The following is a 1,070,850-nucleotide window of genomic DNA, read 5'->3' as shown; positions in this document are numbered from 1 at the left end:
TCCTCAAGGACAAGTGGACACCCGCCTATAACATTCAAACTGTACTCCTCAGTTTGCAGAGTCTGCTGGGCGAGCCAAACAAGTGAGTTGCCCCGGCAAAAAGTGGTTCGTTTGCCAATGCTAATATGGAGTCAGCGCTTCTCCTCTCAACGGCGAGGCCGCAGAGTTGTGGGACAAGGACCCCGAAGAGTTCAAGCGTAAGGTCCTCGCTCGTCACCGCGATGTTGAGGACGAGTGAGCGCGTGCTTGCTTGTGGATGACACGAGGATGAGAAAACATTGTTTCGAGCACTGGAGAATTGGAGTCTATCATGTATGATTACGGGCCGGTTGTTTTGGAACTCTTTTTGTTAGGAATTGGACTGCATTGCATGGTCGGGACTTGGCCTTCAGGATTGGGTATATCCTGTTCATCTGCTTCTGGCAGACCGCGACCAAGACGATAAAAAAAGAAGACCCTGTTGGACGATGTGTGTTACAAGAACCACAAGAGATTGATGATGTCCCAAAAAGCCTTCGTCATCGTTCACCATTGCCTGACACATACGCAACGCTTCCTTCGCGCGCACTTTGGCGCAGACAAAAAATAACATTCCACCACATCGCGGGGTCCAATACTAGTAAAAAGTCGTCGAAGTCGTGTGGGGAATCAAGCGTTGTTCACATTTCCGTCGATTTTGTATGTGAGACTAGAATGCCGAATGCAACTCCGATGCCTTTATGCCGCCCTGAAACCATCCCAAAGAGAACTTTTTACTCCTCAACGACAACAGTCTGGAGACCCTTGGGGTTCTTGACGTTGACGGCCTGGACGTAGCTGTACAGCTTCTCCTTGGCACCCTCCTCGTCGTTTCGTCTGCGGGAGATGCGGATGCGGAGTCTGTAGGGAACGCCCTTAATGCCCTGCTCCCAGACCTTCTTGTTCAGCTGGGGGTCAACGCGGACGTCGGAGGTACCCTATACGAATCACAAGGTTAGTGAGCATTCTTGTGGTATCTATCCATGTAGTGTGGTTCGATATGGGGCCGATTGGTGTTGTAGGGTCTTGGATGCAAAATTTCGGGATGGGTTCGAGAGGGACAAGCAAGACGTACCATGGCCTGGAGAGCGAAAGCCTTGATCTCCTTGATGGCACGGGGAGCGCGCTTCTTGAAGGAAACGCCGTGGAGCTACAGAGCAAAAATTGTCAGCATTGCTATGCTATGCTACCGGATCGCCATCGTGGGCCATTGGATTCGCTGTCGACGGCGGCGTCCTTTTTTTTTCTCTCCTCGGGGAAATACTAACGCGCTTGTGCATGTGGACGGTGTACTCGCGAGCGACGACATCAGCGATGGCGGAACGCTGCTTTCCGGCGGGCTTCTTCTGCTTGGTCGACATTTTGGCGGTACCTCTCGTTGGGCGGTTCGGTCGTCGGGATCGCGGAGTCGAATTGTCTAAGAAGTTGTCGATGTGATGGTTTTGCGTAGTCCGGCAGGTCATCCCACAAAATGTGAAGCGAGAAATTGCAAGCCCTACCTGCTTTTCCGTGGCTGAGGCGGGGCCTGTGCTTGTGGCTGGGTAGCTGAGGTAATGCGGCGTTTTCTTTCCACCTGTCCCTCTTTTCTCGAGATGGGGCACGTGACGTTGCTCAAGAAAGCGTCTGAGTGCCTGAGAAGCTAAGGCGCTGCAGTGAAGTGGACTCGTGTGTGGGTGGGACCACATTGACAGTGGGAAAGCGCGCTTTTTCGGAGGAAAGTACGTAGAGGTGGGTCGTATCCCCCCTGACCAGACAACCTGAACGAAATTAGTGTCTGGGTCTGAGTGCTTGCTTGATCTGCTGTTATGCCGTATCCCAACGGCATCCAAGACTCAAGCCATCACGCCTTGCAGCGCCATCGTCAATCACACTGACGCTGTCAGTTTGCGCCGTGCGCGATCCTTCCCTTCTTACGCTCGTTCAGTACACAAACCGACCTGGGGGAAGCCTAGCAACCGACGAGTAGACAGCCGCGCTACGACCGAACCTTTGCGGAGTGCACCTGCCAAACCTCATCTACGATATCCGTACCGCGCCTCTCCGACGACCAAACTTCGACTTCGCACCACCCAACGACAGCGACTCTGTCGCCGCCGTTTCCTTCTCGTCCGACTTCTCTTCATCAATCACTACATAATTCCGATTTCGTTTCTCGATTCTTCTCGCGAATCCGACCCGCTTGATATCATGGAGGACCGATCAACTGGGGCCTCCGGCTCGCCATCTCCTCAGCCAGACCTGCACCGGAACCGATTGCCGACTCTGTTTGAGGTCTTGAGTCGTCGAACCCTGCCGCCCGTCGACCTCTTCTCGTTCTACATTTTCATGAGAGATCAGCAAAAATCCGTCGATTATCTCGATTTCTGGTATTTGCAAATGGCATCCCAGAATCACGCGTCTGTTCACTAACGAAGGATAGGCTCGATGTTGCTCAGCACATGTCCTTGTGCCGCCACTATGTGCGCGAACTCCGCAGATCCGTCCTAGTTGGAACACCTGACTTGGATAAGTCGGGCTCCAAGCGGTCTTCTCAGATCTTGGATGGACTTGGTGACATGAGCCATTCCGCCGCCGGCCCATCAATGTATGCCACTGAGAAGGAGAAGAACCAGGATGCACAGATGTCGGCCTACCTGAGAGAAGAGGCCCAAGACTCCCCTCAAAGCAGCACTGGAGAGCATCGCAGCCGTCCCAGTGGGGCTTTCAGCACTCCGCGCGACCTGACGACAGATTCCAACTCTCCCGCACACACCGTCGCGAGACAGGATATCCGGGCTTCGGCGGAGAAGATCCTCTACACCTTTCTCCTTCCGGGCGCAGAGCGTGAAATCATTCTTCCAGGCTCCATTACTCAGGACGTCACGACTTCCATTGAGGACTTTGGTAGAGACGATCCAGAGGTGTTTGACGTTGCCAAGGACTACGTCTTTCAGGCTATGGAACGCGATGCCTTCCCCAACTTCTTGAGAATGAAGGCCCTTGGCAACCTCATCCCGACCACTCTCCAGATCAGAATGATTTTTGGTCTTTTGGCCATGTTTGGTGGCTTCTGGGCTGCTTTTATTCTCATCTTCCTCAATGCCCCTCGAACTACCAGATGCTGGGTGAGTCTATGCATGATCTCATATGTGAATTTCGCCTGCTAACCTATCTTTCAGCTTATCCTTCCATTCACTGTTGGTGTCTACTTCCTCGCATCATACCAGTACTCTCTGGATCCTGTCCTCGCTCTCATCGGCCTCAGCGAGTACACGCCGTTCAACTTCTCTCGAATTCGTGAGCCCTACGTTCGTAAGCTTCTTGCTAAGCGGTCTATCATGGTCCTCGCCGTCACAATTTTAATCGACGCCGCGCTCTGTGTGCTTTTCATCCTTGTCCCCGGCAAACGGTTGTAAAATGCCTTGTTTTATCCTGGACAACAAACAAAGGATGTGTTGCAATACCCCAAACACAACAACAATGCGGCCTCAGTCTACATCACGGATGTAATAATATGGACGCTTTGTCTCCCAAGAGAGCTTTTACGAACGTTACGACCCCAAAGATTTTGAGCGACAGAGTTTCCCAAATTTTCGGTTTTGATTCGGTCTTCCATTCAGGATACCAGAGAGGCACGGCGTAGGGACAGTCGAGGCACCCAAGGGGACATAGCCTCGCACACGGCGTTCAACAAGGGACAGATTTAATTTCTTTTCAATGTACACTAGGCATTGGTGTATCATTATCGACATTGCGAGAATCGACACTGGAATCCTCGCCACCGAAGGCAGGTAAAACTGCAAGGCGGTAGAGGAAGAGGCAGAGGAGAGGCGACAGGAGACTTTTGGCTTCGACACATTCATTCACTTTCTACATTCCCTTAAATTTTATCAATGGCACGCTAGATAGGCATCACAGAACAGGAAACGGCAGAGATTAATCTCTGTCAGTATTATCGAATTCGATCTTGACTGTAGTTATTGAGTTCTCATAATGTATCGTGATAATGCCTGTGCTACTTTTCGGCTGTTTCCCCTTCGGCCATCATCTTATGCCACGTCCTGACCGTCTATCAAGCGCCACCGAGCCTCCAACGAGGTCCCTGGCCGATGGTCCTCCGAGTGTAACGCCGGGACAAGTGTCCCCGAGACGAGGCTGGAAGTACCCTCTACATCTCCAGCTTTCCCATCCACCAACTAATCCACTAAAGCTTCCGTCGGCTAGCACGCTTCTTCTCCTGCTCATCATCCTCCTCGTCCACGTCCATGGCCTCGTCGTCAATCTCCTCCGTGTTATCCATCATGCTGGTGCTGCCCCGCTTGTTGTACCGCTGCGCCCTGGACGTGTGGCCCAAGAAGCCGCCTACCCTCTCCCCACTGCTGCTGCCGCCGTGCTGTGCGTGACCGACAGCGAGCTTCCTGCCTCCCGCACCACCGGCGCCCCCCGTCTCGGGATCCTTCTTGACGTCCTCGACCAGCTTGGCCAGACGGGCGTCCTGCGCGGCCTTTTCGCGCTGGCGGCGGGCGGCGGCGTCGCGGATGCCTGCGATCTGGGACTCGAGGTCGCCGAGGGTGGATTCGCAGCGGCTGGACCAGGCGCGGAGGGCGGCGATCATGGGCGGGACGGCTCCCGGGGCGAGGTCGCGGAGGGCGGCGAGGGAGTTCACCTGGACGACTTGGCGGTGAGGGTCGAGGGTTGCGTCGAGGAGGCCGGCGTAGATTGCGGAGATGACGAGGTCTTCCAGGGCGCGGGTGGAGGGGAGGTCGAGAGCGGACTGGAGGGCTGCGTAGGTTAGGTTCGAGCGGTCGCGGGCCAGGGTCAAGAGGGAGAGCTGGCGGAGTTTGAGGGTTTGGGCATCGTTGAGCTGGGGGAGGCCCGATGCCGAGGCAGATTGGTAGGTGGCGTAGGTGCCGTGGGAGAAGAGCTCGAGGAGGCGGAGGTGCGGTTCGAAGTCGGGGGACTGGGCGAGGGCTTGGATTTGAGGGGTCTCGAGGAGCTCTGTGAAGAGGAAGGTGTTTGGATTTGATGTTGCGCGGGTGACGAGGTCGGCTGCGGCGCGGGGGGATGTTGCTGACTTGCTCAGGGCCAGGAAGGGCTGTTGTTGGGAGGTTGTTAGCATTTGCGTCCGAAGATGAGCAGAATATGTAGTTTTGTTTTGGGCGGCTTACCTCGAGAGCATTGAGAGCTTTGGTCTGCTCCATCGTGAGAGCTGCTCGTCTGTGATGTTCACGAAGCTCCGAGGTGGGGTACTACTGCTGTAGGAGTAGCTGTCGTCACTACCTGCAATAGCTCAATGTGGGGTTGGGTTGACGAGGCTGAAGGTAGGTTGGTCCAACTCGCTGGGGATCGGACGAGACGAGGCTGAGAAGGAAGGTCGCTTTCGGAGGATGCTGCCGTACCTCTCTGTCGTGTCGTCAGAGGTTGGCAAATCGTAAGGGTGTGAGGAAGCGAAGGGGGTTTGGTTCGTTTGTGGTGTGTTTCCTTTGGAGATCGTTCTGAGGACGAAGCTTGTGTCAGATTCGTTTGAGGTGCCCGTCCAGCCAGGGCCGCTGCAAGAGCGAATGGGGACGCTGCCACAGAGGTCGGGTGCCTTAGTGGCGCGGGGCAAAGTGTGTTCGGGGGCACCTGGCAGGGTGCTGGTGGGGTCGACACATCTTACGGAGTAAGCCCAGGTATCTTACCTAAACTAACGTGTTAACCTCAGTAACCTTACCTAAGGCAAGCATTTTCGAGGCGCACCTTAAGTCGAGGCCGGATGGGGCATCCCGCACCAGCCGGGCCGCTGACGGGAATTGGAATGGAAGCTCTTCTGCATTCCCTCCAGTGGTCTCACTTCAGGTTGGACAAGAAAGGAGTGTGGCAGATAACTGGTCTCTTTGTCTCCCTACCGTTGACCAGGAGCCATGGCGAGACTGGCAATGATCGCTTCCTCATGAATTGGTCTGAAGCCAAAACAGCTTCGAGAAGCAACCGTGGGAAGTTGGAGCCGGACCTTGGCGATATGATCTTACAAGGAACTGGGTTTCTTTACGAAAATCTCCCGAAGATCAATTGGCATCCGCAGCCACATGCCATCATTCTTTCACTCTTGCTGCAATACTGTTGCATGCCATTTTACCTTCCATATTCGGGTGGTTTTGAAGGATCTTGAATACATTGCAGATATGCATGATGGGCTACGCAGCTTACATTGCAGCTTGGCACAGGTAGTAAGTCGAATCAGCGTCACAACCCCTCTCTTCAGAAGCCTGCATCGTACGTTATCGATATCAGACTGGGCTTTTTTCCTCGTTGTTGACATCGGAATGTGTATCAAGGTTTGTTGTCGGTGAATTGGAAAAAAAGAAGTTGACAGAATTGTTTGGTCGGTCCGTCGGAAACTCAAAAATAAAGTCATGGTGGAAGTCGGGTCTTAGAAACGACAGACCAATACCGCATACAATGTGAAATCGAAAGACACAGACTTGCGTACAGATTGAGTCTGACGAAGATCAGTCCATAGGAATAAAGATCAGAGCCACGAATCAATCATATGCCGCCGTCATCGCTGTTCAGTCTTGTTGATTTGCAATTCTCATGTGTTCAGTTCAAGAGACACGGAACACGGCTCTCAGGAGCATGAAGCATAGCGCCCACAGTTCCCACTCCGAGACGCGCCGGATCTAAACCGTCCAATGGAGAGTTAGGATGGACTGGTTTCTGGCGAGCCAGTCACCCAGAATGCTAGGCTGGTCTGAGGCTGAAGCTCAATCCGAACCCAGGAGTCCCCTTGGACCCTAAAAAACTGCCTCAAGTGACCGTGCCCCCCGAATGTTTCGTTAGCCAAGCTCAGGACTCAGGTGCGTCGTCGTGTTCCGTTCCTCGCGCAGGCGCTCCCTCGACCCCGGACGAGGGAAAGCGAGGGGTGTGTCTGTGTGTACCGATAGATACGAAGGTTGTAGTGAGCGACGGAGCGTGGCAATGAGTTCTGGCACCCATCAGCTCAGCTTACCCAAGTCCAGTCAGTTGAAGCCAGTCAGCCCAGTCAGTCTTACGTGCTGCCCCCGGGAAGTGCCATGAATAGTCTTCCTGTGGAAAATGCACAGCCGGACCTAGCCCTGACTCGATGTCCCACCGGTCAAGGAATGGTATCCATAGTCGTACACCTATCCGCAAAGAAGAGGTCTTCAAGTCCTCGTGGATGATGGGCAGTAAATGAACCTGTGAGCGATGTGACATCTGACAGACTGGTACTGCGTAGATGGGCGGTGCGCCAGACAAGGAGCGGATAGATATTGGTTGATCTGGACGAGTCGAGGTTAGTGCGAGGTTCTCGCGATCCCCCCACTGATCTCTTTTTGGCCCAGAAATAGACCAAGGGCGCAAAGTGGTCAAAAGGAGATGGAAGGAGAGAAGTGAGAGGGGGGCCCCGGAGCAGGTGTGGCGCCCGAGCACCGAAAGGTGCAGTGCCGGCTGGGATCACCCGTGCGAATCTCGTTGGTCACTTCGGCCACGCCCGTCGGTTCGTCGTCGACACAATTCTATCCGTACATGTGCCGTCCTTCTTTCCAGTGTACAGAGAAACTCTTTCTCTTGTGCGTCTCGTTCTTCAAGATCGACTCGTGGCAATGATGCGAAGACTCGCGGCGCCGGGTGACGGTTTTGGTGTAGCCCATGAGGTAATCAGTGACCTTAGTCAGGGGCGAAGCTCGGGAGCAACATAAAAAAGAGACTCGGGGTTCAGGAGGCGTCACTGGAAAACAATTAACAGAAGCCAAGATCAGGATAAGAGCAGGGGCAAAGGTCATGTTGCTGGAGTCCTAACTGCAAAAAGCAATAGAAGAAACCCAACCGCACGAGCCCCCAAAACGAATGCAGCCGTTGTCGGTCTTGGAATATGGAATAAGGAATCTGGCAACACTAAATAGTTCTGTCATGGCTGGAATTGGCGCTGAGAGCGTTGCAGTTTTGCAGTTGGCGTCGCAATTGCGCCCAGGAGTTGTTCAATGTTCCGTTCCAAGTGTCCACACACACAGCACAGGCAGAGAGACACAGACACAGACAGTCAGACGCACCAGCAGCAGGAGCAGCAGTAGCAAGCGCACACCCCCTTCGGGCCATTGGGGCCACTTCCCTCCCACACACCCCGGTTGCCAGTCCCACGATTGCGCCAGATGATTACCTTAGATCCCGGCTACACCGCGCGCACCCACACGCCGCTGTTCCGTCTTCTTCTCCTGGCCCTGCAGCCCACCTACCTTACCTTACGGATACCTTGCCTTACCTTACTTTTGTTACAACTTACGAAGTACTCCCCCCCCCCCCCGTCAAGCAGTGCTGATGCTGGTTTGTAACTTTGCTTCACTGGCCGCTGCTACTACCGCTGCATTGCATCCTGGTGTGGGCATTCCCACACTCCTCCCACTCCCACTCCCATCAGTCCCATGGGCGGCGGACCTTCAGTCCCATTCCTGCCCGTCCACGAAACTTTGGCTGACAAAAGCCGACCTTCCGCTTCCGTCCCCCCCAAGCCTCTCTCTCGCCTTCCATTCTGCCCATCGTGCCATTGATTGCCGCCGTTCTTCTTCTAGCCTCCCGGGCCCTTGATTCTTAATCCTACCTTGACCCGGCTTCTTTTTTGCGCGCTACCTTACTCAACTCACGTACGTACGCTTACTCTTACGCACCAACATACTCTCTCCGTACGCATACACGAACACGTAGACTCGTACACTCAAACACCACGATACCCACCTTTTCAGTATCCGTACATAGTACTCGGAAGCCGGTCTTCTGGAGCATTTCCCGAAAGTCTCTCTCTTCCAGCTTTACCTCGAGTCCTTGCTTAGTCTCGACTTCGATCCCGTCTTCGAATAATCTCCCGAAAAAAGACTCCCCTACCTCTCTATGGACAGCTAGCACTATCATGAAAGATTGGTGCTAGATAAGCTGTGGAAAAAGTCCCGAAACCGAAGCATAACCAAAGACCGAGGCTGGCCCTATACTCACACCGCGATCGCTTCCTGAGCGCAAACCTCCCAGAGACAAAACGACAACATGGCTCCTCCGGCCATTAGAGTACCGAGGAAGAGCGAGAGTGGTCCTATGGCCACTCTTGCCACACCAACAGCAACCCAGTGGGCGACGACGACCCTCAAGGTCGGCGGCATGACGTGAGTTGCGCTCCGTTGCGACGTGTTCCCTTTTCGATATGCTTACCCAGTTTCAACAGATGTGGCGCATGCACTTCAGCAGTAGAGTCGGGCTTCAGAGGTGTAGAGGGTGTAGGAAGCGTCTCTGTCGCCCTGGTCATGGAGCGAGCGGTAGTAATGCACAACCCCGAAGTCATCTCTGCCGAGCAGATCGCCGAGATTATTGAAGACCGAGGATTCGACGCCGAAGTACTCTCCACCGATCTACCCTCACCAATGTTCCCAGCAAAGCAAGACCTGTTTGATGCCGAGGAGGATAGCGGATTAATGACGACAACCGTCGCCATAGAGGGAATGACGTGCGGCGCATGCACATCAGCTGTTGAAGGAGGGTTCAAAGACGTACCAGGCGTAAAGAACTTCAGCATATCCTTGCTGTCCGAAAGAGCCGTCATTGAGCATGACCCGACACTGCTCAGCGCCGAGAAAATTGCGGAAATCATCGAAGACCGAGGCTTTGGCGCCGAGATTGTAGACAGCGAAAGCGCACAAGAAAAGCCCAGAGCCAGCAGCAATCCCACAAGCTCTGTCGCCACTACAACAGTCGCAATTGAGGGCATGACTTGCGGCGCCTGTACATCTGCGGTTGAGGGCGGATTCAAGGAGGTGGAGGGTGTTTTGCGTTTCAACATCAGCTTGTTGGCTGAGCGCGCCGTCATTACCCACGATACAACAAAGCTTCCAGCGGAGAAGATCGCCGAGATCATCGAGGACCGTGGCTTCGGTGCTGAGATTTTGTCGACTGCTTTCGAGACGTCAGCAAACGGCGCAGGAGGAAACTCCACCGCCCAATTCAAGATTTACGGCAACCCAGATGCCACGGCCGCCATGGCCCTGGAAGCAAAGCTTCTCACCATCACCGGTATCAACTCTGCTAAGCTCAGCTTGGCTACCTCCAGATTGACGGTTACGCATCAAGCCAATCTGATCGGCCTGCGTGGAATTGTCGAGGCTGTCGAGGCCGAGGGCCTCAATGCCCTTGTGTCCGACAACGACGACAACAACGCACAGCTCGAGTCCCTTGCCAAGACCAGAGAGATTAACGAGTGGCGGAGAGCCTTCAAGTTGTCTCTGTCGTTTGCCATACCCGTATTCTTTATCAGTATGATTTTACCCATGTGCTTCCCAAGCCTTGACTTTGGCAGCTGGGAGCTTCTTCCCGGCATCTTCGTTGGCGATTTGGTCTGTTTGGCCCTTACGATACCCGTCCAATTCGGCATTGGAAAGCGTTTCTATATTTCAGGTTGGAAATCCATCAAGCATGGATCACCGACAATGGACGTTCTCGTCATCCTCGGCACCTCATGCGCCTTCTTTTTCAGTATCATGGCCATGCTGGTGTCATTCCTTTTCCCGCCGCACACGAGACCCGCTACCATTTTCGACACTAGCACGATGTTGATTACATTTGTCACACTCGGCAGATTTTTGGAGAACCGCGCCAAGGGTCAGACTTCTAAGGCCCTCTCGCGGCTAATGTCTCTGGCACCGTCCATGGCTACTATTTACGCTGACCCGATCGCCGCCGAAAAGGCTGCCGAGGGTTGGGAGAACTCGACCATCTCCGGCGAGCCCAAGACGCCCAACCGTGATGGTCACGCCGCAGAGGAGAAGGTCATTCCCACCGAGCTGCTTCAGGTTGGAGATGTTGTCATCCTTCGCCCTGGTGACAAGATTCCGGCCGACGGTATGATGGTCCGCGGAGAGACGTACGTCGACGAGAGCATGGTTACTGGCGAGGCTATGCCCGTCAACAAGAAGAAGGGCAGCTACCTCATCGGCGGTACCGTCAACGGTCACGGTCGTGTCGACTTCCGGGTGACGAGGGCTGGCCGCGACACGCAGCTGAGCCAGATTGTCAAGCTCGTCCAGGACGCCCAGACCACTCGTGCTCCCATCCAGCGACTCGCTGACACGATTGCCGGTTACTTCGTACCGATCATTCTTATGCTCGGTTTCCTTACATTCCTCGTTTGGATGATCCTCAGCCATGCGCTCAAGAACCCACCTAAGATCTTTACTCAGGAAGCTAGCGGCGGTAAGATCATGGTCTGCGTCAAGCTCTGCATCTCTGTCATTGTTTTCGCCTGCCCCTGTGCTCTCGGCTTGGCTACTCCCACCGCCGTAATGGTTGGCACCGGTATTGGTGCCGAGAACGGTATCCTCGTGAAGGGTGGAGCTGCTCTGGAGACAACGACTAGAATTACCCAGATCGTTCTGGACAAGACTGGTACAATTACCTACGGCAAGATGAGCGTAGCCAAGATGAGCCTCATCTCGTCCTGGCAAGACAACGAGTGGCGCCGCCGACTCTGGTGGCATATTGTCGGCCTCGCTGAGATGGGCAGTGAACACCCTGTCGGAAGAGCTGTTCTTAATGCTGCAAAGACTGAGCTCGGCCTAGACGAAGAGGCTACTGTTGACGGCAGCGTTGGCGAATTCAAGGCAGCGGTTGGAAAAGGTATCAACGCGCTTGTCGAACCCGCCGTCAGCAACGAACGTACCCGATACCGCGTTCTCCTCGGCAATGTTCGTTTCCTCCGCGAGAACAACGTCGATGTCCCGGCCGAAGCTGTCGAGGCGTCTGAGCAGCTCAACGCGAAGGCCAACTCCAGCTCGAAGAACACCTCTGCCGGCACCACCAACATCTTTGTTGCCATCGACGGCCAGTACACAGGTCACCTCTGCCTCGCTGATACAATCAAGGAGGGTGCGGCTGCTGCTATTGCTGTCCTCCACCGGATGAAGATCAAGACCGCCATCGTCACGGGCGACCAGCGTTCCACTGCTGTCGCCGTGGCTGCGGCCGTCGGCATTTCCCCCGACAACGTGTTCGCTGGCGTATCCCCCGACCAGAAACAGGCCATTGTCCAGCAGCTCCAGGATCAGGGCGAAGTCGTCGGCATGGTCGGCGACGGTATCAACGATTCCCCTGCCCTCGCAACCGCTGACGTCGGTATTGCCATGGCCAGCGGCACAGACGTCGCCATGGAGGCGGCCGACGTCGTCCTCATGCGTCCCACCGACTTAATGGACATTCCCGCCGCGCTCCACCTCGCCCGCTCCATCTTCAACCGCATCAAGCTCAACCTAGCCTGGGCCTGCTTGTACAACGCCATCGGTCTCCCCTTCGCCATGGGCGTCTTCCTACCCTTTGGCTTCCACCTCCACCCGATGGCCGCCGGCGCCGCCATGGCCTGCAGCAGTGTCAGCGTCGTCGTCAGCAGTCTCCTGCTCAAGTTCTGGACGCGCCCGAGCTACATGATCGACCCCTCTGCCCAGACCAAGAGACGCGGCTTCAGCATCTTGAGTAGAGTCAAGTACGTCGTGCGCAGACTCAGAGGCAAGCGGACGCAGGATCAGGGTTACGTTCCTCTGGCCAACATGGCGGATCGGGACGAGTAAAGAGATCAATTAGTCGTCAATTTTCTATTGTTTTTGTGGATACTTGTATAGAATCGGGTGCAAGCCTCCGTTCGAGGTGGAACTGGTCCAATGATGCCAACCCCCTCTTCTCACTAGAGAAAGAAAATATAGTTTTACCTGGCGTATAAGCCGGACGGTTCCTTATGTTCTTCAATCCGTCCTCCGTTTTAGTAGCATAGCAATGGAGTCAAACGGGTTATTAACCCCTATTTCAAAACGATCAAGCATAATAATCGTGATCGTGTTACATTGTTGTATTCTATGTTTCCAGGCTTCCCCTTTGAAGATACTCGATTGTACAGAATGAAAAGCTACAAGAAAGAACCATCACGTCCGATATTATTAGTCCGCTGTGGCATTGCAATATCAGGAAACTCATCTCAGAGAACCACGGTAAAGAGAAGAAGAGGTGTTTCCGCTAACGCCACGCTATGCAACAAATAATGTCAACAATGATACACAAAAATTGATATCGCACAAGTGAGAACCCCGTCACCGATTCCACCATTCTAGACACCAGCAAAAGTCTTGCCGATAATCTGGCTCCCCACAACCTCAGTTGAGCGCTGCGCCTCCTCCTCTTCACTCAGCATCCGACTCCACAGCCTCAGCTCGTCGACGCTCACGTTCCTCTTCTCGAGCTCCCACTTGACGCTCCCAGGTAAAGATGACGAGGAGGACCCGCCGCCACCAATCAACGGCACGGCATCGCCACCAACCTCTCCGGGACCCTTGCCGTTATTTTTGGACAAGATGCCGAAACGCAGGCCGACCTCGGTGACGGTGACGAGGATGGAGATTACAATGAGGACGATGATGATCCAGGTGATGTAGCTCATCTTTGCGTCGGCGACCGAGTCGGACAAGATCTCGGCGAGGTCGAGGAAGACGCGGCAGCGCTCGTTGAGGACCTTGATGCGCGGGTCGATTTCGAGGTACTCCCGGATGGCGACGTACAAGGGGTGGAGGGTGGGTTCCGAGTCCCAGAAGAAGTTGGGGACGTCGAGGATGTTGGATGCTGGTGAGGTTTGTTAGACGGGGGGTTTCGTGGTTACAGGACGACGATTGTTTCCGAGTATGTCACAAGCAGGAAACAGAGGTAGGGACGGGCGTAGGGTGGCTTACAAAGGTTGATGTCGACACGGCTCTTGAATAACCGGCCTAGGATCTTGACAATTTCCGTTCTCGTCATGTTCAGCTCGCCCGTGAGTGCTAGCCTCTTGGGAACGTGCTGCGCATCCAGCATCGTCTCGCTCATGCGCTCCTCAAACAAACATAACTTTGTGCTCTGCGCGATGGCGTGACTGATGGTCAACTTCACCATGTGGTCGCTGCGCGGCAGCAGGGTAATCATGTCGTTGAAGATGCGAGGCCGCTTCACGTCGTGGCTGTACTCAAAGTGGAATTCCTCCGTCTCAAAGTCCTCCTCGTCCAGCGGGCGGGTGAGCAGAGAAAGTCCCGCCTCGTTCTGGGCAAAGGTCAGGTCCGCGAGGATGTCCTTCTCCTGATGCTCTGTGAAATTCCAAAAGACGACGACGCCGTATGAGAAGAGGAACATCTCGGCAAAGGCCTTTGCATCTGGGATCCGCGCCATCGGGGATAGGTTGGGGTCGTCGGGGGATTGCTCGCGGTGATTGCGTTGGGAGGACTCGTCACCGAATCCGTTATTGCCGTTCATGGGACTCCCGTGGACGGGGCTGCCATTGTATCCGTCTTCAAAGTACCCCTCGTGATAGTCGCGCTGCTCGCTTCGCTCAATCTCCATATCTAGCACCGTCTTGCCGCTTCCGGGGGTCTTGACGATCGGCCGGCTGCGAAGGCGGTAGCCCTCTGTACCATTTAGGAGAGGCAACGAGTACACGACGTACAGGCAGTCGTCGTAGAGCTTCGTCTTTGCGTCATGCTTGGTTCGTAGAAAGTCGGCCGTCGATTTCATCTTGTACGATTGCGCCGTACAGTACGCGGTCAGCCTAGCCAGCTTTTCCTTGCGCTGGACCTTGGGGAGACGCTCCGCGTAGCTCTTGCCACGAATACCGCCTCTCTTGCGCAGCACGTCAAGCTCCTCGTCGCGTAGCGGCCTGTTCTCTTCCATCTCAATCTCCTTTGCCATCTTGGTTGCTTCCTCGTCCAGGTCCTCGTCCGAGCCTGGCTTCTCGTCCGTTTCGGGCAACAGCACGAGCTTCTCGCTGATCTTGGTTGTGCGCGACGGCATGTTCTGGCCGCCCGTCCTAGACTGTAGATTGGGCAGCCCTGTGCTGGGGCGTCGAGCGCTTGCAAGGCCATTTCCAGGCCGCTGTGGCGGAGGTTGTGGTTGAGACTGGGGTTGAGGCTGGGGTTGGTTCTGCGGTGGTTGTACTCGAGGCTGGCCGGAGGGGATGTCGTAGGCGTGCTGGAGGACGTTGTCGACGGAGATGAAGCGCATCGCAGGTCGAGCGGGAACGTTTCCGATGCCGGTATCCTGGCGTTGGAGGGAACCTCTTGGAGGTGGAGGTCGTTCTCGCGAGTCGGTCACCTACAGTAGGCTCGCATTAGCATTTCACGTAGACTTGATTATGGAGACGGGGTTACGACGGACCAGCACCGACGGGCCTCGTTTTACGGGCGCCATTCCTGCGATTGTCTCGGGTGTTGTTGGAATTGAATGATTAGAGAAAACGGTGTCTCTATCGCACAAAGGGTGCAGATATCATCGAACAGAGGTTGCGATCAGAGATGTCTAGAGGTCAAAGACACCAAGTCTCATTGGGTGGTTGGCTGCATGGTCTCGACATGACGGAAGCAGCTCAGGAAACTTCAGAGTGCTTGCACCGCCATAGTTCCACTTGTGGCTGAGTGCATGTAGATACGTCATACCTCCTCTGTGGCTCGTTCAATCAACACCAAGACCTCGTTCTCACGATGATCCAACTTCCGAGTATTCGGCAAGTAAAATGAAATGGAAACAAAATAAGTATAATGGAAATTTCTAAAAATTAAAAAGCTTAGCCGCCCTCACGGGCGGCCTACGAAAATCCTCAGAGACTCTTACCAGCCTCAGGTGTAACGATGTAAGGATTTTGCACGAGACTCGAACTCGCGACCTATGAGTGCGGGACAATTCAAACAGGGACATTTCCCGCTACGTCATAGGCCTGATGATAGAATCACATCTCGTTGTCCATTATAAAGGTGTCGAGGGCGGGTGATGTGCGTGAACCTGGATGAGCTGGTGGCTTATTCGCGAAGTTCAGTTGAATACACGTGGGGTATTTGTAGGTCTGCCTAGCGGGTCTTCTCCAAATGCGTATCTTCGTTGACGATCGAGGGCTCTATATATCTCGGTGGTATCTGATTCTATACGACCAACAGGCTCACAAACCAAGAAAGTTAGTAGATCTTGAACAAAGGCTTACTTTGTTGGATCGCTTTAGGGTAATGATTGTTGCCGCGATAAAATCCAAAAGTTAGATACTACCAAACAACACAACAACAATATGATCCAAGCCAATCTCACTGAGTTTGGCTCTTCATAGCAATAGGTATACCTCTGAACAACGATCGTAAGTCATAAGTCCCTCTGGATCCGTGTATCCATCCGTCCAAGTTACACATAGGAAATCTCATGATGAATTTACCCCTCTCTGGCAATGATCCCATTCAATAACCGGTCATCTTGTCTTCTCCGCTCGTGTGTAAGAACTAAACCCTCTGACGCGACTGCCACAGCCCACAACAGCGCCAGTCCCGCGCTGACAATGACCAGGATTTGCTCATTCTCGTCGAGGGAGGTCTCTGTCAATATACTCGACGCCTGTGACAATTGGACGATGAAGAGTGCAACCCACGAGCTTGAGACGATGTAGTGTAAGTTCTCGGTCTAGGGAATACTGGGTCAGCTTACTTCACCCGTGTATCAACCGAGGCAGCTCAAAGGTATACGGGTACGAGGAGAATGAGAGCGCAAGACGTACCTCAACCTCCTCCAACACCTTCTCCCAGAACTTACTAACCCTCTTCTCGCCTCTATTCCGCCGAATGATACCCTCGATACGTTGCATAGGTAGACAGACAACCAACTCCCCATAGCCCCTTGCTAGAGCGTCTGCAAGCGCCACCAGCCTCTCACCTCTCTCGCGTTCCCGCCCCTCCATCTCGTCGAGACTTGACCGAGTTTCATTAGCCAGGCCAAGGTAGAGGGCAGGCAGCTCGCTAAAGTGACCCAACACGGTCCTCGCTGTGGGCGGCTGACGCATAGGCAGGCGATCATACAGGTACCGATTCTCCGCTGGGGTAAAAGACCTGCCCAACAGAACGGCTGCGGCAAGACCACGTTGAGAGGGGCCAGAATGTGTAACTTGATTGGGTTCTGTATGGTAGTCTTGTCCTGGTTGGGGAAGGTAGTCATCCAATGTTAGCTAAGGAACTTTTGCAGTAACATGAGCCTCCTACGAGACATAGAACCGGAGTAGCCGTCTCACCGGCCCCCAAAGGATTTCTACATGAACAGACAGAGAAAGAGAGAAGGAGAGAAGGAGGCATACCTTGCTGCACCTGTTCGGCAACACCGTCAGGAAAGATGGGGGCCACCAGACGCTGAGGCTGTCCTCGGCCACCCCGCGTGTGCCGTTGGTCTCGCTGTCTATGCGACATGATGCAATATGGGCTGATGTAACGATTCGAGAAGCGATCCGATACGACGGCGCTGTACGAACTTTCGAAATGAGACATTGCGGCACGGTCGAACTTTGAGCGACTCTTTTGTTCGATATAAGAGAAGCTTGTGTACGGATGTCGTTTCTTGTTGTTCGGCAAGGGATGTCGTTCCAGCAACAGATTACAAACCTAAAGGATGCCAAATTTGGATATCTTGCGTATATTGGAGATGGATCGCAACCACGGGTTGGGAGAAACCCGCCCCGGAAGACTACGTGAAGGACGATATGAAGTGGAATCACGGCCAGGAGAGCCCCGACCTTGGGAGATTGATGACGGGAGTAGACTGAAATCGCGGATGCCCAGAAGAATCCCGCCCGGGAGTCCTGAAGAAGAGAAGAAGGTGAACCAAAATCACGGACGTTCACTGACAATACCGCCGCGCTCTTGGCGAAAGGACTTCCTACTTCCTCGCAGGAAGAAATGATGACAAGCCAGAACGTAGAGTTGGCAGAAAGGAATCCTCAGCAGCTCACAGCCCTCCAGGTACGTGGCGAAATGCAAAACCCCAAGCCTCATCGTGGAAACACCAGAAAATTCAATTGTCGTTTACGCGTGTCGATGGACCCCTCCCCAAACGCCTAGCCAGCATGGTATCTTGCCCAGAATCACACACGAAAAAAGAAAACAACCACTAGTCTGCACTCATCCACTCCTGCAGATGGCAAGACTTGAGAAGAACGGAAGGAGAGAGAGAGACCGGCGACAAGCCTTTCCCTCAGCAAAAAGCCCCAAGTCCGTTCGTCATCGCCAGTTCCTCCGGCCTTCGTCCTGCTTCTCTCCACGATACCCGAAATCCGCTTCTTCCCAAGTCCGTTCTCCTCGCGTCGTCGCGCCTTGTCCGCACTTGGACTTGGTGAAAGAACCTCCAATGGGTGAGAGTCAGGTGACCGCTCTCATCGGTACTGAGGCGGAGCTTGGCCCCAACCCTGGGGAGGCTGACCATGCACTTGCGGGGGCGGCATTTGACCTCCGCCCTTCATGGCCGTGACGTCGGGGCGATTCTCAAGCGGCTGGGCAAAGTTGCAAATGTGGCAGACAACATCGGTGTAGCCCTTGAAGGACAGGGGTATAACGGGCTAGAATTGGTAGGTTAGCTTTGAATATCCCATCTTTAGTCTCACAAAGGTAGGCCAGTGACATGAAATGAGAGTTCGACAAGGGCTTGAATGAGAGGTACACATAAGAAGGCTCATCAAGACACGGAAAGAGCACGAATGAATGTGCAAAAAGACTCACAATCCAGCAGAATGTGAACCAAGGGTGGCTCTTGATGACATGGCCAGACATGTTACCGCAGTTGTAACACTGGCAGACCATACCCTCGTAGCCCTCGACAGGCTTACGGAAGGTGTGCTCTCCGCACACGAAGAAGAAGAACATTGTGACGATTGATCAGACGTATGCACGCTCAGTTGCTGTAGCTGCAGGTCGGGAAGCAGCGGTGGCGGGCGGCGGCTGGGTTTGGGCGACTTTTCCGTCGGATGATGGCGGTAAGACTTCCTCCGCCCCGGCGTATCGCGCTCAGGTGGGCTAGTAGCGAAATTTGGAGGAGCGAGACAGAGACAGCTCTGTAGATCTGTCGGCCAGTGTTTCCTCGAGCTGCGTGGCCTGGGTAAGCGACGACTTTGTTGGATGTCGGAGGTTGCGCCGGGAGTTGAAGGAAGAAAGGACCGTTGGACGCGGAAGGAACAGTTGACGTTGGCGGAGGAGTGGATGTCCTTAAACGGAAGAAAAGGACAGGCCACTCATACCTTGAGGTACCTTAAGGCAATAAATGTAGGTAAGCAACCCAATCCAATGAACGCGAGAGAGCTACGTTAAGCTGTACGGTGTGATGTATCCTAGGCTAGCCTCTGGCTTTGCTTGCCGAGATGCAGGAATCCCAATTTCTGATAGGTTCCCGACAAACCAACAAGAACCAGAGGGCAAAAGGTTTAGAAGGTGGCCCAAGCTTAAGAGGGAATTTGATTGATGGCTGGCGGGTGAGGAGAGCAAATGAGGGACGAACGACGTTCTTGCTAGCTTTGGTGTCACGGGTGTGTGCCAGTCTTGCGTGTCCCCTCGAGGCGGTGCATCCTTGGCGATCCAGCCAGTAGCCTCAAAGTTGACGGCGTTGTACCGACATTCACCCACATCTCCCTGAACGAACCTTTGAGCCGTGGGAGAGTTACGGATGAGGTAGTTCAGAACTCCAGAGACCTTATTCCCGAGACACATACTCAGGGGAACTATGGGGTGCATGACAGGAGACCTGTCGTCCGTCTGATAACTCGACGACTGCAGTAACGCTTCTTAAATCCCTTTATGCCCTTTAATGCAGTTCCTTCGGGTAATTTTATCGCGTGGAATGGAACTTCATGCCCCCAAAGTTGCGAGGTTCCTCCCCGTTGGGCACCTCTCAGCTGCCCATTTCAGCCAATTCGCCTGGCGGGCTGAAAAGTCTAGGATCATCCGTGGATGCCGCTGCAGTCCAGGTTTTTTGCTGGCGACCAAAAGGGGGAAGGGGAAAGCTCACTGCGCCATTCCATTATTACGTGGAAACTGTGTTATCTGCCATGTGCAACCCTATTTACTGCATTTGAACGCAAACCTTGACAGTTGCCATCACCAGTACCGTCCATCAGGGCTCTCTTAGAAAGAAACCTAGAGGACAGGAGGCTACAGCTGCGAAGGAGGCAGCCTGCCAAACCAACGAGGGCGATCTTCTTACAGGGCATGTCATCGCCTCCACTCCAGTCCGATGTTTCCGCACCCCGTTCTTCCCGCCGTTACCTCCGGCCAAAAAGCGCCCGACCGCCAGTGACACCTCAGTTAGTGGCTTGAAGTGGGAAAAGGTCACCTAAAAGGCTAAGGTAAGCAAAGATGTGTCTAGCGCCATGCAAGCCACTTTAGGCCCCACGTTCCTTAAAGTCAACCTACACAGTAACCTTTCTGCCTGTGTGGGTGCGTCATCCCAGCACCAGAACCGAACCCCGCGGAACCAACCTAACACCGACCTCCGTCTTCAGTCCAGAAAATTTCGGCGACGCGCTGTACCACGAGAGTCAACCTCGAAGCCAAGAAGGTTGCGACATCAATTCGACCAGCAGCAACGTCGTGAGGTCGATCCCTCTGCTCTAACCCCCGATTGATCACTACGATATCATCTCAAGAAAGATACTGTGCACGAAATCGGCGCCGAGCCCAGGACAAACACCGGATCACACCAAGAAATCAGTCACCGCAAGCTCCTATGCGCCAAACCCCACGATAGCTTCATCGAAATTCTCCCAACCAACCCAAAATGCTCTACGACCTCAACATCCCGTGGTCCCCAACCACATCCCCCGCCGACCTCGCCCGCACAATCTCCTTCGCCTCCTCCCTAGGCTACACAGTCCTCGCCCTCAACCACACAATAACGCCCCCGATCCCTTCGCAAATCACAAACCCCCTACCAAAGTTCCCATCACCCTCAACAACAGCAACACCACCACCGCCAACAGGGACCCCATCACAACCCTCCCAACAACAACAAAAAAACAAACAACCAACAATCCTCCACCGCGCAACAGTAACCCTCTCAGACCCCTCCCAAAACTACCGCCTCCCAACCCTCGCCCTAGCCTACGACATCCTCGCCGTCCGGCCCACCACAGAAAAGGCCTTCCAGGCAGCCTGCCTCTCCATGGCCGAGCCCTCCCTCATCTCCCTCGACCTGACGCAGCACTACCCCTTCCACTTCCGCCCGAAACCCCTCATGGCCGCCGTCGCCCGCGGCGTCAAGTTCGAAGTCTGCTACGCCCAGGTCCTCGCTTCTTCTTCGTCCACCTCTTCTTCCGCCTCTGGCGGAGGCATCGGCCCCCCGCCCGACGCGAGAGCCCGCGCGACGTTCATCTCAAACTTTGCCTCCCTCGTCCGCGCGACAAAGGGCCGCGGCATCGTCGTCTCCAGCGAGGCGCGCGGCGCGCTGGGGTTGAGGGCGCCCAATGACGTTGTCAACTTGCTCGCTGTGTGGGGATTGGGCAGCGAAAGGGGCACCGAGGCGTTGGGAGTCAACCCGCGTGGCGTCGTGGTGAACGAAGGGATCAAGAGGAGTGGATTCCGGGGCGTCGTGAACGTGCTCGAGGTCGGAGGGCGGGAGAGCGATGTGAAGAAGAATCAGCAGCAGGGGCAGGGGCAGCAGCAGGGGAAGAAGGGCAAGAAGCAACAAGGCGGCGGTGCAGGTGGTGGTGGTGGTGGTGACAAGGGCAATGCGCAGAAGCGCAAGACGCCTGATGAGGGTGGTGATGGCGCGCAACCTACGGTCAGCAAGAGGCAGGCCAAGAAGTTGCGGCTAGCTCTCAAGGAACAGGAAAAGGAGGCTTCATAGATGCTTGGGTCAAGAACGGAAAGAAAAGAGGACCAGAAGAAAAGGGCGTAAGAATGGTATGGGTAGATATTGGGTTGGGCGGAAGTCATTTACGCTTTATGATACCCCTTAGAAGAGAGCATCATTGAACCTCTGTATACCTCTGTATCAGGATATCGATATTTTCCACAAGTTGATGACGGTGACGCTAGATTCACCAATGTAAAGAGCAGTCATTTATCCCTCACACAGCATAAGAGACGCGTTATGAAACTTGACCGTCTTCTTTCCAATGCAATCGTATATAGGTTTGGGGAAAGGGGTCTAGGTGGGTGCAAGTGTTTTGGTGTTGCCTTTTTGTTTTTCGATGTCTTCAAGAAATGAATTATGTACAACCGCGGGGGGGATATGTGTGTAAGTTGGCTCAACTTCTCCAACTCCCTCTCCATCTTCCCATTACACACGCCACACCATGTGGAAGCTTTCCAGAAAACGAACCTCATCGCACGCGCGCAACAGGTCAAGACGTGTGGTCGTAATGAGAGTGAAGGGTGGGGTTTGTCTGACGCTGCCTCCTTTTTCCACCTTCCTCGGTATATACCACCATGCCAAACCGAGACCTCTTCTTCCCCTATTTCACCATTAAAAACCCCTTCCTTTCCAACCAACTTCCCCCTCATTCCAAGAATCGAAAAATCTAGGGTATTTCGTATGCCGTTGCTGAACCACTTTCAAGTCATCAACGACGTTGCCTAGGTACGTCTTATGCATACGCAGTATATGCAACTCAACCTCCCTCCCTGGCTACCACCTCACAGTCCGATTAAAACCCTTCCACAGCACTTGCATGTCGATCAGAGAGTTCGACGAGTAGTCGGTCCTTAAGCTGGGGGCGTCGCACGAGCCTGGAGTTGGGCAGTCGCCTGCAAGAGATTGCCGAGCTGAAGAGACCTTGTCAATGCAAGGCCGCTGACGGCGACCTGGGGTTGAGCGGGGTTCGCGGCGATCGGAGCGACGGGCGTTGCTGCAGCGGGCTGGTTGGCAGCGCCGTTGCCGTTGAGGCCGCCAAGGTTGACGGAGGCGGACGGCTTGCTGACAGCGGGCGCGTTGCCCACGAGGGGGGCAGCCGGGGGTTGAGGGGCAGCGGGAGCCGGAGCAGGTTCTATCCATGCATTGTCAGCCTATTCTCGAACCTGTCTTGGATCGTTCACTAGTAGAATGCCACTTACGAGCTGCTGCGGGAGGCGGGGTGGCCGCAGGAGCCGCCGCAGGGGGCGGGTTCGATTTCAAGCCAGCGAATGGATCTGTCGGAGGAGGTCCCGGAATGACCAGAGGCGCCTTCGATGCCGCAGGAGCAGCTGGCGGTGCTGCGGGGGCCGGAGCAGCAGGCTGGGCCGCAGGAGGAGCAGCTGGGGGAGCAGCCGGAGGCGGAGGCGGAGCAGCAGCGGGCGGCGTTTGCGTGACCAACTGCGTGATGATCTGTGGAGGCCTATATGATATGTTGGTCAGTGGTCTCATCCCATCATATTGAATAGTCCAGCGTTCGCTAGGTCGAGAAAGCTTACGGAGGAGCCTGCGTAACGAAGACCGTCAACGGCGCAGGTACTGAGGCATTCTGGTAGATCGTCTTCGTGACAGTGACCGGCGGCGGCGCTGGAGGAGCTGGAGGACAAGCGTTGTTCGGCTTATTGCGGTTGCCCTGGTTGTTTCTGCTGCCACCGTTGAGAGCGTCCAAGATGCCGGCGATGAGGTTGCCCTGTCCCGATCCTCCTCCATTCGCTCCCTTGTTCAGAGATCCAGCATTTCCAAGGTTCACCGTCTTCACTTCAACCGCGCCCGCGTTGGCACCCTCTACGTTGACGTTTCCGCTTCCATCGATGTTGATGTTTTGTCTCTTGTCGACAGCCGCGCCCTGCTTTCTCGTCAACCCAAATTCATCACCACCCTCGACGAAGTTGTCCCGCGGTATGTTGAGTGAACGCACCTGAGCGATTGATGTTAGAGTTGCCACGGCGAAGAGTAGACTATGCCTCATCGTGGGCTCGGGGGCGAAAGCTGGAGACCTTCGAGTGTCGCCAGCGTTTCTCGGTTTCGATCTTTTCCACTATTCGTATCCTTCTTTTTCACTATTTGCTTTTTCAAAGAGCGAGTTCAACAGGCCAGCCGTCGGTGAGTTCGTTGGGATCAACCCTAGGATCGAAAAGAGTGTAGTGGTTTGTGGAGTGTTCCGTAAACCTTCGCGATTACGAAAGGAAAGAGTTACGGGCAGACAGACAGCGACCTGCAGAACATGTCCAGAGTTCAATGAGATAAGACGGCCAAGACCCCTCGAGTAGTGAGAGTGATCGAGAGGGTGTGCGGGTACTAAGAAAAGACGAGAGATGTGACCAGAAATGGGTCTGAGGGGGGGTGTGAGGACAAGAGAATGTGAGAGGTGTGAATCTTGGTCAGAGACTGAATGCCGTATTTTCCGTGTCTTTCCCGCCAGGAACAGGCACGCACACACGCAGAGAGTTTGGGTAAGGAGAGCGAGAAGTAAAGGAAAGATGGGACGAAGCACCATCAAACCACAAGAACAGTCGAGCCTTGAGTTGCGGGAGCTGCAAAGATTAATCGAAAAGGGGACCACCGTCGAGAATCACGAATTGGCCCATGTCAATGCCCAGCCATGCACCATCAGATTGGCTCTTCGGCGCACCGGATGCCAAAATGCTTGCCAATGCTTGGCCATGGCTAGCCGGGGTGGGCTTCGCCGCTTCATGGTGGACGAGCAGCCAGACAGGGCAAAAAGAAGCTGGATGGGGGCCTAGAACTGGTACGATGGACGTCTTGTCGAAGGCGACAAGTCTTCTGATTTGACTGAATCGACTCTCGATGGAGCAAGGGAGACCAGGGTTTCTGTCAGGAACACTGCAGACTCGATCAGTGCGGTTCAGGGCGGCCAAGAAACGCCAGGGGCCCGCTCCCCGCCATGCTGCATGCCCGCCAACGCAGTATGGCTCACCCCATCCATGTCCAACATTGTCGGGTCGGGCTAGGGATCGTGAAAAGGTCGATCGGAGATGGAGGCCGTGTGAAGCAAGGCGTCGTGGAGCCGCTGCAGAAGGGTCCGGGAGGGCGTCAAGAGAGGTTAGACACTGTTTAACTCCATCGTTTTACATTACTAGAGGATTACCGCAGTACATATAGACGCTACCCTACCCTCGAATTCTGCACTATTTAACCTCAATCCTTTTTATAAATTACCTATCCTTTCCTCTATTTTACCTTCTCCTTTATTAAAAGATTATTAAAATTATAATTTTAATAGCTTATTAATAAGTTAATATTATTATTTAAAAATAAGTAACTTACTTTTATATATAAGTATTAAGAATCTTATTATTATAAAAATAATAATAAATATACTAAAGTATTTAAAAAAGCTTTTTAATAAACTTTTAATATTATTTAAAATAATTATTTTTAAACTATAAAAAAAAGCTAAAGTACTATATTAATATAGCCTTATTTATTTTATTAATATTAATAATACCCTTTTTAATATAAAATATATTAATAATACTCTATAATTACGTTACTATATTTTATAAATTATACTTAATATTAATAAAGTTTTTAATATTATTTATTAAATATTTTATTAAAATTATTATTATAAAGTTAATTTAGTTATTAATATTTTAATAAGTATTTTAATTTAATTTAAAAGCTCTTATAGCTCTTAAAGAGAGGTTTTTAAAAAACTTATAATTAAACTTTTTACTTATTACGAATAAAGCTATTATAATTAAAACTATAGCGTTACGAACCTTAATAATAAGTAGTTAATAATATAATTATTTTTTTTATAATAAGTTTAAAAAAACATCTTAATTTAAGTACTAAGTAAGTACTATACTATTTTATTAAAACTATATTCTTATACTTATAACTTAAAAAGAATTAACTTTCTTCGATAACAAGGTACTTAGAGAGAGGTTAGAAGCATTCCAATCATTCCACGGCGCTGGCGAGGAAGAACCCTGGGCTGGGCTTGCTGGGGCTCAAGGGTGTGAGACATGCCCCAGACGAAGACCGTCTGAGACGGGGGGCACAGTGACAGAGCCACCAGAGTCACCCCAAACTCGCGCCAGGGCTCCGAAACTGTGAGAGCGCCAGACCTGCGAGCCACACCCTTCGGCCACTAGCCCAAGTAACAGCCAACGCAAGCCAACGCTAGCTTCTAGAGGGCAACTGCAACGATGAACCGTCGAGACTCGACCTCGACGATGGTCCATCCCATCCCATTGTGTCTGTGTCCGTGATGTGTGACGTGATGCTAGTTTGATGAGGAAGCCATGCGAGGGGCGGACATGATGCGAAAGACCGATGGCGGCTTCAAAATCTCGGTGGCCACGGGTGCCATAGGTATCCCACTCCATGATCCATCCCGAGCCCTCATCCCTCCACTGTCCAGTACACTACGTCTTGAATCTGTACGGATACACCAGCAACGAGGTATCCGTAGATGGGTGAAACAATGTTTCCCACGGGTATGCGGGAAATTCTTTTTGGCTTTCGTTCGATCCCAGCATATCGCCATCAACGACGTTGCCGCTACTGCTGGAACTGCTGCAAACGGCTTCTTTGACTCGTGTTCGTGGTGACGATCGTTGAAAATAGAACCCGCATCGCAATCACAAAAAACTCTCATTTCGTTTCCCCAGACTCTCCAAGGGCCCAGGCGGCTACCGCTGCACGAAATGCATTGCGACTGGTGGGCTTGGGAGAGGTCGTCGGGTCGGGGCCCACGACAAAACAAAAAGGTGTCAGCGCTTCATCGACACTTGGACAGGCGGGACGCACGCATCCACCTTGCCTCGCACCCACGTGATGATCAACAGCGTGGGATGGGCCTTTCAGATGGAGCATCCAGTACAGGTCGATGACAGGCGAGGTGGTCGGCGCCCATCTCTTGCTCTTGCTCTCGCTACGTGGCGAAATAGAGGGGCCAAAGACGAAAAGAAGCGCGGATACGGATGCAGATGCAGTTTTCGTAGGATGCGCGGCATTTGTGGATGACTGATGAGTGATGAGCCCATGGATGTCTTCGTCTCAACTTGCCTTTTTTCCGCATCGTCCCTTCGGACAGTAGGATGAGCCCATCGCCGAGACAGCTTCTGTCGCCAAACACGTTGCGCTTGCGTACGCAGTACAGTAAGGTAGTATCTGTAGACTAGAGCAGGCTCTTTCTCTTGCTGGAAGAAGGGAAAACGGCATTGAGACAACGAGGGTCGTCCCAAGGCGAGGAGAAAATGAACACCTTTGCTATAATCATGAGCTTTTCGTGCCTCAAGTGGCTGGGGCGACATGCGTGCTGAAGCAATGGGTCAAACGAGCGAGAGCCCGGGCGGCACGTTTGATGACATGCAGATAATGTGCGTTCTGGTGCATGCTGCAGGCGATGAACGTGCCACGGGCCAGAAGAAGACCAGGACCGTCATTAGCGGTTGGCGATGGTGATACCGGCCCAGATAATAAGACGTTTTGATGAGAAATAATAAAAGACCTCTCTCCGACGTCGTGGGTGAGGTGAGTCTGTGTTGCTTTCCTGCTCGGGAACGGAATAAGGAACTGAGAGATGGCCACCTAGGTATCTCAGGACAATGGTCCCGGAACGGCAGTTGGTGTCGAGACGAGCGCTTCCCGAAGCACCGAGTTCATGTGCAGCAGTCGCAGTGAAGGTTAATGCGACTGTGCACCGACCTGAATGAGGAAGGGGGCCCCAAGACACTGTGATACATGATACCTTAGACAAACGCCCCCTTCCGACCTGTTGCTTCAATAGGATGTTGCGGTTAAGTCCAGGGATCAGCATGTCATGATCGGGAGACGGGGACGCCAGTCTCGTTCGTTTCACTCAATTCAGTGGGTAAGAGAGCCTTACAACGGTCCGAGTGCATGCTGATGTAATTCAGCCCATCCCCTCCTGCACGCAATGTGGCGGCGGCAGCTCCGAACAAGCTTAAAGACGGCGGCTATAGCCCATGGCTAATACGTATGTCTGCATTGTGGCTAGAGAATCTCGGATCTCCCTTAGGTAATGTGGCTGGTAGAGGTCTCGTACCTCCCAACGTGGCTAGAACGTGGCTAGAGACCTACATAGCAACCGGTCCTCGGTGGCCCTGCAAGTCCGATCGATGCCATAGTTCAATGTACCATCATCATACTAATTGGCCTGCATCGGAACACGGGCTCTTTCAAAGCTGAGCCAAAGCAGTGGGCCTACAGAAGTCAATGACGACAGTGTAATCCTTCTTCAACCACCAGTTGAGGCTAAGCAATGTGCAGCTACGATCATCGGGAGATTTTTTTGACGTCGTCTTCCATAGCTTCCGAAGCCCGTGATGGTGATGATAAGTTGGTTTAAGCCAGCTTGCTAAACACTCGCGTTTCTTCACATTTCTCATCCAGGCTCATCTTACAGCACCGGCGACTGTGGCCCCCGTGTGTTTCAACAAATTTCCAAGCGTCTCAGACTCTAGATCGCAGCCACAGAACAACAACAATAACTCGCATTCAAACGACACACAGAGATAGAAGGCAGCCCAAGATGGCGGTTGTACACGTCCTTGACGACTACTATCTAGCCATCACGGCTCTCATTACAGTAGCATACCAATTATTCTTCTTTTCAATAGCCTTTAGCTTCAAGTTTGACAAGCTCACCGGTAAGACCAATCCACACCCGGCCCTTCAAGGCTCATTCGATAAATCCACCAACTCACTCTACAAATGAACAATGAACATCAAAACTAACATCTCTCACAGACTTTGCCGGCGGCACAAATTTCGTCGTCCTGGCCATAATCACCCTCGCCATCAGCGGCCACAACCATGCGCGCCAAATCGTCGCCTCTATCTTCATCATGCTCTGGGGCGCCCGCCTCTCGGCCTTCCTCCTCTTCCGCATCCTCAAGACGGGCAAGGACGACCGCTTCGACGACAAGCGCGACAAGTTCTTCCCCTTTCTTGGCTTCTGGATCTTCCAGATGATCTGGGTCTGGACCGTCTCCCTGCCCGTTACCGTGCTTAACTCGCCCAACGTCACGCGCTACCCGCAGCACGACTTTGGTACCGGTCGCGACATTGTCGGCGTCATCTTCTTCGTCGTCGGCTTCGTCATGGAGTCGGTCAGCGACGCGCAAAAGTACGTCTTCCGCAGGGACAACCCGAACCGCGAGGCCATTTGCGACAAGGGCTTCTTCAAGCTCTCGAGGCACCCCAATTATTTCGGCGAAATCATTATTCAGTTCGGTAAGTTCACACCGCCACTCAATGCCAAGTGATACCACCTCACACAATGCCAATCTTCTCCCCCCATGCTTTGTCAGCGCAACGAAGTAAACCAAAACCAAGTCATGAGAGAGTCCTTGGCTAACACAGCATCCAACGTCTAGGCATCTACATGATCGCCGTCTCGGCAGCCGCCGACGGCTACGTGGGCGGCCAAGCCTTCAAGGCACTCTACGCCACCATTCTCGGCCCCTTCTTCCTGACGCTGCTCCTCATGTTCGTCTCGGGCCTGACTCTCCAGGAGCGTCCCGGCGCCAAGAAGCGCTACGAGAAGAACCAGAACTGGGAGGGCTATAAGCGCTACCTCGAGCGCACCAGCATCCTCATCCCCTTCCCGCCGCAGCTGTACGTCCGCATGCCGACGTTCCTCAAGCGCACCGTCTTCCTCGAGTTCCCCATGTACGTCTTCGACCCGGCCAAGCACTCCGACGCCGGGGCGCGCGCTGAGGAGGGCCAGCAGCACCAGCATGAGTCCGTTGCCAAGCCCGCGCACGGGAATGGAAGGCCGAGTGGTGAGGAGTCTCTCGTCGGACAGCGTTCGTGAGTTCTGCGAATGCCGAGGAATTAATTTGGGAAGAGAGCAGGCATATTGATGGTTTTTAAGTTTCCATGTTTTGACGGCATTACGGCTTAGATGACTCTTTCTCATAGCATTCCAATTTTGGGGGATATCATAGAACCGACTAATACTACCTTCACCACCCCCAAGTTTATTAATTGTCCCAACCAAAGTACCTCTAGTGACCAGACACAAGCAAACATCATTCCCAGCACTCGTCCGACGTGACACACGCCAGTCGTATCGCTCACATCAGTGAACAATGGCCTTCAGCGTCGTCCCGCTCAGCTCACACCGCCCGTCAACCGATACCGCATCTGCCAGCGTGCCTCCGCTCCCTCGCAGGTCCGTCGGCTGATCGAGCGCCTCTTGTTGGTCGCCGTAGTCGGTATACTCTGCTTCCTCGCTGTGGTTCTCCGCGCCTTCGGGGATCGGCACCATGGCGTTCTTAGTCCAGATGTGGACGGCCGTCTTCCAGTCCAAGCCGTCGATGCAGCCGCCCTTTACGGAGACGACGTTCTTATCCTAGGTGGTGACCGAGCATTCAGTCTGCGTTCGTTTTGGGAGCCTGTTTCTGGTGTTGCGGAAGGACATACCGGTGTTGCGTGGATTAGTCTGGTTCCGCAGTTGCGGCAAAAGTAGCTGTCACATAACTGTCAGTTCATAGATCCCAGATTTCTGTAAGGGAGGGTGTCTGCTCACCAGTAGAGCGTGGCGCCGGACGCAGTTGGCCTCCTATTTGCCCATAAGTCAGTAAGGATTTCTATATTTCCTTCACAACTCGCAACTCTCTCACTCTCACTCTCACGCTTCACAACCCCCTCCCACACCTACGGCTCGAACGAGTGCGCCTTTCTTCTCTTCCTGCTCCGTGTGTATAATACTCACGCGTAGACACCCATCAGATCAGCCTTTGGTAGCTTAAATTTGGGGAAGATTGCAGACGTCCCGAACGCGGAACCCGTTTGCCTTTTACTAGAAACCAAAAACGGCTCAAGTCAGCATGACTGCGGCCACTAATCGGCGAAGGAGAGTATGAGAGTTGTTGAACGTGCCATTCTTCACAATGGCATATATAGAGGCGGAGAGGTTGCGGCAGCGGCGTCTTGAAGGACACGGCTCCGCATTGGCATCGGGCGTCCATCTTGGGTAGGTCGGAGTTGAAAGTTGCGTAGTACAGTTGAGGTACTCCGTAGTGCGTGAGCGGGTCAATGGTGATAGCGGCAGTGTGACGTCAGATTGTCCCTTCAAATGCCGAGTGAGATCTCAACTAGAAGGTTGGCAATCCTTTCAGGTACCGAGGACGTCTAGTAGGCCGGCTTCCAGTCAAGACTCAAATGGAATAAGACTAGGGAAAAGAGAGTAGATCCAAAGTCCCACGTGTAAGTGTTGTAAGGAGAAACCAATTCCTCAGGATGATGGGTGAGGAGTCAGCAATCAAGTTCGTCCGAAAGGGGAATCCTCCCGTCTTTTATGTACCTAGTGACTCCCCCCCAAAAACCACATGACACACACAGCTAATGCATGCAAAACGACTACGGCCTATCTACGCAGACACCGATTCCTCTCTACGAACAACCCGACGTCGGGGTGGGAAATACAACTCAACACGCGTCTCAGCGCGATATCGAAAGCATGCAAGGACACTAATTGCTGCGACTTGCAGCGGTGACCGGGGTTGGGAGGAGGGACGTGAGTCACGGCCGGGGTGGTGTGGGAGAGAGGAGGGGAGTGCGGGGCGGGCTGAGGCGGATGGTCGGGGGACGAGACAGGCTTTTGGAGCGAGACTGGCGCGAAGTCACATGGTTAGCGGCCCTGCTTGACCGGGTTTTGTTGCGGAGCTATCCGTATTTCGCGAGATAGATACTCCAAAAGTACTAACATGCCTTCGGCTTCGGGTTAGGTTGAAAGTTGACTCAGAATTTCGGGGTTATATTCGCGGAACAAAAAGCAGTTGAGCGTGTTGGGTTGCAACCGCACATAGGTAGGAGCCGCCTCGATGCTCAACTGTACAATTGACTCTCTTGGGCTCAACGACCAAGGAGTACGCCGGCTCCATTAGATGGATATGGGAGACTTCAGAAAGAAGGAGGAATGCTAAATGTATATTCTGCGTGTAGTACCTCAGAACAGCATTCGTTGTTCAAGACGTCAAAGAGTCAGAAAGTAGATGAACTACAGAGAGCCACTGACCGCCTTGCTCCGATTGGCCAATGTCTCGCGAACAGTTCCTTGCACACTGGCGGGACCTTTCCGCGCTGAGTGGATGTCCATTTCGACGTCACATCACTCATCCCAGTCGAACTAAACATTGAACCGCACTGAGCCGCGACAGAAGAAATCAGTTTGCAATGTATCAGGGTCTGATTACCTTTCTATCTGATCTGAGTCATTAGGAGCCCTTCCTTGATCAACGTCTAACGGTCTAGAGCCTCGTCAGCTCGCACGCCCGTGGGTATCTCTCTCTATAACTTTTCCGGGCTCCGAGACGATTTTGAAATCTCCAATCTATCCGTATCATCCAGGGCAGGTCCACCGACGTCGTTGCAAATATCCGTGGTCGAGTATCAGCTGCGACTAGTAGACAACCAAGATGATAGGTCTAGTGGCTCGCCCATGTATAGCGAGGTCAACCCAAATCCCGAATCTCCCCAATAGAAAACCCCCATGGCCGTAAATTCAATCCATCGTATCCCATAGCCCCGTGAATGCTTTGCTGCTGAACAGTCGAATAGTTGGCAGGTCGAATGAAGTCGATGACAAGGCCCAAGCGGTAGATCCGGTTCCCAAAGAAGATCCAGTTCCTCCACAGAGTCTTTGTTCATCAACTTGGCAATGCGCCCACAAGCAAACTTGATTTAGCAAGACAGGCCACGGTCGCGGGTCATGACCTTCTTCTGACGAGGGCCGGCCATTTTCATATTACGGGCTGGGAGGAACGGCTTGTACTTCTTGTCGAAGACACCGCCGGGAACCCACTCCTCCTCGGTGTGGAGACGGCTCCAGATGGCGTTGAGCTTGGTATTGTTCTCAACATCGATGCCAAGGAAGTCGACGCTGTCGCGTCTGTCGGGAGTGATGAGGATGGTGATCATCTTGGGTCCATCGATGAAGAGGAAGATCAGGATGCGGATGATGGCGACAGATAAGTAGCCAATGAGGAGGGCAATGGGCTTGACAACCATCCAAACAGTACCCTTAATGATATCGGCGACAGTCGGGTTCATCGACATCAAGAAGAGAGTGATGAGGATAAGAACCGGAATGCGGACCTCAGGAGACCAAGCAGTAGAATAGTCAATGCTGAACTCAGGGCAATGGGGATGGAAGCGACCGCGCATAATGTGACCGTTCATTTTCACTGCAAATGGTAAGTATTTGTTCAAAGTTCAGGATTTCTTCTGGTTTTAACTTACCAGATATTCTGTGAGTAGTTGACGTGAATGTAAGGTTCTCGCGATGTTCTTTGAGGGGAATGTATGTGATCTCTTTGACGAGAACACAGGAATCTGTGACCTTGTTAGCGACCCCTCATATCCAGGAATGCCACTTTTGTCGTACTAGGGAATATGGCCTTGACAAGAAATTCCTTCGTCGTCAATCGACCTAAGCAGCGCCTGAAAGTCGCAAGTAGGAGCGGTCGGTATCCTGTAAGGTGAGGATATTGTGTAATATTGCAAGTAGGCAATGCGTACAAGAAGATGATGCTTGAGGAGTAAAGCCGAGGGTCCAAGAGAAGGGGAAGGGCGGGAGGTGGAGTGGGAAGAGGAATCTCTTGGTAGCAGGCGACTGGCTGCTTTGGTGAGAGAAAAAGAAGAAAAAGAAGAGTAGTTGGATTTCCTTCGAAGTGGGCAAGGAAACAAGAAGGTGAGGCCGGCCGGGTCAACTTCAGATGGAAAGACGGCAGGAGCAAACAATAGCACCTACCTTTGGTCTTGGACAGTGAATATCGGGTCTTGCCTCATTCACCTTTTCAGGAGGAGCCTGAGGTATTCATAACAATGGAAATCCCATTCCTAATGACCATAACCCTGACTGTACATTGCCTGATGCCATACTCCCAGTTGCATCCCCAGAACGCCAGGCGCTTCATCCCGTGGTCACTTATTCATTCGACTCTATCTTCGTCTTTCCATCCCATGGACCAAAAGCTGCTCTCCTCTTTCGTCATTCGTGGCTTGGACTTTGAGTGTCAGTAGCCAACAGCCATCACCCTGAAAGCCATATATCCCAGTCTATGCTTGAGTAATACTCAGCAGGGAGCTCAACACTGCGCAGTGCCATCAAAGACTTGCCTTTTCGACCCATTATCCTCCTCGAGCTTCTCAACACACCTCACCACGACGAGGCTGTCCTCCCCCTCCTTACCGACGTTGAGCATCTTCCCAAGCTCAGCACACCACTCGAGCTTTTCCCCATCGCCCCAATCCAGCACCGAAAGCTCGACCTCCAGCCTTCTCAACGCCCTCAGCTTTCGCAGCCCTTCCTCGATCCATTCTGGCCTGGGGTCGGGCCGTGTCGTCTTGGAGCCCAGCCCCATGGCCTGGGCCTCTGCATTGTTCTTCAGCGCGGAAAAGGGGGCAGTGGGTTCGAATATCCCACCTCCTATCAGGACCTTGAGCCTCAGCCCCCGCAGCCCGAAGGACCAATGCTCACACAACTCAATCCACTCCTTCAGCGCTGGGCCCGTAAAGTCCCGCCCGAGCATCTCGAGCCTCGCCCACCGCATCTCATCCCGCTGCCATGGCCGCAGACCGCGCGTGAAGGCCCGCGCAGCCCAAAGTCCTGAGGAGAACCAGTTGACAAAGACGAACTCGTTCGTGTGGAAGGGGTAGGACCGGCACTCGTTGTAAATTTGCCTATTGGTCTCCAGGAGCGCCGAGGGGATACCAGAGATTGGACGGTTCGGTGATAGCAGCGATGGCTCTTCGGACTTTTGGTCTCTGTCGGAATTGTCCTCTTCTCCTGCAGGTTGGCCGATGGCTTTCACAATTTTCCCTGGTACGGCACAATCCTCAGTTTCCACTCCGGGGGGGTTGACGGGCCTCAAGAAGTACGCACTATGTATTGGATTCGGATACCACGGCGCGAGCTGCGCGTGCTCTACTGGATGTGCCACGTGGACCCAGCCGTATATCTGGAGGCGGACTTCAAGGGGCAGGCCGAGGAGATGCAACTCGTTCTTCGACACATCCATGGCGGCGGTAGTAGTCTCACCTGGGATTGCGAATGTGGTTTGTATTACCGAGGCGAATGAAGCGACGTCCAGTTGGCCATCCGCGGGTTCTTGGACAAGGTGAGAATCGACGAGATCCAGGGTCCAGCAAGTATAAGTGGCTTCAAGCGGGGACCGTGGTTGTCGGGGCCTAGATGGTTCAGTAATCACAGTCGCGAGATGTTGTGATAGTTATCACGGAATCTCAGTGGGCTTTCGGAAAACGATAGATAAGCTTAAACAATCGAAACAAGGCAATGAGCGCGCCTGTACAACATATACTACGACCACCACTGAGTCTCACTCATCGCCCAAACCAGCTACCCAGCAGAGAAACGTCAGGGCTGGGCCGGAGTCCAGCGTTTGGAGCTCCCCAATGGCTCCAGCGACCGTCGTAAGCCAGCCATGTAAAAGAGGGGGAAACCAGGCCCATTGGCCCGCTGGATCAGGATCGGATTCCTTAATGGGCAGAACGAGTGAAGGACAGGTAAGCTGACACTTGCAGCAGTAGCAGTACGCACGCAACGCGAAGAGGAAAGCAACCAACAGCACAAAGGAAAGCCGGGGTGCTACCCCCGATACAGACGAGCCAAGCCAGACCGAGAGCAGACCCAACCCCCCCTGGCCAGGTCTTACATCCAACCTTGGCGAGATGTCAGCCCTACTAACATCCATCCGCTATATACTAATCGAACGCCATGGTTGGTGATCTTACGATACGGAGTGGCGGCAAGAGGAGAAAGGCTTAAAGCACATGACTGCGGGGCACTCGACATAATCCATGCTCGCACTCGCTCGCAACTTTTCGTAAGTTCTCCGTTCCAGGGGAAGAAAAGAGAACGGTCGTTCAAGCATACCTAGGCAAGCTAGGTAGCTTCTCCCCGGCCCCTCTTTACTTCCTCTCCTCCTCGGATGACTCCCCCCACTTTCAAGGGATGAACCCGGCCGGCGGCTCCAACCAAAACCAACATACCACCCACAGAATTCAGGCCGATCTTCCGCGAACAACAACCCCTTCCGAGACAACAAGCTTCCACATCGGTCAAAACAGAAACCACTGGTGTCGAGATGTTCGGAGAACATAGGGGGGAGTTACCTCTTAAACCTCACCGCAAAATCAGTTTCCAGACTTCTGTACAGTACGAGAAACTCAAAGCATAGCGCCCTCCCCGCACCGGTTCGTCCGCGCCGCCGTCGCACTGGTGTCCGCCACGTGGAGAAGCCCGTTGCTCAGCTTGACGATAGTGGCATCGTAGTGAGTGTCATGTGCCAGACCTATTAACCTTTTTGCTCGTACTCAGAGCCAAAAAACCTCGGGGTCCGCCAAAGACGCCGCACCTTTCACCCATATACTCATACCTACATCCTTCACTAATAGACTACACGTGTATTATAAGATTGGGTTTCATGCCTCGCGAAGGGGCACTTTTAGCATTAGCTATACTTTGAAAGGGGCTATCCTATCTTTGTTCATCGAAAACGTCCTCAACAACCTCTCCCCTCTCGCCCACTATCCTGAATTACATAGCCAGGAGTGTATGTGTTGGGCGAGCAGCAGCCTAGCAGGTCTCCCAAGGACCCTCCTTTTCCGAATTCTTTCTTCGACTTCATTCGCGTGACGTTAAAACAACAGGAAAACCCACCTCCTCCGGTCAAAATCTCCTCGAATTTCCATTCTCTCATGCTTCGCGTGCAAAACTCCTCGAGCAAAATTAAACGCCCCAAGGCTGTAGAGACCGAGCGAGCCCCCATTCTATAAAACCCATGCTTGGGACCAGTAAAAAAGTCCCACAGGTGGGAAGGGTGTATAGTATATACGTCAAGTGACAAAACACGAAAAACAAGTAAGAAAAAAAAGTAGACCTCTTTTTTGTTGTCATCTTCGTCAACGTCCCAAAACTCGCAGAACACATAAATGCAAGCAAAGCCGCCCCGAGGACAGCAGGGGTATCAAAACTCTCTTTCAGTGATGAAGGAGAGGGTTGTGTGGTGTTGTCGTTTCAAGATTATACACATCTTTTGGGGGGGAAAGTTGGATTCGAAACTTTTCTGGGCCTCAAACCGAGTTTAAGAGAAGTCGTCGTCTCCATTGCTGACCATTCGGTCGACGCGCTGGACCAGCTCCTTGGTCTCCCGAGCAATTTCGAAAGCAATGGGAGGTAGGGTCTGCGTCCACATCCTCCACTCGCGATCGTTGCGCCCGGTGGCACCGACATCTTGGCCGCGGTCAATGTCCATACCACGATCGCTGGCTTCCAAAAGGCGGTCCCGGCAAGCGACAAGTCTGGTAATCATGCTGCCATTGCCAGATGCCTCGGTTTCGCCAATGACCTTGTCGACAACCTCTACGATGCCGTTGATCTCGGATGTAATCTGGTTGATGGCGGCATCGCTTCGGATGGAGCCGACCAGGTTCTGGATGTTTTGAACCAAGATCGCGGTCTGGTCCTCGAGATAGATCTTGAGATCTTCAGCCCGATTGTCCTGTTGTCGCATAGCGTTACCGTAGCCATTGGCTGGCCCGTTCTGGTTCATGCCTGCGAACCCACCCATCCCGTTCATACCGTTCATACCATTGGCGCCCCGGGCTTGGTTGTAGGCGTCCGCAGACTGGCGAGGGGAGTTGATGGGGCTGTAAGCGGAGGAGTCCATACTGGTTCGGCCACCGCCAAGCCCACGAAAAGGTGCAGGTGCCTGTCCCAATGGCGGCAAAGACTCCTGGATGATCGACTCCTGTCTCGAGGCCGTTCTAGGGGAGAAGAAACCGGTCGAGTCAACGGGAGTGATTGTGCCGTCATCCTCATCCTCGAGTTCGCCAGCGGGGGTGGATCGAATCTTTGCGACTCGGAGGAGATCGACAATAGCGGCAACCAGGTGAGTGGCGGCGGCGTCGAGGAGGGAAACTGGCGTGATGCCTGCTGATGAGGCAAAGTTCTTGGATGTCGTGATGAGGTGGTTGGCCGTCGAAGAGATCTTGCCCTTGAGCTTGGAACGCTGCTGCGCGAGCTCGTCGTTGGTAGCGACACCCTCGTCGATATCCTTAGTAATTCGGCGAACGCTGACAACGACTTGCTTCATAGCGTCAATGACGGTGTCCGGGTTCTCCGCGCGCGCGCGTTGGAGGAGTTCGTCGATGGCGATCTGGAATTTGGTGACGTGGACATCCTTAACTGCGCCTCCATCCTGTGCAAACCCCTTTTCTCTAATGTACTTTGAGGCATCTTGCTCGACGGTTAGTCCCAGTGAGGAGGCACGCATGCTGCGAAGTTGTGTCTTTGTTCGTGCGTAGCGATTGCGCCAGTCGCGAACCTCTGCTTCCAGCTGCTCGATTGTCTTCTCCAGCTCCTCCTGCTTCTGCCAAGTTGAACCGCTCTGTTGCGAAAGCATCTTCATTTCGCGGAGGAATTCCCGAGCCTCGCGTCGAGCCTCTTCCGTAACCTGTTGCTGCTCCTGTAGAGATTGGCGAAGTTGCTGGTTTTCCATTTGCAGCTCCCTATCTGCATTGCCAGAGTTGGCTGCACCTGCAGCCGCACTAGACAAGCGCAACTCATCCATCTGGTCTCTCAATTGCCGAGATTCGTTAGCGTGTTCGTCCCGCATGCGATCCAGCTCCTGCTTCAACGACGCGTTAAGATCTTGAGCCTCGGCGAGCTTGTTCTCCAGGCCAAGACGCAGGTCGCTAAATTCCTTCTTCTCCATATTCGCGGCTGTTGACCGTGATCTTTCTCCATCCAGAACGCTGTTCAATTCGTCGTCCTTCTTCTTCATGGCATCCTCCATAACGTCAAGCTTTTCCCGCAGATCGCGGACTTGAGTCTGGTATTCGTCCAAAAGCTTCTTGTCGGCCTGTCATAGTTGTTAATGTCTCCACTCGATACGAGAATATTTTGGGTAAAGATCACCTCTGATGCTACCGCGCTCCGCTCCGTGACTTCGCTTCTCTTGCTACGATTAGTCGCGGTTCGTTCGAGGCCGAAAGCTTCCTCGTCTTCGTTCGGGCTGCCATCGTCGTCTTCTTCCACCATTGTACTTTTATTCGGCACGATTGTATTGCTCTGAAATTGTTTTTGCATCGGCCGGTTGTAGTCGCCATTCGGAGGCATACCAGGTGATGGAGGCACTCCGTAAGGGTCGGGCGGTGGTGGTCCCCCTCTCATAGAGCTCGCGTCTGAGGGCCGCCTCATCCGACTTTGACTCCTGGGATAGCCATTCCCGTTGACTGTCGCCTGCGAGCGGACCGATACGGGGCTACCCACTCTAGGGATGTCTCCAGCGGCAAAGCGGGGAAACCTCCTCTCCAGTTCGCAAAAGACGTCAGTTGCAAGATCACGAAAGCGCGGGGGCCCAAGGGATGACAGTTTTTGCCTGGCCTGGTTGCGTTTGGGATGGAAGTTGGATTCGGGCATCAGGTAAGGGGGTGGCCCCTGACCGCCAGGACCCGAAGGTCGGCGACCGAGTGATTGTCTCCGCAAAAGTTCGTCAAAGACATCGGTACTGAGTTCGAGAAACTGGACAGACGATAGGCGCAACAGCTTGTCGCGGGCCTTATTCGGGGGTGTTGGTTTCCCGCCTGAACCGCCATTTAGGTAGTTTTTCAAAGCGACGTAATGCTCGCCCAGTATGCCCTCGGCTTGCTCCTCGCGGATACTTCGTCCGCTCTCGCTCCTCGCATACATATTGGTGCCATTGCTGGATCGGCCGACAGAGGGCGGCGGTGAGGGACCGCCGGCGCTCCGGGGACCGGGGGGGAAATTGCCATTCATGGCTCCGTTGGAGCCTCCTGAATTTGGGGGTGATACGATGTTGCCGCGGTTTTTTGCGTACGGGTCGTCGTTGATGTTCGGGTATTTGCCAACAGACCACTCGCTTCCACCTAGAGAGACAGGTGAGAGAGGCGCATTGCGACCATTCATGGTAGACCTGGGCAAGTTTTGAGGGGGAGTATGTTCGCGCGTAGATGAGCGGCAGGCTGTCGAAAGAACAGAGACGCGGCGCAGCAAACAAAGGGAGTATCGAAATCGAGAAGGAGGCCTAGGTCGAGGTCGAGTTCGAGGGTCGGGTCTTTCAATTCGGTCGGGGATAGTAGCAGCTGAACGGTTTTTCTTCTCCTCCTTCGTACTACACACTCGCCTGACGTGTGGGACAGAATGCTAATCCAATCAGGTATACGCTCGTACCCAAAACCAAGGCGGAAACCCAAAAGCCAACCTAAATACGTATTGTCGCAGAACCTTTCTCTCGCTTTCTTTATTTGGAGTATGCCGGTTAGAGGTTGGGCGGGTGTGCGAACAGGACTGCGTGCGGTTCAGGTTCAGGTTCAAGAGATGGGGTGGTGAATAAAGAAAGTATTGGAGACGGTCGAGGAATGTGTCGCAGGCTGGTAGTGAGATATTGCGGTAGAGGGGTGGGAAAGGAAGAAAGGGGTTCTTGTTTCTTCCAATCCGTTGTCTTTCAAGCGTCAATGTATGGACAGGCGGCGGATGCGACACGGCATGGCAGGGCGGGAGGATGAAATGTCGTGTCAAAGGGGGATATTCTGACGGTGGTGGATGCAGAGAAAAAGCAAATGCCGCAGAAAAGACGTGGGACAAGATGCAAAGGGCGGCTAGGTGCAGTTGCAGTTGCGGTTGCGGTTGCAGCAGAGACAAAGCGCAAGGCGAATTAGAATAAGGTATCGGTAAGGTAGTGTGGGAAGAAAGGTTGAAAGAGCAACTGGCGACCTTGAAAGTAGAGCAGAAACTCGAGAGCAACGCAAAACAGAGCGCATGCAGCAAGGCAAACGACGTACGGATAGAGAAGCAGAACAAGAGCAGAATCCGCGACGGAGGTGGTGAAGCATGAAACGTCGAGGTGACTGGCTGGGATGCCTCGACCAATGGAACCAATCGATGAAGCGGAAGGAGGAGCTGCTGGGGCCCTGCCGCCCTTGGGGTTGGGTGCAAAAAAAGGGGCGTGGATGGGCGAGTCCAGTGGATTTTGGGGGATGCACTGGGGGGAGGGGGGGGGACTTGGGAGGATCTGGGCCACGAACTACGTTGTGTGGTGTACTTTTGTGGTGTGGTTGCTATGGAAAGATACAAGTAGACAAGTAGAGGACCCGCGAGTCGCTTAGGTACCTACCTTACCATAGGTAGCGGGTAGGTAGGAACCTTTAATGGACTGAACGCACTGATAATGGTTGTGGGCAACATTTGCAGTGGTAATGGACTGCTCTGGGCGCTAGAGCTTGTCCTTACCTTAGCGCTGTCCGCTGTTGCTGGAGGGAACCTACCTCAAGTACCTTACTCCGTACTGTAAAAGGGAAGGACTTGCTAGAAGATACAAGTTACAACCACCCAAGTATCTCGAGGAGGAAGAGGGAGGAACGCACGCACGGCAACCTTAGTGGAAGGGGGAAGGGCGCCGCTGCCGGGAAGGGGTAAGGGGGGTGGAGGAGGGGAAATGACGCTGGAGAACACAGCCCGCCGTTGTCATGTCTTGTCCCTCTTGTAGATATGTACCCTTGGGTGCATCAGACACCCCATCATGGCTGGAGAATGCATCGCGTGGTACTTGCGAAATTGCCCATGATGATATTGCGACTCTCCACCGTGGTTGTGCGATGATCAATCTCTTTTGGGTCACCTCCGGGGATCATGTTGGGGGCCACTTGCCCCAATGTCCATGTTCATACTTCATCGCCCACCAGCAATGATGACTTTTTCTGGACGATCCACGCATAATGGTGGTGATAGTACCGAGTTAGGGGCTTTTTTACCGGTAGATGAGTCCGTACGTTATCACACCGTCCAACTATTCGTCCGTGGCCCAAAGCATACGTACAACCACAGCTACTGATGCGATACCTTCGAAATGGCAGCGTCCCAGCGGATGGAGGGAGCCAGCTCAGACCATCCCAAGCACCAAACACTTGTTTCTTCTTCCCCGTTGGAGGGAGAGACAGGAGCTCAAAGTTATCCCCGTTGTCGGGCCTCATCCTCAAAGACCAACCCAAAGACCAACCCAAAGTTGCACAAGTGACTCAAGTCGAGGTTAGATAAGGCAAGTGCCGTTACATGGACGGGCAGCTCCCACAAAGCCAGAGATCGGTCAAAACAAGCTAACCCTGGTGGATACCGGAAGAGAGAAGCCTATCGCCATGGGCTAAAAGTCTCGTCCTACATGTTCATTTCCAGCTTGGAATGCCCGCGCCGCAGGTCCCTCCGAGTCCCCATCCATCCCCGGTCCGGCTGAATCTCTACAAGACTGAACTGGCCTGGTTAACGTTGCTGGCAGATCGGTGTCCGGCCTGATTGGAAAAGGTCTGCAAAGGGGATAAGACACAATGGTCTTTTGCACGAGACAAATTCAAAGACACGGCACGATTCAAGACATACAGATGAATGTGCGGATATTCTACCCTGGACCCTGACTAACAAGGACTAAACGAGAAATATCCGAATGCCTCCTACTGATAATTATAGAGACGCAGAATCCTGATTCCCATCATCAAGATTGCCCCAACCTTGCTGCGCCATCAGCGTCTTGATGGGTAACTTGGTAAGTGGATTTCACTACCACATTACGCGGGTATTGGCAAGCACAGAATCAGGGTCAGGAACGGTTCATCACTGATGATACTTATACCCATTATTACACAGTATTTCGTAGGGAATTACCATACAGACTGGAGAGTAAACTGAGCTTTTGGAGGTAACCACTGCAACTTTGACGTTGTACGTACCGTCCCGGTAGACCGTGAATGATTCGCGGGTTCATCCACAAATCCTACCTAGAACCGCCCATTCGGCAGCGGCAAGGAAGTGCTCCTTTCTCTCTTGCCTGTCACTGGCAATTGCTGTTATTGCCGAAAAACAGTCTGCAGTCCATGGCTCCTCCCACGTCTCTCAGCTGAAAGATACATTGAATACTGCATTGAGAGACATGTACCTCAAATGACCCTATCCTCTTCTACCTACCTACATCATCATCATTATCACATTGATTCCGTCAATCCATCGGCACATCCATCCCGTCCGCCTCACGTCGACATCCTCCTTCTCTTTGTTGCGGATAATGGACTTTCAGGAACCGGCCCTCATTCATGCAACCCTGCAGGCCCAGATCTCCAGGGCCAATGCAGCCTCCATCACCCCTGAGCAAGTGTTCTACCCATGCCGTGATGGCGCGGCCTTTCCACTACCCATTGGTTCATCACACCTGGCGCGCGCTAGCAGCAAAATTCAAAGGTGGATTTGCTCCAGGGCCCGGCCTGTCACTCGACGGTGGCAGTGTCTGTGGGAAATGGGATAAGAATTGGAGACCACGACAAGGGCCTCACTGAGCTTTGGGCATGGGCATATCCGGACAAGAGACGTGCCTTGCGGCTTGACCTCCCTTCCTTCCCCTTCCCCTGCCCTTACTGACATGGATAGATTTTAAGCATGGTGGAGATGCGATTTGCTTGCATCCTTGCACAAGGGGGTGCCGGGTCCAGCTCGACAGTCGCCTACCTTTTCGAGACGAGTCCTTTCTAAGCCGCGGGATGCTGGCACGCTGGCTGGCGAGCGCGGCAGGACGAGGCATTAGCTTTGCCTCTGCAGCCCCTTGACGAGCTGTCACCGTTGCTTGTCGTCCGTCTCTGCCCTTCAGATTCCGCCCTACGCTGTTATCCGTACGCATGCGGACGTCTCTGACAACCCCAGACTCTTGGCTCAGCCTTTACCAGCTTCTGTGGCCAGACAATCGGGAGACTCTGAGGCAAGCAAGTTGCAAAGCCATGAATCACAACGGAAGAATGCATGTTCAGGAACAGTTCCATCGCGACAACATGCCGTTGCTTGGTGCTCGCTGATGAGCGCTCTCCCATACTTCCAGAACGGGATGTGCCTTGTACGCGTCCCGTTCAGCCGCCGCTACCTCTCTCCCCATACCTGGTTCTTCTGCCCGGACAACCGGTGCGTAAACCTCGCCGGCCCCCATGCAACGTTTTATTGCGCCTAAGATTACATCTCATCTTGCCCGCCCTGCACTTCCTACTTTGGTTCGACAAACACTCTGCTCACCAGAGTCTCGACCGGTCCAGTTCTCTTGGAATCGCAAAGAGGGATCCATTCCTCTACTCTATAGATCCAGATCCCCAATCTGGCACCCATCTCGAAGGCGTCTGCCTCCACTCTTAGGCCAGCTGCCCAGCACCGTTACCGCGCCGCGATCATCCTGCCATCAGTGCTTTCCAGCGCACGCGTGCTCACGGCGACATTTGAATACACACCCTAATTCGGTACCGGTAGCATCTTGTGCTCACTCTCCCGAGCCAGGCGCTCCGGGGTGGGAGAGACCCGGCCACGAGGTGAGGCTCAAAGAGGGACATGTGACATTGCAAGGTACCTTCAGACCGCATAAACCCCTCCCGTTGCCCGACCCGACCACCCTGAGGGCCTGAGACGGGAATGAAGCTTGGCCATGCCATCGCACATTCGACGGGCTGAGATGGCCTCGCCGGGTGTTCGCTGAGTTACACGAGGATTCGCGGATACGATCTTTACGGTACGCGGGCTCGCGTACGCGACCCCCACCGCTCCAAGACTTCCTAGCCCTGGGCTGTCCGGTTCATCCGCCTGCAATCTACGGGTACAGGCTTTGCCAGTTCCCCAGCACGACGAGGCCTGGACAGCCTTCTTGGAGATTGGAATCTGGTGACACCGGAGAACAAATTCTGTTTGGGGCACAGAGTTATCCTAGTTATGACAATGCCATTGTGCGCGCAACTCAGTGCGCCGCGGCGACAGTCAACTGCTGCCGTCTAGCCGGAGGATATTCCGATTACTGTTCTACGCGCAGTGACGCAAGCTGATGAGAAGGTCACTAAAGTCCGGTTCATCACTGAGCGTTAGCAATAGTGCAGCGTATTATTGCCAGGAGGCCACCCCGAAAAGCTTCTAGAAGGCCGTGGGTTCAACGCAACCTCACGGTCCGTGGCATGATGGTCTATTGAATCACACAGATCTCCCGGGCCACCACATATCCCGAACACACACTAACTACGGGATAGTCAAGCCCCCCAGAGTTGGAAGGGCTGCAGGGCCGCCGTTGGAACTTGAAGATATGGGAGGGATCGAGCCCCGGTCACGTTCCAGCGAAAGCACACACACACACACACACACACACACACCCACACCACCATGACGGGTCAACTCGAAGCTTCGTGAAACTTGCCTCGACTAAGGCTAGCTCCGAAACGCGGCATCGATAGCTTAAAGGGACACCAACGACGGTCCAACGGTAACGGCATGCGGGCGTTTGATTGAACTCTCGCGCTTTTGGGGCTCCCAGTCGTAGTCTGCAGGTCCTCTGCGCGACTGTTGGCACAATAAAAGGCAAAGGCAAGTTCGGCACAGCTTATTCGCTCCATAATCAGGATTCAGGGATCGTTTTGCTTGTCTTTGGGGAAGTGTTGTCATTCATTCGTAGTTTGTCTGTGTGTTGAGGGTATCTTATCCCGAACCTGAAGCTCCCTTCCCGGCTGGAGATTCTCCAGTCTCCCTTTCTCATGATTCGCACCTTTGACACGGCCAAGTGAGTTTGCCCGGCTTAAACTTCGCTAGCGGAGCCGCATCTTCCAAGATTCTCTCGCCGCCTCTGTTCTTCGAGCTCGGCTATGGCTTCCGTTCCACGTCGTAACGCGAGAACGATATGCTCAGTTCCCACGTCTAACTCGTCAATGACTGCCATATACCTTGTTCGTCTGATGGGGGTATTGGCATGTCAGGTCTAGTTTATATATAGAATCGCAAGCTCCATTTCCCTTTATCCCGAGCTGCTTCCCATTTTGGAGCTCAAGTGCCCAGGGCTCGCATGGTACATCCTTTTGCCGTGTGATGAAGAGGCCGCCTGGGAAACCGTGTCGATCGATACCGAAGAGCCGCAACCGCAAGCTTCTCGCGTGCATTAAACCATGACTTTCCGGAGATCTCGTCTGTGCGTCGGGATCGGGATCGTGATCTTGATGGGCGTAGCCGCACCCGCTCTCATATAGAATCCCGGTGGCGTGCGGTAAGTGTTCCCGAGCCTCCGTACGCCTTCCGTACCGGACAAACAATGTTTGTAGGTACTGTAGATACTCTAGCGTCTCCTTCAATCTGCACTTTGCCATCTTGAGTTGTTGAGTCGGGAGCTTCTCGTCACTGTAGGACGCATCTTGGTCCCGCGGCTCTCAAGCGGAGAGGGAAACGCGCGCCACCGAAAGGTTCCACCCTTTTCCAGCCAACTCTCAAAACCAAGCAAGAGTCCATACAGCGGGCAAGTGAGGCCACCGATCCTGCCACGCAGCCAAGATATCCGGGACCCTCTCATCAAAGCTCGCCCTGCCCGCCGCGCTCCCGCCATCAAACGCCGCCGCCCCGACAGCCTCGCGCTCCTCGGTCGCCGCGGCATTCAACGCGTTCGCCAGATCCAGAATCGCGCGCCCGCCGACGCTGGCCTCCTCGTGGTTATCCTTGATATCGACATTGATCACGTGGACGGGCCTGTTCAGCGGGCTCCCGCGGTTCATGAGGTCGTCGATCACGGCGTCCCAGCAGCGCTCCTCGCAGGTGATGACGACGTCGACGACGCCGCCCTCGACGCCGACGCTGCCGCGGTCTTCGGCGTGGGTGAGGCGCGGCATGCCGACCTGCCAGTCCTGCCAGCGTTCGGGCCCCCACTTGACGTGGCGGTTGCGGTCGACCATGTTGAGGACGCCGTTCGCGCGGTAGAGGCGCGTGTCTTTGGACTCGAGCTCTTTGAAGATGGAGTCGTACGAGGTCTTGTTGAATTGGTAGACGTTTGGCTGGGTTATCGAGGGGCCGGGGAGGCGGACGAGGGAGCCTGTGCCGAAGGAGATTACGGGGTAGTTTGCTTGGGCGAGGCGGAGGTGGGAGACCATTGATCTGTTTGATAGAGGGGTGGTCAGTATGTGTTTTCCTCGACTTTGGGCCATGGACACGATGCGAGGATGCGGGCAGTTCCGTAATGACGTTAAAGAGAAGCTCGAATATGCTCTCGCGTGATCAACAATCGGGCCAGGGGACTCGATTGTATCGTACCTATTTTGGTTACTCGCGCACACCGTACAGAACTTGAGCTTGAAGTCGCTTGAAGAAGAAGCAGCAGCAGCCGCAGCATCGCCGCCATTCGCAGGAGGTACCGTCGAGTTCGCTCCAGCATTTGCGGCTGCTGCGGCGCCGGTGGTGCCATTCGCGACCTCCATGACTTTCGTGGTGATCGATGGGTTTTTGTTTGTGTATGGGTTACTGCGTATGTATGCCGACAGAAAGTGACGATGTTGGGTGGGGCGGGACAAGCAAGCTCGCCAGGTACGGCACGGAGTATAGGTATGTATGGAAGCACGGCGCGGGAGCTCCACGAAGGTAGGAAGTGGATATCAATGGGCGCGCGCGACAGGAAGCAGTCAAAATGGATGGATGATTATGGGAAAAACGTGGGGCCGTCAAGAAGGTCACCAATGGCGGGAACAGGCAGAATAATGTTTAGGTCAGCAAGAGAAAGAAAAATAAAAATCAGCGGGTCGGTTACAGAGAGGGAGGGAAAAGTCGAATCGCCGGTGGTCGTCGCTTCCAGTCGTAGAGGTCGTAGCGAAGAAATCTGATCTGTGTCTCCGAATTAGCCAAATATTCAGGAGACCATGTTTTTAGATGCTCGTAGGCATTAAAGAGGTTTGAGCGCGATTTTTCAGACAAAGCGTATAAGGTAATAAAGTGTCTCAACATGGGGAATTTAGACAGCTCCAATAAAAAGAATCTCATCATGGAAAAGCTCGAAAGAGGACGACCAGTGTTTTCTCTGGCTCGTCGCGAGTCTGTTTTTGTTTCTTACCTTTTGGGGGTGACTTGATCTGCTTCGATCAATGTGCTTCTCTGTGTTCCAACTGTGCCTTCCTGAGAAAGTGTTCGGGAGTGTTGACAGAGTTCTATCTAATCCTCCAGCGATGTCCTGTTGGAAAGCTCCGAGTTCGACGCTGAAATTTGTTGACGGTTGCAAAGATGGAAGAGCCTCAATGACGTTCTTTTTGAGTGAAGAATTGGATAGCTCGCTTTCGGCTGAATGTCGGGCCTTGAAAGCACCCCAGGGCAGGGCGTGACGAGGGCGCCATCGGATTTATGGCCTCAGGCCTTAGGTTCGCGAACCTGACAATGGCACCTTTTGCCTGAGGCTCACTTGGTTCCGTACACTCACAGCCAAAATGACCCATCTCACGTGGCTGTTTGCGATAAACCAACATAATTGGCTCTTAGGCGCTCACATACTCTGAAACAGACGACACCTTGGAGGGCACCAATCAAGACAACTCTAACATTCCCAATTGCAGCTGCCGTGCACGGCGTACATTGTCCAGAAATAGAACAGCCAATGAGTACAGAGACATCTGATGGCGTGGGACGCTCAGCCAGAGAGGAACCAGCCTCCAAAGACTCTGAGAACGGCATTAATTCGAGCCAACTGCTGGTTCTCGAACGGACGAACAAATGTCATATGTGCACATAGTTGAAAGTCGTTGCCAGTATTTGGGTACAGCGATCGTGTGCGAGATGGGGGCCCTTGACCGTTTCGTCCAGTCCTTGAAGGATCCATGGGCTAGGCCTTCTCCCGGGGGATTGCAGTCGGCCCATCAACTATGTGTTGCGGCGCTACTCCGTACCCCTGGGAGGGCTGCCGTAGGGAAGCAGTAGAACTGGATCTGATCATCGGAGGAATATCTGTCTCTCGGGGTTGGCGGGTGGCCTGTGATTCCGTCCGTTCTGAATGTTTTGCTGCGCCCAGCCCAATGCAGCGCTCGCAACTTCCCGCTTCGCCCTAGGCCCAGTCGGGCTGTGCATTATTACTTACGGATACCTTATTCCACTGCAGGGTCGCTTGCGTAGCCTGAGGTGCTGGTTGGTCTCTAGATGTAGGTACCTATGCGTTGACGTACGGTGTCGATGAACCAAGCCCGCCGGCAGGCCGTCCAACAGCAGTTGTTGGCGGCACTCCGACAAAGGACGGGATTCGCTGGCGAATGCAGGCGACGACTGCTTACTGCCTTACACTTTTCCCGCCCTTCTCTGACCACGACAGTTCCATTGTGCTATTGGCAGTGTCGATGACCGCTGTTTCACACGTGGCCGCTGGCAGCGCAAGATGCAGCCGCTGCAAGTTGCAACAAAGTCGTGTCGGGATGTATCCTGCACGGGAGCCCGCCGATCAGCGCTCGAGTTTCGCAACCTCGCCCTATCCGTAGGCCCGTAGGGGCATTCTCATCCACCCTGGTGACTGAAGTCGATACCGCAATTTCGACTGAAGCCCATCCGTCGGCTTGTGGGTTGCCCCACGGTTGGCACTGATGATCGGGAGATGCAGCTAACGAGATAGCGCATGGCTAAGCACAAGATGGCTGTTTGTGCTTCAGGCTGTCCGTTCACTGGAGATTTCCCAGATCTAGCACCCGGCACCATCGTATAGAGGTTTTGAGCATTAAAGTCCAAGTTAGCGAACGCGAAGGAGAAGAGCGTGACGCGGTGCTGGTTATCAATCTTGTGTTGACGTTCTCTGCCCTAGCTAGGTCTGTTCGCGACTTCGCTCAACAATCATGGGATGAGAGAGCGATCAACCCACTCTCAGTCAGTCCAGGCCCCCAGCAGGTGTACTCAAAGATTCCCGCTGTTACGGTTCGGACTAAAAAGCGAGACTCATGTCAGTGGACGACCGCTTCTGGATACTTTGTGATTTGCGCCGGGGACGTCCTCGCTAATCAGCTGTGGGCCGGGCTGCTGTCTGACCTTGGTGCGACCTGAACAGGAATCTACGCCGGCCTATGCTGGAGCACCCAATATTGGTTTCCTTGATGACAGCCCGGCCAAAGACCAAGAATAGCATCTGGCACCGCTTTTGCCTTGTTTGAAGCCTTCTTCCTTCTGTATCTGGTGAAGATTCTAGGCCGTTGCCACGGAGAAAGAGTGGGCGAAAATCAGAGTGTCTAGAAAGAGGATTCCAATTTACATGCCCCCAGCATTCGCCCTTCAGACAAAACGGACGACCCCCTGTTTGCTGCCTGCTCGTCCGTTCCGTGTAGGCCGGAATACACGGTGGGTACCATGGGTAAGTCGGGCCGGAGGTGGTAGCAGTTCTTTGCCCAGATTCTTGCTGGACAAGACCGGAGATCACGGGCGGCTCTGGGAGAATAAAGTTTGAGCTGAAAACGAGACTTCCTAAGGGGAAGTAGGCATCCTATAGTCCATACCCAAGGTGCGGACGGACGGCCATCATAGTGTCAGGTTTGCCTAATGAAGGGTGTGAGACTGAACAACGGACGGTCGAGTCAATTGGGTATTTGCGGGCGGAACATGAAGCAGAGCGAAGCAGCGGCACACGGCCACGCGGGGAAGAGGTCTGCTTCAGCGTCCCGTCCTTGGTGTGCGCGTCCACCGGTACAGTCAGGCTCTTCAGGTTGTAACCGCACCGGCGGCGAACGCGTAGGCACAGTCATCGACAGGGAAGACGATGTGAGGCTTCCGAAGGGATCCCCTTGAGATGATGGCACCGTTGTGGGAAAAAGGGGTGGGGGAAAGAACTGTGAAGTGCGTAATGAGTATCTGCTTCGTCGCTCCCTGATATTAGGGCCGTTGGAAGCTAGAGCACGACGGGTATATCGAAGCCACCCCGACTGCAAGACAGATGCGGATAACTGCGGGAAGATGAGAACCCGTCTGTGGGCTGGAGCAACGACACTGCAAGCAGAGATGAGCAGCAGTCAAGTGAGGAACATGAGGCAGTACACACCAAGGTAGGTAACTACCTCGCCTGCAGTCCCACTGACAGCTCAATGTACCTTGAGTTCTGCGCGGCGGAGGAGGGCGTATTCGTACACAGGCGGGGGACATCAAGCCCCCGTGCCCTGCCCGCGCAGGCGAACAACTGAGAGCGCTTGTGTAGACGACAGAGGAGAGAGAGAGGAGCAGTGGCAGACGTACTTGAGATTTGAGGTTGCCCTGGGGCGTGTTGAAGTTGGTGGTCTTGGCGTTACCATGTTGAACCGGACGGACCCCTGCAAAGCAGCTGCACAGCATCTGGAGACATGGAGCTGTTACTGTTTTTCTGACAAGTCTCCAGAACATGATATCCACGAGGGCGTGTAGGACGACGGAGGATGTGCCTTTCTAGTTCAGATCTGACGTTGGCAACCGCAGTGTGCTGCATATATACGAAATGTGACTTGTAGGGTGGTAGGTATCCGCAATAGAGAAGAAAGGAGGCAAAGAGCATCCCTTCCACACCGGATACGGGTAGAGATCCAGCCAGTTGACGCCGGCCGATTGCAGAGGATGGGAAAGAGACACCGATTGTTGGCGCTGACTCGATTTGGAGCCGAGTTGGGGCTTCTCTCATTATGGCACTGGCATCTGCTGGCTGCTGTGTTCGAGTTTCTTTGAGAGTTCGCCGCCATAATTAATATCGATCCGGATTCAGCCCCCCGCTCTCTCCCACTCTCGCATCTGGGCTAGGTATGCCTTCCAATGCCTGACGCACTCCTGGATCCTGCGCTGTCGTTGCTCTTGTTCCCGCCTGCTGCTGTCAATCGTTTATTGCTGTAGCCTTTCCTTCCACTACCTATTTGATCTTACTAGAAGAAAGTCATCAGCCTCTTCCTCTCTCTTAGGGTTCTCCCAAGAGTCCTAATCCATACTCCCCTCTCCTTCTCCTTCTCTACCGCTCTCGGCCTCTTACTCACGCCCGTTTGTTGTGCTGGCCTTTGTCTCCTCCCCTCCCATCAATTCCCCCCTCCTTCTCTGCCCCCCCCTCTCTACCTTAGGTATTCACATCAACCACCCCTCACCCCCCTTCCCGCCAGGTCCAACTGCACACAGCCAGTAGGATCACTGCGCGACGCGCTTAGAAGCAGCAAGGTGCAGTCCCAGTGCGTTGGAGGTTGATGGTCAATGGTCGATGCCCACTGTCTGTTCTTCGTCCCTCGCTCTCCAAGACCGAAACTCAAAAAGTAGCTGGAGTTAGTGGAAGGGGTAAGTGGTCCGCTCACAGGTCCTGATGCCAACGTTGGAAAAAAAGACTCTGGTGTTGCTTGGGCTTGGCCGTACTCCGTACTCCCCATAAGGTGCTCGCTCACTGACCCAGTTGGTCCTACCAGAAGAAACCCTACGAAAACCAAGTATCCATCCACAGCTGTGGTACTTGGAGATCGTGTCATTGCTCGACGGCCACTAGAGGTAGTTGGGTACATATCTCCGTACCTCGAGGTACCACGGGAATTAGTCGCACCTTCAGTCCAGCGTGGGTCAGCCCAGAGTCCAGAATCCAGAAGTCCAAGAGTCCAGTCAAATCTGTGCTCACTGCTGCATCGTCTGGTGCGAGCAAAGGACGCAAAGGCACGGCCACTTCTACCTGAGCTCTCTGCTCTCTCTGCTCTCTCTCTCTGGATGCGTCGTGGGCTCTGTTGTCTGTTGTCTGCTGACTGAGGAGGTGTTTGCTTGTTGTCTGCATCATTGTAGGTACCTTCCCTGTTGCCTACTACCAGACGACGGGACTTTCTTTTCGAGTACCTTTACCTCGTGCACCATATCGCAATATACCTCTTATTTTTATTTTTCTCTCCCCTACTGCTGGCACCTCACCTCGCAAACCCACCACCACCACCACCTAACCTGCGCGGCACCAGCAAAGAAGCGACGGGGACACTCTCTTTCTTCGCAGCGCAGCGGCTGCCCAGCACCAAAGAAGCAGAGCAGCCAGAACGGCGCCAGCGACCTGAACCCAAACGAACTATTCCCAACCTCACCTTCCCTCCTCTTCCTCCTCTTCCCATCTTCTCCTCTTCCCACCGTTTCTTCTCTTCCTCCCCATCGCTCTCCGCATCCTGTGCTCTTCTTTCTTCCATCTTCATTATTGTCCTGCCTACCCCCGAGCGACCCCGCGAGCCGATCTCATCGCTCGTCCGCTCCCGGCTTTAAGTTCTCAACGCTCCTTACTCGATTTCCAACCCTCAGCGTCGCGTGCGACGACTTTCGTTTTGCGACACCTTGCGAGCAAGCCCGCTTGCTGTTGCTCCGCCTTCTTTTCAAACCCCAACTCTGTTCGTCTTCGCCTTGCTCGGAACTGTGATCCTCGCAGTCTGCCCGCCCGCCCGCACCTCCTCATAGGCTAATCGGCTCCGAGTCGCGGGCAGCATAACTCACGATAACACTCGCGCAAACCCTCAAATTCACAGCCTTGGTCGCTCCCGACACTAGCTGTTGCCAATCGAATTCCTACTACATTTTCCGCGCGACGAGTGCGGTCGACGGTCCTACTGAGCACTTGGCTTGCTTGGTGGCACACGACGCCGCAGGATCCGCGAATCGGGTGCCTGTCATCCTTACGCTGGCTCCTCCACGATTGCGATAATCTCAGAATGACCACACTCTTGTCCCAGAGCTCCTCGCCCGCGACATCCCCACCTGCAGCTGCTTCTCCCTCCACCAACCCGAATCACCCCTCACTACCGCCACTAATAACATCACCACCCAGCCGTCGCTCGACCGCACCGAGACCAATGTCGCACGCTTCCAAAAATCGCTTGTCGCAATACTCGACGGGCTCAGTCCCCTCGCGTTCGCGACCGCCTTCTCACATATTTCCAATGTTTCCCTCGAGTCTCTCCTACACCCTGGTGCGCGATTTCGCATATCCAATTATGCATCCCATGCATTATGGTCCCCCGCCAGAGCCGTCGCATCCTGCTTCTGGCCTCAGCACTCCCCTCAGCGAATCTCGTCGTCTATCCGATCCTCCCGCTGCCTGGGAAACGAAAATGACCTGGAATACTGGCTCCTGGGGCCCAGAGGGCTTCGGCAAGGCCCACGACCTGCCACCCATGGAATTCCGGGATGGCCCACCCTGGAGTGAGGATGAGGATTTGGCGAGCCCTGTTGTCAGCTCCAGGCACCGAAAGCACAAATCTTCCGCAGCAGCCCTTGGCGGCACCGCAGCCGCAGGGCTGAGAAATTCTCGCGACGCGGGCAACGATATGCTGCACCCAGCACACTACGAACAACGGGAACGCGGTTACTACGTCGGAACGAGTGGTGATGGCAGCGAACGGTATTACCTCAACCAAGGAGGTGAAGCGAATGGACCCGGCGGAGAATATGTCACCTACCCTCCCGGCGATGCACGGCATTCCAGCCACGCATACCAGCTAGGTGACCTGCCCCCGCGGCAGTACGCCGAGCAGGAGACATATTCGGATGCTTCAAGCTCCGCATCCTCTCCAGGTTTCCGCGGCGATGACCAGTCACGATATTCCCGGGATTACCAGTTCACCATCACGTCGCCCGACGAAGAAATGCACGGCAAAGCTGTTGCGCTTTTTGACTTTGAAAGAGAGAACGAAAACGAATTGCCATTACTGGAAGGTCAAATCATATGGGTTTCCTACCGCCACGGCCAAGGCTGGCTAGTAGCCGAAGACCCGAAGACTCAGGAAAGCGGACTCGTCCCTGAGGAATACGTTCGTCTGCTGCGAGATATCGAAGGCGGAATGAATAGTCTGACCGGTAATCTTGGCGAGGGCTCTACGTCCCCCAATGATGTTGGAACACCGACGCAAGCAGAGCACCACCCACAAGGTCATACACCGACCGGAAGCCAGTCCTCTTCCAACGGATACCACCAGCCCGTGGTCTCGACGTTCTCTACGTCCAGCAAGGACTTGGACCCGTACCCTACACAGCAGCTTGGCCTTCAATCCGGCCAACCTCCTCCGCAAGTGGTGCATTACCACGGCCAAAGAGGTGGTAGCCAGGCCAACACGCCAACTCTAGCTTCGCACCAGGATATCGGCATGATGCGCCGAGGCAGTCAGGACACTGGGGCGAAGAAGACGGATTCCCAAGTGAGCCCCTTGACGGAGGCGATCACAGAGAGCAAGCTAGTCGACCGATCTAGCACACCCAAAGCAACAAACCCCACCGAGAAACCCGCAGACCCCGACACCATGGACACTGAGCGGTGATGAGAGACGACCAAGAAGCATTCACTCGCGTCTGACTTGAGGGACTTCTTGCTTGGCAGGTTCTCTTCTCCTCTGGGGACCTGTCACGAATCATGTACTATGAGGAACGTTAGGGAGGAGCGTTTCTGGTTTCGGTTTGACGATCAAGAGGCGTACAGTTGTTATATTTCGGGAGACATAAAGAGAGAAGAGCCCCTGGTCGGTCGCTTTCAGCATGTAGCTTGGATGATGGAAAACTTTATGATCAAGGGCCCAGGTGGAGGGACGCATCAATATTGAAAAACAAGGATGAAAGACGGCTTGCTTCGCCATCGAATGCCCGGGACTACGTCAGATCCCCTTTAAAGACGGTGTGGAGTTTACCGTATTTTTAAGTCCACGGCGATTGAAGCTGTCGGCTTGTATATAATAATCGGGGTGATCCCCTGTTTTCTCCTCTTGGGGAATGTCAAGAAACGTTTCTTTAACATCTCTAGCCGATTGTCTTTGTGGATTAATTTGCCTACTGGTGCAAACCGTGGACCAGGTTCACAGCTGGTTCTTGGCCAATGCTTGCGCCCAAATGTGCCTGTTCACTGCTGGCAGAGGTATGGCGCAATTCGTAATGAGCCTTTTGGAGCACGTTGTCCATTCTGCTTAGAAATGCACATCAGTTATCCCCATGGGCTTCCCACCGGCACGCCGCTAACTGTGCCCATCCCCTCGGCCAGTTCGGCGGGGATCGGACGCAGGAAACATGAGCTCACGTGACATTTTACGTCATGCACAGGTCAATGGTCGCCCGGGGAAAGCTTTCCATTGCGGGCGGCTTTGAGCTTCTGTTGCGAGTCTCGGATACCTAAGCTTCTCTCTCCCAGCAGCAAAAAAAACACCCTTTGGTCCATTTCCCAATCACATACCTGTCAATTACCTCTCCCGGCTGCTTGAAAACTTTCAATTGAACCATCACAATGTTTGCCAGAACCGCCTTCAGGGTCGCGCAGCCCCTCAAGCTGGTAAGATAGCTGACGCTGTTCCCTCTCTCTCCATCCTTCGCTCATTGGAAATCCTCGTTTCCCCCCGCGGGTCGCGGAGCGGTTCCCGAGTTGCGATTCCACCCGTTCAAATACATCATACCACCTTTGCCAACATCACAACCCCATCCTGGCCCCTCCCAATGAAACAATGATTTCCTTTTACCCTCTTGAGGCGATAAGCAATGCAAAGGCTAACAAATCTTCTCCCATAACAGCAAGCCCGTCGCTACGCCACCGAGCCCGCCGCCAAGGGCAGCAGCTCCAACACGGCGCTCTACGCCGGCGGCGCGGCCGCCGTCGCGGGCGGCGCCTACTACTTCCTTGCGGGAGGCTCCTCGGGCGCGGCGCAAAAGGCCGAGGCCAAGGTCAAGGAGGCCGTCGGCGCGGCGCCCAAGAAGGCGCTCACGGGCGGCGACCAGGGCTTCGTGTCCCTGAAGCTCGAGGACTCCGAGATCATCAACCACAACACCAAGAAGCTGCGCTTCAAGCTGCCCGAGGACGACATGGTTTCTGGTCTCGACGTCGCGAGCGCCATCTTGACCAAGTACAAGGGTCCCGAGGACGAGAAGGCTACGTTGAGGCCTTATACTCCTACCAGCGATGAGGGTTCGTATTCCCCCCCCCCTGGTTTCTTCTTAGGAGTCCTGATCATGCTGCTCGATACCCGAAACTAACAACACGACAGACGCCAAGGGCTACCTCGAGCTCATCGTCAAGAAGTACCCCAACGGCCCCATGTCGACGCACATGCACGACATGACCCCCGGCCAGCGCCTCGACTTCAAGGGACCCCTCCCCAAGTACGCCTGGTCCCCCAACAAGCACGAGCACATCGCCCTCGTCGCCGGCGGCACGGGCATCACGCCCATGTACCAGCTCGCGCGCGCCATCTTCAACAACCCCGAGGACAAGACCAAGGTGACGCTCGTGTTCGGCAACGTGACGGAGGAGGACATCCTGCTCAAGAAGGAGCTCGCCGAGCTCGAGAACACGTACCCGCAGCGCTTCCGCGCCTTTTACGTGCTCGACAAGCCGCCCAAGGAGTGGAGCGGCAACAAGGGCTTCATCAGCAAGGAGCTGCTGAAGCAGGTCCTCCCCGAGCCCAAGAGCGAGAACATCAAGGTTTTCGTGTGCGGCCCCCCCGGGCTGATGAATGCTATTTCTGGTAACAAGAAGAGCCCCAAGGACCAGGGCGAGCTTGTCGGTACCCTCAAGGAGTTGGGGTACTCTCCTGAGCAGGTCTACAAGTTCTAGGGCGTTTTTTTCTTTTTGGCTTGTTAGATGGAGGGGCAGTCTAGATGTCGTAAGGAGCGTCGAGGAGAAGAACCTTGTTTGTTGTATGAGTAGCTGAGGCGAATAGACGCATTAGATTCCTCAATGAATGCTGGCGGTTTGCGTGCGGTTTGCGTATATCATATCATCCTAGTGGAGTGAGGACCTCGGCGAGGTTCTCGGAATGGAAGTCTATCTAATCCGGTGAATCATGCGAACTTTCCGCTCGTCGGTTCGAGGTATACGTGACTGAATACCCACATGCTCTTCCCTCAGTCCCTATCTACGTACGGCACCTGCCCTATATATACCCTCTCAGCGCCAATTCCGTCACCAGTCAGCAGGCGCCCGTCTAGGTCGACGGGTCAGGTCAAAACTGGCTGGGTGGTGGAGTGGTCTATGGTCAACAATCAAATCAATAACGCCAATCAGCCTTACTCGACGACAGGCTTAGCGAAAAGTACCCGAGTTCGAATCCCAGTATGAGCACCAGAAATTTCCCAGCATGTGCACCAAGAGATGTAGTCCCCAGTCCAGCACCGGGGGGGGGGGGGGTGAACTCTTTTTTCCTTTCATTAACTTCGAGACCTTTTGAATGCCGACTTTTGAGTATATTGACTAGATAGCTGTACACTAAAGGGGGGTTAAATAACTAGAATAAGACGGAGATTTCTTCTCAATACTCGGAGGATATGACTCTTTAATTTTTATTCACTACCCAAGAATACGATGATTGCTAAGTACAGTATGGAGTGTAGTACATTACGGCTATTTTGCAACCTATACCTCTGGGTTTCAGAGACTCTTGGTGGCGGAGGCGATGCACTCGTTGATGATGCCGGTCCACTTGAGAGCGTTGTTGAAGTCCTTGGCATCGATGCTCTCCTGGAGGCCAGGGAACACGGCTGGATCATACATGTTAGCGTTACAACTCATCAGGAACGGTCTAGGTGGCAAAACCAAAGGGAGGAACACGGAAAAAAGGGAGCTTACCTCCAGAATACCCAGTCCACAAACCAGGCGCAAACACAACGTGCTTGAACCAGGTCCGGCCGTCCAGGCCGCCGGGGTACAAAAAGTTGCGCTCGAAGCCCTTGTAAGACCTGTTGACCCAGACGAAGGCCAGGGCGAGCTTGATCTTGCGGTAGAGGTTCCACCAGGGGATGCTGCCGTACTTGAGCTCCCAGTCGACCTCGCCGGCCTTTGTGTCGAGCACCACCGTCTTCTCGCGCAAGGCAGCGATGGAGGTGCGGAGGATCTGGAGCGAGGTGCGGAACTGCGAGAGGGAGCCCTTTGCGTCCGCGTCGGCGACGGCGACGGTGGCGCGCATGCGGAAGAGCGCGTCCTCGTCGGAGTCTACGTCCTCGATGGTAGCGGTGAGCTTGGCCTCGACTTGGTCGACGTAGCCCGTCAGCGAGTCGGCGTAGTCGGTGGCGTTGAAGCGGATGACGGGCACGTTGGCGAGCTCTGCGACGACGAGGCCGAGGATCTGGGCCATTGTGCGGTGGTAGACGAAGCCCGGGTCGCCGAATTCCTTCATCCAGTGGAAGGAGTCGTAGTTGGAGTGGTACTGGTAGACGATGTCGCCGTTCTCGCCGCCGAAGCCGAAGTCGAGGGAGGGGATGCCCGCGAAATCCTGGAAGGCGGTGAAGTCGGAGCCGGAGCCCATGGTGCTGATGCGGCCGTCCCAGACGTCGGCGACGGTCTGGCCGGGGATGGTCTGGTTCGGGGAGGGAACGAGCTGGGTGACCTCGCGGAGGACGCGGTGGAGGAGGGGTGCGGCGGAGGGGTTGAAGTTGGGGCCGCGGACGCCGACGTCGACGTTGACGTAGGCGACGGACGCTTCGGTGAGCCAGGGGAGGTACTCCTCCACCCACTCGGTGCTGCCGATCAGAGAGTACTCTTCGCCGTCCCAGCTGGCGAAGACGATGGTGCGGGTGGGCTTCCAGCCGCTGGCGAGGGCGACGCCGACGCCGCGGATGACTTCGTTGAGAACGGCGGAGCCGCTGTTGGGATCGCCGGCGCCACCCGCGATCCAGGCGTCGCGGTGGTTTCCGACGACGACGACCTCGTTGGGGATGGTACCGTTGACGATACCGATCACGTTCCACAGTGGTGTGGTGGTGTAGTTTTGTTCGTTGTAGAGGTTCAGGACCACGTTATCGGGAGTGGGACCAATGTTGTACTCAACGCCCTTGTACTTGAGTCCGAGATTCCTGTTCCAGTACTTGTTGAAGTCCTTGACGGAGGGGCCGTGGCCGTTGAGAGCCTTGAGAATGGGGAGGGCATCAGCGTAAGAGATCGGGATGGAGGGGATGGAAGGCGTAGCATCGTCGACGGGAGCACGCGGCGCGCCTGGCTTGGAGGGGTACCCAGGAGTGGACGGGTCACCGGGGCGCTGGGAGAGGAACTGGGCGCTTCCGCGCTGAACGGCGCTCGGGTGACGGGCAGGGCCGTTGGGGTACGCCTCGTATCCGTTCTCCTCGGTCACCTTGCCATCATCGCCGGGGTCGCTGTAGAGAAGAGCACCGATGGCACCCAGCTCCTGGGCGCGCTTGATCTTGAGGCCGCGGAAGATACCGCCGTACTTTGCAATGACGATTTTGCCCTCGAGGCTGACATTGGCCTTGACGAGGTCTTCGTAGTCCTGGTACGTGCCGTAGTTGACAAAGACGAAAGATCCGGTGACGTTACCGCTGGCGGAGTAGCCGTGGAAAGTCGGGACTCTGTCCTCCAAGCCGGAAGAGGGGTCTTCTTCGAGGACGTCCTCCTCGAGAGCAGCCTTGAACTCTACCGTCCAAGTAGACTCTTCTTCCTTGGTCTTGGACAGAAGGGAGAGACTATGGTCGATGGGGTAGTTCAGGTAGACGTCGTACGACACGATTTCGGATTGCACACCCCACGACTCCCACTTTTCCTTTGTCCATGCGGCCTGTCACACATTGTAAGATGGTAGTCCCGTAATGACGGCTGCAATATGCTTACCTGAGAGTAGTTCTGGCCCGCCAGATGGGGACCGGCAGTGTAATACCTGCTCCATTCCTCGGCCTTTTCGGATGAGGGTACCTCAAAGAAGATCTTTTGCACTTCCTCGTGGGTAATGGGGACACTGTCGACGCTGTTCGTCCAGGACCAGCCGTGATGGTGGTGACCGTGGTGACGAGGAGGCTCATCAATGAAGAGCGCAACTACGAAGAAGATGGACCAGAAAATAAGGATGGAAGAGAGTGCAACGGTGCAGAACCGGCGCAGGACGTGGTTCGGGTACCTGCGGCGCGGCGCACCGATGTAGACATTGGTGATAAGCGGCGTCCGCTCATTAGACATTTTGTCGTCGAAACGCTTTCTGGATTAAGATCAGCGTGAATATCAAAAGCATGCTCAAACTGCACGTTGAGAGCTCATCGACGGGCGACTCGATGATGGAGTGAGTGATGTGATGTAGGTTACCAGACAGGAGGATGAGACGCGGGAGCACGTGTGGCTGACGAAGATGGTTGCATCATCCCGTCGCCGCCAGCCACACTAAGCTCTGGTAAGCTCTCTTCAAGCTCCTAGAGCTGCTCACAAGGACAGAGGCACCCAGGCTGCAACAAAATTGAATCGACTTACTCTAGCGCCATCTTGCAATACGAAAACCGAAGCCGTCGTCAACAATGATCTCTGCGCCTTTTTACCAGAGATGTAGTTGAAACAGAGTTGAAGTTGCCATGAGCATTGCGTGCTTCGTCGATGTTATCAGCATCAGTGGTGATTTTGCCGATCGGCTGCCGCCGCCTGGTGAATCCTCCACTGGCACTGGCACCCGCAAACGTGATTGAACAGCTTCTGCTTGACGCTGGGTCTCCTTCCTGATTCGGGGGTTCAGACGAGGGGGAGGGGGCGGGGAGGAACGAGAGCGGGTCATCGGCGTCCCGGTGCCGACGTTTGGAAAAAGCCCGGAATCAAGATAGCCAGCGATAACAATTTTTCTCATGGAGAACGGCATACGGAAGTCTTTCCGGTGCGATTCGACTTCCAAACTTGCATCGACGGCCCCAGCATCCCGTCCCGTGACGCCGCATCGATCGTCGCCGTTAGCTGCGCAGCCCGGAGCTCAGACTGTCAGACATTTGATCAGTCGTCAAGGTCAACATGTTACATCATCTAGGTAAGGTAAGCTATCTAAGCTTTGGCTACCGTGAAGGCTAAAGGGCGCCTTTGCCGCCTGTCTTGGATTCGAGTCAAGAGACGCCCTCTTCCCGGTGGCTGCGCGCGTCGGCTAACGTCGGTGATCACGCAATTGATTGGGTCAATGTCGTCCAATCAGTCCTTTTCAGTACGGATACACTCCCTGGACAACCAACCACCACTCACCGAATCTGCCTTCTCGCAGCGGCAGCGCAAGTACAAAGTATATCAGACGTGACTGCCTACCTTATATTTTTTGCAGCCTCTCTCTCTCGTATGGCGGTGTGTTGTCTCACAGCTTTCAGCACAAATGTCTTGGGATAGCCATGTTTGGACTCATGCTTCAGGTGCTTCGTTGGCGCTGGAAGCAGAGGATCACCCCTGTCCAGTCGGCTCGTGATGATTATTCAGCTATTGTCGCACTTGCCCCGACATTCGGCCCCGGCTTCGGCCAAGTCGGCCTAACGCCGCCGGGAAAAGAGGCCCCCCACCGTCAAAGACTGGACGTCATGGCAATTGCGGGGATGGCGACCTCTTGATCTTGCGCTCCAGCACTTTTATCGCTTTTTTTTCGTTCCATCTTTTGAGGCGTTGTAGGAGCCTTGGAGGAGCACCACCACCACCACCATCATCGGCTTTTTTTTCGGCTGCACCATCGCACACCACCGGCTACAGCGAGGACCCCTGCCCTTTTTCTCGTGCCCGTGCAAGCCGTTGCATCCTGCACACCCTCACCGACTTCAACTCCCAAGCCTCTGCCGACAACGGACGTCCTTCGCCTGCGGTCTTTCAAGCATTACGCCGGCCCTGCCCCCATACGGAGTACGACGTTCCCTGCTACTACCCAGTACCCGCCCGATCGCCCGCCCGCTGCCGCCGTATCGCCTGGACCGGGCCCAACGTCCTTTCGCTTCAGCAACAGGGGGATGCGATGTAGCCGGCTCGCAGCGAGCGAGCGCATTGCTCCTTGGACCAAGTCTGAAGCCGAGAAAGAGGGAGACACGGGGCACCGCTCAAGCCGAACCAGCGTCCCCTAGGTAATAGCACTTGATCGTTTCCGAGACACTCGATGTCCGCGGTCATCCCATCTTGCTCCATCGCCGCAATGTAACAGAAGATTTCGTTGGCCACTTGATTTTGGCTCGCGTCTCGCGCTCCTCTTCGCTTGCCGTCATCACCGTCACGCACTTATCTCTAATGGCAATGCTGATGCGCACGCAGTCTGCGCTAGGTTATCGCAAGTCGTTCTTCCCATTACCTCTAGCGCTGGTTTGCCTTGCCAAGCCAACCTCTACGGCAAGCGGGAATTCCCATCTCTCAAGTTCTCCATCTAATCCCCGGGAGGCATGGCCATCTAAGGCCCCGTTCCCCAATTCGCGGTGGTCAGCCCCGTGGCCCCCTTCAAAAACGAAGCCCCGTCGGCCAGTCATCGACTAGAAATCTTCCGTCAGCAGAAAGAGCGGGGATCGGCGCAGGATCATGGATGGGGAAGGGAAGAGAAAAAATGAGTCTGCTCCCCTTGGACGCCGGGCTCATTGCACCCTTCACGCTTTATGGGGTCCCTACTAAGGAACTGCAAGAACTGCAAGAACTGGGGGGGATGACTGCGGTTCCATGAATTCGCATACCCACGCTATTCCCTGTCCGGCGCAGTGCAGCCGCAAGCCTGCAGCTGGAAAGTGGATCAATGCCGTTGGTTTTTTGTTTGCGCTTGACGAACCGTCTTTTTTCTTCGCCTTCCACTGCCACTGCTCTTGTGACTCTTTTTGTCCTCTCCTTCCCCAAATTCTCCAATAACCTTTGCCTTTGGTTTAAAGAAGGCGGTGGCCGCCTCCGGTTCATATTTCCTGCCATTTGCCTTTGTCTCTCGACATCTTGTTGCCAAACCGCATAGCAGAGCGCATCCTATTACCCCGCTGCTTTTTTCCCACCTACCTTAGATTAGACTCTTGCTTCACGTCCTAGTCCCGATTCATCTGCCCTCGACCTCGTAAACTCGACGTCACAGAACTTTGACCACGCATAATCGAACCGTAGAGCTCGGGTTTGCTCAGCGCGATTTGGTTGCTCCTTCAACTGCCGAAATGACGAAACCGACAAAGCCAAAGTTGCCCGCGAAGCAGCTGGCCATTCTGGGTAAGGCAACCTCGCATTTCAGAACATGTCAAACGCTTGCTTTTTCTTTCAAACCCGCCTTCAACAGATCCGATAGTACCGGTGACAACCAAAGCGAGGCAAGTGCCGCGAGACCAGGCATGACGGTCTCCGAAAAACTTCAGGGTCATGCGATGGAAGGATTGCGATTTTCTTGGGATCGCCTTGGTAGACTACGAGGTTATGGACGGGTGGAAATCTGCGTGTTCTCGCCTTGTTACCGCCACTCTGTCTTTAGACACACGTACTCCAAACCTACCTCGAAATGCGACTATAGCATGGTCTTGATCTTCCAAGCTGCCTGATCAACGTGAATCGATGAGGCCGACAAACGTCACCAAGCCGAAAGTGCTCCAGCGTGTACAAAAAGCTGGAATAAAGGATGGAGATTTGACAACAACTCGTCCCAGGGTGCCTTCGATACTCCATGAGAGGCATTCATCATTTTTCTTCTGGGCCCCGAAGCTAATTCGATTACAGCCGTTGCGCGGTTTGCGGAGCCTCTCGCCCTCACATCCGTCTTCCCATACCTGCCCGAGATGATTCGCAGTTTCGGCGTGGAACAGAACGACGTCGCAAAATGGGCCGGTATCACGTCCGCCGTGTTCTCGCTTTCACAGAGTGTAACTGCGGTACCGTGGGGTAGAGCTTCTGATCGATTTGGAAGAAAACCAACCATCATCGTCGGCCTGCTATCAACAATGTTCTTCTTCTGTGTTTGGGGTGTTTCAACAAGTCTGCCCATGGCCATCACTGTGAGAGCTATTCTCGGAAGTGGTAACGGAAATGGTGCGTTTCCCTCTGATCTGTAGGGTTTTCATCTGACGCTGACACTGGATTAGTTGGTATCATCCGCACCATGGTTGCAGAGATGGTGCCAGAAAAGGAACTACAACCCCGTGCATTCTCGATTATGCCTCTCATCTGGTCCGTTGGCTCCATCTTCGGCCCGGCGTTTGGCGGGTTCTTTGCCAGACCAGCCGACCGCTTCCCCGCTGTCTTTGGCGGTAGCTGGTTTTTCAAGGCGTATCCCTTTGCCTTGCCAAACTTCATCGCTGCGGTCTTCTTCTTCATCTCAGTCACGACCGCCACTCTCTTCCTCAAGGAAACGCTCGAGAGCAAGCGACACAAGCCCGACTGGGGACTCCTGATGGGCGAACGCATCACTCGCTCGTTCCGCCGCTCTCGTTATCACCATCATCACCATGCTAGAGCTCGACGCACCTCGTTTGTTGACGGCGAGGCTACCGCACCCCTGGTGCCTCACAAGACTCCCCCAACACATCCGGTCGATGACAACAAGGCTCTGGAGGCACCCAGCATGAAGGAGGTTTTCACTGCTCAGACGAGTATCAACTTGCTTTGCTACACCTTCCTCGCCCTCCACTCCGTGGCCTTTGATCAGGTTCTGCCAGTGTTCCTAAACTACCCCAAGCAGGTGCACACCCCGGATAACACGAACCTACCCTTCCAATTTTCTGGTGGCTTTGGCCTCGACTCTGGCCGCATCGGTACCATTTTCACCATCTATGGCATCACTTGCGGCGTGATCCAGTTTTTCGTCTTCCCACCTCTGTGCAACTACTTTGGTGTCCTGCGTTGTTTCCGCGCATGTGGTGCGTATCCTATCTTCTGCTATGTATGTTGCATTTGAAATTGACCGTCTGTGCAGCCGTGACTTTTCCCATCGTCTACATTCTGGCCCCTTATGTGGTCCTCTTCGAGAGCACTGCAGGGCGCTATACCGCTCTCTTGATAGTCATGTTCGTCAAAGCCTGTGCCGTAATCATTGGCTTCCCGTGCATGACCATCCTCCTGACCAACTCGGCCTCTTCGCTCCGTATCCTGGGTACCCTCAACGGCTTCGCGACTATGTTCAGTGGATTCGGCCGTGCTTTCGGTCCCGCCGTTGCGGGTGCCGCTTTCAGCTGGGGTGTTGCCAGAGGCTATGTCATCACCGCTTACTGGTTCCTCGCGCTCACTGCCATCATTGGAGCCATCCCCATCTACATGCTGGTCGACTACGATGCTCTGACTCAGACCCCTGACACGAGCGATGACGAGGATGAGAGTGTTAGCGATGAGGGCTACGCCAGCGAAGGCAGTGCTGTTGCTTCTGGCAGTGGACAGGCCACCTCGAATGAAACGGCGCCTTTGTTGAGTGCTAAGAATGGGGCACCGGGATACGATTCCGTCAGTCCCACGCGGTCTTGATGTGCCTATTTACCCCTTGGTGGCTGGCATGCTGCTTTCATGTTTTTCGCAAGCGCGCAATTGACGTTTCGAACGAGAATGATACAAGAAGGAAACGCTATATACGAGATCTACGGCCAGCTCTTCTGGGGGGTTTGAAATTAGGCTGGCATTGGTTGGTGCTTTTCTTACCTTTGTGGCATATCTAGGTCCATCATTGCCTGGCGTCTAGCATTGCAGGTTCCGTAACGGCTTGTTTTGTTGTCATTGAGGGCATTCATTTTGGTTTGGTTCTGGGCGGTTATCAAAAGCATCATTATTGTTCGGTTTCGTTGCAGGCACTTGAACACATCTACATGGACATTGCTCTTTACGAGAAGAAGTTTCGAACCAATTATAGCAGCTTAATATCACAAACATGTCAACAATTGGTTTAGAATGGAATATGGTGTCGAAGATGGTGAGTGATGAGCGTTTGCTTACATGTTACAGACAGATCGGCCGACGCATGATGAAGATGGCCTAGTTTATCTTCTTGGAACGTAACGCAAGTACGTTTGCGTATGGTTATACATCAACAAGATTATCACGTGAGAACCAGCAAAGGGAACGAAGAGTCATGATCATTGAAACCAGTTTTGAATTTTTCTTTTCTCCTCGAGAGAAGGTTTTTTTGGTATTCAGTTCGCTGCATCATCCATCTCAAGAGGCGTCTCAGGCCCGACCACCCCTTTTTCTCCCATAGACTCCGAAAACTCCGCTATACTGAAGCACTACCGCCCTGCCCAAAGCCCGTCTTTTGCTTCGCCCTCCCCTTCGGAAAGGGTGAGGGTGTAGAGGCTGATTTTCTATTTTGTATCCTCCCAAGTCCCATTTTGCCCACTTTGATTTTCATCAACCCCTATTTGTTTGGTCCACCCATATTGGTTAAGAAAGAAGAAAATATTCTCAATTGACATCTTTGTTATCCGTTTTCTCATGTCGCGTGGTAGCCTACTGCTAGTACTACTACGAGCTAGCTAGATTCTTTACCGTTTTTCAGGCAAAGAGCTTCTTCTCGTAGGACTCCATGTTGACGTTACCCTCCATCTGAGCGCTGGCGGTACGGAGCTCGAAGCGGAGGGTGCCGTTGTCGACGGACTCGCGGAGCTCCTTGAGGGACTGGATACCACAGTCCTGCATGGAGTGCTTGAGGCCGGCGGAAAGGTAGGGGATGAAGCGGCTGATGGGGCCGCGGTGGGCGACAGAGCCGGTGACGCCCTGGGCGACGAGGACGCTGTCGCCTTCAGAGAAGTAGCGGGCGGTGCCGGCGTTGCTCTTCTGGCTGTCCTTGCCGCCGTTGCCGGCCTTCTTGTCCTGCATGGCGTCGATGGAGCCCATGCCGCGGTAGGCCTTGACGAGCTTGCCCTCGCGGGAGACGAAGGAGGTGCCGGGGGACTCGGTGGTTCCGGCGAGGAGACCGCCCATCATGACGGTGGAGGCGCCGAGGGAGAGACCCTTGACGACGTGGCCGACGTTCTGGACGCCGCCGTCGGCGATGCAGGGGACGCCGAAGCGGGCGGAGAAGCTGCTGACGGAGTGGACGGCGGCGGCCTGGGGGCGGCCGACGGCCATGACCTCCTGGGTGATGCAGGCGGAGCCGGAGCCCATACCGATGCGGAGGCCGTCGACGCCGGCCTCGATGAGGGTGGCGGCCTGCTCGCGGGTGACGACGTTTCCGCCGACGACGTCGAGGCCGGGGAACTCCTTCTTGATCCACTGGACCATCTCGACCTGGTACATGGAGTTACCCTGGGAGGAGTCGAGGATGACGACGTCGAGGCCGGCGTCGACGAGGAGCTTGAGGCGGTGCTTGTCCTCGGGGCGGGTGCCGATGGCGGCGCCGCAGAGGAGCTGCTTGCTGTCGGGCAGCTTGGAGGCCAGGGGGAAGTGCTGGTTCTTGTTGAGGTCGGAGCGGGAGATCATGGAGACGAGGTTGCCGTCCTTGTCGACGATGGGGAGCTTGCCCTTCTTGGACTTTGCGAGGATCTTGTTGGCCTCGGACAGGTCGGTGCCGTCGGAGGCGGTGATGAGGTCGGTGACCATGACCTTGGAGATGGAGAGGGAGGCGTCGTCCTCGAACTGAATGTCGCGGTTCGTGACGATTCCCAGCAGCTTGGAGCCGAGCTTGCCGGTTTCTGCAGACAATTATTAGCCATGTCTGTCCTGTGGCGAGGCCGTAGCCTGCTGCGGTTGATAACAATGTGTAAAAAGGGTTTGCTTTGATCATAGTATAAGGTCTCCTCAGAACGACATGGTCGTCGAATTGGTGGAACGAAAGTTATAATTGAAAAAGGTTTGTAATCATGTAAAGCGAAGGAAACTGAAGCTTGTGGGAGAACAGGCTTTGGTAGGTAAGGGGAAAAAAAGGGGAGGAGGGGTTGACAAACCTGTGACGGGGAATCCTCCGAAACCCCACTTCTCCTTCAAGGCCTTTGCCTCGCCGACGGTGGTGTCGCGGCTGATGACGACGGGGTCGATGATGAAGCCGTTCTCGTAACGCTTGACCTTGCGGACCATGTCGGCCTGCTCCTCGGGGGAGCAGTTGTGGTGGATGACACCGAGACCACCCTGCAGAGCAATGGCGATGGCCATCTCGTGCTCGGTGACGGTGTCCATGGGGGAGGACACGAAGGGGGTCTTGAGGGTGATTCTCTTGGTGACGGGGGAGTCCAGAACGACGGCAGAGGCGGGGAAGCCAATGTAGCCGGGGAGGAGCAGGAAGTCGTTGTAGGTCAGACCACCGTGCTTCTTGGTGTCCATGAGCTCGTGAATGTCGAGGCCATCGCGGCTCTCGTACTCCTTCAAGACCTGGAGGGCGGTCTTGGAGTCGAGCACCTTGGCGCCGGTGATACCGTTGGTGGAAGGCATCTTTTGTGTGAGAGAGAAGTTTTCTCGTTTTCTTACCGAGTGAACAGAAGAAAGATGAAAACGGAGTCGAAGAACTTGCTAGTAATTCGAAAAGAAGACCAAAGGCAACAGAAAAGCTTGGTCGATTCGAAAACTAAGGTTGGTTATGTCTCTTCTTCCCGTAAGAAAGAAGGGAAAAAAATTCTTGAGACGACACCCCGCAGGAAATTTTTTAAAGTGAACGGTGCGCGACCGGCGGAAGGAGGGGCAGGAGGGGCAGGCGGTGAGAGGCTACAGTGCGGCGCAACTCCTTCGAGTGTGCCTTTACTGTGTTCAGCACCACCGCAGTATTGTTTTCCCAGTCCATCCAATCTATTCCCATGAGATGGCTTGTTTCGTTAATGAAGGAGATGGCATTATGTCTGGTATTCTGTTCGCTTGCGCTATACTTGACCATCTGACATTTTCGTTCATGAAAAAGGGGTTTCAAAATGCCAGACGCCCAGAACAAGTATGGAATAGTGCCGCCAAGTCAGGTAGCAGCCGGTAGATCTGACATTGCCTTATGTAAGAAACATTCGGGGTCTCGACTCGCGAGATATGACGCAACCCCACTGGGCACCTTGGTGGCCGAGAAAAAAAACAGTCGGGATGGGGAACAAGAAAATCCAGCCAAGTGTGCTTGATATTTGCAACAATGAGAGAGAACGTTTTTGCTGTCAACTGTTGACACAGGACCTCATTAGTGCAGATGAGAATTTTCTGTCCAGACGGAACCCAAGGTGCCTTGTCGAGAAGAGTCCTGTAGAGTTTGCTTGTGTTCGTAGCCTTTGGTTGGCCAGAGCAACCGACGCAGGACAATCCTTGCTCGGGCTGCGTGAGTTGGACAGACCCCAGCGCCAGCAGAAGTGATTGCATGCTTCCGTTCGGGAGCGAAAGGCGGTGGGATGCTGAGGAATCAAGATGCCATAGCAGCGAAGAGTCGAGTACTGAGGATTGATCCTCATGTTTTTCTTTCTGGCATCTACCTAAGTATAGCTTTCTAGCATACAGAATGATCTAAAGCGACCTCCATGCTGAGCCTCTTGTACAGTCGAGCCTAGGGGACGCTTAGGATTCATCGAATGGAATGTGCATCCATCATAACTTGGATCATGTATCACCTGCTACTAAATAAAGCTAACGTGCGCTACCTAGACTCTAGAAACGTCGTTCATCCATTGTGAGCTGAGATCGAGGGTTCGGAACAGTGACCTCATGTCAACATGAGAACAATGGTGGGCTCTGATTGGCTGTTCCATGGTCCGTAACACCAGAAGCAACAAAGAAAAGAAACAAGACCAAACAGCGGACCAGATACTAATAGCCAAATGAACGAATGCACAAAATAAAAACATTTCTCGCCTACGTATCCGTACTAAGGATTACTCGGACTGTCCAAACGACTATATCGCTCGTATTGGCGGGTCCATTGACTGCTGCACGTAGGCGTTTTACAAACAGTGACATGCATCGAGCTAGAGAATGGGGAGGTGCCACAGATAAAAGACCGAGTTTTGGAGGGGAGGTATACATCACGGCGTGTCTGTCCTACGATCCCTCGATCGTGTTGACATCGTTCTTGCAAAGGTATTCCCCGCTGTTTTCTATCTCACAACCTTGACGTCGTCAATGATGTCTACAATCTTGGTTCATCCATAGGGTTGAGCAATGTTCCCCGGGCGACAGGAAATTCAATCAGGTTAGATTGGACGACGTGTCAAAGGTTATGGACGGGGAATCCGTAGTCAATGGCATCTGTCAAAAGAGGTCAGATGAGAGCGGCGACGGTTTGGCCCGCAGTCAGTGACAGGTTTTTCCAAGGGAAGTGCCTGAACATGTTGACCAGATCGACCTTGCAGCTTTGGGCCTCACCGGACCATTTGTATTGTTGACCAGAAACCTTTTGGGGCAAGTTGGGACAAGTTTGAGAAGCGCCTGGCCCAGAGAAAAGCAGATGACAACCCAATTGACAGAGAGCGGAGGCGGGGCGGAGGGCCGTGCAACGGAAGATTGCTGCATCGGTCCCCACTTTAAAAGGCCGGGCGGGTGCGACGCAGGGGCCAGCAAGAGCCACAAGCCACCCGAATTTCCATGGCCTCTCACGCTCTCCCACTCGTCTCACGGGGATCCCACGGGTCTTAGTGACCACTGGCAGCAGCGAGTACCAAAGTGGGTCACCCACACACCTCACCCTGTGGCACCCTGGTTGCAAGGGGGCTGGTTGCCGCCCTCCAGCTGCCGCAGTAAACAAACAAACTGCCTTATCAGGTCCCGACGCCCTCCCACTCTCACATCCTCCCCCTCCATTGCCCGACCTCCAAACGACCCAACATCCCGCCCACACCTTGTCGATTGACGAGATTGCGACCGTCCTCTTTGAATGCTAGAGGCTGGACTGGCGTCAAGTGGGCAGCACATCTAATATCTTCTGCCGAAATATACCTTCCCATCATCATTGCCCTTGTCGCCAACGCTGTGTCGCCTTCATTGCCGACATCTTCTTTGTCTGCGCAGTGCGCGCTCTCATTTCTCCAGAGCCCCTCCTCCATTCTTCATCCGCGCTTCGCCGCGCACCATCGCCGGTCGCTTCGAATTTTCACCTTTCCCATCATCCCCCTGCTTGATCCCGATCATTCCGCCAAACATTATAGAAACGGAATCTCGAGAGCGCCCAACCCAAGAGACGAGACCGCGAGGTCGAAACTTAATCCAACGCGCGCCGCATAACTTGCCTGCCGACGTCCGACAAAGGCGCCCTAATGTTGTCATCCGAATTCCAGAGCCCACAGATTTTCGATTGCAGCCTTCCTTCAGTATCCTAATCTTCGCCCACCATGTCGCACCGTCCGCACCCCCTCAGACAATCCCATACCCTGGATTACCCTGGCAACATCAACCGTCAGTCCTCTACTGCTTCGTCCATCGCATCTTCAGGGTACTCTCTGTACTCTGAGAATAGCCGAGCGAGTACTCAACTGTCTTCAGTGTCCAGCGGCTACTCATTACCAAGTTCTCATAAGAGGGGCAAGAGTGATGGTTCGCGATTGCATCAAGTCTCATTCGGAGGAGAGAACCTTGACCGCAAGAGGGAACAAGACAACAACATCTACTCCATGACACGGCAATCTCTACGCCCGCTCCCTCAAGCGCCCGCCTCTTCATCTCCTACCAATCCTACAAAGACAACCCCGACGGCATCGACCCCCTCGCCGCCTCGACCAAGTTATCGCCATGAACGCACCCAGAGCGTTGACAGCGGCAAGTTGTCACACGCCCAGTACGACGGCAGCACTTCCCCAACACCAATATCTCGAACTCTGACGATTCGCCCGAATTCCATGATGCTCGGCCGTTCCGACACAATCAGCCGAGGCAGCGCAGCTTTACCTCATGCATACGAGCCACCTTCCGCAGTGCACTCTGCTTCTCTAGCACGACCAGATCTTGAGAAGCTGGGCCGGTCATCCACGAGCCAGCTACGTACCTTATCAAAGCTTGCTCAATCCGAGTCTGCCGACGAGTTTGCCATCACAACCCCAGCACAAGAAGTTATCGGCCTGAGAGGTCGACGGAGATTGCAGAGGGCAGATAAGCCAAACACAAATCGAGCTGGCCAGCGCGCCGGTGGATATGGCTGGGAAGGGAGGAATTGGATGGACAAGCAGCGCCAGTTCCTTCAGGCCTACGAATACCTTTGCCATATCGGTGAAGCCAAAGAATGGATCGAGGACATCATGCACAAGTCGATCCCTCCCATTGTCGAACTGGAGGAGGCTCTCAGAGACGGCGTCACGTTAGCAGAAGTTGTCGAAGCTTTGAATCCTGACCGAAGATTCCGCATCTTCCGACATCAAAAACTTCAGTTCCGGCACTCCGACAACATTGCCATTTTCTTTAGATACTTGGACGAGGTTGAACTCCCGGACCTCTTCCGATTCGAACTCATCGATCTTTACGAGAAGAAAAACATCCCCAAGGTCATTCACTGCATCCACGCCCTCAGTTGGCTGCTTTTCAGAAAAGGAATAGTAGACTTCCGTATCGGCAACCTCGTTGGCCAGCTTGAATTTGAGCACCATGAGCTCGAGGCCATGCAAAAGGGTCTTGATAAACTGGGGGCCAACATGCCCAGCTTCGGCAATATGGGAGCTGATTTCGGTGTCGAGCCTGCGACCCCTGAGCCTGAAGAGACCGAGGAGGAGAGGATCGACCGCGAGCTTGGTGAGAGTGAAGAGGCTATTGTTGAGCTCCAAGCACAAGTCCGCGGAGCCGTTGTGAGAATGCGCCTGGGAGACACCATGCAGCAACTGTGGGACGTTGAAGGATCTCTCATCGACCTCCAAGCTCTCATCCGAGGTGATTTTACCCGCCAAGTCATTGGCTACCGGCTTCAGATGCGACGCTTCGCGGTGGACTTGCAAAGCCTGGTTCGCGGATTTCTCGTTCGAAACAGGATGGCCAACAAGGAGCGCTTTTGGAAAATGTTGGAGCCCGATATCTTGGAGCTCCAGAGTCTTGTTAGGGCCAAGAAGGTCCGGGATGAGGTACGGGATAAAAAATCTCAGTTGGCCCGCCACGCCGGACCTGTGCGAAAAATTCAGGCAGCATTCCGGGGTTTCTTGGTCCGAAAGGAGTTCGTTACTCAACAGCAAGAGACGGTGCAGACATCTGGAGAAGTCCAAAACCTCCAAGCCGCTGTTCGTGGAATGTTGTTAAGAGGACGGATTGCAGACGACCTCGAGCTTCTTGACAGACAGACCGACAGCATCGTCAGCCTCCAGGCTGCTGCCAGGGCACTGCTGACTAGAGATCAGATTTCGCGAGAGCAAGAGCATCTGCAAGGCTCTGCATCAAAATGGGCTGCTCTTCAGGCCGCGATCCGAGGCCAGACGCTTCGAAACGATGTTGCAGCAATCAAGGTCGAGCTCAGTCACCACATTCCCGAGGTCGAGAGTCTCCAGGCAGCAATTCGGGGACGGGAAGTCCGGACCGAAGTCGCAGCGACAGTAGAAGAACTCAGTCAGCATATTGCCGAAGTCGAACTCGTCCAAGCAACAGTGCGAGGCAACTCAGCCCGCAAAGAAGTTGAAACGACTAAAGCAGAACTCGCCAAATACATCTCCGAGGTAGAAAGCCTCCAAGCTCATTTCAGAGCCGGAGCCGTCCGCCGGGATGTCACCGAGCTGCTGGATGACCTGAACAGCCACGAGGCAACCTTCATCAATCTCCAATCACTCATCCGAGCCATGATGGAGCGCCGCCGCGTTGCTGCCGAGCAAGATGCGCTCTCCCGCGTCGAGCCCAAGATCACCAAGCTCCAGGCATGCATACGGGGCTACCAGCATCGCCAGCAGCACGCGGGACTGCTCGAGGAGCTTGAGTCTCACACTCCCGTCATTGAGAAGCTCCAAGGGCTCGCACGCGCCATGATGGTGCGAGGAGATGTCTTCAACCTCATTTCAGATCTCGAGGAAGAAGAAGGAACCATCGCCGAAATGCAAGCTGCGGCCAAGGCCTTTGTCGTCCGAGCCAAGTACGAGGAGAAGAAGCGATTCTTCAAGGAGAACATGGAGAAGGTTGTCAAAATTCAGAGCCTGGTCCGCGCCAAGATTCAGGGAGATGCATACAAGAGTCTTACTCATGGCAAGGATCCGCCAGTCAACGCCGTCAAGAACTTTGTCCATCTTCTCAACGACAGTGATTTCGATTTCAACGAGGAGATTGAGTTTGAGAGGTTGCGAAAGACTGTGGTCACGCAAGTTCGTCAGAATGAGATGCTGGAGCAGTACATTGACCAGCTGGATATCAAGATTGCGCTCCTCGTCAAGAACAAGATCACTCTGGATGAGGTTGTTAGGCACCAGAGCAACTACGGCGGTCACTCCATCGGTCTCCTGGCAAACTCGTCAATTTCTTCCGCCAACCACTTTGACTTGAAGGCATTGAACAAGAGTTCGAGGAAGAAGCTGGAGTCTTATCAACAACTATTCTTCAACCTCCAGACGCAACCTCAATACCTTGCACGTCTCTTTAAGCGCATCCGCGAACAGGGCACTCCCGAGAAGGAATGCAAGCGTATTGAGCACCTTATGATGGGACTGTTTGGGTACGCCCAGAAGCGTCGTGAGGAGTATTACCTTCTCAAGCTTCTCGCCAGGGCCATGCGGGAAGAGGTTGAAAGCAGCAGAAACCTCCAAGATTACCTTCGAGGCAACTACTTCTGGACAAAGCTCCTCGCAAACTACACCCGATCCCCCCGCGACCGGAAGTACCTCCGGGAACTTCTTGGCCCTATCGTGCGCGACAATATTGTGGAGGATCCCGCTCTTGACCTCGAGAGTGACCCTCTACAGATCTACAGATCAGCCATCAATAACGAAGAGTTACGGACCGGTCGCCCCAGTCGCCGTCCTCTGGATGTTCCGCGAGAGATGGCCATCAAGGATCCGGAAACAAGAGACCTCTTCATCGATCATCTCCGTGATCTCCGAGAAATCTGCGACCAATACCTGCTGGCCCTGGAGGACCTCTTGCCCAAGATGCCGTACGGTGTCCGGTTCCTCTGTCGCCAAATGTTCGAGGCCCTCTGCCAACAGTTCAAGAAAGAACCCCAACACCACATCTTGCAGATTGTCACGAACTGGCTTTGGCGCTTCTACATGCAGCCCGCTGTCATTGCTCCCGAGAACGTTGGTGTCATTGAGAAGCAGTTGAGCCCTCTCCAGAAGCGCAATCTCGGAGAGGTCGCCAAGGTGCTTGGCCAGGTAGCCTCGGGCAGGCCATTCGGCGGCGAGAACATCTATCTCCAACCCCTGAACGCTTTCGTGGGAGAGTCCATGGAGCGTTTGGCTCACATCACCCACGACCTCATCTCGGTACCAGACGCGGAGCGCAATTTCGATATTGATGAGTTCAACGACCTGTACTCCAAGAATAAGCCAACTCTGTACATCAAGATGACGGATATCTTTGCGATTCACAACCTCATCGTAGGCGATCTTCCGATGGTATGCCCCAACCGAGACGACGTTCTCCGCGAGATCTTGCAAGACTTGGGTAGTGCCAAGAACAACGAGAATGAGATGCTCTCGGCAGGCTCTTCTGATATTCAGCTCTACCTTACGCCGAAGCTGCACGACATCGACGATCCGGATGCGGAGGTTAAGGCTCTCTTCATGGAGACGAAGCGATGCATCCTGTACATTATTCGCGTGCAGACTGGCGCCAATCTCCTCGACATTCTAGTCAAGCCCATCAACCCCGAAGACGAACACAAGTGGCGGTCAGTACTGCGCGACGACAGAGTCAACGACGCCGGCACGAAGGGCGCGTACTCGGACGCCCACATGGTGGATGTGACCCGGATGTCGTACTACGACCTCAAGCGTACGGCGCTTGAGAACATTATGCGGTTGGAGCACATGGGCCGGATCTCCAAGCACAACTACTACCAAGATATCCTCAACGCCATCGCCCTCGACATCCGGACCAAGAGCCGAAGACGTGTACAGCGCCAGCGTGAATTGGAAGGTGTTCGGTCAACTCTCGCCAACTTGCACGAGAAGGCCAAGTACCTCGAGCAACAGCGCAAGAGCTATGACGACTACATTGAATCCGCAATGGCGACATTACAAAAGAACAAGGGGTAAGTCTAGACAAATCCTTTTCGTGTTCTGCATATCACACATATCCACATGTCCGATCCCCGGATGTGATCTCCAATTCTCCTCCCCTTCCCCCACTTTCAGTCTTGCTTCCCCACAATGCCCCATATTATAAGCACGGTCCAAGTGTGTCGCCATACGCTGACTGAATCTCGTCATATTTTACAGAAAGAAACGGTTCCTGCTTCCGTTCACCAAACAGTACAACCACCAGCGCGAACTGGAACGCAGCGGGCGGGTCCCCAAGTTTGGCAGTTACAAATATAGCGCTCGGGCTCTAGCGGAGAAAGGCGTGCTCGTCGGGTGGAGTGGCGTCACCGACTGGGAGAGGGTCAACCTCACCATTTCGTGCGACGAGGTTGGCGTCTTCTCGCTCGAGGGGTCCCGCGGCCACATCCAGATGCCGGGGGCAAGCGCCCTCGTACCCATTGAGGATCTGCTGCAGGCCCAGTTCGAGGCCCACCAGTTTATGAACCTTTTTGAGGGGAGCCTCAAGCTGAACGTCAACTTGTTGCTGCATCTCTTGTACAAGAAGTTTTACCGTACGCAGTAAAGCGGGGTGGAGTTGCAGCAATCCGGTACAAGATAGACAGACGGCAGAGGAGTTCACCACAAAAGAGATATGTGAAGAGGATGGGATCAAAAAGGTACATGAGACATGGATTGATGGGATGGAATTGAGCACGCAAGCGTGTCCGTCGCTTGTGGGATTGGGGGCGTGCAGGATAATCTTTTGTTGCTTTACTCATGCCTCTGTATCTCTCAATAGGGGTTGCATGAGACGGGAATGTTTGAACTTGGGAACCCGCATATTTGAAGGGGTTTTTTTTTTTTTTGACAAAGCAAGGCGAGGGTGGGCGGTTTCTTGTGTTTACATTCGTCTTCTTCTTCGTCGTCACATTATTCTATTCGAGATCGCATTGCGGGGTGACGAAAATTCAATCGATTGGAGGTTTGGGGGGGGGGGGGGCAGGGGGGGGGGAGGGAAGCACTGAAGGAAGCAGTATTGCTTGTAGGAGTATATATGAGCAAAAAGAAAAAGAGAAACCACACTGTTCAAGCGGATTAAGGTCAATGAGGTGGTGCTGGTGGGCGGAGAGGGCAGAGCGGGATGCTTTGGGAAGTTGAAGATGTAGCGGGATAGGAGTGCGATGCATGAGGAAGATTCCCCGCCAACATGTCTCGGTTGGGTGTTCATGTGTAGATAACTTTTTCCCTTTGAAATGATATACCCCGCATTGTTAAAACTCACGATGGAATGGTGGTCGCTATTGTGCCGCGTGTAGACGACCAAGGCGCAGCATAGCCCATGATGTTTCCGAATAAGTGGTGGTGGTGATGATGATGATACCGATGCACGCCCAACTGAAATAAACACATCAGAAAAAAAATCAAGGTATCCGTAGCCTCGCGGATGTCATGGAGTTGGGGAAGAGTTTTTGGTCCCGTGGTCTCTCGTGTGGATGCCAAGAGCCGACGGCGAAACGCGAGGAGTACGGTCATGTGAGTTGTTTTGATACTTCTTTTACACTGTAAGGAGGCGCAGACAGAGTCACGGGATCCAAAGGGGGAAAATCATAATGAGCTTTCCAAGCAAGGGAAGCGTGCCCTGTGTGATGGTGGTGTATGCATCTATCAGGTTGGTGGTGTAGTTTGTTGGCAAGGAAAGATTGATTGAGGCACCATTTTTGCGTGGTGTCTAGGACATGGGGAGGCGTTGGCGTTGAGATACGGGAGATATGAGGGGTCCACGGCGGCTGAGCGGGGAGACGACGATGTTCTGGCCGATCATCGATCGTGTGCCTCTACCTCCGATTCACGGGGCCGGTTGGGCGCCTTCTGGTGTGTCATTGCGGTTATCAGTTAAATGCGTGGGTTGCTGGCACTGCGCATGCGTGTGATTGACAGTGTATCAACGAGGGTGCAGATAGGCAAAGCGGGACAAGGTCTAGGTGTGCTCGACGCTCGCGGGCACACGAAAGCGCTTTTCGCCGTAAATTAATGTGCTGGATTGTTGCATGTCTTGTCAGCCTTCTCGACGAGGGAAGGTTGATTTGTTGTTCGCTGTTGGTTGGTGCGCCGGTGAACGTGACGTTGTGCTCCGGAGGGGGACCCCTGGCCAATGTCTCAGCGGAGCAGGACGAGATGTGATTCGAGGGTCTCCTTGGATTTTGCTGCACGGTGTGCAGATGCCCGACGTTGACTAGAGCCTGGAGAGGAGGGAGGGGGATTTGTTTTGGGGTCGGGAGCAGCTTGGCATTGTTTGTATGCCGCGAGTGACCGCGAGACCGTCGACGGGATGTTCGGGGTGGAGGGGTAATACGCTATCCATTGAGATGACAACCTTGGACGCAATGAGCCGGAGGGAGGGAATCGACGATATGCGCCAGTCATGCAATTAACGGGTGCGGAGAAGAAATGTGTGTGATGGGCTGGCTCATCAGATGATCACCAGTGAGCGAAGCGCACGACTCAGCCGAAAACGAGCTGGTTCGCCTGGTGCAACGTGGAGGCTGACCAACCTGAACAAACGCATGGTGGGCGGGGATGCAAGGCAAGACGGAAGCGCATGGGAGGAAAGGAACGGATCGTCGGAGGGTTTAGTCCTCGCCCTTGCTGGAAAACCGGAAGAAAGACCCTCATGTCTGATGCTGATGCTGAAATGCTGCGTTACCGATGTTGATTGTTATGGATGAAACGATAAATTGAGTCGGAATCCGCAGCCTAGTTGATGAAGCAATACTGGAGCGCAATGATGTGATTGCGGTATGGCTTGACCGGGAGCCGGGGCCACACCACCGGCGGTAAGCATGTATCGAGTATTACAGTTACTCACTGGTGCGTTGGTACGTGCACCGGTGACCAGTAGATGCGAAAGACACATCGTTCCGGGACGGAGACGTCTAGACTCTAGAAGCGGTGCGAGGCAAGAAGATGAGCCACGCCCGGAGTAGGAGACCTTATTCCGATGGCGTGACCGGCCAGCCATGAGGGTAACCCCGCAAATGCGGGGTGGGAGCCGGCGGGAGGTCGGAGGTGGACGCCATCACGACATCTTCTGAGCTCGTCGATAGTGGAATTGTAATCCGGTTGATCTGCCAGGAGAATACGGATACGTGGCCCCTTAAGAGTGCTGTCAAGATGGCGCCGCCTTGGCATGGGGTGCAGATGCCAGGCCCAGATGAAAAGGACAGCCGAGAGGTGGATTCAAGAGCCAGGCGAGTCGTCGGTTGGTGGTTCCGACAGTCCCTCCCCGTGCCTGTCCAAAATTCCCCATCTAGAATCTGGAGACTGGAGAAGTGCCCCGTTCGCTTCGGTTCGCAACCACGGTGCTGGTGTTTGTGCCCTGCATTCGTACACTGGGGTCTGGGCCAGAATAATTGGGTGTATTACACATCACTTGTGTTTTTGTAGATGTTGCCTTCCGGCTGCACGCACACTCTGGGTCTTGTATGAATGTGCGTGATAACTTGCGTCGGACCCATCTCGTCTCAATGTTTGTTTCTCATGCTTCGGTTCGGTGCCTTTATCAGTGGAGGTCGTTGAAGGGGGAACGGAGTCCTCCGTAAATTTGTCGCGTGCGTGCAGGAATGGCATGCCCCCATTGAAGCGACCGTTATCGAAAGAATGTTCCCTTGGGCACACCAGGACCGTCCAATCGTCTAGCTAATCGGAAGAAGGCCTGTCCTTGGGTTGAGCGACGCTTATGCAGGTTGCGAGCAGGTCTTTGGGTAAGTGCCCAGCTGCAAGAGGGCGATTGGGGTATAGTCGACGAGATCCAGGGGTCCAATTAGCAGGGGACCAGCGAATGGGAAAGAATTTGTTATTCCCGCTTGAAGCATAACGAAGCTTGTTAGTGCTCGAGGAGTCTAGGGTGCCCCTACCAGTCATCACGAGAGGCCGAGATAGCACAAGAGTAAGACTAGCCGACCCATGCCCATGCTCAATGTTGGAGAAGGTGTAGCCGGCCGTTTGGGTTTCCGGCGCTGCGTTTTCATTTGTCGTGGGACGTGTTATTCACACCGCTAGCTATCGATTGTCGCATGGAGTGGCTCGGGTCCCACGGTGAGAGGAAAAGCGACTAGCCTTATCGCGGAGGAGCGTTGAAGGGTGATGCAGAATGGAGCCGGATGGAGAGGAAATTGCTTCTTGTGATGCGGATACGGATCACACCAGCATGCAGAGCTCATTCATTGACAAGAGACAGACTGTAACGACGAGTTGATGTTGCCGCCATGCTGACAAAGTGTTTGAGTGGCTGGTCGGTGCTTTTGCATGGGCTATTTCGCAATCGGCTGATCGGAAAACGCCATATTTCTGACGCATTGCGGTCGACCTGTCTTCCTTGGATAGAGTCACAGACTACGCAGGCGTGCCAGGTGTAAGCGTAGCGACGAGCTTAAGGTAGTGTGGTTTAGAAATTATAATGAGTTATCCGAATCATTGAATGGCGAAAGGAGAAGAAGGTGGAGGAAGCAGAGTTAAGGCGGTGACTAAACAAGTTTAGTAAGGTGGGTTGGAATTGGATGGCTGCTGTTGCTGTCTGACAGTTTTTTGGCTGATGACCTACACGGAGTGCACGGTAATAAGGTACCTCCCTCCCTTCCATCCTTCATCATTGGATCGATGACCGGAGAGTGAATTTGTTGAAAATGACGGGAACGGGGTCCGGGCGATCCTGCTGTCCTCTGCCACCCACATCTGTCATTGTCCCTTCACCCCGTTCCTTCCCGCTCATCGGCCACCTCACCGTATTGCTCCTGGCACATGTGGCCTTGCTACCTTAGGTACGGATACTGAGTATTCCAAGTCGCTAAGGATGGGTGGGAGGAAAGGAGCAGCTGGAGCCCCGTGACATTGCATGAGTCGGGGAAAGCCCCACCGTACTGCACGAGCCACTTGGGCACCTCCAGGCAATGCGACGGGGTCTGGGGTATCCTTATCTCAAGTACTCCGCAGATCCCTCGTTTGGTGCATATGCAGTGTCTGTGCATTGGCGTGGCCCCCGTTTGGCGTTTGGCGTCTGGCGCTGCTTCTCCTTGCCTCGCCCTCCTGTCCATCTATCCACGCCCGTCTTCTCCACGTCCCGTCGTCCCTTCCTATCGGGCTCCAAGGGCCATGGCCCATGGCTGGTCCTAGGTAAGGCAGGTCGACTGTCGAGGCGGACGGGACTGCTCTCGCTCTCTTCTCTTGGCTCACTTTCTTAAAGGACGCTTCCTCCCGCATGAATTATGATTAACTTCCTTCTCTCTTTTCTAGATCATCCGGAAGACTCAATCCACTGCGCTTTCCTCCTAATCACTGACCATCCCTTGTCCTTGATCACTTATAAACTTTTCAATCACTGCTCACCATCGCACTTGACACACGAGCACACATATTCACATCGGCTCTTTATCAGCCCTCTCACAAGCCACAAACATTTTCCTCCCACGCAACCAAGGATAACACCACAACCACCCTCTCCATCGAACTTGCTCAAGTTTCAATAAACAAATCATACTCGAGACCATTGGCTACAAGCACAATGGCTCCCGATCTCAACTCACTTCCCTCTTCGCCTCTGGCGCAACCCGCCAATGGCAAGTCTGCCAACGGCAACGGCAATGGCGCACCGAACGCGAAGCAACCCAATATCCTCTTCATCATGGCCGATCAATTGGCCGCACCCCAGCTCAAGATGTACAACCCCGAGTCACAGATCAAGACACCAAACCTGGATGCTCTTGCCGCTGAGTCTGTTCAGTTCGACTCTGCCTACTGCCCCTCCCCGTTGTGCGCACCATCGCGCATGAGTTTGATCACCGGTCTTTTGCCCATGAAGATTGGTGCTTACGACAACGCCAGCCAGATCTCCAGTGAGATTCCCACCTACGCACACTACCTGCGTCTGAAGGGCTACCAGACTGCGCTGGCAGGCAAAATGCATTTCATCGGGGATCAGCTTCACGGCTATGAGACTCGCTTGACTAGCGACATTTACCCCGGTGACTTTGGCTGGGTCGTCAACTGGGACGAGCCAGACACCCGTCTTGAGTGGTACCACAACTCCAGCTCCATCCTCCAAGCCGGCACTTGCGTGCGGAGCAACCAGCTGGACTACGACGAGGAGGTCATGTTCCGCTCCACTCAGTTCCTCTACGACCACGTCCGTGAGGGTCCCGAGAAGCGCCCTTTCGCTCTCACCGTGTCTTTGACTCACCCTCATGACCCCTACACGATTGAGGACAAGTACTGGGATCTCTATGAGGACGTCGACATTGCTCTTCCCAAGGTTCGCATTCCCAAAGAAGAACAGGATCCCCACAGCAAGCGTCTCATGAAGGTCTGCGATCTTTGGGACTATGATTTCACCGACGACCAGATTAAGCGGGCTCGCCGCGCATACTACGGCGCTGTCAGCTACGTTGATGACTGTGTCGGAAGACTCTTGTCCGTTCTCAAGAAGTGCGGTCTGGATGACAATACCATCATCGTCTTCAGCGGCGACCATGGCGACATGCTCGGCGAGCGTGGACTGTGGTACAAGATGAGCTACTTTGAGTCTTCCGTCAGAGTGCCGCTGTTTGTCCGCCACCCCAAGGACTTTGAGCCCCATCGTGTGGACAAAAACGTTTCTACCCTCGACATTCTCCCGACGCTGTGCGATTTGGTCGGCACGAAGCCTGCTCCTGGTCTACCCATGGATGGTGTTTCATTGCTGCCCCATCTTCAGGGCAAGACTGGCCACGACAAGGTCTACGCCGAGTACACCGGCGAGGGCACTGTCAGTCCGCTCATGATGATCCGAGAGGGCCCTTGGAAGTACATCCACTGCCCTGCAGACGGCACCCAGTTGTTCAACCTCAAACACGATCCGCTCGAGCTGGTCAACCTGGCGTCATCCAAGGCCATTGCCGGCAAGCTGCTGGACGAGGAAGCCAAGGCAAAGCTTGACGAGTACAACGCCGAGACAAAGGCCAAGTGGGACTTTGATGCCATCACCGAGCAGGTCTTGCAGTCTCAGCGCAAGCGTCGCCTTGTGTGGGGCGCTCTTACCCAGGGCCAGTTCACTAGCTGGGACTACGACCCCGTTGATGACGGTAGAATGAAGTAAGTTGTGATCCCGGCATAATGAACCTCCAGACTCAATACTAACATCTCTCAGGTACATCCGCTCGCAGATTCCTCTGGACGACCTCGAGCGTCGCGCTCGATACCCGCCCGTGGACAAGTACGGTCGGGAGGTTGACCGCGCCACAACTGGTCACAGGGTTCTTCACGACCAAGCTGGATCTCACGGCCAGTAAATCTTTTGCATATTTATGATGATAACGACACCAAAATGCATGTCACAGGGGCGTTGGGGCATATCATTTAATTTACAGCACGCGATATCTTTTCTCTTCTTTCTCGCAGATATCCGCAAGGCGATCAGGCGCATGGTCATGATCTTCAGGACAGACCAGACGCCCTTTGTATTTTAGCTTTCAATGGGGCTTAGGACATGAATGCCCAAGAATTAGCACATAAGCAAGTTACCAGTTGCAATGAAGGTCCTGTCTCATTGGAACGTGACACTCAACCTCTTGAGGATTACTCAGAGACCTTTTTAAGCAGCTCGCTCGTCGTCACGAAATCCCGACTGCCTCACTTGACGTGCTACTCCCATTACGCCGTGCTCATTTAATGGGACCGCCTTGGCTTTTCTAACAAGCTGAGTGCTTTGCCACGTCGGTAGCTGTATTTGAATATCGAATATCTTATGTCAAGCATGCAAACCCGAAGCCAATTGAGTGTGGTCGTTTCCCCGTGACCGGGAAGAGCCTCGAACGAGTCTGAGGGTGAATGGTCGTCTGGTCTCCCTTGTATGCTTACATACCTACCTTCTACCTTGCTAACTTGGGAAAACCGAGAGGAATTCCATCCCGCGTGGCCCCTGCTCCCGGCCCTGCATCGCTTTTTCAGCTGGGGGTTGCGCCGGGCCAGCGGGGTACGCGAGGTACGTGCTGACGCCGCGATCGCTGCCCACACCCCCGTTCGACGCGGAGCTCCTGGACCCATTTAAATTACCCCCGGGCCGAGTGGATTGGAACGTCACTCGTACCTTTTCTCCCCTCCTCAACCTGGATAGAGGGAGCTCAATTTCCGGTAAACTCTCAACAAAACCACCCCCACGCTCTCTACTCCCGACGACGTCGAAGATTCAATTGCGCAGTCGCATCCCCTCGCGACATAACTCACCCAACACCTTTTCCCCTTCTGCGACTCGCTAGGCACTCACCAATCCCCGGCGCGTCGAGCCGCGTGAGCTGTGCGATTTCCATCATCCGCTACGATCCCCAAAGAACCTCTACTTTTCTCTGATCTGGGACGAGCCGCACGAAGACGAAACAACGCACGGGGAAAAAAAAAGACCACGGGCAATGGACAAGCCGAACGCGCTCGGCATCACAGCCGATGAATTCAAGGCAATTGAGCAGACGCGCCAGCGTCTGTTCCAACTCTCCAACAGCATCCAGGGTCTGCGGATGGACGTCTTGAAGAGTAACCCGCTTCCTCCCCCGTAAGCTCCCCCCCCCCCCCTCCTTCCTCGTAGCTCCACATCCATCAAGACACACGATTCAAGAAAGAAGGAAAAAAAGATTTCTAGACGTGCTAACATTGTGCGCCACGACAAAAACAGAGCGTCCCTCCAAGCACAATCCCAAATCCTCCTCCGCAACCTCCAATCCCTCCTCGAGACCCTGACAGAAAACACCCACGTCTTCCAGCACCTCCACGTCTTCCCGGACGTCGCCTACCCGGGCCGCGTGCACGAGAACATCCTGCTGCAGCTGCTCCGCAAGAAGCTCGAGCCGGGCGTCGAGGAGTGGGTCGAGCGCGGGCGGGAGACGACGCGGGAGCTGCGCGGCGGCGCGAACGCCGCTCCTCCTCCTTCCTTGTCGGACGGCAGCAGTGTTGGCATTGGCGGCGGGCCCGGCATTGCTGGCGGACCTGTCGGTGCTGGCAACGGCGGCGGCGAGGCCCAGCTCGAGGCGGTGTGGCGCGACGTGCGCGCGTGGACCGTCGAGCGGGTGCAAAAGTACGTCCTCGAGGAGGCGGGGGACGTGTACACCGAGGACGAGCGGCGGATGGGGGTGGAGAATGTGAGGACTGGGCTGAGGAGGGGGCTCGAGGAGGATGACGAGGATGACGATGATGAGGACGAGGAGAGCGATGAGGAGGGCGGCGGTGGTGGTGATGGGGACGTGATCATGTCCGGGCAGTCGCAGAAGACGAAGAAACCGACAAAGCCAACGGGCCCGGAGCCGGAGATGCTCTTCTGGTTCGAGGCGAGGGGCGATTTCGACTTGCCGCGGAACGTGGACTTGCTGAGTCAGGCTGGTATGAAGCGTGGGCGGTGAATGCAGGGGATCAGGGGAAGCGAGGGAGGAGGAGAGAGGGTTTGATTGAAGAGCGGGATCGATGATACCCGGCCGCGACGACGGCTTTTTTGTTTTTTTCTTGGTGGGGGGGGGGGGGGACTTGCGATAGGAAAAAAGACTTCAGGAGGGAGTTTATGGAGAAGAAGAAAAGAGACACCGAAGAAAAGAGACACCGGAGCGGCAGTGAAATCATTTGGTCAATTAAAAAAGAAAAGAAAAAAGGCCAATTTTTGGTACTAGAATATCTCCAAAGAGGGCTTTTTGCGCATTGCATGGCCCAAACTTCCATCGCCCACAAGCTGCATGTTGCCTAGTTGTCAATTCTCCATGATGTTCTTATCATTTTAACATGTTCCGATCCTGCCTTCTCCTTCCTCCCTCTCGACCCTTATCTTCCGGACTATGACCTCCAGAAGATTGGACAAAAATGCCCTCCTCTCTCCTTCGTCGTTCGCTACCACCTCAGTGGCGATCTGGCTGAAGTTCCGAAGGTGCGGGCTTTGGGAACGCGCAGGTCATGTCTCTGGAGGAGGTCGTGAAGCTTTTGACAGATGACTTTCTCAACTTTGTTTGGGTGTGATGATCAGTAATTACCGCCAGCGAACGAAACCTCCTCGGATACTAAGGCTAATCTAACCCCCCCCCCCCCCCTCAACCCCCTTTTTTTTTTCTTCTTCTTATTCTTTTACCTCTCTTTTTCTTATCTCGTTGTGTCGACTGAAGACATATGCTAGTCCTGTCTAGTGTGACATGTTTGAACTCCGTGGCTGCTTCGCGCGATAGTAGTCTCTATACTACTGCCACCGCAGGCCCTGAGGGGCGGAAGAGCTTGACATCATTTCAGTCAGAGAGGGCGTGAATGCAACATGGCGATCAGAGAGATAGCTAGATTTGATGTCGCTCCACGACGGCAACGGAGGAGAAGGCTGATAGGTCTTCTTCTGACGTTCGTACCAGTGGAATCTCCAGTGATCTACGCTCCATAACCCCTTCTTCGCGACCAACTTGAATGGCTCCGTGTCCACAAAGTCCCCAGTGCCAAAGTTGCAACGAACTATGGACGTCCCGTCGACGATTTCTTGCATTACCTGCGGGAACTTGTCAAACAGATAACAGTCGTTAAAGGCGGGGAAGTCGAGTAACGGAGTCCTCTGGGTATTTCTCCTCATCCCATACGGCTCTGACGGAAGGGCGCCGCTTTGGAAACATTCTTCCATCGCCTGCTGCCACGCAGCATCGCGCAGAACGACAGTCTGGAAAATTTCCGAACACTGCGGCTCACCCTCTCCATCCAAGACCAACGTAAATGATTTGGCGGGCATACCGGCGGGGACGAGTGGCAATACCTCAATAACCCAGCGGGCGACGGCGTAAGAGATCTTATTAGCGTCTAGACCGAGATTGTAGTCTTGGTGTGTCCGCACACCAAGTGCTTGCCCCGGCAGATGAAAAAAAGCGTTCCGCCACAGGCTGACACGTCGCTCTATCCGCAACTCGGGATTCTCTTGACAATAAGGTATCAACCCCATTGCGTGACACTCGGGATTTGAAACAGACTCCTGATCTTCAATCAGCACGATGTCCCTCATGTGCGCTCGGGTCGCAGGCGTATTGGATTCCAGGAACCGAATGGCAACAGCGGCTGCGGAATAGCGAAACATGGCACGTCTGGCGCATTCAGAGCCCATCCAGAATCTTTCGAGACCAAACTTTCTTATTGAATGTTTCCCGCCGAGCGCATCCATTATCTGTCGGAGATCATGTTGCCTTGGAATGGTCCAAGGGTTCGGCTCCATATCGAGAAGGTGTTGGGTGTCATTTATGTTGTATGAGAGTTCCGTGAAGTCGTCATTGAGCCGATGCCTGTCATTAGTGCTTAGAATGGCTCGCAAAGCGAAGCGTACGAAATCTCGATAAACGGAGTGAGGTTCACCCCATGGGCCTTGCCTGGTTGATATGCCCCACGAATCATGTCTGATCATGTCGAGAACGGGCGTGAACTCTGGGAACGCCCCCGATATGTCATCACATGTATCATCCCAGAGAAGATGCTGTGAACAGTGAAGTGCATTTTCCAGTTCTTCATTTAGCATCATGGTGACGAGATCAAAGTCTCTAGCTCTGTGGCGTTCGTCTGGCGAGTAAAAGGTTGAAACGGTAATGGTGTTCGCCTCCAGTGCAAGGCCCCTCATTTCGTCGGCAGCGCGCTTGCATGTGTACGCGAAAGCCAGGTCGATTGGTCTGCCCAGGGCATCTCTGAGTTTGTTGGTTTCGGGATTGAGGACATAGCCTCCGTCGGACACGACGTAGAGCTGGTAAATGATGTGCCGCAGCTCTCGAGGGAGGTGAAAAAATGTAAAAAATGTAGCCATTGCGAGCTCCTTCCTCCCGATTACGTAGGAGTCGGGTCTGTGTGACGATTGAAGAAGATGCCAGGCGGATGTTTTGTATCGTGGGGGTTTGCGCAGGGATGAGATGCTAGCGGTTGTTGAACATGGTGTTGGGCGGCGACAGGCACGACGGGGAGAGGTGAAAGGTATTTAAGCGTGCTGGGTGGCCCGGGGTGGTCAAGGTTCGCAGGTGGGGATGGCACAGCGGAGAAAGGCAGCCAGACAGGTAGGTACCTTGTGGTCCCCTATCTTACGTACCAAGTGCACCCGCAGAAGGCAGTCACGTAGCGCATCTGCCTAACTATGATGTTTTCCACCCTACGCCTGACAGAACGCACCATTTGCCCGCACGATATCTTTTCAGAGCTTAGTCACAAAAAGATACATTTCTGAGCACCTGAATGAGGACTTTCGAGGAGTTGGCATGCATGTGTAGGAAAGTGCCATAGAAAGTAAGGTACCTAAGGTGCAGAAAATAGGCAGGTATATTATGGAAAGTACCTATGTACCTTAATAACCTAAGGCAACCTTCGCCGGGTCATGCATGTACCTACGCGCCTTCTGCCACTACTTTGTGCGGGCAAATGTACGTTCAGTGGCGGCAGTGGGTCGCGCGGCGATGTATGTAGCCCACTATTTACTGACTTGAGCCTACCTACCTTGAGGTACAAGGTACGTTACCTACTGCACTCCGTACCTACCTTACCTCAAGGCAAGACAGCCCGAAAACACCAGTTACTTCCGGTAGGTATCTCAGGCTGCCTGCCCAGCTTCCACTGACAAGAGATTACTTCGCTGTGGGCCTACGGTAAGGCTTGGCTGAGCCATGGACGAGACCGCGGTGCCGCGGTACGTATTTCTACTCACTGCAGGTAACCACGACACTTGGGGAGTTCCTCGCCAAACAGCCAAATTTACCCGCCCCTCAGGCACCTTGTTGGCCTGGGCCATAGAACCCGAGCCTCTGAATAAGGAGTACACCTCTTAGAGGTGGGTAACACAAGGAACCTAGGTACCTTACCAGTCAGTCGCCTGACGCTGGACAGCCTGAAGGATTAATGTCAAAGCATACACCTGACTTGACAATTGAGACGACGAGCGATAGATCACGGCAACGGAGGAAAAATATTAAGGGACAATTGTTTTTTATGTGGTGGTTTTTTTCCGGCTTTATAGGCGCAAAAGATCGACCTTAACGGGATCACGCTTTCAAGGGAAATTACATAATACGGTATACTTTTTAATTATATAATACGCATAATGTGCCCTAAGTACGCGCTTAACGCAATATAGTGATTTCGATACGAAAACCGCCATGCAATTCGGGATGGGCAAGCTGCCCTCTTCGCTCAATCTCGTGTTAGCTCCATGTCTCTATTCTCTAGAAGATGAGGGAGGGGTACGCTGCTTGCTGACGACAGGCTGAGCGACATACTCACGCGGCGGCGCCGGCCGGAAAGGTCGACGGCAGAGGTCGGCCGTAATGGTTGGCCGCAATGGTCGGCCGCAATGGTCGGAGGCGGCCTTCTGGCACGATGGGTATTAGCAAAAGTTCATCTCAAAAATGGCTGTCATTGTGTAATGCATCCGTAGTAGGAAATTTACTCACCCTCAACCGCAGAGGTTCTGAACTTTGATGGCGACGTAGAGGTTTCCGGAGAAAGGGCCAAATGGGCCAATATCTGCTGCTCTTCTTCCTCTCATGTCAGTCGTTGTTTGGTGCATCATGAAACTTACATCGTACTTGCCGTACCAGAGCTCGCAAAGATTCTTTCCATCCTCATCGCTTCCAACATCGCCCAAAGCTGCTCTAAGGGTATTTAGCGTCTACCACAGGGATAGAGTAGAAGCACTTATGACCAACCTCCATTCAAACCAAACAAATCCACCAAACAAATCCACCAAACAAACCCATCAACACACAAACCACCACCTGGACAGCTAGTCAGACAACCAGTCAAGAGGTTGGCCAGTCAAAATACCACCTCGACGAGAACCTACTCTACTAAATCATGGTTAGCTTTGCTCATCCAAAAATAGAATGAAAGAGAGCAATACCTCCCAGCATACAGTCAGCAATCAGTGGGCTAGAACTCTCTCGGAAGAGTGTCAGTGGCATTTATGAGTACGGGGGACAAGAAAGCGGCATGCCTCACCCAAAGATGCCCGTCGACAAGTCTGCCCCTCTCGGGCTGGGCGCCCTCTTCTAACACAGTCTGGTCAGCAGGGTTCATTTGCAGAGGGGTTCTTCCCGACCAAGGAACAAAAAGTCGTCAGAAAGAACTTACCGGCCAGCTCGACGCTGTGGCCATCGTGGCCAACGTGGGCACGCCCGAGGATTGGCGAAGTACCTTCCGGCGGTGCGGAATTCGGCTGGGCGACAGTACGAACGCCGTGGACAGCCGGGCCGGCACGGACGTCAAGATCCCTGGGGAATACCGTTAGTTTCTGTAGTTTGGTCGAGCATCGAGCGACTTACGGCATATCGACGCCGGCTTGGAAATCATGCTCTACGGAGCCAGAAATCCCTCCGATACGGGCCATATTATGGACGTGAGGGAATATATAAGGGGCCCCCTGACCCTCGACGAGAAGGAGTATGTGATGCGGGATCTGGCCGCCCACGCGGGCTGGCACCAGGAGGTCTTATGTGCGTTGGAGTGGGTGCAGCTCGCCCTCTAGACGGCTGGAACTTGGAGGACTCTGTCAGACCTGTTACTGATGCCTCGTATGGGAGAGAAAGGACAGGGCGGGCATACTCACGCGGGGGAAGGTCGGGAGCTGCTTCAACACGACTGTTAGCATAGTAGAGCAACGCAAGGAACGAGCAGGCCGCGTACTTGATGAAAGGAAGACAACGGTCGAGTCGGTTGACTGCTGCTGCGGCTCGGTCCGCCAGTCAGTCAAACGGCTCGCGTCATGAAAGCACAAAGCAACGCTGGGGAGGTCCACTTACTTTTGATTAGTAGTTAGGTATGGAGCGCAATATACCCAGTTTTCCTAGATTCATAACAGGTCAGTGAGGCGATCATGGAATGCAAGGACTGCAAGGTCACCGAAGATCTCACCCCAATACGTAATACACGGTACGGCCCCGGCGGATTGCTCCGTCGGGGGGTGAGGGCAAAAGGGGATTGAATTGAAAGTCTGGGCTAAGGTGTGCTACTGTACAAAGGCGAGGTAGGCTGACAGGTTGGACAGGAATGCCGTGGCACCGACCCGGAACAGAAGACAAAGGAGAAAACCAGGGCGAAGAGTCCAGGGGGAGGACGGGGGAAACAATGATGCGACGAGGCATTAGTAGCAGTCTTGGGTACACTAGATCCGAGACCAAAGAAGGTACGGCGCAATGAGATGCATAGACGTGTGGTCGACGTCTGGAAAGAATGGAGGGCACAACAAGACGAGAGAAGGAAAGACAAAAAGGAAGCTTGCCTCCGAAAAATGGTGGGTGCGGTTGGTGGGAAGCTGCGGGCCGTAATCAGCAGGGAAGCGGCATGTGTTTGCCCGTCCACCTGAACTGAGCGATGTCGAAATGGCGAATCGCCCACGCCGTGGCTACGTTGGCCTCGGTTGTGACCAGCAAATCGAAGTTGATTACGCCGACATGCTTACGCAAGCGACTGCGTTCGAAGGTGAGCTGTTTGCAATGGGCAAAGAGATGTTCGGCCGTCTGCATCGGATGACCACAGCGACATCGGTGTGTCTCAACCAACTGCAGTAAAGACGAGAAGTTAGACTCATAGCGTAAAAGAAGATGGGCCCGGTGAAGAGGCAGAGAAAGATGCAGAGGAAGAGGAAGAAGAATAAAATGACTCACGTTCGCCTTAAGCGAAAAGAGATAGCCGTTCAACCCTATCACCCCACTGCGGCATTGGAACAACATGCTACTCTGAGCACGCGTGAGCCCTTGATAGTACTTGAGACTCTCTGGGCCCCAGTTTTCCTTGAGAGCCGGAGTGTTGCGGTTGATGTTGCGGACCTTGCCGCTTCGGTCGTTTCTGTATCGATCCCACGCTAGACTGCTCCTCTCCATAGAGATGTCCTTCAGGTAGGCCTTGATGATGGCCTTGCGGCGCTTGGGATCGGCCCAGCCCTCGGCTTCTGACTGCACGGCTTGCTCGGGGTTCCAGTTCGCTCGGCAAAGCTGCTTATCCAGAACCCTCTCGCGCATCTCGAGCCACAAGGATTCCGCCTGGCCGTAGAGGGCTTTGTAGGGATGAGCGCCCAACTCCTGCTCCGTTGCAATGTCTGTAAAGACATTGTCCCACATTGCCTCGAGGTCCCGATACTCTGGTGAATAGAGGTTGTTGATCCGGTGCCTGAGAGCAAGTTGTTCAAGATAGACCGAAAGCTGAATCATGTGCAGCTCCTTGTGGACAACTTCCGAGGCAGAGGCCTCGAATCCACCTGCAATGAATCGCAGAAACCGCGCCTGTTCCGCGTCGAGAGATTGGACCAACGTCTTTGCCAACTGGCCTCGGATCTTCTGGCCTCGACCGTCGACGAACCAAACGGGGCAAGCGTATGAGAAGATGGGAAGAACCGAGCTGACGTAAAGCTTCTTCATCTCGTGCAATGATGGCCCCCAAGTCGATCCAGATATTCTGCGAAGATGGATCATCCTCCTCCTGACTTTGGTAATAACCTGTCGACAGAAAGGTCAGCCACGAGGGAGGAAAAAAAGAAAACGAAGGCAAATGAAAATTGAAAGGCGTGACTTACTTGTTCAATGTGTGCTGCCCATGTGAGTTTCGAATCCACAACAACCCCGAGCAAAAGAAGCTCTGTCTGCAGACAGTTCTTGGAGAGGCCGGGAATATCGGGAAGCTCGGTGCTTGGCGGCCCATGACTACCGGGTTTCCTGAAATGCATGACGAATGTCTTGTGAGGCCCGAAGAAGATGCCGTTGGGCGATGCCCAGCGCACCAAGTTGTCGTAGAGGAACTTCAATGCTTGACAGTTTCGAGCTTCCGAAGGAGACGTGACGAGAATGTTGGTGTCGTCAACGTAAGACATGGCCAGCGCAAAACTTGCGAACGGACAAGAGACCTGAAGAGCCTCTAGAATGGGGCTGGAAAAGGAGAGAAAGAGAATGGGAGACAAAGGACTGCCCTGAGGAATGCCAACATCAACCCAGAACTCTTCAGAGGTGTATCCGGGAAGTTTGAGGACAGTCTTGCGGTCGCTGAGGAACGACCAGACAAATCGCACAATTCAATCGGGAATGCCCTTCCGACGAAGAATCTTGAGCACTTCGAATCGTCCGACGTGATTGTACGCACCCGCAATGTTGATCGTCATCAATGTGGCCTCCAACTTGGCACGGCCGGTAGGTGACCAACACTGCTGTACCAAATTGACGAGATGCTCCAGGGCCTTGGTTGTGGGCTTGCCGGGCAGACCGAACTGCGTCGAAGGTGTCAAGTGGCTGTGATTTATGGCCAGTTTTTTTGAGGCGGTTTGCAACAATCCTCTCAATCAACTTGCCGACGACGGACAGCAGAGCAGGCGGTAGGCTTTGGGGCTTGTGTAGTCTTCTTTGTTGGCTTTGGTCAAGATGACCGTGATCGAGGGTTTGAAAGCGTCAGGGTGATGCGCGTGTAACAGACAGGCCTGCGCTCCACGTTTGATGCATGGATGGATGATGCTCTTCACGCTGCCTCTGAGAGCTTCGTCGCCTCCACCGTAGACGGCTTCGTCGGGAACCTCGTTAAAAGAGTGCAGCATCTTCAGGGCGTCTGAGGAAACTCAATCTGGCCCGGAAGCCTTGCCGCGGGTGAGATGGGGTGAGATGTGACAGTACATCTTCCTGTTTGGCTTGCACGGCATGTATGGATGATGTTGCTCACGTAAAGTTCAGGCTGGTCGGTACACTGATTTGTAGTTCCCGGTGGACATCCATGCAAGGTGCTTGGGAGGATCTTGAATGGCAATGATATGGGGTTGTTCATCCGAGTACTTGCTTTGAGCAAGATTGACAAGATATTTGGCCCGGCTTTTGCTATTTTTCAGGTTGACCTGCCAAATGACGAGGGCTTCTTCAACCTTGCCGTTCAAGCAACTCGAGCTGGCACCCATGGCCTACACTTCAGAACCAACGTAATGGTTGGTGTCTGTGAAGCACAAGGCCACCTTGGAACGGGGCAGCTTGTCAGACAGAATGTTTCGAGGTAGGACCTTCTCCGAGTGTTTTTACTACCTTACGCAGGTCATGGGCGGTACATCAAGATGCAGTACCATCGACCATTGGTCAACACCCTCGAACCGTCGTCATCATCATCGTCGTCGTCGCCGCTGTCGGGTTCCAATGAGAAGCAACGCAAGGTTTCGACATATCAGCCGAGATTGTATGGCGCGATGGCAGTGTGCGGATATGGGGTTCCTCGTATCAGGCCTGTACTACTTCTGGTTCTGGAGCAGGATAGTTGAGTCCGACGTCACCCTTGGCGCGTCCGCGGTGCGCTCCCCACTTCCTAATTCTTGTCATATCATTAATAGTACGGATATTATATTCTTCAACACTCTGGCAACCGAGGCCTTTGAGATTCAGTTCCCCTGAACGCACCTCATGTCCTGTCCACCTCACAACAACCGCCCACGCATCAAAACGACGGCAACTGCTTCGCACTCCTCATCCGCTCCCACGCAGTAAAATACCCCTCCACCGTATCAACCCCCTCCCGGAACCCGACCTCGCGCGCCCGCGTGAGATCGTACTCGCGATCAAAGTCGCACTTCACCAGCATCACATGCAGGAAGTCCCAGTTGTATCCCCTGGCGGCGCCCTCGTCCAGCCCGTGTTCCCGCGCCAGCGCGACCCACGCGTCAACGTGTTCCGCGATAAAGTCCTTCATCGACGGCGGCGGGGCAGTAGATCCGGACGCGGTGCCCGTCCCTGCCTCGGCGTCGATCGCCGCTTCGGAGGACGGAGGCGGCGGCGGCGGCGCCACCCCGATGAGACCAAAGCGCTCGCACAACCGAGGCCACACCACCGACCACGAAATCACCGCCCCGCCGTCCGCGACGTTGAAGGCTCTTCCCCCGCCGCACCCTTCCGGATTCACCACCGCCGCGAAAATTTCCATCTTGGAAAGCACGTCCTGGTTGGTATCCGTATGCGTGGCGCGGTAACTCCGCAGCGACCCCGGGAACGGCACCTCCACCTCCACTCGGTTTCCGGACCCGAGGCCCCCGGCTCCCGTAGTAGTAGTACCAAAAACCCGCCGCCAAACAGACAGATAGATCCCAATGCCCCTCGCCATATTCATCGCGTTCGACGTCGGCGCGAACCCCACAATCACGTCCGGCCGGATCTCGGAAAACGTCCAGTTTTTCCCCCGCGACAGGTCGCGCAGCAGGTCGTGCTGCGCGTAGTAAAACACCTCGTCGGCCCACGGCCGCGGGATCCGCGGCGCGTCTTCGCGGAGCGGGGTGCGTAGCGTCACCTTGTCAGGGTACATGAGGCCGTACCCCTTTCCGCCCGTCTGCAGGACGACGAAGGCGAGGCGCGGCGACACCTTTTCGACTGCTTTGACCGCCACGGCGAGTAATTCCGTGTTGGCTGCTGTCGCCACCGCTTGTCCCTTGGAGACGTCTACGTCGATGTAGGCTACATTGGCCTCCCCGACGTTGTTAGCAAAATCCACATTTCCCAAACACACATACACACACACACACAGACACCCCTTTCTTGAACGCATGCATGGCATGCAACTTTCTCTGCTTGAGTACGTACCCGTGTAAAAGACGTGAGAAACAGTCTCCACGTCGGGAACCTGGTCCCTCAGCGCCGCCGCTACCTCGTCCACGCTCTTCGTGAAGTCGATACCGGACACGAGGGCCAGGCGCGGGTCATCTGCAGGCAGCCGCGCCTGTTCGAGGGTCAGAGGGCGGTTCGTGGTGCCGGTGATGCGGGCGAAGGTCGTGGGCGTGGGGTAGGTCCGGGCCTGGTTGAGGAGGGACCAGCCTGAGATGCCCGAGGCGCCAAGGATGAGTGCGTGTGCCATTTTCTTCGTTAGGCGAGGGGGGGGGGGGTTTCTTTGTCTTTTCGTGTTTGATTTTGGGACTTTTGTTCCTTTCTGGGGTTTTCGTGATGCCAGCCGAAAGTGAGAAAAAGGACCTGTTATATAGATTTTTCTTTTTTCTCCCACCAAGTCCTCGTGCTTGGGGATTGATGTTGCTCGTGGTGATGAAGCTGCGTGTGGTGCATGGGCTGACTAAGGTGACGAGCGAAGGAGGTCTACACGGAATCCAAATCCCGAGGGTGATTGGTAAAACAAACCCTGACGCTCCGACATGATTTTAGGGTTACGGAGTGCGGTGAAGTAAGAAATCCAGTCAATTTGAAGGGGTTCAGGAATGTCTCTAGCAAGAAAACTGAAAGACGTATGTTGCCCGGTGGTTGACTGGTATCCTGGTAATATGACGAGAGGTAGCATCATGGCTTGATTTCACCTCAGACTGAGGAGTTGATGCCCATCCTCCTCTTTCCGTAATACAAAAACGTACATTGCTTTGTGTTACAAAAAGCAGTAACTACTCACACTTTTGATTGCCTGCTGAGGTGAAGAGCCTATAATGATATTGGCTTGATAGCTTCAACTATACGTGACCTCACCACACGTTATATAACCTTGATTATATCATCATCGAGATCTGTCATCGCTTTTACTTTTAGTTTCAAAGCGAGCTCTACATCTGGTTTCATTTTAAATAAAGAACTATGTTCTATAATATACTTCGATAATTAATCCATGTGGTTCAAGTTGAAAACACTCGGCCTGGCTTGCTATGTTGGCTACAGTCGGCCAGCACTGGCTTTGACGAGCAGCATCCCGCACTTAATAACCAGAGCAGAGAAACATCCTTTGGAGAGCTCACCTCGAAATTAATTCCATTTTCTACAGCATCATTAATTCAGCGACTTCTACTTAGCGCAACTATACGAGACATCGATCTGGGCTTGCACGCCCTCAGGTATGCACTACTGACTCGGGAGAAGATAACTCAGTGCATTGTTTTTGGATTCTGGGCTGGTGAATTGGATTGCCGTTTGCCTCCTGACTGTCTCGTCTTTTGATGAAATCGCAACGGTAATCGTCACTGCAAGTGGCCTTGTTTTGGCTGCAAATCTTGCAAGCTCGAGCGCCTCCAAGATGGACGGCGCTGCACTGCGAGATCTGAACGCTTCTCCAACGCATCCATGATCTTCTTCTTACCCCCATACCCATCTTTGCGCCTGGAAATCGCTGCAGATTTCAAGCCCCGGCAGCGTGGGCTGAATACCGCGGCCCGTCGTCGTCGTTGTGGCCATCCACGGTGCTTAGACCCGGACGATCAGCGCAGGGGTCGGAAAGACACGCAGGTGCGCCATTCCCTTTTCCGGACAGGGGTCAATCCAGGGGGATTCTCCTTCGTTGACAGAGTCTCAACTCCAGGTCGCCATATGACCAATTGAGCCCGAGGATTGACATCGCATCACGAAAAATCACCCGGAAGAACAATTGTGGAACGCAACGGACGGTTGATAATTGCAACCTACGTGATTGATTGTTACTTGAGAAAGAGAGAAAAAAAAAAAAAAGAACCCATTTCCGTCTAGAGTACCCTCCCACCCACTTATAATAGCTGTTCCAAACTCAGGACAAATAGGCGGAGCTAGGCGGCTCGTCCATGGACAACCGCCGAAGAATTATGCGTAACATTAATCAAGAAGAGGAAAAGAAAGACAAGGAAGCCGGCGGAGTAAATTCTAACGAGCTCTTCCGAGTGACAAAAGGATACCCGACAATGTTCCAATTTAATGAGGTACTCCGCCGCCACAGCCTACTTCTGCAAAGTTGACCACTTCTCGGCCCAAGATTGGGCAGACATTAGACTACCAGGCTCAGAAAAAGAGTGACTGCGCCGGCGAATCCCATGACACAAAGCTCATTCCATTTGAAACCAAATGACCGAGATGCGGAAGATGCCGATACCGAGGAGGGTTTACCAGAGCCCGCTGGGGAAGAGACTGTTGCGCCTGGCGAATTGCCATTCGAACCACCAGAGGCAGCTGGTTGTCCGGCAGGGGGATTACCCCCGGGTGCTTGACTGGCAGCGGGCTGCCCAGCGGGAGGGTTACCGCCGGGAGCTTGACTGGCAGCGGGTTGTCCGGCGGGTGGACTGCCTCCGGGTGCTTGACTGGCAGCAGGCTGTCCGGCGGGAGGGTTACCGCCGGGAGCTTGGCTAGCACCAGGCTGCCCGGCAGGGGGATTGCCTCCGGGAGCTTGACTAGAACCAGGTTGCCCAGCAGGAGGATTGCCCCCAGGGACTTGGGTGGCGGTGGCCTGCGGAGCTGCGGGGGAGCCTCCTCCAGCACCAATGGTAGGGATGGCGCAATTGCTCGAATTCTCGCAGAGAGAAATTGTTTGCGGTGGTAGTAGAAGAGTGCTCGTTATGGCGGAGTATGTGATGGATATGCCGCACATCTCAAGATATGGATCGACGAGAGGGGGCGCAGCAAGTGCAAAAGGAAGAAGCGGCAAAAAATGGAAGGACCTCATTGTGGGGGAGGTAAAGTTGGAGGTGCAACGAGTAAGTGCCAAAAGAATGGTAGGAGAGGATTTCAATGCCGAATGTTGCTCAAGGGAACGGAAGTCTTAAAGACCAAATGCAACAACTTCCAGTCTCATCAACCATCACCATCTTAAATTCATCAACAATCTTACAGAGGCAACTCGCCAATATCAAGTTTGGAATGAAATCAGAAGAGAACGGCCCCTAGTTCCTGATCGGCGCAGCTTACGCTGTCCCAGATCTTACTAGCGTCATGCTAACCCACATGCAGGTAGCGTGCAGATGAAGAAACGGGTCCGTTTAGGAAGGTCTTCGGCTTCCGTACTAGTGTGCTCGCTGCCTTTGGGAATCGATAGCCCTGTCTTCGGGAAGCAGCAGCCCTGCCCCCCCCCCCCCTCCGTTAAAGTTTCGGTCTTTTGAGGACTTAAACAGAATAGCTATATTGAGAGAGCAACGACGTTTGCAGAACACTCTGCGGCGGAGCAATCGGATGTGTCGTTACCTGAGATATTGTTGGCGAGTTCTGCTATTGGGGCAGTAACCCATTTTTCCAGCCAATGAGAAGAGCCTTCCAGTGAAACTTGAAATCTAGCGACCGCGCTGCACCTGCCATACATAGCTACTTACGTACACTACGGTCGCAATTGCCCACGGTCGCAATTACTTATGATCGTAATTAAGTATGTATTCCGGAATCACAATAACTAGGCAATTAAGACCGTACGTAAGTTATAATTACGACCTTGGGCAATTGCGACCTTAGGTAATCACGACCGTATGTAGGTAATTACTCGGAGCTAGTTCTAGAAACAGCGCGGCCCGCCCGCGTCTGTGGGAAAGTACCTAGCCGAAGCAGGCGTATAAAGCCCTCTTATTGGCTGGGAAAACGGGTTATAGCCCCAAGAGGAAAACTCATGTTGGCTTACTGCCTTGGGACCAGACTATTGATAGAACGTGCATACCGGGTGGCCTCAAGCAGCTGCCAAGTCAGTTTAGTTTTACTGCTTCTGGAGGTTGGTGATGGCGACAACCTCAATGCCAGCTGGACAGGCACGCAAACAGAAGTCTTGCATTAGTGATGCTTCACGACATTCAAGTATAGAGAGCAGGATAGGGATGTACTTGCTTCGTGCTTAGCTCGCAGAAAGCTCTACAATTTGAGAAGGAATATACACAGGCTCCTCGACTATACTACGTTGTTGATGCCTGCTCGCTAAGTGAACTGCATCTGGCAGATGCCTCACAACTTGTCCTTTTCGGCCATCGTCCTTTACCTTCAACCAGCTCGGCATTGACTTGCCGTGATCTGGTCGCATACCGCTGAGATGAACCTCTCAAGAACGCAAGAGAATAAGTCCCACCGGTTTCATTGACGGTAAATAATCATGTATCGTAAGCTCTAGATGAAAACGATACGAAAATTTCTTGGCGGGAGGCGAGGCAACGGTAGTAAGCAGACCAAAAGAAAATCCGTGAATGTCAGAACAGTTTTTGTCGCGGCGTATTTGCGGAGACTTTGAGATTTTCGCATTGCGCGTTAAAAAAACACGCTGGTTCAGGATTGGCGGTGGAAATCAAGTTAGTGATGTGACGGGAGCCAACCGACTCCGGAACGCGCCACGTAGGTACAGAGTCGAAGAGTGGCCTTTGACTTAGATCATCGTGATCATACCCAAGCGTGTAACGTCAAGAAACTGACAGCTCCAAACTTTTGAAATATAAGCCATCGTCCAAATTCCCAAAGACTCACCTCACGACAACACTCAACACCAGCTCGCCAGCTTTCTATTATCAAGTTGCCTCTGACATCTCCATGTCCACAATCGTTCAAGCATCCAAAGTCTTTACTTAAAAGCATCATCGCCAAGATGAGGCGCACTTCGCTTCTCACCTCGTTGATGAGCTCTGCGGCCATCCTACCATGGCCTGGTTTAGCAAGAGAGGACTGTCCCACCACTGGGCCAGCAGCTGTTCCAACCGCTGTCCAGCCTTTCGAAATCGTTCATTGCATCCCGCTTCATCTCAGCACTTCTCTCTCTTCCAATACCGTTTTCACTGTAGCTGGCACAACCGTCAAGGTCACCAATGCTCCAACTGTGGTTAATACCGACTTCCTGACCACGATGACGATGACGTACAGCTCTGCTGTGTAAGCATTCTGATAATAGTCCACCATCAATGACTCTTTCAGCGCAGCATCTTGAATCTTCTTCTGAATGGTACTAACTTTGTTTCTTCTCCAGGGTCACAAACTCTCCCTACAATGGCCCTTGTGTCACGGTTACCGCAAATGTTCCTGCAGGATCCCAGCCGACCACCATTGTCATCCCTCCTCAAAGCGGCCAAGCCACTGGCACGAAGTACATCTGCTCTCCTCTCGAGTCCAACAAGCCCTGGTTGCCATCAACCTCTCCCAACGGTGGAAGCTTCACAACAGCCACGGCCCCCTATCCGGGCTCAACCTTGACGACCCTGACCATCCCCCCCAGCGGCGGCGACCCTACCGGAACTGTCCTCGTCCTGACCCCTGCGCCTACGCCGAATGCAGGAAGTCCTCCTTTCAATGGACCCTACACGACCATCACAGCTCCCGGTACGGTGTTGACTACTTTGACGTTGCCTCCCTCCGGGACCGATGGCACTGGTACCCAAATCGTCTACGTCCCACCGCAGACGGGGGGGCTGGTGACTGCCACGTCGACCGGCTCTCGGCCTGGTCAGACAGGACTCATCACCATACCCCCTGGCAAGCCCGGAGACCCAACGACGATTGTCACGATTGTTCCTCCTGCTAGCGGTGGCGTCGTGACTTCCACCTCGACCGGTACAACCCCGGGTCAGACGGGGCTGATTACTCTGCCTCCTGGAAAGCCTGGCGACCCTACCACTGTGGTCACGATTGTCCCTCCCCCAACAGGAGGCGTGGTCACTTCCACTTCGACTGGTACCAGCCCTGGTCAGACAGGTCTACTGACTCTGCCGCCCGGCAAGCCCGGGGACCCAACTACGGTTGTTACCATCGTCCCCCCTCCGACCGGCGGGGTTGTCACGTCAACGTCCACCGGCACGCAGCCTGGCCAGACTGGCCTCCTGACATTGCCTCCCGGAAAGCCTGGAGATCCTACTACCGTTGTTACTATTGTGCCGCCTCCTCCCACTGGGGGAGTGGTCACTTCCACTTCAACCGGCACCCGGCCCGGTCAGACTGGTCTGTTGACACTGCCGCCTGGAAAACCTGGCGATCCTACCACAGTCGTCACCATCGTCCCACCACCCACCGGAGGTATAGTCACTTCTACATCGACTGGTACTCAGCCCGGTCAGACTGGCCTACTCACCCTCACCCCTGGAAAGCCTGGTGATCCTACTACAGTCGTTACTATCGTCCCACCACCCACCGGAGGTATAGTCACTTCTACATCGACTGGTACTCAGCCCGGTCAAACTGGCCTCCTCACCCTCACTCCTGGAAAGCCTGGTGACCCTACCACAGTTGTTACTATCGTGCCTCCTCCTGGTGGCTTTGTTACTTCTACGTCGACTGGCACTCAGCCAGGCCAAACGGGCCTCCTCACCCTCACCCCTGGAAAGCCTGGTGACCCTACTACAGTTGTCACGATTGTGCCTCCTCCTGGTGGCTTCGTCACTACCACTTCCACTGGTACTCGGCCCGGTCAAACCGGCTTATTGACCCTGACACCAGGTCGACCCGGCGATCCTACCACAGTTGTCACGATTGTGCCTCCTCCTGGTGGCTTCGTCACTACTACTTCCACTGGCACTCAGCCCGGTCAAACCGGTTTGTTGACCCTGACACCAGGCCGACCCGGCGATCCGACTACCGTGGTCACCATTGTGCCCCCTCCGGGAGGGTTGACAACTGTCACCTCAACAGGCACTCGGACTGGCGTCACAACTCTCACGCCCGGCCGCTCAGGAGATCCAACGACTGTGGTTACGTTCGTTCCATCTCCCACAGGTGGCTTCGTCACAATCACCTCAACCGGAACAGGAACTGGCCTCATCACCCAGACTCCTAGCCGCCCAGGCGACCCAACTACCGTCATCACCATTGTCCCAAGTCCTACAGGTGGCTTCGTCACCATCACATCTACTGGAAGTAGCACTGGCCTGATTACTCAGACTCCCGGTAGGCCTGGAGATCCAACTACAGTCATCACTCTGGTGCCAAGTCCTTCTGGCGGGGTGACGACCATCACCTCAACCGGAACAGGAACTGGGTTGATCACTCAGACTCCTGGACGACCTGGCGACCCGACTACAGTCATTACTATTGTGCCCTCCCCAACTGGGGGCTTCACTACAATTACCTCCACGGGAACAGGAACTGGCTTGATCACTCAAACCCCTGGCCGCCCTGGAGATCCTACTACTGTCATTACTATTGTTCCGTCTCCTACTGGAGGTTTCGTCACCATAACATCTACCGGAACGGGTACGGGTGTCGTTACTCAGACTCCCGGCCGACCTGGTGACCCAACCACCATCGTGACTATTATCCCGAGCCCTACGGGAGGCATTCTTACACTTACGTCTACCAGTGGCTCAGTCACTGGCATCACCACCCAGACTCCGGGTAGACCTGGGGATCCCACTACTGTCATCACTTTCGTCCCAACCCCCATTCCTCGGGTTACTCTCACTCAAACGGGGTCAACTACCGGTCTTACAACCTTGACCCCCGGAAGAGTGGGAGACCCGACTACAGTCATCACCCTTGTGACTGGCCCTCCATATGTGACCGTCACATCGACGGGATCCTCAACTGGCCTATTCACTCAGACTCCTGGCAGACCCGGAGACCCGACTACAATTGTCACCATTGCGACTGGCCCGCCGCCCGTTACCGTGACATCCACAGGCAGCACCACCGGATTGACTACGATTCCGGGAGGACCTGGAGGACCACCAACTGTGATTACTTTTGTGCCGACACCACGTGTGACTACGATCATTTCAACAGCTAGCACGACCGGCTTGACGACTCTTCCCTACGGCGGTGACTCGGTTTACACAGTAGTGACATTTGTTACTCCCTCGTCACCGGTCACAGTCACTTCGACTGGAAGTATTACTGGTCTGACAACCCTTACTCCGGGGCCCAGTGGCGGCCCTCCCACGGTAGTCACCTTTGTTACTACACCTGTACCAGTCACAGTCACTTCTACTGCAAGCACTACTGGCCTGACCACCCTTACTCCGGGACCTAGTGGCGGCCCTCCCACGGTAGTCACTTTCGTTACTACACCAGTGCCAGTCACAGTCACTTCGACTGGAAGCGTCACTGGCCTAACGACTCTCACGCCCGGCCCCAGCGGCGGCCCTCCCACGGTTGTCACTTTCGTTACTACACCTGTGCCAGTCACAGTCACTTCGACTGGAAGCACTACTGGCCTGACAACCCTTACTCCGGGACCTAGTGGCGGCCCTCCCACGGTAGTCACTTTCGTTACTACGCCCGTACCAGTTACAGTCACTTCGACTGGAAGCGTCACTGGCCTGACTACCCTTACGCCCGGCCCCAGCGGTGGTCCTCCTACGGTTGTCACTTTCGTCACTACGCCCATACCAGTCACAGTCACTTCGACTGGAAGCATTACTGGACTGACTACCCTTACTCCCGGCCCCAGTGGCGGCCCTCCGACTGTCGTGACTTTTGTCACAACCACGGCTCCGATCCCACCGGTGACCATCGTTTCGACCGGTTCTACGACCGGTTTGACCACTGTCCCACCGGGTCCCAGCGGCGGCCCTACAACAGTCATCACGTTTGTCCAGCGTCTAGGCTTCATCACCACGCTCACTTCGACAGCCACCCAGACTGGAGTAACAACTGTGGTTCCTACAGACCCTGCTGGTACCACCAGTGTCATCACTTTCGTTCAGCCTCCTACAGGCTTCATCACAACAGTAACGTCCTCGGCTACACGCACTGGAGCGACCACCATCATTCCATCCGATCCTGCTGGCACCACCAGCGTCATCACCTTCGTCCCGATCACGGGCGGGCTCACAACCATCACTTCCACAGGCACACAGACGGGAGCTACCACCATCATTCCATCGGATCCAGCCGGAACTACCAGTGTCATCACTTTCGTTCCTCCGATCACGGGTGGCTTGATAACTCTTACGTCGACTGGTACCCGAACAGGAGTAACTACAATCGTTCCAACGGACCCTGCTGGAACCACCAGCGTCATCACTTTCGTTCCTATCACCGGTGGTTTGACCACACTCACATCGACAGGCACTCAAACAGGAGTCACTACTATAATTCCAACAGATCCTGCTGGAACTACCAGTGTTATTACCTTCGTTCCTCCGATCACAGGTGGCTTGACAACTCTCACGTCAACCGGCACCCAGACGGGTGCAACTACAATCATTCCAACGGACCCTGCTGGAACTACCAGTGTTATCACTTTCGTTCCCCCTATCACGGGTGGTTTGACCACTCTCACATCGACCGGCACTCAAACAGGAGTTACTACAATTATCCCTACGGATCCCGCCGGAACCACCAGTGTTATCACTTTCGTCCCCCCTATTACGGGTGGCTTAATAACTCTTACGTCAACCGGTACCCAGACGGGTGTAACTACTATTATCCCCACGGATCCCGCCGGAACCACTAGTGTTATCACTTTTGTTCCCCCTATTACGGGTGGCTTGATAACTCTTACGTCGACCGGTACCCAGACGGGTGTAACTACTATTATCCCCACGGATCCCGCCGGAACCACTAGTGTCATCACCTTCGTCCCTCCGATCACTGGAGGACTTACGACGGTTGTATCTACAGGCACACAGACTGGCCTCACTACCATCATCCCCACGGATCCTGCTGGCACAACAAGCGTCATTACTTTTGTGACCCCTAGCAGCACTAGCAGCAGCTCGACCTCAACCACAATCGCCCCTGGCCCGACCTACAGCTGCGACGCTGGTGGCTACCTGATTCAGAGCACCACACTCTACCGACTAAACCTCACTACTGGGGTTCAGACCACGGTTTCTACCAATGTTGGACCTGGTGGTCAAATCAATGCGATTGGCTATAACCCCTTGGATAACTACATTTATGGCATTACTACTGTGAACAATGTGAACCGTATAATCCGCATCGCAAGGAACGGCCAAGGGGTTCTCATTGGCCCAGATCTTCCAACTGGATACTACAACGTTGGAGAGATCGACACACTCGGACGGTACTACATCAGCGTTAGCGGTGGAGCCTGGGCACAAATCGATATGAACCCCAACTCGGCGACCTTCACGCAGATCATCGCCACAGGTACTAGTACTATCGCCAATGGCGTATCCGACTGGGTTTATGTACCCGGAGGTGGCGATTACCTCTACAGTATCACGGGAGTCGACGCCAACGGTCGATTCTCATTAGCGAGATGGAGTCGGACTACTCATGACTGGTCAATTGTACGGACATACACGCGGATCAATGGCAACGAAGTGTTTGGAGCGCTTTATGCCTCGAGCGGCAACACGTTCTACGGCTCCGAAAACAACAGCGGAAATATTTATAATTTCAACGTCAACTCTGGTCAGCCAACCTTGGTCTCCGATGGTCCTGTTTCGGGAGTCAACGATGGAGCTCGCTGCGTATATGCAGCAGATCCATCCATTCTCACCACTTCCACAAGTTCTACCATGACCAGCACGACTTCATCTTCGACGAGCAGTTCCACTTCAGCCACCCCGACTTGTACTTCCGGACTGAACTGGGCGTACTACGACTTCAACCAGTCGCCTAGCAACACCACCAGCTACCCAGGACAGATTCCCTTCCACGTCGTGGCTTCGGGCGACGCCTGGGCGGACACATACAACAACGTGCGTACCGTTCTTTCAGGACAGAGCCCTCAGACCACCGGGGTGACGAATCTCGTTGGTACCACATTCGGCGGCAACTGCGCCGAGACTACAGATCCAACACCCGTCGTTTATGGCACAACAGTCAACGGCGGCTCGAGATACTGGTACATCCAGCAGACGGGCTACTTCCATCCCAACGTATCCGGCACGTATACTTTTGCCTTTGGTACGGCAGATGAAGGTGGGTACGTCTGGATTGGTGACAAGGCGGTGACCGGTTTTACAAACGCCAATGCCGACCTCACTCGATACACCCAACAGCCCGCAACCGTCCCCACATTCACGTTCACAGCCGTGGCGGGTCAATATTACCCCATCAGGTTCCTCTATGTAAACGCCCAGGGCTGCTACCAGCACTCTTTGACCGTTACAAATCCAAGTGGCGCCGTTGTTGCGTCGCAAACCGTACCGGCGACGAATAACATCTTCGTGCCTGGCGGCTGCGGTAACGCGCCCGCACAGTTCGACATTACGCCTCCTGGTACTTCGACTACCACTCCGACTGTGACGACGTCTCCGACTTCGTCGACTTCTACCACCAGTCCTGCCACTACATCGACTGATACTTTGACTTCGTCCACCACTGCTGCCCCGACTACAACTGACACCTCCACCACGTCCAGCTCGACGACTTCGTCCTCGACTTCTTGCGTGGTCTCCTTGACGAGCACGGCCTCGGCCGCCGCCCCGGCGGGTGCCACAGCCCAAGTAGTTGTTCCTGCCTGCGCCACTGTCATGCGATTCACCGTCCTCGGTGGCGGCGGTGGTGGCGGCGGTGCTGGTGCATCGATCAACGGCTCCATCGCTGTTACCCCAGGCGAAACTGTTTTGCTGCTCGCTGGCGGCGCTGGTACGAGAGTCAATGCCGTTGGTGCTGCTGGCCAGAGTCAGTACGGCAACGGTGGATCTGCCTCCAACAATGGCGGTGGAGGTGGCGGCGCTTCCGCTCTCTACCTCGGCCAGAACCTTCTTGCGGTCGCTGGCGGAGGCGGCGGCGGGTCCATCGTGGTATCCAACAACGGCCAAGGAGCTTTTGAACTAAACTACAACTACATTGGCGGAACAAGTAACGCTGGTGATAAGGGTTCTTCCTACAATATCACGCTGCCGAGCGGTACCGTCACGTCCACATCCAACGGAGGAGCTCCAGGCACTCAGATTCTCGCCGGAGCCGGTGGTACGTGGACAGGCTTGGGAACGTCGGCAAACGGAAATGCCGGAAGCGGATCCGTTGGTGGGAACGGTATTGCCGGCGCGGGCGGCAGCTTCAACGATGGCTCTGGCGGCGGCGGCGGTGGTTACCGTGGTGGAGGTAGCGGAGCCACTGGCTACTATTCGGTGGGCTCAACAGTCCAGCGTATGCCGGCCGGCGGTGGCGGTGGTTCCAGCTTCGTGGACGCCTCGGTTTCGGACTCGTTCCAAGGCCTCGCCGCTTCAACTGCCCCCGGTAGAGTTGTCGTATCCTTTGCCTAGTTATCCAAACGGGCTCCGAATGCATTGTGGTCATTTCGGTTTCACCTCTTGCTTTCTTTTTTCATTTGTCATTCTGGTACTCTTGGAACGCTGATAGACACTGTAACACTTCATACTCTCCTTTACTAGGCTCAAGCTAGCCTCAAGCAACACAATTTGTCATTGCTCTCGAATTACACTTATGTTAGAGATTTACTATCCGAGTGGTAGGCTACTTATTTCAAGTAACTCCCGTCAAACTTCTTATTCATAATATCATACTACAATCATCCAAACACCCCAAAAGATAAAGTCCCTCCTTCATCCTTGAAGAAGCAACAAGACGAACAAAAAAGTTGTTGGTGATTACCTAATTTACAGGATGACTCATCTGTCGGCAAAATGTCGCTTTGCCGACGAGACCGGAGGGAGACGAAAGCTCGGGCCGCTGCCAGCTGCCGGTGCGTTGTGAAATCTGACAAAGCAACAAAACTGGCAAGCCTGGGTCACCTCGGCATCCCGACATTTCGCCGTCATCGGTGTGACGAGAGAGCCCTCTGACACATACTCGCAGTGTTCCTGACAGTAAGGGAAGGTAAGTAGGTAGGCACGCGTAATTCGTATGTTGGTGGGAAATTGACCATGGACAACGCTTTCGAAGGGATGCATCGGACTTGACCTCGTCACTTTCTTTCTTGTCTTTCTTTGTCTTCAGCCTTTACTTTACTCTCATTTCACCACCTCTTCTACCCACTGTCAGGTACTCAAACCCGCACCTCAAGACATGCCATTCCCACCATGGCGGCTCGCAACAGCCACCCATCCAGCAGCAGCACGACGGAGGCTCGCAGAAGCCCCTTTGATGACGGGCCTCTCCCGCCCATCAAATCAACCGCGTGCCGCCGATGCCATTCGCGAAAAGTAAAGTGCTCCGGCGACCAGCCCTGTCAGAATTGTCGGCATGCCGGGAAGGGTGCCGAGTGCACTTATCCGCGCCGCAATAGACAGGTCAAGGTCAGACAAAGGTACTTTACATTTGACTTCTGACCGAGAGCCATGCAACTACACACAACACACACGGTTTCTTGCTTTCCTTTTCTTTCCTTTCTTCTTCCTCTTCTCTACTATGAACTACGGGATAATGATGAGCTCATGCCAAGTATTTGTTGTACAATTACAGCTACATTGACGGTCTTCTGGATGAGATTCGCCGTCTCAAGAACCAGGTTGCCTCTCAGAGCGCTTCGACCTCCACATGTGCGCCGCTAGATGACGTGATATCAACGACGACGTCGACAGCAACACCATCTCAAAACACCAGTTACACTGGCCACAGGGAGGTCTTGTCAACGCCAACGTCTGCAAACCTAGGCGACAACGAAGATCTCTCGACAGTGGCAGCGGCGGCGGAAGATGCAGTAGCAGCAGCCGGAACCGCAGCTCCAACAACGGCAACCCTCGAAGTTCGACCGTGGTTCATCAACGCCAACGTCTTCCGCACCCCGATCCTCATCGGCGAGGTCGCTGACGCCGCCTTCTCCACCCGCTTCCGCCAGGTCATCTCGGACCCCTACGCGCCGCAACCTCGCCACATGCTGCGCGTGAACTACGCTCCCGACGCCGAGCTCATGGCTCTCGTCAAGTCCTCCGACGTCGCCTGGCCCACGCCCTCGCGCTCCCGCTTCCTCGTCGAGGTCGCCCTCAAGTACGTCGCCCGGCGGTACCACGTCGTCCGCCGCAGCGCCGTCATGCGCGACCTCGAGCAGAGCATTCATAACCCCTCCTGGGGCGACCTCATGCTCCGCTCCAAGCTGTGGGCACTCTTCGCCATCGGCGAGCTCTACTCCACAAGGTCCATCCCCTCGGAGAAGGACTTCCCCGGGATGCCCTACTTTGCCAAGGCCTCGCGCGTACTGGGTGTGCTCGACGAGCGGCCGGGCACGGATTCGATCGAGATCATGCTGCTTCTTTCCTTCTACTCGTTGGCCCTCAACCGCCGCTATAGCGCCTTCGTCATGTCCGGCACCGCGATGCGCATGGCCATCGTTATGGGCCTGCACCTCAACATCCCCGAGTCCCAGTTACGCGACCCTGATGTACGCGAGCACCGCAAGCGCCTCTTTTGGACGACGTACATCTTTGACCGTATCTGGGCCTCCAAGCTCGGCCACCCGACCGCCATCCAAGACAGCGACGTCGGCGTCGATCTGCCCTCTGAGGGGGAGAATGACGGGGTGGCAGTGGTGCGGACTCACGCGACCGACTTTGAGGATACCGCATACCACGTGGCGAGCCTGCGGCTGGCAGCCCTCATCACCAAGACGGTCCGCTCCATCTACGGCCAGCGCAGCCAGGGCGAGGCGACGACACTGTCGACGAAGGTCCAGCAGGCGCTCAAGGATCTGCGGGCCTGGGTGGAGGATTTGCCTACCCATTTGCAGCTCGATAATGCGGGAACTGGGCCGAAGCCTATTTCGCTGCACTTGTCTTTTAACCAGGTATTGGAATCTCGCACAGACGCTCACCTGAAGAGGCAATCCTTTACTAACGCATGCTCCTTCAAGTGCGCAATCCTAGCAACACGCCCAATTCTCCTCCACATCCTACGAACAAAAGTCGCCTCATGGCCATCCGCAACCACGACCACAGAGACTCAGCAAGTCCCGGCGAGCGCAATCACGCTATCGGAAGCCTGTATCCGCTGCGCGCGCCACTCGATTCGCTTGCTGACTGAATCGTGGATCGACGGGTCTTTTGCGACGTTTGACTATTTTTACACGCAGTACCTTTTCTCTGCGCTGACGATCCTCGCCGCGTCGAGTCTTCTCCAGGACAGTACGTCAGGGGCGGGGACAACGCCCAATGACGACAAGGAGGCCTTTGAGGAATCGGTCAGGTTCCTCTCGCAGCTGCGCGACGCGGGGAATTTCGCTGCAATGGAGTACTGTCACCACGTCGACGTGATGAGGGCTGAGCTTGATAGGTTTTATGCGAAGCGTATGGGGAGGGTGGACGCTGAGCAGCAGCAGACGCAGACGCAGGTTTCCTCTACATCTTCCTATGGCGAGGTACTGCCGCCGTCGCACGGACCCGGACCTGAACCTGAATCCGGCCCGCTCATGTCGTCGCAATTCGGTCCCAGTGGTGCAAGTGGACTTCCAGTGCGGCCGGGGACGGGGCCCACGACGGCGGGAATGGCGCTGACGGAGCCGTCGTTGGAGGAGCTCCTTGCGCAACCGGTGTTGGATCTGCAGTTTTTGGAGGCGTCGTTCTATGATGACTTGCAGGCGTTGTATTGGCCTGATTTTAGCGCGGAGAATTGGGATACGTGGGCTTCTACCTGAAGGTCTTGCTGTTGTTAATAAGAGAAGAGGTGTGGGGGTGAGAGTTGAAATCTCAGGACTGCCCTGTTCAAGGACGAACGGGTGCAAATAATTCCGTGCCCATTGATGTACACAGTCAATCGAAATCGAAAAGACTCTGATTCGAAACATAAACGACAGATGAGATCCCGTCGACTTTGTTTTATTTGCGGGATCGTTTTCTTCCGGGGAGGTGGTCCAGGTGGGGGGTACGGGCACGGGAGAAATGGTACTTCTTTCCCGATTCGGTGGAGACAGGGGCCCGTGATTGGGGGGAATTTCTGTCTTTCTTGTTGGATTTCTTGGAACGACATGGTTACATTTTGGAGACGAAGTACGGATATTGGTACCTGCACGTCACGCAACTTTATGAAAGAAATTGTCACTCAGAGATAAGGGCGGATCGGCTTTTCATGGACAAGCTGTATTGTCATCTATGTCTTCTTTTCTTGGCAGAACACAAGTTCATAAAAAGGTATTGGATGCACGGGAAACTTTCACTCAATGTGTAAAAAAAAAAAAGAGAAAAAAAAAGGTTCACTCGTTTGCTTTCCTCTCCAAAAGGTCGTGTCATCGGACCTCCTCCAGCTCGCAAAGTCATGATCCCCTCTAAATTCAACCCGCCGCCGCTGGCGCTCCTTGCGCTCCTCCTGAGTGGCGCGTACCACACGACCGCCCGCGACATTTTCGTCTCCCCCGCAGGCACAGGCACGGGCACCCTCGACGCGCCGTACGGCTCCATCCAATCGGCCGTCGGCGCCGCCGTCGCGGGCGACACGATTTTTCTCCGCGGGGGCACGTATGCGCCGACGGCGAATATTCAGATTGCAAAGAGCGGGACGCGGACGCAGCCGATTACTATGAGGGCGTATCCGGGGGAGAAGGTTATCGTCGATGGGGAGAATATGCCTGGGTAAGTCTTTTTTCTCCAGCTGATTGTGTAATATGCAGCAGTAGTGAGACTGTGCTTGTGGGGCAGAGAATGTGGGCTGACAGGGGGCATTCCAACTTTCACCAGAACTCCAAAGGCGTTGGGTGAGGCCTTGCCCAATTCTGAGCGCGGGATCTTTCACATCCAAAATGCGAATTACTGGGCATTCTACGATTTGGAGTAAGTCAAAATCCCTTCACGTCACTTCTCTCTCCCAATCACCAATCAACACAACTGACCTGAACCAAGACTCATCAACGGGCCCTACGGGATCTACGCCCGCGACGCCTCCCACAACACCTACACAAACATCTCCACCCACGACAACTACGAAACGGGCTTCCAGCTCGAGGGCGCCTCATCCAACAACACCGTCGCGAACCTCGACTCCTACCGCAACCGCGACCCGCGCAAGAACGGCGAGAGCGCAGACGGCTTCGCGTGCAAGTCAGGGTCCGGCGAGGGCAACGTCCTGCGCAATGCGAGGCTGTGGGATAACGTCGACGACGGGCTCGACCTCTTCATGTTCGGGTCCGCCGTGGTGCTGGAGGAGGTGTATGCTTGGGGCAACGGGTATAACCGGTGGGGGTTCAGCCCGTTTGAAGGGGATGGAAACGGATTCAAATTGGGGATCACGGGGAACCCTGTGGCGGATCATGTAGTGCGGAATTGTATCGCGTTTGGGAATTGGAAGAAGGGGTTTATTGATAATGGGAACCCGGGTAGTTTGACTTTCGAGAGGAACTCGGCGTGGAATAATGGGGATACGGGGTTCCTGATGCGGAGTTCGTCTTCGGTTATGCGGGGGAATGTCGCGGCTGTGAATGGGGCTTCGGGGAGTGCGCAGGTGAGTTTGGTGAGTACTGTCACGGCGACGGGGAATTCGTGGAATGATGGGACGACGTGGACGAATGCGTCTTTTGTGAGTGTTGATGCGTCGGTTTTGAAGGGGCCTCGGGGCGCGGGTGGGAAAGTCGTGGGGAGTAGCTTTTTGACTCCCAAGAGTGGTGCGCCTATTGGAGCGACTACGTTGCAGGAGGTTTGATTGTGCGTGTTCGTTGGGCGTCTGCATTGATTTTGTGTACAATTCATTCTGTTCGGCATTTTCGACCTTGAACCATCTTTTGTAGTGTGCTTTACGCAGTAGTACGAAATACCGAGATGCATTAAGCCAATCAGATTCGCGCGACCGTTAGACCTACAGTAAGGTAGCTATGCAGTACGTTGGAAGCATTTCAGTTTCAGTCACCTGAAATCTTGATAAAGTGCCATGTCTTGGATGTCCTGAGCTGAATAATGTATTACTAATCTAATTTAGGTCTGTGATTGGAAGGCGTGGTATACTAGTCTCCACTAGCCGCCATCGCTCTTCATATCTCGGGTTTTTTATGTTGAGTCTCTCAATGGCGAGCCCGGACGCTTGACCCCAAATCTCAGAACCCAAACCCCAACCCTAGCCAAAGGCGCGCATTTCGACGCCCTCCATCATTGATGAGAACGTCCCACCCTAGTCACCACGAATCCACTATTGCACCTCAAGCTTTGGTCTCGCGGTAGGTCTTGATCTCATCTCTCTTATCAACGGGGCGATCGGCGTCGATGAAGCTCTTGGTGTCGTCGCGGGTGCACCAGCAAGCACCAGAGTCGCTGAAGAACAAGAAAAAAAACTCATGATTAGCCACTTTGAACTCTTTTTCGATTTCTACACAAGCAGAGCGCAGACAAAGCCCGCGTGTCACTTTGTAGACTCTGTAGCAAACTTACTTTGCCGCACACCAGCCCTCCGGCATGGTGAGCTTCTTGCAGAGCGTAGGGCAGCCCTGCTCTTCGCCGGCGGCGCAGCTTCGGACGCAGTTACTGTTGAGACGTAAGAGCAGGTTAGCGGGACTGAGCGACAGCTATGTTGACCTGAGTGTGAGCTATGGCTTGGAGGCTTGTCATTTCATACCCGTTGAGGCAGCGTCCGGATGCGCAGCCCGAGATCTCGTTCCTGTAGCACTTTGTGGCCGGGGTGGTGGCGTGGCCGTTCCAGCCGGCGAGGGTGCCGGGGATGGCGGCGAGGGCCAGAAAGGCGACGGCGAATGATGATTGGAGCATTGTGAATTTTTAGGTTGGAAAAGAGTGGGTCAAATGAGTGGATGCAGTAGTTAGTACGTCGTGTTGGTAAAAGAGAAAGATGGGGTAAAGAGTGTGGTGATGAGCCGGTGGGATGAGTTGTCAAATATGGTGGTATATATACGATTGAGAATCAATACTATAGTGTTGTGGGGATCGTTGCTGCATTCACTTGCAAGGCTCATTACAATTTACCCAGTAGATTCGGGGTTGATTAGTCGTGCGCTTCTGAAAGTGTTGCAAATTAAGTGACTATCCTCAATGTCGAGAGCGAGTCAGTGCGGACTTTGGTGGGACGTTGTTTGAGCCGCTGACTGCGGAATTCATCGTCTCAAGAGCGCAAAACCTGGTTGCCGATGGCAGTTAAAGGCGACAACATGAGACAATGAGAGCCAAATTTGAGACAAAGCACACGTGGATCAATGTCAATTAGTAGTTAATACGAAGTGTCAATTGCTGAGTATTTGGTCTAGCAGCAATCGAGCACATTAACCAGGCCAAAAGACGGTTCTAAAGCCGTCAGTCAGATGCGACGCTGTACGAAAATTGGATAGGAAATTTAGACTTTGGAGTGCGAAATATATTCCCACTTTGTTGGAATTGCAAGCTTCCTGGTGTTGCTATAGACGAGACAGCATAGGACTATATTTGGCGCCACCTACCACCGGGCCGGTAACCTGATGAAGAGCTAGAGAAACCTTAATTGGCGGCGCGACCGATGAATGGTGACACGCGGGAACTTAGGTTGATTGGCAACTTGACTCAGTTGACAACTCTGTCCCCTGGGTCCCACTTCAAATAATAGCCTAGCGGTGGGGGTGATTCTGCTTCCCGCTACGAGCGACGCACACTTTAATGTTGCAATCCTCTCTGGTGCAATGCGCGTGCGCCCTAGGTGTAAAGGCTATGACGGAGCTTCCGCATGGACCGGAGCTTGGACGTATTCCGAGACGTTCGTCCGAAAGTGTGTGAGGCTGCTCAGTGTGGGGTTCTCCAAATGAGCTTCATGACCACTACACGGAGCAGTTCACTTTCGCGGACGGATGCTTAAATGTCCGTAACCCGTAAGGCGTTCCGTCTTTTGTGGAGACTGTGGCCGAACGGCTGTGATGGCCGCCTCGTATGCTCAATTGATCGAAAGCTTGAAGGAATGAGATTTCTTCCCCTTATTTGAGGGAGCTTTTTATGCTACTGATTAGACCTAAGTGATTAGACCTGAGGCAGTGATTTACTCCCGCTTACGGCGTATGGCAATTTTGTTCACCTTAGAAGCTATATTGCAAAGGAGCTGAAAGCATCTTTCAGCGCACTCGACGACATTAAGATACTAAATGTTCATTTCCGGGTGGAAAGTAGTCAAAGTTCTGCTACAAATCTTCCAATAAAAAAAACACCATCCCCATGCAAAAACCCCACCCGTTGAGGTTTTCCCCATTTTCCCCGACTCCACTAATGCTGCATCGATCATCTCGCACATGCCATCATACATCACATCCATAAAAAGAAGTTTACGAAATGCCAGAAACATCACGATAAATCCCTCTTCACAGGCGGGAGAACCAGCTCATCCCGCCCCGCGACTTCGAGGGTACTCTCCCTCCCGCGCCACAGATACCTCACGTGGAGCGCTTTCCGCCTTAGCGGCGCCGGATCCCAGAATCCCAGCAGCGAGGCCTTTCTCACCCCGGCCGGGATCCGCAGCCTCCCGTCCTCCACCAGCGCTGCTACTGCGATGGTGACGTCTGCGACTTCTTCTGCGGCCCAGCAGTCTGAGTCGCCATCGCCATCGCCCTCGCCCTCCCCGTCGCCAACCTGACCCTCACCCCTGACGCCGAATTTCGCGCTGAGAATCACCAGTCCTCCCCGCTGCCGCTCCACGCGCTGCCGCGCCTCCACGGCGCCCGAAAGCACGACGGCGATGTCGTCCGCCGCAGCCCGCTTGCGGGCGATGTAGGCTTGCAGATCCGCCTCGCCAAGGTGGCCCCCGCGAGTGCGCTTTGCCCGCCCCGATGAAGCAGAGTACGACGAGTAAAAGTGCCGCGCGGCGAACGCAAGTAAAGGCACGGCAGCCGCGTAGAAGAAGACGGTGGGCGTGTACTCGGCGCGCGGAGATAGGAGCAGCGGGATGCTGAGGCGCTGGCTGAGGCGGGACCAGTAGAGGGAGAGGTGCAGACTGTGCAGAGTGACGCCGAGCTCGAGGCCGAGTTTGGAGAAGCGGCCTACAGGCCAGAGGTTGCGAAGGGCGAGGTGGCGGTCGAGGAGGGTGTTTGTGCAGAGTTCGAGTTCGAGTCTGGTCGGGGCGGTGGGGTTCGAGCTAGATGCCGAGAGGAGTGCCGGCAGGTCTTTGCCGTAGCGGAGGTAGCCTCCGATGGTATCTGCCGTCAAAGAGGCGGATACGGTCCACGAGCCGTCGTTGGCGATTGCCGATTCGTGGTCTAGCCCTCGGATACCGCACTCCCCGCGCGGGGAATCCTCGTGGGCTGTGGACGGGACGCGCTCGGGCGAGGTGGTGTACCCCACTTCGAAGCTCGCGGATGTCTTCATGGGGAACTCGGCGAGGAGTTGATTCTTGCTCACTTGCGAGAAGTCGGTGAAGAGCTTGATGGTCTCACCGGGCCAGACGCTCCAGTCGCCGCTGTCTGCGATTGCGTACGCGGTGCCGGCGCCCGTCCAGCGGTGGATCCCCAGGCCGATGCGGGGGGCGGATTGCGTCCATGGTCGGCTTGATTTTATGCTTCCCTCGAGTACTATCGGATAGGGGGCGTTTGGTAGGTGAATTGGGTGTGAGATTTTAGCTGTTAGAGATGCTTCTGGGAGAGCCTCTGTTTCTACTTCAATCGATGTCTTTGCGATGCGGTCTTCAGCTGTCCTGTGGATGATATCCTGTCGGAATTTGAGGCTGATGAGGGGACACGGGCGCTGCTCTGCCAGCTGGATGATTCGTTTCCGGGGAATAGTCAGAGGTAGTAATGGTTGGTATCGATCGGCTAAAAGTGGCAACGGGACCCGGTAGATCTCCTCTACGATGCCGTACACAGATCCGGTCAACGTCACCTGCGGAGGCGGGAGATAGATCATAGACTCCCGGGGCTGGTCAACACCAGCTTCGTCGCTCTCGTTGAGCGCAATCGAAGGCACCCGCTTCGACGTAGACGAGACGCGCTGCGCCTTCGGTGCCGCCGTTCTCTCAATCCACCGCCCCAGCACCGGCAGGCCAACGGTCACAGAGTGACTCAGTGTAAAGTCGAGAGGTGTCACGGCAGACCCCCGCCGGAGCGCCTTGGTCGCATCGAACCGGATGCCCAGATCCGACGACGTCTGCATCACGTCGGCCGCGCGCTGCCGCAGCTGCTCCTTGAGCGACATATCGTACGCATATCGGTAGTCCTCGTCAAGAGGCACGTCGAGCGCACTCGTCACGTCCCGCAACCGGCTCGCGTCGTACAGCGCCCGTCGGTACGGGTCAATCAGCGTCTCGAACCCTCTCTGCACCTGGTTGAAGTACGGCTGCGCGACGCCGTGCAGATTCTCGGGCAAGCCATCCCTGTGCAGGTACAGCAGCAGCCGGTGGTACGCCCGCCGTATTTGATCCGGCGTCAGCGTCGGGTCCTTGGCCAGGCACAGCAAGTCGTAGTAGTCGCCCTCGGCGCCATCGATGTCTTGCGTCGCATCGCCGCCGCCCGTGCTCACGGCAATTGTGCTCTCGTCGCCGACGTCGGAGGCGAGCGTCATACGCTCGAGGATGGAGGAGGCGTCGTCGTCGCCGAACTCGTATTCTTGTCGCGTGGCGGCGAATTGTTCGTTTAGGGAGAATCGCGACGATGCCGATCGCAGGGCGTGGGGAAGCTGTTGTTGCGCATGCTGCGGTAGCTGCTGCTGGTAGCTGCCTGAGGGGTGAAGGTAGGAGTAGTCCTCCCATGCGGCCGAGGAGCGAGCGGAGGAGTTTCGCGAGGGTCCGCCGCGGGTTCGGCGGACTCGGAGGCTGCCGGAGCGGCTCGGGGAATCGGCCATGTTTCGCGGGGGAGAGGTGCGGGGGAGGCGGAAGAACGAGAGACACAGCGATTGTGATTGCGACTGCGACTGCGACTGCGACAGACAAGCGACGACGGGAGCTGGAACAAAGGAAAGTTGAAAAGGCGAAAGAGGAGATGGGACAGCAAAGTTCCCAGAGGTTTACCTTAATTGACTCACTGGGGCCATGTTTACTTGCGCCGTGGTGATGGCCCGCTTGCCCGCCTCGTTGTCCAGCTCAGCTAAACGGGGCCATTGGGGCTTAGCACAGGGGTCCATCCTGGACGGTTGGACCTGCGTTTCCTGGGGCTGCTGCGGCGAGCGGGTGTCGGTTTGGGATTCCCATTGACAGGGACAGGGATTCTCCAACCCCACCATCGTTCGACATGATCCATGCTGTCACGGACTCACGGCTGTTTGCTTCAAGTCGGATTACCTAATGTGGGATGGGCTCAGGCAATTCCTGACTTGCGCTATCTGACAGCTGAACTTGCGTGGACCTAGTAGGCATCGTTAATGGTGATCAGCCCCGCTTGTGAATTTTGTCTCCACTACATCGGAAACGTCGTGTTCAAATGCATTTTCCCCTCATAGAACTATTTACATTGCTGGCTGCCACGGTGACGGCGGGTGGGGTCTGGCGGTGAGGCGACGGGGGAAATCGGCCCCGTAATCTCGGCTAATCCAACGTCAAGCCCGGCCAAACCAACGTCCATCGGCCCTGAGGTTCCGAATTCCCGGTGCTCAAAACAACTACATGCGTTCCGGAATTTGGTGATTTTCAAGATTGAATGACGGCTTCACGAACCATTGCAGCACGAAAAAAATACAAGACCATTTACTTTTGAGAAAGAGAGCAGTTTTTCGCAATTAATTATTCCCAGAAAACCCCCGATTGCATGACCCAATTTAGTGGTGCCTGTCAGCAAACCGCCCCCTGAACAAAATTAGCTTCAGGGCACCTCAATCGCTAAAGCCCACTGAACCCTCCCCGAACCCGCCCCCCAACACGTCCCCCGCCCCCGCTATCCTCACAACTCCAAGTAACTGTCAAATCGCCATGAAAGCCTTCTCATGACAGCAACATGTCGCTCTTCCTCACGCCCAGAGACCGCTACGCAACAGATGCAAAGGCACCGCTGGCCTGCGGCAGCTGCAAGCGACAGAAGCGCAAATGCGACAAGGCACGCCCGGCGTGCGGGTTGTGCACCCGCATGGAACGCCGGTGCGACTACGCCGAGCCCGCACCGGCCGCCCCGACCGCCGACGACTTTGCAGCCCTGCAGCTGAAGCTCATTGAGCTCGAGGGCCGTCTAAACACCGCCGGGAGTGGCGGCACACCTGCGTCCTCATCGTCGGGGGGCGCAGGCGGGGGCGGGGTCAGCGGACGTACACTCGGCCCTGGTCCTGGTCCCGCATCCAACTCAAGTTCCGCATCGGGGTCCGCTGCTGGGGGAGGCATGGAGGAAACACCGTCTGCTGCATCAGTCTTCACGCCACTTGAACCTCTCTGGGAACAGCAAGCCTCAGCTCAGTACCCGCCAGATGCCTTTCTCGATCTTTCTTCCACGGAATGGTTGAACCAATCTCTCCCGAGACCCGTCATCGACATCCCAAACGTACGTGTCAAGCTGAATAATGCATTGATCTCATTGCCCTACATCGCATTCGTTGAAGCTTTTCACGAAAATTATCTTCATTACGAGCTATTGGCTTTACTCATCCAATGCCTCCTGAGCCTGACTCATATCTATAGGAAGTCCTCCAACATCTAGGCGACGGCCACGCAATCCAACACGCCGTAAACGCCTACTTCACCACAATCCACACCTGGCTCCCCATCGTCTCCAAGAAGCGCATGAACATGGGCGCCGCCCTCAGCCAAGGCGGTCCGGACCTGGCCATGCTCTTCCTCGCCATGAAGCTCGCGGCCACCAGCCCGACGGACGTCCTCGCGGGTGGTTCCCAGCACATGGCAATTTACCGCGCCGCCAAGCGCTTCATGTCCCTGCTGGAGCACAGCGGCGCCACGTCGCTCATGGTACTGCAGTCCATGACGCTCATCGCCTACTTTGAGTACGCCCACGCCCTCTACCCGGCCGCGTGGATCACCGTCGCTGCCTGCGTGCGGTATGCTGATTTCCTTGGTCTGCCTGGGTCTCACGAGGGGACTATTATCCTGGCTTCGCCTGTACGTATCAGGTTTCTGCAAAGCTTTCTCTTTTTGGAAGCACCGGAACAGCTTTGTTAACTTTGAGAGCAGACAACGTGGACAGAGTTGGAGGAGCGATCGCGGACGTGGTGGGCCATCATCAGCCTCGACCGCATCATCTGCCTCGGCAACAAGAAACGCTACCTCTCCCCTGAGCCGCAAGATAACGAGACATATCCCGTAGACGACTCAGCATGGGTACGAACCCTCTTTTCCTTTTTCCTTGACGAGAAACCGCAGTAGACTAATACAGTACCCCGTCCAGGACGAAGGCCGCGTCGGCCGCGTGGCCCATCACAACATCACCTCCCCGCCCCCGTCTCCACCCTCCCCCTTCTCCTCCCTCTGCCGCTCCGCCCTCATCGCCGGCAAAATCATAACCCACGTCCGTAAAGTCACCTCGGACCGCAAACAGAACCCGCACGCCTCGCCCGCCGACGCCATCGCCGAAGCGAACGCCTTGTCGGAGACGCTGTTCTCGACCCTGGAGTACTTGCAACAGCAGCCCCCCACGACAGGAGCTACGGCAGCGCAGAGGCTAAAGCCGCTATCCCTACCCCTCCTGCCGTCACGGTGCGTCTTGCTCTCGGCAGGCGTCCTTCTCCACGACTTCTACTGCTGTCCCGCCTGTCCGGACGGCCGCCTCAAGAGCCCCGAGGAGACGGCGCAGCAGGCGCGTTCCGTTGACGTCTTGTTGAAGATTAGCAAAGACGTTGCTGTGTTGTCGGAAGAGCTACTGCTTCTCGTCTCGCGGACGGAAAGGGTCGGTGACGTTGATGATGACATGGGCATGAACAGTCATGGCCACAACCGCAATGACGGACAAAGCGGTGGCGGCAGCGACATTGGCAGCGTGAGCCCGCTGATTCTGGACGCGCTCTACGGCGCCGCGAATACCCTCGCCTGGCTGCTCAGAGAGGAAGGGACGCTCGAGTGCGAGGACGAGATGAATGTCATCAAGCGGTGTCTCGAGCGATTGGGCTCACGGTGGAGGTTGGCGGGGGAGTATGGGCGGATGCTGGAGCAGCAGGATTTCGCGATGATGATGCAGGAGAAGGGGCACTCGACACTGAGAATCATATGATACTGGTTTACAGTGGATAATAACGGGGTTGATGAGACAGTCAGCTCCCGAGCAAGGATTTTTAGATTTTCAGAGGAGTAATCTCATCTTGTTGAGTTTTGTAGATCATCAGTGAGAAGAGGGGAAAGGGGTGCAGATGATTCTGAATATCGATGCCCACTTCAGATGACTCCATCATGAATACTACCTTTGCTTCCTGCCTCAAGATGTGCCATAATTCCAACATTCAAGAGACTCGCGCCCCAAATCCATAATCTTGGGAATCACGTCCAGGATGTGACAATCGCCTTACGTACATAGCCCAATTCCGTTGCTATGCTTTCCAGACATTAGGTGGCTATAATGCTATGCAATCCATCTGAAACGGCTTCCTGTTGGCAATCCCTGAATAGTTCCGTCCGAAATCTCAGAACCCATATCGAGATTCTCCATCTTAACTCCTTCGCTCTTTACGCACCGTTTGCCGTTGCATTCGCCAACATGGAAGGCTGTCAGTTCGCCTTATGCCCCCCTTCATGGGGCCCCCAAGCCATGTAAAGCCAAGCAAGTACTCTAAAGTTACGGGTCAAGGGAACCTGTATGCATGTGTCATTTCTGTGCTGGGCTTGCCCTCTTCAAAGGCTCTCACTGGAGAGTCTCCATGTCCTGGAGGGGTTCATAAGGTAGCATGAGCAAGTTGCGCCTGATTTCCTAAGTCTATGAGAACAAAGAAGATGGCGACTGGAAAGAGTTTGATGATGGCCCACGACGAGTTCTGACAAAAGAAAACTGAAACTTCTGGGAATGTACAGGACCTGGATGGGTGTGGCTCATCTAGGCTACTGTTGTGATGAAGAGAAAGAAGACTAGTATCTGTGTGGTTCATTGTTCTGCATAACGAGGGAGAGAAGGCGGGGATCTTTCCTGGTGGGCCAGATCCCATGGATTTATACACACATTGAGAAGACTATTGGCCCACGCTCTGTTACTATTGGTAAAGCACGTCATGAGGGCGACATTATGATTGGTGGGGAGGTCAAGATTGATTGTGTTATTGGTGCGTATAGAGATGGGAGGAGGAGGAGGAGGAGGAGAGGGAGGAATTGGGTAAAGCCCACGATTTCCTCCAGACGCGGTATAGAGGTGGAAGGGTCATTTTGTACAACGCATGCCGTCCCTCCGAGATCCATCATCTCTACCGAATGCTCAGAGATCCAACAATGACGGAATCTCACCACCTGATTTACCCAGTAATCTGAAGAAGAAAACGTATTTTGCTAGTGGAAAAATGAGAAAGGAAAGAAATCAATCCGATCCCAAGCTTTGTCTGTAGAACAGCCACGAGAAGAGAAATTTTCTCAGATTGAGAATTCCTATTGAACCTTGAAGCTTTCCAATGTGCGTCCCATTATGATCTCTGTCTTCATTGTCCCGTCCTCCTTCCAATCTCCCACCCCTCCGTCTTAAATAATCATTCCTGCTCGACAGCCCACCGCCTTCTCTCCACCTCACTTGAGTCTTTCCGAGACGTTTGCTTCTCTTTTTCCTACATCTGTATGCTTCTCGAAACGATTGCTGTCTTGTAAATGCAAGATTGCAGAGGCAAAAAAAAAAAGCAGATGGCAAAACTCGATCGCGCCCCCCCGTGAGAGAATTTCGACGTTCGACGGCCAGGTACACGCAAAGAGGTTTGTCATTTTATTTCTCAGGACATTACGCCATCAAACATACGAGTCATACATTAACCGCAAAAAAAAAAAAAACCCCTCACATCTGCAAAAGAAAAAAGTCCTAGCAAAATCAAGAGCTCATTTCTTCCATCCAAGATCGAATCAACATTCCCGTTGTTCCAAGGTAGTCTGTGAGGCTTAGGTAAAGCACCGCGCCCGCACAGACGCATGTGCCCAGGTACTTTCCGTCTTTTAGCGCGGTACTTACGGGTACGAAGCAGAAACACTGGGTCAAGTACCGTGTACAAAGCCCACCAGAGTTGCCAGAACGGGCTGCGAAGAAGTTGGAATAAGCTCATCCGTCTCCACTCTGCATTCTTTCCGTCCCGTCTGCACGGTCGTGGACCCGGCGCCCAGATTCCGGTACCATCATCTCCTCCCCAGACCCCAGCCAACAGCCAAACACACTTTTTTGTCCCCATATCGTTGTCATTTTTCATTTATTTTCATTTATTTTTCATCTTCGATAAACACTTCACACAGCACTTTCAAACGGAAGAAGAAATGTTCTCATCCGGGTTTGTATTTCATTCATATTGGGGGGGGGGGGGGGGGAGTTTTTTTGAAGACACTGCCCTTGTTTTTTTTTATTTTTTTCACATCGATAAACTCACCCCTCAAACTCAATACAGAGAAAAAAAATTCTTTTTCTTTGTTTTGTTTTTTTTGTTTTGGGGGGGGGGGGGGGGGGGAACTTGTTTCTAGACCCAGTCCCGTTGCTTTTTATACCGTCTTTTCAGACATTCTTTTTCATCCCTTTTTCTTTGCCCCCCCCTTTCCCTCCTTGTTTCACTCATCGGATAGGTGAGGTAATATGAAACATTACCAAAGGAAAAAAACAAATCTCAACTATAGACGCCAAACAAGTAGTACAACTCAAAACCGAAAACGAAGAAAACCAAGCATCTGAATCTCTACAACTCATTCTGGAGTATCTGTAGAGCGTTTCCAACCCTCAAATCCTGCCTCGCAACAGACGCGCGTCACGCAATCTAAGAAAAGATGATATGTTTCAACTTCTCCTTCTCACCACTCTCCTCGCACATACCCCTAAACACACCGCCCTCCTTACCCCACAGCTCCTGCGGGCTCCCGTACTCGGCGACGGCGCCGTCGCTCAGGACCAAGATGCGGTCGAAATCGGCAATCGTGCTGAGGCGGTGGGCAATGACAATCAGCGTCGAGTCGTTGAACTCCTCGCGAATGGACCGCTGGATCAGCGCGTCGGTCGTCATGTCGACGGCCGAGGTCGCCTCGTCGAGGACCATGACCTTGGGGCGCGAGACAATGGCGCGCGCGAGGCAGAGGAGCTGGCGCTGGCCCTGCGACAAGTTGCCGCCGCCCTCGGAGATGGGGGAGTTTAGGTTGCGGAAGACGTTGACGTTCTTTTGCTGGTCGTTCACAGAGGGCGCCGCGCTGGAGGAAGGCTCGCCGGGCGTAGAAGGGTTCGAGTCGACGAGGTGCACGCGCTGGAGCGAGTCCTTGAGGTCGGCGTCGGTCTGGTTGTCAAAGGGGTCGAGGTTGGAGCGGACGGAGCCGGAGAAGAGGACGGGATCTTGGGGGATGATGGCGAGGCGGGAGCGGAGCTCGTGGAGCTTGATCTTGGAAATGTCGACGCCGTCGACGAAGATGCTGCCGGAGCGGGCTTCGAGGAAGCGGAAGAGGGCGAGGGTGAGGGAGGACTTGCCGGCTCCGGTGCGACCGACGACACCGATGCGCTCGTTCTTCTTGACGCTGAAGGTGAGGCCCTTGAGGACAGGGGAGAGGTCCTCAGCGTAGCTCACAACGAGGTCCTTGACCTCGAGCTTGCCCTCGGTAGGCCATGTCGCGGGGGGTTCGATGCCGCCCTGGTCCTCGGTCTTGAGGTCCGAGTACTCGACGACGCGCTCCGCGGCGTTCATGTCGAGCTCAATGTTGGCGTAGTGGCGGATAGACCAGACGATGGCCTGAGAAAACTCGAGCGCAAAGGAGAGCGTGAAACCGGCGAGGGCGGCGCCCATCGAGGGGCTGCCAAGGACGACGAAGCCGACGGCGGTGGAGAACATGGCCCCGATGAGCGACATGCGCCAGCCCATCCAGCGGTTGAAGAGCCACAGGTGCCAGGAGGCCATGCCGTAGTCATCGAGGCGGGAGTACATGGAATCGATGTACGTTTGGGCCTTGTCGGAACCGCGAATGGTCATCATGCCGACGAGGGTGGAACCAAAGAGGTCAAAGATGGGAGACTTTGTCGTGCTCTCCAGTCTCTTGGCCGGTCTGGCGCCCGCGAGGTAGCGCATAGCGATCCAGACGGCAATGAGAAGCAGGACAAAGGCCAGGGGGATGATGAGCGGCGAGACGTAGAAGGCGGTGACGCAAATTCCAATGACGCTGAGGAAGGCGCCAAAGACGCCAGAGAGATCCATGCCGAGCCTGTTGTCAATGACGTTGAAATCGGCGGTGAAACGGTTGAGCACGCGGCCGGTGGGAACGGTGTCGAGCCATCGGAGCGGGGTGCGGAGCACGGTTCTGGTGATACCCTCAAACATGCGGCGACTGGCCTTGTAGCTCATCACGAAGAAGTAGAAGAAACGGCCTGTACCGAGAATAGCGGAGAAGGCAGAGATACCGACATAAATACCCAGGTAGAACATGGTGTCCTTGTCCATGTTGATGCTGACGGTTTCGTTGGATGGCACGTGGAGCTCGCTGTGCTGAAGGGTGAAGGCGTAGGCGTATTGGTGTTGCGGTTGCTGGCTGAAGGTCTTGATGGATTGCTCCGATGTTCCAGTCCAAATTCGAAGCCACCATGACCGTCCTGTCCAGTTATTAGCAACATGTATGTAAAGAATCAACGCAAAGGGGACTCACCAATGACAACGAATTGATAGATGACGAAAAGAAGGAAGCCGAAGCCCCACCAGGGCAAGCCACCACTCTGGCTCAAGTACGCAGCGTAGACGTGCTTCTTGATGGAGCCCTTTTCGCGAGCCTCGTCCTCGACAAACGCACGTGCAGCCTTGGAGGGCACCTTCTTCAAGATACCGCCATCTCCATTGAGCTCAGCAACCTCGGGGATCTCAACATCAGAGGCCTCTTCGGAATTGACGGCAGTGGCCTCCTCATCCGCAATCTCCTGGGAAGTCTGCTCGTGGCTCTTGATCATCTGCAGCGTTCCATCCTCAGTCAGCTCGGACAGGAAACCGGAGTGCTGGACAGTGCCGTCACCTAGCTCAACGATGAACTTGGTCCGGGGCTCGCAGAGAGCGACGTGGTGAGTGACGAGGATTCGGGTTCGGCCCTGGCAGAGATCGCCAGTGAGACACTTTTCGTAGATGTGGCGGCCGACATGAGCATCAACAGCGGAGAAAATGTCGTCAAGGACAAGAATGCCGGCACGAGAGTAGATGGCTCTCGCGAGGGTGAGGCGCCACTTCTGACCGCCACTCAGGTTGATACCGTTGGCTCCCAACTCGGTTTTGTCACCGTCCGCAAGCATTTCCAAATCCTTCTTCAGGGCGCATGCCTCGATCGTCTGGTTGTACCTCTCCTCGTCGAAGGGGAGTCCGAAAAGAATATTGCTCTTGAGTGTGGCATTCTCGATCCACGGAATCTGGCCGACGAATGAAATGCTGCTCGGGATAATCCAGTTGCCACGGTTGGCCTTGTCGTCGTTTCTCTCTTTGATCGAGGGTGGCTTCGGCGCGTAGATTGTGCCGGATAAGAGATCTGACTCGCCAAGGACGGCAGCCAGCATCAGACTCTTACCAGTACCGGTCTTGCCAGAGATGACGGACAGCTCGCCAGCGGGGAAAGTGACATCGACGTTGCGAAGGATGAACCTGTCCTCGTCCTTAGTCTCGTCATCGACAGGCCACGCGATAGTGGCGTTCTCAAAGGCAACATCAGATCCCTCGGTCACAGTCTTGGTCTTCTCAGGCCCGTTCAGGTAGTCCTGCATTCTCTTGACAGAGATGTTGGCATCGATGACATCGGTAATGAGCTCGGGAAGGACGGCGAGAGTAACCTCGAGGTTCTTGAAAACACCGATACTGACAAAGGCAACAGATGGGATCAAGGTACCGTTGAGCCATGCATACACAGCTAGGGAAACGGCGGCTAGGGCAATGGGGCTGGTGATCCACATGCCAAAGAGGACGGTGTCACCCTTGAAAACCTGCCATAGGGCACCGAGTTCCTTCTCTCGCATGGCCAGGATGCGTTTTTCCCACTGAGGCTCGAGCGCGGAAAACTTGATTTGGCGCATGCCTACGAGGGCCTCGTTGACGACGGCCAGCTTTTGATCACGAATCTTCATGAGCTTATCCTGAGCCTTGGAGTACACCTTGGCGTACGAGAAGTTGATGGGAAGAAGGATGGCCCACGCGAGCAACCCGGCACCGAGGGGTCCCCAGCCAAGCAAGTAAACGAGGAACCAGATGGCGACGAGGAGCTTGGCAGCGCTGGATGGGAAGAGGAATTGGAAGGCGGCGAAATCGGAAATGCGTTTGGCGTCGACGCCAATCAAATTGATGATGGCTTGCTTCGACTTGAGCACGTTGTCGTCTTCGGCCTCTTCTTCATCAGCTTTCTTCTTCTTGTCATCCTTTGGCTTAGCATCGTCCTCCTTGTCTTCGGCTTCCTGCTTGGAGGCCGCCTTGACGTTCTTCCTGCGCATCGACTTCTCAAAGATGAGGGCAGAGAGAGCGCCTCTGAGGGGAATGCAGAGCTCGGCCCAAGACAGCCAGAACATGGTCGCCTCAACCCAGGCATCAGCCAGAATAACCAGACCAAGCCAAAAGACCAAGATCCAGATATCGGCAGGGAGGTCTTCGCCAGGCTTTCTACGTTGAAGGGTCTCAAGGATTTGTAGCGTGATCCATGACGGGGCAAGACTCAAGAAGGCCTTGGAAATAGCAATGGACCATTGGACGAATAGAGGCACGCGGTAGGCCCAAATGATGGACCACCACAGGCTGGAATCGGGCTTGAAGTTGTACGACTTCCACGACGCAGCCGAGTCTTCAGAACGGGTCCAGTGGTCCGGCTTAGGCAGGTCAGACGCATCAAGATCCTTCTTCTTGGTAGCCAGGTCGATGATTCCGCTGCACCAGCCCCAGGTGAAGCGGCTGTAGGCAGGGACCGTCCTAAGGCGGTCGACCATTCTGTTCTCGAAGTAGACATCCGGTCTCCTGGGCAGAGTGACGCTCGTCACAATGAGACCCAGAGTGAGGACCAGGTTCGCAAGTTTGAGGCCGAAGGAAACGGGGTTGTTGGACAGAAGCTCATCAAACACCTTGGTGTCCTGCAAGATCTGGATGCCAGCAAAGATCAAACCGGAAAGCCAGAGCCACAAGCCGAGGCTGTAGGCCTGGACGGAGTCATTTGAAGCAGCGATGGCCACGGCTTGGAAGGCTAAAAGAATCTGATTCATGTCAGCATTCAACCAAAGGAGGTTTCGCGAGGAGGGAGTTTGCCTACCGAAATACCAGTTGAAAGCCATTCTGCAATGAATAAATTGTCATATTTACCGGTGTGAAGTGAGAGCGTCGCCAAAATGGAGTTTGCCAAGGAGCCGGCCAGACCCAGGAAGGCGAATAAGAAGATGAAGGTCTTGGGCCAGCGGTTGGAAAAGGCGGCAGATGACTCGGCCGTGGCTTTTCCGTCCTTGTCTTCGTAGAAGTGGTCCTTGGGTTTGCGGGATCGAAGTTGTTGGACGAGTCCTGTGAGGGCCGGAACCGAAGTAAGAGCGATCACGCCCAAAGCAGCTCCGACCTCTATGAACAAGAGTGATTCATCTTGCATGATGGCACCAAAGTATGGGCGAGAAGTCTGAATGACTTATCTTCGCTGGTCGAATTCCGAGGTTGAAAATTGACCGCAGTTGACGTTTGGAAAAATGAACCGGGCTGCAAGCGGGAGCGTACGATGCGATGCACCTTCGTTGGTGTGGCGGCTTTAAGAAAAAAAACGGCGCGAAGAGCCGGTCGGGAGATCCACAATGAGGCCCAAGTTGGTTGGTAAGCTGCTGCCTTCTGGAGACTGCAGTTCAAAATCGGCAAGGACTCTCCAGTTCCTTTGAAGCCCAAATCGGGTACCTCGAGTAAGGTACTCGACACCGCTAAAACAAAAAAAAAAGTGCTGACGTCGGGGCAATTCTGCTTTCGGCGTCTCCAATTCGGATGGCGGGCCGGGGCTCGAAGAAACGCAGGTTGTTTGCGCTAGTCACAGGTTTCAGCGACTTGTCTGGGTGGGAAAAGCCGGGGGAAGGGTGGGCTTTTCCTTCGTCGGAAGAATGGATTGCGATTGCGCAAAGGAAACACTGAGGAAACGAGCAGATTGCGTGGTTCGGCTTAGTGGGCGCCGATACGGAGCCGGTGGGGGTGATGCGGTCTCAAAGCTTCGTTTCGCTGACGTCGCTGACGGTGTCGCTGGTCTCTGCGCGCCTCTTCGACCATGCACGGGTTTTCGGTGCGGTGCGGTACGGCAGCTTGGGAATTGGAGACACGCGGGGGACGGAGAACGGCGGGGGAAAATGGGGGGCCAAAGGGAAGGGGGAAGAACGGCGGAACGGGGGAAGCCAAGATTGAACGGACGCCAGAAAAGCGGAAGCCTCAGGATTTAAGAAGAAAAATGATGAAAGGGGGGGAGAGAAGTCTACAATTGTTGAGTAATAAGGCATGTAACTACCGCCCTGGTAGGCAAGGTATTGTTCGATCAATTGGCAAGGTCGAGGAGAGGAAAGAGGAGCCGCTTCTGGTTCCGCGTCTTGCTTACCCATCCAATTCATTCTACCTACCTTACCGTACCTCTCACCTAACCTGACGGATAATTACCTGGTAGGCATTTTCTCATGAAGCTTACGGCTTCACCCCCAGACAACCTCGCACGCCCCCCGATGCTGCCTGCCCGGTTGCAAGCGGCTGATGCCATTGGCCACTGAACCAAGATAGCGTGCCGCATTTTGCAATTCGCAGTTTGCATTTTTTTCGATCTAGGAATCCGGAAAGACAAGACTCAGTTCAGGTGGACACACCGCACACCATGACACACCCCGGGGAGTTGGCGGCGACGGCGTGCGGCGTGCGCGCGCATCCCCCATCCCCCCTGCAATGCCGCCTTTTTGGCTGGCTGGGATCAAGCTGGTTGGTGCGCCGTGCACTGGGATTCCAATGGATCTTGCCAACACCCCCATCTTCACATCCCCAATTCACCACACAAATGGTGCTTCGCGGTCTTGACGGTTCGCCAACACCCCACTTTGCGATGCACTCGGGAACCCAACTCTGATCTCGCCATCCGCATCGTGACGTCCCCATCCTTGACCTGCCTCAACCCTACTGCGCAGTACCTCGACCTGCATCACTCTGCCGCGTCTTTGCAGATTATCCGACATGCGTCAGACGCGGGCATGGCGCTGTCGCCTAGCCGGGCCCTAGGCAGCCAACGTCGACGACGACGATGGCAACGATGACATATCTCAAAGCATCAGAGAGAGCGACAACTAAGTTATTGTTCGCTGGCAGACGTAGCCGACGGGACACTTTAGCTCCTCTCTCAAATGTCAAACCCGCCCTTTTGAGTATACGAAAATTGATGTATGGCACCCGCGGCCTGCCACCGTAACTGCTCTTGAATCCATGAACCATGTCACCTTGTCAAGAGTCGAGGGCCATTCCCCCCCCCCCCCCCCACCCTGTCGGCTACGGGCGCGGTGGTTGGCCGACGACGCCGTTTCGCCGTTTGACTCATCGGCGGGAAGGAGGGAGACAAGGGACAAGCCAGATGGTGCCAATGTGGTACAGTGGTAGTCTGGCAGATCAATTCAATTGAGAAAAAAAAAATCCAAGCGATGCCAGAGGGAGGGGTGGCGGCTCAGGTGTGGAGTTTCAACTTGGCAGAAGTTCCTCTCGTGGACCCTGGGTGCTGATACGGCGGCCTGGGGTGGGTGGCCTAGTGTAGCACATCATGAACTTGTGCTTGCTCTTCCTTGCCGGGGGCTGGCAGGTGAATGAGAGACTGACTGATTGACCAAAGTACCTATTTCACGCACGAAAGGCGCAACAATACAAGTACAGAAACAGAAGGGAAGAAGAGGCGGATACTCGTACCAATCTAAACAGAAGAGGGTGAGCCTCGCGATTGACGTTCCTTGTTAGTGCATTAGCCCCAATGCAGTCATCCTGCACTAACATGGCCTGATGCGCATGCCTGCGCAAAAAGTTGCAGCTGCTCTCTTCCTCGGCGAACGGCGAGCCAACCTTTTGCGTGCCTAGAAGACCCCCATCCGCTTCCGCCTCGCTGCGTTGCTATCCTGGCACGAACCCCGTATTCTGCCGTCAATCGAGAAAGAGAGAGGGTCGAATTCGTTGACCATTGTCTGCTTTTCTCTTCCAATTGCCTGGGCGCAGAGTACGTAGGATGGATGGCGCATACCGCCCCTATTCGTACGACGTTTCGTGCCTTGCCCCAGCCGGTCGGGAACGATACCAAACTCGTCTGATTCGTCATCCATCATTGATCTCGATTTTCGAATTTTAAGAAGCTGCGCCTGCATCCCCGCCTGCTACCTTGCCTGCCGGCCAGCCGGTTCCTCTCGTCGAGACTCAAAGCTGAATCCGAGACTTGGTATCCGTAATCTCAAAAGACTCACAAAGTCCAGTCATAATGCTGAATTAGGAAGGAGAGTTTGGAGAGAGATGGGCGCGCGGGTGCCAGGTGGTGGGAGTCTGGGAGGCTCTAATTTGCATGGGCGGGACTGCGCCGCAGGATTTCGGTCATGGATGATGGGGATTTTTGGGAAGGGCGGTCAGACTAGCAAATCATGGGATGTGGGTCCCCGCCGCCAGCCAGCCACGCCTGGCCCAAATGGTTTTTGCCAGTTGCCAATTGCCAATTGGGATTCTCCACCTCATAGTCTCGAGTCCCATCATCGGGGCAGTCGTGTGATGGGAACCGTTTTTCCCGCTTCCCGCTTCCATTCCTGCCGTCCGCTAAATGCTGACTGCTCCTGCCCTTTGCTTCTGCTTCTGTCACTCGTCCCGCTAGCGTGTTTGCGACTTGCAACTCGACGTTTAGAGATTTGTCGTCACTTCCGAGTCCTGAGATTGGTCTGGTCCATGGCGGCTGCAGGAAGTTTCCCCGTGAGTCTTTAAGCGGATAGAGATATGAGACCACCTCCTTTGTCTGTGTCTATTGCGAACGCAGAAACAATGACGCATAATTGAAAAGCATGGGTTGTTGTTCGTGGGTTTCGTTCTTCCTTCCTCTATCGACGAACGTACTCACCTAACCCTCGAACCTGCCTTAGAAGTCAAGGAGAAGGAGGTCTCAAAGTCCAGGCAGCCGCTGACACACCATCTCGCTTACCTGCGCTTCGGCTTCCGTTACCGCCCTGCTATCTACCTCATATATGCACCTCATTCTTATCACATTTCTTTCTTGTCCTTATTCTCTCGCCGCAAAATTTCCATACGACACCGCAAGGTGCTGACTGCATCAAGGGTCGCTGAAAAAGAGATGAGAAACAAAGTACTGTGCCGCAGAATACGACGCCACGTGCCAATCTCTCATCTTTTTTCGATCCCGTGAGCTCTTCTTTATCAGCAAGTATCAATCAGGACCTTCCCATCTCGATTAATTCCAATCCCGGGCTTCTGGCTGTTCGGTACCTCACTCTACCTTTGCCCAAGATGATGGAGTGACGTTGGAAGAAGACGCGGCTACTCGGGGACTTTGCTGCCTTGCCAAGGCTGCCATGCCATCCCCCCCTCCCCGCACCGGGGCTTTTGCCTGTGTTGGATCTGGCAGCCGACGACACGTCGACCGTCGCCGTCGCCAAAGTAGTTCTTCTTCTTGTCATTTCATCCTCTATTCCTCAGATATGAATACTGGGTGTCAATCTGATCCGACTCATGATGCTGCGCCTGCGACACCGTTCGGCATGTGGGCTAGGTGGGAACAGGCCGTAAAACTGCGAGACAGACGTGAGATGCGTAACATCAGACACCGGGTCGATTCCACGTTTCGAAACGGAAATGTTCTTTTAGTGTGACATCAGACCGGGCCAATTTCTTTGCGGCGTGTGTCACGCCTCACACATCGTCGGGCGAGTGAGTCCTGTTGGCCAGAGAAAACAAGGCAACGTGTGGCTGATCCCAAAGAAAATTATCCAACATCCACTGCATACCTTACATGCGAGCGAATGCCGGCGCAGTGTAACAGCCGCGCTTCGATATGGACGCTCCCATCCTGTTCATTAATTAGAAGTCTGCGATTGGATGACGCCCGGCGACTTTGAAGCCTGTGGTGCTTGCGTTACCTATTGCTCACCGCCGACGCCGTTGCAGATTTTCTTGGCGATGTCAGGCGGCGGCGGGTTGTTAATGATGCAAATTTTGTTGGCTCTTTCTGTTAGTTAATGGTAGCTGCCTGCGTTTGATGGTGGTGTACGGAGTAAGGTAGTAGCACTGTAGTGATTACATTGTGAGGCAGAGAGAAAACGAGTCGTTCCGTCATGGGTTGACTCAAACGGACGAACGCTCTCCTGACGGTTAGGTATGACTGTACTGAGATTGTGCTCAGATGGATGACTGGGCACTGAAAGTTCCCCTTCTCATGCTCAACAGTTGACACCGACCGAAATTTGCAAGCCATTGCTAATCTGACAAACTTCCCTTTTGGCTGCGACACTCGCTATGATAGTTTTCCTTACCGTTGCAACCGACGCCAATGAAACAGGGCTGAAAATCGGGTATGGTAGGTAGCCTATGTTGTGGACCAGGTCGTCGGGGCTGCACCATGCAGACTACAGAGTACCAGTAGCCTTTCTTGAATTTGGGGTTAAAGAGAGGAAGGAGTTCACGATGAGTTGGAGGCATCGAGCAAATGCGTCTCTGGAAAAAAGCGATGCCGAGTGCAGCCCCTCAGCGTACCAATAGTTGTGATTAAGACTGATATAACGCGTGCTTCTAGAAGGGAGGTCTTTTGGAACAGGGCCCAAGCGATGTGCTCAAGAGTTCCATGGGTTCAAAGATGGAGACAAAGTGGAAATTCCCAATGAGCAATTGGCATTAGCCGTGCATTCATTGGCGGAGGCACTTCAGCCCTATGTGTACGGAGGGAGTAATGGTGCGCAGATATCTCACTCGGCATGTTGGGAGACCGATATTCAAGTAGGGAGCTATGGAGGATGACAAGGTACCTAGGGGCAAGATCGGGATTGTAATGCATTTCCATTGTACGATGAGATTCACTCTCTCATCTGAAAAAAATTGTCAATTGTCGAGCAATGGGTACTTGCTCCAGCCAGAACTCGTTCAGAGATTAGATGGTTAGGCAGTTGAAAGAGTGAGAGCGAGTGGTGGCAACAACAAAGTTGAAACCCGAGGGAACTGGCACAATCACCAGGGGAAAGTGGCAACGAGCCCCCAAATAAACTTGAATCAGAGAATCCCCTTTGGAATCTGGGCGAAAAGTCCCTTCGTTTCGAGGTGTTGCGCCGACTGCCTCAAACCCGCCCACGAGTGCGTCGATCCTCCCATCCCAACACCTTGCAGTGCATACGGCTCCAGCCAATCAGAACGAGCAGAAACGCATGCGATAAGCTGAGGTTGCGCCCTGAGTGACGGGTCTGGTGATGAGATACGGCTATTCCACGGTGGTACCGAAAGTTGAAAGGCCGAGGTGGCAGCCTGATTGAATTGTGCCCAATTTGTGACTACTGTTTGCTCGGAACGCAATCCTTTGCGCTGACATACCAAGCAGAAATGGAAAGCAGAAGAAGAAGAAAGGATTCAAGTTCAGTTCAGACTCCAAGGACAGGACCCAGTCGAAAGCATCTTGGGAAACGGCTGTAGCCAATCAGACGAGGCTGGATGAGCCAGACAGTGGATTGCTCCCTCAAAGGCTTTCTCTGACGGAGCTGTCTGATTGGCTAAACACACGGCCTGGGCGCCTTATGGCGAGCAGCTTCCCTGCCGTTTCCCTGCTCACGGCTGCTCTCCCCGATTTTCTCGAAGTGCAGAGCCCGCCTTGGATGGGTACGCTAAAATGATGCCGATGCTGGGCGCTGCAGTTGCGACAGGCTCTGCGTGTCTGGTTGCTGTAGCGGCTGGAGAACCTGCCACACCACCCAAGGGACCGTCAAACTTTGGGGAGGTTTTGCGGTGGAAAACACCAGCCTGGTATCCGTACAGGCGGACAAGCCCGCGACTGGCACCATGGAACCTAAGGTACGGTAACAATCAATGGGTGCCCTGGGAAGCCCAGCTCCTTCTTGTCCCTGCAACAGCGCGTGCGTTGGAGCCGTCTGAGCTCCTGCACGCCGAACCAAACCACACCAAACTCCACCCTGCCCTGCTCGGGAACGACATTTCGTCCATTCTTGCGCCCTCGTGACAATTCCCTGCCAAGTTTAATTGATTTTCCATTTTCGCTATTTCCTTCTTTATCCTCCCTCTTTATCCATACCGCTTCAAAAACGGGACCTCGTATGTGTCGTTCCACGCGGTACTAAAGCTCCTGTCAACCCAACCCCTCCCACCCCCATATCCAATCCGCCTATTGAGGTTTGCCGCTAAGCAGCTGCGAATCGACGCTGCTGCAAAGGAGCTGTTGCCCATCGACCAATCTCCCGAGCTGTTGTTGCCGAGCTAAGGAGAAGCTCGACCTCCTCAGCCTACCCGCCCCTCATCCAACCTCATCCCACCGCGAACGCTGCACGAAGCTTCCCGACTCGAATCGACCATCGGATTTTTACTCCCCCGATAAGCTCTCCTCGACAACATTCAGCACGGCCCGTATTCCATCCGCCAAACTCCCCATCGTACGAGCGCCATCACCACCAAACTCAGCCCGCCCACGACCGCCCACGATCCCGCACATGTCTCGAGACGGCCGTATACACACTCAGTCACGATGAAGAGCACGCCGCTTATCATCAATTGGCATGACCAGAATGCCCCAGTCTACTCGGCCCATTTCGAGCCTCACGGCAAGGGTCGACTAGCTACGGCTGGAGGAGATAATAACGTGAGAGTACGTCAGACGCCTGAACTGGCGAGCATGCCATCTGGTCCCACGCGTGACCCTGCGCTGCGATGCTAACACAGACACCAGCTCTGGAAGGTAGACAGCGATGGAGAAGATCGAAAGGTCGACTACTTGTCAACCTTGAGCAAGCATACACAGGCAGTCAATGTCGTTCGATGGGCACCCAAAGGTAAGAAGCCAATTCCGGACGCTGTATCCTGCATTTCGCTGATCTTTCTTCCTCCTTGCGAAGGTGAGATACTCGCTTCCGCCGGCGACGACGGCAATGTCATCATATGGGTCATGTCCGAACACAGCGGCCCTGCCTTTGGCAACGAGGGCCTCGAGGATAAGGAGACGTGGAGAACCAAGCACATGTGTCGATCTAGCGGATCCGAGATTTACGACCTTGCCTGGTCTCCTGATAGCTCCTACTTCATCATTGGAAGCATGGACAATATTGCTCGAATCTACAATGCTAGCTCTGGTACGTTTCCCCGCTGATGATGGCGTATTCCACACTCATATCTAACAAGGACAGGTACCCTTGTGCGCCAGATTGCTGAGCATAGCCATTATGTTCAAGGTGTCGCATGGGATCCTTTGAACGAGTACATCGCAACCCAGTCCTCCGACCGATCCGTCCACATTTATTCCTTGAAAACAAAGGATGGACAGCATACACTGAGCGGCAACCACGACGACAAGCCCTCTAAGATTGCGAGCCATAACAAGAGTGACCTGCCCCCACGCCGCATATCCTCCAGCAGCCCTGCACCTCCTGACTTTGGTATGAGGACCCACCTTACTGTCGAACAGGCCATTGGATCCCCGGTGCCCTCCGCCCCCGGAACTCCCACCTCAATCGCATTGCCGATGAACCCGCCCAGTGTGATTAGCCATAGCAGGAGATCGTCATTTTCGTCCAGACGATCGCCTTCTCCGGCTCCGTCAATGCCGCTCCCGGCTGTAATGTCCATGGAGCCATCGCCAAAGCCTCACCCATCCGGTGGCCTTGGTATAAAGAACTCGACACTCTATGCTAACGAGACGCTCTCATCCTTTTTCCGACGCTTGACCTTCACTCCAGATGGCAGTCTTCTGCTTACTCCAGCTGGCCAGTACCAAACTCAACACAGCTCAGAAGGAAATGCGAAGCCCACATTTGAGGTCACCAATACCGTCTACATTTACACGAGAGGTGGCATCAATAAGGCGCCAATTGCGCACTTGCCTGGTCACAAGAAGCCTTCTGTTGTGGTCAAGTGCTCACCCATCTTTTACTCGTTGCGGACGTCGCCTCCTGTCACCAAGCATATCACCATCGATACGTCATCCTCTGAAGATCCCATCCCGGCACTGCCTGAACCGGTCTCGAAGCCGGTGACTTCTAGTTCGGTCATGGACCCGCCTCCACCGCCAACCTCGGTCCCAGAGTCCGGTTCTACACCGAGCAAGGCCGAACCTAGCGCTTCTACGCCTGGCCCCAAGCCGGCCTTTGCCCTGCCTTACAGAATGATATACGCTGTGGCGACTCAAGACGCCGTCCTTCTTTATGATTCTCAGCAGCAGACACCTATCTGCATAGTCAGCAATCTTCACTGTGCGACATTCACTGATCTAGCTTGGTAAGTATTCTTTGCTGCGCCCTAAGTTGACACAACAAGGCTAACAATACGCAAAAGGTCAAGCGATGGTCTCACTCTCTTGGTTTCATCCTCTGATGGATTCTGTTCGACCTTGTCTTTCTCACCTGGTGAGCTGGGCCAGATCTATCAAGGAGACCTGCCTACTGCCAAGAATCCAACTGCTGGAAGCACAGGAGCGACATCGTCGAATCAAACGACTCCGGTCCCTGCTCCAAGCTCAGCATTCGCCCCTCCGTCTCCATTTCCAAATGGCTCGGGTCACCATCACCGAAACTCGGCGAGCTCTTTTACTGCTCCGTCGCCGCCACCCGCCGGGTTTGTCAGCCAGCGACCTCAGTCGCCCGCTCGATCGAACTCTACTTCATCCGTGGCGACTCAGTCATCGAATGTGGTGACGAACCCATCATTGATTGTGGGCAGCGTGCCTGGCATTGCTGTCGCCAACTCCACCAAGGTTACAGGCGTCCCCATCACCACGCCGCCAGAGACGCCGAGGACCAACGCTGCCACAAACCCGACCCCGGCTGCATCGACTGCCAGTACAGCAGCAAGCGGAACCAAACGTGAGGCAAGTGAGGGAGAGAAGGAAGAGGGCAGCGAGCCCAAGAAGAGACGAATTGCGCCTACCCTGGTGGAACACAAGCCGTAGAGGATATCGGCTTATGTATGAGTGTTCGAATCTTGTCTTGTACAATGAAACATGGGGAAAAGCGTTGCTTAGTTGGAACACATGGGAATGAAGCGAATAGTGCGAGCTCTGATGGGGCGGTGTCAGCCTTGAAAGGTCGGGCTAGAGGTAACGAGAACTCGCGCGAAGGTCGCACTCGCGAACGAATTTGTTTGCATGGCAAGGCGTTGTAAGGGTATAACAAGGGCTATGTAGCGATATCTCTATAGTCATTTGAATGAAGTGCCCCATTCATGTGCTTGGTATTCGTTTGGCAGGTTTTGTGTGTTTGAATCACCAGATGGCGATAGCAGACCGGAGGCCGGGCCGTCATGATCGGCATACCGGGTGCTGACGGAAGCAAGTGGGGTCCGTGCAACGACATGCCAACTTTTGGTTGTAGTTGTCGCTTTTGGCAGCACCGTGTAAGCCATCTAAAAAGCCTTTCAAAGTCATTGATCATCAATATTGGGCAAATGGATTTGATGGTCTTTGGACCCCCATTCATTCACTTGACAAGACTGTGATTTCGTTCTTTTCCGGCGGTGGCGAATACCGACCTATTCAATAGCTTGCCATTTTGAATCAGGCAGGCAGGGGACTATGGCATCGAAACGACTGCCGAGTGCGAGTTTCATTGAGAACCCATTTATCAAGAAGCGAAATTTAGAATGGTCGCTTGATGTGCCGGGGCCAAAGACTGAGGATGGCGGAGAGGGAGAGGAGAGTGAACCAGATGATGGGTTGGAGGTACGGGACGCTGCAGCTGACGACTGGCCGGGTCGAGATGTGGTCGCGATACTGGACCCACCATCCCGCGAGCCCGAGCATGGTCCCGAAACTGGGTCCAGGATCAAGCGCGAGGCTACTACGAACCTCTCAGCGGCGTTGGAATCAGGCGTCGCAACGCAACCCGACCCGGCAGCGCACTTCTTCGCTCACCTAGCACGACATACCCTCTCCCCTTACCCTGCCGACACGCCGCACCTCTCCGCCGACGGCGACTTGCGCTCCCTCTTCCTCGCGCACGTGGGGTCGAGGCGGGGCGCGCACTTTGTGGTGCACCAGCACGACCACCCGATCGCGGGCGTGCACTACGACCTCCGGCTGCAGGTGAATGCGACGAGCAGCGTCAGCTGGGCAGTGATGTACGGGTTACCCGGGGACGCGAGCTCCAAGAGGCTGAACCGGAATGCGACGGAGACGAGGGTGCATTGTCTTTGGAATCATGTTGTTGAGGTCGGGAGTCGGGGCACGGGGAGTTTGGTGATTTGGGACTGTGGGTGGTACGAGGTTTTGGGGAGGGGTGGGAGAAGGAAAGGGAGGGGAGGGCCGGAGGTTGATCCTGATTCTGGGGGCGATGATGGTGAAGATGAGGAGGAGGATGATGATGGGGATGGGGGGATGACGGAGCAGGACAAGTTGGCGAGGGCGTTTGCGGAGAGGAAGATTCGGGTGAGTTTGCATGGGAGTCGGCTTCCTGAGGGGTATGTGTTGAATCTGAGGTTGACTAAGGGGGAGGACGCGGAGGGGAGGAGGAAGAGTGCGAGGGCGATGGGGAGGCCTGTGAGGAAGAGGAGGCGGGGTGGTGGTGGGAAGCAGATGAAGAAGAAGAATGAAGTTGTCGAGACTAGTTTTGACGGTGAGTCGAGTGAAGACAGGGATGAGGATGTTGTTCCTGATCCGCTTGATGGCGGTGACCGTCACGGTGGTGATGGTTATGGTGGCGAGGGGGAGGAAAACAAGTTGTCAGCTGTGGAGAGGGAGATCCGGGAGGTGGAGGACGAGTTCGTGAGGAGGACGAACGCGTATCGGGGCGCGGAGAATAGCGTCGGGAGCGTGTACCAGCGGCGATGGTACCTTTCGCTTGATCGGGAGGCGTGCGGGTTTGAGAGGAGGAGTGTTGGGGGGAAGAGGGTCTGGGTTCTGAGGGACCGTGATGGTGGTGGTGATGTTAATGGTCAAGAGAACGAACAAGGTGGCAGCAGAAAGAGAGACGAGGTTGATGAGAGCGGGAGGCTGAGGTTTCCGTTCTACGTTCGAGGTCCTGACGTTGAGAGGAGCGTTGTGACGGGACGAAGGGGAGATGAGGTTTTGAGTGACGAGGGTGTCGAGGGGTTTGTGAGGAGGAAGGGGTGGAGGCCTGTGTTAAATTGAGATGTTTGAGTACATCTAGTTCATGGGCTGAGACCTGTGTAAGAAGATGAGCGTTGGCAGGTATTGATTCGGAAGGTGAGTGAAAAGGGATAAGTTGGTTTACAGCTGAACCACAAGGAGGTACTTGTCAATTTCTTGGTTAACTCATCAAGTTGTTCTAACTATCCAACATTCAATGCTCATTATGTCAATCTTATCATAGTCTTCGTGAATGACCAGCCTACAAAGCAAAAAGCCGCACGAATTGAACAATTAAATTCTGCCAAGGCTCATCAAGAAACGCCCAAACACGGAAGCTCAGTCAGAATAAATATCTCCTTCCTCTCCCTCACTCTCACCGACCTCGCTCTCCCCGTCATAGACACTGCCACTACGGAGGTAGTCCCTGAAGCCGCGGCTCATCTTGACCACAGCCCGCAGGTGCTTGTCCGTAACGCAAATACGGTCGGTGCCCTCCTCCGCAGCATCGCTCTCGGCAAGCGCAAGCGCAGTCTGCAGCGCGTTGCGGATCTCGCGGCCGTTCCACCGCAGAGCGCGTACATCGCGCGAGTCGTAGGCGTACTCGCGCGTAGCGATCGCAACACGCACGCGGCCGTGCGAGTCCCTGTCGAGACGCTCGAAGTTGTTGGCCCAGATGCGCTCGCGGTCGACATCCGTTAGATTCTTGTAGTGCAGCGCGACGTGGATGCGCGAGGTAAAAGCCGCATCGAACGCCTGGACGCGGTTCGTCGTCAAGAAGAGCACGCCGCGATAGTACTCGAGCGCGCGTAGGAACACCGAGACGAGGCCGTTGCGGGCAATGTCTTTTGCGCGGCGGCGCTCGAGGTAGACGTCCGCCTCGTCGAGGAGGACAAGGGCACCGAAGCGCTGGCCCAGCTCGAGGAAGTAGGAGAGGTTGTGCTCCACGCTGTGCGAGTTGACGCTGAGGTCGCCTGAGGTGAGGGAGATGAGGGGTCGGTTGGTCAGCTCTGCGACACACTCGGCGGTGCAGGTCTTGCCGACGCCCGGGGCGCCGTGGAGAAGGAAGATGCGGCCTTCGCCCTTGTTTTTGATAAAGTCGTTGGCCCAGGGTGAGACTTTTCCGGACTCTGCTGCCGCGAACTTGCCGATGAGGGCCTTGACTGTCATCTTGATCTCGTCGTCTAGGACGAGATACTTGAATGCTTCACGGTCTGTGATGACGGGCTTCACATGGTCGAGGTTCAAGTGGCCCCAACGGCGATCGCCGAGAAGGAAGGCCGGAATGATGTTGGTGCAGGCAATGTAGAAGATATCGGAAGTAGGCGCTGGCGATGTCAGGGGATTAACGTCGTCAAAGCCCGCGAACGGTGATAAGTCGGTGCGATCGGTCTCCTTGGTACATTCCTTGCAGCCGCAACGTGGAAGGAAATGTGGGAGATGGTCTTGAGCAGGCGGCGGTCCATGATGCTGTCCAGGCATCATGCCTGGGGGCACTACTTGACGTGGCGGGCCCGGAGGGCCGTTCCGGTTCTCTGGTGCACGGAAGTTGAAACGACCGAAGCCTTCGGCATCGCAAATCACTCGACCAGTCATCTGTTGGAAGTTTAGTTGCTGTCATTAATCAAAGGGACCAGGTAGGAAGACTCACATAGCCTGATGGACCACGGCTGAAGATCGGGCCCGAGTGAGATCCAGGTTGAGCCTGCACAAGCATTCCGTCATACTCCATATAGGTTGGGCGTTGGAGAAGCTCCCAGTACAGCTTCCCGAGCCTCAGCTGCTTCTGCAGCATTGCTTGCGGGTCATCCTGGAAGAAGCGAGCTGGAATGATCTTCAGAGAAGGGATGATCTGCTCGCCGGTCCACGAAGGAATAGTGAACTGAGACATCTTTCGGTTCATCCGGTTGTGTCCCATCTCAAGGACCCAGGCAACCACCTGCAGGTGGCGGTTGCGTCCACTCAAAGTGACATCCTGGTATGTACTGCTAATGACGTGGGGCTCCCAGAGGTCATCATGATTGACATAGATGACCTCACCTGGCTTCAGAGCCATCCAATAGTTCTGGAACGTTGCAACTGGGACATTGCGACGATGTCGTTCTTGTTCAGTCCGGATAGACTCCCCGACAGCCTGATCGATGAAACTCAAAAGAACATCAATGTGGTTCGCCGTCAGACGAGCGTACTCGGTGGAGTGGCTGGCAGGCTGGTGGAATCTGTACTGTTTGAGGGCGTCGAGGTGGTGCACGATAACTCGGTAAGGAGCATCGATGGTCACCGTGTCTCCTAGAAGATTGACATTGGGGTAGTATGCTACAACCGCCCTCAATGCGTTGATGAGATGCGGCGAGTGGATAATCATCTGCGTGCGTTCAATCTTCCCGGCCTTCGCGCGCTCATCATTCTCGCTGTCCGAAGACGCCGACGTGTAATCATCGTCGGGATAACTGATATGCGGAGACCGACGACGACGCACACGTCTGATCTTGGCACTGGTGTTGACCTTTGTCACGATCTCGAGCACAGAATTGACAGTCCGCTGAGTGGTCTCGCCGTCCTTCTTCCCATAGTCGGGGATCTCCTTGAATGGATTGCTGCTCTCACGACCTGGTCATGTTAACAGAGCGTTGCGGAAAGGGGCGATCAGTGTTATTGACTCACTGTCGATGACTTTGCCACCGATGCCCAAGTATTGCAGAACGTATAGAATGTCTGACGGTGTCTCTCTTTCCAGGCTTCCCCTCGCTACGAGAGCCTGGCTTTGCTTGGTGGTGCGCCGGTAGTCAACTTCCTCGAAGCTGACTGTCGAGCCGGCATCATCGTCAATGGTCTAAAGTTTGTTAGCTAGTCTGCACAAAAACCCCAGAATGTGAGGTCCATCAGCAATCTTACGTTGTCTGCTTGGCCACCCATGACAGGCAATCTACGTCAGGTAAGAGTCCTGGTGTTACACGGCAAGAAGTAGGATAAGAGAAAAGAATGACAGGCTGGATGACGCCGGAGACAACAGGAGTGAAGTTGATGTGGATGAATCGATCCTTTTTAACGCTCATGGCTCTTTGCGGCTCTCGGGTTCATCGGTAGGCGGCAGCAGGCAGGCTGAGCAGCCAATAGAACACTGTCTTCTATGCCAGGTCATGGTGCAGCAGATAAGGCGATCTATCACCCCGCATCTAGGCAAGTAACATGGTCGCGAAATGACTGATTGGTTTTCTTGGAAAGAACAGTGCATTAGGCTTGCATGGGTGTGTTCCGTGGTGTAAGACAATTGAGGCAGCCGAGCGGCTTATGTTTCGTGAGAGCGCCTTGCTGCCTGAATGGCCGCAGACTGCCACCAACAGGCGTCAACCAAGGCTGACTTGGCCAGCTGCATGCAGTCAGATTGCGACGTGGGAATATTCGCAATTACGTCACGTGCTTTAAATCATCGTCCGAAAGCTGCATGTCAAGTCTCATCGCGAGATGATTGCAAGGCAGTTTATGAGTTGCCAGTGTTACATGCTAGGTTGGTCCCAACTCGAGTCTACACTTGGGAGATGTCAGCTACGGCGAAAGGGTCTCCTTGCACAAATGACGAGATCCTCTCCAAGGATCTGCAAGCGATGTTCCAGTAGGAGGCAATAACAAGAGAATGAATGCACTGCTTCTTGTGACCTGTTCATAGTAATACACCGTGAACTCCAAATGATACGCTTGATCTATACCTGCCAAGAAAGCTCCTCAACTCCATGATCCGAGTCCTGTTTGATATGCGTCGAATTTGTGCAGTCATTATTGATTATTCGCAGCCCTCGCGCTCGTATTCACGTTACTAGCGTGTGCAAGCAGAAATTTGCAGCACGTTAGCGTGAGCTTACACGCCTTCGTCCACCCATCATCTTGAGCAATGCCGAGCTTGATGCTCACATCCATGATCTTGTCGCCCTCAATCTTATAGGGAAGGCTAAGTGGATGGCCGTCGGCCGCCGTCTGTCGATGCACGAAAGCGCCAAGCTGTCGCACGAGTTCAAGAAATGCTACCATCGCATTGTCGAACTTGCGGTGCATGAATGTCAGTCCCAGAGGCAAATCTCCGTTAGAGAAAAGCTCCAGAACATGCTTCTTCGGAGCTGGCGGTGGCGCGTTCCGATGCGATCCTAAACGGCTGGCCGTTGGCGACGGGAGTTCAAACCGAATGATTTTTGAAGTGCTTCCCATGGGCTGCGGCTCGAACCCGTCAAATTTGTAGCCTAGCTTGTCAGCAACTGTGACTAGCAGAAGAAGGGCGTGGCCCCATGCTGCATTGATCTCAGGCCAATCAACAGGTTTGTTCGACAGTCGGCCAAGACGGAGCCCGTTGATAGTAGCAAACGTGCCGTCGTGGCTGATGCAGAACGTGTCGTTGTATACGTTTGAGCGTTGCAGCTTCTCCAACAGCTGAGCATCGTTATCGAACCTGGAATTCGTGCTGTCGCGCTCGTTTTGAAAGTCGGCAAGTTTGGTAGCAAAGGCGTTACGCTCGCGCCAGAACTGCTCTTCTTCGTGGTCAAGCTGTTGTGACTCCTCCTCTAAAGCAATAATCTCCGCGTCCACAGATGCCTTTTCCTGCTCCAAGCGTAGCAACTCAGCCATGGCGTCTGTCTCGGCCTGCCTTGCCTTCTTCAGAGCTTCCTCTTGGGCTTTGACATCCTCCTCGTTCGGCTGGTCGCTCTGCACTTGTTTCAAGAAGCCGACGTAGGCATCGCGCTCCCTCGCTGCAGCCTCAAGTTTTTTCTGAAGACCTTCTACGAGCATATCGGTACACTCGACGCAGATGGGATGGTCGATGTCGGATCGCGCGGAGAGGATTTCGAACAACTTGTTGATGCGTTCTATCTCGTGCGCCTTGCTACCGCCGCGCTCTTCTTCAAGAGACTTCTGTCCGCCCTTGTTCCCCCTGTTTGATTTCGTATTCGATGGCAGCGGATCGGGTCGGGAAAGCACTGGCTGAGCGACTTGTGACTCGGTAAGGTAGATGAAGGACATGGTCGAATCTCGTTGCGCCGAACTCGATGGCCCACTGCCATGGCGCTTGAACGTCGCAGAGGCCGCATTCTGCGAGACCTTGTCATAGAGCACCTTTCTTTGGCCATCCTGTGGATGGTATGGCCGTGATGAAGGCGTCTTCTTGGGTGACTGTTGTGAGGAAGAAGCTGTTTCGGTTAGCTACCTTGCGCGCGCCGTTTCGGATGAGGGAAAGCTTGTGCTGACCGACGAGAAGATCGTACGCCGCAGGATTCAACTCCTCGAGTGAACTGTCTAGTCTGAGCGGCGTGCGACACTTTTGGCAAATCATTTTGCTGTGTCGCGCATGTTGCAAGCTCTGAAATTAAAGGGTTGAAGGTAGGAGGGAGGTCTTGTGATGTCACCTAAAGGGCAGTGGAGGTAGGTACCTGCGGATGTCCTGCAGACGCTAAGTTCACCCCCTAGGGTGCCACCACTCTTGCTGACAACTCGATGAGATTTCCCTTCCGTTCCCAGTTTGCGCTCACTTTCAGCTTAAAAACGATTCAACCTGAGCTTTCCGTTATGTTTCTACTTGTTTCGATCATGTATTGTGATGAGTCGATGATATTCTGGACCACTGAAAGAACAACTGAGGCAGCTGTGGCACAGATTAGGTAGTCCGCTTGGGCATTCGTGAACCTCAACTTGATTGTTTTGCGCCCAAATCACATTGGTCAACGAAGACAAAGAGCATTGATTCATGAGCCCATACTCCAAAAGCTATAATAAGAATGAGGTCAAAGTTTCCTGCGACCTGCTCAAGCCGGATAGCTGGGTAAATTGCCTCGTGGTAGAACGGATCATTCGTCGCACACTCAGCGCAGTCGTCGGGTGCCTCTGGCAACGGCAGCACCCCACGTGGCCCGTGCTTTCCACTTTACGCGAGAATTCGATGCATCCGTGCACCGCGTCGAAGCGCGTCTTTCCATGCCGAGTTCATCAAGTGACGCTTATTCGGATCTCATCATCGCCGTTTCGTTCTCCATAATCATTAATGTCCAAGCCACCGCCTTCTCCAAGCGGCATGAGTTCGGGGTTCTAAGGCTTCTGACCGGCAGCATGGAACCGCCCACAAAGAGGCCAAGGCTCGATCAAAAGCCAAAAGAAGACGAAGATGACGAGCTCAACTATGAGCCCGAGGAGGTGTCTCAGATGCGGGATCCCGGCTTTCGCTTCGAACAATCCCGTGCATTTGCCGCCTTCAAACTGAAATCGACCTTTGAGCACATCTTTCAAAAGTATGAAAAGGACTTCACAGGTATCGGTGATGAAATCGACCTCAGGACCGGCAAGATCATTACAGATAATGGTCACTTGGCCGGCATGAGATATGAGAGAGACACTGGAATCCCAGAGGATGACGATGACGAAGACGAGGACGAGGGTGTACTCTTGGAGGAAGCATTTGCATCTGACGACGATGAGGAGGATGGTGGCTTAGGCGAAGATGATGGGGGCGAGGATGGGAGCCCAGATGCGTCAGACAACGAAGACGATGAAGCATCTCACCCAGGGGCCCTCATAAGCAAGCAAAAGGGCGAACTACGGCAGCACCCAACCCGGCCGAGTGTCTCGCCAGGCGTATCAACACCAGGATCTGATCAACGACTGTCCAGCTTTGCTCAACCGCGCCAGCCAGGACCCAGCACCTCGAATCCGTCCTCAGATGTTTGGGGACATGAACCAGAACCTGTCGATCCAACTTGGAGGGTCCCCGAGATCAGCAAGCCCAAACTTGGCGACGACTTGATGACAAAACTTTATGGTGCCAGATACCGCTTCCCCACCAGTCGAGGATTCAAGTCTGTGTGGTCTTCGCGGCGCGATACCGATGAGGAGAAAGCATTACCTGAGCCTGCTCAGATCGACATGAAGCAGCTCATCCGCGCGAGGAACGAAGTCCCTAGGATGGCGAGACCAATGTCAACAAAGTTATTACAGGCATTCACCGACCAAGACGACGATAACGAAGACGATCTTGTTGGAGTTGCCGTTGTAGATAAGGGGCTTAGGGCCGCGAAAAAGACATCGGATAATACGGATACCACCTTGGAGGAAGCAGTAGGCACCACTGTCAAAAAAGATGCACGAGAGCTTGGACCACCTACCGAAGCCAAACCATCAAGTTCGAAACCCGCCATATCAAAAACCCTCTCGAGAGAGATTGGCTGGCTCAATCAGAATAAAACTTCTGTGAAAGAAGGCCCAAGACCGAGAAGACAACTCATCCCAGCCAAAGTTATCAAACCAGCAGAAGTTTCTCAAGAGGCAGAAGCTACCAAGCCGAGTCAACCAACCGAAAAAGAAGCTCAAGACCAGTCGTTGGGATTACCAACTAAAGTTGGAGTTGAAGCTGGAGCTGAAGCCGGAGTTGAGGTTGAGGTTGAGGTTGACCAGAACTCGACTAGTTTTGTGACCGAAATGGAGTCGCAGGACAGGCCAAAGCAGCGATTCGTGATCGAGTTGTTCTCCAAGATTCCCTCCCCAGAGGAGATCACATTAGTCGAAGATCCCGAGGATATGGATATCTTTGGTTCGGATCACCAACATGAGGCCCTGGCGCCCCAGCTTGCTAACCTGACCGTCTCCGAAACCACTTCGACAGCTCTTGTGACAGTGGGCGACCCTGCGGCTGGCTCAATCGAGACGGCTGTGCCTGTCAAAGCACCAACTGCGAACCCCGCTGAGCCGCCGAAGGAAACATTCGTCAGGCATAGAATCGACTCCTCATACGACTTCTCTGATGACGAGGAAGGTATTCCCACGACTCGCCTTAGAAAGCTTCGCAGTGGAAAGAAGATGGATACTATTTCGGGTGCGGTCGAAGTGGCAGACCATGCAATAGAGGCCACGTCCGGGCCTTTGGAGAAGTTATCGACATTAGACGACCAACGGCCATCTCATGTGGAGTTCAATGACGGACCGTTCACGGCCAGCAAGATGGCTTCGATAGAACCTAGTGACATCGACACCGGAATCTCTGAGCAGCAGGTCGATGCGCTCGCAGAAGTTAGCGAGGAACAGGGAAGTCTTCAAATCGAAGAAGTTAGCGAGAGGCCCATTGGGTCAAACATGAACTTCACGATCTTATCAGCGGAAGTTCTCCCTGAGATCGGTCCGATAGAGGGACATTCCTCCACAGAACCAACGAATCCGGCTGGTGCAGAGGCTCCGTCGCAAAATGAGGTCTTGGCGGCGCAGGAGCCTAAGATTCGGGAGAGCTTAAAGCAGAATCTCCATACACCCGCCAACCATAATGTGCTTGGAGAAACGATCTTGGAGGAGGCTCAGGAGATACAGGTGCAGATTCATGACGATTTCCAGAAAGAATTTCATGAAGAGATCCAGGAGGAGATCCAGAAAGAGATTCAGGAAAACATCAACGAGGAGATCCAGGAGGGTACCGATGAGCAAGTCCAAGAACAGGTCCAGGAGCAGGTCCAAGAAGAAGCTCAGGATGGGACTCGGCAAGGCACTCAAAGTGAGCCCGAGAAACTCCAACAAATGGGAGAAACACAGCAAGACGATGACGAGGAAGTCGTCGAGCCCTTCACAATCCCCCTCGGCCTCGACGACATCGACGAAACAAGCGCGCCCGAAGCCGAAGCCGAACCCGAATCCGAAGCAATGGAAATCGAGCTTCCCATTCTCCCACCACAATCAAGAGGAAGCCTCCTCGGGCCGCCTCTTCGAAGAGGTCGTCAATCATCACCGACAAAGTCCTCGGGAGCCGTCGACAAAACAGCCACATCGCCTTTCAAACACATGCGTCTCCAATCCAGCAGTCCTCTAAAGAAGTACTCCGTTAGCAAATCGCCAGCCAAGACTAGAAAGGCTACCAGGCCCCGCGCGTCCGCCAGCTCAGAGCGTCGAACAAAGCCGAGAAGCCACAAGTCTGCATCATCAACACTCGCAAAGTCGGAATCCCTTACGCCCCCACCCTTCTCTGACCCCTCGCCAAATTTCACACAGAACCAAAAGGTCGTCCCCAGCGCACCATCCTCATCGTCGAGACACCACCAACCCCGAACCACGCGCGACTCGACCTCCAGAAAATCCTTCATCTCCCTCCTCTCCGACGACGAAGACGAACTCACCCTAGACCTCTTCAAAACCCACACAGCGGCCTCGGGCGGCGGCTCATCGGCCGAACGTAGACGCACATCCTACACCTCGGACCTCCTCGCCGGACCGCACACCAAGATCACGACGCCCATGAAGCAGAGAAGCCCGCTCGTTCCCGGGAGCGGGAACACGGGTGCAGCAGGCGCGACCACCACAGGCACAGAGACTGCCAGGGGCAAGAAGCGTAAGGCGGCGTGGGCGTTTGCCACGCCCACGCGAGTTCACTTTGGCAGCCCGTCAGGCTCACTCGTTCAAACGCCCGGCGGGAATATGAGGCGCTGTGGTGAGGATGGATTTCGATGCGACAGAGACTTCTGCTTCACTTGCCTGTAGGGTCAAGGAATCAAAGCATACTTGGAGAGCGAGGTCTTATCATGAGGGCACAGAGGAACCTCTCTCGGACGCGCAGATAGAAACAGCAGATAGCGGGGCACTTGTGGCCTTAAGGTGAGGTCATGGAAGCCAAGTAGCTTCCTCATTAGTCGCTACATCAGATGAATACCAGAGAGCTTCTGTAAAGAAAATCATGAAAACCACGTTATGCAAAGTCATGGATGTCGAGGGGCAGTTGGAACGGAAGGGGCATGGACCTCGCAAACGCCTTATCCCCGGTGTGGTGAAACCCAGATCCTTACGCAAGCCAAATTTCCTGTCTTCCACCACATTTCTCCATTCGTCCTCGCTGCTCCTTGCTTTGGTCGACGTTTGTACGCCTAAAATATGTGTGTAGACCACCTTTCGTGTCGTCGCCCGTGAACAGGTACCCATCTTGAAAAGTCATTTCGAATAATCATTCCATGTATTGAGACTGAGGGAGGTGGAAGGTCCGCTTCATGCTTCTTTGTCCCGTTGATCCGAGCCATGTTCACTCCTGGAAGAAGGGACTTTAGTCTAGAACCCGGGCCGGCTTGCGGTTGCAGGGTCTAGTCCCGGAGTGACCGCCTGCGCCGCCTGCAGTGTTATGCCTCTTGCGTACAGTCTATGTGCAGAGGGAAGATCCAAATTGTCGCGTGGGGTGTGAGTAGTTGCGAAACCAAGCTGGCCGACGACTTAGACTCAGTTGCTGCTCACACCTGAGGCGGTCTGGTTGGCCAAGTGCTGCTTGAAAACCTCGGGGTCCCGAACAGGGTTGAAGTAAGGGTGTGCCTGGGCTTCCTTAGCAGTAAGACGTTCCTGCTTGCATGTCAGTACATCATCCTCGCCTAGTCTCGCCTCACATGGTGTCAACATACTTGATGGTCGTATCGAAGAAGCTTGTCCAGGAAATCAATCGCTTCATTGCTGACGAAGCGCTGGTTTTCCGCGGTGACGAAAGAGTGCCAGGGCTTCTTCTGGAAACGGCCGAGGATGTCGTCATACTGCGCATCGAGCTCGATCTCGTACTTGTCGAGGTAGTCGAAGAGGTCGTCCGTACCGAGCACCTTCGCAATCTTGACAAGTTGGTCTGAGTTAGAGTTGCCATGGAAGAACGGCTCCTTGCGGAAGATCATGGAGGCAAACATGGCACCCAGACTCCACATGTCCAAGCTGTAGTCGTATTCCTGGAAATCGACCAACAACTCGGGACCCTTGAAATATCTGGAAGCCACGCGCACGTTGTACTCAGTTCCCTGGTGGTAAAACTCGGCCAAACCCCAGTCAATGAGTCGCAACTGGCATAGTATTAGTTTCAAGACCATGATGTATTCCACCAAGCGCGATACGTACCTTTCTGTTCTCATGATCGATCATAACGTTGTGAGGTTTGACGTCGCGGTGCATGATGCCCTTGCTGTGACAGAAGTCAAGAGCCTTCAGTAGCTCATTGATGTAGTAGCGAACATCAAGATCGTTGAATTTGGGGTAGAGGCTTCGGAAGTCGGTGTTATTGACATGCTCGAAGATGAGGGATGGCGTCTTGCTCTACTCGAAAATGCATCATTAGCCCACTGACTTGGCGAATGATCTTACGGCAGAATTCGCTTACTTGTGAGTCCCTGACCACGTCCAGAAGAGCCACGACATTGGGTCCTCCCGCCAAGTTTTGCAAGATCTTGATCTCACGCTTGATCTTCTTCTTCTTAACAGGCTTCAAGACCTTGATGACGCACTTCTGGTAGTTAACGACATTGATGCCCTCAAAGACCTCGGAGTATTTTCCGCGACCTGTTTTTGAAGACCTGTATCAGCCAAATATGCTTTCTTCGGTTCGACTCGTGCGCGCAGAGTATGCGGCGGTATGGCGCATGCGCGCGGCGCGGGGGCCACCCTCGGCGGAAGCACAAAACGTACCAATTTTCCTAACGACCTCGTAGTTCTCGAGAACCCCCCAGCCTGTTGATTGAAAGGTTAGTAACTGTGAATCCGTAAAGTTGGGCAACGTATGGTGAGTAGGTATGGCGAATGCAGGTCGCATACACCTAGTCGATCTCTGGGCGAGAGAGACAGGATAGGAAGCGCGAGGTTGAAAACCTACTAATGTTGACTGAATCGTAGTCCCAGTAGCTGCGGGGCATGTTCTGGTTGACATCTGCGTAGACCCGCGCCATGTTGGGCGACTTTTTTGCCTACGATCGTACGCAGGTTTGGACAGGGACGGGGTGGTGATGTTGCGTGAGGTTGGATTTTGCGGCGGAGGCAGGACGAGGAGGAGGGGTCTCGGCGTGGCTGAGGTAGCCTGGCTGGACGTGGAGCGGGTGGTGGTGGTGGGAGAACGGGGCAGGGAGTAAATCAAGGTGGGATGTCTAAAATCAGGCTTAGCGGTCTGGAGCCGTGATTGGTCGTCGACCGAAAAGGCGCCTTCCCACTTATCGTCCTGGCCGCCCGATAAGACCAAGTGATCCGTGCACGCCCCTGCCGTCCAACTGTCTCGACCTGTGTCACGAACCTTGACTAGAGTCCCTTCGGCGCGATGGCTACAGTGATTGTAAGAAGTCAGTCATGCGCTCAACGGGAGGTCGCATAGTAGGGTTCCAGACAGTCGCTGTTCATGAAGGAAGGCAGTGCTTTGGAGTAGATCACCTTCTCCTTCACTGGGGCTCGTAGATGGTTCAGGAACATCTCACTCGAACATCAAACAGACGGTTGGTTGCATATATCATTGGATCGTTGTCAATTTAGCAAATTCAGGGCAACAGTACTGTTCGAAAGACAAACGTGTTTGGCAATTCCAGACATTCTGTATTTCCTTTTCCCATGACCAAAGGTAATCATCAAACGTTTCAGACCGACAGTAGCAAACAAGGGTATCATATCAATCATTCCTCCGCAAGACCAAGACGTCCATTCCTTTCTGTCCCATTGAGACATCGTCTCATCCTCACGTCCTTCATGTGCAACTTCCTGTTCCCACACGACTCAAAAGGCCACTTCTGCCATCCCAATGTGGGCATTTTATGCCTCTTCTCATCTTCCTGTATGGCATCTTATGCCTCTTCCTATGTCGCCATCCGGCATCCAACACCTCTTCCATACCGCCACGAGGCAACACATGCCTGATTCGATTGACCTGGGAACCAATGTTAGCAGATGTCCCTCGACTTGAGTAATTGCAAAGACCAAGAAGTGCGAGAGAATGCTGTCAGAGAGAAGATTATTGCTCGACATGTCCAAGCTCAGTGCGACTCAGGCGCCGGAATTGGCCGGCAGTAGTCAGCTCTGGCAATGGATCCGACTAAGGATGACGATACAAGGTTTTCATCATAGCATACAGGGTATTGGGGTAAAGAGAAAAGAGAAATGAACATACCTTCAATGGCAGTGGATTTTGGTGGATTCCCGCACACCAAGCCCCGCGAACCGACGGAGGCATTTGCCTCGACGTCAGCGTTCAGGTCGTCAAGCAGATATGAGAGCGTGTGTGAGGCCCCCAATTTCTGCGACAGTTAGAACGGTGCTGAGTGCACAAGGCACTGCAGCACGTTGCGCGAGCGTAGGGAAAATCCCCAGCGTGGTGGCAAAAGCTGGGAGTGCATGATCGTGTCTGTATACAAAAAGTGGCGACCTCTAGTTCTTTCCGACGACCGGAAGGTCCACGGGTCACTGACCCAATGGTTCTTTCCAGCCGCCAGAAGGTCTAGAAGTGGCACACCCCCAGTTCTTTCTGGTACCAGAAGGTCCATGGGTCAATGACCGCATGGTTCTTTCCGGCACCAGAAGGTCTAGGAGTGAACACCAATGGCATACAGATCCCCGACCAGAGGCAGCCAGCCCGGGCGTTGATGGCGGTGGAATGTCAATCGTAGTCGAGGGTGTCAAGCCCCGACTCGACGACATCCCATGTGCGTTTGCGGAGGTCGGGCTTGGGCTCTTGGCCCTTGCCCTTCCCCCGTTTCTTCTTCTTGTTCTTAGCAGTTTTGCCCGGCGGGCGAGATGGCTCGGCAGCCCGAAGGGTGCCATCCTCGCCAGTCTCACCTGCCTGGCGTACTGCCGTTGAACGTCGCTCTTGCTCTCGCTTGATGGTTTCGAGCTCAGAATGGCGAAACATGGCGATTTGGTCGTCAGTGAGTGTTCGTTTGACGCCATCGTAATAGTAGCCGAGATCGTCTTCTTCCTCGAAGACGTCGCCATCTTCTTCGACTGAGGCATTGGTGGTTGCAGCGTCCGGCTGATGATTTGGATTCAAAAAATCAGCTTGGAAATTGCGGACTGCCGCACCAGAGAAATGAGCCTCGAAGAATGCTACCAAGTCGTTCTGTGATGGGAGTCAGTATGAAAATTGGAAGGTATCGATGAGGGACTCACATTGCTGACGCTTGGTGCAGCAAACGATGGCATCATTTGGGCCAGCCAGCCTGGGTGGAAGCTTGAGGTTGGTGGGTTGATGTGGTGCTTCTTGACTGTTTTTTTTCTGGTATGGGTGTTTTGTAGGAAAAGCGGTTGAATGAGGGAAGATATGATGGAGATGGGTGTTGAAGGAAGGAAGTTGGGTGGAGGAAGATTTGAGAGAAGGAAATTGTTGTAAGAAGGAAGTAGGTAAGTTGAATATTTGGATGGGAGGACCGCAGGATCAGCGCGTTGGGCGCCCGGAGCTTGGATCACGTGTGGGGCCCGCTTCACCACCATCACTCAGGGAAAGTGGGAAGGGGACGCGAACCAGCGCGCTCCTGCTTGGGAAGTCGAACATGTGTTTTGTGCAGTATTTTGCACAGATAATCAAACATTGTGATTGCTCCTCCTGTCTCCAGCCTTGAAGGCACTTATGACTTGCTTAAGAGGGCGAGGGCGCTTTGGAAGGCCCGGAGAACCTCAGTCACTGTAAATGAGCTGTTAGTCGGATGCACTTGGTAGCGAGACAATGATGAAGGAGAACTTACTGTGTTCCTGCTTCTGAGCCATGTTCTGTTCCTCCAGATTGACAAATCTCTGTCTGGTATGAAGGCGCTTGACTGCGCGCTCATTGTCATGGGCGCTGGAAGTGGATGCCCAGACGTTGAAGTACTGTAGAATGATGGTCACCATGACTGTAAGTTGGAAAAAAGCGGGCATCGTACATACCTTGACAAGACCGTCGAATTCGAGCAAGAGCTCGCGCTCCTTCTCGTCTGCATCGGCGAGAGCCTTCTCGTACCTGGCTTCGAAATCGTCCCAGTCAAAAGCCGGAAAGACACCCGGAGTGCTGGGGGTGTTGTTGCCGTTGTCCTGACCGTTGGCGAGTTGCTGGTCCAAACGAGGCTCAGGTGTCTTCGTAGTCTGGAGGGACTTAGCCTTTTGCTGGTTATTTCCCGCGTCGGCCATGTTTGCTGATGGGCCTGAAAAGTTGTGCAAGGAAGTTGAGGGACGAAGAAGATAAGCTGAGAAATTCGATGGTGAAGGTTGTTGTTCTTTTTTGGTTTTGGTTGTGTATGGGAGTCTTTTTTTTGGTGCGCCTTGAAAGTGCTGTTGATTTTCGGGTGTAGAGAGAGGCAGGAACTCAGGGTGTTACTACCGCTTCCAGGGAGGTAATACGACAAATGGCTCCTGTAGCGGTACCGTTGGTGTTTCCTGCCTGCCAAAGGGACGTTAGCAATCTGACTGCCAAAAGTTCAAAGTGTGGCGCTAAGAAGGAAGCAAGCGCCAAGGGAAGAAAGTGTGGCGCAGGGAAGGGACATGGGGGAGGGTGTCATGGCCCAAGGGGTCACCCCTGCTGCCTGTCGGAGTCCGCTGCGCCAACACCAACGGCAGTCGAGTGTTTCCCATTCTGGCCCATTCATTGTCTCTCACCCGACCTCGTTCCCGTGACTCGACCGACGACCCAAGCGACCTCCCACTCACAGGTCGTCTGAACGCCCCGATCGACGCACCTTGCTTTCCGAGACTTGGCGTATATATCAAGTCGGTGATTCCTTCCAGGGCCTTGGGGGGTTTCTCTCTCCAAGATCCACTTACCGGAAACTCAAATACCAAACGTCATTCCGAGGGAACAACGCTCTGTGCATGCGCCTCATCGTATCACATCTCGAGTCGCCGCCTGCCTGGAGTCGACCAGAAAATCGCCAAAATGAATTGCGACATATGCTGTAGGCCTCACAATGCTCAGCGTCTTCCTTTTCTCTGTGCCGTCGATGCTCGCAACCACTGCTATGAGGGTCGCATCAAGAATCTGCAGGCGCTGATGGAGAATGAGACTCTTCAAAAGGAGATCAACGACCTGCTTGCTCAGGACAAGGCAGATGATGGCCCTGGTCGAAGTGTTGTTCTCGAGTCGCTGAGTGCCTCTCAAAGATCGGCCGAAGATCGCACTGAACAGATCATCGCCCAAGCTGAGAAACTCAAGGGCGAAATTGCCGCTGCCAGAAAGGAGATTGCTGATCGCAGAGCCGCCCTCATTCGCCGCAAATCCGACCTTGCATCTGCATCGAGTGGCATAGCTGCTCGGAGAACTAGACAGCTGGAAGAGACTGAACGCTCCATCTCGGTTGCCAAGTACAAATGGACCCGAAGTGCGGACCAGATGTCGTCGACTCGATCTTTCTTGTGCATGGAGGCCGCCAAGCTGTATGGACTTCGTCGCATCAAGAAGGGATCATCTGCTCGGTACGAGTACAAGATCGGGGGTGTTGACATCGTCGATCTCTCATCTATGAATGGTTAGTATCGCACTCCAAACTTGGCGAGTGACACTTAAACTGACCTTGACAGTTATTTCGCCTGAACTCTTGTCCACCTCTCTCGCCAACATCGCCCACATTCTAGCTTTGACAAGTCATTACCTCTCGGTTAGGCTCCCTGCAGAGATAACACTGCCGCATCGAGACTATCCGCGCCCGACCATCTTCAATCTTTCCTCGTCGTATCAGCATGGGGAAGTGCCGTTTCCTGGAACCTCGCCCGTTACCAGCTTCTCTGCAGAAGAGCGCGAGAGCCAGCCGCAGTACATGCCTCGCCCGCGGCCACTCTTCGTCGATAAGACTTTACCCATACTGGCCAAGGAAGACCCTGTTGCTCATTCCTTGTTCCTGGAGGGCGTGACATTGCTGGCGTACGATATTGCTTGGGCCTGCAGTACTCAGGGCGTCTTTGTAGGAGATCGTAACTCGTTCGAGGATGTGTGTCATATGGGCCGCAACTTGTACACCTTGCTCATTGGCCAACAACTTCACAGCACCCAGACTGGGCGCCTCTATCCACCTGCAACTTCATCTCCCGGGGCGAAGCACGATGCGCTTGATCAAGAAGAGCTCGGCAAAGCTCCCTCGTGGATGGGACGATATTCCCATGGCACAGCTCACGCTTTCCTTGGCAGCGCAGAGGGATCCGAATTCATTCGCGGTTTCAAGCTTCCCACCCCCCTGAAGCTTGCTGATAGGCTCAAGAAGAAGCTTATCAGTGAGGTTGCCGTTCCGGAGTGGGAGGTTCTCGAGGACGATGCTTGGGCTATCGACGAAGGCGAAGGTCAGGCGAATCGCGCTGTCGGTGGTGGTGGTACAAATGGCTGGACAAAGGTGAAAAACAGGTAATCCGAACAAACATAGCAAACTCTTCGTACGTCGGTAATCAAACACCGCGTCAGTCGCTCTCCGTCTTCCAGTCTCTCTGGTGCTATGTGGTCGTGGTACAGGTAGATGGGTGGTTTTTTTTCGGGTTTTGTGATTTTGAGACTTTTTTTTGGTGTTTTCTTTTTCTCTCTCATCGACTTCCTCTTCCGTTATCTGCTCTCTTGATCTCGTCTCAAGAAACTTCGTAAGTAAGGTCGTACGCGTGCGTATGGGTGGGGTTTTTTTTTTTCGGGTTTTGTGATTTTCGGACTTTTTTTTGGTCTTTTCGTTCCTTTTCTTCAATCTTGCGGTCCTCGACATCTCGCTGACTTCTTGATATCGTCTCAAGATTGTTCATTTCTTCCGGGCTTCTCTGATCGTCTGAAGCCATGGGTCCATAATCTCAGCCTGTGATTCGTCATCATTAGGTACAATGAGGTGAGCGACGAAAGTTTCCGTCACAACCAACTCGGCCCATTTGTCAATGAGATCATCGAACATACTACGGAAGATGCTCTGTCCCCTGTTGTACCGCTTGTGTTCCATGAGCTCGCCCCATCTTCTGATAGCCAGCTGCGTGAGGCTTTTGGGTCCGTACATCTTCAACTGGTCAGAATCGATGAGGTCCCATAACGGTTCGAGAGATTTCTTCAGCTCGTCCTCCACCTCCGGGGATCCAATCACTACCACGAGTCCAGCAAGCGAAGGAGCGACGGCAAGCAACGCAGGACTGAGCTTCGACGCAGGACTAGGCTCGGACGAAGAATTGGGCGCAGGCAAGGGATTGAACTTCAAAGGCGTTGTTCGCACGACGAAAGGGGCTGGCACCATGGGAAGTGGCGGCAGAAGTCGGGACTTCGCTTCCTTCTCGTCCAACTCTTTTTGTTCCTCCTGGAGCTTCTTCTTGCGGAACTCGTGCTCTTGTGCCTGAGCGCGTTGCGTTTTCTCGTCTCCCAATCTACGCCGACGCAACGGGGCGATTTTCCGAGGAGCAGGTTCTTCGTCCTCAGACATTGCCTGGTCGTCGTCCGAGTCCGAAGGGAGTTCCGATAAGACCTCGGACTCTGGCGTTGGCGATCGGGAGGGAGGAGCCTCGGAGGTTGAGGCCTCGGGAGTAGGAGCCGGCCCCAGAGCCAATGCCAAACGACGGCGACGCAGTGGCATGACCTTGCGCGGCGGGATGTACTCGTCAATTCCTAGGAACTCTACCTCGCTGTCTGAGTCGTCGTCGGACTCGGGTTTCACCTTCTCGGGCTCTGGAGACAGGTCTCGAAGGACGAGGGTCTGTGGCGTCGCCGAGGGCATTGGCGGGGGCGGCGCTGGCCATGAGATACCAGGAATCGTCGAAGGCGTTGCGAGGAGGCCAGTTCCAGGCACAGGCGGTTCAGGCATCTGAGGGATTGTGGGAGAGGGCGAACTGCCCTTGGGCTCTCCGGGTACTTTAGATTCTGGCTCGGTGGTTGTCGTGGGTGTCGTTGTCTCCTTTTGAGATTGCGCAGGGGGCTCAGGCGCACGAGTGACGATGGGAGACGGCGATCTACCCTCAGGCTTTTCGGTAACGTCTGTGTCAGGCTCGATGATTGTCTTTGACAGCGGGCTCGGCTTGCGAGATCCGGCAATATCCAGCGGAAGGTCCGTTCTTGGCTGGGAGACTGACTTGAGCGAGCTCACTGGTAGCAGTACGAGCTTCGACCCAGTGTCCGCCTTTGCGGTAGACTTCCAGTTGTCAGGGGCCTGGACAATCAAGGCGTCAGGACTGTCTGCATCGGGTCTGGGAGAAGCATCAGGCCCTATCGCTGCCGTCTTTTTCTTCGGCCGAACCGGGGTCATCAGCGGATTCGCGGCCTTCTTGACGAACTTGATTCTGATGGGCTTTTTTGGCACCTGTGGCTCAGGAGCTGCGGCAACGGTGACCTTGTCGACCTCCACAACCTCTGGAGTAGAAGTGGCCTGGGCTGGAAGAGATACCGAAGAGGAAGATCTCTCTTCCTCGACGTTCTCCCGCGACTTTTCCAAACCCGGCTCAGCGCTGACGGGGACGGGGACCTTTTCGACCTCAACGAAGTCGGGAGGAGGACCAAGCCGGGTTACAGAAGGGGACACCGGGGGCGAGGACCACTCCCTTTCCTTGTTCTCTGGGACTTCTCTTAACTGGGACTCAGAGCTTGCGGGGCCGGGGACGTCTATCATTTCAGCCTCAGGAGCAGGTCGAAACTGGGCGTTGGGACGGTCTACCAAAGGCACGGCGGCTTCTTCCATCTCAAGCTCGCGGTTAGGGCGGATCTGGGGTGCATCGAACATAGGTTCGTCCAGTACCTGCTGCGGCTGAGGCCCATTCGGACGAGGAGCAGGTGAGGGCGTAGGAGGTGCAGAGTCAGAGCCCGAAACAGAGCCATCTTCAAAGTCGGATTGCGAGAAAAGCTTCAGAGGAGAATCCTCGTCCATTTTTTCGTTCTCCTCGTCAGACTCTGTTTCGGCGATTTGGGACTTCTGCTGAGCGTCTATCTCCCAGTCCATTTCGCTGTCGGGCAGACCAGGTGTAACGACAGGAGTTGCAATCACGGCCACGGTAGCTGCCTTCGGGGCTTGAGAAGTCACCAGGATTGACTGTGCTCCAGGAACTGGCTCATGGAGTTTCTCGGTCTTGGGAACTTCGTTGGTCTTGGCTGAGGCATTGACAGAGACAGCGGCAAGAGGTGACTGGGAAATCAGAGGAGTCAGGGTGCTCGGCGCAGGTTCTTCATCGGGGATCGGCGCCGGTAGAACAGGAACTTCTGAAAGCGGCAGAACGACCGTGGGCTTGACGATGGCGGTCTTGATGTGGGCCTCGAATATATTGCCAACTCTAGGAGAGGTACCAGGCGAGGATGTCTTATCTCCATTCTTGAGTCGCTTGGCCTGAACCACGAACATGTTGTCTGAAGAGAGCTCTCCAATGAGCGAGGGCAACTTCTCAGCGATCTTAGGCTGGGGCTGAATAGCGATGACAACAGCTGCATTGAGTTCTGTGGTAGATGTGCCGAGCGAGGGCATCTTCTCAGTCGTCTTGGATGGCAAGTTCAGATTCGGGGAGGCATGAACTGAGGAGTTCTTCTCGTCAAGGGTACTGTGCGAGAATACCGGAGAGTCGGGAAGGGTAACAATCTTCTCCAAGGCAGCAAGAGTACTTGGCGATGGCATTGGGCTTGCAGGCGGAGCATTCACCTTCGTAGCAGTCAAGTCAAGCTCGGCCTTGGCGCTGTCGGTCTTCTTCGGCTCGACTCGCAAGGTCGGTACCGGTGGGGTTGACGAGGAGGTGACTAGCGATGCTAAAGACAAAGGCTCAGGACTCAAGTTCTGCGTTGGCTCAATGAATTGGACCGTCTTGAAGTTAGCCGGCGAGGGCATGACCGGAGCCATCGACATAGGCGAGACAGTAATTGGCGAGAACGAGAGACGGGTGCGATCCGAAGTCTGTGTTGACTTTGTGACTTGAATCATCTTGCTCGGCGTCTGGGCGACATCTGCAACATGAACATAGGCGTTCGACGTCTGGCTTGGGACGCTTGCTTGGCTGGTGCTCTTGTCGACATCGAAAAACTCAGGAACTGGTCGCATCGTGCTCTTTCCGCGGCAGGTCTGGATCAGGTTGAAGTTTGCCATGAATTGCTGTGAGACGAGGTCCTGCTGAACCTTGCCGTACGCTTCAATCTTCGAAGCCAACACCTGGTTGCTTGAGGCGAGAGACTCGTTGCTGGCTGCCAAAGCGTGGTTGCTGGCTGCCAACGCTTGGTTGCTAGAAACAATCTCGCGGCGAACGTCGATAGACTCACGGAGGCTAAAGTTTTGCTTGCTGACCGGCTGGGGGTGGTGGACGAATCCTTCAACGCCACCAAGTCTCTTCTGGATCACTTCGGGCAGGTTCTTGGTCTTGTCGATGACGAATGTGGGATGGGGACGCTCTCTGGCGAGACGTGCCTTCAGGCGAGAGTTCTCTGCCTTTCTCTGCTCGATTGCCGCAATGTAAATCGCCCACATCTCGCATTTCTCTTCCTCTTGCTTGGCCTTTAGAGCTTCCATCTCGGTCTGAGGAGCAGGTTTGGGGTCGCTCACCGCCTGATTCGGTGGCGAGGGGGGTCTGTTCCTGTTGTCAGCATATCGTGAAATAATTTCAATGAAGAAAAGAAGAATATCGCTCACATAACAGAGGGATCACTCTCGCGCGACCAATACTATTTGGTCGACGTCGGAGAGGACACCTCTGGCCAGGTACCAGGAATCCTGGGCTTTCGCTCGATCTTGTAGACGCCCGAGACATCATCCACGTCGACGCGGAGAAACAAGGGATCATCTTTGCCGTCGTCCTTCCATCTCAGACTATACACCTCAAGGCGTTTAGTCGCGGCGATACAGAGTAGACGAACAGCAAGAACGAGTGCGCAATTAAGCGGGGTGAACGGTGCCAACTCCATGTTGAAGAAGGCGCGGAAAGCTTGGTCACCGGCGGTGAGGAGATAGGAGATCCAGTCCCAAAAGGAACCGGAAGCTCCTACGATCTCGCCCATCCACGCGGATTCCGTGAAGGGTTCGACGAAGTCGTACATGAGGCTGTACGTGGTGATTAGAATGGAGAAGATCCACCTCCAGATGGAAGCGGAAACTTCTCCAGCCTCAGTCAACCACGCGACATCCATCGTGAGGTCTTGTCGAGTAGCAGGGAGTAAGTGAGGAAGTCGTGAGTCAATTGAGAAAACAAATCCGCGGCGCGTGCAAGCAACAGCAGCCGGGAAGAAATAATGGGTGATGAATTTCGTAATCGAAGCGCGACAAAGAGGGAAAGGAGGAGGAAGTTTTATCAAAACTTCGCCGCGAGAAAAAGTGATATGGGCAACGGGTGGGTGGTGGGCCGGCTGGCGGTCAGCGGTGGGCGGTTGGTTCGTTCGGCACGTGATGTGAAGAGAGGCAGGGCTTTCGGATAATTCACCTTCGTCTTGTCTGCTAAGGTGAAGTTCATGATAATGTAAGGTGAATATACCAGAAGGGGATGCGTATTCAGGATCAAGGTGGGTCTAGACGGGATAATGGTGGCCCGGTCTGGGTGGAAGGGGTAGTGGTTTGGTCGGGATAGCGTTCTTGAGACATCACTTGTCACATTGTAAACAAATATTCGCCCATCAGTTGGACGATTCGGCTATGTAGATGTGGTGTTGATATTGCTCTTTTGTGATGCACCTCGGTGAGCAGTCGTTCACCGAGACCCAACCCTCATCCCGTTAAGCTTCAGTTGTAGGGATTATTTGCCCTGGGTGTTGATCGTTACCTTATGTGTGTCTCATTTTTCGCTCCGTACTTATCTCATGCTGACAGAGATCATACATACTCACCAACTGCTCAAATTCAGAACCTCTGCCCTAGAATTTGCGCATCTTCTTCCATCTGGAGGAGCGGTCATTCTCATCCCGTAACCGATACTTCGTCCGACTGTGACGGCCAGAGGAAATCACGTAGAACAAATTGCATAGGGTATGGAACGCGAGGTTTAAGTTGGAAACTCAATTGCGTTTAAATTATGCAGATAATTACGGAAGCAAAAGCAATGCTTTGCATCAAGCTCTGGGTATCCGCCATACGCGCCACGAAACCGGAAATACTGCCTCCCAAAACACAATGTTCCACCATCGTCAATCATAACAAGATACGGTCACCATTACTCCTCAACCTTGCTTCCTCCCTCTCGCCAAGAGCCTCTCATGCAGGTCAACAACAACATCAATCCACGAGGGCACGCTCTCCTCTTGCGATAATGCCCCTTCGCCCAAGTGGGTGGTCAAGAACTCAGCCATCTTGCCAGTGTTGAAGTGCTCTCCATAAACAACATTTGCTTCGGGCTTCAGAGTGAAGTCGATCCCGTCAGGCTTGCTCACTCCGTGAATCTCCAGGGCAATCACTACCTTGGTCTCAATCGGCGGCAGAAGAAGCGAAGACCTGACTGCGATGGATGAATCCGAAGTCCGGGAGACAACCGTGGGGAAGGTGACGTTAAGCCGGCGAATTTGGTTGGAAGTGGAATTAGACTTGTCCCACGCGACATGAACCATGTGGAGGAGGTCCGCAATTTTAGTGCGGCTCTGCGGCAAGCCACGGATGTGGTCCCGGATGCATTGCAGAAAAAATTCCTTTTCCGGCGTTGAGGGCAGGGGGTTATTCTCGCGGTTTGCGGCAATGTACCACAGGTCAATGCGCGAGTTCTTCTGGCTGCGCTGGAAGGACGCCATGTCGAACACCAGCTCAATCTCGCGGCGATAAGTCATTGAGACGGTGCTTCCGGAAACCCCAGTCACAGCCCAACCGTGCTGCTTTTCAAGAGAATCCACTCGGGCTGCAGACATGTCAGTCTTGGTGGGGTCAAACTTCTTCGTGTACGACAAAAAGAACTTACCCTTGAGCGCACTGATCTCGCTGATCGACCAACCTCGGCATTCCTCACGGATCTTTTCAGCCTCCTTGATGTCCTCGTGGCATTGTTGCTTCTCTTGCGCAAGTTGCTCGACGTCTTGTTCTGCCTCTTGCAGCTGCTTTCGGAGCTCCTCAACCCGCCGAGTCTTTTCTTGGACATCGTTGTCAAGCGCGGCCAAGTCGAATCTGGCGGTCTCCAGCTCTTCCGGGTCGCAATCGGCAAGCTCCTCTGCAACAGCCCGCAGGTTCTTGTGCTCTTGTTCAAGGACCTCGAAACGCGACACAATTGCAGGCAAGACGGAAGAGAGCAACTTCTGCTGTTGCTGAAGTACCTTGTCGTCGACGGCCATGCCCTCAGCGATCCTGACAAGACCCTCCCTCAGGCCCTCCTGGAGCTTCATTCGCCACTCGTACCACATCGCCTTGCTCTCGAGACGAGCATGGGTTTTTCCGTTCTTGAACTGATTATCCAGGATGTTCTTGAAATCAGGCGATGCTGACATGTATTCTCGGAACAAGGGCGGATTCTCCTCAAAGGTCTCGGACTCAATCTCGCGAACGATTCGACGGCCCTCAGAGATGTACTTCTTGAGTTCGCGGCACGAATGCTGGTAGAGCTCAAGCATAGGTACTGTGCATGCACCGGCGACGACGCAGTTCTCCAGTGATAAATCTTCCTTGCCACCAAAGTCCTTGAACATATCAGGAGCTTGCGTGTGACGTCGTTTGGTGGTTGTGAGCTCCATGAAGCGAATTGAGGTCATGTTGAGGAAGTCCTGCAGGTGAATCCGCTCCTCAGCATCGTCGTCAATGATTTCAGCTTCGTCTCGAGCAGGAGAGCCCTCAAGGTTCATTGGGTGCGGGACAGTGTCTTCCTCGACATCCCTGAATCGAGCGTGCCCCTTTGGTGACTTTGCCGAGCTTGCAGACTTCTGAGGCGACTCAGAATGAGTGGGCGTCGCTTCCCCTGCAGCATTTTCCTCCATGCTTTTCCGGGCAGATCGTGTCAATCTGCGACCGGTAGTCTCTGCCTTACTGGGAGGCTGCTGCAGCTTGACATTCTTCACCGGGCTGCCTTGATGGCCTTTGAGTCTCTTGATACCGTCGCGGTCTTCACTATCCTCCTCGTCATCGAGCTCGGCAGGCCGCTTGCCAAGTAGTCCCCGTGCACTTCCGACGTGAAGACTTTTTCGGCTTTGCAGTCGCTTCTTCTGAGGGCTCAAGCTTTCAATCATCTCCCTCAAGTTCAAGGTCGCGTCCTTTTCGTTTTCGCCACCATCCGCTTCACGCTCAAGAATTTTCCTGCCGTTCTCTTTGTCTTCCTCTTCTTGGCGGGCTCTATCGATTTCATCCTCAATGATCTGTGGTTTAGCAAAGGCTACACCACGGACCTTACCGGGAACGAACTCCTGCACTGTCTCACCGAGAGATCCCCTTCGGTCAAGGAGCGCAGCAACACGGGGTGACCCGAGGCCCGGCTTGTCCGCGCCGATACCAGAGTGCCTTCGGGTTTGCGGTGTCAAAACAAAGGTTGGCGTCCTCGCGCCGGTGGCTGGATCTTGCTGGAAGATATTCAACCGAGTAGCGGTCTTCTCAGGAGAAGGAGTTGCAGGCTTTCTAGTTGGAGATTTTGACTTCGAGCGAGCAGGCTTCTTTACCGATTGGGGCGTCTTGACTGGAGAACTGTCGAGCGGTGTTCCAGCAGCGGCGTATGAAGGAGCGACAGACTTTGGCGGGCTGGGTGTTCTGGTTCTAGCTCTGGTTCTAGCCGGTGATTCTGACATTGAGCCTGTACCCGGCATGCTCTGACGAAGGCCTTTGCCTTGGAATGGGTTAAACCCAGGACTGCTTGCATTTTCTGATCCTGCAACTGAGTGTCTCTTGGCCGAGGCAGCCAGCTTCTTGGCAGGTGACGCAGGCTTTGCGGACATGGACTTGGTAGGGGTGTCTGGCTTATCCACTTCCGCTTCCATGAGTTTCTTGGCGGCGAGGCGAGACTCTGGAGGTTGTGATGGCTGAATGATGCCTCCGATTGCCATGGTCATGTCCATGCCCATAGTTGCTTCATCTTGGTCAGACACTTGGGAAGAGGGCAAAATACGGCCAACAGGGAGCGTCATGTCCATTGGCGTCGTCAGTTCGTTCAATGTGTCGTCCTGTGAAGACAGGATACGGCCGACCGGGATAGTCATGTCCATGCCCATCGTCGCGTCTCCTCCGTGGATAGTCGCGTCCGCCAATTGCAGTATGCGACCAACACCGACAGTCATATCCATGTCCATCGTTGCCTCCTCTGGGTTCTCGCGGGATGTCATTGTCCTACGGCGCTTCTGGGTCGCATCGTTCTTGGGATGTGATGGCAGAAGACCACCAATGGCACTCGTGAATTCCATAGACATATCCTCGTTTTCCACCCCAGTGTCGTCGAAAAGATCGTCATCGGCGTTGGAACCGCGAATGGCACCGACAGCTGTGGTGAACTCCATGGTCTGGTCCTCCACGTCATTCCCAGCGGGTGTTTTGGTATTTCGAGAGAGAATGCCGCCAAGTACTCTGGTAACATCCATGGACATCTCTTCGTCTGGTTCGATGTCGCCGGTTGGTTTACCGAGGATGCCTCCGACGGCAGCAGTCATATCCATTTCCATGTCCATGTCCATGTCCAGATCATCTCCATCCTCATCCTGGGGCGGGCTATTGTGGACGGGCGGGGGAGGGGCAGTGTTCTCTTGACCTTGCGATGCCTCATCTTCAGGCTTGCTCTTCTTGATCCAACCAAAAGAGGGAATGACTTCTTCGTCATCACTATCATCGAAACCGAGCCTTTGTGTGCCAGCCTGCCGAGCAGCTGTGCGGAGTGCCTCATCCAAACTGTCATTATCGTCATCCGATGCTGTTGTCCGGCTGGACATGACTGAGGCGCTGGTAACTTCGTGGTCGTCGACGGTCATCATCGTGCCATCATCATCGTCGGAGTCGCTATTCGAATCAGACGCTTCCTCCTCATCGTCATCTGCAACTTCCTCGACGGCATCCGCTGGCTCAGAGTCGGAGCTGAAACCTGTGGCCATGGTATCTTGCTCCTCATCGGAAAACTCCATGAGCGGCGCGGTGGAGCTCCTCCTGCGCTTCTTCTGATGTAATTCTCTCTGGTTGTCGGGTGACTGCGGTACGATATCGTCATCCTGCTCAGGCGGGGTTGATGGCCGCTCCGTCGGCTCTTCATTCTGCGGGGCTGAGGTAGAGGATCTGCGGCGCGACTTGTTTGTTGATGTATTCGGGTCTTGCATGAAATCGATTTCATGGAAAGTGTGAAGGGTTGCCTCCGCGGCAAAAGATACTCTGCGATTTGCGAGAGATTTACGTCTTGCGTCTCTGCGCTCGCGCTCCTTAGCTGCTTGTTGCTGCTCTTCCTCGGTGCGCAAGGCAATCTTGGAGCCTGAGCCTGTAGGGTCGGTACTGCCTGTAGTCGTTGGGGTGCTTGACCGCGGCGGACCAAGATCGATGAGGTCAGATGCGCGCTTTCGATGTGGTGGAATTTCGGGTAGTAAGGGCATTGTGGGCTTCAAGATAGAACGTGGCGGAGGCCGTGAAGGCACAGCTAAAGACTAAGGAACGCATGTTAGTCGCGTGAGACGACGATGATCAAGACGACACTGCTTACAGCTCTGCGGTTCCCATTTGCACTTTTCAGGGCGTCCAGACCTCCAGGGCCAATACTCTTGCTACGCGACTTCTTCCTGCTCTCCGCAAGGGTACTTCCGACGTCGATTGTCGCATTCTCCTTGTCGCCATTCTTTCTCGACGATGTGGTCGCGCCGATGGACTTGCGTGTACGGCGCGTAGAGGGGAGTGTCGCATCGCCGAATGAAGCCATATTGAGAGTCAGTGCTGGTGGTGGCGATGTGCTGCTATCAAGCTTCAGGTCAAAGAAAGAAGCGTGCACATGTCACCTCTTAAAGTTGGGGAGAGCTACGCGACTGGAATCGGTAGTGGCGTGAATGTGCCCAAAGGATCTAGGTATGTTCCCTCGAAAGCAGGGTGGTGGGCTGTCATGGGTCTTGTTTACTGCCTACCAGGGTTCTGATTGGCTTGTAGAGAGTGATGTCAATAGACGCGATTTTGTTGCTGTGGTAGCGTCGAAAACCGCTGTCACCGCATGGACCACGTTTGCGACCAGGCGTGCCAGGGTGCAGAATCTGTGAGTCTTTGTCAGCTGTGGCTGGAATGATCCAAAAGTGGCTGAGAGTCCAAGCTGTGGCTGCAGTGTTGAATGTGGCTGAACACTGGTGGGTCTGGCGTCTCGCTAATTTTTTCATGTCCACAGCCCTAATGACAATTTCAGGGCAGGCCCGACCCTCACGTTCTCTCACCCCCGATTTTGCAGACTCTGGTGAAAAGTTGCGGCTCAGCATCAACGACTTCCTAACCCTCAACAGCACCCACCCCCGCCCAGTCGACCGCACCACGACGTCAAGATGGCTACCGAGTTGACCGTCCAGTCCGAGAGGGCTTTCCAGAAGCAGAAGGGTATCTTCCTTAACCAGAAGACCAAGGCGAAGTCTGCTCGCCCCGGCAAGAGCGGCCGCAGATGGTACAAGGACGTTGGTCTGGGTTTCCGTACCCCCGCCACTGCCATTGAGGGCTCCTACATCGGTACGTTTGCGAGCGAGATCGATTGAAGTGTTGGAAATCCCATGCGCGCGCGACGGACACGACATTTTTATTTCGACGAAACTTTGCGACACGAATGGAGGACTGTAAACGACGGCAGAAGAGGATTGGAACTTTGGAGAACAAGAGGAGGAAACTTACGACACACGACGGAGGACTGTTGCAACGCGCGCTGGGAAACAACACAAACCAATCCAAGGGACTGACATGCTAACGTTGGACCCCCTCCAGACAAGAAGTGCCCCTTCACCGGCCAGGTCTCTATCCGCGGTCGTATCCTTACCGGCACCGTCGTTTCCACCAAGATGCACCGCACCCTCATCATCCGCAGAGAATACCTTCACTTCATCCCCAAGTACGCCCGTTACGAGAAGCGCCACAAGAACCTCGCCGCCCACGTTTCCCCCGCTTTCCGTGTCGAGGAGGGTGACCAGGTCACCGTTGGCCAGTGCAGACCCCTCAGCAAGACTGTACGTTCGCGACGCGACATTCAGGATCGACGCCTGATCCCGAGGCTCGTTCTTATCAAGAATCTGTTTTGCTAACACAACCGGCTCCAGGTCCGCTTCAACGTCCTGCGCGTCCTTCCCCGCACCGGCAAGGCTGTCAAGTCCTTCAGCAAGTTCTAAATCGGCTCATTGGCATTTACGGCGTGACTGCGGTGTGGGTTCTTCATTACATACCGGATGGGAGGTCATCAGGGAAACTGCATCCACATGAGTGTTATAGATGCAGAATCAGAGACCAAAATGAATTCGATCAGCCAAGCCACGTGGTTGTGATCTAGAGATTCTTCTCTGGCTGTCTTGGGCACACGATGGGCTTGTGATTTTTGCGGGAACGGAAAACTGCGATACGCCTCGGGTCAAATGAACGAAAAAAATGATTAGGATGGGTTGACTGTGCCACTGTAGACTCCTCGGTGATCCAGTGACATGCTGTTCCTGCGCCCCATCCGACTCTGTCACAACATCCCGCATAACGACGGTCTTTCGGACCAAGACGTGGAGAGCTGTCATGGCAAATAGTTGCCTTGATGGCAAGATACTGTAGCTATGCAAATGGAAGCCTCAGCTCGAGAATGATAGCAAAAGAAGTCCACATCCAAAGTAGCACCAGCACATTTGATTTACGGAGTAATGTCAAGTACGTAGCTAGGGAGACGCACTTACGGACTTGAAGGTCATCAAACGTAGGTATTCGAGAGCAGCATAATTAGAGTGACCTGATGTAACAGTGCCAGATACAGTGCGTAGCTTCAAGTATGCACAGCTGTTCCTTGTCTTCTCAGCCATCTGATTGGTCCAAGGCCACCCACCTCGAAATTCTCCCAGAGCTTCCAGTTTGCGACGAGCCGAAAAGTCCCCAAGCTTCTCAATCCTTTCCAAACTCGTCCAGGTGAAAGCTCTTGTTTCTTCTAAAGTCCTCCCCCGTTCATCCTCGAGTCTCTCCGTCGCAATGGGTTGGTTCGACGGCTGGTTCGGCCCCAGCGCCTCGTCCGACGACCCTCTCAAGTCCCTCGACCCCAAGCTCCGCGAATACCTCGAGCGCGAATCCCCCGTCAAGATCCAGCAGCAGCAGCAGGTCCAAGAAGCCGAGAAAAAGGCCATACGGGTCGCCGCGCAAGCAGCGCTGGCGGCAGAAGCATCCGCACAAGCACGGGCCCAGTCGCAATCACAACCACAAGATGCCGCCGCAGAACGGCCAATCGTGCCGAAAGAGAGCCTCTTCCAAGACGGTCGGTACGCGCACCTGTGGAAGACGTACCGGCCCTACGCCGAGGTGGAAGCCGAGACGAAGACGGACCACGAGAAGCTCATGGACGTGCTGGACGGGTTCAAGCAGAGGAAGCACAACATTGGCCGGGCGGCGCTCGAGAACTGCGCCATCCAGCAGGAGGAGTGGGTGAACTGCATGAAGAGCGGCGACTGGGAGGACAGGATGCAGATGTGCAGGCGTCAAGTGCAAAAGTTTGAGAGGTGTTATACCATGCAGACGGTGCGGATACCCCCCCTTGACCCATCCTCAATTCACCTCAGCCGGGGAGGTCTCGAGAACATACTACTGACACTCCCTCCAAACAGAGATTCCTCAAGGCCCTCGGCTACCAATCCATCAACGGCCGCTCGGCCCAAGTGGAAGAAGACATCCAGATGCACGCAGACCAGCTCTACGGGCGCATGATTGAGCAGGAAGAGGCCGTGGAGGCCGCCAAGAAGGAAGGCCTCCCAGTGCCCAAGTTCGATTTCACGATACCCGTCGCCGCACCGGCCGCGGCGGCGGCGCACACGCCGAGACCGGACCTGGAGACCTCGTGGAAGGAGAAGCTGGAGCAGCTGCCCGAGTCGGAGAGGACGGCCGAGGAGGCGGCGCTGCGGGCGGACTTCCAGGCCAACGTCGAGGTGGCCAAGAACGTGCAGAAGCTGTGGGACGAGCAGGAGAAGGAGAAGGAGAGGCGCAAGGCGGAGGGCAAGGCTACGATTGTGGATCGTATTTCGGGGACGTTTGGCGGTGGGAAGTAAAAAAGGCCTCTGGTCTGAACTTGGAGTGACGGCTACCTCAGGGTCTACATGACGAGAGTAACCCGTGAGAGAAGCCACATGAGATGATGGAAGTTGGATCGTTAGAAGCCTCGTGGTTGGGGTTGCCGTGGGTCTTGTATGTCACGATATCGGCCTCTGTAAAAACGACTGTAGACTACCCTGTACTTCTACGCATGCATTCCCGAATGTAAAGAAAAAAGGGCCTGGCACTGGCTCAATTCTCTCTTCAACACTTTCGCTCATTGAACTTGCTTCAGATCATCTCTCGAGATTCATTCCATCACGAAGTGGAAGATCTACAAAGCCCGATCAAGAGAAGTCAAGGGTGACAGCTCTGCGATTGTGACGTGAACCTGGCCAACCTCACACCGACGCCAAAAACGACACGGCACTTCCTCAGCAACGACAAATAACTTGCAACCTACCGAGGCCTCCTCGCCCCAGTACACAGTAAACTCCCTCAACAAGGGTTTAGCGTCAGCCACGAAACTCTCATCCCATCTCGTGTTCAAAGAATGGAGGATAAAGGGCCAGGGGTTCCAGCTTCCGGTCCGCAGTCCGCGGCAGTTGGGGGAGGGAGGTCAAGTTGGCAGGGGATAGGGGATGGAGGAATAAGGTAGAGTTCGCGTTTCACCTGAAGTCAGACTGGCAAATGGCGGGAAAGAGTAAGGTAAGTGATAGGGAAAATCGCACAAAATCACTCAGCAACCTGCAAAGTCTGAAACCATGACAGGAATGGGCTCGTGAACACGTCAAGGGTGCATCGACCATTGGGGAAGGGGGTGGTGATCCTTCGCGGAACCGACGGGAAGAAGACGGGACTCGGGAGGTCCATCGTCATTTCTCCTGAGTACGTGCCCTCGCTGCACGGTCATCGGGCACGAATGACGACGCTGGGAGGCCCTGAAAGAGTGCGATGACTTCTACCTGCCTCGGACGATTCTTCCACGGAGATCCAATGAGCCCAGAAAAGGCGGTGGTGCAGGACAATTCAATGGCGGGGGAAGGATGAAGTGAAGTTGTTGACAGCATGGCGCAGTAACCAGCAAAAGCTGCAACAGCTGGCAGGAAAAAAATGTCTCGGCTTGCGGGCGGCTTCTGCAGCGAGGTCTGACGTACCCGCAATCCCCTTTCGCACACACTGCTGCCACTCAGCCCTTCCAAGCACCTCGCTAAGGCGTGCCAAGACTCCCCAAGAGATCTACCCGCGCACTTGAAAGCTTGGCAGCCCAGGGACCGCCGCCTCGCATCACCCCAAGACTTTTTTGAGCCTCTGTTCTTCAACGACATTGCTTGGCTCAGACATTTGAAGGGTGCAATATAATTTAATGTGAAAGTGAAATATATTCGATTGTTTATCGGTGATATATATAATAGCATCCGAAAATCTCCAAGTCGTTTCCGTCTCCTCCTAGAATCGGTAGGTGATGGTAGTAAATCGCCCCTAAACGCCGAAAAAGGGTGACCCTCAAGTTCCTCCCAAAAGTTTCATTTCCTCCACCATCATCTTCCCGTCAATCGTGGAAAGGAATTGCTTAGCAGCAAGACTCCTCGCAGCCGCAGAGGCCGCAGCAGAGCTCGCAGCCAGCCTCCTCGCCACCACGGAGACCCATCTCGGGCTGGGGCTCGGCGGACTATCACCTCATTGTCAGCACCGTTGGACTCGTGATGTAGGAAAGAGGAAGTTAAGCTTACGGGCTGCTGAGTGACGATGCCGTTCTCAACGGGGACCTCCATGGGGGCCTGCTGCTGGGGAGCCTCGGGAGCGGGCATATTGACGGTGTGGTTTGTTTTGGTGGTGGAAAGAGAGAGGTGGCGGGTTGTATGTACGGGTCTATACAGACGTCTATGTGAAGATGATGGTGGTGGTTTGAATTAACAACTGGGTCGAGAAGAAATGAGGAGAAGGAGAGCTTCCCCCTCCCGCCTTATGTACTCGCTCACCAACATACCTCCCTCACCTTACTTACGTAGCTACGCAGTAGTAAAAGCAGCACACACCTCAGCAACCAGGAGACTGGGCGCCCTCCTCCCCCCTCGCTCCCCCCAATGAGCCCAGCTGAAGCGGTCGGTGGCCGAGGATCCCTAAACCTCGTCGGGGTGACCTATCCTGACCTATCCTATCCTAGGTATCCTATCCTGTCCAAACTAGACCAACTCGCTCGGCTCAGTGTCACACACATACACCCCTCCCCCTCCTGTGGTGGCCTTTCCCGGTTTTCGCACTCCCTCCACTGGGACCCCCGAATAAGCGCAGCTCTCTCTCTCTCATCGGATGCAAAAGCGGCAAACCATGATCAAAACATCCAATCATTCACCCACTCGCCGTAGCCGAAGCCCAGTTTTTTCGTCTCTCTTCTGTGGCTTCGTCGTCGGGCGAAGCACAGGGTCCAGGGGCTTGGAGGGGGGGGGCAGAAGTGGCAGAGTAACAGCGAAGGGGAGAGAAGTGGAAGAGAGGGGAGAGGGGGGGCGTGTGATGCACGTAGGGCAGGCCGGGAATTAGATTGTAGGAACTTTGCAGGAAACGAATTGGGGACAGGCACTATTACAGGGAAGAAAAGTGCCGTACTTCCGTGATGGGATGTCATGACACGGGCACACTGGGCAGCACGGGGAAGCTCAACCTTACCACCACACTTGCGCAGTTTACCTCACGGTTCCGTTCTTAGCAGGGTGGAAGTTACCGGGTGGCCGACCGCCACATTGCGGAGAGTGGGAACAACACCAAAAAAAAACACACGGACCCGGGACGCCTACCAAAAGTGACAACACGGCCACCCCGATTTCCAGGGATCCCCAACCAGTCACGGTGGTATTCTACGGTACTATATGGGGTAGAATGACGGATGTCAACGATGGCTTAGGCCCAACTGGCTCTTGCATTGCAGGGTAATTTACAAGAGTAGTATACGCAAAGAGAGATCTGATAGTTAGGTTTGGGACGTGGATGGGGGGAGGGCGCATAGTCATACTCGAATAAGGCTTAGTGACGTCAAAATGGGGAACGGAGACCAACAAGACCAAAAATAGTGTCACTTCCAAAGAGAACAAAAAAAAAGTTCTTCTTGGATTTGGATTTGGAAAAGAGGGCAGGGAAACGGTCCAGACTCTCTTCGATTCCCTTTGGGCCAGTTTTGGATTTGCTTTGGCGCCTAGTTTCGTCTTCAATTCAAAAGTAAATGGCGCTCTACACAGCTCCCCAAGTAAGACAGCTTTTCCCCCCTTTGGGCTGTCGTGTTATTGGGGAATAGAGTTTGCACCAGAACGGCGTGGTAGTAAACGCCCGCCTATTGGTAAACCTCCCGTGAAGGGCTGGAAGCTGAAGCAGCTGCTTTCCTTCTTTTGGCTTTCTTGGCCTGAATTATCATAGTCATCAATTGGGGAGAGGGGGGGAGCCGAAAGCCGAATCTCCTGGGTATCCCCGGCAAAGGCCACCCGTCGAACCCCTCCCTACCTTGCCTCTTCCCCCCAAAGCCCAAGCTTTGCTTGCCCCAAGCATCGCACATGAACGCCAAACTCGTCGTGAAGATCAGATATGACGTGGGCAAACACACCACATCACCATCGCCCTGGCCATTTGTTGCCTCTCTTCCGGTCTCTCTGTTGCGTCTCGTCTATTGTCTATCGACCCTCGAGAGCTACTGCGGCTCGTTCGAGGAACGCGTTGAAATCCTTCACCTGCTTCAGCGTGCCCCCCGTGTCACTGCGCGTACAGGCCTGGTCCGTAATTCTAGATATCAAAATCTCGAGGTTCGCCAACTCTGCCGTCTTCTTCTCGGCCGGGCTCAACTCGGGGGCCGCGCGACCGCGCTCCACGGCCATGTCAATGTCATGCATCTGCGAAGATAAGCTCAATTGGTTCTGTGGGCACACACAACACAACGGGCGGTTAGAAAGAGCTCATAAGGCTGAGTTAAGGTGTGTGGTGTCGCCTTTTGGGCAGGGTGAGGGTGTGACATTACCAGTGCTTCTTCCGTCACCCTCTCGTGCTTAATCCTGACGGCATCTTTCCGGAGCGCCACCTGGTCTCGCTCGGCTCGGATGCGCATGATTTCGTCCCGAAGAGTGATCCTCTCTTTCTGGACACTGCGTACTCGCTTGCGCAAGCTGTGGAGCGTGTCGAGGAGAATGGTCTGAAATTTTTGAGTCAGCACGGTACGGTGGCAACCACCACCAGCCTGGGGGTGCGGATCTACCCACATGTTGGAGGAGCCGCGTCCTCAGTTCGTCCTGATACGCCTCCAGGGCCCGTTGCTGCACGCGATGCTCCCTCTTAGTGGATGCATCTTGAGCATTACGCACTCCCTCCTTGAGGGTCTCTATGCTAATCTCGATAATCTCGTCGCACGTATGGGTCAACACGTCGACCGTGTTCACACCGCCGCGCCCGGCGAAAGGGATATCCATAGCGAGCACGTCTGCTTCGTCGTCGCCGCCTTCAGCCACTTGCACACGTTTTGTGAAGCGCTGCACGGGAATGGATACAGCCTCATCGACCCCATCTGATCCAGACTTCTTCCTGCGCTTCGGTGCAGCTTTGGGTGAGGCGTTCTTCGCTGTAGAAGCCGCCCTGCCTTTGGATGCCGCCTTCGGTCTGCCTTGCTTCTGCTTCGCTGGGCTATTTTGAGCTTGTTTCCGTCGCCTCTTTGTCACGGGCTCTTCTTGTTGCTCCTCTTCAGCTATCGTAGAATCTGGTTCCGGGGATGATTTCCGGGGACTCGTGCGCGGTCGCTTCCGACCCAGTTGTTGAGCTGCTTCCTTCGCGCCCACTTCCTCGGCCAAGCTTTCATTGTGATCCTGTTCCTGCTGTAGCACTTCGTCAACGATAGCGTCCAGCTCCGGTCCCAGTATCGATTCGGTTTGGGAATTATTTGCTGTTGCTCGTTCTGATACGTCGACAGGTACTTCTGATGCTTCTTGTTCCGCTTCCTCTGGCTCTGCTTCACCACGATATGAAAGCTCGGGAGACCTTGTCCTAGAGACAGAGTTTGCTGTTCGATCCGGAGAGAGCTCGTCCAGGTCCTCGTTGGCAGATGCGGCCGAATTACGACTCCCACGAGAGCTGAGTGTGGACCTGCGAGTGCTAGTCGTGTTCCGCCGCACTTTGCGCTCCAAAGGAGACGATATTGGAACAGTCTCTGTCGCGTTTTCTCCCGGGGATAGGGCTTCTTGTAACCTCGCGCTCGACGCGACAGCACTGCTTGTTGTGATCCTCCGCCGTCTCCCACTGCCCGGCGCATCCGCAGGACTCTCCTCCACCTCGGTGTTATCTGCTGTCATCCGCCTCGATACTGGTGAAACAAATGAAGCTGACGGGGCGGGCCGCGGTGGCGGCAGAGACTCGACCGAGTCAGGGTCGCCGGCTTCGACAACGGCATCGGGCCTCGCTGCGGGCTGCGTGACTGTGGCTTGTGCGGATTCGGTAGAGGTTTCTTCTTGGAGTTCGTAGACATCTGGCTTTCCTGGCGATTTCTGCGTCTGGCTAACATTGTCCGCCTCGGTGATACCAGGTCGCGCTGTTTCGCTGTCTAGTCTGCGTCGCTTGGCAGATGTATTCGGGGTCGGTGTCGGTCGGGGCGGCGGCCTCTCGGGGCTAGTTTGCGCTTCGATTTCGGTTGTGAGGTCGTCGCCAAAGTCCAATTGAAACGAAACATCGTCAATCTGGCCATGTCTTCACATATTGCGGTTAGGCAAAAAGCATTAAAGGGGCCGGAATAGCTTACCCAGCTCCTCGCATGCGCTGTTGCATGCGCTCCCCTCGTGCTGTTGAAGGTCAGCATCTCTCGTTGGTGGGGCTCTGCGATTGGACTCACTGGTCATGACTGCGGACTATGACGAGCTCGCAAGTGCAAATGAAACCCCCGGATTGTTCGTGTGCAAGAGATATATCATTGAGGAAGAACGAGTATCAATTTGTGACTATTGTGGTTTGAAGCGCATACTTGAACGAGCTCAGGCCGATCTCTACACAGCAGACTGAGGGGCGGCGCGTCTACTAAAGTACTGGCCAGGCGTGTCGCGACGACCCTTTACACAAGACACCCCTGCAGTCCGTTTTGTGGCCCGTGCACAAGCAGCACCCAGACTTGGAACTCCACACACGATGCCTCTCCATGAGCCATTGCTTTGTCACTGTTCGAGGATGAAAAGGAATACTAGCCCTCAAAGGCATTCAAGAAAACATTCATCAAGTGGTACTTTTGACTTTACTGAGATATATCTTAATTTGGGCAAGAAACAGAGGTTCATTTCTTGTTTGGCCAGTAAGTTGAGGGATGATGAATGCATCACATTTGCTCCCTCGCTCGCATTGTCAACTCTGTGCTCCCATATACTCCCCTCTTTCCACTCAAAGGTTCGAGATACATTTTAGGTGTAAACTAAATGCAGCTTTGTTACTTGGATTCAGGATACTCAAATCCGATATCTGCTTTTTCCCGTAGCTCTTGCCAGCCAGGTCAAGTAAAAGCTCTTAACTCGAAAACCTCGACGTCATCTCAGTAAGATTCGATCATGTCACAAGTCGGCAGACTTTCCTGAATACTTTCCTTACTTGCACTTGCCTTCCCTTCTTTGCAAGTCAGCCTTTCAAGTCTTGAGATATCAATCTTGCCTTCTTACAGATATCATCGTACCTGCCCCTGATACCAACATTCCGCCAAACAGCTCCTTCTCGATCGTCATATCCAACTGCAGGAAACTCTTGGTATTTAATGAGAAAACAGACTATTTGCGTCCTTTCTAAAGCGTTCAATTTTCAACTTGGCCTTCAACCTATCAATACAAGACCAGTCTTCGCCATTCAGACTCGGGCAACAGCAACTTTACTCCTCAGCTTCCTTCGGTTGATCGTTGTCCTCTGGGAGAGGGGGAGCCTACCTTCCCATACATCTCATTCACTCTTCCTCAATCTTTCCATGAATTCATTCACTTATCTTCTCTATCATTTTCAAGACACAAAATCACTCATTCTCGACATTACATCTCCAACCTATATCAAGCGCAGTGTCGCATCCTCCATTCCATCATCGTCTAAATCATATCTACACGATTTAAATCTCTAAGAAACACCATCTCTTGGCGGGACTCTCCCAGAATGGCTGACGTTGAGATGGCAGATGAGTCCATCGTCGAGCTACACCCCTCGTGGGATGTTGCTCTTATTGTGGCTCATAACAACGCCCAGAAGAAATTCCTCGTCTCCTCTCACATTCTGAGAGTCGCATCCAAGTCCTTCAACTCCCTACTTGCTTCCAAGTTCGAGGAACATGCCAAGACCCATTCCGGTTCGAAGCCTGACATCACCTTGCACCATGACAACCCCGACGCCATGGAGATAATCCTTTCCATTCTACACTACAAGCACCGAGACGAGTGGTACAACCTCAGTGCCAAGATGATTGCAGTCATGGCCATACACTTGGACAAGTACGACTGTTCTGCATCCCTGAGACTTTGGGTGAATCACTGGCTCGTTAACTTTGGGCAGGTGGAGCATGGGGACGTTGGTTACCTCTTGGCAGCGACTGCGTACCTCGGCGAGTCGGCAAAGTTTCAGAAGATGACAAGATCTGCTATCTTGTATCTCCCAATGAACTTTGACTTCAATGCTTGGTATGAAGACGATATGGTGTCTACCTTGCCGGAAAATGTCATTCGTGAGTTTGCTAAGATAAGTAGGTTGAGAGGCACTTTGACTAATAGTTCTTAGGCAACATCGTTCGCAAGACGAAGTCAGTCAAGCAACGTCTGTACGCTCTCTTGCAGGGAACCATCATCGATCTTGGACGGAATCAATCAGAGATAGGCCTGATGGACACTTCCCGCTGCAGCAAGTGTCTCCGCACCTACAAGAGAACCCAGAACATCCGTTGCCCCAACTGCCCGCCTACCAGTGGTCAACAGTCTGAAGCCTGTGACTTTCCGGTCGTCTGTTCTCCCGAGACAAGAGTAGCTGAGTGCACGCTCATGTTCTTAAAGCACCAGCTGTACCCGAACGAAAAGGCATGGCGTGAGAGTACCATTGCCGACATCGCTCGCCGTTTCAATAAGATCAGGGGAATGAACACCCACCGGTGTGACCTTGACCAGAGGTGCCCCCTGAAGAAGCGGTTGGGCGAGCTAGACGACGCTGTGGTCGAGGTGATTGATGGCATCCGGGGCTGGAAGCTGAAGCTTTCTACCACTGATGATGATGCTGTCAAGTCTGACGGCGTGGACGAGCCCAGCAAGTCGTTGACGTGCGAATCAAAGTAGAGCGATCAGGTGGTTTTGGCGAATTTCAAAAGGCAAGTGGGTTAGTTGATGATTTTGGCTTCCAGGACACGGCGGTAATTGGGCAACAAGAGCATTTTGATTTCAGATCATTTTTCCAGATCAGTTTAAGGAGTACCGGTCATAGAATTTCACTCAGCAAGTCCTTTGGTATCGATATTATTCCACTGACCTTCTATGCTGCTCGAATTGTATATGGAACCGTTCGACATTTTTGCGCTGGAACAAGCAGGCAAACTAGCATAAGAATAATCAACGGACGCTCTTGAAGCTTCCTGCCATATTCGGGTTGTCAAATGATTTTGCGTTTCAACGAACTACCTATACTACCTTACCCAATCTCATTCAGGACTCAGGTGGTGGCTCCTTGGCCAAGGCGGGTCTGACCCCGGCTCAAATACTATGGTGGTGGCAGTTGCCTTCAGGATAGACATCTCAACGGAAAGCACGAGACAGAGCACCTACTGCTCTAGAAGCTTCGCAGATAACATCCAAGCTTTTCATCTTCATTTCCTTCTTGAATCTCTCTATCCTCTCTGCCTCATCTCGCCAATTCCATACCCATCTACTGAACCGCGCTACTTTATTAATCCAGCACCACGGCCTTTTCTGCCGCGTTGTTGCTTACACGTATCCCTATGGACGGCGAAAATCACCCATCTGAGAAGATGGTCAACAGCGCACAATCAACCGGGATGGTAACCCAGACAAACTCCGGGCAGCATCAGCAGCTCCACGGGGAAAAGCCTTTGGGGGGCGTTCGTCAGTTCTCGGACGTCCAAGTGCAGCACTTCACCGGGCAGTCCGAAACCATTTTCCCCAATGGAGACTTACACGTAATTCTCCTCGACTCTCGGAACACAATGCTCGCCGGCTTCCGCGTATTTTCCCAGATCTGCCGGGCTTCGGGACTATTTGCAAAGTTGATCGATACAGAGTTGAGCGGACAGGATGGCTGCAAGTTCATCTTCGTCCGTCTCTTACCTGTACCTGGATCATGGAGACTCGACGGGCAAGCCCTCCGCTGCATACTCTCGGTCTTGCACCACACCAAAAAAGATGAGTACATGAAACTCGACGTTGGAGAGCTTTTTCGAGTCTCGGAAATGAGCCTTTTCTTGAAGTGTAACGACGCGCTCGCGCCGTAGATCGGCATCTGGTACCCAAAAGCCCTCCAGAGCATTATCGATGGCGAGCAGCCATCTGTTGTAGAGCTTGGAATGCTTTTGAAGTCAGCGGATAACTTTGAGGCCAAAGACGAACTCGTCAAGCTGAGGCAGTTTGCTATGCACAATCTTCCGATGCATTTCCGAGAAATCTGGGCAAGAATCCCGCCGCTCTTAACTCTAGCAGATTGCAAATCTCTCGGTAAGAGTGACGGAGTTACACTTTCGCTGGTCCCTGTTATCTCTCCCCTGTTTCCGCGATTTTCTGCGCCATGGCAACTGGATAGAAGCTAGTATGTGTCAAATGCATGAAGCTAACACGGTTCAACTCTAGATGGACTCCAGTTTGATGTCAACGAACGACTGGTACGAGCTTGCTCGCGTATTTGGTCTTTCGAGGGCCTCCTGGACACCCAGAGCGAAGGATACATCACCACCAGACGGCTCTGTCTCAGCTATGGGCGGCGACACCCGTCCAACGCCAAATTATGCCACCTTTGTCTCAATGCAACACTGTACGATGATGTCTGTACCAAAAATTCTCGAGTCGGCGAGTACTTCAGGATCCTCGCGCTCCAGACATTGTGGCCCACCACGATTTGGACCTCGGACGATGCCACTCTCTCGACAATTTCTCAGCGCGTCAACAATTTGGCAAGCCGCATCCCGCATACATGTAGCGGCGGTTCCAAATGCCCCCTGATTGTCCACATCAGCGCTCTACAAGGTCATTTGAAGCGGACCATGGATGATTGTACTCAGAGCAACACTTCGGTACACCTGGGGAGCACGACAATGTGACCATGACCGAAATCAGGAAAACCAGCATGGTGGAAGGTGGCGGTGCTATCGCGGAGGCGGTGGTCGAGGATATTGACAAGGACTAGGTCTGAGACATGAGGAGCAGTTTGATATGGACAGCGAGCATGCAGCAACAGGTTTGGGTTGAAGCGAAGATTGGCATTTTTCTTATTGAAATCAGAGCTTTGGGTATTCCCTAACGCCACAAATGAAGACTGATCAGTTTTAAAAGCGGACACCTTGTCCGAAAGTTTGACACAAACGCCTGAGCCCATACATCTATCCGTGAAAGTCGTACAGCCGCCTATGCCTCTTGATTCAGAGTTCATCAGTAGGAATCCATTGCATCTTGCTGTCGACGAACTTATGGCTAGAGAATATCATTAGCAACCAGTGGGTGCATTGGAGGTTATGAAGACTTACTTCATGAATTCCTGATTTGTCAAAGCCTTCTCTCCATACTCAGAGATAAGCATCTCCTTGTACTTGTAGGGGATCTTGGCCTTGACACCCTCAAAAGTGGTATCGAGCAAGGGATACAGGAACGTATCGCGGAACTCGTGGCCATTCTTGGTCGCCAGTACACCCTCGCCCTCGGGGTGGTCCTCGACATAGCGAACAGCCGTAATGTCGATGAAGAGCCCATTGTCCATGTCGATCCAGCGGGCGTCAATGACGTTGTCCTCATCAAAGCTGTCCTGCCCCCGGTGGACGTAGTTGGGGTTGACCTCGAGCTGGAAGTAGCGGCCCTGCGGGATGGTCGGATACTTGTAGTACCAGGTGGTCATGTTGTAGTAGGCGGCGAGGAAGTTGATGCCGTTCTCGGTGACTTGGACGTCGGCGTCCGAGTCCCATGGAAGCGTCTGCTTGTTCCACCACCAGCCGAGGAGGGAGCCGTGCATGAGCCAGGTCTGGACGCCGAGGTCGCGGAGGGTGGCGAGGTAGGTCTGGATCAAGACCTGTACTGCTTCGCGCTGGGCCGTTGCGTTGAGGGGTTTTGTGGCGAAGCGGGCGTCGTAGTGGATTGAGAAGCTGGTGTGGGTGTTAGTTATACCGTCGAGAATAAGGTACTAGGTCGTGAGGAAGGTGTTGGTGTTGGTGATCTTCATGGGATGGTTTATTAGAGTTTCGGGAAGACGCTTGGTCGCTTCTTTCATCTCATCTCCCCCCCCCCCAAATCTCATCGTCCCAAAGATATCGGAAAGGCACAAAAATTGGCGTGAGAAGCATTTGATGACTTACTCTGATTCCTGAAAGTACTTTGGTGCTTTGCCCCGCGATTCCTTCCGCTCTTCCACACTAGGGGTTGAGGCTGAAGTTTTGTCTTGGATCGGTGTGGCTTGCGCGATGGTGAGACCAACGACGATCGTCGAAAGGAGGCGTCCGATTTGCATTTTGGCTTGATTTTCCGCCGTTTTACTTTGGCTGATATCGACTTTTTTGAAAGCTCCAAACTTTGTTGCGACTTTGGCTTGTATGGTATTTTTCTTTTGAGAAATATGAGTATTGGAGAGCTCCGGAAGTTGCGGTCGTTTGATTCCTTCTCAGTTCCTGTTCGTCTGAGGTGGGCAAAACGTCATCGAGAGGTGCGGTGCGGTGCGGCGATAAGCAGGCAAGCTTGAACAGGGAGCAAGAGCGCTTGGTTCCTTCTTTCCCCCGAGTCCCTGCAGTATGAGAGATTCCGATTTTGCGGCGAGGTTGTCGAAAGTCGAGGGACGTCCGTCCAGATGCAAGCCAAGAAAAACTTTGATAAAGCAAAGCTCGACAGGTACACCAATCACTTTTTCCACCAGAGGAACAGCTCAAGAGGAGACGGGAGGGGAGGGGGCCGCACTGGTTTTATCTACCTCTAACTCTTCCCAATAGACATACACATATGCATTCCTTCCATCCTCCCCCCATCATCCCGTAGTGTATGTACTGCGTGGTGTACGTACGACCCAATCCGCCGAAGAACCCGATGCGTGCTCCCGGTTACCCATCCATCGACGGGACGGGGTGAGAGAGAGAGGGGCGGCGAAGGCGCCAGACCGGGGTGTGTGTTCAGTTCCAAGGGCCGAAGCAACAGGTTAGCAAGAGGAAAAGCATGCGTAAGACCCCCCAAAAACCTGATGTGATCAACAAGCTTAGCCTCCTCCGAATTCGAACGCAAGTTGCAAGCCCCCAACGGCGCGCGGGCGGTACTGCGGCAGAGACTCTGTCAAAAACCCATGTTCCCTTCTAATCCCAGCTCACCCCCACATGTACCTACGTACGCGCCGGCACTGCGACAACCGTGCAAACGGCCGGACCAACACAGCAAGCCCTGGCTGTGTCCTACGGGCAACAACAGAGCAGAGTAGACGGAAGCATCAGCGATGGGCGTTTGGTGGGCCGACTTACCCGCCATTGATGGCCCGGGGTGAGCTTGCACCGCGTTAGAGAGAGCCGAAAATGCTCACCCAGGGCCCAGGCATGGGGTGTGGGATGTTGGGTTTCCTTTGACGTGACGGTGTAGGTCCGTAGCAGTGTCCCTGTTGGTGCTTTTTTTTTTTCTTTTCGGCTGGGCCGCGTCATATTGTGCCCCCCATTCCTCCCACGGTGCCGTTTGGCGCTGCCGTGTGTCCCGCACCTCTTCCCGCACTAAAGATATCGCGGGCGGACCGGCATTGGGTGGCCCTTGCATACGTTGGGTTGCTTTTTTGGAATGGGAATATCCTATGGTGCTATGGTGCTATGGTGCTATGGGCGATGCCTACCTGACTGCCGCCCACATCCCGAGGGGGGGGGGGGGCGACTCCACGCAGCGTTCACAATGTGCTTACGACGTCTTTCTTAATTGTCTTTTGCTGCGCGCGGCGCAATGCTGTGGAATTTTAATGAGGCTCAAGCGGGCCCAAGGGGGATGCTGCTCCGATTGCTTTTCGGCTTCGATCTTTATCCCCATTTGGCTCATTTGGGGGACGCTGGAAATTGCATATGGGACGGGATGGAGCTTTGTGGTTTTGCGCTCGGGTGGCCGCGTTCGTTGTCTCATCGTCGCCGGAAGCCGTTTGGCTTGATTGTGATTACAGAGTGTCATTCAACGCGGTGAGATGCGTGGCCTGGTTATTGGTCATTGCATTTCATTCCATCATGATAAGTGGCATGTGGGATCTCGGTAGTGCTATGGGCGATCCGACTCATGAATTTCGGTCAAGGCTCGAGAATGAGATCCTACTATTCTAGAGCATTATCCTCTGTCTGTGCTCAACATCCTGACTTGTCCGTGAAGTGAAGATACAAGTGCAGCTATCCTCGTGGGTAGAGTTGATGGTAGAAAAGACTAAATCCCGAGAATTAAGCTTGTCAGCAGAGGTAGCTGGCACACTAGTCCCCGAAATACGTTATAGCCTGGGACGACATCAGAAAAAAGGCCATCGGTTGCACCGAGTCCAAAAGATGGTAATATCGAAGTTCATGCTCAGAGTCACCTCGGGCCCTACCGAATTTGCGGTACTGACACACTGAGTACATAGCACGTAGTGTGGAGCGAATGCGATCGTCGACTTCTCGTCTCTTAGCACCTTATCCAGCTTCATTATCGCACAGTAGCTTCTGATTTGACAATTGGACAAATTCGTTGGAAATCTTGGCCTTCGTCGACGACTAGCGCCATGAACAGCTGCGCAACCTGGTCGGCCTAAGAAAGCACGGCCGGCCAGCTTTTGTACGAATATCCGTAAAACGGCGCGGAAGCAAGCGAGACAAGGGTCCCCGCCAAAAACAACAGCGCCGAGCCTGTGCACCGACGACTCTGCAATACAACACCATCCTGCTAGATGGCCATGAGATCGACTCTGCGGGAACTTGGGAAGAGGACTCCGCTCGCGCTACCAATATAGACCGACCCAAGCCAGCGGATAGGGCAGGCCCAAAATGGCAGCCTCCAACTATGTCACCAGGCAGTACGCCTCTGAAGCTTTTGTCGAGAGCTGTGGCGCAATCCCCTTCGACTTGTCCAAAGACCCGGCAAGGGTCTGCCTGATTCATTACCTATCCACAGACGAATGGCTCCTGGCCAAGGGCAGACGCAATTGCGGCGAGTCGAGGCATGAGGCAGCCTTACGAGAGGTGCTTGAGGAGACGGGCTTCCGCTGCCGACTTCTGCCTGTTGATATGGCCACGCGGGCGACGGGACCGGATGACGATGCGAATGTCCCAGATCAAGCAGCCGCGCGTCGAGGACTCACGGAGCCGTTTATGCTGACGATGCGAGACGTTGATGGAGGATCTGGGGTGAAACTCATCTGGTGGTATGTCGCGACTCTTGAGGAGGGAACTGCGAAAGAGGCGGTCGGTGGGGAGGCTCAGTTTAGTGCGAGCTTCTTTGGTCTTGATGAAGCTGTACAGAGACTGACCTTTGAGGACGACCGAAACGTTCTGAGGAAGGCCATCCAAATCGTCAAACAAACAACCCTTGTGTCATAGGCAGCCAAGTTCGGTCAATAAGCAGCTTCTTCTACCTTGCTCATGCCCCCCGCCTGAAGATGCATTTCTTAATTGGGCATGGCCTTTGCAATACGCGCAGCAGCGCAGGTAATGTTGGGGCAATATCCACCCTTTCTTCACTGGCGCTATCCCTCAAGGTGGGGGTTACATAAGCGACCCTGCCAAATACGAGCCAATAGAGTCTCTTCCTGGTAGGACAACGTGGCTGGGGGCCTGGGGCTGTCGTCACCTTCCCCCAGCACGGATAAGGCGCAGGCTCGAGCTGATAAGGCCAGCTGGTGCAGGTGCAGCTGGGGGGCGCAACTGCGTGACTGCCCGCGCGGCGTAAGAGCTGAATCTGGAAACTGGCAGGAGGGCACCTCGAGCTTCGTAACCTTCCCGCACTTTCAACTTGGAGATAGCTTCATTCCTCGGCTTGCTTATACCCATCTCACCCCTTCCCATCGCCGAGCTTCGTTTCAAACGGATCCGGCCTCTCCATCGGAGCTTCATCCGATTCTATTCTCCCCCTTCCACCGTGGGCGGCTCGCCGGCCTTCGTGTGATGTGAAACGGAGCTGCCGTTCCCCTTTCCCGTCCGTTCTTGTTTGCGTGTCGCAATCGCATTCCCCGAGTCCCTCACACCAACCACATCACAACTTCTCTACACATCGGAATACGCTGGAAGCTCGACTTCCCATCCGGCACCATGACTGCGTGGAACGTACGTGCTGCGTCGACCTAGATACGTGATTCCCGAGGCAGTCCGCTAACTAGCTGGCCAGGTATTTCGTTTCATGGGAGACATCTCCCATCTCCTCTCCAAATGCATCTTGATGATTGCGATACATCGCAACAGGAGTGCTGAAGGTACGCTGCCCGATTTTATACCACGAATGCCTGTTGACTGATGGTGTCTGCGCAGGTGTCTCCCTCATCACCCAGGGTCTGTACGCCTTGGTCTTCTGCACGCGCTACCTCGACATCTTCTCCGAACAATCAGCATGGAACTTCATCTTCAAGATATTCTACATTTCATCATCCTTCTACATCATCGGGGCCATGCAGTGGATCTTCCCCCGCACCAGAGAACGTGAGCTCTCGTGGAAGGTCGGCGCCGGCGTCTTCGGCCTCTCGCTCGTCTTGTCTCCCTTTGCCATGCTCATCTTTGAGAGCTGGTGGAGCTTCCGCGTCGTAAGTAAAGACCTCGCACGAAATGCTAGTCATTGCTGGCCATACAGCTGCTAACGTCATGCCAACAGTGGCTTTGGGACTTCAGCCAGATCCTCGAATCCATCTGCGTCCTGCCCCAGCTGCTCCTGCTTCGCCAGACCACCGTTCCGACCGTCATCGACTCCTTCTACCTCGTCACTCTTGGCTCGTACCGTGGATTATACCTGATCGGATGGATCACGCGTGAGCTCGACATCAACGACAAGGCGCCAAACACGGTCTCCGTCATCTTCGGCATTATCCAGACGGCGCTGTATGTCGACTTCGCCTGGGTATACTACACTCGCCAACGCGTCAAGCTCCGCAACGGTGGCATTGTTGATGCCGACGACCTGCGTAGAGGCTGGCTGCTCAACAGAATCTTTGGAAAGCGCATCGATGCCCACTCTGACGACGAGGAGAGCGCCCCTGCTCTCGGCGACGACGATGGCCAGGGCCGCCGCGGTGGTGGACGGCCCAAGTGGGGTGCCCGTGGCATCTCAGTCAGCGCAGATGAGGGTGTTCTGGATACCGAACGGGACAACCAGCGCCGGGATGAAGAGCTCGAGGAGGGTGTCATTGACCCCGATGCCAAGATGCAGGATCCCGACGAGCTCGCCCGTGTGCTGGACGATGATGATGACGACGATACGAACAAGGCGTCCGGAAGCAATGGCACACCCGCCGGGATCGACAACGGTTCTGAGTGGCGCAACTAGCCCTCGGGCCACATACCTGTCCCGTTGCTCGAACCTGGTGGCCTGAATATCTACATCCCTCGACTCACCGCGTCCCGTAAGGGCTCGGCTTCACACACTGACGCCTCGGAGAAGGCTGTCTAGCGCTAAGTGGACACGAGGCCACCGAAGCGGGAAGCGTCGTGCTAGCAGAAGTATTTGTAGTGAACAGCGTACGAGGACCACAAAGAGACAGTCTTCAAAGCGGAGTTTTTGGACATGGTTCTCTTTTGAGGGTATAAAATTGTTGTACGTTTTACGAGAGAATCAATACACAGTTGACTTTCCATGATGTATGCAGTTTCCATTCATGTTCCTTGTGTTGGCAGCGTCATCTATAGTCTGCGCCTGGTGCCTCTTGCGTATATTTGCGGCATTCCAGACACATTCGTCCAAAATGCTGGACACTACTAATGAGCTTATACAACCATGTCTGGATCGTGGACAGGCACGCCTTCTTCGCAAGCTGTCACTGGTCTCGAGTCAGGGGCTCGCCGTGCCTTCCGGGCGCCTCCCTTTTCGTAGATCAAAACATCGCAAACTTGGGAGCTCCCTCGTCATAAGCGCCTCCAAACTCGCTCCAAATTCGCTCGAATATATCCAACACAACGCTTCGCCAATGTCATCGCTGTATATTATCACAAGTGTTCCTTCCCCAAAGAGTGAATTCGCACCAGGACCAAAAGTCAGACCAAGAGAGAACAGCGTTGACTCTTGATGAACGGTTCCAGGTGTTGAGGAGGGTCGATAAATACTCCAAATCGCTTCAACCAAAAACACAGAATCCCTCGTTTCATTACACGGGAATGAAGTATTGACATGAAAATCGCTCCAACAATCTACCAGGACGTCGGTTCGTCGTTGGATCAACCGGTCGTGGCCGTTGCGGCCGCAGTGGTAGTCGTAGTCGCGTTGGCGCCAATGACATCGTCAATATTCCCGCCAAAGGTTCGAATCTGCTCCACGCTCGTCAGGCTGGCCCACTGGCCCGAAAGCACGGCGCTATCGACATCGAACCCGCCAGACGCGGTGGTCTGGTTGATCCCCGTGGCGTTCTGTAAGTGACAGAACTGCGCCGTACCCTTTACGAGCGCGACGCCGACGCAGATGCCGCCGCCGTCAAGGAACACGTCGTCGCCGACGGCGTCGCTGTAGCCCTGGTTGTACTGAGCGCAGAGCGTCATGCAGGTGAGCATATCCGGGACGGTCATGACGAGGATGTCGCGGAGGTACGGGTTGATCCCCTGGCGCATCGGGTAGTACGTGTTGCAGAGGACGTCGAAAGACATGACCTCGTCGTTGTTGAAGCGGATGGGGGAACCGGAGGCGTCGTAGGGGGTTACCGTCGTGTTCACGCCCGCAGTAGCTAGCGGGCAGTACGGGTTGATCGGGGCGGGCGAAGGGACGCCGAGCTGTTGGATTACGGCTTTTGGTTCGTTTTCGTCGGAGGGGCTGAATTTCGCAAAAAGGAGGACGCTTTCCGTCAGCCTTCGAGGCTGTCATGACGAAGACGGGGGAGGAGGAGAGACAAAGAGTTGACAGGAGGAATGGGTGGAAAGGTAAGGTAGGTAGATAGTAAGCTCGTTCGTCAGACGTACCGGTTAGCCAAACCCAACGCCAGACCCACGGCGATGGCGACGCCGACGATGATGACTCCCAGTGCGAGTGCGGCCCAGAAGCGTAGCACGGTCAGACCCAAGATTGTCTTCCTCGGGTGCTGCTGTGGCCCCCTCCCGCCGATACCATCAAACCTCTGCCTCCATGCAGCCAAGGTGCCGCCCTGTTGCCGTTCGGGGTCGGCAGGCGCCAGAGCCGGCGCCGAGACGCGGTGGTGGTGGCTTTGTCCTCGTGCGGGCACTGGCGCCGGTGTGACAACGGGCGCCTCGGAGCTGATTCTCGACTCTGGGTAGGGCGGCGAGGCGTCGGGTATGTCGTCCCCTCGGAGGTGGGCGCCCGGCGGGTAGGAAGTGAAGGACTCGATTTGCTGTATCCTGGGGGAGGAATCTATGGGCGATTGAGCCTCATTGTTTGGTAGTGGTGTTGTTGGTTGGTGTTGCGGTTGTGACGGTACGGAATTCGGGTCGATGGTCACGGTCCCGGGTTGACGCCGTTCGTGGATCGGGATGATGAACTTGTGCTTCTCCTCCTCCATCTTGACATTGCAGGCCCGCCGCGCGGCGGGCGGCGGGGATTTGTTTGAAAGATTGGGAAAATAACGCAAAAGTCGTCCCTCAGTGCCGCACGTTCCTGGCTTCTTCTAGATGTAGTTCGTATGTTCGTGGTGATTCTTCCCGGCCGACCAAAAGAAGCACCTCACAGCTGCTGGCGCATGCAGGGGCCCGCGCGTAGGATTCGAGGTACGTCCCGTCTCTGCAGGTCCTGAGGCCCTTCTTTCGTCTTCCCAGGCAACGTTGGGGAAGGGGATAAAAAGGTAGGGTATGGGAGCTACGGTAGGGCAGATAGACAGTCGTTTCTCGATCGGCGGTCCCTCACTTTGGTGTATCCGTCGCCTGTATCCGTTGGTAGGCAGAAACGAAATTGAAAAAGGATAAGCCTGGATTAAGGCAGATGAGGCGGCGGGAAAATGGGAGAACCCAGAAGTGGAAAACCGTCCGTCAAGCAAAGATACGTGGGGGGGCCAAGGAATGGAGGACTGGTCGTCTTCGAAGGCGTAAGAGTGGCAGCCGGGTTCCCTGGAAGCAATGAATCCGTAAGAAAAAGGGGATGTAACGTGGAGTCTGGAGATGGTGTGCTGTTGTTGGTCGTCTTCGTCCAGTCTCTCTTGCCAGGGTCGTTGAGTCTTGAAGAAAGGTCGTCCTTGCCAAGTTCCCAAAGCTTGCTCTTGGATATAAACGCGCCAATGAGGGTTCCTTCCTGCTTTTTTGACTGTGCTTTCTTTCGACTGAGGAAAGTCCCAAAGAGCGGGCACTGCGCAGCTCAGCTCCTGCGATGGGGACGTGGAGGGGATAATATGGAAGGAGTTGGTTAAAAAGCCGGGATGAAGGCCTCGGGCGTTCCCCGGACAGGGGCGGGTGGGCAGCGGGCGCTTGTCCTCGAGTCTCACGCCTCTTTCTACGGAGTGCAACTCTCCCACTTTCTCAGATACTCAGACTTCTTAGTGTATGGAGCACGCTACTACATAGCATACATCCAGAATGCTACACTCAAGCCGAGCCTGGGGGGATCGGAGCCCAACACACTATGACACTGATTGACAGACAGCGTGTTTCCGCAGTCCTGCAGCAAAAAGCTGATTTTAAGATGTGGCTGTAGCCGATACAGTAGTGGACCCAACGACATGGGTGACCATGGAACGGGGAAAAGGTCGGACTGAAAAGCTTCCCATGGGCCATGACGGCAAAAAGATCCAAATTTAACCCTTGGGGAAAACTCGACCTACGTCGTATTCCCGCAACAGGCTTCGCTGCTTCACGGCTGCTCCTCGGACCATTTGGAAAGACAGTCGACACAGCGATATGCAAAGCGTGCGAGAGATACAGAGAGAGAGAAGTGGAAGAAGAAAGAGCAGCAGCAGCAGCAGCAGCAACGACAACAATGATGCCTAGACTTGGAGACCATTGCTTGGCAGAGAGCCAAAGGCTGACGCCCAGCCCTCCTTCGAGCCCTTCCTTGGGAATCCTTCTTTCGGCATTTGGAACCGATGGAACGACGATTACATACGCTGCCACGAGTCTGCTTCGCTGCGAGCCTACATTGTCTCTCATCCTGCAGGGGGTTGCGATAGCGATGACCCCCGTTGGGTGAAATCGATCATCCTCCCGCCTTGCGTGAAAAGGGGAGTTCGTCCGGGCTCCCACTCGGGGGAAATGTGGAGGACCTGTCTCCAAAAAGTCTCCACGCACCTCTTTTCGGTCCGCTGACGCTCATACGCTTTCGCATCGACGCAAGACGCTTGTTGAGGGGTGGGGGGGTTGCACTTGCTTCTCTGAGTTTTGTTTGGTTTGGGCTGTTGAACATGAATCAAATGAAAGCTGAAGGGAACGACCAACCGGTCACCAGTCAAGTCTCCGTCTCAATGGTCGAGAGAGAACTTCTGCTTTTCTGCGCCCGCAAAGACCCCCCTTCGTCTTCATGCTATGATTGCTATCTAGGGCTGACGACGTGGTATCCGGCAGACGCTGATCGATTCCATTAGGGCATGAGATGCGAAATGAGACAGACAGACAGCCTGTTCGTCAGGAAAGCCAAAGACGAATCGTAAATGCCCAAACACAAAGCGCCAAGAAGGGCCCGGCAAAAAACTGTTGAAAAACAACAGAGGTAGGGAAAAGAGGAAGAAAACGCCCAAAAAAAAGTCAACAGGACTTAACGTCGGCCAAAGCCCGGAGCAGCCGACCCCTCGGGATGCAAACTGGAAAGTGGTCTGTCATCTCGGGGTCATTGTGGACTTGGTCCTTAACGTCGTGGGTAGGGCCGAGTCGACCGACCTGCCGACGGTCGACCTGTTTTTTTTCTTCTCCACGGGGCAGACGGGGCGGAGGAGGAGAAAGCGGATTGTCCCGCCACGAGGTCGCGAGAGCTTTTCTTTTTGTCTAGTTTCCCCCTTGCCCCGGTTGCGACTCGCGGGGGAAAAAGATGCTGTTGTGGATTCTGGTATGGATTCTGGTATGATTTTGGTTAGTACCCGCAACTCTCGCCATTTTCTCGCGAAATGATTTCCGAAGATATGACGGTCACGTGCGGGCGGAAAGCTGCCAAGATGGGACGGTGCGTCCACGACCATCCAGCGGAAACTGGATTGAGCTTGCATGAGGTTAAGTCGACGACATTTGTAGTCATTTCTGCCTTTACTGAATTCGCCGTGTTATTTGATATTGGTGAATAGACTAACAAACGCTTTTTGCAGGTGGATTTGCTGTGCAGGACCAGGGGGACACCGCAGCCATACTTAGGAATAAGAGAGTACTAAACTTGATGTTCACTTCATGTTTGTGATATGTTCGGACCTTGTTCAACTTCTATCGTAGTATTCGTGTTACAGGAGGCGTGCTCTCTGCGGTATCTGGTTTCGATTGAACGCTTCATTCAGCCTTCAAAACTCGGAGGCTTCTGCTGAGGACGCAAGTGTATGACAATTTAGCGTGCCGCTCATTGCTTAAGTTTTCTTTCCTTCCATGCCTCTTGAGGTGTGTGATGTGAGAAGTGAACTACATTACACAGGTGATTAAAGTTATGGTATCAAAAGTAATACGGCTAGAAATGTAGGCGAGAGAGAACTTGTTGGCGGCAGTTCATTTCGTCACCCACTGGGAGACTTGGAGGAACGTCACTTTCCAAAGCATCAAGCTAACTAATTTCGATCACCAACGCATGGCCAGGTGCTCCCATATGTAATGATAGAGACCTATTCAAAAAGAGGTGAGGATTAAAATGCCTTTTGGTAACCGAATTCCATTGGCCAAGCCGTTCCTGTGTCTTTTCCTTTCTCCCAACGCTGGCATTACTTGTGAGCCAGGCCAACTCGTTTTCTTCACCACAAGAAGGCTGAGAACATGTCCCTAAGCACCGCGGCGAGTTCAGATTCTTTCCAAAATATGATGAGGAGTTGGAAGTTTTACATTTGAGAAGAACCTCGAGACGTCTGCATCGTCCCAAGAACAAAAGGACTTTGCGTCCCTTACTCAACAAGAGATCACTCATACAGACTGGTCAGTGTGATTTCCAAACGTCTCACTCAAAAACTATCACCATATACGAAGACAATATTCTTACCAGTCGCCGCCTGCTTCCTCCGGCAACCCAACCATCTCCAAGCTCAAAGCCCACAATCTCTCCTCTTCCCCCCTATCCCAAGCCCACGAAGCATACCCCTCGCCCGCCCATCCCAGATTCTCCCCCGTCTCTCCCTTGACTTCGCAGTCCTCCAGATAAAACGGTCCTCTCCCTTCAAACTCCTTCCCCAACGCAGCCAGCACCGCCGTAGCAGCCCCTTGCGCAGGACTCTTGACCGTCCTCCACGCCGCCTCGTTCCCCCTTAACGCCTCCATTTGTTCTTTCACCCCAACCTGTAACCCCGTCATCGCCGTGCCCGGGTGAACGCTATACCCGTGGATCCCCCCGCCTCCTACTCTGACCCCATACCGCCGGTCCACGCCGTTAGCCATGAGTATGTTGGCCGTCTTGGACTGCCCGTAGGCTCTGTACCCCTCGTACGCGCCGGGCCGGGAAAAGTTGACGTCGGACCAGTTCATCCCCTGCAGCCTGTGGCCCGAGGACGTGACATTCACAACCCGCGCCGCGGACCCGGGCGTCGATGACGAGGCCATGAGGTCTCGTAGCTCCGTGAAGAGGAGAAAGTGCGCGAGGTGGTTCACCCCAAACTGCATCTCGAAGCCGTCTCTTGTTCGACTTCCTTCGGGTGTGTACATCACCCCGGCATTGTTAATCAAGATGTCCAACCGGTCACTGCGCCTCTTGAACTCCGCCGCCGCGGCCCGTACGCTATCAAGGCTGGCGAGGTCCATTTCGAGGAGATGCACATTTGGCGCCGAGGCGAAAGGCTCGCATTCTCCGTCCTCGTTGTTGTCTAAGGCGACCCGCGCCTTGGAGAGGTCTCGCGCCGTGCCGTAGACGGTTGCGCCGGTTGCTGCGAGGGCTTTGAGCGTCTCGATGCCCAGGCCCGAGGAAACGCCGGTGACAAGGATGACTTTATGCGGGAGTTTGCCGACGAGGTCTTGGTCTTGTACGATTTGGAGGGCCGTTGGGCGGGCGTCGCCTGGTCCGGCGAGGTTTTCGTATTTATGCAGCTCGGTGTAGCTACCAGGAGGAGGAGGAGGAGGAGGGATTTGAGACATGGTTAAGGTCGAAGGCTAGATATCGAAATGGAATTTGGGCGTGTGAGTTTTGACAGAACCGCGTCGTTTTCTGGGGGAGATTAATACACTAGAAGGCCGAGCTCGCGTTAAGACAGAGTTCATCAGCCCAGGAATCATCATCAAGCCATCTTCGTACATATATACATATATACTCATCTATCAATCTCTTCCACGCCAGACGACACTTTCAGGGAGGTTGCCGCAAGCCGTAGACCGTGAGAACTTCCGCCTTAAGTCCGGCCATCCAGTAAGCAGCAGCAGTCAACCTATTCAATAACCTACAAGACTTCGAGGCTGCCTTGGCACCACTAGCAAGCCTACCAGACTCGTCGTCTGACAGAACAAAGGGCTTGACCATGCAAGGTGGTCGGTGTGCCCCGGAAACCCGCAGCTTTCCTCCGAGACTGTGGACCCTGCATTAAATCCGGGCCGGACCTTTGGCTGCCACGGTACGTCACGGGAGTCACGGGACGGCAAGCTCAAGTCTACCCCCTTCTCCCCGCCGAAGAATATGGAATCACTAGGCGCCGGATGGCGGCGGGGAGGTATCCGGAGGTGTCTCAACAGCCTCACAGTACCTTACAATGTCCCGTAGATGTGTGTACGTGTGTAGTCCGTCGAACCAGAGAGATGAGAGGGGTCTCGGACCAAAGGGTGAACCGCGTAACCCAAGAGCCGACCTACCACGTTGACCGCGGCGTCGCAGTGGCCTGGGCAGAGAGAAGTGCTTGTTTGGATGACAGCAAGGCACCCTTGCCGCCCGATGGCTATCTTACCCCGCGGCACACGTTACAGCATCTACTAGAATACTACCCGAGGTCTTGTTCTGCCCATCATTCATGCGAAGAGGTTCCGCTTTCGAAATCGACCTTACTCGGAAATCCGACTTTCAGATGGTTGCAAGACTAAGCTGTTTTAGTTGCTTGAACTTGAGGGGAGTCTCAAACAAACTCGTTTAGACTTACCTTACGTACAAAGGTTTGGCGGGTTAGCATTACGCGCCTACTCACCTTATCCAATCGTGTGTACGTAGGAGGCAAGCGACCGTGCAGAGCACAGCCAGGAGATGCGTGTAAGATATGAAATATTTGTACATTGTTAAAAATACTCATGATAACTATCGACATTTCAAGCTGCAGATTGTTTGCGCTGCATCCGCCCTGGGGGATTATTCCCGTCCGTCCGACCTGCCCGTTTTTAGCCATGGGTCTTTCTGGCCAGCCCGAGGTATCTTGACCACGTAAACTCCTGTAGATATAACAAAAGATGAATTCAAATCAATGAACGAAGCGCTTCTCGAATTCGTCGAAGAGCAGGGGACTGATTTCGTCGCTGCTCATGCCCTCGACCTCCCAGAGAACGCCCTTCTTATCGTAGTGTTCCAGGAGAGGCTCGCTGGTCTCCTGGAACTTGCGGAAGCGCTCCTTGTACACCGCCTCAGTGTCATCCGGGCGCTGTGTGAGGGGCTCTCCGGTGACATCGTCTTTGCCGGGAATCATGGGGGCGTTGAAGGATGTGTTGTACACGCGTCCCGAGGGCTCGTGGACCCAGCGGCCGGAGATACGCTCCATGATGACGTTGAACGGGGTCTTGAGCGACACCACCAGGTTGATCGGAATCAACTTATCGCAAACCGCCGCCTGGGTGGCAGTTCGTGGGAAACCATCCAGGATGAAAGAGGCGTCGGGGTCTTCGGATGCCTCGGGGGGCCCATGGCTGTCGAGAGCTCCGGTAGCCGTGACAAAGTCATCTAGCTGCTCTTCGTAGAACGAGTCGACTGTGGCGGCGGAAGATGACAAGGTCATAACCTGAGGCCTTCTGCGGCTGTTGAGAAGCCAGCCGTTTTTGTACATCTCGTTGGAGATGAGGCGCATAATCAGATCATCAGCCACGAGTCCGCCGGACTTCATGGTGTTCTCGACCTTGATACCTGCAAGAAGGAGAGGTCAGCATGGGTGGGAGGATGTGTAGAGCAAGCGCTGGCTGGCAGCAATAGCATGTGACACTTACCGAGGGGGGTCCGGAGCTTGACATTGTTGCGAAGCAGGTCTCCGGTGCTAATAGACTGAATCTGGGGAAACCGTTGAAGGAGTCGTTCGGACTGCGTTCCTTTTCCAACACCGGGGGCTCCGACGAGAATAACGCGGGCAGCTTTGTGGAGTCTCATAGTATACACGAATCAATGAACGTTTGGCGCAGGTAATGTGGTTGAATTGGGAGTGACGGAGGAGGGGTTGGTTCGAGGTATATCCGCAGGTACTACGTATCGGTAGCTTCGAAATTGGCGGGAATGAGATGGCGCTGGCCCCAAATTGTGCGGGGGAAAAGAAACGAGTCGGAATCGCGAGACCCAGACGGGATCGTGTTCGGAGGGTATTCAGGAGAAAGCCATGATCTTTACAGGACGACGGACGTTGGTATATAGCGACAATCTAGGGAGGGGAGGAAGAAGAAGGAGGAAGAAAAGAGAGAGGAAGCGCAAAGGTTGAGGTGGTTGTGAAGGAATGCCGAAAAGGAGGGTGGAGAACAGCGAGCGGACGTAGAACCGCGGTGGTGGGATGCAGGCGAGTGCAGCGACGGGGGTGCTGGTGCGCACCTCGGACGGGGATGCTTGGAAATCGGTCGATTTGACGGATGGGTGTTGAGGGGACCCGAGGAACGTGTGTCGACTCTGGCTATGTGGCCGACGGCCGGATCTCGCTGTCTCTCTCTCTCCTGCAAAGACCCTCCACTGGTTCTATCCGTAGAGATTGGCAGCGTGGCAGCGTGCTTGCTGGTGTCAATCTTCCTCCACCGGTGCGCCGTCACTGGCTCGACTGAATTGCTGGCTTCTCGGGGTGGGTCGGGATTCGCAACTTCACCCCCGTCAAGTTGGCAGTTGGTGCTGGACCCTGAGCCTTGGGCTGGTTGGTTGCTTCCAAGTTTGCCTCGACTCGTCTGGTCGGCCGGTCTCAAGCTCTAAAGTCCGGGGTACGCTAAGGCAGCCAGGGCACAGTGTCTCCGAGTCTCGTCACTCTTCCGCAGGTGCTGGTGCTGGTGCTGGTGACGATGTTGAGATAAGATAGCATCTACGTACCTCGAGAAGGTCGTAGTCTGGTGCCAGCTGGCAAGGGAAAGTGCGTAGTCGAATGACGAGCTTGTGATTTCCCACCAAAAAAATGTCGAGTGGAGTCGGGAGAAAATTCAGGGAGTCTTACGGATATTGTTGAGGGCGCTTTACGGTTTGCTATTAGCAACACTACTGCCACAGCCAGCACATACGCAGTAGGCAACATTCCGATGCCGCACTTGGATTGCCCGTCAGTCATCAGTGATTTGCCTAATTGTTTGCTCAGTGTTTCGCGCCACAAACTCTCCTGGTCAGAGAAAGCTACCAGTTGCACAGCGATGGAGGAGGCTTGACGTTGGCGATATAACGGGACAATATCCCCAAGTTTTCTATGTCTACTGCAATGGCTTCTCGACTCCTATTCTAGCAGTTCAAATTGTCAGCTACACAAGTAACAACAGCCCAGGAACTGTGCCGCTGCTGCAAATTGACCACTGCGGACGGCACTGCCCGATACCGCCGATCTGTCTCCTCCACATTGCCAAACGGCATCATCTGAGAAGCCCACGTAACTTGTAAGAAGTTCAAGTTCCAACAAAAGGCGAATGGCCAGGTTCAGCCCACAGAGTTCCTCGACAACGCACTGCCCGGTAACTAGTTGCCGGTTGCTGTCTACTAACACCGACACGGGTTAAGGGAGCGATTTGCACAGCCCGAAAGCCCAGAAAGTCAAGCTTCTGGTAGCTAAGGCCAGGATGACCCACCGATCTACAGGAGACGGCCGTCGTCTTTGGCTTATCCTTGTGGCGATGGTGCCAGACGAACGAATGAGCGGGTGGAAAACGATACAAACAGTGATCGAAGCCAAAGCAGCAGCACACAAACCAGCTGTGCCAGCCCAGAACTGACAAGTGGCACGGGCTCGGCCCAGCACGCCCAGGTACGTATCTTCAGACAAAGTGAACCGGGATCTGAGGTGTCCCTACAGGTCTTTCTAAGGTTCAAAGGTACATACTTACAGTGCTGTGGTGCTTGCTCAGCATCTCCATCCTCCCGCAGTGCCAGCGGCCAGCCCGCCTTTCATTGTCTGCAAGCGAACCCCGAGAGAAGCGAAGGAGGCAAAACCCCGTGATCTCGCACGTGCTGTTTCTGGTAGTCTCTGGGCCCCCCGGCCATGGGTGGTTTCGGAAGCCAGGGACAAGTCGTGGTAGCATTCCATTTGATGCGATCGGTTGCCCTCCATTCCAGAATTCTTGAGTTCGTTTCGCATCATTGTACATCTTCCACTTCTCCATCATTGTCTTTAGTTGTAGTATACTGCCCACCTCCAGATAGTCGCCCATGATCGCTGCTCTTCGGTAGTCCGCTCTTTATCCACAACAACTCCATCAAACTCTCTTGATTGCCAGTCAACCGCTGCAGAATGAGCGCCTCCGCCAGTGTCGCTCGTCGGGCGGCGATTGCCAACCCTCTCCTGGGCAACGGTAAGTCCATCCCCTGCGTATGCTTCCTGCCCGCTCACCCATCTCCATGGGCTGTCTTTTTTTGTGCCGGACTGGACACGCCTGCAATTCTTCTCTAACATCTTTCAGCGCGTGCGCTCTCTAGCCTCGGTGTTTCGTCAGCTGTGCTCGGCCGGAACGCAAGACATCTTCCTCGACGAGTGAACGCCCTCGCCCTCCTTGTACCTGTCCGTCATCTGGGTACCGACCACCACAACCACGGCCAGTCCTCCGGCCCGCCGCCGGGCTTCAATGTCGAAGCGGCTAAGAAGCCCCTGCCCAAGGAAAGCACCCCGGCGGCGAAGACCGACTCAAAGGCTGCCGCCGAATCCAAAGATGCGGCTGCGAGTGAGAGCAAGTCATCCAAGGATGCCGCGGCAGCAGACAAGGCTGAGACCGACGCATCATTGTCGGAACTAGCGGCCGCGAAGGGAACCTCTGCAGATGCCGAAAAGACCGCCAAGGAGAAATTGACACTTTGGCAAAAGGTCAAGAAGGAGGCTCACCATTACTGGGACGGAACGAAGTTGCTCGCCACAGAAGTCAAGATCAGCACTCGGCTTGCCTTGAAGATGGCCGCTGGCTACGAACTAAGTCGGAGAGAGAACCGCCAGTTGCAACGTACTGTCCAGGATCTTGGACGTCTTGTACCCTTCTCTGTCTTCGTCATTGTCCCTTTCGCCGAGCTTCTGCTTCCAGTGGCTCTCCGCCTGTTCCCCAACATGCTGCCAAGCACATATGAGGGACAAAAGTCAAGAGACGCCAAGGCGACCATCCTCAGAACGACGCGCAAAGAAGTCAGCCAGTTCTTGCGGTCCAGTCTTAAAGAGACTGGTCTGCCGTTGACTCCGGCAACAACCCAGAGTGAGGCATTTACCACATTCTTCCGGAAACTTAGGTCCTCCGGCGAGTCGCCCACCCGCGAGGACATCATTAAGGTCTGCAAGATCTTCAAGGATGACTTGACCCTGGACAACCTCTCCAGACCCCAGTTGGTTTCCATGTGCAGATACATGAACCTCAACACCTTCGGTACCGACAACATGTTGCGGTACCAGGTCCGTCACCGCATGCGCCAGATCAAGCGTGACGACAGACAGATTAGCTACGAGGGTGTTGACAGTCTCAGCGTCGGTGAACTGCAGATGGCTTGCGCCAGCCGCGGTATCCGCACAGCGAGCGTCTCTCCCGCGAGAATGCGCGAGTACCTTCAGCAGTGGCTTGACCTCAGACTGAAGGACGGCGTCCCCTCCACTCTGTTGGTTCTGAGCAACGCCTACATGTACGGCCAGGTGGCTGCACACAGCCAGATCGAGGCCCTCGTCGGTGTTCTCTCGTCTATCCCCGACGAGCTGTTCCATGAGATCTCCCTCGAGGTGTCAAGCGCTGAGGGCGCCGCTACCAACAAGCAGCGCCTGGAGGTTCTCAAGGAGCAGCAAGAGCTCATCGATGAGGAGAACAGCCAGAACGAGGAGAACGCGAGCTCTGGTTTTGCCACCCCTCGCGATATTGACAACATTGACGAGAAGGATGAAAGCCAGTCAGCGGATGCTCAAGCTGCTACGTCTACCCAGGCCAAGGAAGCCAAGGAGGCCGAGCAGGAGATGTTGATTGCCAGAGATGGAAAGGCGCAGGTTGAGAAGGCGGAGAAGAGCGACAAATAAAGCGCTCGCAGCTGTAGACAAGCATTATCTTTTTCTTTGTTAGACGTGTATGGCATAAGGCTGGGTAGCGTGTACTAAAAGAAGAGGGTTCACAACACCCCCAGGGAACATCACAGGGCACTAGAAAGATCCATCTCAGGAAGCAAATAGATTTCACTACCGTATAATGGTGGCCGTTGTATGCGTTGCGAGCAAACTTTCCCCCATAACGACTCAAATTCTCAGACAAATCTGTCCAAAAGCCATTTAGCTCTGTGGTTCGTTTCGCTCATCTGAAAGAAAGAGTGCAGCTGGCCTGAGCTTCTAGTGTTACGCTCGATGATCCGAGGCAACCCCCTGGTCTTCTTCTGTCGTCTGTTTCTAGGTTGCGTCTGCTTTGGCTGGCGTCGTCATAGCCCTCCGGAACTAGAGGTCTGATAGTGTTGCACGGCTGCTAGCGAGTTACCTCATCGCTTACCGCTTTCAGGGACAAGTGTGGGTACCTGCCATCTCCCCGCTATCGCGCTGCCCAACCGCATCAGGTCAGCTACACTAAGCTCGCAGCGTCACCTCTCATGGTTCAGCGACAGGCAGCTCTTGCCCATTCCCCACCACTGCCGCCGACACTTCCAGCCCATTGTCCGGCAAACGAGACGTTCTTTCCGCCAACTCCATCCGTTGCGACGATCCAAGATCAAGCCTCCTAGATCTGATTGTTTACAAACTTCACGATTCCAATTCCTGTCGCTGCGTCCTCTGGCCCACCCCACGATCCTCATTCCTAGCTTCTCCAATACTAAAAGCGACTACTCCGGATCCCGACAGCAACCACATAACCCCACGTCCGCCTAGCAGGACGCCATGGCGGTCATGGATCAACACCAAGATGACTTCTCTAATGTCTCCTGGAATACGGACGAGCACACTGCTGCCGAAAGCTCGAGTTCAGTGACGGCCACTGAGTACGATGAGGATGCCGATAGAAACGGACACCATGCCTACGAAAGCGATGCACCTGGCAATGACGACGACCGGGAAGTTCTGGACTGCACAGTTTCTGAGCCGCTCAAGGAAAATGAAGGGTCCAAGGATACCTTTGTTTCCTACCTCATCACCACCAACGTAAGAAGACTCAAGCTGCTTTGTAGAGTTTGGCCACAAAGCTGCGATTATGGCTTCTTCGCGCGCTGACACGGATTCTACAGACCACATTCCCCTCCTTCCAGAGATCGCATACCACAGCCCGGCGACGGTTTACCGACTTTGTCTTCTTGTATAAGGCACTGAGCAGAGACTACCCTACCGCCGCGGTTCCTCCTCTCCCCGATAAACAGCGTATGGAATATGTTAGTGGCAACCGCTTCGGGCCGGACTTCACCAACCGCCGAGCGCATTCGCTGCAACGCTTCTTGAACCGCCTCTCCCTCCACCCCGTCCTCCGTCGAGCTGATATCCTTCACATTTTCCTCGAGAGTCCGGACTGGAACGCCACAATGCGCAGTCGCAGCCTCAGAGGATCCCAGAGCAGCGATGCCGGAAGCAGCGGCGTGTTTGACAACCTTACCGATAGCTTCCTCAATGCCTTTTCCAAGGCTCACAAGCACGACAAGCGGTTCTTGGAGGTCCGGGAAAGAAGCGACAAACTTGACGAGGATTTGGCCCACATCGAGAAGGTTGTAGCGCGCGTGGCGCGCCGGGAGAACGATCTCGAACTGGACTTCAAGGATCTGGCAGAGCAATTCCAGAAGCTCATCACTCTGGAGCCTGGTGTTGAGAGCGAAGTCCGACATTTCGCCAACTCGATCGAGGACACTGCTATGGGCCTGCGAAAGTTGAAGGATGTCACTGATGGAGACTACCTCGGCAGTCTCCGGGACATGCAAGCGTACAGCACGGCACTGAAGAGCCTGTTGAAAGCGCGAGAGCAGAAGCAGGTGGACTACGAGCAGCTCACGGAGTATCTTAACAAGAACACTGTCGACAGGGACCAGCTCCAGTCCGGCCATGGCTCCGGAGGCCTGTCCGGTGCCAGCGGCCGACTGATGCGCAAGCTCGAAGACGTGCGTGGAGTCGATCACGAGCAGGCCCGTCGCGATCGCCAAAGGAAGCTGGAGATGAACATTGACAAGCTTACTACCGAGGCGGAGCGAGCCAAGAAGACGAGCGAAATGTTCGACGACGAGGTGGTCAAGGAGGTCGCCGACTTTGAGCGAATCAAGCGAGTCGAGTTCAAGAAGCAGCTCGGAGGCCTAGCCGACTCCCACATTGAATTCTACGACGAAGTTACGGAAATTTGGGAGAGCTACGTCAAGGCGATGGAGGAGCAAGGCGTTTCGGGCACCCGCAGCACCGGTGTTGAGCCTCCTGGTCGCCGGTTGGCGGAGTAGTGCTGGAAGGACCGGGAGAACGTGGGCAGCGAGTTGAGAGCCATCATGCGTAAAAAGATTCGAGGACTGGATGAAGATTGGGCCGAACCCGCCTAATTGGGTTTATATGTTGGTATAGGATTAGCTTCCAATGGCTCCGGAGCATTACGTCGGACAGATTCAGCAGACGGGAGAGTGGGTTATGCCATCGGAGTATCGGATATACCAGTCAGGCAGAACTGGAGATAATCATGAAGATGGGGGCGTGTGGATTGTGATTAAGGAATCAATACATTTTCTTCTTCTCACGATTGTGAAGTCTGATAAATGGGTGCTGGCAGTTACGAAACCAACATGGCCGACTCTACGTAGGAAGATTATTTGTCGTTCCGATGTATAAGAAGTATACTCTGGATTATTGTTATCTAGCCGATTCGTGACCGTTTTCGAGAATGCCGTCCATTCATGCAGGAACAGGGTTGTCTGATGTGGCTCAAGACGAAATCGCCATCAAGGCGCCTCTTGCTATACTAGTATGCAGGACACGAGTCTCGGGAGGTATCTGTCAGAGTTGTGGCTTGCCTTGGGATCAGGCCGCAAAACCCAGCGACTTGGACATAAGACTACCTTAGAGGAGAAACATTGTTTGCGGATGTGGATTGCAGGCACGTCTCTTTTCACATGGAGCATGACTAGACACGCAAACGCTAGTGAAGTCAATGTCACTTATTATACATCACATTCATTCATTATAGTATTGTACGCTGTGACGAAGGGGAGGGTATAATACATGAGTCTGTCTCTTTCGTAACATCGTAGGATGGTGCCACAGGCGCACGAGAGAAAAGAACGAACGGGACCAGATTCCGAAACGGTTGATTGTGTCAAGCGCCAAGGCAAACTATGAGAATGCTGAAGCTCGGCCGCGAGCCAAGACTCTGTGAGGCGTGGTCTCTGATTCGACGTTTGGGCCCTTTTATGAAAACGTGCAAGTTGCAGGGTGCAATACCACAGGTACACTGGTACAGTCAGACCTGACTCTCCAGAGTCCAGTGTCCTCCCCTTGTCTCGAGACCGCGGGAAGCAGAATTTCTGTTGTGTCGTATTTTGCGGGAGAACACCGTTGCCAAAGTTTCGATATATTAAATTCAGGTGGAAAGATCCGAAGCGGTCGTGGGACCGGTGTCACGGTGGGACGGGAAATGGGAGGAACCGGACTTTCTGTGCTCCTTACCTTATATCCGAATGGGGGATTGCTGACTGTTCAACATTGGAGATTGGCTGGCACTCGCAATTTTGCATGTTTACGAACCCGAGTACGTACTTTCCCAAGCACGAGTCTCCAGCGACGGGAGGCGCAACCAGCTGCAGCAGCAGCACGTAAGAAGTGAAAGGTGAGAGGCAAAAATGGAGAGGATCTGGACACCTTGACGAAGACATCACACGGGATCTCGTCGCAACAACGGGCCAATGAGGTGGGGCCGTGACGGGCTGCGCCAGTGTTGAAACGGCAGAGTGGGCGGTGGTGCGGCAGTGAGCCACAGCATCTTATTGGGGGCCTAACTGGAGACAATGGAAGTGACTGCGCGCTGCCAGCCCACCTGAATCGCCGCCTTCCCTTTCGGTATAAGGTACCGTACTGCAAACTTACCTACCTTAAGTACCTGTGCAAGTACCTAGGTAGGTATCGGGTCGTTATCACCAGACACGCGCAGGCCGCAGGACCCCTAAGTCTACGGGTACGGCTACATTTGACTAGCGTCCCCAGGTTTACGTGTACCTGGGGCTGCAACCTGCTGGAGAGCGCGAGGATCTAATGCGGCCGTGGCTGGAGGGAAGGGGTCTTTCGGGGGCGTTTGTCTGACTGTAGCAGGTAGCATTGGACGCCCTGTCCGCATCCTTATGTTCCTGCCGTTTTCGAGAAGGTCACGAAACAGCAGTGAGAGGGAGCATTGAGTGCATCTGGCAAGAGAGTACGGATACGTCTGCCTTGTGTTCCAGGTCACCCTCACTGCTTCCGTCAGCATTTTCCATTTCCTTCCCATTTGCTTCTGAGTCTTGAGTTTCTCATCGCTCGTTCACTCGTCGCATTTCTATCCTCACTTTGTCACCTGTATCCCCAGTATCGTCGTTACTGAGTGCTCAGCAGCTCTACCTACGTATACCTATTGGTACTTCTCGTTCTCGTTTGGGCCATTGGCGTCGGTCATATCGATATTAAAGTCCACGACGACGGAGGGAGAGACGGAGCCTCCCCGCTGTTTATTACGCATGAACTCTGGCCTTTGCTGCCTTTCAAGTAATACTTAACCAACGACCAACGCCTATCTCCATCGAATTTGCGTCGCCAAGCAATACAAACGGGTTTTGCCAGGTGATTTGCGCTGTACCAGACCGGCGTACCAATAAAGTACATAAGAGGCGTCCCGTGTATTCGAGGCATTCGTAAGAAAAAAGCGGAAAGCAGAGTCGCGCTGCAAGGGAAATCGAGAAGCTTTGGCCATCTTCAAGGGCCGCCCTTGCCACTTGCGACTCGACCACGTCTCGTCTTCCGCTGTTCCCCCCCAGCCTAGACGAGCCAAGTCCCGTTTGTTCCCTTCGTTCCCCTGATTGACGAGAGAGGTACGTGTTGTGTCCAGCAACCTCTTCTAGATTCACATCTTTTTTCTTCCCCTTCCTTTCCCTTTCATGGTTTGACTCGATTTTGATACGGGCACGGAAGCTAATTGTCGACTCCCCTTCCTCTGCAGTCCCTCCTTTCTTTGCGCATTATCAACATCCCCTCGAGGGGTCTTCGGCAGCGCATCATGAAGCTTTCCGCGGTTCTCCTCGGCCTTGCTGCCCTCGCGAGCGGTACTTCCTCCCCTCGAAACTACGAAACGAACGATTACTATGTTCTCGAGCTGGATTCGTCTACATCTCCCGGCCAGGTTGCCGACCGCTTGGGTCTGAGGCACGAGGGTACACTCGGCAGTCTCGACGGCCATCACATCTTCTCCGCTAGGAAGGTCGAGCACGACATCGTCAAGCCAGCCTTGCAGGAGCGCAAGCTGCGGAAACGCACGCTTGGCGGCTCCGACGTCCTCGATGGCGTCCGTCTTTCGCAGAAACAGCAGCTTCGGAAGCCTTGGGAGAAGAGAGTCCCCCCGCGGTCGCATGGGCCGGCCAATTACGCTCGCCAGGACGCGGCCGACCCTAAGATGGTTGAGCAGATGAACGAAGTCATGAAGACCCTCGGCATCGCCGATCCCATCTTCAACGAGCAGTGGCATTTGCTCAACACCGTCCAGCCAGGCCACGACATCAACGTCGCCGGCGTGTGGAAGTCTGGCATCACGGGCAAGAATGCAACTGTCGCCATCGTAGACGACGGTCTCGACATGTACAGCGACGACCTGAAGCCTAACTACTACGCCGCCGGTTCCTACGACTTCAACGACCACCGCGAAGAGCCCAAGCCTACGCTCAGCGACGACAAGCACGGCACCCGGTGCGCTGGTGAAGTGTCTGCGGCCAAAAACAACGTCTGCGGTGTCGGAGTGGCCTATGATTCCAAGATTGCGGGTATCCGTATTCTGAGCAAGTTGATTTCGGATGCCGACGAGGCTGTCGCGATGACCTACGACTACCAGCACAACGACATTTACTCCTGCTCCTGGGGCCCTCCGGATGACGGTCGATCCATGGATGCGCCTGGTATTCTGATTAAGCGTGCTATGCTCAAGGGCATCCAGCAGGGCCGTGGCGGAAAGGGATCCATCTACGTCTTTGCCAGTGGTAACGGCGCCGCGAACGATGACAACTGCAATTTTGACGGCTACACAAACTCCATTTACAGCATCACAGTTGGCGCGATTGACAGAAAGGGCCAGCACCCTTACTACTCCGAGAAGTGCTCGGCTCAGCTTGTTGTCACCTACAGCAGTGGCAGTGGAGATGCTATCGTATGTTTTCCAGACTCTTCTAGCTTGATAGGACCAGAACTGACTTGTTTGCGCAGCACACCACTGATGTCGGCCAAAATGCCTGCTATAACGGTCACGGTGGTACTTCCGCCGCTGCTCCTTTGGGTGCTGGTGTCTACGCACTCGTTCTCGAGGCTCGCCCTGACCTTACTTGGAGAGATATGCAATGGCTTGCCATGGACACCGCTGTGCCCATCGACGAGGCCAACGGCGAGTGGATGCCGACCAAGATTGGAAAGAAGTTCAGCCACACGTACGGATACGGCAAGATTGATGCGTTCAAGATGGTTGAGGCAGCCAAGGCCTGGAAGAACGTCAAGCCCCAGGCTTGGTACTATTCTCCTTGGATCCACGTCAACAAGGATATTCCTCAAGGCAAAGACGGCATCGCGGTCAGCTTTGATGTCACTGCGGATGCTCTGAAGCAGGCCAACCTCGAGAGACTGGAGCATGTGACCGTCACCATGAACGTGAACCACACGCGTAGAGGTGACTTGAGTGCCGACTTGATCAGCCCCGAAGGAGTTACCAGTCACCTCTCTGTCACCCGCAAGATGGACTCGGCCAAGTCTGGCTACGTTGACTGGACTTTCATGAGTGTTGCCCATTGGTAAGTTGCTCGGAAAATTGGCGAGACACTAGGATCGGAATGCTGACAACTAATCAGGGGTGAATCCGGTATTGGCAAGTGGACCGTTGTGGTCAAGGATTCCAACGAGAACGAACACAAGGGCACTTTTGTCGACTGGCATTTGAAGCTCTGGGGCGAGTCGATTGACGCTAGCAAGGCAACTCTCCTCCCCATGCCGACTGAGGAGGACGATAACGATCACGCGCTTGTTGCAACCACCACTCTGCCAGCTGCTATCACGACCATGACGCACGCTGCCGAGAACACCGCAACTGTTGTCAAGCCCTCCGACCACCCCGAGCGGCCTACCAAGATCCAGTCTGGAGCCGACGCGACACCTACGGAGACTGGCAAGCCGACAGACACGCAGGAGACGCCTGCGGCAACGACCAGCCCGTCCAACTGGGTGTCTTGGCTCCCGTCGTTCGGAAAGGCTGGCGTCTGGGTCTACGGCGCTATTGGTCTCATTGCTGTGTTCTGCTCTGCTTTGGGTATCTGGTTCTACATCCGCAAGCGCCGCAACAGCGCGCCTCGTGACAACTACGAGTTCGAGCTGCTCAATGAGGACGAGACGGAGGGCCTCAATGGCGAGAAGCGTACGCGGGGCCGCGAGCTCTACGATGCATTTGCCGGCGATGACGAGGATGACGATGATGAGACTGGGGCATACCACGACAACCGGGACCGGTCGAGAGAGGGTAGCGGCAACAGAGAGACTGACAGGCTCACTGAAAAATAAGGCGTATGACGGAGCAGGTATGGGCGTCCATTGCATAGAAATACCTTGAGGTTTCTCTTTCTTGTCACTTTTATAGCATTTGGGCATTGTGGTTAGTGTATTTTTTCTCATGGACGTTAGACGGCGCTGTTGGTGTTGAGAGGCGCAACCAATCAATCAAATTGGAAACACTGGATAGCCCCGTTGCGATTTCCCATGTGCTCTTTGTTTTAAACTAAGGATACTCGTTGGAGTCGTTGGAGAAGACTACAGTCCAAGCTCTGTCAAAGAGAGGGAGTCCTGGTCTGAAGTACTGCTCTGGAGAGGGGCGGGCGCTCCCGCACCGAAGAATCCAGCTACTGCATGGCTCCTGGACGGCTTGAGAATTAAGCTCTCAAGGGTCTTCTGTTTGGTCTTGGTCTGCATTATGTCGACCTTCGAGTGCAACTTATTGTTGTCTTCACTCCTCAAACTTTGTTTCGGTTTGGACTTTTTCCCCTCAAACATATAAATCTCGGTCCCTCATGTCGAGCAGCCCATGTTAGAGACTCAGACAGTAAACGGTCTGCCTAGGCTTGGAACAACGGACCAGTCAATCAAAGGTGCCAAATCAGTTGCTTTTCTTCCTTTTTTCTTCCTGTAGGCCTTGGCGGGTAATCGAAGCTGTCGAGGTCACCGTCAGTCTAACGGTGAGGTTCAGGTAGGTAGCGTAGGTGTCTCTGTTTGCGCCAACCACCTCAATATTCGACCGCCAGTTTCGTTCGATTGTGTTCGGATCGACGAATTGACTTTTGTTTGAATTGCAGGGAACTTGATTACCGGGTGCCGTATCTGTCCCTTCCGTACCCTGTTTTTTTTGTACTTTTGCCTGGGGCTACCTTGCCTTGCCTTGACCTCGCTTTTTTACTCGATTCGACGATTCGAGGAGTGAACAATTACGAGACTTTCAGCCACCTTCTTTTTTTTTTCCCTTTCCCTCTACGGATGCAATTGTCTTCACGTTGTTCTAAAGATACCCTGTCCTGCGAAACCCTGCACCCGCGCCTTTCCCCGATCTCACATCTCACATCGCTTGCTGTGTCTTTCGACAGGGCCTTTGTACTTGTACGGACACATCAATGCGTATGGCAGCGAAGACTCACCGTAGCCCTCTTCCTCCCGTACCGCCTCATTGGCGGTTAGCGGGAACAAGAAGGAAAGCGGCATGTGGTAGCAAGCAAGCTGGAGCCTCCTTCCCACCTCACCCCGTGCTGCCGCGCCCCCCGTCGGCGTACTTCGTAGATGGCACGATGGAGACGAGGGGCTCTCTGGGCCTGGCTGCATGTAAGCTGCAGCCATCGGAGTCGTGGTCACTGGTCAATGGCAAGCGAGGCCATTCAGTGGCTCCATTCCGACCGCCTCTTTTCTTCTTCCATCTTCTACTTTCCCACCCCGGAGCTCCTCCTTCTCCTCCTTCTTTGACTCCCGACCTGACAGCAAGACCCGTTGACCCAGTTGTATTACTCCGTAGCCCGTACTTCGTACCTACCTTGTTGACAACTAAGCCCGTCCCCTGTCGCGGCTGTTCGTGCCCAGCGGCAGCGGCATTCGATGCGTCTTTCTTGCCTTGTCAGCCCAATCGATGACACGCCTGGGTCTAAGGTATCTCTACCTTAGCGGGTAGGAACAGAGTGACAGGACACCAAAAGACAAGACTGGAACAGCTGGAACTGGAACAGACTCAAGACCCCTGGTCGACGAGACAGGGTTTCTCGCGCTTTCTCTCCGCCCAAGCCGCCCCCAACCCCGGTCGAGCATCCATCTTGCTAAACCCAACTTGGTGGGCGAATGACGCCGTAGCACAAACCAGTCAACCTCGCCATTTTCCCAGCTCTTGGTTTTCTCTAGCTTCTGCGGCCTGCCGGTGTGTGCTTGAGTCGCCAGGAAAAGCTCAAGCTCTCTCTGTCCAGTGGGAATTCTCGGAAGGCTCTTTTCTTAACCTCTCGTCTCATATCTTTCTCTTTCACTCTCGTCCGTATCTTCTTTCGCTGCCACCAATTCCCTTTCCCTGCGGCCTATCATCCCATATCTCACCTCTCGGCATCTCATCTCGGTGACCTACCTACCGCCCTCGACTTCCTTGCTCTTGCATACGGCCGACCTCATTTGCGCCCGCGTGTCTGCATCGCATTGGCTGCTATGGCAAGCCGCATATGTCTCTGACGCCCGGCCATATTCACTATACCGCTACTTAGACTCTGCTTTAGTTTACCGAGTAGTTTGTAGGTATTTCTGCAAGTTTGCTTCCCACGGACGGCGGTACGCACGACTCACCGGTGCTTGCGCCCACGTCTGTTCCCGTCTTGCAGCTCGATTAGCGCTTCGCAAATCCCAGCGACGACGGTAGACTTTCCCAAGGGCCAAGGTAGCCAGCCTCGTCGCCATGCCTCCTGCGCCGTATTGGGGGGACTTGTCTGGCCCCAAAGCTGCCAGACGCCAGCGTCGCCAGTCTGAAGACTTTAGTCTCCCGGAGCGCATGTCACCTGAGCCAGTTCCCTCAACCGCAGCAGCAACAACAGCAGCGGCAGTAGACAAACCGCTTCCTCCTCATCCCCCAAAGTCGAATCGCACTTCCCTACAGACAACAAACACCGAGGCCTACACCGAGTCTACGCTCAGCCCCTTCGCATCGCCCACTGCATCCAGCGTCGCGGACCAAGGGCTTGCCCCGCGCCCGCCGACTTTTCCCTACGGCGAGTCTCAGTATCCTGAGGAGCCGGCCGAGAGGCGCCAGCGACGACGCAGAGAGCGCAACGGCGATGATAGGGACGAGGACCCTGATCAAGATTCTCTCTCCGCTCCCACGCCTCCAGCTGCCCCCGATGTGCCCAAGGCACCTCCCGTGAGCTTCAGACATCCATACGGCAATGGTGGTCTACCATACACCCACCCTGCTCCGAGTCCAGCTCGAACACCGCGACAGCCTAGTCCGCTGGTCGGTCCGGAAGACGAGATGAACCCTGAAGAGTACTACAAGGATCCTGCCCCCGAAAGGCAACAGCAGGACCTCCCTCCCCTAGACCGCTCCCAGCGCACACTGGATGTGGCAACCGAGACGCGGCCACCCCGCGAACCCCGCGAACCCCGCGAACCTCAGAGCTCGTCGAGGAGGAGATCGGCCGGAGGATCAGGCAGAGATGCACAGAGGAGGAAAGCTTCCATGGGAGACTCCAGCAGAAAGTTCGCCAACGACCGCTCTCCACTACAGAGGCTTGAGTCGAAGCTCGATACCATTACAAAAGAGGAGAAGCGAGCTCGTGTGGAGGCCGCAGAGCGCCGCGCCAGGGAGAAGGCTGCGGCAAAGGCTGCCCAGAACCCTGATCTACTTCAACCACCTGAAGCTTCGCAACGCGCGCCGCGACAACATCCCAAGCAAGAGCCTCAGCGACCACTGCCTGAGCCCCCAGTCCAGCAAGTACAGGTACATCAAGTGCCTGTACAGCAGGTGCGCTTCCGCGACGAAAGATATGACGATAATCCGCATGTGCAGCAGCACGCCAACGTCGCTGCTTCACGTGGACCCCCGGCGCAATACTACCCCGAAGACGAAGCAAGATATGCGCCGCGCCAATCGCTCGACGATCGGCGACAACACCAGCAGCACATGCCCGAAAGCCATAGGCGGCATGCATCTGGCCCTTACCCGTCGAGAGGCCCCGCAATGGAGGCTATGGAAGTGAGACGCCCTCCGCCCTCTTCTGGTGTTCCGCAGCGAAGTGTGAGCCTTCGCGAGCCGCCTAGTGAACCTGCCGTTGCAAACTCCGGTATTCCGAAGCGCAATCTGAGCTTCCGGGAGCGGGCCGCGAAGGACAACATGAAGTTGCCTCAAGCTGCCGATCCTCAAAATCCAGACGACAGCCCAGAGCCTACCCCGCCAGTAGCTGGTTCTAGGAGACCCAGTTTCTCTCTGACTAGGAGCGGGAGCAATAAGCTCAAGAAGCAGCCCAAAGGTGATCCTTGGTTCAGCATCCGGAAGGATGCAGAGAAGAAGTACGAAAACATTGAGTTCCGCAATGCCGCCATGGACCAATCTGCGGCCGAAAAGGGCGGTCCCCCGGTGCAGAGATCCGTGTCGCACGCAACGCGCGAACAGGCATTGCCCCCGGACGCAACAATTGAAGAAGCCAGACAGACCAGGATGCCCAGTAAGGCTGCGAAGCTAATTGGTATTGACTTTGGAGGAGTTCAGCGACGCTCGACTGCCCCGGCAGCACAACACTACGACTCCGACTCTGACGGTGAAGATCCTCGTTACGAAGACCCTCGGCGTGCGCCTGTAGCATCTGGTGGGCGTGGCGATGGATATCCTCATGCAACCCACGGACATGCTGCGGCGCGTGGTAGGCCCACCGACAGGGAGTACTACTCTGAGGATGATGGATTTAGTGACGATTCTCGGGATTTGTATCCCGCAAAGAAGACTTTCCGTCCTGGCGAGGGCATCTACAAACCGCCTGTATACCTCGATGAGTGGAAGAAGGCGACCGTCGGTAGCCTCTGCGGCAACATGCTGGACCTCAGCGAGGAGCGGCTCGCCTCCATTGATAAGGACACTCCTTGGTGGGAGGGTGGCAGAGAAGGCGGTAAGCGCAGAGAAAGCACTTCGCGGCCGCGCAAGGCTGAAGCATTCGACGGCGAGTACGACGACACACATGGTAAGTTTCTTATAGGCCGGGCTGAGTTATGCGACGAGACTTACAGACACCCTAGCACCTACACGATTTAAGCCGCCGCTGTTTCTCAAGTGTGGTCCTTTGTTGAGATACTGCGGACTCAAGCACGAGAAGGTTCCCGCCCGTAACAGGAACATCGCTGTCAATGAGAAGACAATATGGAGAGGCTCAGTCATGATCGTCACGCAAGACAGCGACTCCTCGTACGAAATCGCGCCAACATTGAGACTTTTCGTGCAGCCTATCGAGCTCCTACCGCCCCCACCTCAGGAGATCTCCGGGGAGCAAGGTTTACCGCCAGAATACGTGGATCCGATTGCGGGCATTCCGAAGCTGGGTAGACGGGGAGAGACCCTTTATGTCCGCCCTGTGGAGCATCTCGACGAGGCCAAGGACTTGTCCAGAGACGAGACAGACAATGGCCTCTTTGAGAAGACGAGAAGTCCTCCAGACTACACGCCGCCTAATGGCTCTCCGGATTTGCCTGGGTCTTTCGCCAGCCGTAGAAAGCGTGTAGAGATTGACGGAGAAAAGGTCTCTAAGTACAAGGACGTTCGCGGTTTCCGACTTCACGCAGAGCGCGGATGCACGTTCTGGCGCTTCAACATCGAGATCGAGCTTCGCGAGAAGCAGCAGCGGATTGCTTACAGAATCAATCGGGGCCCTGCAATGGGCTTCTGGGTTCCTGCAGTGGGACAGTCCATGAACATTATGTTCCACAGCTGCAACGGCTTCAGTGCTAGTGTCAACCCCGACGACTTCAGCGGACCGGACCCCATGTGGCGCGACGTCCTCAACACGCACCAGTCGCAGCCTTTTCACGTCATGATTGGCGGCGGCGACCAAATCTACAATGATTGCCTGATGGACCAGAGCAAGCAGTTCCGCGAATGGCTGGCGATCAAGAATCCTCTGCACAAGCACAACTCGCCCTTCACCCTGACAATGCAGGACGAGCTTGAACGGGCTTACCTGGAACGGTACTGCATGTGGTTCTCGCAAGGTCTCTTTGGCCTGGCCAATTCGCAGATTCCCATGGTCAACATGTGGGACGATCACGATATCTCTGATGGCTTCGGCTCCTACGCCCACCACGACATGAACTCCCCAGTGTTCTCTGGCCTCGGCAACGTTGCCTACAAGTACTATATGCTTTTCCAGCACCAGAGCATTCCGAGTGAGACGGACGCCACTGAGCCTAGCTGGGTGCTCGGCAGCAAACCTGGTCCGTACATCAGCGAGTTGAGCCGTAGCTTGTTTGTCGAGCTAGGATCCAACATTTCTCTACTCGCTGTTGATGGCAGAACAGAAAGGACCGAGCTCGATGTGGTCAGCGAGCCCTCGTGGCAGAAGATCATGGACCGCTGCTACGAAGAGCTGCGGACAGGCAGAACTAAGCACTTGCTTGTTTTGCTTGGTGTTCCAATTGCCTACCCCAGATTGGTCTGGCTGGAAAACATGTAAGTCTCTCTTGACTCTGTGATAACATCAAGACAAGCTAACAATTGCAGTCTTACTTCGAGAGCCATGGATCCCGTGAAGGCACTTGGCAAGTTGGGTATGCTCGGCAACACTCTCAACCACATTGATGGAGGCGTCGAAGTTCTCGACGACCTCAATGACCACTGGACCGCCAAGAACCACAAGAAGGAGCGCACAGTCGTAATTCAAGACATGCAAGACCTGGCGGCTGACAAGTCTGTCAGAGTCACCTTCCTGAGTGGTGATGTTCATCTCGCTGCTGTGGGCCAATTCTATGCCAACCCCAAGCTCGGCCTGCCCAAGCACAAGGATTTCCGATACATGCCCAATGTCGTCTCATCAGCCATCGTCAACACGCCGCCTCCCGATCTGATGGCGGATATCCTGAACAAGCGTAACAAGATTCATCACTTTGACGAATCGACTGATGAAGACATGATCCCGCTCTTCCACCATGGTGTCGATGGTAAAGCGAGGAACAACAAGCACCTGCTGCCGCATCGCAACTGGTGCTCCATCCGAGAATGGACTCCGGGCACAACACCGCCTCCTACCCCGCCTTTGTCGGCTTATGATAGAAGCCCAAGCCCACCGGCGAGCCGTGGAGGCCTCTTAAGACGATTTTCTTCAAATCGTGGCCCCGCGTACCGACCCGATGTTCAGCGCGATGAGTCTCGATCGCGTCCTCCGATTTCCAACAACAAGGGCAAAGCTGGTGGTCTGTTCCGAAGCCTCTCACGCCGCAACTCGACTGACGGAGGTCGGCCAACCAATGTTGATAAGCCCAAGCGATCACTGTCGTTGACGCGCGTCTTCAGTCTGGGTCGCCGAAGCAGCAAAAAGTCTCAGCCCGATGATGGTGGCATCAATGGGCAATGGGGAGACGAGGATAGTGTCGACGGTAGTGTCGATGATGGATACTATGGATATGATGATGAGTACGACCGCCGACGTGCGCCTAGGTCTAGGGGTATGGGTCTTCGAGGAGGAGGAGGAGGAGGACATGATGAGTACCAGTCCGGCGACGACTCGTACTTCACGGCTCGTCCCGCAGCACGGATGAGGGGCGCACCTATTAGGGGGGGACCTGACTCGGAAGACGAGTTCTCGCCCGGCGATGAGTCTCAGTTCACTGCTCATCCGCCACCTCGCGCTTACACTATGGGCGACGAGCGCCAGGTTCCTCGGTCGCAAGAGATTCTACCGCGGCCAAAGGCGTTCCATCGCACCCCGACCGGGATGTCAGTCAAGCAGAAGAAGAAGGCGGACGCATATGAAGTTGACCTTGAGGGCGGCTTGGATATTTGCCTCAATGTGGAGGTGAACCAGAAAGATCCTACTGGTATTACGGTGCCTTACCGACTGCTCGTGCCGCGTCTCATCTGGGACGACGCCAAGGAGGCAGCTACAGTTCAGCCACCTGCCCCGTCTGGTTTCAAGCGAATGTTCAGCATGAAGAAGAAGGATGCTGGCGCCGTGCAGCCTCAGGAGCCGGCATCAGAGGAGCAATTCGAGGGATCTGTCAAACAAGGGTCCATCAGGCAGGGCTCACTCAAGCAAGGGTCCGCCAGGCAGTCTTCAGTAGCACCTTCCGCCGGACGGGAGCCTGTCTACGATGCGCCGCCCAAGAACGCGAGGTATGAGTCGCCTGGAGGTTATGACTCGGCCCGTACTCATGGGTCGTCAGGAAGATTTGACTCGCCGGCCAGACATGAGATGCAGAGTGTGAGGCAGGGTCGGTGAAGGGAGTGAAACGCGCGACGATGGAATGAGAGTTGATGAGAATGAATGAGGGCGGGGCGTCTTTTTTCCCTTTTTCTTTAGGCACATTATTGGTTCGAAGCATGACATATGGGCATTGCGACGGAGTAGGATTGCAAACGAGGATCAAAAAGTTTTTGGATTGCTAGCCTTCCCTCTCATGTGCTGGGGGATCAGCTCTTTCTTCGATATCTCTAGGCCGGGCGGCCTTTTACGTTAGTAATGACGATTATGACTCCTATGCTTTGTCGAGATGCAATGTTTGTGAGACATGAAATGCGTTCGGAGAAAGATGGGACTTGGCTGACTACTCGAAGAATCTCAAGCACCTTGATTTGAAGTTGACTCGCCCAATAAGGCGCTGGCGATGGATCCGACAGCCGATTCTGATTTCTGTTACACTATTTCGCTCAGGTCTCAAACGAAGTCGGGCTCGACTACCGTCGTTAAGATGACAAGTCCTCTCACTTGAATCTCGGTATTGCAGGATTAATGTGATCATGTCAAACTTTTGATTTCTAGTTGCAGCCTTTACAAATCAGTCAGTATTGGACGACGAGAAGGGGGGAATATAGAAGAGGGAAGAAGAAGCAAACCAACCTTTTCAGACTGAATCACGCATGCCGATGTGCTTTTCCCGCGAACCAGCTGGCTTGTCTTGAGCTTGGTCGCGACACATCGGCAAAGGCCAACACGCTATCGAGGCCTTCATTTCTCCTTCTCCAATCCTCCCTCATCAACTTTTTTTTCTGCTCAGGAGACTCCGATATGTGGCGTAAGATATCGTCTCAGACGCCCCCCCCCCCCCCATTTGTCTGCTAGCACCGGAACCTCGAGACCTCGAGACCTCGTCACCCCTCGTGCTTTGCGCTGCCGTCGCCGTCCTACTTTTTGTTGCTTCTTCTAGCGTTTCGGGAAAACAAAAAAATCATTCAATGTCATCGCCGTCCTTAGCAGCGACGACCTCCCTCTCGACGCTGCGGCTGCGACTGCGTCCGCGACCGCGGTTCTGAGCTCTCGCGCCGCCGCGGATGTTGTTCTGGTTGTTGTTGTTGCCGCCCTTGCCGCCGGGCGGGGGCCGGACAAAGGCAAAGTCGACGTAGACGGTCTGTTCGAGGAGTTTCGCCTCGTGGGCGCCGTCGATGGCGGCGCGGGCTTCGGCGAGGGTTGCGTATTCGATGAGGGCGTAGCCCTATTTTCAATGTCAGCTTCCCAGCGTTTTCCTCCCAAGGGCTTCATCTCTACGGCTGTGGAGAAGGTGAAGAGAAGGAGGCAGGGGGACGTGAAGGGCAAGGGCAAATGGAAGAGGGGGGGGGGGGGGAGGCGCACCTTGACGTAACCGCTTCTGCGGTCGAGGTTGAGGTGCAGGTTCTTGATCTCGCCGTACTCGCCAAACATGTCCTGTATGGACTCCTCGTCGGCCTCTTCGTGGACGTTTGTGACCATGATGATCCAACCCTCGATGGAGCGGACGGCGGTCGCGCGGCCGTGGGTCTGCATCTCGGATTCGTTACGCGCCGGGGCGGCGCCGCTGCCACCGGCTCCTCCCTCGGCGGCGGAGGGGGAGGGGGGGTTGTCGATTTCCATTTCCACGTCGGCCATTTTCGAGGACTAGGGCGGTGGGGTTGGGGGAGAAGGAAGCTGGTAGAGTTAGCCCTGCTGGTTTCAATGCCTTGAGAAGGTTTGCCGCTGTGAGCTTACGATGAGGGTGTTTCCGTGGAGGTTGGGTGAGGGCGGGGCAGCCGGTGGTGAGCTTTTGGCGAGGCTGAAAGATCGTGAGAAGGGACAATGACAGACCGTAAACCTGACTGCTCCCCAAGATGCACGGCGGGACAGGCAAGGTGCAAAAAAAGTGGAGGGGACGTTGGAATGGAGATTTCTCAGTGGAGGTACGTAGCGAATTGCGGGAGCTCGCGCACGGGCTCCCTGACGATCCTCGCGTGGCCGCGAATCTCAGTTGTCCCCTGAGCACCGCGATGGGACAGTGGGTTGACGATGTCGATGAATCAACGGATTATCACACAAGGAGGAGATGCTTGGACATATAGCAAAAGTGCTGTAGATTTGCATTGAAAACAGTAAACGGCATGGTGTTTACATGAGGATATCGAAGAATTGAAGAGCGAAGAAAAGGGAGCGAGGCAGAAAGGAACGTCTCGCTGAAATGACACCTCTGGTTTCTGGAGACCAAAACTCCTGTAACGCCTAACCCAAATTTCCATCGTCCACCTGCCCCCTAAAAGCGCATCATGGCCTACAATGGGCAAGCGCTTGGTCAAAAGGCATCAAAGTGGATGCGCCATTCTGAGTATGAGACTGAAAAGTTGACCATCTGGTCATGGAAGAAGAAAAGAAAGAATTGGGAAAGATTTTGAAGATGTGCCACTTTGTCAGAAGCGCATGCACATCATGAGGCAGTCCATGCAGCTTGAACAGCACTGGGCCTGTGAGGTATTTGGGGCGCTCGTCAGCGGAATGTAATCGACAACGCTCAGATACGATGGAATGTCCAAAATGACTTACGCAAGACCAGCCCTCTTTCTGGGTGTCCTCCTCCTTGGGTTGCACCATGTTGGGATCCATGGTCTGTCTTTGTGGTTGATCGGTCGTCATCTTGAGTGATTTTTGTCTGGGTGATTTGAGTGGGTGACTTATGGGCAGCTTGCTTGACTGGCGTTGAGAAAGCTCGATTCCCTAGGATGAAAGGAGTGACTGGGAATCAAATCGGCAGAGAGAAGAACAAAAAAAGGACACGAAAATTGCAGTGAAGAAGATTACTCCGATTCGAAACGAGAGAGGGACGGTATTCGGTTGTCTCCTCCTCAATTATATCTCAAACAAGCACATCGATCTCGTTGCACCGGTCTCATCTCCTTGTGTGCCCAGGAAAACCAAAGAGTAGGAGGGCTGTGCAGCATCCCCGCCAAGGATCTTCCCATCCATACAATTTTAAACCTCGTCGACCCAGAATACGCGGACGGCTTACCACTCTCAGTACACAATACACAAGCACCAGTGACAACCACCACATGCTCCCGTTGCAGGACAACTACGCACGCGCCAGATTAAAAGAGGGGGGGGGCCCAAGTTTCGTCTTGGCGAAGTTGGCTCAAGGGGTGGAGGGTCGTGTCGTCGCGCGCGAAGAAAGCGGATACCCGCACTCGACTGCTACAAGAATCACCAAAAGCGTTACATGGAAGTGACACGGCGAGGCAGCAAACCAGAGCGCCAAGTTGGTCAGATAAAAAACTGGATTCATGAGCCAATGCTGATCGGTGTCCGATACGGATAGGCAATTGGCCCGTGATGCCCTGTTTTCCGTTCCTCATTGATCGAAAGTTTCTCTCGTTCAGAATCCTCCGTCCGGGTCGTGATGCCTGGGCGGTTGCAATTAAGAGGTTTGTGGGCGTATCTATGAGCTATCTTGGTGAAACTGTAGTACTTGAAACAGCCATTATCCCAGCTCGACTCGAGATGGCAGAAAACCGTTACCTTCCATGGCCATTCGGCGTTGTCCCCAACGTAGGTTTTGGTGTTCCCGGATTCCGAACCGCCAGCAAAATTGGACCTATGGTAGGCACATGTGGTTAATCTCCCAAGCACTTTAAAGACGCGGCGGCATTGCGTACCCCTGAGCAGAGTTGCGTAGGCAGCAGGTTCGCGACTCCTCCCCCCTTGTTTGCCATGCGGCACTTCTATTCCTTCTTGGTAAGGTTTGGTTGTAAGAACCTGGTATGGGATGCAGCTGGCTATGAAAATGTACGAGGCTTAGCTGTGAGACAGGATGATTCTGGGGTTGAGTCGAATAGATGACTGGTATGCTACAAAAGCCTCAATGGGCCCTGCTCACCATTTTTTCACCGTCCGGTAGGGCTGAACCTGAATCATAGGTTGAGGCTGTGACAAGCGGGAGCTTCAAACGAATTGGCCAGCAAACACCCGTCAGCTGTTCATAGATTGACCTCTTTCGCCGGGCTTTCAGTCTTGATATCTTATTCGACTTGACAGCTCATGCCACACTTGGTATTCCTCTACGTGTTGATGCGTGCTTCACCTCTATTCTCCAATTCGATTAGACCTTATTTCTGACGTTCGTATTTGCGAGGTTGAAAAGAGACAGTTCAAATATTTTAGTCAAGCCCTGTAAACTTTGTCTCCATCAAAATCACCCAGCCGATATGGCTTCGTTTTCGACCCTAGAATCTCCGGGCACAAACTGACATTTTCATCTCCTTCCACATTTTACTTTGTTCAACGTAGACCCCAAGTAGTTGTTACAGCCAAACATGTACCCAAACCGCCAAACAAACAAAAATTACAGTCTTGGGATGAGCAGGTGAATAAAGCTCAAGCATTAGTCTCCTTCCCCGTATACTCGGCAGTCCGACCGACCTTCTCCCACGGTGCAAACGCCTACGAAATTTGTTAGCAGCTGTGTAGAGAAACCAAGGACAGGGGCTAACAGGACTTACGTTATCAACGTTACGCAACGGCGCAGCGAGCTCAGGGAAATGTCTGCACAGCACGTCCTTCATCGTGTTCTTCTGCACCCAGTCCATACCCTCCCGCGTGTACACCTCAGGACACCACCCATCGCCGGCAAGGAATCGGTCAGACTTGATGCGGCGGCTCGCCATGAGGATGAAAACGCGGAAGGCCGTGTCGCTGAACCCGAAGCCCTCAGGAAGAGGCTCGCTGAGCGTGCCAGCCAAGAGATCAACGGCCTCGATGTCGCCGTTGTACACCTCCTCCAGATCCGCCGCCAACTTTGCGGCCTCAGGACCGGGGCCGGTCAGATCTTTGAAGCTACGGACGGCAGGCATATGGAAGAGGCGGCGGAAAGCGTTGTACCTCGGCACCCCGCGCTCACGATCACGGAGGATGTCGACAGTGCCCATGTCGAGATGTCTACCCTGAGGGAACTCTTTGTCTGCGGGTAGGTGCAAATCACGGAGAAAGTTTGGCATGTTCTTCGCGCGAATGGCGCCGGGATAGTTGACGCCAAAGGAGTAGAAGACGTCGGCAAAGTTCAAACCGAGGCCGTTGCTGTTCGAGGTCTTATCGTCTAATGGTGTGCGGGCCCTTTCGAAAGCGACCTCCTTCATCGGAAGGGTGTCGGCGTGTTGGCCGCTCTTGACTTTGAAGAAGGCAATATCGTCGGGGACAAGCGGGTGTAGACGATATACGGAAACAAATTCCTCGGTCAGGGAGTATGGGGCGCCGTCTTGATCGGTTCCCGAGCCCGGGATTCCTGAGATGACCTCGGATTTGTTGTCGAAAATACGGCCGAAGACGTGCCACAACTGTTCAACCCCATCAGCGACTGCAACGCATAGACTTATACGAGAGGCTTACCTTGTCTCCAACCAACCCCCACCAGTTCGCCTCCATACCGATCTTCAATGTCGGATGCTTCAAGATAGCAGGCGTCCACTCGATGGTGTGAATCTTGGCCATGAGTGCACAATTGATCAACCTGGCCGTGTCAAAAATCTCATCACTTGTCCACGATGGGTTCGACAGCTTGAGATGGCCAGCGATAGCATTATGCTCCAAGGCAAAGAGGGTATGTAGCATCTCAAGACCAACCCACCAATTATGATGGAAGCCGGTTTTGGGGATGCCGTTCTCGCGAGGAAGGAACTGTTCACCATTCACGCGGTCGACCGCAAGCTGTCCATCATGGCAATTGGATCGCAGTTCGACGGTTTCAGCTTCAGTCGAACCATAGATCTGTGAGCCATCCCACCAGTGCGTGTTTTCGTTCTTGTAGCCCGGCGATTCATCATCCAGCTTCGAGAGAGTACTGTCAACCTTGGTCTTGAAGATCTTCATCTTCTTGTCTGGCCAGGTGTCTCCCTTGGGCATCGGAACGTCCCAAGTCTCGTCGCTCGAGGCATGCTGCGCCCAGTCGTGGACCTGGAACTGAATCCAAGCCGCAGCGAGGAGGTTGACGATCGTGGCGGGCTTAAAGCCACCTTCCGGTCTCGCAAGGATCTTCTCAGAGATAAGCCTCGGGTTCGGCGTGAACAGCTCCTCGTGAGTGGGCATCTTGGCATGCTCTCTTGGGATGTTGCGGCCAAAACGCATCCCGGCGCAGCCCATCTTGGGCGCCTGGAGGTCGTTATACAGACCATCTGAGTTTCTGACAGCCATGAACTTGGTGTCGGACATGGGACATTGCGCCGTTGTACCTTGGTCTTCAGGAGAGGGGTATGTGTCGTAAAGGTTCTTCTGGCGGAGCTCGAATCGCAACGCCAGGAGGTTGAAGGCGCCAATGATGGCCGGCAGTTTGTGCCATGCGATGAAGACGTTGACAATTTTCCAAAATTGAATGAACAAGAACTTGAAAAGGTCTTCCGCCGATTGGCGGACCTGGCTCTTAGTCGTAGGCTTCATGTTTGCTGTTAGTCGAGAGATCATTGACTTCCGGACATGACAGGATCTTCATCGGATAGGTATCATGCTATTCTTATACAGCTGTATTACCTTACATTGACGCCCGCCTGCGAGCCTCGAGCAGCAGTCACATGCCAGCCAAGACATAGAGGCTGTTCAAGGCAGTTTCTGCATTAAGCCAGCATCTCGAGCCTCGTGTAGCAGCATGTCATCCCGCCACCAGGCAGACAACAAATGGAATTTGTCTCAATCGTCAGCATCTGCCACGAATAAGAAAGCATACAGACGCGCTGCCGTTCAGCTTGCCGTTGAAGTGTATCCTCGAAACCGCCCCCAAGAACGGCGGGGTCCCATACCTGTCATCCAATATCTCGATTCAGAAGGTAGGAAACGAAGTGGTAAGTGTGTACAACTCGATGCTGACTCCCAACTTACGTCCGCCGTCCAATGAGCACTGCCGGGGACGATCTCCCTTCCCGGCCGCCTTGCGCAAGTGTCCGGCTGAGGTCAGCCAGCTGAAGCGCCTGCTGACATGTTTGTCTACACGACTGGATCTGGTTCGCACTTGACCGGGAACTTGCAGCTGTAGAAGCCTTTCTTGCTTTGAAAGGGGTAATGTATGCTGCATCTTTATCGACACTTTGGGGATACCAAACGGGACTCAAAGTCAGGAATCAAGAGAGCAGGATGCCTGCTGAATGTGAGGGTGTCGTCATCTTACGGGGCTTCACATAGGCCAATTGATGACTCGACTGGAGGCTGATGTGCATGGCATGACTTGTGGAGTCGAGCCTTGGTGGAAGGGTGGCCTGAGACATCAAGATGAGCAATGATGAGTCCCTCGTTGGCATTACGGTCTCTACTCCGGCTCCAGGTGTCAGTGCATCCTAGGCTGCGTCTGTTGATGGGATTGCTTTGCGAGGTGAAGTGAAGTGTTGATTAACTCACATGCATTTCTCACCTCCCGTTCTCGAAGACTGTAGGTAGAGGGCTTGGTGAGGGACTGTATCAATTGCGTCTCGAGTTGAAGAAGTGTGATATCTGAGAGGACGAAACTGTGTCTTCGGGACGTTTCCGCTGTCCAGTTTTTTGCTCAGCATGGGAACAGATATGTGGCAGGTAGGTACAGCCAGGGCAACATCCACATGTTAAAGGCTACGGGAAAGAGGCACCCCGTTCACCTCCGCTTCTTGACAGGTAAGCAGGCACGGGCACAGATACGGCCTTCCCCTTCTAGCAAGCTACATATCCGCATGTCTCGCGTAGATACTACAAGGAAGGTCTCGATGAGCAGCTCCTTCCTAGAATAATTGCGTGGCATGAGATCGCTCAAAGAATGTGTGCGTTCAGCGAAGAACTTAGGGAGTCAGCCTGCTACTGCCGCTCACTCGCGAATATCCCCATGCATTCAGCGCGCGTGCGTGGATCGCTGCTCGGTCACCATCTCTAGGCGTGGTAGCAAGAGTCGCAGTAAACTCTCTTGGTTAAACTCTCAGGTACGCCTGGGTGCGTGGGACTGCGTGTGAGCTGCTCGGTGTAGACTCCAGCTGGTGAGCAAGCAAAAGTGAGGAAAGGCACACCACCTCGAGCCGAACTCTTCTTCATAACATCGCGCAAGGCGATGAATACAATGAAAAGTGTGGTTGAAAATCAAAAATTGCCACAGCGATGGCCCCGAAGGACAATCGAGAGAGGTCTACTCCGCGATGTGCAATGCAGGCATCCCTCTCTGCAGTCCGGATTTCTTGATCCCCAGACTGCCCATGAAGGTAAGTATGAAGAAGAAAAAGAGGAAACGGTGTAAAGGCGGGAGATTGGGTGGGATTATATAGGTGTCCAGAGGGCAGCAGAGTGGGGCCGCATTGGCCTCAATCACTCGGTGGATCCAACCATTTAACAGCCAATGAAAAATCAAGACCAGGTCCCTGTTTTTTGATTGGCCGGAAAGGTACGGAGTAAGGAGTACGTCCCTGAATCTTCTACTCACGTGACGATACAAACCGTTGGAACCTGAGAGGCAGCCGTTGGGGTGCTTGTTAATGTCTTACAGGAAAGAGCACTGCTACCAGGGCAACAGATGGAGGGCTGGGCTGTGAGATGGTCCATCTGGATTTGGCTCGAACGGCGCATCTTATTGAGTTGAACTTGGCGCCCATGCTATTTATGGTGAATGATATTTGTCACTCAAGTACTGCCTCACCCAAGTTACTGCCGACATGTGCTGGAACTTTAGCTTCCTTCTCAAAGTCGAAGGTGTATGGACCTTCCGTTAGGTATTATAAGCAAATGGCCACAAATCGGATGGAGAGGTACGTTGCAGGAACCTTGGGGATGATGGTACCTATTTGCCTCCAAATTGCCAAGGTTCTCCAGAGAAAGCAATTCCGTGATATGGCAGCCCGGCAGCATCGCGAAGCATGAGCTGAAAGGCAGTTCCTACCGGATGCAGATAGAGGAGTTTGTGAGCCTTACAGGCCTGCGAGAGGGAGATCGATCAGTCCGATGCTCGCAACCTTTACTTCGCAAACTTAGGAGGTTGCCATCCGTCCCTTAGCATATTTGTATCGATGAATCTCTTCCAGAAGAAGTGATCGACTGCTGTGACTCGTTGATGAGGGCATGCCACAGTGAGTAGAGGAAATTTCTCTGGGATGGAAAGGTCAATGAGTGCACTGTTGCTGCTCAGAGAGGTACATGAGACTAAGGCTGCGACGCGTAGCTGTGCGAAGCAGTCACATTTCAGTCTCAGGGTATTATTTGACTAGAAATGTCTAATCTCAGAACTTTCAGTGTTGTACGATAGTTGGCAGTGTCAGCGTTTCTTCGTTCGTCTTACACGCTGGCTGAAGTCGACTGACTAATCAACATGTTGAGGGAAACAAACTAGTTGGCATTCAACCTTTCGAGATGCTCAACGCAATGCCATGTTCCGCAATCTCATGTCATCTAGGACATTCAGTATCACTATAGAAATGTCCAACTTTGACAACGATAATAACAAATTGGAGATGCTACGGCCTGCAATCAATGGGGAGATGCTACTCGAGCTGACCCCGCGTCCAGCAATTGATGAATCACCAAATCGACCATTACAAAGGATCGCCAGAAGTAAGCGACAGAAAAGTTTCACAGGCTGCTGGACTTGCCGCGAACGCCATGTGAAATGCGACGAACAGCGACCAGCGTGCCGGCGCTGCGTTGCTGGCAAGTTCACATGTCAAGGATATGACACGCGACTGACCTGGCTCGCGCCCACGGGAACAGGAACATCAAGCAGTGGTGGCCGGCGTCGGCCGAGGACAAAGGCCAGCTCCTCATCGCAGAACCCTTCACAATCGCCGAACCAAGGGATATCTACAGCTGTTGATAATCAACAGACCGGCCCGCTTCTAAGATTCCGGGCGTGCGAACCACGCGTCAGGGTTGAAGATGCCTGGCAAGCTGGTAGAAGCACTGCGAGGAGGGAGCCACCGTCTCTAAACGTCCAATCGCATGATCAAGGACTGGAAATGCTACAGAACAGTAGATTGGACGTTGAGTGGAATTCTTTTGACGTCTCCAGCCACTGGGACCTATCCCCCATGGGTAATCCGGCATGGCCACTAGAAGCACCATTAGCTCCTGCTCGAGAAAGAGAACTCATCAACCACTGGGCGACGAACCTCGCACACAAATTGATACCCATTCGCAGCCCAGCGAACCCATTTCTGACGACTGTATCGCCCATGGCTCTCGAGGGAAGCCGCCTCGCCAAGACGAGATCAACATCCACCGTCGCTCTGTTCCACGCAGTCTGCGCCATCTCCGCGGCCCACCAGGCGAACCTCAGAAGTACTCACGCCCATGCCGGCTACGCAGACCTGATGCTCCGTCATAAACAACTGAGCTTCCACCACCTTATGCAAAGCATGAACTGCAGGGACCATGACGAGCGGATGGCGAGTCTCGCCACTCTCTGCCTATGGATTCTCACTCACTTCGTCACCGGCACCGCGGGCGCCTGGCGCGAGGTCGTAAAGGTGACCCGTGACCTCCTCGACGACACGAGCATGGCAACCTGGAGACAGTCAACTACCGCCGCCTTGACGTACGAGTCCTACTCCTCCACCTTTGCCACGGTGCTTGCCCAGTACCTCGGACGACTAGACGCTCCCGTTCCGATGAAGACGTATCTGCCAGACGTCGAGCTATCGAAGAGCCAAATCATGCCGGTACGATCTCTTGAGCTGGTCTGCTCCTTCAACGCAAAACTTGTGCACTCCTCAATCCTTGCAGAAGAGGACCTCGACCAACTAGAGATCGAATTCGCCTTGTCCACGCCCGAGCCTTCTGTAGATTACGACGCCAGCAACGCGGAGTCGGCCATGGTACATCACCACCGCTCGCTATTCTACCATGCGTGCCTACTATACTTCAAGGGTAACTCTGGGAGGCGAAGCCCCGAAGAGGACGTCCAAAATCTGGTTGCTAGGTGTCTTGACCACATGGAGCACCTCGAATCCCTGCAGAAGAACAGCAGCCCCAAAGCGTGGATCTACGCCACAGTGGCCTTCGAGGCCAGGATGCCGGAGCTACGGGATAGGGCAAGATTGCTATTCTCTAGAAGAAAGTCACTCGGGATCGCTACCTGGGATACGCTGCTTCTCGCGGTTGAAGAGGTGTGGAAACGCCGCGACCTGGCTGCCACTGGTGTATCACCGGAGCCTTGGACGCGTGTACTTTCACGGATGCCAGAGTTTGATGTGATTCTCTATTGAGATAGGTTCTGTGAAGACTATCTAGACCTTCCACTCCTTTTTCTAAGAAACACCTAGTCTCTTACCCCTAAACGATGACCTCAGGATCCTTCTCAACCTCGGCCAGCAACTCCCTCACAGTCCTAAACTTGAGGCCAGAAAAGTACTTCTCGCGATGAGCAGCAACCTTTTCGACAGGCAGATCCCCAGCGTGACTGGCAGAGAAGATCCCATACTCTGCGATAATCCGCTCCTCGCCATTCGGGTCCGGGTGGGCAACGATATCCTCAACGTACTCAGCCAGGCTGCGATACTTCACACTGACCTGCGGGTATTTCTCCCGAATCAGCGGGACAATTTCATTCCAGGTCGCCTTCCCTCCCGAGATGTACGTATACCGCTCCCAGCTCGGCGCAAAGAGGAGCTTGCCCACAGCACGAACCACGTCCCGAACGGCGGTCATATCCAGAGGCTCCTTGCCGGTCCCAGGAATCAGCATGCTTCCACCCGCAAGGTTGACGGGGATGGCGTCTCCGCCGTCGTTGAGGTAGCGGTTCTTGCGCGGCACAACATAGTCGATGAACCATCCGGTCGAAAGCAGCGTCCACTCCAGCCCCGTTTGCTGCTCCTCCAGCATCTTTCGAACCACTCCCTGCCGACGAGCGTAGAAGCCCGGCTGGTCTGGGAAGTCCTCCAGATTACCACCGTACTCGGCGGGGACGAAGCGCTTGCACGTCTTGCTGGCTTTCGCCGCCTCGATGAGGCGCGCGTGAACGTCGACAAAGGCCGGGGAGTAGTCCAGAATGTTGGACACCAGGGCGACGGAGCCCTCGATGCCCTCGAGGATCGAAGGAACCGAGTAATCCGTCACGACCTGGCGGACGCCCTGGATGTTTTCGAGCTCGGGTTTGAGAGAGCGAGTTAGGATGACGAGGTCGATGCCCATTGCGGGGAGCTCTTCGGCGAAGTAGCGGGTTACGGCACCCGAACCGGCGATGGCGACACGCATTCTGGATGGTGGGTATGGTTGAAGATGGGTACAGAAGACGGTTGATTTATAGAGCAAGGCGATTGTATAGCTGCTATGAGTTTGTTGATGCTCAAGATCTTTTGGCTTTTGGAAGATGGCTCAAGCCATCGTCTTATACTCGCCCTATCTGACCATTATGTAGTCGAGTCTCCAAACAAGGCATCTTCATCAATCAGCATCCGGCGTCATTAACGAGGGTCTGCTGTATTCAGGACTGACATAATCTTCCACGTTTATAAGCAGAGTGATTGTCAAGCCACAGCCAAAGCATCAATGCAGACATCGAAGCCGACGATGGTGTTGACAGCCCGTGTTAGTCTACAGATCACTTCCCGATTGGGCAGTTCACAGCGAGCTTGCTCTTGGCGTCAAAATCGCTGATTAAGCTGGTTCCGTCTGTCAACCCCAAGCATCTCAACTTCTCACGAGACGTAGTGGAAAACTCCAAGGAAAAGGGGCGAGCGGTTCAATATCACATGCAAAGTAAAGTCAGAGTATGATAATGGCATGGGGTATCCCTTCCGATTGTTCTCCGCCAACAAACTGCTGTCCTCGAAGGTCTGGTATATATACAATGCGGACCAGAATGATTAAGCAGAGCCAAAAAAACAAAACTTATGACAATTTCCTTCTCCTGAGTGACTCGAACCAGAGTCATACTCCCGTCCAACAACCTGATATCTGCAAAATACAACCCAAAACGCCATACAAGGGCAATGCCTCGCTCATAGTGCAAGCGTCAAGCCATGCCATGATCCTAACCCTGAATGCCCTCCCAAGTGAGTTGGTCAGTGATGTCCCTAACACTCAATCCGGTAATACTGAAGATAGTGAAGTCGAGCTCTTCATCCGACATATCCTGTCCAACCTGTTTCTGTCCCTCGAGCACATCATAAAGTGCGTAGATTTGGCCGTTCTTGACCTCCTGCGCGTTCATATTGGCGTCAATGTTTGTCTTGAGCTGCTTGCGCTTCGTCTCCGCAAGAGCAGGGTTGTGGTTATCGTATCGAGCCTGCATCTTGGCGTGTTCCATCTTCATGTGCTCCAGCTCATCCTCGAGACCCTTGATGACCTTCGCCAAAGCATGTCCAGGAGGCTGAGAAGGACGCATTGTGAGGTCGTCCGCGGCAGTGCCCAGCGTCTTATACTGATCCGAGGGAGCAACGGGCCTAGAGATCTTCACTCGCTTCTTTCCCTCAGCAATGTCGACAGAAGTGATCGTTCCCCGATGAGCCTTGATCCGAGTGCACACAATGCAGTTCTTACAGCTGTGTCCGGCCAAGCTATCCAGGACACGTCGAGCGTCGGAGGTCAAAGCAGGACAGTTGCCCTTGACATCAGTAGTCGAGGTGTGGTCTAGCCCGCCCTGCGTAATCAGATCGACGGTAATGGACTTGTCCTTGGAAGGCTTTGTCGTGGACTTTGATGACTTCTGGCTCTGGCTAGTCAAGTTTCGGGTGGTGTTCGTTGTTTCTTGGTGGACAGTACGAGACTCCTTTTTGCTCTTCGTCTTCATGTCGATCACCATGGAGTGAGTCTGCGTCTGAGTGTGCTCGGGCGATTGCATGTTGCCCTCGTCATCGGCTTGGAACGGGTCGAGATCGGGGAGAGAAGCCCCCTTGAAAGAGCTCTTGGGAGTGGATTGGGCAGAGATGCTCCTCTTGCTACCCTTGTTGGCAGTGTTGGAGGCCTTACTGCTCTTTTCCCTCGCGCTCTTGGATTTGGAACTCGCTGCCAACCGTTCGGGGAGAGAGAAGGACACCTTCTGCTGACTGGTCGAGTCCTGCGCACGGTGGGTGGAGTCTCGTCTCTTAGAACGACCCTCGGCTGCGACGGAGCTCTGTTGACTCTGAACAGTGTGGTCGAGCTCATTAACACTACGATCTGTCTGCTCAGTGGTGTCCTGAATCTCGGCAGCCTTCCTACCTGGCGTCGCTTGCCTCTGGATCTTCTTCGGCTCAGGAGTGAAATCGAGAACCCTTGAGTTTTGTGTGCTGTCAATCGTAATGTCCGGCATGAAGAACGCCGAAGTCATGTTCTCCTCCGTTTCCTCGTCGTCAACTCCCTTATCCAGACGCACGGAAAAGTCATCCGTCTTTCCGAGAGGACGGCAGTGGTCGAGCTGCTGCTTGAGGAACTCAATCTCCTCCTTCAATTGCATATTCTCGTCGTGAAGGTCGTGAATGCTGCGCTCGAAACCCGAGTTTTCGCGGCGAAGGATCTTGTTCTCGTTGAAGTATTTCTCGTTGTGGCGAACGAGGCTATCGTTGTCCTCCTTGAGAGTGGATTTCTCTTGCTCCATGGTGTGAAGCTCAACCTGCAAGGCTTCGACTTCATCGCGGGCTGCCTCGAGATCCTCCTTGGCATTGGTCGTGGTCTGGCGAAGCTCCTCGTTCTCGGACATGAGCGATCGCGCATTAGCCCTCAAAGACCTGTTCTCGTTGATGAGAGATTCTTGTTCGCGCCTCAGAGAGTTGTTGTCTGTCCGCAGAGACTCCATTTCCTGTTGTAGAGTTTCCTGTTCCTTGCGAATGGTCTGGTTCTCTTCCTGAAGAGCTTTGTTATCGGCGGACCGGACCTCGTGGCTTTGCTTGTCCTGACGGAACACCTCTTGCTGGTTGGTAAACTCCAGAGTGGCATTGAGCTTATCTTGGGTCTCATGGAGTTCTCTTCCCTTGATTTCGAGTTGATCCATGAGATCACCGATTTGCATACAGGCGTCTGAAAGCTTCTTTAAAGCCCGGTCTCGCTCCAAAGACAAGGTGTTATTTTCGACCTCGTTAATGCCGAGCCGGGTGCTTGCCTGGTCCAAGCGTGCTTGCAAAGATGTTACCTGCGATTCCAACTCTGTCACTGGTTAGATGGAATTTCAACGAGCAGTCTCATGATACTCACTCAGCTTCTGTGTCTGATAGCGCTCCTCGCCAGCCGTTTCCGGCTCTGAGCCTGTCCGGGATCCGAGGGCACTATCGATAGACTTGCGGCCTTTGATGCGCTTCAATTCGGTCTGAAGATGGTCCACCTGATTCTCGAGCTCTACTGCATGCTGCTGAACCAAATCATCGTGCTCCTGAAGATTGCAAATCTCGTTCCGGATCATATCCATGGACACGAATATCTTCTCTTCATCCTCGGGAATCGCAAGGCCGTCCACCTCGGCGTGGTCATTGGGCGGCAAGGTATCAATGCGGTCCCGCACTTGTCCGTTCTTCACGAAGACTGGGACGCCATTCTTCACTGCGCCATTGAAGCGCAAGTTGCCGGAGATGAAGTCATTGAGGTGAGAGATATCGGGCATGAAGAAAGAGCGTGACGTGGCGCCATTTTGTGCCGGGCTATCGGTAGTGGCCGGCGAAGGGAACGTGCTTCGGATCGTGTTGAATGTGACAGGCGTAGACTTATTTGTAGGGACATTGTCGGCTGTGGTCTGCTTCGGGGTGGCTTGTGTTGGGGGAGCCAGGAAGTCTGACTTCCGTCGGTCCATGTTGGCGGCGTAGGAACATCGCCGTGCTGACTTGTGGTTGCCAGATGCTGATCGAGCGTGTCCTCTTGACAAGGGACTACGGTTCATCTGCTGTTGAGGGTTGAACTTGAAGCTGTCGGCATTGATATCGAATCGGAAAGGTGACTTGGACATGTTCGCTGACATATCGGACTCGTTGTCTTCGACGCGGGGCTGCATTTCAGCACGCGTCCGCTTAGAACCCTGCCAAGTCATGTCCGTGGAGTCGTCATCCATGTTGGAGAGATATTTCTGGACAATAGCCTTATGGGAGACGGCGTCCTTGTGACGCAATGAGCCTGTGGACTTGGGAGCGGGGTGGTTGTGTCTTGCTTCGACATTGGCCTTCGGCTTGCCGTAGAATTCGGGCCACTTGCGGTGGGCAGCATCCAAGTCTACTTGTATCTTGCCACCAGTAGGACCAATAATCCGAGCAATATCTTCGTTGAGTCTGCGGGTGGATTCTCCGTCGGGTTCTGAGAAAACAGAGGACATGGTCGGGCTGACGGTGCCGTGGGAGCCTGTCGAAGAAGGCGGGGAGTTGAATGGGTTGTCGCGATTTGCGTTCATTTCCCGCAGAATGCGAGAACGGTAGCGGTTGTGTGCTGAGTCGGCCTCCATGACTGCCCTGGGACGCGTCGGGCGCGGTTTCCAGGATGGGAGTCGAGAAGAAAAAGTAGATTCACGATGGCGCCGCAATGTGTAGAAGCGACGCGTCGAATAGCTGATATCGCGCAGACAATTAGATGGTAAGACTGAATCGAAGCAATACCGAGCAAGAGAAAGGTGCTCAAGGCATAGAATCGCGCACAATGGCTGGACGAAAGACAGAAGAAGCTGTGGTGTATGATGAAGTTCACAACCCAAGCAAATGATGGAGAAGGAAGAAGCGTCCTAGTGCGGAAGGGCAGGGGTCGGTTTGTTTACTTTCGGAGCCGCAGGCGTAAACAATTGGCGATTGGCCGTGGGCGTCAGTGCATGTTAGTGGGGCAGCCCTGCCTCCCCCAGCCCAGCTCAGTGCCCTTGCTGGACGAATCATCACTAACAAGTCGCCAGCCTCCAGCCCTCTGCAGCTGGAAACGCGTGCTGGTTGGTCTGCACTGGACAAAGAAACGCGCTCTTTTGTTCGCACAAGACAGGGTCGGGAAACCGTCAAGTCAAATTGGCAAAGGCTTCTCATTTTGATCTAATGTCTGTATGTGTTTAGACATAAAATTACTATAGTTGGCATACAAATACAGGTCCCAAAAGTTGTGTTAAATATGACCGGGACTTTAAGTAAGGCGGGCAAGGTCAATTAACTTAATTAAGCAGGGCACTCGGTTATTTCATCCGTCATTACGTCAGCCATCCATTCTCTTCGCCGAGGTGAAGAGACACTTCCGCCTTCCTCACCGAGCCAGTCGTCGCTGTCTTCACTTGGGACCTATTGTAGACTCGGTGAGGCAAGACACGTGGTAAGCACTTAGAGTTTCCGCTAGTCGTGCAGATGAATAAGACACCAACATCAGGAACAGGAAGAACCTTCCTCAACTTTTACCGCTCACACCAAAAGTCATCTAGCAGGTAGGCACAAGGTGGTTGAGACAGATTATAGCACGGTCGAGCACATCTCAACGCATCTCTAACAGACCGACTCGGTCCGTTTCACCCTAGTGATGCATTCCCCGACTCGCTCAAGCACCCACGGCACTTTTCAACGGCCGTCGACTTCCATTCCTACTTCAAGGTCAAGTCCCATGACCCGAGACATCTCATCCGTATCTTACCTAGATAATTCTTTTAGTCAGGGAGACGTTGCTTCGAGGTTGGAGAGCCTCTACAACCGTCTATACTTGCTTGAGATATGACTGCTCTTGGTTCCGTCCGTGGGCACAAGGCGCGGGTCACCAGGTCCACCAACTTGGTCGCCAGATATCAGCAGGTGATCACGCCGACTGCGAGCGGTGCCATGCCATCGTGGGCGTTGGTTTTCCTTACACCGCCGAAGAGGCTGGAAAGCGTGGAACCGTTCATGCACAACGTAAGGTACTTGGTTAAGGTAGTCTCGTGCAAGGTACGTATTGCCTTGCCGTTGGTTGTAGAGAGATCCAAACCAAGCATCCTCCCGATCGCCTCGTGCGCAGAATATTCGTTCGACACATGGCGATGATAGTGGCAGAGGCAGGATCCATTAACATGTTTACTGCGATCTAATGTGTACAATCTTCTTCAGCGGGTAGCCGAACCTCGTACTCGATCGTGCCCAGGGCCCAGGGCAGTGAGGGCAGTGACAGACTGACAGGACAAAGCGCAGGGTCTTGGCGCCGCCAGAAATGCCCCGCATGAACTTGTTCTAGTGGCCGACGCCGCCACCTTTCCGAGGGATGGTGGATGGTGGGTGGGCGTCGTGGGAGGTGACCACCACGCACCGCTTGCACCATCCACTTCTGTCAGTTCTGTGACCTCTCGGTGCGCCATTCTGTGACCACTAGAGTCTTGAGGGGACTTTGAGGGGTCCATCTGCCTCGTGCAGGTGGATCTTTTTTTCCAAGGTTCTCCTGCGAAAACGGGCTTGGCCTGGTCTTCGACTCTGGGCAGTCCATCGCCAAAGAGCCCTGCGCCATCACTCGCTTCCTTCCCGCATTTCGCCCGGCCGCCGTTTGTTCTGCTCTTCCCCAGCTTTTCCACTGGCTTCCCGTATTGCTGCTTGCATCGCATAGTTCCTCCGCATCTTCCCTCGTCGCGTGCCCTCTTTCTTCAACTTTGCCAATTCCTCGTGCATATTATCATTGTACAATTCCCGCTTCGGCGACTGCGAAGTCCTTCTGAACATGGCAGAGCGCTTCCATACATGAGCGGCCTTTTCTGGAGCTGATTGCTCGCCATCATTAACTGAGTTGTCTTATCTTTTGATCTCGATACCGATTCTTCCATCATGCGTCGATCAAACCCCCGATTGCCCGAGGCTTGCCTCTCGGTGCTTGCGCTTTCTTCGTGCGCAACAGCCCTCGTTGCGACTCCTCCGAATGCGCTCGAGACGTATTGCCCCATTTTCTATGCCGAAAACCAGCCTCCGACCGACTGCGAACCGAGACAGCCCACGTCCTTCCTAGAAACCCCCCAGGTTGAAAGAGATGCCACTGCCTATACGGCCAAGGCCAAAGACGAGCCACTCGAGGCCACCTTTGAAGCTCTTACTGTCATGCAGCATGACTTCTTCGTATCGGATCAGGGAACATGGCCCGAAGCCATCGACTGGACTGCGGCCGTCATGGAAACGATGCTGTCAGGCTCATTGACTTCGCTCTCGCAAGCATTGGCTGTTCTCGATATTGGAGGAAGCGGTGATAAGGGGGCCAAAAGAAACCTCATTGATACTTTCTTTACTCAATTAGTGGCCTCATACTTCGGCCAGGACGACGTTGCGATCCGCCACCAGGTGCGTCTCTTACCCCCCATAGATATCACTTCCAAGCAGCGCATGCTGACCAGTACATAGGCTTTCGACGACATTCTTTGGGTTGTTCTTGGTTGGATCGACGCCATCAAGTTTATTGACATACACTCAAAGCTCTTCTATCCCCGGGAAGGCCTCAACGAAAGCGCAACGCCAGGCCTGGGAGACGCCTTGGCGAACGGGCCCTGGCATGGGCAATACTGGATACCCTCTTTTGCTCACCGGGCCAGAATCTTCTGGGACCTTGGGTCCAAGGGTTGGGACACACTACTCTGCGACGGCGGTATGAACTGGAACCCGAGATTGGAGCCCTACAAGAACGCCATCACGAACGAACTCTGGATTGCGGCTTCGATCTCAATGTACCTCTGGTTTCCAGGTGATAACAACACCACGCCGTGGATCAACCGTGCCAGTGGTGTGGAGGCCACACGAGAGCCCAAGTACCTCGCCGCTGCCATTGAAGGCTACAGATGGCTCACTGGCGTCAACATGACCAACCATGCCGGTCTCTATGTTGACGGCTATCACGTTGATAGGTCCAAACCGGGCAACACCAAATGTGATCAGCGTAGTGAAGCTGTCTTCACCTATAACCAGGGAGTGCTCTTGACTGGCCAAAGAGGCTTGTTTGCCGCCACAGGCAGTGCTTCTTACCTGGAAGATGGGCACAGGCTGATCCAAAACGTTATCAAAGCCTCGGGCTGGGATTTGACGCTCAACAAGCCAGTTGATGACTTGTCAAAGCTCCCTCCAGGTTACTTGCCCCCCTGGCGAGGCCTGGGCCGAGGAGGTGTCATGGAAGAAACCTGCGATGCTAGCGCGACTTGCTCCCAGGACGGGCAAACCTTCAAGGGCATTTTCTTCCATCACTTTGTAACCTTTTGCCAGCCACTGGACGCCGCCATCGTTGAACGCGGCATGACTGTCAACGCAAAAGCGTACAATCAAGTCAAGACGACCCACGCATCGGCCTGCCAGGCCTATCTGAAATGGGTTGAGCACAATGCTAAAGCGGCCTTGTTGACTAAGGACAGGGAAGGCCGTTTCGGTACGTGGTGGGGAGCAGGCATTTTCTTGAAAAGTGCGCCGACAATGCAGACGGATGGTATTCCTCACGACGCACCCAATGTGACTGATTACCGTAACTACGGGCTGCCGAACGACGGCGTTTGGGCCCATGGTAATCCTGACGAGGTATGGGCACCAAATGGCGAGGCGCGCAAGAATGAGAAGAAGGGCTACGTCCTGGTCGGTGATGATGAACACTCTGGACAGCAGGTTCTTGGTGGTTCTGATAGGCAAGGATCTCATAAAGTGGACGAGGTCGGATCTGAACGGCACGTGAAGTCAACGGCAGCGACTGGTGATCCGAACGACCGCGGCCGGGGTAGGACCCCGGAGACGCAGAACGGCGGAATGGCTTTGATGCGGGCTTGGTGGGAGCTCGTAGCGGCGTCCAATGGTACGTACGAACCATAGCGGCAGATGAGACGACGATGAAGATATGCATGATATGAAGTCATTTTGGCTATCTAGCTATTTGCCTTTTTGGGCCTACGAGTATAGACGAAGTTCTTCCCCGTATATACGTACGCATGGCATAGCCGCCGGCCGGTTACGCCGGTCTTCGTTTTGGACATTCCTGCTTTTTTTCTTTACCTCTCCCGCATTCGCACTTCAGTAATTATGGTGGTCGAGAATGCTTATTGACTGAACCGGAGACATCGTACTCAATGAGGCACCATTCACTGTGCCCCACTACCTTACTTTCAAGGGTGTCTTACCCGCGGGACGCTATCAAGACTACGACTGCTGCGCCGTACCTGACCACGCTAAAATCGTACCAAACCAGCCATCATTGGTCACCTAGCCGAGTGCGAACGATGCTGACATGCTGACATCCTTCCCCATTCCCGCTGTAGCCTCCAATCTCCATTGCGTGGCTGCTCAGCCATCCATTTAGGGGGCCTGGAAGTCCAAGAACTTCGAAGGAGTGCAGGAGGCTAACCAACACCTCGCACCTTTGATCGAAAGAGGGGCACCCCCGGGGTTCGCGAGGGCCGCTTCGAGTGGTTAAACTTGGGCGGATCCGGCAGCACGGTGCCGGGCTGGACCCACTTGGCTGCCGTGGCTTGGCAGGAGATTCGCTGCTGGGTCTTTGTCCTGCCCGCTACGCCAGAACGCCGTGCGCCTCTGGGGCTCTGGGGAAACGCTTTCGAATCGACTTCCCAATGGGGGAAGAAAGCTTGGAGGGCGCCGATATGGGCTTGTGGGAATCGAGATGGGGATGCTGGGTGGTGGTCTTCCCCCCTCTTTGTTGATATTGTGCTTTGGAGGCAGCTAGATATAAAGGGTTGGAAGATTCCTGATGATTTACAAGTTTGAATTTGGAAGAGCATCAGAAGCATTGAGCATCACCAAGCATCAAACATATCCAATAGCACACTTTGAAAATCTTTCCCCATACAGACCAACACATATCCATCATCTTAAGCATAGTATCGCATCTATCATCAAGTCTTCGTCCATTCAACCAGCCACATCCACCATCAAGACCCGTCACCAAGCTTTCCGGTCTCCAACCTCCAACCTCAGAAGCAAAAACACCACACAAACTCACACAATGGGTCTCATCACCGGCCTCGTCTCAACCGTAGTCCACGCCGCCGCCGGCCGGAACCCCTACAGCCACAACCACAACAACCAGTCCCCCGTCACAACCCCCGGCAGTACTGGCCCCAGTACCGTCGCCGGCCCCCACGAAGGCCACAACCACACGGGACCCGACGGTCAGCCCTGCGGCATCTGCAAAGTCGCCCTCCCCTTTGGCAAAGGCCGCGAGGCCAAGCGCGAGCGCAGGGCCGCGCGCGACGAGCGGAAAGCTGTGATTTATGCCATGAGGGCGCAGCAGCGCGGGGGCAGGAGGGGACGGTACGGGTATGATACTGCTGGGTTCATGGGCGTTGCTGGACCTTATCAGCAGCAGCAGGGATATTGCAGCAACAACGGAAACAACATGTCACGTGCCGGCCCGTCGTCTGGGCAGGAGGAGGGCGTTGGGGAGAGGAGACGGGCTTCTACAGGCGACGATGTACCGCCGCCTGCGTATTCTGCTGCCGGACCTTCGTCTATGAACGTTGGCGTTGAGGCGAGTCGGAGCGTCGAGGTTTTGGGGAATGGTGATGAGAAGGAGCGTCCGGAGAAGGCTTGAACGTGGTCATCGGATGTTAGTGATGACTGCTTGCTGGTTTCTTTTGTATGATAAATAGAGCGAGCGTGGCGTCAGGTTCTTTGGGGATAGATGGTCTGAATATTCTTTCTCATGGTTCGAAATCACCCTTTTTATTTGACTCTTGGTCTTGTGTCTAATTCACAGATGCTCGGATGCTGTCGTGACGTATGCTGATGTACAATTGGGGCTTCTCTTTCCTCCGCACCCCGTCTTAGCCCCCCTTAGCTTTTTGTATCAAGACCTGAACCGCCCGTGGCATGGTCTGGTAAGCAAACCTCGTAATTGTTTCCCCATTGCCGTGCCACCTTCGTCCACACTCCTGTGGAAGGTCATGCTTTTGTTGTCTGAGAAAGTGCAGTCCTCCTACGAGAACAGCATTTTACCGCTGACCGGAGAGACGACGGCTCTGGACCTCGCCGAGGGCCTTGGTGCCGCTCAGGAAGATGGAGGTCGCGACGATGGCGACGGCGGGCAGGGTCTGGAAGAGGGTCCAGGCGCTGTAGTACATGAAGAAGACGCCCTCCATGGCTACGATGGATCCAAAGAAGGCGACGTGGGAGAGAGGCGCGGCACCGAGGGCCTTTTGGATGTGGTTGACGTTGGCGCCGAGAGAGAGCCACTGCAGAATGGAAAGTCAGTCAATGTTACATTTTCATGTTACAGGACACATTGTTTCTCCCAATTGTAGGCGGAAACATGGAGGGATAAACACTTACGCCAATGAGGAGAACGGGAATCGTGGCCAGAACGGCAATGACAAAGGCCAGCGAGATAATCTTGGGAGGGCTGCGGGGGTCCTCGCGGAAGATGTGGCTGATCTCGGGCTGCTTGCCGTAGCGGAGGGGAGCGTCGTAGGTCGGGGCGGCGGCGCTGGCGTCGCGGCTCACGGAGACGTCGAAGAGGGTGGTTTCGAGGGCTTTGGCGGCACCGAAGGAGCCGATGACGATGCTGGCCTTGAGGGGTTCGTTGGCGAGGAGGAGCTGGACGGGGAGGTCCTTCTGGGCCTGTTGTAGTTCACGAGGATTAGTCTTCCCTACTTGCCATTGAGGGTTGGAGAAGAATGGAGAACGTACAATGTCGACAACGCCTCGGCCAGTGTCCTTAAGCTCAAGGGGGAAGGGGGCCTCGAGGCCAGACTCGGTCTCCTTGAGGATCAAGAAGGCCTGATGCGGGCGCTTGGCCTTGTCGCCCTCCTTGGCCGTCAAGATGACCTTGAGGGTATCCTTGGCTCCCAGAGAGAGGGCAGTCTTGAGAGGAGATGTCGCGCTCAACCTGTTGGGCAGTCAATTCGTCAGCAATTGGAGGTTCTCGTACATCGCGGCTTCCTTCCTCCTTCCCACCCCAGAGCTTCCAGAAAGCGGAATTGGCAACAACTCACTTCTCTTTGGTGGCATCCTTGCCCTTGCCAGTAATCGAGACAGTGGCACTGTCGAATCCCCATGATGAGGCGGCCTGCGCGGCACCGGCCGCAAACAGCGCGAGGGCTGGCGTCAGGGAGTTGAGGAATCGCATTGTGCTGCTGAGGGTGCTTGTCTGTGGCAGCTTTAGCTTGTGCTTGGGAGCTTCACATCACAGGCCGTTCACTTATGGACAGCTTTCGTGTCCATTACGAACTACCGACCGTGCACGGTCCATGTATAGCGGGACCCTGCAACCAGTGCTTTTGTTGTTAACACCGTGTTTTGTACAGTACAGATAATGACATCTCACTCTTCAACACCTGGCCACCTTGCTCTGTGTCTGCATACGTAAAACAAGGCCAAAATGATGATATTATCCATGGACCAGGCTTGAGGTCTTGAAATTCAAATTCGGAAATATCGAAGACTCGCTCATGTTGAAAATTTGCAAGGCGATATCTGTAAAGCATTCTTCAGTTTAGAGACACAATTGTACGGATAATGCCTTGAAGCCTGTTTTAGGACATGGATGAACTTGCTACTGTGAGATTGCGAAGCGGAGGGCTATCTATGTGGTCTAAACGCATCACTTCAAACGGCCTAAATCATAGCTCATCTTTGACGTCGCTCGAATCGCTAGCAGCCTCACCCTCTATCTGCTTGGGTAGGTGCTCATCCAACTCCATCCACTCTGCCGCGAAAACCGTGAGGATACGCGCCCAATCCCGTACTGTTGGTAGGTCCAGATGGACACCGTCGTCTTCAATCTTATGCCATACGTCGGGGAACGGCGTCGGGATGATGTGCAGGATCTCGACACCTCGCTGCAAGAACGGTACGTGATCATCTAGGACGTACCCACCACCGAAGCCGACCTTCTCTTTGTTCCTGTCCGTCAAAAAAGGATGTTTTGGTTTGGTTTCAAGGATATCCAGTTCACGCATACGATGTTCGATCTTTGCCATCTTCTTATACGCCCAGTGCGTAGAAGGGAAGTAAGATGGTATCCGGGGATTAGGGGCGCCCAGAAGATCGATAAGAAGGAAGAGGCTGATGGACGAAAGAGGTGTCTTGTATAGACCATCAGGGTGAACAGAGTCTTCCCAGCTCTTGGCGAGCGCCCTAGAAGACGTCAGACAGACAAACCAGTCACGCTGAAGTTCGCCAAACATACCTGGCTCCATAGAGCGAATCTGTGTCCGTCCACGACACCCATGCCTCCTCTCCATCAAGCAGAATGATCTGGACGCCCTTCTCCTCTTCGAGTCCGCTCCCAGCGTCACCTGAGGCCTCCATTGCCTTCCACTTCTTCACCAGAGCTTCCTCAATGTTCCTTGCCGCGTGGAGCAGCATCGCGCAAGGCGCCGCACTGTCAATCGCCCCAATGAACCCTTCCGGGTGGTACAGACTGTCATAGTGCGCGACGAGCGTGAGATACTCGACATCTCCGCCCTTGGCCCACGGCGGGTCGCGGCGGAAGATGAGGTTCGTGAAGGGTATCTCCTTATCTCCGGTCGCGGGCGTCTTGGATGTCGAGTTGTGCCACTCAATGATCCACTCGGGCAGGTTGGCGCGGAAGAAGTCGACAAAGTGCTGTTGCACCTTGAGCGAGCCCGGGGTGCCGGGGACGCGGGGGATCAGGATGGGGGCCAGCAGCGAGCCGGTGTCAATGTTGAAACCATCGCCACCCGAGGGGATCGCGCGGAGGGCCTCGTCGCCGAGTTCGGTGTAGGCGGTCGTGGGGGTGAAGAGCGAGCAGAGGACTATGAGGATCGACCCGACGAGGGGTAGCTTCGGGAGGGAGCTTAGAAGACCCATTATGGTGACGGCGGCCAGGTCGGGCGCAGCAGGCTCATGCTGCTCTGGAACTGTGATCTGGGTTGTTCGATAGGTACGCGCCCGACGGCTTCTCTTTGCGCAATGTGTTCAGGTTGCGACCGCCGTCATGTTGGGCGGGGAGAAATGTGTTCTGTCAAAGACCCTGAGATGCAATGCGACTCAGGTCCCACGAGGTCCCCGCCGAGTGGTCGGGGCATTTGGTGGTCGAGGTGGAAATATGCCGAGGGAGGCTCCACTCACGGAGCCAGATCCACCGCTCCGCACGCCGCCTGGGAAACGCTAGAGGAATTCTGGGGTTGGGATGTCAACACCGCACTCGACATTTGGCACCGGCATGTAAGGCCAAGCCGTCGTCGCAAACGTTCTTTCGAGGTATGTAATCAACGTCAGCTCGCAAAAGACTGGCTGATGGCGAGGTCCAATCATCGAGGAACTTGCCTTAGTCTTACCTTAGCCCCAGTCATGCACTCTAATCTCCAACGGATAGACCACATCGCCTATCCCCGATGGTCGGCATCTTCTCCACAAATCCTTCGGCGTTAACGCCACCTTCACTTACACTAGACGCCATCACGGAAGCATTTCTTCATCACTGGCCATAGTCCAACCCCTCAACTTGACGAACAAAAGACCTTGCGGCAAGGAACCTTTGACATCACTTGGCATGCACCTATTGATTCTAATCTCCGTGTCTTACAAGCCATTGATAGGCCACTACCAGAAATCTATCGCCGAGTGGCTTGAACGACGGACGAATTCTATGGATCTGACATGCAGCAGGATTCTTGCCCTCTTATATCATAGAACAGTTGAATTAGACTCGAAGCATACAGACCGTCGGGCTATAAGAGACAGGATGGTTCCGCTTCTATTGAGGTAAGGCCTTCATTATCATCAACACATTAGAACAATATCTTCACATTATCTTGACTATAAGATAAATCTTCTCGACTTTCGATACTCAATCAATCCTCCGCTTTACTACTTGAATCGAAATACTGCACCTTCAAAATGGATTCTCCGGTCTGGTTCATCACTGGCGCCTCCTCAGGGTTCGGCCTCGCCATTGCCAAAGAAGCTCTCTCGCGTGGCCACCGCGTCATCGCGACCGCCCGCAACCCAGCCAAGATCTCTGACCTGGCCTCTGCGGGCGCCGATACACTCCCATTGGACGTCACCGCCGATGAGGCTACCATCACAGAGACCGTCAACAAGGCCTTTGCCATCCACGGCAAAGTGACCCATGTCATCAACTCAGCCGGCTACATCCTCGAAGGCACCATCGAGGAGGCCAGCGCCAAGGAAGTCTTTGACCAATACAACACCAACGTCCTCGGCACTCTCAAGGTCTCCCGCGCAGTGGCCCCCCACCTCCGCGCCCAGGGCTTCGGTGCCGTCGTCAACATTGGAAGTCTCGGTAGCTGGAAGAGCGGTCCGGCCTTTGCCATGTACTGTTCCACCAAAGCTGCCGTCAGCCTGCTCACCGAAGGCTTCCACGACGAGCTGAAGCCGTTCGGTATTGATGTCTGCATCCTTGAGCCGGGTTACTTCCGTACCGGTTTCCTGAACCCAGGTGCACGCATCAAGGTTGAGCAGTCTGTTGAAGCGTACACCGATAGCGCAGCGGGCCAAGTCAGAAAGGTGCTGGAAACCGTCGATAACAACCAGCCTGGTGACCCGATCAAGGGAGCGCGTGTGGTCGTGGATGTTCTAACCAAGTCTGGGGTTGCTGAGGGTCGTGAAATCCCTCAGAGGCTGGCCTTGGGCACTGACTGCCTTGCGGTTGTTCGAGAGAAGTGTCAGAGCACCATGGCTCTTCTCGATGAGTGGGAGTCGATCTCCGCTTCGACCGACTTTTAGCGGCTAGGTCACTCGGCGGACTTTTTCAAGGCTCGTGAGTTGATTTTGATATTTTGATGGCCACAATGAGGGAAACAGAGAGATGTCACTGTAGCATACGAATTTGATATAACTATGTTTATTTTATAACTACCCTAATTGGATGATTTCAGTGCGCCTTACGACTCCTCAGCCAAACAATCTCATGATAATTGCTAACATTGATATCTTTGCACCGAAAGTCATAAAGCTGACACCTTCATCCCCTTCGTATGTGAAACGTGTGATTTTTTGTGAAAAAGTAATTGGAAGCCTCAAGAGAATTGAATCCCCATTTCTACCTGATTTGAAAGTATGTTGGAAGGCTGGCGGGTGACATTGAGGAGTTGCTTGGCAAATGCTTGATTCAAAGCTTATTCGCGTTTAAATCATCAACATCATGCATCTCATGACTCACGTAAAGCTATAAATGGTCCTATTTCGCCCGAGGGACTGATTAGACCACTTGAGATCTACGATCGGTCGCCAACGAATACTCAAAGTATGAAGTCATTATGCAAAGTGCCTCACGATTTCTACACAGCCTGGAAAGGAAAGTGAGGCCAACATCGTATTCGGGCCATATCCGCCAATCTAGCTAGCTATCTCTCCACCACAGAGTGAACCTCATTTTTGGAACATCATAGTTGCTCATGTCTGTCTAGCCCCAGATCTCGCACTTGGCGTGGCACGCGGTAGAAACGCGACCGACGCTGTAGCTGAACATTCCGCCCATGGCACGAACCGGGCCGGGCTCGCAGTAGACGCCCTCAATCGCGGCGTCGGGGGCGCCGTAGTAGACGACTTCTGTAGTTCTGCATTGGCTGCGGGTACCGAATTCCTTGGCCATCGATGCCTTCAGCTCTGCGGGGATGGGCTTGTCGCAGGTATCAAAAGGCACATAGCACTTGTACTTGTCCCTTGGCTGGTTCTGGGCCAGAGCGCCTGAAGCTGCGCAGAGGAGGACAGCGAAGGTGAGAGAGCTGAACTGCACTGAAAAGATGTTAGACTCGTGGTTTGAAGATGTAGCCAAGGCATACTTAGTACGTACTGTTGTAATTTGGGGTGGTGATATCTAAGTTGCAAAGGACAAAGATTGTAAAGAGTGACAGTAGTTTGACTGAGGTTGTCCTGTGATAGTTTGGGAGTGTTCTAATGAAGATCTGAGTGTACATGCACTTTTGAGGGCGTAATCTTGAGATTTATACTCAAGTTCTGTAAGCTCTCGACGAAGTCGGACCGAGGCTGTCCAGAGAATAGGCAGACTAATCATGGCGCAATACGCACAATTGAGCTCGCAGGTTAGTTCGTGGTTTAGCGGTCCTTCTGTAAGTTTCTTTCGCCTCATCTCGGCCTTCTAGATTGCCTCGTTCAATCCTCTTTTGGCACAGCATCGGCCCTGGAACAAGTTGACAAACGAGAACGACGAAGGAAACTTCATTGAGGACTTTATTAGCAAGAATTCAAGTACAAGAGTCAACCGATTATGAAAACATATTAAATGAACACGAACAGGCTAAGTGAATGTTGTTGAAGGGGACTTTTGACTCCAATGCACTATGCAATTTCGGCCGCCTTCCTCCTTTAGGCTGGTAAAAGGGAATCTGAACCCCGACGGGATATTTTTGTATGACTGTTGAGCAGTTGCCGCCTACTTTCAACTTCATTGAATCCTAAAATGAGCTATACTGTTTGTGTTGGTTATCTCGGCCCAGCCGAACCTTGAGGGATGCTGGTTTAAGCTTTATCTAGCGTAGTTGGTAATCCTTCGTCTCACCACGTAGGGTTTTTTCTAAGGCAAAGACTGAAAGTTGACCTGTGCATACGAGTTGTACAGTTAGAGACACACTGAATTGCCTAAATGCTTCGCACGTTTTAGGGAAGGCCAACTCTATGAATAACAAACCTAGATTTATGAATGCGAACTTACACCGGGATGCTTTCGAACTTCATTCCATTGGCGCCGACGGAGTGAGAATGCCGCGGCCTGTTTGGAACTTCTCACGGCTTCGCGTAGGAGAAGCTTCATGATTGTGAGTTGAGCGAGTTCTCTTGAAGTTGTCGCCGAGCGGCTTCTGGCCTTAAAAGGGAGCCTCTTTCGCCTGCCAAGAGTCATCTTCTCTAACCTCATCACCACAGTCTCTCACTCCTTGAACACACAATCATTTGAATCTGACCATTTTCCAATCTTTCAACATGCGCTTCTCTGCATCAATTTTCACCGCCGTGGCCTTGGCGTCCATGGCCATGGCTCTTCCCACCGAGCTCCAAACCGTCGACTTGGCTGAGCGTGACTTCGTTGTCGAAACGCGTGATCTCTCCGGCCCCTCGTCTTCTGACGAGCTTCTCAGCCGTGCCGCCTCCGATGAGACTGCCATTGAGATCCTTGAGCGAAGCGACTCGGACGAGGAAGCTGTTCCCAACACCGAGCTGGCCGTTCGCCAGCTTCCTCCCTCCAAGCGCAAGAATCTCTTCACGATCACCCTCAAGGGCGGCAACGTCATCTTCAACGGCGCCATCAAATTCATTCTCGAGGCCGTTGTCGATAGCACCAACCGAGTCACTACGTTCCACCTCAACCCCTTGGTTGGCGGTACCCCTGGCTCCACCGCTTCCATGCGCAGCTACGAGTTCAAGAAGAACTTTTTCGAATCAACCATCAACCGCGTCTCTGCTGAGGTTTCCTTCACTTACAAGACCGCTTCCGGTGTTATCTACAACTTCCTCGCCAATGTTGTCTACGGAATCGACTCTCGTCTCAGCCTCAAGCTTGAGGATGTCCAGCTCTTCGACATCGAGAAGGCTACCCAGCAAATTGCTGGCAAGGCGGCCACCAATCTGTTCCTTGGTTCTTACGATGATGATTACAAGGACTTGTAGATGAAAGTCTACAAGAACTTCCAAGAACTTATGGCCGAGGTCTCCCATCAATATACGTTGTCAGTTGTTAATGAAGCCCTTTTTACTCTACAACAGCTCAAGCCACCGACCAAAGTAGATGGGGGACGGCCTAATTGTTTGGATTACGGCTCCTGAGGATGAACGTGGATTGGTATTTGTCTCAATCAGTAGTCTCTTAATTTCATGTTACGGAAAGATGTTGGGAAACTCAAAGATACGTGGATAGATTTCCAATTGATTCTCTATGTGCCATTTATTGACCTTGAGTAAAATGCCTCTACCACAAATTCTGGTTGATGGAATGTTCAGTCTTGGATTCGAAGTGTGTGCTAGAATTGAAAACTCCACGTTACTAATCAACAAAGCAGGCGCCTGGACTTCTTGTCACATCCGGCCTTGCGTATAATTCCACGACTAGTTTGACAAAGCTTGGCGTCTGTTTTGCTTGGTGGATATCAGCGGAAATATTGTCACACACTGTGGAAGTTGGTAAATGCTACGAGTACCGACATTTTGTGGGCAAGTGGTGTGAACAGTGAGATTCAAGTGACCCGCATGTCAAACTCGAATAAATCCATTGAGCCTGCTTCTCACCCCCTCCTTTCATTTGGCCTTTGCGTATCCTCAGCTTCACTCACAGCTTGGATCCCCTCCTTTGCGACGTTGGGTTTCTTTCCCTGTTTCCAAAGCTTGACGTCTTGCGCGACTCGTTATCATCGTAGAATAGCAATCGCAATAGCCTGCGAACATGGCAGACAGGAGTATCAAAGGTTCTGATGAAGATGACTTCCGGTATCTTTCAGTCCCTCGCCTAGCCGGGGCCTACCATTCCGACAACGAACTACGGCAGAAAAAAAGGACCACACCCCAACCGTCGTCACCTGTCGTACAAGTGCGATCTCAAAGACAGAAGCACCATTCCACAGCTGTGGAGTCTGGCTACGGTAGCCCGTTTGCAGAAGCACGCTCTCTCCAGAACAAGGGGCCTATGCATCGGAACAACGTTGCATTTGGCCTTGTAGCGAACAAACCCTTGGTTACGCAGCCGCGCTCTACTAGCGCATGTCGCTTCGGTAACAAAGTCTATCATTATAGATAACTCGGCAGAGACGAGTTTCGTTTGATCAGAGTTCTCCCGGCAAGGACCTCCACAATAAACCTCGAAATATTGCACGGATCCATAACAAGCCCACCAACTTCGTTACTATATCTTACGCCTGGGGGCGATCCGGGAGACACCAAACGTTTAGAACTCGATGGCAAAGAAATTTGTGTTTCTTCAGCCTTCGTGGCGCTATGAGGGCATTTCGACAACAGAAGGACGCAGTCCTCGTATGGGTGAACGTACTCAGCATTGACCAACAAAACTCTGTAGAGAAGATGCAGAGAATTCAACTCATGACCAGAATCTACAGCTCGGCCAAGTCTGTCGCCATCTGGCTGGGACCTGAAGCAGATGAGAGTGGCACTGCCACAAGGGTTTTAAGAGAGGTTGCTCGGAAACCAGATGTCAGAGACTTCACGTCACTTCATTCATCGGGCGAAAGGAAGGCTGAAGTTCGCGTTGCCATCTCTCTCTTTGAGAGGGATTATTAAAATCAACTGTGTGTTGTTCAAGAGGTATTCAATGCGCGCGAGATTGTGGTTCACTGCGGCTGCGTTGTTCTTTCATGGAAAACTTATACGGACGCTGCCAGTGTTTTCCGAAGCAATAAGAAGGTTTTGAACCGCTACTGTCTGGTACTGAACAACGAGAGACCTAAACAGGTCTTTCATAGAATCACTTCACCTAATGTACGCGGCAATCCTAGCAAGCCATGGCCCTTCGAGTCTTCTTAAGAGTCGACCCCTTACTGGGTTCATTTTTGGCGAGTACTCTTTGTTGGAAGTGATGAGAGCATGCAGTAATAAAGGGGCGACTGATCCAAACGATTAAGATTTTGGAACTTTGGGACTGCTCTCTGAAGTGCTACGAAACGACATTAGAGCCGACTATAATATGACTGTAAAGTCAACTTATGTAGCGATAACAGAATATTTGGATGTTATATGCGACTCTATTTTTTTACTTACTGTACGTAAATAACGCTGGCCTTCCTTCCTGGGCCCCTGACTGTTTACATAATCCTGGTACAAAGGCTATAGGCCCTATGAAGCTTAGCCTGAAGTTTACGGTATCTTGAGGCTAGAGGGCTAGAATTGTGTCCGGTGGTAATTTGTTAGAAATAAGTGGCGCCGAAATCGATACCCGGACGTGGAGGGTATGTTTATTGAGATAATGGATATTTGACTAAGGAAAGGAAAGGGAAGAGTAATTTTGTGAGGGCTAGGGGAGAGTAATTGGCGCGTTTTGAGCAGGCGATGTAAGATTGGGAGAATTAGGATTAATAGACCTGGATTTCTGAATAAGTGTTATTGTATTATTAAATGCTATAGAATAGCCGTTGTCCGCTTTTTTGACTTATATATATATTTAATAAGAAATCTACTCTTAAATAAGAGAGACTAGATATCTATAATATTATAGGTAATTCTAGTTTATGTCTATGCGGTTATTAGTATTTTTAACCTACTACTTGCCTATATTGATGTTAGTAAACTTTAGCTAGAGAATAGATTTAAAGATCTTACTAGCTTTTTATAGCTTGTTAATACTAGTCGAGTCTGTTATTTTGCTAAAGGTAATGCTATTGAAGTTTTAGTTAGTATAAGGACGAATATAGCCTAGAGGATAATTTTTATAGTAGTTACTAACTATTAATTAATAATAGGGCTATCCTAGTTATATTAAGATTAGTACTATTCGTCCGGGTTATTATCTTTATCGACTCTTACGTACAGGTACTTAGCTTTAAACTTCTTAAACTACTTAGAGGTCTTTTTAATAACTAGCCTAACGTAAACATAGTCAGTTTAATCTATAATATACTTTAAGTAAGCATCCCGCGTGTGATAATAATTGCGATATGCCAGGTTATAGGATATAAAATAATATACTTTGCTATGCTAAAGTGGCCCCCCTACGACCTTCTCTACTTCCCTCTAAACTTTACTTTAGTCTCGAGAGAAAATGCTGGCTGAGCTAAAAGTGTTAGTGCGTATAGTGACTGTTTAAGCTAGATTATAGACGGAGACCTCTGCTTTAGGCGTAGTATTTAGTACGGCAAGGCTTAACGCAATAATATAATAAAAAAGAATATATAAAAACTTTATCTTAGCTTAGATTAATTATTAGTATACCTAAAAAAGGATATCTAATTAAAAAAAATAGTAAAAAAGCGACTAATAGCGGGGTATATAAAACCTAGGATACGAGTAAAACTATTTAATAAAGTCGAGAGGCTAGGAGGCTATAGTATACTTTTTATTATTTTTATCTAGCTCTATACTAATAGCTTAGAATATTATTAACTTCTTTATAAACGCTTATAAAACTCGCGCAATATAAAAAAGACTAAACGAAAGGATATATAATTACGGATTTATTCTCGTACTTATAATAAACTTAATTAAATAGGGTTAGTTACTTACTAGTCCTATATAGGTCTTTAATATATAAGTACGGATATTGCCGCTATATACTCCGTACTTAACTTACTAAAGCTAATTTATTTAGCTATTCTTACGCTTAGTATTTTTAAGTTAAAGTACTATTACCCAAACCCTTAGGTAAGTAAACTACTACCCGCAAATATACGGCCAGGAATTAAACTTATTTATTAAACTATAATATAGTTTAATTACTTAATATAGACTTTTATATTACTTATATCCGATGCTTCTAGAGCTTATTCGTTTATAGAACTTCTAACCTTAAGTTATATACTTCTTTTAACTTAAATAAATATTATAATATTTCTATTTAAAAACTATTTTTATTAAAGTAACCGTCTATCTAAAGAACTTATTATAGCCCGGGTCCGCTATAATATCGTTAACTTTATTCCTTATTCTATCCTTACTTAGCATTACTAATATAACGCCCTCTTAACTACCGCTAAGTTATTAAAGGCGCGGTAGTAATATAGTAATTAAAAATAAATAATTAAACTATAACAAAATAGTCGCCTTAGAGGAAATCCCTAGTTATAATCTTACTAAAGAGATCGAGACTACCTTTAAACCGCTACTTTATTTATACTTAGGATGTATCCTATACCCTATAGTCGACGCTAATAGTAACGCTAGGTACGTAAACTTTTTAAATAAGAATTCGATCCCAGTATTAAAATATCGTAAAGTTACTATAGGGGTATTAACGTATATAAAGAGAACGGTTATTTATTAAAAATAGGAAATAAGTACAAAGCTCGTTTTAATATAAAAAGTATAAATAAAGTAGGCCTCGGTAATTATATATAGTGGTTTTTTTCCGGCTTTATAAGTATAAAAGATCGACTTTAATAAGATTACGCTTTTAAGGGAAATTATATAATATAATATACTTTTTAATTATATAATACGTATAATCCCTTTAGGGTCCGGTCTGCCTTATTAGGGGCCATCTTCGCTTTTATAAATAAGCTAGTTTATTAAAATTAATATCAAATATCTTTATTACGTACTTTAATAAAACTTTATAACTAACTATAGCCGGCCGTAGCCGTTACTAATTATTAATACTAACTAAATTTAAGATATTATTAATAACCCCGCTACTATAGTATATTAATTACCCTCTAAATAGCTAAAAACTACTCCCTACTTTCTACTTTTTTTAATAGCTCTAGATTTTTTTCTTAATCTCTCTAAATTTCTTATTTTATTATAATAATATTAAAATATTAATAATACTTAGGAGTCGGTTAGGTATTTTAAAATTATTATTATATTATATAAGCTAAGTATTAATAATAGTAATACCTATAAGGGTATATACGTTTTTTTAGATTTTTAAGTTAATAGTAGCTAGTTTATACTTTTTTAAACGATCTTTTTATAAATTGGGATTATCGAGTATAATACTAATAAGATCGAACTACTAGCCCCTAAGGTATCCCTATAGGTCGACGAGTTAGTATTTTAGTATTTTAATAGTATATATTTAAAATAAATAGTTTAGTAGTAATAGTAATAGTAATAAAATAATAGTAATAGAGCGATAGTAATAAATAGCGAGGGAAGCGTTTTTTAATTTTAATAAAAGAAACGAAGTAACGAATATATATATATATGAGTAAAGTTAAAAGCGTTAGGGTAGATATTAATAATAAGACTTATAGAAATCGGCATTATTCTTAATAACGATAACGAGGGTATTTCTAATATTATACTATTATAAGCTACTATTACTTAGAGAGGTAGTAAACTTAGCTAAGTAAATATAAGCTTATAAAGTAATAGTATTGGGCGCTTAATATTACCGTTAATAATCCGTAATTATAAACTTTATAAGCCCCCCGACGGAGTAATCTACCGGGGCCGTACTATATATTATATATTAGAGAAAACTAGGTATATTACGCTCTATACCTAATTACTAATTAAAACTCCTAACCTTCCCCCGCCTATTTAGAGAGCGAGCTATACCTACTTTAATATATATAAAACCTCTTAATACTAGCTTATATAAATAACTAAATCTTATATTATATACTTTTTCTTATTAAGGGTTAGGGGGCCCTTTATATATTCCCTTACGTTTATAATATAGCCCATATTAAAAGGATTTTTAGCTCTATAAAATATAATTTCTAAATTAGCGTTAATATATTAAATCTTAATATCCGTATTAGCCCGGTTATTTATAGTATTTATATTATTACCTAACTAAATTCCGTATTATTAAAAAGTATTTTACTAATCTTTAAGTATACTTACGTTAGTTACGATAGCTATAGCGTCGAGCTAGCTAAAGAGGGTGCCTAGTTTAAGAGGGGTAGACTTATTAATAAGCATCTTTAGTAAAATAGGTTCTCGTCGAAATAGTATTTTAACTAGCTAACCTCTTAACTAATTATCTAACTAGCTATTTAAGTAGTAGTTTATATATTAATAAGTTTATTTAATAGATTTATTTAGTAAATTTATTTAGTTTAAATAGAGAGTAGCTTTAAGTAATATTAAAAGCGATAAGGATAAAAAGAATTTTTACGAGCTTTAAAAAATAGTAAATATTAGCCTATTTAGCCCTTTTTTTAAAAACCTTTACGTTATTATTAAAGTTTAGAACCTCTACGGTTAAAAAAGGCCGCCTTTAATTATTACGGCTAATTATTATAGCTAATTATTATGGCCGACCTTTATTATTAACCTTTTTAGCCGGCGCTGCTACTAAAAAGGGTAGCTTACCTATCCTAAATTATATAGTAGTTTTTATATTAAAATTACTATATTATGTTAAGCACATACTTAGGGCACATTACGTATATTATATAATTAAAAAATATATTATATTATATAATTTCCTTTAAAAGCGTAATCTTATTAAGGTCGATCTTTTGCGCCTATAAAGCCGGAAAAAAACCACTATATAAACTTTATAAAAAAGAAAATTAAAAAATTAAAAAATCTTAAAAAAAATAGTTTATTGAGATAGTAGGAGTATTTATTAATACTATATATTAATACTATATAATCGATATTAAGAACTGCCCGAGTAACTAGTAAAGATAGAACATAAAAATAAATAATACGTATAATATATTTTAAATACGCACTTAATATAATATAATAATTTTAATATAAAAACTACTATTTAATTTAGGATAGTTAAGTTACTTTATATAGTAGTAATAAGTAAAAAAGTTAATAATAAAGGTCGGCCATAATAATTAGCTATAATAGTTAGCCGTAATAATCAATTATAATAGTTAGAGGCGGCCTTTTTTAATTATAAAGGTTTTAAACTTTAATAACGACGTAGAGGTTTTTAGAAAAAGGGCTAAATAAGCTAATATTTACTACTCTTTAAAGCTCGTAAAGATTCTTTTTATTCTTATTAATTTTAATATTACCTAAAGCTACTCTCTATTTAAACTAAATAAATTTACTAAGCAAATTTACTAAATAAATTTACTAAATAAATCTACTAAATAAACCTATTAATATATAAACTACTACTTTATATAAAAGAACAGATTATACTAGACCTAGCTACTTATACGGGCTAGTACTAGGAGGTCTTATACGCGTTAAAGTAAGTAAAGCTCGCCCTATAAGCGGCTAGAACTTAGGAGGACTTTATGTAATAAAAAGTTAGGAGCTATTTTAGTTAGTAATTAGGTATAGAGCGTATTATACTTAGTTTTCTTTAATACGTAATATACGGTACGGCCCCGGCAGATTGCTCCGTTAGGAGGCTCGGTAATTATATAACCGAGGTTACGTAACGTATAATAAGGTTATAAATAGTTAAAACTATTATAATATACCCCTCTAAATAAATATACGTTTAGAAAAAGCGTACTTAATTACCCGTATTATTATAAAAAGGTTTATTAAAAACGGAGAACTAAATATTACTATATAGGAATTTATTTATAAAAGAAATTATAAAATAAATTAGTTTATGCGTAGAGTTATAAGCGAGGGGTAACTTAATTATAAATTAACCTTTATATTCGTTACTATAAGTAATTTTAAAATTATATTATTAATAAAAAATATAACTAAGGGACGGCCTTTTATTAATTAAATAATTAATTTATAAGTTAAGGGTAATAAATATATAAATTTTTTATTGCTACTTATAGTACTAACTTTATTTTTTTTAACTTATATTTATATTATTATTATATATATATACCCTTATTTTTTATTTTTATACCCGCGTCCCTATATATATATATATCGTTAAAAAAAGATTTTTATTAATAATATTATTTATATTTAAATATTACTAAAACTATTAATTAAAAACTATATTTATATTATTATAGTACGGGAGGTTAAAAAGTATAAGCTTAAAATTATAGTTTTAAAAAAGAGCGGCGGCTCCCTTAGCCCCTTTTATAAGCTTAAAATAGGTAAGTAATATTCTTTTATTTTATATTTTAGTTAGCAATACGGCTTTATTTATTTAATATTAATCTAATTATTTTATTTAATAATTAGCGGTTTTATAACTAAATAAATTATTTAAAAAGGTAATAAAAATAAAAAGGGTTTATAGCCCCCTTTTTTATTCCTTTTTAAAAATTAAAAAGAAGTCCTTATTTTTTAAAAAAATAGTATAAGCGAAGTAAGTTTATAGCCCCCTCCCTTACCTCTTTTTAAATAAAAAAGAGAAAAAAAAAAGATAATTTTTTTTTAAAAAGATTAAAAAAGTAAAATAAGTTTATAGCCCCCTCCCTCGCCTCCCCCTAGAGGGTATAGAGTAATTAATTATATATATAATACTTTTTTATTTATTATTATTTATAGAACTAATTTTTAATAATAAACCCTCTTAGTATTATTCTTAGTATTAAAGTTTAATATAAGCTAATACTTTTACTTCTTTTATTTAGTTACGAATACTTTAAGTATATTAAAAATACCCTTAGTAACCGTTCGGATAGTACATACTTCTTAAATTTATATATTAATAATAAATATTAACGCTACTAAATTTATAAAAAGTTAAGTTATATTCTTATTCTTAAGGGGTATATACGGTTTTTAAATATAAAGTTCTTATATTTTAAATAAAAAATAATAAAAAAGTTAGTAATAGCCGTAATTATTAATATAAAACTACTTATATAGTGGTTTTTTTTCTAGCTTTATAGGTATAAAAAATCGACCTTAACGGGATTATATTTTTAAAAAAAATTATATAATATAGTATACTTTTTAACTATATAATATACATAATATACCCTAAGTACGTACTTAATATAATATAATAATTTTAATATAAAAACCGCTATATAATTCGGAATAAATAAGCTACCCTATAATAGTACTAGCTAAAAAGGTTAACGGTAAAAGTTAGCTATAATAATTAGCTATAATAATTAGCTATAATAGTTAGAGGCGGCCCTTAATTATAAAGGTTCTAAACTTTAATAGTAACGTAAAAGTTTTTAAAAAAAGGGCTAAATAGGTTAATATTTATTACTTATACTAAAGCTCGTAAAAATTCTTTTTATCCTTATCGCTTTTAATATTACCTAAAGCTACTCTCTATTTAAACTAAATAAACTTACTAAATAAATTTATTAAATAAACTTATTAATATATAAATTACTATTTTAATTAGAACCTACTCTTTTAGTATATAGTTAATAATTAATAAGCTAAAGATACTTATTAATAAGTCTACCCCTCTTAAGCTAAGTACTTTCTTTAGCTAGTTTAATATTATAATTATCGTAGTTAATATAAGTATACTCGAGGATTAGTAAAGTACTTTTTAATAATACGGAATTTAGCTAGGTAATAATACGAATGCTATAAATAGCTAGGCTAATACGAACATTAAGATTTAATATATTAATATTAGCTTAGAAATTATATTTTACGGAGCTAAAAATCCTTTTAATATAAGTTATATTATAAACGTAAAGGAATATATAAAGGGCCCCCTAACTCTTAATAAAAAGGAGTATATAATACGAGATTTAGTTATTTATATAAGTTAGTATTAAGAAGTCTTATATATATTAAAATAAGTATAGCTCGCCCTCTAAATAGCTAAAAGCGGGGGAAGGTTAGGAGTTTTAATTAGTAATTAAGTATAGAGCGTAATATACTTAGTTTTTTTTAATACGTAATATATAGTACGGCCCTAGCGAATTACTCCGTCGGGGGGGTAAGGGGGTTTATATAAGCGAGGTTTTAATAAAAAAAATATTTATAAATACTCTTTTTATATTAGAGGTATTATTAAAAAAACTTATTAAAAATATAATAATATTAACTATTTTATTTATAAAAGTAAATAGTATTTAAATTAGAATTAATATTCTTATTAATTTATATATCCCTTTAAATATATAGCCCGTATTAAAGTCCTTTTTAAATAAATATATACTTATTTTCTTAAATAAATAGCCTCTTTTTAAATAACTTAATAAGGTTACTAAAGCGACTTTATACTCTTTAGTTATAAACTACGTTTTTTAATTAAAAACTAGGCCCCCCGGGCCGTTTTATTACTTTTTAAACGTCCCCTCGTTTAGTATAATTATTTTTTATATATTTTTTATATTTAAAAACGATATAAAGTACTCGAACTTCGCTTTAAAAAAGTTTTTTATAAAACCGTTAGTTAATATTTTATTTATTAATATATAAACTACTTGGAATAAGCTTCTCGAGTACTCTTATCGTAACTATATATTCTAAATATTAATATAGTATAAATAAGTTAAAATATATTCTTATTTTCTATTATAAGTTTAATTATTTAATAATTATTATAATATACTTTTTATATATTATTAAGCTCGAGTAAGATATTTTTAAAAAGGCGTTTAAGAGCGAGTATTTTTTTAGTTATATATTCTAAGTTTAGTAATTCGGCTTTTATAACTAACGTAATTATTATATTTTAACAGGCTATTTTTTACTAAATAAAGTTATTAAAAAAGGAGATTATAAAACTTTATAAAGATCTTTAAGTCTCTTTATTATTTATAAATAAAGCGTTATTTATAATTAATAATACGTAGTTACCTCCCGAGATTTTAAAGTATATTATTAAGTATTATATATAAAAAAAGTATTATATAACCTAATTTATAATAAAATAATATTAATAAAATAGGTTCGTTAAGAATTAAGAAAATAAAACGTATATAAAAATAATATTAAACTAAATTATAGTTACTATATATAATATCGATTTAACTTTTTTTTAAAAAAACTTAGTTTTACTTAAGGATATAATCCCTAGGTTTTTTTTAATTATAATTATTAATAATAAGGTTATAAGAGTAATAAAATTAATAAGATCGAACTTTTTAATTACTTTTTTAAAATATTAATTATAAACTAAATAGATTTTCTTATTTAGTTAATTATAAATAACCTTTATTTTAAAATATTACGAAAATAGCCCCTAGTTTTTTATTTTATACTTCTTTTTAAGTTTTTTAGTTACTTAACTAGCTTTATAAACGTAGTTTTTATAATAGAGAACGAGGATATTATTTATATAAAAAAAAATTAGGACCCTTTTAATAGAATTTTAAAATAAGTACGGGTCCTTATTTATAAATAAGAGACTTAGGCTTTTAAAAGTTAATACTAGCTCCTCGTATTATAATAAGGGAATTAATATATAGGTATTATAAATTAATATACGGGCGTCGCTTTTATATAAGCATCGCCGTTTTACTTTTTAATTAGTTTAAAAAAAAATTATTAATATAGTTAAATTCTACTAAATACTTATAAAATATCCTAAGCTTTTATTCTTTTATTCCCTTTATATTTAAGTTATATTATTAAGCCTCGAAATTTAATTTATAATATTTACTTATAATAGCTTTTATAATTAGAGTTAAAGACGTTCTTTAAGGCTAATTTTAAAATAATACCCCTATTAAGAGACTTCCCCCTTTATAAAAACGATTATTAATTAATTATAGCTTCTTATTATTATCTAGCTAATTACTATTATCTCCCTTTTTAAAAAGTAATTACTTTAGTATTAGCTAATTTTATAAAATTAGTAATCTTAAAAAGTAATATAACTTTATTACTAAGCTCTTAGTTAGTATATTATAAAATACGTAACTTCTTATAAATAATTATTTTAATATAGAGCTTATATTATATTTTATTTATTATTTCCCTAAGAGAATAATAAAAACCTAGTAAACTATTTTTTTATAACTTTTTTTAAAGTATAACCCCTCTCTCCTTAATAAATAGTCTTAATAACTTTCTTATTTTATAATAAAATAATTTAGTAATACTTTTTAGCTTATTAAATAAGTTATTAAAACTAATTAATAGTTAATAATAATACTACTTTAATAATAAGAATATATTTATTAATAATAATAAATATAGGGTCCTTAAGTTAACTTATTACCCTATTTATTTTTATAACTATTTTTTACTTAAAGCGAAGCGTTTTTTTAAACTATAACCTCTTATTATACTTTAAATAACTAATCCTCCTCTCTTTTTATAATTAAAATCCCGAACTTACTAATTCTTAGTAATTTAAAATAAACTTATAATACCCTTTTTAACTAAGTTAATAATTTTATAAAAACTAATAAATTTAGTTTTATAAAATAAAATAAGTATAAAGCTCGAGGCTGAATTATTTAATATACTTTTTAATATAATTAGTTTAGCGAGCTTAGGCTTATAAAAAGCGCTAATATTTAATAATATAAGTCTCGTAAATATAATTATAAATAGTAAGTTATTATTAAGGTTTAAAAAGAGAATAAGTAGCTATTACGTTATTATTTAAACCCTTAATATAAATAATATAATTATAGCCCTAATTTTAAAGCTTTTACGTACCCTTTATATTATAAGCTTATTAAAGTAATTAAGGATATTATTAAAACTATAAGCTAACGAGTTAAGATTTAGGCTCGTAATATACGTATTATTATTTAAAAATAGTTCTTAAAATCTTTATTTACGTAGCGAAATATTTATAATATTAAGGCTTATATAAACTAAGGAAAACTAGTTAAATACTTATTAATTATAATATTAATTAAACTATTTAATAAGCGAGATATTTTGTACGTAATAAAATAAGTAAACGACGACCTAAACTATTTTATTAGCCTTATTTAGACCTTTCTTTATTATTTTTAAATATAAAAGCGATTCCTTAAAGTAATTAGTTTTAATAATATTTATAATACTAATCGTTTTAAGCTCCCTTTTTTTTAAATTATTAAATAGACTTATTTTAGATCTATTTATAATGCCGCGTTCGGCCTTATTAATAATAAAAAATTAGAGGGTTTTTAGTTTTTTTTAATAAGTATTTACTAACTTATAAAGTAATACTTAGTTTATTACCCTATTATTATTATTATAAATTACGATAAGTAAATAAAGGCTATACTAAACGAGTAGTTCCCGGACGTTTAGTAATAATTTTATATTTACTATATTAACTCTAACGTTATACTTAAAGCTAAATAAAAGTAAGTTAAGGACTATAGCTATAATAATAATAATAATAAGTTTAATAACGAGGGATATTAATTATTAATATAAGTAATAGCTATACTAAGTAATAAAAATAAGGCTTATATTAATATACTTATTAATAAGCCCCCCCCTTATATATATCGTAGGGTCCTTATAATATAAAAGCTTATTATTTTTACTAAAACTAAGTATACTTTTAAAAAAGTCTAGACTAAGTTTTATAAAGAGTTTAATAACTAATACTTAATTTTTTAGTATTTCTATATAATATATTTATTTTTAAAAATATAATAAGCCCGTTACTTTATTTAAAAATACTAGAACTTTAATACTCGTATTATTTCTAATACTAAGTTAAGTAATAATAATATTAAAACTTATTTTTTAAATAGTCTTAGTTACTTATATCGGCTTATTAACGTTATATAAGATATAATTAATAATTAAGAACTACGCTTTTACTAAGCTTATATAAAGGACGAGGTATTTATAAGCTAGGAATATATAAATACTTATTTTAAATACCTAAATAAACTTTAAATAATACTTTTTTTAAAATATTTTACCTTAATTAGAATATAAGGCCGGCTTATAAAAAAAGTAATACTATTTAATAAGAGGCTATTCCTAAACCCCTTTAGATTTTATAATTTAAATTATACTATTTTAATTAAGCTAAGTATTTTATATTATTATAAAATTTACTTTAAAATATTAAATTCGGCTATTTTTAATAAGTAAGAGGTATACCCTTAGTAGCGTTTTTAAAAAACGTTTTTTTTAAATTTATACTACTAAATCCTTAACCTTAAAATTACTATATCCCTCCGCAATAAGCTAAAAAATATAATATAGCTTATTTTATTATAACTAGCTTTATTTAAAAAAGGCTAGTTAATTAACTAAGCCTATATTACTTATAATAACTAAAGCGTAAATAATAAAAAATAAAGCTATTTATTTAAAAATAAAAATAAGTTAACGCTAATTAAGCTTATAAAAAAGATAAGTTAGCTAAGTTAAAACTAAATATTAAGCTTATTTTAATAATAAATAAGGAGTTAGTTTAGCGTTCTTAATAAAAAGAGAATAATAAGGAATTATATAAATAAACGGCTAATATAGCTTAGTATTTAAAAAAAAATAGAGCTAATATAAAATAGTCTATAATAATAAATAATAATTATAACTATATTAAAAAAGGTAGTTAAGTAGACGTTATTATAATTTACTTTTTATATATTTTAAGTATATAATAAGAAAAAGCCTTATTTATTTAAGATTTATAAAAGCTTATATTATTAACTAATTTAAAATTTATAAATTTTAAATAGGTAATATAATAATTCTAAATAAGTACGTAAGTTATAATAATATTCTTATTTTTAAAAATCTTAAACTAAAGCTTAGGTTAAAAAGGATAATAAAAATAGCTATATTAATATAGTTACCCTTACTACTTTTATAAGGAGGTACTATTTTTTTAAACTAATTAAAAAGTAAAATAGCGATACTTATATAAGAGCGACGCCCGTATATTAATTTACGACGCCTATATATTAATTCCCTATAATAATAGAGCGTTACGGGCGCTATATAGGGCCCGCTCGAGTCTTATATATATTCTTAGCTAGTAATAGCTTTAACTATTTATAGCCTTACCGCACGTTACGTAACCTTAGTTATATAATTACTAAGGCCTACTTTACTTATACTTTTTATATTAGAGCGAGCTTCGTACTTATTTCCTATTTTTAATAAATAACCGTTCTTTTTATATATATCGATACCCTTATAGTGATTTTATAATAGTTATAAGCCCTTTGCTTCTATTAGTTATTATATAACTTTAGAAAAAGTCTAGCTTACGTAACACTATACTAAGGGTTGCGGGTTCGAATCCTGTCTAATTAAATCTTTTTTTAGGTATAAAAGTGCGTTAGACGCCCACTAAGTAGCTAATAATAAGTAAGTCCCTAGTTCGCGAGCAAACTAATAACAAATATCTAGCTAAGCTATAAATCTAAGGGGGGTGTATAGTAAATAAGGCGTAATTACTAGCCGGTAATTACGGTTCTATTTTTATACGATATAAAGTTAATATAATTATTTTATTTTTTTTAGTACTAGCTTAAGACTAATTAATAAGGCGGGCGGCGATTATTATAATTTTAAATAGAGCGGTTAAGTTTATATTAAAGTTAGAAAGTCTTATGGGAGATAGGGTATAATCTATAGTTAGTACTTACCTAAGGTTATAGGTAAAGAGTAGTAGTATAAATACTACTAGATTACTACTATTGTATAGCTTTATATTAACGGATACTCCGATCTAATTTATAACTTTAAATCTCTTAATATTATATACTCTAAGAACCCCTAGAATAGCTTCGATATTATATACAAAGATAGTAATACTATTTTTATTAAGTTAAATAATAGTAGTTTAGTAACTAACCTTATTGTAATATATAATAGCGGAGTGCCTCTTGTGCCCTCTCGAGAGGGCGTAGTGGGCGCTTTAAGTAACCTACTTATTAACTAGTATCGTCTCCCTTAGCTTATATAATAATAACTAAACGGAATTTAATACGAGTATACGCAGGTCCCGTTTAATAATATAAATTTCTAGGGCACGCTTAATACTACGTATAGCGACGCTCTATATACTAACGTGCTAATAAAGAGTAGTAAATATTAGACTAACCTAATAGAGGCTAATATCGATCCGGACTTTAGATTACTAAAACCTTTATTTATTACGAAGCCGGTCTCTTAACTTAAGCTAGCTAATTTAAAATAGAAGTCGAGAGTTAAGTAATAACCTAAAAGATTAGCTAGTGTTTATAGTATAAAAGACTATAGTTAAAGTTTAGTTTATAAATAGCCTTAGTAATAAGAGTAAGAGGTAGGATAATACTAGCGCGGGTCGCCTTAATTAGTTAAATCTATAGATATAGCCGTAGTGCCGCTTCTAAGTGCTTTTAGTAGGCTATATAATAAATTTAATTATACTTTTATTCGGTATACCCTAAATTCGTAATCGTCCTAACTATTAGTAAGCTAGGATATTATAGAGAGGTTATATTACGGGTTCTTCCTAAGTAAGTACTAGTTCTTACTAGTTATAAATAAACTTATACTCTACCTCTATATTATTCTTCTAAGACGTTTACTTTATTTATCTAATTTCTTTGCGTTTATTACTCTATAGTAGTATTTTTTATTATTAATAACTAATGTTATTCCCTTTTAACGAGCATAGGCCGACTATAAAAGACCGATTAACTTTTTAAGAGGAATATTATAATCTATTTACCCTTTTTATAGCTTTTAGTAAGAGAGTTTTATAAAAACCTAATTCCCGCGTGGCTAAGAGCGCTATAACCGGTGCACTTCTTAAATTATCTAACGCTATTATACTATTTATTTTTAGAGATATAAGCTTATTAATCGAAGGTCGGTTCGAATTACCTTGAAGTAACAAATTTCTTAATTTACTAAACATAGCGTTTTTGTTAACTCGGTAAAACCAAAAAAAAAAACCCTCAAGGACTTTTTAAAGTTAGGATAAATGTTTTAAACTTCATTAGGAAAATGGTTCTCGTTTATTACTTGAATTGAAAACTTAGATGCTGTTGTATCTTAGAAAAGTCTATTTGAATAGTTTTTTCTTTATAAAAGCCCGCCTTTCAATCTCTCATTCTTCATCTTAATAGATGCTATATACTAAAACCACTTCTACGTGGCCTCATGAGGGCTGTGCTCTTTTTAAACCACCAGAGGCGAAAAGCCCCGAGGAGTGGACGACGGCTTCCAACCATGTCTCCACGTCGTTGCTGCGTGAACGCCTGCCTAAGATCCCTCTTGACCAAGAACTTAAGAAATACGTCAACGCTACAACAACGATCGGACCACAGAATCGACGACAATCTATCCAATAACACTTTGGAGACCATACAAGAGGACGTTGCTGCTACATCACAAGCGAGGGTCTCCTCGGGATGGATTCAGGCTACATGGCTGTCGGTGATGCCGTTGTGCTGTTTGGTTGCTCTGCCCCTATCATCATCCGTCTGGAAGGGAGTGATGAGGGTTACCGCTAGGTTGGAGATGCCTATTTCAACGGCTTCAAGTATGGAATAGCGCAAGATTCAGTGGCAAATAGGGGACAGGAAGGAGCAAAAGTTCAAGTTGCGCTGACAAAAGGAGATAATAATGATGTGGTAACATCCGTAGACCACCGATGGTGGCGCATCTTGGAGGTTTCAAAGTTACGCAAGAATTGCTCTTTAGTCTTTCACAATTGTAGCAACTTACTTCTCTCGTCTCTCAACAATATTCTGCACTCGTCAAGCAACTGTCGTCTCCCCCTTTCGCTTGGAAGTCCTGGCCTGAGGTTGAAAACCACCTCAAGTTGACCAATTAGACGGCAGACTTCGGCATTGGTGTTTGTGGAGAGATATCCGCTTCTCTGAAGGACCCAATCGATAATCTCTCGAGTTATTTTGCTGCAAGGCAAATCAATGGTCTATCGTTTCGACTCCACCTACCTGAAGCAGGCTTCCTCCCAAGCCTAGCTTGCTTTCGAGGTTTGCATAATTCGTATTGAATGTACTCTTAGATTCACGCTGCCCTCCTCCGGACAAAGCGCCTGCTGTGATAGATGAATTCTTCGGTGGCCTGTATCCGTGTTAACTAGCGAGTATCCGTAAGGGAAATCGTTGCACTATACGTTTGTGGGCGTCAGGCCAGCCTGGAGAACAAGGGGCGTTGTTTGGTCGAAGAAGAGTCGGAGAAGCTGGCCGCGTCACTGGCAATTGCGATGTCGAATCCGAGCTAGCTTATCAATCATTCTTCCAAAGTCGATGCTTGTTTAAGGTGTTGAGTGTAAAATCCCCTGAGGCTGATTCGCAGGCGTCCTCGTATCTTTGACGAATCTGGCGTGAGCGTGTTTGTACGGCTTGGCGTTACATGCCGCGTCGGAGACCGTTCGGTCGAGGAGATTGGCGATGTAACTCACGCTTACGCGGTACAATGCCGCCGCCTCACTCGTGAACCCTCTATCCGTACTCCATCGCTGGCTCGGGTGCAAGGAAGCGGCCGACAGGGCTGCGGTGTGCAACGGAGTCCTGCAGTCTCCTGAATCTCGGTTTTTCTGATAACACTCCAGGGCGCAGCCACTGTGATGCTAGCGTCACAGACACCAAGAAGGCAGGTTCTAGAAATTGCGGATATGACGAGGAACCAATCGAAGGGGTTCCGGCCCTGCTGGAATCCATTCCCGCTCTGTCGCCGGTGGGTTGGAGTCTGGAGACAGCCTCCTAGTGGTGGGTTTGGTCCATTGGGCTGTGATTTGCGCTGCCTGCCGCCATCGTCAGCCCGCAGATGAAGCTCTTTCGATCCCTCGGGATTAGGGGCTTCTTCCTCCGCTAGCTTGTGGCAATGACGAATACCCCCTGGGCCTATATCCTGGTTGCAGAGACTTCCATGGAGACGTAAGGAGTGGCCAAACCTAATGTGATCGAGTATGAGCCATACATGATACCGCAAGATTGATAGCTTTGATCGTGCGGGACGACCCCTGGAGTGAACAGCCAATTCTGATGGGTGTCCCAAACAAGATCACCGAAGACTCCACATATGCACAGTCCGTAGCGGCAACACGGCTTACAAATGGAGTAGGGTGCTGTCCGCGGTCTTGCAAGCGGACCCCGAAGAGCTGGAGCTAGCACTTGCGAACAAGCAAAATGTCCGCCTTGGCGGCACTGTTAGCTCTTCTCGTCACAGCCAAAACTCCCATGCTGTGGCAACCACGGCTTCATGAAAGACATCAGACATGACGTGCATCCCGTTTCGGATTGGTGTGTTCTGGTCAACTTTGTCGTTCGATGGTCCTTGAGGGTAGACTGAAGAATCGGTGTAAGTGGATGTAACGATGAACAGGGTGAATGGTGGAGGAATCTATAAGATTTATCGGAGCCCACATCGTTCCAAGAGGTAGCAGTGTTTTTAATGTCTGTTTCGAGTGATGTGACAGTGCTTGTGCCTCATGATGGTCGAGCCATGTCGTTGTAATTTAGTGTTGCACACCTTGGTGCTTGATGTAGTCAAAAAAGGGGGTCTTGGACGACTGAGAAGCCGGGGAAACAAAGTGCAGAAAGTTCCAAAAAATGAAGACTAAATGAACGAATGGTCTTTTCAGTCTGGACATAAGCTGTCTTTAGACGTTGGGAATTTGGACTTCTCGGAAAAGCATACGGGGTCGACGGCGCCCGCTCGGGTCGCTTCAACTTTCCGAGAGCCCGTATAATGGAGACCGCCCCACACCTCCGACTTCCTCACAACGTTGCGGACTTTTTCGTGATGATCGCCGCCAAGGGAGCCGCCGCCATCGACCCACACTTTTCACTTACACGCGGGCTGCAGGCTATGACAAGATGCAAGAATTTGGATACCCTAATCAAGCTCCAGTGCTCAACCAACGTGTCTCTACGTCAACTTGTGAGATTGTGGCATATCTGGTGCACGGATGACCCGGGGCTCTGGATCTACTTTTGAGCCTTCGGATGCTGAGATGGACCCCTTGCGTATTATGGGCCGGGGGCACACGGGGAGCGAGACACTCCGTTGACATGTTGATAAATCTAGATCTAGGCTTATTTTCATGATATGTTTTGAGTCTTCAGCCGAAAGCTATTACATGGGCTTTCCTGCCTTTTACACACCCACAACTTACGATAATATTTTCCCTCTCTTCATCTGACTGAGACTGATCCCTCAGCGGCTATCACAACAAGCCGAGCGAACAACTGGTTGATGCTGACCGGTAGGCTTCCGAATACGTGATGTGATTGAGATATTGTTGACTGACAGAGCCTCTCGTGATAATAGGATAGCAAGATATACTTGCAACCGCTCCATCAGCCAGCCGTCTCAGGACACCCATATACCTTAATTTACCAACCGACAATATGTCCGCCTTTAACTCAGACGAGAAGTCTCGTCTGCCGACCCGTTCCCCGGCCGGCAGTCAGAAGACAGTAGTCGATCACGATGCAATTTTCACTCAAAACGCGGAAGCACTCCCGACCTCGAAGCCCAAGGACAACTCTCTGTACGAGAAAGCCGGCGATGGATCCGCTGCATCAACATCAGAAGATGACGGCAACGACACGGAACTAGAGCGTCGCCAGTCGATCGTGCAAGAACTAGCTCGGGAGTACACGCGACACTCCGCGGTCAACATCGATGGAGACAGCATGGCATTGTTCGGCAGCGAGGATCCGAATTCGCCCCTCAACCCGAACGGAAAGAACTTCAGCGCTCGCAAGTGGGCAAAGACTCTTGCCAATGTCACCAATGAGCACGGGTCAGGATATAGAACTGCTGGTTTTGTTTACCAGGACTTGAACGTCTTCGGATTCGGCCAAGAGACGGATTACCAGAAGGATGTCGGAAACGTTTGGCTCGAGATTCCTGGTCTCGTTCGCAACCTCACCTCGAAGACCGGAGGCCAACGCCGCATCGATATTCTCCGCGATTTCAACGGCATCGTAGAGGCAGGCGAGATGCTTGTCGTTCTTGGACCCCCAGGATCTGGCTGCTCTACCTTCCTCAAGACCATCGCTGGAGAGATGAATGGCATTTACACCGATGAGCGTGCCTACTTCAACTACCAGGGTCTTTCGGCAAAGGAACTCCACAAGCACCACGCCGGTGATGCCATCTACACTGCCGAAGTCGATGTCCACTACCCTCAACTTTCCGTGGGCGATACCCTCACCTTCGCGTCCCGTGCCCGCTGCCCACGAACCCTGCCCCCTGGTGTCACCGCCAACCAGTACTGCGACCACCTCCGCGACGTCGTCATGGCCATGTACGGTATCAGCCACACCGTCAATACCCGTGTGGGCGACAACTACGTCCGTGGTGTCTCTGGTGGAGAGCGCAAGCGCGTAACGATTGCCGAAGCGACGTTATCCAATGCTCCTTTGCAGTGCTGGGATAACTCAACCAGAGGTCTCGACTCCGCCAACGCTGTCGAATTCTGCAAGACCCTTCGTTTGCAGTCTGAGTTGTTCGGCCAGACCTGCGCCGTCTCGATCTACCAGGCGCCTCAGAGTGCTTATGATCTGTTCGATAAGGTTGCTGTTCTCTACGAGGGACGTCAAATCTATTTCGGCCGCACCACCGAGGCCCGCCAGTACTTCATCAACCTCGGCTTCGAGTGCCCAGCCCGTCAGACTACCCCTGACTTCCTCACTTCGATGACGGCGCCTACCGAGCGTGTAATCCGTCCCGGTTGGGAGTCTCGCGTACCTCGGACGCCTGACGAGTTCGCTGCGTGCTGGAAGGAGAGTCGCGAGTGCGTGGCTCTCAAGCAGCAGATTGAGCAGTACAAGACAGATCATCCTTTGGATGGCCCGGATGCCGAAGTTTTCAGAAACCAGAAGCAGTCGGTCCAAGCCAAGAACCAACGTCTCAAGTCTCCCTTCATCCTCTCGTACGGACAGCAAGTGAAACTCTGCCTCTGGCGTGGCTTCAAATTGCTTAAGGGTGACCCCAGTCTGACACTGTTCTCCCTGATTGCCAATTCGTGCACGGCTCTCATCATGTCCTCCCTGTTCTACAACCTCCCGGAAAACACGTCCTCCTTCTACAGTCGATCCGCGGTTCTCTTCGTCGCCATTCTCGCCAATGCATTCTCCAGTGCTCTCGAGATTCTCACTCAGTACGCCCAACGGCCCATCGTTGAGAAGCAACGTCGTTATGCATTCTACCACTCCTCGGCGGAAGCCTTCTCCTCAGTTTTGGTGGACATGCCTTACAAAATCACGAATACCATCTGCTACGACCTGATCATCTACTTCATGACGAACCTAAACAGAGAACCCGGCAACTTCTTCTTTTTCCTGTTAACCACATTCCTCATGGTGCTGTCCATGTCTGGCCTTTTCAGATCTATGTAAGTCCCTTTCTCTCCGTACCAAGAGTGACTCTAACGCCAATCAGTGCCTCCTTGTCCCGCACATTGTCGCAGGCCATGGTTCCCGCGTCGATCTTGATTCTCGCCTTGGTCATCTTCACTGGATTCGTCATTCCCGTTGATTACATGCTTGGCTGGTGCCGATGGATCAACTACCTGGACCCTGTCGCGTACGGATTCGAATCGGTGAGTTGAAAGCCCAGCTATTTTAGTGAACGTCGACTAACCTGAATACTTTGAAGCTCATGATCAACGAGTTCCACAACCGGAACTTCGAGTGTGCCGCCTTCGTCCCCAGCCCTGCAGTTGCCGGTTACGAGAACATTACCCTCGCCAACAGAGCCTGCTCCACTGTCGGTGCCGTTCCTGGCGAGCCGTTCGTCAACGGTGACAGATACATCAACTCCCAGTACAAGTACTTCAACTCTCACAAGTGGCGCAACATCGGAATTCTCATCGCTTTCATTATCGCCCTCCACGCCTTGTACTTCATTGCCACCGAATATATTGCCGCGAAGAAGTCCAAGGGAGAGGTTCTTGTCTTCCGTCGTGGTGTTGCTGCCCCTGTCAAGGGTAAGGACGACCCCGAATCCTCTCTCTCTGGACCCGCTACCATCGTCGAGAAGGGCGGACAAGGTGCCTCCGCCAACGAGGGTGCGATCCAAGGCTCCACCAGTGTTTTCCACTGGGGTAACGTGTGCTACGATGTCAAGATCAAGACCGAAACCCGCAGGATTCTGGACCATGTGGATGGCTGGGTCAAACCTGGAACTCTTACGGCTTTGATGGGTGTCTCTGGAGCTGGCAAAACTACCTTGCTTGATTGCCTGGCAGACCGTGTCTCCATGGGAGTGATTACCGGAGAGATGCTGGTTGATGGAAAGATCCGGGACCAGTCCTTCCAACGCCGTACTGGCTACGTTCAACAACAGGACCTGCATCTCGAGACCAGCACTGTTCGTGAGGCATTGGAGTTCAGTGCTCTTTTGCGCCAGCCAGCCACCACCCCTCGCGCTGAGAAACTGGCATACGTCGACGAAGTCATCAAGCTTTTGGACATGCAGGACTACGCTGACGCCGTTGTGGGTGTCCTCGGCGAGGGATTGAACGTCGAACAGCGCAAGCGACTTACCATTGGTGTGGAACTGGCTGCTAAACCCCCCTTGCTTCTTTTCGTCGATGAACCTACCTCTGGTTTGGATTCGCAAACGTCATGGGCTATCCTGGATCTGCTTGAGAAGCTCTCAAAGGCCGGCCAGTCTATTCTTTGCACTATTCACCAACCGTCTGCCATGTTGTTCCAACGCTTCGACCGTCTGCTGTTCCTGGCAAAGGGTGGCAGAACCGTATACTTTGGCGACATCGGCGAGAACTCCCACACCCTTACATCCTACTTCGAGAGGAACGGTGCCCCTGCCTGCCCTCCTGGCGAGAACCCGGCCGAATGGATGCTTTCTGCTATTGGCGCTGCCCCCGGATCACATACCGATGTCGATTGGCACCAGGCATGGAAGTCTAGTCCCGAGTATGAGGCTGTTCAAGAGGAACTGGGCCGCCTCAAGACTCAAAGCCCGCCCCAAGAGCACTTGTCCGCCGAAGAAGAGAAGTTGGCACACCGCGAATTCGCCGCACCGTTGTGGGATCAATTCCTGATTGTCACTCGCCGTGTCTACCAGCAGTACTGGCGTACTCCCTCTTACCTGTACGCCAAGTTCATTCTCTGCTGCTCCGTTGCCCTCTTCATCGGTCTGGTATTCCTCAACGCACCTCTCAGTATCCAGGGCTTGCAGAACCAGATGTTCGCTATCTTCAACATTCTTTCCATCTTCGGTCAGCTCGTGCAACAACAGATGCCGCACTTCGTCACCCAACGATCTCTTTACGAAGTCCGTGAAAGACCTTCCAAGACTTACAGCTGGAAGGTGTTCATGATGTCGCAAATTGTTACTGAGATCCCGTGGAACTCTCTCATGTCCGTCTTCATGTTCATCTGCGTCTACTACCCCGTCGGTCTCTACGAGAACGGTGACCCAAGCCAGAAGAGTGAGCGCGCTGGTCTCATGTGGCTCCTGTTCTGGCAGTTCATGATCTTCACCTGCACTTTCGCCCATGCCTGCATCGCCATCACGGACACTGCTGAGATGGGTGGTAACCTCGCCAACGTCCTGTTCATGATGTGTCTGCTGTTCTGCGGTGTCTTGGCCAGCCCTGACGCCATGCCCGGCTTCTGGATCTTCATGTACAGGGTGTCCCCGTTCACCTACCTATTGTCATCAATTCTCTCAACAGGTCTGGCAAACTCCAAGGTGACGTGCTCGACGAACGAGTACATCCACTTCGACCCGCCAAACAACCAGACTTGCGAGACTTACATGGAAGGGTACATTGGTTCCATGGGAGGCTATATCAAAGACCCATCTGCCACGGCTGACTGCCAATTCTGCTCTATCGCCGACACCAATGTCTTCCTCAAGGGTATCAGCTCCAACTTCGACAACAGATGGCGCGATTTTGGTATCGGCATGGTGTACATTGTCGTCAACATTGTCGCTGCTTTGGGTCTCTACTGGCTGGTCCGCATGCCCAAGGGCAAGAAGAAGGCCTAAGCCACGACAGAAGCGCTTCAGGAGAAGCCAATCATTCCGCCACTTTACAGTAAATGACTCTACCGCATAGCCAGTCTCTTTCATTAATCAGATACATTTTACATCGACATCATGTACCTTAGGGGTAATGGGCATCATAGAATTTTCTAGTTTTTAGGTTGAGGTTACATATTAGAGCTCTCGCAAGACTTCCATAGTCCCAATCAAATCAGTCAAATGAATTAAAGCTGTCCTTGCCTTTGCGTCCTTGTGGCTGAAGACCCATCTTAACGCATCATGCCTGAAGACAATTGTAGAAACAATATCATGAACACATATGCAGGTTTCTATTCAGTTGGTCGCTGTGGGCTTTTGGCAATGATGACTGAGAAGAGGCCGCCTTTAATACCCCGGGTGCGTGTAAGCACGTCTCAATGCAAGGATTGCTTCGCCCGACCTCCAAGCATCTGATGTCAGTCACTACCCCAATTATTGACTCAACCCATCAGAGTCAATGTCGCAAAACATTTACAAACTACAAGGCTTACCTTGAGACGACGGGTAATCATTTCCACAACTCCTCCCATTTGCCACTGCCATTATTTGATACATGTACGTACAAATTACCTCGGGGCCAAGCAATGATCCCCCCTCACGCTCTTCCCGCGGTCCCCCGCATCATCGTTGCTTTGACACTCGGCATTTAGAGGTCGATTGCTTATAAGTGCTCGGTCGGATGTTCATTGGAGCAAAGTGTTGCGATGGGGGATAACATTTGACTTGACCTCGTCATATTTTCATCAAACGACAGCTCAATCTCACCATTTGTGGTCACTCGCTCAAAAGTATCTCGAGCATTCATGTAAGCGATGGCTTTCCAAGTGAGACAACCCAAGAATCGAGAACTTCTCGGCGGAGACCTTCTCGCTCAGTCCCTAGCTCATCTGGGCGCGACAACTGCGTTCGGTATACATGGTGAGTTTCTCTATGCAGTAAACCGTTTCGCTTCTCTAGGCTAATGCCTAACCCATAGGGGGGCACCTGGACAGCTTCCTCATCGCCGCCGTCGAAGCCGACATCAAGCTCATAGACGTGCGGCACGAGACCGTCGCCGTCCAGGCCGCCGAAGGCTGGGCCAAGGTCAAGGGCAACGACGCCCCCGGCGTATGCTTCATCACAGCCAACTCTGGCTTCTGCAACGGACTACCAGGCCTCAGCACCGCCTTCGCGGACCGCTCCCCGGTATTCTGCATCACGAGCTCGCCGCCGCTGCGCGATGCGGAGACGAATACCCTCCAAGGGTTCCACGACCAGGTCGTCCTGGCGAAACCCGTAACGAAGTTTGCGCACCGGGTCACCAACGGCAGCGAGATCCCGCGCATCGTGAGCTTGGCTTGGAGAGCGACGACGGCGGGGGCGCCTGGGCCGGTACTTGTGGATTTTCCCATCGATGTGCTCTTCACGCCTGTAGAGATTGACAGCGTGGCTTGGGGTTCCATCACCGCGCCGCCGGTATCGCTTCCCGCCCCTGATGCCGGCGCGGTCGAGCAGGCGATGAGACTCTGGGGAGAGGCGAAGCGCCCCGTGATCTTAGTCTCGACTGGTGCAGCGAGGGCCGCGGACGACGTAGTGAAGCTCGCAGAAGCGACAAATACTCCGATTTTTCACTCACCCAAGTTTTCTACGACCATCAAGCGCTCGCATCCTCTTTTCGGTGGCGTGGCGACTCGGCTTCCGTTCTTGCGCGCTCAGGGACCGGCTCCGGATTTCGTTCTTCTGCTGGGGGCCAGGACTGGCTTCTTGATCGGCGGTAGGAGCGGCGCAATTGTGCCGAACGAGAGTGAAGCCAAGGTTGTGCAGGTTGACCTGGACGGGAGCGAGATTGGACGCTCGAGAAAGATTGATGTGAGATACTTTCCCCGTCAATGTTCATGAGTTCAGGGGAGAGGACTGGTCATGCTGACTAGAATGAATACAGGTCGGTATCGTATCGGATGTCGGGCTTGCAGCTCAGGCACTCACAGCTGCGGCAGCAGAGTCGTCCGTCAAGGCCACAGGTGAGTGGGTGGAAAAGGCCATGGCGTTGAAGAAGCCGAGCGTTCACTCAGCCGGGAATGAAGAGGACCCGGTGATCATCGAGGAAAATGACCGGATTCACCCCTACCATGGCGTGAAGGCCTGCTTCCAATCCCTGCCCGAAGACAGCATTCTTTGCATGGACGGCGGCGAGTGTGGCGGATGGGCTCTGCAATCTCTGAACGAGGCGAGGGCGGGACTGTCAATGGTGACGACTGGATATCTGGGCTTCCTGGGCAACGGTTTTGGATACTCGCTCGGTTTGTGACTCAGTTCCACTTGTAGAAGCATCATTGCTGACTCTTAGAAAGGTGCCGCCGTCGCCGCGCCAGATAAGCTAGTCGTCAACCTTCACGGAGACGGCAGCGCAGGCTTCCACATTGGCGAGCTCGACACCTACGCCAAGTTCGGCCTCAACATCCTCACGGTCGTGGTGAACAACAGCGTCTGGGGCATGTCGCAGGCCGGACAGAACATGATTTACGGGGAGAAGACGCCGCAGCGGCCGTGCGTGGCGATGAACCCCAAAGTCAAGTACGAAGTCGTCGCGCAAGGGTTCGGGTGCGAGGGGGCGGTGGTGGACGTAGTCAAGGAGAATGGCGCCAGCAATGGGCCCAAGACGTTGGAGTCCGTCGATGTCGCGGTGAAGACCTTGACGAGCGCGAGGCAGCCTTCGCTGCTCAATTTGAAGGTTTCTGATGTGCCGTATCAAAATACCACAAAGGCTATGGTGAGTTTTGTCCTGTCTTCTCCCTTGACTTGATGGATATGAAGCTCATACGGCGTCTAGGTCGGAGGAAGTAGTGATCCCAACATCATTGTTGTACCGTATTACGACAATCTTCCCAGACCGTACTATAAGCAGTCTGGGAATGGTGTGGCTGCGTCTGCGAATGCAACATCGGTGTCGAAAGAGGAGAGCTTCGTCGAAGGCCACGGTACAATTCAGTAAGAAGCCTAGCAAGTATTGACTTAAGGTATTGGTAAACTAGTGTACACGATGGCTTCGGCGAGAATAGTGCAGAATGAGCTCTAGTCCTGTGACGAACGAAACTTCATCGAGCTTATACCAGCTTTTGTTCCATCATAACCTCTCGTGCCGTCCTGCATAACTTTCGTGAATTGAGTGTCATACCGCGTAGCAAATCTCGCAACATGTGATTGAACGAGCTCTGTTGAAACGACTTCCGGATGCTTCCAGGCTCATGGTCTTTGACGTTGACGTAAAGACCGTTGCTGTAGATATCCGTCTCGTCGCCGAGATGTACCATCCACTCCAAGTCTCTCGGGGATTTGCCCGTGCCAAAGTCATACCACAACGTCACGCGTAGCACGTCGTCGTCGCGCAGAATCGAGTAGTCGACCGGGCAACATTGGCAGTGGCCATCGTACACGTTTCCCGGATGATGCCACGCCGCCTCCATATTCTTCTCAAACACGCCCCAGTCCTTGATGCCCCAGTACCACCACGGGAACAGCTGGTGTCGACAAATTCTAAAGGATCGAATCTCGTGGAGAGCTTCGTACCCATGAAATTCCTTGATGACTTGGAGACAAAATCTGCCCTCGACGATTCTCGGTATGTGGATAGTCACATTTGGCGAGCCCGACTTCCAAGATTCAGCTCCTCGGTACGTCCTGTATTCGCAAGGTTCCAGGAGCTCCGAGAAGTAGGCAGTGTTGGTGCCCATGCGCCTGAACTTGAGCGCGAGTTCGATGTGGGTGTGCCGGAGCTTGTAGGATCGGCCGAGGGTATCGAGGGTTTCTCCCTGCTGGCATGGCGGCGATTGTTGGCTACGAGGCGTGTCCGAACGGTCTGTTGCGTGGAGTGCGCAACAGCGCGCGCAGACCCAGTGATTCGGCAGCTTGTAGGCCACCGCGGCCCAGAATGATATTTGTTCAGATGCGGGTAGGGCTAGCGAGGCATCCTTCCAGTCTTTTTGTGTGAGGATCCGACCGGCGCGACAGGTCCGCGAAAGCATGAACTGGCTCAGAAGATCGAGATAGCTAATGATCTCTTCCAGTAATTCAATCGAAATTCTGAGAAGGTAGGCTTTTGTGGATTGTTGTTTTGGTCCCATTAGCTTGTTGACGCAACGGCTTTCGAAGGCAATAGCTCGTTTCCACAAGGGGTTTCGAGGCCGAGTGGAAGGCTCGTCGGCCATCCTAGCTGGTTCAAAATGACAGGAAGGTGTAAGTTGTCATACTGAGGCTGGACGTCGGACCCAAGTTGAAAGTGCGGCATGCTAAGACTAAGAGTAACTGGAAGATATTAATAGTCTTGGGGAAAATCGCGCTCAACGTAAACCCTTTTTAGGTTCAGTCGTATCATTGATATATGCACGAACGCTCAAAAGACTGTTGAAACTTGGCAGGGCTTTTGCTCAAATGCAATGGGGTGGATCAGCCGATCAATAGTCTTCAGCCTCGTTACCTCGATAATGGTATCGGACATCAAGGGACATACACATCTTTGCATACGACTACACCTTCTGAGCTTTCGGCTAAACTCAAAAGACCATCAGAATGCTGAATACGGTAGCATTGTCCAACGGCGGCCTACGCCACCTGTTGGAACATGCCATCTCTCAACGAGGGCAGATGCCCGGTCTGACAGCTCAGGAGCTATGTAAGTCGCAGACTCTTCTGGTGAAACCATCTTGAGCTCTGAAGAGCCATACAGTCAGCCTCATAATGCGCTCGAAGGATGATCTTGAAAAGAATAAACAAATCCTTACATCAACCGATAAGTGAGAGGCAACAACATAAAATGCGTGTTTGTTACCTGCTGGTCATGATGCATACAATCACTAAAGAAATTTTTTTTTCGCTCAAAGCCACCAAGACTATGGAAGGATACGAGAGGAGGACGAAACTTGTCTGGATAGCACCACTGTTGGATCGTGGAGACTAGGAAACGATCCCATCATGATCCTCAGGAATGGGCTTTACTATCGGGCCGCACCTCAAGTGGGTTGCAACCCTTTTTGTAACACATCTCTTTCTTCAAAGCTCCCCTTTTAAGAAGCAAAGTTCTTAGAGTTCGCTCTGTGTCCGTGTCAAAAGAACGACAGACTTGATAGCAGAGACGCCCAAGGGGCAAAGCAAAAACAAAACAAACAAGGCAGATCTCCAGCCCTCTTCAATACTAACTCTAGTGATTAATAAGGTAGATGGTTTTATATAAGGTAAGATAAGAAAAGAAGAAAAGGTATGAAATTCTACATCCTAGTTCGTACTAGGCATATTATATTCATTAACAAATAAACTCACGAGGCAGGAAACTAATAAAGAATTATTATAGCCTCTATACCCTTACTTATACTGGGCGTATCTATTAGTGGATATACCCACGAGGTAAGAAGTTAAGGGAGAAGCACGGTAGTCCCGTACTCTCGTTCAGACTAAACGTATCCGTCAACGAATACGTTCACGAGGCGAACTATTAATAAGCCGACGTGGTAGTAATTACTCTTGAGACTATTAAAAGGCTCTAGGGAAACGCAAAGGGGTACATGCCTCCACGACCGGGGCAGCAAGATCTCTGAGATTCGCAAAATAAGATGAGGCACCAGTACCTTCAAAGCCCGGAATGGCATTGTTACTTGGAACACATTGCGGCTGGAGAGCTTTCGTCACGTACCTGAGGTATGATTGATATAGACGTTCGGCTCAGTGGTGAGGGGAACATGATATTGACCATAGAAGGATTTAGGCGAATGGTTTGAGGGAAAAAATGCTTCGTCAATCATAGACTACTCATTAGACATTGTCATCTACCTCTCGTTCTGAACGCTCAGAATACTGGCTTCCAAAGCAAGGCCGTGCAAGGGGGGTATAAAGAACTCTTGAAGCAAAAAACCACGACTTCACCCAATCCAGAATCCAATCAGCCCGTCATCTCCATGGATCTAGAGCCCATTCTCTCTTACCAACCACGCCGAATCCAGAGACAAGTCGAGGCGACCTAGGCCCTTGCAGATGAAGCAGTGGGATGAGTAGCAGCAGAAGAAGCTGCAGCCGTATCCTCCCTCGTCCTCTCCTCCGCCAACGTCTCCATCACAGGCTCCTCCCTCCCCTCCTCCTCACCCTCGCCACTCCTCTGGCCCGCCGGCACCTGCGGCGCCAGATTCAGCTTCCGCAGCAACTTGACCGCAGCCTTGTTCTCCTCCCTCTCCTCGGCCTCCTTCTCAAGCACTTTCCGCTCCTTAGCCGCGCTCTCGCTCTTATCCTTGGCCTCTTCCTCGCGCTTCCGGAACTCTTCCGGCTCCATAATCTTCTCCTTCTTGTGCGTCATCTTCTCGATCGCCTTCTTGCCCTTTTGCCGCGACTTGACGTAGACCTCGAGCCCGACGAGCACGGCGTAAGATTTCGATATCGAAACGTGGGACGTGTCGACTTTCGCCTCCTTGAGGTTCTTGACGAAGGCGCGGAAGTTGGACGCCGGAGGGCGGTAGTGCCCGCTGAGCGGCGACAGGCTCGACAGCCGCCCGTCCTTGATCTTGATGAGGCCCGCCGAGGAGATGCGGCTGCCCTGCAGGAAGCTCGAGTGCTGGAAGGCGCCCGACGCCTTGATGCCCACGTACAGGCGGAAGCTCGTGTCCGCGACAAAGATCCACGTGTTCTTTTTGACCGACTTGCGCAGCATCTTGTTGAAGATTGTCGCTGCTGAGATGTGCGATACCTTCTTCATGCCCGTTGCGCCGTCGACCTCGGGCGTGGCGTACTTTGCCGCGCGATCTGCTTCCAGTGCTGACTCTACCGAGGATTCGGAGCGGCTATCGTCGGCGGCTTCGGCTCCGGGTGACGTTTGCGGTGTGTTGTTCTGCGACCACGCCGGCGTCGGGTCGTCTGCGGGCACGATGCCGTGGATGCTGTCCTTGAATGCCTCGGTCGTGTCGATGCGCGCGCCGTTCTTGGCCCAGCATAGCCGTCCCTCGTCGTCGACTTGCACCAGGTAGAATTGCCTCTCCTCGCGGGACAGATAGCGCACCTGTTCCCTCTCGAGACGGTCGCGGGGACACGCCTCCATCTCGACATTCTTTCCGCCGCCGTAATCGAGCCAGTAGAAAAAGTTCTCCGTTGTGTCGGACTTTTTCCATTCCTCATGGTACACGCGCAAGTTACTCCCGTAGCGGTGCTTGAGGTCAACCATCTCTAGGAAATACTGCAACCCCATCATCTTGGAATCCTTCTTCCGCCTCGCTACGGCCTCCTCGCGCTTCTTCTTTTTCTCGGCCCTCTTCTCAGGCGTATCTGATTCAGACGAGGACGCAGAGGAGTCTGAGTCGGACTCGACATCATCGTGCCCCGCGCGCCGCGCAATCGTCGCCGCCTTCCTCCAGTTCTCACGAGCTGTTGACGGACGACTCATGCCGCCCTCCTCGTCTCTCGAAAGCACGCTGTGTCTGTCGCCGGTGGGAGACAAAGCAGCAGCGCCGACGGAGCTCTTTGCGCGCGGCCGGTTTAGCTCGCGGAACTGCAGCTCGTCAATGGCCGAGACCCATCTCGTCGATGCGTTCAGCCCCATGCCCTGCATCTCCCTCCGCACGCGATAACCCCGGTAGTTGCGCTGGATCAGCGCCGCGGCTCTGTTGATCGCCTCGCTGTCGCCCTGTTCACCCTCTTTGGCTGAAGCTGGCGGTGGATCTTGCGACATTATTTGCGCTTCGTCGAAAATGTCCCCGGCAGCGTCACCTTGTCCGCCCTGTGAGCGCCGAACGTTGTGAAAGTGGTCGTGGAGGTGTTGTGTCTGGCGCTTCGACTTATTCCTCTTTAGCTCCTCCTCGCGCGTGCGCTGTACCTCTGCAATCTTTTCAAATTGATCTTGGGACGGCGGGACCAAACTGTCCATGTACTCCTGGCGAGAACTGTAGTTTGTGCTCGTCTGCGACTGCGCCAATGAGCATGTGTCGTCACTAGGGGGGGCCGTTGCAGAATCAGCCGTGTGAGTGGTGGCTGCCGTGGTGGCGGTTGTATCTGTAGTGGTAGTCGCAGTAGCAGCAGGGGAAAATATGGAGTGGGATTCGTCTTGTTCGTCGACAGGTCTTGGCACGGGGGGACTGGCCGGCGGGGTAATAACGGCGGCGGCGACACCGTTAAAAGGAGCATCCTTTTGGTGAAGAAGAGGGGTCTTTTGGGGTGGTGGTGGTGGTGCAGACGCAGACGTAGGCGCAGACGAGGCAGAAGCGTCGCTCGGAGACACGGCACCGCCACCAGAAGCAAGTTGCTGGGCTGGAACCGGTATAGAGTCGAGCTCGTGGGCGGGTTTCGTCATGGCGGTTGGTGGAATGGCGGGGTCCGCCCGGTCGTGACGAAAGAGTAGGGATAGAGATCTGATCCGAGAGCCGGTTGGCGCAGGCATCAGGCCTATTTCTATGTGTCGCTTTATGTATGTGTGTGTGTGTGTGTGTGGATTAGGTGAGTTGCGTTCGGTGGTCTGTTTCGTTTCGAACTATGACTTTCCTGCTGCTGGCTGGGTTTGGAGCTTGTGTTGGTTCCAAGGTTGGTGTTTCTTCGGAGACAGCAACAGCGACGTCACTTTCCTTGATAGCTGTTTGAGGTAGTCACCCGCAAGGTTGAGGGTGGAACGGAGTCAGCAGCTTGAGCGTGTAATAAAGCGCAGGAGCCATAAGATGGAGCGGAGATGGGGTTGAAGTAAGCATATAATGATTACTATCCGTACGGCTGTAAGAACATGGATGTCAAGGTACTTAAGTAAGGTAAAGCAGAACGGGAAATTGCGCGGTCTAAAATTGGAAGAGAAGGAGAAGGAGGGAGAGCAAAAAGCAGTGTAAAGAATGCGCCCAGGAGGAGTGACCGATCGAGAAATATATTGCATTCGTGGGGCGCTCTCAGATCCTCGCCGGTGGCATGGGATTAAATCTCGGCGACGCCTTAATGACAAGACAATGAACAGAGTCTACTGGAAGGAGGAAAAAACACTACGCAAAAAAACAAAGACTTGCCCGCCTTGCATCATGAGGTACCACGGGGGACACCCTTGCCGGTGGGGTGGAAGAGTAAGGCTTAGGGGCGACGGCAGTGCCAAGTTGCCAACTGTTTCTGGACAGCATAAAAGCAGAAAACTCAGTGATCAAGTTTGCTCAGCCGACTACCGCTGGCGTGTATACCACACCGCGGGCTGTGACGCACGATGGACTGTTTTGCTCGGAATCGCGGATGGGGGCCGTCGGCACGCGGCCGTCTGTCTATGCGCGTATCACCGGTGCCCTTCGCAGTCCGCAGAACCTCCCGAATAGGTGGTGACCTCCAGCAGCGTAACACCAACTGCCACTTTGAGGGACCTGGAACTAGAGGATATCGTAACGACCATCCGCAAATAGCAAATCTATCCAAAGTTCCCGGTGTTATAGACGACCAGACGCTAGGCTTAGTTTTTTCCTACCGCTGTCTTTACGAAGAGAAACGGGGCTGAGTTAGGCTTTCTTGTGTCTCGATCTTGTTCAATTTGCAAGGAAAGATCTTTGGACCCCAAAAGACCCTTGACCATTCTCACGTTTTCAATTGCCAGTCAGCAGTGACGCTCCCCAGCCCTGTACATCCTGCTGAACATTACGCGTCAATCTGTGGGGAGCCACCTCAAAAGCCCAACCAGCGTGGCCCGACTCACGCCGGCGGGAACAGCACATCGCCACGGACCATGTCCGGCGGTGCATCTTTACGTCCTGCCCTTTTCTGGCATCTCCACTGTACCCCACGCGGCCGCGGCCGCCGAGACTTTTCCGGCAACGGGCTTGGCGGCCACCGTTCTGATGAATTTATCGTCACCAGCTGTCACTGATCTCTCGGTATGGGTAGATATTTCGACAACGGCCGTCTAAGAAAGATGGTTCATAGCGCAAAACATTATCATTATTGATGTTTTTGCATGGTCCAACCGGTTTGAAACCGCTATGTACGTGCAGATGGCCATCATTCTTTTGCCCGTTCGACGTCCGCGCGAGGAAGACGCCCAAAATACCTAGCCGTGTCCAGCTCTGCCAATATATCCCCCAAAAAGATGTACAAGAAGGTGAAGTAAGTTAATTTAGGTATTCAGACACTATCATTACGAGAAGAGAAACTCCTTGAGTACTGGCGACCCAGAAAACTCGGGATTCAACATTATACAACTGTGAATCGTTAGCAACCATCCGAAAGGCATCTACTGTACATGCATTTGCAGACGCACTTGAGAAAATATTGTAGCCCTGCCCTCCTCTTATCGAGGAAACGGGGCCGGAATTTGGATATCACACTCTTGGGTGGTAGAGGTGGTACTGCTGCTTCGAAATCGGGGAACGTCTTGACCAGCTTTTCGCGAAGGTCGTCGAACTCGGAGTATCGCTTTCGAATGTTCATATAGCTCCCCTGCACGCGTCTTGTCAGCAACTGCACTCGTAACCTCGAATTGTGCTCTTTAGGCCTTTATTCTTCGAGCCAGGGATATCACTGACTTGCAATGTCTCAACTCTTATGTTCCAAACAACAAATGCCCCGATGTTGGTTGCGCTGCCGTTCACCACGACGTAGTCGGTAATCTCGACACTCTTTGCCCAGCAGGCTCGATTTCGACCGTTGACGTCGCTCGCTTCGTTATCGTGCATTGTGATCGCGCCGGCGGGTAGTACTGATTCGACCGACATATTGGAAACTGAGCGCTGGTGGTGGCCGAGCCAATACGGAGGCGACGTCACTGACGATGGACTTGTCACGGACGACTCGGTTGGCGACTCTGTCTCTTCCTCTTCATCCTCCTCGTCTCCAAACAATCCGCCTCGTGTGTCATTGTTGTTCTGACGCGAAAGTAACCCTCGAATGGCTCCGTCCGTAGCGACCTTGTGTGAAGGTCTAATATGGCCATTTGTGCCGCCGTTGAGTCCGCCGTTCGGTCGGAACTGGGATTCTATCGCCGAGTCCATGAATCCATGTGTGAGGATGGTACCTCATGGACAGCCGTGATGTTATGTTGTGTTGAAGATGGGATTTGCTCGAGGGCAGCGAAAGCGCAATGTGATTGTGACGTATTGGCCGTATGACGATATCAAGAGTCTTAGGTAGGTAGCTTGACGAAAGACCTGTCTCGGGGCGCTTGCTGGACGCCGTTCTCTTAGGGTGGTGCCGCGTGGCTGTGCAGATCGACCAAGAGTGGAATGGCGGCCACTTTGGCTAGCAGGCGGGCAGAAGATGGAATGTTGACTGTGTGGTTTGTTGCCGGTGATGCTACCTTGGGGCGGCAATTAGTCGGCCCGTGAGATGTAACGGGTCTGCGAATGACATCTGAGGGGTGAGTTTGGCAAAGAAGCGCACAGTAAGGAGCAAACAATGCGCTAGTTAGCACAGCTTCGTCGCTAGAAGAAATCGATTCGATCCCAGGACGGTTGAGAGTGCTCTTTCGACGAGACAGAGTGATTGTTTACCAAATAATTGCCTACCTCAGCTTCCCGGGTGAGATCCATGCGGATAAAGCATGACGATAAGAAAAGCTCCTACCACCAACCTTACCTTAGTATTCGTACCTCCCTGCGGCTCGTTCTTCCCCTCGCTTCTGCTGGTTCGTGCAAGAAAGGAAGGACCCCTCTGAGACAGTGACTTCTGTTTGGCTGATGAACAATGGTAGCTTCCTTCCCTAAATTTTCCCAGGGAAATCGGGAACAGAGGAAGGTCCGGATACAACGAAACTCGAATGGTAATAAAGTGTCACTGCCATTAGATGAGAATTGACCACATCATTCGTACCACTATCCGCATTGTTTCTTCGCCAACCCTGGGCAAAGTACGAGACGATTGCAAAACTGTCATCCTCTACGCGGGAGACTGCTGCACCTTGCACAGCTGTTTTACAACTTCTTGAAAGCTCATACATCCTACACGTTCTTGATGCCTGCCCCCCCCCCCCCCCACACCGACGACTGACTCTCGGACTTTGACAACATTTGCCCAAGGATCTTAACAAGGTGATGTTGATATCTTATAAGCTACCACGCCAGAAAGAAGACCGGCTGCGGCGCTTAGGATGAGATCTACGTGTACACAGTATCGGGCACAGAAGACATTGGTCATGATCCTGTCTGGTGCGACAATAATAGGCCCTTCCCGCGCTATCAATACGTACACTACGGTTACGCGCAGCACACTCCCGAATCCCAACACATCGGTGCGGATACGAAGCAGGTGGCAGCAGAAACCAAGCCGCGGTGGAGTTGGAGGGTTGACACCCACGACACCTTCTCGACTAGCGCATCTTGTCGAGCAGGGGGTTAAGTCTTCGGCTTCCATTTCGATTCTACGTCGTCTACCCCAGTACGTCCCTGTTGGCAGCTGGTAGGCTTCTCGGTACTTGCAAAGTGCATTATAACGACATCACGGTCAGACCCAAGACCTCTGGTTTTGAAAACCCAACTCGACGTACAAGTAACATCCGCAAAGGCTCGTAGCCGCCAAAGCCCTGCCAAGTTGACAGGTTCAGTTGTGGCGGTCATTTTGCCATTCTTGACATCTATCATGGGCAGCCCAATGGCAACTCAAACTTCGAAGGGCAAATTTTGCCGTCAACGGTGTGGTGTCAGCGCTCTTCTACGACCTGTCTACAAATAACAGAGAGAGGCATCGATGCGGAGACGTTGGGGGGCTTGGGATCGTCGCCCCGGAGGAAGGGGTCTCGGAGGCAACAGACAAGATCCGGGCGGAGCCAACCACCTCAATATGCAAGTTGAACCTCTGGAGTCAGCGAGTCATTGCCAGCCCTCCCGATCTCACTGTTTCGTGGACAAAGATGAACTTTCAAACAGTCGACGTCCACCGAGCTGCTCTAGACGGCACAACCATACATACTAGCTGCATCGGTTGTCCTGCACAGCGGCCTTGGTTGGGGACAAGACTGCAGAATACGAGTGGCGATCAGCCAGTGGGACGCCGGGAACAGCGATAGCTGTGCTTCTTACGGATACTCCCTACACATCATGGAACTCAGCAAGCGGTGTCAAGACCCTCACGAAAGAAAGAAAAAGAATGCTGGCGGTTGGGAGAAACCCACAGACTCACCCAGACGCCTCCCGTCAGGCCGATAGGCAACACTTTTTTACTCCTGAGTCTTGTCTCGCTACGCAGAAAGTGCATGTTGCAGATGGTGGCCTCGTAAAGTTGTGCTAACAGGGAGCCAAAGGGGAGGATTAAGAGGGGCTGGCCCTGTTTGGCGGCGAAGTTTACTGCACAACAAGGTGGTCTTGGCTCCATAACTTTCACGCCGCATTTTATGGAGAGCGTCGAGACAGTTCCAGTGTTTTGCAACCTCGTAATCAACAATGGGTCTGGTCATCCGACCTGCAAAGTCGCACTCAAGTGGGAATTCGACTGGTTCGTTCTCGAGTCTCGATTCTCGATTACTCCGTGTGTCCGTATCTACGAATTGGCGCCACAGCTTCGAAGGAATAGCCGACAGGCAGAATAGACACGGGTTTGTCGTCGTCGTCAGTGTGTCTGTCATATCGTGGGGATACGAACGAACACAGGAATGTCTAGCTGACGCCGCTGACTGGATGAAATGTCTACCTAAGCATGGGCAGCTTCCACAAGGCCAGCAGAGGTCGGGGCTGGAATTGAGCCAGGCAAGCCTCAGAGGAGGATTGCCGTGGGATCAGCAAAGATATGGCGAATGGCGAAGGACGGACAGGCCGGGCCTTCCAATCTCAAACGGGTCCGGGGCTGCAAATTAACGAGCCAAAAGTCGATAGAAGCCGTCACCGCAACCTCGGCAAGGCTGCAAAGGCTCGCCTCTTGACACCTTGACTATTCCCTACCATGTCTGCTCGCTCTCAAGACCGGTATTTGAGAATACGTTGCGGATACAGAGGCACAGAGGATACAGAGTATCGGATTGAATAATCAGACCGCTCGTTTCTTGCGGCAATGATGCGAAGAGGGCCCTGGAGTTTGAAGTCTGGATGGATGTTCAGTGGGCTCGCGCGGTGCAAAGTTGCAGTTTGTGGAGAGGAGATTCATCTCCGGGCAACAATGGACACCCGATCTCTTTAGCGGCACAAGGAAGGAGACGCTAACAATCGTTTTAGTGCCATCGGTGCTGCAGACAAAGTGCAGACTGCAGTGTTGCAGCGGCGACGACGCAAAAAGCCAATTGCCCCGGGCCATGGAATGAATCCATGGATCCCTGCAGAGAGCGGCATGCTCCTCCTGAACCCTTCCTCTGCTAAGCCTCAATATCCACCGAATAGAAACACAAGACCAAGACAGACCACGGGAGAGAGAGCCGCTACGAGAGTCACCCTCGAAGAAGCATTCACACACCAACCCGACCTTGCCACGGCCTATCAATCCTGCTTCCAACACTATTCAGAGTCTACGGAGTGCAGATAGAGCGCTTCTGACTTGCCTAATCTTGAGGAAGAGGCACCCTAGGGCTCCAGAGACACAACCACAAACAACCATACCTCCCTACCATTCAAGCGGGTCAACGGCAAGGGCGGCCAGAGACAGACATGCCAGACAGGTTGCGGGCTACAGCTCAGGCTGGGTTCCCCTCACGTTATCAATATCCGCCCATCAGCAACCTGTGATTTTCGGTCAGACAAAAGTGGCGACTCTTCGTTCTGGAGATGGTGGCCTGTGGAGAGGCGCGCTGTCCTCGACGTCGAACGCCTCGTACCATAGTGTACAGATGCATTACAGGTGCATGGTGGGAAAAGACATTGAGAAGTGAGAAAAAATAAAAAAGTCAATGATTCTCCATCCGATCCCCAAGAGCAGGGGACGGGTTCATCCTGTGATTGGGCATCAGGGGGGTGGGGGGTGATGGGATGCCGATGAACAGACCCCAAACAAACCCTGGCCAATTCTTAGCTCCTTTTCTCGACCCTGGGATCTTTTCTCGAGAAACGGTATCTGTACATACATACGTACGGAGTACGGAGCACCACACCATCACGACCGCACAACCACCAGCAGGAAATACGCCGGGTGGCTGGCGTGGAGAACGTGCTAACCCCAATTCTGCCTGTTTTTCTCCTCGGTCCTCTTCGACAGTCAATCGGCTCCTCTCTATAGACTCCCATGCAAATGCCTGCCTGTGGATTATCGCAAGAGAGGTCCCATGGTGTTGTACCTGGGACCCCGGGCCTCCTTTATTTTGTGCCGTACGGAATACCACGGATACTTCAATGTGGATTTGCGAATAGAAGCTTCCCGACAAGGCCCTGGTCCGAACGAGCAGACTACCACCTCGAATATGTGCTAGTCAACCTTAGTGCCCGCTTGGCAAAAGTCGTGCGTCCGGCTTGTCTGCTCCTTCTCACCTTCCTCCCCACGGCTCTGTGCCCCGGGGCTTTTTTGAATATGAACCGTCAACTTCTCTGACGATTCCCATTCCGCTTCTCTTCTCCTCTCTCCTCTCCCTTTTCCACCTTTCACCTCCCTCCTGAATCCCTCCGCGTGTGTCTGTATCGTCTTGTCTCGGTCTGTCGTTACACAGTTGAAGAACGTGTCTGCACATATATTTTACCCGAACCTCTTCATCCTCTCCCCCCAGACTCCTCACATCTCAGTCGCTCCAGCATCGCCAGTTGCCAACATTATACACACGGCACAAAACAAACCGATTTTCCAGCCTCACTATCGCTACTAGTACCTTCTCGGCCAGACCAGTCCACTTTCGTCAGCAACGAAAGGGCTCCATTTTATTATTAGTGCGTAAGTCAAAACCGCCCATTCCTCAACGCCTCGTTCATAGCTCTGGCCTCCTTGGCCCGCCTGCCCGCCCCAATCACCCTAAATTGGGCCAAAAAGCCATGTGTTGTTGGCCCGAATAGGCGTTGGACATATCACCCCCCCAAGACCTTGGCCTGGCTTGGGGAGACTTTAGGAATGCAGCAAAAGGACCGCATAGGGACGAAAAGATGATGTCTATAAACATACACAAGGCGGGTTGCTGACCAGGAAACGCACTACAGTCGATATTAATATTTGAATTTTGTCAACTTTTCTTGGGAATCTTTCTCCCCCTCAACGACAACAACAACAACTTGCCCGTACATATACCCAAAAGGAATCCTTTTCGACACCGGTTCAGCATATACACATCCCCACAAATCACAATGCCTTCGTTCAAGAGCACCGTCTTCGCCGTTGCCGCGGCCTTTGTCGCCACGGCCCAGGCTGATTACTACGTCGAGCCCTCATCCGTTCCTCTGGCCACAAGAAGTACGAAGTTGTTCCTCCTCTGTCACCTCCGGAAGCACTTACCCGGTGGTTGGTGATTTGGCCAGTATGCTAACAAGAAACCTGCAGAGGCTTGGTGCGCCGACGAGAAGAACACATGCCCCATCATCTGCCAGCAGGTCGAGCCCCGGACGACCCTGGTGAACGACTGCGACCCTGTAAGTAGCCAAGGCCATCAACAGTAAAACATGGAGGAGCCAAGCTGACCTCTTTCCCCCCCCAAACAGGAAACCCTCACCTACGGCTGCATCTGCGGCGACAAGAACCAGCCCAACATGACCGAGTACTCCCTCACCCTGCCCTACCACGTCTGCCAGGAGTACGGCAACCAGTGCGTCAAGGCCTGCGGCCTCGGCGCCAACCAGTGCTCGTCAAACTGCCGCCAGAACAACCCCTGCGGCGCCCAGAACCCCACCCGCCAGAACTCGACCTCCACCGCCGGCACGGCCACCGCCTCTGCGACGGCCTCCGAGACGAGCGGCGCCATCTACACCGGCCTCGGCGACTCCGGCTCCTCTTCCTCCGGCTCGTCGTCCGGCAGCGGCGCCGCGGCCCTGGAAATGGGTCGCAGCGCTGGCCTGGCTGTCCTCGTCGGTAGCTTGATCGGCGGCGCTGCTCTCCTGCTCTAAGTCAGCACGCTACCGAACTGCTTTGGGGGATGAAAGAAAACAAAGAAGAGAAAAGAGACGGAAGCAGGAAGAATGGCGGAGGAAGAAGCGTCGTTTATTGCCGTGTGTTCTGTCACGTCCGCTCTTTTGAATACCCTCTTGCACAAAGCTTTTTATCACATGCTCGGCGTTTATGGGCGAGGTGTTTTGAATCATGGGCCCCTGGATCAACCAAACAATAATGTCTTTTTAATACTTTCGGACAGAACACACACAAGCAATGGAGCGGGGATGATCTAGAGGTTGGGCAAATCTGTCTTGAACGTTGTGCGTCATCTTTCGCGGGGAGCAGAGCAGTAGCAGAAGAAAGATTGAAGAAAAAAAAAATGGAATAAGAAGCGCAGTTGAGCTTCATGAACCTGAAAGCAGGCCCCCTCGTGCGTCTTGATATCTTGACTGTCATCCCAACATCCTTACTAGCTAGTGTTGCCTGGCGTCTCCGGTGTATCGGTGAACCGCCGATGGACACATCCGGTCTTACCTGATGGCTGAGCACGAGATCATCCGTCCCGTTCATCCCGTCTAAGGATCGTTCCCGTGATGTAGATTGTCCTAGATTGCAAGTAACATCAGATAGGCCTGCATTGACTACCATCGCTAGCAAGAGGCTCGGGATGGAGAACTGCGATGTGCGAGAGCCGTCATGAAGGCAACGTCGGAATATGCTGGCGTAACTGCATCGCGGGCACCAATGAGAGCCAGACAAACTTCAACACACACGTTCCGAAGACCTATGAGCGGGCAGGTGGGATTATCGACAAGCCAGACAAGTCAAATGGGTGACCAGTAAGGCGCCGTCCAGGACTCCAGCCGGCCTGTGCCACATGCAAGTCTGATGCCGCCATACATATCGGAGCGGGGGTCACGGGGACCAGCATTCGGTATGGTCAGCGCGAGCCAGGCCGGCCCCGATCTTGACGGCTTCGATCTGGGGCTGAGCTACGGTGTGCCTAAGGCTGGTCGAGGGGAAGACGAGGCAGGGTTGCTCGCATGTCATCGTGCAGGAGTGTCGACCAGGCTTTTGCACAACTACGTAGCAAACCAACTGCCCAGTGAGATTCTTTGGGGGCCGACAACCAGACGATCTGGCACCAAACTCAGTGAACATCGGCCGGTGCAAGCTCATATCCTGGCGGGAAGACTTATGTGGAGGCAGGCAGGCGGGCTCGGTGTGTTAGTGAGCAGGGCCCGGTGCTACCTCGCCGATGTGCACCGTAACACTTGCTGGGGCAGCTCCAGAATCCAGAGTCCAGACGGAACAAAGGTTGGCTCTCACATGCTAATTGCCGGTCAATGCGCGTATGATGTAGAGACTAAGGTAGGTAGAGTGGGTAGCATCGAGTCCTTGGGTTCCAAAGTCCAGCGGTGGAACAGTCAAGTCTGCATCGGTTCGAGGTTTGGAGGCGGATTTAGGGCCGTCGGAGGAGCCCCCGGATGGTGAAATCAATGATATAGATCCAATGGTGTGCAAGGAAGGCGCGGTAAAAAGGCGGTAAACGCGAGGAGAATCCCTGCGTGAGCCGGCGTTGATTGGATGTTTCTGTCTCGGGGCCTTGAGGAGCGAAGAAACGGGTGAGGAGCTTGGGGCGTTTGGGAGCTGGTGTGTTTTAATAGGGTCCCTTTTGAGATTTTTGTTGAACGCCGAGATGTGCGGGGCCGTATGAGCGTAAATCGGCCGCAGTGGTGCGGTCGTCGCAGTCCGTCAGACCTCCGATTTGTGCGTGTCGAGGATCAGATGGGCCCATGTGATTTCCTGCAGGGGAAATATTGCGAGAGGACGTGGATGTCTCGCAACTGGGTGTGCTATGGTTTCTGTTCATAATGTGGTTCTGGATTTGATGATGTAAGTGTCAAAGTGATGTAGTTGGCATTGAAAGCGGTGATGAATGATGATGGTAGAGGTGAAGTTGAATGCGTCTTGAGGTACGAGAATGGAAGGAGAAGACTGAGGAGGGAAATCACGAGCTTCCTTTCCCGGTGGACTTCAACCTTGGTAGGTATGGAGTACTTGGGACTGGGACTTGGGGTACGTATCCGCCGACGTGCTTCTTCCTGCTGCGGCGGTGGGCTGGAGCCGCTGGATTGACGCACGTCGACGGCCGCGTACCTACGGCAAACTGAGCCTCCCTTCTTCCGCCCCTCGCCCCGGCCGCCCCAGGCCTCTGGACAAAGTTGAGGTGCGTCTGATTTGTTCCCGAAAGAGAAGCTTGTGCCTGCGGTGCGTGCCATTTGCTGCTGGTCGCAACCGCAAATCCACTTCATCTGCCTGACCCCGGCCATTTTTTCACCCCTAATAAAAAAAAAGAATTAGAAAAAAGAGAGAGACAGACAGAGAGACACCTAGACGGGAGCCAACGGCACGGCCTGCCTTATGATGCGAACTCAATAAGGTACTTCCTTACTTACCTTACCTACTTACGCACCTTCGATCCCAAGTCTGCACTGCACATCAACTTGCGGTGGAAGCCGAGCAATCCTCTTGTGCCTCCCGTCCTTTTACCTTTGGCCCTCTGCTTAATACCTCCTCCATCCCCTCCTTTCCCCACGGCCGTTGTTACATCCCACTCTCCTGCCTCTGGCACTCTTCCTCAACCTTCCCCCTCCATCTCCTTCCCCCCGCCGCATTCTGAGATTCTACATCGATTTTGTGTCTCTGACGCAATTCTTCACAGCCATGGGCGCCGCAACTTCAGACAGTAAGCACGAACCCTCTTCCCCCAAAGACAGACCTCGCCATGCGCCAGGGTACCTGGATGGCCTCGGCGTCACCTTCAAAGTGCGCGCATACAATTGAGGGCGAGAGAGCTTGTCTGGGAGCTATGGTGGAACCTCAAACGTGGACGACAGCTAACAATTCATCCTACAGGAACGGCTGCCGCCGAATGCATCTCGGACGATGCCCTCATCCACCTCAAGTCCTACAAATACTCGGCCGTCGACAAGTCGCCCATCTCCAACTACATCCTCCGACCCTACGTGCGTAGCCTCTCCGACCATCTTTTCCCCTCCTACCCGCCGCTGCCCCGCGCCGTCCGAGCGGCCTCGACTTCAGCATTTCTCCAACATATTGCTAACCAAGCCTCATAGTGGAATGCTGCCGTTGAGCTTCTGCCGCTATGGCTGGCACCGAACATGGTCACTCTGCTGGGCTTCTTCATGATCCTCGGAAACATTGGCCTCTTGGTCATTTTTATGCCTGACTTGGTTGGACCGGTAAGCCAAGCTCGTGTTCCCCGCCAAAGCCAGACATGCGCAGGTCTGGACAATTCGGCTAATGTACGTGTCGACAGGGCCCTTCATGGCTATACTACAGCTTCGCTTTCGGTCTCTTCATGTACCAGACGATGGACAACCTTGATGGCAAGCAGGCGCGACGCACCGGAACCTCGAGCGGACTCGGCGAGCTCTTCGACCACGGTATTGACTCCCTAAACTGCACTCTGGCCAGTCTTCTCGAGACTGCTGCCATGGGCCTCGGCACTTCCAAGTCTGGAGTCTTTACGGCCCTTGTCCCGTGCCTGCCCATGTTCTTCTCGACTTGGGAGACATATCACACCCACACTCTCTACCTGGGCAGGATCAACGGTCCAACCGAAGGTATCCTGATCGCCTGCAGCGTCATGGTTGTCTCTGGAATCTACGGCCCTGGCATCTGGACCGAGCCCATCATCAATATCCTTGGCGACAAGGCCGAACAGCATCTCTATGGCTTCCACTACCTGCTGGGAGACTACTCGATTCGGGACATCTGGATTGCCATGATCGTCTTCTCGCTCTTCGCAACCCACATCCCCTTCTGCGTTCTCCACGTTATTCAGGCCCGTCGCTCGCGCGGTGAGCCCGTAGCCCCTGTCTTCCTCGAGTGGACGCCCATGACAGTGTACACCCTTGCTATTGGCGCCTGGGTCTACTCGCCGTACTCGGCCATTCGTAGCGATAACCACCTTGTTCTCTTCTGCGTCACCATGGCCTTCGTATTCGGCCGCTTGACTACGAAGATGATTCTCGCTCACCTCACGAAGCAGCCTTTCCCTTACTGGACCGTCATGCTTGTGCCCCTTGTTGGTGGTGCTGCGCTTGCCAACCTTCCACGTCTGGGCCTTCCGGGCATCAGTGCCCAGACTGAGCTGTACTATCTGTACGGCTACTTCGTCTTCTCGGCCGTCGTCTACTTCCGCTGGGCATACCTGGTCATCACGAGTATTTGCAACTTCCTCGGCATCAACGCTCTGACTATTCCCAAGGAGAAGCAGCTCGCGAACAAGCAAGCTATTGCTGCCGCCAAGGCACCGCCTCTGACCAATGGTCTGATGAACGGCATGAAGAAGGATTAAGCCAGGGTTCTTTCAGCAGCTCAACTTTGCGGGTCGTTTAGCTGGTCAAAGGTTTTCACTACGACAATGAGCAAAGATGCCAGAGGTGAGAGGCGAGGGTTAGGGTCGATGTTGAGATGGAGTGAAATGACGGATTTCGAGTAAATGAATTACAGCAAGCCTGAATGCGGCTTTGATGGAAAGTCGCGCTTTTTTTGCATGGATGTCGGCGTTGCTGGAGGCTGATCCACTTTCAACATGGCATGCACTTATTACTGGCGCTTTTTGGGTGAGCAAAGCCATGGAAATCGGCTTGGCTCGATTGAGTTATAGGCACTTTTCTAGTACGAGGACTTAAGCAGTCCGTTGCATAATATCAATTTCAACTTCAACTTCAACTTCAATCTCGATTTCATCATTACGTATTGGTTGGCTCTTAAACGGGTCATGTCTAAAAGTGATTCTGAACATTCGAAACCTCCCTGTGATGTGTAACTCTAAGATGCGCATGTCTGAGACGACTCACAGCCGTATCTTGTGGTCAGGTAGATGTCATGGGCGGATTATCACTGGTATGACCTTGACAGAAATTGTAGTCTCACGATTCAAAGTTAACTAAGACGACTTGGTCAAGAAAGCTAGGTCCAAGAAACAAAGAGTACTCTATTGGCCACAGCCCTGCCTGCTTAGATACATTGAATCACACTACATGCAGCTCTAAAGACTTGTCCTTTGTTACAAGGACTTGCCTTTTTCGGTTCGATCGATTGTGTGGACCTGCAGGGCGGATCACGGATCATGCTAATGCGAGACGTTTGGGAGATTGGCTCGAGAGACATGCTCTCGATAAGTGCAATCTTTCAAGTGCAAATCGGTGTAAATCAACAACGGCTCTCATAGCGTTCGCGCTTTTGTAGTAGTGCCGTATGAAACTGCGAATACGTCCGCCACAGCTTACGACGAACGATGAGGCCCGTTAATAGATGTCAATTCTTCTTTGTCATTATCGCTTTAGAGTGATCACGGGAATGCCATTTTTTACCCCTGAGATTTCTTTGAAGCAAGATCGAACAAGCTCGAGAAAAGCCAGCAGAGAGACCACAACAAGTCACTGGGTATGGTCGCAATTCCGCAGTATGCTCGCTCTGTTCGGCCGTTGAATGCCAGTACCGGCTTGCAAATACCGCGATACTCTCCAATGCCTAATTATAGATCTCAAGTGATCCCGTGCACTCATTCTTTACATTCCTGTTGTTACCACTTTCCCTTGCTTCCCAAGACATTTCAATGGTCAGTCAATTCACGATAGACTGCGTTGAACGCGATTTTCCAGAACACGAGAACTCAAAATACATGCCTCAATTAATGTATCATCAAACCGGTGAAACTCTTGTACATCTATGTCTACAACCTTGAAAGTAGTTTCCATTCTCTCAGTTGCGGAAATAATGCCAACATGTGACAAAGCGCATATGGTGAGTCGGACATTGTAGTTTCCGTTTCCACCAGCCTCACATTGCAGGTCAGTCCGCGTTCTGTACAGCTAGCTGCCACTTGTTCCCATGATCTCAAAGCCTCCTTACTCAACTTGAGCTGCCATGTCGCTATAACGGTAAGAAATGGCGAGCCTCTCCAAACGTGGTATCTCAGAATAAATCCCTCACGGGCGCCTGGGGCCCAAATTTCCATTTTCTTGAGTAAGGGCATGCGCAGAGCAGCCCTGCTTGCCTGAAGAAGCAGACGATCTAGAGCTGACGGGCTGGTTACTAGGTCTCCAATACATGTCGTTAGGGCTAAATTTGTAAGGGCTGGCCAGGCTCGAAGACTATCTGATAGCTCAGTGGTATTCTCCGGTATATCCCTTGACGAATGCCGGAAGAAGTCTGTAGCATCAACAGCGTGACATAGAGTAAGAAACCGGAGCCGATAGCTTGCGTTGACCGCTGAAGATACAAGGTCGTCATTGCGCATCCGAAGAAAACGCGGGCTTCCATTAAGTTTAGACTGCGCTTCCCAAACATGTACTGAACTTATCGTGGAAATTTTGGCCGCACGGTCGAGTAGCATGATCATTGCCTCATCGCGGGGGAATTGTTCGTATTGAGCTATCGCGTGCCATGGCTCGTAGCTGACAGTCCTGAGACGGCAAAGACTACCAAGAACTTTCGCAAGCAATGCCTCCGACATACTTCTGTAGCAATATTGGTTTACGAAAAGCTTTCTGACGATGGGGACCTGAGCAAGCTTGAGAGTGCCGGAACTGGTGTTCAATAAGTTGCCGAGGAGACGCTGTTTCGACTTTGAGGAGTATATACGTCTGCGATCATGTTGACTCGCCTCGGCGCGATGGTCCCAGGGGTGGCCTGAATCACTCGGAGAGCTGGCGCTCAACCTTAATTTGACGCCACATTTCGGCGTAGACCATGTTGAAAGAGAGATGAATAACTTTTTTAGCGCTTGACTGAAGAGCTTGTTGTTCGTTCTGATCGTGTCTCGGGTCTCTGGTTCGTCGAACTTGTTCACGTTATCGTATTCGTCAAGGCTGACGTGGAGTAATATCTCCTTGACTAGATCTCTTCGATAACCGTGAACAAAAGAGCTTAGATTATCGATGTCGGAACCAGGATACCGAAGCCTCAGGCGTTGGAAAATCCGCGCTTCGAAGAAGGCTTGCCATTCCCTTGAGACGCTTGCCCAGTCCGACAAATCGTGTCCTTTATATCCGATTTCAACTTGCTCGAGGATCATCAGTCGAATCTCTGTAGGCAAGATTGCCCAGCGAAGGTGATTGTTGACATATTCAAACGAGTATGTGATTTTCGAACGAAGCTTCATTTTCTAGCTAGGTTGCTCAAAGTGAGGCTGGGTTGTTGAGTGCTGGGATGTTGAAATTGACAAGAGGGAGCCGACGGACAAGTTTTGTTGCTGTCAAGGGCCCAGAGAGAGCTGTTTGCGGCAGGGAGTTGTACGAAGCGGAATTCACTCAGTGAACAGAAGGAAATTTCTTGGGCTCTTGCTTGAAATAGCAAATAAGGTTGCTCCCAGATCACTTAGCTGATCGATTTGGCCATCCGGGTCTTGCATCTCCCTACATCAGTTAGCTGAGATACTCAGTGTTGTCTACTTTTGTGAACATTTGTGGCACAAAAGCATGATATCAGAACATGATGATGTACAAGGCCGGCCCAACGGTACGTGCGACAACAGGACCAAAGAATGAGCGCTATTTGTAGGAGCTGAACAAGATCCTGGGGACGTCTCTCATACATTCATGTTATGGAACGTGTGTAAAGAATGGGATCAAGAGAATGTTGAGTAGTTTGCAACTTTGCCCCTTTTCACCAGCAGAGGAACGCTATTATTCTACCGCAAACTGGCTCACAACAAGAAGATGGGCTATGGTAAGAGGAGCGATAGTCCTGATTGGCCAGTACACGGCGCCGCTATATCACGATCGTTTACTGCGCCATGGTCGAATGATTACATAGTTTTGGTCAGTATGGCGGACGGGACACTTACCTTTGTGGCACAATGTCATCTTCTTAGTATCTTGCCGAGTTTTGCAAAAGGCTTCAGAGAATGGTGTTGGCGAGGCCATATATTCCCACCTGTCGACGTTTCAGACGAGAATGTGTTCACATGTAGCACTGATATTGACGTGTTACACGACCTTCGCGAGATGAAGCCTTTCTGTCAACTGGTTCGTTTAGACGACAGTCTTCCCTGACAAGTCTACTCGCTGGAATGCATGCAGACACCTCATGGTGAGTAAACAGGCAAAGAGACTCAACCGAAGCTATTGATGAATGGATAAATCCTATGTTAGGTTTAAAGCCCTTTCCCGTCCTATATTTGCCGTCTGTTTACTCTACAACATTTCCTATATTTTGACAACAGGGGACGGGAGTGTCTACCGCAGTTGTAGGTTCGTAAATCTTCTTTTTGCGGAATAGCAATATGGGCTGCTACAAATTGTATCGGTGCCAGAAATCGTTTTAATGTATTTTCTGTTTACGAACGGCAAAGAACGCGACTCTGCACTATGATGTAATTGCGACGCGTTTGCTTAAACCACAAGGAGCAATCTGTATCCGTACACTGAACAACATGCTGCTGCCGATGTTCTGGCAGATAGACTAGTGGCACCTGGCTTTCTAATTATTGGTTTTCGTTCAACCCAATGCATTGACATCTGCTTACGGAGTATGGCAAGGGGAATCAGGGGCGACTTCTGGCAGGAAAGTGGGAAAAGAGTCAAGGAGCTTGCTGATGTCAGGATTTCTGTCACCTCTAAAAGCGGGAGGGAGGGCAAGTGACGGTACATAGGTTTCGCCCAAGGTTCAGCAGAAATGAGATGTACCTCGACCAAAGACTCCCTTCTCCCCCTCCTTCGGAACCGCCGATAGGGAACCCACCCACAGCGGCCTCAGCGGCTGCCCGCTGCATTCAGCAGAGGCAGGCATTCCCGTGGTGGACGCAAACACTGGGCAGGCACTTGCCAGCGTGAGATAGGTACGCCCAGTAAAAGACAGTGCAGAAGGAGGCGACCAGACAGCCCGAGGAAAGCACCTTTGGAGCAAACCACCCGTGCCACACCCCCCAAATCTGGGCCAGAAGACCACTCGCTGCCTGCCTGCCCTTCCCGCATCGCAATCGACGACGACGACACCCGACCGTGACTCTGCGACCGAGGGAGACCAAGCGGGAGGAAAAAAAATTCATCAATCGTCACCATCAATCGCCATCGCGAAGAATCAACCAGAGAACAATGAATGGCTATTCAATCGTCGCCAATGGCCTCCGTTACGCGCTCCACCCGGAGGACCAACACTGAAGGCCTCGTCCAGCAGCAGCTTCACCCCCATCCCCTTCACCATCCCGTCCAGGCCTTCGCCGCTGCCAACACGAACACTGTGACGCGCGCCGCTGCCACCCCCCAAAACATCTCCAGCTACCAGCACACGCTGTCCGGTCGCACCAAGCGACAGCTCGACCAGACCGATCATATCGTCGATTTTGAACACCAGAAACCCAAGCGACCACGAACGAGCATCGAAATCCTCATTCGCCCTGCTTTGTTATCGAGCAAGCCTGCTGTCGCCAACGCGACGCCCACGGCAAACGTCACCCCGACTCCGCATCCGACCACGACCACGACCGCGGCCACGAAGCCTCAGGTGGTCGCACCCCTAGCAAAACCCACGCCGAAACCCGCACCGCAACACGTCGCGACGGTGCATCCTCCGAATCCAGCCGCTGCTGCTGCGAACAAAAATGCTGCCCAGTTGACCAAGCATCAGGAAAAGGTCATTAATGGGATTAAACACGAGCTGGATCGCCTGCAGCCCCGCGAGGTCGATACCCACACAAAGGAGGGGGGCCGCAAACTGCGCTCTCAAGAAGCCACTCGCTTCAAGAGCGAGCTGTCTGCGTATTTCCCCGAGTATGACGAGGTTATCGGCAATGAACCTAAAGAACAGCGTACGCCCCCAGTTCCCTTGAAGTTGTCTTCTGCTCCCAGAGACCGAGCAAACACATCCTTGTACACTTACTGACGATTTCCCCTTCAGAGCTTTTCACCTTCGATACCCCGATAGTCATTTTTGACTCGTACCCCACACGCCCTCATCCAGTCCTGTGGCACCGAAATCTAGGCGCGACGCCAGACCCCAGTGCAGGACTTGATGGCTTAGCAAACTCGACTGCTGGGCACAATGTTCCTGTGCGTGGATACGGCGATGCTCTATTTGACGAGCTTGTCGATGCCCAGCGGATAGACTTTGATTTCTTGGGCATCTCGCAAAAGCGAGAACCTGTAGAAGATCCTCTTCCTGATGCATCCTTTATATCTTCCCACAAGAGAGCGGAAAGGCTGGAAAAGTCCATTCGCAATACCGAACGGGGACGAGCTCAGCATGAGAAAGACCAGATTGCGCGCCTCCTAGACGGTCTCCAGGGTCACGACTGGCTCCGAGTCATGGGTGTTAGTGGTATAACAGAGACGCGAAAAAAGCAATTCGAGCCAGCACGGCAGCACTTTGTCAAGGGCTGCCAAGCCATCCTCGACAAGTTCCGCCAGTGGAGCTTAGAAGAGAAGCGCCGCAAGGCGGAGAAGGACCGCGCTCTCGCCGAGAAAGCTGAAGCAGAAGAGTCATCAAGCGGGGACGAGGATTCATCCGCAGACTCCGAAAGCAGTGAGGACGATGTCGAAGGGGATGACGAGACTGGCGATATCAGCGACGGTGACCCCCCAGGTTCTGATGATGATAATGATTCTGTGACCAAACAGATTCGTGAAGAGGCCACAGAAAGGTCAAGAGGATCGAAGAATAGCAAGAAACGTCCACGTGCGACACCACAGCCAAGGCCCCCTCCAAAGCCTGAACCCCCGAGGGAATTCAAATCCTTCTTCAAGAAGAGATACGAGCGTGAGAGCGCTTTGCACCGGCACAGGCGTGCGGGCCGTAAGGTGGTGGCATGGGGACATCCGTTACCAGAGATACCCGAGATCGACTTCGATCTCCCTGAAGAGTTGCGTGACGAGGAGACACTGAGGGTACATGCGAGGAAAAGACGTCGTGATCGCCGTGGCCGAACCTGACGAGAGGTAGTCGGCTGCAGGGTTCGGGCTGTGACTGTGCGATGCCTGGTGTGCTGTGGCTGCTTCTTGTCTTGCATCGGGGTAGTGCGATGTCTAGTTGTAACATTATCATATGTAGACTGTTGGGTTAGCATGGCTCAAGAATAAGCGTTCGAATTGTCCCATATTGTCGATGCCGAAATGAACAATATCACCCTCCCTTTGTGATTGTGAAATGCCTCCGTCAGCTACTTAAGGTAGCTAGCCTCAGGAAGTAGGCGCTTGTGAGTCGCGTAATAAGTTGTGGTTTCCTTCCAGAAAGAGGGAAGAAATGGCGATGATATGGCGGCTCTGTTTTCAAGGACCTGGTCGGATTCGGGAAGGAGCTTGGTGGCTCAAGCAACAGGTGGAGCGGTACCTCGGGGAGTGGTCTGCTTACATAACCGAGCTCGAGGTGGACGGGAGTCGTGACCCGCCCAACGGGCAGGCACCTCAGGCGCAGGAGCCAAGGTGGCTCCGGCAGCTCCATCTCAGTCGCGGCGAACCGTGGGACGCGCTGACCTTGGAAGGCCTGAACTGCACCAGCTGCTGCCGACCTCAGATTTTGTGTTTGGTCGCAGCAGAACCTCTCTCAACCTCTTACCTCTCAGCTGGTCGTACCGTCGTACCGTTGGAGAACGGCATTGTTAATATTCTCAGCTGCCGCCGGCCCTTCGCCTATTCCATTTAATTTCCTCCGACGACCTCTAACGACCGATTTCCTACCTTTGCGACGCCGACCGCAGCGACAGGATGATCGTGGCCCTCGTTCAATCCTGCACCTGAGAATCTCGCGCCGGCGCACCTTCTTTGGATCGTATCCGCCGGACCTCAAATTCATCAAACAAACGACTGGGCGTTCGACCGAGCGACTCGAGCTTTTTGCTTGATGCCAAACTGCGACGTCATACTCTCGAGCGCAAACTGAGCCCACCATGAGCGCCATCGAGGCCACTGCGGCCGCCCCCGCCGTTGACGAGGTCATCGGCAGCGATTCCGAAGACGATCTCCCTCCTATGAAAGACGAGCCACCATATCCGTATTTCGTCCTGAAACAAGATGTCGAGCTCGAGATCAACTTTCGGGCGAAGCGAATCGAAGGAAAATCCCACATCACGTTTGGCATGGTCGGAAATGCCCAGCTTGACGAGTTCGCCATCGATGCGCGACAGTCCGAGATCGACGTTAAGAATATTACGGTCACCGCCCTCAAGGACCAGAACCCCCTGGGGCCACCTAAAAAGGTGTCAGCGACGTACACGGATCCGTATAAGTTACTGGATTATCCGAAATACTATGACTGGAACGCCTCGCATCACGACCTTAGGAAGATCCGGATGCGACCCCTTATGCACACCCGAAGGAGCGACGTGCCTGCCGAGAATAGAGAGCTGGTAGGCTGTACGCCCGCTGATGGTGCCTTGCGAGTCAGTTTGAGGGATCTTAAGAAGACCAAGGGAGCTGCTAAGGAGGAACCGGTACCTGGAGCGGGAATTGCCAAACGGCCGACGCTCAAAATTCGCGTTTCGAGCGTGACACCAAATTCTGCGGAGCTCCCTGACAGCGAACTGACTAGTTCAAGGGAGTACCGTGTCACGATACCTTTCAAGACCAAGCTCGTGCGGGATGGCGTTCAGTTTGTTGGCGTTGATGCTGGAGATCTTCGATATCCGCATGCCTATACTCGACATTCCATCGAGCCAGGCACTGCTTCTTGTATCTTCCCCTGCATCGACGACCCCGGCACGCTTCCGACGTGGACGATGGCCGTCAAATGTCCGAGGACGCTGGGCGATGCACTTTGGCAACCACTGGCTACCCAACACAGGAATGGTAATGCCAATGGCAACCGCGATCGCGGGGCAAACCAGTCCAAGGCTGACAGAGACTTCGCCCTTACCGAGGAAGACAAGCTTCTAGAGATGACAGTCGTGTGCTCTGGCATTTTGTCAGACGAGATCGTCGATCCTGAAGACGAGCAGAAGAAGATTATGACTTTCGAGATGGAGAAGCGAGTTGCCGTGCAGAAAATCGGCTTCGCGGTCGGTCCGTTCGAGCACGTCGACTTATTCTCAGATTTTCGCACGGAAGAGAACGACGAGAAACTCGGAGCTAGCGCGCTCAAGATTCACGGCTACTGCCTCCCGGGAAGAGCTGCAGAGGTCCAGAACACGTGTGCAGCGCTCGCCGCGGCTGCTGACTTCTTCACCCTCACGTTTGCTCGATATCCATTCGACAACTACAAGATGTGCTTTCTCGATGACATGGTGGAGGATACGGTAGCCCTCCAATCACTCTCCTTCGTTAGCACCCGCCTACTGTTCCCCGAGGACATCATCGACCTAGAGGTAGACGTCACAAGGCAATTGGTGTACAGCCTGGCCTCGCAGTGGAGTGGGATCAACCTTTTCCCCAATACTCGCAGAGACCTTTGGGTCGTCATCGGCATCGCCTATTACATGACCGATCTTTTCCTGAAGAAACTATGCGGCAACAACGACTACAGGTTCCGGATGAAGACAATGTCAGACAAGCTGGTGACAGTTGATATCAAGCGACCATCACTGCACGAACTTGGCCATTTCCTGCACATTGGAGATTTCGAGATGGAATTCATGGCACTCAAGGCGCCCTTGGTGCTCTTCATTCTCGACAAGCGGTTGATGAAGGCACCTGCCCAAACCAACCTCACACGCATCATTTCCCGAATTCTTTACAAGGCCAACATCGGAGACAGACAGAGCGAATGGATTATCAACACGGAGTCGTTTCAGCGGGTTTGCGAAAAGAATGCCAGGAACAAACTGGAGGCGTTCTGGAACCAATGGGTTTACGGCTCGGGCTGCCCCAGGTTCGACGTTTTTCAACGTTTCAACAAAAAGCGACTCTGCGTCGAGATGACTATAAGACAAGTTCAGGACAAAGCCCTGACTGAAGCTGAGCTCCTGAAGAAATCAGAATTTCTTCGCGCCATCAAGGAAAAGGCGCATGGTGTCAAGACGGACGAAAAGGCCGGTCTTTTTACAGGTCCCATGACCATCAGAATTCACGAAGCTGATGGAACGCCTTACGAGCACATAGTGGAGATTCGCGAGGATGCTGCTAAGGCCGCTAAGTTCGAGATTCCTTACAACACCAAGTACAAGCGATTGAAGAGGAAGAGGAGAGCAACGGAAAAGCTCAGCGCACAGTCTGCTGCCGACCCTGACAATAACGAAGACGCACTCTTATATTGCCTGGGCGACGTTCTGACCAACCCCGAAGATATGAGGAAGTGGGATTTTTCCGAATGGGAGCCCGAGATCGAAAAGGCCATGGACCAAGAGTCTTACGAGTGGATTCGGATGGACGCTGACTTTGAATGGGCTTGCGAGATGAAGACAAATCTCCAGAGCTACATGTACGTGTCCCAGCTCCAGCAAGATAGGGATGTCGTGGCGCAGCAGGATTCGATGCTTTATCTCAAGAAGAGTCCGCCTCATCCACTGGTTTCGACGTTTCTTACCAGAACCCTTGTCGACCGGCGATACTTCCACGGTATCAGGACAATGGCTGCGGAGATGCTATATCACCACGCCGCGGATAAGGTCTCAATGGCTGGTATGACCCATCTGCTGAAAGCCTTCACCGAGATGTTTTGCTATGCCGATACCTCCATGCCTCGGCCAAACGACTTTTCCGACAAGAAGCAGTACACCGTGCAGAGCGCACTGCCTATGGCCATTGCAAAGATTCGCGATGCCAACGGTAGATGTCCCGAAGCCGCACGACGGTTCCTTCTGAATCAGGTTCAGTTCAACAACAATGCCAATAACCCATACTCGGACCATTTCTACGTTGCCAAGCTTTTGGAGGCTCTCGCCCATAGCTTGATTCCAGAGAAGCGACGGGAGTCAGACGATGCCATGGAGGTGGACATGTCAGCCGAAGAGAGAGGTTTTCTTAAGGAGGCTATCGTCGAGATTGATCGCTTCCGTAGGATGGACGAATGGGCCAACTCTTACCAGAACATCTGGACGACCACCGCGCTCGAATGCAGACGCAAACTCATGAAAGCCGGAGTGATTCCCAAAAGTGCTGTGGCCTTTGTCCAGTACTTGCAGGATGACACGTGCGACTTGGTTCGACTCAAGGCTTTCGAGGCTCTGGTGGATCTGGGTTATTTGATGGATCTGCCTATCTTCCGCCTGATTCTTTCCGTCATGAGCACTGATCGGTCTCCATTCGTGCGGGATAAACTCGTCAAGATCTTCTGCACAGGTCTGGCTAGCCTCGCCTTTGGAGAGCAGTCGAAGGCCAAGGTGGCACCTGCTGTTCCTGATGGCGGGCTCATGATTGTGGATAATACAGAAGCAGAGACGCAGAAGAGGCGAAAAGAATTTGCTCGAAAGCAGGATATCAACGTCGCACTCGAGGCTTTGAGGACAGAGATGGAAGAACAGTTTTCAGAGCAAGAAGCGGCACTGGAGCGAGCTTTCTGGAAGGCTATCAATTCTAACCTGATCGGGCGTTCCGAGAAGATCACGCTGCTGGAGCTTTGCGGCACCATTGTGGATGCTGCTGACCGATGGACGATTACTTTGAAGTATCCTAAACGATGGAGAGTTAATCGTCCTGTCCAGCGTCAACCTGGCAGAGTCAGTTTTTCATTTGGAGTTGGCTATTTCGTCGTTTATTTTGCTAACAAACGCGCAGAACATCATCAACTTCAAGGCGTTCTTCAAGACGGGCATACCGCAAAAGATCAAAGAGCCCGAACCACCGGCGCCAGTACCAGCACTGGTATCTGCACCTGCGCCTGCTCCTGTAGTTGTACCATCTCGGCCGCCCGAACCCAAACGACTCATCGTCAATATGAAGAGTGGTGTTGCCAAACCCAGCAAGCCTACGGTCTCCCTTCCACGCCCCGCTCCCACGGCCTCTCGCCCATCGCCGGTCTCTGCTGCACAGTCTCCCGTTCCAAGCGCCGCACCGTCCCCTATCCCTCGGGAGGCAGACTCCATTGTCGCGCACTCGAATGCCAAGGCATCTACCCCAAAGCCGTCATTCTCAAAGCTCCCCGGGTCAAGGCCGCCGAGTGTGAAGCCAGGTATCGTCAAGGCAGGCATCGCCAAATCTGCGGTGTCTTCTGCGTCATCGTCGTCGTCCATGCAGCAAAATGGCCGTTCTACTCCTCAACCAACACCCGAGCCCGGCAGCAGCAAATCGCAGAAGCGGCCTCGGCCCGACAAGATCCCGGGGGTCGATGAGGCATCGCCAGCTCTCAAGAAGGCGAAGCTTACTGTCCGACCTGACGGCACTGTGGTTAAGAAGCGCAGGATGTTCAAGTTCCGGCATCCCAACCTCAGGAAGATCCTGAAGAAACTTGGTGTCAAAAACCAGATGCCCTACAGAGATCCGTCAAAGATTCGCAGACCTGGCACACCGTTGAGTGTTCGTGCTTCTCCCGCCGGATCACCAGCCCCTCCCCCATCTGAGAGCATCAATGCGAAGCCGGCTCGCAAACCTCTCCCTGGCGCACCGTCCGCGGCCAGTCCTCCTCCACCAGTTCCGGCATCCCTACCGCCGAAGCCTCCGCCGCAAGCATCACCACCTTCCGTTGAAGGTCAGCCTGCCCCAAAGAAGGTAAAGCTTGTCATCAAGAAGCCTTCCAGTTCGCTGCCCAAATAAACGGTCTTAAGCCGCTTGCTCATGGGATGAAGCCAGAGATATGAGTCGCCGGCAGGAAATGCCAATGCGTCTCTTATCATGCCCTCAACTCACAAATCACCTCCTTTCTCCCATCCTCACAGTCATCTTATCATGCTTCCGAAATGGGGTTGCGTGAATTCACATTACATTTTAGGCGTTCTTCCAGGGCTTGAGACAGCGGAGGTTAGGCGGGATTATACATTATCATTACAACTAGGTTTTAGGGGAAGTGAAACGTGGCAAACCACAGCGAGGGGTTAAAAAAAGAATAGGGGCACGAGAAAAGGATCGCGACGAGCGTCCCCAGCGTGCCGTGCTTTTTGTGTATTAGTAAAACAAGAAACACTTTTGGAAGGGAAGAGAGAGGGACGAGGAGGAGGAAATAGCCAACCTCAAAGTCGTAATGATACCTCCCTCAGTCTAGTATGCCTCTTCATTTGCCCATCGGTCCTCTTGACGTATTTATGCTCGAGACTGCATGTGTGACTGCGAACAATTTCTGAGCGGATGAACCGCTCCGCTAGGCATGGTATTCTCTTCCCGCTCGTCATACTTCCCCATGCGACAATGCAGAATGTTTCAACGTCTGCAATCATGACAGAAAACGGGCATAGTGGGGGTTGCGCCGCGAGTGGTGGGCTAGTTCCGAGATGGCCAGTTGAAATTGTAGGTATCCTAGCGACAGAGCGTAAATCAGAGCCAAATTCTGACAGCCGTATATCGTCAGAATGTCGCCGTCATACTGTGATATCTAAGGGAGGATACCGAGAGTCTCCCGACGCGGAAAGCCCTGCAAAGGTTTTTTAGCAGGTGGGTAAGTAGAAAGCCACCCGGCAAAACCGGTGCATTATCGACCAAAAGCTCACAACGAATCCACACGAGTTTAGTTCCCGTACTTTATGAATGCAAACTGGGTAAAAAGGTTTACTGTGAAATTTGTATTTCTTGTTTGACTTCGCTGGTTGTACACGCCCTACATCCTGACTGGATCGCGCCGTCTTTGATGATATTAGAGCTAATGGGATATTCTACAAAAGGAAGACACAACCGCTCCGAAAATAACTGAAAAAGGAAACGAAGGATGGAAAGGGGAGGCAACGTGGGCGGCCCACCGATGTAAGCCGTAACCAAGTTGCTTCTGCCAAAACAGGATTGGGAGTCGCTGTCCCCTTCCTTCTTAGGTTCACGTGCGTGATAGTACTTTCACCCTTACCTCTGTCTTGCCCCAGTCCCATAAACGCCAGTCTTTTTGGTAGTTCCAAGTAGCAGGATAAGAAAGCAAAAAGCCTCGCCCTTGCGATGAAGAAAAATGAAAACCCCCATGGACCCTATTCAAGATGTGCCGCGCTCTATTGAGAAAAGGTGGTATTAGAGAGAGCTGTGCCGCGAACCGAATTAATGAGAGTGTCCATGGTCGTCGTGGCTGTGACCGTTGCCGTGGTCATGGTCGTGGCCGTCATGGCTATGGGTAGACTGGCTGCGCACACTTCCAGCAGCTGTAGACTCGGTACAACAGCCACCTGCTTCGCAGTTGTCTACGCATTGTAACAGACAAGTCTGCTTTGGCGAGCCAGCAATGGCAGTGCCATCGTATTGAGTAATGCGCTCAGGCTCAGTGACATTGTGGTGCTCGTCATCACCGCAAAATTCGGGTTGGATGGTGGCCGCGTGAATGCCGAAGCCGTGGAGACATCTGCGGGCCGACTTTGCAAGCTTCATGTACTTCTCGCCGTTCTCGGCGGAGATTGGGAAGTTGACATGGACGTGAAGAGAGGCAACAATCTTGGTATCGGAGAGTTGCCAGACGTGAACGTGGTGGCAGCTGATGACACCTTCCAACTTCTCAATGTCCTCGCGGATCTCTTGAAGGTCGATGTTGTCGGGGGTAGCCTGGAGAAGGACCTTGGAGGTCGCCTTCGTGAGGGGGATGGCGGACTTGAGGATAATGAGAGTAATGAACAGAGAGACAGCGGGATCGGCATAGAAACGGCCAGGCCAATCGGTCAGCCAGATGATAAGAGCGGTGACAATCACACCGACGTTACCAAGAGCATCACCAATGACATGAAGAACCATGGCGTTCATTCCCATATCGCCGTGGTCGTGGCCGTGGCCGCCAGAGGCCTTCTTGCGCTCCTTGTTGTGGTTGTGGTCGATGTGAAGGCTGGACTCGCGTCTCGAATGCTTGTGGGAGGATCGGCCACGGGAGTTCTCGATCATGTAGGAGTGGTCGTTGCCCTTAGACTTGAGCAGAGGCGACTGCTCATCAGGCTCGCCATCCTCGATGACGGTCTCCTCGACCTCGCTCTCGCTCGTGGTCGATTCCTGTCCGTCACGCTGAGAACGGCTGGCGTCAATAATTTCCTGGCGGAAGCTCGAAGGATAGATGCTAATGTCTTCAATGCTAGTGAGACGCGAGTGGTTTCGCGAGCTGTTTCTTCGGTTCTGGCTCTTGGAGGTGGCCGATGTGCGGCTTTGGGCTCGGCCCGACGGGTCGGACTCCCCATCGAAGCGAATGCGACGGGGCGTCTCAGGGTTGGCACCGGCGGAGGCTCTAGCGACGATGGCTTCAGGAAGAACATCGCCAACGTTGCCACCATCGTTGTCCGTAGCGTGCGAGACGTGGGCGCGGCCTTCCTCGGCAGCGTGTTCTGCAGAGTGGGGGTGATCGTGTCCGTGGTCGTGCTCGCCGTCGCCGTGATCGTGATCGTGGCCGCCGCCGTGGGAGTGGCCATGGCCGCCGAGGACAAAGAAGCCGACGAGGTTGGAGGCAAGGCCGAATGCACCAACAACGAGAATAAGGACGGGGTTTTCGATTTCGGGAGGGTCAAAGAATCGGGTAATGGCCTCGAGAATAATAGAGACGCAGAGAGCGATGAGGAAGACGGCATTGAAGAAGGCGCCGAGAATCTCGGCTCGCAACCACTGCACACTCAAGTCAGCTCCACGTTGTCTTCAATCAGTGGGAGGGGGATGACATACACCGTAGGAGTACTTGTCGGTAGTGGCCTTTCTTGCGACGGCGACGGCCCAGAGTCCGACACAGAGAGAAATGATGTCGTTGAGCTACTTGAATTAGCGATGTGTCGCACGCGGCGCGGCAGGGTAGTATCGGAGCAAACGCACCATGTGGAAGGCATCGGCAGTCAGGGCCAGCGACTTGACGACCAAGCCAACAATCAACTCGACGAGAAAGAAGACGACATCGATGGCCAGCATGATGCTGATCCGCGTCGACTTGGACCACGCCATGATGGGCAAATGTCGTTTGGTCGCGGAGGATGAAGGGAGAGGAAGAAAAGAGCTCTGTGAGCCCCGGACTGTATCGGGTTGGCCCAGTGGGCAGGTTGTGATAGAAGGTTACGTCGTTGTCGCTGTGGTCGCTTTTTGTCGCCGTTGCCCGTTGTTGGTTGAAGATGGGCGGATCGGGGGACAAGGGGGGAGGGGGAAAAGAAGGAAGAGAGGGAAGGTGGAGGGGCGTTGCCGGAATGATATTTGAGTGCTGCTGCGCAGAAGTGGGAGGGTTAAAAAAGATTGAGTTTTTGGGGAGGGTGTAGTAGTGGAGAGTGGCAGAGTGAGGACGCGAGTTGAGTTTGGCGCTACGCTGTATCTTGACCTGACGGGGTGGGAATAATATCGATCTCGTTCTGCATTGATTAATTGCCTGCTTGCTTCCTTCCTTTGCTGCTTTGCTTGTCGGTGCTCAGTGCCCACTGCTCTAGCTACTGCTGCCACTCTCTGTCTTGTTTCTTCTTTTCCAGATGATGTACGGGATGCCGATAATTGATTGGGATGGGTCATAGTCGGAGGGGGGTTAAAGATAGAGAAAAAAGCCGGGACGCGGTCGGACGCGGCGATGGCACAATGCGCAATCCAACAGCGAACGGTTTGTAGAGGTAGTTAGGTATTGATGTATTCCTAAGTCAGGTAGGTGGGTATCATGACGGAATGGGGATTTCCCTCCTTTTTTCCACCCACTCGTTGTAGATTGTCTCTCTCTACCTCGCCTTATTAGGTGGTGTACGAAGTATCAATACGAATTTGGATGGAACCCATTTCTCTCCCCAACAGACGAATAACACGTGCTTGCTGTTGGCTGCTCGCAGCACGCAAAAACCAAGCAAATGAGATGGATGCAAAGGGACCAGGGGGCGACTCCAACCGAACGGGAAGGGGAAAGACTCAAAGAGCATGGGGCAAGGGGGGGCAAATGGCATCTCAGGGCACCGTCAACTCAGACAGAAACATCAGCTTTGCCTTAGTAAGGTAAAAGGGGCATTTCCCAGGGAGGTCTAGAGATTTTAGGAGTGATGGAAGCAAAGAGAAGGGTGCTTTCCATGCTCGCGACTGCCTTAATGTAAGGTGAGGTAGACTGCACCAGAAGCATCAAACGCAAGGTACCCGAGCTGGGCGACAAGTTCTGATTCAAGGCCAGGCTAAGAAGCCCCGAGTGCATCGGAAATGCATCGGTCCTCCGCTTCAGCACCGGCCCCATCGCCGCTACCGCCACCGTAACTCAGTGACAAAAAGACCGAGCTTCGGACATGCACACATATGCCCGTAAGCCTTACAGCCTGAGATCAGCCTGAGATTAGACGAGGGATAGGAACGATACTCCAAATCTGTGAAAGCTTGCAGAGTGAAAAGCCACGCTGCAGATTAGACCGTGATGATGCAGCACTATCAAAGCTTCCGGTTTTCTATCCAACAGTAGAAACGTCCCGTCTCTCTACACGCATTCTTGGGCGATGGGCTGACGGGGGCGGCTTGCGATCAACCTCTCATTGGCCTAATGAGGTCAAGAACTCCCCCACCACACCTGCCCACATCGCAGCTTCTTCGTAAGGTATGATGTATCCAAGTACCCGGACGAAGTAAAGGTACTGTTAAACGGAGGCAAGTGCGAACAATACGTATCTCTTCCCTTTTGCTCCTTCTCACCAGCCAGCCAGCCACCGGTCAGCCTGTCTTACTCCAGCACTTGTCTTGCCTTCCCTTCCGAGTCCCGACAATTTTCTGCAACACCACCGCCGCCTACAGCTCTTCAGAGACGTACGTGCAAGTGCAACCGCAGCCCAGCTCGCCATTCGGTTCGGGGCACCACCGTACCGTTACGGTGGGAAATATCGGCTCGGAGCTTTTTTATCATCGGCTGGCACTTTACCACTGTTACACCCGACCATTCCCCAACACCCAGTCTGCCAGTGACTCAATCCCCAGGGTCTGAGGTCAATTCGTCATGCGTTGATCACTCCTTTTCGGGAATCACTGACGCATCTTCTCAATGACCCCAGCCAGCCCCGATTTCGGCGCCATTCCCAAGAAAATCGACATCTCGCCCCCACGACTGAAGCTGTCAGTCGTTCTCGTTGCCGACCCTGTTCGCCCTGCGAGTCTCCCAAGCATCTGCTTCCCATCCTTGTCACCCCCGGCTGCGATATCCCCCCATCGCGTCCGGTCGGCCAAGCCGGGAGCCGTTGTGGACTCTACCGCTCGTTCCCGTCGACTAAACCTTTTCGCGACTCTCTCTGGGGCTTAGACACTTTTGTTTTTCGTCAGCGGTGCTGTCTTTCCACGATTTGTATCGAAACGCGGAAGACCTTCTCACCTACCCTCCGAAAACACCGCTGCTGTGAACACGAGAGCATGAAAGACCGCGGATAGCGGCATGGCTCACTGCGGTTGACAGCACTGGTTCCCTGATAGATCTCCGCTACTAACAAAAACGACCAGCACAGCGGCGTATCTGAGTGCGATTGTCAATAAGATGTTCATAAGCTAGAAGGTTACGAGCGTCTCTTAAGCTGCAGTTCCCGCGAAAATCTCCCCTCGTTTTGCATTCGTTGTCAGACCTACACACAAAGCAAAGGCGATGGTAAAGGCACATATCATGCCCACTTTCGCTGACCAGCTAGACACGTACGAAAAGCCGACGATGGTTCCGATGAGCAGAGTTGCAGCGAGTGCAATACAGATCAGGCCGACTGCCACTGTGATTGACTTTTCGTTATAGCGACGGATTCGATGGAGCCCATCGCGGGACAGTTCATCCTTGACAGTGTCAGAATGACTTAAATGAGATGCTGGAGAACACATTACCTGTCCCGGCCAAGAGGCTCGGAGCCGTTTCGAGAGAAAGTCGGCCTCTGCTGACACTTTCAGGGAAACTAAATCCGTCTCGTCTTCCAAGAAGTGTCTTGGCCTTCCACCAAGCACTGGCAATGGCTGCTCGAGCCAGTTCCTCACTCAACCTTCCCAAGTCTTCTGGCAGATGCACATACAGCATTGCAGCAAAGGCTGGGACAGAGTTCATAGAAGCCTTGCCCGATACAGGGGCCCAGTTCAACATTATCTCAGCCCACTTGGCTCAAAAATTGCGTCTTGAGCCCAAACCTCATACAGAACGACTAATCCAGTTGCCAACCGGGGGTGATGTCTTGTCTCCAGGCTGCCTAGAGGTTCCCTTCAGTTTCAGAGGGGAATAGAAAGTGACGAATCTGGCATGCTTCATTCTCCCGCACATCTCTCATGATCTGGTCCTCTCAGGCGCCTTCCTTCGTGCACCGGAGACGTTAAAGAAGTATAAAAGCAGGATCACCGCTGCTGTTCGTCAAGGTGGCAAACGGCTCGGCCTGCGCCTTGTTGGGAATGAGAGGCGGTGCCTCCATGGTCTCATTGATGGACAGCCTGTCGGCCCTTCCTGATACAGGATCAGACGTCATGGTTATGTCCAAAGCATATGCTATTTCCCGCGGCTTCAACATCGACAGGAATCTTCAGAAATTTCTTGATCTTGAGCTTGCTGATGGTTCTGAAGCCTTCACATGTGGCCTAGTCCGCGGGGTAGACTGGACATTTGCTGCATCACGACAAAGCGTGAAATGCGACTTCTACGTTCTTGAAGACTTGTGTACGGATGTTGTGCTTACCAACGATTTCTTGTTTGGATTAGACGTTTTTTACACGGAATCAGAGTTCCTGTCCAAGCTTTCTCATAGCGAAGACTATTCAGAGCTATTGCTCATAAGCCTCAAGGGGAATTGTCCAGCTGAGTTGCCGCCGCATGAAGACCTGGCCAACATCGATCGTGAGTTCAAGTAGCCCTCCTTCGCTCATATTCTAGCACGTTGATATGATCATTTACTTACATATCGCTCTCGTAGTGACCTCTGCGGATGCTTTTAGCCGCCAGCGAGTACTTGCAGAGCTGCACCATCGCGACGAAGTGGACAACCTAATTGATGCGCCAGACCCTGGCGACCAAGAAACTGCTAGAAGGACAGAATTTGAGAGACGCAGGGTATGGGAGGAGATTCTACAGAGGCATCAACAACTACAGGTTGTTGCCCAATTGAATGGAAGCACGTCGCCAATGACTGCGCCAACCCAAGACGCACACACAGCGACGAGTAAACGCAGAAGGTGGGCCCTCAGGTTTCGCATACCTTCGTTGAGGGCCTCGAGGAAAGGGGGATAGGAATTGGCAGCGCAGGCTGGCTGTGTGAAAAGTCCTTTGAAGCATGACGTTCTGGCGTAGCGGGCGAAGTTTGTGAACTGTATCTGTACCCTTTTAGGAGTGGCCGTCTAGCTAATGCGTTCTTGGTCATTGAGTTACTCGCCTGACTCCTTCCTTCTGTAATGACCTTGCCCCTACTATCGTTTTTCCAATGCCATACGACTTCGTAATTCCGAAGACTGTGAACTCACTCCAAACGGCATAGATCTAAACCTTCGACTTGCTCTTTCTGCAGGGAAAGTGATGAATGTCGTTCGCGGTTCGGTCTGCTCGACATCCTCCTAAGATCTACGGTCTCATCAATCCGCTTCCTGGATCCTTCAAACGCCAGTTTCCGCAGAATAAGAGCAGCTATGGTCGATATCGTAGTCTAGGTCCCGATACATACTCACGCGCGAACACGGTGGATCACGAGCCATGCCGCCCTCCCCGCCTAGTAGCGTCGCACACAATGTGGAAGTGGCGTCTCGTAACCCTCTTAAGTTTCTCGACATCTGCCGGTGCGATGCCTACTCTGGCTAACTCCTCAACGTGTATACTGGGTGTGAATATAGCTGGCCGATTTTGCAGCAGTTCAACGTAGTAAAGAACGAAGGTTCTGGTACGAAATTGTGGCACACCGCCACCATGGAACCCCTCACGTGCCCCGTCTTGCTGCACGATGGTTTCCCAAAGTGTATAGATAATGTTCAGGCAAGCCTCGCATGCAGTCCTGGCGCCATCATCAGCCATGGTCTTTATTTAGCTACCATCTCGAAACTTTGAGAACAGCGTTCGGCCCGGAAGGCAAGGCGGACGTTGCTCCTTTGGTCGGGAAACCTACCACCTCCCAAGGAGCAGCGACAAAACTGTAAGACTCCCTTACTTATCAACCCTATGTTCATCTGCTACCGGCTCGAAGAGACCTCACTCTACCACCCGCATAACTGACATCTCGTACTGACAGTAGACCATCACTCAAAGGCCTCAAACGGCCTCTTCCAAAGCCCTCTCAGCTCTCCTCCTTTCCATGAAAGTAACAAGCAACTGATCATACGGCGCAGACCTCCCCGCCACCGCGCGTTTCGAGCTCATAGAATGCCTCTTACACGCCAGAGAGCCACCACACCGACGGCCCTCGGGCAGCGGGACGCCGCACTGGCGTTCGACGTCAATGGAACCTAGAAGTGGGGAGCCCTTGCCATCAGCCACTGCACATGAGCAGACAAATACACTCTCATTATGCATTGTGGATGGATTAGAGTTTCAAATCCACATACTTTCTGTTGCCTGACGCCTCTCGAAAGTCTGAGGCGTCGGAGTGGAGCCCGCGTGTTCGTGGACTGGAGGGGATGGTGGTGCTTGATCACCTGCATTCAAGACTCCGCTTGAACGAGCGGGGTTCATGGTTAGATGAGATTGGATGGGTGGACTGGTGCGGTGTTACAGTCGATCTCGACTGAGCTGAATAACGACGGGATACTGAAGATGCCGATATTAGCCTCTGCAAGATGGGGCGGTTCTATCATTGAGCCTAAGTACGTATATAGTAGCTACCCACTGTCGCAAAAATAATCCCAGAAAGTGGCGTCGAGAGGCCGAACCAAAGGACAGATTTCTTCGGGTGTCCAAGAAAACAAAGTTCTGGATGCTGCGTGAATCGAAGCTGGACGGCGGATGAGGGAGGGGGGCTTTGAAATTTCCGGATGAAAGATCTTCATTAATATGCAGGCAAGGTAGGATGAAGAGTGTAGTCACTTAAAGTCGGGAAAGTTTGAGGTCGCTTGATCGGCACGTGAGCTTCTGCCTGGATCGCGGCAGCTCGGGCTAGGTACCAACGGTGTGGTATCCACTTAAGTCCGACTCGGTCCCGGGAGACGTCGGCGGTGACCCACCCGAGGGGCCGACACGTCCTGGCTTCAGGGAGTCTCTCCCAGCTGTGGGCTTTGCACACATAGTAATTAGGTCATGCTTTTTCAAGAGTAAGGTAGCTTCCACGAGTTGCTATACACCAGTGACCTAGGTACCTTGGGCTCTCAGGAATTGTGCCCTTCTCCTCCAGATCAACATGCATCTGCGCGTTTGGTTCAACCTCGATTACTGGTCAATGGCCATGGATTGTATGCTTCAAGTATATAACATAGCCTCTCAACGAATTGATCCTTTCGTTTTCTAAGGGCAATAGTGAGGCTTCAATTGGTGGATCATCTATGACGAACGGCACTTGATCCTCGCCAAGACACGGCACGGCGGCCAATCTCGACTTGCCTGCCCTTCCTTTACGCTTCGAACCATCAAACTTTGGAACACCTGCCACTAAGTCACTTATAAGAGAAGCCATGTATATCTAAACGGTCAAAGAGGACCTGCTGGTCTCGCTAGTTCCTGCATCTACGACGATTAGCGACTTGATAATAAGCCGTGAGAATCGAGGATGGGTGCCCCTGGATACTTGTCCAGCTTGAATGTACTAAAAGGAACATCAAATCGTCCGGCTGTGGAAGTATTCTTCCTATTGAAAACCCTACGAAAAATCGACTGGCATGAGCTCCATTTCCGCTCAGTCGTTTTCTATAACTGCAACTTCCTGACGCTCGCAGGTAATCCCGAGGCGTCATCTAGCTCGAAGACTCTTTGACTACATCGAGAGCAATTAGAAAGCCAAAGAAGACTAACGACAGCTATGATAGCGTTAGCAAAGTGGTGAACTTAAACTAGCAGATTGCAAACATTGCGTGATAGTATCAGAGTAACATACAATCAAGAACCCCAACGCGAGCGTTGTTAGTTCGAACCCTCCGGCTAACGCCTTACCAGCAAACATGGCGTGCTGGAGCCTCCAGGCTCGGAACGCTCCCAGCAAAACGATACAGATCGAGAAGCTGTAGCACAAGGTAGCGAGCGGTTTACCCACGGCCGTATATCCGAAGCCTGTATCTGACGCCTGCAAGGCGAAGAGCTGCGCTACTACAGTCCCTAGGACAGCCGTAGCTAGTGATGTGCGAAGGTATCCTAGAAACGTTCGCTCGATCGCTTTGAGACAGGTGATATTTCTGTTAGCTATTGGCAATCCATTGATCATGACCAACGAATACGGAGGTAAGACTGGTGAAATAGGGATGACGGGACAGCTTCCGGCCCAGACGGCTGTCTGGTTCACGACATTACGAGACTGTAAGAGTTCGCGTAACACTGGCTGCCGTAGGTCCATCCGAAATGATCAGTGGCCCATCAAGCGCAACATCATGTATGGAATGCGACCTTGTCTGTACCCCAGGGAGAAGACACCCGTTTTAGTGTTGATGAGGGGGGATGTGACATTGTACAACTTTTTGGACATCATGATGCCTATATGCAATTTCTGGCCACGCAAAGATTGCCATGCAGGGAACGGAGGAAGGTAGATGACCACGGCCGCGAGATAGGTATCAAGGATCAGGGTCTGCTGTTCTGGTATCGAGGAAAGAAACTTTCGGGATGAATGGGACGATCAGGAATGACAATCTCAAGGGAGTTCTGGACGCATAGTAGAGAGGTGTCAGGGGTCACTAAACCGTGCAGACTGTTGCTTGACTGACCATCCGGTGCAAAAAGATCTGGAACAGTAACATCCCACCATCTTCCCGTATGATCGGGACGGAGTAGCAGAGCTATGAAGATGCGGAAGGGGTTTTCCGAACTCAATCTTGAAGTGCTCCTAATGCGAAACCGTGCGTAAAGAGCAGCTGGACACGCACAGAACGTACCTAGGTGGTCGCGGCAAGTCTCAAACTCCACTACTACGCTGACTTGTTTGCTCCAAAACCGCTTAATGACACATTCTTTGCTAGAGGACGGCGGGTTCTGGACCGATGATTCCGCACTTGAAGCCTCGGTGCTGCCCTTGTCTTTTCCAGTAACATTCAGAGCTGTCTCTAGCCGATGTTGGTTTGGTTCATCGTCATTTCGCCTCTCGTGATATCGTGTTGGCCCTTGCGATGTGATAGCGGAGATGTTCTCCGATGAGCGAGGCTCCTGTGACGGCATAGTGTATGTCTCCTGCTCGAAACGGGGCGGCGGTTTGCGTCACGTATTCGTCCTACCAGATGCTGAAAACGGCCCAGACCTTGCCAAGACCAACGGAGCAGCAACAAGAAGACTATTGAATAGATGCAGGAACACCGACTTGGCTGCGTGGGTTCAACGTTGATAAGTCTCCGGTTATATTGCAGCCTTGTTGTGTAAGTATTGTCTAGTGTCGTCGTGGGATGTGTTGGATTGCAGGCGATCGAACAAATTCAGGTACCATAAGAAGAGGCCTGTGGTGTCATAATCGACGCGAAAGATAACGAACAATTGTCAAACATCATGGAGGAACCAAGAGATGAATGTGCCCATCCTGACGCTCAACTGGCCGGCAGTTTGAGCTCGGCGATGACACCGGGCAGACGGCAGTCGGCAGCGGCAAACTCCCTCGACATATCGACTAAATGCGGCTGCCGGCGATAGGGACGAGGATTGGCGCAGACGTTGACTTGCCGACAGAGATAGGGCAAATGGTCGCCGATGAAAACGAATGATCCACTAGATAGACAGGGATGGCTAAGTGGCGGTGGCTTGGTAGACGATTCGATGTTTGAGCCAGAATATGCTTGAATCGGTGTGTAGAAGCCAACGACCGGCACTATCTGCCGTGCGGGAACTTGCTACCATCTCGGTCTACTTGATTCCTCCGGGGAACAGGAAGTTGAAAGATGTGCTCCGCGTAGATTTCGCCGTTGTCCTTGGATGTTCTGGAAAGGTCATCGTACCTAGCGTAGAACTGAGCAAGGGAGTGAGATGGAGACAATGCAGCTCCTCCCCGCACTCCACTGTTCTCCAACTTCTAGATCTGCAACCTAGTGGCAGGAGCATCCACACAGAAATGGTTAACCAAGACGGTGGAGGCAGGCGGTTCCGCTACGGCGGGTTTGACGGTTGTTGTTTGGGTTGAGGTGACCTAAGATCTTGTGATGGAACGAGACGTACCAAGGAAGTTGAGGACGGGACGAGGCTCAGGTACGGCCGCAATAAGAAAACCTCCGACGGGTGTTCCTGCACTTTCTGCTCACGTCGGCGGTAGGTCTACTCCACGGATCACATGTGCTTCCGAACCGAACTCAGGGTCGCATCTCTCCATGCAGGTGCATTTTCTCCGTGACTCCCGTGCCAAAACCATCTATCCTCAGGTAAGGTACCCGAGCTGACGTGCCTTTCGCAACCCGCTTCATATAAAAATGGCTGCGAATTAACATGGGAAAGCATGACGTATCACGGTTGGGGTCGACGAAACTGCTCGTTCGTTCAACACCGTCCTGTCGAGAATCATCGCCGCTTCCCTACCTTGGCCAAGACAAACCAAAATAGTTTACAGCACCGCCGCGGGACTCTCACTCGATATGCAACTGCAAAGTTTCCCGGAGAGACTTCCGCAACAGTCAGGCACTTTCCATTCGCATGTGAAGTCCCAATGAGAATGGAGTCTTGACAGGGTACATCGCTTTCCGTCCAGAGTCGCACCACATGAGACGAACGACGACCTTTTTGAGATGGACAGCCGATCAAGTACTGGAATGAAAGGACACTGCGCAAACTTCATGGCCTGATTCTTCGGGTCGTTGTTGCTTTACCTACTTAAGGTGGCAGGCTGCTTAACGGCGGGCCTCTGCAAGGTGCGGATGCAACGCAGTCATGCACCACACGCAAGCACTGTCCGAATAGCCCTTTGCTGGGGCCCTTGATTGAAGCCATTCCCGATCTAGCGCCAGGGTCAGTACTACACATCAGGAACAGGGCATCCCATGGCTTTGATACGGCTGGTCCAGGAACGCCATGGTTGTCGGCAAGGCACGGCTGGTCTGCATCCGACTATACTGCAGTTCTTACACCGACGCAACCCTCCCCGATTATCGAAAAGTTCGACGGGCGTCTTACGAGCCGGGATCTTCAGACCAAAAGACAAAACCATCTGGCTCGATATCCGGTTCATGGAAAGATGATTCCCCGCCTTCCCTGGGAATAACGATCCGCATCGATAGCTAGGATATCGGGAGGCAACGACAGAATCCTGGCTTCTGGTAATAGTCTACACCTTGCGAGGTATCATTGCAGCCGTCACCTTGGGATTGACTTCGTTGGACTATCCCCCTCTCGCATCAACGACGAAGAGATCGTATGTTAGCGTGAATCCGTTTGACTCCGAGCCTGTCGGAACCTACCTCTCTATGAAAAGGACGAGTTACCTAATTCGGATGGGGAAGCTTCTCAAGAGTAGCCGCAAGCAACTCGGCGATCAGGGATCTGTCAGTGGAACAGCAGCGACCCAGACGCCGTCCTGTTGGGACTCGGAATCCGGACCCCACCTCCCCCAGTCTCGCCATGCAAGTTTGTCCTTCCGGCCAGCCAATCCGGCTCACTAAAGGGTAGGACGGGCCGCCGAGCCGTCGTTCGGTTCCTTCATCATGATCCCTAGCCTCAGGTCGCCCTGGATCTCGATAACTTATTGTCAGCTATTCAGGCTCACGTCCGCCCTATCCTACTGGACGCCCCTTCCCCGAACGTTATTGGCACTGCGAAAAATTTGACGCGGACACATGCGACCTTTTATATTTCTTACCGTCAACGCGTTCAAGTCGCCGATCCTTTACGGTATGGACAAGTTCACTGGGCATTGAACTTGCCCATCATCCACAACCCATGATGGTAAGCCCCTCGTGCTTCTCCGGCGAAGCAGGGGCCGTCAGCCTAGCCCCGTGCTCCCAATCGGACAGTTGGGGTTTCGTCTAACGGGTGCACGGAATGGCCAATTGGGAACGCTGTCGGTTCCGATACTCCGTCTGCACCACGGCGGGTTTCTTTCAAGTGCCATGGGACGTTGGGTCGCAGGTTCCCCGGACAAGTGCAACGAAGGCCAGTCTGTCCGTCGTCCCTGGATTCCTTGACCACGCGGCGATAACTTCCGGCCTGCCGGGAGACTCTTTTAGCGCCGATGTGCAGCTCTATGTGAGATGAATCCGATACTAGCTGAGATCAAAAACTGCAATCTTGGGTTCCAAACGTTGCGCAGCTCCTGGTTCCTCCTTGAATCTTGCGTTCCATGCCATGGATTTGTGATTGACAACCTTGACCTGCGTATGCAACCAGGCGGACCGCAGCTCTCAGCAGCGATGCACCGAATGCTGACGAGATCGATAGCACGATGGAACTACAAGACTCGGGTGCCTGTTGATTAAGCAATGTTCTATTTGCCGGCTACCGCTTTGCCTCATTTGGCTCAACTTTCTCGCGGATGCTTCGCGATGTTGCAGGCATGGTAGCCTGGACAATGGTTCGGAAGAAACGGTCTTGAGTCCTTGACCAGGGGACCTTACCAGAACAAGGCCCCTATTCTCACACCCCTTGGGGAAGCTGACGTGAAGCAGAATAGGTATCCGTAGCGTAACCCCACTTGGTCATTTGTCCGCTAACTTAACGCACTCCCTCATGAACTCCAACTGCTTCCCCGTCGACCTGCCTTGCGTCCACCGCTCGAACGGTCCGTTCTTACCGAAAGAGCCTATATCGCCCAGAAAAGGCAGCAAAAAGAAAGTACGGCGTTGCCTTTCACCAGCAATGCTTGTGCATGGTTTGGCATGGCACAGCAGCTCGACAGGGAATTGAAAAGCATCTGCTGGTCATAAAGTCAAGTGACTCGACTTGAAGCGCTCAAATCCTACATTGGCCTTGCTTGTTATCGGCGGCGTTGTGGTAACCCTTACTTGCAGACATTTGGACACCAACCCGCTTGTCCTGGGTGGTGAGAAATCTCCCCATCCCGGCAGCCAATGTTGCCATGCACCACCGGGCTCTCCGTTTCCTATCGATGCTGGGCGGAGGATTGTCCACAAGCAGCTGACAAGTTGCCATTGAAGCTTCCGTTTAAAAGACGTACGTGGAAAAGTCCCCCTCCATTTGAATGTACTAGTCCCCATACGTCTGCCCAACCTTTCGGGATCCTGCTAGGTTGTACTTCGTTTCTCACCCCTTCCGTGGCTCTCGTTATCAGTCCCGTTTCTCTACTTCCTTCTGCAACTAGACCCATATTGCCTCATCTTCATTGACCATCTTTCATTAAGACGGATAAATGTCGGGCTCATGTGAGCTTTCGTGCTTGAGGTTCGCCTGCACTTCGGGTCTCATATAAGTCTTACATACGTCCATCACCATTTTCTTTTTGGCGTATGCTCTATCCCACGGCCGCCTGTTCTACCATACCCTTCAAAGACTAGCCTCTGCTAGAGAGTGACTCCGGCAAGAAAGAATCACATAGCTATTGCGCTGGGGACGTTCACCAAGATGAGCACCGTGACAGACAGTCAAGCGGGGCGCGATGTTGAGGCACCCATCTCTTCGCCCGAAACCGAGACGAGCAACTCGACGCCGAACACGGTGTTTTCTCCGCCATACACTCCCCCACAGAAGATCCAGCAACTTTTGAGAGACACAAGAGTTGCAGCAAGAAAGAAGTTAGATCAGCTGACCCTGGAAGAGAAGGTATGGCCAAAACAGTCATCCTTGGAACAGAGTGCTTCCACTAACAGTACATAGGTCTCGCTGCTTACCGCCGCAGATTTCTGGAGGACAAAGGCTATTCCATCCAAGAGCATACCGTCAGTGAAGACATCAGATGGGCCAAACGGTGCCCGTGGTGGTATCTTTGTCGGCGGGACCAAGGTTTGTCGCACTTGTCAACCATGTCCTCAACTGAGTAGCTAATTCTGGTAGGCTGCTCTTTTCCCCTGCGGAGTCTCCCTAGCGGCAACCTGGAACAAGGACCTACTTTACGAGGTTGGCCAACACCTTGCCGATGAGGCGAAAGCAAGATCTGCGAACATTCTACTGGCACCGACAGTCTGTATGCATCGGCATCCCTTGGGCGGGCGTAATTTCGAGTCTTTCTCGGAGGACCCTCTTCTGACTGGCAAATTGGCTGCCCAGTATGTTCGTGGCTTGCAGGATAAGGGCGTAGCCGCAACCATCAAGCGTTTGTGCATTGGATTCCTAAGGAAATCAATCTTTCTAACATCTAACAGACTTCGTTGGCAATGAGCAAGAGACGCACAGACTGACGATAGATTCTATAATCCAAGAACGTCCCTTGCGCGAGATTTATCTACGACCATTTGAGATTGCTGTACGAGAGGCGAATCCATGGGCTCTTATGTCCTCATACAATCTCGTCAACGGCGTACATGCAGACATGCACAACCTCGTACTGAGGGATATTCTTAGAGGCGAGTGGGGTTACGATGGGTAAGAGAAACTCGATCATTCCCTTCCTTATGCTTCCTGCTTGCTGACTTTCTTTAAGAACCGTCGTGTCTGACTGGGGCGGCACAAACTCGACCGCAGAGTCCATTATCGCAGGGTGCGATGTCGAGTTCCCCTACTCCCCAAACTGGCGTTTTGACAAGGTGATTGAGGCCTTGAATGAGGGTAAAGTGACCCTAGAAGACATCAACCGCGCCGCGGAGAACGTCCTCACGCTTGTCGAGCGACTTAAAGGCGATGACATGTCAGAAGAACTGCCAGAGAGAGAAGACAATCGCGAGTCGACGCGCTGTCTGATCCGCACTGCTGGGGCTGAGGGCCTGACGCTTCTCAAGAACGATGGCGCAGTCCTTCCCTTGAACCGCAAGACAACCAAAGTTGCCGTTATAGGGCCAAACGCAAACCGAGCTATTGCCGGTGGAGGAGGAAGTGCAAGCTTGAATCCTTACTACAGAACACTTCCACTGGACAGCATCCGCGCAACTTCTGAGCAAGAGGTTACTTTCGCTCAAGGCTGCCACATTTACAAATGGCTCCCAGTAGCGTCGCCGTACTGTACCGAAAAGTCAGGCAAGCCCGGCGTCAACATCGATTGGTACTCTGGGGACAAGTTTAAAGGCGAAGTGGTTGTTGTGCAGCGACGAGTGAATACGGATTTGTTTCTATGGGATTCCGCACCCCTAGCAGAGATTGGTCCCGAGTGGTCAGCAGTCGCGACGACTTACCTTACGCCAAAAAGTACTGGAAAGCATACAGTCAGCTTCATGAGCGTTGGTCCTGGCAAGTTGTATGTGGACGGAAAGCTTGCTCTGGATCTCTGGGACTGGACCGAGGAAGGGGAAGCCATGTTTGATGGGTCTGTGGACTATCTCGTTGACGTCGACATGGAGGCTGGTAAGCCTGTGGAGCTGAAAGTCGAGATGACCAACGAGCTTCGCCCGGTGGCGAAGCAGAAACAGTTTGGCATAACGCACAAGTATGGAGGGTGCCGTATTGGTTTCAAGGAAGAAGACCAAGTTGATTTCCTCCAGGAGGCTGTGGATGCGGCTAAGGGGGCTGACGTAGCAGTTGTCATTGTTGGTTTGGATGCAGAGTGGGAGTCCGAGGGCTACGACAGGCAGACTATGGATCTACCTTCCGACGGTAGTCAGGATCGGCTCATCGAAGCAGTGGTCAAAGCGAACCCTCGTACTGTTGTTGTCAACCAGTCCGGTACACCTGTGACTATGCCTTGGGTCGACCAGGTTCCGGCCATTATTCAGGGATGGTACCAGGGACAAGAGGCCGGCAATGCCTTGGCCGACGTCTTGTTCGGCATTAAATCCCCGAGTGGAAAGCTTCCGGTAAGTCGTTTGCTCCTAATATATGCATATGTGCTGACAATCGTGGGAGTCAACCTTCCCTAAGCGCATTCAGGACACCCCGGCTTACAATAATTGGCCTGGCGAGAACCTAAAGGTCAACTACGGCGAAGGCATATACATTGGGTACCGCCACTACGAGCGAGCAAGAATCGAGCCGCTGTTCCCCTTTGGTCACGGTCTTTCCTATACCACTTTCGAGTACGGCCGTCCATCAATCAGCACAAAGACCCTCACATCTCGGGGCACAATCGAGGTCATTTTTGCAATTAGCAATGTTGGCTCGGTACCTGGTTCGGAGGCTGTGCAGATCTATGTGCGGGATGACAAGTCCAGGCTACCCCGCCCGGAGAAAGAGCTTGTCGCCTTTGAGAAGGTGTTCCTAGAAGCTGGGGAAACGAAGCACCTCACCATTCACCTCGACAAGTATGCCGTGGGCTATTATGACACCTCGGTCCCGGGCTGGGTCGCCGAGGAGGGCACCTTCAAGATCCTTATCGGCGCATCATCTGCTGATATCAAGTGAGTCGTCCAAGATTAAGCATGATGAAAACAGACTAACCCGGTTTTCAAGACACTCCGTTCAGTTCGAAGTCAAGGACTCATTCAACTGGGTCTTTTAGTCTGTGCTTCCTGGTGCTATTTGATACTCATTACACCATATCATCCATTCTTTTCCTGTCTATCTGCTTGATCTCAATGTTTCTTCGTGATCGGCTGGAGAAATTTATGTAGATAGGAGCCATGCCAGTCCATCGAAGCATACGGATAAGACCTATTCTCAACGAATATATCTTCACATTACTGGCTCGCCCACCTCAAGTAAGAGAGGCTAAAAGCTGGTTGACACAAAGAACGGCTTGTAGACATTGAGATAGCTTCGGGAGAGCTAGCACGAGACTTGACTGTAAGCTTTCGCCAGCTGCGCGGAAAGTGGCTGCTGAGCCTTGGGTGCAATATAAGGCCGTACTTCTGTCTACCCGTGACCTCGGCTGTTCTGTCAAAGAGACGCCAGGGAGGTTGTCGCCAAACCAGTCGGCTGGAGGACATTTCCCAATGGACGGTACACCACTCTCATGGCACCGTTAAATATGGGCTATTGTTAGACGGTGGAGTCCAGAATCTCGGGAGGCTTCTTCCATATTTCCTAGAATGGCTTCGTGGGCGCGGACTCTCCGAGCCTCTGCCTCACCTTATCTTGCATCGCCAGGCGGGGAAATGGGAGAACCTTGGTTTCACCCGCCTCGCGTGCTCTACTAATCTCGTTCTTCCCCCCACGTATGCGTGATGCCATACCATATCGCTCGCAGAAGTCGTCATCAGGTACACCCTTCTGTGTCATGCCCACGCGTGACTGCCGCCTTTCCAGCTCTGGAGACCGTCCTAGATACTACCACGTGTATGTCGACACCACACATAAAGAACTCCATCGTCTTTGAGCTGGAGCATTGGTGGAAAGATACGAGCCTGTCGACCGAGAAGTCATCAGGACCTTGAGCGTTAGGGAAAGAGGTTAGTGCCAGAGAAGTTGGGGGTGTCTTTTTGCTGTCACACCCATTCGTCTCCCTTTATTACGAACTGGCGGTGTATATCAATGATTGCATGTGGTTGCGTGTGATGCGTCGTAACCATGGATCTCTTCTTGATGGTAAGGTCGTGTTCAGGAACCTGACTTGGAGGGCAGGATGACTTTGGGAGCGGGTCACTATGTAGCCGGTGATGGCGTCGTAACAGTAGGTAACGCTTCGATAACCGGATGAATAAGCCGTTGACGTTCTAGGTGGTCATGGGGGATGGTATTGTAGTAGGTGCCCACCCCCTCCTCGCTTGTCTCCGGGGGCGTGGAAGAAAGGTGGAGGGTTCGGAGACTTGCAAGGGAGAGACGGGTGATGTCTCGGTCCGGCTAAGTTATGGTCGGGACACGGTATGTGGCTTTGGTGTGCTTTGGGCTTGATTATCCGCCATCGGGAGCTGTATGGATGGGTGTAGGGGGTGAGACTGGTGCAAGTGCGTGATGGGTGGTGGTGATGGCTTCGTTTACACGTCTGGCTGCACTTCCTGATCGAAGACTGGAACTATCTTGAAGGGCAACGTCGACTTCCTCATATTGCCGAACAGTAGCAGAATCCTTGTACGATTAGACGAGGATTAGTTGATGGGAGATGACTGGACTGATGTGAAGCCTTCAGAACTGGTGGTGTTGAGAACCTGCTTGACGGTCTCACTCGAGATGTCTCAATTTTCAAGGTTGTCGGCACTGCATTCCGGGGCGCTGCGGCAATGCGATCCGTCGTCGAAGCTTGGTGTCAATGGAAGTGCAGAGGGAAAGGCACCCTCAAGGAATCCTCTGTTCGAGAAGCTTTCCGTCTCGGACTGATGTTTCTTTCCTACGGCAGGGAACCCCTCGTGCCCCTCCAAGAAGCGGCCCGCCCAGGCTTTGTTCGTGTGGGCAAGTTTCCTCGGCTGACTAAGTCGGGACAAGACAAAGGACGTTAAGCTGGCCAGCACGCAGTATGGAGTACCTATGTACCTATGGAAAAGGGGGTGGGGCTTCCTCAAGCTGTCAAAGTGGGGCTGTGTTCAGCGACGCTTCCAGTGCATCAAAGTCTTCGGGGCTTCTACGAATAGCAGTCTAGCGGGGTGCTTTTCTTCCTTTCTGGGGGGATTGCCGGGGCCATCCTGTATGAATCCCGTCGCGATTCGTGAATTGATTCGATTGTCGCCACGCGTCGACTTTCTCCTTTTCCCAGTTGCGACAAGACATCACTATTTCGTTTCGTGGCATTTCGTTGCAGGCGTCTAATAGCTTGTGTGCACTGGTAAACCATCGGCTTTCTTTCTAACCATCTTAATTCGGGTTCTTTTTTTTTTTTTTTTTTTTTTTTTTTTTTTTTTTTTTTTTTTTTTTTTTTTTTTTTCTTTGTTTTTTTTTTTTTTTTTTTTTCTTTTTTTTTTTTTTTTTTTTTTTTTTTTTTTTTTTTTTTTTTTTTTTTTTTTTTTTGAAGGGTTCTGCAATACCATCTCGTCTCTAACGGTGTATTTCCGTACGAATACATAGGCGAGGCTCTATTATAACCTATTAATCCATCTCCAAACGAAGCTACCGACGACGATCGCGCGCGAGCTCCCGAAGAGCCACTCACACGCCCACATACCAGACACTGGCATACGCAAGCTCGCCCACCTTTGCACGTTTGGTCGGGATTGCGGCACTGATCCATTCCAGAGGGGGCCCCAGGGGAAGTGGGAAATCAGGTAAGGGATACAGACACGGGGCTGCAGGGGAATGGCAGCAGCCCGGGCTAGCCAAGCACCAGCAGCATGGCTCCGCCTTACAGCAACGGCAATGGCTACGCCTACAAGGGGTCCAAGAAGCCTGCATCCGCGTCTGCATCTCTCCCGTTCCAACATTACTACAATGACGACAGCTTCCGCGCCCGTTTGAGACCGTTGCTCGCGGCCCTACAACGACTACTGAGAACACTTTGGGCCTTTTGGCAAACCCGCGGCCGACGATTGGCGACCGGCATCATGTGGCAGGCTGGCAGGCGGTTGAGACAGAACCTCACTGCGCGCCGCCTCCTGAGCTTCCCGCACCTGCTGGTGTGCCTCTGGGGCATCGTGCTCCTTTGGGGCGAGGGCTGGGTCTTCAAGACCCGAGTCGCAGAATGCAAATGGAGCAACTGGGAGAACTGGGTAGGTCAATTGCTGCGCGCTGTTGCTGTGAACCGACGATGCTGATTCTTTGATAGCCGGCCGGATCGAGCCCACACCACCTCGTCTTCGTTGCTGACCCCCAAATCACCGATCCGAAATCCTACCCCGGCCGTCCGTGGCCCTTGGAAGACCTGACGGTCCTCATCACCGACAACTACATCCGCAGAGGCTACAGGCAGCTCCAATCGCAGCTACGACCTGACTCCCTCTTCTTTCTGGGCGACCTCTTCGACGGTGGGCGAGAGTGGAAGACTGCGCACAGCGACTTCAAGGACCCTCAATGGGCTGTCAACCGACGACCGAAGAACGAGAAAGATCACGTTAAGGGATGGAACGATAATTATGGCCAGAAATACTGGTTGAAGGAATATGAGCGCTTTGGCGACATCTTTTTTGGAAGCTGGGGGCTAGGCGGCTCCAGGGCCGGCGACTGGCAAAGGGGCCGCAAGTTGGTGGCGAGCTTGCCAGGGAACCACGATCTTGGCTTTGGAGACCAGGTGAAGGGCTCTGTGAGAGATCGCTTCAACACGTACTTTGGGGACGTGAATCGTGTCGATGTCATTGGCAACCACTCCATCGTCTCCGTCGATAGCTTGTCGCTGAGCGCCGTTTCGTCAAAGCAAGCCGAGGTCGATTTGAAGGCGATACATACACCTGCGGACGTATTCCTGAAGGACGTCAAGTTTACCAAGAGAAAGGCCGTGGAGCGAGAGTTGCGCTTCTGGAGGGGCGAAGTGGAAGTTGAGCCCCTAGATCATATCGTGGAGGAGCTGGAAACAGCAGACGCCAAGGTGCCGACGATTGCGCCGGGAGAAGAAGGACCCGATTTTCCTACGATTCTTCTCACCCACGTTCCTCTATACCGAGACCCGGGCACGCCTTGCGGACCGCTGCGAGAGCACTGGCCTCCTACGAAACCTCCAAAGGGGGAGCAAGCGCCTATGATGGACCACCGAAATGCTATTTCTGTCTCGGGCGGTTACCAATACCAAAACGTGCTGAACGAGGACGAGTCTGTCAAGCTCGTGAAGAGCGTTGGCAACATCGTTGGAGTGTTCTCCGGCGATGACCACGACTACTGCGAAGTTGTCCACTCGGCAGAAAAGGACAACGTTCGCGAAATCACCGTTAAGAGTATGAGTATGGCCATGGGAGTGCCTACACCTGGCTTCCTCATGGTCAGTTTGTACAACCCGATTGACGCCAACGGCAAACCCCTTCCTGGCGCACCCAAAAAGACGTTGCAAACACACCTTTGCCTGCTTCCGAACCAGCTGGCGACATACGCGAAGTATGCCGGGCTTGCCTTTGTCACCATCGTTGCGATTAGCATAAGATCGTTCCTCGTGCCGGTCCTGAACTTGACACCCTTTGCTTTGCATGACGAACAGCCGCAGGGCGCCATATTGCCGACCATCAAGGACAAGGTCGAAGATGATGGCACTTACAGCATGCACTCGACATCAGCCTCTTCCGGATCTCGATTCCTTACCGGCCAGTCATCCCGGACTAGGAGCGGATCCATCCGCTCCAACGGGGCTACTCCAGCGCCGCCGCCAAGAACCAAGTTGAAGAAGCAATGGGGAGCGCCACACCGGGCGCCGCGGATCGAAATTTTTGCAGATGAGTATGGAACTGGCATGCCGCGTTTGACGTGGAAAGCGGCGTCTCAGCGGTCGAGGACGACAATCGGGCGTGTCGCTCGCGAGATCGGTGCCTCGACATGGAGGGTTGTGTGGATGGTTGTCTTGTTTTGGGCCTATCTTGCATATAAGGGGTAGAAGGGCTGCGGTGTGCTCCGCCTCTTAAGCGTGTACAATTATCGGAACGTGGGGCGGCATTCGAAAAGAAGGGATCCCATCAGCATTCAGCGGGTTTGCATTGTTTTAGGTATTTGACTGGAGGATGCTGGAGAGTTCTTTGGGTTACATAAAAAGAAGGTCCGTCGTCTTTGTTCATTTGTGTATCATAGCCCGGGACGACGGGCCAGAGAGTACTGTATTGATGATCCAAATTTTGATGGGTATTTTTGAAACGAATAGGCTTCGAGGAATCAGATGCTCAATGCCTTGTGCCGGTCGCTTCAATTCCTGCGTCTTCGATTCTGTGTCTCTGACATTCTAGTAGCTGGGGCTATACAAGTCTTGATCCCATAGTAGGCTGATTCCTCCTCCGTCTTGGGTTTCCCGGCAAACTTAGAGCGGGCATGGTTCGGCTGGCTGTGAAAAGCTTTACTCTATCGAGCCTCTTTGCTTCTCGACTACAACATTTTTGCTGATGATTACGGGAGGTAACGCCAGACTGGGAAATACGAATGCCTGGCAAAGATCACAGAACTGCCATCGAATCGGTTGGGTTTCGATCCTCACTCAAAACACCAGGGCCAGATTTGGGACATGTAGGTCTCCCCTCTCCTCAATTAAATGATGTATCGTTCGGGCTTTGCAATGCATTCGAAAATGAGCAATAGCCTCATGAGGTCCTTGATTGTGAACGCAGTCAAATGCATTCATTTGCGCGCCTTACCGAGAGCAATGCCAGAGACAGAAGCAACCCAGCGCCTGTGTGCCTCCGGTGCTTCTGTGTCGGTCAGGGGCGGAAGGCACGATGTTGGGATAACGAAGGAGGTAGCACATGGTTCAGGGCCCTTCTTACCCTTTCCACAATTCACCAAGCCTTCCAAACCAGTCGACTGATTTCTTTCCCTTCTCCCTCCTCCTCGACCGAACTGTTCGAGCGCTGCACGAAATCTTCGCATCTGACATCAAGTCACCCAAATTCCAATCATCCCGACTTCTAATCCAACGTCTGGTATCCTCCTAGGTACGTCATCCAACCTCTTCATCTCTGATTCTTCACTTGCTGACAAGATTCAGAGTCTACTGCTACGTCGTTGCCTAGAAGCTGTCAAATCATGCCTCCGCCCGTCAATCTCCCGACTCCAGCTGCCGGCGACACCTTCGCACACAATGGGAACTTAAAGATTACCAACGCTGCAGCGAACATCTTCGTTGTGTATGACTTCGATGCAAAGAAGGCCGACCGATCAACCTCGAGTCTCACCGTAGAGTTTGTCATGGGAAACGTCTATCTCATCGACGCTTCGCTATGCAGTTACTGGGAAAGCAACCGTATTTTTGGTAATCTCGTCAAAGGACTCGGGCTTCCTTTTGAAGGTTGGTTTGAAGGCAACATCTCTATTGACACAGTATACGATGACATCGTATGTGTTGTCGATGGACGACTCCCCACGTGCTGCTCGATCGGCACCATTGCTGGCAATTTGGTCACTGTTGCTGACCTCACCATTTCTGGTGGTTTCGGGCAAACGCAGCCTCCCAGTGTCGCAACCAACTACGTTTATGGATGCCGCCTACTCGAATCCCATCTATCATACGGCGGTGGCCTTCAAAGGGCTAGCTCTGCCTGGGCCTCGATGACATTCGCTCCTGCAAGGCCATCCAGCTTGCCCACAAAAGAGCTTCCACACTCCATCCAGAACAGTACTTCCGGCACCAGTCATACCGTCAAGACGAGCTTCATAGATCGCCATGATGCTCCAGGATTTCGAAAAGCCGAACAGGAGGAGAAGAAATTGAGATGCGGCGTGGACGACTCGACCTTGCGTGTTATCTCTGGCCAAACGACTGCCACTGCAGAACAAGGAATGCTTCAAGTACCAAGCTTGTACACTCAGCAGGCAGACAAGAGCCCAGCAATCCAGCACGATGGTATTTCTGATCCAAGCTCCCCACGCTTGATGTGCGCAAATTGTTGCAGAGGAGGCCACGAGGCTAAGGACTGTATCGGACCGGTGGATGTTGACGGTTTCATAGCCGCTTGCCCAATATGCAATGTACGCGACCACATCTTTTCCAGTTGTAGCAAACTGCTTGAGACGAAGAAGAAGGCCAAGAGAGCCCTGCAATTCTTATATCTCGTTCAGCGTCGACAGAACAGGGCCCCCATTCTAGCGAACACTTGCTGGATAGCTGTTTGGGCCGCACAAGGCTGCCCCAGAATACAGCTACCTCATACGAAGGAGTTCGCCCGGATGATTGGCCACGGGCTGATCCCAGGTTACCCAGACTGGCGAACTTATGACTACTCCGCACCTTTGTCGCCGCGAGACTCGACCAATGTCGCCTTACTTCGGGATCCAAGTACCGAGTATGAATACGGAAGACCATCTGGTCTGTTCCCAGGGACGCAAAGCATTTCCATAGGTCAGGGCTACAACGCGGTCAGGGCCAAGATGCAGAGGTTGGGCATCAATCTTTTACCAAATGCCCCAAACCCGGCAGCTTTTTCGAGGAAGATGAAGAAGCAAGCTAAGCGGGATCAAGTCAAGCGAGATCATACCAAAACGACACTGGTTCAAGGAGATGGCAGCCGCTTTGCAACAGGGGCAAACTGCAACATTGTTCAGAAGTCTCTTCCAGCTTTGCCAGCAAAACCGGTCTTCACCAGCCCCACGATCGTCAACATCAAGCAAGAAGCCATCGATTAACGTTTGGACCGTCGTCACTTGCGGTCGGTCGCTTTGACATGTTGTCTCCTCATTGTATTATGTTCTAGCTCATGGAGGGAAGTTGCTCATTGTGAGAATGAGCAGGCGATGAATTGCGCCAGAGTTCGCTTGAGGATTACCGACCTAGCCATAAGTTGCTTTATGCTTGTGACTTAGCTAGAGGATATCGTACTTGTTGCGCTTTTCTTCATGGAGTTTTGATGATTGCATTCTCGATCACTTGCACGCTTTTGTGCCGTCCACCAGCCATGTCGTTAATTTCCCCAGACTGCCATAGGCGAAAGGTTCTGCATGTTCCAAAATAGGCTGTGAATTGCAATCGTGATCTTGAGATGGGAAATTACATCAGATCAGAGTGCTTGAGAGAGACTCTAAAGACGTTCCACGTAGCACATCGGTCTCGTTAAAACGACACCTTGGGTTCAATAAGGCTCGAGGTGAAGAGAATCAGGGAGATAAGGAGCATCCATATATTCAAGAACAAACCGCTTACTTAAATGAGTTCATGTGATGGAGAAGAATTAAAGGAGCTAGGGGCTCAAGGACGTAGGAGGTTTGCTTTTGCTGATAGGTGGGAGAAACATGAAGAGGGGGAAAATATGCGAATCGAACCCAGAGCCTTTGGAAAGACTTTCAAAAAGTACGCCGGTCTTGGAGCAGGTCACATAGCTTCTCTTGATTGCCTGTCCGAAGATAAAATCTGCTGAATTATTGGGATATGTGTACCCCATTACAAACGTATTTGAGGGAAAGGCAGACCATAGAGCCTTCCAGGTTGCGTGATCTGCCTCGCCACAACGGCTTTGGCCCACTCAGGTCTATCCCATAGTCCTTTAACCTTCATCTTCCACCATGATTGTGAGTTGCGCTTATATGATTTCCGCCGTAACTGCAAAGTGACTGGGCTCTAGAAGCTGGCGACGCGGAGAGGGTACTTGGCATCTGAACGGCCATCGTCAACGACATGATTCTCTGCGTGTTCGCATTCGTTCGGCACGGCAACCGATTCGCCAGCCCTCGTATCTCGGACTGGAGAGACAAGCCGATGGCAAAGTCAACCCGGGATTACCGTCTGAAACAAACCGGCAGGAATAGACAGCTCTCCCCGGCCCCAGTGGTGCGGTCGCTTGCCGAACCCCTCACGACGTTGATTGCGGGAAGGTTCGTGCCCCCTTTTTTCGTCTGATTTGCTCTTCAGGACCACGATAATTCCTCAAGCTATGGCCAAGATATTCTCGGCCATTGAAACGTTGCACGATGGCTTCGGTTCAGGGATTCGTACTCGGCATGACGAACTTATCCAGGCTGAGCTGGTTGGGTTCATGGATGGGTGGTGCGCTGCGAATGAGAAAGTCTACATGAAGTTTTGCTCGTCCGGAAGCTTTAATATCTGATGTTGTCTCGTAAGTATCCGGATCATTTGCTCTGCTCTCAATTTAAGTGTCTATCTTCCGCCCTGAACCGACTTGATTCGAAGTGCCGCTTTAGGAGCATGGCCATCATCAACATCATGATCCAGGCTTCGTGCCTTGGCTTCGCCTTCGTAAGTATTGTGCTCTTTCATTGAAAAGCCTTGTAACTCTATCGAGAATAAGAGCTTTCTCCAAGTTCCTTTTCCTGACGCTGGACAGACCATACTTTACATCGTCTCGTACATCATCTATAACCTCTTCTTCCACCCCCTCCGCCGCTTTCCCGGCCCAATCCTCATGCGCGCAACCCGCGCAACATTCTGCTACCGACTCTGGTGCGGCACCCTCTCTTTCGACATGCTTGACCTCCACAGAAAGTATGGCGACGTGGTGCGTATCGCCCCGGACGAGCTGGCGTACGCGGACCCCGCAGCGTGGAAGGAGATTATGGGTCACCGTGCCGGGAGCGTTGCAAGCGGCGGCCAGGCGCCGCTCGAGTTTGAGAAGTCGGAGACGTTTTACAGGCCGATTGCGGACCTGCCGAGGGATATCATCACGGCACCTGGCCCGGAACACGCTATGCTAAGGAGGACTTTGAGTCACGGGTTCAGCGATCGGAGTTTGAGGGATCAGCAGCCCGTGATCATGAAGTATGTTGACATCTTTATCGCTAAGCTGCGAGAGTTAGCAGATGTTCCGGCTCAGAAGGCGTACCGAGATGAAGAGGGCGACGGGGATTCTTCCGCGATGGACCTTGGTGAAAAGGGAACGGCAGATCTCGGGGAGCCGGTGAACCTGACGCTCTGGTACAACTACTGCACCTTTGACATCATCGGAGACCTGGCCTTTGGGGAACCGTTTGGGTGTTTGGAGGGAGGGGACCTACATCCCTGGGTGAGGACGATCTTCCAAATGATCCGGCTGGGCGTCGCACTGCAGACGGCGAACCACTTTTCGGTACTGAGCCGGTTCATCACGGCGGTGATGTCGACCAAGGCAATGAGGAACAGACGGCTCGAGCATCAGGCTATGACGATGGATAAGTTGAAGAGGAGGATTGCGTTAGCGGAGAAGGAAGGGCCGAGGGCGGACTTGATGGAGGGGCTGTTGAAGAAGAGGGAGGAGTGGGTGAGTCTAGTTCCTTTCCCATCATATTTTGTATCAGATGATAACATGGACGCAGGACCTTTCGTTGCAACAGCTCGAGGGCAACGCGAGCATCATTATCATTGCGGGCTCCGAGACTACGGCGACGCTGCTTTCTGGGGTGACGTATCTCCTCTTGAAGAACCCTGAAAAGATGCAGAAGCTGGTGAACGAAGTCAGAACGACGTTTGACAAGGAGTCGGACGTCGATCTCAAGTCTGTGAATAAACTGACGTACATGCTCGCGTGCCTGGATGAAGCGCTGCGGTTGTATCCGCCTGTGCCGACTGGTCTTCCCAGGACGGTGCCCGAAGGCGGAGCTATGATCCGCGGGGAGTTTCTTCCAGAGAAGGTGAGTTTTTCGTTATATGCTGTCCTCTGCCGAGGGGGCCGGGGGTTCGTTCCGTTCTCTTGTCGGAGTATCCCAGCTAATGCGAGATCCCTCACCTTCGTAGACGACTGTTGCTGTCCATCAGTGGGCCATGTACCATAACGAGGCCAACTTCAAGAACCCATTACTCTTCCACCCGGAGAGGTTCCTAGGTGATCCGGAGTATGCTTCTGATCGCAGAGAGGCGTTACAGCCGTTCCACATTGGACCTCGAAATTGCTTGGGACGAAAGTGAGTGCCTCCAGAGTTTCCTCAACTTTGTCTACCTGCTAATATGGCATGATAGCCTCGCGTACGTAGAGATGCGGATCATGCTAGCGAGATTGCTTTGGAGCTTTGACCTGGTTCTGGCGGAGGAGAGCAAGGCTTGGATGGAGACTCAAAAGATTTATACTCTGTGGGAAAAGGGGCCATTGAATGTTTACTTGAAGCCTGTCATACGTGACTGAGATTTGGGAGGAGAGACTTCCTAGCACAATATATCAAGATCTTAGATGACACACTACCTCCTTTCAAGTCTCGACTAATCGATTGATCTGTACAAATAACCTCGGTAACACCAACTAGACTATGTTCTGCGCTCCAATTCAATCACAGCAGAGAATGAGACTCACAATTCGATGACATCTGCATAAAATTCAATAGTTTTCTTAAGAGTAATTACGGGCGTCCTTTAGGGCTTACTTTGTAGTTGTTTTCAGTGCTTGCCTTCTCTGAACTTCCTCTGTGAGCTTTCTTCATGCCACCGCTTGAAGCTATATACAAGAACCTGCATTATGTACAATACGGACCGTTCCAGCTAATTAGCTTGGAAGTAACTACTCCTAGCCGGCTTCTTCGCCTCAACAAAACTTTCAGAGGTTCCATCAGTCCACGGGCGGCCCGATGAACCGCTAGAGGCACTGATCACATCGCCATGCAATGGTTGCAAGCCGACCTTCCTGTATGCTTCCCAAAGGCTCTTGGACACAGTCAGGGACTCATCGTTGTCTTCGTCGTCATTCGCCTTCAACCAGCCCTTGAACTGGTCGTTCAGCAGGCCGGGGAGTGATTCAATAGCCCCTCCCGTGATCATCTCACCCACCCAGAGGAGCATAGCCGTATAGTAGCGCTTTGTCAAATTCATTATCCGTGTGTTCGTTAGCTCTTCAGTGGGGAAGGCAAGTATGGCTGAGCGGTGGGTCGGTCCGACGGAGATGCCGAAACGGATCTCGTGGCTCTGGGAATGCACTAGCCCAGCGCTTTCCGCGATCTGGGGACCCTCTGGCCATGAGATGTGCGAGAGCATCTCAGCAGCATATCCGAATGGTAATGGAACGCTCCAATTTTCAATGTCATGGGCCTCTTGGAAAGTTTTGAGATACGGGTTGTACAACGTCCATGGCGCGTGTTGTCGCCCGTACGCTTCAACGACTAGGTGATCGAGGAAGCGGGTAATGGTGTTGTTCGCGTAGGTGAAGAGAAGTTGGGTTTCAGTTTCCAGGCGCACCCAGTCTACAAACGGCGGTCGGTTCCAAGCGTCCCGAGGATCGATTTGGCCGAGAAAAAGGTATGTTGAAGGAGTGACCTCGGATGTTGTGTCAAAACCTACCGTATGTCAGCAGGAGTACATGTCGAAAATAACACCGAATTCTGCCTACCGAGCTGTCTGCGTAGCGCATTCATAAGTCTGAATAGGGTCATATCCCAATTGAGAACAGGGCCCTCATCCGCCATGGACGGCCTCGTTTGCTGGAAGAACTCGACAATCAACCTATCGATAATGTGGCCCTCCTTGGGGCGAGTGCGGAGTTTCTTCGCATCCCAGTAGAAGAACAGAAAAGCCTCCTTCCAATCAATCCGGCCAGTGTCCATCGCCATGACGCTTCTTCGGGCGGCAGATGTGGTGGAGCCCACATTCGGCTTTTGGGTCATGATTGCTAGTGGAGTTTGAGATCGAGAAGTGCGCGCTTGTGCAGGAAGGAAGTTGGAGAACATTTTTGTTGTTTTTTTGCGAGGCGCGCCAGCCTGATGGGAGGGGCATAAGTACTCCTCTTTCGCCGACTAAGTCCGGGATGATTATCGAAGGATTAAATAGTTCTAGAAGCGGTACAAGCGGGTTCAGCGTCCGAAGGAATGCTGCTTGTTGGAACCAACACGAAAGCGTCCAAATCGGGCAGCCAAAGAGATCCACTCTCGCACAAGTCCCAAATCAGCCAATTAACAAAGAGCCGGCTGTCTATCATTCGGCAAACAAACAATCAAGCAAACACTTGGCATCACCGAATGTCATCCAAACGTTTGGCCCCCCCCATTTGAGAAAACAAGCCCGTTTGCTCCACCGATCCAGGGGTTTAGGTAAACCGCGTAAACGCTGAATGGCCTGCTTGCCGCATCGCGATTTGACCAATGATTCACATGCCCCGCAGACGGGCCCAGAACCTCGGACTTGGATGACACTGGACCCTCTACGCGCCTCCTCAAATCCGCTTTATTCCTTCTTTTTGACCATAATTAGAGCCCCTGCAACGCCAGTGGTGATGATTTCTTTCCCTGGCTCCATCCCTGCTTCGTGGAGCAAACTCGCGAGTTTCCCAACGGCCATCTTGACTACATCACGATCCGTTCCGACATCATCGGGGTGCGCCTCACGCCACCGCGTCACCGGGCTGACCGTCTCTAGGAATCTTTCGACGTGATCTAGACCCAGCTTCTGCTGACCCAAGAAGAACTCCCCGTCCGGTCCGACTGTGCCGTCCTTATTCCAGTCTTTGCGCAGGAAACCGCTCTCTTCGAATTCCGCCACCGGCGTTTCGAGGTCCCATGGCATCGGTAGCGTCTCGTACATCTTCTCCGCTATGAGGTTACCCGGAGTCATGTACGGCTGGATATACTCGTCACGGAAATCTTGTAGGATCTGCTGCATGCTCGCGGCGTTGGGCATGGATGGGTGAATGTACTTTGAGCTGCTCGTCCAGATGGCGACGGAACCGCCCGGCTTGAGCACGCGGGCAGCGGCAGCCCAGAAGCCGGGCATATCGAACCAGTGCGCCGCGGTAGCGGCTGTGATGAGGTCGACGCTGGCGTCGGCGACGGGCGGGGAGAGGTTGGACCCGAGCTCCTCCGCGGTGGAGACCTCGAAGCGGATCGGCTCCGGGGCCGATGTGACCCCGCCCAGGGCTCGGGCAGCGTCGATCATGCCCACGCTCGGGTCCAGGGCGATGGTCCGTGTAAAGCGCGGGCTGAGCTCACGGGCAACGGTGCCGGGGCCGCAGCCGATGTCGAGAAGGGAGTCTGTTTGGCCGCCTGTTGAGACGTGGTGGTCGTAAATGTAGTTGTAGATCCTTTGGTCGTAGCCCAGCCTGCCTTTGGCGTAAGTAGCGCCTTGCTCCTTTGTGTAGGCACGGAAGGTTTTCTCAACCGGGGCTGGAGTTGGGACGGTTGCGACGTCGGCCATTGTCTCTAAATTTTGGTGGCGAATTCTCCAAAGCTGGTATTAATTATAAAGGGATAGAATCAGACGTTTATATATGCTTCTACATAATATGACAGTGTTTTCCACAAAATAAACAGCGGAAATTTGATGTGGCCAGCCTGATCTTTATAACTCACATGCGCTCAAGCCGAACTCAACATCTGAGGAGGGCGTTTGACGAACGAGCACCAAAGTCTGCCATGATTGGCGAAAGGCTACCGAGAACGGCCCACCAACATCTTTCCAAAGAGGGATAACCAAGTACAGCAGAGCCAATCAACGACCCCAAAAGACCTCACACTAATCCCGATCAGGGCGACGACTGCGAAGCTGATGCTGTCCCCGCCGACCCGCTGCCGGTCGATGACCTTTTGGTGGCTTGTAAGCCGTCTCGAATCCTTCAGAATCCCGTGTCCGTGTCCGATCCCCTTGAAAATCGAGCCTGACAGCAACCGCCGACGGAATTTCTGACATTTAGTTCAGTCAACCCCCTCGGCTGGAACGCTCTTTTCGTTGGTAGTTGACGAAGCTGACACAAGGGTGTTTGCATGCCTGGAGGCCCTCTCATCTTACCTTACCTTAGACCCGGGAGCCGGACCCGGAGTTGTCTTCTTGAGCCGAAGTCCTTCACCGCAGCATGGTTTACTATGGCGCGCTGAGTAAGGGTTGCCAGCGATGCCGTCAACGCAAAGTCAAGGCACGTGTTTTTGAAACCCGATGACCTCCTCCTTGTGCTTGTAAGTTCTACTTCTAACATGCTTTGGAAAAAGTGCGATCAACGCAAACCGGGATGTCTCAAGTGCGAAAAAGGACAGAAGCCTTGTCCCGGCTATCGGAACTTGACAGACCTTGTCTTTCGGGACGAGCGCCAACGAATCAGGAAGAAGATTGGAAATGAAGCTGGCAGCTCGTCAAAGCCGAGGAATCTGCCAATCAACTACGCGTTGTGCCTCAACATTGAAGATAGGGCGGCCACCTTTTTCTTCACCCAATACACCACTACTGGACCACCGTTCTGTGACTCGTACCAATCATGGCTTGCCAAGACATATCACGAAGAATCTCCTGGCAACCTAGTCCGACATAGCATCCAAGCAGTCGGCATGGCTGCTATCTCAAATATCTCTAATGCCCCCAAAATAGTGCTGCGGGCCAAGGAGCGGTATGGACAAGCACTAAAAGCTACTAATGTAGCTCTGTATGACCCTGATCAAGCCACAGCAGATACAACTCTCATGGCAATTCTTCTCCTTGGGCTATTTGTTGTACGGTTGAAACCCCTTCTCCTTCAATAGCCACGACTAACTTGAGCAGACGATAATGTTCGAAAGCTGGAATGATAGCCATGCGTGGACGGCGCATATTGAGGGCGCAACAGCCCTATTGCACCTTCGCGGCAAGGGCCAATTCACTAGAGAGCTTGGAATACAGCTCTACATACAATTCAGACAGCAAATTGTAAGTCCAAACGTAAAGTCATTGAGCGGACCCTACTGAGCCGGTTCCCCGCAGCTCCAAGCCTGTATGCATCGAGGTGTTCCCGTACCCCCTGCCCTTGTGGAGATTACCATGCAATTCGAAGCCAGCCGTCAAGGAACACAGTACAATAGTCTACGTCCAGGGTCCTTAGCAGTACTAGGCTTTAGGCTCGTCAACCTTTCTGCAGCCATGAACACACAACAAATAACAGACGCCAACGCAATCTACCGAACAGCGGTGGACATTGACAGTGATCTCAACGCCTGGGCGTCAAAATCCTCGCAATCTGATCGGAAGTTCCACGAGATTGAAGCAGATGCATCCAAGAAAGAAAATAACTTCAACGGGAGAGAACATGTGTATAACAGTGTTTGGGGAGCACAAGTCTGGAACAACTGGCGGTCGTTGACGATAGTGACAAACCGTATTATTCTCAACCATGTCGACAAACAGAGCTTCGAGAACAACGAACTCAAAGAGATAATGCGGTTCCACAGCATCTCGGTTATCCACAGTCTTTCTGCTGATATATGTACATCTACACCTAGTCTATCTGGTACCCCACGTCAGTACCAACATCATATCGAAAATCCCTGCACTATGGAAATGAAGCTAACAACTATCCTAGGAGCACCTTCCATGATCTGGCCGTTGCACATCGTCTCCCAAGAAGAACTAAATGTACCAAATGTACGATCTTGGGCAGTCGAGCAACTAATAGGTATCAGAAAGTCGATGGGCATAAAGCAAGCTGCTGTTCTGGCAAACACGATGGGCTGAAAATGCTAGTTTTGGAGACACCCACTTTCGCACAGCGATAGACAAGTTTGCCTTTCATTCTATAAATATTATGTTGGATGGTAGATGTAATTAAAATGATAGCCCTATTCATGGTTCAAAGTTGCAACTTCCAACATTGAGTCATCAGTTTGATCAATTCTAAGAATTTTGGACATGATGCAGTATACCACTTCGAAAGCTCATTGAAAGAAGTCTGAGGATTCAAGTGCGGCAACTAGACTGCCGCAGGGTATAAGGTTCATGATTGCAGAAGCTTTATCGATAAACGAAACATCGTATCATACTGACAGTTGATGTTGCGGACGATGAGGTAAGCCAACATATCAGTCAGCGCCGGAAGGCATAGAACCTAGCTCACCTGGCCAAGTGTATTTTCGTTACCATACTTACATGATAATTGCAAGCAGAAGATGCCGTTTGTTCGATATCTGATTCGGAACGTCGAAGAAGATATTCTGAAAGCATTGACTGTTGATCTCCAGCTATACTCCCCACAATTGGCGGCTTCGAGGCATGGGCACAAACTATAAAGAACGGCACAGGGAGAACCTGACTCGATACCTCCATCGAACGAACCAATCTCCAAACGCCTGGATTGACGGCGTGATCCCAAATGGGCATATAAACATGTTGCCCTTTTGGGACGCCCCGTGAGGCAGGAGGCGCTCGGTAAGTACCAAGAAAGAAGGCATATATATACTCCACGCTCAGGTTCTGCACGAAGGGGGGATAGACTATTACTGATCATTGTCAGATGAACTAAACTACCCACTTAAGCCTTTCTACAAAGCACTTTGTTCATTTCGACTCAAATCAAAGATGGGATTCACGACGATGTGGTCGTCGGCGGCGCTCTTGTCGCTGCTCTTCAAGCTTGCCCTCGTTTTATCAGCGATTGGACTTATGAAAATTGGCTGGAAGGCTTATACTATCAGAAAAAAGTTCAAAGAAGTAAAAGCGTTGGGGATCGTACGTGCACCACATTTACGGATCCAATCAATCAAGCTGACCGTCGCACATAGCCAATGCTGCCTCACTCTTGGATCATGGGCCATCTTCCCATCATGTTTGAGTTTCGCAAAGAGTATCCAGGAGACATCAATATTGGTAACTTCCACCCATGGATCATCAATAACTACCAGAGATACATTCCGGAAATGGACCACTGCCCTCCAGTCATTTATCTGGATCTCTGGCCTGTGTTGAAGGCACCCATCGTGGCTGCGTACAAAAACACCGTTGCGGCACAGTTCACCCAGACGAAGAATCTTGACAAGCATCAAATCTCCCTCGACTTCATGAACCCGCTGACCAAGGGTTTAGACATCGCTACCCTTCAAGGCGATGAGTGGAAGAAATGGCGAGGCTGGTTCAACCCCGGCTTCAGCTCGAGAAATGTTTCGTCAATGGTTCCTGATCTTATCGAAGAGATTAAGGACTTTGCGGATAACTTGCAACAAAAGGCCGGCTCTAATGGATCGTGGGGTCACATGTTTCAGCTCCGCAACATGACGACGGCTCTCACGTTTGACATCATTGTCCGTGCAGTCTTGTAACTGAGCTAATTCGTCTTGTTTGAGGTGTCCGGACTGATAGATACTTACCAGGGATGAGCGTCTCCACGAGCAGACAAATACGACTGCTGGCCCTCTCAGAGTGGCACTTGCTGACCAGTTGAGGCTCATGGGCATAAGACAGGCCTTCAGTTTCGGCTACTTGTTCCCATGGCAGAACAAAGCCGTGGATCGTAACAATCGCATTGTTCAACACCAGCTTCAACCCAATATTGTACGATCTCTGGAAACCGGTCTCAAACCATCCAAGAAGAAGACGGTGCTCAATCTCGCTTTGATGCATTTAGCAGAAGAGGCAGGTGGGCGCCCGATTGACCCAACTACCGACCAACTTATGATGGACACCATCTTGGGCAATCTTAAGACCTTCCTTGTTGCGGGCCATGAGACAACTGCCAGCGCACTGTGCTTCATGTTCAAGGTTCTCCAGGACAATCCAGACTGCATGGCCCAGGTTCGCACCGAACACGACGAGGTACTGGGTCTGGATCCCGACCAAGCTGCTGACATTCTGAGCAAGTCACCTCAGCTCCTCGGCTCCCTTCGGTATACACACGCCGTGATCAAGGAGACTCTCCGCCTGAATCAACTTGCCTCCACCATGCGAGGAGGAGAGCCGGGATTTCATCTCAGTGATGCTACTACTGGTCTGCAGTATCCCACCGAAGGGTTTCTTGTGTGGGATGGCGGCCCGGGTATGCAGCATGACCCGTCCCTATGGCCGCAAGTTGAAAAGTTCATCCCGGACCGCTGGCTTGTTCCTGCCGAAAACCCGCTTCATCCCGTGAAGGATGCTTGGAGGGCATTTGCCCGCGGTCCTCGGGATTGCATCGGTCAAGAGATTGCTCTGGTTGAGATCAAGCTGGTCGCAGCCTTGATCATGAGGAAGTACGATGTTGAAGAGGCCTGGGATGAGTGGGATGCTCTCCAGTAAGTTTGGCTTTATTCTAGCCACAATAATCTCCTCATCGCCATACTGTGCTAATTATCTTATGTTGCGCAGAGGGCCTAAAGCCAAGAAAGATATGGTCCGGGGACAAAGGCTATATGTGGCTGGAGACGGCATCGGGCATCCCAAAGAAGGCATGCCAGTTCGCGTGCGCCTTCGACAGAAATGAAACATGTGCCTGACCTTTGAGATGTCCGTATTGAGATCTCTCTTATAATGTCCACATTTATCAATCATCTTGGGATATCTAGGTTACAATATCATCAGGTGTACGAAAGTACAGTGTAACCGCACACACTCCATAGGAGTTGACTGAAATCAACTCAAGACCATTGGTGTCAATCGTCCATAGATGGTGAGTGAGCATGACATACACAAGCACTCAAATTGTATTGTTCTACGCTTGGTTGATTAGACTTATGAATAGAAGATCAAAATTCGAACGCTCATGCTCCATATTGCTCGTCATCGTTACCAATTGCTCATTGACTTTCAGTTCGCGTCGAAGAAGCATAGTAGTGAATGTCGAGAATATCACTTCTTCCAAATATTCCGGGAGAAGTTGGCTCTGATCTGATCCGCCTGTTCCTCCATCTCCTCTGTTGTTAAGAGCCTCTTCGAGGCGCTATCTCGATCGGCATTTCCCCAAAAGGAGTCTCTATAGAACAGAAGAGGTAGTATACTGCCCTTCCATACAGCCAATTCGTCTCGGTAGACAACTGTCAGACTTATCATCCATGAAAGGGCCATTATTTCTATGATGAGTAGTATCGCAGGGAAGATGAGCCAATATGGTTTGACGGCTATAAAAGTGACGAGTTGAAGTGATTCGCCGTTGACTACCGATGTGGTGTTGTCTTTTCTTCCCATACCGAATCTCATTTGGTTGGTCAAGGCAGTCGCAAAGTCCGTGAAGAGTTGCTTTAGGCTGGCAGGTGTTGATTCTCCGTGGGACCAGAGCCTTGAAAGCCAGATGGCACTCCCACAGTTGATCGAGTTGGGCTGTGTGGAGACCCAACTGCAAGTGCCATTGAAGAATTCTTCTGAGAAATACTGTGACATCAGAAGCTTGAAATTGTTGTCAATGCGGTAGATACACTCTTCGGGAGCCTGAAACGCAGAGCCAATCTCTGAAGCTCTCCCCGCGTTTACGTGTCGTACCATGGAGGGGTCTGCGCCTTGTGAGAGATTTCCTTCGGTATATACCTTCCCTTTGACGAGGCAAGGCAGCTGTACTGCAGATAGATCCCAAGCTTGTTTGGGCCCTGTAGACTTCTTATCGCGAATATCGTAACTCATTGGGGTCTTCGTAATGGGAGTCTCGGATAGGACTCCTCGACTAATGATTGCCGAGTATGTCCGAATACAAGGGTAAAGCGAGCAAGTGATGGCTATGGCGTGTTTGGGTTTGTTTACGTTGATGTTGCCGTCAAGGGCCGTGCTTGTCAAGACAGTGACATTCACAAATGAGACCGAAGCCCGTTCGAGCGCCTCTAGCGGTATGGTACCATTGGTCCACGATAGATCGCCTGATATAACCCTCATCCCTCCTTCTCTATCCGTGTTGATGATTGAAATTCCGTTTGCCAAGCTGTGATTAATGGCCTGAAGATTGTCGATCAAGCCCCGATGATCGATCATTTCTCTAATATCAGTGCAGATATTGCAAATGCCGGCGGAAGCATGAGTAACGTTCAACCCAGCTTTGACGGAGGTGTTTGAGCCAAGACCGATGAAAGTGCAGTTTCCTGTTGGACAGGTCGGCACAACAACCGAATCAGAACCGTTGCGGCTCAAGGCGAGAGTCTGAATTGCACCCTTGATGTCTGACCTCAAAGCCATGCCTTCGTTGTCACCGATAAGTGTTCTGATGTTCAGGCCGTCAACATGTCGCGTCACCGGGATCATTCCAGTGCCAGGGCCAAGAGTTTCGTTCTTGTCGACGTGCCCGATAGATTGCTGAACGAAGGGCCCAACAGCAAAGGACGATACGAGGACAACCACAGCGACGAGAATTGATGGGCTGCGCCAAGTGACAATTCTCATCAACTTCAGCGCCCCCCAGACGCCACGAGTACCATCATCGAAATGCTGCAGGTTTCCCATCCGGCGTTGGGAAGATTTGTCGCACCAGAACCACGTCCACTTCGCCTGTGCGATGAGCTCGGTTGCAATAGATACCAAGATCCCTCGAAATATGGTGGAGAGTAAATTGACAAGAGAATTCAGAGTTATGATCCGATCCAAGGGCCAGTCTCTCAGGGGGTGATCATCTTGGCCGAGGATAACCGTGATTGTCACGGCTAAGAGACATGTGGCAAGAACGAGAGATAGAATCTCCCAAATCCATAGGAAAAGGACGGATCTGCGTGTTTGGCTGTCTTGTTGGGCCTCGCAAACATCTTCATCCTGGAATCGTTGCTTAGATAGGCCCGGCCTTTGAGGGCTAAGCGGAGCGCATGGTGATGGGGTCTCGGAAAATCCGTCGCTGGCTGTAGTCCATTGCTCGAGTTCAGTTGATGTGGAGACTTGTTTGTTCAAGTCGCGATTGTCGCTTGCAGATGTCGCCATCGACACGTTCTCACCGGTGACGTATATTTGGTAGTTGAAGAAGCTGTATGAGAATTAGATTATGGCTCAACTACTTCAGAAGATGAACTTGAATTTATATCATGGTTGACCTGGCACTGTTCATTAATTTGTGTCACACCAGTTGTGAATCAGACCGATGAAGCCAGGCTGCTAGTACGACGAGAGTGAGGCTCAAAATCTACGTTTTTGCTGACCTCAGAGACGAGCATAGGATCGTTTCCAATAACTCATCCACATTGGCCTCAATGCAAATACCCGAGTGGCCCATGCTTGAGCCATTTGCTGAGTTCAAAAGGTGCCTCGTGAGGCTGTGGGGTGGCCATCTGTCACACTTGAGCAACGAAGCACGGTCATATGAGACATACACACGCAATGGTACCACATGAGCTGTCTTGAGCTTTTTCAGACAAGACTATGGTCTTTTTGTATTTGTTAAATACCGCACGTTAGTCATTCTTCGGATTGCTCACCGAACTCGACCGTGAGTGAGAGGGCGCCTAGGAGTAGTTGGGCGAAACAGTCATCCGTGTCGTTTCTGAGAGGCGACTGCAAAGTGATAGCTCACCGATTCAACACGAAAACCCGCAGATATCCGTCTGATCGGCCTCGCCGAGGTACGGTTGCCATGTCTTCATCAAATCCATTCTTTATTTCCGTGGTGGGATACGAACGACCCTCCAAATCCAGTCTCAATGCTGGCTTTGTATATGACTGACAGCATGTCCTTCACCGAAGACTCTGTGGTAGTCGGGCCGGCGAAATGTGGTGCGTACTTCGCCATCTTGCCAAGCATGGCCATTCCCTTCTGCTTTTCTTCCTCTGTAGCTGGCAAGATGTTAGAACTTAGACGCAATTAGAACGAGGACAGATTGTAGTTCTTACCGTTGTCATACAGCCCCGTATCGATCACTCCGGGCGAAATGCTGAAGAATAGAATGCCTTGATGGGAGTGTTCCGCACTGAATTTGGCCACAGCTGTATTCAGTGCTGCTTTGCTGATCGAGTAAGGGGCTCCGACCTCGATGCCGGACTTGGATATGAAGTCCAAGTCAGCCATACCGGATGAGACTGTGATCACCTTCTTTGCAAGACCTCTCTGGATGAGTGGTAGGGCGAGATTGAAGAGATGAACATTGCCGACGACGTTCGTACGGAACGAGTCGAATAAGTCCTGTTCTAGCCGCTTCGGTTTCTCTCCCCTTTTATTTACTTTGTCAGCCCCTTGGTATGGATGTGTCGACAATGCCTTCTATGAGATTCCGTGGAGTTTAATAGACTCACAGAACGCTAATGCCATCGTAAGATGACCAGGTTGAGATGAAAGCCGCATTTGCAATGACATAGTCGATGCTTCCACCCGTGATTTCCGATGCAGCATTCACGGCTGTCTGAGATTTGGTCTTAGTGAAGATCCTCAATTTTATGCTAGGTGCTTACCTTTATCGCATCGAAGTCATCAAGGTCAGCTTGTAGGACGTGGATGTTCTTACGCTGCAGCTCGGCGTCCACCTTCTGCTTAGTAGCCTCGGCATTTCGGACAACCCCAATGACGATGTTGTTTGCATCGGCAGACAGTTGCCGAAGAAATTCAAACTTGTCCAAATCAGCATTCTATTTGGCGACGTTGAATGCAATGGACTTACTCCAAGCCCCCTGGAGGCTCCGGTTACCAAGTATGAAGACATGAGGATCGTGTTGAAGTGTGTCCGTGCTCACAGTTCTTTCCGCGTAGAAAGATTTAGCGTAAATCAAAAGCGACCAAAACGTCTCAGTCGAAGTAGCAGTGAGAGTGTCTGTATTAATAAACTTTTGAGCACCGTGATATATAGAGAATTCTAGTCGGCTTAGAAAGCTATGGAACGGGGTTGAGTTCTGCCGTAGGAGCAACTTCGATTACTAAACTTCGTCCGCGATACTCGGCCGGATTGTTGCACTTCCTGAACACTGGCTTGATTATCAAGCATGGGAAATAGGGATTTTGGTCAGAACCACCACGCCTGGAAAACGTTTCAGTAATCGAACGGAGGCGGAGGATTGGGGTTTCAGCCTCAACTAATTCGACGTGGTTTGCAAGGAAAGAGCATGACTCCGAAAGTAATCGAAGCAAAACCTGGTCTCAAGAGTAATTTCTAACATACCTAACAGACAGAGAAATTCGAACGCCATAAATTGCACTGAGACATTCCAACTGTTCAACTCTACTTTGCTAGCTTGCAACTAGCACAGTAACTTTCGCTTTTCACCATTGCTCAGGTTCCGCAGCTATCTTTAAACCATGATCTTGAATAACCTGGTTCTTCTTGCAGGAACTGTGGCTTCGCTTAGTACTTCTTCTTCATTACCTCATCATGAGAACCCCGAAGCTATCAGCTGCTCCACATCAGCGAGCCAAGCGACACCCAGTTGGCGGCAGCAGCAGATTTTCGAGACGTTCATCCAGAGATTCTTCGTCCAAAAAGATGCAAAGGCGGCAATTTTAGCCAACATGTCCGTAAACTACACCCAGCACAACCCCAACGCTCTCAGCGGACGCCAAAACGCCATCGACTATGTTGGCCCAATCTTCGACGCTGCGAACTTCACAATCCTGCGGCGCTCGTTTAGCAACAACATTGGATGGGTTCATACCAAAATGGAGATTCCAGGCTTGCCGCTGACTGCGGTGGTGGATATTTTCAGGTTCGAAGGAAGCTGCATTGTTGAGCACTGGGATGTTGCAACGGCGATGCCGCCTAATGCTACAAATCCTTTGGCGCTATTTTGAGGGTTGTTCACTCTGTTTCGGAGAACGAAGCAGTTGATAACCGGATGACGATGGAGTATCTGAGATGAACCATACTATGTAATAAGAATGAAGCTCTCGGAAAAGCATGTGCTCTGCTTCAAGTTGTCATTTCTGGCATGATGCAGACATACAGGCATCAAACGACTTCGGATGTAGACCTTAATTGAAACCATACTTTGGCAAAGCATTAAAAGTAAACTAAAAAATGATGGTTGAACTAATGAAATTATGGCAAGCAAGACTACTCAACTGAACAAAGTACAACGCCTTCATCCACCGCATCACCACTCCTCCACTTTGTATGAAATATTCCAGAAACACCTACGATGATGTTGATCTCCATTTTCATGCTTTCGATCACCATGACACATTCACCCTTATTGACCTCCCCGCCAACGGACTTGGCAATCGACAGCACTTTGCAAGGCATTGGGGCTTTGACCTCGCTTTGCTGGTCACTGTTGGAAAGCGCTTCCTTTCTCAAATTGGTATAGAACGAGAGCAAAGTATCTTTGCGGAACTCCTTCCACTCCCCAAGCTGCTGTAAATGACAGAATACCCTGACAGTTTCATTGAGTGGCAGACTTTGACGACCTTCACCAATATTTGGGATGGCAAGGTATGCGCGAATCTGGTGGCCATTCACCGACATACTCATGGATGTTGGTGATGACAAAGAGCTCGTCTTCGAGACTAGCGACCGCTCGCCAGATAATGGCTTCAGCTCGACGTTTCTGATGTTGAAAATAGGCCCCGACCATGCCTCCCCTGTCCGAATGGCTTGACTTGTGGCAGTGTAAGTGGCAGTCAAATTCGACGCCGGTGGTAGTTCTACCCCCTCTTTGGATGAAGAATCCTTCTCATCAAGGCTGTGGTGTGTCACAGGGTAGAGACAGACATCCCACTCGTTGTCGGCGTTGCTGGAGCTAGGTTTGGGAAGACAGGCCTCGCACCTAGTAATACCTCCAGAGGCGGATTTTGAGTCTCTAAGGGAGATGATCTCGCAGCTTTGGTGGAACGGGTCAAACTTTTGGTTGTGGAACTGACGGCGGACTGTCCGGAAGTGACGACGACCACCAACTTCCCGGGGTTCGTCCTTCTGCAAATGTTGCAGAAAGATACTAGGAATAAGTGAAATATGGGCTGGCAAGGCCGGCGTGTATGGACTTCGAAGCAAGTCGTCGATATTGTTTGGAATAAATGATGTCTTGTAGCCAAAGTCCTGGAAGGCTGGGTGCAACAAACAGCTTTGAAGGAATAACTGGTTTGTCCTAATTCCAATGCACGGAGTGTTTGCCAGCTCTCTGGCAAGTATGTTGATTGCCGCAGATCTTGTCGGTGCCCAGACAACAATCTTGCAGATCATCGAGTCAAAGTAGATCGAAACTGATGTTCCACTTTGAATCGCTGTCTCATAACGAATAACCGAGCCCGGGCTTCTTCCTGGAGATGCAGGCTTCCATAACAAGATCTTGTCATGGCTGGGAAGGAAGTCTCGCTGGGGGTCCTCCGCACAAAGCCGACACTCAATTGCATGCCCAGTCTGTGTAAGATTTGACAGCTGAGGGAGCTCTGAGAGACGGCCTTTGGCCGCAACAAACAGTTGCAAAGCGACAAGATCAACTCCGATGACTTCCTCCGTAATTGGATGTTCGACTTGCAGTCGCGTGTTAACCTCAAGGAAATAGAACTTTCTCGTCGATGTGTCGAAGACGAACTCCACGGTCCCGGCTCCTTCGTAGCCTATCAACTTGACGATTCGGACGGCTGTCTCGCTCATTTTCTGCCTGGTGTCGTCATCGAGAAAAGGGCACGGTGTTTCTTCGATCACCTTCTGGTTGCGACGCTGGATCGAGCAATCTCGCTCAAAGAACGACACTACTTGACCATACTGGTCACCAACCACTTGGATCTCAATGTGCTTACTGTTCTCAATGAACTTTTCCAGAATGCAGTCTCCTGAACCAAATGAGCGTTGAGCTTCTGACTGCGCTCTACTCAGCTCCGTCATCAGCTGCGATGGTTCGTGCACAACTCTCATACCCTTGCCTCCGCCGCCTGCGGAAGCTTTCAGCATCACGGGAAAACCGATGTCGACAGCTGCTCTTTGCAGGTCTTCAGCTTCAAGACTGGTGCCAGTAAATCCTGGGATCAATGGAACATCGGGAGCATTCTGCCGGAGATAGTCTTTGGAAGAGCGCTTGTCGCCTAGTGTGGACATGGCTTTGGCTGGAGGGCCGACGAAAATGAGTCCAGCGTGGCGTACACTGTCAGCAAAGTTTGCGTTCTCGCTCAAGTAGCCATATCCTGGATGAATTGCGTCGGCGTGTACATTTTTTGCAGTTTTTACCAGGAGATCAATGTCGAGAAACGGATTTCTCTCGTTCTTCTCCATAGAACCAATGCAGATGGACTCGTCCGCATCCTGAACATGCCGTGAAACAGCATCTCTGCAAGGAAAGTCAACAAACCGTGCATCAAGATAACTCTAATGTTCTCGTGTTGTAATTTGGTTGGAACTTACTCTTGAGTATAAACCGCTACTGATGCTACATTGACTTTCTTGCAAGTAGCAATTATTCGACAGGCAATCTCGCCCCTGTTCGCGATCAACAGTTTTCGAATTCGAGGGTGTCCGTCTTCGCCGAGCGGAACATCGGCCACAAAAAGCTCTTTGCTGGAAGTTCGTGCTCCCGTTAAACCATCAGTTTGCTGGATAGCTGCCATTGTGACGGGGATGATGTAGGATTTTGGAAATAGGAAGACTCCCTCAAGCCCGTTTCTCGAGACTTAATACATGTAACAGTGACTTTGGTTGATTAAGCTATTCTAGGAGCTTCAAAGTCCATTTTTGATAATGGGATTGGCCAACCTCATAGAGCTTTCGGATCTCGGGAACAGTGAACCGCGCTCCGGATAGTGTCTGTGACACGGCATAGATGCCCTTGCCGACGGGTATGCTCGGGAAAGCTGCAATATTAGCGCCGGGAAGCGGTCCGGACAACAGTACACTGTGTGGGCCCTGGCACCCGGCTCCTCGGAACTTCAACCTGTTGAAGGTGGCAAAGCGGCAGAACTTACCACAGCAAAGTCCTCTGGGTTTTCGAGACGATTTGATACTGTAACTCTGGCAGACTAAGTGTTCCAGTCAATAGAAACATGAGCAGGCAGTTTATGTCTCACTGTGTTGCATTGCTCTAGCGTGTGCAATCGCCGACTTGGAATGATACTGTGAATGAAACAGTGAGCGCCATGCTTGATTCTACATTGATGATGCAATGACAACTTGGTCAATTGAGCGATGTTTCTTTACTAAAACTGCAAGGGGCGTGATTGCATTCATTGAGATTAAATCAAACATACACACCAGGTTCGCTCGTTTGTGGACACCCAAAATGCAGCAAGTAGTGTGCAGTATTTTGCAAGTCTGAAGCGAAATGAAACAACGGTAAAAGAAGCTAATTCTACAACTTTGCCTTCCTTGCTGACTTGTTGAGCAGCGCGTCTCCCAAATCTCGTATGAGATGCTTCTGATACTTTCCACTCCCAGTCTTAGGCAGACTGGTTCCAACATCAGGGTGACCAATCCAAAACACATGCTCAGGGGCCTTGTGCCGTCCCAACTTCTCCGTAACCCAAGCCTTGACTTCCGAATCAGTCAGCTTCACAGTGCCGTTCACCGTCTGCAGAAAGCTCGCGACCACTTCGCCATATCTTTTGTCCTGGAGGCCAACGACACAAGCCTCTGAAATAGCGGGGTGGCTGAGCAATCGATTCTCGATCTCAGTCGGAGAGATGTTCTCGCCACCTGCCAGATGTTTAGTTGAAGTCTTCGGAACTCAAATTTGAAACTTACCACGAATAATCAAGTCCTTGATGCGTCCTGTGATGTGAGCATAGCCATCAGCGTCGATCAAGCCCTCGTCGCCTGTGTGCATCCAAACCACTCCATTGTCGTCGACCTTCATCACTTCTTTCGTCTTTTCTTGATCTTTCCAGTAACCCTTCTGCAATGCGAAACCACTGGTGCATAGTTCTCCTCGAGTACCAAGTGGCACAATGGCTCCTTGAGCATCTACCACTTTGGCCGCAGTATGTGGAAGGGCCTTGCCCACGGACGCATTTCTCTTCTCATGAGCATCCTCAAGGGACGTGATAAATGTAACTGGGCTGGTCTCTGTCATCCCATAAGCGATCAGAATGCCCTCAACGTGCATCCTCTCGCGAATATCGGTCATCAAAGCGGCTGGCACAGGAGAGCCTGCGATGAGACCTGTCCGCAGGGTGCTGATTGGAGAGCCTGACTGCTGGAGCGCCTCCAACTCGGCAAGAAACATGCTTGGAACTCCAAGAAGGGCTGTCGCTTTCTCGTTCAACACAGCGGATAGTGTTGCCTCTGCATTGAAATTATCAGAGGGAAACACGATGGAACTGCCGTGGCAGAACGAAGCAAGGAACCCCATGATGAGCCCGAAGCAGTGGAACAGAGGTGGGGGGCAGCACACAACGTCTGCCTCGGTCAGTCGCATGGCGTCCCCCACAAATTGAGCATCATTCACCAAGTTGCTAGACAGTTCATCAGCTTGGTATTTCTCACTCAGGGCTGGGCGCGGTATCTTACATATGAGTTAGAGTAGCGGCCTTCGGGCGACCCGTGGTTCCTAGAGGATGTTGAGCACGGGATGGAATCTAGATGGTAGCTAAACTCACCGGAAGTAAATTGGAGGTTCAGTACATCCGAAGGGCGAACCTTGCGTGCTGCTCGTCTCAAGACGGAGTCGTTCATGAAAATTGACTGTCCGCGGTTGAAGAAGAAACTGTAAGATTCAAGCATGCTACCCTGAGGAGCTTGTTCGAACTTTTGCAGGTAGACAATTTGTTTGAGCGGAGACTGTCCTTTGTCAAGACTCAAGAGACTTTCTAGGTGCGGTGACAGCGACTTTGTCCCTATTCGAGGCGACATCAAAAGGAGTTTGCAGCCTTTGGCATTGTGAAGAATTAGTAGAGGAACCAGTTTTGAGATAATCACCATGGTTTGCTTACCACTGGCTAACACGGCATTTTTCAACTCGTCGGGCGAGTACGTATTGTTGAAAACTACGTAGGGGCATCCAATGCGAGCAGCCCCAAGAAAAAGTTCAATGTACTGATAGCAATTCCCCGCAATGATTCCCACACGGTCTCCGTGATGGAGTCCAACCTCAAGGATTGCTTTGGCTATAACTTTGCTGCGGTCTGCGAGCTCCCGATAAGTGAGCCGTGTAGACTGCCACGGGACAATGACGGCAGGGCGGTCCCCATACTTTTTCGACTGTTCTTCAATGATTGAACCAAGCGGCTTAAGGATAAGAGGCGGCGAGGCAGGCCCCTGAACCAGAGAGAGCGATGCATCCACCGAAGGCGTCATGATTGCGGAAGGTGAGGTAAGGTACTTGACGATGAGAACGATGGGTAGAAAAGACAATCAGTAATATGAGCCAGATGCGAGATTTCGTCTATGAAAACTAATCTACATACCATAAGTCATAAATACTGTTCCCCGGATGTCTGATAGCCGACATCGAGGTGGGCCAACCGGGGCCCGAGGGGCACGCGGGGATCGGTCCGGCAGAGCGCCAATGCCCCGACCCATACTCAGAAACCCAGTACTTCTACCGAGTCACACGCGACCAAGACGCAACTGACTCTGCTCGATACCCACAGCTTTACTTCTTCCCTCAATTTGATCAACATGATTGAGCAGCTTTTTCCCGTCGAGAAGTCAACCGTTGACCTCACTGCATCCAACTTCCAAGCGAATCGTCAAGCATGGGAGCCGGTTTTGCAAGAATTTGACAGTTATCTGAAAGATGTGTCCTCGGAAGGGGATGAGGCTTCCACATTGAGACACCAAACGAGACACCAACTGCTGCGTAAGTCGCTTTTTGGTAATTAACATACTGAGACAATTGAGCTGACTAGCACGGTCCAATGAAGCACGAGACAGGATTGCGTTACTGCTCGATGCAGACTCGCCGTTTCTTGAGTTAGGATGCTTCGCGGGGTTCAGGATCTCCGGGTCTAACTCCTGCGCAAACATCATTGCAGGTATCGGCCTTGTTAGGTGAGTTCACTTGGGAGCACTGGTTATCGATCCATTTCTAACAGAGAACGAGTCAACGGCCATGCCTTCTTATGTCGCATATCCCAACGCAGAGTGGAGGAGCTTGGAACGAGATGACAGGTGAGGGCTTATTCTCCATTTCTCTCGAGGCCAGACTCCTAACATAAGGGCAGTCCTCAAGGTCAACCGTATACTTGAAATAGGATTCGAGAACGATCTGCCTCTAATCTCACTGGTTCAGTCGGTAGGATTGCCATCACCAAGCGGAATGAAAATATTCTGACTATCAAAGGCCGGTGTTTTCTTACCTCAACAGTTTCGAGTCTTCCATAAAGGTGGCCAACTCTTTCGTGATCTAGCGATACGATCTCAGCAAGGCAAACCTTCGTGTGCCATTGTCTTTGGCTCCTCAACTGCTGGAGGCGCCTATCATCCTGCGCTTTCTGATTACACCATTTTCGTGGAGAATCAGGCTCAAGTGTTTCTGGGAGGACCTCCACTAGTGAAGATGGCCACTTCCGAGGTGGTCACTGCCGAAGAGCTGGGCGGGGCCAAGATTCATGCATCAACAACCGGACTGGCTGATCAGATCGCGATGGACGAGTATGGGACTCTCGATCTTGCTTCGGTCTTCGTCTGACTGACACCATTATGACAGGTTTGATGCTATTCAGAAAGCTCGCGAATGGGTTGCAACACTTCGCACCCCGGAGCCCAGTCGCCTACTCCCCAATACGTCAGACCCTGTACCTCCTCGGTATTCTATCGATGATCTCCTCTATCTGGTGAACACCGACATTCGTAAACCATTCGACATGCGCGAGGTGTTGCTCCGACTTGTTGATGACTCCAGAATGGCTATCTTCAAGCCGAGCTACGGAACGAATATGCTGACGGCTTGGGCGGACATCCTCGGTAAGGAGCTGTTCATCACTCAATCACCTTTCACAAACAAGGTTCACTGATACATATACAATGAAGGGTTTCGTGCTGGCATTGTGGCGAACCAGACTCCTGTGATCCATCCACACGAGGCCCTCAAAGCCGCGCAGTTTATTCGGCTTTGCAACCAGGAGTAAGTCTCTTAAGCTCAGAGCTTTTCCTCGTCCTAGCTGACCCAGCTTTAGAAATACGCCAATCATTTTCCTCCACAATGTCACTGGCTTCATGGTAGGTACTAAAGCAGAACATTCTGGAATCATCAAAGCAGGCGCACAACTTGTGTCCGCGGTAAGCTGCTCAACGGTCCCTCATATTAGCATCATCCTTGGAGCATCTTACGGAGCCGGCAACTACGCCATGTGCGGCCGATCATACTGCCCAAGATTCCTCTTCACGTGGCCGACAGGGCGATGCAGTGTCATGGGCCCAGATCAGCTTGCAGGTGTTGTAGAAACCATCAGAACCAAGTCAAATGGCGGTAGCAAGCTCTCCACAGAGCAGATCAAAGCCCAGGCAGCGCAGTTACGGGAGGATGCGTACAGAGATTCGACGAGCTATGCAACCAGCTCGATGCTTATCGATGATGGTATCATTGACCCGAGGGACACTCGTGATGTTCTTGGAATGTGCTTGGAGATTGTGGGGTTGTCTGGCCAAAAGAGTGCTGAATCACATCGTTTCCTAGCAAGAATTTAATCGTATCTAGGTTATGCTCTGTATAATTATATGAACCATTTTCCGAGTCCTTTCAATCTGCGCATTCAATTTGGTAAAGTCTCCCTTACTCCAGCATTAAGGGTAGCAGCATCACTTTGACCAGATTAGGCCTTCACCCTCATGCTCAAATATAATGGACTGCGATCCTCGTGTTCTAAGCCCGTTCAAATGCGACCATGCACGTGGTACGGTATGAGGTGTAAGCTCGGGGTCATGAACCTTAACCACGAGGGTGTGGATCCTAAGGAGAGGGGATTAGAACAATTGGAAGATGACAATCTTGAGTCATTCAATTGGGTACTTGGGGTGGAAGTCAGGTACCTATCCAACCTTAGCCGGGCGGTCCGGAATCCCGGCGTACCCCAGATTTCCAGCCGAGGTGGCTGTTAGGTACGTACCAGGGCCCACCCGGTCCGGGACCGACCTGGGGAGCAAAGCCGACGGGAGCATTCTTGGATGGGATGGATGCACACAAGGGCTCCTGCAGGCCACTTACAGCGATCTTTGGCATTCTCTTCTACTGCTAAACCTCGATCCAATATGGCGGGCTCCAAGACTGTGAGAATCGTCGAGGTTGGGCCTCGTGACGGCCTTCAAAATATCAAGACGGTGGTGGATACGTCGACGAAGCTGGAACTCATCCAAAGATTACAGGATGCAGGACTCCAGAATGTCGAAATCACGTCTGTCGTTTCACCAAAGGCCATACCGCAACTTGAAGATTGCCGCAAAATACTTTCCGCCCCTGTTGTGAAGAGGTGGCAACAAACCAATGGTACACTGCGTATGCCAGTTTTGGTTCCGAACACCAAAGGCTTACGCATCGCCCTCGAACATGGTGTTAGGGAAGTGGCTGTCTTCGTTAGTGCGACAGAAGGCTTCAGTCGAGCAAACATCAACTGCACTGTCGATGAGGGCTTGGAGCGTGCCAAGCAGGTGGCCTCGGTGGCTAGTGCAGCCGGGGTGCTTGTGAGGGGGTGAGTTCGTTTTTCTTTCCTGGAATGTTTGTTGGTCTTTCAGCCTCGATATACAGTCATCTAACTTTGTTTCTCTCCTGGCAGATACGTCTCTTGCATCTTTGCCGACCCTTTCGACGGTCCTACTCCTTTACCTGCAGTCTCCCGCGCTGTGCGAAGCTTACTCGATATGGGCTGCTACGAAGTCAGCCTTGGAGATACTTTGGGTGTCGGAACACCACCAGACGTTCGACGGCTACTTGAATATCTCAAGGCTCAGAACATCCATACCGAGAGATTAGCTGGCCACTTCCACGATACCTACGGGCAAGCTCTAGCCAATGTGTGGACGGCGTACGAATGCGGTCTACGAACCTTTGATAGCAGCGTTGGCGGCCTAGGCGGTTGCCCTTTCGCACCAGGTGCTAAGGGTAATGTGGCTACGGAAGATGTTGTGTATTTGTTTCAGCAAGCTGGGGTTGATACCGGTGTAGACCTCCAGCAAGTAGTTGACATCGGGGTTTGGATCTCCCAGGCCCTAGCGAAACCCAACGACAGCCGGGCTGGAGCGGCTCTCGCCAGCAAATCGAAGATCTCATCAACAAAATCATCGAAGATCACCGATCGGCCAAAGGAGGCGTTGGAGTGGTCAATCTTGGAACAGTCTGACAACGTTGTCGTTCGGCGGGCTGGAGCGAACGGTAATATCGTTCTCAACAAGCCTCGAAACGGGAATACCCTCACTTTTCCGATGATATCCGAGATCATCCAGGCATTCAAGTCATTTGAGAGCGACGCCTCAATATCTCGTGTTCTTATTAGCGCAAATGGCAAATTCTTCTGCACTGGGATGGACCTGAGCCAGGCCGCACAGGCAGTCGGCCGGGGCGGTGACGCAAGTTCGAAGCTGTTCCAGGCATTGACAGACTTATTCGAGCTCATCGACAACTCTCCAAAGGTCACGGTCTCCTGCATACAAGGGCCGGCTTTCGGCGGTGGCATTGGATTAGCATTTTCTTGCGACATCAGGATTTCCATCAGCTCGGCAAGCTTCACATTGTCTGAGGCCAAACTTGGCATGTGTCCTGCCGTAATTTCGAGATACGTCATCAGGGAATGGGGATTTGGACTCTCGAGGGAGGCCATGCTCACAGCACGGTCTCTGACAGCTTCCGAGTTGAAGTCTGCTGGCGCCATCTCGATGGTTGCTGAGACGCCTTCGGAACTGGACATCATAACGAAAACCCTCCTCACGCAACTTCGACACTCGTCGCCCGGGGGTTCAAGCATGTCGAAAGAATTAGTCAAGTTAAGTTGGAGACACGCGGGAATGCCAGAGCAGCGGGACGGGATTTCCAGGCTTTTCAAGACCATGATGGAGCCTGACTCTGATGCCGTCCATGGGATAGCAGAATTCCAGCAGAAGCGTAAGGTCGACTGGGATTCCCTAAATCAGGTTCCGCGGGCAAAGATCTAGCATGAAATATCTAGTACAGTACTTAGATGCTTAGTTCAATTGCTTTGAGTAGACACAATGACAGTGACATGTCGACCGCAACGACAAGCTGCAACTTAAACCCAGCTGCAATACCCACAACCAGGTTGGCTCATCCGGGTGAAAAGAATGGGGAAAGCGATGGAAGTGAACCCACTGCGCTGCTGCGGGCCGTTAATGCCCCCACGCAGACATACATAAACCCCGGTTACCCCGCATTACGGCTCAGCATTACCCCGTATCAATGCTCATCGGTCATTTCACTCTGGGGCGGACGAGCGCGTCTGGGACTTCAGCAACTATATTCATTACATCATTTCGCCCTGCCCGAAAACTGTAGACAACATCAACATGGCGGAGCCCGCGGAATCATCCATAACGAGGCCAGAGAGAAGTCCGGAGTCGAGGTCACCACCAGCCACCGCAGGCATCAAACGCATCCGCCAGGCCTGTACCAGTTGCCGGTAGAGTTCCAAGCCCTTCATCCCTTCTTTGGCGGAGGCCCTGTCAAAGGCCAAGTCGCGTGGAAGTCGCAGAGAAGCTGATATGGCGGCATCTGTCTTAGGCAGAAGAAGATCAAATGTTCCGGGGATCGACCAAGATGTATCAATTGTCGACGGGTGATGCAGCGTTGCCAATACGAACCCTACTCGGCAGTCTCGGCCTCCCTTTCTGGGAACTCGACTGCATTGCTTCTTGGCTTGACTAAAGATGTAATCACTGTTATAAGTGTTTGGCCCTAGAAGATCAGCAGACTGACGACGTGACCCTGTCTAGACGGACCTTCTACAGAGAATTTCTATGATTGAAAGCAAATTAGCTCAGCTGAGCGACCGCGAATCTCAAGAATTCAGGTATGTGTCCATCATCAGATTTTATAACCCAGGATTGTCGTGCTAATACAGCTCAGTTCCGCCGCTTTCAACGAGGCCAATATGCCTATGGAAGACCACAATACTGTGGAAGAGCAGCCTCAATTCCAATCAAATGAACACGAAGATGTTTTAGGCGTTCCTGATTTGGTCAACCAATCATCACCCAACATGTCAACCACCTGGCGTTCAGGGAGCTCACAGTCCCAGTAAGTCTTCTTCGGCGCCTTTGGTAGCTCAAGCACGAAGGACAAAAAAGAAAAAGAAAAAAAAAAGGCTAACATGACGCTTCAGAATATTCAGTACATTCCCGCCTGATTCGGTAACACAGTCGCTGGTCGACACTTTCTTTCAATGGTGTCACAACCAGCCATACTCTTATTTTCACGAGGGAAGCTTCCGGCAGAAACTAGCGGATGGCCAGCTTTCGAAATGCGTGCTTCTGGCTGTTTTAGCATCTTCCTTGAGGTTCTCAGAACACGAATACTATCGAGACAACAGATCCAATGCCATTGAAGCATATGCAAGAGAAGCATGGTTATCCGTTCTGGGCGATCACATGACGGTGGAAGATTCTTGCAACCTTGAGGTCGCCCAAGCCACCAATATCCTGGCCATCATTGACTTTACCGGTGAGTATTTCGACAACCGGGGCTTCCTTGGTACTAACGCCTTTGTCAGCCGGCCGAACCAGCTCCGCGTGGCTCAAGATTGGGATGGCGATTCGGATAGCTCAGGATCTCCAACTGATGAAGGAGCCCAGTGAAACTCTTCCTCTGGTGGAGCAGGAAGAAAGGCGGAGATCCTTCTGGTCAATCTACCTTCTCGACAAACTGGTCTCCCTCGGCAAACACAGACATTTCGCCATCTTGGACGAGGACTGCCATGTGCGACTACCTTGCGACGAGCTGACATTTCGTTCTGGCGGATGGGGCCAGAATGTGACGCTCCGTCAGCTTCTCGATTGGAGCACCGATGTTGGCGTTGAGAGTGGATTCCCAGTTGCCATCTTGGCATCATCCGTACTCGCTCGCTGCACACGAAGGCTTCTTCACGACCGCAATACCGATGAGACTCCCCCTTGGGACTCGAAATCGGAGTTTGCATCAATCACATCACTCCTTCTCCTCGTCGAGTCCCGCCTCCAAGTCGATCAACATCCCATTGGGAATGTTGTCGATACTTACAGGCTTGATGATGGTGTCATAGATCACCCCGCAATGGGCCATGTCATCTTTGCACGTACAGTATTCCATGTCTGCTACTGCCTTCTGTACCATCCATTCCTTGTGCGAGAGCAAGTTCGGAGAGTCAAGTGTCAAGTTCCATCAAGTTTCATGCGCCTCGCCTCCCAGAAGAGCTATGAACATGCTCGAGATCTGGTCAATTTGTTGCACGATGCAGAAGCAGTAGGGTGCCATCTAGGTGCTTCATTCTACGCATATTCAGCGTGCCTAGCTGGCAGCATTCTCTCGCTTCACATGCACACCGAGAAGGATACCGAGAGCCAGCGTTACTTAGAACTACTGAGTGTAACCCAAGACAGCATATCGATACTTGAAGGAATGGCAAAGTTTTGGGATCATGCGTCCAAGATTGTAAGTTTTCAATTGCTCGATGAGTTGGTGTATTTCAGCCATGTATGGGCTGACATTAGTATAGCACCATCGACTGCTGACTTTCAATGCGAACGCTTATCTTTTCGATTCACTCCTTGACTCGCAGCTGAAATCAGTCATGGATCCAGGATGGGAAAGATCCCTCTGGTCGATGGTTGATTACGGGGAGATGTGCCGCGAATCAAGTCTATCTATCCCAAGTCCGAAAATACCAGCGCCTTCGGATTCTCCGAGCTTTCCAGACCTCGAACTAGAAAGTGAACAGATGCTGGATTTGGGACTTGATGTACAACAAATATCACAGATCGACGACAACCTGATGAACTTTGATACTCCTAACATCAAGTATCTTCTTGAGCTTGCTTCTGGCGGAGGGTAGCATAGCCTCAACTCAATGCAGCGGCTCATCCTACTTACTTTTGCAAACGAATATCTCGCTGGTTGTGGTCGACAAGGGGATTGTCATGTTAAACGGATACACACATTCATAGTGTGGCTTTCTAGAAGTGGCCTTAAGTTACTAGGTACTGTTAAAGGAATCATCATGTTAGATATAGTAGCAAGCGAGCAATAACGCAGGAGCGTACCTACCTTAGTTAGGGCAAGTTAGTTCCATGGGTGGTGAGGAAGTTGACGTCAAAGGGAGGAAAGAGCAATGGAAAGATGACATTCGACTGTCTTAGGTAACCACCCAAGGTGTCTACCTCATGTATATCTTTCTTGACGAGCATTGAAGATATCTAGTACTAGGCAGTACTTTAGGCAGGGTTGCTTCCACAACTGACTTTTGATTGTCCCGTTCACCCCGCTCTTTCCTCTTTGTCACACACACACAGTGCCACATCTTTAATCGAGGTCAAAAAGGATTCACAGGCAGGCGATACCTTTACTCAGTCTATTTAATTCCCCCCACCCTGCGAAGACTTTTCTTCCTTCCATCAGAGCACACCAAATCGCCAATACGGACGCCAACAAGATCAATTGGAAGGATGCGTTCTTGTTCTTCTACTGGGATTTGCAAGATGAAGACACCGATTCACTTATCGCAGGCAAAGTGACAAACGACAACTTCATCGTGGAGTTCTTAAAGGGAGAGCGCTTATGTCAGGCCTCGCCGGTTAAGGGATAGCCTAAGGGGCATTAAGAGGAGGACCAAGCAACAAAGGAGCATCTCAGGTATATATAGAACGCTGAAAGTACACCTCGAGGGAAGGGCAGATTTCAGTCATTCATCTTCTAGACCCTAACAGCAGTTGGCCTCTGTGAGCTTCTTCCCTGTGTCGTACACTCATTGACAGCTTACCTCTCAACACCTTGTCTCGTCCCCGGTCGTGGAATCACCTGCTATGGCACCTCATGCGATGCTCTCTGTATCAGACAGGCGAGTGGCTACGATGTTCTCTGCGTTTCATTTTCTAACCTGAAAGTTAGGCCTGGATCTTGGAGAAAATAGCAGCAAAAGCAATCACGATTGGCTTCACGGTTCTCCCTCCGAGACTAAGGAGCCTTGGGTGAATTGAATGGAACTCTTTGACATCTACAGCGAACAAGTTGGCTATTACGAACGAAGTGATTACGAGAATGACCAAAATCAGATATTCTGGGTTCTGGAATATTTGGAAGACCCCGCATTCCAAAATGTCGCCTGGAACCTGACAATGACTGAGGCGTGGATCAGCAGCCCCTATCTCCTAGAATTCGAATACTTTCAGGGTCATCGGCTTGACTGGGCGGTGTCTCTTCCCGTCCATGGGGCTTCATCAAGCGAACTAGGTTTGCCGCATGTTCTCGATCTCGAGGAAGGATTTTTCATCAAACATGAGGTTGGCTCGAACGTAATTCGTCTTCATTCTAATAAATGCTGGCTGAGAGATGGAGACTTACTCAGCTTAGCATACTTCCATTACACAACTATGCTTCGCTGGGCTAACCAAATGATGGCAAGAGGCGGCGTTACGAGCATTCAAGACTTCTTTCAAAGCTGGTCGGGAAATCGCCACTGGTCGAAACCGGATAACGCCGTTGATAGATTGATCATCTTGAAGGAGCTGTGGTAGTGCATCAGGATGATAAGCCAATCAGGCTAGTGAAGGGCTTCGTAAGCTTAGCGAACTGGTTTTGGAGAGAGGAAGGCAGAGGTCATTGAATGAGATGAGACTCGAGATGACGATTAGATATAGGATCTTTGTGAATCTTGAGCGAGACGGTCGCTGTAGTTTCAGGATGGGGATACTGCTCGATTTTGACGAGCACTACAACGCAGCAGAATGGGAGAGTTTTTTCGAGAGGAAATAAGGTAGAGCTCGATTAATTTCTTTCTAGAATGGAACCTTGTTCCGGGAGTGTTGGCTTTTTCTTCATGACATACTTAAATCTTAAGCTGAGCGATAGTACCTAGTCCGACTCCAAGGGCAAACCTGCCACATCCATGAGCAACCCAGTGGAAGGCTCCCCCATGTTATTGGGTGCGTATCGTGATCGCTAACTAAGGCAGGTTCGGTAAGGTAAACGGGCGAGACGCACTACCTCCCGTCCCTGGCAATGCTCAAGACGTTGAGGTTCCACTTCCTTCCCTCCCGTCACCAGGAGGGCAGGAAGCCTGAGGCGCACCTTCCGCAAACGCCACGAGAAGCCCTCATATGCTCCGCCAAGTACATTCCTGTCACCAGCCAGCAGGCGCCCCCCTAGGTCGGGGGGTCAGGTCAAACTGGCTGGGTGGTGGAGAGGTTAATGGTCCAACGATTATACGCCAACCAGCCTACTCGACGACAGGCTTAGCGAGTACCCGAGTTCGAGTCCCAGTATGAGCACCAAGAGATGTAGCCCCCAGTCCAGCACCGGGGGGGTGAACTCTTTTGCTTTTTGGTGCTTTGGATCTTTTGACGTGCTTACATGATCGAGGCCTAAGCTACCTTACCGCGCTTCACTGACGACTGCTACTTGCCTTATTACCAGTCCCCTCGCACTCACCTTGGAGGAGAAGGCCCGTTTCAGGCTCCAAACATAGACCGTAACGTGAATAAAGTAGCTCAATGGTGCCTCATCTTATTTTCAAGTAAAATGCCTCACGTCGATATGAAACTAGGTCATTCCCTTCTCTTTCTCTCCAAGGCGAAAGAGGTTTCATGTGTAAAAGATTGGGCCGCCTCCAAGCCGTACTCGACGACCCAAACCAAACGCATCGTGGCATGAGAATAGAACTTCGCGGAAAACCTGACGAGCTGAAAGTTTCCCACAGATTGGCAATTGCAATGTATAGATATATATATGTCACCTGTTCAAGAAGCATCAAAACAAGGTCCTCACTCCTGACTTCGACCGACATACCACTCAGATCACTGCCATGGGATTGATGACACTACTCCACGTGGTCTTTCTCTGCATCGCGCTTCACCAGTTGTTGAAAATCATAGCCACATGGCTAATAACTGGCAGTTGGCACAATCTCTGGAGAATCATACCGTGTATCGCAGACGACGAAAAGTCCAACATGTCCGACCACGAGTCTTCACTCAACTGGGGCGATGAGTTTTCCTTCCTCATCTTCGACTACTCACTTCTCTCTGATGAAGAGGCTTTGGTTCAGCTCTTCCTCGCATGTGTGATGATCAGGCACCAGTCAATCAGAAATGGAGACGAGGAACAAGATGTTGATCCTTCTCACTGGGTGTACTTCCCCTGGCGGGTTATGGAGGCCATCAGGCCGCGTTTCGGTATGTATTGGGCATCTCTAAGCTTCAGACCAGGCAGTACTCACGCGCTCGGTGTAGAAATTCAAAGCGAGGACGGGTTTTCAATCAACGTGAACTCTGAATCCGTACACGCTAATTCAATGCCCATTCCCGGCGTCGATCAGCACATCGAGCAAGGTAAGTGGCTCACACAGCCGCCTCACGACATCGCCCTTCCCTCCCCGCGAGATGATTCAATGCTCGCCTATCTACGCGCCGAGTTCGACAAGGGGAGCGCAGTTACTGGTAAACCTTTCAACATCCGCTATGAGCTAGGTATGTTCCACCGGGACCTCTATCAGCAACTCACGATGTACCGCTACCGCCGCCTGCGCAGCATCGGTCCCATCACAAGACAAGTCGTCGCTGCGCGAGCCAACAGCCTGTGGGCGAGTAACCCATCCCTACGCCGATTTGAAGAGCAGCACGAGACGGTACCATGGGGCGTCCCGGTGCCCTTTCTAACCTTCCAATTTCTCAACTTTCTCCCGGCGCCCATCGACCCTGGTCCGGGTCTGGAGCGGTCGTGGGTCAGTCAGTTCCAGATTGTCTGTAGTCCCGTCGCCCGCATCGCCTACGTCCGGATCAAGCCGGGCCGTGCTTATAGTGTGAACGGGATGACGGTCGAGGAGGCGGAGTGGATGATTGGCGGGATGAGGCTTCTCCACGTGGAGATGCTGCGTATTTGGGGTCTCTGTCGTCGCCAGCCGATGTTCTGGTCGGGTGAAGATTTGGCCGCGTTTGCGCGGGATGTCTTTGATGGTGCCGCGGTGAAAGGGAGAGTTCATCTAGATGCGATCTCGAGTGCCAGGGAACATTGGAGATTTATTCGAGAGATGGGGGGTGTTTGATCTCTCATTGGCTTCTTGGGTGGACAGAGAGAGAGTTTCATCGGGGGGATCTTGTCATTTATTGTTGCTTCCATGGATTAAGGTAGATTTCTTTCCGTCAGTAAGTCCTGGTAGACTTTAGGCAGTAGGCTTTGGTTGGTAGATGCCCAAGTATTCAATCATCATTTTTGTGTTTCTGTTGGTATCCCTATCCCAGGGTAGTTGGTTTGAACCGTGGGTAGACGAAGAGGTTAGTTGAACTATATGATCTTCTGCGTGAGGTGGAAAATGGAGGTTCCAACCGCAGGTTGGGCAGGCCACGATTATCGTAAGTATGGTCTGCAAATGGCCCCTGTGCGGGCCCGCGGCCTCGAGGTCGAATTGGACTTCCAATTCGACAGTTTCAACTGAGGAACATGTAAGCAGAATTTGAAGAATACAAACATCCCATTTGCTCGACTTATCGCTATGTAGGATAGGTAGCGGCAGATGACCAATAGATGAATCGAAGTAGGGGTTGAAATTCGGATATGGAATCATGTTTACCCCTGTCGCCAATGCCGGACGGATCGTATTGGCATCGGTGATCGTCCGTCGGCCAAGGAGGTCAAGCTCCGGAACATTAAAAATCGTTCGCTTGGCGAAACGGGGGCACCGTGGTGGCGATCCACTTCGTGACCAGTCCGTCGAAAGTCTGCCGACCCGGTCCGTAAGTCCGGAGGGCTGACGGGGCGGGCAAGCCTTTCAAAGGATTCTTCGCTCGAGTCTCTACCTTCTTGTCTCGAAGTCCACACCGAGTGATCAAAATGTTCACCGCAATTGCACACTTGCGGTTGTTTTTCGCGGCGGTCGGGCGAGATTGTTTTTCCTCCTTCGCGACGGGTTACCTGTTTAGGCTCTATGCATCCAGCAACGGGACTTTCGGTGGGTAATCACGTGTGATTGGCCACTGCAAGGGATTGGGAAGGGAGAATCGTATTTTGCATTCACGTGGACTCGTGGAGTCTCCAGACCCAGATATATCGCGAGGTGGAGGAAAATGGAGGGAAAGGTGGAGGATATGAAGTTGGAAAAATATGTTACATAATCCCTCACCCAAAAAGCCGGGCTCAACCGGAGAGTTCACGGACACTCCCTACGAGACGGGATGCTTCATTGGCTAATCTTGCAGGATTATTTGGATCTGAGTTACTGAACTATCATGATACTGGAGCGGTTGGCAGATTGAGGAGGGGAAAGGTAACGTTGACTACAGGCGTACGTGAGTCGTGAGGCGATGTCGTACGAGGCATCCACATGCAATGAACCTGAATGGCGGCTGCAATAACCTTGGTCAATAGAGAGAAATGAAGGGGTTGATTCAATGGTTGGCTGATAGAGGGATGGGAATGCTTCGGTTGACTGCGTTTCATCAACTTTCGGGCCGTCAGGAGGCATCCGAATCTTGGCAGCGTCCAGGCGCCGGTTGAGGCTGCGGGAGTGGCTGATCGTCTAATCCTCTTTGCTTTCACTTTGACTAGGTAGCTGGCTGAGTAAGAGTTTGGCTGCGCATATGATGTCGTTGAAATACGAACAAAGCAAGGGCTTAAGCTGGCATGGCTCATCCAAAAACTCTGTTTTATCCCTCTCTTGCCTAATGCCATTATTGCTTCATCGCTACCTGCCTCGAAGTGGTAATCGGACATCAAACAGATGGTGTTGCGGGGAGTGGCTGGATAACTGGAGATGGGATGGACATGTGCGTGGGAGCATCCCATGGAGAGAAAGAAACGAAGGCTGGAGAGAAGCTGGAGAGAAAAGACTGGACCCAGAACGGCTGGAGACGGCGCCGCACACTGCATCCAGTTCTGCGAGGGCGAGGTTCGGGCCCACCGGCCCAACGACGTCATAAATGATGTCCGTTGGTGCTATGCATCCCGCTTTGCCCAGTTTGGCAGCCCGGAAAGGTGACTGCCTTTTGGTGTCATTGGGGAGCTTAAACAGAGAAATGGAGATAGTCTTCCCAGAGCAGCTAAGCATGGCAAGGTTAGCGGGAAATGGGAATAAGAAATCGGGGAGAAGTAAAAAAAAGTTTACGACCATGATCGTCATTGCTAAATCCTTGCGGATCTCTGTTCCTTCTGGTGTGCCAATCATGGTGTTCCTTGACTTTGCCAGGTACAGCTGAGGGCTGCCTGCCACTCCCGTCGTGAACTGCGACGCCACTAGAGCCGCGCAGGACAAGGTACGTTCGTCAGTACGGAACGGTGCGTGGGTGGTAGGTATTTTCCACGGGCAAACAAGCTTTGGATGCCGCCCTTCGCCAAGTCTGCTGCCGCTCTACCGCAACTTGGCACCAGCCTCAAGTACGTACCTCTCACCTCTGACGCTTCTCTGGTAGGAGCCGAAGCGCAAACTTCCACACATCACCAAAACCTGCGTCCGGATGGGCAGCGTGACTGGAATTTGACAGCACAGGAACGGTGTCGACGAGTTCAGCCATCAAAATCTCACTAGAAGAAAACGTTTCCAAGGGCAGCGTCAAACTCAATTACTCCACATATTGGCTAGACTGGCACGCTACGTTCGTTCCTTGTGGGCTCCTCGCAAACCACTACATTTCGACCCTCCTCCGGACTCCCTCCGGCGAATCCACATTGTCAACGATCCGCACCCGTCCCCGATTTTTCACCAGAATTGTCCTGTGACCGCTCGCGACTACAGCTCCCATCGAACGGTTGACGCTACCTTTGGTGCTCAGTTTGCTTACTACGTTGCCCTGCTACGGTACCCTTCTGTCTTCCTTTCAACTCGCCCGCCCCCGTATCCCACACACCCACGCCCCTCCAACGCTACGTCTGGTTTAAGTGGGACGTGCTGCGCTAGAGGTTGCCTGTTTCGCGCCACCAACAATGGACGGTGATGTCACGGGTGGGCAACTGCACGTTTGGGAAGCCGACTGGGCATGGCTCTACGTCGACAGCAACAGGCGCGTTGGGTCATGGCGGCAGGGTCTGCGTCCCTCGGCTTCCGTCCGAAGTTGACCGCCCCATTGATATATCTCGAAGCCTCGCCCGAGCAGGCAGATTTGGCTGATCCCTTGGTTCTCCCGAATCATCCAGCCTTTTGGTCTATAGAGGTTGTCCTTACGCCTAATCATCTCTCTCATCCTCCTTCGTTGTCGGCTGGCCTCCCGAAAAACAGGAGGAAGCGATACCCTGACCTTCTGTTGACCGTCCTGCACCTTACATCTGCATGACAACAGCTCAACATGGCTGGCACACGATTTGCTGAGGAACCGCCTCAGGTCATCAACCAGGCTGACCTCGAAGTCGCCAACGAGAAGCTTGAGTCCCGCGACGAGCGCAACGTCAGTGACGGTACCAGCGCTAGCGATACAGCAGCTTCAAAAGAGCACGACCCAACCATTAATCACTCGGAGCACCTGAACGGCAACGGTGCCCTCAATGGCAACGGTAACGGCGCCAAGCTGGAGAAGCTAGGCACCTATGACAAGTACGAAATTACCGAGGACGACTGCTACGAAGAGCTGGGCTTCTGCTTCCCTAAGTGGAAAAAGTGGTACATCCTCACCGTCATCTTCTGGGTTCAGGTCTCGATGAACTTCAACACCTCGCTTTACTCCAATGCCATCGGCGGCATCTCGGAGGAGTTCAACGTCAGCGCCCAGGCCGGTCGCTGTGGTGCCATGATCTTCCTCGTGCTTTACGCCTTTGGCTGCGAACTTTGGGCCCCTTGGTCAGAGGAATTTGGCCGCTGGCCGGTTCTCCAGCTCTCGCTATTCCTCGTCAATATTTGGCAGATTCCCGTGGCTCTGGCGCCCAACTTTGCGACCATCATGGTTGGTCGCGCCTTGGGCGGTTTGTCGTCCGCTGGCGGCTCCGTCACACTCGGTATGATTGCCGATTTGTTCGAGTCCGACAAGCAGCAGTACGCTGTCGCATATGTCGTCTTCTCCTCAGTCGGAGGATCCGTTCTTGGTCCCATCGTGGGTGGCTTCACTGAGGAATACTTGCACTGGAGGTATGTGGCATTTGACTAATACGATATTGATTGATGACAACTAATGTATGTGCTTAGATGGTCCATCTGGGTTCAGCTCATTTTTGGAGTTGCGGTCCAGGCTGTCCACGCCCTTACCGTTCCTGAGACACGCACAACTATCATGATGAACCGCATCGCCAAGAGGCGCAGAAAGGAGGGCAACCCCAACATCTGGGGTCCCGACGAGCTCGTCCCCTTCAAGGACCGCTTCTCGGCCAAGGAGGTCATCACGACCTGGATCCGTCCCTTCAAGATGTTCCTCACCGAGCCTATCGTTCTGGTGTTGTCACTTCTCTCCGGTTTCTCTGACGCACTCATCTTCATGTTTATCCAGTCGTTCGTTCTCGTCTATGGACAGTGGAACTTCACCACCGTTCAGGTTGGGTTGGCCTTCATTCCCATTGGTATCGGCTATGTTCTCGCATGGCTCCTCTTCATCCCTGCCATCAAGCGCAACATCAAGGAGCGTGCGGCCAAACCGAACGATGATAGAGCACAGTACGAGTCTCGTCTTTGGTTCCTTTTGTACACCGCGCCTTGCTTGCCTATTGGCTTGATTGGCTTTGCCTGGACTATTCAGGGACCTCCCATCCACTGGATCGGCTCTATGGTCTTCGCAGCCATTGTTGGCATCGCCAATTACGCCATCTACATGGCCACCATTGACTACATGATCTGTGCCTACGGACCATACTCCGCGTCAGCAACTGGCGGCAACGGTTGGGCCCGTGACTTCCTTGCAGGTGTCCTTACCGTCCCTGCTACGCCCTTCTTCACCAATATTGGTGCAGGTACCGGAAAGAACCTTGAGTATGCTTGCACGATCCTGTTCTGCATCTCATTCATTCTCGTCGTCGCTGTCTATGTCATCTACTGGAAGGGTCCTACCTTGCGCGCACGCTCGCCGTTCGCTCAGAAGCTGGCCGGCGCCAGAGATGATGCGGGCGGTCGTCGCGTCAGCCATGTTGGAGGCGCGGACAGGCGCGCGAGCGTTGCCTCCGACGCTTCTGGTGCTGAGCGCCCTGATCGTCCGGCGTACGGACGTTCTTACAGCCAAAATTCGCGCTTCTTTGGCGAGAACCGTGTTACGCCTCGCGGCACTCCCAGAGGCACTCCCTCTGCGAGCAGACGTAACAGTTATGTTGGTACCAGGCGCCAGGTCGCAAAGTAATGTCTACTCCATATGGGGCCCCCGGGCCTTACCTGAGCTCCAAAAGTTGATTTCACGATCCTTGATACCCTAAACCTTGTCTGATCTACTAGCTAGACATAGTCATAATAAAGTAAATCACGAATAATGCAATAATCACTCTATGGTCCACATGTCATCAGGCGTGGGCTCATTACTCACCCTGTCAATACTTCTGTCAGGCCGAAGTCTTCACACGGTGCGGATTATCAGTCAGAGCAGCGCATCTCCGAGGATGGTAATCATTCATAAATCCTTGACGCGAAACTACTGATGCTGATAGCATCATACCAGTTCTCTATCGTCACAACCATCTACGGGAATGGATTATACTCGCCTAACCCTGTACACACACCATCCATCTCAACGCCATCAATCCGCTCCACCACTTTCCCACCCGCTCCGAACCGAAGGACGTCTCCCCCAGTCGCCTCACTCACAACCCGTGGTTCCCATCCGAACTTCTTCTGCGGGCCATGATATGGATCCTCAGCAAACGCCATGATGCGATCCTGCATCGCGTGGCTCACCTCAACCTCGAACTCCGTCGTCGGCGCAATATGATTCAACAGCCCATACGTACCAAACACTAAAGGTGTCTCGCTATTGTGATACGCGCCCAGCCAATTATACACATTCAAATTAGGGAACTTGGCCGCATATTGGAACCGGAACACGGGGGCCTCGGTGGTGCTCAGCTGGTTCCGCGCGACGGTGGCGGCGTACGCCGCGCACACCCACACGACGTCGGCCTCCGTGACCAGCGTCTGCCAGGGCCCATCTGTCAGGTTCTCCTTCGGCCAGGGGACCAGCGAGGAGAATTCGTTGGCTGTTAGGGAGATGAGGACCGGACGGCGGGCTAGTTTGCCCTCTGCTGCGCGGGCTTCGTAGTCGCGGAAGATGATGCGTTCGTCCTGGACCAGGGAGAAGAATATTGCTGGCGCTTCGCCCCGGTCGGTGTATTGGCCGATGAAGTTGCTGATTTGCGTGGGTGATACCCGGCGCATGCAGTCCAGCTCCGCCGTGCCGTCCTCGTCTTCGCAGTCGGCGCCGCAGGGGGATCCGCAGCCTACGTTCCGCGCGACGAAGGTAAAATTAGAGAAGGTCAGATCCGCTTCGATTCCGGACTGCACGACGCCGGATTCCATGTAATATGACTGGGCGATCGGGTCGTCGTAGTACGCGTAGGCGTGGATATCCGCGCTGACTGACCCTGCGGACCGGCCCCACTGCATAATGCGGGCCGGGTCGCCGCCAAAGGCCGCGATATTCTCCTGTACCCATTCCAAAGCTGCGCGTTGGTCCAGTATGCCTAGATTCTGTGATATGCCCTCCGCGGCTAGCCCGCGCGCGTTGGGGAAGCCAAAAATGTTGACGCGGTAGTTGATCGTCACGATGATGGCCGACTGGGAGCGCTCGACCCACGATGTCGGGATTTGCCAGGGGAGGTCGATGCCGCCCATGATGAAGCCGCCGCCCGTCATAAAGAAGAGGACGGGAAAGCCGGCTTTCGTGGGCGGCGGGGTTGTGGGCTTCCAGATTGCGAGGTAGAGGCAGTCTTCGGAGGTTGCTTCGCCCTCCAGGCCCGAGGTGTCGTTTTGGGCGCCGTTGTAGATGAGGTTCCCCTTTGTGAGGGGCAGATTCCACATGGATTCTACGGAAGATACGAATTGAGGGCATGATGGCGGGAATTTTGTGGCGTATTGGGGCCTGGTGGTGTTGTTGGGTCGGAGCTTTGCGGGAGGGAGCCAGCGGCGGGATGCGACGGGGGGTTCGGCGAAGGGGATGGAGCGCCATTGGAGGGTGTTTGGGGCGTCTTGGTCGATTATTCCTGTGAATGTGCCGGTTGAAGTTCTCACGGTGAGAGGGTTGTTGGGGTGTGAAGAGTTGGTGTTGCTGGCTGCTGCGCGGACGCTCGCGACCGAGGCGAGGAGGGATAAGATGGCGAGCTTCATCTTGAGATTGGGCATATTGCTACCGAGAGCTTTCAATCCGTCTGAAACGAAGCATTTGGATCTCAAGTAGATATGGATCAATTCTAGGTTCTTATCTACACTTGGTGTTGGTTGCCCCACCTCGCCCGGCTTTGGTGATCTTGATCTCATTCTAGAAGGTAGTAATGCGACGCGCATGTGGTCAGCAATCCTTTGAGAGGAAAACCGGGCAACTGTTAGCGGGTGATATGACGAATTCAAACTTGGCTATAAGCACTTAGCCTTGAGGTGAAATAAGGGGCGAGTCAAATAATCATGTCTGATCTTCTCTCTAACTTTTCTTCTCTAGCAGATGTCTGTGATGTTTGAAGTTGACTATCGTCAGAGTCGCAAATAATGAGGTGTAACGATAATCGCTTGACCCAATTAGTCGTCAAAAGAAATCGACAATCTCGCGGTCTCATCACAATTTATCGGAACTCAGATCTATCGAATATTTCAAAGTCCTCGTCACGTAGCTTTCCCCTTTTAGGGTAATCAACACAAGCTTACTACAAGGTTATGTCGCATGATCGTTAAGGCTATGCTGGAACCTCCTGGCATTTCAGTCTAAGTTCACCATCAAGAGATTTCCATTGTTCATCGCAAGCTTCCTATCAGTAACCTACTGAACCACTACAATAATTCAGCTGCGAGGCGTAATTTGAATCAGTTTGCTGATGCCGTCATTCTAGCTCGGTCCCAGTTCGACCGTACTGCGATTAGCAGTCTAGCACCTATACCAGCACAAGAAGCTATGCCCAGTCTGCCCGCTCGGAGGCGTGTAACACTTCCCGCCACCAACAATAGCGTTTCCAGTCTCGCCAATCTGGTTTTGGCAGTTGCTGTCATAGTACAGGTGACAGTTAGTCCCATAGGTCCCGTCGCCGACGGCCCTAAGGCTGGCGATGGCGTCGGAGGAGGAGTAGCATTGTCCGCTGCATCTCTGTTGGGGTAGTCGAGGTCCAAGTCAGTCTCGTGTCTTTCAGGGCTTCTTTCGTTATGCTAAGTTGTGACGAGGGAGTTTGGAAGGTGGCACGGGGGCTAGGGAGGAGGGATTCAAAAAGATGGGACTTACGCCGGGCCCGATTGCTCCGATTTGGTCGCTACAGCCGGTGCCGCGGTAGTACCGGCCGCACTGGCCGTTGACAACGCCGGCTGCGGCACAAGCGGCGCGGCGCTGGAGGTCCGTAGCGTCGAGGTTGATTACGTCTGACGAGGTGCCTACGGCGACAGCAGCGCCAGTGGCAAGGTTTGCGGCCAGGAGAACTACAATATTGGCGAGAAGCATTTTGAGAGGCTTTGATTGGGATGAGGGCTTTGTGGTGGCTGTTGAGCTTGCTCCAAGAGGTTTGCAAACAGCGGTTTCGGTCTTCTTTATATAACAAAACCAGCCTATTGACTCCAGCCGTGACTATGAATTTGCTGCAAAGACTCTGTTCCTTCCAACGTCATCCTGATCTCAGTTGGAAGTTTCACTGTGTCACGACCTCGCTCACTAGGTTTAGTTACGCATTTCAACGCATGAGCTACAACGTTCCAGCCAACATCGTGGCGGTGTAAGCCACATCTCACGATGTCTGTCTTTGCCCGCTTCCCATGTTTGGTTGTATAAATCAAACGCACGCATGCAACAGTAAGCCCTGATGGATGGGAAGACCAATGCCTTTCTTAATCTTGAAGCGGCACAGAAACGTTGTATGACAGGACAATAGCCTATTGCGTACAACGGGAACGATTGTCCACACGCATGCATCTTGTTTGGTCATATTACTGGTCTAGCACCTATTAAGTGACTATACCTTGGTCAGACTTTGCCACATTGTGAGAGCTGAGACACAGTTATTCTCACATTCGGGCGACAGCTTGTCAAGTAATACATCATGATGCGGACCAAAGTTGCCATTACGGTGGTACTGTTGGTAAGCCACTATTTTCAGTCTTTCCAACCTGAATTCCAGCTATTCAGGTTCTTGATTGGGTATCGAGGCGTCAGTCTAGGCTCTGTCTCACATGACCGGTCAGACGAAATGGAGAAGTGAGTCGATTTGATAGGCCATGTTTGATAGCCTATGCAATGACTTTGACATTTACCGGTGAGAAAATAGTATAGGCCTTCACTGAGATGACCATGTTACCTACGGTGATTTAGGGAACGTGTTTCGGCAACCCCTCAGCTGTGAGCAATAGTACAATGAGACAATATCGTAGGAATGCGCCGGGTATTGACTAGCTTAGTGGAGGTCCCTTACGGTCCAATAATACTTGCCCAGCTTTGGAGTTCCAAGTCAATTTGAGTGTCTGCCTTACTCACAATACCTTTTCACAACAATACGTTGTAGCAGCAAGCATGATCTGAAATGAATTGCATGCAGACTTTCGTTGGACGCATCTTTCCTTTCGGCGCGAGTAGAGTCGCTACATCATGAGGTATGACGAACAGCACCAGGTGCTTGTATGCGTCGATCTTAAGCAGCTCTATCCATGTATAGAGGCAAAATGGGACTGTCCGTGGTAAATGTTGCATTGCAAGGTGGGAATGGAAATTTCTTGAATTAGCCATGTTCCGTACTCATAAAGAAGATGTCTCAATATCAGTCCATCAGTAACTCGAACCCGATATCATACATGAGAAGATGATAGAACACTCAGATTGTCCTTGAACCTCGTTGAGAGTCTCTGCTTCCTTTTATGTATTTATGCCTACCTCAGCTGTCCGTCTAGGAATACTGGGTCTAGCACACACATGTCTTGCGGCCACCACCGGCGACAAGTTGTCGGGTAAGACACGTCATATGATGTGTCTTGTGTTCAATGATCTACTCACCTGACCACTCTTACTCTTTCAGAAACAACGAGGCCCTGTTCGGTTGAATTCCATGCTTTCTTCCTGAAGGTAAGTCTTGCTGACGGCGACGGATTTTGGCCGGACTTACATGACCAACCACAATAAAGCTTCTTGCTTCATCTTCATAAGTACATGTCAATCTCGAGGAACCTTTTGGAGCCGGGTTTGACAGAAATTCTAGACTCGAGCCATCAATGGCAAAGAGTCTAATTTGTGGGATCCGTGGGGGAAATCCGAATCATCATCCTGTTGCCTGGATGATGGGTCAGGCGGATCATGGATGTATGGAGGAGCTGCGAGCTTTCAGAATTAGGTCCACCAAACCATCTCCAATCCCGACCTATCCTTTGGTATCGCTATCGTGGCAATGTCATCAATCTGCATTGACATTCGATCCCTTCATCTTCTGTGAATGCCTCTTTCTCTTCAATTCCGGCGCATCCCGCCGTCTTCGCCGAAGCTGCCGAAAGCTTACTCGTCGGAATCGCCCCCCGACTCCCGGGCTAGTAATCCGGGGCTTCCTCGCTAGATGATTGTCAATGACACCAAAGTCTGGATCACGCTGTTTTCAAGAGCCGGATGGCGCGGTCATCGTGAAGTATCAGTGACAGGTAACCTTCTCATGATCATGCGCCGATAACTGCAGAGGTTTTTCGTTCGTGATTGTGGCAAAATTCTCGGGTCTGGATGCTGTCGAGTTCCTCATGATCTACGCGATGACTCCGGCCGAGAGACGCATAGGCCGCCGCGAAGCGCCCCCTGTGACCCGCGCAGCAGGTCCCGCCGGAACCGAGAACTCTCACGTTTGACGGTTCAAGCTAGCCAAATCCCGCGGTGTTTGCCATAGAGTCGCCTGTTACAACATTAAGCCTGTGAGGGAGAAAAAACAAGCGGCCTGATGCGCTCGTGGAGTAAGAAAGGCGTTCCGAGGATGCCATGGAGTTGGAGGAGTTGTTCCTCGGCTGCTGCCCAGGCGACTTGAAAGTTGGGGCTTGTCGAGTGCCAAGAGCCAAAAGTAGCCTTATCTTTGTTGCCCTACCGTCTGCACAACTTCGGAGCTTGCCGCGTTTTCCTTGATGAGGCTAGAAGTCAAACTTATCGGTGAGGCCAGAAGACTAGATAAAACGAGGTAGCATCTACGCCCTAGGACTTGGCCACTTATTCAAAGTCAGGTTGGGTTTCTGGTACGAACGAAGAGTTGATTCGACGCTCTCAAAAGTCATGTGAGATATTGAGAATACCATTGGGTGTATCACGCTTTGATTTGTTGGACGATTGCATTTGGAATACTTAGAAAGTACGGAGTATGGAAATTCCCTTAGATGAGGCTGTGAAGCTCAGAGCCAAGACTTGAAAAGAGCACTACAATGCGTGGGGTAGGTAAGGGAGAATGGGGACTAGGACTGTATTTGGTAATTTTTGGCGCTTCTTAAAAGTCTCACAAAGCCCACGCGCAGAATACTCCAGATTCCTTAGATCCGATTTACGGTTATTGTCTTACATTGCCTCAGAACGGACGCCAATCGCGCTAAATGAGGCTGGGACGTGCTGTTCGGCTTTCGACCCTCGGGTCGTAAATTTAAATCTAAAGATACGGGATACTAGAAAGGGACATGTTAGTCGAGGTGCATTCGAGGATATTTTCTTCGTAAAAGGCTAGGTCTGTCCGCTCTGTACCGCTTGGCTTAGAATGGGCTCATCGGCAGGCTCTTCCGATGCGGCTTGCCCGCGCCTTTCCAGAGTCTGATAAGTGGAACAGAGTGTCACAGACAAGCATAAGGGGATAAGTAATAGAACGACTAGTCGAAACTCTCTTAGATCAAGTTGTAAAGCAATTGGCCCCAGTTGGTGCGCCCCGCAGAATCGCACTTCGTAGAGACTCTTCATTACGCTGCCTGAAACCCCCGTCGGAGTTTTCTGCGCGGATGATGGCGAGTACTATATGTTATGCTGTCGTTTGGGATTTGATGCCCTTGGGCCTCGGCAGGGCGTTGTTGGAGAACATCTGTGCGTAATTCTTTTCATGTTTGCCGTTCAGCTCTCCGTAATAAGGATCAGTTGATGGTTCTTCATATACCCCAAATACATACTGAAAGGCTGTGCTTTCATCAATTTAATTTTGGATCGCCGATTCATTTTGGTGATGACGGGTGTTCCGCCTCAAGATTTAATTAGTTTGTCTTTGCTGGAACCGTACCCTATGCCCCGGAGAGTAATATGCCTAGGGCGGTGCCGCATGGATCACCGCTGTATAACCAACTGACATTACACCTACTGGCGCGGACGTAGCAGTCATGGACGACGGCGCGTCGGAGTAATTATGTAGCAAGGTATTTGGACTTGAGAATGTGCTGGCAAGATGAGTAATCCTACCGGCGAAAGGCATCTTACATCGAGGCACCATGGTAGTGCTTCACTCGGGATAGTCGGTGCCGATCAGTATCACGGCCAAAGCCGGTGACCGTTGGGACTCGAGCGCTGCTGGCGTGCTCACTGCTGGCGGCGTAATGCAGTGATGAGATTACGGTATTCGTCCGCAAAGTGACAACCATTTGTAAGCTAGGCGGTTAGTGGAAAGGCAACATGACTCGTGGAGGAGATTGATGGTGGAGATGGCTAGATTGATAAAGTCGCGGCTGTTTGAATTTTCCAACGTGAAGGTTTGCCCATTGTCATTTGGGAGAGTCTGGGATGATGAAAGATCAGACGCAGGACCGTGACTATGGATGCAGGGCTAGATAGGGTTATATATTGGCTGTTGCAGTTTTGTAGAGAGATACCTTTAAAAGTCACATCTTCGTATTATAATGACTGCTGCCCAGCCCCGGTTAAAGCATCATTTCGTTGAAAATCGCGGTCCGATCTTCGGTGACGCATCCCAATACATCCCCCACCCGCGGAAGGACGACCCAAAAATGAAGAAGGGCCAGAGATTAGAGTTGGGCGATTAAGCTTCGCCCCTAAAACACCAGACAAGCACCAGGATGCGTCGCGGCCACAGGCAGACAATCACTCATTATAACCACGGAGACACCCCTTGAAATCCACGCACTCCGACGGACTACGATTATTTCCGCGCCAGCCGCCTGGTACCAGACACTCATTACACTCATACACTACTCACTCTCAATACTCGTATTTTGCATCATTGCGACACCTGCTCCAAGACTTACACGACGGCATCGAGGGGAAAGAAAAGAGTGTGAGAGGATCCATCAGACAAAAGAAAAGAGGATCGAGACCAGAGGCGCAGGAACCACCCGTGTACCGAGGGCGGGCGACTTGCCCAGGTGCGGGAAAGAGAAGAGAAGAGGGCGTAACGTTAGGGTGTAGGAAACAGCTGCAAGAAAAAGCCAGGCACACAGGGCCGACAAAGAGAAAGAGACGCCAGGCAAGTTGGAAGGAGAGACTCTTTGGGAGGGGCCTCTGCGGCACGCCGCACATCCATGACACATTTGCACATGCGTCTTTCTCTCACACACACAAACCACAGCCTCAACCCACCACATTCGCGGACACAACCCATTCCAGCCCCCAAACCTACCTAACCATTCCCTGTCCCCCCCTCCCCTGAGAGGAGAGCTCAAGCCCAAACACGCACCGGAGCACCACCATTCTCGCTCGCAGACCCTCGCAGGAGAGAAGAAAAAACCGCTCTGCTGGCATTTTTTCCCATCCTCCTACGAGTCAATTGGTCCCAACAATCCGGTTCATCGTTCTTGGTTCCCACGTTTGATCCAAGGAAGACTGAAAGAAAGTTGTCCCTCCATACGGGACACGGAGCTCTATTATTCTATTTTTCTTCTCTGCCCTACCGCACTTGTATCAGTCCGTCTCCTTTCGACGCCAAGCATCAAAGTTATGGAGCAGAGCCCCGAAGACCATCAGTCACCGCCAGACGGACAAGCGGCCAACCGCGGGTCCGACGCACTTCCGAGACCGCGTCCGTTGGCTTGCACTCCATGCCGGCGCCGCAAGGTAAGGGTCCAATTTCCTGTCCCGGTGGGCTGGTTCGCCCTCGCTCTTTGGAAGGATGCTGGATGCCGTTGATCTTCACGCCTATCGGCGCGAATAATTCAACCCCAGCATTCATGAGAGAGAGAGAGCGAGACCGAGCAACTAAGCGCGTGGGGTTCATCTTAGGCTAACCGTCGGGACGGCTCGTCGTTGCAACTGCAGATTAGATGTGACCACAAGACGCCAATTTGTTCAAACTGTGTCAGGTATGGCTTGGAATGTGCCTGGCCCGAAGGACGACGGTCGTCGGGACGTCGCCAAAGACCGTGAGTGAACCTCCTCATCTCCTTCCCAGCGAATCACTCGCTGCCCTCATCCTGGCCCTCAACTCACTAGTTGCTGTCGAGGGGAAAGGGGGGGTCGGTGTGACCCTTATCTCCGATCTATTCTGCTGGCTCGTGGATGGCTGACACATTCACTTATGGTGTTGCCTTCAACAGACTCTATGAAGATGTAGTTTCGAGACTGGCTCAGATGGAGAGGCTGGTGGAGGAGCTCCAGAAGCCAGACCAGGGACCGACACCTCCACAGCAATATGTTCCGACCGCCAGTGAGGCGGCAAAGGCAAGCGCCTCAAATGCCTCACCCCTGGCGACGACGTCGTCAAACAACCCATCGCCCCTGTCCAGGCGTAAGGCTAGTAGTGCAAGCCCATCTTCCGGAAACCCTGACAACTATCCATCGCCGCCATCAGCAACTTCGTCGGCCTCGACCGGAGCAAGACCGTATTACATTGGGGCTCCCGACGAAAGTACGATAATCGCCGCAGGTACGTAATGATGGATTCTTCTTGCCCATGCCATTGGTCCTCCCAGATCGTGGTTGTTGACAGTGTTCATATGCCAGGTGCTTGCTCCCTACTTTCGCCGCAAGGTCTGGGTCAAATCGAGCTTCTCATTGGCGATTCGAGGTTCAGCAATGCCTTGAAAGCTATGCAACCAAAGGTCGTGTATGGCAATGTTCAGCCGTATCTTGAACCTGCCGACACGAATCATCCTCTACCTCCAAACCATGTCATTATGGAATGTGTCAACGGTAAGTTTAGCCAGGTGGTTCGAGCGATTTTGACCGTCTACCCGGGTTCAAGTGGGTCTCAGTATCAAAACGGTGCAGTCACTGATTCAATCCAACCTAGATTATTTCGTGACCATGAACACTGGCATACGACTGTTCCAGGAGCACGAGGTACGAGCAGCTCTCAAGTCTTACTTCCAGGGCCAGCCGCCGGCGGACCCAGGTTGGCGCATGGCGGTCAACGTTATTATTGCCCACACCTTACGCAAGAGGAATGGCATGCGGAATAGGGAAGAGTATCAAAAATACATCCACAATGCGCTGGGAATGGTACCCAATATCATCTTGCGCACACCATCGCCTCTGGCGATTGGGGCATTACTATCAACAGTTGGTTCCCCTACGCTGCTCATGTTCCCCAAGGTTACAAGAACTGACCCCTTGCGCAGGTTCTTTACTTCAGCTTCACATCTGAGAACCATATTGCGCTCACCCTCATGGGTCTCACGGTCCAGCTCCTCTTGATGGCAGGCTATCATCGGCCAGAGCCGGACGTGACTTTTGCGCGCCCTCAACAGCTCATCCCTACAGAACACCTCCACCGCCGTCGTCTCTTCTGGCACGCATACGTGATCGACCACGATCTTATGCTGCGGATCGGAAAGCCTGCCCTCATTAGCGATGACTTCCTCCTGGACCTCCCCGAAGAGCACCCATCCGATGGGTACAGCATGTACTACTACCCCAACGACGTGACGCTCAACTTCTTCCTCGAGCAGGTCCGCCTTGCCCAGATTCAGGGGCGCATTTCCACGACGTTGTACTCTCGCAGCGGCCTTCCTGCGGCCGAGCTTGAAGCCGAGATCCGCCGTCTCGATAACGAGCTGACAGAATGGCGTCAGAGCATCCCTCCGATGATCCGCGCCGACAACGTCGATGCCCTGCTTGACGGCGACTACTCTAGGCTGGTGTGTCTGACGACGTTGCACTTCACCTACTTCCAACTCGTTGTCGCGATCCATTCTGCGGCCTTCCGGCTACCCACGCTGGAGGATCAAGAGGGAGTAGAAGCCGGTGATATAGGCCCCAGTCTGGCGCTTTGCGTGAGCGCATCGCGTGCTGCCATATCTCTGCTGAACTACCATCAGATCGAGCACCCATACACGCCGTAAGTGTCCTCATCTCAACCATGTAATGAATGATGCAGCTCACACTCGCTCCCAGCTACCTGCTCTATCAAATCGCTTGGAGCGTTGACATTTTGTTCGTCAATATTCTCCAGAACAAAAACAACCCCCGAGCTCGCCGTGATCTCGACCTAATTCGCACTGTCATTTCCTTCTTTGAAAAGTACGACCCGTACCACCAGAGTGTCATCTCGTATCAAATCATCAAGGTCATCGCCGATGTTGCGGCTACGGTCCTGGCAAACACCCCGACCTTGCCTCCACACATGCTTCCCGTTCAGCAAGTCCCACTCCCGGCCCCGAGTATGCCGATGATGCCCGGCTCCGCGGGTGCGATGCAGGGAGTCTTCTCTCCCCAGATGTCCGGACCAGGAACGGCCCGTAGCGGTAGTATAAACGGAAGCACCCCCGATGTCCTCGGTTCCATGACAAGTCTTTCCATGGCGGACCAGCAGCAGCAACAACAACAAACGTCACCATTCATGGACTTGTCAACAGGATTAGCGTCGCCCAATGACGGTCAGCTCTTCCCCGGATTTATGGATATGGCCGACTGGAGACTACCGATGGATTATCAGCCAGAGCTGTGGCAATACGACAATCTCCTAGACAATCGGTTTCCCAACAACCAAAATTAAGTCGTAGTCGGACCGGATCTAAGCAATTGCAGAGGAATAAGTCTTGGCGTCATCGGGTCCACTCTCATGACGGCGGCGGCGGATCACTTCCGGCCATCCGGCGGTAACCGGCGATAAGTCTGCAGGCCGTCGCATTTTGGGCCCACCTTCTCCGGTTGCATCGCCGAAAGAAACTACCCGATATCGCGCACTCTAGCGCCGCCATCAGAGGCGAATCAGGGCTAGCCACGATCGTCAGGCACGCGAGCTTTTACCTAAAACTTCCATTTGGAATCACTCATCCACGGCTTCAATGACAGATTTCGCCGAGGTCGCGTGCCGAGAGGAGAGGAACTTGAGAGGCCAGGAAAGAAAGAAGAGGAGGAAAACAAAAAAAAGAGGCCAGACGATGCCCTCCGGGCTCGCGTCGCGACGAAGGATTGAGCTCGAGATGTCCGGACGATGGCCGGATGGGCGGTGCGCCTCACCGTAGCCCTAAGGCCGTCGAGCGAGAAAGAAGCATGTGGGAGGACGTGGAGTGGTAGAGAGAGACAGATGGATGCAATACCCGAGCGCCGAGGCATCCAGCAATTGTCTCAACCCTACAGAGTACACCCAATTGGAATTGACTTTTTTGGATTTTTTTTCACGCTAAATCCCTTTTTTCTGGGCATTCCTGTGTATTCGTTGAGAAGCGCATGCCCAGCACACAGATCAAAAACACATGTCTCGCACGAACGGGAATCAAAGCACCCACGTTGCGAATACGATTATCTCCAATTGGAGACCCCAATGGAGATGGGAAACGGATGCCATGCGATTGCCAACTGGGACTTGACTGTGTCTGTGATTCTAGACTGGATACTGGGAGTTTAACCCTTGTCGATAACGACCGCCCCCTGCCCACTCCTCCAAGTTCCCACAAGTGATGTGCGCGCGTATCCGTATCCTTCTCAAAGAATCCGGGGTTTTAATTGTCAATGGCAGTTTTCTCCCAATGACGTCAGGCGTCCTTTCCGGGCTCTTCGGTTTCACGTTTTAATCTCACAGCCCCCTTTGACCACCAATCGAACAGAAAAAGTCAAGCGTGCGGCGCGCGATTTGTCCTAGGCCCCTTTACCGTCTCATTGTACTTCCCTTTAGGGTTCCTGCATACTTTGTAGGCCATTAGGAATGCAAAGCCCATCTTAGCCCCCAATTCCGATCCCTCCCACCTACCTACTTACCTTAAACCCAGGACCTCCCTCCTAGCTGTGTCTCCACGCTTACCCGTACCGCCATGACATCTAAATTCCACAGCAACCTACGTCCTCTCGTTCGACTTCCCCGTCAACGGGCATAGGATATCCCCTGCACCTCACTCAACTCTCACCTCTTTGAGACCTGCTGAGCATCCTTCCCGATCCTGGCAGGTTGAGGACTTTCTCTCTCTCTCTCTCCGACAATGGGTTCAGAAACCAAGAAGAAGGCCTCAGCCGAGGACAGGAAACGGCGATCCGACACGAACCCGCCCAAAACACTCAGAGAACGTTTCCTGCACTCCCTCCCCTATTACACGGGACCCTACGGCGTGGGATTCCTCGAAATCGAAGCACCGGTCCGTCAACCGCGCACCTTTTCGGAGCTCAGGCGCCACAACGTCCCGCTGTTGAGGCTCGATACCGTCCTCTTCGCCGTCTACTACCCGTGCAGCGTAAAGACCCAGACGGACGACCACGCCGCCCCCGATCATCACCATGACCAGCAGCAGCATTTTCATCACGGCAAGAAGAATGGGGAAAAGGCCGGCGGTACCAAGAAGCCGAAGCTCTCACGGGTCGGATGGCTCCCGCGTCCGCGGGTCCTCACCTGCAAGGGCTACGCCAAGGAGTTCAGCATCCCGCATCTGCCCGTAACGGCCTACATCGCCGCCACCTCCATGTTCACCAAACTCCCCGCGCTGAGGAACGCGAAGCTCGCAGAGCATTGGCCGGAAGAGATGCTGGGCGACGAAGGTCCGACGGGTCAGACGGCGAGGAACGAGGAGTCGAGCTCGCGCAAGAAGCCAAAGTTCCCAGTCATCATCTTCAGCCACGGCCTGGGCGGCTCGAGGATGAGCTACAGCTCCATATGTGGAGAGTTGGCGAGTTACGGCTTCATTGTTGTGGCAATCGAGCACAGGGATGGGAGCGGTGCGAGGACCTATGTGAACCTCCCGGAACATCGGGAGGTGTCCGATAGCGAATCTTCCTTGGAGACGGTCAATGCCAAAAAAATCAAAAACAAGAAGAACGGAAAAGACTCTGGGCAGCACTACTGCGTGGACTATCTTTTCCCCAAGAATAACGAGCAGGACACGGCACCGAATAACGAACAGGGCGTTGATATGCAGCTACGCGCTGCGCAGATTGAAATGAGAATGACGGAAATCGAGGAGGCCTTCCGCATCCTTGGATATATCGACAGTGGTCGCGGGCACGAAGTTGCAGCCATGAACCTGAGAAAGAAGGGCAATGTGGCGTCGAGCTCCAAAGGGCTTACAGGCATCGTATGGGATGACTGGCAAGATAGGATGTTTCTCGACAATGTGACGATAATGGGTCACTCGTTTGGCGGAGCAACGACGGTCGAAGCTTTGCGGACCGAGTCGCTTAGCTGGGTTGGTCAAGGCATCATTCTTGACGCTTGGGGCCCGGCGACGCCACGCGCAGGAGAGAACCCCAGTCACCGGGTTAAGAAACCGTTGTTGTCGATCGGATCGGAAGCCTTTATGCACTGGCAAGAAAACTTTGACAGACTTGTCGACGTCTGCAACGAGGCCAGGGGCGAGAACGCGCTCACCTGGATGATGACGATCCGGGGGTCAACCCATCTCTCCCAGACAGACTTTGCAGTTCTGTACTCGACTTGGACAGATCTGTTCATGAAGACGTTGGTGAATCCTCTGCGAGCCATCTACCTGACGATATCACCGTCGCTCGAGTTTTTGAAAATCACGCTACCTCCGGAGCAGACAAAGTACAACACCTGGGTAGACGAGGAAATTTTGAAAACAACAGAGCCACCAACAGAACCACTTGCTGTGGTGACGCACGATCACCGACCGGACGACCAATGGATCGCAGTTCGCCTCAAGGTGGACAACGAAGCAACTCTGCGGATCAAGAGATGGTTTCGGCACAAGAATCGGGTCTTGATGGGGAAAGGCGATGGATCGGGCATGCCTTCGGGACTGATCAGCTGGGAGAAGGGCAATGAGGTTTGGATGCACGTGAGCCCGGACCCTGAGTCCGTGGAGGAGCAAATGCAACGGAACGAGCGGACGACGAGCCGGAATGCAGCGTAGGTAGGCTCGATTAGCATCGCGATGTGCTTTGTAGACCTGCATGTTCTTCATGGGTTGGTTTATTTGGGTAGCGATTTTGGACATTGGCGTTTACGAGGCGTAACCGCATCCATGGTGTTGGGATGCTTTGAGCATTTGCGGTGTCACTGTATAAGTAGGGTAGTAGGTTCGCCAGACAGGACACAGCCTGCGGGCCTCTGCTAATCAAGATACAAGCGATTTCTTGTTGCAAGTCGCTTGCATATTTGCGTGGAAAAGTTGCGTATGGTCGCTCATTTCAGAAACGTGATTCCAAGATCAGCAATTACTGGGCAACAGCTCTGCAGGCTATCGGGCGGTCGGACTGCCAAGCCATTGTCGATCCAAAGACGGGCTGGTAGGGTGCCTTTCGGCTTCAGCAAGAAGGTCCTAGACCTTGCTTATAATCAAAGCCAGTGCGCTCTGCGCTTTGTCGTGAGAAGAGGGTAGCTTTGGTTTGAGGTATAAGGCGAGGCTCGGACTCCCTTGCCGAAGTGGACTAGCTCCAGGGACGCCGATGAACAGCAATTTTGATCGATTGAGCCAGGGGTTGCCCGGTACGGTGACGTGTGGAGAGCGATGGTGCCGCGACGAGGGGGACCAGGATTATGAAATCCACAAGATTGAATTGTTGTTTGACCACCGCGTCCGGCTATGGATAACGTGGACGGTAGTGTAGACGCAGGCAGTTGAGGGCAGGCTAGCCTTGTGTGTCATTCTGGCGTGGGCGTATGCCACAACGTCTCCTCGACTATTTTTGTCTCTTTTGGTTCGTTTCTCGCTTGCGTGCCGGCACCTTCTTTTCGGACGAATTCGGTGTGTGAGGGCTTTGAGGCGAGCCAAGAATGGAAGACAGGGAGCCCATCGATCAAGGCATGCAGGTCGGGGTCAGTGGTGGTGGTGGTGGTGTGGGAGTGTTTATGAGTGGACAATATGCAGGCGTCAGTTGATGGGATGGTGCAAAATACGAGTTGTGCCGTCAGTGACCACTGAATTGTGCGTGATGGTTTGTGCCGACGCGCTGGTCTTGGGTTTATAGCAGAAATCATAAACTTTGATGACGAGAGACAGGTCGGACGAGGGACTGATGTTCGAAAAGGTCTGTGATTGAAGTTTAACGGGCAGAACAGTCGCCAAGATGTCGTCGGTCTGGTTGGGTCCACATACATGGTCATCCACAGCTTCAAGTTCAGGTGAGGCGAGGGAATGGGAATAAGGTCAGGCTTTTGGCGGCGGGACGAGGTGGGTTGCGGGCAGAAGCCACAAAGGACGCTACGCCAACGGCCGGGGATGCCCTGACTGCCTTGTTTCTCAGGAATGGAAGGCACGGAGGGAAAACGCTCACACGATTGTGTGATCACTAAGGTAATGTGTGGGGGAAACAATGAACACCAGCGTTCCTGCTTGCTTCTTTCTTACTGCAAACGAAGTTCAACAGCCAGGGGGAAGAGCAGAGCCCCCCGCTTGCTCCTTCTCAAAATAGCCGGTGGGTGTTAAGCTAGCCATGTCCCGGTGCTGATCGCCAGGATAAAATCGCCGGTGTTCGCTAACAGTGGATACCAAGGGGTGGCGTCACTGGCGTCTGCAGCGGTCCCCGGTCCAGCTGGAGCTCCTCCAACCGTCCAACGCACCTCAAAAGCTCGTATCGAGTGTCGCAACTCAAAATTCCCATGTGTCTACGGAGTAGAGGAAAGGGAACCCTCCCGAACACCACCTCTCAACAAGGCCTCGCATGGCAAGCGGCATGATAACCAGCCATTCAACCATCTTGCTGCGGTGAAGGGGCAATCGAAGACACCTTCTCCGGCTCGCTATTGGATAAGTCTCTTACTCTCGCCGCCACAACCACTGCTCCGCTGTGTAACACCACCCGCCAACGGATAGATGACATGCAACACCCCGATGGCTCTCCTTTGTAACAAGCAATATGACCATCATGACATGACACGGCAAGGTACAATGTTCTAGCTGCCTGCTGCTAAAGTGCCTGCTACAGGTTCCGTTCCCGTCCTCAAGCAACAATGTGCGCTGAGCAGGTCCTGCCGATACCTAGTTGCCAAGTTATTGGCGCATCATGTCTCTTCGGTACCTTACTTGCTTAATCTTTTTCTTGGGTACTGGGTTTTGCCTACATCATGCAGCTTCTCCAGGTACTGTCCAGCTGAATGTGTGCCGGGACCTCTGCCCTGCTGCACCTGTTCTCGCTCCCGAACCTCAACTCAGACGTGCTCTGGGACGGTAAAGGGCTGATCACCATCCCATCTCGCGTTGCCCTGACCTCTATGGGGTAAGCCGCCTGGTGTAGTCTGCACGATGTCGGATGAGAGCGGCTTACCTTAGCTAAGATGCGCGTTGGCTACCTCGCGCTCACACCAATTGCCCATTGAGAAGGCATCCCCATGGTAGCCATCTCATTACGCCTGTCTGTGTCCCGCTCAATGGCCATGGCTCTTCCCGGTTGTTGTGCAGGCAAGACCTGCTAGAATCTGACCATGATTTGACTTCACTCAATGGTCCAAGGTGGTTGCTAAACGTCTGTGGTGTCGTTGCCATCTTGTTGGCCTTGCCCTCTAAGATAGGTCAAGGTGCTTGCGGTGTTGTAAACAAGCTCAAGGTCTGCAGTCTGCATAAGGTGCCTCCGATGACTAGGATCCAGCTCATCCCGATCTGCAGTTCCTTCTAGGTATTCCTTTTTCCCGTCTCTTACCAGCATCAGCATCAGGACCAGCATCCCGCATTCGAGAACCCCTCTTAGTCTCAGCGAACCCCGGCTCCTTCCCAAATATCAACCCTACCCTGCTCTTTCCTCCAGAATTCCCTTTTCGTAACTGTAACTGCCCCTCGCTAGACAATTCGAAATTTCCGACTTTCCTTGGATTCACGACGACAACGTTACTTTGTCGCACTTTCTCTCGTTGGCCTTAGCCTCTCCCATACCCAATTCGACCGTCTGTTGATTCTTCCGTCTCGACTTTTACGGATACGCGCCCACCTTTCACCGTTTTTTTTTTTGGGCCACACCTCAAATTGCGCGACGACGTCTCTACAACGTCAATTCACCGCCACGTCCTGGGGGTTTTCGGCCGCAATTACACTTCGACAAATTGTTTATTGCATCACCTTTTAGTCTGTCACTATTAGCAAACGCCATATCAGCATCACGAAGAAATGACAACGCAGAAACGCCTCCATTAGCAACGCCTCATCTTCTCTTCACCATCTGCCACACAAACTAGCTGGCTATCCTCTCCCACTTTCGACGCCACTGCTCCACTTACGATAATCCACCTCCAAATACGCCTCGAGACAAGCACGACAAGATACCCAAGAATGACTGCAACGGGGGCTCAACGCGAGTCGACCAAACCGCAACGCGGCCGGTCTGACAGCCTTCAAAAGATGTTGGAGCTGGAACACATTCGGAAGGTAGGCCGATCCCACCCTAACCTGACGCCTCCTACCACGTCGCATCCACACCCAATTTGGCTATGTTAGCTCCCACCCACTAACACGCTTCAACTTGTAGCTCGAGCGTCTTCAGGGGCATCAGTCCATGCCTGCGGCGACCCATCCCTCTCACCTGGCGTTTCAGCAGGTTCTTCAGCAACAGCTTAATCATGGCCGACCTGCCCAGTCACCTCCGAAACTGAAACCTTTTCCTACAGTTCATCCCGCTCCGCCCGTGAAGCCTATAGCTCCTCTCCAGTCTCGCCGGAGGGAGTCATCAGCTCAACTTCCCACACAGAAACCGGAGCTACCACCTTCTGCTATGAAAGCAGTCCGCCGAGCAACAGCGTTGCCTTCTCTTTCCATTTCCGTTCCGCCGCCCTCGAACGTCAAGTCTGAAATCGATCGCGGGTCGGAGCGCAAGGAATCGGTGGAGCACAAGCACAAGACAGTGACCTTCCTCGACGTCGATATGGTCGACGAACCGACTGCCGACGACGCCTCCTCGATTTGCCACTCACCGAGCTGGGAATCTTTTGGTCAGAACAAGAAGAAGGAAAAGAGAATCGAAGCCAAGATGCGCAAGAAGGAAAAGGAACAGGCCGAGAAGCAAGCCGAGAAGGAGGCCAAATCTGTGAAGAAGAAGTTGGCAGCTAAGCTCAGCAAAGCTGGACCGAACACCAAAGCTTCCCCGCCAAGACCTCCAAATGCATCGAGGTCAATCTCTAGCCCAACCGTGTTCGTCAATGAGCATCTTCGGTCAGCCAGCGCCCAGGCATTCTATGAGCCACCACCTTCAATCCGTCCTCAGCACGCCAGACAACGGTCAGACTCGGTAGCCATGCAGCTAAAAGCTGCTTTGACAGGCCACAAGACCCATAATCAGTCTCACAACAACGATGACCAAGGCTTCATTGGCGGCTTGAAGCTGGAGCAGAAAAGACAGAATGACGCCGGCATTCCCTTCAGAAAACCTAATCCGCCTTCTTTCCTAACCGGTCAGAGATCTCACTCATTTGGACCTGAAGTTAGGGTAACCCCGCCAGCAATGACACCTTCAGCGTTGCCGCGTTCTTTCTCATTCGACCCGCAAGGAGAGCGACCTGACGAGTACGACGAAGACTCATACGGGCCCAAGACCCCACGATCCGCTTCTATCAACACCTCTTCTTGGTCTCAGCCTTTAGTCTCGCCCACAGCACCGCCTGTACCTGATGTGAGCAACTTTCACCAATGGATGAACGGCACGAAGCAATCGCAAGTGCCCGCCAACGACGATGAGTTGGAGATTCATAACGGACTTAGCGAGGTTGTGGTTGAGCAAGAGCGAGGACGAAGAAGAGAGAGTTACGTTCACCAGTCTCGCCAACAAAGCAGAGAAAGATCCATGAACGGCTACAGAGACGAAGTTCGCGTCTCTGCCAAATCTCACTATCCTCCGGCCTCCAATCGCCCACTTCAATCTCGAGCATACTCCTCTTCTTCAGAGAGCAGCCCCATGGGCTCCAACTTCCCTCCACGTAACGGATCGCTCTCTAGCCTCGGCGGCTACAAAGACCAATCAGCCTCGGCTGAAGATTTCACGCTCACATTCCGACTTCCTTACACACCGCCAGCAGGCAGCCCGGGACAGCAGTCATTCGACCGGTCCACGTCTCAGGGACCACCCATGTCTAGAATGATGTCTAGAGAGATACCTTTGCCTCCCGAAAGATCGGCATCGCGTGAGAGGCATCCGGCTACCCCCGGAGCAGCCATCAGAAGCTTCAAGGATGCAGCCAAAGCCGCATTCCAGAAAGTGTCGACTCCGGGATCATCCAAGCCGCCTGTCTCCAATTATTTTACCAGAGCGGCGCGCGACACTACCATGACACCCGACTCAACGTCAAGCTCTAGGTACTCAACCGACGAGCCATCCCCTTTCACAGCCCCGCCTCGTCCGTTTGCCGAGTCTACTGAGTCGACTTCGAGAGACTCATCAGCACGCCCGACACACAGATCTTCGATGTCTTCATGCGACGAGTCCTTGCCTTCTCCGTCACCCGCCACCACTCCTAATTCTTCAAGGCCGCAATCCGAAAAGGGGTTGCCGCCTTTGGACGGAGAACTCGGTCGGGTCGACAGCGAGACAGTGGTTGTTACGAATGACACTCGGTCGTACAGGCTTTCTCACAAGGCAGCGATGCAGACAGCCTCTCCAATTGCTACGAATCAACGGATCAGTCTGCCCCCTCAAATTCCGGTCCAAAATCATGAGGCTCATCTCAACGAGCTTGAAGCCTTGGTGACGGAGAAGTTTGGTAGGAAGGCTAGCGTTGCTGATGCCGAGGACAGCGACTCGTCGCAGAGCTATCCCACTCCAATGCACACCGACAGTTCGAAGACATCCGCGATGGCAACCCCACTGACATCCGCTTCTTTGACGAGTCCATACGATTATGGGAAGAATGGGCACGTTCAGGAAATTAGCAGCACCAACATTGAACCGGTACAAGAGGAACTTCATAGCGTCGTCCAGCGTCACCCGAGCTTGACTAAGAGCCGCTCGAGTCCTGACCTCGCACTTGACACTAGTTTCCTTCCGAAGCTCAAGCATCAACCTCTCGTGCCCCGGTCTCTTGTTCCGCCACCACCGCCCCGCTCATCAAAGCGTGGCTCTGTGAATAATTTACACGCCAAAGCAGCCTCGCAGTCTTCATTCCCTGCGGATGTAGCTTCCAGGAAGTCGATTGTGTCCACCAAGGGGCCTTCGAATCCCTCACATTATCTCGAGGAAGCCCGCAAATCAATGCCGCCACCGCGATCCAGTCGCGTCTCACGTGCATCCATTGTACCTTCCAACGGCATCCCCGAGCCCGTTGCCAAGATGCTTGTGGAATGCTGCAGTTGCAAGTTCTTGCACGACATGCCGAGCAAAGTCTACGAATGTATGGCAAAGCCCGATAGCATGGTGGAGGACCGGAAGCTGGGAGTCAGCGGACTCATCTCTACGACGGTGAAGTGTCCATGGTGCGCTCACGGAATGACGACAAACTGTTGCGCAGGATATGCAGCAGTGATCTATTTGAAGGAGAAATTGCACTGAAACTAAGGGCAAAAGGAACACGAAGTAATGCAAATTTGAGAAGGATAATACGACGATCGGGCTATACACTTGCTCTTTTTGCGATTGAGCTCCTACTGAGCCGGAAGACAAAAAAGAACGAAAGTAGATGACAGGAAGTGGACAGTAATCATACTTGCCTAGCAAGTTTGTGTAGAGAATTGTACCATAGGGAAACTACATATCATCAGCCAGCTCTATGGGTGGAGACTGACTCGAGAAACCAATACACCCACTAGTTGTTATACTTTTTTTTTTTTTTAACCAAGTGACATCCAGGGAATGTGATCCGATGTTCTCTTGTCTTCATCTCATTATGGCCGTGCCTTGTCGGTCACTCACACAACCAATCATGCCGTATCGTTGAGGACCTCGGTTTCCTGATTAGGCCATGTCCCGGGTTCGAGAACCGCCCCGCTTCGCTTCTCCATGTTGGATACGTAGTATTAGAGAGCATGAGAATCGGATTGCGACTCGGGAAAACTAAAATGGTATCTCGGATGTGCTGTGCCATCTATCTATCTCCTCAAACCCCATTATTGCAAAGGAAAAGAAAATAGAGAAGCAGGAAACCTCAAAGAATCACTGGTAAGAGCTCGACCCTCCTGGCCGGCCACTCATCTTCAAACTCTCCTCCATTGCCCTCCTCAGCTCCTCATCCTCCTCCTCATCAGCATCCGCCGATACATCGCGTCCCTTACCCTTTGACGCATTCCGTCGATACTCCTCCTCGGCAAGGCTCTGCTTCTTAACGTACTCCATCACGACATCCTCCTCCGTCCGCGCCGCGGCGTCCCTATTCTGCTGCTCTCGGTGCGCGGCTTCTGACGCTTCGATTGCTTTCCGTAACTCTTCCTCCTCGTTTGTGTTTCCCTCCGCGTGCTGCCTCTTAGACTCCTCCAGGATCCGCTGCAGCTCCTCGTCGTCCCCGTGTGCGGGGGGTTGCTGCTGGGCAATCCGGGACTGCTCGAGGGCGCGCTCGAACTCTTCGTCGTCGCCGTGCGATCCCTCGCCCGGCTGTACTCCCGCGGCTTTGAGGGACATGCTCTGGTTGATGGCCTCCTCGATGAGCCGCTGGTACTCCTCGTCCGTGATCTCCAGCTCGGCGCTCGTGAACGGGTCCTGGTCCTGGTTCTTGGCGTCTCTGTCGAGGGGCGCGGCCTTCTCGGCCCGTATGTCAGGAACTCCGGAACTGCGGAAGTGATTGACACTTGCGCGGATAGCCTGCTCGACCGCAGCGTCTTCTTCAGCGTTGCCGCGCGACGTTTCGGCGACGGATACGCGGATAGCGCGCTCAAATTCTTCGTCCTCGGCGGCACTCATTGAGCTAGGCTCTGAAAGCGACAGATCCGACCTCGAGGCAGGGACAACGGCCTCGACATGACCCTTCTTCCACGCTTCCTTTCGAGCATGAAGCTGTTTCCTTTCCTCAAAGGACAGTTTCCTCGTGTGGGCCCAGCCCGTGACCGGGGCCGTGAGACTCTTCTCGGGCTGTCCATAGGGTCCTTCGCCTTCGGCCCTCTGCTTCTCTCGCTGTTCCTTCAACTTCATGGCCTGGAAGTTCTTGAGGTCAAATTTGACGTTGTTCCAACGCACAACGACGTCTTCGCGCTCCGCTGCGCCGGCGCTTTCCATGTCCATTTGTCCCTGCTTCATGCGAGACGCAATGATGTAGTTCTGGACACTGCTCGAAAAGGCGTTCCGTAGAGTTGCATGAACACCTTGCATGGTGTACGCGGGGACGGACCATACAGCTGTATCAATTAGCAACAGTAATTCTTAGTATGGCAAGGGATTGAGCACGGGGGATGGCACGGATTCAACTCACCAGATGCGGGCTTGAGAATCAAACCTCCGATGCCCTTGCCGAAGCCTTTGATGAGACCTATCCCACCTTCCTTCTCAGCACCCTTGAGCGGCTGAGTGACGAGTCCACCGATGCCATCAAACATGCCGTAGCCAAATTCCTTAGCAGCTATTCTGATACCGCTTGCCAAGTCCGTCACCTTCTCGGGCGGCCGGACAGTGTCATCGTTGTACAATCGAGGGGCATTCCGGAAACCTCTTGCCAAGCCGAGGCACACGTTCATCGGTGTCTTCACACCGGTAGTAACGATGCGACTAACGCTGGTTCCAGCTGCTACGGCAGCATCGACACCCACGTTTGCAGGCATCGATTCTTTGAACGACCTCTTCGCCGGACTGTTGGGTGGTCTTACAGATTGAGTCGTTGACGCATGTTCTGATGGAGTAGTTTCGCTACGAGCAATCGACGCACCATCGGGAGGGCTGAAGACCATGGAAGGAGCAGTGGAAGCCGTCTGCGACTGGGTTAACGACAGTGTGTCTGGCTGTGGAGATTGCGGCAGCGTCGGGGTAGAGCCCTCCATTTCCATGAGGCCTAGCTGTGTCGAAGACTCCGATGCATGCGTGCTTGGAGCCGCAATTGATGCCTTATCACTCTGATGTAGAGATTGCTTGCTTGAGCTCTGATGAAGAGACTGCTTGCTCGAGGAGGCTTCCGCGAGGGAAGGCGTAGAAGTCTCTGGTGTCTTTTCTCCTTTGCTACGACTCTTGAACAGCTCTCTGGGAAAATCGGCCACAGCCATACCAATACTGCTGATATCTGCGACGAGCGACGTTGAGACCGCGGAGATAGGATCCCACGGCTGGCCCTCCGTGATATACTCCTTGGGCCGATAGCTGTGAAATGTTAGTTATCACTTTGTGTGGAGTGACTAAAGGGGCGCGAGGACTCACAGCTTGAGATCAGAATACTTGATCAGGCCCCTTTCTACCAACACCGCGGCGGCCATGGGGCTCAGACGGACCTTCGTCCTCCGTACACGCCAAGCGGCCGCCCGACTAGGCTCAATAGAGCACCTAAGTTCGTCGGTGTCCAAATGGTCGTGGAAGCTCTTACCACCCAAATCAGTACCCTTCTCCTCGCGAATCTTGTGACCAAGCTCCTGGGCTCTAGCCTGAGTTTCGGGCTTGACGGCAAACTTGATGGCCTCCGCTAGCTTATCTCCCGTGAGCTCCTTGTAAGGAATGGGATCTGGACCAGCACCCGCCCTCGAGACCATGGCACCCCAGAATGGCTGGTCACCAAAGAACGGCACAATGATGGTGGGCTTGCCTGCCTGAATACCTGCGGCAGTAGTACCTGCGCCACCATGATGGCAGACTGCCGACACATGCTTGAACAACCAGTCGTGGGGTACATTGCCCAGCATGAAGACCCCTTCTGGAAGTCCAACATCTTCCGCGCCTAGGCCGCCCCAGCCCTTGGAGACCAGCGCGCGTACGCCTGTCTGATGAACAGCATCGAAGATCATCCTGGTCAAGGCATTCGGGTCATCAACCACGATAGAGCCAAATCCAATGTAGACGGGAGGGGGCCCTGCAGCCAAGAACGCAGCTAGATCAGGTTCTGGAGTAAACGCCGAGGCCAGGTTCAAGAAGTAGAATCCTGAAATATCGATCTCACGACCCCAGTCGTTCGGCTTGGGAATCAGTGCCGGAGACCAGCAATACGTATAGGGGATTCTTAATCTCGTCAATACACCCGGGGCCCAAATCAGTGACATGGGCTCCAGATCCAGCGCTTTGTCTCGGAACCTATTGATGACGTCGCCGAGGCCCTGCCATGTCATCATTTCAACCAACGCGTAAGAAACATAGTTGGTCATGACCGTGTCGGTGTTTGTCGACTGAATATTGGCCAGCGGGTGAGGAAAAGCGCGCGTAGGCGTCCACGGCATAGTGAACATTAGGTGCAACGGAATACCCATCTTCTCCGCTATGTGAATATGCGCAAAACTCGGCGGGTTCGCAATAATGGCATCAGCTACGAAGGGCTTCTGCGTCGGGTCCCCAGGTATTCCATAGTGCTCGTCCAGCGGCTGATCCTTGGCATGCGGTTTTGGTGGCGGACCCAACCCGTTGCCCGCCTCGATACACGAGCGCCAGCACCCGAGCAGAATATCCTGGATTCCCCTGCGGCGCTTGCTAACCTCTCCGCTCTTGAGTGTGTCGAAGCCGGGCATCAGACCGGGGTTTTTGACCATGAAGGCCATGAGCTCGGCGGGGTCGCCACCGATGCAGAAGAACTCGAGCCCATTCTCCTCGACAAACTTTTGGAACGTCGCGTGCGTGGCTATTCGCACGCGGTGGCCGTAGGTATCTTTCAGCACCTTGCCGAGGGCGACAAAGGGCTGGACGTCGCCCCGTGAGCCGACAATCTGTATAACGACGTTGAGCTGCGGGGGAGGGGTCTGGCCCGGCTGGCCTCCAAGGCTCGGGGGGATGTAGGCTGGAGGCAGGGGTGCCTGGGGTCGCTTGTCGGCGAGAAGCTGATTTCGTAGCGTCGGGGCGAGGATCTCGGCCAGGCGATTGCCGCTCTGGTTGATGTTAATGTTGACTCGGCCGTCTCCTAGTAGCACTTGTCAGCGAATCTCGTGATGTGAGCGGCGTTGGTGGTAGGAGTTGAACGTTACCCGTTACATTGGCGCCGGCTTCGAAGCCCGCCTGGTTGAACTGCAGCTGATCAGGAAGGTCTCCGTAGGCCGGCGGAGCCTCGGTCTCGGCCTCCAGTGAAGGCAAGCTGAATCCGTCAGAGACGAGGGCGTCGGGAACCTCAGCGCTGTCCGTCCTGTTGAGGTTCAAATCGCTGGGCCATCTTGGTGGCGGGGGAGGGGCAGACGAGCTCGCGCCCGCTTCTGGGTTCTTGACGACCGTCATTGCGGGGAAGGTCAACTCTTCGACTCGTCAACCGAGGGGGAGCAGGACCAGTGACGATGTCGAGGGGTAATGAAATTGTTTCCGAAAGTTCAGGTCATCACGGGGTGGCTGGTCGCAGATAGTAGCGGAGATGTTCGTAGCTATTGTAGTGGGATTGTGGACGTTTGAGAGCTTTGAATTGACGAGGGCGCCTTCTCACCAGCGCAACAAGTGACACAAAAGAGGGGCAAGCAAGCGTGGCACGATGGGCAGTTATGCGTGTGGGCAATTATCTTGCTGAACGGGATTGTTCTTGAGTTGGGTTATGGGAAGATAGAGCATAGTCAGAAGGTACGATCAGGTGCAGTGACAAGCGAGGTGCTGGAGCGAAGGCCGGCAGCATAAGTATTCAGCCCCGTTTCATCATCGGAGCCAAAAGCTGAGATGATCAAGCTCGTGAGAAAGACCCTGGAGCTTCAGTGGGTTCGAGGGTCAGATTAGAGGTGGGGTGGGTGCGGATAAGGGGGCCACTAGCGACTTCTCCGCCAGGCTTCCCAGATTCCCAGTGGCCTCCACTGCCTTGTAAGGTGAAGCAAATAGGCAACCTGGAGGAGGGAGGTAACCCATATGAGCACCGCCCTACGCAACCATCCGAAAAGTTGCATCAACAGGTTCAACGCCTCAGTCAAGCGAGCTGGACTGGGGCGACTGGCACGGGGCGCTCCCGGCTTGAAATTCCATGGACGGGGGGGACAGAGCTATGACGTCCACCTCCCTTTCCGCAACATCATTCGTCCAATGGCTTGAGGACGTGGGGGAGAGGAGGCGTTGAAGATCCTCCAAGAAAGATGGCATCGGGTAGGCCAATGACGGGATGTTTTGATGGGACGATTTCGAAGAGGGCCAGCTGGACCTGGTTCTGGAACCCCGCACAGCCACAAGACTCAAGACCAAGAGATGATGGGTTTGGAAGACAAGGGAGGGCCCGCTCAATCAACACGCGTCTCAGGCACGAGATAATGTCTATGGAATAATCCAGTAGAGGTTTTGAGGAATGCTTCGACGTCTGAGCCGCAGGCCTAGGTTAAACGTTAGGCAGCGACTATAAGATGTCTTCCGGTTCGCTGGTCAGTTATAGTCTTGGTAGGATACTTTCAGGGGACCAAATAAAGATGGACCAGGGTCTGGGTCCCGGTCTGAGGGACGCGTGGAAGCGTGGAGCGTTGGCTGTGCGGTCATGATCCTATTCTCCGGTCCCAGGGCAGCTCTGAGGTTGTTTCCGTCGAGGCAACAATCATATGAGACATCTGAGATTCGATGTTATTGAAAGGTGACCGCCTATTTCATACCCATGAGGCGGCTGTTAAGAGTCATGGCTCTTTGCAGTTGGAAAGAGCTTTTTGATAGTAGGCGGGAGCAGTCCGAGGTGATGGTTCATCACGGGCATCCTACACAAGTAGGTTTGACCGGCGATTATTTTCCGGGTTGCAACAGGTCCCCGGTTGATAGTCGAGTGGTGTAGAGTGCGGCAATGCAGCACAAAAGTCAATCAGGCAACAACAAACTCTTCAACTCCACAGGCTATACTTACAGAACCTACATCTCATCCATCGTCACCAGAATCTAGTCCACCAACAGCTTCACATATTCCTGGGTGAATACGACAAAAGTAGGGATAAGAATGAGCAACAAAAGTGATCGATAGACACTGAGTACAAAAGCAGGAACAAAAGAGAATAAGCAGTAAATCAAGAACACCGAAAATAACTACGACGAGCTGCAAAAGATTTGGTTCTCCCCTTCCAGAATCGAACTAGAGACCTTTCGATGACAATGTAACCATTACAGTCGAACGTGATGAACCAACTACACCAAGGGGAGGAAGACAGCTAAGCTGCTCTCGGTGAATCGTTGGAATCTTTCGGCAGGTTTGCAAATAAGTATCTTCTCACAGTGATTTTGTGCGCGAGTGGATAACCGAGTCATTTGCGGGAGAGTGTTAATTGGTAATTGGCTTACCTACGAAGAGAATATGGGGAAGGAGATACGGGTTAGTGGGGACGGGCATTTCCTCCAATTGCAACTTATCGTAGGCACGCGCACGCGGAACCTCTCTGGTCACCTCCCAAAATGAGTTCGGATACTGGCTTCCTCTCACGTGTTCCCGTGCGACACTAGTTGAACAGCTATTGAACCAAGTTCATTTCTTGCTAACTCGGGACACAGGAAGACTTCATTTTCTGTGTAAAGTTTCTCCGAATAATTGGTGTTTTAGGAAGACTCCTGAATATCTTCGAAAGCAAGTCGAGAACTCCATACCACAAATCATTTGCCTCCACCTCTCAGGTCGCCATTGTGGGACGGTGGATCGAGCTTCTCGCCTGAGCAGTCACCTTCCTTCCACTGAGCTCAGGGTCGCCGCAAGGGTAGTCTGGACCAGCTGGTAGTCTAACTTACTGGAACTTTGATATCTCCGCCTGGCTAAGATTTGAAGACTACAGCTACGTGGAGGGATAGCCACTGCCCTTAGTCAGAAATAGCACAATGTTGGGTTCCAGAAGTCATGTTGGACTATCTAGACTAGAGGCGTAATAAAATGCAAAAAGAGGTATAATACAGCGGCGCGCATCAGTCATGCTCTCTGCCTCTTCAACCAAAGTACTCCCCCTCTCGAGCACAAGCAGGCACTCCACCGTCCATTATCGTCAAAAGGTTGCTTTTGTGTTGTTTTTTTGGATGCCAGATTCCACTCCTCGCATATCCCAAAAGCAGTCTGTGCCTTGACAAGCACGCATCTCTTTCTTTGTCGTCGCATTGGCATCCCTTTGGTCTGGGTTATGGCAGCATCACCCTGGCATTTGCGGTTCCTCGCAAAGCTGTATAAGCTCCATCCAAGGCTAGCTTTTGCATCTCCTCTAGGTGTCCTCTCAAGTCGCTTAAGAGGAGAACTTGCGGGTGAGCTTGGCAATGACTGTTGCGCCATTGGGTCAGCTAGCTGCTCTATTTGGGTAGTGATGAATCCATGGGTCAAACTTACTGTGAAGGGCGACAACGCTGAAAATGAAAACAAGGGAAAGAACGAGAACAACGACGGGGTCGACCTTGAGACCGGGAGACTCATCGGTGTAGAGTCCTGTGTGATCCAATGGTTAGCCTTCATTTTCTTAAGGATCAATTGAGCTCCTTCGCCTCCAATTCTCCTCGGTTCCAACCACTTCGCCAACATCCACCACACTATTTCTGAGAGATCGAAGGACACGTCATTGGGATGGGAACGTACTCAGCATGGTGCTGCTGCTACCGCCAGCACCGGCAGCTCTCGTGCTGTTCGGCCGCGCATTCGCAATCTTCTCCTTCTGGTCGGCAGCCGCGCGGCGACGGATGGCGGTTCTGGGACCGCCGGGGGGAGTGGGCGAGGAGGGACGCGCGACGCTGGCGCCAGAAGCGGCAGCGCCGGCTCCGTTAACGGGCGAGGAAGGTCGAGGGGAAGACTGCGATGCCACAATTTCAATATTAGCGATTTGCTCCTATTCGGCCACATTGGTAGGTCTTGCGGCCTCGGCGCGTGCGCGCATTGTCCGATTGCAATCAGGCGCAGACTCCAGTGTTGGCAGCTGGTGCTCAATGCCCCAAAGAGTCGCGTGCGACGTGGTAAAGTGAAGCCACGACATGCAGTTTGGCAAGGGGGAGCTCCGAGGGACCAGCCTGGCCATTACCGTCGGAAGAAGAATAACTAACCATTGTGAAGGAGTGTGACGAGGGACAAGATCCAAGATCGCTACAGGATACTCGGAAACCAGGAGAATTCGTTCGAAAAAGTCGACGCGGGAAGAAGAATCAAAGTTCGGAAAGGATGGTGTGGGATGTGGATGGTCGGTCGGGAGGGCGTGATGATGGGAATTCAAGCTCTCTAGAGGGTCGGGGGTGCACCTGCGCTCAAAAGTGGCAGAGTTGAGGCCACAGTTTTGGAAAGGGGACCAGCTGGGCGCCGCCCAGGGGATTTTCCGACCCGACGTTCCAGACCCCCTGGGGCGGCGAACATACCTTAATGGGTGGCTGCTCAGCGTAGCGGGCTAGCGGCTCCCAGAAACTCCACTGGGCCCCTAATCCTGGCAAGACCAGTCAAGTTCACCACCTGAGTTTACCTGTGGCATACATGGTCATCCTGTCATTGCGAGATGCAGATACTGTAATTCGTCGTAGCACATGCTTTTCCCCCCTTCACTCCGCCCCTTAGAAAAATACAGCCGTGCACTGAGAATCTTGTGAATGCTTTCAATTGAATTTGAGGGTACTGTATATCTAGGAAGCAGCCGCGTTCTGCAGCTGAAAGCTTCCATCTGACGGCGCCAGCTTATGCAGCGCATGGGAAACACAACACAACGCAACGCTTTCCTGCAACAGCGCTCTCCTTATCGACAATTGCCGGCTATAAACGCAGGAAGATGAAATGTCTGCTTGCAGACTCCCGGAGAATGGTGGTAGTATGGGGGTAGTGTTAGTGGTGGTGGTGGAGGGTACGATTCAGACATAGAAAATGAACAAAGGGAAAACAAAATCCTGCCACGTAAAGGGCATCATCCCCTTCAGATTCCAACACGAGGACCCATGGTATTCCTAGCCGCCTTTTTGTTCTTCATGATGACTGGTCTTTGACAGACAGGTATCTTTCGTTGGGTTCCTCAGCCGCATTATTCGAACAATGCCGACGAAGAAGCACCAGGTGACAGAAATGCCCCAGCTGCCCCGGTTCGGCCATTCCAAGCTCCAAAGTGCCCTGACTTTTTTTTCCCTTTCCGATCCCGAGGTTCTTTGATGGAAATTGTCATCCTCGCGGTCCTTTGAAATGCGGCCATCGAGCTTTGCTGCGTGAAAGCCGCCGTGAGCTGGCTCAGTGGTCTGGTACCTCCACCATGCTCATTATAAGGTAAGATTAGACAGTGATACATCTACACCTGCTGGAAACGAACCATCTCAACCCAAACGCCTGCCGCTATGATGGGACACGCGGTCCTGCAAATTTCTTCGGAGGTGATGAACGAAGAAAAGAAATTGGTATCTTTAGCTTCAAAGTGTAACGTCGAGAACCAGGCTGACGTCCTGGACATCCGACTTTGCGAGGTCTTCTAGAACGGGAATCAAGTCCAGCAGCTCATTATCGTGCGCGTCTGAAAACCAACTGCTAATGGGAACGGCGTGCTGGGGATGGAAAATGTACGACGTGGGAGAGTTGTCGATGATGATGGTGTCCTTCAAGTCTCTTCCCACCTGGGAAAGATCCTTGACATAGTTTCCTTGGTGATTGTAGCAGCTCTCGCGGAAAAGTCTGTGGTGAACGACCTTATGGATATCGAGCTGGTCTAGCAGCGGGTCGCCGTACTTTGGATGGGTCAGCATACAGAATCAAGTGATTGGGTGAGGAGGACGGTCTTACCTTTGAGACTGACGCAGTAAAGACCACCACTTCATAAAGCTCGCCAACGCGCTTCATAAACTGATCCACACCTGGTCTCTTGATCACATAAACATTATGATAATTGCCCTCGATTTCGACGGGAATAGTGAAATCGGCTTGGTGGAGAATCTGCAGATTTGTGAGCATTTTTTGTGGAATAGGGCCAAAAATCAGCTTCAATGCTTACCTTGAATGAACTGTGAACCAAGGTCTCGTCCAGATCAAGCACGAGACATTTCTTGCCCTTGAACTCGGGTGCAATGGGTGGCAGCAAGAACTTTTGCTCTGGAATGGCCTCATCGATAGGAGCTGATACCGGCGGGTTCGGGGGAGGGGGCGGCAGCTGCTGGCTAGTTGGCGCATCTTCTACCGGGGGCGGTATTTGGTGCTTCTCTTCGGGCTCGGGAGTCGCATCGGGCATCGCCTCGTCTCCCTCGGCATCCTTCTTGTCTGCTTCCAGTACTGGCGCTTCCTTGGTCTTCTCTCCAGTGGTCGACTCTACCGTGATCGCGGGTGCAGCACTACTAGCTCCGGCGTTGCTGACGACGTTTTGCTTGGATTCGCCAGCTTCTCCGCCAACAGTAGAATCGTCGGCAGTGGTTGCTCCAGACACACGCTTGCCTTTGTTTTCGGTTGCCGTCATTGGCTGCTCGGGCTGCGGCTGCTTCTCCTGGATTTGCGGCTTGTTCGAAGCGGGTTGTTGGTCCTGCGGGGTGGGCTGTCGAGACTTGGCGGTCGTTGGTCTCGCGGGCAGCTTGTCGAGCTTGTGGACAGCGTCGTCGCCGTTTTCAATAGCGTTCGCGTTGTCGGGGACACCGCAGCACCCAAGAAGGGCGAAAAGCCCTCCTTTCTTCTTCTTCTGAGGGGGGTTCACGGGAGAATTTGGTTGCGTGTTGCCGGGGGTGTTGGTAGGTTCGGTTTCGATGCCGGATCGGTGGCTGCCGACACTGCCATTTCGATGGCGTCCCAAAAAACTACCCTTGGACTCCTTCGAACGGCCGCCGATGCTGTTTCTCGAATCGCTGACTGTTGCTCCGCTCAGCCCTGTCGACGTCGGGGAGGATTGATTGCGCTGCGAGGAAGACCGAGACGGTACATGCAGGAAGCCCCTACCCTTCTTTGAATTTCCACCCTCCTCTGGCGCCAGAAGCACCTTTTCTTTGGACATTTCTTGACTCGACTGGCCGTTTTGCTGAATCTGCGGTGTGATTTTGTCTGGGTTGGATGGTTGTGGTCTCTCGGACATGATGCTGTCGAGCTAGAGCAGGGAGGTGGTTAGCCAAGACGTTCAAAGCAAGACCAACGGTTCTGCATGAATCAAGCGACGATGCCCAGGAGGGGCTGGCGAGCACCAGTAGGCTCATTTAGATCAATCATGACACTACCGCCTCTGCCTCTCATTCCAAGGTCTAAGACATGACCGAGGTCGTGTTTGTCGACTGGTGGCCATCCGAGACGGAGCAAGCGGTGCGCGTGAACGTGGGTCGGGACCAACAGACGAGCGAGCATGCCTCTTCCCTCGGTGAGGCGGTGTGTCGCGCGAGCACGAGATTGATGGCGGATAGGGTGCGTCGAGGGCTCAAGCAGAGGTGAACATGGAGTGTCGTCACTCACCTCCTTTCTTCTTGGGGACCGGCAAGCCTTCCCAGAATCCTCAACCCCTTAAGTGAGCTGTTGTCGGCCGTAAAAGGCCGATTCGCAAAGCTCGTTACGCGGTCCGAGGTGAAGGAAAATTGTCGGAAAGTAAAAGATCGACGCGGGTGGGCGATGGATGGAATGGAAGAGGAGGAAAGGCGACGTCCCGGTGAGGTTGTCGGTCGAACGCGGAGAATGGAAGATGGTTTGGGCTCAGTCGCGCAAGAAGCGGCGCCAATGGAATGACTAGGTGGGCGAGGCAAAGTGGCTGGGCCTGGGGGGGCAATGGTTTACGGCGGCCAGTGTCAGTTGGAGTCGGTCCCAAGGCAAGGTCGTAATGGTTGGCGGTGGTAGTGCTCGAATCAGATGGGAAAAAAGTGGGCGAGAAGAAAGCGAGCGAGCGGTTGCAGGGAATAGCAAGGTACGTCGCGGAAGAAATTAAGGTTCGCTGGTAACAAGTGAATGGGTTGGCCTTTTTGGAAAGAGAAAAAAGAGGCAGATATCGAATATCGCTCGAATGTTTTTTTTGTGAGGGACGTGGCCGGTCGAAGAGGTCGGGAACAACGAGTTTGGCAAGTTTGATAATGTGTGAAAGAAGACGAGGGACGAAGAATGGAGCAACGGCAAGGCGTGCAAGGAGATTGGAAATTGGGGGGAGGGGGGTTAGTGGAAGAGAGGATGGGAGAGGAGTGATTCGATAAACTAATAATAACCCCCCCTAGTTAAGGTAAGAGTCCCGTGCATAATAGTAGGTACTTAGTTATTAGTAGATCCCTAGGTAAATTTTTAGCTAATTAGGGGCTAAAAATATTTTACTATACAATCGCTTTACTACTAGTTTAAATATTACGAGTTTTATATAATAAAAAAATATACTATTTTATGCTTTACTAAATTATTTTAAAAATATTTCTTAATTATATCTCCTCTTAATTATATTAAAATTCGCCTATTATAACTAACTCTATAAAATTATTTTTATAAGACTTATCTATCGTATATAATAATAATATTATCTTAATACCCTTATCTTAGTAAAGCGAATTAAATCTATTATAAAATATTTAAAAAAATTTAAATTATAATAGCGCATTTACTTTATATCTTAATTTTTATAAATATCGAGCTCCTATTTATAAAAAGTTAATTAAATAAGTAAGTATTATATAAATTAAACCTCTATACTAAATATTAATATAATACTTAGGTTATAAATAATAATTCCGATAATTATATTATTATTTCTAATAGCTTAAATATCTATACTAAAACTCAAAATAACCGAGGTATTATTATAATATAATAGCTTTAATATACGGCCGGCATACCTAAGTTTCTTCTAACTACTAATAATAAAATTACGCTTATTATCTTAACTAAAGCCTTATTTATAAAAAAAATCGAGCGGCTATAGGACATAATATATTTAACTTTCTATCTCTTAACATTAAGAATTATTAAAAAATAATAAATTTAATACAATACCCAACGAGGTATTATTAATTTTCCAATAACCAGTATTATTCTAAGAGATATACCTATAACGCGATACTATTATACCTACTAAAGTAGCAAAGCCTATCCATACACACCCTATAACGACTTTTATTACATAATTATTTTAAAAAACCTCGTTAAGAAGTATAATATATTACGAAATAGAGTCAAAACATTTAATATTATAAAAAAGATTATTAAGTAAGTCCGGTTATCTAAAAAACATTTCAAAAACGTTTTAAAAACGTTTCGAAAACATTTCTAATCGTTTTCTTCTTAAATAAAATACTATTTATACCGCACACGCTAAATTTAAAAAAAGCGTTATATATTAAAAACAAAATACGACATACTTCCTTAAACTAAGGAAAACATAATATAGTATATATATAAAATTACTTAATAAGATAATATAAATAACTTACAAAAGACTTAATAAGAGCTTATTAATCTTTAATAATAGATCTTATTATACTAAAATTCGCATCTTTTACAAAGACTTATAAATTACTACTTTTATCTAATTTCATCAAATTAAAAACATCATATATAATATATTAAAATAACTATAAATAAAACGGATACGCAATTTATAAAAAAAAGGGGTTAAGAATACTATATATTCACATCGAATCGTCAAAAACGTCCTACTTATAATAAGCTTATTAAATATTTTATTAAAAAATAAGGCTAAGTTATTACTAACTAAATAAAACTTATTTTAGACTACTACCCAAACTCAAAATAGTAAAGTATTCTATTAAATATCAATACTTCATTCCAAAAGATATTAAAATAATACTATTTATTATCTTAACGTCTCATAATAAACATAATTATCCTCCACTACCACTAAATAAAACTCTAAAAGCTATTATTTAAAGTATCTTTTAAATTCTCTAAAAAATTAATAAACTAAGTACGAGTCTAAACGCCTTTCTTTAATCTCCTTAACTCTAAGAATTCCTAGCTAAAAATAAGGGGCGAATAATTATAAATATTTATTAAAGCCTTATAAAGATAGACTTTTTATAATATATTATCTATAAATAACAAATTCTTCTATTTCCTAAAGGAAGTCAGACCTTAGCTCTTATATTATAATAATAAAAAGAAATAAATAAGCGAACATACGTAAGTTTCCTTATAAATATAAAAAAATAGCTATTCTAATATTATAATAAGTATATAATATATCTAGTATACGTACTAATCTAATACTAACTATATAGTTATTTACTTTTTTTAAGAGCAAGCGGAATAATAAAAGTTCGATAATATAAAGTCGTTTATAGTTAATATAAACTATAAATATATAAAGGGTACAGGTTAGCGAGAAATTATTTAAGGCTAGTATAACTAAAATAATAAAAAAGGTATATTATAACTCTAAAAATATTTCCGAAATATTTCTTAACCTTTATTCTAAAATCACTAATATATTACTTATAAAGCTCTACCTCTTATACAAGTCTATATAAATACTGAAACTATAAATATATACTACTATATATTTCGAGCTATATTTAATATCCTAAAGTAAAAATATTAAGTTTAGGTCTAATAAAAATACGTCTATAAAACCGGCCTTCTTAAAGTTACTTTAAATTAAGCAAATATAATAATTAAGGGCTTAGGTAAATACCTTATTAAAAAGTTTAACCCTTAATAAATATAGCTTACGCAAGTCTAAAACTATATACGCCTATATTACGTATATTTTAAAAAAAGTATTAAAAAACTCCTAGGTAAAAATTATTCTCGTAATATAAACTCTACTTATAATATATTAATATCTCTCTTAAAATATTAAACAGCGCCTAATTATAACGAGCTATATAATATAATTTATCATAAATATTATATCTTACTATATATAACTTATAACAAAAACATTTTAAAAACATTTCGAAAAAGGAAAGCGTTTCTAAAATATTTTTAAAATATTTCTAAAATATTTCTCGTTAGTACCTCGCCCGATTAATAATAACTTATTACTTTATAAAAAACTTTCCACAATATACTAACTAAGTAAAGCACAAACGAGAACCGTATATTATAACCGGGTTCTATAATAAGATAACTAAGGTTTTATTAAAAAACTAGCTTCTAATACCTAATAATACAAACATAGTTAAGATCCTTCACTTAGTTTTATATATTTAAACTAGCCAGTATCTCCCTCTACTTATTATAATTAATAAGTACGTATTAATAATTAGCTATTATAAACATTAACTAACTTTAATAATACTCGTAACTAAGATTAAAATCTAATATCGTAGGATTTCGTAACGCGTTATAAGCATATTATAACTTTATATTAAAATATTAATATTATAAGCCGTCTTTAGTATTTAATATAACGTCAGAGTATATTTAAAATACGCTTTAATAAATACTTATTAACTATTAAACTAAAAAAAAAGGTAAAAAATCGGGCTAAGAGTCTATAAACTAATACTAAAGAATTATCTCGTACCTAATAAAAAACTCGTAAGGATTTAGTTACTAATTAACAAAATAGTTCTTAAAGTAAGAACTTTAGTAGCTTTAGTTTTAATAATTATAATAATTTTAATAATACTTAGTCTTAACGCGGAGTAAGTATTTTATTTTCTAAAGTACCTTTTTTATTAAATAAAAATTAAAACCCCCCGAGTTCCCTAGTACCTTATAACAGTTTACAAAAATAAGCTACCTAATTATAAACATAAATAAACATAAATTATCTTACGTTTAAAAAACAATAATCAAAGATTAATAAAATCTAAAAGAATAAAAAACAAAAAAAATAGGAGTTTAAACTTAAATAAGAACGTAAAGAGCGCGAGTTTTTAATAAACTAAGCCCGTAAAGAGCATAAGTTTATTATAAAACAAGATCGCTTAAATAAAGTAATAAAAATAAAAATAGCGCTTAATTAACAAAAATAGAAATAGGAAATAAGCTAGTAAAAAAAAAGCTCTTAAAATATTTTTATATTTATTTCTTTTTTAATTTTATTCTTATTACTTATTTAAATAATTTAAAATATTTCTTTTATAATATTAATATAAAGTATAAATTAATATTTATAATATTTTATTAAATTATAAATAAAAATATTTTATAGGTTTTTTTAAGTATTAATTATAAAAGAAATTATTCTTTTAATAAAGTAATTTACTTAAGCCGTATTATATATTATATATTAAAAAAGGCTAAATATATTATGCTTTATACTTAATTACTAATTAAAATAACTCCCGACTTTTTATTACTTATTTAAAAAGCGAGTTATATTTATTTTAATATATATAAAACCTCTTAGTATTAGCTTATATAAATAGTTAGATTTTATATTATATACTCTTTTTTACTAAAAGTTAAAGGACCCCTTATATATTTTTTTATATTTATAATATAGCTTATATTAAAAGGATTTCTAGCTCCATAAAGTATATTTTTAAGTTAATATTAATATATTAAATTTTGGCGTTTATATTAGCCTAGTTATTTATAGCGTTTATATTATTATTTCGCTAGATTTTATATTATAAAAAAGTATTATATTACGTTTTAAATATATTTATATTAATTATATTATTTAAAATATTAAAAAGACTTAAGAATTTATTAATCCTTAGAGGGGAGAACTTATTAAAAAGTATTGTTAAAAGGTCTTAATTTATTAGTTATTAATTATATATTAAAGAGTTCTTAGTAAATAGTAGTTTATATATTAATAAATATATTTAATATATTTATTTAATTTAAATAAAAAGTAGCTTTAAGTAATTATAATTAGCTTTTACTAAATCTTTATAAAATATTCTAAGCCTTTATTCTTTTACTTTTTTTATACTTAGGTTATATTATTAAGCTTCGAAATCTAATTTATAATATTTATTTATAATAGCTTTTATAATTAAAGTTAGAAACGTTTTTTAAAGTTAATTTTAAAATAATACCCTTATTAAAAAACTTCCCTCTTTATAAAAATAATTATTAATTAATTACGGCCTTTTATTATTATTTAGTTAATTATTATTATTTCTTTTTTTAAGAAGTAGCTACCTTAATATTAGCTAATTTTATAAAATTAATAATTTTAAAAAATAGTACGACCTTATTACTAAGCTTTTAGTTAGTATATTATAAAATACGTAACTTTTTATAAACGATTATTTTAATATAGAGCTTATATTATATTTTATTTATTATTTCCTTAAAAAAATAATAAAAACTTAGCGGACTACTCTTTTATAACTTTTATTAAACTATAACCCCTCTCTTTTTAATAAATATTTTTAATAACTTTTTTATTTTATAATAAAATAGTTTAGTAATACTTTTTAACTTATTAAATAAGTTATTAAAACTAATTAATAGTTAATAATAATATTACTTTAATAATAAGAATATATCCGTTAATAATAATAAATATAAGGTCACTAAGTTAATTTATTACTTTATTTACTTTTATAGCTATCCTCTATTTAAAATAAAGCGTTTTTTAAACTATAGCTTCTTATTATACTATAAGTAACCAATTCTCCTCTCTTTTTATAATTAAAATCCTAAACTTATTAATTTTTAATAATTTAAAATAAACTTATAATACCCTTTTTAATTAAGTTAATAACTTTATAAAAGCTAATAAATTTAGTATTATAAAACGGAATAAATATAAAGCTTAAGGCCGAATTATTTAATATACTTTTTAATATAATTAGTTTAATAAGCCTAAGCTTATAAAAACGCTAATATTTAATAATATAAGTCTCGTAAATACGGTTATAAATAATAAATTATTACTAAAGTTTTAAAAAAAAAATAAGTAGTTATTATATTATTATTTAAACCCCTAGTATAAATAGTATAATTATAACCCTAATTTTAAAACTTTTATATACTTTTTATATTATAAGCTTATTAAAGTAGTTAAGGATATTATTAAAATTATAAGTTAATAAGTTAAGATTCGGGTTTATAATATACGTATTATTATTTAAAAATAGTTCTTAAAATCCTTATTTAGATAATAAGATATTTATAACGCTAAGGCTTATATAAACTAAGAGAAATTAACTAAATACTTACTAATTATAGCATTAATTAAGCTATTTAATAAGTAAAATATCTTATATATAATAAAATAAGTAAATAACGAGCTAAGTTACTTTATTAATCTTATTTAAACCTTTTTTTATTATTTCTAAATATAAAAGCGATTCTTTAAAGTAATTAGTTTTAATAATATTTATAATACTAATCGCTTTAAGCTCTCTCCTTTTTAAGTTATTAAATAGACTTATTTTAAATCTATTTATAACGCTGCGTTTAGCTTTATTAATAATAAAAAACTAGAGGGTTTCTAGTTTTTTTTAATAAGTATTTATTAACTTATAAACTAATACTTAGTCCGTTACTTTATTATTATTATTATAAATTATAATAAGTAAATAAAAACTATACTAAATAAGTAGTTCTTAAATATTTAATAATAACTTTATATTTATTATATTAATTTTAATATTATACTTAAAATTAAATATAGTAGTTTTTTTCTAGCTTTATAGGCATAAAAAATTAACTTTAATAGGATTACGCTTTTAAAGGAAATTATATAATATAGTATACTTTTTAATTATATAATATACGTAATATACCCTAAGTACGCGCTTAATATAATATAGTAATTTTAATACGAAAATTATTATATAATTTAGGATAGGTAAACTACCCTTTTTATTATATAATAGTACTAATTAAAAGGTTAATAATAGAGATTAGCTATAATAATTAGTTATAATAGTTAGTTATAATAGTTAAAAGCGGCCCTTAATTATAAAAGTTCTAAACTTTAATAGTAACGTAGAGGTTTTTAGAAAAAGGGTTAAATAGGCTAATATTTACTACTTTTTAGAGCTTATAAAGATTCTTTTTATTCTTATCGCTTTTAATATTACTTAAAGCTACTTTCTATTTAAACTAAATAAATCTACTAAATAAATTTACTAAATAAACTTATTAATATATAAACTACTATTTAAATAGTTTACTCTTAGTATATAGTTAATAATTAATAAGCTAAAGATACTCGTTAATAAGTTTATCCTTTTTAAGTTAAGCGCCCTTTTTAGCTAGCTTAATACTATAGCTATTATAATTAACGTAAATATACCCAAGGATTAGTAAAGTACTTTTTAATAATACGGAATTTAATTAGGTAATAATACGAACGCCGTAAATAACTAGGCTAATATAAATATTAAAATTTAGTATATTAACGCTAACTTAAAAATTATATTTTATAGAGCTAGAGATCCTTTTAATATAAGCTATATTATCTTCCTAACAGAGTAATCTACCGGGGCCGTACTATATATTACGTATTAAGGAAAACTAAGTATAATACGCTATATACTTAATTATTAACTAAAATAATTCTTAACTTTTTACTACGTAACTACTTATAGAGCGAGCTTTACTTATTTTAATATATATAGGACCTCTTAATACTAGCCTACGTAAGTAGTTAGGTTTAATATAATTTATTTTTTTATATAAATATTATTATTACCTAGGGGGTCCTATAAGAGCTATTTAAAGCGCCGGCTTATTACCCTAACTTTATATACCTCTAGCCCGTTTATTATAATTATTATAACTAAGCTAACGTTAATATACTAGATTTTAATATCCGTACCGGCCCGGCTATTTATAGCGCTTATAATATTACCTAATTAAATTCTATACTATTAAAAAGTACTTTACTATTTCTTAAGTATACTTATATTAATTACGATAGTTATAACGTTAAGCTAGCTAAAGAGGGTGCTTAGCCCGAGAGGGGTAAACTTATTAACGAGTATTTTTAGAGTAATAATTTATATATTAATAAGTTTATTTAGTAGATTTATTCAGTAAGTTTATTTAGTAAATTTATTTAGTTTAAATAGAGAGTAGCTTTAAGTAATATTAAAAGCGATGAGGATAAAAAAAATCTTTACGAGCTTTAGTATAAAAAATAATAAATATTAACTTATTTAGCCCTTTTTTTAAAAACCTCTATATTACTATTAAAGTTTAGAACTTTTATAGTTAAGGACTACTTCTAATTATTACAGCTAACTATTATAGCTAATTATTATAACTAACTATTATAGCTAACTTTTACTATTAACTTTTTTAATTAGCGTTACTATATAAAAGGTAGCTTACTTATTATAAATTAAATAGCAGTTTTTATATCGAAATTATTATATTACGTTAAGCGCGTACTTAGGATATATTACGTATATTATATAATTAAAAAGTATATTATATTATATAATTTTTTTTAAAAGCGTAATCCCGTTAAGGTCGATCTTTTATACTTATAAAGCCGGAAAAAAAACTATTATATAAGCTATATTATAAATATAAGAGAATATATAAAAAGCCCCCTAACTTTTAATAAAAAGGAGTATATAATATAAAATTTAGCTACTTATGCGGGCTAATATTAAGAAGTTTTATATACGTTAAAATAGGTATAGCTCGCTCTTTAAATAGTTAAAACTTAGAGAATTATAGAAAAAAGTTAAGAGTTTTAATTAATAATTAAGTATAGAGCGTAATATACTTAGTTTTTTTTAATACGTAATATATAGTACGGCCCCGGCGGATTACTCTATTAAGGGGACTTAAAATTAAATAAAAATAGGTTAAAAACTATAGTTATAATAATAATAATAATAAGTTTAATAACGAAGGATATTAGTTATTAATATAAGTAATAGCTATATTAAGTAATAAAAATAAGGTTTATATTAATATACTTATTAATAAGCCCCTCCTTTATATATATTATAAAGTCCTTATAATATAAAAACTTATTATTTTTACTAAGATTAAATATATTTTTAAAAAAACTTAGACTAAGTTTTATAAAAAGTTTAATAACTAATACTTAAGTTTTTAATATTTTTATATAATATACTTATTTTTAAAAATATAATAAGCCCGTTATTTATTTAAAAATATTAAAACTTTAATATTCGTATTATTTTTAATATTAAATTAAATAATTATAATATTAAAACTTATTTTTAAATAGTCTTAGTTATTTATATTAGTTTATTAATATTATATAAAATATAATTAGTAATTAAGAAGTATATTTTTACTAAGTTTATATAAAAGATAAGGTATTTATAAATTAAAAATATATAAATACTCGCTTTAAATATTTAAATAAACTTTAAATAATACTTTTTTTAAAATATTTTATTTTAATTAAGATATAAGGCCGGTTTATAAAAAAAATAATATTATTTAATAAAAAGCTATTTTTAAACCCCCTCGGATTTTATAATCTAAATTATATTATTTTAATTAAGCTAAGTATTTTATATTATTATAAAATCTATTTTAAAATATTAAATTTAGCTATTTTTAATAAATAAGAAGTATACCCTTAATAATATTTTTAAAAAACGTTTTTTTTTAGATTTATATTATTAAATCCTTAACCCTAAGATTATTATATCCCTCTATAATAAGCTAAAGAATATAATATAACTTATTTTATTATAATTAGTTTTATTTAAAAAAAACTAATTAGCTAGTTAAGCTTATATTACTTATAATAATTAAAGTATTAGTAATAAAAAGCGAGGTTACTTATTTAAAAATAAAAATAAGTCGATACTAGCTAAGTTTATAAAAAGAATAAGTTAACTAAGTTAAAACTAAATATTAAGCTTATTTTAATAATAAATAAGGAGCTAGTTTAGCATTTTTAATAAGGGGAGAATAATAAGGAATTATATAAATAAATAGCTAATATAGCTTAATATTTAAAAAAAAAATAGAGTTAATAAAAAATAGTTTATAATAATAATAAATTATTATAATTATATTAAAAGAAATAATTAAGTAAACGTTATTATAATTTACTTTTTATATATTTTAAGTATATAATAAAAAAAAAGCCTTATTTATTTAAGATTTATAAAAGTTTATATTAATAATTAATTTAAGATTTATAAATCTTAAATAAGTAATATAATAATTTTAACTAAGTACGTAGGTTATAATAGTATTTTTTATTTTTAAAAATCTTAAATTAGAGCTTAAGTTAAAAAAGATAATAAGAATAGCTATATTAATATAATTATTTTTATTATTTTTATAAAAAAGTACTATTTTTTTAAACTAATTAAAAAATAAAATAATAATACTTATATAAGAGCGACGCTTATATATTAATTTATAATACCCGTATATTAATTCCTTTAAAAATATACTTTTTATTTATTAAAAATAACCGAATTTAATATTTTAAAATAGATTTTATAATAATATAAAATACTTAATTTAATTTAAATAGTATTATTTAAATTATAAAATCTAAGGGGGTTTAAAAATAGCTTTTTATTAACAAATATTATTTTTTTTATAAACTGGCCTTATATTCTAATTAAAATAAAATATTATAAAAAAAGTATTATTTAAAATTTACTTAGGTATTTAAAAAGAGTAAAAAAATAAAGGCTAAGAATACTTTATAAATACTTAATAAAATCTAATTATATTAATAAATTTTTTTTAAACTAATTAAAAAATGAAATAGTAATACTAATATAAGAGTAACGCTAGTATATTAATTTATAATACTAATATATTAACTTTTATTATATTATATAATATTTTTAAAAACCGTAATCCCGTTAAAGTTAATTTTTTATATTTATAAAGTTAGAAAAAAACTACTATATATTATTATTATATATTATTATTATTATTATTATTATTATTATTATTATTATTATTATTATTATTATTATTATTATTATTATTATTATTATTATTATTATTATTATTATTATTATTATTATTATTATTATTATTATTATTATTATTATTATTATTATTATTATTATTATTATATATATATAGTTTTATTTATATTATTTATTATAATAATAAAAGTATATATTATTATAAAATACTAATATTATATAAATAATAAATTTAATTAAATATATAATTATATAATAAGCTAATAATTTATTAAATAATAAAAATACTTTTCTATTTTATTATTTATTAATTAATTTATATTTATAAATATTATAGAAATTAGAAAGATAGAAATATTTAAAAAGATTTTCAGATATATTAAGGAAATATTTAAAATATATTAAGGAAATATTTAAGATATCTTAAGGAAATATTTTAGACATTTTTAAAAAACTTTTAGGAAATTTTTAAGAAACTTTTAAGAAATTCTTAGGAAATTTTAAAGAAATTTTAAAGAAATCTTAGGAAAATTTTAAGGAAATCTTAAGGAAATCTTAAGGAAATTTTTAGGAAACTTTTAGGAAATTTTTAGGAAATCTTAAGGAAATTTTAAGGAAATTTTAAGGCAATTTTTAGGAAATTTTAAGGCAATTTTTAGGAAATTTTAAGGAAATTTTAAGGCAATTTTAAGGCAATTTTAAGGAAATTTTAAGGCAATTTTAAGGTAATTTTTAGGAAATTTTAAGGTAATTTTTAGGAAATATTTAGGAAATTTTTATAATTAATATATTATTTACTTAGTATTTATAGCCTTAACTTCTATTTATATATTTATTATGAATATCTATTTATAATACTACGGCATTTTTAATTTATATAGTACTATTTTAAAGAGGTAAGTAAAACACTTTTATTCTAATAAACTCTTTATTTATAGACTTCCCTAGACTAATTATTCCCTATTATCCCTTAACCCTTAATTATACCTTTTACTTATCTATATCCTTAATAAAGATCTAAGTAAAAGTAGCGGGGTTTATTTAAGAATCTATCTTATTATTATTAGAATTATTAATAAGGTTAGGCTAGATCGGCTTACCCTTAATAACCTTACTATTCTGGCCTATTTGCTTAGGGGTCTTAAAGATTTTTAAAAATAATTAATATTAAGTATAACGATATATAGGTATTAATAAAGTAACTTACTAAAAATATCCTCGTTTAGTACGAGGTTAGGGTAATAGTACTTATAAAATACTAAATAAGTCGGCTTATATACGTTAGGGGGAGGGTAGGTTATAAAATCTAGTTAAGAGGAGCGTTAATTAAAAAATAAGTTATATTTATTATGGCTAATAGCGTCCTACGATTTATAGACCTAATAGCTCTCCTCGGGGCCGAGCTTAACGTTTATTTTTATCCGGGTAACGTCCTATTAAAAATAGTTAGTCTTATAAACTAGAAATATTTTAGAAATATTTCTATTTATAATACCGTCCTCCTTAAAAAGGATAGTAAATAACGCCTTATTACTTATAATAGCCTTAGGCTTTTAGGGGGTATCTAGGGGCGTATCCTAGCCCTTCGTAAGTAATATTATTCTAATATAGTATCCTATAAAAAACTATTAATAAAACTAAAAATATTAATATAGAATAGGAAGTAACTTATAGGTAACCTCGAGGTCGATAATAATAAAGAAGGATTTTTTATAAAAAATCGTAAAGTTAATACGATAACCCTTTTTAAAATACTTCTTAAGCGTACCGAGAGATAACTAATAGTAGCTATTAGGGCAAAGGCCATTAGCCTCTAAATAGTAATAATAGAGTTCTCTTAGTAATAAGATTACTTAACCTTATTATTATAAAAATAAATAAATAAATCGCGTATTTAATTATAATAATAGGGACGAAACTTACGCCGTTAGTCTCGAATATAAAGAGATTCTTAAGCTAGCCCTTCTTATTATTAATATAGGACTTAAAACTATCGCTATCGTAGTAGTAGGAAAGTATTATAAAATTAATTTAGAAATATTTTTAATTAATTATTAATAAATTTCGAGTACAATAGTAAGTTTTATAATAAAAATTTTTAGTAAAAATCGTAACGAAGAATAAAAGTTTAAAAAAAGGGACGCGACTTAGCTAGGGTAAAAAAAAAGTATAAGTCAGAATTATTTCCTATTAATTAAGTAGTAGTACCCTAATTAGCTATAATTTATTTCCAAAATATTTCCAGCCCGAGTACCCCAAAAAAAAGAAAAACGAAGTCCGATTAATCAAATTTAGCCAGGATCCACTAACATCTAAGCACCTACTATTATACACGGGACTCTCACCTCAACTAGGGGGGGTTATTATCAGTTTATGTATAGACTCTGGGAGAGAAGGGTAAGTAAGCGAGAGAGCGAGAACAAGAACGAGAGCAAGAGAGCAACAGCAGAGCCAAAAAGCAAAGCTAACAACCCCAAATGGCCAGTAGAAAGACAAGGCGTCGGCGGCGAGAGGATGAGGAAGAGAGCAGATGGCAGCCAAGGGCCCGGGGGTGGTGAGAAGTGAGGACGACTGGCAAGACTCAAGAGGACGACGTATCAGAGGCTGAAAGAGCGTGAAAGGCACAAGCGAGATGATTTGCCTTTGGAAGCAACACTTGAATGGGGTCTACTGGGAGGGCCAGGGGCTGGCCCGTGTCTACAGGTGCAGATGAAGCTGGGGGGCCGCAGCTTCAAGGGAACGGAAACTGGGAGACGAAGAGAAAGAGAGAGAGAGGATGGATCATGGAAGAGGGAGAGACCAGGGGTGCTACGAACAGTAACGAGCTAATGGATTCAATTACAACAGAGAACACCCACCGAGAGAGAGAGCAAAAGGCCTGGAAGGGTGTGTGGGTGGATTTCCCGGTGAGATTAGCCCGTCCCGTCCTGGTTAAGAAGAGGCCGGGCTCGGGAGATGGGGAGCGATAAGGGGGTTCCCAAAGATCACAGTTGACAAGACATATTGATACTGTTGACGCTTGTACAGAGGATACCTTAAGGTACTGCGTAAGGTATCTTAGGTAATGTACGGAGTACGGATACGCAGTAATCAATGCAAATTGACATGGATGATAATGGCAGCAGGTGAGCCCGAGTGACGTCTTTCCTGCCTCGAGATTGAGAGTGGATCCACTGGATCCTCCCACTTGCACTGACCACGTGAGCGTATCCGCACTGTGCCCTACACCAGACGACTATCGCGCCGCATCAGACGCCATGTCTCATCTCCCATTTCTCTCCCATTGCCGTGCCGCCAAGCTCATATTACAGAAATCTCCATGGTGGGAACACAAGCAGAGTCCATCCCGGCCCATCACACGCTTCGCAAGGAGCTAGAGCCTGAATTGGTCCAATTCGTAAAGTGAGATGGGCGACCGCGATACCCTCTTGGACCTCGACCGATGGGTCGCCCATTCGCTTTGGGAAGCTATTCAGCCAATGCTGGATGCACCAGCACAAATCTCGTCTTCAACCTTCGGTGATACTGCCACCAGCCATGCCATACCTGGATCGTGGAATCCAGGGTGTCGAGTCGTCGAGTCGAGTCGAGCCGAGCAGAGAGCTTCGGAGCTGCTGGCACTGGCACTGGCACTGGCGCGGTAGCCGTTCCTGGAAAATCCCCTCGGGTACCGTCAAAGAAGCTGCGTCTGTCAGAGAGATTACCTCGTGTCCTTGGCTCTTTGTTGTGCCCATCACTCGGCATCCCAGTGCCGTCATTTCGTTTTCTCACAGTTCAACTAACTCTTTCTTCAAGAGCAGACACGCAAACGAGATAGCACAGGCAGCTTGCAAGCAAAGATAGGGGACCCATAAATTACGCCCCCAGTGCCCAGGAACAATTCCAACAACGACAGAAACATCAGAAAACCCACAACCCGGTCTGCGAGCTAAAGAGAAGAACAACATCCCTGGCACGCCTATCCGAACTCGTTCCACGATCCATCGCCTTCACAGAGAAAGACATTCTGAGGAGATTTTGTCTGACTGAGCCTGAGTCTCACTGTACACAACCTGAGTCTGTTGCCTACGAAGCAATTACCCACGAGTCTTGCCCCCCCCCCATCGTCGCATCAGATGCCTCCTGGCTTATTACATTACCACACCTGACGCCTCAAGAAGCCGCCTGCCTTGCTTGAATTAGCTTCCAGAGTAAGCACCGCGCGCAAGTGCCAAGCGCAAAGTGGGTGCTGCCGCCGCCGTCGTCTCCTACTTGGGGCCTTCGGGGGGAGTAGTCTGGTCTAACGCCGGGCCAGCGCAGGGTAAACTCAGCCGGGCGGCCGTTCTCCTTTAATGCGTGCGCCGCCCGGGTCCCCCATCAAATAAGACAATTGGAATAAAAGGCAAAGACGAAAAAAAAAAACACAGCGTCCTCGTCCCGATGCGCGACACCACCATCCATCTGCTAGCCCCCCAAGGGCCCCAGCACCCCCTCCACCTTTTCTGATGCGGGTAGCAGACGGGGAGCTCTTCTAAGATGAGTGGACGGGGGTTTCCAGACTGCGGACTCCAGAGCCAAGAGTACGAAGTACAGAGACAGAGAGCTCGAAGCAATGCTGGGCGGATGCCAGCTGCCATTTGCTTAGCGCATGAGAATATCGGGCGGTTGGAGTTTGCCTCATCCATGTCGCTTTCCGTCTGATATTCCCCGCGCATGCTATTGTTGTACACAGAAATGAGAATTTCATCTGGGTGAGAGTGAGTGCTCGTATGAGATTGAGGATACCTTTCCTCAGCGAGATGGGTCTCCCGAACCCTCACGGAGCTAAGCTAGGTAGAAACACCACTACCTCACTTCTCACTCACTCGTCCTAGGTAACCAAACCTCCCCCCAAAAGCTCGCCCCCCTCGCAAGCCTCGCGATGACGGTTGGACAATCGCTTCACTCTCTCAAGCGCTCATCGAAAAGCATCCCAGACATTCCAGAACCATCACCCCGTCCCGATTCACAGCCGCAAAGAACGTCGCCGACCAACCAGCATCCATACAAGCTTATGGGGGGGCAAGATCCAGACATCCCAGACAAACTCATCCCTGGACCGCTCTATCCTCATTGGCCATGTTACCGCCCGATTGAGTGACGGATCTGGTTGGGCAGGCACAATACTCACACTCACACTCAGTGCTCACTCACTAATTTACGCACTCGCATACAGTACAGATACCAAGGTACTCCGAACCACCAACCTTGGCCCGGCTGCTTTTCTCATGGATCCCCATCCCACATTGTCGCCATAAAGTGAACTGAACAAATAAAAAGAAGAGTCCCAGCTTTCCAAGGCACTGGACGCAGGACGGCGGCATGCAGGACGCAGGCTTTGGACCACTCACGCACCGCGCAGCAGGGGTGTTCTCATGCAAAAGAGGGAAATACCGCCGCCAGGGGAAAGGCTTCCCGATTCCGCACCCGCTGCGACCTGGGGCCTTTGACAAGAAAATCACACCGGGATGACCCCCCGAAAGGTCCCCAAAGCAACGTTTTCCCAACGTGGATGTCTTCGCGCCGGGTTCTGTGCCAGTCGGGTCCACCGCAAAAGTTGCAATTCCGCAAATTGGTCTTCCTCTCTCTCTTTCTCTGAGATCTCTTCCAGGTTCTCATAGTCGAGAGATATGTATTCCCGTATCTGATCCTCCCCCCCCCCTCCCCGTTCATCCGTTGAGCAGCTTGACCTTCCCCTAGTCTATATCCCCTCCCCTGCTGGCCAAACCATCAGAGATCAGAATCGCCAGACAACGTTCCCCAAGGCGTTGCATTTTCCCAAGGAAAAAAAGAGAGTGAAAAAAAAAGAAACAAGACACATCCACGGTGCCGCCTGCATTGACCGAAACGGTCTCGGCATGCATCTCCCCGCCGCGCGTAAACATGGGATGACAGACTGCTTAGAGTCTTGAGCTTTCTTTCTCTTTCCCTTCCTTCCCTTCCCCCAGACCCTATTCTACGGAAACAGGCGTCAGAGGTTCCAGAACCCAAAAGGCAGTGGCCAGGACACCCACTTCAAAGCCCAGGGCACCACCACCGCCACAGCCAGCTATACATACTTCGAGACACACAGTGCAAGCCTCCCCCCCCCCCCGAAGCAAACAAATAAAAATGCTGAACAGAACAAAAAAGAGGCTCGTGTGGCGGAGGCTCATGTGGGTGGTGCACCGACGCCGGCGGCATCGGGACGGTGTGTGCGTCCCACTCATTGCCGTGCCGCCGGTTTATACGAGTAAACTTCCCCTTCAATGCAAGATGCGCCTAAGGTATTGTGCGGGGGACGAGCCTCTTTCCGTTGGCTCCCAGTATGTGTCTGGTCCGGCAGTCTGCAGAATGGCATGTTAACCTTGTTCCATCCATTCCCGGCAAGGTGTCAGGCACCTACGGGCCCTACACTGCTGTCTCTTCGACTTGAATCATTCGAATAAAACATGACAACCCATATAACTGGTCGCGTGTGTATGTGTGTGTGTCCCTTACTTCAATCCCAAGTAGACTATCTGCTCATGGGAGACAACTTTCTTTTCTTCGTTCAACGCCTCCCGCTTCTATTAGGTCATTGTGCAGGGAACGGCTGAGCCAAGTTTCGACTGACAAAGTTGACATTCGTCTCCATAAGACACGCACGCCGGGAACCACAGAGGAAACGCTCATGGATGGTGACGGCTTGAGTACCACTTTGGAATATTTGTACTGCTATTGGGCGGTTCTCTTTTCAGCAAGAGATGCGAGCATCACTATGGCATGGCACCGAAAGCTCTGGCACCATATGGGCAGTTGCGGAATGGTGATTTGAGCACATCCCCAACTTCCCCCAAGGACTACGCCGCCGGCATTATACTACTCCATTGACTTGCCCCACCAACCGTACAGCCCTCACGCTCACGAACAACAGCATGAAGTTGGAGAGTACAGTGGAAGGTGGTGATATTTTTTGTTCTTGGCTACTCAGCCCACCAACCAGTCCTCCATCAAAAACCTAAGTGTACAATGTTATTGTGCTGTAATGACGCAAACCACCATTCTAATCTAACAAGAGCCAGCTCCGTCTCTTCTCACCATCTTCGAGCTCTTACAGGAGACCTATTCCTGTGTTTACTCTTATCAAAGCCGCCCTCGGTGAGCCGCATTCGCTGTGGTGCTTCCTTTCTGCTTCGACGAGCGTCGTTCACTCAATATAGAGCAGGTGAAACCTCAGAGGAGGGCGTCTGGGGAGCACTTCCACCTAGTATTGCTCTGGCTGACCGTCGTATATGGACATCAAGCTGTCCAAAGTTCAACCTGTCTCCGAGAAACGGACACGCGAGGTACTCCTCGCCCAACATTTTCCTCGTCCGTGATGAATCAGGGTCGACTCCAAAGGGACTGAAAAAATCAATCAGCTTTTCTCGAAACTTCAACGCAGTTGTCGATCAAACTTACCTGTGCCACAATCGCTTACTATTTTGAGTCCACAACTGCCACTTGTCTGGGTTCCTTTCATCATCGTTTCTCTCGTCACCACCCATAGCATCCCAGATTATCATCGCTGGCCTTGCCAACTCGGTGATGATTTGCTTGACGGGAACTGCCGGTTTGATCGAAAAAACAAGTGTCTTGTCGTCAACTTCGAGGAAACCTCTGTGTCCATCGAGAACACGGATGCCCATTTGGTTCAAAAGAACTCTGCATTCTGGAGAATATTCTGGTTCCTGCGAGTAGAATTCTAGGTGAGGAGTTTGCTGGCGCAACTTTTGCATCATGCTGACAGCAGCGGCATGTTGTGTAAAAGTCCTCGACCTTATTGACCTGTGTGCCTGGCAATCAGGACCACGCTGGCAGTCCTGACACGTCCGACAGACATTAGGCAAGAGCGCGCCGAGACCAAAGCATACAATCTTTGTTACTTGAATTTGCGGCGGCAGCCGATCCAATAGTAACATAAGGGTTAAACAGGTTGGACTTCGCTTCCATAGGTCTTGGTACAATGCCCACAGTTGATGGCTTTTCGACAAGGAGTCTTGAGAAAATGGTGCTGTGTGTCTGGGGAAACAGGCGATGCGATAGGCGCTGAAGGCTCCCCAGGTGCGCATTCGGCCATCAGGAGGAACTCCATTGACCATCTTTTGGATGGTACGGAAGCCTATTCTTGGCTCGTATCTGGCATTTGTGCAGTTAGTTACTCATGATACTGCAGACATGTTGTGGTCCGGCCTACTGTTCCTCCTAGGAATCCCAATCAGCCCCCGAAACAGACGCGCTTCCGTCCATTCCGCACAAGTTCACGTGTTCATGTCTTCCCCGGATCGCTTCTTCAAGGTAGAGGATGTGTTCTCTTCGGAAGAGGGGGGCTCCAGCATCATACAAGCTCTGGATGGTGTGAACGACATCGGCTTGCTCCGCCTTGGACAAGATCTTGTTGGCGAGGTCGCGCTCCAGAAAACATGTACAGTTCTCTGGGAAACGTCGGTTCTCCATGTCGTTGCAGAAGTAGTGCGTATGTGCGGGATCCCTAAGTTGTTTGTGTCAAGGATTGATATTGTTCGCTTCGACGATGCCTTTGGTCAAGCCGGTATAATCAAGCTCGTATGTGGAAATCGATGACTGGAGGGAGATATCTTGCGTGACGGAATGTTGTTCGACAGGGTAACGTTGGTCGAATTGGGTCACGGCAATAACACGCTTTGTTCTACTAAAACCAGATCCTTTGGTCGTTGCTTCAGGAAGGGAGGGGCTGGATTCAATTATCGAGCCCCTCGAGGCAACTGTCTGTCCCTTCATTGCTCATTGCTAAGTCAGGAGTGTATACAAAGAGGGCATGCCTGCCAGACGGTAGGTTGGATAAGAGGCAGGAAGTGATGCTACTTTCGGCGCCCCGTAAACAGAGCAATAAAGGAAACAATGCAGGCTTACTTTCCCAGATCACGGTTCCCTTCCCAGAAACTCGTCACGTCTGTATAAAGGTAAATTGGGGAACCACGACAGGTAGAAATTGCCGTAATCGCTAGAACTGGTGGTCCAGTCCACAGTCTTGGATTTGTTCAGCTATAACGCAGCTGTCCATCGTACAGAAGAATGCCGCGTTGCGACTCGAGTTCTTCAACCATCAAACCGAACAAAGCCAAGGCACCCAAGTTGCTAAGGTACAACGGTACCTACCTTACCCCAGACCCCTCAAAATCGAGTTCAAAAGGTGCATCATGTGACTGGGTAGAAGCTGGGGTTTACCGCCTGGCATGTTATTGGCTTCGTCCCTCCAGGTCCTGTAAGGTTAGTGTCATTCGCGCCGGAATCAGCCACTCACAGGCCAAGTTGTCTCGGGCTCTCAGCGGCACGATCCCCATTCTTGGTGGAGACTCTGGAGAGCCCCGAGAAGCGTGAACCTGTCCACCCGCAGCTTTCCCCAAGTTATCCACCGCTTCGGGTGCTGGGTGCCTCGGAACTCCACTGCCCGCCGGCATTCACATGTCGTAATGCGATCACGAGCCAGCGCCTGCTCCCCAAACTCGCCGCTTCTCCAACAACAAACGACTCAGCCTGCTAATGCGACCACGTGCTTTTCTTGAGCCATTTCAAACTACCTCACCACCTCACTATCACCATACGCGCAAAGCCAGAACGGTTCAATAGCGATCCCGAGACAGAGCATCAATCGCGTTCTCTAGCCTAACACCTCTCAGCTCGCTCCTCTTATTCGTTCCCGCCCTGTGATGGCTGCGCATCTGTAGTAGCACCTTCACCGTGGCGAGCCTGCGCGACTCGACCTCACGACGACGTCGCAAGTCTTGAAAGACATTCTTCACTTCCTACTGCCATTGCCATGGCAGAACAATCGACACTCCGCCAGTCGGCCGCGGAGGAGGCTCTCGCCGCCTTCTTCGAGAAGTATACGACACTGATTCGCAATCGCCTCCGAAGTACTTCCCGCACGACCCGACTGCTCGGAACACTTGCCCTCGCCGCATCCATAGTCCTCAGCGCCGCTGGAGGCAGACGCTGGTGGAGGCAAAGGCGTGAGGAAAAGGAGCAGGGCCGTAAACTTGTCCGTACGAATTCGTGGCTGCACAACAAGGATGGATCACGTACGATTTACGTCCCATACAAAGATGGAACCTCCAAGGTTGTTATTCAGACCACAAAGCCGCTGACCTTTGAGGCGCATCGCCGGCTCTTCCTCAACCCTCCGCGGGTATCTGGCCTCGGCGACGGAACCGTTCCCTCAGCGCAGACGAAGCCGGGCTTGAACCTGGCATTCCTACATCAGTTCCTTAGTCTCATGAGTATCATGATCCCGAGATGGTCAAGTAAAGAAGCTGGGCTGCTTTTGAGTCACAGCGTTTTCTTGATGCTTCGCACCTACCTTTCCCTCGTGGTCGCTCGACTTGACGGCGAGATTGTGCGGGATCTGGTTGCAGGACAAGGGAAGGCATTCCTCTGGGGACTAGTCAAGGTGAGTGGTGCTCCAAAACCTCCAGTCATCACGACCTCAACCAATGCTAACGAATCTCAAAGTGGTGTGGTCTCGGCGGTTTTGCGTCATACACGAATGCGATGATCAAATTCCTCGAATCCAAGGTGTCCATTGCCTTCAGAACCCGCCTTACTCGGTACATCCACGATCTATACCTGAACAACAACCTCAACTACTATAAGCTCTCCAATCTGGATGGTGGCGTCGGCCAGGGTGCGGATCAGTTTATCACGCAAGATTTGACACTATTCTGTGCTGCCGCTGCGAACCTCTACTCATCACTCGGCAAACCCTTTGTAGACCTTTGCGTCTTCAACTACCAGCTATTCCGCTCTTTGGGCCCATTGGCTCTAACTGGTTTGTTGAGCAACTATTTCCTAACAGCGAGCATTCTGCGCCGGCTCTCGCCTCCTTTTGGCAAACTTAAGGCAGTTGAGGGCCGCAAGGAGGGAGACTTTAGGGGGCTGCATGCACGACTAATCGCCAATGCCGAGGAGATCGCCTTTTACGGAGGTGCCGACATGGAGAAGACTTTCCTCAACAAGGAGTTCAAGTCTTTGAAGAATTGGATGGAGGGCATCTACATGCTCAAGATTCGGTACAACATGCTTGAGGATTTCATACTCAAGTACAGTTGGAGTGCTTACGGCTACCTTCTATCCTCATTACCAGTATTCCTTCCAGCATGGGGAGGTCTGGGCGGCGCTGCTGAGCTGGCCGAAAATGCTGCAAAGGGAAGCAGGGAGCGCGGGCGTATGAAGGAGTTCATTACGAACAAGCGTCTTATGCTCTCACTCGCGGATGCTGGCGGAAGGATGATGTACTCTATCAAGGATCTCTCCGAGCTTGCCGGCTACACTAGCCGAGTCTACACCTTGATTTCAACACTGCATCGCGTTCACGCCGATGCTTATTTCTTGCGAGGGCAACAGAACGAACTTTACTCCCTCTCGGATGTTCAAGGAACCATCCAGAAGGGTTTCGATGGCGTACGGTTTGAGAACGTGCCTGTTGTTGCCCCATCGTTATGGCCCAACGGTGGTGAGGAGCTAATGGATTCCCTCTCAATGGTTGTCAGGAGAGGAGAGCATCTTCTGGTGAGTCATTAATTATCTAAGGACGGGAAATGACAGTGTACTGACGCTCTTAGATCTCTGGCCCCAACGGTGTCGGTAAGACGTCTATTGCCCGTATTCTTGCTGGCCTTTGGCCAGTCTACAGAGGACTCGTCAGTCGTCCAAAGGATATTGGTCAGGATGGCATCATGTTCTTGCCGCAACGACCCTATCTCAGCATCGGTACGTTGCGCGACCAGGTCATCTACCCTGACGGGCATCACGATATGCGCGAGAAGAGGAAGTCTGAAGACGATTTGAAGCGCATTTTGGAAGATGCCCGTCTTGGCTACCTTCCCGACCGTGAAGGTGGTTGGGACACCCGTAAAGAGTGGAAAGATGTTCTTAGCGGTGGAGAGAAACAGCGCATGGGTTTCGCCCGCGTATTGTACCACGAGCCTCAATTCGCCATTCTTGACGAGGGTACTAGCGCCGTGTCTCAAGACGTCGAGGGCCTGCTCTACGAAGTGTGCAAGGAGAAAGGAATCAGTAAGTTGAAGAGTCATTCCATGCCCTACAGGTTTTCTGACATGACACAGCTCTCATCACCATTTCTACACGCGCCTCACTCAAGAAGTATCACACGTACAACCTCATTCTCGGAGGCGGAGAACGTGGCGATGAGTGGGAGTTTGAAAGAATCGGAACAGAACATGAGAAGATGCAGGTCGAAAAGGAGCTCCAGGACCTTCGTGAACGCCTTGAACAGGTCGAGAACTGGAAGGCAAGACGCCAGGAAATCGAGGAGGAGCTTTCCAAGGTGTGGGTGGCGGGCGGAGACGAGCTAGACCCTCCTTCCTATGCCGAGAGTGAGAGCGACTCCTCCAAGGGAAAGGGCAAGGAGACGGCGTCGCTGTCTTCAACGCAAGAGATTCTGGGTGATGCTTGAGATGGGAAGGTTGATCTGCACTGCCTTGTACGGATACGACTATAGGATATACGGAGTACCTGGACATGTGGGAGGAAGGTTGATTTGCGTCATTGTTGAACAAGAGTAAGAGCCATCATACCAGTATCCATTACCTGTTCATAGAAACTTCGATATTAGTGTCTTTAACACCGCCCTGGTTTTCCTACATGAGCCCCTCATTCGACGGTGTTTCTGGTCACTGTGCAATCTGCACATCTGCACACGACGCAGATCTCCATTTCGGTTACTATCATTTTGAGCCTCTTCATCCGCCCCCCACGGCATTTCCTACTCCCTCACTTCAACCTACCGTGTATTGCAGATAGATGGGTCAGATCGTTCGCCAACTGGTCCCTTACCCTGTTCAGAATTAAACGCCGACGAAAAGTTCCGCCTTCAGCGCATGTACTGCTTCACACCCGCCGCCCTGAGTACCCAAGCTCGAAGTTGAAGGGAACGAATGCCAAAGAGTTTTCAGATCCCTCCTCGTTCAACCCCACGCTGACAGATCAAGGTCCCGCAAAATTTAGCCCCGGTCAGAGGTGCTCTGGCGCTGTTTGCCCATCCCCATCTGGCACCCGGGCTCAAGTTTTGGTGGCTTGACGCCGTCGAGTGGTTCCTGACAACTTCTTGTGAGTTTCCTTGTCTTTTGTGGCTCGAAGTGGTTAGCGGTATCTTAGTCTGGTGCCAACCACCAATGATGGCTCGACCAGACTGACGCTATCGTCAAGACTATTTGCTGGGCCGCCGCGAGCTGGACTTCTGGAGGATATTCTCGACGTCGACGACTCCTCTCCACCCCATTGTTCTCTGCAGCCGTTCCATCAACCGTGAAAGCATGGCGGCAGGTCTGCAGCTTCCCGACCACCCCGTTTTGTTCGCTACTGCCTAGCGTCGGATTGTCGATGAGAAAATTGACATGCCTGGCTGTTCCGCCAAAGCCTGCCAGATCGAGAACCCCTGTGACATCGCGCCCGCGATCCCTGCTCGGAAAGAAGCCGTTCCTGTTGTCGATCACAGAGCAGCACGTCGGACTGCAAACGCTTCCAGACGGGCAAGTGCCAGAACCCAGCTGAAATGCAAGTACATGGGTTTGCCATGCTTCACGCACCTTGATCCCACATGTTGTGTGCTCAGCCCTTAGGGTGTGCCATGCGACGAGACAGGACCCCTCTCGGGGGAATCTAGACGAAGTCGTTCATCGTCCGGAGCCAAGGAGTGGCTTACACTGCGGCAAACGGGTGGGTTTCCATCTCTTGTTAACTCGAGCTTTTCAAGGCACAAAATCTCAAACGTAGCATCCTTTGCTCTTGTTCCCCCTCTCCGCACCAGTTCTTTGTCTGCCGGGACTCGGTTCATGGTCGTTGACCATCACCCCGTAAACCGTCCGACATTCTTTGTTCCTCAGACGTTAGCTGAATCGCCAGCCAGAGAAAAACAAACGAGGACTGCTGCCACGCGATATTCTCGATAGCCGACTTTTCCGGCATGCTGGAGTCTTATATGAAGCCGCATGTCTGAGATCGTTAAACGGGCACCAGCACTCTAGATCTCGACATCACTGCGTAACAAACCCAGATCCTTGGTTCAGTGAGCCGCATCCGTCTCTACATTCTATCAGTTCGGTTCCTTGTAATTGGGTAGTCTTAAGTTCTTGTACTCCCATTCTATCTCAAGAATCACGACTCATATTATTCCTTACGCCCGCTTTACATACTGGAGATTCGACACCATCTGCACCCGACAACGCCAAGGCAGTAGAGACCAAGAGTGACGACATTACAGCAATTCCGTTACTGTACACCCATTTCAGCAACTTGGGAGCGATCTTACGTTGATTGTATGTCTTGCATAACAGCAGACAGGCTGTCGCACATCGAAACCAACTACACCACCGCTGTGTAATCTAGACCCAACGACAAGATGCCCAAGTCACCCTTCTCGCCGGGCTCAAGCCGTACCGCATTCTCATCCGTTGGCCGCATGCCTGTCATTGCCGAAGACGACTCACTTCCCGCCGTCACACACCCAAACATGGCTGCCCTCCCTCCACCACCGCCATGCCGCAGCACGAAACCGAAATACTACGGCCGCTCGCCAGTACCACGAGCTATCAACTCACATCCGTCCTATCCTCCCCCGGCCTACTCTCGCAGCTCGTCTCGCGACAGTACTCTAAGCACTCTGAGCACGCGCAGCCTACTCAGCGCAGGCAGCTATGGCAGCCGTCCGAGCTCGGGCACATCCACACCCAGGCTTTCTCCCAGGAATTCTCTCAAGGACAAGTCTCAGCTCCTTCCCATCACTACGCCTGTAGGGCCATCGTCGGCTGCGGAGAAGGCCAAGACGGGGCCCTGGATCGCTCGCCGCGGCAACAGATACCGCATGATAGTTGCCCTTATCCTTGGAATTGGTCTGATTGTCGGTCTGTCGGTCGGTCTGACTGTTGGAATGCGCAGCTCGTATGCAACCTCCCTCCTCTCTAACTCACTTACATCACCACTAACACTTCTCAAGATCCCCTTCAACAACGCCAGATACCACCACCAACTCAACCACCCTATTTCCATCTGGCTCATTCGCCTTCAATACGGCTCTGTTAGAGTCCAACACTGGATGCACCGCCAACCCATCGACGTGGCGCTGCTACCCATACCAAAACTACTCACAATCCGCAAACGACTCTCTCGCATCCTTCTTCTGGACAATCTCCCCGAAGAACTCGTACACCTACCAGGTCTCATCCTCCTCCAACCCGTTTGCCCCGCAGTTCACAAACCAGTCAATGGTACTGCTCGAAGGAAACACGCTCAACGAGCGTCTCGTCTTCAACTTTTCCCTTCCCAAGACCGTGGTTCCGTCCGAGGCAATCACCGAAGACGGACGCGCCGCGACCTGCACTTTCTCCGATACGGCCTTCCGCGCAACTCTCTGGACGAGACGCAACACGACTACGCCGCTCGGGACTGTTGCGTCTGGGGTCAACGCGACTAGCACTGACGGAAACGTCAAGTGGGGACCGTGGCCCGGCCAGGTAGAGATCGTGCAGGTCAAGAAAGGGGGTCCGGAGTGCCAGGATAAAGCTGGCAACGCTGTCACCATTGCGGCGGGGAGGGAGCAGTGTAAGTGCAGATATGCCAACTACGACTTGACTTCGCAGCAGAAGACGAGGAGAGATTGGCAGGCATAAGAAAAGTCGGTACTTTTTGCATTGAGGGTTATATGGGCTTCGGCGTTTGGGTTTTGGAGATGGTGCGGTGTACATAGCAGGAGGAGTTTTGGATGGCATAGGCATCACGACTAGACTTTTGAAAAGATACCCTATATTGGAAGATATATCTCTTTTGTGTAAAAACTTCTTTCATCGCCCCGTGATATAAAGACCGCGCATACTTTCGTCTTATTCATGCCTACTGGCCTTGATGCTACAACACACCCTGAGCCCGTCGATGTGTTGGAACTGAAGATGTTGCCAAAGCCTGATGCGCAGGACGAACCCTGAGATGTCATGGTACCAAAATCGTAAGTACCTTCATCTGGCTATGGGGAAAGCTTTCGATAAAGCTCGAGCTCGTGGGTATTGAATCCTTGATAAGTTGTCAAAGCCTGAGCCAGGGGGCAACCCCCCCCCCCCCCCGGCATGGCCTTGTTATCTGGTCTAGCGAGTCCTTTGATGTGTGGCTAGGCACTGAGCCAAAGACGTTTAGTATAAAGTTCATCAACGTATTTATGCCTAAAGAGGCCGCCAAAGCTTGACCCGGAGCATGACCTCTGCTACGTTATTCTGATAGCTGTTTGTGGCATATTCATCCATGACAATTCACTAATCAAACTATGCGTGTAAGCAGCCCGTGGGTGTGCGTTTTCTATCCATCCACCGTTTACGTCCGCATAGAGTCTCTTCACCACCTTATTCTTAGCCTCTGCTCGTCGGCTGCTTCGCCCATCGCGAATACGTGACGGACCAAGCGAGGCCACGGAATGCGGTATTCAAGTTCCCTTTTATAAGACGAGTACAGAAGACAATCGAGCACATTGGCTCAAAGGAAGCTTCCATCAGCAAGCCTGAATTCCACCAGCAGTAGTCTCGTCGAAGACCATCGAAGAACTGGCCCGGCTGCACTTGCTACAATACAGCTCGATGTATTGGGACAATGAGTCGCCCGATAGCTCGATTTATATACTATGTGCATTGACCTCAGTCCCTTCCTGTCTTGAGCGCTCCGGCAAAGAAATGTCTCCAAAGGGATCATGGGAACCTATTTAATACGAGTGCAGGATCGCAGCCAGACAGTAGTCTCTTCCCACAAGCCGAAGACTGTCCGCCCAGTAGTACTCCGAGGGAGCAAGAGAGCCTTGTCAATACCTGTCCCATCTGACTATAACGGTAGCATTCGACATCACGTCGTTTATCTCTAAATTTTCACCTCCCTATTCGTCAGCTCCTTTCACAAACCCCGTATCCGTTGACGAATACGTCAACGACACAACGTTACTAAAAGAAGCGGATAGCTGGACTTAAGTGAGCATTTGTACCGAGGAGAATTGCTAGCCAATCGCGATTAGTGACCCTGTCGACGTGAACCCTTCCGACAGCTCAACTAGGTCAACCTCTTCGACACTCCGACGATTCTGTTTCGAGCTCTGAGGGAGACCCTGCGATGACCTGAGATCCTCGACTTCCCTGCTCAGTTCCCTCATATATGTTGCATTCGGACTAGGTGTAACGACAGAGAGGCCAGCCGATCCCTCGATGACGAGTCCCCTTTGTTGGACTGTCGCTACACCCTGACTGGAGGTAATCGGTGTATCTAGTGCGCAAAGAAAGGCGACAAGTGGGAGAAGACATAAGAGATCCCGAGAGGTGACTGCCGGTGGTTGAAGTGCCAGAAGACCGCCGAGCAAGTTCTCCTCTCACCCGTTGCAATGAGCCAGCCAAAGTATATAGAGCTTATTATAAAGGTAGGGTCTGCATGGTTTCATGGTGATGGCGATGGCTCGGGTCATCAAACACCCACAGAGCCTTATTATGAGATAATCCCGAGGACACACGAGATGTAATCTTGTTGCAATGACTCTCTTGATTTTTAATATAGCATACACATTTCTATCGTCTTGTTCATGTAAATTATCTAACACCAGACGCCTGCTTCAAGCAAAGCCAAGAGCCCCAAAAGCAAGTGTGAATCTAACAACATACAAGCCAACGGTTCACCTCGTGAACATTCTTTATATACCATTGTTCAATCCCGACTCTTCTTTGAAGAATGCATGTACCTACCTATAGACCAAAGACGGCACCAGCCGTCTCCATCTTCATTCAAACCACGCGCCATTCGCTATGCTAGATCCGTTACAGTTCTTTACAAAAGGCGGGAGAAATGACAAAGCTAAATGACTTTGACCCACAAGCTCACTGCTCCATGGCATCGGGGTCATTGATAAACTCTTCAAAGATATCCATCTCGTTACCTCCGATATCGTGTTGCTGAGCATCCTGGAGAAGAGCCTGCATCTGCATTTGAGGCTGCCTAGAAGGGCCAGGGTCCTGCATGTACTGATTCTGCTGTTGTCTCTGCTGTTGTCTCTGCTGCCGTTGCTGTTCCTCTAGCTGCCACTGTCGCTCTTGCTGTTGCTGCCGCTGTCGCCACTGTTGCTGCCACTCTTGCCGCGCCTGCTGCTCTTGCCGCGTGAGACCCAGTCGCCCAACTTGAGCATATGGTTCAGGATCGGCAGGCCCTTGGTGGACAGAGTTGAATCGCCAGACTTGGGCGTATGGGTTAGGATCATCAGGCGGCGCGACCTGATGCTGTATAGCTTCAGGCGGAGGGGGTTGAACATTTGGCACTGGCTGATGAAGAAAGGGCTCACCTGGCGGGGCATACGCGTTCCACGGAATCTGTCCCGCGCCCCGAATTGCCTGGGCCTGACGGTATGCCGCTAGACCTGCTTGAGCTCCCAAATCGGGATTCTGTACCATGGGATTCGGCGCGGCATAGTTGAACATGTAGTTGTTGTTCATATTGTTGGGCTGCTGCATGACTGGCATCTGCGGTTGCCACTGCGCCTGCGGTGCCCCCTGAGCTCTCGCGTCGAAGCCGCCAGGCGGGTTGACGGCGGCAGGCTGGTTGTACTGGTTGTCGAGGCCGACGAATACAGGTGCGGCCGCTGCAGGTTCCTCCCTGATCATGGGCATTGGAGATAGGGCCGGATAGCCAGGGGCGACGACGGGGCGGTTGTTAGATGATTGCCCGAGAAGATTGTTCCCCTGTACAGGCTGAGGCTGTACCGGTGGCTGGAAGACGTCGAGGAGCAGCGGCTCATCAGCGATTCCCTGTTGCCTTGCTTGCACCCTCTGAACTTCCAGTGCAACGGGGTGGCCATTGCCATCGTCGACGGCACGCCGGGATGCGCCCCTTCCAGCCTCGCCTTGCGCGTCATCCCCTTCGTCCTCGCGTTCACGCTTGACCCGAGGGGGTTCGTCACCGGGAACACGAGGGGTTGTGAAGAAGTCACGAGACCACGCGGCCAGAGCATCTTCCGACTCCAGGTCATTCCTGGCGAGACGATTGTTGATCGTGGCAACCAGCTCTCTCAGGTCCGGGCGATCAGAGGGGTTATGGGCCATGCATCTCTGTACCAGGTCTTTGAGTGCAGGATCAATGTCGTTGAACTGTGCACTCTGCAGGGCGCCTCCGTAGGTGGTGATGTCTCGTCCCCAAGCGTCTTTGTAATGGACACGAATGGCAGCCTGTTGGAATGAGCAGAGAGTAATGGCGCACCAGATCTGTTCAAGCTTGTTAGTCTCAGATAACACGGTAAAAGGGAGGTCAGAATGGTCAACTTACAATGATGCCCACCTGGAAGATGTTTGTATGCATCCCGTAGTTGCCAGCAACTGGCGGCTTCGTTCCATCGTCAGCCACGAAGTGGTTGATGCCATCGTCGTCGATGATGTCATTCACCTGCTCCCACTCTCTGGTAAATTGTTCCTAGACAGTGTATATTAGTAAAAGCGATTGTAATTCACGCAACGTGACCGGTGACTTACGGGTGCGTAGTAAACGGGCTTTCCTCTGCAACGACAGTGCAAGAAAAACTCCTTACTGTTGGTAGAAGAAGAAAAGTTAGTTACGTAAAGCTCATAGCATCCTTTGAGCATTAACTTACTTGAAGTGTTCGGGGTCATTCTCATACTCGCTGAAAAACTCGGTCAATCCGAAGTCGGCAATCTGCAAACTGTTAGTACGACCTTCTTGAAAATGAGTGAGAGGTTATATATACCTTGAAGGTCGGGAAGTTGCCGTGAAACATGGATCTATTCGCCAAAAGAACTGCGCAAGTTAGTACCTTGTTCCCGAAAGTCAGAGTTCTCAATAAACTTACCATTTCTGGGGTCAAGATCGAAGTGCACGGTTTCCTGGAGTTCGACTTTTGGGTCATCGGGGAATTCCTCGTCAATTGGCTTCTGATACTCCCAATCTGGGTGCGAAGCTTCATAATGTTCCCTCAGAGGGTAACCCATACCAACCAGACCGAGGGCGACTGTCAAGGCGAAATCAGTAACACTATCTAAAGGTCATCGGGCAGGATATTTCATAGACTTACGACTTTGGAAGAGCATCCAGATGGCTCTCTGAGGCCAACGCTTTCCAAGACGGCTGGACTTGCTGATCCACAAGCCTAGGTCACCGAGATTGGCGTTCTCGAGAATGACAAAGTTGCGAATGGGTTGTTTTTCAAAGTCCCTGAGAGTCCAATTCTTGTCTTGGATCTCTGGGTCGGGCAACTTGGCCCCAGCTGGGGGAGGGGGGTGGCTATTCTGGTGCGCAGTCAGGTCAGCAGCCCTTTTTGCTTGGATTTCTCGAGTGATGTCCGATATCTGCAGGATATGTTGTGCGCCTACGAATTTCTATAACACGTCAGGAAGATACTCAAAAGACTACACGATCCAGAGCGGCGGAGTACTCACCCAGAGAGCCTTCTCCTCTCGTTTCAGCGCCGACTTGTTGTGGTGACGAGACTTTTCAATCTTGATCACGCAGTCAGTATTGAAGCCCGTTCTGGGGTCCTTGTGTACGATGTGAGCTGCGAATCCGTAGCCCCCTGCTCCCAAAATACGTTTTAGACGGATATTGTAACCCTTGGGATGCTTTTGACCCCCGTACTTGGCTTGGGCCTCATCTAGATGGGTCGAGTCGAAGTAACGGGAAGCGTACCTCACACTGGGTCCATGGATCCTTGGGTCGGAAGGGGGTGGGGTCGGGAAACCGTAACGATAAGGACGGACGTTGCCGTTCATGTCGTACTGCAGATATTGCTCACCCCTCTCGGCACCCATTCTCGCTGTGATCCTGTTCACCAACTTTATTCTCCTTTGCTTCTCTACCCACGCTTGATTCAGAGCCTGCTGCGCGGCCAGGTCAGGGCCGTTATTGTTCATGGCTACCTGGACCTGATGAGTAGGATTCTGTGACATGCTGATGATACTTGATTGGATATAGTTGCGCGATGGTACCTGCCCGCTTGCTTCGATGTTGTGAAATTGGAAGTGTGAGTGATGATGCTGATGTGTTTGATGAGTATGTCTCTGTTTTTTTTCTAATTCAAATGCCAGTGACAGTCAATTATATTATATGTATGTGTTTTCCTTCGAATGTTTCTTCATCATTCGTTCAATAGAGGACTGGTATGCAAGCAAGAAACAAAGTAATCCAGTGGTTGTCTTCGAGAACAATTGGTACCGCATACTTGCGATGGCTTTGAGAGTGCGCCATTCTTTGTAGCAGTCAATGCCTTTACATGCCCTGCCACTTGAATGAAAGTATTTGAAAGCTCTGAGTTAATTGTGTCTTCGCTGGCGTAAAAGCGTTTCATTAGCAGAATGAACAATACCGCTTTGTCAGTCTTCTCAAGTCAGCGAACAATTTCAACGCAGGCACTCGATCGAGGCCACGAGACAAAGGCCACTATAAAGGTCCTGGTTTATTCTCGTCATAATATCAACAAGTTTTCAGGAGAAACACAGTTGAAGCCGAGGGCAAGTAATTGTGAGGCTTTCAGTCCGGTCACTTCGGGTGCAAATGCAGTTTTGTCAATAAGAAAGCAGCGGGATGAGGCTCAGATTCATCTCATGGTGGGATCCACCCGGATGAAGTGAGGTGCAGAGAGGGTCTCAGGTCCGGAATGACCCCACGCGCCCACCCACGTGGATACGAGGCGCTCCGGCAAATGGGCCGAGGATGCACTGAATGAGGTGACGGGATGTGCGACATTCCGCGTGAAGATTCGGATCGATGCTGGTGTGAAGTAGGTAGGTAGTAAAGTACCTAGTGTTATCGGACTCCAGCCACCGTGCAACCCAGAGATCTGGCATCTGAGTGGCGTCCAAGAAGATGTGTAATTGGTGTGGTTAGCAATTGAGGAAACGACGGCTTGTACAAGGCGCTGTGTAGTATTCAGTAGCGTTGATCAATCGGAACTCGGGAGCACAGAGACGTTTTCTCTGCCGGGCTCAGCGGGTGAAGGTCTGCTGGTGAAGTTCTGCGGATAGAAGTCCAGCAAGCTGTTGACGATGGAAGAAGAGAAACCAATTAGCCGCGCCGAACAGCATTCAGGCTAAATGCAAAATAAAACGGGTCTCGGCGAAATCGATTCTCCACAATAGCACCTCGTGCGGGCCCTTGAGGTAGGTAAAGAGCGATGCTCGTTGAGAAGGTCCAGGCCAGGAACAGGCGGATACTTACGCTTGCGATGGAAAGAGAAAACGGTAACCGAGGAGAAGAATAAGCAACTCCTTTCGTTCAGAGTACAGGCACACCTGAGGGGGCAGTGACACTTGCGGGAAATCTGTCACAATACGGCATTCCTGTACCAACATGAGTGACAGGGAGGCACAGCGTCAGCTGGCCGCGGTTTCTTAGTAGGTAGAGTCAAAGGGAACCAGTGGCAGGGCAGGAAAGCCGCCCTGGGACCAACCAACCCAAAGGAAGGGCTGCCAAAATCACAATTCCCATGCATATTGGCTTCCATCCCGCGAAACTTTGCAAACTGGGACCCTGACCTTGACAGCCAGCAGCGGGAAGCTTGAACTCCAATTTACCCCAATGGAAGTCTCCTGGGTCGACCGTAGCTCAAGTCCTCACAGGCTGATTTAAACGCACAAATGGGCGCGTGTCATTCTGTAGCAGTGAGCCAGCAACCACCCACCCCCCATCTCCACATGAAGCCCGGCCGGCTTATCCACGCGCGCCTCTCCGTCTGAGGTGCCTCTTCCTGCCCGTAACATTACCCGGCCACTACACTTATGGATATTTCACATCGTCCAATGTCGACGTGTCACGGGCTCGGAACGACCAGCTAGCTTTCTATCCTCCGGCGGGGACCCCCTGGCTGGTTTGGTTGGTTTTGGGGAAGGCGATCTGTGTGTCACTTTTTATCCTATCGGTCCCTTTTCACCCCGCCAGCCTCTTGAGCCCTAGATATCGCCGCAAATATGTATGGTGACGGCACCATGGGGTGTCTGGAAGCATGCAGCCGGCCGGGGACAGGTGGAGGTTATCGACGCGGGCAATGGGAAAGCCAGGAAGTTGCAATTGGTCTACTTGCCCTAGGACTCAGCAAGCTTGCCTTCCGGGCCAGACGAATACTCTACATTGCCTGGCAACCGCGTACCAGAACACCTGACGTTGGTGCCATGGTTATAAATACGTACATCGTCCCTCTTCCCGACCCTGAGTGCTGTCTGTGTTTTCCTTCTCTCCCTCTCCTCTTCTCTCTCTCAAGTTCTGCCACGCTTCGTTGATCTTATACTCTCAAACCTACTTCCCAGAACAACGACAGCTACCATTCATCATGGCCGTCCCCAACATCAAGCTGAACAGCGGCTTTGACATGCCCCAAGTGGGCTTCGGTCTGTGGAAGGTTGACAACGACATTGCCGCCGACACCGTCTACGAGGCCATCAAGGCCGGATACCGTCTGTTTGACGGCGCCTGCGGTAAGTGAACAGCCCACAAGCACGAGCATACACTGTCAATGGTGTGGTGAGAGCGAGAGCAAGAGGAAGCATTCTGCGGCGCAATGAACCCAGCTTCAGTGACAGGCGGCAACTGCGTGGCAACCAGGAAGCAATTGGACAGGTTTCTCTTGCAGAAAAACGCGTTGCGCGCTGCCATTGATGCTGGTGTTGGTGGTCTGCTGCGTTTCTCCCCCCTCCATAATTTCTTCCTGAGAAGCCAACTATTACCCCTCCTAAACCCCACCATGGATCATCGGTGCGAATTTCTGCAGAGCACCGATGGGGATTTTCCCCATGCGCTACAACTTCACCCGGAAAGCTCTCCGCAGCCACCCCTGCACTTCACCCAGGATTCGCACCCCTCCCCCCGACCTGCCCTGTCACTTGTCACTCCCCCCTCACTACCCTCACCAATGCCATCCACTTACACTCGGGGCTACGCTCCCGCATTCCCCGAATCCATCACACATGGACAACTCAAATCATACACACTTTGATTCGCCATGACGTTCAACTGTGCTATGGGGATAACACGTAACTAACGTTGTCAATTGTCCAGATTACGGCAATGAAGTTGAGTGTGGCCAGGGTGTTGCCCGCGCCATCAAGGAGGGTCTCGTCAAGCGTGAGGAGCTCTTCATCGTCTCCAAGCTCTGGAACACCTTCCACGATGGCGAGCGCGTAGAGCCCATCGTCAAGAAGCAGCTCGCCGACTGGGGCGTCGACTACTTCGACCTCTACCTCATCCACTTCCCCGTCGCCCTCGAGTACGTCGACCCCTCCGTCAGATACCCTCCCGGCTGGCACTACGATGGCAAGTCCGAGATCCGCCCCTCCAAGGCCTCCATCCAGGAGACCTGGACTGCCATGGAGAGTCTCGTTGAGAACAAGCTCTCCAAGAGCATCGGTGTCTCCAACTTCCAGGGCCAGCTCCTCTACGACCTCCTCCGCTACGCCAAGATCCCTCCTGCGACCCTGCAGATCGAGCACCACCCCTACCTGGTCCAGCCTGACCTGATCAAGCTGGCTGCCAACGAGGGCATCGCCGTCACTGCCTACTCTTCCTTCGGCCCTGCTTCCTTCAAGGAGTTCAACATGGAGCACGCTACCGACTTTGTCCCTCTCTTTGAGGAGCCAACCGTCACAGCCATTGCCAAGAAGCACAACAAGGAGCCTTCCCAGGTCCTTCTCCGCTGGGCTACCCAGCGTGGTCTTGCTGTCATCCCCAAGACCAGCCGCAAGCACGTCCTTGCCCAGAACCTGTCTGTCACCGATTTCGACCTCGAGCAGTCTGAGATCGACAAGATCAGCTCCCTTGACAGGAAGACTCGCTTCAACCAGCCCGCAAACGTGAGTTTACCCTCATCTGTTGACCCTCTCATTATGATTGTCAGCTAACAAGACATGATAGTACTTCCCCACTGAGAAGCTTTGGATCTTTGGTTAAGTGGATTGAATTTTACATCCCATCCATTTTGCCTGATTTATCGCACTTCATAACTACCCATACCACTCCTCAGAGAGCGGCCTTTTGGTAGCCTGCAACTGGCAGTGTGCGTGGGAAATCTGTCCGACATGTGTCAAACCACGTACGACGTACGTCGATTGTATCTAGATACCCTCTCCCCCGGCGAGACTATGATCTGCCGCTAAAATACAACGAAAGCCATGACCAAGCCTGGTTGGAAATCCCGCTCACCCGTGACATGCAGCGTTTACACGCCCAAAGTCAGAAAAAGCCGCCCGCCCATTGAAGAATGCATCATACCTGTCAACATGTACTCATGCTTGCCAAACAGCGTGGCTGAGTATGTGTGACCGTGCATGTGTGTGCCGAGAAATACCTCGTGTGGTGAAGAAAGGCCCTTATATGTCCATTGATGTCTGCCCTCGCACCCAGATCTTCTAATCAAACGCCTTGGTAACGCCACGCCAGCCTCGTAAGTCTCATGCTAGAACACTGTGCCTGAAAATCATGATGTTTTGACAAAGGCTGGAGCGATTTGTCAGCAAGTAGTTTTTCACAGTAATGGGGTTTTTCTTCTGATGTACTCACTTGCGTCGATCTGGGATAGTTGGGGCAACGCCAGACGGACTTTGTTGCGATACACCGCGGGTCCTCTAAGCTGTAGCGGGTTGCCCTCAAAGTAGACCGTCGTGAGGTGTTCCTTGTCCTTGAGCTCCTTCTCGACCTCGTTGAAGTCGCCAATCTGATTATAGCTGGCCCAGAGCTCCTCGAGGTTCTTGAGTGGTGCGAGGCCCTTAATGCTCGCAACGGCGTTGTTGGAGATGTCGAGTACGCGCAGCTTCTCGCTCTTTTCGATACCGGCGAGGGATGTGAGGGCGTTGTGAGAGATGTAGAGTTCCTCAAGGCCGGGCACCTCAGCCAAGGGCGCCAGGTCGCGAATGCGGTTGGATTGGATGCTGAGGAGGCGCAGGTTAGAGAGTCCGCCTAGCCCCGTGAGCTCGGTGATTTTGTTCTTGGCGACCCAGAGCTCCTCGAGTTTCTTCAGGGAGTCGAGGTTCTGAAGGACGCGGATGCGGTTAGAGCCGAGCTCGAGCGAGGTGAGGTCATCGAGCCCTTCGAGGTTTTCGATTGTGGAGATCTTGTTGGCGACGAGGAATAGCTCCTTGAGCTTGGTCAGGTGGTTGACGCGCTTGATGTGCTTGATCTTGTTGAAGCTCAGGTCGAGGGAGGTGAGGTTGACGAGGTCGTCGAGGCCGCGGATGTGGGAGATGAGGTTGTCGTAAAAGTCGAGGTCCTCGAGGGTGGGCGCGAGGGCGGCGAGGCCGTCGATGGACTGGATCGAGTTCTGGCGGAGGCAGAGGCGGACCACCTTTTGGAAGCGTTCGAGGCGGAGGGCGGGTATGGAGGAGACGCGGGCGTGAGAGACGATGAGTTCGTCTGTTTCTGGGTCTTCGCCGTCGAGTAGATCTGTGGGATGGGGTTGGGCGTGTTAGTTTTCCATGCAACACGCCTCGCCTCGCCTCGCGCTTGTAGCCCAGCGCAGGAAGAGCGCGCCAGGTAAGGAAGACTTGCCTTCGTCAGCGGGTAGTTCTTCGCCCGGAAGGACGTTCTCGTCATCGGATTCCGGATCGGAGAGGACCTCTGGGTTGGCGAGGACGGCGGTACGCTGAACCCTGAGCTTGCCGTCCCATCCTTTGCTGTTCCTGAGGCCTGGGCTGGTCTGACCGTCTGTCCGCGGGGAGGCGCTGGCGTCTTCTTCTGGGAGCTCGATGCGCGGGGAGTGCCTCGGCGACGAGGGTTCTGTCGGGGTGGTGGGATCTACAGAGCCGGGCATGGTGGGCGGGATTCGATATGGGTTCGGGGCTGTCGCGGTGGTTGCTGTAACAATATAAGGTTTCTTGGCTCGGTCGTGGCTCCGTCCAAGTGATGTTGGAGATTTCAAGAGTGGCGGGGTGGGAATGAGCAAACGAGGAAAAAAAGGCGGTTGTTGAAGTCGGCGGTGAATTCTCGGCGGGGCGGGGTGGGAAGATCTGATCAAGAAAGTGGGATGGTTTGGAGGGACCTGGAGGGAGGAAATGGGCACCAGGACAGAAATAGAGGGGTTGTTCACTGATGGACCGATAGGTAATCAAGATCCAGTGTTGCACATGCCAAGGTATAAGGTAATATGGTATGGGGAGGAAGGGATGTGCGATTTTGCGGCGTAAATCAAGGCAACGTCCAATTTCGAGGGCGGCTGATTCTTTATTTATTAGTTACGCCCGCTTGCTCTCACACTCACACTCACACACACACACACACCGCACATGTGGATAAGGTGCCTTCCCCGACCGCCTGGTGCCCGTATTGGTGCCGGTTCTGGGCGGGGGAGGGGAACAGCACAGCACATGCCCTGCCTCTAGGGGTTTGGGAACACCTGCCATGAGGTAAGCTCTCTGAAGTTGAGAAGTGACGAGATGGCTGGGCCTCTACGTAAGGTACCTCACGGTTCATCCCCTCTCCTGCCTTTCCCATTCGTCCCGCTGCTGGATACCTGACCTTATTCACGAGTGCAGGATTGGCAGGCTGGTTCCAGCAATCCATCGAGGGCCGTTTGGCTCTAGAGTACCTTATGACGTCTCAATGTTGCTAGAAAGTACCTACCTTACCCGAGTAGCAGTGGAGGCGGGGGCACTGGGTCTGTCACTGTAGGCAATGTACTCCGTACCAAGCTAAATGGACCGAGAGGGCGAGAATCATGCCGTGGAATGAGATGATGATGATGCTCTTGAAGCGAACGGATAGTGAAGCAGCAGATAGAGCAGCTTGATGACTACCTTACCACATGGGTCGACACTCGCCTCTAGAAAGCCATTGTTGCAGGCTGTTTGGCTGTCAAGCTGAGATTTGTCTGGCCTGCCCGTGTCACAGAGCGGCCTTGTCTCAGACACAGCAATGTCTCTACCACATCTTCCATTTCCATCTACACACCAGATTGTGTCAATGGCGGAACCTTGCCCATGGTCCATTCCTCTTCGAGTGCCTAGGTATACCTAGTATGGTACGAGACCCAAAGAGCCCTCGAGACGGATAAGAATCACCGTTGCAATTGATGGACGAATGCAGATCGTCGACCATTGGGCTGGAATCCTTGGACCCCGACCTGCAATCGTGGTGCTTATTTAACAAGTCCGTCTTCGTTTGCCGCCAACGCCGAATTCGAACGTTGCCTCCGAAGCTTTCTGAACGGAATAGGACCGCCTGCATGCCGGCCATATTGAACCCAGTCGCGTTCGAACACGACCACATGCGCACCATGTCATGGCCCGTCACTCTATACAGTAGTCCGCGATACCTACTCCCAACCAACGTTCTCCATCATTGATTTTTGCGCAAGCAGCAGCAGCAGCCGCCGCCGCCAGGAACCGCCCCTCTTTTCAGGGTACGCAACGCTTCTGTTCGAGGTAATCCGCATCTCAGGGTCTAGTTCCGTAACCTTCAACCCAATACCACATCATCCACCCGCGCCTGATACGCGCCTCCATGTCTCGCGAGCAACCGTGATGCATGCTATCCGCGCATCCTCCATTGGGCAGCTTCTACATGGTCCTCGCCGTCTGCAAGCACTTCCCGTCACGTCACCATGGCGAGCCACGTCTCAGCGGCAGTCGATGCCGAAGCTGCTTGTGACGCCGCACATTGGCCTGACTCACAAGCGGCACTTCAGAGCTGAGGCGCTCTATCTACCACCGCTCGTCTTCACCGGCCTTCTGCTCACTCTGTGGACGCAAAAGTGTCTCGCAATGATCATCTTCCAGAACAAGATCATTTACATGCCAGGCCTGCCACCCAATGCACGCAGGGAGCGCATCCAAGACTACGCGAAGCAGTGCTGGGGCGTACAGTGGGAGGAGAAGAGGATCCGCGCCGCCGATGGGACGGATCTAGCCCTCTGCGTGGCCTCGGCGACATCGACTGGTGGGAGGAAGACCACGTCGCTCGACGATACTCTATCGGTGCCGTCCATCTACATCCTCTACTTTCAGGGTCCGCCTCGTCCCCGTTCCAATACCCTGGCTGGCGCATAGCTTTTCCCCTTTTACCTCTCCAAACGATCAAAGGCTCATGCATTGGGGAAAAATAGGAAACGCCTCGTCCATTCCCCCACGGTTGCCCGACCTATCGTGGGTCCTACAGTCGCTGCAGCAGAGCAAACGGCCCGCGCGATACACATTTGTGTGTTTAAGCTACCGCGGGTACTGGACGTCGAGGGGTCGTCCCTCCGAGAAGGGCATCAACCTGGATGCGCGGGCGGCTCTGCACTGGATTGGGCGGGTGCACAGCGAGCACGACGTCCACGGGCACCAGCCCACGCCGGAGGTGATACTCTGGGGTCAGAGCATCGGCGCTGGGGTCGCCACGAACCTCGCCGCGTGGGAGGCGTTCCCGCCCACGTTGCGGCTACGGTCGCTCATCCTCGAGACACCTTTCACGTCCGTCAAGGACATGCTAGCGATACTGTATCCCCAGAAATGGGTGCCGTACCGTCATCTCTGGCCGTTTCTCCGGAATCACCTGGACAGCTGGACGAACCTAGCCACGATCGCCGGGAACTGGTCCGGGTCGAGGATCTATGAGAGGCCTCGCATTACGATCGTGGAAGCTGGCAGAGACGAGCTAGTGCCGGCCGAGCTTGGCGCGAAGCTGGTCCGGCGCTGCGAGGAGGTCGGGCTCGAGGTAGAGAAGAAGACGGTGCAGGGCGCCTTCCACAACGATGCCGTCATCAGGCTAGAGGGACGCAGAGCCGTCGTCGACTGCATTGAGCAGGTTGTTGCTAAAATCTGATGGACCCTAATAATGGCATCAAGTGAGGTCTGTCTACGGATAGCTAAGCAGTGAGTTCGCACGAAGCTGCCACGGTGACACTTCAGAGCTGTAAACGTTGGTCATCCTGAAGTGGGCAAACCTGATTGGCGAATTGAATGAGTACATGGCACTGCCGAGGGAACCCTCGGCGTTCGAGTTCGGTTTGGATTTCGGACTGGGAAGCTAGGAACCGCTCCCCGGGCCCCGGCAAACCGGTGCAAGGTTTATAGAGGCGATTGATGTTCAGGGGTTGAATTGCCTTGCCTCTCTTTGCAGGAAACCGAGCCTGGTTCATGGTACCATCCCTTACGGTCCAACATCATTTACGCCATCCCGAAAGCCTCTCTCTGAGCATCGGGCTTTCGAGATAGAACAGAACAATACGTTGGACCCCTGTGAGCTCAAATCGTCTCCAAATTGATACTTCGTATCATCAGAGAATTCCTTTGGCCCCTCAACTATTCCTAGAACTTGACTGAGAGTATTCGCCCCCTGTGCGACGGCAATGAATCCAGATGAATTGTCTGCCCCTAACATTTCTTATTCTGGCCAAGTGATGGGTACAGAAGCTTGGACGCGGCCACGCCGTCTCAACGTGGATCATTTCAGGCTGTTTCCCGCTGTTCCAGGCACCTAGGCAGCTTTCGTGTGAAGTGTGAATCGTCGGCGCACCACAGATGTGTGCTCGGCAGCCCGCAAACTCCCGGACAGAGGTACTCTTTGGGCCATTGAGTCACCGCGGAGTGACCTGTCGACAAGAGCGAGGGAATCATCCAGCCCCCTTGACTTGAGCACAGTGGCACCGAACCAAATGCACCAAAGCCAACGCAAGCTTGCACACACTCTCTCCTTTTTTTTTTGGCACTGGCTGCTTAAGTTGTTCCCCCTGCGGATGGCTTGGACATGGCGCGGTTTTAGAACCGGGTTCGGCCTGGTATCCAGTGCCTGCCAGTGTCCGCCAGCTTTCCCAACAGTGCCACCACAGAGGCAGCCAAGCAAAACCCCGGCGCACCACCCACTTTCCCATCAGCGAAGTCCCCTGCTGGCGTGCACGTGACATCGCATCTGAGGCGTGTGTCCCTCAGACCCACCGACGCGTTCCCCTTGATCCCCCTGACGCGTCCAATGAGGACGTTCTCACCACTTTTTTTTTTATCAGTCCGCCCCCCTCTCCCCCAGGCACAGAGTCTCGGTGCCATCCTGTTCAAAAGCAGCCGGTGCAAGGCAATCACTGCAACGTACTTCAAGTAGGGGAGGGATCTTGGGGGACCGTGCCAGGAAATCAGGCTGTATATATTAGAATCCCATCGCCCATCCACCATGAGTTTCTCTCGAGTTCGCTCTCTCTTCTGTATTCACGCATCTCGGAAACGGCGCCTTAGGTAGGTCAAACACATTTTTCCATGAGAATCAATCTTTCGGTCCATCCCATAGTCATCGATAATCAATTATTCCATCCATCACCTACTCTTTCCATCACTTGAAATTTTCTCTCCGACGACGTTCCTTAGGCATCCGAGCTGTGATATCTTCGGTTCGAATTCCGTTTCTTTTAATCGGTAAACACCATCCCAGCCATTCCGGAAACCATCAGCCAAAATGTTCAGCAGACGCTACGAACCATCACAGACTGTGAACAAGAGCTTCTCAAAGAGCCACAAGGCATCTAAATCCAGCTCATCATTCAGCAAATCCAGCGGCGTTTCGAAACATCGCCATGAATCCCGCCACAGCCGAAGGCCATTAACTGCCACTACGACCACGAGTACTGCTACCGAGGATACTTCCATGAGCAAGTGAGTCTTCAACACATTCATTTACTCTGCATTCTCCATCGAAACCCATGCATGTCGCTTGAGAGAAACGTGAACCAGACACTAACAGAACCCTCCCTAAAACCAGCAACCTCACCTCCGCAATCGTAACCCTCGTCGTCGGCACAGAACAGCGCCTCTTCGCCGCCCACGAAGATGTCCTCTGCGCATCGCCCTTTTTCCAAAACGCCCTCCGCGCCAACCTATACGGCAGCCCCGCCGACGTCGTCGGCTCCCCGGCCTCCGTAGCCTCCTCCTCGTCCGCCCCGACCAAGCGCATCGCCCTCCCCGACGAGGAGCCCGAGATCTTCTCGTCCGTGCTGGAGTACCTCTACAAGGGCGACTACTACCCGCGCTTGGTGCACAACAAGCGCCGTAACTCGTGGGAGATTGAGGCCCTCAGCAGCAACGGAGAAAACGGCCGCGGCGGCGTCGAGTCGACCGTATACCACCACGGCGTCGACGGCGATTTGCTCAAGGACACGGTGATTTACTGCGCTGCGGAGAAGTACGGTCTCGAGGAGCTCAAGAGGGTTTCGCTGAGGAAGCAGGGTCTTCGTAAGTTCATTTCTCAGTAATATTCTACCTCCATTACTATGCAACACTCTGCTAACAGATGGCCGTTAAGAATCCGGCATCCAGTGCAGCACCATCCTGGCGTCGGCCCGATACGCCTATGCCAACACGCCCGACAGCGACTCGAAGCTGCGGGCGCACTACCTCGCCCTCATCATCCGCAGCCGAAGCACCTTTAAGCGGAGCGGCACGATGCAGCTGGAGATGTACAACGGCGGCACCCCGCTCTTCTTTGACCTCTTTGTCGCGCTTTGCAACCACGTCGACGACATCTCGACCGTGTAAGTAGGCCCTCGAAAGCGAAGTGACAAATCACGAATCCGTTGCTAATCGATATTTAGAAACTCTCCTCGCACACCCCGTGGTGGCCGTTTTTAAGGGGCACAGCCTCACTCTTTTCCCATTTCCTACACCTTGAATCTTCTCATCTCAGCCAAGGACGAATGAATACCCGGCTCATCATAACTAATGACTTTACGTTCTCACGCAATCTTGCCTTCCATTTCTTTTCTCGTCTACTTTTTACTTTGTTTCACCGTTGATTGTCGCTGAAACGGGCGATTTGAAGCCTGCTGGACTCGCAAAACCCGCAAAATACCATAAACATCAGGGCGTTTGAAAACCCATCCCACTGGATAGGGATGGTCACGGCGTTTGGGTACAACATTTTGTATTATTTCTGCAAATTTTCCTGGCATCTCTTGCTCGACTTCTTGACTTCTCACGAGAAACCCTTGTACATTTATCTCTTACTTTTGGCGAGACGAGAACCCCATGAGAGGCGGACAATCTCGAGAGACGGTTTCTTGCGAGGCAGGAAAACCTGTCTCTTGTTCGCCTTCCGTATAGAGGCGACTGAGAAATACGAGACCCGGATGCTCTGGGTGTAACAGAGCGAAAAGAACGAGACGAGAGACGAAAGAAATTTGGGACAGATTGCGTCTTCTGCGAAAGAGATCGACATCATTAACTGTAAAATTATCATTCTTCACACTCGCTTTCTAGTTTCTGCAAATCTACAGGAGTTGATGCTGTGAATCTCGAGCCTTTTTCCCGATGGAAATGAAGATATCCCGTCGTTGCGATATTCACAAAATCCAACGAGTGATTTGATGGCCATCTTCTGGTATCTCCAACTTCCTCCTGTATTCTGAAACATAACCAACACGACCTACCGAAGTTTTCGACCATGAGCAAAAGTCCTACGTGAATACTCGTGAATGCCCAAGGCACCCGAATTCACAGGCCCCGATCCGGGGCGAACTATCCCTGCCTATGCCAACCCCATCCATCGCCCCCCGGTAGAGTGTCCCGGTTCCTGGTCCGCCCGCCGCGGCGACCAGGCTCGCCTAGCGTAGCGGCCGTGTTCTCGGATACTTTGCCCCTCTTCGAGCTGTGAGTCATATTGGTAGTGTCACCGAGGCTGACTCTTAGCAACACTATCGCCGATTCACGCACGGCACAACAGCCCAACTCAACCCCACCACTCTCCGGGAACACAACACACATACTTTCAGACCCCGGCTTTTGTCTTTTTTGCTTCTCCTGAATTACCTTATCACGCTACTGATGCAAGCACTTAAACTAAAGTCAACCACCAGGGACCCCCTCTTTGCTTACTTTGGTAGGCTGCTCGTACTGGTGGGTGTGTTTGTGAGACGTTAGTCATTGTTCCGTCTTTCCTGCCCGTGTCGTGCTTGAGTCGCCATATGAGGTTACTTTTCTCCAAAGGGAGGACTGGAGGTGGAGATGGATGTGAGCCAGAGGTGTGCGTGGAGCTGCAGATGCTCCGTCTGGTAGTTGTGTTCTACATACTGAGTGATGTTGTTTGACTGTTGGTGCGTGGCCGCAGGTAACTGGTGTGATTGCAATTTTGTAAATACTTCTATCCGCCCATGCGTGATAGACTTTCGGTGAATTACAAGCTCAACGTGGTGTCACACGTACATAAGGTAGGTATGAGACAGATAGATGGCCGGTGAAATCGGAAAACCTTTCCATATGCATCAAACAGTGGATGTTGTTTCCAAAGTGCGAAGGATGGAATTTCCTTTATTTCATTCACTGAAGACCAGTCTCATAGTACCTTACTTAGGTAGGTATCGTCTCCAAACGGCCACTAGGCCAAGCATGCTTGCTTGAGGTGGGAAGCCGCAAGTCCATCCCCATCGCACCTGCCTACCTTACCTTCCCAGTCCCAAACCTTCATCTGATAACTTATCATTCCCATCCATCCGGGTCCCGAGTGGACTACACACAGAAAAGAAGTCCATATAGACCCCATCAACTCCATTCTCGTCACCAGCACAGCAGGCGCCCCCCTAGGTCGGGGGGTCAGGTCAAACTGTGGCGTGGGTGGTGGAATTGGTTAATGGTCGACATCAATCATATACGCCAACCAGCCTACTCGACGATAGGCTCAGCGCATACGAGTTACCCGAGTTCGAATCCCGGAATGAGCACCATAAAATTCCCCAGCATGAGCACCAAGAGATGTAGCCCCCAGTCCAGCACCGGGGGGGGTGAACTCTTTTGTGGTTTTCGATCTTTTACTATGATTATGTAGCTAAGCATTGGAACAATAGAAGCAATCTCCTGAGTGTCAATGTATTGATCTGCGTCTACTGATTGATCCCAACAGACGGCGTCGAGATAGACTTTGCTTTTTTAATTGCCCGGTATCACTAAGATACTCATGCATCCATCTTCCTCGCACCAATGCATGCTGCCAGGTTTCCTCGCACCTTATACGAGGCCGTTAAGTTCAGCGATGCCGTGTCGCCGATGCCTATTGGGTCAGATATCTTCTCGCTGCTTTTGTGCGCACGATGGTGTGGTACCAAGGCTGTATTATCTCAAGTCATCTTTGGGCCGGTCGAAAGTCTCATGCGGTCGGAGTCCCCACCCCACCATCCCCGTCTAAACCCCTGTTCCGGGGAACGCCCCGTTCTTGGAGAGGACGACGATGCCGCGCTCGCGGGCGATGTAGCCCTTCATGAGGTTCTGCAGATAATTGGATGATTAGTCATGTACTTGTGAATGAGGGGTTACTATGGAATTCTGCCTGAGTAGCGAGCTTTTGTGGCAGCCGCCACACACCGGATTCCCTTGAGCACGCAAGGTCGGTCCCGTGATGATGTTGCCTACTAGGCAACCCCAAACGCACGACAAAAGAAAAGCTGCCACGTACCTTGTAAATCATGTTTGCCAGCAGGCACTCAACCTCGTCTGGGTCAACAGTCTCCTGGCTACCAAGGCTGATAGCAGCTGTGAACTCGGCGACTGGGACTCTGGTCCGACGAACGGGAGCGGTGCCGGCTTCCTTCGCCTCTTCGAAGCCACCGGCGACAAAGACTTTGCGTAATAGGTTGCGCAGGGCAATATCGCGACCGCGCTCCAACGTAAGGTAGATTCTGCGGCGGACGAACTCCTCTTCGCCTTTTTGTAGAGCTAGGTCAAAGTTGCGCAAGTCGCCTTTGCGGATGCACTGCGACAGTGGGAGAAAGAGTTTTTGCAGCCGCGGGTAGGGCTCAAGGAGTTTGCTGCTGGGCAGGGTATGTGTGGTGAGGAGATGGCATGGGATTAGATAGGTGAGAATTCTCCTGTGATGGTTGTTAGTGGTTGGGGATGATGACTTGGGATGTGTCGAGAGTACTTACTCTTGGTTGCTCTTCGCATCCTTGTGACACAGGGACCATGCCTCTGTGAGGTGCTTTTCGGCCTGGATTTCGTTAGATCCGTAATTGAGAACTGGACTTCTCTCAGTAATCGTACCTCAACATAGTTCTCCTCCAAGAAGAAGAGCACGCCCTCGTAATACTTGAATGTCACCCGCTGTGACTTGGGGAATGCTTCCAAGGGCGGCATGTCTCCACGGTTCGTGGACAACGCCTTCAGGATTGTCCGACTCAGACTTGCCGAATTGAGTTTGAAGTAGGTCTTGAAGAGCAAGTTGATGATGTAGTAAATAGCCCACTTTCTTGATTCTTCGAGAGGTGCTCTGTACACAGTTAGGACTAGCCAAGAGCATTTGGGTTTGTCGACATACCTATCGCTCAGACACAGAGTGAAGATACGCTTGAGCTGCTGCTCGCAGTCGCGCAGCTGCTTTTGCTTCTCCAAGTCCGGATCGTAGTCGTCAGCAAGCTCCATTGCGTCAGCAGTGGCATCGGTGGTGCTCCGCTCTTCGTCTGAGCTGATGGCGAAGAGTCGCAAATGCTTGCCAGCAAGGTAGAGGCACGGAATCGTCCACGCCTCGAAGCCATAATTAGTGTAGCCTCGGATGAGAGCGGTGGTGAATTCCTTCCAAGACTCATACACCTTGGTCCATGATGAAGACTGTTGCTGGTGTTAGTGGTGAAACTGAAGAAAGGGGATGGGCAGCGTATTGCGCGAGAGCTCACCCTACCTCCAGCAGCGGAGTCGCCCTCTACTTTGAGGATCTCGCCAATGGCTTTCCAGTACGCTGTGTAGACTTCTACCCAGCCCGTAGTCTCCTCATGATCGAGCTTGAATTTCTTAGATCCCGAGCCCCGACCGAGGAGCATGTACTTGATGTCACTCTTGGCTTCTTGGACATTAGTGCTCAGATAGATGGACCGTAGCTTGTCCGGCTTGTTGACTGGACTGAATGGCTGAAGTGTCTGCGCAAGAGAGTACCCAGACCGAGTCTTGTAGGCATTGCGGAACTCTTCAAACAGAGGCTCCATTCTGTCTATTTGAGCCCTGGTCGATGTTGAAGGGTGGGTGAGTGAGCTAGGTGGTGGAAGAGCCGAAGGGCTGAAGAGCGAAGGCCCTGAAGACTCTTGCTGGAACTTGACGCAAATTCAGCCAGGTAAAGCCTGCTAAAATGGATTCAAAAGGTAAACTGCCTGCCAGACTTATGATGACAACGATCCCCGTCTAACATCAGCCAGCAAATGTAGTTGCCTTTGTGACGCTGTTGCTCAACCGGGGGCGGTCTGCGCTGTGATTGGTTGGAACCCAGTGACTTTGGGATTCGCCAAAGGCAGCTCCTCCCTCTGACCTTTCTGATGGACACCGACTGCTTTGCGCCTGACATTCAAGGCAGGAATGCATTGACAGACCTTCTCGAAAAACTGGGCGATTTGAGGTGGACCCCCACCAGCCGCAACAGGGTGGGGTCCGGTCGCTTAGGAAAGTGTGGCGCTGACACATAGGGTTCTCGCCCTTTTTTGCATTTACCCAACTTTTTTGTTTTCCCATTCGGCTTCAGACCCAGCAGCAACCACCACGATATCGGATAATCGACGACCATCGGCCAGCTCTTCAAAGTAAGTCACCAATTACTCAAGTTCGCGGGGGATCTTCAGTTTCTAACAAATTATTCAAGATGGGTAAGCACAATTCCTCTCTCCTCGCTTGGATCTGGATCTTGGATGCGAATGCTTGCTGCGAATTTTTCGAACCCCGACCGCGACGAACAAACTTTTCCAAGGTTACTTGAGACATCACGAAGATGTCGCAGTATGGCACGACAGCAATAGCACGCCTGCTTCATGGATTCATCAACACCGACTGCCATCAGCTCGCATATCAAGCGAGACTACAGCACACTACCAAACGACGAATGGGTCAGGGCTTGGTTTGGGAGGAACAGGAAAGAGGGGAATGAGCGCAAGACCTGGCATGACCTCACGACGCAACGCGATTCTGCCCTCCCGTCCGAACCCGACCGACCGGAAAATTCGCAGCAGCTCGAAATGACAGCTATTCGCATCCTTGAATCCAGAGATTGTGTGGCCCCAGGACGACGCATAACTGATTATTTTGCTATAGGTCGTCTTTCGGAATACGAGGTCATTGGGCGCCACTTGCCCACCGAGTCCAACCCGACTCCCGCGTTGTACCGCATGACCATCTTCGCTCCCAATGTCACGGTTGCGAAGTCCCGTTACTGGTACTTCTTGCGTGGCCTGAAGAAGGTCAAGAAGGCCACCGGTGAGATCGTCAGCGTCAAGGAGGTACGTCAGAGAAGACTCGATTTCCCAGAAGCACTGCAGGCAGAGACTGACTCTGTACGCTACAGATCCAGGAGAAGCACCCCCTCAAGGTCAAGAACTTCGGTGTCTGGCTCCGCTACGACTCCCGCTCCGGCACCCACAACATGTACAAGGAGTACCGCGAGATGTCCCGCACCGACGCCGTCGAGGCTCTCTACTCCGACATGGCCGCCCGCCACCGTGCCCGCTTCAGGTCCATCCACGTATGTGCCCTCACGTCGAATATCTCGCCCGGAAAGCCGAAACCCCCACTAACAAAGTCTCCAACAGATCCTCAAGGTCGTCGAGCTCGAGAAGGGCGACGATGTCAAGCGCCCTTACATCAAGCAGCTCATCACCAAGGGCCTCAGCTTCCCCCTCCCCCACCGCGTCTCCAAGCTCAACAACCAGAAGATCTTCAGCGCGAAGCGTCCCACCACCTTCGCATAAAGTGTTGGCTGTTGTGCGGCGTTGTTTCTCTGGTTTTCGACAAATGGAGGGGTGGGCTACTACTACTTGGCAGGTGTTCACTAGGTCTATGGAACTATCACGTGCATTTGCTCTCTGAAGGCGGGGGCCACCAAAAGAAATGAAATCAATTCAAAACATCATCTTTTCGCGAGCATGGCCAAAAAAGCAGCAGGGGAGGGAGGGGAAACCTTACTCAAACCGCCCTTTTGATAGATGGACGAATGATACCTGAGTACGAAGCTGTGAATTACGACTTCTTGATGAGACGATGCGGTTTACCTTTAGATCTGCTCGGCCAGAAGAGGGATGTCAAGACGTCCGGCTTCGTCTACGTAGACAAATGCCAACTCACCCTGCGTCGGTTGTCAAAGTTTTTCTGATTGCCAGTGATGTGATGCCTGCATGTCTTCAACTGTTCGTAACGTAGAGTGCTCTCACTTGGCATCTAACTTTTTCTTTCCGAGCTGCTCCCAAATGTGAAAGCACATGCAACCCACCTGAGCATGACGTAACCTCTATAATTTCGTGGTGATTAGTTGTTCACGTTCTAGTGTCCAGTGACATATCACTCTCATGATGTGAAGGCCCGGCAACAAGCCCCGTTCACTTACATCATATGCTTACTTCGAAGTCGACATACCTTATCTTGAAGCTCTGCCCGCTTGTCTGGAACAGGAGTCATCAAGTTGTCGAGAATCATTCACTCATTTAATCAAGCCCAAGTACAATGAATTTCATTTGAGAGTCTAGATTCCTCTTCCATTCTCCAGTATTGATGGGCGTGATTCGTCATCCCTATCGTACAGCATCACCATTTCATTTCTTCCTTTCCCTTTTTCCTTATTATACACCACACTTGCGCGTCAGTTCATTTGGGTATCCCATACACCTCCTCGTCCTCCTCTTGTGATTACCTTAGTCACTCAAACTGAAATCACCCGTCGTCCCCAGGTGACCTCTCCATATTCGCATCAACGACAAACTCGTCCCACGAACTCGGATCCCACCCAAAGTCTCCGGCATCCATCTGGATCCCGAAATGCGCAATCAGGTCCTGCGGGTTACTGAACAGCGGCGTTCCTCCAAACATGGCCATGTCCTCCGGCGTCAGCCCGAACGGCGGGTTCATGGGCGCCGACGTTGACGGAGGCAGTGATGTCGCGGGCATCCCGGCCGCCGCCGCTATCGACGGGTCAACCGCCATCGGCGTGGGACCACCCAAACCGACTGTGTTTGTCGTCGCGAAAGGCATACTCGTGGGAGGCAGTATGGAGCCGCCTCCTTGCCAAGCAGCAGCGGCAGCGTTGTTACCGCCGATACGGTCTGTCCTGAAAGCTGGGTGTAATGTTCCCATACTCACACCGTGGCCTCCCACCGCCGCCGCCGCGGCAACTGATGGCTCCTGAACACCCGTGACATCCACGTCTCCATCGCCATCATCATCAACATCCTCATCGTCATCCTCCTCCTCCTCCTCCTCTTCCTCATGCTGCGGCACCTCCACCGTCCTCCTCGCAGCCCCCTTCTGCTCCGTCGCCGCCGCCGCCGCAGCAGTCACAGGCGCCCCCCTCCCACCATCACCCAACTTCAACGCCCCCATCATAGCCTCCGCTCTCGCAGCCCTCGCCCGTCTCAAAAGCTTCTTCAGCGGCCTCCACAGCGTGCCCCGCCTCGTATCCGCGATCCGCTCCCTCATCCCGTGGAAGTTCCGATCCACCACGCGCCACGCCCTCTCCACCAGCTCCCCGCGCGTCTGCACGCACAGCTCCGCCAGCGCGACGGCGAGCGGGTGCCACTGCACGTAGCTGTCGATCCACCACCCGAACCGCTCGCGGTAGGTCGCGGAGCTATACTCGACCAGCTCGATCGTGTTCACCGCCGTGCGGAGCATCGTCTCCCGCGCGACGCGGGGCTTCGCCGTCGCCGTGGAGGCGCGCGGTGTGAAGGGATATTGTGCAGATAACCACATTTTGAGGATGATGATGCGCACCGTCACGGCGGCGTGGTTGGCGGGTAGGTGCCGGGTGTCCTGGTCTTCGTCGTCGCCGCCGCCGCCACCGCCACCAGAGCCATCGCCGTCCGATGCAGGTGTTTTGGCCGGCGCGGTGCCAAAGAGCGCTTCGAGACGCTGCGCGTGCGCCATAATCTCATCCTCTGACGTCGTCGGCTCCGGCGTGCCGTCGTTGTCGAGCGCAAGCTGCGGGTGCCGCGGCCGCAGGTTGCCAAAGATGCCCGACGACATGCTCGTGCACAGGCAAAACGTCATCTCGGTCGGGCCCGTCCTGTCCTCGAGCGGATCCGTCGTCCCGGGGCCGAAGTCGTCGTCGTCGAGGTTGAAAGGCAGGCGGGTGTTGTAGGACTGCCGCGGGATGGCGGCGTCGGTGCCGCGGTCCTCGGCGGCGCGGATGTCGAGGACGACAATCATCCACCACAGCCGGCGGCGCATCTCGGCCTCGAAGGGCGGGAGAGGGGGGTTGACGCCGTCGCGGTGAAGGTGGAGGGCCTGGGCGAGGCGGACGACGAGGGGGATGAGGGCCCATGAGGCACGGCTGGCGTTGTGTGAGCGGAGGAAGCACTGTGAGATGGTTAGATCTTGAACCGGATTTGATATGAACGTGACTGAAGAGACTTACCACGTAGTAAGTCAGCGCTTGAAGGGTCCGAATCTCAGTGCTGTTGAGATAATCCGCCTTGTGAAGCGCCCTCTCAACGCCCTCCCGGTACCTCTGCGCGAGCACGCTCCTCTCCTCCCCCAAGTTCCTCAGACAAGCCTCGTTTGTCAAGCTGGTGACGGCACCATAGTACATGGAAAAGAACAAGGCCTCCGTCGCATCATCGATGTGCTTATTCACAGCGTTCGCGAACCCTTCCAGCTCGACAGAGACCGTCGGCCGGTGAATGACCTTGAACGCCGGATCGACGTTGGAGAAGAAGATGCCGCACATGTACATGATGTGATCCCGCGGCGGGTGCCTCAGCGGCTCGTCCCCGCCCGTGACGAAGCTGGAGATGAGCCCAGACAGCGCGGGAGGCGTCTGGCCCTTATTGGCGGTGGATGACTCGGGGCTCGTCGTGCTGTGCTGATGCTGCTGGCCCTGCTGGCCCTGACCTCCTGGCTCCTCATCGTCGGACCCTTCGCTGTCGGAGGGCTGATCCAAGGCCTGTCTCATGCCCTCGACCTCTTGGCACAGATTCTCCCAGAACTCGGCGCTCATGTAGTTGGTCGGCGGGGCAGGCTGGGAGTCCCACCCCGCTCCGGGCGGCGACGGCTCCGCGTCATTCATGCCCGGGACCGAGTCGCCACCAAGACCCCTTCGGCCCGTCGCCGCCGATATGGAATGCGGCGTCGATGAGACGGCAGCCGTGAGCAAGGCCGCAGGGGGCACCGCTCCTCCCGCCGAGCCGGTTGGGGTCCCGCTACCGCCACCCCTGACGACTCCATCCACGTTACCAGAGTCGACTTTGCTGACGATGCTCTCCAGACGGGTGATGCGATTCAGCAGCTCGTTCTGCCTCCCCTGGCGCGGCTTGCGGTTCCGCTTCCGGGAGGGGAAGACGCAGTCGAGGTCGGAGCGCTCGCACTGCTTGCACCGAGGCTGTAGCTTATCGCATTTGATCTTGCGATGGCGGCAGTTTGCGCAGCTGAGCTGTTGTTTGCTGGTGCCGCTGTTACCAGGAGCGGCGGTGTTCTGGTCGGATTGTTGTCGGGCTGCGGTCGCCGATGATGCCGGCGGTGTCATTGTCTAGTAGGAGCTTTTTTTTAGTATGAGTGTAAGGTGGTGTGGGTGAGTATGAGTGACGGGTGTGTGAGCGACCCTGACGTGAGTGAAGCTCAAGTGAAGCTCAGGGTGTGTGAGAGGTGTGTGGATGGTCTTTGCTGACGTTGACGATTTTGAGGGTTTCCCCGCTAGGCCTCTCGCGCTTGCATTCCTTGTAAGTTAAGAGCGAACGGGCGATCAACGTGCTTGTAACTCCTAAGCCCGGGCTGACGTTCGTCCGCCGTCTACGGAGTAAATAGTAAGGTTTTCATCCAGATTAAAAAGGCGGGGGAAAGGTGTAAAGAAGAGGTAATAATTGATAAGAAAAACTATTCCGCGAATCGGTTTCCGGGATTCTGGGGTTTTCGCTTGATGATGTCGTTCTGCGCTGTGAGCAAAACAGGATGAGCTGTGGGTGAGACGAGATAGGTAGAAGCGCGGGGGGAGAATATACCTATGAGGATTTGGGCTGTAGCCTGTGTGGTTCCCCACTGCACTGTTCCCCCGATCTGCGTTCAGATGCAAAATTTCCCAGGGGTTGCCCGAAACCACCTTACCACCCCGCTGCAGCAGGCGTAAGAAAAAACCTTAAAAAACAAGACTAATAGCTGCCGACCACTTGAACGGGTAGATTTACGTAGAAATGACTGATATGTCAGCACGTCTGTACTCGTAGGATCACACATACATGAGTAGTCGTGATTTGCTCGGTCTCGCTAGAGATGGAGGTCTGGCTACCTTTGGTTAAGATAAAGTTTCCCGCCCGGTATCTTGCCGCGATTAGGAGAGAATTTGACAGACCACCTGGATATCGCGGATCGTGATTACAGTTTGGGTTTCTTGCATTCTGCCCGATGGGAGCGCCAAGTCTATTCAGGAGACGAACAAAGACCTGGACCGTCAAAATCGGCGCGGCGCGGCGCTCGGAAGACCGCCGAGTGCGAGCCTGATAAATTTGCGGAACTATCCGTCCCCCGGCCAGGCCTCGTCGTATTTAGTCGTACTTTCGATCAGAGATATTCGTACGCCAAAACGGCAATGCTGAAAGAGTAATAGCGCGCTTGCTTACTATACTCTGGGGGTCCCTCACTCTTAGGATAAACAGTCACCCAACTGAGGGCCCGTTGAGATGACTCAAACCCAGAAATTTTCCGTGAAAATGTTACAGACGAAGAAATAGAAAATGAAATCATGCAAAGAGATAACAAAACACATACAAACTTGGCTCTTTGTTAAGCCCGGTACCAAAGATTGAAGAAACATTCAACGAAAGGAAACAAGGGAAACAAAAAGAAAACATGCCCGAAATGGATAATGAACACCTAGACTTCATCACGGTGAATACCACCCTCCCAACCCTTCCCCTCCCCCTTCTCGCCACGCGCAAGCCCGTCCTCACCGAGCGTCTCATCCTCAAGCCCGTCAGCCAAGATGACCTGCCCGCCCTGCACGCTATGCGCTCTCAGCCTGAGGTCATGAGGTGGGCCGTCGCCGGCCGCCCCGACGCGGACCTCGACGAGACGCAGGCCTGGCTGGACCACAACCTCCCGCCCAACGACGCGCACAACTACAACTTCACCATCTGCCTCCGCTCGACGGGTGAATTCGTCGGCCTCGGCGGCGTCAAGCGTGTCGGCCCCGGCAGTCCCGGCCTGCCCGGCGGCGAGCTGGGCTGGCCCGAGATCGGATACCTCTTCTGCAAAGAGGCCTGGGGCAAAGGGTACGCCACCGAGTTCCTGCGGGGCTTCGTCGGCGCGTGGTGGTCCCTGCCCCGCTCCGCTGCGCCTGCGCTCCGGGTTGAGAGGAGCGTCGTCGGGGAGGAGACCCGGCCGTCCCAGGAGCAGCCCGGATCCGAGTCCGAGTCCGAGGTGAACGGGGCGGCCGTGGTGGCGGTGGGGGAGATTCTCACCGCCGTGACGGAGCTGGACAACTTGCCCAGCCAGAAAGTCTTGGACAAGACGGGCTTCCAAAAGCTCAAGGTCTGGACGGAACGCGATGAAAAGACGCAGGAGACGACGACGCTTGTCGGCTATGGCATCGAGGCGCCGAAATAGGAAAAACCCCAACCGCAATACGATAATCGGAACGGAACACTGAAGATGAAAGAGGAAAATGTGGGAGAGCAAGGAAATTCACCACTGACCATGCGTCGTTCGATTAAACCGCCCACCCATCCCTGGGCTCTTTGCGGCGTTCAGCTCCAGATGGGTGCGTTGCCGCAAAACCTTGTTGGTCTACCTTATTTAAGTTGGCCAAGATTTTTTTTTTTGGGAGGCTCGGCACCACCTCAACATGGGGCATGCCCGGGTTTTCTAGCTCTCGAATGGAATTGAGAGCGCCGTAATGATGGGGCCAGCCAGTACGGCGCGGAGGTCGCAACGAGGACGGCATCGGACACGCGAGACTCGGGGTGGATCACACAGCTTCGGACAATTTGTGTCGTCCGTGATTCCTCCGATCTCATCGGGGCTAGCACCGCCGATGTTTCCCGGACTCCTTCTCCGGTATATATTGGTACAGATGACGCCAAAAAGTTAAATGCATCTCATCATACAATAGAATCATATAGAGAGACGCTACAGACGAAATCACACATTGCCTCATTCGTGCCGACCCGATCTCAAGTATTGCCGTCGCAACACAGTCACTGTCGTCATCCCTACCACACCAACAACTACTACCCAAGAAAAGACCACCGAAACCACCATGTCGCAACTCGGAATGGCCAACACCATTGCCACTGCTACTGGCGTCCTCGGGTGCGCATGGTGGGCAGGTTAGCAACTTCTCTTCCCCCTTCACCCGCGGGCTCCCACTCTTTCTCTTTGTGCCATCATCAGCGTGAACGACGTCAATTGCTGACTTTTAGTCTAGGCGTGGCGGCATCATTATCCATGTTCAGCATCCCCGCCATTCTCCAAACCAGCGCCGAGCCAGGTCATGCACTGAAGCTGTGGCAACACATATTTTTGAACGGCGCGTCGACCGGCCCAAAAGTAGCGCTCGCCGTTACGCTCTCGCTGGCCTACTCTGCATACGATCGCTACGACCAGGGTGTTGCGTGGAAGCCGTTTGTTGCCGCTGGAGCTTTGAGTCTCGCCATCGTGCCCTATACCATTATCTTCATGTCGTCAACGAACAATGCGCTCATGGCCGGTGCACGGGGCATCGCAACGCTGGGTCTGTCCGAGACCACAGATTTGTTGAAGAGGTGGCAGGCACTCAACGCCGTAAGAAGCATCATTTCCCTTGCGGGCGCCGCTATCGGTCTGTGGTATACTGCTTTCCAATGAGCGTGAAAGGGTTTGATTCTATCCAAGACATATCAATCGTTTCTGTATAGACAGGGAACCGAGGCGACGGAACGGCGACAGATTCATGTAAGATAAAGATAGTGCTCGAGGTGTGCCGACCAGGCAGATGGTAGGCAGCCAGTGCAACAACAGGTGGTCATCCCATTCCCGTTGGTTGCTGCAGTGTCAGGAAGTGGTAGAAATGGCACTTGGTCGACGCAATGTACAACAGCCGGTCCCTGCAAGCCTTGTTCGTAATCTTTCGCCTTGTGCTCACCGCCAGATCACTGTCCCAAAACCTTGGCTGCAACTGCATCATACATGGCTGCTGCAACAATTAGAATTAGATGGACACGCAGAGTCACCACGGTAAGCCAGGGTAAAGACACTATGCCATGTATTCGTAAGGATGTACAATGCACGGCCGCGGATCACTTTCCGGTTGCTAGCAGCGTTTCTGGAAGTCTGGAAGATAGGGCGAGGGTAACGAAAAGATTGGGTGGATTGTCGAACCGCATCTCTGGTGTTTTGCAAATGCGCTCGCCGGATTCCAGCCTGTCGGGGAAGCAAATTGGTCGCGGCGTAGGTGGACATGGTGACGCTGTCTTGGAGGTTAGTGAGTCTAGAGTCTAGGAAAAGTAGCTTCTCAGAAGTCGTGTGGTGGAGGGCCGGGGAAAGAGATGAGATGGAGCAGAATTCGACCAGCTTAATGGCGTGTGGCTGGGCAGTTCCTCTTCAGCGTCTGCTGGTTCCCTTTGGCCTTTAACTCTCTTGATTTCCGTATGAAGAGTTCAAGAACAGACGGGACAGCCTGTCGGGTTGCCTCTGGAATAGAGGGTTGCGTGGCTAGGGCCGGCTGGCGGCTGAGTGGGCACCAGCCTCCGCAACAAGGCACATCGCAGCTGGGCATGTCCAGCAGACGGCTCACCTGGGCAGACTTTCAGGCTGCATCCTGGGGGCCGAGGGAACTGGGCATCGGCATCCATCGCTTTCGACGGGCCTCTTTGGTCATCTGGATCATCTGGATAGTTGGGTCCGTTTTGCTGCCCAGCCTCACTTTGCCTTATCTTCTGGAGCCTGGAAGGTAAAGTCAGGAGTATGGATGCCAAATCATGTTGATCAGCTGGTGGGGAGTCGGGGACGTGATGGTCGAGATATTAGGCGTAACCTCGGGAGTTGAACCCAAAACGACGACAGAGTATGGATGCATCGAGATGCCGTGGGATGGTGGTGGTGACTGGTAAGAGAGAATGTGTGTGTGTGTGAGAGGTAAGGTAGCTGGTCAGGAATGTGTGCCTATGCAAGTCAGAGGGGGTGGAGCGGTGATGTTCCCAACTAGCGGTCGTGAAGAGGTGAGATTGTCATGGGGAAAAAAGGTACATCGTGAGAAATGGAAGTTACAGGAAGAAGGCACCCTAAGGCGGTACGTACCCGACGGTTAGAGATGCGCGGAACCCAGGTGGGAGGGGAAAGGTACTTGCAGACACAGCTCAACCATGTAGGTAAGACATGTACTTTTCGAAAGGCAGCCGACGGTCCGGCCCAAATTTGTCCCCGCAAGGGAAGCTGCGCCAGGGTGCACGTGTCAGCCCAACAGCCAAACGTTTTCCCTGTTTGATCGCTATTCTTACCTGCCACTGCCTTGCCTGCCTTATCCTTCCCGGTCTTGCGCAGCGCTGCTGCATGTACCGCAGTACGGCGCAGACTTAGTTATTGAGCGGAAGCTGTGAAAGAGCCCGGCTACGTAAGGTAAGAACAACCAGGCGGATCCATTGCTTCCCGCAGCTCGGTTCTGCCTGACGGGATGGAAAGTCCATGTCCAAGGGTAGGCAAGGTAAGTTGGTAAGGTATGTACTTCCTCCCTCGAGTCCCTTCCTTCCTTCCCCCTGGTCCCCCGTCCGTCCATCTCACCACAAAAACAATGTACCTAGAGCCCCAGAGCGGCGGCGACCTTGAACCCCCCAAAAAATGCCCATCCGTCCCATCGTGCGTGCGTCTTTGACCCCTCCAACCCCCCCCCCCCCCTCCCAGCAACAACAAGGCCCAAGTACCCTGCCCACCTCATGTTGCAGTCCGAGTACTTTAGTTACATCATCAGCTCACTGCCCGCCCGATCCTCCATCAACCAGCTGCACCGCACTCTCCCGTCGTCGCTTTCGACTCTCGCTCGACCTTGGATTGTGTTTCTTACACACATTCATCCCCTTCATCCACGCTTCACACCCACTAGTCCTCGACCCGGATATTTCTCTCCTGCCACCGGCTGCACTCGCGCGCACCCTCTCGCTCCTCTGGCGCGCATATTGACCGAGTCCTCATCCTGCGCCTACCAGCCTCGACTTGCATCCGCACGTATCCATCCGGCTTTGACTCACGGCTTGGCTTCAGCCTACTTCTGCCTCGCATCTCTCTCTTTCACACTCTCTCGTATGACGATGCTGTGGCGGCGGCCCGCACCCAAAGTACCTTGAGTTATTAGTAGCCGTTGAACCCTCAACTCAACCTTGCCCGCGCTCGCAGTCTTACGCTAGCAGCCTGAACTCTTCTCGAGCCTTTCAATATCAACCGAACTGGACGATAACTTGCGCTCCAAGTCGTTCATAATCCAAACGCCAGCTCGCTCCAGTCACTGCCTGCGAAGCCAAAGCCCTTTGCTTGTCAGCAGCACACGCCACCAAAACCGTTATATTTCTCCATCCCGTCCAATCTCCACACTTTTGTCCCGGACATTCCTGCCCACAAAAACGCACCGTTGATGTAGACTTCGGCCCCGAATGGCGACGGCGACCGCAGAGGCCGACTCCAAAGAGTCCTCTGCTCATCCTCATCCTCAACCTCAGCCGCAACCTCAACCGCAGGCCCAGACACAGGCTCAGAACCCCGATCCAAAGCCATCCTCCCCTTATGGTTATCTCTTCGGCCCAGACAAGGCTCCAACACCGATTCTCGATGCTCTCCTTCGCGCTATCGCCCAACATATTGTACGTCTGCGACAAACCCTGGCTTCCTCCACCTCGCTTCCACCCACCCATGGCCAAATACTAACTGAACCCCGCCTTTCTATAGATTCGCGATATTGGCGATAGACATGTTCAAGCCTTGACCCCCCAAAAGCTGGCAGCCTTCTATAAGGCCGTTGGTGGTAACTATGACTGTAAGCCTGAATGCTCAACCTGTGCAAGGCACTCCATGCTGACGGCTCGTCGCCATAGCCCTATTTGTCGATATGCCATTTCCCGCCATATCCTACATTTGGCAGGTCACCGGCTGCCAGCACTCCATGCAGCCCTCCGACAACGACTTCGACGCCCCTTCCGTCCCAGCCTTGACCCTTCGTGGCTTCGTTCGATGGGAGTCGATCGAGATACTGCTGAGCCCCGAGGAACACGTACCTTTCATCCAGCAGGCCGTCAAGAGCTGGAACCTGAAGCATCCCGAGACGGGCGAACCCTTCCCCCCAGATCTACCCGCAGATGCACTGCCCAGCGAGCCAGACGCCGGAATCGAGAAATGGCACAAGAAATGCGCTGAAAAACTGAGGAAGGCAGCAGTGCCAGACGAGGAGCCGGCATCACCAAAGACTGCCCCTGCTCGCCCAGCAGAAAGAGACGAGCCGAGAGTGAAGGCAGCATACGTGCACGTCCGAAATCCCTACCCGCCCAAGGGATCACCGAAGCCCTCACCTCCGCCTCGTGGTCCTCAGGCAGACTACTTCGTTCCGCCAAGCCGACCACCAGTTGCTTACAGCCATGTTCCTGGGGGTCACGCCGCGAATCGGTACCCCCCATCTCGCCTCAATATTCCCCAGAGGACCCCAGACCAAGATCGATTCCGAGGACAGAACTCTCCTGACGACCGTCGACGCCGCAGCTTTTCCGACTACCCGTCTCCTCCACAGGATCCGCACGCCAACCCTGAGCACTTGCATCCCAATCGACCGCCCATGCAACCCCGCCGACACAGCCAGCCTCGACACTATTCTTCGTCCTCAACGTCTGATTCCGAGGACGCGGCGAGTCCGCGATCTAAACGTCGCCCTCATACACATCATTCAAACGAGCCGCCACCACCCGGTTTCCGTCGTATGGGCGCTCCCTCGATACCCCAGCCGCCACCTGTCACTCGTGTACATCGTGCGGAATTAAGACCAGAGGATGCAAGGCGTCGTAGTATTCCAGTCGTAGATGGCATCAGGGAAAAAATCAGCGAGAAAGTGGCGTCCATTCTTCCCACTGGACGATCACCAGAAAGACATCGAAGCACCTCCGGTCGTCGAAGCGATCCACCATCTCGCCGAAGCCGAGAGCACTTGCCTTCATCTAGGCTCAACCGCAGTTGGCCCGATATTGCATCGGAGGACTCGGAAGCTTCAGACTCGGAAGAAGAGCGCCGCCGCCGATTCAAAGCCCGAGAACGTAGGGAACTGGAAGAAAGAGAGCAACGGGAAAGGGAGAGAGCTAGAGAGAGAGATCGCGGTCGAGAGCGAGACCGTAGACGCGAAAGAGAAAGAGAAAGAGACCGTGACAGAGACCCAGAACGCGAGCGTGACCGTGACCGCGTCGTGAACTGGGAGAGAGAAGAAGATATGGAGGCTCGTAAGCGAAGGGAACGGCCGGTCGTGCGGCCTGAAGCGACACGCCGAACGAGTAGCCATGCGGATGTGGACCGCATGCGAGGAAGGCCTGAGCCTCCATGGGATCCTCGGGATCCCCGCGATCGGGAACTGAGAGATGATAGAGATAGAAAGCGATGGAGAGAGCGCGGGGGAAGCCCGGTCATCTCTGGCGTTGGGGGGCGACAATACCCAGCTCCGCCGATGCGGAACTAATTCCATCATGAGGCGCACGGGTTTAGCGGGTTGTTTTGAGCGATTTGATAAGTTTTGAATTTCGGATGGGTAATTCAGTTGGCATAACGGCATTTCCACTTCCACGTATGTACGTACACCTGGCTCCTCTACCGAAAGAGTGCACACAGGGCAATGAGACATGATATCACTACATCGGCTCGCGATTTGTAACATTTTTCTGGTTGATCAACATAGGTGACAGCTTAGGTACACATACAAGACGCCTATGCCATTCTGGCGTTATTTCCACTGCCTTCCCAATGCCATCACTTCATCATCACTCCCTCCAAGCAAATTCAGTTCCTTCCGTCAATAAAAGCCCTTTGGATCAGATACCTTTCCGTTCCAATCATTGATAGTTGCGACGGGGGATTCCAGTCATGTACTTGAGCTTGGAGGTCCACTCAACACCAGTGGGAGGCCAGGTAGGCTCCGAAACGTAGTCTCCATCGTCCTTATCGGCGTCGGGCATATCCGAGTCGTGACTGTCGTAGTCAGGCTCATCTTCAGCCTCCTCAAGCTCAGTCTCTCCATCCTCCTCCATGTTATCAGAGTTCTCGGGAGGCATGTCCCACGAGAGAAACGCCGAAAGGGGTTCACTACGATGAACCGGGCCTGAAATCGAGGACTGCATGTTACCATGGGTTGGATCGTTGCTGCTCTCGGAGACGTCGCTGACATGTCCATGGTCGGTGCTCAGGCTCGATGACGAAGGATGAACATGACCCGCATCCGACGACTCGTCGCCCTCGGAGACGTCGCCATAATTGCCAGGGTGCGGGCTCATGCTCATCGGCGAAGGATACGCATCGCCGGGGCCCGACTCGCTGCTGCTGTCGGAGACGTCGTCGTCATCGCCACCGTCGGAGCTCATGAAGACGTCGCTCGCGTCAAAGAGCTTCTTGTTCTTCTCGTTTTCGCGGACAAGGGCGCGGAACTCCTTCTTAAGGCGGTTGCGTCTCTTGCGCCGGGCGATGGCGTTGTCGTTCTCGTCGTCGTCGGTCCAGTCTGAGCAGCCGGCGAGGGGGGAGAGCTCGCGGCTCACTTTTCTGTCCTTGAGCTGCTGGCTGTTCTTTCCCTCTTGCTTCTTCGACTTTTGCGCAAGCTGAGACTGGGACTCAGTCTGGGTCTCGGTCTGAGTCTTGGTATGAGTCTTGGTATGAGTACCATTTTCATGCTCCGCAAGCTTCTTCAGGAATGTGTCGATGTCCTTGATGAAGACTTGAAAGTCTCCCAGCTTGTGCCGGTCCTCGAGCCTCGCGGGGGCGATCTCCTTGCCTGCGCCGGTGAAGATCAAGGGATTTTCGATGGACGTGCGGATTTTCTTCTCCGAGTCTTGAGGTCCTCCTCCTCCTCCTCCTCCGTTGGTTCGGCTGCGACTGCGGGCTTGGCGGCGGGCGACGCGGGCGTGGTAGGGGCACTTCTCGCCGTCGCGGGTGACGATTCCGTCTTCCTCCTTGCAGAGGGGTGAGGCCGAGCCTTGGGCGCACTTGTGGTAGAACAGGGCGTTGAGGACACAGCCGCAGGCTGTGTAGTATTTGTAGACGCGGCGACACATCTTGGGCTATTGGTATTCGTATACTGCAGTAATTTTGTCAAAGGGCGGGGGGTACTATTTGGTGAATCAAAACAACTTTTTTGCCCTTGACTTTGACTGCCTGGTTTCGTATGCTGATCCTGTATCGTTTTTTACAGAACGTTTCGTGGCGAGGCAAAGTGTTTCGTTTTTTGCTGAAGTGAACAAAGTGGACAAGGTAAACAAGGTGAAGGTATCGTGAGCAAAGGCCGAGGTGAATGCTGGCAAAACCTAGTAGTTGTGAGCTACTTCCCTTTTTGGAAATAATACTTCTTTCAACACCTGGAAACGACTGACCTTGGATTCGGAAAAGACTGGCTGACCAAGAATAAGGTGAAAGAATGGCGGCAGTGAATCACACTTTGTCGATTTACCCTCGAAGCAACTGGTTCACCTTTAGGTTGGGGCTTGGATCACCACTCGCCTTTTTTGAAGGTGAAAAAGAGAGCGGTCAAAGGCCAGACTAAAAAGAGAAGAAATTTGAGAGGTACAAATGGTGGAAGGAGGAATAAGGCGCAAGATTGAATATAGGCCCTCCTTTTGCGCCTGAGAGGCTTCTCACCATCGAGGGACGCGGGCCCATTGTGTTCAAGGCAGCGCTCAAAGACTTGGAAGGTAGTATCTTGGGACGAATTTGAGGCAGAATGCTTCTGCTAACTCTATCATTAGTTATTAAGTAAGGGGACTATAAGAAATCTGAAATATGTCCTATCTAGAGACACCAAAGCCATAACCAATCCCTGGAATGCCGATATCCAAGATCCAGCCCCTTATGACGTTTAATGTTTAATCCTCGCGACGGATATGGAAGTGAAAGGAGAGGCGATGTCCAGCTCGAAACTGATAGAACCCGTCTAGGGAATATCTCGCACCTCTTGCAGCTCGAGAATCAACTCATTTAGGATCTCACCTTCTGCCCCCTTTCCAGATCCCCTCCCTGGCTCTCCTCGTCCTCCTTACTCGTATCGTCGCTCGTAACCAATCTCTGGTCTGTGACGTGCTCCTGTTCCAAGCTGTACTTCTTGACCGTAACGCTGATGAGCATGCAGAAGCCGCCAAACGCAATCAAGCTAATCCAAATCGCCCGCAGCGCATCGCAATACGCCTCCACCAAGTCCGCTCTCATCGCATCGCCCTTTGGCATCCTCTTAATCACCTCGACCACAATCGTCGCGTCGCGCGAGTACTCCTCCGCAACGTCCGCCAGCGAGGGGATATCAAGCAGCCTGTTGCGAAACGCATTCTGGAAAATAACGCCCGAGACGGCGACGCCGACGGATTGTCCAAACGTGCGCAAGAAGGAATAAAAGGCGGCGGCTTGCCCGTTGAGGGCGGGCTCGCAGGCGGCCTGGATCGAGAGCGCCATGGCCGGGAAGAGCATGCCCGTGCCGAGGCCGATGGGAATGTTGAGCCAGATCCAGGCGGGGACGGAGGTGTCGGGGCGCATGAGGCACATGAGGCCGGCGCCAAAGGTGATCATGACCCAGCCGGCCCAGAGGGACCAGCGGTACCGGCCCGTGACGCCGGCGATGAGGCCGACGGCCATGGCGGAGGGCGCGACTGTGAGACTTTCTGGGAGGGCGGCGACGGCGGAGACGACGACGGAGTAGTCCTTGACGGCTTGGTAGTAGAGGACTGTGAAAGAGGAGTAAGCTTGGGGACATCCTATAAAAAGGGGTAGAGATAGGGGAAGGGGGGTTGCTTACCAAGGAAGTAGAGAATCGACCAGAGAATCATGCCATGGAAAACGGTCATGATGTAGTTGGCGACCATGGTCCAGTTGTTGAAGATGCCCTTGTCGATCATGGGCACCGGCGCAAACTTCAGCTCCCAGAACCCAAAGGCCACAAGAATGAAAACGCCCAGAATCATCGGCAGCAGACACCTGAAGGAGGCCCACTCATACATGACACCGCCCGTCGAGATGCCAAACAGGAAACTCGTCGAGCCCGCCGTGAACAAGAAGCTCCCGAGCCAGTCAAACTTCTTGAGCTTGGTCCCAATGTGGCCGGGCACCTTGGCCTGCTTGAGGAAGAAGAAGATCATAACCGCGCCGATGGCGATGATGGGAAGATTGATCCAAAATATCCATCTCCATGAGATATTCTGCGCGAATCCGGCGCCGATCAGGGGCCCCGTGACCGTACCGACAGACCAAACGGCCGACAGGAGCGAAAACCATTGGCCCCGCACCGCGAGCGGGACGAGATCCGTGATGATAACCTCCGTGAGGGCGAGGATCCCCCCGCCGCCCACGCCCTGAATGGTCCGCCCCGCGATGACGACGTGGAAGTCATTGGCGAGAGCGCCGACGATGGAGCCCACGGCGAAGAGCAGGGCTGAGACGTACACGAGGGCCTTGCGCCCGAAGATGTTACTGAGCCCGGCAACGGTGGGCTGTAGCACCGTGCTCGCGAGGAGGAAGCTCGTGCCGGACCAAAAGGCCTCGAGGGCGGTTCCGCCGAGGGCGACGCTCATTGTCGGGAGGGCGACGGAGAGGGTTGTTGCGTCAAAGGCGACGGCTAAGGCGATGGCGCAGAGGGCGCTGAAGGCGAGGAGGAACTCCCGTGAGGGTTTGAAGACGACCTTGCCATTTTGGTCGATTTGGGTGGTTTGTTTTTCCAGCACCACTGCTGGTGTTTCTGTTTGTGTTGCAGACATTGGTAGAAATGTGATTGTGTTCGACATCCGAGGTAAAAAGGGGTCACCACCGGATCTGACTTGTCTCTAGCCAGCGGTATGTTTTCTTATTGGACTGCGATAACAAGATGAGTTCTCTTGAACCGATATTGTGAATCAGTCAAGGGCCTTTTCCATAGCCTTATATGACATTCAATGTGCCCAAGCCAAGTCTAGATTGGTCATAATTGAAATTTCGCCCAACAGGCCCGCTCCGTTGGGAAGCCTTACGCCGGTGCGGCTCAACCACCGTCGAGGCCACGTTGGTAGGGCGCCGTGAATGGCATCATGGACGACCGAGTGCGAGCCGGCCGGCCTATCATTACGTCTGTACTGATTCACCATCCACGCAAAGTCCGAGCAAGTCATCATCTCTCCGCCGCCGAGGAGCCAAGTCCGCAAAAGTGCAAGGCATGAGAGTAGTCCGGCTGGGTCTGTACGACCGGATTAAGCACCGGCTTAGGAACGGGTGTGGTGTTGTTAGCGCAAGTTTCGTTGGTTCGTACGTGCGATAGCAGGTGAGTCGGCCGAAATATTATGCCGAAGGGAGCGGGAGGCTGACCGGCATAACGTTCGGGTGTTGTGGGGCCTAACCCGGCTGGAGGATCCGATGCACTGGCCAGCACCTTAAAGTCGTGATGCGGTTATTTCCCCCTACGCATACCTTAGTAAACGATTGCGAAAAGGAGAGAAAATGCCAGTTGATGGTCAGGAGGTAGAAGTTGGAACCCTTTGCGGACAGGACAAGATCTGCAAACAATTAGCGGCTTGCGCCATCGTGGGTGATGGCATTCCACTCCTCTAAACACCCTGAGCAGCATCTGGGACAATACACTGCCGGGTCCTCACTCTGGTAAGTCAGGCTTGCTTTATCGTTCAGGTATCCGGATTCACCCGACTCTTACCCTCAGCATCTTGAAATTTGGTCACGTCGGGGTTTTGGGCGAAGGAGAGCTCAGCCGGTGCTGACGTATCTCCTGATCTTCTACGCCCAGGTGACTTTCAAGCAAGTACACGCCCGGCTTGTGACCGGCTATCTCCGAGGCGGTACAATAACCAAATGTGATTGGTCTGTCAGATCAGAAATGGGCATTTGCATCAAGGCGTCCAGCTCGGGCTTTTCGGGGACAGGGGAAATTCACCGAGTGGGGACTTGAATCATTCACCAGATATAATGTGTCGTCTTCTCAGGTTGTCTGATGGAGTGACTGAATGACAGAGGCTACTCTTGCTCAAGTCATATCGTGACAGCAGTTCTCAACGCTTCAGAAATGGCAGGAGTTTTCAAAAAGTCGCTTTCGGAGCGACGTCAAGGCTCGCTTATCCGGAAAGTCAATGGGATCGCCCTGGCATTTAGATATCCAGACAGCCGCTTAGCCGAAGGGCCGGGAAGGTGAACGCCCGCTGTGAATTTTGCCCAACGTCCAAACGGCCTGGCCTAAGTGGCAGGACGTTTTTGAAAGCCTTGCTACCTGACGAGTAACGCTCCTCGAATGTAAGCAGGGTAATGGCGAGAGCGGTCGTATATTTTCATGGTATTAAGCAGGCGAATGCTGTTTAATTCGAAAGAGATAACATTTCGCTAGCCCCATTGCCGCAAATTGACTTCTCAACGAACTGGCATATTTCCTCAGATCTTGTGTTTGGACGCCTTGTTGGTGAGATTCTAGCAGGATCGTCCGATTTATGAAAAGTATAATCAAAGCCAAATTTGCCAAGAGCCACAGAGGCATCGGTGGGCAAAACTAAGTGTCAAACTTGTCAGAGGAGAGGTTGACCTGTGGACGAGAAATTCTCCGCGCATCCCGGCGGCGTTCCGGCAAGTCCTGAAGTTTGACTAGAGAAAGGTCTGCCCACCCTCCCATATATCGGCTTCCAGGAGCAGCAATTCTCGCTCAGAGCTGACTCTGCGCCCCCTATGACGAACCTTGACTAGGCGACGAAAGTGTGCAGTTCTGAACCGATATGCTCGGTTTTCTTCCATCAACACAATTTCCTGATTGAGAACATGCGCCAAAAACCTCGTTTAACAGGATGCCGTAACATGGGAAGCCGGAGAAGGCCGCCATGGGTCCCTAAGCTTAGGCAGTCCTAGTAACCTTGCGCATCCTCGCAAGCCTCCACGACCCTGACAGATTGACAATGACAGCCGAAAGAAGGATTTGGGGGCCCCAGGACCTTGAACCCCGCCGGCGGGTCGTTCATGTGCGAGTTCTTCGGAACGAATTTGATAGTTGCCTTGGCGTCGGGGTACCGTTGATGTGTGAACACTCAGACCGCAGCTGTCTGGACTCGCGGATCTTAATCGCACTCATTCGAGACTCATGTCGTGTTGCAACGCAGCTAGACGATTTCTATCGTGTTTTCGCGCACATCGAGCCCATCTCACTCAGCGCTTCGATAGTTTGCCCTTCAATTGGATCAAATTAGCAACGACTTCTCGCTGTACCTGGTTGATGAAAGAAGTCGCGCGCTGGAGACCCGCCCTCGGACCCTCGAATTAGAAACTCATAGTGACAGATGTCAAACGGCATAGGCAAGTTGACAGCGGGGGGATACGGGATACGGGATTGAGAGCGTTGCTGCATCGGTGCGTATTCTGATGCATGTCAATCTGTACGGCCATCCCAGGATGCCGTCAAAGTAGGTCAGCGACCCACGCTGACGATTGAGATGGACGAAAGGTGACAGTTTATTGAAGTCAGAAATAAGCTCGCCGCCTCCCCGACGTTGGAAGTGGAGAACTGGTAGATCCTAAGATCATCGTAGGGATCCACTGAAGACTAGCAAGCAGCAAATGGATGATCCTCGCTTCCATTAGTGCAGTTTATATAAGCAAGCTGGTACCATGTACATACATACACCTCCCATCAACATACATCCTTACTTGCCCAAGACATCCAAGAAGAAAAGAAAAGAAAACAACAACAACGACGACACGAGTGTCAAATCTCTCATGGAATTTGATAGCCCGGGATTAACCTCTTTCGGGCATCGCCGTGATCGTTTTCGACATATCAAGTGGACGTACTCGTGTGGATCGAGACGCGTCGGCGTTATATCACGGCGCTACTCAGACTGGACGACCATCACCCCACAAGATGCCGAGCGGGTTTCTGTGTCTTTCCACGGACTTCACGATTTCGATTCGAGTCTGTTTCCATCACTGGAGTCAACAGGGCTTTTGACTCTACGTCGTGAATCCCGACAACCACGACAGAATTTCCTCATTAGGATGCCCATGATCGGATGAAACGATCCCATCAGCCACGATGACGAATGGCTAAATCTGCTTCGCGCCGTCAAGTGTCGCGTGTGTGTGGACAGCCACCCGACAACCAGGCCGTCGGAACTGAAGATTCAGCAAACACTGATCTACGTCTGCCATTCGACTCGTCAGCAGCAATGAAACCCTGTCGACCGTAGGAACCTGCTTCGTGATATCGAGGGACTAATTAGCCCGCCAGCGGCCCGCAGAGTGTAGAACCGCTTGCAGGTTGACGTGCTCAGCCCCGCGGAATTCGAAGATTCGCCATATCCAATGCTGACAGCCTATCTGTCGTTAATTGGCTTGCTTCCATTCTGGAGCCGGAGTCGGAGCCGAGTGTACGATGCCAGAGCAAGAACCCTTGCGTCAGAATCAGTGATAACCAGTACCAACGGCGGCGCGTCATCGCGATCAGACTTCGCCGAATTCTTGGTATGAACCATTTGCGTTTGATTGTTTAGATTGACAGTACTCTCAACGGCTTTCTAGTGGTCCGTCACGCGAACCTTTTGCACGGCAGTCGGTGAAAGTGCCCTACAAGGCCACTACCACGATGCAGAGCACATACGCACACACAGTCGCTGACACCTGTCTGAGGTGCCATCCATCGACCGGCTTGCCGAAGAGCCGGGTTCTTCCCTACATGATCGACACAAGGACCCCAGCCGTTGACCACCTCTCACGGTACATTTCATTTGCCGTCTCAAACAATGTGCGCACGAGCGGATGGGACCACCCTTGATCACCAACATCGACGAATCGTCAGGGCTTAGCGGTGCATGAAACAAACCTTCCGAAAGACCAGACAGCATAGGCTACAAGCTGTCCAATGCTAAGACCACCGAGATCGCCCTCCACCAACGGCGCGGTACTGATTGAGCATTTTGAGCTCTTGCTATTTGCCAACGCGTCAAGTTGCTACCACAGAGTTTCGTAGAGCGTCCCATCGGTGATCCAGCCCCTCCGCTGTTCTTTCTCCGAGCAGGCATACAGCATGTTAACTCAGCCTTAGAAGTCCGTATTCCAATGAAGGATATGTGGTTCATCGCTATGACATAGGAGCTTCTACCCCTCCATCCCGCTACCTGTCTCTGTTGTCTTCTCTTGTTGTGACTCGACAGTTGGCCTCGGGACTTTATGCTTTTGTTCCGAAATCTCGTGAAAAAGAGCTTGACCCCTCCCAGCTCACCTTCGGAGCAGCCTCCTGCACACTGTTCTACAGATTTCCTTTGCAGTACCAACACTGCCCAATACGAATATGGTGAATACGGGAAAGCCCTCCGGCGGCTGCAAGTTGTGCAGAGCTAGGAGGATCAAATGTGATGAGGGGAAGCCATTCTGCATGAGATGCAAGAAGTCGCGGCGGCAATGTCCAGGTTACCGAGATCCGTTCGAGGCCAACATTCGCGACGAAACGCAGGCGACTATCAAGAGATTCAAGAAGTCTAGAGGTGAAGAGAGTTCTGACGAAGAAGGCAAGGATATCGCGCCCGTTTGCAACAAGCAGTGCTTGAAGACGGTTGCTGGTCCGAAATACAAAACGTTCGATTACTCGAATCCCGGCGCTTTTCCTTATCACAATGACGACGATTCGACCGAAGAAGACGAAGACATTCCGGCGTCCATGTTCAATTCGCTGGATGAGCAGGCCTCTTGCTACTTCCTCTCGGAATTCATCATTGTCCCGTTTACTCCCACGGCCCGAGGATACTACCGGTTTCTCCCTCGATTCCTGAGCGGAACGAACGTCTCCAAATGTCTTTCCCAAGCTTACAAAGCTGTCTCTCTGGCTGCGCTGGCCAGCCGCCGTACGGTAAATGCCAGTGCCGCTCTGTTCCATGCTCAGGGTCACTATCTAAGGGCAGTCCGGGCCGTCAACAAAGCTATAATGGACCCAGGAGAGGTGTTAAATGACCAGACTCTTGGGGCCGTGCTTATGCTGGCTTTCTACGAGGTGAGTCTGCTAGTGTGAACATTTTACAAGACTTCACGCTAACAAGCGGAAGATTTTGACGTCTTCTCGAGACTCCATCGCCGAGTACACCAACCACATGAAGGGTGCGGCAATCATCGTCAAACTAAGGGGTCAAAAGGGTCTCGAGACACCGGAAGGCGAAGAGATGTTCGCAATCACCCGGAACCAGTGCCTCTCCATTCACTGTCTTCCAAACTCTCCCGAAGTATCCGAATTCACATGGCTTCTGCATCATGAATGCCGTGGTCGTATGCAGCACGCCATCGCTAGCATGGATATCCAGAGCAGTCAAATTCGACAAGATGTTGATCGGGTTCTCGGAGCGGGGGATCGCAAGCCAGAGACGATCCAAAAGGTGCTCGATGCCCTTAAGCGTGCACAAGCGTTGGAGGCTAAATTCCGCAAACTCAACAATGATCCCAGCCCGCAGTGGAAAGTCGATACGGTGGAGTGGATACTGGAGCGATCCGACGACGAGCTCGATACGACCCCAACGTTCCCAGGGCCTGTTTACGGGTTCTTCAACTTGCCTCTCGCAATCTTGCATGTGGCCACATGGTGCTGCCATCTGATGCTCACCACAACAATCCTGCGGTGCATGGCCTGGCTTGTGTCCCCCGACGACTACCGGATGGGAGAGGAGTATGAAGAGCTGAAACGCTCGGCCATTCTGCGTATTGAGGATACCATCGCTTCAACTCCTTTCTTCTGCAAATGGAATGGCTACGGCGTGGTCGTAGCTCAGTTCCCCTGCGGCAACACCAAGCCAGACGACCCTTTGAAGGGTGCTGCTGGACTGATGGTCTTGTGGCCCATGGTCACGGCTTGCAGCAGCGACTTTGCGACTCCCAGACAGAGACGCTTCCTGAGGGGTCGTCTCAAATATTTGGCAGAGGTCGCCGGAATCAGGCAGGCCAATGTTTTCTACAATGTAAGTAGTGAAAGCTACCCCGGGAGCCCTGCAATCTGCTAATGAGCATGCCAGATGCACGACATCTCTTCTCCATCCCGAGAAATCGAGCGAGACCGCAGATCTGGCGTCCATTCATCTTCTGGGGCGGACGCCTTGCTAAGCATGCCCTTTTGATATCACACAACACGTACAGACGAGATGAAACGGTCATTTCTTCCTACAGCGAGACGAGACCAGCGATTGTTTCAACTTTCCACATCCTTCATACAAATCACATATTTTTACAGTGCCAGCGTCAGCGACTCTTACATTCCTTGAATTTTGAAAACTGTAAAAGGATTTCCCTCACATTGCTATGATTGTTACGGCCAAAGTTGCAGTTGGTGCGGTGTACATCATTCGAGAGGCGGCCTCTGGAGGCTCCGCTTCCCGCGCGGTGTTGATTTTCTAAAGACAGATGTTTTTTGTTGGTTTTTTACGTCTTTCGGGTCCATGCGGGTTTCTTTCACATCATCAAGCGCTCGTTTCATGCCTCGTTGATTCCAATTTCGTTCAATGTAAGCGGGGAGCGTAGCGTAGGATTTGGTCTCATTGTATTTCTTCTTATTTTATTGGGTTTGGGCGGGTTAAGTAGGGTAGGAAAGCGATAGGCTTAGATGGCTAAGCACGACTTCACGACGATTAGGATGAGTTTGATGTAGGGCAAACTTTTGTTGCCTGTCCAGGAGACTGAGATCCCTCAGAATTTTACAGATGACATACTATGTCCAAGACGTATCCCACGCGTGACGTTCCAGGTCCTACCTCGATCTAGCTTCAAAAAGGAGACAAGGTAAACCGACATGACCAGCCACATACGAGGCGTATCCGTGGGGAAAATTAGCATTCCCAAAACGCCAAACATTCTGTCATCCAACAACAGTGAACCGATACATCACCAGCCTCTCCCAACGATATCTTTACCACAACTCTCGAGCAACACTCACTCACCTCCCACGCCGCCCAACACCGATCCTCTCCTCCCTCGTCCGTCCCCCACGGCCCCCATCCCCCGGCGTAGGCGTAGTCTGCACCCCGCCGCCGCCGCGCCCGCTCTGGCCCCTCTGCGCCCTCATCATCTCCTGCTGCCTCCTGAGCAGCTCCCGCTGCTGCACCTCGTCGTACTCCAAGCTGTCGTCGACGTCGACGTCCGCCGTGAGCATGCTATCGTCGTCTAGACTCTGTTGCTGCTGCTGCTGCTGCTGTTGTTGCTGGAGGCGTTGCATCTGCTGCATCTGGTGGATCTGAGCTTGCGTGTACCTCTGCTGGGGATGCTGCGGCGAAGATTGCTGCTGCTGCGGTACGGGTGACGAGAAGGGATGCTGCTGGTGCTGTGCCTGTTGCTGCTGGAGGATCCGCTGCTGCTGCTGTTGGGCGGCGAGGGCGGCTTGGTGTTGTTGCTGCTGCTGGGCCTGGACGAGGACCTGCCTTTCTCGGACGATGGCCTCGCGGGCGCGGCGGTCTTCGTAGGAGGCGATGTCCTCTGCCGTTATGGCGAGGGTTGTTGCGGGGCGGCGGAGCATGACTTGTGAGATGGGGCTGGTGTTTTCTCTTCTGCGTGGCCTTTTCTTGACCGGAGATGTGCGATGAGGCGGGGGGTTTCAAAGAGGCGATTCAGTGGGTGAAGGAATGCGCGAGTGAGTGAGTGAGTGAGAGGCACCCGTTTGAAGTGAGCGCGGGATTGTGGGGGCGGGAGGTGGTTTAGGGTGCCGTGTGTATGTGATGTGATGTGATGAGTGATGTGAGGCCGGTGGATGATGGAGCTGTAGCCGGGCGGGAAGAGAAGAGGGGGTGCCTGGCTCGATCCTTTCTACGGGATGAAGGGGAGTAGACTGACGTCCCGGAGCTGAGAATTCGGGAGCGTTGTATTCGGGAGGAATGAGAGTTCGTCCGGAGGCGATGATTGATAAGGTAGCCTAGAGTCGTGGCGTGCGTGATAAGTGATGAGTGAGCGTCGTCGGATGAGTCCGTCAAAGTGCCAAGTGAGTTCGCGGCACGGGGGTGCAGCTGAAGACGACGACGGGGGCGGAAATCTGCAACGGGATGTGATGCGATGGTATGCAAGGTACGGAAGTACGTAAACTCGGTGAATCGGTTCGTGGGGGTGGTGCGTTAGTTTCTCTCTATGGAGCTGAGAAAATGTCGTGGTGCTGATATGCAAGTCGAGTCGTTGAGATTTTGGGTTTCCTCTTTTGTTAAAGTTCAGCGCGACCCTGGCGGGACAGGCGACGGCGCGCGTTAAAAAAACATCCATGAATGGTTCGGGTGGGTCAAGGCTCAAGCCGGGGCGATCCGTGGTGGTGGGGGGGGGGGGATGCGTGGGTGCCTTTTTCATAGGGGCCGGCGTTGGCTGCAGTGAGCTGGGTCCACTGTTCCGGCTCAAGCCGGGGGGGGGGGGGGGGGGCTCGGCGGCGTTGGATGACGCCTAGGCCCCTGTGTAGGTGGGAGGAGGGCGGTACTGTAACTGTATGCAAGTCAGCCCTAGGGGATTCGAAATACGCATCTCGTTGCGACGTTGCGATGTTGAATCGTTGGTGCCTGTTTGACAGAAGTTCACTTTGGTGATCTTCTTAGGTAAAGGAGACGTCAGTATCCATGGGATACCGACAGAGGATGAGAGAGGGATTCACAACGCCATACAAGGTAAGTTGGTTGTAACATTACAATACTACGTTAGATACCTAGGTATTCAATTTTACTCTAATCATGATTCCGTGCCGGCAGATGTCGCTCAGTAAATGCCCGTAGCATAGACATTCTCCGCCTCCCATCGCAAGAAATCCCCGAGGTCGTGTCCCAAATTGTATCCCATAGGCACAACCTCGGGCTCCCCATCAGAACCTCTCATCATGACCAGGTCCATCATCGGACTAGGCGGCAGGCTTCCGATGCTCTCCCGGTTCTGCCGTTTGGGGTGCTGTTGCTGGCCCTCCATCGTCCACCGCCGAATGTTGCACCCTTGCGTCAGGAACTTGGACACGTTGACGTTACCCTCGTTCCAGAACCCAGTAGGGTGCTCAGCCTTCACAGGAATGGGCAGGTCGCTGTCCCGCGAGACTCTGCCAAAGGCCTTTGGCGAGCAGTCCACGGTGGACGCGCGGGACCTTTGTTGCAGCCGCCTCGTCGGCTCATCGGCGTCGCTGGTGAGCAGGCGACCGTGGCTGTCGAAGCCGAAGCCATCGAACCACGCTGTAAGGTCGGCAATCTCTTCGGCCTCTGTTCTCTGCAAAAAATCTGCGGGGTCTGAGAAGAGGTCGCCCGCGCCGCCGAGGATAGCCATCTGGAAGGCCGTCCAGTCGAGCGTATCATCGGGGTCGATTTTCAGCCCCTTGACGACTTCTGACTTGGGAAAACGTATGTTGCCGTGTTTGAAGGCTGAATGATTGAATGTGAATGGTGTTGATGGGAAAAATACAAAGTCGTCTTCGTCAACGGGTGCGAATGTTCGTGCATGCCTGTTGCTGTGTTTTGCTGATTGGGCTCCCACGTCGGGCGTGGTGACGACTACTTCGGGAATCGTCGGTAACAGCGGCACCTGCGGCCTAGGAAGAAATCTCGCCGGGTTCTTTGCTGGTGGAGGAGGAGCAGCCTGCATCAGATCCTCAGCTTCGTATTCATCCTTGGACACAGGCTTCTTCCTCCGCGGCGACTTTTCTTTGAAAGACAAGTCTCGTAGTACACTTGGGTCGAGAAGGTCGGGTGGAGTCATAGCCTCAGAAGGCGTGATGGAGGTCTTTGCCCCAGCTGCTCCAATGCGGGAAAGGAGGTCTTGTAGGTGAAAGGGCTCAACGGGCGTCTCGCTTCCATCGGTGCTTACAGTCCTCAGAGTATCGCTCGATCGGCGTGGCTGTCCTTGAGACTCCCTCTCCACTCGTAGTGCATGAAGACGATCCGGTGTAAGAAGTTCATCAACTTCTACTTTACGGAAGAATTGTCCGGTGAGGATGTCGGCTACATCTTCTCCCAGCTGCCACCGGGCAGACTTCTTCGATCTCATCTTGACCCGTTTTGATTTTTTTGACTTTTGTCTCCTCGGCTTCGAGGCAGATGATACCGAGGTGCTCAGCGATGGAGGAGGCAGCGCTGGGGTGCTGTTTCGAGACTGTAGACCCAGCAGTGGAAGGCTTGGTGAGTCAGGCTTCGCTATGTTAGGAGGGGTTGGTGATGTCGACCCGGAGCCCGTCTCGATATGTGACGGGAAAGTTGAAACGGCCATCTTCGCTTCTTCGATTGCTGTTCCTACGGCCTTGAAGGCTTCATCGGTTTCTCTGATGAGTTGCTGGACATTGAGGGACCAGCGGTCCAAGTCGTCGTCTTCTGGGGTAGGTGGAGGGGTCATGGTCTCTCTGAACGCGGGATGTTCTGATAGATCTATGTCGCCAGCCTCTTGAGCCTTGATGACCGCTTCTGTCGATAGTGGTCTGGGCTTTCTGCTTGGAGGTGGTGATAGAGGGGAGATGCAGAGGTGTCGACGTTCGGCGAGACGTTTCGGGGCCGTTGATCGAGAGGGCCTCTCTTGGAGTCGTGGGGAACAAAGAGTGCCATAGCTGGTGTTGGTCGAGGATGTGTCTGTATAACACTCGCAACTGCACAAAGAACTCGACGACGAATGTGGTGATCCCTGTGGGCAAGATGGCCCCTCTGTCGGTATCCTCTTGATGCTTTGTGTTCTTCGTACGAGGGTCTCCTCCCTCGATGGTCTTCTGGGCTTGGGGTTGGATGGACGCCTGACTGGCGCCCAAGACTTTGATTTTTGTTGTTTCCTTCGAGACTTGAACAGTGAAATATCCTCGCTTCCAACAGAGTCTCCGGAATGACGGCGCTCATCTATCGTCTGAGACCGGCGAGGTGAGATAAGCCTCCGTATGCTAAAGCTCGACCGAGACATCCTGTCGAATACTTGGGCGTACAAAGGGAATTCATGCAGCAGTTCAAGAACAGTATGGGTTCACCACGTCTAGTACATGCCATATATGATAATACGAAAGGGGAGGGGAGGGAATATCTTGCAGTCCTTAACGAGTGACGTGACTGGGAAGGAGATCCATGACCGGGGGAATGAGCCCAAGGACAAAGGGGGAAGGAATAATAGATGCCATCTGGAGACATGGGCAGAGACCGAGGACTGGCTTGTATGTATGTTGTTCTGGATCTGCGCGTAGGACAAACAAAAGCAAGCGAGTCGGGGCCATCTTGGACCAGCTGATGATTGTGCCCGTACCCAATACAGTACCTATCATGGTCGGATTGGGGGTGTTAGTCAGGGAGACTATCAGCTTGGGATGGGCAGATCTACTTACCCATGGACAATGACAGGTGGAGGGTGGTAATGGAAGTGGTCGTGTGTGTGTGTGTGGTGCGGTGCGGTGCTGTGTATGCATGTTGCGGCGGTGCAAAAAGCCAACCTGGCCCCTGTCTGGTCGTGCAGGCAAACTGCGTGAGAGCGGAGGCTGCAGAGTCGTGTCTTGTCAGTCCGGCCGGGGGTTGCTCGCTGCCCGGCTCCCGTTATTTTGGTATTCAGCCATTGGTTATGTCTGTGGGTTGCTATTACTGGCTTTTGTGACTTTCAAAAGTACAATTCTTCTCGAGGGGGGGCGGGAGACTTCTCCGGAGGGATCTTGGGGTGGTAGGCGGCCCCAGAAGGAGGGTGGCATCGCATCTGTTCATCGCCGGCCTTTCCAGCGTGAGATATGTGATTGTTGCGAACAAATGAATCCATATTGCTTTGCTGTTATGTTTGGAACACCTTGTCGCCCTCTTCAATCTCGTCTTCCATGTTTCCCTCCCCAGTCCCATCGAGCATCGTGCAGTCAGCCTTATGAAGTGATTAACAGCGAAGCCATCGAGACAATATGGAACATCGTGGCCGGCACAGAGCGCGGGATTCAGCAGGATTCGCTCCATCTTACTATTGGCGCTGGTCGTCGTACTAAACGACAAACCATCGGTCAGCTGCATTCTAGAGCGAGATGCAACTCGATAGAAGTCCTCGCCGTACGACGACGCGGGCGGCGACGTGCAGAGAGGAGCAACCAGTTGGATGTAATCCGGCCCGTAACCCTGGCACCTACTTGCCAGCCACGCCCGAGGGTTTTGCGAAAGCTCAAAAGTAACGAAAGCAGGAGAAACAGCTAGCTGTTCAGCGTCCTGACAAGGAAAACGACGGCTGGTGCCCAGAGAGCACAACATATTGCCAGCGGAAAACGTCGAAACGGTGACAGCTCGCTCCCAGGAAAGCCATGGAACCGGATCGTGCCCTGCTCGCCTGTGGTAGCTAGGATTGACCGGCCATGCCGCAATCTCAAGAATGAAAAGCCGGTGGTTACCAGCGAACTGCTGACCGATGACGATCTTCCAGATGGATGCCCTCAAGTGCCGAGTCTCACCTCACTCTCACCGACCGGCGACCGGTAAGCACTTGCTTGGCCGCAGTTGAGACAGCAGCGACTCGCTGCTTCCAACGAGTGACTATTCCCTTATCTTCCAGGTTGGTGTGGGCAGCGCAGCCCTCTAGGACAAGCTGCAGGAAATCAGTCCCTCATCGAGGGGCCCTGAACCCGAACAATCCAGATTCCAGGTAGGGAACTGACGGGGCAAGGCAATCCCCAGGCTCGCCAGTGTCAATCATTCGGCATTATCCGCGTCCACCGGACGCACGCCGAGAAGATGCAGAGCCTCTAGTACCGAACGAGGGGTAGGACGCGAATCGATACTGCCGGGGGATACGACGCGGAACTTGGAAGATGGAGACGTTGGCCTCCAGGCCACGTTCTCCTGCGTATTCCCGCTGACGCGATGTGGGAATGGATGAGTATTGAGGGGTGGTTTGTTTCAGGAAACAGCATGCGTTCGAGGACAGGAAGAGAATCTTCACCCATCACAGGCTGAAATGGGCTTTGTGGATGTCCCCGAGTCTGCAGAGTCTTCTCATCCACCGTTTGTTAGTCAGACAAGCCAAAGGGCGTGGCCAAGCTGACGAAAAGGGGGGGGGGGGGCCTGAAGACTGCTTCTCTTAGTCTTTCCCCATCCTCTCTCCCGGCGGCCGTAAACGGGCAAGCAGAATATCAACCGGTGACGTCCATCGTACATGGCATGCCGATGTTGGTTGGCTGGCTCGTCGGCCAAGGCGGTGATGAAGAAGCAAAGGGTTCGTGTTCGTTACCGTCCAGTAGCCAGTCCAGCTGATTTGTGGTGGCTAAGTTGTGCGGTTGCCAACCACCTAACCAAGGTTCAGATGCGTTGCGGATAAGTTGGGCATGGGCTTTTAGCGGCCGCTCATAAGGTAGATTGCCCCCACAGTTGCCCGCCAGCTGACATCTAAACTGAGTTGAACTTGCCAGGGCGCCCTGCTCCCTCTCTCTCTCTCTTTTTCTGGTCCCTGACATGCTGGTAAACACCCACGCGCAACACAAACACCAGAGACACCATTAACCTTCCTGGCCCTTGCAAGATCTCATATTTGTGCCCTGAACTAGCCATTCAGTCTGGGGGCCGCGGCGGCTGTGGAGGGCTGCCGTTGGTCTTGGATCCTTAAAGCTGTCGTTTGAAAACCTGGCTGTTCAGAGAAGAATCAGGCGAGCCAACTGCCCATTTCCACTCTCGTCTGCCAACCAGCACCACCGCATTCAAACAAAGAAAACGTTTGCTCTTTCCTTCTGCATTTTTCAAGACCACTGAACAAACCTTGTCTCACTTGATCTCTGCTGTTTCGCCCCAGGCGCGGTTGCCGCACAACTTCAACCTTCCAACAACTCTGCTCGATTCTTCATTTTTGACTTCTCTTCTGGGAAGACTGGCTTTGGTTGACCTTGCCTAAAAACCGTTGAGAGTGAGGAAGCGAGTAATACACCTAAACTCTACCAGGCCAAGGCCAAGACAAGACAGCCTTAGAAGGCTAGCCGTTCTATTTCCGACCTCACGAATGGCACCTTGAGCCGGCAGCTTCTGCCCTCCTGCTACCAGAAAAAAATCCCCCTGTCCTTCTAAACCCCCTGCCATCCGCCCGCCCGCGTTACATTGAATGCCCCTCGAGGTTGGCGGTTCGCATTACACTTACAGTGGGAGCTGAGACATCGTGGTTCGTCCTCTCCAGCTTCCCTGAGGCAGGCTTGCTTTTTCCTTTCGAGTCTTTTTCTATTTCATGTAGAAAAGCTGTCGGCCTCGGTGATTTCTGGCCCCATGTCCTCCACCCTGGCTGGTAAACCCCATATCTATCGTCTGCCGTCCCGTCCGTATTTTCCATGGATTTCCCTTGGTGCTCCTGCTGTTCAGTGCGTGTGGCCCGTGGAGTCCGTACGGACGTAAACACGCACAAAGCCCCAACATGGTATCATTCGATTCTCCTCAGCAGCTCAGGACACTCTCTAGTCTTTGGGTTTACCTCCTAGATCCGATCCTGCCGAGAAAAGGTCCGCAATGGAAGTAATATAATGATTCTTAAGGGTGGAGACTGCATACGGACGTACAGTATTACAGATCGACGCGCGCAAAGGCACGATGAGGTCCGTCAGTGGCGGCAGAGAGAGGGCCTGCCTGCCTTGCCAAATGCCAATTTAAGGTACGATTGCAACCAGATCCTCACCTCTTTCGGCCGGTCAGCGTCGGATTCGCGAGCCGCTGCCAAATCTGGCTCTTCAGTTGAGTTGTTACGAGCATATACGGGCGGTATGTCAGCACGGGAAAAGACAGTCACGTTGGGAGGGTTTTGATGTAAAAGGTGTTGGGTATTAATCTGATTGGCTCGGGCTGCCGAGTCCAAATCTTGCTATTAGTTGCGCGATGTCGCGTCGCTAGCATCTCATCCTTCTAACCTCATCCCGACTCTACGGCCCTTGTGTTGGCCTTTTTTGTCTGGTAGATGATGATTCCTTCTACAAAAGAGAATATAGGCTCAATTCGTGGCCTATTCCTGGACGTCTTCCAACCGCCCAAACTTTCTACCCTTGCCAAGTGGCAAAAGGCGAGCAAGCGCCGTTGATAATGACTGCATACGAGTGCGTCGATAATCATTCGAAATAGGAATGATCGAGTAAATAATGTTATTTGACTCAAGGGAAGAATATGGTAGTGAGCTGGTATAGTCTACCATCTTGATGGACTCTTTGGAACGTCGTAGTCTGACGACATGGGGCCTCCCGGAGGAGGCCGAATCCAAGAATGGTAACTTTCCGGGTATCGAATGTTGTATTTTTGAAGTTTTTGTTGTTTGTATGATCGGTCATCCGAGATCGGTGATTCTTCACATAATCTCGCTTTGCTTGCGGATCTCCTTGGAGGTAGTCGTCTTCATGAACGACTTGGCCGCGTGGCGGGGCACGTAAGCGGCCTGCTTCGGCTGGTCACCCATGAGGGACTCTTGCTCCTCCATGGTGCCCATCGACGTCAAAGAGGCCAAGGAGCCGCTCCGGCTGTTGGAGCCCAAGCGCGAGGACAGGGAGAAGGTGGCAGACCGAGGCGAAGACGGAGCCGATGACGAGGCAGTAGAGGAAGAAGAGGTGGAGGAGCGGCGACCGGGCTTGAAGGCATCGAGCCAGGAGCCGACGTGCTTTTTGGACCACATTGGGAATGAGTAATCGACGATTCCGAAGGATCCAGGGGTGTTCATTGAAGGGAGTCTGGGAGAATGTAGTCAACAAGGACTATTGTTTGAGTTTTTGTATTGTTGGAAAAGGCGTTGAGAGCGTTGTGCTGCTGAGAACGGAAATCGAGATGGATGGGCGGGTTGGACCACGATGTTTTAAAGACACGAGAGCAAAGAGATGAGTCTGAGATTGGTGATGGGGAACAAAAGAGCAGCCACGCGGTAGGATCGAATTGTCAGATGGAGAGGGTAGATCGAAGCCGAAAGGGTGGTGGAGTTTTCGAGAGGCGTTCAAAGGAAAGTTGAGAAAAGCGCAGTAGGGAAAAATAAGATGGAGCTTTAACCACCACAAGTCGAAGAATAGGATATTTAGTTCAGGACCGGTTCACGATGGTACGTCCGCAAAAGGCAGAGGCGGAGCAGGATGCTTCCGCAAGCGGACGAGAGATATATCTACCGGATGGGAAGAGAGAGAGCGGGGAGGGCGACATGGGCAAAAAATGTGGCCACTGTCAACACACACACACGCTGACTGACAATGCCCATGATGGGATCAGGAACGACAAAGATTCCAGCCAACATGCCCACGCATGCCCCCGCGCAGTCCGCGCAGCCTCTGCGCATACCTCAGCCCGACTGAGACATCAACAAGTCCGTCGCAACGCCCCGTCAACGCCCTTGCTGTTTGCGAACAAATTCCTCACGGCCACATTTCTGCCTCGGCCGGCCCATTGTGTAAGCCCCGGCCTGCTGGGAACAGGCTTGCCGGTTCTCGCTGTCCGGCTCCACGGTGGCTTGGCCGATGGCTGGAATGCTGCGAGAGGAATGGACGTTCACTAGACACCAAGCGCGTCATGTTCTCTCAAGAGCCATCACATCCCGCAGGACAGGCCACCTGCTGCCTCTACCAAAGGCAAAAGCCACAAGGCTCCCGCGATCGATGCTGTTGGCAGCAGACCGGCGTGAAGACCGTGGGTCAACAGCCGAGCTGTCATTCTCAAGGGAGGCGCACATGGCGTATATGCGGACTGGGAGCCAAATTCTTCAAGGAAAGGCTAGCGCTACACATTGTTCGCCCTAGCTTCGGGAATGCAGCACGGCCTATTTTCAAAGTTGACGCAAGCGGAAGGTATGCGAAAAGCCAGAGATAGCAACGAAAACTCGAACCCGTTGCGATACCGGTAACCCTGGGAAAATTCCATTATCATTCATCTATGTGCTAGGGCAGGTGGGGCAGGGCCCAATGTTGCCTTGAATCACTCATCCTCATCCTGTCCCTCTTCGTCCTCGTCGTCCTCGTGCGTGATGAATGGCACAAATCGGAAGTCCAGAAAGCTGACTCCGCCGCCCTCCACCTCAACCATGAACTGCAAGCTCAGAACGCCTTGGGCATCGCCGCGGAAGCTAATTTTGCTAGCAATCCGCATCGCCTCGCTCGAAGACTTGATCAGATCGAATTTGTAGGTCTGGGTCCATCGATCCTGGATTGAAAAGGTCTCCAGTAGCTCGCGGCCTTTGGCGAAGTCCACGCTGGACGACCCCAGGTCGCCAGCACCGGAAAGGGAAAGGTAGGGTTGATTCTTCGAGGCTGATATGGTTAGGCGGCTGGGGCCGGTGGGTGCAAGCTCGGCCAAGGCGTCAAGAAGGTAGCGTGCCTGCATAATGATTTTGAAAGACAGGTTTTCCCGGTCAAAGGGTATCTCCTCTGGGATTTCCGGCAGATAGGTTGTGAGGCTAGCGGTAGTCTTGACCCCGCTTTCCTCGATGATAATGTTGAATTGGCCGCCCTCTTCGGTATATACCAGGCTACAAGTTCCGCCAATTCCCAGAGTCTGGTTACTAAACGCATCTGGTCGGTAATTGCGGAGATTACTGCGGTACGGGTCCTGCTCGGCCTTTTGTGTGCGCGTCGCAATGTCCACGGCGCCGAAAATCTGAAGCGTCTCGAGAAGTGCTGGGAGTGTGATTTGAAAGTTGGGCAATGGCTCGTCCTCCGCAAGATTCAGAGAGTACGACGTAAATAGTTTCTTGTCGAGGAAGGCAGTACCTAGACGATGGTCAGTCATCCTGTCCACTACAAATACCGGTCGCCAAACTTGCCTTGCATAACCCTAGACAGATCGGCAGCAAACCTGATTCCATCTTCCTGGAGTTGAACATGGACCTTGTTGGAGAAGCTGATGGTCCTCAGCAACTGGTAGAGCGGTCTCGTCGAGCTGGCCACAGCGCGGAACAGCGGCTGCGGTACCGCACTGGGTTGGGGAAGAGCAGCCGACATGACTTCTACTGGCGCTGCAGAACTGTGTATTTGGAAAGTCACCCGATATGGAGAGATTGGTGAAATGGAAGTTCTTGGTAGTTTTCTAAAGTACAAGGTGGCCGCCGACTCGAAAAGCTTCTTGGGGTATCTTAGACGTAGACTCCGACCGCGCAGAACATGTATACCGTGCCGAATCTAAGTACGATATTAGTACAGGACCTCGACTGGGAAATGAAGGCCGTCTGGCTTACGCAATTGCAGCTGAGGCAGGCACGCCAAGCGCTGGGATGTTGATGAAGGAACGGTCTGCATTGCGATATTAGGCGATGAATTTCGAACGAAGGTGTTCGAACAAAGCTTACTCAGAGCGAAAAAACCAGTGATAGCAACACCAATGAGGAGAAGAAGGAACGCAATGAAGAATTGGGAATCCTTGGCGACGGCGGGTTGGAACGGCGTGCTAGCAGCAGCTTGCCAGACCTCAAGCAACGAGGAGTCCATCTGCTGATCGAGGAGAAGACAATTGATTGTTCTTTCGTGTCTGAGTCGTTTGCGTCGATGTCGCAGAAGGTGGCCCGGACCGTTGAACAAGGCTTGCACAGAGTCGTGAATGTCCAGATGTATCCGGAGAGTGCTGTCAATGGGAGATCATGAAGCGCGGGTTGTAGCTTCCCCCAAACGTGTTCTGAGCTCCAAAGGGTCCCACCGTGAATTGTGGCCTGAACCAAAAAGGGCTTAGCTCAATCCCACTTTCCCCTTGTGCATCGACCCACTTGGCGCCATCCGGCAACGGAGAAACGGCAGAGCCTAGCGCGGCATGTCATCAACCACCCAGGAACCACCTCGACATCATCCATCGACAAGGTTCATCGAAATAGGCCTGCGAAGGCTCGCGATCGAGGTCAAAATGAAGGAAGAGAGTAAGTCGCATGGTCGCTGGTTCAACATATGACCTTAGGCACGCGCTAATATCGCGTCACAGCCACGAAGCGCAAGGCTGAGGAGGAGCCGTCCTCCCCGATCGCGAATAAACGGGTCAAGCACAATGAGTCGGCCGAACCAGAAAAGAAGCCGGCAATGAAGCCCATCCCCTTCCCCGAAAAGGTGAGCTCTACTCCTCAAACTGCGCCGCGACCATCGCACAGTTGATGCCCGCTACGTGCTCTCCATGCGCGTCGTCCACCTAGACCCGCCGAAGCTGACCATGATTTGCGACAGCCCGCCGTCATCGAAGAGCGCACCGGCGAGATCGAGTTCCGGGTAGTCAACAACGACAACGAGCGCGAATCCCTCATCATCCTCACCGGCCTCAAATGCATCTTCCAAAAGCAGCTCCCCAAGATGCCGAAAGACTACATCGCGCGACTCGTCTACGACCGGACCCACTTGTCCATCGCGATCGTCAAGAAGCCCCTCGAGGTCGTCGGCGGCATCACCTACCGCCCCTTCAAAGGTCGCCAGTTCGCCGAAATCGTCTTCTGCGCCATTAGTTCTGATCAGCAGGTTAAGGGATACGGCGCGCATCTCATGTCCCACTTGAAGGACTATGTCAAGGCGACCAGCGACGTGATGCACTTCCTCACGTATGCTGACAACTACGCCATCGGATACTTCAAAAAGCAAGGTTTCACCAAAGAGATCACGCTGGATAAGAGCGTATGGATGGGTTACATCAAGGATTATGAGGGCGGTACGATCATGCAGTGTTCAATGCTGCCCCGCATCCGATATCTCGAAATGGGCCGCATGCTCTTGAAGCAAAAGGAGTGCGTCCAGGCCAAAATCCGCGCCTATTCGAAATCGCACATCGTCCACGCTCCGCCAAAAGAATGGAAGTCTGGCGCCAAGCCAATCGACCCGCTCACCATCAGCGCCATCCGCGCATCAGGCTGGTCGCCCGATATGGACGAGCTCGCCCGCCAGCCCCGCCACGGTCCCAACTACAACCAGCTTCTCCACCTCCTCAACGACCTGCAGAACCACCAGTCTGCCTGGCCCTTCCTCGTGCCTGTCAACAAGGACGACGTCGCCGATTACTACGAAGTTATCAAGGAACCCATGGATCTTAGTACGATGGAGACCAAACTCGAAGCAGATCAGTACGCAACGCCGGAGGACTTTATCAGGGATGCCAAGCTCGTCTTCGATAACTGTCGCAAGTACAATAACGAGTCTACGCCGTATGCGAAGAGCGCCAACAAGCTGGAGAAGTACATGTGGCAGCAGATCAAGGCCATACCCGAATGGTCTCACCTCGAGCCGTAGAAGGGCTCGATGAGACCCGGGAAGGGCGATCCAAGGCATGTGACGCCGCAGCAAGAAACCCCAAAGGTTACCGAAAATCCTTCGGGGGGGTTGAGGCGGCGGTCGCATAGGGTGCGTCGTGTGTCGTAGGGCTTGGTTGGTCACGAAGTAAGTGCAACGAAAAGAAAAATATCGGATTGGGGCGGGTTTGAAGCTTCAAGGAGTTGGCGTTGGGTGGCGACTGTACTTTTCTCTACTCGATAATGGACTATCAGATAGAGCTTTCCGGAAGATTACCAGCAGTGTGCTTCTAGTCAGGTCGGGTCGTGGCGTTCGGGAAAGGCCGCGAGGCTGCTATGTCAAGCCAACGACTGAATTGAAATGTTTTACCAAAAAGCCGCATCCCTCTATCGCATCTGAATCATCTCCACGAGCATGAGACTTTTACTGACATGGCATGTTGTACACGTAGGTAGGTAATCGAGCAGGGTTGTCACCAAAATTAGCACTTTTATAACTAAGGTCTCTTAGTTAGATACAAACGGCCTCCCGGGAAGCGGGCCTCAAAATGCAGAGAGTTCTCGTTTCCTCATAATTTCTTGTGCTCGCTCATCCAATCCCTTGCAATCCCACAGAAGCATAAGAGCAATCCTTCCAACGCCGTATGGGGGAATAACCGAGTGATGTGTAGTGGGTAGTCGCCTTGTTGGGGCGATCCTCCCTTTGCCCAAAAACTCAAGGAACTCTAGTATTGAAAATTTTGAATCAGACTAAAGAAATCGCCTCTTCGACTGGAGATGCGGGTCGAGGCGTTTGAAGAAATCCAGCGGTATACCCGCTGCCGTGATCACGGAAGTCTCGGGTCTTCTCTGGTCGACAACGGGGCCCAGTTCCATATCTGGCTCCAAGTGCTTGGGTCGGAGTATACGAAAGTTGAAGGGTAAGGGCTGGCCCATAAAGCATGGTAAGCGTCGACATCAAACTCGCCGGTCAGCGGGTTTATGATCGGTCGATCTATTGTTGGTTGACGTCTGGTGGGCAACATAATCTCATGCACAGTTCGAGATAGCTCTTCTCCGCTTATCAGATTCATTTGGTCAACGAATGTTTCAGGCCCACGAGAGGGAACGTCAGGCGCCGGAACTTCCTAGGCCCCGGGTGCCTGTGCCGTCCTCTGCAAATTCGGGCTAGCTGCGCTGTCGCCGACAGGGAGCCGCAAATCTGAATATGTACGTCTCCAGTTTGAGATTCCGCCAATGTGATGTTCGTCAGTGCCTCTGCGTTCCCGTGCCGCATTGCGACTTGAAATAGAGGGCAAGCGAGGAGGTGCTGCAGTTTCCTCGCCACTGCTCGAGTTCTGGTTCTCAAGCGTACGGCGAATAATGTCGTGGAGGAAGTCGGGTATGTCTTGCCACTGACCAGCGCGAGCAGCGCTCAGCATGCGAGGGGGGAAGAGTGCTTGCGGCACAACTGCAACCGCTGCCGGATCAGCTCTCGATGGTGAGATGTCGTCGTTGGAGAGATATGGCAGCTCGCCACTCTCAATAACGTTCTTTAGCCACTGCTCCCATTCCTCGTCCAAGACCGTAGACATGTCTCCTGCCTCTCGTCGTGCTGCCCTCTCTCTCAATCGCTGGTTCAGAGCAACACCGACACTCTCGAGTTCCTCGTCACTCTCTTCACCGTCCATGTCCTCGTCTCCAGGGTCGGTAGCATCATCTGTATCCACAGACCTTGATCGAGGGTTTCGAACCGGGGCCGCTGGACGATCCTCCGGCTCGATCCAGTCAGGGAATCCATCGCCGGCAGTATCTCTAATGGAGATGCCTTGCTCCTTCTCGTAGCGCTCCTTAGCCCATCTTGTGCCCTCCCATTTGGTCAAACCCGCAATCTCGTTAGGGGTCAGATGGAGGTTATCAAACGCTCGGAACAAGCGGCGGTGCCAGGTCCAACGACTCAGACGGATACGGTGGATGGGGTTGCAGTAATCCAAGCCCGGGTACTTGGCTTCTTGAGTATCGAGATGGCCGTAGAAGGAGTGAACCTCTTGACGAACCTCCAAAATCAGGCTGCGCTGCAAGAGAGCATGGAAATTTTGAGGGTCGCTCGCGCGAGGCTTGGGAAACATGTGCTCATAAACGAGCTGGTCAATGGGACGGCCCTTCATTTTCGGGATCGGCTGAGAAGAGTGGAATTTGCAGCTGAGTTTGGCGCAATAGGTGTGCAATCGGGTGGTATATTCGTAGCAGCTCGCAACAGATAAGACAAGCGTTGGTAACGCCGCCTCTGTGCTGTGCTGTTGGTCCGCTCACAAATTGCCTGTGAAAGGTGGGAACTGATATGCGGCCGTGGAAGAAGTCGAGGCGTCTTCGTCAAGGCCGATGGAGGGGAAGTCGTAAAATTTGCCGTCGACCGGTTTCTTGAATCGTACGTCACGGCCAGAGAAAGAGGGGGGTTCGGGAAGGAGCTAGGGGCCGATCTGTCGCTGTGTCGTCTGAAGAAGGGACTTCGAACGGTGAAGCGGTCTGCGCTTGAACGTAGGTTATTGTTGTTGTTGTCGTATTGGCGTGAAGGATGTTGAGGCCAAATTTCTTTTCCAACGAAGGGCAGTCGAAAAAGGGAAGAAATCGTGAATATGGGAGAGTGTGAACGGGAAGAAGTCGGAACTCAGCGGCGAGAGGCGGGTAGGGTGGGAGGGCGAGGCAGGCGAGGCGAGGGTGTGTTGCGTGAGCGTTGGTGAGGTGTAATGGGGAATCCAGGAGCAGGGTGTGGATATTTGATCGTGGGGCCTTTCGAGTGGGACGTGGACGTGGGACGGGGATTCAGGCGCGGGCTCCTTCAAAAGAAGGTACGAAGACGAAGTACTGACATAGTACCCCAGCCTTGAGGTAAATAATAAATAGTGCCTGAGATGGTGCCCTTTCCCCGGGTACGTCTGCTAGGTAAGGTGTGTGAGGTGTGTGCAGCGGCGACTGCGGCGACTGCGGTTGGAGTGTCAAAGGAGGGAAAGGAAAAAAAACGGAAACAAAAACTAAGACTGGCACTGGAGAGCTGGGATTGGGACTGGCGGACTGGACTGTGGTGAACGGGGAATGCCTTGGCTGACAAAAATAAAACAGGAGGCACCACCCATCATCATCCCCTTCCCATCCTTCAGGAAAAACAACCTATCTGATAAATGACCAGCACCTTCCATGGTACCTTTAGGTAGGTATCTCGAGTCGAGAGTTCCCATCTCTTGATATTACTGGACCGTGCTAAGATTTTGGTGCCTGCTTCATATGCTACGCCTCATGGTCCGTAGCGCCTTCTCACCGTGCCTACCGCAATGCACCTTGCCTTATTCTCACGTACATGGCCCGAAATGGTAGCTCAGCGAAGGAACTGTCTGCACGCACGTACCTTGTATAGCTAGCAGCTTCCTATGATTGACTTTCTTGAGATCACATTAGGGATACCCTCAGACGTTGGATTCTGGAGGTTCACGGGCAGTCTTGCAAGGCCCCCGTCCCAAATCCTAAATGTCAATATGTCGGGCCAAATCGCGGACTTTGAGCCTTTGAGATAAAATAGCCCCGCACTTCCATTCTCTCAGGTCTGTCACTGCTGTGCCCGGTACTTGGACCCCTAAGGTATCTTTCCTCCCGCCGCTTCGCTCGAGGTACCTCCATCCAACCACGGGTAAGCAAAGGTATATTTCCTTCTTCGGACTAAACATGCCGGAGCAGACTACTAGTACATTGCAATACCTAGTACACTACTCCGTACGCGACTACTACAACACAACAATGGTCACTGATTCGTTCTACACTTTTCAAGAGTCCGTTGGTCGTGCAGGGCCTGGAACACGCGATCGTCAACCTCGATTCCGCCGTTGGGATGGTGGGCGCCTCGTTTTCTCGCAACCGGTCTTGCGTCTCTCAAGTTTCATACTGTCGCTTTTTCTACCTACACTACCGGTAGAGATGGCGGACTTTGGATTTGAGGAGTTAAAACAAGGCAAATCGGCCCCTCTGCCTCTCTTGGCCTGTCAAAAACCAGCAGCTGTCGGACAGGGGCAACCCGAGTCATTTTCCATCACACGCTGGAGCGACAATCCTTGGCCTATGACATCCGCATCGAGCCAACTCGTCGCTCAACCCGGGAAACCGCAACATGACGGACCGAAATGGCGAACCCAGACATCACGGGTGCCTCCCATGCTCTATACTAGACCGACTGACAAAAGGTTGCTCATCTGCTTCCTGAGGTGCACAGGCTTCATCACCTCCCCTCTCACAAAAACCCCTCGCTGCATCACCACATCCTGCAGGGATTGAGGCCACCAAAGGTCAGATTCAGGCCTCGACCAAGACCTGCCGGACCTGACACAGGAGGAACCCGAGCCAACGGCGCGCTTCTTCGGCTGTCCTTCGCAAACACACACTCTTCCACTCCGCGACGGCCTGCGCACTTTGAACTTGCCATCAGCCTCCTTGTAATACCGCTTGCCCTATGGCCGCAAACCCCTCCGGCCATGGGCTCATCTGACCTCGACTGACCGCCTCGACTACACAGACCCAACAGCCGCCTTACAAGCCCGTCCCCTACCGTCTCAGGAACAGGGGTCCTTTTCATCGCAGCCAATCACCTTTCCAAACCTCCCATCCCTGCGGTCATCCCGCCCTTCCCTGCCTCCGCTTCATGCATTCACGCCAAAATCTTCTCCTTCGCCCCATTCACTGCCATCCGCAATCTCACTGGTTCCATTCTTCTTCTTCAACGACCCTCAAGGCTTGGACCTCAATCTGCTCGGTGCAGAAGGCGAGAAAAAAGCACAGCTGCATTCTGGAGTTGCTGAGAATCTGCATCATATTATCTCCGTCAAAAACCGTATCGTCGAGCGGATCCCGTTCGGCTGCATGTCACTCCCGAAGGATGCATGACGCTACATCTCCGAACGGGTTGCCGCTTTTTGGCGGAGCTTTTCGTCGCAAATAATTCTTTTCGGGTCCGTCTAAGCCTCGTCAGCGAGACTTGACTTTCCACAATATTAGACTGATTAAAGACCCAGAGGAATCCCAAATCTCAGCATCGGGAGCGTCTTCACACGCTGCTTCTGTCCTATTAGTCTCAAGTGGCCCAAAGTTTAGTTCAAGCAAAAACCTGCAAACCTACAACCACTACTCCGCACACCCACAGCGATACTGCCGTGGCATTTGGCAGATCTCTTGGTTGTGGAATGCTTCCAATTCTGCCCCACACATCTTTTGTTGCGAAAGGCAGCTTCATCGGAACTCTGAGCGGGGGAGACAGCAGACGACACCTGGAAAGTAGAACCCAATGGAGTGGCGAGGAAACCTCGTGATCGCCAGAGTGCCGGCCTCTCTCCATCTTAACTTTGTCGGCCGCCAACCGTAAGCTTGTCCATGTAAGTTTCGCATCAGACGCGACAGGGCTTGCACCCATGGCTTCCACTGGCTTGTGAATATGGCGCCCTGTTCATGGCTCAGCTCTGAATATGTGTCTGCGTAAGGTAACCATGGCTGTGGCTGGCTGACTTGTCAGCTTAGCCCAGTCTCACGTAGCAATGGCGGTGTCATATAAGACAAGTTCTCTCTTGATGTGTAGGTACTCATGGTGACGGCGTCCCCCTTGACATGCTGCAAGCAGTTGGCTTAGTATCGAATTTCCTATCTAAGTCATGGTTCTACTAGCTTGGACCACATACACGCCAAGACGATGGAGCAATAACGTTGCTGTGCATATCGTTCATGACCTGAGTAAACGAGTAGATTGAGATGCTTTTGTGTGACTATAGTACAATGCATCCTATGATATGGCTACTGCCGTTGAAACGTACATATCCACGAATACAAATGAGCAAGCGATGAAGGAAGGCTTGCCAGTCTTTCTCTCGTCTTGTTTGATTCACTTCCCACGAAGTAAGAACAGAATTTTTACGTCTATCTCTTGAGGGAAGTATGCAGTCTGCCATCAAAGCATCGATTGGTGACAGGTTTTCGGTTGAAGCAGCCCGAGTGGCTTCTTTCCAGCTTGTTTGCTGTGAAGGATGACTTGAAAGTGGGTAAGAAACAACGTGTTCCGACCCACAACATACGGTTGGTATTGAGACTGTATATCTAGCAATAATCATATGAACCTGAAGAAGTATATACGTTGTAAGTCTCGAAGCTGACGATGTCTAGCTGACTCATGTTGGAAGGGGCCGGAGCTCAGAACCCCATGCCTTGCTCTGATAACGGTTCTATGTGGTACCGGCACGTTCAAGAGAACAGTAAGGTCATACTCAATAGGTGTTCGAGGTGAAGGTAAGACACCCTCGATAGGAGCAGGGGAATAGGAGCTAAGAACGAATGGGAAAGTCAGTTAGTGAGCACCTCTAGTCTCAGTAACGTTTTCTGAGTGATGTTCTTACAGCAAACAAAACCCGCACTATAGATGATCAAAGGTTGGAAAATAACGTGGATCATGAGAGTTTGACGTGATTACGCTGTTCATTATAATAGATGAAACATCAAACTTATACTGGATATGACGAATGAACTTGACCACATTGTTGTCACTTTGGCGCTGAGCTCCCAGTCCAAGAGGGAGGGCACTATAAAAATAGCGAAAGACCGATTTCTAATCTCTAGTCTCTTCTCCCAGCCAAGGCAAAGTGACCTGTCAGGATTCTCCTGGAGGTTAGAGGCAGGGTGAGATTGGAGTATGGAAGGGAGGAATCATATGTTGAAGACTTCCGCGGTTTTGTTGATCTTCCTTTTCACGTCGAAGGCGGTGTGTTCTCCAGAGCTGGCCGGAGACTGTCGGGCGTCTTTTGTGGATGCTTCATTACTGAATACACAGGTGATAGCGGTCAGAAACGAACGATGTCTCCTCGGAATCTCCCTTGGCGAAAGATTCTGGCGGCGGGGTCGATGGGATGGTGATACTGCAGGTCATCTTGAGCCATCCAACAGAGGGATCGACTGTCGGTATGTGAATTCCGCACATTCCGTCCGGTTGGCTCGGAGTCGCCAATACTCCAAGACATACAAGGACTCGAAGCGGGCTTATTGCGACATTTGTCGCAACTACAGTTGTCGGATATCTCAACGAGCTTGAGTCTGCTAAAGAGGAGGTACAAGTCTCTGCGTGGGGAGCGAACTTAAATAGGCAACGCTCAGTTATCTAAGAGGATTAACCAATTTCCATAGCCAAGTTGTTTTACAGCTCATAGGATAATCGTTCTTATAAAACTTTATAGATACCCATGAGACATGAATACCCCAAATAAGTATAAATTTAGCCGTATTGATTGAAATTGGAGGGGTTTGACGTGGAATTAGAATGTCCTTGCTTAAGAAGTACTGTATTCCTATTGAACGGCCAACTTGGCGCATTATCTCTGTTCTGCATCTGGTCTAGTCGTCCGCCCTCAAGGGCTCCGAGTAACTCGTCATGTCTTCATCGTCAACCAGCTGAATTCCCTTGAAGCTCTCGTCATCGCTATCATCATCCTCTTCCTCTTGAACAGGAACAGGGAAGGTCTTGGGCCTGATTGGCAGTTCCGGACGGCGGTGCAAGTCTATAGCACCATCGCTCTGGAACGAGTGGATGGCAGAAGGCCTGGGAGGAAGCTCTGGTTCTTTGCCCGGCTGACTTGGATCATTTTCGACTGCAGTAGGAACTGGGTTTTCGTTCTTTGCCCCCAGAGCACTGAGATTCAGGGGATCAGCAGGCTGAGCGCTTCTCGCCTCTTGTTTCTCAGGAGGTGGAGAGCCTAGACTACGGAGCTCCTCGTGGTGAGGCGACCGCGGTCCCTGCTTTGCCTGGCCAAGACTTCTCAGGTTCAAGGGGTCGCCGCCACCGCCTCCCAAAGGATCGAAAGACCCCGAAACGGTTGCACCACCAGATCTAGAGACCTTGTTCCGGTTCGGGTTCTTTTTCTTCTTCTGTTCAGGCGGGTCAGGATGTAACGGGTGACGCAGCTCGTTCGGGAACCTGGCGGTCTGCTTGGATCTGATCGGCTGCGGCTCCGACTCCGGATCAGGTTGCGCCTCGAGCTGGATAAGCTCGCCCATCTGCGAACCCGCCTCCTCATCCGTAATCTTGATATCTAGGTCTTCGTCCTTTTCTATAACGCCCTCGCCGCCCTTGACATTCGGGAATCCGCATCGTGTCAGGATCTTGGCGATTAAGCTCGGGTAGCGGAGGTGCCCGCTGACTTCTGCGCTGAGGTTCAGGTTTTCGACTCTTTCAATGTCCTTGACTTCCTGGAGACCTGCGATGCCTAGCTGGAGAGAGGTGGTACGGTATAAGAACCCGAGAATGTAGTCCGTTTCCGAGTACACGTTGACGATGCGGCCAGACACCACGGACCGCAGGACCTGCCAGTGCTCCCGGTTGGACGGCACGGGGGCACCGATGAGCACCACGGTGTCGACTAGCCCGAAAGCCTGACGTTCAGCGAGTGATCGCAGACAAGAGTAGATGACGCGAGCGCCGAGCGAATATCCGACCAGAGTCACGGGCCTTTCTCCCTGGACCTTGGCGATGAGAGCATCAGCGAGAACGCGACCGGCCTTGTCTGAACGGTTGCGGGCCAGGTTGAAGGGGTTGTCAATCTTTGAAGCGGCGCTGATGAGGTAGGCGGGCCACAGAGCAGCCCAGAGCGAAGCAAGGACAGTGCGCTTGAGGATCTCAATCTTTACATAGTTCCACGCGTACGACGAGACGAGACCCTCGAGCTCAGCACCGAGGGCGAGAAGTGACTTCATCTCGTAGCGCAAGGCAAAGACTTCGGACTCATCACCCAAGCTGCGCCACGGCTTCGTCACGTCGCCCTCGTCATTCAGCCAGCCGTTGATGCCAATCGTCACGCGGAGGCGGGCACCCTGCTTGCCGTCCGGGTCAGCGCGTTTATAGTCCTGGCCCCATTCGTCCTTGAGCGGGAGGAAGCGGAAGTCTTCCACCTCCTTGGCGTAGGTATCCATCATCTCGCCCGTCATCTTGGCTCCGAACGCGCCAAAAAGGGTCCCGACCAGCGCGCCGTTCATCCAAAAGATGCCGAGGAAGCTCGCGACGCCTCCCAGGCCGACGCTGCCCATGATGCCGCCGATGGCGCCGGCGACCACAGGGGCCGCGAGACCACCCGTGATGCCAATGACGGCGGCGCCTGCCACGGAGGCCAGGCCGACTTTCCAGAAACGGCTCTTTTGGTTCTCTTGTCGTCGCTTCGCGGCCTCGGCCTCGGCGGACATGGTGGCCTTTTGACCTTCGGAAGAGGTCGCAGATTCAACCAGAGACTTTGCGATTTCCGTCTCCTCGGCGATGAGGGCCGAGAGAGGCAGACCGAAGGCGGACGTGAGATAAAGGGCCAAGACTCTGGAGTGTGCTGAGTAGCAACCGGTAGACAAGATGAGAACCAAGAGGCAGCTTAGCACCTCTTTCCTATCATTCGCCGGGATCGTGGTGAACCGGCTCGGAATGGGATGGTAATGCTCCTGCAGTGCGGCCACCTCCTCGTCGACCTCGTTCGCCGCCGGAGGAGAAGAAGCAGTCTGGGAAGCATCTCCAAAGTTGATCAAATCCTCTCCGACGCCGGGAGACTCTGCGTTCAGCTTCTCCTGCTCATCTAAGCGCTTCTTCCTGGCCTCGAGGATCTTGTCATCGTCCTTAACCGAGACAATTTCCTTGACCTTCTCGAGGACCTCCTTCCGCCACCCGTCAAAGTGCTTGAGCGCCGCCCTCCTCAGGGCCCGCAGCTGAGCGCTGTGCACGCCGGAACCGCCGCGGTCCGGGTGGCTGGGCTTGCTGCTGCGTCCGTCGCCGCGGTCCGGGACGAAGAGCGGGGCGTTCCTGTCCTGGAGTGACGGCGATGCCGGATTGCCGCTGGAATCTGCTGCTTGGTCGCCGCCGTCTTTGAGCTCGAGCTGCGAGCGCATGTAGCCCGTGATATCGAAGAGGAGAGTATAGAACGCTTTGCGGCGAGCCGGGTTAAGGACCACCACGAGCTGGCGGGGGTCTGCGGCCAGGGGAGCCATGATTGCGATGGGCTCACCGCATCCAATGAGACTTATTGATGGGAAGGTGACCGGATAAGAGAGGTGTGCTTCGGTATCAAACAACAATCTTGAGGAATAACAAGTCGAGGTAAGAGGCGGGCAAGATGTCAAACCAAGGACACGTGAGAAGAGATGTAGTCGAGTCACCTGAGGTGAGGAGAATGTGCATTAGGTGTCGGGTTGATCTGAAGTTAGGCAGACGTCTATCGGAAAGATCAACAGGGACTCTCAGCTGCCTGTGCCGCCGCACAGAGATTCCCTACAGTTGCACATCTTACCGGAGTTTAGGTGTTGATGTAAGCCCCCAAATCCTTCCCCAGCAAAAGGCGGTCTCAGTGTCCGGTCCGTGCTAATTTCCAGTCTCCATCCTTGCATCATCCATGTGTAAATGTTTCCAGGGTATATTTCATCTGCAAACGGCTTGCAAGCAGGCCGATTCTCTTTCAGTCTAGACCAGCGATGGCCAAGTATATGAGACATGATTGTAACAGTAGATAGCAGTATTCAATATAGGAGACGCGGAGTGGTGCAACGAGGACGCTAGATTTGAGGGCTACAAGCCTCCGGATTATTCGCAAATGCCTCCATGATATAACCTAACACCAGCGTATTTGGATTACGCCCTAAAAACACTTTTGCGTCTCAGATCTTCCTCAAAATCCGCAACCTACTCGTCGTCTTCCATATCGTCATCTTCATCCTCCTCCTCCTCATCCTCCTCGATCTCATCGTCATCCTCGGCCTCGTCGTCCATCAACTCGTCGGCGTATTCCTCCTCAGAGTCGTCGTCTGCGGCGTTCTCCGCAACCGCATCCTTCTCCTCCTGCTTACGCTTCTTCTCGTCCTCTTTCCTCGCGTCCTCGAGCGCTTTGGCCTTCTGCTCTCTAATCTTGCGCTGCACGACAACGTATGCGCCGAGGGGCGTCTTCTCCCACTCAAAGTCGCGAAGGAAGGCATCCACCTGCGCGCGATCCTTAGGCGCGAACTCCACCTTCGCACGCTTCTCCTCGATGAACTTGGCGTTGGTCTCGAGCTTCTGCACCAGCAGCACAATCTGCGAAATGACCTTGTTGTTCTTGTTGCCCGTCTTAATCTTGCGCGCGCCCTTGAGCCAGCGCTTCAGCTGAATGAGAACGGGAAGGGTGAACTCGGGGAAGGCAATGTTCTTGCACCAGATGGTGAAGTATTCGCTTAAGAGCTCAACGACCTGCTCGGCGACACCGTCCTGGTAAACACGCGTGCGGAGGTATGACTTGGGTGCCTTGTAGGCAACGTGGAAGTCGAGGGGCTTGATGGACGAGGCCTTGGGGAACCTTCTCATGTCGGCAGACTCGAGAACCTCAATCAGAGCTGAAGCGAGAGGAATGTAGGTGTTGGTAGCGCGGGAAAGACGAAGGATGGAGCGGATGAGGTGGAACCGCAGGGGGAAGAAAGTCGGCGAGGGGATAAGGCGCATCGCTCCCAGAGTCACTTGCACAAGGGGATAGATCAGGAGCTTGAGCTGTCCCTCCTTGCCAGTCTCCGCCTCCTTCAGGGGGCTGCAGTGCTCGGCAAGCACGCATGACCAGAAGTCGAGCGAGTGGGTGTATTGCCAGTTGTAGATGATCTTATGGGCGTCCTTCTCCTTCTTGACGATGCTATTTCTGAGGTGAATGGCGAGTTGGCGGATAAAGGTGAAGGCCGTGGTGTAACCGACGTTTTGGTCAATGCCCCAAAGCTCAGCAGCGGAGTTCTTCAACAGGTTGATGCCCTGGATGGTGTTGGCGTTTGTTGTCCTGCAACCGGAGACGAGTCCCTGGTACACCGTCTTGAGAACAGTCTCGCGAAGGCCCTTGTCGCCGATAACGACGAGTTTCCGCAGGACCAGGAAGGAAGTGATCTTTGTCGTTTCTGAACTGGCGGGTCTGGCCCAGTAGTTGACAACAGTCTTGATGAGAGCCTTGAGAAGCTTGCGGAAGGACATGAGGTAGGGGACGAGGGGCTCTAATGAGCCAATGGTGAGCTTGAGAGTAGCATCGTCGGACAGTGTGCCGAGAAGGTGAATGATGGACGCAGTGAAGGTCTTGATCATGATGGACAGGGTGTGGAACTTTTTCGAATCGGTAGGCACGTAGATCTTGCCAGACGCAGACTCCTTGATGGGCAAGTGGTGCGAGATGATCTCGGGTATTTGCTTCAAGGCAACGATCAAGATGTCGTGGAAGACCTCGGGGCTGGAGATGGTGTATCTCTGGGGGGTCGAGTCGTCGGCGTCGTCCTCGTTGAGATGGGCGGCGCAGCGGAAAGCCAGGACAACCTGACGGGCAGCACGCAAGCTCTGCTTCTCAGCGAGAAGCTTCTTCCACTTGCCCACCATCTCGCGCGTCAGCTCATTGTCCGCAGCGACGACCTCCTCGATCTCGGCCTTTTTGGAAGCCTTCTTGCGCTTCTTCTTCGGTTGTTCCTCCTCGTCATCGTCGGACTGATCGCTGCCTGCGCTGAGCTCGTCTACTTCAGCAAGGTCTGCGTTCTCGTCAAAGTCGAGGGCCTCCGGGTCGTTTTCCTTAAGGAACTTGTAGAATTCGGGGTCGTTCTGGGCGAGCTTGTCCATGGCTTCCTTGGTCATGCCAAGGTTCTCGTCGTCCTCATCGCCCTCGCCGTCTTCGCTGTCGCTTCCAATGGGCTCCTCCTCGACGGAGAATTCCGAGCCGCTGCCCTCCTCCTCAGAGTCCTCTTTCTCTGACTGCTTGGCGGGCCCATCGCGCTTCCTCTTGCCGAGCTTCTTTGTCGCATTCTTGTCCTTCTTATCGATGATTTCCTCGAAGCCGCCCTGGAAGAAGTCGTCGACACTCATGGCGCTGACCTTGGTGTCCTTCTTGTGGCCATTGGCCTTTGCCTTGGCAGCGGCCTCGTCATTCTTGAAGAATTCGGAATCCTTGGTCTTCTTGGTCGCCTTCTTGGCCTTGACCTGGTGGCGCTGCTTGATCTTCGCCGTCTCCTTCCTCTTGTCCAAGACACCCTTAAGCTTGTTCTTTTCAAACTTCTTGGTCGCCTTGAGGTTCTTCTTCTGGGAACCCATGATGGAGTATGGAGCCGGGGTTATTCGGTCCTGTGGTTTGGAGGGGGGTAAGAGTGAAGTTTTGGCTGCAGGGACTCTGGGAAGTGGACGCGGGAACCTCGAGACTTTCTCAATGGCAGTAACTGCATGGCGTCCGTCCAAATTTTTTCTGAACGCTTATCTTATCAGAAAACAGCGCTAAGCCACCTTTGGTACTGGTTCCTCAAAGGTTGCCCCACGTTCTACCTTGGGCCTGGGAACCTGCACACCCGTGTCTTACGTCCTTGACTGTGGCTCTGCGACACACCTGTCTGCACCACCACTTGCTACCTGAGAGCTCCAACGACAGCTCAAAAGCTGTCTGACGACCATGAAGCCGACCACGATCCAAGCACAGCTGCGAAGATGATCCCCCGGCAACCCTATGCGCCGACACCGCATAGCTATATTCCCAATACCACACTATCGGCAACCATCAATCTCGATGAGGCAAGTTAATTAAGCCCAATCACCGTCACCGTCATCCCCTCCAATAACTGCCCCGCCCCCGCAGGCATACATCCAGCTAACATGACGATGCGTCACAACAGGAGGTGAAGCTAGCCGACACACGCGCCGAGCGCGACCTGCAAGACTCGCTCGCCGAGATCTTTAGCATTATTGTCACCCTGGACGAGCTCGAGAAGGCTTTCCTGAAAGATGCGATCCTTGAGGCCGATTACACCGAGATCTGCGAGCGCTCCCTGAAGCAGTACAAGTCCATTTTAGCAGACGAGACCGTGGCAAAAGCCTTTGTGGGCTTGGAGGAATTCAAGGCAGAATGGGATGTTCGTCTACCACTTCTCTATACCAGCCAGTATCGCACACGTTGCTGACCATGTCGCCCACTTCCTACAACAGCTCGAAGTCCCTCGCGCAACAGAGCGCATCCGCGTCGGCATGCCCTCGACAACCGTGACAGCCTCATCAAGCGCTGCTCCGGCTCCCACGGCCGCCGGTAATACGAGCGGCACGCTCATTCTGGAAGCGACGCAGGAGTTCATCACCTTCCTCGACGCCGTCAAGCTGGGCCTGCTCTCCAAGGATCAGCTGCACCCCTTGCTCTCCGACGTCATCCAGTCCGTCAACAAGGTCACCGACCGCGACTTTGACAGCAGGGGCAAGATTGTGCAGTGGCTCATCACGCTGAATCAGATGAAGGCCACGGATGAGCTGAGCGAGCAGCAGGCTCGCGAGCTCGAGATGGACATTCAGCAGGCTTACCAGGGGTTCAAGAGTACTCTCACGTAAACAAAGAGGTGGAAGGTTTCGAAAGAGGAGAAGTGTATGTTGAGAGGAATATCCTGTTCTTCCTTGTTGATAGATACCAATGCAGAGCGAATCCCACCAGCTCTTGATTTTAAACCAGCCGTTTTACTTTTTTCCCTTGTGCCTATGAAGAATGCATGTCATACCTCGTGAAGAACGCCAGGTCGATCAACCACCCCGCCCCATCCAAACCCATTCATCTTCCTAAACCAAGAATGTCCAGAAGCTGGGATACACAAACTCATTCTCGAATATCCGCCTCACCTGCTCCAGCACGAACCTCTCGACCTTGCCCACATTCTTCAAGCTTTGCTTGCCCCCGTCCCGGAGGCCAATCTCGCTCTCGACCTGGATCTCCTGCAGCAAGCCGCCGAACCTCTTGCCCGGCTCGCTGGGGCCCGCGTCGTCCGCGCCCACGGCCGTGACCGCGTCCTCGGGGCTCAGGAAGCAAAATTGCACCCTCTTCCGGATATGCGCCATCACGCCGACGCCGTCAAACGTGAGGCCCGTGACGCTGAGCTGCACGGGGATCCCTACGAAGCTCGGCATCGGGTAGTCGAGCAAAATCTCCGCCGTCAGGCGCAGCCTCACGTCGCCGGCGTACCGTATGCGGAACACGGCCTGCAGGTCCTCGGGCCTCGGCTCCCGGAACCGCGGCGCGTTGTTGTTGCCGTCGTCTTCGTCTTCCGGCAGCACCTCCTCGTCCTCCTCCTGGATCGCCGACCCCGCGAGGTGTGTGTCCCGCGTCGGCGGCCTCGACGCACCCGCCGACGTGGGCGCCAGCGTCGACACGCTCGACTTTTCTCTCAGCTGCGCCAGCGCCGGGTTGAAGTCGCTTACGGAGATGGAACTCTGCGAGGGGTTCCGGCTGTGGCTCGGCGAGGAAAATCCGTTCGGTGGCGGCGAGCCGACAGGCGAAAGCACGGCCGAGGTGTCCAGCCTGTTGCCCATGTGCGCGCCCGCCACCGCGGCGAGGGGCGTCTGCGTGCCCGACCAGCCGGTGCCCAGGTGCGACTGGAAATAATGCAGGTTCGACGTCCCGCCGAGAATCCCCGGCGTCGATACACCCAGAAACGGGCTGGGGAAGTCCCCAGACTGGCCACGGAGCGCGTGCGTGCTCAGCCTCGGCGGCATCGACGCCTCCTCCCTCTGCCTCCTCCTCTCACCGGCGCTCAGCTGACTCCTGGGCCCATGCTGCTGCTGCTGTGCCTGCTCCTCGAGGATGGCCTGCTCCTCTTCCTCGTCATCCTCAATGTCGGAGTTTTCCTCGTAGAATTCTGGTAGCGGGTCGGTGATGTCCTTAAGTTCTAGTTCGGGGGCGATGGTCCCGAACTCAAAGTCGTGTACTTTGACGGACTTGATGAAGCGCGGCAACGGCACAGCCTGGAATTTGGTGTGAATGAAGTCGCGGATGCGGAGGGCGAGAGCCTCTCCGTCGGGGCCCGTCGTGAGCGTCTCCCAGTTGAGGTCTATTGACATTAGAGCTGTGGTCTTGTGTGACAAGAGGAAAGATAAGTGAGGACTGAGTTGTTGATCAAACGAGGTAGTGAACTCAGGTGAGGTGCGCAAGGCAGTGTGCACACAGGGTCGATGATGGATACCTTACCCTCCACTGTAGATTCTCTCAAGCCAGTGCTGGGGCTCAGTGACCTCCAGGTGGCAAGGCACGGGCTTGATGGGGTGGTAACGGCAGCATGTTGCGCTAAATTGGCTTTCTGGTGGACCGAGTTGCTCGTTTCCACAGGTATACTTGAACCCGTGGATAACATGAGGCAATGCTCATGGCCTTACTGCCTGATAGATCTCTCACCACGCCTGCTCAATTATCGTGGGGGGCTTCATCATTCGTTTATGTGCCATTAGAGGGTATTTGTATTGGGAAGGCCGTGATTCATCGACGCCATAATGCTACTTTAGGTCATTTCTTTTTGCGGACTCTAATACTTCCGTCCACTCCCTCAGACTAGAATACCTCCATAATCATCAATCCATTCATCCTTGTTGAAGGAAAACGCCGGCAATGCAATGCTCTCTTCTCTCTCTCTCTCTCGGTGCTACAAAAGTTCATTTAATTACAGTCGAGTAACCATTGGCAGGTAATGTTCATGGTTGGCCGGAGGTTCAATCGGCCTTTGCATCTGATTCGAACCGTGGCCTCATGGTGTTGTTGAGTTGAGGCACGCCGAACTGATGCCAGCAATTTGGTGCTTGGAGTATATACCTGCATAGCGTATTAGCCGATGACCGGGAGAAGCCTGTCGAAGATATCTGTCAAGAACATACCTGGCCATCGCCTCCCGGAAACGAGACTTGTATTCCTTGGGACTGGTCACTGTCGGGCGATTTCTGCCACCGCCAGCAAATCCTCGATCTTTGATCCAACTCTCGAGTTTCTTGTCCCATGTGTACGTCCGGATACAGTCAATGATACCAACAACCAACTCCTTCTTAGCTTCGTCCACGGCGATCATCAATGAGTAGTCCATCACGTTCTGCCTTGCGAGGAACAGGGTGTCGTTCCAGACCTGCCCTTGTGTTAGTATGCGGCTTCTAATGCCTTATTCGGGAACTTACGGATGCTCTCAGAAGCTTCTTGGAATGCTCGCGCGCGAACAAAGGAGATTCGTAGATAAATTCAACCATGTTCTCGTCAAGAAGCACCTCGTTCTGCTCGCCTGTGGACTGGATTTTGCGATTGCGCATTGATCCCTTCAAGTCGAAAAGACGGGTCGGGCCACGATCGTAGAAGAGATTCTCCATCAAAAGAAGGTCTAGCTTGATCTCAACGCCAGTGACTGGATTTTTGATAATCAGTTGGAAGAAACCTAGCATCTTGGCAATGACAGAAGGCAAATCATGGAACAGAGCCTCTGCCATGATGCCGAAGTAGGCTGGAGCGAATCGAAGGAAAGCCGACGTCTCAATCGGCGACAAGCCCTGCATGTACGTTAACTCATGATCTGGAGCACGGGAACACAGCGAATGGAGCACCGTCTTACCTTGAGTACCAGTCGATCATCCAGAGTCTTGAGAAAGACCGACTTCGTTTTCCCGCCCTTCGAGTCCCACTTCAGGCAGCGGGAAAGAGACTCGACAATGCGATCTGCAACACCGCACTTCCGGCGAAGCGCATCGAATTGCTCGGCATAGAAGATCTTGCAGAGCATTGTCGCAGAACCTTCCTTGAATTGATACTTGAGATGGGTACCCGTGGCTCTGAGCAGACTCTTCTCTAGGTCGCCCTCTTCCATCATGAACTCACCACCAGTGTCAGACATACCAGAAGACTTGCCCTCGAGATTTGATGTCTCATAGTCCTTTTGTATGGCCATCCGCTCTTGACGGCGGATATCAGCCAGCTTCGTGCGATAGTCATCAGAGCTTAGCGCAAAGGCAATAACGGAGGAAGGCTCGTCCTCTCGTACAATCACGTCCGAGTCGAGGAAAATATGATCGCTGGCATTGACCGGGTAATCCAACTGAGGCCAGCCACTCGCAGATCGCTCGGCCCAGAAGTTTGTAAGCATCTTCATCAAGCTAGTCTTTTGATGCTTGGGTAGTTCCAACGGAATCTCGGTGCTGGGCTCAAGTGAGTCTGCAAGCTCCTTCACATCGGGCAGCAAGTCGCCTAGTATGGATTCTTCGTTGTCGCTTTGCCCTTCGTCGTCCGATCCACCGTGGCTGGCAGTAACCGTCGCAGTGTCGTCAGTCTCTCCGCCAACGTGGTGCTCTTCAGATGCGGCCGGAGCTTCTGTTACAGGCTGTGACTCTCCCGTAGGCGGCATTGTGTCGGGTTCCGTATGCACAACACCTGGAGGTGCTGGGGTTACGGGTGCAGTCTTTGGCTCGAGAATCTTGATCTCATTGTTTTGTTCAGTGTTTGACGGCCCGGCCTCCTGAACGGCATTGTCAATGTTGTGATAGACCTCCACAATGGCCTTAGTTGCTGAGCGTGGCAGACCGGCACGAGGTTGATGTTTCGCTAGGCGCTTTCTGCGATCTTCCCTTTGCCTTTCCTTCTCGAATTCGCGACTCAGTTGTTCAAAGTGCTTGGCAATCCTAGATACCTGAGACGACACGTGCGTATCCTTCTTCTTCGTGATTAGCCGAGGGATTGAGGAGGGGCCGGCCTTTCTATGGCTCTTCATCCCCAACGCCAGCCGATCAAACGGTTTCTTTTCCACTTTGAAGGATGCCTCGCTGGAATTTTCGCTGGGCCCTGCGCCATCCTTTGGCAAGATTGACTTGGCAAAGCTTGACTGCGATCTTGGTAACGTTTGGGCGGGCTGAGATAGAGTTCTAATCATCGGAGCCCTGCGAGCCAAAGTACGCTCCGGATTTGCTTTCGGTGCCTCAGCGGGCTCGTTGGCCAAGGGCGTTTCGTTACCCATGACCTGTTGCTCACGTCGAAGCTGCTCGACTTTTTCTGAAAGAGAAATCCCTGTGGAGGTCGTAGTGAGTGGAGGTCTGGTAGTTGGTGAAGTTGGCTCGATAGCACCCGAATCACTCGAGGTCTCTCCAGCTTCATCAATGGCAGCAAAAGAGAAAGGATTCTTCCCTTTTGGCGAGCTTGGAGTAGCCAGATCCAGAGGCTCGACTCTTTCCAGTACGGATTCAGCCGGTGTACTAATTTTGCTCGTCTCTGAGGACTCAGGATTCTCGTCTCCGGTAGCAGGCTTGTCCTTCAAACCGGGTCCAGATTCTTGCTCTTGGGATGGCTCCGGTTCTGGAATTGGCTCCTTTTCTTTGAGCTCTTCAGGCTCATTCTCTGGATCGCCTTCGTTCTTGGTCGTCTCCGAGGCACCTTCCTCGCTAGGTTCAGTTGGGTCGGTTGGTTGAGTCGAAGACTTCTCATCAGCATCATCTGAGAAAGTTTGAGATGGAGGTTCCCCGGAGTCCACGGTGGAGTTACCGTCGGTGGAGGGAAGAGACTCTCTCGATTCGTTGTCCGAGAAGATCTTCTTGAGCTGAAGCATCGTCAACTGGCGCAAATCTTTGTCCGGCAGAAAATCGGTCTCGAATTTAGTGAAAGAAGCATCCCAATCGCCAGCCTTTTCCAGCATCTCTCTGACAATGGCATTGAACGGAATGACTTCGTAATACTTGGAATTGACGTAAGTTTCCTGAAGTCTGCGGGTCAATGCGACTTGGTCATCCTGGGCTTTTTTGGCAAGTCGGTCGACTTCGGTCTTACACGCATCGGCTTTTTCAGGCAGAACGCTGTCGATGCGGATGCTTTTGATCCTGAACTTGACAGAGTTGATGAAGCGGACCCATCGTTCCTCAATCTTGTTGAAGATCTCATTCTTGAGCTTGAGGTCATTTTCGACCTTCCACGTAATCCGAGCTCGGGGGACGACAATTTCGAGAAGATCGATGGGATCGTAATGGATCCTTACCCAGGTGTCACGGTAATGGAAGTACCGGATATGGTCGCGGTGATGGTCGTGCGGGCACCCAGAGAATTCGTGAAGCCGCAGGCCCCTGCTCCAAAAGAGAAGCTCAAGGTACTTGCCAAAAGAATATTTCCATGTGCTGTCAGACATTCCCATCTCAGGAGAATCCTTCTTGCATGTTTTGCAGTAGCTCCACATAGTGATACCATCCAAGTTGCGTCTTTTGGCCGCCGGCTCAACGAAAATAGTGACTCGTGACTCATCATGGACGTAGGTGCGATGATGCGCCGTCATCTTCCGGTCACAGCCATTGGCTGTGCATATCGAGTCCTTACTGATGCATAGGTCTTCAATGTACTGACCGAGAGTGCAATCCGGATCCATGCTTCCGCTCTCGTCGACATGCTCATCGTAAAACGCAATTGCAATCAGCCCGGGCTCTGAGCACGGAATTTTGGTCTCTGTACAGATGACTGAGTACAGAACGACAATATTCTGGTGAGAATAGGGATCGAAAAGGTCGAGATTGCCCTGGATGTAGTTTTCCCATTGCCGGGTCTGGACCTGGTAGTTGTAAAGCGCCTTGTCATATTCGGCATCATGCACGGCGTGCAAAATTTCCATAACTTGGCGAGGCGCCTTCTGCCCGATAGCGTGGACCATTTCAGGCTTAATGAGCTGGAACTTTTGTGACTTTGACTTCTCGGCGTCAATCTGTTCCTCAACAACATCTTGATCCCTCAGCCGTTTCAAGTAAACCAATCTCCGTTCTTGCTCTCGCGCCTTCATGAGCAAGTAAGGCTGAGCAAACTTGACGAACGGAGAAGCTGAGAGGATCTTGGTCTCGTATCTCGCAACCATATCGCTGTAGTATGTTGGCATCGGCACATCTTCTGGTACTTGGGACTCAGGAGACGTAGGCGGAACGTGAGAGGCATGAAGAGATACGAGTGGAGGGCGTTCTTCTGCAACATGCTCTTCAGTCTGATCTGACGATACTGTACCCTCTGCAGTGACCAAAGACGTGCCATCACTGGTTTGTGTAGGGAGTTCAGAATCCGTGGGCGAGGTCTTCAATATTTGCGGTCCCGTTTCTGCGAGTTCAGTTGACGCGCTGAGAGATCTAGGACCATCCTCGGGATTTTGGCGGAGAGAAGATGACAGAGAGGACGATTCCTCAGGCTCTGCAGGCAGCTGAATGTACTCGTCTCTCATCAAGCACGTCTCCAGCTTCAAGTTGTACACGACATAGACCATGAACTCTGTGATCTTCTTCATCCTTGACAAAACCTCAGTTGAGTCGCCGCGGAGAGCGATCGTACAGCCAAGCTTCTCAGAGCACCCGGAAAGGAAGATGTAAGTCTTTTTCTTTCCGGGATAGTTCTTGTTGACGTATGTCTTGACTTCGAAGCCGCCAGATCTTCCGACCTGGACTTGCAAGGCCAGCATGTCGAGAGAGGAGATGATGTCTGTTTCCGCGCATCTCGACACGGCTTCGATGACCGATGGCTTGACATTGTAGGCGACAGCTATGCCTGCCTCGGAGAGGTACTGCAATGCAACACCAGACACAGATTTTTCACAGAGAAGTAATTGTGGGCGCAAGTTGATGATGCGATTGACGACAATTCGTAAGAACTCCTTCTCCTGCTCGATGACAGGTTGAAGACTCATAAAGTGTTGCTGGTGCCGCTGGTACTCTATCGGGAAAGAGACGATGACGATACGGGGATTGAGGATGCGGCGTGGCATGCTCTTGAGAGCAAGGTTCTTTGTGAATATGACACCTGAGACGTAGCTAGTGTCCCCGGGTTTTCCGCCTGGTATTTTCTTTAGCTTGACGTAATGTCGTATGTCCATGTCATCTCCCACTCTAATGTCGGGTGTAACGTCGTCGGTGCACTGTAGCAAGATGGGAACTAGAGCCTTTTCCCATGCTGGCACATTGGGTATGCCGGAGTCTTCGAGCAACTGATGCAGGAGTCTCTTGACATGCAACATACTAGATGGGTTGAGCTCCACCTGTGGCTGCTTGTCCGCTTGCATCGAATCGCTTCTAGTCAATTTCGTGGCTTCGATAGCAGGATTCTCAATAGTGAAGACGTTCTCGTTGGACGCGGACGGACCCTTGAAGATGCCAGATTTGGGGCGCGGGGACCTCATCTGATGGCTCACATTACTGAGATTGCGTCTTCTCGCAGGGCGGCCATGACCGATAAGACTTCCCGAGCCGGCATTATCATCTATTCCGCGACTTGTGAAGCTCAACCCGCTAACACTCTTCTCCCCTCGTCCAAGTCGGTGTCTCCTTCCCGTGCTCAAAAACGGTCCGAAGCTTGACTTCTCATGGTCGTAGCTTGATGGTTGCAGATCAGCGTTTGACATGGTGGCAAATATGCTCATCTGTTCGTCACCGCTGGACTCGTCTGACATGTAGGCAGCCAGTTCCGGGTCGATGATATTGTCGTCGTGGAAAGCCGGATATTTCGGCTTCTTGGCCATCTCTTCAGTGATTCCCTTGCGGAACGGGGCTCTATCGTCTGGCATTGGCTTAAACCTTGACATGAAGTTGTTGTGATGCTTCGAATGGTGTCGTCTGTGACCTGACGATTGCGGCCGATTCGCGGATGTTAAAGACCTCAGAGAACGTGAGGAGCTCGGGCGGCTGAGCTGCGGTGCATCTATTTCTAGAATAGCAGAATTTCGGTTAGAGTCATTGATCCTTCTGGTCGCAGGAATTGCCATCATAGGTGTCTGGACAGATCTCGCGTCACCCAGGTCCTCCATTCGATCAGCGAAACTCGGTTCTTCAACCTCAGCCTCTGCTTGCGTCGCCTTGGGAGTTGCCTTGGTTTGACGAAAAAGAGCTGGCAAGAATGACTCGTCCCCAGAGTCGTCAGAGCCGCTCCCTTCATACAGTCGCTGGTTGATGACTTTTAGGCAAGTTTTGCAAACTCTGAGGGTCCCTGTCATTCCAAATTTTGAGGCTGGGATGATGGAAGTGCATTTTGAATCAAAGATGCACCCGCAGGTTCGACAATGGTGCTTTCTTCTAAAAGCTGAGAACGGCTGGCCGCATATGAAACATTCTTTGCAAGTTTCATCGGCCATCCAAAATTCTTTGCTCAGAACCTGACGCCGCATCCTATCAAGCCTGGCATTGACTTGTTCAGGGGCACCTTCGTTGGTCGTTGTGCCAGGAATGCGCAAAGCCCCCGTTCTTCCATGTATGGGCTGAGCAGCGTGGGCGAAGGAGTCATGGTATACAGAGTCGTGGGCAGTCGTACTGATGGGGCTGGGTTCTGCGGTGACATGTTCCATCGATGAAGATCTTGAGGGGGCATAGCCAGGTGACCGAGAGCGACTGATGCGATCAATGACTGCTGGTCGTTTCGGAACTAGCATCATCGACGACGTCGATAATGTAGGAGACCGGGGATCCGCGGTCTGCAACTTAGGGAGCTGTGGTGCGCTGGTCTTGATTGGGCTCAGGGGCTTATCCGAAGGACCGTCGACAGCTGTGTCTTCGCGTCTGGGCCGGGGAATAATTCCATGGGTTCGCTCGGGGAGGATTGCGCTGGGTTTAGGCTCTAGGACATCGAATTTGTGATCATGCCCGATTCCAAACAGCCGCGGATCAGGGTGTTTGCTGATACTCCGCCTCCCGGACGTTCGAACTGGGCCATCCTCCATGCGAGCTACGCTTCTTGTTGCTGTAGCTGGTGCGACCTCAGGATTTATGGCCGTGACTGCTGAGGCTTTGGCCACGCTGGGCAAGCTTTGCCGGCTGGCAGCGCTCGATTTGGACGCCGTCATCGCGGAAATGGATGTCGCTTTCGATGACTGAGGGGGGTTTGACTGGCTGTCAGACATGACAGTGTTCATTCCTGACGAGGAAGTACCTGTCATGGGACCGTCGTGCGTTGTTCCCGAGTTGAATGAAGAGCTCGTAGCGGCGGTTTCAACGCGGGTGAGGGAAGCGATGGGTATTTTCGGGGTTGTAGCCGTGGTGCTGGTGCTGCGTTTCGATGCAGCATCGAAGCTGTCGCCATCGTCGACGTCTTGCTGTCTCGCCCCGCCAGCGCCTACCGCCTCTTTAAGCCGACTGTAGAGTCCACTGAGGCCATTTTGAACCAGCTCTCCTGCCAGAACCTTTGTTTCTGTTGCCGGAAGAGATGAGGGAGGAGGAGCAAAGTCGTTGAATGTCGTCAAAGAGTCAGACTGGCTCGCCGATGTATGGATTCTGTTCAGAGTATGGGCTAGCTGGTCCTTATCGGCCTGCGAAGCGGTGGATATGGAGTTTATAGAATCATGGCGGCTCCTGAAGCCTGGAGGCGTAGATAGAACTGCCGGAGAGTTTGGCTTCGATGTGTTGTTGCTCGCCATCTTGCGCGGGCACGAATGCGACGAGTGGAGGACTGAGCTCGTGGTTGTCTATAACGTGTGTAGCGCTAGCATCTTTTCATGTCAGGTTGACATGATGGACGATCGCTGGATGTAGTTTATTCGCGGGGTGTCTTGAGAAATCGAAAGCTTCTCCCCGTAGTCAATCTCGACCTAATCGGACCAAGTCTAGCTTATGTACTCGTGGTTCGTAGAAGCGAGGGGTTCGCTACCGTCGGTAGGGGTTTGTTTGTCGATGTCTACTTGGGGAGTAGAGCGTGGTGTATATCGTTGTAGTCTCGGAAAGAACGCGGGCAAGATACAGTGTCTGAGAAGAGCACAGGTGACGAGGAGAATCGACGTGGCGAAGGTCAGGCTCTGGGTGTATGTGTATGTTCGGGCGAAGAAAGATTGGGTGTGGGATGTCGTCGTAGGTCCCCGCGTAAGGTTGTCTGCAGTGCTGCAGAAACAGGCAGTCTTGGAGACGGCGCTGATGGGTTTTAGAGGGCGGACTATCCGTAGACTACTGCGAGCCAGGCAGCGCTATCCCTTCAAGGTCTAGGCCCGCGTGGCCCTGCGATGACCAAGTCGGCACAATCGTCAAACGTGGGTGGGATGACGCAGCGACGCAACGAAGTTGGGGTTGGGTTGAGCTGGCACTGCGCAGTTGGCAAATCCTGGGGGGGCTGCCGTAGGTACTGCACAACGCAGCAGGTACCTACTCCAACGTTTTGCAGAAACGTAGGCGTTAGTGTTGTCTACGATACCTCGGGAATGGCTGACTTTGAGACGCCCTTTGAGCAGTCCATATGAGAGCCCGTTGCAGGAATGCAAGCTGGGCAAGGCAAAAGGCGGTACGGAGCACCTACCTACCAGGCTCAAGGTACCTGTACTTGATCTTACTTTCTCTATTGCGGCAAATGTGGATGTACCCAGTACCCGTTCCCTTCCCCCGGCATCAGCAATGCCTACTACGTATAGGTACCTTAACCCACCACCAAAAGGAAGATAGACACCTTAGCTGGCCCACCCACACTCAAAACGCCTGGGTCCTGGGTATTTGGGGACTTGGGGACTTCGGGTTACGAAGCTCGGACCACTATCCTGTCTTTTCCAGCACCACCCAGGAACCCCGCAGTTGCTGCCACTTTACCTTGGACACCCAGCATGGGAATTCAACAGGGAGCCAGGGACACGCCGAAAAACGCGTTTTCTCCAAAGTACCTAGGTATCTTTGGCGCGTTAATCAATTGACATCTTCTGGTGTTCACCATTCACAGCAGCCCTGTTCCTGCCATTGATTACAACCGTCGGCAAAAGTCTTATTGATTCATCACCATTCATTCCAAGATTTTCAATCTTCCCTTGAAGGCATTGTCTGCCACCTTGTCAGTCGCCATCACAACAAACACCTCGTTTTAACACCGAATACTTCTTGTTACACCAGCTAGCAACCCAGTTGCGAATGCGGAAATTCACCATCCCAGCTCAAGGCTGCGATCCTCACCACCACCATGACTAGTTCATCGAGTAGCTCGGAACAGTCCATCACGTCTGCACCCTTTGGTCTTCGCAATGGAGCTCAAGTGCCTCGGAAACTCGTGAAGATTCCCAAGGATCAACAAGCAATCTTTTCAGACAGTGGAAGACAACCGTGGATCTCAGCTCTCAAGAATAACCCACAACAGAATGCCGCCAGAGTCCCGCCAAAGGTCCTTGAACAAATTAAGTATTTTCATACCTCTCGGACACTACCGCCACCTGCCCAGAGGCCAAACGCGGCTGTTTCCAGTGCACCAACTGCATCCGTCTCGGTCTCTGAGAATACGCCCATCCATCAGCAAGATGATGAATCAGACTCTGAGCCAGAGGTGCCCGTCAGCTCCTGGCCGGAATCTCCCCCACGACCACCCCGTGGAAGAGAGCTACAAGAAACCCCCTCTCCAGCGTTTTCTATCAGGTCACAAGTCATCATGACCCAGGCCCAGTCTGGTGTAGAACGAATTATCTCCCAGTCCCCACCACCGCGAACGCGAAGCAGCCCTCAAATTCGGTCTTCACCACCGATGATCCCAGCCACCAAGCGACAGTTCTCACCTCCTACAGGCGCCAAACGTCGCCGCCCAGCTGAAGTGTTTCCGTCCAGCAGCGCCGGTGTGGAAGACGAGCTGGAAACCGCCATCCCAGGGGCTCTTTGCGAAGCGACACCCCCTATCAACGGAAGAGCCGCGCGTTTGACTACTGCATCTCAGGCTCTGACCAGCCCTCCCTGCGGTCAAGGAAGCATGGTTCCGTCCACTTACAAAGACATTAAGAGCTCCGACAAGATGGAAGAACCAGTTCACAAGAAAAGAAGGATGAAGGCAGTCGAATTGAGCTCCCAAGAAGTTGAAGAAGAGCGCCCTTCGGCAAGAGTTGATCCAAAATCTGTGGCACCACTTCCTCAGACTCATCAAGGGGCTCTACACACAGCCTCAAGCTCTGCACTTGCGTCAGCGGCTCTTGTTACCGACGAGCAACCGAAACTGGGAACACCCAAGGTCGTCAAAGATGCCCCCAGTCTTTCTGGAACTGCCAGCGTTGGTCACAAGGCAGGTGAAACATCTCGTCCAGATATTACCACCTCCAGAGCACACGTCCAACCAACTCTGGAGAGTGGGGGTAAGGCAAAAAACAATGTTTCATTGGCCACACGTGGAGGATTGTCTGAGGGCGATGGCCTGAAATCCTCGATGGAAGAGGTCCAGCGGCAGAAAGCAATATCATATCTCGACGAAAGGTGGAAACGGAATGGTCTTGATTGGATTCCGACCGCTTTCCAGCATCTCCAGCCAACTCTGACAGCTCACAGCCTTGGTGTTCTGGTCGCCATCACCCATCAGGCATTAAAGGACGGTATACAACTCGCAAGGCTGTGGTCGAAGCCTGATGGCCCGCTTTATAAAGCGGCTTTGAATGTTGCAGACGGAAAACTGATCTTCTCCGAAGAAGTCGCCGAGGCATCACTCTATTTCTTCGGGGCAGAGAAGTCGAAAGCGGCGAAGACCCGAGGTCCAGCCTCGGGTGAAGCAAGAGCAGCACCTGTCGGAAGCTCATCGAGGCCTGCAAGCCGTCACCGGACAGTGTCTCAAGTGACACCCATCAATTCTTCACCTCCACCATCACCCAGTGCCATGCAAGGTATGCAGCCGACTGCTATTCCACAAGTGCTTCAAGATAGTCGATACCAAACCTTCGATGTCCATCATTCAGCACAGGACTCGGTCAAGAGGCCCCCTTTTGCACAGGATCCGCTGGAAGCTTTCCGCCACGTATACCCATCCTTCTCGGGCAGCGTAGGTGACTTTGTGAAGGCTTGTTTCACGATCAAAGACCTGCGTCGGAAACGACTGCTTCCCAAATGGCTCTACGACGACTTCATCCGCGCCTTCGTGGACGGGTTCGTCCCTTACATCCAAACCTTGGACGATGACGAGGAGCCGCTCTCGGCATATCAGTGGTACGTCGAGTACGTGGACCGGCCAGCATATCAGGGCGGTGTCGTGACACGCGAGAATCTGTATCTGGTTTTCAAGATCTACCACAGCGAATTCAAGTCGGCAAGGGAGTCTGTGTTGGAGAGCGGAACCCCGTTTCCAGAAGTCGCACAGAGGCGTCTCTCTGAGCAATCAGCGGCCTTGAACCTGAGCATGGGTCCCAATACGCCAGTTGCGCAGCAGAGCAACCCCACCCCGAGGCCTCATATCGAGACACGCACATCGGACGGCACGCCTAGCAAGCCTGCTTTCTCCCCCGTGCGTGCTTCACTCACGGAACAGCCGATTGCATCGAAAACGAACGGCAGTGGCTGTGTTGGCGAGCAGTCTGCTAATGAACCTCATACTCACAATGCCTTGCCTCCTGCATCTGACATCCCCCCTGCCAATGGGGAGAAGGCCAAACAGCGAGTGACAAACAACGCGGCATCAAGCCCTCGGAACCCTCCGGCATCTGCCCCGGCCATTCAACGACACACAAACGCTCTGCAGAACGACGAGGACGTCACATTCATATCCAGTACCCCGCGCCCCCGTACCGCAAACCCTTTGGAGGAAACTATCAAGACAGAAAGCAGCGATAACGGCACCACCGCCACCGCCATCACCACCACGCCGTTGCCGCAGAAGGCAGTTCCCAACCCCCTACTATCTGAGCAGAGGGTCCCTTTATTCTCGAAGCCCACCAAGGACGCCATCATCGCAGAGACCCCGCCGCGCAAGACAGCCGGTCCGCCCAAGCGGACTACCCAGCACCCAGCGGTACGTCGTAGCCTGCCGGCCTCTTTCTCCGACGGCCGACCGCCTCCCGCGTCGATGCCGATCAAGGCCTCAGTACCAGTGACGACGAGCCCGGCCGCGAGCCCTGTGCAAAGCGGTACGCCAGGAACCGCGTTGGGTTCCTTTTTCCAGGAGAGCCGCGTGAAGAAACGCAAGCAAAAGACGGCCATGACGGAGAAGGAAAGGAGACAAGCCGCTTTGGCCAAGATGGAGAGGATGTCGAAGGAAGGACGGTATAAGCCCCCGTCTAGCACGATGCCTCCCAGGTCTTGAGGTCTTGAGCCAGAGGCCAACGTCGTTCATTTACAGTCTTCACTTGAGCCGTTGTTTGAGAATGGGCGAGGATATGGGCATCAAAAGTTGATCTTGTGTTGAGTAAAAGGGGTCGAATGATGCGGTTCTGTAGTAGCTGACGGTCGAGGTTCATTTCGTATCGGTCAGCACTGTCTATTGGCCTGCAACATGGAAATGGAGATGAAGCATAACGACACACATTGGGCGGAAAGAGCAAGACTTGATTTGAGTATAATACCCCTTTTGTAGCGAATTGGTAGAAGGTATCAATTGTATTACACCACAGGTGCGATGAGGCCACAAGTGGCAAAGCTGATGCTACTCTCCAAAATAACAAGGCCAAGGTTCTAAATTGCTCTTGCAATCAATCTGATCTGTCTAGACTGGATCTAGTTGTGCTTTTTCGTGCCCGGCTCTCTGGAGAGTCTTGAAAGTTCTATGTTCCCTATGAAAAAACACATTTCGCCAAACCCCAAGATGCTTCCCGTCGTATCCTAGTTGCAAATGAGTTGAGGGTGGTGGGTAGGTGGCTTGAAGGTGGGGGTAGGTTATTTGGGTTTCCGTGTCGCAGCAAAATTCCATGAGCCGACTCCGTATAGGTGGTGTTCACAAGAAGAAAAAAAACACCCTCTCTCTCCAGTGTTCCTCCATAGTTGTTGCGCTGTGATTTCCCAATATTCCGTCATGTCTCAAAGGTCGTATCTCTCGTGTCATTACACCCCCCCCCCAAGGTCGCCCTCAGGGTGATGTTGTGTTGTGGGTATATGGTTTTTATGGTATCTGTAATTTGCTCAGGTCGAGTCCTCGGAAGCTTGGGCCTCGGCGGCCTTCTTGGCCTTTTGTCTCTCTTCCTCTTCGGGGGTGAGGGTCTTGAGCTGAAGGGCGTGGATGCCACCCTCGCGGGCCATCTCCTCGCGCAGGAGGGCGTAGACCATGCGGTGGCGGGCGGACTGCATTTTGGACTTGAAAGACTCGGAGGTAATAACAAGTCTGCGTGATGACTGTTAGTCAAAAGAGGTCTCGTACTGAGGAATAGCAGAGTCTGATTTGCCGTACCTGAAGTGTGTTTCCTTGGAGGTGCTACCAGCCATGGCCTTGTGGTGGCTATGGAGGTGGGAGTCGTTGTAGATTTCGAGGGTGGTGGGGGAGAAGGCGGCGGTCACCTGGAGTGGTTCGGTTAGCAACGTTGGCTCACGGACGAGAAGGCTGTCTCAAGGGCAGGATATCGTACCTTGGACCGAATAGCGTCCTCAACGGGGTTGGTGGAAGCCATGGTTCCGTGGGGTCTGGCAGCGCCCGAGAAGCCGAGGGCGTATCTTCGCAACATTGGTGTCTGTAGGTGTGTAGTTCCTCCGGTCAAGCTACTCCCAATCCTGCCGACAATGGGGCGGAATGTGTTCATGGGGAGTAGAAGGGGAGGAGGAAAGAAGAGAAGAGGGAAGGAGGTTTTCAAGTAAAAAAAAAGTAGGATGCGACGGTCTGCGGCGTGCGGCAGCGTGCGTCGACCGAGAAGCGGTAAGGAGGTATAGAAACTGGACAGGGGAGAATAAGAAAGCTGCCCTTGCGCTGGTGTGTAGTGTACAGATACCGGTGTGCGGTGTGGGTTGTGGTTTGCTGTGATTTGCTAGCCCAACAGCTTTTTTCGGTTTAGGTAGAGAGCGACGAGAGCGGGAAGCAGAGGAATGGAGCCGCTGCGCTGCTGCGTGTGCAAAAGGTACGGTGTGCAAAAAGTGTGACCCTGGAACTTGGGACTGGGAGCCGAAGCATGGATGATGGGAGATGGGGGTGGCGCTGGTGGGTTTGACGCTTGACAGAGGAAGCGAAGCAGAGGAGAGGAGAGACCGAGAGAGACAGAGGAACGACGAGAAGGATGAGTGGATGATGGAGAAGAGCCCAAAGCGACAATGGAGGCAGACCCCGGCCCAGGTAAGGTACGTTGTGGAAAAAAAAAGAAGGTAGAGAAGATTCGGTGTATCGGTGAGAAAAGAGCGGACATGCGGGATGGGCTTGGCAGGCAACATGGCACATGCGTCCCGGCCAATCAGCAGACCGGGGGCCTTGCCTCTGTCCTTCCGGTTGGTAACCGGAGGACCCGCACCGGGGAGGCACTTCCAAACTTCCTTCCAGCACCACTGCACCACTGCACCAGACAGCGGTGCGATGAGACGGCCAGCATGTCCCATGGAAGTTCCTTCTCATCCCACTGTGCAGTATCTGTACGTTCTTTTTTTTCCCCTTTCCTTTTCATTTTGGTCTGCGGTAGTCCATGTGTTAAGGTAGGCAAACCTTGCTTGCCCTACGGACGCCTCCTTCCTCGTATTTTCAGCACTTTCCTCCGCGGACACGCGCACAATGCTACAAGCAAGTAAGATGAAGAGAGAGAAAGGAGAAGAAAAAAAAAGAAAAAAAAAAGAGTCAGCCGTTGCCACTCATCTTCCCGGTTGGGTTATATTTTTGGCCTCTCATGTCTTGGAGACATGACTGACTTCCAAGTTCCTCGCAGATTTTCCCCGCCGACCTCGTGTCAGTGTGTGAGGTGGTCGACCGAGTTAGCTTTGCTTTTGCAGTAAGTGCGTGTCAGTGACTCTGTCTCTCTCTCTCTCTCTGTTATGCCCACCGCCCTTTTTTTGTTTTTCGCTTCCCAGAACCACCCACGCTGCATACTCCGTCCGCCTAGCTTACCAGACCCCGGGAGGCTTTACCGTCCCATGTTTCTGAGTGGTCCGAAGACGCTAACGCGCGTTGAGATTGGGTGGACCAACAAGAACATCTAGAACAACTGGGGAACGACGGAACACAGAGCAAGCAACAACAGCACATGGGCACCCGACACACCTCCAGCCAGGTCCTTGGATGACTCCTCAGCCCTCGTGCCCTGCCTGTTGGCTCCATTCTGCTCACCGCGTGTTTCCTGAACGATGCCACAGACGCCTTTTGCGGCTTGCCATCCGTATCCATACCCGACCCCCAAAATTCCAACCCCCAACCCTCGTCACCACGCATCACAAAAGGCCAGAGGCGGTCCCTCTTCTTACTCGATAAGTACAGATAGACTTGGAGTGATGGAGCCTTGAGCCACGCAGCAAGTCGCAGGGCACCCATTCATCATTGGGCACCTGATCATCTAGATCTCTCGGTTCCAGAATACCAGCTGTTCGCTCACAACGTCGCCAATGCATGCGGGCGGGGAAACCAAGAGGACTCTTTGGGGAGAGCTTCCAGGCACCTTGCATGCATATCGAAGGTAGTGACGTGTGGTACGGTAACATTGTCGGTCGGCAGCGGGCAGAGATGCAGCAGACTCACCACCACCACCACCACCACCACCACCAGTGACCACAACCAGTGACCACCACCACAACAACCTAGCAAGGGAGCAAAAAAGTCGAGAGGACCGCAAGTATCTTTACCTTGGCACGCTTGAATACCTGTCATTGCTGTCAACCTCGGAGGTTTACCCACACGCTATACAATGGAGGGACGGATAGGTAGGCAGATGTAGGTGCCGCTTGGGAAACGTCGGCCGCTTCGAACGGTTCCCCCACCGCTAGACATCCTAGGGCCAGGAACGGATACATTGGACGTGAATCGACGCATCACGGCATCTAAATACCAATGCCTGATCCCAAGGCGCTGGGCCGTGAAAGCGCACCAACAACCCACGGTGCCACAGTCCAATATCCACGCAGGCGCACACACCATCTGACGGGTTTCCTCTCCGTGTATCTGGTCTTCACACCTTCAACTCCGGAGCTCCATAAAAGAGTCAAGCCTCAACTAGAGAGAAGGGAGCTGCTAGGATGTCCGGGCAAGCCACACTCAACCACCCAAGTTTTCCGTCCGGTCTTCGGCAGATCCTGCCGGCGGTCCTGCAGGGAGAAGTCCGATCCGGGACCTGACAGAAGCCAAAAAAAATATTACCAGTTTATACCACACACACACGCACTCACGCACCCAACCTGCAATCCCACGCCAACAGCTGCCGCGACCAGATCCGAGGGCAACCATTCGCAACTCCCGGGGTCCGTTCCCCCCTTCCCCCCAATACCCACTCCGTCACAGCGCCGTGTTCCCGATCCTCCTTTAATCATAACGCAATTGATAACGACGCATATCTATTCCCCTCCTCCCCCCACCCCCATGTTGGCCTCCGGTTTGCGGAATGTAGCTCGACGGCCCGGCTGCTGCTGCTGCTGCCGAATATCCCCTTTCTCAGCCTTCGCCGCCGCCGCCGTCGCCGGTACTACAGCTACCGCAAGCTTCAACCTCTCCCGTCCCGTATCCCGATCCTTTGTTGCCGCGCGCGCTTCGCAATCCGCAAGAATGGCTTCAACAACGACATCCCTCCCAAGGATCCCTCTCTTCGAGGCCATTTCCCGGCATGACCCCGAGTCCACGGCTGTAATTCACTCCTTATCTGGCCGCCGCTTCAAGTACGGAGAGCTCCTGGGTGACGTGCGCCGCACGCGGAACAAGCTCTTAGACTCAGCGGGCAAGTCAGATCTTAATGGCGAGCGCATCGCATTCTTGGTAGAGAACAGTTACGACTATGTAGGTAAGCCATGTCGCATACCCCTTACACAACAGCTCTTAGACTCCTTTGGCTGTGGCCCAAACAACGCGCCTCAATTCTCACACTTGCTTGATTTCTAGTGACCCTCCTCGCTGCCTTTGCCGCGCGGTCAATCGCCGTACCTCTTTCTCCAGCCTTCCCCGCCGCCGAGCTCCAGTATATTCTAAACCAGAGCGAAGCGTCGCTGCTCGTGTCTTCGGCCAAGTTCGCCGCAAAAGCAAAGGAGGTTCTTGCTACAGAGCTCCTCTCAAGCCCGACGCAAGTCGAACTACAGAAGCACCTCGGTGGCAGCGTGCATGAGCGAGTTGAACTAGATAATTCCGATGCCGACGGCGCAGGCATGATGCTGTACACTTCAGGCACCACCAACCGACCAGTTCGTTGCCCCCTTTCTGAACTTAAGTGGCAGCTCCGAGCATGATCGCTGATTCTCTACATTAGAAAGGTGTCCTTCTCCCCCAATCCGTCCTCACGGCGCAATCCAAATCCCTAATCGAAGCATGGAACTACACCCCCGCGGACCACCTCCTCCATGTCCTCCCCCTACACCACATCCACGGCACGGTCAATGCTGTCCTCACGCCGCTCCTGTCAGGCTCCACGATCGAGTTCATGTTCCCCTTCAACGCCGACGCAGTCTGGAAGCGCCTCGCCGCGCCCTACATTACCTCCAACGGTACAAACGGTACCAACGGTACCAACGGGGTCAACGGGACCAACAGCACAAACGGGACACACAAGAACATCGCAAAGGAGAAGATTACCTTCTTCACCGTCGTGCCAACAGTCTACTCTCGCCTCCTCGCAACCCACAAACTCCTCCCTCTCGACCCTGCGGAGCCCACACGAGAAGCCGTCTCCCCGCGCAACATGCGCCTCGCCATCTCCGGCTCCGCCGCTCTCCCGACGCCCATCAAGGAGGCCTGGAAGACTCTGTCCAAGGGCAACGTCCTCCTCGAACGTTACGGCATGACGGAGGTCGGCATGGCCCTCTCCTGCGGTCTCGATTTCGCCGACCGCGTCGACGGCAGCGTCGGCTGGCCCTTGCCCGGCGTCGAAGCCCGCCTCGTCGACATGGACACCGGCTCCGTCATCCCTCCCGGCGAAGACGTCGACCCCAAATCGGGCCGCGAGCGCTCCGGCGAAATCCAGCTCCGAGGTCCCACAATCTTCAAAGAGTACTGGCGCAACCCCGAGGCGACAGCCAAGGAGTTCGTCGAAGGCGAGGACGGCAAGGGGAAATGGTTCAAGACGGGCGACGTCGCCGTCCGGAGACCGGTGCCGAACGCGGGGCTCAACGCCGCGCAGGCGTCCTGGGCCAAGGGCGACATGTACTTTATCCAGGGCCGCAAGAGCGCCGACATCATCAAGACGGGCGGCGAAAAGGTCAGCGCCCTCGAGGTCGAGCGCGAGCTGCTCTCCCTCCCCGAGGTGGCCGAGGCCGCCGTCGTCTCCGTCCCCTCGGGGAAGTGGGGCTCCAAGGTCGGCGCCGTTGTCATCCTCAACACGGACGTCGTCCCACACTGGTCCCCGATGGCCATGCGGAGGGCCCTCCGGGATCGGCTCGTCAACTACAAGATTCCCCAGGTGCTCAAGGTCGTCGACCACATCCCGCGCAACGCCATGGGCAAGATCAACAAGAAGCAACTAGTCCAGGCCGTCTTTGAGGACCAGTTTAGCGGTGATGAATTGTAAGAATAAGTAGCTACTGGTGCGCGGATACTGCTCCACTCACCTCACAATGTGAGATGCACATATGCTTGTTTGACTAGGACAGGGAGGAATGTGGCATAGAATTTAGACAAAATAATACCTTGTTGAGCATTTGACCCTCACTGCGCAACCTTTACGAAGTAAGATTGTAGTGATGAGATAGAACTCACCAGGCAATGTTTTGTTATGAAGGAGAAGCATAATTAACAACCTTCATTTCATAAGGGTGCGTGCACCAGGGCATTCTGGCCTAAACCTAGGTATCTATTCCGGATATTTCGCATCCGCCTATGTACTATCGATCATGGCCGTCTAGAAGTTCCATAAAACCCATTGATCTCTTTTTTCGTTGTCAGCAAACGCCTTCGTCGAGCTCCAAGGACTGTCATAAGAGAGAACTTTTTCCGCCCCAGAGATGCGTTATCATCGATGCATAGCGTAGCATTGCCCCGTATTCCCCCCCACTGGCATCAGGCAAAAAATAAAAAAAAAAAGAAGTCGGCTGAGAAAGTGCAACGAGAAGTGATATCGCGCAGACGGAAGTCGGCCTTCTCGATAGGTAGTGGAGCCCATCAGTTCCAATAAAATGCGTTAGTGAGCATGTGGTGCGAGCTTGTGTAATTCGTTTCTGTGGTTCTTTTCAGAGGCTGTGTCCATCGCTTTAGACAGTGTGCTTGGCCTTTGCACGGCTGCTTCCGCTGTGTGCGCTGTCCGTGTGGCCGGAGAACTCGACAACCTCGTTGGCGGGGAGGTTCAGGATGTCCTTGAAGCGCTTGCCAATGTTCAGGAGGATGTCACGGCCCTTATCCTGCGAACGTCCCTTGCCACCAGCCACGTCTCCGTCACCACGGCCAGGAATGCTCTTGCCAATGGTACGGGTCCAGACACCAATACGGAAGAAAGCCTTGCGGACGTTGACGACAACACCCATGACCTCTCCGTCGTCTTCAGCCTCGAGGGTCTCGCCAATAGCGGCCAACATGACGTGAAGCCAGAGATCGTCGATGGGGATGCTGCGCTTCTCCTTGAACTGGTAGGACCACTTGCCGCCGTGCTTGTTCTGAGCATCCTCCCACTCGGGGCGGACGCCGGCCTTGAAGAGATGGTAGTCGGACTTGAGGGCAAGCTCGGAGACAGGGGCGATGTTGTTCTGGTCAATAGTTAGCGAGCGATAAGAGGGGCCGCGGGGAAGGAAGGTGCACGTACATAGACACCCCAAAACTCCTCGACTGAGTTGAAGGTGATGACCTCCTTCAGAAGATCATTCCAGTTGTCGCCCTACTCCACGTTAATATCTGGCCACGTGCCGTTCCCAATCGGGATAGACGAACCTTTCCGCTGGGTGGCTTGGTGAACCAGAGAGTCCACTTGTTCTGCAGAGGGTGCTTGACGTTGAAGTTCTCCTTGTCGTGGAAAACGGTAACGGGCTTCTCCGAGTCGTTCTCCTTGGTCTCGCTCTTCTCACCACCCTCGGGGGAGATGGGAATGGTGGAGAGGTCGACCTGCTGGTCGGGGTTCGTGGGTGTTTGCACAGAAGTCGCCATCGTGAATGGATTTGTTGTAGTGTTTTCGGGCTGATTACGGATCGGACCGATGAGGGGTAGAATAGGTCGTCAGAGGCGCTGGGAAGCAATCTCTGAAGGAAAAGGCGAGTTAGGCTATCTCGGAGGTTGAAGAAGCCAAAGGGAAAAGAGGTCGCTGGTCGCGGTTGTAAGGTGGAAGAGTTGGAAAGTGGGAGGGTTCCGCACGAGAGTGGCTGAAGGTGGTGGTGACGACGGTTGCTCGCTTCACTATTGGGAAAGTACTGGAGGGCGATTGCTTCCTTCCAGGTATTCGGATGTGGGGGAGATTCCGACGTTGCGCCAGGCAAGTCAGCAAGGATCGGAAAGGGCGGATTAGAGGAAAGATTAGAACGGGCGGTGACGTTCTGTTTTTTTCGTGGGGAGACGACGAGGTCGAGAAATGGGAAGTTGCGATGGGTTTTGCACTTTGCGAGGGATTGCGCGCAGCAAACAGAAGTCTGAGTCTGCGAGCGAGAGCCTTTCCAGTCGCAAAAAAATGCCCAAGCGGGCTTGGCCAACGGGAGGGGAGCAAGGCGTCGTAAAAGTGGGGTATATCAAGGTGTACCTCAGTACCTTCTTGGTGGGCGAGGCCTAGGTTTTTTTTATTTTTTGCGCAGGGCACCTCACAATTACGACCTAGCACAACTGCCACACCAAGCACGTAAGGCAGAGATGCCCACCCACTCAGTGAGGTGCGGTCCCGGGGTGCTAGTTAGGGCGAAGGAAAGCCCCCGACATGAGTGGGATTCTAGGTGAGCCCGGGGCACGTTGCTCAAGGTGAGAGCGGAGGCGAGGTGAGCCTAGCCTGATGGGTACGGTCCCATTACCTCAGGTTATTCAAGAAGCGAAGGAGACGAAAAATCCAGGGCAAGGTCAGTCTGGTCCCATTCAATACCAGGTTTGCGGAAGTTTAAGCAGCCCAGTGGATGTCAATTGCTCCAATAGTAGCACTTGTCAGCCTACACACCTTGTAACTCCGTGTCGTGTTGTGAGGCTTGTTGAATGTCTGTCTTCAACGCCATGCAATCCGTTTCGCCAGTGTTGAGTTGCCTTCCCTCCCTCCTGTCTTTTCAACACTAGCGGTCTAATAGAAGTATTGAACTGTTCATGTTGACTTTTAGCTTACGTTGCCTGTCATTGCTCAAGGCTGATAAGTCAGATAACTTTTCTTTCCTGCCTTCAGATTCGACCACGTCCAACAGCTCAGACGAAGCTTCCGACTCCTAGGGTTGTGCTTGCTACTTTTCTGCTCCTGTCATCCGGATTGTTGCTTTTATTTCCTGTTTCTATAGCTCACCCATCTACCAGCTGTTTGCAGCCTTTCACAGTCGTGACGGTCCTCTCCATACTCGGCCTGAACCGAGCGCCGCCTCCTGACCCCTTCTCCTTGCCCCTTCCTACGCCAAAAGACACATCCTTGTTTCGACATCACGCTTTTATCTGGCCTCGAAGCACTGCCATCATATTTTTGGCTTCAACCTGCGGGGGACCTTTCCAGAAGCTTTCCCTAAATCCTTCCGTTGCCAATCACATTCAATGACTTGAAATGTTATCATTTCTTATGAAGCTCCCATCCCGCTCAGCTCAGGTGACCTGCGAATTAGGTGGCCTGAGCAAAATTCCTTCATCTTGAGTCAAGCAACACGCAAGCTAGGCAATCTTTCCCGTCATCCCCTACCACCCTCTTCTGCAATCGAAAACTCAGGCGAGTCGAGCTCGGCTTGAAGCGGTGATGGCTCTAGGGTTCGTTTCGGCCAGGTCGGTCTCTTGTTTCAGTCATTGGACACTCTGCCCCACATGCGTCGAGGCTCTATTGACGTCGTCTCAATGAATAGAGGGACGGTCATTTTAGGAGAGCTGCATTGTGCTCCTGGACTTGAATGAAAGGAACAGGACACTTGCTCTACTTATTCTAATACTTTTCCATTACACCGTCGGCCAAGAGCTAGGAGGGGAACGCAGGGTGGAAGATGGATACGTTATCTTTGTTCCGCTACGTAGCTGCTAGGCGGCTGTATGCATCGCCTGTATCTCGTTGCGAAGTTCTATAATAGGACCACGATACCAGGTGCCAACCTGTTGGAGACAAACAACAATGACATCGATGATAATGGTCGAGTGTTCTTTGTCCCGCGTCATCCCTTGGATTCCCACAAGGACAGCGACCGGGAGTATGGAGCACAGCGGCCCGTTTAGATTGCAGAGCATGCTCGTATGACAGCGCAGTTGAGCAAGCAGCGTGATACTCATAAAACCGAGGCGGCGCTGCGTGAGACGCGGTCGCGATGTACAGATAGCTGGTTACCAAGAGCGACATCGTTTCTTGAGCAAGCTATCCTAAATTGACGGTTTTCAACCATCTAGAATTTCGTCGACCGATCTATGAACACCCATCGAACCTCTCGAGCATTACACTACGTTTGAATCGATCCTTAAAGCACTCCAGATGGCAACAACGTACCCAGGTTCACATGGCCCGAATTGTAGCGAGGCTTGCAGTCCGACGGCGCAACAGAACAGGAAGAACACGAAAGCAAATCCATCAGCAACCAGAGCATTTGCGTCCAAGGATCTCAAAGAATTGAAAGGATTTTGCCCCGAACGACTCGTCCTGCAATGGGGCCTTCCACGTTCTTCGCTCACAGACGACTTCTTTACGCGTCACTATGCCGCCATCATATCAAATATCAATCTCCACGCCAAGCAGATTTTCGAAGTTGGCGATGTTCCGCCTCCAGGACCCGTATGGTCCGTGGTAACTGGCGACCAGAGTTCGGAAATGGAACGTACTATCGAGAAAGTTGCCCGGCCAGATCCGCGAGACAAGAGCCCTTGGGATGATCTGATTGCCTGCGACTACAAACGGATAGTAGTCATGAGGGCCTTCTTCTTGAAGCTTTTCGAGGAACAGATATTTTCACTTCAACTATTTGGCGCAGACAACCAGCAGCGACTTTCACTGCTCCATCAAGACAAGCAGTTCATGAAGCATGAAGGTTGGTTCCCCCCCTCCCCTCCACCCTCATCCACGCAACCCCGAACAAGACACAGCAACTAACTGTCTACTAGGTTTCAGACGATCGGAGTTGAGAGCAAAAACGGTGAATATGCTACTAGAAGAGAATCATGGCCTGCCACCTCTGTTTTGGAAGCAAGTCGACTATTATACTATGAAGACCTTCTTGCTCATAAGGCCAATCCTGACCTGGGTGAGAATGACCTGGCCTGAGAACGGCCCGAACCCTTCTATCCGGTCAATTTTCCAGATGATTCACCACGACGTGGCTTACGCAGCTTGGCTTTCCGTCAACATTCGTCTGTCTCCCGAGGTTCTTCACTTTGAATGGCGCGAGCCCGACGAACTCTATGTGCCGGGTGACTTTGAGATCCCCGATCCAGGAGTGCTGCCAAGACCATCCAACGCCTTATTGAGCCCGACGTCTACTGGGTTTATCGTTTCGACAAGTCGATTCAGAGAGCCGCCGATAGAGCCACCGTTGTCGAGAGTGCTGATTTCCTTTGTCCCCGTCGTTCAGAGAGTCTCGCTCGTCGAGGGTGCCAATGGAGAAGAGCCCATTGGTAGCCAGAGGAGAAGGTTGTTGGAGTCTCGGACGGCCTACTATACCCTCTGGCGCCACACGGATGAGGTTGATTCATCGCCGCGCTCGCTTGTCGACCACGCATGTGAGATGAGGCGACCTAGACCGACATACTTCTCTGCGATCATCCGTCCATTGTTCTGGCAGCTTCTGATGTACATTTTGCTCATTCAACTCCTGAGATACGTCTATCAACTGCGGGATGAGTACAACAGGCGAGACCATGAGGGTGGGGCGGACTCTGCATACGATCCGTCGTCCGGTCGTGCTGGGACCTATGAGGGTGTTTAGGAATTTGGTTTTACCAGGTAGCTTTAACTGGGCCTGGAGTGGTGAATTTTCGGCGTTGATGGCGTGGCTTGTACGTGAGGATCAGGCGGACTCTTGTTTGAGTTGACAGCTGAGGGAGCAACACAATGCGAAACACCTTTCCAAATATCACTCAAGGGGGCAGACAGACATGTGAGCTGGTGTTGTTGATTTAGGGCAACACTGAGGAGGTTTGATGAAGAGGATCACTGCAAACTTGTAATGACCAGCTCTCTTAATGACCATGAACAAGAAAGACTAAAGATGGTCTCAAGGACACTCTAGTCGCCTCACTCAGCCAGCACTTCATCCCAGAAACAAAAAATGGACGTCCAGACTGGCTATGAGGCAGATTTGGCAAAAGAAATGCGTCGAGGGGGAATCGAACCCCCGGCTCCCCGACGCTGCTTGATGGCAACGGAGAATTTTACCACTAAACCATCGACGCAGATGATCAGATATCCGGAAATCGAAACCGGACGAGCTGGTTGGAAATCCGGCTGCGAGAAGGTGACTATATCCTGAGTAGTAGAGATGGCCCTTGTATGTGGGGAGCGAGGGTTCGTGCATGAGGGTTTCTGTGGGCTCGCGAGTTGCGGTTCCCGGGGCGACTAACAGTTGCAAGCGGCGGCGGCTCCACCCGTCTCTGGGACTCCAAAGGCGTCGAAAAATTGTCCGACGAGGACAGATTGCCGCGGTTAGAGTAATTTGCGCAAGAGAGATGCTTAGATTCAATCTCGGCCGACATGTTCGGGATATTGTCGGGTTGTTTCTCTGCGTGAAAGACGTCGGCCGTTCGTCTGAATGGGCAAGCGAGAGCCAATCGTTTGGCAGGCATTGGCAAGTTGGGAAGGACCCCTCCAGGAACTCTCTGAGGGGCAACGATATACACGTGCAGGGGGACCTGAGTTGGGGACGGTATCACGGCCAAAAAGAGGGATACGCTTTTTTCTGGCTGGGCAATTGACCGACTTCGGGGAGCCCGACATATCTGCATGAAGGTCCCTCTTTGACCGAGCAGTCGCGGAGACTGAGAACAGTTGAGTAGGTAACCCCAACCACGGCAACTTGAGACTGATTTGCCGCTGGAAGGAAGGGGTCTCCCGTGGGATTGCCACAGAAAGCCGGGAGTCCACTGGTAGGCATCTGGGTTGCTTGTCCAAGTCGAGTCAGGCGGTGAGAAAAGCAATGTCATGGATGATGGACCAAGTACTTTCAAAAGCTGCTAAGCGCCGGTACCTGCACGAGGGAGGACGAGGAGTAGTAAGGTAAGCCCAACCAGGCATGTGGACGAGAGAGACGAGGGGGGAAGTTGCAGGTTGAAAGTTAGGATGGGTAAGTATTTCAGTATCAATGACGGAGTTCTTTGTCCGGGTTAGCAAACTATTACTTGAAGCCAAAGAAGACAATGTCAACAGCTTTTGTTGCTTTTGCAAAGTACCGAAATACTGCTAGACACCATCAAGAGGCTCTCAAACAGTCTCCCGAGTCGGGTGCAGAGCAGGTGGATGCAACCAGCAGTTACCTAACTCGACTTCGGCTAGGTACCTTGCTCAACTCACAGTGACAGAAGAGAGTGGCAGTAAGCGAGAAAATGGCGGGCCGGGGTGCGATAAGATAAGAGACAGCCCACCAGCAAGGGCCACAGCGGGATGAAATGGCAAAAAAATTGCTTCGCCGCCCTCGAATCTCTCGAATTTTTGTGGCATGGCCCGCGCGCTAGTAGCATGGTCTCAGCGCTGGAGGGGGTAGTCGAGGGTGGTCGTGGGTGGTTGGTGGGGCTAGGGGGACCCAGAAAAAAAAGTCGAAATTGATTTTTTTTTTCGGCCTTCACAAAAATCCTGTGTTGAGCGACTGGAGCGAGAGAAATTCTTCTTGAAAGGACCCCACGTCGCCCGCCCGCCCTCCTTCACATATCTTTCTCCTCCGCGCAAACCTCCCAACCTTCAATCCTCCCCCTCCCCCATTCACACAGGCCGTTTTTTTGTCTTTGTGCATATCAAATCTCTCAAAATGGCGGACGAGGTCTACGATGGTGCCATTGGCATTGACTTGGGTGAGTTTTATTTTCCTGTTGCTGATGGACGATGCTTTTTTGAGAGGGGCGTTATTTTGTGGCGATGTCGGTCGCCGCTCAACTTTGAGGGGTTCGGTCCCTTCAGGCATCACGAACAATGTCACTTCCGCCAACGCTGCAAAATATCGTCAAACATCAATCAACTATCACGGAAGGAGAGACTCGAGGAGGAGTTTTACAACCATCGAAAGAACGTGTCAGGCTGACCGAGTCCTCTCATCACAGGAACTACCTACTCTTGCGTTGCCACGTACGAGGGTACCAATGTCGAAATCATTGCCAACGAGCAGGGTTCGTTCACCACGCCCTCTTTCGTTTCCTTCACCGACAAGGAGCGTCTGATCGGTGAGGCCGCCAAGAACCAGGCTGCCATGAACCCCGTCAACACTGTCTTCGATGTCAAGTGAGTAGCCTCGCCGTTCTCTCCGTCTGCTGTTGCTCTAGATTCCTACTTTAACCGGGGTGGGTGAGAATTTTCCCCGCCCAAGGAGGGGTAATCCGGAGCAATGGCAGAGAGCAGGAAAAAAAATTCACACAACTACAAATCGCTGACCAGCATTCTCTCACAGGCGTCTCATCGGTCGCCGCTTCGATGACCCCACCGTCAAGAAGGACATCGAGTCCTGGCCCTTCAAGGTCGTCGACGAGGGTGGCAACCCCAAGGTTCAGGTCGAGTACCTCAACGAGACCAAGACCTTCTCCGCCCAGGAGGTTTCCTCCATGGTCCTCCTCAAGGTGCGTTTTGCTCTCTGGTGATGAGACCGGAAATGAAAAGCCGGCGTCACACAACTTCTGAAAATACGCAGTTTGCTAACCCCCTCAACAGATGAAGGAGATTGCCGAGGTCAAGCTTGGCAAGAAGGTCGAGAAGGCCGTCATCACCGTCCCTGCCTACTTCAACGACAACCAGCGTCAGGCCACCAAGGACGCCGGTGCCATCGCCGGTCTTAACGTTCTCCGTATCATCAACGAGCCCACCGCTGCCGCCATTGCCTACGGTCTTGGTGCCGGCAAGTCTGGCAAGGAGCGCAACGTCCTCATCTACGACTTGGGTGGTGGTACTTTCGATGTCTCCCTCCTTAACATCCAGGGCGGTGTCTTCACCGTCAAGGCCACCGCTGGTGACACCCACTTGGGTGGTCAGGACTTCGACACCAACCTTCTTGACCACTGCAAGAAGGACTTCCAGCGCAAGACCAAGAAGGACCTCTCTGGCGACCCCCGTGCCCTCCGTCGTCTTCGCACTGCTTGCGAGCGTGCCAAGCGTACCCTTTCCAGCGGTGCCCAGACCACCATTGAGATCGACTCTCTCTTCGATGGCGAGGACTACACCACCCAGATCACCCGTGCTCGTTTCGAGGACCTGAACGCCAAGGCTTTCAACGGTACCCTCGAGCCCGTTGCCCAGGTTCTCAAGGATGCCTCCATGGAGAAGTCCGGCGTTGACGAGATCGTCCTCGTTGGTGGCTCCACCCGTATCCCCCGCATTCAGAAGCTTCTGTCCGAGTTCTTCGACGGCAAGAAGCTCGAGAAGAGCATCAACCCCGATGAGGCCGTCGCCTACGGTGCCGCCGTCCAGGCCGGTATCCTCTCCGGAAAGGCCACCTCCGCCGAGACCGCCGACCTTCTCCTGCTCGACGTCTGCCCCCTGTCCCTCGGTGTCGCCATGGAGGGTAACATCTTCGCTCCCGTCGTCACTCGTGGGCAAAATGTTCCATGCCTCAAAAAAGTCAGGAACCCTCATTTTCCTTTCCCGTTTTTTGACTTCGTTGATTTTTCTCGATTTTTTCTTGGTGTTTTCGCCTGTCTGCGACTATTATGGTGATGGGCGCTCTGTTGGCGCTAACGCCTTCCTCATCCGTGGCAGCGCCTTCCTTCCATCCGTCACTTCCGTGGCAGGTGGAGAGCACTTGTCCCTTCTTGTTCTCTTGACCCGCTGTAAAGATCAAAAACTAACATCCCCCTTCAGAGAACCTTCACCACCGTTGCCGACAACCAGCAGACCGTTCAGTTCCCCGTCTACCAGGGTGAGCGTGTCAACTGCGAGGACAACACCTCCCTGGGTGAATTCACTCTTGCTCCCATTCCTCCCATGAGAGCCGGTGAGGCCGTCCTTGAGGTCGTCTTCGAGGTCGATGTCAACGGTATCCTCAAGGTCACCGCCACCGAGAAGACCTCCGGCCGCAGCGCCAACATCACCATCTCCAACTCTGTTGGCAAGCTCTCTTCCTCCGAGATTGAGAACATGATCAACGGTACGTTCTTGTCGACAACCACTGCATGATGCACATATTAATTCCTCCCTAGACGCCGAGAAGTTCAAGACCAACGATGAGGCTTTCAGCAAGCGCTTCGAGGCCAAGCAGCAGCTTGAGTCCTACATTGGCCGTGTTGAGGAGATCATCTCCGACCCCACGCTGTCCCTCAAGCTCAAGCGTGGCCAGAAGGACAAGATCGAGCAGCAGGTCTCCGAGGCCATGGCTGCCCTCGAGATCACCGACAGCGGTGCCGACGAGCTCAAGAAGCAGGAGCTCGCTCTCAAGCGTCTCGTGACCAAGGCTATGTCCTCCCGATAAATGCTTCAAAACATGTGAGAAAGATCTCTAGTGTTTTGTTCGCGCGGAGGATGTTTACGGCTTTGACGAGGCCGCTTCAATGCGGTGTATCTGGTTCAACTTTCTTGCGTTTGGGTGGCCGAGCAGATTACGGCCAGGCAGGATGCGAATAATTTGGGTCAGGTGATATCAAAAGGCACTTAAAAGTTCCTCCTTTCTTCCCGCCGCCTTCCTCCCCATATACCTCCACAACCCCTTCACACACACACGACACGACACTGGCATGACTCTCGGGCGAGTATGAATGCCTACCAGGTGCCGTCTTCTACGGCTTTCATAGAACTGTAGAAAGGATCAGGGCGACATGAAATGAAATTACGTCTTACTTCAATTTGGTCCGACACCATGAATGATGCAACGACGTGATGCGACGTGACATGATTGTTGCCAACCAATTCGCGTCTGAGATTTACTAGTCGAGACATTCTCATCGCCATTCCCTTCAGTATCCTCGTCATCACTAGTGTCCTCAATGGTGTTCCCAATGGTTTCCTCATTGGCGTTCTCATTGACGTTATTACCAACTTCCAACATCGCCGATGGTTTATTCATTAGTGAACATTCAGCAAGATGAGGACACTCGTCCGAGATGACTTCTAAGGTAGGGTAGTGTTAAAGAATGGTCCTTGATTACGGCAGTGGTTGACGAAGGGATATCAAGGCAGTAAGTAGCACTCGGTGATACATGTATATCGGCGATGAATCGGTATGTTTTCTTGTCCTTCTTTCCGTGGTGGTTCTTGTACGGCCGCTCTTTATATTAGCAGGTGTTGATTAGGTCGAAGCATGTCGATAGGCGTCTGTGAAGCAAAGCAGCGGCCAGTGTAGTCCGTTGTGCACGTTATAGAAAGTTAAAGGCTTCAGTGTGGTCTCGTCTAACGCGGGATCGGTTCTCTATACTTGACGATTGAGGAAAGCGCTCTGGCGATTGGGCCTGATGACGGACAAGCTGGTAATAAGGGGTCCGGGAAGCTTCATATTGAGGTTGAATGTTTTAGCTGTGGACTTTCATCAGAGACGATTGCCTGGTGCATCGGATTGCTCAGGTAAATCATGTTGTTTGACCTGTTCGTTTTGATATCGTCTCCCGCTCATGGATGTTAGGTTTGCCTGGACTACGTTCCCTTCAGAGGAGATGCGCTGTGAGTGCATTCGTTTCTGGTGAGAAGCCGCAATGCAAGGTCCATACAGAGCAGCCCCAGTGCCTTTCCGTCGGCCTTTCCATGAAGGATATATCCCCAGAACTATGATCAATTCAAAATTTGTCTTGCAAATTCGCTGACCCCGGGCGACGAATCATATTACACGCCTAGACGGATACTCTTCATCACCAAATCCGCCACAAATACCTTCAAGTACGACCAAGAGTGAATGTGGGCTGGGCAGGACATCTCCCTTCTCTGGGATGGACATGCCGGTTTTCGAGCGTCCCGCAAGTCAAGCCATATACGCGCAGACAAGATTCGAAGATGCCCAGATGTAGCGGATCAGAAATCGCGTTCGGGCATTTGTAGCGGATGCAGGACTTGCTAACCGATTGGTTAAGACTAATGGGGGGAAGTGGTGGTGTGTAGGTAGACAAGTTGTCGACGTGGGCAGCGAACTCCTCATCTACAATGACGAGGAGCTTGAAAACTTAGGCCTAGATGATTCTGGCGGCGACGCGGACACGGAGCTTTTGATTTAACTCTGAATAACATCGTGCCATAAACGGGGCCTCTCACGCGATTGAAGATGCTCGCACTTGCAGCGAAACCTGACAATCTTGGCGAATATCCAGCTTTCCTTCATACCATCCTCCACAGTAGTGAACTCGTCGTGATTCATCTCGCCTCAGAAGTTCCCACGTACGATATCCAACGAGGCTGTTCACGGGAACTTACAGGCTGGGAGGTCGGGAATGGAGACGGACGTGGAAAATAGCTGAGCCATTCCAAATTTAAGGGCTGTTTCCTGGGAATCGTAAGTCGAGAGTTCGAATCCCTCGGGAAATCGCTGTTAGCCTAGATCAGGGATAATGTGCTTGATGCTACCTGTATAATTCCCAGTAACACCACTCCATGCCTCAGGCGACAGAGGAAGGTTCATAGAGACCAACAATGCTTCCTCTGTCACCGACCACGAGTCGAGATGCTTGATCGGGTGACTGCCTCGGGTGATGCTCCCGAGGCTTTCAGGCGGCGATGTTTTGATTCATCATGTGGTTAACCAAACTTTTTTTTTAAAAAAAAACTTCTTTCACAAAGGGAAGGTGCGAAAGGGATCTCGGTGTGATTGTACCTTAAAATGGCGAAAATAGGCAGCACAGATAGATCTAACAATGCGATATCTACTTGGATCGATTGTCAACAGAAGAAGGCGCTAGGTATGTTCCAAGTAAATGTTTCTTACACCTCGTCCCAAATGTTTGTTGCATCGACGCCGTCTTATACCACAATGTGTTGCTCAAGTATTCCCCGCTCATCCGGAATATAGTGCTCTTCCACCTTAAGAAGCCGGCAAATGAGAAGATTTAATCTATTGTCATTGCCTCCCGTAGACTCTCGATGTATCTGAGCTCCATCAACGACATGCCACACAGGATGGTGTGAAGTCGAAATAGAACTGACCAGGGCAGAGGCACGATGGCATGGAGTTCGATCGCCACAGTGGGGCCGACTGACCTCGCAGCCAATCACGTAATCAACAACCCCACCTTCTGCCAGTCCCAGTGTCACTACTACCTACCCTCATTCCTCATCCATACGACATCAGCATCAGGAATACCTAGTGTCTTGCCGATCTAATCTGATAGAAGGCTTTTCTTCTAGAAGTCTTTCATGAGGCTACAGGGCATCACCCGTTGATCTTACCTTGCCACCGACCATGTCGGGAACCCGCCAAGATGGCCTCCCGCACCTTCGACCAGTTCTTTGACCTTCCCGTCGAGATCCGGGACCAAATCATATCCTACCTCTGCGTACTCCCAAATCCAATCCAGATAGGTCCCACAGAATCCTCCGAGATCCCCTTCCCGCACGACCTGCTCCTCGCCCACCCGCTCCTCTACGCCGCCGGCTCCGCCCTCTTCTACGAACAGAACCGCTTCATCCTCAACCTCCAAACGGGGCCCCGCGCCGCCGTCGAGCGCGCCATCTGCGACGGCGGCAGCCCCTGGCTTCTTGGTAATCCCCAGGCCCGCCGCCGCGTGAAGCACCTCGAGCTCTCGCCGGGCCGCCTGGGCAACGTCTTCCAGACCCACGTCTCCCCGGCCGTGGCCGACATGATCCTGAACGGCTCCCTGCGGCACCTCAGGCTCGTGCTGTACCCCACGAGCGCCGACAAGATTGTCTTCAATCAGAGCGCCGCCGACGCGCAGTCGCGGAGGGCCGCCATTACGCGGCGTGACGACGCTTTTGCCCACTCCAGGCCGTTTCAGGCTCTGTTGCGGCTGCTGGCTGATCCGGACTTGGAGACGGCTGATCTCTACGTTGACCCTATTCATCGCGACTTCTGGTGTGAATTCCACGAAGGCGTGGCGTGCTGTAAGGGGCAGCGGAAGGGGCCGTGGCAGCTCATTCCGATTGACTGGAGAAGGCTTGCCGCTAGTTACGGTCAGGATCACGAGCTCAGCATCGTTCGGGTGGTTGTTTGATTGCTCAGTGGCATTTTGGGAACCCTGTCTTCAAGGGTAAGACGGCTGGGATTGTTTTTAGTCATTCGGCTGCATCGGTATCACGCTGCAAGGCGTGAGTTGTATCAATTTGCTCTTCAGAGTTGTCAACAAGGATAAAACTCGTCCATCGACGCCTACATGATTAGGCGCCAACTTCCTTCAATAGAATGCAGTGCGACAACAATAGCTTGAAGCCATCTTGCTTCTAGTCCCTGGGGAAAGTCCAGGGTCTGTGCTTGCTGGAGCTTGCGTGATAAGTCATAGCAAACGGTCCTCGAAACCTCGATTCGGCGGAGGTTCTGCCTTCGAGTATGGAGATGCGGCTGAGCACACGTATCCACGGCCTAAAGTACACCAACGAAATGCAAGACTTATTTCAGGCAGTAATCAAAGAAAAAGGCAAAAAACAACGGGAGCCGACCGAGAATTGAACGCGAGAGTCCTGAAGAGTACGGAGCATCACGCACTAGTCAGCATTTCACGGCTTTCACCACCCGGTCACCAGGCCCGATATTCGTTATTAGAATGGAAAGGGAATATGTTGCCTATAATGACTACGGCTTCGAATATTGAGATTGAGGGGGGACAAAAAAAAAGAAGAGGAAAGGGACTGGGGTATATACTCTTGAGGCAGGCAGGCACCATGGTGAGCTTCCTTTCTAGACCGGTGTAAAATTGGGTCCTCCACGTGACGACGTTCGTTTTCTCACCACATCTCAATAGTCTGCAGAGCCCTCTTTCCATCTCTTGCTAATTTTGAGTACTGGAGACGAGTGCTTTGGCTGCCGAGAATTCGAAATTCTGTTGAGGATACTTCCACTCAGCAAATGCTTGCAAAAAAACTCCCCATGGCCATAACAATAGCTGTCGAAGGATCCAAACACGAAAATGGGGGAAAGATGTGTATCTTATTGATATCCATGACTGTCATTCACTAAGCTCAAGTTTGTGAAAAAGACCTCGACGCTGGTTTTTTGACAATAAGATGGTTGACTGCACCATGCTGTTGGGATACCAATACTGCAAAGGTAGAACGTCATGAGATGAGGCAATCTTATTCTCCAGTTTGCTTTGCGATCTTTGTGTCGTTGAGTTAGTAGACGGATGTTTCTATCCCATTGAAATCGTTTACATGCAGGATTCAAATCTCATCCGACAACATTGCAGCACCCAAGGCTTACCTACAGCTTCTTAACAAACAGAAGTAGCGCCTTGCGGGCTATGGTAATGTCCCTCAGCGTGACGGGAATCCAGATGACGAAGCTCTGGAACCTATGTTGAATTCATAAATTCGAACGAGGTGATAAATAAGCTCTATAATGAAGCACAATCAAGTACTTCAGCAAGCTCTCGCATACGGTTTGACCTGGTATTTATTCTCTTAAACTTTGATCCGGGAATCTATTGACGCCACACGGAAGACAGCCACGCCTCCAGCCGGAGGAATTTCGCCTGGTGGAAGAACGCTGGTTCTTACCCATCGGAGAAACTCACTCGCCAGGGGATTCGGGAGACTTCCGCTACTGATTCTATACCATCAAGGACAGACACCTTGCCTTTCGCCTCTCTGAGAATCAATCGCTCGTTGCCGAGGTTTATTCGCACCGGATCAAGCACATGAGGATGACGATTGGAGACTGACTGTATAACCAATTCGCCGTGTCGATTGGTCTGGGTGTAGTATAGTTAGGGCCAAGTCCCCTACTAGCGACACAAAACATTCTCCTGAGAGCACCCTCGTTTTCGAGAAGCCGAGCGGCGGTGTGTTGCTGGTCTCCTGCTGCGTGCAATTCACCAAGGAAAGGTATGATATACTAAGGAGAAGCATAAGACTGTTGACCACGCTGAGGTGGCACATACAACTGTTGTTGCCATAAAGTACCTCAATGGGGCACAACACACAAGAATTTGACAATCCAAACCCTTCTCTGTACATTGGTAACCCAGACGGTAAAATTGGTACATCAACTTCAGTGGATCCCAGGCTGCTATTTAGGAAAGCAGAACGCCTTTTGGATTTACTACCTTGAGTCTTGAATGTAGGCGCCGCGGTAGGCTAGCCACGAGTAATCTTTGCTACCCATACTCTGCCTAAAACCATCCCTGCTTCATCTTTCCGGCCCTGGCAGCGTTGATCAGTTCAGGTCGAGCGTATCCAGACTGAATTCGCTGTCCTAGACACATGTGGTCTAGAGAGACGGCTTATGCATGCTCCAAGCGAGTTCACCGATGGCTCTGGCCCGGGCCCCGACCCCGGCATGACCCCGAGTGGGGCCGTGATTATTTCCGGAGCGGCGTGTTTTGTCCATAGAATTAGCCACGGACCAATTCTTCCCCTTCCCCCGTCTCCAAAAACACCAGAAACCCCCCGACCCCAAATCCACAATCCCGTTGCCTCAGGTCTAAGAATGGCCCCCGAAACGAGGGAACGAGCCTCACGCCGTGTCCGAATGCTACGCTATCTCCTCCCCAAGACGGGAGGATCTTTACATAGAAACAAAGATCTCCCCCAATGCTCCCTCCCTAGGTAGTCATCAAGTCCACCCCCCTTTGTTGCGCCGCAAGGACCGTTTCGCAGAGGCCAGCGCATCCAAACCGCCAAGAAGATAGATTGCTTCAAAACCTTGTGGATCAGCAATACATCCCACCCCAAGAAAAAGGCCCCCCCACGCCCTGGCTTTCTCGAGTCTCAGTGTCTGGGGACCCCCAATTGCCATTGTCGCTCGAACAATAAGTCAGCTTGGCGTGAAACCTCACGAATCGGCTGCTGTCCCGGGGGGCCTTCCAGTGGTTATAGCGCCTTTTTGCCTGGTCATCGCGCTTCATCTTAGGTTCTTTGGTCGGCTATAACCGTACGGACGGACTATCGTGCACCTCGCTGTAAACGCTTGCTACTATTTCGATAAATCATCAGACAAGGAGGCACGGTAGACTTGGGACGACAAGCGGCCGGCATTGCACATCTTTCGTCCCGTCTAATCTTGGCGCGTGTCGGAGGGCCGGGCCCGGCCCGCCCGCCGCTCGAGTTTGCCTCCCACGCTGGCTTACCCCCCGACTGGTCAGGTACACTGCGAAAACCCCCCATTCTCGAGTTGCAAACTGTATGCTTTCTTTCACCCTCTCTGTGCGCCGTTCAAGGGGCACCTTGATAGGTACAGTCGTCAAGTCCCAGATAAGATGCCACATGCCAACGAGTACCAGCATATATTTGGACAAGCAGGCAGGCAGGCAGACAGGCAGGCACACAACTCGTCTCATCATCGTTTGTGACGTCAACAGAGGCTCAGATTGTATCATCCACGGACAATCCGTAGAGCTTCTCGCTCATCTCTTTCTCGCCTATGGTGGCCTCGGGTGCTAACCCTCTCAACTCGACTCAGTCGCGGGTTGTGTCAAACCTGAAGCCCAAGGACTTTCCAGAAGCGGTAATTGCGAAGCAGGGTTGAAGGGCTCGGCAGGCCTGCCAAGGGCGGTCACATGCCAGATGCAAAGCCCCGTCGATCTTGCTTCTCGTCCCACCTAAACCTTTTCGCTTTCTTCATTTACTTGACAACGGTGACAGGTGACCAGCGTGTCGGAGATTGAGCAGAAGCCGACAAACAAAACATGCCAGTGAAATACGTGTGTGTGCAAAAGGGCAGATTGGGCGCGCATCCCAAACAATCTAGCCAAAATTGCCAGACTAGACAGGAAGCAAGGTAAACCCCAAGTCGGTCACGCAAGATAAGAGCTTGACTCGCAGACAGGCGAACCAGATATGACGTCCGCATAAGTGCCAGAGTCGTCTCCGAAACTCTCTCAGTTATCTTCTGGCACTCTTCAGCAGCAGGACCCTCCCCTCGGGAATTTCGCGAACCAAGTCCGAGTCTCTTGCGCGACTGCGATTAAACTCCAGGTGCAAGCAACCTCCCCCTTCTCCCGAGTCCCCTCCCCCCCCCCCCCCTTCATAGAGAAACTCTAAGGTAGACTAGACTTTGATACAACCCTTCTCTATCCACGCCAAGTTTGCACGTCATAATTACCACCTACAACAACACCACCTTTATGGCACATTGTGAAAATTGAGAAGAATCACCAAGGAATCAGAGAGAAGGGGGAGAAAACTAGTCTGTGAAACTATCGAACCCGCTCAGCCTCGGCATAGACCAGGAAATCAACGCACCGTGACACCCCGGTCGTGATACCCAGTCTCTACCCCACGTGCGTCTCGTCGAAAGCAGATGTCTGTCTCTCTCTCTCCCCCGCCTCCCAGGAAATCGACCCTCGGTGCCCCCCTCCCCCTCCATTCCACCCGCGCACTCTCGTCGTGGCAACGAGTCCAAGTAATCAAACAGGGCAGAGACTCGATAGCAACAACGTTTGCGTGCGTGGAATGACCAGCGAACGAACGAAAAACGCAAACGTTGCGCAAATCAAGGCAAAAAACCGTGCCGGCTTACTCCAATCGAAACCATCACCCCACACCCTTTGAGAGGTCTCGCAAATCAAAGTGTGTGCCGATGAGCTGTCTCTCCCCCAGACTTTCTGTCTTTGCACAATCAGCAATCATTTCCCCAATCCGCCAGCCCGGATTAACAAAACACGACGCGTTCTACTGCATTCCACTTATCCCACCTTGGTCAGCGGGGGGTGGTCGGTTTAGCATGTCAGATCATTGCATGAAGAGTGGCCCACATCACAGAAGCTTGGTCTTTGCTCCCTTTCCCTCCCCTCTCTGTCGTGCATTCCCATTCCTTCTCACTCTCTTCTCTGTCTGGAACTTGTAAGTGCGCGCAGAGATAGTCATGTTACAATGACTGTATTTCCAAGCAACCTCCAGGGAGCAGGGGAAGTCTCGGCGAGTTGGCGTCCCCCCGACTTTGATAGCTCCGAGCCTCCTGGCCCTCTCTTCCCACCCCATGTCGCTCTCGCTTCTCAAAGTCCTTCCTCCTTCCCTTCCCTTGGTCCGCGTAGCCCGGCAATGTGTAATGTACCTACTCGTAGGCTTCCCGAGAATGCGGCACGGCCAAAGACAGACTGAGGTGATGTGCCCACCACGCCACTAGTCGTCCCCTCAAATTTCTGTAGCCTGGGCTGCATGACGAAGTTTTTTTCTTCGTCCGCTTGTTGCCGACTGTATGTTGTAAGAGAGGAGACCGGTCCGGTCCAGTTCAGCAGCTTTTGGCAATCGTAACAGGCTCACATAATAGGACTTTCAGCACATGCGGGCATAGCGAATCATCACGTAATGATCTGTTTCCGTCAAAAACTCCAATTTAGTATTCTTTTTTTCTTCTTCTGTGTGAATTGGTCCCGTGTTCCGTCCCGTTTTCCCCAAGACTCTATAATCGTATGGGGGGTTGTGAAGTTGTTCCTCCCGGCCCAAGAGACAATCTGCCCTACTTTCTTCAGGTGTTGTACTCAACGATGTAAAAATAAAGAGAAAATGAAAAAAATGATCCAGCGCCTATTGCTCATCCTCCCAGAGCTCCCCTTAGCTCGTCTAATCGCTTGTTTTTGGGCACAAACTCGCCTTGTCGGTTTCCTGCACCTTTGGTATCCAGACTTTGATGGCTTGATAGGATTTGGAAAAATCATGAATATGGCTTGCTTTAATGATGTGGAAAAAAAAAACAATTCAAGGAAGAAGAATCATCATCGTTGAATGAGCGTCCTAGCCGAGAAGAGCAGGGTGCCAGTCAGACTTGTGCTCGTCGGGGTGCTCGCCGTAGTGAACGGGACCGAGCTTGAGGAACCGGAGGCCGTTGCTGCCGTCGCTGCTCATGCTCGAGGTGCGGCGTTTGAGGGGCGCCGGCTCGGTGGTGGTGGCGGTGACGGCAGCGGCGGCCTGCTGCTGCTGTCTGAAGGGGTAGGAGGACGAGGTGGTGGGGGCGAGGGAGAGGAAGACGGAGTTGTCGACGGGAGAAGACATTTTTGTATATGTTGTTTTTTTGGGTTGTTGTTTTCTTTTGGTGCGGGTTCGGGTTGGTTGCGAGAGTTGGCAATCGGCGTGTGGGAGAACAGATCAACTGCTTTTAAAAGACACTGAGAGCTTTGGCGAGTAGAGTCGAGGAAGGATGAGAGCGTTGGGATACAGATGGGAAGAAAGGTAAGGGATGGGAGGGGGAGGGCCGTCCAACTTTATAAGTTTGGATTGCACCGGAGGACACGGGAGGTGTGAGCCTGGCTGACCTGGTCGCAGACCACCACCCCTTCCACCCGGCCCACGGGCAAGACTTCAGAGGTAAGGTGACGGGTGACTTGCCGGGTCACACGGTGGGTGCCGTCTCAAGCCGGGTTTGCTCACAAAAACAGAAAAAGGTTGATACTGGGGGTCCTCGGTCGCAGATGGAGAAGGGGGACAGGGAAGGGGGGGGAACGGACGATGGACATGGAGGGAGGGAGGGGGAGGGGCAAGGTCACCGCATCGTATCGTATCGCACGCTGCCTATCGTGCACTGCTCTTGTCAAGAAATGAGAAATTGTGTATGGCGCGCGTCGTACGCAGCAAAGGTGCATCTCCCGGATCGGCCGTGTGGGCAGAGGGCGACTGTGTTTGGACGACGCAGCAGGCGGTACAGAGACACACAGACCAGAGACATCATGTTACGGTAACGCCATGGTAAGAAGTCAGAGGAGGGCGTGATTGCGGCGGGCAATACGATAGTCACAGGTCCAGAACGAGCAGGCATTGCACAAAATAGGAAATGCCGGGATCTGGCGTTTCTCGAAAGCCATGACACATGCACGGGCAAAAATGATGTGCTATTGTTATGTCGATACTCCGTACCCGTCGTCGTAGAGAGTTGCCTGAGACTCTTTGCGGTGGGTAGTAGAACAAGCTAGTAAGGTGCCATAAAGGGTACGAATCAATTAATTAGACCGAAGACTCTTGCGCGCGCCGTGGGTAGACCGGGATGGTGTTGTATTTTGATCTTCTCAAACAAAAAGCTCGTCCAGCCAAGAGATCTAAATTTTGATTTTCTACTCCGCAAGGTATGTTTCTATGCGAATGGCTCCGCTTTCGACCTTATCGCGCTTGAATTGAGGTGTTCTGCAACAGATGAATGGGGGTTGGGCATCCGAGCGTCTCAACTCTCAGTCACTCCTCGGGGCGGCCATGGGGGGGGGCGTATTGTGACTTTGCTTCACGCATTTAGATCCAGAGAAGTTTCCTAAACCCGCCAAGACGCATGAGATTTTCGGATTAGAATCCTCGAGATAGTCCAGGTCCAGAGACAAGGAGGAACCAAATGAGACAAAAATAATAGGAAATACGGGCCTCCACAGTCTTTCTGCTGCGGTCGCTTCTGAAACCCTTATCAACCAAGTATCAAATCGGCCCTTGTTGGGGAGGGGGGTTTAATAATTATTTCGGTGGCTTTTTCTAGAAACTTGCATCCAGACCCAGAAGCTAGAGACATCCTGAAGCTTCCAGAGCGGGAACGTTGTTGCACGTGGACTTGTAATTGGCTGAGCTCCATGTCGCGACAGCAGCGCTGGAGAAGTTTGTGAGGTCTCTCTTGCCTTATCCGCAGCTGACGTGGGGTTGGTGCGCTTGAAAGCGAGGGAAAGAAAAACAAAAGCGAGACACCCGCCGCCGCGGCCGCCGCGAAAAAAGCAAACTCGCTGCGAATAAAATAAAAATAAGTAAAGAAAGGCGCAGGGGGTTGGTGCAGAGTGTGGGTACTCCAAAGTCGTGAGTGGGCGTGGGGAACATGGGAGGCGCGAAGGCTTGCCGCAACCTGCTCAAGATGACCAAGTTTGTGGTTGTGTTGTGAATGCCCTCGCCATCACCAGATCTGATATCGAGAACAATTGGGATATCCGGGGAAAGTGGAGAAAGCCTCGGTCGGCCCCAATTGAGGCTCTTTCCCAATTCTCCAACGTCGTTCGAGAATGGATTGGGAAAGTAGAGGAGGAAGCCGAAGGGGGCCAAGGTTCTTGCCCCGGGTCCCGGGGAGCGGGTGGCTCCTCATTGGCCGCGTCGGAGGCCGCAAGAGGATTTCTCGGAAGGGACCACGAGAACCGGCGCTGGGGCCTTCCCTCCTTCCCTCCCTCTAAGGGCAACAGCGAACGAAACCCAGATCCATCGCAAGACAACCCGACCACAAATTGCCCATCTCATGATCCGGGGAAAAGGAGCCAACGTCACTGCATGGATCCTTTCGGATGTGACGCCGAGGTGGGGGAAATTCGCGGGGGACGCCGGGGACGTTCAACGCCGTGACTTTCCTCATCCTTCCGCATCCGAGAACCTTCGGCAACACCCTCTCTCTCTCTCTCTCTCTCTCACACTCTGTCACTCTCCCCCGCACATGGTTGGCAACAAGAAATGGATACCTCGTTTTCCTCTTGGGCCTCGGTACAAGGTATCCAAGCGTAGGTATCATACTCTGCCTGGCTCGCACTCGGCCGGGCACAGTCTGCGGCAAAGTGAACACAACACCCCGAGACTAGCCGGCCCGTCATCACCACCGTGCCGCTGGCTAGAACCCGCCCGTTGGTTCCTGCTGTGTCCCGGCGGGAGAGCACACACACACGCTGTGGCACGGCGCGGCGCGGCGCGAGAGCGCGGGCGCGGGCGGGTTCAGATCCTTCTGGCTTTGTCTTTGCTCCTTCAGCCATGTGCCATGTGGTGTGTGTAGTTCGTAGGATTCAACGAGCGTTTCGGGAGGGAAGAAGGCAAAATCCTGAGATCGCCATTGCTTGCATATTCTCTAGCAATAGCATTTTGATCCTTCCGCGGGGTGCAGTCCAACGAGTGAGTGTCTTGCTCATGATTTGGTGTTTTCCCCGCGATCAACGTTTGACTTCAAACGTTTCTTCTTGTGTTAGCCCTGATGGTGTTCTAATCCCGCCTGGGCAGACAGAGGCCTTTCAATGTAGAAGGCAAAGGAAGAGCAAAGAACAAAGCGAAAGGGAGAATGAGGCAAACGCCGGAGGAGAAGGGAGATACCATGGCATCCTGTCTTCTGGATGGTGAAGAGAAACGAGCTGAGAGGTTTTCGTACCTTTTACTCCTTGCCATCAAGGAACAGACACCGCCCCGTTTGACCCATTCGCTCGTCATGTTTTCCAGACTTTCTTTCGACAACAAGGAGGACAAACCCTGACGTATTTCAAACAAGACTTCTCTGGACAGTGCCTTGTTTTCTGCTGCCTTCAAACACAGCCCGGGTTTTGGAGACAAAGAATATGCTGACTTTGGGACCAGACTCTAGCAAGCATTCCCTAGGCAAACCTTTGCCTCGTTCCACCGTTCCCCCCTTCTCCTCGTCTCTCATCTCTCATCCGGGCCGAAGGGACTCTCATCCCCTCTTCCGCAAACGTGTTCTTTCCCTCCTCGACCGCAGCTCCAAAAGGCAAATCATTTCCCCAAGAGGCCCAATCCGTTGCTCGATATCTTTCTGTAATCTCGGAGGGGGTATTCCAACGGAGGTCGTCGTACCAGAGAAAGAGAGCCAGGGTTCCTTGAAGTCAACCGATACGACTCCGCTTCTCGATCGAGCTTCAAGCCAAGCTATCGAAGGCAGTTGGCGAAGAAGGGTTTCCAAGCCTGCCTCGCATGCGACCAGCGGGCCGCCCGCAGAATCCATCGTGAACCCTGGCATGGAGAGAGAGGTGATTGCGGTGCGTGAGGTAACACGACATGGGCTGTGGTGGTGTGCATGGCGTGTATGGCGTGTGAAAGAAGCGGTGATGGGGGGAAAGCATCGAGACGTTGCATGAGAAGACGAAGTGTTGCCACCAACACGAGAAGGCACCTCACTGCCTGCCTGCTGCTTCTGCTGCTGCTGCAACTCTTCCCCTCAAATCTTCGTCACAAATGCGCCGCAGTTTGGGTGATTCCAACTTGCATTAGTGGACACATGATGGGAAAGTTGCGTGTGGATGGCCAAAGTACTGTACGAAGAAAGGTACTTCGCGAGAATCGTTCCAGGGATGCGTAATGGCAGTCCAGCTTCCTTTCCGTTCCTAGAAGGTGTGTGGAAACCTTCGTCAGGGGGAGAGGCACATCCATCCGCGGGCTGTGATGAATGATATCCACCCTTGATCAGGGTTAGTACCATGTTGATGTGGTCTTGGTACGGATAGGGGGCAGGACAATCGAGGTAACTTACATCGGGATCAACGGCCCATAGAGCGAGTTTGACCGCTAGAACATCCGCAGTCCGTCTCCTACGGATACGTCCTTCCGCATATGCTTCATCAACGCTAGGAGCTGATGACTCCCGGTTGGTGACGGGCACCGACAAGGTGCAGATGTCATCTGGACCATGCCCGCATGCCCGGTCAAGACCTACGGATTCCTTGACCTTTCCTGATCTCCCCTCCATATTGTCCTGTCGAGGGGACTAACACCCAAGCACCCCTGTCGAGTGACCGCTTTCGAAGTATTGCGTTGCAACTTGACCATCTGCAGCAGTTACGCTTTCCGCGTGAGATTCGCTGGCAATTTGGCAAGAAGTTGAAAAACGGTCGACTCTTGCGGCAAAAAGCGTGTAAGTCTGGACGAACGCTATTGAATTTGAGCCGCCGTCATGGGCGGCTACCGGAAGAATGAGTGGTCGTCAGTCAAGTCGGGCCAAGCCGCGAGTCCCACGAGGCGCTTATAACAGGGGGGTTCGTATTGGTGATTGGCTGGCATGCGACTCAATCACACCTCGCCCGCTTCGTCGACGGACAGTCCAACAACAACATCTGCGCCATGCTCGACTTCGCGGGGCATTCTGCTTATTTTCCCGCGATGAACCTGTTGGAACGGTCGACAATGGCGCCTGATGGTGCCGTCTTGCTTTCATGCCGCGACAGTGTTCCAGTTGGTTGTGAATGGCGGCACCCGTAATCATAAACGAGCTCTGCCCAGCCGCCACTTGCATGCTCACTCGGACAGGGATGTTGGTACATCTTGTCAATACTCAACTCGATACCAGTCGTGAGTGAAGCCCTGCAAAAAGGATATGCAGATGTGTAATAATTCGCAAAAACACCCCTGTATCTGCTCTCCAAGTCCTAGAGAAGAAGTTGCGGAGCTCGACTGTGAAGTGATGGGATAACGTCTTGCCCTTTCCTGATGTGGTCAAGAACGTGAAAGATATGCGTGTCGAAGGCACTCGGTTATCAAGTCGTCCCGATGTCCGTCTCGTTGCCTGGTCATGACAAATGTATGCCCCCTTGTCCAAGAGAGCGCAAGCAGGGAGTATTTGAGTTGATGCAGAAATTCCTTCATTGAGATGTCAACTCACCTTTAGAATGACCCGTAGCTAAACAGACCTCAAGCCCGTCATCTAGATTACATAACAAACAAGTCTACCTACAGGGGCTGACTGGACAGGGTCTGGTCCGAATATGAGCCCGTTGGGCTGCGATGGGCTTTTGGAATTGAAGAGATCTCCTGGCCCAAGATGTCGTATTTCTAGGCGGGTATGAAAAGGGGGAACGAGGTCTCTTTCACCGCCATGAAATCGGTGTACCTAGCTGGACTAACCACTTGGCTTCCCACAAGTGACGTGCCCAAGGGGGAAGTTTTCTTGGCTCAAGAGGAGGACGGCAGTCCATCGAACATCGATGGAAGTGAGGCGACCGGGACCAAGGGGTGCGGTACCCCATTGTTCGGAATGATTGGCAGGCCAGATGGCCATGTGAGGTATGCTGCAGGCACAAGGAGTGTTGGGGTGTTCAAAGATGCTTGCCTAGTCAAACTGTCGGTAATGATAGGCCGCGCGCAAGGCCGCATGAAGACCCTGTGGTGTGTTGGAGTCCCGTATGGTACAGTGGTAAGGTCCTAGCAAGCTGGGAACCCCAGCACTTGAACCAATACATCACCTTGACTGTGGGCCAGAGGGTCTTGCGGTGAAGCAGCTTCTTCTCAGGACTCGGACATAGATGACATAGCCAGTGCTCCAGATACATGGTATCCACGGGGTCGGGGTTACTCTTCATCAACGGTGGTTTGCCATGACGTTCGCCTCCAGACGACCATGGAGGAGACTAAGTGGACGAGCGCGCCCCCTCACCTCGGTTTGCCCGGGACGCAGGAGCAGGCATTAATGGTTCGATTTACGAGAAAGAGGGTGTGGCTTGCAGGCTCGAGGTACTTTGCCAGCTCGGACTTGGAGTTGAGAGGCGCCACCGTTGCGACTATTTCGCATTGTGCCTTAGGTTGCGACGCCGTTGACGATGAGGTGCTGTTGCATCAGCACGCCACGCCGATGAAGAGTCCCTTGACATTTTCCGAAAGGCGCAGAAGACGGGAGAGTGACGAGGTATGATGGTGTGTATGATTCTGACAAGCCCCGTTTGGCATACGGGGCCGTTGGCATCGGAGACGGAGTGAAGACTGCTCGAATAGCCGTCCAGCTCTACAGTAGGCTTGCCATCAACAGGCTGAGCGGGCAGTCGAGACTGTACCAACGGCCGTATTATAGTGGCTAGCTCCAATTCGGCAGGGTCTTTGAAGAGATTCAGACCGGAAGAACACTGAAGGATAAGTCGAGGCAGCTTAGCCTACGGAGAGGGAGTTGGTTAATCTAGCATACGGACGTATGTCGAGGTGCACTAAAATAGTGCGTAGCTAATCCGACTAGCTGGAGACGTTGGCGCGATGACCTCAACTATATGGTATAGTCATTCATCTCAAAAAGGCTAAGTTGCTACCTAGTCCTCCTCATTCGATGGTGGCTTGCATTCTCTAACGCAAGAAACCTACACATTTCTCAACCGCCTCAAACACAAAGAGAAAAGGACAGTATACGTACCTTTTTCCTTTTCGCCAAATTCAACGACAAGCCATCGAGTAGAAGCTGGAGATGAAGGGGGAATTGAACATGAGTGAGTAAAGGGATAGAGAGGTAAGGGGGAAACGAGGGCGACATAGGGACGCAAAGCATAGACGTGGAGCACATTGTGTTGGCATCGTCTGACGGCAACAATGGAAAAGGCGGAGACTGGTTTGCTTCCGTGCCAATATTCGAAGTGCAATACTTTGCCGTTGGGAACTTGTACGAACCATTCCAAATGGCAAGATGGGATGTTTGATGGCAGTTTGAAAAAGACGGCCAACGAAATCACTGTGGTTGGTGATGAGAAAGGAAGTGGCAGGCGAGATGACAGGGACGAGCAGCAACATTCGGGAGATGCAGGGAAGGAAGAAGCAGAGCAGAGCAGAGCAGAGCAGCAAAAGAGTGCTCAAGGAAGAAAAGAGGGAGAAAAAATTCAACAAAATCACATCGAGGTCATTTCACAAATGCAGTTGCCCAGATTTGTCACTTGCTTCCTTGTCCACTCGGTCAGTTCTCACCAACACCGAACCAATGCCTCATGCAGTTTTCGCACTGTCCTCTCACCGCACTTTACGACATATCTTACAGTGCGTAGCCTGTCCCGAATTGGCAACTTCATTTCGCCTGCTTTACTCCGTTCTGCTCCCGTCTACGGATACTCCTCCATTCTCTCTCTCTCCCACACTAACGGCAACACCACACATCCCAACCCAAACCACCGCTACCTAGTTCATCAACTCAACCCGGTCAGTGGTTTCTCATTCCTTGCCAGCCACAGCCCAGGAAACGCCATGTGCCCCCCGATCAAGCCATCGGGCTCTTTCGGACACTGTCGCTGGCCACGTTTATGGCCGGCTTAGCTTCCTCGGGCCCTGACGGCGGGCATGCCCTCCCTCTCTGCATCTCATCTGCGCAAGGTCAAGGTTTCTCCTTTTTGAAAGCATCGCGCTTCGGGTTTGCACTCGCCTCGCCCTCGCCGTCCTTGGCTACAAGGAAACCTCCCGACACCTTCAGACGGGCACTTCACATCCTTCGCCCCTGCACTCTCACATCACACCGTGAGCACCCCGACGGACAAGTCTGGCGACCCCAACCGAGCCGAGTTTCGCCCGCTCTTAGCCTCAGCCGGCCCATATTTGAACCTCATTAGGCTGTCCTGGTCTTGGCCATAGATCTATGTGGCGTATTCTGTCCTCCGCAAGGAACAACAAGAACATGGACCGATGAGGGACGTGACGACCTTTCCTCTTGGCATCTTCTTCTTGCAAGAGCCACGCCTCAGATGTCGACTCCACTCTTTTATGTGAACCCCTGGTCAATCGTGGCATTCGCTCTACTACTGTCACTACGACCTGTCCCAGCGCCCGTTCTCATCTAGGGAACTGTCCTGTTTTCACAATTCTGCTGTCTTCAATTCGTCACGAACATGATGGACCGTCTAGGGTTTAGTACGAGACGACGGATACGTCTAGGTGAAAAGGCGTCCCGCCGCCGAACTACCTTTATTACTCCACGTGGACTCAGTTTCGCCTCAGGAACCCTATGCCTATCCCGGGACCTAAACTTGGACGCGGAATTGGACCTGGACCCAGGCCTGAACATGGACTCAGCTGGAGCAGGGTTGGCAATCTGGTCAGGGACATTGATGCGGATATCGATGAATACGTCGACCGGCAGCTCGATCGACCATTCTACTGACACCTTTTGTCTCTGCTTCTTTGATCCAAATTGAAATGTAGCCAGACGGGGTCATAATCAAGTACTTCGTTTGAAAGCGGCCGCTGTTCTACTGTAACTTCCTCATGCCGCTGTCGTATGGCTGTCTGTCCCAGTAGCATGCTTGCTTTGACCCCCAACTTGCACTCTCCGCCGTTCCAACTCGGAGCGGAGGAGCATCTCAGTGCCTCTACGCCTGCCTGTGGTGCGGCTCCATCATTGAATTGGATGCTCGTGTCTGGACAAGCTGATGTTCAATCTAACGTCTTCCTTGCGGTAGCATTGCCCCCTGTGGGTTGGAGTAACTCCGGCAGGGAGAGTTAAATCCGCGAGCGATCTAACGGTACCTGTTCGCCCTTATGATCAGGACAAGGTGCCTAGAGAATCGGCAGCGCATTACGGATAGATGGGAAATACCTTAGCTTTGGCGGACACAAAGGGCGCCATCAACGGAACGGTCTTGCCCAAACTAGACTAATAAGCAGGGCTTGACGCGGATCGCTCATGTGCGACATCGTCTGAACGATCCACTCAACACAGCGGCTCATCTCTACGCTTGACAGTGAAGTCGGCTTGGGACGCACTAGGAACTAACTGTCCACGAGGGGTCTCCCGACACCATCAGGTCGAGGACAATCACAACTCAAGACAGGGACATGGGTCACCCATTCTTCGTAGGCACTTATGCTTGCCCTACCTCACGCTGAGGGGACTGACCATACGGCACGGCACCAGTAGGCCCTGCACAGAGCTCAGTGCTGGTTGCTGCTGCTACTGCTGATGCTGCCACGCCAAGCTATCCCTGGTCCAAGTGGCCGATGTTCTGTGTTCCCACGTTCCCCAATAGAAAGTGCGGCCAGTGGGTGCCATGCGACAATGGGAACACACGAGAGGTGCACCTACCTGCCCTACCCTGCCCCGAATACCCGTCACCAGTCAGTCATTGAACCGGGCGGGGCGGCTGAGGACATGCGTCTTCCATCTTTCTCTTTCTCTGTCTCTCTCTCCCCTACACACACTTTCTCGCTTCCTCTTTCTTCCTCTTCCAACCTCTCCAGAAACTACATTTGGATGATATTGTCATGCCTTGGCAGCCCACCACAAAAGACTCTTGAAGAACCACCTGCCAGACGTTGAGCCGGCTCAGTAACGTAGTCGTCGAAACCAACATCTTGGGTCACGCGTTGCCCATACAGCACTCGAGACGGAACACCAGAAAAACGAGACATTGCGTCAACAGACCCAAATTTGGCTGGGCTGCGCCTCTGAGGTGCATATTGGGGGCTCTTTCGTTCTAAGTGGATATCACGTCCAACAACACCCATTGTCTTCCAGAAAGGCCGCCTGCGTGATACCCTGGTCTTACCAACACAACAAGGCGGGACAGTACCCGGCTATCACGTCTCATTTCGAACTAGCGTACGACTTATCAAAAGGGCAAAAAGACAGGCCAGAATCTTTCACCCAGTCGACCAACCATTGCACCGTTGTGCGTTGGAAGTACACGGGTGCTTGTTAGCCCTGTGCGGGAGAGCCAACGGCCTGAGCTGAGTCGGATTAGGCTGGTTTCTCCACGGCCGCCAAAGCATCTCCACAACCAGGCAGCTTGTCGACCACCTCCTGCAAAGGGGCGGATCAAACAACCCATCTGCCCGGTCCGCACCCGCAGCCAGCATCTCTCCCAGGTACATCGACTTGCAAGGTACAAGCCATTTTCACGACCCGTTGCATCTTCCACATTACTTTCCTCCACCAAGTTACAGCCCTCCCTTGCGTCAACTTGAAGACTTGCCAGACAGACGCTTGACGCACCACTATCTCCCGACTGGCATCTTCCAACACCAGAACAGAGAAACTTTGACGCGTTGGCGAGCAACCAACAGCCAAGCTGCGTCTACTTACATTTGGCATCACCGGTGTGATAGCTACCTGTTGGTCCTCCTTCGCTTGACTGGCAGATTTGACGATGGCAAACAAGTCAGCCCACTCCCGACAGTCGATTTCAAGCCAATAGCCAGTCTTGAGCTTGTGTCACGACGATATATAAGACAGACGACATATCCTGACTCGAGCTTCCAAACAATACACTCTTCATCCAGCCAGAACAACAACTATACAACATACGAGACCATCCCTCTTACCAGTCACCTCTAAGAAACCAGTCCTTCGTCTAGCTTTTTTATTGCAAGACGAGTCTTCGCCCGTCACTATCGAGCTTTACACGCAGAAAAAACAAAGCCTCACTTAGAAGCCCACCGCTCGCGGCCGAAGAGACCTTCTCACAACAGCTTCGACTCTTCTTCTCTTTCTTCTCCCTCTTCCCTTTTTTTCCACGGAGAAGATTCCTTCTCTAGCCAAAATGTGCTCCAGAGTTATCATCACATGGGGTTGTGGCTGCACCGAGACACGGCCTGTATATGCGTGCAGCTCTCACGGCCATTGCGGAGGTGTCGTAGACAAGCCGCAAAGCCAAGATGGCACTTGCTTCAACTGCCAGAAGCAAGGGAAATCGTAGGTCCGTTACAGACTCATCACTCGGTGAGATGCCAACTAACGGTCTCTTGGGCATTAGATTCGACGACGGCCTAAAAGTAGACATAAAGCCGAGGGAAAGAAGACTATGAAGAGCTTCTTTCTACCGGACTCGACCATATTATGAGGCTCACGCCTGCCGTTCCGCTTCTCTTCTGTGGCATTATCATTGCCAACGACTCCAGCAGAATAGAGCTTTGAGAGACACCATGATCTGTTTCTATTATTCCGTTCATCAGTATGCTGGTTTATTCACCAACCTTTTTTTTTTATTTCCTTCTTAGCAACCTACGATGATGGAGTATCGCATGCGGATTTTTCTAGACTGCGTGAAGCAGCAACCCAGTTCGCAAGGTCGGGCATCTCGACTCTCACGAACACTCTCCCTGTCAATAGCTCCTCATTGTGGAGATATCAATTCAATCATTTAAACTCTAATCCGCGTGCTTTGCAAGTCGCTACCTGCCTTAGATATGCAAAACCAATGTCGGTGATTTGACTGTCCATGTTATGCAAGATACGGGAAAAAGAATTTTCACTGCCAGACAGCTTGAGAAAGCAAATTGGCAGGGCAGGCTCAGAATTTTTCTTGTGTCCCCTGTCATAGTCAAGCCACATTCGCGGGACACTTGCATTTGATGTCGGGCCGCACTCAAGCATCCCGTTTTATTCTTCTGTTCTAACAATGCCTCTTGGACCCCGAGAAATGGTTTCAAAATGGGGCTGGGGCGGCAAGAGAGAACATCAGCATGCGACCGAAAGTTTGGCCTACTGGACACTTGACTACCAAACCTGTCAAAAGAAGAAAAGAAAAAAATTGGACAATGTGGCACGGCAGTGAACACACGGGAGCGGTCCGCCTGCGACAGCACGTTGCCTCGTCCGACGGGCAGCAGCATTCGGTTGGGTGGATGTTTTGGCCTCACAAGACATGTCGGCCCCTGTCGGTTCCCGGAAGAGGCGATTGATTCACTTGCACACGCGCATACACACACACACATACACGAATTTGTGGCTAGCAAGACAAACAATTTTTCACCCTCAGACACTGCACCCGGCAAGCGCTTGTTTATCCTCCAACGGCATTCATAAGGTTGTTCGAGAAGGGAGGGCGAACCCCCTAGGCAAGCCACAAAAGACGCCCCAAGCCAGCATGAGGCTGGAAATAGATGGCTGTAGTTACGGCGCGTAGCGGGTAGGATTCCCACGACCCAGCATGAGCATTGCGTCATGTGATGGCAAGCGAGTAGTTCAAGTTTGGACGCGAAATCATTGACGCGAAGCATACGCGCGACAAGCGACAAGGTGTTTATTTGCCTCGGAACAGAGTCAAATACTGTATACCACCTTTTCTTCATTTCGGTTTTTTCGAGAAAAAAACAAAATCCGCCGTAACAGATGCGTATAGTGCTTGATGAAAGTCCGGATCTATCGAGTCAGGAAAAGGAATGGGGGAGGGAAGGGGACAGGGGTGAGAAACTAAAGAGAGCAGATTAGCGATATCTATCACGAGAGAGAAGAAAAAATGAGAGGGATGTAGAATAAAAAACAAGGGGGCCTAGGCTTAGGAAGAAGAGAGAGGGAGAGAAAGAGAAAAAAGGCCATAGAAGCAAAGAGGAGGGAAAGAGAGTGACGCTGGATTGACAATATAAGCCCAACTCGCAAGCCAGCGAGCGGTAGGGCAGAGTGCAGACAGACATGGAGAAAACGAGACACCATGCCATCAAGCTTGGACCAATACTACGCCACGCTGCGTTAGCGTAACGGCGGAGACTAACGTCAACCTAACCTTCCATTGAGGAGAGAGGTCTGGAAGGTACCGTGCTTCGCAAGTTCGCAGATGGGATGGCCTCTTCTCAAGGTAAGGTGCCTAACCCTTGTTCATGGTCATGTCAATAATGGAGGATATCCATAGATGTGTATGACGAAGCCAGCGGAAACACACACCGGCCCGGTCAGGCGTCCCGGGTACCAAGATGCTGTGAGCAGCCGAGACTACGACCGCGATAAATGCTCGACAGGGAAATTGAAATTCAGCGAAGAAGGGATATTTCGGCGCTCTCCTGTGCCTGGAAGGGAGTATGATGTACCCGCACACAGTATTCCGTATGGATACACCCCGTGATCCTGGACTGAGCCAAGGCAAGACACCGCAGGATAGGACGAGATAGGACGCTCTCGCCGGATGCAACCCGCCCTTCCTCCCATTCAATGCGCGCGGCGTGCGGCGTGTCTCAAAGCAGAGCGAGCGAATGCGTCGTATATTGACGAGATGGAGAGCCTCTCGAGACACGGCAAGGAGAAGCGAGGTGAGGTGGGCAAAAGGCAGGACAAGGCGAGAAGAGGAAGGGAGGAGGATCATGGATGAAGAAGAGAAAGTTGAGGAGACGGCGGCACAGAAACAAAAAGATGAGATGAGGATGGAGACGAGGAGAGAGGGAGCTGCATGAAGACAGGACCAGGGTAGGAGCCTCCAGCAGACTAGCACTCCTGCCAGGTACTTAGCTAAGGTACGTGCGTACCTTCCCCCTGTCATCCGTGTCCGCAAGTGGGTCGGGAGATTGACACCTCTTTCCGACTTCCTAGCTCCTTCCTGCCTCCCTAGCTCCTGCCTCCATACCTTACCCCAGTACGGAGTACCTACGTAGTAAGGTACCTACCTAAGGTACCTGAGGTCAGATACAACGGTACCTTCCTTGCCTCCTGCCTGTGCTGCACTTCACCTCATCCGAATCCAATGGAACCCAGGGCCACCAAAGATGATTGCACTTGCATAGATTGTCTGTCTGAATGTCTCCTCTTCTCTCTCTTTCTCTTACACACAGTTCACTTCTACTCCTCCATGCTTGCTCATGCAAATCTCATCCCCCTTCCCCTTCCTCCTCTCCCATGCTCAACATGGCAGGGAACATGCGTACACTGCGACCTTCCTCTCCAAAACTTTGCCCTGCCCTGCCTTACCTGCATCTAGGTAGCCCTGGCCTTGTTCCTTCATCTTGGCAGGGCATTCACACAGCATCACTGGAGCAATTCAAGCTGCGGATGAAGTCACCAAGACCGACGACCGGGGACAGAAAGGCAGCACGTCTCATTGAATGCGCCCCCCTTCCTCTCGCCCCTGCCAGCTTCGCTCCAGCTACCTGGCATCGAGGGCCCAGAGAACAGGTCTGTGGAAGGACCATTGCAACTAGTTTGCCAGACATGCTTTCCTAGTTTCCACCCCGAGAGACCCTCGCCCTCGTATCTGACCCAGCATGTCGTTTCTCGGAGACTAGAACGAGAACCAGGAATTAGAATCAGTAGGCCCAACCCAAGGTAGAAACTGACGCTACCTTACTTCTGCTGCTGCTCCCGCTTCAGGTCCCAGGAACTAACATGTGGAACAGCAACTATGAATAATCCCGTACGAACGGATACGTACCTTGCCTTAAACTCGCCAGTCACAATTTGGTGTGATAGTCCAGCCAGAGGATAGACAAACCGAATTATGGGGCGAGGGCAAATATCTCAAGTATACAAGGTCACGGATGCACCAACTCTACTTTATGCTTGTGTTCTGCCGGCATCACAAAGCGACCTACTTCATCGTACCGCACCACATTCCTTGCTTGACATGCGCCGTACGACATCGGACGGACATAGGCACGCGCTCTCTCCTCAACGGACACGTTTCTATCCTCTCACAACCCCCTCAACCTCCATCTGCTACAATGCCCGGCTTGACACGCGGCATGGCAGTGAGACTCCGTCTTGCTACTGTATGCAACCTTGTACAACCTGGCCGACCCCCAAAGAAGGGGGCTGATGTGGTCTCATTCCCGCGTCATAGAAACGCAGCATCGCGACGCAGACGGCGTTGGTTCCTGGTTCTTGCCAAGCGGCGATTTCCCTCGTACGCCCACCGCCGTCATTCACTGCCATCTCGCCTTTGGCCAGGGACCCCAAACCAGCTCGGTAAGCTGGCCTTCCAAGGGGGTCAAGTTGGCAAAGCAATGTGGCTGACTGGCGATGCGAATGGGTTTCCCAATCTGCCTTCCTTCGTCAATTCGACAGACATTTCCACCGGAAAGTGGAGTCGGCACAAGACTGTTAGCAGTAACCACCATACAGAGTACATAGAGCTGTCCCTGGATTTGCGACAAGGGCACTTGTACGCGACGGGAGCCCGTCCCTTTCGCACTGGCCAGCTCGTGGTCGAGGCATAAGGCAAAGCAGACGGTCCGTTTTTGTTTTAAACAACAACCCTGATATATCAAAGCTGATCATGTTTGGCAGAGGGCTTAGACAAGAGCAAAGATTCAGTTTGTCCAACCATTTCGAGGTACGGATAGTCCACCACGAGGACAATAGCCGAAAAGTTTGTCACGTCTGTTTTCTCTCTTCTCGCCCCCCCTCCCCCCCCCCAAAATACCATTGCCCATAACTTCGGCCCGCAAGCGCAAGTCGCTGTGCGCAAGAAGCATAACACAAGTAAAGACTCCCTTGCCGTTTCCTTCATGTCAAGGTTGAGCAGTGACACCAACCACGGCTACATACAGACGAGGTGACCGGGGGTCATTGCTCATCTTCACTTGGCCAGCCAGTACTTTTCCGCTTGTTGCGGATCATCGGCCAGCACTGGGGCACCCCTCCCTCCTCAATTCCCCCATGTGCCTTGGGGGCGCAGAATGAACTAGCATTGCTGACAGGCCCATCGCGCCCGCCCGCATGGTCTTCGGCGGCTATGCACATCGCTTCAATCCTGCATAACACCAATCATTGACATTTAAAAAGTTCACAAACCTCATTGATTGTGCCACAGTGCTGCACTTTGGACTTCATCTTCCGCTCGTCGAACAATACCAGCCGCGCCGTCCACCTGCGTCAAGTATACCTGCGACGCTCACTACACTACCGTGTCTCTATCAATTCACGATATTTTATGCCCTTCTCGAGAATCTATGGAGCCAGTGAACGGCACATGAGTCTTTGCTCGCCAGTCCGAGCCACAATCAGCGACGGGAAGCGGAATCCAGTCCGCAAGCCGGCTGCTAGCGGTTGAACGAATAACGAGGGTGGCACGGTTGGCCGCTTAATCCCCTCTTCCGTTTCCTTCCATCCCTACATGGACCCATCCATGCCTAGATGGCCGGAGGATGAGGAATAGTGTGAATGAAGAGACCTGCTCGAGCTCTCAGCAGCAACTCAGCTCGCGGCAATCCTTCGCCCCCATCTGGAAATCTCAAGCCTCCACCCAATGCCTCCATAACATGCTAGGGGCAGGGCAGTCCCTGTCTTGATCGATCTTTGAGTCCCACGGTTCGAAGTTTAGCGCTGTGCCCGTGTCCCGCATCAGCTTGAGGTTCCATCCTTGCGACTGATCGATTGATACTGCCCGTGAGCTTTGGTCAAGACCAGAGGGGAGCCTAGAGACAATGTTGGTTTGACAACGCGCAAGAACCGCCTCATGATGTAACCCGAGTCTGATGCTCTGTTTTCTCTCTATTTCAACTCATTTCGTTCCAGTCATCAGTATTCAGGCCACAACAAACAATTCTTTCCTTTCCGCATTCCCGGCTCAAGGCTTTTCTTGTTGGGGCCCTTGCTCACCGGCTCCGGCTCCCTTGGCCCGTTGACCGGGTTCGTGTACGACCCGAGACCAACAAGCACGATGAGAAATCCATCGGACCCTCACCCCCTTTTTTCTTCTATCCGTTCTTGAGATCCGGAATTCCACGCTGCAGCATACAATGCTCGGCAAAGGCGCCTGTTGGGAAACAGTCCTTCATCAGCGGACGAATGAGAAGCCAAAGGCGTAGAACTGGCTGTGTTCGTCGGTCGACGTTGAACGCGGCCATGGTTGGACACTTGGAGCCCGCCGGTCCAAGCGGCCTGTTCGGCGGGACTTTTTTTCTTCTTTCCCCTTTCGCAACTACATCCAACGCTCCATCTACCTGGTAGCTGCACCCCGGCGTTTCTCGGGCCTCGGGGGTAGCGGCACACCCTTCGTTACCTGCGACCCCATAAGGCACTTTTCCTTCATTTCGTTTGTCTCTGGAGTACGGCGTGGAGGAATCGGAGAATGGGTGTGCCACACGTTATGCGTGTGCGTATGTTGGATCCAGACAAGCTAAAGAGACGCGGCTTGGCGTCTTCACACGCAGAACGTGAACAAATCCGCGAATCACAAACGAGTTTGTCGACCGCTTGTTGGTGTGGCCTTGTAAGCGAGCGTCCATACACCCATCCAAGCGCCGCCGTCATTATCGTCGTCGCTGCTAGCTATGAGAATTCCTTTCACCCCATGCGCCCGAACTGATTCGTAGATTACCTACAGAGCTATGGCTGATGACTCGTGGGGCTTGAGTCGTTGTATCTGTCGATGTGATGAGACCGGGATTCGAGAGGCGAGATGGAGAAGAGGAAGGGGCCCCGTCCGGAAGAGGATTCGAAGAAGACGCGTCTCGGACGTACCCATGGTATCCACGATACCCATGAGTATCATCATGGGCCATGATCCATCCTGGAGATTCTCCCACCCTTTCCCTGTTCTTTAGAGGAAGAGGCAAAGCCCGTCTCCGTTCTTTGCATCATTGCTCCTCTTACATACTGGGCCCCTCGTCCACTTATCCTGCCTTGCCTATCCGCATCACGAGGGGGAAGGAACAACAAGAATTTTGGAACAAGGAAGGCGTGAAATGTTTGGATGAACGCCTTGGGTGCGGGTGGCGCCGCTGTCGCCCGCGCCGCCCACCAGGCTACGAGTAATCATGTCGAGCGAGCTTTTCCCATTGCGTCTTGGTGCCCAGTGTCTCGTGATGTGACGTGTAACTTTTTGTTGCACGCCTTCAAAACCCCCATCTGTCTGCTTCCCTTGTGCGCATGCCTGGAAACGCATCGAGACAGTCTGAAATTAAACAGAGGCAGTCAGTGCAGGGTCGACCGACCGACCAACATCCTACGTGACGATCCCGGTCCCCTCTCCAAAGGCCCAAAGGGAACAATTAGGTAGTGAAATGATGACAAGGTGCAGATCCAGACCCGGCCGGGTTGGCTCTCCTATTAGCCTCACACCCTCTCTCTTTTTTTCTTCTCTTATCCTTTTTGCTGCCTGTCTTGCCCTGGGCATATGCCAATCTTCCCCATCCGTGCTCTTTCGGGGGGAATCCACACACCTGCTTTTCTTTTACTCAGCTATGACAACTCCTGCGAAGGGTGTAAGTGCGCAGCATCTCCGGGTCATGGGGTCGGTCGGAACTTGGAGCATCCGTGAGTGGGAAAGGGCTGCGGCGCTGCGGCAGCGGAGTCGGAAAGCAGGCAGAACTAGGCAGGCACAGGCAACAGCAGCACATCACGAACGTACAACAAGTCGAAACGGGCAATGGCAGACAACATCATCACGATTCGCAAGCATCGAGCTGACGACAAAAGTGTCTCACAATCTCGTGACTGCAATGTACGTTGTGCACCAACAAGTCACAAACCAAGCCCCGAGGGGGCGGCCATCCTCTTGTGATATCAGTCTGGTCCAATTTCATGAGGTGGTTCAATCTGCGGCAAGATAGAATAGGAAACAAGGGACTAATCATCCCCCCTCTCATCGCGAGATAATTCCAATCTGTGTTTTGTGTGTGTGTTCTTCATCCTCTCAAGAAAAGGGGTTCCCAGGTATTGCATTGCTTCTTCGCTCTCTTCCCTCTTCCACACATCAAGCCACCAGGAGCCAACCCCATTTCCTTGGTTTCTCATCGTGCCAGTCCCCAACCGCCCCCCTTGCTCTTACACCCCCTTGATCGCCTTATTGTACAAAAATCAGCTTTTTACATAATTCACCGCAAGCCTTTTTTGCTTCTTTTGAGTGATTTTTTTTGGTGGATGTTGTTTTTGTGTATGAGGGTATGGTTGCTGTCCTTGCTTCTCCCCAAGTCTGGCCCCTCTATCGTCTTTGCGTGCAGCAATCTTGCTTTGTGTGATGTTGCTTGTCTCCGAGAGCACTTCTATAAATGCAATATTCCTTATTCTTCACGCGAGAAGAGAAAATGAAAGAGGCAAAATCTCAGTGACAGCCTGCGTCTGTAATGAGATGCGATATTCCAATCGACTAGAACCAGTTAAGCCGTAGAATCATTAGTCGGCATATTAGGAAAGTGAAGGATAGTGGCGAACCGAGGACGCGATTGGATGCTTCTTCGTAACTCGGCGCACTATTAATTGCCGGAGCCGCCGGGTCCAGGTGTCCGGGGAGACCAAGAGGGAGACTAGATTATGTTAGAACTTGCTCAAAAACATCAGTCAACAGAAGAGTAGCTTACAGTCGGCGAATAGCTGGGGCTGGTCGGAGACTGCTGGGCTCCTGGAGTCTGTTGGAAACTCGGGCTTGTAGGCGAATACTGAGCCGGTGAAGTAGGAGACCACGTCGGCGACGCAGGTGAGTACGACGGTGACGTGGGACCAGCCCCATGGAGGTTGGGGGATGCAGGGCTGTAGTTGGGACTGGCTGGCGAGTAGCTCGGGGAAGTGGGTGAAGCATACTGCGCGGGCGATGTCGGGGAGTAGTGCCGAGGTGAAGAGGGCGATGCCGGTGAGTAACTTGGCGATGTCGGGCTGTAGTTGGGGCTTGCAGGGCTGGTGGGCCGGAGCATGGGCGATGTTGGCGAGAAAGAGGGTGACGAAGGACTGAACTGCGGCGAGGTAGCCCCGTAACGCCCAGCAGCACCGTCGATGAGCGGCGATGTGGGTGAGTAGCCGGCATTGGGAGACGACGGCGAGTATCCGCCATAACCACTGCTGAATGGCGACGTCGGGGATGTACTGAATGGGCTCGTCGGCCGCCCAGGACTGGCGCTTGAATAGGGGTTGACAGAACCAATGCTAAATCCACCACCATTGTAGTCGGTATTGAAACCGGTGGGAGAATCGGAGCCAGCACCAACAATGGGGGAGAAGTTGCCGGCGGCAGGCGAGCTGAGAGACATGTAACCCGAATCCGCCATGGGAGACCCAGAGTCGTACGGGGTGGCAGCACCGCCAGCCTCGCCGCCCTTGACCGGCATGCCAGGCATGAGACCCATGCGCGAGTTGTCGCTGATGACAGTCTCCAGCATCTTGGGGTCAAGGAGAACGTCAAAGTGACCAGTTCCCATGGGAGCCATCTGGCCAAGCATGACGTTCTCGGAGATTCCACGGCAGTCGTCCAACTCACCAACAGCTGCAGCCTCGAGGAGAATTTCCACAGTCTCCTCGAAAGAACAACGCATCAGAGCACCCGTGTCGGCTCTGTTGATACCGTGACGGGTGACGGCAGAGATGGTACCTCTGTATGTCATCACGTCACAGAGAAGAGCAAGATGTCTGTGGTTGACGTAGGAACCGTCGAAGGCAAGCACCTGAGTCAACTCACGGATAAGAGCCGCTCTGGCACCCTCAATACCAAAGACTTCGACAACCTGCCACAAGTGGTTGGTGTACGTGCGGTTGGAATCGACGCCGTCGACTGCCAAGACCTGGCGCAGAGCTGTTCCAGAGGTATCCAGGTACCACTCTGAGCAGCGCTCGTCAGCCTTCGCAGCCAACAGAGCTCCATCCTCGGTCTCGATGAGCTTAACCTCCTTGTTCAAGAAGGCTCTCTCGATGCCCTTGACACCACGAAGAGAGAGAGTGTCGAGCAAATGAGTTTCAAGTCTCTTCAGCATGACGTCGTCCTCAATCTTCTTCTCACCATCTTCGTCCTTGTCATTGCCTGCATGCATGGGACGAATACGAATGATTTGCTCTTCAGCGTTGTTATCACTGAAGATGACAGCAAGATCGTTAGGGTACTCCTCCTTGATGCGCCTAGCAACGTCCTCAACAGTCAGCTCCTTGTCAAGAAGCTTCTGGCGGTCCAGAGTGAGACGAAGCAGCCATCTGGATTGGTCTTCCGTCTTGTCGTGCGACTCGTCGGGGATAAGGTAGTAAGACTCAACCATATCCAGATCATCGGGAATGTTGGTCGAAGTGATCTCAGGGTCGTAGTAGATCTCGGTGACAGCCGTGACGGAGCGCAGCGTCGTGTGTTCGACCGTGCTTCGAAGTTGCTTGGCAGCTTCTTGACTGGCGTTGTCCTCACCACTCAGATAAACAACCATGGAAGGAGTCTTGATGTTCTGGGCCAAGTTGAGAATTTCCTTGAGACGAGGGACACCGAGAGTGACGTTCTTGGAAGAGACACCAGCGAAATGGAAGGTGTTCAGTGTCATCTGAGTGGCAGGCTCACCAATAGACTGGGCCGCGATGACACCAACCATCTCACCAGGACTCACAAAGGCTCGGTCCCAGCGTGCTTCAAGCTCTCCCAAGACATGCTCGAAAGCCATCTTATTTAGGCGTTGCTGGCAAGCAATACGCTTGAACGCGAGTCGAGAGCGGATCTGCGCCTTGAAGAGAATCGTGGCACTGTAATCAGCCTCCTTGGAGATGTCATCCTTGCCACGGACGATGGTCATTCTCTTGAGCATCTCCTGTACTTTGGGGATGACATCTTGAGGTCGCAAGTCGCTTCGCTGGAAATCTTCAACAGCAAAGAGCTTCTTGGCAGTCTCCATAAGACGGATCAAGTTCAAGGGCAACTGCATCGACTCATCATCCTTCCTCTTGAAATTGATCTCGCGAACCTGCTTGCGATCAGAGAGCAAAGCTTCGAACTCTTCATCAAGAAGCTGCTGAACGGCCGGGTCGCCTGCCATCTCGTTGCCGTACTCGAGCCACTCAAGCTCTTCCGGCCTGTTCTCGTCCATGACATCCAGACGGAATCGGTCGGCGAACTTCTTGTGGGACATGTTGAGGTGGTCCATACGCTGCTTCTCGATGTAGATGGCATCGAGACCATCCTCACCGTACAGAAACTGTAGGATATCACCCAGAGAGTTTCTGACGGTACCATCGTACTTGGCACTCACGTCCTCGAGCGCCTTGACAAGACGACGCTGGATGTAACCGGTCTCGGCGGTCTTGACAGCGGTATCGATCAAACCTTCTCTACCAGCCATGGCGTGGAAGAAGAATTCACTAGGAGTGAGACCACGGAGATACGAGTTCTCGACGAAACCACGAGCCTCGGGCGAGTAGTCGTCCTTTGTGAAATGCGGCAAGGTGCGGTACTTGAAGCCGAAAGGAATGCGCTTGCCTTCGACGATTTGCTGTCCGACCAGGGCAGTCATCTGGGAAATGTTGATGGATGAACCCTTGGAACCGGACGATGCCATGGTGACGGCATTGTTCAAATCCTTCAAACTCTTCTGCGTAGTTGTACCGGCCTTATCACGAGCAGTGTTCAGGGCCTTCGAAACCTTGCTCTCGAAAGTCTCACGAATGTTCATACCGGGCAGAGGCTCCAGCTCGTTAGCAGTAGCTTGTCTTGTGAACTCCTCGACCTCGGCCTTGTGCTCGTCAATGTGGATCTGGACCTTCTCAATGGTGATCTTGTCGGGAATCGTGTCGCCGATACCGATACTGAAGCCGTTGTGTAGCAGCCAGTAGTTAACTGTTTGCTGGACACCAACCAAGAACTTCATGGCCGCTTGAGGTCCATGCTCATTGTAGACAATATGGACGATACCACCACTGGCAGCACCAATATTCTTCTTGGAAAGCAGACCGTACATGATCTGTCCTGACTGAATCAGGAGACCCTCATCCTTCAGGGGGTTCTCCTCCTTCGAATCAGGGGCGCTGTGCAAGCTGACAATGTTGGGAACTGCCATGCTCATGATCTGCTTACCAGTCCACCTTGGTCGGGGCCGAATGATGGCGGGTTGGGGAATGTTGCCATCCCAGTTGGGAACCCATAGCATGATGTTCATGACCTGCTCCTTGGTGAGGAACACATCACGACGACACAGCTTGTAGGCACCAGCAAGAGTGTCCTGCACGATACCCATCAGAGGACCGTTTCTTTGCGGGGAAACGATGTTGATGGGGACCAAGCACAGCTCCTTGACTTCAGCCCTCGTCTCCTCACTTTGGGGAACGTGTAGGTTCATCTCGTCACCGTCGAAATCGGCGTTGTAGGGGGAGGTGACGGACAAGTTTAGACGGAAAGTTGAGTAGGGCATGACGCGGACTCTGTGACCCATCATAGACTCCTTGTGCAGAGATGGCTGACGGTTGAAAATGATATAATCGCCCGTGATCAGATGACGCTCGACCTTCCAGCCGTACTCCAAAGAAATTTGTCCAGCTCTGCGGTGGTGGCGCAAATCAATTCTTGTACCGTCGGAGCGAATGACGTACTTGGCTCCCGGATGCTCGTTGGGCCCGTTTTGAACAAGCTCGTGCAGCCTGCCGATGTTGTACGGAGTAACGGTCTCGGGGTAGGTGAGAGTTCTTGCGATACTGCGAGGAACACCAACCTCGTCAAGAGACAAGTTGGCATCACCAGTGATGACAGTACGTGCCGAAAAGTCGACACGCTTTCCCATCAAATTGCCACGAAGACGACCCTCCTTGCCCTTAAGACGTGCACGAATAGCCTTGACGGGACGACCACTCTTTTGCAGCGCACGAGGTTGGCCGGCGATGTCGTTGTCCATGTACGTAGCCACATGGTACTGCAAGAGCTGCTCAAAATCTTGCGCAATATGAGCAGGTGAGCCTTCGCGAATGGCCTGCTTGACGTTGCTGTTGGCGCGAATGATATCACCGAGTTTGTAGGTCAAATCGTCTTCGTTTCTGAGTCCCTGACCGGTTCCGTCCATAGAAATACTGGGACGGACAGGCGGGGGCGGAACGGGAAGAACGGTCACGATCATCCACTCTGGGCGAGCGTACTCGAGGTTGAGGCCCATATCTCTCAGATCGTCGTCACTGATGCGACGCAGGATGTTGTGGGCCATCTCTGGGGTGATTGGAGGCTCCTCCTTCTTCTTGACGCCATCTTCACCTTGAGCCTCGTACTTTGCAATGAGCTGCAGAGCCTTGTGCCGTACCCTAGGCTGAATGTTTCCACAGCCGCCGTGGTTGACGGGAGCCTGCTTCATGTTCAGGCCGTACTCTCCATCATCGGGCTTCTGCTCCTTGACCTCGTTTTCGCAACGAGTCTTCTTCTTGCAAATGTTCCAGATGCGGTTGAAGCGAACCTTGGGGTCTCTCGTGTTCACAGCTTGGAGAAATTCAGGGTCGCTCTGAGAAGCCAGGTTAGCAAAATCAAGTCAAGGCGGCTGTCAGACATCGTAGAGTAGACTAACTCTGTCGGCCAAGACCTTGCTGCAGTTATGGCAGACAATCTCCAAAACCTTCTTGACTTTCTTGATAAAGCCAGGATGGTAGACGGGCTTCGCCAGCTCGATGTGGCCGAAATGTCCAGGACATTCACCCATCGCCTGGTTGCAGGTCTTGCACTTGAATTGACGATCGATGGAACCGAGGAGAGGATCATTCAGACCGCCGTCGCGGGGCTTTGTCCGCGTCTCGTCCATGGTCTCGGGGTAGACACAGTGACAGACACTCATGTTCTTGATCTCCTCAGGAGCCATGAGGCCGAACTGAATCTCCTCGACCGTTTTGATCGGCGCACTCGAGTGCGTGAAGTACAGGTTCGCCATTTTGATGGTGTTTTCGATGTCGTTGGGAAAGAATGTGTCGACGGGAGATCACGGGGTAAGGTGTCGGAAAACAGACAGGAGTCGCCGATAGTCGTTACGCGACCCGGAAATGTCGCAAACGAGGCGCAATAAAATCGGAAAGCGAAAATCTATCGCGCGAAACGCTTTTCGAGATGAAAAAATCGGACAAGGTCGTCTATCGATGGCGCTCTTGACTACACCAGTCCCCGGCCAGCGGCCCAGGAGAAGGTTCCACTGATCCTCCCAATCGCCGCGACCGTAAGTGTGTCGAAGAATCGAAAAAAATATCGCGATTGTATCAAGTCGTGTATCGTTTCGGAAATGAATGTGCGGTCCAGGGGCGCGATTTCCGACGCGCGTGGTGATTGTCGATGCGTGGATTCGCGGAGTTGTAGAAGTCAAGACCGTGGAGGCGAGAATGAGGAGCGAGGTCAGAAACAAATCTTGCCTCCAGGCGGCTGGCGCAGCCGGCAAAATCACGCTAGCCGGATTTGGCAAATATCCTCCTTTACCTTCCTCAGGCTGAATACGCGTGCCCGAGGTCGAGGGTACCCACAAAAGTCATGAAACAGCAGGAGCAATCGCCGACGGACTTAAGTACTGGGTACTCAATACTCTCCGGTCTGCTATGTACATTTCCCATAGTGAATCGCTCACTGTGCGAGAAGAAAAAGTCCTGAGGAACTTCAGCTGCAAGCCTGCATCACGCCGATGAGTCAAGAATTCCTGGGGGAACCTTTGCAGCGGTAAAGATGAGATTGGCGTTGACCAGACTTGATGGCTGAGGATTTTTGAGACTCGACTCCCTCGCTTTGTCTAGCATTTCCCCCAATGGCTGTCGAAGTCTCGTCATTATTAAGCAGCCACCCAGCTTCGAGGGCTCTTAGAGTCCTGAATCATTCTGGTTTACATCACTACAAGCCCCATCGCGCTAAGTCCGAGCAAGGGTCCGCACACCAACGAAGCTCGTCCCATGGCGACGCGATCCAACGCCATGTCACGCGTTTTTGGTGTTCACGCTTCGACTTTAGTTCATTTAGAAGCCTGCCTGTCAACGCAGAAACCATCAACGCCTCGGGGTATTATTTTCTTCATCTTCTCCGACCTTTGCCACCAATCCTACCCTTTCGAGAGGTCATCTTATCCTCCACGACTTCGCTGTCCGGTATCTCACCGTCCGCACCCGGACTCCTTCTCCGCATGGTACCGGTAGATACCGCAACGAACTCTTCCTCGCTATCGCTCTCTCCGAGGTCGAAGAGTATCGGCATTCGGAAGGCTCCAGCATCGCTAATGTGCCCATTGATAACCGTGGAAGTAACGACATCCACTTCCTCATCCTCCGCGTCTAAGCGTCTCTTTTGCAGCTCCTCCTGGCCATATATGTCGAATTCGTCCTCCAGTTCCTCGTACTCCTGGTTCTCCTCAACCTGCGCAAAGTCGGGCGCAAGTCTGGACCACTTCTGCTCGGGTATGACGGACCAGATGTATATTCTCCCCGTCTCGAGGCCGCACGTTGCGATGAAGGGTCGATCCGGGTGCCATTCCACAACGCCTTGCTCTTCCTTGGGGCCGTCCAGTATTCTAATCAGACCTGTACTGCCCATGCCTCTGTCCCAGACATAAATCTCGTGGTTGTTGTACGTTGACGCCGCGACGTACTCGGACGCGGAACTGAACGTGACGTGGTTCCATGACAGCCTGTTAACTTGGTCTGAGAACTTGTGTTCTTCTGTGAAGTGTATGGTATCGAGGTCGAGGTCCTCGGCCGCGAGATTTGGAATATGGAAGGTTCTGACAATGCGGTCTTGGGCGTTGATCAGGAGAACCCTCCCCGAGTTGTTCAGGCGCAATGTTGTAATAACACCGCTGCATGGCTTTTCTGAGTATATCGTCTTCCGAGTCTTTGCGTCGATGACGTTGATCCATCCCTTGTTGGTTCCCGCAAGGATATGCTCTCCCGTAGAGGTGAATATCGTGACGGTGGTCATCTGTTTGGCGTCGTCTTTCAACTGTTTCTCGGTAGGTTCGCCGTCGATGTCGGGGCGTTTCGGTGCCGAGCTGAGGGGGTATTTGACATCGGTCACGTCTGACACATCGACGAGGATCGGCTGATCCTCAAAAATCGAGGCCACAAATTGGTGACTTGCCAAGTTAGCAAACTCTCAACTTCACGGATATTGGGGCTATCCAACTCACTGGTTGAAGGGATTGAGCTCCGCGATGTATGCCGGAGCCCGGAAACGGACCTCACGATACCGTTTGCCATCTTTCAAATCCCATAAGACAGCCTTCCATCCTTGGCACGCTGACAGTAGATACCGGCCGCATCTAGACCAACTCAGCGAAGTGATGCTTCTGTGGTGGCCGCGCATCTTCCTCGCTACGCCCATTGTTTCGATATCCCAGATGACCACTGTGCCGTCCACCCTCCCAGAGGCCAAGAGGTCGCCCGATCGGTTGAATCGTAGGCATGTTGAATGTCCAGATCGGATTGTGTTCGTGTTGTTGATCGCGTTGATAGCTTCGACCGCGGCGATGGCCTCATTCTCTTCATTACTGAGAAGGAAGTTCATAGTCACGGGAGGCTCAGCTGCTTCCGCAAGCGGGCAAACTAGCCAAGCTTTGCGTGCGTTGGATTGAGGGGTGTGATGGTGTAGGTCGCAAACTCGGGGTGGATTCGCAGAATAGGTAATTGTTGGAGTGCAGCCGTGCGCATGCGACTGCCTTTCTTGCGCCTACAAGGCTGAAGCGCTCCAGGGATCGGGCCCCACAACGCTGCCTGCCACCGGAGTAACTCAGATATACCTTTAGCACCTTTCCGAGCCTTCGCATATGTAAATTTGAAAGAGGATCTCAGAAAAAAGAAGTGTAGGTATAGTACAACGATTCAGGTTCTATAAAGAGCGACTTGCCGCTGAAGATCGATGATACTTGGTGACCGAATATCGCTCGCAGACGCTGATTGCGCGTCGCAATTAACTTACAGTAAGCACAACCAGGAGAGGACTAGAGGACGGAGTCGTCTCTCCTGTATATTCGTTCTACTTCCTTTATGTAAGAACAGTGGGAGTAACTTCTCCATTTGTATACTTTTATCATTCGCAGAAAATTTCAAGTAGAAAAAAGAATAATACAGCTTGTCTATGGTGGGATACATGATGGGAAGCATGAAAGGGGACTGCTGCCTTTCCACATCCCTGATCCTTGCACACATTTCAGCTCAGATTTAGACCCCCCTGAAGCAGCGGCAGAACAACCCCTCCCCCGCCATCCCGTCTGCTGGGCTGTCTGAAGTTCGTCTCCAACAACACTGCCTTGCAGTAGACCTCAGACGGTTAGTTCTTCCCCATCTTCACAATGGCGAACTCCAAGTAAGAGTCCATGGCCAGTTTACACCGCCCTATTGAATTTTGATCTGACCGCCTCTCCAGATTTGAATACGTCAAGAGCTTCGAGCAGCCCGACTTTCTCTTGCCAAACACTTGGATCGTCGTCCGCATAGACGGGCGAGGTTTCACCAAGTAAGTCAGGAGGGTCGAGGGGAAATCTGCCTTTATCGAAGTTGCCTTACACCACGTAGATTATGTGCAAAGTATGGCTTTGAAAAGCCCAACGACAAGAGGGCCATCGACCTCATGAACGCCGCCGCGAGGGTCGTCGTCACCGAGCTCCCCGATATCACCATCGCCTACGGTGTCAGCGATGAGTACAGCTTCGTGTTTCACAAATCATGTACCCTCTTCGAGAGAAGAGCCAGGTAAGCGAGTCGCCCTCTCGGAAACTCCTCACTGGGTTTGCTCCCAATATTTCAAGCTGCATTTGCTAAATTTCTTTAGCAAGATCTCAAGCACAGTCGTGTCCACGTTCACTGCCAATTACGTGCACTTATGGTCGCAGTACTTCCCAGATACCCCGCTCACCTCGCCTCTGCCGAGCTTTGACGGGAGGGCAGTGTGCTATCCTACCGTGTCGAACTTGAGAGACTACATGAGCTGGCGCCAAGTCGATTGTGAGTGCTCTATCAACATTGTTTTTCGTGCTCTGAGGAAACTAAACTAGTAAAAGGCCATATCAACAATCTCTACAACACAACATTCTGGGCTCTAATCCAATTAGGTGGTCTAGACAACAGAGAGGCAGAGAAGCTCCTGGCAGTGAGATTTCCTTGACCAAGGCATACTCATGCAAAAATGATCTAACTATATCACAAGGGCACCCTATCCGGAGACAAGAACGAGATCCTTTTCTCAAAATTCAAGATCAACTACAACAACGAACCCGAGATCAACAAGAAAGGCAGTGTAGTCTTCCGAGATGTGAGTCATGCCAAGCTGTCTCATTGACAGGATGCGTGAGACGCAGAAATTTCCCTGACCAAGATATCATTTTACAGTACGAGCTCGTCGATCCAGGTACGCACAACGCCGCGCAGGCGGCAGATGCGCTCGCGGAGCCTGTCCAACAGAGCAAGACGCAAGCGGAGAAGGACAAGAAAAAGCGCACCAAGGCCCGCGTCGTTATCGAGCACCTCGACATTATCAAGGACGACTTTTGGGATAGGAGGCCGTGGCTGCTCTCCAACAAGCCAGGGAAGACCCCCAAGGAGACTTGAATGCCTTGAATCTCTCGGATGAGAAATCTTGACTCTGCTATCGGCTGGTCTAGGAGCCCCCCTAGTCTACGCGCCGTAAGAGGGACATAGATAGGTCTGAGTCCGCATAGACGGCAGACTGCTTAGAGATGAGTTATACATCACTTTAGAAGGCTGAGGCCACACTGCAGAGAACAAGAACATCATGAATTCTGGTCGATGATCTAGCCATCCGATATTTAATCTACTATCGTCGAAATAGCAGCCTGTAACTGCCACAGAGCCCGTTTGCTCTGACGTCCGCGCAGGACGGCGTGGCCTCTATCTTCTATCAATCAATGCTTTTTGGATATACCTTTGCGCCATATGATAACATAGTCACCCTGTTATTGACAAAATCGCCTTTCCACGGCCCCAGCCCTCCCATGAAGCCGCGAAGCCAGCGGTTGATGTTCATCGACGTCGGCGCCGCACAGCCTCTCGCTCTTCGGCGAAGTAGCCACGGCGACGGGGTCTCGTTTTCGGGTTGGTAATGCGTGGCGGAACATGTCCACGTTTGTCACCCCTTTTCGGTCCGGAAACCCATCCTCATCTCAGCCCACAACATCAACCAGACACCACCTTCTTCGCCTTCTCCGCTTTCCTCGCTTCCCTCTTCGCCTCCTTTACCTTTCTCCGCGCCCTCTTCTCCTCCTTCAACACCTTCTTCGCTGCCCGATCAACCCTCCTCGCTTCCCTCGCCGTCTTCCTCGCCGCCTTGGCAGCCTTCCTCGCCCTCCTCTCCTCCTTTGTCTCTCCCTCTTTCCTCTTCCCGTTCACCTTTGTCGTCGTCGTCATGTTCGCAATACTCGTACTGAAACTCTGAGGCGCCACAGCCCCAGTGACCTCCTTCACCCTCTCCTCCACCTCCCCCTCCTGCTTCATCCTCTCCAACCCCTCAATCGTTCCCTCCAAGAACCCGCCCTTGACAAAACTCGCATACAGCATCCACTTGCCCCCCGACACTTTCTCAATCTGGTTCAGCCGGCCCGCCGTCACCGTCTGCGTCACCTGTCCCGGTTTCGATGTGTCCAGCCCCTGCAGCTGCTCGTCAAAGGCGTTCATCCACCACGTGTCGCTCGTAAAGTGCGCTTTCGTGCCCAGACCTTTGGTGTTGTCTTTGCGGTTCAGGAGGAGCGGCTTCGCGAGGCCGATGCGGTCGTCTGTCGCGTGGAGGGAGTGGCCGCTTCCGCGCCATCCCTGCGATTGGAGGAGGGCGCGCGCGTCCATCTTTCTTTTCCTCTTTCTTTTCTTTCTCTTGACGGATGTGGGAGTTTGGAGGGGCTCTGTCTTTTGATCGTTTTCGATGGGAGATTCCGATTTCGTTTTCTTAGATTCGTGACCGGATAGAGAGAAAAGTAGTTAGGACGGTATACGTCGGTAGGCTCGAAGGTGTCATGAGCGCATGGGGGACGTTTTCATGGCTGAGGATTTCATTAGATTTGTCTTTGTTGGGCGGCTGCAACTGGAGGGAGAATTGCGACCAAGTACTCTGCCCAAAAGTGGTCGGTGAACTGGAATTTTTCTGTTCTGCCGCTCTTATCTTATCTTATCTTATCTTATCTTAGCCTCACGCCGGCCACGGAACCCAGCCCCACCAACATCAATGGTCGACCCAGCCGACAGCTGAGCATTTCATATCATTGCCTCGATGATGGGAAGCGTGGGACTCTTTTCCTAAGGAGCAAATGATTCATGTTACAATTATCGATCCCTTGATATGACCGAGTACTGATCCACGTATCATGCCTTGGTGGCTCCCTCTAAACATGTAGAAACTGTCGGTGGTCGACAGATCCAAAAACACTGGCGCTTGAGAGCTAAGCGATCCAATTGTGTAATACCGTTTCGACTTTGAACGTTTCTTCGTTGATGAGGTATCTGAACTAAACACTTTTGTAGCTCTCCCCTCTATGATTGTACAAGCAGATGCCCCATTTTTTGGTGTCCCATATGCATCCCGGAAATGTAAAAAAAATTTACGCCTTAATCTTCTTAGCCGCGGGCTCCGCGGCAGCCTCATCCAAAGCACGCTTCTCAGGCTCGCCAGCAAGCTCTCTCTCCGCCTTCTCGAACTTGGCCTGCTCCTCAGCGGTCAAGTTGGGCAACAGCGGCTTCTCCTCACCTTCCGTAATGTTCAAGTGGAAAGTACGGATGATGGAATCGGCATCGTCAATGGCAATCGGCCTGACGTCCGCCAGGGCCTTGATCTTCTGAGTGACAACCTTGACCTGAGCATCGGTCATGGTGAGGCCAAGTTGCTCCACACGCGACTTGATGGCGTTCCAGCCAGTCAATCTTGATGCGAAGTGGACGTATCTGCTCATACCGAAATCGGCGGGGTTGATGATTTCTGCACATGAGTTAGCCATGTCCCCCGTCACGAAACAGTCCCAATGAACATACCGTATGTGCTAGGGTTGTTAAGGATGGCCTTGGCGTGGATACCGGCCTTGTGGGTGAAGGCACAGAAACCGGTGATGTAGTTGTTGAAGGGAATGTTGATCTCGACGGCCTCGGCAACGAGATCCTCAAGCTCCTTGAGCTTGTGCAGCTTGTACTTGGACTTGGTGTAGTCGGGGGCGGCGACGATCATGCGAGCCATCAGACCACCGAGAGGGGTGATACCGTTGCGCTCACCGATACCGATGACGGAGGTGTCGACTGGAAGCAAGATGTCAGTGTGTGAGAAGTACATGGCCGTCGAGCATTGAACTCACTGTGGGTGGCACCGGCCTCGAGCGCGCAGTAGGCGTTGGCAATGGCGCATCCCGTGTCGTTGTGGAACTGTTCAGGTGTAAGCATTAGGTTTGCGCCGTGCTCGCTCGGTCCAAAGATGACTTACGTGAGTCTCGATGTCGCAGCTGACAACACCTCTCAGGGTGCGGACAAGGTCGTAGACTTGTCTGGGGCTGGCGCAGCCAACGGTGTCGGCAATACCAACTCTGTGAACGCCAACCTTGTCGACGGCGCTGTAGACGGAAAGAAGGTCGACGAGGTCGGAACGGAAGGAGTCCTCGGAAGAGAAACGGATCTCGAGGCCCTTGGACTTGACGAACTGAATAACCTCGATGGCGGTGTTGATGATGTAGGTCATGTCCTTGCCGTGGGAGTGCTCGCGAAGGTATGAAGAGGTGCCAATGACGACATCGACACCGTCAACACCGGTCTCGACGGCGAGGCGAGCATCGTCCATCTGTGCAATGTTAGCCTTTGCGTTGTTTAGGCGTGCGGATGCGGAGAGCTCTTACGTGGCAGCGGACGTGAGTCAGGATCTTGGACTTGAGGCCGAGCTTGCAGATGGCCTCGCAATCCTTGCGGGACTGCTCAGAGGCAGCGGGCGAGGTAAGCTCAATGTAGTCGACACCAAAGTCGTCGAGGGCCTTGGCAATCTTGATCTTGGTCTCGGTGTCGAAGAAGGCGTTGGCGAACTGCTCGCCCTCTCTCAGGGTGGACTCGACTATACGTCACACGTCAGTGGGGGTCACTCAAAAGAAGCCCGTTCAGAACACACTAATCTTGTATCGGTCAACGTTGCTGAGGAAGTCGCCGACCGGCTGGTACGGGTTGCTGTGCTTCTGCTTGGTCTATATGGTCGAGGTCAGAACAGTTCGTCACCGGAACCGCGAAAGCGGTTTTCGGAGGCGATTGATGGTTCTTACAGGAATGGCAGTGTAGCCGGGGTGGTCTAGACGCAACAAAGTCAGTCATCAATTGACGTCGGTGTAACGCGCAAGAAGCTGCGAAACTCACCAGCCTTGTTGGTGCCGTTGGCAGCACCATTGCCGTTCGCATGGCCATTGGTGCCATTTGCGTGGCCATTGGAGGCCGGGACATCAGGAGTAGGGCACATTTTGTATGTTCATGCACCGTATGTCGTATACTAAGGTGGATTGTTCGAGGGTGAATTGCTCAAAGCTCGGGATAATGGTGGGATTTATAGACGGAGGTTTGAGCAAGTTGAGTCACAGTTCAAAGACGGACTGGGAAGATGGACGGTAGGCCAAGAGTATATGTAAGGAAAAACTGGAAGTAAAAAAAAAAAGCACCGGGCGAGGCGAGGCGGTACGCAACAAGGTGTGGATTGGGCGGGATGGCCAGTGATGACCGAGGACGGCGTTCGCTGTTCCCAAGGTCAGCCAGTCAATGAGCGGAAAAAAAGAATTTTTTCCACTCTTTAGCCCCGCTCATGGCACATCCCCGACCGCGCTGCAGCACTGTGCCATTGACTCTTAATCAACATTTTCCAAGGGCCGGTCGTTACGTCTGTCCTGTCTGTACCCCGCTAGATGCCACCTGAAGTGGGCTGCATTCGACCTCTCTCATTGGAGAAAGGCCTCTCCACACAGCTCGTAGGCCAATCAGCCCCCCGTTATCGGAAGATCGATCTCCCACTTGGAGGTCCACGCTAAACCTCACGCGGTAATTCCACATGCTGCAGCTTGCCTGGGTTCATGGTCCGTGTCCGTTTCTGTGCCATCCTCCCGCGCAGTCCTGCCACCTGCTGATGGATCATGGTCCTGCAGCAGTGATGGCCCTGCGTGAAAAGACACCGCCTTTCGTCCTCCTCGTCGGATCCTGCCCCCCAACATGATGTCTCTGCAGCCATTGTTGGCTGATTTGTGAGCGGCGAGAGGGGCCTGGCCTACCCATTGACAAGGTTCCTGGGAGCTGCAAGGTCAGCTACCTGGGCGGAGCGCCGACCTCTTGCCGCAATGCAAAGAGACTTGCGTTGTCGCAATGGTGCCGTCGGAAGTCATGACCTGACCGAACTGCCCTTGGAAGCTTCAATCAACTCTTCCCCCACGAATTTGAATGGCGCTAAGCATCAAAGACGACAACTGGGACGAAGTTTGACAGAGTTGGCCCGCCTGCGCGGTCCTCCTCGTGGGTTCACGAGTAGCACGCTCATGAGCCGAGCGTGCCTCGCGCCAACCAGCTACCATGTATTAAACATCAGACCAATTGCCGCCAGCCCGACCTATACTAGTGATGCAACTTGCCGTGCTTAATCCGGACCCCAGTCGGATATCTCTTCAGAAAACAACGATGATGCGAGGAGCTGTCTATCTTCATGCTCGTTGATCAAATCGAACAAGCAATGGAAAACGAGAGGATTGGCTGGGCACTCGAGGTCGTCGTCGAACCCTATGCACCGCGACGCCATAATATGGTTAGGTCGCTTTGTCGGATCCTCCGACGAGCCCCCCGTCCGCATTACCGACATACTCACAGACATCATCTGGCTGCCGGTTGCTGGGTGCTGGGGTAGACGCTGCTCCAGTTTTCCCACGAGGCTCCACCCTTCAATAACGGATCCCCAGACGACGTCATGCAAGTATGACTCCTAGAGTCCTTGCAATATTCCTACGGATTGGATAGGTATTGTAGGTATTTCAAATTATTTGATCTATGCGAAAGAACAACAGTATTTAAAGTGAGTCACTACGGGTTTGCAGCCACACCTTGACTAGATCTCATAAGCCGGAGAAACCTACCTGTCTGGTGTTTCCGTGATTATCCTCAACGTGAATCAATTCCTCATTGCGTCCCGTCTCAACGAGTCGAGATATATGAAGGCAACTCAGTGACAACGAAGAAACCAGCAGTTCATGCCTCGGTTTTACTGGATTTGGACATACAACTTGGTGTGTATATAAGTTCATTTCCTATCTAATGATAGCGATTTACTCTACAATGGAGGTTCCATGGCGATACTATGGCGGCTACAAAGCCATCCCAAGCCCAGAACCGAGAAAGAGTACCCAGACGGGTACGAGGCGCGAAAGCGCACAAGTCCATCCCAGAAAGTGAAGCCCACGAGAACCAGAAAACCCCTATCACCCCAGCAAGTGCTTAGATATCCACCAAGAACATGTCGCCGCTTGAGGCAGAATGGATGTGGCCCCGCAAGAAGGCATGGCTTGGCCATCAAACAGACCAGACGTACTCACCATCAGGGTCGCCCTCCAGCGCCGGTCTCTTGGGCTGAGGACCAGCGATTCTCTCGCGCTGCCTAATGGCCATCATCTCAGTGGTCGAGTAGTAGCCCATGTAACCGTAGTCCTCTCGGGTCACTGCCACGTACTTTCTTCCATAATGCTGGCTCTCAAGATCTTGCAGCGTCTGGGCCCCTTGCTTGATGACCTTGCCCACCTGGTTGCTGATGGCCGCGTTCTGAGCATCCTGACTAGGCATCTGACTACCCTCCTGTTTGACTTTCATCTCGGAGCGCTGCTGAGAACGATGCAGGGACTGCTGGTACTGAAGATGCACTTGAGACTGGAAATGCTCTCGAGCCCGGCGGTCATTCTCCCGGGCAATCTGCTCCTGCTGAAGTTGCAGTCGCATGTTTTCGCCTGGCAGTCCGGAGTTGACAATGCGAAGTTGCTGCGGTAAATGACCATGGAATCCATCGGCAGCTTGCGCACCCGGGACCTGTTGTGTGGCGTGTGGAGGCTGGCTAGAGCCCGCGTTTGGCTGATTATTGTGACGAGTCTCTGCAGCATGAGCCTCTCTAGTCGGTGTTGACGCCATGTATGCCTGGGAGGCGGCTTGACCCAGGGGCTGAAGAGCTCTGGAAGACCGGGGCTGCCCCGAGTCACTCAGAAGGGGCAGATGCTCTGCCTCTTCATACATCAGCCTCTGTAAGCGGGAAAATACACGAGATCCATCCTGAGGCGAAGCAGCTGGATGATCGTTGTTTCCATGGTTAGGAGTCGTCGCCGGAGTCGTCACCGGAGCTATCGCTGCGGGCTGTTGAGCTGCAGGCACTTGCGGCGGCACATCATCGTCTTCAGGCCAACTCGGGATGGGCGGATAGAAGGTGGTCAATCCTTCATTCGTGATGTACTCCCGAAACCCGAGTGGGTTCGCCGCGGAAGCAGCTGTCGCGTCCCTGAATTCAGCTTGATCCCAGACGTCTTGCAAGGTGATTGGAGGCAGTAGAGTAAGAGCGGAAATACCCTCATGCGCCTGACGGTTCTCAGAACGCACTTGGTCGATAGGCTGAACGTCCGCCTCGTTTCCGTGGATGTTTTGGACGCCCGAATAGTCGTCAGACGGAACAGCTTGACTAGTGGTATTGGAAGACTTCTAGTTCCGGGGCACGTTGGCAAGCAGTGTCATTGTCTCCACCTCGAAATCGGCTCCATTCGGCAGCTTTTGTCCCTTAGGCAGAGCAGCCGCGACGGAGACGTCGATTTCATTGACCATCCCAGCCTGGAGCTGAACGTCAAAGACTCTAGCGTTGACGGGGAGCACCTGACCCTGAATGGGATGAGATTGCTGTACAGTAGACCGGTTTACCTGCACCCACAATCGCCACTGACGTCCTTCCTTCTCAAGGAATAGCGGCAAAGTCGCAATGACCTGAAGTCTCAGCTGGGTGGCGGGGACATGAACAGTCACAGACTGCTTGCACTCTCTTTCGAGGGGACTTAAGCTCATGTTGAAGCGACTTCCGTGAGTGATCATTGGATGAGCCTGGATAGTCAGATTGGTGATGAGTGCATCGGCAGCGCCTGGGAGCTTGATTAGTGATATAGTCATTTTCATCTCTCTCGCACTATACGTACTCTTGCCAGGCGCACGGAACTGCTGATCCCACAGAGGTTTCGGAGGCGGCTGTGGGATGGCATTCGCCTGCGGTTGAGGCTGCACAATTCCAATGGGTTGGAACGTCGCGCTGGATAGGTTTGCTGTCTGTCCCGCGGGCGGCGGGAAAGCGGAAGGCGTGCTGGGTTGACCGGGAGTCACTGCAGGCGAAGGTCGTGCTGCGTCCTCGCGCTTGATGTTGTTCGTGACAGAGGGGCTCGGGGATGCGACCGATGTGCTTCGGAGTCTGTCCATCGCAGCGGAAGCAGCTGGTAGTCCACTCTGGCGAGCGGTACCATTGCCAAGTGGCGCCTGATCACTGACGGCGGCTCCGGCTGCCTGGGGAACTGTGGGGGCCGGCGAGTCCGCGGAATCACTCTTGCCCCCAACATGGATGGTGATCTTCTTAGATGTGGATGGCTGCTCAGTGGCCGACTGCTGGACCTTAAGCTTGATCTTGGGCTGCGAAGGCTCTGAAACAGCTGCCTTGGCCTTCTTGATTTCAATAGCGAAGAATTCCTACACCCTTGTCAGAAGTTGACCTCGTAGTCGTTAAGGTGAGGCATACCTGAAGTTCTCGCGCCAGTTCATAGATTTCGCTTCCTTCTTCGTTGTAGTACTTGGCGTTATCCCACAGCAAGCTGGCTGCTTCTTCGAATGCCGCCCAGCTCTTCAAGTCGCTAATCCCGGTGGCCTCGTTGCGTCCATGAATGCCCTTCGTGGCCTTCTGAAGCTTTCTGAGGGACATGGGATCCTTGACGACTCTGTAATAGTCTTTCAAGGCTCGTGGAGGAAGGTTGATGAAGGGTTCAAAGTAGGCCTCGTCCTCGCTAGGCGGCGTGTTAGCATGATCCATAGCGATGAAGAGAAGGGTTCACTTACTCAGCTTCTTTCTTGCGAATCATTTCCTCCACAATCTTTTCTTGAGCTGCCTGGAAGTTGAGGCCCTTGTACGAGACGCCCTCGTAATCATAGTCAGGGCGACTAGGCGTGGCATTTCGAGCATGCGATTTGCGAGATGTCACGGCCCTGGACGATGACGATCTACCCGGTCCTCTGCGGCGGATAAGAATAGTCGGCTTGGAGTTCTGGCTTCCCTCGTCATCGTCCTCCTCGCCCTCCGCATCGTCATCTTCCTCTTCATCTCCGTCCTCTTCGTCTGCTTCAGCTTCTTCTCCCTCTTCCTCATCATCTTCCTCAGCATCTTCCTGTTCCTCAGGGGATTTTGCGGCACCCTGTGGCTTCTCAATGTCGTCGTCTTCGGCTTCGTCCACGCGGTGGGCGGGCAGAACGGTCGGGACCGCAGTATAGCCGCCTCTAGCATAAGCCGGGTTGGTCTTGGTCATGAAGTTGCTCAGAGCTTTGCGAACTCTCTCAGCGTCGTCAAACTGGGGAGTGCTCCTCGAGTAGTAGTCCTTCGCGTTGGACACCATGCGCTTGAAATAGCTCTCGAGTTCGGTGAGAGTCGAGAAATCGCCATTCTTGAGCTTTCTTTCGATTATCGAGAGCGAAATTGGCATCCTCGTTTTCTTGTAGTATTCGGCGTTGCCCTCTCTCGGCATCAGCTTCTCGAAATAGACTGCGACCTTGCGACCACTAGAAGAGTTGGAAGATTAGCACACGCCGCTGTGTCTGATTTGCAGATGACACCACTGCAATCAAAAGTCCAAGACACATCGAGTCGATGTGGAAATCGACTTGAGCTATGCCATAGCTAAGATAAGTAGGTAGGTAGACTCACTTCTTGTCTTGAGTCCGGCGGATCTGCTCGAGGAAGAATAGGCCATGTTCGGTGGTTGACTCGACCGTCTCCCCCTTGCTGAGGTCATACTTCTGCGAGGGAGGAAGAAATGTTAGCTATTTTGTTGAAGAACCGCAGTGTCTAGGAGTCCAGAGAAGAGAGTGCGCTGAGAGAGTCTAGAAAATTCGAGAAACGGCCGAAAATGGGCATGATGGAGGGAAGTGCAAGCCAAAGGATGCCCAGGCCAATGTCACTTATTGCGGTACCAATGGATCGCAAGTCAGATTCCTCGTGAAGCCCTGTGAAGGACGACACAAGCAGGAAAAGCTTCCGTCGACAGGTGAGGGGTGCATTTGGGGGTGTAAAGGACAATGGGAGCTCACCTCAGTCAGTCTCTGGCGTTTTGCAGCGCGTTCGTCAGCTTCATTCGCGCCATTGACGGCGGATGATCTCCGCTTGTTGTCCATCAAAAAGGTGAGGACAATGGTCGCGGACGCATGCGCTTTTTGCTGAGAAAGTAAGAAAGAGCTGTTTGCTGTATTGTGCCTGCAATGGGTGACGGCAGGTGGCAGCCTTTGTGTGGGTGAGGTGGTGGTGATGCTGCAATTGCGACTGGATTGCAGAGACGCGTCGGGTTGGAGATGGAGACGGAGCGGGTAAGGAAGGCAGGTTCGGGGCAAGGTTGTTGGCAGACAGGGCTGTAGACGGAACCTCGTAAGGTAAGGTAGGTACGTAGCGCAGACCGAAGTATGGAAGGTACCTAGGTAGGCAGGTCCCCGGAAGTGATGCAGCTCTCCCCACGTTTTTTTTTCCTCGGGTTGAGATGGGGGTAGCTCGAGATCTGAGATACCAAAAAAGCCCAGGCACTCAAGTGGGATTATTTTTTTCTGGCGCGATGAGCTTTCGCGCGAAGGTGCAGGTGGCAGGTGGTGAGTAGGTAAGTCTTTCAAGGTTGGGGATGCTAGGGGGATTTCCTCTGGGAATTTCGGGACGGTGGTATTGACCTTTTGCGCTGGCCACTGAACAGCAGGAGCACCCAGAAGGAGAAGGTACGAGGACGAGGTATCTCTCTCGGCGACTTCCTGCCACCTTGTGCCTCAGGAACCCATTACAAGGTGCGTGGGTGCCTTTTTCTCAAGGCGGATTTCCAACTCTAGCCAAACTGAATTGACGGGCTGGTAGTAGTGCTGCCAGGTGGCAGGAATAGAATGGGTCCCGTCTACGCCGTTGAGAACTGCAAAAGGGTAAGGTAGGCTGCAAAAAGTTTCACCGCCCATGGCATGGACTGTGCTCATTCTCAATGGAAGTAGGTATCTGGTCAGTGGAGGGGAACTTCCAAAATTGCAGTGAAATCAGCTGAAGCTGGACTGCATGCACAGCAGCACAGCATCCCGAGTACAAAGTAGAGTTAGATGTCTTCCAGGTTATTTAAGGCATGTAAGAATGCAGCACCACAGCACTTGAGTACTTCTTCCAGGCCAGGCCAAATCGGGCCTGGGGCGGAAGTTGCCGGCAAAAACGCCTCGGACCCTGGGGGCCAGCAGATGATGGCAGCGCTGGGGTTCAAAGTACCTCAGTGAATCCAATCCGACTTTTGTTTACTGCTCCGTATCTTTGCCCACTCTTTCAATAATAACCCCTCGATGCTGCGCGCGCCAGCCTCCCTCGAACATCATATTTCTGACCTCGAGCTCCCTCGTTACTTCCCATCTCCTCCTTCGAGTCAGTGGTGCAGCTGAACCGTTGTTTCAGTGCCAATTCCTGCCTACCCCGCCTGCATCGTTGTTTACCTTTTTTTTTTTCTCTCTTCCTCCCCTTCCTCTTCCCCTCCGACTTGGCTTGGTGTGTGTGGTCGCCTGACCTGCCGGAAGAACTGGATCTTTCGCGCCCTCAGACTCCTCTTCTGCGCCCGAGAGCATATCGCCAGTCTCCGACAGCTTCGCCCGTCGCTTGACCCCTTCGTCCCTCGCAAACGAGCTACCCCGCCGATCGCGTCCGCGGTTACGTGCCGAGACTCGACGCCACTCTCGATCCCACAGACGCACACCCACATCACAAGACAGACGAACCGCTTCCGCCATGGATATCGACATGAGCCGTCGTAACAAGGTCCCGCGGGCTTTGTCCGACTCAGAGAGGGCCCGTTTGGACGAGTTCATCGACTCCATCCACTACTCTGCACGGTAGGTTATCGTACTGTTTCTCATCCTACCGCAATTCCATTGACCGTGGACTAACTTGCTTGTCTTTTCCCTTCTAGATACTCTGACAGCGAGTACGAGTACCGGCATGTGCAGCTGCCCAAAGCCATGCTCAAGGCCATCCCTAAAGATTACCACGACTCTTCCCACGGAACACTGAAGCTGCTCTGGGAAGAGGAATGGCGAGCGCTCGGCATCACTCAGGTATGCCTCGCGGCCCCCATGAGGCCCCTCTGCAACGCACAATAGAAGGCTAATGTTAGGAACATAGAGTTTGGGTTGGGAACACTACGAGGTCCACGAGCCTGAGCCGCACATTCTACTCTTCAAGTTGGTACACCCCTCAATCCGATCAGTTGTGCGTATTACTCACACCGATCAAAATAGGCGCCCACTCAACTACCAGCCTCCCCAGTGAGAACGGCATAGCGAGAAACGTCTCGTTACCCTGCAATCGCAGTACAAATTCCCGCTCCCCGCCCAGCAGACTTCTGCTTGGGCGATGCTCTCAACGACACGAATGACGGCCAATGATGATGGAACTTTTCTCTTTAGATATTCAGGAGAAGAGGTTGAGAGATAATGATACCTCGTCCTTGCAGACCACGGCACACGGTATAAAGACGGCGCATACCACTATGGTTGTTGCATTTTCTTTTAGGTGGTTTGAGTCATTGGGGATCTGTTGGTGTTGGGTTGTTTGCTGCATGTCTGGAAGTTGAGAAATGGTCTCGTCTGATGAGAGGTCTGTTGTCCTGCATCACGGCCATCGTCTATGCCACGCTGTCGCTGTTGTAGCGGACACTCGGTCTCGCCAATCGTTGAGACGAAGGTCATCATGGACGAGTGAATGCTTCGTCTGGAAAAAGAAGGGGCGGCGTGTCGGTTGTGTAGATGGTCGCTGTCGGCTAGCACCTGCATAGCTGGACCAACGACAGTAATGAACAGAGCTCAGGAACCAGGAGGTAGATACTTGAAGCTAATGCAGTGTTACAAGATGCAAATAGTCTCCAAAGAGCATGGTACCTGTGGGTGGTAATCTCACAGGCATGCACACAATATGAGCTTCGACCACCTGTATTGAGACATAACAAGATGTAGTGTAAGCGAGGCACGCGCATGGGCTTGGGTGAACAATCTACGGATCATAACTACGAAATGATGGCACCACTGCACTACGATGATTAGTCGACATTTTAGACCTTTTAGATCTTGAGCAGTGCTGCACGAGGCTTTCGGATTTACGAGTGCTACCGGTAGTGCAGCAGAGTGCTGTTGGACGTCACTTTGTCAATGCGGGAGTCCGAAGAACGGAAGCATTTTAGTGCTTTTCAGACATCTGAATGGGAGTGCTATCAGTCGGTCGACACGTGCAAAGTTGCAGGGAATGAGCGGAGGCCAGGCGTATGACAGAAGCTCCGTGGTCTGCAATCGGCAAGTCGGCGGGATGCACCAAGCCGGAACGAGCTGAATGGCGGCGGCGGCATCCGAGAGACGAGCTGGAACGGCGGCAACTTATTTTGGCGCCAGAGTGGTCCCAATTGGCTCCTACATCTGCTGATTTTCCACCCCAAAGAAGGACACCTTTCAACCAGTCCATGGAGGCTGGAGGTACCCGACACCAGTGAATACCGGACCACCCTCGCTTTCTCAAATTAGCGTTTGGTGCCCCGTAAGAGTTAAGACAGCATGCCGGCATTAGACACTTTGGAGTGAGGTTTAAGGTACGGGAAGCTGGAGTGCAAGGCCCAGACATATCAGGATACTTTGATATTAGTAGCAGGTCCCAGTGGTCGCATTTCAGGATCAGCCAATCCTCGCCAGATAAAGTAACACGATAATTACCTCGAGGTACGGATACTTTGAGGGACCCCTCAGCTGCATATTAATCAGCTCGGGGGTGCCATTGCTACTTCCACGTTTGCCTTCCTGCCATATTCGTATACAGTTGAGGACAGATTCGCATGACTCTGTAGCCTGCCAGCGTCCTTTGACAGGAAGCGTCTAAAAAGGCCCGACAGTCCCGTTCTTCCAGAACATCCCACTTTACACTAACTCTGTCCTCTCTGCCCTGCTTACATCACCTTCTTTAATTCCTTCCTTTCAGTTGCTCCCGTCGAGCCAGGAGAAGAGAAACGCTCGAGGCCCCAGCTCATGACATTGATAGGGAGACAAAGACGACGCCACTTCTGCCACTTCTGCCACTTGCATCTCTGGTCTAAGACTTGAGACAAGAAACTGGATCGCCCCCCCATTTTACCTTTCAATTAACCTCCAACGTCCTCGGCCGTTTCTCCGAAACGAACCTCACCGAACCTAACTTGACCCTGCTTAAGCGCTGCAGCATTTCCATCGCAGCCTACCCAAGGCTCGGATCTGCGCTGCAGGAGCCCGGACACTCGCAACGTTTCAGCCGAACCTTTGGAAACTTGTCAACTTCACCAACGATCTCCGTTAGAGTTGCGCGAGCAATTCACAAGCTGGCAACCGCCTGTTCTTGCTTTGCAGCTGCATATTAAACCCTCCGATCAGCCACCCGTTCCGCGAAGCTGGGACCTTCGTTTTGATCACCATGAAGTCTGCCAGCAGATTATTCTTCCTCTCTGTGTTTGCACTCTGGGGTTCTCCAGTTCAATGCGAGAGCGCCCAAGATGATTGTGCGGTATGCCGCCGTTTATTTTCTCCTTCTCTTCCTCTCGAGGGCCTACGTCACCGCCGCAGTGTCTGAGTACCGAATTTCTCTCTCTAACTCGTCGTACCAGATCTCCCCAAAGGCCATTGTTTCCGACGCATGCGCCTCGTACTCTACCCTCGATAAACTAAACACCAAGGTCAAGCCCCTAGTCGACGACCTGACGAGATCGACCGACTTCTTCTCACACTACCGACTGAACCTTTTCCACAAGAAGTGCCCTTTCTGGAACGATGAAAATGGCATGTGCGGCAACATTGCCTGCGCCGTAGAGACGCTCGACAATGAGGAGGACATTCCCGAAGTCTGGAGGGCGAGTGAGCTCGGAAAGCTGGAAGGACCGCTGGCGAAACACCCTCCTCGAAAAGTGCAACACGAGCGCCCCGAGCGGCCGCTACAAGGAAAACTAGGCCTGGAGGTCGGCGAGAGCTGTGTGGTGGAATACGACGACGAGTGCGACGAGCGAGACTACTGCGTCCCCGAAGACGAGAGCGCGAGCTCCAAGGGCGACTACGTAAGCCTCCTCCGCAACCCCGAACGATTCACTGGATACGCTGGCATGGGCGCCGCTCAAGTCTGGGACGCCATCTACCGCGAGAACTGTTTCCAGAAGAGTTCTTTCCCGCACTCGGCATCCCTAGGACAGTCGCAGATCCCCCACAAGGGTCCCGCGGCACAGGACTTCCGTCAGGTTCTCGAGGCAGTCGGGCGCCAGCAGGCCCTGGATCAGATGCGCGAGACGCAGCCTAATGCTCCGTTTGCAGCCCAGACTGGCCTAGAGGCCGGTGACGAGTGCTTGGAGAAGCGTGTCTTCTATCGTGTCATCTCTGGCATGCACGCGAGTATCAGCACCCACCTCTGCTGGGATTTCCTCAACCAGACCACCGGTGAATGGCAGCCCAACGTGGCATGCTACCGCGGCCGCCTGCACACCCATCCCGAGCGAATTAGCAACCTCTACTTCAACTACGCCCTCGTCACCCGCGCTGTCGCCAAGCTCGGTCCCTACCTCCAGGGTCGCGACTACACCTTCTGCTCGGGCGATATCGACCAGGATGCCGCGACGCGGTCCAAGGTCCTCGAGGTCACCGAAGGAGCGGCGAGCGTGCCTCAGATCTTTGACGAGAGCCTCATGTTTAAGAACGGTGAGGGTCCGTCGCTAAAGGAGGACTTCCGCAACCGCTTCCGTAATGTCAGTCGCGTCATGGACTGCGTTGGCTGCGATAAGTGCCGTCTCTGGGGCAAGCTGCAGACCAATGGCTACGGAACCGCGCTCAAGGTTCTGTTCGAGTTCGACAATGCCAGCGAGGATATTCCCGTCCTGAAGCGCACCGAGCTGGTGGCGTTGTTCAACACGTATGCCCGGATCAGCAGCTCCCTCGCGGCCATTAACAAATTCCGCGCGATGGTTGACTCCGAGGAGGCCCTCGCCGCTGCTGCGGCAGCCAAGGCGTCCAGCCCGATCCCCGACCGGGCCAAGAAGCCGCACAACGTGGTGACCTCACCGGACGCGGAGCCCAAGAAGGTCGATCCCGAGGACGAGTACGGCGAGGACGAGCCTCTCGAGGAAGACAGCCTGGCGGACATGTTTGACGAAGAGTTTGGCCGCATTTACAAGGCCTTGAAGTTTGTTGTCCGCCGATGGGTTCAGGCTCCCAAGACTATGTAAGTTTTAAAACATCACCACAGAGTAAAAACGGCGGGGAACAGAAGACTGACAACCGGCAAACAGCTTCAATGTTGTTATTTTCGAGATACTGCGATTCTACCAGTACTTTGTCGGCCTGCCTCTCACACCTAGAACTTGGCACTTTGAGCGGCCGGACGTGGACGAATTGTAGATGAGTCGTAGATTGGTCTGTTATTCCATTGTTTAGTTTTCGTTATTGAACATCTTACCATGGCATATCATTATACTTTGCATGGCCGGGCGCGGGCAAATGGCGTTTTGCTATTCTTATTTTCACGGAGCCAGAATGCTCCTTAGACTAGTATCGTGACCAGTTTGTACATACAAATCGATGCCAGCACCTCAAAAATCGGCTTCCGTTTCTTGGTATCATGCAAATGTCTATGAATGCTTTACTTGTACACGCCGTCCTCGGTGATACTGTTCCTTCTCTTCTTGGACGAGTTATTCAAAGGAATGTGAGTGACAACATTGCCAATTTTGGCCTTGACACCCGAGACATCAATCTGCCACTTTCGAATACCACGGAACTGCGGCGTCTTCAGCAGGCCATAGGTGCGCAGACACTCGTCTTCTTCGGGGAGCCCAAACGCCCAGCCGATGCTCACGTGGAACGCGTCGTCGACCAGCTCCGTCGCGTGGGCTTGGTACAAGGGCGGATGGCCGAAACGGACGGCGACATCGTTACATTTGTTGAGAAGCGTACGGAGCTGCGGGTTGCTGCCGGTGGTGCTGGTGTCACCTTGCGAGGAGGCGGCTGGGCATGCTACGCGGAGTACGAGAAAGGCCCGGTCCGAGTCTGGCGATTTGAAGAAGCCCAGGCCACGGGGCGATAGACTGAACTCGCCGGTGGCGGAGGACAATGAAGACGTCAAGGCGGAGAGGAAGGCGTCCTTTTGAGCCGTGGTCAGGGACAGAGGCCGCGAGAGCGAGATGTGGAGTGGCAGAGGGGCGTTGAGGTCCGAAGTTAAGAGCGAGGTCAGCTCCCGCGTGCCAAGCAAAGGCGCGATTTCATCCAGCAGAGCAGTGAGGAGAGAATGCTGGTCCGCAGAGGGATGCCCTACACGCAGAGATTAGTTGTGATGATTTCAGGTGGGTGTGGCAATGGGAGAATGAAACAGTCGAGACTCACACTCGACGTATACGTGAGAAGGCCAGTTGCCGACAATATGGGGGATGGTCCTCTTTCGGCCCTGGTGCAGGGCTGGGTTGTCAGCAGTGGCATTTCGGACCGTAGAAGCGTACAGGTCGTGGAACTCGGCTGGGAGGGGCGGAAGCGTCAATGTGCCGCCAATTGTCTCCTTCGTAGTCGAGGAGGCCGGGGGGCTCTGCCGCGTTCCTCTTTGACCGCCGGCGCCGGCGCCAGATGCAGAGCCGGCTAGCACGGAGCCATCAGTATCCTCTTTGCGCCGCTTGGCCGGAGGTGACCCGGCCTCTGAAGCTGAGTCAGAAGACGAGTAGTCCACCAGAGCCATTACCGGGTGCCAGGGACCGACAAGAAGAAGGCCGGAGAGAAGATCCTTGTGATGCGTGTTTCTGCGTCAGTGACAAGGTAATCGAGCCAATAGGCATTGAGCAAGTCTTGATCCAACACCTCGTCGCCTGAGAGCGTCTAATGGTGATTGGGAAGGGTGGCAATACAGGACGAAGGCATTTGGTGCCCGTATGTGGAAGAGGGTGAAGCGGGCACCGGCCGCAGCGGGCTGCCTGTGTTGAGAAGCACAACACGGCCGAAGCTTTGTTGCAAGATCTCGATCGAGGTGCGCCTAAGCACGCAACGCAGAGCAACGCAGAGCAACGCCTTTGCACCCACTGGTGCCAGGCATCCAGGCTACAGAAAGGCTTTTCTTGCCTTACAACGTGTTCACGAATTTGGGAGGTTCCTCTAGCACATTATCTGGCAATACTTTGATCGCGAGTCTCTCTCTGCTATGAGTTCGGCATAAGGTTGCGCAAATGAGAGCCCCATTTCTCGATTTTTCTTTTGGCCTGTAAGGAAATGCCGATGACCGTAATTTTAAGCTCATTGCTCTTAGTTGCTGGCGGTGAAGGCCGTGCCCGGTTGGGCGACGTGTTCCCTCCAGGTATCGCGAGCAAGCATTGCCCTGACAAGAGGGGCGATGGGACGTGGACCGGACCCTTCCCGTATGCCCCCGTTGGGCGGCCTGAATATGCCGCGAGTCCCTTGCGTGTTGAGTGCTTACAGAGTGGAAACATCGGAGGCGGATGGAGCGTACGTGGACGCTTCGGCCACGGAGGCTCCGTTGCATCACCGTCCCTTTGTTCATACTGGGTGCCGGTGTCGGTCCCGTTTACGTCCAAATGTCCGCGCAGTCCGACTCTATTTTTGCGCAGCACTACCAAGACTAAGTCTGATTAGTTTTCATGATTTTGCGGCTGCCACATCAGCCCTGCGACATTAGCGGGATACCAGGAAGCTAAAGGGTACATAGTGTACTCCGTACAGAGTAGAAGCTGGGTGTATTGGTGGAAAGGTGAAGTGGGATGTTGCGGTTGCCGATCCCCTAGCTAGAGGACTTTTTTACTTTGCCAATGGCATGACGTAGGGCTCAGTAACCAATGCGATGTCCGAGTACTGTGCAGCAGACGTTGTTCAAGGGTCCGCGTGTCCCGTTATCGGGTGCCTGTGGCTGAGCTAAGTCAATTTAGCGGGCAAATGTTTCGTTTACTCTCGTGTCTTGCCCTACCTATTCGCGGTCCCTCGAGGATGCCGTTGCAAGACCCTGCAGGGATCGTGACAGTCTGAGCGGAGCCGCTGAGGGGAAGAGGAGAAGATGGAACCGCACGTGAGATATGTCGGAGAGACTGGGGGATAGTACGTAGAAGTGGTTCGGCGCCGATCTCGTGATGCTGGAGCAAGGGACAATGCGAAGTTCTTGATCAGCGAACATGTCGAGGAGAAAGTGGCGATGGGTGCTGATATTCTTTCTTCAACCTGTTCAGGAAGGAAGGCAAGATAGGTAATGCAAGGTACGGCAGCAGGTATCGTACGAGGGAGAGCCTCCAATCAATTGGTACTATTATCCTGGACAGTGACTTCCCGTCCTTTGAGAAAATTGTCCAACACTGCAAATGGAAGGCACCCTCGGACAGTAAAGGTAAGGTAGGTAGCAGGTTCCCCGCCGTCTCGCGTACTTGCCCACACCATTCAGTCATGCGGTCTCGGTCCAGTCCCTTTCTGTCCCCTCCATCCCCTCCCCTCCTTCCCACCAGACATGAAAGTTCCCAAGTCCGGGTCCTTGTCACTGCAGCCACAAATCACAAAAAACACCACAAACGAGGTTGCTACCTTATGCAGTAAGGCATGTAGTAGGTGAACAGGTCACCAATGGAAAGCTCGGCTGCCCCAGTCAGCGCAGGTCCCATGATGGTCACTTCCCATGCTGGCATCTTCCCGGAAGTCCAAGCAACAAGCGCAGAATTCTCTGCGCTTGCTGCATTCGCACACTGAACACACTCACTTACTCACATTCACCTACCCTTACTTTACCTTGCTATGTACATCTTAAGGTACGAATGCTTGTAGTCTCACTCACATGCAGCCGACCTGCCTTACAAGGACGGGGTCTACAGGTCCAAGGTAAGAACGGGCCTAGACTGGCTGTGCCTGTCGTCGGCATCTCGCCCACCCTCATGCTCATGACTCTATTGCCCCTCGCCTGGCAAGCACCTTACTTCTTTCCCACCAAACGGAACGACGGACAACGCTGGAAACTATCAAAAAGGCACCCGCGCCTACTTTGGTGCGACCTGTGATTCCACGTTCTCTCAACTCTCGTCTCTTGTCTGCATTGCATTGCTTCGCTTTGCATCTCGCATGCTTCTTTTTTGACACAACACCTCAACCGTCCCACTACCATCAGCATTCTCACCTTCGGTGTGTCGCATACACTGTCCACACCGAGATCACTTCATTGTCTTGGCAAAGGACGGACTCGCTTTCGGATCATTCGAAATAAACATCGCAATCTCCAGTAAACGAGCTGCCGACCTATTTCGAGGCGCCCGCTAGACCACTTGCTCATCTCTATCCCTACCTTGACTCCGTCTTCGCGACTTCGCCTGTGCACCGGGTAACCCGATTACCTGACCGTAAGGATACACACCCATTCACCGATATCGTCGCATCGACGTCAGTAGCCATGGACGGATCCGACAAGCAGTGGGTAAGTCAATGGCCTGGACAAACTCCAATTCACTTCCATCTACCCCAGCGCAGCACGCACCATTACAACTGCCAGTTGCTGCTGTTGTCAATATGATCTTTCTGCTCATTTCCCGACTGCGCGCTACTGCCAACATCGTCATCGCCCACGGTTCTTTTTCTGCTCTCGCTTTTCTCCACATTTCCGATCCCGTCACCGTCGCATCTGCGGCCTTATCATTGCCCTTCTAGCCCGTCTCCCAACGTTCCAAATTCCGTCACTCCCGGGCGGGCACCCAAGCAAGTCTCGGCCCAACCAGTCAGCTTGTTCAAGTGTCGTCAGCCTTGGTCGAAGCCGATCGTCCCGTCTCGCCCATCCTTTCTATCCTGTCAGGGCACCCGACGGCCCCAGCTGCTTGCGCCCGAACTTGTTCTTCAAAGCCACCCTCTCCGTCCAAGCTACCCCTGCCAACTTAGATGTGCTGGTCGCTAAGGTACGGACGGGTCCCCTGCAATGCACGGCTCAAGCCACCCCGACCACGCTGCTTTGGAGTCCCTTCTTGCGTCACTGCCCATCCAATCTGCCGGATTTCCAAGAACAGCTCCGAACTCTGCCTCACATCATTCGTACTGCAGCTAAGCCCTTGACGACGTAAATAATACGGGTCCCTCCACACAAGCATGCGCGGCCTCTGGTTGCTCTTATACTTCCTATCTCCTCATGTTACTTGAACTTGACTCACATTTGTTCTACCATTCCAAATCCAACTCATCAAATAACTCACCTCTTGTAGGCTAAAGCATACTTGCTCGACCCTCTTACTGCTCCCGAACCAAGCCAAGAAACAGGTCCCGGAAGCTCTTTCATAAACCCCGATCCACTGCTTCGAACTTTCTCGCAGAAGAAGAAAGGCAAAGAACCAGTTCAGAATAGCGACAAGAGCCAGACCAGCCACAAAGCTCACAGTCGTACCTCATCGTATCCCACTCCGCCTGCATCCGCAAGCCCAACGCGATCGAGCTTTCATTCATCCAATCCATTTTCACCGACTTACCAGCGCGCTTCGGTGTCCCTGTCTAGAGGACCTGCTTCCCCAACATCACCGTCTTCGCCAGGCCATCCCCTAGGCCGCAGTACCAGTGTTCGAAGCAACGGTCTCCGAAGCCCGTCTTCGCCAAGCAATCGCTTTCCACCAAGCACAAGTGTCACTCGAAGCATCAGCGCACGCACTCGCTCTATCGCTGAGGCAAACGGAACCCAAGCCGATTCTTCAGTTCAGCGCAGCAAGAGCGTGAACTCACACCAAGGCTCCAGCGGTCTCAGACGTTCCAGTTCCATCAACCAGAGATTCCCCGGCGATATGTCTCATCGACCTCTAGACATGATCAAGCGCGAGCAGCGCGCCGCGGACCGCGCGCCTCACCTTAGAACGCGCAAATATGGCCCCGTGACGGACACCATTGACTCGCTCGACAGTATCGGCGGCGTCTACCATCACGGCGGTCCCTATGATGCCACTTTGGCATCCCGCAACCGCAACAAGAAGTATGCGCCTGTTGAGGCTGTGAGGGAGTCCAACATGGAGGCCTTGAGGGCTACGCCTCGCGAATACATTCAGGATTCCCTGGACAAGCATGTGCCTTTGCAAGGTACCGGTCTTATTCCCGCCGGTGGCACTGACATGAGCGGCAATGTTATGAACTATGAGGAAGGAGCCGATCTCATGCGTGAGCCCAATAACCAAGGCGGCGCTTACAAGAGATGGGATGGAATCGTAAGTCGACACCGGCCCTGAAAATTTGCAACGTGAGTTTGAGACTAACGATAGACAGCAATATCATCCTGATGATTTGAAGGGAAAGGGAGAGCCTTCTTACACCTACGAGAGAGACCTTAAGGAGAAGAAGCGCATGCGTAAGGCTTCTCTCGGCAACAGCCCCGCAGAATACGAGATGCGCTCCGGCATCAACGCTCAGTCACGTAAGGACAACGGGGCAATGGTACGTCAGCGCAGTGTCAGCAATGCTGCAGACGGAAGACCCGGCCCCTCCGAGTTGCCTAAGGGACATTCCAACAGCGCCGACGTCCATCGCCACAACAGCACCGGCAAGCATTTCGGCGACAGCCTGAAGCGTCGTTTCGGCAGCATCCGTCGCAAGAACCACGCTGCGGCGTAGATGTCTTTCGCAAAGACGATTCGATTGTTTTCTACATGGCGTTAAGACTTAATGATTTAACAAACGCCGATTTTCACTAGCATTTCAGTTAGTGTCGCCTATTGCGGCACGTGTACGATTTAGAGGTTTCGTGCCCGAACGAGGATGCCTCATGGCGGGAAAATTGCTAGAGTGAGACAGAGTGCGCAGTATGCATTTGACTGTCAATGAGCAAAGACGTTGATGGGGCCGAGTTGGCATCAACATTCTGCCAAACAGCAAGAGCTTGCAAATGACATACCGCATCATCAAAAGAAGCGGAAATTTTCTTAGTTTAAGTAAATAGTATACCCATCAGTATGAACATTTTCTACATCTTCTACACCATGTGCGTCAATAATCGTCCCACATCCTAATGTACTCGCTGTGATAACATTATTTCACAAAGTCTTTGTCGATCGCAAAAATGACGCCTTGGAATGGAGGATACTACACGAGCGCTACGCTTTGCTCTATCTCGGATGTTTGCTTAACCCTAGTAAGAGAACGCTGCCAGAAGACCAGAAAACCCATCAGCAGCTAGCTCCTTGTCTTGCTTTTCGTTCTCGACCCCCCATTCTGTTCTCTCAAACATTCGCCTAAATTCCAAATTCTCGGCTCATTTTTAGATCTATCTAAAAGAATGGCGGAAAAGTTTCTGCTTCTTTAAAAGTAGGCCATGCCGCTCCATCCCAAGACACCTTCCAACTCGCCCCTGACCTCGAGGACGTCGCCGTAGCCGCCCTTGCCGGCGACTTCGAACCGGCGCCCGGCGCCGAGCTCGTTCCAGCGGGCGAGGAGCGCGCCGTCGACGATGCTGCGGCCCGCGCTGGTGTCGACGCCGGGGGTGCGCGCGTCGAGGGGCTGTAGGCGATGGGCTTTGGGGTTCGTCGCCGCGGCCTGGGGCACGGCGCCGGCGATGCTGTTGGCGAGGGACGTCAGGCGGCGGTAGGCTTGCTCCCCGAGGGGATTCAGGGAGGCGAGGGCGCCTGTCGGGGAGGCCAGGAGGAGGGTCGTGGGCGGGTTCTTGGAGGCATTGGCGGGTGACGGGGATGCTGAGGTTCGGGGGAGGGAGAGGGTTGCTGTTGGGTGGTTTGGTGCCGCAGAGAAGGAAGCACGGTTCAAGAGGAGATGACCCTGGAGTGATTTAGGATCTTTAAAAAGTATTAGTTTCTGAGATTGTGGACGGCTGGATAGTGCTCAAGAGTTGGACTTACGCTCTGGATCGAATTGCATCACGTGGATCACGCCATCCTTGTCGCAGACAACAATATGCAGCTCATCGCCGGCAACAACAAAGTCGGCCGTCGACACCTCGAACTTGCCCGCGCTCTTGCCAAAGAGCATCATCTTGTACGGCTCCTCGGCGTACCCAACGAACCAGACACCCTTGAAAGCGTCCGTCATGAGACAGTAACCCGTACCGCGGACCTCGCGGACCGCCGTCACGTAGCAATTCATGTCCATGAAGGCGACAGGCAATAGCGTGCCGTCCTCCTTAAGACCGCGCACCATGCACTTCTGTCCCTGGGCGACGAGCATGAGTCCTTGGGAGCCCACCTCGCAGATGGCGGTGACGGCACCGCGGGGAATCTCCTCCTTAGCAACGAGCTTGAGCTTCTTGTTCGTCTCCGGGCGGCCAGGTTGCGGGACGACGGGAACGACATCGTAGACGAGGATACGGCCGCGGATGGGCAGGTCCTCGCCGCGGTTAATAGCGGTCCCGATGGTGATGAGCATACGGCGCTCCTTGGTCTCTTCGGAGACTTCTAAGTGAAGCGTCTTCATGCACATCGCTACCTCGTGCTGCTCAAGCTCTACCGTGTCGATGACGGACCAGGTGGTAGGACTCATGAGCTTGATGATGCCGCGTTCGGTCCGGGGGTATATAATTGTGGTTTCCTTAGCCCACTCCTTGTGGTAGTCGTCGTCCTTCGGCAGCTCAAAGACCTCAGAGACACTGCACGCAACGGCGTAGGTTTCCATTGGTGGATGATAGGCAATCAGGCCAACCGCATCTCCCACGGGAATTTTGCGCACAGAAACGCCCAGTTCGGCAAAGTTCGCGTCCGTGGGAAGCTGTGTGACTCGCGTTTGGCCCTCGGAATCAGCGTAAATGAAGCCACGCTCGCAGCCTTCTGTATGGAATGAGCTCATGCCGCGCACACCAATACCCTGCAAGCCGACAACCTTCGGACTGCTCTTGGCGGATTTGATGATGAAGGACGGCGAGGCGCCAGGCAAGAAGACGGTGCTGTAACCGTTGATGTCACTGCAGGCCCGAAGTGGAACAAACCGCGGTTGCTCGTTGGCATCGTCATCGGCAACTTCGACAGGACTCTTAGCAAGAGAAGGATTGTTGACTTTGCGGAAATGAAGAGTTTTGGCCAGACCAACGGATTCGTCCTGTTTTGTGAGACGAATCGGTTCGTAAATAGTGAGATCGTCATTTGCATGACGAAGCTTTTGTTACAAAAGATTAGCGGAAGCTACCATCTCCTTCAATGCGAGAAGACTTACGATGAGGTGTGGTGAAGTTGCGGTAGCGTCCCCCAGGTCGGCCATCAAGATTTCAGTCAGCGTCTCTTGTACTGTGCCTCTTCGGACGGCATAGTCTGCAGAGAGGAATGGGGGGACGTAGGTCAAGCCAGCAGCAACGTAGACTGGCTTGGAAAGGTCAGGGAGAGCGTATATCTGTCAATAGGTTAGCAAAATGTGCCCCAGCCGGATGATGTTTGATACTCACATAGAGAGCCCCTGCCGCGCTCAGCAAGAACATGAAAATGTTGCGGTCTTCTGTCGTGGCCTCATTTTTTGTCTTTTGGCCAAAGAGGTCGTGGGTGTCTTTATACAGGCATCCGGCAAGCCACTTCGTAGAGAGAAATGTGTCGTCTTCTCTTTCCATCTCCTCCAACTCACAATTGCTGTCTATCTGAGCCACCATAATGCTCGAGTCGTCCCGGATGAGAAGAAGGTAAGGGTCAACGATGCTGGCGCTGATCACCCGTGGCTCAGCACCGGTATCCTCATCGAGCATCGGAAGGATTTGACTCAACCCGAGATCTGATTAACGTTTAGCGACGATGGCGAAACTCCAGACGGAGTGCAACACAACTTACCTCCATCGTAGCACCGTACTTCCGATTTGAGAACCTGAATGATCCTCAGATGTTTTCCCATAGTACCCGCCTCCACGGTGAAGCCAGCCGCGGGATCAAATTCGGTCCCTGACAACGCCTCAAAGCCTGCACCAGTAAGAGCATAAACATCTGACGTCTCGTATCCATCTAGATCGACTTTAGAAACAATCATGAACTTGTCGTATATAGATGAAGCGTCAAACTCGCTGCCAACTGCGGCATTGGCCCCCTTATCGCCTTGCAAGGATTTCGGAATGGGTTTCTGGACGCACATGGTCCAGAATCCTCTAGCCTCTGGAAACTCGAATTTGCCGATGACCTTCGGCTGGATGTTTTGATTCATGATAGCAACAGCGCCAGCGTTGCCCTTACCCACCGCACAGGCGAGCTGCAGGTCAGATACGACACCGATTGAGTTCTTCTCCTCCTCACTATCTGGGACGAATGCTTGCTTGCCTGACACCATATCCTTGATAGGCGCTATGCTCAGCAAGGAATCATGGATGCGGAAACTCAAGTCTCCTCCTTTAGAAACCCCATTGGCAGTCGCACCGTGTTGAATCGTTGTTGTCGTCGTTTCACCGTACAGATCGTCGTCGTCGCCATCATCCATATCCTCATCGTCCAGGTCGTACTCGAATGAATCGTCGACCAACCGTGTTTTTTTGCGTGCATTCTGCGCCTGCTTTCGTGTCCAGCCGAGAACAAGCGAGTCACTTCCCGTAGTACCTAGGAAGAAAACATTCTTGCTGAGCTTCGAGATGGAGGAAACACTGCATTGAACAACATTGCCGCCAACTTCGGCTGGGACGAGCTTAACGCTGACTCCTGAGACTGTGCGTCCATCGATCTTGAAAGTGATGATGGCCAGTCGCCCGTCGCTCAGGACCATGAGCAACTCCCCATTCTCTGCAGACATGAGTTCAATGTAGCAATTCTCGAGCCGCAAATCCAGATCAGACTGATCTGCAAGAGGAAAGTTTGTGGTTTCCTTGGTGAAGGCATTGACGGCCACACCGTTCGGCTTTCCAGACTGATCTATATGGATCAACTCGTTTGTGCCGACGAGTAGAGCGCCACCGACGGGACCTGGCAGAGCGATGACTTTGAAGAGATCCTGGGGTAGGTTGTTGACGGAGAGAATCGCGGTCGAGGCCCTCTGCTGCAAGTCGAGCGTGAAGACCTTGTAAGAGAAGTGGTCCTTGCGAGGTAAGGTGTGGGAGCGGCGCTGTGTCGAGGATATGATGCCAAAGGTGGGCTCTCTGTACTCATGCAAGAAGGCGAGGTGCACAGGATGAAGGAGACTGGGATCAAGCTGCGGTAGAGGGAGGACGTATGATGTTGAGTATGGTACATCTGCTATGTTGCTAGTTCCATTTGTGGCCGCTGCAGCTGACGGCTCTTTTGCCGGCCGAGGTCCATCCACATCTTCATCCCAGTCATCCATATCTATGTCCTCATCGACTTGCTTGAAGGGTAGAAAGGCGATGTATCTGGGGCCAAACCTGAGGGCGGCGCATCGCGAACCTGGATCGGCAGCAAGATATGTGCGGTAATTGTTCAATGGACCATCGAATGGCGAGCCCTCTAGTTCTTCTTTCTCGTAGTAGTGAATGGAGATATCCTCGAGTGCGTGTTTCTCGGGATCCCACTGGACCAAGCTCAGCCTGGCAACTCTTGTAGCAATCAAGAGAGCTTCACCCCCTGACTTGGAGTGTTGCAATTTTATTCTTGCCAGTCCCGTCACAATGCCAAATATTGGGAATTCGGCGACAAGCACGAGCTTGGTGTTGTTTGATCGGTCGGCGCGAACCAGCATGCCGTCGCCGCCCAGGAAGGAGGACTCGAGGCCGTCATCGTCGTTCAATCGGCGGTCGTAAGGCTCTTCGGCTCTGGAAGCCTGCTGCTCTCGGGTCTGTGATGTGTCGACTTCGGAAGAAATGGTCTTTGTCGAGAAGATCTGTATTAAAGAGCCCCTTGCGACGACCAGATTGTTGCTTTGCGCCGAGATGAAGGGCAAGCTGAGACTGTACTGCACACCAGTGGGTGGCGTGAGCTCTGTATAGCACTGCATCTTGACAGTCTCAGTCAATTGCCTCTGGTATCCTTACTGTCATTAGTGTATAGGGGCGGTGTATAGGATCGTGGACTTGCAGAAGCGCAAGGCTGGAGGTTGTCTGTCGCAAATCAATCGAACAATAAGATAGCTCCCGTCCTTCCAAGAGCTCTGGTCGCGCAAAAGCCCATGAGAGCGTGTCACTCATTCTGATTGGTGAGATTTGGGCAGGCGGATCAAAGAAAGAGCCGAAGCTCCGGGGCGTCCAAAGTTGCTTGTGCAGGTGCTGCCGTACATAGGCCCACAGCGATCTAGACTTCAGCACTTGCAGCACTCAGCAGCTCCCCGTGCCCCCTATCAGCATTGTGACGCTCAGGTGCAGCACACTAAGGCAGGCAAGCTACCTTCCTGCCTACCTTAGAGATTGACTGGCAGCTGGGGCCTCGCTAAACCTGTCGCCACGGCAGGAGCTAGCAGCTCAGGCAACTCTGCTGCCCGTGTTACGTCACCCGGCGCAACCTCTACTGAGGCATGCTAAGCTAGAGCTCCCCAAGCACCGAGGAATTAAGCAGTGAAACAATGACGATGCCCACAGCTCTGCGCCAGCTTTATTGATTCTTCAGAAAACATCAACAAAGGTCTACGGTCCAAAGAATTGCCATCGAACGCTACAGCCATACGGCCAAACCACGATTCATCATGGCCAACGCAGGCCTGCTCCAGACCAGTCTCATCTGGGTGGCCTACGCCGCCGCAGTCGTCTTCTGCCTCCTGGCTGCCATCATTACCACCTTCACCTGGCAGACACCCCGGGAGCGATCCGCTATAGTCAGCATCGTCGCTATTGTCAGTCTGACTGCCCTCCTGGCAACCGTTCTTCTGCTGCCTGTCGACATCGCTCTCATCTCGTCCACAACACACGCATCGCTTGGCGTGAAGAAGGACTGGGCTACCGAGGCGCGAGTTCACGACATCCTTCAGACACTGCGCATCGTCTACTATTCCCTTTATAGCTTCGATGCTCTGCTGTGTCTCTTGATCATCCCGTTCGCCTACTTCTGGCATGAGGAATACGATGAGATCGAAGTCGAGGAAGGCCGCTCATTCGGCAGCCGCCTCATCAGCGCGCTGAAGTACACACTCGTCTTCGTTGTTTTGGTCCTGATCCTCTTCTTGGTCGGCTTCTTCGTACCGGCAGCTGGTGATCACAACGGTGCTCACTGGGACCTGGATTACTTCAAGCGCATCTTGGTCCAGAATAACGGCCAAAAGGCGCTTGCCTTTGCTCTTGGACTCCTCGTTACCCTCGGAATTCTGCTGTATGTCATCTACACAGCAGCTGGACTCGCCTTGCTTCCCATGTCCTTCATTAAGTCTGCGCCGTCAATTTCTGCGCCCCAACTTACTGAGAGCACCGCAACCGCTTTGGAACAAAACCGTGAGCGCCAGCGCCAGCTTGAAATGCGCAATGCCGGTCGTCCTGAGGGTATGTCGTCCAAGGACAGGCGTGAACTTGAGGCACTGGTTCGCGAGGAGCGCACTTTGACGCGTCGCGAGAGGCTAGCAGCCGAGGCCTCCGGAGAAGGTCGCAGCACCATTTACAGATTTTGGCTCAAGGTCTGCGCCGTCTTCCGACCCATCAAGCTTCTCGGTGGTATCCTACTGCTCTTGCTTTCCGTCCTGATCTGGGTTTCCATGTTGATCACGGGTATCGACAAGGCGAAGAACTCCTTCTGCAAGGGCAAGTGCGGATATATCCTGGGTCACATCAACATTTTCCAGCCCATCAACTGGATCTTCATTCAGTCCGCCAAGGCCTTCCCGATTGACTACGTCTTGATGGCCCTCCTTGTCCTCTTCTTCTTCAGCAGTTCAATTACGGGCATCGCCACGATCGGCATCCGATTCTTGTGGGTTCGCATCTTTCAGATCCGCAAGGGACGTACTGCGCCGCAAGCCCTCCTCATTGCGACAGTCATGCTAGCCCTTATTATTCTTGCCATCAACTACACTATCGCGAACATGGTTGCTCCCCAGTACTCCATGTACGGCACTCAGACATACTGCACAGCCCCTCACCACGCTGGCGAGACCCCCGATTGCAAGGACAGACCGGATTATTTGGTACAGTGCTCTGAAGCGCTGGATCCCGAGGCCCTCAAGGTCTGCACGCCTTCCATCATGGCCGAGTTTCTCAACCGCATCGCAATCACGTGGCCCTTCTTTGGCCTAGTAGACTTTTGGGCCCAATTTGTCTTCCTCGGTATCTTCCTCATTATTTTCGTCACTGGACTCTTCCGCGCCCCCAAGCTCAACGTGTCCGAGGTTGACGAGGACGCCGAGGAAGACGAAGAGGAGGGATTGCTGGCAAGCACCGGTCGCAGGTTCGGAGCAACTTGGCAGGATATCACGGGACGCACGAAGAAGACTAGCTACGGTACGCAGGAAGGAAACAACGGTGCCGGATCCTCTGAGGCCTAGTTGAGTCGTAGGAATACCCTTGATAACAGAAGTATCGTGCCGAGCATATACGGGAAAGGGTTGTAAAACAAGCACATTGCATATCATCGACGGTATGGGAAGCGTGGAATTTTGTATTGAAACATGGGTCAAGGCACACACACGATGACAGGAAGGGAACTGGCTGGGTCGGTAGTCTTTTATTTTCCCTTTAAGCGACACAGAATGCACAAACATTGTTTACAGGTTCTCCTCATGACGCTCCCAGCATAACCCGTCTTTCGCTATCCTTACCCGGCTTGACAAACCGAACAGCCTTGTGCGTCCGGTCATCAAAGGCCGCCGCCGGGCCGACGTGCATCTCGTGCCAGCATCTGGTGCAGTAGACGTCCTCGCAGCCCAGGCACTGCAGCGTGCCGTCCTCCAGGCAGACCGTACACCACGTCGCGGCATCCTCGTCGGTGTAGCCGGTCTTGGAAGTCAGCCGCTTCTGCTTCACAGAGCGGTCTGCGGGCTGGAAGGTCGGTACGGAGGGTAGACCCATGCCGCCGCCGCCGCCGTCTGACGAGGGTCCCCCGAGACCGCTGAGCGCGGCCATGCGGGCCGCGATGTCGTTGTCAAAGTCTGATGCGGCGGCGTGCTTGGGAGCGCTGGATGGGACGGAGGGAAGTCCTAGGTCGAGGAGGCCGCTGCCCCCGCCGCCTTGGGCTTCGTTGTCTGCTTTGGGAGCTGCGATAGTCGAAGGAACCGAGGGGAGGGACAGCTCCGTGTCACCATCACCTACACCTTGATGATCTTCTTCCTGTGAGGTACCTTGGCCCCCATCGCCCGGCGTTGGTGGAATGGGCTCACGCCGAGAGTTGTACTTCGCCTCCTCTAGAGCCTGTGAGAGCAGGTCATTCACCTCGCGGCCCATTTCCCCGCCATCCGAGTCATCATCATCATCGGAGTTGTCCTGCCCATTGCCCCGGGATGGGTCCACCGAAGTCTTCGAGAGTTCTTCTAGAAGGGCGTTGACCCTGGCGGGCTCATTTTTGTGGTCGGATTGCCACTGCTGCGGCGCACCACCACTAAGGTCCTCATCGCTGAGCAGAGCCTCGAGTGTCTGGTCATCTGTTTGAAGGAGGGGATCGACGTCATCATCCCCCGCTTCTACCGTCGGAGCCGCCGGAGCCGGAGCGGTGGTGGACGACGGCGCGGGCGATCTCGAGGACTGATGCTGCTGCTGCGGCTGGGACTGGGGCGGTGCTGCTGCTTGTGGTCCGCCCGTGTGGGACCATGCCCGAGATGGGGACGCCGGAGACTGCTGACCGAGACGAGAGCTCGCTGGTGTGGTGACCTTTGCGGACTGCTGGGGCGGTTCCTCGCGCTCGGGTGTGTTTCTCAGAGACCTCAACCGAGCGGCCAGTGCATCCTCCCTCGAGGGCGGCTTTGCTGGCTCGATGCCCGTGAGGGAGACATTCAGGGCACTTGTGATAGAAAACCTTAGCAAATTGGTGGTCCCGAAGATGCCGGTGGTCTTTTCTTCTTATTTACTTTGATGACCTGTCCAATGACACTCCGGGACTGCCGCCTTTCAGCGCGCTCAAGCGGTCTAGCAGACTCTTGTCGGGGCCGCTCATGTTCAAGGCCTTTTCTGGTTTCCTTTGAACCTTTGGTTTCCAGTCTGACCGAGACCGAAGGGGTAGGTAGGACGCGGGTATAAGGGTAATAAGAAAGAAGGCTTTGGTCAGACAAATTGAATCAGAGTAGACGAGACCCGCACATCGGTATGATGAGTTGAATCGAATGAGCCTGTATTGATGCGAGGGGGTTTGAGGTGTCCGCCCGATTGTGGAGGCAACAATACTATGCAGGAAGCACGAGGTCCGAAAGGTTCGGAAAAGTGGCGCAAGGCAACTCGCGAGGCATCCAGGGACGAGAGAAGCAATGCTGAAGAATATGGGGCCAAAAGTTTCACCTCAGTGTTGTCTCTGGGGTATGAAGGTCTGGCACTGATAGGCTACATTGATTATACTGCTAGTACCAGTATGACCAGTATGACCGTGATGCAACAAGGCCGGTGAGCAAGTTAGATCATGGGAGTTAGAGTGAGAGGGTACGATTGCCCGTGATGAGACCTCGTTCCGATAGCAGGCACGTTGACCAGTGAGTGACGAAATTGAGATGAGAGGCGAGCAAGTGCGAGCTGTCCGCTCCGCCAACTGGGGCGGGCGGAATGTGATGCACTGCATGCACAGCCTCAATCAGCCTATTGGAGTCATTGCTGAACGTGACAACCACAGCATCGAATAAGCTTGAATAAGCGAGATGGGTGGGAACATTGTCATCCCAGGGCTCTTATTAGGCAGAAACTTGTGTAGTGGCGGGCGGATGGCTGTGTGCCAAGGTACCTTTCAAGCTTGCTCCAAGTCCCCAAGCTAGTCCTTTTAGCATCGCCCGACTTTGCTCTGCTGGAGATTCTCGCTCACTAGATTTCTAATTACTTATTCGACTTTGTCGATTCCGTAGAGAGGCGGCAAGGCGGTAATAAGAACCAAACGGCGCAAGGGATGATCTATTGAACTAGACAGGCGATCATCCATCGCGGTTCGTGGCGTAGCTTCTTTCCACTTTACTTTCAAGGGAGGCACAGAGGGCTCACTCTTTATGTAGATACCCTGCTGGAAACAACCTTGGTGACTGCAAACGGGCGGCGGTGTGCGGTGAGCAACTGCGTTTGTCGGTATGTTTTTTGATATCTTGTAAACTGTGGATCGTGTACCATCGCAATCGATGCTCGGTGCCTTGGTGGTGCATGAGAAAACGCCGTCTCCGAAGCTTATGTCAGGGCTCAGGGGGCGCCAGCCATGGATTTTCTAAAGAGAAACAGCCTACGGTGAGGTTTACGATGGGAGCGGATCCATAGGAAGGATCAAACGGCTGTGCCGCAACCTTTTGGCTTTACCAAATGCTTATTGCCTGCCTATCATGATTTAAGTTGAAAAAGGCAAGCAGCATGCTGATGCTGCCTCCACTGGCTGGAGTTATAAAGATATCCAAGGCTTCCCGCCTTCCCCCTCGTCATCGTTCCTTTCAAGACCTTCGAGAACACCCTCTCACCAAAAGAACCAAAGAGCCTTCTTACTTTACCAACTTTACCAAGCGACAGGCAACGCCCCTGCTTGCATCATAGACTGCGGCACCCCTACATCCCAAGAAAGACACGCACCGACCCCAATCCTTCTTTCAACGGCCTGACTTCATCGCGCATTCCAACCGCCGCATACACCCAGGAAACTCTTACTGCGCCGATCCCAAAGTACCTTCCTTACCTTACCGGTAAACCGAACTCCGTCTTTACCCAAATCCTACCGAACACAGCCAAGCTGTTCAGAGCGGAAGGAGGACAAGGAAAGCAACCACACAACTTTCAGGGCGTACCAATTCTTCCGGCCCTCCGTCATACTTGGTAGTGTGGTGGCAACCAGACCACACAGTCCATTACACATCACATAGCCCATCGTCTGACGGCATATTGGACCAGTCCGAGCATCCCTGCCAGTGTGGATAGACCGTCACTTCGAATCTCTTGGCACTCTGACACGCCCTGCCCATCCATCACTCTTGAAACGGGAAAGAGACAAAATTCCACTCGCTCCCACTTCCGCCAATTCCTGCAACCTTCTTCAATCTTGCATCTTGCTCATACCAATTTCAACCTTTGGCCTGATCACTTTCGAGTCGCACACGAGACTTGCACGGCCTCATCGCTTACTGTAGATTGGCATTTTTGCAGCGTCGCATTTCGATCAGCATCGCATACACACCTACCTACCTTCCTACCGAATAGTCGGGCCTAGCAAAACACATCCCACCGAAAGCGGAAATGAGATTAGATCTCGCAGTCGTCGCGCTGACGCTGCTCGCGCCCGCGTGGGCCGCCGCCGTGGAACCCGGTCTCCACGGCTCCGACGTCGCATTTCTCGCCCCCAAATCCGAGCGCGACGACACCCAGCAGGACGAGAAGCTGTGGAAGCGCAAGGGCGGTGGTGGCGGCGGCGGCGGTCGCGGCGGAGGCTCTTCTTCAGGTGGGTCCCGGTCGGGAGGTGGCAGTCGCTCCGGCGGCTCCAAATCCGGTTCTGGTTCTTCAGGATCAAGCTCATCAAAAGGCGGTTCATCAGGTGGCTCAAAAAGTGGTGGTAGCAGCAGTGGTGGTTCCAGGTATAGACCCCCGTCTTCTTCCCCTTCTTCGTCAACCGGACGGTGGAGGTGGCCGTTCTCGGGCAGAAGCAGAAGCAGCAGACAGCAGACTAACACGAAATCAAGCACATCGAGAGGCGGTTCTCGCGATAGCTCTGGGGGATCGACAAGGACGGGAAGTGGACCGGTCCCAGCATACGGCGGTGGCAGATACTATGGCGGCGGCGCGACGGTGCCCTATTCGGCCGGCGCAAGGAGGGGCAACATGGTGCCATTCCTGCTCGTCGGTGGTGCCCTGGCCTTCTGGCCTGGTCTTTGGCTCGGCGCGCACATGTATCCCTACAGCCACCCGTACCGGTACTACAACGAGACAGCCCGCCAGAACCAGACGAAGCCGGTGCTGTGCGGTTGCCAAGAGTATCAGCCCTGCGGTTGCGACGAGAACAACAGCACCGAGTACATGAACTCGCTCCTCGGCAACGGCAGCTATGCCGCGCTGAACAAGTCCGTGGTCAACATTGGCGAGTACAACGGCAACGAGACAATCCTCATCAACGGCTCCCTGCCCAACGGCACAACCGCTGCCGGCGGTTCCGACGAGGTCGGCTCCGCTGCCTTCCGCACCGCTGTGGAGACACTCGGCTTCTGGCCCGTTGTTGTGGTTGTTCTCGCTACCGTCTTCGCAGCATAATGCGCAACCGATGATGGATGTATGACCGCACCTTTGTATACTAATGATGGATGGGGTTACATGCATAAGGGTCGGCTGTATTGGTATTTTGGGTTTCTTGGAGTTTTATTATGGAACAAGATACCCTACAAACGACGCTGGAAGAGTCCCATGATCATGGGGACGGGTTCCATCGCTGGGGTCGGCAAAATGAACCATTAGTTATTGATGAACGAATCAAATCAAGTATGATATGCTAGGTGGCCGAAACTATGCTGAGTGAATCTGCGCCAAAAGCTGCCGAAATGCCATTTTAAAATAAGCCGACGTCGGCGTTGACAAACACCAACCCCCTACTACTTTGTGAAATCGCTGTTACTGCCCCAGGCAGTCGACACCGCTGTTGATCGCTGCCCTCAAGCATCGGCTTTGGCCTCTCTTTCAGCCCGTCTTCGCTCACACCAAACACCCAACTCTCTCCAAATCCTCTCCTTCTCAGCCGGGCGGAGCGATGCAGCAAGACCACTCGTGCTGGTAGCAACAAAGACCTTGGCGCCAACCCACGCTTCAAATGCCTCTACACCATCTCCTTCGATTCCCTGATCCTGCTCCCCCTTCACAACGACACCCATGTTCTTGTTCTCGTCCTGCCATCCGTACCGAAACTCCTCCTTCTTGATACCCCTCCCGTGCCTCACCCGCCAGATGCTCTCCCAGATCGACTTGCCCACGATACAGACAACCTCGGGCCTGCAGCCCCGAACCTTCTCCTCGAGGGCTCCGACGCCCTCGTCCATCTCCGCCTTGGAGAGCTCGGCGCCGTTGCGGCTCGGGCGGGCAACAATGTTGGTGTTGCCCAGCCCGTACAGCGCCGGCAGGTCGCGGTCCTCTGTCGGGGCGCAGAGGCGCGGGGTGATGCCCGAGGAGAAGAGGAGTTTCCAAAAGAGGTTGGAGGGGTGGGCGTAGACGTGGCCGATGGCCGCGGTGCGGAGGCCCGGATTGAGGCCGACGAAGAGGACGAGGAGGTCTGGTGCGAGAATGTCGGTTAGATGGGGGAGGTGGGCGTATGTTGAGGGTGGCGCGTAGCCTCCGGCGGCCTTGCGTTTGCGTTTTGGTTTTGGTTTCGGTTTTGCGGTTGACTCTGGCTTCGGGCTTGGTTCGTTGGAGATGTCTTGTAAGTCTTGTTCAGCTTCTTCGACTTTGAGAGAGATGGATGTTGAAGCGGACTCGAGGGCTGGCGATTTGGTGCGGCGGCCGGCCGTCTGCTTGGTGACTCGGTTCGGGGACGGGACGGGGCCGAGTGGAGTCTGCTTTCGTGGACTACGACGGAGGGGCCGCCGCGGGGAATTGCTGGGAGATGTAGAAACGTTGTTGGCAGTAATAGTACTGGCGTTACTGGTGCTGGGCGGTTCGCCGGTCGGGGTGAACATGAAGTCTTGCATCTGAAGTCGGCCCTTGAAGCTCGCGGCCTTGGGTTGAGGCTCCGCATCAAAGAAGGGCGACTCCATACCTGAGATTTGATTGTTGAACTTTGGAGAAATGACTTCAGATTCCAGTCCGTATGGCGGGCTGGGCTACCCTGTCAGGTCTCAACCGAGCCGGCCGTCTCATCAACAACAAGGGCCTAGGTGTGATGTTTGTCGCAGCCACTATTGTACATTTCTGTACGAGATTTGAAGTATTAAATCTGGTCGATGATGGAGGAACGAATCACGCAGCCTTAGACATGCGTTGACGTGCTGTGCAATGCGAGGTTCAAGACGAAAGAGTTTGGGTAATAGATATCGAGAATGCGCCTCCAGATGTGCTCACTTGCAGCACAACGGTCCTATCCCTTGATGTGCTCGGCAGTGTCAAGCAACGTATGACTCGGGCTAATGAGGGTGTCCTTGAAGCAAGACGATAAACACGACACACCGTTAATGGGATGGGGTTTGGGGAGAGGTAGTTCGATTTTGAGTTTGAGGCAAGTTGAACTAAACGTTGCATGACAGCTCCTGGTTAGAACCTCGCCACTATATTAGGACGAAGTTGCTGAAGGTAATTTGATTTAGGGGTCCTGCCTTCCTTTGGCGTCATCCGTGCTTCTGGGCCCACAAAACCTCTACTGTTGTTCAAAGGCAGGAGCTTTAGCTTGACTTTCATACAGTAACAAATCCATAAAGACTAAAGTAGTTCTCGTCAGCATCTTCATAAGTCAGCGGAAAACTATCATCATAGAGTGACGGGTATTCCATCGGAAATTTAATGTTTAGGCCAATCAACATGCAAAATCACACCATCCCGCCCAGACAATTCAAGTGTACAACATGCAATAAAGTCGCAGAATGAAAGAAAAGAGATAAACGCGTGGGTAGAGAAAGCTTGATCAAAGTCCGCCAGGCAGATGCTCTCCAGAGGAAATCAAATGCTCAGGCTTATTTTTGTTTTTTCACATCACCAACATAAAAACCCGGACTTGCTCTAACGGCTAAAAATCGAAACTGCAATTCAACTTCAATTGATCAAGCAAAACGGAAACTCCTCCACATATGGTATCTATCATGCACCTCCAGACCCGTATATACAATGCATCGCTATGCTCCAAAAGACCATGAACCTCCATTCGACGGGTAGCACCCTCTCCTTTTCTACTCTGACGGTATCGTTACCCAGTTTATAGGACAATGATGTTATCCACCCTCCGCCCTTGGGTCTCAATGAAGTACTTTCTCCGAACCCCCACACCGAGGGCATTGCCAAATTTCTCATAAGCCTCTGGTCCACCACCGCGAATTATCACCATAGCAATGGGGTGCGGCCGCCGCAGCCCCGACGGTGTAACCTGCTCAACGTCCAGGTGAGGCTTAATCATCTCATATTCCCACAAGTCAGGAGCGCTGAACACATAGTTGGTCTCGAGCTCCTCCTCGTCGACAATGATGACAAGCTGTAGAGATCGCGGCGAGGGTGTGTAGGAGGGAATGTTGGCAATCTTTTCACTGAATGAGCAGCCCCCACGGCGCAGGACAATAACTTGGTGATTGCGAGGTGCTTCGTCAGGCAGGCGACCGTCACACCCGAAGCCTGCTCGATAGACTGTCTGCCAAGAAAGGTTCGGAGGGGTGTCGTCACTCGGGATAGAAGCATCAGTAACATCGGGAAGCGGAACGGCCCCTTTGCCCACTGCCAAAGCACCCATGTAGCTCTCAACATGGAAGTTTGCCTTGGCACCAGCGGGGAGCGGCGCCGGGGTATTGGTGGGATCAAAGACAGAGGTGACGGCGCGGATCATGGATTTAAGCATGGACCTGTAGGCAGTGTTCATACTTTTGCCGGAAGTCTGATCTTCTACGAGCTCAGATTGCGCCTCTTCAGTGAGCTGAACTTGATCGTCAAGGTCACTAATCTCAACCTCCAGCCCCTCGGCGGGGGCAGGTGCACTGGCGTTACGCTCTTCCGGCTCCCCGTGCATCATGATGAGCTCGACAAAGCCATTATACCGAACACGATTGAATAGAGGATCGGAGATGCCTTTCAGGAGGTCCGCGTCAATGTGAACTGGCTCATCTCGTCCCAGCGGCATATGATTGACTTGGGTGACCCTCCATGTATGATCGTATGCTGAATCAAACGAATCTTCCTGAACAAAGTGGACTTTCAATCCACTCAGAGCAGAGATCCTGACGCCTACAGGTGTCTTGAAGGCGGCAGTGTTGGCGAACAGGCTATTGAAGGCGCTCCCAACGCTGCCCTGTTGAATATTGGCCGGAAACTCAATGACTAGTGTAGGCTTGAAAGGCAGGGCGGCACAGGTGCCGTTGTCTGGGATGAGCGTGCGTGGAAGTGTCCAGGGGAAAAAAGTATGGTTTGCCTTGTATCTCGATATCGAGCCATTGCTGCCTTTGCCGGCGGGAACCAACTCAACTCCACTACGTGGGTTAGAAATGGTGTGCAGGTTGACGAAACTCGCTGCGTGAAAGACATCGGGACGCGCAGCCAGAACAGAACCCGTAAGAGGAACTTGCTTTGGGATAGGGCAGGTATTCGTAAAATTCTCGTCGTAGTAGACCTCGACGCTGCTGTGTTGTTTGCGGCGTTCCTGCTTCTTTGTTGGCCTCGTTCTTCTCCGAGGGATGATCAAAGGATGCGCCTCCGTGGTGAAGACATAAGCGGCATCGAGCTTGTTCAACGGGTGGTCTGGGTCGAAGAGCAGATATAGATACTTGGTGGTCTCGCCAAGAAAAAAGCTCTGCATACGGTCGGCCTTCTCCCCAGTGTCGACATTCTGGAGGCCGGACCAACCGCATTTCGTGTAACACAGTCTCTTGATGTCACTGAGGACCATCTCTCCGACGTGCACATACCAGGGGTCGTTTGTAGCGCGATACAGGTAATAGTTGGACTCGATGAATTCAGGGCGGCCAGGCCACCAACCAATACCTGAGTCGACTTGTCTCTCACGTACAGACCATCTCTCGGGCAACGCCCCGTAACGCGTCCATAAAGCTGTATATAGTAGGTTGGCTTCCTCGGCCTCCTCAATCTCACCAGCCATCGCAAGCAAGCCAGGATAGAAGGCTGCTAAGCTGTCAATCCAGCTTGTGAAAGCGTACCCGCGAGTTCGGTGACCAGTCATGTAATATGGGTGATGCGCGTCATTGTATAGGTGGCGCTTGATAGCTGCGTGTGCATGGTGCCAGGCCTCCAGGAACGCCCCAGCAGAGTTCTCCTCAGGCGTTAAAGGTGTGTCGTGTAATGTATTGGGATCGAGCCACTGCCGATCAGTGGGTGGCTCTGAGGCGGTAACGTTCGGCAGCTCATGGCCAGACAATAGAATATGGCTTTTCAGTGCATATTCAAAGAAGCTGTCAACGCCAGCGCCAATCCCCGAGTCAAAGCTGACCCACTCGCCCTTTTCAGGGTCAATTGCATTACCAACAAGACCAATGTCGCTCTTGGCCTTCCACACTGCCCAAAACGCTCGCTTCGCCAATTGTTCGAACCTTGAGTCGCCTGTGAGCCTACTAAGAACGGTGAATTCTAGGACAAGGCTTCCGGCGCCGGCGCTACACGTATCCGTCTTTTCGTTCGTCGCTCGAGTCGAATCTGGGTCATCGCGAGACACTTTGTGCAGTGGAGAGTTGACGTAGAAAGGTATGCCATGTCGCAGGTTGACTCTCGGATACGGCAGCCCTGTGTTCGTATAGAAAGCGGGCAAGAGCCGCTCTGCAAGGTCCAAAGCCAGTCTGAGAAGCTGCCCATCGTACTTGAAGTTGTTTGGCCATGCTATGGGGTGCAACTCCAGCGGATCGGAATCCTCATCTTCATTGAAAGTTTGGCCCGGGTTATAGCCAGGTATAGGCAACTCTCCGATAGCAAACAAGTGCGCGCTCAGCAAGCCGCCGACTCCTCTGATGACTGTCTCGAAGACTTGAACTTTGCTGTCAAGATCAAAGCCTCGCGCCCTTCGCCCTTCCCCAGACGGCCCGCGTCTTCCGTCGCCATAGTATTCGACGAAAGCCGCGACGCTCTGCTGGAACTCCTGCAGAGCCCAGACAGCAGTATGTTCATCGGAGGGTGTCCCTGCGAGGATAGCCAGGGTCGAGAGGCTGTCGATGAGGGTGAGGGAGTAGTTGCCAAGGACATCGTTCAAATCGTAGTTTCCGGGGTTCGCCGGGTCGCGCGTTAGCGGTGTGCAGGATATCGGGCGTAGCTAGATGCAAAGTCAGTCTGTTTCCAATGCCTCGCGGGTGCTAGGTGTTTGCGTACCTCGTCCTCTGGGAATGCAACGCGCATGTAGTTGTCCCAGCCATGGTGGAAGACTTGGGTAGTTGCATTACGAAGTTCGGCAAGGTGAGCGTGACTGAGTGCAAACACAACTGTCGGCCATGAAAGACACAGGTAGCCCAGGATGGATGATCGCGATAACATGGTGATGCTATCTCTTGTGGCGCTGGGCAGGGCTCCCATCAATCAGCCGGCTGCCAGCGGCAGATGCCTCTCGATTTATGCGGGACTGAAGTCGAGGTTCTTCATGGAATTTGGGCCATCAAGCAAGTTGTTCTTTGAAAAATAACATGGGTATCACCGAAAAAAGACAATATTCGCAGAGAAAATAAGGGACAATGTTGAACTGAAAAACGTAGCCCGCCCTTGATAGGTCTCGTGTCTGACGTCGAACATCAAAGTGGGATGCGATGTCTGTCATCTTCCTCCCATTGGTGGATCTGCTGACTCAGCATGCCTGTAGTCGGTGCGTTGCTGCTGTAGTGCTGCACCTCAACTTCTGGCACTTGCTGTAGCGTATAGCCAGATTGGACGAACGTATCTTGAGTTAGTTGTCGATCAGGCTTCTAGAAGGTGCCGATAAAGTCGTGATGTTATTCTCTCCCTTCTAGAGTTTCGGCCAACGGCAATAAAGTCTTGCTCTCACTTGCCGTTTGCATGAGGCACACAATCATTTCGCATCTTTGGATATGCTCGATCAGCAGAGATAGAATACCCGATGATTCCCCGAGAACGTAGAGCAGCTCGGAAAATGAAGAGCAACACGAGCTGGGGTTTATGCGGTAAGGTATGGAACTGAAAAGAATGATTGTACTTGCTGGGAAACGTTGCGAGATCAGCTGACCTTTGGAACTCCTATCAAGGTGGTGAGTTAAATGGATAGAAGGCATAGGTAAGCTTCGTAAGAGAAGCTTTATCTTGATCAGGTCGAGGAGGAAGAACCGCATTTCCCGCTTTAGTCCTACCTTACTTGTACGTCGAAAGGTTGTACCTGCCCCTCTTATCTTGCTTATCGCAAAATCTTACCTCATCACTGAGAACAAGGTGTGGCCAGTGCACTCACCACCGTTCGCGCTAACTGACGGGAAGCTTTCTTTCTTCCAACAACCCCACAACGCCAAAATCCTCCAAAGTCAACCTCATCGAAGGATGCTTTCTCGAAGCGCTTCTATTGTTGGGCGACAGGCGCCCCGCATAAGCGCGAAACCTCTTCTTCTACATGACCAAGTTCCAACCCACAATTTCGAAGCTATTTCATGAAGACTTCGACACGATGCACACTTGCCTCACGCCCAGGACCGATGATAGTCAATGTCGGAGCGCAGCGGTCCATCACCGGTGCTGCCCCCACAACGTCAAGCCATTCCGATCAGAACCGTGCCCCAGTTTCAGGCAGCATTGAGGGGAAGCGAGCTTCAGCATCGACTTTGTCGGCGAGGGCCATATTGGGACAGAGTTACCGACAAGCTGTGACGTCTGTTCGGCCCACTTGAACTTCTCGTACAGCCGGTCATCACCCCTGGGTATTTGTGATGGAACCGCAGCTGGCCGCCAAACGGGCCGCGCACACCGCCAGGCCAATTCGGCAGACCATGGCTTCAGCCTTCCGCGCCCATCTCGCAGGCTGAGCAGTCGAACATCAGCCACTCATCATGGTCGTTCACCAGCTATACTCCAGCCTCGACACTTCGCGCACGATGTTCCGCATACCAGTCGTGTCTTCCAGGGTAGTGAACGTGTCTCGAGTAGGTGAAGTTCCTCTTTGAGCGCGCGGGGTATGCGGCTTGACATACACTGATACGCGGCTGAGGCGACGCCGCCTGGACACCAAAGTTACTGCGAGAGTAGCCCGCTACGGTCTACCATCATGACTTTACTACAACGCCCGTCGGCCAGGATTACATCTCGCTTCATAAAGGTACATCCCACATCTTCATGTCTCGGTGGTACAGCAAGCATGAGCCTCTTGCTATGTGCACCCTGTCAGTCAAGGTGCTCAGCCCTCGAGCTGCAGATCTCCTTTGACAGTCTGCGGCGTAGTTCTTGTCTTCCCCCGATTCCAAATCAGAGGAATTTTCAGAGAGCTCTAGATCACGAAAGCGGATCTCGCGGTGGATGTCGCAAAGCAGTCATTGGAAGTCTGGAAACCTGGAAAGCGGGCGCAATCTTCCACCCCCGTTCCCACTTCCTGGGAAACGTTCGACGCCATGTCGATTGCCAGATGGCGAGCCATTCAACTCGGCACCGGGTCTGTTTCGAACCTCCAAATGAGGCAGGAGCACATCGATTTGGATCCCTTTCCGGAACAAGAGCAATATTGTCTTCACCGACTTTGGACCCGATGCTCTGGAACGAGGCCTGCAAAGAAAGAAAAACGAAGCAGAAGCTGCAGAAACTCTGGACCAGAGTGCCTGTTTGCAGTCATTCCATTGGCAGTACGACGGAAACAGAGCGTCTACTGGTGGAAAAGCGGAGAGCAGGGTGAGCGATTGTCTCCATGACGCTGCTGGATGGCGCGATTGGCTTGCTTGCTGTTCTGCTTGTACGGATGCTGCGACTCCTCTGCAAGGGAAAGGTTATACCCGGCAGGCGGTTCTATTCTGCACTTCTGATTCGTCCCGAGAAGACGGATAGCCATTTGACTGGCTAGGTTTCGCAGAAGTAGTGGCTTAGCCGCTGCAGATGAGAATTACCGACCACTCCTTCGCCCGTTTGGCGGTGATCTAGCAGGCTCATTCCGGATATAGTGCATAGCAGATGTGATGGATGGCATGATCGTCTCTTCGGCCTGGCACACGCGCTTCGCGCTTCGCAGCTTCGCCGTTGGATCAAGAAGACCGGCTGGAACAGGCGCAATACGGGTTTTGGACGCCTGCGAAGACCAGAATCCGGGGTTGACACTCTCCAAGTGTGACTCGATGTCACACCATAACTTACTGGGCTACTGCGACCAGAATCATGGGTTGAACAATGGGCTGCGCACACCTACGACCCCATGATACCACCCCATGGAGGCGGCCGCCGACAATGGCGTGAGATAACAAACGATCTTGTCCTGGAAAGATCATCGGAAAAACGAAGTGGACGACCTTGACGTGTGTATTGGGCAAGGTTAGCCTGTCTAGGCACGGCAAGTTGCAACAGAGGGCTACATCGCTTCGAGGATGGCAGCTCAGCCCAGTCAAGCACCCCCAAGTTGATCAACACTATCGGGAACCCCATGGCTGACAGTGGCCCGTGAGCCAAGCAAGAGGGGGGGGGGTGCTCTCGTCCCCAGTTCCCCCTCTCTGATCATTGGGGATCATTGGGGCTGCGGTGTCTCTAGACGAAGCAGCGAAACGGAAGACCACGGACGGCAGCCGAACAATGGCAATTACGAGAGAACAAATCAAGTGAAATCTCTAGCGTTGAGCTCGACTCCGCGGGGGACCCGTTGAAGGACAAGGGAACAGGCACCAGCGGCCCTCTTTCTCTTGAGTCCACCCACCCCTCGTCGCCTCTCAAAGATACCCGGCGTAGGCAGGCCGCAAACATAGTCTGGACAAGATGAGAGTTTGCGTTTTTATCGCGCTGTCTCCATCCAATTTACCGAATTCCTGGGACGGTTGATGAAGTGTCTCTGCAGACCAGACCGGACGTGGACTCGAGAGGGTGGGGGCTGGAAGAGGAAGAGAGGTTGAAGGCTCCACACCCAAGGCGCGCGAGCAAGGGAACGTTGCGACTGCGGAACGCCTAGTGGTCCATGCAAGCCTAGCACCCGTTGCCGTACGGAGACGAAAGAGGGCAGGGTACGGAGTACGGAATACGCACGCACCATTATCCGTGATTCGCACCATGGGATGGGCTTTCAAGGCACACCCCCTCCCCCGGCGAGGGCTGGTGTCTGTCTGTCTTGTGAGCGTGCGCTTTTGTGGTGCTTCAAGCAAAGCAGGGAGGTTCGTCGCTTCGTCACCCCTTCCAGGCCCCTGGCCGCGGTGGTTCCCTCTCCTCTCGCCGAGGGCTTTCTCTCTTCCCGGATTCTGGAAAGCAGAGGATCAATCACGGGTCCGCAATCGCGTTCCCGTCACACACCCGCACCGGTCAGCATTCTAGGTCAGGATGAGCATCCCATGAGAGCAAAAGAGGGAGGGGGAAAGGATGGGGGGAAGAGGAGATTCCCTCCGACCCGTCAGCCGTTTCCTTTTTTTTTTTTTTGCAACATTCATTCAAGGGATCCCCCCGCTCGATCAGATGAGACGATGGATCATGAATGCGCTCCATGAATGCGATTGAGATTGTGAGATTGCGCGCGCAATCTTCGGGCCCGCACTCGACTACGACGCAAAGACGACGACGACGACGATGATGATTAAACCATTCATGGACACCAGGAATTGTGAGACAGCATTAAACCGAAGCGGGTTGACGTCCGTCCCCGCGTCGAGCCGGCTGCGAAAGAGAGAGGGAAAAAAAGGACGAAGAGATGCTCCACTAGACTGGACGTAGTCACGTCCGGACTTGATTGCATAATTCCGGCCCGTCTAGCGTTCACTTTTTTCTTATTCACATTCGCCTATCCACGCTATCCTACCCGATGCCCAATGCTCAATGCCCCATTGATCTGGGAGGGTACTCTCTTCACCCGTCGTCATCTTTGCCTCGGATCGAACCTATCCCGTCAACGGCCGAGAGCTTGGTTTGCTGCCAGCCTGCCGCGCCACTGCCGAATTACACGGAACAGCTGCTTGCCCTCTTATACAACTTTTTTTGTCTTTCTTATTCTTCTGTGCTATACTACCCAAAGTTGTTCTGTACTACGTGACTTGATTACTTGCTTTGACTTTTTGGGGGGGGGAGGGGGGAGATATAGAGAGATGGGTTGATAGGGGAGTCAGACGATCGATGACTTACAGGATCTTATTACCTACCTTACCTTACTTTACCTGCCACATTTGAACTCCCGGCAACTTCACCCAAGCAGCCAGGACAGGACAGGACAGGACAGGACAGGCCCCCGGAAATTCGGAATCTCTCACAGCTTTCCCACTTCACGTGAGCTCAGCGTCCGCAAGAGCAGCTCGCGAGAGTTTTGGAACAGGAAATGGGCAAAATGGGCAACACAATGGACAAGAAACCTTACTCCGGGAAGCCGAAAATGCCAGGTCTTGGCGGCAAAGGGCGACAATCACAAAGTGCGCGGAAGCCGCTCTGCGGGGCCGCCGGCTGGGGTACCCACCACTCGCCGTCTCTTTCACATTCTGCCTCTCTGAGTCTACCTTACTTGTTGTGTACTCCGTAGGGAGAGAGACGGAGAGAATATCGTCGTCCTGACGTCTCTCCGCCCCCGTCTCCTCCTCCCCCTCTATCCGTACGTCCTCCGTACACATCAGGGTCCAAAGCGGACCATCACCAAGGCCGCGCGCAGGCAGGTAGGCAGGCACTGGGAGTCTGGCAGGCAGAAAAGTGTACCTACTCCGTAGCCTACGGGGATGATGCCCCGGGGAAACATCAAAGAGGGTACGGATACTTCAGTGAGGTTCTCATTTCCTTCTCGTCTCCCATTTTCCCCCACCCGTGCCACCCTTCTTTTGCCTGGCGCGCGCCGCCGCCGCCATGCTTGTCCCTACCCTTTTCTTTCTTTCTTCTGGCCCTGCGCGGCGTGCCTTGTGTCCCCTTGTCACAAAGGCACCGCGCTAGGTATGCCCCCCTCTGCGACAGTGCGACTAAAATCCCCCCATAACCTTGCAATGCCTCTTTGCGGTTACTGCAAAAAAGCTATGGGACTCTGACAGTTGAACCTCCCTCTGTGATCCTCTTTCCTTCTCCCCTCTCTCACTGTCAGTCTCTTAAGCCCCCCCCCCCCCCCCCCCCCCCCCCCCCCCCCAGTGATGGCCTCTTTTAAACACTTTCTTGCTACGATCCATCCCTCCCCCAGTCCCCTCCCCTTCCCCCCTTGACCCTGAACGGACCCGATATCCACTATCCCGTCTGAAAAGGGTAAAAGTTTCGACTTCTCAGGCTGCGGAAAAGCAGCATGTCGCATCCGGGCCAGAAGGGCCGCAGACACGGCCTGGCTGTGGATGGTAGTCGCTCTGCTCATCGTATGAGAACTCGAAGCGGGTGCTTTTATAGCGTACTTTTCTTGCCGGTGTGGGTATCCACCACCACCACCCGCGCCGCCGTTGAGGAAAAGCCACACCCGCAACCGCAGCGCAGGGCACATCTTTCTTCTCTCCCTCCATGCCATCTGGTCTGCCTTTCCTGGTCTCCGGGTCGTTCATACCCTTCCCACAGCCCAATCACCCTCGCCTTCGCCCGTTCCTGGGCAGTAGGGGGGCAGGAGGAAGAGAGGGCACGGACGGGGCGCCCGTTGAAGAGGGCTAGCCCCCCCCCCCCCGGCGGGACCCTCCCTCCAGCCCGACATGAAGCATGAACATGGGTTTGATGTGACGAACAAGGCGTGCTAACTCGTCTCTCAACGTCGTCGTAATTGCTGTTCGACAGTGGTGTAGCAGTAGAAGAGGAGAACAAGTCGCTTTATTTCTCTTGGCGTATCCTGATGACGATGGCATGAATGGGCCAAAGTACGGGTAGATGAGCTGTCTTCCCCCAGTCCATGGTCATGAGACGACTCCGAGCGTAGTCTCGTTACATTGGGCGCGTCGGCGAGTGCGAATGCTGCCTTGGTCCCGAGAACTCGGAAATCCTGCCTGGAGATAGATGAGTTGCGAGTTTTGGCCCATCCCACAGTGTCATGACAGGCAGGCGGATTGGACGGCGTCGTCGGGTAATAGCATCGGTAGGTATCAAGGCAGCCTATTCGTAATGGCTGAGGACATCGACATGGAAGATTCGCGACGATGGCGAAGGAAGCTCGCGACTGATGTAGTTGGCCTTGTGTGCACAGGGGTTCAATGTAAGGTGATATTTGATGAGTGTATGTTTTTAAGTAATTGTTGCAAATGGCATACATGAATATAGACAGTGAAATTTAAAGGTACGCGAGATAATGATATGCGGAACGCAGAAGAGCCCTTGCCGCCTGTCGTCCTCCTTTCCCTCCCAGGATGAGAAACCATACGAAATGAGTGGTATCTTTTCAGCCAAAACAAGAAATCCAAGACCAAAACAAAAGGAAACAGAATGCAAAATGACAAGGAACAATCTATACGTCGTCACAGCCGCTTGGGCTTGGGAATAGCATGCTAGGGCCAACCTCGTAGGAGGCTACCGTCGGAAGAAGTGAAGGTCACCATCACAGGTGGTGTTGATTTGTGCGTCGTAGATTTTGTCTGAACCTCGACGATTCTTCAGGCCAACTTGGGCTTGGGTGCCACGCGTGCTCTGACGGCCCTAGGCTTTGCTGGTGCTCTTTTCTTGGCAGGCTGCTTGCCCTTGGACTTGCTGGACGAGGATGCCGTCTCTTCCTCGGGGCTCTCCTCCTCCATCTTGATCTCTACTTGGCGGCCGCGTGGGCGAGCTCTGGCCACCGTCTTGAATATGGGTTCTTCGTCGACACCGTCTTCGGGATCCTCGCCGCGGTACTCATATATTTCATCGAGTATCTGTTGTCGCTGCTCTGGGTTCTGCTGTAAGTCGACTGTGTCGTCAAGCAGGACAGCGCTGCTCGTGGCGAGGTTTCTCAGGCGGGTTTTCTGCTTCTTTGTTCTCCGCGACTTCCCCGGCTGAGTAGTAGGCTCGGCTGTGTAGCCAGAATCTACCATGCCACGCTCGACTGCCAGGTACTCAACGTCGCTTGCGCCCCACGCAGTTGTTTGTCCGCCGCCGAGCTCCTTAAACTTGCGATGGACCATCTTGAAATAGTAAGCATCGACGTGATCGAACGCCATTTTGAGTTTATGTCTCTGGTATCTTGTTAGTTATATTGCTCACAAAAATATCCCAACACCATGAAGGTGACTTACATCTCTGAGTGACCACTCCAGAAAGTTGGATCTTCCTCTGGTCACCTGCATTTGCAAACGTGCAGCAGAGCTTGTCATCCCGAACCTCTCTCTGTGCTCACCCGCAATGACTTCCCACATTCCGGTGCCCTTGTTACCTGAGAGAATCATGTCCCTTTGACGATGGAAGAGGAAGGCGACGTCTTCAGGGCATTCCGGCTTGACGACGAATTCATCAGGGAGCGAGTCAATATGCGCCATCTCGTCATCGGCGGTCGGCTCTTCAGATGATTCTGCCTCGGACTGTTCCCCTCGACCTCTAACGCGAGGAGATCTTTGGCACCGGCCCGCTGCTTGTTGGTTGTTTTGACGGGCTCGGGTAGGTCCTCGAACGACCTCGGGGCGTTGTATCTGTGTGCTTGGAAGGGCGTATCCCATGTAACGTCTTCTGGTGGCTTCAGACTTGAAGGATGTGATATCGGAGTCCTCTACCCAAGTGTGAGTCGGCGGCTGGGCATAGTACTGTGCCTGGGCTTGCGAAGGATGCGGAATTTGTCCCATGGACAGCTCGCCCATGATAGGCTGCGGCTGCATCATTTGCTGCTGAGGTTGAGACATGTAGTAGCCGTGGGGTGGCATCTGAGGGGACATGGAGCCCTGGTCCGATTGAGGTTGCGCGGAAACTGTGTAGTTACCAAAGTAGTAGTCTTCAGGAGGTTCGCGTTCGTGCTCAGGCTCTGCTTGGATGTAGTTCATCTCGAAATGACTCTCGGTTGTGGGAGGGTTCATGGCCATCGGAGAGCCAACCTGGCTCTGAGGAGCACTCATGGCAACAGTGTTATGCCAAGCCATCCTGGAGGATCCGGAAGGACTGGACTGGGGCTGCATAGGAGCCATCGCTGATGGGTACTGGGGAAGAGTTGTTGTTTGTTGCATGCAGGGCGAGCCGCCACCAGATACTGGAGTCAACATGTGGGATTCACCGAGTTGCGGCTGATGGTTGAAAGTTGTGACCTTGTATCTGTCAGACAAGCCTGAGGAGCCACTCAAGGATATATATGTCGACTTACAGCAAATGGAGGGCTTCTGAGGTCTGGGTAGATTGTGGTAGGAGGCTGTGCCACCGAGGTGCGCCTGCTGGGCATGGGGTCTGATATTCCGTCTGAATGCATAGTGGTTTGTTCGACGTAGTTCTGGCTCGCCATGATCGAGTGGATGACCAGGAGGAGTTGTGGACAATCGAGGTAGGTGTGGAATGTGAAAGTGAAAGTGTTGTTGTGGAGGGTGATGTGTAAGTGGCAATGGGGATATTCCAAAGACTTGGATGTGGGCAAGAGCTTTGATAGTTTATGGTTGTGTGAAGCTTGTCTTGTCTTATAGGAGGATAAGAAGGGGGGAGATGGACAGTAATAAAGAATTCAAAGAGTCACTGAAGTCTGCCTCTCCGTAATTGGACTTGTCAAGTGGGATGGATGAGAAGAGAGCCTCGCGAGGACGAGATGGCCGCGGCCTATTAATGACGAGCAAAGTGGACAGCGATGGTGCCGATCCAAAGGTTTGTATTTTTTCGCAAGGGGAGCCTGCCAGTCGAGACGATTTGAACGAGTGCCACTCTCCAGGATAGAAAGCAGCGGGGACCATCGCCAGGGTTCGAGAAAAGGGACAGGGGGAAGGATAGTGTACACGAGGTACATGAGGCCGTTGTAGTCTGGAAGGTAAGGTAGGTGTAGGTAGGGCCGGCACACAGACCAAGAGAGCAGGAGACGAGGAAGAGCAGGAGGAGGGGTTAGGCAGGACAGGCAGGACAAGCACAGTACAGCAGACAGAAGAGACGGTGACAGATAGAGGCAGAACCAGAGACAGAGACAGACTTGCATGCGGGGGCATGGGTGTGGGTGGTTCCTCGCAGACGATAGCCGCCCGGGGCTGGTATGTACGGGTACGCAGTAGTGCAACTCTGTAGATGCGGGTCGATTCAGTCGGCCGAGCAGCTTTGGGGTCTTGTCTTGGGGCTTGGGGGGGGGGGGGGCGTGTGTCTGGAAAGACCAGATAGAGCGAGGGAAAGAGAGAAAAAAGGGCATGGGGCGTGTGTATCCACAACTCCATGGATGGGGGTAAAAGAGAAAGAGCAGGGGATAGAGCGAAAGATTCTGAGAGGCTACCATTGCCAGCAAGAACCACACCTCACACATACCTACATACACGATAGAGTAGTAGCAGAGCAGCAGCAGCAGTCCCAATGACATGACAGTCACACTCGCAGATGCAGCCCAGTCCAGCCCAGTAGGCTGTATCCGTAGCGATGTTACAGCCCACCGGAGCAGGACGTCTACCAGTCTCCCAGAAACTCGTCCAATGTACTCCGTACGCAGTAGAGTAGTTTGCTCTGTCTCACATCTGTCTCTTTCCGTGCGGCCGCCTTACAGCGCCTAAATGGGTGACAGGTGTGGGACGGGTGGGGAAGAGAACGACTGATAGAGCAAGGCTCAGCATAGTAGGTAGAGCTTGATAGTGAGTCCGAGCCTCGGAGCATACATACCTACCTAGTCTTGCACTTCTCGATTATTTGAAGGTACCAATGAGAGTGGCGAAGGGTATAAGTCGGTCGCAGTACAGAGTGAAGAGGACAACCGCTTATTTCTATGGCCTGGCTCGTCCGACATTGATACGTCTTTGTTTTCTGGAGCCTGTGTGCTTCGACATCCAGGCCTACCAGCATCTTCCTCTCACTCGGCTACCTGGACTTCGTAAAGTAGAAGGAGCAAAGTTATTGGGCTGATTTGTACTTACGTGAATGGCGCGGACAGGTAGGTAGATGGGGTCTAGAATATATTAAACGTCCATTGGCGATGGAGACGCTCGATATGTGATGCTCCTCGTTCGCGGGCGAAGAATCCCAAAGGAGGGGGGGGGGGGGATGAGCGTTGACCTGCGCCAGATGTGCTGCCTTCTCTGATGGATCTTAGATCGTACGGGTGCACGGTACACAGCTTTTCTCTCTCTCTCTTTTCCTCTCTCCCTCTCTCTCCCTCTCTCTCCCTCTCTCTCTCTCTCTCTCTCTCTAGCTGTAAGGCAGAGCATGTCAGGGATTAGGATCGGCAATGGGGTCTAATTCAGCGTGACAGAAAAAAAACCCGTCGATTCCGCTGCTCTGATTCCCTTGAGCCATGATGAATGTACTCGGATGGGGGCGGAAAGCATTGTCTACCTAGGCCATGATCCTTGATAGCATTGTGTACTGGTAGTCAGTATCCGAGATGACAGACTTGGGCAACAAGGCGGCATCAAGGAAGTAGTGTAGCACGGAAGCTGTAGCAGAAGAAACGACACGGGCACAGGCTAACTCCTGCTGGGGTTGTGGGATAACTCGGCTCTTTCTTCCCCCATACACAGTACGAGGACCAGTTACTTGGGACAACCCCGCCAGCCGGAGGTTACAGTGGATGGTAGGGCTCTCGCTGTACTTTGGAAAGTGCAGAATCGAGATGGACTTACCGGAGTTGTGTTTTCGAAAAGCAATGTTATCAAGTCTAAATGCTGGAAGGGTATTGTGTTTGGTGTGGGAGAAATACAGACTTGGATTGAAGTGTGGGTGACTGTAGTAGAACGGGTGACATTGTGACGTCTGGGAGCTATCAATCTGCGTCCGAGTTGCACATTACGCACGTAGTTACGCACGTAAAGGACCCAGATATGCCAAGATTGACGTGGACCATTACAACGGGGTTGCCCCGGGACGGGACTGATACGGGTTTGCTCCCGTGGTGGATTAGTTGATAGACGAGAAAAGAGGAATCAAATCGATCTTGACGCTATATTAGTGGGTGAACTCCCTGCTCTTAGTGCATCTCGATCCGATTGGAGAGAGATGCGGACAGAGTATAGCATTGAGGAAGTCTTAGAAATGTTAGCCATTTCCCGGCGATGGCAGGCATGACAATGCGAGTGCCAGTCGGTAAGGTGTAGTGATATGTGTCAAAGAGAGGCGATGGCGTATTATGTAGAGTTCAATTATTTAACAAGTGTGGAGGTTGAAAATGTCGGAGCATAATTCCGGGGCTCAGGTAATGCAATGTCCATCCGCTTACGGTAGCTGGAATGACCCGGTAATCAAACTCGCGAAAAAAGGCACAGTAAAATAATCAACGAAGAAAAATAAGGAAGTTGTGAGGATGTGCTACACTCGATGTCGGGAGCTGTCCCTGGTCGGCGTTTCGGGTCCGGGTCGACTTCAAAACGGGGGTTGGTGAAGAGAGAAAGAGGAAGAGAGGGAAGGCAAAGGATGTGTGAGTGAGGTGAGCATGGACTCCGTCTGTACTTCGGGGGTCGAGCCAAAGAGACTCAACAGAGGACAACGGCCGAGTCCACGGGTGTCATTGCATGAACCGTGTGATTGGCTCCATGAGCGGCCGCAACGGGGTCGGCAACCTGGGAAAGCCGGGGGTAGGAAAAGGCAAGTGGGGACGTTCATCTTGCGGTACGTATCGTGCGTGTGCCTGCCTCATTCTCATTCTAATTCTCATTCTGCTGCTTATTCCCATTCTCGTCTAGGTCCTGAGTGAGTCTTTCCTTCCGTCCCGACTCCCTGCGGCCTTTCTGCCTTCTTGACTTCCTGCTGTGCGGCGTGCCTGCCTTCCATTCGACACATGCGACGTACCGCACCTATACGTACCCAAGTAAGTAGGTACCTGCCTACCTACCTTACCCGTCTGTCTGCGTGCGTCAACTGTGCCGTCCTTGAGCCGGGTCCGCTCCTTCACCTTCTCCAGTCCAGGCAGGTCCAGTTTCCTGGAGTTCAGCATTCAGATAACTGACTCTTCCTAACCGGCGCATTGTTGCCTTGATTTTAATCATCACATGGTCAATGAGTCTAAGAGCTGACATGTGTCTTTACCACCAAATCCTTTTCCACTTGTGAAAACCTTGACTCAATGATAGGTCAGAAACTTAGAATCTCTTCCGGCGACACTTCCCAAGGTACATTATACTGTGACTCTCCTCTCTCTCATATCTGTCACATTTGCCTACTTGCTATCAGTTTCGTGGGCGGGACCCTTACGATAGCTAAGGGTACCGTTGCCGAAATCTGCATTGCCCTAAGGTCTGGTCACCTCAGGCCCGCCCTACGCCAAGAGTCGCGGAACAGAACGGCCAGTGCCCAGCTGCCCCCAGCACCACCAGGTGGGAATCTTCGAGAGACAGGGGTGGCGGGGGGTATCCCTAAGATAGACCTCTGATGTTTGGGCGTGTGGGTTTTGAGGCTGCAATTCCTCGGACAAAGCGGGGGCTCAGTTTTCGTAGGCCTCGCTTGTCGACCTTTACTCCCCGTCGCTGGGTGTGACCGGGACGCGTCCCGTCAACTTAGAGTCTTGGACATTGCTTGAGTGGGCACCGAACTGGACCGCACTGGAGTGGGCTGGAGTCACTGGAAGAACCTGGGCCCTTCAGGATGGAATTGCTTAAACTGTTATCCGAGAACTAGGTACTCGTCGTTGAAATTGCCTTCTTTCTGGACTACCTTGCTCTTCTCTTCCCAGCGTCCAGAGAGACATGCTCATGTCAGGCCATGGCTCGTTAGAAAAAAGAAAAGAGTCAGGGGGGCTTCCCTTGCCCGTGCAGAACTTGTTGCAGCATCGGTAAACACGCGCCAGTGGAACAAAGCTTTCACATTGTCTCGACTCTCGCCTCCCACCATGGCATTGAGTCTCCATGTTATTCCCATTCCTTGGCCACGGCGATTATTATGCGATCAAGCCACTGTCGATCAAGGCAAGCATACATGCTTCGTACAATGCCAGGCCATGCACCCTGGTATACGCACCTATCCAAGCTAGCATAGTGAAGGCAGTGATGGCATACGGAGTACTCTGCTTTGAACTGGGCAGTCCCCACAAGCTTGATGGACACGGGACCAGCAACTTCACAATAAAGGCGACAGAGGATTGGACACACGAGCGGGAAGAGGCGGGAACCGTTCGATCTGGAGGGTCCATAGGCATAAGCTGCCGCCCGCCACGATCTGAGATCCATTTCGTGCCACGAGAGGGTTGCCGCATAATCTGGCTGACCGGCACAGACACTGGTTTCTTTTGTGAATACTCGGAGTATCCCGCCCGTACCTTCGTACAGTTGATGTCTTACTATGGGGATGGAAGCCGAATTGAGGGGGGTCCCGATCACAGACTCGATTCTGAACTTCTGAAGAACCGGTTGATGCCATGCCTGCCCCCACACAGCCGGCGTTCATGCCCTCCCCCCTGCCTGGCTTGAAGCTCGTTCGAAAAAAGGGTGAGTTGCCACAAGGCAAGGGAAGAATGGGCTGATATTGACTACGGTGCATGCAACTTTGAGACCCTCGACCATGCCTTTTGATTGAGCAGGAAAGAACAATAGCCACGTATGGCCGCCGGTGCGAAACAAGAGGAGAGGAACGCGACTTTGCTGCAGAGAGGGAGGGGGAAAACGGACGCTGAGCCAATACGCTCAGTTCTCATCTCTTTGGTCGTCAGGGATATCCTTACACAGTACTAGCGCGGACCCGACAGACTGGTTCGCGCTACTTTAGCGTCAGAACTAGATACAGCCCACCCTCATTAAAGGCTATCATTGGCTCGCCTCGGAGGCATTTCGTCAGGGCCACCGGGATAAGTCTGAAGCCTGAGGCCACAATTATACTACCCATCACACCCCTCCCCCCATATCTTCCCCTCCCACTTTGGGTACGTACTCCGTACCTACCGTCGATTCCCTTTTGGTTCACCCTACCCCTACCGTGCCTTCTCCACTTCCACGAGCACACCTCACTGGTCAGAAGCCGATCCCTTTCTTCGGACTTAGCGCGCGTCTGTTCTTTCGAATTGAAGCTTAAGCACATCCAACCACTCATGGTGTCGCTAGTGACTCCCAGATAAACCATTTTCACTTCCAACAAGCGGCCAGACTTCATCCCCAACAGCGCAAGGTCAACAGAACGCAACTTTGTCAACTTTTTAACCGCGATATCACACACCCACCCACATTCTTCCAGACTTCACACGCCGCTGCCTCGTAGCTACCTGCTATCACACGCATTCTTCCACACCACCTGCGCCTTGCTGCAGAAACGTGCCCCAACTTTGTTGCTCCTGGCCGCTCCCTTCCTCGATCCCATGGTTCCAGATGCGGGTACTGTACCGGAAGCCATGACGCATCCTTGATGAGCCAAGTCAAGCTGAACCTGTACGTTCTGCCTCGAGGAGAGACGATTGAGGCCGTCTGCCTTCGCGTGCCGGCCCTTCCTCACGTTCCTCAGACCGATGGTACCTTGCAGATCGCCATTCTATGGATAGATGCCGAAACAGAAGACTGAGGTGCAGTCTGATCCTTTGGCCTTTCTAAGCCCCCCAGCCCGTGCCACGTTGAGGTTCGAGGAGACCGCTGTGCCGCCTTAGCCTCTCAGTCCCACTCTCTTCGACATGTCGTTACCATGATATCTCCCATTCGGTTGTAGGAACGACCGCTTGATGAGTCCCGAGGTGCGACATCAGAAGCAGGCGACATGGCTGCAAGCCCGAGGTCAACTCTCCCTGCTCATGGTCGCTTCTCTGGTCGTCGACTTTTCCAAAGGAAAACCTTACCGGCCGCAAACAGCCTAATGAGGAACTGGCCGTATCCCCATTCCCTGGAATTTTACGCTCTTAGCGCCCAGGTCGCATAGTTCGTCGCCCCCATTGGTCGTCACTGCCTCATCACGCCGTTGGTCGCGTCTGTAACTGTCCCTGACGCGGTTGTGGTCGTCCATATTCACAACCTAGGTCCAAATCAAGCCAACACTGCCTCTTCTTCGCCTGAATTTCTGGTTTGCGTTGCATTGCGCATTGTCATGCACTTTGAGCGCTTCCGGTCTCTCGGGTCGCGAAGGCAGCTGGTCTCCGGCAAGCGTCCTACTGGATATGCCAGGAAACAGGTATCCACCGCAAAGCATCGTCTGCTAGGGTTTTGGTACTGCAAATTGTCTCGGTCCGTCTTCAAGCAAGTCAACACATTCTGGCGGTAAAACAGCATCAAACCAGCCGAGAGTAAACGAACTTCCTTTGATTGGACGGGGTGACAAACTGTCTGGACGTGGCAACCTCCATCTTCATGCCAAGCCATGCTATGGATTCGAGAACCCTGACCAGAGGTGTCCGTCCGAGGCACCGAAGTACGCTCAGACTGACAGCGATCTTGCCGCTCGCCATGTGAGCTTTCCGTCCGAGATTTCCAGTGGGCAGTGGTTCGATGACGCTTGCCATCGCTGCACCGTGCAGCCCCGAGACTCCACCATCCATTCCATTGCAATCAACGAAGTCTAACGCCCCCCCTGGACGAGGATTTGCTGGTCATTCCTAGGGCACCGTGAGAAAAGCCCGAGGGTACAAGGAGATACACCAGGAGATTTCTTCCACTCTTTCAAGGTCTCTCCCGGCCACATGCGGAACAGGGTACGCTCCACGCTGGGTTTTTGGGCGTCCATTCGGCTTCCAGGGCATGAGCTCTTTGCGGCTAGAAGCGTGTATCATGGAAATCCGTACTTGATCCTAGACCTTGGGCAGCTTTATTCTCACTGAAGAACTGCTCAATGAAGGCAATCACAGTTACTCATTCTGGAAAAAGGCGCAGCGATGGTAGCTGACAACTGGGTAACCGGACGGACTCGCCCCCCCCCCCCCCTCCCCCGTCGGACGCTGATCTGAAATCCCCATAGGCAAGCCCTGCTACACCCACGCGAGGTTTCCATACACACAAATACTTCCTGGGGGGCGGCGCCTTGTATTTGTGGTGTCTGCCTGCTCGTCAACCATTGGAGAAACGAGGCAAACCACCTATCTTCAGTGATGGTGGTCCTCTTTACACGGTAACCTGCTGTTACCATCTTCCCCGGCTCCCGCGAATCAAGGACGGCACAACCGGTCCGCGGCGTGACGAGATTCTGCAGTTGTCATGGATTGACATTCTCCGGGACTTCGCCGTTCAGGAGAGGGGGTGGACATACTGGAAGCCGCGGTGGTTCTGTGGAAGAGCTGCCAGGAGTGGTCAAGTGTGGACAAAGGTGGGCGTTAGGCCCTCCGCCGGTTGCGCCCGTAAGAACATCTTTCTCCATGTCGCATCTGGAACAGCGGCAAAACGGTCCCCGAGGAAAGAAAGGAATCCCTTCTGCCCCCCTTTCCAGGGTCAAGCTTTGTGGTTGCGTGGGAATGTCGAACCAGACAATGGTCTGAAAGATTCGCAAAAGGCGCAGCCGCCACCACCACTACACGACCTCATCCATCTGCAGGATGGGCATACGAAGAGGGGGAGAATACCATCTCAAAACCTTCGGCAATTAATTTCAGCCCCCAATGCTGCTCATCGCTGTCCGGTATCATGTCTCTACCCGAGCCGTTGACTGCGAGGCTACAACCAACGGCCGTAACGATTGCTCCGGTCGTTTCAAAAGCCGCTGCTGGTGTGCGCGCTCTCGCTACGCCTCTGTGGGGATAATCAGCACTCTAATCTGTACAAGAAACTCGAGTGTACATTACCGGGGAAGCTCTCTCTCTCTCATCCGATCTCGAGTTGTGGGCAGGGCGGTGTTGAGTCAATTTCCAGTCTGGCCCACTCCCAGCACTGAACTGGTCATCACTACGGATACTACCCCTCGTTGAACGAATATGGTTACGTCGGCACAGTTTGGTGACGGATTTTGAGCGATGTTGTTCTTGGTAGAGAATAACGCCTCGCAAGGCATTCTCTTTCGATTTGGCCTTCTACCTTATAGCTCATTGATCACGTTGTTTTGACTGGTCGTCAATCCACGAGGCCACAACAGAGGCCCGAAAAGGCGGCCAAGTGCCTGCAAAGCCCCCTCCTTGCTGCCCCGGCGACTCCGGGTATCGGCGAAGGAGAACTCGCTGCCAAGAAGAAAATTTTCATGGGCAATCCAAAAGTGTACAGTTTTCGCGGTCAACTTCAGAAGCTATCGCGAGGGCGTATTAGGGTGCCCGAGTGGTCATCGCCAGCAGCCCCTCCAGCACACACGTGTTGAGGCCTTTGAGGTCTCTCTCTGCACCCCAATATTTCGGCCGCAGTATTGGAGCTGATGTCGGGGTGCAGAATCCTTTGCTACTTTTTGCAATCCTCCTCTTCCGCAACTACAGCATTCCCGGAGCTGCAGCTGCGCCGCTTCAGCGGTCAAACGGGCACTCTCTTCAGCTTGTCTGCAGGAACAAGGCATTTGAAACGTCATTTCAACCTCCCGTCAAACTTGTTTCTATTTCGTATTCTGTCTATTCTGTCCTATTCCTATCTTGTGGTAAAAAAGCGTTCCAAGTGGCGGAGCGTCGAGCCCCACGGGTGAGGCTGTGAAGCCCTTTTGCGTGGGAGAGAAACACCATTTGCCAACAACACCAACACCCAAACAGCCCCCAACGACTTCCGACCACGCCCAAAGCAGAAGACAGAACAACCCTTTCGTGCTCCGACCAACGATAGACGACGGAAGCGCACCATGAACCCGTCATCTTCTCCTTTCGTATCCACAAGCGTCAAACAAGCGCAGAACTTCCCATCAATACGTTACACACACTCGAAGCCATCGTTTCCGCATCCACTCGACAGCCCCCTTCCCCTCTTCTTCCTCCACGCGGTCGAGAATAGTAGCCAGACAAGACACAGCCCGCCATCATCTAAGGTTAATCCCGGCCGCCACTCCCGTTGCCACGGGCGGCGCAGAACCACGAGAGAGACAGAGACGTCTACGGAGCGTTTACCGCAGGCTGTTGGTAAAGCCCATCATGACTGGTTCTTTGTTCGCCAGGCTAGGATACCATCACCCTCGAGGAGCGTGCAATGATTCGTCCCCTTTCCATGATGACTCGTTTGCCTGATATCGTGCCTCATATCGATCCCTTCGCCAGAACGAAACGGACTCAGTCACAGGGCGCAGGGCCGAGCGAACGAAAGTTGAGAACACGGCGAATCAGAGCAGCTAGACCAACATCCCTCACGCCTTCGCCCTGGTTCGATTCTCTCGTCACCTCTTGGCCCCCCTTATTCCATGAGTAGAAAGTTGACAAAGTAGACGAAAGGTGTGTGTCTAGACCGGTGAAACCTGTCCATTCTTGCCTTCCTATTCGACGGGGAGTGAAAAGAAGGCATCTTTAGTCCCTGCTATGATGGAGATACCGGATGAACGCCCTCGCTCTCGTCCAAGCGAACCATGGCCCCCCTCCCCTTCCCCTTTACCCCATGATCCCATCATCTCGCCGCCCCTCTCGCCAGCCCTACCATTTTCTTTCCAAACGATGAAACAAGCGACGATGGTGATATTTCCAACGCCCTCGAGAAAGAAAGATACTTGTCAAGCTTGTACCGATACAAGATGCAAAGCCCAGAACCCCTCCTTGACTCTTTGACTCCTCGATGATACCCCCCTTCCAGTACAACAGGCAGGGCGGAGACTGCCACAATCGTCAGATACTTGCTTGTCCTTTCCTTCTCCCCACCGCCGCGCCATTACAGCCACGTTGCGGCCGTCGAACAAAACATGAATGTAGAGGGTAACCTGGCTAGTGTGCCTGTACCATTGACCATACATCATCAGCCTGGCCTGTTGGGCCGTCACATAAGCGACCCGCGGCTCTCTAGCGAATAGGAGCTACCTCCGAGCTACTTTGAAAAAGCCTTCAATCTCCCTTGGTCAATGGAGCCCTTTACGAGGCAGAGGAGAAGAAGGGGCCTAGAGGGGAAGAGAGTCCTCGGACTTTCTCTCGATACCCGCTCCAATGTGACTCTCATTGCTCCATGTGATGATTGGCAATCGAATGCTCTCAGGTCTAGGAACCTATCATTCACGCGAACGTGCCCATCGTCATCGCCGTCGTGACCATCGTTCGTCCACTTCGTAATCGTAAGGCGGAACTGAGGGACATCATCACCCCCAAACTGCGTTCCTGACAGAGGGGAATGAATGGGGCCGTTGACGTTGAGCTGTTCGCCTGCTGACGCCCGCTGATGCCTGTTACGCTTGACAGCACTTTGGGCTGGTTGATTCCCATGTGAAGGTCCAATTAGGAAGGACATGATCATGTGTTCCTACGCATTGTCTACAGTCTCGGTGTCAGTGAGGTCATGATTATACGTAGTTCGAAGTAGACTCAGAGGGGGCATCGTCTGAATACTGACTCACCGCTGGACACATGTCAGACACCTCACTCATACATCCCCATTGTTTGACGACACATCCAAGGATTGGAGGGGGTTGTCATCGTATGCGTGGGGTGTTTTCAGTCTTCTCAGACACAGGCATCGACAGGTGTTACGGCAGAGAATTGCTTGAATTAATCTTGTTTATTTCGGAATTTCAAACAAAGCTACAGCTAATCACAGCGTTCTTTTGCGCAAGTGTGTGCCCATGGAAAAGAAACCTACACCTTCACCCGCTATTGCCAATGCTTTGATGATCCCAGAAAGGAGAAAAGAAACCAGACACTAGAGCCTCCGAGGAAAGAAATGAAAACGTACAAAACGACCGCCGAAGCCGAAGCCGCAACCCGATATCGCCTGATCATGTCGTGGAGCTCATTGTCGAATATACGCGTAATTATACCGTCATCAACAGACTGTGCTAGGAAACCCGAGATGTAAAAAAAAAAAAAAAATTGAGGCAAATAAGTGTAGTGTACCAACGAGAATCGCTTGTTGGTCGAGAGCTTCCATTCTGGGATACCAATGGCAAAAGCAGGTGTATAACGTAATAGAAAGAGTTCCGTCTTTCGCTGGTCCAAATATATCCGGTTGCAATGCAGTCGCAAAGCAGTAATGCTGCGCATCTCGGAGCATGGAAGGATCGCTGAGAGCTGCAAACCTAGTCACTCATCCCCGGACCCCAACGGAGGGGCCTAACAAACGTCTGCCGAAGGGGCATTCACTCACTCCTTTCTGGCAAGCTGTGATCGAGCTGTCCGCTGCTTATCTGCAGATCTTGAAACTCGCCCCAACGTATATGCTCTGCCTTCATTCGCACTCCTGTGGGGATGTTATAACGCAGTGGCTCTCCCATATCGTATCTCTGTCGACTTCTATGCACCCTCAAGTGGCTGCACAAAATTATAGTTGAAGTCCAAGAGGCCGTCTAGCATCCAATGCTGTGGGTCAAAGAAATCGTAATTGGTCTCGCCGTAGCTCATGCCGCTCAGCATGCTGTTGCTAGGTGGTTGACTTCCGATCCCGCCAGAGTTGCCAGGAGTAAGGGCTCCATTGGCAGCGAGCAGGCTGTTCGCTTGCAGTCCTTGGGTTGCCGGCATGAGAGTGCTGTCCAAATGGGTCGATGACGCTGAGGACTCGTTCGCTGAGTCTGGATTAGTAGGTTGTTTCATGGCTATTTCGGGTGGCACGTAGGTCAGTCATCACAGTCACACCGAAGAGAGACGTGGATGCAATGGCTCGAGCACTGGGTGGGGAGGGGATAGAGCTTTATAATTACCATCAATTGAACCTCTTCCTTGGGCTTGGTATTCTTCCCTCCATCGCCAGACAGAGTCGAATACAAGACTCATGCTATGGCGGCAGCGCACCTTGAGCTGTAAGGTGTCGTCAATGAGAAGTGGTGAATCGTCGTTGTCGTAGGAAGCCGTGCTGTTGTTATCGAGTCGAGCTCCGTTCCACATTTGCACCATTAGCTCTGCTAGACGCCACTGCAGGTCGTTGTTTACGACGCTCGTAGCACGAATGGCATTGATGGTCTGGTGGAAAAGATTGCGGCCACGATCGAAATCAATCGTTTTGGCAAAGAACGACCGCATGAGCTTGAGTAGGGCAAAACCCGCCGCGATCAACATCTGCTGGATGTAATTCGTCGCATAAAGCAGAATTGTTCCTGGGGAGTTCTGTCCGGGTGATGTGACCTTGTCGACCTCAAGAATGTTATCCAAGAAGCTTGTGGTAGCCCTCCAAAGACCCATCAGATCATCGATGTAGCCAGGTGTGGTACTCGAGTCAAAGAAGCCAGCTAGACGCAAATGGAGTGCTGCGGCTCGCATATGTAAGTTGACGATTGGCCCCAGATGCTGCGAAAGGACCGACGCCTGAAGTTCGTTAAAGTCCTTTCTGTAGACTCTCATCAACATGGCTCGATGTTCGTCACCGGCAACCCCGCGAGGATCACTAGCATTGCTGTACATTTCCTTGGACACTTTGTCGCAGAATCTTTCGACTTGGAGTCTAGCCTCCAATTCCGGCGTCAATCGGAAGGGGCCATCTTCGCCTCGTCGAACAGCCAAAGTCCAGTCGTACAGGGTCGATGCCGGCTGGCCGTAGCCAGTACCAATGGTCTGAGCCACAATATTGCAGACAGCCCATGTTGACACACGGTCATGCAGCTGCTCTTTGTTGAGGTCGACCGATACTCTGGAGAAGTCTTGACTGTGGTTTGGTCTATGTAGGCCAATGCCCGTCGCAACCTTCATCATAACACCACAAAGAATGTGCGTAGGATCGGCACTTGTCGTGCTTGTTGGTAGAGGCCAAGTGCATAGCAGACACAGAGCTTTGACGACGAAGTAGCTGCTGGGAACATCTCCAATGGTTGACCACAGCAATCTGGTCAGAGGTCCAGATATCGAGGTCAACAACGTAGTATCTGCGCTATATCGGCGAGCAGCGACCGAAATGATGGACCAAAACAAAAGGGCGTGTTGTTGGAAGTACTGGTCAGGCGTCTGTTGCGGGTTGAGGAAAGGCAAGAAAGGGTGGTAGTATGCGAAGAATTGGCTGAAGAGCTGATTGACTGACTCCTCGGTCAGGCGTACATTCTCCAGCTCGTGAGTGTAGCGTGGTAGGCTGTACGACCCTCCTCTCTTGAGGTGCAACAGCGAGGATACAGCCTCGTCGGAGCCCATTAGGGAAGGGTTTCTAGTGTGTGTGTACACGCTTGTCGCAACCGGGGACTGAAGGTCTTGTTCGTCCTCGTCGACGGTGTAACCCTGATTTTGGGCGCGTGCAATGTTGCGTCGCAACCTGTCGATTTCCTTCTCCATCTCGGCGTGCTTCGACCGCTTGCCTATGCGCTTGAAGTTGGACTCAATCTTACAGGAAAGCTTGAGGCGGTTACACCGTGAACAGCTCTGGAAAGGGTCTTGAACAACATCGCATCGCAACTATTCCAGAGGAAGCATGGTTAGTGGGGGTGACTCATGTCATGATTCTGGCCGGGGGGTTGACTCACTTTCTGTTGTCGACACTCGTTACATGCGCGCTTGACGCCGGGCTGGCGCTTTTTGGAATCAGGCTCGCCATTGTCATCGTCGTGACCGGCATTGCTGCCCGGACTGCTATCGAGGGCCATGCTGCTGTGCTTCCTCTTGGGAGGCCCATTGGGCGCATGACGGACGCTCATGGGACTTGTGGGCGAGACGGGCGTCGCCCCGCCGGCAGAGACGACGTCCATGCAGGGCACGGGGGACGGACAGTCGCGGTGAGACAAGACAAGACACGGCACAGGCGGGCGCGGGTGACCCCTCCCGGGCCGGGCGTGGCGTGAGGTGCGAACGGAGCTCGCAGGAAGAACTCGGCAATCGGAGATGTCCTGGACGGTGAGCGAGACTCGCTGGGGCGGCGGTCCGGTGTCGCGAGGTGCGTGTTGGAATTGTTGATGTGAGGTGGGAGCTGGCGCGGCCGAATGCGGAGGGCGGGGAAGAAGGTTGATTTTTGACCTGAGGAGCGAGGCAAGATTTGCAGTGGGAAGGTGGAAGGGGACCTCGTTGCGCCTGCCCAGCCGTTAGACTTTTGGAGGGGGACCAACGGGGGTGAATGGCTGAAAGGTGTCATCCCATTGGCTGGCTCGATCTGCAGTTTCCCCGCCCTTCACCTTCTGTGCTTCTGCAGCGGGCGGGGTGGGTGACAGAGTCTGTGAGAGTACTGAGCAATTCTGCCAGTTTACACATGACAACTTCCCAACCGGGAAAGGCGCATCGGGAACTCGGACCCGACTTGTACCGGTTCTTGTTTGTTCTTGCTCTTCCAATCTGCCCAGACCGTGCCCGGGCTGCTGTCAGAATAGTGCACAGACAGGCGGGATACTCCCCGGCACCCCAACTTCCAAGCCTCCGACCCAGGAGATAGCAATCTGAATTGACAGAGATAGCCAGAGTCGATATTGACGATAGCTGCTGGTCCGATATCGTCCTCTTTCTCTGCCTTTATCCACCCTCACTCGCCCTGCATCTGGGTACCTGTTCCCACGTTGTCCACTGCATTAATAGAGTAGCCAAGAGGAAGTCTCCATTGATGACAAGACAGAAAACCCAAAAGTGGAAATTCTAGGTGAAAATTGGGTCACCAAGCAGGTGAGCACCAGCCTAAGTGGCTGCTCTGAGGTCAAAAGGCGTGGGACTGTGACTAATCATATATGGTGGCCATGGGATGGGTAGGTGCAGTGTGCAGTTGCTGCTGCACACACGTTTGGCCCTTCCTCCCTGCCGTGGCCGTGGCAGAACTCAAGATTAACCTGCCGAAGAGTCTTAGAAGCTCATGATCAGACGAACACTCGTACCTGAGCAATTACGTGGAGAGACTGACTCGCGGATTTCCAGAAAATAAAAGTTGCTTTCCTTCTCAGTCGTCGTTCCCTTTCGTTAGTGCCCATCTTCAATATCGCCCATATCGCATCACCACCTACAAGTTGTAGCAATGCCCGAATCCGAAGCCAAGAAAGCGGCCAAACCGCCTCTGAAAGTCGAACTTGCACTACCCGCCGTATACCAGGGACACGGCTCTTACACTGAAAGCTCGAAAGGGGTCCGGGACGTCCAATTTGTGATGCCGGGATCACGGCCTAAGCAAGGTGAGCGAGGCTTTGTTTCTCGATGCCCATCGAGGCAACCAGATCGCAACTGATCATTCTTGCAGTCGATGTTCTCCAAGTAGACTCAACGGCTACATCGCAACCCTTCATTGACCCGGCTGTCTTTCAAAAATGGAGCGACAGGTCTTGATATCTACGTCGCTTCAAGTAGTACTATAGAAACTCAACCCCGATCTTATCGTATGCACTTTCGGGATTGCGACTGTCCATCACTGTCTTGGCAGAGATGCTTCATCCCGGATCCGAGCGCTAGGTGGCTGTTCCGGAACCTTTTTAGGCCCGGTAACAAAGCAGGTGCCTCTGCCCGCCGCCATCTGTCAAACTCGAGGCGCTCTAGCAAATAAAGTTGGGGAAATATGGGCACGCGTGCGCTCCGGTAACTGTGGCCGGCATCTCAAAACCCCAGAATTCCTCCCCGCGGCTCAATCTCGACCACTCTGGGATCCGATCCGGTGTCTGGTCTTAGGACCGTTCGGCTTGAGACCTGCTTGGCCATGATCCACTCTTCAAGGAAGACTGATGAACGTCGGAATTCACGTGGGGCCAAGTCCTCGGATTTGGAGTTGCAACAGTCCCACGTCCGGTCAGATCGATATTATCACACAGAGGTTCCGTCACAACTTTCATCCCAAATTTGGAATTCATCCAGCGACGGATAATTAGGATTGGATTTGCTGCATCGCCGTCACTGTTTTGAGCACGAAAGGATTCGCGACTGCACACAGGACGCTAAAGTCTCACATCTGAACAAAGTCCCAACTTCCAAAGTCCCAATTCTCAAGCACTTCCCGCGAACACCGTCAGCACAATGCGGGCTATCGGCCGGGGATGCTGCTCGACTGGGCGAGAAGTGTAGTATCCACCCTCCGGGTCCCTGCCCGGAACCGACCCACCATGCCCACTCCAGCTGGGGTGAAACGGGGGACATAAGCCAGCTTTACACGCAGATTTCAAAGCAATTGGTAGAATTGGTTTCGAAGGATCGAGGGTGAGCATTTCCCTAGTCAGGTCGTCTCAGAGTTTCTCCCCGCGTCCACTTTCCGCGTGCGGGGTTCCGGGCACTAGAGAGCGTGGCGTTGACCATCGGCATGTCGAAAAGGGCATGGGTTTGGAATTAACAAAGTGTTCCACGTAGGTCGGGTGGCTACCTTTCACAACAGTATAAGAATCCAATGCTCAGCTGAGTTTGGTTCAAATTTGCCTACCCTTGAACCTACCTGCGTTCTCCCATTGCCTCCACCTACCTTACCTCAGTTCCGATACCCCTTATCAAGAATCTCGGCTCGATTCTCATACTCTTTTCAAGCCATGTCGACGCAAACAAACGGTGACACCCCAGCTGGGGACTACACTGTTCCCTTCTTCCTGGATGGAGAAAAGGTCATCGCAAAAAAGACCTTTGACGTTGTATCACCCGCTACCGGAAAGGTCATTCACAAGTGTGGCAGCGCAACTGAGGAAGATGCCTTGGCCGCAGTTGATTCCGCAGCCAAAGCCTTCAAAAGCTGGAAGAAGACTACGCTCGGCCAACGTCAGGAGATCTTCCTCAAGGCTGCTGCTATCATGGAGTCTCGGAAAGAGGAACTGGCCCGCGTCATGTCTGAAGAGACGGGTGCTGCTGCAGGCTGGTCAGAGTTCATCTTGGGTCTAGGCATCGGCTGCCTCAAAGACGTCGGCGGACGCCTCCTCACCATCCAGGGCTCTCTCCCAACAACCAATGACCCGAACGTGAGCGCAATGGTCCTCAAGGAACCCTACGGGGTCGTCCTCGCTATTGCCCCTTGGTCAGTATATCAGCTATACTTGTAAGGGATTAAACAGCTAACACCTAATCAGGAACGCCCCGTACATCTTGGGAGCAAGGTCAATAGCATTCCCCATCGCCGCTGGCAACACTGCCATTCTCAAGGCCTCAGAATTCTCCCCTCGAACCCTGGTTGAGATGGTCTCTTGCTTCCACGAAGCCGGCTTGCCCAAGGGTGTTTTGAACGTCATTGTTCACGAGCCGGCCAACGCTGCTGCAATTACATCATCGCTCATCGCCCACCCTGAGGTCAAGAAGATCAACTTCACCGGCAGCACAGGCGTCGGCCGCATCATCGCAAAGCTGGCAGGTGAGAACCTGAAGCCAGTACTGTTGGAGCTGGGAGGCAAGGCCCCGGCCATCGTATGGGATGACGCCAACCTCGAGCTGGCCGCAGATCAGTGCGCAGTTGGCTCTTTCCTTCACGGAGGGCAAATCTGCATGAGCACTGAGCGCATCATTGTCCACAAGAAGATTAGCGAGCAGTTCCAGTCGAAGCTGTCGGCCTCGATCGAGAAGATCTTCCCGTCGCAATCCGATGCGCCTGTGCTCATCAACGCGGTGGCTGTTGAGAAGAACAAGAAGCTTGTCAAGGATGCCGTCAGCAAGGGCGCTGCCCTCGTTGCCGGCGACGTTGATGCTGAGCAGACGTCAAAGACAAGACTGCGGCCCATCGTCATCAAGAACGTCACAACCGACATGGACATCTACAAGACGGAGTCTTTCGGCCCTTCCGTAGCGCTCTTTGAGGTAGAGACCGAGGAGGAGGCGATCAAGCTCGCCAACGACACAGAGTACGGCCTGACATCTGCCGTCTTCACAGAGGATCTGCGGACAGGTCTCCGCTTCGCAAAGGAAATTGAGTCGGGCGCCGTCCACATCAACAACATGACGGTCCACGACGAGCCTGGCCTGCCCCACGGCGGAGTCAAGTCGAGCGGGTTTGGCAGGTTCGGCTCCTCTGGTCTGGACGAGTGGGTGAGGACCAAGACGATTACCTTCCGGAACTGAAGTTTGGTGGTGTGCTTTTCATAGCGTCTAGATACCTTGACCCTGTCTGAATGGAAAGAAGGGGCTTATTTCACGGCTCTATCTGGTTCCGATGCAAATGCTGTGTATCCATCAATGACTTATTGGTTTTCCTCGCATCTTACGGCACGATTGTATGACAACACTGTTACGAATAGAACCCACGTATCTCATAGACCAGACACTACTCCGTAATTCTCCCTGTCCCAAAAATCGATGAGGTGTCAATAGAGTGGTGTTGATCGTTATCAGCCAATGACGATCATGGGGAAGCAGTGCCACGTGAGTGCATAGTTCGACTTTGGCTACCTCGTTGCGTTACACGATCGGCGCACTCATATTTTGCCCCTCCACCCCTCCAGAATATTGGGCAGTTCAATTCCGCGGTCGATCATAGGTGGGAAGCCACGTCGGCAACGACTAGAGCCGCGACAACACATACGCGAAGTTTCGCTTGGCGCAGGTAGGTCAACATGGACATAGCTTTCAATGCCCCAATTGACTTTCAGCCACTGGCGGAAACTGAATTCTAGCATGCTGCATAAAGACGGGCGGCATATTGCTGACAGCAATACTTCAATCATTGGTCTGCCATCGCCAGTACGCCTCCTCCCCGCAATTGCAATTCTGGAGTCAGAGTTCGAGGGGAATTGCTTGCGGCTTCGTTGCCGTGGGTTCAGAAACGGAGATTTTGTCCTGCCGAAAAGTTCGCGACATGTCACAATGAATACGACGACTGCGCACCTTGATTCTTAACTCCCCGGGTGAGGTGTGTGCCTCTGAATAAATGTGGTCAGATGGAGTAGGACCCTATATCCCCTAACTCCCCTAATACCCATGTGATATTCAGAGAAAGCGCACGTTTCCAACGCAAAAAGTGCAGCTGGGGATGTGGGCCGAGTCTCTTCTCGTGGGCTTTGTGTTGAGATGCGCCGGCAGTCTGATACCCAAGTGTGTAAATGGGAGCAATGAAGACATACCTGATAGAAAGGTCAAAGTGCGAGTGATGAGACGATTGGGCTGAACAGCAGTCGTCCGTGCGGACCCTGTTAAGCTCCCGGTAGAATTGACGCTAAGCCCATTTGGTATGCAAGCTCTCGGGATCCTTGCATCACAAATTCGAGTCGCATCTCGAGAATCTTCAAGGCCGACTGACATCCTACTCCCGATTGTCAGCAAACCCGCACAATGCTTCCCGCACGGTCTCTCCGACCAGCCTTCCGTGCGGTACCGATCTTCTTCCGTAGCCCGGCAGCGGCACCGAGACCACAATGCCTCCAGAGACGATGGTACGCCGACAAGAAAGCCGTACCACCACCACTACCATCACCGGCCGCCGTCGCCGAAGATGACCTTCCCGACCACCGCAAGCTGGGTGTTCAGCAGGAGCTCTTCACCTCTTCCGTCTACAGCCCCGGTTCCCCGATATTCCTCCCGAACGGCACGCGAATCTTCAACCGACTGGTCGATTTCCTACGACGGCAGTACGTCCACTACGGCTTTGACGAGGTTATCACGCCAAATATCTACAAAAAGTCGCTGTGGGAAGTGTCGGGCCATTTACAAAACTATGCCGACGATATGTACACCGTCACCAGCCGCGCGCGCGCCCCCGAGGAGAAGACGAGTTGCTGCGGCGGTGCTCACGGAGACCAGCCTCACGAGGGAGCCAGCGGCGAGCAGGCCACCAGGCAAGCCGAGGGCGAGGACGATGACTACGGCCTCAAGCCCATGAATTGCCCGGGCCACTGCCTCATCTTCGCCTCAAAGAACCGCAGCTACCGCGATCTGCCCATCCGCTACGCCGACTTCAGCCCGCTGCACCGCAACGAGATCTCGGGCGCCCTCAGCGGCCTGACGCGCGTGCGCCGCTTCCACCAGGACGACGGCCACGTCTTTTGCCGCCCGATCCAGATCCAAGAAGAAGTCTTCAAGACGCTCGACTTCATGAAGACGGTCTACGGCGCGCTCGGGCTCGAGCAGTTCGACTTTGCCCTCTCGACCAGGCCCGCGGACCACTACATTGGCACCGACGCCGAGTGGTCGCGGGCCGAGTCGCAGCTGCGCCAGGCGCTGGAGCAGGCCGGGTTGAAGTACACCGTCAAGGAAGGCGACGGCGCCTTTTACGGCCCCAAGATTGACGTGATGCTGCACGACTCGCACGGCAAGTCGCACCAGGCCGGCACGATCCAGCTCGACTTCCAGCTGCCGCAGCGCTTCAACCTCGAGTACCAGGCGCCCGCTCCCGCGCTGGAGGCGCAGGGCCTGCCGCTGGACGGCGCCGACGTGTCGGCGGCGGACCTGGAGACGTACGGACCGGTGCCGCCCGTCATGATCCACCGGGCCATCCTGGGGTCCGTCGAGCGCCTGATGGCGCTGCTGATTGAGGAGTACAAGGGCCGGTGGCCGTTCTGGCTGAACCCGCGGCAGTGCGTGATCCTGACCATCAACGACACGGAACCCGTCATGAGCTGGGCGTCCGAGGTCAAGGATATCCTGACGGGCCACGACCGCGTGCGGGACCCGGCGAACCCGCGGCAGCCGCGCCCGACGGGCTTCGCGGTCGAGATCGACGCCAGCGCGCGGTCGCTGGCCAAGAAGCTCAAGGAGGCGAGGGAGAAGCAGCCCGGGTTCATTTTAGTGGTGGGTAAGGGCGACGTTGCGGCCAAGCAGGTGACTGTCGAGGCGACGGACGGCCCTTCAGAAGGCTCGGGTGCGGGCGTCTCGAAGGGAGCTCGGCAGCAGATGGATCCCCTGGCTTTGCTGGAGAAGATGCAGGAAAAGGTGGCGACGTATCAGTAGATGATGGTTGTTCGTGCGCGCGTCCGCTCATGTATAACAGATGTAGAAATGTACACTACCACTACAACAAACGCCGGCTTAGCGGGTTTTGTATTATAGTCATGATGAACGCAGGCCAAGCCTCCTCCAGCCTTTATTAGTCGTCTTACGACAACGGATCCACCTCCATTCACACTTCCGTTCCCAAGGTATATCCTCGCCGGTCATCCTCAACTCCATGAAACAATCCCATTGAAAGAACAAAAAGTCAACAACGCAACACACACACCGCCCTCCCGTTCCATCACCTAGTCCTATTGGAAGTGCTGTTCGCCTGCTGATGGAACAGTGGTCTACAACAGACTTTAGTACGTGAAAGGATCATCGCATTATCGGGGCTCACTCACCGCTTGTACTTCTCGTCAACCTCGCCTCCAGAACTCTCAATGCGCTCGACCAATTCCTGACGCTGCCTGAGCTGCTCCTTCATGAACTCCACAGTTTTTTTCAAAACGAGACCCTCAGAGCGGCCCTGACCTTCGAGGCCGGGGACCAGCTCCGTCAGGCGGTCGAAACCCTCGCGGATGGCCTGGCGTCGCTTTTGCTCTGCCAGCGAGCAGTGCGTGTTAGCGGATTTCGTCGAATGCGCTGAAAGGGCGTGAAGGGGACTGTAAAGGCGTGCGTGCGCGCAACGTGTATGAAAGCTTTGCAGTTACTGTAAAAGGGGAGATCGTAAAGACGTACCGGATGCGATGTGGTTCTGCTTCTTCTCAGCCTCGGTCAGGCGCGGCTTCTCTTCTGGCTGCTCGGCATCCGCGGCCGCTGAAGGGGAATTGGACTTATTTGGGGAAGACATTGCGGCGGGCACACTCAGTTTCTATAGGCGCGCGGATGCAACAAACCAGGGGGGTATTGTTAGTGGAAGTGCTCCATGTATAACAAAGCTGTCGGTGCCTCTACTCGGGAGTTGACGTCGAAAAGAAAGGAGATTGGGGTATATGTGAGTGTGTGTATGAGTGAAGGAGTTTGTGTGCGTTTCGCACGATCACATGCCGTTTCGCACCAAAGCTCTGAGATCAGATCCCCCTCCAGACTTTCCTCCGCATTGCGATTTGCGGGATTCGCAGAAAGCCACCACCACCCCTGTCCAGTAAGGTTCCTGCAGCACGTTTGTTTCCGCCCGCAGGGCTACGGATAGCTGCCACCGGGAACAGGAGCTGAACCTGTCGCCCAACGCTCCTTGGGGAAATACATACATGCTATGCCTTATCTTTTCATACCTTAAGGTATAGTACCTTAGGTACCTAGCGCAGAAGGCACACAGTAAAGACAGATAAGATAAGCCCAAGAAATCACCAACTGCGTGGATCTGGCGGGGTCGGCACGTCCCAAGCTTTCAAGGCTGTGTGACCTCATTGGCATTGGATCGGGATTGATTGCTCATCCAGAAATTCTGTAGCTTGCCGGCCCACAATCCGCTATCCGTACGCAGTCGACCTCCTTTCTTTCCGATAGCTGCACTTTAGCCTTACAAGTACATACTCTCCAAAGGAGCAAATCCAAGATTCCTTCAGAACACCCAATTGACACCGAATCGTCTCCAACTTCCGCACAGATCAAGCGCTTCACTCTCCACACAAAATACACACCTAGACGCCCACCACCAACACCGCCATGGCCGACGTAAAGACCTCCTCCGACCCCCCACCCGACTACACAAAGGCCACCGAGCACCTCACCCGGCCACGAGCACCCTCCGCCGCTGCCGGCGGTCCCGGCGGCCCACGAGGGCCGCTGCCCCTCAACCTCCCCGTCCTCTCCTACCTCAAAACCAAGCGTGTGATCCTCGCCTCCGCCTCTCCGCGGCGGCGCGCCCTCCTTGCCCAGATCGGCCTCAAGGACCTCGAGATCACACCCTCTACGAAGCCCGAGGACCTCGACAAGTCAGCCTACGGCCCTTACGAGTACGTCTCGGCCACGGCCCGCCAAAAGTGCCTCGACGTCTACGAGACGGCCCTGCAGACGCACCTCGCCTCCATCCCGGACCCGGACCTCGTCATCGCCGCCGACACCGTCATCGTCACCCGCGACGGCCGCGTCCTCGAGAAGCCGAGGAGCGAGGCCGAGCACATCAAGATGCTGCGCCACCTGCGGGATACCCGCGTGCACAGGGTCCTGACGGCCGTGTGCGTCGTCGCGCCGAGGGAGGACGCCAGGTCGCCGGGCTACGAGATCTGCCAACACACGGAAGAGACCAAGGTTTACTTTGCGCAGGAGGCCAACGGCCTGCCGGACGACGTCATCGAGGCGTACGTCAAGACGAGGGAGGGCGCGGATAAGGCGGGCGGGTACGCCGTGCAGGGCATGGGCGGCATGTTGCTCGTCGAGAAGATTGAGGGCAGCTTCGATAACGTGGTTGGCTTGCCGGTGCGGCAGACGCTGGCGCTGGCGGAGAAGGCCATCTTCAAGCAGGATGAGGAGGAGGTCGCAGAGGACGAAGAAGAGGACCTGATGTGAGAGGTTTGCCCAAAAAGAAAACAGAGATGGAATAGGAAGACCTGCTACATACCCCCGGCCGCCTCCTTAATACGAGGAGGAAACACGTTTAGAGAGGGCGCCGAAGTTGACGAGATGCCCTAGTTCATGGCCTTCAAGTTAGATGATGAAATGAACTTCATCTTGACATACAGCTAAAAGCCGGACATACTGCATAACAATAGCTCATGAGTGAAAAACAATTGACGCGGGCTCACTCGCCAATCCCAAGCACGGATTACACACACTGCCAATGAGTAGTCACGTCATCGAAAATGCTGAACGACATCAACCTCTGTACAGTGGCTTTCTGTCACCAATGGTAACGTAAGGTAGTCTTCTATCATCGACTAGGTACCTTTTCGCATTTTCTTCGTCGAGTCAGTAAGTCTACTGGCAAACTTCAATAACAGAACCTTGCTATCGATTATCTCTTCGTGCAGAATAACGTATCTAAATCCAAATAGACGTGCTACTCAACCTCGGTTTGGAAAACTGAGTGAGATAAGCCCTTCCTTTCTGCCTCCTTGATAGCTGGGTGGCACTTCTTCGTGGCTGAAGATTCTAAAGTCCATCCTTTGATGCCTAAATGTTTCCTGCTTCTGTGCTTTTGTCACAGTACTAGTTGGCTATTAATGAGAATTCAGAATTTGGCGTCGCTCACACAAGAACTTTCAAGCAGCCAACCAGCATCAAATCAGCTTGTATCAACCCTCATCTGCACGGTCCATATAAGGTACAGAGGGTAAATTAGCCCAGATGAAAGGACAACGTACCGAGGCTACTGTCCCCATCTTACTCGAGCTGCTAGTCACCGTCTCTGACAGCAATGTGGGCGTGGAACCTCAGGGAGACTGTGACTTTAGGGAGAGCTGGCCGGCATCTTTCTAGGCCCGTCGTCTGCTGATGTAAGACTTCGGTCCGAAACGACTCTCTGAAATTGGTTGCGCATCCTTACAATGGCCTTCGCTTCTCATCTGAGTACTTCTTCTAAGGCTGCTATTGTTTTGATCCGGAATAGCTGGTCGTTTTGTGCATCCATACTCCACCAAATTATCAGCGATATGCTGAATGTCGGCTTTCATGAAGATACTGTCTAGAGAAATAATGGCTGGGCGGATCTTATTCACGGAGCCACACGGTCGGAGTCTGACAAGAAGGAGCTGTACCTCCTAGGTAGTTCCAGACGCCAAGCATAGCACAAGAGTCTCGGGGGCTGAAAAGCCACGAGCCCCGAAAAATACTTTCTGCGGGAACGGGTATCACGCGCTTGGCAAGGGGGGGAGGGGGTCCCGTAGGTAGCCTTGGTAGCTGACCCGGGCCGATATGTAAGGGGTCGTCTGGCGGGCAACGGTGAAGAGAGACAATGATGGCGTCTGAACTAAGTGTATCTCGGATGATTCAGAAACATTACCAGGTGCTTGTGTGGTTGTGTAACATATACAGGGCGTTAAACTGACGCGATGGGCTTGGCATGGAATGGGAATATTCTTGTGTAACCATCCTATGAGGACGAAATAATAAGCCATTGAGGGGGGTAATTTGACTGTAAATGTGTAGAATTCCCTTGCCAAAGGGAGGTACGGTTGGTATTTGGCTGCACTCAGTAACTTATTCTTCCTTGACTTTGAATCCGAGGGCCATTCGTGTTCAATCGCGACGTCGTCTTCTGGAATGCCCCTAAGTAGACCTCAAAGCTCTGATCATATTGTGTATAGTGTTTATTCATGTAAAGAAAACTCCCTGACTCCTAGGTAACATTCAACGTCCCTAAACACGTGCACTGCGGGTATTTGATGACTCCAAGATATCTGCGATATCATCCGTTGTGAAGTAGATGCCACCATCGGGTATTGCGTGTGCCTGTAACATGCCTCTTGGTATCTTTCCCAAGGGATCGCCTATTAATATTACTAACTGATCTGTCACATCTCTGCGTCATCGTGAAAGTCTTCCTCACTTCAAGACTTTGTCGGCCGTTTGAGGGGATGAGCCTCCGTGTTGAAAACCCATTCATCCAAGTTCAAAAGCTCCGGATCGGAGAAGATGAGGTAAAAGTACTTTAACGTCTCAGCAAAGAAGAAGCTCTCCATGGTATCCTCCTGCCGCGACTGGCTGTACGTCACATCGACGACGACAGCGTGGGCGTCGTCGGTCTGCGTAGCTTTTTGGACGGCCTCAAACATGTCCCACGCCATATCCAGCAGGTCCGCCTTGCCGGTGACCCGGTACAGCACAAAGAGGCTCTCAATGGCCTCGGGACGCAGGTTGTAGTGAGCATCGTCGACGCGCCAGAAACCCCTGGGCGCGTGCTGGCTGCTCTGCGCCACCCACTTCTGCTCGTCCCACTCGCACACCTCGACGGTGTCGCACTTCACGACCTGGGACTTTTCGGGCATGAGACCGCTCTTGAAGGACTTATACGCCCACGCGCAACCCCGCGCGAGCTTGTCGCCGAGCTCGACGTCGTCGGGTATGTCAAAGAGCTTGCCCGCCATGGCGAACATGCCGCCGGCGAAGCAGGACAGGTGCTCGAGCTCCGAGATTTGGTCGATCTTGCGGAGCTTCTCGTTGACGATGGCGGTGCCGAGGAGCAGGATGTCGTCCTTTTTCGGCGTCATGGGCCGGTAGAGGAGGTGTCCCTTTGCTGCTTTCGCCGCGCCCCTGTACATCTTCTCGTACGCCGTGTCCAGGCCGCCGAGGAGGACGTGCATCTTGGGGAGGTACTCGTAGAGCGAATCGCCGTCTCCGCCGAGCTTGAAGACGTTGTTGGTCGTCTGGAAGTCGTCGCGAACGTTGATGAAATTGGGCCACATGCCGGGTAGTAGCGTCTCGTCCTGAATTCGGTCAAAGGCCTTCTTGATGCGCTCGATGGCGTCGTAGAACTTGAAGTCGCCGGTCAACTGCGCAAGTCTGGTGAACTCGAGAGACATGCTGCCGATGGAGGCTGCGCTCTGGTAGGGGTCCGGCAGGACTTTTCCAGCGCGGAGCTCCTCGAAGCTGAAGCTGTAAGGAGGGAAGCGGTTCGGCGTGTCGAATGCCGCATAGAGCATGTTGGCGAGCTCAACGGCCTTGTCGAGGAGGACTTGCTCCTCGCTGAGATCGTATGCGGATAGAAGTCCACCGAGGTACCGGACGTTAGTCTCGAAAATGTTGCATCTCGTCTCCGTTGCGTTGTTCCAGTCAATCGTGCTGATGTATTGGACGGCGTCATTGAAGTCGTCATACATGCCCATCAGCCAAAGAGTGTCGAGAGAGTCAACTAGGGTGGCACCCCATCCGTTGTAGCGATTCTTTCCCCTCAATGAGAGGGGTTGCAATTCGTCGTAACCCCAAGCGTGCCTGGTGTACGATTGCCAGCTCTTCTTGAAGGCGTTCCGTACTTCATTGCGACGGGAGGCCATGAGGCCAATGTCGAGGCCGATGTCTCTCTTCTTCAGACTGTCTGAACGGTCTGCGGCGAACTCATATTGTATCTTCGGAAGTGAGAGAGGTTGGCCGTTGGGGAGCCTCGTCATCTCAGCCAGAGGGACTGGATGCCTCTGTGGATGTGTAGACCAGTCATAGCTTTTCCTGATTGTAGGTTTGGCGATATCTTCGTTGCTGCTAAGAACTTCCTCAACCTGCACCGGAGTATCATCCCGTAAAAGTAAAACCGAGAGCACTACAAAGACGACGAGCAGCGCGAGTACCCGGTAGGTCGGCGGGGAGTGGTTTCGCAACTGAAATTTGGCGACCATATTGGACGAAGAATGGACAAAATCGAGGCAGGAGTGACATACGGAGGACCACGGGCGGCGGGAGGGGAAAAAAGGCGTGGCAGACATTATGTAGTAGGAGCTGACTGTCGTCACTCGGATATCGACCGTGAGAGAGGACCTTTGGGGAATTTGGAGCTCCTGTTGCTTCTTGCGGCGCTTGACGTCTCGAAGGTTGGCTGTCACTCTGATGCGTCCCTTTCCATGAAACACGAGGGGTGACCCATGATTTTGTGCTTGACTGCGTCCTTGGATTGTCTGTGCAAAGGGATTAAGGGGGGGTACTCCTGTACGGATGGAGGGGGAGTAGATCACTCGGACTGTTAAGGATTCAATCCGTGTGTGATGCTATGAATTAACACGCGATTGGACCTCTTTTCCTTTGGGAGGCTGAGTAGACTTGGTTCGAACTGGAATGACGTTTGGCTAAGATCGAGGCTAAGGCAGATAGCTCTAGTCAACTCCGCGAATGATATGCAACATGGCTCCCTAAAGCGTTGCACAAAATGCTTCCGGAAGAGACAACTGTTTAGGGAAGAATCCAAAGCAGAATCCAAAGGGAGGACCACCCATGTCATTATGAATCGTTGACTACTTCTTAGAGGCCGGAAAAATGTGCCATTCCAACTGCCTTAAACCTAGATAGAATGCTCACCACGAGCCGTCGCATTCTGACTAGGCAGGTAGGTGGAGGTGATGGCTCAAGCCAACAAGAGCGCGTCGTTTCAAGGCACCTGACATGTTTCAAGGAACGTGGGCTTTGGGAGGAAACTGACTTAACTGAGTTGACGTCGGCCGAAGGCGCATACGGAGTGGAGAATGGGAAGTGGGAAGAAAAGGCGACTTGTGGGGAGAGTGGCTGAAAACGGCGGTCCCGAATCTGAGACAGTTGGCATACCCCACCGGGCCGAGCTTTTTCGGTCTTTTCCACTTTTTGACGGAAGCAAATTCGGGGGCCCGTAGCCGTCAGCCACACTCTGGCAAGCCTGTGGCTGGAGCTTTACCTGCACTACCTGGCTTGACCGCCTAAATTTTTCAAATTTCTGCCGCATCCCACCTTGCCCAGGCGGCCCAGGATCGTCGGTGCACTTTCGTCGCCTCCAGGGAACGGCCGAGCAGCTTTTTTCGCGAAAAGAGATTCTGTTGTTTGCACAACCTCAACGCCAAACAATCATGTCTTCTATGCGTAATGCCGTTCAGCGTCGCTCCCACAGGGAGCGCGCTCAGCCTCTGGAGCGCCAACGTTTTGGCCTCCTCGAGAAGCACAAGGTTCGTCATCTAAGACGCTCTACAACAACTGCTTGTCGAGATAGTCTTACTAACTACTCATTCTACGCCTACAGGATTACTCCCTCCGTGCCAAGGATTACAACAAGAAGAAGGCTACGATCAAATCTCTGCGCGAAAAGGCCGCCGACCGAAACGAAGATGAATTCTACTTTGGCATGCTCAGCCGCAACTCCATGGGTTCGCGCCTCAAGGACGGCAGGAAGTGGTCCGGTACCGTCGCTGGTGACCGCGGCAACAAGGCCATGGACATGGACACGGTGCGGCTTCTCAAGACACAAGACGTCGGCTACATACGCACCACGCGCAACGTCATCTCCAAGGAGGTGAGACGTCTGGAGGAGCAAATTGTCCTAATCGGCGGCATCGATGCGGCGAACCACAACGGCGACGACGACAGCGACGACTTGGACTCCGACAGCGATGCCAAAGAAAGTGCCAGGAAACCTACCGGACCGAGAAAGATTGTCTTTCTGGATGCTGCTGAGGCGGAAGCCAAGGCAAAGTCCGCCGAGAAGGCAGCGATGGACCTGGACGACGAGGACAAGGACGAGTTTGACGGGTTCGATGACGCCGAGGATGACGATGGCGACGAAGATGCCGCAGAGAGCAGGGAAAAGCAACTGGCGCGGTTACGGCTGCAACTACAAAATGCCAAGAAGAAGCTCAAAGTCTTGACCAAGGCGGAGCAGGGTCTTGAGATACAGCGGGCAAAGATGGCCAAAAGTGCAACCTCGGGCGGCACGACGAGAAAGGGCAAGAAGATTATGGTCCGGGCACGCAAGAGGTGAAAGGTTTCTTCGAAATTCAGCGTCTTTCAAAAGAATGGTTGGCGAACACAAAAAGCATGGTTGAAAATTGGTGTTTTTGGTTGTTTTTTTATCGTGTCTTCATTTCAAATCCTAACATTCTGAGCGGCGGCTACGGGGAAGGATGGACCTTCTCCTACCTTTGCTCAGACAAGTCGTTATGCGATACCCAAGGACACCCCGGAGTATAGATCTACATGTACAAAGAAGGAATATCATCGCTCCCTATCCTATTCCTGGATAGGGGTCTCATAAGGAAAATTCCCATTATTCCATCAACCCCTTAAACCCTTGAGAGACGAAACCAGTACGAGAACAATGCATCAGCTCAGAAGTGGTATATCATCTCATTCCTTATCATTCCCGTATTCATCATTTTGCTCTTTTGCTCGGAAGTCACTTGGACTTGACACCAACGCACCTGGCAAGCCCCTTGACAATGGCAGCGAGGGCTTTGAAGCCAATCGTCAGCAGCCAGACGAGGCACTTGAACAGCCCAGCCACAACCTTGAACAGCGCTCTTAAAGGCCAAGGCAGCCTGTCGCGCGTCTCCTTGCCGACCTGCTCCAGCTTCGCAAAGCTGCTGTCTTGGCTCTCGACGTCGATCTCAAACTCCTCCATCTTGCCCCTGCGCGCGGCCACCGCGGCCCTCTTCTTCTCCTCCCTCTTGCTCAACCGGCTGTCGCGGCCGCTGCCACCGACAGGATCGTGCGGCGCCGGGGGCGGCTCAAAGGTCTCGACCTTGGTGTTCTTCTCGTCCGCCGCCGCGACGAGCATGAGCGCCGCGACGGCGACGTCGACGATGAAGAAGCTGTCAATCTTTGCGGCGATGGCCGTGTCGACCTCGAGGTAGCCGCCGCCCGTGCCGTCACGCGTCAGCTTGGCGAGGTGCTGCGGCGACTCGTGGTGCTCGAGCGTGTACTCGACCCGGCTCCAGGCGGGTGAGCGCTCAATGGTGACGCAGAAGGGGGTGGCGAGGGCCGGGTGGACGAGGAAGTGCGAGCGGGAGTCCTCGTCCCAGACGAGGCGGGCGCACTCCGTCTCGGCCGTCATGATGGCGTTCATGTCGCCCGGCTTGTCGAGGGCCATCTTGGCGGCCGCCAGCGGGTAGAGGAGGGCGACGAGGCCGTCGTTGGGCGGGTGCTTGCGGGATTCCTCTTCCAGTGTGGTAGTGAGGACTTCCTGCCAGTGTTTGCTCTCGGCGCCTTTACCGTTGTTGCTGCTGTCCTTGTGGCCGACGACGCCGGAGAGGATGCTGCTCGCTGACGAGCTTGCCATGGGGTTCGGGGCCTTGTAGACCTTGGCCGGGTCGTGACGGCTGAGAGTGACGTATGCTGATGCAGACGTGGGATCGAGGCGGATGTTGTAAAAGGGCTGTGATGTCGAGGAGAGTGTGTACACGGGTGCGTCCTTCTCCTGGGACAGCTTCATGCAGTACACTCTGCCTTCTGAAGGAGGTGCTTTCCATCCGTTGGAGACCTTCCACAGGCTCTTCATGTGCTCATTTGATGAGACACTTGGGATGATGGGAGGCTCGATCTGTCTCCTTGGCCATCTTTGCGCTGAGCCCCCGCTCAGGGGACTCCTCATGGGAGGACTCCTGTGCTGATCATTTTGACCTTCCGCTTCTTGGGGATTGGGATACCATGTTGTCCGGTTAATCACAGCCCGCGGGATATGAGTTGGGCTTGTTTGCGTTGGGAAGTAGTCTTGTTGGTTGAGAGGCCTTTCCGGGTTATACTGAGGGAAGATAGATCGGAGAGCAGGCTGTTCTTGTGAAGACGATGAGGGTTCCTCGGGGAACGGAAGCTTTGCTATCGAGCTTCTGGACCGCGTGCTATTATTCCGTACAAGCGTATGTGCTTGTGAAAAGGCGGTGTCTGACCGGGGCGGGATATCGGCGACGGGAGGGGGCCTTTGGATGGGCGAAGCCTCCGTGGCCGAAGGCGGGGGCAGGGCTGGCAGCTCGTGACTACGCGGCGAGGGCTGTTGATATTGCTGCTGCTGTTGTTGCTGCTGCTGTTCACCTAATGGGGCCTGGCGGATGCTTTGTGGAGTTTGCGATCGCTCAACCGGTGTTTGGACTCTCTGTTGCGGCGTCTGTCTTCCGTGACGCTGTGGAGACGCTTGATCGACGTGGTGAACGCTCTCAGGAGACACAGCCCGGGGCCGCTCACGCGATTCTGATCTTCGAGTTCGAGATGCCGGCCTCCTTATTGTTGGGGGCTTGGAGTTGGGGTTCGGGAAGAGTGAGTACCCTCCAGAGGGTGGCTGTGTCGACGACGACATACTGGGCTATGCTGGGGCGGATTATCTCGAATCGAATGTTGTCGTTGATTTTTTTCTCCCCCGGCGTGTTAATGATATTCAAGTCTGGTCACGAAATATGGGGGTAGGGGGGAGTGGCCTGAAAGGAATGAAGAACAGGTAGTCCAGCTGCTACCGATGCATGATATCCAACCCAGTGGGCACCAAGCAAACAACAAACAAGTTTATTATTGCAGTACTAGGTAGACAGCACAGATGAAAGGAAGAGAAAAGCCGTGTAAACATACGACTACCAAAGATACCAAGAGAGTGTATATACGAATTACCTTACTCTCCTCCCCCCTTTGAAACAGCGGCACTATTGCGCGTGGTACAGGGCGGCAGGTCACCCACGGGAAGGCCAGTGTAAGCGCTGGGCTTCTCGACAGACGGGCCGCGGTGAGTGGGTGAACCGTGAAGCCAAAGAGAGGATGGAGGGGCGGCCGGAAGGGGGGAAAGGATGGTGGTGGTCGAAATGGGTAGACGAAAATAGATTGTGAAAGGTTGCAGGCTGGGCCAATCAGCCAGACAATCACACTGCATTCTAGGCGCCGAGACCAGGGTGGTGAGAGACAGGCGCGCGGGGTTGGTTCGGCGGGAGACTTCGTGCCATTGGCTAAGCTCCCCAAATTGGCTGGTCACTCTATTGATCTTGTTGAACTCTGACCGCCCTTGATGTTTCCTTTGGGCATGGGGTTTCTGGGGATTTGCGAGAATGCCGACGGTGCAAGGTCTTCGGGCATCGAAGCGAGAATGTAACGCGGGAGACTACCCTGTCCCAGCCGGGGCCGTTGAGGCACATTGCATCCGCCGATCGTGTGGGAAGTGCTCAAAGTGCGTGTCCACGTTCCACATGGCTTCGAAAGAAAAAAATCATCGACCCATCTCTGTTTTTACAAAGGTCAACTTTTCGGTCCAGGAAGTCATGGGTCTGCCCGTGAGACAACTTATAGGTTTCGGTCTTGCGTCTTGTGGATTGATGAGACGGTCGTAAGCAAGCAACATTTCCAAGGGTGGAGGTGTCTTGGGGTACTGTGGTTCAGCGCCTAGCTCGAAGGTTGCCGTGAAGCACCAATGGGTGGGAGGAAGGTGAAGGCGATCGGGAAAAAGACCGGCCGTGATCGGTTGGCTAACTAGAGATTCTGTCGGTTTCTTGACCGGAGTCCCCGGGCTCGGGCGATGCTTCTGGGGCCGGGCGTCGCCGATACTGTCTCCGATGGTCGGCGCACTATATTCTATTGTTGGTGGACCCGCCATCCGAGTAGGTTGATTTCGCTCCGTGTAAGAAGCCGACTTAGTTTTCATGGTACTACTCACAACTTTTGTCATCGACCATTTTTTGACACGGTTGACGTACGCTTCCCCCACAGTATTCAGCAGGTTTATACTTTTGCGAGATGGCACAAATCGTGGTGATTGGGTACCAAAGCACCCTTCCTCCTCTTCAGATCTGAGTGGCCGCTAACATAAGACAGAGCCGGTGTGATCGGGTTGAGCACTGCTGTAAGGCTTCATCAAGAGGGCCATAAAGTAGCAATAGTGGCCAAGGATTTCCCGAGTCCGTTTGAGACCGTTGACAGCAAAGCTTCAATCAACTACACCTCACAATGGGGCGGCGCTCACAACCGTTGGGTCATACCGGCCAACGAGATGGAACAGCGCGATCATGCGATGGCCCTCAGAACGTTCCGGCACATGGAGTCCCAGGTGAAGAGCAATCCTGAAGCCGGTATTACTTTCATGCCTGGTATTGAATACCTCGATGATCCTCCGCCACAATACCAAGCTCTCAGCGAGGAAAAGGCCCAGAGCTTGGGACTGGTAGACTTCCGGCTCCTGAACCCAACCGAATACCCAGATGACAAGGTGAAGTGGGGATGCGAGTACAAGACATGGTGTGTGAACCCCATGGTCTACTGCTCCTTCCTCCTTCGCAAGTTCTCCTGGAATGGCGGCCAAATCTTCCGCAGAGAACTCAGGGATCCCCGTGAGGCGTTCTCACTGAAAGAGTTGCCGAACGTGAGACATGTAGTCAACTGCTCTGGTTTCGGATTTGGTGACCCAAACTCATTCATCACGAGAGGTATATCGGCCACTGACATCCAACTTACTTTGGCGACTTTGCTGATGAGGTTCTTCAGGTCAAACGTGTGCTGTCGCCAACTTCAGCCCAGCAACCGTGACAAGACAGAATGCTGATGGATCTTGGACATTCTGCGTGCCTCGAAATTTCGATGGCGGCACGATCGTGGGTGGCACAAAGGAACCTGACAATTGGGACACTGAACCGTCGCCAGAAGTGCGGGAAAAGCTCCTCAAACACTTCGCTGCTACATATCCTAAGATCCTTGGGGACGATGGTGAGTTTCGCGTCCTCAAAGATGTCGTAGGCCGACGGCCGACTCGAAAGGGCGGCATGAGGCTAGAAAGAGAAGAGGTGGGAGAGAAGCGCACCATAATCCATGCATATGGTCTGGGGGGCAGGGGGTTCGAGATGTCCTGGGGTGTAGCTGAGGGTGTACTTGAATTATTGGGAGACTCAAAATTCATGCCGCGGCTTTAGATACGAATGCACCATGCTGCCTTAGAGCATCGGTGTAGAGATTGAATACCAAATCCAGACAACGTTGATTCAGGAAACCTCGATCAATGTTTTCTCAATGTACAATACCTATGCATGGTCATCAAGTGCCATGGAAAGCATGTAAATATCAAGGTCAAGCGATATCGGCGAGTCCGTCTGATTGGCCCATTAGTGACCTGCCCGAAAGCGAGAGAGCGTTGGAGACGACGGTGCAGCTTCGGCCGGTACCTGCATGGCGTCACCCGCTGCTGCGTGAGTGGTGGAAGTCCATGCTTGGCAGAATGTCGCAAAAAAGAAAAATTAAAAAATTAAAAATCTCAGCTGTCGGAGGCAGAGATTCTATTCGCCTGGATGGCCAAAAAAAAGAAGGGAAGAAATTGGGTTCACCTCACTAGCAACTGCCATCCCATAGGTACCAGGCCTACCCCGCGCTCCGATAAGCGGTGAAATAATCAGTCCCCTACGGATACAGGACAGAAGAGTCACACACAAGGTGGGATGTTTTGGAGTCATTGCCCCACACTCAACTTTCATCATCCTCAACTTCCCGCCTCGAACTTTCGTAGTTTCCTCTCCAGCAACAGCAATCAATTGTAGTCGCAAACAGTTCAATCCAAGTCGCAAACATGGCCCACACTATTCTTCACCTCCGATCCGAAACCAAGGTGTGCAATGATTCTGCAAACCAACATTGACTTTGAGTATTCAGAGATAGCTAACTTTTGACGTCAGCCCTTGGAACACAGGAGCGCCCTCACCCCCACCACTACTCGCAAGCTGGTCGAGGCCGGCTACGAAGTCAGAGTGGAAAGGAGCCCCGTACGTTCTCGCCGATGTACTATCCGTCTTTCGTGAGGGACGAATCATTGACCCGACGATCCCCAGGTTCGCATCTTTGACGATGCCGAGTTCGAAGCCGCTGGCGCAACCCTTGTGCCCGAATACTCCTGGGAGTCAGCCCCATCGGACGTGATCATCGTCGGTCTCAAGGAGCTTGAGGAGAAGGAGTTCCCTCTCAAGCACGTCCACGTCACATTCCTCCACGTCTACAAGGTATACAAGCCCCAATTGAGCTGGATACCACCAGAGAGCTCGCTGACCAAGCTATAGAACCAAGGTGGCTGGGAGAAGACACTCGGCCGTTTCCCCCGTGGCGGCGGCACTCTTCTCGACCTCGAGTTCTTGGCCAACGAGTCCGGTCGCAGAGTCGCAGCCTTCGGTTTCCACGCTGGTTTCTCTGGCGCTGCTCTTGCTCTCGAGAACTGGGCCTGGCAGCTCACCCACCCTGGCGAGCCCTTCCCTGCCGTCGAGGCGTACCCCAATGAGGATGCTCTCATCGTCGATGTCAAGAAGGCCTTGGACGAGGGTATCGCCAAGGCTGGTCGCAAGCCCAGAGTCATTGTGATTGGTGCTCTTGGACGTTGCGGTTCCGGTGCCGTTGAGATGGCCAAGAGAGCCGGTGTTGAGGATATCGTCCGCTGGGTAAGTCATTCCCAGTTTGGTCATCGCAACACGCACTAACATGAGCTGCAGGATATGGAGGAGACCAAGAACCCCGGCCCTTACAAGGAGATCACGGATGCCGACATTTTCGTCAACTGCATCTACCTCAGGTACGTCTCTTTGGGAATAACCCCAATTCTGAGCTTGTACTAACACATGTTTCCCATAGCCAACCTATTCCCCGTATGTTACTACCCTTTCAATCCGGTGTCAAGCATCTATTGGCATGCTCTCTTGAAAAATGAGTAACATGATCAACTCGTGGAGTCATGATCATGAAACGGTTGACACAGCGTACGATTGGCGGGGCCGTAAGCTGACAATACTTTTCTAGCTTTCCTCAACCGCGAGTCTCTGCAGGTCCCCGGTAGAAACCTCAGCGTGATTTGCGATGTTTCTGCTGACACCACCAACCCCCACAACCCGAGTAAGTCACCTTTAGACGGCTCTATCAATTAGACAATGCTGACAATGCATTTACTCATAGTCCCCGTCTACACCGTGGCTACCACCTTCGACAAGCCCACCGTCCCCGTCGAGGGACTGGAGAACCCTCCCCTGAGCGTCATCTCCATCGACCACCTTCCGTCTTTGTTGCCGAGGGAGTCTGTAAGTTTGACAACGCTGGAAATGCATTCGCGGGAAGTGAAGCTGACATGAATGACAGAGCGAGGCCTTCAGCAACGACCTGCTGCCTACCCTCCTGAACCTCAAGGACTGGCGCAACGATTCCGTCTGGGCCCGCGCCGAGAAGCTCTTCCAGGACAAGGTCGCCCTGCTCCCCGCCGAGCTTCAGAAGAGAGAGGCCTAGTGGACCCCTATTCGGTCGTACTTTTGTTTCTAGAATGGAATTCGGCGTTTTCAGGGGTGGAGGATCTTAAGAAGAAAACGGGCATACCCAAGCCGGGTTGCCAAATAGATCAAAAAGCTTAGATCATGAGCGAACAGACTCGAGGAATGATACACCCAGCTAGAGCTGAAAACTTGAGGCCATTGTGGTATCCGTGACAATGACCGCCATCTCTAGGCTTCGGCCCCCCTTTTTTGGATTGATATAGTCTACATGATGTGAAATGTTGTGTTTGTGTGTGTATTTGTACAAGCCGAATGGCCGCGCCATAGAGCAGGGTGTCCCAAACCATAAATCCAGAACGCCCAACATATGCATCTCCCTCCCCCTTTTCTTCCTTGACACGGGCAAAATCCGCGCCCCCTCCCCGAACGATCTCCTCCCCCATATCAGTCAGTCCTCCAGCCATCACCGCCTCTCCTCCGCCGCAACACTCTTCCGATCCCTCGCAGCGTACCCGCCCACGCGCTCGCCCAGCCTCATCTTCTCCTCCTCCTTCCTCCTCGTCTCGGCGTCCTTCTCGGGCAGGCCCCACCACTCGCGGATAAAGTCCTCCTGCTGCGCCTTCTTCACGGCCTTGCGCTCGCGCTCCTTTTGCCGCTCCATGCGCTTGGCGAACCATTCCTCGCGCGCGGCGTCGTGCTCCTCCGGGGTGGCGTGGGCCTTCATGCAACCGTTCATTGCGCGGAGCTGGGTGCGGCAGACGAAGGAGACGGTGAAGGTGCGGTTTAGGGCGCAGTCTGCAAAGGCTGTTGGTTTTTTTGTTTGTTAGTATCTATATTTTTCCGGCGTTTTCTTTCTTTGCAAGGAAGCTTCTTGACGTGGAGGATTTGTAAGGGACGGGCTGTGATAGGCTTCGGGAGAACGGGGACTTGAAGGAGGGCATTATCTCCGGAGAGAGCTGCAGAGAAAGAAGAGAGGACAACGGTATGAGGTGACTTCAGGGGGAGGACGAACCCTTGATCTCGGGTGCGCAGGCGTTTCGCACGCGCGCGTGGTAAATGTCTCTGATCTGCGCCTCTTGGGAGGCCGAGAGGGGGAGCGGGTTGCGCGAGGGCATCGGCAGGTCCGCGGGGGCGCCGCCGGTCGGGTTCTGAGCCGCCATCGCGGCCATCAATTGGCGGAAGAAAGATTATGGGAAGTGAAGGAGTGTCCGCTTGCTCGAATCGGCCGTCTGGTCGGTCGAGGGATCGGGGAAGAAAGAGTTCGAAGGTGGAAGGCCGGCGTTTTCGGAGGGTCGGGCGGCCCGGTTTGTTTCTTCCGATGACAGTTCGTAGAGAGATTGTTTTACGGATTCGTCAAAACGATAACGAGGCTTTGAACTCGATTGTACGTCCTCGTTGGATGTATGACGACAAATAGTGTCACTTGAATTTCGTTCAATGGTTCCGTCGGCAGATTCCCAGAGGGCGGCGGGTTTGCGCGGGTGGTTCGATCTGGGTGGGTAAATCTACAGCTACCCGTTCGTTCCTCTCGCGAAATGTGACCCGTGCTTTCGGATGGAGCTTGCCAATTGAGACTTTCTGCCGCCGACTGTTGGGCTCACCGCCTACCTTACTTGGTGCCAATGTTAGTGAGCAAACGTCAACGCAATACCTAGACACTAAGATAGCAGCCGCCTGAACAGCATTTGTCGTAAGCACATTGAGGTTTCACAGTGCTCCGTATTACTCTATCCAAGTGTTACCGGAAATAGTAGATTAGATGGGTATCTGGTCATTTTCACTCGATTATTTGTGTCTGAGACAATGTTGCTTTTGGAACGCCTGATCTTTTATTTTTACTGATTTTTGCAAAACACTACATCGCTTCGACTGTCTGACCCCGACAGATCCGCTGGATTCACTCGTCTTTCTTGTCTTCTCCCTCGACCTCGCCCTCGGGGGTAACCTGGTGGAACTCAAGGCTTTCTCGGTTATCCTTGCCTTTCTTCTTCATAGAAAACTTACTGCTCCAGCCAGAAATTCTGCTTTCCTTGGCGTCTCTGGATTTGGCAGGGCCTGCGGACGGGCTGCTGGTGACGCTTTCATAGCTTCGTCCAAGCAACCCCTCCTCGCCAAAGTCGTCAATGTCACCAAAGCTGGATCGATCCGCAGACAAGTTCTTGTCCGAGTTCGTAGTGCTCCCAGGCCCTTTCTTAAAGAGACTCGAGTCCTTGCTTAGACGAGACGAAAGACTGAACTTGCTGGAGCTGCCTTTCCTGAAGAGCTTCCTGTAGGCGTTCTCCTGGTCCTTGATATTGGAGTCAGAAAGTGTATTGGAGACTGCCCTATCAAGGGTCAAAGACTCCCGAGATTCGGTGACCGATGCCTGTGTGTGGACGGAGAAGGCATCGCGGGACTTTCTGGACTCTGTTGGAGACGCATCGTAGCCTTGCGGCAGGTCTAGGCTGGGCGTAGAAACATCCCTCGTCTTGCCTTTTTCCTTTGCGTCCTTGTCTTTGGCTTTGTCCTTAGTTTTGTCCTTGGACTTTGACTTGTCCTTCTCTTTGCCTGAGTCACTTTCCTTATCCTTACTGCGGAATAGTCCCCCAATAGAGAAGGTCGGCGCTGCTGGGTTTAAGCTCTTGCTCAACAAGGATTTGTTGTCTGAGTTCTGTTTACTGGCTGGTGGTCGACTGCCAATGACGCCAACCTGACTGGGCGAGACTTGAGGATCATTCAAAGCTTCATGATCCAGGATCTCGTCTTCGGCTGAAGCCAGTGTCGTTTTGAGAGCCGCTGGCGAGCCGTGGAGGGAGGGTCGTCTAGATGGAGTTCGTGACGCCCAACGCCCGTCAGCTGGTTCCCAAAATCGGTTTCCTCGATCAGCTGGATGATTCCAAATGGATCCGCTGTCGGTGGACGGTCGTGGCAAGTCCGCCGAGGCCATGGAAGCCGGTCTAGGGCTGCTTGGATCTCGCTCCCCGTACGAATTCCATGGTATCAACCTGCGAGCCGATGAAAACATGCTGCGTCCCAGGTTCGATGTACTCGCCGCCTCAAGAGTGTCAGGTCCAGCAGAGTTCCGGTTCTGGGTGTAGGATGAGAAGCTGGTTCGGCGTCGATTGGTTCCATCCAGTTCATCGGTCTGCCGAGGGAAGGACTGACTCTGGCCATGCTTTAGGCTACCCAGCATGGGGCCACCACCATCAGCAGCTTTAGAGCCTTTAGTTCTGTGCCAATGAATCAGGTCCGTGAACCGGTGTCCACTTGCAGCTGGCGATGGCTGTCCCCCGGGCGAGGACGTGATGTCTTTGAGAGACGAGGGATCACCGTTGTCAGGTGCAAAGGGTGGGAAAGCGGTGACATGCGAAGATCCAGGGGGGCTAGAAGGAACACTATTTGAGCGTCTGGACGATCCTGGCGACTGAGCGTCATCTTCGTACCCCGGAACAAACGGGCTTCTGCGCGAGAGAGAGTCAGGGCTGCTAGGTTCGTCGTCACCCAAGATGCCAGAAGGTAGCAGGGCAGCCGCCGTAGGGCTGAGCGGTGCGTTCCCCGTGAGAGCCCTAATATCAGCATCAGAGAATTGGTCGCTCGCAAAGGCCTCGCCTCCGGACATATCCAAGAAGTGCGAGAACGGGGCTCGACTGGTGAACCCGATCGGAGGGTCGAAGGAAGAATCCGAGGCTGAGAAAGGGCCCGTGGGCGATGCGACGGTGTTGGGAAGAGCATTGCCGGTGCGACTTCGACGCTTAATTTGTGCCGAGGCGTTCGGATCAAATTCGACGCCGGAAGAATTCGCCTGATTGTAGAACTGCATGCTCTGTTGGTTCTGGGCGTAGACCTGGGCATGTAGGACGTGGATGTGACCCTCAAATTGTTGAGCCTTCCTGTTCTCCATGATGAGTTGACTCTGAAGTTCTCGGCGCTTCATCTCGAAATCTCTCTTCATTTTCCGGTCATCCTCTCGCCAAGTGTCGTCTTCCTCGCCACCAGGCAGCTTTCTGCGTGCATCCTCAAGCTCCTTGAGTTGTTCCTTCTTTTCCTTGTATTCGGTCTCGAGTTGGGAATATTCATCTTGCAGAGCAGAGTTCTCCTCATCCAGGTGCTTGATCTTGAGATCACGGCTCTGCGCAAGACTTTCCTTTTCCGACGCAAACCCGTCGCGAGTTTTGCGCATAGATTTGGTTTCAGCAACACATTTCTCGATGTTGTCCATCGCCTTCTTGCGCTTTTCTTGCTTCTCCTTCAACAGGTTCTCCTTCCGCGCCTTCTCCTTGGTGGCCTGTCTCATCTGTTCGCCGGTAGACTTGACCTTTTGCCTCAACTGCGCGGTGTTATCGTCCTTCTCTTTCTGAATCTTCTTTTTCTCCTCCTTTTCCTTTTTCAACCGCTCTTCGAGCTGTCTAAACTCGCTTTCTTCGGTTGCATGTAAGGATGCTGTCTCCACAAACTCCTTCCTCGACCGTTCCAAGGTGTCGGCAAGTTCCTTGAGCGACGCCTCAGGGTGGTCGCTGGAAAAATCCTTGATTGATGGTTGCTCCTGACTTGCTATGGACGGGGAGTGCCTGCGATTGACAGTGTTGCGCCTCTGGCCGGAAGTGTTGTCTCGCGCAGCGGCGGATCCGCCTTCGAGAGACGGCGCCGCTTCGATGGTGGGCACCTGGCTACGACTGCCATTGTCTTCGACGCACGGAGTTTGTCCTGGTCGTGGGTCTTGATCTTGGAAACTGTCGGGTAGTCTCGAATTGCCCAGTTCTGGCCGTCCGTCGGATCGATAGGTACGCAGTCTTATGACCTGGCTACCTGCCTGGAAGTTATTCGGTCCAACGGCAATAACTCGTATATTATAGCAGTGATTGGGCCTCAGACCCGTAACAGTAATAGCCGTCTCCTCCTGCCTCGATTCGCCCACTGTGAAGATATGTCAGTTTCGTACTCCACAACCACCTAAGGCGTCGAACAAAGACCAACCATTTACGCCATTGACCTGGATCAGGAATTTCTGTACAGGTCGGTTGTGTGTCGGTCGTGTCCAGTTGAGAGTCGCCGCGTCGGGTCGAATTCCGGCCAAGGATACATCGGGGGCCTCGGGAACGTCCACTCCAAGGATGCTGATGAGATCGGTTGTCGGTTTCCAAAGAGTCTGCCAGGCGCGATGGAGCAGCCTTCACAATGTCAGCAAAATGTTGCCAGAAGAGTCGCACGTGTCGAGATGACCGCTAGCGAACAGCAGGACAAGGCGGGGAAGGGAAAGAGGCGCGTGGGTGAAACTGACCAAATGACCGCGGCGAGAGTCACCAGCATACTGGCATGCCGCACAAGCAACTCATCCAGACTCCAATAACGAATACCCTCACGGGTGTAATGTACGGACCAAGCGAGACAAAGTTGTGCGTAAATGGGAGCGATAACCCAGAATGTTGCAAGGCTGGCGGCGGCCAGAACGAACTTTTGGAAACGGCTATTCGGTCGCTTGAGCCACCAGGCGATGAGGGAGCTTACGAGGAGGAATTTCATGAACAGGGTCCATAACATCGCCGCTGGCAAACGGGAAAGAAAAGAAAGTGGAAGTTGCGGAAGAGTGGAAGAAAAGCGAAGGAGGAAACCTTTCGCTAGTCCTCTCTGGCGCGGTCGGTTGGGAGGAAGGATATGTCGGTCAAGAAGGGAATAAGAAGGAGGGATGAAAATCTCGGCAGTTGTGTTCTCAGCGGCGGCGATGTTGACAAGCCCAGGCACAAGTCGTACTAGCAGTATTGCAGACTCGTCAGACTCTGGCGCTGCTGTTCGGTTCACAGTGGCACTGTCCACCAGTCCCCTGTACCGTGTATCGCGGCTAGCGGCTGATACTGTGTGGATGGGGGCAATTGGGGGGTTACCTGACACTGACACGGAGCCCTGGCGGCATGGCAGCGGCCAGCTAGGGGGAAGCTGGTACTGCTCGACGCTGGCGCTGGGGGAGATGGAGGGGCGGTAAGGCAAGTAGTGCCGGCCGCCTCGAAAAGATCGGGATGGGGAGGGGCATTGCCGCATTGCATTGGACACCGGCAGGGGTGCAGAAGGGAGGCACGAGAGTCTTTTCCCCGTGAGGAGCGATGCCGGACAGAGAGAGAAAGAGTGTGCTCTATTGTTGTGTGTGTACGATGTACCTAAGTGATCTGCATTGTTAGTAAATGTGTCTGGAGGAGAGAGTGGCAGGGAGGGGGAAGACGGGAAACACAAGGTCGATGAAGAAGTGACGGGATCTTGTTGATTTATATCTCTAATTCGCGGCATGTATCTATTTACAATTATGGTTTTAACCTCGTGGCATTCGAACGGAAATCAAAGGTTAATTGCCTATATCTTGCAAGGTGCTTGTTCGTCCTTCCTCTAAAGTATGGGGAAGCTGCCTCGTTTTCAGCCCTCCATGCACCCATTCGAAAGGAGTAGCTAAGAGAGTGTAACGTGCCTCCGAGCACTGCAACGAAGCACAATATCCATATGACAGGCTGCCATGTCTCCGTCTCATTGAAAGCTGGTGATGAGGGCCAACGATGAGACTGTGGTGTTGAAGTGCCCAAGGTAGTTGCCGTTGCAAGCGTCTTGACGTACCTTACCTTGAGCCTCAGATCCTTCATCTTTAACCTGAGGCGCCGTATCTTCCGTTACACATGGCACGGCGCCTTCCATTCCCCTGTCCGCCCGACCACAACGCGTCTCATTCTCCCTAATCGACAACTTCAAGTGTCTACCTTAGTAACTCTGGTTGACTTATCTTACTACTTCATGACATGGCCAAAATGCCAAGATTTGCCTACAGAACTGGGGCGTTTTCTGGTTTCTGGTTCCTGGTGCTCCTAAGTCCTCGCTAATGAATTAGATTCACTAGAACCCAAGGATGAACGCCACGTCGCACAGCCCCGATTCCCACACCCGACGTAGCGCCCATCGTCAAGTTTCTTACGTGAGCCGAGTATCAGCTTCATCATCATCATCAACAACAACAACCCGAAAAGCTTTTGCTCGTATCCGAGACCCTCCCACACCACTAACTCTGCCTCTCCCGCCCGCAGGATGCTGCACTTGAAGACGCCTCCAAGGCCATGTGCTGATGTGGCTGGTTGTTGAGTGTCCCCTGCAAACGAGTTGGAGTGAGGGGCAACCAGACGAAAGCGACCTATCATGCCCTGAAGACGTCTTGCGGCCTTGGAATGAGGGGGCCCCATCCCACCAAGTCTGAAAGCAACCCGACTTGTCCAATCCATCGCACCGGGCATTTGGCGGATACCTTGTCATCCCAGCAAGCAGCTCCCACTCCTACCAGCACTATATTTGGACCATTGAGGGGTCCTCGGCGGGGACTACAAGTAAGGTGAGCTATCCTCCTGGCGACCTCACTTGTTTACTTCCACTCCGCCTTTTGCTTCTCCTGTTTATTTCCACGTTGAAATCGTAGCTTTTATCAAACCAGCTCGTCCTCTGACCATTCTCTAGCTCTAATCGCCGTGCTCGAAACCTCTTCCATCGCGATATCCTCCTGGCCCATCATGGAAGCCATCAAGTCCGCTCTCAACATTGGCTCCAGCAAGCCTGCCGCTACCGAGCCCTCTGCCGAGCAGCTTACCCAGCTCAAGGAGAAGTACACCAAAGCTGGACAAGACCACGTCTTCACCTTTTACGATGACCTTCCTGCCTCTGAGAAGGCAACTCTTTTCGAGCAATTGTCTGGCTTCGATCCCGAGCACATCAACAAGATCACCGACCGCGCTCTGAACCCTCCCAAGACCGAAGAAGATGCATCCACCCAATCCGGCCTCGAGCCGTTGCCCGAGTCTGCCACCGCCAGTATCCTCGATTCTAAGACCGAAGACATTGAGAAGTGGTATCAGTCGGGTCTCGAACTGATTGGACAGAACAAGGTGGCCGTTGTGCTGATGGCAGGCGGTCAGGGCACCAGACTGGGCAGCTCAGCACCCAAGGGCTGCTACGATATTGGCCTTCCCAGCCAAAAGTCACTCTTCCAGATCCAGGCAGAGCGTATTCGTAAGGTCCAGGAGCTTGCCGCCAAAAAGGCCGGCACCAGCAGCGCCGTCGTGCCGTGGTACGTCATGACCTCCGGCCCCACTCGCGGCCCCACGGAGAAGTACTTCCAGGAGAACAATTACTTTGGCCTTGACAAGGCCAACGTCTTCATCTTTGAGCAGGGTGTCTTGCCTTGCATCTCGAACGAGGGCAAGATTTTGCTCGAGTCTAAGGGAAAGGTTGCCGTTGCCCCTGATGGCAACGGAGGTATCTACCAGGCGCTGGTTGTGTCAGACGTCATGGGCGATATGCGCAAGAGGGGTATTGAGCACATCCACGCCTACTGTGTCGATAACTGCCTGGTAAAGGTCGCCGACCCCGTCTTCATTGGTTTCTCGGCATCCAAGGATGTCGACATCACCACCAAGGTGGTGCGTAAGCGCAATGCCACCGAGTCTGTTGGTTTGATTCTGCTCAAGAATGGCAAGCCCGACGTTGTCGAATATTCCGAGATTGACAAGGAGACGGCCGAAGCCCAGGACACTAAGCAGCCCGGAGTCCTCAAGTTCCGCGCTGCCAACATTGTCAACCACTACTACTCTTTCCGCTTCCTCGAGAGCATCCCTCAGTGGGCGCACAAGCTTCCCCACCACATTGCGCGCAAGAAGATTCCCTACGCCGACCTCAAGTCCGGCGAGATTGTCAAGCCCGAGAAGCCCAACGGTATCAAGCTGGAGCAGTTCGTCTTTGACGTCTTCCCCATGCTGGACCTCAGCAAGTTCGCCTCCATGGAGGTGAAGCGCGAGGACGAGTTCTCGCCGCTAAAGAATGCCCGCGGCACGGGAGAGGATGACCCCGATACCAGCAAGCGCGACATCATGCTTCAGGGCAAGCGCTGGCTCGAGGCCGCCGGTGCTGTTGTGACCGGCGCGAGCGAGGAGGATGGCGTCGAGATATCCCCTCTCTTCAGCTACGTAAGTCGTCACTTTCTTGACATGGTGTATGCAAAAACTAATATTCACGGTTCATAGGGCGGCGAGGGTCTGGAGAAGCTCAACGGCAAGGAAGTCAAGGCTCCTGCCGTGTTGGAGATGGAGTGAATATGTAGAGCGTAATGACATGGGATGATAGGCGTTTACGACCGAACTGCGGGTTTTAATAAACTATCCGGGTTAATAAGCTAAAGGCTGCACAATGAACTGTGCTGCTTCGAATTCTGGAGCATATATAAAAGTATTGATTCGTTGCCAAGCTAGAACTGGAATGAGTGAAGAATGTTCTTGTGCCTCAGCAACCCGAGGGTCTGGAGAAGCTCAACGGCAAGGAAGTCAAGGCTCCTGCCGTGTTGGAGATGGAGTGAATATGTAGAGCGTAATGACATGGGATGATAGGCGTTTACGACCGAACCGCGGGTTTTGATAAACTATCCGGGTTAATAAGCCAAAGGCTGCATAATGAACTGTGCTGCTTCGAATTCTGGAGCATATATAAAAGTATTGATTCGTTGCCAAGCTAGAACTGGAATGAGTGAAGAATGTTCTTGTGCCTCAGCAACCAACTATTCTTCTCATACCATCGTAGCACGCATGGTTGCTGGTTCCATTCCCCTTACATTGATGATTCTTAGGTTCTGCTTGCTATTACCAGGGAATACATCTCCAGGGCAGCCAATCGAATGAAATGCAGATGGGAGGCGTAATAAAAAAGGGAAAGAATGCAGGGCGGGAAGATTACCTTACCTTGCACCGTTGCCAAGCATTCCGAATCCAGATCTTAGGGGCATCTGGAAATTCCTTAGACTCACCTCAAGGTTTGGGTATGCCTGCCAAGGCCTGACATTGGGTGGCATGCAAAGACTTGCACACTGTGCCCGAGTTCCAGAGAATAGGACTTTTGGCTGCGTGGGAAATTTCATCTGTGTAAATCGGGATTGGATGAACGCACACACACCAAAAAAAGAGAGGCAACATGGAAGGGCCCTTGACTGAGGTTTCTCCTTCTGAACTACGGATAGTTACCCGAGAAGCCTCTTCTCTCTTCTTCTTCTTTTTATTTTTATGAAGAACGAATAGTAGAAAAAAGATGAATACTCCGTGGACAAAGGGGAAGAGGAAAAGGAGAGCATGGGCATTGATTCATGCGCCCACTTCAACTTTTTGCACAGGTGACCTCGGCTCCTCGGCGGGTGTAGCCAGGTACCTAGACCTGGGGGAGGGAAAGCCTGGGAAGTACGAATACACAGTAGGTGGATAGATCCATCTTGACTGGTAACGAACGGAGAAAAGTGCCCGGGTGATGGAGATATGACGGCAGGAGGGGATCAAGCCCAAACTTTTTGGAGACAAGAACGGCAGAGAGCAGACCGTAGTAGATTTAGTTGCCTGGCTGTTTTTGAGTTACAGTGACAGAACTGGTGGGGAGGGAAGGAAGGCGTTTCGTCTGGCTCTCCGTGTTGTCGGGTGAAGGAGAATCGGTCAGAGACTTCTAGGAGGATGGAGGGGTAAATTTTTGGGTTATGACATCAGCAGACAAACAGAGAATCTGACTGGACTGTTTTCGCTCCAGTGGTTTCTTTCTGTCATTTGACGAAGGGGGGGGAAGAAGAGCGACGAACTCAGTCCCCAGCAAATAAGAAAGAAAAAAAAATGTGTCACGAGTACTTTTAGTTACACCGCCGAGTCAGGCGGCTGGCCCAGTCTAGGGGAACAGAAGTGTGGAGTGTCGTATTCGATCTGTGCAGAGTACGAGGGTGCTTGCTCTGTATTTCCGTGAGGAGAGGTATCTGTAGGCAGGCAATTAAATGGGAGAAGTTGGTGCTGAAGATATTGATATTGATATTGTGTTCCGGTCTGCATGTGAAACCTTTGAGGAAGTACTCAAGTCAGGAACGACTAGGCACGGACAGAGGGAAGAATGGCACCTGACGAAAGCACTCCATAGTTCAATCGTGTTGCCATCAAATTGAACTTGGACTTGCAGCAATGGATTCCTCCAAGTAACCTGGAAGGTACGGATAACTATTAGTAGGTAATTACCTAGGCATGCCACTTGAGTGAAGAAAGGCCTCGGCTGAAGGTACCGGGCCCTTTTTCCTCGTGCCACGGAATGCCAGGCCAACTCATCGTTCTCGCCCAATTCTCTCAATGCCGGCAATGGCGGCCATGTTAGCGTCCATGGTCCCTTTTTCGAACCTGAGCCCGGTGAAATGCGGTCCATGCCAGTGAGATTTGTGAGGTGAGTGCGGCGCGCCGCGGTGGACCGTAGTCCTGAGCAGGAGCTGGGCCGACCAGGGGTTGTTTTTTCCATTGGGGTGGTTTGGCCGTGGCGCTCCTCCCCAAACGGTGAAAGTGGTCCGGGGGTTGTCCTTTGGGGGGTTGAAATCTTTTTTTTCTGGTCATGGTCGTAGGCGGTCTCCCCTTTTGCTGGACAGATGCAATCCAATGTCCACATTCACATGATCCGCGGCAGCCAGCGTTAGGTAAGGCGGGCACAGTAAAGAAGGAAAAAAAAAAAAAAAAAAGGGCAGCCTTGGCCTGCCGTAGCTTGTTGGGCCCGGCGACCAACGAGCAGGGGTTGGCTGCTGGGCTGCTGCTTCCCCCCGCCCCTGTCCGCGCCAGGTCCTGCTCCCCCCGTACCTCACCCTCACACTCCCGTCCAGGTCGCTCCTCAGGATCGCCCGCAAGCGCCGCTCGCCGCCGCCTTTCCTTTTAGCTCCCCGGCCTATGCTGCTGCTACTAAGGTACCTTACTGCTGCAGTAGCTGCCGGTCTACGAATAGTCGTCCATCCCCAAAGGAATCAGCTTCGTCATCTTTGCACCATCCCATCCCATCCTCTCCGAACCGAACTGCTGAGCGTGGGCACATACGGATACATATGTACTGAGGAAAGGCTGCTTGAATTCCTCTCTTCTAAGCCCTTTTCTTGCCCTTCTCCCCTTCGCCTCCGACCCCGCGAAACCCCAAACTCTAATCGTGATTCACTGTTCACTGTACCTATTCTCTTCGACTTAAACAGGCGTCCTTTCTACCTGTGATTCTCTCAGCCCGACCCATCCCTCGCGAGCGAACGAACGAACGAACGAACAACCACTCTTAGCCCCCTTCCACTCCCTAGCTGTGTGCGCGCGCATCTCTTGAACTCAGTCAGCCTCTATCGACTTACGGATACTCACACATCACTGTCGCTCTCTCTTTCGCCCCTCCCATATCCCTTCCCACCCTCGTCCCCTGCATCCCAATAATAACTATCCACGAGCTTCCCCAACAATTACGCTTTCGCCTCCGCACACCTCGCGGCACAGCGAAACCCAGCTACCCGACTACCGGCCTTGACTAGGTTCGAGAGACCACAACATCTCGGCCAAGAAAGTCAAACCACTGTCGTCTCTGTCCCTACGTTCCGGCTCACCTGCTTCAAGATACCCGCCCTCCAACCTGTTGCAAACGGCGACACAACTCCTCAGTCGCCATGCAGTACGTACGGAATCTCAGCGCCTCCGTCTCTTCGACATGGAACTCTATAAACCCGGCAACCCTTAGTGGTGCCATCGATGTCATCGTCATCGAGCGGGAGGACGGCTCTCTCAACTGTTCGCCTTTCCACGTGCGCTTCGGAAAGTTCTCGCTGCTGAGGCCCTACGAGAAGAAAGTCGAATTCAAGGTCAACGGCGTCAAACAACCTTATTCCATGAAGCTCGGCGAGGAGGGGGAGGCCTTCTTCGTCTTCGAAACAAGCGATACTATCCCGAGGGATCTGCAGACTTCGCCTTTAGTCTCCCCAGCGTCAAGTCCTCCCTTGAACCCGGAGAATCCCTCTTCGCCTGGACTCGGGGAGCCAGAACTTCTGGATCTGGATTCGGAGGCTTCAAAGCCTCGACGACCGCCTCCATCTGTCCTGCACGCAGCAACATTCGGACCCGGACCCCATGGTTTGTCCCTCACTTGCCCTACCCTTATTGATCTTCTGTAAGGCAGAAAATGCTAACTGCTATAGGGCTAAACACACCTCTGTCAACGTCCCCTGACCTTTCATCCCACGCACGACTGCGATCGGAAGACTGGGATTCCTCAGCCGCCCAGCGCCCTTACAGCGATGACGTCTTGCGCAAATCAGCTCGTACGAGCGACCGAGTATTCGGCGAAGGCCTGACCGACTTCGCCATGTCCGAGCGATCACAAAGCCCTCCTCCGTTGGCACCCAAAGAAGCGCTGGAACGCGCTCTTATGCTTTCCAAGGAGCTATCGGCCAACAACATTCCTAGCCATGTGACCGAGAGCGGTGACCTCATGCTTGACATGACTGGGTTCAAGAGCAACGAAGAAGATGTGTTCCGCGCCGAGATTCTTGCGCGAAAGATCCTCTCCGAGGAGCTCGAGGGCCCGTACGATATTGGTTCGCTTTTCGGCATGGACGAGCATGGAAACATCTGGATCTACAGCAGTGAAGAGGCCAAAGAGGCTGCGAAGAAGAAGACCATGGAAGCTGGCTACCGCCTCCATTCCGTGATCGCGGCGGATGCTGCGTCCGACCCGGGATACCAGAGCGACGGTAGCGATGTGACTACCACCGTGCCTCCTCCAAACCACCGAAGGACCGAGTCAGACGCCGGTGCATCTGGCCTACACACTCCTCCTACGACACCTCCTCAATCGACGGCTGGAGACCCAAACTTGAATTACGCAAAGACGTTGAGGTTGACTAGTGATCAGCTGAAAGACCTGTGTCTGAAGCCTGGAGAGAATACTATGAGCTTCACCGTCAATAGAGCGACGTGCCAGGCCAACATGTACTTGTGGAGGCATGAGACGCCCGTTGTCATCTCGGACATTGATGGCACGATTACCAAGTCGGACGCTCTGGGCCACGTTCTCAACATGATTGGCCGTGACTGGACGCACGCTGGAGTAGCCAAACTCTACAGTGACATTGTCGCAAACGGATACAACATCATGTACCTGACCAGTCGATCAGTGGGTCAATCCGATACGACTAGGGCGTATCTCGCCGGTATTCAACAGGGAGAATACCGTGTGCCGCGGGGGCCTACCATCTTGTCCCCAGATCGGACCATGGCCGCACTCCGCCGCGAGGTCTACCTCAGGAAACCCGAAGTTTTCAAGATGGCCACTCTTCGGGATATCCGCAATTTGTACGGCCCTGATCGGACACCATTTTTTGCTGGATTTGGAAACCGTCTCACGGACCAGATTTCGTACAGGACGGTGGATGTTCCCAAGAAACGTATCTTTACCATCAACTCCAACGCTGAGGTTTCCCTCGACTTGCTCACGTTGAACAAACTCAAGCTGAGTTACATCAACATCAATGAGGTCGTCGACCACTTCTTCCCTCCCGTTAGCACTCTGGTCAAGGGTGGAGGAGAAGAGTATACGGACTTTTCATATTGGAGAGATACCCCATTGGATTTGGATGAATTCTCTGCGAGCGATACAGATGACGATAATGAGCAAGCTGATCTGGAAGAAGATGTTGACGATGACGAGGAGATTGGTGATGAGATGGGACAGAGCTACATTTCCCGAGACTCGGTCGACGATTACGGCGATGAACGCGAGAGCATCCTTAGTGGAAGCATCGACGGCGACGACCAGCTGGCCGCCTCCATCCTGGAGGATGATGACGCCGATGACGAGGACGCCGAAGAGGAGGAGGACGACGAAGAAGACGAAATGGCTGAGCTCGAAGTGCGGAAGCAACGCGAGCGAACGCCTCAGCCCAGCGGCAAGGAAACCAAGTCTTCCACACCGGCACCAACGATGCTTGTGGAAGACATTGGCGCCGAGTTGATCACTGGGGTAAATCATCTCACCCTTGAAAAAGGCGTGCAGAAATAGTGTGCTAAAAAGGAGGAACAGGCTTCGGTTTACAATCCTAATGTTAAAGCAGGTGCGAAATAATATCTCCGTGTCGATGCGCTTTTCTTGTACAAGACCCGGGAGTTTTCAGAAGATGGCTTGGTGGTTACGAGCATGGTTGACGGGACGGGTTTGGGGGGTTTAGGTTTCCAGGAAGGGAAGTGTTGCGTTTGCATAGCGGGAGGCGTTTGGACTTTGATATCTCACTCGATAGTGATCTTGCAAAAGACGCTACATCACTCAACTCTGCCGTTATTCTGGTTCATGATACTTGTGGGATACTTGTGATTGTTTTGATTTTCATCTCTATTGCAGACTAGCCATGCATCGAATTTTCCCAGCAAACCCAGGTCCTGGGCGGCGGCATTCTCTTGGGCTCGTCTCCGGAGAGGCGGATATGACGCCCAGAGAGCCTCTTGTTCCTCCGCCGGACGTTGAAGGCAAGAAATTATATCATTGCGCGTCTAATCGACCACGAACCAAAATATGTATCCGTGGCGGCCTAGGCTTTAAATCCTGATGCTTTCTCCCTGTACCATAAAAAGCCCTCAAACCATGGTAGTTTTAGTCGCCGTTACTGCCAAGGTCCCTCATTCACCCTGCCATTGAGGCACCTGTCCGTGAAGTACGTACATTGTGGACTCCGAGTCCTCCGATTTCACCGAGTGGCCCGAGTCCTAAGAAGTGCCCTCCATCTCCGCATCCTCGTCCACGTCCTTGCCAAACACGTCCTCCATCGTGCCGCCCTCGACGCCATCGCCGCCGATATCCTCTTCCGCCGTCGCATTCGTCGCCTCGACGCCCTCCATCGCCCCGTCACCGCCCGGTGCAGCAGCAGCACCGTCCTCGTCGTCTTCGTCTTCGTCCTCTTCCATCCCGGCTTCCTCCCACGCTTCCTTGAGACCCCAGCTGACGCCGCTCAGAACAAACCGTTCGCTCGGCAACCTGAGACCCCACTCGTTCTGCGCGACCTTGGGCAGCGCCGTCTTGTTGCGCTCGCGCGCGAGCTCCTGCAGCCAGTCCTTGCTGACGCCGCCGGCGCCGCCGCCCCCGCGGAACTGGTAGCCCAGCCTGGCGGCGATGGCGAGCTTGACGGCGTTGGCCGTGACGGCGGCGTCGCCTGCCGCGCCGGGGATCGAGCCCGCGCCGCCGCCGCCGCCTGATGCTTTACTGCCGGCTTGGGAGGTGTAGGGGTCCGCTGAGAGGTAGATTGCGTCGGAGAGGATGCTCGAGGTGTGGCGGTAGGCGAAGTCGAGAAGGAGGAGGGGCACGCGGGACTCGTACGATGTGACGCCCTGGGAGGTGAGGAGGAGTTCTATCATGCGGGAGTCGCGGGGTCGCGGGGCCGAGGCATTGGGGGCCAGAGGGTTTGATGATTGTTGCTGCTGCTGCTGTTGTTGTTGGCCGCCCTGTTGCGCATTTTGTTGTGATGGCTGTGAGGTTTGTTGGGTGGATGAGGACTGGGTCGGTTGGGTTTGGGATGGGGGTTGAGAGCCTGCTGTTGATGTCGTTGCTGTTGCTTGGGTGTTCGGTGCGGTTTGCGAGGCTGAGGCGCCTGAGGAGGGGGGCACGCCGTTGGTTTGCGGGTCGGCGGATTGTGAAGCCATGATTGCGGTGTTGTGTCGTGTTCGTGGCGGCTATGGTATTATCTCGTTATGAAGTATCAATGGTGGTTTGATGGCGGGATGGCATATCCCCGTTTGGGACACCGTTCGAGGATTAACGATCGTCAACGCGACTAAATAGTAGCTGTCGGTTTTGTGCAGATGGTGCGTGGGGTTGGAAAGTCACCCAGACGAATTGATGTAGCTCGTAAGATCGTTTATAAGGCTCGCGAGGGTTCGAATGGGAAGGCGGGGCCGGAAAGTCGGGGGTATCAAGGTTAGGGGAGGTAGTCGGCTGGTTAGATCGCGGAAAGAGCTACCTGCCTGGCGCGTCGAGCGTGAGGACCTGAGTTGCCCATCTGCACCTCACCTCAGCTCCGAATTCTTGACGGGACTTTTGTTGATCCGTTCCATCGCCAGAATCCCAGCGCACTGACCACAGCTTAATCCCACATGGACCGGGGTGTCTGACGGGCAAATCGGCAGGGCGTGGATTGGATGACCTCCAAAAACTTGCATGGAGGGGCAATTCTGCTGCGTGGTAATTGTTCTGCCCCACCACCACACCCGCCGATGCAGGACATGGCTAGAGTGGTGGTGTCACACTCTGAGGATTTTTTTACTTTTTAGTGGCGGTTCCCTTTCCCTGAATGAATTGAGTCACAGTGGGTTGTCTACCGTATCTCGATAAACAAGTGACATTCCACTTTCCTCAATTGATCCTTTTGGCAACTTCATTTCCTATTGTTGCCTCATTTCTCAACGCAACCCTCCTATTGGGCTCTTTGGACTTCCATGCGAGTGAGAGAGAGATAAGAGAGAGCATACCTACAACCTAGATTACCCCTCCCCCTCATACGTTACACATCCATATCCAACAACATACACACAATAAGAACGGCCATGGAAACAACACTACCCTTCCCTTTCCTTATCAGTGTGGCCGTTCCGCCCGGCCTGGCCAAGCTGGATGGCCTCGACCGCGAGCAAGTCTCGATCCTCGGAGCCCCCTTCTTCGAGGCCAACGACCAGACCCTGGACAAGTTTCACAGCTTTCTGAAGCAGCACAACGCAGAATTCCGCGGCTACTTTGACGTCACGGGTATCACAGCAAAGGACGATGTAGTCTCCCTGCTCGATGCCGGCGCCCGCATGGTCTTCGTCTCTCCCGAGAACCTCGCTCAGTACGAGGAGTTCGGATCCCGTGTGGGCTCCATTCTCACCACCGACGATATCACGACGAAGCCCGCCTCCAAGCACGCCGTTCTCGTCAAAGACTTTGATCCTACCCTCTGTAACCTGGGCTCCTTCATCGAGCACTGCAAGGTGGAGAAGCTCCCGAACCTGTTCATCAAGCCCGTGCCCGAGAGCAACCTCGAGCACTTTGTCGATATCGCCAAGCAATGCAACGCCATCCCGGTTCTGCCGTCTGACGGCCTGACGGCCAGCAAGGAAGAGCCCAAGAAGCTTTCCCTTTCCAAGCTCATTGCTTCATTCTGGAAGTCGGACCGGCCGGATGGCCTGATCCCCACCGTCGTGTGCGACGAGTCTGGCACCGCGATGGGCCTCGCCTACAGCAGTGCAGAGAGCGTCGGAGAGGCCCTGCGGACCAGGGCTGGCGTCTACCAGAGCCGCAAGCGTGGTCTCTGGGTGAAGGGTGCCACGTCCGGTGACACCCAGGAGCTCATCCGCATCGCCCTGGACTGCGATAATGACACGTTAAAGTTCGTCGTCAAGCAGACTGGCGGTTTCTGCCACCTGGATCAGCACGGCTGCTTCGGTGATCTGAACGGTATCCCTAGACTCGAACAGACGTTGCAGTCTCGCAAGAAGTCCGCGCCCGCGGGCTCTTACACTGCTCGCTTGTTCTCTGACGAGAAGCTTCTGCGAGCCAAGATTATGGAGGAGGCCGAGGAGCTCTGTGACGCAAAGACTCCCCAAGAGGTTGCCTTTGAGGCTGCCGACTTGATTTACTTTGCTCTCACAAAGGCTGTCAGCGCCGGCGTTAGCCTCGCTGACATTGAGAGAAATTTGGATGCCAAGGCATTCAAGGTCAAGAGGAGGACGGGAGATGCCAAGGGCAAGTGGGCTGAGAAGGAGGGCATCAAGACTACCACAGCACCCGCCCCTGCAGCGGCGCCGGCACCGGCACCGACAGCAAAGGCTGAGAAGTCTGAGAGAATATCGATGCGCCGCTTCGACCTGTCCAGCTCTTCCGCCGCTGAGATTGACGAGGTGCTGAAGCGCCCCTCACAGAAGTCACCCGACGCCATCCTGAACATCGTCAGGCCCATCATTGACGAGGTTCGCAACGGAGGCGACAAGGCTGTTCTGTCCTACACCCACAAGTTCGAGAAGGCGACATCACTCACCTCCCCTGTGCTTAAGGCTCCCTTCCCCAAGGAGGCCATGCAGCTCTCTCCCGAATCAACCAAGGCCATTGACATTTCCTTTGAGAACATTCGCAAGTTCCATGCCGCTCAGAAGGAGGACAAGCCCCTAAAGGTCGAGACCATGCCCGGCGTGGTTTGCAGCCGCTTCTCTCGTCCCATCGAGAGGGTTGGTCTCTACGTCCCTGGTGGTACTGCCGTTCTCCCTTCTACTGCTCTCATGCTCGGTGTCCCCGCCATGGTCGCCGGCTGCCAAAAGATCGTCTTCGCCTCGCCTCCCCGCGCCGACGGTAGCCTAACCCCTGAAATTGTCTACGTCGCTCACAAGGTGGGCGCCGAGAGCATCGTCCTCGCTGGAGGCGCCCAGGCCGTCGCCGCCATGGCGTACGGCACCGAGAGCGTGACAAAGGTCGATAAGATCCTCGGACCCGGAAACCAGTTTGTCACAGCGGCCAAGATGTACGTCAGCAACGACACCAACGCCGGTGTCAGCATCGACATGCCGGCCGGCCCCTCCGAGGTTCTCGTCATCGCTGACAAGGACTCTAACCCCGCCTTTGTCGCGTCCGATCTGCTGTCACAGGCCGAGCACGGCGTTGACAGTCAAGTCATTCTCATTGCCATTGACCTGAACGAGCAGCAGCTCCAGGCCATCGAGGATGAGCTGCACAACCAGGCCATGGCCCTGCCTCGTGTCGACATTGTTCGCGGCGCCATTGCCCACTCGGTCACCATCCAGGTCAAGACCGTGGACGAGGCCATGCGCATCAGTAACGACTACGCGCCCGAGCACTTGATTCTCCAAATCAATGATGCCGAAAAGGTGACGGAGAAGGTCATGAACGCCGGCTCCGTCTTCATCGGCGAGTGGACCCCCGAGAGTGTCGGCGACTACTCTGCTGGCGTCAACCACTCTCTGCGTAAGTCCTACCCACATCAACGATGAAAGATATTCCATGACTGACCGATGATTCCAGCGACCTACGGATACGCCAAGCAGTACTCTGGCGTCAACCTCGCCTCCTTTGTGAAGCACATCACCAGCTCCAACCTGACGGCCGAGGGCCTGCGCAACGTCGGCGAGTCCGTCATGCAGCTCGCCAAGACGGAGGCTCTCGAGGCTCACCGCAGAGCCGTCGAGATCCGCATCGACCACATGAACCGTAAATAAGTGCAGTCGATTTTTGACGTTGACCATCAAAAAGAAAAGTCAAGATTATTGGATGAATGGCAAGGGGGGTTTTATGATTTTATGTAGTTATACCAAAAATGTCATTGGACATGTAGAGAAAAAGAAAAACCTTCTTATATTGGGATCCAATGCTGAGCATATTCGTGACCTATTTTGTCTCTGAGATGGTGACAAGTATTTCAGACCGCGCAGTGACGCCGTCCTTTGTCATATCATTCACTCTCAGTCCGCTTAGCCATCAACATTCTTTTGCACCCATCCCATTTCAACGTACATGTCGAAGACTTGTTAAAAGACGGTCATGATGTAGCAGGATATGACTCCGGAGCTACGTACCTGTAGAAAGACCTGACACCCGTCTATTTGCAAGCATTGCATCAAGGTCTTGCTAAGTGTGAGCCCCCGAGGCATGAACACTGCCTCTGCAATAGCACAACTAAGCGGATGACAGTATTTCGGGGGGAAACAGCTTTCCCATCTCGGTCCGACCTCACCCTGTCGACTTACGAGCTTAATCTGGGGACGAGGAAAAGATGAGTTTACTTCTAGCTGGAACTTTGAACCGCGGCTGGAGAAGATAGCGATGTCGGGATACTCAAACGTGGCTTAATCTTCTCTTTCGGCTTCCCCCGGGGCGGTCATCCTCCCTTGCCTTAGCCATTTAGTGACGAATCAGGGTTTCTGTCACTTCGAGTTCATTTTGATGAACCCAGTCAAAACCGTCAGGACCAACTACAACGTCCGCTGGGCCCCGTCTTCTACTATTCATCTCATCGCAAATATTTAATACTGAGACGGAAGCGGCAATGTTGCCAAGGGGTCTCCTCACAGTAGAAAGCAGGGTTGCAATTAGGGTCAGGCCTCGTCACGTTATGCTCTGCAAGTCTCATCGAGTCCAGGTTTAAACCGAAAGTGTTGGATGCTTACAAAAGTACATAGTAAAATTAGGTCGTCAAGGTGCTATGCTTGCGGTTGTCACATACATATGAACAAGGGAAGTCTTTATGATACACTAGCCTGCCTGTAACGGTATCTCATACACTCTATACCCTAATCTCCCCGGAAATCGCCAAAAACCACACATTTAGTACTTGGGCTTCATCGTGGCCCTGAGTCTGGAGTAGTCAAAGAGACCCTCGATGCTTCCGACGGCGGAGATGGCAATGTCCTGATCCCAAAGCTTCCTGCTAGCAAAGTCCATAACGTCCTTCTCGGTGATGGCATCAATGGTGCGCTCAATCTCGGCGGGGCTGGCGCGGCGGCCGGTGGTGACGAGCTGGCGACCAATGTCCTCAGCAATGGCGGTGGTGCCGTCAAGGGAGAGGAGAATGGAGGCCTTGAGCTGAGCCTTGGCGCGCTCGGTCTCGGCCTCACTGACGTTGCGGGCAAGGCGCATCCACTCGCGCTGGGCGAAGTAGACGAGATCGTCGATGCGGTCGTGCTTGTCGGTGACGAGGTAGATACCCCAGAGACTAGGATGTGTTAGCAATTCCTTCTCCTTACTGCGTGGACGCTACTTACCCAGTGTCGCTGTAGCTGGTGGAGAAGCTCATGAAGCTGTTGGCAATATCGTGCTTGTGAACGAAACCGCTGAGCTTGCTGCCCTGGTGAGCGGCGTTGCCGATAGCCTTGTCGTAGTTGCCGACAATGGCCTGGGCGACGAGGGCGGTGTAGTAGTCGTCGTCGTTCCAGCTGACACCTTCAACGGCAATGGCGATGTTGGCGGTGGGGATGTTGTCGTCACGGACACGGACATCAGATCCGATGAAGTCGGCCTTCTGCTTGGACAGGAGGTAGGCCGAGGTCTGGGGGCCGGAAGTCGGGAGGCCGCTGAAGTTCTTCTCGGCGAGCTCAACGAGCTTCTCGTGGGGGATACCACCAGCGCCAACAAGAACCATGCGGTCGGCAGTGTAGTTGTTCTTGATGTAGTTGGTGAGCTCGGTGCGGGTGATGTCACGGATGTTCTCGCGGGGACCAAGGATGGTGCGGCCAAGGGGCTGGTGCTGGAAGGCGGTGGCGTGAAGGTGGTCAAAGACGACCTCCTCCATCTGCTTCTCGACCTCCTCGGACTCGCGGAGAATGACATCGCGCTCACGCTCGATGGCGGACTCCTCGAGCTTGGAGTTCTGGAGAATGTCGGCAAGAATGTCGACGGTCTGGGGAACGTCGGAGTTGAAGGCCTTGGCGAAGTAGACGGTGTTTTCGCGCTGTTTCAATGTCAATGGGAGGAAATTTTGATGATTTCGGTCGACGGGAACGAACCGAGGTGTAGGCGTTCAAGTGACCACCCATGTTCTCGATCTCGAGCTCGAGCTGCTGTTGCGTCCGGTTTGTGGTGCCCTGTATATTCGCGTCAGCAGGTGTATCTCATCGCATTGTCGTCACTGTTTGGCCTACCTTGAAGGCAAGGTGCTCGAGGAAGTGTGCGGTGCCATTGGTCTCGTCGGTCTCAGCCCTTGAGCCGGCGTCAATCCACACGCCGACGGTCGAGGTCTGGGCGAAGGGCGAGTAGTCGGTGGCGACCTAAATCTCAATTGTCAGATGGAATTCGCGACGCGGTTTTCGAGGCCAATTGAGCCATAGAGCGAATGGGTGGATTGGGATTGCATACCGTCAGTCCATTCTTCAATGTTGTCGTCTGAGTCTTGCCGAAGGGGGTGTTGGAAGGCGTAGCGAAGCCCCGGGTAATTGGGCTCGCTCTGGAAAGAGCAGCCCGGCTTCGCAGCCCCTGCGAGAGGTTCAAAGCTAGTCTCCGGGACGCCATGGCGGAGTTATGGAGGATGGGGAGTGATATGAGGTGTTTGATGAAATCTTTCGATGAGGTTTCGGCTCAGAAAGCTTTCGCCTTTCGAAAGGCTGTGTGTGCCTTGGAATCGAGGCGCGAAATCGGCTTCCGGAATGCCCCGGCCCAGCAACTGGAGCCAATCAGAGGAGGTACGTAACTAATCTGAGGCCCCAGTATCCTGGCACCACCAGATCCACCGTGTGTTCGATCTATCTTTTATTTTGTCATTGACTTATTTTACCCGGAAGCAGCTAAAGAACAATTGTGAGAAACCAGCTTACACTAGCTTAGAGAACTTGATTGAGCCTGCCTTCGTGGCATTTCACACCTCGATTCTTGTCTTGTTTGAGTTTACGCTTCATGGCGCAAAGTTGTCCCTTTTCAATCGATGAATCATCCTCCTTTCCCTTTTGTCCGCAAATGCCAATTGGCCAATTAAGCGGATCCTGTCCTGTGCCAGGCGACAGCCGCTCTTGCGTCAAGTTCCTAGTCGTGCAGCTGAGACCTTTAGGATGAGCTGTTAGTGCAGCAGGTCGGTCACAGGACTGCCTTTTTGACTTCACTGCATATGCCAGTCTCACAGACTCCTACATAGGATGAAAGCATGCTACAGCACTTCAACTTGAGCAACTGAGAAAAAGCCTCTTACCTTTCCTCACTTCAGTTGCCATCAATAAGACATTCATCAACTATTGCCTCGTCACTTACACGCTTTCCTTGTAGTTCGTACCCTTATGATATTAAGATGCCATCAGACAATTACAACTTTGCCGAAGTCTTTCAGTCTCTCTTCGTCTCAAAGCAAAAACCAGCCCCAGAAACCATCGCCGATACCATGAAGGCCGTCATCCAGAGCTACCCACCTCTTGGGCAATATACGCAGATTTCCCATGGTGGTCTCCCTATCACCGCAGTCCTAGAGATACCTGCTTCACGTGCGGGCGAATCCTGGGAGGTTGCGGTGTGGCACTCGATTGATGGAGCCGACTGGAGCGAAACTGCTCTTGCTCGCATCGCCGACGAAGACGCTCCGACGACCTTGCAAGCTGTCCCAGATGATGTACGACGGTTGTTTTATTCCGCTCCTGTTCCTTTCAAATCATCGTTCCAGTTCACACTCAAGTTCCGACACTCGTCAGACGAGCCATGGAGATGGACTCGCGATGAGCTAGGCGTTGGTGATGGCACTGTGGTGCTCAACTCGAGGCCCATTCTTGAGACTGTTTCCGAAAGCATTGATGACGTCGTGTCTGATCTGAATCCTGCATGGAAAGTGAAGCCGATGATGAGCCAGTGCCCCGGAACTCGGCTTTGGTCACTTGAAGCTACTATAGATGCCGTTGAAGGAGATGAGTCGAAGTTTGCCGACATCTCGTTAGGCGTGCCCTGGGGAGGGTTTCTGAGGTATGTCTGATTTTTAGAAGCCCGCCCGCTATCAGGATCAGAATCGTCTCGAGGACTCGCTTCCCTCCGTTCCAACTTCATCTAGCGGAGTGGGATGCTGACAAGAATAGGTGGTTTGCTCTTATCCGTATTTGGACGCCATGGCTGGCCCCTCGCCATGGAAAAGACTCATTTCATCTCGACAAAGACGGCGTCCTATGCTCATTTTTGAATTCCGAGGGCAAGCATCTTGTTTTCCTCGCAGTAAGCGGAGGCAACCATGTTCTGCCCGTTTTCCGCCATGGCGAGTCTGGGCAATTGTCTGTTCACGTTCGTCGCTGGACCCCATCCTGCTCGGTGAGTATAATGCTTACTGGTCACAGGCCCGTAACGATAGTACGAAGCCAGAACCTGCTACTGTCTTGGTTGGAACAGGAGACAACTTCGAGAGCGCAAATGCCTGTGTGATGTATCAAGCCAGACAGTACATTCTTCAAGAGAAGAAGGCCAGTGATGAGCTGTTGGCCGAAATGAAGGCTATTGAGGAAGGGGTCAAACCAGAGTGGATGGAGAACTGGTATGATGGACTCGGATACTGTAAGTTTGTGACGTTTCACACCATCAACTCTCCCTAATCCCCTGATTAATGTCTAACGCGTTTCATAGGCACCTGGAATGCTCTTGGGCAACGCCTCACGGACGAAAAGGTCTTTGACGCTGTCGACAAGCTAGCCGAGAATGATATCAAAGTCTCCAGCCTCATCATTGACGACAACTGGCAAACAATCGACTACAGAGGGCATGGCCAGTTTCAGCATGGTTGGTGTGAGTTCGAAGCTGAACCGAAAGCTTTCCCTCAGGGCTTGAAGGCCACCGTGGCGCACATTCGCCAGAAACATCCGCATATCCAGCACATTGCCGTCTGGCACGCTCTTCTAGGTCAGTCGTCTTGTTGCATTCCAAAGCACAGTATATGCTGACTGTATCAGGATATTGGGCGGGCATTTCACCGGACGGAAAGATTGCTCAAGAGTACAAGACGATAGAAGTGATCCGGGAGGATGCCGAGCGACGCAACTTACCACTCGGAGGCAAGATGACCGTAGTCGACAAAGACGATGTCGACAGGTTTTATAACGACTTTTACAAGTTCCTCGTTGACTGTGGCATCGACGGCGTGAAGACGGACGCCCAGTTCATGACTGACACCTGGGTCTCGGCCAGCGCACGCCGCGAGCTCATCGACGCTTACCTAGATGCTTGGACCATATCCTCCCTCCGGCACTTCAGCATCAAGGCCATCTCCTGCATGTCGCAGACGCCGCAGATCATGTTCTATAACCAGATGCCCCGGCACAGGCCGGCGATCCTCTGCCGCAACTCGGACGACTTCTTCCCCGAAATCCCAGCCTCCCACCCCTGGCACGTCTGGACAAACGCCCACAACAGTCTCTTCACGCAGCATCTCAACATCCTGCCCGACTGGGACATGTTCCAGACCGTCCACGACTACTCGGGCTTCCACGCCGCCGCACGCTGCGTCAGCGGGGGGCCTATCTACATCACCGACGTGCCCGGGCAGTACGATCTGGACCTCATCAAGCAGATGACGGGCCCCACGATCCGCGGCAAGACCGTCATCTTCCGGCCCAGCGTCGTCGGCAAGACCATTGACCCCTACACGGGCTACGACGACGACGGCCTGCTCAAGATTGGCAGCTACCACGGCGCCGCCGTCACGGGCACCCCGATTCTCGGCGTCTTCAACATCTCCGCGCGCGCCCTAACGGAGATCATCCCGCTCGCTGCCGCCTTCTCCGGCGTTCTCCCCTCCATGCGCTACGTCGTCCGGGCGCACTCGTCAGGCAAGGTCAGCAAGCCCGTGTCCTCCGGCTCGGCCGCATCTTCGCTGACGGTGTCGCTGGACGTGCGCGGATACGACATCTTCACCGCCTACCCGCTCTCCGGGTTCGACAGCGAGACCAAGGGCAAGGTGTGGACCGCCAACCTGGGTCTGGTGGGCAAGATGACTGGCGCGGCCGCCATACTCAATAGCGACTTTATGCTGCGGCACGACGGCAAGGTTGAGCTCAAGACTCGTCTCAAGGCGCTCGGCGTTTTTGGTAAGTACTTGGTGGTGATGTTTTCCTGAAAGGTATAAGAGCAAATCCTGACGAGACCCAAACAACAGGTCTGTACATCTCGAAGCTACCAGAGTTGACAATCGGGGATGACTTCCTCGTCACCATCCAGAACTCCGTGATCCCGGTCCACACGGTGTCCCTCAGCAAGGACCACGATTGCGTCCTGGAAATCGACATTGAGAAGGCGTGGCAGGAGATGGGTCTCCATCCCGGCTGGGGCAACGAGGTTGAGATGACGGTTGTATTTGCCATTGATCACGAGGAAGCCCAGGAAGTGTAGATGCCCCATCTTCAGTCCATTCGATGTGTGAGCTTACCCCTGGCCATAAAAATCATCGAGAAGAAATAAACTTTCCATCGGGTCCAAGGGCATTCTTTCCAATAAGTATCCCCACACAATGTCGTATCAAAACTAACAAGCACGCTCAACTTCACTGCTTCTTCTCCTTGGGCTGAATGCCCAACTTCTTGGCCTCAAAAGCAACCGTATCAGCAATATCCTCCCTCAAACTCCTGCTCTCCGCCTCCCACCCAAAATACTTGCGCGCCCTCTCCGCCTTGCTCTTGGAATTGAACCCCCACGTCGCGTTCGCCTTGCCATCGCTCTGCAGCACCTCCTTCATCGTAGCCTCCTTGGTCAACGCCGCCGGCAGAAAACCCTGCTTGAACGCCTCCTCCGCAACCCACCCGGCAACCTCGCGCCACGCGTGCGTCCCGCTCTCGACAAAGTAATACGCCCGCGGGCCCAGAATCTCCGGGTCGGCGTTCTTGGACGCGTCCTGCGTCGCCTCCGCGAGCTTTACGAACAGCTGCGAGAGATCGTGCACGTGGACGTTGTCCCACTCGGCCTTGCCCGGCGCCACGATGGGCGCGAAGCCCTTTTCCAGCGTGGCCTGCGCGAGGGAGGGCACCTGGATCGAGCGCTGGTTCGTCGGGCCGCGGCCGCGGCCGTAGATTGTGGGCGGGCCGACGATGGCGGTGCGGACGCTGGGGGAGTTGCTGCCGAGGACAATCTTGTCAATGTCGCGGTGGATGGCGTCGTCGGGCAGGGAGAGGATGCGGTCAATGTCGCGGATGTCGTGGTAGTCTTGATCTGGGAGGGGGGCCTCGCCGTAGCGTTTGTTCCTCATGTCGTACTGTGGTTGGGGTGTTAGTGGCCATTTGCTTAGGTATTGGAAAAAGAATATCTCTCTCTGTGTGTGTGTCTCACCCATTGCAGGATACCGGTACCCGAGATGTGAAGCCAGAAGCCCGGCTTCTCAGGCGTGTGTCCCTCTGCCAGCCCCTTTGCGATGGCTTTTGCGGATGGCTCATCATCAGCAGACCCAGCGGTGTCTTAGTCCCTCATTGTTAGCCTCTCATCCCATCGCATTTTCGCTCCTCAGTCAACGACACTTTTCTTGAAATATGTCTAAGGGAGAAGCATGAAACGGACGGCAACATACGAATAACTACATCAGCAGCAGCTGCCTCCTTTTCGATTACGCTCGCGTCTTCCAAACCGCCGAGTACTATGCGAACCTTGGGATACGCCTTCTTCACGGGAGCGGCACGCTCTTCATTGCGCACGAGGAGTGCGTACTCGTATTCCGGGTGTTTCTCGTAAAGGGCGTAAAAGGCGTCGCCGCCAATGTAGCCTGACCATTTGTGTTAGCAAGAAGATCAAATAAATCGTTGGCCTCGGACATTTGCATGTCGGAAATAAAGGTCACTTCGCACCTGTGACGCCCGTCCTGATTTATACATTAGCTATGGGATTTTTTGAGAGAGCATGGACACTATGGGCATGCTTACAGAAAGATTTTGACAGTCATGTTAGATGGTTCGTCAATTTAGCAGTATCTGTGTCTGATGAAAAGGATTCAATACGTCGAAAGGCAGTAAGACGATGCCAAAAAAAAAGAGTCTACAAATATGAAGAAGTTTGCCCGTCTCGTAGCTTATAAACTCCAAGCAACCCCGCCTCCGTTGGACGTCGTTCCTCCGAGAGTTCAAGACAGCTTATTAATTCCACGCGGAAACCGCTTAGCAACCACGTTCCGTGCAACGCACGCCGTGGCTCCCCCAACAAGACAGCTATCCCAATTCGGTGACAATCAAGTACGATCTCAACATGGATGTCTAGAAACTTGGGAGACTACCCGCTCTTGCCCGCCTAGCTGCCGTTCTCGCGTGTAAAAATGCAGTGGGGTCATCCCGAACGACTGTACCTAGAAGCAATTGAGGGGTTGCGGTCGACAGGTTGTGACATCATGGATCAGCACGCCTTTTTTCCCTCTCTGATGGCGCCTTCGTCCCGCCTCTTTGTTTGCTGCTTAAACTGCGAGCTGGTTGGAGCTTGTCAATGTCGTAGTGGTTGTGTTATATTGTGCTGGTAGATCCGGGTCGACGATCCGTGGAATGGTCTGGTTCATCGGGCCCCCGCTTCTCTTGCTGCCCGCATACGGGCATCGCCAAAGGGACTCGCTGTCTCAAAAGGAGACTTCGTCAGCCTGGAAGTCAATGTGAATCCTACCAGAGAGATATAGGATCTTGTAGTGAAATCGGGTGTCACTTGCCCTAAAGAGCTTCTTAAGTAAGTCGACGGCTCAGTATATAAGGTAGTTCAGGTACTGGTAATGAACTGAGGTCATTCCCGGAATCTCAAGCATTTCGCGTAATATTAATGTGACTCACAAAGTATCTATGGATGCTGCTCCCATCTTCTCAGCCTAGCTTGCAGGTGTTTCTGCACAAACTCACCGTGCCTCCTGATCCGGACGAATCAACCTCAACTTACACGACTTATACGACCCCGCGAGCTTGTCTCAGACATGCATATCAAGCATTTAGATGAGAGTGAGCCTTCAAGAGTACCTACCGGCGACTTCAAACCACAGACATTGGGTATGGGCACATTGGCGAAAGTTTTATGCTGGTGTTTGCTCGTCATTATATTTGAGGGCGTTCGCGTTGTTAAGAACGCGAACGCGCCCATTCGACTACGGGTTCAAACCCGAGTCTTTTCATCTCATATCGTCTATGTGTTGTCATCTCTCCAATCAGTTTGCCATCCAACTTTTTGTAAACCAAAACGCCGACGCGATGTCACTCTTCGCGCGTGTCCTTGTGTAAGGAAATCGAAATAGATCAGATTCCAAGGAAAGAGACCACTTTTCGTTGATCTTGACACCTCTTTTGGTTGGTATCAAAGCCTGTCATCCCACGACAGGTATCTATGTACTTTCGAGAGCTCAGGCCGTGCCAAGTTGAATCGGAGACAACAGCCCGCCCATCGAAGATATGTGCTGATCATCGGGCTTCTATGAAAGGCCCATACGGTCCACTCCCATAGTGTCCTTTATGCGTCTTCGAGGAGGATGACGGTCTTGGTGTCGCCGAGCTTCTCACGGCCGTTCAGACCGGGAATTTCTAGGATGAAGAGATAGCCGACAATCTCGCCACCGAGCTGCTTGATGAGGTCGGCCGCAGCCTTTGCGGAACCACCTATTTCGTGTTAGTGGACCTGTACGATCTAGCCTCGGGGGAATGTTGCGCATTTCAGCACAGAGTATGTAGCTTACCAGTAGCAATAATGTCATCGACGACCAGAACCTTCTGGCCAGGCTTGATGGCATCCTGCTGCATCTGGAAGAAGTCGGAGCCGTACTCCTTCTGGTACTCGGCGGTAACGCACGGGCCGGGCAGCTTGCCCTGCTTGCGCACCGGGGCGAAGCCGGTGCCGAGACGGAGGGCCATGCCGGGGCCAAAAAGGAAACCACGGGCGTCGAGACCGACAATGACGTCGGGAAGAGTCGGGAAAGCCTCCTTGACCTGCAACTCAAGGGCATCGCCGAGAGTCTGGTGAACGGTGGGGTCGAGGAAGAGGGGCATGATGTCGACAAAGTCGATTCCCTTGATAGGGAAATCAGCAAAGTGACGCAGAGCGCCCGTGAGCTTCACCTTCCCACTGGCGAGTTCGGGGGAGGCGGCGGAGGCGGCGGCGGGCTGTCGTCCCTGGGCATCTTGAGGGTGGATGGGGTGGGCGGCCAAAGGGTTGATTGTAGCCGCAGAGGCGTCGTTTGAGAGGGGGAGTTGTTCGGAGGACATTGTGAAGAGAGGAGAGGGGAGGAACAGGCGGGTTAAGAAGGTCTTCTGGGCGGGTTGGAAAGCAATGATATGAGTCTGTCTGTATCTAGGTTGGCAGAAGAAAATTTTGGGGTCGGATCCCGGAGAGTAGACTGAGTGTGAGCGAGAGAGGAGGGGTGTGGGACACGAACAAGTGGCAGGTGGTAAAAAACAACGGTAAGGTTAGGTTGGCTAGCACGCAAAGGTAGACAAGGTGCTGAGGGTACGTGGAGATTGTATTGGAGCTGCTAAGACAACGGAGTTACTAGGTACCGGTTCCTTATTTTGACCGAGGGGTCGTGGAGGGGTGAGGAGGTGTGCGTGTGTGCCAGCGTGTGTAAGATACTTCGTACCCATCGGGACTGAACTGAGGTGTGTGAGAAAAGAGTGTGGGAAAGAGAAAGGCAGGCTAGTCCAGCTCGGCTCGCCGGGGGTGGAGAGTAAGACAAGGCATGAAATCACGAAAGCAGGCTGGCAGACGGCGTGCAGGAAGGTGATAAGATACCTTAGGTACAGAGTATCAACTGTGTATGGCCAGGGGTCATGGAGGTAGCAGAGGCGAGAAGAGAAAAATAAGGAAGAAAAAATCTACTAGAGCGACTGGGTAGCGTAGACTCCGGAGAGTGGTAAGAGTGAGTGTGAGTGTGAACGCGCCATCGATTAGGAAGTGGAGAGTTGTGACACGGGTAGGGTGTCACTACGTGTGGTGCGAAGTGGGCAGGTCGATTCCAACTTGCCCAAGAGTGGTCCGCGACGAAAATGACAGCGATGAGGGTACATGGCCAAGCTAGTCCAAGGCTTGATAGGAAAAGCTCATTTAAGGCGCTTCGGGATATGCCTTAGATAGGATGGCGAGCATTCATTATCTTTACTTTTCCTTTGTCTCTCCTGACTTCCGAGCGCTGCCTTTTGATGCCTTCTCTGTCTCTTCATTGCCGCCCAACTTGGGAAGCCCATTGTGTTGAAACATATTGCTCAAGCAAGTTCATGTTGACTCGGGAATACCTCAGAGAGGTGCTGTGGTTTCCGCAGATGAGCGGCCAACAGATGCTGGGAAACACTTGATTCCTTTCTGGGCTGTTTCTCGTCCCTCAGGTCGCGCGATATCGTATCTGGCTGTAATAGCAAATGGTAAGCCGGCAACGGCGCAGGTGGGAGGTGGGATGTCTTTCAGCCAGAATTGATTGCCCCTCCATCGTAGCAGCAACGACCCCTCCATATCCCAAGGCAGGGGACCTTGGGCCGTGGACGAACGGACGAGCGCAAGAAGCAGTTCCCCACTATGCCACCACCTCCGAGAAAGGGACCATGACACAAGCTGTCTCTGTCTCACCCTCGCCAGGCAGCCCAGCACAAACGTCAGGAAGCCTCTGGATGTTGCATGGCACGTTATCATCCGAGCCGTGAATCAATGATAGCAGCATCCCTTGTCTTCTCCTTCTTGTCGTAGCCCTTTCCCTCATCAAGAACGGTCATGCACATACCTAGATATCATGTCACGGCCCTGAAGGGTGTGAGCTAGTTTTCGGTGAGTAGCTTCGTCAAGCGCTGCAGAGAAAACTGTCTAGGTAGTCTGCAGGTCGACGACATGAACTTTGGTTGTGAATATGGTTTGCTCTGAAGAGACGAAGTACCAGAACCGGAAGACATTTAGCCTTGGACCAGGGCCCTTGTCTTTTTTCCCTGTCCAACACCGATGAGGAGGAGCGCGGCGATGAATGGCGAATGTGGTGCAGAGTCCTGCATGCGCGTGTAGGTGGTACCAACATGCCATGCTATTTCATCACCGCAATACCCGTACAGGCCCGTACGGATAGCACGAGGCAAAGCAGGCGCGGCAGGCTGTTCGAACTTTGAACAACCCGGAGGGCTGTCAACGGCTTGGTTGCACATACAGGCGCCATGGTGAAGTTGCGGCGACGGTGGTTCTCAATACCGTCAGCGAGAATAGCATTGGTGCCGATTTCTGTGGATCATGCTACCTTCCAGGTTAGTGACTGAAGCTTGAAGTAGGTAGGCACTAGGGCCCTGAAGACCCGATGATACCGGAAACATCCCAGCTCGTTTCAAACGTCCAAATTATTGTGCTTTGGGTGAACAGGTCAAGGGTGGATGATAGGAGAGGCACGAATGTGGTGATGTGGAGCAGATGAGCTGTCGATGTGGCAGAGGAGGTCGAGAAGCTCGCTCGAGCACACAGTGGAAGAGGTACCAAGTGATTATGAAGCAAGTACTTTGGTAGGGGAAATAGAGGGAATGCAGAGTACATATTTGGTAACAATACTGGAGTGTTGACTTGCATAGGAACGTTCTTACCTAGGTATGTTCCGCCCGAGGCATCTAAGGTAAGGTAGGTAGGTAGGGACGTGCCTGACAACCTGGAAGATTATCCTCATCCATGACAAGCAGGAACCACCCAAGTGACTAAGGTACCTCGAGGCTCATGGGCTCTTTCCTGCTCCATTTGGTCTCGAGGCAAGTAGTTATTGCTGAGGAGCCTTTGCTAAAGGTAAGGTCGGTATGGGTGGTACTCTTGCCTATGTACAAGACTCTTCGAACTTGCTCCTTCAAACGGCCCCCAGCTCAAATTAAACGGGCCGCTTGAGGCGAACTGCGGCTTACGGGCAGCTGTCCCTCCACTCCACCCATTTTCTAAGGTAGAACATACCATTCCTGCTCCTATTTTGCTTCTAGATGCATTCAGCCCATGCATTATTCCTCTTCTCTGCAAAGCCAATCATAGCGTACAGACACTACAATGTCGGCTCAGTGTCTTGGCTGTACATACAGAGCACGTCCTTGGACTGCTAACCTAGCTTCGTCCTCTCCAGCCAAGGGAGTGTACTACGTACGGCAGCCATCACAAAACCTCCACATATCGAGGCACTTCACGGCATGGCCTCGATAGAACACTTTGCTCAGGCCCAACAATGCTCAAACCTGAGCCAAACCGGAACGATCAAATTGTTACGGCAGATGTTCAGGAGTACTCCTTAGTGCTGTATCTGCACCCACAGCTTGTACTTGTACTTACTTAACGTACTTGATTCTGTTGAGGGCTTATATATCACAGCCCACTTGTCCGGTACCTGTCTGACAGGCAACATGGTTCCGCGTCCTCTCACCTTACTGCGTATGTATGAGCTTCGGCCACCAGCAACGATGGGGTCCTACCGCTGTGCCATTCCGTCAATTATCAGCTTCCACCCCACCCACTACGTCGCAGGGTCTCGCCCGTTCACTGTTCCCATCGAGCCAAAACGTTCCGAGAGACAGACAAACCGCCGCCGCAACATCCTGCTATCACTTCGCATTGAGTCACGGCCGCGGCCAGGGTCGCCGTCGAATCACACTCCAAAGATCCCCTGTGAACGACATGTGCCCCCGCGCTCTCGACAGGAAACGAGCCGTATCACTTGGGATATCCCGTTGATCTCACGCGCCAATGCATACCGCGATCCAAGCAGCCGCCGACTCATCCCACTACCACACCACAATGTTGACCACCCGCGAATCCTGCCAAACGAGACTCGGCACCTCAGTGAACCAATGCATAGTACCAACCTTAGTATCCGCATACCTATGTACATCTGCCTCTACCAGGACATACGAAGGACTCAGCCCTGGCATGGACGGGTCCATCTTCTTGGCAACCCCATCAGATTCTGTCCGAATGTTTCGAGACCATCTTATCCGATCATTTCCGCCCCGCCGTCCGTTATCCTGGAACCTTCCTTTCCGATTCCTAGCATGTCACCGATGGCCCAGTCTGGAACCTGAGCTTCGATCCTGTTTCCCGTCAACTTTCGAAGATCTTCGTCCGTATTTCGCCTGGAGCTTGGGAAAGCTGGTGAACGATGTACCTGGTCGATTGAGTCTGGATCGCGACCGCTGCTGCCGTTGTCTCCACCGCATCACTACACGTCCTACAGCCATGCGATTCCGATATAGATACCAAGTGGTAAACTACCTTATAACACACGAGAATCACTGTCTATAATCATAGTACATGCACAGACATGTAGCGTCCCATCCCAGGTCGGAAGCCATTCCGCCAAACGCTTTTAAACAGTGCCTACCCTGGCCCTTCTGCTGAGTGGCCGAAACCAACATATTTTTTTGTCATCGATTTGCCATCGGGCCCCGTTCAAGCCAAGGACGAGACGCGGCCTCCCCACGGACAGTGGAACTCGATTTCATCGGGCGGCTCGGACAGAGATGCCAGCCGCTGTACCGTGGTGTCCTTGCCGGGCAAACGGTCTCTTCTCGGGTTCTTTGGAACTAATATGCCTCTGTAGAATGCTAAGGACAATTGCCTTTCCCAACGAAACATAACAGGCTCTCTCGGTCATCCGGTAGTCATCAGGAATTTCCTGCAACAGCCCAACACTATGACTCCGGAACAAACTGTGGAAGCACTTCCTTCCATACGAGCCGGGGATTATCGTAGCCGCAACATGAGACGGGAAGGTTCACATGCCCGGGGCCAGCGGCGACCAAAATTGGGTGCATTAGCGGCGTCCAAAACGCTCCGGCACAGGTGGAAACGGACCCGTTGACGCAACCTCACGGCAGCAGGTTTTCACAACCGGATGCCTTACTGACGGCCCCTACCCTTTCCGTTTGGCCTTGAGAAGCTTGATGATGCCGTAGCTCCGGCGCCGCTAGCTGGTAGTCGATGCAAATGAGTCAGTCTTTCATGGCCGACCATCGAGCGACCTATCCCTCACCGCTACTGTCCGACTCTGGTATCATTGGCTCCGTGATCTGAAGAAAGAAGGGAAAGGCCTAAGAGAAAAATATGCAACTGTGGGTAACTATTTGCTGACGTCGCTCAAATCTTTGTAGGGAAGATGCAGTCAGAGACTATCCGGGTCGATGTCCTATTCGTGCCAGGTGGCATTGGTATCTCTGATGGCTGTTGGTCGGCTGCAATCAGCCCCCATTCCAACTCGTCCGGGGAAAGCGGCTATCCGTGGATCAATTCTGCGCGCTGATGGTGTTTCTTTGCTTTTTTCTCTCTCTGCCTCGTCTCGCAGACGCAACCACGGTTACCGCTGTGACCGACCCTACCCAAAACCGGAATGAAGCTCGCTGGTTCCATGGAAAATGTCGGGATTCTGCAGAGACCGTTGAGCGGCTTCAGTTTCCACGAGTGGCCAGAGCGAGCCGCACCAAAGCTTGACCGAGTCGCGATGCTCTGGGTGAAGAGGGTGTCGACCGCGTGTGTCATGGCTCCAAGACGGAGGAGTGTGGTGGTAGGACTGCATCATGCAGGTAGCCGATTTCGATTTTGACGGCACCAATGAGATTGCCAGATGGCCGATTAAATGAGGATCTTTGGAGACAAGAAGCAGACTGCGCTACTCAAGGGCTTTGGCAGTATCACGTTTTCTCTTTTTCCAACTCTGCACTGGATCTAGTTTACTCTATAAGCAGACTGTCACTGTCACTCTTATTAGTTCGCCTCTTGTCTTCCTGCAGGTCGTATGTATCTACCAAGGAGGCCGTCACATAAAGCTACCAACAATGATTGCTGAGTCGTCTAACATGATGATCATTAATCTCTACGTATTAACATTGAATCTCTCTTTCTACCCCCAGAAAAGAAAACTAATATCCGATCTTTCGTAACCATCATGCCAAGGAAGGGAATTGATGAGTGTGGTATCTCTAATCTAATGAAACTTGGAATAACGTGAGCGAGCATGGGGTATGAAAATAGAGGGAGGAAACGAGACGAGGAAGGGGGGTATCTTTCTTAGTTCTTTCCGCACCAATAGCCAAAGAAGCAGACGCGGCAAGAGAACAGAATAAAGAACAACATGTACGCCCAAGGTATGCGAAAGAGAAAGAAAGTTGTTCGTTATCCATCCAAGAAAGAAAGAAAAGGTGGTACGCCGGCTATTGTTGGTATCGCTCGATGCTGAGAGAGAAGAAAAAAGTAACCCAGGATGCCGTGTTACACACCCTGGACAGAGTGCAATCTCTTGCCGAAAGAAATGCAAGCGCTCAATGAGTTCGGATAACGCCTCTGCAATGGGGGAAACAGTTTGATGGTTGGATGTAATGGTGATAAGATAGGGCAATATCGGCATGTAGGAGCCGAAGAGAGAGCCAGCGGGAACCAGCCGAGCTTGGGGTTGAGGGCGTTTGCGTCTGATTGTTGCGCTTCCTTTCCATCAGTGGAATTGTAGCCGGATAATGGAGAAGAACATGTTCTGCAGGACGTGGAACATGACAGCCACGCTGGTCGGGAGCAGCTCCGGCCACACGGCGAGGTCGAGCTTGCCCTCCATACCGACATCGACACCGAAGAACCAGCTGATGAGCCCGCGTACGATGACGGAGGCGACGAGCTCGCAGGCCCAGGTGACGGACGAGGCCCAAAAGGTGAGCCGGAAATCGTAGTCGTAGTCGTCGCCCGTCACCTTCCCGTCAAAGGCAAAGTACGGATAGACGTCCTTGTTGGGCCCAAAGTGCAGGACCAGCACGCTGCCGAGGAAGGCGGCCATGGAGACGTTCTCGGCGAGGAAGCGGATGAAGACGTTGCGGGTACACACTTTCTGGTACGAGGCGTAGGACTGGTCCGTGAAGTTGAGGGCGACGGTGATGCGGTGGTAGAGGCGGGACATTGTGAGCGGGGTGAGGATGATGAGGGTGCTGCTGGAGAGGATCTGGAGGTAGATGAATTGCTCCGGGGAGCGGAGGCGCGCGTATAGAGCGCGGACGTAGGTTTGGTAGGTGAGCATGAAGTATCTGGATGGTTGGTGTCAATTTGATGTTGAATCACTCTTGCCTAGACAAGGAGTACTCACAGTTTGAAGACCCAGCTCAGGGGGTAGCTTCCCACTCGCTCGCCCTCGCGGATACCCAGAAGCCAGCCCGTGAGGGCATCAAGTAGGTGCACCGTGATGATCCAGCTGTAGACGTACACGATGGTCTCCAAGTTGTTATGAGGTAGCGTGCGCAGGTATATCTCGGCGTAGGCCTCTCCTATGACGTACGCCATGAGCCCGACAAAAAGGGCCAAGCAGAACCAGATGAAGCGGACGAAGCTGGCGGGCAGCCACCTACGGCGCATCCTGACGCCGCCCATATTGCGAGACTGCTCAGCGGCGACCTGGAGCGTCGCGTCCGGGTCAAAGGCGTCGCTGCTAAGATTCGGCCGCCGGCGGTTATCGCGACGGGGGATGCTCCCTTCGGCCTCGCCTGTCCACCAGGACGTGGTGAAGATGCGTTGGGTCTCGGAGAGCGACTGGCGCAGCTTCAGGTGACGCTGGGAGGTAAGGAGGATGCAAAAGGCAATGGCAACTGGCATGGCCATGACGATGAAGGTCCAGGAAATCCAGGCCGTGTTGTGGGCGGTGAGGAAGCGCGTCTCTGGGACAAGGTAGATGGGGATTGGGACTGCTATCGAGATGAGGGCGATGATGGACATCGTAACTGGAAATCCAAAAGATTGCGGCCACCTACATTTGAGTATAAGCATATCTGTGTGCTTCTGAGGAGCGTGAAAGGGGGTCTGACGTACCAATTCAAGCTGTACAAGTTGAAGACCTTGGTGATCCATATCAGAGCCGTAACGTTATAGAAACCGTAGTACACGAAGAGGAAGAACCAAAAGTTGATCTGTACTCTTGCTTCTCCGTGGCCGGGTATCTTACGCCCAGACCCTGGCAGGGGATCACTTCGATCATCGTCATCCTCACCGGGAAAGGAGTACTTTGGGAACGGTATCGCACACCATGCAATAGCCTAGGTTTCCCTCCCGTGTTAGTCCCAATCACTCGCCAACTCCTCGATCTCTCCGTCCTATTGTCAAAGGAATTGCCAAACATACCAGAACAGCGGGCATCAGCACCAAGACTCCATACCGACTCCACCACACGTCGACAACGCCCTTGACGGCACTTTGCTTCGGTTCGACCCAGACGTTGGAGATCTTGCGCCAGGTGCGCGCCCACGCGCCCAACTCCTCCCAGTCGCCGCCCCTTGCAGCATCATTATCGTGGTTCTCGAGCCCCGAGGCGGACAGAAGCGCGCCGTAGCCGACGTATACGCTTCCACGGTTATTAGACGTGAACAAGCCGAGGGTGCTGGAGCGGCGACGGCGGCCGGGGACGTCGGATCGCGGGGGTACGGCGCGGAATCGGCCCAGCAGAGGGGAGGCGTCGCTCGTGAGGCGGGTGCGGGACTCGTTGCCTTGGGTGAATTGGAAGAAGCTCGGCATCGCTTGGATTTGTGAGGTTCGGTGGGTAGGTCTTCTATCTTTGCGACATTTGGGGTGTCTTGTTGTTGTTGTTGTTGTTGTTTTGTTTCTTCGGTTTGGGGAAAAGTCTCGTCATGTGCCTTTTCCTTCTCTGATTTCCAACTTTGTTTCGATGCGATTTCTATGTTCTTTGGAGAAAAGCAGTTGTAAACTTGTCTAACACGTTGTTGTCTCGAGACGCTGCGCTGAATTACACAAATGCACAAGGGCGGATCTCGAATTCGTCGTGTGGGCGTCGGAAGCTCGTGGTGTGAGGTGAAGGAATCCCGGACAACAATCCTGTGTATATTGGGATTTGAGTGCGCTTATGACGCTAAGGCCGCCATGTGCCTGGGACGGTCCCTGGAATCTCGGTGGGCATGGCGGATCCAACGTCCTTGTACAGCGGGCGCTAGCGCGTATTGGGCGGAGCATGGAGTGCGTTGGCAGTGGGGGGGGGGGGGGGCTTCGGCCACGTTCTGCCCCCCGATGTGTCCCCGGCCCCGGACTGATGGCGTTAGAAGACGGATGCATCAATCATTCGCATACCAAACGGAACAGGGGAAATGAGCTTGTAATGCGATGTCAAGATGATAAGACGATAAAGCCTTGCATTCGTGACTTCCTAGGGGTTGGGCTACTACCGCATATCCATCCATGTCTCTAAGGACTGAGCAACTCCTTGCGTATGCGTATTAATGATCGCTTGCTTGGGCTATCTTCAGATGAAGACGCTGCCTAAAAATACGAAGACCTCATGATGCCGGTGCTAAGTCGTGCAATAGTGTACAATGTGGTTGTTTGTAGCCTTTTTACTCGTCCTGGTCCATTGTCTCCTCGAATCCTTCTGAGTCGCCAGTATCCGTATCGTCAGAATAGTCTTTATCCTGAGAAACATCAATAAACTTGGTGCTATTCATGCCCTCGCCCTCTTCGCTATCAGCGTTGCCCTCCGTGCCAATTTCACTCTGGGAATCCCTGGCGTCATCTAGAAAGGCCACAACTTTGGCAGTTGGCGACTTCTTTGGTGGCTCTAAAACGTCGCCGCTCCATGGCTTGCACTCTTTGACGAGCTCGCCACACTTGAGACACGTCCAGCCTTCACCTTCTTCGCGCTCTAGTCGCGTTGCGATGCAGACAAAGCAATATATGCAGCCGCAAGGGATGGTCTCGTAAGGATTGGTGATATCGGTTTGGGAAGAGCCGATAACACCACTTGATGCGGCTGCTGCCATGATCTCGGTCTCTGTGCTCGCAAGGGCGTTCTGATCCTGGTAGCATATGGCGCATGTGCGTTCGGGCAAAAAGCCCAGTTCACCATTAGCCGACTTATCTTCGTCTCCCTTTGTGGTGATGATCTCTTTCGTCTTGCGCCATGTCCTTGAAATCCACCTCCTCCACCGGTTGATGCCAACAAGCGGCAATATGAATAGAAGAAACTCCGTGAAAGCGTGCCAAACAAGTTGTCGGTTGAGGTACTCAAAAGAGACCTCTCGGCTCACCTGACTGGTTGGTGGAGCCAGGCGCATTCGTAAGACTCTATCGAGAAGCGTGCGATATCTTCCCTGCAGTAGAAAGACGAGAAACGAAACGAAGGCTGCTCCAGCGTGGAGCGTCGTTACCCGGGACGTCAGCCGCGACAATCTTTGGAGTCGAGGGTTGGGCTCGTCGCTGTAACCATCGTCGTTCTCGAGCAACCAGTTCTCCCACTTCTCCCAGCCGTATTTCCCAAATACGGTGGCTAATCCGTATAGTGACTTCTGCCACCTAGATGGCGCAACGAGGACGGATCCATCTTTGCGCGCATCCGTGTATTTCAGGTTCTGTAGAGCTGCTCCATATGTCGCGTCGTTATCCCAGACTGTCAACTTGAATAGGATGGCGCGAAGTGCAAGAAGGATCTCAGCAGACCAGTCGTCTTTCAGGTGGCCGCCAGCGAAGTACTTGAGTGCATCGCCAACCTGGCCGCGAAGCAACTCCAATAGTTCGTCATCGAGTAATTCTGCGTCGACTTGCCCGACCCTGAAGGCGGGGCGAGTGCCGTCTTGCGTTGAAATCGAGTCCCATGCTGAGCCGAGGCGACTGAAAGGGAAGGGCAAACGATCAATCTGGGCGCGGGCGCGTGAGGAATCACGCTGGGCGGCGAGTCGTGCTGCGTTATCGGCTTCGCGGGCTTGTCGTCGTGCTGCCAGCCGCTGCTGCGCTTGCGCAAAATTGGTCGATGTCATCTGGGCAGCATTGGGTGGTGAAAGGTGGTGATGAGGTGCAAATTGCGATGCATCACACCTCTTCCATCAAGTGGCTGATGATAAGGTGACGGTAGTTCTGGCACCTCAAGAGTGGTAAGTGGAGGAAAAGCCGAGGTCCGCTCTGCTCACCTGCATCGGCTGCCACCAAACCCGTTGCGCTGCTCAAGTCCCCGAGGCCCCTGCCTGCCGCGGATGGTCTGGGGATTATTACCTGAGCCATGACCTGGGCGGGAGTGGCCTGAGCCGAGAATCGGCCGGAGGCTGGAGTCTGACGTCCCGGGGCGCCCGTGCCATTCTAGTGGAGGTCATGTCCCCTGTCCTTCTTGTACGACCACAGCTTCCTGAGCCTCCGACTTTTATTCATTACCTTACCAAAGCAACTCTACTTTGAGCAAGTTGGCTGTGGTCTTACAAACCAATATACATCTCTGTCATACTGTTTACTGATTGCTCTGCAGATGCGATGCAGAAGACAGGCTTACATCAGACGGTGTGTCACCAACCTGGACCCCTGTACAACCGCAGAGCGGGAGGAGGTTGAGTGCTTGAGATGAACGTGCCTCAATCACCAACCCTTGCCGCCATAGGGACGGAATACTACCGCAGATAGTCGTCGTCTCCGCATCTCTGCCATCACTGAAGGTTGTCGACATGAACACGAACGGACATACCCGACACACCATGCGCCATTCTATAGCACTGTGCTGAGACGGGGAGGTGACCCTTGCCTTACCCGCAGACATCTTCGCAGCTTTGGGGTGTGACAAGAAGGAGAGAAGAAGGAAATCTTGCATTCGATTCGCCAACGTCCGGCCACCACAGCTGCAGCATCAGGTCAAGCTTATGTCGACTAGCGCCAACAACCCATCTTATCGGCCTCACGAGTCTGAGAGGCTTGCAAGGCATTCTCAGGGCATTCTTCGCTTGTCAAATTCTTGCCCTGTTGTCTCAAGCGTTTTGCGATTACGCTGAATTGACATCTTCAAGCCCATCTTTCTCACACGGAGCTAATCTGACCGCCGGAGTTGAGCGAGGCCAATGACGCACATCGTGATTTGGACGTGTATGAAGCCTTCATCACATCACATCGTCGATGGTAACGTTACCCAGTAACTAAAAGCCCGTTCAACCTCAGTATACACAGCGCCCCGGGTTTGACTTGATCGTACTACACAATCTTTCAAAACTCGTTGATCAAGGGCTACAGGCAATGAGGAGCTCGCCTATTGTGACGAGGTCTATCTTTCTGTTAGCATTGTAGGCCGGAAGAGTAAGGAGTAGAACACCAACTTCGTGCCTTGCGCTAGAACCTTCCATCAAATCTCGCTGCCTACTCAAACCTGCTGGAGATCCAATGAGAGTCTATCTCTGGCCGGATTCAATATCGAGACAACTGAAAACACTGGTTCTTGGTTCGACAAACGGGTAGAGCGGGAGGCTCAGACTAGACATCGTGCAGCGGGCTTGTTAGGAACCGTATACCTGCATGAAGGCATTCCTAATTCGGAAAAAGTGTACACCCTAAGCATCCTCTGCCCAATCGACCGGGACGCAGGCGTGGCTCAACACGGCTTCGACGCAACCCGGCCCATACCCAGCTTCTCACAGTGGTGCTTACCAAGATGCTTCTATTTTCACTTATCGCTTCAGAGTCACTCACTCACCGCGCTTTTTTGTGGTTCCAGCTCCAGAAACAGTGTCCGAAGAGGCTCGGAGCATAGCAAAGTGGCGGGCGGCCCGAACAACAAGCGCGTATTGAGAACTACGGAACGCTTTTCTGTTATGTCATCTCTCTTCACCCATTTCCTTCCCCGGTCGATGTCTTGCATGTCCAAATTGGGCTGGTCAAGATGTGAACGTGACATTGAGGCATCCAGTCTACCGACAGGGGCAGAGACGGTTAAGAGTTCGTCCATCGTCAGTTGTCAAGGCAAAGATTTACATAAACACCAGCAGCATCTCCTTTGGCCTTGGACGATCCGAACACAGAGAAGCAATCTGGCATATGTACTAGATCAGATTCCCCTTCACAACCAATCACGACGTCAAACTAAGCTCACTGTAGTTCACGATGGAGCTCACGCCAAACACCAGCCCAAGGGAAGCCAATAGCCCGGGAGATACGCAGCAACGTGCTGGGGCCGCCAAATCAAAAGCCACCATTAGAGCATCTCTCGCCTGTGTGCCCTGTCGATCAAAGCACGTCAAGTGTGACTCGGCCTTACCAACCTGCCTAAGATGCCGCTTGGAGGAGAAGACCTGCTACTACGCAAAGTCTCGCCGAGGTATTCGAGATGCCAAGAAACGCAGTCTCATCAACGATCCTATCGCACCTCCTTCAGCCTCGCCGGACACGCCAGTCTCTTTCCCATCTCCCGAGGTGGCGAGCTTCGATATTCCCATTCACGTAGTCGACAAGCTACCCTGTGGATGGTCTCTGGCCAGGAGCTCTCATCTCCCTGACTTGAACACCGCATCACCGACTTCGCTTCTCTTCGACCTTTACTTCACCAACTTTCACGATACCCATCCGTGGCTCTTGCCCAGGAACCAGCTCCTCAGTCGTATTCGGTCGAACCCCCAGCCTTTCCATTTCCTCACAAGCTGTATCACGTACGTGGGATCACTCTTCTCAAATGCTGTCTCATCAGAGGAACTTCGAGAGAAAGCATTCAGTCTCGCAAGTGGCAGCTTGCCTATGACTTGCTGGACTGTACAGGGTCTCCTCGTTCTCAGTGTTGCTGCTTTTGGCGAGGGACGATTGGACTTGAGTGCGGGGTGGATGGACGCTGCAACTCAGATGGCTCTCGATCTCGGCATGCAAGACAAGTCGTTTGCAGATGCTGCAGGTGATCCTTTCGTTGCAGAGAGCTCACGAAGGACCTACTGGGCGCTTTACTGGCAAGGCAACATGCGAGCGATGCGCGAGGACTCGCCCGCTTTCGTGTTGTCCGGCGTTGTCGCAACGACTGAACTTCCATGTGAAGAATGGGAATATCAGTCAGGGGTAAGTCACTATTACCGCCAATCTGATGTTGGTACTAACAAAAACCAGGAGATTCCACAACCGTTGTCCCTTAAGGAGTACAACGCAAGAGATCCTATGGATGAAACGAGCCATTCGTCGTGGACGTATCTCATTGATCTGTGCCGGTTGAGCACGGAGTTGATACTCCCTATGCCAACACTGCCACCAGGACTATTGTCTAATACCATCGATAGAGCCGACTCCAGATTGGTCAGTTGGCTCATCAACCTACCTAAATGGAAACAACAGTTGGTGGACTCGGGGGGTGCAGTTGACATGGTTCTGTTTCACGCGATGGCCTACGCGTATAGGTGAGTATGCTTCATCCATAAAGTAGTCTAAGGCTCCATAATACTAATCGAAAGATAGCCTGAGGATCAAGATGCAACTACCCATGGAAGCGTCGGGATTTGGGATTCGGGACCTGCTCACGCTTGGCCCGCTCTTCAAAGCGCGCCACATGACCTTACCTCGGATGCCGCGATGCTCCAGCTCGACTTATCCATGGCTCGAATGCTCAACCGCCCTACAAGCAGGCCTGTCGACAATCGGTCTCTTCAACTTCTCGCTTCCACCGGCCCGATACAGCCCTGCATGCATCATCGGGTTGCGAAGGGCCGCTCTCGCACTACTCGATGCGAGAATGTATGGCGGATCAGATTCACCGGCTCTGCGTGAGAAGCTTGATCTCCTGCTCGGCGTACTCAAGGTTGCCGGTGAGATGTGGCCCGTCGCAAGAAGCATTGGCAATGAAGTCAGCGAAGTGTTGAGAGAGCTTAATGTGACCAACAATCGTGACAGCGTCACTCAGCTAAACTCATGCATGGATGCTTTCATCACTGACATGTCAACGCCTGCGGTGGCCCCAGATTCTGGCATGTTTTCATTTCCTGAGCCAAGAACAGTGGAGGAGATGTTCAACTGGAGCACCGGAATCATGAACATGGGATTGTGAGATGATGATAGCAGTGGGATGATGAGCTCGGCGCATGGTTGTCTCTTTAGGATGTTCTCACCAGAGGCCCAACTACGCATTAGGAAGAGGATCAAAAATGATTGGTAGTCATCGGATGATTCGAGGAAGGCTTGATTTTCCTGTTTGGTTTCTACAGCGCTTAGATATCCCTGCGTCAATGATATGGTTTCTCATCTTTGTCTCCGCCTAAGGATCATTTTCGCCTGACCATAGAGAGAGGAAATTTTTAACTGACGTGACAGTCGAAGCAAAGCTTGTGGCACACATTGAAGGCAAACGTTCGTTATATGAATGCTGCTGCATTGCTGGAAGCACATGCTTCTTCTCTTGGCCCTGTGGAATGCCATTGTACAGGTAACCTTATTTCACCTTGTAAGGTGTGTCGTCAGGACGGGAGAGTTTCCCAGGGCGCTTGGAGTGACATCCTGCGCTTTCCAACAGCGAACAGCGCCCATGCTCCTCAAACGCCCCACTACCCCGCGATGGACCGCCCTCTACAACAGTGCCCCGCCACAGCGATAAGAGGGCCTGGGTCTAAATTTCCAACCGCTTCTTCGTACTTCACGCCGCCTTCTCGAATACGAGACTTCAACCTCTCGTCAACACCAACCCGAAACTCCTTGGGACCGAAACGACTGTGGCATCGACACCTTGGTCGCTCACCAGGAAGACCACAACATGAGCTTCGCGATCGAGGTGCCCGGCGATGCCAACCCCCTCAGCCTGCAGGAGCTCTGCCGCGTTCTCGAATCCGCGACTTCGGCCGACTATGCGCGCAGACAGGCCGCTGGGCAACAGCTGACATCATGGGAAACGGAGAAGGGATACTTCTCTTCCCTTCAGGTATGTAAATCCACCCTTTGTGTACGATATGATCAAGTAACTCACCGACGCCCTATCCCTAGACCGTTTTTCTCGATAAATCCCTTCCTCACGAGCTTCGATTCCTAGCCGTCATTCAGCTTAAGAACGGCATCGACAAATACTGGCGCCTTCTCCCCCACGTCAAAGGTGGTCTGGACCCGGAAGAGAAGAATGTCGTCCGGCAACGCTTGTTCCAGGGCACGCTCGAAGAGGAGGAGACAGGACTGTCGCTGCACAACTCCCTCGTCACCGCCAAAGTCATTAGGATTGACTACCCGCAGCACTGGCCGGAAGCACTCTCGCAAATTATCGGCTTGGTCAGGTCCTCAAAGAACGGCAACCAGCAGCATCTTTATGGTTCTCTCCAGATCCTCCTTCGCGTTGTGAAGGAGCTGGGCACCGCTCGCCTCAGAAGATCCCAAACCGCCCTCCAGTCTGTCACCCCCGAAATGGTGTACTTGCTGGGAGAGATTTACACCGAAAAGTCAGCAGTCTGGGTTGATTATCTCACGAGTGGTCGTGGCGAGGAGGATGCGGCCGATGCGGCTATGCTCAACAGTCTCATCTCTCTTAAAACCATTCGACGGTTGCTCGTGGTAGGCTATGAGGCTCCTCATAACGACAAGACGGTCGAACAGTTTTGGACCGTGTCTCAAAATCACTTTGGCCAATTCCTTGGCTTTGTGAGCCACGACTCGCCAGTCCCGGCACCCTATCAAGATACCGTGGGAAAGCACCTCCTGCAGTTTACAAAGCTGCATATCGACATGTCCGAGGCGCATCCCGCCAGTTTCGCCGTTTTACCAAATTCTTTACCCTTGGTTCACGCCTACTGGGACCTCGTCGCGAAGTTTGCCGAAGTTTTCGAAAAGTCAGGTGGCATCCGGCAGTCTTCCGGTGATTCGGGCCCATCAGAATCAAAGTCAAAGGTCGAGGGACCCTTGCTGGAAAGACTGGCCCTGAGGGGCCTGCTGCTGATGAGAGCATGCTTGAGAATTGCATTTTATCCCAAGCAGACGTTCAAATTCCGGAGTGCGGAAGCTAAGAAGGACGAGAATGATGCTGTTGCGCTCATCAAGCAAGAGCTTCTCAAGGATGATTTCGTGGTCCAGATGGCGAATATCATCATCACACATCTCTTCGTCTTCCGGAAGGCAGATCTCGATGCATGGGAGGAAGACCCCGAGGAGTGGGAACAACAGGAACAGAGTGAGGGCAACGCCTACGAATGGGAAGTCCGCCCCTGCGCTGAGAAGCTCTTCCTTGACTTGCTTGTCAACTTCAAGGATCTCATGATACCACCTCTGCTTTCTTACTTCCAAACCGCGTCAAACTCACAGTCAGATATCGCTACAAAGGAAGCAGTGTATACGGCTATGGGTTTGGCTGCACCTAACGTCATGAACGCGTTCGATTTCGATAGTCTCCTGGTCTCGACTGTTCTTCAAGATGCGCAGCAACAAGGGCCCTTGTATAAGGTTCTCCGCAGACGCATCGCAATCATGGTCAGCCAATGGGTTACGGTCAAGATTGCCGACAACAGTAGACCACTCATCTACGAAATGTTCCGTCACTTTCTCAACCCCGCGGACCCGAACAACGACATTGTCGTCAGAATCACAGCCGCGCGTCAGCTGCGGTGGATCGTAGACGAGCTTGCCTTCAGCGCAGAGGCTTTCCTCCCCTACGCAGCCGATGTGCTTAATGAGCTACTTCAGCTCATTCAAAATGTTGACGTGGACGAGACCAAGCTCGCCGTGCTGGAGTCCATGCGTATCTTGGTCACGAGACTAGAGAATTACGTCTCTCAGTTCGCAGACTTTATCATGTCAAGCCTACCGAGCATTTGGGAAAACTCTGGAACGGAGGAGTACATGATTAAACAGGCCATCATCGCCATCTTTGCCGCGCTGGTTATGTCCATGGGCAGCGACTCTCAGAGGTATCATCACCTGATGGTCCCGTTGCTCTCAGAAGCAGCCAAACCGGGCTCCGACCTGCACACGTACCTGATCGACGAGGCATTGGAGCTATGGAACTCTGTTCTCATGCAGAGCAACCCGCCCTTATCCGCAGATATTATGAGCATCGCGGAATTATCACTTCCCCTGCTGGAGTATCAAACAGAGACCGCTGCGCAGGCGTTGTCCGTGGTTGAGTCCTACATTCTCCTTGGCACACAAGCTGTCATGGAAGATAGACTGCGGCGTCCATTCTTGGTCGCTCTGTCAGGCGTTCTCGACTCTAGAAGCCGAGAGCAGGTCAGACTCGGCACCGTGTGCATTGAATATCTGATTCGGGCCGCCTCTGAGCTCGGCGGAACCCAAGTGATTATGCAGGATCTTCTCGAACTTGGTTTCTTGAAGAAGATTATGGAGGCTCTCCACGATGCTTGGGAGGCACACCAGACGACCGGACCGAACAGGAAGGTTAGCAAGCTCAACACGATAACAGAACGCGACTACTTTGCAATTCTCTCACGACTCCTTATCGCCGACCCGACACTCTTCGTCACCATGCTCACATCTTTCGGGCCTCTAGAACAGGTTTGGGCCTGGCTCAGCGGCGAGTGGTTCTCTCACCTCGACGGGCTGGATCATCTTCCTAGGCAGAAGCTGTCCCTCCTGGCCCTGGCGCGCCTTATGGAGCTCCCGCAGCCCATGCAGAACCTCACACTGAGCAAGTTGCAAGACTATTTCACGCTGTGGGTTGGCACCATTGCCGAGCTCCAGGACGGTACGACGGACGGCACTGACTCGCTCATCTGGGGCGAACTCGAGCCCACGGATTACGATACACCCAAGAGCATCAAGGAGACGGAGTTTGGCGCCAAGGATCCCGTCCACACGATCAACGCCATGAGATTCGTCAAGGAGAGGCTGCAGGATATCGTCCAGCGCTCCGGTGGAGAACAGCAGTTTGAGCAGGAGTGGGCTGCCAATGTGGACAAGGACGTTTTGCAGAAGTTTTGGTCGTTGACGCAGATCACGGGCGCTTAGGGAGCCAGTGCAGCAGCAGCAGCAGCAGCGTTTGCGTGAGCTGTTCGTCGGGATTGAGCTGTAATAGACGGGAAAACATGGGAATGATTATGATTTCATGACGAGGCTGTCAGATAGAGAAAGAGAGGTGCTCATGGCGTATCTCCTGGCAATGGCAAATGTGAATACAAGAACGATTTGACGCCTAATGGCGGAAGCACCCGTCCAAAGAGAACTAATGTTTATTGAAGACTTACATTGGTGGCATAAGTGACTGATTCAAAAGTCGATCTAGATATGCCTCGCTCTAATCGCCAAGAAAACGACACTCTCGCAGTAACATGGTTCTACAACTTGCTCTGACCGTCCTGCGGGATCTTGACAACGACCTTACCCCAGGTCCCGCGGCTGCCCAGAGCAATAAGCGCGTCCGGGATGCGCTCGAGCCCGACAAACTCCTCGTCGGTGAACTCGGTGCCGCGTAGCTTCCCCTCGGCGACGAGCTTCATGATGCCCTTCCACACCTCGACGACGGTCTCCTTCTCCTTGACGGCGTACTGGCCCCAAAAGATGCCGACGAGGCTGATGTTCTTGAGGAGCACCTTGTTCATGGCCACCTTTTCAATCTTGCCGGCCGCGAAGCCAATGATGAGGATGCGGCCGTTCCAGGCCGTGCATTTGGTGCTGGCGTCGACCATGCCGACGGGGTCGTAGACGATGTCGACGCCGCGCCCGCCGGGCGTGAGGGCTTTCACTTTGGCGGGCCAGTCGGCCTCGCGGTAGTCGACGACGTGGTCCGCGCCAAAGGCTTTGGCGACGTCGAGCTTGCGCGGCGTCGAGGCCGTGGCGATGACGGTGGCGCCGAAGGCCTTTGCGACTTGCACGGCGGCGAGGCCGACGCCGCCGGCCGCGGCGTGGACGAGGACGATGTCGCCGGGCTTCACGCCGGCGCGAACGACGAGGGCGCCGTAGGAGGTGGGTGCGGTGATGAAGAGGCCGGCGGCCTCGGTGTAGGACCAGCCGTCTGGGATGGGGAGGAGCTCCTTTTCGCGGGCGACGCACTGGGAGGCGAAGGCGCCTTGGGTTGCGCCGAAGACGCGGGCGCCGACGGGGTATTTTGCGTTTGACGAGGGGGCTTTGAGGACGATGCCTGCGAATTCGCAGCCCGATGTCCAGGGGAAGGCTAGAGTATTTCGGTTTAGTATGGTATACTGAAACGTATGTGTGCTAAGTCTCTGAAGGACAGGAAGGGGAGGACCGTACGAGGTTGAGTCTGGTATTTCCCTTGGATTTGGAGAATGTCAAAAAAGTTGGCGGCCGTGGCGTGGACTTGGATGAGGTACTCGTCATCCTTCTTGGGGACGGGGTCTGGGAGATCCGTCACGCGGAGCTCCTTGGGAGACTTTTGAATCGTTAGATCGAGTGCTCGTTTAGGGAGAATCGTTCCTCAATGGTGATGAAGCTCACCTTGACATATTCCTTAATCTGAATGCCGCGCATTGTGAAGATGGATTCTACTGTGATGTCTGGTACTCTTCGTAGGTAAGGTACTTGATTTGAGATAGATTGAAGGCCAGATGTGAGGTAAAGCTGGCCAAAGTTATATGTAGGAAACTACCGTAAGAGCCGGATGAGATGGAAGATGAATATTGTGAGTTTGTATGAACCTAAGATTGAGGATATGAGCTGTCGTTAGTCTCGAGCTTCTCTACACGTTGTTACCCCGGACCGGGGGTCTTGGAGACGCCGAGGAGGGGGGGAGCCGAGGCAACGTCTGTGGCCCCTCGTTGGCTAGATTTGGGGCCTTTTCGGTGTGCGAATTCCGGGGATGTGGAGGAGGCTCGGTGAGCAGCAGAGAGAGACATGGCCCAAGCGCCTGCCTTAGGGTACAAGATCTAGATGCAGATTGGAGGTTCTTTGGCAGGTAGGTAATCAGAGGGATCCAGCCCACCGGCATCAGCTGTTGTCGTCATTTTGGCTACAAATGTGGCGTGTGGATGGCCCTAGTAGATGAATTGGTTGCAATAGGTAGTTGCTTATGCTCTGTGCATCTGATTGAGGTCGTATTTGTATCTGCGCTATCAATACTCCGTACCTATGGACTACCTGAATTGTCATCGACGACTTCACACATGTTGTGAATGTTTGATTGAATGATGCTGCTCCGTTACTCGAGGGTAGGCACACTTCCAAAATTGGCCACAAACTTTCCCTTCAAGAGATTAGGTATTGCAGCTCCAAGCCCTTGTGGATGGACGCCGGATTGCTCGCGCGCTATTTGTTGCCGAGTTGTATCGCCATCGTGAATTAGAGGTAGAAGTCGATGGATGACAATGGAAGAGATGACTGTGGACATGACCTGAGGCTACTTTTAAGTTGGGGTCGTCCAGGGGGGGCGGTCGTTTGGCGCATGGGAATTGAGGGACGTGGAATTCGATACCTACACCTAATCCTGACAATGCGGCTTGGTCGATCATCGCGGGCGAGCATTGATTTCTTCCCCAATAGAATCATTTCTCTGCCCTTGATGTCAGAGATAATAGAGTGCCCATGTAGTTCCTGCGGATTCTCTTGCATCAAATGGGAGGGAGTGCGCCGCCAGCAGAGACGTCGATTTTGACAGCGCTGTCAAAAGTGACCTTAGCTGAGAACCCCCCTGTTCTTACCTATACCTTACCTTCCGCTCCCACCAGCGTTAGCGCGCTGCGGCAAAAGGTGCCTAATTCGACCTGTTCCGTTCGTGAGGCACCTGCTATTGATGTTACCTACCTACCTACCTACGGACTACCATCCTTGAGTCCAGGCTGCCAGGACCACGAGTCACCACCCAAAGTACCCGACGCCGCACAGCGACAGCACCCTCAGTGGGCACGACCCAGCGCTAACCGTAGTTATCTCACTCTCCCGCTCCATTGCGTAAGGTATTGGATCCGTTCCGCCGCACCTCGTAGAACTGGCCCATGCTTGCTTCTGGGCACTTCATTGCCTCCAGTGCTGCTGCTCGCTGCTGGCTGCTGCCCCTCCCCGACGCCATCATTGGAGCCCACCAACCGTCACCAACGACACAAACACCCAATCCTGCGCAACTCCCCTCCGGCCACCTACCATATTTCACCTGCCTAACTGACTTGCACCTTGCCCCGGCTTGACCTCGCATTCGGTCGTCTTGTCCACATACTCCCAACAACTTCTCTCTTTCCCTCCAACATCTCACGCCTTTGCCTCTCTTCCACCCCTCCGAGCCATTCTCAGGCCTTCCAGAGACCAAGTCGTCGTCATATACTAGGTACACATTCAGACATTGCCTGACCACCAAGCACCTCCACCGATCGCGCCCACGCACCCGCAACACACAAGGTCATGGCCGACAACGCAGAGGGCACCGCCGATGCCCAGGTCACCTTCAAGGTGAAGACGGGCCAGGATAGCAACCATACTATCACCATGTCTGAATCTGCCTCCGTACTCGACCTCAAGACCAAATTGGCCGGCGAAGATTTCGAGAACGTTCCCGTCGAGCGCCAGCGTCTTATCTACTCTGGTCGCGTAATGAAGAACGACGACACACTCGCCACCTACAAGATCAAGCCCAACAACACCATCCACATGGTCAAGAGCGCAGCCAGCAACCCAGCTCCTCAGCCCGCAACTTCAGCCTCCACGCCTGCCGCACCCGCCGTGCCCTCCAACATGGCCGCTGGCACTGCCAACAACATTCTCGCTGGCCTCACCGGAGCCAGATACGCCGGACACATCAACCTGCCCAGTCGCGAGACGTTTGGAGCTGACGGAGGAGTAAGTCTCTTTCAGTGCCGCGGCGAGTCTTGCGTGGCATAAACTAATCTTACGTTTCCAGATGGGTGCCCCGCCATCCGACGACCAGTTGGCCCAGATGCTCTCCGATCCCTCCATGCTCCAGACCATGAACGCCGCCCTCGACAACCCCGACTTCATCAACTACATGATCCAGAGCAACCCACACCTGCGCAATGTCCCCAACGCACGAGAGATCATCCAGTCGCCATTCATGCGCCAGATGATGACCAACCCAGACATGCTTCGCAATGTCATGAGAATGCAGCGCAACATGGCCGGCGGAGGCGGCAACGCTGCCTTCCCTGCGCCTGGCGCCACCGACACTACTCCTGCCGAAGCTGCGGCTGCCGGCGGCAACACGGGTCAGCCCCCCAACCCGTTCGGCTTCCCCGCAGGTTTCCCAGGCTTTGGTGGCGGCGCTGGTGGAATGGGCATGGAGGGACTCGGTGATCTCAGTGCGCTCTTTGGCCCTGGTAGTCCGTTTGCGCCTCAGCAACCCGGTGCTCAAGGTGCAGCTCCCGGTGCGGGAGCGGCGACTGGCGATAGTGCCCAGACTACAGCTGGTGCCGGAGCTACTGGGACGACAGGCACGGCAGCGGGTGGACAGGGCGCAAACTCTACAACGAGTCCACCTCCGGCCAACCCCTTTGCTGCTCTGTTCGCCCCTCCTCCTTACGCAGCTCAGGGTCAAGGCCAAGGCCAGGCACCCGCAAACCCCTTTGGCGCCTCGCCCTTTGGTCAGATCAACCCAGAGATGATGCAGCAGATGATGAGCATGTGGGGTCTCGGTGCAGGCGGCGGTGCTGGTGGAGGCTCTCCGGCTCCCCCAGACAACCGTCCCCCCGAGGAGCGTTATGCCGAGCAACTGCGCCAGCTCAACGATATGGGCTTTTTCGACTTTGATAGGAACGTAGCCGCTCTGCGTCGTAGCGGTGGCAGCGTGCAAGGCGCGATTGAGCATCTTCTGAGTGGTTGATTATGACTTGAAATACATGACCGGGGGGTAGAGAGAGAAAGAGAGAGAGAGAGAGAGCAGAGTAGTAGCAGGAAGCGTCTCACGAGGACGCATGACTTAATGCCCTGTGAACAGGATACGGAGGGAAGTACATACCATACCTAGTTGTCACGCGCTTTGGTTCTGGCAGTTTCCGAGGCGAGATGGAAATTATCCAGGCATGATGTTTATGAAAGTTCACAACCCAATATCTTGGGTCCTCTCGTGACTAAGGAGACCACGTGAAGCCTTGTTATTGACGGAAGTAGAAATACGGAGAGCGTTTGTTATTAATCCCGATCAAGCAAACGTCTTGTATCGCGCTTGATTTAAACGTGGTGGTTTGATTGAATGGTCGTTCCCAAGCTCCGGCGCGATCCGGCTTAGATCGGCCCCGGGTGATTGAGGTGTGCCGGCCCAGAAATCGGCGCCGTAGCGTCTGCAGGCTAAGGAACTCAACTCACCACCAACCACAAACCATGGTTCATGGCGGCTTGAGTCTATCAGCCTTCCTCCACAACAACGTGTTCGGATAAGATGTAGCGAAAATGATTCAAGGAATCTTCTATGCTAGGTTCTTTCCCAAGGAGGGTATGTATTATTTTTTTCTTTTTTTCCTTTTGAAAGAGGCTGCAATGCGCTCGCTCTCTTAAACTTCGCAGAAGGTCATTACTCAACGACGCACCTCAAACTAACCTCCACGATGTAGGCCCGCACATCGTGGCCCAGTCGCCGCCGGGCTGCATCACCACGCCGCCCCCCGGCTCTGGGGCGACGGCCGCGATGAAGCCGCCGCTCATCGACTGGGAGGTGATGCAGGAGTACATTGTGCCGCGCAAGGCCTTTTTCAACCGGTACATGACGGTGCAGGACCCCGAGGGCAAGTACGCGGTGCTGGGGTTCCCCGTGCTGATCCCGCACCAAAAGTACCAGCGCAACGAGTTCATCTTCAACTTTGGGCTGGTGCTGGACGCCGACGCGGATTTGGCGCAGTATGAGCCCGTTGTGCGGCGGTTGGCGGTCACGTTTAAGGAGATGGAGAAGCAGAATGAGTATTTGAGCCAGGAGGGTAGCGGTGGAGGGTCAGGAGCGGCTGGGATGAGGGAGAGGAGGCCGATTGAGAGTTTGTTGGAGATTGTCAAGGAGGATTTGAACAACTATGGCGAGTGCATGATTCCTGTTGGTAAGTTACACACTCTCCCCTTTCTTGCTCTCCGGTTCCGCGCATCGCCAATATCTCGAGATATCGCTGACCACAGAGGGCCCCAAAAGACGACGCAAACACCATCAACATGAAGCTCTTCCCGCACCACGCCAGCCCGCCCCAGGTCCGCGGCTGGCACGTCCCCGTCGCCAAGATGAAATTCGCCGAGATCGTCGACCAGACCTGGGACCTGACGATGCAGAAAGTCGTCGCGCACATTGACGGTGTGAACGACGTCCGCCGCATCGCCTGGCTCGCCGACGTCTCGCTCGACCTCGCCACGCTGGCCCTCCGCCACCTGCTGTATTACGACACCGTCCTGCTGCTCGACATGTTCTTCTTTGGCAGCTGCTACGCGCCCCGCCCCGGGATACACGACTTCGTCGCGGACCGGGACGGGATCGTGGACGAGTGCGCGGCGTACGTGTGCATCCACGCCCGGCAGCGCGTCAGCAACTTTATGCTCATCAAGCTCATGACGAGCTTCTGTGTGGGCAAGAGCGTGATGGAGTGGCTGCGCACGCACCAGGAGGCCGGGTTCGACGTGCTGAGGTACGTGGACGTCAGGCGGCTGGTGCAGTTTGGCGTCATCAAGGGGTGCTTGTACCGCGTGCACAAGTACGTCGTGTCCAAGCAGTACCTCGCGGGACTAGCGACGGGCCAGGCGCGGCCCAGGGCTGGTGGCGGGGGAGGAGGCGACGCGCTGCAGGTGTATACGGACGGGTGTCACTCGTTTGACCAGATTATTACGGAGAAGAATCTCACGGATGGGGAGATTATGGAGAAGCTCAAGGCCTTGCCGGTGCCGAGCGGGGATCTGACTGTGTTTTATCGTTGAGGGTGTCTTTATAAAATGTTGTCATGAGCATGGTGGTTTTACATTGTTCTAAGTTTTTGGTAGTGTACAGGTCATTGTACAGATATTTGCACATGGTATCGGATGTGATACATCAAAATATTTCGAAAGACGAGAAGGACTGCGGCAGTCTCTCGTTTACTCCCGCGACTTGCCCTCCTCGAACGCTTGCTGGCGCTCGCTCTTCTTGGGGAACTTGATATCCGGGTTATTCGCAACGGTAACCTCCTCCTCCTCGGCGGCCAGCTTCTCCTCGACCATCTGCTCCAGCTCGCGGCGCGACAGCTTGCGGCCCTCGGCCGCGGCGAGCTCCTTGAGCTGCTGCATCAGCACGCGCGTCTTGCCCTTGAAGGGCTCGCCCGGGTAGGCCTTGCCGCTGTCCTGCCACTCCTTGTCACTGACGACCTCGATGATGCGGACGTTGTGCTTGCCCTTGCGGATGATGAGCACGCGGCCGTCAATAAGGAACTTGGGCACGTCCTGCGGGTACCAGAGCTTGACGGGCGTCCAGTCGAGGTTTCCGGGCACGAGGCCGCGCATGTCCTTGCCGGGCGCGGCGGCGACGTAGGCGCCCTGGGCGCGGGCGATGCGGTGGCCCTCGCTGACGGAGGTGGCGAGACCTGCGGCGTAGAGGATGCGGGCGATGCCTTGGTTGTAGATGAGGTTTTCGGGGAGCTGCATGTCCATCTTGGGCGCGTTGTTGAGGGTCGTCGGGTGGCCTTCCACGGCCTTGTAGGGGGCCACGGTGTTGTCCTGTCCCGCTTTCTCGGGCGAGGCGCCGGCGAATTGGGTGCCGGATCCCTTGCTGTACATGAACTGATGCTGCTGCTGCTCCCTGATGGCAACGTCGGCGCCGTGGACGAGAGAGAGCACCTCGAAGGCGAGGGTGTGCTGCGCGACGCGCGCGGGCGGGTTCTTTGCGTGGTCGACCATGAGCTTCTCAATGTTGGCGGTGGGCAGGAAGGTGAAGAGCTTGAGGAGCCGCTCAACCTCGGTGTCGGACCGCCGGGCGAAATAGCCGTAGAGGTCAAAGGCGCTCGTCATAAAGGGGTCGAGCCAAACGGCGTTGCCAGCGCTCTTGCCAAACTTTGCGCCCGCGCTGTCCGTCAGGAGGGGCACCGTGAAGCCGATTGGGTCGTCTCTCCAGGTCTCGGGCATGCGCATGTTGGGGTTCTCCTCAGACGCGCGGATCGTCTTGACGGCCTCGATGCCCGTCACGATGTTTCCGAACTGATCTGAGCCTCCGATTTGCATCTGGACGCCGAGCTTGGAGTACAGGTGCCAAAAGTCCCATCCTTGCATTAAGGGGTAGGTGAATTCTGCGAGGGACATGCCGTCGCCCTTTTCCATCTTGTTCTTGACTCTAGACAGGGGGTCAGCAACTCTGTCGAAAAGGGGTAGGGGGACTTCTCCTATATGAGGACTCACGTATCGCGGCCGAGCATGGGCCCTATCCGCATGAAGCGGCCCAGTCTCTTCATGACATCGTACAATGGCAAGCTTTGCCACCACATGTTGTTGTTCACGAGATGCCTCTTGGCCGCCCAGTCCGCCTCGTGGCCGTACTTTCGCCCCAGGGCTTCCACGTTTGCCCAAATCTTCTTCAGCTGGTAGTGGATCTTTGTGATGTTCATTGAGACCTCGCTATTCGCCATGACCTCGCGCGTCTTCAGTCGGTCCGTCGGGTCACCTATCCTGCCCGTCGCGCCTCCGACCAGCGACACGGCCGTGTACCCGTTGAGGTACATCCAGAAAAGGGGCATAAAGGGGAGAAGGTGGCCGACGTGAAGGGACGCCGCCGTGGGATCGACGCCGACGTATGCGCCTATTCGTTTGGTCCGCAAGAGTTCTTTGACCTGCGGTGTGCGCCTTGAGTTCGGTCAGGTCAGCAAACATTATCTCGAGTAGCGACAGCGAAGGGGGGGCGCCTCGACTCACCCTGCGACGTCCTTGACGTAACCTCGCTCCTCAAATACATCCCAGATGTTCTGAATTTCACCCTGCTCAATTGCTGTGGCGCGTCTTGCCCACTCCTCCTCCCCTGTCTTGCGCTTCTCCACGACCTTTTGTGATACCCATCTCGCTTGGTTTTGTCTGAAATGGGCTACTGGGAGCGCAGCGCATCGAACGCAAATATTCCGCCGTAATTCGGGGAGGCGGGCCACCAATGTCGACGACATGATGGGGTATGTGTGTTGGTAATTAGAAGATCTGTAATTTTGAATGCATTGAAGAAAGAGCGGCAAAGAAAAGCTCAGCACTGGATAGGAGTCTGAGGATGTGAAAACCAACCCTGCCAGCAACCAGAATGACTGACACAGGTCACTCAGAGCTGTCGCGCAACTGATCCCACTCCAAGCTCCAAAAATTTCCCTTATCGCAATGTCGATAAGACTTGTCACGCATGTACGTTGGCCCGATGGCCGGCCCATACCGACTTTCTTCGTCGACCGAAATCACGTGGAGACATCGGGGTGCTATTAGCCAATCACAGTCCTTCCAATGTCAGACGCCCGTCTTCGCGATCCGGAACCTGTGCCTACCCTCGGCTAAGTGGACATCATCGATTCCGGCACTCTAAACCTAGCTCTCCTTCTCAACTTCCAAGCCTCCAAACAACGACATCCCGCCTCCCTCCACCCGCGAATACCAATTGAACCGCCCGTGAAATACCAGCGATCACCATGGCTTCGATTGTGCGCCCTGCTCTTCTCCGGCAAACAGCCACGGCGGCCCGCATGGCCCAGGCCACCCCGATCCGTTCCGCCTTCGTCAAGAACTCGTCAAGAGTCGCCGCCTTCCACACAACCGCCAAGAGGGATCTGTTGCCCGTCGGTCCTCGTACGTCGCAGTCACCTTGCATGCTATACATTTATAATCGAATCATTGCTAACCTATTCACTGCAGAGGTCATTCAGGGTGGAGGTACGAAAACCCATGTGAAAGTCAAAACTTGGAAAAAACGCAAGACATCCTAACCCGTGATAACCTCTAGTGAACGACCCTGCCCCCGTCCCTCCCCCGAGTCCCGCCCATGGCTCCTACCATTGGAGCTTCGACCGCATTCTCGCTGCCGGCCTTGTCCCCATCACCATCGCCCCCTTCGCCGCCGGCTCCCTGAACCCGACAACCGACGCCGTCCTCTGCGCCATGATCCTCATCCACTCCCACACCGGCTTCCAGAACATCATCATCGATTACGTCCCCACCAAGCACTACCCCAAGTCGCGCAAGGCGACGATGTGGGGTCTCAATGTCGTCACCGCACTGGTTGGCCTCGGCCTGTACGAGTTCGAGACCAGCGACGTCGGTGTTACTGAGGCTGTCGCGCGTCTGTGGAAGGCTTAACTCGGGGGAGAGATGGGAGAGAGGTGTCGTTTTGTCCTATTTGACAGCAAATAAAAGGCTGGTCACCTGGGAATAATATCCGATTGAGGATGCGACAGAGGAGGCGGAGACGTCGTGCTAGGATACCAGTACCAGAGAAATGGCGCTGAAGTCGGCTTACTGTATGTGATTCAGGGGGCGCCAGGGTTTAGAATTGGGACGGCCAGTGTATAATCACCAGTCTAGGCAAAATTGGATTCTTTGTCAAGGAACCTGGTGCGACATTTCTGCAAGTGAAATTCAATGTGAGTCGGCTTTAGGATGACAGCTTAAATGTTTATCCGAGATGGATGAGGTGTTCGATGTTAGGCAGATCTAATCACCGCAATGCGGTGTGTAAGGTCGGAAGCAATCAACGGAGGAGAAAATCGACTGAACAAGTAACCGCAATGACAACTTGCTAGAGATCTTGGTCTCTAGTGCAGATTTTGCGTGTGTCAGCGAAGCCTTCGAGAGTCTAATCCCGTATTGAGGTGCAGCTTTCACATTTCTTCGCAAAAAGTCTCTGAGAAGCAAATTTAATGCTGAAATCACCAACCTCGGACCAAAAACGCGCTCGGTCAACATTGAAACGTTCCAATAAGTATCATTGTTAAGAAAATGACTGTACGCTAATTCATGTTCGGGTCACATATCTCGAACTAGTACTTTCCAACCACCAACCTACTCATCAATCATCACTTTTATCTCGCTCGCACTTCTTTCCCAAGACGCACTTCTTCTACACTTAGAGGGAGAAACTGGTGATCTCAGAACCTCCCATATGGTCCATCTCAGGGGTCGGAGGTGGAAGGTTCTCAACCTTGGTGTTGATCCAGCACGACGCATACATGTTGACACGGTCAATGCAGGCTCCGTCCGTACGAGCTCCGACCCTCTTGGGCGAGAAGCCGTGGGCCTCAAAAACCTTGACGTACCAAGGGCTCAGCGCCGACGAGCGAAGCAGCACCCGCCCGCCCATCTTGAGGGCACGGTTGAGCTTGGTGATCTGCGCCGCCGCGGCCGGCGCGCCGGGGTCGAACCAGTCCATGCTGTCCATGATGACGGCGACGGTCAGCGTTCCGGGGGTGATGCGATTGATAACCTCGTCAATCTCGTCCGTGTGGATGCGCAGGCCGTCAAAGGCGTTGGCGCGCGAGAGCTTGGCGTGGGCCTTTTCCGAGAGGTAGTCTGGATGGCACCGCCGCGTGAAGTCGCCCGTCATGCAGACGTGATAGTACGGGTTATTGGCGGCGATGTGCGTCTGCTCGGCCACGGGGTCCAGGGTGTCGACCATGTAGCGCCAGATGGCGTGGGAGCGGACCTTGCGGGCGGTCGGGGAGGGTCCCCTGACGGCCTCGCTCTCGGCGTGGTCGTTCTCGATCATGGCCAGCTGGTTCTTGGGGACGCCGAGGGCCGCCCAAAGGAAGCTCTCCTGGCTGACGACGAGCTTGCAGACGAGCTTGGACAGCAGGGCGGGGCGGATCTTGGTGCGCCAGACCTCGCGCTGCTCGTTGAGGGTCTTTGTGGACAGGAGTTCCTTGACGGCGGTGCGGCAGCCAAAGACACGTGAGATCCAGCGGAAGACGCGAATGGCATGGCGGGAGCCGCCAGTGTCGTAGAGACCGTAGCCCTTGGTGTTGGTGAAGACGTGGACATTGTAGAGCCAGTACTGGAATGCACGGCTGGAGAGGTGGGGGGAGAGCTTGTTCAGGAGCAGAGAGCGGAAGTCAGGGTGCTTTCCCTCTCCAAACAGCTTCCAGAAATCCTCGTAGGGGAGAGAAGTGTAAGACGCAACCTTGAGCTCGAGGAGATGGTTCTGGGTAGGGTTCAAGTCGACAGCGTGGATTCTGGCAGGGCTCTGCATTGCGTAGGAGAGGATGTTGTCGCCAGCGCTGGTGATTGCCAGGACCACGTCGTCAGAGCCGAGCTTCAGAAGGTGCTCGTCCACTCTCGAGTCTTCCCATGTAAACGCGTAGATGTACTCATCGTTGAACTGAGTGTGTTTCTGAAGCTGATCATCGTAGTATATGCGCCAGTGGTGGTTCTGGTAGAAGAAAGAGGGCAGTGGGAGGCTTGCGGACAAGTTTTGGATGGCTGCCATGAAAGCCTTGGAACGGATCTCGGGGGCCGATCGATCAATGGCGCGGGTGAGAGCATCGCCCGCGTTAGCAGGCAACAGGTACGGCGATTCTGTAGCAAGGGCATCGATCTTCTCAATGATCTCATGCGGCAGACTGGTAGCTGAGAAGGGCTTCTTGTGGCATCCGACCCAGATGTAGTAGGGAATGTGACCGAGGCCGTAGTTACGGGTGTTGATGTTCAGGACACTGCCAAACTTATACTCGAGATAGTCGCGGCGGCTAGCCTCGAGACCAACACGGTCGAGGTCGAACCAGGCGCGCCAAAAGGTCCTCAAGAACCAGTTGACGTGACGCCCAACCAGTCCACCAGTGAAGTTGCGGAAGGAGAAGTCGGTCTTAGACTGCACGTAGAAGTCAACAACTCCCATGATGCCATCTGGAGATAGAAGTGATGTAAGGGACTCGACAACGGAGTAGTAGTCGGGCTGTTGAACACATTCAGTTACAGTCATTTCAGAGAGTACGTCTTTAGGTGACTCACGATCATGGACAAGCTGTAAGACATGGTGATGAGATCCGCGCCGCCGTGCTCGGCACGCTTCTGAGAGAAGTAGCTCAGTACAGGTGAGCGAGGAGGAACGCGATTACTTGGGAGACCATTTTCATAATCTTCCAGTCGGAACTTCCTCGCGTCCTCACAAACAACCTTAACATTGTTCCAGCCAAGGCGTTCGAAGCGCTGTCGGGCGACCTCGCATAGAGACGGGGAGAAGTCCACGAGGTAGACGCTTGTGAAGAACTCAGGCACATTGACAAAGCTAGACATAGCTTCAATGTTCCATCCCGTTCCTCCACCAACCTAAGCATTGTCAGTCGAGGTTCGACAAACATAATGTGACTGCTAGGATGACTTACATCAACCCAGACTCGCCTGGCCTTGTTGCCCTTTTTGGGACCTTTGGCCTTCAGCTGTGCTGCGACGAGCGCAAGCATGTCCTCTCTGCCTTGCAGGAGGACCTTCCTGGTAGCATCATACGCGCCGGCTTGCTTCTTGTAGAAGCTTTCTAGGGCATCCTGCTGGTTGCCCTTCTTGTCGCCATTGTGCGGCTTGATGAAGCAGGAGTAAAAGAAGAGCAGGAAAGACTTGAAGAGTCCGGGTGCCTCTAGGCTTTCCGCGTCGTTCTTTGAAAGAAGCTTGGAAAAGAGCAGGCCGCTGAGGGCTACTGCACTTAATCCAGCAAAGGTAGTCTTGAGATCAAGGTCGAGGGGCAAAATGTTACCACCAAGAGAAGCCATGGTATTCTCTCATTGCTCGAGGCTAAGAGAAGATTGCGTTGAAGCGATTTCGAGACTCTTGGCAAGTTGAATTGTTAAAGAAAGCGTATACGTTGAAGAAGCAAAAAGCAGCATCTAACAAATCGCAAAAGGACAGCAGCGCTATATAGACTTCTACACAAAACGGCTGCGTAATATTTCGATGGTCACTCGACCGAACATGTTGTATGGTGTACATTGGATAGCGTTGAACAATACAGCGGAGGGTGAAGTAGTATCTACGTGAGTCGCTCTGGAAGCGTGCAACGAAACGCTGGTACCATAACCGCAGTGTTCAGGAGAAGATCGTGGTTGAGGCCTAGGACCCTGAAAGAGGGAGAACCCCACCATGAGCTTCTCAATTGAGCCAACCCCGCCAGCTCGTTGTCGAGCTCCTAGCGCGGCCGCGTGGGTGAGGTAAAACACGGCTTGTCCATGCCAGCGCCTGTGGACCAAGTCGTGTCGACCAATGGCCAGAGCACATGGGCAAACCATCTGGGCATGAGCCTCTGGTGCTCGTAGAATGGAATTCGCTAGAGCTAACACGCCTGCGCCAATCCTCTGTTAGTTTACTGGCACGGGAGGTTGCGAGACATATCAGTCCTTCTGCTTCCGCTCCCATGGGGTGTTGGGTCTTTGATGCGTGGGGACAATGACATCGCCTTTACCTTGCACTCCCATGCATTGCCTGTGACGAAGGCTTCAGTGTTCATATCAGCGAATATATCACCTATAAGCCAACTGCTTGAGAATTCAGCTAATTAGCAGTGATTTCAACCCTGTTCAAAGTTCGAGCAAGTTGATTTTCATGACGAATTTATGGAGTAGAGTCAAGTGAGTGATTACTCTGTGAGTACCATCTCACAATCTGGATGATTTCTTTCAGTGGGCAAGGCTCCTGCGAATGAATGCTAGTTTTCCAGATTGTCTTTAAAGCCACTCAACCGATGGACGACAGATCGTCCGTTCGAACCAAACTAGGAAACTACTTGTTGCCATGCATAAATCGGAACGTAGTGTTTCGGTATGTGCAGACCACAGATTGTCTGGGGCTGGGTGAGTACCATACGATGCCAATGAGAGAAGCGCCCCAGAGCACATGGCTCCATCGACCGCCACTCAGGAGCTCATAGACATCTTCATCCCGCGAGAATCCCTAATCTCTTGTGGAGCTTCATGCTACCTTGATGATCATCCAAAGAGTTTTGAGAGAGGGGTTTTAAGTTCCGCTCTTGGGCACTACCGACTCAACCAGACGTGATAGCCGGTTTTTCTTAAGCCATCTGCGAACGCGTAGCCACGCCGGCCATTGGTGACTTATTTTTGCACTCGCAAGAAGCGCTTGATGTTCCTCATATCGATGTGTGGCAACCCTGCCATGGGCCTCAGTTCCGTCTGCTCCGTCGCTCTTAACCCGCGTCTTTGTCAGCCTATGGGGAGGTCTCTGGCCGAAATATGACCGCCTGTGGCAGTACTTCCAATGTTGTTATCCGCGACCAAATAATCCAAAAGTGTGAGGAGAAGCTTTGATGGTTTTTCTTGACAAAAAGATTGAATAAGCATCAGCAATTAGCAAATTTGCGCTTGGAAGTGAGAGAGAGCTGTGAAGTTGGGGCGGCTCTTTTACTTTTCTCTACTGTTTAAATCGCTAGATAGGTCTGCATCGCATAGTATACTCAATGCACTTTCGCTTCTTGGGAGCAATAAGATCTGATCTAGCAGCATTAGAACACGTACAGAAGGTCACGGACGTGGTAATTCGGCGACCAAAAGATTCAAATCTAGACTTATTGGCTTGAGAGACTTCATGACATACGTGTAGCTAGATGTACCTACCGTACTTTGGTGAACAGGTTCTATCACACCTTGAAGTAGTGCCTGTTGGGGTAATCTGCTCGCAAGGCCCAGGAGCATCATAAGCAGGGCTCGCAACATAGAACGAGAACGAATTGAGATTCAATTTTACTTCTATGGGAAGTCATTTGAGGGAAGAATGAGAATGGCCTTCTCGGCAAAATTGGACTTCTTCAGGTAGGTTCGTCCACGGGCTGCATTATTAGAGAAAGAAAGACCTGAGAGACGCCTTCTACTCGGACAGCGTACCTTCATTGATCAACTCGCCTTGAGGTAGATTGGATAGTCCTGATTGATCAATGAGCCATATACAAGTCAACACAGTTCTCACTTTCGGTTGATCTTGCCCGCCCATCGAGATCGTCAAACTTCTTAGATGGGGAACTATATCAGTGTGCAGGAGCCTTCTTTCCTGTAAACCTGGCCGTGTATGCCCTCATATTCACGCTTTTCCCAAGATTATCTCATGTTCCATCGTAATAGAATCACCGCTCTAGCCAGTTTCTGTGATGTTGGTGGTCGATGGCGGCATAGTATGATATCAGCACTGTTGCCTACCCGTGATCATTTGCTTTTGTGCTCCGGTGTTAGGAGAGAGCATAGCATTTCACTCCAAGCGCTGGGAGTAACGGTGACTAAGGTAACATTGCCAAGAGAGAATCAACCTGGCTCGCAAAGATGGCAATGCGAGAAGTCACATCATGGCTATAGACCAATACTTTACTGATCTAAGAAAGGGGGTACTTAGATCTTGATCCTTTGGATGGGATGCAAGATGCCGGTTTCGTGAGATGGCAGTTGATGGAGCTAAGGCACTGAAGCTTGCCTGGTCCTTGTGCTTTCCTTAGGTAAGGTACCCGGTTCACAGAGACACTTCCCATTTTGGTGCTGGCGGAGCACTTTCCACATGTACCTTCCCCCAGACTTCCGCGGGTAACCCCAGGGTGCGTGCAACAGGCGAGCTCGGGCGATTTGACCCATACTTCCGCGACCGGTGACCAATCCAGTAAGCAGGTTAGGCGTACCTTACCGATACAGGGCGGCGCGATCTCGAGTGCCATTCAGTCGACGCTTAACATCAAAGGCCCAACCTTCACTTCGACATATCAGATCCATCTCAACCCTCGACAAGGACGACGCGCAAGATCCAACCTCATCAAAAGCCACACCAAACCTGCGAGCGCTCATCACAGGCTGCCCGCGATGCCGCCTGCTGCGAGCCAAAAGGGCACCGGCAAGAAAGCCGGGCCCGGTGCTATGCGACAGCGCAGCCGCAACACGACCCCGAGCTCCGTCGTGCCCTCCGCCAGCTTGCCTCCTATCGAAGCTGTCGACACCGAATATCTCGAGCTACGTGTCGAGCAGTTCCGTAACCTCAACTACGATGACCTCGTAGACCAAGGCGCCTCCAATGCCGTCATGCCCGACTCCAAGAGTCTCGATGGCATGATTGCCCGCCTGCAGCGCCTGCAGGAAACCATCGACAGACGAAGCAATTTCTGCGATAGGGGTATGCGCATATTAGCCAGCACGCGCAAGCAATACGTCGACGTCGACGAGCCTGCTGAACCCGCCGCGAAGGCCGAGGGGGACGGCAAGAAGACGGGCAAGACCAACAAGAAGAAGAGAAAGGCGGCCGATACCCTGGCACCACCCCAGGAAGGGGGAGTCGGTAGGTCACTACCCTTCTTTGGCCCTGTGCGGTCTAGTGCTCTTTCACGCTTTTTCTTGGTTTGTTCGTGGGGCATAGGATGCTCACCGAATGCTCACCTCGTCACCGCACGACTAACCTGGATTCCTCGTATTTAAATCTGAGTACTGACCTCGCCTGCTACCACAGAGCGATCATCCCCGCTTAGGGAATCCACTAAACCACGAAAGCTTTCGCGCGACTCGGCCAGTTCTTCCCTGTCACCCGTCGCGCCTGCAACACCATCAGCAATGGAAGTCGACGAGAAGAAGAAGAAAAAAGAAGAGGCCGAAGAGGAGGAGGAGGAAGAGGAGAGTTCGGAAGACGAGGGCGCGCCGCCCAAAAAGGCGCAACCCGCTGCGCACACCTTCGGCGACGATCCCTCCACCTTCCCCGACCCGACCGTCTACGAAATTCGCCCGACACACTCAGGCATGCCAGAGGACGAATTGAAGGAGATATTCTCTGTCGCCGTCTTTCCAAAGACTGATCTGGCGGATCTCATTGCTGGTGATCCTCCTGACAAGGACTTTAGTAGTGCCAAGCCCACGAACCAGATCAGCTTTTCGACCTTCTCAACGTACATGGAACCCTACTTCCGGCCTTTTGCTGAGGAAGACCTCGGCTTCCTTCGAGAACGCGGCGATCGCGTCACACCTTTCCACATGCCTAAGAGAGGCAAGAAGCACTACACTGAGATCTGGCAAGAGGAGGATGGCGCCATGGCACTCGACAAACCTCAAGGGGCGCGCGAACAGTTGGCACCCAATCAGGCTCGTGGCGCGATTGACAACATGGACGACGAGGTTGCCGAGACCGATAAACTCTCTGTCGGCCCCTTATTGTCGCGATTGATGCAAGCGATGCGACCCGAGAACCGACCCCAGGCAGACGAAGAGAAAGCACCTAACGGCATCACCAACGGAGATACTGTCATGAATGGCGGCAGCGTCAACGGAGAAAATGGAGATACGCAGCAGAGCTTCGTCGATGATAAGGCCCCGCCGACTGTGCCGCCTGCATCTTTCATGCCCGAATCGAACTCCGAGGCATGGAAGAAGGCTTCGCATCCAAAGTTGGAGTACACCCAGGTCGATGAACGAATCAAGCAGGAACTGAAGCACATTGGCTTCCTTCCCCAGGAAGGTAATTTCGAGACGGAATACGATGGCGCATTCGACGATGAGGTGGCAGCACGATTGCGCTTGCTGCAAGGCCGCCTTCGAGAGCAAATGCTCATCAACGGCGCTCGCAAGTCTCGACTCACGGAGCTCGTCAAGGAGCGCATGGCGCACCAAGAATACCAAACAATTCTGGAGGATCTCGACACGCAAGTGCAGGCTGCCTATCTTAAGCGAACCCGTACAATGGGCAAGAGCAAGAAGAATAAGCGACCTGGCGGCGCTGGAGGCGGTAGCCACGCGGTTGGTGGTGCGGCTGGTATGGCAAGACCAGGCATCGGCGACATGACGAAGACCCTGATGGAGCGCCGGAAGCGCTGGATCGATACCATTGGATCTGTATTCGACGACGAGAGCCTTGGCAAGGTGCCGCGTGGCTCAGACCCCGAATCCTCCATCTTCAAGGCTCCCGTCATGGCTGATCTGATGAAGAGAGAGAAGTCGCAGTGGGACGAAGAGGTCGAGGAGGAATAAGGTATTCAGCTCACCCGGCTGAGGAAAATGGGATGATTGTCAATATGTCACGACTAGCACTGGTACATGTTTTGGTATCCTGGGTTCTCGGTTTTGGGAGGTAAAACTTTGGAGTGGCAGTCGACCATTGGACTGGACTCGGTGGACGGCGTTAGGAACAGCATAGAGGACTGGATGTGACGAGGCCTCGCCCTGGAGTTGATGAGGCTAGCCTGTAGCCAGACCAATACTTGGTTGTGTGAATGAAAAGACTGAGATACCAATATTTTCCCTGGTCTTACACGGCCATAATCTCCATCAACTGAATCATAGGAAACGGGTATCTCTGGGTACCTGGGTGCCTTTCTTGAAATCCAATAAGTTAGCGCACAACTTTACCCTATAGCGAGCCGTGTCGAGCCGACCGCGTCCTCGCTTTCTCCGAAACGTCAGAGGCAGACTAGATGGACTTGATTCTCATCAACCAAGAGGTGATATCTGATCTCCAGCAAATTGCGCTTGATGGTTCGAGCGTAGGCATCCGGCGCTTTTCGAGCTTCCTCACATCTATACCGCTACTGCTAAAAGTCACACAATGAATGTTCTTGCAAGGTCTCTCGATATAGACTACCTGAGCTACGGTGCCCTCCTCACCGGTCCCGAGAGCGCCTCTGTCCACGACGCCGTTGCAGAGCGAGGCTATGATATACAAATCAACTTCCTCGGCATCCCGCCCCACCTCAGATTCTTCTCGCAATGGGCACCTTCTCACACGTGCCGCGTCGAGAGCTCCATGTTCGTAAGATGGGCGCAATTCTTTGTGTGGGCTCTGTCCTATGCGTTGGTCTGTAGGCTGCTGGGGAGGAGGAACGAGCTTGCTGAGGCGGCAATTTTTGCGAGTTTCATCTTTCTTCAACCTGCGAAAATTTGGGTACATATGTTATGTCTAGCTAAGGTAGTGTGGGAGTTTACGAGGATCTAAACAGTTGCCGACTTGCCATAGTACCGTATATTGGAAACCGTCCCTACAGATGAGTGGTGACGTGCGTCTGCGTACTGAGTCGTTGCATTCAGTTCCAGTTTTTTCTTCACCAGACAATGTAGGATTCATGAGGAACCTCAATTTTGAGAGGTCAGTTTCTGATCATGACTGGAGTCACGAGACCAACTTCTCGTGATGAGGCATACAGACTACAGACATCCCCACGATGTTGTACCGGCATTTGCAGCGGCTCGGTGGAACGGCAGGGGAGTTTACATACAATTCTGCAGGTGGTTCATATGGAAGTCTTCTTGGTTAGCTTATCGCCTAAAATTGGACGTAATGCCTATTAGACAAACGAGAGCGTTGTATTGGTCCGCGGGCGGTTTGGCAGTCACTTCCTCAGGGACCTTCCTTGTGCGGGGTAGTGGAGGGCCAATCAAGCCTCCATTTGGGGGGGACGTATCCCAAGCGGCTGGGCCTTATCATCATCCCACCTTTTTCGCAGGTGGCCGCCGGTCCAGGCCCGTGGGCTGCGCAAACGGCCGCTTCCTCACTATCGAAGACGGCCACCTACCTGTAATGTCTAACTACCCTTTTGGCGCCAGCGAGTCCTTCTAAACCCGTAATCTGTGATTTTTCTTTCACCAACATCTACAACTGTTCATGAAGACGAGTTGATCTGGCCGAGAGTCACCAACAATCTTGTCAGGATGCATCTCGTTCCTAAGGAGGTATGTACTTTTTGCCCATTGTGCCCAAAGTTTCCCTCTTACACATCCCTGTCGCCTTGGCAGAATTTGGTAGAGACGGTAGTGTTAACGCGGCACGTCGTGATTGTAGCTCGATAAGCTCGTCATCTCTCAATTAGGCTCCCTGGCTCAACGGCGGCTTGCCCGGGGCGTCAAGTTGAACCACTCTGAAGCAACGGTACGAATACCTTCTTTTGCGGTGCTATCACCGCACTGAGAGTTTGTATGCACTAACACGACTCAACCGCAGGCACTCATCGCCAGCAACTTGCAAGAGCTCATCCGCGATGGTAACCACACCGTGGCCGATCTCATGAGCTTGGGTGCCACCATGCTGGGGAGGAGGCATGTGCTCCCCACAGTCTGCAGTACCCTTCATGAGATTCAGGTCGAGGGCACCTTTCCCTCAGGGACCTATCTTGTGACTGTTCACAACCCCATCGCAACGGACGATGGTGACCTGGCGCGCGCCTTATACGGCAGCTTTCTCCCCGTGCCCAGCAACGACCTCTTCTCGATGCCCGAAGTCGCGGCGTACGAGCCCAAGAAGGCACCCGGCGCCGTTGTCACCGCGGTGCGCAAGGTCGCGCTCAATGAGAAGCGCAACCGCATCAGGCTCAGGGTGAAGAGCAAGGGGGACCGCCCTATCCAGGTCGGCTCGCACTACCACTTCATCGAGACAAATCCGCAGCTCGAGTTTGACCGTGAGAAGTCGTACGGCTACCGGTTGGACATCCCCGCCGGAACCTCAGTGCGTTTTGAACCCGGTGACGTGAAGACGGTGACGCTCGTCGAGATTGGAGGCCACAAGGTCATCCGCGGTGGCAACAAGCTCGCCTCAGGCGGCGTCGAGCTCTGGCGCGCAAAGGAGATTGTGGAGAAGCTTCAGCTGGCCGGTTTCGCCCATGCGCCGGAGCCCGAGGCTGTCATGAACTTTGCCGAGGTCTACCAGATGGAGAGGGCGGCGTACGCGACAATGTTCGGTCCCACCGTGGACGACCTGGTCCGGCTCGGCACCACCGATCTCTGGATCAAGGTGGAGAAGGACTTCACCGTATACGGCGACGAGTGTAAGTTTGGCGGCGGCAAGACGTTGAGAGAAGGCATGGGTCAGGCAACGGGCCGGCCGGATTCGGAGTCTCTGGATATGGTCGTCACCAATGCGCTCATTGTTGACTGGACGGGCATCTACAAGGCCGACATTGGTGTGAAAGACGGTATGATTGTGGGTATCGGGAAGGCGGGTAATCCGGATGTCATGGACGGCGTGACCCCGAACATGATTGTCGGTAGCTGTACAGATGTCGTCGCTGGCGAGGGCAAGATTATCACCGCCGGCGGCATTGACACTCACATCCACTTCATCTGCCCACAACAGGCAAACGAGGCCGTCGCGTCAGGAATCACCACCATGCTCGGAGGTGGTACGGGACCAAGGTGAGAGAGCGTTCCCCTGAAGAGCAAGTCAGCTTGTTCCGTCGACTGACCAACCTCCTATAGTGCCGGCACGAGCGCCACAACCTGTACGCCCGGCAAAAACTACATGCGCGAGATGCTTCAGGCCTGCGACACGTTGCCCCTGAACATTGGCATCACGGGCAAGGGCAACGACTCGGCGCCCGAGGCCCTGCGCGACCAGGTCATCGCCGGCGCCTGCGGCCTCAAGCTCCACGAGGACTGGGGCACCACGCCCGCGGCCATCGATACGTGCCTCAGTGTCTGCGACGAGCTTGACGTGCAGTGTCTCATCCACACCGACACGCTCAACGAGTCGGGCTTCGTCGAGTCCACCATCAACGCCTTTGCCGGGCGCACCATCCACACCTACCACACGGAGGGCGCCGGTGGTGGTCACGCCCCCGACATTATCTCCGTCGTCGAGCACCCCAACGTCCTGCCGTCGTCGACGAACCCGACCCGGCCCTACACCCGCAACACCCTGGACGAGCACCTCGACATGCTTATGGTCTGCCACCACCTTTCCAAGAACATCCCCGAGGACGTCGCCTTTGCCGAGTCGCGCATCCGCGCCGAGACCATCGCGGCCGAGGACGTGCTCCACGACCTCGGCGCAATTAGCATGATGTCGTCCGACTCGCAGGCCATGGGCCGCTGCGGCGAGGTCGTCCTCCGCACCTGGAACACAGCGCACAAGAACAAGGTCCAGCGCGGGTTCCTGCCCGAAGACGAGGGTACGGGCGCCGACAACTTCCGCGTCAAGCGCTACGTGAGCAAGTACACCATCAACCCGGCTGTCGCGCAGGGCTTCGGTCATCTGGTGGGTAGTATCGAGGTCGGCAAGCTTGCGGACCTGGTTGTCTGGGACCCGGCGTGGTTCGGCACGAAGCCCAACCTGGTCATCAAGAGCGGTCTCATCGCGTCCGCGCAGATGGTAAGTTTCCCTCCCCCTCTGATCTCTCATATATTTCATCGAGAAAAAAAAGAAGAGAGAAAAAAAAAAAGTTCAACTAACCAACCCCTCACAGGGCGACCCCAACGCCTCCATCCCGACAGTCCAACCCATCATCGCGCGCCCCATGTTCGCGCCTCTCGTGCCGGCCTCGTCGGTGCTCTTCGTCTCGGCCGCCTCCATCGCCTCGGGCGCCATCGCGTCATACGGCCTCCGGAAGCGCGTCGAGGCCGTCAAGGGGTGCCGCACGGTCGGCAAGAAGGACATGCGGTTCAACGACAGCATGCCAAGGATGAGGGTCGACCCGGAGAGCTACACCGTCGAGGCGGACGGCGAGGTGTGTACCGCCGAGCCGTCTGATACGCTTCCCTTGACGCAGGCGTTCTACGTCTACTGAGCGTGATGATGATGACGACGACGGCGGACTTTTCTGGTGTTGATGGGATGGACACCAACAGAGTATTTGAGAGGTTTGGCGTTGATGAGAAGATGAAAGTATGATGAGAGGGCACGTCGTAGTGAGGGGGAAGGGAAGAAACATTTCAAAGCATAGCGGCATACGGGCGGGTAGTTGGGATGGGATATTGGGTGGTGCTTATTATTAATGACATATGAGAGAAGCCACCTTACCTTGGCTAGGTTATGAAAGGTTTCCAAAAAAGCAAAAGCAACAGCATTTTCTATTTCATGACTAAAAACCAGAACATCAGAAGCATGCAGTACAGTGTCAGAGTGTTATGAGGGGGGCGCTTAAGAAAAAGTCTTTGCCGTCGTTCTGATAGAGTAATGCCAACACCCTCTCTCGTTTCCCCCCAAAAGCCTACAGGGTCGACGGACAGATTCGACGATCCGCGCGTCGCATTTACGTGTCCATGCATGGACTATGTGTGCAAGGGACGTACGTAGAATCGTGCTTGGGCGTCTGATTGTTTTCAGACTTGTCGAGCAGCGAACTTCGATAGGTGAGATGTATCAACTTCTTTTGGTAACTCGAACGGATACGTATCTACTACTTTATACTGCAAAAAAACGTAATTTATGTACAAAGATATTGTCAACAGGGTGAGCGTTTCTGCGTACCTGGGCGTCTAGAGTTTGATTGAACATTGAATACATCAACGTGACAGTTGGACGTGTTGAATTCTTGACTCTGCCGTACAATAGACCTGGGTAGAAGTGTCTCTGCTTCAGACTCCTTCCGCATACACTGGTCCATGAGGCTATCTTCTCAGGGCAAGAAGATACACACTAGACCTCGTCACGATACATGTCACATTCTTCATCGGAGGCAAGCACTGTCAATGTGAAGATCAATATTGTTTGATTCTCTCATGTCCGTCATTATACATACAGGACTAACTGGAAAACAAGCAGAGCCAGCCCAAACCGAAAGCCCATTGGATCCATAAACCGCCCACACTCAAGTCGGGAGTTTTGTATTCCTTTCTTTCTCTCACGCGTATTGTGTCCGTTGGAAAAACCGTCCCGAAACCACACGCCTTGTGAAATCATACACACCGCGTTCGCGCGCAGTAGGCACACGCAACGACAGAAGACCGAAGTAGATGTGGTCCTTCCTTTTTTCCCCCTCCAGTCAAGAACCTCACACCCCCGTGTATATCTGCGCCAACATAGGGACAGTGAAGGGGGTAAGGAACAGCGACAAGCCGCCGCGCAACGAGGTATCATCTTTGCAAAAACCCAGAAACCTAGAAACAAGAAGAAATGAGTAGAAGGAGGGGGGTCGAATGAAGCAAAATGCTTAGTTCTTGCCCTTCTTCGCTCTGCTCTTCTTGGCAGGCTCCGCTGACTCAGTGGCGTCAGCGGCCTTGGTGGATGTGCGGCGGCGCTTCTTGTCAGGGCTTGCGGGAGTGGCAGCAGCCTTGGCCTCGGGCTCGGCAGCGGGAGTGGCAGTCTTGCGCTTGCGGGTAGAAGCGGGCTTCTTGGGGGTCTTGACGGGGGCAGGGACTTCCTCCTCCTCTTCCTCTTCACCAGGAGCATCGACGGTGTTGGCCTGGTTGAGCTGCTCGGCGATGGCATCCTCAACATCGGGGACAACATCAACAGGGTTGATCTGGATGTTGTGCTCCTCGGCGTACTTGAGAGCGCTATCATCGTCCATGTTTCTGGCCTCAAGGTTGCCACCCTGCTTGTAGGAGTGGACGCGAGCCTGGTAGAGGCGGAGGTTGTACTGGTACGCGTTGTTCCAGCCGGCCTTCTCCTGAAGGTTCATGGCCTTCCAGCGGCGCTGGCCCTCCTCCTGAACAGCACCCTTGGGAGCGGCATCACCAAGGTCATTCGCAATTATGGGACGGGCGGTCTGCATGTACAGGAAGTAGGGGGTCAGGGGGCGCTTGGGAGCATTGGGGTCGTGGGTGCGCTTCTTGCGCTCCTTCTTCTCCTCAACAGGGGCAGGGTGGTAGGCAACGCCGGGCTGGAGACCAAGGGCCAGGGGAGCGATGCTCTGGGCAGCATGCTCCAAGGTGTTCAGAGGGTGGTCAATGCCCGGGATAGCCTCGTGTGCAGACTCGCCAAGAAGCAGGCTGGTCTGGCGGTAGTAGTCCTCGGAGAAGTTCTTGATCAACTCCAAGATGGTGATGAGGCGCTGGTGAACCTAGAAGTGGTGTTAGCATTCTGTCTGATTAGAAGCGCTTGAGCAAAGAGTGGTAAGATGCGTAAAGTGTGTAGCAGGAAACGTGTAGTGGGATATGGGCAGCTAAGCTTAGCTGAGCTGAGCTTGAAGAGCTTCTGTGGGTCACAGCTCCCGCGGCAGACGCGGGGTCACATTGGGCCATGTAAACAAAACGAGCGTTCTGACGCAGCGTGTTTTTCCCCCTTGCCATTTTCTCGGAGCACATTTGGCTTATCAAATGCAAAATGTGCCCGTTTCGTCTTTTGAGGTGCCAGCTTTGAATCTGAATAGATAGCAAGCACACAAGCACGCGCGGCTGACAGTTCACGCCGAGAAACGCGTCGAAGAAATAGCAAGACAATCAGATGCTTGGAATTCTGATGGCAGTAGAAGCCAGTGAAACTGGCGCGACATCGGCTCCAAGATAGCCAGCTGGGCCGTGGTGGAACGGAGAGTGAAGCTTGGGAAACATGGCGGCGGAGAATTGAGGTTTTGAGGGAATGGTGGAAAGGGTGTATCTTACCGAGTCGCGGACGCGAATGAAACCCTCGACATCAATGTGTCTTTGGGGGATCTGGAGGGGCTGCACGGGCTGAGCAGGCGCGACGGGAACGGCAGCAACGGGTGCGCTGGGGGTGGCGGCGAGGGCCTTCTTTGAGGGGCGAGGCATTGTGATGGTTGTGTTTTTTGGTGGTTGTGGTGAGGTAGAGAGGATTTAGGGCCGATGGGCGCTGTAAATCAAGTAGTGTTTTAACGCGACGATGGCGAGAAGCAAAAAAAGGGTGTGCTGGTGTTTGGTGGAGTTGTTGTTTTTTTCTGGCACTCACAAAGTGGCGCAAGGTTGGGAGGAAAGGGCGGTTGAGATTTGGGGGGTTTGGTGCCTGGGAAAGTGAAGAAATGGGGGAAAAAGAGGGAAGGGGATGGGAGGTTTGGGGGAGGGCCTGAGCCGAATATGTAGTGCAGACGGGGTGGGAGGGGTTTGGGAGTGATTTGGCACCTTTCCGGGGGGGCCAAGTGGGAAGGGGAAGAGGGGAATAGAGAAAAAAATTCAGGCACTTCGCTCTTGCCCGGCCCAAAAAAAAAAAAAAAAGCGAACTGGACGAGTTTTGGGGGGCCTGCTCTGTCCCCCCTCTCTTTCACCTAAAATATTCCCATTCTCTTGCCCTGTCCTTTTTTCTCCCCCCAAGGCTCCAGCAGCAGCAACAGCAGCAGCAACAGCAGCAGCAGGCGATCCAGCCCACAGCTTGTACGTTTGTTCCCCCTCTTTCCCGGTCTTCCACCTTGCTGGCGAATCCGCGGTGATGTCGCTCCAGTTGTCGCCCGTGCCGCCAGACGGTTAAACCGTTAAACCACGACTGCCCTCTCCCGTCCCTTTCGGGCGGGAAGTACAAAGTCTCCACGTCTACCGTCTCTCACTGCATACTTTACCTTAGGTAGGTTGTCTACACTGGTGCCACCTAATGCAAACCTTGGTTCCCATATTCCCACACTCCCTCTGCGCCAATATTAAATACCCTCTGAGCCTCTGAGCCTTGAGGCAAGGTACCTACCTACCTTAGCAGCTCATGTACCTTTGGCACCTTCCCTCAATCACATCATGCGACGCGTGAAAAAAAAAAAAAAAAGTTGCCCGACACCCCTGCAACACTCAAGGGGATGCATCCACCGCAGCGCTGCTAATCAGTAATGGAAAACGAAAAGGCTCCTCTCCAGCCTGGCCCGATCAGTCTCGCCCACCTCAGCGCGCCTGGCCAAGCCAGCTGGCTGCTGGAGAGGTTATGCCATTCTCAGCATCATCTTTTTGTGCACAAATATGGTAAGCACATTGCCTCTACCAGACCTTGTAAACTCCCAGGGCAGCCCAGGGCTTCCAGCGTTTTCCACTGTCAATGACGGCCGATGGGACACTCTAATCCACTCTACCAGAGCCATGAAGCAAAGTAAACGAACACTTTCACGCAAAGAGATGATACAGCGCCAGCCCACTCAGCACCGGCCGCCAAAACACGAAAGAGGCATCAGAAGAGAGTGACAATTTGAACACAAGAGAGGCCACATGTCATCCATACCTTCCTTACCTTAGGATAAGTAAGGTAGGTAGGTACCTTACGGTCTACAAGCTTTTCCTCTGCGTCCCGCCATTCCTCTCCTCGTTCCCTTAGGTTACCTTACCTCACCGAAAAAGGTACCTACAAAAGGTACCGCTGGCCATCAGCTCCCCCCCCCCCTCGGCATCGGCGCTCGTGTTGATTGCCGCCCAGCACAACTGGACTCGACCTGAGTATATATCGAGCCTCGTGGATTGTCTCTTTGCTGTACTTTGCTATTGTCAGTCAATTAACTGGTCGTCGAGTAATCCTCTTTCTTGGGAGCAAGGCTATGCTTTTCTTGCTACTATATTGATCCCCGACCTGTTCTGAGCATCTGCATGGCTTATTCGTGGTCGTTGCGGACACTGTAGTGCCCCAATCGCGCTATCTGGTGCGCTGCTTGTCGCTGTGATGCTCTGGCGGTACTCTCACTGTACTTTTAGCGACGTGGTATTGGATGGTGACGGCATGCCTTGGAGTTTTGCACCCTTTTCTTCCTCCCTCGATCGCTGATTTTCGGCGGCGGGCGCCCACATTTTTCTTGTGTGTGAACCTGCGGCGTGCACCGTCCATGACACACACACACACACCTCGCCTCCCCATCATTTAGCGGTAATGCCCTATCGCCCAATGAGGGCCCTACAATTGGGGGCGCCCACTCGCCTCTCTGCCCAGTGCCAGCGAGCGAGCGTCGGGTCCCGCCCGTTTTCCCAAGCCACCCGTGGGCCTCGTGAGGAAAAGAGCACAACGCCCACAGCGTGCCTGCATTCTGTGCACAAGGGGGGGAAAACAATGACCGGGGGGGATGGGATTCCTCAGGTAGGTAGGTACCTTACTCCGTACCGTACCTTAGAACCCGTCGGTGATTGCACTGCCCCCATCCCCGACCGACAATCTCTGACTCCCCTCATCCACCTCCCGTTACTCACTGATTGTGATCCCTCACTCCTCTCCCTCTGTCAGTCGGGCTGTCCTCCATCGCCGGCTTGACAGGTTCACAGTGCTGTGCCCTCCAGGCTGTAAAAGCAGCAAGGCTTCTGGGGACTCGGGTGCCTATCCCCGCCTATGTCTGCCTGAAACTGACTGGGCACGTCCAGATCACCTCAAGTCCTGGACTCCCAGGTGCAGCAGCAGCGGCGGCACCCCATCCATCACCGTACTCTTCCGCACCCCCCCGCCGTTCTCAACTCGCTCTGGTCCCCGGGAACTTCTCGTTCTTCTCCTCGTCTGTCTGCCTCCCCCGACAGCGGCCATCTTCTCAGGCCTTTCCCCACTGCTTCGCCTGAAGATCCCTCATTGTCGCCAACTTCAGAGCTTCTGCCCCCGTTATCGCAGCTGGCTCTGTCCGACTCCGTTTCTGCTGGCCTGGGCCGCCAGTATGGACTCTGGACTCTAGGCTGCCCACCCATCTCATTCTCCCTCCAGCCGAGGCCCCCCTCGTGTTTCCCTTCCCAAATCACGGGTACCTTCGGCCAAATACCAGGAACCCAGTCATCATCAGTGAGGTGGTCCTGCCCGGCACTGACGTGCTGAGTTCTCGCCCACCACTGCCGCGCTTCTCACCCTTGGTTATCGTGTCGGTCGTTCAGCAGCCATTAGGCCTCAGAAAGAATGAGACCGTGGACGTAGTCTCGTCGGCGGTGTTCGCTGGACCCCCAAGAAGTCCAGCACGGAGGGTTCCCCGCTCACTCGCACTCAGCACCGAGCATCTCGGTTTACGTGTTTCCGGCTCCAGCGATGACAGCGAGCGCTCTCTAACCGGCCGCCCAGCAATCCATTCTGGTTCTCGGGCAGTCTCAGTTCTCATGAGGCTATTTTCCCAGCACTATTGGAGTGGCCGCCTTTTCCCCGCCGTCGCTTCAGCTGGTACACCCGCGACTTGTTTTCATGTCCGAACAGTCCAAGGTCACCTTACCCAGTGTGCTCTCTCGTCCACAAGAGACTGGACCTATCCCTCGGTGCTTCCCTGTAATACTCCGTCAACGCCGTTTGTACCCAAGGTAGTTCCAGAAACCTGCTTGGTGGGCAACGGCTCTAGCTCTTCACCAGCCTGGGGCACCATCATCACCGGTGGTGTTGTAAATGACCCTGAACCAACTGTCTCCTGGCCTGAGAGGTCTTCATGCGCTGGCAACTACTGGAAAGCAGAAAAGCCCTGCTTGAAGCCAGATGCTCTCGTCAAGACTCACTGGGCACCTAGAGAGTTTTCACAAGCAATGTGGCCTTGGCTATTAAGAAGCATCTCCCACAGAAGTCATTCAAAGGCTCACCGTCATCCAGCAAGCATTTACATTGACGCACTAGAAGCAAACACTTGTACGGACGCCTGGGACTTCGGGCATGATGCTGTTCTATTCTTTGACAACTACCCGTGTTCTACGGAGCTCAGGCGGCCACCATTTCTCTGAGGCCCTTAGAATGAGGTGTCGGACATCCATCTATACTCCCATCCTCTGGTCTTTCTCGGGAGGTGTAGCTCCGACTGGACGACCACACGGTACTCGTCCACCACTGGTGTCCAGCTTGCGATGGTTTACCCTAGAGGCACGAGAAGCTCTCGCACGATACCTTATCGATTTGCAGAGCTCACCCGTTCCTATGTTGAAGACAGCGTGACGGGCTTGTCTTGACAAGCATATCAGCATACGAAGAGTACACAATACCCAAATGTGTTGATGAAAGACATGCCCATCTGCACCACGTACATCAAGTCAGGTCAATAGGGCCTCCTACACACTCGTGGCCACAGAATCGCCTTCGGCATGGTGTTGTTGCAGAGCACCCATTGTAAACGGCACACCGAGCCCAGACCGAAGACTCCGACGGGCCTCATAACGAGCACACATGTGCCGTTCATGAGGCTCGAGAGTGAATAAGTTGAAAGGCACGGGACGTGGAACTCTATTCACTAGATCAAGTATGGAATTGATTCAACTCAATCTTTGTGTCAGGGAAAGACACTAGAGTCTTGATCTCACGTAAATTCACAGGAGATGCTGATCCATGAGAATGAGCAACGGAATTCTGACACTGCAGCTCGTGATTGTTTGGCATATAAAGCTTCGGTTTCCAGGTGGGATGAGCAATGTACACAATCATTTCACGGCGCACGAGAGACAATGTGAATCTACGTTTTACTAGATGGCAGGTCTGACCAGTGATCAGAAGCAGGCAATGCGGGACTGCCCATCCATAGGTAATCCAGTTGATTTTGCTGTGGTGAGTCGCACCCCTGCGAGGCGTTGATCAACGGCTACCAACGCGTGTTTCTCGCCTAATCATAACAACTCAGACGCGACTTTGTAAACGTTCTGTAACGGCCTGTCTCATCCCAACCTGTGCAATCACAGACCATGGGAACTAAATCCATTAGGTGTCTCTGGAAGGGGGTTTGCAGTATGTCTCATGTTGTCTACACAGTAGGTGGCTAGATTCACAAATTGGTGAGTTTGTTCAACTCATCGATAGCTATTGCTCCTAGGATAGCTATGACGGGGCAGCTCAGGTCCCGCTTCGAAACTGTTTTTTTTTTTTTTTGGAGCTATCAAAGCTTGAGAGAGAGCAGCAGTAAATCCTCGGCATCATCACTGGGTACTTTTGGTATCAGTTCAGTGAGTTATAACAGGAGCAAGATCAGTAGAGGATGCGCCATTGACAGCATGTCCCCAAGAAATCGGCGATGAACAGTTGCAGCAGTGTTCCGCGACTTGAATCCTCGTCCTACGCGCCCATCGTAGGTAGATGAGAATGAGATGAGATCAGTAAGCTTCTGGTACCTAGGGTACCGTAGAGCTGTCGCCAATAGAAAGGCCCAGAAAGCTGAGCGGCCGTTCCACACTGGAAAGCTGAGCTCAGCCCCGCACCAAAAAAGATGCCCCCCCCCCTCTCCTCTCCAAGTCTCCTCTCCAAGTCTCCTCTCCAAGTCTCCTCTCCGTGACACATGGAAGAGTTCCCAATAGTTCTCTCATCCCCCATGGCCCCCGACCCCGCCGCCAGAAACCGGCCTGACCGCCAACCGTCTCATCCCGTTTTGAAACGAGGGTCTCCCCCCTCCCGGCCTCCCCATCGAAACTTGAGGTGACGACTGGCGTCTAAGGTCTGACAGAGGAAGAAAGTCGCGGCCGGAGGCAGCCCAGCCCAGTCGCCGATTTCCATTGGCAGCGGATCGGCCCCGGTGAGGAGCCTCCACCCAGGTGCCAAAAGGCGACGTGGAATAGTGGAGGAGAGTGTAGCGGAGCAGTGAAGCATTCCAGCAGTTCTCAAGTCTTGAGATGCCTGCGAATATTCTCAGTGCATCGAGTTCGCATGAGTTTCTTGCTTGGTTCCTTGCCTTCTGAGCGCCGGCCAGAGGTGTCAGCCTGATTGCCTACCCGACGCCCCATCTGATCAGGGTATGCCAGTGTGAGTGTGATCTTGCAATGTTAAGCATTCGTATTCACGTTAGCAATGAAGAGTTGGGAACTTTCCGTAGAAAGTGATGTGTATTCGTACTCATATTCGTACGTATAGATCCCCTCTCACATCGCTGCCAAGGATCTGGACAAGGCCGCAGCTTCCAATTCCCACTTCATTCATCGTTATCTGCACCTGCCCAAGCAACGACTGCCCTCAATACCGGGTACCTCAGGAAGCAAACTTCTCGTCGGTGAAGGCTGCGTCATAATTCATTGCACTTTTGTTGCAGACGTCCGAACTTTTACTCTTTTTCCTTCCAATTCGGATCCTCGACCAAACCCAACATTGACAGGAACATCGGATAGTCCATATCACCAGCCAAAAAGGCAACCACGTCCTCCATCGTCGCCGCAGGTTTATTTTCAGCTGGCCAAGGTCTTGCCTGACGCGCGCCCACACCCGCACCCGCACGTCGGACAGTTAGCACCACCGTGAACCAGGCCTCCCGAAAGGACCGGCGATCAAGCTACCCAACTACCTTACCTTGCCGAATCGAATCCACACAGCTGCGTTGAGCTTGATGCAGACCCCTGCCCCATCCGACCTGGCTTTCTCCCGTTACCGATACTTCACTCTTGTACGTGTTCACCACCCATTCTCCAAGTACCTCAAACCATCTTCCCAACTCCTGACCCATGGCGCTACTGGCAACCGTCCCCCTGTCTCTGATTCGAGCTCCCAATCGGCATCCGCAAGCCCCTCCATCACCGCCCACTGGCATTGGTGGGGGAAGCTCTTGGCAGCAGCTATCGCGCAGTAGTATGATGCCATGGCACCTGGGGGCTTGGACCACAAACCACCGCAAAACACGCTGCGAACAGAGGACGGGAACCAAGGTGGGAGGAACGTGTGTGCGCGTGAAGGAGGGGCAGTGACAAGTTGGAAGCCTCAGATGGCGGCGGATTGGGCTGGGCTGGTCAAGATTGGATGGCGAGACCGTCACACAGCGTTCACAGACGTGTGTACGGAGTATGGTGCTTGGTCTCGATTCCAAGATTGTCTGTCGGCGCCCTCCTCTTCACTCGAGCCGCCTCCTGTTCCTGGCTTCTGATAGCTCCATCAAGTTCCTGTTCCAGTCCCCCTCCCCCATGCTCCCGAAGCTTGGAAGAACGCAGTTACGCCGTCGTGTTGCCCCTCCACCGCCTCCAGCCCTCATCAAAGGCCCCTCCTTTTCTTTACTGCCCCTTGCTTGTGTCATATCTCTCCTCCTTATTTCAATGACCTCCCCCTCCCTCCCGTCATCATAACTTTGTTTTGCTTCTGCGCAAACCCCACTTCACCTTGACCAAGTCACTAAACAGTCTCTACAGACTTACAACAGATAAACACTACTAAGTATCAGAAGAGGAGAGAGAAGAGCAGCACGAGAGGTACAAGTCAATCAACATGCTCGACGCCAGGTCCTACCCGCTGCTGGTCGGCCTGCTTGTGCTGGTCTGCCTTGCCCAGCCAACCTACGCCTTCGGAGCTGGTAACATTGCCAGCATTTCCAAGATCGAGGGCCAGAACTGTGAGCTCCTTCCCTCCCACCCGCCATTGTCTGATGGGGAGAGCAGATCCGCTAAATCTTCTGTCACACAGGGCGCCACGGCGATATTGAAGATGCCCTCCTTACCCTTGCTATGGCCCGTGCCATCGGCGGCAAGAAGTTCAGCAAGATGATGGTTTCCCGTGTCTACTTTGGCAACTGGCTCAGGGATTACTCCCAGGCCATCGATGTCGGAACCGTCAAGTCCGTCTCCGCCGAGGCCATTCGTCTCCTTCTCTGTGTCCTGGGCTTCTTGACCTTTGGCTACGGATCCAAGGAGTTCGAGGTCACGGCCGACCGTCTTGGCTGCTACCGCCCCGAAGACCACATCGACAACCCCAAGAACTACGCCGACAACGTGGATGCCCGCCAGTACGACCGCCGTCTGAGAGGCCCCGTCGATGAGAACGTCGAGCTTGGCATTGACCGCGAGTCCGGCATGAAGAACTACATTGCGAACGAGCAGGCTGGAATCATGACTTCTGCCGCCCACGTTCGCAACTTGTTTTCCCGCTGCATCGAGCTGGCCCGCGGATACTCCCGCAATAAGAATGAGGCTGATCTCTACGAGGCCATGCGCCTCATGGGTACTGGTCTTCACTGCTTGGAGGGTAGGTTGCTCGATCACATGATACATGAAACCATGAGAGAATATCGCTAACGAAGCGTGGTACAGATTTCTTCGCCCACAGCAACTACTGCGAGCTTGCCCTGATTGAGCTTGGCGAGCGCGATGTCTTCCCCCACGTCGGCCGTGACACTCGGATCCAGCTGAACGGAGCTAGAGGCGATGTTTACCCCATTGTCACCGGCACCTTTGGAGGTGTTGACTTCCTTCACTCCGTCACTGGCGAAGGTACATATTCTTGAAATGCTCAACACAAGATCGCAGCTAACAAGACCAGTCTCCGACAAGCTGACCCAGAACGAGATTGAGGAGCTCGAGGGTACTCTTCAGGAGAGCAAGAACAACGATACCAGCATTCTGCGTAACCTTCTGGACATGATTCCCGATGGTATCTTTGGCGGTAAGCACCAGAGCAACCGGGTGGACGAGCTTCAGAGCAACGCGACCTCTTCGCAGCTCCAGAACATGCAGGTCTCTCCCAGGGAGCCTGAGGAGTACACCCGGTACATCCAGGATGTCTTCAAGCAGATCATGCCTGCCATCGAGTTCCACGACGAGATCTTGCAGGGTATCTCTGAGGCCATTGAGAAGATTCCCGTTCTGCCCAAGATTCTTGAGCAGCTTGAGGAGCAACTGTCCAAGTTTGTCTTCTCGGTCATCGCCCCCTTCATTATTCCCGTCATCAACCAGATCCGCAACGAGCTGCGCACTGGTTCCGCTGAGATTATCGAGAGCAGTGAGAAGGAGCAGCACGTCGTCTTTGACGATGACCGTAGCACTGACCCTACCCATTCCATGTTGTCCAAGGACCACTTCACCAACGTAAGGAAAACGTCATTCAATAGGCGAAATTGGCGGCTAACATGTTGATAGATCTTGAACGAGGTTGCTGGCCGCTGTGCTGCCAAGACTCTCCAATGGGTTGTGCCCCAGCTCATGGAGGCCATCGATAACGACAGCGTCGATGTTAACCGCACCTTGAACCGCATTATCTTTGGTGTTCTGCACCACCCTGCACAGCGTGACATGGGAGACGATGGCGCTCGTGAGGGCCGTCAGCAAATCTTCCAGTTCTTCGAGGAGTGGTGGAGCAACATGGACAGAAGCCAGCAGGATGACTACCGCCGCAAGCTGAGTCGCGAGGGTGTTCAGCGCGGTGAGAACCACAAAGAGGGTGTCCACGACACTGGACACGGCCACGGCTGCAGCGGAAAGCTCCACATGCGCAAGCAGTTCGGCGAGCCCAAGAACTGGGAAGACAAGGTTGCCGACCAAGCTGCCGGCGCCATTCTCGAAGGTGCTTCCGGTGCCATCGCAAACCTTGTTGGTCAGCAGACTGGGGTCAAGGTCCCCAAGTACAAGCACCAGCAAGAGGAGGAGGAGAGCGGTGGTGGCGGCGGTGGCGCTGGTGGTCTTATTGGATCCATTCTCGGAGGTGTCTTCAAGAAGGACGAAACGGAGACACAGCACAGCAGCCGCCGTGACGACGATGGTGGCTACACCCAGACTACGACCGAGTACGGCCGCCACGGAAACAAGTATGGTCAGGCCGAGTACAGCGAGACCCAGTACCCCGGTGGCGGCAGCCGTACCGAGTACCGCAAGTATGAGCAGGAAGACAGCTCTGGCGGACGCCGAACCAGCGGCCGCGAGTACGAGGAAACCACGGAGACCCGTCCCTCTTACGGTGGTGGCTATGAGCAGCGCACCGAGACTCACCGTTACGAAGGTAACACCCAGTCTGGCTTCAGTGGTGGCCGACGTGACGAGAACGACGGCTATGGCGGCCGTCGTCAAGAGGAGAGCAACTACGGTGGTGGCGGCGGCTATGGCGGCGGTAGACGCGATGATAACGAGGGCGGCTACGGCGGTGGCCGTCGCCACGAGGAGAGCAGCTACGGTCGCCAAGAGGAGAGTTATGGTGGTGGTGGACGTCGTCATGACGAGGGTGGCTATGGTGGTGGCGGTGGTGGTTACGGAGGTGGCCGCCGCGAAGATGAGGGAGGCTTCGGGGGTGGCTATGGCGGTGGACGCCAAGAGGAGAGCTATGGCGGTGGACGTCGTCACGACGAGGGCGGATATGGTGGCGGCGGCGGTGGTGGTTACGGGGGTGGCCGCCGCGAAGACGAGGGCGGCTACGGCGGCGGTAGACGCGACGATAACGAGGGTGGCGGCTATGGGCGCCAGGAGGAGCACCACGGTCGTCGCCGTGACGATGACGATGAGCGCCGCGAGGGCGGCGGCGGCGGCTTCGGCGACTTCATCGGCAAGGTCGCTGAGCAGTTTGGCGACAACAACAACAATAACCGCAGATGGTAGGACCGCTGCGGCTGTTTCTCTTGATTCTTGGCAAAGATTGCTGCCCGGTTGTATTCTGGCAGATGATGACGACTGGCTCATGAACAGGGGTAGCTTTGGGGTTTAAGCTACGGATACAGGCATAACGAAGAACAATAACAAAAAGTCTTGCTTCTAACTGTGAGTCCAGATGTTTTGTGCGTGTCATGTGATTTGAGGGGTACAGGATGAGGATCACAATGTGTTGGTAACATTTAAACACGTAAACGAATTGCCGGTTCCGGGCATCAGTCTTCTACTATCGTTGACAGCTCGGGTGATGGTCGGTTTGGAAGTCAACCATTGATCACGGCTATCAAGTGCCGTGACTTTACTCCCACGCGCCAACTAAGAAACGGGACAGTTGAGCCGAACTGATTGATCCCTTACCACATGGAGAAGGGAGGACATGGCAGAGACGTTCCGAATGTGACTCTGTTTCGTTCTAACCCCCCCTGCCTAGTGTCCAGATGGAGGGCACGGCAGCCATCGCCAGCGAACGGGTTTTGCGGGGAAGAGTCGTAGTCAACCTGGTCTAGAGCCGGGACGTGTGGCCGCGATGCCGAAGCATTCGGTACGGTTGAATTCTTTTTTTTTTCTCTCGCCAAGTTGCTTACCGAGTAGGTGGTGAGAATGGGAGATTCTAGGTTATGGATTTGATGAAGGTGATTTGACGATACACAAAAAAAAAACAGTAAGATCCTAGTGAGAGGTTTATTCCATGTCTTGGCCTGGTGGTTTTTTTCGTTTCTGGTAAATTGATCCAGACCTGTTTTAACCCGCCTGGTCAACTGTATGCAACATTAGAGAGGGTAAACGATGGGGGATCATCGTTGTTCTTTTGGTACGGTTAAATTTGGGTAAATGTTCGTTTTTACCTTGAATCCCGCTCTTTTCTTTTACTTTGACACCTGATAGTAAGGTACCATCTGAACGAGAGAGGAAAAAGCGGAGGGGAAAAAAAGAGAAGGATTGGGATCTTTAACAAGGTGACGAACGGAGCGGCGGCGAGCTCTCCTTTTTTTGGTGTTGTATATATTGACCCTGCTCGTTTCCCCGTCATTAGCCATAGGATCGTAGCTATTTTGTATTATACGATGTACAATATATGATACACAAACTCATTACTGTTCCTCGAGTTTCTTCAAGAGTATCGCGTTCAACCCGTATATAATACTCGCCGTCACGCCCACGAGAGTCCAACTGAACTCGGGCTCCTCGTCACACATCTCACCGCGTACCACAGAGAAACTATCTACGTCCCTTGAATCATCAATATCCGAACTCATCTCTCCAAAGATGCACCTCACACACCCCCTGACCCTCCTCCTACTCCCTATCCTCCTCTCCCACCAAGTACAAGCCCAATCCACATCCACAGGCTCAACAACCCGCTACTGGGACTGCTGCAAACCCTCCTGCGCCTGGCCCGGCAAGATCCCCGCCTCCTCCCTCGCCGCCGGCCCCGTAACGACCTGCGACCGCAACGACAACCCCCTCTCGGACGGCGGCGCCACGCGCAGCGGGTGCGACTCGGGCGGCGGAGCCTACATGTGCAGCGCCCAGTCCCCCTGGGCCGTCTCGGACGACCTGGCCTACGGCTTCGCCGCCGTGCGCATCTCGGGCGGGACGGAGGCGCAGTGGTGCTGCGCGTGCTACGAGCTGACCTTCACGAGCGGCGCGGTGGCGGGGAAGAGGATGGTCGTGCAGGCTACGAATACGGGGGGGGATTTGGGGCAGAATCATTTTGATATCGCGGTGAGTTTTCGTTTATTCTTTCTCCGTTTTGGACTTTTTCTTTTGGTACCCAGCCTTCGGCCTGTTCCATCTCGGAGACTACAAGATATGCCGGAAACTGTCGGAGATGCAAGAGGAGACAAGAGGATGTTGTTGATGCTTCCTTGCTGGGTGGCTATTTACACCACGAAAACCAACTTACAGGAGGGACACAACATGTTGAGGACGAGCCCCTTCATACGATACAGGGATACAAGAACTGCCTGTCCCCGAAGCACAGAGTGCTGTACAAAGACGAGAAGTATACTGACGTTATTGCTTCGACAGATCCCCGGCGGCGGCGTGGGCCAATTCAACGCCTGCACGGATCAGTACGGAGCGCCGGCCAACGGGTGGGGCCAGCGGTACGGCGGCGTCAGCTCCCGCGCCGAGTGCGACGGGTTCCCCGCGAAGCTCAAGGCCGGGTGCTACTGGCGCTTCGACTGGTTCAAGGGCGCCGACAACCCGAGCGTCTCCTTCCGCCAGGTGACTTGTCCGGCGGAGATTACCAATAAGAGCGGCTGTAGGCGCCAGTGATGGAGCGGGGAAAGTAATTCGCTGCCCGGGACTTGGAAATGTTCAAGTTCAAGTTCCAGCGCTGATGTTGACTCCGATCTGCTCCGCGAGTTCGGAGCCCACACTGAATCGACCGTCGAGGCTGGAGCACGTATAGTTACTCTACGTCCGTAGCTGCAAGTCAAATATGCCATCTGGAATTAAAGGCCAAGAGATGTTCCTGGGCGACCTGGGGCTCGAACACATCGGCAAGCCTTCTTACCTCGTAGCCTCGCACGCAGGATTTGGTGCCAATGTTGACTGAGAGAGCCTTCGTAGCGAGCTTACAGAGTCATCAAATGAGTCCACGAAAGGGGTGAAATTAGCCCATCTAAGACGCCCATCTCACATTGGTGGTGGCGACGCATGAACACAAGCGAGCAGATTGGCCCCTTCCGCCGTTGATCTTTCGTAGCGCGGCCAAACAGACGTATGGATCTCGCAACACAATTGAAACATACTTCCTCTAACCATTTTGTTCCCTCCTGAAATGAGCGCTGTCAATGTTGGCTGTGCTCCGTGGCTGTGTGCTGGGCAGGTAACAGGCACCGTCCTGCCTGATTTTTTTGAGGCCATGGCATTGCGGATTACAAGAAGCCAAGCCAGAGCCAAGATATTCACCTGAGGATTAAATCTTGCCCAAGAATCCTCAGCAATCTTGACACAGCCACAAAAAGGCGAACACCTGCCATATCGTGGAATCCGCCAACGTTGTGCAAAAGACGCGCGGTCAAAAGTAGGGTTCAGTGGCAGCCCGTCAAAAGATTCCTCTGGCGTTGCCATTGTTCTCGGGCGTATCAATGTCGCAGCCAGCCTAGATGCTTTGACGAATCACACGACGGACTAGTACGTGACGTAGAGGGTCTATCGGCTTCTTTTGCCGGTTGAGACAACAGAACGGCGCCAGACCGCCGCGGCCGGGAGCCTCCAGATTGCCGAGAGCGGCGTTGGGGAACCAAGAGCGGCTGTCCGGCATCTTCGGCTGGCATGGAAGGAGTCAGGGTGATTGTTGAAGAACTAATTATTCAGATTGGTGAAGCACGCAACATTCCGGACGAGACCAGACCAGTTTCGCCGGAAAATGTGTTCTCTACTGGCAAGGGTAGAGCAGTAAAATTGCCAACCGTAGGTGTGGGAGATGGCCCCTGTCCCCGGTGGATCTGACCCAGGGAGCAGCCAATGTTTCAATGACGTCTGTCTGGGCACCCGCGTTTGTGAGGGGAACCTAGCATTGGTACTCTTCATGTACCTTTGCTTCAGGGAGCCTAAGTCCGGACGCCGGTGGAAGTTTGCAGAGTAGCATCGCAAAGAGTAGTGGGAAAGCCAGAAAACCAAATGGTATGCTGGGTGATTCCGAATTGATCAGGGGTGTTGAATGCAGACATGGTGTCTCTGAGAGGCTCGTTGCCATCTGAAGGGATAGCGAACCTGATAAGGTATGAAGTCGGGATGCCAAGAACGGGCGGAGGTCGAGTCATCGGGACTAGAAGGGAAGGGTCCGGTGGCTAGAAGCTTTTCCCGCTGATTGACTTGCAGCGGGAGAGACATCGTAGGATCCCGAGTGCTGTTGTTGGTGCCGGCCAGTACCATCCCGATTTGGTACAGCGAAAGGCACTGGCCCTTGTGGAGGACAGCAGCACGCAGGCCACGCAATGTGCGCTTCCCATGGTCGAGCGCCAAGTGGGCGGTCTGAGAGTACACGTCCAGGCTAATGGCGGCCATATGCAGTCGAGCGTCTTGCAGCGGTGCTGTTTGGTAAAGGCGTCGACTTGAGCCGCAGACCACCAATTTGGTTGGCGTCGTACTACGCGCCCAAATGGTACGATCTTACGCTGTGCCTTGGAGCAATGATGCGAAGCCGCCCATGTTTTTTCCTCTAGAAGCAAAAACCCTGTTAACTCCGTGGCGCTGAGAAGAATATTTCCCGAGACGCCAATTGCGCATTGTTGATATTGAGTGAAGCGCTATACATGTATAACGACCGTCGATCGTATAGTAGACAGCCACGCGAAAGGTGCCGTCAGACCGGGAGACCCGAGAGAGTGAATGCCGAGAACGACCGGGCGGGCGTGGTCGAGCTGTCACGCACATCGGCTGGTGCAAAACGTCTGGAACTGTCGGCACAACTTGCCCATGACTGTAGACCGGGCCCGTGTGGTGGGAGAAACTCAAAATCCCAAGTGGAAAAGGGGAGGTGTGAGAGACTTCGATGCGACGAAGCTAAGAGGAAAATCTCGACCGTCGAGGACTGGTCGTAATCAGATCGGGCATCGTATCACGGGTACCGTCGTTACGGACGATGGACCAGAGAAGACTCGACAACTCTGTTGGTCAGCCTGCACGGAGAGATGCTGGCGTCCGTATCCGAAGGCGGCAGCGGCAAGGCCCAGAGCAGTTGGTGACCCTTTTGATTTTCCATCTCTCTCTTCCACGCTAAGACATGCGGTACGTGGACGGTAGTAGCCTGCTATTTTAGCGGGAGGGAATCAGAAGGGGGCCACGACTCGTTCCCCGGATGAGAAAGACTAGGAAGACCATTCTCCTGAGGCTATCAATGTGGAACGGGCCCATCATGTCAGCCTATGAGGTTTCATAGCTAGTGAGAGAAAGGCAGAAGGCAAGCGGGTGCCATAGTGATTTGAGCCGATCTGGCGAGGGTGGGAAGCGGGAGCCGGCACGGGGGAACTGGGTAGGTCGTTGGAAGATCAGACAAGCTTTCGAGGGAATCGAGGCAACGAAAAAGCTTAGCCATGATGACATGCGATGCGATGGGCGTCGGGCGAGGGATTGGGCTGGGGATGCCGTGTATCCGTGGGCGTGTGATGTGCAGGCTAAGACGGCACGGCGGGGGACATGTAATGAGACTGTTTTACTTTTTCCTTTGATTGTTTGTGGCATGCGGTGACCGACACCAACGGCAAGAGCGGCACCAAAATGATTGATTTGCAGATGGAAACGGCTGTGGTTTGTCCATTTTCTTTCTGTATGTGTATCAACGTCGACTTTCGAGTGCTAGTGTAGTCGCGCGAGCAAATGCAGGGCTGCAGGTACAGGGTCTTTGGGGTCATTTGGGGCCAATTATAGTATAGACAATAGCCGCTTTGGTGGTTGAAAATGTTGTTGGTTTTATCTGCCCGCCGGCATCCCGTAATAGTTGTGTGGGAGTTTGTGGTCACTGGTGGTTGTGTCGTGATAAGAGCTCGGTTCTTCGGCTCCTCGAATGCGCTGGGATGATGCAGTTGGAGTTGGTGCATGCCGGGCCTCGATACACTTCACGCGCAATGGATTAAATCCATGTTGTGCGGGGCGTTTGGCTGAGGTAAGCAGCTCCCGTGAGCAGTCACAGGAACGGGAAGCTAGGAATGATCTGTGAATGTCCAAATCCAGGTGCTTTGCTGATGGCAGGGTAGACGAAAGGGTCCTTGGGTTCCGTCTGGAGACATAGACAGAGTGAGAGTCAGAGTCAGAAGGGAAGGAGCACACAGCAGCAATTGGAACTGTGGTAGTGCCTTTCATCCATTTCTTAGGTAAGGTGTGTGTGTGTGTCAGGAAGGTAGTGGATGTACATCGGCAGGTACTCGCCGGTACATGTCTTCTCTCCCGTTTCCCTTGCTTCCGAGTGGTCCGCCGTGTTTCTCTTGCCTCGTCCAGCTGGGGATGTTGTACCCTACAGTTGTGCTCGCTCTGGAGCGTGAGTTGTGAGGTGTGGTTGACGGCCTCCTGAGTCCTGACTGGCTACCGGGGGAACTTTCAACAGTCTCCGTCGCGATCCACTCCACCATCTCTGCCAGCCTATCCGTACGGTGCCGTACTTGCGAACCAACTGGCTGCATCTTTGCGTCCAATTCCATCCGCGCATCATGAGAGTCCCCCGACTGTCTTGAATCTGTTACCGCACTTGCACCGCATTCAACCTGGAACGCTCCTCCAGTCGACTGGTGTCCACAATCTGCTGTTCATGTTACTGATTGGCACTCGAATCCACTCCTCACAGGTCGTTGTCAAGTGCATCATGTAACGTCCATTTATCGTTAGAATTAACAGAGCAGAAGACAGCCCGCGTATTGAAGGATGCACACCGTAGACGCCAGCCGGAACGCCAGCGGTAACGACTAGGCAGGTAACTCACTAACGGTGTGCGGTGGCCACAGGCAATGGAAGACGAAGCAGCTTAACAGCCAACGAAAGGTACATCGAGAGTACCTGCTCTTCCTTCTCTGGGACAGGCGGGTAGCGACAACGAGGACGAGGACGAGGACGAGGACGGAGACAAGTGCAAGTGCAAGTGCAAGTGCAAGTGCGAGGACAGGGCAGGGAGGCTGTGCATCAGTTCCCTCGCCCCTACTTTACATACAATGCCCGGCCAGATCAGGTATGCGCAAAGTACCTTGGGACTTGCTTCTTGGTGTCCGACACTGCACTCTTCTGGTGATCCGATACCTCCAATTTGGCTATGGATACTTCTCCCGTCCTCGTCATTCTTGTATGGAGTACTTCGGACCTCTCCTGCCCCATGCTCCAGCCATTTGGTCCTCAGTCTGTCTGCCCGGTCGTTCAAAGTCATCCAACATGCCACCCGGCCACCACCCTTCTCTCTCTCCCAAAACTCCCCCAACACCACCACCACACACACACTCTCTTCACAGTACACACCCGATTCCCACACCCAACTCTCTCACCCCCCGACCTGGAACCCGAACCTGGACCTGGACCTGGACCTGACCTTGCTTTCCCTTTGACCTGATCAGTGTGTACGAATACAGAGCGCACCTGCAGCAAGCGCACTGGGAACGACCTGACCTGAACCCCGCTTGGCATTGAAAATCGCGCCTGCCCCAGCTCGCTGACCTCCCATTCAATCGCTTCTCTCTCAGCTCGCCTTTTGGTCACCTTCTGCTTGCCATTTCACCAATCTCATCCCTTTCGCCTCGCATCGCGACTCGACCTTGTCCTCGAGCATTCACATTGTAGCCTCCGCCTTGAATCGACTCACTACGCACTATTACTTCCAGTTCGTCGTCTTCAGACCGAGTCAGCCTTGAATCTCTTAACCAAATTTCCGACGACACCGATTTCCCGGGCATTTCCGCCTCGCTCGTTTGTTGGTTATCCCACCTGAAAGCTGGTGTTCGTTCCACTTCCCGAGCAGCCACCCACGATTTATTCACACCAGGTTGATGGTTTCAATGCCCTCAACCCGTTCGTTGAACATGTGAGGGAAGCATGTGTAAGTCATTATATGCCCTTCTCATTTTCTGTACAATACATAAATCAGAAAATCATGCCTCTGGTCATCTTGCCCGTAGTAAGCAGGTGAACGCCTGCCGTGCTCTCTCTCTCTCTCTCTCTCTCTTTTGCGGCGGCCAAGAGGTGCCAAAATCCCCCGGTCTTGGCACAACTCACTGACGTCTCACAGCTCTCGAACAGATTCGAAATGTCGTGTATGTCTCAGCAAAACTCCTTTCAGATGCCCGCTGCTTTCGATGCTATCGTCCCCGTATTCCTCATTGCTGCGCACGCTTCTCTGCTGCTTTCCCGTTGACTCCTTTACCATCTCGTCGCATCACGTTGCTGCTGCCTTGGCCCGCGTCACTGTGCCTCGCAGCACCTCTGTGGGCAGACCTTGGCGCGAATGCCTCACCACCCGCATTTCCCCAACCACTTGCGTATCTTTAACCACCAGCTGACCTTTACACAGTCTGCTGTTCAGTAACCCTGTTTGGTCGGGCGCAAACACCGTCCCCTCGACTCTCATCAAGAACATCACCTCTCTGTCGGTATGTCTCGTCGCCATCAAACTTATCCTAAGTCTTGATCTAAACCAAGTGCACAGAGCAAGGTAGCCTACCAGGACACCATCACAGCAAACCTCACCACGCTGAGCACGACAAACACCGAAACGCAGGATGGCATCATCCGAGGTCTGCTATACGTCCCCGATCTCAGCGTCACAAACCCGTGTTTCGAGCAGCAGTACGACATAATCCCACGAAATGCCACTACACAGGCAGAGCTTCCTCCTACCAACTATAACCTAATTGCCATTGCGCCATGGTTTAATGCGACCTGCACCAAGGCCTATCTTGCATCCGCACGCCTCGACCCCATACGCGCCTTCATCTTTTACCGGCCCAATAATTCGACGAACGAACCACAGGGCGCTGATTCCCCGATATGGGATCTTGAAGATGGTGATGCATGGCGAACCCAAAACCGTTTTCCGATTTTCGCCGTGCCAGGCGCCGAGGGCACCAAATTCATGAAGCAGCTTAGCCTGTATTCTGGGAACATCTCCGAGATCCCATACGGGGAGGAAATCCAGGAGATCTACGACCCCCACGATAATGATTACGTCCGCATATGGACAGAGCTAACCATCAAGGACCGTGACAGTGTTCCTGCCATGTGGACATGGATTCTCACTGTGGTTGGCGTTGTGATATTTATCATCGCGTGTCTATCACTCACGATGCACCTAGTACAAAGAAGACGAAGAATTTCACTACGAAGAAGGGTGCTGAGCGGCGAGGTTGATCTGGAAGCGATGGGAATCAAACGAGTAACCGTGCCCGTGGATCACGTCAAGGGCTTTCCACTTTTCACCTACAGTTTTCAGCCGGAAATGATCAGCACACCTTCTACTACAAGGCCACCCAAATCCGTGAGGTCACCGCGAAGCATGCGGACTGACCAGCGAACAATATCCGAATCCGCCGTTCCAAGATCAAGGGCCCGAAGAGCAAGCGTCAACAGCTCAAAAAGCACAGTTGCCACGAACTATCAGCCGCAGTGCCACATTTGCTTGGAGAATTACGTCGATCGGGACTCCGTCATCCGCGAACTGCCTTGCGGCCACATCTTTCACCCCGAGTGTATAGACGAGTTTCTCAGTCTGAACAGCTCACTATGCCCAATCTGTAAGAGGAATATGCTCCCACCGAACTACTGTCCCAAGATTACCAATGGCATGGTACGCCGTGAGAGGGCCATTCGACGATTGAGGGAACGGGTAGTTTTTGACGAGTCAGACGACGAAGAGGGGGAGGTGAAAAGCAAGCGTTGGGGCAAGCGGCTATTCGGCACGGACAAAGCGGCATCATCCCCGACAGAAACGCCCTTGACACCCGTTCTGACATCCAAGTCCCCGAAAACAGTGCAGGAGTCAGCAAATGTCGATACGTCGGTGGATCTCGAAGCTGCACCCCTGTCCACTACACAACGTGCCCTCGAACCGACCCAAGAGGAGCAAGAAGATTCGGACCAACCCTCAAGTCAATCCGAAGCTCAAGACCCGCCACATCCGCAACCTCAGCCGCCCAGACAAGCCGCTGCAGCTCCGGCTACTCATCAGAATAAACGTCGGAAAGCAGGTGGATTGCGGCTCCATATGCCTGGATCAGAGTCACATCAGAACCATCCACGTCCTGAAGGACGCAAGAGCCCGTCTCAGTTGGCAAGAGCGCGAATGAGAGCGCTTGCTGGTACACCCTTTGACGACCCAGATGGTCGCAATCCAGCGTGTAAGTACAAAGTCCTTGCGACATCAAGCATATGTTCTGACCTCGGTTGCAGGGAAACGTTATGTCGTCAAGGTTTTCCCAGGATTTTCATGACAGTTGCATGCACTGGAAGCATGTCATCAAATTCGGAGTTGCATGGTGCAATGGCGTTTAGGATCAGGCAGTAGGACTGCCTTTTGGAACTTTTGAGAGGCAAGCAAGGGAATATCACGATGCATATCTACGACACTCCCTGGTACCTACCTCCGAGGGGGGTGGTGAGGAGACTTTTATTTCACAATCACGACGATAGACTCGGTGGGCTCAGATTGGCCCTCGGATTGCTACATTTTAGCACGGAACGTTACTCTTGGGCTGCTGTAAAGAGCCCAAGCTTTTGGACAGGATATACCCCATCGGCTCGGTTAAGCATCAACGGCGATTTGGAGGAGGGTATGAATTGAAAAAGTTACGTAGAAATCAGTGACGGCAGCTGTGCACTGCTCAGACTAGGCAGTCTTGTGTCGGCCAGACAGCGGGCAATGAAATCAAAACTTGAGACCCCTCACGGTCTAAAAAGATAAATTTGCTGAATTATATACCCTGTGATTTCCCTTCAAAGCCAGATCCCGTTCAGGCCAGTCTTTTGCGTGTGTAAAGCCAGGACAAAACCATACATAATACACTGAGTCTAACAAGAGGTATACAAATCGGACTCATTGCTATTCAGTATGTCTTATAAAAAAAAACAAGACTTCTCCACACGTGGTATTTTCGCTATTGTCGTTTCATCCGAATCATTGTATATGCCAGCTTTCATCTGATTTGTTTCGCCAAGCCGGGCCAACTGATCGTCTTAAGCACGTTCAGTTATGCATTATAAACACCGAAATCTTAACTTTCATCCACTCGTCATGTCTTGGCAGTTCCATCTGTTACCGTGTTTCCTCCTACATTCTCTGCCCTCTGTCATTATGAACGTCCCTCAATGAGCTTGTCGTCCTCTTTTGTGCCTCCTCTAGCCAGTGCTTCGCGGATACGGTCATTTTCGGCGGCGCGGATCCGCTGACGAGCATCCTCAAGTCGTTCGACTCCACGATCGATAGTCTCAATGTGAACTGTCAACGGGATTGCTATGGTCGAATCACGCACGAGTTCGGGAGCGGCAACGCGGTCGCGGAGGTCGCCCAGCCCGGCCTGGATCTTTTCAAGGTCCACAATAAGGGCCGATATCTGCGCAACAGCCGTGACGCGCTGCCTATCCACCTGGCGCAGGAGGGAGAGCTGGGCATTGAGGTTATGCAGGCGTTTGTTATTCGCACCGACAAGAGTCCACAACGTCCAGAGAACCTCGTCGCGACGGGATTTGACCGAGTTCGACGAGCGAGTGACGATTTCGTAAATCTGGTTCAGGTTCTCCTCCGCCTTCGTGAGTAGAAGCAGAACTCCTTGCGCTTCTACTATGAGAGAGGAGATCCGGTCAGAGACGAGGGCGGTATGCTCGATGTATTTGTCGAGAAGGGTCCGTTCGGAGAAGGGTGTCACTGTTGGAGTAAAGGGGTAGAAGAGCCAGCTGGACCACTGGGAAACCAGTCCTACATCTGTTGTCTCTGATGCAGAGAGGGTATCAAGATAGCGAGATGTCCAACGGTTGATCGAGATAACAGAGTCGACGGCAGATCCCACATGAACGTTGAACTTTTGCAAGTCAGAGGCCGTCAAGCGGGCGGTATCGATGTACTCGTTGAACTCGTACACCAGCTCGTCTCTCTGTGGCAATTCCGAGTATCGAACCATGGTGCGTAGATCGCGTATCGAAGACTCGGAACGCTTCATCTCCATTGGTAGTGATACGCCATCGGCACTGCGTTCGAGGACTTGCTCGAATTGTGACTGAACGTTCATGAGGTCGTCAAACTCAACGTTGGCAGACTCAGACCCTGACTCTTTGCCTCCGCCTGGTGAAGTAGTGAACGAGGGGCAAAACGGGAGATCTAAGTATGCTGCGCCCGGGATGCGGCAGAGCGGCGAGAGCGATGTTGTGATTGACTTGGTGACCATATTTTGAAGCATTATGGAGGCGCCAAAGAAGAGCCAGACTGCCAGACATAGCGCTAGTGGCTTTTGGATATAGCCAAGGGCCATGCCAATGACGTTGAATACCCATGCTAGGATGTTGAAGGCCGCACTTGGAAGAGACTCTGACAAGCGCTCCGTAACGGTCTGGGGCTCAGCCGGTTCATCGTAGTAACCCCTCACTCTTCTGGGATCGCCACGTCTGGCAGATGTAGGGCTTCCATTGCTGGCTTGACGTATCGCACGACGTCGCACGTCCTGCTGCTGATAAGAGACGTCGCTGGGGCGGATGGTCCGCGAGGAGTGACCGCTACTGTGTTGGGGGCTGGTTCCCGTCCCTGAAGTAGAACTGAAACGCATGGATGGCATGATAAATTCCGGTTCGGGAGAGCGGTTTGGATCTCGTCGTACGGTGGGTTGAAATGGCGAGCGAAGGATGACTCGCTCATCGTCTGCTTTGTTCATGAAATCTTGAACGCTGTGGTGCGACTCTTGAGAGCCGCCGATGCTGAATGACTGTGACGGCATTTGCGACGGCTCCGTCAGGAAGCTATCATCCTCCTCCATATCGTTAAGAATGGACGTATCGAAGCTGTCATTCTCGCCGCCTTCCACCAAGCGCCAAGAACTCTCGACGGGTAGGTCTTGTTGACGATGTGCAGGCATCGTGCCTAATGATATTGGTGAAGCCTCGAGGCTGTGGCTGAGAAGGTCGTTTTCTGAGTCTCAACCAGACGAGCAAGAGTACTGTGGCGTGTCAAGAGATGGTGTTCCATCCATGGGCAAGTCAATTATTTACTATTGGATTTTGGAGTATAGTTGATCTCGCGACGCGCCGAGCGCGTAGAGTGGCGAAGTTGACCGCAAGGGTCGGGAGGTCGTAGCTGCCTTGATATAAGGCACAATGTTTATGATTCCGGATATTATGTCCGTACTAGTGACTCATTCGACGGGAGCTAGTAACAGAAACGGGTGCAACGGTTGGTGGCCAAGAATAGGCAGAGACAAAGGACGGTCAAGGCTTGTTGATGTTTAGAGAAGGTTTACAGACGTCCTAAACACATCAACATCTGGCGTCATAGGCTCCAGCATCTGCCCCTTGCATGCGCAGCAGCTGTCGTGGGGGACAGCTTCAGGTGGGTAGCTTCTCCGCTGAATCCGCTGAAATGGCAGCAGCAGGGACCATGTGGCAGCGTGACTCGACATTTGATAAGCTTCGCTTCCCCTTGTCGTCACATGGACGTCCAACGATAAGACGTGCGGGAAGGGGTGCAGCACGGTAACACCCCACGCCTCTCTTGCCAGAACGGATCCCGGTGAAACATAATACCGCTGATCCGGGGGAAAGTACCTTATGACGGGTGGAAGGGACGGGACCGGGCTGCACACACGACAGTGAGGTGGATACTAAGGCTTTGCCCCACTTGGCTCCGGCGCGATTCCACCACCCACTTGAGGAAAATGGCCATTACCTCTACCTAGCCTCGCCTTCTTTCAACGCCCGTACAACTCCTTAACATCTACAAATCGAGAATCGCGTTGCGCGCGCCGGAAAATCACTCATCGCAATTCACTTGCGCACAAATTGCCCACGATGTCGACTGGCATGGATCAACGCGAGCTTGAGTCCTGCATCAAGCAGCTCAATAAGGTTGTACAGGCCAACGAGCCTCCTGCAACCGCTCTTGCTCTCCTTGAACGACTCAAGAAGGAGGCTGCCCCCACGGAAGAGATGCTTCGGGTACGTCGCGGATTGCACTGTTCCATCGACATGCGTGGTCTTGGCATATGTTCCTGCTCACCTTGTTTGCTATTAAGACGAATCGTAGCTGACCTCGTTTGTACTCGACCAGTCTAGCAGAGCAGGTGTCTTCGTCGGCAAGCTTCGCCAGAACTCGAACAAGGAAATTGCTCGCGCCGCTACCGAGCTCGTCCATAAGTGGAAGAAGCTGGTCGAAGCCGAGAAGCAGGGCAAGATCAAGAAGGGATCGTCTCCGGCTGCTCCGTCGCCGACCCAGGCCCCGGCCCCGAAACCGTCTTCGTCATCTGCGCTGAACCAACCCTTCAAGGGCAACACCGAGACTCGCCGCGCTAAGGCCGATGGCGCCGACGTGAAGCGCACTAATGATGCTGTTCGCGATTCCTGCATCGAACTCCTCTACAATGGCCTCGCATACCGATCCACCGCTTCCGTCAACGATGTTCTTAACAAGGCCATCGAGGTTGAGTTGGCTGCCCACAGCCATTTCAAGGGTGTCACCAAGGAGTACCGTGAGAAGCTGCGCTCCCTGTTCAGCAACCTTAAAGTCAAGAGCAACCGCCAGCTTGGTGTCAATGTTATGGAAGGCAAGATCACTCCTGCTCGGTTCGTGGTCATGACCCACGAGGAGCTCAAGTCGGAAGAGCAGAGGAAGAAGGAGGATGCTCTGCAGCAGGAGAACATGAAGAAGGCCCAGGTTCCCATGGCCGAGAAGAGTATCAGCGATGCTCTCAAGTGCGGCAAGTGTGGCCAGAAGAAAGTCAGCTACAGCCAGGCGCAGACTCGCAGTGCTGATGAACCGATGACGACATTCTGCGAGTGCACCGTATGCGGTAACCGCTGGAAGGTTTGTTGGCCATTGTTTCATTCTCTTTACCAACTATGCTAACTAAGCTTCAGTTCTCTTGAGCGTACGATTCTGGAGAGGAGGTTTCGATTTTTTCAACTGACGGCGTGATTTTCACTTATACCCCGTTATTGAAGCACGGGATTATGGTCCTGCATTTGGCACTCGGGAGTGCGGGCTTGGTTGGTATGGAGTTGGGGAAGAGGAATGGTCCTCCGTATTTTCTCCTTTATTGATTCTTTTTGCTCTGCCCTTGAACATAAAAAGCTTCGGGCATCAGATGCATGTGTGGCTATCGATGATCGGTTTCACAGAGAGCGAATTACACTTTAGATGGGGGGCTTGATGAGTCCATAGCCATGTAGCCTGTATTGAGTTGAGGCTCGGGAGCAATCGAGATCCTGCAAAGTGCCTAATTGGCATTGGCTCACTACCTTATTACATCGCCCCGGCTCCTTACCGCATTCACTTGGAGCACACTCTATCTCATGACATCGTGGCACCCCATTGTGTGCTTTCCCATGCAATATTCCCTTGTCGCCGCTGCTGAGGGATACATTGGGGGGGAAGGGGGGTTTCAGAAGAAGACTTTCTGCAGTGGGCATTGCAACAACTGAGTGTTCATCTCGTATGTATGGTGAAAGATCTTCAGCCATTGGGGACCCGTGCGGGGAATAGCAAAGCAGTATGGAGAGAGAAGTGATCTATTAGTAGTCTGTATCATTACTTCTTCGCCGGGTCGATCTTGAGCACTGAGAACAGATCAGCTGAGTGATCGTCCTCCTCCAGGCCCATCGCCGCCACATGCTTCCAGAACTTGCTGAGATGCCTCGTGCCAGAGTCGCACAAAATAGTGACGACCTGGCTCCCCTCGGGAAGCCTCGAGGCCGCCACGACCGCCGCAACGCAGTTGACCGCGCTGCTGCTGCCGGCGAAAATGCCGTCGTTCTCCACCAGCCACCTCGCCATGCGGCACGCCTGCTCGTCCGTGACCTTGATCGCGTCGTCAATGAGCTCCCTGCCGGCCTCAAAGTTCTCCGTGACGCGGTTGATGCCGATGCCCTCTACGATGGTGTCGACCTGCGTCCGCCGCCGCGTGCCCTCCTTCTCGGTGCTCGAGTACATGACGCCGTGCCGGATCTTGTTGTACAGCCCGCTGCCCTGGGGGTCCGCCAGCACGACCTGTAGGCCCGGCACGTTGGCCTCCTCCTTGAGGTACTTGGCCACGCCCGCGATGGTACCGCCCGTCCCCGCGCCGGCGACAAAGGCGTCCAGCTTCCCGCCGGTCTGGTACACGATCTCCGGGCCCGTGGTGTGCAGGTGCGCCGCAAAGTTGGCCGGGTTCTCAAACTGGTCCGCAAAGTAGCCGACGCTGCCGTCGCCGGCCTTGGCGGCGTGCTCTAGCGCGCGGCGGCGAGCGAGGTTGACAAAGTGCTCCGGCGATGCGATCGGCGCCGGGTCCACGCGCTCAACGGTGGCGCCCAGGTGACGGAGTAGGTCGACCTTTTCCATGGCCATGTCGTTGGGCATGCAAATGTGCGCGCGGTAGCCCCTCGCGCGCGCGAGCGTCGCCAGGGAGATGCCCGTGCTGCCGACGGTGCCCTCGTAGATGGTGTCGCCGCGGCCGGGGACGAGCTGGCCCGCGGCCTCGGCGCCCTCGATCATGGACAGCGCGACGCGGTCCTTGGGCGTGTTGCCGGCAGCGTTCAGGAACTCTGCCTTTGCGAGGATGACGCGCCCCGTGGCCTCGCTGAGAGAGCGGATTTTGATGAGGGGCGTATTGCCGATGGCGCCCGCCACGCCGTCCGCGATCAGCGGCGGGTTCCAGGCGGAACCGCCGAGGGTGGTGAGAAGAGCGGCAGCCGCCGCTTCATCGGCTTCGGATGCAGTCTCGTGGTCTTCGAGTTGCACGGGCGGGCCCCAGAAGAGGCTGCTACGCCGCGAGGGATCCGCGGTGGATGTGTTGTTGCGCGCGCGGCGGTTGCGACGGCGCTGATACCGGCGTTCTAGGTCCGGATAAAAGTCTTTGAAGCCTAGGGTGACGAGGATGCCGGCCGTGAAGGCGAGCGCTAGGGCGGCCGAGCCATAGGCTTTGGGATGGTTACTCAGAGACATGTTGTCTGTGTCATGTGTCGTGCTCCATCGTCCGCGTTACTCTTCCCGCGAGCTCTTGTTGTTGTCGTCGTATATCTCTTGACGAGATGTGGTTGCGGTATCGGAAAACAAAAACATTGACAGGTGCTCGGCGCATGAATTTCAACCATCTTATTCTACAGGGGATTTGCCCGCTAAACTGCAGGTGATGTCATTTTAGCTCTTCTAGACCCCTGCCTTTCAGCCTCAACGGTGCCTCTGTGACCGTCCACCGCGTTGTGCCTCCAGGTTCCTCAGGCGTTGAAACTCCCGTTGGGGCATCCCTTGGCAGGTGGTGGAGCTGAATGGGAACGGGCATGTGCGCTATGGCGGATTAACAGCTGCCCCGTGGTAGAAGGGAGCTCGGGCCATGTTCGAACCTCTCTGCCAAACCGAAGATCCGCGATTTGCAACCATTTTATTGACTTTCCCAAATCGACCCCCATTTCGCCCTGCCGAGTATTCGTTCCGCTCGACGACTATCGAAACCTCTTCTCGGGATGGATTCCCCCGCCGTCACCCGTCTCTTCCGCGAGCTCTTCCGCCGGCCCGCATGCCAACCACGGCGACAATGCACGACTGCCGCCGGCATTCCAGCTTTAAGTCATCATCACCAACGGCCTCGTGTCCAACATAACCACAGCGGCGGCGTGGCAGCTCCAGCATCATCCACCTCCTCCTCAAGAGCTGCCAATGCCTCTGCGGCACCTCAGCAACGGCGACACTACGCCGTCAAGACCACATCCGAGAGACAGGAAAGGACAAACGAGTCAAAATGGCAGCAGCGGACCTCCCTCTTCCCGAGCGACCGCGCCGACGAGTTCGACACCTACCCGACCCTCAACGCCCGCGACCTGGCCGCCCGCTCGACCCGCCCGCGCAAGGCCAAGATGCTCACCCGCGACTTCATCGAGGACAGCCTCTACAACCCGGCCTACGGCTACTTCTCCACCCAGGCCGTCATCTTCTCCCCCGGCCAGCCCTTCGACTTCCCCTCCTTCCGCGACGAGCCGCACTTTTACCGCGAGCTCGGCCGGCGCTACACCGAGTTCGAGGACGACCTCGACGACAAAGAGGGCGTCAACGACGCCCGCCCGCTCTGGCACACGCCCACGGAGCTATTCCGCCCCTACTACGGCGAGGCCATTGCCCGCTACCTCGTCTCAAACTACCGCCTCACGACGTACCCCTACCACGACCTCATCATCTACGAGATGGGCGCCGGCCGCGGCACCCTCATGCTCAACATCCTCGACTACATCCGCGACCTCGACCCCCAGGTCTACGCCCGCACCCAGTACCGCATCATCGAGATCTCACCCGCCCTCGCCTCCCTCCAGCGCCACCACCTCCTCTCCACCGCCGACTCCCGCGGCCACGCCTCCAAGGTCGAAATCATCAACCAGTCCATCTTCTCCTGGTCCGAACGCGTCCCCTCACCCTGCTTCTTCCTCGCCATGGAGGTCTTTGACAACTTCTCTCACGACGTCGTCCGCTACGACCTCGCCACGGAAGAACCCCTCCAGGGCTCCGTCCTCGTCGACGCGGACAACGACCTCTACGAGTTCTACTCACCCGACCTCGACCCCGTCCTCGCCCGCTTCCTCCGCGTCCGCCACGCCGCCACGGGTGGGCGTTACCCCCTCCCCTACCCGGCCAACCGCGTCCTCCGCCACCTCAAGTCGCGCATGCCGCTCATGCCGAACCTCTCGGAGCCCGAGTACATCCCAACCCGCCTCATGCAGTTCTTCGACGTGCTCGAAAAGTACTTCCCCGGCCACCGCCTCGTCACGAGCGACTTCCACTCGCTGCCCGACGCCATACCGGGCCTCAACGCCCCCGTCGTCCAGACCCGATACGAGCGTACGACGGTGCCCGTGACGACGCCTTTGGTACGTTCAACAACCACAACGCACATGATGAATGCCGTTGCTAACATAAAGGTCGCAACAGGTCCACCAAGGCTACTTTGACATCATGTTCCCCACAGACTTCCAAACCATGGAGGCCATGTACCAGGCCATCACGGGCAAGCTTACGAGGCTCATGTCGCATGGTGACTTTATGCAGCGGTGGGCGTTCCTCGAAGACACCCAAACGCGCAGCGGGGAAAACCCTCTGCTGAGCTACTACCAGAACGCAAGTGTGCTGGTAACTGTATAAACAAATGTAGAAAAGAAGAAAAACATATACCCCTTTTAGACTACGGAAAGTTCCGCAACACAGGCAGCACGTAATTCTGCTGTTTCTTAACTTTGTTCAGGTTGTCTTCCTTAATCTTGTTGGAATACATCGAGAGGAACTACAGGCCCATCATGCCAGTGATCGACTCCTTTTCCTACTTTGGACATGCTCGAAATCGCAGCATATCCTGTTTTCGCCCATGCTCCCATCCATCTAGACCCCGTGAAAAGTAAATTGGTTGCCAGACATGTTGCAGCACATCAGCGGGATATCTCTGTCGCTCAAATGTTGAGCTTCTCCTTCAGCCACTTCTCTGCCTCGGCAACAGCCTCGTCCAACTTCTCGGCGTTGGTACCCTGTCCTTGGCGGGTAGGCTCCTTGCCGCCAGACTTGCCTCCGATGACTCCACTGACCTGAGAAGCCCACTGCTCGGCAGTAACGCCTTGTGAGGACAGGTGCTGCATTGCATGTTAGCTTGTACTTCCATACTCGTACGAGGAGGTCAACTTACAGTGCCAACGTAAACGCCGTGGGCAACGGCACCCTCGTTCTTGCTTCCACCAAACAGGTAGACAGAGCGCTCCTTGTCCTTGGACTGGAAGTGCTTGACAACTTCGCCAATAGCCTTGGCGTTGGCGGAGATCGGGAGCTGACCAACAAACCACTTGGAGTCCTTGTTCTTCTCGAAATGCGCAGCAACGGTGTCGAGCGCAGTCTTGGACTCGGCCTTTTGGCGCTTCTTCTGCTCATCGGTGACGGACTTGACAATCTTGTCGAAGCGCTTCTTGATGTCCTCCTTGGTGAGAGTCGAGATGGTCAATTGGTTGAGAGCATGCTGGGTCGACTTGATCTCCTGCTCCTTCTCGGGGCCAAAGGCAAGTGCCTCAAGTGCATCGAGACGCTTAGAGAACTCGGCAGCCTCGCGTTGCACCTGGTGAGCAGCATCGCCAGTGTAGGCGATGATGCGACGGATACCTTTGGCAATACCGCTTTCCTCAACGATGACAAGGTCCTTGATGAGGCCGGTCTGCTCAACGTGAGTACCTCCGCAGAACTCCACGCTGACCTTGCGCCACTCTGCGTTCTTGGGGTTTGCGAGGAGGGTGTCAACATCAACGCCGACAGACACAACACGAACAGGGTTGGGGTATGTCTCGCCAAAGACGGCACGAACACCCTCAATTCCCTTGGCAAGATCGAGGTCTACCTCCTTTGAGTAAATCTTGCCATTTTGGCGGATGTAGGCGTTAGAGAAGTCCTCAATCTTCTTGAGCTCGGGAATAGTCACACCCGTCTTGTGGGAGAAGTCGAAACGCAGCTTCTCGTTGTCGACCAGAGAGCCCTTCTGGTTGATGTCGTCGCCGAGAACTTCCCGGAGGGAGTGGTTGAGGATGTGGGTGCCAGTGTGGTTGTTGCGGATGGGCGATCTTCTCAGCTCATCGTACTCGCAGATGACTTCGTTGCCAGAGGACAAGTTGCCGTCCTCAAGATAACCACTGTGAACAATGTAGCCACCAAAGTTCTGAACATCGAGAACCTTAAACTCGGCGACACCATCAATGACGATGCGACCAGAATCGGCGACCTGACCACCAGACTCAGCATAGAAGTTGGTCTTGTCCAGCAACAGACCCAAGGGAGTGTTCTCGGCGATACCCTCAGTTGACTTGATGAAACCCTTGCCGTCGTAGATCAGCTGCACCTTGGCCTTTGAGTCGCCCTTGACGAACTTAGCCTCATCGTCCGTTCTCGCGATGTTGAGCTGCTGCTCAAGCTCAGCGATTTGATGGACATTCAGCTTCGCAAAAGTCTGGGCAGCGTTCTTGACGACCTTGCTAGCCTCGCGGGCCTTCTCCTGGGCAACCTTGACCTCCTCGTCGTCGATATCGAGCTTGCGCTCCTCAGCCATCAGCTTTGTGAGATCGACGGGGAATCCGAAGGTGTCGTAAAGTCTCCAAACCTCGGCACCAGTGAGCTTCTTCTCGCCCTTCTTGATGGCAGCGTTGGCGAACTTCTCGAATTGAGCCTCGCCACGGTCAAGTGTACGGGCAAAGGCCGCTTCTTCCTCGTCAAGGATCTCAACGATATCCTGCTGCTTCTTGACAATCTCGGGGAACTGTTCACCCATTTGGTCGACAAGAGCAGGGAGAATCTTGGAGAAGAAGGATCCAATCTCGGCGTTGAAGTACTTGCGCGCGTAGCGAACACCGCGGCGGAGCACTCTGCGGAGGACATATCCGCGGCCGTCATTGTTGGGGACAGCGCCATCGGACATGGAGAAGGTCAAAAGACGGATGTGGTCGGCAATGACACGGTAGGCAGTGTCGATTCCGTCGGCGTCATCGGCTCCATACTTGTCAGTGTAGGGCCTGGCGCCAGTAACTTCCTCAATTCTCTTGAAGAGGGGTGTGAAGATATCGGTGGCGTAGTTGGAAACAGTATCCTGGAGCGCAGAGACGAGACGCTCGAAACCCATGCCAGTATCGACGTGCTTGGCGGGGAGAGACTTAAGTGACTTATCAGCCTGGCGATCGTATTGGATGAAAACGTTGTTCCAGATCTCCACGACCATCGGGTCATCCTCGTTCACCAAGTGAGCGGCGTTGCGACCGCCGCCGACCTTGTCGTAGTGAACCTCACTGCAAGGACCGCAAGGGCCTTGGTCACCCATCTCCCAGAAGTTGTCCTTCATGTTGCCAGGCAAGATGTGGTCGTCGGGGACACCAACGGATTGCCACAAGCTCTTGGCCTCTAGATCGGGCTCGAGACCCATCTCAGGGTTACCCTCAAAGTAGGAGACGTACAGGCGGGCAGGGTCCAGACCATAGACCTTGGTCAAGAGCTCCCATGACATCTCAATGGCCTCCTTCTTGAAGTAATCTCCAAAGGACCAGTTGCCCAGCATCTCGAAGAATGTGTGGTGGTAGCTGTCCTTGCCGACATCGTCGAGATCGTTGTGCTTGCCACCAGCGCGAATGCACTTCTGGGAGTCGGTCGCACGCTTGAGAGGGTACATGGGATCCGACTTTGAGATCGTTCCGAGGAAGATGGGCTTAAATTGGTTCATGCCCGCATTGGTGAAGAGCAAGGTGGGGTCATTGTGAGGGACGACGGAGGAAGACGGCACTGAGATAAAGCAGAGACGGTTAGCCAATTGGCACATTTGAAGCAAAAGTAAAAGCGCAATGTCTAGATGAAGAATAGCAGAGGCAATTTCCTCTATCACGCCGTGTTGCTGGGGGAAAGTGGAAAGTCGGTGACAACATACCGATCGTGTGGCCCCTCTTCTCGAAGAACTCGAGGAAAGTCTTGCGCACAACGGCGCCGGGCCACTTTGGCTCAGCCATGACAGCGGTGGGCAATGTCGAAGTAGAGTGAAAGCGCCTGTAGGGAAAAGTAGCACTCGATGCGATGAGTCCAGACGGTGAGTGGGTATCTGTCGTGGATCCAACCGACGCTCGAGTCCTCTTGGAAAAAGTGATTGTTGATGGTGATGAGGGGAGGGATGATGTTTTATCAGGGTCGGCACAGCTGTGACTCTTTTGGCGGGATGAGCTGCTTGCTAGCGCGGCAGCTGCATTGCTTCGGGGTAGGAGGGGCAGCGGCGTCCGTGCCAGTGGCAGAGGCAGAGGTAGAGATAGCTGGGGCGATAGCGGCGGCGGGCCTGGTTGCGGGTGGTGGTGCAGATGCAGATGCGGGTGCGGGTGCGGCGAGGGGTGGTGGTGGTGGTGGTGGTGGTGGTGGTGGCCCAGGTCCGTTGCTGTTGCTGTTGCTGGAGCTGGAGCTGGTGGTCCGGTGGTGCTCCTGTCGTGGAAACTTCTACAAGAATGAGTCAAAGCCAGTACAAAAGCGCCAGAGCTCCCCGGCAGTCGCAGCCGATGCTCAAGGCTACTTCGTCCGCCACAGCTGAAAGCCAGAGAAGAACGCGCTTGCGCCCGCGCCCCTCGTACGAGCACAGCAGCATTAGCAGTAGCGAAGGTCATCCTTCCTCTCCGCTTCCTTCCAAGTTCCCCCTCACCCCTTAGAATATATATCGACGAATCGGATCTGCCCAGGAGAGAGCAGCAAGCCAGCGAGCGAGCTCTACCGGTACTAAGACCGTCCACGGATCTCCTCCTTTCCTCTTCTTTTCCCCTTCTTTTTGCTGATTCAAGCCGCAACTCTCTCTCTCTCTCTCTCTTCTCTTACCAACCAAACGTAAAAGACAACCAACACTGGCAAAAGTTGTTCTCCGCTTCTCGCCGTCCAAAGACCTTAGCTCACCAAGGACATTCGAGACTTTGGATTGACTTTGGGCCCGCGTTCTTCACTTCGCGACGGGATATTCCCTACCCTTCCGGAAACGGCGATTCGATATCAGCCGCACCGTACCGTACCGTACCTTTCTCTCTCTTTTTTTCTCTCTCAAGGCTCACTTTTGAGAGAATCTCGGACCCGATTGGCAGCACCTCTGTTACGCCCGCTGCTCAGCTGCGCCTGTCGTGTCTCTCGTTGCTGCGATTCTAGTGGCCGCTTCGGGACTTTGAACAATTGGTCATCGCGCTTGTTTCCGAATATTATCGTCGTTGTCGTCGGTCAGCAGCTCTGCGAACCCGGGAGCTGGTAGTGCTAATAGGAGGGGTACACCAGAAGAAGCGGTTGGACAAAAGGCAGAGAGGAAAGAGGGAAAGTTCCAGCAAAAGTCGCCGAAATATGCTACTGCACGGGACCCAATCTCCCTCCCACGCCCTGGAGGCGGATCAGCACCAGCATCAGCACCAGCACCAGCATCCGCAGGCGAGGCAGCTAAGGCGCAAACGAAAAGCTGAGTCCCAAGACAACGAACGTTTATCCAAAAGGCTCAGTCTTCTGAATTTAGGTAAGTCAACTGCCACAACACGAGCTCACGACAATGGAAACTTTCTTTCCGCTTTCATACTAACGCACCATGCAGAGAAGAATGGCCAGAAGCTTTACGTGCCTGTGGAGGAGCCGACTCCGTCTTCAAGCATTCCAATCCCCGCAGACTCGTCGTCAGCACCCACATCTCCTCCCACCACCCGTCGCCGACGTCGTGATCGCAAACCGTCCGTCGATGAAGAAGTGATGCAGCTCGACGACTCCAAGCACAAGGTCTATATTTACAACATTGACGATGAGCTGTCCTCCTCCGAGAGCGAACCCGACGAGGGCAAGCTCGTCTTCCTTCCGGACATTGAGAAGCACCTCCGTCAGACGCGCATTCCTCCCTCCGTTTTCGCCAACGACGAAGGCCAGCTTGCTGGCATGCAGGTGGTCCTCTACAACGAGCCCGCGTCCTTGACGGTACCTCGTGAGCAGGACAGTGTCCGCAAGGCCATCGTCGAGTCGCGCGCCCGCATGCGCGAGAGGCAGCGCCTCGAGCGTGAAGGCAGAGGCGCCCCAGTGCAGATGCCTCCACCCTTCGTCTCTCAGCAACCTGTAGACGCCATCATTCCGGACCCCCCAACCCCAACCGAGATGTCGGCACCTGTAGACTACGATCCCGACGCCATGGATATGGACTAAGGGGACCCCCCAAGGCAAGTAATGATTGTGTGTTTTATGACGATACCCTACGCCGTCACGAATGGGCACGTGTTATTGCGAGACCCCCGGCATCTTTAGCCAGGTCAGCGAGGCGTTTTTCATTGGTATCATTTCGATTCGTGTTGATAGAAGTAACTACTTTGTACAATTGACAATAGTTATTTGTAAAAGCATCCAGCCGCCATCTCTTTAGACATGCAGCCTCGACGTGTGAGATCTTGCAGCTTCTTGTTGGAGAAGTCACTTCCTGGTGAATTCCCATCTTCAGCTGCGTACTCCCGTCTTGATGGTTTCCAGCCTCATCTCGTCTTTGTTTCGTCTCTGGCCAATAATGCAAGTTCATCCCACGCTTCGAAAATATCGCCATTGCAACAACATCAAACCAACATGCCACCTCCCCTCCGCTCCCGCCTTAGACTTCACCCTTCAGCCTCACTGCGCCCTGTACGGGTACGGCTGACCAGTGTGGTTCGCCGCAACAGAGGGCTGCGGCGGCGTGACGCCGTACTCCTGGGACGGGTCGACCTTGCTGCCGCCGTCGGGGGGCGCGTACATTGGGGGCCGGGCCGAGTTGGGGTCGTAGGTCGGGGGCGGCATCCCCTGCATGCCGTAGTAGCCGCCGCCCTGTGCCTGCGGGTGGGTGTTGTAGTACTCGGGGCGGTAGGTGTTGTAGGTGGCGGCGGGCCAGGCGTAGCGGCTGTCGACGCGGGCGAGCTGGGCGCGGCTGAAGAGCCAGCGGTGGTAGCCCAGGGGCAGGAGGCCCTTTCTCAGGCGGCGCTTGCCGTGGGCGTAGCCTATGATGAGGAAGGCTGCGAAGAGGGTCGTCAGGCCGAGGAAGACGGACCACTTTACGATGACGCCCGTCTGTTTCGGTGGGTGTTAGATACGAGAGGCACAGATGGCAAGCAAGAGTTGTGGATGAGAACTTACCCGACTGTACCACCATGGAATCGCCCGTCCATTCTGTATAACCCAGCCGGGAGGTAGGTCGTTCGAGTTGACCACCGTCTGGCGAGCGCTCAGGTATGCGGCGTCCATCTTGTGAAGTTTGTGATTTGCAGGAAGTCGGATTCGCCCCTTCTTACGATTTCCCCCCTTTTTCCCTTCCGGTCAAGTTCCCCTCTCTCGCAATCTTGGTGAATGTCGAAGCTTGACCCAAGCCTTTGATGAACGGTGATGGTGTACGTATTGTTGATGGAAAGGCTGCAGATCAACTACGCCAAAAGAGGACACCCTGCTGCTGAAGATTGGCAGAAACGACCGATGCAAGGATAGCGACAACCAGACAAGAGAGAAAGTGTGGTGTGAGTTGTGTAGGAAACTTGGCTCTTTTGCCAAGACTTTTGAAGTGCAATGGGTAGATGATATATTTGAACACAAGAACCAGAACAAAATAAGAGTCGGAAGGAAACTTGGAATTAAACAATACGGGAAGGGGAGGCCTGCTGCTCCAGCCCCCCCAGTCACTGATACACTGATACAAGAAATGATACCCCCCGGCTTGGATCGTCCGGTCCCCTCTCTCTCTCTGTCTGCCGTCTTTCCTGTTCTGTTCAGTCTGTTGCCATTTGCTCGGACATGGGGGCGTGGGTGTCGGTCGGCGGCCTGCTGGGCTGCTGCTGCATCGTTAACTCTGTTCTCCACGGCGCATGGCTGGTGTGCCAGGGGGAGGGGAAGAGAGCGAGGTTTAGGAGGTTGGAAAGGGTGGAAACTGGGCCAATTGGCTGAGCTGCTGTCGCTTCCAACAGGTGACCCACACGCGCGTCCACGGGTACCTCGAGGTAGTGGACACTGAGGTGAGGTACGGAGCAAGGCAAGCGACGGGTGTTGCTGTTCTCGGGGAGCGCAGCAGCTAGCTGAGTGGAGATGGGGATTGAGGTGCGGCTCGTGCAATTCTGCGGCAGCGCTGAAGCACCAGAGCCGTTTCATCCACCTCGGGTCCCGAACGGCGAACCACTTACGACACGTATGGATTTGTACCTTACCCAATGGTCTGTTGACGATTTGGGAGACCTCGAGGCTCAGAGGTCCCCTTCTGACAAAATCCGCTGTACGGGATATCTCTACTGCGAAGCCCCGGGAAAGGACAACAACAAAACCATAACACACATTGCGAACACAAGGCGAGACACTTCAAAGCGCCCCTCCCCCCCCCCCCCCGAATCCTCAGCCTCTGAGTCGAATCCGCTATCGATACCACCTCGAGTTGAGGTATTCAGGACAGACCCGAGGGCAATCAATGGCGTGGTATAAGCTCTTGCAATAAATGGCCTGGTATAAGCTCTTCACATAGGCTTCACATAAGGGAAAAAGCGGCGAATTTGTATGCTTCAAACCAACTCACTCAGTCATTCACTGCACTCACCACCGTCCGAGACCCCCCGTCCTCGCTCTCGCTCAGCTCACTGTGCTACCTTACCTCAGTATCACCTGGCCATATCAAACAAGCGACAGCGCTGCTGATGGCTTGAGAGTCAAGACTGCTTGTCCCGTACTGCTGTGACTGCTTCTCCCGTATCCCACCGGCCGAACGTGACGAAGCTGAGTTCGTCGGAACCCGTCTCGCGCGTAAACGCCCCGCGGAGAGCACACGACTTCGTTCTCGGTTATAAGCATCATGCAATTGCTTTCGTTTACGAGTTCCATTTCTTTACTCTCACTCCAGTGCCCGCCATGTTCGTAAACCACCAAAAAAAAAAAAAAAAAAAAACTCAGATATCAATCTACCATACTCTCGCAGTCAACCTAGTGCCACTTGTGAGAACCCAAGGCGAGTAACGAAACGAATGGCGTACGTAAGGCAGTCAAAACTTACCATGTAAGCGACCACAAAGCAATATCTGACCGTTACTATCCAAACCTCGATAGAAACTCTACTGCGTCTACTACTACAACAACAAACCCCCTTCCTCCAACAGAAACATCGGATCAATCGGCATGCGTCAGCCACAACTCTCGTCAGCCGATCATGGTTCAGTAAGGCGAGAACGAACCAGGTGGGTGTATGAGCTTGTTCAGTGATGGGTGGATGGGAGGAGGGGGGAGGGCGGATGCCGGCTCACTTACATACATCGTCATCACACACATGGTAAGAGAAGTAAGACGGCAAGGCACACATTGACACAAACCCGACACGGGCCCTCAGTAAGGCTTAGCAGCAAAAAAAAAAAAGGGAACAAGCGTAAAGATGAAGCTTGATTTACGAGGCACACAACACCTAATGCAAACATGAATTCCAGTCGAGGGTACATCCTTGTGGGAACATCATCCCACGTCCAGCTCGTCCGGCAACCACCGCCGAAAAGAAAAGCACAGGCACTCTCTTATTTCTCTGTCCCTTATTATTAGGCATCTTTCGGGGTTCCCACCCAACGTCCAGACCGAATTTACTCATATCGGGAAATATAGGGCTGGCTGTATGACAAAACAGTCTCGCAGCCTGCCCAACCATCCATCGCTCTTCTCCCCGACCGAGAGAGAGCTTGAATACGATTTTCACTCGGCCGGCGGTTCGGATCTCGAGCCGGGAGCCTCACTGACCACCTCTCTCCATCTCAGACAGAGAGATTCCATCAACAATCCTCAAATGGGGATGCAGAGTACCTAAGATTGGTTCATACCAAGAATGGGAATAAGTGAGGAAAGCGAGCAGCATTTTCCTTTGTAGCCATCATCTGCGGAAGAATTGATTACGCCAGCCGACGCCTGTCGCTGTGTTTCCTACTCTTCGTCTCGCAGCTCGTGTTGATCCGAGAATGGCCATGTTGGTCAAAGAAAAGCCAAAGGCTCCCGAGCCTATTCTGTAGACGTCACCTCGTCCGAGACCCCGTGTGTCCGTCGTCGTCATGTATCACGGATACGTCCGCCTCATCTCGTCCCGTCTCGTCGACGACGGCAGTAAAGAAGAAGCGCGAAAGCCGTGTGTCCGCTTCACATCACCCGTCCCTCCACCAGCCGGTATCCTCATCGTAGCCGATGATCTCAAAATCGATATTCATACTCCGGAGCATCGTCCCCATCGTGAACTCCTGTCCTCAAAGTCAGCAAAACCCTCAACCTCCCCGTCCCTGCTCCCCCAATATGCAAGAAACTCACCTCATCCACTTCTTCCTCTTCCTCTTCCTCACCCTCACCATCATCTCCCTCTCCTCCTTCACCACGATACCCTTCGTCACTCCCCTCCCACTCCTCACAACCACCCTTCCTAGCCCTTCCAGCACTTTCTTCCCCCTCCAACATCGCCATAAACCTAACCTCGTCCTCCCTCCTCGCCCTCCTCCAAGCCTTCAACCCTCCCATCCCCTCAACCCTCTCCTTAGACCCCTCAAACACCTCCTCCGCCGCAATCCGGCTCGCGGCCCTCCACTTGCCAATCAACTCGACAAGCTCCTCGTCCGTCTCCCCTTCTCTCACAGCGATGCCACCGCCGCGAATCCGCTCAGCCTGCCGTAGAACCTCCTCCCTCCCCTCCGCCTCCCTCTCACTCTTACTCCCTCCACCAACGAACCCAAGCCCGGGACCCGTCTTTCCAGCACCACCAGCACCGTAAGAACCTGTCGCCGCCGTCGTCCGCAACGGCGAAGGTGAGGCACCCGTCAGCTGCATCCCACGCGCGCGCGGAACGCTAAAGGGCCGGCGTGTAGGCGTAGGCGTAACCGTAGATGTAGACGCGAACGTGCCGCTCACCCCCCCTTTCCCAGGCGTCGCAAACTTCCCCGTAGCGTGCCGTGGTGTCGTCGTCGTAGCCCCCCTCGCAGATGGCGATGCCGCTGCTGCCGGGTCTGTGGTCGCCGGTGCCGCCGAATCACAATCGTCACCCTCTTCAGCCGCAGGATCCTCCGCCGCCGCCGCCGCAGCAGCAGCGTCCGCGGTGCTGACCTCCCGGGTCCGCTCCGGGCCTGGATCTTGGTCTCGGCCTCGGTCCCGCTGCACCAAGGGCGACCTGAACGGTTTCCGAAGCGTCTCGTTTGCCGCCTCGACTCGTCGGCGTTTCGCCGCCGGGGTAAACATTTGCACCCCTTCTTTGATTCGTACGCTCTTTTTTTCTGTTCCTTCCTTTTCAAAGTGACGATCGATGAGTTTACAAACTGCGCGTGTCGCCTGTGCTCTGCGAAAGTGCGTGTAAGAAGGCGGGCCGCATTTGACGGGGCCGCTGTCGCTTTTTGGTAAGTCAAAGTCAAGTCAAGGTGAGGTAAGGTGTTATTGGAGGCTTTTTGCGGTTGACCGCGACTGCCTGTGCGGACCTGCAAGAAAACGCACCCACGCGCCACTTTTCCGACTTTCGGGATTCAGGGTAAATCTAATGTCATGTTCGCCATGGAAAGATTATGTCAACATGACATGTAAAAAGGGCACATCCAGCTCGCGCTTCTACGGGCCGCGCCGCGAAACGGTATCGAAGTCACTAGTGCCAAGATCTTGGCTAATCTCTACACACACATCACGGTCTGTATGAACATGCAAAATTGTACATCAACAGTTCATTCCAACTATTCAGCCATTGTCCTTCAGTAATCTACAGAAATCACACCAAACGCCCCGAGATCATCCATCTTCTGCTGCAGGCCAGTTTTCCATGCTTCCAGTCATCTCACATGTCCGTGTGCACATCATTCCCTCCAAAGCCGTCTCGGACACGAAGGTAGTAATACTTATCAGTCCGGATGAAGAACGAAAAATAGAAAGAAAAAAAAATCAGAAACCCTGTCCGTGGCCAACGTTGCGCCTAGCAATGCAGCATAATCCTCCGCATACACAGAGATATAGAAGAGAAGGTAAACTAAACATCTTACGTGACGCTAATGCCGTAAAGTGAAAAGAAAGAGGTATCATAGAACCAAATGCACTCCATACATGGTCTGAAGGAGGCCAGAATGCAGATGAATGGTACAGATGAGGCATCGAAAAAAGCGTCGAATGAAGAAGAGAAACTTGAAATCAAGAATCTACCCGAATCCTCTTGGGTTCGTTTCCGGCCTCAGGACCATCATGCGGACCATTGGCGCTGATCTCAGGACTCTTGCGCTTCGTAGCCGGATTGTCATCTCGCAAGAAGCTAGGACCGGAACCAACGACTGGAGTCGCAAAGTTCAATGGACTGGGTAGTGTGTTGCTATCGCTGCCGCCACGAGCATACCATTCCGGATAAAAGCTGCTCGGACTGGGCAGAAATTCGTTATTTAAGAATCGGGACGGAAGGGCGGAAACCGGAGTGTCAATGTTCATATTGCTACTTTGTTGCGGGGGTGGGCGAGCAAACGGGTTTGGCGGGCCCGTGGCGCCAGCTGAGAGAAGCGTTTGGGCTGACGGGGATGGCGGCGGCAGAACCATGCCGGAAGAGTGCGAGTCGGATGCATGGCGCCGAGTCGTCTGGGATGTGGTATCTGTCGAGTTGCGAGGAGAGTTTGACTCGGCAGTTGCGCTACCGCCATCCGAAGGTTCGTCGGGAATCTCCACCCTCAAACGGGGACGCGCACCACCACCAAGCTTCATGCTATTGGTGCGAGATGGCGGAGTAAACGTTGTCTCTGGGATTGACGATACGGAGATGTTGCGGCTTTTGTTCAGAGATTGAGTGCTGGCGCGCGGAGGCATGGGCGGAGAAGTAGTGGAACCATTGGTCCGGGATACTGCGCCAACATCAACTGACTGAGAGCGGTTACCTTCAACCTTGATGTTGCTCTGGTCAGGGAATGGGGGCCGATTAGGCTCTGCCTTTATGCTCTGCTCAGAGGCGAATGAAGCCAAGTGCTGAGACAGGATGGAGCGGTTCTCGTCAATGGGAGTGAAGATGCTGTGCTGCTTACGCTGCGGAAGCTTCTTGATCGCGCTATCCGTGTTGAGCAGGGGCGGCTGGGGCCTTTGGGGCAGCTCAGATCGTGGCTCTGACGGCGCTGGCATCTCTTCAGACTGCGGCGGCGAAGGCTGATGCTGTTGTGGCTGCTGTTGTTGTTGAGACTGAGGTGGCTGCGGCTGTTGCTGTTGCTGGGGTTGAGGCGACGGATGTGGTTGCTGCTGTTGCTGCTGTTGAGGCTCAAGTTGCTGTGGCTGTGGCGGCGGGGGTGAGATCTGAGGTGGTTGCGGCGGCAATTGCTGAGTAGGAGGCTGTGGCGGAGACGGCGAGATGCGAGAAACTTGAGGCCCAGGCCCTGGCGGACCCTGCTGTTGCGGATAGTTTGGCGGCATGGAACGGCGCTGGTCCTCCATATGCTGTTGCATGTGCGGGGGATGATGATTGGGCGCGTATGAGGAGTATTGAGGGCCATGTTGCTGGTACTGCTGGGGGAGTCCGTGAGGCATGTTTGGTGGCATATTGGGCTGGTTCTGGGGGTTGTAGATGGCGGGGTTGGGCATGTAGGCAAATCCGTTGACGGGAGGCTGCTGAGATCCGGGAGGGCCGACGGGTTGAGGGCCCATGTTTGGTCCCATCCGGCGGATGTCTTGTCGAGAACCAGGCCGTGATCCCATACCCGGCTGCGGGGTGTGGCCGCGTTGGACGGGAAGGCCATGATGTTGCGGGAAAGGCACGCCATTAGGAATCGGAGGTGAAGCTGAGGGAGTGTGGTGTCGCATATGAGGGAATGGCGCTTGTCCTTGGAACTGAGGCGGAATCATGTGAGACTCCTGCGGCGGGGTACCTTCAGGATCCTCATCTTCGTCCTCGTCGTTGCCTCCGTTGAAGTCTGAGGGGCCCTTGTGTTCATTCGGGCCGCCATGCTATCTCAGGGTCAGCGTTATGCATTCGCGACCCAGAAAGACTGAAGGAACTCACGTATGTGTATCTAGTGATCATCTCCCGCATATCCGTAGAAGAATACTCATACAACTTCTTGTTGCTGCCGAATATAAAGACAGCGACGTCGACGGAGCACAGCACGGAGAGCTCATGCGCCTTCTTGAACAAACCGCCTTTTCTCTTGAGAAAGGTACTATATGCGACGCGACTGTTAGCCAAAGGTTTCTGGGTATGGCGAGGGATAGTCAAGGCGCAAGCTTACACAGAGCGGTTTCTGTCATCCTTGATGGCCTTGATCTCAATCTTTCTGCGTCCCATCTTGAATTAGAGGCTCTGGAAGGGGCTGCTGACGGGTATGAGGCAGCGAAACGCGTTGTACGGGGGCGAAGACGTTGTCGAGGCGAGCGACTTCGAGACCGATCAGCGATATCGCGGCGGCGGCGGCGGCGGCGGCGTCGGCGAGGTCTCAGCCGTTGCAGTCGCGATGTAGGGTCGACTGGTTGTGGGTGAGGATGAGGGTGAGGGTCTCGAGGAAGCGAGAGACTGGTTGGAGCTCGGAGGAGGAGGAGGAGGAGGGACGCGAGCTGGATATATCTGATCGCAGCGACTAGCTTGGCTGGTCGGGAAAGTGAGGTGGAAACAAGAGCTAGGCCGGGGAGGGCTGATCGCTTTTATCTAAACGGGCTGGGTCGTGGGCAGTGGTTCCGAACTGGCGATGCGTCAGTCAGTGGTTGCATGGGACAAGGCAGCGCATCCCGGGAGCAACGGTATATGACAGGCGGTGGGAGCAAAAGGCTGTCAGAGCAGGGGAGAGAGTTGACAAGACGACGCATCAAGAACGTACATTGATCCCATTACAAGTGCAGATGCGACAGGTTCTGGGATGGACAGGCGATGTGAGGTGCAGGTCGATGGGGCTGAATCTGGCGTGGATGATTCTAATAATAGACGCGATCGTGTTCACTTTTTGGGTGCGGGAAGGCAGGACAGTTGAAGGAGGGAAGGGGGAAAAAAAGAATGGGAATGGATGGTGGAGGGGGAAGCAACAGTATTAGGTGCAGCCAGCCAGCCCGGTACAGTACCTCAGGTGTAAGGTAAGGTGGTAATGGTAGCAGCAGGAAGAGTAGGTAATGGGGGCAAGGCAAGGCAAGCCCACATCAGCGACCTAAGAGTCAGGTGTGTAGTAGACGGAGTAGGTACCGAAGATGAGTGAGTGAGTGAGAACCTCCGGCCAGTGAGGTTGCGGCAAAGAGATAGAATAGGTGGAAATCGGGGAGCGGGAACAGCAGAGAGCAGTGCGGCGGGCAGCGCAAGCATCAATCAGCAGGTGCAGCAGCGTCAGTACCTAGCAGCAAGCCAGCAGTTTGGAGACGGCGGGAAGGGAAGGAAAAGAGCGACGACCGGGGGGTAAGTGACAGGGAATGGGGGTCGATGAATGAACGAATCCTAGGCCGAGAACGGGACTGGGGGGGGTTTTCGGGGAGCGAATGAACTGGGTGACGGAAGAAATAAAAAAGGGACTGGAACGGGAGAGAAAAAAAAAAAAGAGTGGAAAAGGAGGAAAACGGGGCGGGGGTCCGGTGTACCTACTCCAATGAACCCCTGCTCCTCTCACTTCAGGTTGGTCTCTGATCATTCGCTATTTGACTAGGTATTCACTGTTCAGTGGCCAGTCTCGTCTCACTATGTAGGTAGGTACTTGTGAGCAAATCTGAGTGAGGAAAGGTCGCTGATTACTCTCGTCTGCCGCGTCCAGAAGCAAAAGGCCTCATCTTCTTCCATGTCTACTCCGTACGAAGTACCTCGGTAGGTATCTTATTGTGTTATCGTGTAAAGTATCCAATGTCTCCAGGCCCTGCCAATTCGCAGTTGGATGTGAGTGGACCAGTCTAGTCGGCACCCGTCATCTCACTTGGGCTCACTCACTCCTGACATTATGCCTAGATGTTAGATGCTAGATGCTAATGCTAGGCCGGTCCTGCTCTCACCTTACTTGCGCCGTAGCACTTCACCTTGGGCCTCACTACCACAGACAAGGCAAGGTCGCGAGGACTCTTGGTGCGTGCGTTCTTATGACGGGGGTCCTGGTGGCCGTTGCGGACGCTCGTGAAACAACATTGTGAAGAGGCAGGGAATGAGGTCAAGAGCTGAGACTGGTCGCGAACACTGTGTGGCGCCTGCTTGTTCTGGTTTATGAGGACAGTGTTGAAATGCAATCTCCACCACCGCCCTGCGCACTGTCTCAGGGTCTGGTGGGTTCCACTTGTACCCACCCCACCCAGCTAAGGTACCGGCCCCGACTTCGACGGCGCTGCCGCTAGTGAGACACTGCAGACAGGATACATGTGGCAGGTGTCGTCGAGACATTTGACGTCTAGCCGACATGAGGCGCGTGCGGTTTGCGGCTTTACTACGTACAACTTGCGGAAACTGCGAGGATGATTCCGGCGACACTGCTCCTTCCTGACCTGACTGCGTACCTTACCAAACCTTGCCTTGCCTTGCAATTCACCTCTTTTCTCTCTCATTGCGTCAAGGAAACTAATACCGCGAGCAGACCACAGACTACCGTCCGAATACACTAAGACCCAGAGAGTCTGAAGATCGAGACCCTCAAGACCATCTCTCTACACTAGCCGAGAGCATTGACGTTCCGCAAGCCTCGACCTGGTCAACTTCAAGTGGACTCGACATGCGCCGGAACTCAGAACCGGGCTCCTCCTCCCTGGACCTTGCTAATATCCCACAGGTTACAAGTCGCAACCCGTCCACCCATACACGGTACACCGTACCTAGATACCTTACTGTACAATCATCACTCACCAAGCATCGCCGTCCATCCCTCGCTCGCCCAGCCGGTACCACCCACACTCGCGCACAAGTCCCCGTCCGCCCGATCACCTAACTGCTTACTCTGCACATCCTAAGCAGAAGCATAACGCCGTAAGGCCATGAGGTAGGGATGTAGGCCGTCATCAGCTACACCAAAACCCAAGCAAACAACGTGCCCGGGCCGCATATTGAGCCTCTCCTTCCCACCACAACATCCGACCGCGCCGCCATCGCCGCCGGCGCAGGAACGCAGGAACCATCACTTGCATTCAGGGCCAGGAACAACCGGTGGGACGCGGCGGACACGCACAGAATAGAAGGAAACTCTCAGTCTGCTACTGCTACACAGGCACTGGCTCTGTGAATCGTGATGCTCAGCACAGACCGCGGCCCATCTTCAATGGACCATACTAAGACTCCCAGGGACCACAAGCACGGGAATCTGTCATCCATTCTCAAGTCTCCATTGTGTCGAAACCGACTCAGCCCTCCCGATATCATGTCCGGCATTCAGTACCCTACTTCAGGTTGGACAATTGAGTTCGAGGTCCAGCCTTGGCGTCAACGGCTCCTGCATTTCCACGCTCCTGTCGTCTATCTGCCCCTTTTCTTGTGTACATCTCACCCTTTGTCAGAGTCTGAGTCCCCCTCTCCCTCCCCTGGCCCACGACAGAGCGAGGCCATCGCCAAACCAAACGGACACTTTTCAAGGTCCCAATCACCACCCCAACCATGCAAGGTACCTAGCCGTCTAACCCCTTCCCTGGGGTCACGGGTGGACCATGACCATGCTCCCGCATCTCAAGCGTGCACAAGAGGTGGACCGGGAGGGGGAACTAATACATCAGAACCATCCCCTCGGCGGACTATTCCACAGACAGGACCAGTCTTCAAAGAGACCCTACGTATCATCCCAGCAATGCGGCATTCCCGCCGAAGGTGCCTGTCTGCACGTACAGCTGCCAAACCGGTTACTGTCAGGGCCATTTTGACGACGTCCGTCCGCTCCCACGGCTCTCAGCTGTAGATCTCGCTTCACATGCATCTAGGCCCCCCTCCCTCGCCTACATACATCCCGCGCCTGTTTGATGAACCCAGTCGCCCATCATCTCGAATTAGATCAGGTCTCCACCCTCAACGATACCCCGCGTCCATGATGACAATCTTCCCACCGGTTGCCCTGGCGTGCCTGGGTCATGTCAGGGCCCTTTTTTTCCCAGAACGCCCAGAGATGGTTGGACATTCGAAAAACACCAATTCCTCCACTTCTGCTGGGCATCTCCAGCTTGAACCATCGGCTTTGGCTGACAAGCTTCGCGGCGACGGGGGTCTTTGCTTTGGAATCACTGATAACGATTTAGAATAGCCCTTTGCCAAGCTCTGTTTCTCCAGGAAACAACATCATTACTGGAATCTATGGTACGCAGTCTCCTCGTCCAGACAAGTCTGCTACCGATGTTGTATGACTGCGAGCGAAGAAGACGACCCAAGAAAGAGGCCAAGTAACCACTCGGAAACCCCCCCTTCCTTCTCGACCTCCTCATACGCGCCTACAATGCGGCCCTTTCGCCAAAGAATGTGATCGAGATATCCCGAATTAGCAACTTCTTCTTGCGTACGCCGTACGGCGACATCAACAGATCCGGTAAACCCATGTCAAATATCCCGTCTGGTCACAAGAGGGTTCGTCTTTCTACAGAGCAGCAGTCATCTAATTCGTCCGGGGAAAGATTCAAACTAAAGCAAGGTCGAGCCGATAACCGCTGTCGTCGCAAGAATTCACAATTATGTCTCCGTCCCATCATCAACCGGCAACACGCCATCCCACCTTTTTTCATTTCTAAATTGAAATTTAACCATATCATTAAGTTAAGCGCCGGCCCATTCCCAACGAGCATGACGCTAGTCCAACATTTCGGAGCCGGGTTTGGGTATGGGGGTTGGGCAGAACGAACGAAAATGCTTGACTTCACATCTTCCTCCTCCGACACGGCGTACCCACCCCGGTCAGGTTATCAAAAAACTTGCCGTGTCTGAAGCGCAAAAGAGCCTCTTGTATCCCCATCCATCCACACACGCATCACTTTCCCAGGTTTCCCTCTTTCTGGGTTGTGACGGTGTGAGCTCGACATGCATGTTTCTTCGAGGCTAGCAAAAAGACCGAAGGTGTTCCTGGGTGCAAATCCCAAGCCGATTGGCCAAACGCACCCTACGATCCAAGAAGCCCTATGCAGGTTGGTGGTGCAGACGTGCTTCTCCCCCTCTCCATGCCCCCCTGCGAGGTTGTCCAACCCATGTCCTGCGGTTCTAAAAATAGGTTTATTTTTAGCACAACACAACTTGGCGTGCATATGCTCACCTCTTGCTCCGCAGCCACGCGACCTGGCGACCGTTTCTCTTCCCCCCAAAAAGCCAAACCGAAAGGCCTTTTGAACCACACACGCACGCACCACTGCATCTCGGGAGCCAATTATCCCCCCTTGCCTTTTGTCGATTGATTACACGTCTTTTCCGACTTACACAGTACATCTACGTAGTCTGTAGGCTGTAGGCTGTCGGTGGGTAAAACACATCTGCTCCACCTCTGTTATGTCTAGTCAATGTTTCCTGGCGCCGCAAAACCAGGCGGGGGGGTTTTGGAGAAACCATGCTCTCACACACCTGGCTTGGCAGAAGACTTGATATTCTCTCTGAGGAGCAGGCCCTTGTATAACCCCAACCACCAAACCTACCATCATCATCATCATCAGCAGCAAAAGCAGCAGCAATCACCAACCACATGTTCATTGCAACCCGCGCATCCCACCGCGTCCCATCCCATCCCATCCAATCCACGCTTTTTGTTTTCTTCTCATCTGACTTTGACTTCCCTCCCCCCACCCCCCTTCCCCTTTCTCCCTAATCAACCACAAACTGGTTCTGAGTTCCCTAAACCTTGCACGGATGGGTTTCCACACCCAGACTACGTCAAAAGAGGTCCCAGCCAAAGCAACCTCGATCTGACAAGCGGGACACCAAACCCCACCTCCAAATGGTCCAAATGGAAACAATCCCTAGGCTACCTTTCTTCCCTTTCCAAACAAAAAAGTCTTGATCGTTTCGGCGCGTCTAGAATGCCCTTGTTGGGGACGTATCACTCATTGTTCCCCTCATCCAATCCCTCTTTGACGTCCTCCCCCCCCCCCCCATCTCACCATCTCTCGAAGCTCGTCCTTGTTTCTTTCCCTAAATTAGCCCGGCCATCGTCCGTCGTTATTTACCCGATTCGCCAATCTGGGAAAGAAGATGATGGCGCCGCGAGAGTTCACGTTGATACATACACAAATCCCGGGTTCTTTCTCTCCCCCCCCTCCTTCCTCGGACCTCTCCCCCACCCATGTTTGTGTCTAGGTATCTACACTACCCTTACCTGTCTCTGATCTTCCCGTCTCTCCAATCCATGTTCATCTTCTACCGCATCTAGTTCTCCCGGCAACCTGCACTACCTCCTCTTCACCTCCATGTAATCATCGGCCCATGCTAGCCTCTTCCAAGAGCCTCCCCTTACTGTCCTTCCCCATTCACCCAACCGCCCACACTAGCTAGTTAGCTAGCTACCCCGAGAATGGCATGCAATATCTAACCGGGGGGGGGGGGGGATCCTCCAACCTCGGAAACCAAGGTAAGCTGGACCAACGCGTCCATCACTGCAGAGTAACGACACACACATCACCACAACGGAGAAGAAGCAGTAGTAGTTAGTTAGTCACTTTGTTGAAATGAATTTCCCACGCGTGTGATGAGATGGCTACTACCCACGCTTTACGCGGCTGTGGCTAAACTTAACAACACCAGACGCCGTGCCGATGCATCATTACATGCTTTGCTTAACCGCTTTGCCAAAACCCCCCCTCCTTCCCACCATTCGGCATCGTTTTTTTTCTCCCCTTGCTCGTCGTGACGTGAGAGCAGTCCATTAAGTCTGCCCCGTCCAGTTTTGACAATGTTGATCAAGCCTTTCCAAATTCCCCAAGCTCCAAGGGCTCACCCCTCAGATTGTTTTCTTTTTTGTCATCGTACACACACCTTTCCCCCCCTTGATTGTCGAATTGCATGATGGGTTCCAATTTTGGATTGTTCGGTCCGACCTCTTGTATGAGATTTCTCTGGTCCAAACGCTCGCAACTACCCCAACCTTTCTTCAACATGAACTTTCCCAGTCTGTTCACTGTGCCTGAACCCCTTGACCCCTTGCGTGATATCGCTTGGCATAGCCCTATTGTTAGCAACCGGGTGGTTGCGGGTGGGGTTCTTCCCCCGTTCTGGAACGTTCGTCGGTAGTTAAGCGACCAGCTGCAGCCTTTGCTATTGATTATTTGGTAAGCGCCGGAAACAGCTACCGGCCGTCCGGTTGTTCGGAGTCTGTCGTCTCAACCGTATTTTAGTGTCCTGCGCTGCAACGTCTGGTCCGTTGGAGCCTCCGACAGCTGCCAGTTTCCGCCGTCCGAACTCAACGTCGTCTCGAGTCGTTCATTGCCCGGGAGAACCGGCTCCAGCAGCTGGGGCATTGTAGGTACCGAAACCGCCATGTTCTGCGATGCCGTTGTCGGTCTTCATCGTGCCGTTAAGCATAGGACAAAGCCTTTGCAAGGGTTAGTATGCGTGCATATGGAACAGAAGTCATGGGGGAAGTGGAGAGAAAGAGAAAGCATGTTGGGTAGGTAATGAGAGAAGACTGTGGAAAGCAAGCAACAGGTAGTGATGATGGCCAAGGGGGCATATGCTTATATGACCCTAGTGCTCATACTGCTGTTGTGCCAGTAGGGCTTGGATGTGTACTTGTTGTACTTGAACTTCTTTGCCTTTGGCTTTGGGGGCTGTTTTGGCTGTCCCTTGGACGATGCCCGCCTATTGGCCTTTTCTTTTGAGCGGTCGCGTATCCTGTGCTTTTGAATCCCGTCGCTTTTTTGCTTTGGCGGGGCTGGTGTTCGCTGGCGTGCCCTCAACAGGAGCTCCCGCTTGAGAACCCAGCGATTGTTTCCCCCACGTCTGAACATGCTCCGGAGATCTGAACTGGGACGGGGAGGTAGAGGAAAAGCAAAGGGAGCAATACTTCTTGTTTGTCTTGATGTGTCCGACTTGTCCACAATTGGCACACTTTCGGGTTGTACCGGTGGCAGCGCGGTCTGCTTCGGGGGACCCTGCGTCGAGCCCACTCTTGGAACGGTGGAGTCCTTTTTGTTGCTCTCGTCCGATGCGTCGCTGCTTGTTTCGGTTGAGCCGTTCAAGCTCCTTATCAATCCTGCTAGGTGGTCAATCAAGTGTTCAGCATCTACGGAAGGATAATGCCTACTCAACCAGACGACGGCGGTCGTCATCAGCGACACCAGTCGGTCGTCCTTCGTAGATACTAAACACGAGATTATGTGAGCGGGGAGCGCATGAAGGTTGAATAATAGACCTGAAATAGGATCGGGAGGGGGGTAACGCGGTGGGAGTTCGTACTTGAAATCCTCCAACTCCAACTCCTTCTTTCTCTTGATATAACGGTCTATAATCACAGGGTCTTCGAGAATGATGACTTTTTGCTCGACAGCACCTTGATCATTGAGAACTTCTCGGGTAATCTTGAGTTTCTTTCGCTGATTCCGGCTAGTCGATGTCGTCAGGCCGGTAATTTGACTCATCCCTTCGTCGGCATGGGCAGGAGTCTGGGCTCGCTGGGGGTTGAACCGGTCATCTTCGTCTGGTGGCAGAGGCACCACGAGGTCATCGTCCTTTTGTGTGCTATCCTCCAGACTGTCTTTTTGCTTGTCCCAAATTTCACGAATGCCTTTTCTGTACATGGCTTCTTGCTCCTTGACGTTGTAAGCGTGGCCGTTGTTCGCCTTCCGTTGTGCGTCAGGGTGTGCTGCCATGGCGTCAGCTGCAGTGGTATGGGATCCACCTTTCTGGACAGTCTCGATGTAGCCGCCCTTCATGGAAGTTCTGATAAAACTGAATCCAAGGCCATGGCCAGTCGGGTCTCCTTGTCCGTGAAGCTTGAGCATAGCCTTGCCAGCACATGCGTCGATGAAAGCCTTGCTGGTTTTCCACGGCGCCATCTTGTCTGCTAGTTTTTCTTCGTTCTTCTCGGCAGCCTTCTTACTACCCTTGGCAGTGCCTGCACCCGTGCGATCGTCGTCCTCATCCTCGGCAACCTCTTCGCCTTCGTCCTCCAGGTTGACGTTGTTAGGGTCGAAACCAGCGTCTTCCAGCATCTGCATACCCAACTGCATACCATCAATCAGGCAGACGTCTTCAGGCTTGATCATCGCTCGTATTGAGTTCTCATCCATGAGAGTCTCGCCGTTCCTAAGGCCCCAGAGTCCTTTCTCAACCTTGGCGTAGGATAGGAACTCCTTGAGCTTTTGCCGGTTTTGAGCGTCCGTAGACTCGGCAATATGTTTCGTCACCTCTGATAGGTTTACCAAATGGTGCTCGTTCCTCCTCATCATGCGGTACGAAATCATCTTGATTCTGTTCTTCGAAGCATTCGTGACTTTTCGAGAATGAGGGCCGGGGACCTCAACACTAGGAAAAGTCTGGCCAACCACGTAAAGATGATCAATCTTGTGCAGGTACCAGTTGGCTCCGTCGACGCCCGTTGAGCTGCGAACACAGAGGAAGTCTGTAGACCGCGGCTTATGCTTGAAGATGGGCGCCCGGTACATTTGGTTGTGCAAAGTAGGCATGGTTTGTCCCACTTCGACCTCGCCAAAGATGGCGAAAGGGGATCTGTCTTCGGGCAAGAGGACGTGAGACTCACCAATCTCCATCTTTGGTGGCGTCTCTTCGTCATCGACCTTCTTTTTGCGGTAGTAGTTAATGACACGGTTTCCCATGCCAAAGTTGGAAAGAACGGGTGGCGTTCTCTCACAGTACTCAAAGAGTACAGCCGTCGAGTTGTCCGTTATGCCCAAGTCCTTGGTGGTTTTGAAGACCTCATGAGCCTTTCCCTTCATAGTCTTGCGCTTATGGAAGCCCAATTTGCTGAACCTGATCGTCTGACGCTCATGCTTGCCAAACTTGAAATGAGGCCGGTGGAATCCATCTCGTCGAATGTCCAGCTTGACCTTGTAGAACGGCCATGCCAGTTTAAGCGCGGGCATACTGTGCTCGACGGCAAGATTCCCCAGAGTTGCTCTGACCTTGTGTTGATGGTTCTCCTTGAGCGCCTCGTACGCATCGTCGTTGGACATGTTGAAACGAGAAGATAAATCAGGTCTCAGGTGACCGTTCGCCATGCGCGTCATCTTCTGCTCCACACGTTGACGCTTGGGGCCACGCTGCGATTCGGCTTCTTCTAGGAGAAGATATGGGTCGTTCAAATCGAGAATGACACGTTTGGAGGCGCGCTTGGTCACATCCTCAAAGGAGTCGAATGATGGTGCGGTGAATCGAGGAATTTCTGGCAAGCCCTTTGGCGGTGGCGGGCGCGTCTTCTTCTTTGGTGGCGGCTTTGGCTCTTCATCTTCCATGAACTCAGCCTCCCAGTCGAAATCAAAAGCGTCATCATGGGCACGCTTGACGGAAGCCGCGGCGGCTGCCTCAGCTGCAGCCTCTTTTGCTTGTTGATCGCGGAAGTCTTGCTCAGCCTGCTCAATACGGATGGACCAGTCATCGCACACCATCTCAATGTCTTGGAGCGTAAAACCCGCCACTGCTTCCGAATCGGATTCTTGCTCGAGATTAAATTCTTCAGCTTCAGCTTCGTCTGAAGACTCTTGCGGAGCGCAAGACATGAGTCCTCTAGACTCGTCGTCGATGCGTCTCTGCTTACGAGTCACAGTCGCGGGTCCGGGGATGCGGAAAAGCTTCTCTTGGTCGGCGGCAAGATCCAGGGTGAGCTTGGAGAAGATAAGGGTCTTTGGCTTCTTGGTGGGCTTCTTCTCGATCCACCGGGCCTTCTTGGGAGGCAAGAGTTCGTTCCATTTCAGAATAACACCCTTCTCCCAGGTCGGCCAGGCCTGCTTGACCAAATCTTCAGCAGTCTCAGCTGGAGCAGGAATCTCGGGATCTTGGTTGGCAGCTTCGTAGCCAGGTTCAGGATCGAAGTTAATGTCGCGGTATTGTGATGGATCGGCGTCGTCGGGATCGTGAACGTGAGGGGCTGGTGACGGCGGACCAGGGACTTCGATCGGAGAAGACGGTCCATCGCCAAACAAGTCGTCGGTGTCGTTGCTTGTACCTCCGTCATCTGTCAGACCTGGAACGGACATGGAAGTGGCAACGTTGCCTTCGCCTTCCTCCTCGTCCGGAAGATCGTCGTCGCTAATATCCTCGAAGTCTTGGGCATCGTCGGCCTTTCCAGACTGGTCGAAAGGGGTATCATCAATAGTGATGCCCAGCTCTCCGCCATTCTGGAGTGTCGCGAGAGTCCGCTCGATTTGCTCTTCGTCCTGAGCATCCTGCGCCTTCTGCGCTTCCTCACTCCGAGGAGGGGATTTGGGAGTGTCGGCGCCCATGTTGTCGATGCTTTGCACAGATATCCACCCTCTGACACCTCCGATATTGTGCGCCGACCTGTGTCTGTTCTATACCATGCCTCGCGTGGTGTCTTCCGATGCGTCGGGGTCAGCGTTCGTTCGTTCGGAGCTCGTGAAGTCGATGGGGCGACGCGTCGGTCGGCTCTGGGGAAGCAGGAGGGAAAGTTCACGTAGAGCCGCAGAAATTTGGGTGACTCAGGTGCGATTTCTGCAGGGGTGCCTGAGGCGTCAGTTGTCAGCCAATTACTTTGCTTCGAAGAAGGCAGCAATGGCCAGTGGCCCGTGCCTGCCCGTTCTACCCCAGGTGGTCATCGGCAATGGGGTTTTTGTTTCTGTCATGGCATACCTAAAATCGACGGTGGAGGATGGTGGTTTTGCTTTCCTAACGCGAAGTTGAACCAAAGCAAATATCGATATATCGGTAAAGTGAAGTCAAAAAAGTCTGCTTGTGGGTGACAATATGGCCAAGCGTGCTTTCTGTGTTCGTAATGGCATTTGATGATGGTGGATGTGGAGATAAGTTGTGTGAGATGGTAAGAAGCTGGTCACCGCGGTAAGTCAACTTTGTAGAAGTTGGAAGCGGAAAGGAAAAGGTTTGCACAAGTAGGTACTGAGGTGCCTAGCTGAGAGAGACAGACAGCCCGAGGTCGTTGATGGACGGGAAAGGTCCTAGGTAAGGTACCTACTTAGACAGGAGAGGAAGAGTGGGTCGTGTTCACTTACACGGGAGGAAAGAGCAAAAACCGTCTCTTGAGGTCTACCTTCCTCAAGGTAAGTCCAGATTTCTGAGCTACATACCTTATATCTAGCCATGCTGACATGCCTACTTCATCTTCGAGTTGTAGTCATCTCCTATGCCTGAGATACCAATCAAGGCATCGTAACTTGTCCTTGTTCAGAGTATCCAGATCCATGGCAGACAAGGAAACTTTTGACAAGCTGCCACCCTTCTGTCCTTTCAAGACATCCATCTCCACATCAATCGCTTTTCTGAATCGCATTTCCCCAGACTCGTTCTTTCACTAATGCGGCATAGCGTCAAGCCAAATATGCTTCACCAATGAACAGGACAAAAAGCCACGTTTAATCTACCTACTTGTCCATTGTCGACTCCAACCTTGATTGCGAGTGGCTGGCTGAGGATCGACCCGCTCCGATCATCTCACGCAATGCAAGACAAGATCTGCTATAACATTCGCAACTCCGCAATCTACACGCGAAGAACCGTAAGCTAGTCGACTCCATCCTGACATTCGAATACATATATTTCCAAATCGCTGCAGAGTAGAAATGCCACGCGAAGATACGCAGCAGTGAACGTTCGTTTGATACGTTTTTGTATTTTTCACAATCTATGTATCTCCGATGAAGGAACAGATTGCATACGCGTACAGATAGCATCCTTCCAAGACGGTTTTAATGCGAGGTAGTCTTTTGACGCCCACCGTCTGCCTCTTCCCTCTGATAGTCAGAAAAAAGCCTTTTGTGCAAACTCCATACGCCCTTTTCTTAGTAACGAGTAACAATGACCCTCCCGCCATACTCCTGCTACCCCTATCCTAACTTTGATCCCCAACGGGCCCTTGAATGACGGCAATCACTTGCAACGCTTCTCCACGATGCTGACACCGTTCTCCTCGTACTCCTTGCGCGAGATCCACATCTGGTGGAAGGTACCCAAGCTAGCCAGGATGCTGCCGCCGATCCAGGCGCCGAAGCGACGCTCGCTGGAGAGACCGGCAGCATGGATCTTGATCTTGAGGCCGGGGTACATGGCCGTAAGCTCATTGTTCAGACGGTCGTTGAAGCCGTTGAGCAAGCTGGTGCTGCCAGTGACAACAATGTTGCCGAGGAGGTTGGGACGCAGGTCGACGTCGACAGCGTTCAGGGCGGCGCGGATGAGCTCGGGGATCGTCTGCGACTTGTTCAGGCGGAACTCCTCGTTGGTGGTCGGGAACGCCGCGGTCTCGTCCCACATGCCCTCGGAGACCTTGTACCGCTGCTCGCGCCACATCTGATTCGCGCCGTTGGGGAACTCAAACACGCGGCCGGGCTGCGTCTTAGCGAACTCCTCGTTTTGCGGCACGGCGTACTTGCCGGGTCCGCGCCAGGTCTCGACCACTGACTCCTTGAATTCCGTAAGGAGACGGTCGTCCTCGTAGGCGCGGAATGAGTCGGTGATGGAGAAGTCGAACTTGCGTTCCTTGAACTGAGCAGGAGCGCCTGCATCGACGGGAGTCTTACTCTCGACCATGTATGTAGGAACGGGCTCGATCTTGGGCTCTGAGGTCTCCCACAGGCTGCGAATCTGGGACGACAGCCACAGGCCACCAACGGGAGACTTCTGGATGGATCGCTTCAGGACCATGCCGTCGTGAATAGCTGTAACCGAAGTGTTGGAGCCGCCGACGTCAATGACCAGGGCGCTCGCCTTGCCAGCGGCAAAAGCAGCCAGAACGGGCGTTCTGCTGAGCCAAAACGCAGGGCAGCCCCAGTTCTCCATGATAATTTCAATGGCCTTCTCTCTAGACTTTGCAGAGTTCCACGGCGCCTCTGTCATCAGGAGCGGGTTCTCTTGCAGGGCCTTCTCTTGCGATTCCACGTCCTCCATGGCCACGTCGACGTCGCCGTTGGCCTCACCTCCCTCGACTTCCTCCTTGGGGTCATCATTCAGGCCGTTCTTGGACGGGTGAGTCGGGCGTCCGGGCTGGAGGCGTGTGATGAGCATGTGCTCCCAAAGCTTGTTGGCGACATCCCAGTCCTCGACAACACTGTCGCGCGTCATGTAGTTGCGGACCTCAAGGTCGGCCCGGGGGATCAGGCACTCGTCGCCGAAGACGGTCGTCGGGGTATCGGAGGAGCCAACGCGGCCGTAGAAGGACGGGAAGACGGACTTGGGGACATCTTCGCCAGCGAATCCGGCGCGGGTGCTGCAGTAGCCTGGGTCGAGGACCAGGGCGGAGACCTCATCTGTTCGCGATGGTAAGATTGGGTCACGCGTAGAGTACAGCTGGCGGTGGGCACTTACCTCCTCCGTAGATGTCGGTCGGCTGGACGGCCGAGGACAGCGGTTGTTGGGACATGATTGCAATTCGACGTGTGAAGCGACAATCCACCGAAGTAATTGAGATGGTTCGAGGGCGGTGGGGTGGGTTGTTGCGATGCTTCGGTCGATTGAAGGTCGCGTCTGGTCAAAATTTGGCGCGGTGGTTGGAGGAAGGTGCAAGGCTGAGAGATTCCAGCCACACCCCACTGTGTCATAGCGCGACACACTGTACGAGCTCTCGGTGAGAGCTACTGACCGAGCAGGGATGTCTACCATTAAATTACAAAATCGTCACATCCCACCATACAGCACTTGAGCATTGGGTCTAAAGAGCGGAGCCTCAATAGAAAGGCTATGCCAGTCACTTTGGCATTTTGAAATATGATTGGACTACGAATCTCGCGCGCAATGGGTATCTCATTTTCGTTTTGACTGTATTCGTTTTCAATTAGTTGCTGATTTCAGGCTTCATGTCACAATATATTCGTCCTCTGACTCGAAATCTCGGCCCTCTCCGTAAAGAACTTCACACGCGCCGGCCAATGGTATGTCCATAACAGCATCCGTCCCCTCGTTCCATATATTCTTCCAGTCGTATCCTCCCCCGGGCAGCCTATGATCTCTCTTATTCCTAGACCTCTTCTTCGGGTCGTCTCTCAGCCGCCCCTTGCTGTCAATGGTCCCAATCTTAGAGGCATCATCCACCACCGTCTCAATGGAGCTCAGCGGCAGCGTCAGAATCTCCGTATTGTACGCCGCGAGCGCGATGTAAATATAGACCCCCAGCATCGTGAGGAAAGCCGGGATCGCGAGCGACCACCAGCGGTTCGGATAGTAGTAAATGCCCAGCGCGTGGAGGAATGGCGAGGGCAGGTAGGACCAGAGCAGGTAGACGAGGAAGGTCAGCGTCGAGAATAGGTACAGGACGAAGCCGTAGTATTCGTAGGTCGGCACCTGCGGCGACGCGCGCGGCACGGGCTCAAAGTCGTCGTCCGAGGCATCGGGCGTCGTCGGTCGCGATGGGCGGAGGAGCGACGTCAGTGACGGCGAAGGAGGCAGAGGGGTTGGCGGGCGACCGTAGAAGGGGGGCGCAAAATAGTTTAAGTTGTGATGCAGGGGTCGCGGGGCCGGTAGCTCTTCGTCGTCGTCGCTGGACTCGGAGGCGAAGGATTGGTTGTCAAAGAGGAGCTCTTCTTCTTCGTCTGAGGATAGAGACATCTTGGGCGAGAAGCCCGATTAGCCCGGCCTCTGCTATCAGTGTTGCGACAGTGGAGTTGTGGTGTTGCAAGAGGCAGAATCGCCATTTCCCCAGGTTGGCTCCAGTGGAAACCTAGAATTGGCCCTGTCCGTCCTGCCCCTGTCTACCTACCTTAGGTAGGTACCTCTCATGCACGGAGTAGTGGGGCCGCTTTCTCCTAAAGGTCGGCGCCGATTAGGTAACTTTTTGAACTTCCTTTCTTCCCGTTCACCAGACCCTTGGTGTCATCTTCTGTAAATCCATCAGGTTACGAAACTCGTATTAGTCTATAAAAAATTCTTCTTTGATAAGTAAACAGTTGGAGTAATTTATGTCAACATATTTTGCAGGTTCTCGTAGGAATCAATATGGCTTAGAGACCAAGAAGGTGACTATAGCAGTGGGCAGCCCAGATCACTTACACAGTGTTTAACTTCAATGCGCCTTGCTTCAATAAAGTCTAGTTGCTTTGAATCAAGAATTGACCGATCAACTATTTCCCCAGTCTTTGCCTTTTGATCTATACCGATTCTGACCAGCCTCTGTCTCTTTCCTCTCTCTCCAGACACATCGAGAAGCAAACTATTCCACCCGTGCCACGGACACACCCATCCGCATCATCTTCTCCCAAACGCCTGTCGAAACCAACCTATTCATAAAGTCAGAAAAAAACTCCGGCAAACACCAACGTCAAACTGGTCAGGAAACGGATACACTCACCTCTCCGATTCTCGTCTCTCCTATTCTCACCTCTCCTCGTGCCCGCCGGCTCAATCCAGACCCGATTCCTCAACCCGTTCCTCACCCTCACCGCCTGCGCCCACGTCAACCCGAACCGGACGCTATTATGCATACTACACGCCACGATCCCGCAAGTCCGGCACCGCAAGTACACGGCGTACGCCCTCGACCGGCAAAACGTGCACGCCGGCGGCTGGACGCGGTTGTTCATGTCCTCCACCTCCCACGACGTCGGCAGGTGATGGCTGCACAGGGGGTCCTCGGCGTGGATCGCGAATACGGGCCAGGCCCGCGGTGCTCCCGCCCTCTCGCCCGGATGCGCGAGGGGAGGTGGTCGGCGTCTGTTGGCGCGGGGTTCAGGGCGCCACTCTCGGGTTTCCGGCTAGATTATGGGAGTTAGTCCTTGTCAATGGATGGTTCAGTACCAGGTAGAGGAAGATAGGGAAAGGAAAGTGGTGTTCTCAGCATACCTCGGTGTTTCTGCCGTCTGGGTAGAACATGATGATGCTGAACCGTCCCCGGCCCTGTCGAATACGAGCTTCCCGGTCCATGTCGTATACGTTGCGCTGATCTATGAATTGTATTTCCCCCGCGGGTTGGAGACCTTGCACTTGCGGCTGGGGAACTCCTACAAACGACAAGTTAGTCCCCCCAAATCTTGTTGATAGCCACAGGTGTGAAAGCGGCAGTCAGAGAGAATTGATACGGCTGGCGTCGATCGAGGACTGTACTGGCGGAGGAGGAAATGGCACAACCATGGGCTGAACCCAAATCGAAGTTGCGCGTGCCCCCTTTTATGAATGTCACATGTTCCTCATCCGATGACTGGGCGTGACAGAGGAGTCACTTACCTGCAGGAAACGGTACCCACAAACCATCAAGATTTGCTTGCGGAAAGGGTTGAGCTTGCGGTTGAACTTCCGGTTGAACCTGAGGCGGTTGAGGCGGCGGCGGAGGAGGAGGGAAAGGAGGGTGCTGAAGTACCGGCGTGGGAACAACTAGTCGGCCATCTTCCCCAAGTTGACCCTGCCGATACGTCGTCCTCCGATCCCTCATATTCACACGGCCCCAACCTCTGCAATTTTGCACACAGCCTCTCCTCCATATCCCGCCGCACGAGAAGCAGAACTCTTCGCCGCATACGCACCTACACGTCCTCTAGTCAGTTCTACTCTCGAAACCTCTTTACTTCACTTTGCTTTCCAGGATAGGAGGAGAGAAAGGGAAAACAAGGGGGAGGCACAAAAACTCACGTCATGTGCGTACACCCGCCCGCACGCTCGATAATCCTCCGACAACTAGGACAAGGCGAAAAATCAAGCTCGTCCATGACATCCATCAACGCCGCATCCTCAGCCTCGGTGCCACACAGCTGTCCCGGATGGAGCGGTCTCCGACACTGCCGACACGTCCCCTGCCCACATGCAAGACAAGTAGCACCACCAGCAGCCGGTATAAACGCAGCACACTCCGGCCTAGCACAATACACCCTCTCCCCGCCCGGCGTCTCCTCCTCAACCCGAACCTGTCTATACAGCCTCACCAGCCGCGGCCGTCCCTCGCCGGCGGCCTGCTCGACGTTTTCTGGTTGTAGGGGCTGACAGCACCGCGGCGGCCAGCCTCCTGGGCGTAATCCCGCGCGGAGACAGCGCCGGAGGCAGCGGGGGCACATTCGGCAGCCGCAGGGGAGGCGGTGGAGGGGTTGTCGTGCCGTGAAGCAGACGACGCATTCCGTTCTGTCGTCGTTGTTGATGTCATTGTCGTCTTCAGCGTCTGAGGTTTCTGCGCTGTTGTTTCGAGTATCAGTCAGAAGGCGATTGCGTTCTTCCCAGCCGATATAACCTCCTGTACCCTCCATGACAACGTTACCGGCGTTATCGTTGGCATCATTATCGTTGGCCTCGTTCTCATTTTCATGAATAATGGCGTCGTCGCCCTCTATTCCCATGACACTCTGTCTCATGGCAATAGCGAGCTGCTGATCCGGGGTAGCCATCTCGAGCGCCCTAACGGCAGCACGCTCGACCTCCCGTTCCGTCGCAAAGCGCAACGTGTCGAGGTTGAGGAAACCATGTTCAATGATGATGTTTGTAATATCTTCGTCGAGGCGTTGAAAGAGGTCCATCTTTGTAGGTTTGGTCTAGTTCCTTTGCGTTCCATGGGGCAAGGTGTTGCTCTATGAGTGTTGGCTATCGTCTGGAGGAGTATCGATGCTGGATGTCTCTCTTCCTCTCTCTCTAACGGGCTAGTAGCACATTGCCGACCCATCGGAGTCACAGGCTGTCAGCGGTGAAGAAGTACTCAAAATGGACATGGAGTTTTCCTTCATTCAGCGTCACGAGGCGTACTGACAATCCAGTGAATGTGTTTATCCATCACTATACGGCCCCAGTCACTCTCAATAAGCACCGTACAGACTCCCTTCAATCCGAAGAATAAGAACCCGTAGTTACATTATATGCACGACACATAGGATAAGTAGCACTTCATGGATTCATAGTGAAGCCACAAGGGGGAGGGAGGAGGGGGAGCTCTCGAACCATGCTTCTTTCGAAAATAAATATGGAGGTCGATGCTGGAATACGTGCTGCAGTAGATTCTTCTTCCTAGGCCATGTTTTGCATATTCAAATCGGCCTCAACTCTGCTGGGCAGGTAAAATGTATCTGCTTGCGGAGCTACTATCCGAGACTCAACTTTGCATATGAATCCATGAGAAAGGCACAAATCAACTAAATCAGTAACAAGATATTGATTTTTCGTCGTGGGGCATGTGATAGATACGGCCAAAGTACCGGGACAGGATTTCCCACTTTCTACTTCGGACCCAAAGCTACTTTCTTAGGCACGTGTACCGTGGTGTCGAGAAATCGTACCCAGTCACAGGTCACAGGTGTCATGGAAAACAGCAAAGTGTCATTGAACAGTGACGGACTGACTTGACTCAAATTGATAGATGACAAAAGAGCTGCCTTGCCCCTGCCTATCTTCTAGACCGGATGAAACCGGCCTTGTTCCCACCGCTCCGTCATACTAAGGTGTTATGCCCAAAGAGGTGGATTTGATATATCATCGACTCCCTTACGCCATAAAAGCTGACTCCTTCGTCAAACCATAATGGGATATTCTCGTCGACATTGACCGTGATATCTTTACTTGCTTTGTCCAAACGACCGCTGCGCTGCAATATAGTGGCAAGACCTGTTTCCGCCAGAATGAACCCCCAGAACCAACCGCCCATCGGTGGCTATGGCCAATGAACCCCCCCATAAACTCCAAACATTGTAAACTCCGACGCTGCTATCCGGGATATGATTTGAAATGACAAAGAAAGAAAAGAGTGGTAATAGTAACATCAGATATAAAGTAGAAGATGGGTATAAATGATCAATAACTGAAGTCCACATTACCCATCTGGGATAACATCTTTGCTTCCGCTTCCGTCGAGCTCGCAGTCGCGCCGGTGTTTGTTGATGTTGCTGAATTTGAGTTTGTTTGTGAGGTTTGCGTCGTTTGTGAAGTGGAATTTGTCTGTGTTTGTTGCAGTTCGTGTTCCGGTGGGGGTTGACCACTAGGCGACCACCCTTCGTCTAGAATCTGTTGGAAGCTCCAGCTGGGTTCGAACCTGGTGCTGTTCCAGGCGTAGTCGACACGTTCGTACATTTCATCAATCTGCTCAAGACTGATCTTGCTGGTCTCGAAGACCATGCACCACACAAATAGAACGGCCAGAATGCAGAAGGCACCCCAGAGGAAGAAGATCTTGGGACCAATATCTGCATAGCCGGGTCCCTGACCAACCATGAATGGAGTACCGTATGCGATGCCAAAGTTCAAGAGCCAGTTGGAAGCGGTCGAAATAGAAGCAGCCTTTGCACGGATCTTCAAGGGGTATATCTCGGACGTAATGACCCAGCACACGGGGCCCCACGATGCTGCGAAGAAGAATATGTTGATGGCGCAGAAGACGATCAAAATGGTTTGCGCAGCCTGCTGTAGGTTCTCTCCGGCAGCTGTAGAGAAGGAGGCGATGAGGAGTTGACAGACTGCCATGCCGATGGCACCGACCATGAGCAGCTTGCGACGGCCCCAGGATTCGATGACAAGGAGTCCCGGGACTGTTCCAACAACATTGATGATGTTGATGATGAGAGCCTTCACGTAAGGGTTCTCAACCCTGGCGCCATCGAAGAAGGACGTGCTGTAGTACATGATGAAGTTGATACCCGTAAGTTGTTGCAGCATTTGAAGGCAACATCCAGTGAGAGTTCTTCGACCAAGATGGGGCGACCCATAAAAGATTTCCTTGTATGAGTCTGGGCCAAGTGTGAGTTCATACTCGTGGTTTGCCACGATTTCCTGGAGCTCGTCGAGTAGGGCGGGATGGGTAATATCGAGGCGACGGAGGCGACTGAGTGATAAACCCGCGGCTTCTGGCTTGCCCTTCTTGACAAGAAAGCGTGGTGTTTCGGGAAGGACGAGGAGACCGAGGGTTAAGACGACGGCCCACACAAGTTGAAGGCCAAGCGGGATGCGGTAGGCGGCGCCCGAGTCCAGCCTTTCGGTCAAGATGTTGACAAAGGACGCAGACAATAACCCAATCGTGATGGATAGTTGGTAGGCGCAGACGAGTGTACCACGAATCCACTTCGGGGCCATTTCTGACTGATAGACTGGGACGAGAACTGAGATAGATCCGACGCCGACACCAGCAAAAAACCTGTGCGTTTGGTCAGCGACGCGTTGCGCGATGAGCCGACACAACCAATCCTTTAAGCATACCTTCCGACCAAGAGCATTGGGATGTCATGCGCGCAGACTTGGAAAATACCGCCAAAGCTGAAGACGCCGGCGGATAAGATGAGCGAAATGCGACGGCCCCAACTATCGCCGATGGGTGCGGCGAGGAGAGCACCGAGGACTGTCCCGGCACTTAGAATTGCGACGATGATGGAGGATTCGGCGGGCGAAATAGCAGGCTTCAGGTTTTCGGTATAACCGGTGGAAAAGTCTCGTCGGAAGGCCGTCATGGAGAGGATACCGTTAATCGTTCTACAGTCCGTCACGAATCAGCGTCCAGGTCTCGGAAGAATCCCCCCACGAACACACGAATATGAGCACCAGCGCCATCGCGTTCTTTTCCTCGTCTCGTTCGTTTGTCGTTGACGGTGGTGCTCGATCGTATTGCCGCGTTGCGCATAGGGGTTTGCGTGTGCTTACCCAGTGTCGTAGCCAAAGAGCAATCCGCCTGAGGCGACGAACAGACCGACCATGATGGCCGGGGCCGACGAGCCGGCGACATTGTCGGGCTTCTGCCAGCCCATGGCTATCGCCATGGTGAAGGGGGGTTTCGGCTCGAGCAATCCAGAATGGAAGCGTTGTACTATGAGAGGGCGAAACTCTCGAGGGTCGTCGAGAATCGAGGTGGAAATGGGCCGGCGACCATTTGAGTGAAGTGACGGGCGACGGAGACGGGGACGGCGGGCGAGTGAAGAGTGGTGAATCGACGAAGTGTGGGTAACGATGGATGGATAGGATGGAATGGGACAGGACAGGCAGATGGGGTGTGGAGAAGGAAGCAGGGAGACAGGCGAAGGTAAGAAGCACGAAAGGTCGGGCAGTCGGGTCCCGGATACTCTACGACTAAGGTAGGCAGTCAGTCCAGTCCAGTTCGGAAGAAGGAGCCACCAAAAAAGCCACCACCGCCCACCTACTGCGTCCATACGCCCACCACAGTGGCACAGTGGGAGTCTGAGAGTCTGGGAGTCCTGGGACTGAGAGAACGGGGGCGGCGAGGCACCTCAGAGGATGGGGGCCTGGGGCACAGAGAACACTGTGAACAGCGCGAGTCTGGGGTGTGTGGAACCCAAGACGGAAGATGAACCAGTCAGAAAGATGGAGGGCAAGGGGAAATATGGAGATGGAGGGCGGGCAAGAAAAGCAGCAAGACTTTCCCTCTTCCAATTCTTGCCTTACCTCAGCACGCTCAGGTCAGCGCTCTCTGTCGAGTCTCACCCCCGCCATCAGCACACAGCACACAGCACACAGCATCAGCGCGGAAAAAAGCAAAGCAGAAAAAGCACCAGCAGTACCACAGTACGTAGCGAAAAGGTGACAGGGCCCATACGAGACGCAGTGATATACTTAATTCAAGTTGCGAGGTATGGGCAGAAAAAAGGCACAATCAAGCTGCCCCGTGGACAGACTCAGAGTCAAACACTGTGAAGCCTCGACGCAACCAACAAGATTGACTTCTGCCACATCCATCTTCGCCCACCCATCTGCTGAAGGGACGAGGGGGGAAGGGGAAGGACGAAGGACCCGTGGCACCGTGGATCAGCACAGTTTTTTGAGGGGCTCTCCCCCCCTCGTCTCCCACAGTATGGGCGACTAGCGATTCTTGGGAACGAGTGACTGCGCCTGTCTTGTCCCCCTCGTCTTGCTCCTCTCTCTTGGGGACCTCGATTCTTGAATCTTCTGCTAGGTCTTGTGCTTGGGTTTTGCTGCTTTTGCGAAGGCCCCAGCCCAGTGGCTGCGGCTCTAATTGGCTCCTTTGAGCAAGAGTGGTGCATCCGGCCGTGCTCACCTCGCCAGTCACATACCCCTTTCCCAAGACTATTCCGCATCTGGCGATGGCGTCTTTTGCTTCTGTTCCCCCTTGGCGCCAGAAAATGAAAGGCGGGATGGAAATATGGACTTGAACGGGGCATTGTACCCGTAAAGTGCTATGTAGTGGACATGCCTGGACCGTACGAATCAGTATTCGTACCTCGATGAGATTCGCCAGCTTCCCAGCTTGCTGGTCATCTTATTCTGTGATACCTAGGGATTTGAATAGACGCTATTCTCTTAACTTGTCGGGTCTCCATAGTCGAGCCTCTTGAGTTTGCTTGGAGCGAAAGCTGTTGTACGGAGTATAGACGAGGTACCTAGGAGGCTGAGTGGCTGAGGGAACTGAAGTGTTACACACGCGACTGCACTGATGCATCTCTCTCACCAAAATGTAGTCAATCACCCACCTAACTTGCTGGATTATTCCATGGTTTGACGCTAGGTTTCCCCTTATTTGCGGGGGACGCTGAAGTCTGGAGGAACTTGGATCATGAGAAACTGAAGTCAATCCTGGGGCGGAAGGATGAACTTCATTCTCGGCACGGCCGCTTGCGTATACGCATTCATACACAAACATCTGGAAACCTGTTAGAAAAGCAAAGCCAAGCCAACAACCTCCGCCCGTATGTCCAATGGAATCTCTTGTCGGATGTCTGACCATTACCCCTGGCTTCCCTGGAAATCGGGTTGTCGGGGTCTGGAGAAACTCAACTTCCAAAAAGTTCAGGGACGACAGACAGGACGACACACAGACGTTGAAGCATCTCTAGGGCTGCGTGTACACTACAGTTTGACCATGCAGCAGTCAGTGTCAGTGGAGGTTTAGTTGTCTTGGTCTGATGTGACTGTAGTTTCCATGGGTGTCCCGAGCGAGGGGAACACCGCAAAAACTATGTCTTGAGAGCTGTCCTGTCTACCCTAATAATACCTTACAGACATGTATAAATGCGGTGCTGATGAGGTGTAGCACGCAGGCGCCTGCTTCCCTCCCTTGACTACCCTCAAGGTACTTTCCCTTCCTCGTCCTTGGGATCGGGGGTCTTGGTTCATGTCTCTCAATGGCAAACAAAGGCGACTCTGCATTAGCGGCCACGACACTAGCCCAGCCAGGCAAACACGCTGCAGGCGACGGGCTGACGGACTTTGACTTGACTGGACCTGTCGGCTTCTCGCACGCACTGTGCTATCCGTCCATTGTCTCTTGCGAGTGATTGCGGAGTACGGATACTGACAGCGACAAGAGTACCTTCCATTGGTAATTTGGTAGTATTGTCTAATTAGCATCGTGGCTTCCTGCTTGAGCTTCGCGCCGGTGCTGTGCTGTATCGTGCAGGCCGCACATGCATTCAGCCTACATTGCCTTGACTCAGCGTCTCCTGCATCTTGGACGCTATCTTGGTGCTTGGCTGGAGGGCTGTTGTTCTACTGCAACAAGTACCTTATGCTGCTGGGTTTGGGCATCGTACGTCGTACCATTTTCCCACTCGGGTTGCGGACAACAGTGAGATATGACTGACTGACCACTTGACAACAGCCCGGCAGCCCACCACTCTCATGGCAGGTCTAATTTTGATAAGCAGTCATTAGCAGCGGCCTGCCCTGGCTTCTCAGCTATGTGACGGTGCCACGAGTGCCTGCTGCTTGCTACCTCACCACCTTACCTTGTACCCCGTGCAAGCCGTGGGAAAGGGTCCCCATTCGATGCCGCGCAGCCGTTCGTGACCCGTCTTACCCCCAGCTGAGTCTGACAAGGCGGATGATATTCAGGGACGATGCTTGAGTATCCGTCGTACCCTTAGGTGTTGTATTGCCGTGATGAGGAGACGTTTGTATAGATGACGACAACGATGGCGCTGTCATGCTCAGAGCGCAATACAGAGAAGTCTGTATCCGCTGGCGGCGGCGGCGGCGGTCGCTTATTTCATGATTCCGAGCCTTGTCCTCGACTGGTATCGCGTGTCTACGATTCAAGAGATGCGTGGTGTGTGAGCGAGAGAGTGAGAGAGTGCGTGTGTGTGTGCGGAATGCAGAGACCGTTGGTGTCGGCACACAGTGTTAGCTTAATCCGGGGTTCATCTCACCATCGAGGAGCCAACTCATCTTTCAGGCCAACACACTGTGAAGCTTGCCTGCTTTCCCATCAGACCACCAGCTCAAGACAGCGGGATTACTGATAATGACACAGTGTGATCTCTCCACAAGCCATCCGACAAAAGCCGGGCAGGGGTGGCGGACAAGGAACAAAAGATCACCTCAGTTCGCGCAGACAAATTGCGGGGAAACTCCGCCAGCCCTGACAGAATTGGGGACGTACCTATCCGTACTCCGTACCTTATCGCTAATTCTCAGCTGCCCCTCTTTTAGCTCGTAGTTCGTACCGGCCAGCGGACTTCTTTCTTGCCAGGTACTTCGGAATACCTTAGGTAAGGTAGGTATCCGCAGGACCGCAGGCGAAGGGAAGTTCTGGTATGGACACCAATGAGAATGGGCGGCACTGGCGCTAGTCAACTTTCACTTACACTACGAAGTAATACCTACTACACGTTTACCGCGATTCCTCGTCATACATTCTTGAGTTCAACTTACAGTAAACCAAGACCAGCCAAGCGACCCCCCGAATAGCTAGTCAGCTTCGCTTGCCAACTTCTGAATTCCTCGCAAGCTTGCTCCAACAATCAACCTTACCTTACTGAGGTGCAACCCCAGACTTGAATGTTCGCTGCTTCCAGCCGCGGCCCCGGCTCCAGTCTTTAGACTCTGTCCACTCAGAGAAGACCCGCCCTCCCCAGACGCCGACGCCGACGCCGACGACGACGACGCCCTCGCAACCTCACCTCACCCCATGACCATGCTGGCGTGCGGCACAGCTCTTTCCGCACCTCCATCACTTTTTCCGACCTCGATGCTCACCCGTCGATTTGTCCTGGTTTTTCTCATGTTTTCCAAGTCATGCTGCTTATGTGCCTCTCGCCTCGAGGTCGGTTATGCACTTCACCAGCAACTGTATTCTTTGCCGGCCCTGCCAGCTGTGGCAGATGCATACCATCCCAAATCGTAGACGGGTGAAAGACTCATTGACAGTTGATGCTGTGTTTTCACCCAAGCTCTAACGACAGTTCCCAAGACTAGTAAGTAGTAGGCGTTTTGTGAGAGGAGGCTTGCGACAGACAACACCCTCAGCCGTCAGCTCCCATAGGACTACGAGAATGGAGCCCCGTGGGCATCTACCACAAATCCCGTGTTTATACGGAGACCCGAGGCGGCACAGCTCTTCCTCCAGCCCATATTTTCTCTAGGGCTGATAAGGCAGCTCGCTAGCTTCAGCTTCCGATGGCAGGAAGGTCTACCCATTCAAAGCAGCAATCAAAGTCGACTTTTTTTTCTAGTGAAAATGAAACAGCCAGGCGAGACTTCCGAGACACGAGGGATGCTGTCTCATCTGCACCGGCAAGCCACGAGCACCACATTCCAAGTAATCTGACATGCAGATGCATTGCGAATCAGCTCTGGGCCAGCCTACACGCACGAAGGTAAAGGCCCGCACAGTCTCGTGGAACCAACACACTTTCGCCCTACGAGATATTACTCGAGCAGCGCACTGACAGGAGGGAGAAGGAGAAGGATGGAAAACGGTCCGGACTCGACCTTCTGGAACGTTTGCCCGGGCATTCACAAATGTAGTCACACCTGGACAACAAAGAGGACGTCAGAGGGCCTGGTTTTCCCTGGCTGGTGCTTTTATTTGGCCTCATCTCATGCTAGCCTCTTACTGTAAGTTGACAGCCCTGGCATGGTAAGTCTCATAGCAGGCCATTCCCCAATGTGTGGGCAAAGCCACTTATATATCGCTAGACGCCACGGCGTTAGTCTGGAATCTTTTGGTGATTTGCAGTCAAGCAAACCCTGCCCAAGTTCAGGTTTTGCTCCGATAGCCTACTCGTTCACTTCATGTTGCAATCTCTGACGAGCTCTTGTAGTACATTGAACATGGCCATTTGAGCCTTCAACACTTACCCCTACTTCCTTCCTGGAGTTCCATTACATGGATAGCTAAATCCTCAACGTTCCCACAGCCGATGGTACCAAGAAATCCGTTTGGCAATTGCCTCCAGTTACATGGGCAGGACAGCAGGCTATGTCTGACATGGGTACATCGGATATTCAGAACATCTGCCGGTGACATGACGGCTCTCTAGAAATGTATCGTCTAAGCCCCCAAAGATTGCAAATACTCGGCTCACCGTCAGCGTCAGCCTCATCCCACAAGTTCGCAGGGACGGGAAGGAGCCTCGACTGTGCAACATGCGCCTGTAGTTTGGCAACAAGGGGGGTAATGTTTCCTACTGCATGCAACTTTGGTGGTTTGCTACAAGGCCAGTGGGCAAGCTATCAGTGGATAACAATGGAGCATAAAAGCAAATAGGAACCTTTACTCGAGCGGGATACCATCCGTCATGAATGATACTCGAAAGTGCCCAAGATACAGCAACGTCCAATACGAGAGCAAAACACAAGCACTCCAAGGAAAGTGCCCACTCGTAGTTGGAAACGGGCAATCCTGCCACGCCCTGTATTGTATACATACAGTGGGGAACACGGCGGGTGTGCATCTTATATATGTGTGATTTGACAATTGATTCCCACCAACGCGCGCTGAAGTGTGGCTTCGATGATGATCTGATCCTCCGGATCCGCCTGCAACGATCGACGGCAGTGCAGCGCCCCCAAGTCGAGCACCCCCGTCCGGCGAGGAAAAACTTTACACAACACCAACAGCAGCAGCAACAGGCGAGTCGGGAGCTGTTTGGCCTTTTTGGATCTTTTTCTTTATTATCTCCACAACAATGGGCTTCATACCAAGCCGGGGTTTGGTCTACGATTACCAACATCCACGTAACACAATGCACCGTGTCGTTGTGAAGTGAGAAATGTTTCCGTGGTAGTATCATCGAGGTCGCCCTGAACCTGGTCCAAATTGCCTTGTTCATGATACAACCCCCCGTACCCGGAGAACTCTATATGGCCTTCGTTGGTTTAAATAACGCCCATGATGATGACCTAGCTGACCGTTTGTGCCGTCAAATCATGATAGAAGGATTTCGTAGACAAACGCATGATTCAACTCGGGCGCTCTCGCAACGTATCGTCAAAATTCCCCAATTTCCTCTGGTCTCTACGTGGGTCCACTCTGCCATACCTTTGGGGCCTTCCTGAAGGCGTCCAAGAAGGAGCGCCTCATAACGGACTTGACCTAAGCTACGTACAGGGAATTTCGATGATGTTTATATGGTAAGAGGACGTAAGTTGGAGCACATTTAGCTTGAGCAGACCTCCATGCTCCATATAAAGGCCTTCGATAGAAGCCTATCAGTATCTAGTCTCCATTCTCTCTTCATGGAAAACTGGAAGTTGATGATAAACTCTAAACATGGGTGAATCTCAACCTTCCTCATGGAAAAGGCCTGAGATAGGGAGTGGAGAAGATGGTTACGAAACTGCATCGAAAGTCCAGACTCCCCTTCCGACCAACGCATACATCCAACCGTACACAATGTCTTTGAGCCCTGGAGACCCGAGACGCGATATAAGTCTTTCACAATGGGGAGGGATCTTGCGGAGCTGGATGTCGTTGATCAAGAATCTTCGTAGACTCCGCGTCACCCAATTTATCTACCCATACTACGCGAGGCATACCCGCACTTCCCCGCGCGCATTCCGAGAGAATGATGGTTTCGTGCTACGTGATGGGCAAGTTCAGCGTAGCGATGGCTTCATCGACAAAGGGTTTAGCTTCCTGTTGGTGATGTGTGTCCTACGCCAAAGCCCCCTAAGGCATCTTCAAAACGCCAACTGCTGTAGGCCCAGCAAACGAAACTGGAGAAACGATAGCCGGAAGACAAATCATATGCTCTGGAGGTGAGAACCTAGCATCAACATTCGCCTTAGAAATTCATTGCTCTCGAAGAAATGTCAATTTCATACGTTGATACGACCTAGGAAAGTTGGAAACCCTACAGTAGTAAGGAATAGGCAAGTGGTTAGACGAGTGGGCGCTTCAGTATCCTTTTGTTCGTCATCTTAAGCGGTGTTGGCAAAGGAGCAAGTCACCGTACCCAATTAGCAAAAAGACTATGGCAAAAAACTTCTTGAATTGCAACGAGTCTCGAGGAAACAAGTCCTATTCCCTGGACATTCCCAAACGCCGGCGCTGAATATGCTTTAATCGTCCTCCCCAACTAATCCTTGCAACACCCATCAGACACACCATCTCCAACAGCTACTTCTTTTTATCCGTATTCATACAAACGCTTCAATGTCCAATACCGCCAGCGACCCAGTTGTTCCATTCCGGGTTGCCAGGTGGAGGGAAAAGGCCCTGATCTTGCTGTTGCGCTGCGGCAGGTTGACCCTGCTGCCCCTGCTGTTGAAGTCTCTGCGCCTCCTCCTCCCTTCGATGCTGCTGCTGCCTCTGCTGCCTGTAGTAGAGAAGAAGCACCAGGGACAGGGCGAGGAAGACGATGATGAGGCTCTCGGCGATGCCGTCGTCCTCCAGCGGCACGCCGTCTGGGCCCGTACCGCCGATAGTATCATCAAAGATGTCTTCATAGTAAGGGTCGTCATAGAACAGTTGGTCGTCTTGAAGGAAGTTGGCAATCCACTCGCTGAGTGACCAGTCCTTCTTTGGTTCTAATGTGCGTGGTTAGCCGATGTGTATCTCGGTGAATGCGCCGTGTTGACTTACTAGGATCGTCTTGGATTGAGTGAATCGGGCCGTGAGTGAACGTGTTCCATGCGCTTCGGAGGCGGAGCTTCAGTAGACTCAAGGTGACAGGAAGATAAGCCTCCTCATTGACCTCGAGCGCTTGGTCGTAGTATCTCTTGGCCAAGTGGAAGTCTTGGGTCAGGCCAATGCCATTTTCGTGCATCCAACCAAGGTTCCAAAGGGCCTGGGCACTCTGCGAGTAGTCCGAGGCGCCCGTGTAACACTGAACGGCCTTGTTGACGTCCGGCTCGGAACCAATTCCGTGGAAGTAGTAGTCGCCCATCTTGACCTGAGAGTCCACGTTCGACTGCCTGGATGACCTCGTCCAGTACATGAGGGCGAGTCTAGGGTTGTTGAGTAGGTTGGGGCGGGTATGTTGCTGAAGACCGAACCACTCGGGAAGCGGCAGCCAGTCGGGTATTTGGAGTCGTGACTGGACAGGATCAAGAATGAAAGCGACGTTGTTCTGCGCGCGCTCATATCCTTGCTCTGCTGCCATGACGTATTCCAAGAAAGCGAGCTCCTCGTCACCGTAGTAGTAGGCTTGGTTCGCCTCGGCCCACGAGGAAACAAGCGGCTCGGCCTTTTCGGCAACGTTTTTGTAGTAGCCCAAAGCCATCGCGCACGTCTTGTCGCGGCCCACGCCGTTGTATACCATCTCAGCAAGGTAGTAGTGAGCCTCGATCTGGCCGTATCTGGCGGCAAGCTCGAAGTAGTTATTTGCAATGCGGACGTCCTCTGCGCCGCCCTGGTCCAGGTAGAGCACGCCCAATTCGATCTGGGATGGCGCGTAGTCCTGTTCCGCTGCCGCCTTAAAGAGGTCGGTGGCCATGGCAACATTCTTTGGCGTCCCGTACCCGTAAAGCATCATGAGACCGAGTCCATGCTGGGATTGGGCATCTCCGTGAGAGATGCCTCGCTCAAACCATCTCTTTGCTTGATCAAAGCTCTGGTCGACACCATCACCACGCAAGTACATGCGGCCAATGAAGCCAGCCGCCTTACTCGCCGTCTTCTCGATACCCTGCTTATGGTTTTCGATGATACGGCCGTCCTTACGCCAGTACCGTTTCGCCACAGTGAAGAAGTACTTGCGAGCAAGGTCCAGATCCCGGTCGAGACCCCTCTGCCCCTCGTAGTAGATCCTTCCAAGGTTGTAAGATGCCTTGGCGTCGCCCTTTTGCGACATGAGATCGAGGTACTCAATCACATCATCAATGGCGGCATTGGCGTCGGAGTTGGGGCTCACTTTGATGGCGTTCATACCGGCACTCGAAGCGCTAGCACCCTCGCCGTAGACACCGCCAAGCTCATCAGCGATACGATACGACTCGACCACCCAAGCCATGCCGCCGGGTGGGCCCGAACGGTACCAGTCCATTGCCTTGTCCGCAACTCTCTTGTAGTACTTGCTTGCAGCCTCGCAATTCTTCGGCGTCGCAATGCCGCTGTGATGGCGGTAGCCAATGGCCATTTCCGCGCGTGTGTCGCCCTGCATCGCTGCAAAAGTGTAGTAGAGGAGCGCCTTTGCCTGATCGGGAGCAACAACATGGCCAATGCCAGTTGCATAGTAAAGACCAATCATGTACTGTGCCGTGCGATTTCCGTGGACCGTCGCGAGGGTGTGGTAATGATCGAAAGCAACCTTGAGGTCTCTCGGGTAGGTGTAGTTGCCATAGAAGTTCATCTCCGCGAGAAGGTACAGCGCGTCCGTGTTGTTTTTCAAAGCAGACTGTTCCAACAGCTTCACAGCCTCCAACAACGGACCTGTGACCTTGGTCTCCTGTGTCTGGTGGCTACCAGGAACAGGTGCAGCCTTCAGGCTGGGCACGACTTTGAGGGCATATCGGAGCACGGTATAGACGACAGTATAGCGGCGTTCACGTCTGGGGTAGGTTCGGGGTGGTAGCTTGATCAGTTGTTCGATTGCGAGTTCGACTAAGTCCGCTCCTATGGGATATCAGCTCTGTTAACCGACATTCCCCCCACCATCGCGAATAGTGTACATACCGGGCTGCCTCGGAGGTGGGGTGTGGTGTTCCGGGATAACATCCGTTTGTACTTTCGCATGCTTTCCTTCGCTGCTGTCGTGATTCTTTTCGTAGTCGTTCAAGACCTTTTGCTCGTCGACACAGAATACAGTTGCTGCCTGCAACAGCACTTGATGATATGTCAGCTTACGTTCAGCCGTTTGGATTCAGTGACTTTTAACTTACGGCCTAGCCAGAGCAAAGAACGCCTCATCTCGAACGGTAATTATGTGCCAAATTCGAGCGCAAAGTTCCGCGACATGTTATATCTCACAGATATGCGGTGTCGGGAGAGGGTTTGTTGGTATTCCTAGCAATTACGCAGCTCGATGCTTTCAGAACAGCTGTCCTGGCTTTAGGTCCACGTAGATGGAATTGGGAGCTCCAAATGAACAGGGATAGTCCACTAAACGAGACTTGATTGGTCGCTAACTTAGCCGGACGCCAGGTACGCAATACCGCTGTAAGCGGGCACTAGTTCTGAATGCTGCGTACTTGTATAACGCGGGGGTTTGCATAAAAACGCTTCTCCATTGACCAGTCCTCCAATACGCTCACTGGTGATTCTTGCTCAAGTTTCTACGAATTTCATAATCTGCAAAATTTCGATCTCAGCCGGGTGGAAGTGATAAGGCGGGCGGAAATCTTCAAACTTGTCAAGACCATAGAGGAGAGGTCAAATTTTGAGCTGTCTAAACTGTGTACCATCGACGCTCAGTAAGTAGTTGCAAATCTCAGTTTTTGGTCAAGGGTCCATGCTCATATAAGCCGTGCACCAAAGGTCAAGGTGCCGTGAAAATGTACAACCTATCTTGCGTTGACGGCCATAGATTTGGCGATGTCTATGTTCTCGACATTCAGCGCCTCAACGCTGGTCTGTCCGCCATCTCATCAGATCAGAAACTCAGTCTCTTCGATCCCGCACGAGTGGGACAGGGTCCGATCAAGTCATACCAGACCAACCATGGCAACTTGACATGCCTTAGGACTTTTGACTGGCAAAACTCTATCGTTTGCACGGCGGGAGAAAATGGGGAAGTCTCAGTCTGGGATATGAGGGAAGCGTCAAAGCCGCAGGTCGCTCATTTTGCGGGTATGTTTTCTCGCTCTGAAATATCTAACGAATCTCACTAACACAACGTTCAGCTACTCAGTCGCCCATCTTGTCTATGGCTTGCGACCCTAGGAGCAACACAATAGCACTAGGCACAGAGTTCCAGAACCACACCGCATCCGTGCTACTCTGGTAAGCCTTCCTTGGATCACGACTACCCACCCCCGCCCGATTACACAGAACTCCTGACACATCCATAGGGATATCAGAGCCGGCCCGAAGCAGAGGCTCCAGTACGACGAAGTCCATAGTGACGACGTCACAGAACTCCGCTTCCACCCTTCAGAATCTCACATCCTCCTCTCGGGATCGACCGATGGCCTCGTCAACGTCTATGACACACGAATTTCGGACGAAGATGAGGTCGTTGTCCAGACGTTGAACCAGGGCTCTGTCCACCACGCCTCCTTCCTCAGCAACACCGAGGTCTATGTGCTGACTCACGACGAGAAGCTGGCCGTGTACAGCGTCGCGGAGGATTGCGGCTCTGGCGCGGCTCTGGTAGACTTTGGCGACGCAAGAGAGACACTGGGCTGCCAGTACATTGCCAACATGACGACAAAGGTTGACGGAAGCGGTGCTATCGTCGGTGCAGGCTCACAAGAGTAAGTCTTGTTGACGAATTGTTCCCAATGTTTGGCAGCGTAACTAATAAGTGAATCAGCCGCCAAGTCTTTGAGTTGGTACACCTGTCCCGTACCGCCGAAGGCAGCTGGGGCTTCGACAGGGCGAGCAGCGTCGGTCTGCCGGGGGGCCACGGCGAGGAGATTGTTCGCTCGTTCTGCTTCTACGATGACGAACAGGTTGTCTACACTGCTGGAGAAGACGGTAACATCAAGGCTTGGAGGCCCACGTAGGTCAGAGAATCGAAGAAAGCAAAAGTAAAGAAAAATAGAACTTGAGAACGAAAGTGAATTGTTTTACGGCTATGCTGCTCATTGCGTTTGGGTATCATGGTTTCCCCCTTTTCGTGTTGCCAAAGAAAGTCATCCCCCGAGTTAGCCGTACTTGTCGTGCTTTCCCTTAACCTTCAACATTAATAACTGCTCGTGGTAATCGCCCTCCCTTCTCGCCCTCTTCAACTTCCTGACTTCGTCGTCCTCGAGTCTGCGCCCTACCGCTTGTTCAAGCTCCTTGCGACTAATCTTTTCCTTTGCCTTTTCTTCCTTGTTCGCTTTGAGCCGCGGCTTGAATCTCGCTTGCATCCTGATACGCCATGTGGTGTTGAATGTGATGGACTCTTCGTCGCCTCTGACGTCCGAGGTGGTAACATTGGGTTTCGGCGGCTTGACAGAGAGGAAGGTATCGCGTAATGTCTGGACTTGGAATGTGCCAGGGGTATCCGCCGTTGCGATGATGTTGAAAGACTCTAATGGTGAGACGGCCGCCGATGTCGCTGACAGCACGCCGTTCTTGTCGCATCCCAGATATCTGTGGCTCGTTAATACATGGCTCCCGTCGACAACCTTCTGCAGATTATTCTTACTGTCCGTGATGGCCCTTGAACCTGAACTGCTCCGTCCCTGTGATCCTGTTCGCAACCCACACCTGCCGCACGTCGTGCGGCTCAGCCGTAGACGGGTTGCCATCGACGATATTCTCGATCCCAAGCGTAAATATCTTGCCTACGGCATCGCACGCCAAAGCAGTAGGGGGCTCCGTCGGCAAGACGAACATGACGGGTCCGACAACATCCGTCACGGCATCGGCAGACACCCAACTATCGTCGTCATCGTCCGCGTTCGCCGTCGATGCGGAAGCTCCGCCGGTGCGGGCAACCTCCCCGCCCTGCGCGTCGCGGTCCTGGGCCTCGGCTTCCGCGCGCTTTCTCTTCTTGGGCTTCTTGTCGCCCTTGAAAGACAGGGGCTTGACCATCGCGTTGTATCGCTCGTGTTTCGTGTCCCCCCCTCCGCTCGCAGGACTCGATGAGGAAGGTGAAAGTTGCGTTATCTCGATGCGGTTTTCGGCGATAACCGGTAGGCTTTCTTTTTGGCCAATCTTGGGTGCGTGCTTGACCTTTCGAAGTCTGGGAATGGTGATGAGTAGAGTTCGAGGGACGTTTGAACGTTGTGATTACATAAGGGGCTATCTGTGCCCCTCCCCCACCTTTTAGGTACCGACCCGGCAGGTGGTATCGCGGAAGCTTGTCGATGAGCCTACGATCTGGCTGGATTCCTTCTTGTTTCATTCGTTGCTACCTTTTTAAACTTCTACAACTCAGATAAACACCATGGTTCAGATCGCACAACCGGTGGTTGTATCTCTCAACGACCTTAAGGAGGGTGAGTACCGTCGAGCAGGATCGTAGGATGGAACGGATAACAGCTTACATGTGAAATTCACATCATAGGCAACATCCCCTTCGAGACTCTGAAAGAGGCCTTTGGGCCCGAATCTCTAGGTATCCTGGTGGTCAAGGATGTGCCGCCAGAGTTCACTCATTTGAGGCACCAGACCTTATCTTACGCATCTTACTTGGGCAATCTCCCTGAGGAAGAGCTGGGTACGATGCAAATTGCTACCCGTCTGCCCACCACTGCTTACACATGAGCAGTCAAGCTTGAGAATGAAAAGGCCAAATACCTGACGGGCTGGTCCCTGGGTAAAGAAACACTCAAGAATGGCCAAGTCGACACATTCAAGGGTTCATACTATGCCAACTGCGCATTCTACGTTGATGCAACTCTCGACTGTGCTAAGCCGACGGCCGAGTTTAACCAGAATAACTTTCCCGAGTACCTCTCGCCAAATATCTGGCCTTCACAAGACGTCCTTCCGGGGTTCAAGCCAAGTGTGGAGAGTCTTTGCCGAGTCATCATTGATGCGGCCGTTTTGGTAGCCCGAGCATGCGACAGATTTGCCGAGTCTGAGATCCCAGGATATACCAAAGGGTACCTTGAACACGTTGTCAGTAAATCGAACACGACCAAAGCGCGCCTTCTACACTACTATCCGCAGACGAAAGAGGCCCTTTCCAAGATTGGTGCAGCCGACGATGACTGGTGAGCCACTGGATTGTGACCGCCTTCAGAAATCCACTAATAGATACAAGGTGCTCGAGACATAAAGATCATGGGTTAGTCGGCCCCTTCTAGCAACGATGCTGCTGGTACTAACACACTCGGTAGATGTCTGACTGGTCTGACATCTGCCATGTTCATCGACGAGAAGGAGACTTCTACCGTGGTACCTGAAGCCACGAACAATACGATAGCAAGCCTACCACCTTTGTCGGAGCTGGCCGCGTCTCCCGATCCGTCAGCAGGGCTGTATATCGAATCGCGGGGCGGAGAGACGGTACAGGTCAAGATACCGCGGGACTGCATCGCTTTTCAGACCGGCGAAGCTCTAGAGCGCATCACGGGCGGCAAGTTCAAGGCAGTACCGCACTTCGTAAGGGGAGTCAGGGCAGCTGTGAGCGACGGACGCGTCGCGCGTAACACGTTGGCCGTCTTCACTCAGCCAAACCTTGGCGAGGAGGTGGACAATGAGCAACACATAACGTTTGGCGAGTTTGCGCGGGGCATCGTGGCCAAGAACACTGTAACATAAGAGTGTCATCGTTCCGCTGATGAGAGTGTAAACGAAGCATGTCAAAGGTCACAGTCGGCTTGTTCATTGCTCCGGTGTATGTGACTAGTAGTCGAGTGTAGCCGACCCCGATGTTGGATTTGTCAAGATTGTTCGGGGCCACACGGTGGGGCACCCGACAGCAGGGGCCCGGCCGGTAGTCCCGGAGCTCGGTACTTGGTGTTGAAGGGGCCAGTCTATACTCCGAAAGGCAGCTCGGAGCCGTAGCTGTATATTCCAAATCATAGACCTAGAGGACTAGCCATGCCGAGGCCCAAGAGGCGCAGAACGATAGCGCATGAATTCTCTAGAATTGCGTGATGCTAATGGTGAGTTTCGAGGCTGCTCAGTCAGCAAAGCTTTCGTGCGCTTGCATCATGATTGCAAAACCTCACCTATTGGCAGCTACTCTGTGGACAAGGAGCTCTATCAACACCCGGAAGCTACCCCGCCCCCGCCGCCTGCTCCAATGGGGGCCTTTCGTCACCACTTCTGTCAGGTAAGGTATCCGTATTGCTGCTGCTGGGCCACCTGTAGGTATCTCATATCCCCCAGACAAAGCTCCATGAAGCTCCCCTCGAACGTGTTATTAAACCTGACTCGACGCCCAATCTTTGCGTCGTCTCTATTCCCACTCATCCCATCCTCAAGTTCGACGATACCACTCACCAGTAGAAACACTGCCCGCCTCCAACGCAACATAAGCACCACCGCCACATCCCGTTTCCGCTACACATCACCAGCAATGGCCGTACCGCCCAAATTCGCAGCTCACAAGCTGACCTTCGGAGCGGAACCCAAGCCCTCGGCCGACGGCGTCCCCGCGCAGCCGCACACCATCGAGCTCTACCTCGACTACGTCTGCCCCTACTCCGCTAAGCAATTCAACACATTTTACAACGCCGTCGTGCCCGCCATCCGCGCGAACCCGGCCTGGGCCGCCAACCTCGAGGTCATCTTCCGTCAGCAGGTCCAGCCCTGGCACCCCTCGAGCACATTGGTTCACGAGTCCGCCGTGGCCGTCGTCAAGACCGCGCCCGCCAAGTTCTGGGCGTACAGCGACGCCCTCTTCAAGGCGCAAAAGGACTACTTTGACGCCAACGTCGTCAACGAGCCGCGCAACGAGACGTACAAGCGCCTCGCCAAGCTCGCGGGCTCCGTGGGCGTCGACGAGAAGGCGGTGCTGGACCTGCTCGTCGTCTCGGACAAGCCCGACGCCGAGGGCGCGCTCAACGTCGGCAACGGCGTGACCAACGACTTCAAGGTGCTCATCAAGCTCGCGCGGTTGACGGGCGTGCACGTCAGCCCCACGGTGCTGTTTGACGGGTACCCGAACAACGAGATCAGCTCCGGCTGGACGCTTGACCAGTGGAAGGAGTGGCTTCAGAAGAACATTGTCTGACTTGAAGGGCGGCGGGGTTCGGCGCGGGATCACCGGCTTTGAGACGATGAGGTGCTGTTTGGTGCTCTATTAGCTAGTAGGGAATCTGGCAGGGTTTCCAGGTTGGATTCTCATAGTAGCGGTCTTCAGTCACGTCAATCATTTAACCTAGCATAGCCAACTTGTGTCCGAGAGTCAATCAAATAAGAAGAAACAATAATTCATGCCAGTTGCAGCTCGTGACGATTAATTGTTATCCTCATGAATTTCGGCGATGTTGAAATGTCGTACACCATCCGGGCGCTGGATACCGATTAAGTCAAGTCGCGTCGCGTGGGGAAAAATTAATTAGTACCAGGGAAGGTAGATGCGTGCAGTGACCTCATCCGACCTCAGCATTCTCATCTCACCATCAACCTCTCACTCTCCCTAATCCACCCATTTCACTCACTCACTCACTCTTCCCCTTTTCCCTTTGGACAACCTCACAATGTCCCTACTGCGGCTCGCCTTCATACGGCAACCCCCACAAACGATACGAATCCTCCCCACGATACGCCAATGCGCTCTCCGTCCTACCCTCCGGAAATCTCTTCTTCAGAACCAGCAATGTAGCCTGAGACGGCCCTTTGCCTCCGCACCACCGCCGCCGACCACCGGCCCCCGGGCCGTCATCACACCACCGAAGCCGAACTCAGCCGGCGCCGGAGGCTCTGCCGGTCCTCGGGCCGGGAACCCACGTGAGTAGTAGACCCATTCATACTTCATCTCACTGTCTCTGCACACAAAGCTAACGGTGACCTACTAGAACTGCCTGAGCGACTACTCATCTACCACGCCGGCACCGGTCGGACGGCCTTTCTGGCCTTCTGGAAAATCACCACCGTCTTCTCATGCGTCTTCTTCTGCTTCGTAGCTGCTCCCAGCTACGTCCGCGCCGAAGATAAGACTCTTACTGAGGCAGCGGGATGTAAGCTTCTCACCCCATATCTCACTCACACGTTGACTGCATTCCCATCCCATCATTCCCTATTCTCCTCCTGATAACCTCCCCCTTTGCTACACAAACCTCACAGCATCTGATGTTTCCAAACCATTCTCACATCCCATAAACCATCGCACATATACTAACACCCGATCCAGTGGCCGCCTGCGGCATCATCCCCTTCCTCTTCGTAGCCTACACCTCGGCCCCCTTCGTAACCTACATCTACCTCCGCCTACCCCCCTACGCGCGCCAATCCCGCGCCCTCCTAGAACGCTACGTCCGCACCCTCCCGCCCACAGCTCAACTCGAGATCGGCACAATGGGCCTCGCCACCCGTCCCCGTCTCACGGCCGTCACGGCCGCCGAGCTCCGCCCCGTGGCCGCGGACAGCGGGCCCTTGGCCACGCGCCTCGGCATCGTCACGCACACCAAGGACGTCTCGGCGCTGATGGCGAAGCGGAGGTGGTATCACTACCGCCCCGTCGGCCAGTTTGGTATCAACAGCGTTGAGGCGGGCGGGAAGGCGAGCAGCAGTGGTAGCAGTGGCGGCGGCAAGGGCGCTAGTCATGGCGTTAATGATGGGTGGGTGTGGAATATCGTGCGCGAGTCGCTGGGTAAGCGCAAGTGAGTAGGGCGAAAGGGTTGGCCAGTTTGCCAAGCGCGTCCCACCATGTATTCGAGACTCTCGAGTCAAGGAGAGAGAAGTGCCGGTCAGGGTGACGGTAGCATTGTACGATTCAAGCAAGACCGAGAGGGGGCGAAAGTGTACATACGCACGTTCTGCTAGTCGTGTACGGCGCTCTCTGCGTTGTCAGATTATCTATCTAGAAGAGGGTGTGCCCCTAAGGGTGGAGGCGTGGATGATCGGAAGCCCACGCGGGGATTCCGGTATTCATCACGAGTGGCAAAGCATCACGTTCGATATTGATGCCGGGAGACAAACAACATCGATTTGTATACTATCAAACAACAACAAAAAAAGTTACAGGTGATGCCTCACCCCTTCCCTGGCGCAGACGCACTGCCACTAGTCATTCGATTTCGCCACAGTCTAAAAGCTGCTGATCGAGTCAAGGACTTAAGTCGCAATAGGAGAGCTATTTTGGACCCCGTCTAACGGTAACGGTAGGATCGAATCATCGTAGCATGTTCCATAACGTGGTGGAGGGTATTCGTACTTTGCCCATATAAGAGGCGAAAAAAAGAGAGTGCTCTACCTAGGTTGAACCATGTTCCGGGAGGCAATCGCCATCGCACGTTTTTCGACGTTGACAACCTCGGGATGTCCAAGTTGCCTTCCTCGTCCAATACTCTTCCCACTTGCCCCTCCAACTGGGTCCCCAAATCAGGGGCTTTTCTCGTGTAGAGTGTGAAAATGTTGGCTTGTTGGTTGTCAGGAAACATGAGGGGAGAGATGTAACCATAACCATGCTGTGAAAGGGTCTAGAACCAACACACTCACAAACCGAGGCTAATAACGAAAACGAGCTGACTCTGCGTCTGCCGGGGCCACAGTTCAGCCCCAAAGCCCCATTTCCAGCCGTCACCACCACCACCACTGGGAAACTCACGGCGAGGAATCCGTTGGCACACCACCATCTCTACAATACCCTGGTTGGCTTTGCTCCTCTCTGCCCTCCCTCTTCGGCCACCTCCGTCCGTCCGTCCGTCCGTCGCCGTCGCCGTCATCCGCCGCCGGAAGACGGCCTCCGCACCTGTTACCTCACCACACCCATTTGTATCCGGGCGCCGAGTAAAAACCCGAAATACACCTACCACTAAACTCCGAAGTCATTCCGTCGTACACAATCTCACACACCCTCCCCCTCTTCTATGTTGGTGCCAGTGGGATGTAAGGTAGGTAGCCAGTACATACGTCCACCGCCCCCCGGGAACCAACAAGTTACGCATATCTCTGGAATTGCCGATGCCTCATTATCGCTGCCTCACCGTGTACTTCTACCTGTGAGGAATAGCAACCTTTCCTCCACCCTTAAAACTCGGCATCCGGCAGTCGCATCTGGTACCATCCTGCAAAAATATGTTGAAATTCAAAAGGCGAATGAGGAAGAGCGCATAATGATCAACCCTATCATCCCGATTCAAGTACGTGTGCACTCGGAGACCGGGTTGTCAACGCCCGGGTAAGTCACGAATCTACCCGTAAAGCAAATCGGGACTCAATAGTAGAGATGAAATTGTGTCTTGGAACTCTACCGTACCTTCGAGTGACTTGCCATTATGCTTGTGTCATGTTTTGCAAAGCCCACGAGGGAGGGAAGGAGGGGAGGGGGGGGCAACATCGCTTTCAATGTTTAAAGTCCGAAACAACAAGACGCACGTCAAAAGGATGCAAGTACGCATTCCAAAACGACATCACCAAGCTTGACCGTCGGCCACGCCGAGAAACCTCAATCCCAACAAGAAAGTGTGAGCGTACGCAGTCAAAAAAACATGAGACGGAAAAGACAAAAGCGGGGAAACCCGTGGACTATGAGGATCCTCCCCAGTCTACCTACCTTACATTGAAAAAAAAAGATGCGATGAAAAATGGAAGCAAGATTCGAGTCTATTGGACCTGCATGTCCCAGATCACAGATGGTATGCATGTGAGATGGACATCCACACATCCTTGGAATGTCCTTCCCCCCCTTCTCTTCATCCAGCCCTTTGCAGTTTGCACACCCCTCTTCTCAGAGGGATTCAACCCCCCCTCACCGCTGCACGCCACGCATGTTCTTGCGTCAACTTTCCCGCGCATTTCACACCTTACATCGGCGATACAGGAACCCGGTCTGGCCGCCGTTGCGCGGCCAAAAGAAAGAGACTACCTTACGGGGTTTGGTACACTAGGTACTCGTAGGCGACCATCGTTGCAAATGTTAGAAAAGACGTGCCAATGCCAAACTCTAATAGCGACCTTATCTCGAAACAACGTCACCCGTGGCCTAGGCAAAGGGGTTGCAACGATACTCGCTCCCACACTCCGTACTGCATACTTGATGTAGGTAGGTATGGCAAGGGCAAATCTCCAACAGCTCCAAACATCTCTTTTGCTTCCCGCCGCTTGCTCCCATCCATCCCATCCATCACTTTGGGAGAGTTCATCGAACCCGACCCGAACGAACCCGGTCCTGGCTGCGAAACACGAGGCACAGATAACTACATGCCCCTACTCAGTACCTACCCACCCATGCAATGCCAGCGCGGTGCAGACTGCAGTGAACCCAACTCCTTGGCCGATCTGGTACACGTACCCACGCGATGTCTCTCTCCAAGGACTCTTCAAATTTTTGAACTCACCGTCCTCGTTCCCTGTCCCCCGTCATTCGAATGAGTGACGAACATGGACTGTTCTCGACCCTGCCCATCACTTTTTGCGTGTTAAACTTAACCTTGCCCTCCTGCGTGTACTCCGTAAAGGAACACACCCCCCGGACCCGTCGCCAAACCCTACACTGCCTTACCTTACCGGCAATCGCTCATTGCTACCAACGGCAAACCACAGCGGCAATCGTCGTCATTGCGAAGCGAAGCAGAAGCAGAAGGGGAAGACGACGAGAAGAAGCTAAATTATGCGGTTTTCGTCAGCGGTGATGTAGGCTTGCGACTCAACCGTCTCACCACATTGAAGTTTCCAAGCGATGCTCTTCCTCCCTTGGGCCCTGGGTCCTGGCTCCTGGCTCAAGGGTCCCCCCGTTGAATGTCACTGCTCCCCACACTTTCTCTCGCCGATCAAAAGAGGCTCGAAACTACATACCCAGAGCTTTCCGAATATATGCCCCGACATCCGACTCCCGGCTTCCGCGCCGTTGCGCCGCTCTTCTTCTTCATCTCCAGGCTCCGTCTGCGGTGCGGCGTGCTCTACGGGGTACGGGGGAGGCCAACGGAATAGCCGAGGACGACATTGTAAATACTTTTTTCGTGTGGGATAAAACGGGCAGTCGTAAGTACTAGGTAGGTGTTGCTGTATAAGCGAGGTCAGACGTATCACGTAAGTAGGTATACCTACCACCCCGCTGTGTAGCCTCAAAAAAAAGACAAAAGAAACGCTTTTGCCGACCGCCGAGACAATATACACTCCGTACCTTGGCTTCACCTTAAAACCTGTCGGTCAGCCCGTTTGCCCCGTCAAGGCTCAACGTTGTTTCCAGTGGAGGTTCCCTTTTTACTCGCCCTCTGATAGCTTAGAGGTGTGTGTGGTGTGTGGGTGTATGAGTGTTGCGTACCCGCGTATAGGGGAAAAAGGTCTTGTTTTTTTTTCTGGAAAGGAAGTTGAGACCATTTGCTTATGCAAAGTGTATTTGGGGGTGGGCGTCTTGCTCAACGTGCGGCTGAATGAACCCTGTGAACAAGTCAACATCAGATGCCGTGGCCAATCAACTCGTTCAATCGCGAGACTTTGCGACCGCTTTGGGGACTTCCCGGTAGGAGCTCTCTCGCCTCGGGCACCTCACGTACATACACCACACCCAGATCTACCCATTGTCGACTTCCCGTCTCACCCCCCTTCCAAACGTCTTACTCCTTGCTTGCCAAGCAAACGATACAGCGAATGCCCGTTTCTGCGGGTTGCCTCTCGTTTTGCCCGTGTCTTATTCACTTCACATTGCTGCTAGATGGTTTGAATTTGTATGCGCGCGCAAGGTGGTATCATGTCCGTATTGATCGGTCCAAGTCAATGGAAGCAACGAAACTCTTCTCTCTCTCCTCTTACAGTTACTTTTTTGGGCCTTTCCATGATTGTGATAGTAAGCAAACAGGACTCCTCGTTCGCGTTGCCAGGGTGAGCGCCGTCCGTACGCCGAACCGAATTGGGCCGCGTCGTTGGCTCCGTCATGAGGCAACATGCAAAATATAGTAATACAGTCCAGAAATACAGACCAGGACACCGCTTCGCCAACCTTCCCTCTCTCTCTTTCTTCGCACCGTCCCGAAAAAACAAAAGCCTCTTGGGAGCCCCATTCCCGGCTGGGGGCCATGCTTCCGAAGGGGCATGAGTGACGCCGGCGCCCGACATGGATCTTCCGTTGTGTTCCCCTCCTCCTCATTTTCATCGTAATCGTGTACATGTATTTCGTCGCGAGAATAAACCGTGTATAAGGCGAACGAGGACCGTAGAAAGCGAAAATCCAAGATATGTACGTGAATCGCTGTAGCTGAAAGGGGCACCTATTCCTCGGTCCAGAGGCGGTTCGCGGAGGCACCCCATAGGCTGGCAAGTGTTGTTATGAACCGGTAAATCGTCATCGCTATACCAAAGGTGTAAAACATCCCGTAGATGTTGCCGACAAGAAGGTTAGGTAGCTTTGCAAAAATCAATTTGGAAATGGCTCATCGCCGTTTCATCATAGGACCACTGCCATCGTAATCCCAGGCCCGCTTGAGACCGCCTTCGTAGACACTGGCCACGGACTCCTGCCACATCGCCGGCGAGACAAAAGTCTGCACGGGGGCTGCAGAGTATTGTTGCGCCAACTGTTGAGAGGCCACTGGGAGAGTAGCATTGACAGCCTGAATGTCTTGGAGAGACGGGGCTTCGGGTGCACCTGAAGACGGAGAAACACTAAGCGAATTGGACTGGGGAGGCAGCGTCGAAGGCTGTGGTTGGACCTGAGGCGTACCGAAAGACGTGTTCCATTGTCTGTAGACATGTATTAGCGGGTGCCTTCGTTGAAGTATGTGATTGTCGACAACAACTTACTCAAAAATACGTGCGGGATTCCACGCTGGCGCATCCGACAACGACATGGTTTGCTGCATTCCCGGCGCTTGGGAACCTTGACTTGCCATCATGACGAGTGACTGTATAGCAGGCGAGTCACTCTTGGTATCCACAGGTCCGGCAGAAATAGGAGGTGTGATGGGGTGGCTGGTATAACTGACTTGGGAGTGTTGAAGGTTCTGCGTGTCCAACTGGTGGTCCAAGGAAGCAGTGCGTGCCATACCCGGCCTGTAACCCCTTGGAGGACTGGAATGGTTGGATGACTGGGGGCTGCCGTAAGGGAAGCTGGGCTTGAGGACAAAGGGTTTCCTGACGTCAGCAGAAAACGCTTCGCGCACCGCGTCGACTTGCTTCTGCAGGTCGGCCATCGGCCAAACCGACATGACCCTTTCGAGCACTCGCATGTGTCTCGTGAAGAACTCTCTCGCATCAGTGTTCAGATCAGGGTCTGGGGAGACGACGGCCACCTGTGTACCATAAAAGTTAGAGAGCCAGTAACGGGGAATCGCAGATCATAACCCACCAGATGGAGTACAATGCAACACAGTCCACAGTAGACGGTGAAGCTGAACCCACGAAGCATACACTGCAGTCCAGGGAATCCGAATGAATTCAAAACAGCCTCCTGGAGCCGGCATAGAGCCTTAGCAGAAGAGTAGCAGATCATCATGTGCTGTTTCCATTGTCCATCTTGCGCGTTCGGGTCCAGGAAATTCAGCTGCGGTCGATGAAGCAGAATCAGGGTTAGATAGTAGTAGGAATGCAGGTTGCCGATGTAAGGTGACGAAAGCCATGGCGGCGAGCCGTCGGGCGGGAAAGTAACCGACAAATCCGCTGGAAGATCATTCAACCAGGCATTCAAGGCCGGGTTGAGCTGCACAAACTCGGGATCGACGCCCCAATCCTTCGTCTTCTTCTTCTTGAGATGGCCATAGGCCGTGTTCATGCGGCTGACGTTGCGGACAATTCGTGCGAAATAGGTGAAGTTGCGGGTGATGTGGTACTCAGAGTCGTCGCCTCCAGGGATTGGGCGTGGGACGCTGAAATCGATGGAATCCAGCTCCACGGCGAGATCGGTACGGCCTAAGGGAATTAGCAAATTCTCACAAAACGTCGAGAAAGACCAAGTGCCAACCTTGGGGAGAACCAATCATGGTTTCGCACACAAAGATAGACTGCCAGATTCGACTCTTCATCTGACAATCCAAGGGAGAAGAGCCACACGGCCTTCCCGCTTGATGATCCGTGTAGTGCTCGTCCAGACCAAGATCCTTACCCATCTGAACGCACTGGACAATCGTCATCCACGAGCGGTAGTAGTAACCACGCTTTGGTGCTGCCTCCCGAGCTTTCAGGATGAGGAGCAGGGCTTGCAAAGTGCTCAGCCTCGGTACGTCCATGAAAGAGTCGGCGTGCTCTGTCATGGTTGTTAGCCTTTGCCTATCCAGCTGACGAGTGTTTTCATACTTGTTGCCAAAGCGAGCCACTGCTGCCCTTGGGCAGGGTCGTCGGCTAGTCTTCCACCCATGGCGAAAAGAGCTTCGAGAATGAGAGGCGATACGGATTCTCTGTTCGTATTCCACTGGTGATAGAAGACACTTTTGCTGAGAACAGGCACGTAGGGATGCACGTGGCTGAAGAAGAGATCAAAGTAGTGCATGACCGTCTCGTCATCCGGCATTAGTTCAGGTGGGATGCGAATCTTGAGGCCTGGTCCGGTGATAATTGGCGGAAGAGGAGTCTTGTACTCCTCATCCTCAACGGCGGGCTCCTCATCATGCAGAAAAGAGGCCTTGTTCCTCAAGTACGGCGCTGTATTACGCGTCAGTAACTCTACTACGTACGGAAAGCTGCGAGAGAGGGCCTACCTGTTCCAGCTTCGTTGACCTTCAGGGAGCCCAGAAGATCAGCAAGATCTGATTGCTGGTAGGAACCGTCATTGGAGTAGGTGTCGGGAGGGGAATCTGGGCGTTGACTCTGCTGGAGAGGCGGCGTTGGAAATACGTTGTGACCGGTGTAAGGCTGCTCCATCATAGAGGAAGAAGGAGAAACCGTGGTGTAGTGCATGTTATGTTGGTGGACCTGCTGGTCGGAGTAGTGGACGGGTGGAAAGACGTTGGGATCTGAATATGCGCCCTGTGCAGCATACATCGAAGGGTTGGGCTTCTGGGCCCCTGCCATCATGGACTGTTGCTGCATAGGAACTTGCTGGCGGAAGCTGTTCTGCAGTTGCGATGAGGCGGCAGCGAACTCATCCCCGACGGGCTCATAGGCGTCGGTCGAGGTGCCATCGTACTGGCCATTGGGGCGCACACAATGGAGCTTGAGTCTGATACACGCCGAGCAGGGCCAGGTGTTCGTTGTGGCCGCATCGCACTTGATCTTTCTTCTTCTGCATCCTTCACAAGCTCTCATCACTTGATTTCATCAGTTTAGCTAGACTGCACGCATAAATCATTTGTCCAAGGGAAAGTGAGCATACCCTTCAATCGCTTATGGCGATTGTGTTCATCCACGAAGACATAATCTACAGAAAGGCACATTTGGTTAGACAAGACGTTGTGGGCAAACCGGAGCGGAGGGCGGTAGAGGTGGAGGTGGATGGCGCACTCTTTTGGGTTTCCCGTTGAGGGAACTGCTGCGGCGCAAAAGAGAAGCTGCCCATCTGGGAGCTCTGAGGCAAGATGCGCCTCACGGAGGGATCGTTTGACATTGTGATTTGGGCGTGACGAGTCGATTTGTTGGTAGCGGTGAGGTCGTGGAAGTAGCCTCGAACGGAGAGCGGAGTCAAAGAAGCGGTTACATTCAAGCCGGTTGCTTGAGTTCTGGGTATGCGTAGCTGGCGACGACCGTCCCGACCTGGCCGCGCACTCGGCGGCTCTTGCTCTCTCTCACTCGCGCTCGCTCGCTCGCTCTCACTCTCACTCTGAGTGAGTCCTTCAGTGCTGGAGATGTCGGCGACTAGACAGACGTGTCTTGTGCAAAAGACTTGTTGGAAAAGAGGAAGTTGTAGGAAAAGAAAGTACCAGAGGGGAGTTGTGTCTCGAATTTCTCTCTCTGGGAGCGCGCTGGGCTAGGAATTGTCCGGATTGGTGGGTGATGGTGAGGGGGGTACGCGGGAGAAGGTCAAGCCTTATTATGAATGGACGACAGGTCCCGGCGTGAGGCGTGAAGGGTTGACGTGGGTAGACCTAGACGGGGAGGCGACCGGGGTAAGGAACAAGATCTGGGCTGGGTACACACAGGCAGGGTCATATCACTGAGCTGCTGGGGCCCAGAGGAAACCGATGTTCGATGATGGATGCGACCAGGAGTCGATGGGGGGAGGGGGGCCAGGACCCAGGACGGCCTAGGATGGCAGGGTAGGCTAGACAGAGGTGGACAGTGCTGTAGGAGGTGAGGATGAGGAGAAGAGGAGCGGCAACGAAGGAGAGCAAGAGAAGAGGTGTGTGTGTGTGCGTATGCGTGTGAGTGTGTGTGTCCAGGGTTGCAGGAGGCGGACAGGGTTGCGTGAAGGTAAGGTATCCGTACTCCGTAGTTGCAGTGTGAGTGTGGTTGTGAGGTAGCGTCGTCGAAGGGTGTTGGAGAGAGGGAAGACTTGACTTGGGAATTTGGGACCTTGGGTGTGGATTGTGGAGTGGATAATGGGAAGAGAGAGAGCGTGAGTATGAGAGACAGAGAGAAGGAGAGAGAGTGTGTGTGTGAGAGGTGTGTGGGTGTGTAAATGTGTTCCTATGCGGATGTGGAGGAGGGCGTGAGCCAAGGGTGGGATGTCGAAGTTGCGCATTGCGGCGACGGCGTGAGCGGCAGCAGCAGACGGACAGGAAGAGCTCAGCATTGAGGCCTGGGGTCACTTTACTTTCTCCTCCTCCTTCTCCGCCAGCTTGACCAAGTACCTTTCCTTACAACAGTACTCCGTTCCTCACCTAAGGTCAGGCAGGTAGTGAACAGGGCAGGGCAGGACGCATCAGCGCCATCTCAGTAATAAGGTACGTCCCTAGCTGCGCAAGCAATAGCACCAGCGCCATCGAGACCGAGGAGACATGAAAGGTACAAGGGTGACATGCCATCGGTAGCATGAGGGACAAGTACCTCATCCGTCTCTCTACCCTCTTCCTCCGCCTTTGCCTTCTTGCCTCCCTGACGGATCTCATCTTTCTTGCTCTCTCCCAGAGTCCCCATCAACTTACTAGTGTAAGGTAGAAGAAGATGGGCTCCTCTTTGCCCCTCTGGCAAGCTCGCCTCTCACAGTGCAGCATCATGTCCATAGCGATCCCGGTACATTGCGGCTTTGAGAGATGGTTGGATGCGGTATTCGTACCTCATCTCACAGAGTAGGTATCCATACCAATGCCTACGCAGTATCCGTATAGCGCTCTGCTTTCTGAACGAATATCCGTACCTTGGGGCCAGACAAGGCAGGCCGAGACGCAGAGCTGGCGGGGGGGCCAGCGTGCAGGGCAGCGTTGCAAGTCCAGAGGTAAAATGCCCTGTCGCAGGCCGAATCTGGTAGTGAGATGAAGGATTGGTCAGGGGATGCGAACTTTCAACTCTCGACGGGACTCGGGACTCATGGCCAGCACATAGGTACGAATACATACGCAGGTACGAAATACCTACGGTCCACGGATACTTGACTGACGGCTGTTGCCTTCTATTCTCATTTGCCAGGTTGAAGTTTGAGGGCTTCTTTGATGCTGGCCGTGTGAAATTGGACCCAGGCTTACCGGGCCCCGGGAAATAGCGTCGACAAAGAAGAAGAATTGGTTCTCTATGCAAGCCAAAGAATCGTGGTAGTATACTTCCCACCCGGCATGGATTAACACCGCCTTAGTGCGCACTGCACAGTCGTTTCCCCCTCCTTCTCTGTCTCTCTAAATCCGAGGTACTCCGTCCGTATCCGTACTTTCTACAAGAAGAAGTACTCCGTAGTATTATTAGTCCGTCTTTCTTTCATCTTGGTCAGTACTTCGTACGGATACTTGGAAGACGCCGACGACGACTGTGGCCAAAAGGGGTGACCGAGGTCAAAAAAATAAATAAAAATGAGGAGACTGGGCTGACACACAGACAGCAAATAACGGGCAGAAGAACAAGAGACGGATAGAATGTCTCCTGTTTCTTTTCTTGGGTCGGACGGGGAAGGCGGGGGGCGAGGTTCGAGGCATGACACAGACAAGGAAGTGCTGATAAAATGCACCACCATTTCCAAAACAACCTCCTCTCGTACTCACCACTCAGTAGTGTACCGTGCTATGTGTGTCAAGCACGCCTCCTCTCCTTGACGTCGTAGGGCAGTGCGAGCGTGTTCGAGCTAGAGACAATCAATCGACTGGTATAGGGCAGGGCCAAGACCAGACGTTCTGGGCACATCAGACACAAGAGCGAGGATGGACGCCGTAGTGTATCAAGGCACCAAATGCTTCAGAAGAAGAGGGTTGGGCCCCCCCAGGGATGATAGGGGTCCACGTCCGCCCAAAGTCCGCAACATAAGCATGATCTGTGCCAATGTCCGTCTTCAAGGAGCAAAAGAGAGTCGAAGCAGTTCGGTCTATCCGTACTTCATCGTCGATGAGATGGAACATACATCAGAGCGGCGGCGGTAGCCGATGTGTCGTCGGTGGCTTCAGTCTCAACTCTCAATCGCCAGGACCATCCATTGACAGGCAAAAACCGAGTCAGAATGCGGCGAGCTGCTGTGAGTGATTGAGTGCATCTGTGCAAGGGACCAGCACGAGGCATGTAAGGTACATGACCTCTTGTCGGAAGTAAAGGTGAGAGGTACCCGTAAGGCAAAAGGCATTGGGTTCCGTGGACGGGTGTGTATGCGACCAATGCGCTGCCCGAAAGCCCTCGTCGACTCTCGCGAGTCCTCCGTCAATGCCCCCCTCGCCCTTCGAGCCTTGAGGCCAAGTCCCAGCTCCCATCAGTGGAAGAGGAATTCCGAGATGCCCTGTCTATGTGCGCGCCCATTTTCCAATCCGAGTCGACTCCTTGGACGACTTGTATCCGTACTCAGCGCAGGGAAAGGAGACCGTCGATGACCATGTATTCGCACGTAGCCACTGTTGAATGCACTGTATAAGATCTCGACTTGAGCCCAGCTGCCTGCCCAAGGGCGCAACTTGATGGGCCTTCGCCTCGTCGTCATCGTCACGCAGGGCAGTGTCACGAATACAGTATTACTCCACACTGGAAGTATACTGTGAATGTGCATTCGCAAAAACTGAGCATGGAGAAATACGCCGCCGTCCCCCAGCTGCCAAAGTATCCTCCGGCCTATGTGCCTCTACCTGTACAGCTGGGAGGCTAGCCTGACCGTATTTTGCGTCCAACGTCGTCCCAAGAAACTCAGAGACTTCTCAATAGGCTGGCCCAGCCACAATGTAAAAAAAAAAAAAAAAAAAAAAAAAAAAAAAAAAAAAAAAAAAAAAAAAAAAAAAAAAAAAAAAAAAAAAAAAAAAAAAAAAAAAAAAAAAAAAAAAGCAAGCGTGCCAGCAGCAAAGAGGGGATTTGTTAGCGGAAAGGCAACGGGGGGACGGCCGGGGGAGATGTTCGAAATGGCGGTAGGGAATAGCGCGAGCGTGGTAGGGTTGCCCATGGAATTAAGCACCCAGACAGCGAAAAGGGCACAAAATCGTCAATGCCCCATGTCATCATAATAAGTGGCCATGCTCATTCGATATTGATATCAAGTTCCAACTCCCAAGATACCGAGGTGCAACCAAATGAGGCAAGTTGCCTGAGGTACGACTTCTGCATCGCGCTTCCTTTTGCTCCTGGCTCCAGCCCTGGCGGAGATTCCTCGCACTCCCAGTCTCCCTCCCACTCGGGTGTCATGGTACTTCACGCCCTTTTTAGTGCCAACATCCATGTGCCGGATGCCTCAATGTCTCCGCTGACAGGCTGGGAGCTCAGCTAAGCCAATGGATCGCGTAGGTATCCATCCTGTTGCCGCAGTAAGCACACACGACGACAATGACCAGATGATCCGCATCTTGAGGAGTCGAGCCAGGTGGTACTCCGTAATAACCACCTTGTAAGGAGTCTCTAGCGTCGAGAGAGCAAACCAGGCAGGCGGATTAGCATTGGCAGGCAAGGTATCTGTACCCGTCCGTAGGCTGTAGCCGTACCTTACCCGCCTTGTTGCCCTGCCCAGTAGGGCAAGTCCACCAATTTCTTCATCCACAGCGCCATTCAGCCTGGCATCTCTCGTGGGGTTGGTGGTCCCAGTCTCGCCCAAGGCCCAAAGGGACCCTCATACTCCTGACCGTCCTGGGGGGGCAAGGGGGCTGCTGGGAGACACATAAGATTGAGGACGGGTACGGAGACGGTACCTGAGGCTTGACCCCGTCTTATCCTGCCTTGATGGGTCAAGTGCATCATCCAGTCTTGTTCTCGAAGGAGTCGACCTCAACTGTCCACCGACCCCGTTCGGCCACAACGGGGGACGTGGAAGGTGGAGGGCTGCGAGGGTCTTAAAGCAGAAGCTCTGCTCGGGAGCCCGCTCTGTCGGCCCCAGACCGCCCTGGTCTGGGCAAAAGGCAGACGCACACCACAGAGTGTTTGAACTTTGAAGTTGTGTGAGCTGGGTAGGATTCCGCAGAAGGATAGTAACACATATAATCGTCCACGGTGTTGGTGGAATTTGCCAGGCGCGGAACACCATGCACGCGGTTTTCGGCTCTTCTTCTCTCTTGGCTTGGATTAATTAGATATCGGATCGTCGTCAATGATGCTGGGTGCCGCAGAGTAGCTGGCATACCTAATCATCAAACCTTAGGCGAGAGACTAGGCTGGCACACCGAGGACCAAGCATTCAAAGCTATCTTTTCGGCAGACGTTGTCCCGTCTGCCATCGTGCTAACGGGATGAGACAGCAGCACCGTCGAAAGCCGGCGGAGGCGAAGCAAAAGACGGTCGTCGCACCTTTGCCAAAATGGCAATGACAGGTGGCCGGTGGAATGGCTGAAGATTCTCTGAAGGCTTCTAGTCGGAAGACTTGAGCTGAGCCGAGCGCTGTCTTGTTGAGCTTGGATGGCGTGGTGAGGCACTTGCACCGGCTCGAATCTCTCCTGCCTTAGTCTTCAACTTTGATCGACAGCAAGCCATCTCCGGGGTTGGAGAGGCCCTGGCAGCCTGGCACGACGCACGCCTGGCTGCAATGACGAGCCGATTCGAATGGTGTCCAGGAAGCCGAGAAGCGGACCGAACCAGAGTGCTGACGTCGAGCGGCGGCGGAAGGTTGTAGGACGAGATAGCCCGAGAAATGTGCAGAGAGCCAGTCGTCGGCCATGGATGGCCCATGGGTGTGTATCTTGGAAGCTCCTACGGATTTGCAGCGCTATGCCATGCCATGGTCAATGATCCATCGAAAGGCCCTTTGGTTTTGCATGGGTACGGCGTGGGATGCACAGCAACGCCAACGCCAACGACAGGTGCATGGGGAGTGGTCGGAATGGGAGTTGGAGATGGGAGATGGTCAAGATCCATTGGAACGGAGACACGGTATCTGCCGCTTTGTACCGCGGTAAGGTACCGCAGTTGCAGTCGCGAAAGGAAGTTTTGGTTGTGGGTTACAGCCAGGTGCGATCCCTGGCATCTCCACTGCCAGCTTACCTTATCATTACAGGCCGGCTCGTACTTACCCTAGCCCACTACCTCCACCGGCTGGGTACGTTAGTGCGTGCTTGTCCACAGTCCACCAGAGCTTGCAGGGGCTGATACTTGGAGCTAGGCCGCACTGGATATTAGGTCCTTCGAGGTGATCCTGATGCTTGGGTAATCATCTTTGGGTTCGTACCTTCGTACCTTGCACTTCCCTCCATCCGATGACACCGTCTGCACCAAGTATTCTTGCCATGTATGCCGCATTTCCTTCGTTAGGAAAAGTGTGGGAAGGTGCCTCCCTGCTGTGTAGGCACTTTATCTACATAGTACAGTGAACCGTTACTTAGGTGCCCATACTTACCTGGTCATAGGTAAGGTTACGTACTCCGTACCTGCCTTTTTGTCGATTACACACCCAAGATATCTTGCTTGCCTCTAGCGTCAAGCTAAGAATCTCAACCTGCCACTTTTCTGACCGGCCTGGGTTTTGCCGTCGCCATCTATTTCATTGTTTCTGTATGTCTACTATTCATTTCCCTTCTCCATTTCGTTCTGCAAGCATTTCTCGGTGATTGCAATGGAATACACGGATACATAAAATGTCTACGGTGCCTGTCAGTGGCTACTTGCTGCTAGTATAGGTACCTTTTCACTATACTGCTGCAGCCATGGCCGTCACTTATCTATACCTCGACTCGAGTAAGCTAAGGCAGTGTTCGGACATCTTCGCAAGGTATTCGAATGTACTCGCTGCCTGGGCCTGCAGTGACTTGAAGTCGAGGGACTGCAGAGAGGAGGGGGACGGCACACGCCGTACAGTAAGGTACGTACTCTGCACTGCATCTCAGATGTGATAACGCACCTCACCACACCTCAACTCTTCCCACCCCCCAGTGCCGCTCCCATCACCCACGAACCAACTGATCAAAGCAGTTGCTAGGTCCCTCTACTACTCCGTACGGAGTATTCGACTTCCATCACCAAGCCACCACCACCTGGCATCAAGGACGGATACCTATTCGCGCCGGCCTCACCCAGCTTGCAAGACGCAAAGACACCAGTATCCCCAACACTCGACTGGCTTCAATACCCTGCCGACGAGCCCCCGTAGCCGAATCCACACTGTCTTCCCCTCGCCTCTCGAGTCCCAGCAGCTCCAGCCTCCAGCCTCTAGCTTCTAGCCTCTAGACTGCCAGGGGCCTCCCCTTGGCCAGGATTGACTTGGTGCCGCTCGCATGGGAATTGGAGCTGCACCACCATGCTCTGCTTGCTGGGGTTCGGTTCTGGAATCCCAAAACAAGGTTCGTCGTGGAACGGCCATCCTAGAATGCTTCTTGAGCCAATTCCTTGAGTTCCAGGCCCTGCCGCCGTATGGCACTCAACTTGAAGTGCCGCTCATGAGAAGCATCGAAAAGCAACGACGTCGCGGCGTTTACCATTGTCACGGTGTCACCCACACTGAATAAAACACTCCAACTTAGCCGGCGGACTCTCATTGATCAATCAATATCTGAATCTCATCAAACATCGAAACCTGCCAACGGGCTGCGTAGGCACGTCCTAGCACCTACTTTACGCACTGCCGTCGACGAACCCCGGGCTTTGATGTAATTTCGGCGCTGAACACTTGGAAGCTGGGACCTCGAAATCACTTCCTGATCCAGTATTATCCAACCATCCCGCCATGCCACCCAATCGAACCCTTCTTCGGGCCTTCGACGAAGGTTCTGGCCTCATCAGCGCCCTGACGCACTGACGGCGCTAATCCAGATGACACTCGGCCAAGCTGCTCCTCACACTACTCATTCTGCTACTCGTCTCACCGGGCGCCTCGTCATCATGCCCTTTTAGGCTCACAGTGCCACACGAAGCGTCTGACGGATACTGTTCGTCGTGTTTCTGTGTCTACTCTGCAGACCAACCGTCTCATGCGGCGAGCTTGTTGGCCACATCGCCAGACCACGCTGTTGTTCCAACGGCCTCACCGGATTGTGAAGGTCCAAGAACCCGCAGCCCGGACAGTATGGCATTCGTTGCGCTGCGGATTTCCGATGTTAGATGTCCGACCAACTTGTATCTTCGTGCCTGGAGGCACTGAAAATTGTGCCATCACGCCACTAAGACGAGGACAAGTCCTCGTACCAAGAACTACAACATCTAATGTCGGATATATCATCCATGCCGCCACGTCGGTTTCATTGTCTGCACCTGGTGCGCCAGCTTGCGCAGACCTAGCATGATACTGCTGTACACATCCAGAAGAATGGCAGCGCATGCTGAAGCTAGGTACGCTATGCCGCATTTCTCGCGGGGAATTTCGAGCTCCTGGACCAAGAAGCGTACCTAGCCACCTGGACCGGAATGGCCTGTCAAAGATCAAGACCACGACCGTGGAGCGACTTACACACACTGGCACTGGCCCAATCAGTGAGCACCACTTCGAGCAAGCCTTCGATTTCGGGGTAATCCTTGGGCGAAATTGAGGGGACACGTCCTCATTCTAGGTTGATCAAAACCTCCAGAAATTGAATAGGCCGGTGGCGGACCGGTGTCGTTTGACAGACGCCTTGGCCCTGTCCAACAGCCAAGTTAATATACATAGCCCGCGCCGCAGCTAATAAGAAGGAATCAACCGAATGGCCTGCAGCCTGTCCTTGTGGGCGAGAAAAGATGGGATGATGAGGAGCCGATGTCTTCATAGGACTCGATAGCTTTGTGGAGATCGCGGGGTCTGATGGCGACCATAACCTGCGCCCTTTTTTCACTCTGGGTAATTCACCCATATCCTCACGGTCTCGCGAATGAGCCTGGAACGTGCTCCTATTAGCAAAGTCCATTTCAAAGGACTCGCCAACGACTCTATGTCCAACCAAAGGCCAACAGGTCGACGCCGTATAGCTTTGCGGACAAGGATTGGTAGTCTTATGGAAGTTGCACACCGGTCTGGAAGGGGAGACCCAACTTCCCCCCATCTTCAAGCCGTTGGTGGGAATTAGCTTGCTGTTTCCCTCGGCATCCCTCACGGCGTGCCATCCTCCACTCTCGTCCTGGAGATGCTGGCATCGGCAGTCTCCCAGCAAATGGAATGCAAGCAGAACCACCTTTTACCAGCCAACCGAAATGGGCAGTGTCATAAGTCCACGGTGAGCAGGGGAGCTGGTCATAAAATGGGGTGAGCAAGCCAGTAGTGTCATCATTCACATGCTAAAAAACTAGCGGTGGCCACCTGGCTTGATAATATCGCAGGCCTTAGAACAGGAACCTACCGAGGAAGCCGTCACCCACGCCAAGTCTTGCCTTACCCTATTCGATCCTGTCAGGCCTGTCCCCAACATGCCGTCCAGCCTTTTGCAACCCTCAAAGGAATACAGCCTATCCACCCAAACCAAAATCTCAAGCTTGACATGAAAGGGGCTGTTGCTGGCTAAGAGCTCCAGAGAGTTAGTTATTGGACTTCCTACCAACCTTCATTTTCTTTGAGTATCGAAGGGGGACGTTTATCCGTACAACTGGCGCACTGGTGGTTTCAGGCCGCATGGCTCGCCCTGCATCCTGGGGCTGTGTCTGCCTCGGATCCGAACTCGTGCCAGCGAACCACGCGCCTAGCGCTAGGAGCTAGCATCTGTCACGCTCGGTTGTTCCCTTTCGCGCAACTGGTTCCTGGAATCGTTCGTTCAGGGGGGGCTCCTGCCTTCGCCCCCAAGATCTCGGGCACGCTGTCGAGCGTGGCTGGATGGACAAGGGGGAAAGCCAAGTACGGGATGGGATTGCCTTTGGATGCACGAGGGGTGTGTCCAGAGCCAGAACGGTCCGAATGGGGATCCAGTCGCTGTGCTGGATGTCCACTTTGCTCCTGATCCATGTCGGTCAGATTGTGTTGGACATTCCGTGACTCGCATACGGTACATTTGCTAGGCGATCCGACCATGCAGGAAAAGCCGACGAGAACGACGGTCAACCGCCAAGAAGAAGGCAAATATCACAACGAATATTCACAAAGTTACACTTTGTGAGGAAGCGTCACAATATCCGGCATGATGGTGGCGTGGTGGAGGAACAGACGACTCGGCCGAGTGCCAGGGGAGCTACCCATCGGGCAGGGTCTGTCCCGTCCGCCCGCTCCGGGGAACCTCTAAAGAATGGGCAGCAAACCAAGACATAGCAGCAGTGCCGAACAACTACACCACCTATACCGTTACGGGATAGAGCATCCGACGCGGTCTGGACAGGGACACCGGTACGTGTCGACGACTCTGAAAGGTGACATGCCCGGGGCACAGTGAGAAACGAAGCAGCCTCAACGGCGGAAACCTCGGGGAACAGTCTCGCAGCGCGCGGCTTGCAGATTGTGGGCAGCTCCCCATGACAGGTGCCAGTCTGCGGCAGACAGGATGGAGGCGTGCGTGGTTGAAACGTTTGGAGCGGAACCTTCAAGTTGGCTTCCGCGAGGCTCCTAGACAAGGATTGCGGCGCGGTGAAATCAGCCCTCATCTTGTTCTATTGCTTCCATTATGCTTCCAAGTTCCGCCGAGTTTCGAGAAGAAGCGGGAGAAGGAATGTGCGATATCCGTGTCCGAGCACCCAGAAAGCCAATTTTCCCTAGCCCCTCATCGAGTCCGCCTTGAGGCCCTTGCCTGTCAATATCCGTAGATGGTTCAGACGACGGAGTCGGGACAAAAGAACGTGGGGTCTTGTCCGGCACGACGGCTTGTCTTAGATATTGAACGGTCCAAGGTGGCCTTCGTCATTACATAGAGGATGCTCATTTTAAAACTGTCCGCAGAACGTGGTTTGGGCGAGCATGGGAAGGGAATGAAGCAATGATTACGGCTTCGTAGCTTCTATCAATTCGGTGTGAGGATATACTAGTAATCAAACTCAGGATAATTCTCCCTGCAGGCCAGTTCTCCTATTTCTCAAGGGTCCTATCAGCCTTACGCCGTTGCTACGTACTCCGTACCACAAGCCGGCAAGGCACCTGAGATCATCTTAGCCTGCTAGTTCCAAGAGAGTGTATTCGCCCGATGGGTGTGGTAACATGGGGGCCGACCGAATCTTGGTGGTGCAGCAAGGAGAGACAGAGAGAGAGAACCATAAGAGACAGTCTTCATGGATGCTTTTTTTGGGTTTTGTTCCGTCCTCTCAATTTCGTATCCATCAGCGGGAAGGATGGATCATGGGTGGTATGGCGCACGCACGCCGCATGCAGGGCCGCCAGGCACAGGCACAGGCACAGATAGCCCGCAGGCCACGTCCTCCATTTTTGACGGTTGATGGGGGTCGTTTTTGGGGTCCTTTTGAGGGGTAAAGGGGGCGGGAAGGAAATGGGCATCCACGCATCTTTCGACTTTCATTTTTTTCCCACCATGTCAAAGAGGTTATTTTAGATTTATTGGAAGATCATCGACAACCTTTTTTCAGTGGATCGCTGACGACACGGCTCTGAAGATGGGACAGCCCCGCAATCTGTGGACCGATTCGGCAAGTGAGGGGCAATATTTCGAGAGTGCTTTCCATCACCCTAAGATTAGTGATTCATGCGTCCATTGCAGCGCCCACTGCACTTGACTGCTGATGCGGTCGCTTATCTAATCCTCGTCCACTGAAGCGGGGTCGAGCCGGGGGCATATGGCCAAAAATATTGATTCCCTCATGCCAGGTCATTTCTTTCCCATCCACAGCAACGTCCATCGCCAACCAAGTTCGCAATCCACTCCAACCGTTGACAGGGAAGACAGAAGAAAAAAAACCATCGTATTGCGCATCTGCAAGATAGAAGCCATTGACCAACGTCATCTCACCGTCTCATTCCGCCGCTACCGAATAAGCAGGGGCCGAGGCAAGAAACGAAGGAGAACCTCACTTTTGGACAAGGCTATCTCCTTTCCCCCCCCCCACCACAAATAGCTGCTACCCTGCCTGTATCCCGAGATTTTGGTGGTACTGAGAGATTTCGTCGACAAGAAAGCGAGAGAGAGAGAGCAAGGGAAAGAGAGAACCGAGATCGAAGAAAGAGAACCAGGTTGGGGGCCACACTATTTGCAACTTTGCCGGGGCAGCAACTAAATCAAACTAGCGGACTTGGACTTTCATCCTGGACAAGCGACAAGCACGGATATCTTGACACCATGGACAAAGATCTTGACAATGCGAATCCGACCATCCTGAGCGCGGCCCAGATGCCGACGCGTCAGAGCAAGCGTGAAGCACCCAAGTCGGGCCCATTCCACAAGTTCGACGATGTCATCTTCGCTAAACCCTGGTACCTCTCGGAACCGTTCTGTGATGATGATTCACTGTGGTCTGAGCCGGAGGCCGATCACTCTCAGTGGACAGAAGAGCCCATTGATGAACAAGAAATCTACGGTGAGGAACCCTTCTTTCATACTGTTCCCCCCCCCCCCCCTTTTCTTGCATGCAGTGGTTCACCTTACCAAGTATTGGGGGTTGGATGTTATGAGCTCCAATTCTGCCTGGTCCTATTCCTGGAGTGTCTCAAGCACGGTCCTGCGTAGTCAGGCAAGCGCCACCTGATGCAGACCACCCACTCATCATGCTGTGTACTTCACCAAGTGGATGTTGCAGTTGCGCGGTGTCTTTGCTCCTTGATGAGTGATGCCCAAAGATGCTTATCCTTCATGCCTTGGCTTCAGACTTCACGCTTGGAATGCCATCCTTTCCGGGTGAACTCCTCCTACGCGTTTTCCGGCTATACTAAGTTCCTGGAGAGGATCACGCGACTGACGTTTCATAGACTTGATATCATCCATCTCAGACCCAGAGCACCCCCTCTCCCTAGGACAACTTGCTGTTGTCAACTTGCCTGATATTCACATTAGCCCTCCTCCACACATGGCCATGGACCCCAACAAGTTGGTCCAAGTGTTGGTCGAGTTGACGCCAACCGTTTCTCACTGTTCTCTCGCCACAGTGCTTGGTCTGGGAGTTCGCGTGCGCCTCGAGAAGGCACTTCCTCCCAATTGGCGGGTGGATGTGAGGGTCAAGGAAAACGCGCACGCGCAAGACGATCAAGTGAACAAGCAGCTCAGTGACAAGGAGCGAGTTGCTGCCGCGCTAGAGAATGATACCCTGAAGGGGGTTCTGGACAAGATGCTCGAAACCTGCGTCTGAGTAGCGAATCAAATCTCGGATATACAGGCCGGGATCATACCCGTTTGATGCGAATCTCGGCGTCTTGTCATACCAAAAAGCGTGACGCCGAATATGGCAATGCCTTGGGACAAAATGGTCCGCCCACCGGCTCGCCAGACTAATCCGTCCGATGGGGGCCCAAGTCATGGAATTCAGCCCTTAAAAATAGACGATCGACATTCTGCACCGTTTTTTTACCAGGGCGTTTGCCACTTTGGCTGGAGAATTTATCGGATATCTGCCATGGAAAGATGACCTCTAACCCCGGCGTTTTGGCAGCTTCTCTCGAGGGAAATTGATCGACAGGTACACAGTGGGAAACGATCTCCATTTGCGCCTAAGCGCGGATATTGTAGCCGGTCAAAGAAACGTTACCTCGCCTCACACCCTCCACTCTAGGGCCCTTGGGAAAGTCGGAAAACAGGGTCCCAGCGGGATCGACTGGCAGTTCATGACTCTTTCAACCCGCGGCAAGACTCCGAGGTAGGGCTGTGCGGGCGGCGGAATTGTTCACACATATTGGCATAGCTTGGCCTGTGTGTGTTGGCTCGTATGTGGCAGCTGGTTCCCTTCTCTTTCATCTGACTCTTAAGCGCAGGCAAAAAGCCAGCAAGCTCTGACGATTCGGATTATCCGAACAGCTCGTCTACATGGTACTAGCTAGTAGCAAAGGACCAAACGCAATGAGTGAATGGAACAACCAGTTTTTTTTTTTGCCCCTACGACCTTGATTTGCCAGGGATGTATGTTCTTCTCTTCCTCTCAAAAGGCTTTCAGGTGGCTTCGTCACCTCACAATCTGAACCCCGTTCAACGTTGCGCATGGATGCAACGCTATATCAGAGAGCATGTATAGACCGTTGATAAACACACGCGAGGTATCCGTACGGATAGCCGATCAAGATACCGAGCACATCCCTGACGCCGCTTACCGCGACAGCCGACGTTGCTTACCAATCTGAAGGGTCCAGGACCGCGCCACCGATGGAGGGGAAAGTTCAGCAGAGCTTTTACCGAGCGAGAGGTCTACCTAAGCTGGCCGTGACAGGCACGTAGCCTTGTAGGTGTTGGTGTGGTCGATTAAAGGTCAGGAACCATCGGATGGATGGTTCTGACGTATGAAGATCTGCAAATATTGATTTTGTGGCTCTTTTTCTCTGTAACTTGCTAGGTAGTCCTCGGGCCAAGAGAAAATGTCTCTGAAGAGAGGACTTTCGATTAATTGATAAACCCATATCTCAACCAAGTTTTTTTGATTTGTATGATTGCATCCGTCTCCCCTGAAGCGGCGAGGTGGACGAGAAACTTGCTATGGCGTTACATTGCGGCGCCCGACCTGACAGCATTTGAACGTTTCCCCTTCCCTGCCGCTCCCCTCCCTCAACAGGAAGGGGCAGGACGGTGAAAAGGGACCTTGAAGTTATTCTTATCCGGCACTGGCAGAACTGGGGGCAGCTTGTTGAACGAGAGTGTCGTATGTAAAGCTCAGCGGGAAATTTCGCGTACCGGTCTCACGGTTTTTGAGAGGGGGGCATCCTCCTACCTAATCAAAAAGTTGATTCTTTTTCCCACTTCGCGCGAAACTCTAAAGATGAGCAGAACATGAGCAAGCTGCTTACTGTGCAGCCTGGAGCTCTTGCCTTTTTTCCCTTCCATCCTGCCACCTGAACTTTACCGATCCCACAGAATATACGGAGTACTAGGAACGAATGACAGGACCTGGTAAACGGAATCGAAAGCTCGCCCCCGGCGAGCAAGGCATGGTCTTACATGGCACGGCATGGCATGGAGACCTGGGTTCGATTCGGTATCTCGGTCGGACAAGACACAGCATACGAGCTACAAAATCGTTCAATTTATCCGGTGCCGGCGCCGCGGGAGCTAGGAGGGGTGGTCGTCAACCTGAGGGGTTCGGTCATTGGGCCGCTGGGGCGTAGTGTAGATGCGGCAGGAAGACCACCGCATCTCCTACGGCCGTTGGTGAAGATCTTCTTCCTCCGGGAAGGGAACAAGGTATCTCACACCCAAACATCGTAGGAAGAATTTCACACACTCGCATTCCCCCCCCCCCCCCCCCCCCCCCCGCCCCCCCCCCACCCCCCCCCCTCCGCCCCCGCCCCCCCCCTCCCGGCGTTTTTGGAAAACTTTTTTCTCCCGGGGGAGGAAAAAATTTGCCCCCCCCCAAAAACGTTAGTGAAAATTCTCCACACTCCCTTTCCCCCCCCCCCCCCCAATCGTCCAGATCTGCCCGAGCCTTCCGTGGCCCAAGCTCTCTGGATCACTCACTGTCTTGCCTACCCGTTCCTTTTTTCTCTTTCTCTGAATGTCTATCTGCGGAATCACGGAAACACACGTGTTGTGGTGGCACGATCTTCGCGCAAGTGGTCCTGTGCCCGACACCCCATGTCCATGTCTCTTGTCGTTTTCGTTGTCGATGTCGGTGGTGATGACATTGACAACGTTTGGTCTTGGCGAACCTCGTAGACTTCATCGATTCCAACGGCAAAAAGGCAAAGACGAGAGCTTCCTCTTGGCGCTTATTTCCTTTGGGCGTTGTGTTACATGGCATTGTGTGAACGACCAAATGGTCGATATCTTTGAATTACCAAAAATGGCAGGAGAGCTGTGGTTTCGTTGAGAGATGCGTGTAAGTCTAGAGAGGTCCGATGTCACGCGTCACGCTATGACGACCGTCTCTGATGAGATCGAGAGCTTCGAGGCGGGAAGGTCGCAATGGGAAGCGGCAGCGCGGGATATCTTGCACATGTCACTAGTCGTACCAACGGCCGGCCTCATCATCTACGTTGACAGCAATCTTCTGCATGATTTACCATCTTGTGATTGTGACAGCGTGAGGCATTGTGACGCAACTTTCCGACATGTGTACTTGACAGCATAGAATGCCAAGACAAGAGCTTCCCTTCCCCAGCTCCCTATTCCAGAAGCTGGGGAATTCTTGAGGAAGAGGCCCCTTCGACTACTTGAGAAAGGAAGTTACCAAGAAAATTGTTGAGAGATTTGGGGGTTCATGGGGGAGGCAGGGGGTTGGTTGACGGATGGGTGAGATTCTGCTGCGTACTGTGGTATGTAGTTGCAGTGCAGGTTCAAGGTAAAGAGGGTAGGCAGGGTGGGTTTCGAAGCATGTGCCGAAAGGTTCGTCACAGCAGGCGCTTCAAACTGGGCAGGTAGGGTGAATACCCTCAGACGAGCTAGCTGTTTCTATTCACAGAGCCCACACACTCACCCTCACCCACACTGTTGCCTTCTTTTTCCCCAGTTTCCGGCAGGTGATACGGTACTGCTGGTGGTTGGGTCAGGCTGGGGTTTGGCGGCAAGGGTACGGAGTAGTGGGAGGGTTACGTTGGAGAAGGGGGGAAGAGGGGCAAGGGAAAAGCAGGAGGAGGAAACATGGTGGTAGTGGTGGTTGGCAAGAACAACCATAGCAAGGAGAACTTCCCTCTAGATCTTTGGTACACTAGAAGGAAAGTGTGCTTTGGGTGTCAAGATATGTATGTACGTCGGCTGATGAGCGTGACTTGCAGCAATGGGGTTGTACATAGAACGAGGTGTGTGCGCATGTGCGTGTATGTGACTACCAGTGAGTACCAGTAGGTGTGTGTCTCCTTGCATATTGCGAAGCAGCATCATTTTGCAAGGTGTGGCGGCAAGGCGGTGACGGGTTGTTGATGGATGTGTGGTTTTCCCCCTCGTCGTGTTTGTTGACCAATTGCCTTTTTCGCAAGGTTCGAGACACGCATTGGCTCCTATCTTTACATAACAGGGACAATGACATACATTTTCCTTTCCAGCCCCTTGGCCACTAGGCCTTTGGCGTGTAGCCTGGGGGAATGTGGAAAGACGACTCATTGCAAATTGCTCTCAGTGTTCCATCACTACCTTAGTCAGATACACACTATCATCCATGATATCGTCGCTCTCTCTGTGTGTTCCTCTGATCTTGCGACTCGGTGAGGGAGTCGCCAAGGCGTACGAAGTAGAATGAGGGCAGCAAAAGCATGGCATCGGCCGGCCGGAGCCCGCCGATCCCCTTTTTAATCCTGGATCCAGCCCAAAGTCCACTTGTCACGTCCTTGAGAGTCTCTATCTCTCTCTCCCTCTATCACTTATCCTGACCAAGCCTCAACTAAGGGTATTAGCTCTGTCTTCAAACAGAGTCTAAAAAGCACACTAGGTATCGGCAATAGAGAGAAACGCGCCGGTGCGGGTTCTTAATGTTAACTCCGATCTCCAGGTTACGGCAGATTTAGCAAAAAATAAAAGAGGGACTGAGAGGTTTGTGATGGAACTAAAACACCGTCCGGTTTTTCCTGTAGGTTTGGTCCTTGGAGGGGTTCAACAGGGTTGAGCAACCATAAGGTTTGGGGCGTCCTTTCCTTTCCCGCCCCCCTTTCACCACCCGCGGAATGGGATTTTTCAACGTTTGCACCTTTTCCTGACCATGCAGGAGAGGGAGAGGCCCGTGAGGATACAGGCGCAGGCTGGCGGCACGACACCACACACACACACACACATACACACCAAGCACTTCCTCGTACGTACGGATACAGTACCTACCCACGGACTAGGTCGTTCCCTTCTTGTCCCAAAAAAGAATGTTCTATGCGTTTGTTCTACCGCAGACGCTCGCAGACCACAGTACTCTGTAGACACCACCCACACATGGCCCCTTTGTCAGATCGACTTGGCGTTGAACACATATACATCACCTACGGAACTACCGATGATGTTGTGGCGAAGCAGGAAAAAGGTTCGGCGAGTCAAACAAGACGCATCGCATCACGCAATAGCCGCCGTCGCATGAGCCTCTTGATTGTGTATCACGTGTACGTCTTACGCAGTTTTCTTTCTTGACACAGTCCACGCATGAGGCTATAGAGTATGACGCGCAAGAAGGGGGAAGTTCCAAAAGTTGGCATGATGGGCTTTACGATAAAGTTTGGCCCCCAATGGCGTCGTCACCTTGACGAGGAACAAGATGGAAAAGATGAGAGCGGCGATGTTGAGCTGGTCCATCGTGTCTGATCTCACGGCAAAGAAAGCAAGGGAGTAAGTAAGTAAGTAACTATATCCGCGTACGGATATTCTTTACCCGCACGCGCGCGCAGCCATGTGGAAGTCAAACTAGATTCAGGTCGCCGAATGCTGTGTAGTTGAAGGGTCCCCCTTTCCCCCACATGGCTCGAGATGTCACCGTGTCAAGGCATCATCAAAAGGGATCCGCTTCGTCAGAATTCATCAGCAAAACTTCCACTATCCGTGCGCTAAATTACTTGTTCACCCTTTCTCCTTGCGTTCGCTCGCGTGGCTTAGAGTTGGGTGATCGAAACTTTACCCAGGGGGGGAACCGCCGAGCCGTTCGCGACGACCGCCGCCGCCGCCAATGGAACTTTACTACCGTATCCCGTATGGTACCCAGCGGCAATTGGGCCACCACCACCTCCACACTTTGCAAGTTTCCCGGTTCTAATGGCAACACACTAAGACGACCAAATACCGGCCGAGATTTTGCCAGTAGCGCAGTGGGTGCCGTGGTGTTCCGCAATGCTGCTATGCGACCTCAGTGGGGTCTTTTCAAACGGAGACCTGTTCTGATCCAAAGGGATTCTGAAGGTTCATCCGGGATTTTCCCTTGTGTGTTGTCGAATAAATTAGATTGGGATGTGGGGGTGAGGAAGAGGGAGGAGGCTCCCATCTTCTGCATGCCTTTCCTTGGTGTCTTGCTTGATTGGTTGGTACAGTACTACCGTATGTAGTAGTGGTGGATTGGTGGCATCCGTAGCTTGGAAAAAAAGTAGGGCTTTAGCTACAAAACGGTCACGGGGAGGAGAGGTACGTCTGGCGGTGACAAGTTTGACAACGAAACAGTGTTCCAGCAGCTTGTTGTTCTGTTAGTTTTAGAGCTGATCCCCGTCGGCTACAGCCGCTCCAACGGGCGTCCTTCGGTTGTTGACATGTTGATCATTGGGATGCCAATCTGTGTCAATCTTTGTCCCGTTCAAGGGGTCATCAACGACAGGCTCGCATTCGGGCCTAAGTATGCAGGTGGTGCTGTATGTGTGTCTGCCCCCCTCTCCAGAGAAGCCTCGGTGTATTTTCTGAAAGTCCGGGATATGGTCGGTGTGTACTGCTGCTTGTTGGTGCCGGGGTCTGATCCACTCCAAGGTGAGATGGCTGGGAAGCTTGCAAGAATGAGCTACTATGGATACAGATACAACCTGAAGGACCGGGAGACGTGAAGAGAGAGGGATGAGACGGTGGGCAAGATGGGGCGATGTACGAATACAATGATACTCTAGGTATGGCAAGAGGGGGAAGAAGGAAACTCCGCACTCAACTTAGTTACTGTGGTATCCGTTGTAGGTACTACAGATAGGCACTTGGAATGCAACGGCGGGGAGGCTGGCTGCGATGGGCCGGCCGAGGGATGGCGAGGTAGCTCTCAAGGAGTTCGAAGCTCCTCCCTCCCCCTTCCGGGTTCCGGGTTGGTTCGCAGTAAGCTTTTCAGTGGAGGGATTTTCTGTCCAACTGCACCGCCGTTCGACGACCCCCGGTTCGATCGGCGTTCCGTATGGCCGGCCATGACGATTGGGATTTGGGGGAGACGCGGGATTTGAGGACTCGCTTGTCGGGGAAGTCGGATCGGGGATCCCAGGTTTTACGGTTTTTGTTCTTCAGTGTCACGGATGGTTTTCCGTTGAATATTTCTATTGGACGTTGTAATGTGGCACGTATCCGAGGCGTGAGATCTTCTCCCGCTCGAAACTTGTATTCTCAATGTAACTTGGACATTTGGTTCAACGACATTGGGGCAGTGCTGTCTTCCTTGCATCTGTAGCTTGACTACCATGACAGAGTAGATGCTGCCTTTCCCTGGACTCCGTTTGAAAAGGTCTAGCCCGCGCCGATACTTTCCCATATCGAATTCGAAGAAATGCCATCGGCCCTTTTTTAGAGGGGAGACCTAGTAAACTGGGCAAAGAAGCTGCGGGATACCGCTGATCCAAAGTATCAGAACGATTGGAGGGGGTGACTCTGGGATTGTCACATAGGTTTCGTTTTATTTATGGGGTTCTTGTCGGGGGGGTGTTGTTTGGTTCTGCAGTGTTGGTATGGAGCTTGTTTCACGACAGTTGGATCTGCCAAGGGCATATTCACCCCCGCTCTCGAGATATGTTACGGATGTGAACATCTCCGTGCTGTCAACTCTTGTCATCTCATGTCTAAAGAGTATAGACCATATTAAGGAACGGTTCAACTGGAGTATCTGAAGGGCGGTCATGTGGCTGAAGGCGCAGGATTATTGCGGAGTTCCTACGTTTACATATGCCTCTTCGTGAGGTAATCATATCTCATGCCAAGTCAATGACACGTCTAAGACGATACTCAGAATGAACAGGAAAATATCATACCTCAGAACACGCTGGAGCGGAGGACGATACCTTGAGGGTTTGACTTAAGTGCTGGCCATCAATGTTCTCGATCACTAATGGCATCACAGGTCAAAACTAACAATCAGAGTAAAAGGGCTCACCGCGCTGATTCACAAGTCTATCATTGCAGTCAGCTCGGAGCCAAGCCGCCCATGGGAATTTCCCACATCCAAGAGCCGATGTCGAACGATCGTCATGGGCAAAATGATTCTGCATCTCGCGTTCTTGGACCTGTCTCGACCGGAGACGGATCTAAAGCGCGCAGGCTATACACGGCCTCGTAGTTACGAGTGTAACGTGGACGTATGGTCGCCGTGGCTTTGCAATATCTGCAAGCTTCATGGTTTCGATTCTTTGCCAAGAAAGCTTCTCGGTGTGGATTCAAGACGCCGAGAGTCTGGAAATTGAACATTGTACCATTCATTGCCTTGTTTCTCATACCAAGTCGATGCAAGACAAACCTCAAGGTATGGCCATCGGAAACTTGTCATTCGCCAGGCAGCAAGGACATCATGAGGGCACATCCTAGGTTGATACTGTCGGGATGGAGAGGCAGAGTCCTCATTTGCACTAGACGATGGATTTCTGCTTGACTAATCCGTAGGTCTATCCCGTCATCTACGTTGAATCAGGTGAATGAAAATTGACGAGAGCAAAATGGATGTAAATTCGATGTGAAGTTGCCTACGCAAAAATGCCTCACCGTTTCTAGAACCTAACCTCTCACTACACACGTCACCAATAATCCACTGGAAACGTAAGACCTGTGCACCTGCAGTTTGCTCTCTTAGATTCCTTTCGATTTTGATACAGAATCCAACGCGAGAACTTTCCGGCTCTGCGAGCTCGCTAGATGGGACCCTTCCGGCCCGACAATCGCCAGCAAGGATCCGGTTTCTCCGTGTCCCGAAAATTGGCCCAGATCGTCTAGTTGGTTAGGATGATACGTTGTGGTTCTTCTATACAGCGATCCGTGTTGACGGCGGTTCGAATCCGCCTCTGGGCAATTTCGCTTTTGTTATTTTGCAAAATTTGTTTCTGCAAGTAAAGAGTATCATCACCGTAACTTTTTCTCTCTTTGGATCATCCGGAGTCGATGGCTATGCTGTCTTGCTCAAACGCGTGGGGTTGGGAAACTCACTCGACAGAACGAACTTTGGAGAACATGCATGCATGGCTAAGGTAGAAGCGACTGACTGACTGCATACAAGCCTGCTGAACATAAAAAACCTTTCTCGGGAACGTCTATGATTTACATGCAATAATTCAATCTAGTGTGGGGGAAAGCTATTCTGAGCACCCGGGCATGAGCGAGTGCTTCGACGAGACATACAGCAAGTAGATGGACATGGCAAAGCCGCACACGTATTCTTCTAATACGGGCTCGTCCGGCGCCGGACGCCGATCCGAGCCCCCTCGTCTTCGGCCACCGGTGCCCGCAAGGTCCCCGAAGGCAGACCACCTTCCAGGATGGCATGAGGAAGAACTCGAGACACGATCCCGCCAACTCCCCCCCTCCCCCTTCTTTACCCCCTTCTCTCTCGAAGGAGGGATACAGAGTACATAGATTGGGGGAATTGAAACACGCCCCCCTTTGCGCACACCATTACGCCCTCATTCGTCTGGCTGGTCTAGACCCGCGTCTTCAAGCATGGGCACTGGAGCGGGGAATAATAAGTCTACGAAACCAGACACCATCTTTTCTTAAGTCAGAAAGGTGAAAGACGCTCGTTCCCCTGTTTTTTCTCAGTAGTTTTTGGTATACACAACGGCCCGAGTTGTCTCATAGCTGGCTCATCTATTCGCAGATGCCCACAAACCTCGCTGCCTCATCACATGTGAGCCCATTCGCTCTCCATTCTCTTGAGCCCTTGTCGGCGACTTGCATGGCTACTGGCCCACAAGCAAGCGCCTGACCGTATTGTCTCAACAGCCGCATCGTTAGAACCGCTGACCTTGCTACATTCCTGCATACTGCTGCTCTCCCACCACACGCTACTGAATAACCCTTTAGTCGCCAAGAGCGCCACTCTCCATGAGGCTTTGGTAGAACTCAGGCTCCAGGAATGTTGCCACGCTCACATCCTCGCTGAGACCCTTTCTCCTTCTCGTCTTCAGCACAAAGTCTCTGGCCGTGGCTTGTGCACTTGCCGGCTGCAGCGGCCGCAGGATAACCTCCTTGTCGAGAGGATCACCTGGCACAATGCTCCAACTGTCAAACGTCAAGCTGACCATGGCCATGCCCTTGGTCTTGATGCGCAGGTCCGTTTCGAAGCCAAAGGAGTCGATGACAGGAATCAGACCGTTGACGCGATAGAGAGGCGTGCCGGCCACAGGTCCATCCTGAAGGACGTGACCACGACGTCTAGCCAACGTTGTGTAGACCTCTGTTGCGGAGTCCTCAGGGCCAGTCACAGAGACGGAGTACAGAGGCTCCATCAGTCGAGGGGAGGCCATCAGGAACGAAGAGTAGCAGGCCCGCCTGGAAGTGGGGATGATCTGACCGCCTCCCCGGAAGATAGCTTCCGACGCCAACGACACATCCGTGATCCTGAACTTTGTATTTCGAATGGCTGTAGCGAGCAGGTATCGTTAGCGGTTGGTTACCGGTGAGAGAGTAAAGGTTGGGGAATGGCCTGATGTGGGGACTAGATATCTGCTAAGGGCCGTGCCCCCATCCCCGGTCGACCACAGCCCCCTCCTAAAAGGCATGGTTGTTGAATGAGGTCTCGTGCGCAGAAGCAGGTTTTGTTTTTGACAGGTCGGGGTAAGATGAGGGGACCATAGTCTCGCTGCGAATGCAAGCCATGCCCAAAAACCCAACCCCAACCCCGGTCCCATGTGTGTAGGACCCTCCCGGGAGCTAGTCCCGCCTGCTTGGGGACCAATGGCAGGATACCAGGAAGGTTCCAAGGACAAGACAATAGACAGGAGGCGGATGCTAACAAGGGGTAAGGGAAATAAGGACTCACGTTCTTCGCACAGGGGCCCTTCTCTAGTTGCCCAGCTGAAGCCTTGGCGAATGGTTTCCTTGACCGTCGTCAAGAGCTTCTTGTCGACCTGGAGTTTTGTTAGCCCATTGCCTATTTGTCTGAAAGCGGAGGGAGGAGACATTACCTCTGAGGGTAACGTGTCGTCCTGCAGAATGTTAGGGCCCATCTCATCGGGACCAAATGCCCAGATGCTTCTCGCTGCCAGCTTGTCCCATCCATAGGTGTCTTCGAAGTATTTGGCTGTCTTGCGAATAGGGTCCTTGATCTTGACCTTGCCTGACTCAATGTCTTCCGAGATGCCCTTATCTAGCTGCTCGGCAACCATCGTAATCTTGTTCTTCTTGTTCGGCGTGATGGCGTAGCATTTGGTCGCTGACTGCTCAACGACTGTCTCGCAGAAGCGAGTTACTGGATCCGAAATCTTAATCTCCATATCGGCGTAGAGGCGTCTAAGGTCATGGAGAACACAGTCCATGTACAATTCGCCAGTGCCCAAGACGATATGTTCTCCCGATTCCTCAACCTTCGTAGTAATGAGCGGATAGCTCTTTTGAATTTTCCGCAGACCGTCAAGCATCTTGGGTAATTCTGACGGGTTGATGGGCTCGACGGCTACCTTGAGTACAGACTCGGTGAAATGTGTGACAGGCTTAAAGATGTAAGGATCCTCATCATCTTCAAGCTTCGGCGGGATGAGTGTTGCCGTTTTGACGATGGAGTTGTCGACTCCACCGAGCAGTACGAAATTGCCCGCCGGCACGCCGTCCGTCGGAATGTTATACCTCGACTCTGCGATGAAGACGTCAGAAATCGTTGCCATAGCCATGTCTTCGTCGTCATCTATCGAGTATCCCTCTCCAAGAACTCGGACTTGCGAGCCAGGATGAGCTGTGCCACTTAGCACGCGACCAAACGAATAAAAGCTCTTGGCGTCTGCGGTGCTGAAAAGTTTTGTTACGTGAATTACCAGCGGACCGTCTTGGTTGCAAGCCTTCATGGACTGAGCCAACTTCGTATCCAGAGGGCCAGTGTAGTACTTTTCCAAGTACTTCTCCGCAGACTGGTCAGGTGAAGGGATGTGGCCTACGATCATGTCGACGAATCCTGTTGAGGGACCGAAGAACTGCTCGCAGACCAGTTTTAACAGCACCTTAGCGTCAGCCTTGTACTGAGAAGGCTTCAAGGTGATGCCGAGGCTGCCCAAGACAACCTTCAATTCCTCTGGGCTGTCGCTGATTGTGTGCGTAAAGATCTTGTAAATAGGCTCCAGAACGAAGTTGACAAAGGATCGGCTCGATCGTGGCTCTAGCGGCTTGCGGGTGAAGTTTCGTTTCTCGGGGTTGAAGTAAATATCGCCCCATAATCTCTTCGCGAAATCCTCGGTGTTGATGCCGCCGTACGTGTCTGCGTACATCTTCGCGAATGACTGCAGGGTGAAGCACCACCCCATGTCCGTGCAAGCAAAAAGAACATTGCCCTTCTCGGGGCTTATCCGTCTTTCCTCGCCCTTGCCCGGGATAGTGTTTTCTATTACCGTGTTGACCTCCTCGATGACGTGCTTAAGCTTGAAGTAGGCATCCTTGGGCGGCAGCTTCAGCTCCAAGATGAGGCGGTCCATCTTGTTGACAATGAGCGTCAGCGGGATATCCTCCAGAACAGCATGCTTGATGATTTGCTCCGTGTTGACCTGAACGCCCTCCACAACGTCGACAAGCAGACAGACTCCGTCGGCTAATCTCAGACTGGCTGCGACCTCATCAACAAAGTTGACGTGGCCGGGGGTATCCAGAATGTTAATCAGATGGGATTTTCCTTTGGAACTCGGAAGAACCAAGCTCATGGGCGAAGCCTTGATCGATACGCCTCTTTCCCGTTCCACAACGTGGACGTCGGTGTATCTCAGCTGCTCGTCTCTCTTCTTGCCGACCCGGCGCTCGAGCCTGTCTGTGATATCATGGGTTTCCAACACCAGCATATCCATAAATGCCGTCTTTCCGTGATGGAGGTGTCCTGCCAACGCAACATTCCGTATTTGATCGGGGAAGTTCATGAGGTCTGTCATGAAGCTGCGCTCAAAGAATACGGGTGGTAGGTCGACCTCTTCGATGTTGAACTTCTTCTGCTCGACGGGTGCTATGATCGGCTGCGAGAGCAACTGCTCATCTTCCTCTCGTACAAGAACTTCGACTTCATCTCCGTATACTTGCTGTGCCGTCGGGTAGTATTGTTTGTCCTCGTGCAGAATGATCGCATTTGATGGGCCGTCATCTGTTCCCCCAGGTTAGTTAACTTCCATCGGCGCAAAAGCAAGATATACATGCCGTCAATTTCCATCAATTCTTGACCAGTGGGTGCGGGCGCCTCGCTAGCATCATCGCCGTAGACGTAATCGCCCTCCGCCCCTCGTTCAGACGCCTCTTCAGAGCCGACATCCTCGCCGATGAAGTTACCGAACCTATGATAACAATTGTCAGTCGAACTATATTCTCGGCCAAAATAATGATATGTTTACTTACTCGTCGTATAAATCATCCATCTTGGCGTCTAGGGGTGCAGGAGATGAACTTTTTGTCGTGGGTTGCTAGAAGCCTGCTGAAATTCTAGTCCACGCGCAGTCGCGTTCCCAGCAGGACGGCGGCGCAAAGTTTCTGGCAAGGCTACATTGTGGCCAAATTCGAAGTGTGGCTGCAAGGCTGAGTGGCTGAAGCTATGTCAATTGGTCGCACGGCCAACACTAGTCAAGCAGGTACAGTGGAGCTTGGGACAGGGGACCTCCGACAGAGAGCTACCTTACCTACTGCGCCACAAGGTCCCAGCTGTGGACAAAGCCACCGCAGCGGTGCAGGGTCGGAGCAACCCCACCAAACATCCAAAAAGGCGGCGAGGGGTGATTGGAAGCAGCTCTTTCTGATTAGTGACACTTGCCCAACAAAAAACTGTTTACTTCCTTCTCTCTTCACAGTTAAGTAGGAACGGTTCCCGGCTCATCCTTGAAGAAACCCTCCTTCTTTCATCCAAACCCAAACATCCAACATATCCACCTTCAAAATGGCCAACCTTCCCCCCGTCTACATCGTCTCTGCTGCCAGAACCCCCGTTGGTTCTTTCTTGGGGTACGAATAAGCTCACTCGACAATATTATCTTGACCGCTTGACCGAGAAGCTAACGTACTATCTTCTCTCAGTTCTTTGTCTAGCCTGAGCGCCACGCAGCTGGGTGCTCACGCCATCAAGGGTATGTAAATGTCTTATCAACGGTCCGAGACGCGGGGCAAGCTAACATTTACCCCTCCACAGCTGCTGTCGAGCGAGTCCCCCAGATCAAGCCCGAGGATGTCGAGGAAGTCTACTACGGCAACGTCCTGTCCGCCAAGTACGTCTCACGCACATATGAAGGGTTATAATTACCCATACGATGTTTACGTATTCTGACCGAAAACCAGCCTCGGCCAGGCCCCCGCCCGCCAATGCGCTCTCGGAGCTGGCCTCTCGCAGGGCGTCGCCGCCACGACCGTCAACAAGGTGTGCGCCTCGGGAATGAAGGCCATCATCCTCGGTGCCCAGACTATCCTCACTGGCAGCGCCGACATCGTTGTCGCCGGTGGCACCGAGTCCATGTCCAACACTCCTCACTACCTCCCCGTCCTCCGCAACGGCGCCAAGTATGGCGACCAGACCCTCGTTGACGGTGTCCTCAAGGACGGTCTTACCGACGCCTACGGCAAGAAGGAGCACATGGGCATGTCCGCCGAGCTCTGCGCCAAGGAGCACGAGTTCACCCGTGAGCAGCAAGACGAGTACGCCATCAAGACCTACCAGAAGGCTCAGGCTGCCACCGAGGCCGGTGTCTTCTCCAAGGAGATTGCCCCTGTCGAGGTCTCCGGCGGCCGTGGCAAGCCCGCTATCAAGGTTGACCGCGACGACGAGGTCAAGAACCTCAACATTGACAAGCTCAAGGCCATGCGCCCGGCTTTCATTCCCAACGGCGGCACTGTCACCGCCCCCAACGCCGCTCCCCTCAACGACGGCGCTGCCGCTGTTGTCCTCATGTCCGAGGCCAAGGTGAAGGAGCTCGGCGTCACCCCTATCGCAAAGATCCGCGGCTGGGCCGATGCCGCCCGCGAGCCCGAGCGCTTCACCATTGCCCCCGCGCTGGCCATCCCCAAGGCCATCAAGCACGCCGGCCTTACTGAGAAGGACGTCGACTTCTACGAGATCAACGAGGCGTTCTCCGTCGTTGCCCTCGCCAACATTAAGCTCCTGAACCTCGACCCCGAGACCGTCAACGTCTTTGGTGGCTCCGTCGCCATCGGACACCCCCTCGGCTGCTCCGGCGCTCGCATCGTCACCACCCTTTCGACCGTCCTTCGCGAGAAGAAGGCCAAGATTGGTGTTGCCGGTATCTGCAACGGTGGCGGTGGTGCCTCCGCCATTGTCATTGAGAGCCTACAATAGACGGACACTCAATTGCAGCAGAATTTCAAGATTCCCCCTCTCCCAAAAGTAGAAGTCTCGGAACTCCGAGTTCGTACGGTCCAAATCAAGTAATTGGCAAGAACGTGGGGCCGTGACCCCGTCGAGCACCCACGTACACACGCGCAGAGTCAGCGGCTTTGCCGCATGTGACGCTGGTGGTTGTGCAGACTGCAGAAGACTTGACGCACACCACTTTTTGTTTTTTGGTCTCGCGTCATGGTACATGAGCCGATGGGCGGGCTCCAAGACTACTGAAGGAAAATTTAAAAACCTCAAAAGGACAAAAAAAGACAAAAGTATACCAAGTTTTAGATATAGCGCAATGGGCGGCCATTGCAGATCTTTTTACCTAATATCACGAATCCGACGACCGCAAAAACTTCTTCCTTACCACACCTTACCTAGAGACTAAGACCACAAGTGCCCACTTGGCTGCCGTGGTTTGCGTCTTTTTCTTGCGTTTTTCTGCGCTTCCTCATGCACCGTTCTCGGATAGATCCTGGGAGATTTGACTGATTAGATGATCTGATAAGATCCACCCGTGTTACATCTTCGGCCCCTCCTAAAGAAGAATTTACAAGTAGACAAATGGAACTGTGGCTGTGTCAATTCCCCATTTCCTGCAATACCTACTTATTGCGTTGTGAAGAAGAGACTTCTGCGGCTTCGTGCATAATTAACGCGGTGGCCGAAGCGTCGACGCCGCGACATCGGCCCCGAAGGTGTGGGACTTACTTTGCTACCCGATGCCATGTAAGGTACCTGGGACTTTTGAAGTGACAAACAGGTACAAAGTTTGAATCGAGATTTTATGCTTGCAAGACCTTTTTTATTTTGCGCAACTACAATTATTGTACATTTGCAGGAAGGAGAAGACTGAAAAGGAATGAGTCGCAAAAGGAGGCGCATCTCGCTCTCTCTCATGATGAATGTCCGTGAAAAAGAGAGAATCATCTGCCAAAGCCTCCCCACTCTACTCTTCTTTCTGCAATCAGGTCGAAAAATTAGGAAAAAAAGGAGTCATGTAACGCCGAACCTTTCCCACGCCATTCCCATGCCAACCCGTTCCACGGATTCAACGATCGTGGTCAGGGCATCAAGAGAAGACCAAATCCATGTAAAGTTGGGGTAACATGGCAGCCATGCCGCTCTGCACCGCTATGCCGCCTGGTATCTTCGTAATTGTGAACTTTCAGCCTTCGCCCATCTTGTCTCCGATCTCACACATGTTGCCAACTTCTTTGCCCGCGCCACCTAAAAACGCCGGTTCCGCTGGATCACCACTTCACTACTCTGCGGTGTCCATTGCGTCCCCTGCGTCCGAGGCGGGTGCGATGCCATCCTTGAGCCACTTTGACCATCCCTCGTTGGACTTTTGTACGTCGGACTGGCTCATGCCCTTCATCCAGGGGCTGTTGAAGACAAACTTCTCGCGAAGCTTCGTGTCGCGCTTGTTACTCGCATTCTTGAGCCTCTCGAGGTGTCGCTCCTGGCCCTCCTTGTCCTTGGGAACGTTGTCGTAGACAAAGTACTCAGATGTACCAGCCTTCCACACCATCTTGCTCGAGTTCAGACAGATACTGATGGAAAGGTCTTCATCGAATGAGATGGGCTTGGGAATGTGGCTGTCCTCAAACTTCTCGTCGCTAGAAGGAAGATTGCGGGCCAACACTGTCTTTTGGAGCTTGTGCCGTGGCACACCTTCTGTCGGCTCGACTTGGATGAAGGACGAGATGTAGTATTGCCAGCGATCCTTGGCCTTCATCTCATCCATGTAGAAGGTGGTGTCTTCACGCTGCAGCCAACGGACAGAGGCTTCCGATTTGAGCGGGAACTGTGAAATGTGTTAGAAACAAGACAGAGAGAGAAAGTGGTGTTCAAGTGGACTTACCCAACAGATGACAAACATCTCGCCGTCCTTGACGCACTTCTCTGCGTACTTGCGGGCAGCGATCTCTGACTGATAGTTTGTCTCCTCCTTCTCTCGGCTGTGGAGGTACTGCTGAATGAGGTCCGGAGTCTTCTCCTTCGCATCAGTGCTGCTGCAGGTGAGAGCGAGACGGCACAGAGTCTTGAGGAGGTCCTGAATGGTGTACAGCTTCCAACCGCTCTTAAGGTAGTAGTGGCGTAAAACATCCTGGTAACGGACCTCGTCGATATCGCCGGTGATGTATTCCTCAACAAGCTCAAGGGTCTTCGGCCAGAAGCTCTCAGGGTCGTCATGAGGGCCGAAGTAGTTGAGGGTGTTGTCGGCCAAGCCAATATCCTTGGCGGGACGAGGTCGGTTGACGCGGTTAACCTCTTCGACGACGCTCTCCTTGCTCTCCTTAACATCTCTGAGACGGGTATAAATCGTCTGGAACACGTTGAAGAAGACGAATATGGTTTGGTTGCAGAAGAAGTTGTGCCAAGGCCGCGAGAAGAAGCCATCAGCCTTCAGTTCACCATCAGCAGTGAGGAGAGCATCGTCCCCAGTCGTGACTATAGGCTGCGGGACAATCGGCATCCAGCGGTCGTTAGACACGTCGGGGCCAGTACCATCCTCGGGAGCATCGGGCATTTCTTCCTCGTTCGCTGACCCAACTTCGGGCGTCGTCTCTTTGCTGCCAGACGCCGCGCTTCCCTCCTTTTGCGCACGCGGCTTAGAGCCGTTGCGGCCAGGATCGAGCACGCCACGGAGTAAATCACCCCTTCTACCGGCACGGCGGCTGCGGCCGTTAGTCAGTTCGGTAGGGACGGCCTCTTCAGTCTCATCCTCTTCCGATACATCTTGCAGCCTCGGTAGACGACCTTCCAATTCTTCCTCGGGAATATCGAAGAATGCAGGGATGAATGTCTCGAAGAAGTCGGCAATACGCTCCTTTTCTGGCACGCTATGCTGACCACTGCTGACAGTGTAGAGCATCATCAGACGAAGCAGCTCAACGACAACCTTCTTGTCGTTGAAGTCCCAAACCAACTGATGACGCGGGGCTTTGCCCTTCAAGCTGCGCTGGCGCCTCTGCTCCTCGGCCTTCGTCTTGATGACGTCGACAAGGTGTTTAGCTGAGAGGTTCCTCTTGTCGGTCTGCTTGACGAGGATGCCCATATGGTCGAGACTCTTGAGGTGCATGTGCTCAACTTGAGCATGCCACACCTTCTCCCATTCACGCTGTGAGAAGCGCCATTCCTCATCCTTTTGCTTCATTCTGGTCAACACAATCGGGACTACATTCAGCGGGTTGCTGAACAAGTCGTTGACGACTTCGGGACCCTTTTCACCATAAATCTTCTTGCAGACACGCTTGAAGACCGAGGTACTGTGTCCAGCCAAAGCCTGCGGCATCTGGAAGTGCTCTCTCTCCGCAGGCGACATGACGCTGATTTGCTGGGCGACAGGCTCCAAGAGTTGGATGCACTTGAGGTTTGCCTCGATATTGAAGTCGTAGTCATGGCGTTCTTCCTCGATGCGATGCAAACCCTCTTCGAAGCCGTTCTTACGATGCGCGACAAATCCGGAATCTTCAGAGGCCCAGGTTGGGTGCGACGCCCAGTCGTCGTTCAACACGGAATTGCAGAGTTCATCGCGGCCGCTGCAAGGCTTGAGACGCTCCTGATTAATGGTTAGCGAGTGCAAATAAGACAACGAGTCTGGCTGACATACCCTTTTGGGAAGAAGACGATAACTAGGCCCATAGCCTCGGCAGTTGCTTAATGACACTTTGCCGCTCGGAGGCGCGGGTCTGTTATCGACGATTTCGTCATGCGGCTCGTACTTGAGGAACGCCTTCCAGAAACCTAACAGCTCGGGATTTGCGGCAAAGAAGACGCTGCCCTTGTGAAACACTGTGTTGCGGTCGATGATGGATTGACTGAACAAGTTGCAGACTTTGAGAAACTCGTTGAAAGACGTCTTGTTGCTGAGGTACTTCTTAACCTTCTCGAAGAAGGCGATCTCATCAGAGTTCGAGGTGGTCGACGCGGGAGGTCCCAAAGGCTCTGGCAATATCGGCGTCAGTGTCGGCTCAACCGCGGGGGCATCGGAAGCCAGCGCCTTGTTGTGAGACATCTTGGTTCGCTTGTTGTTGACGGCCGCAGGGGGAGGAGCGCTAGTAACAGCTCGGTTGGCTGAGACAGCAGCCTCCACGATGGGCGGCGCAGGAACGGGCGTCTGCTTGTCAGTTCTAGGTCGCTTCTTGTTGTTCTCCTTGGAGGCACTTGGGGGAGCAAAGCTTCCCAAGGGAGGCATCTTCTGGCCGCTCATAGTCGGCTGAGGTGTTTGGTTAGGGCCAGGGCCAGGCGGAAGCTCATCGCCAGGCCGTCCGGGTGTTCCCTTTCCTCCTTGTCCAGCAGATTCGGGCAAAAACTGCTTGAAATCTTCGAGTAGGTCAGGTGCAGTGTGGAACAAAGTCGTGACTTGGGCGTACACGTCCTGGATCGGCTTTTGTTCGCGCTGATAAGTCTGGAGAATTTCAAGGAATTGTTTGTAAATCTCAGGCTTATCCTGAAAGCGGTTCTGCGGCGTGGTTAGTGCGCGAGGCCTCAGACTGGAGCGGGATATGGATAGCAAGAAAAAAGTCCAGTTAGACTGACCTTGATTTTGTTCACGTAGCTGATGGCATGGTTGAACTCTACCGGCCCACGGCGCTCCAGGTTTGCCTGTTGTTGTTGCTGGTTGGTCGCGCCGTTCAGATTTGCGGGTCCCGTTACCGGAGTAGGGGTCTGCGCATTGCGAGGAGGCTGCTGCGCGTTGTTCGCGTGGGCAGCGCCTTGCGCCGGAGGACCACGCTGCTGACTTCCACCAGGACCCTCGAAAGGCGCGACGTGACCCTGATTCATAAACGCAGGCGCACTAAAGTTCGCTTCAGGGCTCTCGATGCTGTGTTGCGGCTGCTGGGGCGGCGGTTGTTGTTGCTGTTGCTGCTGCTGAGGCTGCTGCTGCTGCTGTTGCCAATTGTTTCCACGCTGAGGAAAGAGCGGCTGAGAAGCACCGTTAGGGTGTGGATGACCTTCAACCTGCGTTCCTCGGCCAGCAATGGACTGAACAGTTGTGCCCATAGGGGTGGTGACCCTGATGGTGTTAGGGTCGTTGCCAGCGCCGCATTCAATCCGGTATCCTGGTGGTAGGAAGGTATTGAAGCCCTGGATTAGGTTCGGATGACCAGCGAATAGCTCCGAGACGCGATTGATGACCCCAGGAGTGTCAATGCTGCTTTGGTCAGTTGTGTCACCTGAACAACGGATTAATCACATACGCCTGGCTTTTGAAGTCTTTCATAATGTCGAGGAACCGATTGTACACGTCTGGCTGGTCGTGGAACTGTACCTTGACCTGGTCAAGATACGTCAAGGCATCCTACCATTCATAGTTAGCTCTGACCGATGACAAACAAAACATTTAACCCGAAACCAAGCTTTACTTTGACCATGATGGGCGTATCCATGACCGCGGTTGCATTGGGTTTGCAGGCTACAGAGAGGAGAATTTGATGCGCATGGTTCTGGGGGGGAACTGGGTAGATGGGAAGATGATGAAGACAAGGCGATGCGCAAATGGACGTAGCGAGATGGAAGGACGGAATATGCACGCGGGGCGGCACTGCATCCTGCCTGGGCAACATGCGCCGTATCGGCGCACCAGCCCACATCGGTTTCCACTTTGGATGCGTCCAGCCACAGGTAAGAGCATCGGCAAAGGGTTCGCGGCTGCCTCCTTCTTCATCTGGCAAGTTTACAAATGACTTATTTCAACTTACATTCAAGATGGGTTGTTGGCCTTGGGCAATGCCGCCTTGGCCTTGCTGACCTGGCGGCCCTTGACTTTGACCGCCAGCAGCACCGGGGGCAGCGCCTCCAGTATTTCCACCACTGCCACCGAAAGGAGGTCCTTGTTGCATCGGAGGTTGGCCCTCGCGCTGCTGTAGCGGCCCCCCAAAAACAGGTGGACCACCGCTGGCAGTGCCTAGGGAGTTACTGGGGGGGACGGTCGTGTGCGGGATCGGCGCGAACATCTGGTGCTGGGTATTGGGGTTATTCGGACCCCCGTGCGGCGGAGGTCTACTGTTATCGGGTTGAAGGGGACCGCCGAAGTTCGCGCCAGGCCCCGAGGGGGCGCCGAGAGGCATGGGCGGTCCGGACGAGCCTGAGCCGTGGTTTGCGAGCAGGCCGCCGGGGCTGTGGATTGCGCCCATCGCGCGAGATGCGACGGGCTGGTGTATGGGGATAGAGCCAGCATTGCTGTGATGGGGTGGGCCGGGGGGGTAGCCGTCTCGGCGGCGTCTCTCGGCTTGTTCTTGTTCGCGTCGTTCCATTTCTTCAGCTTCTTGGAGGCGGCGACGATTTTCGGCCTCGCGCTCGTAGGCGTCCACCTCGTCAGCGGGTTTCCCGCTCATCATCCTGAGATCGATCGTCCTTTTCCACTCCGGACGTTAGCGACGCGTTGGCATATAGAGTAGAGAGAAGGTAGGGTAGAGAGGGGTTGTCCTCAGTTGCGCCCGAAGAGTCTGAGGGGGGTGGCTGGACTCTGCAACCGCGCAAGCTTTGCTTCGCCCGCCAGTCCTCTGCGACCGAGGATTGTGTCGAGACTGAAGACACTTACAGACTGATGCTACCAATGGTATGATGTCTACATGGGGATCCAACGTCTTATCTCAGATTACAGTATCGTAGATCTACGAGGACGTCACGTAGGTAGGGAAAATTCGTAGTGGTCTCCAAGCTTGGAAGCTGCTGCTCAAACCCCTTCGCGGCTGATTGGAATGAAGCCCCCAAGTGCGGCTTCTTCCGCACATCACGTGCAGATAACGATCTTATCATGCTCGGTCCACTTTTATGTCCGAATGGCAAAAGCAGTCTTTCTTCCTCTCAAATTGTGCCGACAGCTTAGTATTAATGCTGCAAACTTGACAATGTGAGGAGTTTCCTCGCGCCTCTGCTGTCACTTACAGTCCGATTTGATCGTTCCTGTTTTGTAAGGTTGAATGTCTTCTTGGCAACGTGATTGTTTAATTTTCTTTGAATAAGATGAAACGATGCTTTCACCTGGATGGATTAACTAAAACCTCGAGCTTTACGATTTCGGGTCACTGTGTGGACAGGCAGAAGGGTGTTGAGTTTGGTTCGCACAATGACTGGTCTTTCAAAATAGCTCCCTTGTGAATTCTTGATGTATTTTAATCTTGAACTTTCTCTTCTGCGTAGCATGACTTCCAATCGATTCCGATTGTTTGCCTGAACTGTGTAGGTGGGTGCCTTGAAGAAGTAATAAACATTATTGTATGTCTTGTATTCTATCGTGTCGTTTGGATATTCGTTTACTATTCTTCGCTGATCATTCATCTACCTATTCATCCACGCTTTAATTGCCGATTCATCAAACAAAAGCAAAAGCTAACAACTCAGCAAAAGCTCAGCCCCCTATAGGGAGCTTACGAAAGATCCGAGGAGACTCTTACCAGCCTCAAGTGTAACGATGCAAGGATTTTTACAAGTAGAAAACGGGACTCGAACCCGTGACCCGTGGGAGCGCGGCAATTCAGAACGAGCTAACATTCCCCGCCACACCACGGGCCTTGGTGACGATAATAAACAAATTTGTATCCTATAGAGGGTATTGGGGTGGCCGTTCCAGCGGACTCTCGCTCATGGCTCATAGCTCATAGGGAAGTCTGACTACGGTACCTTAGGCATAGTTCCGTACCTCCTTGATAATCCACTATGTGCGATGGTTACTCACAGTCCGACGAGGTAAACCGTACGGGATGTTAAAGAAAGCATTGGGATCACATACCACTTCGCCATTGGCAACAGTACTCGCCACACTTACTACCTCAATATTACCAGGCTGGATCTAAACTATTCGTCAGTTTCCCAATATGGACATAATTGATAACAAAACAGAAAAGGAAAGAAAGGGACAGCATGGTATCGACTTACGAACTTAACACCGTCTTTGGTCTCCCACCACACATCCCTATCATCACCAATCGTCTTGGCCTTTGTATTCTCAGGCCACGGGCTCACGCCAACCATGTGCGCCTCAACAAACCGCTGAATGTTCCTCTGCGCCTTATCCCTGCCGTCGTCGCCCTCGTAGGCGTCGGCGCCGAGCTGCTGGTAGTCGCGGGGATCCTCCCACGGTTTCCGCGGCAGCTTCTCGACGGCCGAGTTGAGGGGCGCCAGCACGGTGGTGTTGCGCCCTTGGTCGTCGAGGCGGCGCGAGGCGGATTCGATGTCGCGCGTGAAGCCGGCGAAGACGTTGATACTCCGGTCACGGCCCATTACGTCGGAGAGCCTCACGCCTCCTCCTCCTCCGTCTTGGCCCGGGCCGGAAGAGGAGGGGGGGTCTGAGGGCAGCGGTGGTGGCATGGCTGGACCGGGGGCGGGGTCTACGGATTCTACGATGGGTTTCTGGCGGAAGAAGCGGGGTGCGTATCCGTTGAGGCCGGAGCGTTCGACGGGGAGGGATCTGAGCTGGGCCGTCACTACGGTGCAGGTCAAGAGAAGTATTATGGCGGTGGGCCGTCTCATTATGCTTCTTGTTCTTTGGGAATGGGGAATTTGTGTATCGAATTAAGATTCCCGTCGTCGCAGTTCAGGAATGCAGCAATGCAGTTGCACTTGCCTTGGAAACTACTACACTGATGGCGCGCGTCACTTTCACGTCGGATGCGGCTTCGCGGCCTTGGATTTTCCCCACGGGACCAGATTTTTGGAAATCTAAGGGCGACGATTGGCTGCATGATAGGATGACATCACCCATGCTCCGATGCTGCGCAGGGCGGTGCTCTCCGCCAGCAGGAACACCTGCGACTCGTTTGTGGGAAGGTACTTTGCTCGCTGTAAGGCACACCAAACCAGCAGCAAAAGCGCAACCGCCTCACACCACGTGATGCTCGATCAACGAGGCAAGTCGCAAAACGCTTACTTTCCGAAGATGCCTTCACGATGCGGAAGCGAGTTCTATCTTTTGTTCCTGCGTTGCCGACGGATGAGCGCACTCGCCGAGATACACCGAAGACGGCAGCCCAATAACCCCAGGTATTCTCTACTATTTTGTCTCACAGAAGGGAGCGATTGCGGAGACGGGCAGCCGTTCCCCACACTTTTCTCAATCCGCGGGTTTCCTTCTGGCACAGGTGAGTTGAGGTGAGGATGCGCGAAACGGCAGTCGGGGCAGTCGGGAATTATTGCTGCATTTGAACGAGAAAGACTGGCTGGGAGAACCCTATGCCTCAGCAATCAGCGACAAAAAACGATGCAAGGCCACCACTAGCAATTATACCAATAGTTTGGTTTTTATTATCCTCAGGAATCAATAAAGCTTCTCATGAATCATGAGAGGCTGAATTGGAAACCAAGTCGATGGGATAGGTGGCAAGTTTCTGTATGGGGGGGTTTTACGGTCAACGAAGCTTGAGCACCTGACACATCTAGGCTTTTGCTCCGTCCTGCCGCTTTCCCCAAAGAATGCCCCCTTTCACATGCGAAAAAAAAAGATGTACGGCCTGGGTTCCCCAGACCAGCCCAGTCAGCCCAGTACCAGCCCCCAAGCACGACTCCAAGAAAGAAGTCCTTGGAGCCGGAAATGGCCCGTGAGAGGAAGGGGATTTGTACTGTACTACTGTGTATTCGACTATCTTCGTACGAGTGCGGAGGAATAAGCTGGACTGGAATGCAGGCCGAAAGTGGTCGCCCAGCAGCGGCAAGGGAAAAGAGGGGACGGCAATGCGAGTAGATCCTCGGTCAGGTGCTAAAAGTTCCGGACCGGTCAATCATCTGACCTGCACCTCTTGTGTGGGGGATTAGGTGGGAGGGGACCTAGTGAGACTACGGTACCTACAGTCCTACACAGTACGTGGTGGCTATGCCTCTCTTGCACGTAGCTACACTCGTGGAGATTCGACGGCGCCTTGAGAATTGCGCTCGACCAGCCGCAGCCTCAATGCAGCCGCACAGTCTTGAGGGGCAGAAGGGGCTGGGGAAGGGTTTTGGAACGTGTCCCATGGCATGGGGCATCGCAGGCGGCGGGTTTATGCCCGTGAAAGATGTCGATTACCCGTTCACCTTGTTGACACGAGGCATGTGGTACGCACCCAAGGTTGTGGGGAGAGCGGGAAGGCGACGGGACGCCAATCGCTGGTCAGAGATTCGACGGCAGACGTTTAGTTTTGGTAGCCTCTCAGACGGGAAGACAGGCGGTTCGAGGTTCAGTCAGCTGCATGAGCTCGAGCACGAGGGTAAGCCCGTGACCTTGGATGCACCTTGGGTGGAAGTGGTAAATGAGTGGCCTTCACATGTCAGAGGCGAACGATGGACGGCTCGAAAAGTCCTGAAACTGTCACAAAATTCTTCATGGCCTTTTCTGCGGCAGCTTACTCCAACAATTTGACTCGTGAAAGTGTACTTACCTACACAGTTGGAGCTAAGGCTGGCGCAGGCGTGGCAGGTGAACCGGTCTGCCATCCCTTCTCGAGAGAGCCTCAATTGCATCTTTTGAGGTTTTTGGGTCAAACGTCTTCAACATGTCTAGGTACTGTGTAATGCCCTCTCTTCCGTTGGTCAGTTCGGTAAACGGAGCGCAGAGGTACCTCAGTAATAGACGGGGAACCTTTAGTAGCCAGACGGGGAATTCGAGACTTTTAGAACATCCCCCACAGTTTCCCCCAGTTTTGCAGGTCGCGGTCCACCACCGAGGAAAGCGAACGCGGGCCCAGTCTCGGCCAGAATTACTGCGAGAAGCCAACGAGTGTCTGGGGTCTCTTCATGCTAGAGGAGCAGTTCAGTTGCAATGCCCTCCGCAGACCGGACGCAATTGCCTGTTCGTAGTTGATAGACACAACATGGAGGAAACTTTTCTCACGATGCGCAATTGGGGAAATAAACTGCACATGGAAGACAAGACTCAATTGAGATTCCATCTCTCTCGTCGCTCTCGGCTTCCCCACACCTGTACCTAAGAAAAAAAAGGTGTCCCATTGTTCCTCGGACCACTGCCACCACTTGACCAAAAGGCTCATTCTTACTGGTACGTTCATCTGCCTCCCCCCGTTTAGTGACGCCAATTCTCCTCCCCCAGGGCCCCAGACCGTCCCTTTCCCCGACCCCCAACTCTGAGTCTCTGACCCAAACTCGGCCCAAAACTGACTAGCACCGCGGGCAAGCCCAGTCGTGGACTCGTGTGCCATGGAAGTCCCCAGTGCGAAGTTGCCCCCCCTGGTTTCTGGTTTTCCCACCGGCGCTTCGACCTCGGCTCACGAATCGCCGTGTCAGCGACCTTTCTGCCACTCCCTCCCATCTGCGCGCACCACCTCACGCAACCAGAACAAGTCGTCTCCGTAAGGTATGTACCACTGTCCCACTGCACCGTACCATACGGTACGAAGTATACCCCCCCCCCCCAGGTCCCTTGCGGAGCGGATACCACTACCACCTGCACCTGCCTTCGGCCCCAGACCCGCGTCGTCCTTGTGCCTTTGTCCCCATCTTCCCTCGGCGTAGCAACAAGACGAAAGGCACCGCTCCTCTTCTCGTTTTCTTCTTAAACCTCTCCATCCAAACTCTCTTCCTCCCCCACCATCTTTCCTCTTCCCCATCTTCTTTGTTTGTTCTCCATCCTGTCCTCTGGAGCGCATCAATACCATCACATCAATCAAAATGGCACCCAGAGTTATCGTCGTTGGCGGTGGTCGTAAGTTACCTCAGCCCCTTCTTCCTGCTCCCACCTCCGCCTCTCAGTCTTACCACTCTCTCTGCCGCGGCCAATCTCGGCCTCGTCTTACCCACTCACATGCTAATCCGTGCCAGTGTCTGGCTTGAGTGCCGCGCATACCATCTACCTCGCGGGAGGCAACGTTGTCGTTCTCGACAAGCAGGGTAAGTCTAATAAACCCATTACTATTACGCTGCTTGTGATTGTCGCAAAGCTTACGCTCCTACTATGTAGGCTTCTTCGGAGGCAACTCCACAAAGGCCACCTCTGGCATCAACGGTGCCTTGACGCGGACACAGGTCGACACAGGAATTGCCGACAGCGTCAAGCAGTTCTATGATGATACCCTCAAGTCTGCTCGTGACAAGGCCCGCCCCGACCTCATCAAGGTCCTTACCTACAAGTCCGCTGCTGCCGTCGAATGGCTTCAGGATGTCTTCAACCTGGACCTTACTCTCGTTTCGCGGTTAGGGTAAGTCAATCGCAGAGGCCCAATATCAAAATTTCCTCAGGTCCTAACCTATCCTACAGAGGTCACTCCCAGCCCCGTACCCACCGTGGTCACGATGCCAAGTTCCCTGGTATGGCCATCACATATGCCCTCATGCAGAGACTCGAGGAGCTCGCCGAGACCGAGCCCGAGCGTGTCGAGATCATCAAGAAGGCCCGCGTTACCGGCCTGAACAAGGACGGCAACACCATCACTGGTGTTTCATACGAGTTCAACGGCGAGGAGCAAAAGGTTGATGGACCCGTCATTCTTGCCACCGGTGGTTACGCTGCCGACTTTGGCGAGACCTCCCTTCTCAAGAAGCACCGTCCCGATACCTTCGGCCTCGCCACCACCAACGGCACCCACGCCACTGGTGACGGTCAGAAGATGGTCATGGCCATCGGCGGTAACGGTATTGACATGGACAAGGTCCAGGTCCACCCTACCGGTCTGGTTGACCCCAAGGACCCCGGCTCCAAGTGGAAGTTCTTGGCTGCTGAGGCCCTTCGTGGTGAGGGTGGTCTCCTTCTCAACGCCGACGGTGACCGTTTCTGCGACGAGCTTGGTCACCGTGACTATGTCTCCGGCATGATGTGGAAGGAGAAGGACAAGAACAAGTTCCCCATCAGACTCATTCTCAACTCCAAGGCCTCCAAGGTCCTTGACTTCCACACTCGCCACTACTCTGGCCGTGGTCTGATGAAGAAGATGACCGGTGCCGAGCTGGCCAAAGAGATTGGCTGCTCCCCCGACCACCTCCAGAAGACCTTCACCACCTACAACGCCATTGCCGACGGCAAGCAGAAGGACCCTTGGGGCAAGAAGTTCTTCCACAACCTGCCCGTCGACATCAACGATGACTTCCACGTCGCGCTGATGGAGCCTGTTCTTCACTTCACCATGGGTGGTATCGAGATCAACGACAAGGCCCAGGTCTTGAACAGCGAGCAGAAGCCCTTCGACGGTCTGTTCGCCTGCGGTGAGCTTGCTGGTGGTGTTCACGGTGCCAACCGTCTCGGTGGTTCTTCCCTACTTGGCTGTGTCGTCTACGGCCGTGTTGCCGGTGACACCGCTAGCAACTACCTCTTCCAGCAGGCCCTTAACGGCGTAGGAGGTGCCACCTCCCGTCTCGGCCAGATCTCACTGCACCTGGACCCCGCCCAGCCTGGTCGCGTCACGATCGACTGGAACAACGGTGGTGGCTCTGGCGGCCAGGGTATCCCTGCCCAGCAGACCACATCTGCCGCCGGCCCCACGCCCGAGAAGGCGGACGGCCAGAAGGCTTCCAAGCCCAACAACCCCAAGGAGTTCTCCGTTCCCGAGAAGGAGTTCTCCATGGAGGAGGTTGCGAAGCACAACACCAAGGAGGACCTGTGGGTCGTCGTCAAGGGTGTTGTGATGGATCTCTCAAACTGGCTCGAGGAGCACCCCGGTGGACCCCAGGCTATCATGAACTTCATGGGCCGCGACGCCACCGAGGAGTTTGAGATGCTGCACGACGACGAGGTTATCCCCAAGTACGCACCACAGCAGGTGATTGGCCGCGTCAAGGGCCAGACGCCGAGTTTGGAGCTGTAAATTTTGAGACGATCATCTACGACGAGCGCACGACGGAATCTTGGCTTTGGGTAAAACAGTGATAACCGGAGTAACGGGTGCGCATTGGCGCGCTTTTTTGAATTTGGGCATTTTTCTCACATCTCGGGAATGTATTCATAGATACATGTTGAAGTCTCTTGGATTCAATGGAACTCCAAACTCTCTGTTCACTTGATCCTCCATCAAAATGACATGATGCAACTGACTCAGAGGGACGTGCTACATGGGATTACATGTAAGCTAGGACAAATATTGAGCTACGACTTTAAGGTAGCTAAAAGGTACAGTAGCTAGCCGCCGGCTAGCCCTTCATCCATGTACATGTTTAACCATCTGCGTCGAAATCTACCACAGCCTTAGAAATCACGAACCAAACATGTGCACACTACCAGTGATACTATCTTCTTAGTCGTATCGCATGATCAACAGAGGCCCAGAACACACAAGATCAATTTTACCATTGGCTGCTGTTGGTGATGGCAATCTTGCCTGGTGCCATGACGGAATCAATGGAACCTTTGAGGAATAATCCACGAGAGGCTTACAATTTCAATACAAATCCCGGATGTTTCACAATCTCAAAGTGTTTAAAACAAGTCCATCCAATCTCGCTCAAAGGCGGTAGGTTGTAGAACTACCCGTGAGCTGATGAGCGTGCAAGTGGTTCGTATTCTCATTGCGGTGTCCAACCTGATTATCGTCTAGCTAACTAAATCCCCATAGGCAGCTCCCAAACTCCTTCGGAACTAGGTTTGCCTCGAATCTGTCAGGACGCCTCTTCGTTCTCCTCGGCCTCCTTTAGCGGCTTTCTCGCATGGATCATGTACCTGCAAATCTGTCAGTGGTTTCGAGATGGGATAGGTAGTGTGTTTCGGTGAAAGGCAAGGCGGAAAGGCGCAAGGGGAGAAGGGGGTGAAAGACTTACACGGGAATATAGGCATGCACGTTCTTATTCTTCAGCTCGTTCCGGACGCTGATGAGGAAGACGTTGACCTCCTCTTTCGTCCACTCGAGCGCTCTGGTGAAGGGGGCCATGCTCCAACCCTCGACGCCCTCGAGCATGTTTTCGAGGTTCCAAATGCCGAGTTCTCTGTAGTGCGGGTCCTTGGGCCACGCGTTGATGGGCCACTTGTACTTCGTGACCGAGACGTCCTCGAAGCCGACCTCCTCGAGCAGCGGCTTGAGGCTCGGGCAGTGGATGAAGGGGCGGCCAAAGATGTTGCAGGCCTCTTCCAGCCTGTCGACCCATTCAATCAAAGGACTGTCGGGCTTGAGGGTGCCGTCGTCGCAGTCGGGCCTCATGTGGGCTTCTTGCAGTTCGATGTATCCTCCGGGCTCGAGGAAGCTGGATTCAGAGTATGCTGATGTTAGCTCGGAGGGCGGTGGAGATTGCTGGCTGGGCTCCCGGCAGCCGTTTGTAGGTGAGAGAGAGCGCGCGCGTGTTTCAACTCAACTCGTAAGATTGCTTGAAGAACCTCTTCCAGTCGGCGATGCTCGAAGTCATGACGCGCGTGTGGATGTAGTCAAACTTTGTGTGGTACGTCCAGGGCTCCTCGAGGTCGTCAACCTCGAACTTGACGTTGGGCGGAACACTGTACATAAAAGAATATCAGCTGGTGGTGGATTTGGCATTGTTTGTTATTCTGCCTACAATGCTGTTTGTGCCGGAGACAGGTCGATGCCAACAACCTACAAGACCAAAGAATCAGTACTGCCGGCCTCCATCGATGTCGCAGATGATCAGAGGAATCACGTTACTTACCTCGGCATCAGGATGCTCGTCGCCGAATTCGATGCACCAGATTCCTGTGCCGGTGCCCACGTCCAGGACGCGCCTGACCTTGGATCCTTCCTGAGCCGGCGGTGCAAGACCCAGCCTATAGTCGAGCGTGAGAAGGAAGATGTTGTGTTGAAGGTCTGTAGGATTTTGTAAGTTGAGACTGTTCAGAAAGAAACACGAGTGAGTATCTGTTAGCACTTACCTAGCCTGTCATTCTCCTTCTCGTCGTTGGGGTAGCTGTATTCTGTGTCATGTTAGCGGTGGAGGAGGGCGCGCCTGGGGAGCAATCCATACGGCCATCTTTATATTTGTGATAAGTTCTACCGTTCTCGATACGATGGTTCATTATCGAGCTTGCCAAGCTCGTGCTGGAAGAGGCGATACTCTGCAACCGAGGAGGGTCGCCATTGTCAGCAAAGGACATTAATCATCGAATGGCCAGGAACGCGGGTATACTTACAGTCGCCCGGTCTGATGAGCTGTCATCGGCATCCTGAAGTAGACGGTTAGAAAGTCCGATCTTGGAGGCAAGTGCAAAGTTAGTAACGGAATCAAACTCAATTCAGACTCACAAAGTCATCAGCGATGATAATGGGACCATTGTCTCCGTCAGTCGGTTGTTGCTCGTTAGACATCGTCGTTTCGATCTGAGAGTCCAAACGTTATGGAAATTTGGTTGGAAAGTGACACAGACGCAGGGGAGGAAAGATTCAAATATCTATTGTGAACTCCGCCTGCATAACGTCCAGTAATCAAACCCGGCGACGCGGCGACGGCGAAAACAAATGTTTGTGTGAACCCCTCTTCTTGAACTGGCACCACTGGCAACGATTATGCACGTTGGTGGCGAGGGGGACCGATCTGTTGGTGGAGACGCCGTGTGTTTTCGCAAGTTCCAACAAAACAGCAAGGGTTTACAGACGTATTAGGAAAGCAGAACGCAACCCAGTCCCGAGGGTACGCACGTAGATGTCTTCGGTAAAGAGGAATCTTCAACGTGTGCATTGGCGATCGGTCGTGTTTCCCGGAACGGCTAAAGGGCCTCGTCACTACATGAGATCCTTCGACCGGATGGCCGGGACAAACACAAACTGCAGAGACTATGCATCTGCCATTGAGTTATCGTCTTCTTCTTCTTCTTCTTCTTCTTCTTCTTCTTCTTCTTTTTTTGGTTCGATGAGAAGAGATTCAACACCCTAAAGAGCCTGAATAACTGATTCTTCGGCGGGTCGTGAGAGTGAGATCAAACAACATTGAGCGGCATCGTCGCTGCCGTCCGCGAGCGTATCTCCAACCACCGCCAGGTCACCTCGAAATCAATATCGGATCGTGCAGTTTCACCCTTCGCATGATCCCCAACAAAACATGAGCGATCAAGGCTTGAGCCTACTGAGCTGGTCCTGATATTCCGGTTCAATTCTCTCGCGAAGTAGGCAGAGGAAGTGATACTACACGTCAAGTCTCGCCCATCCTACGAGTCGCCTCTTCCCTCAGACAATTCAGGACAAAACAACAGCCTTGAAGATACCCCCTTATCGTCTACTAACCTCTAGTCTCGCAATCTGTTACAGACAATAGTGGGCGTATCTAGAATTCTCGACAGTTATCAGATATGGTCCAGGCTCTTCATGAGCAAAACCACCGCAGTTGCAAAGCTGATACCCAAGTTCTCTAGAAATCATACGCAACACCACCAGTCAATGAACCCGAAATGAAGACAGGCTATCACCACACACCCAATCTTCAAACCTCATAATCAGATACGCAAAACCCGCTTCAGAAACCATTCTAACATCCAACAACGAGCTAATAATCCAGTCCTCGATTGTCCAAGCAGAAAATCTCACCTACAGCTCCACCACTTCACCATTTCCGTCTCGCCACCATTAATAATGTGCAACATCCAACAATTCATCTGCAACCTATGCGACCGCCCCAAAGTAGTCTCCCTCACCTACTGCAAACCAGTCCTGGATGCCGGCCACATCCCCTACTCGCACGTCCTCATCGAGATGAAAGACACCTTCGTCTGGACGCCCTTTCAAGGCTGCGAAGGGCTCCCAATCGACGCGGTGGCGGCCCGCTGGATGAAGTGCGGCTCGTTCGACTTTACGGATGACGAGGCTGAGATGGATGAACAGTTTGATGCTGATGATGAGATGAGCGACTAACATGTCGAACCATGACCGACGGCGGTTGGATGGTAGTCCCCAGATTTGGGGAGAGACAGAGAGAGAGATGACGGCGAGTGATGGCTACAACACGTATGTGGGTTTCGAGTGCTAGGCTCTAGAAAATATGGAGGCAACTAGATAAACGTTGGCTGGGCTTTAGAACAATGACAAACAAGGTGGTACTCCTTTCTTTTCTCACTGGGTTCTAAAGTTCACATCAGTTCTTTAACTCAAGGATCAAATCTGCCATTGATATTGTGCGTAATCGGCTTGCTATTCTAGTGGTATCATCTTATTCTGTAACAACCCGCAACGAAAAGGGACGGCAGAAAGGTATTAGGGACTAATGACAGAAAAGGGGGGTTTAGATCCGGCCAGGGATCTGAAAATCGGAGACGTTTGTATCTCGAAGAATTAGAGACCGGAAAAAAAGGTGGCGCTTTTTTAGTCGTAATGATGCTGGATGCTGCAGTCATTCAAAACATACGCAGAGAATCCGAATTTCAAATCGGGAGGTTCAAATGTCGTCCATCAATCTTTAACGGCGGACGGGAGGGGTTCGGGCACCCGTCAAAGGAGGACCTTGGGAGTTCTCCATGTTGCCAGTCAGTTCAGCAACACGCGCTTTAATACGCGCTACGCGGGATTCGATCGCTATACATGGTCAGATCTTGGGCGCCAAAGGTTTCTAGTTTCATGGTAAGGCTTACTCTCTTCCCCACTTGTGTCGTCGCCATCGTCGGTAGTCTTGCTGTATCCGCCCCGGCTCTGTTCTTCGCTCTGGCGTTGAGCTGCGCGATCCGCAGCGTTCTTGCGGATCTGAGCCCATCGGTCGACTGCGGGCGGCGATCTAGGGCCATCCTCGGGAGACACCGGAGCGGACGAGTTGTCCGCAGGAGGTTCGGGGGTCTTCGCACGTCTTGCGATAGGGGGCGGAACAGCATCCTCGGAGTCGTCGTCGGGGACGAATGCGGGCTGCTCTTGCAGAGGGCCCTGGTCAAACCGCGAGAATTCGTGCCGAGCCTCGTTGGCATCGTCGGTATCGACGCGAGAAAGGGATTCATCAACGGACGGCTCGTACTGCGGCTCGTGAGCTTGGGTCTCAACTGGGGCGGGTTGAGGAGTCTCCATTGGTGTGATGTAAGCCTCTGCAGGTGTTGGTGTGGGGAGATTGGACTCTGAAGCAGCGGGTTGGGGGACAGGAGAAGGAGCAAGCTTTGGCGGCTCGGGAGTTGCTGTCTCGCGCTGGAGCATACCGTTCAAATCTGCGGCGGCATTCTCAGGCAGTTTCGAGTTCCGGTTCTTGTTACGGCCAAAAAGCTTGCGAAGTCCACCTCCACCGGTCTTCTCCTTGTGGAGCTTCTTGGACTTTTTGTCCTTCGGGCTGGTGTCCGGTTCAGGGGTGAACATGTTCTCCCGTGCCTGGTCATATGAGTCCTTCGGCGGGGGCATCGGAGAACTGCGGCCCTCCTCGAGTCGGTCGGTCGGGTGCAGACCACTCGGGGCCTCTGATTCCTTCTCGGATGGAATGCGAGGTTCGTCGTCTTGCGCGCCGGGGGGAAGCGGGGATGGCGAACGAGGGAAACCTGGTGAGCTCTGGGTCAATGGCGAGGGCTGTGGTTGCAGCGAGGGCGACTTGGCCGGGACTTCCGGGCGAAGCTCCGCTCCGTTGGTGTTGCCGTTTGAGTATTCGTTATGGCCTTGACTGTCCTTCCTTTGCATGGTGGAAACACCGATACCGCGCCCAGCAGTGTTGTTCGCCAGGTAGGCCTCCCGAATCGCTTCCTTATCGTACTTGTTTGCCCATTTCATCGCTGGAGACGCCTGACGCATGATTTCTGGCTGGAGGGTGAATACACTGGTGGTCTTCTCTCTCGCCGACTCATCATTCCGGCCTCGGCGAGCCTGCAAAATTTGCTGTTGCTTCTCCTGCTGCTGACGGGCCTGAAGCTGTTGAGCAGCAGCTTGAATCCGAGCCTGTTGATCGGGACCGATGCTTGATTTACTGACATTGGGATCTGTCTTTTTATTGCCCTTCTCAAGAGTATGCTTGCCGGTTGATTTACGGCGGTTGACGCCCTTATTGCGCCTTGTCCAGCTGAAGAATCCCTTCTTTTCGGCAATGTAGGCTCCCTCCTGAGGCTCGGGGGCGGCACCAGCAACCATCTCCTCCATGACGAGCCATCGACCACGTTTAATGGTCGTCTCAATCACGGCGCAGCGGCCAAACGCAGATTTTCTCTCGGGAGTCTCTTCGGGTGCAAGACTGCTCATCCAAACCCACCAGAAGCTCTCGTCGAGGTCAAAGCGGGCAATGCTTGCTAGCTCGCCAGGCTCGAGACGATCCGACTCCAGGCGTGGGTTGTGAGATTGGGAGCTCCGTTGGCGTTGAGCTGTCTCGATGGGCGGCAACTGCTTATCGGGCGGCAGTAGCATGTTCGGGTTGTTTGGGTTGTCATCCACAAAGCCAGACGAGAGGAAATCGGCCCAGGAAGGTGTAGTCGGCCGTCCCAAGCCCATGTTGCCAGCCGCAGGTGTGGTTCTCAAGCCCTGGGGTTTGCGAGCCGCAGCTGCCGCTTCTTGGTCATCGTCGTCGTCGTTGTCCTCGAGAGCGCTGGTGAAGCCAATGTCTTCGAAGCGTGACCAGGATGCGTCGCGCAAACTCGTCGAGTGTTTTGAGCTGGAAACTTGAGACTGATTGGCGGAGGAGATCGATTTCAAGACGCGACGGCATTCTTCCGTCAGTGCCTTTACAGGATCCTCGTACTCGGAAAACTCGCGCAGAGCTTGGTCCTCATCACGGTACTGGAAGTGATTGGCTCGACGGAGTAGCGCAAAGGGGCCCGGCGAAACGGTGTCCACGATCATAACGACCCTGTATGTAGAGGACTGCATCAATGATGGCTTCTGGGGAGGATACTCGGTTTCCTGAAGCAATTTTTGAAGAGACATTGGCAGCAGCGAGATGGAGCCCTGCGTCTGCTTCTGCGGGGCCAAAGATCGCAGGTAGGCGAAGAACAGATGGCTCGTAGCATCAGCGGCGCTGAAAAATGTTAGTGTTGCTCGACCCTCGTGGTAATTTTACTCACCTTGCCCATGCCTTGTAACCACCTTCGAAGCCACTGCCCGTGTCCTTGTGTTCGAACGCCCACCAGGCAGCCGTCCGAGACAATTTCCGTCCGCCCAATCCGTTCATCTTGCTGTGGGCGGCAATTGCAGACATCAAGTCGAAGAAATCGAAAATGATACACGAACGAGCTCCATTATCCACACTCAGAGGGATGAATGTTTTGAACGAGTCCCTCGCCATATTTGAGTCTAATGCGCGGGTCAGCCCATGGTGCCCATGAAATACTCATGTGAAGTGCCGAGTCCGTTTGTGCAACATACCTTGCTCGCCGACTTTGAACAGCTCGTACGCATCCCAGCCTACAACACCGCCTGCAAGGCGACTCCAGCACCATTTAACTACGCCAGCAATGACCTAGTGACATGTAAGTATATCAGTGGTAAATCTGTGTTCAAGATTCACAAACCATTGGCTCAGTCATGCGAAGCTCTTGCGACAAGAATTCGCCGCGCAAAGGTTGGCTTCCATCGAAAAAGTGGCGGATGAAGGTCCGGACCGCACTAGGGTCCGAAGTAGGTCTAAACGGCAGCAGCAAAAAGGGGTGGTCGAGGGCTAGGTTGTGACATGTCAGTACACCGTTGGCGCAATTGGCCGAAGTTCAGAGAAAGGCGACGCCGGGAGCTCAGAGGCAGATGCAAACGACATACCTCTTGCTTTCAGCTCGTCAGTGCAACGCCTGATCAAGTCCTGGATCTCTTCGGGCTCGACCGTCTTCCTCGTGAAAGCGTCGTCCCATTTTGGCTTCGCGGGCAGCTGATCGGCATTGTCAAAGTTGGCGCCCTTTTTTGCCTTTTTGGAGCCGTCCTTGCTCTTCAATCGGGAGAAGAGGCTAGGCATCTTGTCGGTGGACTCTCGCCTCAATCAAGGCGATTGGTGTTTGGAGCGGGGAAAGGCGCGATGCATTCGAGGTTGCGACGGTTGGATAAATGGGCAGGCGCGCCTTCTTTGACGAGGGGCAGGTTACAAGTCGTGTAATCGGAAGTGAGACAGGGAAAGTCAAGAAATCGATGTTGGGTGGACTCGGTCGGTTAAGGAATTGGCCGGGGGGGTAAGGTAGGTAGTCGCGAGAGGGCCGCGATAGGGGGCGGGAAGTGTGAGTGTGTCGTCGAAAGAGAGAGGTGCGCGCGCGTTTGCTCTTGGTCCAATGTCAATAATACGTCGTTGGAACGGTCCACCACGCGAAGAGATTCCACTAGGAAATTGCGATAGCGGGGGAAACCAACTGCTGAGGGCGAGGGTATCGGGAAACAAAGACGGCGGGGTTCAACGAAACGAAGGGAAATCTCCAGCAAGGGAAAGAATGATGTTAGGAGAAAAGAAGGGATGGACAGGAGAATAAGTGATGATGTTGCAGCTTTGCTTTGGGCACGAGGGAAACCGAAAAGAGAAGAGGCAGCAGCTCTGGTGAGTGTGACCTGTGTGTCTCCCGGCCGGCACTCAGGTTAAAGGCAGGTCCCGTTCTCACCTTACTTCTTTCTCTTTGGCTTTTTCCTAGAATTCAGGGGCGAATGAACAATCGGCGGGCTATTAATTGGAGAAGGAGAGAAATGGTATTATTTGGGGGGTCCCCTGGAGCCTTGGCCTGTCTGCCGGTGCTTGTCTTTTGGATTTTTTTTTTTTTTTTTTACACCACACTCTACAAGTGCCCTCTTCTTGCCTTGCTTTCTTTTTTTTTCTGCTCTTCTGTTTTTGATCTGTAGCCCCCAGACCCCCTGTCTTGTTATTTCAAGGTGGGCACAAGTACCTTTTGTGTGACGATCACCGCAGGCGGGTACCTGACTACGACCCTGAAGTGGCAACCCAAAGGGGGATAGCTCTTCATGCAGCGCGTTAGGGGTGTAGCTCTTCCTCAGTCCGTGGGACTCTGTGCAGGCTCTATGGCTCCCAAGAGTCCTTGATGGCTTTTGGCGGCGTCTGGTAGGTTCGCAAGGTCGCTGGCCCGTTGTTTGAGTCTCGACTTGTCGACCGTGGGCGGTTTTTTGGGTGATGCTAGCGGCACCTCAGAATCAGGCACGCCGCCCGCCGTACCGCTGCAACACAGCTTTCCCTCTTCCCCTGCCTTACCGATGGGACTAGGTTGGGAGAGTGGGAGAGGCGGGAGGGGCACGACAGGCCCTGAAATGAAATTAAATCGCTGGAACGAGGATCCTGGTCCTAGCGCCAATGGACACAGTCGGCGCCAATGAGACAGACCAACAAGATGTTAGCAGCAGAATCGAGTCTCTACGTAGTAAAGCCTACGGAGACAGTCAACGCCGTCGACCTTTCTCTCGCCGGGCTCGCCTCAGGCACTGTGGCCGAGGCCCTGTCAGTTCGACCGAGTCCTGAATCAGTCTGTACCGTAGATGGGTGACCACGGGGCAGACGTATCACCGCGGTGGGGGAGAGGCTGTTGGTGCCTGAGGACTAAGATCTCAGGCGACGATAATAGCATCACTCGGAGCAAACGGTAGAAGCGTTGCGGCGCCCGGACAACTTTCAGAGGCACCGAGAGAACCGGCCATGATAGGTTGGGGTGGAGGAGATGGAAAGGCTTCGGCGACGAGGATAGAAGGCAAGACGATGCGCGGAAGTTGGAACACTGGACGACCAAAACCAGAGACGACGCGCAATGTGTGATACTAGGTTCAGTGCTTTTAGAGCTAATGCAGAGTATGCAATGCCTGTTGCCGCTGCTGGTGCTCAGAGTAAGAAAACCTCAGATGGCCAAAGACAATGTAGCAAATCCGGCGTCGGTATCGGCTTCTTCATCGATAGACCGGACGAAACAAGTCGAGGGAGGGAAGGGAAGCGTGCCTTGTCAAAAGTGTGCTTCTTTGGTGTCACGGAAGGCTTTTCCCGTCAAGCAGACAAAGGGTTGATCTCAATGATCCAAGTCGTCTACCTAATATGTGTAGTCGGTACCCAAGGCCTCCTTGCTCGTATACACCCTTTCTCGTGAGATATTACCGGCCATGCCTGGTTGAGTCCATGAATGAGGTGAGACAAGTTGTCTCTGCTGCTTGTTGCTTGGTCCGGGCAAGCGTGGGAACCCCGTCAGTCGTCCGCACCTTAATTGAGCCCCCCCTAGCACCCATTAGCTCCGTTCGCCCTACGCACCTTTTTGGTGTCTTCCTCACTGCTTGGCTCTCAAGCAGCTTGGCAGCCAGGCTTACCAGGGTACTTAATTGATTGATTCTTAGCTTGAACTGTAGTGGTTGCTGGTGATATTGAGGCTTTCGGGATACATGCCAATGGTGTTACTTGTACAGAGCACTTTACCTCGCTGTGGAAAGAAAAAGGAAAGAAGGGGAGGGAAAGATGAGATGAGATGCAAAAGACACAATTGAAAGAGCCCCGAGCAATGTTCAACACCTTCAGGTAGGTAGAGAGATAGGTACCCTTTGATGAGGTGGTTTCTGCCATCGCTCCTCCCTTTCCCGGGGCCGCTTTACGGTTTACCTCGCTCCTTCCACATGGCGCCGCAACCCAGTGGGGGTGGGACCCTGTCTCGTTTCGGAGCGACTTCCATCTGCCTCGCCTGCTGCGGGTAGATCCTTCAGGCTTCACCTCTGCAAAGCTGTATCCGTCGAGGCAGCTAGGTACGGATACGGATACAGTTTTCATCTCTTCTCTGTCTGCCATCCATTGCTTGTCTTCGCCGACATCCCCTAGCCCAAACAAATCCACAAGCACATCTGCATCTTCTACCTCATCCCTTGATATACATCCACGATGCCAATGTACCCCGCGTGCCCGCCAGCCCACTCAATCAACCGTTGAAGCGTTGGTGTCATTCGAGGCATACCTAACATAAAGCAGATTTCAGCCCGTATCCACGCCTCCTAGCATCGGTACCACCGCCACGGCTCATCTCTCCAACGGCTATGTGTCGCACTCCTCATTTCGTGTCTCACGGTACCTTGGAAAGCAACAAGGTATGACTACAGATACTTAGACGGCGAGACGCGTCTCGAACCCGCCGCTCGCTTGGTTGATGTTCCGGCGCCCGCCCGTCCGCCCCACCACAGATCCCCGGCCAGACACGATGCGGAACCATTGTGCCTCAGTTGATGGAATTCAATTGACGCAGAAGAAACAGAATCGCGACTGACATTCGAGAAAGAAATTCACAAACAAGAAACCCGCCGCGCCGCCGCGCCGGCTCAAAAGCCCACGGCCGACCGCTCACAAAGGTCCGCAAGGGACGCCACACCATCCGTGGTGGTCCAGAAAAGCCCACAGCTCAGAGTAATCTATCTCCGGGCCGCCCAATCTGCTTCTCCCTTCTTTCCTCAGCTCGCCGTCAATGCCAATAATAGGTCGAGGATGATCCTACGTTTGGTCACTTGGTCGCGCATGAGTTGGCCGGTGCCAGCACATCCTCGTCGTCACCTCCTCCATACAGAACCGGGTCTTGCACACATCCACCGTGCCGAGCACCCCGCCAGAACAAGTCATTGGCTGTGACCCGTGCGCTTGATCGTCGTGTGCTGGCATCCGTCTAGGGGTGCTGTCAAAGCCTGACGAACAGCAACCTCCTCATCACTTGCATTGGGCATCGTGTGCGTCACCGATCTCTCCGACCTCAGCAAATGCTGTGCAGATGGCACTCGCTACCAAATATTCGTATTCTCTTCCCATGGCCGCATATTCGGATGTTTGGCCAAGTAGCCTCGAAATGGATACAGAGTACGGACACAGTCGCTCTTGACAGATCACTATGACACGATTGTGATAATACCACGCGGAAGCGGAAGCGGGCCAGCATGGCACGTTACGTTCATTGGCATGATGGTGGGCTCCCTCAAACCACCCGTCGGCGAGTGCGGCGACGCTCGAGCCTCCAACTGCGTCCTTCCCATTCCATCCCCTTGGGGATTTGTCCTGGCCAGCCTGGTACCTGCGCATGAACACACCTTCAAGGGGCTCAAGGACCTGCTTGCCTGCTCACGTTTGCTCCGTGGGCTCTGAGTGGCCAGGTTGAGATGCGAAACTCTCCTCTGGGCCTACCTGGATGAATATTGGGTGCGTTGCCGATCGATCAACGTCAGAAATGTCTGTTCGAACCCCACCAATATGGCCAACTCAATTATCGGACGATGTCTCTAGGCTGAAGGGCATTAAAGGGAGGGACGCCGTCATTGACAAACGTTAATAACTGCGGCCACCATCCATTGAGATGGGATCCGCCAGGAGCCAAGATGGCATTTTTGAGATTCTTTTGGTGACACCATTTCTCACATGCGGTGAAAGCTGCTGACTCAAATATATCAAATACCTACTGCTTCGCAAAGTCTCCCTTTCATCTGCCGGCATACAGCTCCGGTAGCACGACGCGGCTGCACCAACCCTAATCTTACTCCAACATCGGGAGGACCTTGAATTCCTCGCGATGACATAAGCCACTTCTATCTGAGGGGAAAAAAACATGTGACCATAGATTGCGCCGCGGCGGAACGCGGTTCAGAATGCATTGTGGTAGGAAAAATATGGTACATCTCAAACGTTTGGCCGCGAGGGCCCTATACCAGTTTCGAGAAACTGTAGCAAAAAGGTTCAGCTCGCCGTCTTACTCTGCTCAGCCGTGTACGTTGTCTCACGCCAGCTTGTGCTAATTGCGGCATTCCATTCTTCCGCCGCGCTTCCGTTCGCTTTAACTCGTATCGTCCACCTGAGCTCTGCAAGCTCTTAAGTCAGTACCGTAATCCGAGACATTACCGGGGCCGGCTTCGGGGTGGCGATAGGACCTCGAAGTGGGACCCGGCCTTCGGGCCTGGGCCGCTGATGGCGTGAGGGTGCCGCATTCCAGAGTTTGGCGCTTTGATCACCCCGGAATGTGAGATCTGCTTCACTACTTTAGCACCAAGCAGTGTCCGGTCGTTCGGTTTTTTGCGATATCGACCGCATCGCCTCGTAGTCAAGCTCGCCGTTGCCTTGCACCTACAACGGGGAGTCGCGTGTAACAGCTGCTAGACTCACAGGAGGCAGGAGACAGATACAGGCACCTCGTCTTACGGAAAACTTGACGCGGGACATGAGAAGGTTGTTTCGAAATGCATTCCTTCTAGGCTCGAAGACCTCAACAGAGTGCTAGTATTCGAGAATGCCATGCATGATTATCATCTAGGTGACTTACAACAGTGGTCACCACTCAGTGTCAAAGTCCACATCTGTCGGTGCGTAAATACTGTTCTCAATCGCGTTGGCGGCATGTACTTGTTCTTGCTCTCGCGTCATCCTCGTTCGTGCGTATAGCGCCGGGGTAGGGTAGCTGAAAGGGGGCATATTCGCCCCCTGTGTTCTCTTAACCTGGTGTTTGGATCAACTCAAGACGTTTTGGCAAGAAGGCGGCCATTCTTCTGGCGTGAATATACGTTTATTGCATCTTTTTCGGATGAAGCTCTGGCGTGTTATCTGCACAAGGGATTCGTAGTGAGATTCGAGTCCAAAGTTGTGTGAGTGACGTATATTGGAGACTTGACCTTCAAGGCGATTTGTCTTTCCCGGTTACGGGGCGAATTTGAGCCTCTCTTAGGGAGCTTCAAACGGGTGTTAAGTTTGTGTTTACGAGGCCATGGACTAGATAGACCTTTCGAGACTATGTGCGTCTTTTTAGCGGCACAGGAAGTATGCGTAAGGACGTACCTACCCGCGTAATTCTTGGTCACTCATTCTGCCGTCTGTGGACGTCTTTCCAACCAAGATCTATCACCCATCACAAGCTGCTGTCATATACCGAGTGAGGTGTTTGGGGCTCGCCTAGAAAAGCCATCCTAGAACTCTGGTCAGACAGATCTCATGATGGGTTTGGTGGTAAATATTCCGATACTCGTCTTGGAGGTGGATGGCCTGAAAAGGAGGAAAGCTTCGGAAGCTGGTGGGCACGACGTAGAGACTGCAGTGAAGGTTATAAGGCGAACATGGGGTGATGAGAGATATTTGCACACAAAAATAACAGACGCCGCACATAGTCTCGAAGTACTCGGATTGCCGTAAGCGAGAGCAAGTCGATTAAACCTACCTTACACAAGGTCACATACCAGTGCAAGCCCACTGGTGGATCACTGCCGCTCACAGAACAGGTCCCACGTGAAAAGTCCCCTCGCCAATCTGCAGGTCATCTGACAGCTTCCCACTTTGACCCTTGGACTTAAGTCGGTTCGAGACATCTCGGCGGCAAAGTCGAGGTGCCAAGAGAAGCAGGGGCTGCGGTTCGCTGCTGCTTTTGTTGGGACGCTTTGAGGTTGTCTACATGTATGATTTGAAGTCAGCAGTTTGGTGAGGTATAGTATAGAAGTACATTAAAGGATAAGGAAAGACGGTGTTCGTGTGTCAGCACAGGAAAAGAACTTCATGTTATTGCCCTAGTGTGACAACTTGGAAACATTGTCAGATGTCCATAGGTCTCCAATATCCAACAAAACATCTAGTTCCTACCACCTTCCAACTCACAACGCCAATGCATGTTATGGCTTTCACAACACATGTCATATTCAGACTTTTCTCACAGCTCCATCTTGTGAATGATTCCCTTGATGACTTTCAAGGGTACGTCCACAACTATAGCCTTCTTCCAAGTCAAGTCCCAAGATACTAATGTCCACGAATATTGCCCACCAAGGATAACTGAAAAACTAGAGTACATAAATCAACCGTTTAAAAGTCACGAGAACTTCGGGGTCAAAGTATTCCCCATAGTCCGATGGCTTTGAACTCTCTCTTCGGTTCGGCCCAAGCTCGGGGCCGACTGGGAACCTAGCCGGGGAGGATCGAGCCCGTCATGCACACCCATATTTAGGCGCAAACATGTATGTATAATAACTTTTGGTAATTCCGTCTGAAGAACTGAAAAGCCATCATAAGTGAAGGGATGACGTGCGCGGGAATTTCATAGGATCAAAAGTATCATGAGTCCGCAGGAGGAGGAGGAGGTGTGCATGCGTGCGTATGCCAGTGAAGGAGCCGCAGCTGAAACTCCCTTTGGAAGACAGTCAGCTAGAAGCAATGATAAGAGCTCAGGTTCCATGTGTGAATCATTCATCTATAAGAAAAAGAGAGAAGAGAGAATCTGAGTCGTTGCGTTGTGGTCTTATGGTGTAATTGTAGCAACTTACAAAACCGAACGGGATAAGATCGTGAAGAGCATCAACCACCAGTACAAGTCATTTGGACTTAGTCCCTTGATTTTATACGAGTGAATGAGACCACATGAGTAACACATTTCATTCTTTCATGTCGTCTCCGAGTACCTGGACGTACGATTCCGCCACTCCGGATACATCGAATGCAAGACAGGCCATGCGCCGGAGCAATCAAACCACGCCAACGTGAGCGCTTTGTCCGCGAAACCAACAACTCAGCCACCTCCGCATCTGCCATCTTCAAAACATGCAGCAGCTGCAAGATTTGTTTCCTCAAACTCTGCTAAGAGAGGGAACGAACAGGCAAGAATAAAAAGCCCTCTCTGCTTGGCGTTTGGGACGAGGTCCATGAGTTCCTACTAGTCCCATGAATCCCATTGCGGAGTAGGGCAACATGAGCCTGCCGAAAGCGACGGGACAGCGCAAGTAGTCAGCCCACTCACAGACTACCTTACGTTCACCCAAAGCTCACGATCGCCAAGGACGCAGACCAAGCCCGGGGGAAACGGCAACGTGTCTGGGGCTGAAGCTCTTGCGACCGGGCCAAGGCTCATGTTTCCACCGTGGTCGAAAGTTCGCCTCTACCGTTGGAGCCTCCACCATGTGTGTGGCTTGTACGCTCAACTTTCCGTGTCTGCTTCGTCACCTCTTCAGAGTATGTCTTGTACGTGTACGTAGTGTACAGTGTGTTCTCCCTGACGTAGACTATGTGAGCTTCAACCTTTCAACCTGCACGATTCGGTCTTGTCCGTTTCCATGAACGCTACTTAGGGCTGAGAAAGCTTGTGAGGGCGTTTGCGCCGGGGTCTTGTCGTCCGTGAATCTGGACCAGGTCGATGGGTGGCAGTGGTTGTGATTTGCTTGTCTAGTTCTGCAACTCTATATAGCTGACCCTTTTGGCATTCAGGGAAGGGCCAAGGACACTAAATTTCTTGTCTTGTTTTGAATTACTCTTACTATACCCATATCAGTATTTTGTTCTTGTGAGGAAAGCAACATGTGCGGAATTACGGCGGCTATCACACTCCAGCGGAGCGATTCCGCCCGCAGGAACGGTGACATCAATGGAACGAACGGAGTCAAGAGCAAAGCAGATAAAATTTCGGAGCACGGCACCCTGCGTCAACAGTTTCAACAGAGTCTTGAGGCCATCGCTCACCGCGGCCCGGATGCCTCTGGTGTCTGGATCAGTGATGATGCTACAGTCGGTATAAAATTCCCCTTGGTAGGCATATTTCGGAAACAGTCCAACTGATCATGTGGTATCAGGTCTTGGCCACTGCCGCTTAGCAATCAACGACCTCTCTCCGGACGGAGAGCAGCCATTACACAGTGACGATGGCAAGATCCACGCCGTGGTGAACGGAGAAATCTACGACCACGATGCCATCAGAGAGAGATGTATCAAAGAGCACAACTACCGCTTCAAGGGCCACTGCGATAGCGAGGTCCTGGTCGCCCTGTACAAGATCTACGGCGCCCCCGGCTTCTTCAAGCACCTCCGCGGCGAGTTCTCCTTTGTCATCTACGACGAGAACAAGGACCGGGTCATCGTGGCTAGGGACCGTTTCGGTATCAAGCCGATGTTTTGGACTGTACAGGACCAGGGCAACGGTACCAGTAAGCGGATGCTCTTGGCCTCGGAGATGAAGGGATTCCGAGCCTTTGGCTGGGAGCCGGAGTGGAATGTCTACGGGTTGCTCAGTGGATCTTCGATGCAAGCCGACTGCACCGTGTTCAAGGACGTTCGCAAGCTGGAGCCCGGAAACTGGATGGAGATTAGAGATGGCGAGATCAAGCATCGCCAGTACTGGGATCCCGAGTTTAAGGACAAGGTATGTGAAGCCGCGGTCATGATAGCTTCTGCTGGGAGGTGCAGTTTTGCTAACTTATGGCAGCGTGAGATGGAGACACGAAGCGCGGAGGAGATGATTGAGGGTGTAAGGGAGCGTCTGATAGAGGCGGTGAAGCTTCGACTGCGCGCCGATGTTCCCGTGGGAATCTACCTGTCTGGAGGTACGGAGTCGTCAGATCAAAAAGATCGAAGCACAAGACTGACCTTGCCACAGGTATCGATTCATCAGTCATTGCAGGAATTGTGACGAAGCTGGTAAAGGATCAGGGCATTGAGCTGGGCAATCAAGACGCAACGAAGCGCATTAAGTGTTTCACGATCCAGTTCCCAGAGTCATCGGGCTTCAACGAAGCTGGTGAGTGCATAGCCCCCTATGGATCACGATAGGGATACCATACTGACGCCCGACAAAAGATATTGCTGAGCGCTCAGCCGATTTCCTCGGCGTGCAGATCCTCAAGAAGGATATGAACGAGACAGAGCTCGCCGACAACTTTGCCGACGCAGTCTTCCATACTGAGCACCACAACTTTGACCTGAACAGTGTAGGAAAGTTCTGCTTGTCATCACTACCTCAACAGCACGGCGTGCCCGTCGTTCTTACCGGCGAGGGCGCCGACGAGCACTTTGCAGGCTACCCTTTCGTGCTGCCAGCCTTTCTCATGGAACCCGACCTCGCGTGGCCCCAGTCCGACATGACGGACGGCGTCCGCATCCCCATGTATCAGGAGATGACGGACGACCTCAAGGCCATGTTTGACCGCATCGGCATGTTCGAGGATGAATCCTCCTCGGGCGGCGCCGCCCCGACGAGCAACTCGATGCGTCTCGAGCCCGAATGGAACGCCTTCTCGCCGTGGGTGCGGGAGACGTACAAGATGCCCGGCTCGGCCGAGTCGACGCTCGCGCCAGAAGTCCTCGAGAAGATGATTGAGAAGTGGCACTCGCTGCACACGAGCCTCTACGTCTACACCAAGGGCCCGCTCGCCAACATGATCCTCACGTGCCTGGGTGACCGCACGGAAATGGCGCACAGCATCGAGGCTCGCCCTCCCTTCTTGGACCACCACCTCGTCGAGTACGTTAACAACCTGCCGCCGAGCGTCAAGGTCGCATATCAAGAAGCTGCCGGGGCAGCCGCCGGGACTGGAACGACCGGCACCGGAGCTAGTCTGTGGTGGAAGGACCTCAGCCCGGCACGTCAGAAACTGAGCGAGAAGTGGATTCTCAAGGAGGCCGGGAAGCCGTTTATTACACAGGAGCTCTATGAGCGGAGGAAGCACCCGTACTCGGCGCCGGTCAAGTGGCCGCGCGGCGGACCCGTGTATAAGATGATTGCGGGGCTGATTACGCAGGAGAATATTGAGAATCTAGGCTTCATGGAGTGGGATAACGCAAAGAGGTGGCTTGAGGAGGGCTTTGGCGAGGATGCGAGCCCCAGAGCATTCCGAAAGCTGATCTGTACCGCCTCCTGGGTTGTTCTTAGTCAACGGTTTGGGGTGAAGAAGGCGGCCGTGGAACAGTGGTCAGCGAGTGCGTGATTGGATGCTCACTTAGGAGTTTGGGACTTTTAGAATTCTACGGTACGAGATGCTCTCAGGGACCTTATTCCGTACCGGGTACACTAGGAATGAGTTTGGATTAGGAATGCACAACAGGTATTGAAGAAAACGATTGGCTTTTGACAAACAATCCGGGACAATGTATTGATGCATTGGAAAATCTTGGCTGCATGTGTACACTTTAGACTTGCTTCGTTGGGGTCCCTGTCTGGCTTCTGATATGGGGACATCCGGACCGTTGGGCGGCCCCGCATCGGAGCCGAACCCGACAAGTAACCATGTCCCTTAGGTGGTGCCGTGAAATATTACCCCCAACAGCAATATTGGCCTCCTTCAACGCCTTGCTACACCCAATCCATGGGTCACAAGCATTTTCAGCAATTGACGAGTGCTACGCGTATAACCGAGCTGGGTCATCGTGTCGTCGGTGTCAGATTTGCAACAGTCTGGTACCATTGGCCAGACTGGTCTGAAGCAAAGCTGACAAGGAACCGAGGCACCCATCCCTTCCCCCCAGGTGCCACAATAGGGGTTCTGTCGATCGGCTCCCCGGCCAATTGGGTACGCAAGCTGAAGCTCCGTTGGGTCCAAAAGTGCCCCGAAGCCCCGGCTTTGCGGGCAGTGTCAGCTAGCCTTTTTTTACACGCGGCGGGGGGTAAAGAGGTACCTGTGCATCCACCGCAGGGAACGCGTGCCGCCGCCTGTCTGAAGCTTAGCCCTTCCAGGTTCCAATCCCTCCAAAAGGCGGTTTTGCGTCACAAAAATAACCCCCAAACTAAAGGTCCCCGGTCTTGTCTGGACACATGGGACGGAAGTTGCGACCACGAGACTTCATCTCCAATTTCCCACAACCTCCAAGCTTTTCCCGTTTGCTCGAATCAACACACCGAAGTGTCGAAACCCACAACCCGGCACAGCTCTTGAGAGCTTTTCCTTCTCTACACACACATTGACGAGATGTTTTAGAAACTCTCAAACCTGAAACTCTCTCTCTCCCTTTCCGCCTCTTCGGCTTCTTCTACACGTACACGTGCGCAAAGTTCCTCGAGGAGCTTTGCATCCACGAGCCAGCCCGCCATGGCTGCCATCCTCAAGTTCTTGAGGAGCATCTACGACCTCGATAACCTCGACACCCGCTTCACGAGCTCCTCTTCCGTTCCCTACAAGACCATCGTCGAGGCCCGAACCGATCCCGCGCAGAGCAAGGAGCCGCCCAACAAGGTCCAAAGCCGCTCCCAACCGTCGAAATGGGGGACGCCGGAATACCTCCTCTACATCTTTCTGCTTTCGTTCATCGTGCCATACATGTTTTGGATCGCGTATGATGTATCAAGGCGTACGTCTGGCCCTCTTCCTCTGAAGATGAACCTTCCGCTGATGCTCAATGCTTCCGTCCTCTAGCTTCCGACCCTCGATACCACAACTACGAACGCTTCCTCCGTGACGGCTGGATACCGGGTCGCAAGATCGTAAGCTCCACACAATGCGCAAACCTACCCAATCTGTAAACTCCAGCTCACGCCCGACTTCTCTTTCTAGGACGTATCCGATTCACAATACCACACGTTCCGCGAGAACCTCCCGTTCATGGCCCTCCTCCTGGCCTTCCACCCCCTCCTCCGCAAGCTCTGGAACACAGTCTTTCCGATCCCCTCGGACCTGCACAAAAAGTCTGTCTCCGAACATGGCGACGCCCGCCTCGAGCAGCGCGCCTCCTTCGACTACCGCTTCGCCCTCGTCTTCCTCGTCGCCCTGCACGGCTTCTCCGCCCTCAAGGTGCTCGCGATCCTCCACATCAACTACCAGCTGGCGACCCGGCTCCCGCGCCGCTACGTCCCTGCCGCGACGTGGACGTTCAACATCTGCATGCTTTTTGCGAACGAGCTCTGCGAGGGGTACCGCTTCGCCGCCATTGCGCGACACATCACCCCGCCGCCCGCGACGAAGAACTTGCTCGATGAAGACCCCTTTCTCGTGAGGTGGGGTACATGGATGGACCGTCATGGCGGCCTCATGAGCCGCTGGGAGATTCTCTTCAACATCACCGTCCTACGGCTCATCAGCTTCAACTTGGACTACTACTTCAGCCTCGATCAACGCAACGGAAGTCCCCTAGAGGTAAGATCAAAGCTCTGTGATACCAACCCCCTCGACATCACTGACGTCCCCAAGAAGAAGCAACTCGACCCCTCCAACCTCTCCGAACGAGACCGCCTCGCCATCTCCGCCGCGCCCAAGGACTACTCCTTCCGCAACTACGTCGCCTACGCAATCTACGCGCCCCTCTACCTCGTCGGCCCCATCATGTGCTACAACGACTTCATCTCCCAGCTCCGCCACCGCCCGGCCTCGATCGAGACCCCGCGCACGATCCGCTACGCCGTCCGCTTCCTCCTCGGCCTCCTCGCCATGGAAGTTGTCCTGCACTACGACTACGTCTGCGCAATCTCCCACGCCGGGCCCGACTGGTCCACCTACACGCCCGCCCAGCTCTCCCTCCTCTCCTTCTTCAACCTCCACATCATCTGGCTCAAGCTCCTCCTGCCCTGGCGCCTCTTCCGCCTCTGGGCCCTCATCGACGGCGTCGACGCCCCCGAGAACATGCTCCGCTGCGTCTCCAACAACTGGTCCCCGAAATCCTTTTGGAAGGCCTGGCACCGCTCCTACAACCGCTGGCTCATCCGGTACATCTACATCCCCCTCGGCGGCGCAAACTTCCGCTCCTGGGCCACCACCGTCCGCTCCATCGCCACGTACCTGCTGGTCTTTACGTTCGTCGCCCTCTGGCACGATATCCGTCTGCGCCTGCTCATCTGGGGCTGGCTCATTGTGCTCTTCCTGCTCCCCGAGGTCCTCGCGCAGCTCCTGTTCCCCGCGCGCAAGTGGGAGGGCAGACCGGATACGTACCGGCGGATCTGCGCCGTGGGAGCTGTTGCGAATGTGCTCATGATGATGATTGCCAACCTTGTCGGTTTCGCTGTCGGACTCGACGGCTTGCAGAGCATTCTCTCTGGAATTCTGCACGACTGGTCAGGTAAGTTCATCTTCCCTTCTTACCCCTGAAAGTGCATGCACTAATCCTGATCTCTCTAGGTGCGCTGTTCTTTATGAGTGCGTTTGCCTCTTTGTACATGGGTGTCCAGGTCATGTTTGAAATCAGAGAGGCCGAGATGCGAAGAGGCATTTCACTAAAGTGTTGACGGTTGTTCACCGTCATTTGTCACCCAAAACGTTTGTAGCAAAATTACCTGTTTGAATAGCGATTGTTAGATGTTTGGTATTATGATACTAGACAGTTATTATGCTGTACTATTACTTTGATGCAACTCGCTCCCTCTTCCCCTTTTGCGCCTCTCAACGTTGTGATGCTACTCATGGCAAGGAGGGGACAAAAATTAGTTGAGGTCCCTCCGGGGTATAATAACAATGCAGTGCCTGCTCCCAAATCCGTGTCCAGACTCCTTCTCCTTGTCTCTCCCTCTTTATACATATACATATACATATAAGTCACCACGTTTGCGTGTTCTGTCGATTGAAATGGGCGTGCGCTTAGGCTCCTTTTACCCTCCTCCTTTTCGCTCCCTCTTTCTGACTTTATATCCGGTCTCAGTGCTTGGAGGTGATGGTGCCCAGCTCCGTGTCGTAGTTGCGGAAGCGCTGCTGGGCAAACTTGCCGTCCATGCCCAGCTTCTTCTCCGTGATCCACTCCCTCAACCAGATGAGGCCCTTTGCAATGAGATAAAAGACGATACCGGCCACCGCGATGCCGATAATGTACGCCGCCACCTTGCCGCTGCCGTTCTTGTCGATGTTGAGGAAGTCGTAGGTGTAGAAGCCCTGTGTGTAGTAGGTGACGTAGGCGAGCGCGAGGTACAGGGCGAGGACGATGATGAGCCAGAGCATGTGCACCCACTCGAGCTGGGCGGCGCTGGTGCGCGGGATGACGATCTCAAAGAGGGCAAAAGCCGAGTTGAGGCCGTGCTGGGAGATGTTGCTAAAGGCCTCGAATTGCTCGGTGTACCAGGGGGCCGAGTAGATGATGGCCCAGTAGACGATGGTCACGATGAAGGGGTAGGTGACGATGGTGCTATAGTAGAAGGCGTGCAGGGCCTGGAGGGGTCGCGGGAAGCGGTCGAGCAGCGGTGTCCCAGAGTGCGCGTACGTGAAGGTGTGGATGGCCGAGATGAGGAAGTAAAACGCGAGTCCCCAGTAGGTCAGAACAGTCTACGGAGGGGGGTCCCTCAAGTCAGTCTTGCGCCCTGTTCACCATGTTGGCACACAATGATATTCGAGGTTTACTTACGAAGTAGGAAAAGCTCTGGCCGACGACCTTGCACCCGCCATCTTCGGCGTGAGTACAGGTCCAACCGATGACGAAGAAGCGGACGACAAAGATGTACAGACTCTGCGAGAAAAAGACGTGTTAGTTCCCACAAGCAATTCACTGTTTGGTGGTGGTTAAAGGGGCATTTGCGCGCTGAGAGGATGGTGACGACATTGCTAGACACCACAATGCACGAAGAGTCCTCAAGCGTGACAGAGAAGAGTAGGGGAAGCCAAGACTCACAATTAGCGCTCGACACGCGGCCAACAGATAGGGAGAAAGCAGCCATGAGGTCTCGAAGCGGTGAGAAGGATCCCAAAGATCCCTCCCGAAGCGGAATGCAGCGAACATCGTGATCTGCCGGGGGGTGGTTGATGCCGGCTAGGATTGAGGGGGGGAAAGGGGGAGTGGTGAAGCCCTTTACCCTCTCAATTTTCCTTCACGATGATGAAGTTTTGGAGTTGAGCTAGAAGGACGGGGCAATTGCTCGAGGACCCAAGAGGATTTTGAACGTGGGCCTTGGCTTTCGGCGCGGGTCGTTGGTTCGCAGGGATGGTCTCCGCTCGGCGCTGGCTGAGAAATCGCAATTACTTTCTGCTGCTGGGGGAACCTGGACCTTGGTGGCAGGGCGCGCCGAGTCTCACGGGATGTCGCGTGCCGGATGTTGATGCGGGAGACCGTACGATTATTGATACAGAGTAATGATCGTTGATGATGTTCGCGACTGTGAACAGTTGAGTGCTATCTACTGTATCTTCTGTTATTGTTGTTGTTGTTGTTATTTCTCTTCCTGTCGATGCCAGCTTGCGACCCCATTGAAGAATGAACTGATTCGACAACCATGGACTGTGCAGCAGTCGTAAGCAACGTCGCGAGGCCCAATGTGTAAGCTGGGCCGCGGAATGCGACCATAAAGGTCTACCAAGGCTATACACAGGTACCGACGGCTCCACGATAGGTATGGCCGATGCCGACACCTCTTTTTTTGGTTCTTCTATCCGCTTTTGTGGCCGAGGAACCTGGTCACCAAAGAGGGTCTCGACCGTTGCTGCAGTTAGCCGGAGATGATGTGGGGGGTTCATGTACGATGTCAACGGGAGCATAAGGGGGGAAACCGTGGGTTTTCTTGAATTTCTCGAGTTCGGCCGAGAGCGTCAGAAAAGAAGATCCCGCCCGCGACATGTCCATCTCTTCTCACAAGCGTCTCCCTCCCCAAACTTGGGGTTCGACTGTAGCGAGTAAGACGGTCAGCCGAGAATAGCTGAACCGGATTTGCTGAGCAGACAGGTAAAGAATGCCACCGTGTGTTTTGGGCTATGTTGTGTGGCTGACGCCAAGTTAGCTGATCCAATATGATGGTGCTCGACTGAGAAGTGGCTCCTCGTCGTCAGCCATAATTGATGATAGCAGGAGCCTTCGATAGTGAGGATATATCCGAACGGGCGCAAACTCCTCCTCCCGCTGAATCAGTGAGAAGGTATCCTCGAACAATCAGCTGAGAGAGCCCATAGCCATTGTGGCTCGGCTGGCGCGACTGCTTTTGGTTTCTGGCCACCACGTATCCGTAGTCCATCACGCCGTTGCTGTATTGCCGTTCCCCTGGCACAGGTGCATGCTGCGGGGTGAGGCTCCTGCAGAGAAGAAGTAGATGATTCTCAACTTTGGTAAGCAGATTGTAGATCGATCTCCAGATGAACCGACCGTCGATCGACAGGTGTCCCAGACTTCCAGGCCGAAGGTGGCACAAGGGGCACCGCACGAACGGCGGTATGACGGGATCGAAACCAGGACATGCCTTGCAGCCGCGCTTGTCGTGCAAGATGCGCTGAATCGTGGATGCCCGTCATTTCCGCGCTTGCGTTGCGAAGGAGAAGCGCGATACAAATACGGCCGCCACTTTCCGACCCTTGACGGAGCCACTGCGAAGCCAATATTTGTCCACGGTGAAATTTCACCGCGAGGGGTCGAAATGTAGAGGAGATCGATGGCCCAATCCCACAGGAGCCACAATGGCTATCGTGACGTGAGCGACCCCTTGGCGACGGTAATACGGGAAGAAACTTGTCAAAGTCCCACATGAGCCCCCCGGAAGGTTGTGGCTCATCACATCGTCATGCCCGTCATCTATCGAACTCTCCGTCGTCTGCCCTGTAGACCCTCAAGATGGCCACACGGTCGTATTCCCATTGCTAAGGTAGAGGTGGGTTGGCAATGTCCGCCAAAACCAATACTTCGCCAAACCGACTTGAACCGTTACCAATTGCAGTTGTATGAGCCACCGAGCGAGATGTGGTAATCTGGTTCGTCCCGTATCATTGGGTCAGGAGAAATCGTCAGCGGACCGTTTTGGGCTTTTATTGGAGTTGAGGAGGTCACAACGGGCCGCATGGCATCGGCCGTTGGGTTGTGTCTGTAAAATAACCGGCCCAAGACGCGCTGGAGTAGGATCGATAGTCAACATTAACATTGAGCGTCGCGCTTCTTTGGACCGAGGCTTTCGGCCTAGTAAACCCCCATGAACTGCCCAGCAAGCTCCGTCGTCATTCCATCAAAAGCGCGGTGGTTGCTCGCACAGACTAGCTCTATAGTCAGCGTCAGGGGCTTTTGGACCGAACCCGATGAGGCTCCTCGGTTCATCTCGTCTTTTCTTGGCTCTCGTCTCTTCTCGCCTTCCCCTGTTCCAGCCATGTCAAGGGTGTCGCAACTAATCTTGAACGGCGGTCAACAACTGGGGAAATTCAAGTTAAGGACCCAAATGAACGCTGCAAATCAGGTCAAATATTCCACTCGATCGATAAAGATGTTACCGGGAAGAGTCAAGGGCTATAAGCGGGCTCCATGGTCGGGAGACGAGGCCGATCGATCGGCTCAGTGAGCCTATGTCCACAGATGGAAATGAGGCCGGAGAGGCGAGCCGTTAACACAAACTCGTCTCGAGCAAAAGCCACGAGATGGTGGGTGTCAATTGTCGACACGGTCGGCGGTTTGAGACTCAGGTCTAGCTTCTGCCGCTTCAAACATCGAAGGCCGTGCGATCAAAGACCAACTAGGACATGATGCCCGCGACAGGCGTTAGAGGAATAAAGAGTGTGAGAGCAGAGTGTACCATAAGTATCTGGGGCATCGGCATTGCACACCCCGTTTTGCGAATCGTGCCCCCATTGACGGACATAACTAGACACCGAATTTGGAATGCTTCTCGGGTGTAGACCTGTGATATATCATGAGATGCGAATTAAGTGATTTGTGTCATTTACGCCGCGAATATAGTCAATCTCAACCTCCACACAACGGCACATCTCATGCCGATGTGAGCGGGCGCTCCTGGCGTCTATACCACAGTAGACTGTACTTGTCGAGCTGTGTTTGGTATTTGCCCGGCGGGTATGGCCTGGGCTGGGCCAAAAACAGGCGAAGCAAATAATCGCATCGCCAGGACTTCTTCAGGCCTTGTCGTCGTTGACAAAAGACCCAAGAGGCACCTTTGGATGGCAAGGTTGCAGTACGAAGTGCCATAACCATTGAATGTGGGCCCTCAATGGCGCGTCAAATGGAACATGGAACGGCACTTGGGCAAAGTGGGAGGGCGGCCTTCGCAGGCTGTGCCTTCAAAGTGTACGGGTACCCCTCTCCTATGGATCAATTTCATCGTGTGAATGCGAGTTATTAATTGGCGGGCCGGAGGATGACATCTGGAATGGGCTGGATTACGGGTGACGACGACCAACTTCCCCAAAGCATCCGTATTCGGCCATGAAAGGAAGTTGTGTCAGCGGTTGAACAATACTGTGGTAAGACGACGTCCCAGACTGGCTGTCAAGAGCAGGGGGTTGGATCCCAATCGAGACTCGGTCCTGCATCGTGGAAATAGTCTCGTAGCCCTAGGACAAGGCACCTTGTCTCCCGTTGGTTGTTGGCAGAAAGGTGTGAGTTGGATTTGATTGATAGTTTGGAAAAGCATCGTGTACTGTAGGTACTAAGTAGTGCGAGGTGCCAGTCAGCGCAGGCCGCAGGCCGCAGACAGCAGAAGTTTGGCTGGTACTTTCTGCCGTGTTTGGTGGCTGACGAAACATCTGCCCGTTTGCCTTGGCGTGCATATACTAGCCGCAATGACTGCGTCGGTGGATGGCGGCTGATTTGTTTCTTTCGGTGGGTTGAAAGCTGGGACGGCCCATCTTGTCAGCAGCCTGGAGGGGATGATTTGACTCTGATGCTGCAGAAGCAAGCAGAAGATGCTTTCGACGGGCATGTTATCGGCATCGGCTGCAGCATTAGCATCAGTGTGTCGAGTGCGTCCCGGTCCTAGACCACACGTCAAGGTAGGGGGCGGAAAGGGAAGTGGGTGAAGACATGTGCTCGGTAGGAGGGCACCTATTAACACAATCAACGCGTAGGTGGACACCATCGAATAATGTCTAAGCGACGGAGTCAGTCACAGCTCCCGTAGTCTGGCAACCCAGTCAGTAAGTCCAGTGGTGCCAAGCAAGATGGACCTGCTCTCTGCACAAGGAAGAAGAGCAGATAGACTGCGCTTCCCTTTTCATCATCGAGGGCCACACCTAGGGTTTTCAGTATCATGCAGATGCGCATCACCATCCGTACAGAGTATCCGTAGTTAAACTGGAGTTTGGAGGGCCAGAGGTCGAGAGCCGGAGACCGCTTTTCGCCGGACGAGAGGGGTGGCAGTTGGAAGTATTGGAGGATTGAGGGGTGGAGAGAGAAAGGTTAGGTGCTGCATAGGTTGAAGACAGGGTCCGGGGTGATTGGGGGCTGTTCTGTCCCCTGAGCCCGTGCGGGCAGCGCAAAGACGATTTCGAATTCAAGCAGCGAGCTCTGGGGGAGAAAGTGGTGCTGATTCTGGGCCTGGATCCAGGGCGAGGTCTTGGTGAGTACTTTGTACTGATCATGGTGCATTTGAGATGGTGAGGTGGTGAGGATGGTGAAATCTTCCATGGCGAGGTTTGGGCTGATGTGTGTTCCGTAAGGTAGGCACGTAGTAAGTAAGGTAAGAAGGTAAGGTACGGAGTACTAGGGAGTCCACGGGTTCGTACTCCGTAGGGGACCCTGCAAGTGAGTCCCTGTCTTGGGAGGAGCGTCGGGTGGTTCTGGGCCCTTTCCCTTTTGCAGCTCGCCATGTTCTTCCCCGTTTTGCTCAGGGGTTCGAGGAAAGAAGCAGCGCTAAGGCAGAAAAGAGCAAGGGCGGCAGGGATCCATGGGAAACGATTCAACTCACAAGGGGGGAGGAAGGAGGGACGGGCGGGTGGTGCTGGGTCCTTCCTTTCTTCCTTCTGCTGGGGCCAACATGAGGCGTCCCTTTTTTTCCTTCTTTTTTTCTCTCTTAATGACCTGGAGCAATGTGATGGCTGCGGAGAGGAGGGGGGGGCGCAAAGCAATAGAGCGATTCAATTGAATGCCTGGAATGACTAAGTAATACAATGAATCTCGGAAGAGGCGATGAAGAATCGAACGAGGGCCTCCAGCTAGGTACTCGAAGACCTTTTCGGGGAGTGCCTAAGCACCTAAGGTAAATAGGTAATGGAAGAGATTTCATCAAAGGAGAAGGAAGCAAAAGTGGCATTCCATAAGAACCAAAGGCGAGTGTCACAACTGCAAGGGCGAAGAAGCACCGCCGCTTGTAGACACGAGACTCGAACGAGAGAGGTAAAGGGAGAGAGTGTGTACGAATATACATGTGAGAGTACTTTACCTTGGGACAAGGAACATACTTGGATCGAAGTATCTTCTCTTGGAGCTCTGCCCCCATGGTTCAGGTACTCCGTAATGGTCCCATGGCAGCGGCGGTCGCAGGTGTCAGTTGAGCCTGCCCGATTCCACGTCCTTGTCAATGTCAAGTGACTGTCACTGGGTGTCAAGGTCAATGTGTCAGTGCTGTTCAACCAACAGCAGCAGTATCTGCTTTCTTTTCTCACTCAATCTGGAGCCCTGCCAGAAACAACACGTATGTACATACTGCGGTAGACAGACGCACTCGCACTCGCCCCAAGCTGCATTTTGTTTCTGGGCGAGGTACATAGCCTTACGGTCGGGATTCCGAAGTATTTTTTCCTACCTTACTCCGTACTGTATGGTACGAATACCTCACAGGCATCCCCGCGGAGCATGTATCTGGAATACAATCTCGACTAGGGAGGTACAGCCAGGAGGCTACCTTACTTGGAGATACTTGCTTTACCTAAGATGATAGACCTCGGGCTCAACCCTTTCCCTCAGTACCCAAAAAGGCACTGGCACCATTTTGCATCTGCACCTCACGCTCCGCGCCGCGTACCTTACCTTGTTTGCACCACTCACTCACTTATGGCCATGGATCGCAAAGTAGCAGCAGATGTACCTCAGGTACGAAGTAAGAGGTGTCTACTGTGTGTAAAGTGGTGGTGAAAAAAAGGAGCAGGGCGACCACCACCCACCTTGCCCGCCTGCTTGGTCTTGCCTTTCCTTGCGTTAGCGTAGTCGCCGGCATTCGAGCCACTCATCCCTCCACCTTCGTTCAATCAATTCAATTTAGTGGAGGGTGGGTGGATGGATGTACGTCTGTCCAGGTCCGGGTCCAGGTCCAGGTTCGCGTCCAGGGCACCCCCATCTCATCCCATCCCATCCCACACCATCCCATCTCATGGTCCATCGCCGCGCAAGTCACTCCCTCTCTCACACATACACACACACATACACACACCACACACCACGCTCTCTCACTCGCGAACTGCATTTCCGGGCTTTCTTTACCATCCCAGCGAGAGGCGCCTTACGTACCTTGCTACCAACAGAGCTTCTTTGCCCTTTTCCCTCCTCTCGACTTGTCGCTCCATCTTGTCACTCTTTTCCAAGGCCACGAGGTAGAATTGAGATCCAACTCTCTATCTGTCTGTACCACTCACTACCTACCTACCTTGCTCCGTACACTTTGGCCCGCCTCAACTGTCCAGTCCCTCCTCTTCAGACTTCAAACTCAACCCTCGCCTCGTCCATCTCCGCCCTGGAATGCTATCCTCTGCCCCTCTCGCCATTCTTGTACGGATACACGACTGAGCGTACGACGGGAGCCTTGACTCTTGAGCCTTCTTCCCGGTCCCGATTCCGCCGTCATCGCTTGGCCTTCCCGGTTCTTCTTTTTCGCTTCTCATTGTCCTGAGCCTAACCCTTTTACTCATAATCCTAATATTATCCCACTTCACACTATAATCTATACCTTACCCTGTCTGGCCTTACCTTGCCTCCGACATCCCTCCTTGCTCGCCCGCTTGCCCTTTTTCACCATTGCGACAACCCCGGATCTATTCTTGCTCGCTCCTCTCTTTCTCAACCCCCCTCTCTCACCTTCCAGGGGCTGTCCTGCCTGTCATGTCAATCTGCGACTGCTGAACACGTCCTTTTTCTCCCCTTCGACGCGGCTGCTTGTTGCAACATCTCGACTCTTTGCCAATCTCATCCAACCAGAGCCAGCCATTCGCACACCCAACACTACGTACAACAACCACCACCAACACTTGTGAGACCAGCAGTGACAGTTGTGATCTCCCACACAGCGCCCGTGTCGCACAACGTCGTACGTTATATCTCCGACTCTGCTATTCGACCTTCCGCATCGCACGACTCCGACCGAACCACCAGACCCGTACTGTCGAGCGGCTGTGGCAGTTGTCGCACGCCAACGGTCTCTGCCGCTCGTCTATAGCCTCGCCAGACACAGCTTCTTCTGTACGCCATGGCTACATCAACGGGCTTCCCACGCATGTCCTTCGGGGCCAACAACAACCTCGACTTGAGCTTGGACCTGCCAATCGTTCTCTTCCCCCCGTCAGACGACCTGCCTTCTCCCATTTATGAGAGTGACGATGAGGATGCTCAGCGAACACCGACCACGGCTACCGTGCCCCAGATCCCAGACCGCAGCACACGCCGAACAAATAACGAGTCACCGACACTGGGTAGCCCCAAGGTCCCTCGCCATCCCATCCCCTCAATGCAGGCCGCTTTCGCCGAGTCATTTCTCGAAGTCGCCGATGGCAATCCTACTCAGAAACCGAAACTCAAAACTGCTGATGCAAAGATTCGCCGCGAGGAGCTCATTAGCCAGGAACGCGAAGATGACCTACCCGATATGCTCTGGCGATTTCGCCCCGGCCAGCAGCAGCACGAGCTCCAGAAGCTCATGGCGCAGATATCATTTGGCGTTTACTTGCTACTTCACGGCATGGCCAACAGCGCCGCCCAGGTCGTCAGTATCCTGCAGGGTCACATCGACGAGGTGGACGAGTTTCTCGAGGTGGTCATGGAGGACTTTGAGCAGGCGACCAACGATTTGAAGGAGAGGATCGACTACCTTCGCTTGCCCATGGAGAACCTCGAAGTCTTTGAGAAACTGCTAGAGGACCGCAATTTCCGCCTCGAGATTGTTCAGGGCAACGAAAAGATTGAGCATATCGTAGCTCGCACCAACATCCAGCTTGAACAGTACGACAAAGATGTGCAGCATGGCCTCGCCGCAACAAAGGAGTTTGCTGTTTATCTGGCTCACCAGAATGCAGGCAGTTGGCGTCAAGATCGTCCAGACGTGGTTGACATCTATGCCGCAATGAAGGGCAATACTGAGGGGTGGTATAACGCATTTGTAGAGTTGCAAGCTCAAGGCAAGGAGTTGAATACCTTGGTCGTTAAGCTGGGGAAGATGGTGGCTGAAATGAGCAAGAAGGCCGGCGAAGTGAGTCGAAGAACTTGGGTAAGTCGGGCCAATCGCCCTGTGGTCTACCCAGAACTAACCGCTCTGTAGGCCAGCATTCCGCCGTTCAGCTTACCGCTACAAGGCGCCCGAGTCGATGACGCACCGTCAAATTCACCACCAGTTTCACCTCCCAGAGACCCGAGGCGCTCTACGCTGCGCGCGAATAGTATGAGCGGCTCTGTCTCTACTGGGGGAAGGTCAAGTTCCAATTTGGCCTACTTTGACATCCCAATGCAGATACCATCGCCAGTAGCTTCCCCTGATCAGCGATCGGTCAAAACCCATAGAACATCGCACTCAAACAACACCATGCAATCTTTCCACACCTCTCACTCTCACAACACAATTCATTCACAAACGACCACTAAATCTCATACAACCACACACTCTCACAACACCAACCACTCCCACGAGACGGCTCGCACAAGCCATACTACTCGCACCAACCAGAGCGCGCAGCCTATCGCGCCCAAGCTCACTCTGGAGACTCCCGACGGCCCAATAACTGAGCCAGTCAGCGCTGAGGAGGAGGTGGAGGTGACACTGGACGACGGACCGCTATACATACTCCAACCACGGACCTACACCCCACAGCCACCAGAGGAACGCATGCCTTCACCCGCCCCGACCGAATCATCAAGCAAATACCAGCCCCAGCGCGAGGCGCCTCTCCCAACGAAGAAGACATCGCTTCGCCAGAGAGTTTCTTTGAAGACGACCCCTCCAGAGTCAATCCAAATTCCACCCCCGTCATCAGACCTTCATCACACTGCGCGAGAGTCTCCTCGGGAGCGTCAGGCTCCAGATTCCGCCTACGGTTCTGACTATGACCAGCGGCAGCGTTATCATGCAGCGAACGAGCTCTCTCCACCTGTACAGCAGCCGCCGGTGCTACCGTCTCCGAGGTCGGAACACCAATATTACCGCCCGGTGCAAGCGAGTCCACACTCTCCACTACAGCAAAGGCCGCTCACTGCTGGTGCGCAGCCCAGATCTCCTTATGGTCACCAGTCTGGGTACTATCCCACTCATCAGAGGAACGCACCATCCCGTCTAGGAGGCGCAAGCATGTTGAGCAACGTCACGACCATGACATACGACTCGCAGATGACAGCGAGCGGAGAAAAGCGACTGAAGAAGAAACGCAGCGCTTTTGGCTGGCTGAAGAAGGCATTCTCGCTTGACGAAGAGGAACAACGAGCATACGAAGCACGAAGGCAGCAGCAAACGCCCAATATGTATTACGACGGCAGAAGCCCCAAGTTCTTAGACGGCAAAAGGGTGGCGCCGCCACGGACGGCAGACAGCGTCTATCGCCAAGGAGGCAGCGTCTATCGACAACAATAAGTCGGCCGTGTCACAGCAGGTTGTCATGGGCCGTGACCCCCACATGTGGCTCGTCGTCTGTAAAACTGGGAATCATGCCGAGTATGGACCACTCTTCGAATTCGCCATTTTGCGACTTGCGCCCGGTATTGGACAGAAGAAGTGCGATATTGATACCCCTCGGGCGATCATTTCTTGATATTACATCACTGTAATCATGCCACTCAACAAAAACCGTTGAACATGCTTCGCGATGTACATTTTGGCTTACGGGGTTTCCGCGAGCACATAACCATCTACTCGTTATTTTATGTTATTTGGAACAGATACTCGCAAGCTTGCGAAGGAAGAAAATCAGCATTAGTGCCCTGCCAGGCGTCAAGGCGTTTTAGTCATTAATGTAGCGACTTGCCGTTTTTTTGGTGCATTTACAAGCCAATCTTATACATATACACCCGATGGAGGGCAGTAATATATGATTCTACGAGGATCCAAGACGAAATAGCGGGCCAAACCTCAACCCAACTCTAAATGAAAGCATCACCCCGCAATGTAGTGAACATATGTGATGCCTACGATTGCTGCGGTCTACGCCCTTGCGTACGCCCTACGCTGTAAGGCTAATATCCCTGTACGATTGGCCAAGTGCTTTCTAGGTCGATTTGCCGTGTAGAGAGCTCCGATCAATCCGCAGATCCTAGACTGCTCGTTTTCGTTAACTCTGTACGCCGGTTTTCTGTACAGCCAAGACCAGTCGGTATCCGCTTCATAATTTGTATCGAATAATATAAGAAGCCACCGCGAGGTCCTGTCAGACTTGAGGGGATGCTAACTCTGATTTTTTATATGTCTCTTGAATTACTATTTCACCTTTCCACAATATTCATCACCCTCTTCCCCGCTTTATACCTCTACAAGCAACGGAGAAGAGGAAGAGTTCAGCAGATCTCCCACCCGCCATGACAACCTCAGCGCACAGGACGTGGTTCATCACGGGCTGCACGAGCGGTTTCGGCGAGGCCCTCGTGCGGAAGCTGCTGGCGGAGGGGGATAATGTCATTGCCACGGGGCGTGGCGGGGCGGAGGCCAGGCTTGCGCACCTGCGAGACTCGACGACAGCGGCGCGGTTTCGGATCATGGAGCTTGACGTCGGAGCAGCGTCTGAGGCGGAGGTACGGACCCAGGTGGCTGAGGCGTGGGGGTACTTTGAGGGCGGGGTTGATGTTGTTGTGAATAATGCTGGGTATATCGTATCTGGACTTGTCGAGGAGTTGACGTGAGTTCTCTTTGGGGCCTCCCTTTTCCATGTCCCCTTTTTGTGTCCTCTTTCCCGCGTCCCCCCCCCCCCCCTTTTTCTTCCCCTCCGGAGTATCTACTGACATGGACGAAACAAGGAAAGACAAGAGGAGATGGAAGCGAGCTTCAAGACGAACTTTCACGGTCCGCTGAACATTACGCGCGCGTTTCTGCCGATGATGAGGGAGAGGGGGACGGGGACGCTGGTGTATATCAGTTCGCAGGCGGCGTGGCATGTTGAAGTCGGTGCTGGGGCGTATAGCGCGGGTAAATTCGCGCTCGAGGGTTTGTGTTTTGTGTTTCTTTTTGCCAACTCCATCGCTTCCACCTTGCACACCTTGAACATCAGTCTTGTTTTCTTGAGCTTGGTATCTTTTACGGTCTCCTCTCATCCACCCCCATCCCTGAACAAGAAAGAAGATGAGGAAGAGAAAGGCTGACCCTGCAACTTTGAACCCTCCCAAAGGCGCCGTCGAGACACTCTCCAAAGAACTATCCGTCCTCGCTCCAAACATAAAGGTCATCATCATCGAGCCGGGCTTCTTCCGCACCAAAGTCTTTAACAAGATATTCAATGTTCCAGCCCGTATTCCCGAGTTTGCAGAGTTCAACGCTGCGATCAGGGCGGGCGCCGAGGCGCTTCCGGGGACGGAGCTGGGGGACCCTGAGAAGGCTGTAGCGAGGACCGCGGAGCTGGTTCGGGGCGACGGGATGGCGAAGGACGGGGGCGGAGACGGGGACGGTGGTGGTGGTAGGGAGGTGCCGTTAAGGGTCGCACTGGGGAGCGATGGGTGGGAGAGGATTCGGGCTAAATGTGTGGGTGTTTTGGAGGGGTTGAGGGCTTGGGAGGATGTTGCGAGGAGTACGGATCTGTGAATGTTTCACTAGCAGTCTCCCTTTAGAAAGAGTTTGGAAAACACAAGAAAAGTAAGGAGATGACCAAGATTCAGCCTGCAGGCTTCTATTCCTCTTGTCTATTCAAGCCCCGGGAAAATACAGTTGTCACTCCCCGACGCCGTAGCTCTTTACTCTACTAAAGAAGAAGGGCTTATCGTTCTTCAACGCAAACTCGCCCAGGTCGTCCGTCAGCTTGTTGTAGCTGTAGAAGCCCTTCCACACGAGCTTGGTGTTGCGCGCGCCACCCTTGCCGGCGTTGCGCATCTCTAGATACATCCTGTACGTGTACTTCGCCCCGACCCCCTCCGTCTCGACGGCCACGTCGCCCTCGACCTCCCCGAGCGGCCTGTCCGGGTGATCGAGCGCCGAGGATAGCCGCCACCGCCCGCGAAGGCCGTGCTGCATGACGACGGACGGCAGGTGCGCCGTGCCGCCGCCGCTACTGCGCCGATGGAGCTCAAGCAGGTCCTTTGTCATGTAGTGCACGACGTGGGCGGGTTCGTCGGTGGTGAGCAGGCTGATGGCGGTGCCGTCGCGGAAGAAGCGGAGGTAGCGGTAGTAGGTCACGATGTGGACGGGGCTGTTCCAGGTGATTTGGTTGGCGTTGGCCTGGCCCGGTCGGATGTAGTTCACGGTGCTGATGTAGCACCCGTTGAAGCGGATCCGCGGCCTGTGCCGGAACATTTTCCGCCAGGACGAGTCGTAGAGTTCCGGGAGGAGGGTGAGGGTTGTAGTCTCGCCCTCTTCCCTGCGGCGCCGCGCGAGCTCCTCCATGGTCACGTAGTCAAGGTCGCCGCTGTTGTCTTCCTCTTCCTCCAGCGGTTCCCAAGAGACGCCGCGTTGCCAGTGGTAGTGCATGCCCGCGAAGCCGAATTCCGGGCCGAGAGCGACGCGGCGCCAGATCTGCTGCTCCGTGGCGACGACGTAGGCGAAGCGTTTGCATATGAGGGACAGCCGCACAAAGTCGCCGACGTCGAGGACGGCCACGTCTTTGAAGATGTGGACGAGGATCTCTTCAGGCATGGCGGCAATGGGGCAGGGCGGCGCCGGGTCGCCTTCTACCGGCGGGGGCGCTGCTGCTACGGCGAGACCTGAGAAGCCGGCAATCAGCTCGCTCATTGTCTGCGTCTCTACGGGCTTGTTTGCTGCGCTTGTGGCGGCGGTCGCAGGACCTGATGCTGAGGGCTGTGGCGCTTTCGCGGCACCGGCGGGGAAGTGCTTTTTCCGGTATGCCAGGTCGACTCTATTATCCATCTGCAGTGAAAGCTTCAGTATGATGACGGTGGAAGAGGTGTATTAGCAAAGCACTGGCTGCTCACCCTGAATGCTTTCCGGTACAATTTGAGACTGTCCCCTAAGCTACCGATTGCCTCCTTTTCGACAGCTTCTTCAAAGTGATCCAGAGCGGATACCAGTTCTCTGGCCTTATTGGGATCAGACTGACCATCCAGTGTCGGACCGGACGCGGGCGGTGCTGGTTCATCGAAAACGAGAGATTGTGCGTATTCCTCATCCTCTTCTATTTGAGACCTCTTGGCAACTATGCTTTTGGGAATCTCTGTAGGTACCGAATGCTTGGATGACGAGGATGACTCCTTTTTCGAGTGAGGCGCCCGGGCTTCTGGGACTACCTTTTTGTGCTTCAGCTCAGTCTGCCATTGTTGCCGGAAAGACTCCAGCTCAGAATCGAGCTGTGGAGGTTGGTCTGCCATGACTGATAGCTATGATGCTCAAAAGTTACGAGCCGATGAAGCTGGGGAAGTGCTATGACGGTGACATTGATTATTTCTTTAAAAATCGAGCTGGGTGATGGCGTTGTTTGGCGGGTTTGAAATTCTGTATATCTTCAAGAACCGAAGCTGCGACATGAGATGTAGTTAAAGTCGACCACTCATCATCGACAATGATGCTGTAAGCAGGCACGGAAAGCACGCCGAACTGGAGTCAGACGGCGTGTGAGGTGCCACATGAGGTCCACCGTGCCTGGTGCTTATCGGTGACATTTTGTGGCGCACCGATGTATCCACCAGAGTTCCAACCAATTGGGTCAGAGGGTCGGTCCGTGACATCACCTTAAACGGTTTGGGCTCGGCTCGGCCAGCAAGGTGCCCCGGCGCCACCCATTTCATTATCTCCGGCAAATTTTTGGGGGAAGAAATGGAAGGGACCAGAGTCGGAGCGCGCACCCGATTTCGCAGTCATGACGAGGCGACTCTCCCGGTCTAGCGAACGGGGTAAGGCTAATTAATTCTCACCTTGCCTCTTCTTCCCACATCGTGAAAGCTGGTACCTTTTCCTCACCCCCTCATCCGTCAAACCGCCCGTCATTTTCCACTTTGGCCAACCTCTTACCGCACCACATTTCTGCCGAACGGATGACCGCAGCATCTCTCCCAAGCTCCGACTTCCCCGACGATGCAAGCTGGTCCGCAATGACTACCATCCACCAGGCCACCCGAGGCCAGGACCACGACAGATTTGATCCCGATGACTCTTTCCCAATGGCGCGAATAGCTCAGCCCCCGACCAACGGCAGCGGAGGAAGCGACGATGATATTACAGCGCCGCAAAAGATGATCTCGGCCATGTCGGGTAGTCTCTTGACATCGCTTCTCGGTAAGTTAGCTAAAGCGCGAAACTGGATTTGAGCTTCCATACGCTGACACGCATCTGCAGTGACGCCCCTCGACGTTGTCCGAATCCGATGGCAGTCGCAAAATGTCACCCCGCCGACGGTAGACTTTTCACGGCTGGCTATGACCACCGACACCCTCAAGACTTACAACACATCGAACCTCGGAGTCACAGCATGCTGCCGTGAGGTATTCTTCATGAACAACAACTCCGAACTATGTCTCGCGATGCCGAGAGCGGCAGAAGGCGCGGGAGCTTCTGCTGCTGCTGCATGCTCTGTCGAGGAGGTTGAGCGCAAGACAATCAGCTCTACCATGGACGGTCTGAAGAAGATTGCGCGAAATGAAGGATTCACCAGCCTATGGAGGGGTTTGTCTCCCACATTGCTAATGACGATCCCGGGCAACATCATCTACTTTACTGGCTACGACTGGATGAGATACAATAGAAAGAGCCCAATCGCGCAAAGGCTCAACGACGATACCGCTCCGTTGGTTGCCGGTTCCGCAGCTCGCGTTCTGGCCGCAGCTGCCGTCAGCCCGATCGAGCTCTTCCGTACAAGAATGCAAGCCTCGACAGGCAACTCTACGACCGGCCATCTCGCAAACACGTTCCGCGACATCAAGGATATGGTCCACAGCAGCGGATATACTTCGCTATGGAGGGGCCTGACCTTGACACTGTGGAGGGATGTGCCCTTCTCAGGTCTGTACTGGTGGGGATACGAGACGATCCGGGGTAGATTGACAGATTTCCGAGAGACCCGCCGCGGCCGGACTTTGGATACTAGAGGATCACGAACTCAGTCGCGGCGCAGGTCTCAGAGCCACGAAAACCACACGGAAACCATGACGGACAGCTTCATTGCTGGTGCCGTCTCGGGCGGGTTCGCATCGATAGTCACCATGCCGTTCGACGTGGGCAAGACAAGGACGCAAGTGTATCGCGAAGCGCCCCGTCAAGCGGGCGAAGCCAACGCGGCCAAGGCCGCTGCGGCTGAACAGGGCTCCATGGTGCGTTTGCTCTGGCATATCTTCACGACGGAGGGCATCGGCGGTCTGTGGAAAGGATGGATCCCCAGAACTCTCAAGGTGGCTCCGGCGTGCGCCATCATGATCAGCAGTTACGAAGTCGGAAAGCGGGTATTCAGGGGCGTCAACGAGAAGTCTAGGAGGGACGCAGACTAATATTGGAGCATCATCACTACTCATTCCATTCCTAGCATTATTGGGCGTTCAGCGGGCTGCTATCTATTGACGACGGGAAGGAAAAGAACCCAGGCCTGGAGTTTGCATGCCGAGCGGCATACGTCGCGGTTGGTTTAGACATTGGGGAAAGCAAAAAATCGTGTAATTCTAGTTGAAGTGTAATGATACCTCGTCCACAAAGTGGTTTTACTTCATGTCATACTTCAGTCATGGCTGATCCCAGCCTTGTGTGGAAGGTATGCATTGCCCAATAATGGACCAGTATTAACCCTGAGGTGAGATAAGGTAAGGTAAGGTACTTAAGGTACCTAAGCCAGACAGATATCTTGATGAAGTCACCACTTCGTACCAAATAGCCGACGGGAGCTCTCAGGGGCGATTGGAACCGCTAAGCAGCCGGGGCCGCTCCAGGGCTGCAGCTCCCAGGCAGCTCCCCGCCCCCTACCAGCCACTAAAAGGCTTCAGGACGCGCCAGAACAGCGGGTCAATCAACTCGCGTTAATGACTTTTTCCAGTTGGTAGCGCGTCACCACGCGACGTTCCGCAAACTGAGTGTTCGAGCTTTAAGGCCAATGGAGGGCTAAGGGAAATCTCATTCTTGACTACACTCCATACTCCGTCTCTCTTCTTCCCCCACTCCAAACCTCTTTCTTAGCCCATTGTATTACATCTTTTTAACGTGAACAAGACCGACCCAAATCTGAATTCTGTACCAGCTCAATGACGAATTGAGAATTCTTGTCAGGTCCAACTCTCCATTACAATTAGTCCTCTACGCCTCTCCAGGTTAGCAACCTACGCCGTCCTACGTCCGCGGCCAGGTCAACGGCCTGCCAACGTCATCGTCTCCCTCTCGTATAGCCTTCCCTCTCCACACGTCAACATGTCCACACTCAAGCGTAAGGCCGGCACGCTGTCCGCCTCCGACAGCAAGAAGCCCAAGCAAGATGGGAGCATCATGTCCTTCTTTGGGGCCCCGAAGCCGGCGGCCGGCAACAAGGGGGCCGGTGCTGCGGCCGCTCCCGAGGCGCCTGCGGTCAAGTTTGACAAGGCCAAGTGGGTTGCCGGACTGACGGCCGAGCAGAAGGAGCTGCTGCAGCTCGAAATCAGCTCGCTGCACGAGAGCTGGCTCGCCCTTCTCAAGGACGAGGTCACCAGCAAGGAGTTTCTGGACCTCAAGCGCTTCCTCAACAGGGAGTCGGATGCCGGGAAGAAGTGGTTCCCCCCAAAGGAGGACGTGTACTCTTGGTATGTCCCAACTCTGATCCAAGCATCGTGAACCCTCAGCAAAAGTCATCCTTTTCTAACCGTAAGCTTCTACCAGGTCCCGTCACACCCCTTTCAACACAGTCAAGGTCGTTATCCTCGGCCAAGACCCCTACCACAACGTAAACCAGGCCCACGGCCTCGCCTTCTCCGTCCGCCCGCCCACTCCGGCCCCGCCATCACTCAAGAACATGTACATCGCCCTGAAGAAGGACTACCCTTCCTTCTCCCCGCCCCCCAACAAGGGCGGCCTCCTGACCCCTTGGGCCGACCGCGGCGTCCTCCTCCTCAACACGTGCCTGACGGTGCGGGCCCACGAGGCGAACTCCCACGCCAACCGCGGCTGGGAGCGCTTCACGCAAAAGGTCATCGACCTCGTCGCCGCCAAGCGCTCGCGCGGCGTCGTCTTCATGGCGTGGGGCACGCCCGCGGGCAAGCGTGTCGTCAAGGTCGACGCCAAGAAGCATCTTGTCCTCAAGAGCGTGCACCCGAGCCCGCTCAGCGCGTCGAGGGGGTTTTTCGACTGCGGGCACTTTAAAAAGGCAAACGAGTGGCTCGTTACCCGGTACGGCGCTGGCGCCGAGATTGATTGGGACCTGAGCGGGACGACGAAGAAGGTCGAGGCCAAGGTTGTTGCCCCGCCGGAGACCAAAGTCACCAAGACGATCGACGTTGACGAGGACGAAGAGGCCGAGATGGCCATGGCTGCGGCTGCGGCTGAGGCTGAGAAGGAGAATGAGAAGGCCAAGGATTCGCCCAAGGATGATACCGAAGAAGAGGAGTAATGTTAAGAAATTACGATGAAAAAGAAACGGCACGGGGATGACGGGCTACGTTACGGGCAAGGCGGGCGTTTGGTAAATTCGCGGTTTGGGATGAAAACAAGAAAAGCGCCGCTTGCCTTTCGAGCCTATCTTCTAGGAAAAGGGTTTGAACGATTTGACGACACTTTGTACACCAGGGCACTAGATGATACAGCCTGATACAGGTACATGAAAGACCCACACTTTAGATACGAACATGCTGGGTCAGATGATGGAATTAGCTACTCGGGATTTCTTACTGCAGCAGATATTAATGCAGACGATGGAAAATATTTGAGCCCCTTCTCAAGCGCGCATGCGGTTCTTTTAGAGCTGTGAGAACATGAGTGGTCCCTTGGAAAGGCATCCGTTGAAACCAATCGGAATCTCGGAGGCTCTCATGCTGCCGACGAGCTTTCGCCAGAATCCATGTGATTACTGGCACCACGTGCTGACTTGGGTCTCTTGGAATTGAAGGCTTTCGTAGCCCGAAGCTCGAGCATGGAAGTAATGTGGACTTGGCTCCCGTTCCAGTCCAACGCGGAACACGATAGATGTACGACTGGCATTAAGCTATCTAGGTTCGTTTGGCCTGACGCCTCGAAGCTGTACAAGAAATTAAGAGAACGTGTTTCCGTACGGAAACATGAAAACTTGTCAGGAAAACATGTAGTCAAGCACAAAAGTACACAACGAAACACAGAGAAAGTATGAAAACATGCTAGAAATCATGAGAATACCCTGGAGAAGATTTTCATACTCAAGAAAGAAGTAAAGAAAACGAGTTTCGGTACGAAAACATGACAACACGCCAAGAAAACATGTGTTTTCGTACAGAAACGTGAGAACACAGCGAGGAAACATGCCTCGAAGTATCCAAAACATAGCAAAGAAACATGAGAACATGCAACAAAACATAAAAACATGTTGAAAAATATCGAAACACCCAAGGAAACAGCCAACAAAACATGAAAACATATTTCAAAAACCGTGTTTTCGTACAGAAACATGGCTCATGGGAAGAAAACATGCAGTAAAGCAGAAAAGCATCCTTGAAAACATAAAAACACGCAAGAAAACAGCCAAGGAAACGTGGAAACGTCCAAAGACGACAAGGCAACAAGAAAACATGCTAGCAACACAAAAGGTGCAAATTACGCACCCTTAACCGCACGATCAATTGCGGAACAGTCAAAAGGTCGATTTGATACCGCCAAGTTCCGTCTTCACAAACTACTCAATCCCTCTCAGCTTTTTCTTGAATGAAAATCAAATCGAGTAGTGAAGCACTACGACCTAAGTTTTTGCTGCACATGGCCCTTTTGGACCAATTCACAGTTAATGGCGGGTTCTTCATCACTGAAAGAAGGTCATTCGAACACTCGAAATTGGTTCAGATCCAGGCTCAAAGGCCCTCTTTGTTGTGGCTTATATACGATATTTAAATGTACAGTGAATTGCAAAAAGATATGTTCAAGAGAAAATGGCCTAGAAGACCAGGAGTGACAGCGAAGCACCGAGCTCTGTGGTAGCCCAAAGCCCCAAGCGTCGTCAAGCCTTCGATGGTCTCTCCCAGCCGTCAGGGTTCGAACTCCAAAGATTGGCCGTCCTACCCCCTTAAGCCAGAAGCTCGACAGCGTCGAAGCTGACACCAGGGCTGAGGTACTTCTCGCCAGAGCTGCCGCTGATGATGTTGATGGTGAGGATCTGCCACTCGCTCGTGCTCTGGATCCAAGCGGACTGCGGCACGGCGAAGGTGAGCTTGACGTTGTTGCCGCGGTACGTGCCGACGGTCAGCGAGCGTGTGCTGGCCTGGTTGGTGGCCGCGGGGAGGGCCGAGGCCCACGAGTTGACGTTGATGGCCGGGCGGCCGCCGATGTAGCCCTCCGTGATGCCGATGCGGACGGTGTGGCCGGCGGCGAGCTGGGCGGTGGTGAGCTTGAAGTAGATGAGATAGCCGCTGTTGACCTCCTTCCACATGTAACCGGGGAAGCGGTTGGCGCTGTGGGTGCCGACGATGAAGTTGCCGGCGTTCCAGGTGGAGATGCGGGTGTCGGAGGGGTGCATGTAAGTGGGCTTCATGGGGGTGTCCTCGAAGTTCAAAAAGCCCTTGGGGGTTCCATCTATGCCACAAGTCAGCTTTTGTGTTCTTCATGTCCTCAAAGATTGTACAGGATATCTACTAACCCCACTCGCCGATGCGCCAAATGACAGCATCATCCTGAGGATCAACACAGGTGATGGTGTTGACGGCAGTGCCGGCGCCAGCCTTGATGGTGACGGAGGAGGTGGCGACCTCAAGCTCGTCCTTGTAAACGGTCAGGGTGTAGGTTCCGGGGATGATCTTGGTGATGGACCAGGCGCCACCGGAGCCGGCGGTGCCCCAATACTGGGCGGCGGAGTTGGACAGCCCGACGACGTATGTCTTACCGGACTTCATGTTGGAGAGGCCGACACCGGAAGCGTAGCCGCGACCGGAGGCAGGCACCCAGCCATCGAGCTAGATTTGAGTTAGATCGAGTATGCTACGCGGTTGTTGGATGGGGGGGTTGCTGCTTACGCCGAGGTCATCGAACCAGGACCAGTCGGCCTTGCGGGCGAAGAGGTTGCTGTTGGGGTCCTCGCCTGCGGTGAAAGCCAGGACGGAGGGGCCTTGGAGACCAGTGCGCATGGGGTCGGTGTGGCCCATGTTGTAGTAGTAGATGTCGTACAAGTCCTCGCCAGTCGGGTCCGCGCGACGGACGAGAGAACGGAAAAAGGGACCGCCGCTCGCCTTTTCGTGGTTGCTTCTGATCATGAACAGACCGACGCCGGTCTTCTTGCGGCCGACGTAGTCGACTACTTGGGGTCAGTATTATTCCACAGAAGTCGAATAGGGGAAGGACGCATACAGTCCATAACTCTGCTGGTTGTTAGTCAAGTTCTTTGCGAAGAAGGATGTTCTTGTAACGTACCGGCCGTAGTTGGAGCCTTGGTAGTGCTTGCTCTTGGTCAAGCCGGCGCTGTTGACATTGATATCCTGGGCCTCGATGATGGTGCTGCTGGCATCATAGAAGTCCTTTTTCGTAGTTTGTCAGCTGGCTATCATGAGAGATCGATCGATTGGAAAGCACATACGCTCTCTGTAGAGTCATGGGAGAAGATTCCACCCGGGATGCGAACAATGTAGCGCATGGCCGAGACAGAGTCGTCTGCCTTGTTCGTGAAGAGGTAGACATTGTTGTTTCCGTAGCGGACAAAGATCCAGTGCTTGAGAGTCTGTAGATGTTTGTCAGAATATGACGCTTCGAGGTTATAGTGGGAAGGGCCCGAAAGGGATATGAGGAGGGAAGACGTACGCCGTGGACGACCGAGACCTTGATGACGTTGCTGTAGCTCGTGATGCTGACCGTGCTGGTACCGAGGCCTTCTCTCATGTTAGTCTTGGTCAATTCCTGTAGAACAAGGCGAATTTCGCAAACCTACCTGATTCGACATGGGTGTTCTTGCCGCCCCAGCCATTGTACTCGACGCCCTTGTAGTTGAGCGAGGAGATATCACCGCAGCACTTGGTCACCTTGATGACGAGGTCAGATCCGCTGTCAATGACATACTCGGAGCCATTGTCCGTCCAGCCAAAGGCCGCCAAGACGACCGCTGGCAGGAAGAACAGCGAGTACAGGAGTGAAAGGAACAACATGGTTGCTGTTGATCACCCCGTGTTACGAAAAACTCGCAGCAGCAGTGCGAGTCTTGGCAGTAAAAAAAAGGAGCGACAGAGGGAAACGAAGAGGACGGCAGATGCGTAGCTTCCTTTCCTCTTCCCTGAGAGGGCGGAAAATCTGGGAACTCATCATATTATATTGGCAAACCTCAAGCCCGCCCTGCCTGCCATCCTTCTCCTCTCTTTCCGCTCCGCTCCCAAGAACCAAAGCCCACATGGTAAACCAGCCCAAAAGGAACTTAGACGTTCCCGTCCCGGCCGACAAGACGTGCTGCGGAAATGCCCTTGAGTCCTTGACAAACCTAAACCCCCTCTCAAGCAGCAAGCTTAATCACTTGAAGGAACCTCTATGGTGGGAATAGATTGAGGGTTGCGATGTAAGCGGAGGAGGGCGCGTGCTCAAGCTGGTCCTCTCCCATGCCGTCCATCCAAGACCATGGGCCCCTCGGCGCTCATGGCCCTACCGGGCGCTTCGTCCGTGATCCTTGGGTCCCACTCCTTATATCCGGGCATTGAACCCCCCGGCCGGACAGGAATCCTCCGGTTGGGAACTTGGGAAAGAGAAAAAGGTTCTTCTTTTCTGCCCACCGTCCACGTAAGTCCCCTCCCACGTGCGGCGTGCTTCCTCATCGTCTGCCCTTTTTGCATCACCGGGCTGACAATTTGGTAGTTCGTTCGAAGGGGCTGAATCGTGGAACAATATCGGCCGGGGGATTCCACTGGGCAGTTCCCACGACCCACGGGCTGGTGCCACTGGTGGAAATGCGCGTGAAAGTACCGCTGAGAAAACCCCCCGCCTTCGGAATAGTCGGTCCTCTCAGGACCCTTGTTGACTCGGGTGACATTCGCGATATTGCCTTATTGGCATGGCCTTTTCCATAGCCCGCACCGCAATCTTCTTTGGCTTCGCACTTTTTTGCACCGCCTTACGATAGTCGTTGGCTCATGGGCACAACATACATGGGAGCTGGAACATGCCATTGACTGCATCGGGCTGCATGTTGCATTCACATGCCGATCCCAAAGGCTTGACATGGAGCTGCCGGCTTTCATGCCCTCGCTGACAGGCGCCCTCTCGCGGCATACGCTGTTGATCGCATTGGCAGTCAGCAACCTGGTTGACAGGGAAGCCATACGCGCTTGCTTCGCAATACTACATTCAACCTCTTGCTGAAGTGCTGCCACAACCCATCAGCTCCTATCCCCTACCAAATACAAGGAAAGGACGACCTGGTTACCAAATATCGTACCCGTCTGATCAATAAGCAGTTGACACTGCTTGGGAGAGCCGGAGCTGCCCGTCAGAGAAATGCAAAGTCAGAAAATACCTTTAAGAGAGCACCGAAAACGAGAGGGTTCCGTGTACGATACTGTAAGAGGAAAGTCCGGATCGGCGCAAGGATCTCGGTGGGCCTCTAACGACTCACGAGGAACACATGGTGACATGGTAAATGGCGCCCGCTCCGCTATCCTGCTTCCAAGTCCCGAAAGGAGAACCAAGAGATGGGCAGGTCATTGCGGCAATTCTTGTATGCTGCCCACAAAACCTCCATGGCTATTATATGGGGTTTCGCTAGATCCGTTTTACCCAGTCTTTAAACTCGGTATAACAGTACGCTCACTATTGACGTGCCCTTGACAAACTAAGGTACAGTTAGAAGACGGCTTTTGTTCTGGTATGTCTGGGGTTACGTACTCAATGCAAATCAGTCCCTCCAATTTTCAAGATGCTGATATCAACATACCAAATGATAAGACGAAGTCATGCACATTTCCCAAGAAGATGAACTTCCACAGAAAAACCAATTGCGCCATAACAGTCTTGCCCTTGCCAATCAATAGACAACCCCTCATGATTATACCACGATGCACAACCTGCTGGAATAGGCAAGGCCCGTGTTTCAAAAGCAACCCCCCGGCCCCCAAAGACGCTCTGGAGCGGTCGCTCCGCGAGCGCGGAATCAAGCAATCTAGGTCCCTACATTTATTCAGATAAAGTCGTGGACTGCAGTGTCTCCAAATCAGAAGACTCGCAAAGTGAGCATGTAGTAAATGGGAGCAAGGTGACGGGAGAGCCAAGGGCCCGGACATTCGCTCAAGCACCGGCGCCCCTCTTTCCGCCCCGACCAGTCCCGGAAGCCCGCCCGCCGCCTTTAGTACCGATCCCACCGGCCCCGCACCTCCGCCAACAATATCTTCCGGAATACCGCAGTCGGCTTGGCCTGTGCGCGAAAGACTATTACCAACGACGACTTGACTAACATTGTTAAGAAAGACAGGGGATCCCCTCCTGGGAGCCTGACACATAGTCGAGGGTGCGCTGCTACCGGGAGGTCTGATAAGCGATGTAGGGCCTTGAAGCGCTCATACCTTGGAACCAGTCTCGGCACTGCCTTGTCGTCACGATGTACAGTGCAGAGCTCGCCAGCTTTTCGAAACCATACACTTGCGGTCTTGTCAGACCGATAAAGGCCACGCGTTGGTAGTATTACCCAGGCCTCGGTATAGTTCGCCCATCGAAAGTCTCATTCATTCATGAAATTTGTACATGCCTAGTGCACAAAAGATACACCCCAAGTCTATCCATCAATCGGACACCTGTACTCCCTCGCATGAGTCTCCGCCCGCGTTTTCCCCTCAACCTCCGGCCGGGACTGGTAGGCGTCTAGGCAGCTCTGGTGATAAATATGCCTGCAAGCCAGAACGACCAACGGTCCCAGCGGCTGCTCTCTCGGTTTCGCCACAACTTCGCTCTGTAACTCTGCGCCTTCTTCAGGCGCCGCCTCGTCCGCCTCTACATGGGAGTCTGATGCCACAGGCGCGGCCTTACCCTTCCCTTTAGAGTCTGATACGGCCTGCGGTACGTCGCTGCCGCTTCCCGTCTTCCCCTTGTCTCCAGCAACAATCAAGGCTTTCTTTTCTGCTTTCCACTCTTCTTCCCGCGCTTGCTTCTCCTCCCAAGCCTCAAAGACATTTCCCGAAACACCGGGGCCCCAGATCCGGCGACCACAAGCTTCGCAAGTCGAGCCCCTAGGTCGCCAGCCTCGTTGACGAAGTTCTACAGCTTGCTTAACATTTACAAACAGGCTTCGCTCAAGAAGTCGGTTGGAAAGCCGAAGTATTGATTCTTCGTAGGCATAGGCTGAGAAGATCGATGCCAGGACAGAGCGCAAATCTGCGAGGTTTGGCGACGAGGCCGCGGCTCGAGTGAGGAAAGCTCGTAGGATGCGGAGGAATGACAAATTGCTCCCGGCATTTGTAAGAAGTCTCCCCCCACCTTGACCTCCTGCTGGGCTAGAAGTTGTTGTCAGGAGAGCCGTAAAGGTGTGTTGGACGAGGGATCGCAAAAGAGCCAAAAGCTTATCCTTATCAAGATCATCAAATCCATCGTGAGCGTCATCAGAAAGAGTGCCATTCTCAGTTGTTCCTGTAGTCTCAATGGTGGACGATACCTGACGGGTTGTCTGCACAGCTGCGTCGATCAGGTTGAGCCAAAGCTCTTCATCAGGTGATAAGACCTCTGAAGTTGATGACTTCGTCTTCTTTTGAACGCCATTCGCCTTTCTCGAAGACTTGGTCTGACCTTGACAAAGCCAGATGCCCACATGTACATACTTCTGCAGTGCCCGCAATATTTCTTCGGCCCCTGACTGCAAGTTTCCAGCTTTGTCGTTGTTTTGAGCGCCTGTCAGGACACCTTGCAAGGCAGACTCGAGCGTACCAAGGTGCTTGACAAGTCTGTCCATAGCATCCTTGATCTGCCCCTCTCGAGCCATTAGCACAACGGCAGCGTCGATGACACCAGTCTCTTCCATAGTTGGAAGCAGGGCATCAAGTCGGAGGTTAACAGATTGAACCAAGCCAATATAGTCAGACACATGAGCTGGGTCAAATCTGCACATGAGTTGCACGTAGCGTTCAATCAGAGCTCGGTCTGGGTTTGCTGGGGATTCCCCGTCGCGCTTTTCTGGTTCGAGCAACGTTTTGAGGTAGAAGAATTGCAGCCCCAACGAATCTTCGGCAGAATCCAAAACATGCTGGTGGATGTCTGCGGGCTGCCCTGATAGAGATTTCGCCGCTTCGACAGGATTGGTCTCGATAAGCGCCCTGGCGTTGTTCCTGATTGCGTCAAGGACTTCTTGAACCTGGCGGCGGTTCAGGCTACTCTGTGGTCGTAGACAATCCCCGATACATTCAAAGACGGCGTCCCGGTCAGCGGGGTCTTCGAAATAAGTCTGGACAAGCTTGCCATACTGTTTATCAACCTTGTATTGCCTCTTCAAAATCCGGTAGAAACCGGCCTTCTTGAACATCGGTATGAGCGTGTTCGCGTCGGGCGGTTGATAAATCGATAGGAGGTACTCGGCGCTGAGCTGTGCATCTTCGGCAAGATCTGATCCGGGGTAGTTGCACAGTCCGGTTAGAACCTTCGTAAGTGTAGAACCCGGGAAGAGCAAGTATTGAGGGAACTTTGGCAGGTTCCGAGCGATGAACATATCGAGATAGATCGTGTCCTCGGCTGCGAAGTCTGCCGGATTCATAATCTCCAGAAGTATGGATACGATGTATTGACGGTCGACCGTACGGCCAAAGATCTGCTCTTCAGGCACGTCGCCCCTGATGCCACCGTTAACTTGCTTGTCCGGCGAATCGTTCAAAAACGAATCCTCAAAGGCCTCGTTCACCGCACTCAAGAAACTCGGGGCATCAAACTTCAGTATCAGTCTGAGATAGGGAAATGACGGCTCTGTATGCTGGTCTGGCCGTGTAAGGAAGCGTCGGTCGCTGCCTTTGGGCCATGTGACACTGTTCCCTGAGAATAGAAACCAGTAAATCTCAGCCTTAGCTTTCGAGGCAGTGGCATCGTCCATAATCTCGCCGGTAGGATATACTCTGCCAGTCAATGTGTAGGAGAGATAGGGAAACATCTTCAACGCGTTCACGCCGTATATCTCATCCTCCATGTTTCCGGAAGACATGTAGTCACCATTGCTCATGAGAGGCACCAGCAACGTTAGTAGGTCGATCAGCGGTGTGATATAATCGTTCAATGCCTGGTTCCAGACGTATATCAGCGCATCGTAGAGGCTGTGCTGCTTGCACAGCAGTGTGATCTGGTCCAGGTCCAGCGTCATAGTGTCCATGTGAACGATGATCTCCTCGAGTCGACTCTCCCATCCTTTGGTGACGTAGTATGTCACTACAGCCTTGACAACAGCAGGCGGTACGATGGTAATATTTTTGTCGAGAATATAGGGTTCCATGGTTTCGAAGAAGATGCCCTCCACACCAGCGTCCTCGTACCACTCGTACATCTCTTCGAAGAGGAAATCAACGTCGCCCACATTGTGACAGGCAGTGAAGCATGTCTCGCAAAGCTCCCGCACATGATTGTCATCGGCTGCTGATTTGTCCTTTTGCCGCTGGGTGAAGGCATATTTGAGCGACGCTTTCATGATCTCCATGAGCTTGTCGCGGACCATTGAGTGTCGCAGCGAGGTGTCTTCAGGCAAACCAATTGTGAGCTTGTCTGCATCACCGGTGTAGTACGATGTACCAAGCTGTATCGCGCCGACGTAGTCACCGTTCTCCATAAGAGCAATGATTCGATCAGCCCAGTTTGATAGCGACCCAATAGACACATCGTTGAACCCAAGCAAGAAGATTTTGCCCTTGTACGTCTTCAAACTCATGTAAAATGCGTCAGCTACAACACCATGCATAGACGTATCGTCCTCGTCCAATTGCTCCACTAGGGTGTGTAGTTGTTTCGAGAAGAGATCGGCATGATATATAAACTTGTTGATCAAGTCGAAACCCTCTGTCTGCCGCATTGTTCGGTCTTCGAGCACAATCAAGCGCTGTGATATCGTCAGGACAGTGAGTACCGAGCGACTAAGCCACTGCACTGCAACGATGGCTTCTTCGCACTTCCACCTGCTCCGTGCCTTGAACTTGAGCGTCGGTGGTTTGTCCTTGTTCTCGGCCGGTATCTCGTCAACGTCTAGGACAGTCAAGACGTTGGACCAGCAGTACACCAATTTGACTTTGGAAATATCGCTTCCTGTGACAGGATCTGGAACCTTAAGCTTCACGGCAGGGAACCACGCCAGGCAGCCAGTCATGGCGCTATGGTGAGCAACGTCCTTCGGCCTTGCCGATTTGTGCTGGGTTTGCGCGACGGGTGTCGTGGACACGATGACCAGTAGATAAGGCGTAAGCATTGCAGTCAGGCCCATGGTGTCTGTTGCACGCTCCGTGTTGCCAAGGGGCAAAGGACTGAATGCCAGGACCGTGCTGGGCTTGAGAGGCTTGCCGGCTGGAGGGGCAGCGTTCGGATACCTTCCTAGTATCCTCGTCGTCTTCACGGTCCGGCCGAGGGATCCTGTACCTCTCGTTGCCAGGTGTGAGAAAGCCATTCCGCGGTCGTCCGCCGACACGAGCGCAGTGTGCCTCGTTCCGAGGAAGCCGAGATGGGTCACGGCAACCCCTGGTAGGTGTCCATCAACAGTCCGGTTTTGCAGCTGCGGCTGTTCAAGGTGTGGTATGGAAAGGAACGGCCTGGATGCTCGGTTCGCCTCCCAGGTGAATATGTTTCCGTTCGCATGGCCTCCGGCAATCGTAGTATGGTCTGCCGAAACTGCGATGGCGGTGATGGCGCCAGACTCGACCGCCTTGGTCCCGGGGCCGATGATGGTCTTCAAGACCTGATTGTAATCAAACATTAATATTATACCCTTCGTAGTCCCCAGCACGATCGAAGCTGAAACAGCAATGCATGTAGGGGCGCCAAAGTTGCGCTTGCCAGCCTCGGAGAAGGCCTGGCCGTTGAGTTTCTTCAACCTCGTCCATCGTACAACTTCCCAAGGTGGAGATGGGGTGTCGGTATCGTCGCGGTCTAGCAAGTTTGAACTGAGGGAAGCGGAGCGGCTGTGACCGGTGAGAAAGCCGGGGGAGGAGGATCGCGGGCTGTGAATGAAGCTTGCGGATGAGATGCGGGACTGGAAGCGACGGTCGAAGGGTCGGAATGAGGGGGTGGGACTGCTGAGGCCGGGTCGGGAGGCCACAGAGGGGAGGACGCTACTGCTCGGAGACGAGATCACGGAGCCCTGAACACACAAGGTTAGTTGGAGCGCATTGGGATACTGCGAAGCTGTACTTGCCTGAACCGAAGGGGAATCATCAGGAACCGACATCAGAGAATCAATCGGGCTCCCAACTCGCTTGGGAACGGCATCCACGGAGCCTTCGTCGGATACATTGTCGGCTTGCTCGCGCAAAATCTCCCTGTATCGATTCGGAAGTGCGCCGCTCTCGGTCACCGGTGGTGTGCTGCTGGACGTCTGGGTTTCATCATCCAAAAGGCCGACGATGCCGTCTTCCTCCCTCTCGGCCTTTACGGTCTCTTCATCACTGGAAGCTTGTATGTCCTCGGAGGACCGGTCGTCTTGGTCTGCCATTGTGTCTCCAGGTCCATCATCTCTCTCCTTCGATGGTGGGGTCATCAATGGCGGTTCATCAGGCGCATTGCTGGCGGTCGCAGGTTGGAGAGTTCGTTTTGGATTCGGAAGCTTGATAAGTGCTTAGGGGAAGGGAGGATTCGTAGAAGAAGCCGGCTCAATCAAGCTATGAACTGAAGATGATAGAACCTTATGAATGAGATTGTGTTCTCTGACGATACGATCCCACTATGCCTGCTCCTATCAGACGAAGATGAGCTGTTGGTCAATGGTTGTCTAGTTGTCTTCTGAAAGAGGCGCATTACGCAGCTTGGACACCACAGCCCACACTGACCGGGCACCTTACAGTTCCAGGTTCTAGGTTCCTGCCGCCTACTAACTCAGAGCTCCAACACGGACCGGGGTTTCTCCGGCGGGCCGCAAACTACGCTATCAGGTACCTAGGTAAGTAGTAGGTAGTTACCTGAGGTACCTCATGCTCGCCGTGCCGTGGTGGATCTTCAAAGTTACATCACAGCGCGAGTTCGCTCTGCTCCTTGCATCCACTTCCCCAGACTCCCCTTGCGACGACTTGTTTACTATCAACACAACCCATCCGAAAGAAGAGTCGCAAGCCGCAAGCTTCAACACTTCCCGCCCTTCCAGCGTGAAGACACAAATCCTTCATCATGTCTTCAATTGGTCCACAAATGCCACCCCATCTCACAAAGAGAAAGCGCACTCCGGATGACCCAGGCGCAGACTCACCACCACCAAAGCATACGCGCAACAACACTGACGAAATCGACCTTGACTCCGACGACTCCGACGACGATGCATTCGGACCGACCGCGCCGAGCGCAACAGCCCTAGCAGCACCCAAGAATCCCACCCCATCATCGAAGCCCTCCATCGGGCCAACTCTTCCACCATCAAACCCAACAAACTCGAGCGAAATCCCCCTCGACGACTCAGACTCTGAAGACGGCTATGGCCCAACAGCACCTCGCGCATCGGCACCAGCCCAAGAAGCCCTCAAGACAAAACCCTCAATAGGCCCAACACCTCCTCCGAAACAAGCCATAGGTCCCGCCATGCCACCACCAGACCACCGCCCCTCCGCCGCAGACTCGGACTCGGACTCGGATGACGACTACGGCCCGGCCCTCGCTTCCTCAACAACAGCCGTTCAACGAGCCCAAGCCGCCGCCGCAGCAGCAGCAGCGACGGCATCTCAAGGCCCCGCGGCACCGCAGCGCGACGACTGGATGCTCGCGCCGCCCACGCAGTCAGGTTACCAGGAACGCGACCCAACGAAACTCAAGAACCGCAAATTCGCCAGCGGGAAATCCTCCGCCGCCGCGGGAGGAGGCGGAGGAGGCATCAGCAGCATATGGACCGAGACGCCGGAACAGAAGCGCAAACGCCTCGAGGACGCGGTCCTCGGCCGCGGCGATCCGACGGCCGCGGGCAACGAAAGAAACCAGCAGCCGCGCCGGACCAAGGAGGAAGTGGAGCGGGAGAGACGCATCAGCGAGAACATTGCGAGCGCGCGGGGCAAAAGCATGTACGAGGAGCACCAGGCAAACAAGAAGCACGGCGCGAAGCCTGGGAGGGACGAGGAGGAGGAAGATGACCCCAGCAAAAGGGCTTTCGACAAGGAGAAGGACATGTCCCTGGGAGGCAAGATTGGGACAGCGCAGAGGAGAGAGTTGCTCAACAAAGCAAAAGACTTTGGTGGCCGGTTTCAGAAGGGATCGTATCTTTAGTTGTGATCTTTCAGCATGCACCAATCGCAGAAAAATCCATACAAGAGTTCCTGGTTTACTACTTGGCCAGGCAAAAGGGGGGGCTTTAATACCATAACGTTGCTCAAATACCCTTTTCGGGGCGAAGCATGTGTCGCTATCAAAGAATCCACGTCGTCCTTCATGGTTTCAATATTGTGCCATTATACGCTGCGGGCTTGAATCATAAAATCACATACATTCATAATCACAATTCTCAATCAAGTGGTCTGCAAGTAAGTTGGTACGTTAACTTTGATTGTCATTATTCCGTGACGAGTGATGCCTTAATCGCCGCAACTCCGCCGCTCCCCTTGTAATTCCAGAGAAACCAAACCAAAACAGGTCCCGTGTGCCTGCGATGCAAACCTGCCTCTGCCGCAGCGCGGCCTGGTCCACCACCCTCCTCCTCCGTTGGCCCATGTGGCCTAATCCCACTCCGTCTGTATGTAAAGTATGGGTATGAAAAGCGGCGTCGTGTTGCATATATAATGCAATAAACATCGCAGGTCTATGCTGAGATCTGCAAATTGGTCTCGGGGGTATGATGTACATGAGTAGCACAACAATAAAAAACAAAATCGCGTTCGCCTTGGTAGGTGATACAGTCATCAAAAAGACAGTCACCGTGCCTCAGTCATGGCCGTGGTGGTGCCTGCGTTTGGTGCAGTCTGCGTACCAGCCTCCAATTGGGACGGTGTGACGTTAGCACCATTTGCCGTCGGAGATGGAGTTTGCTGATCGCCACCGCGTCGGAGGGGGTTGCGGAAGGCAGGCAGCCTAATGTTGGAGAGAAGACCACGAGATTCCTGGTTCTCTGCAGTAGTCGGCGAGGCTTGCGAGGTGTTGTGGTTTGAGGCAGGCGGAGCCTGTTGACGAGTACGAGGACGACGGTCCGGTCGGTTGTTGCCACGACGGTTGCCGTTGTTTCGTCCCCCCAGACCAAATCGTGAACCGCTCAAGTTGTACCACGCAGCTGGAGGGGCGTTAGGCATGTTGGTACGCGATGCCGTGCGAGCCATGTCGCCTGTGGCGTTGGGATCTCCTTCGCCAGGGGTTGGTCGGGGCTTGGGGGTGTAGTAGTCGGCCTTGCACAGAGGACAGCAGGCCCTTCTGCTGGTGAGCCAAGGATCAACGCACACAGCATGGAAAGCGTGGCCACATGTTAGTCCGCGAATATCATCATCGTCCTCAAGCGTGTCAATGCAAATGGCACAAGTATCACCGCTGGTAGCCATCAGTTCAGGCGGAACGGCGGCATTGATGTGTTCATCGTCTTCGTCCTCCTCCTCACTGTGAACACGCTGGAGATGAGTGGCAGAAGTCGGGGTGGTCTGAGTAGCATCGGCATTGGCAGTCGTAGTCGAGGTGTCTCCGTCCTTCTTCGCAGCATCTTCGGTAGGTTTCTCGGCGATGGCTTTGTTCCCGGCGGCGGTAGCGGGGCGATCTTCAATCGACTCGCGCTCTTTCGAGGGCAGCTCAGGTACAATTCCATCGACAGATCGGAGACTGTTCGCCCGACTGGGAGGCGCAGAAACACCGCCGGCGGTAGGCAGGCCCTCTCGTGCACGCTCAGATACCCATGTCTTGTACTTTGTCATAGGGAATTTGTCGTTGACCTCATCCATCGTCATTAACTTCTTCTCGCGGCGCCTACGGTGCGGGCGAGGCATGTTCTCAAGGTTGATGGGCTCGCCATCCTCGTTGAGACGCATAGCACGATTACGAGCATTGTACCGGAAGCAGTACTTGACGCCAACGATGATCCTAGAGACGGTGTTAGATGGTTATTGAGCGGGTATAGTCAAGTCTTAAGCAGGCTAACCATAAGTTCGTAAAAACTACTCCAAAGCCCAGGGCGACGAAGAAGAGCAGAGGGGAGCTCGTGGAGCCACCATTGCCGCCCCCTCCTCCTCCATTGCCCGAGTTACTGGTAGGCGTCGGGTTGTCGGTGGTCGTTTGGATTACACTCGTGGCATCGTTGAGAGTCGACGTAGGGTCGGCGCTGAATGGTGCAGATGGCGTAGCGGACAAGGCCCCCGAGGTCGAAGAGAGCTGCCGCACCACGAGGTGGGAGACCTCGACGAAGACCTGATCAATGGCAGGCATTTTGACGGCGATCTAGCAGTCGAAATCCACGTCCTGGCAGTTGAGAAGTCGAACACCGTTGGGAGGTGATGCCGAAAGAAAACTCACGGTCGGGAGAGAGTCGAGTTCATGGAGTTGAGAGATGGGTGTGGCTAGGTTAAGTGACTGCCTTGATTTGAAACCGGAAAGCCGAAAACAGCAACTACGGACGGAAATGGTCGACCTGAACCCCCGTTCGCATGCGGCGTGCAATCGATACAATCCGATCGAGTAACGAAGGAAATTGCGTCTCGTAGAGATATTATTCCCTTCTGTATACGAGTCTTGGTTCCAATCTACTCTCAAGCCGTGGGAGGCGTGGTGAGTAGAGTGAATTGAAACAAGAGGAGAATCACGACACGATGTCGGATGGTGGTTGGGGAAGGTTGACAAAAGCAGGCAAGAGAGTGCGGAGGGAGGGAGAGTGCAGGTGGAGTGGGATAAGTATGGAACAGGACATGGAACTCTGACGGACAGTAAGAGCGTAACACAGCCCGGTCGCAGCGAAAAAGTGGGAACCACAAGGCGATGGGCGGGTAAGTGCGAAGGGGAAGGAAGAAGAGGAGTGGAGGAAGGACCACCCAGCCCAGACAAGACACATCAGACACCCCAAGGGCCGCCAAACCAAACCGAGCAAAGTGTGGCAGAGACGTACCCAAGTATCCCTACCTTACCTTCCAGTGTACGGAGTAATAGGTAGGCCAGTTGAAAAGGTGCAAGAAGGCACCACGGCACACGAAGGAAAGAGGCACTGAGGCACAGAGCGAAAGGAAAGACTGGGGAAGAGCGATGGAACGGAGAAGCGGCCTGCAAGATGGGATTGGGCAGGGTATGAGTTAGCCCGCGCCAGGGTTGTATGCAAGGAGGTGGAGTTGCTGAGAAACCGGGTCTTCTTTGTGAGGTGGTGTTGGTAACCTGGCACGCTGCACGCCGGCCTGGATGAAATGGATGTTGGCTGCCCTCACACTGTGCCACTGCGAAGCCTCAGATTAGCATTTTCCAATCTGTGCTGGTGCACACACCTTCAAGCCAGGTAGGGGCACGAAAGGGTGTCATGGAGACGGGCGACCAAACTGAGCATACCTGAGGACGGATAGTGCCCAGTACCGACTGCTTCGTAGATACCGAGACAGCACAGACAATCCACCATGGATGAAAGCGCTGCCATTTGAAAGGATTAGACTGCGTATGTACGTATGTAGAAATCCAAGGCATGCGTCTCGTAGGTGACTGAGATGGACGCTCACGGGTCTGAGGGCCGTCAATTGTTGCAAGTCACCTCGTTTGCACCTTCACCCAGCTCGTAGGACGCCCCGGTCTAGTCTGTTTTGGGAAACAAAGCGCCACGCCAGAGACAATGTGAGTGATGGAACTCGACCCTCGGACAGACGACTATACTCCTTTAGGACTAGTGTCATATCTCGCTCAAGTGCTCACATAGCAAGTGGGTTGCTCTCTTGAAATGTCATGGTTGAACTCGTTCTTGACTGGGGAACCGGCAATGAACCGGCGGGGAAACTGAGAAAATGGCCTTCTAAAATCTTGAACAATTCAAAGGCAAGCGTATTGTTCTCAAGATAAGAAATGCAAAAGCAGGCGTCTACAACTAAGGTTGGCCGGGGACTTACCTTACCGTAGATTGTCTCTTCCCGCTGCTTTTGACGGATACAGTGACTTGAGTCTGACTCTGGGCTACCGCCATGGTGCTTAGGTTGGCTTTAGCGTCGCTTGTCTTCAACCCCCTACTAACGGAGCATTTAAGGTACTTTACACAAAATCAAAGCTCAAGCGCCGCTTCCCGTGATGGACAATCCGATTCTCCTCTTCATCCCGGCCAACCCGTTGGTTCTTTGTCGTTGTTCCCGCTGCCGTCATGAGGCTGATACTGCAAATCGCACCCTATCGGATTCCGTCTACCCCTATCCTAGGTAGAGAAATCTCGCATCGAATCAAGGGGCCCAGCATGATGCTGATCTGACACGCAAGGTACCGTATACCACTGCCGAACTCCCTGGTGTTGCCTTAGCTCAAGGTAGTGCGTACCTGCCATCAAGGCGCCTGAAATTCCAAAGAGTCTGCCTGTCGCGCCCGCACAACCTGCACCGCAACACCACCTCAAGTCACGAACACCAATACCGTTCGGGCCTGCTGACACTGCTTCTAAAGAAGAAGGGGTTTCTTTCCCTTGCTGATATCACGTCGGATAAATCATCCGTGCCCTCAGCTTCCATTTCGCCCACTTGCCCGTTCATGATTTGAGTTCCAACATCAACTTCCTCCAAAGCCTCGGCAAATCATCATTTCTCGGTTCTCGACAGGCATGGGTAATGAACAGCCGACCATGCAAAATGTCGTCTTCTTTGTTCCCCTTTGTCTTTGCAACCAAGCCAAATCCCGCACCGCTACGGCCGGGTACTAGGCTACCGGTCAGCTTTAGCCCGCGGTGCGCATCGTCAACGCCATCCGCCCTCCGGCGGCCCAGGCCGATGCTCTGGCGATGCCTCGAAAAGAAAGCAGGGGATGCTGTGGGGATGCGGCGCCGGACGGTGGAAGGGAAAGACCGCGGCACCATGCGGCGATAACCCAACGGAGAATTGCAGCAGCAGAAGCAAGCACCTAGCGGCTTACGCCAGAAGCAAAGTCGACAAGGGTCAGAGTAGGATATGACTGCTCGGTTGTTTCGTCTCTCGCCAAACGATCGCCCGAGTCCAGCTGTCTGGAGCCGCGTGTCTGAGGGTTTGATGTCTCTTTCACGATCATACCTCCTGGAACTGAACTGCCAGCATATTCGCTCACGCCTGACATTGAAACGGAAAGGCATACGACCAGCAGGTACCTAGATGGGCATCCCCAATAGCCATTGCAACCTACGATTATCAGCCGCTTGTACGGAACATGGCCGGAGCAACCAACGTCTACCTGTTGAATTTTCTATGCTTTCTTTTTGCAGCCATTGCGCATTATTCTGTTGCTTCATCCTTGTCCTCACGAACAGGGTTCTTCCAACTTAGAGTGCTTTGGTTTTCCCAGCCCCGGACATGGCGCACATGGATCCATATCACCGAGTCAAGCCAGTGTCAGACGAGCCATCGGATTGTACAAAGTCGGAGTTGAGCGCTGGGTTGTGCCTTGCAGATGGGAGCAACCGAGCACGCCATCACTAATCCGTGTGTATCTCGTTTCTGACGTTCTACTGTGTATTGGTGTGTAGGGAACGCGGCACCAATTCGAGGTACGGCTACCCCGGCCCGGGAGAAGCAACATATCTACCAAGCAAGCCTTCAAATCTTCAACACCAACATTGGCGACTAACCCCTGGCACATCCCGCATAGGGACATGCGAGGAAGAAAGAGAAAGCGAGAGAAAAAAGAAGCACAACACGCACGTATCCGTCCAATACGACGAAAAGCAATAACTCAATCTCCTGGCACGGAATACGACGTCCTTACTGTCCCTCGTCTGGAATACGTCTCAACATCTCAGACATGATCATTAATAGAACCTGCATCTCAGCGCAGCGCTCCGACGAGATGGACGGTCTGAAGGTCGCGAGAACAATTAATAATAGCCACGAACTATTGTTCATGGCGAGTAACGACATGCTGGCTGGCTACCGCTGCACGCTGCAACCACTCGAAAAACCAGATGGCCAGCTTCGGAACGCTAGGGCCGACGGGCAATTGATTTCACCCCATCTTCTCAATGTTTCAGCATCACGGACAAAGACGACGCTTTTTCGCCACGACGACTCTATCGGCAGTGTGGGCTTGCTTGATTCAAGTGTTTGTCAATGTGTCGCCCTCCTTACACAGTCGAATTGACTCCTCGGACCCTACCGCCAGCATTTCGAGAAGATGCACTCACTCGGCCACGTCTAATCGTTGTCAGTGCCACCTCAGCCAGTCCGAGCACTAGACCGCTGCTTTGGCAGTCGGTATTCCCCAGGGTGCCAGGTCAAGATGTCAGACACGAAAGCGCAAGAGCACTACTACCAGAGTATCTGAACTGAGTACTGCTCAGGCAACACGACACATGTATGTCTCACACATCTTATTATCAGATGCCACGACACGAACAACCTTACGATTCTTTGGTCAGTGAACGGCTCTCTTAGACGCTGCTGTGTCTTGCTCCGTCTCAAGAACCAAAGCCCCTGGAAAACGCTCAGGCGCCCACCTAGGAAAGCTTGATCTCCATGGGACCACTGCTGTTCCTGGGGACGACGAAATCGATGTCATGAAGGCTTCCCTTAGTACCTTACATGACTGCCATTGAACCGCCAAATCGTGAAAATGAGCTCCCTAGCGTTATCAGTGATTAAATCATACTATCAGTACGACGACCAAACTACAACTTCGCTTCTTCGGAATTGTATCAAGCTGTCTCGACTGGGGAAACAGGCGCAAAGACAAGCCGATTGATCCGTGACTAACAGGACAACAGTACGAGGAAATAGTCTTTTCACAGTGCGTCTGGGGATACTGGCCCGCTCCAATGGGGGGCTGCTTCGACTAATGACGCTGACCGAAGGTGAGTGCCGTCAAATCCGGACACACCAACTTATCCCCGCCATTGATGACGGCGACGAAAACGGCTTGGCTCCCTGCCAAACCAGAACATTCCCGGTCTTCGTCTGCAGCGTATTTGTATACCGAATATTCTGGGCTTTCAAGCTTCCATCGAAAACTAAGCCTACGATGCAGTATGGTTGCGGTCGCTTCGAACACGTCTGCGCCCCAAATTACAACAGACCGCCCGCTGTAAGCCAAGTTTCTATGGTTCACTGGAAAGATCTCACAGCCTACTCCGTACTCTCCACGTCTATGAGGGAAATTCTATCATACCCTCGAGAGGCTCGAAAGCTGGGAGGCTGGTACGCGGGCCGGCTGTTAACAGAGCCTGTGTGTGCAACTGGGACCATGCCATCAAAGCATCCGCGGCAGAATAATGTCGATCAACTTCTATCGGACCCGGGGTGTTGCAGACGGATCAGTAGATGCCCCTCGCCGTCGGAATGAAATTCATCGGATTGCCCTGGCCGCCGGCAACAACCACGCCATAACCTTTTGCTTCCGGGTCTTGCGGATTTCGACGTTCAACCCCGGAGCCTTCCGAGCCGCACATCTAGGTCTGTCTTTAGGGGCCATCTGACTTAGTTTTCCTTTCCTTCCCGCGCTTTATGGCGCCAACGAGAACACTAACTAATTCGCCTGCCCGCTCTCGTTGCGAGTGGGCGGCACGAGTTGTCTCGTAACTCGGTGGTCGTATTGTAAGGCCACAATTTTCGCGGGGGCCAGATGCTTATCTTCGCCGCGCAGGAATGAGGATATTCTTTTGTCATCAAGGTCATCATCGATTTGACTTTCAATCACCGGAAAACAGCTGGCGCAGGGCTGTGCAGACACGCCATTGAACGTTGAAAGAAGGCTTGCCGATCCCAGATCGCATTCCACGCCTCCAATATCTCCCAGTCGCCCCCCAGCCACTACTGAACATCGGCATTTAAAATATTTGGTGATCATGTGCGGTGTGTCTACGACGTACCTGGCTACAAGCTACAACTGCGGTCCTCTGCTTGTTAGCAACGCGATTTGGTTCCGTATTGATAGTCTCGTATCGTGGATGACCTGTCAGCGGGCCATGCGTGGATCGAGTGGTAACGAACCGCGCCCGAAACAAAATATACAGGCCCCTAATGTGTGAGGCCCTCGGGAGTGTGAAAGTCGAAAAGTCCTGTTTTCGCGAATCACAACGAGACCTGAGCCTACTATTGGATCGCCAGCATTCCATGAGATCATTTTCTATGGAACGACAGGCTGCTTTGTCGTCCGAGCCCGGCCCCCTCTTCATCCGCTCCACCCTGCTCTGGTGCTGTCGATCTCCAACGCCGCGCCATCCGGGGGGAGTCTGGACTTTTTTTCGCCTACGAGTTGGTTGGCTCGCGATAACGGCGATGCGGCAGACGCACCACGGCAGCAAGGCAAAGAGGAAAGCCGTCCTTGATGGGGCTTGTTGCTAACGCCAGCCTGTCAGACGCTTCAGTTCGCTCCCGTCGATCAGTTCGATTTCCGGCGAGCAATTCAAATCTCCCCCAAATCGTCCACGGCGAAAACCCAAGTGCCTGGTAGCGTTCCGAGCATTCCAGACTTTCCACGCGGTCGTCGCGATGCGGCATATGTGCGAGAAGGCTGGCGCCGCGGGAAACTTGGAGAGGGGCAACGATTCTCTCCAATATCGTCGAGTTTGGTGTCCTCATCCACTCTCGTAGCCCCCAAGCCTCAGCCAAGAGAGGCTGGGCATTTGGCAAAAGTAGACCATCTTCTGTTAAACCCGAATTCCGTGACGCGGCCTTCTGCATTTGGTACCCTTGGAGTACGGGTACGGGGGGCTTCTCCTCACTTTCAACCCCGGGCTTCAGCTGGAGCTGCAGCTGTAGTGCAGCCAAAAGACGCGGGGTTCTCTGCGCGATGTTCGCTCCGATTCGAGAGGACCTCTGGCCGCGGTGGGTTATGTAAGATGCGAGGTAAGGGCAGCAGAGCAAGGAGAAAACCACGCGACCAATGACATATGGACGGTTTGCGTGGGGCTGCGGTGCCCATCCACGAATTGAGGATTCATCAGAACAGCTGCTCGAGCGGTCGAACAGTCTGGTTTCGGTAGACCACTTGCTGGTTCGCGAACTTCTATCTACCCCCTTGACCGTTGAAATTCTAATTACCAGAGGAAGCATGAAGGCTGAGCGCCCAGGTAGCCCATTGTGGCTGATCTATTGTTTCAAGTGCGACAACATCAAGCTTTCTCTCCCTATATTTCTTTTTAGTTGAAGAAGCTTAATATATTGCTGTTCTTGTTCTCCCTCTACTGCGTACGGAATATGCTTTCCAATATTAGCGCACGACCTCACGAGGATTTTTGTATGCCGAACCGGTCTTGTCTCGCGTGCCCTTGCCAGGTACGGATTCATCCACGGCGGTCCTGAGTCAAGTTCCCTCCCGGGGGTCCCTGTCGCCCATGAATTTGGGGCTGCACGGGTCTTTTTTTCCCTCTTTTCCTTTTTCCAATATTGTGTTTCCCTTGTCAGATTGACACACTTTGACAGCCGTCAGCAGACAGCCCACCCCGGGGAAGGCTACTATATCTTCGGCGACCCCCGGCCTCGGCACGGACGACGGCCGATCGGGAGACGGCTCATCCGAGAATTTTACGGGTCCGGGGTGTATGTGTTTGTGTGTGTGGCCGGTTTGAAAAAGCAACCGTGAGGTTTGGCATACTCTCCAAAACCCTCCCTTTTCGTTTCTGCTGGGCATCGGTGAAGGGGAAGAGAGAGAATCTCGGCTCATCTCGCCGCGTTCCCTCGGCGCAATGGACCCCGCCGTCAAGTCTGCTGCATGGAGTAACGGCGTTTCTTTAGACGTACAGGTTACTTTGGGCTGGAGGACGAATCTCGACGGTGGTGGTGGTGAACCCTACCGGATTTCGTTACTCGGTTTTTCTAGCTGAATGAAGCCGACGTTCTGAGTCGAGCGTGATGGCGAGGGTTGTGAAGATTGCTGGCGATGAGGCGCACATGGAGCTTACACTGGCATAGGCTGCGATTCGGATGTAGGAGGATATCCGCTTCTCTGTCCTGGGGAGGTTTGGTCAAGCACGCCTCGATTTCAAGGAGGCTTGATGTCTGCTTGACGAGTGGGCTAATCATCTTGCCGTGATGGCTCTGCATTGCTTTCTACGTCTCCCTACATGAGAACGAACACGAATGGTTCCAAATGTACCCAGGCATCGAGCTTGAACTTCTTCGCTATTTCAAACTGGTACTTACCTAGCCAAGTCAGCCTGCGATGCACCAAGCGGTCAGCTCGTCTATCATGGTTGAAGCTAAAGTTTTCAGGATGTACTACAGCTACGGGCGGGTGGGTTGATAATCCCCCCATCATGTTTCCTGTTTATGGCGTGATGCAGCGAACGAGGGAACTCTGTGCTATTTTCCTTTTTCTCGCGGTGTCTCGTATGACCATATGTTCAGCATTGTTGCCCGTGACTTGACGATTACTCTTCGTGATCATTGTCTTGATTTTTGGGGTTCGGCTCGAGATCTGTAAAATACTTACGATGTGGCAGCTTACATGAGGCGGATGGAGTCCCTCGCGCGACGGGGGGATAGGTTGCTCCGTGAGCAATCGCTCCCAGTCTTTTCAGAGATGGTTTAGGCTTCTTTACAGAAGCCTGTCTTTTGAACGTTGCGAACTCAGTGTGATGAAAGGTCACCGGCATCTGGAGTGGATCTGAGGTTGTCTTTCAAAGTCAACCGCTGTTGTTGATCAGGCGCGAGCGCTCATTCTGACCATCCCGAATTGTTTCTTAGCCTATGGGGGCAGAGGGGAGAACATCTTTGGGGTTCTCGAGGTACTCGGCCTCCAACTTGGTCATTCCTTCTCTAACCAGATCATCGATCGCCAGTAACCCCTGTGCTTCCCTGGAAATCGATCTTGCATGGAGAGCCCCATGGCTTGCTGGTCTGGGCAAATCTGTGACGCATGAAGGGTCCTCATACGGTGGATTGTTGGGGTGATTTACACATCGAAGCCGGTGTATAAAACCTTATCCACTGTCCATGCGGCAGGATCGTTATAGAATCGGCAGAGTCAATGGAAGATGATACCTTTGTGACAGTCCAGCGGTTTGTTTCTATTGGATGAGAGCAACAGGAGAGTACGTCCGTAGAGCACCAATGTTGATAATATGACGGTCAGCTTGTCCTGCAAGTCGGTCGAGGCACGGCCACTATCCTCGGAGGTTCCAGCAAGACGGTACTCGGAAGCCGCTGCGAGCTGATCACTGCATCTCCAAACACAACAATGAACCGGACGATACGCGTAAAGAACGTTCCTCTGATGCGGAGTTCGGATTCAGTGTGGCCTGCATGTTCGCTGCATTTGAGGCATTTTGCCAGCAACCCGATAGCCCGGAGGACAAGTAAAGCCTCGTTTTTGGCCCGTTTGGGTAGGTGCCTCCGCACCAGCGGGCTGGGGTCTGCATGTCGCTGACAATCCCCATCCAGTCGCCCGGGAGAGCTGGGCAGGAAAGCTGAGGTGCCAAGATTTGGAGGAGTACGGAGTACCTAAGGTAGTGTAGCGTCGTCGTCGTCGTCGTTGGCGAAGTTCTCTTCCAAAAGAACCGATGGAAGGTTTATTCTGCCCGGGTTCCGACAACTCGGCTCAGGTGCGTGCGTTGCCCTCCGCACTTTGGACGGGCTGGGCGGCCCCACATAGGTGCAGGACAGGTGCGGGCCTACGAATCCTCGGCGTGGATTGACAGAAGTTTCCCGTAATCCATACCGTCAGTTCTTGGATATCGAATTCATCCACCGCCTGGCTTCCAAGTCTCAACAACTCCCCCCCGCCTTTCAACATACCTTAGCCCACTACCCCGCCGGCGTCCACGGAAGAGAAACAGCTGCAGCTGGGGCCGAGTCTACTTTTTTTCCCCTTTCGTTTGTTTCCTTATCCCCGTTCCCACACGACCGACCTACGGCTAGATTACCACCCCCAAAACCACCCCCAGCCATGCCTCCCACGAAGCTCCCGGAATCCGGCAACCCGCTGTAAGTCTAAGTTTATTCCTCTTTCTTCTCTCAAGAACCCCTTACCGCGCGCGCGGCATTCTCGGTGGATATCCAAATCCGCCTCTCCATCTCTCATCCCACTCACGCCTCGCTGTGCCTTTCACCGCTTCTCACCAACACCTAGCCTAGAGATTCTGAGAGGGGAGGGGCTGCAGTCATCTCGAAGCGGTGGCGGTGGCTGAGCTCTCGGCGTCCACACCCTCCTCAACAGCCTCTCGAGCTTCAATGGTAGAGGTGGGAAAGCCAGCACCTATTGCGCTGATATGTGAACAAGTACACGGGAGCCGGTGGCAGTCCACTACCCCGAGAGTGATTTAATCTTCACCCTTTTTTGATTTGAATTGTACAAGGAAGTGAGCTAATACAGAAGCCTGCGTCAATAGGGTCTTTTTCGACATCACACTTGGTGGTATGTATCAAATCATTCGCCGTCGGGGGGGCTCAATTTTTCCTCATGTCTTGGCCGGGGTGCTTGGGGGACGAGTCTCATGGACTGTTCTGTCGTCCTTGGCCTCTTGAAGTCTTGGGGCCACGAAGCTATTCGCAGGCATTGTGCACGTGTGCATATGCCGAGAGAGACGGATCCCCGCAAGGTTCTGCCTTACATGCTGGGCACTCTTGTCCACGAACGAGCTAGGTTGTCGTTGTCCAGATGAGTCTAGGGTCTTGGACTTGGGACTTGTCCCCTCCTGGCCACAAAGACGCTACCACCGGCGGTTGAACATCGCGGCTCAGGCAATCCCGGCTCCGGGGCTCCGAGCTGCTGGTGTGCTTCGGCTCTTCGGTGTGGCCCTGATCTCTCGGTCTACGAATCTGCTTGGCCGTCATTTCCAAAGCCCCAAAGTCTGGGAACATGTCTTTACTATCTATCCTTTGACTTGCACCGTTTCTCTCTAACGCTTCTTCGGTGTTGTCTCTAGGTGAACCACTCGGCCGCATCACGTTCGAGCTCTTCAAGGATGTAGTCCCCAAGACAGCCGAGAACTTTCGTCAGTTCTGCACCGGCGAGTCCAAGGATGCTCGGGGTCGTCCGCAGGGCTACAAGGCCTCTAAGTTCCATCGTATCGTGAGTCATCTTTCTACGCAACACTGCCAGCCATCTTACTCAATCTCCGGACCGGACACTGAAGGGGGAAGGTCATGTGAAGATAGTTGACAACGGTGCAACGGCTGACGGACAATGTCTTACAGATTCAAGGCTTCATGTGCCAGGGCGGCGACTTCCTGAATGGCGACGGTACCGGCTCGGTATGCATCTACGGCACCTCCAAGTTCGCCGATGAGAACTTCAACCTGAAGCACGACCAGCCCGGTCTGCTCTCCATGGCTGTACGTCAAGAACCTACTTTCCGAATTTGACACCAACTCGCTGCAACGCGACGAAATTGGCGATGATACTTAGACTAACAATGCCATCAGAACGCCGGACCCAACACAAACGGCTCCCAGTTCTTCATCACCACCGTCCCGACGCCCTTCCTGGACAACAAGCACGTCGTCTTTGGCAAGGTAGTCGACGGTATGGACATTGTCAAGATGATGGAGGCCACCAAGACGGGGTACCGCGGAAAGGACCAGCCGAACCAGGACGTTGTCATCGCGCAGTGCGGTGAGATGTGAGGATGGTTTTGGTTGATAAGATCCTGAGGCGATGAGCTACGAGGCGGGGTGAATGAGGACATATAGTTTGGGTGGTCTTACTGCCCGCCTTGTGAGGCTGTAGCATCAGAACGCACGTTCTGGCTCGTGATACATGGAGTCTGGAGCGAGGAGGCTCCCGTATGTGAGACGAAAGAGGGATAGGATGATATCCGACTCGCTCGCTGGGTCCACATGTTCACCTAGCAAGTTGCATTGATCTGGTTCAAGGCCCAAAACCCCCGTAGCCAATGAGAGACGCCTTGTGTCATGAATACTTGAAATCTTCCCTGCTCCTCGTCTTCAACTTGTCCCTGGTTCACGCTGGACATTACCTTATCTCCTCTCTCCTGATATGGAGAACACGAGGAGTGAGAAGACAACAACTGCCCATGGCTCTGTCTCATCTGTGACGCCGCTTAGGAGTAGTTGAACACGACTTTTTCTTGACCCGTCGTCGGCACTTGATGGAGTTTATGTTTGCTTGACGTCTCGCTGGGTATCTGAATGCTCAAAAAGTTGTGGCAAACCTCATCATAAGCTTGAGCGCCCAGCCAGCGCGCTCGGAAGGACGAGTGGGCGGTTGGAGGCTGGGCGGGATGCTGACAAGCGTGGTCGATCGAAATAATTACAGACAACCATTTCCTAAACTTGAGTGTTACCGCAAGGAATGATAAACACCATTTCATTCTCGCAGAACTTTGGCAATAAGTCATGAGGCACTTAGATATGAGTGGCTTACTCCCACAACCCTTCATGCCCGACCCTCTTGGGGTTTCTGTAAGAAACGATGATGCTTCTGTATATAATGAAGACAGAAAGCTCCTATATTGAAAGAGGCCTCCTATATCAACTTTCAAGCCTACCGTCATCCTCCATCATACCCCAATACTCAAGTCATCCAAAAAGTCAAAAGAGTTCACCCCCCCGGTGCTGAACTGGGGGCTACATCTCTTAGTGCTCATGCCGGGATTCGAACTCGGGTATGCGCTGAGCCTGTCGTCGAGTAGGCTGGTTGGCGTGAATAATTTGGTGACCATTAACCATTCCACCACCCACGCCACAGTTTGACCTGACCCCCCGACCTAGGGGGGCGCCTGCTGTGCTGGTGACGAGAATGGAATTGAGGTGCCCTATAGACCCTTGGTGGGTTGGTAGGCGGTTTGAGGGAGAGAGAATAGTGGGTGTCCGTCCCGTCAAGGTATGGGATGAAGGTTTGTTGTTGTTGTGGTTGGACGTGGACAGGAAGGTGCGATGTGGGTGGCGGCTGCCTGGGGAGCCGTTGAGGGTTTTGGGCAGCCTTACCTATACTTCAGCCTCGTGGACAGCTCAGTCACTGCCAGAGCGGATTCAGACTGTGCATGATGGCCTTTGCTCTGATGGGAGCCATGACTACGATATCAACTAGTCTATGCTTGGCTACTTGGAAGATTCTGGGTGTATCAAGGCCCTTTCCACGCAAGAACGCTGCCCATGACACAGAACGCTTACATCGAACACATGTTTGGCACTACAGTCTTCCTGTTCAATTCAAGAGATATCTAGCAGTTGAGGACATATCAAGCTGAGGATACTATGTGCTGACAAAGATGATTAGTCTTGAACATGGCCCCAACCGATGAAGGCGACTGGTCTATATGGAGTGGGTGGGTGGACTGAACAGCGTCGGTGAGTGAGCTGAACAGCATCAAGTTTGGTCAAAGAGGTCGGTCATACAAGTCCACATGGTGGCTGTGTCGAACCTTGAAATCATGTCACATGCGAGTCACCGGGAAGTGCAACGAAAAAGTGTGTGAACTGGCTTCCATGGTACTACCACCCTCCAGGCGAGCACTATAGCCTCTGCGTTCCATGACTACTTGTTTTTCGTGTGTTTGCCTCCCTTCCATCATCTAATCCATAACCCCATTCCGCCAATTCGTATCATGTCTCTTAAGTGCAGCATCGAGCCGCCCAACCAGAAGGGGAGACGTGAAGTCCGAACATCGAAATGGGTAGAAAAGGTGTAAGCGAGGCCTTGAGAAAATTGCGAACCAGTTTAGAAGCCTTTCCTCCCATATACCCATGGGGGAGACTTGAAAACTCTTGGGAGACAAACCCTCCCTGATGACAAAGAAATGGCCTCAGAATATTGAGGCAACTGAAAGAAGAAAGAAGTTGGTATCATCCTTTATCCTCCAACGCCGACCGGAAATGCCGTTCCGGTTATATGCCTGGGTCATCAAGAAAGAAAGAAAGAAAGAAAAAGACCCTGCCCCGTCCTGTCCACCTGGGGCAATGCTCAGAAATTCGAAATGTCGACCGTGATACTCCTGTTCATGACCCTTTGTCCAATTCCCGTTGCCGTTGATGCCGGAAAGTTGAAGAGAACGTGATGCCTGTAACCGAATGTATGTACTGTATGACTTTGGCGATACCGAAAAGAGAGCCCAAACTCCAAGAGAGTGGTATGGTAATGCTGGGTATTGTTGAAGAATAGCAATGAAAGAAAAGAAAGAAAGGAATTGTCGAACTAGAAAAAGTCGAATCATGTTGCGCATGGCCCAGTAGACGATGTGTGTCCCTCAGAATGCTTGCGCGACGTGGGTCTCCAACAGCTTAGTTGCCCTGGCCGAAGTTCCAAGAGTCTCTACCTCTGACATGACGGCCGTGGAGGAAGGGGGTGACGCTAGCCTCAGCAGACTGTTGACCGCTGGTGGGAGTCGGAGCGGGAGTCTGGGCATTGAGAGTGACAGTAAGGAACGAGTACAGAGTCATAGCAGGAGCAGAGACAGTGAGCACTCGAGCCTTGTTGGTGCCCTGGGCGACTCCAGAAGGAACGGTGGGAGTCGGAGTGCGAGTAGCGGCCGGAGTGCTGCTGTGAGTACCATTGCTGGGGGCTGAGTTGACAGGGGCAGCCTGGCCGTCGACGCTGACCTGGAAGGGGTTGGCAAGCTGGTCCTTGATAGCGTTGAAGTTGTAATCCGTCTCCTCGAGGAACGTGAAGGCAGACAGAGCGTTGGTAGCCTTGTTGGAGTTCGAGGAAGCCTTGGCACCGGGCACAAGCTTCTCACCCTGAACCTTGATAACAGAGCAGCTAGAATAGAGCTCAGGCGTCTCGATATCCTCAGAGGTAGCAGCGCGCTTGTCGTCCGTAAAGCCGACAGGGAAGTCGGCAAACTGGCCGTTCGTGGACTCAGCGACGACACCCGGCTTGAGAGTAGGCCAAGTCCAGACCCAGTAGATGGAGTACTCTGAGTTCTGGGCCAGATCCTCAGGGAGCTGGAAGGCCGTCTGGCACCAAATGTTGACGCCCATGGGTTGAAGAGCTTCATGCACAGCGGCACCCTGACGCTCCTGTGAGATGGGCGAATCGTTGACCTGGTAACACTGGCCATCGTCGTAGTTGCGAGTTGCCAGGAGGCGACCAGTGCCATCGCCACCCTTGCCGTCAGCAGTCCACTGGCGGTGAATGTCGAAGACGCTAGGGTTAGACTTGGGCTGGGCGGTGCCGTAGATGAAGACAGTGCCGCGGTTGAGGGGCTTGTTCTCGGGGGTGGTCGGCTTAGTGACATGGCCGTTCTCCTGGTAGCGAAGAGAAACGAAGTCGCCAGGAGCAGCAGTCAAGGACGGGAACTCTGCAGGCTGGCTACCGGGCATGGACTTCTCGCAGAGATTGAAGCCCTTTCCGGGAATGCGCATTGTGTACCGCTCGTCGTCAAAGCCGTTGAGACGACCAGCCCAGCCATTGGAAAAGCCATCAGGACCAACGAGAGTACCGTTGGCAGCGACGCGGTTGAGCTGCTCGACCCAGGTGTGAGACTCGACCATAGGGACACCGATGATGGCGGCGACAGCCATGGCGAAGGAGTTGACGCGAACCATGGTGAATTCTTGGGATATGATTGCGAAGAGGAAGGAGTGAATATTCTTGTGAATGGGATACTCAAGTGATGAAGCTTTTGATACTCGCGGAGCGCAAAAGTAGGGAAGAATTGGATGGACTCGTGAGCGATTCCAAAGGGAAAGTGAATAGTGGTGAGGAATTTGACGAAATCAAAGAAGGATCGAGTGTGTGTCTGGATGAAAAAGATCAGTTAGGGTTTGCGTATGTATGAGCTGGAAGAAGGACGGGAGGAGAACAAACCAGGTGGGGCGGGCTGAGATATCGTTTGGCAGGAAGGAGCGCAGAGTTTTCGAGTCTTCCAGAAGAGTCGAAGTTGTAGTAATGTTATGACTGATGTGAAAGTTTGAGATCGATGACTGGGCCGCCTCGAGGTTGTTTTTATGTACGCGGATTCTTGGATTCTCGGTGAATCAGGTTGTTGACTGGCGTGGCAGGACTGAACGAGACCAAGAAGTTTGTTTGTTTACACACGTAAATTTGTATTCACAATTAAAGACGTCCGGCGCAGTCAGATACCAGCTGAGTCAAGAATAGAAGGCGAAAGAAAAAGAAGAATAACAAGGCCTTGTCGTGCTACATGCGGCGATGGTCGAGGTCAAAGATTGAATCTCGGGTAAAGTGGGGCGGTGTTGTAAGCTGTGAGGTTGTTGAAAAGGCGAGGAAGGATCGAACAGTCGACTCGGTCCGGGAGGAAGGAACAATAAAACGAATAAAGGAAGGTGCCTGCCTGCCTCAAGCGCGTACAATGAAATCCACGGAAATTAGGGTGGTCTGAGAATGGGCCTCAAGGGAAGAAGGGAAACAATGCGATTGTTTCCACGTTCTTTTGCGAATCCCGAGGAGGAAGGGCGTTTGGTGGATGAGGAGGTGAGGTGAGGTGAAGACCACAAGGCCATTTCGGGATGAGAGGCCGGGCTGGTTTAATATCACGTCTGTCTGTCACCCATGGGCCATGTCTGCCGCCTTCCATGGCCTGGATATCCCTACACGCATCTAGACTCATGCTTTCCCTTCTGGCTGCTCAACCCGTGGACGAGGGTCGTGATCGACGCAGGATGGGTACCCGAATGACAGGCAAACACCCATGCGGCGCATCGTGGGAGTCGCGATCTAAAACGATAACGGTGGAGGACGGGATGGGCACTCGGACAGGGGGATTCTGGGCATCTGGCCAAAGAGCGAACGATACCGGTCGTGTGCCGGGGCCGGCCATAGGGTCGGATGGGGCCTGGTATGGGACGAAGAAGAGCGCATGTTTCTGATGCGAGGTACTGGGCGCCAGTCAAGCACGATGCGCCAAAGTAGCCAAGGTTGATGTTTGACAAGGAACGGCGGAGGTTGAAGTGGACTTCTTGGCGCACAGGTCTCAAGGTTGAAGGCAAGGCAAGGTAGTCACGGTAGTCACGACAAGGCATGTAGTGTGTATGACATCCGCATCAAGGTCGGGGAGACGTCGGGTCGGGCGGTGGGCACTTAACGGGAGATGGTCTGCACTAACCTGCACGCGAGCGGGGCTCTCTAGGTACCTACGGGCAGGTACCTTTGGAAGTTTGGGGCAATAAGTACCAGTCGTCGCTGCTCTCCCGCTGTAAGGTACCGACGCTCGTGGGGTTGCACCGATCTTGGTTTAGGCGCCACGGTCCATGTAGCCAGGGATGGGGAGCGAACGACGAAACATGTATCTCTGCAGGCCAAAACGTATGGCCGAGAGACTTTGGACCCCATGCTTCACAGCAAAATCTGGAACAAGGGGCTCGCACTCCTCTTGCAGAGAGTCCAGAAGGTCCTGACCGTCCTGCGAGTCGCGATGCACCTCATCCAGTCAACCAGGCCCATGCGACCCCTGCCCGAAGTAAGCGAGCTCCAGACGCAAGGGTCCACCACCACTTTGACTGGCAGCTAGCACCTCTGCCGCTCTGCAACTTACGGCGCCTACCAAAATTGGCACCCAGACCACCACTTGCTTCTCTCTGCTTGTTCCACCTTCAACGCGCCGAGGCCATTCCCGTCGACCATTTTCTCTTTTTTCCTTGCTTATTTCGCGTGTCGTCCACGAATACATGGCTGGCCACCGTAAGATTGGCTCAGCCTCTTTTCTCCTTTCCTGTTTGGCCTTGCCGCGCCGCCGCCGGACACAAGGGCCTGGTAATCTACTCGATTGGCCACCGTTGGCGCAGACTGCCGCCAGACGGTCGACGAAGATGGATCCAGGAATGGAACAGGCAAGGAAGTGAACAAAAAAAGAAGCCAAGTTCCCACTGCCGTCTGTCCACGCAACTAAACTGACCAGTGTTCCATGGCAGCTTACTTGATGCCAAATCAGAAATGCAAATGCTTCGCAAAATGTACTCCTTGCGCCAAGCACCCTGGTCTCTTTTGCCGCGGACGGAGTCGCGAATATACAAGATTCCAACCCACCTTGGAGCACCGACCTACTCCAAAATCCCACATCAGGGATCTTAATGAGCGGTGGCAATAGCCAACAGTTATGGGCATCGGACACCACGACCCGGGTCACCACCTTTCATTCCAGACGGACCGAAGTCTAGGCAAGCGCAATGGACCGCCGTCTACGGATGTCAGGGAAGCATAAGCTTGGACGTCTGGACGGCGTCTAGAAGAGCAAAATGCAACGAGACTCGAAACACGGACCAGTGGCCCCTACGGAGTACACAGCACGCAGCACGCGATGAACAACGAATACCTGACTGGGCCTTCGTTTCCAGTCTTTTGCTCCGTTTTCTCTGTTCGTGGCTCGGTTTGCCACGTCTCTTCTTTGCTCTGGCAATCGGTGTTCGGGTTAACCGTCATAGTAGACGAAGACTAACAGCAAGCAAGAGTCGGCGACCGCACAGAAGTTGGAAAGTAAGAGTTGTTCATGGTATTCCCAGTCCTGCTTTCTCATCCGCTTAGACCACCCCCATCTCAATTGTCGAGAGATTGTCACCTACGCCTCCGAGCTCAATGCCCCGGAGCCGTCAATCTGCAAGCCAAACCCCGGCATATCAACAATTGGATCCTCCTCGCTGGTGGGAATTCAGAAATCGTCTTGTCTCATCGTCTGTGCGCATCCCGGTCCTTTCTTTTTCTGCTCCACCGCTAGCAGCCCGCCGCGGGCGCGAGATCTCGGCGAACGGCTTCAGTCCAGTCCAATCGTGGCTGAGTATGCTGAGGCTCAACTTGACAGCGCTTGCTCAACCGCCGAGATTCTTGTCACGCAATTGATGAATCTTTCGACTTCAACTCTTCCTCAAGACGGCAGCTCGAACGGGCGATTATCTCGAAAACTCACCAGACTTACCAACCCCCTATTTCCCGTCTTTTGCCACTGTTCGCGATATCACACACCTCGGTCACCAACGTTCAGACATGCAGCGTTTCACCTGCGCCTGCCGTCCACGTTGTTCAGACCATGCACCCGCAAACCCTCGTCCGTCCCATCCTAAGAAAAGAAGAACCCCTGCGAACATCCTCCGCTCTTTTTTCTTACTGATCGCCCTCATCCTCTCTCTCTCTCTCTCGCTCCATCTCCTGGTTCTGAGCACTCACATTTTTCGCACGATGCGATGGGTAGGTCTCCACGTGCACACCTCCACTCGCTTCTCCTGCTCCGCAATCTCGTTCTCTTGCTTGGAATGAAACATCAAACTCCCACGTTCCACTCGCGCTACTGAATCCTCCTGGCGAGGCCGGGGAAGGGGGAGTTATTATTATTACCGCAACGTCCGGGCGGCACTGGTGACGAGGACAGGGACGATGTTGACGACGACTACGACTACGAACCCGCACCGAGAGCTCCGTCGAGTTTGCGACAAAAGGCAAACCGAAGAAACGGAGGAACCACAATTTGGCAGCGTCTCACAAAACATAAGTCTTGGCAACAGAGGATCATCTGATCTTTTAAGCTTCCATCACCTCAAACGCTGATGAAAAAAGAAAAAAAAAAGAAGAGGAAGAGAATACCCACCACAGGTGACCCCCCCCCCCCCCTCGACGAACACCAGGCAGGCAAGCAAGCAGGCAGGCTTGCCACTTTTCTTGAGCGTTTCATCTCATCACTCCAGCGAAGCTCTCTGAACCACTCGCTCGTCCCAACACCAGCGTTTGGCGGGCATGAAGGATGACAGGAGAAACAATACGTCTCTTGTCGGACCAATGTAACCGTGATGTGGGAACCGAAGCACTTTTTGTTTTCATATTCTGCCGAGGGGACCAAGTGAGAGTAACAAGTTCCATTTCTTTCTCCTTACTAAAAACTCTGGTAATAACAAGACGTGATTATTGGTATCAAAAGTTGCTGTTCTTTCTAGCATATTGCAACATGTTTTTTTCTCTGCCCCTATTCCATTCAAGAGGAGCCTTTATAGGCGTTTCACACATGAGTCGGCCGTCAATCATTCCATCCCACCCTAAAGTCAAGAACATAAACTCCCGCGCAAAAGTACACTATCCCTTTTTTTCACCTCTGCTCAGATGCCGCTGCATGCGAGATTACTCCTCTCCAGTTTTGCGACATACGCGCAAGCAAGCAGGGCACACATCTCCCGGAAACATGCTGTATTCCCCTTTCCCTTTCCCGTCTGTACAGCTCGGCCGAGTGTGAAGTTTCACTCCCAGTTCCGGTGTCCGTGACCACCAGCCTCGTCCATCACAGCTGCCGGCGCTCGATGGTGCACCAGCTTCTGGATCGATGATGCGGGGTAGTTCTCCCTGTTCTCCATGTCGAGGCTGTTGGAGCGCGCCCTCTTCCTGCTGCCCGTCAACGACTTGAGCGGGGTGAGTTGATCCAGCGAGGGCAGTCCGCTGCTGCGCTGTTGGTCGACTGGTGACCATCCGGATCTGCCGTCTGTGCCGGCCACGGCAGCGACTGCCGAGACGGCCTGGGCCCATGGCTGCTGGTTCCATGTATGGTGGTCCTTGCTCTCGGCCCAGAGGTTGGAGTTGGCCGCCGCGCTGCGGTGGTTCTCGTTCTGCCACTGCTGCGTCTTTGGGTCCGACGCCGCCTCGCTCCAGCCGTTCCACTGGTGGAGGCCATGGAAGGACGAAGTCGTCGTGTCCCAGTCGTGGATGCCCTCGACCTCGCCCTCGTCGTAGACGCCGACAGGTACACCGCTTGAAACTTGAATGCCTGCAGTCGCCGAGAGGTACGGGTCGGGAGCAGCAGATGACATGTCGGCGACGATGGCCTGGTTGTCCATGGAGCTAGTGCAGGCCGCGGCGGTAAAGAGGTCAAGCTGGTGGTGATGGTGGTGCGGCCCGCCGGCCAGCTCATGACTGCCATCGTAGCTACTTGCGTACGACGAGTTGAGAGAGGCACTTGGTGGAGGCGTTGCGAGTCCATGTGAGTAGGGTTCCATGAGCCCAAGTGTTCCGGTGGATGCCAGGCTTGGTAGCTGGCCAGGCATGGTGACGGACTCCCAGGCATTGCTCATGTTGTCGTTCATGACGGCAGCGAGGTGATGAGAGTAGGGGGGTGTCGGTGCCATGAGCATCTCCCGGCCCGGGCCAGATGCCGGGTTGACGCAGACATTCTGCTGATGCGCCGAGGAGACGGGGTCCAGAGCCGTGAGGAAGCGCCAGGTCGTGCCGGGAGGGTTGAAGACGCGCTTTGAGCGGCTTCCCCGTCGGGATGATGAGCTCTGGTCTTCGCCGTCCTCCTCGGCGGGCTTCCTGCCCTTCTGCGGCGCAGGCTTCTCAAAGATGGGGTTCCACTTGTCGTCAAAGGCATGGATCGTGCGGAACTTCCAGAGAATGATACCGCGACGCACCCAGTTGCGGCGGTCAGAGTTGTCGGGCGGGGCAGACCACAGCTCCTGGAACATGCCGACCTGCTGGATCAGCTCTGCCGTGGTACGCTCGGCCTCGAGGGCGGCGTCTTCCGTGGCCTTGGCTCTCTCTTCATCGTCCTCGATTTTGTTCTTGTTGTCGACGGGCTCGAGGTAGCCGGCGCACGTGCTCAGGATGCTAGCCCACTCGGCCGCGGGGAAGGGCACGCGGACGTCCTGTCTGGGACGGCTGCGGCAGTCGCACTCGAACTTGCTCTCCTGGCATCCGGGACGGTGCGTGTACTGCACGCCGACCTCGCTCGTTTGCTCAATGATGCAGGGCTCGTTCTCGGCTCGGCGGAGCTCCTCGGGCCGCGCCAGCTTGGTGACGCACTTCCAGCGATGGTTCTGGAGTGCGGGCTGGGAAATGCTCAGCTCAACGAAGCCGTTGAGCTCAGATCCGGCGGGGAAGTTGCTGCGGGGATGAATTTCGAGCGTGACGGTCATCTCCAAGATGTCAAGCCACTTGTTGTCCTGGATGGCGTGCTCGAGTGACTTGTGCAAGGGAGGGAACTTGGCCTCCCATTCCTGAGACATCTCAGTGACAGCTGCGGATTCCTTCTGTGCCAATTCGCGGTTGTACTCGTGCAGGAGAACGCTGCCGTTGAGGCCTCTGGAAAGACCGTCTTCCTTGTGCATGTTCTTCTCCAAGTGGGGGTAGTAGTCAGGGTCGAGAGGCTTGCCGTGTTGGTCGTAGGCGTCTCCGTTTTCTTCCATCCTGACGTTGGAGGAAGCGACAAAGATCCAAGCAGTCTTGGGCCTCATGACGACAAGGGAGTCCATGGCAAGAATCTGGGCAAAGTACTCGTAATTGGGGCGCACGTCTGGAAGACGACCCTCGGCGAGGGCGACCAGGACTGGGTTGTCCTTGAAGGAGGCAATCTCCATGTTGTCCTTGAGACGGGCCTCGCTTTTGTCAGGGTCCTTGACGAAAAAGAAGTGGTCTGAATTGTGTTAGCTCAAGTCTCTAAAGCAGACGGACAACCCGAACTTACAGCATCGGTGCTTCTCAAACATCTTCTTAACCACTTGAATGTGGCTGGAGACTTGCTTTCTCTTTCTTTCCTCTGCCTTTTGTCCTGGCTGCAAGCTGCAGCAGTACGCGATCCACAGGTACTCGCTGATGAGCATGTTACGCCCAAACTGCTTGCCCTGCATGCTGTACTTCTTTCTACCCATATGCGGGATAATGAGCAGCGCTAAGATGCCATGTCAGAAGGGACTTCAAGCTGCTCAAGTGAATGTGACTTACAGTCAAGGAAGGCATCTTCCAATACACGAGGCCAGATCTGCTTCTCGTTGGGATCCTTTTGGTCTTGCTTGTCCCGGTAAGGCCGGAACTCGGGGGCATAGTAGATGGGGTTGATGTCATGTCGTGCCCTTCTGGCCATGTGGAGAGCATCAGGCCTTCTCAGGCTATTGCTGCTCCTGTAGGTAGAGCCAGCCTGGGATGGTACGATAGGTGGAGTGGGTATGCTCGTCAGGCTCGGTGAGAAGAGCCCAAGTGGGCTATTACGGCACGACGATGCGAGGCTTCCCAAGTGAGAGCCGGCGGACTGGACATTGCCCGTCGACTCCCTCAACGGCTGCCGCCCAGTCGGTGTGCATCGTCTGCTATCGTAGCTGTAGACTGGGGAAGGGGAGTAGCGTTGAGAGGGAAGCACAGGGCGCGGGTGCTCCATCATCATCAGGTCTGCTTCCTCTGGAAGCAATCTTCTTTCCTTTGTGTTTCTGGAGATAGTCCTTGCGGAGGACTGGTATGGGACTGGTTGATGCGTCGACCTTGGTCCGTTCTTTCTCTCTACCCCACGAGGAGAGTAGAGACTTCAACTGGATTGTAAAAGGATTCCTTGACAAGCACGGAACCCCTGAGTGAAAGAATGGAAGATAGCTGAGAGGCAAAAGACGTAGGTGAAAGGAATGACTCTTCAGGAATTCCGTGACGGGGCGGGCATGGGTTTTGTTGCTAAGTGAAGGAGTGCAAAAGGGCGCTTGTTCTCCGTGTGATATGCTCCGGGATCAAGATTCCTCGTGGTATGTCCTCGGGAGAAGGGCTGAGAGAGCGGGAGAGGAATGATGGCGAAGTGAGTGTAAAAGATGGTGTTTTCCGATTAGGAAACAAACAGCAAAGTAAAATGAGCGTGTGTCTGAATTCCGCAGCTCGAGAAACTGGTTTGAGAAAGGCGGGCGAGCCACACGTGCCTTTCCTATGCTTGAGTGTTTGGATCAAGCAAAAGAAAAGTAAGGATGTTGGAAGATGGAGAGAAGGCTTGGGGAGAAGTTGAAAGGAATGACACTGGCATGGGACGTACGTCAATATAAGTTCCTGAAGCCAGGTACACCCGCTCCAAAGTCTGAAAAGAGAGGAGGCGAGGGAAGGTTCAATATCGTTCGACAGACACACCCTCAACACCGTAGTCTACCGGGCGAAGGAGACGGCGATAGACGGGACTGACAGAGCAAGAGAGAGCTTTCGGATTTTCGTTTGGCACCCCAGGTTCCAGATCGAGGGCCAACACACGCCCCCCTTCTTAGCCCTCTGCTTCATCGTCCTCCTCGTCCATTCCCCGGGTATGCCTGTGGACTCCTCCTAGTCTAAGGGCCCTGTCCTCCTTGGGACAGTAGATACAGAACATGTGCCTGTGAGCCCCGCTCGAGGCTCCAGATTATCCCAACTCCTGCGTACTGAACCCTCTGAGCGGGGTGAAGGGAAGATCCCTTTTTGGACGGCGCTGGTCAGCACTGCTGAAGCGGGAATGTGGTCTGGGTGAAGGAAGGGATGGCGGGGCAGTGAGAGAGAGAGAGGGAAGTTAATCTGAGCACGAGCTTCAGAGGGGATATGGAGAGGTGCAGAAAGGAAGCTCCGGCAGACTAAGTCGTATCAGGGCTCCGAGAGAAACTAGCCAGGGTGAGGGAAGCAGAGCGAAAGAGAAGGCAGGACGTTAGTGAACAGTATAGTAGGAAGCACAGGGCTGGAGCCGTGCCTGTCAGAGGAGGATAAGGGAGGAGGGTGATTCTATTGGCAAGCCCAGCGACGTTGTATGACCCGAATTTGACTAACATGACTTGACAGCTCGGAGGATCGCGAGCTTAGTCGCAGCTGAGCTAGGAAGCATCGGGGAGCCAGTCTTGTCGATATGAGGCCCCGTTGAGGTTTTCCCTGTCGCCCTACGACTACGGTACAGTACCAAGCGGATGTGCGTGTGCATATGATCGTCTGTCAATTCGACAAGGGCCATCTCCACATGGCAAATCATGGGAAACTAACGAAGCTGGAGTGGTGGACACATTGAGGGCGCTGGCATGCAAGGGGGTTGGTCCAAGGAACGTTGGCCTTCACGGGGGGGCCAACTTGGGACGAACTAGGTAGAGACCACGGTTCTGGATCTGCACGTACCACGCGCACCAAACCATACAGCACCACCACCACCACCGTCACTCATTCAGACCCGTCCAATCGAGAGTTCTCTTACTCTTTCTAGAGGCAAGTCTGGAAGAAGATGGGACGGACAGACAACTTTTTCTTCGATTTCGGCATGGATGCTGATTTAGGGCCTCCCCGCCGTTCCGCTCTCCTGTCAAAAGTTGGAACATCCTTCGCAACACGAGAGGCAAAATAACAACGAGTAAGAAAGACAAAACAAAAGGATAGAGTTAGAAACACAGGCGAAGAAAGGGCATAGTGCACAGTGAAGCTGGCATGTAGCCAGATTAGAAAGAGACAAAAACACCGAGTGAAGGGGAGAGAGATGCATTCCTGCTGTGCGGGTCAAGGAGGCGAAGAGGGACACACAAGTACGCAGCTCGAGGCAGGACAGGCAGAAGGAGGCGAAATGACAGATGAGAGAAAGGTTTTTGGTGTGAGAGGATGATGTTCGCTTTCCTCTGCCTTTCCCCGCGTGGTTCCTCCTCCCACTCTCCTCCTCTTCCTCATCCCTTCCCATCTGCAACGAAGATGGTTCTCTCGCGTATTGAAGCTATTGCCATTCGATGTTCTGGTGCACGGGGCAAGGTCCCAAATAGCACAGACAGTATTAGTCCGTAGTTGACTTGCAGTTTCCGCCCTCTCCAGAACCCCACCGTTTGACAAAACAAACTCCTTTGGTTCCCGTCGTGGGCTTGACATGGGGAAAGGTGCCCCAATAGCGGGACGGTTTATTTTTTGCAGGAGGTGTTCTGTTCGGAGAAAAATTGATCGGAAGGGTGACAAGGGGGTGAGCAGGGGCCCAAATCGCGGGGCCAGGGATGAGTGAGACAGATTTGCATACAGAATTACAGATGTGGACTACCACTGAAGTTAAAGAAAGTAACTACCAAAGGGCGATACCATGTAGAGATACCTGGACCAAACTTCTCTGTTTCTGAGTTGGTAGTATCGATTGTCACTTTGAGGGGGAAGACGAGAATGACGCGACGATAGTGCAGTTGGTCAGGGAAATGTTGTGAGACGATGGTGACATAACACCGACAAAAATTTAGATTCGCTTCTATCTTTTCCCTCTTGGGAGCGTTGATGTTGATGTTCCTCCAACCGCTCACATATCCATCTCGTCGGCATTGTCGTCTCCGATGGTGACCCTTTTCCTGTTCTGGCCCATGAGCTGCGAGAGAGCGACCTTGTTGACTTGGCCCCCGATCTTGCGCTGCATCTTGGCAATCTCCTCCTCCGCGTCGACCGCCTCGGCCTCGGCGTAGTCGAGAACCAACTTGCGGCCCAGCAAGTGGGTGTCTCGCAATGCGTTGAGAGCGTTTTCCGCCTCTCGGGGTGTGACAAACTCGGCAAAGGCAAAACCCCTGGTCGAGTTGCCAAACTTCTTCGGCAGGCGCACCGCCCTGAGCTGGCCATAGGTGCTGAACAGGGTGCGGATGTCCTTCTTGGTCGCTTCGAAGGGCAAGTTCTTGATGACGACTTTGGTCCGCTGCCCCGCTGCCTTGCGGGCCTTGTCCTCCCGGCGACGCTCCTCTGCTGCGTCTTGGCCCTTGTGGGAAGCCTTGACCGCAAGGGTGTGCCCTTCCAGCACAAACCCGTCCATGGACTTGAGGGCTGCCTGCGCTTGTTCCTTTGTCTTGAAGACGACAAAGCCGAAACCCATACTGAGCACTTGTCCAGGCTTCTTGGGGTCCATCTTTGTCTTCACTCTGGCGGAGGCGAAGCCGTCCAACGGTTTAAACGTTTCTGCCAACTTATCCGTCGTGGTGGAGAAGTTGAGGTTCCGGACAAACAGTGAGGTTGTTTCAACGCTGGCCTCGCTTTGGTCGTCCCGTCCCAAAAGCTCTGTAACGCTCAACTTCTGAACACCGGTGGGCCGATCCTCCTTGCCCTGCGTCATGTTTACTGAGGCATCATTCTTGAACAGGTTCTTCGGGCCCTTCTCCAGAAACAGCACAGTGTCCTTAATACGCCTGTACGCCAGCTTGGCGAAGGCAGCCTTTGCATGTGTTGGCTGCGCGAATTCGACGATGGCAATGGTACCACTAGGCGGCATCAGCACCCTCAGGACTGTGCCGTGCTCCTCAAACATAGTTCTCAGCTCCTCCATCGTAGTCCCGAACGGGAAGTTCTTGACCAAAATGGTCGTGTCGCCCCGCTTTTGTGACTTGAGGGCATCGAGATCCACGCCGTTCGACACAAAGTACGACTTGGTCTCTTGGATGATCGACGTCTCGGCGATGGCCTGCTTGACACCGGCATCTGCCGAAGTGGGATCTAGCAGCTCTGATTTGGACACGCCCAGCCGGCTTGCCACGGAAGCATTGACTGCATCCTGGCTCATGTACAGAGAATTCCAGTTGAACGTGCTAGAGGCGGCATCGGCTTTCTTTCGGATCAGGTTCTGCTTTTTCAAGGGCAGCTTTGAGATTGCGAACTCGTCCAGCCCAGCATCGCGCTTTCCCTCAGCGGGCAAGACGTGCAAAAGACGCCCTTGAAAAGTCTGACCATCCGTCGACTGGAATGCAGCAACAGCTGACTCGGCACTCGTGAATTGGACCATTGCAAAGCCCTTGCTTGCGCCTCCAGCAGTGACTGGCAGATGTACCTGGTGGGAAATTAGCAATCTGAGCACATCTTTGATGTTCATATGAAGAGCTGAGAAGGCAATCATTTTTCAGAAAGTCGAAGCATCTACTAAAATACCGATCCAAGGTTCGCATCAACCATCATTTGATGTAAGCTGTCCCTATCTGGATTCATCACATGATTGTATGGCACGGAGTGGCGTAAGATTGATATGAAAAGCTCTCTGCTTACCTCTTGCAGCTCCCCAAACTGTTCAAAGTGTGCCCGCAAGTCCTCATCTTTGGCACTAAACGGTAGGTTTCGAACGAAGAGTCTAGAGTTTCGCTTGATGGTGGCGAGGGTGGCATCTTCCTCGACCTCCTGGGAAACCGGGGCGTCTTGAATTGCAGCTCCACCGTCAGTCTCGGCCTTTGGCTTCTCGGCCGCCGGCTGCTTTTGCTGTTCCACGGGGGCACTTCCGACTGTCTCTCCACTGTCTTGCTGGACTGGAGGTCGGGGCACTTCGCCATCTTCAACTAGATCGAGTAGTCGATTTGTCCTCGAACGAAGCCAATCATCGTCAGTGGCAGCAGCATTGGTTGGGGCAGGCGTAGTCTCGTCCTGAGGCATGACTTCCGTCGGCTCAGAGACGGGGTCAGCGTCAGGCATCGCCTCGTCCTTTTCCGGCAAAGGCTCTGTACGACCATCTCCCTGTGGTGCCTCCCTCATCTGCCGTTTCTCAGGCCGAGACGGGATGGCCTCATACTCATCGTCACTCTCGTCGTCTTGAAGCAACTTCTTCTGCTCTTTAACAGCGGCAGAGGCCATGACATCTGACATTTCGTTTGCAGAGCTTTGGCCAGTGCCCATGACCTGCAAGAACTCGCGCAGCTTGGGATCCGATTCATCCAGATCCTCTCGCTTTCGCTTCTTCTTCGCATCCTTCTCGTCACTGGCAGGGAGAGGGGCAACGGATGCTGACGGCGTTGCCACAGACATCTGGCCGCTAGTGCCCTTTGCTTTTGCAGGGGCAAGATCTGCAATCTGGGTAGACAATATGAGTATATGGACATTCGTTTGTTTACAAGGTGACGATGTCAACATACCGGTCTTGCAAGCTCAACGTTGATCCTTGACATACGGATGTATGATCTGTTGAAATACTTGACTGCCTTAGCAGCAACCTCGGGAGTTTTGAAACCGACATAGCCGATTCTCCGTTGAGGAATAATTTTTACGTCTGTGACTTCACGACCTCCAGCTGAGAAGTGCTGTCGGAAGTCTGCGTCTGTGATTTTGGGCGGAAGACCTCTCACGAAGATGCGAGAGGTCTCCAATGGAGTAGCTTCGGCGGCGGTGGCAGCCATTATGTGAAGGGGTATCTCAGAAAACAAAATAAAAGGCTCCAACAGTAGTAAGAAGAAAATATTATGAGCTCAATTGCTCGGGGGGTTGTGGTGGCTATAAAGGCAGAGACATGCTGTCGTGTAGTGGACAGAGGAAGACGGGAGAAGGCCTTGGTGATATTCACGACGGAAACGGGACTTGCCTTGAAGTTTTTTTTTCTTCCGCCCCGTCGTTATCGCTATCACCATGTGACCTTCCGCCCCGCCTTGTCAACGCTAGCGCAGGTTACAGCCGTAGCCGTTTCCACCCCGGAAGGAAGATTATGGTCCGTGCGCCCATGACAACCCAACTCGATCGAATGGACCCTTCCCTGTCGCGGGCACTTTGTCAGGCTTGCTCCAAACACGCGACAACCACTCTTGAAAGAAACTCGTAAACCAAGCCAATTCCTCGGTCTAAGGATTTTCATGTAAGTCGAACCCTCCGCGATGTGCAGAAAATCATTGACACTCTCGTCAGAACCTCGATCCCTATAAGTGAGTTTCTCCAAACTAGACGAAGGCGCAGCAGTGGACGATGAGTTGGAAAAGGGGCTTGCGAGTTGTGCCGCGTAAACCGAACGAATCATCTGGACCGAGGCTGACGACGAGATCGCAAGACTCAGATACTTTTGCAGCACCACGAAATTATACAATGGCCGACGCTAAGAGCACTTCGCCCGCTCCGCGCGAGAAGCTGGAAGGTACGTTGCGACAATAGACTGGGTCATCTGTGCAGGAACTGGACGAGGATAAGGTTGAAGACGAGGCTGACGCAAACGAAAAACAGCTCAGGTCAAGAGCGCCGACATGGTGAGGAGCGCCGACGGACCGCCCAACTGCGACCCACGATACTGACAGTGTATAGACCGAGGACATGCAGCAGGAATCCATTGAAGTCGGTATGTAACGTCATTCCTCGGAAAGCCCCTCCGTAGGACCCCGCTGTGTTCTGACGACCCCTCCATAGCTCAGGAAGCCATGGCCAAGTTCACTATTGAGAAGGTACGCGTCCTCAATTCACTGAGAACATAGCGTACGACATCGTTTACTGACAAACATGATCTCCAGGACATTGCCCAGCACATCAAGCGAACCGTGAGCCTACCGTAATTCCTTTTATCGCCTGACTGCATACAGTTGCTAATACTTGCGGCGATTTCAGTTCGATGAGCGCAAGGGACCTACATGGCACTGCATTGTTGGCCGCAACTTTGGCAGCTTCGTGACCCACGGTACGTCTACCAACAGCCCAACGTCCGACTTCCAGCCAAGACAGGAGGAGAATGCGGGGCATCGAATTGGACATACCCTAATCATATCTAACCCGGTATACAGAAACTAAGCATTTCATCTACTTCTACCTCGGCCACTGCGCGATCCTTCTCTTCAAGACCCAATAGACGGCCGAACGACCAAGCCGAAGAACGAAAATTAAGCGACAAATTACTGTCCAAAGACTTGGGACCCCGCCCAGGGACGACGCGTCGCAGATACGATGTACAGGACATACCTTCAAATAGGGAGAGGGCCCGCGACTAGACCGGCCTCATATGGGATAATGGGAATATGAACTTGTGGAAAAAGGCGTGTGCGGGAACTGCTTCTTTCTTGGAGGGGGAGAGATGACTGTCAACCAAAACGAGGGGTTCAAAATGCAGCGTTGGGCGAGTAGATTTTTACCGTGATCTTCTGCTAGGCGGCGCTGGAGCCCATTCGTCAATCAAATATGCTTCAAACGTCATGGCTCGTAACAATTGCTGTTAGTAGGGCTTTGTAGGCTTCCTTGCGCCAGCCAGGCATTCGGCGCCTACCGAAGCCCTGTTGAAATGCGGAGTGTGCGATTAGAGAGAACTTCGTGGTTCCTGGGAGGCTGTTTACGATCGGCGTATTCCCAGGGCGCAAGGCTCTTTTTAAGGACAGAGTCTCGATTCACTACAGGTGCTTCAATTTGACCTCTGCCGTACCTTGCGATGGATGGTATGATGAAATACTGATTGACGGAACACAAGATGGCATGCGCCGTGCTCACAAAATTGATCCCAAGGCCACGGTGAGCAAGGTGACAGTGATCATGTGCTGGATTTAGGAATAGGAAGAGAAATTGTCAGTTCTCTCAAATGTTACCCACTATAATGCTCTTCCCGGACCTTGACTGGACGTAACGCATTGAGATGTGAATGTCTAGAACATGCCCACGACCTTCTTCGAGAATGGTATAATGAGAGAAGTACAGAGGTGTAATCTTCCATCTATATGGGCCTCTATTCAAAAGATAGACGCGCGTGTACTTCTCTACTCTCACACTATTCCAATTGCTAGCCAATTCAATATCGAACAGAGGTTACAATAACTCCGGAAATAATTGCCTTAGAATAATCGCCACTACGAATAACTGTAACTTCTTTGATAAATGTCCAGAGCATCCGTCCACCACATTACGATACACGTCCGCAAGTGTGTACCCATCGAGATATCATCAGGAGAAATAACCATCCGTCTAACTACCTCCCTTCGGCACGTCAGACCCGAGCAGCATCGCGGGTCCAGACTCTCTCTCCCGATCAAGAGGCAAAGGAAGGGAACCGCGGTCGAGAGCCTCGTTTCAGACGACCCCTTTCTCTGGCGGATCAGCACCTCCAAGGCCGTTGTCCATGGGGGATTTCTCATCCGTCCGACGGCTGTCTGTCTCCCCCACCCTTCTCTCCTCAACTCTCTCCGGATCTGAAGCCGACAGGACGACATCTTGTGGGGATGATTCATGGGATATTGGTATGTTCAATCCGTTTAGAGTGGCCATCTCATCCTCATCCGTCTTGCCACTTTGCCTTCAAGTCTCTGAGATCCAAAGTCGAGACCGGAATCTAGGATGCACCACAATAGTAAGGAAGCAACACCTCCCGACATAATTAAACAGCTCAGGCACAGGCTTCTGCCTCTCCTCCTTTCTACGAATCAATTTTACAAAAACAAGGGAATTGCTACTGGGCTGGGTACCACGGCGCATGTCAATCTTGTTCAACCCAAATGTCTCCGTCTCGGGACATAAAACGAAACCGGGGCCCATGCTCATTTTCGTCTCAAGTTTTCCTTAGACTCGACGTCGTTGCCGTGGAATAAATTAAGTACGGATCGACGCAACCAAAAAAAAAAAAAAAGAGACTTTCTCCATTGAAAAAGGGTTGTTTTTCTTGCAACAGTATGACCCAGCATGCCGGGTGGGTGACCTTTTCCCTTCCTCGGCCGAGAGACACACACACACACACACACACACACACACACACACGCTCACGGGGAAAGGGGAAACCACTTTGCTGAAGTTTCTCTCACTCTCTCTCGCTCTCTTGTTACAGAATGTCAGTAAGGGGGTTTTGTTATGGGATGGGATCGACGTCGGCTTCCCGTGCCCACCTTTCATCCACTCACTCGTGTTATCCGAGCGAGAAGTCTACATGCCATACGAAGCAGTCTCTGGGCAGAGTTAAGACTTGAATTGATTCTGAATTATCAACAACCGCAATAAGACACCAATCTCCAACCGAACCTTTTTTTCCTTTCAGGAAGACCAATTCGGAAAATCGCAGCTCGTACGGGAGTCATTCTCAATGAGGCGGTGTCTGTCATTCGTTCTTCCGAACTCCAACAATACGTGCAGTGCAGCCCCCGGCCCATGGGCACTTTTTCGTTCCGTCAGTTATCCACAACGGGCGAGTTGGGAACTTGGGGTAACACTCAAAGTGGCACTTCCCTCGCGAGGCGCTGCCAGGCACCCAGCAATAGCAGGTTGGGGTTTCTGTTCATGTCCAGGTTCCTGGCTGGTACCTTCCTCCCACCTTGCGTACCTTTTATGGATAGGTAACCAGCAAAAGAATTAGTATCCGTACGTATCTAACCATCAACAGGCGTAACCCAAGGAAGCGGGCCCTCTCACCTGACACCCGAAGCGGCTGGCCCTCCTCCTCCACCACCCCAAGATGCCAAGGTGTGTAGGTACTGTGGTAGGTACCTACAGAGTCCCGTCCCTCCTCCCAAGGAGTCCCCTCCGCTCTGCGGCACCCGCGCCGAGCCAAGACACAGACATGCGCTAGAGCCCAAGAGATCACACGCTAACGTCGACCTAACTAACGACTTGTTGTTCTACGGATGGATACTCCGTACGTATACTACACTACTGCGCAGTCTTGCGCTTGGAGGGGAAGAAGAAGAAGAGGGACTCGCAGGTGAGGGCAAGGGAGGGGCAAGAGCGGAGGGCGATAGCCCGCTTTATTTCTCGGCGGCCGGTGGCTGGCTGCTGCCGGATCGACATTGATGAGCGGGCTGCGGGATGGGCAGACGAAATGCAACGGGGTTTCGTTGAACGCGTGCAGTGGGGAGAGAAAGACAGAGAGCGACAGACCACGTTTTTCTGGAAAGAATGATCTGCAAAGGTGCGTTTCCGTCCCCTTTCGTGTAAGAGGACCATGGGCGTCGCTGCTGCGAATCTATCTGTACCTATTCAGAGGTGAGCTGAATCCGCAAACATTTGAACCAAGGGGGAATGGGACCAGAAGACGAAGCACGCTGGGACAACACACGACTCAGCTCCCACTTGGCAAATATCCCACACAGATAGACGATGCCGTTAAGCTCTCCCGCAACGAAATGAATCAACATAACAAAGTCTACTGGGGTGCTTCCTCGACAGATCATATCACCTTCCGGAAACTTTCTGATGGGCGCCCGCACCATGCTCTCCCGATATGCAAAGCGCGAACCGCCAGTGCGTGGGCAATGTGATCCGAGAGCAGTTGCCATGGTGGGGGGAGGGATAGGAAAAAGAGAATCGTACTGCGATTTACCGCGCTGCTCCCTCCCCCTGCCATACGCACGTTCGAATGGCCCTGGCGTTGCCTATACATGATGCACATGAGCCGAAAGCCATTGAAGGAATTGAGTGCTTTGATGAAGAAGCGGGGTAAAGACCAATGTGAATGAAGCCATCGGCGGAAACTTGAGCAATTCATCTTTTCGCCCAAACCTTTTGGTGTCGTTGCAGATTCTTTGGGGGGCTGGGTGATAGATTTCCGGCAACCGGTAACTGGTTTCGGACGTTGCGCGACGACATGGTTGGCGGGAACGGAACGACCATACAAGTAGGCACTATAGACGAGAGGCGAGACCCAGGGTGTCAGCCAGACCACCACCATCCTATTCAGGGTCCTGGTGGCAGGGGACAATCTGCTGGACGATCAGGGCCCTGGTCAAAAGGGTATTTCGAGCGAAAAGCATCAACCCTTCTCCGTGACGACATGGCAATCGTCTTCTTTGCAGTCCGCATTGCTTGTCGGCAAAAGGCGAGTCCCTCTCGTATCGGAAGGAATGTAGGTTCCACAGGTCTTCGTCAAGAGCCCCAGGTATCCTGTTTGAGGCGTAGAGCTGAGCATCTCTTTCTTGTCGTTTCTCGGGTGAGTGGCCCTGATCAACGGAGCAGGTACGGAAGCAGGCCGGAGTGCTGGCTGGTCCATCATCCGCCTCTCCTCCTCCTCCCCACCTCACAAAACACCTCTGTAGTCACGGATACTTGGGTTTGCGACGCACAGGACAGCACCCGGTCCTACTTTGTCCGAACCATAGAAACCCATCTGTCTGGCTGGACCGGCTGGAAGGTTTCTCGGCTGCATTGGTGTCTGTCAGCCTTCCAGCACACACCATATCTAACAATGTTGGTCGATGTCCTGAGCGGTTCCTGTGTGTAGCCGTCCTGTAGGTAGATAGGCCCGGTAGGCTTCTCATCATCTTCGGATGGAGTAACCGTTTTTGGTGGTTTTGTGCTACCCATGCGTGTAGCATGTCTCACACTTTTTTTCTTGCTCCGGCTGGCTGGACTCCAAACTCCCGAACAGCTGGAATGGGACTCACTGTATGAGGGATCAAATATTTGCGTCGCTTAGCATGCCTGTAGTACTCTCCTTCAGCTTCGCCACATCGATTGTAGCCATTGTTCCGGGAGTTTCCTCTAACTCGTCGACGAAAAGGAAGAGGGATCGAGGGCTGGAATCGGCCTGCAACGCACGGGTCTATCGACTTAGCTACGGCATCTAAGGCCCAAGTTGGGCAACGGGGCGGGGAACGATGCATGTATCGCGTGTGTACCTACACCCATTCGGCTTAATCGCCATCCGCCATCTCGACTCGGCAACGTCTCGATGTGTATCAGTACACCGGGCCAGTCCGGCCCTTAGAATGGGATGCAGCTAGAAGGCTGGCCCACACTTGAAGAAGGAGAGGAGGAAGCTCAGGCGCGGCATCGGGCCCAGCAGGTTGGAAGCACTGGGGTACAAGGTGATGAGAAAATACTATGAAGCAGGTCGACCCATGAGGTCTTCGCCACTAGTAGGATGATGGCCCCGATATCAGCAGTCCGCCTGTGATAGTTGGCAGTGATATAGCAACTGTGGACTGTGAGGTTGATGCAAATGTACTGGCTGGTAGGCCTGGGCATCCGAGCTCCGTTGCAGGGTTTGGAGCTTGCTCTCCACATGTGAGCTGAGATGATCCGCCAGGTGTCAGACACTCAGATCGGACAGGTGGGTAAGAGAATACACAAGTGCCGCTGAAGGTAAAGACGGACGGCAGCTGCTTTTGCGCGGCCAAAGGTATCTTATGTCATCCAGTAAGCTGACGTCTCGTTGCATTTTTATATTGAACTTGGCTGTCATAGTGTTGTATTGTCGACGGTCAGGCAGTTCCTGGCAAAAAATCGACAGAAATGTTGCTTTCGTAGCCGTTGCCGGGATAGATTGCTTGGGCAGCGTCTGATCCTGTCCTCGTTTCGGGGGAAACACATATGGCTCTATTGACCACCAGTGGCCCAATTCGAGGCTTTCCTGTGCGTAGTCGGATTCGATTGATATGCGTGCTCATTCACTGATCCCCTGTGTAACTTGCTACCGTTTCTCTGCCGCCGGTAGCGGGTTTCCTGCTCTTTTCCGGCGCGGTTGAGTTGGTATGAAGAAGACGCTGACCCATGTTTTCAGCAACAAGAGCCCGTTAGTGGCCAACGGCCTCGGCATGTTTCTGTTTTCTCGTTACAGGACATGGATGGTCACGGCATCAGTGCTCAGGGTGATTTTGACACTCAAAGCTTCAAACGCATTACCTGCAGATAGATTAAAGCGTTGCTGGAGGCAATGTCGGTATCCAATGATGAAGCACTGGACAGAGGCAGAAATTAGACGTTTATGCTGTTTTCAGGATGCTCCCTTACGTTTTCCATCAACGTCCGAACTTTGACGGTGCCCCATGCTTTTAGAGGTGGGGTTGTTGTCTGCGATGGCCCTTGGGCTTTGTGGTCGGTTTTCGAAAGCAGGCGCCGAGTCACACGGAGAAGACTCTACGGATAGGTCCACATTAATAATAGTGTGGTTGACTTTGCTTGTGGTGGCTGTCGATTTGGTGTAAACAGCCTTGTGATGTTGATGATTTCCTGCAGTGCCAACTTCTCGCAAACGATCCGATACCTAGTAGATACAGTCAGGTAGTCTTTGGAATCGGTATTCCGCGTGTTGAAGGGATCTATGGATGAGCTACCAGGGGCACGAACGTCGGGGGCAGGGTGATTGGCGAGATCTTACTCTGGATTCTGTGTAACCAGCAATCGTCGATGCTGCCGTCGTTCTGTGCTAGATTGTGCTGCACACAGCGAATTGTGCTCAGGTATGGCATTGTCCGGCCGAAGCCCAGTAGTCCGTGCTGTTTGAAGCCACGAGTACTGGGCCATCGCAGTTTGTCGCAGTTGTCTGGCGTCTGCATCATACTTCGCTCACAAGCCGGGAGAGGGTCCCTGCTTTCTGCAAAAGTCGTTCGAGGTCAAATAGTTGGTAGATGGTACAATACGTGGTGATGGCAGGCCGACTTTCTCGGACGCGATCTTGGACTGAGTAATGTTCCGGTGGGAGAATTGCTGTATACCAGCGCCAGTATCGTACTCACTGGTACAGAACGTACAGGTCCTCGTTGATGGCGCCGAAACAAATGCATAAGGTATCCGTACCTGGCATGAAGCCAGTTTGGGTGCCCGTCTTCCATGATCACACAAAAGCGTGGCAGGTGCTGTGGCCTTGTGTTCTTCCGCAACCCAAAGGAGTGAATATTAGCGCAACATGTTCGCTACACCAAACGACACCGATCCGCCTAGCCTCCCTCCAAACACTACAGTACAGTCGAGATGGGTGGGAGTCGGTAGGCTGCTGGCTGCCACGCTGCATGCCGTACTGGCTATGTACCTACCTGCTGTGCGTTCGCCATTGTCGAGTCAAGGTGAAATGTCGCGCAGGTAGACCGAAATGCACCCAGGTGCGCTACCTACTATTGCTGAAGTATCCCTACCTTGACGTCCGTCGCCAGGGAAAACGGCAAAGACATGTTTCAGTCGAGGTTGAGACAATGAGACGCACCGACCGAGACAAGCAAAGAACGGCTCTATCTGGCAGGCAAGCGAGACTTGCAGTTGAGATTCAGGCTCAAGCCGAATCTCCAGCTGCCATCTGCCGCCTCCCCTGACGTGGAGTACGAAATGCAAATCAAATCCAAATCAACCTGCATGTGTAGCAAGCCTGTCAGCTAGAGAGTTGCCCATATACGGTACGTACACTGCTGCGTAGCGATCGGCCCTGCCAATCGCGAGCTTCGTTCGCCTTACGCCATGCTCTTGGTAGCGTAGGTACGACAAAGCTGACCACGAAAGCAACCAAGCCAGTCTGGAGCCTTGCTTGGGGAGGCCATACGATGGTGAGTGTCATTGGGGGCTCAAGCTCGTACCCAGGCCGTGGCGCTGTTGGCTCCTGGCCTGACCCGTGATCGTGATGGCTGTAAGTAGGTACTGCGTCACCTCGGACGAGCGCCCGTATGGAGGCCCGCGATAGCTTGCAAGTTGGCGAAGCTTTGTATGCCGGCCCGCCAACATGGGCACATATTGCGAAAGTCGACGACTGTGGCCTGCCTGCCCTTGAAGAAGTGGAAACTGGGAAGTGACGTGACGGGAAAAGCCAGCGGATCCGAGGACACAAGCATGATCCATCATCCCGCACCAACCATCCCACGCCGTTTGAGTGCTCATTCTGGCGGTTAGGGGAAACACTATTTCGGCGTTAGTCTGGGCCCGATGATGAATCCGATTAAAGTGACTTCCCTTCCCGCGGGAACCCGGGTAGCCACAAAGTCGTGTCCGATGTTCGCTGCGTGTGTCTCTCTGTGAGTGGTACGGAATATGAAGAAACGACGGCAGAAATTGCAATTGTAAACGACGTCAAGAGTCGATGGCGGGTACCTCGAGGTGAATGGACGACAGGGGTCTTGGGCGGGCACGGCGGGATAGTATTTGTTTTTCTGACTTGTTCTTTTCTTTCTCGATCTCTGTGAAAAGTCGTCTGTAGCATCGTTCACCGTCGACGATTTGGGGGTCTTCTTTCTTTTTCTTCATTCCGGGGAAACACCAGCTGGGTCTCAAGGCTTTGGAGGCTTCGGAGGCGTTGTCGAGGAAAGAGACATTGGCAATTAAGGTACGTACCGATATTCGTACCTACTGGTGTACGTACGGGAGGAAGGTACGAAGACCGCATCAAAAGAATGGAAGGATCGACTGGGGTTCCCGAGGTACCTTCCCGACGCCTCCGTACTTGCACTTGCAACAACATACAATTCTAGACGGGATCCACTCCGAGGTACCCACGGGCAGGTACAGATACTGCAGTGGTACATGACCTCGTGGCTGCAACCAAAAGTTAGGTATGATTCTCCCGCGCCCCCAGCAGCCCAGCACACTCGCGCATCGTCACCCAATGTGCCAATCCATCCACTTGGGCACTGCTGCTTCACTGGTGCTTCAATGGCAGGTGCAGGTGGTAGACGGAGGTGTACCGCCGAGACTGAAGTGAGGGCAGGAACCAACAATTCGATAACCTCCTTCCGTTGATCCCGTCTCTTCCATTGATCCTGTCGTCCGCCTCAAATCACTCCGTACCTTGCGGAATAATTCTACCAATCCTCCCTCACCTTCTGTCCTCTCCCACGCGCGTCTTCACTCTCATTGGTTTCCTTCAACACTAGGAGTAATCCAGCCGGGATGTGCGTTCTGGTCTCCCTTCAGCCAACCCAACTCTCAACTTACCGGAGCTTGGATGCTGTCTGCCAATTAACCACCCGACCCGGTCGCCTACCTATGCGGATGCCTCTTCTGCGCCCTCGAATTTGTCCGAGTGATGTCAGAGTCTTTGAAGAGCCTGGCATAGAGATACAAACACCGGCGATGACTTTATGTGTGGAAGCACCAAGTAGACTAGCGGTAGACTAATCAATGGTCACAGTCACACTCCTCGACGATGGGACACTGCAGCAAACAGTCAAGTGACAGCGCAAGCTACTTGACCCATTGGGATCCTCATGAGACCCGCACCAGCTGCAGCATAGAAGGTCAGGTACGGCCGTCCGTCCGTGACTCCATTTGAAGGATGGCGAGGCGACCTACCACAGTAGAACGTCTGCATAGCACATGGGCTTCCCCTCATCACACCTAGCCGCTGCATCTCAATGACTGCTACGTACACAACCGCATTCCGCCATGACACCGAAGACGGCCCAGGTCAATCTGGATGAACATGGCTGAAGTCGAATAGGTCGGCTTGGTCGGAAAACCCTTACTTCTCTGCCTTACTCCCAGTCGTTGAACCCTCAAGAACCGTTCAGCCAGCAGCGATCGCGCCGGCCAATTTGGACGGATGCGGGCATGGCGTGGGTGTTGCCAGTGGTATGGCCCTCTTCACATTCCATCTAGAAGGAAGGGTGTTCCCACTCAGGCACACGCACCAGTTGCAGTGCGGTCGACGTTGCGTGCAACGAATTCTATCGGTCACCAGCTGCCAGCCACGTTCCAGCCGCAAGAGGTCGAGCAAAGAAGAATACCGCCCCGGCGACGCCAGCCAGCGGCACCACCATTGGCGGACGGGGTTTCAGCCCGCCTTACCTTACCATGCCATGCCAGCGAAGCAGAACAAGATGCAGAGAAGCCTGCTGGATACCCAGTCATGCCAGTCTGGCGTCGTCTCCCCGACTCGCCTATTTCCTGTCGTTGATTCTTACTCCTGACCGCCATGGAACAGCAAGGCAACTACTCAAAAGGCATATTCTGTACTCAAAACTTCAAACCCATCCGACGGCTTCTTCCCCGGGTGTCGAGACCAGTATCCGTTGCCAATGGAATTCATCAAGCGAGCGACATTGGCCTCTACTCAAGGTCCGACAGGGGGGTGCACTAGCCGCTGCTAGCCCAGTGCGCTCACCATCACCATTGTCGCAACATGGAACCTGTGTATCCATCAAGTAAGGACAGGCCGCGTTCTGCAGTCGAGGTACAGGCTTGGTACTAAGCCCACTGAGGAGGAACTGCAGGGCAGCACCACCACAACAGGACGAGACAGGAGACCATCTTTCACCCAAGGATAGCGCCGAATGGTAGCACGGGAGTGGACCGGTTTCGTTCCTACAAAAACAATTCATGGTATTGCTAACCGTGGGAGCAAGTCACTCTACGAAAAGCACCAAGTTCGTCGTTCTGATGTCCCAGTCACCGCTGGTGATGTATGAGCATAATGATAAGGACCTCTTCGTCGCAATATCCAGCATGACCCGTTCGCGGGCGCAGGTATATCCGTACTTCTCCAAACGGGATGAGATGTCTTGCAGACAAATGCAACAGCGCAAGGGCGATGGATGGCGGCGGACCGAAAGTTGAGGTATTGAACATGTAACAATGTTACAGTTGAGACGGCGAGAGCTACGTTCGGGTGGCAGATCCACTAGCTACGGTCGAACTGGGACTGGGCTGGACCGGACAAAGCGGTTTTGCCCTTGATTGCCCGCCAATCCAGTCCTTGTTAAGGTTCGCGGCCGTGTGTCAAGTTTGGACGGATTGCCCTTCGTTCAAACAACTGGAAGCCGAAGCAATACGTCGGGCTGTTATGATTGCAGAGAATAACTCGACGGAAGATATGGTACCCACCTCCGGTCCCGAACAGGCGGACGGCTGCATCACTGTTTCTTTTCCCTCCAGAAGAGAAACATGAAGCAAAGATATCGACGAGCAAGACAAGAACGGCATGGGCTGCTGGAAACGATGGGACAAAGGCAGGCCACCACAGACGAGGTTTGCCACATGCTGCCTGCTCCCGTTTCCGTTTCCTGTTGAGCAGCCACCAGCGAGTGCCCCTTGGTTTTCTTCTCATCAATCTTATCATAACAGCAAAATGAAAGCGATGGAGTCATGGAGACAGAGGAACAGGAAGAACAAGGGGTAGCGACTGGGAATATGGAACTTTTCGTAGGAGTGGGAACAAGACGAGGAGGTGAGTGAGTCGGCGGGCCCAATCACCGAATGACAGGGGAACGAACTATGGGATTCGAAAAGGAAAAGTCAAGGCCAAAAATATCCATAGAGATACCACCTCCCTACTCGGTGACAGCACTGACAAAATTCAAGTCATCCTTTTCCGGTACGATGCGGACGAGAGGATGGTCCGGTAGCCTGCTGCGCAGCGGATTTTCTGGTCGTTCGTCTCACCATTTGGGCTGATTGGATTATGCTGTACAGTTTCTTTTCATCTATTACGGTTTCCTCATGTCCTTTGCTCAAGTTGTCAATGTCATCCTGTCAAAGTGGAAGTGGGTGGGCCTGGACCCCGTGACTCGGAGAACAAGCATACCTTAGTAACTGGATGATTAGGGATACGGATAGACAATAGACTATTCGTAAAGAGGGAGGAGGCAGGTGAAAAAGAGGCTCAGAGGGATACGGTGAAGGTTAAATGGATTATGGAACGAGGTGAGGGACCGCCCGCTATCGGATGCTATGCCGGGCTGGGCCCCCGGCCGGAAGTTGTCGTGTAAACCTCGCCCATGCCCAATGCTTTTCGAAATTCTCCATAGGTTATTACACATTGCCCACCTCGTCTTGACTCCTCGCACTATCGCGCGCAAGTGGTGCTTCTACCTCTGTGTTGTCTTGCGGCCACCGTTCGAATGTCTTCGCCCTTTGGCTTCCTTCTGCCCCCATGTGGCACCACGGCTGCGTGACTATGACTGGCCCTGACTGATCCAGTGCCAACTTACGGAGTACTACGTACAATCACATCTCATACGAAGCAGAACGCCAAGCACCGTCTTACCCAGTCGACTGTCTTACTCCATCAGGCCTCACCTCGGTCTTCCATTCTAGGTTTCCCCTCTGGTTTCCCCCTCCAAAGCTGGCTGAGGTGGGCTGGGCCGACATCAAGCGTCCATGTCTTTGGCGGCAAATGCGCAGAACAGAACAGAAACTGAACGGTACAAAGCAGGGCAACACAGACTCAATGATTTGGGGTTACGTCTTTTACCTTGACCTCGTCACTTTGTACTTTTCTTCATCTTATCTGGCTCACTCTACGTCTACGTATACGTTGCTTTCCTAAGATGGTGGTCTTCAGTCATCATGGCACCGATACAGCATGCGTACTGACTGGACTGGAGTGGCCGCCTTGGTTTTCTGACTTTCTGTACGGATACTGCGTAGACCTCAAGGCTCAAGGTACAGCAACATCGACGGTCCCCTTGGTTGATTTCGCACACCCCGACCACCCCTGTCGCTTCGGCCAAAAAGGTCAGAGGTACAAGAAGTACAGGCACCAGGCGTCCGCCAGAGTGACCAGACCCCCGGCCACGGCCGTTGGTCCAGCCAGTCAGAGCATCCGCTTGCCCTTGAGATCGTACCCATTGTGGGTCTCCTTCTTCCTGTTCTGCTCAGTCACTCCCTCCCCCGGCCCCTCCCTCCTTCGCTCTGGAGACTGAGCCGATGAACTCAGCAAAGTACACATCAAGTACCCGTTATTGGCCAGGCGTGACACCCTGTCTCGCATGGGGGTGGGTACACAGTCAGGTACATATCGCCGCAGAAAACCACAGCGGTCGCTCCAGTAAACCCCGATGGCTCCAGCGGTCTCTAGTGGTCTCTCCAGCGAGCTTTCAGTTTAGCCCACCATCGTTTCGAAAGTACCGCTTCTTGTACCCGCACTAATTACTACCGGTGGGTGGCCCTGCTGCGGTCCGGCCTGCCTGGGCTCTCTCTCCCACTCCTCAGTCCCTCTGCTCACTCCAAGTCCCACGCCCACGGCCCATTTGTCTTTTGGCTGGGGACCTGGGCTGGGCTGACTGGCTGTGCCGCCTGTGCTTCCTTTCCGCTACTCTCCTCTTGTCCCCGATCTCGACTTCCCTTCACTCTCATCTTCACCTCCTCACCCGTTGTCTACAAGGCTTCTCTCTCGCTTGTTTACCTACTGCGGTGAATCATTCTTTACATCCATTCTTCAGACGAAAAGGGCAAACCTCGAGCCTCAAACCCCAACGCCCCGTCCTCGTCCATTCACTTCTTGCGAAGCCGGAAGAATCCACATTCAACCTCGCCATGGCAATGTGACGTCCTGCCGACCCGCCCCATAATCCGCCTGCGAGAATAATAGACGCAACTCAACCACCAAAACCCAACAACAACCTCCTTTTGTCCGCCGATACCCCGACTCGACATTCGACTCTATACTTGTCCAACTCTTAGTTCTACTCGAAATATTTGCTCGCAAGGCGAAAGCTGAGCCGGAGCATGCGAGGTGCAACCGACCGTCAACACAGCTGATTCGCGTGATCCGAGAGAGAGAGAGAGAGAGAACCAAGATGCCTTCTTCACTCAAGGTTCCGGAATCCGGCCTCATTCTTGAGAGCTCGGCTGCCTCGGGAAACCCTGTACCACCACAGGCTTTCTGCATCAATCTTTCTGACCATGTACTCGAGGACATGATCAAGTGTGTACAGGGTGGTGAGGACCTCCAACTGTCCTTGGGGAGCAGCCCGGTAAGTCCTACGCAACGCTATTCTTTGCCCATTTTCTTGAACCCCCTTCGAACAATTCATTTGTCCTCCCGACGGGAAGAGCTGGCACTTGTACCTGTATGCAAGGCGAAGAAAGCAGTGCACCGCTGCCCATCTGGGACATCTGCTGCCGTCCGATGCCAACACAAACGAGTCCCGCCCGCTAGCGGAAGCGCTGTTCGTTGACAGATACTAATGCTGCCTCGCTACCAAGACATTGCTCTACGGGTCCAGTTCCCACATCCTCTCTCCCATCTCCGCGACATTCTCACACGACCTCTTCCTCACGAAACCATTCGAATCGACGAAACGAGCTACACGACTACCACAAACCTCCTCACTATGGAAGAAGCTGCCCGGCTCCGAGGCTCCCAAGAAGGGCGAGCAGGCCAAGGCCAAGGGTGCACCTTCAACCTCGTCGTCCGGGATGGACTCAGATATAGAGAATCTGCAGAACTCCATCGCAGCGGCGACGGCATCGAAGAAGCAGTATGTTGACAGTGGCTGGGTCATGGTGGCCATGACACAACTAACAAGGGTAATAGATCAAAGGTCATGGATAGGCCGCTGCCGGGCACCAATAAGAAGCCCACGGCGAAGGGGGCCAAGTCCAAGTTGCTGTCGAGCATGGCGTCATACGGCAATGGTGGCGGCAAGTCATCGCCCTCAGGGTCACCGGCTCTGGTAGCCGTCAGCTCACCGTCGATAAATCCTGTGTACGCTTCTTCGCAACAAATCGTCGAGAAGTCCAAGGAGCAAAGATCTATGATTGTACATGAACTAGCGGTGCAGGAGCGGCCGGCCGACTACCTGGAAAGCCTATGGGAAGGCAAAGACGAAGATTTCAAGCCTGCCCTGGAGAAGGTGGCCCAATTCGAGCCGGATACGCAGACGTGGGCATTGAGAAAGAACTACTGGAGAGAGTTGGACGTGTGGAAGTACGAATATGATACCCAAGATACCCGACAGAAAGCGATCGACAACGCAATCCGTCAATTCGATAAGATGCGGCTGGCAACAACGGAAACCGAGTGGCAGAAGCTTTTGCCGCGGGAAGAGCGAGGAAAGGGCAAGATCCTCAGCAAGTTGCAGGCAAATATCGCCAAGGCGTCCGCCGCACCACCTCCCAAGATCAAAGTCAGCGATGCGACAAGCGATAATGGCGACGAAGACGTTCTCAAGATGAAAGGCGGCGAGACAATGTCACGATCATCATCGAATCCGTTGCCGCCGAAACCGAAGAAGGCTGCCGACTCTCAGGTTAAGCGTCTCTTGTCCACGAACAAGAAGCCCGCGACGCCCAAGGCTGCGCCGACGAAGGCAAAGGAGAAAGCAGCCCCAGCTGGCAAGAACGGCCGGGTTCTCTCTGCAGAGTTTGTGACCAACTCAGACTCGGATTCAGAGTCTTCAGAGGACAAGCCGATGGCGAGCATTGTGGCTTCCAAGCCCAGGCCAGCGCCTGCAGCTGCACCTGCCCCCAAGAGAAGGATCGAACATGCACTCCCACCAAAGCCGAAGATTGCTGTGCCCAAGGCAAAAGCCAGACCAGTTGAGAAACCTGTAGAGCGGACTGTGGAAAGATCAATTGAGAGGCCCAAGGAAAAGTCGCCTCAGCCTCCACGAGAGACTGCCAAGGCGGCCAAACCACAGCCTCCCAAGCGACAGAGGGAAGAGGAGGCAGACGACAGCAGCTCAAGTTCTGGCGCCCCCTTGGCCAAGCGTGCTAAGCCCAAGGCGCCCATCAAGGCGCCCGTCAGCCTCAAGCAACGGCCCGCAGAACCCTCACATGCATCATCCCGCAACTCATCTGGCGTCTCTCTCAAGAGCAAAAATACATCACCGGCCAAGTCATCGCCTTTGGCTTCGTCACCGCCAACGAACGCATCGGATCTTGAACACTCAGTACCACCCAAGAAGCGCAAGGCTATGGAATCTTCCGACTCCAACGAGAGCGCCCGGACCAAGCAAGCCCCTAAGCGTCAGCGCGGGCTCAGCCCCGACCTGGTCAGCAAAGCCGCGCGTTTCAAGGTGTTCTATGAAAAGTATGAGGCTCTGCACTGGGAGATTGCAGACATGCGCAACCCACCCGAGGACAAGATGGCGGATCTCCTCGACATGCGCCAGCGGCTGAAAACTCTCAAGATTGAGATTTACAAGGAATGCCCGCCTCCAAACAGCGTCCCCAGCAGCGCCCCCATCGCGGTCGCTTAGGGAGGGACCAAGAAGGACAATTGCAAACTGATTGAACGGCCGCTTTCTAAGAGCAACGTATCGACGAAGAAGACGGCGAAAGAAGCCCCAGCCAAAAAGGCGAAGGCGCAGAAACGTGTTTTGGGATTTCTTTGGAAAAAGCGATAATTTTTCGGGACATCTCAAGAGAGTCCTCGACTGGACGGCCACTTGAAAGCATCAGCAACAGCGAAATGATTTTCTCACCTTTTTCCTTTTCTTTTCACTTGGGCTGGGATTGCATCACAGGGGACGGAACGGGCATTGGCGACCAGCATATAGGATTGCATGGACTCTGGAAAAAAAACCAGCCAACTGGTAAACCGTGGATGCGGGCCAGGAATATTTCCCTTTTGGAGATACTCACTTTCTTGTCTTCTTCATTTTGATCGATACCAGGTGGTAGTCAGCTACACAAAACAGAACAGTATCCAAATGAAAGTCATTTGAACGATTACATTGCCTGACTATGACTGGTTGATTTGAATTGAGACTACTGGTCCTGGTGATACCCGCAGCTTGAGTCGACAGCAGTGATGATGCGGTGTATCCTTACGAATGCTGAGAAACGAGGCGGCGTTTGTTCATACAGGGTGTCAACGTCATGACGGGACCCCCGCCCCCTGGCTGCAGACCTGCAAATCCTTGGCTGTTTGTCCTGTCGAAAACGGCCGTGCGCCTACTCCTTCATCTCTCCTCCATTTTCTGGATAATACGGGGCCGGATATCCGTACAGATACTTTTTCTTTTCTTTTTTGGCACGCGACGATTGCCAGGCTGGTGCTTTTCATGATTGAGATACTTACATTTGTGGAGGAAGAAAATGACCGATGTGATGATTTGCGAGGTTTTCTGATCTGATCTGACCTGACCTGCCTTTGCTCGCATCGTGACATGGAGGTGGCTTCCCAAAATTCTCACCCGTTGTTCCGCAGGACCAGCGGTAGTTTCCGCTTGGGAGGGAGGTTACGACTCCACCAGAGCTCCCCGCAATTCATTAAAATGGGTATTGGGAGATTTGCTCTCGGGGCTTGGGTGGGCAAAGCAAGAAAAGAAGAAGATGTGTCAGCGGAAATGGATTGTTCTAGTATTTTTGCTTGTTTTCTTTTTGTTCTTAGAAATCGGGGTTACAGGAAGATGAGTGCTTTGGGGGAGGGGGGGGGGGTTCCCGGCTTTTGGTACTTTGCTTTCTTACATGGTAGAGACCTTCCTTACGTGAGCATTTTCGTTCCTCGTCGCTTCAAACCACGGGGAAACTTGAATGTTTCTTTCGTGGAGGAGAGCATCTCAATAAACTGCGTACGAGGCTCTCAAGTCTCAACGCCTCAACTTTTGATCCAGATCTTGTTGGAGATGGGGATAGGAGGGGGGGGGGGGGGATCCAAGAACCTCACGCATACCTACGCATGTCTCTCGATCTTGTCATTTGTTCCTTCTCTTTCTTTCTTCTTTCCCGCTATCCAGATCTAGTCTTCCCTGCAGGCAAACAAGCAAAGCCAGATGACAGATTGGATTATGCCCCATAAAGAGTTTAGAAGAAAATGATTTATCTCTAAGGCACCTTATGTGCAAACTTGGTGGTTTGCTTTGCCCACCCGCCTCCTGCGATCCTGTCCTGCAGCAGGTAGGATCCCAATGAAGAAAGTGAAAACCTTTGGGGGGGGGGGGGGGGAAATAGCAAACCAACACCGGAATGTACGCCACCAAAGGCATCAGTGACCCTTTCCCTATGAAACGCTTTATCCGAGGCTTTTGTCCAGCAAAGAGACAGGAAAAGCTTGAATGGGCGGGCTTGTTCCTCTACGATCCTTCTATGTGTTGGCAGGCTGACGGGTATGAAGTCACAAACTTACCTTTCCTTTCCGTACCTACAAGTCACATTTCTACTTAGTGTACTCCGTAATAGCGGGGGGACCGGAAGGTGTAGGAGGTGGAGGAGGAGTCCCGGGTTTGCCAAGCTAATGCTCCAGCCTCCAGAACCCCCACACCTACGCCGGCGGTTCCCGGCCCGCCCGCCGTTGGGGTTTTTCTTTTATTTAGCCTTTCCCGGGGTCGGGGTTGTCTGTTTGTTTTGTTTGGAGGTGTGGCGATTGCCACCAGTGTCTGATGTTGCAATGTCACGAAAACTTTACTTGGGAGATCCCACGTCATCCTTGGTCGGCTATGCCGCTACTGATATGCAATGCTCAAAAGCGAAAAAGGCAGGTTTGTTTGAGATGGGGTGGTCCATTGAAAGGGCAAGAGAGAAAATCATGAAGGATGCAAACATGGAAGAGTTGAGAGAGACTGCCCCGTATTCTCTTGCAAGCTTGCAGCGAGATGGGGTTTGTCCATTGTGAAAGAAGGTCTCAGATTCTATGTGATTTGTATCGAAGACTAAGCTGACTTTCAAGTATTGACAAGAGAAAGATGTACAGATTCCCTTTAGATATATGTCCGAAAAGATAGTTTGCGGGTCTTCTCACTTATCTTGAGTTGAGGAACTCCGAGGGTGGAAATGCAAATAGACAGATAATGGTCCGATACCTGAGCCTTATCAACAAGAAGAGCAAATATGCAGCGTTGCCTAAACAAAGACGAGTGGAAACTTGCAAGATGAAAGAAAGGCGCAGAGAGCGATTTGTCTTTGTGTCCAATACAATGCCAAGCTGCAGAAAATCGTCGTGCGGACTCCCGTTTCTCGACAGCTGAAGACTTCTTTCACATGATGGAAATCCAAGTTGTGGTCATCTAGCCTGAGAAGAAAGAAATAGGATCGTTCGCAGGATGGCAGGGTATCTCCAGCCATTCAAATATGTCAGATAGCTCCCCATATCACCGCTCCCAGCCGGAGACTCTTGGACTTCGAAAGGAAGCAATCTCAAGCTTCTGTTGCGAACCAACGTCACCAACAAGTTTGCCACAACGTGCAATGTCTCGTAACCTGTACGATCCTCCTTTCCACTACAGCCCACGAAGGCCCTACCCAGCGCGATACCCGCCGCCGCCCTCGCCGCTTGAGATTGAGGCATATCTCGCGCCGTACTATTACGTGCGGCCGCCGCACGAACGGGCATCCTCACCGATCATGAGCCCCTTATCGAGTGGTCGACACCGAGATGACAATTCCGGAGCCAGGGAACGCGGTCGCCGTCGAGGCGAAAGCAGCGAAGACGAAACTGAGCGCGTTCAGAAAGCCGTGGCAAGCCTCTCGCTCGTTCAGCAGGCTCCCCAAGACCGTGAAGCCGCTGTCCGGTCCCGCCAGTATCGCCTCATTCAAATCAGGCTATTGCTAGTTCAAGTACATGACCAGCTTGAAATTGCACACGAGGTCTACGACGCAGCGTTCCAAAAGTTCCTGGGGCAGATGGAGAAAATCAAGGAGTTCAGCCCAGCGACAAAGAATCAGATATGGGTCGACATGATATCGAAGGATGCAGAGAAAGGCAAGAAGGAGGCGGACAGGGAAAGATCGCCGCCGCCGCTCAACTTCGATGCAGTAATGGCGCAGGTGGAGACATGTTTGCAGTCACTTGAAGGCGCTCAGATGAAGAACTCGCCGCCAGCTTCAGGCTTTGACGACAAATCACCAGACGCCGAGGGCCAATTCAAGGTGGTCGTTGACGCTGTCAGGGATATCGTCGACCTGGCCGCAAAGGCCCCAGAGGAGAATCTCGTTTGCGAAGATCTGGTGGAGCGCCTCGATAGAGCTCGGAGTCTGGCCGATACCACTTCTAACGTCTGGAGAGCCGTGCTATCTAAATTGCCGGCTAGAAGCATGGGAAGCACAAAGTCCAAAGATCCAGATTGGACCGCCAGTAACGAAGGGCAACAGTCGGGATCTTAGAGCCCGTCGTGAGTGATGCGGTAGGCATTGGTCAAATTCTAATGCGTCGTCGATCGCTTCTTGCTGGAATTGTACTGTACTGACTGACGTGGAAGTTGGCGATTGGCGTCTGCGGTAAATGTGTCGCTGGAGTTTGAGGTGAAGTAAGGGAGACATAGACTACATTGTTAGGAGGGCATATTTCTTCGTCAGTAGTATCCTTGGTTCACGAAGCCGAAACCGCAAAAAAAAAGATGTATCTTACCTGAGAAGAAAAAAAGATGAAGCACCGTCCTCAACAGAATGATCGGAATTGAATTGTCAAGTCCCTGGCCAGCCGAAGCCAGCCAGGATCCAGACGCTGCGTATCGCACTCAAGTGCTCTGCACAATCTTTTCGCAACGGCTCTCCCATAGGGACACCGAGTCCAGAGCTCATCTTCCCCCTCTCCCCAGAGGGAATTAGGGTATACATGAGAACGGCCCGAGCCCTGCTTTTCTGATGCCAATTGCAGACGTGAAGTCACGCCAGACCCTCGCGGGCAGACCCGTCATCCCGCACTAGGCAGGCGACATTGGGTGAGTGGTGTGAAGAAGTTACTCCGAATTTCTCATATGCCAGTTTGGTAGAATGAGAGACTTCCGCTTGCGCGTACATCTCTCCGTTTGTAGCATAGAAACGCAGCGTTGAAGAGGACGGTGCTTGAAGAAGGGAACAAGAAGAGGAGTCAGACTCTGCGCGGAAATTGGCGCTTTATATATGAATTTTTTGTGACGTGGGGTTGCAAGGGTCTTTGGCGGCAGCCTTGCAAATGAGGCTAACCAATCAGTGAGCTGGACTGGCAGGTACCTTCGGAAGGAAAGACCCCTCGAAGCAACCCCCCACCTGCCAGATCTGGATCCCACGCTTTATGGGTCCCGAAGCTTAGCGATAAGGATCCTTATCGCCCTGCCGCTGTGGTTCCTGCGTGAGGTCCCTTTGGTTTCCATTGTATTGGCGATGGGGTCTTTGGTCAGGTCCAGACCGCTGCACAAAATTTCCGTGACGCTGAGGCACATGTCCCCCTTCTCACTTTCTCGTCGACGACGCACCTTTTCTTCTGGTCAACGTTATTGCTCAATTTTCTTCTCTTTTGATGCGGATTCTACCGGATTCAGGTGTTCATAGTATACGACTGCACGTAGACTCTTAATCCGCAACCATGATACTCGAACCGAAGGACTTCCCGCAGATGTGGCAAAAGCCGTCAAGTGATGACTTACTCAACACGCTGAAGCAACTGGAACTTAGCCCTCCGGTATGGAGTCACAAGCGCAGGCGATCTGATATCATTCATGAACAAGAGGCCACGGCGTATTTCCGGCGCGAAGTAACGATGTACCTATCGTCCATCATCAAGAGCGGCCTCTCCTGGATTGAGGACGATGACAAGAAGGAGGAAGTCTGGTCAGAGGCTAGCCGCAGGATGACGGAACGATGTGGAAGAACCGGTACGTGTTGACAATGACTGCTGCCTTTCCTGAACTGCGCAGCCTCTAATGCCGCACGTAGCCATGGGCGAGATTACTCGGCGATGGCCCTTTAGAGAAGAGGACCTCACGCCGACCTTTGAGCTCATCATCCGGGAGCCGCCCCTGACCGGCGACTCACTTGGTCTCAAGACCTGGGGGTCTTCTTACGTTCTCGCCAAGCACTTGCCATCTATTGGTTCGACAGCTCTCTTCCGGCTCTTTGACGAATCTCTGGGCGAGCCGCGGCCATCTATCTTGGAATTAGGTTCTGGCACAGGCCTACTTGGACTTGCGGCGGCAGCTTTGTGGAAGGCTCATGTAATTCTCAGCGACTTGCCAGACATCATGTCGAATCTTTGCCATAACGTCGAGGCCAACCGTGCCACGGTGGAGAAGCTGGGAGGTTCATTGAACGCTGGCGCACTTACTTGGGGTGGCTCAGGGGATGAGGAAGTTAATCAGGATCTCTTTGGCAAACGAAACCAGTTCAAGGTACGTGACTATTGAAAATTGCTACGGAGAGACTGCTAATCTAGCCCATAGGTTGTCCTCGCTGCTGACCCCCTTTACGACGACTGTCATCCAGGGCTTCTGGCAGGTGCTTTTTCTGAGCAGCTATCAATTGCAGACGATGCTCGCGCAGTTGTAATGGTCCCGCTACGAGACGAAACCACCAAAAAGCTTCTCAAGGCTTTCCGAGATGCTATGGGAAGCCAGGAAAACCCTCTACTATGCATTGAGGAAGGAACACTCGATGGCCAGGATGACTGGGGTGAAGACAAGGAGGGCACCGACGTGACTTGTTGGTGGGGAATCTTTGCACGCAAGCAGCAAATATGAAGACTAGAGGCGCAATCGGCGAAATGATCGAGTTTGAAGACGACTCAAGACATAGGTTAGACGATGGATAATGGCATAGGCCAGCCCTCGCATTTTAGAATTAGATCTAGACAAAACAGAATTCAATGATAGATGACTCTGATGCCTTGACATACAATAATCAGGTGCAACCAACTTTACCGTCCGTCCCAACCCGTTGCCGTGCCGCGTGTCCAGCTCACGGGAGGCTCCTTCCCCCAGGAGAACCTCCTTCCATCTTCTATGTATATCTGTGGCCCTGAATCACTGCGTCTTCAAAAATCACTCGTCCCTCCCTCTGAGAAAACTCGTGGATCACTCTCCTACGGTTCTTTCTCCTCGCTTCCTTACTTCCGAAGTTTTTCACTTCTGAACTTCCTTACTTCCAAACTTCTAAACTTCACACAAATCTTCTTCCTCTTCTCACACACTGTCCCAAACAATCCAACCCAAGCTATCCTATCCACGATACACGGCCTCTCGGTATGCACCTGAGACACCTGCAAATACAGCAAACAAACGACTAACCTTAAGGATGGTTGGTCAAATCACCTATACTGAGGAAGAAATTATCTTCATTCTCCATCACAGCCTCGTCAAGGACAAGGACCATAAGGACACCTTGCGCGAGTACGAACAGCAATTCAGCAAGACTCTCACCATGGCTCAATTGAAATACGTCAGAGCCAAATATGGCCATGATCCTGAATTCGGGTAAGTTTCCTCCCTCGATGGGCCCTTTCACTACTACCTTTTGGCCTACGCCTCCCTTACTCTCTCCTTCTTTGCTTGGAAAAACGTGAAGAGTGCCACTTTCTGATAATTTTTTGGCAGCACGGCAATGATCAATGGACAGGTCCCGGACAATGGCGGTAATAGAAAGACTGCGGTTCCATCTCCATGGCAGTAAGTCGGTTCAGCTTCTCGGGAGACGTGACCCAAGTTACTAATTTTAATCAACTTAGGGAAGCAATGGTTGCACCCATCCAGTGCGAAAACGATCAAAACGATCAATCCTTCACATCTTCTACGAATGAGGATGATTCAGTCTCTGAGGATCACATGCTGCAGGTCCTGGCAAGCTATGTATACAATTCTCCCTCAGAGGCTCCCGGGAAGCTGGCTTTGTCCTCCGACGAGGTACAGCAGGATGAGCAGGCGCGTAACGACGCAGAGGAGTATGCTGCCGCACACGAAAAGATTCTGCAAATGTTCGAGGAGAATCCCGACCGCCCGTATGGTGTACAGCCTGTTCAGCAGCACTACGAGCAAATGCTCTTCCCTTCTACAGTACAGAAGCGAAAGCGGGATGAGCTTGAGGAAGCGGGTGATGGATCGATCACAACCCCGGATTCAGGCTTATCTCCTCCAGTGCTTGAATCACCTCAAGAGAGCATTCCGAAGCGTTTGAAGACCCAGCCGCAGGAGACATACTCCCAGGAGCTCCCTGCTCAGTATTTATCCCCGATGCCAAACAACAACGCACCCCAGACGACCGGACATGATGATGAAGCGTTGAACCTACTCAATGTCAATCTTCCCGAAGTCCCTGTAACCCCCGAGAATCTGAGAATGGGCACAGATCATGTGCATGCAGACCCCAGTTTGTCACCCCTGACAAAGCTTCTCAATAGCATCGACAATGAGTATCCTCAAGGACCAACAACTGACAGCTCGTTTTTCGCACAGCTCGATCGTCCGATGGACCCATCTGGCTATAGCACCGTCAACTATGAGAATACTACGTTCCAAGAACCAGATCCATCAGCTGCTCCCACGTGGACAGGGGCAGACCCAACGATGTTATCTGCGAGCCCCAGCCTCAACTTCTCCCAGTCCACGCAATTTGCGCCATGGGAAGCACCCTACAACGAGGAAGAGAGCAACTTCTGGGGTACCCAATCAGGCACCTGGCAGGGCGTGACTGGTTATGATACCGCACCGGGATTCAACTTGGATCTGCTCGTTCCACAGTATACCCAAACTTCTGCACCTTATGCATATGCTGAGTTGATGGCCAGCGGCAGCGGAACATACCAAGATTCCGGAGCCTTGATTTCTGCGCAGCAACAAATCGAAGGCCAGAACGTCGCTAGCTTCTCTGGCGGCATCAGCGTCGACTGGAACAACGTGAGCAATGCCGAGTGGGAAGAACTGTTCATGTACAGTGCGGAGCCACAGGGCCATGCCGACTATTCTCAGCAGTTCTTTGGTCCTCTCGAGTAGAGCTACGATCCGCATTTTTCCTTCTTGCATACGATCTCTGAGTTACAGTTCACATACAATTTTTGTCGCCTAGAACGCAACGAAGCATCACATAACACCTTGCCTACTTTCCAATACGATACCCCCTTTCTTCCCTTTTTCAGCAGATTCCTCCTTTTCGACAAACTCCTCTTCGACAATGAACTCACCATATTTGGACCTTCGATACGCAGGCACGGTAGCTTGCGAATAAATAGATAGGTAGTTGGTGGTCATTGCGACATAGACTATAAGATGATTTCCTCCCAGATTGGCCACAATATCCATTGTGACATGTAATGTAACGAACGACGCTCCCAGCCTGCCTTGTTCTCATAACGACATTGAAAAAGACGCACGATTTTCTAGCCTCCCATTGTCCAAGCTCCCAGCGCCAAAATCCGTCCACGATGGGTATCTAGTGCAGTAGAAACGAACAGACGGGCGCTCTCCCCCAGGTATGTTGTGTGTTGTTTTGCATGTTGTTTGTGTGTATGTGTGCGTTTGCTTGAAACTCTGGCCTCTCCAAGCAGACTTTTCTTCACAATCGACCTACCTGCTTTGCTCTGCCTTGTGAGGGTGGTGAAGTAGGCTGTAATAGTGGTTTTCGTGGGGAAACCCCGAAGAACAATGCAGTTGGAAAAAAAATCAGAACAAGAGAAATGGGACAAGATTTGAGGGAAAGGAGGCGTTCAGACCACGATGGTTGTTGATTTCCTCGACTCGCCCTCCTCTGGTGGGAAGCCAAACACGAGCCTGTACAGGTCGCGCAAGAATATATACTGGCTAGATCTTTGGCTCATGTAGTGAACGCTTTTGGCCAGGTCATGCGCCGAGATACGTTTGCCATGGGCCGGAAGCAGCGAGGATCCCCTGAACGCCGAATCGGCATGCACAAGGTTCTTGTAGTGCTGTAAAAGTGTCGAGTGCGCAGGCAAGGACCCGAAGGAGCCCGTGGGCATATGCTTGACAAAGGCTTGAAGAGCTGACTTCTCGGCTTTACTGTCAAGAGCCGGGTCTCGAGTAAAGCCAACGTTCATGGCAGCCTTAATGACGAGGGCTTTGATGCGGTTGCTGTTGCTGTCCTCGCCTGCCGTAGTCGTTGTTGCCGTGCTTGATGTCTTGTTGCTGCTTTGCGAGTAGCTCGACAATTGCGAAGCGCTGCTTGACCACCGTCCCCCACGTCCGCTGTCAGATGTTGTGCCTAGAACAAGAATATTTGGCACTCGGGGTGAGGAGCTCTCTGGAGAGATCGGCGTGTCTTCAAATTCGGTCACGGGAGTTTCAGGAACTGGTGGCGGCTTCCGTGGCCGTTCCTCGGTCAGACTTTTGTGGCTTTCCCTCTTTGAGTATGATGATCGGTTCGACGCTCTGCTCTCACCTCGAGCAGGTTGATCATACTGCTGCTGATGGCCGAAGAAGCTCGTCTGGCTCGGTCGTGGGGTGTTTCGGTCTGGCCGCACTTGAGTCCACCCGTCTCTGAAGAGGTCGCAAAGCTCCCAGCATGCCTGTACCGCGGAACACAAGAGCTCCTCGTCAGGAGCTCTTCCGTCACGCTTATTCTGTCTCAGACTGAAAAGCATCTCGGCAAGTGACCAACACGCCTTCAGCAAAGAGTCCGTCTCATCGGCCAATTCGCTTCGCTGTTTCATCAATCGATGGCAAAGAGTAATATAGAAATCTAATGTACGCTCCCGGAAGGGTTCTGGGAGGTTCTGGATGTCCTGAGCGCTATAGAGACTGGATCATGGTTAGCTAATTTGTCCAACCCTTGTGGATCTCTGGAATGGACTCACTGGTTATTCAGTTCAAAACTGACTCTCAAAACAGAATCAGCAACTTCATCCTTCCTCTGCCGGACGTCGAAAAGGGACTGGCAAAAGTCTCGGCAATGATCGAGATTCTCTCGGACGTGGTGATCATAGTGGTCTTCGTCGCGGTTGTCATACAGGCGCTGGCAAAGCCTCCAGCACGCCATCCAAGCTTTTTCGTGAGCATCGGGAGTACCTGAGCTATTGAACATCCGTGTTCGATGAATCGAGCTCAAGTTCGCTAACGTGTTACACAATGTCCAGCACTCTTGGAGAGCGGTTCGTAGAGCCCTGATTTCCGAATCCTCCTGAGGCAAGGCAGGGGTAGCGAAGGGCTCTTCGTCGTAATTTTCGGTATCGGTCTCTACTTCTCTAGCCTCGTCGATTTCTGTTTCGCGTTAGCCCATTCAGTCGTAGGATGAGTGTGTGGAATATACAAACTTTCAAGGCTGCTTGTGCTGCTAGACCTTAGCCGGGACGACTCATTAAGCATGTCGTGGAGGTCTTGCGCGCGTGGTGTGGCGCTGTCTAGACTGTACCGAACGGGCCGGATATCTGTGGAGAGAGGAGGTGGTGTAGGCAGTCCAGGGGATCTCGACTGTTCTAGCTCAGTACTTGAATGGCTTCAGGTGAAGCTTTTAGGCAGCCGTACCTTAATTGCATGATCAGTGACGGATGGAAGACTCATTGTATCGGTCTTGGGTGATGATCTCGTGCTGCTTTGATCCGGCTTTACTGTCGGCTCCGTAGAGGCCTGTCCCAAGGTTACTCTCTGCCTGTTTGGGAAAGAGTTTCCATGAGATACTTACCCAGCTATGGAAGCTTTCCGGCGCATGTATGACTGATACGGCTTCTTCACTGCTACTCTGCCGCAAATGATCGGGAATGTTGGTCGAGAGCATCATGAGCTACGATGTGTCAGTCACGCTGCCTGCCTTGGGAATGGCATCCAGAAGACTAACCTGAGGATGTGGTGCCGGATTGGTAACATTAGGCCGGGCCTGAACCTCCTCCGCCTCTTCGTCCTCGATTTCTGTTGTTTCAGTACCTGTTGAAGTGACTGGTGAAGGTCCAACAATATCGCTCGGGCTCATCAAGTTCAAATTTGTCGACGGAACTCTCTGAATGGAGTTGGGGCGCAGAGAATTGCGGCCGGAGTGATCTGAGGCGTTCGAAGACCTATACCCACATATAAGCTTGGGAACTACAACGACACCGTACGACCATAATTGCTTACATGCTGGCGAAAGGGGATTGAAAAGAACCGTTGTCGGGAGATGAGACAGACATATCGTTGTGATGGGAATAAGCAGATATTTGACTTCCGATAGACGACCGGAGGGGGGCTTCGAGTGCCATCGTCAGTCTCTCGACTCGTTCGTATGCGATAACCTTCCGGCACCGACGCAGGTAGTGATGGAAGTCGGCCGGGCTGTCCAGCAGACTGGTATTCGGCGGCTTTCAAAGTCGAGAATGCCTCGGGAGCCCCACGCAGTTTGCTTTCTGGTCGGTTGGGTCTACTCCTGGGCCGCACTGGTTAAATGGTGTTGGTCGTGATCCTAGAGGCCGTCGAGGCGAAGGAATAAAGCTGTGCTGGAAGGTCTCGTAGACGACGGCCCGGAGATCATCAAGCTTCCAGACTAGCGATAGAGGCTCGAGAGTGAAGAAGCTCGAGAGCGAGAGGGTGGGGAGGGCAGTTTAAGAGGAGCTGTGCCTACTGCTACCTCAGTGCTGCGAAGAGTAACGGTACGGAGACCGGGGTGGCTCCAGGCCGACCCTAGCTGACCGTGTCTGTGCCTCGCTCACGCGAAATATCGACAGGGACAGGTTTGGTTTCGCTGCGTCGCGGCGGGTCTACTGTGACAGCAGGGGTACCCAAATAGCGATCCTGACGATTGAAGGGACAATATATGGGGAAGGCAAGTTGGCTCGACCTGGGGGCAACGCGACCACGGCCTTGCTGGGAGAGAATTGGGAAATTTCAGAGGGCCAGATCAGGCTGAGAGCTGTACGTCTGTCTCTGCGACCTAAGCTTAGGTAGGTATGCTGCAGTATGCCCGTCTCTTGGGAAGGGCGGTTGAGAGAGAGCTGCGGCTAAGATTCGACCAAACGGGTGACTAGCACGGCTCCACTGACGGCTTCGTCGTCTATGCGGTCTCGGGCAGCTGGGCAAGAGAAGCGAAAGTTGACAGAATGGAAAAAGCAGATAGACAGACAGAAGAAGAGCAGGCGACAGCTGATTCGAGACGGTGCGGTTGATGTGGATGTCCAACGTCCACCGTACAGACACCCGGCAGGTGGCACGGAGGCGGGCGGTTCGGTGGTACGGGTAAAGAAAGAAGCCAGCTCTCCAACGGAACGGCGAGAAATTGTTATGATTTGCAGGGAAAGATGACCACCAGCAGTAATAAGAATGGGTGTTCTCGGTGCTTCTCAAGGAGCAAGACAAGCTGGATTTGAGTTGTGGAGGAGAGTCAAGTCAGAAATGTCAGAAATTTGTGTGTTGTCTGAATGGTTGACCTAGTTCCGGTCCGCCCTATGGACAGGCACCTCACATGGGAATGAATCAGAAGGGGGAGACCAGAAATGGATCGTCGTAGCGTTCGCTGGCAGTTGAGCAGAGGAGAGTGATCCGACAGGACGAAGGGAAAGAAGGCTAAGAAGTCAAATCGTTGAAGTAGAGAGGGCCGAGGTGGCCAGAAAGAAGAGAGGTCCGCGGGGTGGGATCCAATCCGCGAGCTGGGTCGGCCGCACCTCAGTCGGAGACAACCACCGCGGTACCACCACCATCTTTTGCGCCTTCTTCGTTCCCAGGAATACTAGGATACACCATTCTCCACGAACTTGAGCCAACCTTAGTTAAGGCAGGCACCGGGCAGCATGTACATAGAAGGCGATGGATGAACCAGTCAGAGATGCAGCTGCGCGTCTTCTCCCATGGGCATAGCAGCGCACCTCCTGACGGGTTCAACCAGTCAGAGTTGGGCACAAGGTGGTGTCGGTGGATGAGAAGAGCGACGTCGAGCTGTGGGCTGCATGAAGCAGACAGGCGTCGGCGCTTAGCAAAAGGTGGGTCTCGCTTCCGTCCAGTCGTGCCCGTGAACCACAACCGACCCCTGCACTTGACGGCCCCACTTAGGACGGAGGGGCTTGCCTTACACTTTGGAGGGGTGATGGAAAGGCAAGGGGCGCCCGGCCAAGAGGGAAGGAAAGATCCAGAGCCACCACTGCTCCAAAGGAAATAGCAGGAAGAGAGAAACTTCCTCAGCTGGTTCTCAACCGCCCCGCCGTCCCTTCCAGGCCTGGAGGCAGGCAATGGCTGTTTGCGGAATTAAACGTCAGGTGTATAGTAGGTAAGGTAAGGTAGGTACGAAGGAATATATGGAAGGAACGTATTTGATCATGGGTAGTACGGAGCAGCGAGACTGCCAATTAACCTGGCGAAATGGAAGTGAATGTGGTGGCATTGAGGTATTGTCTGCCAAGGTACCTCACCGAAGATTTGCTTTCTTATACCTCAATTCGACTCTGACGTGGGACAACTTTCACGAGAATTCCTCCCCGTCAATTCCAATTTCTACCCATCGTATCAGAATCATCTGGAGTCCAAGACAGAGAAGACCCTTTCCTCCGTGATTGACCGAAACTGAGGCCGGCGGCGACAAGTTGTTTAGACCGAGCCGGTATGCTGGGCCCAACGGTATCAACCGCGGCCTGCATGTCTGAATTGGGACTTTTGTCCCTCTTCTGATTGCGTGCAGTGTGCCTGCTCGCATATCGGGGATGGATGGGCGGATATCTCTCGCAACCTCCTCTAACGCCCTCTTGTCCCCCATCAGAGAGATTCGCGGGCCAATCTGACGATGCCGTGTCATTGAAGACGCGGGAAACACAGTCACGCTACCTGGAGTTGCCTATGTACTGTGCATTTGGGGGCCGTGACATGCGCGTGCACCATTGTGAACGGCTCTGCCCGTCCGTTGTCGTGGACGTCTTCGTTACCAGTCTCGGTCCCTGTTTGCCGCCCTGGTGGGAATGTGTGTGTGTGTGTGTGTATGTGTGCGAGGTGGGGGAGCTCCGTTGGGATTTGGGAGCAGACGCCTTACACCTCTTCACTTCAACTTTCAACAGCGCAGGCTGCGGTGGGCCACAAACTCATTTGCCGGCTCCAGCAACGAAATCGAACACTTCCTCGACCTGTACCTTCGACTTTTGACGAGAATTTGGAAAAGCGTGGTGGGAGTCGCTCGGCCGCCCAAATAAACAAAGCCACACCTCTGCCATATGGTCAGAACCGACTTGAGCCGTGTGACTGGGGCTGTTTGCTCCGCGACAATCCGCCTGATCCGGTCAGTAGACATTGGGCCAGGATTTAACCATTCATCAGGTAAGACCCCGAGAGAGAGGTGGTTGGTGATGTACTCTTATTCATACACCAGTCTTTACTTCACTATCGTGTGTACTACCAACAGAGTGCTAATCGTTGTAGGAGGGTATAAGAACAAGTTCTTCGCGAGCCCAACGTGTCTGCCACGCATCAGACGTCCGCGTTTCGACATTGATGTAATTCGTACTCTGTACTCAAATCCCCGCTTCTCTTTTCTATTCATGGCAACACGGATTCCGATAATCTGGAACGGCGTTTCCTCAGTACCTTACGGATATTGAAGGGGGGGGGGGGGGGATTTGTAGCGGCACCATGCTGCAGTGAGGTGCACCGTTCGACACAGAGTGGGCCCTGATCGACCTTCATTCACACGCTACCAGGTGTGACAGGCCACACCCAAGCCTACCGTTTGTTTAAACCGTCCGTGGTAGGGATTGGGTGGAAGCCCGGGCCCGTTGCGGCTTCAAATCCTACTGGCGGGTACATATCCCTCCTTCACCGTTGGTTTTGCGTTGGCTGTTGGTTAGAGTCTTTCTTCGAAAATCTTGCTAGCCAGACTCTGTCACCTGCCCAGGCAGCTGTTCAGCAGCCTATCCAATGGTTGCAATGAGTATTTGGTCGGTTTCCTTGTGGAAGACAGAGTAGGAGATGCCTGACATCCAAACTTGTGACTCAGTTCTTGCAACTCGATGGTCGTTCCTGTTTGAAGTAGCATACATAGAATAATGGTACGCTTACAACAAATCATATTCGGACTTGCCTTGGAGAACTTTTTTCTTGAGATTGGCGTACAGAGTAGGCTACACACATCTCAAAAGTCAAACCCAAGTCAGTTATCCTGGGCAATCGCTACATAGAAACGGGTAACAAGATCCGGCCAAGCATCCCAACAATTATGTTGCTCAAGGAAACCCCGCCCCTGTCAGGGTCCCCGGCGACCCGTTGATGTCTCGCAGACAGACTCATCACCTGACAACAGCTCGCTTCGTAAATTCATCGACGTTGTAAGTACGCTTGGTAGGCTTCGCAAACTGCCCAGAACCTGGAAGGCGTAACATTGCTGGTCCTCAACACGAACTTTTCATCGTCCATTGAGGCCGTCATTTTCTTGAAGAATTGCATCCCAGCCATCGTTTTAGTACAGTGATAGCCCTGGCTATCATGTAGGTGCCTTCGACTGATCACAGCGCTAGCACGACAATTGGTAAAAGCAAACCACCTCGACCCCAGCGACCCGGTGGGGTGTGCAGCTCCAGCCTCCAGGACCCAGGAATCCGTGGCCGGGCACCAGTTTGCTGATCGTCGATGGAGGGGCCGGACTATTCACCCACCACCCCTCCACGCTTCGAAGGATCAGATACGATGTCAATATCGCCGACGCCTGCGGCAAACTCATTTTTCCAGATATCAAGAACGAAAGGGAACCAACTACTAGCCAAGGATGGTATGAGATCTTTTCCCTCTCCATTCTCCGTGAGCCCTCACCTCCCGAACGCTGGCCTGCGACTAGCCGGGGTCTCTGCTTGCTTCGTGGTATCCCTGACGCCACGACCGCATCACGCATGCAGTTCAACGCGCGTAGGCGCCAACAAGCAGCTCTGCGGGCTCTCTACGGCTCAGGACTCCCCATCCGGTATGGCTTTGCTCTGTACGACATGTAGGAAGCTGGAGTTATGGTGTATTTTGGACACCGGAGAGCCAGTCGCGGTAGCAGTTGCGCGCTAAAGTCGAATCCTTTCGCGGTTGCGCCAGTCCCTCGAGCTCAGGATTCCAAAGTAATTTTGTACTCACGCGAATACAACTCGATGCCATGGAGCTGTGGGTCTTTGTCACTAAGTTTTGCTTATCTGTGAGCGGTCTTCCGGTTCCGCATATGCGTCAGTCTAGTTCGGCCAGGCGGACGTATCTCCAGACTCTGAACGCTGTGCAGCAAACCAAGGCTTGTTGGAGCTACCCTGTGTCCTGTGACAAATCACCACCATCCGCGAAATGAAAGCTTCGGCGGATACGGCCCCATTCAGGAAATCTGGTTGGTGCATCTCGCGGCAAAAACCACCGCTGCGCCATTCCCAGACCCTCGGGTCTTCAAGTTAGCCACTGCTACACGGCCAGCACAGCACTTTGCACCCGCTGCCTTGCTAAACCCATGTCCCCGTTGGTGCTTGGAGCATCACGCGAAAAGGAAAAAACGAGGAAGAATGGGTCACCATCTACTCCGTACCAGGATTCAACAATCGAAACAAGCACCAGGCAGAAATCGGCAGATTGGCTTGGGCTCTCCCGGGTCGTGTACCCGGACTGCCTGTTTCTCTGCAGAGCCCAGGACAATCGCGGAGGTTCAATCGGTGAACTCCGCCTTGCGTATAAAATTCTGGCCCCCAAGGTCAGCCTGCTGTACAACGTCACTGACCGGAAAGATGCTGGAGGCTCTTTGGCCGGTACATGCTGTGCTAGAACTGATATTCTTCGTCCATATAGCCCCGTCTCACCACCCACCATATGCCGTTGCAGCAAGGCGCATGTGGTCAGCGATTAGCACGCTAGGCGGACTGACATGAAAGCTACTTTTGCCTACTGGCTGCTACCTCTGCCTTGACCGCTAGATCAAAGTGATGCGCTGCTTTCAGACTCGGAGAGAACCAGTCATTCTGCTAGAGCATTGAAACATTGTTGGGGTGTGACACTACTACACACATGTGAATACCTGTTTCATAGGTCGCCTGATATAGCTGCGTTCTTTGTTGGAGGGATCTCTCGAAGAGCTGTCACTGTGGGAAACCAGATGGTCGTCCAGCAAACAATTGGTACTGCCGACCAGGTGTTGAGCCCATTGACTAGGACCCAACATGCTGTCTAATTACATGACGAGCGACGTGAAGACTAGTAGAGTCATCTTGGAGAATCGAGACCTTCCGAGATAGCATTCCTGCGTACAATTGCAACCACAGTCAATTTCCATGTGGCGGGGTTGCATCCGGGCCTGTGGTTGTCTCGATGCCAATCGACTTGCCTCTTGCCACCGCTTGCTGAGCTTGCTTTGAGGTGGCTGGTTCTCGCTGCCTGTAGGAGTCGGAGACGGGAGCTTTCCATCTGTACTGAAGGACATGTTCGCTGACGCTCCGTCACGGCTCGAGCACAGCTTTTCTCCTATTCGCGCAGCGCACTCTGCCTTCCTCGAGAATCCCTAACGCCTTGCAATGCCAATGTTTTCCAAAAACTCCAATTCGTGAAATCCATCCCGAGCACTTTACGGGTTCAAGGACATCTTCTTCTCGTTGCGACCGTCCGGTGTGTACCTGTAGGGGTTTGTAAGCTTTCGAAAAAACGATTCGGCGCATGCTGCTCGAGGGTATACATACTTGAGAAGCTTCTCAATAAGGTCGACGTGGGTCATGACCATGCGGCGGCAGCAGTAACGCTTCAGGCCAAGCTGGTCCATCGCGTCACTGTTGACGTGAATGTTAATTATCGTGTGTCGCAATCCAGCATCGCGATCGTGGTGACTCACCCATCCGTAATGCCGTCGTCGATGAGCTTGAGGTAGCGCTCCCACAGGTCTCCAGTGACCTGACGACAGAAGTTAGATACCAGGCGTCCATCGCATGCAATCATCTGTGCCGACGAACCTTGCCGCAAGAGAAGCAGCGAACGGGGATAATCATTGTGCCTGAGAAAGTCGGAAATGGAGCTGTGGCAGTTTGACGTTTGTTCACTGAGAGACCGTAACGGTTCCGGTACGTCGCTTCTCGAGGTGTTGCGTGGTTTGAGGTCCTGGGACTGTTGCCTTCCGAAATCGTCGTCGCCGTCGTCAAAGAAAACTTCCGGGGCTTTCCTGTCGCAGTGGAAGGCGCGCGACCAGGCGGGAGAACAGAAAATTTGTCGGTCCGTGATTTCCTCCGCTGCTTATCTTATCGGTGTTGATTGTGGGGGAGCTCCACCAATTGCATGGCCGGGCGACTGGGCGGGACCCAAATTTCTTTGGGAACTCTCGAACTTTTTTTTTTCTTAGTAGGAACGAAAGAAGGGTAGTGTGTGCGAAACAGAGCAGGATTGAAAGCCAGAGACTACCGAACGAAGAATAGTCTCCAGGCCGCCGCTTTCCTTCCTTGTCTCCTCGCCTCGAGATATTTGCGACTTCCAATTGCCCGTACTTGAAAATCGTTCTCGGCTTTCGCGCAAATTTATACCTACACAATGGCTGGCCCTTCGACCCCGAGAAGTCGGGAGGACCAAAAGAAGCGTAAGAGAGAGCAGAATGAGAGGGACGGACAGGCGAAGCGCCTTCGGCAAAAGACAAAGACGGCGGGCAAAGCAAATGGCCAAAAGAACGGAAATACCGACGCCGACGACCTCCGCGACGGCGCCTTGAATGTGCTTTCGCAGCTCCAGAAGAACCTTACCGACGACCAAATTGAGACCGAGCTAGTCAAGCTCGGCGACACGGAGTCTCAGGAGGCGGGATGGCAGGTTTCCCTGCCAATGGGCGGCCGAATGGCTGACATCGATCCCATCTTTGCCGAGAACGAGAAGTAGGTGCCAACTCAGCAGGCGTTTCTTGGTCGACTTCTGGTGTCTAACATGAGGGGAACCAGGTACCTGATCGTCACTTACAACACATCCTTGCAAATCTACTCAGTGGCCGAGTCACTACTGATCCGAAGAATCGCCCTCCCAGTGGTCCAAAACACATACGCGGAGAAGTCGTCTGCACCCACGATCGTGGCCACGCGCCAGTCGCAGCTCAAGCCCGATTTCCTCTGGGTGGCCTGCTCTGACGGCAGGGTCTGGCGGGTGAACTGGAAGAAGGGAACCGGTGTCTATGACGAGTTTCGGACCCAGTCGCAAACGGCGCTGGACCTGTCCGTGGCATCAATCGAGGGACAGAAGAAGACAACGGAGGTCCTGTACGTCTCGGAGGGGAAGAAGCACGCCAAGGGCGAGGTTGTCGCATACTCGGGCCCCGATTTCAAGCAGCCCACCGCCGAGGTCCTTTTTGCTACGAAGCAGGTCGATCAGGCGATCCACCTACTGCGCTCTAGTCCCAATGGCAAGACCATTGTCGGAGCTACCAAGGACGGTCTCGTCGTTGGAATACTGACGCCGGAGTCCGAGTGGGAGTTCTTCACGTTCGATACGACCGATATTATCTGCGCCCTCGACATCCGGGTTACACACAGCAAGGACAACTCCCTCGTCCTCGATCTGATTGCGGGTGGTGCCCGAGGTGCTATCTACTTCTACGACGACATCCTCAGAAAACTGCAGAACCTCAATGGGCCAAAATCTAAGAGAGAGGCCCTCACGAGCCGCAAGTTCCACTGGCACAGGAGGGCTGTCCACAGCGTGAAGTGGTCAAAGGATGGTGAGAACTTTCAGTCGTCAATGACTATCATCTGCAAACACTAACATGCGCCGTAGGTCAATACATGATTTCCGGTGGTTCGGAAAATGTCCTCGTGCTCTGGCAGATGGATACCGGCAAGAAGGATTTCCTCCCTCACTTGTCGGGAAGTATCGAGAACATCGTTGTGTCCCCCACTGGAGCATCTTACGCCATCCACTTGGATGACAACTCTGCCATCGTCTTGTCCACGGCTGAGATGAAGCCATCGACGTACATATCTGGTATTCAGTCCGCCGCCCGGTTTACCTCGACGCCAAAGGACTTGCTCGTCAAGCGTGTGTGGTCTGTTTCTGACGAAGTGCGGCATCCGGTTCCTTCGGCACTGAACCCTGCCGAGCCATCAAGACTGTATCTCTGCACAGGAACCGGCCAGCAGTCCATGTTGGCTGGCGAGATCCAGTCAGCACCCTTGTTGCAATCATTCGATATGGAGTCGTTCCGGAGTGTCTCAAAGCAAGCTCTGGCAAGAACCCAGCCGACAGATGTTAATATCACGTCAAAGGGTAACCCCATCTCAGAGCCTCGCATAACCCATGTCGCATTCTCGCAAGACGGCAGGTGGTTGGCGACCGTTGATGACTGGCAACCTCCTAAGCGTGATTTGGAGAAGGTGGCACCAGAAGCGCGTGAGCAGTTTGTAAGAGAGAGGCGCGAGATCTATCTCAAATTCTGGTCTGCGACTGCTGGCGAAGAGCACTTCGCCCTGTCTTCCAGAATCAACAGCCCGCACGTCACAAGTCGGCCAGAGACGGTCCTGGCGCTTGCGGCAGATCACACAACCAATAGATTCGCCACCCTCGGAGACGATGGTACGGCGCGGATATGGCAGTCAAAAACAAGGCAGCAAGATGGTATCGCATCCAAGGACAACGCCGGCGAGGTCTTGCACTCGTGGTCATGCACTGTGGCCGTGGGTCTGGGAGGCAACGTGGGAGCTGATGCGCTTACCACCACTGGAGAGACGACGGGAGAGCGTAGCGGCAGCCTATGCTTCTCTGAGGACGGCTCGACGCTTTTTGTTGCCTTTGGCCACTCAAACGACGGCGGCATCTATGTAATCGACACCAAGACTGGTGAGATTAGGTCGACACTGGAAAACATGTGGAAGGGCCACATTCGCCGCCTCCAGGTTCTCTCCCCATACATCATCACCCTCTCGGACGACCTGAGAGTGTTTGATGTGGTCGCCGATGAGCTGCAGTACGGCCTCCAGCTGCCGAGTGGCCGCAACGCCACAGCAGTCAAGGAGTTCAGCCACTTGGCTGTTGACCGCAAATCACGGACGTTCGCCGTCGTCGTACCTGGCGGCCAAGCTTCGCAGCTCGCAGTCTTCAAGCCGGAAGAGCCTGCGCTGCTGTGCGTGAGGCGCATCCCCCACCGTATCACCAGTCTCGTCTCCACCGGAAGCTCATCAGGCTTCGTCGCGGTCGACGACGCGGCGCAACTCTGGTCAGTCGCCGAGGCCTCGGACCCTGCAGCCGTCGCCCTCTCAAGGCCATTGGAGGACATGCAGCTGGACGGTGAGCCGGTTGCCGCAGACGTGATTTTCGACGACGCCATCGAGGACGAAGAGATGGCCAGCGACAATGAGCAGGAGACGGAGGCTGCGAACGGGGAAGAGATGGATTTGGATGATGACGACGCCCAACCGGCCGTCATCAACAGGCAGAAACTTGCCGAGCTGTTTGATGCGGCGCCGGCTTTTGCCATGCCCTCGGTTGAGGACATGTTCTACAAGGTTACGGGTTTATTGGCGACGAAGCCTCTGGGATCATGAAACGGCTAAACAAAAGTTGTCAAAATATGTGCATTATACCCGATAATAGAAGAATGTAGTAAAAGCATTTGGATCTTCAAGGGTTTCTTGTGGAAATGTTCGATTGACTTGGCCCGAGTACTAGGCAACTCCCTTTAGTTCAAGGCTCTTCGCGCACTACTGGCGTGCTCCTCATCACGGATGCGTTGTGTCTGTACACCTTTATAGACTGTAAGGCAGGGCAGGCACGTACGACCGGACCGCCTGGCTCATCGCACCTTCCCCTTCCCATACATGTCACCAGAAGGGTATATAGACCCCCTCAATCCCATTCCTGTCACCAGCCAGCAGGCGCCCGTCTAGGTCGACGGGTCAGGTCAAACTGGCTGGCTGGTGGAGTGGTCTATGGTCAACGATCAAAATTTCTAACGCCAACCAGCCTTACTCGACGACAGGCTTAGCGAGTACCCGAGTTCGAATCCCAGCATGAGCACCAAGAGATGTAGCCACACCGGTGGTGAACTCTTTTTTAGTGTTGAAGTGATTTTGGATTGGTAGATATTGGGGGTCATTTGGTCTTAGTATCGCGAATGAATACAAACATGAAGAAGTATAAGCTACTTATGGTATCCTTCAGTGTCGTGACCCCGTATCTGCCAGTAGAGGCTGATGTTTTACCGCTTTCGCGTTTTCGCGTTATTGGCGCTGGTGAGGGTTGGGCGGTCAGATGGAATGTGAAAATGCGCCGGTTATTCGGTGACCCCGCCGCGCCGAACTGCGGGGCAAGCCGATCGGCAAAGTGCCCCGCCGCCCGCATTACGCCATCCCGTTGCCCAATTGCTCAAACGACGGCTTACCTGAACAGCGGCGTGCCAAATGCTGCGACTTCGCATTTATGTGATCCGAATCATACCACTGATATCTTCTACACAGGAATCAATTCAATAGACGATCTACCTATTTAAATTGCCTTCCCTAAGTTCTTCCTAGTTCAGCCTAGGCCTGCCTTTTGTCTTCTGATCTCTCGACCGTTTTTGAATTCCTGTAGAGTATGAGACAGCAGCAGTGAGACACACAGCCATGTCTTTCACATCCATTCCAATCCTCGACCTCGCCTTGGCGCAAGATCCCGAGACGAAACCGCAGTTTCTTATTGATCTGCGCCATGCACTCATGGAAGTCGGGTTTTTGTACCTCAAAAACGTCGGTATCCCCGACGAGCTATTCAAGAGGGTGATTAAGGAAGGCAAGGGCTTCTTCGATATACCCACCGAGGAAAAGTACAGTGAACTCTTTTGATTCAGACAATGATGCTCCAGATTGTAGACCGGTTTATAAATGTGCTGACATTCTTGATTAGACTAAAGATCGAGATGAAGAACGCCAAATCCTTCCTCGGCTACTCCCAGCTCTCGGCAGAAATCACAGCAGGCAAGATAGACCACCGCGAACAAATCGACCTCTCGACAGAACACCCGCTGCCGGGACCAAACGACCCGCTCTACTACAACCTCCTCGCCCCAAACCAGTGGCCCTCTGAATCCGCCCTCCCGGGCTTCCGCGCCACGTTCTCAGAGTACATGGACCGCATGGGCCAAATCTCCATCGCCTTCACCTCCCTCATCGCCGAGGCCATTAAGCTGCCCGCTGACGCCTTCAACAAGTACTTTGACGCCAACCAGCAGCACAAGCTCAAAATCGTCAAATACCCAGACCTCCAAGAACTCGGCATCACGGATCCCAAGATCCAGGGGCAGGGAGTCGGTCCGCACAAGGATAGTATGCTGAGCAGCTACCTCTTGCAAGCGAGCCACCACCGCGGGCTGCAGGTGCAGAACGTCCGCGGGGAATGGATCGACGCGCCGCCCGTCGAGGGGACGCTGGTTGTGGCCATCGGGCAGGGATTAGAGGCGTTGACGCGGGGCGTCTGCGTGTCGACGACGCACCGCGTGCTCAGCCCGCCTGCCGGCGAGGGCGCGCGGTTCTCGATCCCGTTTTTCCAGGGAGTGAGAGGGGACGCTGATTTTGAGGACCTCGAGACCGTCGGGGTCGGGCGGGTGCCGGAGGATATCCGGGAGCAGAGGCGACTTGTGCTGGAGAAGAACGGCGGGACGAGGCTTGATGATGTCGAGTTTACGTTCCGGAAGGGCGGGGTGGCCAAGACGCTTGGGGAGGCGACGTTGAGGAATCGGGTCAAGAGTCATCCGGACGTGGGAGAGAGGTGGTATCCGGATATTTTGGCTGCTATTCGTGAGGAGCAGGCTAGAGCTGCTGCTACTGCTGGTGGTGGTGGCGGGGAGAAGGATGTGAAGGATGTGAAGGGTGTTCCGGAGGTTTCATCGGTTCCTGTCCCAGCGCACTGATGGCTTGTGGATAGGGCGATGTCTCAGCTTCATGAGAGTCCTCTCCTCACGGTATTAGTAACTAGACCCATATCTGGATGAACTCGTCGGTTGTGCCCGCCGAGAATCCAGCTCGCACTATGAAGTCAGCAATTTCACACAAGTCATGGAAGCAAATAAGCTCAAACACAACGAGCGTCCCACATTGTGAAAGCGTATGTTTGTACTCGTTTAATCGTATTTTTTTTCTTTGATTTCCCGAAAGTAGAGGGCAAGATTTCAAATTACGCCTTTTCGCTGCATGCCCCAGGCCAGATCTTGACCGACCCCGCCCATCATTTCTTCAACATCACGCCGTGCCGCCATGCTCGTCCCTAAAAACTCCTCACAACTCCATTCTTCTTATGACTCCTCTCACTCCCGGTGTCTCTTCTCTTTTTCAAAACTATGCGGAAACGAAGGCGGGGAAGCAGTCGGCGAGGCCCTTGCTGTGCTTGTTCTCGGCGTGCTCGGTGAGACTGTTGCAAGAAGACGACATCAGTACATTGAATCGCCAAGCGCTAGAATCATATAGAAGACTTAGGAGGTTGCGACTTACGCGGGGGCCTTGGTGGTCTTCAGGAAGGTAGACTTGCAGATCTGGCACTGGATGTCCTTGGCGGCGGCGTTCTGGTCGCAAAAAATGTCAGTCACCGAGACCTAAATCGAACATTGATTGCGAATGGATAATACGTACCACCTTGAGCTGAGAGCCCTTGGGCTTCGCGTCCTTGGCGTTGCGATCACGCTTCTGCTGAGCCTTTGCGCCCTGATTCCCCAGAATGTCAGCATCAAATCTGCCCCTCATTTTCATGGTTTCCACCGGACCCTGATCAGCGGTGGGGTGAGGGGAAAGGGTTCGCTGGGTGTACATACGTTACCCATTTTGATAATATTTGTGGGATGTAGAGGTACTGTCGGTAGAGCGAAGTCGAGTGTAGGGAGTCAATAGCGGTCGTGAAGAGTTCGTGAGAGTTCGGGAAGTGAGGAAGGAAAAGAGGCTCAGGCGGGCGCAGACCGACTGGCCTTTTTTTTTTCTGCTGCCCCTCGGACGACCCCGTAGCGCTTCTGCATGGATCGGCATTCCAGACTGTCTTTGGGCACGGTCCTTCCGGGCCAGTAGCGTACCAGTCGCACTCTCCACCTGGGGTCTTCACCGACGGCACACTATGAGGGGGTCGTTTTTGCTGAGGAAAGAGTTCGGGCCGGAAATTGTTTGTAGCGTTCCGGGAATATCGCTACAGAAGCCGTTTCATCCAGTCTGGTCTTCCATCCTTTCACATGCCCGAATAACTGGCATTATCCGAATTCCATTTGTCGTTCGTTTCGTTTCAAAGGACCCATTTTTCCAAATAGAGTTACAGCTTCCACCCAGCTCCTCTGTGGCTTTCTGACCCTACCTCCTACCTCAACGACGAGCCTCAGACGAGTGGGATTGTACCCAGGCCTTACCTAATCATCTTTGATACGGAGCACTTTGGCACCACACTCAGTGTGGGCTCTGGTTCACCTTACGTCAAAAGAAGTTACTATCCTCGCGATTTGATCCACTCCCTTGCTGCTTTCAGGAGCGCGTTGAGCTTTGTTCTGGGGAGCTTCATTTACACCCTACTCACACCCTTGCCGTACTTCTCCAAACGTCTTCTAGCTCCGAGAACCCAGTTCCTCACGATCCCAGACGTGTTTAAGGAACGTCGCGCTTCATGGCGACCTGGACTCCCAAAGTTATGTCACCGGACAAGCTATCTGCTAAGGAGTTCAAGAATTTGCTTTCGGAATACGAACCTCTCCTCGAGTCCATTTCATCCACCAAAGGCGGTATGTCGGCCCTGGATCGCGGCTCTTCCCCGCAGAATCATTGAGCTTGCCAGCAGATTCCTGACTTCTCTACACAGCCAAGCCTGGCCAAAAGACCCTGAAAGAGTTGGACCATTTCCGATTTGTTGAGGCCCCGGCACAGTTTTCTGAGTATGAGCCGAAGCGTGTGATGGACCATGACGACGTCAAACTCCTAGTGGAATGGAAGCTGTAAGTGCAAGCCTTTCTTGATCACGCGTTCCGCGACAACATGTGTATGCGGAGCTTCAGACGGGGCTGTCGCTGCAGGTCCCCGTTTTCTATTATTTTCGTATAAGTGTGTGCATGTGTTGAGTCATGTGCGCCCCAATTGCTGTAATGGTTGGAAGAATCGAGTGATCTGATTTATTTGCTCCAGCCGTCATGGGACATTCCGTCCAACGCTCATGAAATTCGTGTCATCCAACGAGTCTTCGACTGTTGCGAAGACTATCCAGAACGCCATTGCGAGTTATCAAAGTACATCGGACCTTTCAGCGGCTTTGGGCATCCTGACCAAGTTGAAGGGCATCGGTCCCGCGACAGCTTCGCTTCTTCTCGCGGTACACTTTTCTGAGAAAGTCATGTTCTTCTCCGACGAGGGATACTACTGGATGTGCAACAATAACCAAAAAACATCACTCAAGTACAACATGAAGGAGTACGAGTCTCTCAACATCCAAGTAGAAAAGCTCACCAAAAGACTCAACGTGTCTGCTCTAGACGTGGAGAAAGTAGCCTACGTCATTTTCCACCAGGAAGGAGTTGACCCCAAGCTGGCGCTCAAACGCAGCCTTTCAAAGGCTGCAAAGACGGCCGCTCCGCAGACAAAGCCGGCAGCACCGGAAAAAAGAAAGAAGAGCCCCGAAGATGTAGTCGAGGACAAGATGCCAGTCAGAAGATCGAAACGCGGGAAGGCTGTGTAATAAGCTTAATGTGGTCAGCGTTCGGATGGTGAACATCGGACCCGTCCGAAACACGGCAGATGGGAACGACAACGCGGATGATATGGTCCAATCCGCGTCGATGGATCTGCTTGAGGTTGGCACTCAATGCATGCGTCCACAGCCTGAAGGTGTGGTAAACGTTGCATCATGTGTCCCGGGACTGGGCTGAATGGAGAGTCGGAGACTGGTCTGGAAAATGGGAACTAGACCCTTACCATGCGGCTACTTTTCACTTGTCACTCAACTCTCCCATTGGTCTTGTATCCAGGAACGAGGTTTATTGAGGTTTGTGGCGGCACAGCGGCCCGGCTGTAGCGTTGTCAGCGACTAGGAGTATCCCCCACCGTTGAGCCGCGGCGACCCGACCTTTTCCCGGCCCCGCGTGATCCTGACCCCGGAACCTTGTCGGCGGCGGGGCCCGATGCCATCGCTCTAGGAACATGCTCCAACTCGTCCATTTCACGAACAAATACAACACGGAGCTTCTGCAAGTACCACCCGGTACGTTGCAGCTATTCACGCTGCAACATGGAGGACGACATGTTCCAAAATGAATATGGGCAAGGCGATGACACGTCGCCACTGCCGGACCTGGATTTCTCATCCATCTCAGACGACCTACTTTCTCAGTTCCTCTCACCTTTTGATACCCCCAGTCTGCTTTGGTCACAGTCTTTTCCCATAGCTCTGGACAATCACCCACGAGGATTTATGCGTGCCGACGAAATCTTCACCGAGAATGGCGGACCCATCCCGCTGCCACCGAGGTTCGCTCAGATTAAACGGAGCCTGGTCGCCGGCAAGGAGCACGCCATAGTGCAATCATGGGAACGCTTATTAGTAGCTCTTCGAGCCGAGATCGCCGTCATTGGCGTCAGAAAATCAGACATTATCCCGACCATCGACTTCTCGGAGCTCCAAAATCATGCCCGCGTGTCCGAGTTCACCGCCAAGCTCCGGCGCCGAGGTGGTGCCATCATCCGCAACGTCGTACCGGCCTCCGAGGCTCATGCTTGGCGCGAAGAGACGGAGACGTATCTGTCGGAGAATCCGCAAACCAAGGGCTGGCCGACGCGCGACCCACACTTGTTCGGCATCTACTGGTCCCCGTCACAGATCAAGGGCCGAGCCCATCCCAACGTCTTGGCCGCTCAGCGATTTCTAATGCGGCTTTGGCGCTCTCGGGACCCCAGCGCTCCTGTAGTAGCCGATCTACCGGTGGCATACGCTGATCGTCTTCGGATTCGAACTCCAGGCGACGAAGCCTGGCATTTGAATGCTCATGTGGACGGCGGCAGTGTCGAGCGGTGGGAGAGTGATGGGTACGGGAACGCCGGGACGTACCAGCGCATATGGGATGGCAAATGGGAGGACTATGACCCCTGGGACAGCAGCACGCGGCTCAGAGTAACTTCAGACCTCTACAACGGCGCGGGCTCATGTAGTATGTTCCGCATGTTCCAAGGCTGGCTTTCCATGTCCGACATCGACCCGGCCGACGGCACACTCCTGCTTTGCCCCATGCTCCAACTCGCTACCGCCTACTTCCTCCTACGCCCCTTCTTCTCACCGCGCAACCCCTCTCCGACGTCTCCCAACTTCCTCGCACGCGAGAATTGGGCGTTGGACTTTGCCCAGACGAGCATCATCCAGGGCGCCGTCCCTTCCTACACACAAGAGCTTAACTCGGCGCTCCACCCCCATCTCCAGCTAGACAAATCCCTCGTGCGCATCCCGCCCGTGCGGCCGGGCGACTACGTCGTGTGGCACCCGGACATGGTATACGGCGTCGACAGGGTGCCGACGTCGTCCGCGCCCGCGACCATCATGTACATCCCGGCCTGCCCCCTGACGCAGACCAACGCGCTGTACCTCGCCCGCCAGCGGAAAGCGTTTCTCCTCGGCCAGCCGAGCCCGGACTTTGGGGGCGGCAAGGGGGAGACGACGCACACGGGCCGGCCTGGCACGCAGGAGGTTAGCGACGCGGGTGGGGAGGACGGGTTGAGGGCTATGGGTTTGCTGCCTTGGGAGGATCAGGAGAGCAGGAGTCCGACGGAGAAGGCGCTGGTTGGGATGGCGAATGCGATTCTGTTTCCAGAGAGCTATGATATGGTTTGAGCATTTTTGTTGAGAAATGGAGCGTGGGGTTTTGCATGGCGTTTGGGTCGATTCCTGGGTGCATATGGGAAGCGACTTCGGTAAAGAAAAAGGGTTGGGAAAAGAGAGTTGGCAGTATAATGGTTTAGATTGTCAAATTGGCGTCTGAGACAACGAATCTACATGTATTATCCAGGTGCCGCCTCCATTTCACGGTAGCCTTGATCCTGTCGGCCACGCTTTTGCAGAAAATCACCAACCCCGGGAAAGGAGCCATAACTGCTGTAAGACTCCGCCATGACGTCTCTAACTAAAGGCCTCAGAAAGACACCTCGTCCCCACTCTGACTGATGAAATGGCACTATCTGGCGTTCCCTTCACTCCGAGGAAAAGTAGGTGCTTTCAATAGAAGAGTCCAAGTCCATGTGTACTGATCGCTTGATGACCATGATTAGATCCGAATATAAGCTTTACGGCATCTTCAAGTAGACCAGTCGTCGGCGAGACGTCCATTGAGCTTCGGGTACCCTGCTGCCACGTTGAACCCTGACAATAACGGGTGGATGTTCTTCATACAACCAAGCTCTCTCCTCGAGAGTCCGTTCTGGCTGTACATCAACATCGTGAACATTTAGGGAGCATGCAGTGGCCGGGTATCTTATCATCATTTAGGCCAATCAACAACACGCCATACGTTGCGCTGCCACTTCCCTGCGTCTCATGGCAGGGAAGACCTCGATATCAGTCGCTATGTGGAAAAATAGAAAACTTATGCAAACATCGCGGATCTTACGTTCAGAATGTCTTACTCTATCAACCAACCAGATTTCTTAGTCGGATATGCACTTTCGCAACGCTTCCCACGACAAGTCTGCCTCGCTCATATGATGGGCTGCGGATGCGTGGCCAGCGTCCCCCAGCGAGGGGCAGATTTGCCCAGACCTGTCGCCACTGCATGTGCTAAGGTTGCGGCGGGGTTACGATCACTCAGCGCTGGATGTCTCATTGGATGGGTTGTCTTCCAAAACCGCCTTGCGTTGTAGAGCCTGCCGCAACGAAGATGCAGCCACGTAGTAGCAACACTTCATGGCTGTTTTCTAATGTAGGGAAGTCGAAAAATCTGTCAATGACTATCAATACTGTGTGACAGCCTACAGCAACCAACACACAGCCTGCCCGCATGATGGCGGGCCAGACGCCTCGACATGTCGAGTGATACGAGGGCGGTCTTGCGTTCCGTGGCACTTGTAAGTACGAGGACCCCCTCCCCCAATATCTTTCCATGGGTGTCTGTAGAGAAAAAACGCAACCGAGCAGGACCTTTTCATTATTCCCATCGTCCGTCGAGAGTCGTATTTCTGCTCGTGAACCCGTACTCGACAACGTGCCCAACGTCGGCTTGAGGATCACAAGCAGTTTTCAGACAACCGTTTCAATCATTTGGCTGTTCTGCTATGGCCGACCCCTTGAGCATCGCCGCAAGCATTGCGGGGCTCCTCTCTCTTGCGGACATCGTCTTTCTGCGCTTGTCCAAGTATATCAAGTCAGTCAAGAATGCCGAGAAAGAGATCAGCGATCTATGCAAAGAAGTGAATTTGGTTGGGGGCACTGTCAACATGTTGTCGCGATTGGCAATCTCCCTGGAGGCGGAGGACGAGTCTCCCATTCAGGGCTTCCGAATGCACCACGTCGACGGTTGTGCAGCGATCCTATCCGAGATTGTCAACAAGACGAAGAAGTACGAAGACAAACCAGGAGGAGGACTCAAGAAACTCTTTTGGCCTTACACTTCTTCGAAGACCAAGGAAATGCTCGCAGACCTATCGCGACACAAGGAAAACATGAATCTTGCGTTATCAGCTACTTCATTGGAGGCATTACTGCGTTGTCTCGCTAAAGAGGAAGAAAGAGAACGAACCGCGACTGCAATACTAGCCGATGTTCAAAAAACCAAAGAGATTGCAGTACGGATTCAAGAGGATACCCGGAGACGGCGAATCCTAGACTTCTTCCTGAGATACAATCCGCAATCAAATTACGAGATGAGTGTAAAGCTACGACACCCGAGGACTGGCATGTGGCTTGAACGTCATTCGTCTTTCCAGCAATGGCTTCGCACCCAAGGGTCCCGACTCTGGTTGAGCGGCATTCCCGGCGCCGGAAAAACGGTACTCGCAGGCTCAATCATTGGCCATGCTCTTGCGAGAAGCTCAGATACCGTTGCTGTAGGCTTTTTCTTCTGCGACTACAAGAACGAGACGACGCAGAGCCCTGTCAATATTCTTGGGGGCTTGGCGTATCAATTGGCGATACAGAGCGAGAAAGCGTATTCGATGCTCGAAGAGTATTACTTCGAGCTCCATCCAGATAAGGGACTCCCTCGCTCTCCCAACACAGAAGACCTAGGACGAACCATCTTGAGGATGTTTCAAGTCTTTGAACATACCTACATAGTGGTTGATGGCCTGGATGAATGCGGAGATCACGCAGAGGAGGTTGTGGAGGCGCTCTGCGATATTGCAGAAAACTCCGACGAATTATCGATGGCGCTGCTTAGTCGCGACGAGGACGACATCCAACGACACCTCCGAGATTCCGAGAAGAAATTTGTCAATATAGAGATTGCAGCTCATACGGATGACATCACTGAGTTTCTCACTTCGGAGATTGAACGACGTATTCGCAGCAGAAAGCTGGTATTCGAAGATCTCTCTCTTAAAGCAGAGATTCTAGAGAGCCTCGTGACCGGGGCACATGGAATGTAAGCATGATTAATCTTGGAATGTATAACATTAAGATTTGGCTGACTCGGATTTGGCTAGGTTTCGCTGGGTCGCCTGTCAACTGGACCACCTTGGAGGCTGCGATTCTGACGAGCAATGTCGAGAAGCCCTGCGCAGTCTCCCACCCGACCTCCCAGAGACTTACATGCGCATCTTGAGGAGAGTTTCTCCAGCAAAACAATCACAGGTTCAGATGACACTGCACTTCATCGCTTACGCTGAGCCAAGACTCGACATTGAGCAATTGAGAGAAATTCTTTCAATACCATCAACTAGCCAGCATCTAAGCCCATCTGGCATCATAAGGGAAGACGCAATAGCCAGATATTGCAGTAGTCTAATTCGAAAGTCAAACGACGGGAAATACTTTGAATTTGCTCATTTTTCGGTCCAGGAGTTTTTGACAAGTGACGTTTTACAATCATCCGGTTTAGGGATGTTTTACATTACTAAATCTCACTGCAACAAACTCCTAGCAGTGCGATGCTTGGAATATCTTCTGCTCGACAACTTCAATCATCTACCGACGGCAACAAGCGAGGAACTCGACTACATGGAGCAAAGAGACGATGAATATCGTCTCTACAGTTATGCTGCGGAATACTGGTTGTGTTTTGCTAGAGCAGAATGGACACATCCTGATTTACTATCCATGGCGAAGCGTCTCTTCGATCCGCAGAAATCCACGCAATTCACGTCATGGGTAGTGAGTTTAGTCTTAACTCTCTCGTATTCTGCTTTTGGTGAGCTCAGTCAGGAAAGAATCGACATAATGGTAATTGATTCGATAGCGGGAATCATTCACGACAGTTTCCGACCACTGCACTTCGCGGCGACTATGTCACTACCAGAGATCAGTTCATTCCTACTACAGACCTCGGATCATTACGAAACCAAATGCATGCTTGGAACTCCAATAAAGTGTGCTGTAAGTTGTGTTTGCGGGGCTCTAGAGCACTATTGTTACTTAGACGATGACTTAGACAACCACAAACTGGCGTGGTTTCAACGCTACACAGGAACGGACAGTCTGGAATTGTTTTATACTATCGAGACCGTGGGATTGTTTCTGGGCATGAATCCCCAAGCACCAGAGGATCTTTTACGTGTTTCTCTGAGAGATGGAATCAGCATACGCAACCTTTCGGTCGCTCAGCTACTCGTCGACAAAGGTCTTGTTCCCACACAAAGCGACCTAGACTATTTCAAAACATTCATGAAAACGACAACGGATAATGACGAATTTTACTGGCGCGAGAAACATCTGCCATCACTGTGCAAGTTCTGCGAAGCGCTTAGCCATGGAATTGATACTTCGCCCTTGCATCTTGAGTTTTGTCAGTCGGCGTGGGAATATTGCCTGCGGACTACCCCAAGTCTCACTGATCTCGAAGGTTACAACATCAGTTCCAAAGTTACTGATGATGCACGTAGCCTGAAGACATGGGCATTTGATGTGGTTCGCTGGAGCTCCGACATCACTGAGTTGCAGAGAGTAGTTGATGATCAACGAGTGGATGTTTCATCCATTCTAAGCCCTGGTCAGGAAGATGGGCTGTTGCATACACTGGTCCGGTCAGGGAATGATGAATGGGCAAGTGAAGACCCTGGTTGGTTAGTCCAGGCTGAGAAAACCTTGGACTTGCTGTTGAGCGTCGGCTGTAGCCTGTCCAAGCGCAACAGAGACGGACATACACCATTGACGCTTGCAATCAAAGAGGGACTGATTGGCTTCGCCGAAACAATCTTAAAGAGGTGTGAAAACGAGCCGATGGCCTGGGAATGCCAGACTCCGATACTATTGTTGGTTGCTGAATCAGGCTCTGAGGGGATCTTAGACCTACTTCGAAGCATAGGTCTAAAAGTCCGTCTCGCCGACTATGAACAGAAAACTCCGTTACATTGTTTGAAAGGCAATGCGGAGTTGACCTTGGTCAAAAAATTGGAATCGCTAGTTCCAAACGCAAGGCTGTGTCGAAGCAATGCGAAGTTGCCATGGGAATGTTATGTGGATACCATGTTAGCCGTCTCATACTTCAGGTCGTTCTCTGTGGATGTGCTGGAGTATCTCATCCAACCGCTTGTTCCTCAATCGAATCCTTCTGATGCGTCGAAGGTGTGGGAATACTTCGCCTCAAGAACTTTGGGGCGCAAATATCTTACATTCGGGCACATCAATGAAGCAGTCAAATGCCTGGTACGTGTTGGAATATTCGACGCTTACGAGAAAGATCGTTCGACTTCTGCGCTTTTACCGATCGCTGAAGCCTGTTCGAATGAGTGGTTGGTAGACCCCAGCAGCGACGAGCACTTTCTTCTCACAGACGACACGCTGTGTTTCTTGTTGAAGGCCACAACCCACTGGAACAGCTTCCAAGAGTCACTTTATGCCGTTGAACTTCTGAAAGTATCTTCCACTCTCAACTACAGCATGACAGTAGATTGGTTGTTAGCACGAGGCATTGGTGTCCATCGACGCTGCAAAGGGGTGTCCACCATGGAACATATTTGCGCGTTACCAGCGGCCCGTGAAGACGACAATTTCAGGGTAAGGCAGCTTCTTGATCACGCAGATCCCGTATGTTTGAACCATACAAACCCAACTTCCGGCTTGGGATTGATTCATCTCTCTAATGAGAAGGATGTGCCGCAGTTTAGGCATGGGATAGTTGAAATGCTTCTAGGGCGTGGTGTTGCTCCAGATCTGCGGATTAGTATCTGGCCACGATCATCGGCATTGGTATACCACTTGTCTAAGAAACATTTTGACTTAGCAGCTACCCTCCTCCATCAAGGAGCGGATCCCACAATCCCTTGCCGATCTGGATGGACAGCGATTCATGCGGCAATTGCACGTGATAACGTGTCTTTCTTGTCCGATATTCTCAAGCACAGCGACCCGATCTGGAAAATTGACTGGGAAGGTCAGAGTAACACTCAACGGTATAAAGGCATAAGGCCGCTGCACCAGGCAGCGATCTTCTCTGTCGATTGCCTACAGACTATCCTTGACAAGGTAGTCTCTATCAGTCTAGAAGCGCCGGCAGAGAACGGTTACACTGCTGTTCACTTTGCAGTGGTGGGCAGGAAAGTCAGTGCGGTTGAACTCCTCCATGCTCGAGGTGCAAACATCAACGCGAGGTCAGTTGATGGCCAATTAGCCCTGCATATTGCTGTGGCTCAAGGCAATCTCGCGGCAGTCGAAAGACTTCTAGAACTGGGCAGTGAAATGACACCCGATTGTAATGGAATGACGCCGCTGCTATTGGCGTACCAACGAAATGATCGAAGCATCATCGACTGCCTTAGAGACCACGATAAGAGCCAGTGCGGCGCGATCTCGGCCGGTGTACGTTCTGCAGCTCTTGCCAAAGGGGTTTTTAGAGCTATCCAAGCTGGGAACCTCTCTTCTTGTCAGGAGATGTTTGCGTCACTGCCGACAGTGGATATAGATATACCTTCCCCATTTGGGAGCCTCACAGCTCTTGGAGTTGCCGTACGCTTTGGGAAACTGAACATAATAACTTGGCTTCTACAACAGGGTGCAAATGCAAATTACCCCTGCGGAAAGGACAGTTCCATCATCCTATCGATGATTTCCCAACCACTTTTGAATCCAGGATTACCAACAATGCTCAAGAGATATTTTGCGACCGGTGGTAGCGTTTTAAGGGAATCAGGATGTGTGATAGCCACGGCTGTGAGGGCGAACAACGAAAAAGGGTTGGTGATACTTTTGGGTCATCTGAAAGCAAATAGGAAGCATCATGCGTAAGTTAATTCCCGAGGTTAACGAGGTTCAATTACTCACATGGATGCAGCAAGCAAGTTGGTGCAGACTCGTCGGCATTGTTGGCGTCAGTTGTGAATAGAAAATGGGATAATATAGCAGCCTTGCATTGGGCAGCAATAAAGAACAAAGTGGTCTCTATTCAGCTCTTAGTCGACAATGGCGCCGATCTCGAGGCCAAAGACAATTGGGGTCGTACCCCCCTCCTCCTCGTCACGATGGCACCGGCTACGTTCGACAATTCAGCTGTTGTTCGAATGCTACTCCGGGCTGGCAGCAACATCAATTGTCGCGACAACAATGGCGCTACACCGATGGCCGAAGCATGTGCCAGAGGGAACTCTTTTGCTATTTCAGCTCTAATGGAACGGGACCCAGATATCTTTGTCAGAGACTATGGAGGGCGCAATGTGGTACACTATCTCTTCGTCAACAGAGAGGCTGGTGAAAGAAACAACACTAGGCCGGCACTCTTCATCAAGCTAATTAGAATGGGTGTCAGTCCGTGGGAGGTCGACAAGCTTGGCTGCTCTGCCTTACATCTGGCTATGCACAACAATTGTGTGACACCCTTCTTGCTGAATGGGGATGTACAGATTCAGGACGAAAGGCCTATTCCGTGGTCGACTTTGCCTTTAAACCCGGATGCTGTCAACGCAGCATGCCTGACAACGGCCTTTCGGCTGTACCGTCGAAAGCTATCAACTGAAAAATTCCGTACGCTTCTGAACCTTGAGGTCGTCGGTCCCCGGAATCCTCTTTGCTTCGCTGCATCCACAGGGCAATTACAAGCCTTGGAAAACATTTTGTCTTTGGGAAGTTTGATAGACTTTGAAGGCTGTCCAGAGGGCTCCGCGCTCATGGCAGCGTCCAGCGCAGGGGTTTTGGAATCCGTCATCTATCTTGTTCGCCATGGCGCAAGCATCTCCTTTCAAGGGAACCACAACTTTCGGTCTGCAGTGAAGCTCGCAGCTACCTCGCCGCGGGTCCTTCGCTGGTTGCTTGTCGATCGGTTCACCGACCAGAAGAAGCTCGACCAATCTTGCCACGCGTCGACATCCCCATCGACTGATTACCAACCTTGGAGCGGGATCCAGAAAGCTGAGATGATCATATCAGGACGATGGGAGCGGCAGCCACATGAGTCTTCTCAGCAATACTGGGCACGTCTATCGAACATGACAGAGGATTTTAGAGGCAAGTTCCTTCCTCCCAACAGCGGGAAGACAACGCGGAGACAGTCGAAGCTGGTCCCGTCAGAAAGTGTCAAGATTGCAGCCGGCGGATATTTTGTTCCGTACGATGCCTCGGTAGGAGAACGCGTGACGAGGAAGAGCAAGTGGTCGGAGTTGGGCTTGGAGGTTCGAGAGTGTCTGGAGCGTTTCTGCTTATGATCTTGAGGGAAGTCGTGCTGTTATGTAGGAATGAGCTGGCAAATGTCTCGTGGATTTATCGTTCAGACTGGCGTTACGGCTGTCAGGTTTCTTTCATGTTTTCATACTGCTTCCCAGTCATAGCCCATACTAGCAACCAAGCCATCAATGTTTCCCAAGAACTCCTTAAATGGTGACATGAACCTAACCGCCCAATGTCATCTTCGGAGGCGGAGAACACTTGTTCGTAGTATCTTCAAGCCTCCTCGCATTTCCCGGGAGTAACTAGATTATCCACGGTCTTGTGTTACGAGGCAGTCGGCAGCGGACGCAGCTTTCCCTGACATAGAGCCGCAACGATGATGAACATTCGAGCATTTGACGACGAGACGAGCTCCCCACTTCCCTCTCCCACGACCACCAAGAAAGAAACTCGCCCTTTCCCTCGGAACTGCGCAATAAGATCCCCCACCGTACACAAAAGCTACAAAACAAAAGGAAGAGTAAAAGAAATACATGCAACACCGGGCATTCGCCGGTCGTCTCCGACCCGACTACTACTCCGGCCCTCACTGGTTTATCGATGGGAGAGCGGACGGGATCCCGAGTTCTCCAGTGGGTGTGGTCGCATGTGCTATGTCTTGGTGGTGAGGGTGTTGATGTTGGAGCTGTCACTGAGAGGCTGGTGATAGTGGTTTCATGTCAGGGGCAAAAAGAGGATCTTGAGATTGAGTCTCGAACACAGTTGAAAGAATTTGTTGGTTGTATTCATCAAACTACGTCAAATGTCTGCTCTGGCCGGAGACGAATATGTCAAAAAGGGGCGCTGGAATGCCTTCGACAAGCAAAAGTTCCGAAACCGAGAATCGAACTCGGGGCTATGCCTAACCTCTCATTGAGATGAGAGGGCATCATGTTGGCCACTACACCATATCGGATGTTGTTGGAAATCCCTGACAGAAACTCATTGAAGAAGCTCTCAACCTGCGGGCCCCCACCAATAGCCCGTCACCCAAGCGGGCTTAGCGCCTAGAGGACCCACAGCACCGGCCGGCCACAACCCCCGAACATCGGCGTGTCTACCGACCGAACGTCTTCCGAGATACGACCTCGAGCGAGTCATGGCACGGCTCGCATCCCATGTCAGAAACCCGACCAGTTCGTCTCAGCCCCTAATGAATTCGCGTTTTCTGGGCGGTCATTTGTTTGGCGTTGCAGTCTTGGGATTCTCTGGCTTTTTTGAAATCTTGTCTAACGCACCTAGTTCCATGGACTAGTCCGTCTTTCTTGCCTGCCGCACCGGTCTAAAAAGTAGCTCGACTGAATGGCAGGCACCCAGGTCCACGGGCAGACATTACCCTGGTGTTGGGGATCTCAATCTAACCAGTAACCCCTCCCTTCTCACCAACCACGGACACCACGGCCACCCATTACCGTGATCTGTCACCACGCTACCCACCGGCATTAAACCCCCGGAGAACCGGGAGTGGGATGGTGGGCATGCAAGTGACAAAATGGGATAATGGCCAATAAAGATTACCATGCTTACTTACTTACCTGCTTCTTGTCCACATTGTTTTTATTCTTTTTATTCCTGTTATTTCTACTGTTACTTTATCTTTTACATTCATTTGAGAGTTATTTGAGAAAAGAAGAGGAACAGTGATAACAGGAATAGGAATAGGGACAAGAGGGAGAGGAACAAGGTCAACAGGAATAATAGGAGTGATAGGATAAGCGCTAGGGAGGGTACCTATAGAGCGGCAACCGAAGGTGTCGCCCACCTGGCATGGTACTGTAGTGCCAATGTTTCGAGGAGGGTGTGGGTAAAGATGACGTTGATCGATCCTTTTGTAGTTCATCGACTCTTGGGAAGATGTTCTGCCTAGGGTAGACCCCCTGGGCACGTTCGGGGGCCTCGTTTATAGCCTCAGAAGTAGACGGTACATCTTGCATGGCGGCACGTCGATGTACTCGATACATCTTGGTCTTGGCTGTCTGCTCGGGTACCGTCTCCTCTTGCCTAATCTGATCTTCTTGAACTTGCGATTGTCCGTCCTCTCGTATGTGAGACAGGAATATCAGTGGGACGCCTTGCGCAGGAATAGCTTGACGCGATTGTGAATCTTGAGTCGTGAAAAGGGGATTAGGAGATAATCTTCCAGGAAGAGATCCGAATCGTTCGTCGGAAGTGCAACATGGCCGCCGGTTCTCGTCGTTCGATTCGTCATACTCGTCAGAGCTGGCGAGGTAATGACGCAAATCAGATATCACATCGGAACGGGGGCTCCAAATGCCCATCGAACAGATTTCGGGGCTGGGATATCGTGGGGATTTCCTCCTCAACAACACGCAGGCCGCTTCGCACACGTGTATGGCCCGGAGGCCAGCACTTCCTCTCTCGCTCTCCCTCAACCCCCGGTCTTGGCAGGGTGGCAGGCAGGAAAAAGATCCGGGACTTGAATCGTGTATCGTGCATCGGACAAGACTACGAATGTGGATTGCAGCTCAAAAGCCACGGGGAATGGAACTCCAAATTTCCAGCTTTACCTTGCCGGACTGACTCCAAACTCCGCTAAACCCCTCACAAACTCCTCATCGCCTTTTCGCTTCAAGTCCATCCCAGGAAACCGATGTTCCCAGCACCCCCCGGGAATGGACTGTCTTGGGTGGCAAGGGGTCCTATCCGAGCGGCTGGCAACACAGCTCTTCTCGGGTCTCCTGACCTCGTATGCTCACCGTTTTCGTATGAAGAGTCGAGACGGTCTCTGGACGGTTGTGAGCAGGTCACGCAAGCATGCCTACTCACACCCCTCTCTTGAATCGCCAAAAAAACGCACAATGTAGCAACTTCCTTGATTAAACCCCCCAGATGGGAATTGCGTCACTGTAATCTCAATAAGGCAGAGTCGCTTCTTATCTTACTTTTTGCCTAGTTCCCCCGGACTCCTGGTGGGAGTCTCAAAGCTCACACCCAAGAGAGCGGCACGACTTGCCTGCCCGTTCCGATTGGGAAAGGCTTCGAAATGGTTAAGGTTTGTTGTGTAACCCGTCAACTATGAGATGACGTTGTGGATAATGGACGCGGCCCCGCGCCGCCGGCCAAAGGAGTTGGTTGCGGAGTCTCACTCGCAGCTTGCCTGCCAACCTCTCTCCAGACTCCCGAAATGCTGTTGTCGGCTAAAGTGAAGGTTCACTTACTCATACAAAGCATGCTATTTCGGCAAAAGATGGGTATATCCCGATAGGAATCCCGATTTGTTATCACTTCAAAGCCCGAGCAAGTGGGTGATGGCGGCGGGCAAAACTTGGGCAGAACTTCTCCTCGTCGGCACGAAGAATTAGGTGCTAGCTCGGTTATGCCGTGAAGTCGAAATATCGAGAGCTGAATTGGGAAAAGAGCCTGGTGAATACCGAGACATGTCAGAGCTTTCGCTAAACTAAGGTAAGAGAAAACATGGAAAACATCAGGTCTCACTTTGGGTCTTAGTCCAAATCTGAGTTCAAAACCCGGCCGGCAGTAGATGAGAAGCTGCAGCTGAACATCCCATGGCTTCCTAGGGGCCCTTTCGAAATTAGTCGCTTCTTCGGTTCTATCAGACCGAGCAACCTTGGGCTGTAATTGTTAAATTGTGCATTCTTCAGTAAGTTCAACTAGCTAACTATGAATGGATCCATTGTCAACATGAGTTGATGCTCTCCACCATCTATGATGAGCCCATTAGCTGCGAAATGGTGCTCAAAGACAGTGAGTGCCATGAGTAGGGTCGTGGTGCAATCCCGCGAGGCATGTTTTGAAATTAGGATATTCCCTTCAAGCTTTGCTGGGCAGGACTTGAAGATATATATAGTACTTGTAACGTCGGATAACGGGACACTTCACGATTGAGATGTACCCTGTGGGTGATGATATTTCCTTGGAAAATGGTCACTGTGATCTGGTGATTTCTCAATTTGAGTTCGATTTCACTGAACATATCATATTTTCGCTTCTCCGCAGACATCTTGGTCGCCCGGCGTCCGTAAATTACTTTGATGTCACATTGTATCCTTATAAGAAATATGTCCAAGATCCTGACTGCGGGGTGTGACTGTGTGCGATCTTGTTTTCCCCCATGATTACATGCTGTTTACTTTCATGCGCAGAGCCAAGCCCAGAGCTCACCCGAATTTGTGAGAATGAATCCGAGGAGAGACACTGTCTCGAAGTATTAGACGTTCACAATGACTTGGAATTTCATACATGATCGGACATGTCGCTGAGCATCTAGAACATGTGTGAAGTAATTGGTAGTTGCCAGCTGGAGAGGATCACCTGTGACCTCACGCGACCAATCACACCCACCCTGGGCGAACTGCCTTACCATGCCCTGAGGTGACACCGTGACAGCAAGACAGCGGCAGGTAGCGGGCAGGCTCGAGGAGCACAGCAGGCCAATGCAGGGGCCGACAGTGGTCTGTGCTTGGCTTTGGCGAGGGGGATGCCTTAACGAGAGTTGTGATACGTGGGCGGAATTGCTCAGGGACCAGAGGCTAGCCCTTCCAGCCCTTCTGGGCCTTCTAGCCCTCGGATCCCGCCAATCTCAGCCCAGGGAAGGGACGGAGCCGATGGATGCTGCTCCAGCAAAGTACCTTTCATTACCTCATCTCAAGGCTTAAAGCATACCTAGTATCCCGTAGCTGACATGGGGGGCACACCTGCCTGTCTGTACCTTATTGTTAACCTACCCGAGGCCTAGCAGTGATCGCACTAACAAGGCCCCGTCACCGAGGTCGTGCGACGCACCTTCCCCTGCCAGTGCCAGCCCACGTCCGCCCGCCCTCCCCTCTGCCTTCTTGTCAGGGCCAGCGCCAGCAACTGTACCGACCTACTTCCTGCAACACAGATACCACTACCAGCGCCTACTACAAGCACTAGAGCCTTCCTTGGGACCCGACCTTGCGAACAAGACGAAAGTGGATCTCTTTTCTGCGGCTAGGCTCCAATTCTTTCCTCTGCCTTATTACGGCTACCTGGCGTTCTGTAACCAAACTACACGTACCATACCTCACAGCAGACCACACAAGCCCCGAGTCATCCAACGACACAGCAACTGCAACACAACCCTCAGCAACCCAAGTAAACAAATCTGTCCCTCGACTCAAGCCCCGAAGCCCCCTCGACGCACGTCCGTTAGCCTGCTCCCGAATCACCGCTCTCCCGACGACCTTGCCTCGCCAATTGGCCCGATATACTACCTTCTCTCTGCCCTCTCTTCCCACACCACCTCCCTCCCTCGAACCGCAATCGCCTTGTCCCAAAGACCGACCCCCCGGGCAATCATCCACATCCTCGCGAGAGGGGGGCAATGACTATTCCCCCGCCGAACCATGGCTGATTCGGCCAGGTCCTCGGACAAGAACCCCCGGTCCCCCCTCAAGTCCAAGGTTGTACGCTCTCAGAAGATCTCTCCGCCCAACGATTCCCGGCCCCCACCACCAGGCGTTCCCGACGATCTCGAGGACTTCAGCGACCGCGACATCGAGCAGCACCGCCGTGTTCCCTCCGCTCCGGGAGGACCCATAATCTCGCGTTCCCATACGCCCGGTCACCTTGCCTCCAAGAGTCAAGACCGTCGCCGCAAACCTTCCGAACTCTCCATTCGCCAGCGCTCCCAGTCGGCGTCCCAGGCCCAGGCCTCACAACAGTCTCGTACGACACCCACGAGCGCGAATACCCCTAGGCCTCCGCCACCGTCCTTCCGGCCGAGCAATACTGCCAGCGATGCCACGACGCTGAACAGCAACGATGGCTCCGAATCTACCGGTGGCCACGGCTCCGACCGTGACGGCCGCCGCCCTATCGCCATGCGCTCCACATCTGCCATAGCCGCAAAGCCTTCTTCGCTCCCTCTCTCGTCATCCTCAACGCGCCAGCTCTCGACGACAGTATCCTCAAGATCCGCTCCCAAAGGTCAACATATCCCCTTTCCGCCCCTCCAGGACCCAAAGACTGCGCCAGATGTACCTCCGGCCCCATCATCAGGCATGTACTGGTCGCGAGCGCCCGTCTCAGGGGCTCCCCATACGTCACTTCGCGCTCACACGACTACGCTTGTCGGATCCAACATATTTGTGTTTGGAGGCTGCGACTCACGCGCCTGTTTCAACGAGCTCTACGTCTTTGATGCAGATGCCTTCTACTGGTCCGTACCGCACGTTACCGGCGAGATCCCTGTGCCACTGCGCGCAATGACCTGCACAGCTGTCGGCAAAAAGCTGGTGATTTTTGGCGGTGGCGATGGGCCCGCCTATTACAATGATATATACGTTCTAGACACGACAAATTTCAGGTGGCACCGGCCAAAGATTATAGGCGACCGTGTCCCCTCCAAACGTCGCGCGCACACAGCCTGCCTCTACAAGAACGGCATCTACATCTTTGGAGGCGGTGATGGGGTTCGCGCTCTCAACGATGTCTGGCGCCTCGACGTTAGCGATATGAACAAGATGTCATGGAAGCTTGTCTCCGGGCCCGAGCGGGCCCCGCCCCCGGGCGTCCGGGAGACTCGCCCGAAGCCCCGCGGCTACCACACCGCCAACATGGTGGGAAGCAAGCTGATCATCTTTGGCGGCTCCGATGGCGGCGAGTGCTTCAACGACGTGTGGGTCTACGACGTCGACGCCCATATCTGGAAAGCCGTGTCCATCCCGCAGACCTACCGCCGCCTATCACATACGGCCACCCTCGTAGGCTCCTATCTATTCATTGTTGGTGGACACGATGGTAACGAGTACTCCAACGATGTCCTGCTGCTTAACCTCGTTACCATGACGTGGGATCGTCGGCGCGTCTATGGATTGCCGCCTAGTGGCCGTGGATATCACGGCACCGTTCTGTACGATAGCCGTCTGTTCATCATTGGTGGATTTGACGGCAGCGAAGTGTTTAGCGATGTCTGGATGTTGGAACTGGCTGTGCACGCGTATTATTCCCAGATTAGCCACTTCACTATTGAGGTCTAAGATTCAAGGAAGAAGCTGGGAGCCTGCCGTTGTTCTTGCTTTTTCAACAGCATCTTTGCCATATACCGTAATCTGGGTTAATCTGTTTTTCCTCACCCCAAATTTCGTGCGTCGTTTTCCAAAGCAGCAATGCTTCTTATCTAAAGTTATCTACCTATGCTTGATGACGGAACGGCTTTATTAAAATCCTAGGTGGGCGATGGATAGGCAGGTGGGCAGGCAGGCATGCGTTATCCTTTGTTTTTATTTACCTATCTTATATACCTGTTGAACATATCTGGCCCTTTCACATCAGAAGGATAGAGACGCTGAGCGTTGGGATCTGCTCTCGTGTCCTCTTCGCTTATCTATCATTGTGTGACGTGACGTGACGAATCCGTAATTGTGAGATCTCTCTCAACTACGGATATACTTAGTATGTAACATCGGGTGGTGGTTGCCCTTGTTTGTATCCGTACATCACCCAATCGTGGGATGCCGGATCGACAAACGCAACTAGTACTTCTTTTTTTTGGACTGACTCGCGAATCTTTCGGTGTCTGGCCTGGCCCGTACCGCTTGCTGCGCGAGTAGGGGGCGGATGGATGAATGGATGGATGGATGGGGTTTTTGATGCGGGGAGGTACGTCATTCCAGCAAGGGAGTTGTTCTCGATGATCATTTGGAGTCGTTTTTTTTTTTTTTTTTAGTGAGTCGAGGCAAGTACGTAGAGGGAGTTGGAGTAGGTATTCTTGGACTTGGAGTAGCAAAGAAAAAAGTTACCGTCGGAGGTCCCAGGACGGAGGAGACGGAGGGCAAGGAAGGCAAGGAGGAGGAAAAGGAGGGGTGGGTTGCGCTCCGCCAAGGATCACGGGAGCTTGGCCCCCCCCTTCTCTCGTCTCGATGTTCCGCTGTACGGATACCGTAGCCTAGCTTGTTCTGGGTAAGTAGCTAGTGTTTCTGTTCCCCTGCGATTCCTCTAGGTAAATGGCAACGAAACCGATAACGGGCATCGAAAATAGAAGAATGGTGGCTTCGGGTTCATAATTGCTGGGGGAAGTAGCGGGCATATATGGATCTGGTGTATGGTCGTATCACGCCACCTGAGTGGTCTGATTATACGTGTGCAGAGAAGGGCTATCGCTTGCCTCTCTGCAGTTACTCCCAAAGGAACTGCATTGGCAGCTGTGACCAGAAGGTGAATTAAGTAGAAATTGTATTTGGCAAAGACTTGCTACACCGCCGGATTGATATATCAGACATCTAGTTTCTCGCTTGCCAAAGTCGCTCTCTCATAGTGACATTCTAACAATCATCAATGGGTGTTGAGCGACGAGGCCGTGGCCCGGTCATCAACGCTTTTCTCCCTATATAAATATAACGCCGGCAATGCAAAATGAAAATCATCCGCCAAGCTGATCTCCCTGCTCCGTGGGGAACTTTGCTCTGCGAAAGACATAGGAAATAATTCGTACATTGAACCCTGTATGGGTTCATGGAACAGGTGGATGGATGGGTGATAAGTCGAGTAATGCTTCTAGAAATGTTTACTTCTGCTCGGAAGCCTTGCGGGCAGCGATGCGGCGCTCCTCGGCAGCAACCATATCTGTTTGATAGAATGTCAGTAATGAGCTCCGGTAACACGAGTGGGGATCGGCTGATCACCCGCTCGGGGAGATAAGCCTGGGGAATGTTAACGTACCCTTCCATAGGTCCTGGCCCTCGTACTCCTCCTTGTGAATCTTCTTCTCAATGAGGTGCTTGTGCTCCGGGTCCTCGGGGTCGATAATCATAACCGTCTCCCAGCGGCCGGCGCCCGTCTTGGCGTCCTGCATCTCAAAGGCGGCGGTCACGACAAGCATGACGACGGCGAGGGCCTGCGCGTAGACACGAGCCTGAACGAGCTTCTGCGCGCCCGTGAGGTACTTATCCTTGCCGACGATGGCGAGCGCGACGCCCATGGACGCGAGCCACGACGCAAAGACGATGGAGTACCGGTTCTCGCGGCCCCACTCCTTGAGCTTCTGCATCTCCGTCTCGTTGGCCTTGGCCTCGGCGATGGCGCGCGCCGTCGCGTCCTTGTAGCCGTACATGGGGTCTTTTTCCTTGCCGAAGCGGATGGACTCGCGGTCGGCGTGGACGATGGCGCCAAAGGTCGCGGACGAGGTGACGAGGAAGGAGCGGAAGGGGAGGGTGAGCTGACGGAAGGCAGGGTAGCGCTTGCTTGCGAAGAGGACGCCGCCGAGTCCGACAGCCAGACCGGCCGTGCCGCCGATGAGGCCGGCCTTGACAACGACGCTGTAGTGCTCTGCCTCCTCTTCTTTGCTGAGGACCTTCATGATTGCGGTATATGCGGGGTGGTTGTGGTGTGTTAAATGATGTGGACCTTTCGGATCGCAGAGGGGGGAACAGGTATTTGCTCCTCAATGGGGGAAAAAGAACTGAAGCTGCAAAAAGAGTTGTTTAGGTGCGCAGCCTTGTAGGTTTTGGTGTTGTCGGGATCTGAGCCGGCGGTGGTGGTCGTGGGGATAGTAGTGTCGTAATTACGTGGTGGTTGGTGACGGATGGATGACGGATCGGGATTCGAAGCTACCTTTGCTCGTTTTCGCTAAGGTCAATGGTCTCAGTGAAGCGCGGCCTTGAAAGTTTTGATGGATGTTTCTGTGCAGCTGAAAATAGTGAGGCTGAAGAAGGTGTCAATGGCCTTATATCCAATGAATGGAATTGTCAAAGTTGATGACAGATGCAGACGGCGATTGAAAACCTGGTGGACGGGACGCCGCGTGGGCGAAAAAAGCTCTCATGGGACCCAGAATCGTGCCATGAGGTCGTCGCTACGGCATGATGTAATGGACCCTTGTTGTCCGGTCTTTGCCGTCCCGCAAGTGCTGGCCCTGCTCTCAGTAACGCCTCGCGGCACCACAAAGCGGCTGTTCAGCGGCCGGGCTCTCTCTCAGTCTAGAGCCCTCCGCGGAATCACTCACCTCTACAAACACCGAGAAATTTCCGCACTGGCTGAGTAAGCCGTGAGGGAACAATTTCATCTCTTCTGATTGGCTGTCACATTCCTCAGAGACACAAAAAAACCGGACGAGGCGCCGCACATTCCCATCGGTCGTCAGTCTGACCACTTTGCCAGAGAGTTCCCTATTTTCGCCGTTTGCTCGAGGCTCCAGTAAATTATGGGATTTCAAACGCCGAACGCCTTGTCCCCCCCGAGGCTTCAGGCAGACTGCTGCGGTGGAAATACTCGCGTATCGGGGATCATTCAGCTGCGGACCTGGAGATCGCCGACTTATGTCCACCGCTTTCCTGATGACGGGAACGCCGCTCTCGGGTTGGGTCAACTCTCTCTCCGCCTTGGTCGGGCCTGAGCGCCCGGCAAGAAATGCTGCCTTCCAAGTCCATCGAATCCGACCTGCCGAGGGCGACCCCTTTTGACAGCGAAGTCTCCCCGTAGAACGGCCCCTTTCACTCACCGGCCGCGCCCGAACGCTCAGCCCGGTGCCCCATAATATCCGAGTACGCACACGCCGTTGGACACGAATAAGCAAGGTACGAATACTCGCCAGATGCTCTCTGTAAGGATGGGAGTGGCCTGATGTTGGTAATCTGCATTTCTGACACCACTCTCACTCGCCTATACCATTTTACCATTCTCCTTTATTTGATTTGTGCGCTAGCCAGGCGCATGCGGCAAAGACGATCCTGTAATTGTAGTACCAGAGTGCGCATGAAGGGTTGTTCCGAGGTCGCCCTAGAAATAATTTGTCGTGGTTGTTGTTGTTTCTTCCCAGCCCTTGACCGCCCTGCCATGGCTATGAGTTGTTCTCCTCTCGCAAGTGGGGGCTCAGGGTCAAGCCATGTTGAACGACGCTTCGCAACAACTAGAATGGCTTCTAGCAAGATGTCAGCTGGCTACCAAGGCCATGCATTGCCTCTTGCTTCATACTGGTGCTAGGCAGCAAAAGGAATCGCATCTATGTGTTTGTCAGTCCATTCCCGCGCCGTGTTGGGCGTCTTCCCCGCAAAGCGCGGCGCTTGGAGATGCCTGGGAAAAGTGCGTGATGTTTCTGAGCAAGCTTCGCAGATTCGCAAGACCGGCCTGAAGTAAATGTTCAGCGCAGAAAGTGTCCAACAACACATCTTGGCGGTGTGTGGACGAGCATTCAGAGGCGGTGAGTAGAAACTCATCTCATGACTGCGTCAAACCGGCAAAACCCAAATCCTTTCCAGCGTGGTAGTGGTGGTGCCGTTGGTGCATTGGCGCGAGAATATAGGAGGCCAAATTTCCGTAGCTTAACTCTCGTCGAGTTTCGGGTGCTCTTCTGTTTCAAAGCTTCGAGAGATACTCAGGGTCCAAGTCATGCAGTCCACCAATATCCACATGCAACAGAGCTTCCGCCCCGATTCAGGGTCCTCGCTGTTATGCGTTGCATACAGAGTACAGATGCGCCCCGTAATTCTCACCGCTGGTTGGGTGATGGATTACTCCGTCGTAATACACAGTCTACGGATTCGTGTGTCATGATGGCAAACAAAATCACAGACCAGGTCAAGGTCTCCTACGTAGTAAATTAGTGAAGGCCAGTCCTCACTAGGTATTGATGAGAGGGACGGGGGCGATTCCCGTGCGCCTCATTCTTCAGCCCGAACCGTCTTCTAGAAACCTTCCACGATCCTTGCTAGGGTCAGGGTCCTCTGTGCGCTCCCGCCTGCCACGTTTGCCCTCAGCCCCCGACAAAGCCCGAGTCACCGAGCGACTTGTAGCTTTTGGGCGTACGGAGGATGGATCTTGAAAGCTCGAAGCCACGGTAGCTGACCTAAGTCTAAATCATCACTAGGTCTCAAGTGGCTGCTTCTTCCTTGTTGAAGGTTATCTTCGTTGGTGTAGGTATTCGTTTCGTGCGCCCCTTTAGCACCTACATTTCCAATGTTGTCCGTCATCCACAGCGTTACTTCATTCGTAAGGTCGTCCGAACTGCTGGCTCTGGGCCTCCTTTAGTCTGAATCATGCCTCATGCGTGCATCATGGACTGTCGTTGTGCGGAGGCTGTTTGAGGGCAACCCCTTGTGGTATTGGGCCTACTTCGGCAATGTCCTCTCTACCTAACACCGCGTCTAGGCTTCATCCTGGGCGAGTCCGGTCCGAAGCTCTCAGATCGGCTGGCGCCGAGTCATTCGCTCGAAGCGAACACGGCGTTGAAGACATTACGTACCCGTCCAGAATAATTCGGCTTTAGCACCAAGTAGTGCGTATAAGCCCTGGAGTTGCTTAGCAAGGCATCTTCCCATCCCGCTATACCTGTATGTCGAGAACAACCAAGAATGATTGGTAATAAGCGTTGAAGCCAGATGCCTTCTCGGGCATTCGAAAGCAGGCTCTGCGAGTAGCTCCTGTGAGGGTATGCTAGGCCCTTCGCAATTGGGGAGTTCATGGGTGGCCGATATTGCTGTTGGGTTATGGAGCGTTCCGCTAGAATCTAGGGCTTCCCAAATAACATTTGTGGTTTGTGATGATTGAGGGACTACGGATATGCAGCCAGAGAGTTAAGGAGCCACAAGGCTCAATAGCAATAAGGCACGGAACCTGTAATAATCTCCTACCCGAGGGACAAAATATCGGCTCGTGTGCAGAACCATGTGTATCCACAGGTGGGCCGGTGAAGAGTGATGGACAGCCGACCATGCAGTATCGAGATTGCGGCATTTCAGGCGTTACCCCGCTACGGTTCCTGGCATTAACACATCGCCATCTGGGTGGACGGCCGAACGGTGGACAAACGCTGACGTTACCGTAGCCGTCTCCGCGATCTCGGCCGGGTCGTGTAACATGAGGAGTGTTCGGGACTCCGTGCCTGCGGGGTGAAGTGTGGGTGGTGGTGTCAGTGTTGGTGGTTCGTCGGCCAAGCGCACGCAGGATCTTGGATTGCTCCTTCAACAGTTGGCCGGGTCGGCGGGGAGACAATTGTGGCAAGCCGGTTTTGATGAGCAAGATCGGCGAGGGAAATCGTACAATATGATGCTTCTGGCCACGGCCATCACATGCAGCACGTAGGTCAACAGCGGGTCATACCATCGAGGGTGCAGCCTAGGTAGGAGTGAAGTGGATGGGTTCGAGATCGAGGTGTAAACCCAAGATCGCACAGAGATCCGGTAGCTTGCGGCCACGCTTCGAAGCCCATGTGCACCTCATCTGGTGGGAGAGAGATGACAAGCGAGTCAATCCCCTGGAGATCTACGGCTCTTTTGGTCCACTGCCCTGGACCACGTTGCCTGTCAAATCACAGTCTGGGGGTGAAAGCATGGCAGAAAAGTTGGTACAGCGCATTGCCAATCCAAGCTGTATCTCACTGAGATGAAGGTTGCGGCGAGCCCCAGCAAGGGGGAAAGGTTATTCCAAAGTTTTTGGGACGAGGAAATGATGCATCGAGTATTGAGGGGCGCCGTTTGCGGCGGTACTTTGGTGTTGAGATTTTGGGATATCATTCGGTGTACGGAGTATGCGTTTGCTGTTCTTCGCTATCCGCGGCTGCGGACAAAGTCGATCTTTTCCAACTTGTAAGTTGTCCGTGGCTTCCTCTACCTGCAACTCGTTCATCAGTCTGCAGGCGAAATGAAAAGCCTCGGTCTTCTCAAACGCGCCCATGTTCTGTGCTTGATGAGCCAGGGAGTATGTGTATCTGTTCGGAATTGCTGTAGATCGTGGGCGGTCGTCTGCCGTGGTAGGTAAAGTGTCCGTGAGAAACGTCCCACACCGCCTTTCCTCCCAAGAACGAGGTGTCCGTAGTGACGATGGGTTGCTCGTTACAAACGGTCCTCCCCTCTGAGACAGGTCAGAAATGTCGGCGAAATTGGGATCCAGGTATGCGGCGCTAAAGAGCGGTGTTCGTAGGCAGCTTTGGGATTTGCCAGCCTCTGCTTCCGCCAGCCAGCCAAGGATACATAGGAGCCATGTCCCTGAGTAGCAAAGTGTCAAGTGCCTCGCGCAGCCCACCCATGCGACGGTGAATTCATCCGGAGCGGGAGCGAATTCTGGGAAAAGGCAGCAGGGTGTGCACGGCGAACGTTAGGCTCGTTTTAGTTGTTGCGGCTAGCAAGGGTATCGTAGCGAGACACAGACCTGGCGCCCCGACGCTGGACTTGGCTGCGTCTTTGGCCTTGGGGGTGCCATTGTCGAAACTGTCATTCGTCGGATCCGGAGTGGACCGGCATCGGTGGGGTGTTGCTTCTGTTCCGCTTCTGCATGTATTCGCTGCACCGTGTTCCCATTCCCAGCCGTGCCAGCGTGCCATTGCCTCCACCATGAGGTAAACGTCGTGGGTAAGGCACCCAGCCCAGGACCCCGAAAGCAGACATGCAAGTATTGTAGGACCTGACCGCCTTCCTTGCTGCGGGCCCAGAGGTTACAGAGCTGAGAGACCCTGTTTCTGCCACTTTCTTTTCCGACGTTCCCACAAACTTCTTAGGAATTTCCATGGATGTCACCTTGAGCTCGCTTTGAGTTCCCTGAGTGCTTGACCGTCGTCATATGCGTAGAAAGCGAAGCAGGAAGCAGGCATCGTCCGAGGCGCATCTCCTCTCCCTCCATCTCTATCCTGCTGTGTGCACTGTGCAGTGACAGACAGGAATCGTATCTAGATTCTAGTTACTAGAGGGGTTTGCTGGAGTGGTGATGGTTGGCACACCAAGAGTTCGGAACCCCTTCCGTAGCCTCCTACCTTCCTTCTGTCTGAAATTTGGGATATGCTGTTGACTCGGCCGCTTCGGAAAGCCATGCAGCATTCTGCCTCGCTTTTCTTCTTGGTCGTCTTCTCAGCCTAGTGCACCTTTCCCTCAGCAACAATTTTGTATCTCGTCTTTGTTGTTGTAGACGGTCAATCACCGAGGACGGGTAGCGGCCGATGAGTGCAGTACATAGACTTGACATGGAGCATGGAGTGGCCAAGCAGGCCTGTCCCCGACACTAAATGTCTGGCTATGAGTCAAGCATGGCAGCTTAGAGGCGGGTGTGCGGCAGCCCTGTCCAGTCATCTCGTGGCATCTCCATCCGTCGGTACCGTAGGATCCACCGCTACAGAATAATTCTGGGCAATTCGTGGCTCGCTGACGTTGATTTTCTGATTTGACGTTGTTGCCAGCCGGTGCTTCTTGCGGAGCTCAACTTGTATGAGAAACTTCCACGAAAATCAATATTGGGTCTTTTGGCACATCGCTCGCGGCTCGCATCTGCGGACAAGCCCTGGGGGGAGGGGGCGAGTTGGAGTAGCAGCCTCCAATATGTCTGAGTACTGTACGTTTGCTCGGAGGCATCATCGATGGTCGCATAAATGACGCCTGCGATTGGCCTGCGGCTGGTGACGTCCTTGTCGGCAAGGCAGGTTGACGATCAGGCGCAGGGCCGGCGCAACTCACCCGCCAACCAGCCTCTCTCAGCTGGAGCCGATGGTGCCTGTCCTGTATTCGTAGAGTATATTCGCACCAGCAGCCAGCTTGACCAGCCTTTCGTGTCTCGCAGGACTCCGACCCAGCGCTCCGGGTTACTCGAAGTAGACAGGCTCACTGGTCCATGTTTGGCAACCTGAATCGTGCCTGTGCGTGACTTGTCGGTATAGGAGATGAGAGGTGATGAAATAGTTCCATCGATCCAAGTACGTATCCGTCGAAGGTAGGCATTTCATGTGGCCTGGCGTGGATATGGTGGGCAGACAGGCTCGACGGCTCCATTTAACACAGTGACCATGACCTTGTTCGATTCCTAGAGCGTCCCCAAGAGACTGGGTCGATCACGTAACGGTTTGGATCCTGCTCCGTCCCCTGTGCTTGAGGCCTTCATCTCTGACACGGGATTCATATTCATCCCCGTGGAACCTGCCCTTTGTGTCTTTTCCCTTCCTTCCTTGGAGAGCAAAGATGGGCTATCGCAGGTGGGAACAGCGGAAAATAGACGGTGGATAAGAAGCGTTTGATCATGGATCGTGTAAGTCGTTGCGCTAGGATAGCCTGTGAAAGACGTAGACAAGACTTTGCCTGGGAGGTAGCGTCGAAAGGGGAGGCTAAGGGACCAATGGAACATAATTGGGGGCCGGCCGGGATGGTGCCGGCACATGTCGACGGACGCCGCTGGCCGTGTGGCAACAAGCTGGTCTAGGAACGGTTCGATGCTGTGTGATGGGTGTGTGCGGTTTTGGCGAGAAGGTATCCAGCATGGCAGAAACGCGTCCAAGAGTGGTCTGTACAGAGCCATGTAACGAAACTCGTCTCTTATTTCGATTGATCGATCAATGATGACTGCTGCTAATGCCAGAATGCCGGGCGGCGGGGAGAGATTTGCAGCCACAAACGAGGTGTGTTATTCCAGACTTTACGGAGTACTTTGTACGAATATTCGCAGGTAAGAGAAGAGGATATCCGCCATTACGTACCTTGCCGTATGGTATCCGCCTCGAGGCAAGCGCTAAAATTCATTACAGGGCTACAGGCAGGCCTGCAGGCAAGCCCTCGTCTTTCGCCTGTTCATTATTGCTTCTTCTTCGACGTCGGTGCCTCCCTTGCCCTCCTTCGAGACTCGAGAGTAAGAATGGAGTCGTGAAAGAGTGGGATCGCAGGTCCCCTGGGGCGCCAGCTGGTCGGCTTGTTGCTTTTTCCTCGTCTGTTGTTCCTTCCTCGGTGGATCGTGCCACGCCTGCCTCAAGAAAAGTCCCTTGCTATGACCGTTGCCTTGCCTTTACCTTACCTTTTCCGGACCTGTTATTCGTCGAGAAGATCGTCTGACCCAGGACGTACTTGCCTGCCCGGTGTCATCTCCTGCCTCCTTCCTGTCGTCGCCGCCTCCGTCGTTCATGCGGAGCGTCGAGCAGGAGCGCTTACCGCACTGAGATGCGTACCTACCTGTTCATACCTTCCTTACCTTATGTATCAGCTTGTTGGAAGTTCTGCCACGGAAGATGAGGTACGGAGCACTTGGAAACTTAACATCATCAACGACGGGAAGGAAGAGTGTGGTAAGCCGAGTTAAGTACCTTACATTTAGCTGAGGAACGCTACCTTTGGAGGCAGGTACCAAGTATCTTGTACTTTCCATCTCTGTCTTACCTACACAGTAAAGGTACCTAATTACCCCCGAAATATTTATCGAGGCCAAGGCTATCCCACACAAATCCCCTAACAAACGGAGCAATTGTCTGTCTTACTCTACCCCAGGAAACATCAATGAGCGGTACATCGGACCAGATCAGACACTTGGGGCTTATTTGCCTTTTGATTTGGTCGTTGTAGAGAGCACCGTTTGTCGTCGAGGAGTCACACTAACAGTCATCGGCCGTTAGGGTGTGTGTCTGTGTGGTGCCATTCGCCCGTGTTCCCCCGTTCTTCTCTGCCTCGCCCGCGCCTGAGCTTGGGCTCAGACCCAATATCTACGGCCCCGATGGGAAAGTACAACGGGCACGCAGGTAACCAGCATGTTGGTGGTGTGTGAGTGTGTGTGCTATTGCAGCAAACTCCCCATCTGGATCTGGGAGTGCTGAAAGTCTAAGGTGTAGGTCAACATCGGTGTGCCTGCCAGTCCGAGACAAGACGATTGGGTCCCCTCTCGCTTTCTTGCTTTGCCTTTCTCGCCATCTCCTGCATACCTCCAGCTTGCTTCACCTACTGCGCAGAGACCGTACTTTACGTTCGAGCAGTTGGCACTATGTATGTAGATGACAGCCCCTTCATGGGACAGAAAGACAGACAGACGGACAATAAGGTGCTACTAACATCGACTGGAACCCCCGTCGTCGTCATTGACACCCCCAAAACTTTCCCACATTTCCCACCCCCAAATATCGGCCGAGCTTTCGTCGAGGGGACCGCTTTCCAAGCGCCTTCCAAGTTCCGTGCTCTGCCTTACCTTATCCTACAGATACCCTCCTCCTTCTCCTCCGCCTTCTCCCCAAGTCCCAACCTACTTCCCAAGGTGCCCTTGGACCGATCAACCTAGAGCCTGGACTGACCAGGTCAAGTACCTTGACTCTTGCGCCAGGACAACCCGGATTTGTGCTTGTGTCGAGTCAACGCATGCCCATCTCTTCCATCATACCGCTCGTCTTCTTATTCATAACCCCGTGCCCTTCCTGGCTTTCGTCCCCGACATCTGTTGTGCTTCTACTCTTGACTTCGTCCCAGATCCGCTTCCCTCAATCTATCAGTCATCCATTTATACTACCTTTGCCTCCTCTTCACCTCGAGCTCTCAAGGCCCCGTCCATTTACAGTCTTGCATTGTCGACGGAAGAACAACACACAACAATCGATACCAATACCCACTCTAACAAACCCTTGTCGAGACTATAAGACGATTTCTTATAATCATAATAAACAGCATCGACAACACCCAAGCAACCGTTCACAAAGTACAATACCCGTTGATTCGTCTCGACAGTTGACTATCTTCTTCGATGATCAACACTCATCTTCATCTTCAGCCCAGAGCCTCACCCAGCGTCGCTATTACGCCTCTGCGGACATAGATCGGTCACAACTTTTCGGAGATAACATCATCCAGCCGTCACCACTACTTCCACAGCCTTCCGGAACTAGCTCGTTTCCGATCTTTGGACAGTAGAAACCACTAAGACGCGGAAGACTTGCGCACTCGATTTTCGCCTCCGACCTTTGAACGCACCTTCTAGAGGTCATTACCAATACCACGCGCTGTCGCCGTCGCCGGAATACCTACCAATCCACCATCCTCGGTCGGTCCCCAGCCCACCTTTATTCGCCTCCCTAGGCGGTACACCAAAACTACGGCCACCACGAACTGTTCCGTCAGGTACCTCCCAACCTTTCGTTGCCCAAGGTACTTTCCGGGAAAAGGTACTTGGACCATCACTTTTTAAGCTTCGACCTGCCACCGCCGCAGTACCCCCAGCAAATCGTATTCGAGACACCCAATACCTACCTTTTGCACCGAGTCCGCCCCATCCCCTCATATTCCTCTGTCGATTCCCCAGAATTGGCAGAGAATCCAAACCAGAGACAAAATCAAGAGAAACAGGGGGAAAAGAAGTGCAGCACACAAAGGCAGCACATATACGCACGCATTCCCTCACACCCCTCCCCCCTCTTTTTTCTCTTGACACATTACAGCGGCAGCGCTGCTAGTCGAGACGCGGACTCGATCTCCTTTTTCGGGGCGCATCCGCCGGCTGCATTCAGTGGCCCGATTAAATAAGTACCCACAAAAAGGGTCGAGAAACGTTCTGGGAGCCACGGATCCCCTGCCTAACCCCAATACAACGTCTACTTCCAGCTGACATGAGGAGCGCCCTTCGCTGGTTCAACCCAACAAGTACCGAGGACCCAAGGGACCCGTCGACCCGGTCCACCGCCGCCGCCGCCCACAACAGCGAACCCAGGCGCACGCCCAGCAGAAGTGACTGCGCCAGCGCCGATAATATTAGTTATCGTGCGTCGGCTTCCTCTTTCACCACTACAACACCACCACCACCTTCTGCCTCCGACAACATCTTCGCCTCTCCTTCACCAGGCTCTTCCAACTCGTCATCCCGCACTCCAAACTCTCCCTCATCGCAACCCCTCACACCCACCGACCCCTTTGACGTTCGTGATTCCCGCGCAGGCCTCTGGTCCACCAAGCCAATTACCATTGCTACACCCACAAGCACGAGGGACCCTTCATCCACCTCCCCCTCAGGCCCCGCAAAGTCCAGCTTCGACAGAAACCCCTTTGCTCTCCCCGACGAGCTCCTCGACTTTGCTCCCATCCCAACCAAGAGTATCGATATGACCACTGGCCCAGCCATGGATTCGGCCATGGGTCGGAGTCGCCAGGACTCCTTTGTCAGCGCTGGTCCTAAGCCAATTTCTATGGCCAACCCCAACCGCGACCATGTCAATCGCCAGAGACGAGAGAGTCTCGCTGGCAGCCTCATGGGTGCTGGCGCGAGCTGGGGAGGAATGTCATTCGGCAGCTTTATTCGCGATGAGTATGTTCCCGCCTTCCTTCCTAGCCTCCTACATTTATTTGCGTTACATACATGCTTCGGCGGCGACCATTGGCATGTCATCAGTCACAGCAACGCTCGTGCGAGAATTACCGCTAACCGGTTCTACTAGCATCGCCATGGCAGGCACGTCACCGTTCGCACACCAAGCCTCGCCATCCTTCCACTCCGGTTCCTATTTGCCCAAGCTTGAGGCGAGTTTCATGAAGGACTTCACTTGTTGCGGTTTGAACTTGCCGAACCTTCACGATTTGTTACAGCATTATGAAGAGTCGCACACCCAACCCAGTCCGAACACTGCGCGCAATGCGCCCTTTTCTTCCCAGTTCGCCGCGATACCCACACAGCCCTCATCCAGGGCCAGCAGCGCAAGACCACAGAATCAGCAACAAAACACCACTTCAATGTCACAGCTTGGTCAACCAAGCCGTCCAGGTTCCAACCTTGGCGGAGGCATGGGAGGTTTGGGGATGCAGCTTGGTCAGCAAAACATGGCAGGACAGCAGCATGCACAAATGTCGCAGTTCGACGAGATGGATGCTGTCGGTGACATGGAGATGGATGATGCTTTGGGAACCATGGAGATGGACGATAGCCAGAGAACCATGTCACAAACTCGGCAAATGTTCGGCCAGCAACAGCGACCTCAGTTGCACGTCAACGCCTCGGGTCTCACTCAAGGACTGCGGACATCCCAGCCACCAACGCCTGCAGCTGCCAGCTTTGGGCTGCAGCACAACCCCACGGTATCATCTGTGAACACCCCGACGCTTACTACCCAGCAAACGCCACAGCAACAGCGCCCCAACAATGGTTTCCAGAACTCCCCGATGCAGCCCATGGACGATATGGACGATATGGACGACGACTTGCCAGGCATGCCTATGGGTGGCAACATGGATCTTAACGGATCCAACTTCGGGGACGTGAGCTTTGGAAACTCTGCTTCCGAGTTCTGCATCAATGATCCTGGCAAACACCTGTTCAGCCCTGGAGGTGCTCTCACCAACCAGCAACGGGCCATTCAGGCACATCTCATTGGAATGGGCTTCGATCCTAGCCAGCCCAACAGTGCGGCGAACAAGGCTTTGATCCAAAAGTTTGGCGCAATGATGATTCCAGAGGAACACAAGCCTTTCAAATGCCCCGTCATCGGCTGCGAAAAGGCGTACAAGAACCAGAACGGTCTCAAGTAAGTGTCCACATTCCGGCTGGTGTGTATGACAAGTGGCTAATCAGGGTCCAAATTAGGTACCACAAGACACACGGGCACCAGACGCAACAGCTACACGAGAACGGTGATGGCACTTTCTCTATCGTCAACCCTGAAACTAGCACTCCTTACCCCGGTACTTTGGGTATGGAAAAGGAGAAGCCTTTCTCCTGCGACGTCTGCGGAAAGCGCTACAAGAACCTCAACGGTCTCAAATACGTGAGTCTATACTTGATGTTAGCAGTAAACGGAATGCGGTGACTGACAAAATGAACAGCACAAGGGACACTCCGCACCTTGCAATCCCGATTTCAAGTTCTTAGCCGCAGGGCTCAACAATCTCGCTAGCCTGCCGGGTCTTATGGAGAATTCGATGACCAACCTGCCTGGAATCGGCGAAGACCAGATGATGTAAGGGGTCAATCCGTCCGACGATTTCACCACACCCCATTCAAATGACTTCGAAGCATCGCTGAGGTCACTGGGAACCGTACAGCACCCTGACCTCGGCCTCGGAATCACGACTAAATATCTCGGCTATGCGGTTGGTTTGCGGCATACGGAGCGGCGTTTGAATGCTTTTGCGGGCGGTTTTCAGGTCGATTGTCAGGTCGATCGAGTCTGGTCCCCATTTTATACCCTCATAGACTTACAAGTAACGCTTGCGATTCTTCGACCACGATACAACTCCTTTCTAGATTAATACAAGCCTCGGCAGCTTCGGTCGAGGTTAGACGGCTTTGAGGCCATCAGAGCAGGCCGGCTATGTTTGGTTTCTTTTGGTTTCTCCGCTTGTTTAGTTTTCTTTGTTGGTACTCGGCCGCCTGTTCAGGTTTGCTTTACCATTCGTTTTCACTGCTTTGGGAGCAGGAGCGTGGTGAAGCTGGTTTCACGTCACGGGATGGGTCCAATCCTTTCCACGGATCGCGGGACTTCCGGAGAGGAAATTAGGATGCTCAGGGGGGGATGGAGAGGGAATGCGGCAATGATGGTCTGGAAAAGTCTTTGTATGAGCTTGGAGGCAATGAGTTGGAAGAAGAAAAGCAGACGAGTGAGGGCTGGATTGACTTTAGGGCTATTGAATAGTCTCTTGTCACCTTTTTATTTTTTCGCTTTCTCGAGTCTCTTTTCAAAAGAATCTTCTCTCGCCACATGCGAGGGATTTACGCTTGATTTACAGAGTGTAGGCGTTGTAGTAGGGCACGGTTGGGAAAAGTTTACTCATGATTTTTATTTTTATTCATTTTTCTTGCCTGCTTCTTGGACAATCTCCCAAAATATAGACTGAACGAATGTATTGACCGAACAATTGGCCTAAAAAAACTCGCGAGCAGAAAAGTAACAAGAAGCTTTGTGTGATTGTGTTTGTGGGATATCAATGTCTACCAGACAGCAACTCCAGCACGATTTGAGTAAAGAAACGAAAAAAACCAGAGCCAAGTCGCTCTATGACCAACACCGTACCATGCCGAAAACCATTGGCCACCACATAAGACATTTCTTCGTTACTTGCGAAAACCATAAAAGGTGAGGTGAGATTGTGCAAGCCAGCCAGTTTGCACCATAACCATGTTCACGTTATTGAGGACATCTTGCTAGTCCCTTCCTAAACATGATTCGCCTCAGCAAATCGAGGTGGTGTATCAAGCCGCGCCTGGATGAATGACAAGAACACATTCAGCTCATCTCCATGCCGTCTTCGTCGTCGGCTTCACTGTCAAGTAGTTGCGTGTGGTTGCTGCTCACGCTCTCCTTTCGACTGACGACAGAACATCCATCTCCAAACCGGGAACCTGCCAACCCGCCGACATATTCCAGTTCATCGCCGCCGACGACGCGGCCCTCCATGTCGATTTCCTGAGAGAGTTCAACAAGCGCCGACCTTGGCAGACGAAGGAACCCTTGGGTCCGTACGATACGACCCCAGTGTGTGAGACAGAACTGTGCAGCCCGCTTGCGGAGCCACTCTTCGTTCGCAAGTCCAGCACAGTGCCATATGACGCAGGCATGGTCAACGTCGAGTTCTTTGGAGAGTCGGTTCACGCACAAAAGCCTCAGATGCGGAATGCCGTAAATGTTGGACATGACGAGAAGCCCAGCTACGTCAGACAAATCAGTAGTGGCACCACTCTCGTTGACAGACGTTCCATGTATGCTGTCCGTGTACAGGTAATAAAGAAAAGCCTTGACCACGGAGTATGGCTCAGGGATATGCATCTTCTTTGTGTGGAATTCCGCCATCTGGGAGTTGTATAACCGGGCGAAGTGTGGCCAACGAGCCTGAAGAATGAGCTTGTGGACGTGGATTGGTTGGGATGTAGGGGCGTCAGGTGCGAGCCAATTTTGGCCTGCAGACGCGTCTGTGACACGAGACATCATGTCGTCGTCTTCGTAGTCGCCTTCCAAGGCCGTGACGATGAAGTCAGTGCCGCTGCCGCTCTCTGGAGGATGATCAAAGAGTTTTGCCAAGTCAGCCCCGAGCCCTTTTGAGGGTTGGTCGACTACTCGCGTTGTCGGCCTTGATTCTATACGTGGCTCAGGCGAAAAGTTGTTTCCTAAGAAGCCGTATCTACGAAGATCGATCTCCATTATGTCGCTACGAGTGACGAGTCAGAAATGTCCTTGTTTAATGGTTAGTGGGGATTACTCACCTCAGGTATTCCTCGAACCCGTTGGGGCCCAAGTCCGAAGCGACAGGGTCAGTAGGACATCCGAGCAGCCATGCCTTAGTTCCGTCTTCGTTCATGGTACAGTAGTGCCATCGGTAGCCCGATTTGAAAATTTCGCGACCTTCAGCTAGCTTTTGCCATCGCAAGGTTCCCAAGTCCAGTGCTGATAAGGAACACTCCTTGGAAGTGATAGTTGCGGCCGGTGTAACAAAGTCAAGTAGCGTGCCCGATGAGTACACGTGGAAGTGTATGCCAGACCCCTGCGAGGGTATGTTGGGTCCGGAAATGAACTTCAGAGAAGAGATTGTTCCTGGGGCCATGGGTGAAAAGGTCTTGAGCTGAAAAGAAGGTGGGTTGACTTGTTGAGTCCGCGAGTTGGCGGCATACCCTGAAGAGCCTACTGCAGGTGGTGGATGCGCCATAGAATAAGGTTGTCTTGGCGATCCAACAGCACGGCTGGTGCCAGTTTGACGATCGTAAATCCCGACGTGAGGTGCAGAATCAAAAGCCGGACTACCCTTGAGATCGAGCCACCAGAGGTCGCCAATCTTGTCCATGTCCTCAGACAATCCGCCAAAAACCCATACTCTGTCTCCATAAATGTAGGCAGAGTGATCGAATCGACCTACGAAACGCCAGGAGCGGGACCAAGTGAAGGTCTTGAGATCGAGATAGCAGATATCGTCAAGCACGTAGTTGTCGTGACCAGTTATGCCTCCAACGATGAAAAGTTTATCTTCGTGCAGCACCGCTGCGTGTCTTGCTCGACCCTTAGGCACAGGACCAGTTACTGAAGGTTGTGTCCAGTGCGCGGTTTTCAGATCAAAAATGATCAAGTCGGAGAGATAGGTCCGGTGCTCGTTTTCGCCGCCAAAGACCAGAAGTTTGTCACCTTGGTATAGAGTGGCAGTATGACCTTGATTTTGTTAGATCATGGCGGTGAATGAAGCCGCGCTCCGTGATCAAGACGACTTACCCATTCTTACGCCGGGAATATCGCCGTAGTTGTCAACCAAACTCCACTGGTGACTGACCAAATCCAGCTTGAGGACATGGTTGTAGACTTCGTCGGTGTACTGATCGAAGCCTCCGAAAGCGTAGATATGGTTGTTGCCACAATATGTGACCGAGGCGTTGACAAGGCAAGCTGGTCGCTGGCCCAAGGTCCTTGTTACCCTTGGACGATAGCCATCGAGGGTACCTCTACTCTTGATAGGAGAGTTGGGCATGATGTAGGTGTTGTTGCTTGACGCTGCTGAACCCGGAGTTTGGTCCATCGGAGAAGGTGAAGGTTGCGTGGATGTGTTCGAGGGCTGGTTGGGTGTCGATAGGGCCTGAGCTGCCGGCCCACCGAAGAGGGATTGGGCCAAGGCCCCAGGAGTTGCTGGTGATGGCTGAGGCTGGGCCATGATGGGCAGCGAAGGTAGGGTGAATGCTAACAAATCATCTCAATCGTATGCAAGGTCGCGAAAATGGTGCTGGCTACGGCGTGTAGTTGGCTGAACAGCGTGGGGACGAAGGAGTTGCGGCAGGAGCGGGCGATACTTTTCTATCGAGTGCAAGTTCAAACAGAGGGACGGCAAGCGACAGTGAGATGGGATGGGATGGGATGTCGTCGCACACCGAAGACTGGAGGTGGGGATTCGCAATGTTCCTGCATAGGTTGACAACCCAGGCCTCTTAATTAGGGAATCACGGGCCACCCTCCTGTCTCCAGCCTGCGTCTCTGTCGTGGCAACTGCAGACGGGCTGTGTGCAGGGGACCGGGAGGCCGCGCTTCGTTCATTGGCTTGCCCGATTTTCGGCGGTTGCGCCCGACTCGCAACGGAAACCACGTGACTCTAATCGCTCCTCTACCTTACGTCAGCAAGCGAGCAATGAACAGTGACCGGTTACCTAAGTAAGGTAGGCAGTTTCCATGGCAGAGAAGTTCGACGGTGCAACGTCAGAAAGCCCCACCCATGTCAATCTGGCAACGCCGCAACGCTGGTCCGAGCGTCGTTGCCCGGCCGCGATGATGGTGGGGCACAAAGTAAATAAAAGATGATGAGAGCTCCTGTCCAGCTTCAAGCTTTCTTCTCTCTATACCAAACCTCTTCACTCCCGCTATCCTCTACTACCTTGTATCTGCTCTCCTGCGCTTTCGAGCTGGGTCAAGCCTCTCAACCAAAGCCTTTTCACAAGAAAAATCAAGTCCTCTAGATCTCATCGCTGTCCACAGCCATTTGGTCGCCCACCCGACTTCGAGCCTTTCTTGTGGCGGCACTACTTCGAATATCGAGCACAACGACAGAATACTAACAGAACACACCAAACATCCAGGAACCTTTCGATAGAGTCTCTTGGAGCTCTCATCACCTCTTCCCTCGGTGCGCCAGGTTGCACCCGTTGGAAATTTACAATTCGTTTCATCACGATACCCCACATACACTACTCAAAATGGCCACTGCATCAGTATCCACTCCCATCAAGTCCCACAAGGGTCTCTTTTCTTCCCGCACCGCCGGCGGTCGCATGCCTCTCACACCTTCGCCCCGTCAGCATTCCACCTCCGTCTCGGTGAACCTGAACTCTTCCCCCTTCACCCCTGAGAAGCAGTCTGGCAGCGACGCCTACCGCGCATCAGGCAAGTCAACCTATGGTGGCAACCTCACTGCCCACTTGGCTAGATCCACCACCACCAAGTCGTCTCACCGCGACTCTCCCAAGTCCAACATTGCCAGGGGCGTTTCAACTCCTCGCAGAGCTCTCGAGCTTGGCCTGTCCGATTTCACTTTGACCAGCTCGGGAACTTCCAAGACACCTTCCAGCGCCAAGTCCAAGAAGACCTCTCACAGGCAAAAGACCAGCAAGACGACTGTCAACTATGGTGGTGACCGCTTCATCCCCAACCGTAGCGCAAGCTCTGCTATTTCCAATGCCGGCAGCAGCAAGCTCGACCGACCCGACAAGCGCTCAAAGGCCAGCGTGAGCGAAGCATCCAACGTGCTTTCATCCGCAACAGAGGATGCCATTGCTGCCCTCGAGGGTCTCAACATTGAGGACGAGGAGCCATCCACGTACTCTCGTCCTTCTCCCAACACCGTTGCGTACCAAGATTCTCTCGCAAGCGCTTGCGGAGTCAGCCTCAACACTCGCATCCTGCAATTCAAGCCTGCGCCCCCCGAATCTTCCAAGCCTATCGACCTCCGCCAGCAGTACAACCGCCCTCTCAAGCCTGCGAGCGCCACATCAGCCCAATTCCGCCGTCGCGTTGCCACTGCCCCTGAGCGTGTTCTCGATGCTCCTGGTCTGATTGACGACTATTACCTCAACCTTCTCGACTGGAGCTCCGGTAACCAGGTTGCCATCGGCCTTGAACGCAACGTCTACGTCTGGTCCGCTGACGAGGGAAGCGTCAGCTGTCTCCTTGAGACAAGCCCCGACACGTACGTCAGCAGTGTTAAGTGGTCTGGCGACGGTGCGTACGTCGGCGTTGGTCTTGGCACCGGTGAGGTTCAGATCTGGGACGTAGCCGAGGCCCAGAAGGTCCGTAGCATGTTCGGTCACGATACCCGGGTCGGTGTTATGGGCTGGAACAAGCACCTTCTGTCCACTGGAGCTCGCAGCGGACTGGTCTTCAACCACGATGTCCGCATTGCGGAGCACAAGGTTGCAGAGCTGGTCTCTCATACTTCAGAAGTCTGCGGTCTGGAGTGGCGCTCGGATGGCGCACAACTGGCCACTGGAGGCAACGACAACCTCGTCTCTATCTGGGACGCCCGCTCGCTCTCTGTGCCCAAGTTTACCAAGACCAATCACAAGGCTGCTGTCAAGGCCCTTGCGTGGTGCCCCTGGAACATGAACCTTCTGGCTACGGGTGGTGGCTCTTATGATCGCCACATCCACTTCTGGAACTCCACTTCTGGTGCTCGCGTCAACAGCATCGACACTGGCTCCCAGGTCACCAGCCTGCGATGGAGTCCTCACTACCGTGAGATCGTCAGCTCTAGCGGCTTCCCCGACAACTCCCTGAGCATCTGGAGCTACCCCACGTTGGTTCGCAACGTCGAGATCCCTGCACACGAGAGCAGAGTCTTGCACAGCTGCCTCAGCCCTGACGGTCAGATGCTTGCTACCGCAGGTGAGTCCTGGAATTATGAAACTTAACAATGACAACTGCTAACTACTATCGCTTAGCTGCCGATGAGAGTCTGAAGTTCTGGAAGGTCTTCGAGAAGAAGGCCGGTGCCAGTGCCGGTGTTGGCAGCAGCACATCTTCGGCCAAGGCAGACATGGTCAAGCAGATGACCATCCGGTAAACGGTCCACCATCGACCAAGCCTGGCGAATGTCGGTCAAACGACGTCAATAAATGTAGGTATATCTCCTCTGGCATTTGTCGGTCATGGATTCCTGGCGGTTGGGGTCATCTTCAGCGAGGAGTTTGGTTTTATTGCATCCGACTCTACGTGGCACGAAAGGGCTTCTCCACGGGAAACGAAATTGCTTGGTCATGAGTAACGACAGAAGATATCATTCATTGCTGTTTAGCATGGGACAGATTTGTAATGCTTGTTTTTGCGAAGGAATGCATCGTCAGGGACGTGCTGTAGTATTAAAGAAGACGGCCGTGGTTAAGTGACAAGGACCGCTCTTGCAATGAAGAAAACCTGGTTTTTAACTTCTTCTCGTGTCAATACTTTGATTCCGTCTGTTGACGACCATATTTGCTCAATATTCCATTGTTCCTGAGGTGTGCAGCAAGTTAAGTTTCTTTGACCAGAGTTGCTTGTCGAAGACCTGAGGTGCGGCTTACACCCCGCATTCCAACTTCAATCCACTTCTCAGGTAGCTTATCGGGTTAATTAAGGCCTTATCAGTTCCTGCGGGAAGTGTGGATCCTTCAGCGATCATCGCGCGGGCAGTTTGCGGGCAGTTTGCAGTTGGCAGGTGCCTGAGTTCAGCCTTCCCTCCGTGCGGCTGCCGCCTAAGCTTACTAATAGGCGAGCGCCTGCTTCGAGCCTCAAAACGAAACCCACCGAACAAAGGCAATCTTGACCCGTACACATTACCAAGCGAAAAACAGGGCCCAGCCAGACACCCTGCCTACATCTAAATTCCCCGATAGCAACCAGCGAGACCTCTTCAGCAATCGATTGCATATTTGCCGTTACCGATTTTACACAGGCGCATGCCATTTTGGGCAGCGAGAAGTGGCGGACTAAGCAGGCGGTTCCCCATCGACAACCCAAGAGCAACCTTGTGAAGGCGGACTTCGATTGAATACTCTCGACCATTTCTGCGACTTCGTTTCTCAACTAAGTCTAACAGTCAGGAAGGAGGGACCAGGTTGGAGAAGGCGCGACCACAAGATTCGCACATCCGTCTCGCCGGTACCGAAGCTTGACACTACTTTCTTCGACAAACACATAGTTGACGACAACAACGACGACCAACAAACGCCACCATGTCTAACAACGCGGTGGGTAACGTCTACTCACAGATCATCGATGAGGTGATAAATTCTTCTCGGGTCGATTTCGAGGAGGGTGGTGTTGATGAGAGCGTGCTCGAAGAGTTGAAGAAGGGATGGCAGGAAAAACTCACTCAACTCGAGGTCGCGGCGTTTCCATGGGACCCCGTCAAGGAAGCTCCAGCTCCTCCTGCACCACCTCCGACTACGGCCGCACCCCCGCCTGCGGCTCCATACTCTCAGGCCCAGCTCAGTCCGCAACTCCCAGTACCTGGTCTACCTCTGCCTGGCGGAAACCCGGCTCAACAGGCCAGTAACATGCCTGTAAAGGAGGAGCCTTACATCAAGCCGGAGCCTGGCATGCAGAATGTGCCGATGCCGCCATCTCAACAAGATAGCGCTGGACTTGCAGCTTACCGAGCCGCTCAACATGTGCGCGGTCAGTTTGGCGAGAAAGGCGCCGCCTCCATGAACGCCATACAAGCCTCGGCGACCAACAGGCCTGCCAACCAACCGCCTCTGCCCCAGATGCCCGGCCAGCCTCAGCAGCAGCAACAACAGCAGTATCGCCCAGGAGTTCCTCAACAGGGTCAGCCTCAGCAGCGTCCACCTAGCAATGGTCAGCCAGGTGTGAATCCCTCGCAGACCGACGGTGCTGGTGACGACTTCGACTTTGAAGGTGTTCTGCTCCAACGCAACCCTGATGGGTCTCAACGCGAGATTGGACGTGTTGATATTGATCGCATGATCCACGCGCGGATTGCTGCCAATGCCAAGAGCATGGAGGGCGGCGGCTTGATGCTGCCTCTTAAGGAAGCCACGAGGCATTCGTCGGCTGCCACGGCGCGATCCAAGGGCAAGGAACATGGTGGAATTGCCGGTTACGATGGTTATGATGATGACGAAGTTGACGAAGACGCAATCAACTCAGATCTTGACGACCCTGATGAAGACAAGGATGACGACGAGGTCGACGATGAGGGTCTTGGGCATATCATGCTCTGCATGTACGACAAGGTCCAGCGCGTCAAGAACAAGTGGAAGTGCGTCCTCAAGGATGGTGTTCTCACCGTCAACGGCAAGGAGTACGTCTTCCACAAGGCCACTGGCGAGTACGAGTGGTAAAGAACCCGACGCGCTTTGCACGACGAATCGACGCTTTTCAGTCCTGTGAGGATTGGAGTTTTTCCAATTCTATCACTACCACTTCATTGCCTACCCAATTTCGATCTTGTAGACTAGCAGAAGGCAGAGGCTAAAGATCAGCCACACGCCCAGAAATTCAGCATCGTTCAATTTGATTTTTTCTATCTTTCGGGATGACTGTCGACGCTCAATTCCTAGTGCAATGCCTCGGAAACCGTTTGCGATGCAATGAGATTGGCTTCGCAGTATGGTCTCTGTCTCCCACTACCATCAGGGAGCCAGACCTGTTGCCCATACACACTGCAGCCCATCGCGTCTCAAAGGCACATGCGTCTCGAAGTGCGAAGGCATGCTCTGGAAAACGATGGCCATGCTATGTTCCCGGAGGCCTACGGGACCGAGAGCTTGGGGAAGTTTGACCGAGGATGGGTTTCTACAGGAGGAAAAGGTCAGCAGGAAGACTCGCTCCAGTCAAGCAAATAGAGAAGACGGATCAGAGCAAATTGGGTTTTCTCCTCTACGCCGTCGGTCTCGGTGGGAATGCAGCAGACCCCTTTCTTTCATTGCACGACAAAAGACAATCAACAAAATGAAATTCAAACCCCCCAAAAAAGAAAAGAAAAAAACGTGTACAACAGCAAGCAATCATGAAGTCGTTTCTGATTTCTTTAGAATAGAATCTGCTACCACGGAATATGCTCGTTCCCTAAATATCTATCGGCCCGCTACTCGGTCTTAGTGTGTTGAAAGTGAAATGTCCCAATATCAGTCGACTTGATCCTTTGTGAAACGTACCTTGCCGTCTTGTCTTAACCTGACGATGTACTCCCATGACTATATTACCCACGGCCTCAACCCCATTCACCCTCACCCTACACTCACCCCTTACACCTCGTGCCCTCTCACATGAGTGACATCTATACAATCATGTGAAAACTTCGGCAGTGTGCCGTGCCGTCTTTGGAATCAAATCAAACCAGACCTGATGAAATTTGTTTCTCTCTTTCTCTACTCCGTACTCGCCTTGATGTCTCTGTTTCAAACTCTAACTTGCCCTTGCGGCTTCTTCCTTTCCAAAACAACTCCCTCCTCCTGTGATGGCGTTTTGACAAGATGCCATGGGTGAGTGAGACAGGAGAGAGGCACAGAGGTGATCGAAGTGCAAACGTGTGATCGATACTGCCCCCGGTGTCAGCCACGTCGGCGGGGTACCAAGCTAGCCAGCCAGCAAGCCATTTTAGGTGATGTCTGTGATGCCGGTCTAGCCCGCTCGATCCGTCCCGTGGAGCGAGGTTCACATTCCTCGTGGCGGGGAGTTAAAGCCTCTTGCGTGCTCTATCTCGCACTTGCGGATGGGGGCGGTCAGGTCTATCCTCTGCTGGACATGTCCCTCGGTCTCAGTCTCATTTTCACACAGCCTGAAATCTCCGGTGGCCTCCTCCCCCGGCACAAATTATCCAGAGGTGTCTCCAGATGGCAGATTTGCCGCACGTCATCGATGTGTATGTGGTTGGTCACCAACATCAACTCAGCATAGCTAGATGTTATAGACTTCAAAGCAAAAGAAGACAGGAGGAGGAGGGGGTGCTTCGAGCCATTCGCCTCCAGGTGCCTGTTCATTAAGTAGGAGACATGGATTAACGGTGCGAGCAGGGCTGAAAACTGAGGCTCACAGTATCTGAGCCAAAGACCCAAGGAACAGACCCCAAGATGTGGTGCTTGAGTATCTGAAAGGGTACGTAGAGTGTTTTACAGGGGTGATATTGAAGGTGTTCTCTCGTCTAGATGACTGATCCCAAGTAGATCTCTTTTAGCCCCAAGCTTGAATCCTCCGATTCAAGCATCGAACCCAGATAAAGTGCCTCCCTTCCGCGTTGAAAGCACACCGAAACACCGAACCACCGGTTCGTTCCATGAACACCCCACTCTACAGACTACCAGCAGAGGGACAGCGGTTCATAGCAAACGCAAACGCCACACAAGTTATCCTTAATAGGCGGGCCCCCGGGACCCGGGAGTCGGCTTCCGCCGCGCTCCCGACAGGAGCACGATCGACTCGATTCGTACCTCCAATGCTCCATGGCGATATGGTTCGTCCTCGGGAGTGATGACCTCACAAAACCTCCAGCTCGCGTCCCTCGGCTCGGCTATCCAAGGGAGTCGAGCCCAGGGGCCCATGGGGCAGCCAGATTGCCATGGGCAGACAATCGATCTCATCGGCCACAGGACATTGGAAAACCTACGTATCCGTAGAGCCTGGGCCAGATTAACCCGAGGGACAGAGAGTGAAGTGAACCATGGCTCAAGGTGGCCGGTATTCCGCTTTCCGATGAAAGGGAAAAGTTTGGTTCTTCACCACGAACAGTACAACCTCGCAATGTACGTTGCGCCAAAAGAGGGATAGGGGTAATCCGGGAGCAAATCGCGTCTACCCATCTCGGCTTTATTCCGACTCGGTGGATACCGACCAAGTACCGACGTTGCATTCTGCAAAAAAAAAAAAAAAAGGTACTGGCAAAACCGTAAGACTGAAAAAAACTCGAATGGCAAGTCCGTAGAGCTGTGACTTTGCAGTGTATCCATCCGTAGTTCCGGGCACCTGCGGATAGAATATAGCAAAGACCGCATACCTTAGGGCCCGTCAATCGTCAACGAACGGCTCCTCGGGCTTGAGCACCGAGCAATCACCGGAGAGCCCATCATGGGACCCTTGAAGGTGATGACCTCTCCAAAACCCGGCCTATGGGTTGATGGGGCCAATGGAGCAGCGGCGAGCATAATCTGATGGGATCGTCAGCAAGCAGCCCTTCAAAAGGCATCCACCTGTATGTGACCCTCACCGTAGCCGCGTGTTTACTCAAGCGCTCTGCCCTGTGTTACAGGAGGAAATGCTCGTCACTGCTGTCCTCCTTTAACGAAGCTGCGATGGATATTCGTGCAAACCCCCGTGGTCTTGTGCAGCGGGGTTTCGTTTAGATTGCATGACCGTTTGAGGTTCGCTTCATCAACGGAAATCCCTTGGAGAGGTGTGGATAGTGGAATGGCCCATGGAGCCACCGATCGTCGAGTTCTTCTCGTCGAGGTCCACTGGCGATTTTCACGTCCGGCCTCTTGAGCCCCGCCGTTCCCAATTACTCAATCGGAAATGTGTAGCATGCATCGACAGACTATGTACTCCGTATGAAGAAGGCTCTAGGTGATACGTATAGGCCACTATCGGTGAGTGCACTTCGCATGCGAGCCTCAAACACGTGTACACACGCCGTGGTACGGCCCGTTGAGGGTCCTCGATGCGCATACAGCGCACCAAGACCGGCCAGGGCATCCGTACTCCGACATGTCACGACAGGCATGGTTCCACTTTCGACAAATGGGCGACACGCCTGGTTTGTTTGTGATGTATTCCTTCGTGCTTGATTATTATAGAAGTGGAAACCAAGTTGTACCAAGGGCGCTTAAAATTCGCTTTGGATTATTGTTGCTCATCCTTCTTCCATCAACCAGGGAATAGCCATAGCTATTTTGAGACGCCTACCGACGCGTCGAATGGTTGGTGGTCTGATACCACAGCTATACCACAGCTCGTCATCGTTGGACAGCTTTGGGATCCGTGACGAATGATTCTCGGCCAGCCTCAAAGGAGCCGGTAGAGGGCTTTTTGAATTTTGGCCAGGTATTGAGCTTCACACCAGTCAGTCGCTACTCCATCCTGTCTCGATATGGCTTACTAGTCGGTGATCTGTTTGGTTGAGTTGGTTAGCTAATTGCAGAACAGTGTAGAGCCGCATCGTTAACGTGGACGCCGAAATTAATTTCACAGCGCTTCCACCAATAGGCCGATATACCTTCCGAAGTAAACATTCGTAAGGTAGTCGTTGTCAATATATACAATATCACCCCATCAAAGGCTTCCACAGTCTGCTGCCAAATATGTTGTAGCCCTCTTGGCAAGCATTGTCCTCAACCGTCACCGAGTATGGAAACGTCTTTTGAGATGAGATGAGATGATGTAACAATGCTGACTGGTGAACAAACAAAGTCACGTCAACGACCAATTGAGAAACGCACCTTGTGCTAGTTATTCTCGAAAGACTAGAGGACAGGGCGTGCTGGCGCAGAACCTGGACCCGAGAGCTCGGAACCGCTATTGCAGGATGGCGTCTGGGATCGCATTCCCTGCCGGCCAGCTTCGCTCGGGAATTTTGTTGTTCGTTGTTTCTCGCACCAGCTTCGGTTTGCTACTAGAAAGAGAAGGAGTATGATTGGAGGGAGCGGCTGTGACTCCGGCCCATGGCCGGGCTGTGATAGATTGCCGCTGGACTGTGCCGCGGTCCTGTTGATTGTCTTGCCAGGTCACACTTGCGCTGTCTGCGTGATCATCATGCCGCAGATTGCAATCGTATTCGGTGCCATTTGGGTGTCGTTAAATGACGGGTGGTTCACCGCATTGAGGACGGAGTATCGACCAGGCAAGGATCTAGGATGCACATTGTGAGGCGATTAGCTCAGCCTGTTCTCCAACAGAAATTCGATGTTTGCGCCTTTGCGCCGACGTTGGCGGCGCAGCAGATCGCCTATCCTCTTGACGCATTGTGATCGGCAGGCAAGATTCAACGGCGGTACCCAGCCATAGCCGCCCTGCGAGTCCTGACCGCTGCTGTGATAGCATGGGATCAAGTGAAAGGGAGCCAACTTGATGTAACCTCGCTGAACCTGTCCTAGAAGCTCCGGTGAACAGCACCCTGGTTTTCAGTCCTCTGTCTCCAAGATGTGCAGCGGTGGTCGCCACTAGAACCTCAGGAATGTTGCCCTGCTGCCTGCACGCCACTTGTATGACAAGATCCGGCTATCCGTTGATGACAACCTACGTCAAACCTGGCTTGGTTGAAGACTGAAGCACGCCGGATTGCGCAGGTAATCTGGACAAACCATTCTCTTTTGGCGCATCAACTGCCGAAAACCTGACCCAGACTGCCCATCAGGGTTGAACCATGCCAAGTTGATTTGGAGTACATTGACTTGCGCCATCCTATAGGGAAAGATGGAAAGATTCAGGTGCGTTGGGTGACCAGTCCCCGAGGCCCGTTAGTCTAGGTAGTGTGGCAGGGGTTGAGTACATACATAGAAATAGGCAATCAATCCATTTGCTTGTCTGGATGGGTCAAAAAATTGCCAATAAGCAACCCCTTGTTGCCGTTATGCAGCGACCTAGCAAAGACTGGGATGCCCGCCGAACCCCGTTGGATGCTCGACTGCTGCGCGTCAACACCGATGCCTGCCTGGCTCGTCAAACGATGTAACCAACGTCTATCTGTACGGAGTATGGCTGGACGATATCCGAATGCTTTCCGAATACAGTAGAACAACAGCGCGGATATGCGGTAGCTCCGACTCCAACTGTTTGCATCCCTCCATGGCAATTGGTACTCTGTAGGACCGCCAGAAGCATTCGCCCCGTTTGCTTGACAGAGACGTCGGTGCAGATAACTTGTTCGCAGAGAAATGGCGGCCGCCTCATGGCACTACAGTGCACTATCGTCCTGAGCTCCAGGCGATCGTTATACCGCCTTTGGCTTTGAACTATTCGCCTCATTGTCGAGCCATGATCAAGCTCTGGCCTCTGGCTGACAACTACGAGTAACTTCAGATGAATTCCGCGTGCGGGGAAGACTCGGGTGACTCGAGCTCGAGCGAGTTAAATTTTGACCGTCGTGTCTAGACGCTAGGCCCTCCAGGCGACCAGAAGTTGGTTGCAAAAGTCCCTCCATATCACCGATCATGTTCGATTAAGGTTTGGCGCCGTCCATACCACCTGAGGTCTAGAGACTAGTTGATACCTCAGTCACCAGGCAGAGGGTGCTTTCTTACATTGATCATTCCATTGCTCTGGTACCGGCTGGTCTTCGTCATGTTCCGGTTGAGCGAGATTTACTGTGATGCGCGCGCGTGTGTGTGTATGGTGTGTGAGCAAATGCACCCTGCTCTGGCTCAGGGCAAGGATTCGCCAACCCGGCAAATTGGAACACGACAAGATAGGAGATGCTTGGAATTCTCGCAGCGTGTCGTCCGCGGAGGCTCGGCTTCGCACACAGGCCCACTCGTCTTCCTTTCGTTGTTCTTCCCGCCCAGACTGTGAGGTTGTGACTCAGTTGACAGGCTTCCGCAGTCGTGGCTGACGCCGGGGTGAGTAGCGGGCAAATGCAGAACCAGAGTGTCGGGTCGTTAGTCCCAGGGGTCAAGGGTCGAGAAGCGTCATCACCGCTGCCAGCTCATCTAACCCCGACATCAGCCTCAGACATTACCACGGACCCCGGGATGTTTTGGTATGCAGCCCCGAACAGAAGCGGGAAAGTCGTGGAACCGAGCCAGCAACGACCAATCACCCAGCTAGGACCAAGACACAGCCCATCCATCGTCTCGGTCCAACACGACCATGCTGGAAAGAATCGCGAGTCCAATTTCGACTGCTAAGGACTTGGGCAGGCGTGCCACTGATTCTCTCATTGACCAGTGACTGTAACCATTCGGTGTGAGCCCAGGTAGGCGGCTCGAACGCCTCCACGCTTTTCCGGGCTGGGACCTCGCGGGACAAAGATTGCAGGGAACCCTTCTGGAGAGTACTTGTGCTAAAGGCGAACAGACAAAGGTGGCCAGGGTAGCTCCTCGACCGCCCCCATCTCCTGGAAATAACACCGCTGGTGCCGATCGGTCCCAGGCTATTGGAACCGTGGCTTCGGATGATTCGTACCCCTTGGACATGGGACCTCGACACCCAGGGATCGCGTCGGCCGCTGCAAAAGTGCACTGTGATTCGTTTATTCGCACTCGACTCCGTCTGATTAGCCTAGGAAGACTACATAGTAAGGCCATTCCAAGGCCCCTGTCAACGATTCTTGTGGTGCCGTTTCAAGGAGGTTGGTAACATGCGCTGAAAATGGATCAAGACCCGTTTGCCGCTGTAGGCGGGGTTTAATGGCTGCTTGGTACCGTACAGGTGTGCCCAGGCTCCTGGGACCACATCTTGGACGTGTTGGGCACAAGAGGTGTCTCTAATGCCCAGGGATTTGCATCCGTATCTGTGAGGTAAAGGGCAATTAGCGCCACGCGAATACATGGCCGTGATATGGCCGTGGCCGTGAAGGAGTGGTATGCTGCCAGTGGCACCTTTGATGCAAGGCCTCGTTGGTCCGGCGGTGTCGTTCTATTCATTGAGAGCCACGGCGATACACATATTCTTAGTCTCTCGAGTCAACGGATCCCTTTCCCATGTATGTAGAAACCGTCTGAGAACTCTCGTTTCTCGTGGTACGCACGACGGGAGCTCTCGTTCCAGAGTGAAACAAAAGGGCGGACGATGAGTGAGGGGGCCGCAGATAAGATCCAGTCCTTTGGTTCCGAAAGCCATGTGCTCATTGCAGGCTGGGATACAAGCAGGCATCGTGCCCCGGTCTGCACTGGTCGTCAGCCTAGTATTCAATTGGCTAACATCAGCAGCCTACCACTTTACACCGCTTTGCTGCAGGCCAAAGCTAGTTATTCGGATACGTGCTCGAATTCCGGAACTATCTTCAAGAGAGAACCAGTATTGCGGCTGGTGTGTCTCTGACAGCTCATGACGAATTGGACCACTGGAAGCTGTCTTGAGAAGGTCGTGTTTTGGTCAAGTTCTGCCTCCAGGCATGTGCTGTCATGATGGATCAAGTAATGCTTTCGCGGTAAAGGCGCAAGATAGTTCTCCTCCCATTTACTGCGGTACGTAATGCGAGGTTGCGAACAAGGTGGTGTAAGACTCCTTGCAGGATTCGTCCGCGTTCCGGAAAAGTTGTTGCCAGCTTGGGCGAGGTAAGGGGGTGGAAGTTCCGAGAAGCTGGGTGCCACGACGTCATCCCTGCAAATCCAGGAAACGGTATGCACACGACGGTGTGGAACGTGGACATTGTAAGGATTTGGTAGATATCATTAAAAGCTCCGTGGACAGGGCCGTTACAGTAATCTGTACCATGTCAGGGACGCCATCCCTAGCCAGGACGAATGGGACTTGTGTAATGCTGGGTACCAAGCAGGCTGGCCACCGTGTGCGCAATTGAGGTTTCTCAGGACACTTACTTGTCGTGCTTGTTAAGGGGACCGCATTCCGGATGGCAGTACGCACCGTGTGGGAAGAATTATCGTAATAATTCCCCACCGCCAATACTGACGCTATAGTTGGAGACCTCATGGTAGAGGTGGACTTTGCCCGGGTTGTTGACATTCCTGGCTGCTTCCTGCGACAAGCTGTGCAAAAGTACGGCCCATTTCCTGGTCGCCGTCTTTTGTCTTAAGGTGTTCGACCTGTACTCAAGCATATGTCTGAGCGGACTCCGCGAAGAGCTAAGCATATGGGCTTCTGAACATATTTAGGCGGTGGCTGTCGAGAGGAGATCTGGTGGATCCTTGTGTCATTTATTGGCTCGGTATTCGTGAGGATATCGTGGTCTCAGAATGGACGGCGTATGGTCTGGTTGTTGACTTGCCGCAGCGTCATTTTTTGGGCTCGATCTGGGCAGGTGACCTGGACACGATTGTGCCACTCTTCCACTAACTTTCTTGGAGAAATACCTACTGTGAGAGTCTGCGATGTTGAACATGGAGGTGACAGCCCAAGACAATCAATCAAGGCCACTGTGTAAACATATAGCATCGCGAGATATTGCTGTAATACGTACCCTTTTACCATGCATCTCCGGAAGCATTCCGTCTTGTGTCGGAGAACTCGAGAAGGAGTATTCAGCGAGCATGTCTCGAACCTTAGGACAAGTAGAGTGGATGCAACACAGCCTTGTACCCTGGATCAGTTGATAAATGGGCTGTTAGATCCGCGGATTGTTGGCAGTAGAGTCTCTTGCGGCTAGGCATGCAGAGTGAGAAGTTGGGTTGGGTGCGGGTAATGGGGCAGAGCTGGTCGACTGAATGATGGATATGCTAGACGCATCGTCACCCAGGGGATGTTGTTCATGGGAATACAAAAATTGAAGTCAAGCATGAAAACCAAAGGGGAAATTCTTGGTGATAAAGGTATCTGATGCAAAGAGATGCAAGCATTGCTAAATGAGCAAGTACGTATCCAAGCCGAATTACCATTGGCAGCAACGGTAGAGGTCGAGAAAGGAAAGAATGACGGAGAGGAAGCAGGCACTCAGAGGACGTCCACGTAGAAACGGGGCAAGTACTACTACCCCAGGTAACGTCCCAGTTCATGACCGCCCGCTCCGAGCAATGCTTGTGCTTTCTTAGAAGGGAAACCACAGTGAACCAGGTGAAGACATGATAAAGATGGCCCTAGTAAGCAGCAGATTGGAAAAGAGGAGACTTTGAGGTTGTCCATCCCATTTTCCAGCGTTTATCCGAAAGAGTCGGTAAGGTACGCCAAGTTGCTTGACACGCTTGACACTGACACTGACAGGCGTGGAAGTACGGATCCAATACCTAGGTGCGAGCCTATACTTACAGAAACAGTCCTGTGCCCAGCGCCGGCCCGCTTATAGCTTCGCACAGAGTGCATCTGCTTTACTGCACATTCATTGCCCATGAGACCCATGAGACCCATGCGACCCATGCGACCATGACAGAATGCTCAACTCGTTGAACCGAATCCATTTTGTTTCACCGAATCAGGATCGAGCGGAGGAACGCGCGATGAAAATGGGGGCGCGGGAAGAGACACAAGGGGCCCGTAGGTGGGGGGCCAAGGGCCAAGGGGGCTTCCCCCCTCAAGATGGCTTGCAGGGTATATTTCCAAAATGTGGCCGGGGTGAAGCGGGAACAAGGCTTCCTCCATGGCTCCCAACTGTTTCTACACCGTGGAACCCCGGCCAGCACAACCTGGCTTTTGCAAGGGATCACCAAGACACAGTGGACGGGCACTAAGACCAAGCGCCGTGCAAAGCTGTTGCTGGCAGCCCGTGGCTTGTCGTCGAGGCCGCAAGCCTTGGGAACGCTGTTGGACGCCACTGGGGAGAAGAGCAGGATGATATGACTTTACGTCTCTGAGCTGCTCATTACGGAGCACCTTAGGAACAGGAGGTATTTGGGTCTGTACGAGTGGAAAAGTGCCAATACGTGATCTCGGTTGACTGGACGAAGCCCCGACCAGCTTGGAATGAGGTGGTCGAGCATCTCAGGTATGGACCCTACCTTGAAGTACCTAAGATATCCGTCTTTAGATACGTACCCCGAACTGGGGGAGGTTTTCGACACATGGAGTCTGGCCTTTGATGCAAATCGAAAACCAGATTGCCAGGTCGCACACGATGCTTGCTTGCCTTGATGATCCTGTCTGCCTGGCTACCCATACAGATACCCAGTACTCCGTACGGATAGGTCCAGCACTAGTGTATGGAGTACGTTGTGGGTAATGGGTAATGGGTGAAGGAACATGAGGGTGGGAATCTGAAATGGGCGGGCGGATACTGACCCCCTGACTCTCTCCACCAAACCTGCCCTACTGGTAGACGTACAGTAGCGCCGCAGTCCAGGTAGTAAAACACAAAGAGGGAGGCTGGACGGGCGAAGACGCCTGGTTGAGAGTCGAGGCATCGGGTTGGGGAATGGACGCGGCTGGGGTAGTTGGGCTTGGTCTCAGGTCGAATCAGTCGAAGACTCGACGTCACGGGAGCATTGAGCCCGGGAATGAAGATGAGCGAGAGAAGACAAAAATAAATGTTGAAAAGAAAAGAGTTGGAACAGCGTTTGGTCATGCGGAGTAGCCACCGCCGCATCTCTCACTTGTAGGTACTTACCTCAGCAAGCAGTGGTGTGTGGCGCAGAGTCAGAGTGCAGTTGAAGACGCTCTTCCAGTGACGCTGATTGCCGTACGCTAGAGCCATTTTGGCAAGGCAGGTCTATCGCAGGCTATGCCGACTTGGTCCAAGTTGAATCTGCCCACCCATGTACAGATATTGAACATGTACTTTGAGATACGTACTGTTTCTTTGTGTTGGACTAGGGTTGCGAAAAGCTAAGTATAGGTAGGGCAGGAAACTTGAGGGGCATGTTACGGAACGGAAGGAAAGATGGGTAATGGCAACGTGGGATGGGAAGAGGAGAGACCGGGAGTGAGAGCAGAAGAAAGAACAGAGTCGGTGAAGAGCACGAAAGAAGGGTAGAGGCAGTGAGACACACAACTCAAGGCAACGCTTGAAAGTGAACTAAGCCATGAAACCCCGAGGGTTGTTGACAACTTGGTAGTTATTGACCGCAGTAGAAGAGGTAGAAAAGTCGACAGGACACAAAGAGACTAGGTAGTTGACAGTCGTCAGTCGTCAGAACCTTAGTCAGTCAAAGTCTGTAAGGTTGGGAATCCGTACCTTACCTTAGGTACCTTAGGCAAGATGAAGAGGCGGAGTGAACAAGAAGATTTAGAGGAAAGAGAGACTTAAACATTGGAGCTGAGTACAAGGTATGGAAGATACTTTAGGACGGGATGATCCAGAAGGAGGGTTCCAAGTTTTCCTCTCGCACCTTCCGTGCTTCCACATCGTGTGTGCTACCTTCCTCCATCACCCGCCACCTCTTTCCCCTTTATTTTCCATCGCCTTCGTTGGAGCACAGACCCCAACGCCTCGCCTTCCTTGACTTGTCTTCGTTCACCTAACCTCCTTACCTGACATCCATCTCATACTCCTCCGCCTTACCTAACCTCGCTTTCTCAACCAATTGAGCCTGCATACCGCGTGGTACAGACAGTCTACCTCACATCGAACTTGCCGTTTCTGAAAAGTTGCGGTCCATCAGGCGCTTTGTCTTGCATTCCCATCTCCCGCTGCAAGTCGTCTTCTGCCAGCTTGATTTTGCTCCCTCTAGTCACCTATCACGGCGCTGAATATCTGTGCAACACCCCGGCTAGCTGAGGAACACGGACTCGGTTTGCATTCCTCGCACACCTGACCTACGGAGTACGGATACCTTGCCCATCTTCGAGCTGGTCCGAACTGGCTTCTCGATATCTTCTTCATCTACTATATTACGCGGAGGCCCTGCTCAGGGTTAAGATTGCTTTCAAGGTAGGAGACAAGCCCCCTTTCCGCATTTTCCGTGCTTTTATCCAAGTGTCATGATCCATGGCGGGCTGGGATTGGAAGAGCCTGGGGTGCTTTTCTCAAGGGAAAAAGTGACATGGTGAAATGGAGACAGATGGAGTGGGACGAGTGGAAAGCTAGGCCTTTCGATGGGCGACGAACCACGAACAGACCAACGACAATGACACGGGCAAGGCTCTGGAAGTCCGCAGAAGAAACTGACCCTGGAAGCGCAATTACACCAGCCCGCTGTCCGTCAGCGTTTTCCCGCCTTCACGTTACAAGTCATCATCTCCAGTTATAGGTCCCGTCCCAGCTCCAGCTCCAGCTCCATCACATCGGGCGTCCTCAAGTTTCCAGGCAGGGGTGGCATCAACCCAAAATCCCACAGCAACCATGGGAACTGCATGCGCCAGCACCAGCGCCAGGAACAGGGAGGGGCAGAACACACTTGCGCGAGGACAAGGAGAGAGGTGTCTGTGGAAAAGGCAGAAACAGAAGAAGAAGATGACGATGAAGAAACCCACTAATTCTACTTAACAGCGGACGATCCCCCGAGCTACGGGAAGCGGAGAGCAAACTCTAGTCCACGATTACCTTGCGACATTCCTCTTCTCAAGAGCCGATATTCAATAGCATCCGGCAGCCTAGCCTTCAATCCGAAAGTCCCTGCTCTGTCTGCAATTCACACCTCTCCCACCCACAGACCTCACAGAAAGCGTCGTAGGCGCCGCCACCGTTTGTCCGCCGGTCCACCCACTCTAAAGCTAGACTTGCTTGACGCGACTCCCCCACCAACAAGTACTTGTCGACGTTGACTTTCAAAGCCTTCAGATACCCGCGTTGACCTTGCATACGGATACTACAATTACACCTCACACTTGCCGGTGCACGTACACACGCATACACACACGCCACCACTTGTTCTCTAGAAATGTTCTAGGGCCAAAGCACAGAAAGACAAGCACCAACACCCGGGACTTCCAGCGAGCCAGCTAGCCATAACTAGGAGACACTAACAGAGAAGCTGTCTTTCTCTCCATCTGCATCACTCCGTTCTCGCTTGTTCACTTGATCTAGTCCAGTCCAGGGTCCCCCTCACAACGTCGTGGAGAGACGTAAAGGCACATCTGCCGCAGTACGATTGTAGCCCACACGACCGGCTATTTGTACCTCACCCACCGTGGTTTACCACCTTTCCTCGTCGTCAGGTCACCTAGTCAGGAGTTCCTTGCTTGCTCCAGCGGTTCTGCCCTCTATACAACTACAGAGAAGAGCGAGCATCCCTACCTCCCTTGCCTTTCTGCTGGATTACATATTCCCTTTCTTTTACTCCATACATCCCATCCCATCAGATCGCTGCTGCTGCTCCCGCTCCCGCCCGACGCCAAAACGAACCCGACCTGACCCAATCTGCCCAACAGAGGCTTGAAGCTCGTCTCGCCCGTGTCGACTTGCATCACATCTCGTCACCCTGTAGCGTCCTCGCCCACGACCACAACCAGAACCACACTTCGAAACCTCAGCCCTCGGCCTTCGATCTGCGCCTTGACCGCGAATCTTGGCCAATTTTACCGCCCTATTATCAGTGTCCTTGCATCTCAAGTTGGCTGGACAGCTTCAGCCATCGCCTCGACCTCTTCTCATTTTGGCTAGGTTTATCACGTCGTTTACCTTATAATTTCCAGGTCGGCCCATCTCATCGCCAAGATATCGACGCAGAAAGTCGAGGTCGCTCTGAAACTCCAACCCCAACCCAGCCCGACCCAACCAACGGCTTCTCGCCTTCTGCGACGCCTCTCGTCGTTTCGCAACCTATCGATTTCCTGGCCAATCTGCACACGACGAGAAAGACGCCGAATACCGCAGCACTGGACCCGGTCTGTACAACCTCTCCAACTCGTTGTGCGACATCAATTGACTCGCTCGACGTCCTAAGCGGTCGTGGAAGAAACCTCGCTCCCCGTCCCAAACATGTACGTCAATCGCTGTCTGCTTTCCTTTCGTCGTCACACCTGTTCTCTGGCCCAACCCGACCACATGTCACCTGTTCAACTTGCCTGCCTGCCTTTGGATAACCGCCGCGGTGACGGAGGCCTTTTTTTGTATCCACGTTATGGACTTCAATGACATTTCAGTCGTTGAAGATGCCTCTGCCTCATTCCCTATCTAGCCCTCCCCTTCCGCAGCATATCAAGAAGAAACCTAGGACTGGGTACGTGGACAAGATGAGCCTACCTCTCCACAAACAGACACAGTTGCAGACATGCATTCTGCACAATTCCCTTACACCCCCAGCTTCGAGCAGGCTGATGCTGCGACCGTTTACATGCAGGTACATGTACTGGTACGCTGTCAAGGCCCAGCATTCGGCCCTCTCCTCTGCCCTAACCTACTGCACCTCGACCCATGTCATTTTCACCATCCATACTGCTATGGAGGGCAAAAGCTGTTCCGCAGCTCTTCCTCTCTCTCCCACTCTTTCTTTGGTCCCATCATCGCCAGTCGTGGTGTTGGCTGGGCATTAAGTTGGAGTGTCGCGCCAGCAAGGTTATTGTACACCGAAGGGACCATAATCACCCAAATGCAGAAGGCTGCGTTCGATCCGATGTAGGCGCGCGCTCGCGGGTTTTTGTTGGTCGACGCAAGTGCAAGTGCAAGCGTGGCCTGGTCGAAGAGAGTGTCTCATATGCGTTATTGTTGTGGTGAACAACGCCGTGTGTGTGTGATGGCGTCGGTCTTGAGCAAGAGAGGCGCCTGGCTACCTACGTATCGACGCAATTCTCTTGAAAATACAAGAAGCTGGTAGGAGTCGCCCAGCTCAGATGCAGGAAGAAGACTCTGGCTTGATCACAGCCTCCTTCATTGCCTTTACCCCCTTTTCCGACTGGCGTCTGTTACATTTGGCCGTCTGTCGTTTCCCTCATTCCCGGTACCAACCCTCATGACATGAGACGGGGCTTTTGCTCAGGTCACATTTCTCCATAAAAGGCAGTCGTACTGACTGTGTTATTCCCTGGATGCCATCAGTGTGTGCTCCCATCGACTTGCAGCCGCCTGCACTGCGACCATCATTTCGTTTCGTTTCCCATTCAAGACTTACTACTGCACGCACACTTTAAATTGCCCGCTGCTCGATTCCACTTCTCCAGGTCCAATCCCCTTTTCATGTTTCAAAGTCACCAGCTTCACTTCCCACCTTGCCTATCAGCCCATGATCCATCTCTTCTTCACGCGGACGCGAGCTTCATCGTAAACTTACTAACTTGCAAAAGCCAACCTCATCACTGTACCGCGACGAGACGAAACGCCGGCAGTATTGCAAGAAGCTCAAAGATAGCAGCACTCTTTTGGTTTTTGGATGTTGGTGATAGGTCTACTTGCTGCTTTTACGCGCATCGCCCGTCACCTGTTGATGCAAGTCCCGGAGAGAAACTAGAAATCAACCACCGTCGGCAAATAATTTCGTTTCAGGTTGCCTTTCGCATGGTAACAATGTCACAAAACGGGTATGTCATGATGCCAAACACGACAGTCCCATTGCTGCTCTGGACACTATCAGGATACAGCGCTAACGTGCCATCTACAGTGGGACTGTTGGTACCGAGTACCCTGACTACACTGAGCATGGCCGCCAGTATGGCTCATTTGGACGCGGGCGGTATCTTTTTCCTGTGGACGAGGTAGGTTACCTATGATTCCTCGCCGCGATGAATCTTTCCCCATGCTAACTCATTGCGAAGCTCGAGAAAGACAGGCTAGACATCTTCCACCATCTGATAACCAAGGCAAGAGGAGGCCTTTGGGAAGTGCCTCTGCCCGCCAAATCCCATGTCCTTGACCTCGGGACGGGCACTGGCATTTGGGCGATCGACGTGGGCGAGTAAGATTATCCACCCTCCGTGCGCCGACTGCTAGAACCTAGACTTGCTGACACTATCACACCATAGTAAGCTATATAGAAACGAAGATCAAAAGGCTCAGGTCTTGGGGCTCGATCTTTCTCTCATCCAGCCCAAGCTGTATGTTGTGCATCTCCTTTTCTACCGCTCTTCGTAGCGAAAGCTCATCGTTTTGTAGGATCCCTACGTGTGTAAGGTTCGAGCGAGCCGACGTGGAGGCGCCACTGCCAGCTCCGGAACAAACCTTCGATCTGGTTCATATTCAGATGCTGCTTGGTTCCATAAGAGATTGGCCAGACCTGTACAGGAAGTCATTCAGGCACATCAAGCCCGGAGGTTACATTGAACAGGTGGAAATCGAATGGATTCCTCGTAGCGACGACAACACTCTTGAGTCTAATTCGCCTCTCGTCTTTTGGGGTGAGAACTTGCGGCGTGCGATGCACAGGTACGGGCAATCCATCGATATAATCGACACAAAAAAGGAGCTCCATGCTGCAGGCTTCACAGACATTACCGAGAAGATGATTAGGCTACCAACGAACCCGTGGAGCCAGAACCCGATGGAAGAAGAGCTGGGTAGATGGTTCAACCTCGGCCTTACGCACTGCTTGGAAGGCCTCACACTTGCGCCCTTTATTCAGGTGGAACGCTGGCCAAAACATGAAGTGGACAGACTGGTGGATGATCTCAAGAAGGAAATCTGTCGACTCAATGTTCATGCCTACTGCAGAATGTAAGTTACCGCCTGCAGACTACCGTCTGGTAGCTCCCAGCTTTTTGAGATGCAGAGTACTGATTGCCGGACGTAGGTTTGTTTGGACGGCAAGGAGGCCAATTCCAACGCAAACCCAATGATTCAAAAGTGGTCACTCAGACTGCCGAGGGTTACGTCACGTCTTACAGGACGGGGACAGACTGCTGGCGAGTTTCCTGCCGTCACCCTCCCGTCGCATACTCATATCCAGAACGGGACGAGGCAAGCTAGTAACATTTGACACCCTATCGCCAAGCAAGACAGCTCAAGCGGAACGTCGGAGCGATTTGTCTCCTGTACCATCACTCTTCGTCTACTTGAACGTCAGACGTGCGACTCAGTCGCTCTGGTGCCGTCCTGTCAACAAGCAAGCGTCGTTGCTGCTACTCATGCGACGTTTAGTTGAATAGCTTCTCCATTGTCCTTTTCTACTGTACGTGGTGGGAGTGCTGCATGTTTGCTTTCCCTCCTTCTTCTCCCTTACCAAGATAGGCTTCCAGTCCTCGCCCGGCCAAGCGCGGATCGATCGTGGCAAGATCAGGAGCTTTAGACCGCCAGCTACTTCAATTCGTCTTACGGGCTTCATCGTCTTGCTCTGCTCGAAGTTTTGGACGCCCTTGTAGAGTACCGCCTGCCACTCGATTCGGCAAGCTCTCCCGCTTTGTTCTGGCCAGGCGTATATCGACACGACGAAGAATGCATCAAAACAGGCAATCAAGTTCTGCTTTTCTCTTTACGCTATTTTGGTCTCCTTGGACATTTTTTGCCGCGTTGTCTCCTTCTATCTTTCTTTATGTTTCGCAGGCTCGGCAGTCAGAGACCGAGATCGATACTCCGCGGAGTGGCCCCTTATTTTTACCCCCCCTTGGCCTTCCCTAGCATACGCTCTATCTCTGAGCTACAAAGTCAAGTCCAAGGTAGCACACGAGCGCAAACAATATTGTTGCCAACCAGCACATAGTCACAGTCGCTACGCCTCTCTTGTCACTACATCGTATTCTTTTTGTGTACGGATTCATCGGCGGGGAAGAAAATGGGCCGGGTTTAACCAAAAGTTGATGGCGGCGCGGGCTTGGCAGCATTGCAGTTGGGCCGTGTTTTTTTGCATAGTGCGTACTCTGCTCTCTTTCGGCATGAAGCAGACTCAGGCTTGGGGCGTTGAAATTTATTATGCACGCTCCTCGGGATTGCAAGAGGGCGCGATGAGAAGGGTGGCCAGTACGGGCATGTCGGCCAGCGGAGTATTGCACGTCATGTCTTTAGGCATGACCAATGTTAATCGGGATGGCTGTCACGTCCGCAGCGCAGGGGCTGATATGTGCGGCCGCTATTTTTTCCCCCTCTACCTACCTTGCTATGGTAAATATATATAAATAGATTCTGGTCATGATGGATGATAACCAAATCAAGAACCACAAGAGCAGCCCTTTCAGAGTTCAGCTACAGGTGAGGCGACCCGGCCAGCTTCGATGGCGACTCAAGAAAAAGTCGAGTCACGCTCCCGGTCCTACCACGAACGAATCGTCTATGTCGCGAATCACAGATTGAGTGGAAGTGGAAGGTGCCAACGGTCGTTAGCAAACGTTATGTGGCCAGGAGGGTTTGTCATTTCCCTTCTACATTCCTTTAGAGCTCGACAAAATCAAATGCACCAGACACGATAATAGAGCCAAGATTGGTCGACAGCTAGATATTGTTCCCTTACCCATCTCCACATCATCATGCTGGTTTACATGGCTCCCGCATGCCCATCCACATCATTCGGTTACCCATATTGCCCCCATCTATTGTTGGTTTGTTGGTTGCTCTTGCTCCCGCTTCCCCGTCCCGCCAATGGGATATTGCACTGACAACGTTACAATCCTTCGTTGAGCCCTGCCAGGTTGGGCAACAGCTGCATAGTGCGAAGGCCAGGATAGGAACTTCGCTGTGTCTGCCAGCATTCGAACAGCAAAGCAATGAACCCTTCTCCAGGCAACGTATGTAGGAGACGGCACACCGATGGTCAATGAGATGGGGAACCTGAGCGTCGTGCGATGGGTCTCATGCTGCGAGCCAACCTTCTTTTCGGCTGCCTAATGCTGTTGTCCCATGGCGACACGTTGCAGTCGAGGAGGCACTAAGGGCTGTGCCTTCATCTTCCTGGTGATCGACCACGTTGATACGTTTATGAGGTACGGATCCCTTGCTGATAGTATCCTATGTCCTGCATGGGCCGTTTACAGTAGCTCAAGATCGTTGATTCTTTTTAGTTTGCTTGTCTCCGGCTTGGCTCTTTTTTCTGGATGATCTCGCTTGCACCGGGAGACAGCACACGCTCTTTCCCCGAGGTGAAGCTGGGCAAACGTTCCCTCTCCGTTAAGGCTGCCAACCAACGCCCCGACCCGCATCAAGCCAGCAAACTACATGTACCCTCGACGTACGACTTGCATGACGGAGAGAAATCCCGCCGCCCCGAGCCTGCAGTCCACATGTTGGCTGGATTGGCGGATCTCCTTATGATACGCTACGAAGTACGATGTACTCTACACCCAGCCTTGCGCCCCCTCCTCAAACCTCTCTCTGCCCCCTCTTCGCTCTCCACACACACACACACACTTATATTTCATATGCATGCGAGCACACACTCACACTTCTTCATACTTATCACTACTGCCCCTCCCTTTTTGGGACCTTGCCCCCCCCCCCCCCCCCCCCCCCCCCTCCCCCCCCTCCCCCCCCCCCCCCCCCCCCCCCCCCCTTTTTTTCATTTGCACTGGGCCCACACCCCCCCTTCTTCACCCTTTCCCCCCCGCCCCCCCCTTTTTTGGACCCTTCCCCCCCCCCCCCCCTCTTCTGATGTATCTGGGCACCCATCGAACGCCCGATGCCCGGACCCGGGAACACGGATCCCGCGATGAGTGGTTCGGGTAGAAAAGGCAAAAGGGCATTGAGCTAGTTTTTTCTGCCCAATCCTACACATCAAGAGGTGCGTAAAGAAGAGGAACAAGAGGGAGAAAAAAGACACATGTAGGCTACAAGATTGTGGAAACATGTATCAAGCTTCCCACTCCTACCAGTTCATCACCGCTCTTTGTGTTTCTTTTTGGTTTTCTATTTGCCTCCCTACAAGAAGCTGCACCATTGCCCAACCAAACTCGAGGCCGGTCTAGGTCTCGATTCTCGGCCTCGGCCTCGGGCCGGGGGGGTTGGTGATGAGTGATAAGGGGCCGCCTACAGCGAGGCCCTGCCACGCTGGAGCCCAGAGCCTTCGATCTACCATTCTCGTCTCATGCGGGAACAACTGGCTCTGCAGGATCATAGAGGTAGGTGAAAGGTGACGGTGGAGAGGATGAGGCACTACAGGCTATGGTGTGTTATGGTTCTATTGTCTCGGGTATTCCTTTCGTAGGATCGCGGATGCGATTACCTGGACGCGAAATCTCCCATGCTGCCAACGGGCATATAGAGAGGGAGGGAGTATTATGCATGAAGGGCGGGCGAGCGAGCGGGCGGGCGTTGGCCGACTGCCAGGGAGGTTCCAACGGGAGTGGTTTGAGTTCGGAGACGGCGGAAGCGGTACCGGGGGACTGTCATACGTGTTTCTTTGAGGATGAGGGGAACCGAATAATCTCGGATGATGTGGTCGTGCATGATACGGCGGTGTGTCTTTTGTTGGGTTCCTGTTCCTGGTCCTTCGTTCTTTACCGCCTGCGAGGGATAGGGGATATCCGTCGTGTTGGATCTAGGGAAATTTTGGTATTGGAATCTTGTCTGGAAATTTTCAGTCTTGGCTCCTTCAGCTAAGGTATTTCCACTCGGGATAGAACCTTTCATGTTTCTTGTTCCGAGACTCTGTCGCGAGATTAGAATCACTCTCGATGAAATTTGCTGCAGTGAAGACCGACTCTCTCGGCGAGGACTAGTAAAACCAAGACGACTACTCTTGAGCTTGCCGCCTCTGGTTTCTCGTTTTCGGGACTTAGTTGGGCCATATCGGGTATTCTGTCATCGTGATGAGGCTATAGGGTGGCCTGTTATTTGTGAAATTCGTTGCCGAGAACTTGGTTGATTACAGATATGTACGGTCGTCACTCGAGGATCCTTGCAACGAGTGACGAAGGCATAGATACAATTTCAACATTGATATATCCTCTTTCCAAGCTTCCCCTCCATCTTTGCGTAAAAGCGAGGTTGACTGGGCCGTATAAAAGATGAGGAGAGATAATGATCCAACATCATTCCTACGAAAAAGAGCATATACATTACGGATACCAAGGCCACACTATTACTACGGGATAATCCATCAGGTCTAAGTACCGGCGAGAACCCCTGCTACTGTCATGACCCTCTCCAAACAAAAAAATGCATAGGTCATCAATAAACAGAAAGAAGACCGGCCAGGAAGACTTGGCAAACCAGATATTCGTTTGCGAAATTCCTAGGCCCCAAAGAATGTTATAAACCTTACCGGCTTCGGTTCTCTCAGATCTTCGCTGACCACCATCAACACCTCCCCCAGCGAGAGGACCATTTACCTTTTTCGGCAATGTTCAGGGGTCATGAAAACGGTCTGTTCGTTCCTTTCTTCCACCCCGACCCGAGGGAATGGTAAAAGGGGCCCAAACATGGGGGGGGGGGGGGCAAAGTCCCCAAACATTTGGGTTCCGTAAGGCTAACTCGTGGGATTCTCTTCCTGGTAAGAAAATATACCCTGGGGAACGTTTTTGCCCGGATAGTTGTTGGTTGGCACCTTGATCCTTCTATGCTACGCCGCCTCGGCCGCCAAGTGTCAAGTGTGTAGTAGATAGGGGGAGGGAGGGGGAGTGCACAAAGGGGGTGTCGGTCCAGAAAGAATGTCAATATACGCCACTATGCAAGATTGAGGCGTTTAAACAGTGGTAGCGGTATGTATTTGATGAGAGGGATCCGGGGTCTGTTTGTGAGTGCGAATACGGGATCATGTGGCAAACGGTACGGCCCTCGAACGGGGGTTTCGGTAAGTGTGCGGCGTACAGTTTGCATGAAGTGATGTTGAATCACTGCCCATACATCTCAGGTATCGTAGACAGAAATCTGATCAATCCTAAGCAGAGGGGGCTGGGTTCGATGAAGGGAGAAGGAGATCTCCCCATTCTACCTGACTACCTGTCTGAGAGGCCAAGGGGCAACGAGAAGGCCTTCCCCGCCAAGACAGCATGAGTACGAGATGATTGGTGGTTGGGGAAGGAGGTAAGGTCTTTGCGTTTTGTCCGGTGATCGGATTCTCGGGCAGACTGGTAAGGGAAATGGAAGAGAAGTTGGCTTTCGGGTTGTGTAACGTGAGACTTTTTGATAGTATGCATCAGGTTCGGCGACGATGATTTGACGGTCTCTCGCTGTTGACGGATCCGATTCTTGACTGCTGGGACGGCTGGCTGTATTTCCATGAGCGAAACATTTGATAGAGCTATCTGTGTCTGTTCAACGACATGACCTGAAGTCACACCTCTGATACTCATCTGCCTGTCGGATGCTCATTGTTGGTGGTTAAGAATAGTGGAAGTAGCATGAGATAGTGGGAAGAAAGCTTTTCTCTGGGGGAATCTACCTTGCCAATCACTACCAGGCAGAATGAGGACATCCCTTGAAGTACGAGATTCGCCCATCTGCCTGTTGAGTATTAAATCTCTCCAATCGCATAATTGCTTGGATTCGCAGTAGATGGCTGCCGCGTAATCCATATTTCTACTTTTGATAACTCCATGTCAGAGTGAACTGTACTTAATTCATAAGACAAAAGGAGGGATACAACCTTATGTAGGCAAAAGTTCATAGTGTAAGGCAAAAAACGATAGGAAAGGAAGGAGGGGGAATACTGACCTTATAATTCACGCCCCTGCCCAGATTCGAACAGCGCGCCCCTCGGTCAACCCGGACTCTGACTTCACTGGAGTATTTGTTTTTATGTCAACCAAGTCGACCACCTCGCACACAGCTTGACTTGACCTCGCAGACCTAGACGGGCGCTGCTGTGCTGGTGACGGCAACGGTGAATAGACCCCTTAAGTAGGTAGGTACGTCGGTTTAAGGAAGGAGAGGGGGCAGGTGCCTTCCATGTCGAGAGGAATCCATCTCCTCTTCACTGAGAAGTGAGATGAATCACCGCAACGTCCTACCGGAGCCGGTAGCGAAGAGAATAATAACAGACGACAGGGAGGGAAGAGCTCTATGTTATTAATCTTAGTCAGGGTGAATATTGATTGAAGATGAAGACCACAATCTCATCACTCCTAGCTACATAACCCCCGCCAGTATTCGAGCGTCATAGCCTTGCACGCTTTTGGAGTGATGGATGGAAAATCCGGGCCGTCCAGACAAATACGCGGGAAGTAGAACGGCTAAACTCTCCTGAATTTGGCTAGGGCGAGCAGCTCAGTTGATAGTGACGTTGTGACGCAGCTCCGGGCTGTCATCGAGGGTCGTTGAGCATAAAAATGTATACCTGATCTCAATACGTCACAGCTTCGGCTGCCTATCTATAGTAACATCAAAAGGGCTGAATGAGAAGATGGCAGGGTCCGCTGTAACATTGAACTTGCCAGTCCGTTCCCAGTAAGGAACAACCTTCATCGTCGAATATGATCTCTCGAACTGAAGAGAGTTACAGCAGAGAGGGAGAAAGGACAGGCAAAGGGATAATCTCATTCTCATCAAAGCAGTCAGAGTGCTGGTCACGTCTCAAGGTCAAGGCTCCTGCCAATGCAAAGTATCAGATCCACCCTCTGCTTTCAATCTGATACACTCTTACGAACGTGATTCCACCGAGCGCCATGTGGTTCAAAAGGTTTCCTGTTATTTACCTGCAGGAGGCAGGTTTCGCAGCATGGGTGGGCTGCGGTTGACGTGTGTGATGTACAGAGTCTACATAAGGAAATAATAAGGTGGCCTGTTGAGAAAACGCGTACGCGGTGGCCGGATCCAAGGCCCCCGAGACCGATTCTCTCTTTGCTGCTCTTCCAATACATCAGCTCCCGTGAACGGTCAAGGGATTCTCGACCGGTAGGGCGCTGTGCCACTGGATAACATGAATCTCTACCACGGGCATCGAGCATTCATGTCATTTGGTTCCAAAATAAAAACACCCCCTTTCCTACCAGTTTCTATAACCCGAAGCCACCATTTGCGCTCTTTTTCTTTAGATGCAGTTTGAATTAATAACCCGGGAAACAAACTTCTACTCCTTCACGTCGTCGTTTCGAATCGGTACGAGGCGGTGGGGAGCAAAGTTCAAAAAGGTTCTTTCTCCGTTTAGTGGGCAGCGGCGTGGGTCTCGCCGTGGTATCCAACGAGCTTGAAGCGGCCGAGCATCTCGCCGACAGTGAAGAAACCGAGGCACTCAGCAGCGACAACGGCACCGGTGGCCACGGTCGCGGTGTTAATGCGGGAGGCGATGGTGGCGGGCTTCGCAGCGGCGGCGGTGTTGGCAGCGGAGCTGGCGGCTGAGGAGGCGGAGCTCAGGAGGGCGTTGGGGTTCTTGACGGCGCCAAGGGCCCGCTGGAAGTAGGACTGGAAGGTGCTGACGGGGCTGTATTTCTTTCGTCAGAAGCTGGGCGGACAAGACGCTTCGCTCTGGTGCTGTAAACTTACGGAGGAGCCATCTTCTGGCCGTGGAAGACAATCTTGGACAGCTCAAGAGTGACGCGGGAGTAGTAGACAACCCAGGGAACCTGCTCTGTAGTCGGACATCCGTCAGCAATTGGCCCTTGAAGTCAAGGGTGCGCGCTCAATTGCGCCTCTGCTCATAGAGATCCTCTCGTGACCGGATTGAAACGTACTCTCAATGAAGTTGATGACCTTGCCGGTGCGACCGCCGACCTTGCCGAGGGCGTTGACAGCACCAGACAGAGCGGGGCCGGCGGCGCTGGCGGCGCGGCTCAGGCCCTGGGCAGCCTTGGCCGAGTACTCGCTGGCCTTGCCGGCAGCATCCTTTGCGGACTCGGTGGCCTTCTTGGTGGTGGTTGACTCGAAGCGAGCGGCGACGCGGGAAGGGAGGGTGCGAGCGGTGGTCCGCATGAGCGGGCGGGCGAGGGCGGAAGACATCTTGGACCGGGGGGTTGGGCGGTTGTGGAAGAGAGAGAGGAGGTCGACGGATTGAAAATCGGGGTATCTGGATCTCGGATCGGGGTGCGTCGATGTGGGCGGCTCCGGGGTCGAAGAAGGAGCTTCGTTGGCTGCCAATTGATGGGAAGGGGGTGGTGGTGAGTGATGTTTTTTGCGTAAAGTGAAAAAAAGAGCTCTCTCTGTCTCTCTTGCCAGAGTCTGCCCGACCTCTCGGAAGATTTCGCTTGTGCTGTTGTTGCGAGCCGGAGGAGCGATGGCCCGTGCGCTCTTTTCTTTTCCTGCTTATGAAAAATGTCAATTGCTAAGGTCAGGTACAAGGAATAGGTACCTTTTTTCCCTTGCTCCCAGGGGAAAGAGGCACTGGCACCCGTCGGCCCAGCGGACTATGCCGCTTTGAGATCTAACCAATCACAAAATTGATCTCTTGAAGGGAAGTGGGGGCTCTTTTCAGTGCGGGCAGGCATGGCAGGGCAGTTCACAGGTGCAGGCAGGTACAGTTCACTGGTGAGATCCATTGAGTGAGAAAAGGTTCACCGGCAGGTGCTGGGGCAGAATGGGTTCTTCCCATGAATGGATACCTCTTGCATTCTTATCTGCCCCATATCGAGGCTAAGTTACCTTGTATGGCAGCAGTTTGTCACTGCCTTACAATGCTCAAATCCTGTCATCCCCATCGCCTCACTCTTAACATCAACACCAAAACCCCCACCAACAGTCCACATCTCTGCCTACAAACAAGCATCGTCAATCTAATGGAAGCTTCATATTGTCATACGAATTCATTGGGAACATATCTCTAAAGTATAGTCAAAAACCCATCCATGACACCAAATCGCCAGCACCGCCATATTATGCCCAAAAAATCAATCGTGTCGTCTAACCATCAGGCTTGGTTTAGTCCAAGCTCTGGATCATGACCTTAATAGCGCCTGACTTGGGGTCCTTAGCCGCCTCGAAGGCGCCGAGGGCATCTTCGAGCTTGAACTTGTGTGTCACCAACTTGCTGAGGTCAACAACACCACTCTCCACCAAACGGATGGCTCTGGGCCAGGTGTTGCAGTAGCGGTACTGCAGCTGGATGTCGACCTCGCGAACGCTAGCGCGCATGAAAGGGAAGCTGATCTCGTTGCGTCCAACACCAATGATGAAGACCTTTCCACCAAATTTGCAGGCCCAAACAGCCGAAGCAATGCTGCTCTCCACACCAGTGCACTCCATGACGACAGCCGGCTCAACACCTCCAAAGGACTCAACGATGCGCTTGGCCTCCTCCTCGGCGGTTCCACGACCGACCTTATGGGTGATGGCTGTGGGCACCAGCTCCTTGGCGAAAGCCAGACGTCCATCGTCAATATCCGTAACAACCAGCGGGCAGGCACCAGCAGCCTTGGCGCAGAGAAGGGTGATGAGACCAATGGGACCTGCACCGCAGACGAGGACCGGGTCGCCAAGGCGCACACCGGCACGCTGCATACCGGCAAGAGCGACACTTAGGGGCTCCAGCATGGCACCGTTCTCATATGACATGTTACCGATCTTGTGGCACCAGACGGCAGGATGGTTCACGTATCGTCGCAGCAGACCAGGCACCGGCGGGGTGGACAGGAACTGGACCTTCTCGCAACCGTTGTAACGACCGGTCAAACAAGGCTCGCAGGAGTTGCAGATGACATTCGGCTCGACGGCGACTCTGTCACCAACCTTGAGGTGGGTGACGCTGGGGTGGACGGCGAGAATCTCACCGGCGGACTCGTGGCCGAGAATGTGGTCGCCATCGACAATCATGGGTCCGATGCATCCGTGCTTCCAGAAGTGAACGTCGGATCTGTATCTTTCCGTTAGTCTCGTCCTTGTACCTTAAGGGGGGCACTTTTGTCTGGCACGAAAATCCTTACCCGCAAATGCCGGTGCTTCTGATGGCTACCGTGACTTCGCCATGCTGCAGCCCCTCGCCGGCCTGAACGGCCTCCAACTTGGGCTCGGCCTCGTTGATCCACAGGTCGTGTGCGGGGTTGGTGTAGACACCAATGTTGGCCTTGGACACCTTAACGGAGCCGACCGAGGCGGGAGGATCAACAGCTGAAGGGGACATTGTGAAGGCTGGGTTGTCTCTGTGTGTGCGAACAGTGGTATGAAAGAATGGTCCAGAAGAGTGTCTCTCTTGCCAGGTAATAATGTGATCTGTCGGCGGGGTATGAAACGTGGGTGCAAGATTGACGAGACGACTGACAGCGACAGCAACGGCGAGAACCTGAGTCGAGCGTATGGACGAACAGAACAGACGAAGCGGACAGAGAGGAGGAAGAGTAGAGCAGCTTGGAGCAGAACGACACACGACCGGACAGTCGCCCGGCTGGATATATACCTCGGAGCTACTCGTGGATTTTTTGTTTTTATTTTTCTGGGCCGGCCAACAATCCAGCAGCTTCGTCGGCCCTTTGGTCAACAATTATTCGAATCCAGCCCCTCATCACCCCTCGTCGCCCAAGGCGAATAGTTTGACCCCAGTTCCCCACGTCGAAACGTCACGCAGGGTCGAAGCTTGTTGGCAGGGGTGGGGCGCTGCCGCGTTGTGGGAATCGTTCGGTCGCTGTAAGACCGATTCATCCTCTTTGCGACTTTCCGCTCCAATCACGATGACGATCCGTACCCGACATATACCATTCCCCGCGACAAGCTCACTGGCAAACTACGCTTCCTCTCATGTAGTCTCACTACGGATACAACGAAGCGGCACGCCTCGCGTTTTTCCAGGTCCAGGCACGCCGGGAGGGGCAACCATCTCAACACACGCGCCACGGGGATTTTTTCTTTTGCGTTCACGTGGTATCCGAACCAGGGGACTTCGTTGGGTTTCCGCATCTTTACGGCTTATGTTTGACCATCGCCTTTCCCTTGCCGTCGTATTGTCGCTTGCTGAGGACCATGACGCTCCACGAATCGCGACTGTGGCCGACGCAAGATCCTTTATTAGCTCCACGGAAACTTGAACCCCCTCCCCTCCCTTTCCTATCTCATCTAGTCTCCAAACATTTTGGAGGTCGGCCCCGAATTACCCCCATTCGAACTTCGCCTTAATTACCGGGGAGTCGCATGCGGCAGACGCCTTAGGTAGCAGTGAGCATCGTGCCTCGGTCCTATACCTCCCTTTTCGAGATGCGCCTTCATGGGGAAGTCTTTCGAAGTTTCATCGTCTCATCACGCCCAGACGCGGTCCCGAAAGCTATTTAGATATTTGGAAATTTGCTGCCTTGCATACTGATGCAGTCAGAACCTCATGATGTTGGCATGTGAGACTGTCTGTTTCTCGTCCTGCAGTAGGCCGGGCAACTCTTGTTGGCCGCGGGGTCGGACGATAGCCGCGCCGACGCACATCTTCCCGAAGAATTGATAGACAGACCAGGCTTGTTGAAACCTCCATCCGATAGAAGCGCTGCAGTGCATTGCTGCTTTGTGCGCGCTCTGCGGGATTTCTTATCTACCGACTTCTTGGTACTGCATGAGAGCAATCCGACCTTTTCTTCTTCAACCTACACACACACTCAGTGACTTTTGCACCCATCCAATCGCTCCAGGCCATACATTACCCGCAATCGGGGCAAGAAGTGAGCTATACCCGCCGCCGTCGGGACTAGAATATCCGAGGAAAAAGTTCGGACCCTTTTCGCGCCTTTGTCATGCGCCCAGACTTGAACTTTGGCCCGCCGGGCGATGAGTGGCACTACGATAGACCGTCGCGAACCTATGATCTCACCCGGGGCCGGTCGCCGGCTTGGAAGGTCGGCACCAGCCAAGGACCAGCGGGGACGTCGGTTTCGGTGAACCCCCACAGCACGGCGCTCGTGGTTGTCGATATGCAAAACTATTTCTTGCACCCCAGCTGTCGAGACCACCCGGCCGGGCTTGCTGCGGTGGAGCAGACCAAGAGGGCTGTTGAGAAATGCCGCGAATTAGGTATTCAGGTACGGCCTTGAACCCATTCTGTACTACTCTCCCCCGCCCTGTTCGGACGTTCGGGGCATCCGGCAGACGTTACCGCCCGTCTTACCGGAGGGACAGGAGCAGAAGTCGCTAGACATTAAAGAGATGAGGGGCACGCGGGGGTTAGATGTCTGGAAGGGGATTGGGGGACGGGAACTTTTGCCAGGGTGGTGGCGGTTAAACAGGCGACGTATCGTAGCTCACTTTTTGCCATTGCAGGTAATTTGGCTAAATTGGGGCCTGACCGACGACGACCTGGCGAGAATGCCCGCCAGCGTCCAACGTGGCTTCTCGCGATCGCTCATCCTGGGCGAGGAGGCGACCAACGATAAGGGCACCGTCGCCCGCCTCGGCCTCGGTGCAGATCTCGGCGGCGGCAGGGGCCGCTGCCTCGTCGCGGGCGAGTGGAACGCCGACATTTACGAGCCGCTGAAGCGGAGCAGCCTCCGCCCGCAGGAGGACGTGCGGTGCGACAAGAATAGGATGTCGGGGATGTGGAGCCCGGAGCAGCCGCTTCGGAAGTATCTAGAGCGGGCTCGGAAGGATGATGAAGATGGTGAGGAGGCTGCCTCCGGGACCGGTGATGGAAGGGGAGCAGGAGGGATACGAACGGTGCTCTTCGCCGGGGTCAACACCGACCAGTGCGTTCTCGGCACGCTGACGGATGCGTATAATGCCGGGTGGGATTGCATCTTGATTGAGGACTGTTGCGGGACCGGGACGCCTGGGGCTCCCGAGGTGTGCCTTTACAATATTTCTGTGAGTTTTCGTTTTGCCCTCTTCTTCTCTGGTCTATACCCTCTCGTTCCCCCACTTTGGCCATGGTCTTGGATTTCTTTGTGATTGCGGGCACGGCTGGGACGGAAAGTGAACGAACAGCTCACTAAGCCTTGCCGTAGGGCTCATACGGGTTCGTCGTCTCGACAGAGACATTTCTCGCCGGAACAGCCTCTTGAAGCATTGGCATCAGCTCACCATGCAGGTCTGGTGATGTCAAGGTGAGGTTATGTGGTTGAGTGTGAGATCAAGATCACTGAGTCAAGCAAAAAGAAACGTACGATGGGGCTCAACCTTCAAGGTTGGCAAACGAACTCGTGGAAAATCGACGAATGCGGTCTGTCTCGTGAGGTTGAGGTTGGAACACCCGCTAGACGGCCTTTTCTCGTACCGAATATGCGGGACGCTTATCTTGCAAACGAAAGCTAAGCTACCCGATGGACCGATGTTCGCGATACGAGACAGTGGCCAATGGACGCGCAACGTGGAGGGGGGAAAGTGAGCGAAGAGAGAGAAGAGGGAATGTCTCCGAGAGGCGCCCCAGTCAGCAACAAACATGCATTTTCTTGCATCTCGTGGACCCGTATCCCGTTTCTGAAAATAAGTCTGAATTTCATAGTGTCTTTACTTTTGGCTTTGAGCATGTGATTGATGATGGTGTGATCTATCAAGACCATGACAAATTCTGTATGATTTCATAGTAGGCTTTATTTTAATTTCTTGGATTCTCTCTAAGTGGGGTTTCCTTTTCCCGCGAGGTCGATCTTTGACTTTCTCATGTCTTGACAGCTCACTCTCGATAAGATGACCTAATAACTAGCAGAAGAATCATCAAGTCGTGTCTGGTGTAAGCCCGGTGCAGCCGTCTCACTCCGCTGCCCGACCACCCAAGAAACATCTTCTTGAAAGCCGAGAGGGTGAGGGTGAGGAGGGGGCAGCGGAACTCCGACCGACCCTTCCCATTCGTCCAAAAGAGAGGAAGAGGAATATCCTCAAGCACGTCAAGATACCCGACGAAAGATGCGGCATGGCCACACCGAAAGTGTGGTGGATGTGCTGCGTGCATCTGCATCTTCTGTGGTCGGTGTCCGTCGTCCAATCCCGAATAGGAAGTCTGCTAATCCCTGGTTCCTACAAGAAAAAAAGCAAGGGCTCCAATTTGTGGGAAACCCTAGATTGCGCCCGTAAAATCGCCGCGTATCTATCTGACTTGTTGTTTGGGAGGATGGGGGCCCATATGTAAATGCCGATATGTGCATGTCGTCCTTTTTCTAGTCGACTGTCTGGCTTTGTATGATAGGTAGGGGTGTTGTGTTGGGTGGTGGTGGGGGGAGCAGGCAGGGCCTTTTCATCGTCGTCGTGTTAACGTTGAGTGAACGCTTTGACGATGTTTTTTTTTTGGGGGGCGCGCCTATTGTGTGTTGCGGAGTAGTCGTTATTGCGTGAGCTTGGGTTTTGCACCTGAGCTTTCTGATGGGAAATGATTCTTCTCTGCTCTTTCAACCGCTCATGACGACGACGTCGCCCTTGCAGACGCCGTATGAGCAGCAAATCTCAGGGCTGGCCTTGCCGTTGAGGATGTCATCTCGCTTCCACTATATATGAAAAAAGTCAGAATCTCTTAGTGATATTGCGGTGGGCACCGGAGGGGTTGGATGGAGGATGGAGACGACGAACATCGGGACAGGGAGACGGGCGAGCCTGGACGAAGGCGCCGAGAGAGGCGACGGCGAGAACCATGGAGAATACCGCGGGAAACTGCATTTTTTCCGTTTGGATGTAATAGACAGGAAGAGCTGGCCGGGTTGGTGTTTGTTTGTTGTGGATGTTTTGTCGGTGACTTTTGACTTTGACCGAGATATCTGATGAAATTGGGAACCCAGATCGTCGCTTTGTTGAAGGCAGCGATAGAGGTTGAAAAGGTAGCAAAGGGGACACAGGGAGGGAACAAGTGAGGAACGAGTAAAGAGGGCGGGAAAGCGGAAAAGAGGCCAAGAGACTTCTTTATGAAGCTCAGTTACAAACCAGGTATCTCACGGAATGCAGTGGGGTCGAGTCCTGGGTGATGACAGGGCGGGAGGAATGCTATTTAATATGGACAAACAAAACAAGACGTACTTTCGCACACGAGCATTCTGCTCCCATCAGAAGCCCAAGGGTGACGGCGTTAGTCCGCGCCACGCCTTGCAGCTTCTTGCTCCGGCCGTTAGTCAGTGCCCATCTCCCGTCCATCGCAGTCATCTGGAAGCCCAGGGGTGCTTTTGGGGGGGGGGGGGGGGGGGTTTACGGGGGCCGGCCGATTCTGGAAAGCAATGATAGATGGAAGGGAGAGATACAGACGACACGTGCCTGGCAATTCCCCTCGAATCACGATCCATCATCTGGGCGAGATTCATGTGCATCACTAAGACACGGCAGCTTGAAATTTGACAGTCGGATACACGATGCCTCGTGTCATCGGTCTTGTAGCAGCCGTGGTAACCTTTGCCTTTCATTCTGGCGGAGGAGGAGATGGCAGGTGTTCCGTTCTACAGAGGAGAAATTGACCGGGGGTGAACTGCCAAGTGTACAAACGAAATCGAGTCTGATGGATCAAGATCTACTAGGCCAGGGCTATTGCCGGGGGACGTAGGGCGCGAACAGAAAGAGGAGGGGTTGTACCTTGCGGATGATGGTCTACTGGACCGGCGACATTCAATCGCTCTGGCCGAGACCTTGTGAAGGGAAGCAAACGCTACTGGCAATGTTGTCACGAACGAGTTCTACAAAGTGGCTAGTGGTCGGCAGGGACCGAGAATGCTGGGAATCTGGGAAACATTGTCTGTGCCATTAGCTCGAGCTGAGGGCGCGGGACTAGGACAGGGGAGGTTTGGCGCTGTTGTGGTGGGGAGCTGAGGCATACGAAGATTCTGACGAAGAAACTGAGGCGCGGGAGTTACAGCCGGCGAGCTCGGGGAGGCGACATGTGGGACAAGAATAGAAACTGTGGCTGAGAGGCACCAAGACGCAAGTAAAGGTTGATGACCGACTCAAGCATCTGGTACGATTGTAGAGTGCAAACAAACGACCGTTACCGTCGAAGGTGCCCAGCCTTACTGCAGCCAAAAAGCAAATGCTTGAAAAATGTCGTCCATGCTTTTTCCTGGTGTGTTGATCGCGTCGGACATTAGACGATGATAAACAAGGTTCGCCATGGCTTGCTGCTGAGACCTCTGATGAGATTGCATTCTGGTATTTCAAACTCTGAGCGGGATCGTGGGGTTTGGTGGGCAGCAACGCAGCGTGGCTCTCCCTCGTGTTCACGATGCAATCTTGGTCCAACCGCCGTTTAAATCACGCAGTGGCTGACGGGAGGCCGCTGAATCTTCTTTGTCAAACGTTGTTGTCGAGATTTTTGGCGTGCGTTCGATTCTCGAGTCCATGCAACGAACGACCCGACCGCAAACAGTGGGGGCCCAGCGCTGTGAGCGTCAGGACGACGAAAGATGCCCCCAACAGCTTTCCTTGGCAGTTATCCGTGTCGGTGAGAAGAGGTTTAGCGGCAGAAGCTTGGACGACGTTGTTGGAAAGGTCTGAATCCCACAAGAGGTCTGAAGGGAGCGCCCGAATGGTGTTATCGGACGATAGAGTGAAGTCCCACTCCCCTGCATCCCCATGGTTTCAGGACGACGAAATTGTAGGACAGCCCGTCGTAGTAGGCATCTGTAGCCTCGACTTGGTCTTTTCCAAACTTGTGTGCTCAGAAGTGTTGCTTCTGCTGCCAGCAAGGAGCCTTGACGGCTGCCGGGATCCGCTGCACCAGTGTCAACGGTCGGTGACCACGCCGTGTTCCATGTATCCGCACGAATACCAACCAGAGCCAGGCATGTCCGTCTGTGGTTGGGTTGCTTGGTTAGTGTCACTTCACGTCGTGCCGTTTGCAGGATGGGAGTTGTGTGTACTGCGTAACATTCGAGGCCGATGTGTTCAACGAGGTAACGACTTGGATACAAGTTGCCAGTGGTTCATCCGACGCTACATGACCCAAATCCTCGCGCTGTCGATTGTTTATTGTCCTGGGGTCGAAACGCGTGCCGAGCGTCAGCTATTCTCGTGTTGGTAGTCAGGATACGGAATAGTTGCGTAGAGAATTCGTCAAATGCCTTCTCCAGAAGGCGGCGTAATCGCACCAATGCAAGCTCGAAAGGGGCTGAAGACCATCGAGGTACAATCTACGCCATGGCTGGCATCGAGACAATCTGAGCCGGGAATGATCAAGATGTTGCGAGACTCCCAAAGCCTCTCAAGCATGGCGCTGAAGCAGCCCGTTCAAAACCTGGGGTCTGGTGGA

The 1,070,850-nt window shown here is 52.9% G+C and overlaps 357 protein-coding genes across 357 annotated transcripts in view, besides 1 other annotated feature; 174 read left to right on the top strand and 183 right to left on the bottom strand.

Annotated features, from left to right (window-relative positions):
• CCOS01_07047 (ubiquitin-conjugating enzyme) overlaps positions 1–238 on the top strand; it is a gene marked incomplete at both ends in the record, with an annotated part of 665 nt that extends 427 nt beyond the window's left edge. The window contains 2 exons of the mRNA XM_060455214.1: positions 1–82; positions 136–238. The exon at positions 1–82 is cut by the window's left edge and continues 251 nt beyond it. Of these exons, the coding sequence (XP_060314914.1) occupies positions 1–82; positions 136–238 (185 nt within the window). The remainder of the gene's footprint in view (positions 83–135) is intronic.
• A 514-nt stretch (positions 239–752) lies between these two features.
• CCOS01_07046 (50S ribosomal protein L31e) lies at positions 753–1,379 on the bottom strand (the record flags this gene model as incomplete). Its single annotated transcript, XM_060455213.1, has 3 exons — positions 753–956; positions 1,094–1,168; positions 1,287–1,379. The coding sequence occupies 3 exons, from the start codon at positions 1,377–1,379 to the stop codon at positions 753–755; spliced, it is 372 nt and encodes a 123-aa protein (XP_060314913.1).
• A 412-nt stretch (positions 1,380–1,791) lies between these two features.
• On the top strand, positions 1,792–3,413 carry CCOS01_07045 (uncharacterized protein; the record flags this gene model as incomplete). The annotated part of the gene is made up of 3 exons (XM_060455212.1): positions 1,792–2,384; positions 2,438–3,122; positions 3,177–3,413. Coding segments are annotated over 3 exons (1,515 nt in total), but the record flags the coding sequence as incomplete, so codon positions are not given.
• A 788-nt stretch (positions 3,414–4,201) lies between these two features.
• Positions 4,202–5,198, bottom strand: CCOS01_07044 (PCI domain-containing protein; the record flags this gene model as incomplete). The annotated part of the gene is made up of 2 exons (XM_060455211.1): positions 4,202–5,092; positions 5,166–5,198. 2 exons carry the CDS (start codon positions 5,196–5,198, stop codon positions 4,202–4,204), a joined length of 924 nt encoding a protein of 307 aa, XP_060314911.1.
• Positions 5,199–7,517: 2,319 nt separating this feature from the next.
• On the bottom strand, positions 7,518–7,784 carry CCOS01_07043 (uncharacterized protein; the record flags this gene model as incomplete). Its single annotated transcript, XM_060455210.1, has 1 exon — positions 7,518–7,784. The coding sequence occupies one exon, from the start codon at positions 7,782–7,784 to the stop codon at positions 7,518–7,520; it is 267 nt and encodes an 88-aa protein (XP_060314910.1).
• Positions 7,785–9,033: 1,249 nt separating this feature from the next.
• On the top strand, positions 9,034–12,593 carry CCOS01_07042 (heavy metal translocating P-type ATPase; the record flags this gene model as incomplete). The annotated part of the gene is made up of 2 exons (XM_060455209.1): positions 9,034–9,149; positions 9,209–12,593. 2 exons carry the CDS (start codon positions 9,034–9,036, stop codon positions 12,591–12,593), a joined length of 3,501 nt encoding a protein of 1,166 aa, XP_060314909.1.
• Positions 12,594–13,123: 530 nt separating this feature from the next.
• Positions 13,124–15,222, bottom strand: CCOS01_07041 (uncharacterized protein; the record flags this gene model as incomplete). The annotated part of the gene is made up of 3 exons (XM_060455208.1): positions 13,124–13,632; positions 13,740–15,126; positions 15,190–15,222. 3 exons carry the CDS (start codon positions 15,220–15,222, stop codon positions 13,124–13,126), a joined length of 1,929 nt encoding a protein of 642 aa, XP_060314908.1.
• Positions 15,223–16,224: 1,002 nt separating this feature from the next.
• CCOS01_07040 (uncharacterized protein) lies at positions 16,225–17,321 on the bottom strand (the record flags this gene model as incomplete). The annotated part of the gene is made up of 3 exons (XM_060455207.1): positions 16,225–16,470; positions 16,565–16,977; positions 17,135–17,321. The coding sequence occupies 3 exons, from the start codon at positions 17,319–17,321 to the stop codon at positions 16,225–16,227; spliced, it is 846 nt and encodes a 281-aa protein (XP_060314907.1).
• An 881-nt stretch (positions 17,322–18,202) lies between these two features.
• Positions 18,203–18,689, bottom strand: CCOS01_07039 (uncharacterized protein; the record flags this gene model as incomplete). The annotated part of the gene is made up of 2 exons (XM_060455206.1): positions 18,203–18,385; positions 18,546–18,689. 2 exons carry the CDS (start codon positions 18,687–18,689, stop codon positions 18,203–18,205), a joined length of 327 nt encoding a protein of 108 aa, XP_060314906.1.
• A 1,903-nt stretch (positions 18,690–20,592) lies between these two features.
• Positions 20,593–21,660, top strand: CCOS01_07038 (RNase P subunit p30; the record flags this gene model as incomplete). Its single annotated transcript, XM_060455205.1, has 1 exon — positions 20,593–21,660. The coding sequence occupies one exon, from the start codon at positions 20,593–20,595 to the stop codon at positions 21,658–21,660; it is 1,068 nt and encodes a 355-aa protein (XP_060314905.1).
• A 366-nt stretch (positions 21,661–22,026) lies between these two features.
• CCOS01_07037 (uncharacterized protein) lies at positions 22,027–22,395 on the top strand (the record flags this gene model as incomplete). Its single annotated transcript, XM_060455204.1, has 1 exon — positions 22,027–22,395. The coding sequence occupies one exon, from the start codon at positions 22,027–22,029 to the stop codon at positions 22,393–22,395; it is 369 nt and encodes a 122-aa protein (XP_060314904.1).
• A 125-nt stretch (positions 22,396–22,520) lies between these two features.
• Positions 22,521–23,674, bottom strand: CCOS01_07036 (uncharacterized protein; the record flags this gene model as incomplete). The annotated part of the gene is made up of 3 exons (XM_060455203.1): positions 22,521–22,801; positions 22,869–23,128; positions 23,205–23,674. 3 exons carry the CDS (start codon positions 23,672–23,674, stop codon positions 22,521–22,523), a joined length of 1,011 nt encoding a protein of 336 aa, XP_060314903.1.
• Positions 23,675–23,743: 69 nt separating this feature from the next.
• Positions 23,744–24,202, bottom strand: CCOS01_07035 (uncharacterized protein; the record flags this gene model as incomplete). The annotated part of the gene is made up of 1 exon (XM_060455202.1): positions 23,744–24,202. One exon carries the CDS (start codon positions 24,200–24,202, stop codon positions 23,744–23,746), a length of 459 nt encoding a protein of 152 aa, XP_060314902.1.
• Positions 24,203–24,248: 46 nt separating this feature from the next.
• CCOS01_07034 (uncharacterized protein) lies at positions 24,249–24,593 on the bottom strand (the record flags this gene model as incomplete). The annotated part of the gene is made up of 1 exon (XM_060455201.1): positions 24,249–24,593. A coding segment is annotated over one exon (345 nt), but the record flags the coding sequence as incomplete, so codon positions are not given.
• A 3,641-nt stretch (positions 24,594–28,234) lies between these two features.
• On the top strand, positions 28,235–29,521 carry CCOS01_07033 (uncharacterized protein; the record flags this gene model as incomplete). Its single annotated transcript, XM_060455200.1, has 3 exons — positions 28,235–28,352; positions 28,453–28,938; positions 29,082–29,521. The coding sequence occupies 3 exons, from the start codon at positions 28,235–28,237 to the stop codon at positions 29,519–29,521; spliced, it is 1,044 nt and encodes a 347-aa protein (XP_060314900.1).
• Positions 29,522–29,788: 267 nt separating this feature from the next.
• CCOS01_07032 (glutathione-dependent formaldehyde-activating enzyme) lies at positions 29,789–30,438 on the bottom strand (the record flags this gene model as incomplete). Its single annotated transcript, XM_060455199.1, has 4 exons — positions 29,789–30,061; positions 30,133–30,178; positions 30,239–30,271; positions 30,425–30,438. The coding sequence occupies 4 exons, from the start codon at positions 30,436–30,438 to the stop codon at positions 29,789–29,791; spliced, it is 366 nt and encodes a 121-aa protein (XP_060314899.1).
• Positions 30,439–31,056: 618 nt separating this feature from the next.
• Positions 31,057–31,451, top strand: CCOS01_07031 (uncharacterized protein; the record flags this gene model as incomplete). The annotated part of the gene is made up of 2 exons (XM_060455198.1): positions 31,057–31,341; positions 31,440–31,451. 2 exons carry the CDS (start codon positions 31,057–31,059, stop codon positions 31,449–31,451), a joined length of 297 nt encoding a protein of 98 aa, XP_060314898.1.
• Positions 31,452–32,394: 943 nt separating this feature from the next.
• On the bottom strand, positions 32,395–34,733 carry CCOS01_07030 (uncharacterized protein; the record flags this gene model as incomplete). Its single annotated transcript, XM_060455197.1, has 3 exons — positions 32,395–32,897; positions 32,953–33,045; positions 33,905–34,733. The coding sequence occupies 3 exons, from the start codon at positions 34,731–34,733 to the stop codon at positions 32,395–32,397; spliced, it is 1,425 nt and encodes a 474-aa protein (XP_060314897.1).
• Positions 34,734–36,818: 2,085 nt separating this feature from the next.
• CCOS01_07029 (uncharacterized protein) lies at positions 36,819–39,664 on the bottom strand (the record flags this gene model as incomplete). The annotated part of the gene is made up of 2 exons (XM_060455196.1): positions 36,819–38,597; positions 38,654–39,664. The coding sequence occupies 2 exons, from the start codon at positions 39,662–39,664 to the stop codon at positions 36,819–36,821; spliced, it is 2,790 nt and encodes a 929-aa protein (XP_060314896.1).
• A 246-nt stretch (positions 39,665–39,910) lies between these two features.
• CCOS01_07028 (uncharacterized protein) lies at positions 39,911–40,435 on the bottom strand (the record flags this gene model as incomplete). The annotated part of the gene is made up of 1 exon (XM_060455195.1): positions 39,911–40,435. A coding segment is annotated over one exon (525 nt), but the record flags the coding sequence as incomplete, so codon positions are not given.
• Positions 40,436–43,410: 2,975 nt separating this feature from the next.
• Positions 43,411–43,584, top strand: CCOS01_07027 (uncharacterized protein; the record flags this gene model as incomplete). The annotated part of the gene is made up of 1 exon (XM_060455194.1): positions 43,411–43,584. The coding sequence occupies one exon, from the start codon at positions 43,411–43,413 to the stop codon at positions 43,582–43,584; it is 174 nt and encodes a 57-aa protein (XP_060314894.1).
• A 2,418-nt stretch (positions 43,585–46,002) lies between these two features.
• On the bottom strand, positions 46,003–46,980 carry CCOS01_07026 (RNA polymerase II subunit A domain phosphatase SSU72; the record flags this gene model as incomplete). Its single annotated transcript, XM_060455193.1, has 2 exons — positions 46,003–46,660; positions 46,817–46,980. The coding sequence occupies 2 exons, from the start codon at positions 46,978–46,980 to the stop codon at positions 46,003–46,005; spliced, it is 822 nt and encodes a 273-aa protein (XP_060314893.1).
• Positions 46,981–50,085: 3,105 nt separating this feature from the next.
• On the bottom strand, positions 50,086–50,881 carry CCOS01_07025 (uncharacterized protein; the record flags this gene model as incomplete). The annotated part of the gene is made up of 2 exons (XM_060455192.1): positions 50,086–50,494; positions 50,547–50,881. The coding sequence occupies 2 exons, from the start codon at positions 50,879–50,881 to the stop codon at positions 50,086–50,088; spliced, it is 744 nt and encodes a 247-aa protein (XP_060314892.1).
• A 704-nt stretch (positions 50,882–51,585) lies between these two features.
• Positions 51,586–52,002, bottom strand: CCOS01_07024 (uncharacterized protein; the record flags this gene model as incomplete). Its single annotated transcript, XM_060455191.1, has 1 exon — positions 51,586–52,002. One exon carries the CDS (start codon positions 52,000–52,002, stop codon positions 51,586–51,588), a length of 417 nt encoding a protein of 138 aa, XP_060314891.1.
• An 89-nt stretch (positions 52,003–52,091) lies between these two features.
• CCOS01_07023 (uncharacterized protein) lies at positions 52,092–52,880 on the top strand (the record flags this gene model as incomplete). Its single annotated transcript, XM_060455190.1, has 2 exons — positions 52,092–52,196; positions 52,365–52,880. Coding segments are annotated over 2 exons (621 nt in total), but the record flags the coding sequence as incomplete, so codon positions are not given.
• A 289-nt stretch (positions 52,881–53,169) lies between these two features.
• On the top strand, positions 53,170–54,771 carry CCOS01_07022 (SH3 domain-containing protein; the record flags this gene model as incomplete). The annotated part of the gene is made up of 1 exon (XM_060455189.1): positions 53,170–54,771. One exon carries the CDS (start codon positions 53,170–53,172, stop codon positions 54,769–54,771), a length of 1,602 nt encoding a protein of 533 aa, XP_060314889.1.
• Positions 54,772–55,216: 445 nt separating this feature from the next.
• Positions 55,217–55,411, top strand: CCOS01_07021 (uncharacterized protein; the record flags this gene model as incomplete). The annotated part of the gene is made up of 1 exon (XM_060455188.1): positions 55,217–55,411. One exon carries the CDS (start codon positions 55,217–55,219, stop codon positions 55,409–55,411), a length of 195 nt encoding a protein of 64 aa, XP_060314888.1.
• A 310-nt stretch (positions 55,412–55,721) lies between these two features.
• Positions 55,722–57,041, top strand: CCOS01_07020 (oxidoreductase NAD-binding domain-containing protein; the record flags this gene model as incomplete). The annotated part of the gene is made up of 3 exons (XM_060455187.1): positions 55,722–55,766; positions 56,003–56,393; positions 56,473–57,041. 3 exons carry the CDS (start codon positions 55,722–55,724, stop codon positions 57,039–57,041), a joined length of 1,005 nt encoding a protein of 334 aa, XP_060314887.1.
• Positions 57,042–57,854: 813 nt separating this feature from the next.
• Positions 57,855–60,682, bottom strand: CCOS01_07019 (PA domain-containing protein; the record flags this gene model as incomplete). The annotated part of the gene is made up of 4 exons (XM_060455186.1): positions 57,855–57,964; positions 58,053–59,991; positions 60,045–60,405; positions 60,672–60,682. 4 exons carry the CDS (start codon positions 60,680–60,682, stop codon positions 57,855–57,857), a joined length of 2,421 nt encoding a protein of 806 aa, XP_060314886.1.
• Positions 60,683–62,426: 1,744 nt separating this feature from the next.
• Positions 62,427–62,666, top strand: CCOS01_07018 (uncharacterized protein; the record flags this gene model as incomplete). Its single annotated transcript, XM_060455185.1, has 1 exon — positions 62,427–62,666. One exon carries the CDS (start codon positions 62,427–62,429, stop codon positions 62,664–62,666), a length of 240 nt encoding a protein of 79 aa, XP_060314885.1.
• Positions 62,667–63,313: 647 nt separating this feature from the next.
• CCOS01_07017 (major facilitator superfamily transporter) lies at positions 63,314–65,597 on the top strand (the record flags this gene model as incomplete). The annotated part of the gene is made up of 4 exons (XM_060455184.1): positions 63,314–63,365; positions 63,849–64,172; positions 64,226–64,999; positions 65,056–65,597. The coding sequence occupies 4 exons, from the start codon at positions 63,314–63,316 to the stop codon at positions 65,595–65,597; spliced, it is 1,692 nt and encodes a 563-aa protein (XP_060314884.1).
• Positions 65,598–66,614: 1,017 nt separating this feature from the next.
• Positions 66,615–68,486, bottom strand: CCOS01_07016 (inosine-5'-monophosphate dehydrogenase IMD4; the record flags this gene model as incomplete). Its single annotated transcript, XM_060455183.1, has 2 exons — positions 66,615–67,753; positions 68,006–68,486. 2 exons carry the CDS (start codon positions 68,484–68,486, stop codon positions 66,615–66,617), a joined length of 1,620 nt encoding a protein of 539 aa, XP_060314883.1.
• A 2,855-nt stretch (positions 68,487–71,341) lies between these two features.
• On the top strand, positions 71,342–76,724 carry CCOS01_07015 (GTPase-activator protein for Ras-like GTPase; the record flags this gene model as incomplete). Its single annotated transcript, XM_060455182.1, has 2 exons — positions 71,342–76,152; positions 76,340–76,724. The coding sequence occupies 2 exons, from the start codon at positions 71,342–71,344 to the stop codon at positions 76,722–76,724; spliced, it is 5,196 nt and encodes a 1,731-aa protein (XP_060314882.1).
• A 1,306-nt stretch (positions 76,725–78,030) lies between these two features.
• CCOS01_07014 (uncharacterized protein) lies at positions 78,031–78,489 on the bottom strand (the record flags this gene model as incomplete). Its single annotated transcript, XM_060455181.1, has 1 exon — positions 78,031–78,489. A coding segment is annotated over one exon (459 nt), but the record flags the coding sequence as incomplete, so codon positions are not given.
• Positions 78,490–81,698: 3,209 nt separating this feature from the next.
• On the top strand, positions 81,699–83,460 carry CCOS01_07013 (choline-sulfatase; the record flags this gene model as incomplete). The annotated part of the gene is made up of 2 exons (XM_060455180.1): positions 81,699–83,263; positions 83,319–83,460. 2 exons carry the CDS (start codon positions 81,699–81,701, stop codon positions 83,458–83,460), a joined length of 1,707 nt encoding a protein of 568 aa, XP_060314880.1.
• Positions 83,461–84,576: 1,116 nt separating this feature from the next.
• CCOS01_07012 (RNA polymerase II mediator complex component Med8) lies at positions 84,577–85,557 on the top strand (the record flags this gene model as incomplete). Its single annotated transcript, XM_060455179.1, has 2 exons — positions 84,577–84,716; positions 84,837–85,557. 2 exons carry the CDS (start codon positions 84,577–84,579, stop codon positions 85,555–85,557), a joined length of 861 nt encoding a protein of 286 aa, XP_060314879.1.
• Positions 85,558–86,372: 815 nt separating this feature from the next.
• Positions 86,373–87,950, bottom strand: CCOS01_07011 (uncharacterized protein; the record flags this gene model as incomplete). Its single annotated transcript, XM_060455178.1, has 1 exon — positions 86,373–87,950. One exon carries the CDS (start codon positions 87,948–87,950, stop codon positions 86,373–86,375), a length of 1,578 nt encoding a protein of 525 aa, XP_060314878.1.
• Positions 87,951–89,579: 1,629 nt separating this feature from the next.
• CCOS01_07010 (uncharacterized protein) lies at positions 89,580–90,843 on the bottom strand (the record flags this gene model as incomplete). Its single annotated transcript, XM_060455177.1, has 4 exons — positions 89,580–89,773; positions 90,257–90,396; positions 90,448–90,613; positions 90,732–90,843. Coding segments are annotated over 4 exons (612 nt in total), but the record flags the coding sequence as incomplete, so codon positions are not given.
• Positions 90,844–91,449: 606 nt separating this feature from the next.
• Positions 91,450–93,698, bottom strand: CCOS01_07009 (zinc knuckle; the record flags this gene model as incomplete). Its single annotated transcript, XM_060455176.1, has 5 exons — positions 91,450–91,683; positions 91,789–92,616; positions 92,694–93,156; positions 93,250–93,399; positions 93,463–93,698. 5 exons carry the CDS (start codon positions 93,696–93,698, stop codon positions 91,450–91,452), a joined length of 1,911 nt encoding a protein of 636 aa, XP_060314876.1.
• Positions 93,699–94,573: 875 nt separating this feature from the next.
• On the bottom strand, positions 94,574–95,977 carry CCOS01_07008 (uncharacterized protein; the record flags this gene model as incomplete). The annotated part of the gene is made up of 2 exons (XM_060455175.1): positions 94,574–95,580; positions 95,707–95,977. 2 exons carry the CDS (start codon positions 95,975–95,977, stop codon positions 94,574–94,576), a joined length of 1,278 nt encoding a protein of 425 aa, XP_060314875.1.
• A 1,866-nt stretch (positions 95,978–97,843) lies between these two features.
• Positions 97,844–98,515, bottom strand: CCOS01_07006 (WSC domain-containing protein; the record flags this gene model as incomplete). Its single annotated transcript, XM_060455173.1, has 1 exon — positions 97,844–98,515. One exon carries the CDS (start codon positions 98,513–98,515, stop codon positions 97,844–97,846), a length of 672 nt encoding a protein of 223 aa, XP_060314873.1.
• On the top strand, positions 97,921–98,202 carry CCOS01_07007 (uncharacterized protein; the record flags this gene model as incomplete). The annotated part of the gene is made up of 1 exon (XM_060455174.1): positions 97,921–98,202. One exon carries the CDS (start codon positions 97,921–97,923, stop codon positions 98,200–98,202), a length of 282 nt encoding a protein of 93 aa, XP_060314874.1.
• Positions 98,516–100,396: 1,881 nt separating the features above from the next.
• CCOS01_07005 (uncharacterized protein) lies at positions 100,397–107,918 on the top strand (the record flags this gene model as incomplete). Its single annotated transcript, XM_060455172.1, has 2 exons — positions 100,397–100,677; positions 100,772–107,918. 2 exons carry the CDS (start codon positions 100,397–100,399, stop codon positions 107,916–107,918), a joined length of 7,428 nt encoding a protein of 2,475 aa, XP_060314872.1.
• Positions 107,919–108,695: 777 nt separating this feature from the next.
• CCOS01_07004 (fungal specific transcription factor) lies at positions 108,696–111,241 on the top strand (the record flags this gene model as incomplete). The annotated part of the gene is made up of 2 exons (XM_060455171.1): positions 108,696–108,922; positions 109,078–111,241. 2 exons carry the CDS (start codon positions 108,696–108,698, stop codon positions 111,239–111,241), a joined length of 2,391 nt encoding a protein of 796 aa, XP_060314871.1.
• A 617-nt stretch (positions 111,242–111,858) lies between these two features.
• Positions 111,859–113,235, top strand: CCOS01_07003 (uncharacterized protein; the record flags this gene model as incomplete). Its single annotated transcript, XM_060455170.1, has 3 exons — positions 111,859–112,172; positions 112,278–112,370; positions 112,440–113,235. 3 exons carry the CDS (start codon positions 111,859–111,861, stop codon positions 113,233–113,235), a joined length of 1,203 nt encoding a protein of 400 aa, XP_060314870.1.
• A 490-nt stretch (positions 113,236–113,725) lies between these two features.
• CCOS01_07002 (uncharacterized protein) lies at positions 113,726–114,287 on the bottom strand (the record flags this gene model as incomplete). The annotated part of the gene is made up of 3 exons (XM_060455169.1): positions 113,726–113,837; positions 113,955–114,047; positions 114,139–114,287. 3 exons carry the CDS (start codon positions 114,285–114,287, stop codon positions 113,726–113,728), a joined length of 354 nt encoding a protein of 117 aa, XP_060314869.1.
• Positions 114,288–115,832: 1,545 nt separating this feature from the next.
• Positions 115,833–118,316, bottom strand: CCOS01_07001 (DnaJ domain-containing protein; the record flags this gene model as incomplete). The annotated part of the gene is made up of 1 exon (XM_060455168.1): positions 115,833–118,316. The coding sequence occupies one exon, from the start codon at positions 118,314–118,316 to the stop codon at positions 115,833–115,835; it is 2,484 nt and encodes an 827-aa protein (XP_060314868.1).
• Positions 118,317–119,401: 1,085 nt separating this feature from the next.
• Positions 119,402–121,612, top strand: CCOS01_07000 (fungal specific transcription factor domain-containing protein; the record flags this gene model as incomplete). The annotated part of the gene is made up of 4 exons (XM_060455167.1): positions 119,402–119,935; positions 120,073–120,507; positions 120,580–120,726; positions 120,794–121,612. 4 exons carry the CDS (start codon positions 119,402–119,404, stop codon positions 121,610–121,612), a joined length of 1,935 nt encoding a protein of 644 aa, XP_060314867.1.
• Positions 121,613–124,313: 2,701 nt separating this feature from the next.
• On the bottom strand, positions 124,314–129,105 carry CCOS01_06999 (ABC transporter; the record flags this gene model as incomplete). Its single annotated transcript, XM_060455166.1, has 3 exons — positions 124,314–126,118; positions 126,172–128,725; positions 128,782–129,105. The coding sequence occupies 3 exons, from the start codon at positions 129,103–129,105 to the stop codon at positions 124,314–124,316; spliced, it is 4,683 nt and encodes a 1,560-aa protein (XP_060314866.1).
• A 1,307-nt stretch (positions 129,106–130,412) lies between these two features.
• Positions 130,413–130,541, top strand: CCOS01_06998 (uncharacterized protein; the record flags this gene model as incomplete). Its single annotated transcript, XM_060455165.1, has 1 exon — positions 130,413–130,541. The coding sequence occupies one exon, from the start codon at positions 130,413–130,415 to the stop codon at positions 130,539–130,541; it is 129 nt and encodes a 42-aa protein (XP_060314865.1).
• Positions 130,542–136,218: 5,677 nt separating this feature from the next.
• On the top strand, positions 136,219–138,630 carry CCOS01_06997 (WD repeat domain-containing protein; the record flags this gene model as incomplete). Its single annotated transcript, XM_060455164.1, has 5 exons — positions 136,219–136,338; positions 136,420–136,522; positions 136,586–136,819; positions 136,874–137,960; positions 138,018–138,630. The coding sequence occupies 5 exons, from the start codon at positions 136,219–136,221 to the stop codon at positions 138,628–138,630; spliced, it is 2,157 nt and encodes a 718-aa protein (XP_060314864.1).
• A 621-nt stretch (positions 138,631–139,251) lies between these two features.
• On the top strand, positions 139,252–140,805 carry CCOS01_06996 (uncharacterized protein; the record flags this gene model as incomplete). Its single annotated transcript, XM_060455163.1, has 1 exon — positions 139,252–140,805. The coding sequence occupies one exon, from the start codon at positions 139,252–139,254 to the stop codon at positions 140,803–140,805; it is 1,554 nt and encodes a 517-aa protein (XP_060314863.1).
• Positions 140,806–141,102: 297 nt separating this feature from the next.
• On the bottom strand, positions 141,103–143,679 carry CCOS01_06995 (ATPase; the record flags this gene model as incomplete). The annotated part of the gene is made up of 4 exons (XM_060455162.1): positions 141,103–142,359; positions 142,415–143,373; positions 143,428–143,596; positions 143,659–143,679. 4 exons carry the CDS (start codon positions 143,677–143,679, stop codon positions 141,103–141,105), a joined length of 2,406 nt encoding a protein of 801 aa, XP_060314862.1.
• An 858-nt stretch (positions 143,680–144,537) lies between these two features.
• CCOS01_06994 (autophagy protein Apg6) lies at positions 144,538–146,080 on the bottom strand (the record flags this gene model as incomplete). The annotated part of the gene is made up of 2 exons (XM_060455161.1): positions 144,538–145,937; positions 145,996–146,080. The coding sequence occupies 2 exons, from the start codon at positions 146,078–146,080 to the stop codon at positions 144,538–144,540; spliced, it is 1,485 nt and encodes a 494-aa protein (XP_060314861.1).
• Positions 146,081–146,718: 638 nt separating this feature from the next.
• On the top strand, positions 146,719–150,249 carry CCOS01_06993 (centromere protein Scm3; the record flags this gene model as incomplete). Its single annotated transcript, XM_060455160.1, has 1 exon — positions 146,719–150,249. One exon carries the CDS (start codon positions 146,719–146,721, stop codon positions 150,247–150,249), a length of 3,531 nt encoding a protein of 1,176 aa, XP_060314860.1.
• Positions 150,250–150,972: 723 nt separating this feature from the next.
• CCOS01_06992 (casein kinase II subunit alpha) lies at positions 150,973–152,444 on the bottom strand (the record flags this gene model as incomplete). The annotated part of the gene is made up of 6 exons (XM_060455159.1): positions 150,973–151,089; positions 151,149–151,568; positions 151,624–151,818; positions 151,883–152,061; positions 152,188–152,229; positions 152,372–152,444. The coding sequence occupies 6 exons, from the start codon at positions 152,442–152,444 to the stop codon at positions 150,973–150,975; spliced, it is 1,026 nt and encodes a 341-aa protein (XP_060314859.1).
• Positions 152,445–154,129: 1,685 nt separating this feature from the next.
• Positions 154,130–154,671, bottom strand: CCOS01_06991 (uncharacterized protein; the record flags this gene model as incomplete). The annotated part of the gene is made up of 2 exons (XM_060455158.1): positions 154,130–154,588; positions 154,639–154,671. 2 exons carry the CDS (start codon positions 154,669–154,671, stop codon positions 154,130–154,132), a joined length of 492 nt encoding a protein of 163 aa, XP_060314858.1.
• A 422-nt stretch (positions 154,672–155,093) lies between these two features.
• Positions 155,094–155,631, bottom strand: CCOS01_06990 (uncharacterized protein; the record flags this gene model as incomplete). Its single annotated transcript, XM_060455157.1, has 3 exons — positions 155,094–155,149; positions 155,211–155,334; positions 155,392–155,631. The coding sequence occupies 3 exons, from the start codon at positions 155,629–155,631 to the stop codon at positions 155,094–155,096; spliced, it is 420 nt and encodes a 139-aa protein (XP_060314857.1).
• A 742-nt stretch (positions 155,632–156,373) lies between these two features.
• On the top strand, positions 156,374–157,832 carry CCOS01_06989 (uncharacterized protein; the record flags this gene model as incomplete). The annotated part of the gene is made up of 2 exons (XM_060455156.1): positions 156,374–156,962; positions 157,015–157,832. 2 exons carry the CDS (start codon positions 156,374–156,376, stop codon positions 157,830–157,832), a joined length of 1,407 nt encoding a protein of 468 aa, XP_060314856.1.
• A 372-nt stretch (positions 157,833–158,204) lies between these two features.
• CCOS01_06988 (uncharacterized protein) lies at positions 158,205–162,523 on the bottom strand (the record flags this gene model as incomplete). The annotated part of the gene is made up of 2 exons (XM_060455155.1): positions 158,205–161,967; positions 162,075–162,523. 2 exons carry the CDS (start codon positions 162,521–162,523, stop codon positions 158,205–158,207), a joined length of 4,212 nt encoding a protein of 1,403 aa, XP_060314855.1.
• A 1,020-nt stretch (positions 162,524–163,543) lies between these two features.
• On the bottom strand, positions 163,544–168,162 carry CCOS01_06987 (Spc7 kinetochore protein; the record flags this gene model as incomplete). The annotated part of the gene is made up of 2 exons (XM_060455154.1): positions 163,544–167,893; positions 167,950–168,162. The coding sequence occupies 2 exons, from the start codon at positions 168,160–168,162 to the stop codon at positions 163,544–163,546; spliced, it is 4,563 nt and encodes a 1,520-aa protein (XP_060314854.1).
• Positions 168,163–168,763: 601 nt separating this feature from the next.
• On the top strand, positions 168,764–169,588 carry CCOS01_06986 (ribosomal protein S17; the record flags this gene model as incomplete). The annotated part of the gene is made up of 3 exons (XM_060455153.1): positions 168,764–168,941; positions 169,191–169,429; positions 169,520–169,588. 3 exons carry the CDS (start codon positions 168,764–168,766, stop codon positions 169,586–169,588), a joined length of 486 nt encoding a protein of 161 aa, XP_060314853.1.
• Positions 169,589–170,098: 510 nt separating this feature from the next.
• Positions 170,099–171,481, top strand: CCOS01_06985 (uncharacterized protein; the record flags this gene model as incomplete). Its single annotated transcript, XM_060455152.1, has 3 exons — positions 170,099–170,105; positions 170,269–170,957; positions 171,044–171,481. 3 exons carry the CDS (start codon positions 170,099–170,101, stop codon positions 171,479–171,481), a joined length of 1,134 nt encoding a protein of 377 aa, XP_060314852.1.
• A 1,556-nt stretch (positions 171,482–173,037) lies between these two features.
• CCOS01_06984 (uncharacterized protein) lies at positions 173,038–173,275 on the bottom strand (the record flags this gene model as incomplete). Its single annotated transcript, XM_060455151.1, has 2 exons — positions 173,038–173,136; positions 173,198–173,275. 2 exons carry the CDS (start codon positions 173,273–173,275, stop codon positions 173,038–173,040), a joined length of 177 nt encoding a protein of 58 aa, XP_060314851.1.
• Positions 173,276–175,123: 1,848 nt separating this feature from the next.
• On the bottom strand, positions 175,124–177,322 carry CCOS01_06983 (AT hook domain-containing protein; the record flags this gene model as incomplete). Its single annotated transcript, XM_060455150.1, has 5 exons — positions 175,124–175,363; positions 175,465–175,635; positions 175,703–177,173; positions 177,226–177,265; positions 177,316–177,322. 5 exons carry the CDS (start codon positions 177,320–177,322, stop codon positions 175,124–175,126), a joined length of 1,929 nt encoding a protein of 642 aa, XP_060314850.1.
• Positions 177,323–178,598: 1,276 nt separating this feature from the next.
• CCOS01_06982 (uncharacterized protein) lies at positions 178,599–179,758 on the top strand (the record flags this gene model as incomplete). Its single annotated transcript, XM_060455149.1, has 2 exons — positions 178,599–179,160; positions 179,214–179,758. 2 exons carry the CDS (start codon positions 178,599–178,601, stop codon positions 179,756–179,758), a joined length of 1,107 nt encoding a protein of 368 aa, XP_060314849.1.
• A 656-nt stretch (positions 179,759–180,414) lies between these two features.
• CCOS01_06981 (uncharacterized protein) lies at positions 180,415–181,829 on the top strand (the record flags this gene model as incomplete). Its single annotated transcript, XM_060455148.1, has 4 exons — positions 180,415–180,855; positions 180,925–181,144; positions 181,277–181,669; positions 181,705–181,829. The coding sequence occupies 4 exons, from the start codon at positions 180,415–180,417 to the stop codon at positions 181,827–181,829; spliced, it is 1,179 nt and encodes a 392-aa protein (XP_060314848.1).
• Positions 181,830–182,061: 232 nt separating this feature from the next.
• CCOS01_06980 (uncharacterized protein) lies at positions 182,062–183,137 on the bottom strand (the record flags this gene model as incomplete). Its single annotated transcript, XM_060455147.1, has 3 exons — positions 182,062–182,113; positions 182,167–182,775; positions 182,986–183,137. The coding sequence occupies 3 exons, from the start codon at positions 183,135–183,137 to the stop codon at positions 182,062–182,064; spliced, it is 813 nt and encodes a 270-aa protein (XP_060314847.1).
• Positions 183,138–185,640: 2,503 nt separating this feature from the next.
• Positions 185,641–186,192, top strand: CCOS01_06979 (NUDIX domain-containing protein; the record flags this gene model as incomplete). The annotated part of the gene is made up of 1 exon (XM_060455146.1): positions 185,641–186,192. One exon carries the CDS (start codon positions 185,641–185,643, stop codon positions 186,190–186,192), a length of 552 nt encoding a protein of 183 aa, XP_060314846.1.
• A 708-nt stretch (positions 186,193–186,900) lies between these two features.
• On the top strand, positions 186,901–188,122 carry CCOS01_06978 (ER lumen protein retaining receptor; the record flags this gene model as incomplete). Its single annotated transcript, XM_060455145.1, has 4 exons — positions 186,901–186,915; positions 186,977–187,061; positions 187,117–187,385; positions 187,454–188,122. 4 exons carry the CDS (start codon positions 186,901–186,903, stop codon positions 188,120–188,122), a joined length of 1,038 nt encoding a protein of 345 aa, XP_060314845.1.
• An 884-nt stretch (positions 188,123–189,006) lies between these two features.
• CCOS01_06977 (uncharacterized protein) lies at positions 189,007–190,292 on the bottom strand (the record flags this gene model as incomplete). Its single annotated transcript, XM_060455144.1, has 2 exons — positions 189,007–189,592; positions 189,739–190,292. 2 exons carry the CDS (start codon positions 190,290–190,292, stop codon positions 189,007–189,009), a joined length of 1,140 nt encoding a protein of 379 aa, XP_060314844.1.
• A 1,221-nt stretch (positions 190,293–191,513) lies between these two features.
• CCOS01_06976 (uncharacterized protein) lies at positions 191,514–191,699 on the bottom strand (the record flags this gene model as incomplete). The annotated part of the gene is made up of 1 exon (XM_060455143.1): positions 191,514–191,699. A coding segment is annotated over one exon (186 nt), but the record flags the coding sequence as incomplete, so codon positions are not given.
• A 2,170-nt stretch (positions 191,700–193,869) lies between these two features.
• CCOS01_06975 (uncharacterized protein) lies at positions 193,870–194,955 on the bottom strand (the record flags this gene model as incomplete). The annotated part of the gene is made up of 1 exon (XM_060455142.1): positions 193,870–194,955. The coding sequence occupies one exon, from the start codon at positions 194,953–194,955 to the stop codon at positions 193,870–193,872; it is 1,086 nt and encodes a 361-aa protein (XP_060314842.1).
• A 1,298-nt stretch (positions 194,956–196,253) lies between these two features.
• Positions 196,254–197,143, bottom strand: CCOS01_06974 (adenylate kinase; the record flags this gene model as incomplete). The annotated part of the gene is made up of 2 exons (XM_060455141.1): positions 196,254–196,906; positions 196,987–197,143. The coding sequence occupies 2 exons, from the start codon at positions 197,141–197,143 to the stop codon at positions 196,254–196,256; spliced, it is 810 nt and encodes a 269-aa protein (XP_060314841.1).
• A 2,305-nt stretch (positions 197,144–199,448) lies between these two features.
• On the top strand, positions 199,449–201,191 carry CCOS01_06973 (uncharacterized protein; the record flags this gene model as incomplete). Its single annotated transcript, XM_060455140.1, has 2 exons — positions 199,449–199,509; positions 199,618–201,191. 2 exons carry the CDS (start codon positions 199,449–199,451, stop codon positions 201,189–201,191), a joined length of 1,635 nt encoding a protein of 544 aa, XP_060314840.1.
• An 840-nt stretch (positions 201,192–202,031) lies between these two features.
• On the top strand, positions 202,032–203,557 carry CCOS01_06972 (PX domain-containing protein; the record flags this gene model as incomplete). The annotated part of the gene is made up of 2 exons (XM_060455139.1): positions 202,032–202,292; positions 202,376–203,557. The coding sequence occupies 2 exons, from the start codon at positions 202,032–202,034 to the stop codon at positions 203,555–203,557; spliced, it is 1,443 nt and encodes a 480-aa protein (XP_060314839.1).
• A 2,786-nt stretch (positions 203,558–206,343) lies between these two features.
• Positions 206,344–208,871, top strand: CCOS01_06971 (subtilase; the record flags this gene model as incomplete). Its single annotated transcript, XM_060455138.1, has 3 exons — positions 206,344–207,480; positions 207,537–208,111; positions 208,169–208,871. The coding sequence occupies 3 exons, from the start codon at positions 206,344–206,346 to the stop codon at positions 208,869–208,871; spliced, it is 2,415 nt and encodes an 804-aa protein (XP_060314838.1).
• A 2,401-nt stretch (positions 208,872–211,272) lies between these two features.
• Positions 211,273–216,787, top strand: CCOS01_06970 (uncharacterized protein; the record flags this gene model as incomplete). Its single annotated transcript, XM_060455137.1, has 3 exons — positions 211,273–213,544; positions 213,591–215,022; positions 215,074–216,787. 3 exons carry the CDS (start codon positions 211,273–211,275, stop codon positions 216,785–216,787), a joined length of 5,418 nt encoding a protein of 1,805 aa, XP_060314837.1.
• A 946-nt stretch (positions 216,788–217,733) lies between these two features.
• On the bottom strand, positions 217,734–218,407 carry CCOS01_06969 (RNA recognition domain-containing protein; the record flags this gene model as incomplete). The annotated part of the gene is made up of 2 exons (XM_060455136.1): positions 217,734–217,997; positions 218,135–218,407. 2 exons carry the CDS (start codon positions 218,405–218,407, stop codon positions 217,734–217,736), a joined length of 537 nt encoding a protein of 178 aa, XP_060314836.1.
• A 218-nt stretch (positions 218,408–218,625) lies between these two features.
• CCOS01_06968 (uncharacterized protein) lies at positions 218,626–218,853 on the top strand (the record flags this gene model as incomplete). Its single annotated transcript, XM_060455135.1, has 1 exon — positions 218,626–218,853. The coding sequence occupies one exon, from the start codon at positions 218,626–218,628 to the stop codon at positions 218,851–218,853; it is 228 nt and encodes a 75-aa protein (XP_060314835.1).
• A 2,299-nt stretch (positions 218,854–221,152) lies between these two features.
• CCOS01_06967 (uncharacterized protein) lies at positions 221,153–223,204 on the bottom strand (the record flags this gene model as incomplete). Its single annotated transcript, XM_060455134.1, has 3 exons — positions 221,153–221,218; positions 221,278–222,108; positions 222,161–223,204. The coding sequence occupies 3 exons, from the start codon at positions 223,202–223,204 to the stop codon at positions 221,153–221,155; spliced, it is 1,941 nt and encodes a 646-aa protein (XP_060314834.1).
• A 205-nt stretch (positions 223,205–223,409) lies between these two features.
• On the top strand, positions 223,410–223,655 carry CCOS01_06966 (uncharacterized protein; the record flags this gene model as incomplete). Its single annotated transcript, XM_060455133.1, has 1 exon — positions 223,410–223,655. One exon carries the CDS (start codon positions 223,410–223,412, stop codon positions 223,653–223,655), a length of 246 nt encoding a protein of 81 aa, XP_060314833.1.
• Positions 223,656–226,176: 2,521 nt separating this feature from the next.
• On the top strand, positions 226,177–227,961 carry CCOS01_06965 (uncharacterized protein; the record flags this gene model as incomplete). The annotated part of the gene is made up of 2 exons (XM_060455132.1): positions 226,177–226,312; positions 226,469–227,961. 2 exons carry the CDS (start codon positions 226,177–226,179, stop codon positions 227,959–227,961), a joined length of 1,629 nt encoding a protein of 542 aa, XP_060314832.1.
• A 67-nt stretch (positions 227,962–228,028) lies between these two features.
• Positions 228,029–228,949, bottom strand: CCOS01_06964 (uncharacterized protein; the record flags this gene model as incomplete). Its single annotated transcript, XM_060455131.1, has 1 exon — positions 228,029–228,949. One exon carries the CDS (start codon positions 228,947–228,949, stop codon positions 228,029–228,031), a length of 921 nt encoding a protein of 306 aa, XP_060314831.1.
• A 778-nt stretch (positions 228,950–229,727) lies between these two features.
• CCOS01_06963 (uncharacterized protein) lies at positions 229,728–233,093 on the bottom strand (the record flags this gene model as incomplete). The annotated part of the gene is made up of 2 exons (XM_060455130.1): positions 229,728–231,817; positions 231,866–233,093. 2 exons carry the CDS (start codon positions 233,091–233,093, stop codon positions 229,728–229,730), a joined length of 3,318 nt encoding a protein of 1,105 aa, XP_060314830.1.
• Positions 233,094–234,683: 1,590 nt separating this feature from the next.
• CCOS01_06962 (uncharacterized protein) lies at positions 234,684–235,172 on the bottom strand (the record flags this gene model as incomplete). Its single annotated transcript, XM_060455129.1, has 1 exon — positions 234,684–235,172. One exon carries the CDS (start codon positions 235,170–235,172, stop codon positions 234,684–234,686), a length of 489 nt encoding a protein of 162 aa, XP_060314829.1.
• A 217-nt stretch (positions 235,173–235,389) lies between these two features.
• Positions 235,390–237,393, top strand: CCOS01_06961 (glycosyl hydrolase; the record flags this gene model as incomplete). Its single annotated transcript, XM_060455128.1, has 2 exons — positions 235,390–235,893; positions 235,954–237,393. The coding sequence occupies 2 exons, from the start codon at positions 235,390–235,392 to the stop codon at positions 237,391–237,393; spliced, it is 1,944 nt and encodes a 647-aa protein (XP_060314828.1).
• A 1,144-nt stretch (positions 237,394–238,537) lies between these two features.
• On the top strand, positions 238,538–239,125 carry CCOS01_06960 (uncharacterized protein; the record flags this gene model as incomplete). Its single annotated transcript, XM_060455127.1, has 1 exon — positions 238,538–239,125. One exon carries the CDS (start codon positions 238,538–238,540, stop codon positions 239,123–239,125), a length of 588 nt encoding a protein of 195 aa, XP_060314827.1.
• Positions 239,126–239,525: 400 nt separating this feature from the next.
• CCOS01_06959 (uncharacterized protein) lies at positions 239,526–240,658 on the bottom strand (the record flags this gene model as incomplete). Its single annotated transcript, XM_060455126.1, has 4 exons — positions 239,526–239,765; positions 239,863–240,150; positions 240,220–240,418; positions 240,525–240,658. 4 exons carry the CDS (start codon positions 240,656–240,658, stop codon positions 239,526–239,528), a joined length of 861 nt encoding a protein of 286 aa, XP_060314826.1.
• A 493-nt stretch (positions 240,659–241,151) lies between these two features.
• CCOS01_06958 (peptidase family M28) lies at positions 241,152–242,364 on the bottom strand (the record flags this gene model as incomplete). The annotated part of the gene is made up of 2 exons (XM_060455125.1): positions 241,152–241,668; positions 241,721–242,364. The coding sequence occupies 2 exons, from the start codon at positions 242,362–242,364 to the stop codon at positions 241,152–241,154; spliced, it is 1,161 nt and encodes a 386-aa protein (XP_060314825.1).
• A 1,032-nt stretch (positions 242,365–243,396) lies between these two features.
• On the top strand, positions 243,397–244,245 carry CCOS01_06957 (short chain dehydrogenase; the record flags this gene model as incomplete). The annotated part of the gene is made up of 1 exon (XM_060455124.1): positions 243,397–244,245. The coding sequence occupies one exon, from the start codon at positions 243,397–243,399 to the stop codon at positions 244,243–244,245; it is 849 nt and encodes a 282-aa protein (XP_060314824.1).
• Positions 244,246–244,924: 679 nt separating this feature from the next.
• CCOS01_06956 (uncharacterized protein) lies at positions 244,925–245,611 on the bottom strand (the record flags this gene model as incomplete). The annotated part of the gene is made up of 3 exons (XM_060455123.1): positions 244,925–245,256; positions 245,315–245,338; positions 245,551–245,611. 3 exons carry the CDS (start codon positions 245,609–245,611, stop codon positions 244,925–244,927), a joined length of 417 nt encoding a protein of 138 aa, XP_060314823.1.
• An 848-nt stretch (positions 245,612–246,459) lies between these two features.
• CCOS01_06955 (uncharacterized protein) lies at positions 246,460–247,143 on the top strand (the record flags this gene model as incomplete). Its single annotated transcript, XM_060455122.1, has 1 exon — positions 246,460–247,143. The coding sequence occupies one exon, from the start codon at positions 246,460–246,462 to the stop codon at positions 247,141–247,143; it is 684 nt and encodes a 227-aa protein (XP_060314822.1).
• A 769-nt stretch (positions 247,144–247,912) lies between these two features.
• On the top strand, positions 247,913–248,263 carry CCOS01_06954 (uncharacterized protein; the record flags this gene model as incomplete). Its single annotated transcript, XM_060455121.1, has 1 exon — positions 247,913–248,263. One exon carries the CDS (start codon positions 247,913–247,915, stop codon positions 248,261–248,263), a length of 351 nt encoding a protein of 116 aa, XP_060314821.1.
• Positions 248,264–248,460: 197 nt separating this feature from the next.
• On the top strand, positions 248,461–248,760 carry CCOS01_06953 (uncharacterized protein; the record flags this gene model as incomplete). Its single annotated transcript, XM_060455120.1, has 1 exon — positions 248,461–248,760. One exon carries the CDS (start codon positions 248,461–248,463, stop codon positions 248,758–248,760), a length of 300 nt encoding a protein of 99 aa, XP_060314820.1.
• Positions 248,761–265,694: 16,934 nt separating this feature from the next.
• Positions 265,695–265,772: a sequence feature (Short protein (CCOS01_06952, KAK1529118.1) was converted to a misc_feature.).
• Positions 265,773–267,203: 1,431 nt separating this feature from the next.
• Positions 267,204–271,824, top strand: CCOS01_06951 (ABC-2 type transporter; the record flags this gene model as incomplete). Its single annotated transcript, XM_060455119.1, has 3 exons — positions 267,204–269,197; positions 269,245–269,404; positions 269,461–271,824. The coding sequence occupies 3 exons, from the start codon at positions 267,204–267,206 to the stop codon at positions 271,822–271,824; spliced, it is 4,518 nt and encodes a 1,505-aa protein (XP_060314819.1).
• An 848-nt stretch (positions 271,825–272,672) lies between these two features.
• Positions 272,673–274,831, top strand: CCOS01_06950 (benzaldehyde lyase; the record flags this gene model as incomplete). The annotated part of the gene is made up of 5 exons (XM_060455118.1): positions 272,673–272,778; positions 272,837–273,708; positions 273,782–274,139; positions 274,191–274,609; positions 274,670–274,831. 5 exons carry the CDS (start codon positions 272,673–272,675, stop codon positions 274,829–274,831), a joined length of 1,917 nt encoding a protein of 638 aa, XP_060314818.1.
• Positions 274,832–274,943: 112 nt separating this feature from the next.
• CCOS01_06949 (uncharacterized protein) lies at positions 274,944–276,044 on the bottom strand (the record flags this gene model as incomplete). Its single annotated transcript, XM_060455117.1, has 1 exon — positions 274,944–276,044. One exon carries the CDS (start codon positions 276,042–276,044, stop codon positions 274,944–274,946), a length of 1,101 nt encoding a protein of 366 aa, XP_060314817.1.
• A 1,802-nt stretch (positions 276,045–277,846) lies between these two features.
• On the bottom strand, positions 277,847–280,156 carry CCOS01_06948 (IQ calmodulin-binding domain-containing protein; the record flags this gene model as incomplete). Its single annotated transcript, XM_060455116.1, has 1 exon — positions 277,847–280,156. One exon carries the CDS (start codon positions 280,154–280,156, stop codon positions 277,847–277,849), a length of 2,310 nt encoding a protein of 769 aa, XP_060314816.1.
• A 1,794-nt stretch (positions 280,157–281,950) lies between these two features.
• On the bottom strand, positions 281,951–282,803 carry CCOS01_06947 (PX domain-containing protein; the record flags this gene model as incomplete). The annotated part of the gene is made up of 3 exons (XM_060455115.1): positions 281,951–282,014; positions 282,074–282,252; positions 282,339–282,803. The coding sequence occupies 3 exons, from the start codon at positions 282,801–282,803 to the stop codon at positions 281,951–281,953; spliced, it is 708 nt and encodes a 235-aa protein (XP_060314815.1).
• A 1,690-nt stretch (positions 282,804–284,493) lies between these two features.
• On the top strand, positions 284,494–284,718 carry CCOS01_06946 (uncharacterized protein; the record flags this gene model as incomplete). The annotated part of the gene is made up of 1 exon (XM_060455114.1): positions 284,494–284,718. One exon carries the CDS (start codon positions 284,494–284,496, stop codon positions 284,716–284,718), a length of 225 nt encoding a protein of 74 aa, XP_060314814.1.
• A 1,982-nt stretch (positions 284,719–286,700) lies between these two features.
• On the top strand, positions 286,701–287,072 carry CCOS01_06945 (uncharacterized protein; the record flags this gene model as incomplete). The annotated part of the gene is made up of 1 exon (XM_060455113.1): positions 286,701–287,072. One exon carries the CDS (start codon positions 286,701–286,703, stop codon positions 287,070–287,072), a length of 372 nt encoding a protein of 123 aa, XP_060314813.1.
• A 915-nt stretch (positions 287,073–287,987) lies between these two features.
• CCOS01_06944 (uncharacterized protein) lies at positions 287,988–288,740 on the top strand (the record flags this gene model as incomplete). The annotated part of the gene is made up of 3 exons (XM_060455112.1): positions 287,988–288,093; positions 288,181–288,269; positions 288,339–288,740. The coding sequence occupies 3 exons, from the start codon at positions 287,988–287,990 to the stop codon at positions 288,738–288,740; spliced, it is 597 nt and encodes a 198-aa protein (XP_060314812.1).
• A 2,713-nt stretch (positions 288,741–291,453) lies between these two features.
• On the top strand, positions 291,454–293,113 carry CCOS01_06943 (CDP-alcohol phosphatidyltransferase; the record flags this gene model as incomplete). Its single annotated transcript, XM_060455111.1, has 4 exons — positions 291,454–291,475; positions 291,646–291,755; positions 291,867–291,992; positions 292,070–293,113. The coding sequence occupies 4 exons, from the start codon at positions 291,454–291,456 to the stop codon at positions 293,111–293,113; spliced, it is 1,302 nt and encodes a 433-aa protein (XP_060314811.1).
• Positions 293,114–294,496: 1,383 nt separating this feature from the next.
• On the bottom strand, positions 294,497–295,927 carry CCOS01_06942 (uncharacterized protein; the record flags this gene model as incomplete). The annotated part of the gene is made up of 1 exon (XM_060455110.1): positions 294,497–295,927. One exon carries the CDS (start codon positions 295,925–295,927, stop codon positions 294,497–294,499), a length of 1,431 nt encoding a protein of 476 aa, XP_060314810.1.
• Positions 295,928–297,864: 1,937 nt separating this feature from the next.
• On the top strand, positions 297,865–299,693 carry CCOS01_06941 (uncharacterized protein; the record flags this gene model as incomplete). Its single annotated transcript, XM_060455109.1, has 2 exons — positions 297,865–298,573; positions 298,663–299,693. The coding sequence occupies 2 exons, from the start codon at positions 297,865–297,867 to the stop codon at positions 299,691–299,693; spliced, it is 1,740 nt and encodes a 579-aa protein (XP_060314809.1).
• Positions 299,694–300,646: 953 nt separating this feature from the next.
• Positions 300,647–305,381, top strand: CCOS01_06940 (uncharacterized protein; the record flags this gene model as incomplete). The annotated part of the gene is made up of 2 exons (XM_060455108.1): positions 300,647–304,348; positions 304,407–305,381. The coding sequence occupies 2 exons, from the start codon at positions 300,647–300,649 to the stop codon at positions 305,379–305,381; spliced, it is 4,677 nt and encodes a 1,558-aa protein (XP_060314808.1).
• Positions 305,382–305,909: 528 nt separating this feature from the next.
• On the top strand, positions 305,910–306,209 carry CCOS01_06939 (uncharacterized protein; the record flags this gene model as incomplete). Its single annotated transcript, XM_060455107.1, has 1 exon — positions 305,910–306,209. The coding sequence occupies one exon, from the start codon at positions 305,910–305,912 to the stop codon at positions 306,207–306,209; it is 300 nt and encodes a 99-aa protein (XP_060314807.1).
• Positions 306,210–306,797: 588 nt separating this feature from the next.
• On the bottom strand, positions 306,798–308,654 carry CCOS01_06938 (cation diffusion facilitator; the record flags this gene model as incomplete). The annotated part of the gene is made up of 3 exons (XM_060455106.1): positions 306,798–308,327; positions 308,385–308,468; positions 308,529–308,654. The coding sequence occupies 3 exons, from the start codon at positions 308,652–308,654 to the stop codon at positions 306,798–306,800; spliced, it is 1,740 nt and encodes a 579-aa protein (XP_060314806.1).
• Positions 308,655–311,201: 2,547 nt separating this feature from the next.
• Positions 311,202–311,627, bottom strand: CCOS01_06937 (uncharacterized protein; the record flags this gene model as incomplete). Its single annotated transcript, XM_060455105.1, has 3 exons — positions 311,202–311,254; positions 311,318–311,453; positions 311,502–311,627. Coding segments are annotated over 3 exons (315 nt in total), but the record flags the coding sequence as incomplete, so codon positions are not given.
• A 423-nt stretch (positions 311,628–312,050) lies between these two features.
• Positions 312,051–312,879, top strand: CCOS01_06936 (uncharacterized protein; the record flags this gene model as incomplete). The annotated part of the gene is made up of 2 exons (XM_060455104.1): positions 312,051–312,489; positions 312,566–312,879. The coding sequence occupies 2 exons, from the start codon at positions 312,051–312,053 to the stop codon at positions 312,877–312,879; spliced, it is 753 nt and encodes a 250-aa protein (XP_060314804.1).
• A 447-nt stretch (positions 312,880–313,326) lies between these two features.
• On the bottom strand, positions 313,327–314,304 carry CCOS01_06935 (uncharacterized protein; the record flags this gene model as incomplete). The annotated part of the gene is made up of 3 exons (XM_060455103.1): positions 313,327–313,630; positions 314,027–314,078; positions 314,178–314,304. 3 exons carry the CDS (start codon positions 314,302–314,304, stop codon positions 313,327–313,329), a joined length of 483 nt encoding a protein of 160 aa, XP_060314803.1.
• Positions 314,305–315,515: 1,211 nt separating this feature from the next.
• CCOS01_06934 (uncharacterized protein) lies at positions 315,516–315,979 on the bottom strand (the record flags this gene model as incomplete). The annotated part of the gene is made up of 2 exons (XM_060455102.1): positions 315,516–315,578; positions 315,656–315,979. 2 exons carry the CDS (start codon positions 315,977–315,979, stop codon positions 315,516–315,518), a joined length of 387 nt encoding a protein of 128 aa, XP_060314802.1.
• Positions 315,980–316,332: 353 nt separating this feature from the next.
• Positions 316,333–316,923, bottom strand: CCOS01_06933 (uncharacterized protein; the record flags this gene model as incomplete). Its single annotated transcript, XM_060455101.1, has 2 exons — positions 316,333–316,577; positions 316,644–316,923. 2 exons carry the CDS (start codon positions 316,921–316,923, stop codon positions 316,333–316,335), a joined length of 525 nt encoding a protein of 174 aa, XP_060314801.1.
• Positions 316,924–321,249: 4,326 nt separating this feature from the next.
• Positions 321,250–324,208, top strand: CCOS01_06932 (glycosyl hydrolase family 3 N terminal domain-containing protein; the record flags this gene model as incomplete). Its single annotated transcript, XM_060455100.1, has 7 exons — positions 321,250–321,447; positions 321,502–321,627; positions 321,679–321,937; positions 321,987–322,206; positions 322,265–323,567; positions 323,617–324,107; positions 324,160–324,208. 7 exons carry the CDS (start codon positions 321,250–321,252, stop codon positions 324,206–324,208), a joined length of 2,646 nt encoding a protein of 881 aa, XP_060314800.1.
• Positions 324,209–326,906: 2,698 nt separating this feature from the next.
• Positions 326,907–329,083, top strand: CCOS01_06931 (calcineurin-like phosphoesterase; the record flags this gene model as incomplete). The annotated part of the gene is made up of 2 exons (XM_060455099.1): positions 326,907–327,281; positions 327,338–329,083. The coding sequence occupies 2 exons, from the start codon at positions 326,907–326,909 to the stop codon at positions 329,081–329,083; spliced, it is 2,121 nt and encodes a 706-aa protein (XP_060314799.1).
• A 1,133-nt stretch (positions 329,084–330,216) lies between these two features.
• On the top strand, positions 330,217–331,812 carry CCOS01_06930 (uncharacterized protein; the record flags this gene model as incomplete). The annotated part of the gene is made up of 1 exon (XM_060455098.1): positions 330,217–331,812. One exon carries the CDS (start codon positions 330,217–330,219, stop codon positions 331,810–331,812), a length of 1,596 nt encoding a protein of 531 aa, XP_060314798.1.
• Positions 331,813–333,325: 1,513 nt separating this feature from the next.
• CCOS01_06929 (cytochrome P450) lies at positions 333,326–335,231 on the top strand (the record flags this gene model as incomplete). Its single annotated transcript, XM_060455097.1, has 5 exons — positions 333,326–333,376; positions 333,465–334,373; positions 334,429–334,743; positions 334,847–335,013; positions 335,069–335,231. 5 exons carry the CDS (start codon positions 333,326–333,328, stop codon positions 335,229–335,231), a joined length of 1,605 nt encoding a protein of 534 aa, XP_060314797.1.
• Positions 335,232–335,581: 350 nt separating this feature from the next.
• CCOS01_06928 (uncharacterized protein) lies at positions 335,582–336,696 on the bottom strand (the record flags this gene model as incomplete). The annotated part of the gene is made up of 2 exons (XM_060455096.1): positions 335,582–336,369; positions 336,423–336,696. 2 exons carry the CDS (start codon positions 336,694–336,696, stop codon positions 335,582–335,584), a joined length of 1,062 nt encoding a protein of 353 aa, XP_060314796.1.
• Positions 336,697–337,252: 556 nt separating this feature from the next.
• On the bottom strand, positions 337,253–338,218 carry CCOS01_06927 (methyltransferase domain-containing protein; the record flags this gene model as incomplete). Its single annotated transcript, XM_060455095.1, has 1 exon — positions 337,253–338,218. One exon carries the CDS (start codon positions 338,216–338,218, stop codon positions 337,253–337,255), a length of 966 nt encoding a protein of 321 aa, XP_060314795.1.
• A 773-nt stretch (positions 338,219–338,991) lies between these two features.
• Positions 338,992–340,495, top strand: CCOS01_06926 (uncharacterized protein; the record flags this gene model as incomplete). Its single annotated transcript, XM_060455094.1, has 4 exons — positions 338,992–339,501; positions 339,551–339,694; positions 339,749–340,280; positions 340,344–340,495. 4 exons carry the CDS (start codon positions 338,992–338,994, stop codon positions 340,493–340,495), a joined length of 1,338 nt encoding a protein of 445 aa, XP_060314794.1.
• Positions 340,496–341,335: 840 nt separating this feature from the next.
• On the top strand, positions 341,336–343,208 carry CCOS01_06925 (VerA protein; the record flags this gene model as incomplete). The annotated part of the gene is made up of 4 exons (XM_060455093.1): positions 341,336–341,485; positions 341,539–342,068; positions 342,124–343,020; positions 343,094–343,208. The coding sequence occupies 4 exons, from the start codon at positions 341,336–341,338 to the stop codon at positions 343,206–343,208; spliced, it is 1,692 nt and encodes a 563-aa protein (XP_060314793.1).
• A 365-nt stretch (positions 343,209–343,573) lies between these two features.
• Positions 343,574–347,316, bottom strand: CCOS01_06924 (short-chain dehydrogenase; the record flags this gene model as incomplete). Its single annotated transcript, XM_060455092.1, has 6 exons — positions 343,574–345,653; positions 346,348–346,456; positions 346,514–346,830; positions 346,913–347,019; positions 347,069–347,224; positions 347,275–347,316. 6 exons carry the CDS (start codon positions 347,314–347,316, stop codon positions 343,574–343,576), a joined length of 2,811 nt encoding a protein of 936 aa, XP_060314792.1.
• A 590-nt stretch (positions 347,317–347,906) lies between these two features.
• CCOS01_06923 (uncharacterized protein) lies at positions 347,907–348,395 on the top strand (the record flags this gene model as incomplete). Its single annotated transcript, XM_060455091.1, has 1 exon — positions 347,907–348,395. The coding sequence occupies one exon, from the start codon at positions 347,907–347,909 to the stop codon at positions 348,393–348,395; it is 489 nt and encodes a 162-aa protein (XP_060314791.1).
• Positions 348,396–348,657: 262 nt separating this feature from the next.
• CCOS01_06922 (carbamoyl-phosphate synthase subunit L) lies at positions 348,658–351,143 on the bottom strand (the record flags this gene model as incomplete). Its single annotated transcript, XM_060455090.1, has 2 exons — positions 348,658–350,866; positions 350,941–351,143. 2 exons carry the CDS (start codon positions 351,141–351,143, stop codon positions 348,658–348,660), a joined length of 2,412 nt encoding a protein of 803 aa, XP_060314790.1.
• A 737-nt stretch (positions 351,144–351,880) lies between these two features.
• Positions 351,881–353,823, bottom strand: CCOS01_06921 (4-coumarate-CoA ligase; the record flags this gene model as incomplete). The annotated part of the gene is made up of 5 exons (XM_060455089.1): positions 351,881–352,224; positions 352,273–352,982; positions 353,038–353,077; positions 353,127–353,396; positions 353,460–353,823. The coding sequence occupies 5 exons, from the start codon at positions 353,821–353,823 to the stop codon at positions 351,881–351,883; spliced, it is 1,728 nt and encodes a 575-aa protein (XP_060314789.1).
• A 324-nt stretch (positions 353,824–354,147) lies between these two features.
• Positions 354,148–356,157, top strand: CCOS01_06920 (carboxyl transferase; the record flags this gene model as incomplete). The annotated part of the gene is made up of 8 exons (XM_060455088.1): positions 354,148–354,328; positions 354,393–354,519; positions 354,572–354,639; positions 354,693–354,763; positions 354,812–355,122; positions 355,178–355,434; positions 355,501–355,594; positions 355,647–356,157. 8 exons carry the CDS (start codon positions 354,148–354,150, stop codon positions 356,155–356,157), a joined length of 1,620 nt encoding a protein of 539 aa, XP_060314788.1.
• Positions 356,158–356,718: 561 nt separating this feature from the next.
• Positions 356,719–361,499, top strand: CCOS01_06919 (3-hydroxymethyl-3-methylglutaryl-CoA lyase; the record flags this gene model as incomplete). Its single annotated transcript, XM_060455087.1, has 7 exons — positions 356,719–357,155; positions 357,240–358,590; positions 359,407–359,483; positions 359,540–359,710; positions 359,796–360,133; positions 360,183–361,099; positions 361,164–361,499. The coding sequence occupies 7 exons, from the start codon at positions 356,719–356,721 to the stop codon at positions 361,497–361,499; spliced, it is 3,627 nt and encodes a 1,208-aa protein (XP_060314787.1).
• Positions 361,500–362,078: 579 nt separating this feature from the next.
• CCOS01_06918 (uncharacterized protein) lies at positions 362,079–362,640 on the top strand (the record flags this gene model as incomplete). The annotated part of the gene is made up of 3 exons (XM_060455086.1): positions 362,079–362,218; positions 362,419–362,501; positions 362,552–362,640. Coding segments are annotated over 3 exons (312 nt in total), but the record flags the coding sequence as incomplete, so codon positions are not given.
• Positions 362,641–363,177, top strand: CCOS01_06917 (uncharacterized protein; the record flags this gene model as incomplete). Its single annotated transcript, XM_060455085.1, has 1 exon — positions 362,641–363,177. One exon carries the CDS (start codon positions 362,641–362,643, stop codon positions 363,175–363,177), a length of 537 nt encoding a protein of 178 aa, XP_060314785.1.
• A 1,433-nt stretch (positions 363,178–364,610) lies between these two features.
• Positions 364,611–365,702, top strand: CCOS01_06916 (uncharacterized protein; the record flags this gene model as incomplete). Its single annotated transcript, XM_060455084.1, has 1 exon — positions 364,611–365,702. The coding sequence occupies one exon, from the start codon at positions 364,611–364,613 to the stop codon at positions 365,700–365,702; it is 1,092 nt and encodes a 363-aa protein (XP_060314784.1).
• A 1,178-nt stretch (positions 365,703–366,880) lies between these two features.
• On the bottom strand, positions 366,881–367,366 carry CCOS01_06915 (uncharacterized protein; the record flags this gene model as incomplete). Its single annotated transcript, XM_060455083.1, has 1 exon — positions 366,881–367,366. The coding sequence occupies one exon, from the start codon at positions 367,364–367,366 to the stop codon at positions 366,881–366,883; it is 486 nt and encodes a 161-aa protein (XP_060314783.1).
• A 1,565-nt stretch (positions 367,367–368,931) lies between these two features.
• Positions 368,932–370,896, top strand: CCOS01_06914 (major facilitator superfamily transporter; the record flags this gene model as incomplete). The annotated part of the gene is made up of 2 exons (XM_060455082.1): positions 368,932–369,704; positions 369,762–370,896. 2 exons carry the CDS (start codon positions 368,932–368,934, stop codon positions 370,894–370,896), a joined length of 1,908 nt encoding a protein of 635 aa, XP_060314782.1.
• Positions 370,897–371,228: 332 nt separating this feature from the next.
• On the bottom strand, positions 371,229–372,884 carry CCOS01_06913 (fumonisin esterase; the record flags this gene model as incomplete). Its single annotated transcript, XM_060455081.1, has 1 exon — positions 371,229–372,884. One exon carries the CDS (start codon positions 372,882–372,884, stop codon positions 371,229–371,231), a length of 1,656 nt encoding a protein of 551 aa, XP_060314781.1.
• A 733-nt stretch (positions 372,885–373,617) lies between these two features.
• On the bottom strand, positions 373,618–374,178 carry CCOS01_06912 (uncharacterized protein; the record flags this gene model as incomplete). Its single annotated transcript, XM_060455080.1, has 2 exons — positions 373,618–373,833; positions 373,966–374,178. The coding sequence occupies 2 exons, from the start codon at positions 374,176–374,178 to the stop codon at positions 373,618–373,620; spliced, it is 429 nt and encodes a 142-aa protein (XP_060314780.1).
• Positions 374,179–379,596: 5,418 nt separating this feature from the next.
• CCOS01_06911 (fungal specific transcription factor) lies at positions 379,597–382,591 on the top strand (the record flags this gene model as incomplete). The annotated part of the gene is made up of 7 exons (XM_060455079.1): positions 379,597–379,713; positions 379,879–380,018; positions 380,193–380,521; positions 380,599–380,787; positions 380,888–381,156; positions 381,216–381,934; positions 381,991–382,591. The coding sequence occupies 7 exons, from the start codon at positions 379,597–379,599 to the stop codon at positions 382,589–382,591; spliced, it is 2,364 nt and encodes a 787-aa protein (XP_060314779.1).
• Positions 382,592–384,014: 1,423 nt separating this feature from the next.
• On the top strand, positions 384,015–385,895 carry CCOS01_06910 (platelet-activating factor acetylhydrolase; the record flags this gene model as incomplete). Its single annotated transcript, XM_060455078.1, has 1 exon — positions 384,015–385,895. One exon carries the CDS (start codon positions 384,015–384,017, stop codon positions 385,893–385,895), a length of 1,881 nt encoding a protein of 626 aa, XP_060314778.1.
• Positions 385,896–389,243: 3,348 nt separating this feature from the next.
• CCOS01_06909 (uncharacterized protein) lies at positions 389,244–392,445 on the top strand (the record flags this gene model as incomplete). The annotated part of the gene is made up of 2 exons (XM_060455077.1): positions 389,244–389,339; positions 389,440–392,445. The coding sequence occupies 2 exons, from the start codon at positions 389,244–389,246 to the stop codon at positions 392,443–392,445; spliced, it is 3,102 nt and encodes a 1,033-aa protein (XP_060314777.1).
• A 600-nt stretch (positions 392,446–393,045) lies between these two features.
• CCOS01_06908 (glycosyltransferase family 28 domain-containing protein) lies at positions 393,046–397,206 on the bottom strand (the record flags this gene model as incomplete). Its single annotated transcript, XM_060455076.1, has 4 exons — positions 393,046–394,217; positions 394,292–395,166; positions 395,224–396,898; positions 396,963–397,206. 4 exons carry the CDS (start codon positions 397,204–397,206, stop codon positions 393,046–393,048), a joined length of 3,966 nt encoding a protein of 1,321 aa, XP_060314776.1.
• A 1,330-nt stretch (positions 397,207–398,536) lies between these two features.
• Positions 398,537–398,707, top strand: CCOS01_06907 (uncharacterized protein; the record flags this gene model as incomplete). The annotated part of the gene is made up of 1 exon (XM_060455075.1): positions 398,537–398,707. The coding sequence occupies one exon, from the start codon at positions 398,537–398,539 to the stop codon at positions 398,705–398,707; it is 171 nt and encodes a 56-aa protein (XP_060314775.1).
• A 1,414-nt stretch (positions 398,708–400,121) lies between these two features.
• CCOS01_06906 (protein transporter SEC61 subunit beta) lies at positions 400,122–400,926 on the bottom strand (the record flags this gene model as incomplete). Its single annotated transcript, XM_060455074.1, has 4 exons — positions 400,122–400,156; positions 400,223–400,318; positions 400,466–400,676; positions 400,924–400,926. The coding sequence occupies 4 exons, from the start codon at positions 400,924–400,926 to the stop codon at positions 400,122–400,124; spliced, it is 345 nt and encodes a 114-aa protein (XP_060314774.1).
• Positions 400,927–402,252: 1,326 nt separating this feature from the next.
• On the bottom strand, positions 402,253–404,041 carry CCOS01_06905 (NLI interacting factor-like phosphatase; the record flags this gene model as incomplete). Its single annotated transcript, XM_060455073.1, has 4 exons — positions 402,253–402,564; positions 402,620–402,769; positions 402,828–403,898; positions 403,967–404,041. The coding sequence occupies 4 exons, from the start codon at positions 404,039–404,041 to the stop codon at positions 402,253–402,255; spliced, it is 1,608 nt and encodes a 535-aa protein (XP_060314773.1).
• An 18,694-nt stretch (positions 404,042–422,735) lies between these two features.
• CCOS01_06904 (uncharacterized protein) lies at positions 422,736–423,212 on the bottom strand (the record flags this gene model as incomplete). Its single annotated transcript, XM_060455072.1, has 2 exons — positions 422,736–422,928; positions 422,986–423,212. 2 exons carry the CDS (start codon positions 423,210–423,212, stop codon positions 422,736–422,738), a joined length of 420 nt encoding a protein of 139 aa, XP_060314772.1.
• Positions 423,213–425,362: 2,150 nt separating this feature from the next.
• Positions 425,363–428,017, top strand: CCOS01_06903 (ABC transporter transmembrane region 2; the record flags this gene model as incomplete). The annotated part of the gene is made up of 4 exons (XM_060455071.1): positions 425,363–425,992; positions 426,055–427,110; positions 427,164–427,617; positions 427,668–428,017. The coding sequence occupies 4 exons, from the start codon at positions 425,363–425,365 to the stop codon at positions 428,015–428,017; spliced, it is 2,490 nt and encodes an 829-aa protein (XP_060314771.1).
• A 1,944-nt stretch (positions 428,018–429,961) lies between these two features.
• CCOS01_06902 (tat pathway signal sequence) lies at positions 429,962–431,228 on the top strand (the record flags this gene model as incomplete). The annotated part of the gene is made up of 2 exons (XM_060455070.1): positions 429,962–430,500; positions 430,556–431,228. 2 exons carry the CDS (start codon positions 429,962–429,964, stop codon positions 431,226–431,228), a joined length of 1,212 nt encoding a protein of 403 aa, XP_060314770.1.
• Positions 431,229–433,451: 2,223 nt separating this feature from the next.
• CCOS01_06901 (uncharacterized protein) lies at positions 433,452–436,517 on the bottom strand (the record flags this gene model as incomplete). The annotated part of the gene is made up of 8 exons (XM_060455069.1): positions 433,452–434,825; positions 434,887–435,030; positions 435,090–435,144; positions 435,209–435,270; positions 435,323–435,372; positions 435,425–435,583; positions 435,647–435,950; positions 436,011–436,517. The coding sequence occupies 8 exons, from the start codon at positions 436,515–436,517 to the stop codon at positions 433,452–433,454; spliced, it is 2,655 nt and encodes an 884-aa protein (XP_060314769.1).
• A 2,375-nt stretch (positions 436,518–438,892) lies between these two features.
• Positions 438,893–440,505, top strand: CCOS01_06900 (aldo/keto reductase; the record flags this gene model as incomplete). Its single annotated transcript, XM_060455068.1, has 3 exons — positions 438,893–439,037; positions 439,618–440,408; positions 440,470–440,505. 3 exons carry the CDS (start codon positions 438,893–438,895, stop codon positions 440,503–440,505), a joined length of 972 nt encoding a protein of 323 aa, XP_060314768.1.
• Positions 440,506–441,031: 526 nt separating this feature from the next.
• Positions 441,032–442,360, bottom strand: CCOS01_06899 (protein phosphatase 1 regulatory subunit SDS22; the record flags this gene model as incomplete). Its single annotated transcript, XM_060455067.1, has 3 exons — positions 441,032–441,051; positions 441,115–441,993; positions 442,033–442,360. 3 exons carry the CDS (start codon positions 442,358–442,360, stop codon positions 441,032–441,034), a joined length of 1,227 nt encoding a protein of 408 aa, XP_060314767.1.
• Positions 442,361–443,505: 1,145 nt separating this feature from the next.
• CCOS01_06898 (uncharacterized protein) lies at positions 443,506–443,823 on the bottom strand (the record flags this gene model as incomplete). Its single annotated transcript, XM_060455066.1, has 1 exon — positions 443,506–443,823. The coding sequence occupies one exon, from the start codon at positions 443,821–443,823 to the stop codon at positions 443,506–443,508; it is 318 nt and encodes a 105-aa protein (XP_060314766.1).
• A 245-nt stretch (positions 443,824–444,068) lies between these two features.
• CCOS01_06897 (uncharacterized protein) lies at positions 444,069–445,350 on the top strand (the record flags this gene model as incomplete). The annotated part of the gene is made up of 2 exons (XM_060455065.1): positions 444,069–444,552; positions 444,650–445,350. 2 exons carry the CDS (start codon positions 444,069–444,071, stop codon positions 445,348–445,350), a joined length of 1,185 nt encoding a protein of 394 aa, XP_060314765.1.
• Positions 445,351–446,970: 1,620 nt separating this feature from the next.
• Positions 446,971–448,139, top strand: CCOS01_06896 (uncharacterized protein; the record flags this gene model as incomplete). Its single annotated transcript, XM_060455064.1, has 4 exons — positions 446,971–447,167; positions 447,274–447,743; positions 447,814–448,042; positions 448,103–448,139. 4 exons carry the CDS (start codon positions 446,971–446,973, stop codon positions 448,137–448,139), a joined length of 933 nt encoding a protein of 310 aa, XP_060314764.1.
• Positions 448,140–450,680: 2,541 nt separating this feature from the next.
• On the bottom strand, positions 450,681–452,470 carry CCOS01_06895 (PCI domain-containing protein; the record flags this gene model as incomplete). The annotated part of the gene is made up of 6 exons (XM_060455063.1): positions 450,681–450,764; positions 450,952–451,363; positions 451,421–451,482; positions 451,536–451,761; positions 451,810–452,099; positions 452,165–452,470. 6 exons carry the CDS (start codon positions 452,468–452,470, stop codon positions 450,681–450,683), a joined length of 1,380 nt encoding a protein of 459 aa, XP_060314763.1.
• Positions 452,471–453,280: 810 nt separating this feature from the next.
• On the top strand, positions 453,281–454,213 carry CCOS01_06894 (ribosomal L18ae protein family; the record flags this gene model as incomplete). Its single annotated transcript, XM_060455062.1, has 3 exons — positions 453,281–453,745; positions 453,811–453,987; positions 454,055–454,213. 3 exons carry the CDS (start codon positions 453,281–453,283, stop codon positions 454,211–454,213), a joined length of 801 nt encoding a protein of 266 aa, XP_060314762.1.
• Positions 454,214–455,168: 955 nt separating this feature from the next.
• On the bottom strand, positions 455,169–457,974 carry CCOS01_06893 (fungal specific transcription factor domain-containing protein; the record flags this gene model as incomplete). Its single annotated transcript, XM_060455061.1, has 2 exons — positions 455,169–456,809; positions 456,868–457,974. The coding sequence occupies 2 exons, from the start codon at positions 457,972–457,974 to the stop codon at positions 455,169–455,171; spliced, it is 2,748 nt and encodes a 915-aa protein (XP_060314761.1).
• Positions 457,975–459,290: 1,316 nt separating this feature from the next.
• Positions 459,291–460,046, top strand: CCOS01_06892 (acetyltransferase; the record flags this gene model as incomplete). Its single annotated transcript, XM_060455060.1, has 1 exon — positions 459,291–460,046. One exon carries the CDS (start codon positions 459,291–459,293, stop codon positions 460,044–460,046), a length of 756 nt encoding a protein of 251 aa, XP_060314760.1.
• Positions 460,047–460,698: 652 nt separating this feature from the next.
• CCOS01_06891 (uncharacterized protein) lies at positions 460,699–461,285 on the top strand (the record flags this gene model as incomplete). Its single annotated transcript, XM_060455059.1, has 2 exons — positions 460,699–460,768; positions 460,867–461,285. The coding sequence occupies 2 exons, from the start codon at positions 460,699–460,701 to the stop codon at positions 461,283–461,285; spliced, it is 489 nt and encodes a 162-aa protein (XP_060314759.1).
• Positions 461,286–461,606: 321 nt separating this feature from the next.
• On the top strand, positions 461,607–461,918 carry CCOS01_06890 (uncharacterized protein; the record flags this gene model as incomplete). Its single annotated transcript, XM_060455058.1, has 1 exon — positions 461,607–461,918. One exon carries the CDS (start codon positions 461,607–461,609, stop codon positions 461,916–461,918), a length of 312 nt encoding a protein of 103 aa, XP_060314758.1.
• A 1,430-nt stretch (positions 461,919–463,348) lies between these two features.
• CCOS01_06889 (uncharacterized protein) lies at positions 463,349–466,113 on the top strand (the record flags this gene model as incomplete). Its single annotated transcript, XM_060455057.1, has 4 exons — positions 463,349–463,434; positions 464,047–464,266; positions 464,352–464,439; positions 464,498–466,113. The coding sequence occupies 4 exons, from the start codon at positions 463,349–463,351 to the stop codon at positions 466,111–466,113; spliced, it is 2,010 nt and encodes a 669-aa protein (XP_060314757.1).
• A 370-nt stretch (positions 466,114–466,483) lies between these two features.
• Positions 466,484–467,692, bottom strand: CCOS01_06888 (uncharacterized protein; the record flags this gene model as incomplete). The annotated part of the gene is made up of 1 exon (XM_060455056.1): positions 466,484–467,692. One exon carries the CDS (start codon positions 467,690–467,692, stop codon positions 466,484–466,486), a length of 1,209 nt encoding a protein of 402 aa, XP_060314756.1.
• A 916-nt stretch (positions 467,693–468,608) lies between these two features.
• Positions 468,609–470,371, bottom strand: CCOS01_06887 (major facilitator superfamily transporter; the record flags this gene model as incomplete). The annotated part of the gene is made up of 2 exons (XM_060455055.1): positions 468,609–469,345; positions 469,417–470,371. 2 exons carry the CDS (start codon positions 470,369–470,371, stop codon positions 468,609–468,611), a joined length of 1,692 nt encoding a protein of 563 aa, XP_060314755.1.
• A 4,544-nt stretch (positions 470,372–474,915) lies between these two features.
• On the top strand, positions 474,916–476,719 carry CCOS01_06886 (uncharacterized protein; the record flags this gene model as incomplete). Its single annotated transcript, XM_060455054.1, has 3 exons — positions 474,916–475,611; positions 475,664–476,563; positions 476,618–476,719. 3 exons carry the CDS (start codon positions 474,916–474,918, stop codon positions 476,717–476,719), a joined length of 1,698 nt encoding a protein of 565 aa, XP_060314754.1.
• Positions 476,720–477,387: 668 nt separating this feature from the next.
• CCOS01_06885 (uncharacterized protein) lies at positions 477,388–477,762 on the top strand (the record flags this gene model as incomplete). The annotated part of the gene is made up of 1 exon (XM_060455053.1): positions 477,388–477,762. One exon carries the CDS (start codon positions 477,388–477,390, stop codon positions 477,760–477,762), a length of 375 nt encoding a protein of 124 aa, XP_060314753.1.
• A 1,553-nt stretch (positions 477,763–479,315) lies between these two features.
• Positions 479,316–480,923, bottom strand: CCOS01_06884 (uncharacterized protein; the record flags this gene model as incomplete). The annotated part of the gene is made up of 1 exon (XM_060455052.1): positions 479,316–480,923. One exon carries the CDS (start codon positions 480,921–480,923, stop codon positions 479,316–479,318), a length of 1,608 nt encoding a protein of 535 aa, XP_060314752.1.
• A 4,899-nt stretch (positions 480,924–485,822) lies between these two features.
• Positions 485,823–486,188, bottom strand: CCOS01_06883 (uncharacterized protein; the record flags this gene model as incomplete). The annotated part of the gene is made up of 1 exon (XM_060455051.1): positions 485,823–486,188. One exon carries the CDS (start codon positions 486,186–486,188, stop codon positions 485,823–485,825), a length of 366 nt encoding a protein of 121 aa, XP_060314751.1.
• A 566-nt stretch (positions 486,189–486,754) lies between these two features.
• CCOS01_06882 (uncharacterized protein) lies at positions 486,755–487,315 on the top strand (the record flags this gene model as incomplete). Its single annotated transcript, XM_060455050.1, has 1 exon — positions 486,755–487,315. One exon carries the CDS (start codon positions 486,755–486,757, stop codon positions 487,313–487,315), a length of 561 nt encoding a protein of 186 aa, XP_060314750.1.
• A 105-nt stretch (positions 487,316–487,420) lies between these two features.
• Positions 487,421–488,925, bottom strand: CCOS01_06881 (repair protein Rad1/Rec1/Rad17; the record flags this gene model as incomplete). The annotated part of the gene is made up of 4 exons (XM_060455049.1): positions 487,421–488,231; positions 488,297–488,464; positions 488,676–488,730; positions 488,787–488,925. 4 exons carry the CDS (start codon positions 488,923–488,925, stop codon positions 487,421–487,423), a joined length of 1,173 nt encoding a protein of 390 aa, XP_060314749.1.
• Positions 488,926–489,241: 316 nt separating this feature from the next.
• On the top strand, positions 489,242–490,689 carry CCOS01_06880 (uncharacterized protein; the record flags this gene model as incomplete). The annotated part of the gene is made up of 3 exons (XM_060455048.1): positions 489,242–489,344; positions 489,407–489,528; positions 489,643–490,689. The coding sequence occupies 3 exons, from the start codon at positions 489,242–489,244 to the stop codon at positions 490,687–490,689; spliced, it is 1,272 nt and encodes a 423-aa protein (XP_060314748.1).
• A 1,126-nt stretch (positions 490,690–491,815) lies between these two features.
• Positions 491,816–492,835, bottom strand: CCOS01_06879 (uncharacterized protein; the record flags this gene model as incomplete). Its single annotated transcript, XM_060455047.1, has 1 exon — positions 491,816–492,835. The coding sequence occupies one exon, from the start codon at positions 492,833–492,835 to the stop codon at positions 491,816–491,818; it is 1,020 nt and encodes a 339-aa protein (XP_060314747.1).
• A 1,621-nt stretch (positions 492,836–494,456) lies between these two features.
• Positions 494,457–495,208, top strand: CCOS01_06878 (uncharacterized protein; the record flags this gene model as incomplete). The annotated part of the gene is made up of 2 exons (XM_060455046.1): positions 494,457–494,917; positions 494,977–495,208. The coding sequence occupies 2 exons, from the start codon at positions 494,457–494,459 to the stop codon at positions 495,206–495,208; spliced, it is 693 nt and encodes a 230-aa protein (XP_060314746.1).
• Positions 495,209–497,379: 2,171 nt separating this feature from the next.
• Positions 497,380–497,775, top strand: CCOS01_06877 (uncharacterized protein; the record flags this gene model as incomplete). The annotated part of the gene is made up of 1 exon (XM_060455045.1): positions 497,380–497,775. One exon carries the CDS (start codon positions 497,380–497,382, stop codon positions 497,773–497,775), a length of 396 nt encoding a protein of 131 aa, XP_060314745.1.
• Positions 497,776–498,074: 299 nt separating this feature from the next.
• Positions 498,075–500,696, bottom strand: CCOS01_06876 (YSIRK family gram-positive signal peptide; the record flags this gene model as incomplete). Its single annotated transcript, XM_060455044.1, has 1 exon — positions 498,075–500,696. The coding sequence occupies one exon, from the start codon at positions 500,694–500,696 to the stop codon at positions 498,075–498,077; it is 2,622 nt and encodes an 873-aa protein (XP_060314744.1).
• Positions 500,697–501,384: 688 nt separating this feature from the next.
• Positions 501,385–503,775, bottom strand: CCOS01_06875 (Noc2p family protein; the record flags this gene model as incomplete). The annotated part of the gene is made up of 1 exon (XM_060455043.1): positions 501,385–503,775. The coding sequence occupies one exon, from the start codon at positions 503,773–503,775 to the stop codon at positions 501,385–501,387; it is 2,391 nt and encodes a 796-aa protein (XP_060314743.1).
• A 112-nt stretch (positions 503,776–503,887) lies between these two features.
• On the top strand, positions 503,888–505,044 carry CCOS01_06874 (VPS28 protein; the record flags this gene model as incomplete). The annotated part of the gene is made up of 3 exons (XM_060455042.1): positions 503,888–503,893; positions 504,345–504,581; positions 504,655–505,044. 3 exons carry the CDS (start codon positions 503,888–503,890, stop codon positions 505,042–505,044), a joined length of 633 nt encoding a protein of 210 aa, XP_060314742.1.
• Positions 505,045–505,266: 222 nt separating this feature from the next.
• On the bottom strand, positions 505,267–506,541 carry CCOS01_06873 (uncharacterized protein; the record flags this gene model as incomplete). The annotated part of the gene is made up of 1 exon (XM_060455041.1): positions 505,267–506,541. One exon carries the CDS (start codon positions 506,539–506,541, stop codon positions 505,267–505,269), a length of 1,275 nt encoding a protein of 424 aa, XP_060314741.1.
• Positions 506,542–507,218: 677 nt separating this feature from the next.
• CCOS01_06872 (phosphatidylinositol-4-phosphate 5-Kinase) lies at positions 507,219–514,844 on the bottom strand (the record flags this gene model as incomplete). The annotated part of the gene is made up of 3 exons (XM_060455040.1): positions 507,219–507,587; positions 507,637–507,999; positions 508,062–514,844. The coding sequence occupies 3 exons, from the start codon at positions 514,842–514,844 to the stop codon at positions 507,219–507,221; spliced, it is 7,515 nt and encodes a 2,504-aa protein (XP_060314740.1).
• Positions 514,845–516,355: 1,511 nt separating this feature from the next.
• CCOS01_06871 (uncharacterized protein) lies at positions 516,356–519,430 on the top strand (the record flags this gene model as incomplete). Its single annotated transcript, XM_060455039.1, has 1 exon — positions 516,356–519,430. The coding sequence occupies one exon, from the start codon at positions 516,356–516,358 to the stop codon at positions 519,428–519,430; it is 3,075 nt and encodes a 1,024-aa protein (XP_060314739.1).
• Positions 519,431–520,242: 812 nt separating this feature from the next.
• Positions 520,243–520,853, bottom strand: CCOS01_06870 (BolA-like protein; the record flags this gene model as incomplete). Its single annotated transcript, XM_060455038.1, has 3 exons — positions 520,243–520,441; positions 520,508–520,614; positions 520,683–520,853. 3 exons carry the CDS (start codon positions 520,851–520,853, stop codon positions 520,243–520,245), a joined length of 477 nt encoding a protein of 158 aa, XP_060314738.1.
• A 2,213-nt stretch (positions 520,854–523,066) lies between these two features.
• CCOS01_06869 (AMP-binding enzyme) lies at positions 523,067–525,719 on the top strand (the record flags this gene model as incomplete). Its single annotated transcript, XM_060455037.1, has 4 exons — positions 523,067–523,171; positions 523,376–524,006; positions 524,105–524,400; positions 524,466–525,719. 4 exons carry the CDS (start codon positions 523,067–523,069, stop codon positions 525,717–525,719), a joined length of 2,286 nt encoding a protein of 761 aa, XP_060314737.1.
• Positions 525,720–526,398: 679 nt separating this feature from the next.
• CCOS01_06868 (eukaryotic initiation factor 4E) lies at positions 526,399–527,281 on the bottom strand (the record flags this gene model as incomplete). The annotated part of the gene is made up of 3 exons (XM_060455036.1): positions 526,399–526,887; positions 526,944–527,015; positions 527,069–527,281. 3 exons carry the CDS (start codon positions 527,279–527,281, stop codon positions 526,399–526,401), a joined length of 774 nt encoding a protein of 257 aa, XP_060314736.1.
• A 2,011-nt stretch (positions 527,282–529,292) lies between these two features.
• Positions 529,293–529,616, bottom strand: CCOS01_06867 (uncharacterized protein; the record flags this gene model as incomplete). Its single annotated transcript, XM_060455035.1, has 1 exon — positions 529,293–529,616. One exon carries the CDS (start codon positions 529,614–529,616, stop codon positions 529,293–529,295), a length of 324 nt encoding a protein of 107 aa, XP_060314735.1.
• A 129-nt stretch (positions 529,617–529,745) lies between these two features.
• CCOS01_06866 (uncharacterized protein) lies at positions 529,746–531,189 on the top strand (the record flags this gene model as incomplete). The annotated part of the gene is made up of 2 exons (XM_060455034.1): positions 529,746–530,295; positions 530,369–531,189. 2 exons carry the CDS (start codon positions 529,746–529,748, stop codon positions 531,187–531,189), a joined length of 1,371 nt encoding a protein of 456 aa, XP_060314734.1.
• Positions 531,190–531,721: 532 nt separating this feature from the next.
• Positions 531,722–532,045, bottom strand: CCOS01_06865 (uncharacterized protein; the record flags this gene model as incomplete). The annotated part of the gene is made up of 1 exon (XM_060455033.1): positions 531,722–532,045. The coding sequence occupies one exon, from the start codon at positions 532,043–532,045 to the stop codon at positions 531,722–531,724; it is 324 nt and encodes a 107-aa protein (XP_060314733.1).
• Positions 532,046–533,220: 1,175 nt separating this feature from the next.
• On the top strand, positions 533,221–535,860 carry CCOS01_06864 (hsp70-like protein; the record flags this gene model as incomplete). The annotated part of the gene is made up of 6 exons (XM_060455032.1): positions 533,221–533,263; positions 533,510–533,687; positions 533,854–534,019; positions 534,111–534,995; positions 535,254–535,539; positions 535,592–535,860. 6 exons carry the CDS (start codon positions 533,221–533,223, stop codon positions 535,858–535,860), a joined length of 1,827 nt encoding a protein of 608 aa, XP_060314732.1.
• A 2,923-nt stretch (positions 535,861–538,783) lies between these two features.
• Positions 538,784–539,533, top strand: CCOS01_06863 (uncharacterized protein; the record flags this gene model as incomplete). Its single annotated transcript, XM_060455031.1, has 1 exon — positions 538,784–539,533. The coding sequence occupies one exon, from the start codon at positions 538,784–538,786 to the stop codon at positions 539,531–539,533; it is 750 nt and encodes a 249-aa protein (XP_060314731.1).
• Positions 539,534–541,163: 1,630 nt separating this feature from the next.
• CCOS01_06862 (uncharacterized protein) lies at positions 541,164–541,412 on the bottom strand (the record flags this gene model as incomplete). Its single annotated transcript, XM_060455030.1, has 1 exon — positions 541,164–541,412. The coding sequence occupies one exon, from the start codon at positions 541,410–541,412 to the stop codon at positions 541,164–541,166; it is 249 nt and encodes an 82-aa protein (XP_060314730.1).
• A 1,052-nt stretch (positions 541,413–542,464) lies between these two features.
• CCOS01_06861 (uncharacterized protein) lies at positions 542,465–542,815 on the bottom strand (the record flags this gene model as incomplete). Its single annotated transcript, XM_060455029.1, has 1 exon — positions 542,465–542,815. The coding sequence occupies one exon, from the start codon at positions 542,813–542,815 to the stop codon at positions 542,465–542,467; it is 351 nt and encodes a 116-aa protein (XP_060314729.1).
• A 2,392-nt stretch (positions 542,816–545,207) lies between these two features.
• CCOS01_06860 (uncharacterized protein) lies at positions 545,208–545,465 on the bottom strand (the record flags this gene model as incomplete). Its single annotated transcript, XM_060455028.1, has 1 exon — positions 545,208–545,465. One exon carries the CDS (start codon positions 545,463–545,465, stop codon positions 545,208–545,210), a length of 258 nt encoding a protein of 85 aa, XP_060314728.1.
• A 2,194-nt stretch (positions 545,466–547,659) lies between these two features.
• Positions 547,660–548,181, top strand: CCOS01_06859 (uncharacterized protein; the record flags this gene model as incomplete). The annotated part of the gene is made up of 1 exon (XM_060455027.1): positions 547,660–548,181. The coding sequence occupies one exon, from the start codon at positions 547,660–547,662 to the stop codon at positions 548,179–548,181; it is 522 nt and encodes a 173-aa protein (XP_060314727.1).
• A 663-nt stretch (positions 548,182–548,844) lies between these two features.
• Positions 548,845–549,321, bottom strand: CCOS01_06858 (uncharacterized protein; the record flags this gene model as incomplete). Its single annotated transcript, XM_060455026.1, has 1 exon — positions 548,845–549,321. A coding segment is annotated over one exon (477 nt), but the record flags the coding sequence as incomplete, so codon positions are not given.
• A 24-nt stretch (positions 549,322–549,345) lies between these two features.
• Positions 549,346–549,873, bottom strand: CCOS01_06857 (uncharacterized protein; the record flags this gene model as incomplete). The annotated part of the gene is made up of 2 exons (XM_060455025.1): positions 549,346–549,585; positions 549,658–549,873. The coding sequence occupies 2 exons, from the start codon at positions 549,871–549,873 to the stop codon at positions 549,346–549,348; spliced, it is 456 nt and encodes a 151-aa protein (XP_060314725.1).
• Positions 549,874–551,233: 1,360 nt separating this feature from the next.
• CCOS01_06856 (uncharacterized protein) lies at positions 551,234–552,043 on the bottom strand (the record flags this gene model as incomplete). Its single annotated transcript, XM_060455024.1, has 2 exons — positions 551,234–551,473; positions 551,846–552,043. Coding segments are annotated over 2 exons (438 nt in total), but the record flags the coding sequence as incomplete, so codon positions are not given.
• A 4,350-nt stretch (positions 552,044–556,393) lies between these two features.
• On the top strand, positions 556,394–556,549 carry CCOS01_06855 (uncharacterized protein; the record flags this gene model as incomplete). The annotated part of the gene is made up of 1 exon (XM_060455023.1): positions 556,394–556,549. The coding sequence occupies one exon, from the start codon at positions 556,394–556,396 to the stop codon at positions 556,547–556,549; it is 156 nt and encodes a 51-aa protein (XP_060314723.1).
• A 1,887-nt stretch (positions 556,550–558,436) lies between these two features.
• Positions 558,437–558,928, bottom strand: CCOS01_06854 (uncharacterized protein; the record flags this gene model as incomplete). Its single annotated transcript, XM_060455022.1, has 1 exon — positions 558,437–558,928. The coding sequence occupies one exon, from the start codon at positions 558,926–558,928 to the stop codon at positions 558,437–558,439; it is 492 nt and encodes a 163-aa protein (XP_060314722.1).
• Positions 558,929–564,752: 5,824 nt separating this feature from the next.
• CCOS01_06853 (DNA-directed RNA polymerase II subunit RPB1) lies at positions 564,753–570,125 on the bottom strand (the record flags this gene model as incomplete). Its single annotated transcript, XM_060455021.1, has 3 exons — positions 564,753–564,803; positions 564,858–569,705; positions 569,769–570,125. 3 exons carry the CDS (start codon positions 570,123–570,125, stop codon positions 564,753–564,755), a joined length of 5,256 nt encoding a protein of 1,751 aa, XP_060314721.1.
• A 1,112-nt stretch (positions 570,126–571,237) lies between these two features.
• CCOS01_06852 (WD domain-containing protein) lies at positions 571,238–572,722 on the bottom strand (the record flags this gene model as incomplete). Its single annotated transcript, XM_060455020.1, has 2 exons — positions 571,238–572,291; positions 572,346–572,722. 2 exons carry the CDS (start codon positions 572,720–572,722, stop codon positions 571,238–571,240), a joined length of 1,431 nt encoding a protein of 476 aa, XP_060314720.1.
• Positions 572,723–573,506: 784 nt separating this feature from the next.
• CCOS01_06851 (tRNAHis guanylyltransferase) lies at positions 573,507–574,761 on the top strand (the record flags this gene model as incomplete). Its single annotated transcript, XM_060455019.1, has 7 exons — positions 573,507–573,520; positions 573,581–573,670; positions 573,730–573,906; positions 573,986–574,158; positions 574,215–574,303; positions 574,361–574,465; positions 574,543–574,761. 7 exons carry the CDS (start codon positions 573,507–573,509, stop codon positions 574,759–574,761), a joined length of 867 nt encoding a protein of 288 aa, XP_060314719.1.
• A 585-nt stretch (positions 574,762–575,346) lies between these two features.
• On the bottom strand, positions 575,347–576,009 carry CCOS01_06850 (uncharacterized protein; the record flags this gene model as incomplete). The annotated part of the gene is made up of 1 exon (XM_060455018.1): positions 575,347–576,009. The coding sequence occupies one exon, from the start codon at positions 576,007–576,009 to the stop codon at positions 575,347–575,349; it is 663 nt and encodes a 220-aa protein (XP_060314718.1).
• A 749-nt stretch (positions 576,010–576,758) lies between these two features.
• CCOS01_06849 (homocitrate synthase) lies at positions 576,759–578,632 on the bottom strand (the record flags this gene model as incomplete). The annotated part of the gene is made up of 8 exons (XM_060455017.1): positions 576,759–577,132; positions 577,186–577,443; positions 577,500–577,566; positions 577,625–577,975; positions 578,031–578,239; positions 578,294–578,366; positions 578,442–578,467; positions 578,533–578,632. The coding sequence occupies 8 exons, from the start codon at positions 578,630–578,632 to the stop codon at positions 576,759–576,761; spliced, it is 1,458 nt and encodes a 485-aa protein (XP_060314717.1).
• A 555-nt stretch (positions 578,633–579,187) lies between these two features.
• CCOS01_06848 (uncharacterized protein) lies at positions 579,188–579,388 on the bottom strand (the record flags this gene model as incomplete). Its single annotated transcript, XM_060455016.1, has 1 exon — positions 579,188–579,388. One exon carries the CDS (start codon positions 579,386–579,388, stop codon positions 579,188–579,190), a length of 201 nt encoding a protein of 66 aa, XP_060314716.1.
• Positions 579,389–580,710: 1,322 nt separating this feature from the next.
• On the bottom strand, positions 580,711–584,583 carry CCOS01_06847 (uncharacterized protein; the record flags this gene model as incomplete). The annotated part of the gene is made up of 7 exons (XM_060455015.1): positions 580,711–581,874; positions 581,917–582,302; positions 582,357–582,894; positions 582,944–583,205; positions 583,258–583,971; positions 584,117–584,208; positions 584,500–584,583. 7 exons carry the CDS (start codon positions 584,581–584,583, stop codon positions 580,711–580,713), a joined length of 3,240 nt encoding a protein of 1,079 aa, XP_060314715.1.
• A 1,612-nt stretch (positions 584,584–586,195) lies between these two features.
• On the top strand, positions 586,196–586,735 carry CCOS01_06846 (cyclin-dependent kinase regulatory subunit; the record flags this gene model as incomplete). Its single annotated transcript, XM_060455014.1, has 3 exons — positions 586,196–586,299; positions 586,377–586,521; positions 586,589–586,735. 3 exons carry the CDS (start codon positions 586,196–586,198, stop codon positions 586,733–586,735), a joined length of 396 nt encoding a protein of 131 aa, XP_060314714.1.
• Positions 586,736–588,968: 2,233 nt separating this feature from the next.
• Positions 588,969–590,850, top strand: CCOS01_06845 (endoplasmic oxidoreductin-1; the record flags this gene model as incomplete). The annotated part of the gene is made up of 2 exons (XM_060455013.1): positions 588,969–590,674; positions 590,742–590,850. 2 exons carry the CDS (start codon positions 588,969–588,971, stop codon positions 590,848–590,850), a joined length of 1,815 nt encoding a protein of 604 aa, XP_060314713.1.
• Positions 590,851–591,091: 241 nt separating this feature from the next.
• Positions 591,092–592,174, bottom strand: CCOS01_06844 (uncharacterized protein; the record flags this gene model as incomplete). The annotated part of the gene is made up of 2 exons (XM_060455012.1): positions 591,092–591,759; positions 591,832–592,174. The coding sequence occupies 2 exons, from the start codon at positions 592,172–592,174 to the stop codon at positions 591,092–591,094; spliced, it is 1,011 nt and encodes a 336-aa protein (XP_060314712.1).
• A 4,051-nt stretch (positions 592,175–596,225) lies between these two features.
• CCOS01_06843 (uncharacterized protein) lies at positions 596,226–597,042 on the top strand (the record flags this gene model as incomplete). The annotated part of the gene is made up of 2 exons (XM_060455011.1): positions 596,226–596,639; positions 596,698–597,042. 2 exons carry the CDS (start codon positions 596,226–596,228, stop codon positions 597,040–597,042), a joined length of 759 nt encoding a protein of 252 aa, XP_060314711.1.
• A 684-nt stretch (positions 597,043–597,726) lies between these two features.
• Positions 597,727–602,274, bottom strand: CCOS01_06842 (CPSF A subunit region; the record flags this gene model as incomplete). Its single annotated transcript, XM_060455010.1, has 5 exons — positions 597,727–598,214; positions 598,278–599,523; positions 599,581–599,754; positions 599,807–600,123; positions 600,180–602,274. 5 exons carry the CDS (start codon positions 602,272–602,274, stop codon positions 597,727–597,729), a joined length of 4,320 nt encoding a protein of 1,439 aa, XP_060314710.1.
• Positions 602,275–602,955: 681 nt separating this feature from the next.
• Positions 602,956–604,737, top strand: CCOS01_06841 (LMBR1 domain containing 1; the record flags this gene model as incomplete). Its single annotated transcript, XM_060455009.1, has 1 exon — positions 602,956–604,737. One exon carries the CDS (start codon positions 602,956–602,958, stop codon positions 604,735–604,737), a length of 1,782 nt encoding a protein of 593 aa, XP_060314709.1.
• Positions 604,738–604,969: 232 nt separating this feature from the next.
• Positions 604,970–606,338, bottom strand: CCOS01_06840 (uncharacterized protein; the record flags this gene model as incomplete). The annotated part of the gene is made up of 2 exons (XM_060455008.1): positions 604,970–606,185; positions 606,253–606,338. 2 exons carry the CDS (start codon positions 606,336–606,338, stop codon positions 604,970–604,972), a joined length of 1,302 nt encoding a protein of 433 aa, XP_060314708.1.
• Positions 606,339–608,584: 2,246 nt separating this feature from the next.
• Positions 608,585–609,589, top strand: CCOS01_06839 (uncharacterized protein; the record flags this gene model as incomplete). Its single annotated transcript, XM_060455007.1, has 1 exon — positions 608,585–609,589. One exon carries the CDS (start codon positions 608,585–608,587, stop codon positions 609,587–609,589), a length of 1,005 nt encoding a protein of 334 aa, XP_060314707.1.
• A 395-nt stretch (positions 609,590–609,984) lies between these two features.
• On the bottom strand, positions 609,985–611,076 carry CCOS01_06838 (mismatch-specific thymine-DNA glycosylate; the record flags this gene model as incomplete). Its single annotated transcript, XM_060455006.1, has 1 exon — positions 609,985–611,076. One exon carries the CDS (start codon positions 611,074–611,076, stop codon positions 609,985–609,987), a length of 1,092 nt encoding a protein of 363 aa, XP_060314706.1.
• Positions 611,077–612,224: 1,148 nt separating this feature from the next.
• On the bottom strand, positions 612,225–615,481 carry CCOS01_06837 (glycosyl hydrolase family 47; the record flags this gene model as incomplete). The annotated part of the gene is made up of 2 exons (XM_060455005.1): positions 612,225–615,263; positions 615,320–615,481. The coding sequence occupies 2 exons, from the start codon at positions 615,479–615,481 to the stop codon at positions 612,225–612,227; spliced, it is 3,201 nt and encodes a 1,066-aa protein (XP_060314705.1).
• A 2,789-nt stretch (positions 615,482–618,270) lies between these two features.
• On the bottom strand, positions 618,271–618,405 carry CCOS01_06836 (uncharacterized protein; the record flags this gene model as incomplete). Its single annotated transcript, XM_060455004.1, has 1 exon — positions 618,271–618,405. The coding sequence occupies one exon, from the start codon at positions 618,403–618,405 to the stop codon at positions 618,271–618,273; it is 135 nt and encodes a 44-aa protein (XP_060314704.1).
• Positions 618,406–621,077: 2,672 nt separating this feature from the next.
• Positions 621,078–621,359, bottom strand: CCOS01_06835 (uncharacterized protein; the record flags this gene model as incomplete). The annotated part of the gene is made up of 1 exon (XM_060455003.1): positions 621,078–621,359. One exon carries the CDS (start codon positions 621,357–621,359, stop codon positions 621,078–621,080), a length of 282 nt encoding a protein of 93 aa, XP_060314703.1.
• A 1,267-nt stretch (positions 621,360–622,626) lies between these two features.
• Positions 622,627–624,425, bottom strand: CCOS01_06834 (uncharacterized protein; the record flags this gene model as incomplete). Its single annotated transcript, XM_060455002.1, has 3 exons — positions 622,627–623,181; positions 623,242–624,234; positions 624,291–624,425. 3 exons carry the CDS (start codon positions 624,423–624,425, stop codon positions 622,627–622,629), a joined length of 1,683 nt encoding a protein of 560 aa, XP_060314702.1.
• Positions 624,426–624,594: 169 nt separating this feature from the next.
• CCOS01_06833 (uncharacterized protein) lies at positions 624,595–625,301 on the bottom strand (the record flags this gene model as incomplete). The annotated part of the gene is made up of 2 exons (XM_060455001.1): positions 624,595–624,994; positions 625,027–625,301. 2 exons carry the CDS (start codon positions 625,299–625,301, stop codon positions 624,595–624,597), a joined length of 675 nt encoding a protein of 224 aa, XP_060314701.1.
• Positions 625,302–625,549: 248 nt separating this feature from the next.
• Positions 625,550–625,753, bottom strand: CCOS01_06832 (uncharacterized protein; the record flags this gene model as incomplete). The annotated part of the gene is made up of 1 exon (XM_060455000.1): positions 625,550–625,753. One exon carries the CDS (start codon positions 625,751–625,753, stop codon positions 625,550–625,552), a length of 204 nt encoding a protein of 67 aa, XP_060314700.1.
• Positions 625,754–628,151: 2,398 nt separating this feature from the next.
• CCOS01_06831 (uncharacterized protein) lies at positions 628,152–628,457 on the top strand (the record flags this gene model as incomplete). The annotated part of the gene is made up of 1 exon (XM_060454999.1): positions 628,152–628,457. The coding sequence occupies one exon, from the start codon at positions 628,152–628,154 to the stop codon at positions 628,455–628,457; it is 306 nt and encodes a 101-aa protein (XP_060314699.1).
• Positions 628,458–630,316: 1,859 nt separating this feature from the next.
• On the top strand, positions 630,317–631,255 carry CCOS01_06830 (uncharacterized protein; the record flags this gene model as incomplete). The annotated part of the gene is made up of 3 exons (XM_060454998.1): positions 630,317–630,438; positions 630,710–630,734; positions 630,917–631,255. Coding segments are annotated over 3 exons (486 nt in total), but the record flags the coding sequence as incomplete, so codon positions are not given.
• Positions 631,256–634,579: 3,324 nt separating this feature from the next.
• On the bottom strand, positions 634,580–635,307 carry CCOS01_06829 (uncharacterized protein; the record flags this gene model as incomplete). The annotated part of the gene is made up of 2 exons (XM_060454997.1): positions 634,580–634,796; positions 634,892–635,307. The coding sequence occupies 2 exons, from the start codon at positions 635,305–635,307 to the stop codon at positions 634,580–634,582; spliced, it is 633 nt and encodes a 210-aa protein (XP_060314697.1).
• A 992-nt stretch (positions 635,308–636,299) lies between these two features.
• Positions 636,300–638,983, bottom strand: CCOS01_06828 (uncharacterized protein; the record flags this gene model as incomplete). Its single annotated transcript, XM_060454996.1, has 3 exons — positions 636,300–636,598; positions 636,704–638,375; positions 638,444–638,983. Coding segments are annotated over 3 exons (2,511 nt in total), but the record flags the coding sequence as incomplete, so codon positions are not given.
• A 923-nt stretch (positions 638,984–639,906) lies between these two features.
• Positions 639,907–640,211, top strand: CCOS01_06827 (uncharacterized protein; the record flags this gene model as incomplete). Its single annotated transcript, XM_060454995.1, has 2 exons — positions 639,907–640,060; positions 640,126–640,211. 2 exons carry the CDS (start codon positions 639,907–639,909, stop codon positions 640,209–640,211), a joined length of 240 nt encoding a protein of 79 aa, XP_060314695.1.
• Positions 640,212–641,389: 1,178 nt separating this feature from the next.
• On the top strand, positions 641,390–642,896 carry CCOS01_06826 (aldehyde dehydrogenase; the record flags this gene model as incomplete). Its single annotated transcript, XM_060454994.1, has 2 exons — positions 641,390–641,865; positions 641,918–642,896. 2 exons carry the CDS (start codon positions 641,390–641,392, stop codon positions 642,894–642,896), a joined length of 1,455 nt encoding a protein of 484 aa, XP_060314694.1.
• Positions 642,897–644,102: 1,206 nt separating this feature from the next.
• On the top strand, positions 644,103–645,716 carry CCOS01_06825 (threonyl-tRNA synthetase; the record flags this gene model as incomplete). Its single annotated transcript, XM_060454993.1, has 1 exon — positions 644,103–645,716. One exon carries the CDS (start codon positions 644,103–644,105, stop codon positions 645,714–645,716), a length of 1,614 nt encoding a protein of 537 aa, XP_060314693.1.
• A 283-nt stretch (positions 645,717–645,999) lies between these two features.
• On the bottom strand, positions 646,000–646,551 carry CCOS01_06824 (helix-loop-helix DNA-binding domain-containing protein; the record flags this gene model as incomplete). The annotated part of the gene is made up of 3 exons (XM_060454992.1): positions 646,000–646,048; positions 646,103–646,301; positions 646,440–646,551. The coding sequence occupies 3 exons, from the start codon at positions 646,549–646,551 to the stop codon at positions 646,000–646,002; spliced, it is 360 nt and encodes a 119-aa protein (XP_060314692.1).
• An 818-nt stretch (positions 646,552–647,369) lies between these two features.
• On the top strand, positions 647,370–648,212 carry CCOS01_06823 (uncharacterized protein; the record flags this gene model as incomplete). Its single annotated transcript, XM_060454991.1, has 1 exon — positions 647,370–648,212. The coding sequence occupies one exon, from the start codon at positions 647,370–647,372 to the stop codon at positions 648,210–648,212; it is 843 nt and encodes a 280-aa protein (XP_060314691.1).
• A 1,979-nt stretch (positions 648,213–650,191) lies between these two features.
• On the bottom strand, positions 650,192–651,970 carry CCOS01_06822 (glycosyl hydrolase family 47; the record flags this gene model as incomplete). The annotated part of the gene is made up of 1 exon (XM_060454990.1): positions 650,192–651,970. One exon carries the CDS (start codon positions 651,968–651,970, stop codon positions 650,192–650,194), a length of 1,779 nt encoding a protein of 592 aa, XP_060314690.1.
• A 1,191-nt stretch (positions 651,971–653,161) lies between these two features.
• Positions 653,162–654,066, top strand: CCOS01_06821 (uncharacterized protein; the record flags this gene model as incomplete). Its single annotated transcript, XM_060454989.1, has 2 exons — positions 653,162–653,257; positions 653,332–654,066. 2 exons carry the CDS (start codon positions 653,162–653,164, stop codon positions 654,064–654,066), a joined length of 831 nt encoding a protein of 276 aa, XP_060314689.1.
• A 414-nt stretch (positions 654,067–654,480) lies between these two features.
• Positions 654,481–656,373, bottom strand: CCOS01_06820 (uncharacterized protein; the record flags this gene model as incomplete). The annotated part of the gene is made up of 1 exon (XM_060454988.1): positions 654,481–656,373. One exon carries the CDS (start codon positions 656,371–656,373, stop codon positions 654,481–654,483), a length of 1,893 nt encoding a protein of 630 aa, XP_060314688.1.
• Positions 656,374–657,788: 1,415 nt separating this feature from the next.
• Positions 657,789–658,954, top strand: CCOS01_06819 (uncharacterized protein; the record flags this gene model as incomplete). The annotated part of the gene is made up of 3 exons (XM_060454987.1): positions 657,789–657,811; positions 657,867–658,474; positions 658,533–658,954. 3 exons carry the CDS (start codon positions 657,789–657,791, stop codon positions 658,952–658,954), a joined length of 1,053 nt encoding a protein of 350 aa, XP_060314687.1.
• A 647-nt stretch (positions 658,955–659,601) lies between these two features.
• On the top strand, positions 659,602–661,289 carry CCOS01_06818 (alanine dehydrogenase/PNT domain-containing protein; the record flags this gene model as incomplete). The annotated part of the gene is made up of 9 exons (XM_060454986.1): positions 659,602–659,640; positions 659,708–659,794; positions 659,861–660,028; positions 660,086–660,457; positions 660,509–660,588; positions 660,648–660,661; positions 660,813–660,905; positions 660,966–661,087; positions 661,146–661,289. The coding sequence occupies 9 exons, from the start codon at positions 659,602–659,604 to the stop codon at positions 661,287–661,289; spliced, it is 1,119 nt and encodes a 372-aa protein (XP_060314686.1).
• A 447-nt stretch (positions 661,290–661,736) lies between these two features.
• Positions 661,737–662,433, bottom strand: CCOS01_06817 (uncharacterized protein; the record flags this gene model as incomplete). The annotated part of the gene is made up of 2 exons (XM_060454985.1): positions 661,737–662,077; positions 662,286–662,433. 2 exons carry the CDS (start codon positions 662,431–662,433, stop codon positions 661,737–661,739), a joined length of 489 nt encoding a protein of 162 aa, XP_060314685.1.
• A 274-nt stretch (positions 662,434–662,707) lies between these two features.
• Positions 662,708–662,905, bottom strand: CCOS01_06816 (uncharacterized protein; the record flags this gene model as incomplete). The annotated part of the gene is made up of 1 exon (XM_060454984.1): positions 662,708–662,905. A coding segment is annotated over one exon (198 nt), but the record flags the coding sequence as incomplete, so codon positions are not given.
• A 265-nt stretch (positions 662,906–663,170) lies between these two features.
• Positions 663,171–667,285, bottom strand: CCOS01_06815 (fibronectin type III domain-containing protein; the record flags this gene model as incomplete). Its single annotated transcript, XM_060454983.1, has 3 exons — positions 663,171–666,166; positions 666,227–666,420; positions 666,531–667,285. 3 exons carry the CDS (start codon positions 667,283–667,285, stop codon positions 663,171–663,173), a joined length of 3,945 nt encoding a protein of 1,314 aa, XP_060314683.1.
• Positions 667,286–668,781: 1,496 nt separating this feature from the next.
• Positions 668,782–670,356, top strand: CCOS01_06814 (UTP-glucose-1-phosphate uridylyltransferase; the record flags this gene model as incomplete). Its single annotated transcript, XM_060454982.1, has 2 exons — positions 668,782–670,230; positions 670,288–670,356. 2 exons carry the CDS (start codon positions 668,782–668,784, stop codon positions 670,354–670,356), a joined length of 1,518 nt encoding a protein of 505 aa, XP_060314682.1.
• A 3,368-nt stretch (positions 670,357–673,724) lies between these two features.
• CCOS01_06813 (uncharacterized protein) lies at positions 673,725–676,111 on the top strand (the record flags this gene model as incomplete). Its single annotated transcript, XM_060454981.1, has 2 exons — positions 673,725–674,184; positions 674,250–676,111. The coding sequence occupies 2 exons, from the start codon at positions 673,725–673,727 to the stop codon at positions 676,109–676,111; spliced, it is 2,322 nt and encodes a 773-aa protein (XP_060314681.1).
• A 698-nt stretch (positions 676,112–676,809) lies between these two features.
• On the bottom strand, positions 676,810–677,739 carry CCOS01_06812 (transcription initiation factor TFIID subunit 9; the record flags this gene model as incomplete). The annotated part of the gene is made up of 1 exon (XM_060454980.1): positions 676,810–677,739. One exon carries the CDS (start codon positions 677,737–677,739, stop codon positions 676,810–676,812), a length of 930 nt encoding a protein of 309 aa, XP_060314680.1.
• A 900-nt stretch (positions 677,740–678,639) lies between these two features.
• On the top strand, positions 678,640–681,297 carry CCOS01_06811 (histidine biosynthesis trifunctional protein; the record flags this gene model as incomplete). The annotated part of the gene is made up of 2 exons (XM_060454979.1): positions 678,640–681,046; positions 681,104–681,297. 2 exons carry the CDS (start codon positions 678,640–678,642, stop codon positions 681,295–681,297), a joined length of 2,601 nt encoding a protein of 866 aa, XP_060314679.1.
• Positions 681,298–682,402: 1,105 nt separating this feature from the next.
• On the bottom strand, positions 682,403–684,606 carry CCOS01_06810 (mitochondrial-processing peptidase subunit beta; the record flags this gene model as incomplete). Its single annotated transcript, XM_060454978.1, has 6 exons — positions 682,403–682,790; positions 682,840–683,525; positions 683,581–683,658; positions 683,716–683,841; positions 683,930–684,129; positions 684,432–684,606. Coding segments are annotated over 6 exons (1,653 nt in total), but the record flags the coding sequence as incomplete, so codon positions are not given.
• A 242-nt stretch (positions 684,607–684,848) lies between these two features.
• On the top strand, positions 684,849–687,910 carry CCOS01_06809 (raffinose synthase Sip1; the record flags this gene model as incomplete). Its single annotated transcript, XM_060454977.1, has 6 exons — positions 684,849–685,507; positions 685,618–685,816; positions 685,870–686,083; positions 686,153–686,425; positions 686,476–687,609; positions 687,678–687,910. The coding sequence occupies 6 exons, from the start codon at positions 684,849–684,851 to the stop codon at positions 687,908–687,910; spliced, it is 2,712 nt and encodes a 903-aa protein (XP_060314677.1).
• A 151-nt stretch (positions 687,911–688,061) lies between these two features.
• CCOS01_06808 (uncharacterized protein) lies at positions 688,062–689,265 on the bottom strand (the record flags this gene model as incomplete). Its single annotated transcript, XM_060454976.1, has 3 exons — positions 688,062–688,766; positions 688,841–688,965; positions 689,076–689,265. Coding segments are annotated over 3 exons (1,020 nt in total), but the record flags the coding sequence as incomplete, so codon positions are not given.
• A 1,705-nt stretch (positions 689,266–690,970) lies between these two features.
• Positions 690,971–691,719, bottom strand: CCOS01_06807 (adenine phosphoribosyltransferase; the record flags this gene model as incomplete). Its single annotated transcript, XM_060454975.1, has 2 exons — positions 690,971–691,116; positions 691,194–691,719. 2 exons carry the CDS (start codon positions 691,717–691,719, stop codon positions 690,971–690,973), a joined length of 672 nt encoding a protein of 223 aa, XP_060314675.1.
• A 3,646-nt stretch (positions 691,720–695,365) lies between these two features.
• On the top strand, positions 695,366–695,805 carry CCOS01_06806 (uncharacterized protein; the record flags this gene model as incomplete). The annotated part of the gene is made up of 2 exons (XM_060454974.1): positions 695,366–695,698; positions 695,755–695,805. The coding sequence occupies 2 exons, from the start codon at positions 695,366–695,368 to the stop codon at positions 695,803–695,805; spliced, it is 384 nt and encodes a 127-aa protein (XP_060314674.1).
• Positions 695,806–697,919: 2,114 nt separating this feature from the next.
• Positions 697,920–699,970, bottom strand: CCOS01_06805 (uncharacterized protein; the record flags this gene model as incomplete). The annotated part of the gene is made up of 4 exons (XM_060454973.1): positions 697,920–698,496; positions 698,556–699,209; positions 699,272–699,495; positions 699,581–699,970. 4 exons carry the CDS (start codon positions 699,968–699,970, stop codon positions 697,920–697,922), a joined length of 1,845 nt encoding a protein of 614 aa, XP_060314673.1.
• An 830-nt stretch (positions 699,971–700,800) lies between these two features.
• Positions 700,801–702,216, bottom strand: CCOS01_06804 (Pex2/Pex12 amino terminal region; the record flags this gene model as incomplete). Its single annotated transcript, XM_060454972.1, has 1 exon — positions 700,801–702,216. One exon carries the CDS (start codon positions 702,214–702,216, stop codon positions 700,801–700,803), a length of 1,416 nt encoding a protein of 471 aa, XP_060314672.1.
• A 2,092-nt stretch (positions 702,217–704,308) lies between these two features.
• On the top strand, positions 704,309–706,220 carry CCOS01_06803 (uncharacterized protein; the record flags this gene model as incomplete). Its single annotated transcript, XM_060454971.1, has 3 exons — positions 704,309–705,244; positions 705,293–705,576; positions 705,635–706,220. 3 exons carry the CDS (start codon positions 704,309–704,311, stop codon positions 706,218–706,220), a joined length of 1,806 nt encoding a protein of 601 aa, XP_060314671.1.
• A 699-nt stretch (positions 706,221–706,919) lies between these two features.
• Positions 706,920–710,104, top strand: CCOS01_06802 (importin-beta domain-containing protein; the record flags this gene model as incomplete). The annotated part of the gene is made up of 2 exons (XM_060454970.1): positions 706,920–707,084; positions 707,147–710,104. The coding sequence occupies 2 exons, from the start codon at positions 706,920–706,922 to the stop codon at positions 710,102–710,104; spliced, it is 3,123 nt and encodes a 1,040-aa protein (XP_060314670.1).
• Positions 710,105–710,430: 326 nt separating this feature from the next.
• On the bottom strand, positions 710,431–711,583 carry CCOS01_06801 (zinc-binding dehydrogenase; the record flags this gene model as incomplete). The annotated part of the gene is made up of 3 exons (XM_060454969.1): positions 710,431–711,266; positions 711,347–711,485; positions 711,551–711,583. The coding sequence occupies 3 exons, from the start codon at positions 711,581–711,583 to the stop codon at positions 710,431–710,433; spliced, it is 1,008 nt and encodes a 335-aa protein (XP_060314669.1).
• Positions 711,584–713,443: 1,860 nt separating this feature from the next.
• On the top strand, positions 713,444–714,875 carry CCOS01_06800 (ubiquitin family protein; the record flags this gene model as incomplete). Its single annotated transcript, XM_060454968.1, has 2 exons — positions 713,444–713,878; positions 713,940–714,875. The coding sequence occupies 2 exons, from the start codon at positions 713,444–713,446 to the stop codon at positions 714,873–714,875; spliced, it is 1,371 nt and encodes a 456-aa protein (XP_060314668.1).
• Positions 714,876–715,441: 566 nt separating this feature from the next.
• On the top strand, positions 715,442–716,935 carry CCOS01_06799 (nitrogen permease regulator 2; the record flags this gene model as incomplete). Its single annotated transcript, XM_060454967.1, has 3 exons — positions 715,442–715,484; positions 715,603–716,076; positions 716,166–716,935. 3 exons carry the CDS (start codon positions 715,442–715,444, stop codon positions 716,933–716,935), a joined length of 1,287 nt encoding a protein of 428 aa, XP_060314667.1.
• A 156-nt stretch (positions 716,936–717,091) lies between these two features.
• Positions 717,092–719,133, bottom strand: CCOS01_06798 (tRNA synthetase class I; the record flags this gene model as incomplete). The annotated part of the gene is made up of 3 exons (XM_060454966.1): positions 717,092–718,316; positions 718,382–718,822; positions 718,892–719,133. 3 exons carry the CDS (start codon positions 719,131–719,133, stop codon positions 717,092–717,094), a joined length of 1,908 nt encoding a protein of 635 aa, XP_060314666.1.
• A 504-nt stretch (positions 719,134–719,637) lies between these two features.
• Positions 719,638–720,301, top strand: CCOS01_06797 (CybS protein; the record flags this gene model as incomplete). Its single annotated transcript, XM_060454965.1, has 3 exons — positions 719,638–719,794; positions 719,861–719,878; positions 719,949–720,301. 3 exons carry the CDS (start codon positions 719,638–719,640, stop codon positions 720,299–720,301), a joined length of 528 nt encoding a protein of 175 aa, XP_060314665.1.
• Positions 720,302–721,067: 766 nt separating this feature from the next.
• On the bottom strand, positions 721,068–723,699 carry CCOS01_06796 (uncharacterized protein; the record flags this gene model as incomplete). Its single annotated transcript, XM_060454964.1, has 3 exons — positions 721,068–722,888; positions 722,945–723,262; positions 723,319–723,699. 3 exons carry the CDS (start codon positions 723,697–723,699, stop codon positions 721,068–721,070), a joined length of 2,520 nt encoding a protein of 839 aa, XP_060314664.1.
• Positions 723,700–726,516: 2,817 nt separating this feature from the next.
• On the top strand, positions 726,517–728,916 carry CCOS01_06795 (histone acetyltransferase subunit 3; the record flags this gene model as incomplete). Its single annotated transcript, XM_060454963.1, has 2 exons — positions 726,517–727,243; positions 727,412–728,916. Coding segments are annotated over 2 exons (2,232 nt in total), but the record flags the coding sequence as incomplete, so codon positions are not given.
• A 574-nt stretch (positions 728,917–729,490) lies between these two features.
• On the top strand, positions 729,491–729,937 carry CCOS01_06794 (uncharacterized protein; the record flags this gene model as incomplete). Its single annotated transcript, XM_060454962.1, has 2 exons — positions 729,491–729,835; positions 729,899–729,937. The coding sequence occupies 2 exons, from the start codon at positions 729,491–729,493 to the stop codon at positions 729,935–729,937; spliced, it is 384 nt and encodes a 127-aa protein (XP_060314662.1).
• A 653-nt stretch (positions 729,938–730,590) lies between these two features.
• CCOS01_06793 (urease) lies at positions 730,591–733,436 on the top strand (the record flags this gene model as incomplete). The annotated part of the gene is made up of 5 exons (XM_060454961.1): positions 730,591–730,611; positions 730,721–730,807; positions 730,880–732,066; positions 732,130–733,021; positions 733,116–733,436. The coding sequence occupies 5 exons, from the start codon at positions 730,591–730,593 to the stop codon at positions 733,434–733,436; spliced, it is 2,508 nt and encodes an 835-aa protein (XP_060314661.1).
• Positions 733,437–734,801: 1,365 nt separating this feature from the next.
• Positions 734,802–736,341, bottom strand: CCOS01_06792 (HMG box protein; the record flags this gene model as incomplete). Its single annotated transcript, XM_060454960.1, has 2 exons — positions 734,802–735,653; positions 736,195–736,341. The coding sequence occupies 2 exons, from the start codon at positions 736,339–736,341 to the stop codon at positions 734,802–734,804; spliced, it is 999 nt and encodes a 332-aa protein (XP_060314660.1).
• Positions 736,342–738,376: 2,035 nt separating this feature from the next.
• CCOS01_06791 (uncharacterized protein) lies at positions 738,377–740,169 on the top strand (the record flags this gene model as incomplete). The annotated part of the gene is made up of 3 exons (XM_060454959.1): positions 738,377–738,584; positions 738,870–739,137; positions 739,245–740,169. The coding sequence occupies 3 exons, from the start codon at positions 738,377–738,379 to the stop codon at positions 740,167–740,169; spliced, it is 1,401 nt and encodes a 466-aa protein (XP_060314659.1).
• A 3,433-nt stretch (positions 740,170–743,602) lies between these two features.
• Positions 743,603–746,691, top strand: CCOS01_06790 (heterokaryon incompatibility protein Het-C; the record flags this gene model as incomplete). Its single annotated transcript, XM_060454958.1, has 5 exons — positions 743,603–743,726; positions 743,798–744,355; positions 744,421–744,600; positions 744,650–745,194; positions 745,246–746,691. The coding sequence occupies 5 exons, from the start codon at positions 743,603–743,605 to the stop codon at positions 746,689–746,691; spliced, it is 2,853 nt and encodes a 950-aa protein (XP_060314658.1).
• A 1,317-nt stretch (positions 746,692–748,008) lies between these two features.
• Positions 748,009–749,022, top strand: CCOS01_06789 (glycosyl hydrolase family 45; the record flags this gene model as incomplete). Its single annotated transcript, XM_060454957.1, has 2 exons — positions 748,009–748,467; positions 748,774–749,022. The coding sequence occupies 2 exons, from the start codon at positions 748,009–748,011 to the stop codon at positions 749,020–749,022; spliced, it is 708 nt and encodes a 235-aa protein (XP_060314657.1).
• An 832-nt stretch (positions 749,023–749,854) lies between these two features.
• CCOS01_06788 (uncharacterized protein) lies at positions 749,855–750,762 on the bottom strand (the record flags this gene model as incomplete). Its single annotated transcript, XM_060454956.1, has 2 exons — positions 749,855–750,022; positions 750,469–750,762. 2 exons carry the CDS (start codon positions 750,760–750,762, stop codon positions 749,855–749,857), a joined length of 462 nt encoding a protein of 153 aa, XP_060314656.1.
• A 1,935-nt stretch (positions 750,763–752,697) lies between these two features.
• CCOS01_06787 (uncharacterized protein) lies at positions 752,698–753,861 on the top strand (the record flags this gene model as incomplete). Its single annotated transcript, XM_060454955.1, has 4 exons — positions 752,698–752,731; positions 752,798–752,838; positions 753,267–753,412; positions 753,789–753,861. 4 exons carry the CDS (start codon positions 752,698–752,700, stop codon positions 753,859–753,861), a joined length of 294 nt encoding a protein of 97 aa, XP_060314655.1.
• Positions 753,862–754,321: 460 nt separating this feature from the next.
• CCOS01_06786 (uncharacterized protein) lies at positions 754,322–756,653 on the top strand (the record flags this gene model as incomplete). Its single annotated transcript, XM_060454954.1, has 5 exons — positions 754,322–754,345; positions 754,457–754,479; positions 754,739–754,817; positions 754,874–756,560; positions 756,613–756,653. 5 exons carry the CDS (start codon positions 754,322–754,324, stop codon positions 756,651–756,653), a joined length of 1,854 nt encoding a protein of 617 aa, XP_060314654.1.
• Positions 756,654–757,511: 858 nt separating this feature from the next.
• CCOS01_06785 (uncharacterized protein) lies at positions 757,512–759,281 on the bottom strand (the record flags this gene model as incomplete). The annotated part of the gene is made up of 1 exon (XM_060454953.1): positions 757,512–759,281. The coding sequence occupies one exon, from the start codon at positions 759,279–759,281 to the stop codon at positions 757,512–757,514; it is 1,770 nt and encodes a 589-aa protein (XP_060314653.1).
• Positions 759,282–760,209: 928 nt separating this feature from the next.
• CCOS01_06784 (transcription elongation factor S-II) lies at positions 760,210–761,283 on the top strand (the record flags this gene model as incomplete). Its single annotated transcript, XM_060454952.1, has 3 exons — positions 760,210–760,356; positions 760,445–761,221; positions 761,275–761,283. The coding sequence occupies 3 exons, from the start codon at positions 760,210–760,212 to the stop codon at positions 761,281–761,283; spliced, it is 933 nt and encodes a 310-aa protein (XP_060314652.1).
• A 661-nt stretch (positions 761,284–761,944) lies between these two features.
• CCOS01_06783 (pyridoxal-phosphate dependent enzyme) lies at positions 761,945–763,336 on the bottom strand (the record flags this gene model as incomplete). The annotated part of the gene is made up of 1 exon (XM_060454951.1): positions 761,945–763,336. The coding sequence occupies one exon, from the start codon at positions 763,334–763,336 to the stop codon at positions 761,945–761,947; it is 1,392 nt and encodes a 463-aa protein (XP_060314651.1).
• Positions 763,337–763,854: 518 nt separating this feature from the next.
• On the top strand, positions 763,855–765,591 carry CCOS01_06782 (uncharacterized protein; the record flags this gene model as incomplete). Its single annotated transcript, XM_060454950.1, has 3 exons — positions 763,855–765,246; positions 765,308–765,497; positions 765,557–765,591. The coding sequence occupies 3 exons, from the start codon at positions 763,855–763,857 to the stop codon at positions 765,589–765,591; spliced, it is 1,617 nt and encodes a 538-aa protein (XP_060314650.1).
• A 228-nt stretch (positions 765,592–765,819) lies between these two features.
• On the bottom strand, positions 765,820–769,810 carry CCOS01_06781 (tRNA synthetase class II; the record flags this gene model as incomplete). The annotated part of the gene is made up of 5 exons (XM_060454949.1): positions 765,820–765,996; positions 766,050–768,664; positions 768,807–768,922; positions 769,068–769,354; positions 769,802–769,810. The coding sequence occupies 5 exons, from the start codon at positions 769,808–769,810 to the stop codon at positions 765,820–765,822; spliced, it is 3,204 nt and encodes a 1,067-aa protein (XP_060314649.1).
• A 420-nt stretch (positions 769,811–770,230) lies between these two features.
• On the top strand, positions 770,231–771,064 carry CCOS01_06780 (uncharacterized protein; the record flags this gene model as incomplete). The annotated part of the gene is made up of 2 exons (XM_060454948.1): positions 770,231–770,396; positions 770,472–771,064. The coding sequence occupies 2 exons, from the start codon at positions 770,231–770,233 to the stop codon at positions 771,062–771,064; spliced, it is 759 nt and encodes a 252-aa protein (XP_060314648.1).
• Positions 771,065–771,517: 453 nt separating this feature from the next.
• CCOS01_06779 (uncharacterized protein) lies at positions 771,518–772,123 on the bottom strand (the record flags this gene model as incomplete). Its single annotated transcript, XM_060454947.1, has 2 exons — positions 771,518–771,949; positions 772,016–772,123. The coding sequence occupies 2 exons, from the start codon at positions 772,121–772,123 to the stop codon at positions 771,518–771,520; spliced, it is 540 nt and encodes a 179-aa protein (XP_060314647.1).
• A 72-nt stretch (positions 772,124–772,195) lies between these two features.
• CCOS01_06778 (uncharacterized protein) lies at positions 772,196–773,188 on the bottom strand (the record flags this gene model as incomplete). The annotated part of the gene is made up of 1 exon (XM_060454946.1): positions 772,196–773,188. A coding segment is annotated over one exon (993 nt), but the record flags the coding sequence as incomplete, so codon positions are not given.
• Positions 773,189–775,020: 1,832 nt separating this feature from the next.
• Positions 775,021–776,095, bottom strand: CCOS01_06777 (DNA repair protein Dds20/Mei5; the record flags this gene model as incomplete). The annotated part of the gene is made up of 2 exons (XM_060454945.1): positions 775,021–775,113; positions 775,181–776,095. The coding sequence occupies 2 exons, from the start codon at positions 776,093–776,095 to the stop codon at positions 775,021–775,023; spliced, it is 1,008 nt and encodes a 335-aa protein (XP_060314645.1).
• Positions 776,096–777,022: 927 nt separating this feature from the next.
• Positions 777,023–779,138, bottom strand: CCOS01_06776 (MADS-box MEF2 type transcription factor; the record flags this gene model as incomplete). The annotated part of the gene is made up of 3 exons (XM_060454944.1): positions 777,023–778,801; positions 778,857–779,013; positions 779,083–779,138. 3 exons carry the CDS (start codon positions 779,136–779,138, stop codon positions 777,023–777,025), a joined length of 1,992 nt encoding a protein of 663 aa, XP_060314644.1.
• Positions 779,139–782,151: 3,013 nt separating this feature from the next.
• CCOS01_06775 (uncharacterized protein) lies at positions 782,152–782,679 on the top strand (the record flags this gene model as incomplete). The annotated part of the gene is made up of 1 exon (XM_060454943.1): positions 782,152–782,679. One exon carries the CDS (start codon positions 782,152–782,154, stop codon positions 782,677–782,679), a length of 528 nt encoding a protein of 175 aa, XP_060314643.1.
• A 3,736-nt stretch (positions 782,680–786,415) lies between these two features.
• CCOS01_06774 (transcription initiation factor TFIID subunit 1) lies at positions 786,416–790,138 on the bottom strand (the record flags this gene model as incomplete). The annotated part of the gene is made up of 1 exon (XM_060454942.1): positions 786,416–790,138. One exon carries the CDS (start codon positions 790,136–790,138, stop codon positions 786,416–786,418), a length of 3,723 nt encoding a protein of 1,240 aa, XP_060314642.1.
• Positions 790,139–791,756: 1,618 nt separating this feature from the next.
• On the bottom strand, positions 791,757–793,242 carry CCOS01_06773 (actin-like protein 4; the record flags this gene model as incomplete). The annotated part of the gene is made up of 2 exons (XM_060454941.1): positions 791,757–793,129; positions 793,188–793,242. 2 exons carry the CDS (start codon positions 793,240–793,242, stop codon positions 791,757–791,759), a joined length of 1,428 nt encoding a protein of 475 aa, XP_060314641.1.
• Positions 793,243–793,673: 431 nt separating this feature from the next.
• CCOS01_06772 (uncharacterized protein) lies at positions 793,674–794,423 on the bottom strand (the record flags this gene model as incomplete). Its single annotated transcript, XM_060454940.1, has 1 exon — positions 793,674–794,423. The coding sequence occupies one exon, from the start codon at positions 794,421–794,423 to the stop codon at positions 793,674–793,676; it is 750 nt and encodes a 249-aa protein (XP_060314640.1).
• Positions 794,424–795,059: 636 nt separating this feature from the next.
• CCOS01_06771 (uncharacterized protein) lies at positions 795,060–796,239 on the bottom strand (the record flags this gene model as incomplete). The annotated part of the gene is made up of 4 exons (XM_060454939.1): positions 795,060–795,091; positions 795,163–795,565; positions 795,654–795,811; positions 796,035–796,239. The coding sequence occupies 4 exons, from the start codon at positions 796,237–796,239 to the stop codon at positions 795,060–795,062; spliced, it is 798 nt and encodes a 265-aa protein (XP_060314639.1).
• A 483-nt stretch (positions 796,240–796,722) lies between these two features.
• On the bottom strand, positions 796,723–797,308 carry CCOS01_06770 (IBR domain-containing protein; the record flags this gene model as incomplete). The annotated part of the gene is made up of 2 exons (XM_060454938.1): positions 796,723–796,970; positions 797,035–797,308. 2 exons carry the CDS (start codon positions 797,306–797,308, stop codon positions 796,723–796,725), a joined length of 522 nt encoding a protein of 173 aa, XP_060314638.1.
• A 1,261-nt stretch (positions 797,309–798,569) lies between these two features.
• On the bottom strand, positions 798,570–800,518 carry CCOS01_06769 (glucose transporter rco-3; the record flags this gene model as incomplete). Its single annotated transcript, XM_060454937.1, has 3 exons — positions 798,570–799,902; positions 799,965–800,234; positions 800,403–800,518. 3 exons carry the CDS (start codon positions 800,516–800,518, stop codon positions 798,570–798,572), a joined length of 1,719 nt encoding a protein of 572 aa, XP_060314637.1.
• A 7,586-nt stretch (positions 800,519–808,104) lies between these two features.
• Positions 808,105–810,801, bottom strand: CCOS01_06768 (uncharacterized protein; the record flags this gene model as incomplete). The annotated part of the gene is made up of 4 exons (XM_060454936.1): positions 808,105–808,481; positions 808,537–810,507; positions 810,568–810,717; positions 810,774–810,801. 4 exons carry the CDS (start codon positions 810,799–810,801, stop codon positions 808,105–808,107), a joined length of 2,526 nt encoding a protein of 841 aa, XP_060314636.1.
• A 584-nt stretch (positions 810,802–811,385) lies between these two features.
• On the top strand, positions 811,386–812,558 carry CCOS01_06767 (WD domain-containing protein; the record flags this gene model as incomplete). The annotated part of the gene is made up of 4 exons (XM_060454935.1): positions 811,386–811,680; positions 811,734–811,833; positions 811,902–812,306; positions 812,366–812,558. 4 exons carry the CDS (start codon positions 811,386–811,388, stop codon positions 812,556–812,558), a joined length of 993 nt encoding a protein of 330 aa, XP_060314635.1.
• A 141-nt stretch (positions 812,559–812,699) lies between these two features.
• CCOS01_06766 (uncharacterized protein) lies at positions 812,700–813,576 on the bottom strand (the record flags this gene model as incomplete). Its single annotated transcript, XM_060454934.1, has 2 exons — positions 812,700–813,132; positions 813,188–813,576. The coding sequence occupies 2 exons, from the start codon at positions 813,574–813,576 to the stop codon at positions 812,700–812,702; spliced, it is 822 nt and encodes a 273-aa protein (XP_060314634.1).
• A 355-nt stretch (positions 813,577–813,931) lies between these two features.
• Positions 813,932–815,253, top strand: CCOS01_06765 (uncharacterized protein; the record flags this gene model as incomplete). The annotated part of the gene is made up of 5 exons (XM_060454933.1): positions 813,932–813,983; positions 814,052–814,204; positions 814,256–814,703; positions 814,754–814,777; positions 814,830–815,253. 5 exons carry the CDS (start codon positions 813,932–813,934, stop codon positions 815,251–815,253), a joined length of 1,101 nt encoding a protein of 366 aa, XP_060314633.1.
• Positions 815,254–816,016: 763 nt separating this feature from the next.
• Positions 816,017–816,673, top strand: CCOS01_06764 (uncharacterized protein; the record flags this gene model as incomplete). Its single annotated transcript, XM_060454932.1, has 1 exon — positions 816,017–816,673. The coding sequence occupies one exon, from the start codon at positions 816,017–816,019 to the stop codon at positions 816,671–816,673; it is 657 nt and encodes a 218-aa protein (XP_060314632.1).
• Positions 816,674–817,142: 469 nt separating this feature from the next.
• Positions 817,143–818,268, top strand: CCOS01_06763 (uncharacterized protein; the record flags this gene model as incomplete). Its single annotated transcript, XM_060454931.1, has 3 exons — positions 817,143–817,392; positions 817,461–817,622; positions 817,796–818,268. The coding sequence occupies 3 exons, from the start codon at positions 817,143–817,145 to the stop codon at positions 818,266–818,268; spliced, it is 885 nt and encodes a 294-aa protein (XP_060314631.1).
• Positions 818,269–819,719: 1,451 nt separating this feature from the next.
• Positions 819,720–820,648, top strand: CCOS01_06762 (uncharacterized protein; the record flags this gene model as incomplete). The annotated part of the gene is made up of 3 exons (XM_060454930.1): positions 819,720–819,784; positions 820,025–820,070; positions 820,427–820,648. 3 exons carry the CDS (start codon positions 819,720–819,722, stop codon positions 820,646–820,648), a joined length of 333 nt encoding a protein of 110 aa, XP_060314630.1.
• Positions 820,649–822,974: 2,326 nt separating this feature from the next.
• Positions 822,975–826,078, bottom strand: CCOS01_06761 (uncharacterized protein; the record flags this gene model as incomplete). The annotated part of the gene is made up of 7 exons (XM_060454929.1): positions 822,975–823,284; positions 823,345–823,832; positions 823,889–824,448; positions 824,501–824,782; positions 824,833–825,177; positions 825,234–825,782; positions 825,937–826,078. The coding sequence occupies 7 exons, from the start codon at positions 826,076–826,078 to the stop codon at positions 822,975–822,977; spliced, it is 2,676 nt and encodes an 891-aa protein (XP_060314629.1).
• A 1,219-nt stretch (positions 826,079–827,297) lies between these two features.
• CCOS01_06760 (uncharacterized protein) lies at positions 827,298–827,519 on the bottom strand (the record flags this gene model as incomplete). The annotated part of the gene is made up of 1 exon (XM_060454928.1): positions 827,298–827,519. The coding sequence occupies one exon, from the start codon at positions 827,517–827,519 to the stop codon at positions 827,298–827,300; it is 222 nt and encodes a 73-aa protein (XP_060314628.1).
• Positions 827,520–828,392: 873 nt separating this feature from the next.
• CCOS01_06759 (uncharacterized protein) lies at positions 828,393–828,533 on the bottom strand (the record flags this gene model as incomplete). Its single annotated transcript, XM_060454927.1, has 1 exon — positions 828,393–828,533. One exon carries the CDS (start codon positions 828,531–828,533, stop codon positions 828,393–828,395), a length of 141 nt encoding a protein of 46 aa, XP_060314627.1.
• Positions 828,534–831,445: 2,912 nt separating this feature from the next.
• On the bottom strand, positions 831,446–831,661 carry CCOS01_06758 (uncharacterized protein; the record flags this gene model as incomplete). The annotated part of the gene is made up of 1 exon (XM_060454926.1): positions 831,446–831,661. One exon carries the CDS (start codon positions 831,659–831,661, stop codon positions 831,446–831,448), a length of 216 nt encoding a protein of 71 aa, XP_060314626.1.
• On the top strand, positions 831,635–832,150 carry CCOS01_06757 (uncharacterized protein; the record flags this gene model as incomplete). The annotated part of the gene is made up of 2 exons (XM_060454925.1): positions 831,635–831,951; positions 832,120–832,150. The coding sequence occupies 2 exons, from the start codon at positions 831,635–831,637 to the stop codon at positions 832,148–832,150; spliced, it is 348 nt and encodes a 115-aa protein (XP_060314625.1).
• Positions 832,151–838,103: 5,953 nt separating this feature from the next.
• On the top strand, positions 838,104–839,106 carry CCOS01_06756 (uncharacterized protein; the record flags this gene model as incomplete). Its single annotated transcript, XM_060454924.1, has 2 exons — positions 838,104–838,341; positions 838,730–839,106. The coding sequence occupies 2 exons, from the start codon at positions 838,104–838,106 to the stop codon at positions 839,104–839,106; spliced, it is 615 nt and encodes a 204-aa protein (XP_060314624.1).
• Positions 839,107–842,372: 3,266 nt separating this feature from the next.
• CCOS01_06755 (uncharacterized protein) lies at positions 842,373–842,567 on the bottom strand (the record flags this gene model as incomplete). Its single annotated transcript, XM_060454923.1, has 1 exon — positions 842,373–842,567. One exon carries the CDS (start codon positions 842,565–842,567, stop codon positions 842,373–842,375), a length of 195 nt encoding a protein of 64 aa, XP_060314623.1.
• A 6,020-nt stretch (positions 842,568–848,587) lies between these two features.
• CCOS01_06754 (elongation factor Tu GTP binding domain-containing protein) lies at positions 848,588–852,106 on the bottom strand (the record flags this gene model as incomplete). The annotated part of the gene is made up of 5 exons (XM_060454922.1): positions 848,588–849,150; positions 849,550–849,637; positions 849,695–851,838; positions 851,916–852,025; positions 852,087–852,106. 5 exons carry the CDS (start codon positions 852,104–852,106, stop codon positions 848,588–848,590), a joined length of 2,925 nt encoding a protein of 974 aa, XP_060314622.1.
• Positions 852,107–852,618: 512 nt separating this feature from the next.
• On the top strand, positions 852,619–854,025 carry CCOS01_06753 (acetyl-CoA acetyltransferase; the record flags this gene model as incomplete). Its single annotated transcript, XM_060454921.1, has 4 exons — positions 852,619–852,683; positions 852,756–852,805; positions 852,868–852,943; positions 853,014–854,025. 4 exons carry the CDS (start codon positions 852,619–852,621, stop codon positions 854,023–854,025), a joined length of 1,203 nt encoding a protein of 400 aa, XP_060314621.1.
• A 1,309-nt stretch (positions 854,026–855,334) lies between these two features.
• CCOS01_06752 (histone deacetylase interacting) lies at positions 855,335–860,420 on the bottom strand (the record flags this gene model as incomplete). The annotated part of the gene is made up of 6 exons (XM_060454920.1): positions 855,335–855,880; positions 855,938–857,638; positions 857,690–858,541; positions 858,619–859,234; positions 859,281–859,381; positions 859,782–860,420. 6 exons carry the CDS (start codon positions 860,418–860,420, stop codon positions 855,335–855,337), a joined length of 4,455 nt encoding a protein of 1,484 aa, XP_060314620.1.
• Positions 860,421–861,706: 1,286 nt separating this feature from the next.
• On the bottom strand, positions 861,707–862,554 carry CCOS01_06751 (uncharacterized protein; the record flags this gene model as incomplete). Its single annotated transcript, XM_060454919.1, has 3 exons — positions 861,707–861,739; positions 861,815–861,874; positions 861,961–862,554. 3 exons carry the CDS (start codon positions 862,552–862,554, stop codon positions 861,707–861,709), a joined length of 687 nt encoding a protein of 228 aa, XP_060314619.1.
• Positions 862,555–865,680: 3,126 nt separating this feature from the next.
• CCOS01_06750 (flavocytochrome c) lies at positions 865,681–867,806 on the top strand (the record flags this gene model as incomplete). Its single annotated transcript, XM_060454918.1, has 4 exons — positions 865,681–865,714; positions 865,831–865,899; positions 865,970–866,207; positions 866,267–867,806. The coding sequence occupies 4 exons, from the start codon at positions 865,681–865,683 to the stop codon at positions 867,804–867,806; spliced, it is 1,881 nt and encodes a 626-aa protein (XP_060314618.1).
• A 787-nt stretch (positions 867,807–868,593) lies between these two features.
• CCOS01_06749 (uncharacterized protein) lies at positions 868,594–870,242 on the bottom strand (the record flags this gene model as incomplete). Its single annotated transcript, XM_060454917.1, has 9 exons — positions 868,594–868,654; positions 868,753–869,172; positions 869,303–869,419; positions 869,479–869,516; positions 869,590–869,744; positions 869,810–869,851; positions 869,902–869,992; positions 870,068–870,100; positions 870,180–870,242. The coding sequence occupies 9 exons, from the start codon at positions 870,240–870,242 to the stop codon at positions 868,594–868,596; spliced, it is 1,020 nt and encodes a 339-aa protein (XP_060314617.1).
• Positions 870,243–871,499: 1,257 nt separating this feature from the next.
• On the top strand, positions 871,500–871,778 carry CCOS01_06748 (uncharacterized protein; the record flags this gene model as incomplete). The annotated part of the gene is made up of 1 exon (XM_060454916.1): positions 871,500–871,778. The coding sequence occupies one exon, from the start codon at positions 871,500–871,502 to the stop codon at positions 871,776–871,778; it is 279 nt and encodes a 92-aa protein (XP_060314616.1).
• A 541-nt stretch (positions 871,779–872,319) lies between these two features.
• Positions 872,320–875,748, bottom strand: CCOS01_06747 (uncharacterized protein; the record flags this gene model as incomplete). Its single annotated transcript, XM_060454915.1, has 6 exons — positions 872,320–872,435; positions 872,492–874,824; positions 874,871–875,099; positions 875,172–875,265; positions 875,318–875,463; positions 875,559–875,748. 6 exons carry the CDS (start codon positions 875,746–875,748, stop codon positions 872,320–872,322), a joined length of 3,108 nt encoding a protein of 1,035 aa, XP_060314615.1.
• Positions 875,749–879,681: 3,933 nt separating this feature from the next.
• CCOS01_06746 (uncharacterized protein) lies at positions 879,682–879,864 on the top strand (the record flags this gene model as incomplete). Its single annotated transcript, XM_060454914.1, has 1 exon — positions 879,682–879,864. The coding sequence occupies one exon, from the start codon at positions 879,682–879,684 to the stop codon at positions 879,862–879,864; it is 183 nt and encodes a 60-aa protein (XP_060314614.1).
• Positions 879,865–884,031: 4,167 nt separating this feature from the next.
• Positions 884,032–886,430, top strand: CCOS01_06745 (asparagine synthase; the record flags this gene model as incomplete). Its single annotated transcript, XM_060454913.1, has 5 exons — positions 884,032–884,242; positions 884,304–884,869; positions 884,933–885,050; positions 885,104–885,244; positions 885,304–886,430. 5 exons carry the CDS (start codon positions 884,032–884,034, stop codon positions 886,428–886,430), a joined length of 2,163 nt encoding a protein of 720 aa, XP_060314613.1.
• A 1,098-nt stretch (positions 886,431–887,528) lies between these two features.
• CCOS01_06744 (MBOAT family protein) lies at positions 887,529–889,651 on the top strand (the record flags this gene model as incomplete). The annotated part of the gene is made up of 4 exons (XM_060454912.1): positions 887,529–887,787; positions 887,853–887,920; positions 887,991–889,485; positions 889,545–889,651. 4 exons carry the CDS (start codon positions 887,529–887,531, stop codon positions 889,649–889,651), a joined length of 1,929 nt encoding a protein of 642 aa, XP_060314612.1.
• A 406-nt stretch (positions 889,652–890,057) lies between these two features.
• CCOS01_06743 (uncharacterized protein) lies at positions 890,058–891,126 on the bottom strand (the record flags this gene model as incomplete). The annotated part of the gene is made up of 3 exons (XM_060454911.1): positions 890,058–890,675; positions 890,755–890,856; positions 891,019–891,126. 3 exons carry the CDS (start codon positions 891,124–891,126, stop codon positions 890,058–890,060), a joined length of 828 nt encoding a protein of 275 aa, XP_060314611.1.
• A 4,374-nt stretch (positions 891,127–895,500) lies between these two features.
• Positions 895,501–895,728, bottom strand: CCOS01_06742 (uncharacterized protein; the record flags this gene model as incomplete). The annotated part of the gene is made up of 1 exon (XM_060454910.1): positions 895,501–895,728. One exon carries the CDS (start codon positions 895,726–895,728, stop codon positions 895,501–895,503), a length of 228 nt encoding a protein of 75 aa, XP_060314610.1.
• Positions 895,729–898,498: 2,770 nt separating this feature from the next.
• On the top strand, positions 898,499–900,862 carry CCOS01_06741 (uncharacterized protein; the record flags this gene model as incomplete). Its single annotated transcript, XM_060454909.1, has 2 exons — positions 898,499–899,512; positions 899,564–900,862. 2 exons carry the CDS (start codon positions 898,499–898,501, stop codon positions 900,860–900,862), a joined length of 2,313 nt encoding a protein of 770 aa, XP_060314609.1.
• A 938-nt stretch (positions 900,863–901,800) lies between these two features.
• Positions 901,801–903,013, top strand: CCOS01_06740 (uncharacterized protein; the record flags this gene model as incomplete). The annotated part of the gene is made up of 3 exons (XM_060454908.1): positions 901,801–902,117; positions 902,241–902,422; positions 902,604–903,013. The coding sequence occupies 3 exons, from the start codon at positions 901,801–901,803 to the stop codon at positions 903,011–903,013; spliced, it is 909 nt and encodes a 302-aa protein (XP_060314608.1).
• Positions 903,014–903,139: 126 nt separating this feature from the next.
• Positions 903,140–904,746, bottom strand: CCOS01_06739 (F-box domain-containing protein; the record flags this gene model as incomplete). Its single annotated transcript, XM_060454907.1, has 2 exons — positions 903,140–904,288; positions 904,354–904,746. The coding sequence occupies 2 exons, from the start codon at positions 904,744–904,746 to the stop codon at positions 903,140–903,142; spliced, it is 1,542 nt and encodes a 513-aa protein (XP_060314607.1).
• Positions 904,747–905,409: 663 nt separating this feature from the next.
• Positions 905,410–906,855, top strand: CCOS01_06738 (uncharacterized protein; the record flags this gene model as incomplete). The annotated part of the gene is made up of 2 exons (XM_060454906.1): positions 905,410–905,650; positions 905,711–906,855. 2 exons carry the CDS (start codon positions 905,410–905,412, stop codon positions 906,853–906,855), a joined length of 1,386 nt encoding a protein of 461 aa, XP_060314606.1.
• A 904-nt stretch (positions 906,856–907,759) lies between these two features.
• CCOS01_06737 (uracil-DNA glycosylase) lies at positions 907,760–908,927 on the top strand (the record flags this gene model as incomplete). Its single annotated transcript, XM_060454905.1, has 2 exons — positions 907,760–908,124; positions 908,201–908,927. The coding sequence occupies 2 exons, from the start codon at positions 907,760–907,762 to the stop codon at positions 908,925–908,927; spliced, it is 1,092 nt and encodes a 363-aa protein (XP_060314605.1).
• A 1,635-nt stretch (positions 908,928–910,562) lies between these two features.
• CCOS01_06736 (rhamnogalacturonan lyase) lies at positions 910,563–912,624 on the bottom strand (the record flags this gene model as incomplete). Its single annotated transcript, XM_060454904.1, has 8 exons — positions 910,563–911,068; positions 911,133–911,445; positions 911,506–911,783; positions 911,837–911,847; positions 911,900–912,003; positions 912,063–912,203; positions 912,284–912,351; positions 912,411–912,624. The coding sequence occupies 8 exons, from the start codon at positions 912,622–912,624 to the stop codon at positions 910,563–910,565; spliced, it is 1,635 nt and encodes a 544-aa protein (XP_060314604.1).
• A 2,603-nt stretch (positions 912,625–915,227) lies between these two features.
• CCOS01_06735 (vacuolar assembly/sorting protein VPS8) lies at positions 915,228–920,153 on the bottom strand (the record flags this gene model as incomplete). The annotated part of the gene is made up of 1 exon (XM_060454903.1): positions 915,228–920,153. The coding sequence occupies one exon, from the start codon at positions 920,151–920,153 to the stop codon at positions 915,228–915,230; it is 4,926 nt and encodes a 1,641-aa protein (XP_060314603.1).
• Positions 920,154–920,776: 623 nt separating this feature from the next.
• CCOS01_06734 (uncharacterized protein) lies at positions 920,777–921,856 on the top strand (the record flags this gene model as incomplete). The annotated part of the gene is made up of 1 exon (XM_060454902.1): positions 920,777–921,856. One exon carries the CDS (start codon positions 920,777–920,779, stop codon positions 921,854–921,856), a length of 1,080 nt encoding a protein of 359 aa, XP_060314602.1.
• A 641-nt stretch (positions 921,857–922,497) lies between these two features.
• Positions 922,498–923,983, bottom strand: CCOS01_06733 (uncharacterized protein; the record flags this gene model as incomplete). The annotated part of the gene is made up of 2 exons (XM_060454901.1): positions 922,498–923,641; positions 923,700–923,983. 2 exons carry the CDS (start codon positions 923,981–923,983, stop codon positions 922,498–922,500), a joined length of 1,428 nt encoding a protein of 475 aa, XP_060314601.1.
• A 2,138-nt stretch (positions 923,984–926,121) lies between these two features.
• On the bottom strand, positions 926,122–926,806 carry CCOS01_06732 (uncharacterized protein; the record flags this gene model as incomplete). The annotated part of the gene is made up of 2 exons (XM_060454900.1): positions 926,122–926,286; positions 926,630–926,806. 2 exons carry the CDS (start codon positions 926,804–926,806, stop codon positions 926,122–926,124), a joined length of 342 nt encoding a protein of 113 aa, XP_060314600.1.
• Positions 926,807–929,023: 2,217 nt separating this feature from the next.
• Positions 929,024–930,008, bottom strand: CCOS01_06731 (uncharacterized protein; the record flags this gene model as incomplete). Its single annotated transcript, XM_060454899.1, has 2 exons — positions 929,024–929,149; positions 929,547–930,008. Coding segments are annotated over 2 exons (588 nt in total), but the record flags the coding sequence as incomplete, so codon positions are not given.
• Positions 930,009–933,565: 3,557 nt separating this feature from the next.
• Positions 933,566–935,244, top strand: CCOS01_06730 (cyclophilin type peptidyl-prolyl cis-trans isomerase/CLD; the record flags this gene model as incomplete). The annotated part of the gene is made up of 5 exons (XM_060454898.1): positions 933,566–933,603; positions 934,326–934,408; positions 934,545–934,690; positions 934,816–934,953; positions 935,044–935,244. The coding sequence occupies 5 exons, from the start codon at positions 933,566–933,568 to the stop codon at positions 935,242–935,244; spliced, it is 606 nt and encodes a 201-aa protein (XP_060314598.1).
• Positions 935,245–937,860: 2,616 nt separating this feature from the next.
• CCOS01_06729 (uncharacterized protein) lies at positions 937,861–939,126 on the bottom strand (the record flags this gene model as incomplete). Its single annotated transcript, XM_060454897.1, has 1 exon — positions 937,861–939,126. One exon carries the CDS (start codon positions 939,124–939,126, stop codon positions 937,861–937,863), a length of 1,266 nt encoding a protein of 421 aa, XP_060314597.1.
• Positions 939,127–942,112: 2,986 nt separating this feature from the next.
• On the top strand, positions 942,113–942,373 carry CCOS01_06728 (uncharacterized protein; the record flags this gene model as incomplete). Its single annotated transcript, XM_060454896.1, has 2 exons — positions 942,113–942,211; positions 942,245–942,373. 2 exons carry the CDS (start codon positions 942,113–942,115, stop codon positions 942,371–942,373), a joined length of 228 nt encoding a protein of 75 aa, XP_060314596.1.
• Positions 942,374–943,755: 1,382 nt separating this feature from the next.
• Positions 943,756–946,661, bottom strand: CCOS01_06727 (uncharacterized protein; the record flags this gene model as incomplete). The annotated part of the gene is made up of 3 exons (XM_060454895.1): positions 943,756–945,917; positions 945,969–946,172; positions 946,226–946,661. The coding sequence occupies 3 exons, from the start codon at positions 946,659–946,661 to the stop codon at positions 943,756–943,758; spliced, it is 2,802 nt and encodes a 933-aa protein (XP_060314595.1).
• A 2,847-nt stretch (positions 946,662–949,508) lies between these two features.
• Positions 949,509–952,338, bottom strand: CCOS01_06726 (RNA recognition domain-containing protein; the record flags this gene model as incomplete). Its single annotated transcript, XM_060454894.1, has 3 exons — positions 949,509–951,011; positions 951,224–952,015; positions 952,078–952,338. 3 exons carry the CDS (start codon positions 952,336–952,338, stop codon positions 949,509–949,511), a joined length of 2,556 nt encoding a protein of 851 aa, XP_060314594.1.
• A 673-nt stretch (positions 952,339–953,011) lies between these two features.
• CCOS01_06725 (dynein light chain) lies at positions 953,012–953,759 on the top strand (the record flags this gene model as incomplete). The annotated part of the gene is made up of 7 exons (XM_060454893.1): positions 953,012–953,060; positions 953,147–953,169; positions 953,225–953,258; positions 953,327–953,361; positions 953,428–953,454; positions 953,522–953,591; positions 953,695–953,759. The coding sequence occupies 7 exons, from the start codon at positions 953,012–953,014 to the stop codon at positions 953,757–953,759; spliced, it is 303 nt and encodes a 100-aa protein (XP_060314593.1).
• Positions 953,760–957,041: 3,282 nt separating this feature from the next.
• CCOS01_06724 (uncharacterized protein) lies at positions 957,042–957,542 on the bottom strand (the record flags this gene model as incomplete). The annotated part of the gene is made up of 1 exon (XM_060454892.1): positions 957,042–957,542. The coding sequence occupies one exon, from the start codon at positions 957,540–957,542 to the stop codon at positions 957,042–957,044; it is 501 nt and encodes a 166-aa protein (XP_060314592.1).
• A 1,646-nt stretch (positions 957,543–959,188) lies between these two features.
• CCOS01_06723 (uncharacterized protein) lies at positions 959,189–960,460 on the bottom strand (the record flags this gene model as incomplete). Its single annotated transcript, XM_060454891.1, has 4 exons — positions 959,189–959,355; positions 959,603–959,779; positions 959,970–960,106; positions 960,162–960,460. Coding segments are annotated over 4 exons (780 nt in total), but the record flags the coding sequence as incomplete, so codon positions are not given.
• Positions 960,461–967,086: 6,626 nt separating this feature from the next.
• On the top strand, positions 967,087–969,492 carry CCOS01_06722 (uncharacterized protein; the record flags this gene model as incomplete). The annotated part of the gene is made up of 3 exons (XM_060454890.1): positions 967,087–967,263; positions 967,496–967,770; positions 967,827–969,492. 3 exons carry the CDS (start codon positions 967,087–967,089, stop codon positions 969,490–969,492), a joined length of 2,118 nt encoding a protein of 705 aa, XP_060314590.1.
• A 2,929-nt stretch (positions 969,493–972,421) lies between these two features.
• On the top strand, positions 972,422–973,336 carry CCOS01_06721 (uncharacterized protein; the record flags this gene model as incomplete). Its single annotated transcript, XM_060454889.1, has 1 exon — positions 972,422–973,336. One exon carries the CDS (start codon positions 972,422–972,424, stop codon positions 973,334–973,336), a length of 915 nt encoding a protein of 304 aa, XP_060314589.1.
• Positions 973,337–974,516: 1,180 nt separating this feature from the next.
• CCOS01_06720 (uncharacterized protein) lies at positions 974,517–975,666 on the top strand (the record flags this gene model as incomplete). Its single annotated transcript, XM_060454888.1, has 3 exons — positions 974,517–974,805; positions 974,867–975,318; positions 975,370–975,666. The coding sequence occupies 3 exons, from the start codon at positions 974,517–974,519 to the stop codon at positions 975,664–975,666; spliced, it is 1,038 nt and encodes a 345-aa protein (XP_060314588.1).
• Positions 975,667–976,219: 553 nt separating this feature from the next.
• Positions 976,220–977,910, top strand: CCOS01_06719 (uncharacterized protein; the record flags this gene model as incomplete). Its single annotated transcript, XM_060454887.1, has 3 exons — positions 976,220–976,398; positions 976,519–976,590; positions 976,650–977,910. 3 exons carry the CDS (start codon positions 976,220–976,222, stop codon positions 977,908–977,910), a joined length of 1,512 nt encoding a protein of 503 aa, XP_060314587.1.
• A 710-nt stretch (positions 977,911–978,620) lies between these two features.
• Positions 978,621–981,197, bottom strand: CCOS01_06718 (uncharacterized protein; the record flags this gene model as incomplete). Its single annotated transcript, XM_060454886.1, has 7 exons — positions 978,621–979,659; positions 979,725–980,127; positions 980,181–980,337; positions 980,392–980,493; positions 980,549–980,647; positions 980,702–980,918; positions 980,977–981,197. Coding segments are annotated over 7 exons (2,238 nt in total), but the record flags the coding sequence as incomplete, so codon positions are not given.
• A 2,958-nt stretch (positions 981,198–984,155) lies between these two features.
• CCOS01_06717 (uncharacterized protein) lies at positions 984,156–984,369 on the top strand (the record flags this gene model as incomplete). Its single annotated transcript, XM_060454885.1, has 2 exons — positions 984,156–984,282; positions 984,314–984,369. The coding sequence occupies 2 exons, from the start codon at positions 984,156–984,158 to the stop codon at positions 984,367–984,369; spliced, it is 183 nt and encodes a 60-aa protein (XP_060314585.1).
• A 3,004-nt stretch (positions 984,370–987,373) lies between these two features.
• CCOS01_06716 (RNA polymerase N/8 kDa subunit) lies at positions 987,374–987,957 on the bottom strand (the record flags this gene model as incomplete). The annotated part of the gene is made up of 3 exons (XM_060454884.1): positions 987,374–987,422; positions 987,486–987,572; positions 987,635–987,957. Coding segments are annotated over 3 exons (459 nt in total), but the record flags the coding sequence as incomplete, so codon positions are not given.
• A 363-nt stretch (positions 987,958–988,320) lies between these two features.
• On the top strand, positions 988,321–991,307 carry CCOS01_06715 (WD domain-containing protein; the record flags this gene model as incomplete). Its single annotated transcript, XM_060454883.1, has 3 exons — positions 988,321–988,655; positions 988,719–989,488; positions 989,545–991,307. The coding sequence occupies 3 exons, from the start codon at positions 988,321–988,323 to the stop codon at positions 991,305–991,307; spliced, it is 2,868 nt and encodes a 955-aa protein (XP_060314583.1).
• Positions 991,308–992,366: 1,059 nt separating this feature from the next.
• On the top strand, positions 992,367–993,649 carry CCOS01_06714 (2OG-Fe(II)oxygenase superfamily protein; the record flags this gene model as incomplete). Its single annotated transcript, XM_060454882.1, has 2 exons — positions 992,367–992,566; positions 992,647–993,649. The coding sequence occupies 2 exons, from the start codon at positions 992,367–992,369 to the stop codon at positions 993,647–993,649; spliced, it is 1,203 nt and encodes a 400-aa protein (XP_060314582.1).
• Positions 993,650–994,073: 424 nt separating this feature from the next.
• CCOS01_06713 (uncharacterized protein) lies at positions 994,074–994,552 on the bottom strand (the record flags this gene model as incomplete). Its single annotated transcript, XM_060454881.1, has 4 exons — positions 994,074–994,146; positions 994,227–994,297; positions 994,365–994,436; positions 994,544–994,552. The coding sequence occupies 4 exons, from the start codon at positions 994,550–994,552 to the stop codon at positions 994,074–994,076; spliced, it is 225 nt and encodes a 74-aa protein (XP_060314581.1).
• An 842-nt stretch (positions 994,553–995,394) lies between these two features.
• CCOS01_06712 (uncharacterized protein) lies at positions 995,395–998,568 on the top strand (the record flags this gene model as incomplete). Its single annotated transcript, XM_060454880.1, has 4 exons — positions 995,395–995,485; positions 995,563–995,695; positions 995,883–996,396; positions 996,775–998,568. 4 exons carry the CDS (start codon positions 995,395–995,397, stop codon positions 998,566–998,568), a joined length of 2,532 nt encoding a protein of 843 aa, XP_060314580.1.
• A 1,433-nt stretch (positions 998,569–1,000,001) lies between these two features.
• On the top strand, positions 1,000,002–1,001,312 carry CCOS01_06711 (uncharacterized protein; the record flags this gene model as incomplete). Its single annotated transcript, XM_060454879.1, has 1 exon — positions 1,000,002–1,001,312. One exon carries the CDS (start codon positions 1,000,002–1,000,004, stop codon positions 1,001,310–1,001,312), a length of 1,311 nt encoding a protein of 436 aa, XP_060314579.1.
• Positions 1,001,313–1,005,338: 4,026 nt separating this feature from the next.
• Positions 1,005,339–1,006,514, top strand: CCOS01_06710 (ankyrin repeat protein; the record flags this gene model as incomplete). The annotated part of the gene is made up of 1 exon (XM_060454878.1): positions 1,005,339–1,006,514. One exon carries the CDS (start codon positions 1,005,339–1,005,341, stop codon positions 1,006,512–1,006,514), a length of 1,176 nt encoding a protein of 391 aa, XP_060314578.1.
• Positions 1,006,515–1,006,783: 269 nt separating this feature from the next.
• CCOS01_06709 (uncharacterized protein) lies at positions 1,006,784–1,007,011 on the bottom strand (the record flags this gene model as incomplete). The annotated part of the gene is made up of 1 exon (XM_060454877.1): positions 1,006,784–1,007,011. One exon carries the CDS (start codon positions 1,007,009–1,007,011, stop codon positions 1,006,784–1,006,786), a length of 228 nt encoding a protein of 75 aa, XP_060314577.1.
• A 1,222-nt stretch (positions 1,007,012–1,008,233) lies between these two features.
• On the bottom strand, positions 1,008,234–1,008,972 carry CCOS01_06708 (uncharacterized protein; the record flags this gene model as incomplete). The annotated part of the gene is made up of 2 exons (XM_060454876.1): positions 1,008,234–1,008,735; positions 1,008,833–1,008,972. The coding sequence occupies 2 exons, from the start codon at positions 1,008,970–1,008,972 to the stop codon at positions 1,008,234–1,008,236; spliced, it is 642 nt and encodes a 213-aa protein (XP_060314576.1).
• A 2,891-nt stretch (positions 1,008,973–1,011,863) lies between these two features.
• Positions 1,011,864–1,013,498, top strand: CCOS01_06707 (kelch domain-containing protein; the record flags this gene model as incomplete). The annotated part of the gene is made up of 1 exon (XM_060454875.1): positions 1,011,864–1,013,498. The coding sequence occupies one exon, from the start codon at positions 1,011,864–1,011,866 to the stop codon at positions 1,013,496–1,013,498; it is 1,635 nt and encodes a 544-aa protein (XP_060314575.1).
• Positions 1,013,499–1,013,910: 412 nt separating this feature from the next.
• On the bottom strand, positions 1,013,911–1,014,159 carry CCOS01_06706 (uncharacterized protein; the record flags this gene model as incomplete). Its single annotated transcript, XM_060454874.1, has 1 exon — positions 1,013,911–1,014,159. The coding sequence occupies one exon, from the start codon at positions 1,014,157–1,014,159 to the stop codon at positions 1,013,911–1,013,913; it is 249 nt and encodes an 82-aa protein (XP_060314574.1).
• An 865-nt stretch (positions 1,014,160–1,015,024) lies between these two features.
• Positions 1,015,025–1,015,816, bottom strand: CCOS01_06705 (uncharacterized protein; the record flags this gene model as incomplete). The annotated part of the gene is made up of 2 exons (XM_060454873.1): positions 1,015,025–1,015,083; positions 1,015,180–1,015,816. The coding sequence occupies 2 exons, from the start codon at positions 1,015,814–1,015,816 to the stop codon at positions 1,015,025–1,015,027; spliced, it is 696 nt and encodes a 231-aa protein (XP_060314573.1).
• Positions 1,015,817–1,019,871: 4,055 nt separating this feature from the next.
• Positions 1,019,872–1,020,772, bottom strand: CCOS01_06704 (uncharacterized protein; the record flags this gene model as incomplete). Its single annotated transcript, XM_060454872.1, has 2 exons — positions 1,019,872–1,020,512; positions 1,020,601–1,020,772. 2 exons carry the CDS (start codon positions 1,020,770–1,020,772, stop codon positions 1,019,872–1,019,874), a joined length of 813 nt encoding a protein of 270 aa, XP_060314572.1.
• A 3,763-nt stretch (positions 1,020,773–1,024,535) lies between these two features.
• CCOS01_06703 (uncharacterized protein) lies at positions 1,024,536–1,025,081 on the top strand (the record flags this gene model as incomplete). Its single annotated transcript, XM_060454871.1, has 1 exon — positions 1,024,536–1,025,081. The coding sequence occupies one exon, from the start codon at positions 1,024,536–1,024,538 to the stop codon at positions 1,025,079–1,025,081; it is 546 nt and encodes a 181-aa protein (XP_060314571.1).
• A 692-nt stretch (positions 1,025,082–1,025,773) lies between these two features.
• On the top strand, positions 1,025,774–1,028,111 carry CCOS01_06702 (uncharacterized protein; the record flags this gene model as incomplete). Its single annotated transcript, XM_060454870.1, has 4 exons — positions 1,025,774–1,026,465; positions 1,026,596–1,027,675; positions 1,027,735–1,027,915; positions 1,027,974–1,028,111. The coding sequence occupies 4 exons, from the start codon at positions 1,025,774–1,025,776 to the stop codon at positions 1,028,109–1,028,111; spliced, it is 2,091 nt and encodes a 696-aa protein (XP_060314570.1).
• A 1,262-nt stretch (positions 1,028,112–1,029,373) lies between these two features.
• CCOS01_06701 (kelch domain-containing protein) lies at positions 1,029,374–1,031,774 on the bottom strand (the record flags this gene model as incomplete). The annotated part of the gene is made up of 3 exons (XM_060454869.1): positions 1,029,374–1,030,292; positions 1,030,348–1,031,281; positions 1,031,342–1,031,774. The coding sequence occupies 3 exons, from the start codon at positions 1,031,772–1,031,774 to the stop codon at positions 1,029,374–1,029,376; spliced, it is 2,286 nt and encodes a 761-aa protein (XP_060314569.1).
• A 1,030-nt stretch (positions 1,031,775–1,032,804) lies between these two features.
• Positions 1,032,805–1,034,666, top strand: CCOS01_06700 (WD repeat domain-containing protein; the record flags this gene model as incomplete). The annotated part of the gene is made up of 2 exons (XM_060454868.1): positions 1,032,805–1,034,488; positions 1,034,545–1,034,666. 2 exons carry the CDS (start codon positions 1,032,805–1,032,807, stop codon positions 1,034,664–1,034,666), a joined length of 1,806 nt encoding a protein of 601 aa, XP_060314568.1.
• Positions 1,034,667–1,035,813: 1,147 nt separating this feature from the next.
• On the top strand, positions 1,035,814–1,036,944 carry CCOS01_06699 (transcription factor IIA; the record flags this gene model as incomplete). Its single annotated transcript, XM_060454867.1, has 1 exon — positions 1,035,814–1,036,944. One exon carries the CDS (start codon positions 1,035,814–1,035,816, stop codon positions 1,036,942–1,036,944), a length of 1,131 nt encoding a protein of 376 aa, XP_060314567.1.
• A 2,722-nt stretch (positions 1,036,945–1,039,666) lies between these two features.
• Positions 1,039,667–1,039,941, top strand: CCOS01_06698 (uncharacterized protein; the record flags this gene model as incomplete). The annotated part of the gene is made up of 2 exons (XM_060454866.1): positions 1,039,667–1,039,705; positions 1,039,882–1,039,941. 2 exons carry the CDS (start codon positions 1,039,667–1,039,669, stop codon positions 1,039,939–1,039,941), a joined length of 99 nt encoding a protein of 32 aa, XP_060314566.1.
• Positions 1,039,942–1,047,288: 7,347 nt separating this feature from the next.
• Positions 1,047,289–1,047,540, bottom strand: CCOS01_06697 (uncharacterized protein; the record flags this gene model as incomplete). The annotated part of the gene is made up of 1 exon (XM_060454865.1): positions 1,047,289–1,047,540. The coding sequence occupies one exon, from the start codon at positions 1,047,538–1,047,540 to the stop codon at positions 1,047,289–1,047,291; it is 252 nt and encodes an 83-aa protein (XP_060314565.1).
• A 4,976-nt stretch (positions 1,047,541–1,052,516) lies between these two features.
• CCOS01_06696 (methyltransferase domain-containing protein) lies at positions 1,052,517–1,053,663 on the top strand (the record flags this gene model as incomplete). Its single annotated transcript, XM_060454864.1, has 5 exons — positions 1,052,517–1,052,530; positions 1,052,611–1,052,704; positions 1,052,765–1,052,904; positions 1,052,972–1,053,043; positions 1,053,102–1,053,663. 5 exons carry the CDS (start codon positions 1,052,517–1,052,519, stop codon positions 1,053,661–1,053,663), a joined length of 882 nt encoding a protein of 293 aa, XP_060314564.1.
• A 6,766-nt stretch (positions 1,053,664–1,060,429) lies between these two features.
• CCOS01_06695 (uncharacterized protein) lies at positions 1,060,430–1,060,666 on the bottom strand (the record flags this gene model as incomplete). Its single annotated transcript, XM_060454863.1, has 1 exon — positions 1,060,430–1,060,666. One exon carries the CDS (start codon positions 1,060,664–1,060,666, stop codon positions 1,060,430–1,060,432), a length of 237 nt encoding a protein of 78 aa, XP_060314563.1.
• A 283-nt stretch (positions 1,060,667–1,060,949) lies between these two features.
• On the bottom strand, positions 1,060,950–1,061,741 carry CCOS01_06694 (uncharacterized protein; the record flags this gene model as incomplete). The annotated part of the gene is made up of 3 exons (XM_060454862.1): positions 1,060,950–1,061,226; positions 1,061,289–1,061,373; positions 1,061,477–1,061,741. The coding sequence occupies 3 exons, from the start codon at positions 1,061,739–1,061,741 to the stop codon at positions 1,060,950–1,060,952; spliced, it is 627 nt and encodes a 208-aa protein (XP_060314562.1).
• A 915-nt stretch (positions 1,061,742–1,062,656) lies between these two features.
• On the bottom strand, positions 1,062,657–1,063,854 carry CCOS01_06693 (alcohol dehydrogenase GroES-like domain-containing protein; the record flags this gene model as incomplete). The annotated part of the gene is made up of 2 exons (XM_060454861.1): positions 1,062,657–1,063,587; positions 1,063,658–1,063,854. The coding sequence occupies 2 exons, from the start codon at positions 1,063,852–1,063,854 to the stop codon at positions 1,062,657–1,062,659; spliced, it is 1,128 nt and encodes a 375-aa protein (XP_060314561.1).
• A 1,585-nt stretch (positions 1,063,855–1,065,439) lies between these two features.
• CCOS01_06692 (isochorismatase) lies at positions 1,065,440–1,066,699 on the top strand (the record flags this gene model as incomplete). Its single annotated transcript, XM_060454860.1, has 3 exons — positions 1,065,440–1,065,724; positions 1,065,963–1,066,502; positions 1,066,643–1,066,699. The coding sequence occupies 3 exons, from the start codon at positions 1,065,440–1,065,442 to the stop codon at positions 1,066,697–1,066,699; spliced, it is 882 nt and encodes a 293-aa protein (XP_060314560.1).
• Positions 1,066,700–1,068,019: 1,320 nt separating this feature from the next.
• On the bottom strand, positions 1,068,020–1,068,284 carry CCOS01_06691 (uncharacterized protein; the record flags this gene model as incomplete). The annotated part of the gene is made up of 2 exons (XM_060454859.1): positions 1,068,020–1,068,115; positions 1,068,198–1,068,284. The coding sequence occupies 2 exons, from the start codon at positions 1,068,282–1,068,284 to the stop codon at positions 1,068,020–1,068,022; spliced, it is 183 nt and encodes a 60-aa protein (XP_060314559.1).
• A 1,540-nt stretch (positions 1,068,285–1,069,824) lies between these two features.
• Positions 1,069,825–1,070,622, top strand: CCOS01_06690 (uncharacterized protein; the record flags this gene model as incomplete). The annotated part of the gene is made up of 1 exon (XM_060454858.1): positions 1,069,825–1,070,622. The coding sequence occupies one exon, from the start codon at positions 1,069,825–1,069,827 to the stop codon at positions 1,070,620–1,070,622; it is 798 nt and encodes a 265-aa protein (XP_060314558.1).
• Between the last annotated feature and the right edge of the window lie 228 nt (positions 1,070,623–1,070,850).

Source organism: Colletotrichum costaricense (assembly GCF_030867565.1).
Source record: "Colletotrichum costaricense strain IMI 309622 chromosome Unknown Scaffold_6.1, whole genome shotgun sequence".
In the NCBI taxonomy this organism is placed as follows: Eukaryota; Fungi; Ascomycota; class Sordariomycetes; order Glomerellales; family Glomerellaceae; genus Colletotrichum; species Colletotrichum costaricense.
This window is presented reverse-complemented; position numbering and strand designations above follow the sequence as displayed.